Source organism: Cataglyphis hispanica, chromosome 5 (assembly GCF_021464435.1).
Source record: "Cataglyphis hispanica isolate Lineage 1 chromosome 5, ULB_Chis1_1.0, whole genome shotgun sequence".
Lineage (NCBI taxonomy): Eukaryota > Metazoa > Arthropoda > Insecta > Hymenoptera > Formicidae > Cataglyphis > Cataglyphis hispanica.
In genome coordinates this window covers 5,112,377-6,182,233 of record NC_065958.1, presented here as the reverse complement: position 1 = coordinate 6,182,233, position 1,069,857 = coordinate 5,112,377, and the positions used below count along the sequence as shown (strand labels likewise).

At 34.4% G+C, this 1,069,857-nt stretch overlaps 61 protein-coding genes and 3 long non-coding RNA genes across 148 annotated transcripts; 28 read left to right on the top strand and 36 right to left on the bottom strand.

Moving 5' to 3' along the window:
• Positions 1–5,010: 5,010 nt before the first annotated feature.
• LOC126850016 (fringe glycosyltransferase) lies at positions 5,011–82,294 on the bottom strand. Its single transcript, XM_050592600.1, is given in 10 exon segments — positions 5,011–7,807; positions 9,484–9,569; positions 10,735–10,900; positions 24,769–24,854; positions 48,355–48,514; positions 69,758–69,860; positions 73,403–73,451; positions 80,502–80,741; positions 81,258–81,535; positions 81,538–82,294. Coding segments are annotated over 10 exon segments (1,251 nt in total). The 5' UTR covers positions 81,563–82,294; the 3' UTR covers positions 5,011–7,749.
• A 2,419-nt stretch (positions 82,295–84,713) lies between these two features.
• Positions 84,714–97,526, bottom strand: LOC126849947 (lethal(3)malignant brain tumor-like protein 3). 9 transcript variants are annotated; one of them, XM_050592412.1, is made up of 16 exons: positions 97,069–97,526; positions 91,154–91,358; positions 89,989–90,280; positions 89,552–89,788; positions 88,772–89,391; positions 88,386–88,545; positions 88,140–88,311; positions 87,871–88,048; positions 87,557–87,755; positions 87,004–87,459; positions 86,723–86,912; positions 86,519–86,640; positions 86,030–86,408; positions 85,874–85,948; positions 85,482–85,788; positions 84,714–85,341 (listed from the first exon to the last, which is right to left on the bottom strand). In XM_050592412.1, the coding sequence occupies exons 2-16, from the start codon at positions 91,355–91,357 to the stop codon at positions 85,216–85,218; spliced, it is 3,717 nt and encodes a 1,238-aa protein (XP_050448369.1). In that variant the 5' UTR covers position 91,358; positions 97,069–97,526; the 3' UTR covers positions 84,714–85,215. The 9 variants fall into 9 exon arrangements, with proteins under 9 accessions (XP_050448369.1, XP_050448365.1, XP_050448367.1 ...); XM_050592408.1 differs by lacking the exon at positions 97,069–97,526 and adding an exon at positions 96,878–97,056; XM_050592410.1 differs by lacking the exon at positions 97,069–97,526 and adding an exon at positions 94,398–94,537.
• A 147-nt stretch (positions 97,527–97,673) lies between these two features.
• On the top strand, positions 97,674–98,815 carry LOC126850065 (prefoldin subunit 4). The gene is made up of 4 exons (XM_050592688.1): positions 97,674–97,820; positions 97,923–98,027; positions 98,183–98,299; positions 98,508–98,815. Exons 1-4 carry the CDS (start codon positions 97,782–97,784, stop codon positions 98,661–98,663), a joined length of 417 nt encoding a protein of 138 aa, XP_050448645.1. The 5' UTR covers positions 97,674–97,781; the 3' UTR covers positions 98,664–98,815.
• A 1,235-nt stretch (positions 98,816–100,050) lies between these two features.
• On the top strand, positions 100,051–103,719 carry LOC126849987 (SET and MYND domain-containing protein 4-like). Of its 6 annotated transcripts, none has more exons than XM_050592517.1 (6): positions 100,051–100,075; positions 100,534–100,752; positions 100,834–101,491; positions 101,607–101,893; positions 101,985–102,268; positions 102,470–103,286. In XM_050592517.1, the coding sequence occupies exons 2-6, from the start codon at positions 100,566–100,568 to the stop codon at positions 102,962–102,964; spliced, it is 1,911 nt and encodes a 636-aa protein (XP_050448474.1). In that variant the 5' UTR covers positions 100,051–100,075; positions 100,534–100,565; the 3' UTR covers positions 102,965–103,286. The 6 variants fall into 6 exon arrangements, with proteins under 6 accessions (XP_050448474.1, XP_050448475.1, XP_050448472.1 ...); XM_050592518.1 differs by lacking the exon at positions 100,051–100,075 and adding an exon at positions 100,240–100,346 and having other exon boundaries at positions 100,561–100,752; XM_050592515.1 differs by lacking the exon at positions 100,051–100,075 and adding an exon at positions 100,326–100,346.
• A 145-nt stretch (positions 103,720–103,864) lies between these two features.
• Positions 103,865–104,997, bottom strand: LOC126850066 (biogenesis of lysosome-related organelles complex 1 subunit 1). Of its 2 annotated transcripts, none has more exons than XM_050592689.1 (5): positions 104,878–104,997; positions 104,570–104,661; positions 104,422–104,494; positions 104,131–104,348; positions 103,865–104,041 (listed from the first exon to the last, which is right to left on the bottom strand). In XM_050592689.1, the coding sequence occupies exons 2-5, from the start codon at positions 104,628–104,630 to the stop codon at positions 104,007–104,009; spliced, it is 387 nt and encodes a 128-aa protein (XP_050448646.1). In that variant the 5' UTR covers positions 104,631–104,661; positions 104,878–104,997; the 3' UTR covers positions 103,865–104,006. The 2 variants fall into 2 exon arrangements, with proteins under 2 accessions (XP_050448646.1, XP_050448647.1); XM_050592690.1 differs by having other exon boundaries at positions 104,570–104,651.
• Positions 104,998–105,419: 422 nt separating this feature from the next.
• Positions 105,420–108,968, top strand: LOC126849977 (protein AF-9). The gene is made up of 3 exons (XM_050592481.1): positions 105,420–106,104; positions 106,266–106,531; positions 106,795–108,968. Exons 1-3 carry the CDS (start codon positions 105,966–105,968, stop codon positions 108,613–108,615), a joined length of 2,226 nt encoding a protein of 741 aa, XP_050448438.1. The 5' UTR covers positions 105,420–105,965; the 3' UTR covers positions 108,616–108,968.
• Positions 108,969–112,393: 3,425 nt separating this feature from the next.
• LOC126850044 (tropomyosin-1) lies at positions 112,394–116,480 on the bottom strand. Its single transcript, XM_050592649.1, has 7 exons — positions 116,342–116,480; positions 113,915–114,202; positions 113,633–113,766; positions 113,374–113,562; positions 113,210–113,285; positions 112,925–113,057; positions 112,394–112,827 (listed from the first exon to the last, which is right to left on the bottom strand). Exons 2-7 carry the CDS (start codon positions 114,152–114,154, stop codon positions 112,745–112,747), a joined length of 855 nt encoding a protein of 284 aa, XP_050448606.1. The 5' UTR covers positions 114,155–114,202; positions 116,342–116,480; the 3' UTR covers positions 112,394–112,744.
• A 3,856-nt stretch (positions 116,481–120,336) lies between these two features.
• On the bottom strand, positions 120,337–144,300 carry LOC126849958 (potassium voltage-gated channel subfamily H member 8). Of its 3 annotated transcripts, none has more exons than XM_050592437.1 (16): positions 144,099–144,300; positions 141,840–141,950; positions 132,761–132,994; positions 131,429–131,560; positions 130,543–130,670; positions 129,783–130,011; positions 127,644–127,807; positions 126,833–127,046; positions 125,979–126,158; positions 125,584–125,783; positions 125,161–125,410; positions 124,674–124,936; positions 124,134–124,285; positions 123,149–123,320; positions 122,072–122,462; positions 120,337–121,142 (listed from the first exon to the last, which is right to left on the bottom strand). In XM_050592437.1, the coding sequence occupies exons 2-16, from the start codon at positions 141,913–141,915 to the stop codon at positions 120,949–120,951; spliced, it is 2,979 nt and encodes a 992-aa protein (XP_050448394.1). In that variant the 5' UTR covers positions 141,916–141,950; positions 144,099–144,300; the 3' UTR covers positions 120,337–120,948. The 3 variants fall into 3 exon arrangements, with proteins under 3 accessions (XP_050448394.1, XP_050448396.1, XP_050448397.1); XM_050592439.1 differs by having other exon boundaries at positions 124,134–124,282; XM_050592440.1 differs by having other exon boundaries at positions 131,447–131,560.
• A 5,248-nt stretch (positions 144,301–149,548) lies between these two features.
• LOC126849965 (protein kintoun) lies at positions 149,549–153,607 on the bottom strand. The gene is made up of 4 exons (XM_050592459.1): positions 152,938–153,607; positions 151,669–152,856; positions 151,161–151,594; positions 149,549–151,072 (listed from the first exon to the last, which is right to left on the bottom strand). Exons 1-4 carry the CDS (start codon positions 153,460–153,462, stop codon positions 150,676–150,678), a joined length of 2,544 nt encoding a protein of 847 aa, XP_050448416.1. The 5' UTR covers positions 153,463–153,607; the 3' UTR covers positions 149,549–150,675.
• A 522-nt stretch (positions 153,608–154,129) lies between these two features.
• On the top strand, positions 154,130–157,260 carry LOC126850041 (uronyl 2-sulfotransferase-like). Its single transcript, XM_050592646.1, has 6 exons — positions 154,130–154,383; positions 154,904–155,104; positions 155,333–155,493; positions 155,675–155,743; positions 155,933–156,093; positions 156,208–157,260. The coding sequence occupies exons 1-6, from the start codon at positions 154,204–154,206 to the stop codon at positions 156,345–156,347; spliced, it is 912 nt and encodes a 303-aa protein (XP_050448603.1). The 5' UTR covers positions 154,130–154,203; the 3' UTR covers positions 156,348–157,260.
• Positions 157,261–157,959: 699 nt separating this feature from the next.
• On the bottom strand, positions 157,960–171,791 carry LOC126850021 (obg-like ATPase 1). 4 transcript variants are annotated; one of them, XM_050592607.1, is made up of 12 exons: positions 171,452–171,652; positions 171,085–171,152; positions 169,776–169,957; positions 164,906–164,966; positions 163,628–163,755; positions 162,362–162,537; positions 161,087–161,164; positions 160,911–161,008; positions 160,685–160,825; positions 159,261–159,357; positions 158,825–158,947; positions 157,960–158,747 (listed from the first exon to the last, which is right to left on the bottom strand). In XM_050592607.1, the coding sequence occupies exons 3-12, from the start codon at positions 169,954–169,956 to the stop codon at positions 158,637–158,639; spliced, it is 1,194 nt and encodes a 397-aa protein (XP_050448564.1). In that variant the 5' UTR covers position 169,957; positions 171,085–171,152; positions 171,452–171,652; the 3' UTR covers positions 157,960–158,636. The 4 variants fall into 4 exon arrangements, with proteins under 4 accessions (XP_050448564.1, XP_050448565.1, XP_050448566.1 ...); XM_050592608.1 differs by lacking the exons at positions 171,085–171,152; positions 171,452–171,652 and adding an exon at positions 171,664–171,791; XM_050592609.1 differs by lacking the exon at positions 171,085–171,152 and having other exon boundaries at positions 171,448–171,652.
• On the bottom strand, positions 164,973–169,766 carry LOC126849946 (adenylate kinase 9-like). The gene has a single exon (XM_050592402.1). It carries the CDS (start codon positions 169,124–169,126, stop codon positions 165,092–165,094), a length of 4,035 nt encoding a protein of 1,344 aa, XP_050448359.1. The 5' UTR covers positions 169,127–169,766; the 3' UTR covers positions 164,973–165,091.
• A 1,874-nt stretch (positions 171,792–173,665) lies between the features above and the next one.
• On the top strand, positions 173,666–174,546 carry LOC126850086 (uncharacterized). Its single transcript, XR_007687488.1, has 3 exons — positions 173,666–173,732; positions 174,102–174,172; positions 174,504–174,546. It is a non-coding gene; the product is annotated as an uncharacterized LOC126850086 (long non-coding RNA).
• Positions 174,547–210,601: 36,055 nt separating this feature from the next.
• On the top strand, positions 210,602–348,103 carry LOC126850020 (lysozyme D-like). 2 transcript variants are annotated; one of them, XM_050592606.1, is made up of 8 exons: positions 210,602–210,893; positions 267,177–267,280; positions 345,464–345,589; positions 345,655–345,768; positions 345,970–346,228; positions 347,362–347,553; positions 347,633–347,781; positions 347,853–348,103. In XM_050592606.1, the coding sequence occupies exons 2-8, from the start codon at positions 267,255–267,257 to the stop codon at positions 347,983–347,985; spliced, it is 999 nt and encodes a 332-aa protein (XP_050448563.1). In that variant the 5' UTR covers positions 210,602–210,893; positions 267,177–267,254; the 3' UTR covers positions 347,986–348,103. The 2 variants fall into 2 exon arrangements, with proteins under 2 accessions (XP_050448563.1, XP_050448562.1); XM_050592605.1 differs by lacking the exons at positions 210,602–210,893; positions 267,177–267,280 and adding an exon at positions 344,979–345,326 and having other exon boundaries at positions 345,463–345,589.
• Positions 227,955–265,232, bottom strand: LOC126849984 (transcription factor Sp9). 2 transcript variants are annotated; one of them, XM_050592503.1, is made up of 3 exons: positions 264,665–265,232; positions 229,825–230,857; positions 227,955–229,756 (listed from the first exon to the last, which is right to left on the bottom strand). In XM_050592503.1, the coding sequence occupies exons 1-3, from the start codon at positions 264,776–264,778 to the stop codon at positions 228,891–228,893; spliced, it is 2,013 nt and encodes a 670-aa protein (XP_050448460.1). In that variant the 5' UTR covers positions 264,779–265,232; the 3' UTR covers positions 227,955–228,890. The 2 variants fall into 2 exon arrangements, with proteins under 2 accessions (XP_050448460.1, XP_050448461.1); XM_050592504.1 differs by lacking the exon at positions 264,665–265,232 and adding an exon at positions 255,607–255,999.
• Positions 322,928–342,229, bottom strand: LOC126849978 (uncharacterized). Of its 2 annotated transcripts, none has more exons than XM_050592483.1 (8): positions 341,470–342,229; positions 336,899–337,061; positions 334,009–334,166; positions 329,140–329,296; positions 328,777–329,073; positions 327,961–328,274; positions 327,542–327,888; positions 322,928–327,453 (listed from the first exon to the last, which is right to left on the bottom strand). In XM_050592483.1, the coding sequence occupies exons 2-8, from the start codon at positions 337,050–337,052 to the stop codon at positions 326,685–326,687; spliced, it is 2,196 nt and encodes a 731-aa protein (XP_050448440.1). In that variant the 5' UTR covers positions 337,053–337,061; positions 341,470–342,229; the 3' UTR covers positions 322,928–326,684. The 2 variants fall into 2 exon arrangements, with proteins under 2 accessions (XP_050448440.1, XP_050448441.1); XM_050592484.1 differs by having other exon boundaries at positions 327,542–327,864.
• Positions 348,104–348,239: 136 nt separating the features above from the next.
• LOC126850003 (acetyl-coenzyme A transporter 1) lies at positions 348,240–352,253 on the top strand. Its single transcript, XM_050592567.1, has 8 exons — positions 348,240–348,923; positions 349,407–349,696; positions 349,785–349,939; positions 350,043–350,236; positions 350,313–350,497; positions 350,596–350,713; positions 350,792–351,007; positions 351,113–352,253. The coding sequence occupies exons 1-8, from the start codon at positions 348,723–348,725 to the stop codon at positions 351,290–351,292; spliced, it is 1,539 nt and encodes a 512-aa protein (XP_050448524.1). The 5' UTR covers positions 348,240–348,722; the 3' UTR covers positions 351,293–352,253.
• Positions 352,254–352,776: 523 nt separating this feature from the next.
• Positions 352,777–358,414, bottom strand: LOC126849986 (cationic amino acid transporter 4). 5 transcript variants are annotated; one of them, XM_050592511.1, is made up of 9 exons: positions 358,367–358,414; positions 357,226–357,375; positions 356,559–356,807; positions 356,009–356,347; positions 355,586–355,832; positions 354,838–355,234; positions 354,412–354,634; positions 354,151–354,324; positions 352,777–354,032 (listed from the first exon to the last, which is right to left on the bottom strand). In XM_050592511.1, the coding sequence occupies exons 2-9, from the start codon at positions 357,365–357,367 to the stop codon at positions 353,848–353,850; spliced, it is 1,956 nt and encodes a 651-aa protein (XP_050448468.1). In that variant the 5' UTR covers positions 357,368–357,375; positions 358,367–358,414; the 3' UTR covers positions 352,777–353,847. The 5 variants fall into 5 exon arrangements, with proteins under 5 accessions (XP_050448468.1, XP_050448466.1, XP_050448470.1 ...); XM_050592509.1 differs by lacking the exon at positions 358,367–358,414 and adding an exon at positions 357,780–357,919; XM_050592513.1 differs by lacking the exon at positions 358,367–358,414 and adding an exon at positions 357,780–357,919 and having other exon boundaries at positions 354,151–354,312.
• A 267-nt stretch (positions 358,415–358,681) lies between these two features.
• On the top strand, positions 358,682–361,309 carry LOC126850045 (armadillo repeat-containing protein 1-like). Its single transcript, XM_050592650.1, has 4 exons — positions 358,682–359,193; positions 359,277–359,612; positions 359,727–359,936; positions 360,321–361,309. The coding sequence occupies exons 1-4, from the start codon at positions 359,086–359,088 to the stop codon at positions 360,489–360,491; spliced, it is 825 nt and encodes a 274-aa protein (XP_050448607.1). The 5' UTR covers positions 358,682–359,085; the 3' UTR covers positions 360,492–361,309.
• A 297-nt stretch (positions 361,310–361,606) lies between these two features.
• Positions 361,607–382,136, bottom strand: LOC126849962 (mitogen-activated protein kinase kinase kinase 12). Of its 5 annotated transcripts, none has more exons than XM_050592450.1 (14): positions 382,001–382,136; positions 380,812–381,556; positions 376,622–376,746; positions 375,176–375,345; positions 369,055–369,326; positions 368,443–368,629; positions 368,184–368,375; positions 367,161–367,587; positions 366,549–366,775; positions 366,009–366,429; positions 365,188–365,582; positions 364,768–364,944; positions 364,187–364,385; positions 361,607–363,837 (listed from the first exon to the last, which is right to left on the bottom strand). In XM_050592450.1, exons 4-14 carry the CDS (start codon positions 375,313–375,315, stop codon positions 363,718–363,720), a joined length of 2,757 nt encoding a protein of 918 aa, XP_050448407.1. In that variant the 5' UTR covers positions 375,316–375,345; positions 376,622–376,746; positions 380,812–381,556; positions 382,001–382,136; the 3' UTR covers positions 361,607–363,717. The 5 variants fall into 5 exon arrangements, with proteins under 5 accessions (XP_050448407.1, XP_050448406.1, XP_050448405.1 ...); XM_050592449.1 differs by lacking the exon at positions 376,622–376,746 and having other exon boundaries at positions 380,812–381,022; positions 381,111–381,556; XM_050592448.1 differs by lacking the exon at positions 376,622–376,746 and having other exon boundaries at positions 380,812–381,022; positions 381,168–381,556.
• Positions 382,137–382,280: 144 nt separating this feature from the next.
• On the top strand, positions 382,281–387,706 carry LOC126850035 (putative inositol monophosphatase 3). Of its 2 annotated transcripts, none has more exons than XM_050592638.1 (7): positions 382,281–382,404; positions 385,058–385,379; positions 385,590–385,838; positions 386,445–386,605; positions 386,703–386,820; positions 387,104–387,203; positions 387,296–387,706. In XM_050592638.1, exons 2-7 carry the CDS (start codon positions 385,163–385,165, stop codon positions 387,453–387,455), a joined length of 1,005 nt encoding a protein of 334 aa, XP_050448595.1. In that variant the 5' UTR covers positions 382,281–382,404; positions 385,058–385,162; the 3' UTR covers positions 387,456–387,706. The 2 variants fall into 2 exon arrangements, with proteins under 2 accessions (XP_050448595.1, XP_050448594.1); XM_050592637.1 differs by lacking the exon at positions 382,281–382,404 and adding an exon at positions 384,720–384,967.
• Positions 382,897–384,412, bottom strand: LOC126850013 (tubulin delta chain-like). Its single transcript, XM_050592595.1, has one exon. It carries the CDS (start codon positions 384,410–384,412, stop codon positions 383,069–383,071), a length of 1,344 nt encoding a protein of 447 aa, XP_050448552.1. The 3' UTR covers positions 382,897–383,068.
• Positions 387,707–387,770: 64 nt separating the features above from the next.
• Positions 387,771–389,463, bottom strand: LOC126850032 (cell growth-regulating nucleolar protein). 2 transcript variants are annotated; one of them, XM_050592632.1, is made up of 4 exons: positions 389,325–389,463; positions 389,111–389,236; positions 388,595–388,977; positions 387,771–388,425 (listed from the first exon to the last, which is right to left on the bottom strand). In XM_050592632.1, exons 2-4 carry the CDS (start codon positions 389,233–389,235, stop codon positions 387,905–387,907), a joined length of 1,029 nt encoding a protein of 342 aa, XP_050448589.1. In that variant the 5' UTR covers position 389,236; positions 389,325–389,463; the 3' UTR covers positions 387,771–387,904. The 2 variants fall into 2 exon arrangements, with proteins under 2 accessions (XP_050448589.1, XP_050448588.1); XM_050592631.1 differs by having other exon boundaries at positions 389,111–389,359.
• Positions 389,464–389,620: 157 nt separating this feature from the next.
• Positions 389,621–392,823, top strand: LOC126849988 (mitochondrial DNA helicase). The gene is made up of 7 exons (XM_050592521.1): positions 389,621–390,489; positions 390,588–390,829; positions 390,910–391,594; positions 391,703–391,947; positions 392,040–392,140; positions 392,210–392,426; positions 392,505–392,823. The coding sequence occupies exons 1-7, from the start codon at positions 390,225–390,227 to the stop codon at positions 392,646–392,648; spliced, it is 1,899 nt and encodes a 632-aa protein (XP_050448478.1). The 5' UTR covers positions 389,621–390,224; the 3' UTR covers positions 392,649–392,823.
• Positions 390,278–394,002, bottom strand: LOC126850084 (uncharacterized). Its single transcript, XR_007687486.1, has 3 exons — positions 393,533–394,002; positions 391,214–391,233; positions 390,278–390,374 (listed from the first exon to the last, which is right to left on the bottom strand). It is a non-coding gene; the product is annotated as an uncharacterized LOC126850084 (long non-coding RNA).
• LOC126849996 (glycosyltransferase 25 family member) lies at positions 392,941–413,889 on the top strand. Its single transcript, XM_050592537.1, has 10 exons — positions 392,941–393,257; positions 394,310–394,538; positions 395,025–395,364; positions 395,607–395,726; positions 396,030–396,216; positions 411,993–412,067; positions 412,330–412,387; positions 412,449–412,576; positions 412,815–413,015; positions 413,255–413,889. The coding sequence occupies exons 1-10, from the start codon at positions 393,067–393,069 to the stop codon at positions 413,430–413,432; spliced, it is 1,707 nt and encodes a 568-aa protein (XP_050448494.1). The 5' UTR covers positions 392,941–393,066; the 3' UTR covers positions 413,433–413,889.
• Positions 396,511–407,140, bottom strand: LOC126850018 (trace amine-associated receptor 4-like). Its single transcript, XM_050592602.1, has 8 exons — positions 406,923–407,140; positions 399,895–400,563; positions 399,189–399,275; positions 398,718–398,859; positions 398,531–398,644; positions 398,009–398,247; positions 397,601–397,788; positions 396,511–397,314 (listed from the first exon to the last, which is right to left on the bottom strand). The coding sequence occupies exons 2-8, from the start codon at positions 400,136–400,138 to the stop codon at positions 397,087–397,089; spliced, it is 1,242 nt and encodes a 413-aa protein (XP_050448559.1). The 5' UTR covers positions 400,139–400,563; positions 406,923–407,140; the 3' UTR covers positions 396,511–397,086.
• Positions 413,890–414,101: 212 nt separating the features above from the next.
• Positions 414,102–418,176, top strand: LOC126849475 (L-xylulose reductase). The gene is made up of 4 exons (XM_050591339.1): positions 414,102–414,355; positions 415,239–415,668; positions 416,193–416,341; positions 417,098–418,176. The coding sequence occupies exons 1-4, from the start codon at positions 414,304–414,306 to the stop codon at positions 417,196–417,198; spliced, it is 732 nt and encodes a 243-aa protein (XP_050447296.1). The 5' UTR covers positions 414,102–414,303; the 3' UTR covers positions 417,199–418,176.
• Positions 418,177–423,059: 4,883 nt separating this feature from the next.
• Positions 423,060–440,832, bottom strand: LOC126849460 (casein kinase I-like). Of its 5 annotated transcripts, none has more exons than XM_050591297.1 (9): positions 439,805–440,819; positions 439,342–439,452; positions 438,639–438,787; positions 437,581–437,777; positions 437,303–437,505; positions 436,944–437,205; positions 436,328–436,485; positions 430,171–430,264; positions 423,060–426,136 (listed from the first exon to the last, which is right to left on the bottom strand). In XM_050591297.1, exons 1-9 carry the CDS (start codon positions 439,878–439,880, stop codon positions 426,067–426,069), a joined length of 1,320 nt encoding a protein of 439 aa, XP_050447254.1. In that variant the 5' UTR covers positions 439,881–440,819; the 3' UTR covers positions 423,060–426,066. The 5 variants fall into 5 exon arrangements, with proteins under 5 accessions (XP_050447254.1, XP_050447256.1, XP_050447257.1 ...); XM_050591299.1 differs by having other exon boundaries at positions 430,167–430,264; positions 439,805–440,818; XM_050591300.1 differs by lacking the exon at positions 423,060–426,136 and adding an exon at positions 426,586–426,902 and having other exon boundaries at positions 439,805–440,818.
• Positions 440,833–441,254: 422 nt separating this feature from the next.
• On the bottom strand, positions 441,255–462,781 carry LOC126849458 (lethal(2) giant larvae protein homolog 1). Of its 7 annotated transcripts, none has more exons than XM_050591288.1 (16): positions 462,043–462,780; positions 453,721–453,818; positions 451,036–451,126; positions 449,302–449,543; positions 448,638–448,776; positions 447,780–447,994; positions 447,409–447,700; positions 446,557–447,310; positions 446,293–446,449; positions 446,083–446,231; positions 445,492–446,008; positions 445,131–445,420; positions 444,668–444,803; positions 444,221–444,420; positions 443,781–443,863; positions 441,255–443,411 (listed from the first exon to the last, which is right to left on the bottom strand). In XM_050591288.1, the coding sequence occupies exons 1-16, from the start codon at positions 462,124–462,126 to the stop codon at positions 443,304–443,306; spliced, it is 3,555 nt and encodes a 1,184-aa protein (XP_050447245.1). In that variant the 5' UTR covers positions 462,127–462,780; the 3' UTR covers positions 441,255–443,303. The 7 variants fall into 7 exon arrangements, with proteins under 7 accessions (XP_050447245.1, XP_050447244.1, XP_050447251.1 ...); XM_050591287.1 differs by having other exon boundaries at positions 444,221–444,438; positions 462,043–462,779; XM_050591294.1 differs by having other exon boundaries at positions 447,780–447,967; positions 462,043–462,779.
• A 145-nt stretch (positions 462,782–462,926) lies between these two features.
• LOC126849481 (protein C10) lies at positions 462,927–495,830 on the top strand. Of its 3 annotated transcripts, XM_050591356.1 has the most exons (5): positions 462,927–463,077; positions 494,817–494,864; positions 494,962–495,138; positions 495,210–495,350; positions 495,722–495,830. In XM_050591356.1, coding segments are annotated over exons 1-4 (360 nt in total). In that variant the 5' UTR covers positions 462,927–463,076; the 3' UTR covers positions 495,344–495,350; positions 495,722–495,830. The 3 variants fall into 3 exon arrangements, with proteins under 3 accessions (XP_050447313.1, XP_050447312.1, XP_050447314.1); XM_050591355.1 differs by having other exon boundaries at positions 495,210–495,787; XM_050591357.1 differs by lacking the exon at positions 462,927–463,077 and having other exon boundaries at positions 494,717–494,864; positions 495,210–495,787.
• Positions 463,965–466,369, bottom strand: LOC126849470 (glutaminyl-peptide cyclotransferase-like). The gene is made up of 6 exons (XM_050591328.1): positions 466,138–466,369; positions 465,819–465,962; positions 465,214–465,477; positions 464,970–465,131; positions 464,650–464,875; positions 463,965–464,547 (listed from the first exon to the last, which is right to left on the bottom strand). Exons 1-6 carry the CDS (start codon positions 466,234–466,236, stop codon positions 464,393–464,395), a joined length of 1,050 nt encoding a protein of 349 aa, XP_050447285.1. The 5' UTR covers positions 466,237–466,369; the 3' UTR covers positions 463,965–464,392.
• On the bottom strand, positions 467,861–491,383 carry LOC126849473 (uncharacterized). Of its 2 annotated transcripts, none has more exons than XM_050591336.1 (7): positions 490,507–491,383; positions 480,122–480,245; positions 473,664–473,774; positions 472,848–472,985; positions 472,662–472,759; positions 471,577–471,742; positions 467,861–469,142 (listed from the first exon to the last, which is right to left on the bottom strand). In XM_050591336.1, the coding sequence occupies exons 1-7, from the start codon at positions 490,630–490,632 to the stop codon at positions 469,039–469,041; spliced, it is 867 nt and encodes a 288-aa protein (XP_050447293.1). In that variant the 5' UTR covers positions 490,633–491,383; the 3' UTR covers positions 467,861–469,038. The 2 variants fall into 2 exon arrangements, with proteins under 2 accessions (XP_050447293.1, XP_050447292.1); XM_050591335.1 differs by lacking the exon at positions 471,577–471,742 and adding an exon at positions 471,881–472,046 and having other exon boundaries at positions 490,507–491,334.
• LOC126849471 (nudC domain-containing protein 3) lies at positions 492,472–493,921 on the bottom strand. 2 transcript variants are annotated; one of them, XM_050591330.1, is made up of 4 exons: positions 493,781–493,921; positions 493,049–493,623; positions 492,763–492,951; positions 492,472–492,689 (listed from the first exon to the last, which is right to left on the bottom strand). In XM_050591330.1, exons 1-4 carry the CDS (start codon positions 493,806–493,808, stop codon positions 492,597–492,599), a joined length of 885 nt encoding a protein of 294 aa, XP_050447287.1. In that variant the 5' UTR covers positions 493,809–493,921; the 3' UTR covers positions 492,472–492,596. The 2 variants fall into 2 exon arrangements, with proteins under 2 accessions (XP_050447287.1, XP_050447286.1); XM_050591329.1 differs by having other exon boundaries at positions 493,049–493,628; positions 493,781–493,915.
• Positions 495,831–495,920: 90 nt separating the features above from the next.
• Positions 495,921–507,880, bottom strand: LOC126849465 (epsin-2). Of its 7 annotated transcripts, XM_050591315.1 has the most exons (15): positions 507,531–507,880; positions 505,661–505,711; positions 503,901–504,010; positions 502,361–502,453; positions 501,930–502,188; positions 501,557–501,756; positions 501,424–501,475; positions 501,052–501,214; positions 500,817–500,940; positions 500,500–500,587; positions 500,042–500,172; positions 499,655–499,955; positions 499,395–499,571; positions 499,111–499,131; positions 495,921–498,392 (listed from the first exon to the last, which is right to left on the bottom strand). In XM_050591315.1, exons 3-14 carry the CDS (start codon positions 503,913–503,915, stop codon positions 499,115–499,117), a joined length of 1,620 nt encoding a protein of 539 aa, XP_050447272.1. In that variant the 5' UTR covers positions 503,916–504,010; positions 505,661–505,711; positions 507,531–507,880; the 3' UTR covers positions 495,921–498,392; positions 499,111–499,114. The 7 variants fall into 7 exon arrangements, with proteins under 7 accessions (XP_050447272.1, XP_050447265.1, XP_050447266.1 ...); XM_050591308.1 differs by lacking the exon at positions 499,111–499,131 and having other exon boundaries at positions 507,531–507,878; XM_050591309.1 differs by lacking the exon at positions 499,111–499,131 and having other exon boundaries at positions 503,901–504,005; positions 507,531–507,878.
• Positions 507,881–508,616: 736 nt separating this feature from the next.
• Positions 508,617–512,740, bottom strand: LOC126849469 (cell cycle control protein 50A). Of its 3 annotated transcripts, XR_007687408.1 has the most exons (6): positions 512,565–512,740; positions 511,431–512,261; positions 511,114–511,279; positions 510,669–510,725; positions 509,937–510,008; positions 508,617–509,703 (listed from the first exon to the last, which is right to left on the bottom strand). XR_007687408.1 is itself a non-coding variant. In XM_050591327.1 (5 exons), the coding sequence occupies exons 1-4, from the start codon at positions 512,614–512,616 to the stop codon at positions 510,713–510,715; spliced, it is 1,062 nt and encodes a 353-aa protein (XP_050447284.1). In that variant the 5' UTR covers positions 512,617–512,740; the 3' UTR covers positions 508,620–509,703; positions 510,669–510,712. The 3 variants fall into 3 exon arrangements, 2 of the variants coding, with proteins under 2 accessions (XP_050447284.1, XP_050447283.1); XM_050591327.1 differs by lacking the exon at positions 509,937–510,008 and having other exon boundaries at positions 508,620–509,703; XM_050591326.1 differs by lacking the exons at positions 509,937–510,008; positions 510,669–510,725 and having other exon boundaries at positions 508,620–509,703.
• Positions 512,741–512,847: 107 nt separating this feature from the next.
• LOC126849462 (transcriptional protein SWT1) lies at positions 512,848–519,628 on the top strand. Of its 3 annotated transcripts, XM_050591305.1 has the most exons (15): positions 512,848–512,992; positions 513,595–513,829; positions 513,935–514,514; positions 514,614–514,772; positions 514,878–514,921; positions 514,991–515,119; positions 515,360–515,602; positions 515,697–515,918; positions 516,006–516,236; positions 516,314–516,509; positions 516,596–516,714; positions 516,811–516,968; positions 517,088–517,222; positions 517,341–517,565; positions 519,490–519,628. In XM_050591305.1, the coding sequence occupies exons 2-14, from the start codon at positions 513,698–513,700 to the stop codon at positions 517,561–517,563; spliced, it is 2,571 nt and encodes an 856-aa protein (XP_050447262.1). In that variant the 5' UTR covers positions 512,848–512,992; positions 513,595–513,697; the 3' UTR covers positions 517,564–517,565; positions 519,490–519,628. The 3 variants fall into 3 exon arrangements, with proteins under 3 accessions (XP_050447262.1, XP_050447260.1, XP_050447261.1); XM_050591303.1 differs by having other exon boundaries at positions 514,878–515,119; XM_050591304.1 differs by lacking the exon at positions 519,490–519,628 and adding an exon at positions 517,940–518,040 and having other exon boundaries at positions 514,878–515,119.
• Positions 517,646–679,718, bottom strand: LOC126849474 (uncharacterized). Of its 2 annotated transcripts, XM_050591338.1 has the most exons (6): positions 679,536–679,718; positions 609,525–609,629; positions 519,446–519,589; positions 519,028–519,141; positions 518,791–518,941; positions 517,646–518,619 (listed from the first exon to the last, which is right to left on the bottom strand). In XM_050591338.1, exons 2-6 carry the CDS (start codon positions 609,525–609,527, stop codon positions 518,201–518,203), a joined length of 831 nt encoding a protein of 276 aa, XP_050447295.1. In that variant the 5' UTR covers positions 609,528–609,629; positions 679,536–679,718; the 3' UTR covers positions 517,646–518,200. The 2 variants fall into 2 exon arrangements, with proteins under 2 accessions (XP_050447295.1, XP_050447294.1); XM_050591337.1 differs by lacking the exons at positions 609,525–609,629; positions 679,536–679,718 and adding an exon at positions 525,091–525,249.
• LOC126849478 (uncharacterized) lies at positions 527,385–539,292 on the top strand. Of its 6 annotated transcripts, none has more exons than XM_050591348.1 (5): positions 527,385–527,544; positions 534,049–534,244; positions 537,768–538,025; positions 538,368–538,544; positions 538,745–539,292. In XM_050591348.1, the coding sequence occupies exons 3-5, from the start codon at positions 537,814–537,816 to the stop codon at positions 538,908–538,910; spliced, it is 555 nt and encodes a 184-aa protein (XP_050447305.1). In that variant the 5' UTR covers positions 527,385–527,544; positions 534,049–534,244; positions 537,768–537,813; the 3' UTR covers positions 538,911–539,292. The 6 variants fall into 6 exon arrangements, with proteins under 6 accessions (XP_050447305.1, XP_050447309.1, XP_050447308.1 ...); XM_050591350.1 differs by lacking the exon at positions 527,385–527,544 and adding an exon at positions 533,332–533,722 and having other exon boundaries at positions 534,163–534,244; XM_050591347.1 differs by lacking the exon at positions 527,385–527,544 and adding an exon at positions 533,333–533,722.
• LOC126849461 (uncharacterized) lies at positions 544,178–565,519 on the top strand. Its single transcript, XM_050591301.1, has 10 exons — positions 544,178–544,516; positions 545,355–545,736; positions 554,125–554,186; positions 559,830–560,029; positions 561,073–561,356; positions 562,019–562,465; positions 562,784–562,987; positions 563,255–563,505; positions 563,585–563,706; positions 564,230–565,519. The coding sequence occupies exons 2-10, from the start codon at positions 545,647–545,649 to the stop codon at positions 565,321–565,323; spliced, it is 2,754 nt and encodes a 917-aa protein (XP_050447258.1). The 5' UTR covers positions 544,178–544,516; positions 545,355–545,646; the 3' UTR covers positions 565,324–565,519.
• Positions 593,288–674,343, top strand: LOC126849483 (uncharacterized). Its single transcript, XR_007687410.1, has 3 exons — positions 593,288–593,871; positions 629,472–629,532; positions 674,189–674,343. It is a non-coding gene; the product is annotated as an uncharacterized LOC126849483 (long non-coding RNA).
• Positions 609,576–751,095, bottom strand: LOC126849482 (ubiquitin-related modifier 1). Of its 3 annotated transcripts, XR_007687409.1 has the most exons (7): positions 750,787–751,095; positions 750,606–750,670; positions 750,454–750,535; positions 749,173–749,221; positions 746,603–746,674; positions 690,411–690,462; positions 609,576–609,629 (listed from the first exon to the last, which is right to left on the bottom strand). XR_007687409.1 is itself a non-coding variant. In XM_050591360.1 (6 exons), the coding sequence occupies exons 1-5, from the start codon at positions 750,831–750,833 to the stop codon at positions 746,606–746,608; spliced, it is 312 nt and encodes a 103-aa protein (XP_050447317.1). In that variant the 5' UTR covers positions 750,834–751,095; the 3' UTR covers positions 745,947–746,489; positions 746,603–746,605. The 3 variants fall into 3 exon arrangements, 2 of the variants coding, with proteins under 2 accessions (XP_050447317.1, XP_050447316.1); XM_050591360.1 differs by lacking the exons at positions 609,576–609,629; positions 690,411–690,462 and adding an exon at positions 745,947–746,489; XM_050591359.1 differs by lacking the exons at positions 609,576–609,629; positions 690,411–690,462 and having other exon boundaries at positions 746,488–746,674; positions 750,787–751,092.
• Positions 750,469–756,859, top strand: LOC126849457 (MATH and LRR domain-containing protein PFE0570w-like). Its single transcript, XM_050591286.1, has 6 exons — positions 750,469–750,617; positions 751,700–752,078; positions 752,360–754,608; positions 754,734–755,519; positions 755,600–755,814; positions 756,029–756,859. The coding sequence occupies exons 2-6, from the start codon at positions 751,709–751,711 to the stop codon at positions 756,156–756,158; spliced, it is 3,750 nt and encodes a 1,249-aa protein (XP_050447243.1). The 5' UTR covers positions 750,469–750,617; positions 751,700–751,708; the 3' UTR covers positions 756,159–756,859.
• On the bottom strand, positions 756,310–763,383 carry LOC126849459 (early endosome antigen 1). The gene is made up of 19 exons (XM_050591295.1): positions 763,248–763,383; positions 762,509–762,883; positions 762,172–762,311; positions 761,744–762,096; positions 761,478–761,614; positions 761,290–761,394; positions 760,974–761,146; positions 760,728–760,904; positions 759,712–760,034; positions 759,386–759,570; positions 758,883–759,077; positions 758,611–758,640; positions 758,325–758,541; positions 758,092–758,240; positions 757,890–757,991; positions 757,599–757,808; positions 757,349–757,531; positions 757,141–757,290; positions 756,310–757,061 (listed from the first exon to the last, which is right to left on the bottom strand). The coding sequence occupies exons 1-19, from the start codon at positions 763,251–763,253 to the stop codon at positions 756,873–756,875; spliced, it is 3,399 nt and encodes a 1,132-aa protein (XP_050447252.1). The 5' UTR covers positions 763,254–763,383; the 3' UTR covers positions 756,310–756,872.
• A 465-nt stretch (positions 763,384–763,848) lies between these two features.
• LOC126849466 (E3 ubiquitin-protein ligase RFWD3-like) lies at positions 763,849–766,368 on the top strand. The gene is made up of 3 exons (XM_050591316.1): positions 763,849–764,140; positions 764,346–764,489; positions 764,652–766,368. Exons 1-3 carry the CDS (start codon positions 764,131–764,133, stop codon positions 766,127–766,129), a joined length of 1,632 nt encoding a protein of 543 aa, XP_050447273.1. The 5' UTR covers positions 763,849–764,130; the 3' UTR covers positions 766,130–766,368.
• A 1,695-nt stretch (positions 766,369–768,063) lies between these two features.
• Positions 768,064–771,922, bottom strand: LOC126849477 (ubiquitin-conjugating enzyme E2-22 kDa). Of its 2 annotated transcripts, none has more exons than XM_050591344.1 (5): positions 771,542–771,922; positions 769,887–770,039; positions 769,444–769,526; positions 769,069–769,232; positions 768,064–768,991 (listed from the first exon to the last, which is right to left on the bottom strand). In XM_050591344.1, the coding sequence occupies exons 1-5, from the start codon at positions 771,602–771,604 to the stop codon at positions 768,852–768,854; spliced, it is 603 nt and encodes a 200-aa protein (XP_050447301.1). In that variant the 5' UTR covers positions 771,605–771,922; the 3' UTR covers positions 768,064–768,851. The 2 variants fall into 2 exon arrangements, with proteins under 2 accessions (XP_050447301.1, XP_050447302.1); XM_050591345.1 differs by lacking the exon at positions 771,542–771,922 and adding an exon at positions 771,387–771,532.
• LOC126849468 (ribose-phosphate pyrophosphokinase 1) lies at positions 770,781–780,053 on the top strand. Of its 5 annotated transcripts, none has more exons than XM_050591320.1 (7): positions 770,781–771,016; positions 772,880–773,087; positions 773,733–773,916; positions 777,165–777,188; positions 778,521–778,744; positions 778,848–779,181; positions 779,300–780,053. In XM_050591320.1, exons 1-7 carry the CDS (start codon positions 770,947–770,949, stop codon positions 779,390–779,392), a joined length of 1,137 nt encoding a protein of 378 aa, XP_050447277.1. In that variant the 5' UTR covers positions 770,781–770,946; the 3' UTR covers positions 779,393–780,053. The 5 variants fall into 5 exon arrangements, with proteins under 5 accessions (XP_050447277.1, XP_050447276.1, XP_050447281.1 ...); XM_050591319.1 differs by lacking the exon at positions 777,165–777,188 and adding an exon at positions 775,733–775,795 and having other exon boundaries at positions 770,801–771,016; XM_050591323.1 differs by lacking the exons at positions 770,781–771,016; positions 777,165–777,188 and adding exons at positions 772,388–772,645; positions 775,733–775,795.
• A 388-nt stretch (positions 780,054–780,441) lies between these two features.
• Positions 780,442–782,652, bottom strand: LOC126849472 (metallophosphoesterase domain-containing protein 1). Of its 3 annotated transcripts, XM_050591333.1 has the most exons (6): positions 782,592–782,652; positions 782,299–782,505; positions 781,960–782,104; positions 781,526–781,802; positions 780,907–781,133; positions 780,442–780,817 (listed from the first exon to the last, which is right to left on the bottom strand). In XM_050591333.1, the coding sequence occupies exons 2-6, from the start codon at positions 782,419–782,421 to the stop codon at positions 780,690–780,692; spliced, it is 900 nt and encodes a 299-aa protein (XP_050447290.1). In that variant the 5' UTR covers positions 782,422–782,505; positions 782,592–782,652; the 3' UTR covers positions 780,442–780,689. The 3 variants fall into 3 exon arrangements, with proteins under 3 accessions (XP_050447290.1, XP_050447291.1, XP_050447289.1); XM_050591334.1 differs by having other exon boundaries at positions 782,373–782,624; XM_050591332.1 differs by having other exon boundaries at positions 782,299–782,623.
• A 389-nt stretch (positions 782,653–783,041) lies between these two features.
• LOC126849480 (ejaculatory bulb-specific protein 3-like) lies at positions 783,042–784,329 on the bottom strand. Its single transcript, XM_050591354.1, has 2 exons — positions 784,076–784,329; positions 783,042–783,498 (listed from the first exon to the last, which is right to left on the bottom strand). The coding sequence occupies exons 1-2, from the start codon at positions 784,269–784,271 to the stop codon at positions 783,335–783,337; spliced, it is 360 nt and encodes a 119-aa protein (XP_050447311.1). The 5' UTR covers positions 784,272–784,329; the 3' UTR covers positions 783,042–783,334.
• A 3,954-nt stretch (positions 784,330–788,283) lies between these two features.
• Positions 788,284–792,331, top strand: LOC126849467 (probable medium-chain specific acyl-CoA dehydrogenase, mitochondrial). 2 transcript variants are annotated; one of them, XM_050591317.1, is made up of 11 exons: positions 788,284–788,322; positions 789,070–789,177; positions 789,496–789,568; positions 789,949–790,116; positions 790,223–790,323; positions 790,453–790,533; positions 790,667–790,797; positions 790,879–790,987; positions 791,082–791,222; positions 791,316–791,591; positions 791,699–792,331. In XM_050591317.1, the coding sequence occupies exons 1-11, from the start codon at positions 788,293–788,295 to the stop codon at positions 791,849–791,851; spliced, it is 1,371 nt and encodes a 456-aa protein (XP_050447274.1). In that variant the 5' UTR covers positions 788,284–788,292; the 3' UTR covers positions 791,852–792,331. The 2 variants fall into 2 exon arrangements, with proteins under 2 accessions (XP_050447274.1, XP_050447275.1); XM_050591318.1 differs by lacking the exon at positions 788,284–788,322 and adding an exon at positions 788,747–788,852.
• A 748-nt stretch (positions 792,332–793,079) lies between these two features.
• LOC126849476 (uncharacterized) lies at positions 793,080–878,745 on the top strand. Of its 3 annotated transcripts, none has more exons than XM_050591342.1 (2): positions 793,080–795,160; positions 878,622–878,745. In XM_050591342.1, exons 1-2 carry the CDS (start codon positions 794,848–794,850, stop codon positions 878,723–878,725), a joined length of 417 nt encoding a protein of 138 aa, XP_050447299.1. In that variant the 5' UTR covers positions 793,080–794,847; the 3' UTR covers positions 878,726–878,745. The 3 variants fall into 3 exon arrangements, with proteins under 3 accessions (XP_050447299.1, XP_050447298.1, XP_050447300.1); XM_050591341.1 differs by lacking the exon at positions 878,622–878,745 and adding an exon at positions 848,857–849,292; XM_050591343.1 differs by lacking the exon at positions 878,622–878,745 and adding an exon at positions 797,566–797,703.
• On the top strand, positions 850,567–874,309 carry LOC126849463 (nuclear hormone receptor FTZ-F1). The gene is made up of 5 exons (XM_050591306.1): positions 850,567–853,582; positions 870,496–871,229; positions 872,220–872,478; positions 872,846–872,946; positions 873,038–874,309. Exons 1-5 carry the CDS (start codon positions 852,442–852,444, stop codon positions 873,182–873,184), a joined length of 2,382 nt encoding a protein of 793 aa, XP_050447263.1. The 5' UTR covers positions 850,567–852,441; the 3' UTR covers positions 873,185–874,309.
• LOC126849479 (glycine cleavage system H protein, mitochondrial) lies at positions 877,037–878,836 on the bottom strand. The gene is made up of 3 exons (XM_050591353.1): positions 878,689–878,836; positions 878,173–878,316; positions 877,037–877,862 (listed from the first exon to the last, which is right to left on the bottom strand). Exons 1-3 carry the CDS (start codon positions 878,834–878,836, stop codon positions 877,633–877,635), a joined length of 522 nt encoding a protein of 173 aa, XP_050447310.1. The 3' UTR covers positions 877,037–877,632.
• Positions 878,837–879,236: 400 nt separating this feature from the next.
• Positions 879,237–883,633, bottom strand: LOC126849464 (protein arginine N-methyltransferase 5). Its single transcript, XM_050591307.1, has 12 exons — positions 883,414–883,633; positions 883,211–883,329; positions 882,998–883,116; positions 882,602–882,828; positions 882,286–882,465; positions 881,999–882,208; positions 881,700–881,908; positions 881,515–881,637; positions 881,155–881,330; positions 880,847–881,050; positions 880,589–880,770; positions 879,237–880,521 (listed from the first exon to the last, which is right to left on the bottom strand). The coding sequence occupies exons 2-12, from the start codon at positions 883,297–883,299 to the stop codon at positions 880,369–880,371; spliced, it is 1,872 nt and encodes a 623-aa protein (XP_050447264.1). The 5' UTR covers positions 883,300–883,329; positions 883,414–883,633; the 3' UTR covers positions 879,237–880,368.
• A 492-nt stretch (positions 883,634–884,125) lies between these two features.
• Positions 884,126–888,661, top strand: LOC126849496 (proteasomal ubiquitin receptor ADRM1). 2 transcript variants are annotated; one of them, XM_050591394.1, is made up of 5 exons: positions 884,126–884,453; positions 884,651–884,767; positions 884,866–885,202; positions 885,284–885,411; positions 888,042–888,661. In XM_050591394.1, the coding sequence occupies exons 1-5, from the start codon at positions 884,253–884,255 to the stop codon at positions 888,270–888,272; spliced, it is 1,014 nt and encodes a 337-aa protein (XP_050447351.1). In that variant the 5' UTR covers positions 884,126–884,252; the 3' UTR covers positions 888,273–888,661. The 2 variants fall into 2 exon arrangements, with proteins under 2 accessions (XP_050447351.1, XP_050447350.1); XM_050591393.1 differs by having other exon boundaries at positions 887,874–888,661.
• A 1,391-nt stretch (positions 888,662–890,052) lies between these two features.
• LOC126849486 (protein argonaute-2) lies at positions 890,053–910,906 on the top strand. Of its 5 annotated transcripts, none has more exons than XM_050591370.1 (14): positions 890,053–890,690; positions 893,285–893,582; positions 897,539–897,655; positions 902,043–902,189; positions 902,300–902,580; positions 902,656–902,962; positions 903,039–903,261; positions 903,336–903,483; positions 903,566–903,829; positions 904,684–905,002; positions 905,143–905,494; positions 905,858–906,191; positions 906,273–906,472; positions 906,585–910,906. In XM_050591370.1, exons 3-14 carry the CDS (start codon positions 897,544–897,546, stop codon positions 906,691–906,693), a joined length of 2,796 nt encoding a protein of 931 aa, XP_050447327.1. In that variant the 5' UTR covers positions 890,053–890,690; positions 893,285–893,582; positions 897,539–897,543; the 3' UTR covers positions 906,694–910,906. The 5 variants fall into 5 exon arrangements, with proteins under 5 accessions (XP_050447327.1, XP_050447328.1, XP_050447329.1 ...); XM_050591371.1 differs by lacking the exon at positions 890,053–890,690 and adding an exon at positions 890,712–890,945; XM_050591374.1 differs by lacking the exons at positions 890,053–890,690; positions 893,285–893,582; positions 897,539–897,655 and adding exons at positions 899,781–900,071; positions 901,177–901,212; positions 901,864–901,944.
• On the bottom strand, positions 895,742–896,104 carry LOC126849508 (uncharacterized). The gene has a single exon (XM_050591411.1). The coding sequence runs from the start codon at positions 896,099–896,101 to the stop codon at positions 895,910–895,912; it is 192 nt and encodes a 63-aa protein (XP_050447368.1). The 5' UTR covers positions 896,102–896,104; the 3' UTR covers positions 895,742–895,909.
• LOC126849505 (uncharacterized) lies at positions 896,121–899,110 on the bottom strand. Of its 2 annotated transcripts, XM_050591405.1 has the most exons (4): positions 898,876–899,109; positions 897,171–897,283; positions 896,562–896,809; positions 896,121–896,266 (listed from the first exon to the last, which is right to left on the bottom strand). In XM_050591405.1, the coding sequence occupies exons 1-3, from the start codon at positions 899,019–899,021 to the stop codon at positions 896,598–896,600; spliced, it is 471 nt and encodes a 156-aa protein (XP_050447362.1). In that variant the 5' UTR covers positions 899,022–899,109; the 3' UTR covers positions 896,121–896,266; positions 896,562–896,597. The 2 variants fall into 2 exon arrangements, with proteins under 2 accessions (XP_050447362.1, XP_050447364.1); XM_050591407.1 differs by lacking the exon at positions 896,121–896,266 and having other exon boundaries at positions 896,278–896,809; positions 898,876–899,110.
• Positions 910,907–918,059: 7,153 nt separating the features above from the next.
• On the top strand, positions 918,060–920,955 carry LOC126849488 (ribosomal oxygenase 1). The gene is made up of 6 exons (XM_050591381.1): positions 918,060–918,448; positions 918,602–919,227; positions 919,309–919,586; positions 919,658–920,390; positions 920,489–920,675; positions 920,807–920,955. Exons 1-6 carry the CDS (start codon positions 918,422–918,424, stop codon positions 920,876–920,878), a joined length of 1,923 nt encoding a protein of 640 aa, XP_050447338.1. The 5' UTR covers positions 918,060–918,421; the 3' UTR covers positions 920,879–920,955.
• Positions 920,956–921,190: 235 nt separating this feature from the next.
• Positions 921,191–925,288, bottom strand: LOC126849504 (multiple coagulation factor deficiency protein 2 homolog). The gene is made up of 5 exons (XM_050591404.1): positions 925,106–925,288; positions 922,051–922,213; positions 921,689–921,775; positions 921,477–921,604; positions 921,191–921,324 (listed from the first exon to the last, which is right to left on the bottom strand). The coding sequence occupies exons 2-5, from the start codon at positions 922,203–922,205 to the stop codon at positions 921,191–921,193; spliced, it is 504 nt and encodes a 167-aa protein (XP_050447361.1). The 5' UTR covers positions 922,206–922,213; positions 925,106–925,288.
• A 19,771-nt stretch (positions 925,289–945,059) lies between these two features.
• Positions 945,060–967,860, top strand: LOC126849499 (homeobox protein unc-42). The gene is made up of 6 exons (XM_050591397.1): positions 945,060–945,376; positions 951,178–951,305; positions 951,559–951,666; positions 960,721–960,903; positions 962,636–962,735; positions 964,268–967,860. Exons 1-6 carry the CDS (start codon positions 945,157–945,159, stop codon positions 964,372–964,374), a joined length of 846 nt encoding a protein of 281 aa, XP_050447354.1. The 5' UTR covers positions 945,060–945,156; the 3' UTR covers positions 964,375–967,860.
• Positions 967,861–972,826: 4,966 nt separating this feature from the next.
• Positions 972,827–974,910, bottom strand: LOC126849501 (breast cancer metastasis-suppressor 1-like protein). The gene is made up of 3 exons (XM_050591401.1): positions 974,748–974,910; positions 974,061–974,283; positions 972,827–973,730 (listed from the first exon to the last, which is right to left on the bottom strand). Exons 2-3 carry the CDS (start codon positions 974,276–974,278, stop codon positions 973,256–973,258), a joined length of 693 nt encoding a protein of 230 aa, XP_050447358.1. The 5' UTR covers positions 974,279–974,283; positions 974,748–974,910; the 3' UTR covers positions 972,827–973,255.
• A 9,000-nt stretch (positions 974,911–983,910) lies between these two features.
• On the bottom strand, positions 983,911–1,010,297 carry LOC126849503 (neuroglobin-like). Its single transcript, XM_050591403.1, has 4 exons — positions 1,009,628–1,010,297; positions 1,004,698–1,006,525; positions 987,786–988,017; positions 983,911–984,669 (listed from the first exon to the last, which is right to left on the bottom strand). The coding sequence occupies exons 2-4, from the start codon at positions 1,004,889–1,004,891 to the stop codon at positions 984,514–984,516; spliced, it is 582 nt and encodes a 193-aa protein (XP_050447360.1). The 5' UTR covers positions 1,004,892–1,006,525; positions 1,009,628–1,010,297; the 3' UTR covers positions 983,911–984,513.
• A 3,296-nt stretch (positions 1,010,298–1,013,593) lies between these two features.
• Positions 1,013,594–1,069,532, top strand: LOC126849485 (uncharacterized). Of its 5 annotated transcripts, XM_050591365.1 has the most exons (17): positions 1,013,594–1,013,660; positions 1,021,763–1,021,807; positions 1,022,087–1,022,114; positions 1,046,874–1,047,169; positions 1,053,457–1,053,591; positions 1,058,555–1,058,622; positions 1,058,857–1,059,143; positions 1,060,712–1,061,019; positions 1,062,275–1,062,885; positions 1,063,060–1,063,607; positions 1,064,123–1,064,303; positions 1,064,890–1,065,020; positions 1,065,349–1,065,497; positions 1,065,968–1,066,147; positions 1,066,352–1,066,456; positions 1,066,536–1,066,736; positions 1,067,057–1,069,532. In XM_050591365.1, exons 2-17 carry the CDS (start codon positions 1,021,766–1,021,768, stop codon positions 1,067,216–1,067,218), a joined length of 3,432 nt encoding a protein of 1,143 aa, XP_050447322.1. In that variant the 5' UTR covers positions 1,013,594–1,013,660; positions 1,021,763–1,021,765; the 3' UTR covers positions 1,067,219–1,069,532. The 5 variants fall into 5 exon arrangements, with proteins under 5 accessions (XP_050447322.1, XP_050447323.1, XP_050447326.1 ...); XM_050591366.1 differs by lacking the exons at positions 1,013,594–1,013,660; positions 1,021,763–1,021,807; positions 1,022,087–1,022,114 and adding exons at positions 1,032,063–1,032,302; positions 1,032,594–1,032,671 and having other exon boundaries at positions 1,067,057–1,069,531; XM_050591369.1 differs by lacking the exons at positions 1,013,594–1,013,660; positions 1,021,763–1,021,807; positions 1,022,087–1,022,114 and adding an exon at positions 1,043,691–1,045,573 and having other exon boundaries at positions 1,066,526–1,066,736; positions 1,067,057–1,067,205.
• Positions 1,069,533–1,069,857: the final 325 nt, after the last annotated feature.

Sequence of the window (1,069,857 nt, the reverse complement as noted above, 5' to 3'; positions counted from 1 at the left end):
AACGAAATTTTTTACGAAATACGGAATTTTAGAGAAAGATAGGAATTTGCTCTGAAAAAAAAAGATGAGAAAATAGAAACAGATGGTCAAACGGAAGCAACGTGCATGTGTTTAAAAATTCCTCGCGGTCGTAATACCACGGATTTAAATTTTCCGGTTATAATTACAAAATGCCTCGTATATCTTATACAAATAATTATTTTCCGAGAAATCATAAATTACAAGAATTACTATATGCAAAATTGCCAAAGGTTGATATCATATACAGTTAATTAAACTTCTCCGTAAACAATGATAAATATCGTTCTCGATATTTTTGCTCGTGTCAGTCACGCAAATAACTATATCAAGCTACAGAGATCCAAGTTATCAAGAATACTATCAATCTCTTTTCTCGCACGTATGTACGTCAATAATCGCTTCGCTGGTTAATTCTCGTAGAGGCGCATCAATATGCTATTTCAATTTCGGGGATCAACATCGCCGCCTCCTTTACAAATAAAAAGAAAATGTTTTATAAGGTTTTGTTGATGATCGTTCATGTTTACACGCCGTTACAAACACTTTTCACGTTTTAACATAATATGAATCTACAAATAATCGATTTATACGTATTTTTCGCTTCCGTCACGCCATCGAGCCACAAAAATTAGAATGAATTTGATACACAACGCGAGAAAAGCCGGAAATGAAATTTGGCAGCGTTAGAATCAAAGTGACCTATTTCGCTCAGAACACAATACTAATTCAATTCCTTTCGCCTCGTGACAAGTTAAAAAGAATCAAATTAAAAATTTGACAAAATCGCCTAAAACGTTTCGCTTTTTATTATTGCATTTTTAAACGAATTATCGATGTCATATTTGATTTCATTAAAATAAAGTTATATTTTCATTAAGTAATGTTATGTTTTCATTTAGATCAAATTATTTTTTAATATAATAGCCGAGAAAGATAAAGAAATCAGAGTATTCGCGATATAAAAACTATGTCAAAGCGTTAAACATTGATAAACGAAGAAGATAGTGACTTGTTTGTAAAATATTTCAAGAATAAGAAATTGTGTGTGTGTGTGTGTGTGTGTGTGTGTGTGCTATCTCGTATGTATCCCCGCAAGATGTCTACTTGAATAATTTATCATGTTTCCAACATAAATTTTTCGCAAGTAACAAGTCACGAAAAAATGAGACTTTTGCTCGTGAATATATTTTTCTAATAAAGAAATATCATAGAGATTGACCAATCATATTATTATAATCTATAATCTGCACGATAATTTTCATATCTTAAAATGAAAACATAAAAGCTTTTATCTTTATTTTATATTTTTAAAGCTTCGTGAAAATTTTTTTCATGAAATACCATTGAATGAAATTTTCATAAGCGGAAATTGTCTCGCGCACGATATTTTCATTTTATGTAATCGGTTCTATCTTCGCGTTCTCGATTATCTGGCTTCGATGAATGAAATATAAACAATTCGCTAATAATCCGATCCTATCGAGACTAAATCGGATCGGTAATAAATCCAATCGAATGTCGATGGACTCTCATATTTCTGTCATTTCTGTAGCAAAGTATTTTATGGCCAATGTCAAACACCTCAAAATGCAATTTTTTATACATCTTAGAAACGTCGCACGTTATTATGAAGTGTATGAAGGAGTGAAAATATATTTGGAGATTTGCAGATCGTACGTGACAACGTGACGGGGCGTTGGTTTCAGGAATGTTTTGGGGTCGAGGAGGAGCATCGAAAGGATGAGAAGGACCAAAACTAGGTCGCCGCTCTGATAATGCGACCTACATGTGACTCGGACAACCCCGCACATTGCCCTATTTTCTATGTATCGTTTCTATGTTCCTCTGTTACAGTGACGGACAAATAATGATGAGCCAGCAATGAGCGTACAAATTGCTCGAATTTTCTGACATAGTAAACGCGATAAATTGATGTTCGAAATCTTCTATTTGTCAAATAAATCAAACTCAAATTCAAACTATAAGTTCTTACATCGTGTTCGACTCTTTGTGATTTAAAAATATTTCAATATCTCTATGTATTTTCATAAGTGAATTATTCGATTACAATTCGTTTGAATGAACCCTACTCCATAACTATATTGGCGGTTCATGTAAGTGACAGTTCATTCGTGTAAAAGATAAGCACTTATATTAGGATATTATTTTAAAAACTTTCGTATTTTTCTACTATGCCTCATAAGAATAAATGATTTTAAACGTTATTTCTTTCACATATTATTCTTTTCTCTCAATTACGATAATAATATAAATTATAATTATACTCTTTGCTTTAATAAATTTATCTCTATTTTTATTCCAACGTTCTTAAAACGTTTCTTGATTCAGTCGTGGGTACAAGTACTGTTAACGCGACCCTGTTCTTACGTCATTGCCGCCCCAGGATGCAATCCCCTCCCTGTACGCTTTTACGTCATTGCCAGCAACTGAAACATCGCGCTTTTTCGTGAATGAGATCTCGCTGGGAAAAAGAGCGGCCGCTGCACGTCGACCTGAAAGATAAATAGGAAAAGAAAAAAGAACGATCGTAAAAACCGCGGCTGCTAATAAATCCGGCTGTAGCGATCGTTACCTTTACGACTGCCCGTTCATTTTTTTTCCTTTTTCCCTTTTGGTTTAACTCGCGGTATTCATCTCGGTGTAATTTCTGGGTGGCGCTAGCTTGTCCACCGATATCGAGAATACGTCGACGGGATACAGCCGAACGCCGGTTATTAAATTTCGATACTGCCGTGCAATCGACTTTTTATTCCGCAACTCGACATGCAATGACGCTGAAGTTTTTGTATTTCTTGTTGCGGTAAATCGCACAAAATACGATTAATGCCCACTTTAATATATTATAATTTTAATACGTTAAATTTTTTAATTAATATCGTATTTATGAATCTATTATTAAAAAAATATTATTCTTCTATTATAAATGACGCAAAATACAAGCAATAATTTATTGTTAGTAACATTCTAATGTACTGAAGTAATTTTATTTAAATGAAAAACCAATAATAACGATGTATTAAAACAGTATATCTCGATTATTATGATAAATCCAGTAGAATACAATAGCAAAGTTTATCTTTAAAATTTATGCATCGTATTTTAATTAAAATCAAAACCGTTAACTGTTTTAAAAACTTTTGACAACACTCCAGCAACATGATAAATTATATAAGATCTAATGTCAAATATATATCTACCATCGTCGTGTTATAACGTGTTAAATTCTTTATTTTAATTAAAATATAAATCGATTAAAAGTCGCGCTCGTGTCTTGTATAACGCAAACAAAAATTAATTTTTATACGATAAATTTATTAAAAAGGCTATGCCAATTAAATATTGATCAAAAAAAGAAAGAGGAAGAACAAAAGATAAAAAAATCCCTTAAAAATAAATAAGATTTTTCTAATTTGTATAATCTGTCAAGTCACGTCCGAGATCAATATTTCATTTCAAAAAAATTTCTATCACCACGCGTACAATAAAATATCCCAACTGTGAGAGAGATCCGCAGGTGAAAGTCAGCATAAACATCTTTTATTGGAAAACTTTCCTTCACCGTCTGGCGACGAGGATTGGCTACACAAGGAAGCGAGCGAGAAGAGAAAAGAGGATATAAAAAGGCGGATAACGGGATACATATAAGATGCATTCCGCTATATATCGACTTGCATTTCCGAATATGGCATGGCAAGGTACAAAATTGCGGATCTTTATGCAACGCGAGGAGCGAGATATTTCTATTTCTATCCCCAACGGAGGGTGTGCGACAAAGCGATATGAACGTGCGATATATCGTATCACGCTTTTTTTTCAGCACACGTAACTTTTCACCCTCTTGTTTAACCGTCTTAGGAATCGTTTCAACTCTTTCTGTCCATCTCTCCTGACTTGATCTCCTCACCTCTCTATCTCTTTCTCTCGCTTCGTTGTATCTATTCGATATTTAGACCATCTCGATGCATTTGCGATGCGAACGAATGCGGAATATCGAAAGGCCGCAAGAGTAAATAAAAAGCCTATGAAAAGCAAGGAAATTTGAGATTTAAAATATGAGATCGTGAATGCAACACTGAATAAACCATGCCGAGCGCAATGTAGCGTTAAATTAATGGCAGAGTTCTCGCCGCAGCGTTTTTCCTCCATTCGTATTCGCGGCAAAAATGCCGTCAAATATATCTGCGAAAATATTGATATTCAGCGATATACAAAATGTTGCAAAACATTTTATATTTATGTTGCATATCGATTATTTGAAATTCCCGCGTATAATATCGTTTGCACAACATTTTCATTGCATGATTAATGCATTAATTGTCTCAATAATAAATACAATTCACCAATTAGTTACTTACCGCTGATACAATTCTGATACCAATGTTTGCTAATCAACGTCGCATGAGATAATCTTGAATGATCAGCTCTCGTACCATCTGCTAAGAAAATGTGATGAAATTAATAATTAATGCTCAAGCTTTTATTTGCGTTACTGATGAGACAGACAACAATTATCACAAAAAAAAAATAACTCGCACTGGCTGTTGCTAATTGTCACTGTTTGCTCTTGTATCCTAAACAGAGAGACAGCGGTCTAGTTTATCGACCAGCAACCTTGCTTCGGGTTGACTATAACAGATGAAGGTATCTCGAAGAAAGTACCTTATACAACAATATGTCAATCAATAAATGATTGTATGATGATACTTTTGTCGATTATTTTTCATCGAACTATAATTCGCCTATTGCTATATTCTTATAGAGCTACATCTTTAAAATTCGTTATTTAATATTAATAAAATTTATTAAATTAATTTCACGTATTTATTTAAAAGTGAAAATTTATACTTTAAAGTTTTTGTTAACAATATGTAGAATCAAATTCAATGTAGAATACAAAAAATAAAATACTATAATATATAATGCTTTATATAATAATAATAATAATAATAATAATAATAATAATAATAATTTAGTAAATAACACACTGGAAAAATCAAAAGACGAGAATTGTGATAACACAACAGCATCCTACCTTCAAAAAGATAAAAATATATTGTCGGGAAATAACAAGGAAAATAGAAATAGCATATTATATAATGCATAGGAAAACAGCGTTGTGGAGAATAAAGGATGCATGTATCATGGACGAAGATGAATATGAAAATCCTATAATCATTGTGTGCATATACAATCTATTATATGTAAAACATAATCGCACAGCATATAATCAATATCGTACAATTCAATATATCGAAATTCGCCATTATATCGAAATAACAACAGCATCGACAGTATTATATAATAATTTTTGCGTTCATTTCATATATCACGTTACATATGTAATTATGATACATATCTTATCGATAAATATATATTGAGATCTCACCTGTGTATAATGTTAAAGCTTCCCTCGCGCTTCTCAAATAATGCCAAATTGCCAAATTCGTCCTTTGAAAGCAACAAATAATAATATGAATCGTTTACTTTCAAAATAGTGTAAGTCTAATTGTGTATAATAATTTTTTTCCAAAATCGATATATGTACATTTTACTATTGGGTTGGCAACCAAGTTCCCGCCGTTTTTTTTTTTTTTTCAAAAGTTTATTTTTCAATAAAAATTAACAACTAATTAATCAATAATGTATTCTCCCTTGTTGTTTACAACTTCTTCCCAACGTTCAACAAGATTTTCAATACCTCGTTGGTAGAAATCATCCGGTTTTGACTCGAAAAATTCATCCAACCAAGCTCTCAATTCTGCATCAGTATTGAACGAAACTCTACGCATAGCATTTGAAAGAGATCGAAAGAGGTGGAAATCCGAGCTTTTGCGGCCTTAAAATCTTGATTAAAAGCAAAAAGAAGGAGGTGTCGAAAATGCTCATTTTTCTCAACTTGACATTCCATTTTAATGATCTGAAAATTAACATAAATTAACTCAAAAAAAAAACAGATTCCGGTAGAACAAAACGTCTTCTTTCGAATGATTTTTAAAACATTATGCCAAAAACATTTAACGACATGCGGAATGTTAAAATTTAAAAAAACGGCGGGAACTTAGTTGCCAACCTAATATAAAATATCAAAAATAATTCACACAGCTTTGAAAATAAATGTCTCATATATTCGATATTGCACACATATTTCGATATAGCGCATATAAATATTTTTTCTTATAGCTTCGTAGAAAATTGACGATGTAAAATCCTATGAAAAGAAGAGACATTAAAAGATATACGTGTACAAATAAAAATTCGCGCGCACTAAATATCACATTATATACAGCTGTCTGTCTTTCTGCGAGGGACTAGCTTAATTCCATTTCGCGTTGACGAGACTGTCAGCGAATTACAATTACATGTATCGTATTGCACAGATGCAGCTGTTACATACGCCTACACGCGTGCTAGTGCAGGTTACATTATGCAATATGTAGAAAAGCAAAATTACTTGTCTTCATCATCTGCGAATTGCTACTCTGCGGAACTTTTGTTGAGTGCATATCTTTCTCGAAGTTATAATTTTACAAAGTGTCGTCTTTCAATATCTGTCTTGTGCTTTCTTCCTTTTTTTTCATTTTCCAAATTTTCTTCTCACTTCGTGCATATAAATACATACAGTCCCAAAGTGTCCCAATTTTAATATTGTATTTATATTTAATTTAATATTATTTTTATATTTTATTCATGTATTATCTGTTCGTTTTCAATCTACTGCATAAATATAAGCTTCACTTGCACCGCATAAAAATTATCAAAACGAATCGAAGATAATTATCTATATATGTACAACTTTATACAAATATTTTAAAAGACAGAAAAGAGTAATACACATATACAACAAGAGAATTTGCGAGTATAATCAAAATTCTCATCACGTGCTTTTCCGATCTTATTGCAATCACTAATTAATAAATAAGGAGCATAACAACATATGTATGTATACATGTGTATGAAATAATATATTTTATAAAAAAGAAAAATTGTTATACATCTTTCTCTCTCCATATATAAAAAAATAGAAAAAAATAAACACAAGTGAAGTATTACTAATCACAGCATACGCTAAAACAAAGTTTTAAAACTTTTTTATGTTAATATAATTATTATTATAATTATCAATTTATTATAATTATCAATAATCATTATTCTTCCCATGTTCTGATCCATTTTATGAAAATCTCATATAAATTTTGTTTCTCTATCCTCACCCGTATCTTATGATTCTAGACCTGACCGGCCAAGAGACATAATAAAAATCTTTATCATCAATACATCAATAAAAGTTTTAAATAAATTTTTTTTCACGTTTGTATTTTTCGTCTTCTTTTAATTTTTTAATTCTTTTATATTTCATGATGTATTACATATATATTTTTATATGTATTACGTGTATATTTCAGTGCATTTAACCGATCATACTTCACTGTAATATTATTTATTTTTCTATTTCTTGTATTATATGTATGTGTATACATGTACAAGAGTAATTTACTTCGTACATATATAAGAATATGTTATTAATTCAGTAATGCTCCTCACCGTATGTTGATCTTTCATACGTTTCCTCTCCGCAATGAAGAATTAAATTCTCTGCTCCATCCTCTTTACGAGAAGTCACGTTTCCTCCCAACATTTTCCCTACCAATGAGAGATCACTAAGTTCTTCGACTTTTTTTATTTTTATATTCGCCGCGCGATCTTATATCATCTGTGCGGACAATAAGGAACATGTGGAAACAGATGACAGTGAATGGATTTGAATCTGGAACAAAAAAAGTATAGTTATGTGTTAAAGCGCTATTGCTTAACAACATGATTCGAAATCAGAAAATACGTAATAGAATCAAAGTTAACAATTGTGATGCAAAAACATATTTAATACTATATGTTTGCATTGATATTTTTAGAAATCTAGATATTTTTTGCGCTAATAAACGTAGATAATTTTCAATATACTGAAAAAAAAGAAAAAATCAAACGAATGTCGCACGAATAAGTATTTTATATATTCTACGAAAGAATATTAGATTTTAATACAAGATGTTATTCCATCCTCATACTAATAAATTTTTCGCTAGAAATAAATCCGACAGACTACGACGAATGTCACTTGCAAATATGATCAATAAGATCAATGTGACAAACTTATGTAATATAAACTTTTAATAAAGCATCATCCATAAAAAACAGCGAAAGAAAGAAGACAGACTCGATTTAATATCCATGACACGCGTCGTCATCTCGATCTACAAAAGCTGTCGGACATACTTAACAAGTAGCGACTTGGCTTTAATATTTTTCTCGTTAATATTCAAAAACGCGAAACTTTGCTTTTCCCTCATAATACTAAATAAAGAATCTCAGAAGATATTCGCGGCGAACGGCGCAAAGACTTATGTTAACAGAATACAAGTCATTTTTTCTGACTCGACGGAAATAAAAAGCAGAAACACGAGAGGCTCGTAAAAATCGTAATTATTATAAAGTCAATTAAAACTTACAAGATCACACTGCAATGTCGTCTCGTAATTACTCATCTCTCTTCCGTCTTTCACCAGTGCCAATTACACGACGTCACGAGAGATATTTCGCGCATATGCATTAATGAGGACGCTAATTACAAATGTTTACACTTAACGTCACATAAATTATATTTGTCATTTCACAAAATGTTGTTTTACTCGCGCGTAAACGTGGAGTTATTAAAGATGAAGAGAAACGAATTATATTAATTTATTATTCAAATGCTCCTCAAAAGATACATATTAATCATGCAAATAATTTAGAATATATTTTTTTGTGCACTATGGATATCTAGAGGGAAGAGAGAGAGAGAGAGAGAGAGAGAGAGAGAAATGCTTTTCTCTTAATTTTTAATAAAGGTTATTTTATATTATAAATATCTAAAAAGATTTCAACTTTCTTAATCTTGCAAGAACACCTTTTTAATTAATTAATCAATCATGAGACATATTATATCCCGAATAAAAATATAATCTTTTTCAATTGAGCAATGTATAGACGTACAGAAAAAATGTTACGAGATACTCGCAAATATCACGATGTTTTGCAATATTATATAATTTTCTTATAAAAACTGTTCTTTAATTAAGTTTCTTTTAAAGAATTCTCCACGGTGTCTAACCGACATTCTACACCAGCATTCTAGGTGAAGGTGGCAATTAAGAAGTAATTGAGGTTCTGATGTGCAATGTTGCATCAGGGAAGAAGAGATTTAAAGAAACAAGAAATTGAAGATTGCAGATAGAACTTCTCACGTTCTGCCACGAAAATGATTCAATTTATATGCGCATTTTTGCAAAAACTAGCGTTGTTCGAAATGAATCGATTGAATACTAAAGGCAAAAAATATCCTCATAACAATGTCGAAAATAAAAAAATAAAGAAGAAAAAGGAATATATAAAGCAATGCTGTACCTCTTTGGGTCGTCCTTCATGTCAAAACCATCAATCTTCAGGATATTCCATTCATCTCTAGATCCCTTAGAATAACTAAAAGAGACCTGAAACACAAAACGCAAAAAAAAAAAAAAAACATTTTAATTCGCCAAAAATCTTTAATTTCTTCAGCAAAGAATTCTTGTATATCACAAATCGAGTGACATATGATGTCAAAAATGACTTCATTTATTTTGATGTATATGTGCGCACTCGTTTATCGTCGCATATTCTGCGAAATCTGAGACCCTAAAAAAAGCATAATATCGCTCGTGAAAGAAAATACTTTTCATGCTAACATTTTGCATTACGTCACGTATGTTTTCTTCGACCATGCGATCGCTCACACACACACATATATTGTAATCCGATCTTGCACATATTACAACGTATTGACGAACATTTATAAATAATTCACAATTCTTTATTGTAAAATTATGAAAATTTAAGAATCAAATAATAATTTTTAATGTATCAAGATGTGATATAGATTATTTTATTAGAAAAATCAAAGAAATTTTTATTCCCCTCTGATATTACAATAATTTAATTATATTAACGACAAAAATATTTTTATCAATTTTTAGATATTAAACGTGTTAATCAGGCTTTTTATTTTTTTCTGTCAAAAAGAAACTTACGTGTAATACTGGCACAAAGAAGAATAAAAATGCATATGACAATTTAGTTAATATCTGTCGACAGAATGTATTTTCATACACTTACGATTGCGTCTATCACGGCGATATATAGTCTGAGAACTTATAATAAACGGAAACTATACGATTAAATAATGGCTATTACATTACATAAAATAAAATAGACAATGCACTCACTGCGCGTGGTCTGATTCATCGTGCGCTTCAAATTATTCTATTATCCGTCCATTATTTATCATCATGATATTTATCGTGACCCTTATGTACCCAGTATACATCGTGCGCATTAATTTTGGCTACTTATATCTTGCATTACAAAGGCAGAGATTTTTGCGCGTGATATCGTTGAAATAAAGCTCTCTTAATCTAAGGGATTGCAGTTGCAAAAGTTCGCAAGATTCTAAGATTAAGAGTTTATAAACTTTCAAATTCTACTAATGCCTTTATATGTAAATTCTCAAATATTTAGACTTTAGTGTCGTACACGATCAGATTTTTTATGAAAAAAATACATCATTTTTCACTCGAAATATATTTTAAAGAACGACAACATAATACGTTGCTTAGTTACCTGCTCGTGAAAGGTATCCTTATTCAGGAACTTCATCGGCTCCAGGTGCGAGTGAAATTGTTCTACGACTGTGAGTTGCTTTTTCAGGAGATATTCGATAATGTAACCCATCGTTACATCGTCTGGCAACCTGATTCTGTCGCCGACAGTGATGAATTTTCCTCCGCTAAAAACAAACGATAATTATCAAATTTATTATTTGCATATATATACATTTAAATAAAATATATGTATATTACGAGTGGGATTTTTAAATAAATATATTATAATAAAAATAAAATTTGTTATAATTGATGCAATCTTTCAAAAATATTCTACATCTCTCTTTCAAAAATGTCATTAAAATTTTATTTGCTACAAATTTCCAATAGAAAAAATGATCAAATTGTAGCAATTACTACACTTGGAAGTGAAATGCTCGAAAAAGAAAAAGTAATCCGTGCACTTTCTCTATTGGAATCGACAGTTTCTTTCTTTCTTTTCTCTTTTTCTTTGACTCAATCAGCATTTATGTCCACTATATTTAATCCGACGTGGATATAGAATTATCTCTCTCTTATGTAACACTTTTAGCTTCCTTTGCTCTCTTTCGATCCTGTCAGCGTATCGCGTCCATCGCTTGAAATCCTATATACAAGGATTGTCCGATGTTTATTATTTTCTTTTGTTGACTATCCATGAAATAAAGAGAAATGGAGGGAAGGAAAGCAGAGTAGAATTTATGTTATGAAAATGATCTTTTGAAAACATATATGGCACGTATGTAGTTTCAAGTCGTATTAAAAATAAATATGATATGATTAACAATTCTACAAAAATTTTAGAAAATATATAAATATATAATCAAAATTATTATTATTATTATTATATATATATGCAAAATTTGATATATATATGAGTATTTAATACAATAATAATTTGTAGATAATTATGTACAAGCTTCAAATATATATTTACATATACATACACTTTTGTTAATTATCACATATAAGTATCTCAAAAATCTATTAAGAAATTTTTTAAAATCAAATTCTTTAGTATCAAATATCCCTTTTTTATGTTTTCTTTTATTAATGTCTCAACAAGAAATATTTATATAATGATTCTTAAAAGGTGTACGACCGACATCGTCTAATAAATTATTAAATGCTAAAGTTTCAAGCGTCGTAAAACCAATCATAAAATCCTCGCTATCCGCCTTTTCTTTTTTTTTCAACGAGATGAGAAGAACGAATGTAGAAAACGTGATATCATCGAGAGTCGGAATCCGGATTGGAAATCTGATAGTCGCTGTCACAGAAGAAGATGGAAAATCATTAACCGTCGCCGTTACAAACTTAGTCACTTTGACCGACGATTTTCGTTCAGATGTATTGTTAAGATACAGCTATCGTTGACGCAATAATTCGTGCTTTATCGTAACTTCATCGGTATTTATTTTGTAGCAAAGGTTCTTCCATTTAATTACCTGGCAGAACGATAAACTTAATGAGTTCCTTTCAAAATAATCGCCTCATTAATACAAATGAATTAAAAGCTGTAAAATTTTTTGTCGCACATTAATTTTTATAGGTCATTTGTTTGCCGATTTTGTTTATTTTATTCATTGACGGAATAGGCGATTAAAAGAAATAATGTATTTATTTTAGTTGACATTTGTAGGGACTGATATGTATTTTATGTATATATGACTTATATATGCAAAGATTTGATTTATATAGAGTAAATAAAACATATATAAAATATATGTAGAACCGCACACAACATATGTTATTCTAAATTTATTTAAATAAATTACTGCTATAAATGTAATAACCCTTGTGCCTGATATATCTTTAAGTTGATTTAAAAAATGCCGGCAAAAAATACGTTTTTAAAAAATAATCACCTTTTTATCAATCACTACAACTTTCATTACAATATATATTTTCGCAATTGACGTCAAACTGAGAGCATAATTAATAATTATTAACTTAATTAGAAAAGATGTAAAATAAATATACAACGCGCCTAATATTTATCGATTGTATGTGAAACGTTCGGCGTCTACTTATAGGCATCTGTTATACGAAATAATTACCGGTCGCCACGTCGGCCTTGCGTATGAAGTAATTAACTCATTCCCATGGCGCCACGCACCTTATGCGTCCGCGCGCCCGCAGAAGCAGAACGGTCAGTCTCTCTTCGCTAACCCTTTCGCGACGGTCGTTCATCCGCGCGCGGCGAATTATAGGGGACACACAAAAAAAAAAGCAGAGACACGTCACGGAACCACGGGACAGGATCCCCAGCGGGAATAAATTACCGGCCCTGCACACACTGTCCCGAAAGTCACGCGATGCCGACTAAGGTCCTGGAGTCTTTCGCGTGGCACCGGACACGCATGCACGATTAAGGTCGGCCGGAAATGCGGCGGCAGAATGCCGCCAATGCGAAAGTCGCTGCTAGGTACAAAGAAGAGTATCCAAGGGAAGGTTGTCGCAAAAAAAAAATTCATAAAAAAGGGATACTTGACTCGATGGTATTAGGCAAGATGACGATGTGAAATCGCGAAACAAGAGCAATTATGTATTTATCTTGATTTCATTTCATAAAATTTCTATAGAGGCACACAATGGATAAAATATTAATTTATAATATATGTAATTCATACTAAATATAAACATAATATTATCATAAAATAAATGGCAAGAATAAACGGAAATCAAAGTGATCCATTTCATTTAATTTCTCTGGTTAATATAAAAAATTTTCTATTTTAATTTACATACTTATATACTTATTATCTAATATATTTGACCCACTCAGTGAGAGCGCATTTTATTATCTCTCCTTGTTCTTTTACATGATTATTTTTTAATAGATATTATTTTCTATATTTCATTAAAAATTATATTTTTGCTGAAACAATGTACGAGGTCAGTCCGCGGTTGTCTCGCTGTCCGCAGAAGAAAAAAAAACGTTCCATCATCCGTAAATATGCGATAACCGGTAATTCGATCATTCAGCCCCATAAATAACTCGTATAGTGTTGGAGGGAATCGATCATCGCGCATGTGAAACATTAACGTTCATTTCTCACCGTCATACACTTCATTAATCTCGACATTAATCAAAGAGGATGAATGCTAGAGCACGTTTCGGCCGCGAAGTAACGATCGCTTTTCACACAATAACGCGCACGACCGACAGGATCGTTATTATACAGCCTAACGCGTTTACGATTAAACGCGGGGGTTCCCGCGACTTGTAATCCACGAAGGATAGGACGCAGAAATGATGAGAGAGCTCGCGATTTCGATGCGCGTGATGCAAATACTTAATCGCTACGACGACCACGACGACGATAATGACGATAACCGCGCAACAAGAAGACCGAGAGACTTTAATTCGGCTGCATTCCACTTATGTAGATTAAGTCGAATAAAAGAGGCACCTGCTGTTGCACGATCGCTACTGCTTCCAACTGGTTGGCGTAGTTAAAACTACGTTTCACATTTATTTGAGCGCGTGCTGCAAAACGACACGCGATATACTTAGTCGATCCGCGGTAATGAATTTTCATCGATTAGTCCGCTAATCCGCGTTATCGCCTCGATTCGCCGTCATTAATTCAACTATCGCACACCATCGTCGCGGTTAAATAACGACGATAGCGTGCCTATAACCGATCACGTGTACATGCGAATGGGATTCACGCACGATTGATTGCGAAATTATTTTCGGACCGCAGCCGATCGCCATCGCTTCATGAGGCGAACACGTAATTTTCATTAAGGAACGCGGAACCGATTCCCGTATCATCGGCTTGTATCATCGATAACTCTCGTTTAGAATCGCGCGAAACGCTTTTTGCAATCATTTTCGCTGCCGATAAAATATCAAAGACAAAATCGCGCTTGCGCGATTATATTTATTCGATATTAAGTGTCCAAAGCTCACAATAGGTGGTCGTGATCTGTCGCCGGAGACGTCGAATCGACGGAGATTTCGACAAGCGAGGAATCGATGGCTGTGAACGAGAGGCGAGAGATGCGCGATCCACGGCGGACATAAATCGTGCCAATTAGAGGCGACGGCAGGTAGTCACAACTTTGGTGACCAAGCCCATATATACATCGGCACCTTCGTGAGAGAAGGAGGAAGAGATTGTGCCGCAGGCACGTGAAAGAACACGAACGAACAAATGTCTCAAAGGGGCGCCGCTGGCGCGGTCCGAAGATACGCGAAAGGCCCGCGGAATGGGACGCATGTTCGGTATGTTGGACAGTAAAAAAGAAAAAAAAAAAAAAACGAAAGAACTGCGGAAAATCGAGCAACTAAATTAGAACTGAAGATTCTAGTTTGTAATTAGTAAATAAAAATGTGACTACAATGCAATCTTAAAATGATGACGGGAAAATGACGTATGAAAATCGCGATGGATACCGTTGATGCGCTATTGAAGTTGGATCTTGCTTGAAAATTAGATCCAGCCGATTAGTCTCACAGAAGCTCCCGTCTGCGCTACGACAATGCGAATCGTGCTTATTTGTTAGACGACCATCGGGAACGTAATCCGACATCTCTCTCGTAGCATCGCACGGCCGCTGAATGCGTGGAACCAGAAATACGTTTCTTAGGCTAGGTCGTGCACGACCTGCATACATTTGCGATGCAACGAGAGATGCCTTTCAACCGGCCGAACGGGTGGAAGAGAAGAGGAAGAAGAAGGAAAAGAGGGGAAGCGGGGGAAGCGCAGGTGCGCGCTCGACAGGATAAAATAAGATAACGACGAAATGAAGTACTCGCGAAGCAGGACCCACTACGTCGATATAAAATATCCTCTGACAGAGAGGACGCCACATTTCCGCACAGTTTGTGACGATTGTGAACGTCCTCTAATTAACGAAAGCATTTGCTATTAATGAAAGAAAGATTTTTCGAAGAATGAGAACAGAAAAAATAGTCGCATTTATCTCTTAAAAGTCGATCACTTGAAAAATTAAACAAGCTGCATCAGCGCTTCGATGTAATAAATTAAATTTATCTCCTGTAACTGACACGATAACGTTCTATTCTTTCATTTCAGAAATTAAATAAAATACTTAATGCCAAGATATTGAATTACGACACACGCCAATAGAGTTTCATCAATCATGGAATTAAATATTAATAATATCGGTATATATTGCGTAAATTTGAAATAAGAAATTTAATTTATCTAAATAATAATTTGTCACATTACATGAGAAAGATTAACTTTTTAGTGTCGCTATCAGAACTTGTGAGTAAAAATTCTTCGTTTTTTCCAATTCTTAATTCGAAGTGAATCAAGCGCGGCAAGAGTAGTATAAAGAATTAAGTCCTCGGTCATTAAAAGTTCGCTTCGCAAATCCCGCGAATATCAGCTCGAGGTCGAATCCTCCGTCGTGAGAGCGACCGGTTTTGTCGAAATTACTCTCTGCACGATATTCTCACGCTTCGCGGCGAGATAACTCGCCGAAATTCTCGGTGGCGACCGTCCAATTAACGACGATCTACGCAAAGTGCTCGGAAGTGGCGTGTTTAATTAACGTTTTCCAGTACCCCATGGATCGCGGGCCACCTTAGACACATAGCCGAGAAAGAAAGCGAGGGAGGGGGAAAGCCCGATGAGAGAAAGAGGCTGCCAGAAAAAGAGAGAGACGGTGGGAGAGAGAATGGGACGGAAAGGGCTAGAGGAGTCGCACTCATTAGCGAATACCATCGGCGGATTCTCGAATCTGCGACTGTGCCGCTTCTCTCCATGGTCTCCACTTTTTAATTGGGCAGATTAGTCCCGAATTCCTGTGTGTGTGTATATATATATATATATATATATACGACTCGCCCGCTCCCATCCCGTCGTTCGTCACCCGTGCGTCCTTTCGGCGCATCGCCGACACGGGATATCGGTCTCGTTAAAATACCTGGCGGTAACAAAATCGAAATTTCAGGTTTATAAGGAAAAAGAATCGGGGACGCGCGAAACGAGGGAATCCTCGCCAGCAGCTTGTGGAGACAGCGTCCTTGGAGCATCTCGTCGGTTTGTTCGATGGCGAACGACATATACAAACACACGACGCGAACAAGTTCGAGGAAGGATCTTCCTGATTATCCTGGTTATACCGTGATTTGAAAAATTCTTTTTGGCTTGGTGTAGATACATAACGTCATTAATGCCTTGACATATAAATTCACAAGTATCGAAGTCCTCATATGGCTGCCATATTAAAATTCACTGACTATATCTGCAGATAATGATATAATTGTTATCGATATATTGTTACATTCATTGTTTAAAATTAATAAAAGCAAAAAATATAGAAAAAATTAATAATTGGATAAATTTTCGAGTAGAAAAGATGCTCAAGGAAAAAGAAATCAACAAAAAGTGTTTGTTAATCTAATATTTCTTCGATAATGAAAGATGGGACCGTTGGGGGATGCTTCAATAAATTTAATGTATCTAGATATTCTAGATATATGTAAGTGCGCGCTACGCTCACGCTCTGCAATTTGCGAGATGCGATTTACAAACGGATATGAATTAAAGGTATTCCCCATGGTGCGAGGTGCGCACGTACTTGCTTGTCGCGAGTAACGGATTTATGTTCCATGTCTTTCTGCTACGTCGCATTATTATTCGTTCCAGCTCGCGAAATAGCGTCGGTTGAAAGCGCGTTTTATCGATCGTCGAATACGCATACTCGCGTAGAGCGAGTAGTATATAAGCGCGTGCGTCGATCGAATAAAGTAAATTTATAAAACCTATTAGCGCATGCTTTATAGTGTACCCTATCAAGCACACACAACACATGGTTGGTATCGATTTTCATCGAACACGCTTTGATGCGTGTTAATACTGAATCGAATTGAAAAAAGCTTGTTTATCGCTTTTCCAAATTGATATATACTTATTATCTAATATAAAAAAATTTTACAATCGAAAAATTTTATTATAAGTAACATTTATTAAAATCATATATTTCTAGTTAATTTTAAATAAACATTAAAAAATATTAACTATTGATCCGATTAATAATCCATTTTCTTCGAATTGCTAATTCACTTTTCTCCTAAAAATCAAATTAAAAAACGAAATTAAGATCTAAGATAAATCACGCGCATTGTATATTTTTATCAGTTTCCAATCTAAGGAAAGGAAGCGTAAGAGTAGTCACCGACTGATCGTAGAAACACATCGTGAATCGTCTGGCAATTGAATCGATATCGATCGAGTTGAACAGTACACGAAGACATCGAGCAATAAAACACATAAGCTTAACGTGTAATTGAGATGTCTACGCATTCGTATACACATAAAACAAATCTAATTCCAATATTTCATTGTAATTCAATTATAATTTTTATCAATCTTAAAAGTCGAAAATTAAAAAAATAATATAAAAAAAAATAAAACCCAGTTAAAGATTCTTTTACCAAAAAATAATTAACTCTATATCGAACTGAAGCATCTTTATGTCAACACGTGTGTGGCTTACAAGATTAATTTGCAAGATCAAGGAATGTATTCTAATACGCATCGAAGAAGACAGGGAAAACTGAAAAATCGATGCGATCGCTATAGTTTTCGATTTATAGATCACTGTGTGATCCCGACTACGCACATACAAGTATATATACATACATACATATATATATATATATATATATATATATATATATATATATATATACAGGAATGCCCAAATTGGTTTCACGAGCCGCGGGCTGATAGATGTGTACGCGGCGATCGCGCCGATGGTAGAAAGGAATCCAATTAGGCGAGCAATAAGGGAATCGAAGAGATCCTTGGACACGAGCTTCGTCGAATCCCTCCGATTCCCCTCTGATTCCAGCATCCTGCTTTCGGTCTGACTCTTTTTTTCGTTTCTCGCCGACCGCGGTATTATTTCGACACGTTTATTATCGGAACTTTCGGAGCGGGGCAAAACCCATGGGACGATTTTAAATCGTTAGTCTCGATAAGATTAAATGTCTCTAATTTATAGCGGAAATACAAATCCCACTTTATGAGACACGTAATAACGAAACGATAGAGAATATATGATTGCTTCAGAAAAATGATAAATAATTAATAAATTAAATTTCTAATTATAGAATCATAAACTAGATTTGTAAATAATAGTTCCGGAAGTAAATTATTTTATAAAAACCACACATTCTTTGTATCTTAGTCCCTCATTTTTTATTGCACTTTTGATGACACGTTTATTATCGACAGCAGAAAAAGAATACACGTGTATTTTGTGTAACTTGATTACGGTAAGAAGCCAAAAAACTTTATAAGAGGGTAGCTTAAATATGTCTGCTGTGTACGCATCACGAGTGAAATCTCTTTTCCCTAAAGGAAGATTTATGGGAAGATCCTCTTTGCCTGCTCTTATACTTTTCTTAGGATAAAATACAAGGTTTTCCCCTCAAGTATCACATCTTATCCAAGATAACATCATTCTTTCTTTTGAAAACATGTAATATTTCATCTCTAGTGAGATCATTAAATATGTCATAAGCAAATCTAATTAAAAGATTTTTATACAACCTTATTTATCTTCGCAAATTTTAATAAATAATAGTACATAATGAATGTGCATATATAAAAAAAATGCAGAATTTCTATAAATCCTCAATTAATTATCTATTATTTTTCTCTTTCTTTATTTCCAGTTATTTAACCTAATTTAATCATATGACTTTTTATGAAATGTACAATTTTACAATTTTATATACATTATTTTTTATCAACACAAAATGTGTTCTTTTTATATTTACTTCTAAAATAATATAAAACAAATTTTAATAATCTTATACGAATACAAAATCGGTTTAATTTCCTTTCTCATTAAAATTCATAAATCAAAATCGGATTTACAGCATTTGCAAGTCAAACAGCAAATTACAACTTCTGTAATTCCTGATTCTGATTTTGCGTATCATCGTTGGAAGAAATCTCCCAAAGATCTTATAGCAACATGATTAAGCCGGATTCAAACTCATCGCAAGAGGAAGCTGTCGGCGAACGAGACTAAGCGGTCAGTTGCAGGTGCACACCCTTCAGATTTTATAAGAGCAATAAAAATGCTCGACCAACAGGTATACATGTATACATATATAAACACTGAACGAGAAAAAAAAAGTAGCGAAGCGGCAAAGTCGACTAGTCAAAGAAAATATGGATGTTGCGTCAAGGACTCGAAAACTATCGCGCGGATCGATAACTGCACTATCAAAAAAAATCGTATTAATATTAATAACTTTAAACAACAAGAATTTCAACCAACGTAATCAAAGTAAATTTTACTTTTTATACGATATCGACAGAAAACTCCAGCTTATACAAACTGTTGGACATTTTTGTTGTCAGAAATAACAAACCTAAACATCATTTACATACATCGATAAAAAACGTCGAAGTCTCACTGAGAGTTTAGATTTCAACACCCGTTTAAGAATGTTGGTATTTCGGTCTTCTTCTTTTTCCCATGACCGTTATAGTCGATATGCATGAGGATCGTAAAGCTTAAGAACGGTAGGAAGAAGATAGTTTTCATTGATTTTCTACTCTTATCATTTTCAATGAAAAAAATAACATGCACAAACGAGGTGTTAAATAAATAACAGAACGAAGAAAGTATGAAAGAATCTACGTAGACAGAACATCAGTCAATTAATTCTAATTATAAATAAATTATTTATGTTAAACTTTATATCAAATTTTTCTTATCAAATATTTTGTGGAAAGCATTTTTGGTTCCGATCTTCAATTTTAAATATTTCACTTAATATATCAAGTTATTTGAAAATGAAATTATATTCTTAAAAGATAAAATCATTTAAATTAATATTAATTAAGATGTTAGCTCTTGCTATTTGTACCCTCGAATCTTAAATCCTTGTAATTAAACTTCTTTAAATTTCAAAGCTAAAAGAATTATCCTCCAAGGTACACTCATACACACAAGGATAATTAAAATGTGATTATTAAAATGTCTTTAACTATCTTTTAGAGTACATAACCGCATTGAGGTTTTTCTCGGACACTCCCTATAAAATATACCGAGCACGCAGCTGATTCGAATGGTCGTAACGACATCGCGCAGCGTTCATCGTCTCCTTGCGCTCTAATCCCTCTTATTTATTGCCCTCTTCCTCCTTCAGCCTCCTCTTTCCGCGTGCGTTAACAAGGAAATGATGTAAATATAGAAGATATGTACATATAAGCGGGCGTACGCAACGCGCTGCACGCATGCCTTCCTGCTTCGTACTTTCCTGCATCTGCACGTGGGTGGCAATCAGTCCGTCTCACCAATCCCATTGTAACGCAAACGGCGGCTTCTTGCGTTCGCCATTAATTAAGATCCATCCCCGCGACAGCCGCTAAATAGCCCGACCATTATACCCCTTTATTGCTCGATTAATGGCTAACACGATAGCGGAACCGCTTCGAATTCCACATTGCCACATTTTTATTTTTCGCAAAAATTGATTATATGGCCAGTGTAACTTCAGAGAATTCAAAATTCGATATTGTAAGCACGCGCGTATGATCTTCATGAAAATCATATATATATATACACACACACATACACACAAAAAAAATAAACAATCTCAATATAAAATATATTTAGAAGAATGACTTCATATATCGTATTAGTTTCAATCTCTGCCACATTTTGCATCGCTATCAATAAAAAAACTTTGCGAAAAGGAAGTTCTACGACTCTTACTCTTCACGATCGTGAAAGTACTTCGCGACTTGTCGTCAGCCACTGATCGAAATTAAAAGTCAAGTTAGAAGTTAAATTAAAGGTTAAACGTTAGTTAACGTTTAATGCAGGCTCATTAAATTTTTTTTTACTGCACATTTATTTCTGCTACGATAAAGTGGTTTAAAGAGCCATTCAAAGTAACTTGAATGAAAGTATGATAAAAAAGATATGTGCTCTAATGTAGAATTTAACTAGACTTGATTAACTGAATTATTTAGAAATTATAAATTTTATTTAAAAATTTTTATAAATCCATAAAAATTACTATAAAAATAGATCTCGCATTAAAACTTTTTGTTAAAATAAAGAAAAAAAAATACGTTTGATTCTCAAAATTACAGTTATTTGTATCTCTCTTTCAGAAACTACAATTCCTACAATTACTCAGACTTAGTCGTTTACTGTATCTTGTTATGATATTGATGCAATAATAAAGGAAAGATAGATAACAGGATGTGAATGTATGACAATCTAGAAGCAATGGGCGTAATATCGTGTAAAACTTCAGGTGGATCTTAAAATGAACGTGAGAACTTGTTGAAGTCGAAGGTTGAGCCTGCTCGGCTGACTACGATAATTGGTCGTACAAGAAATAACATATATCTGAAGCACGTAGATAATCTTCGAAAAATTAACGATCCACGAAATAAATAGAGAGAAAGTAAAGAAATCGGATCATTATTATATCAATGGAATATTGCCTAATATCAAAAAATGATAAACAAAGTTTTTTGTCTTCGTAAGAGCATAAATTAATTTACTCTATTGTATTCATTTCGAACACAGATCTGTCGAAAGAACGTACGAGAGAAATCTGAGATAAAAATAAAAAAGGTAAAAGCAGAAAAGTGCAATTGTATTACATACTCTTAGCTAGATAACAGAGAAGCTAAAAGCAGACACGGTTTCTTTTCTTTCCGACCTGTCTGCAACAAAATAAGATCGTAAATAGAGGCTGTAAGAAAAATACGTGAAAAGGAGCTAAAAGCGTTTTTCTTTTCAGTTATCCGGATAAGGAATGTTTCTCCCTACGATATGAAATGTGACGGCACGATATCCGTTACTTTCTTAAGCGCGACAAAGCGCAACGCGAATCTTGTGCGGAATAAATTAAAGCGCGCGCGAACGTAATCGCCGTTCTCAGGAAGAAAGACAAGTGGAATTACCGTACTTAAGATCGCCTCAGAATCATCCTGACGGCGGGTCTAGAGTAACGTAAAAGTAACATAAAACGTAAAACGCGACTCAAGAGCTGACAGTAACCTGAAACGGCCGTTGAATTCACCCAAGTTTATTTCTCGCGACACGCGAGACAAAATGCGAGCGGAATAAATGTCCGAGAAAATACATGAAAATTCCACGGAATAATTCACACGACTGATTACGAAATTTTCTCCCTTTCTCGCGACAAGAGCGAACACATTTTAGAGCGACTCTTTATTTGCATGCTGACAAGAGAGATATTACTGTTAATTTTCTCAACAACGAAGCGAGATAGTATAAATTATTCAGGCAATCATAAATTTACGAAATGTCATCGGCGGGCGTTTATAGTCGCTATAAATCGCGAGATAGACGAGAGCAGATAAAATATAATACCGTCAGATTACATGCGATAAAATAAAATGATGTCGACGAGAGAACCATTCACAGTCAGTCATCTCATCCACCGACTAAAGAAAGTTCGATGTACTTGTCCCGTTTTCTCCTTTCGTCCCCGCCCTCCGTATCGTCATACGGAACCAACGAATGTGTATGTGTGTTGTCTATATGAATGACAGGATAATGCCGGGACCGTGTATATCGCAGAATTGACGAAGGAAGAGCGTGACGGAAGAGTTAGAAATGGGAAAAAAAGCAAGAAGGAAGTACGACTGAATCGCAGCAAGCCCTCCCAGGTGTCGGTTTTTTTGCCAAATCCTCGCGCTCGTTTCGCCACCGAATCTGTCCGTATAAGGACAGGATAAGGAGAAAGAGGAGAATTGCGAGTTTCGGGATCAGCTTGTATATAAACCGATCGAATCATTAAATAAATAGAGAGGTCTTAAAAAGGGAAAGAAAAACTATAAGATTTAAGTTTCGAATTTACGATGATAAACCTAGAACGGCCTAGAATTCCTGGCGCTGCGAATGGAACTGGATCTGTATCGCATGTGGCCGCCGCGCGCCATTTTTACATCGTTAATAACAATAAACGGTCGACGAGCTTATACGTGACGGTGACGTTATCGAGAACCGAGGATAAACAATTGGCCACTGCGCGCCCATGAACGGTGATTTACGAGCGGCATGAGTGCGCGCGTGAACGCTTTCAACCTTCCATCGGCGATCATCTCGATGATGATCACGCACGGTATATAAACGTCATACGTGCTAACTACAATGCCTATCGAGGAGCGTTTATCAAGAGCGTAGTCGATAATGGCAGATGTAATTGTCCATCGTTACGGACCTCGTAATGATCGACAATTTTTTTATTATCTTCACTTCACTTCAGTTTCCACGCTTCAGCAATTGGCACGCGATTTTCGCAACGATAAATTGCGCAATTTTTTTATAAAGAAGAGAAACATTTATATATAATTATCATAATACATATTGTAATGTGAATCAGTCTTTGTAATAGATAGCACCAATCGATGGAGTAAGCGTGACTCGGCAAGGCCACAGGCGTTATTTAATCCTTCGCAGGTAGAAACGGATAGAGACAAGGTAGTGCACGGAAAAAGAGACGAATAAATATTCGGAGGAATGCGATCGATAATATATTTTCACCTTAGATTAAATTCTGATAGCGTCACCATGTGATATGCAGTGTAACACGTGTCATGCATGTCATGCCTGGTCAAACGCATTCTATGGAGATTTCTATTATACGATAAAAAGACACCTGCCGCATACAAAAGAAATGCGAAAAAGAAAGTCTATCTATGTTAATTTTGTGATGAAACTGTGTGATCAGTCATCTCTCACTATCGTTTTTTTCTAATGTCACGCTACAGTATAATACGATATTTTTGTTTTGATTATAAAGTAATCAAATAATTAAAATCATATATAATTATAACAAATATTTTTCATATTAAAAGATTTTATGTTATTAAAATAATAATTAATTAAAATAAAATTTTATAACATAATTAATGTCAATATTATTTTTTCTTGCGATAGTCAATAAAACTTAATTTTTCTATTAATAAATTATAAATATCAGAAAGAAAATAAAAAAAAAAAAACTCACCCAGCAACCGGAGTCATCTTTAGTGCCAATGCTCGGCTGATGCAGAATCCGGCGCCACCCGTGGCGAACCAGAACTTCACCTTTTGCTGAAACACGCAGAAGAAAAAATGACTTTGTGAGAGGCTTGGTAGAGAAGTCGGTTAGAAATCGCGGGAGCCGCTGTCGTAATTATACGATACATCGATCCGAGATCGGATCGAATGATCGATCGTCGCCGGTCGCGCGTTCGACGATCGCTATTAACCGATTAAGGATGAATGACTCTCCCTTGATGAGAATTAGAGATTGGGATAGATTATATCTTGACGTATCGTCGAATGTCACGCTACCTTGAGAGTACAAAATAAGAACGAAGTTATAATATTTCAGCAAACCTATGTCTATATGATTTCATTTCGACCGAGCAATCACACGATCGTCATGAATTAATTAATCATTCAAAAAAATAAATAACAATATTAACATATCTGTCGACCGCTGGACATGATGATGAAAATGATAATAAAAGAACGATGGAGCGTTGAGAAATTAGTCCTTTTCTCGGTGACCTGGAAACTTTGCTCCAGGAAACATTCTCTTACGCTAGATATACAAAGTACACACACACACACACACACACACACACGGATTGCGCGCACGCAAGTGCGAAAATATAACGAGTTGAGGTACGAGCGATTTCTGGCCGATTGCCGTAGCTGCGAGCTATTATAGCCGGACTTCTAGACAGGCCGAACGTGATCCACGCGGACCGATACTATCTCAATACCGGTATAAGACCGTAGAGAATCGGGCAGTGCGCGCCTTCTCGAAGGCGTGGTGCACGAATAAACTGACCACTACAAGACAACGGCTAAGATAAGTTTGCACACGTGCGTAAATAACGTACGCGTTCGCTGATAAAACTATCGCGAGTTCTCGAATGTTCTCTGAACGACGTTCGCGAAACGTCGAGAGTTTACATTAACCCGTTTATATCTCACCCCGCATAAAGCGAACAATTTAATGAGGAGCGAATTAATCGACGTATAGATCTCGAATTAGTCGCGGCAATTAACTGACTTCATTAAACACGCGAAAAAGAGGAAATCGGCGCCAGGTGATAATACTTAATAACTTAGCATTCTATTGCGTTGTGCAATCACACTTCTTGAGCAATCCAGATTTTCGATTTCAATATTTTAATGAAGAAATCGACGTGTCAACTTGCCTAAACGATCTATCATCGGCTTATTTATTCTGGAGGACATTCCCAGTTTAATCAAATATGTAAATCATCTCTCAAATCTTTTAAGTTTATCCTATTCTTTTTTATAGTTTCAAAATGCTTGAACGCGAAATGTTCTACATCCGCGATGTTAATCTATGCTTATCGATGTTATCTATCTCTTTGACATTGGACATTCTGCTGGCGGCTCCTTTTCTCTGGCTGGGCGTGGTAGAAGGCGGATGGCAGTCACGGATACATGCCACGAGTATATCTCGTGATATATCCATAAGGTCAGCTGACAAGGCGATCGGTGCAAAGTTACCGTTACACGTATATATGAGAAGACTTACCTACGCCCAATAGTAGAGAAAGAGAGAACACGTGCGGGCGCGCGGTTTAATCGCTCTCCCGCATTCCGTTTGAGCCTACAATTTTATCCCGCTGCAATAAGATAGCAGTAAAAGCCTATCGGGTCCAATGACGCAGAAATTGCACCGATAATATCGCACTTTGCCGCAATTTGCGAATCGCGGCTTATTTGTTCGACACCATATTGCTCCTTTCCAATCGACAACACGTATCTGGATATGTCCTGGAATCGTCGATCTTATCTCAATGACAGATTATTAAACTAATTTTCCCTGCATCAAAATATTTCCAGCCATTGACAATTTTTAAGTTATGATATCTGAGAAAATTACAGAAAAATAAAAATATGCAATTTTTAAATCAGCTTTAATCAATAATACTTTTCACATTAATTTCGATTAAAAACCCACCACCTCTCGGACCAACTGTTTTTCGATTATCGAATATTTACATTCCCAATGATATAACTTTTATCCGAGGCACAGAAATTCTCTTCGGTAATAAAACAGTATTTTATTAAAATTATGTAAAATTTAATTAGTTAAATAAATTTAATTAAATTAAGTTTAATTAAAATGATTGAAATTTTTTGTCTCGCTCTCTCTCTCTCTCTCCCGCGAGCATCACCTCGTCTTATGAAGGTATCGAACAGATACCAAAAAGAAGAGAAACAGATGGGACCGACCGTCGGCGTTAGATGTACACGGCGCGATAGAGGTAGCTCGAGATGGTATCGAAGCGCTTTTACAAGAGAGAAGCTATTCTTTATTTCTCTCTTTCGGGTCCATTTGAATAACACAACGTCGTGTTGCGAGTGCGCGGAGTCACGAGAGGAGAACACGCCACCGGCGCGACACCCGGGACGCGAGAATTCTGAGATCGCCCGTGAACCCGTTCTTATCGTTACGAGGGAGCGTGCGCAGAGTACGATTCTTCGCGAACCTAAAATATTCGACTCAATTCTGGATCTACGTCCCCCGCTGTATATCACACACTGTTTTTACAAAAGCTCGCCCTGTCACACACACGTTATTTTTCTTCCACAAGTTTCTCTGTTCGATTAAATGAGAAATTAACTATTATTTTAAATTATTTAAAATTCCTTTAATAAGTAGCTATATATTTTTTTTAAACGATGACACAGTCTCATGATTTTTATAAAAAAAAAACTTTTAAAGCGATTAAAAAATTTCAGATGTACAAAATATACCTGAGCGTAGAGGCAGTTTTAAATATTATCTATAGTATCTTAATCTTTCGAAATTCATAGAACTATGAGAAGCATGATGTCAATGATGTAACAAAGATGATTCCGATGTAATAACGCAGATAAAGATCGGGTATTCATGACGCATGAGATTCGATTGGCAGAATACAGTGATATTTTTTCCCGATAATCAGCACTTGCTAGATCAGATGAAAGATCTCGCTTAAGCGCAATTCGACGATCCAGCAATCAGTCAGTAATTTTAATTATCACGCGCCTATTTACGACTGAGAATCGCTTCATCTCGGACGCGGCAATCTCGGGGGCATCACCAGTAACGAAGGGACTTACTGATCGACGGCCAAGATTGTGCCGGCGGTCCTCTGACTAATTACATTCCTAACCCGGGACGGGGGCACGTCGCTGAGGGAATAGCGTACGCGAGTAAAGGCCGCACGATTCTATATCCAATTATGTACGGACGATTGGCAGCGGGGGCCCGTAGATATGTTTCGCGATTTGATTGGCCTTCCTCGACCTGTTATCGTCGAACGGATATGCAGTTATTCGGGATTATGCTGTTTCTCTCTCTCTCTCTCTCTTTCGATTTAATTACTTTAATATTCTCTTTGCTTAATTACTCTCCGTTGCATCTTCCGATATGACCAAGTTTTCAACGTCAAATATATTTTTCTTCCGCCATCTCTCTTTTTTCACTAAAATAGATTAAACATTATAACTATTGTATTTAAATAATAAACATAATAAGTAATATTAAAGAAGGAGAGAAAACAATAAATTTTATTTAATATACAGCGAACACTTATCAAAGCCCAACCGTCAAAAAGAATTCAACCATCGCCTTCCAAAAAAAAAAAAAGTTGCAATCGCCGATTATTCTCTGTGGAACGAACGGCCCATTCTCGAGATCGTAAAACCAAGGCTGAATGACACGGCGAGTAATATGTGATGGAGGGTATGTGGTTGGTCGGTATATTAGGACTAATGAACAGATTAAAGGCCCCGATATGACCCCACGAACGGCAGATGTGCGAAGCTATGTATAATACTAAGAAATTCGCCGCATCCCTATCGCGTATATAATGAAAAAAAGATATCAGAAACGAATCTCAATCTCGCAGCAAAAAATAGATATCCATAGGCAATGCAATTCTTCTCTCTCGATTTTTTTTTTTTTTATAATCTTTCTCGGATTATGAAACTATTAATAATTTTCTTTCACGATTATAATCGCGCTCGTTATTAATTGCTTAAGTTTTTCAAGCAATGCGCGAGATATAGATCTAATTAAATTATCATGAAGCAACGCTCGATCTTTCGGAGTTTATTTTTCTCGCGCGTTATCTCGCTTTGAGCGCACCGGCTGCGTTTTACCTCTGCCGCAAGACCAATGGCTTACAATTTGTATGCACAGTCATCCGCACTTCCACGTGGATTTATCAACCTGATATCTACCATCCGAGCAGAAAGCCTCTTGCTCTTGTTTCGAGTTTGCTCGAGCATATCCCGCGGCATATAAAACGCAATAGAGATGCCGCGCGATGTTTCCATAAATTCCCTCGTGCAGCGTTTTTCAATATCGCACAATACCGTATTTAACCGGAACAAATAAATCTATCTAGAGACAATACCGGCTCTTCGTAGTTTGAAGAACGCTTCGTATACGCATGGCTACCAGAGATATAACTCTCTTCCGCACAATAAAGCAAATCTGTAAAAGCCTCGTAAAGATAAAAAGATACGCCAAATGTATAAGAAAATTCTAAACAAAAAAATAAACCTTTAAACCTATAAACCTTCGAAAATATAAGACTCTAAAGACAAAAATATCTTCAAAAATATAAAATAAATTCGTGATATTTTCGTTTATCTTGATTATAGGAATGCTAATCATTTAAACTATCTGTTATTTTGTGGAGACTCAAATTATTATAAATTTTAGCTTTATTTTTATTATTATTTTTATAGTTTAAACAAATCTCTATTAAAACAAAAAAATACTTTAAGACAATAAATTGTGACGTGAAATTCACATTTAAATCATCTCATTTTATTTGCAAAAAAAAGAGACTTTCCATTTTATAAAATTTACAATTTTTTCATGTGTTCTCTAGAGAGAATTACCTTTTAAAAGCAAAAAAAAAAAGAAACTTTTATATATCCTTTGGATAAACAATATATGATGTACATTGTATATGTGTGTCGCGCAGAGGAATTACAAGTTATTAATATAATTATATTCCTTTAAGTTCTCTTTTCCGTTTTCAAAATTTGCGAACAAATAATTAACGAAATTGTACGACAGCGTTGAGCATCGCGCTCTCGAATTTCCTCGGCAAGCGGACGACAGACTAAAGTCCCTTGAGAGATGTAAAAGGGACGAGTATGCTCCTGAAGCGGCTATGAGTGGAATCCACTTTGCGATCCTTGGCCAACCCCTCGAGATCCAAAGAGCACGTGCACATGCAAATATCGGTAGGCTCCCAAACAAGGCTGCCGAGCAGTTTATCTAAATAAATACTGGCAAAGTAAGCACGACGCGAGCTTCTAGAAATATCTCGGCCAGATTTTATTTCAACTTACGATATAGTTTAATTTTACACGACACAATTGTCGAATGTCTTTCTTCCTTACAAATTCTCTCCAAAAATATATATTTTTGCACAGCATGCTAGATATAAATATCATATATAATATCTCATATGATTATTTTTTTAATAATTGCCCATATAAGATTAATAGATCAAGTATAAAAATAAAATTAAATATAGAGAGAATTTTGGTCAACATATATAAACGCGCAATTACTGGCATCTGGTGTTAAATTTTTACACACGTATATTTAAGTGCAACATGCAAAAGTAACGATCATCAAAATAAATAAAACGAAAAAAAAAAAAAAAGAAACTGATAAAATAATACTCTATATCGTATGCAGTTGCGATGCACCGGATGCGCTGCAAAGCAAAGATGCTGCCGCGAGATATATATAAAGCAACAGGTATAATAATATGGGAGTAATGGAGGTAGCGTACACGCGGCATAGGGAAACATCAGTCAACCCCCTTTCGCCCTTCCTATCTGCCGCCATGTCTTTCGCCGTGTCGGAACGGATATACATCTTTTCCGCGGTCTGCCCACGGGGGCCGTCATGGGTCACGAGCGCATCTCCCATCCGTTGGTACGCGTCTTTCGACCATTCTTCTTCTCGTGTCCTCTTTTCATTCCGCCGATTTTTTTTCATCCGACGTCTAATCGCGCCGGCATAGGCAGTTGCGAAGGTGAAAGAGTTAGGTCGTCCGAGGCGCAGAATGACGGTGCATGATTTATTACGGCCAAGCTCGTTAAACAATTTAACGACGAGGAACATCATCAAAGATGTATTACTCGCATCGTATGACCAATTGTAAGGATATATTATAATTTCGCATATAAAAAAAAACCACAATATAAAGAAAAAAAAAAAAATGTGTAGTGGAATTAAAACGCAACCTCTGACATCCAACTACTCTACGATACTCCCGAATTTCCCCGTAATTTTCATATTATATTCCAACCAGCGTTAATTAGTCCGAAATTATGCGGTGCTTGCATTGTGCGCCTCTTCAAAACTTCCTTCTTCCGCTCGCGCATTAATTAAGCTGAAAATCTCGCGCAACAACTTTCTTTTTCAATGGCTTTGCGGTGAGGCCGACGTGAAAAGTTCGCATTTTTCACAACATCGACGGATACCGTACGGTCGTCACGGGTCACGTTAACTCGCCCATTGTATCCCCGCGCAACCAATCCTACAGAACAATGCCTACCTTCCGTAATTACGAGAGCTTCGTTAAAATCACCGCGAGCTCCCTCTCGCCATAAAAGAATGCCGCGACCCTCGTTACTACCGGACTAGTATACATGAGAAGTAAAACGTAATCGCATGCGGTCGTTTAATCTAAGGCTTCCGCATGCTTCGTTGAAACGCATCGTCGATATAATACATATATGTATAATCGCGATTTTTCCCGAGAAAAAGAAAAAGCCACAAAGGCGCGTCCGGGACCGCAACATGCTAATGCCGATCGTTTTCAGCTCTCTTTACTCGTTCCATTTAAAGCTTCTTCTTCTTTTTCTTTTTCTGCTTGGATGCACCGCCAGTTTAAAAGGCGCTCCATTACAGTTCTCAGGCGATAAAACGCCTCAATAAATGGTATAGGATGCAAAGGAAATGCACTGCGAAACACACATTCGTGCGTCTCATTTACGATTTCAAGAGTCTCTCGTTCTCGATGAATCGCGATTTTCGCTAAAAAACAGGTGAGAAATGCGAAAAGCCAACTCGAATGAAAAATAAGAGAAGAATGATTCGATCGTTATGTATTTACTTCAAGGCAGAAAAAAATACATGCTACTCGACTTGTTTCTTTGAATAATTTTACTAGAATCGCTTGGACGCACTCTCATGAATAATATTGATTTTCCGGCGGAGTAAACACCGAGATGTTACCGGCACTGGATTGTTTCACGGCGTCGTGCACCTTGAAAACGATTCCCACGTTCGTTCCGCGCGCCATGATTTCAAGAAGTTTAGGGAACCAGCGCACCCAGGCAAATCTTTTACGGATAATTAAGATGTAAACTTAAGATAAACGATTCTAATTAGAGGTCTGACTAGTGGCTACAAAACGTCGCGCTTACAAAGATATCTTTAATTATTTATCATACAAAGTTTATTTCTCGTTTGTGCGCAAAAATGGTATACCGTTTCGTAGACGATAATTACGATGTGGAGATTGACAAGATTTCACGCGAGATTATTTAACTGGAGTCGCACTGAAAATTATCATCAAATAATATTACACAAGAGGAGAAAAGAATTCGCAAATTACATGCGAATAATTATGGTATCGGGTCAAAAGACTCCAATAATAAGCGCGATATATTCCTTAGCGATATTATACGAAAATCGCATTTTCGGTTCGTAAAAAGAAACGTGCTATCTCCGAAAAATCTCCCGCCCGAAATACCTTCCATAAACATAACGTCCTTGCCCGTCGTTATTTTTGCGAGTAATCACGTAGCCGTGAATGTCATGAGATTTAATGACCTGGCCTGAACAGGAAATAACGTCAACATTCTGCGGCGCATATTGTAATTACGCGGAATCTCATGGCCGCTCTTCATTTAATTATCTTAATGCAATTAGCTGCAAGAACGATTCGGCGTGACATATGAGGGGCGGACGCATTCTGTATGAGAGAATTTTACGTTACTATCTTTTTCTCGTTGACATTTTTTTACTCGTGGTGTTTGAACGATGCGATTGCAATGTTCGGCATGAGTTGCAACGATGAAGAAAAAATCGATATAATGCAAATAGATAGCTAAGCAAATCAAGAAAGATCAAGAGAAAAATAGGAAATATAAGAGAAGAGACCATCTAATAGCCTAAAGCGAAATAAGAACAATTTTTATTATTAAAACAAAAAAATATAAATAGAAGAAAATAAAAATATCTCATTACTTAGAAAGCTAATTATGAACACAAATTTCTCATATTTATAATATCGAGTGTCGATCCAACGAGGAAACATCAGCTAATAATAATCTTGTAACACATTTCCGATTTTAATTATGCTTCTAGCACACAGTATATTTTACGTGAGATGATTCAGTATGCCAAGACCTCGAGGGTTTGGTTTATTGAAGCAAACTTGCGCGTATTCATCGAGGCGACCATAAGTATATACCGTACACACGCATGTACACATCTAGAGATTTATAATAAGAAAAAAGTGAGACCCATTCATCTAATGGGCATTTGGTATCGCAGATCTCATGTAATATCTATCTGATATATATATATATATATATATATATATATATATATATATATTCGTGTGATATATAAATGCAACTTTATCTGGCCTCGGCCAGACGACCGTATCTCTGCCCTAACACCTCCGCTTAATAGGATACGGTAAAGGTGCAACAGCCCGCTAGATAAGCGGCTTTCATTGCCTTTTATTAGGTCGAGTTTCTCATTCCTATCCGCATTGCCTCCGTGGAATAGACTTTTAAAATCCTCACCACTTCTCGTATTCGCCATAAATATTTCGCGAGCAGAGATTTAAATCGCTACAATTTTAATAAGTTTGCAGGTTTTAATGCTACACATATACGAAATGCGTAGCCATAAAAACTGTGAAATTTGTAGCGTCAAAAATAAAGTTCATCGAAATTGCTGTGATTTAATTTTTGCTTATAAGGCATCTAGAATTATCAACATTATCTTTTAAAACATTATCTTTTTGAGCGGATAATGAGCATTCTTTTTCAGAAAGGAGAATGCGCCTTTCATATAATCACTTTTTTTATATTCCTAATCACAATGTCGACAAGCTACATAGAACAATCTTATTTTAGCGGTGCAAATTATAGAGATCAGCGATCCGGCAACGCGGCGCAAAAGTGATTGTATATCGACGAACCAACGGCGGCGAGTGATCGAATTGCTGAAAAAAATTGCTAACCGCGGAACCGAGAAGTGGCGTGTTCGAAAATCTACCGCACTTTCTTTATGATACACGATGATTACGACCGATCGATCGTTCCCTTACTCGCTCGTCGAGCCGGCCTCCTCTCGTATTCTTTCTCTTGCTCAGGCAATTCTTTTTCTCTTCCTTTCTCTCTCTCTCTCTCGTCTCAAACCACAACGACTATAAGAACGTACTAAGTCAAGAAGAGAGGATGTGAGGAGCCACAGAAACGCGAGCCTCATTAAATAATAATTCATAAGACTGGCAGTAGAAGGAAAAAGGGTAGAAGAAATGCACGACATGTGGCGAGTAAGAGCGCATTTTTTTGCAAAATAACCAAAGGTTACGGAATTACTTTTTATCTTATTTTCTTTTTGAGATTGCAGAACGAACACATGTCCTAATCGCGTATTGTTTCGATTATTCTCTCGTTGTAAAGAAATATCGCGAGAATCTATTGGATAATTTACTTGAGACTGAAAAATGAAGGCGTTTTGGCATGTATAATCATTATATATGTCTATTTGTTTTAGCTGCCAATATATATATATATATATATATATATATATATATATATATATATATATCATTTATAATCTTTAAACTGAAGCATTGAAAATAAATCGCTATGAAGAGTTTTTTTTACAAACAAAATAAAAATAGCTCTGCTATTACGATGCACTGCCCAAGTGTATAATAATTTTATAATTTTTTACTAATCATAAAATAGTAATATCATACGAGATAGTTTCAAAAATTAATTGATGATAATTTAAAAAAAATTTCTATCTTCGAAAATTACGAAATTTTATTTTAATACATAAAACTTTTTTTTTCGTAACTTGAGAATGTGGTCAAAAGGAAACGCTCGAAAAAATAAAGAAACAATAGTAGATTTTTTCTTTACAATAGCTCCAGCTTACCATTTATTTTTGGTCAAGCAGTTTTCGCTAACAAAGAAGAATGTAACAATACCTTTCGTACTTTTTTGACCTGACGCCAGCTGATTTTTACCTGAATTCAGTATTTAAGGGACAGCCCTCTATTGCTGACATCGTTCAGAATGTGACAAGCAAATAGTCAAAAATTGCAAAAAATGTCTTTCCGGAATTTTTTCTACAACTTTACAATCTTGGACAAAAGTGCATAATAGCAGCAGAATTTGACAAAAAAATATAGCTTAAGGATTTAATCGCGTGTCAAATAATTCAAAAACAGACTTTTTAAAACTCTTTATATATCCCATTGCGAGAAAATTCAATTATTAAAAGTTTCCTCAGGTTTGTTGCAAAAAATGTATTTCGATCTTTGCTGAATGCATGTGTGCGTATGTATACTATATATGTGTGCATATATATTTGCATTTGCAATTAAAAAAAAAAATAAATAAAAAAAGATAGAACAACTAAAACAAACAAGCTTGTTAAATGTAAAGGTGCAAAATAATCGAAAAAAGAACAGAGATGAACGAAGAGGTTCGCTGTAGATTGTACGACACATGGCGCACATCCGTGTGCTTTCGTTTCAGATATATTGCGCAGATTTATTGCGATTTTCTCGCAAAATGCAAGTAAAGGTAGCATAATTTGCAATATATAATTTTCATCTCGCGTAATAACTAATTTCTCATAAATCTTCAATTAATTTTTAGACTGACTAAGATCTTAAAAAACTTAATAAATTATTCCAAATCATGTGTTAAATTAGTTTTCACAGATTAAAAAATAGAATAATATTAATTTATATCGAACTATAACAAAATTTACTGTATATATTACATAAAATATATTATTTTATTAATACAGTATAGTTAAAAATTTTTATCATCTCTCTTCTAATTCATAAATATTAAATTAATCCTTTCACTAATCTAGTCTTGCGTTATAGAATTTAAAAAAGTTTAAAATGAAGCAATTCCCGTAACATGCCAGTGCAAAAGAACGCGTAGCATGTAGGACTCGACAAGATGTTTGCTGATGCATTTCCCCATCGACCTTGATCTTACATTAGAAGGCCGCGTTCACCACGAAGCAACGTCAGTTATTTGCCTGTGAGAGTGGCGGCATGTTCTCTACGAACGATTTCCTTGTGGTTTCTCCCTATCACCGTCGCAAAAAAGGGGGAATAAACATTATGCGTACACGGCAGATCACATCCTGAACTTCATATGGTTAAAACCCTCTACATTCGCTCACGAGTAAAATCAACAGCCAAGAAATCAAGTCTTTCCGAGGCTACTGAGAAAATTGAGTTATTCAAAAAAAAAAAAAAGAAATTATTTTAAAAGAAACTATCTAGCATAATAATTCAAAATCGAAAAAAAATAATGAAAAGTAAAATCGAATAAATCTTAAATAATGTGTAAATGTGAATAAAAGAAAAGAAAATATATTAAAATAATAATTAGTAATATAATCGAATATAAACGAAACTCAAATCACAGCATTCCCGATTGGAATGTTAGCAGATAGGGGCTCCCACATTATTCCCGAGAGGACACACCGTGCTCTTAATTAAAACGAATAGTAGCCGATAATTATCGGTTCTGCGTTTGAGCGTTGGATCCGACGAATAGGTTTAATAAAATGTCTCGTATTTCATAAGAGATTTCGCCCGCCTCCTTCCTGTCCTATGCTATCTTTCTCCTTGGTCCTGTCTCTCTCTTCGCCGCTGTCCATTCTTATTCCTCTCTCTCTCTCTTTCCACCCTCAAATGATTAATACGGCCACTGGCGCGCCGCGAGTTTACTGCCTTCCTGCTGCGGCCACCTACCGCTCTCTCCTTCCATCTCGTTTCGTTCTACCTATATAGCACCTATATCTTTTCGTCATCTTCTGCCTTCCATCGTGTTCTTCGTTTACGAACGACCGACCTCTCTGCGGCCGAGACTACCCTCGCAATGCAATATAGTAAAACGCGGCTTCGTGTTCGCAGACACGCCCAGAAATATTTTCACGGGATGCCGATCGCCGCTTCCGATCGCGAATCGCGACCATCAAATTGCAAATCAGTATAAAATCTTGTGAAACTTCTCAACTGTAGATTGCGACTACTAATAGTTTCACGCCAATGATGCGTAAAATTGTGACGCGCGTACATTTTAATGAAATTCTAAGCGAAATAGACTCTAACGTCAGCGTGTAAAAACAATTTAATAACGTCTTTTTTATTCGCTTATAGTAGCCTCGAATTTTTTGTCGTTAATCATAATGGACTTGTCACGGCACGTGAACAGAACAGAAGAAGCTTAATTAGAAAAAAAGGGCTACACAGTACGCCCTCAATGAGACGCCAGTCGATTTTACGCTTTTCATGATGGCGAACGCATGAATGAAACACGACACGTCCGACAGGGTTCGAAACTTTTTTTATTTCCCGACTGTCAACCATCGTGAAAAACACAAATAACCGTTACCAAAGCGTATTTGATGAATTAGCGGAAAAACCGACTAGTGAGAAGAATGATACCGCATCTTACTGACAGGTTTGGGAAAGAAAGAAATCACGGGATCAGATCAACCTATTTCTAGATATTCGTGGAATCGCATTCGAACAAATTGCACAATCGACTATAATGGAACTATTATTGGTATCCTTCGGAAAGAACTGATTGGATTTTCCCGGAGCACTGTCGCTCCTAAATTAGGACAGATTCGAATGTTCGCCAAAAGCACGCGCCCCGCTTTTTGATATAAATAACCGGAAGACAATTTCTCGTACGATACTCTATATTTCTCTTCTAAATTTAATCTAAAATATTCTCACTGTTAATACGCAATTAATATATTAATTTTTTTAATGAATAGCGACGTATTTGTTTCTCTCATTTTTTGACTTGCTTTCGTACACAAAATATATTATTCATTTAAAAAAATCTACGCGTAATCAATATTCTGAGAAAATTAAATGTTTTGATATCAAAGTTTAAACAATTATGATTAATAGATCAATTTTTTTTTTACTTTTCTCATTAAAGTACTCACGCGAAAATATCGTATTAATTTCAAACTTTTGATTCGAACTTAATTATGCACGCCTGCATTAATTTTCATAAATCATACAAGAAACGTATTTAGAAGTCACGCTATTATTTACATATGGCTTTATACATATTCAATATTGTATTGAATTTATCAAAGCAAAAATATCTGAAATATTCAAAAGCAAGTTTTAATTAGAACTGAAATATATATTATCATGCCATCACATAAAATCTCTATTTTATTACCAATATTTCGTAAAAACCCAATTACTGTTTTGAGTTCATTATTTTTAACTTTTTTTTATTATATACATAATTTGCTTTTGGTTAAAGATAGAAAAAAAAAGAGGAAGAAAACGAGTAGAAAAAAATACTGATAATATTTATAGCGCGTTTTCTCTCTTCTTTTAATATATAAACTATACAGTGCGTAATTTATTGTTTCATTTGAGATATCGATATGTTAGTTATGTTCTTCGCAATCTAAGCATAATAATGCAGAAGTAATATAAACGATAATTACATGAATCTATTAGCAACTGTAATGTTGATTTTTAAATCGGACATCGAGTAATAGGATCCTCTTCGGTCAAACTTGCATTAAATCGTTTAATATATGATGACGTACACAATTCTCAGTCTCGTGCCTAAACCGCTCAAACGAAACGAAACGAGAGGAGTAGCTGGACGTCGACGAAAGAAAAACACCGTTGATAGGCTATTAAGCTAGTCAACACCCTACAGAGTTACAGCATCCTGCGTTCTACTATCTACCTGTTAATTACAGCCAGAACCGAGGCAATATCTGACGTCACGATCGCATCCAATATCGAAGCAGTTAAGAGCTACATATATCACCATCCGTTTTTTCTCGCGAGATACTCTTTGACAGATATATAATACCACAATAATTAAGAGTTATAAAACGCGGGCTAACAAAAGTATCCTCGTACAAAAAATTTCTCTTTGAATGAAATTTATATATAAATTTTTTCATCGCAAAAATATAAGATGTCTTTCAATAAAAATGAGGAATTTTGCAAAACTTAAGTTATATTAATCAGAATATACGAAAAATTAAATAATCTTTGATCAATTATTATTACATATTTTTTATGCATTTTTTTTAATTATTAAGTTTTATAAATATAATAAAAATTTATATCGTTCTTTATTTGTTATAATTAAAAAAAAAAATGGAAATATTATATATATACACACACTGATATAATTATCAACTCTACGACAATGTTGCTAGAAAATAGACGACAGGTGCATTATACCCGCCTCGGCGATTTCGCGCGAGAGAAGCACCCTGCTAACGGTAACGATAATAAGCAGCAACAATAACGCGTAATTATAGTTATTACCGCTGTTATTACTATTATCGTGCATCATCGACCGCATCGGTTCATCGATTGTAGGCGGACTAGCGAGCGAGATAACCGACGACGTGAAAAGATGCATCTTATGCGCGGGGTTCGTGCATGAGCGCCCCATGTAACTCGATTTGTTTTACAACGGCGCAAAACGGCGACGCGGGGAAAATTTTATCGTCAGCAGAATCACGTTATTAAGGTGAAGCGTATTGATTTTTACGAAGTGCGTGCACTTAATAAGATGATTGATCAAGGAGTATAAATATTGTAACTACTGGAAATATAATATGCATATGTAAAGTCTTTACCATATAATTATTTTATTAGGCTTTTTTCGCTGATTATGATATAAAAAAAAAATTAAGAGAAATAAATTCCTGCGTATTCATATTGCATATTTAAGCACAAATATCTTGACAGAGTATAATATTCTTTTGTATACCTTAACTGAATACACCTATATGTATGTAAGTCGCTCCACAAGAAAAAAATCTAAAAATATTTTAAGATAGACCACAAAAAAGGCCCGAATAAAGGCTATTAGCGACTGACAATCGCCGGCATTATTAAATTCTGTCCTACTTACGGTCGATTAATCGGGTATAATACAATTCGATAAAATGCTGTTTCATCTCGGTGAACAATATCAATTAATTGGCAAACTTTCGCGGTAAGTTTGTCGATAAAAAGCGGAGCGACGAGAAAGAGAATTATAAGGTGATCGGTACCAGGAATCAAGGCTGAAAAAGATCCGTGTCGAAACACTTAAGAACTCCGCTTCCCCGATGATAATTAATCGAGAGCCGGAGGGCAAGCGTTGCAGGTGAACGATGAATTTATTAAAAGCTTAATTGTAAGCGTAATTTAAATTACGAGCAGAAATTATGATATATATGTTATCATGTCGACATCAGTATTTGTTCGACATTAATTGGCATATTGCATTCTTTATATAACAAATATGAAAAATGCAATAAACTTGTTTTTTAGAATGACTCGTTTCTTTGAATTTTGTCATAGCAATTAATGTAGAAAACATGATAATTAAATGATATTTCCAGAGCTATAGATAATAAAACAAAAAAAATATATATATATATGTTTCAGCACGTAAATAATAAAAGGAGATTAGTTGAAACTGAAATATTTGTACATCACATAATTTTTCACTAGAAAGAAACGATCGCAAATTAAATTTGAAAAAAAATTCAAGCAGTCCTTCAAGCTATTTTGAAGTAACAAGAGTTTGAAATTCCTGAGGATTAGTAGCTCTAAGAATTATGCCCGAAGCAAATTCCACAACTATGCAAAATAAGTGAAATTATTTGCACGAGTATGGCGTAGAATGTCAAAGATTTACATTTCTTGTTAAATGCTGTCGTTCTCCGAAAGCACTCCATAGCACGATATGTTTTACACGTGCAAACTTTAATCCTCTATCAATGCACTCTACGCATTATATTATTTTAACGCAATCCCTAGTCAAGCTCATTCCGATCTTTTGGAGAGTCTAGATTGAATCTATTAAAGTCGATGACTAAAGACAGCCAAATCGTAATTTCTCTAACCGCCTGTAAAACTTACGACGCAAGATTTACGAAGCATCATACGAGGAAACAATAAACATATAAACGAGAGGAGTCGTGGAGTTAGCGGAGAAGATATTAAGGACGCAATTTCTTCGCTCTCCGGAGATCTAGCAGGCACGGCTCCTCTCCACTACACTAGTAGTCGTAATAATAAAGCGTACGTATACCGATATACAAGCCCGGTAATAAGTTCCTGGTTTACGGTTCATCGGCAGGTTATCCCTTGGGTGGATCGGCCTACCGTCCGACTAAAATGACCGTCTCGTGTACGGCTGGGTTTTCATCCTCCATGCAGGCGAGATGGCCAAGCGAGACGCGGACTCTCTCCGGTTGCCTTGCTCGCCTCTTGCCTTTCTATTCCTGCCAGTGCCGCCCCGCTTTTTCACCACCGCACCATACCGCATTGCATCGATACGTCCGCACGCTCACCCTTTCACCCAGAGGCGTGGTGCGCGAGATATCGCGCTCCTACGGGCGCAATTACGACGCCGTCGGGGAAAATGTAAAGTAACCATCACCGACTTACGTCGATCCTCGCCTCCGGGCGAGGATTAATCGCTCTTTCGGGTCGATCGTTGTAACGGATCGTGTCCCGCGCGTTTCTCTCTTAGCGCGGGAATAATTGTTAAGACACAAAAGTTGGCAAAGAAAAAAGATGCGATAAAATAGTGACAATAAATCCGACACATTTTTGTCTGACTTTTCTGAAAGAAATTTTAGACAATCTTAATCATATAAGAGAGTCATTTTTCTAAAAGTTCAGAGAAATGTGTCTAAAAATTCAAATGTCTGAAAAAAAAGCTGCGGACATTTTATCTAAAGTTTCAGTCAGCTATTTTACAATGCTCAATATTAAATAGAGTGCATTAAGATAAACGCTGATCAAAAATAAAATAATAATAAGAGAAAAGAGAACGAAAGAAAAAAAAAAAAAAACAAACAAAAAAGCGTGCGTTATGAGAGTCATGAGCGCGAATGAGAGTTTCTATAAAATCACGAAGGATTCGCGGTGTCGACATGGGTCGCTGCCTCGCGGGCAATTGCACTCGCGCCAAGTTGCGAGGCAACGTGCGATTAACAAATTATCCCCCCCGCAGCACTGACCTACAAGCGCAACGGGCAGACCCGTTCGCCGTTGTGCTTCACTTTGCCTATCAATTTGCAGAATACGCGTTACGCTCATTCATCCACCGCGAACAGGGCGCGCCTTTCACTAAACCGTGGCGCTCTTCGCAGCCGTTGCACCGCATTGCGTTGAGAGAATTGTGGCCACCGAAAGAATCCAAATTAACGATCCGCACGTACTCGCCCCGGGCCGCCCCGGGTTAATTATCCCCTCGACCTAGCGTGCACCTAGTTTGCCGTACTCTCACGCTTTTACGGATCGATTGTGTATCGCGAGCCTCGATCATTTGTCAATCCGCGGACAGATTAATTGTAGGCTGGGCAGTTTTCCGCGACAAAAATGGCGCACGCATCAGAAATGAAGCTGACGGTGAGTATGAATCGACGTGCGAAAACAAAGATCAGATAGGCGGTATCAATTTAAATGCACGATTTCTTGTTAATAAATTTCAAGATATTTGTAACGCACATTCAATCAATACAAATTGCCCTTGCATATTGCATGAAATAGCAAACTCGTAGATATTTATATCGCTCGGTGATCCACTTAAAAATCGCTTTGCTTGAAAATTCTTGGAAAAAAAAATGCAAAAACGTTAACGATACAACACACCGCATTAGCGGAGGATCTTGACTTCCTGTGGTTGATGGCACGTCTCTCTAAATGCATACTACGCACGCTATGGGGTGTCCGGAAACTTTGCTTCGGCGCAAAAAAAAAATTTCACCAAACGCGAAACGCTGTCTTTATGAAAAAATGTTACCGTGTTATTCTTGCCCTCGCTAATCGCGCGGCCGTATCTTTCAAATACTATACCCTGTTCGCAAGAAGGAGCGCCGCGCAATCCGCTCCAGTTGCCGGGGGACAGTAACGAGCTGATTCTTGCCGAACACACGGTGGATGCGCACACGTGTGCGACGAGCGAGCCCGAGGATTTCTCGGGCAAATATAATATACGAGTACGCGGAGCCCGCGGGGAGTAACGTCCACGGCGGAGACCATAATCTCGGTTGGAAGATGGTACCACACCCATGGGGGGTCGGGAGAGATAGCTCGAGCCACGTCGGACGAAGGACGATGCTGGGGCACGAGAAGGCGGCCAGTACACCGGCAACGGATATAAGTATGTACTATGTCCGTGGCCAACGTACCTCGCCCGGCATAACCACCTTTCACCCGCGTGTATGTATTACACACCGTATAGATACATACGAGCGGAGGTCCTACCACGGATCGCGATTCCCGCCCGAGATAAGGGGACGAAGCAGAAATGTATCTGCATTCACGGAGGAAATTCACGCAGCGACGTGACAAAATTTGAAACGAAAAATCCGACACTACAGAAATTGAATATGCTCATCGCGCGGAAAATATAACGAGAGACAACAATTTGTCTTGAAATCTTGACGATAATGATTTTCTTGACGGGAAATAAAAATGTCAAATAAGATTTCTATCTTATAATAAAATCAATCTGTATTTTATTTCGTGTGGTACATTTATTTTAATATATATGTATAATTTATTTATTTATTTATTTATTTATTTCCGATATAAAATATCTCAGAGAGAAAGAGAGAGAGAGAAAGGTTTATAAAGTATTTGCTACAATGGCATTTAAAATTATTTTTCTGAAAAAAAAAAACAAAACTGATATTTAAATGTACTTGCAGATATTAACAGGCTGGTTCACAGTACAAGTAAGAACCATCTTTTAGTCGGGCACTTTAGTGAAACTCGGTGACTTCTTGTATGCAAATTATCGTTTTTACGAAATGAATAAAACATAAAGAAGCAAGGGACCACTTTTTTGTCTAATTAATGGGCGGGGCCACTCCGGTATGAAAAGAGAGCACACGATTGAAAGCATTTTTATTTTAATTAAAACGATTTAATTCTGACGATGTTAAGGTCATTTGCACGAGATTTTTGTATGAAACCGAAAAGATTTAAATTGGTTAGCATAAGTGTTAGTGTTGTAAGTACGATCGATACTTGTGCTTACAGGAACCGCGGTCGATCGACTTTCAAGAGGTTTGGTGCACGCGATACTGGTCCGACCAGGTCGTAAGAAGATTGAATGAAGAGGACCGCGAAGAAGGAGAACCACGTACAAGACAGAAAAACGTTCAAGACTGAGTCGAGACTCTTTTATACGCGCCGAGCAATGTCCATTCATCGTGCAAGACATACTGTGTCAAATAATTGCTTAATAAAACTGAAATAAAACTATCATATCGCATTGAATTTTGAATTTGTCACCTTGTATGTAAAACCTAATAATACATACAAGGTGGTCCACGTTCCGGCAATAGTAGCTCCGTAGGTTTTGAGATAACCCAGCACTTTTAAAAGCATGTTTATAAAAAATTGTTTTGTTTGAAATTAAATTTCCTATAAAATCACAAAGTTTGGCTGAAACATTCAGGCTCACCCTGTACATACATGTATACCTATATGCATATCGAGATTCTACATAATCGTTAAAATAACCGATTTCACATTTTTTTCCAAAATATAGATGAAATTTTTATTTATTAATTAAAAATAATGAAAAATAAATCATTTAGCATTCTCTTGGCTTAAAAAATGTTATAATAAAGTTTAGTTTATATTTTATTATGTTTTTATTTAGTGAAATGAGCTATGTGTATTTGTATTATGTCCGAGAAGTTTTTTAAATATTAAAAAAATCATGTTAATACTTTCTGTCATCAATTTCATACACTGTGTCTAAATATGTTAAAACAATGATCCACACACTTACTAATCTTCTAAATTATTTCAATATATTCTTTCACAACGCTTGACGGCATATATAAAGAAAAACTTGCGCATTCAACATCAGCTCTATCGGCATACTTAATGGATTAAGTGCTGCCAGAAAAGCGTGTCGAAAGATATCAGCCAATTTAAATTCCGTATGAACACTGCATCATCTTAAGTGGGTTACCCCACGCGAGGATCGATATGCCAACATGCGCAGTACGATCGATCGCGTTTCGTATATCTTTTCACAGACCAGTAATGAGTTCGCTGTATGACTGGTCCCGCAATAGTTGTCGGACCGCATCTCACGACGGCGGCCCAATATGAAATAATGGCGTGAAAAATGATTTCGACGCTCGGATAAACGTGTAAGAGGCTTTCCTCGAACGCTTGTGTAAGATTTTTACGTCGACGTTTTTTTCTCTAGTATACTATTGAACACAAGCTCTCGCGACGTTTCCATCGTTAATTATACTTTAGTTGAAAGAAAAATTGAGAAATTTTTGGCTTTTGTTCTAATTACGCTGTACAAAACTTCGTAAATCCGATTTTTTAACAAGAATAAAGATTGCCTTTTGCTCGATCGATGTGATTGATTCTTTTTTTTTAAGTCCAAACATCAATAATTCATAAGAATTGCTCATGAATTGAAACCGATCTTATTTTAATAGTGTTTTTAATTTAAAATTTGATTATTAAAATATAATGTTTAATGTTAAGTGTAAAAAAAATGCAAAAGATGGCTGTTTTTCCAGAAATTGTCTCGAGAGAAGAAACAAATTCGTTTGAAAAATATATCCTTAAAATTATGTCATAGAGAGACAGAATACTTTTTGTATGAAACGTCGAACAAAAAAAAATCTAGATTTCCACACATGATGTTTCTAAATAAATTGCATATTCAATAAATAAGTAATCTAAATCTCGTTCATTACTTTTTCCCGTTCAATATTTGAGCGCAGTAGTCTTATTCGGTAAAAGATCGATTATTGGCGATCGTAGATCGCGCAAAGTTCACGAATAGCAAAAAGGGGGAAAAATCAGTGGATCCGTATTATGATTAGACTTTAACGAGCGGCGAAGAGAAATCAGGAAAAGAGATATCAAGAAAGCGCGCTTGATGAATGGCTTCGATCGGGCCTTATAAGAAGCGGTTAATCTCAGAAGGAGGAACGGATCCTACGGGCTTTGCAAGATTTATCGTTTCATCTCGAGAGCAACCACGAACCTTGCTCGTCTTTATCTATTTTCCCTTCTCCGTATCTTTTTTTCGTGATGAAAGAAGAGCAGCTTTTCCAATTTCTACTATTTCTCTCGCTTTATTCTGTTCTCAATCGCGGAATGCAAATTCCGCGAGCGTAAAAAGCGATCAGTTTAAAAATTGATTCGACGCGCGTATATCGCAAGCGAGTGGCGCAAAAAAAAAGAAATGTATTTTAAATTCCCGAACAAGTGGATTAAAACGGTTATCAATTTCTAAAGCGAATGGCATTCTGGAATTTTTTCCCGGGACATATCGGTCAGTCCTTTCTCAACCGTGAGCGACGTTACAGAAAGACGACTCTCCTTTTTCATTTCTCATCTCGGCAGAAGAAAAAGGATTAATGGCCTCATAGCATGACACCGCCGTGTGATAAGATCGCGGACTTCCTTTAACCGCCGGCTGCCGAGCGTCAGCGATCATATCGGCGACATCCGAATCGCATCGTGTATCTCTCTTTAAAGCAGTACGTGAGACAGGCTTTTATCGATTCGTGATTGTGCACGGGCGAGTTTCTCCGCTTGCTATGCCTCGAAAAAACGCATCACTACACATTTCGTTCCCTTTAATCAATGTATCGATCACGTTGTTTGCATATTAATAATTTATTAATTTCAAATTTATATTCAATTCAATTCCCCCTCCTCCTCCAATTCTCCGAAAATGATATTTTAAGAAAAGATTGTGCGACAACTTGAAAGAGAGAAAAAGATAATAATATCTCTCATATAAATGAAAAATGCAGTGCAAATTTTTTTACGGTAGTTGCACTACCGTAAAAAAAAAAGTAATAAAAAAATAAAATATATTATTTCAGATATTTAAAATTTAAAATATCTCCCCTTATTATATTTCGCGTGCAATAGTGAAGAAATATCATAAAAACATTCCATATGCAATACGTCAAATCTCCGAGAGCAATTTCGCGAATACACGTGCGAGTAAAAAGTATCGTAGATTGAATATCCGGGAATACCCGGTAAATCCCGCGCTCGCGAGCGGTCGCAACGACTGTGTCTCCCATGAAAGAAAATCGAAATTTCATGGGCACGAGCTCGCGAGACGAGATTTATCCATAAAAACCCATCGCACACTCGCATTCGGGATAAAGGGGATACATGTATGCGAGGTGCGAGATAATAGCTTGAAACTCGCGGCGCGAGGAAGACACCGCCGCCGGGGGGTAGCATTAAAAAGAATAGACGTTATCGTGCACATTGCACCTTCCCCGTCGACTTGCTTACAAAAGCAGAGCGATCCCTTATTTATACCTGCGCTCGCCAAGACATGTGCATAGCTCCGACTTCGCCGGAAGCTGTCGTCTCGCGGATGCATAAATTCGATAAGACCACCCGTTAGTAACGACAGGCGCGGTAATATTTCTCGCGTAAAGACGGCGAGAAAGAAAATATTTCTTTGAATATTCTTATTTTCCTTTTTTTTTTTTAACTATACATTCCATCTTTTTCCCGACCTTCTTTCTATCGGCGCATTTAATTTCATCGCTTTTTTACCAGAAGCTTCAAAGATGCTCAGACAAATTTCACGTCTGCGCATGCTGGGCTAGCAAAACGCTCGTTATTGTCGTGGTTTTAAATTGCTACTCTTGATGTTACGACGTTTAATAAATCCTCGAGAGGGACATCTTCCTCGAGGTTGACCGAGCGCGAAAGAACGCGCGTAATTAAGTTGATTTTCGGAGAAGCGTGTAATTACGGCCCAAGTAAGTTTACATCGAAGCAGATGGTCGGAATAAAAATGTTGTACAGTTCGCTGGATAGATGCCTAATGAAAAATCTTAGAATCTCGATATCATATTGCACGTAATTAATATTAAAAAAGAAATTAATGATTCATATACAAAATAAATCAATCATGCTAAAAAAAATCTTGGCAAAAAACAATTTATAATAAGTGTAAATTAAATTATTCAAGATAAGAAAATCCGTCGATTTATTATCAACAGAAAGATATTAAAGATCTGAATATTAGATAATTTTATAAGTAAAAGTTTTCATTACTTCCTACTCTCGGACAAACACTTTTTATACAACAGCGAGCAGTGTGTAATTCATACGGACGTATTTAAAAAGTTAGAAAAAACGTAGTAGAAAAGTGCGTGAAAAAAGAGAAAGTATGATTGATCTGCACTCACCGGTCGCTTCTGTGGCTCCGGACCCTGCCTGATGATCTCCAAGGGCGCAGGTATCGAGGGCTTGCCAAGGTACCAATCCTCCCGCGGGTTATAATTGTCCAGGAGCTTCAACAGGCGTGGCACGTTCACGTAATTATCGTCATCGAAATGGCAAAACCATCTGAAACATATAATAAAAATATAATATAATACATGTATGTATTCTATTAATTAATCATGTATTACTCACGCGTGTATTATTTTCTGCATAAATTTTTTTATGATTTTAATGAAAGTCATATAATTTTACTTTGTTAAAGATTTAATTATTTTTATGTTTCTGGCACGGAACATTAACTTAATACATAACACCTAATTTATACCTGATTTATGCAATTTTTTCCTTTTCTCCGAAAATTTCTTTAAAATCATGTTATAATAAATCTGCAGCTGCAGGATTTTCAGAATATATCGAGATACATATAATTATATGTATATCAAATTAGTAACAAGTATATCTCTTTGTATCATAACTTAAACATTGATTTTAAATGATTCAATCTTTAATATATAATAAAAATAAAATAACTTAACTTAATTTTTATATTATCAAGAATTATTACTATGACGATGAAAATTGATCTATTCTTTCTTACTTGCGAAAAAAAAAATTAATACTTCCACGAATGCATCGACCTTCATTTATTTACGCGTAAACACCTGCGGAACTGCTGTACGCTGGAATTTCTCGATAACGAGGATGCCGCTTAGAGCGCAGGATTCAAATAAGAGCATAGAGACCACGATAACCTAACCCGCTTCGCTTATATTCTCGCGGAATTAACCGCATTGGCGTGTTTCCGCGGTTTGCTGCGTGAAAGGCATACAAAGAATCAAATCACGCAGGTATACAGATTCCAACCTGTTTTGATTAGAAAAAATTAATACAATAATTAAAAAAAAAGAGGCAATAATCACGAGACAGATTTCTTAAAATATTACGAGTCAGCTGATCGACATTGCAGTGACCGGATTAATTCTCGGATTATCCTCGTCCGGTTTAACATGTACTCCAATAAAACGTGTTGAGATAGTGTAATAAATGGAACAGTAATCTCAAAACATACTTTTTAAAATAATTGGAGCGCAAAAATTTCTCGACCTCCTCCTAGCCGATGCAGCGGCCGGCAATTGACCAACGTCCTCGTGACGCATTCGTACACACAATCGCGTCCCCTTTCCCCATCGGTTCTAAGAGACAGGAGTTCCGTGTCGCGTCGGCAGTAAACGTGCAGTTTAGATCGCGAGCGCATAAGATAGGCGAAATAAAACGACTCTGTCTCTTTCTTCTTAACGAACAGTTTCGCTCTCTGGCGTTGCCATTAATGCGCTACCGGGTGCCCACGGGTGGTCGCTACGTACCTGCCGCGCGCGGCCCAGCATCGTTAATACACCTGAATTCCAGCTTAATGGCGTAGCCGGCTTACAACGGGAGAGGGATCCGCTCGGCCCCGAGGACGTTGCTGTTCGTATAAGCGCGAGATCGTATCTCCCGCGTGAGCCAGAACGGTGTTTGCACCGTTTGCGATCGGTGCGTTCTACCCATGCACAAATGAATCGCGTCTAAGTGCAACAATATAGAGCAACAAAAGCGTTTCCTGTTCAGATGAATGCTCGGAATAATGTTATATCTATCACCTAGCGAGATCAAAATTTGGTCATCGAATCCTAATCTATAGATTAAATCTAATTAAAGAAATAGATCAATGCAAATAAATATCAAAAATAATAATATTCAAAAAATAATAAAAAAAATTATGTTCAAATAATATTCAATTTAAAAATAATGTTGCTTATCTCTAAATATATATAGAAAAAAGAATTACATTTATTTGAAAATAAATTGCGTCAGCGGCTAATGATAATTAAGAAAATTGATACTCGAAAAATCTTCATCAATGACGCCTAGTAAAATTGGAATGGCATCTTTAATGAAATATCATAAGAGAACTGGCAACCAAATATCAAAAACCGTAATCAAAAAAACAATTAAATATGTTCTCTTTCTCAATCACGAGACGCGTCTCCAACGATACGGTTATTGAACGAATCGAGTGTAATAAATCGTCCTTCGTATCAATCAATTCGAAACAGATTCGTGTTCGGATATATGATTTCTATTAAGAGTAACGCCACAACACACTCGTGTCATTAATAATACATCCGAATGTCGATAGATATTAATGACTACTCTCAATGGATTTGAAGGACTTAAACGATTGTTCGAAAATACTTTGTCCCATAATAAATCACGATCTCCTTGCCGTAGTACAAGCGATTAGACTTAAGCAATTTATTTATGGAAATTACATCTGCACATTTGTACAATAATCGTTTGCGGGAGCGCACGTGTTCGAAATGAAGTGTAGTACCGTCAGACAGATAATAAAATTGACATTGTCGGATTTAATGCGACGTGGGTGTGGCGCGCCGTTAATTACCAAGTAAACGGCCGATTCACTCATGAGAAGGTCACAGAGACCGGATGCGCGAAACCGATCGAATTACTTTCGTTCCACGAATGGATATTGTTTCAGAGCGATGTTCTCGGTTTTATCCCAACCGCGGAATTCGATCGTGCGTGGATAAACGTCGTAAGAAAAAGTTGCAGGTTTCTTGTCGGTAAGAAGCCTCCGCAAGTATGGTAACGACGCCTCATTGCTTCGAAGAGCTACGTGTATCTTTTTGAAAAAAATATATCCTGAATTTACAGCGATAGGTATAAAGATATAATTTTACGATGTCACATGTTATTCCTCCTTATCTTAATCGTCTTATATTTCCCTAATATTTCCATATCTCGCTTAATTGTTATTCAAACAACAGCTTATCAATTAAGTAAATGATTGACAGGGAGATATCTCGTTATCGTGTCTCTGCCGGATAACGTGTGCGCGGGATATTTGCAAATATTATATCGACTACATATATACCGAGCGCGAAATATTCCTTACATTTGACCACCTGCACTTGGGAGAGCATAAGTCAGAGCGGCGGCGTGTGTCGTGTGCACGAGGGCGTGAAGAACGGCTCGCTGCTGCTAGGTCGGCAACCCCGTGGCATGTGACCGAATGGTTCTGTTAACGACGATCGCCTGTTCCTCGGCGGTACGTACGTGTTACGTACTTGGGTGCACATCCGCCGTGGGAAACCCGCGGGACCCCCATACGTGGCTGCGCACACGGCCACGCGTGCAGCAGCAGCAGGCTTTTAAAAAGCCGACGTCGTTCGCCGGAAGCTCCGTTCTCGCTCACACGTGCAGCGACACACGTGCCTCCCGAATCAAGTTTGTCTCATGTATATACGGTGTTCCACAACAACCGTGCGCTTAAAATTCGTTAATATCTTTCACAAATTATTTACTATCTTAATAAAAAAAATCCTATTTAAACGAACAACGAACAAGTATCTGTTACTTTAACGTAAAAACTTTATTTTATATTTTTGTTTAGGATAAAAAAGATATCTTAACAAGAAATTAATAAATGAGAAAAGGTAAAACGGATTTGATTACACTTTCAATTTGTAATTCTTTGATTGTTAATGATATTATGCCTCTTTATTAAAATCATCGTTACAAAATGAAATGCATAACCATCCAAGTATTTAATATAAGTATGAAACGACGTGAGGGGTTGCAACCATGTTACTATCGATCGAATATGACCACTTGTCAACGAAATAGATGGATTAGGGGGATGATAAAAATGGCGACTGCAAAGGGCAGCGGTAGTTTATTGTGGGAACTGATTGCGACTCGTTTCCCATCAAAGAGACGGCTTTCAAATAATTTGCAGTCGATCTAATGGACGTATGCGGGATAGCAATTTGTATCGAATGTAATCGTAACTCGCAAATAGTTGTAATATTAGCAAATGACACTTGTATTTAAAAACTATTCCCTACACTAGACAAAAAAAAATCTATAAAATCGATAAATTCTTCAGTATAAATCGTAATTAAATTAGAATTTTTATTAAAATGATTTTACATCCAATTAAAAACGGTCGCATATGTATAGTAGAAACTATTTTCGCACAGGAAATTTATCTCTGAATGTAACAAGCGGATTATCATAATACTTGCATATTGACAACCTCGTGTTACCCCGTAATGTTTTATTAAGTCTTAATACGATTTTTTGCCGCTTTACTTGCATTTTTCCTTACATTTTGTTTATTTGGTTTCTGTTGTCCTTATATGTATAATTTTCTCGTAAATTACTCATTTAATTTTTATTTTATTATATAATAAATTTTATTATATAATAAAATATATATAAATATATATATATATATATATATATATATATATATATATATCATATTTATTTATTAATATCTCATAATGAATCTCGTAACGAAAGTCTTACCGAAAGATAGACTCAACCCTATCTTGATTCTTATTTTTAATTGCTTCCCCTTAACTGATAAAAGATATCGATAAATAATTTTATATGTAATGCGCGCGCATTAGTATCAGAAAAAATTTGCGTCTTATCAAATAATCTGCTGAACAAGATGATGCACCAGGGCGGTGATTATAATTAAATTGGCCGGCAAAAAGACGTGTAGGAGCGTGACTCGTTACTTTGGGATTACGTTCCTCTCAAACATAGCAGACAGGACTACGGAGAAAGAAACGCCTCGTCGGCAAAAAGCACGTTATTTTTAATTAATTCCTACCAATGGAGGTCGGCCCGGGCAAAAATGGCGCACGCCGAAACCCGGTCCGCCGTATAAAGGCATCATTCGCGCCGATCACGGCTGGAAGCCGCAATCTCTCTCGATCTTACGAGGAAGGAGCGGAGGATGGAAAAGGTCAGGGCTGGCGTGTGCCGTCGTTATGACGGGCGTGGTGTTCACGATCCAAATGTATATTAAATCACGTTCGTGTCGGGAGCACGGCGGCCGCGTGTTAAAACTGATCATTTCTATTTATGCTTCGATATTCGGATATTCAGTTTTGATATAACGGGATGCGATGAACTAATCGAAGTAGAACATCGTTCATACATTTAAATTAGTGCTCTTATTGTGCAGATGTTGTTTTACTTTAAGTACTCAAAGTCAATGCATTTAATTGATCAATTTAATTGATCCGAATTAAGCGACTTTTCCATGCAAATACTATTTAATTATACTTTTTGCTATTTTTGATACACGTAATGATTGTAACCACAATGTATGTAAATATAATCAAGAGATATTGAAAAAAAAATTATTTTACATTCGATTATTTTAAATCGAAACAAATATTCGGATATCAATAATACAAATGGATACCAATCATACTAAAACAAAAGAGTTTTGTTGAAAATTGTCGAATCTTTTTTAGATGCACAAGAAAGGCTAGAAGATGACACTAGAAAGGAGGAAGAATCTGGTTAAGAAAAGAAGCAAGAGGAGAGTGAGGATCGGCAATTTTCTCGACATGTAATTTCACCTGTTGCACACATCCGGTGCGAATGTGATCGACCAGTTCGATTTGTAAAGGTAACGAGCCGTCTCGACTGTGCCGCACTCCTACGATTGTCACAAGCTATTCCAGACTACAAAGAACGAGAGAAAGGGTGTAGAAAAAACTAAAGCTACGAAAGTAGAGAACGAAGACGAGTCCGCAGACTCGAAAGTTGATCTTTTAAAGGATAGCAATGTATGACCAATATATAAACAATATTAAAGCATATTTTTTTCCAAAATTACCAAAATTTATTTTTTTTTTTTATATTAAAATCACTTATTTATACTAATAAAATCTTGTGATTTTTAATGTCTCATAAAATAGCATGTTTTTCGCGCGAAATCCACAGTTTTCACGATATCTGAAAAATGATTGTACGACGAAATAATATAATTTGATTCGGCGAATAATATTTTTATTTCTGTAAAAATCCTCCACAACCGGTTATTTGCTAACGCGTCCGCTTTACTTAAGTACTTCGTGGCATTGATATAATGGCAAGTACAGGACCGATTCGTATCACGTCTAATTGTCGGTTAATAATAACGTTCGCCGCGACGGCGGTTAGTCACTTCGATGATTCATTTGTGCATTCCACAAAGAAATATCTAGGTGCGGCGCAATTACACAGTTACAGCACACATTAATTAAACAAATGATACTGGAGAGCGGGCGCGTGTCACGCAGGCACGCTATTTTTTGCGGAGAATTTTCCGAGAGTGCTTATCCCGATAATTGAACTATTAAAAACGATCGATCAAAATATGTTTCAGTTCACGTTGAAAATTGTTAGTAATTTTGCGTTTAAATGCTTGTCAATAATTTCCTAGTCAACCAGATGTTTTTTCAGATGTTTAATCGAGCGTATGATTTATCAATTTTGTATGCATAAAAAATTCAAATAAATTCATCATAAATATCTTCGATATTACACAGTAATGCATGAACAATTTTTTTTTAAAAAACATTAGATTTTATTGCAAATTTAATAAATATATTTTTCCAGAAAAACCAGACAATCTTAAAAATTAAATTTTACGATGAATTAAATTTTAAACAAAAATATATGGTAAGCGAACATTTTAGATGCAATTTTTTATCTTTTAAAATTTATGATATAAAACAATAGTATTATTAATTAGTTTATAGTTTATAGTTATAGCAAATATATGAAAATTCAATTTTAAATTAATATTATTTTTTATAAATCAATATTATGATTTAAGAATTAAATATCACATTAATTTTTTCTGATACGATGACACATTGTTGTGAAGATTAAATTGCGCTTTATCAATATACTATAAAAAATAAAGAGTACCCTGATTCTCGGAACAAAATACGAAACCTATTAATTCCCGCATCAACATTCTCGCATAATCCTTAAGTAGGCGTTTAACGATAAAGCGGCTGACATTAAGTCCAAATGTAATATTGTAATGCGGCACTACACTATCATTAAGACGCAGGTAAGATCGCTAAAACCATCGCTATCAGATAAAAAATACAAATCGAGAATCAAGTATCAATATTTTACGATAATTACGCGAGTGATAAAATAAACCATTCGATTAAAGAGCGAGTAAACATCGTCGAGAGCGCATATCGCAAAGAACCTTTTTGTGATAGTCTCTTTTACCTTGTGATAAGCGAAATTAATACACAACTTGTGCTCTATATACTACTTGTGTATGGTTACTTAAAATTATTTTCAAATTAAAGTAAATCTTTTCTTCAATATCGTATTAAATATGCAATTATGTTATATTGTGTATATTGCAATTGTATAAAAAAAAATTACAGAGTTGAAAAATCACGACGCTATGCTGGAAGCCGGAAAGGACAGCACAAATCGTGAAAAAGCAAACGTTATCTATATACGTAATATAATAATCGCCGAGAAACCTAATAAAATATCGCTCCATATTTTCGATTCTGTGTTTCGCGATGTACATGACCGATATTTTATCGTGTCTATCGCGTAAATTATAAATAATACGATATATAGGGACTGCACCTGCTCTCGTAGAAAACGAACACCTAACCGCGTAACCGCGAACCATGGAATCACAATAGAAAATAATGAAGCGATCTTACTGGGATACCGCTGGGAATAGCAATAGCGGTTGTTTCTTTTCGGATGAGAAAAATTCTAGAAACAGCAATAAAAGAGGACAATAGAAATCACATGTAATGAGCTTACATAAAAAGTAACCTTTAACTAGTGCAGACAAATAATTTTTAATGAATTTAAAATCACTTTTTTTCTTAGTATAAATCTAAAATGTTAGCACATTCAATATTATTCAGCATTATTAAGTGTAAAATATCGTGTTGACTCGGCGCGATAGAATAGAGTCGTTAACGAAACTATCACGTGACAGAGAGGATCTGCTCGAGTTTCCTGTATATCCTAACACATGCGAATGAGATTTTATCACGTCGCTATACAAATAGCATCAGAAATATAGATTGCACCTGTGGATGATACGCATAACACAATGATGTGAATCCATTAAAAGCAGATTCTATTGTGTGCTTTAAAAACTTATAGAGAATTGAAAATATGAATGTACAACATTCGATAAAAAATAAAATATTAAACAAAATATACAAAAAGCAGAAACAAAGGATTAAAAAATAATAAAACACTAAAAAAAAACTTAAACAGCTTATTTAAAAAATATAAAAACATAAAAATATAAAAACTCCTTTCTTCTTATTTTCTAAAAATATAATAATCCTAATTTATCCAAATTATCGTAAAAATAGTTATCTTGCATACCATCATTATATAAAAATTACGCACGTATGCATTAATATAACGCAAAGTACTTGACTTTTGATTGCTATGAGAAGGCACGATCAACGCATTCTTCAATGAAAATTTGCAGTCGTTTGATATATCGCCTTGAAGACAAGGAGGCTGCAGGGGAACGAGGTCGCAGGTCAATCTTCGGAACCCTGGGGCGTCGTAACATCTTGCAAGCGGCAGCCGATTAGTCACCTGATACGAATCCGCTCAGGTGAAACCAGAAGTGTCACGTTTTATCGAGAGGAATACAATTTCGCGAGCGCGCTTTTGTGTCACGATGAATTAATTTTGACCCATTAGTTATAACATTTCTAACATATTTAGAGAGATATTGCTAGAGTCGTAATATTATGACAACCGTAAGATTTTCTTTAATTAACAAAATTATAAAAACAAAATTAATTTTTTTTATAATCTTTTCAACATGAAACGCGATGTCATAATATAGATCACCGTGATTGATTGACGATCAATTTGGGAGCCAGAAAAGATCTCGATAACGCGTGTTTCGCAATTTTCCACAAGTGGCGGAGCGTGTCCTACAGATTATTACACGGCCGTGCTGCCAATAAGCCGACTTTAACAGCGATTACCTTTTAGCCTCCCATTCTCATCAATTTCTGACGACGAGTCCCGGCGACGATAATATAGATCGGTCGCCTGAGGGCGCGAAGCATCGAAAATCGAGAACGCTATAACGGCTCGGATAAAAGTCAAGATTCCCGGAGGAAGTGTGCATAGCTCGGGCGCAGTGTTTGTCAAATAAAACGATCACGATAAAGAGCGAGAGAAGTCGAGTTTCGAAGAGGGAGACGGCCGGTGGTCCCTCCTCGCCCCCGCCCCGGCTGAAACGCCGCGAAAGTATCGTCCGATAAAGGCGTGCCGCGCCGTTCGCGACGACGGATCGATGATGGACAAAATTCCCGCCGCACGTCCGACACGTGCAGCTCCGGGGCCGCCAGGGGAAAATTATTGATTATTAAACTCAGGCCTGGCGGCGCGGTAACTATCGCGAGACGATACGCGCGCCGTTAGTTCGCAACGGACTCTCGATCGATTTTCGCTTCGTCGCGATATCTTCGAAAAATTCATCTCGTTCGAATATTTAAAGGAAGAATGTCATATCTAATGATCAATCATATGATAGATCAAGGAATAATTGTGGAATATATATTTCATAATATATGTATATTGATATAATTTTATTTTTATAGAGAAAAATCTTTTCGTAACTTAATTTTTTAAATATATAATTAATTAATTTTTAAATTATTATTCTCTGTGAAAATAAATTAACTTAACATATTATGGTAAAATTACTTAATAAAGTTTTATGTATAATTTACGTTTTAAATGAGATCAAAAAATATAAATATTTACGAGTAATTATGTGATGATTAAACTTTGTAATAAAGAAATGCTGCAAAATATTATAATTTAACTAGATATATTTGCTGACTGTCATATGTAACTCATTTTGCTGACCTATGCTGACCTATATTCAGATAATTATGCAAAATATATTTTGTAAAATTAAGCGTTATTATGCGAGTACAATAATTAACTCATGATAGCGAGCACTAAATACATCATAATAAATCTCGTCAGTGGACAATTACAAAATTATCGTTTGCTGACCATAAAATCGTTCATACATAAATGCAATTATATTAAATAGGATGCATGAAGAATAAAATTTAGTTGCTTCAATATTCCAATTTTAATGAGCCGCATTTGATTAGTATTTTATCATCCACACACTATTATTAATGTTATATTTCATTAAACTATGTTTTAGAATTTCAATATGATTTCATCGAAATACTTGATAGAATTTTAATTGCCTCGCTAATAAAAATGATAAGTAGAAATTAGATATTACGACCTAAAGAAATAAAAATTATCATATCACATCAAAAAGGTAATTTATAGTTTATTTATAATTATAATTAATAATTATAATATTTAATTAATAATTATAATTAAAATATTTATAATTAATAAAGTTTTTTACGATAGATATAAGGAAATAATAATAATAATAAATACTGTATAATTTCAGATAATTATTACAATTATTTCAGAATTAATTTATCTTAATAGGAAGATTTGTCAATTTGTCAATCCTCAATCACATAAACATTATACGCCTCTTATAACGTTAAACGTTGCGACCACCATATGCGCACACGCATTGATGTACGATAAATTAAACTAGACAGCTGTAATGGCGTCAGTGCATCGCGTCCGTACCACCGTGTTGTCTTGTGCGGCGGAACTGACGAGAATTATGCGCATCTTGAATACCGTGAATATCAGAACAGCCTTTTACCCCTCACGAACGACCAACTATTCGCTGTGTTCCGCCGCGGGCTTTGCCTCCGTTTACACACGTTATTACGTATACATCGAGAAAGCGCATAAACGTTTGTGCACTTCTAAATTTTGAAACACGAAAAGAGCTTAACTGCCGGCTAATAATAAGCAGAGTTGTGTTTGACGAAATAACTAAAGGGTATAATATAAACGGTAAAATATTGCAAGCATTAAGATTTTCAAATATTGTAAGAAATATTGAAAAAAAATGATTTAAAGAGAAATCTCATATGTGTGTAACATGTAATATAAAATTAAAATAAAATATAATATATAAAATAATATATAAAATATAACAAAAATATTTATATATAATAATAAGTAAAAAGTATAATAATACTAACAAAAAAAAAAAAATTACCGTGGAACATATGCAAGGATATATTGTTTCAAGTACGCGATATTCGAATAGAAAAGGAAAATAAGAAGCAGAAGTTGCGAAACATTGAACTATGGGACATTCGAGTACATTCGATATACAAGCCGAACTTAGACATCGTCCACAAGATTTTCTTTTCACAATCTCGAGAATGTTTTATTACGCAGCTACAATTTCGCGAGCTGTCTTATGTTACTCCTATTTCCAATAAAATTCCAATAAATCCAAACTCCTTCAATAACTTGCTATGTTAAGTTATACGATCTTATAAATTGCAGACATATTGCAGTTTCAAAAATGTATTTTCTTCATATATTCTATAAACACAACAAATCTAATAAAAATATCATGGCCATAAACATTATCAAAATGTGAAATCTATCTTGAACTATCGATATAATTACAAAATCATAAGTGATCAGCATACGTTTTGAATTAGTTTATTCATAAAAGCATAATAATAATAATTTTACTAACTATTTAAAAACTTCATTAAAAATTTAGATATAAATTGTGCATGGTAAAATGCAGAAACTATAATGTTAGATAAATAACGATTTATAATCAGATATGCAATTAAAGCTGCTCTAACATTTTATATTAATTTGAAATAAAAGAAATAACACGAGAGCGTATCGTGAGTGTGACTTTTAATTGAAAAAAAAATTAACCAATATTCAAATTCTGATGTCAAAGGGAATTTCTATTTCATGAATATTTTAAAGCCAGTTCTCAAACCAACTGCAATGTAAAATTTGAAATATATTATCTACTGTCAAATCTACTGAATACCAATCAAACATAAAGATATGTATCAGTGTTAATACATGTACCTTCTCTGAAACCGAAGGCGTGGCGTCGGTTTCAGAAGATAAACGGATTGTAAGTGGAAAGCGTGAGGTTAATCAGGAGCAAATCCGATCGCGCGTGGCCAAAGTAATAATGCAAGAACTCGAGATCGTGTCAAATTAAACAATCGTAAAAAATGCAGTAATAAATGATCATGAGCGATGTGGCTTGTGTAAGCCACCTAAAACGGCAGCGCGTGATTCTAACTACGTATCTCTTCTACGATTGAGAAACAAAAAGCCACGAACAAAAAGTAAAATAAATTGCAATTTTTTTGAGTTATAATATTTATAGTTTACGAAAAATGCACGAAGGCATATACTACCCACATTCAATGCAATTGATTATTTAATATGCAATAACTGACATAATATAAAAGTTATCCAAAGATATTAAATATTAAAACTTCAAATCTACAAGGAATGTCTTTCAATTAAATCTTTAATATCGGAAATATCGTTCCAGTTTTCGCAAAGGGATATCGCCGTATTTATGAAAGCGGTTATTATCGAACATTCCGTACAAAGATCTGTCAAGAAGACGATAAGCAGAGGAAATGCATTGCAATCGCGAAGATAGAAGCGCGGTAGAGTTCAAGGAAAACGACGCAATTATCGGTTAGGTGCTCTTCAGGCGGGCGTACGAATTCAGAGATCGTACATCACATAGACTCTTTTGTTCCACTTTCGAGTATATCAAGTTATATTGTGTACCAGCAAGCATCGCGCCGGATGTACCAATGAGCGGCGCGGCGAGAGTCAATGAGCCATTTCCGGGGCCTCTCTCGCTGCAGAATATTACATTGATAACAGAAATTGCCTTCCAAGCGTTCGCGATGGATGGCAAAGACGTTTCTCTGGAGACACTGGCCAAAAAGCAAAATCGCGAACACATCCGTACCTCGATATCGAGGATTGCGGCGGATAAATTTCGATGAATTTAAATCTTTAATATAAAAACACGTGGAAGTCTCTAATCTTTTTTTATTCGTGTTGTTAACAAAAATTCGAAAAAGTAATCTACGTAATTATATTATATATATATATATATATATATATATATATATATATATATATATAATTTATAATATATAATGTATAACATATAATAATATATAATAAAAATATAATAATTATATATATATAATAAAAAAATAAAAAAAAACATTTTTTCGCAGCTATGTCATCGAAAATTGAAAAGCTATCAAAAATTATATCGATTTCAATTTAACCGTTCGAAACTTGAAAGCTAAACTCATTGTGGACTGTAATATGTATACATCATGATAAATATAGAAATTAAATCAATAAATTAAAAAAGCATATACTAGGATATAAGAAGTGAACTGACTCATTTGCATACGAACGTTGCTTATCGCGTCTTGATTCATTAATTGATTCTATTAGTATTTATTTCACGGAATTGAAACGGTTATATCTTGCAATGCACTCAATAACAACTTTTTTTTCTGCTTTAAACTTGAGTATTTTCGAGAGAAGAAACAGATTGATCCACTCGCGAATGATTTTTCTATGTAGACTGCCTTCTCGACCTATCTCCGCTCGCGCGATTCTCAATAGAATCATTCATGCAGAGAACCATAGTTGTATATTGTGAGATATAATGAGATAGACAAGAAACCTGAATCAAATGGTTTCACTCGAACTCATCGGAGATTCCAAGAATTTGTAAACGACACTGCAATCTGCATACATATGTACAACTTAAGCTATGTTCTAAAAAGCAATTAGATGCTCATTAAAAAATTAATTTATTTTGCTAATTTATTTTGTTAAAAATTTTAATTATACATAATATTTAAATAAATTCTTAAATAGATAAGCATATACTATAATAGCAAAATATTTTAAAATAAATTAAACGCGATCTATTTGTGTTTTAATTATGTATTTATGTAAAGTAAACAAATCTATTAATAATGAATAATTAAAATAATATTAAATGTATATCACGAATTTGATTTCATTATAAGACAGTCACTCTATGATAATACGAGCAATGGTATAATATATGAGAGCTATTCTAACACAACTTGCAAGATAACTAGATGACCTCGTGGACATTAAATATCCACGGATCGTAAAGCATAAAGCATGTATTGAATTGCGATCGGCGTGTACATTTTATTTATGAAGGAGAAATCTCGCAGGCAAAAAATTGCGATACGCTTGACTTGTAGCTTATCGAAAATGACTATATTTCTTTGTGTTATATGCAATGGAAACATAATTTGAAATATTGATTCAACACAATTTTTATAATTTTCACGATTATTGTGTAAAAAATTATTATAAAACGCGATTATAATCGTCAGATTAATTTTAAACAAGGCGCGACAAAATATATCTGCGTATATCTGTGTGTCTTTAATATGTGTTGCACATAATAATCTTGATAATCATCGGGATATCGAATCATGCGAGAGCAAATATATGCGCGGTACGAAAAAACGAATCAAATGAGCCCGAGGGGATTCGCGTGATCCACGCGGACTCTCCAAAGGGCGGATACAAGAAGACGAGAACGAAGCAGGGAGAAGATCGAGAGGAACGGAGAGGTAGAGCGCATTGAAACGCGTCATTCGATCGCGAGGCCGGTATCAGGTGCAAACCAGTTTCGGTGCATATAAAAGGGAACCGCACTGGGTACCCGCGTTGTGCATCGGTGATCTGCTCTCAAATGGTGATATACGTATTCACTATATGAATGTATATTTATACGCGTGTGCGTGTATATATATATATATATATATATATATATATATATATATATATATGCAGGCATATCCGCGCGCGATCTGTTATGATCGTGCAACGATGTAAATTCGTTGGATTTTGAGAAGTGTACACAGTAACACCGGCATGTTACTCTCGTAATTTCAGACTTTCGTCGTGAAATCTGAATATAAAATAACTCACATCGCGAGCGTAATTTTATAGCCTGCGGTATCGCGTGGTCGTAAATAATTTCGAAATTTTACGGCATCTCGCAAGATTTCATAAACACAAATTATACCGGAAGATTATACCGTCAAGTATTCAAAGATACCAACGATTCATATATTTCTTAGTTTATTCAAATCATTAGCATGTCGATGAACTTATAAAAGGTCGCTCGTAAATTGCTACATATGCGTAATGTACAATGAGAAAAATAAAATTATTGAGCCCATATAAATTTATTATTAAAATTTATTATTTAAAAATAAATATTAACAAAATTAAAATATTAACAATTTATATTTACAGTGTAATAGTTATGAGTGATTATAATGACTCTGATTAATTTTATTGCCATTACGCAACGGCGAATCTAAGCAATTGCCACGAATGCGGTTCAATGATCGAGCGTTAAATAAATCAATTGTACTCCGACGAATGATCGATCCAGTTAAATGATCGATGGCAATATGCTGACATTTCAAACGCACATTCACGCGGTGCGCGATAAGCTTAAATGTGGCTCCATAAAAAAGATTGATTACGACAAGTGCTCATCAATAAAAATAGCTTAAAACAATAATTAAATCCCCGATTCATTCGAAACTATATATTCTACTATACAATATTTGAAATTTAATTTTAAAATGAGATGTGCTAACTTCATAGAAATATTCTTTCCTTTATTTAAAAAAAGAGAAAAAATATCCTATATTACGATACATCAAATATCAGAAATATAACTTTATATTATGCGCGCATCGCATCCTAAGATTGTGCAGTTAAAAAAATAATATTCCACACACGCTATTTTAGTTTCTCGAAGAGGAGGATGGAATTCACGTCACGTTTACAAGCGTCTACAGGATACACCTGCCACTATAAGACACGACCGTTTAAAGTGGGATTACGGTGGTCATCTTTAAATCGACGATTTCTCGATTCAGCAACCCACGCCTGAACTAAGACAACGCGTCGATAAGGATTAAAAGGAACAAGATTCAGTTTGTTGAAAGAACCAGCAAATGTTTTGTGTATATGCAATATATAATTTAGATTAAATATTTTAAATAAATCACAAACAAGATAAATATCTATTTTCTTTCTCTGAATCATATCATAATTATTCAAAATTATATAAATAATATATATATATAAATATATTAATCTTTTTTATTTAAAATTTTGTCTTAATAAAACATCTGTATTTGTATATTTTGTATATTTTTTTTTTTACTTGAGACATTAGAAAGTTACTTCAAATACGGAAATACAGCATTTCCACTCGTCACGATATCATAGAACTGCTTAAGAATTCATAAACTGTTTGAGAAAGATGTTACTCAAGAAAAATTCAAGAAAGCGAAATTCATAGATCACAACTTTCCCCCCAATATCTAATCATTATGAATATAAACAGACTGTTCTATCTTGTATAAGTAACTGTTTTTTATTCAACTGATTATTCCCACATAATTAATTTTAATAGATTTTTTAATTTCTAATGATAAACAAATGGTTTTATATATTAAATTACTGAATAGCTAGAGGAGTGCAATCATCATTCATTCGTTTGACAGAAAATTTCTAGAAATCAGTATGAACGCGCCAGGTATACCAATTTGTTATGTCAACGTGTTGAAAAATCTGAACGCACGAACACGATGCAGGGTGCAGTGCCCACGGAGGTAACCACGGAGGTGAACCAAAAGAAAAAGAAAAGAAACGAGGAAAAGCGCAAGGCGGTCCCCTTCCGACATCTCTAAACGCTTATTATGCGGCATTACTGGCAGCCCTATATACGTGTAATACGCGGTCACGCGACGTTAACCATTGCGAACTCCGTGTCCAGGAGCGGTGCAAGTTTTTTGCCTCCCGATGCAGCGCGCTCGTGGCTCTCGTAATTGTATCCAAGGATATCCGCCGTAATTACCAAGAAATCATCCCGAGCGGCGGTATCCGATATGAGAGAGCAAAGTAGTGCGAAAAAAACGGAAGAGTTTCTCCTTTAATATGCACTGCGAGTTAAAGTCAGAAATCGACACACAAATACACTTATGCGAGTATCAATATATATATGTATATATGTCGCGGCTCGAAGTGGAACATGTTTAACATGTGGAACATAATTTATAAAATCCACTTTAATTATAAAATTGCATGTATAATATAAAGTAGACCTTACAAATTATGTACTTCATCTACTCTGAATACTCGCGTGAACGTAAATGGATCATTACTCCCTAGTTGCTCGCCATGTTGTAACATAACACAATTATAAATATTAAAAATTAAAAAGTTAAAATATTCAAAATTAAAAAGTTAGACTATTAAAAATTAAAAAGATTTAATTTTTTTCTTTGAGAGAGAATATCAAACTGTTAACGTAATAAAATTCACTTATTTCAGAACTCTTTGTAAAACGCCAGTTTAAAAGTTTGCAAAATACCGATAGTATGTCAGCTGTAAGATTTCTCGGAAAAAAGGTATTATTTGAACATGATACATAGTATCATTGTGCAAACTACACGATCTTGTTGAAAATGCGATAAGATGACCTGAAATGCCGCGCATTCCTCATCCGTAAATTCTCTTTCAAAATAATAGAAATAGTAAAAATTACATTTATTTATGACTGTCATATTCTAAGACCATTTTACAAATTAATTTTATGATTAAAATTTCAACGAGAAAATATAAACTCTAAAATAAAATGTCGCGATAAGTGAAGTATTATAAGATTTATATTTGTGTATTTTATAAATTAATTTTGTATAAAAATTATTTTAAAAAAAGTAAAATTTCAATTAAACTGTTGCTAAAAGAAAGCATTCGTTCTTAAAAATTCTGTCAAAAAATATCTCGATATGGCTCTTCCATAAATTTGCACCGCGATCATTTTATCGACGCTAAGGATCTAAATGGCTGTGTGTAAAATACCTGTATAATTAGAAGCAAGGTGTGAAATCGTCGGCGATTTAAACGAATGAGAAGTCGTAATACGTTCAGCAATAAAACACTGAAATCCACGCCACGAAAAAAAAACACGTGTTATCTTAGCTGAGTTAATCTCATGATTACGAAAACATCTCGATATCATCTCGGCGGTTCATAATCATTTATTAATGTGCTTGTTCCTTAAAAAAAAAAAAGTTAAATATATTGTTTATTTCTTTAAATTTCAAACAAATATTATTTATCAAGCTTTCTTAAAATATTTTGTTTTAGAAAAAAATTTTGAAGATATATTTTTTATTTTTAATCAAAATTTTCCAATTTACATAATTATATTATTTTTCCGAAATTTTCCTTCACTTTTGTGTATGAAATAATGATCACATTTCTCATTCTTCTTATGCGGCGTATGCAAAAGGGGAGAAAAGTAAACCTAGGCTAAAAGGACAACAGAGATAGGGTTCCCATAGAAGCGAAGGAAGGTAGTTAACGACGGAAAGAGCAATAAGAAGCATAGCAAGCCCGCATGTGACATTCGAGACACTTTTTCTCTTTCCCCGGCTATCTCCTGTCATCCTCTCGATGCCCTCTCGAAAGACTTCGGCTGGTAAGAAGGAGGAAGAGAAAGAGATTGAATCGTCTCCTCCTGACCAGCTGGTACCACTTCTCTCCGTCTTTAATCTCTCCCCGCCTGTCTCGTCTTTACGAAGGAACGAGAGCTCGACGAGAGACAACCCACCCTCCTTTCCTTTTCTTCCTCTTCTCCTTCGTCGTTTTCGTACCACAGATCGCAGCGCATTGTAAACTTTTTGAAAGAATACAAAAGGATGTTCTTTCTGCGAACTACTATGGAATGGTCTAAGAGAATCACGAAGAATGCCTATTCAGTAATAAAAAAAAAATTATATTAACTGCTTTAAAAGAGCATTCTTATACTTTGATTTTCGATAATTAATGTATGAAAAAGTTATATGATGATATCTTATATTTATATAATGATGTTACATAAGATACTCCCTACATTTTCAGAAATTGCTTAATTGCTCGTCATATATAACAAATAATTATTATTTAAATATTAAATAAATAATTAAAGAGTAATTTGCCGTGAGATATAAACGACGTATTATACTGGGAATTCAGTAGGCTAACTTCCCATAACAATCCGTCGTCGGTACTTATGTTAGACTGCTTGTTTAGGCAGCCGCTGAAATAAGTAAACCAGGAGGAAGGCTTGCCATAATGTAAAATGTTATGCTAAAGAGGTCAAATGACGAAGTCTTTTACAATCGTGACAAAACTTAAAAACATCAAAACAAGAAATAGCGGAAGATTATATGTATTATATCTCTGGATTTTTCTCGCTTTAAAGCTTTCAGCAACGCATACGGATAAATCGTAAAGAAAAGAAAGATGTTTCCCCGAAAATGAAAGGAACCGCCGACCCGGGACTACGTTAATTGGTTTGCGACGAGTCATCCGGCGACGGAGACGAGCCATTAGACATGTTTTTCTAAGCGCTACCATTCTGCATAGAGATAATATTTTGACGATGCCTCGCGCGGAGCCGCGCGCACGTTAGCAGGCGTTTAGGTCATCTTATGCAAACACGAATTTCCGACGGTCAAGTCGCAGCAATAACACTTCGTTCGCAAACAACGCGGAAGTCTCGGGCGAGTTACTAAAGTTTGCCGTATCTACGCGTAGTCGCATTTACCGTCGCATTTAAAAAAAAAACGTGCTCTTTTTTTGTGCGGCGGCTGCCGCTCTTTCCATTCGAAAAACGTACCTATGCAAATCCATTAACGTCTCCTCTTCATTCCCCGAGATTGTTCGATGCATATTCGGCTCAAGGGGAAAGAAAATAAAAACGCTAGATTCTCTCAAATCTATAATGGAACGCAGATAGGATCGAATATCCAATGAACGTGTACGTAAAATCTCTTATAAAGAAATCCTTCGAAAAATAATTTAAATATTAAAAAAATTTTTTTAATTAAATTTAAAAAAATAATATCGTTGATATCAAAAATATGTAAGAAATCATACGGAATAAAAAATCAAATAAAGAAAAATTGTACAAAATATTGTTTTAAATAATTTCATGATTTTTTTAAATGGCATGTGAAAGTGATATTATTTCAAAGTATAATTAAATCTTTGGATATTAATGGAAACAAAAGAATATATAATTGAAATTACTGTACCGTATACTTTATCGAGATCTATCGAATTACATCAAAATCATATAAAAAAAAAAATTATTTTTTGTTCAATAGTAAATTGATATTGATGCAAAGAGTATATACGTGTGTGATCTCATTCTCAGATAAATATTATATATATATATCAATAAGAAAATCTCATAAAAGAGAACGAAATATTTCCTACTCGCCAATATTTATCTTATCTATTCGTGTGTAATCTCCAGCTCTGAAATTGTCAACATTTCGTAGTTTCGCGTTATTGTTTACCAAATTATTATTTACCATGTAGATATGGGTTGCGTATATAGAATAGATATATTCCATTGGACGGATATATCGGATATTATCGATCGGATATATCGATCAAATAGCGGAGTGGTAATAGTGATCCGGACGTCTATTCGAAGAAGAGATAATACGGCGTATGACACCGGTTATAATCGAGGTCGGATAAAACCCGCCTTCAACCGTGGTTTATTTATTTGTCCGGATGGCGATATGCCTGGTGTATTTACGACTTATCGGATCACCCGCGTTCGGGATCGGATGATTGTTCTGAGAACAGATCGCGCGACAGTGCTATTCTTTCTCTCTTGCGCGCGATATCACTGCGTGAATTATCTTATTGCTAGAATGGGATACAAGCAAATTAAAATGCAAAAACGTAGATGTAAACGTGATTGCAAATATTCTTACTTTATATCGCGGAGTTTTCATTTTTTGAGAAAAAAAAAGCGCACTATAATTCGTAAATATTTTCGCACTGTAGATAATAATTTGATCGATATATCCGATCGATAATATCCGATATATCCGTCCATGGAATATATCCGATTCTATATACGCAACCCATATCTACATGGTAAATAATAATATGGTAAACAATAACGCGAATTAAATGAGATCTTTTTGGGTCTTCAAACGAGAGAAAGTATACGTGTAAATCTTAATAAGCGAGATGAGAACGATATAAAAAATATGTAAAAAATCAACCTGTTGCGCCCTTCGGCGAAGCCGATGAAAGCATTGATGCTAATTAAACGAATAACTTCTATCTGACAAGAAAGAAACATTCCATATCGCTACGAAAATGCTGCATATGTTTGAAGAAATCATATATAATTAGATTAGTTTAATATTTAATTTTTAGTTTTATATTTAGTTTTAATATTTAAAGGAACAAAAAAAAATGTTATAATCAGCTGATATCGACCGTTAAATTATACATTATATGTAGTATGCGCAATTTGTATTTGTAATTTCTAATTTGTTTGTAATCCTACATTGGGATTAGAATCTTTTTAACGTTGATAGTAATATCGTATTTACTAAATTTTTAAAGATTGTAAACGATACTCACTTTCGGCCGCTGTCGAGAAATCTGTCAAATTCCACGGACATCTTGCAGCAGAGAGCCCGCCGATTGTGCGAGGACGAGCATTTAGTGTTAATCATGTGACCATCTGAAAGCAAAGGGAGCGAGATGAATGTAGGGTGGGCGTGCAATTAATTAAGAGGTTAATAATTATCCTCGTGAGCTGCTACGGCGGTCTAATTAATTCGAGCTGATGGTTCTCGCTTCTTCAGAAGCGCTACCATCTTTTCGAGCATATATCGAGACGCTATACACATGTACATATACGGGATATATGTTTTACTAACTAATTAATATTATAAGCCAGAGATAATCGTTTTAATTTAAATCAAACTAAGCAAAAGGAAAGAAAAGACGAAATAAAAATTCGACAAAGAAATTTCGTTACCAAATAATAGTATTTGCGATGTGTCCGTACAGTTCCACGTCTCAATCGTGATTGACTTAGCCGTAATAACAACACATTCAATAACAACATTATAACTGACTTATCAATAACAATGACAAACAGCGAGTTTATTGTTGTCATTGTTATGAATAAGTCAATATTCACTATATTTACGCCTCTACGATTCTGACATCAATAAAGCGAGTTTATATAAATATAAAAAACTTAATTTTATGCGTACAATATTAGATTTATAATTTAAAATTTACAGAGACAGAATATATATATATATATATATACACATATACATATATGTAATTGTACGAATACATTGTAAATATTATCCTTCGATAACAAAATATTTTTAATGAATTTTTATTTCGTTTTTTTTTCTTTGTCCAACTTATAAACAAATATATTTTTATTCTTATTTATTAAAATTAATAAAGTTAAAAAAATTGCACGTATATAATACGCAAAAATTGCTGTATATTTCTCAATGTAAATAATTCGTGAAAGAGAAGAGCACCATCGAAAATTAGAATTTCTATCAAATAATAATCCTTTCCTCCCTCCTCCTCTAAAAATCCTTATGCAAGATCTCCATTGTGCGAAGTTGTCAACATCTCACAACTGGGTGATTCGTAAAGAGTGGATCGAGTTCGAATCAGGTAGAAATGGTAATGAGAAATGGCCGATGCGAAGGTGCAAACCGGTGCAGAGCGCGTGTTGAGGTCAAATGTCGGACGGTGCCCAAGGGTTCGCGTGCTCATCCCTCCTCCTGTGTTCTTCCGCACCCGATATTATCCTTCTCGGAACTCGTGTCCACCCACGCTCCTGCCTCCGCTCGTGACTAATGCGTGGTCCGAGTTATGAGCGAGGCTTGAAATAATGTCGAGTTTATTAAGGGGCGCCTGTGCGCGCCGTAATAATCCGCGCAAATTTCGTCATCTTTTAACGCGAGGGGATGTGCTCGATTATCACACTCTCGTATTCGTCATTTAAATGAGCTTTCAATATCATCTTATCTAATGTACGAGAAGGATCTCGCGATCGTAATACTTTCCTCTTGCAATATCTTTTTTTTTTGCCTTCGGATAAAAATGATATCATAATTATGCTCAAATGACCGAAACAGCGCAAACGAAATTTTGCTTCTCACTTCATCCGCTGCGTGATATTATTCGCGTTCCCCGGTATAACTTTCCGCCCTTCGTCGGCCGTTTCTCATCATTCGCTCTCTCCGCCTGCTCGTCATTTGCATCCGCGCCCGAGGGCGCAATTGAGATGCATTCTACATATAGTAGGCTGGCAATGATACTGCCGTTAGAATTCGCCGCTGTTATTATCTTAGATATTTAACAATAGGTTCACTCTTAACTGACGTTTGCGAATACAAAAAAACACGATTGTAAATTTTTATCTGTCAAAAAAAAAAAATTGCTTTAATAAGCATGTTCTATTAATTAAAACAAATCTGCTATTTTTTTAATAAAAAAATATTAATATTCAAACAAATTAGCATAGTTATTAATATAATGTTTATAAAACATCATGTATTTTTATTCCAAAAATCTACTATTGGGTTCTCAATTCCACATATAGGGACATTGCTATCGACACGATCGATTGATCGATCGATTACTCCGAGGGTTCGTGCAACGTACTTACGTGAGGAACTTGCAAACCGGTCCATCTAGCATGCTCATAGAATCCACGTGAGTCTATTCGCGCACGTGCCCTCTGTCTCTTTCGACATATCGATTTCTCTTTATTGGAACACTCGGTGCTTCGATCGATACATAATTATCCAATACCGACATGTTAGAAAATTCACGCGCAATGCTAAAGGAATAATAAGAGTTTATCTAACATTATATTTTTATAAACAAGAACAAGATCGGCTGAGATAAATCGTGAAATATTTTTATGTTTCTTGTTTCTCAATATAATAAAATTCTTTTAGATGCAAAATAAATCTAGAATGCCACAAAAATAAGAATACAATCGATCTGTTGCATAATAATATAATTATTAACTACTTTAATAAAATTTATAATAGAAAAAATTTACAAAATACGCGACAAGTTTAGCAAATTGATTGTGATTTTGAGAAAATTATCATCAATTTATTAAATTTATAAAATTTATTTAACTTAATTATTTGCTAAAAATTTACGATAGATCACGCCTTGTAATATAAAATAATAAAATAACAAAACAGTTAGAAATAATATCATTTCTTCGTTTGGCGCTCTCGATTCGAAAAGTGCTCCAAGCAATTATCCAAGTAAACTGTACCTTAACTCCAAACAGACCGTAATGTAGATATGACTAAACTTTCGAAATGATTGACGAGCGCGACTCGGCTTCTACGAGCGAACAAGATGAGCTTCTGCACACGCGTTCATTTCGCCAGCAATTATCGCATAAACGAGGGCGATCATTAAGGCCCGCCGTCTCATAATTATCCGTGCCTCGTATTACACGAGAGAGAAATATACATATATATTTCGTACGGATTTCTTTTTTAATAGAACCATTTTTAACGGAAACTGTTTAGATGCTCGCGCATCGACACATATTCTTATGATTTTGAAATTGTTGATCGGTGAAAATGACGAGACAATATCGTTACCATCACTTTTAATATATAAAATGTATATTTTTTTTTTCATAAAATATTGTAATCGTAATAAACAGAATGTAAGGAAACAGAGATTATTATTCTATGTTGCAATCGTGTTCAACAGAAATGACAGTTTCATAATTAATCTTGTAAATTATTTATTTTTGAATTAATTAATTCTGACTCAACTTTTAGTAATTAGCTTATTAATATTATTATTATTATACTATAAATCCAGCAGAACCAAATATTAATTTTTAATATAATGGATTAATAATAAGAATTGATTTATTTATTACTATATATAATATTCTCAAAATTATATTTTTTAATTTAATTAAAATTTTTTTTTCCACACACATCCATCATATAATCTATTTTTATATGATTCATTAATAAAATATTAAACACCGTATAACCTAATTATCTCCATTTTTTAACTTTTTGTTAAATTTTTAAATAATATTAAAAAAACTGATTTTATCACATTCCTCTAAATAAAATTATAAAGTAAAATAAACGATAAATATAAACAACTAAACAATTTTATAGTCTATTTTTTTGATCATGCATGATTCAACCAGTTTGGAAAAAACTATTGGCAGCTACTTACGAGTTTGGTTTTGGAAGTACAGGTCGTCTCTATCCGTGAAGAACCAGGTCTGCAAATAGAGGCAAAAAAAAAATCGTTATATTTTGATTATACGCAGTCCTTTTGCGATTCCACACCCAATGCAGCGCAATAATCACGCTACAGCACGTACGCGCTTGATTGTTTACCGCAGACTATCGAGGCAAACAACACGCACCACGTATCGATCATAAATTTCAATCCCTTTCTTATCCCTTCGAAACGGATCGCTCCATCTGCGTCAGTAATACGTGATAAATTTCTCTCTTTCTCTTATAACCTTGAAGCTCTTTACAATATACTCCTTTCTTTTGTATTCGTGAGACGGAATCATAAAGAGGACACGAGATAAAAATAAATATTTCTTAAAAAAAAAAATATCATATTTAATGTTTCGATCTTACTTAAACGCGTGCGACAGACACAAAAATAATACGATATTTTTTTATTTAAAAATTAATCATCAAGAGATCTATTATAATTATCAAACAAAATAATGAGCAAAAGATTTTATCCCATATATTATGGATACTGTATCTACAAAAACATTAAACATTGAAACATTGAATTGTATGTAAGGAAAAAATGCAACATGAGAATATTTTGAGGAAAATTCGATGTCAAAGGATAATACTTATTTCTCATGTGCGTAAAGCTTCGTGTTTCGATCAAGACTGATTTGTTCATAACAATAACAATATTCCAAATTATAAGTTATATCATCTCTTGCCATGGAAATATTATTTAAATCTATAATCATAACTCAGTATTTTCTATTAGTATAGTTATTAGAGAAAAAAATATACAAAAAATGCTTAGATATTATAAAATAAAATTCCTCAAAATAAAAGCATGATAAATTTATTATTAAAATATATATTGATTGATTTTAATCTTTCATTAAATTTAATTTAATCAAAATTTATTTATTAAAATATTTAGAGAAAGAAATCTCATAGCAGGCTTAAAACTATGATAAAATAGCATACGTTCAATCTAACAATAAGACCGTTCAAATTTCTCATGTGTTCTGTCGCATTGGAAAATTTATTTCGAAGCGCCGCGAGATGAGACTTTCCATTTGTATCTGTCGCATCGCCCACCCTTCCGTAACAGTTGCATCTGGACTCGAGCATATCGTAGCGTCGTTACGTTACGATCGGCGTACACTGCACGTGTTAAAGTAGTCGCTTATTTTTAGTTCCCAAGAGTAGTTCCCTTCAGGAAGTGAACGAGCAAGAACGACTGAATATAAGACGATGCTGCAGACATCAAAGGCATTGTCCCAATGATTTTCACGCGACGATATATCGCATCAGTCCCACGAACCGCCGGGAAAGAAAATTTCACGAGAAAACGTGCGATTGTCATCGCAATTCATCGCAATTTTAACATAATTTTAATTGCCGTTCTCCACTCGAGTTGTATATTAACAAAATTTCGTAAGAACTTCGACGCGATTGCAATATTATAAATTAATTATCTCGATGTTTTACGTTGATTGACATTTGTCATTATTTAATACATGCGCGCGCATAGATGCTCATTTGATTTTAATTAAAAAAATGGAATTAAAACGTTTAATTTAACTAAATTTAAATAAATCAAACATGATTTAGTCAATAACAAAGTTTTTATATGTAAATTTATACTCAATTGCCTGATGCTGTAATATCAGCAATATGTAAATTTCAAGACTAGATGAATCACGTTTCGAAAAATTTTCCCGCATTTTTCGGAAGTAATTATAGCGGATAGTCGAGGGTGCAATGAATGTAAAAATAGCGCGAGTAAGAAGACACTGCAATTGTGACGCATTTATCTGAGGCATGCGGATAGAGAAAAAAAGACAAACCGAAAAACTCGTCAGCGTTCCCAGAAAGAAGAACATGAATATCCGGTAACGAATAAACGTCGTGTACAAAAATAAGAGACGAGTGTATCGCGATGACGTCAGTGGCACCGGCGTCGCATAACAACGACATAATTGCATTAATCTCGCACGTACGTCGTACTTAAAAAGAACCATCATCAAGCTGATCTTCGGGCTTTTCGCGGGAATTCATTAAGTCGTCCCGAGTGTCGGTCATTTCATTTCTAAGTTCGTATCAAGTATCACGATACTTGGCATTTATGGATGTGTAAGAAGCGTAAAACCATGTTAAGCCTCGCTCATTATATCTAATTAGGCGAGACAAATTCGAGACAAATTCGTCTTACAGTGTGCAAGAATCTTGATGATTGTTCTACGTGAAACACAAACATCGTCTACTGTCAATCTCCGAAATAAAATATGCCATTTTTTTAAATATATAATAAAAATTACATATATATATTATAAAAAAAACTTTCTCTAAAAAATATGTTTATCAAAAAATAAATTTCATGATTAGGTAAATATTATCTCGAGCAACACACTGATAATGTTTGATAAAATGCTAAACTTCTAACTCAATGTAAACCGAAAAATTTTAGAAGACTTTATATCTAATAAAAATGTAATTAATTAGAATTTTAAAAGATTTAATAAATAAATGTAATAAATACAAGCTACAGAACTATTATAAATTTTAAAATGCCTTATTAAGAAATGCCTTTCTCGGCAAATAAATAAAGTAAATGAATAAAAAATCATATACACAAATATAATATTTAAGAAATTGCTATAAAAATATATATATATATTTCTTTGTGCTTGATTCCTTTCAGCCTCTGTGGCCAGCTACAATACTTCTCGACATATAATATACGATAATCTTCAATTAGAAAAAAGTAGATAAATATCGGTAATACGACGATTATATCGCATCGGGCCAATTGTAAATCTCAGCAGCGGCTCACCAAATACATATAAGAACAAAATGAATTAAACAAAGAAAATAATTCGCAGCGAGCTCTCATTGGCGCTCCGCAACACGCGCTACAAAATTGCGTCGGACCTTTTAAGACTTGTTTAAATCGAAATAATCGACCAATTATCCAAAGCCAATTCCGACTGATGGAGAAGGGTCTTCGTCGATTGGGGGATTGCAATATCGGCCGAGTCATTCTAAATAACGACACCAGACTTTGACCCGCGATCGACTGTCGAGATTTCAAGGGGTTCCTTTTTTTATGAATCACGAAAATTTGTACCTACAAATATGTGTCCACGCAACCTCCGTTTTATAACACGATAATCGAAAAGCATGACTATCAAATTTAGAGAAAGGCATAATAAAGGATTTCGTCGAATTGTGAATCTTAATAATGGCACAAAACAGAGTTTGAAATTTCGGAAAAAAGAAACATCGTTATTAAACGCAAAATTACTTCAGTAAGATTTTAAAGATTTCTTCGTAAATCGTACTTCTAAAATGCAATTAAAATCATTCCAACAAATTATTAAAATATAATTAATAATAAAGATTACAATAAATAGTTGAATATAATCGTCATCATATAATTTAAATTTAGAGTTTTGACACAATCAGTACAAAAAATTCGCGAGTATTATTATAGCTACGTAATCTCTGCTAATATTATAATCGAAATATTGTAACGAGACATAAACCCCAATTGCTTTCGCGTTTTCTGGGCGGATCTTGAGAGGGAGGATAATTTAAGCGAGTGACTATTAACGACTTGACCCCATTATATGCCGCATAAAATACCAGGCACGTAAGAACGAGAAAAGAAATAGGTGGCGAGATGTATAAATGTGGCTATTAAAGGCCATTTACAGCGCAGTAAGGTACGGCGATAGTCGAGAGAAGAAAGACGAATGTAGGGATTGTGCCAACAGCAAATCAATGTTCCTCCTCAATGGAGCGCATTATTAAAACGCGCTCCTTGAAGAATTATACGACGTATTAATAATCAAAACATTACGACCTTTCTCGCTCACCTCTGTCCAATTTAGCAAAGAAACTTAACACCTCAACAGCGAACTGCGGTATTGAAAACACACAGAGATTAATTTTAAGATTTTAAAAAGGAAAAAAAAAGAATAAAAGTAATATCATTAAAAATAATAAAATAAATTGTATTATAATTGAAGTAAAGCGCAAACTATCATAAGAAAACACTAATTAGAATATCAAATTTTTCTATATAATTTAGAATTTTTTTTTTTTTTTAAGCTTCTAAGATAATTTTTTATATATCAGTAAAGCTATTAATTGTAAGACATTATCTTAGCTAGTATTTCACAAAATAGTTTTTCAACAAGAATTTTTACAAAATTCATTAAAAAATTATCAAATAACAAAATAAAAAAAATAATATTATATTTCACGATTTTGATTTTAATTTGATGTACTGAAATTCTCTCTTTTCTGCAGTGATTTTATTCAAAATTTACGATACTGCTATCTATCTCATTAAGATTGTTTCGTGAAAACAAAAAATAAAACTGTGAGCATCTAAAGAAACCGATCTGCATTTTCAAGACATATTGGCTCGCATATAATTTGAAACCTGAGGCAGGTGGTTAGGTTTCTAGCCGAGTCTATTATCTTCACTGCGATGAATCATCTACCGTAAAATGAATCGTGAATTTTTAATTTTGCAAGGAAAGGAAATGAGCCCTTTAACTTATAGAAATTATTGATCTATTATGTTTTTGGCAAATATTTCTCTCGAATATATATTTGAAACGCATTCAAACTTTAATTATAAATGTATTACACTAAATCATTTCTTTTCTAAGGGTGCATCTAATTAATTATGCAAATGGATAGCTATAAATATATCAAAGCAATGGTTTTAATCCATTTTTTATAATATAAAAGTTTTTTTACATCAAATTATAACCGTTTCTTAGACTTGCAATATTTCATATTGACAATCAATATGCATCGAATCTCTGTAACAAAGTATAAATGAGAATCGGTAATCTCGATCATTCTTGCGAATAAAAGAACGATCTTTCCGGTCGATTCACATAATCACGGCGCATCGTTTAATTATCGAGAAAGAAACAACGAAAAGGTGAGTTGGTTGAGAATGTTCGTGGGTGGACTAAGTCGGTTAACGCGGAGGTCGTCAGGGTCGGAGGTAAATCGTGAGATCTTCCCACGAAACAGAAACCGTGCACAGCCGGACACAGACTTTTATTATTCTCATCCCTTTTCTCGCTCGTATCGCGGAAAATGCGTACCGCAAACCATGAACTACACGGGCGTACATAAAGAAAAAGCGTGAGATTGTCGGAAGCGAAGAATAATTTGGATACAATGTGAACAAGTGTGAATAAAAATTACGAATTTCTTAATAAAATAAATAATCCTATATTTATTTTAACTTCCATATATTTCTCCATAATCTGTCGTGAAAATGCACACATAAAAAATTGATCTTTTATTCATATTAAAATGTAATTATATTTACTTCAAGAGAGAAGGAGAGACAGATATTGAAAAAGGACTTGAAACAGACTTTTTTACTATATGTATATAAATTGAATTTAAACATTTACAATAAAATTATAAATGTAAGAACTGAATAAAAAATAGATCAAGAGAAAACGATACTATATGTGGAGATAGAACACAATATATAAAAGCTCAAAATTATTGTTCGAAAGATCAAGTTTCGATAAAAAATATATCCGAATAAAAAATTCAGTGTACGATACAATGTTTCTCGTGCTTTCTCGCTCTTTGCTTTCATTCCCTGAAGAATACAATATGAAAGAGAGAATCAGCTGAGACATAACAGGAAATGCGTGAACTCGTGCAAATTCAAGTAGCAATTACTTGGAGGAACGGTATATTAACCCGGAGAAACATCGAAGGACGCGGAAGCTGCTGATGCACGAGAGTTATTTCTTTATATAGCCGTTTCTTTATTTAGTATACCTTGTGAGAACTTCTCAAGAAGATATCTTCATCAATATTAATTATCATTTGTTCAAGAAATTCAATGCCCTATCAATTCTCATAAAAAAAAAACTAAATAATATTTCGCAAAATTGTTTGCAAAAAATATATATCTAAATATAACATGTACGTACACATAAATAAAGAAAACAATATTAGCGATGGCAAATATCAAAGAAAAGAAAGATTTCAATTTATTATTATTAAACTTGGCGTTTCTTTTTGTATTTAAAAACGCAGTCAATCTGATTCTGCGGTAATATTATATTCGCGGAACATAAGATATCCTTTGTTTATGAAGAAGAGCGAGGAAGGAATTGGCGATATTTTGCGAAGAGGCAAATGAGAAATTGTAGAGGAAGGAAAAGTGGAACAAATTTCATTCCCACGGCGCAAGAGATCGTGAATTCACGTTGATATCTTTTGCGACAAGGCCTACTGTAAATACGCGCGAATACGCCTCAATTCGCGCGAATACGCTTGGATACCCTTGGATAAGACTCGACAAATCCTATACAAAGTATTGCCTATTCCATTTCTCCAGAAAGCGCGTAGATGAATCTCTCGGCGATGAAAACGTCGCGATAAGACTATATATGCATTTATCACGCTTTAACACGATTAACCCTTTCGCCAGTCGCTCGACACTTCTCTTTACAAATGATAATCTTCGAAAAATCGTTGAAGATATCACTTATTCTCATCATTAAATGTATTATATTCGCCTAAAAGACAATACTGTATTGAATATTACAAGAATAATTAAACGTTTAATAATAGCAAGCATATCGAAAGTAGAAAAATAATTGGTATGTGTATGTTTAATTACACGTAATCAATTAATAAATAAATCCAGATCCATGATGATAATATGAGATAATTCGTAAAGCAAATAAAATTCAATAGAATTCCAATGCTTAATAAATATAATTATTATATAACATTAATAAAGTTAATTAATATATCGTCAATATTAATATGATTAATAATTAATTATATTAATTATATTAATATAATAATTAATAAAAAAATACTTGTTATATATTAGAATTATATATATTAGAATATTAAACAATGTTCTCGTGTCTCGAAGATATTTTCTATTGTATTTGTAACAAGACTATCATAAGCAAGGCGACGCCGTGCGAGCGCAAGAAACGGAGCGACGCTAATTAATCTGGTATATCGAACATTACACGGATCTAATGAATAAGACTCACCTGATTCTTGGCGAATTGGAACCACGTGTTGATGATGGCCGGCAAACGTGAATGATGATAATGTTTGGTAGTCTTCACGCTGATAAATACATCGTCGAGGTGCGTGGCGGACGGTGCCATGGTCGCCGTCGCCACCGGCGGCGTCACCGCCGACTCCTCGCTGATTAACTTCCTCGATGCTGGCACTTCCACTATCACGCTTCGGCTATTCACTTCCGCCACGTTCATCTCGTCGATCCACTGTAATACAATTTATCAAAATAATGTATACAATCAAAACGTAGAATGAAATTTCGTAAGCATCGATAATTCGTTTTCATAATTTTTATTAATATCAAATAATAGCTAATATCAATTGTTATCGAAATATATATTATATATACTAGCAATCACGAATCGCTTTGTCGAAATATAAAGTGTTAGACAAGATGCTCTCGTAGATATTCACGTTATGAACTTCTTACGTGTATTATGTATATTGCAGATTATTAATTCTAAATGTATTAAATATAAATTACTTTCTCCTATTTATATGGTATATACACAGAAAAGAATATAACTTGTGTATATAACTCGCGCTGCCGCGCGAATAAATGCGCATTTGGAAAGTGATACCTATGTTTATCAACGTTCAGCTTGATTCGAACATATCTTCGTTCGAGATCAACAAGCAACGAAACGTTTGCGCAAAGTATACATAAGATAAAATCACGCGCGCGACAAGTTAACGACGCCGATAACGATTGCTCTAATTACCTGACGCGGTGCGACAGCTTGGTAGAGAAGAATCGTGGCGTAAGCAGTGGCGATGACGAGGGCTAACGTTTGCAGGCCACGTCTCGTCGGCAGACCTCGTGGCATCATGCCGGTAGCACCGTGCCCGGCGCCGACGACGACGAGCGGCGTACGAGCCTGACAAGGGCTGTTAACGGTCTTGCGGGACCACCCTTGTCCCACCAGCACCGCGAGATCTAAGCATCTATCCTCGAGATTCATGGACGACCGCGCCGCTACGTCACTATCATCGTTTCGTATCTCGCGAACGAAAACACACGGACCATAACACGTCGCGTACTTCTCGCGTATCCTTCCGATCGTCAACAAATCACTCCGCGAATATTTCCCGCCAACGTGACGTCACGTCACGTCGTATATACCGAAGTACACCGAAAAACACCCTCGCTTTTCTTCTTTCTCTCGCACGCTCTCCCTCGCGTCACTCAAATTCTCGAAACTCCCCGATCGTCCGTCAATCATATTCGCGCGAGATCGCGAATCCGTTGTTGCGACACGTCATTTCGCGTCGAAATTCGTATCAATTTGCGCGTCGCGTTTATCTTACATTACTTCGCGCAAACAATGTTCAAGAATTTCGAATCTCGCAGCTTTGTCGATCGGCGCTGACGTCTCGTGACACACTTCATTTCGTAACTATCGAGCGTTTTATGCAAATCGATCGACTGTATGTATCGGCCCTAAAAAGTTTCAATTGAACGAAACTTTTTACATCGCGTTGAAAGAGAAAATACGCATCGATAACGCGACTCACGCACTCGTATTATTTGTCACGTCCACATTCGCTCGTGTCACTTTTCTCCGAGCTATCGAATCGGAATGTGTCGCGCGCGAACGAATCACCCGCTTGGCATTTCATCGAAATCGGAATTGTCTGTGCGATTGTCGAGCTGTCAACCATTCGAGAGTAACAGGTCGCCACGGCGTGACGCGAAACACAATTCGAGCCTTACACACCGCGAACATCTGCTGTTACCCGGCGCGCGACGATCCGTCGACTGATCACATGAGCCGTTGCCGTGACTACGCTGTAAACATCGCCATAGCAGGGCACGTCGCCGGTTAGTGGGAGGGGGAGAGAAGTGATGCCAACAGCCGCGCGTGAGAGGGGATAGATCGCGAGAAATGTATACGTTTTTTTTTTCAAATAGTACGCGATTGAAGAACGGCGTAGAAATTTTCAAATAAAAATATATGTGTATCTCGTTTATACGAACATTTGAAAATATATACATATATAATATATATTCTACACACGTATTATTTTTCATTGTGATATACCATATATCGCTGAATTCGCCTGATGAATTTATATTTAATTCGAAATATTACGCATTTCGCGCGTATATATTAAAAATTAACAATTTAGATCATTAATTTTTTTCTTAATTTATAACGCTGCTGTTTTTCTCTTTTGCATTACGATTAACTGAATTGATGATAACACCATCGATTTAAAAACAATTTTCGCGAATGAATTCCCGAAGAGCAAAGCTTTTCAACAAAAATATATATCACAAATATATTAAATTCCGATTGAAAGAATCTCAAATTACAGCGATTTATAAATCGTTATTTCTTCTGCAAATTAAATCTCTTGTAAAAAATACACTGGAAGAAAAATGCCAGACTACATTCAGTAAAATACAGATTTTTTTATGCTTTACTGTTTAAACAAATACATAATATTATTTATATATGTACATATATATATATATATATATATATATATATATATATATATATATATATATTCAATTCTCCTAAATTTCCAAACAATAACTTCTTTTTTAAATTTATCTTTTAAATCATAAGCATTTTTAAATCAAAAGCGTTATAATAATGTCTATTTGATATTAACAAATTTTATGAAAATAAATAAAATTGTATTTTTAATTATTGAATGCAATCTTTCTCCCAGTTTTTGTATGTGTGTGTGCTTGCACATGTGAATGTAAAATGTATTATTGCAGAAAATGCTAATTATTGTTTAATAAAAACAATATAATAAACATTAAAATATAAAGTTTTTTCTACTATATAATGCACATATAAGTATGTTAGAGCACTATAGAAATAATTATATATATAGTTTAATATTACAGTTTTATATAAATAAAAATGCATATCATTAACATATATAATAGTAACTGTAGAAAGTCCGTTTGTTAAAAAATCATAGTATTTTTATAAAAGATATAGTAATAAATTAAATATTTTTTCACAATTCTCTAAATGGCCTAAATTTAACTTCACAAACCTTTATCATAATTTCTCGATTGCTCCAATTTAATAAAAATTGTGTATATTCATGATTATTGATATATGAAAAATATATATTAATTTTATATCAAATATACACACATATATCAATGTATACATCGCATTCAATCAAATAATACTACTGGGAGCGGCAGTAGATAGTATACCTTCAGTCGAACTCAGAAAAAATTGATTACAAATATACTCACGAAGATATATATCGAATATTAATATTCACACACACACACACACACGCATACATATCTTAATAATCACAATTCATTAAAATTATAACTGTGATTATAAAATTCTATCAAAATTTCATTCAATAAAATGTTTTGTAATTATACCAAATGGATTCGGTGTATGCCTGTATAGGGATAAGATAAGCTGTTCGTCGGTAACATCATAATGAATAACGGATATACATATAATATATTTGACTCTAATGAAAAGAAATACATAAGTTTAATATATTTATTAATAAATATATTATAAGGAATAAAATTTCACAAATTTAACATATACTGATTAGAATAATCATGCAATATTATTTTGATTGATAGTAGCAAAAGTAGGATAAAAATATTTGTGGAAATTTCAGATATGTAAAGATAAAAAGATAAGAGTTTCAGACACGTATATATAAAAATGTAAAAATTTTTATTCTTACGACTCCTATAATTAAATTAAATATTAAATATATTATCAAAATATGTTATATTAGCAACTTCAAATTAATATTTTTAATAAAATAAGAATGCAAAACATATTTCAACGTAATTAATTACATGACTCGATATACTCGTACATGCAGTGATAATTATATATTATTTACAATTGTATTTTTATTATACATTAATGACAAATAAGATGAAATAGAATTTCGATTAATTCCGGACATATAAAATCGAATTGTTGATATTGTAATTGTAATAGTGTGTTATGCGAGATTCAATTTTAAACTGCAATAATCGCGAGCGATACGAAATTCGATACGCACTACCCGGTGTCGGTTAAAATAATGTCCGATAAAAGAAAAATCTAATTATTCAAAAAAAAAAAAAAAAAAATTTAAATATCGGTTACTTTCATGTTATTACTTTTTATGTAAAGTAAATTTAATTTCTAAGTTTAGAAATATATGTTGCATGATTAGATGGAAAGATTGCATAAGTATTTTATTACAATACTTAATGATTAAAACAATATTTACATTTGTACACGATCCACAATACACTTATTTGATACGAAAAATTATGTCATATGATTGTAAGTACTTATGAGCAATGCATGATTCTGAATTATCGCATATATCGTAATTAATACAATCGATATACAAAATCGTCGAATTAAAACATACGTTATAAAAGCATTTCCCAATTTCGCAATAATAATCTTTCCTTCTCAAATTTCGATTTAAACAATTTGAAATATTTCAGGACTATTTAATCTGATACGCTCGCATTTTTCTCTCGTTCGTTTTCAGCCTGTTCATTGGCATAGCATTAAAAAAGAGACACAGTTCTGAAATTTATTAGAAAAAAATATCTGTCACGTAACCTTATTAATGTTTTAAATAGGCGATGTTTCATCACAATAGCTGCCATATTCCATGATTCGCCAGTCAATAACACATGCTTTGCTCATGCACAATTCATGATGCTTTTTGACGTAATAAAACTATACTATTATACAACTTAATTGCAGGCCCAAGTCGTAGACACAGTACTGATACTAAGTCTTCTTGCGTCAACATTAAAAATGCTTCACCATCAATATTCTGTAATACAATATTATTATTAAGTAATATACAAGTGTATACAGAGTGATAATAAAGTACAATGTGAATGTAACATAATATAACTTTAATAGTTAACGAGCTATTTCAATTATTATTACTGCATTTGTTTTAAAACTTACATGCTGTCTAAAGACATTCCCAGCTTCTGCACAATTAGGCATACTCTGTATAAATTTAATCACTTCTTCATTAGACCATCGTCGTGGATTTGTGGTCTGCCTCGCTACTACTCTGTTTAAAGCATTGCTATGTTTCGCCCATACATGTGGTGCATTTGGTAATGGGTTATATCCAGGATTATATACAGATTGATACAATTCTTTACGCAATTGCTTATCTGGCATATTTGCAGCATATGGAGCAGGATTCCAATGCAAATCATTATATGTCATATTGGAAAACAAAGAATCTTCCGAAATTGGGCGTCTAAAATTTAATGTTATTAATTATAATTTTATATAAAAATAAATAGAGATGTAAAAAAATTTCAATCAATATTTTTCCAACAAACCTTTTCTTTCGTTTTCTTGAAACTTCATCATCATCCGTTTGTCCATCACTATGCATATGTTTTGATTTGCTCGATCTATAAAACAACAATAGCAATAAGAAATATTTATTCCATATTGATATTCATTCTAATTTCATTTTGTAATATTTTACATACTTTTCTGAATTTTCTGATCTATTTTCAAATTTGTCATTCTTATCGGACAAATCTCCATCTTCCTGTTTAATCTCCTTCTCAATTATCAATAATCTGTCATCTGTGAATAAAAGTTTATCAGATTTTTCGCACTTCTCCATTTTTATTTTGTCAATCTTCTCTAATTTCGGTTTTTCCTGTATTTCCTCCTCAAAATCATAGGCTTCGTGTCTTGACGAACTAAGTCTATCAGGCATCTGTACTGATTTATTTAGATTTTGAAGAGAATACGGGCAACCGGATGCTGAATTATGAGTTGCAAATTTAGGTCCCTTTACATGTCCTATACCTCGACAGCCATATGTACCGCATTCCGGTCGATCGTTCAAATTATCAGGCGCTAGGCAATAAACAAAATAAATGAATAATATTGCATAAATTAGAGTAATGAGTATTGCATTTAGAGTATTGCATAAATTTTGTATTATACAAAATAAAAAGAATATTTACTTAATGGTGGTTCCAATGGGTGACCAGTTTTTGAACACCAGCCCACGGGATGAATATCAGGTGAATCATCATCAACCCAATAGGCATGAGTTTCAGGCCAACCATCAAATCTTATTTTCAACCTATATATCAAAAGTATGTAATTATTATCTTGTAAAATAAAAAATAAATAAAATATTATAAATATATGTGATCAATACAAACTGGTGGTCTTTCACATCCTCAACTGTTGCTACTCTAATTAACTGAGGGACTCGTTTATCCACCGCTTCCAATTTCATGCCACGTTTAAATGCACAAGGTGGTCGTTGCTTGAACGCTCTAGATGGTGCAGCCGTTGTACCAGTTTCTCTCAGATATACATCCCAAGTGAAAGATTTGGAATCTTTATAATCTAATTGCATTATAATTATATTATTTACACATTATAATTATGTACAAGAAAATATAAATGGATTGTAAAAGGTATTAATTTAATTTCTTACTATTTGGTGGCATCAAGAGACGTCCATTATGATGAGACCATCCTACAGGATGAATATATGGTGAACTGGCATCAGCCCAGTAGTCATACACTTCATCCCAAGAATCGAAGTGGACCAATATTCGGGAATCCATCAAACCTGCTATGCTGGCAACACATAATAATGAAGAATGTTTCCTATCTATCGCCTCTAATTTCATGCCCACTCGAAAACCCGTAGGAAAAACAGTTTGTAGCACGCTTTTATTTGGAAAAATATTTTTCGCTGCCGCAGTCGCTTTACAAATTTTTAGATACGCATTCCAATGAAAATTGCCAGTTACATAACCTTTTGGTGGATCTAATTTCTTGCCATTCTTTTCAGCCCAACCAGCAGGAAATATATTCATACTATCTGCATTTACCCAGAAATCATAATTTTCCGGATAACCATCGAAATGCAAACGCATTCGATAACCTACATATACACATCATTTATTATTGATTTCACATTATATTATCACATCATATTTTATATTATTATATTATATTATATATCATCCATAACAACTTACCTACAACTTCGACAACAGTCAGAACACAATATCGAGAAGGACGTTCCGGATCTATGCCTTCCAACTTCATTCCAACTCTAAAATGATTTTTACTGTAGGGAAAAGGATCCTTAAATAATTTAATAGGAGCTGCTTTTGCTTTACAATGTTCAAGATATTTCGGCCATGAAAAACCCAATTTTCCTCTTTGCCAAGGATACTGCACATAAAACAAGCAAGATTTAATTATTAGTTAATTATTGTTTTAATCTTTAATGTGATAATTCAAAATTTAATAATATAATTATTATATCCAATCTACATTTAATTCCTACCTTGGATTCTGGCGAATCTCCTTGACTCTCATCATCTATAGCTACGATAGTGTCTTTTTCTTCATCAGTCTCTGACTTTGCCTTATCCTGTGTCTTTTCATCAGACTTTTCATCCATATCCTTTGACCATTGTGCTTCTTGTAATAATCTTTTGCGCTTCTTTTTCACACGTATCTCTCTATATAAATAATAAAAGTTTATATAAATTTATATAAATTGTTCATCTTAATTATTCTATATTAATATTCACATATGAACACAAAACATACTTTAGATCCTTTTCCTTTCGATTTATAGGCTGTTTTTTAGCCTCTATAACTTCTGTGCAGGAAGGACTACATGATATTGGACTTTCAAATTCAGCAGCTAATCCATAACATCCGCAAGCTTCGCAATGATACATTGTGTCTGCAGATACTGATCTGGATTTTCTATCATCAGCTAAATCAAATGTATTCTACTATATAGTCATTTATAAATGCTTATATTCATGAGATGTATTATTTGTAATTTACCTTTTTTCTCCAAATTAGTATTATTAACAATTCCTGAATTGGTCTTTGAGGAATTTTGTGTCAAACATACATTTTCTTTATCACCAATACCATCTTTATTTTGTTTACTATTTTCATCTTCCTCTACTACTTCCATAATGCCAAATTCATTCATTCGAAACTAAATGAATAATAAATAAATAATTTACATGCACATACATCTAAGAATATTTGAATGTGATAAAAATATTATAATATTCATAAAACAGTATAGGAAGTTTTTAATTTTGTACTTTAAATATGTGCTAACCAATGTCTAATTAATATAATGTTAATTAATATTATTAATTCATTAACATTATATTAATAAAATTAAAAAAAAAAAATAAAACCTATGTATCTCTTACTTGTAAATTGCTCCCAGGTAAAGTACCAACACCATCCTTCCAGTCTAAAACTTTAGTTGCATCAAAATTGGTATTGTTCTGATTCAATGTATTTATTTGTTCTTTTGTTTCATCATGATTATTATTCTTTGCTTCACTCTTATTGTCTGACATTGTTTCAACACTACAATTCGTCGGAGTTTTAATAATTTCTATTTTTATATCATCATCCATATTTGTGTTAAGTTTTGATATTTTATCCTCACTAGGAACAACTTTTATCAATGTGATATCATCATCATTTTGAGCTTTCTTATCTTTGTCTTGTTCAGATTCTGGACTACTTAATGCATAATTAGTATCAGCCAGACTGTCTTGAGATTTTGTAATATTTTGCTTTTTCATTCGTTTTTCAGCAGAACCTCGTAATATGTTGCTAATTGTCTTTTTCCGCTTTTCTGGTGGATTGTCTTCCTTTTTTGGAATAGGAGTGATAACAGCTGAATCTGGATTTTCAGTAATTTTTATACTATCTATGGAATTAGAATTGCCCTTGTTTGCATTCAAAAGGCTCATTTTTGCTATTGGATGCAACGGTGGAGGATGTGTCGTTGAATTCGTCGTTTTTGACTCACGTAACACTAAAATGAGATGTGCAATAAGAATAATGTCTTTTATTTTATAAAATATACATAATATATAATATATTAATGTTTTATTGTATGTATGTTTTGTTGTGTTAGTTAAATATACATAATATATAATATATTACCAAGTATGTTATTACTTATATGTCTATACCTGTTATAGTTCCTTTGCTTTCTGTACTGAGTTGACCATTATTTATTTTTAGATTAAACATGCTAGGTTTTGTTGTACCACTCTGCTGGGGAATGTTTACTGGCAATAGTAAATTTGCCATATGTTTAGAAGGTTGACTCTGACCACTTGTGGTACTTGTTGATGTTTGAGCTAGTTGAGATATTACTGGAGTAATTACTAATTTTGGCTTGGATATTTGAGTTGATGTTAGAGCACCTAAAATATAATATTATAATAGTTAGACAAATATTATCAAACATATTAATATGTGTATTATATATTTAATATTATTATATAATATGTATATGTACATATTTAAGTATATATTACACATGTAATATTTGTTTTTCTATATTATATTAATTGGCATTTGCGCAGTTCTATTCTAAAATTTATGGAATGTAGAAATTTATTACCTGCTGGTATAACAACAGATTCTCGCGACTTATTAGGTTTAATGAGAGTTCCCAGATATGCGAATGTATGCTTTCCTACTTGCGCATTGGTTTGACTTCCTTGAGTTGTACTCAGGGGCACTATCTGAGCAGTGGATGTTGACTTTCTAAGTACAATATGTTTTTGAGACTGTGAGGTTGCTACAGTGCTCACAGTATTTATCGGTCGATGTATTACAATATGTTGTTTACTTTGAGATGTAGCTACCTGTCCTGAACCTTGTATAAACACCTTATTTTGTCCAGTCACAATCTAGAAAAAAAATTAATTTTAAATAACAAATGTGAATATACACTCTTGTTTTAAAATTCACTTAAAAAAAATAAAAATATCTTCCTTGAAACTTAATTTCTCAATACATTCACAAATAAAAAACTTTTGTATAATTTCTCATATTAACTGTGGACATTTTAGTACATACAACTGTAACATTTTAAAATAATTAATATCTTTCTTAATATCTATCATTTCTTATCTGCCACTATATTAAATAACATAAATAGGATATAACACCAGATATATAAACTATAAGAAAATTCAATAGTTACAAGTATTTAAATATATTTTATTTAATATTATTTTATTTAAATATATTTTTTAATTTAAAAAATTCATTTTTTATGCATTTTTTGCTTGAATCTCATGGCAAATATATATATCCCTGTTGACCAAGTCTATATTTACTATGAAAAGATGCACCACACATATACATTCACTACCACACATGGAACCTAATAAGACTCCAAGACCTATATATATATATACACACTAAGCATGAGCTACATTTAGTACTGTCACATTTTGATCCAGGAATACGCATTAAAGTAATATAATGCAAATCATTAAAAAATATTTTTTTATAAAGGTTTAATTAAGTTTAAAAAGTTTGATTAATTTTAAAGGTTTAATTCTAGGTTATTATATATAATTTGATTATGTATTATTTTTATTCTCTATATAACACATTCTATTAAAATGCTTACATAAAATATAAATTACAAATATATAATATTGGTGTAATCCATGTAGAAAAGCTCTCTATCTCTATTTGCAATAAAAATTAAAAAAAAAAGCTAACATTAAGCAAGATGTGCACTGTTACACATATATACTTCAAATAATTACCTGATTATTAACTGGATTAATAATGGCAGTAAGTTGAGTACTAGGTGAAACAAGGGTTTGATTTGCATTTGTTGATTGGGTAGAACGTAATTTATTTTGTTGAATATAGAGCAAAGGCATTACGGGTGTTGTTGAGCCATCCCTCTGCTGTGTCTCCGCACTACTATTCTCATCTATATCGTCTACTACTATTTCTTCTTCCATTCTGTTAACAAAGAGGACAATAAAATTGTTTCATAACTAAGCTTTAGATTATGAAGCTGATTTTGTAATTCATTACTATATAATATTAACAAGAGAATATCCTTTTACATATTTTATTCAGAAAGAAAATACTAAAAAATATATAAAACAAATTCTTTTTTTTTTTTATAAATCAGCAAGTTATAATACATAAGCCACTGTTTGAAATTGTTTAAATTTTATTTTATTAATTAATTAAAAAAAAAAAAAAAAAAAGTTTATTCAAAACATGAGAATTGAAAACATATTTAAGATGGTATATACATATATATATCTAAAAGTTTCATAAAATTACACAAATGTAGAAATTAAACTTAAATAAACTTTCTTCCACTATAAAATAAATGAAAACAATGTTTTTCTAATCTTAGTAAATTATATATTAAATAAAATCGAATACATGATGAATTCAAAGAGCTCAGTATAAATGCAATTTTACGAACCTAGAGGACATAGTGTTTATCATCGATATATCGCGTCGTTACCGTTGTTACATAATTCGCAGAAGAATTGTAAAAAAAAAGTCCCCCTTTCGTAAAAACACGATGTAATCGGGCAATCGTACTTTTACTGTACAAATTTGCTCATTAATAAAATTCGCTCGATACACTCGTCGAGAACAGAGCGAAGAAGCGCGATTTAAATGGCGCGCCGAACTATATTAAAGCTGAATAGCACAACAGTTGTACTTGAAACGCTTTTCACGCTTTGAATTACTGTGGACGGTGCTGAGTTTCGCGCCTCCTGCAAGATAAAAGATACACGTTTCTCGCGATACTGAAAAGAAGCAGTCCATCGCGGCTGGCACTTCGCTATTCAAATACTTTTGCAAATCCGTGTTCGTCGCGCATCACAAACTCACTCGTCGATGAAGAGGGCAACGCGCGTAGTCACGATACATTTCATCGGAATAATTGATTTCACGATGAAATTATGAGCGTACACGCGAGTCGCCGTCCACAGCTGAAATTTTTTTGACACAACTAACGACGAATAAATCGCTACGCAACTCACGCACTTTTAACAAAAATCTTCGTACATCTTTTGAGCATTCGAGCCTCCAGAGTACAACAACAGCGACATCCCCATAGGCCGGACATGCAGTGGCGACGACGCGGCAAGTCGTTTCCCATTGGTTGCCGCGAAAGGTACAGTGAACGGGTGTAGTCGCGGCGACCAATCGCGTCGCATCAGCGCCAACAAGATGCTCCCTGTCGCGAAAGCTTTTCCGAATCTTTTCAAATTTACGAAAATGCGAGTCCTTCTCGTATCATCTTGCGATTGACGATCGCGCGGATCGATACGACATCGGCATTCACGAGCTATTAATTACCGAGGGAATAATCTTTTTTTTTTTGTAAGAAAGACTCTCAGGAAAGACTCTCCGCCTCCCGCGCAATGCTTTGTGAAAAAAAAAAAGAACCATGAGACGAAATGGCATTGATACTTTACGAAAATTCCAGCATAACAATGTCACATAGCTGAAATTTGTCTCGGCCAATATCTTTCCGATTCTGTGCGACAGTCACGTCATTCGATAAAGTGAGCAGAACATTGGCTGAGATTACATATTCGTGAACGGAATGCTTGAGATATATATATATTACCGCATTGAACCACAACGATAATATTACACCGCGTTTTCAAATATCAGCTGATTATGCGATTAATTCACACACGATCGATTAAAGATGTGAACTTTTTGAGTTTATATATAGATTAAAACTGATTTGAAATTGACACTCCTCGCGAATAGATTTCGTGATAAATATATTCTAACACGTGTGATCTCTATTAACCTGCCTTTTCTACATTCTCTCAAATTTTCTGAAGAAATTGTGTAGAACAAATGTATCCTCGTATATGTTAGCTCTTGAAATGAGAAAAAAATAAAATACAATAGCACAAATACGATGCTGCCGAATATGCACACTGGCACATATATTGTGACTTTAATAAGCTTTTACAAAATTGTCCATTATTATTCACACTATTTCGCCAGAATTCACCGAAACGAATCAGCTATTATTGAGATCTAAGGCTATAGAGCGTTTGTAGTAACACTCGAAGTGCAAAAAGTGTACCTTAAAGGAGCAAATCTTACGTGTTATAAAATGTATGTATAAGCAACAATGTGGCATCTTTTATATCATTGTTAGATTCGCGATTGGTTGATTTCTCTATACACATTTTAGATGCAATCTATGCAAATCCGTCTGAATGAATCTTTAGTGACAACAAAATAGCATGTACGAGATTATAACATTATCGTTATATACCTAAAGCATCGACGACCAAATTTTCTCATCAAAATTATATAAGGACATTAATTTTTTCCACGCTGCTAGATTTGTTCTTTCGTTAAATTTCTTTTGTTTCTTTCAATCTTTCCTAAAAAAGTATAAAGTGCCAAAGTTTCTTTTCTGTGTATACTTGTTAGCGACGGTATAGTATTAGCATTCATAACATAATTAATTAACGAGAAATATTATCTATAATAACGTCAACAGCGATGTTCTATATAATTTTATACATTCAGGATAATCAGACATAGACAAAGATGTAGAATTATATCAATTTTTGTTGTTTTCGAATCTTCTCGCAACGACATAGATATTATACGATCGATATTTGTTGGACGGTCATCTGCTTGTGTTTTACTATCAAAGCGCGATTTATAACCGCATTCGGCATGTATGGAAAATTAAATATATAAGAGCGAAAAAAAAAATAAATAATGACGTTCCATCGAAAAAGACATAAAAGTAACGGTCGAGCCTAATTTCACATTACTCTCAAGGCCAATATACAACTGTTACGAAAAAATGATTATACTTGAAATAAAATATATCATACGAGGAAATATATATCTGCGCTTACCAGTTTGTATCGACATGCAGTTTCTCGCTTAAAGAGGACAATAGATTGTATACAGTAGGCTATGCAATATAATATTAAATTAAAAATATAATTTTAGATTTTTTTTTTAAGCAGCACTCACCCGCGATGCACACGAATTAATTATGATGCGCTCGAGATGAAAATGTGTGTAAACCGGAACCGGAAACCGTGGTATTAACATCGATACATGGCTTGTTCGTTTTAGTAGCACTTTCTATACTCAGGCTCTTCACTTTCTTTCTCTCTCTTTCACTAACAAATAACCTATTGCGAGAATATATCGAATGCATATTTTATTCCAGCAGCAATACTTTGATGGTAAAGTCGGCATAAATGTAGAGAAAATAATGATAATTCACTGTTATGCGCTTGCGCAGTGACATCGCAAGATGATCCATTTGTATGATTGGACATTCTTTACTTATTTTCTTTCGTCCTTTGGATCCCGAATTTTACACTCGGTCTATTATTATTATAGTCTATGGTCGAGCGAAAACCAAAATGCTATCATGAAATTAGCCGGTAAAAATTTTTAAATTTGATTATTTTTAACTTTTTTGAATGTATTTCGTTTGCAAATCATTCATGATTAATTGCTAGTCTGTTTTTAACGAATTGTGATGAATTATTTATTTGTAAAATTAACAGTTTTATTTTAGTTATGATATCAGCTGACACTTTTTCTTAATAGTAAACAGATCGATTTTATAATAATTGATATCTGTAATTTATAGAAAATTGTTTGCAATTTACAAACATACGATTTTATATCAATTACAGTTATTAGTTATCATAAAATCTGTCATTATTAAAAAGTCAGCTGACATCATGAATATTAACATAAAATTGTTAATTACAAAAAAAAGTAATTTATCACAAACATTAAAAACCAATAATCTCATAATCAAACACAAATAAAATACATTCGAAAAAGTTAAAATTAATCAAATTTAATATCGACTAGTTTCATGTACGTCAAAATGCTTGCCCACGTGAGTTGCTATTCGAAGCATGCATGGAGCATGCGCATCGTGTCTAGGTATTCGTGCACACATCATGACTCAAAAAATTTCGTCTTACCATTTGTCATCTATATAAATATTTAATATATGTTAAAGATTGAAAAATAAATAATGGTTTCTTATACAATATTAAATCAATAAACAAAAGTACAGTTTCAACTTGTTCAATTAACAATTATAATGCACGAATAGATAGAATTTGCAGACGGTTCGAATACGCTCTATATGTACCTAACTTTAACTAGCACGCGAGACGAGATTCCATGTTTCTTGTAATATCGATATATATAAATCGAAAGGAAATACTTTTCTGACTCTAACCGCGATATATATATATATATATATATATATATATATATATATATATATATATATATATCGCTTGGACAATTGAGTCAACTTTGTGCATACGAGTTATGGCAAGCAAATCATCGAGAAAGTTCGAGTTATTTCCGTCGTAAAAATTTGACGATCTTTTTAAATTATGCTGATGACACTTTTCTAAACGATATGCATAATATGTGACAAATGTCAGCTGATTCAATACGAAAAGGATCATTGTCATTGTCTCGCGCGGTTAAAGCTCGCGCTTTAACCTCCAAGCAAATTCGTCACATGCAATTTATACGTAACGTGACGTGTATTTGTGAATAAGTATCGAGATGAGCCAAAAGCAATAAAATACCGCAATAAATGTTCCGAACATATATTTCCCGCATTCGATCTTAAAATTTTGACAAGTTGAATCGAGAATATATATAGATATTATCGTAATACAAATACATATTATGTTATTCGTAATTATGTACATAAATATGAATATTAAATTACACTTTTATCATAAATTATGTTGATTTGCAACGCGTTATAAAATGAGATTATAATATAAACATATGAGTCCGCGGTAAAGAATAACAAAATTATGTGTACGCAAGTAAATTTGCCATTTGACTAATAACATTTTTCTAAAAACAAATAACATCTTTGAAATTTTGCAAATGTTATTAAAAAAAGATGCAATTTATACAAAACACGTCATAAACAATGCAAAAATGCAAACAATGGCTTTTTAGACGTATATAAAAATATTTTACGTACTACATTACGTGTGTAAAGAATATTTAAATTACTAAATGTCTCAAAAATATTTGCGTCAAGGAAAATAATATTTCTAAACCTTTTGAAGATATAGAAGAAAAGAAGATAAAGTTTAACATAAGTTCGAAAGATAATGTTCGTGTTCAATATATGTAATATTGAACTATAATCGCGGCACACAAAAATAAATGCAAAATGATTATCGCGACATCTAAATTAAAAATGTGTGTTCTAGCGCGATCGAGCGAATTGTGCCAAATGAAAAAAAGAATCCCATCGACGCACAACGACACTCATATCTAGAGATACACGCAAAAGTATAAATGCACGACGTTAATATATGTTTCCACATGTATCGCGTTGGATTCACAACCGCGCTTGTAGCTTCCTCGTAATATATGTTGCGCGATGTGATTGTAACAGGTTTTTCATATCATATATATTTTTGTGATGTACTTACTAGAGAGAACGATAGAGTATATCGGTCTAAGGGAAGGAACGACGATTTTAACAACACACGTTTTCGGAGAACAATCACAAAAGACTGCAAACAATCCCAAGTAACAGATAATGTTCCATGAATGTGATTAACTATTTTACGTACCGACGACGCGCTACATACATTGTAAATTGTACGAATACAGAACTCACGTTTTAAAGCTGTCCTTTGGAAGCCATCATATGAGAACTAAAGAACACTGTCGATGTACGGTGTATGAATGAACGCGATCCACTTGACGTTTCCGAATGCTTCCAAACTTCTACGCCTCCATGTAGCGCAGGTCTATCTAAATAAAACGGTCAAAATCGCCCTTTGAAGCACTTGTAACGTCAACTGAACCGCAACATCCAATGACGCTCGGTAAAGAGAAGTTCCTCGCATGCGCACAATAGCATTTTGGTACAACCGCTTGCCTCCCTCTCATTTTGTCAATTACAAATATATATATTTTTTTGTGAAAAATGTATTATAGGCTTCTCAAGAATGATAGAATAAATAAATAAAAAAAAAATTTCTAATAAACAAGAGATGATATTGTTACCAAAATTTGTTGTCGTTGTCTGTGATCGATTTTATTAGCTTAAATTTCGAGGATCAATCAGAGATAATAAACGATAACTCAAGAACAATAGCTGCGTCCTTTTTATTAAGACACATTAGTTCGGTGGATATAATTAAAAATTCACAGTTCTAATGAAATTTTACGAAGCCCGAAGAGAACTGAAGGGGATAATTGAAGAGTGTTGACATTATCGACTGTTTTGATGCAATAATTGATAATAATTGAGAGCGCTAGTGCAGCCGTTACATCGAGCCGATCCTTGATGCAACAATTATACAAATTGTAGAAAAATATTTAAATATGGCCGGAGGAAAAAATAGTCAAGGTGGATTTCAGCCGGTAAAATAATAATATGAAATCAAAAAGAGGAAAATCAAATATATAAAAGTAGTATTGTATTTTTCATATATTTATGAGCTAATCTATCTTGTGGCGTTGTAGGATTCCGATGTTCATATTACTTTCGAAGAGCAACAAAAAATTAATAAATTTGCAAGGCAAAATGCAAAATTGGAAGATTATAAAGAAGAGCTTAAAGTCAAGCAGGTAATTTGATTATAAATATATTAATAGCTCATTGAATTCTTTGATCGCACTGTTGATCATGCCTTATTTGGTCATGCAAAATTTTATAAATTCTATACATAGAAGCATATATGTACATGTGTATAGAATAATAATTAATTATTTACAATTTTTAGAATGAATTGAAGAACTTGGAAGATGCTTCTGATGAATTGGCTCTTATGGACGATGATGTAAAAATACCATATTATATTGGAGAAGTATTTGTTCATCAAGGCCTTGAAAAGACACTGGTAATTATGTATATATATAATAGTGCAAATCATATAATAGCTTTTTATACTTATGTCAGAAAAGTATTAGATATTTTAGTTAAAATTATGATAAAAATTGTACAAAATAATGCTTTTTTTTGTTTGACGATATTGTTGATCTTTTTTTTTATTCTTATGTTGCAATTAGCATTATTAATCAGCATTAATAGTATCTTTTTATTCTTAGAATTGTTTGGAAGATGCTAAAGATAAGAAAAAAACAGAAATTACAAATTTGGAAAGCAAATGTGCAGATTTGAAGACTATCATGAGCGAATTAAAAACGCAATTATATGCAAAGTTTGGAAGTCGTATAAATCTTGAATCAGAAGAATCCGATTAATCTTTTTAGTAATGCATTTTTATTATTATTATTATTATTATTATATTTAATATTATATATAGTATTAAAGAAATTATATTATCATTTGCCACACATTGCAATTTCTATTGAAATTTTTATAGAAAAATAAATAAAGTTTAAGTTGAATTTTTTCTACATTTTTTATATATATCTGTGTATAGCACAATTTCCCCTAAAAAGTCCAATAGAATTTATTGGTGAATATTTTTTACAAATATATATACCAGTATTTGCATACATATACATATTATACATATGTACACACATGTTGCAATTAATATACATAAACTTTATAAAATATATGTATATTATTATTATTATGATAAAAAGAGTTTATAGCAAACATATTTTTATATAAATCTATAGTATATACACGTAACCTATGATAACCTTTTTAATTTAATGTTCAAAATTAATTTTTTCTTATAGTTAATATATTTAATACTAATTTTTAATTTAATATATTTAATATTAACTCTCTTTTTTTCTTTTGCGTTATCTAATATAGATTTTACAAAAATCTAGATCTGATTAATAAAATTAATCAGTATAATCAAAACTAATTAACTAAAATTACCAGTGAAACAGAGGCTTAAGATTAATATTGCATAGGCTAAATATTGCATAGTATGGAGCTCAAGTTTGGATCTTTGCCAAATTGCTCTCATTAACAATACAAAACTGATCGAAAATGAATTTGATACTATTTTGTACGTATTTTATATTAGAGAAACTTCCAAAATTTTTTATAATTAAATATTATATATATTACCTGAAAGATTATTAATCATGTACAATATTGCAGTAATCATAACAACATTATTGTATGATAATGCTATGCTGAACACATAACATTAAAAATATTCTATATTGAATAACAAAATAATTAAAAATAAATTTAAAAAATATATTTTTTATACTTATTTTAATACTCTTTGTTTTTTTATTAATATTATTGCATATTTTATTTCTTTACATATATTAATACTTGCATTATGATTAATATATAAATATGTTATATAAATTTACAGAGGACAAAAATGGCTTTAAAAATTTTCAGAGTTCCAACAAATATTTTTAATTTAATCATTCATATAGTCATATAATGTTTTTTATTAAATTCTTTTAGAATAAAATCAAAAGTAGAATAATAAAATACAACAATACCACATTTATAGTTTTATATTATACATACAAAAACTTTTTATTTACATTTTACTTTTGATCAGTTGTTCATGTACAATAAATACTCAAGTAATTCCTGCACAGCATAGTCTTTTTTTGTCGTCTGGCTTGAGGTAAATTTAGTTTCACCTACCAGCTCTTTAATGCTCTCAGTACATATTCTATCTAATGGCTCATTTGGTTGCTGTCTAAGGATAACTCTGAACGTGTTGTGATCTATAAAATAATTATTATAATTTTCATATATACATAATTATATATATATATATATATATATATATATTTTATAATCTTTATAATATATATATATATATATATATATATATATATATATATATATATAATAGTTTTAACACATTATAAACAAAAATAATTTAAAATTTCAGTGTTAAATAAGTCTAAAGTGACATAAGTAAAAATTTAAATAAATTTTTAAAATATATATTCAAAATTCTTTATATAAAAATATAAATTTATGTATGTATATGTAATATATGTGTATGTAATATACATATACATATATATATATTTTTTTTAATTATTTATATATTTAGTATTTATTTATTAAAATGTATGTAAATGGTAAAACTAATATGTAAAAAAAAGTATTATAAGAAGAAAATATTATATTTAATATTCTAATCTAATTTTCCAAGTATATTAGTGTCTTTTAAGGATTACTTATATACAGAGAAAATGGAGATAGCAAAGGAACTTATATTAATCCTCAAGCAAAATAATAAATCGCATGTTGGATATGGATTACAAAAGGAATGTGAGGCTCTTGTAGGACATATCTTACAAAATATGGTCAGATCACAAATGCCTCCTCTGCATGCTGTAACAAAAAGTGAAGAAGATTCTATTAGATTTAGAGAACAAGGTATTTATATATACTTTCTTGGTATATAATAATGTGTGTAGGTATACTATAATTATTGTTTTTAACTAAAAAATAAATCAGGTAATCAACATTTTGTAATGGGCGATGATCTGGAAGCTATAGAATGTTACACTTTAAGCCTAGCATATGCTAACAATGATGAACTTATGGCTTATGCACATGCAAATCGATCTGCTGCTTTATATAGGAAACAATTATATAAAGAATGTTTAATTGATATTGATGCAGCTTTACATCACGGATATCCAAAGGAGAAACAGAAGAACTTGAAAGAAAGAGGAGATAAAGCAATAATTGAAATAAAAAAGTTGTTACAAATAGATTCACAGGATACTGATAATCAGAAAGATGTGGCATGTAATAAATGTATGGAAAAATCTGATATTACAAAACCAATAGAAAATGCTGAATACATTGAAAACGAAACGATAAAGAAAGATCATTGGATTAATGTTTCAAAAAAACAAAATACGATGACTAATGAAAATTATCTCTATTTTACAACAAGGATTTTTCCGCAGAAACCGAGATATTTGCAGAACGATGATTTTTCCAAATTAATGTATGGTCCAAGTCAAGAAGTTCCTGCCATCAGTGATGGTGTGGTAATATCTTTCTCCGAAAGATATGGTAGACATTATGTAGCAACACGGGAATTTCAACCTGGTGACATAATTAGCATCGAAGATCCTTATGCACATGTTATCTATGAAGAACGGTGTGAAATAAATTTGTATAGCACATCTTTTTTTTTTTGTTCAGAATATTATATACATATTTTAATATACCAAGTAAATGTACCTGTATTTTCATATCTTCATTTCTTGTTACAGATATTATACACATTGCCACTATTGTCTATCCAGAAGCTACAATTTAATACCATGTGCAGAGTGTCCAATAGCTCAATATTGTTCTACAAAATGTAGAAAACTAGCATGGGAGGTATGCCATGAAACAGAATGTCCAATTCTAAAAGTATTAGGCAACTTACTTAATGTGGATAAAGATAAAATAAGAATGATTTCAAAGATTATTCGATTGTTGATTGTAGTAACAGAAAATGGACGTAAAATTAAAGAATTGCAGCAGGATATGAAAATCGCGGAATCTAATTCAGGTACATATAATACATAAAAATTCTGTAATATAAAAATTAGCATATATAATTGAATCACTATGGTGAATTTTTATTTATTTTTTTATTTTAGATAGTAGAACAGCAGGCTTTACAGATACTGCAATACTAGACAGTTTTAGCGCACGATCTGCGCTGAGTCTAGCAACTAATATGACCACAAGACCATTAATCGGAGTTAGTGCATTTGCTTGTATTTCAGCACTTGCTGTAATTCTTTTAGCTACACAAACAAAATTTTTCTGTAAGAAATATGAAATTGATGACTTGAAGGACATTAGTGAATTCTCCGAACTTAAATTCTGTGCCAGTATAATGTTTCGTGCTTGTGTAATAATGTCTTCTAATTGTTTTTCAGTGAGTATATATTTTAATAATCATATTTTAATACATTTATACATTATGTGCATCAAATTATCAAGCATTATCTGATTCACATATTCTTTATATATTTTTTCTCTAAATGAGAAAATGTCTATATTACTTGTTAAATTATAATGTATATATTAATTAAGAATTCGTCAAGATGTTTGTATAAAATTAGGTACTTTTTCTTAGATACAACAAGAACCAGGAATTATATCAGGTTCAGGTTTGTATGTGGCTCACAGTTTATACAATCATTCTTGCGCACCAAATACTTTTCGACATTTCGAAGGTCTCACAATGATCACGCGTGCTTTGACACCAATATGTGTCGGAGATCAAATATTTACAAGCTACGGTGGTGTGTATGCGCACATGCCTCGATTCGAGAGAAAGCAGAAGATACTACAGGATTACTTCTTCGATTGCGATTGTTCTGCATGTAAAAACGATTGGCCGATGTATAATGAGATTTTACGTAGTCACATTGGATCTATTTCCAAAAATAAGCGGCTTGTAGAAAAATTGAAGCCTTTCAGAGAGAGATTGCTCGCAAATATGTACGATATTGAGGCAGTAAAAGCAGTTTTAGATATATTGCATAAGGAAGTTAATACACATCCATGTGAGGAGATACTCCATGCAGAACAATATTTAAAGAGCTATTATTTGGGTAAATTTAAATAAATGTTATAGTTGTTACGCTGTATGCTTGAACGTAGTTATTACACATAGAGCTCTGCTTACTGCTTTAACATTAGTTGCTTACTTCCATTAATTAGAGTCCTATATAATATAGGACTCTACCATTAATTAATATCTGGCTTAATGTAATCACCCACTGCTTTGTCTCCCTATAATTGCCAATAAAATTTTCAGCAGCACTACTGATATAATTTTTTATAAGTGGTTTTTTAATTTCTGCTTTAATTTACACTTACTGCTATATAAAATGCTATAATAATTACAAATAAATTTACATATAATAAGAAAAAATCGTTTTTCTCTATTTCAGATCCATGAACTGTCAAAAATATGACATAATATTAGACGCAATATATAAAAAAAAAGCGTTTTTCTTTAGAACATCATGTATATAAAAAATACTGTGTAATTTAAAAATATATAAAATTCCCTTTTTATATGACCTAGAATTAGTAAGATTATATGCTCAATTTTATTTATGTAACATATAATATTTAAAGTCCAAATCTAAAATCAGATTTTTTCTAATAAAACATTTGTTTACATTATGAATCAAAGACGCTAACACCAGGTATGCAGGTAATCAATAACTTTAATGATATAATTAAACATTTTTAAGTTCCAAGTGTTTTATGTAAAAACTTTTATATCAACTGATTGAGATTTTATATATAATTTTGCAAATTATTACATCTTATGTAAATACATTCGTAAACACTGGATTTAAACTGAGAAAAGCTTGTCTATTTTTTGATTAATTTATATGTAAGAATATACAAATCTAAAAAAATAAAAAGTGCGTAATGTATTCTAAATTAAATTTTTTTTCTAACATTTCAATAAATCTTCAAATTAAAACATGACATTAATTCAAACACTTAACTCTAAGAATAGTTATTTATGTACAACATTGTTTCTTCTTCCTAATGTCTTAAATAACAAGAATTTGAATATTTTAACTTTTTCATATATCATGAAATTATTAAAAAATTGTATGATAAAAAAACATTTCGCCCTAATGTCTTCAAACATTACCAACACTTTGATTCTCTTGTGTGGCTGAAAATAATATACAATAATTTTATTCATATTTTTAGTGTGTTAATTATAAAATAAGGAGTTTCATAAAATTTTATTAAATTTAATACCTTTGTATGAATATTCCAAGGCAGTGGCTATTGTTCTCATATCACCTTCTATACTACGAGCCCAATTTTCTGCATCCCCAATCTCTTTTAAAGAGCTTGAAAAAGATTCTACTAAATTTAACCACAATTGTGTTTGTTTGGCAAAATTTGTTGCACTGTGTTGCAGTTGCTTTGCTTCCGCATCTAATTTCTTTTGATTTAAGTATGCTTGAGCCACTCTGTAATAATATCTTTTTTTCTCATATATATTATTGCATATACAGATAAGTCTTAAATAAAAATTCTATTTACCCAACATTCAAGTGATCAACAAGAGCTTGTGTCAAATTGCTTGCAGCCTGAACAGCTTCTTTTCGTTTTTGTTCTGTTGAATTGTCCATACATTTTAATAAATGTAATAATTGTCTTTATCATAAAATCTGTATGATCTTCATTTTACCTTGTTTTTCTTTTCTCATCGCTTGCTTGCTCTGATGTTCTTTCACAATTGCCGATAACATTTTTACTAATATTTCTGTGCTCTGCTAAAAACTATTTATATATTAAACATTTTATTATATATATATATATATATATATATATATATATATATACACATATATATATATATATATATATATAACATTTTCTTTGATTATAACAGTTTGATATTTTTTAGATTAGAGTAAATAATTATATCGCTTAACATCAAGTTATATGAATTAACTTTTCACCACATAAGATTCCGTAAAAATTAGAATTACATACATAAATATCACAGTCTGACAGTTGCGACAGTATCAGCTGTCATTCAAAGTGTCACTCGGCACTTTCGATGTAATTGTAATTGTCCTCAATGGTCCTCAAGCCCTCAAGCTCAAGTGGTATGCCGCCATTGGTAATGTACCGGCGCTACGATTCAAATTGTACATATGTAATAAAAAAAATCTTTTCTGTGCAATTTAAATTTAGAGAATTGATTGAAGTAGAAAAAATACCCAGTCGTAACTGGATATGATTAGATAGTGTAAATATTGCATTAAATTACATCATATCTGCATATTTAGAATCTAGATATTTATGTTTCAAGATTTTTATTCAAAGATGTAGATTACACATAGGGTGCATTCTTTATTTAATAGTATAGGGAAGGATTAGAGCTCAATGACGAATTTCAGAACACGGCTTTCATCTAACAACATTTTCATCTCTAGAAAATAAACTCTCCCATTGGATACTCCATTGAGTCAATCATGCGTCAATAGGTGGCGGTTTGAATTTCTCTAACGAACGGATTGTAGTCGTGAGAGGGGAGTGCACGGAGCGCACATTTTATGCCACACGGAGTCATACGGAAGAACGAAGATCATTCGACGATGCCGACGAGTCTCGTTGGTGTACATACAGTTTACCTGTTGATAATCGAGCCCCCGAACTAGAGTGAGAAAGTAGAAATTCGCAGCGTGATTTTACGAGCGATGCATTCACGGTGAATCCCGTGCGAGATAAAGCGCTCGTTTTCCGCTGTGACGGTCAACATTTTCATACAGAACAAGCGCGAGCAAATGATATGCGTTCCAATTTCGCGTGTCGTGAAAATTAGAAAACAGGCGCTGTCATTATTCTTGCATGTAGCCCGAATTGGGCTGCGATGTTCCTCGGCTGTACGCGCGGAATCTGAGAACAATCACGCTCGATTCGGAATTTGTCGCAACGCGACAAATTTCATTGAAGACGGAAGCCAATTTCTTTGAAGACGATTGAAGATGTAATGTAACTCTGTGCATATCCTTGTGAAATTCGTTCCTCAGTACTTATTTTGCGAAACGGCAATTAAGATCTTTTTGAGAGAGAGGATGGCAATTCGTATTACATTGGAATGTGGACACACATCAATGTTGCGTATGCGCACCACTCCTGAAGGATATACACATGATTGGGAAGTCTTTGTGCGAGGAGTGGATAATGCAGACATACATCATTACATTGAGAAAGGTATCATTTTTTAGTTTACTATTAGATATACATATATAACATATAGAGTAAGTATAGTGTAAGATATATCTAAGTATTTTTTTTATTATTAATAGATAGTTTAATACTCTCTTTCTTTGCAATAATAATTTCTTTTATATATATTTTATATTTCTTTTCAGTGGTATTTATTTTACACAATACATTTCGGAATCCTAAAAGGGTGTTAAAAGAACCACCATTTGTGGTAAAAGAATCAGGCTATGCAGGTTTCATAATACCTATTGAAATTTACCTGAAAAATAAGGATGAGCCCAAGAAGATTCACATACAGTATGATCTTATTCTGCAGCCAAGTGGTCCACCTATTAATAATGCCATACGTCATACAGAATTAATTCATAATCCTTCTGAAGAGTTTAAAAAAAAACTATTGAAAGGTGGAGCTGTAAGTATAATTTTGATATAAGACTTTGGATATTGTTATATTTGTGTTATTAAATTTTTTAAAGTTAGATTATATATATATATATATATATATATATCTTAAATCTAGTATTATATATGTATATATGTAATGTCTATACAAAAATCTGTTATAAAAAATTATTGTAATAAGTATACATATAATTCATAAGTGTTAGTTGATTAATTAGTGATTCATGAACACGTACACATGATTATTTTTTTCATTATATTTTTTAATTTTAGGTTGTTGTATCCAGTAGAGACAGTTCACTAGAAAAGAGTGATACGAAAATACCTGCAATGGTTGGCAAACCGAAATTAAATGGCAGCGAAAGCAAGAAATATCGCACTACTGAGTCTAAAACTTCAAACTCATTTCAAGAATTATTTGGGCCTCCTATAAAAACAGCGCCTATAAAAATATCACCAGACAGCAAAAAAACAAGTCAATCTGATAAAAATTTAGTTCCTAAACCTTCAGCTATTGTTGAAAAATCTGATAAATTAGATAAAACAATTAAAACAAAGGAAAGTCCTCATAAAGATAAAAAAGATAAGGTAGATGAGAAAAAGGATAAAAAAAGTAGAGACAGTTCTAAAGATCGGCTCAAAAATAAAGAAAAATCTAAGAGACCTCCTAGTCCAGGGAATAAAAGTCATTCAAGCCCTGGAAACAAGAAATCAACATCACCTGTTGTTACAAAAAAACCATTAAGTCCTCTTCCATCATCTACAAAGAGACCTCTATCTCCTAAGCCAAAAGAAAAAGAGGTAAAGAAAATTTTATTGGAAAAAGATAACAAAGATAATAAAGAGAAAGACAAGGCAAAAAATAATTCTAAAACCGATATAGATTCATCTAAATCTGAGAAAAAGAAAGATAAGAAAAAACACAAAGATGATAGGGACAAGGAAAGAAAGGATAAATATAAAGAAGCAGAAAAAGTTAAAGATGTAATGAAAATGACTGAGAAAAAGACTGAAAAAACGGATAAGGCGGAAAAATCAGACAAGGAAAAACCTCAAGAATACAAATCATCAAGAGATGGCAGAAAATCTCCAAAACCTGTGAAAGAAAATAATAGAGTAAAAGATGATAAAGCAATGAAAGAAAAATCAGAGAAAAGTGAGAAATCTGAGAAAATAAAAGATGGCAAAAGTGATAAAGATAGACAAAAACATAAGCATAAGAAGAGAGATAAAAAAGATAAAAGAGATAGCAAAGATAGAGAAAAGAAGGAGAAACGTGAAAGAAGCAAAGATGGGAGCGAGAAACAAAATAATACAACTTCTGCATCGGTAGGGAACTCACTGTCTCTTTTAACTGAAGTTCCAGAAAGAGATAGCAGTGATTCAACACCTTCTGTAGATGACGATTCATTACTTGAGAATAAACCCATGCTTAATATCAAAAAGGATACAGAACACGCCATAATATCTACACCTGCAGAAACAGCAAAGCCAGTATCTCCAGGTATATCAGTAGATATAAAAAAGGAAAAGAGTGATCGTAGCAGAAAGGACAAATCCAAAGGAAGCAGAGGCGAGGAAAGAGAAAATCGAAAAAGAAAGAAGAGCAAAGAAGATGATGAGATTCCAGCTAAACATGAGAAAAGCAGGGGTCATTCGACGTCTCCGCCTTTAGAACCAGTTTCATCGAGTCAATCTCCAGTTGCGATGGATGTTGACTCCATCCATCACTCAGAAAAGGAATCAAAAGGAGTCAGAAAAGAGAAGGATGATCGTGTTGTTAATTCGGTCGATCAAGTGACAAATGATAAAGACATGGAAATCGATGCTGAACAAGTGGCTCCAGATTCTACAAACAGCACCGACGCAGAAATTAGTGAACCACCAGTGTTTTCAGAGGATTATGTATCACAATTAAAGGATTTGCAACAAAAAATAATGACGTTGCAGGATAATGAAGAGTTGCAGAGAGTTGTGCAAGTAATTGCAGAGACTGGTCAATATGAAATCACTAAGAAAACATTTGATTTTGATTTATGTGCATTGGATCGTAGAACTGTACAACGTCTTCAAGAGTTTTTTTCTACATCGTGACCACCTGTAATATGAGGTATGACACATTAATATATATACACATTTAAGATCACACATTAAGTCGTATGATTTTACAACAAAATTTTTAGTGACAAAAATAGTAATGTATAAGATCCCAGAAGAATTTTCAAGTATTTCTCTATTATTATTGCATTAATTTATATGAATTAGTAATGTACCATTTCTAATGCGTTAATATTCTGCAACAAAGGAAATTGTCATTGTAATAAATTTAATGCAATAAAAATTTAATTCTTTTTTATATTCTTCAAGAAAATTGCTATTGAAAAAAAATGCTTGATTCAGAAATTTTGCCATGAAAATTGCTGCTAATCTGCAATATAGTTTGATGAACATAACTCACTGATATATATATATATATATATATATATATATATATATATATATATATATATATAAATACTAATATTATATAATATTAATAATTTAAAAAAGATTTTTTGTTTAACATTAAAGCTATTAAAACAATTAACTTGATCTTTTAAATTTGTTCAAATATAATAATACCCTTTTAATATTAATAATTATTGATATCCAAATTTTTATATAAAATAATATTTTACCCTTTATTTATATGGCAAGCATATATAAAAGATGTGGACGAAAATTTTGCTATTTAGTGGAGTATTTGTAATGTTCTTCTGGGGTACTTTTAAAAGTGTCTTTAAAATGCATTTATTATATTATATTGTGGATAACAATAATGTTCATTTTATATAGCACTTGTATCATTGTTACATTGAATAAGAGAAATTATTTATAAGCATATAAGTGTGTGTGATTGCATCATGTTTGCTTTGTAACATAGACATACGCGTTTTCCTTTTTTCTATAAGTAAATCTTATTATAGATTTACTTATTTATATTGAGACTACATCTTATTTATTCATACTTTTGTAGGGATATATATTATAGACTAACTTTTATGTTAAACACAGATCGACACTGTAAGAATTCATAATAATATTTCCTATATTGTAATATAGAGCGTATTATGTATGTATTATATAATGTATAAGGACATGAAAAAGAGTTACATGATAACTCATGTGATGCTGCGATATCTTATAAGGTATTACATCTTAAGAAATTCTTTTTATCTCAACATAATATTTTCTCTACTCAAAGAGAGTACTATTATATATGTGTAAAAGGGATACATCATATTGAAAAAGCGTATTGCTGCTAAATCAATCTCTTTGTACTATTGGGTAGCTGATTTCAGTAATCTGTTTGATTATAAATACTGTACTCAAATTAATACATATTGCAAATATATGCAATATATGCATATGTTATCATTTATATACACTACATCAATCTATATATTTTCTCATTATTAGTTTTTTCTTCGACTTGAAGTGAATTTTGTATTCTAGATAAAATTGGCATAAGACTGGCTTTCTTCTATGACCTTAACTTCTTTCCAATGCGCAATCTATCTGATTTTTGCAGCATTGGAAATGCGTGCAGTACAACGATGTAATCCTGTATAATATTAGTCACTTGTATAGACCAGTCATGATGTTATGTGCAATTGATAGATCAAATAGTCTAATGTTTTGATAATGTTAAAAAATATAATTAAATAACAAAGAGTGTACATTATACATAAATTAAGGCGATATATGTGTGTGTAATTTTTGCGATGTGTTATTCATAAGAATGGTTAAAGCATGTGAAAGAAATATCGCGGTTCATATTTCAAGAAGCATGTTATTATCGATCGAAAAATCAAATGTGTACATACACATGCCTATCGGTTGATGAATACTCAATGTTATTTCGTTCTTGGCATACATTGTCATTAGCACAAATAAATGACTGAATGATCCTTTCAAGTGATGCGGCATCTTCGAATCATTTTTTTCATATATATTTTTTTCTTTTAACATGTTTATATGAATGTTTGTATAAAAATCTATTGGAATATTTCTATTACTATTATATATATATATACATTTTTTTTACTCGATGATAAATATCAATATGCATAAAAGGCTTTTGATAAGCTTTTGATAAAGAGTTTATCAGCAACATTCTATATTTTTGTGAGAACTTTTATGCAAAAAAAAAGAACGCATTTTCATTAATATTCTAAATATTCTAAAAGTATTTTACAAATTATTTGAAAAATATGTTACCATCACTTGAGAGATTACGAGATGTCCAGATGAAAATGATTATATATATATATATATATATATATATATATATATGCATATGCGAGTCATAAATTGCAATAGATGTGGCTTTGCCATATTGCCTGCTAATATATAAATTAGCTTAGAAAGCATATATATTTACTACTATAACAGATTATATTGCAAAACATCATAGTTTAATCAATGACTGTTGTATTTGATCTGAATTTGCTCTTCTTTTTTTAAATCACTTTTAATCCTTACATAATTTGATCTGAATTTGCTCTTCCTTTTTTTTTACACAACTTTTAATCCTTACATAATTAGCGTTAAAAAGGTATGTAAACAGTTTTTTAAATATCTGATGAATGATGAATGTTTTAATAGCATATATTCTTTACAGCAATGCATCAAAGCGCTTTCTTGGTGTAATCAAATGATAAGATATTTTTTACGTCATAAAAGATAGATGAAATAATAAGACTAGATACAGTTTTTAGATGCCTTTTGCAGATGCAACAGACGAATTTTTTGTCATTTTGCGAACAAAATTTTTTTTATAAATGTTAGTATATCAAATTGAGTTCAACTGGTCGAAGAAGTTTATGAAAGTTACAGTATAACATCCATAAGGACATTATATATTTAGTCGGAAATAACATATATACATAATGAAATTCGTAAATATATATGCGCGCATATATTATGCGCACATTATCGTGGTGATATGATATTCAATTCAGTTGTCACGATTACACAATCTCTTCCTCTTTCGTGATCATAAATTCGTATTTTGATCATTTTGTATTCGTGCGAAATTGTTAGCGCATTAAAAAATGGAATCCACATTTTTTTTTCTTATCTAGATAATACCTATATTATTATATGCAGATTTCACGTTCTGCATGTATCGTAAAATGAACTGAATATCATTTAATCGTACCATATTAATTATTGAATGAATATATGTATCATTGATTTTACAATTATGTTCGAATAGTGATATACGATGTACATTAATAATAATAATAATAATAATAATAATAATAATAATAATAATAATAATAATAATACTGTGTCCGAGTTTACTCGATCTAATCGTTATGGCATAATATTTAATTGCATATGCATAATCATTTGAATCATTGTTATGCGTTTTTGTAAGAATTTCTAGATCAATGTTGTATAAAGCTCATAGATGCACAAAAATTACACGTTCTCATGATTTTCATTTTCATGTACATAATAAACAAAGTAGACGATAATATGCAGAATAAAAAAAATATGGTCGATGACTTTGAAAAATATAGTACAAGACGCGCGAAACTACTGGATTTACATGCCATTAAAACACGATATATGTTCTATATGTACATTTATTAAATAATTAAAAAATAATAAACGTCATGAGAGAAAACAATTGTATCTGGAAATGCTTTTTTAATATCTTTATTTATATATTTTTTTTATATCTTTTTCATATATTTTTTTATATCTTTATTATGTGAAATATTGTAAGCTTTATAAACCTTAGCATGATTTCGTGCTATTTTGATTATATTTAATTTGCATGTCACTGTATGAAATGATAGGAAAATAATGCATGAAAATATTGATTGCTTGGCGCAGAAATGCGCTCTTGTATCGGCTTATCGATTTTTTGTTATTGTTTATTGAATTTCTCTTAATCTTTCGTACAGAATAATGTAACAGAATAAAATTGATTACGTTCTCCTCACATTGATAGAGCCTCATCATAATAATAACATTAATTACAAGGATAGCGAACGTGAATAGTAAATGATATTCACATATCCTTTAGTTTTTAGTTATTTCTCTCTTTTTCGTCGAACGACAACGTCGAGCTGTAACATTGTTCGCGCAAACATAGAATGTCGATTTCTCAACAAGAAGATTGAAACAATTATTAGGCACGCGAAGCATAGCGAGATAGTAAAGTAATCTAATATCCTGCCAATTCGGCGAACGTCGAATCCATTTCATCGGCCAGCGACTTGTATCTGTCCTTGTTGATGCCCAATTCATCTGAGAGAGAAACATAAAATGATTTTATTTTCACCCCCGTTTTTGCGCACTGCCCGTGAGAAAGAAAAACAAAAGATATATATTTAGCAATACGAACCTTCGAGCCTGTCGACCTCCTTCTGGAGTTTCTTGACGGTTTTCTCGGCAAACTCTGCGCGAGCTTCGGCCTCTTTCAGTTTGACCGTCAAGGTCTTCAATTGGCGCTTGAATTCTTCGACTCGTTGATTGGCCTGAAAATATTTACAGTAATTAGCATAAATCAGTATTTTAAAGAAATTTCAAATTTAGCACATTTTCATTGTAAAGAGAATTGAGAACACTTGTTCTCCAGCGAGGTAGCTATAAATACATTGCTGTTTACGTTTTCACGATCGCACTATACCTTTTCTTCGGATACTTCCAAAGATTTCAAACTGTTACCGACGACTTTCAATTCCTCTTCCAGTTCCATGACCTTGCTGCGAGAGCAGAAGATAGAAATTGCATGAGTTTTATCTTCATTTGAAACATATTAACATTTACATGATGATTTTAATAGTAACTTACGCTTCACCGGATTTCACGCGATCCTCCGCGACTTCGAGCTCATCTTCAACGAGGGCCAGCTTGCGCGATACTTCGTCAGATTTTCCGTCAGCGTCTTCCGCGAGCAGGCGAGCCTCCTTGAGTTGATTTGTCAATTGGTCCATTCTCTCCTCATCCTGTTGCGCACGGTTTTCCAATACTTTGCACATACTGCAATTGTATCGCATATCTCGTAATGTGCATCAAGATATGCATGCAACTTGATTAAACATATAATTACCGGCTGGATTCGTCGGCGGCCTGCGACGCTTCAGCTAGTTTAGCAGTTGCGGTGTTTAATCGTTCCTCCGAACGCTCGAGATCCTCTTCAATGAGCTGGACTTTGCGATTAAGAGCGGCTACTTCGGACTCAGCCTAAAAGAATTAAATGCACGAAGATTAGAATTTTCATCGAATATGGATTTAATATTGTCGATCTCTTTAGCACGATTTTGATTGTTCATAGTGTGAAGTATTAAAGCAACAGTACAAAAAAAAAAAAAATTGAAAAGTATAAGCTTACGTTAGTAAGAGCTTTCTCTTTATCCTCGAGATCCTTGTTGGCTTGCTCGAGAGCTTGCTTGTTGGCCTCCAGATCAGCTTCGACCTGAGCTAATTTTTTCGTGAGTTCCGCAACCTCCTCGAGAACTTTGTCCGCCCGCAAATTCGCTTCCTTCGCCTGCGCTTCGCAGGTGTCGGCCTTATCCATGGCATTGTCTTTCTCAAGCTTCATCGCTTGCATCTTCTTCTTGATGACATCCATGGTGGCGGCTTTGCTTTGAGGACTGTCCCAACGAAATTACCGAGTTTCCTGAAAATGAAACATTTCCTGTCAAATTTCGCATCGATATCATATCGTGAACGATGACTCATGCTTTCGCGAGTGCCTTCGTGTTTGAATCTCGAGTTCGAGTCGGAGGCTACATTTCTGGACGTACGCGCGTTTGCAGGCCATCGTGTGTCTTGCATGATCGAATTCTGCAAAACCATAATAATTCCGGCGGCTGATCGCACCGCGTAAGCACGAAGAGGAGCACGCATCAGGGCGTCTACGGAAATAGCATCTACAGCCCGATTCTATAAATATGTGCGGAACGACGACGGCGGAGCTCTGACGCCGTGACGGCGCAAGAAGAGGCCAAAACGTAACGAGTGTAACCCAGAAGAACGGGCTTTACTTGGCCGCCACCGCCGACCGACATTCGATCTAACCGATGAGTATTAATAGCATTTCACAAGATTTCGGTGAAGCCCTCCGTGATCGTGGCCTCCTCATGCGGATTTTGCGGGTCGCGAATCAAACTAATTTCGCGGGGGCATGCACTTTATATTGCCAGAAAAAAATGCGTACATTCTTGCGACATTGTAAAAAAACTAATCGCATGAAAATATGAGAATCACCACACTGCGAAAAATAATATTGCACGATTTATGAAATAGATATTATTATTTGTAAAAATTTGTTTTTAATATTACTTGTAATTTTATATGTGATGTAAAATAATCGGAATTATATAAGCAGGGAAGATTGTGGAAATAATATTTAATCTGCATGAAAAAGTTTAAAGCAGAAATACCATTAAAAAGATAGCTGCGCATAACAATATAATATTTATATTGATTTTCAATGTATAAGGCTATCTCTTGTTATATATCTATGTATTGCGAAAAATAAACAAAATGTAAAAAGCAAGAACGAAAAAAAAAAAGATCGCGAAACCACGAATTATTTTTAACGATTTATACCAATAATTATTGTAAAATTGATCAGAATATTATTATAATGTTATTTAAAATTATTTAAAATGTAATATTTTTAACCATGAGATATTAATAGTCTGTAGAGTCGATGGTTACATTTATCACATTTGATGTCAGTGACATATCAAATTAATTTTATTTTAACATGGAAAAAATTGAAAAAAAGAAACGTATTTGCACGCATGTTTTTTCTGTTTTTGATGTATGCGATTATCATGTTTAAAAAAAATACGATATATGTTGTATTCAACAAAATGTATAATGTAACGAATTAATGCATGCATTGGTAACAGTTACAGATGCTACTTACGACATTGCTTTATGTTAGCCTTAAGCCCGAAAGGAAATTATCTTGAAGCGTTAGCAGAGCTGTTACTATTTAGCAGCAATTATAAAAGCTCTTGCAAAACTCCGAGTCTCCGAGACACTGTGGACCTTCGTGAATCGACTACGTAAGTTTCCTGTAAGAAATTAAGCGTTGTCCATCGCCTGATGTGAATTTGAATATAAATCAAATCAGATAAATCAGATCATAGGTGTGAATTTGTTATTTATTGAAATATTACACAAATATCAAGTATATTGAAAATAGTATGCGTGGATGGATCGTCGATCGCAGAAACAGATTAATTTCGAACTATAAAAATAATCATCTACAATTTTGAGAGGGAGCACTGTCTTTGTACAAATTACATTTTTGCATATTTTAATGGCCCTCGTATTTTAAATACAAATGCTCTTTTGCAATCGCGATCTATATTTCACCGATCTCCGGATCGATGATCGACGTAGCTTGATCTATCCGCGCGCGCAGAGGGTTGCATCCTGAAAATACTACTTACGGGCACCGCAAAGTACATCAATGAGCCGCTTAAAGCACAAATTCCAGTATTAAAACTCCTTAAGTTCAAGCGCTGATTAATTTGGCACTCTCGGACATATTCCGTCGATTTATCCCATCGACGAACGGCTTCTTCGTCGACACTTCTTCCGTCGTTCTCCATTCTTCCGTCGTTAACCGATGAGAGTTTATTCCGCATAGCGCTGCCACACGTTTTTCAGCGTAAAGCGTATAAAAGGCAGAGAGAGAGAGAGAGGTAGACAAAGAGAAAGAGAGAGAGAGAGAAGAAAAAAAGCAAAGCGTTTTCACCGCAGAACAAAAGTGCGTTATCGGGAATGATGCACTTACCTAACTCGAACGATCGGAGCAGCGCGAGACGAGTATCTGAGCGTAGAGAACGGAAAAGCCGCCGCACGAAAAGCACGCGGCGGAAGGACGCGCACGACGCGGGTGGGGATCCCAAAAATGGCCCGCCGCGAGCCCCCCGTAACACGTTTATTTTCTGCTCTGTGCGGAGACGATCTGTCGCACCTTCGTCCGTCGCTGGAACGCGCAGCATCGGTGGATCAGTGTCTCGCGATGGAGTAAATGACAAACTGTCAAGGCAGAGTAGGTGCTTTCGAAAGTATTTATCTACGGTCCCGAACGAAACGAATTTGAACGGTTGTTTTGTTACCTCTCATCTGTTAAATCAATTTACACATCCTTACATATCTTTTTCGTAATGCAACTATGATGCGGTAGACAAAAATTTTTATTTTTTATTTTTATCTTTTATAATGTAATAATAGCATAATTTTTCTTATAGGAAAAACAATATATACGTGCTTTTTATGAGTCAATTAATACAAGATATTAACAGAATAATCATTTTAAGAAAGAAGAATTTCAAAGAATGTATTTAGACAATGTTAATTATATAATTATTTTTTATTTCTTATTTTTCGTAACTTATATTTATTGAACAAAGAATGCCACTTATATAGACACTTACAAGTTATATAGACACGTACACAAGTGTTTAAAAATATTTACAAAGGTTCATAGAGAAATATCTGTTCTCTTTCTCTTCCTTCCTCCCTCTCTCTCTCTCTCTCTCTCTCTCTCTCTCTCTCTTTCTATCTCGCATTTCCTGTCTTATTTCCGTTTCACGTCCTTCGTTCTTGGCGAATCATTTTTAGAGATCGCTTTGCTTCGCCACGCGTTCACCTGTTCTGTCAGATATTTATCATCGTGAAAAAAATAAATTTTTATTTTAAGGCCGTCATTTCAAGTATCCTAACTAGTTCAGTGTTGACAAATGTACAATGAGAAACACGATTGCGTAGAGCTCGATTTTGGACAATTTCTTAATTCTTGATTTCTCTCGCATATGAATTCGTGGCTTGTTTTATTTATTTTTATTTTTTTATACGCGCAGCATATATATATATATATATATATATATATATATATATATATATACACACACACGTATCGAATATTTCTGGATTAAACTCTTACAGCACAGCTTGCCAAATATACGGCAAGCCAATGTTTTATAAAAATTTATATTTCTTTTTAAGATTTGTCTCTTTTTTCATCATTCTGCGGTACAATTATCTCAATTTCAATATATTATTTCAATAAAATCTTTTATATTATTGCCGATAAAAACGTTAAATTCTATATGTTTATATATTTTTAAAGAGGTAGAATAGCGAAAATATATACTACAATCTAACTATCTATCTTTACATCGTTAACATACTTGTTTTATAAGTGCAATTTTTTTACGATAGAAAGATAACTACGCGATAAAGGTTTAACGTAAACAGCATTGTATAATATTTGTTTCGCTTAAACTCAGAGTTAGTCGAAAATATTCTTAAGGATATTATAAAGAGTTTTTTTATCTTCGAGCGGATAATTAGGAAGAAAATTGTTTTAGTATATTTGTGCTTATTGACCTTATTACGATTATTCGGGAGAGTTATGCTATTTGTTTCGCAGTGATCTGTGTAGGAGTAGGAGAAAGAGAGTGTAAAAAGTGATAGAATTCGTGAAAAATGTATATGTCGGATAATGTTATAATACACTTAGCTCTTTTGAATTATAATGCGAAGAGCATAGAGAAACACAGTATAACAAAATATATGAAATATTTATAAAACAGCACATTCCAACGATATTTGTGAAAATGTCTCTTATATCTCGTAGTGACAATATTCGATAAAAATTTTAAAATAATTCTTTATGTTCCTTTTTGACATTGCAGAATTATTGGTGTCTCGTCTTGCTAATAAATCACAAAAATTTGATAAATATACTTTTAATATTAGATCATCAATGCGATTAATGAGATAAAATAGAATACATAGACATCGCATTGAAGTGTAAAGAATCGAATTTTAATATTTTATCTCTCTTATTGCGGCGTGACAAATCTTTCACAAATAACGACAGAAGTGCTCGAACGCGAACGTGCATGGCCAAAGCCGTGCCTTATCACATATTTTCAACATTTTCTCTATATATACATGTCCGATTTTGAAATCTAAAATGTATTTATATATATAGTTTTATAGATATAGAGTCTCGTGACACACACGCATACACAGCTTGTATAATGAACATACATTATCGATCAAGATAGACTTCGAGACTATTTTATGCCGTGTAACCGCGCTACGTCTCTTATTACCAAACTACTTAATGAATATACTATACGAATATTTTCTAGACTGGACGTCGATGGTTTACATTGAAATTTGTTGTGCACATTATTGCTATCCTAATTCTCTGAATAAACGGCATGTGACTCGTGATATTTTATGGAACTGCCTCGCGTGATGGAGCCGCGCAAAGCATCTGGCCTCATTTATCGGAGACAAGCAGCTTAACTTTGCGATAGAGCAAAGACCGATTATTTTTTTAATCTGCGCGCTCATATGAGCATGAATGAAAAATTTATATGCACAACTCTATCTCTATAAAATTAGACGCTGTTATTCAACGTTCAGTAGAAAATGCTAGAATATTGTTACACTGATTGTGTAGATGTATATGGAATACTTGTAAATGTCAAATTTTTCAAAACATACGTTATTCATGTGCACGTTCATAGCTACATCTATCGAATCGTATCATAGAGTTATATATATTAAAAATGATGTAAGCGAGAATTTATTTTACTCAAGGTAAGATTTATAGAATATATTATATATTTTATCGGAAACGAAAAAGCCGCAGAAATATATAAAGTCATGTATTATCCTGTTTGGCAGTGACAGAAATGCCTAGGACAATATATGAAATATCATTTAACCCTTGAATGCATGACACTTCAATAAAATTTTAAAGGGAAATAGTGATTTAATGCTAGAATTGTTTATAATCTGTTCTGGTTACATACTCTGATTGAGAAATACCAATACAAAATATTATACATGCACAAAGTTGCATGACCGTGTTATATTTAATTTTTCTAACTTCCATAAGGTTCGAAAATGTTTCGAAAAAATATTTTTTTTTATTTGCACAATGTTGATTGATGATAGTTTTGAGAACAAATCAATATGTGCAGCTAATTTTTCTCATGATTAATAGTCGTTGCTTCATCACCAAATTATAATCGATAATGCTTAAATCCATTAGATTTTACGTCATCATACAATTACAAATTTAAATTAAGATTTTTAAAATATTTTGCAATATTCAATGCACATGATTATTTTGCGAGCAGGCTTTATTCCTGGTATATTCATTTTCTTTTCTAAGGAAAGAAGGATTTGATAGATTTCGATATCAACGTTATCTGCAATACAATAGCGGAGGCACGAGCAGAATTGGTTCAGTTGTAGAGATTGTAATAAAATCTAGTTATAATGTCAAAGTGCAATTGTGATTTTAAATATATACACGCAAGATTTAATCAAGATTCTCCTATGATACTCCGAATATTAGTATGAGTTTGCACACAATATACAACATAATCTCACATATGATATGCGCGAGGAATACGAGACAGAAGTAACTTTATATACTTTCATGAAAGAGATAAAGAAGGGTTATCAAGTTTTCTTTAATAAGATATGTGTTTTATGATAAAAATATATTTAAAAAAATTTTAATATTTAAATATATTTTTATTCAAATATTTTATCTATTTTATTTGTCGACTGTAATAAAAAAATAATTAGATATTGATATAGATGTGTCTATATCGTAATAGTTAGAAAAAAATGTTTTTAAAATCTAATCTATTTTTGCTTGAAATCGGAATATTACAAGTTTTAAATTTGCTGATATGTATATATATATATATATATATATATATATATATATATATATATTATGTTTTTATATATCGTGTCAGTCTTAATTTATCTCAGTTTTTATATGAAAGAAACTGGATGCATTCAAGGGTTAAATATTATATAGCGAAATCACGGAGATGAATGTTAATGAACAAAGGAAATATAAACGTCAATTGACGAGTGTCATGTAAACGCGCGATTGTGTATGTTATGACGTACAAGCCTGAATTTGCATATGTAATACGTTATCGTCCGAGGTTTGAAATACGAGATTTTCCAATCGATGTCGTATCATCGGTTATCCTCTTTCGTTGCGGAATGTAAATTAATGTTTCGCGCGGGTGAAATTTTACTTTATCAGAAATTATTTTGTTTCCAAATCTATTAGAACGTTTATTGTGATAAATGTTTAACAATCTGTCACAATATCGTAATTGACTCTTCAATTAAACTGCCTCGAGTTTTTAGCATGAATTAATATTGGCAATCGATTAATGTATATATTTGTTATATTTTTAAATCGAAATTTTTTAAACATTTTATCACAATGCTCAAGATATCACCATTTTACTGATAAAAATTAATTGCAATAGACTTTTTTTTATTCGCGTTAATGGATAAATGAATTTTTGTGCGAGCTCGGAATAATTAATCAGCTCAGCTGTCGAACGGATTGAACTTCAATGAGCGTGACTCCGGAAGACGTCGCAACGCCTGATATAACGACGCGTTATCGGCGTCGCCGGCGCTAAAGCGGTGCCATAGCTTGTTGTCCGGATCCCAGGCTGAGTTGGGCGGTCTGTATAATCGAGGAATGTTGCGAGTAATTCCAAAAACGTAGTTGTCATTTCCTGAAATCGATTCAAATCTCGTCAGCGTCCGACGTCGACGAAAATTCTCGGTGCCAAGTCGCGGGGATGTAGCAGGATACAGAACAGAATGTAGGCGTAATTATTGCATCAACAAAATTTGAGAAGTAAGAAATTTGTATTACATAAACAATTTATATATACAATATATAGGGTGTTAAAAAAAGAGTCACTCAGATCCAAGTCACTTTTTTTTCTTGTTTTGATCGATACTATCTGCTGTCAAAATATGTGACTCTTTTTTTAACACCCTGTATATACATATATATATATATATATATATATATATATATATATACATATATACGGCGGTTGTTTTTCATGTAGACATTTTCTTTGCTACAGGAAAAACATGTAAGTATCCGCTAGAGAAACGTATGCTTGTACTGATATGAGTGACTCGTATGCGAGGGGATATCCCGTGTAGGAAGCTAAGGTGAAAGGTCCCCTTTACGAGGGTTCCCTTCGGAACTTCAAATCCACCATCCGCGCAACCCCTTACGAAGATGCTTTTTATGAAAATACACGTCACCGCCCCGACACACGAAATACGCATCTCTGTTTTCAAAAAATTGTACCTTTCCGCAATACGGGGAAAACACAGGGGAGTATTTTCTCCTCCAAAGAAAATTCTTTTCGCGGAATGGTTGAAACATATATTAACGGAATCGTACATTATCCGGCTCTCTACGATAAGACAATTCTCTTTCTATCCCTGTTATAAATATTTCGTCTAACAAGTACTTTTTTTCTTTCACGTATACCATGCATATATCGTTTAAAAAAATGATTGTCTCTTTTTTTAAACTGAAGAGAAATTTTTTATATGTATCAAGCCATTCGTTCTGTCTACAAACGCCCACAGCATTAATATGTGAATCACCCCCATATAACATTCATGATGTAATTACCTGTCGGAGATCGAGAGGATTTTTGGGAAGATTGTTGAGGCGAGCTCGCCAAGGGTGATAAGGGCTCGTAGGGTGGCGGCGGAGGTGAGGACGGCGACGGCGTAGGTGATAGTGGAGGTAGCCTTTGGACGACGTTCGGATCGAGACCGAGGGCTTTCAGGGCCCTGCGGGGGTTCGCGCGCACCCATGCCTCGAACAGGTCGACCGGCCAATCCGTCTGCGTCGACACGTCGATCAATCTCGCCGGCGGATTCCAACAAATGGCGTCCGGGGGATGGGACGAGCTCCTCGCGAGAACCCCACTGCCGTGGTTCGCCGCCGGCGTCGGCAGATTCGGATTACTCTGGGGTGAGCAAGCAAGCATCTGCAATGCTTGAATGGCGTTGCGCACCTGTCGACCCACAATGCACATCATTTAATCTTGCGACTGAAAATGAGTTACTCTCTCTCTCTCTCTCTCTCTCTCTCTCTTTCTTTTTCTCTTTTTTCTCTTTCTCTCTTGGATAACACAGTTCCATATAAAAAATTACTTTTTCCCAAAAAGAGAGCAATTTTAATCTTTGAAATATAAATTTCTTTTAAAGATTGTAAGTATTAATAATATATTTAGTTTTGGATAGAGAAATGATAAAAGTTTTTTAGCACGTCTCTTATAATATAATAAATTACGTTAAAATAACTTTTTTAAATACAATTTTAACTTTAAATTTTCCAAAAGTAGTGAGAAAACAATGTTCAAAATTATGTTGAATATTAAAGAAGAAATCATGTTAAATATTAAAGAAGGAAAGATTATTCTTTTTCTTGGAGTTATTTTGTTGAATCGTATTATTCGAAAAAGTTGAATCAATTCAAGTGAAATTGAATTAGAAATTCAATTCTATCAAATAAATTTTTCTCAATTACTTTTAATTAATTTACTTTATTTATTTATTTATTCAAAGTCAGAAAGGAATCTCGGAAGAGATCGAAATTTGATGTTGAGTAAATATAAAACAATTTCGCATTCGCCGTAATGTATTTGCGTCGGATTAAAGTAACGTATATAACATTATAAGGTATCTGTGTATAAAATACCTCGCAACTGAGCGTCGCAACGTCTTGGTGCAACGTGGAAAACTGATTATCTAATCTCTCGACCGATCCTCGAATGTGCTCCTCCATAGATTCCTGTGCAATCACCTGCACTGTTCTTCCTCCTCGTACCATGGCACCCCTCCCCGCTCGTCTCCCATCCCTATAATCCTCCCTGATATATCAAACATAATTAACTTTATTCATTGTGTGAATATCCAATTCAAAATATTGAGAGCACGTACGAGATGACATTGAAATCACGACGCGAGAATTCCAAAAGTAAGGAATTTCAAAAATGGATTACATTCCGCTACAATTTATTCGATACCACCGATATCTGAAAAGCCGGATTGAGAAGACGCGACTTTGAAATATTTCACAGTTCTCTGAGCGGAAAATCATGTTATCCTATAACGGAGAATCTTCTTCTTCGAAAAGGATGTAAATAAATTGCGAACACGTCGGGCAATTCGAGATGTTTTTTTCTTTATACCTCGTTTTTATCTTCTATTTAAATGCTATTTAGAATATTTCAGATTAGAATATAAAAGAAGTAGGTATTTTTTGGAAAATATATTAGATGGATATTCTACAATATGTAAAAAGAAGGATTTAATATATTTACATTTCTTTTATATTTTAGAATTCTTTTATATTTTAGAAATACTATTCATTTTTCGAAAAAATAGACTAAAATGCAAAAATGATGCTTAGCCAGAAAAAAGGGAAAATAAACAAAAAAAAATTCAAAAATTTTTTTGAATTTTTTTTCTAGATTTTTCAGATTTTTCTAGATTAACTTTTTTTCTGCACTTTCACGTCTATCTATTATTTTAAGCTTTTTATGCCATTAAAGTTTTTTTTACCTCCTGCTGTCGTTACTCAACGTATTATCCTTTTTTAGCCTTTTCATATTTTATAAGAGAACGTTCTCTTTTTATATACGATCTTGACAATACTTTTTTTAATTTAGATATAGGTTTACCTGAACTTGGCATGTCGCGGGCTCGAAGATGTGTGAAGTGGTGATTTATTCGGTGGCGATAAAGGGGAAGTTTCACCCTCCTCGACTGCATTCTCGTCATCCTCGCTGATGGAGGGCAGTGTCAATGACGGACCGTTCATATCAGATTCCTGCTAAAATTCCGGCGACAACATGACTGGTAAATTCAATGGTCAGATAGAATTTAGTTCGATAATCTTTGTACAAACAACAACACACACAGACACACACACATACAGTACATACTCTTTTAAATATATCAATATCAAAACACATTTGTCCATTTATTTAACATAGGCACAATTTTTTCCTTCTTTTTAAAATTGAAAGAAGAAAATAAAGAATATTTTCTCAAATGTTTAAATATATCACAAAGAAACCATTCTTCTCCAAATATATTAATTTCCTCCGCTTTTAGTAACTGATAGCAATATTAAAATTATTATAGTAATAATAACTGATAATATTTGATGCCTTTAGCAATTCTCTATTTTTTTTATGGAAGTACATGGAGTTAATTACCTCTGCCTCATATCCTTCGCGCAAATTATATGTAAGATCATGTTGTATATCATGCGCAAACTCCGATTGATATTCGGGATACATTCGGAGGACATCGACTAAACCTTGCATATGTATAGACTTTAAATCACAATATGTTAGCGCTTTGACATCGCAGCTGGATTTTACTACGACGTCAACTGAACCAGTTCCGGTCGTGCCTCCGCCGTTATTTCCGTATTGAAGATGAACATTTATATCGCAACCCACCAAATCGCCTTTTCCTTAAAATGAAAAAAAGAATATATCATCGATAAAGTCTGTTCGCAAAATAATTATATACATCAAATTGCCAACTGATTTAAAAAATCTTAATTTAAATTTGAAATTATATTGTAACGTTTGTCGAGTTCAGAATTATCAATGATTTAACGATAAAGCGATGATTATTAACTATGAGAAGAATTAATCACGTTAAATTCAGATATATTAATTTGCTAAAATTTACCTAAAATTGCGACCACCATGTCATTTTGCACAACCTCCATGGATCCGTTACACAAATAATAGATGTACGAAAGCGCATCGCCTTTGTGGATGAGAAATTCGCCGGGGGCGCAAAAGTTGTTTCTAATATGGAGCGAGAGTAGCTTTAAACATCCTTGAGCGGCTGTTTCGAATATCGGTAAACTTAAAATCTCACGATGAAGATGCATCGAAACATCTCCTCGCAACTCCTCGGGAAATTGTTTAAGGGTCTGCACAAGAGTTATTTCGTTTTGCGATAATAAGCAATTATCGTAACAAGTTTTAAATTACTTTTTATGATAGTATAAGATAATAATGTAACTTTTAAAACTTATTCCAATACAACAATTACAATATTTTAATTGAAAAAATATGTTTGAGAAAAAAGAACAACGATTTTTACCTCGTGTATATCAATACCATGATTTAACGACCATATGGTCTGAAAGTAATCCTGCATTCGCTGTTTGAGCTCTTCCGGGATCTGATGTAAGACCAGAAAGTCTTTAAGATCTCGTAACTTTGTTTGATATAAGGATCTTCTAGAGTACATTCTTTGAATGATTGCAGTAACGTTACCGAATACCACGGCATGCATAAGAGCTGCAATACAAATCGTACGTAATATTAAAAGTAATCTAAATATAACGTGCCATCGAGAATAGAGATTTTTTTAATTAATTAATTTTTAATTAATTAGCATATGACAAAATTTGCAATCAATGTATAAATAGTGTGTGTCAACTTCATAATATTAACAATTAGATAAATTCATTATATTAATAAAATAAGACTTACCACCAATCAGCATTGTGCAAATAGAAAAGAATTTTTCCGAGAATGTATTTGCCGAAACATTTCCGAAACCTACGGAAGTTAAACTGCTACAAGTAAAATATAATGCCGTTATATAGCTCTCTGTATGCGTAACGTTTTGTACAGATATTTTCAACTTCTCAGCCAGAGTATGTATCCAGCCTAGAACAGATTACAATTATAATAATGACAATTTCAACGTTTTAGTTTAATCTCTAATATATGATTTTTGAGAACTTATCTTTGTATCATTTATAAAATACTAACTAATATATTTTTATATGTGATTCGATAAAAACATTATCTGACTGTATAAATATCAATTCGTATAATCTTCTATTATATATTTATTTTTATAATACAAAATTAAAGTTTGTCATTTTTTTAAGAATGTATTTTCTTATATCTCTTTTTATTATGAGACTTTATTCTTTCGTAGGAACATTGTCTCAACAACTATCGAAAAACAATCCCTCTACAAATTTTATGCATGAGCTTTCGCATCGATAGAATCATTTCTATGGTTACAAATCCATATATCTATAGACATGTCTCTTAAGAATAGTAGACACTGTGGTGCAATTTCTGCAGATTACAAAGGCTACTTTCAGATAGTTTCGATGTAAGGCACGTGTTTGCCCTCGAAGGCAATCTAATTACTTTCATGTATAACGTGTTGCACATTTCTCGTAAAAATTCTGACCGTCCGTATAAATTCGCGTATATACATATATACACACACACACACACACACACAAACACACAAATTATACATATATATAATTTTGCGATTATTTAAAAAAAATATATTAAAATTGTTTTTTTAGAAAACTCACCTAGATCCCAATCTTTATCATTTCGCAATCTCTCCTTCTCGGCGATGACATACCAGATACAAGCTAACCAATGCGCGACCAGAATGAAAAAAAGCATAAGCATCGTTAATATTACCGCGCTATATTGCGAATATCTATCCATCTTTTGTAGTAGACGCGCTAGTCTCAGTAATCTTGTGAGCTTCACTAAATGAATATTACTGTGTGCTGTGTCCTGTAACAAAAATCGATAAAGAAAAAAAAAATGTGCAACAGATAGTCGACACTTCATATTAGATTTAATTTTATTAACATCTAATAATTAATTTTGATGCAAACCCACACGCAAAATATCAATTAAAGATCTGCTAATTAATCCTGATATATATATATATATATATATATATATATATATATATATATATATATATATATATATATATAAGGTATCGATTTTCTATTACACATGGGCAAAATTAATTAGCTCAGCCTCTCTTCGTTGGGTCCATGCCTAGCGGAAATTCGAAATTGGTAATTACCACAAAACTGATATCAGGATGCGTATAATATATACTACCCCCCTCCCCCCTTTCCATCTATCCCTCACCCCCTTGTCCCTTCTCTTGCTCTATGTTAGATTCCTCCATGCTCCTATTATTAAAACGCAGATTAAATTAATGATTGGAAAGCGTCATAAAGTTTTAAAACTAATCTCTCGAAGAAAATTGCAAATTATTTTACAGAAAAACTTACTCTGTTAAAGTCAACTTTCTACAAGAAGTTAATAGGCTAGCCCATAAATCTCTCTGTAAGCGGATGAGAATATACCAACCTCGCTGCTGTAAACGTCTGAAGCGTAGAGAAAATCAAACGGCAATGCTGCTACGAGATCAACAAAGAACCAGCCTTTCACGTAATTCACCGCGATGCTTTTGCTATTGCTGACGACTTCGCCCTTTCTACTCACGTACGTTGTTCTGAAGTTCAAAACGATATCTGTGGAAGAATACATTTGGAGTATACATTTGCGATGAATATAATCTTTCGAAATGATTAAAATCTTTCAGAAGCGTGAGACAATGTCCGACTACTATGATTCGAATACAATATAAATTCATGTGAAATGTCAAAATGTTATATTAAAATGTACACATAAAAGACAAACAAGACAGATTTGTAAAATAAGACTTTAGTTTAAACATTTAATAATTAAATCTTTTACATTTTAATAATTTTAAATACAACAAGTCTGAAACTTTGCCGAACAAATTTCAATTATGATGTTTCGATGAGACTCTTCGTTAGAGTATTGCTAAACATCTGTTTATAAAACATTGTTAATAAAACACTTTTTCATCGAACAGTAGATATTGATTCCGACAAGGCGTGACAATAATCATAATTGCGATGTTGTGCCTATATACCATCTAACTAAATCTCAACTGAAGAGGAGAAACTGGCTTTCTCTTGCTTGTTGTCCTGCCGAGTTTCTGCTCGCAAACGTATCAAGCAGCTAAACGAAACTTCGGCTTTGTGCGATGAATACCTTTTAATCCCGTTTGCAAATTGGATTTTAGCCGCGAAATTCGCGTTCCACGTCCACTTATCCAAAGTAACTTCGTTTAAAAGTTGCAGACCATTAATATTTTACGTATTATACTCCGATACGCGAAATATCGTTATTTATTGTTCCTATATTAGGTATAATATGAAGCTTGTTATGGTAAATCTGCCATTAAAAATATTTTGTAGCGCAGATTGAAAATAAATACAAAAAGTTTATGTCAATTTATAATGCGGGTAATTTTTTAATGCAAATTTGCTATCTCGTTTAATTTTACGACAGCGCAATTTTGTTTGACAGTTAAAAATCGATATCGGATTGGCTAGAGAATATATTGAAAATGCTTGTGTTGTTGTTAATTTATTGAAGTCCACAACATGTATAATATGTATATATAGTATCCGCGATTAATATTCCGGAAAAGCTTACATCAACGTTCCAAAATTAACCTGCAGACTAGTGTAATATTAAAAAGATATAATCAAAGGATCGGCAATATAATCCCATTTTATCAAATGATTTTTCAAAGGCAAAGGCGCTTCTTTCCTTTTTATCTTCATTAAATTTTCTTTTAATTGACATATTTCGTTAACTTTCTTTTAAATATGGCGAGATGTAAGAGCAACCTTGTTCACACTTAATTGATTTGAATTTACGCTTAAACGCGTGAGTTGCTTTCTCGATATAGATCTCTTTAGCAGACATCGTCATCTAATTGAAAGGATTTTACCGGAAGTATATTCGAAGGTTTGTCGGTCAGGCAAAGGAAATGACGTCATAATTGTATCTCACAAATATCGCGATGTAAATCAATTGTTACAGAAATATGTATTTCTATGTTCCTGTCGGAGAGAGGCTGCCGTGACAATTGAATCGGAAGCCACTACATTATTATAACGCAAGATAGAGCAAAAAGAGGGTGGCTGATCGCTTCTCTTGGCTTAACGAGTTTCACGTGTTGCCAATTGAATGAAAGAAACACTTTTTCTTCGTTTCCTTTCCGGAAACATTTCGAAATAACGAGAGCAATCGATATGTATTGTGAGATAGTCATATTAGAGATTTTGATTTGTTTATTTATTTGGCATATACATTTTTTTTCTCTTATTCATTTATAATTTTATATAATGTATATTCGCGTAATTCAATATTAAATCGAGAATGATGTTGGAAAATTAATGATGTTGAATAATTATTAACTAGTTATTAATTTCTTAATAACTGACTTACAATTTCGTTCATCAGAGTTTCGGAATAAAAGCTTCAAGATCTTTTTTAAATAGCGAATTCGTTTACCTGATAAAACGATTTTGAAAGGATTTAAGCGAGAATCTCGGTAGAATGAAGGGATAAAGAGAGGTCTAAAGGACTCGAGAGGATCGAAAATCAGAGGTCAGGGATACTCACCGATAATGAAGAGTGCTTCGACGACAACGTCACTGACCATAGTAGGCCTATCGGTGTTGATGAAGCTCGCATTATAGGGAACGATTATTGCCACATAAAAGGTCGCGATGAGGATCAGCCAGTCCCAGCAGGATTTGAAACCACCGTAATGACTAAGAATAAATTGCGACTTTTTGATCGCCGACGTTTTGTATTCCGGTAAAGGCGGTTCGGTTGAATGTAGAAGCGTCTAGAATAACGTAATGCAATGTAAAAGAAAGAGTTTCTAACATTTTCAATTATATCAAATCTTTCGCTGCTTTATAAATCGAAAACACTAATATATTCCAAAACTATTTTTACATTATGTATCTTTCTCATTTCATTCTTTAAAAAAAACTTATTTGATTATTTTTTTCATTTCACTCTTTTAAAAAATTTTTGTGTCATTTAATTTTGAATGTAAACTAACATTTATAATAAAGTAATATTATGGCGAATGCTAATTATTTGAAAAATACAAGTTTTTCATATTTATTTTTGTCGAAAAGCTTTTATATATACAATATGTAATAACAATCTGTCTCTCAATTCGCGAGTGAACGTAATAATTATTAACTTGCAAAATATAACGAACAGTTTGTTTATTATTAGCAATAAAATTCTCATTACATTATGAATTGAAATATGTATATCGTTTATTGAAATTTGAACTTTTTTTTTTTTATAAAAGCAAGAAAACTAGCAGTAGTAATTTTGAAAAAAATATATATAAACGTACATTGTTTAGTTTAATTTTGTGCTTATTGTCCTGCTTATAATGACCTGACAGTTGATAAAGGACCGCGCGACTTCTTCTCCTACCGTAATTGGAAGGCGGTGCCTCAGGGTCGATATTGCCATTCGAGTCTGTGGAATTGTAAATTGTGCTATTATTGAAGTAGAGAATATTCATATTATCACGTCAAAGCGACTTCTAAACGACAAAAATTTTGCAAAAAAATTATAATTAAAAGAAATGCATGTAAATATATTTTAAGAAAGCGTTTCTTGATGAAAACAATCTCTTTTTCATGATCTTTGTTATCTTAAAACGTTTGTAACTATGTGACATTGCGCAAGAGAAATCCAATATATAAATTTATAAAAAGCGACATATAACATATATAATAAAAATAAATAAAATTTTTGTAGTATAATAATATTTTTATATTGGTGAATTACTCTGTGTTCTGTGGATATCGAGAAGCTTGTTGCCGATTAATACAATCTAATTAATTTTATGATTGATATATAAAAATCCAATTCGAATGTTAATGACGGTATAATATAATCCAATGGAGTAAAGACTTTCTTAACGAGCGCGAGATTAAGAATAAATATGAATTTTTCAATGTATCAATTCAATCATTGATTGATGTTCGGTTACAAACTTCGATCTTGCAATAGCAATTCGTGCAGCGTGTTGCGTGAATCGCGGTGCTCGAAGTGTGAATCGTTAAAACGGCGTTGTGAGAGAAAAAACGTAAAGGGCCAAATTCCTACCCGTCCTGCGATGCAAATTCGAGTCGTATATTTTGGCACGACGCATCGTGAGAACGCATCATTCCTCATTAAAATCGATCCACTTGCGATTTATTTAGCAGCGAAGCATGGTTAGAACTCACCACTATCGTGCAACTCACAGAGCTGAAGATTCTTCGTGAGCGTGATGTCTTTGTGCGAGGCCAGGAACAGTACGACGTCGCCCTTTTCATTTTTTATCGGAACAATGTCGAGTAGGCAATTGAATGGACTTCCTGCAAGCAGAGAGCGACCGTTTACCGAAAGCAAACGAAATCGAGATGATATGGTTGGTCATCAATTTTAGAGTAGACGTCCGTAGGGATGCGAAACGAGGAATTACTCGTTACTGAGAGCCTTTCCGATAATAAATTCTGATATTTGTATCCTATACTGTGTAACGTAACAGATGTAACACACGTCGCAATAAAAGGCACACAGCACGAAAAAGTCATGAATTATGTCAATTCCGTTTGTTAAAGCCAGATACTTTTCTTTTAAAGAATCGCGAAACACATTACAAAAAACAGAAAAAAGAAATATTTAGTATATCCAATATGTATCCGTTTTTTTTTTGTTTTTTTTTTTTTTATAAAAATTTTCTTTTACATAAACACAGTAATTATAGGATGGAAAGATAACGTTTAACTAAAGATGTAATGGAATTATTACGAGTATTGTGCACATTGATGTGTCTATAATAGAAATGTCATCGTATATAGAAAAGGATTCCCATTGCCGTCACATTCCTTTTGATTCTTTATTTACGAGAAATTCTTTTCGCGTTGGAAACTGGGTTTTCGTCGACAAACATTTGTAGTTTTTGTTTACGCTTGTGGATGTAACACGTGCAATTTGTTAGAAATGGTAGCTCAGGATAATAAACTGTACTTTTTTTTTTGGGGGAAAAAATTTATCGCAAATGTACGCGTATTTTTCGTAATATCGAAGATTTGCGTGAATCGATAATTAATTTATACTCGCGCAATCGCACGATCAATAAAATAATTTAGTTAGTAGTCATCATCGGAAAAATAAATAAGGTTAAAGTAATGACACAAAGTACATTGCGGAAGGTGCATTCCAGTTAACTTTAACGTAGACTGATTTTCCTCGTTACGCGAGAAAAAAGTGAAAAGTGCCAGTGGCGCTCAGACACGAGATTACTTCATTTTTGCATGATGAGTTTTCTTTAAAAACATCGGATTCTTATCGTCCAAATTGATATGTTTTTTCATCGCGCTTAAAATATCCTTTGGATATAGAGTATGATTATTAAAGATTTTGCATTCTTTGCCGCAACATGCTAATTATTACATTCTTTATTCATATTACATAAAACTGTATATTAGAATGTTCTTCTCGTTAATAATATGTTTTTCATTTGTCAATAATATCTTTTCTCCCATTCCAAAAGATCGAAATCTTAAACTCACCGTTCTTCTTGTAGAAGACAACTTCCATTTTCAATTCTGTCTTGCTCTCGAGGCTCTTGTCGATCATGGCCTTTTCTTCCTCCTTCGTTTCCGGCCCGTAGAGAAACTTGCAAGCGCAACCCTTCTGCATGATTTGCGCTCGTGCAAATCCTGTCAGCTCACAGAATCCATCGGAGCAATAGACGATCGGATAGATCGTCGGAACCTGCGCATTTCCCAATACAAAGTTGCTGTCTGTGAACAAAAAAGAATGCCATTAATCGTAATTATATATAGTTAAAAGTGCGCTTTAAAGGCTTGTAAAAGTTATTCGCCAACATTGTATAAATTGTTATAATTGCGTTAACAAAAATATATGTTTCGTTCATGACATAAAAAAAAATAAATTGAAATGGTTTAACATTTATGTCATCATTTAATTTATATCGAATAAAATCTCTTTAATATAATATAAAATTTTTTTCAATATTACAATATAATATATTGAATATATATATTGAAAAAAATGTGTTGTATAACGTGTCAAAGTGTTTTTTTATTCCCGATTTTGCATATTTTTTTTTTGTATCATATATCCTCACTTAATCCTGTTGCAGAATATATTTACTTATACGCTGTATAAATGCACGCGTACATGCACACTTTATACGCATGCGAAAGCGTACCTAAAAATCTGACATTTTCATCAAACGCTCCCCAAAGGAAAGGACGTAGTTTTCCCCTGGAGATATATTTTTAGCCGTTAACCCTTTACGATTCAACTTCCCCCCCTCATTCGTGCTAATTTCCATTTTCCTCGTCGCATGAGGGATAGTCATAATCACATCAAACGATGCAGCACCGTTTTCGGACTTATTCTTACAATCGGATAAAAACCTCGTGCCCGACAAACATGTGTAATACAAAGTGCGCATCCTATTAGTGAGAATATTTTATGCGTGTTCGAGAAGTGTATCTCTTGTTCAATGCATGCAATCCAAAGAAGAAAAACATATACATAACGGACACGTCATTTGAGAGAAATTACGTCTCGTCTTCCTGTACAAGTTAATTCTGGACTCTCTTTGGTCCTGACATCCGTAGGCGTAGCAATTTCTACATGCGACATAAACTCGTTTTACTAATAAAGTTTACGCTTGGAAAGATGCGCGTGTTTACAAAACTATATCGCGTTTTCGGTCATTGCGTATTAATTTACATTAATTAAATTGTGTCTCTCATAAGTTATGCGAATATGTTTATTTTCAGTGTAAACTAGCATCGATACATAAGATATAGATATATAATGTTCAAAGTAAGCTCAGTGTGCGTGGCAAAAAATCCAGTGTATAATAAATATTTATTGTGATAAATAAAACATCGTAAAACACATATTCGTGTATCTTGATATTTAAGATGATACAACTTTTTTTTTATCGTAGATAAGAGGATTTGGCACGACACAAGATGATGATGGAAACAGGAAAGAATTTCAAGGCCAAATGCAATATTAAAAAATAGCATCGCTTTTACCCTTAGAGATTACGGTGACGTCAAAGTCATTGACAAAGCTACCGTTCAACGAGCTGGATAATCAGCTATGCAACGTTTGCATCATGTGTTTTTTTCTGATGTGTCATCAGCATTTTAGTTTTATATATATATATATATATTTTTTATCATTTTATAAAACTTTCAGATTACATAACAATTTGAATTGTCTCTTTCTTAAATATAAAATTAGAAATGTAAAAATAAATGATAAATTTATTGCAAACTTCTATACGATTATTAATGCGACGGACAAACGAGTCGCTCGGGGAAAAGTCTGCGTGTAGTTTTCCTGAAGCCCGATTGCTTCAGAAGTAACACCAAATAATTACAGAGATCCCAAGGGACTTTTGAACTCTGAGTAAATTGCATAAGTTATAGTTAGAACGGCTGATAAAAAAAAAAAAATTAATTACTCCGTATCAAAGCATTGATCAAACCATTTCTCACGAGAGAAAGCTTTTCATTCGCGTATTACCAATTGATCTCGATTAACGATTTCTCTGTATCCAATTTTTAGAGGAATTGTGAGAGGTTCAATCGTATAGAATTCAAATACAATTTTTCCGCGTAATAAAATTTTTTAACGTTTCTAAAGAAATGTATTAAACATGTAAAGTAATAGAAAACGTGAGCAGTTTTTTGCATTTTTCTGAACAAATATTTGATTATTTAAACATCAGTTATTGAAGTTTAAGTAATCTAAAGTTTGAAGAGTTGTTGATTTCACGTTTATAATAAATAATGTGAAATATTTTGCAAACAGAAATTCCAATTTATTTTAAATTGCATGCGTATGATTATCCCTTTCATTATTCCATCAATTCAGTATATGTGCAATATTTCCAATTTTGCAAATTGGGTCGATAAAAAAATATGTATCAGCTGTGCACTTTAATCGTCAATTTTGTGACACTGTTGTAATAATAACTTATTAGAATTTATAAACGCATATTATAATGAAAGAATCTTTTGTGAAAAATTTTAAAGATAAAGACAAACACAATTCATTATAAATTATAAAATAAAGCGTCAAATTAAATTATTTAACAAGATAAAGACAGAGAACATATTATTATTAATATATTTATACATATAAAAGAGGAAAAGAGGCAATCGAATTATTATATATTATATTATGTATTATATATAGTTTTGATAAAGAACAAATTTATACGCAAATTGAATTACAACAATGATTTTAAGATAATTAGTGTTGAATTGACATGAAAATAGAGAATAACACGCAATGCGTTCGTAGCGATTATTTGCTACAGTCAGTCACGTTTTCCATATTGTCTTTAGCTCATTAGAATATCCACAGATTTAAATATACGTGATATTCAGTCAAAAATAATAAATAATGATTGCTTTACATGGTATAAATTGCATTTCAGTATTTAATCACAATAATATCATGATTATCACGGATCACAGAAGTAATACAAAAATATAGATAGCAGACGACCTTGTATAAGCCTCGTCACGTTTTACGGATTTAGTTATAAGTAAGTTCAACTAACAATAAAAATAAAATTTAAAAGGATAATTTTATAACCAGTGACAAATACCTTTCCCCTTGAATTTGCATAAAAGATGTTCCTATCAAAAAGAAACTTAAAGCAAAATTTAAACTTGGAAATTTGTGCTGTCGTAAAGAGATTGGGGGAGAGATTGGCGACGTTCAAATGGGTACGTACTTATTTATATTTAAGACTTAAAGTGTTGACAATGTGTATATGTATGAATGTGACCGCTTGATGACAATGTGTTCATTAATTTTGTTGTACACAAAATACGAAGTTCGTTCGAAACCTCTGCTATAAAGCAATCTAACTTGGACCAATATTCATTTTCGAGATTAACAGAATATTCTTGCGCGAGATATTCTTGCGAGGTTATCAGCAGAGACCGCGGGTCGATATTATATGCACATACAGTCCCTTCTCGATATTACGCGAACGGTTATTGACCTATCCAAGAAGCACTATCCCCCCATTGTTTTCCAAGTTCGCCTTCTATTTCCGAGATGTAACAGTGGATGCACAATTCGCGTTACATATGTACTATAGATGATAAGTGACATAGATGCACATCTGCAGTTCGACAAGTGCAAACTAATTTGAAAACGAAACAATGTCACCCTCATTGTTTCCAAAGTACAGTTGACAATTTATTATCAAATTTTTACAATTAGTTGAAAAGAGAAAGAGAGAAAGAGAATATAATTTATATATATATACTGCAAATTAAATTAAAAACCGACGACGATGCGTTTTTCATTTAGACATTTCATGATTATATTTCGTATAATTTATATATAAGTAAAGAGATATCACATCAAACATTATAATTTTAATTAAGCATTTAGATAATTATTTGCACCAGTTTGTTGAGTTTAAGATCTTTTTTATACACATTCTTCATGTTAATTATATTACGTGTTTTACGTGTCAATTTTTTAAATGTTAAACAAAATATTATATAAAGGTAAATATATTTTTCCTGCAAGAAGATAAAATCTTGATCTTATAAGAAAGATGTTGTCGCATACAAATTTTCCGCTTATCAAGGTAATTTCAAGGGCGGAAGAAAGATTTATTATTCACGTGAGTTTATTATGAGTGCTTGGCAATCTCTGCTAGGGGAACAATGAATCGTCGGTTTTAATCTTACTTTCGCAAAATTTCAAATATGAGAGAGAGAAAAGACACGTCAAATATTATCTTCGTATCACGGTTTAAATCAATTTTCATTTTCCATTGCATCGTCGCAAATCTTTTAAATAGAAAAATCCGAGATTTTATTAGCAAATAAAATTTAAGTTGTGTTTGAATACAATCTTAACGTAAATCTTAATTATACAACGAACACAGATTCTATTTAAAGGAACAAAGTAAAAAAGATAATCGCAAGAGATATCCTGACCGAATAATATTAATATAATATTAATCTTTCTCACTATTTATTATATATTAAATATTATAAAAGATTTCTAATATTTTCTATTGTTAACAATCTTTGACAGAAAAATAGAGAATTAATCTTTTATTAACCGAAAACCGAAACGACTTTTATCCTTCAAATAGATGATCGCTTTCATCCAATCTGTACTATTTCATTCGATACTCTCGGTTTTTTCTTCACAAGGAATAATAGCTCATCCTTTGCATCACAAAATCTTCTTTGCGAGGATATCAAGAGATTAACCTTGGGAAGCACGAGATCTAAAGCCTATGGGATCCCGTGTGACCAACTTTGTCCCTTAGTATCGCCTAACGTTATTTTGTGGGATTCTTTTTCTGGGAAATAGAAGTCTCCGATTCGTTTGCCATATCGCCGGTGTCCCCATTTTAATCCAATTTTTTTTCTGACGACGACTGAATGCAAATGTTCTATATTTGTAACTTCAATATCTACAATTACGCTCAGTAATAATAATAATAATAATAATAATAATAATAATAATAATAATAAAACAATTAATAATAAAAATAATCTTGTAAAATTTGTTAAAATCATTTATCATAAAAATAAATGAAATTTCTGGAATTAGATTATAATTTATTAACTCGATTGATTGATTTCTTTCGCTGTTACATCTCAAATTATTTTCGTGATTATTTCAATGAACTATTTATTATTGCAATCAATAGAAAAACCGTAGATCGATGTGTGCATCGTCTTCTATCATTATCTTTCTGTGCCCGTTTTTATTTATGATAAGATACAAGTTATCCATATTTAGTAATCATCTCATTATCTTCGTCGCTTGGATCGATACCTAGATTAATTTATGCGCTTCCTATCTATTAAAGAGTGTATTGTCGCCAACACAAAAAAGTTATACATTTTATCAGCGAACCGCTGATATAATGTAATAAATGTGTGTACAATAAATTAAGCTTAACGTAAAGTTTCTGTTGAAGAATTAATTATAACTTTGTAAGAGCATTTGACGAACTTTGTGCACACACATAAATATATAGCAGTTCTTAATTTTGATTGATATGCAATATTTCTTATCTAATTTTAATAAGTGTGAACATGTGTGTCATATTGTTAAAATATATTTTCATTCACATATAACAAATAATCAGGCGATTACGCGTGAATATTATGACATTTTATCAGCATAATTTCGAAAAATATTATCGGGACACGTGACTTATATTGTCACAAATCTCCACATACACAGACAGAACAATTATTAATCCGTTCAGATAATTTCCCACTAATTACCTTCAATCTTAAAGTTTCTTTATTCTTAAAATTATTACTCAAAGTTCAAAAAAAAAAAAAAAACAATGATACTTTCAATGCAAAATGATTAAACGCCGATTCAAACTATTGTTAAATATTGATCGAACATTGTTACAACCCGTCTTATATCACGAGAAATGTAAATGATCATAGCAATTAACGTGTTAAAGCAACACTTTGAATATATGGAGACACGATAAACAAAGCGTTGAAAATTATCATCGCGATGTTGTGCATATACATGTTACAGAATATGAACAAAACTTTTTGATATCACAAAGTGATACATTCGAAATTCGCGTTGCAAGTACGTCAATGTCGTACAATGCTGAAACGTTCAAACATTGTGACGGCTACGATAGCGGGTTCAGAATGGATACATGACCCGAGCACTACCGAATACATTTAGAAGCTGGAAACCAACCGAGATATTGGCTCGCGCTTTGCGACCGTTTGTGAACCTATCTCCTTTATGATGTTCGAATTCCCGTGCGTCTTTAAAACGATTTTCAAGTCGAGAGCATTATGTGATGCGCCCTAGTTATTGGAAATTTATATTTCACATTACATTTGTGTATATGGTAAATGAGTACCATATATATATATAAACGCGTGTAAATATTATATTTATAATTTTTTATATGAAGTTTGTTCGTCTCTCACTTAGTCATTTTCGAAATTAAAAAAATTATTAGCGTATTTACAAAAAATTATACACGATAAGAATTGTTTCGCGATAAATACTTTAATTTTGAATACAAAATATTTTGAAAAAAAAAAACTGGTTTAACAGTAGATGCCTGAAGTGTTCGAATAAAAAAACCTTCGTTTTACGATTCATATTGTAAATTTCATCTATATATATACATCAGTTGAATGTCAAAAATCAATCAAATAAAAATTTTGCCGTTATTTGAACCATATCGAGAGCTATAGAGAAATAAATAGTAACTGTCACGAGAGAGAGATTGAGAGAGAGAGAGAGAGAGATTGTGCCAGCCGAAGTTTATCAAACGTTTATCAAATTTTCAGAAAACACGGGTAGCTTTTTTCTTTGCGATAATGCACAATTAATTTAATTTATACAGTGGTTTAAAATTCGCGATACTCAACGTTCTATTTACTTCAAAAATTGTAACAATTAAAGTCACAGTTGATATATGCAACAGATGCATAATATGTGTGTATAGTGTGGTAGTATTAACATAATACATTTATATTTTATATTTAGTTTTTTTATGCAGAAAGTTTTACCTAATATGTATATTATAATACATGATATATATTTCAAATATATATTTTATAAAATGTGTCTCTTTATTCTAATGCCATTCATTGCACATAAAAAAATTTTGGCTTCGTAAGTTAGACGATAATAATGACATTTTTTAATGGAAAAATACGAAAACATATCTCATACACTTTTGTTTTTCGTGCTAGTACTTTATAAGGATTAGAAGACAAATTTGCAACTTTTGAAATAGAATCGATTCGATCGCGTCACTTCGTGGCGCCGATGTAGAATTAATATTATATGCTTTACCGGCGGACGCATGGTAAAACGCAAGGTCGATGGTCGCAAAGTTTTATCACGTGTTCGCCGAGCGAGGGGTTGTCCGTGGAGCGTGCATATAATGCGTCGATATAACAATCGAAAGAGAAAACGCAACGAGAAACATTTTCAGTTTCGCAAAGAGTAAATATACAAAAAAAAAAAAAAATAAAATAAAATAAAATAAAATAAAATTGGTTGAAATACATATATTAATTTACGATTATATATGTTTGGGAAAATTCAGCAAAAATAAAAAAATTCGAAATAAAGAGACAAAAATATATAAAAAAAAAAGAGAGAAATAAATTGATAAGGATTAATTACAGGAGATGCAATTATCCTATGATAAATTGAATAAATTAAATGTGCAATCTTACGTAAACATGTTAGCAGGATTTCTCGGTATCGTGAACAGAGAAAAAAATACGATACTGATACTTATTAAAGATGCAATTCTAACTGTAATTCGCTTAAGATGACGATGTTGGCGATCCACCGCCTTCTTCCCATAATTGGATTCCTCTCGTAGCTGGTAGGACCAAAGTTTATATATTGGTGCTGGTACAACTTGACCGAAAGTTTAGGTGTTAACTAACTTGTGGTTGCACAGGATGGGATAGAAATCGAGAGAAGATTCGCAAGAGATAATCGAAGTGTTTGAGGTGAGATGTGTATATACGATCAATCACGTGCAGGAACGTCACGTTGTATCGGCACGACAACCTGCGGATAATCTTTAGAAAATTAATTTTCTCAATTTTCTCAAATCAGAAAATATTATCGCATCTACCGTTATCGATAAAAATTTCAAAATTTGAAAAAAAAACTATTACATTTTGCGGTCCATCTATATTGTTCTTTTTAAATATAAAATCTTGTATGATTTTCTAATAAATAAAAAATTTTGGCGTTTTGAGAGAATTTTCGTTTACACAGCTAACGCATGCATGTAACGCGTTATCATCATGATGCTACACCGCCTTTAACCCATCGACACCGACATCCTATGCGTTTCGCATCATTAATGTCTCTGCAGTTTAATGCCGATGCACGCATCGAGGCGTTAAGGGAAACTATGCAATACAAGGACATTGATTTAAGCAAATTCAGGCGAAACTTTGATGAATGAAGTGGATGAACATCAATGAATCACTTTGTTTTAACATGTATTGTTTATGAATATTATTACACGACAAAATGTATTAATAATTTTGTAAATCTTATATCTCATACCTCATAATGTTATATCTCGTTTTTGCACATCGATAGAAGTGGAAATCGGAACGTGGGATGTTGAATATCATTGTTTGTATCCCTAGCAACATGCGAAGAGAACATAGGGGAACGCACCCCTCGTATATGGGGATCAAAGCTAAAACGAAATAAGGGACGACGCTAGCGTTTTCGCAAAGCTTTTGCTTACTATTCTTCGATTTTTAAAGAAAGTTTTACAAAAAAACTTTCTTGCATATAGACAAATTGTAATTTGTCACGCTGTAGCGCGAATTATTTACACAGTGAAGTATATAGACTGTATCCTTAATTTAATAAATTAAAAAATTAATAAAGGAAGAAAAAGTGAAAGCTAATAAATAGCCATCTAAATTTTTTTCGCGATATTTGTTTTGTTTAATATTGACTGACATACGGATGTATATGTATATATATATATATATATATATATATATATATATATATATATACACAGCAGAATAATAGAAAAGAACTTACGGGTTCCATCGAAACGAGTCGCGATGGTATCCAAGAAAGTATTCTGTGGAGCGAGAAGGCCCTTCCTGACCGGCATTGAGGCCGCTCCACCGCGCTGTTAAGCGCACGAACCTGCGAATACATAAAGTAAATTGTAATGAAATTATTCATCAAAATGATATTGGGATGTATTAAGATGTAAGAAGCACTTTAGACATAGCTCGTGATATACGCGTCCTCAGCAAAATTTCCACGTCCATATTAAATAGACTTATGAATTATGAATTTCATCGTCGCGTACACAATCACATTGTATTTTCTGGAAATATATACGATTCATTGAAGGATTCCGTAAGTTAATACCAATCGAAGCTCTCCATTTAACCAGACAAAGTGTCATTATAATGCGATTCCAATTCGATACGATGAAATATTTTCTGGAACTAATCCAATCGTTTCTATTTTCCGAGTAGCTGAGAAATCATTGACCGTTCGCGAATAATCGGGTTATACTATTGCGTCTTGCAGTCTATCTCGGAAATATGTATGCAAATTAGGCGCGCTCGTTATATTATATGTCCCGCGATATTCGTATATTTAATGAACGAATTAGAAATAAAATAAAAATCCAATGGAATGGAAAACTATCCTATATGTCTGCTTATATTCATTGCACATTACTTTTACTCCCAAATTTACAATATCAATTAACATAAATATTTATAATGATATATATATATATATATATATATATATATATATATATATATATATATACAATAAAATATAACTCGCTAGATAGATAAGTCTATAATATTATTGCTACAAATACATGATAGTGACAGTTTTAAAGTGTTTCTATAAGTCAACGTAAGCGCGTCACAAATCGTAACACTCTGAGAACGCATACTAAATATTTATAAACATCAACGAAATTCTCATATTATTTGTCGATAAGAGAAATTTTTTTGTAATCTCAGTGCTTTATGTTTACGCGTCCAGTATAAATTATTCCAACCTCGTGCATTGCATATATACGATGCTCTTTAATGCCCTCGGAACGGATGGAGTCTCGTGTAGGTTTTACCATTTTTCGCTTTCAACGCGAAAATGTGTGATACAGATTTCCCTTCTTTAGCATTAAAAATAAAGAATTATTTACATTTTTTATCAAAATTTTTTAATTAAATTATTCTTTTAGGAGAAGATGGACTCAACTACGTACATTTAAAAAATTTCTCTTTTTTTCTTGAATATTAAAAATAACAAAATATGTTAATATTGAAATACAAATGTATCTTTGCACGCAACGAAGAAATTGTATATAATTTACGTTTATTTGTAAACATTTGTACAAATTAAAATTTAATATGTAATCAAATAGCAAAAGCTAGTGTACTATTAAAAAAAATTTTAGCAATTATGTTTAATATTTAAGATGGAAAAATCGCACATTGTTTAATGGTTTATCCAACTCTGTATTGAAGTAATTATATTACAATAATTATTTACATATGCCGAATCAATTAAAACGGATTAATACGTAATTATGAGAAATCATATCTGATATTCAAACCTACATAATATTTTGCATAGAATAGATTGTATTAAATAGATAATATTAATTATTGGTTAATTATTCATTCTTGTTAATTATTCAATCTAAACAAACTATTCATAAAACTAATAATTTTCTGCGTAAAAAAAATATTAAAGATTTCGCCTAATTATCGTAAATTTAATGAAAGTAATAATGTTAATGTTTCCGAATGTTCTAGAGAATTAATAATTGAAAGAAAAATTTATAATTTATTTAAATAACTTATATAATAAAATAATACTGTTCTATTTTACGCTGTATATGCTGTTATACAATGTGTGACAATTATTACTCGTTTTTTCATTTCGAAAGTTTTTTTTTTATTAACAGATTGTTTATTGACTCGAGAAAGATTACAACTCTTTTCTCGAAAATTATGATGAGTATGATATTCTTAATTGATATTGTTAATAAAAACTTAAACTATATTTAATAAATTATATTGCGTATCAGTTAATCATATTAATATTGGTTGAAACAATGTTATGATTATTACTCATTAAACAATAAATTATCTTTTTACACTTTCATATTTATAGATCCTTCCTGAACGTGTTCCAATCTCGATGGCATATATCTGTGTGCATGTGTACGTGTATGCGTATAATCCTACTATTTTATAGCAACGTATATAATTACAGGAAGACTACGACAAGGCTTCTTTCCTCGATAATACTGACCTTGTCGAGAAAGCGAGATTTCCGCTCACTATTCGAGCATCTTCGAGCCACCACCACCGTTTATATCACACCCGATCTCTCCTCGTTCGCTTGGAAAATTAAGGGACGATCGCACACGTCCGTCAGTTCGATGCACTCTATGCAATATCCGATCGACACCGCGATGACCACTACAACTCGGAATGCACACCGGCCGCGCGAATCGTATGCTAGCGATCGCGTAACTGACCGAGTCGAGAGGGAGAGATTCCGTCTCTATCCTGATGGCCCGGGCTCCTGGCTGACTTGCGCCCCTCGCACCTCGAAGCGCAACATGTGGTAAACCGTAGGTAGGTAACCGACACATGCGTGCTACGTATAAGTGAAAGCACGAGCGTGTATGCATTTCCAATAAGTGTGCGCCCCTCTCGCGAAACGTTCCACTCCGGGTATCATAGGGGTTGCGAGCGCGCGCGCACATCATCCCTTTTTATACGCGCGCGCGTGTATCTCAAAGATCTGATACAGTCGTTACTCGAGCTGGAAATTCGAGATTTTAAGTTTTTTAGGTACGTGGAACCAAAGTTTCTTTTCATCTACGGATCGATAATCCGCATGGATGGAGTAATTCGTGCGATTTTATATTTTATCGTGTGTTATATATATATATATATATATATATATATATATATATATATATATATATATATAAATTAAAAAGACTCGAAATTTTCTCGAGAAAGTTTGATTGTTAAATCTTTCGAATAAAGATCAACATACCCCGTTAAAACGAAAGCTTATCGTGCGACATTGACAGATCACCGGAAAGGAGAAAAAAAGGAATATTTTCTTTCCTTAATACAACTTAAGACAATATTCGTTATTTCATTCATTCTATAAAAGAACGTTTGCTGCATTAAATATATTTTCTACTTTGTTGAGCATTTTAACATTTTGACACGCGTTACGATGCTTTGACGTATGGCTCAACTTATTTTTACGGAGAATATATTGTTCCACCTTGTTCCATAAGCGAAAAAATCAAATTGTTTATACGTTTTTTTAGGGTATCATAAGCAGAAGAAAAATAATTGGATCTTCTTTTGTGCATAACACAATGTGGAATAATCTGGAATGTAAAAATTATATTCAGCAGGGGTAGATCGACTTTTTCGTGAATAGGAAGGCGTCCGCATTCGCCGCACCGCACCGCAACAAGGTCTATATTGAATAAAGCGTTGCTGCAGGTCAGTTTGATGGTATTGTATAACGTGCTCATACCGAAGAGGGTCGATGACTGTATTCGCGTGCTAGTCCATCATGAACAGGCCGCACAATCTGCAAACGTTCTCGATATAGATCTTGGTCGCAAAAAAAGTTCACAGGGTGGTCTCGATTTTACCCTGCAACTCGGTTATTTTAAAATTCCCAATATATATATATATATATATACAATATACTCCTCTCTTAAATAAGAACGAAATTGTATACTGCATCAGAAGGTTGATTAAAGTGAAATACTATCTTATTACACACAATCAAGTTATAGCAAAATTTCATCTCAAATAAAGGGTTAAAAATTTTAGATAAATGCATTAAAATATTCAAAACTCTACGGATATAGTAAATATTTTCGTTAATGAGAGAAAAAAAAAACTCAAATATATGTATACATCCTCAGAGATACTCAGATAAAGAAAGTATCGCGCGCGATATCTGTTATCTATGACAAAATCGAGACATTTGAGTTAATTAAGAACGACAATCGGTAGTGTCGTTACCTTAAGAAATGGATGTTTATCTGTTAGGTCGTTGATTCTCGTATATCGTTTTAAGGATGATGCATCGTCGAGCGCCGTCACATCAGATGATGCGTCAAATTGAATTTTTACGAAGCAACCGGCTACGCTTGACTACACAACCCCGTTGGTCTAAGAATACCTTCGGCTACATCATGATTACAAAGCTGCGACCTAATTTTAAAAGTTGCGTTTCCGTCGCACCGCCAAAGCGAAATATATCAGCGTACGGTTAAAGCGTCTTTCGCAAAGTACTTTGCAGAGGGATTACGTTAGAAGCGATAAAGTAAACACCTGTAGTAATTTCATTCCGTCTTTTATCTCGCTTGTCATTTCCGTACTTCTCATGATTGTACAATTTTTAGTTCCTTCGTGAAGAGGACATTGCGTGAAAATCAAAAGATTTTACAATAATGCGATAAATTATTGATTCAATATTTTAAATTAAGTTTGCGTTCTCATGATGTAATTTTTTTTCAATTACACATTTTACATCGTCATATTTGCAAAAACTAAAAAATTCATTTACCACGAAATTGCACGTGATACGTTTCCAATTAATTCTTTTTGTGATGTGACTTTAATTTTTAAAAAATTCCTAACAGATGTTTGTCAAACGAATATCCGGCACAAGAAACTACTAAAATATATATATATATATATATATATATATATATATATATATATATATAAAACTATATAAAAATATATATAAAACTCTCAAAAAGTATGGGAAAATCGTCAGTGAATTATCTGAACAGTGTACTCGCAGCGTGTGGTTACGAAGCATCAAGGGTTCATATAATCGATATTCTCTATTACTTCAAGAGGACGTCTCTGTAGACAGATACGAAGATGAAAACGAGAAAGCCGGAGATAAAAAACGGGACAGGAAGCACAGCATGCTCGCTTTAACATTGAATAGATAAAAAGTCATTGGCACGAACAACTGCGATGTTAACAAGTTTCACCTTTTACGACTCGCTCGTAGTTTTAATTGTCCCCTCTGTCTTCTTTTTTACGATCGCTCATTCTCACCTCTCTCGCAATATATCTGATAAATCTCTTATATACTTTTACGCGCCATAGTTTCCGCAGCTTAATTGCTAACCATATTTATAGGTCAATGATTTTGTTTCGATTATACATATCGTCGGTATTAATAATTATGTGTTTATATAGAAGAGAAGACAAAATTTATCGATAATAATTTATAATTTTCTTAAATAATATTAAGATATAAACTGTGATATTTTCTTGAAAAAAAAATTCTTCTTTTTAAACATAAGATTTTTTCCGTGCAGTTAGATATCATAAATTTCAAACCACCAAAGCAATAATACGAACAAATACGCCGGAACCTTATACATTATTCACGAGCGAAAACAGAGAGGTAAAGGAAGAAGCAATATAAAAGGTTGCGTGAGATCTCGGGAAATAGAGCTGTGGCCACACAAAATCATCGACAATCGCATCATTTGTCTACAGAGTGATAGTAAATAAATCAAAGCGCGCGTTTCCGCGAATAATAAAGGAGATACCTCTGTCCATACACAATTACGCATTATCGCATACGATCGTAGGACGATGAATAGCGCTTACATTCCGAGAGAATATATATTTAGATTCCATTAAAATTAGCGATTTCAATGCGAAATAGATTTAGTTTAACGAATTAAACTAGATATATGTGCAGCGTTTCGCGCCGCCCGGATAACGGATAACAAAATTATCACTAGTTGCCTGCTGGATTAACTGGCAAATAGATCATCGTATGTAGATATTACAAATGGTAATATAAGATTACAAACATTACAAATTAAAAAAAAAATATATAAAAAAAACGTGACATATTTAAATGCCAAATATATCTGTGTAACACTAATTGTAAGAAGAATTAAATACTTTTTTATGCTTTCGGTTTCACTCTTATCGCTATCGCTTCGTTATCGGAGTCTTCTCTGTGAAGTAGCGTGCTACAGATAACGCATATAACAATCGTTCACCGTCGGTCTTTATCTTCGTTAGCACCATCGATATTGCCATCGTGTGTGCCCGATCTCGAAACCGTGTTACGCGGAGAGTGACCGCGGCGTCCTTAATATCGCCGCCCCGTTCCACCTGATGTATAGATGTATGTTCGCCAGCAAATGGTGCCAGGTGCAACGACTGGCCGACGGACAGGGCGACATTAAACGCCGGTCGGCTGCCGCATTGCCGATGTCGTGCCGGCCGTAACCGCGGCACCAAGCCGGGGTACACTTGCTTCTACCCTCTCCTAGTCCTTCTCTCTCGTGCACCCTCGCACCCTCGGCACCGGCAGGCCACCGACTTTCTGAACCTTAAGGGGTAGACGACTTATCGACCTGATGCTAGTCAGGCCTACCACCCTTAATCCTCGTGTACATTGCACAATCACGTGTTGTCCCGATCAGTATTCGGGAATTGCACCCTTCTCGCTGTGTCTATTCTTTAATTATCCTCTTCGAACTATCGAGTAAATACCCTTACTGTTGTTCAAGTCGATTCATGATGACGAGAAGAACTCTTTCGGATAAATAATTTTTGAAGCATTGTGTTTTAGATTTATCGCAAAATCCACCGGCATGAGGGAGACGTTGCTAGTAGAGATAGTCGGTTTTTGGCGATCAGAACTAAAATCTCATCGATTCAATCATTCAGAATATGCTGAAAAAAATTATGCAGAGTGTTATTATTAATTTATAATTCACAGATATAATTTGTAAATAAAAAACAAATTATAAAAAATTCATACATGGGGATTCATACATATCTGTCACGATTAAATGTATTATCGTCTCCATGAATATAACAATGGCTGTTCGTTAAGCCTTAAAATTGCCTTTTTTGTGCCGTTTCCCCGCTATCACCATGTGGCAGTGGGCTATCTAATTAAAGTAAATCCGCAATCATGACAACGATAAATTTGATGGGATTGCGATCGTGCGAAATTAGAATATTTGCGTGGGTGGCCGCAAGTTTCTCTCTTTTTTTTTTCTTTTTCTCTTGATGGGACCGTCAATAGGAATAATACGGGAGAAGTACACGGCGATGCGGCAAAAGAGATACATAGGTACATTGCGGAGTTTAACGACCTTACAACCCCCCGCAAGTAGCGGGATCGATGGTCTCGAACTCTCATCCATGGCTCGGCCCGGTTGTTTCCGCCGCGTGGGCCGCGTCCTACTTTTCGATCACATACGTTTTGCCTCCATCGCATCGTTGTTGGCCTACGATCCTGCTTTTCATGTCGTGTCACAGCTTTGCACAACCCGACAGTCGCCTCCCGATATTTCGCAAATACATCGTCGCCGTGACATACAATCGACGTATTCCCCATTTATTCTAAATCGGCTTAATTTGAAAAACCAATTCCTTTCTGATATCAGAGATTTATATAACATTTTCATGTAGCGATAAATTAAAAAAAAATGTGATAATTATTTAATTATATAAATTATATAATATTATGTATATGTATGTGCATAAAATATTGGTAAAATCATTTCGGAATCAATTATAAATAAATATATATATGTCTCAAAGATGAAAAAAATATTTATATTAAGATTTTCAAATCATATTTGAATGCTTTTTTAAATAATGTACTTAATAGATGATCGATTTAATAAAGCAAAGAGATAGTACCTCTCCTGTAAAAACATTTTATTTATTTCATCTTTGTGTTATACTATTACAGGAATATATTGATGTAAATATTTTGTTGATTTATATATACGGATTGCTCATCAGAGCAAAAATCCGAAGCGCAGTATATAATATAGGAATGAAACGTGCTAACAAGAGCGCAGATATGTAAATATTTCATCGTATTTTTCTCAATTACCCGATTGAAATAACTTATGTACATTTATATAATTACAAAATATCAATATATAATATATAAAATCGATAAACATCTTAATTTTGCGACGTATTTCATTGAATTACAAATATTTTTTAAATAGATGACTTTCGACATTTTCACAATATAATGACTTAGATAATTAGATATCAGGCACCAAAAAGTCTATGCCACATAATTAGCAATCATCGGAACAGAATCATATTCATTTTTATCACCATAAATATGTGTCACAATCCTTTGATAAGCGTTTGTTGTAACACGTCTGCATATTCGTACATATAACGTGAAACACTTGCTATTATACGGACTGAATATACTTTTGTATAAATGCACATGATATAATCTCAATTAAAATTTTATATAGATTTCTATCATATAAGTATCTGCAATTTATCATTTTATCCCTTCTTGATTTAATCAAGTATTATCTACATAAAAATCACATATATTGTGCGGCAGTAATATTCAACAGGCATAAAAAGAGAATATATATTTTTTTCTCGGCCGATTCATTACATCGATTCAGTAATAATTCAATCAGCTGTAACTTTTAAAAGATTCCAATTTAAAATATCGTGATCTCACGTATCGTCATTATCAATGTACTCTAATACAGTCATTTCCCAAGGTTTGTTATACATTTTATTTATTAAGCAAAAATTTAATAAACTGATTTAAGTTAGTTTTAACTATATTTACTACTAATATAAATCAATTGTTTAAAGATGTATCAACAATTTTGATTCGACTTAATTTCTTAGTTGTTTAGCCCTCTATGCTAATAACATATTAGAAAATAAAATCCCATCTAAGTAGTTGTTTTGATACTAAACCCTGATACTACTAGCTTTAAATATATGTAATCACAATATTATGCATAATTACCTCGTATTATATCCAAATTCTAAATCTACATATCGAGGTCAAATATTAGATCATTCTTAAATTCTAATTGAAGTGCATCCTTTGTAACATTATTCGAGGCGTCGGTTTGAACATCTTCGATGAGTTTTTCCTCGAAGCTAGATTTGCTATGCTGATGCAAAGAATGCTTATCTTCCGCTTTTGATTTTACAATTTCGATACTAGCGGTTCTTTGTTGTATCGAATGTTTTTCTCGAGTAAGTATAGGTTTCACAATCTCCGAACTTTCCTCATTCGGAGAACGTTTGTAATGTGTCTTGTATTTATCTCGCTCTTCGGTTTCAGAATTCTCGCTTTCGCTCAGTCGGCGATCATGCGCGCGTTTTTTATTCCGCAATTTACGTTGATTCTTCTTTCGCTGCCCAAGGATACTCGAATTGGATCTAAGAAAAATTATAATTGAATTACACAAATAAATTTATTAATATAAATTCTAGTTAAAAAAATAATTGTTGATTTTTTGTGTTATACCTATATAATTGTCGTGAAACTACATCATTAAATCGTACAGTCTTTTTTAAACTGGAGCAATCCGATTCGGAATTAACATCGTGTATGAAATCATAATGATAATCTGTACACGATGCAGGAAGGCTATTTTCGTCGGCACTCGACTCGGACATAGAACGCGAAACATTACGGGTACGATGTGATTTTAATATTCCTTTCGAATATCTCATACTGCCATTGCTACTTGCTAATTCATCTCCGCTGCTTTCCGAAATTGATCTGGCTTTTTCGATGGTGTGCATTTTCTCTGGTTGTCGCTTTACAACTTCTGCATTTTCCTGCTCCTCATCATCATCAGAATCTTGCTGATTTGGACGAATATCTATAACAATGCTATCACCTTGTGGATGTACAGATAATTGTCTTTCCACTTGTGGTTCATCTTTTGTACAAGCCTGTATAAAAATATTTAATTTTATTTATAACTATCCTAATTTTTCCAAATATATATTGTTAATAAGTTTTATACCATTAATTCCTTAAACTTGTTTGTAAATGATATTGCAGTAGGGAGGTCCTTTGCTTCCATAAATTCCATGTCCACGCCAACAAAATACTGTGTTACATTCTCAATATCCTGCACTGTTATGGTAAACACAACATTATTGTCCCATGGTTCAATTATAAGAGTTTCTGGCTCAATACAGTCATCTCCTATCTTAAGACATAATGAATAATATTGTGGAAAAAATCCAGCACCTATAGATGTCAACAAAATATGTATTCCTGCATTATTATCTAAAATTTTGTGACATATTTCATTGGGATTCACATTTTTTACATTTACAGTAATGGCTAACTGATCATTGTAAATATTACAAGTGTATGGAGGAAGATTGTATTTAATATTAGGATTCATAAATGCATCAATGGTTTCTATCATATTACAAGTCCGCAAGGCAGTATCTTCACACTTTTCTATTACATCACTTGTTTCAAATTTTAAATGTTTACACACATTTTCATACTCTTTAACTAACTCTATTTTGGGTAAACTCTTTTCATCATTTTTCGATACTGTTGGTAGAGGACTACTCTGATCACTATCAACTCCGCTATCTGGCCTATCTGTGCCATCCATTGATATTACGGGCCGAATAACTGGTAAAGTGACAATTAATTTTTTATATTTTGCATCAAATTTAGCATTTCCATTATCTCCATCTACAGGATATGGTAATGGAAGTTCTAGCAGATACTTTGCAGGCTTCTCACTTTTCAAGGTAAGGGATTGTTCATGTATATCAAGTGTTGCATCATTAGCGCTTTTCAATAAAGGCAGATCTATAGTAACCACAAATTTTTTTGGAATTGCTGCATACATCTTTGCATCTTTACTTAAAATAAAATCTTCCATTTCCACATCAAACTGATGTTTTACAGAAAATTTAGGAGTAGTATATTTTTCATCCATTGATTCCTGTTTGTTCTTGTAATAAGTAGAAACTGGTGGGACACGTTGAGATTTTTCCTCTTTCTTTTTTAACTGTTTCTCGCGACTTTCATCATAGTCTGACATTAACTTTTGATAGATTTCTGGATCTATATCCAACGATTCCTTTGGCGGCTCTTTTGATGGTTTTCTTATCACTGTGGGATGAGTTATTCCTTTAAAGTTGATTTTGGGAAATTTCAGATTCTTCCTGTCTAATTTTACCTAGCAAAATACACAGAAAACATATGTAACAAAATATATTATTAAAATAAAAATGTAGCATTATCTTAAATGAATATAAACCTTAAAGGTATTTTCCACACCGTCCATCGCCGTATTGTTGACGATCTCGCGGAATCGGGCGTTCTTGGACGCCAAGTAGATGGTGTCTGGGTGAAAGACCACGTCGAATACCATGCATCGTGCGTTCTTCTTATCAAAGTCATCGCGTGGTGGTATCAACGTATACGGAATGGACCACTGTAGACCACGGTGGCCTTGTTCATACGAGGGTTGACTGGTGGGTTGCCCGACGACTGCGTTTTTACTGATGTTAAGGAAACACTTTCTATCACCGTTGACACTGGTCTTTATGACGTAACCGGGCTCCGGATGAACAAACGTCACATCAACGCCCCGTTCCTTCTCGAGCTGCGTGATCTCCTTTTCATAGATCCTCTTGTTATCCGGATCAGTCACTTCCTCCGCGTATTCGATCAGCAATTTGCGGAATTCCTCCTTTTTCAGGCACTCGGTTATATTCTTCAATTCTTCACGCGACACTTCCAAATCCTCCCATTCTTTTTTACGCGACTCGTATACATCCATCTTACTCGTTGCTCTCGTATGTTTACAAATATAGGCTCATCGTAGGTAGGTAGTAGAGTAGAGATAGCCAAGAGCGTATAAACACGTGGACAATCGCGCCACCGCACCGGCCGGCCTCGGCATCGGCTGCGCCGTTTGATTCGCGACGCGGCGTCCGTGATCACTTTTGAACGCGCGATATCCTAATGTCAAATGATTCTTATTAGTTTTCAATCAAACGGAGTATTTCTGCTTCCGTTTCGTCGTCGATCAAACAAAGATCACTACGTCGCATGAAAGCATAAAAAAAATCATTGGATGAGTAATTTTATGATGCGATTGTCAAGACGTTATCAATTACATCTTTAAGATATAGAAATAAATGTCAAGCTCCATTTAGATAATTGTTATTTCCTGAATTTTTGTTGAGACATTCGATTATTCGATCAAAATTGCAGCACGTAAGGTACTTCAGCTTGTATAATTAATGTAAAATTATTCAATGTTAGAATAAGAAAGAAATTTCTAGAAGGTTGTATACGCGAGCAAGATGTTTTATGCAGTATACATTGGAAAGTGAAATGTTGCGTTTCACCCAATCAACTGATCAGGTGGGGGTCGTAGGCTACAGCGAAGATGTGGGGATCACACAGTTTGCGGAGTCTGACCTACTAACATTCTCCTCAGTTACTCGACAACATAATCTCAACCTCGATAATTCATGTAAATAAGACGGCGTATTATATAAAATAAAAATAAAAAATGCGTCGAAATCGCGGGTTTTTGTTATTGCTTTCAATGTGTCTGACAATGATTTTTATTGCTTTGAACGCAAGGTCGTCTACGGATCTGCTTGAGCTCGCGAGTGTTGCCGAAAAACGTAGCTCATTCAAAAAACACGATGGGTCACGTGCCGACGATCGATGGATCGCTCGACGCCAGGTGAAATTACATAATGTCGATTAAAATCAATTTGTTGATTGCGAATCGTATTCAATTTTACATTTGTCGGAAAATTTTGCAAAAATTTATCAAGAGAATATTTACTCAATCTTAAAGAACCACACTTACTTTTAAATGCACGCCAAATTAAGATGTGCATTGCAGAATGTATCATATGATTTAATTTTGCATCTAATTATTATTGAGCGCTCCAAAGTAGCGGAATGCAACTTTCGGGGGTGTTAGGGATGACTTGTGTTTGCGTAATAACATGTAATACACGGAGAGCGACATTCTCCGCGAGTCTAAGTACGATGCAACAAAAGTCCATTCATCGAGTGTCTCCTATTTTCAATCACTGTAAAATCGAATATTCCACTAGTTACATACAATTAATTATAAATAATTTCTCTCTCATCTAAAAACAATTCAAAAGATAAGACGTTAAAAAATTCAAAATCATTTGTTTATGTTGCAAAATAATGATTTACGTGACAATTATTCCAAATATTTTAAATAGACGCATCGGTATGTCACACCTTCTCTCGCCGAATTGAGTGAGGTACCATACAAGTATAAGCATATTCTTATGATGACACGCATACCTGGTACAGGCGCCGAATTGATAGTATTTATTCTACAACGTTTACAAGGATATAACGCTTTTAAACATATACGTCTACCACCGAGCGATTATAAATTTTTATCAGTTGTACAACAGGTTTGCTCTCTTTCTCTCTTTCTCTCTCTTTCTGCCTCTGAAAAAAATTTCCAAGTTTTATTATAATTTATTTCAATGTTGTATTTCAATTATTAATAAATCTTTTGCAACTAATTAACACATATTTTTCTTTATAATTAGTTTCACAAAATTTACAAGTGCAAATGCAAATCAGTTTATTTCTAATATTATATTATTATAAATATTATAAGATGTCCTTAATTTTAGGAGTTATTAGTAGAAGATGTTATGAATATCATCAGACAAGAAGCTATTCCCTTAACTTTTGATGGAGATGTAAAGTTTTTAAATTTCTCGGCATTTGGGCGTCAAGGACCTACATTTATATCTTTAGTGAGAGACCCTTTAGATCCACGAATTTGGCAATGGTATAATTTAAATTTTTCATTTTTAAAAGTTGTATATTTTTGAGAAGAAAAAGATATATATATATATATATATATATATATATATATATATATATATATATATATATATATATTAAAGACACCAGAATATTATATCGAAATAACGTGCAATATATTACTTAAAATTATGATTTTAATATAGGAAAGGAAAAGAAGGCATGCATTATCACGGAGCTATATCTCATTTTTGTGGACAGGAACCACGCTGCATGTACGTCTGTTCTTGTTGATTTTTAAAACGCATAAATTTTATGTAATATTATTTTTTTTTTTGTGTGTACACATTTCTCTGTTAATTTATCTAAACGTTGACTAACAAGAAAGACAAGCATTTTTGCGAAAAAAATAAAAGAGATATTATTGATTTTTATGTTATACATATTATGTTGTTTCTCTTCAGGGAACGAAATAACACGTGGGCGTTGGAACGCGCCAAGGTAAATGTTATTCGATGGTATCCCGTTGTTGGGATATTGGATTATATGGAAGAATCGCTAAACGCGCTTGCAGTCGAGTTTCCTTATTTTTTTAATGGTGCTATTAATATCTATAATCAATTTCGTAAGTATTTGTGCAAATATTTTTGTTGTATCTATTGTAATATTTTATATCGCTAGAATCGTCTTTTTTCTCGTCATTATTATATTACATTATTATCTCATTTCTTATATATAGGATCAAAAGAGAATCTGCCTTCGGTAAGTTTAAAATTACGAATTAAAGATGCATCTTTAAGAAATGTTCTTGCACAAGAAGTGGAATTTTATCAATGGTTAAAATCTCGACTTCTCAACAAAACTTTCAACAATGATTGAGTACTGCGCAGTACGGTTCAATAAAATTTATTGTAACCGTAATATAAAATTGTCAGGACCAAACATTGTCTTTCTTACAAAGTTTCCTACTCGTATTCTATTATATAAAAAAAAATTCATAGTTAAAGAAAGATAAAAAAGATTAAAAAATTCTTACTCCATTTGTAAATAGAATAACTTAAAACCTAGGTTATATATTTTATAGTTTTAAATTATTTTAATTTTTAATAAATTTATATATTATCCGTTAAAAAAATATGTTCTTCATTATAAAAAAAATGCTCAAAATCAGATTGCTTTTTTGTGACAATAAATGAGACAGTAAATTTTGTTTACCTTATTCCTAGGAATACTGTCCCATAGATCTTTCCAGCTGCTTGTTAAGAGCGAAAATAGGATGAGAATAGGATATAATCGGATGGAATGAAACAGACTTCTAATATATACTTTACATTTTTGTTAATAACACGTTATTTGAAATATCAGGCCGCCATATTAGAAATTTGTATTAGACTTTTTTTTTCACATCCTATAAAGAGAAATATACTTGATTACAATGAGTACCAAATAGAAATACTAAAATTAAAATGAGCGTAAAATTGAAATTTTAAAGAGACGAAAATATGAGAAAGAGAAGAAAAGAGGCTGTTCTTTTTCTTTACCTTGGCTTTGCCACATTGTCGACATTCTTTCTTTGGCGCGTAATCTATACTTGTGTGTTCAAAACGCCTCTATATTCCCAAAACATAGATATCAAACTACATAGCCATTTCTAAAAAATTTCTCAGTAGGTAACACTAAGAAAAATTTCGTATCCACGATTTCTGGTTCTGTTCCGTGCTACGTTTTCCAAGTATCGCTAATATAGACCAGTGACGCAACAATTACAGTTACATTAAATAGATTTCTAATATAAAAATGCATGTCACTGAAAAAAGATCGCAAAATATTTTGCAAAAAATATATTTAACTCTATTTATCAATAGAGTGCAGACATCGTGTCTTTTTTTTGCATTAAAAATTATATATTTGATAAAAATACAATAAGATCGATTAGACGCTATCTTCATTAAAATTACTTGGTTTGTACACAAAATCGCTACAAAATGTGCATAACATAGCATGAAATGCTTAAAATTTGTAATGATTATGTATAAAATTAGTAGACATTAAATTTCTGAATTTTAATCATATTAAATCTATTCTTTCTTGCATTTTCCTGTTTATTATTCTTATTAATGTTTACACAAGATATGAAAAGAATTGTAAATTTTCCATTTGTTCGTATATATTTTTTAAAAAATAATTTCTATATAGAGATATTAGCACACAATACTCATAATTAATAATTCATCACAATGTATTTTTCTTTATCGCATGAAAAGAGATATAACAGAAATATATAAAAAAAAAAAATATATATATATATATTTTTCGTATAAATGTATAAATATATAACTAAAATATTAATTCTTTAATTATATATTTAATCTGTCAAGATGAAAATGTGTTATTGAAAATATTTTATATATATACTCAAAAAAAATCTTATAAACTATAGATATCGAGAAGGTATGCAAGGATAATGTAAAATATGAATAAATATCGAATAAAATTCATCTGATGTAATTGCTTTCACAAAATTATGTTCAAAATTTGTCTCATATAAAAGGAAAATGAAAATCTAACTCATAGATTTATCAAGTAGTAAACTTATGAGACTGTTATAATCTTTTTATGTCAATCTATATAAGTTTAATAATTGTTGAATAAATACAGAAGAGAGTACAAAAAAATGTTTTACATACATATCCTTCCCATTCTTTTTCTTTTCTCTCTCATTCACGCATTTTTATATCAAAGATAAAAAGTGCAGAATGCAACTCAGTAAATCTGCTACTTATGAAAATGAAAATACAATTTCCCTTTTCTTCTTTATCATTTGTTAACAAAAGTCATAACATCTGTGGATATTGAGTGCATTGTTTTATATGCATAATTTTAAACAAGAAAAATATTGAACTATTATAATATGTAAAATTATATATCCACTCCATACTCCAATAAAATTTAAATATATTATGAGCACGTGCGCGATTAATTCTGTATATGACTCCTAAAGAATAATTATAATTATCATCATCGTGTTGACATGTATACATGAATGAGAAACTCAGACAGAATCAGAAACAAGTTGAATTAATTAACGCGGGGATGATGCAAGCAATAGGATAACAGAATCATGTTGATGTACAGATGAACAAGCAACAACATGAGAAACGCGTGCCATCACTTCTTTTTCGCGTCTTTTAATCCAGCACCTGCATTGAACTTGAAAAAAATAATATCGCCGTCTTCGACTACATAAGCACGCCCTTGTTGTCTGTACTTTCCGGCAGCCTGACAACAAAATAGAAAGTATGTAATAGATGCAATGTTACATAATCTTGTCCGATATGAACAATTGTTTCAAATACCTTCACTGCGGCTTCCGACCCTTCATTTTTGAAATCTTCGAATTTCATCACTTCCGCCATAATAAATCCTTTTTCGAAATCTGTATGTATTTTTCCAGCAGCTTGAGGTGCTTTTGTACCTTTCTGTAAAGCGTGAGCAATACAATTATATTATAATGTTAAACTATGTTAATGTTAGACTTTACATAAACAATATTTCAATAACTAAAGTCAGCTACAATAAAGAGACTAATATAATTTCTTCTCTTATTAATGTTAATATATGTAAGTAATATATACAATAATACATATAATAATATATATAAATACAGATATTTTATATAAATTTATTAATGTTAATATAAAATTTTATCATGTAAAATAATCAAATATGGGCAATCTTTATTACACTCTATTTATTACTTTCTTTATTATCTTTATTATCATCTGTGCTTACTTGAATGGTCCATGCCTTAACTTCATCGTGTCCGGCCGTGAAGAAATATTGTAAATTTAGCGCCTTGTATCCTTGTACAATAATTTTGTCAAGTGCACTAAACAAAAGAAAAAAGATGTAAATAATATATGTTTACTTACTAAAAAATAGGCGACTTATTTATTATCAAATACACGATGTAAAGTTTTCTATTTTTTGAATCATAAAAAAATAAAGTGCGCCCGCGTTCAAAATAAGAAGCGACCATGCCCCGCATTGTGGAATAAGATTGTCTCGGTCCAAATATCGTCTAATGACAGGTTAGCGCAAGTGGAACGCGCGATGGACCTGATGAAAGTCCGAGAGTTCAGAGAACACATAAAGGTAAACGACTTAATACCGCAATTTTATCATTCTAACTCTAACGGAGACTTATTCTATCCAGCGGCGCCTATCTGCGGTTTCAAAATAAAATCACGGAATCTTTTATCCCTCTGTATTTGTATCGCCTGATTATTAAGCAAATTTAGGTATCATAGATTCTTTCTTACTCCGTTCACACTATGAATTTGGGCAAATAAAATATAATATAAATCCTAGGAAATATCTCAAATCTTATATATTTTTCTCTTCATTTCTTTTAATATTTATGTTTTTTTTTGTTTATTAAAATATTCTTTAGTGTATATAAATGTGTGTATAAAATCATTAATTTTACATTGTTTAACATCATACTTAATTCAATTTAAATTCATAATTATAGCTATTACATTGTTTAACGTCATATTTAAATCAATTTAAATTCATAATTATAATTATACGGCGCTATTAAACTTCACATTGACAAATAAAAAAAGACAATATGCAAGTTATATGAGTCTACCACATGCAATGCAAGGAAGCCCTAAGGTATGTATGACCCACTGATCAAATTGCCGAACCTCAAACCGATTACTTCTCGCTCCACCCGCCTCTTCGATTATGCCAGTATGCCCGCGAGGGCGAGAGAAATTTTTATGCAATTTTGCAAGAATTTGAATAGCCGTTCGTAAAAATATAATGCGCCACGTCGAAGCACAGCTACGGTTTTTATTAGCTAACCCATGTGAAAAGAGTGGGACGGAGTCTAGACGTTGGCTGGACCCAACCACATTATTATTACCGTTAGAGGAAACCTCGGTGCATAGCTAAATGTGTGGGAACCTGAGCTTGGTCGAGGGAGACGCTTTCGCCGGATTTTACGTCTAATCTTTTTTTCCTACAATCTTGTGGTGTTTCCTCGCCGATTGGTAAACCCGTGCGACGTATGCGAATCTCACTGGGTTTAAGACAGCGAGAAGCAACACATGATTAAACTTTCTCATTTGCAAAAGCGACATAATCCTCAAATATTTACAGAATAAACATAATAATTGTTATAATAGACTATGGAAGTTGATACTAACCTGGTGACTTGGTGTTTTTTTAAGTATGCTTCGCGTTCCGAATCGTTCATGTCGAGAATTTTATTTTCAAAAGCAGCGCTGAAAGGGAGTAACACCGCGCCTGGATCATTCTTGTCAACCCATAGTTTTATATCCATTAACCTGTTAAATAAAACAAAAAACGTAACTTATAAAATAACCCTGAGTGACAATACTTGTTTATAATCGTTGTTTATAAAATGCATACCATTTGTTCTTTTTGCGAAGATAATCTTTTTCTGACATATTCGCCAAATACAGAATTGGTTTTGAAGTAAGAAACAAATATTTATTGAGCACCTCGACCTGAAATTTCATGAAACATAATGTAAAGTTAAAGAAAGAATTTTTAATAATAATAGAAACATAAAATTGTTTACTCACATCATTGGAACTCCAATCAGCAAATCTGATATGTTTCTTTTCGTCCACTAGAACACCCTTCACCTTCAAAAGCGTTTCCTGCAAAATTTAGAAAAATTAAAAATTTTAATCGAATATTCAGAACGTGGTATTGCGTAAGTGCTTTATTTCTCGCAACAATTTTATCATTCATCGATTTCGCCAGGCATTTAGATGCACGAATGCGGGCCATTGAGTAGGATAATTTCGCGATCGAATCGTAATTAGACGATTGTACTGGCTAGCCAAGCAGTGGTCCCATCAGTTCTATCAAGAGAAAGAAAGAAAAAGAGAAAAGACGAAAAGGTAGCTTCGAATTCTCGAAAACTTTTGCCAAATTGCAAAGTCGAGAACGAGAGGGAGATGGGTAATTGCCGTGGGTCAATCCGCGGAAGGAGGGTAATCCAACGATCGACTCGTTCCAGGAATTCTTTGCTTCGCCCGCGTCCTCTTAATTTTCTCGGTAATTTTGTAGTTGGTCTGACGAGGAGGGTTGCAACTGTACTTAAACGTTTATGCGTCACATATAAATACTAAATATAAAAGAACGTGAAGAAATATTTTAGGTTCTCGTGATAAAGAACAGCTTTATGAGATTGATTGAAAATAATAATTGAAGAAAAAATGTATATATCTTTAGAATTTAAAATATCAAAAATATAAAATGTAAACATTCTCCACGATGCTTTGTAAAATATTATGCAACACTTGACAGAAATAGACAATGAACCATTATATCACGAAAACGATAAACGGGCCGCATTCAACGTAAATCGCGTGATGTGAGTTCTGCGCGATATTATGTTTGTTTGCGAAAAGTAATGTTTGCATTTAATTAACTTTTGTTTCCGCATCGATGAAAATGGGATGATTGAGCATATATAAACGCTGTTAAGAACAGCAATTTTCGAAACATCTGCATTTTCCTACGGAATTATCGTGATAGCTCAAGCGCGTAACTCAGCTAATATATATCACTATATATCTATATAATAATAGTTAGAGAGAAAAAGAGAATTTTATCGTAATCGGTTATAGTATACAAAATATATAGTATGTTTTCTAAATGTGCGGTAACACACTTTAAAATAATTTTTAAAGACAAAAAAACAATTCCAGTGAAAATTTTCACACTAACAGCTATATACTCTCCTCTAATCATCAAAGCAATATTTTTATAAAACTGATTACTTCGTTAAAAAAATTATTCTATTTTATGTGTGTGTGCGTATGTGTAAAATGTAATTAGTTACTCACATATTCAGGTTTCAGCTTCTTATCATTACCACGAATTACAAGCTTCTCAAGTTTTTCGAGATGCGCATTCAAGAATTCGACGTCTTTCAGTCGCAACTCTTCGCTAATGATATCGAGATCTCTCACGGGATTGACATCACCCTCTATATGAGTGACATCGTCATCTTCAAAGGCACCTAAAAAAATCGCGAATAAATAGGTTTCGCATACAGAAAAGTATTTCAAAAACAGAATTGCTACTGGAAATGCTTGTAACATTCGCCTCAATGCAAAATGTTCGCATGTCGACTATTTAAGCGAGCCGCTATCATCGCCACGCGAAAATTACCGGGTCGGTTTAATTGAAAACATTATCACCTGTTGGCAGTCTGCCAAGACATATTAACCAGCAAAAGTACTTCGAAAATGCTATTCTGAGTACGAATGTGTAATATATATCTAACAACTGCGCGGTTATCTCTGACAAATCAGCAGTTGTTTAATGAATTACTATGCATTACATTAAAGCGATGTAAAATATGTATATTTAAGGACTACTATGAATATCGTGTACCGTAGATTCATGTTATCATACATGTATGTGATTTTACTTCTAATCCTAATAAATAGTAAAATATTATGTCACAAAAAATATCAGTTAATTTCTTTAGTTCCTAATTGATTTTTTGCTACAAATAATTCTAAAATTTTAACAAAGCTAATATACATATATTAAAGTTCACATTAAACATTCACTGGTAACAAAATAAAAATTATGATTAATAAGAAATAGATTTTATTTTATTTTATTTATTAATTTTTATTTGATAATTATTCCGTTTGTTTATATAATATTACGTAGATATACTTGTCAAGAGAAATAAGAATAGGACGATGTGGATTTGCATTATCACACATATGAGGAACGATAATGTAATGTACTTCCAAGAAAATAGTTGACAATGATCATAACATGTGCTTGTATCGCCGGATACATATACATGCCATAAAAACAGGATACATATACATGTCATAAAAATAAGCTCACATCCGTGATTATATGTTCAACGAAGTAAATAAACATCGCTTAGAACTAATCTATCGATCTCATCGACAAAATTTCTTTGCTTCGTTATAATCTTTTATCGTGATTCCGTATTCGAAATGATTCCGTGCAAAAACGCGATTCATTTATTTACGCGCGAACATACCGTCAACGCAAACATTAAAACGATATTAACGAGAGACAAATAGCATCGACGAACAACAATGCGATAGCGCACTTACGACAAAGATGAAATATGCCGTCGCATGCTCCAATGTGTGAGAGAAAGTTATTTCCTAAGCCTTGCCCCTCGGCAGCGCCCTTCACTAATCCAGCAATGTCCATCACATGCAAGAAGGCCGGAACTTTACTAGAAAAAAAATCCAAGTATATATCTTTGGCAGAAATAAACTGTCGGCTAATATATTTCAACGGTAATATAAATTATCAGTCTAAATATTTATTAGCGTAAATGTGTAATTAGTCGCGTTGTGTATGGGACGATATTATTTCGCTCTTTGCATCCGCATATTGATTCCCTTCGAAACGGAGATCATGGATGATCGCAATTACAAAGGTCGAAGGCATGTGCCACGTGATGCACGCGTGTAGAATGACAACAGGGAGGAAAGGGGACGGAGAGAGTTGACGACGATAGTGACAACGAGGTGTATTTAAATGCTAATGTCAGCGGGCTCATTAAACAATTAGCCTTTGAAGGGAGGCGTTGGTGAAAGTGGATGAGCCATGGAAGGAGGGCGGCGGAGGGAGATGGTGTATTAGCCGGCTTTCATCACGGATCGTCGAATCATCCGACACGTGCCGGTAGTCGAGGTCGGGGCTCCGACACGATTTGAACGACGAGAACGCGGGACGATAATAGAGCGGACGATAGAGGCTGCGGATGAATCGGTCGCTCTTTGATCCGACGCTGTTTCGCATTTTCAATGCTTCGATTCACATCGAATCTGATCGCAAGACAAGCATGATTTACATTTAACTATTTACGTGACAAAGAAAAGTTTTATTAACTGCATTTATTCAAAGCAATAAGAATCACATTCTCGTGAAATGAGAGATACATCAAACATCATAAATCAAATATTGTGCGAAAGCTTTCCTTCATCAATATCAATAATATATTATTCTCGAATATATTATTCGCGTTGTTTTTCCCTATGGTTTTATTTTAAAATATCTACTTGTTAGTTGATGTTCGCGTTTAAGAATGCTGCATCACGTAGTAACGCGAACAAAAAATGTGTAGCGCCGACGAATACGAAAACTTTGCGTTTCGTAGACAAATTTAGTTCGATCTGCATTGCAGATCGCCTCCTGGCTCCCTATTTCCGTCTTGCGAGAATAAAAGCGAAGAAGTATGAAAATGTCCCACGGTTATTCCGACTCGTTTCCCTTCACAACGGTGCATCTATAGGCGGTGTACTATATACTTTTATTCCACTATACACATTTACTCTCTACATCAACGTATTTGAGGAACATTCACTGCTGTTTCTTACCTAGCCGGCTTAAAATATTCGCAGAGATAATCGAACCTCGTATCAGGTACCGGAACACGACGTGCTGAAATAAAAAGCAAATAGATAGCTCAAACTTTCAACAATGTTAAAGCGATTAATGATGATTATTTTGAAACATACGGAGATAATTTAAAAGTAAATGGGCATCGATGACATATAACGTAATTAACTAGGATATTTTGGTAAAGACACGTAGGGATTAATCTTTTTTTTCATGACATTAGTGACAATCTCTATAATTCTGTGTAGTCCTTCTATTCGTTCATTCACAGCTTCGTAAATATCCACCTCATGCAAGTGCTCGGATGTATTGTGCGTCTTCATATAAACGCCAATGTAAATCGCTGCGCTGACAGCTGCCGATAAACCGAATATTTTCGGTCGACGAACGGCGATTACATTTACAGCTTCGATTAATATTCTTGCCACTGTTTGCTTCAAAAAATCGACATTTGATAGATCTTGCATTTTGATCGGCGGAGGAAACACAATATCCATTTCAGAATATTTGTTGTGCTGCGCGAGGAACTTTTCACGACAGTTTTCACTACAGAAGAGATATACTTTACCCTTGAAGATAACACCAAGATCATCTCTGCCTTTCATTAATTTGCGATCCGGTAGACTATCGACATAAGTTACCAAGCATAAACCGCTAACTTGAAGACGTTGCACCCAGCAAGCATGCTCCGTATCGACTATCTGTTTAAGTATACGTGGTCGATCATCGGGAAGAGATATTGCTTTAACAGGTGAAACATATTGCAGTGGATCTTCAATAAAAGTATTCATATGTTGCGGACAAATCCAATAAAAGTACTCCCTAAACTGTATCATTCCTTGACTATCCACTGATTGACCAGAAGTTTTCAAGTTTTTTTCAAAAAACCAGCAAACGGGACAGTATGATGTATATTGACTCTGCCGCGATCGAAACTCATAAGGTGACACGCACATGTGTTTCAAACTATGAGCTTTTTCCAAATCTGCTTCATTAAAGTAAAGCATAATGTCGGCGAATCGGGACCGCACTGCACAATCCGCGCGAGTCCATACATGCCATTTATTTTTAGTAACATCTAGCTCGATTACGTTCTGCGAAAATTTTTTTAGCCAGTCTCGGAAAATCGCTTGATTCTCTTGCCATTCCTTATACCACTCCTCCAGAAAATTGACAGGATATCCTGGATGTATCGGATCATTATAGAAGCATTCGATGCAGAATTCTAGATCCGCCTTGAGATCAAGTACGATCATCGGCTGCATCCCCAAGAGAACAAATAGTTCAGCTTCCTTACGATTTGAAGGACAATCATCCAAAATATAACCTTGAGTTGCTGCGCGTGGTCCTATGGAAAATATTTCTATAGCACGCATTACGGATTCAACCGAAGCAGGCTGACCGGCTCGAAGCTCATCGTGCTCAGCCTTGCGCCCCGATTCGGTCCAAAGATAGTATTTCACCATATGCCGCAACGCTTTCACGTGATTGATTATCTTCATGCCATACGTTTCCGCGAAACGATTCGCCAGCGTTGTTTTTCCAGAATGAGGCGGTCCAATGATAGAGATTCGAAGCGGAATAAGCGATGGACGGCAATCAATTGTCAGATATCTCGAGAAATCATTCAGAAATGCGATAAGTGCTGCTTTACCGGCAAGAAAGTAGATATAAGGATGATATACAACCGGGAAAATTTGGCCACGATCTTTCATCGGTAGAAACATCTGAATAGGAATCTTGTTGGCGTACACCTGCACGGGACACCACCGTCCAAAAGTGCTGAAAAAAAAGTAACCACAATTGAGAAGTTGTTCAGCTGTTTCAAGATCAATACTATATGCGAGATATTCATTTTCTCTTTTATCATTTTCAGTGGCCAAACTTGTTTCAATTTCCGCAGCTGTTGCTTCTTCCTGTTGAATTTCATTCTCTTGATCTTTTTCTTGGGCGCTTACAGAAGTATCGAAACGATTTTTGATATGATTTATAACGTATTCTATCACATTTTCAATATCTGCAAGATTACATCTTATCACATTTCCTCCAAATTCAAGGATTTGTTCCTCGAATTTTATCCATTCCGATGCGAATCGCGTTAAGTGTTCAAGATATTCCCATTCTTCGTGCGACATTCTATATTCTTCTTGATCCTCCTCCGTATCTCCGGCTTCGTAACGTTCTACTTTATGCTCTAAATTATCAAGATAAAAGAAATTGCGAAATTTATTCAGTAGGTAGGCGTACGGCTCGTTTTCGAACAAAACGATGATATCTTCGAATATAATGTTAGCATCGACAATTTTTCGCCAAACTTGATGGTCCACGCACATTCCATCCACAACATATCCACCATCTCTTCGTAATTCATCTTCTAATTCCATCTCGGGTATTTCCTTAATATTTTGTATAATAATATCAGCCTTTTCATCAACAGATATATCGATAGAATCTAACGAAATTTGTACATTCAAATCGTTCTCAGACAATTTTTGATTCAAAGATTCCTCGCGCTGTTTAATTAATTTTTTCATAATCTCGTCAACATTTATCACTATTCCGCCAAAAGTTTCCGCCAATCGGACGCTAAGTTCCGACTTACCAGCATACTTGGGTCCAAACACCGCTATTTTGCAAGTTGATCGTGGATTCGGTGGCAATAAAAATGTTCGTGGATTTTCGATGAACAAATTCATAGCTTCTTGAGAAGAAAGAAAAAAAATTTTACTGAGAAATCGGATTGCGTGCTTCGAGTGTCCCTTAATAGTTCGTCCTTGGGCTAGCGCGACGGGACAATAATACTTCCACGCAGAAAGTTTCCAAAGATATTTGGGTGACACAACTTCTCTTTGCTTCAGAATCTCGAAAATTTCTTCTGCAGATTTTTCCGCAGGTTCATCGTTCAAGTTTATTTCCTCAGAATTTTCCAAAAAATTTACATCATCTTGTACGATCATTTTTTTTGGAAGGATCGATGGTTGCAATGCCAAAACGCACAAACGCGTTTCGAGAATCTGAAGTATTCGTCGCGTCGAGCTACGACCATCCACGCGAATCACATACTGAGGATCGTGCGCGAGTATCCATTTGTCGATAACTGGTAACGCATATTGTTCGTAAATATCACAATGCAACTTATCAAAAAATACGGACGACATTTGTTGAATATTCATAATTGATTGTTCGTTTGCAACTTGAGAAAAATCGTACGAAGTATCCGATTCGTTGCCATTATATAAATGCATGTATTCATTTTCATCAAAAATATTATACTCTTGGGAAGTACGGTCTATACGCCAGCGTGCACATCTATTTGCAAGATCTTGCTTCGGACATATGAGATAAATAATTATCAGAGGTTTTCTCGGCCATACAGTGAACATTACATCAATCTGTCGAGCGATTTCTTGCTCATATTTATATTCCGTCTTACATCTTACATCATTAGATGTAATTAGATCTTCCTGTGCCTCGCTGTTTTCACTTACCGTATTTTCGCAAAATTCTGGACAAGTATTCATATTTACACTAGTACTCGAATATGATGAATCATCAAAGTTCATGTCAGGAATAAGTGGTGAAAATTCAACAACGTAACCTCTGTGTTTGACATCTCTTTTTCCGATCCTACATCGCATCAAATCCATAATAATTTTATTATATTCTACACTTTTGCCAGATCGTAGAATATTTTCTATATATTGACCTTTCTCGGTTCCAGCGTCGATCTCTTGTCGAATTACCAATTTGGGTGAAATCAAAACACAATTCCAAGAATCGGCTATTGCTGATGCCAATTTGCCATGAAGTAACCCTGGTTTTCCGAAAATAACGAAACTTGGTGGTTCAGTTCTAAGATAGTGATTTACAGCTTCTTTTTCTAAATTAGAATGATTAGTAAAACCTTTTTCCTGATTAGTAAAACGTTCTTTAAATGACGCGGAATGCGATACAAATTTTTGTTCTTCAAAAATCTTAGAAGCGGTATCAATCCTCTTTTTCGGATGCGTATCTTCGGCGAAAGCGTAATATAAATTGGCTTTTGGATATTTGGTTGTGCCTAGTACATGTGTAGGAATGTCTTGATCAGAACGATCTTCAGTTAATTTTAGAAAGCATTTTTTTGTAATACATGATTCATCAACAGATAATTTCTCGACATGTTCTTGTCCTGATTTATTTAAAAATTTATCGCACATTTTCCTTTAAATAATTTTGTAACTTGCAACAATTTCTTTTAATTCGATATTTTGTCACTTGCGTATACATCTAAGCGAGGTTAAAACAAAGTCGAAACTGTTTATATTACAATTTCAACGAGAGAATATTCACGGTCTGCGCATAGGCAGGCAAAGTGGGAGAGCGTGGCACGTTACTCAGTACTGTATACATATATAAACACACTCAAGGGACTATTATCTTAAAAAATTGAACGAGTGAAATAATTTCGACATTTTAATGTGATATAAAATTGAAATCGCTATTAGCTATCCGTTGCTAGCACAAGCTGCAAGAGTAGTACGGCGATGGAAAGAGACTATCTAGGCGTTCCGTTGGTGGAGACTTGTCCGAAATGGACGAATTTTCGTCCGATCCGTGGACGTTCTCTCGCTGGATATATATTGTATTTAAATTATTGTTTTCTTCCTTATACGTGCAATAAATAAGAAAATTTATATGCTCTATTCATAAAATCAAAAATTTAGTTGATTAGCATAAACAAAATAAAAATAATTATTGATAGAAAGAAAAACAAAAAAGTCATATTAATATAATAATAAACAAAAAAAGAGCATATAGAATATTAAGAATATCATAGATACTTTTTTAAAACATCAAGATACTTATTTTCATTAGGATCGATGGTGCAGAAAGGAAAATTCTCAGCCGCTGCCTGGCTCTTGGTGAGAACGTTGAAAAAGGTTGATTTCCCTACATTTGGTATACCGACTATGCCCATTTTCAAGTTAGTGCCAACGCGACCGATAAGCGGCTTCCGCTCAGGTTCCTCGACCTTCTTCGGAGCCATGCTGAAAAACACGAGATATTTTTAAATGCATATGAATTGATATTTAAATTTTATCTCCTCCGCAAAGCGGAGAGAGTTGTGGAACGAGTGCACGAAGCACGAAACATAATCAGCTAACGGACATAAAGACGGTAACTCCGCCTGTCGCGTCAGTAGACGTGCGGTTTCGGCCTCAGGGCACACGTCGACGATACCTTGCATCCCCGAAATATACTTAAGCGCGGCTGCGAGATATTTCGGCGTGTGTGAGTGCGCGCAGCGCCCGGAGCGCAAGCGAGATACCACCAGAATCCCCCGCATCCTCGAGCGCTCGCGGTGACTAATTATATTAATGCGGACGGCACATCGCGAGCGATTGCTGTATTTACCGCGAGATTGAGAGCCCCCTGTCCCGCCGGCATACCGCCGCGCCGGCATCAAAGACGACGAGGGAGGAGGCTGCGCGGGAGGAGGAATATGGCCGGGCCACGAGGGGGGACCACAGGATTACTGGGCACCAAAGCCGCGAATCACCGGCATCACGCCGAGAATCCGCAACCGCGCCCGAGGCCGCCAATCCGCCACCGTCTTCGCGGATCCTGTGGTTCCTGTGTTCTTTCTCTCTCTTTTTTTTCCGCCTCTCATCGTCGTCCTCTCCTCTCTTTCCACCCTCGTAGCGCTCTTCTGCCTCCACCCTTTTCTCTTTTTTTTTTTCTCTTCGTCGTGCTCGCGCGTTTCAATGTGAAACCACGGCGCCTCTCGTCGGTTTTTATCGCGGTCCCGGAGAAATTTGCAAATTACAATAATGGAGGAGCATCTTTCGTTTCAACTCTCTCTCTCTTTCTCTCGAAGAAGCGTCCCGCCCGCGATGCTACTCGAGAGCCAAAGAAGAAGAGCCGCCTTGGCGCCGTGGCGTGACCGTTCCTCCCCTTTTACAGCGTCGTCTCGCTTTTGCGGATCGCTTGACGCGCGGTTAATGGGCGATTTCGAAGACGCGTCGCACCATGTTACTTTAATCGAGATTGAATCCTCGAGGCTGTTGTCGAATCGTGAAAAGCGGAGGAAAAGTTCTCGACGAACCTATATTGATAATGAAAAACGTGAAAAGTTAAATAAAAAATGTTTTACAACAAACTAAAAACTACTCACCTCGAATGGGTGCATTAAAAATTTAAATATTGAGGCCGATCCTAAGTCCAATGTCTATATGAAAATGCCTGTGAAAATCCACCAAGTAACGATTGCATTAACATTTCCATTTTATAAATAAAAAATTAACAATAAGAGTTAGAGATGGAAAATTCAAATTAAATCAATTAAAATAAAGCAAAAAAAAATTACGGGAACGAGCTATCAGTACCGGCGACGATACTGCCGCGTGACGATCGGCGACTGAAGCAGTTATCCGCACTGTACCGAAAAACTTAACCTAACCTTGCCTCGCTACCGGAATGATCGCTCGCCGAGGAGATACTTTGATATTGTCGCGAATGAATTTTTCCTACGACTTACGTACGCTATGTCCTTAGCCGTCGAGTAGATGTCTTTTGTGCTGCGACGAGCTTATCGACACACAAGTTCGTAGGCTCGTTACACTTGAATGTTAGTAACGTCGCGTATACATGTACGCGTTCTCTTTCGAGTCAAGCGAATATCGAAATAAGTTAAGTGCGCTCCGCGCCCCTCGTTCCACAGATGAATCCCCGTGCATTATTCTTTGACAAATACCTCGTACGTTATTGCACACGTTGGTCTTGCACCCACAATACAAATATCGCTGCACGCCGTATTGAACTACGCGACAGAGGAGAGCACGGCAAATATACGACGTCACGAGTTCGACCGGCGAGTCCCGCTGGTTTTACAGAAATTCCACTTATCGGCGAAACCCCCCGCCAATAATACAGTTCGATGGAAGTATCAAGATCATTGACTTTTTTCTGATTGTGAGAATATTTATGACAAATTCTCAGCATTATCGTTAAATACAAAAAATATTTAATATCTAAATAGTATAAGTAAGTCGCGCCCACGTGATGAAGTCACAATTAATCTTGAAACGTCGAAACGAATTGAAACATCGCAATTCCAATGATTACAAAAAGATTAATAATGACCGATCGCGTGAAGATGCGCTCTGCTTGACGTCACGATTGTTTCGAGGCGTCTGATGGACCAATCGTAGTAAAGATTTTAGATTTCCCTTTTATCTTGATTGGCCAATCAAACGCTTTGCTATATTTGTAACGTCAAGTGGAGCGAGATCCGAGCTAAGACAGAGATGGAAGATTGAAATTTTAATTTTTAAAATTTTAATCAATGCATCAGGCTTTATATATGCATAAGAAGTATAGGTTGTATAGATTGAAATGATAGAATAGAGCTACTTAACAGAAAACTAAGATTTTACAGAAAATTATTGCTGTTTCTATTTCTAATAGAAAGAGAAAGACACGTAATCCGTTCAGTATCACTCTTGCGTCGCGAGCATTCTATACGCTTCCAATGCATCTGTGGTTATACGTCACACGTAAGGATGTGCATGAAGTTCACTGCCTAAGTTATTTAGTATTGGAAATTTCAAATGAACGGTCGGCACCGGGTCGACCTCGCGTCCCGTGTCTTTTCGCGAGTTTAGTTGTTATATCGATCGGTGGATTAATTAATATGTAAGAAATATATCGTGTGCATTGATATAATTAAAAGTACGCAGTGTGCATTGAAAGGACAACGATAAAGACGTGAGATCGAAATGTAGCATTCAGTAATAAAGATATCACCGTCATTGTCTCAAACGGCTCGTCTTTTTCACAGAATTTCGATCCTATCTAGGATCGATTTAATGCAACAAAAATCAGATACTATATTGGTATAACGTATTGGTGAGTAAATCTAATAGTTATTGATATAATATATCTTAATTTCAATAAGAAGGTGGATTTAGAAAGATCGATAATGTATGTGTGCATGTATGTGTGACGTCACACGTAAAAAAATGTGCAATGAAGTTCACTGCTTAAGTTATTTAGTTTCTACTGGAAATTTCAAATAAACGGTCGGCACCGGATCGACTTCGCGTCTTTTCGCGAGTTTAGTTGTTATATCGATCGGTGGATTAATTAATATGTAAGAAATATATCGTGTGCATTGATATAATTAAAAGTACGCAGTGTACATTGAGAGGATAACGATAAGGGCGTGAGATCGAAGCGTAGCAATCAGTAATAAAGATATCACCGTCATTGTCTCAAACGGCTCGTCTTTTTCACAGAATTTCGATCCTATCTAGGATCGATTTAATGCAACAAAAATCAGATACTATATTGGTATAACGTATTGGTGAGTAAATCTAATAGTTATTGATATAATATATCTTAATTTCAATAAGAAGGTGGATTTAGAAAGATCGATAATGTATGTGTGCATGTATGTGTGACGTCACACGTAAAAAAATGTGCAATGAAGTTCACTGCTTAAGTTATTTAGTTTCTACTGGAAATTTCAAATAAACGGTCGGCACCGGATCGACTTCGCGTCTTTTTGCGAGTTGAGTTATATATCGATGGATTAATTAGTGCAAGAAATGTATTATATCATGTTCATCGATATGTAATATGAAAAATACGCTATGTAAATTGAGAGGAGTGGCGATAAGGGCGTGTCATCGAAACAAGTAGCAATCTAATAAAGATATCACCATCATTGTCTCAAATGGCTCGTGTCTTTCACAGAATTTTTCCTGTCCAGGATTAAGCTGACGCAATAATAATCAGAAACTACACCGACAGGACATATCGGTGAGTAAATTTATTCGTTATTGATGTAATATTATCGTAGTTTCGACAAGAAGATAGTTCTTTAGAAAAATAGAAGATCGATAAAATATGTGTATATGTATATATTATTACATTGCAGTGAAAGTTGCCGCTTAAATTATTTAGTTACAAACGAAAATTTGTACTGGCCGCGATTTTATTACGTTCTCTTCATCCTCGCGAGTTTTGAGTTGTTATATCAATCGACGAATTAATTAGTGTATAATAAGCTTTTGTACATATATATCGATATAGTTAAACATACTCGATGTAAATTGAAAAGAATACGCGTTCGAATCGTAGAGTAATGTTATCATTGCCATTATTTAAATAAATTCGCATTTTCCACAGGATTTCTTCCGCATCTTCCGCAGGATCGACTTGACACAGATCGAAAATTATAGCATCGAGGAGACGTGCTTGTGAGTAAATTTATTCATTATAATATTTATATGATATAATGTAAATATCGTCGTGGGTTCGGCAACATGCAATTAAAAATTTGAATCGACTAGTTTATTATGTTAATCGTGTCTCATTTCTGTTTTAAAATTTCAATTATTACATTTTGTTATATTTTGTTGGATTAAATAGCACATGACAACTTTTGTGTTATAATAATAATGCAAACATGCCATTTTTAAGTCTAATCTAATATAAATATGCCATAAAATGTGTTGTAATACACAACAATATTTGTAATATTCAAAGTAACCTACTGTACGAATTAAAATTATTTGTTGTGTTTTTCAGATTTTTTCCTCGGATTGACCTGATTAAAGACAAAATGTATGGGGTGAGTGAATCAATTTATGATCCTTCCGATTATATATTGAATGAATCTCTCCATTTATAATCTTTTTGATTATATTATAGTGTGATATTATTATGTATGTTTGCACAAACATTTGCCTATTCTTGTTATCATTTTTAGACTCTAAATATTATGTGAAAAATAAGATTTATTTTGCTATATTATATATTACAATGTTTGATATAAACGATCTTGAAAAATGATTGTAAATATTTTATTGCTAATTCGTATTAATAATTTTAAATATGCGCGAATAGAATAATTGAAAATGTATGATGGAATAAAAGTCAAAAGTTTAGCGGTCTTCCATACTCGGTACATTTTTTTTACGCGAGACAGGTCGTAAACGTAACGGATGTTCAATGTCGATGTCCATCGGCGCGGACGGATAACGATCGGCGATGTAAAAGGGTTTCGCGTTGGTACCACGTCGACATGACGCCAGCCCATGTTTATGAAGTGTCGCTATCACGACACGGCTACAAGTTATGCCGTGTATAGGCGGCCACTTCCTGCCAGGACAGACTACACGATACGTGCCGCGATATATATGAATGTATTCTAGCTAGCGGACGAATATCATTCGCGTCACTTCACCATGTCGATATAGCTGAAGATTTACGACGGCGAAATCTCGTGACAATGTCTCGTGTTCGCGACGGAACTTTAGCCGTCCGTGACGCTGCGAAATATCCACATGTAGCACGTTTGATACGACCGAATAATTACATGCCATTAGCTTGGTATGAGAAGTAAAAAATATTTTTTGCTTTGGCGTGAATATTTTCGCGTGAGTATTCTTTTGTTAAAATAAAAAAAAGTGGCGGCGCATCTTATTTATCTCGAACGTGCGTAAACATAATAATATATAATAAGTCGTTTATTGCATAAGCTTAATAAAAAGGAAAAATCCTCCTATTTGCTGAAAGTTGCGAAATAATCTCGATGGTAATCCTAATACATACCGGTTTGACGTCCGGCGAGAGGAAACCGCTCCGAATTTCGTGCTCAATCATTAGAGTCGATAGCTCGTACGTGGATAACATTAGGGCCATAATTCGAAGGATAATATTAAGATTGGCATGGAAGACCGCATGTGTAGCCGCGACGGCTGGATCACCGGCGCCGTGGGATCGGACAAGAAAAGGGCAGGGCGCGACTATTCGTAACGACAGTTTAAATGCGAGTGATTTCTTATAAACACTGATAATGAATTCAGTTGAGTACACTAGTGAGCACTAGAGTAAATTAAAAATTGTCGCACATAAATTTATAATGTAAGCATAAGTAATTAAAACATTAAGATAATTATAATAGTATAAGTTATTATTATTATTTGAATTAAACAACAATAAAATTGTTTTATTTTTTTAATTACTTATGCCATTGTATGTACGATAATTTTTATGTGCATCAGTGAGTACTAGTGCATCCAACCGAATTCTTGCTATGAATAAATGAGTATTTCTCTGTAGACAAAGGATTTTGCCAATGGAGTTTTGCATATTGTCTTCGCGTATTCGAAGCGTTTCTAAATTTCTACTAAGCTATTGCGTATCATGTACACATGTGTGTATTAGACATCGCGCCTGCAAAGATAAACAATCGTTTTTTTTTTTGAGAGAGATCTCCGCATGACAGCGAGCCTCGGTTGAATAAATCTTGGTGTAACGATCGGCGCACCTGTGTTTTTCGATGGAATTAGTAACGCAATCCTTCAATTCACCCGATATCTAATTTGTCAAAATTCCTATAATTCATTGGCCGTTAATATTCCTATGATCAAGATTATCGGCCCACAAAGGGTGGGTGGGTAGGTGCAGAGATAGGTTGCACGCCGACAAGATGCTTCGATGCACCCGGTGACGTCAGAGGGTTTGCGGTCTCCAAATTACAATATCGTTAAAATGCGACGAGCGGAGAGAAGCGGAATGAACGCTCTCTTCCCACTCGCCCGCCCGCACTCGCGGAAATAATAGGCTCATGATTATATGCATTATGTTGTGGGTTAAGATTAATACGTAATAAAATAATTGAAATAATCGTACATTATGTGAACGAGTCAATATTGATAGCCTGTCCGGCGAATGCGATACGCGCGAGGCACACAAATTGATGTGCAATCGAAGACAAGTGCATTCAATCATGATTTGTATATTCTTCGACGAGCACTTGTTGGAAACGCTGATGAAATTTAAGAATTGGATATAAACACGCGAGCTAAATAAAATACTTTATATATATATATATATATATATATATATATATATATATATATATATAAAAGTTAGTTTCCGACACAATATTTTTTCGTGAAAGATAGTCGCATGTGTTATGTATAAATTGTAAGAATCTTATTTGAAATTCTTTTTTATACTGCTTAATTGTTTTAAGATGTCTAATTATTTTAAGAATATATATGTTTGTATGTAATAATCTATTAGATTTTACTCCTCCGGCGAGTATCTCAATTACAGCAAAAAGTAAGCTTGTTTGTTGGAATGTAACAACACATTATGAAACAAGGGATATCAAATGCTTGTGCAAACATACCGTACATTTTTATATGTACTTGCGAGTAAATTGTGACAGACCATAATGTCTCATGAGAAATATATTTTGAAATGCATTTGCGAATATATTGAATGCTTTTATCGCTAGAAGATGAATAACGTCATTTACTCTGAAAATATAAAAATAATATTAATTAAACTTCAAAATCTACTAACAGAGTAATGACAGATTACTTTTCGACGAATTTTATATAATTATATAAATTTCGATAAAGATCAGATTATTTGACACAAACCTGCAATAGTAATGACAATAATATTAACGAGAGCGGACATCGACGCGATTCAATGCATCTTGATTCATTTTCACGAGAAAGTTGTTTGATCAAGCAGAGTTTTCGATACGCAATACACAACTGGCTGTATTATATATCTTTGTTCTAGAACCGACTATATATGCTTAATAAATAATGACGTAGGGATGTAAGGAAGCCTTGATAATTCTTCGAGCATGTAGCCACGCAATTAAGGTGTAACGTTTCGAAGTTCTGGTCGTAAACAACACGGGCAAAGTAGCGGAACCTTCGAGGCTCGGTTCCGCCCGTCAATTGTTACCAATTGTTGCCAATCAGAGTAATACGTGTCATTATACCGAGAGAAGGCGCAGCGTCTCTTACCCGCGTATTCCTCAGCTTGATTACACCGCGGGTAATATTAATTTGGCGTTAATTGGATAGTATCTGACGGACGCGCGCGCAGGTCAAAATCAGTGTTTTACAGAACGATATGCCTCCTGCAAAAAAGAATCTTCTCTTCCGCCATATCTAAACGATCAGATAACAATCTTTCTGTATAAATCATAATTTTTTCTAAAAATTTATATTTTTTTTAACATTATGTTCTAATAATATTTATTAAACCTGATATTGGTTCGCGTAAATACCGTCATATTTTAATGGATAAATCGAAAGAAAAATTCATCTTTATAACTTGTGTGTATCAATTGATAAAAATTAAATTTGACATATTATTTTAATGATTAATGTTATATGTGATGTATAATTAGTTTTTCTCAATTTTTAATCGACGTTTCATTGTTTTATTTATTAAAATGCGTCGTCACTCCGTTAAAACTGTTCCAATTATTTAGTTTTTTTTTTTTTTTATGACCGCGTTTGTGTATTATCGCAATTCACGATTAAATGCAAGAGTCGATAGCTGCAACTCGTAATAATTATTTTGTGTGCGCAGAAATGATGCAAGAATTTAAACACCACGTAGAAGCAATGTTTAAAACTTTCACGTTCGCGTCACATCACCCCGCGAAGTTATAACCGTTCCACCGTAGTGAATGCATTGACGACTGTTGATTAAGCGGCGTATAGCGTAGCGCAGTTTGCAATTCAGGAATCCGATGGGGCTTAGATCATGGGCGTAATTCTCCGCCTTTCGCCGCGCCGCCAGTGTCGGCGGCTACTTTGTCCGTGTACCAGTTAGTTGGCATTTACATCACAACGTAGGAGTAGATTTATTACGCAGCGGTGCTAGTTAATGCCTAGAGATTGTCGCAGGATAATCGATAATTGCCGCATCGCGTCATAATTAAGATTAATTGCAACGATGTACCGATTTTATCGTCTCTCGTTTGTCATGAGTTACAACTGGACATCTATTACATTATCATTCAATATGATTTAATACAATGAATGATAAAGTCGATATGATATCTCCTTCCGACAATCTCCTCGAGGCTTGTTTGATATTTTCCGAGAACGATAATACGTATTATAGTAACCTTTTGCGTCTATCAGATACAATATCCAGGCTAATAAATTCTCTGAGAATGATTTGAAAATTCTGTCTTTACGATATAAAATTATTTTTTGACATAATTGTAGAAGGTATGGAGCCGGATTTTTATGTAAATCGCGTGTGATCCTTTGTATAAAGATCTCGTGTACTTCAAATGTAGCGGGGAGAGTGAAAGAACCGCGCTCTTCAGTATCCAATTACCTGCGGTTCTGGTAACTCGATTCGATTAGCATACGCGTTGAACGGACATCGGACGAGGCGACCGGGAGACATTACGGTGCGTCGCAACTCTTTCGCTATATAAGAATACGCGAGGGGGAAAGAGAAGGGAAAGGGGGGAAAAGAGAGAGAGAGAGAGAGAGGAGCAAGAAGAGACGGGAAAGCTATAAGAAAAATAAGAGAAAGAAAACCAATGCGTTCGTGCATCGCGTGGCTGAAAGTGAACCAACCGGTAGCCACGCCTCCTTAGACAGCCGCCAGCCAACAATTAAGATTTGATCGGCAAAAATGGTCGAGGCAAAATGGCGCTGGCCACTGAATACATAATGCCCACGAATGAAACCATCTCGACTGGCCGCGTCGGCCGAGAAACCGGGTTCATCTCGCGATCTTCATTCGAGCGAACAACCGGTAGCTTCGATTAGGAGGGAGCGAATGATCGAATGTCCGCTTTTAATCTCATACGGAATCAATGTAACAAACTAAGGCATTGTTATTCAAGATAATTACGCAGAGAGAAGTCCCGTTGCGCGCGAGATCGGATTCGTATCTTATTTACGTGCACACAACACGTGGGACATTGTCTTTGTAAAATTGATTTTAATCGATTTAATAATATTAATTCGACGGAACCTGATATTTCGTGCATATGAGATCCACTCTATGATATAAATATAAACTATAATTATTCTCAGCTGCAATAATAATTTTAGACTACAAATTCGTCTGACTGCATGGATCTTTTTTTAAACTTTAATTCTCACATACGAATGTACTAGTACGCAGTATATTAATGCTTTCGAATCGATGTCGATTGCTTGATTTAGATAACATTTGTGTCCCATTATTACATGCTCGGCAATGGACGCCTGCAGATGGGCAACCGAGCGTGCCTCACTGCAGCGAATCATTTCTATCAAATTCCGACCATCTCATCGTAAAAATAATTGATATCCACGAAGCAATCATACGCGCGACATCATTGAGGGCTTTCCAACGACTCGATGCGCGATATGAAATCGGTTTGTAAAATAAAAGCGCGGTGAAAAAGAGAAAAAAAATGCGAGGTGTCGTTATGCGGATACATAAATCATATCGATAGCGAACTACGCCGTCAATCTCGATGCATGATCGGTTGTGCCTTTAACACGTATCAAACGGATCATCGCATCCTCCTCCCTCTTTTACATTCCGTCTTTGTCCTCGTTTTTTCTCGCCGCGAATTTCTTCCAGCGGTATTTCTCTTTTTTTTCTTTTTCCACCTCTCCTACCGACTCGAAGGAAGAGCCTCTGAGGCTCTGAAGGAAGGGACTCTGCGGATTAAAATTGCAGGAGCGATTTCACGAACTCACGATATCGGCGAAAACACCACCGAGGCTCTAATCATGGCGGATACACGGCGCGCAGTAGCCACTACCACGTTTTACCCCTTAACTCAAGACTCTCATTACACTAATGTCCCACCAATCATCGGCCCTCAGTCGGCGATACTTCCCCTGCCTCCTCGAGAAACCCTCCCCGCTCTCGATCGCTTCAATCAGAATCATGCAAACCGACGAGAAAATCAAATTCCTCGACTCCGCCGGGGCGCGTGACTATATCGCGAAGATCGCGGTATCGATTTCTATGAAACGATCGGCGTATTCTGTAAGTTAGTCAAAAATTGACACGTGATTCGGATTTTTTTTGGGGGAGGAGAATTAATCTTTCATTTTATTTAATCGCTTTTTTGACATGAATCCGATTATAAAAGATTTATTATTCGCAGTTTTCTTTTTATGTGAAGATTGAACGAGATGTACCTTCGCCTACACGCTTGATATAACGCGGTCTTCCCTACACGAGGCACGGAAGACCGCAATGGCCTATCGAGATCCTTAACAGGGTACTTCGCGAAATAGCCGAAGAAACGCTCTTTAGCATATCGGGAGGGCCAACCGTTAAAGCGGTCGTTAAGTTTATGGGGGAGCGCGAGATGCGAGAGGTTGGCAATTAGATGCCCTCCTGTGAACACTGTGATCTTCGCCACGCGAAAGAAAACGACTGCGCTCGCGCGTGCAAGACTCCTATATAGTTCTCTTGTATATGTGAAACGAGGTGCGCTGTATATATACACACACACACACACACACACACACACACGCGGATGTGATCGGGAAAGGAAATTGAAATTGACGCGAATAGCTTCAGTCCGTGATTCATGCTCGCCGGATTCGAACGGATTTTATTGCCCATCGCCATCGTCTTCCAGCGGCCGAAGACGCGATTAAAATCGACATGCTCGGCGCAAAAAAAAAAAAAATAAAGAAAAGAAAGGAAGAAGCACGCAAGAGTTGAAGTCGATCGCGCGATACAATTCGTTACATGGAGAACGTTGTTATGCGCGCGGCATCGCGCGCCGGGATTGTAATTTTACATGGCTGCGCCCGATAATTTACATAAATTGGCTTGTAACGTTACGAAAGCGCCGTCGGCGCCATTAAAGGAATGTTTGCTCGCGAACCACGTACGTGTCACCGCGCGATACAGGGCCGGTTCGACGTCGATTAAATTTAATCGTAGTTTCATCGACATACACTTTGGAGCTCTCTTTAGAGCTGTGACTGCGATATAGATTGACAAGGATTTAGTTCGCTGTAGTTAAAGACACTCCGATAGAATTAGTCCATGATCTTAAGAGAGCATTAAAAAATCATTATTGTGAAAATATTGCGAAAGTGAAAATTGATAACGCTCCGCGATAATCGATCGTATTATTTTCCGCTATTCTGCGCAAGCGACGGCAGGGGTTATCGAAGGTCGACAATTCCATCGACAATTACGAGAAAAAGTTTCAAGGTAACTTCGATTGGGTTAAAACGACGTGGATGGAAACGTTGGACATTCCAAATTATACATAGCAACGTAATCGATCCATATGGTTCGCATTAACGGATATAACCCATCATTTTATCGTATTGTAGCACGTTTGATATAAATCGCGGAGGACGGGGGGGGCGGGGGAAGGAAACTATGTGCTTCTTTCTCCTATCTCGTACTTATTCGCGCGATGAAAATGGCGCCGAAAGGGAGACAAAACCAAAGGCAAAACCGCGGCAAAGGCTATGCTTCGCAGGCCCGAGAGAGCAGCCAACCACTTATCATTAGCCGCATCTTCCGCCGGGCAGTCAGGGTAATTGTTTCCTCCGGTTTATAGTTTTATTCCGACTCACCGGCGCGATGATATCTCTGCTCGTTTTATATTCCTCGAGGCTATATCGGTCGCATCATGGCCGCGCATTCGCCTTTCTTCTTTCTTCAGCGCAAGCTCGACTTAACTTGCGTCTCTTCGTCTCTTTCAGCATCCCCGTCTACTTTTCATCCGTAGTTTTTCTTTTGCGTAGCCCGCTCCGTTTACGACGATATTGTAGAAGCGATTGAATTACGAGAGATCTCTTGCATAATTCAACTTGGCGAAACTTTCGCACGCGAGGCGAAATTAAATCCTCCGAAGTACAATGAGAGATTTCGCTTGTGACAAGTTTCTTGACGACTGAACGATATCTAAATGAACGAATTGACAGCGTGGAATTCGAATCTTGCGCGGTACTCTTTTAGAATCGTCCTTTGAATAGAAGGACAAAGAAAACTAGGAATTCATCCACCGGAGTGGCGCATCCATCCTCGATCCGAGGAAGCCGGGGGTGGTTGGCACCACCCGATTGCGGCATTAAACCTCGTCTAGCCGCGCGATATGGAAATATCCGGGCCGCTTGTAATAACATGGCATCGTCTCATAAACGGCGACGAGGACCTCCTTGCAAAGTATTTTCGTGGAAGCCGCGCCGCGCTCTCCTTCTGCCTTGAAAATTAAGAGTCTCACGTACGAAGGGCGGCGCTCTCGAAATGGGGCCTATCGTTTAAGCCGGATCTCCATGCGAGATTACTGCCCCCGGGGGTGGCCACGGCGGCGGCAGCAGCGGCGGCAACGACGACCACGGCGCGGTGATGGAGGCGGCGGTGTCGGCGATGGTGTGCCGGGTGTGCCCGGGCTTGCTAGTAGCGTCGGCGGTGTGGTAGTTGTTCGCTGAAAAGGCGGACTCTGGGGAATCCCCACCCATGCATAATTTAAGTGGCTTTTATATATGCATGGCCCGCGGTCGCGATAAGCCTCGTGTAGATGTTCGCCGAATGGCGATGAATAGCGCGAAGAGATGCGGATGTTTCGAAGCGAGGTATTGACGTCAAAGATGCGTGCGATAGATTAGATAGACTATAGATTAGATGGACTATCATTCTTAAATTCGATCTAACAATTGATATTATTTATCAACATTAGGGAATTTTTTCGTTTCTCTACATTATACAATTCTCTAAACTTTAAGAGTTTTTCTAAAGATCGATGGAGATATTTATAGCTTTTTTACGACATTACGCATGCGTCGCTCTCACACTTTGTTCGCGCAAAATCGATTCGAGATTGATACATTCCTATTGTGTTCGAACATAAGGGAACAAATCTCATACAGAATACAGTTACAAGGGTATTAGAAAGAATTCGACAACGCGTGCCAGTCGACGAATTTCTGGGAGGGTGTGTCGTGTGGGCGTGAAAGGTGTCGCAGCTGTCTCTCTGCACTATACACGCGCCCCATGTATTGCTCGTTGAATACGCACGCTCCAAAGTGTATACACGCGTCATGTATTTAGATTTTTAGATAATAAAATATACAATACGATAGATCCGGCATCAGGCGTGTATGTAATGTAACTTTGCGCTCGTCTTCGTCCAAGCCTGCATCTTCGTCTTACACAAGTTTTCCGATATACGAGAAAATGACGAAAGCCGAGCAACTACTCTCCCGTTAGATGTAGGATCGCCCATTACCGAAAGGAGGAGCTGTTCGGGATGCGAGCGAAAGAATCTCGAGTGACAGGAAGACGGGCAGAGAAGGGAGAGAAAAGCGCGCTTTGCTTTTCTGCCGATTTCCGGATCCTTCTTCGGTATTTTATTTCAGCTTAAAAAGTATGTCTCTTTTTTTCGCCGAGAATATCTTCATCTTTGATATATCATTATAATTTCAACTTGCAAATACGCCGTTATTATAAACTTGCAATTTATTTTAATACATATGTTACAAAATTCTTGAGAAAATTTTTATCATTGCGTCGATCTTTTTTCGGAAAGGATGATTAGAAAAAAATCGTGATATCGATGATATTTTCCATGACGATCACCGTTACTAACAGCCTTTTCATCTTCGGTCGTTACGCCTTTTTTTGATCGGCGAGCGAATGCCCATGCGCGTATACACTGTGCCCGAAAGCAACCGGATCTGAAGCGGGAATAATTTGCCTCCTACCAGCACAAATTCTAATACGCAGGCGGGCACATGGTAATGACTACAATCATCCGGGACCGTACAATGCTATCTGATCGGATCACAAAATGGGCACGTCGTTGTTTTCAAAACAGGTATGATTGTAGAGTTTGCGACGTTCGGCAGATGCTGCGCCCGAAAATGCCCCGTATAATAATAGAAATTCGTGTAAATTCCGATGATTTCGAAACAACTGAGATTGCGATGCGATTTCCTTGTCAATAAAGATTGCTTGAAATATTTCCTTCTCGCCTCCGACACGCTTATTTTTTTTTTTAGACGCGTATTTCGTCGATTAAAAATGTCTTCGCCCAATATTAGCGTAAAAATATCCATGTTCAAGCTTATTCATTTTTAGGATATAATCTAGTCAGGTACTGTTATGTCGTTCCTTTGCTATTGAACGGATCGATTGACGACGGAATCGCGAATCTCGTGTTACGGTCCGGCTTCGATAAAAGACCGAGGAAATGCGCTACAATAACGAAAGGACGGAGGCGTCGAACGCGGAAGTGTGGAGCATTCGAGAAAAGGGACGACGGTCGTGCGGATCAATAGAAATCGTTACCCTGAAAAGATCACTCGTGGTCGCGAACGACGATCTAGAAGCGGCAAAGTAGCGGCTTTGAAGCGTACCGCCGTATATGTATTGCGAATGCGTTCCTTCCTCGTTTCGTCTTAGCCGCCTTTAGCAGCCATAATGGTGACTTGGGAATATCAGATCCTGTTCGTCATTGTTGCCCCCGATGCATCATGCGCCGTGCACGATGCGGTGAAACTTCGGCTCTACTCGTATCCGTCGATCGATCATTCCATTATGCAATACTTTAGAAAAACTGTTCGAAAAAAGTTTTTAATACATTCATATATCCTAAATATTACAAACATAATTTAATCTTTCTCGTTCGTAATTAATTAATATTAAATATTTTATATGTATATTTGTTTTGAAAAAAATAATACGATATTATTATACATATTTAAAAAAAATATTTTTTTGAGAATATATAAAATATCATCTCGGATAAAATATCACGTATAGTATTATCGCATTTGCATCTGAAATAATGAGTCTCATCACACAGTTTTTTTTACTGTTAACCGACGTGTATTAACGTTTGTGAGGGTTTTTCGTTTGAATCATTCAAATTGCGAATCTGCAATTCATAGCTTCCTTGAGCTCAATCATAATTATATAATTAATCTGCGGGAATATGAAGAAAAAGAGAGGGAGAGGAAGGAAGAATATATAATGTATGCATCGGCAGCAGCTCTGCTCGTTCGTTGTTACTCATGTAACCGCGAATTGCATACCTATATTCATATTACGACATACTCAAAACGTTCTTGTGTCTATGTATTTATTAATTCCTCTTTTTTTAATACTTAATTTTACATCTGTGTAAGATAAAGATATTTTTAAATTGATGAGACTAACAGGAAGCTATTCTTCTTTAAAATTTGTAATTGTTTATAATTAAATTTAACTATTATATGTATAGCATATTTTTAATTTATATATCACAAGATTTATTTTTTACGATCAACTACATACATTCGCCATTAATTTACCGTAATTCGAGCATTATTTGCTAAACACCAAAATTTTACAACAAGAAGCTTGAATTAAAATTGTTGATACATAGAATAAACATAAATAATAAATTCCTCGCACACATATATTTGTCTCGACTCGCGTATATATTTGCTCAAAATGTATACAATCATCTGTTGTTACGCAAGACACTTCTTCGCATACAGAGTGAAAAGGAATTCGGGCGCTTTCTTACCGCGTCATGTGAGATGTGCGTAAGTCCCGCGGCTGGCGAAAGATTTATCATGAGGTATCATTAAAATCAGCGGTAAGCCTCCCTATACTGCCGAGGTAATTATAGGCAGCATGTGTCGAAATTGCGAACAAATGGGGCATTGTAAATTTTTGACGCTGTGCGTCGCGCGGCGAAAGGGGAGGGTGGGGGTAAAGAGGTTCAATTATCGCTTCGTTTGCGCGCACCAATATTCTCGTACAAAAACGCGGATAATCATCTTCGTTAGCGGGATTAAGGATTATCTTTATCGACCGCTGCGTATCCCAAGGCAACTTCGCCTTCGCCGTCGGTTTCATCATCGTCACTTTTTCTCATCGTTATCTTTATTAAGGAAAATTATACATTTTTGTAAACCACTCGTTGCAAACTTTCGATCAACATATATCGTTTCTTAAACGCGCTGACACATCTTTCTATATATGCGAAAATCTCTCATTTCACAGATTATATTACGTATTTATATTTTTATACATGCATTAATTTCTATTATCTTATCTTTACATAGTTTGTGTAATATGCTTATAATATATTCTTTACACTTATTAACTTGCTAATATTAATATTGTTGTAATGCGAAAATGCAAATCAAGATTCTTAATATGCACACGAATTATTATTATCAACGAAAAAATTTTTTATTTTTTTCTCAGTTCCTCGATAATTTTTTTATTTCTTTAATATTGACGTTTCACAGGAGAGTACTGAGTAATGCATGTTTTTTATCGAGAATATTTGATCGGTTCTGTTTGACCGGTAACGAAAGGTTCTCGATATTCAACTCGTAATGAGACCGCGATCGTAAATTACGACGTCGAGTGCAAAAGAGATTCGAAGGGAGAGCGACCGAAGAAGAAGGAGAGAGATGGAGGGAAGGGGGAGGAGGTGTCGAGTATCGATGAAAGGGAAGCTGGGACCGTTGCTGCGGAACAGCAATCGCGTAGTACACACAACCCCTTCCCTCCGTCTGAGAGAGGACGAGAGGAGTATTATGTACGCTGAAAACGCAGTTTGTCTTATCATCCGCCATCTAGCAATGGTCGAGGAGCATTGCTTTACGACTAATGGACTTGCACCGGTAAATCACCCGGATACAATGCGCGCCCGGTCTGCTGACGATTTACGAGGGTCCGGTTGCGCGCGCGCGGCCGAGTTCCGCGCGATATAAAAGATTCGGGGTGAGACGGCCCAAGTTAAAAGTGGAGAGTCCGCGGCGAGCTTGGAAGATGGAAGGAGGTAGGGAAAACTCCCGAAGACGATATCGATCTGTAGGATCTCACCCTCCATCTCTCTTTTTACCCTCGACCGTAAATACGGGCATCGTAAATCACGCGAAACTTAAACGGCATTTGGCACAGTATTTTCTTAGCACCTCATCAAAGGGGACGCCTTCGCCGACAATGAGTATCTCGTCCATTGATAAATTTATGAGGCGGCCATTATCACACAGCCATTGTGCGACCGTGTAATTTTCTTATTTAACGGCGGTCCGGTCTCCCCACAACGTGTAACATATTCCTAACAAGTTGAAAAGAATGTCTAACGAAAGTTTTCCGTACATACACGTGTATCTTTTAGATATCGCGTTAGAACTTTGTGTGTGTGTAAAATATAATGTAAAGCCATGTTAAATGAAAGGTTCGGAGGGCTCTTGATATCTGCATTATTCGACACGTAGTACGCACGAGTGGCATTAAGGCGATGCAATATCACGACAATGTTCAGGTTTCAATTACTACACGTTAAGCATCCATTGACTTACAATCTAGATTGGCCGCGACTATCCCGGATGCAGGGAAGAGAGATCGGATCCTCTTTCGATCCAGGCGCGATCTCATCTTAAAAAGCACTTTCGATATTCCGGAGCGTAAAGCACTTAGGATACACCCCTCAGGTGTGGCGTAATAGTAATAATAATGTTACCGAGCCTTTGTCCAAGCGAAAACGATAAATGTTTAGCAAGGTATGGTTACGACCACGTAAACAAGGATGTGAGTAAATCTGTGAAAGGTTTTTACATTAAAAATTACACGCGAAATTGAATTTGCGTGCACGTAGATCACATAATATTCACGATATTCACTTTAATAAATAATTTATCTACGCGTAATTTCAATGCGTAAAAAAACTTGCCAAAATTTGCTCTTTCAGAAATAATCATAAAATAGCCGGAATAAATTTTCGGATTATAATTCGCGTTATGTTACTTTAAGAAAAGGAAACATTAAGAAAAACGGCGTACCCTTAGAAAATGCAGACTTTAGTTTTCCTACATCCTTGAGTTTTCCATCCACTTGACTTCGAAAATCAGAAATGGGATACTCATGGATCAAAATGTGCAAGAATCATCTTTTCATCTTTACTGAATGATACTTTCGAAAGAACTTTCACGCGCGGCTGTCAAAGAGGTGGCTAATTAAATTATTTCTTGCATCGATTTAATCGTCAAAGAATCCGTCGGTTGCTTCTTCGACCAGTCACCACTCGATTCGAAGAGCTATTGTGTTCATCGATAGTTCAATTCATCTTGTCAATTACAGAAGGCTCGAGAAGCCGAAAGGAATCGATTGCCTTTCTTTGAGCCGAACAGTTAACTGATATGATATTTTTTATTATAACAGATTAATAAAAAAAATATTTTATATAATAAGATTGTCGTATTTTTTTTGCGTGGTTATTATTCAAATTTTTTTTTAGCAATACGGCTATTGTTGTTTTAAAATATTTCTAAAAAAGAGACTTTCTCTAATCATTTAACATACTTTTAATCGAATAAGATTTAAGTACATGAATGAAATTCACATAAGCGAGAGAGTGTCATAAGAATAAATTCTTAATATCTGAAATTACGTCAAGGTAGTAGTACTTGTTGGTTAGTATCGAGTCATTTTTAGGTCTTGGTGGCTTCTGCCCATTAGGCGGATAACATCTTTGACCGGTTGATCGTACCTTACTCTCCCGACCCCAATTTGTATCTTTCCACCATCGTCGGTACTGCCTTTACGAAGCCGGCTTTCTTGGAATGCGAAAAGTGACGCTTAGCACTCCGATAAGATCGCAATAATGTCGCACCTCTCGAGAAAAGTTGTTGAAAAGAGCGGAATGATGATGAAAGGGTGGGAGGGGGAGAGATGTAGAATTTATTTATAAAAAAAAAGAAATATTTCTCTTTTAAATGATTAAAAAAACAAATTTTTTTTTTTTTTTTTTTTTTTCAAAATTCTCTTTCGTTTTCTGTCGCAAATTATCTGACCTGAATCTCATACTTGACGAATGTGATTAATATTTTTGGATGAAATACATTTGTCATCCTGCCGAGAAATCTTTCGTTTGCCGATATTTGAAACTGATCTCGCAGCATGATGCGGGTTCACCGAGAAGAATCGGGTAATGAGCTAGAGCAGACCTGGCGCCAGCGGCTGCGTCACGGCCGCTTATTATTTAGTTGAAACTGTTTTTTGTCATTTCCTTCTGGTTTGATAGAACTACAATGCTTGCCGAAAATACAGTGCGCATCACATCGTATAAAATAATCGCCGGATTATTGTAATAAATCTCGACGTTTTTCTTGACTTTTATAATCAATCTTTTTTTTATAATCAATTTTTCTTTTCTATTTATATTATATAAGTCAGATGTCATATACGCTCAATTCTGTAGCAAGATCGACACAGAGTACGCTTGATGTTCCATATCTGGCTAAAACACGTACACGGATAGGGCTTGCGATGGTGCGAAAGATTTAAAAAAAAAGAAATTCCAGACGCGCGTGTAATATTGCCGGACAGTGGCGTTCGATTTACGCTCGATCAAATTCAATTAAAACGCATAACGACCCTATTCGAAGGTCATCACTGGACGGATATTGACGGGTCCAAGGGTTCGACGTGTCCCGTCGTACTTTGAATTACTATTGGATTATACAGCCAAATTTAAGGTTTTGGCTTCGGGCTGCGCGGCGCGGAGATCAAGACGAGGGTCTGACTGCCGCTTTATTGTGTCGGCTTCTCTCCTTTCGCCTCATCCGATAAAGGATAGCATTAGTAATGGGTTTTAATTACTTTATAATGAGGCCGTGATTTGGCTCCCTCGACTGGCGCCAAGGTTGGATGTACTTTACTAGGAAAAAAAGGACGCGCTGCCGCAGCACTCGCGGTTTACTGGCAGGTTGATGACTTTATACTCTAATTTATAACGAACAAAGAATGCGCATATTCTGATCTTTTCAGCGTACGATAATGAAAATTCCATCATCCACGTAAAAAAAAATCCAAAAACTAAGAATTAATTTTGAAAATTGATCAATTCGCGAGAAAACAGAAAAGTAGCTAATGCAAACAATTTCTTTAATTAACATACAGAATTGTCAAATATATACATGAAATTATGTTTCAAAAAAATAAATATAAATACATATATATATATATATATATATATATATATATATATAAATCGCGAAGACAGATGTTAGTTGGACGATTAATCTCGTGTAGGATTTATAGACCGATATGCATTGGCAATGTTGACACGTGTTCATCGGAACCCCGCAGCCTATTAACGATTCTGAGCAGCTCATTTAGATACCTGCGTCTTCGGGCGTCGAGAGCGGGTGAGAGGGATGGGAGAGAGGAGAATGAGAGGAGCGACTAATGCGTCTGTGGCTACCTGAAAAAGCGTCCGCGCGGCCGAGCATCAAAGGATTCGTTGGCGCCGGCTGCATCTTTCCGAGACATCGCGTTGATGTCTCATAAGCGGCGATGTTACCAAGGGACTTTACATACGACATCGCTCCAAGGTTTTACACGGCGCACGTGTAAAATGACGTGTTCGACGAGAGATAGGAACAGTCGAAGAAATGACGCGTGGCTTTCGACAGTATCTACATTTCCACACGTTTGACAAATTTTTCTATCTCGTCTTCAAGTCCTTCTAGTCGCAAATACTTTTTTCAAAAATTCCATTAGACTTTTATTCTGTCATATGTTAAGTAGATTGTTATCTCGATCGATGAGTGCTGGAATTATTCCTTCGAATGTTAATCGTGTTATTACCGCTTACTATCGTTAAACGTTCTTGGAATGCGTCGACGCGAGCGATCATCATTCTCTCCTCTCCCAATAATAGCAGTTACCGCAGGAACGTCGCGAAAACTGCTCGGCGAATATCCCGGACGTGCCTGACCCTGAAGCGAGCCGCGCGCAATTCTACTTACCGTCTGTTTAATTCGATCAATTTGCGTTGCAGGTCGCGATAAATCCCGCTGGTAAATCGAATGCAAATTGCAAATAAATTGCAGCCCTACTCTCGTCATTTGCACGGCATGCAAACTTCTATGAAACAATTTCCCTTCTGGCTCTTTCTCTTTCTCGTCTCTCGGCTACCTTTACCCCGTTCGCAGACTTTCCCTCCCTTCGTCTCTCCTTCTCGTCGTACTTCTCTCGTCAGTTTACCTCCCTTCCAGTTGCCAGTCTCCCGTATCAATCAGCTAATTGCTCTGCCCTTCGGGTCAATTATATCATTATTTAATTAATTACGAGTGTGCAATTCTCCCGCGGCTCCGACTCGCCCTCGACTTCTTGTCCGCGTACGCACTAATTATAACCTTTCGGATCGTTTGAATTGCCGTTATTCCACGCGCGCACGACGTATGCAAATCCCATAAATGCGAGCATGACACGATCCCGCGCAATATTTGCATCTCTTTACGCTATTATCGGACGGATGGATGGATGCAACGACGTCGCGTGTACGCGAGTCACTTTCCGAGTTTCATCCTCGGCATTGCAAGCCGCATTGCCCATACTGCGGATTACATGATAGTATAGCTATCTTCGAGACGTATTTACGTCCTGTTTGCGTGGAACAAAGTACGAAGGCGGCTTTTTTTCCATGACATCGCTAACGACACGTAATTCCACGAATTGAAACGGCGATATTTCGCGAGATTCTATCATTCTTTTCTGCAAAGGGAAGATGCATTATGAAAAACCAAAGTTATTACGTTAAAATATTCATGGCTTAGAGATAATCATTGCAATAGGCTAGGTGATTTGATTATCCGTGACACACACTGTAACTTGTTCATTCGTTTCTTTTTCTCTCTCACAGATTATCTGAAAAATAGAAAAAAAATAATTTTGCCTTGTGCAACTTTCGAACGAAAGGAATTCAAGTATTCTTAAGATTTTGCTTTTTATTATTTCAATAAATTTCGCGTTAATCGACATTTAAGTTGGTTCGCGAATAAAGATGCACGTGTGCGTTTTGCATCGACAACGGACACTATACAATTACCTGTCATTTTCAAGTAAACACGGTGCGTGTACGCGCGATACGAGTGAACGGTTTAGCAAACGTACACTCGACCGCACCTGAGCGTCGCCATCATTTCGACTTAATATCGATCGTAGATGTACAGTATCTGCAGGTAGCGATGCTACAAATGCATTATGCACGCTCTTAGGGAGAGACGGATAACCTGGGACGACTCGTTTACCGGTGCAATGCGTGTCAGTTGTATGGGGTATACTGAAATTGATCGTATAAGGGGGCTTTTTCTCGAGAAAGTAAAACGGAATAATTTAGTTACATGAAATAGCTTCTTGTCATCTAACCATACGGAATTTAATGATTAATCGCTTTCGCGTTTCGTCGTTTGCATCGCGATATTGTCGTATAAAAGGAATTGCCACGATTGTTTGCGAAATAGATTATTGGTTTTGGTATTTCCGAATAAAGAATTCTCTCATCTTTCAGAAAATCGGTTTTTGAAATATTGATTTCATATAAATTTATATTTCTCTCGAAAACATTGTTTCATTAAAAATTTATTTTACACATTTTCGCCTTACATGTCCTCCAATTCTATATGACAATTAATCTTAAATTATTTTCCGTCAGAAAGAACTTACTATTTTAAAAATATATTTCTTCTTTATATATGAAATATTATCGAAGCACTTTTAATACAAGAAATAATTTGCTCAAATACAAATGTAAAGAATCTTCCTATATTTATTCTTTAATGTTTAAATATATATTTCTTGCTTACTTTATATAGATTATTAATAAAATAATAAAATAATTAATAACGAATATATTACATAATCGGCTTATTATATTAAGAATCTTTCCATTCTATGTTTTTGTTTTTGTTTTCGTTTCTGTCACGAGTGTTGAAAAGAAACTCGGATTTAGAGAAAAGATGTACAGCTTGACGCATGCTGTGCCATTATTTAAGGACAAATATTTTCAAGTCGTACCAAGCAAACACCCCTATATGTAAGCGTGTCATTAACGCCATGAAATTACGCGACAGGTCATATCAGTTTTCCCATCAATCAGTCCCTTCAAATTGTAGATTATTGCACCTGTCAACGACAAGTCAATGAAAAGCCGCTAATACGCATTCGTTCAACACGAAATTATGTATTACGTCGACGACTTGTAATCAGTCGCTTATTCGTGCACGTTAAGAGACGCTTCTGCACTTTTTCTCTCTGTAAAAACTTCTATAAAGTATTTGACGCTCTTTTCACGCAATAATAATATTATTTTCTTGAAAAAGCATTTTTTTCTGGAATATTGCACGTATTTTTATAGCTATTATGATTTTTAATTCACGAATTTTTCGCACGACCGGTTAGTACAAACGATTGCCATCATCAAATGCAGATGCTAGACGCGTCGGATGCGGAATAAAATCGATCTCTGTGGAAATCGTGTGTTCAGGTTAAAAAAAGAATAGACGAAAACAGATGAAAGAAGAGGAAACGTATTCCTCCGGGACGTCCGCGGGCTTTATGCTACGGTCGTAAACCGACCGATGCTTTCGCCGTTTTGAAGGGGCGGTGACTGCCGCCACCTTCGACTATAAAAGGCGACCGATCCTTTATTCTCTCCCGCGACTAATGAGCCGTGTGTGTTTATGCGATCTGCGATTCGGCTACCGGATTCCCGTGATAGTTAATTGGAATTTATATAATGTCACGTGAGATGTGCAAGCGGGCTGGTTAAGTTCGTAGCTGCATTTGTTTTTATACTGCGTCAGAGGTCAGAGTACAACAGTATTTACAACAGTAATTTGATTTCGATGAGAATTTTATTTTATTCATTTATTTTATTTTATTCATTAAAATATGAAATCATATGATAAAATAAAGGAAGAATATCTTTATGTCGGATAAGACGTGTCTTACCATTTTATCGCCATAGCATGCAAATTAAGCAAATACTTGTACTGATTATAATAATTGATTATGAATTTTGTTTATTAGCTACTTTTATAGAAATTTAATCAATCAAAAGTAATAATTATTTTTAATATCGCCGCTTATCAATATTTTTGCTCGCCTATTTCAATTTTTGGGGTAATAATTTTAATATATTTATTTTATCTTTTCTTATTTGAATTATATATATATATATATATATATATATATATATATATATATATACAAAGAAACATTTTTTTTTTCTTTTAGAAAAAATATCCGGTACCGGACAATCCTTTTTTTTATATCGTTTAAATACTTATAAATGAAGTTATTCGTCGGCATTTGAAATCATCGCGCGTTACCACATTTAAAAAGAATAAATTAGATTCTAATATCTAGTTTAGGATATTGTGTAAGGAGCAAGGATTCAAAGTAATAGAATAATCGAAGTCGAAACGAGGCGCATGAATGGCATATTCGTATAGAGCCGCTGGCAGGGAACTCATCTGGAATTAAAGCCCCAGTACCACCCAGCGACGCCCTGGACCACCTAGGGGTCGACGGGGGCGTTGGCTCGGCACGTCCTTGATACGCCCCTGCGTGTGCTGCCGTTGAAACCTCTTCGGGGACCAGTAGCCGCCGCACACGCACTATTTCGCCGTTGCTCTCGAGAGCACATACGCGCGTTGTTATGTACCAGCTTGGAATTATCGCGGCAGGGGCGTGGACCGGTCTCTCCCTTCTCGCCCGTCACCCGAAATCCGACGACGCGACTCGCCGCTCCCCGACTCCGCGGACAAAAAACTAAGGGTGACGAACGTGAAGCGCGAGTGCAAAAAACTAATGCACGTAGATTCGCAGCGGCTAATGCGATTTCCTCTTGATTCCTAATGACTGTTTATTAGCCTTTGATAGATACTTTCAACGAGAAAGCGTCGTTTCATGAGTTTTAAGCGCGAATTGTGTTCGCGCTTAAGCGACTGCGTAACGAACCTCGGAATTTAATTGCTTGTAAACGTAGCGATACTTTGCGAAGCTTAAAATTTGCGGCAAAGAGAGTAAATGGCGTAAAAAGAGATGGAGGGGATCCAACATATATTTGGATATTTAAAATTATCTTTCGGTCTCCTAAAAGTATTAGTTTACTCTCTCTCTCTCTCTCTCTCTCTCTCTCTCTCTCTCTCTTTCTCTCTCTTGATCTGGAAATGGAGAAATATATCTTTTTTTTCTTATTTGAAGGAAATTTCCCGCGCCAGGGAATCTAATTCATTTTCAGTGGTTCTGTGGGATTCTTTCGAAAATTCATCTGGCCGATAGAAGCGGCAGGAAAAAAGTTGTGTAGTAACGACTGTGTGGGCGGAGTTATGTCCAGCAGGGATATCTAAAACGAGCACAAAGGATTTTCCTTTGTTCGACCGACACATTCGGGACCCAAATCTAGAGATTCATTTGGGAAGCGGAGCGTCGACCCGGCGAGATTACTGTTTGCTCAACTCATTAGGGAAGTTGATATGTTATTAAATTTGTAACACAGGTTTCGGGACTCTTTTTCTCTTTCTCTTGTCTCGGTTTAGCGCTTTTTCACAAGACAGCACCGTTCACATTAGCAGCGCTCTTAACGATTTTTCACGGAATCCTGAATCCGCGTGTCACAATGCGTGATCCAAATAGATTTTTAATTAAAGAATTATCGAATAATGTCGTGTTTTTATTTATATCATTATTTTTTAATGTCGAAAATTGATTCCATCGAAAAATTGTTACACGATGTGATTTTTTCGTTTGTACATTCCATATTTTACATTCATCTCGAATTTTAGAAAATCATTAAACGCGTCAAGCTTGTACAAAAATATTCGCGTCCATCATTTTGCGTTCAAACGTCCGGCGCGGTACGGAATCGTGCACAAAGCGCAAGTTGAAACGGTCACCCAACGTGTACGTTACGTTGCGTCCTCGTAATCGGATCCGCGCAGCACCGCGGATCTTCAAAAGGTAAAGCAAAGCGTCCGGGCGTCGAATTCAGCTGTTTCCGGTGGGCGTCGACGTGAAAACGGGTTCGCGATTCCTTTCGGCACCCGAAACCGTGCAATGAGAGACTTCCCGCCATACCTGCGATAAAGAGCTGTAGCGCATGTACAAAGGGACGGCGAGGGGGAACACGTGGAGGGTGTGCAGGAGAGAACGTACGTGAAAGACGCTCGGATAAAATCGCCCCGATGGGTGCGGAAGCGACTGTGACGTCGCTTCGCGGCGGCAAAGGGTGCTGGCGCGTGTGCCCTCCGCTTTTAGATCTTGCGCCTTCAGGGGCGTATCCGGCAAACTCCCGTCGTGGAGCACCGCGGGGGTCCCGGGGTGCCCCTTCGACGAATTATCGTCCCGGGAGGTATGTTCCCTTTCCGCCCTTCCAACGTCGGACCCCGCGATGATTACGGGTGTCTCGGCTTTCATCGTCGATACGCGGGATGTCGCGGACGCATTGTCTCCTTGTTTAGGTTCAAATAATATCGTTTGCGGAAGAGTTTTTAATCACGAATTTCCAATATTCCGACGGAATGTTAAAATAAATTTGTAAATATTATTTTTGTATATGCGCACGGTGTCTAATGAATCAGATAAAATCTGTAGTATTTGTTCGCATAATTGCATAAGTTTCGTTATTTTCGCTTTGTAAACAATTATATATAAATTAAAAACACAATCTTTATAACTATTTATATTTTTCTCAACGTATATCATTCTTTTTAGCAAAAATAAAATCAACGTAGATTTTTTAAACCGAAAGATATTTCTTAGCTGCAATATTTGAGAAATACTATATCAAAGCTGATATAAACTTGGTTTGCTTAGATAGTTTATTTATTAGAAGTCATAATTTTTTCTCGCTTATATGCTTGATTGATTGATTGATTTATATCAAATTCTTAAAATTTGAAATATTTTTTCTGTAAATTTGATTAATTACGTAATAACAGTATTTTTTATTTTTTAAATAATATCTGTGATAGGAGCAGCTCTGCTAAATATCTGCAAGTATAAATTTTTATTTTAAATTTTAATTAGAGATTAGACTTCAAAGATAAAATGGTATGTCGATTTTGTTATCATTTCTCTTTCTCATATTCGATTGATAAATAAAATAAAATATTTTTAATTTGCAACCGAGTCGCGATTAATCTCAAGGACTCATGTATGTACACATCCAGTCCTCGATAAGGAAGACGTTTCACGCTCGGTGTTAATTGTGGCGTCAAGAATTTTATAGCCGTGGCGAATATCCACGTGCCGAAACTGCAATTGCCCGCAGTTTGAGGGCCGCGATTAATCTTAAGATTAAAGTGAGAGACTACGGCTGTAATTGCTGTTGAGGGAGCGAGAGCGAGGGTAGTAGGAAGGACAAATAAGAATGGTAATTATTGTAATCTCCACGCGGTGGGAGGACAGCTGGGAGGTCCTGCTGCTCTCCTCGCTTTAGCCGTATCTAATATCAGAGGCTACCGCGAAATTATCTTCTCAGGAGGTCCATTTCTTTAATTTGTATTATTATTTAAGACATCTGTAATCGAGATTACGTTTTCAACGTCACGCCTTGTATCTGTTAAACAGACATTAGCGAAGAGATTTCCTGTTTTACCGCTGCTTTAAGAAAACGCGATTAATAAGATAATATATTAAAATCATCATAATTAATATCATCTATTATATTAATATATTTTGCAAATATTTCCGAGATTGTCACACACGTTTGCATGTAAGCGTTTCAATCTTTCGATAATGATCGAGACTGCTGGAAATACGTCTTGTAGACAGATCGACTGGATAATGTCATTTTTCTACATCGCGATCAAACATTATTGCGCGAGTTGATAAATAGCGAGAGATATAATCGGCGTAACGTCGGAATTCGCGATCCAATCGTTTGTCGCGTTGGCCGTTAACGCGTTGGACGTATCGCGGTATATCAAAGTGTTGCGCGCGTCTCAGGTGAGAGCTATCAGGTTGTTCAGATATCGTCCTGCCCCGCGTATACCATTGGTCGAAGGCAGACCAATGTCGAAGGCAGACGCCTGTTCACCTGCGGCTAGCACATTTCATGGTGGGGTTGGAGAACTTACCTGTCGCTGTGACGTCACCGAAGTCACGCTAACTCCGCCGTCGCGGATAAACGCTTCCCCGCATTAGTCGCCCTCGCGACATTTTCGCTCATTTATCGCGTACTCCCTCAGATCGTCGTCGGAATGAAGTTATAATCTTCTCTAGGCTATAAATGACATACGAAATATGCGAAGCCTCTGTATACAGCGGATATTTTTGAATGTGACTTTATCAAATATACTCGTATATTCGAATAGAATATACGAATAGAAATACAATAGTAGATAATAAATCAATTGTAGATAATAAAAGATATAATTGTATAATAGTAATAGAATATTAATCTAGAACAGCGGAAAAACATGTGATTACGAAGCGCTAGGTAAAAATAATTTTAATTAAAATAAATATATTTTGGTCTCACTTTATCACTTTTATTTCGTATCCTAAATTGTATCAAAAAATATAATAATAGAAATAAATGACAAATATCACTATTTTTTTTTTTTAGAAGAAGGCAAATAATAATATTAAAGCCGCGTTGTGCGCAAATATTGGTTATACATATGTATAAAGTATTTACAAATAATTCCAGTAATATTTACGTTGCTTTCGTACAGCTGATTGCTCTCGGTCTGTCTCAGTTAAACTAAATATAATATTATCGACCTTGTTGTACAAAGTACCGGCATAATCCCCACTACAGTGCGCGTCCAAGGTTGTAAACAAATAATGTTTACGTTCGTTCGTGTGTCTGTGAGACTGTGAGATTTACTTCGCGAATAAGTTCACATTATTCAACAAGTTTTTCAATGATGCGTATAAAGTGTATTAGAAACGTCTTCGAAATTAAGTACTATAATATGTAAGTAGTATAATATCATAATTTGTGGCGCAAAATCCTTTCATTTTATCAATTAAAATTATAAAAAAATTATAGCTGATTTGTACAATACGATTCGTATGATCAATAAATGATGAATGCTATATTTTGGCAAATGTATTCTTAGTCACTTATACGATCGAATTATCTGTTTGAAAAAAAAAAAAATATAAGATTGAAAAATTGAAAAGATTGTGTGCGACGATTTTTATTATCCGGGCATTTTCGGCTGGTAGAGACGTTCGCCCTCGCGAATCGTAATCGAGAGTCGAGGCGGAAAAAAATGCGCGGAACCTCGGCGAGTTTCATGGCCCCCGGACGCGTATGAAAATTCATGAGCGCCTGAGCGTCAAAGGCAGTTGATATCCGTATTCTGAAAATGGCGTCGTTAACATTAAACGGGCACCATTATGCGTTGACTACCAACACCAGCGTGTGTTTCGCGTGCGCGTGTATCCGCATACGTCCTCGGGAGAAATCGTGAGCTACGTGGAGTTGTATCGAGGTACGCGCGTTTTCCAGCAACGACGATGACGACATTGCTCGTTGGCATGCGACGATAGACGATCGTCGTCTCGCCCGCTATCATTTCGAGCCGTTCCATTTGTGAAAGGGTGTGACTCGGGGTATAACTCGCGAAGGAGAGACCGGCGACCGCCGATTACTCCGAGATCGCCGGACGATACGACGCCATTAGGGCACTTATCCTTTCTCACGGTGCGTGTATCAGCGGCGCATGATAATTATTTAGCGCTGCTGGATAGAGCCGCCGCCTCCGTCGGCTCGTAATATCGAACGATTGAAACCCCTTCGGGATCTCGTATTTAGTTATAATTTTGCTTCCCACACGTATGTGTTAATCTGTAACAACCGTGGTTGCGATCGCGCCGCGATTTCCTTTACGAGCGTTAAGTATACTTTACGCGAATCGGTATACGTTACATCATCGTGACGTAATCACAATACAGTTCGACAATTCGATATGGAAATCTTCTCGCATCCCTCTCAACCGAATCCCGATTTCCGCTCGGTTTCCTTCGGGAAAGCGAACGCGCAAAGTGTTCGACATCAGAGAGCTCTGCGCCGAGCTAATATTGACACACGTAGGACAGAGATAACGGCAATATTGGATGTCCCCTGGTTGCCGAGGAAGCGGAATGATCGGCGCCCCTCACTCCGGATTTGCCTTCGTAGTCGCAGCTCCATTGTGGCGTGTTCGATGAAGCAAATGCACATCGCGCTCTTCGGCGAGATCGGACGAACGCAACTTTCGATCTACATATATATGTATATCTGTATATATATATATATATTATATACAATTGACGTCTGCGTGCGTGTGCGTTGCCGGTACACGCTTCAAGACACCCTGCGGCGCAAGGTATTTACATATCAAAGTGACGATGGTCTCTCGCGCAGCGTGATGTGAAGCCGCGCTATCCGCTGACAGGCCGCGCGATGATATGAGAGAGGCGCGAATTTTCCTCGCATTCCATCTATGTCTATTCGTCGATTCTCGAATCGATAATAAAATGATTTTTTTTTTTTTTGCATTCTTAATCATCCATATCTGAAAGAAACGTTCCCACTTTGAGAATTCAACATGATTATAAAATTCTATTGCGAAAAAAAAATTAACTGATTTTATTGTAGACATTTGACTCGTGAAATTGAAAGAAATCAAGTGTTTTAAAAATTGAAAAAAATATTGTTTTGCAAATATATATACCATATTATTTTTATTCTTTCAAAAACAAGCTATAAAATCTGTCTGCAAATTTGCTGTTATTTTCTTTTTTCTTGTATACAATTTTAGAAAGTTTCTAAAACATTTGATCAATTTTGTAACTTAATATTTTCCGCTGATTGCTAGATAATTATTTTATTGCTTTGAAAAAAATATTGGTCGATTTTCGCGCAAGCTGCACTGTAGATCATTGAAGAATCAGCAATAAGTGATGTGATTGAAAGACTTTCGTTCGATCATCTATCGCGAACTGTTCCCCGGCTGGATACCAAAGTGACATCCATCACAGTCTCACGAATTTGTCAACGGGGGTTAGCTATAGGGCATCTCGACTCAAAGGATCCCCCATGGCGCGCTTACCTTAGGATTCCCACATCGGAGGGTGCATTGTCACAATACGCTCCCCGCGTGCCTTAATTCATAGCTAAACTCGGTGCTAAAAGCACCGAAAGCGGCTAAATCTACAAAATAAACCAACAATGCTTGAAATCGATCGCGTTGTTATTCAACGAGATCAGTGGAAATTTGATGATATTGAAGTGCTTTTACAGAAGAATCTCAAGTTTTTAGTTTTTTAAAGCAAATTGATTTATTTTGAAAAATTTTAAAAGAGAGATAAAATGCGAGATAAAAATATGTATTTCACCACCGTCACGATGAAAAGGCAAACCGGATCTTGTAAACGAGTTAAACGCGCAGATAAATAGGCTTATCGCGAGAATAGATAGAACGCAAATCACGTCGTCAATCGCAGAAACAAGCATTGTTTCCCTTACGAGTACTTGGGAGCATTGCCACGCCTGCACGTTTACTATAGAGAGATCCGCGCTATATGATTAGAACTCGCAAACTCTTCGTGATAAAGATAGAATGCTACGTGGGTATCGAGTGACGCCGCAGCGTCTCTTTAAAACTTGTCCTTTCGTAACTTTATCCATCGGTTATGAACGCAAGTGTGGGTAATAAGCCGGAAATGATTGCGTGCTATGGCATCGGGGAATAAATTATTTTGCGCGCATTTGCGAGGGAGCGATTCAATTCTTTCAAAGCGCGCGATTTTCTTGTTCTTCCAGACCTTTGTTATATAGTTATGAAATTGAAAATGTTTTCAAAATATCATAAAAGTTTTATGAAGAATCATAATCATGAGATAGAAGAGGAAGAGAGCCCAAGCAAATATACAATCAGAAAAATCAAATAATATATGTATATTTAAAATATATTAATGTATATTTAATATATTTCTAAATATTTTTGGGGAAAAATTGATGGATCACAATTTCACAAGTCGTTATGTATTATAATCTATTAGGGAAAAATATTTATATGCAAATGGCTACATGTGACAAAAAAGTGAAGTCCGTCGTCTTGCGTTAATTAATCTAACAATAAATACAGATTGATTTTTTATTACGTAATACTCGAATGGATTTTTGCGACATTTTTATCGTATGAATACGCGATAACACGTTGAATTAGCGGCGACGTTAGGGTAATCCCTTTGCTTTACATCGCGTGGCGCGCCGCAACCTCTCAACGAAGTGGCTTCGCATCATGATGACCCGCCGCTTCGGGATCAAGGTAGGCCTACTCCGCCAATGGATTCCCGTCGATCGAATACAGAAAATCAGCGGAACGACTTAATAAGGCACGATTGCGGGACGATTGCTTCACCCTGCCGCTCTGTGACGATTTGCATATACGATTATAGAGTGCGGAAGGCGGCTGAACGCGGAGAGGAGAGGAAAAAAATATCAAATTCCTCTCTCGGTGGAGATGAGTCGAGGCGAGATGCCAAAAATGTTCGCCATATCCGTCTGCATAGGCATTGCGCCTGCATTTACGTGTTCATACTATTACTCCTGCGATAAACTCGGCTACTTCCTTCTCTCTCTCTCTCTCGCTCCTTCTCTCGGTGAGCGCGCCTTTAAAGTGTATGCTCGTTATGATACTTGCAACTCCTGATAATTTCCATGATCGCGAAAGCGAGTGAGCTCTCGATCCCGCATCGTAAAATTATCGAATAAAATTTTTGCAAAATTTTGTTATATATATATTATATTTTTTTATTTATTTTTGCAAATGGCAAATTTCTTGCTTCTTATCAGCTGCATAGAAATTCCGTGGTATTCCATCTCTGACAGTATATCGAAATTGCAGTAGTCTGTGGAGTATTGAGTCATTTTCGCGATTAATTTCGCTAGCTTTCAATGTTGCGATAGCGCGACACGAGCAACGAGACGCGATGTCTAGAATGACAAACGTTCCCGTCGTTCCGGCGGATACATACGTATCACATGAATTAGAGATAGAGTATGGCCGTTTATTAGATTCGCTAGAGCGCGGGATAATAATAACTTGGCAATAATTTTGTACCGAGAGACTACAATGGCGACTGTATAGAAAACCGGCCGCGCAGTTGGTTGCGCATCTGCGACGTCACGCGAATATAGTCGCCGTCGTTCTGTACCTTTCGTGGCTTCTTCTTTATTACATTTTTGCAATAATGGCGCTCTTTACGGAATCATTATGAGAACACAATAGAATTTCATAAGTTTTTCTTTATTTATCATTTTTTTTTTGTTTCTCGAAATGATTTATAAGATTTTAACGAAATTAGAATTAGCTTGAAAATTTTGACCTACTTTTTTGTCTACTAGATATTAGTAATGACATTTATTAGGACGCGATTACGTGCGGCAAAATTACACGATACGCGGATGTAGGAAAAAAAAACGCGCGGTAGGAAGACCTCTAATCATCTATGCTAAGTCGATTCGATCTCTCGCGACCGATCGCTGTAATTGATCCTGATATTGTCGCGCGAGTGGAACGACCGCGCGATGTCACCGATACGTCGCCGATCGGAGGGCGGCGGACATCAAAGGAGACGAGGCCGATCCGAGTACGGGACCATCATAAGCTTTCGCGAACGGTCCGTCTCGCCTCATCTCGCACCGCCGCTTCCCCCGCCCCGCATCGGAACGTGATGCGAGCGTGGCGATTTATTTGCCATTGCCGCTCCTCATCTCGCGCGCGACGTGCCGCCCGACACGATGTTTCTCATCGAAAACGTATATATGAGCTGTATCGTCTGCGAAACGTCACGAACAGTGTTGGTCCCTTGCATACAGAGTGTCTATTCCATGAAAAAGTATGGAAACCTGGAATTTTCAAGGATTTTTTTTGTAGCTGGAAATAATTAGGCAGGGAACTCCCATATTTTATTGAAAATTAAAAAAAAAATTTATCTGATAATTTTGCTCTTATATTGAAAGCAATCGGCAATTCGTCGATAAATAAAATAGTGAATTATATGTTTAAAGTATATATTTAAAATATATGTGTTTTTATATTTGAGATTTAATTTCTTAACAAAATATTGAAGATTCAATCTTTTTTCCAGTACATTTGCAAATCTTGAAAGGTCTTTGAAATTTAAGTCTCTATTCTCTGTTTTTTCTTCGTATGAATGAAAAGAAAATGTATATAATAAAAAAACTTATTTTATAAAATTGTACACCAAACATCTTCAAAATATTCTCTCTTTATCTTAAAATTTTGAATAAGAATATCTGGAAGGTCAGGATCTTTTTAAGGAAATCTTTTTACAAGATTTAAATAGAGAAAGACACACATCCTGTGTATATAATTTATTTTAAATATATTTTTGCTACATGGATCAGGAATGCAACATCGCTAGATTGTATTTAATGCTGCTAATAATGGATCTTAGGAATGTCTCTGAATAAATGGTTAGAGTAAACGCGGATCAAAAAGTTGCAACCGGAGGCTTACCTCAAGGAGGTAAAGAAAATTGCGCGAGAACGGATGGAGAAGAAAGAGAGATGCGTTTCGCTCGTCTCAGCGGTCATTGTTGAATCGCGGCGGGAATTTTTGTTGCCGAGTGTCGTCGCGATCGGGCGGCCTCATCGCACGAATTACAGGCTTGGCTCGCGTTCGTGGGTGCCTTCGAGAGTCGCGTGGATAGGCGGAGAAGCTTTGCTGTGGAGCACACCGCGGCTTTCTTGCCCGACAACGGTCGGCGTACTCTTTATATAAGAAAGAGAACGAGATAAATATTTTTCTTCGACGAGAAATTGGTCTCCGAGATATATTTGAATATTTATAAGATTTGTCGAAAAAGCAAGTTTTTAAAAATAGAATTTTATAGAATAAAATAATTTTTTCCATGATGAAGTATGTTACTTGACAAATGTGAGATTAAAAATCACGTCTCATCTTCCATTATATTGTATTCCCATCACATCTCTATCGATCAGTGCTGCCACCTCATCGGCTGGCTAGGCAACTCGGGAAATCACAAGCCGGTGTCGGACGTTCCAGAAAAGAAATTGCCTGCGCGTCGCTGTGGGTGCAATCGCTTGGAGAATGTTAATCGTGGGGACAACGACCCAGCCGGTGTGGTCCATCGGGCCAAAATTACGTTTTCGGTTCTGGAGATACTACGGCGCAATGTACATTAAGGTCATCCGGTTCGCGAGAGCCCGTCCGACGATTCCTTACATCCACTTCTCATCCCCTCATACAATTTTACCTGCTCTGATCGTGCCGCAAATGTCCGCTTCTTGAAAAGAATTCAACTTTAAAATGAGAGAAAAGAAGTGGATGTAATTAATAAATTTCAATAATCACCAAGTAGAAATAGTAGTAATAGAAACAACAATTATAAAGATTAAAATATTGACAACACTCGATACGAATATTATGCGCATCATGTTCACATGTTTGAATTACGTTGTCATAATATCACGTTGACAGGACACGGCGAAGAGTATGTTAGTCACTTTTTGACAACAATACGAGTAAGCGAGCGCCAAAGTCTCTACGGATCGCTTTGCGAGATTCATTATGGACTGACTAAAAACATTCTTCGCCAATGATCGAGCGTAACGACTGCCGAGGATAGGAAGATCGTATTCTCTGCGTGAGAGAAAGAAAGAGAGAGAGAGAGAGAGAGAAAGAAACCCTTGGAAACTCGTTTTCATCATTAGGGATCAAATGAACGGCGGATACTGCCCAGGGCCGTACTCAGAACGCTACGGAACACTTGGTGCGAGGATCGAGGAGACGGTTTCCGAAAATTGTCGACGATAAACTGGACACTCGACATCTCGGTCCGGTTCCTATCGAGTGCTCGGAGCTATTTCCTGTTTGCTCGGCCACGGTATTACCCCTCCCTCCTCCTCCTCCTCCCTCTTTCTCCTCGTGATCATAAAGCTAATACATCCGCAAGAGGGGTTTACGATTAGGGTGTCGCGCGACCTTCGATTCGTCGTCCCCCTTTGGTCCACCTTCCGCGCATCTCTCGTCTCCATTCATCTCGTCGGTATGGGAGGATATATCGTTGAAACTCTCTGACAAATCGGTCGCGTGTCGAAAACATACGATACTTTAATACCGCGCACTTAAACCGGAAGGAAGCTATATAACTATTGAGTACGCGGACGAGTCATTTATTCGCTACGTACGATTCGACTTTGGATAGGAAATAGGGGAGAGAAACATTGAGAATTTATTACGAAAAGATATATGTTGTCGGGACAACGAGTTATAATGCGTTTAGCGCGATTTTGCTTCACATTTCGCCAAGTTTATTATATTTTGGAAGAATTGTAAAAGAATGCCGTGTGAATCGTGGAAATTTCAAATACCGTTGACGATGAGAACCCAATTCGGATATCGTTCTCTTCTTTCGGGTAGGCTATAAAGATAAATAGTCAGCCGGCAAATTTACACAATTTGTGGTGAACGACGGTCGGCGTGGATCTTGGAGCGAAAAGAGGAACAGGATGGTAAGATAGAAGGTGTGTGCGGGAGAGGGAGTAGCAATCTACGGAAATTGGCAAGAGCGACGAACCAATTTCCGAAAGAGGCCCGCAAACACCGGGCCAGGGGTCAGTCGGGGTGAGGGTTAATCGTCGATAAAGCGATCCTCGTTAACGCGCTCGAGCGATATACAGCCGGGCTGCGAAAGCGAACGTCGCGCTTGGCACGTCCGTGAACGTTGTACGCTACCGTGTCTCGATATAAAGTATGTTTTAACCCTCGGTTAACCGGCACGAAGACGTTCTTGTACTCCATGCTTTCAACGGCGGTATAGCATTTCATCTAAATGCGCTTAGATGTATTTTCCGTTTCAAGAAAAACACGAAATTTTATTTTCTTGCGTTGCAAAAAACTTTTTCAAATATTTTATAATCATTAATTTCGATTTTTCGAATTTATTCCTATTTATTTTATTTAAAAAAAAAAACAAATATTTTTTTAATTGGAAATGATTTAAAAAAAAATAAATATTTTTTAAATTGATTTGAAATGAAACGGAAGCAACAATTCATTTATCAATTACTCGTAATTAACGCAGTTTTTTAAAAATAAAAAAGATAACGTAATATGTATGATTATTATTGGTCGTCTAAGGATACGAAGACAGAGGGCAAAGAGCAGAGATCACGTAGAAAATAGGGCACACATGGTGGTAAGCAGCCCTTTGGGTTAGTTACACGCGGATTTTAGGCAGGGCCCGAGGGGATCTTTGGACTCGAGTATCGGAACGAATGATATTTATTGACCGAGCAAATCTGCAGACTATCCAAATCCCAAGGGTGGTCCTTACGTCTATACCCTTCGATAAATAATGCCCACGGGGTGGTCATAAAATGAAAATAGTAGCGGTACTTATCCAAAAGAACGACCGTGGCGGAATCATGCGTCCTACGATTTCCTTGGTCTGTGATATTTTTATATTCCACTTGTATGCCTCTCTTGACAAGACGCTGTTGAATATCTTCCGAGGGTATGATTAGCATCTATGATTGAAATATATAGTTCTTTTATCTCTTACCGAAATTTGATTTTCAACGTCTATATAAAATTTAAAAGAATTTTTCACAACCTAAATAAATTAACGAAAATTAATCAAACATTTGGATATTTCTTTATAAGATTTAATATCAAGCTATTTTTTTTTTAATAATGTATACAAATTATTACTACACAAATCATAATTTTTTAATCAATAGTTTCCCCCATTTTTCCAAAGAAAAAAATGTATGTAACCACTCGAGCCCTTCGTAGGAATCGGAACCCCGCTTCGTCTTGAATGAAGCTGAGGTCGAACCATTAGTGTTATGCCTGGATAGATGAATGAATGATCCTTTTTTTGATCCTAACAAGTCATATAGGTTACGCGGTTTATTTAGAAAGAGACGCGCGAGATATTATAGCGGATATAGCGTTTTATCGATATTCGATACTAATTGCCTGTCTCTCAATTCGAACTGAAAGCCTTTTTATTGCCCGTCTTTTTTAAATCCAAGTCCTTTTGAAAAAAATCATTGGATCTACGCACGAGACTTACACGATCTTGTACGTGAACTTTTATATTACATGATATAAAAGAAATGTACTCCATATTATTTAAAAGTTTAAAATTTACGAACATATATTCTGTATATTCGATGATAAATAAATTATGTCTATCAATAGATACTTTTAACTGGGCATTTTCAAGACATAAAATTTCCATACATGTCGCGATGCAATGTGTAATTACGTGACGACCAGTAAGATTCTTTGAAAGAAATTGTACCGGAAGCAACGGTATCCCGTATTTACTGAAGGCGCTTAACACAGGGGAATGTCCTTACATTTGAAGAGAGATATCACTGCCGTGTATCCTCTTTTTTTTTTTTTATAAATATCGCAATAGCAGACTTGCATCAAACGAGTACGAAATAACGAGCGCTTTTTGATGAGGCGATAGATAAGATTCGCCGGTATAAATGTACTATATCTCGGACGAAACCGCGCACAACGTGATGCATGCTTCAGCGCTATTTGTTACGTGCACGTAGGGTTGGCTGGCGTGAAGAAAAAAATCATATATTTTTCGATGATTTATCGTTCGCGGAACGAAAAAACGCGACGTGATTCGCGTAAAAAAGGAAAAATGAAGATGCTGATGGTAGAGAGTAAGTGCAGAGAAAGAAAGAAAAATATTCATCGTATTGTCCGAAATAAGAGGAAATAACGCGAGTAAAAAGAATACGTAATATGTCTGCATAAAGTAAAATTTTGTAAGATAAGATTGAATAAAAAAGATATATTGTAGTTGTGTATGTGTTGGATGGAAGAAGTATTAAGAATAATTAAGATGAATCGGTAATTTAAAGTGACACATTATAACTGTCGTTAGTCGCGAAATTACACGTCTACATGTGTTTGCTCTGCTTCTGGCATTAATTATACTCTTTCGCGATACGAATCCGCAATTATTTCCCATGAGGTTGGCAGAAAAATATATTACACAAAAAAGATAATTTATATGTTTAAACGCAAAAAAAAAACGGTACGATTATATATAAAACTTTATAACATTTTTAATTAATTATATATATATATATATATATGGAGTAAACTCTAAACGAATATTTTCATTATCAGCAAATTTTATTATCATGAGATAAAGTGACTCGTGAAATTGATAGAAAGAAAGAGAAAAATAAATCGAGTATCTACAGAATTTCGAATAGTTATTCCGAAATCATATTATTTTACAAATATATTATCTATATTTATATTCTTATTTTTGCGTGTACAGGGTGAGCTTAAACGTCCGGCACATTTTGAGATTTTATAGGTAATTTAATTCTGAACAAAAAAGTTTTCTGTAAACATGAGTCGAAAAATGCTTCTTTAAAAAGTAAGCGTCCAAAAATCTCTGAACTCACGGTTATTTTATACATTTTTACAAATATCAGGGAAAGTATCTCAAAGTCTGGCCAGAATGTTTGGGCTCACTTGTATACAAAATACATTACACATAGTATGTAGTCTTACGATAATATAACAAGCTTTAAAAATTTCTTTTTATACATGTGCTTAGCTCTTTTTTCCCTCCTTATATTAAAAATATTTATGAAAAGTTTCTAAAACTTTGAGGATTATTTATTTGTGTACGATTGTAATTTTGTAACGTAACATCGGAATGCGAAAACACCCGATCGAAATGAAAACAAAAACATTGGCGCGAGCGAAGTCTTTCCCCCTCCACGGGTCGCGGTAAGTCATAACTTACGCTTCTTTCGAGCGCGACAGACGCGTTAATAAGCGCTCGCTGTTCGCACTTCCAGAAACAATTATTCGGTCTGCTCGTGAATTCCGTGCTGGACCCGCGACGTAAATATATATCGGACGAAGCGCGGATATGCCATAAATACTCGTGCTAGGCAGTATATCTCTTTCGCGTTACTCCACGCCCAGAGCACATGCTGTCGCAGGCACCTCTCGCGGTCCCCTTCGTCCCGTCGGACGGGGGGAGGCGTTAAAGTATTTCTTTGGGCTTCTTCTCGGGCCTGGACGACGACGACGACGACGACGACGACGACGACGATGACGACAACGACGAGGCCGTAAACCCCGTTCTCGGATCGCCAAAAATTCATCGTATCCATCGCATCCATCGCAAAGCAGCGATGTAGCGTCGCGGTGCCGAGCCGTTTGACATTCGACCTCTGAGCTGTGCATCCTCGAACGAACGACGCCCATTGTCGTCGACCGGAAAGCGCATCTCCAAGAGCGAAGAAAATCAGTACAAGGCGCTTGAATGACTCTTCGATTGATGTTTGACAAGGTATTTAATCGCGATATCACGCATGGAGATGGAATACGCGTATTATTGTTTCTCCTAAAAATATCCTACAGTTATTTCAGCTTTATAGGAATAAGACAAATAAGAATTTTGAATTTTTAAAGTTAAAGTAATAAATATTTATTCTATGCTTGATTTCGCTATCATTTCACGAATTTTATCATCGTGAATATACTTTTCGGTTATCAACTTTTTCATCTAAAAATTTTAACATTTAAATAATTGTACACACATTTATACGCGCATATAGACATATTTATCTGCATTACTTTTTTCTAATATCTTCAATCAACTATGTACAATGTACAATCGATGGCGACATCGTATATTTTATTACGCGTTCACACCATAATAGAGCGATCCGTTCTTCTATAAATGGGATTCCTTAAAGAACCATAAAACGCAGATGGACCAGAAAGAAGGACGGACTTCCTCCTGACGGTCGCGAGACTATAAAACAAGCTAACCGTCGACAGAATTCTGTGCATCGTTTCTGCGCGAGGCGTTACCGAGAGTCAACTTTATCGTCTCGTATACTCGTAACTCTTCGCGAGCGGTTCTTCACGCGAGTGACATTTTCTCAAGTCGTAAGTCCGAACTGAGCGTCTGTACCTCTGGAAGCGCGCATTTCCACCGCGAGATCGGTTATTTTCAGAGGCGCTTTTCGCGTCTTCTTTTCCGAGGAAAACGCATACTCGAGTGCTTCCCACAAATGCGTTACAATTTCATTTGTAAGATTTTAGTCGACATTATTCTCCATTCTTATTCGTTTCGATCGTAAATCACTGACCACTCTTTACCGCAAAAATGGACGAGGGGAAAGCCCACTTGTACAGCAGTCTTTAGAAGAGTTAGCTTATTGTGTACGATATATTTTCTCGATGCGGTCAGATGTGTCGCGTTTCAATAAGTAGGTCGGTAGCAATAAGTTGCCGAAGCAAACTTTACTACACGCCATCGTTTCTCAGCGTCGAGGATTTCTTTTTCGTCGATTCAAGAATTTTCTGTTTCGTGCTGAAACGCGGAACAGGCGCTTCGCCCTCGATACGAGGTGAAAGCAGTTTCATTTTGTGTTTGGTTATACGGGCGATTTCTCGACTCGTCTCGGCGTGCGTAGGCCTCTTCCCATTCGACGTAACAACCAACGGTGACCATCACAAAATGACATATAGGTTTTTCTAGGTCGAACCGAATGGGCCACCGGCTACCATTTGTCATCGAGCCCATATTGTGGTCTTGCCTCCGCGCCGCGGTTAAGAATCTTTACTCTCCTTTGAGGGTCGGCGGCGATGCTCCGGGCCGAGTCGAATATTGTTGCCCGGTTTCGCACCGATATAGCTTGATTTATGCATTACGACTCGCTCCGGGACAACCGGTGCCCCCGAGATCCGACAATGCCGCGAAAGAAACCACGGAAACGTCGTTCTCTATTTTGGGGTGCGCGCTACCGTGCCCTTCTGCTCCCCCGAGAGGGGCAATAAAGAGGATGGCTCTAGATGTTTAGGCGGTAGAGAGGGGGCGCTCTCTCGTAGCGACCCGATCGAGCATCTGCCAATATTTGTCATCTATTATCGCTCTCGCCTTGTAAACAGAGAGAGGTGCATATGATCCGCTTGTTAAGCCGCGCTTCCGTACACGCGTTACATGGCGCGTTTTTTCGTGAAATATTGCTTCTCCCTGTCGAGATCGTCGTCCGCGCGTTACTTATTTTATTCCGGCTTGACGTTACAATACGATCGTACAAGTCACTGTGCTAACATCGGACAAGTTGTTCGCGAGCGCTATCGCGATCCCCGCCTCTTATTATTCTATCTCCTCGCGCGAGATAGAGCGATAGAGCGAGCCGGAAGGAGAAATTTGCGAGCGAACGAGAATGTCTGCGGTCGCACGCATATCCTCTCCGAGAGAGCCGCTATTATTCTCTCCATGGGCATATGTAGGACACACGTATTCAGAAAAGGTACACTTTCAGAAGAACATTGACAGGCGCGTTTCTCCATCTGCTACCGTCGCCGCGGTCGCACTTTGCCGGGGCCGGGAACTACAGTTACTCATTGTACTCGAGAACGAGGCGTGCATCGAACAAAAACCTTGCCGCGAGATGCAAAACGCCAGAAGGTAGGGAAGGGGGGGGGAGGGGGGGAACGCGGGCCGCTCTGCGTCGAGAGTATCACGTAACGCGACATCGAGTCCGGTGAGCGCATGTTGCACGCGATATCGAGCATTGTTGCAGCGCGGGAATTACTTTATGTGTCTTTATACGTCTTACCATCTGACGCATGTCTGCTGTTTCTGATCGAAAGAACTTACGAAACGTCGCATCGAAAAAGTGATGTCTTTTTATTCTTATTGATTGCATTGTAGATCAAAATAAAAAAAAAAAAAAAATTGGGGAAGAAGTAAGAATAAGCTGCATATTATATTGCCGAAAATGTGTATTTTTTTCTTTTTTTTTTTTTTCGATTGTCTCAAGTCACTTATAAATTTACGTTATCTTTATCGATATTGTATATGTCATACGCTCTTTTTCACGTGAAAAATGGATATTTTACGCTTAATTGTGGCAACGTTAGCATGCTCGTGGTATTTGAAATTACGTTATGGGAGCACGTGAGATATGCCGGGTACCACCCTGACCCACCTGGGGGCGGAATCGCCACCGCCCCGGCCGCCCCCGGGCGTATTCGGGCAGCTCTTACACGCGTAACCGTTGTACGCGCGTGCTTTAACGTGAAATGTTTGTGAACCCGGCCCACGGATTACCGAAATCAATTAATCGCATCTTTTAAGTTACGACCCATATATCGTTGCACGATTGAGATTTAAAATTTAATTTCGAGGCATTTCTTAAGATATAAGATTCGAATAGGAGCTACAAAAAAGAAAATGACAAATTTTGATAGATAAATTCAAGATAAACAATAACTTTGGCAGAGGAATCTATCTTTATGACAACTGCGCGGGAAGATCTAATTCTGACATTATTCAATGAGGGTGTAGAATAAAAAAATTATGAGTCAAGTAATAGTTTTGAATGATTCATTATATGCATGTAATTTTCTTGTTTTTTATTACTGTATACATCAAACTTTTAATCTCTTTTGTAATTTTTAATACAATGGTCAGTTATTTTTTTAATTATTACAACGAGTTACATACAACGATATATAATAAATTATACATCGTTAATGTATATATATTGAATCTATATGTAAATTAAATTTAATAAAATGTAAATTAAAATAAAATTATTTTAAAATTTATTAAAAGCGTGGTATATACGAATATTATATATTCTTAAGATTTTTTACAGAGTAAAAAAATATAATATCGAAATATAATAGCGATAAATCAGATGGAAAAATTAGTATTTATTTAAACGCATTTATTTAAAATGTGCAGAAAGAAAAATAAATTAAAGATTAGCTTTTGGTATCATAATAAATAATTTCAATGTCATAAAAATACTCAGAGAGAAATATGCTATTTTTCTAATATTTATCTAAAATGTGTTTATTAATATTTCATATTTCTTACCTTTGTCAAAATATCTTTTTGAATGCGAATATGAATGTTAGCCCAGTTATGGAGAACTAGTTCCCTTACCCTACACGTATCGTGGGACAATGCTCATAGACGCGTAATGAACGGGCTTCGCATTGTGTCGTCTGGTACCCGTTCTCGTCGTCCCGTATGTCACGCGCGAAACGTCGCGTCGCGCGCGGCCAAATCCAGGGCGAGACCGTATCGACGTGAGCGCGCGTGTGCATGGGGTGCCTCTGTATGAATGTACATACAGCGAGGGTGCATCCGCGAGAACCTCGTGCATCGTGGCCGAGAGGCGTGGTAGGTTCACTCCCAGGTGCGTCTCGTCCTGGGACAATACCATGTAGGAAACGACACCATCGGCCACGCCTCGATCTACGTGCCCTAATATACGTGCGCCCCACGGCAGATGCGCCCCGCAATTTATATATATATATAAAGAAAAAAAAAATTGAAGACAATAATAAAGGTGAGGCTTAAGGGAAGTAGGAATGACGACGCGCATGTGGGGCATGCCGAGTCTTCGTAATGCGATGTTTATTTCGTTATCGAAATTCTTTTCATATCTTTTACATTACGATCATCTTGAGGTGATACTCTTGGAGCGAGTTTAAATATCAAATATCGATTTGATAATGACGTCTAAAATGATTCCATGTTATTGAGAGATGAAAGCGATCAAACGCATTCGCAGTGGCAATATTCATCGGAGTAATCGCGATGTTCGTCTATTATATAGAAATTGTCAGCTTCGGAAACCACGTAAGCGACAGATGCGACGTGCGGTCGCGAATGCATGCGTCAGTCTTCGTTGCATAAAAATGAGCAAGAAAGTGGCCGTAGCTATAGAATTCAACCCGCGAACCCCTAAAAAGTTGTCTCGAATTTTGTGACGTTTCTCCGTCTGCTCCATAAGAGCGTTTTTGCGGGGAGAGGAACGACAAAGGCGTCGTCTCGATTCTCGCGAAACACGTGCGCCAAACCGCAGATGAGGCTTCGCGATGGATCGCGATCATGCTACGGGATGTATTTAGGACCGCGTACTTACTGACCCAGTTCTGACGTTGAATTCGCCTGATGCAAGAGAGGATTCGTGACACGTAACCGCGATCCGCTACGTGAGAACACGCTCTGAATCTTGGAAAGTACACGGAAAGGATCTTCGATCCTCCTATATTTCTTACAAGAGCATAATATATGATAACTAAAATGAAACACTTGCGTGCATAGCATTCTAGAATAAAGACAATAGCCAAAGATATTCTTTTTTTAACAGAAAAGAACATATTTGCATTTTGAGGAAAACTGTAATTATTTCTCGCATAAATCCTTACATATAACGTGTCCTTTTCAAAGTTGACGAAGCGAGACAAAAATGTCTCTCTCTTGCTGGAGTACATGCTGGCGAAGGAGCGGATGAGGGGGATCTCGTAGCGACAACGCTTCCGGCCGTTTCGAGAAAACCGAAGCGCGTTTTCCCGCGGTGTCCGCGTTCGTCACCGCGTCTCTCGCGCCCTTCGCCCATCGCCCGGAAAGCGCGATCAACATGTGTATATGCGTGTACATGCTTGGTATAACCGGGCGGGCGAATCGTTCACGACATCCGAAGCATTGTAACGCAACATGTCATTCCGGTAATGCCGCGAGCGTAACAATGCCGCGCACATAGACGTTTAATTATCATAGAGTAATGCGTCTAATGACATACATTAGTACGCGAGTCGCCATATGGGGAGCCTTTTGTGTGTCCGCCACTATACATGATATATAATAATAGTCGCTCACGGAAAGAGTTGTGCACGCGCATGCGTACACCGCTGGTAAACCGGCACGGTCCTCCTCCTCCTCCTCCCTTCGCGGTTCCTTGCATCCTCCTCCTTTTCATCCCCCCGGCCCCTCTCTAGCTGTCTCATTCTATTATTCGCGTTATCCTCCGCGTCTCCTCCTGCGCTACCGTGAATCATTCCGCGTGCGACTGCGTGCGACTGATTACCGTAATCAGGCCATTTCTGGTTCCGGTATATCGACCCCTAATTATAATCATCGATTTTTCCTCCGTCGTACGTCACTTCCTTGTTTTCATGCCCGCTTCGTTGCGGCCCCGCGGCGATACGAACGAACGGATCCTGGCGAGACCGCGGGAAAGCCTGTCATTCGGCAGCTTACACCCGTGACCTGTGTGTCGGTTTGCTATACACCGGAAATGTGAGGTATACGTTGCGAAATCCCCGCGAGCGAAAATAACCGCGCCCTCGCGATAACTCTCGATCGCGAGAGACTATTTGCGACGTTTGATAAAAATGTCGAAGGATAAATAGTTATTCGAAATATATTCACTGCAACGCAAAGAGTGATTGATAACGCTAGTCGCAAATATTTATTCGTTACAAATATTTATCTTTATCCACAACACGTAAATGATTGCGATTCTCAACATGTTACGAAACGCTGTCTTCCACAAATTCTAAAAATGCAAGAGCGTCGATTGTAGCAAATTGCTGTCATTAACCGAGCGCGATCGCTCGAATGTTTGGTGTTTTTTTGATATTTTTTTTTTTTTTTTAAGTAATCGGTTCAGGTTCTTTACGTGGAATTGACGATATAAAGCAGCAAACGGTGCGAGAGCGAACGTTATAACGTCAGAAGGTTCGATATTAACGGCGCGAGCTTAACGGCCAATTGCCCACGTCCGTGCCGCGAAATGGAAATCGACCGATAATCCAGTTAGAGAAACGAGCGGTATCATTACGAGAGCGGCGTCCACGAGGAATATATATCCGCCGAACAGGATCGCCCGAGTAATAATCGCACGGCGCGGGCCGCGCGTAAGTAATACCGCAATTATCTAGAGCTCGACCGTGCGAGTTATATGCTCCGCTTCTCAAGCTGCGCGAAATTAAGCGAGTATACAGCTTGTTAATCCTTTCATATTGCCGAGTCATTAAGAGAAGAGATCTGAATTTTTCATGAGAAAGGCCGAGACGAGTTACAAAGGAATACACGAATTTTCACAATAAACGTAAGGGAACTCTGTAATAATTTGTTTAAAAAAGAAAAAAAAATTAAATTAAATTATATACACAGAGAACGTCGCGTTATTGTCGCGTTGCGACTGGTAGGTTGCAGTTGTCAGCCACCGAGACCCGAGAGAGTCAACCGATCTCTCGAGCCCCTTTTAATCCTCGTAAAATCGATCCGACGCGACGTGTCCACTGAATCGCGAAATGCGCGCTCGGACGTGCGCATTTCGCGGCAAAACGAAAACAAAGCGGCAGGTGGTGGCGCACAAAGAGGAGCGCTTTTAATTGCTAAACAATGAATGCGAACCGTGCCACACCTTGAGCTCTTTACCTAGGCCGACGGATCGGTGTTAATGCCGACCGGTAGCGGCAATTAGTGCCGCGCCCGTTGGCAAAAAACGTTAATAGTCGACGTTAATGAGATAACGTGGAATTAAACGACGCATCTTCCAAGCTTAACTTTGTATATTTTCTGCGGTTTTCGATTTTATCGCTTCTTCGTTCGATTCTCCTCTCTCTTCGCGTCCAACTAAATTGTCTTGAGATGCACGAATACTGATGAGAAAGGCAATTGTATGTTTAATCCAGGATTGCTATTTCGATATCTTAATAATAATCTTTATTCAAAAGTTATTTTTGAAAAAAAAAAATTGTTATATTCTAAATACTTTTTTTAAATATATAAATTATTTCTTCGCACAGAAAATGTGCCAAAAATTATATTATTACACAATAAAAAAACCTGGAGGAAATGTAATGTTAATAATCATAATATAAAACATTCAATTTATTATTATAATTATTTTTTTTTTCTTTCGGAAAATTTTTATTATTTGATATAAATAATTCTTTAAAATAATTTTTTTTGTTTAGTCTTTGTATAAGATGAATATGAAAAATTGCATTAAATATTATGCCAATAATTATATTATTACAAAAAAAGAAATAGGAATGCAATAATAATGTCGAAATAAAAAATATCAAATATCGTGGTTGCTTTTTTTTTTAAATATTTTATTTTTATTACTTAATGTATTGCTAAGTTACATTATCTCTTTAAGAAAATAGAAGAGAAATAATGATTCGTTTCTCATACGAGCCGCGAAGAGTTTATATTTTTGAACTAAAAAGATTTGCGGAGATTCTTTTTTTATATCCAGAAACTTTGAATTTAAAATTGAAGGGAGAGCAATCCTAGTTCAGGTTTGCATTGAACGTTATTCTTAAGAATCGATCGTTCATATAACAAGGTTTTTACGAGACAAGGACGAGGAGTATGGACGCCTTTTAATATGTTTATGCAATTGCGTAAAGAAAAATTGCTCTCTCCCCTTTCGATATTATCGTGTATGTGCAAACGTGTTACCAGAGTCGGTAACGATCTGAATTCGCGCAAAAATATGAATAAGGCATTGCCGTGACAGAGGCGGAACACAACGGCATTGCACGTTACGTCGGCCACATGCGAAACATCTGGCATTTTTCACGCGAATGAGAGAAAGACTGCGGTGGCCGAAAGACGAATTTCTGAAACGGTTCACGCCCTCCTGTCACGCTCCTCCGGAGAGGTCCGCGTGCGCGCGAAAACTCCCGGGGGAATTTATATTGTCACGGGCGCTTCATTGTACCGACACGCGCAATTATATCGCGATTGTTCCACGATCTAGCCGTTAATTAACGATCAATGTGATCACTCGCGCGTGGACCTGGCAAGACGAAATTTAATTCCGGTCCGCTCAAAGAGAGGCGGTAACACTTCTCGTGCGGATTTGCACGCGTATTTTTTTGTTTTTACCCCGTCGTGTTATTACCTCTCTACCTAGTACACACTACCTTTGAGACAAACGATATTCTTTCAGTACGAGCGACGGGCGGTCGGCGCGTGCATAAAAATCGTTCTGTCTGTAGAATCGAAGGTACAGTTTATTACGACGAGAAAGTCTTTAAATATGTTTTTTTTTTTATTGCGATATTATCCTGAGTTTACGAGAGAAGATAGCAATAGATTACACTTTTTTTATTAAAATAAATAATCAACACACTGATAAAAAAAGGAATGACATTGAATCTTCTGAACAATATGCGTGTTAAAGAATCTCTTATGCGTATGCGTCGCGAAGGATTAGAGAGAACGTCTCTCCCGGAGACGGTCCCTTATCATATCCGCGTATGCTTATTCCGTACCGTAACGTCGATACGTTGTTATGCGCGTCCCATCTATCAGAATCGATCGCCGTTCTTTCCCGGTGGGCGTTTGTTCGACGAAGGAGGTCCCCGAGATTGACGCACGTCGGTCGACCTGGCGACGTATAACGCTTCAGATTTATTCAATGACGACGATCGTTAAGGGTCCCGAGAGGTGGGTGGGACGGGGTCAAGGGGGTCGCGGCCCCTTCCGATATCCGACGCCAGACACGTGCTGCTTCATTCCGGCGCGGCTCGACGCCAAGAATCCAAGAGCGCGACCCGCGGCATGATTAGCGTCCGCTTGTCATTAACTCCTCTCAAACACGCGTTTAAAGTAGTTCGTTATGATGTATAAATTGCATCGATGACACGCATTCGGTGATTAAATGCGTCCAACATTTTTGATAATAATAATTGACATTATATACACCACATTTATAAATGCAAAGTATATTATTTTAAGTAAGCGATGGTCATAAGAGACGCGAGATGTATCGAACGAGCGAGGAAGTCTCCGTCAACTTGGAAAGAACTAAGTTTAGCCCGCTACGGCCAAATTGCGTCTCCGGTGTATGAGTAGCTAACATGTTAGAGAGTCGTATGTCATATTTCCGTAACCGTAGCTGTCGCTTAACCGACATTCGTTTTATCGTCCGCTGTCGCCTCCGGAAATTGTCAAACATCGTGCGAGAAGGGTCACAGTTTTTTGGCTCTTTATCACGAGAAAGCACATGTCCCGAGAAAAGGAGAAATAAATACGGTATTCTCCTACCTGTATTTTTAATATGTGAAAACATTTTCGTACCTGTAATAATCAATAATTAGCGAGAAAAATTTTGTCAATATAAATTATCTTTAAATTAAATTAATTTAATATTAAAATAATTTATCTTATTACTATATCCTAATCGTGTCGTCGTTTGCGATTGAAAAATGTTGATTTGATCGTTGTTCGGAGTTGCGATAAAAAGAGAACTTGAGAAAAGAGAGGAAAGGGCTCGATTAAGGATCTTACGTAAGCGATCGTAGCAACAAGAGGTTTATTCTTGGTTCTTCTCTCTCGAAATACTGCGTCCTCTTTCTCCGTCGTTTCGATTTCTCTCTCTTTCTCTTCCCCTTCCTTTTCTGTTCCTTTTGTGTTATCCTGCTCCTCCATATGCGGGCGCGCGTGCATACAGGACCATCGTGAATCGTACGATGACTGGCGAAAATCAATTCAATTCCATCGTATATCTAATTCAATAATCTGAACGTGACGAGTGGGCGAGAGAAACAGGCCGGAGAATGTAAATGCGATAAATGAGTTTGAGGTGGTATTATAAGAAGGAACAAAGAATACCGCGACTTCCGGCTGCGCCGCATGACCGACCCGTCTGTCATAAATCGTTTCGTGGACGGAACCAACTGGCTCGGCTTCGTCCGCCTTACGAATCTGACAAATGATCGTTTCACGAGAAGCCAATTAACACCTCGTACAACAGTCGGGTTCGGCACACGGGGAATATCTCGGCGTATGACGTGTGTTAGTGAGACGACTTTGATCTGGGTTGCGACATATATATGTATAAAGCATAAATTTAGATCTTCGACTCTGGCATTTAAGAATTATTTATTTCTTATTGTCTCTCGTGCTCGGGTATCGCTTCACGGTGAAAAGGGATGTATAAAAGTAGGAGACAGACTTGTTTCGTCGTTTGGTTAAAGAATCGATAACGACGTCAACGAACTAGAAACAGAAAACTAGGAACTTTGTCCACTTGGAAGTATATCGTTTATACCATTGTAGTCGCTTCATACATTTTTTAAGCGTTCAGACTCGTCGCAACGATGAGGTAACAAGGCAAGGGTAATACAAGCGTAATATACGAGGGTTAAAGTTTCCGAGAACGAGACGTTTAATCATATGGACAATTAGCACGAGCGAACACGATCTCATTTAACGATGTTTCGATCCACGCCTTGCTGTATCGAATATGAAATTATTTTACTACTCATCGAGTATAAAATTAAATAGATTTTATATTGTATACGCGTAATTAATTGTCAACATAACGTAGAAATAATTTGTCGGAGAAAAAGATTGCGAGAGAATTAATACAATATAACATTTCTTCTCGATCGACACATCAGCAGTCGGAGACCCTAAAAAAAGCTATCTGTTCGCGAACGTGCCGTCGAAGATAGCCACGCGTTCCCTCTAGATGTTGCCATCTATTTGGCACATCCGTTGTCATGGTGGATTTCTTGCTGTCGAGGGGCGACCACTCGCTCGTGGCAAGATAAAAATACGGTCGGAAGGGTATTAGTCACTGCGCGATGGCCCGTGGGGTTTCAACCGAGAGAAAGAAGGAGATACGCGTCCGTCTTTCACGCGTATTCCGTCACTCTGCACTAACAAACTGCACCAACACGCGTACGTGCGTTAACTGGATCGCCAGGAAGCGGAGCCGTTAAATCACGCAGAACAGACCCCGGAATGCAATGGTGGTGTGTATACACATATATATACATATACGTATACGTGTATATGCGGGATATGTGTGCGCCGAATCAACACTGTGTGTATTTCGCCGCCTCATCGGGCGCGGACGTATCAATTAACTCGTGGAACTCGACGGCCATCTCGACTAATTTCCATCCATTCCATCCGACATACCTATCCGATGTGCCATGAAATTATCGGCCGATAGTTACGAACCGCTAGCTACCGTGCTGGCTCTTTCGTGAACTCCCGGGGTCGCGGCTTCCCTTTTGAATTATCATCGAGAGAAAGCTTTTTTCTTTTTTTTTTTTTTTTCTCGTTAAGACGTGCAGGTATATATATATGAGAGAATGTTGATAAATTAAATTGCGATTTCCTTTGATGTAAACGATGGAGTCATTATAATTGCAAAACTCGATTGCTTAGCGCGCGCCAAGTTATTTTTCATCCATCATCATTTTTCAATGTATACAGAGAATTTTTCAAAGTTGAACGGATCAAACTTGGCCAATATGTTCTATGGGTAGAAATAAGAAAAAAATCTAATATAAACGTGGGTCCAGAAACATTTTATAAAAATGTTATAACGAAGATATTTAACATGAATAGCAGATTTATTGTTAATATTGCAATACAAGAGTCTATTGCAGAAATCATAAACAAGAATTATATTTGCGTAATCTTCGTTCGATAACACTCGTATTTTAATATGAAATTATATTATATACTGATACAATGAGCTGATTTTGAGATTAATACACAATTTTTTATTTATCAAAACTGATCATTAATAATTTCAAATAATAAACAGTTGGAGTAGATTAGATAAATATCGCCAATCGACTTTTACATCGTAATATATTAATAGCGAATCCGCTGTTTTACATCTTCATTAAAGCATTTTAATAGAGCGTTCCCGGATTGATGTTTATGTAGCATTTTTTTTTTTCTTATTTCTACTCATAAAATATATTGGCAAAGTTTGATCGTTTAACTTTGAAACATGTTTTAATCTCGGGTAATTAAAAACAGTCGCATAATTATGATGCGGAAACGTCTCCGATACATCGGTCGGATGTGTCAACCGCGAGCGAATAACGAATATCGTAATTGACAGCGCTCGATAATTAGCCGCTCGCCTCAATTAGGCGTAAGCTTGCGTCGTAACGAGGTGATTGCGGGAGCGACACGATTCGTTCGTTAGCCGGCTCGGAGGAATAATAAACCGCCGTGTTCCCGAAGCAGTCCCTCGACGAGTGTCGCGTGAACCAACCAGATACTTTAATGACCTCTAACGACGAGCAATTAACTCGAATCGGACGGTAATGTTATATCAGTCTTGCGTTACGGGATTACCTCGGCCTGTGTCCTATTCTGCGATGCGTAGCTGACCAACGCTCGTTATGACAGCGTCAGAACGTTCGGTGTTGTTTGCCCATTAGACGGCTGTTCGACAATATCGAACACGAGATCGCATCGATCGCACGTGTCGAATGACGTTATTTGTTCAATTTTCCGAGATTATTTCAATCGCGAGAGAAGGAAAGAGAGAGAGAGAGAGAGAGAGAGAGAGAGACGCGAGACTATTATAAGTAGCTTTATTCTGCAGAAAAACATACAATACAAATGTAAAAATTTGCAAAGTATTTAATATATATATATATATATATATATATATATATATATATATAACGTAGATTAATGATATTACATACGTTAGGAAACATAATATTTCATATTTATGAATGTTATTTTAATTTTTGTTTTTATAAAAAAAAAGTGTTAACACTTTTGTCTAAATCGTAATTGTATATTATACATAAAAGCTTGATAGTAATGAAAAGTTAATTATCGAACTGAACATAATTAAAATACCAAACGCACAAACATCTGTCTCATGTTTTAAAAATTTGAGTCCCAATGATCAAGTAGCAATCCATCTCTCCCTGAATTACACTGGATATATACACACACATGTAGAATTTCTTTTAGGCTGTTGCGTGATAATAAATTACACTTTTTTTGTCACGGTGCATATATCCAGTAATAGGATATCGACGGTCTCTAAAATTCAAAGGACTCTCTAGCTAGGTTGAAGTTGATTTTACAGACGCCGGCTTTCCGATCGCGCCGACGGCTTTTTTCGAGAGCGCGGCACTTTGGTAACAGGACTCGCGCGTGCTTCTCTCATACGAGCACGTGTGCGACGCGCGTGTCTGCGTACGCCGGAAAACGGCGGCCTTTGAAACGCGTACTAGCCTTTGCGCATGTATCTCCATGGCTTTTCCAAGCAAACTACATGTAACTGTTAACCATATGTCTGTAAACCATGGGTCTAACCATAGTCTCGTTAGTCTCCTCTCTCTTCGGCTTTACAACCGGGTTCGGATTAGCGTACTAATCTGTTGGCACATTCGGCAAATCGGTTACGCTCGCCGTGTCCCGTTCGTGATTTACAAATCTCACGAATAATATTGCAACGAATCTAGAGATGAGACGTTATCCGATACAATAATTAAAATTATTTCAAGATGCCCTTGTAAAATTTCTTTTAGCACTCTCAATTTTTGATGACAAATAATACTGTAGTAACTAAACTGTCTCTCTTTTTTATTAGACTTCGTTTATGGAAGAAGGATGGATGCGTTTCGGTTTCTCTTGCTAGCAAATCTAGTTTGCGGTGGGCTTGAAAAAGAGGCGGTTTCGCTTTTGTAAATACGAAACCGTGCTATCCCTAAACCAAAGTCAAGTCGTTAGGATCATGAGATTTGTTAACAGACCACGAAGGGGCGAGAAACGACGAACCTTTCGGTCTCCTTTGTTCACATTTTTTCACTAAACCTTGCCGACATCATAGATGTGAGTGTGGCATTTCAGAGTACCATTCAGTTTTCTTTCTTCTCTACTTAATATTTTATTGTTCGATAATTTATTTTATTCCATGAAACTGATTGTGTTTGTGTTTTTTTTATTTGATTTATTATTTTAAAATAAAAAAGAGAATCATTACTTATATCTATGAGTTTTCTGGTATAATCAGTTTGAACTTCACAAGATTGGAGCTTGAATCTGTATAATTTATATTAATCATTTATTACATAGATTGATAATTAATATCACTGCATAATTGCATATTAATACGTAAAATATAGGAATATTTAGAATAGCAAGTTACACAAGTCAATAAGCAAATTTTAAAATTAACGAACAGTTATTATCATTAATTAAATAATCGTTTTCTCATACATTAATAAAAATAAATATCGATAAAATATCGGAATAAATATAAGATTTATCGTATTGCTCTAATAACACGTTTTATTTTTCCGCTTGTATAATCTACATCTTTGTTACTCGTGATCCATTTATAAATCATGATGAATGCGATCCAAGCGGGACGGGATCGGTGTTTGCGAGCAAAGTGTCGTCCCGCCGGCTTCATAAAAGCGCTCCTGCCGCTCCATTCGTTTCAATTGTATCGCGATGGGGCGCACCGCCGTGAAATTAATCGCACAGCGGTGTCTTTGTCTAGTGACGGTGCGCGACCTTTATTATCGCAACCGCCGTTCGAAAGAACAGACGGATCTAATGACCCCGAGTCTTGAGAACGATCTCGCGGACGTGACACTCGCACGCGTCTAATTATTCACTTGCAAGCCAGCAGAACAAACGTATGTATCTCTCTTGAAAAGAGTCCGTCCCTTTAATTTATTGGTGCGCGTGCATAAGTATATTACACATAAATTTGAGCGCAAATTGCGGGGAAACTCAATAATGATAATATATTGACATTGATATTTCCTCAGAATTAATCGAATATTATTGTATGTTTCAAATTTGTTTCAAATCGTAATTTCTATAAATGTAGTGAGTTGATGAGAGACTATCAATATATCTATAATGTATAATCACAAGAATTAATAGTTATCTTCGAAAAGAATTTTTTCAATGATATAATATATTAAAAATAAAATATGATTGACATATTATTTTTTTATTTTATTAAATATTATTTTCTCTTCTCGAGAGTATTAATTTTTCTACTTTAGTATTTTTGACAAGTTATATTATTTTTGAAAAATCTCAGGCATGTAACATGTGATATACTTGCAAAAGAAGAAAAAAAAATCCGCGAAAGATAATTATTACATCTAGGATAAAGAGATTAATTATATTTGAGTTTATTTCGAAAATTTATAGTGACAATGCATGTAGCTATATTATAATTAAATTGTACCTTGAGCTATAATGTCTTTAAGTGTAGTACAAAGAGATCGACATGTATTATCGTTGTCAACTTGTCACGAAACGAAAGGAATGAGACGGGGAATAAAGTAGTTACGTAAGTGCGGAAGAATGAAACGTCGAAACGGAGTAGAATACTCACCAATCGCTATCACCCCGAGCGAGGAGGAACGCTTCCTGCATTAGAAACGTACGGCCATGGCGCGTAAAGGCGCGATCATCTGTGGATAGAGGGGGGGTGAGAGCAGTGTGGCTGGTACCGAGGGGGTTGCAAATTGAATAACAAACGTTCACCCTCCTTGGTTAAATCACCGAAAAAGCCATCCCCCGGGCCTGCACGCTTGCCGCTATACGTTAACCGCACTCCCTCCCCCTCCGCGAATTGCTGCGGCGTAACCCCCGACGCGATTCCCTCCGACTGTTTTGCATAACGATCTTATTTCGTAATCTCTGCCATATTGATCCAGTTTCCACGGCGTTGTGCTCGAAAATTGTCTATTGCGACGTCACCACCCATGACAGAACGGTCGAATGTCGCGACGCTGTTTCTCGTATTTAGTGAAGTATAAATTTTTTAAGCAGGCTTATAAAATCTTTATATATTATAACTTTTTCTTTATACATATTTTACTTAGATTCATTGAAAAATTATTTTTTCTAAAACCGATTGGTTAATTTGTTAATGGCGTATCTGTCTTTAAAAATGTGCAGTTTTCTCGTTACTCCTGTCCCATTGTTTGAAGAATATTGTGCATGTTATAATCAATTATGAAACGACCGGCGGAGTTCTTCGGGAGAATCGACTTTATAGCAGTTCGTAATGATCGCGTGACGTGGCTACTCCACTTGTTTAGACCCGAGAAGAGCGAGCCAAGTCATTCTCGCTAATAAGATCGAGAGCTGAAGTACATATCGGACGCATTTCCGTTGCGATCGCGAAGCTACGCCCATCGTCGCGTAATCGGCGAATCTCCAAAAGGAGGAGCAAAGATCGGAATAAAAATCCTGGAGCGGGAAAATGAAATTGCGCGACCTACATAGAGTGAGGGAGACCTGATGTTATGACGGGACATTTCACGGTTGGTAGGATCCGGGATTCAACGGCCCGTGCGATAATATCGTTCCACGAGCTCGTGTCCCGCTCGTGCTCCGTCCATCTCGAAGGCTTTTAATACGTCGACAGCACTTGCTAGCGTCGAGCTAAATGATTCTTCATGGCGAATTTTTAGATCTACGGATTATCGTTAAAAATTAAAAATTATTATTGAAAAACCTGTGGCACAAACACACGCATTATACTTGCAATTAAAAATAATTAGAAATAATTTATTTTTAATTGTTGTGCGAAAGAGATTACAGTTAGCAGATGAGAAAGAATAGCATTAATTGGCCCATTATAAGGCGAGTCACTCCTTAATAATAAGCAATAACAAGAACAAAAATCAAATTTTGAAAAATCGAGGAATTGTTGTTCGACGGGTTTATAATCGAAAGTCGGACAGCAAGGACAAGTTTCATGGATGGAGTGAGAGTTCGAGCGAATAGAATAATTATTCATAAAAGCATTATTTATTTCCTCTTTCTCACTTTAAAATGAATTTATAATTTTTATAATAAAATACAGTAATAAGAAAAGAGTTAATAATAATAATTATAATATTTAATATAATAATTAATAATTAATATATATAATAATAATAATAATTCATTGTGATAATAAGTGCGCGTTACTACATCCGAAGGGTGGGCTGATATGAGTTGTCGTTCCAAGTTCCAAACGTAACAAATTGCCTGGAAAGAATTGTAAATTCACTAAGGAAAAACACTTTCACTCTCTCTCTCTCTCTCTCTCTCTTCTCTCATTAGACAATACTCAAGGCCCTGCGTGGTATGAAATCGTTTGGAACCTGTCCGTGTCCATACTCCACGGTCGTTTCTCCTTAATTCGTTCCGTCTCTTGCCTTCCGAAAATTAACGGAAGAGAAGAGTCGGCGGGGCGCGAAATGTTTTGTCGGTGTATGGTACAACGCGACAGTGCATTATGTATATGTATATGTATATATATACATATATATATGTATATGTATATGTATATATATATATATTTATATATTTATATATATTTATACGGGTTACTTTTTTTACACACAACATTACATCGCTTAATTAATGTATCATTTCTCTCTCTTTCGTTCTCTCTCTCTCTCTCTCTCTCTCTCTCTCTCCCTCTCTTTCATTCGATATATATATATATATGTATATGTATATATATATTATGTACAAATAAAGAAAAAAAATCCTGAAAATTCGCGTGCGTGCGTTATGGGGAGCATTTTCCATAATCGGAACCAGGACAGGGGGAAGCCAGATTCGTGTGTATCTTCGTGTATGCTCTTGTGTCTACGTGTGTATATTACTCGTGCCTACGTGTATGAACGCGGCGGACGGACGTGCGGTGGATTGTGAGCGGTTGTCGGACGCGAGTGCGCTCGTAACGGCTTAGAGACTATGTACAGGCGCAGGGGACGAGGGTGAGGGAGTCTGCGCGGTCCCCGGCGTGCCAGGATTTTGTTGCACAGTGTAGGAGTTGTTTTGTCGCGGGTGCTGTTGTTGGTGCGATTGGTGGTGATGGTGATGATGATGGTGATGGTGGTTTTGGTGCTGCTGATGGTGATGATGAGCGATAGTCGGGGAATTAATGGTCGCGTGATTCTGCATGAGGTTCAGATTGAGGGGGTAGGATAGGGGGGAGCCCAGGGCCGTTGCGGCAGAGGTACTGCAGGCACCGGCTCCGGGCCCCACCGGGCTCAGTGCATGCTCATCCCCGCGTGCGGATGGTGGGCCGCTGGTACGGAGGTTGCGTGATGATGAGGATGGTGCATTAGAGGCGGGAGATGCGGGTGGTGGGGATGGTGTGGGGTCAGAGGCGGTGGGGTCATCTGTATTGGGGTCATGGGTGTTGTCGGCTGATGGCCGAGAGTGGAGGTGTTGTTCTGGGGGGAGGTGGTGTTGCTGGTGGTGTCCTGGCCCGCCGCTACCGCCGCCGCCGCCACTGCCGCTGCCGCTGCTGCCGCCGCCGCCAACTGCTGCTGCTGCTGCTGCTGGGCCTGTGCCGCTGGCTGCGGCGGCGGCTGCGGCTGCGGCACCGAGCTGGAAGTGGGACTCTGCTGACTCCCGTTGTCCTCGCTGTCGGAGCAGGACTCGGCCGACGAGCTCCCCGCTCCCCCCTTGCCCTTGCTGCCGCTGCTGCTGCTGCTGCTGCTGTGGGTCTTGACGTGTTTCGCGAGATGGTCGCTGCGCATGAACCGCTTGTTGCAGACCGGGCAGGCGAATCTCTTTTCGCCGGTGTGGGTTCGAAGGTGCCGCTGCAACTCATCCGAACGTGTGAACCGCTTGCCACAGAAAAGCCAGTTGCAAACAAACGGTCGCTCACCAGTGTGCCACCGTAAGTGGGCCTTCAGATGCGACGTTTTCCCGTAGACCTTTCCGCAACCCGGTATGTGGCAGCTATGGATGTTCTTCTTCCTGAGGTGTACGCCGGCGGGACCGAGTCTCTCGGCTTCTTGACAATTCGGGCAATCGCACGTGGCGCGACCGGTGTAACGTCTCTGCGAGCGCGGCGAGGGCGCTTGGCTGACGCCGGCGCCCCCGACGCCGCCGACACTGCCGCCGCCGCCGCCGGCCTGCGGACTTCCGGCGCCGGCGCCGGCCGTCGCGGCCGCGTGATGATGGAGCCCAAATCCGGGCGGTCCGCCCGGTAGCATCGACTTGTACGTGTCTTGTAGGAGATTGTGACCGGCGGTCGTGGCCGTGGTCAGCAAGTGATTGCCGGCCAGCGCGAGACTTGTCGAGTAGTCGGCCGAGTAATTGGCCATTTGCGCCGCGTGGACGCCGACGGTGCCGCTCACGTCCAGCCAGCCGCCGGCGGTCGCGGCGCCGTGCACGTCCCACCAACCATCGCTCGCTTTGATGCCGCCGTGAGTCGCGCCCGGCATCGCGTTGAACGGCCACGACTCGTACGGATGCCTGCCGTATACCGAGCCCAAGGTCGCACCCTCGACCTTACCCAAGAGACTGCTCTGATGATGGTGTGGATCGCCAGCCGGTTGAGCGCTCGCTGTCCCGGGAAAGTATAACTCGCTACCATATTGCGGCGCGGTCGAGGCGCATGATGTTACTGGCGCTCTGGCGTAACCGCCCGTGCTGCCGGCGCTGCTCGTTGCTGTCGGTCTCTGGCTCACTCCCGTCGTTGTGCACCCTCCGCTACCGCCACCTCCTCCCCCACCTCCCCCGCCAGCGCCGCTGCTATGTTGCGGCGAGCTACCGCTGCTCTGCGGGCTCTTCTTCCAAGGATGGAAACCCTTGCCTACCGCTGCGTCCGCTAGTGGCGGCGGGCTTTTGCTGCTCAGCTTGTTGCATTGAGCCGCCAGCATGGCGAGAGGCGTGCCTCGTAATCCCGGATGATCCTGTAACATTGTAATTAAATCTATGCTCAGTCATCATAATTGTGTAGAGAAAGAGTTTATTTGTTTTAGCGTATATATTGTTATGTAACACGATAAGAATAATTCGAGTAAAGTCTTGTTGGGAATTTAATTTATAATGTATATGCAAGTAAAAATATGATGATGAATTTTTGATGAAAAATGCCCGACCAATATCGGGGCTCTCGCTTGCATAATCTTTATCGTCAATTTACAATGTGCTAACAACGCGCAGGCATCACCGGTCTTTTTCGAAATTTTTGACATCGGAAACACTCGTTATAGAACGATCTCAGCAGGATCGGTGCGATTACGCAAATCGATAATAATAACTCTGGGGCGAATTACGTATCGCGCGTTTCGATTCACCGGACGACCGGCGGGATACTTTTTCGTGCCAGCGTAATATCGAAATCTGTCGGTCGGTGGACGCCCATAATCGCCGCCGCTTCTAAATCGATCTAAAAAGAAGTCCAGGCCCGGGCCCATGGAGAGAGAGAAAGAAGAAAGTCTTCCCCTAAGGGCGTATAATGACACTAAATTGCCGCTCCTATCCTAGAAGAGATCCAAGATTAGTCGCTAAAAGTAATGAAACCCGGATAGACCGCTCTACCTAGGCCGGTTTCATGCAAATTGTTCTCGAAACAAACACAAGGTCGACATATGTTTTCCATAGTACAATATTAAGAGTCCCGAAACAATATGAGATATGATATAAAAATACGAAAAAGATATTTTCCAAAGAAGCACAATTATATCTCGATATAATCGAATAAATTCGATAACAATAAAATTTTCATACATTATTAGATTTAGTATGATTTTCAACGAGTCCTCTTAGAAATTTGCGAAACTCGTGCTCCCTTTTACGCACGCGACACGAGAGATTAAAGGGAGCGCAATTTGCGCGCGAGCTAAAAATTAGAGCGGACGACAGGCAGAAGAGCAGACCGAGGGATTTTAGATAACGAACTTCATCAAAAGGGAGCAGTTCCATGCAAATCGCGGGGGGATGAAAGGACAAGGAGAGAGTGTCGGCGGCTACCGAAGAGCCGGAGGCTGAAGGAGTGAGGTCCTGGGGAACTTGGGCATTTGGACTCGGAGAGGTAAAAGCGAGAGGGTCCGCGGAAGCGGCAGGAAATTAAGGTCTGGAGGGCCGCGCGGCCATTAGCAGTCGGCGCCATCGAGGCGACACGCCCCCACGTGGATTCAACCTTGCGCCAACAACACCGGCGAAAGACAACGAAACGCGCGCACCCCTCAAGGATGATGGCGAGATGAGAGAGAAAGAGAGAGAGAGAGAGAGAGAGAGAGAAGACAGAGGCAGTAAGCGTGGGGGAGAAAAAGGAAAAACGCAGGAGTCGCGACCGCTTCGTGCTCGATCTATCCTACGAAGAGAGTTTTACTCGGTTGCCCTGATCATTCATCAACGCGTACAACAAATATCCCGCTCATATTTCTTCGGAGTAACATGATCGATATTGCTATAATCTCGTTATTTAGAGACGCTCTCGTGTACGAAGCGCCAAGATCTGCGACTCGATGCTATTAACACAAGTAATAATGAGCTAAATAATTAAGCGTTAAAACGCGTGGATGTTGCAACTATTTCTATTTTTGGAGCACTACGAAATTACTGTAATTTATACTCGAACGTGAGAAAGTATGGTTTAGAGCAAAAGTCATTATTCCGAGGAAATCTGTGAACTGCGCGCGATTGCTTCCCGTTACGACATCCTCGACGAATGAGAGCCGCTCGTTGACGCTCGGAGATCGTGGAGGGTGACGACGAGAGAGAATCGCGGAGGGTTGAAAGGAACGAAATCGTCTCTCCCGCTTTTACGTCGAAAGGGTGGCGCGGTAGGAGAGAGGGGAGGAAGAGGTAGAGGAGGGTAGCTAACGCGCGGCAACGGAGATCGCAACGGGGTTGAGTGTCTCTCCGCCAGTGTACGAGCCACGCCCTCTTCAAGCTCGATGAGTGCAGGTTGTAGGCAGGCCACGTATCGATCTGCCGGGACAATATGACAGTGGCCTGCGGAGACAACGACGTCCCTCGATCAGCTCCCTCCGGTCTCCATCGCGGAACCGTACGCGCCCTCCCTACCACCCGTCCTCCATTGCGCGTACTTCTTTTATCTCATTCCCGTCTCAAAATTATTAGAATTTTTTTCGTTTAACACTTGTTGTCTAGCAACAAGCGGAGTTTCTTTTCGGACGAAATATCAATAATTTTTCAGCGCGAAACATTTTATTTTAATCGAAAAACGAAAACGCGATTCCGACGTTTTTAGGTAAAAAATATATGCACTATGCGACGTTGACGAAGCATAAAGAGTATACCGAATTTACTCGACGAGAGAGACCCGGGATCCCTCGCGTCCCTCCTGTCGGCGCGCTTGAAAGGGAACCGACGTGAAATGGGCACCGGTAGGATCCTTTGTTTTAGTCGCGTGACGTCACGCCCCTCGTAGCCAGCTAGGACTAATAATGCCCCGAGCTACGCCGCGCATAAATTAAAACGAAGAATCCTCTCGCTCGTCTCGCCTCGTCCTGTCGTCGTGCGCGCCGACTCGGGATCCTTTTTTCCAAGAAACTCGTCCGCATCGAGGCGTCGTCGCGAGATTGCTTGACCGGCCGATGCGATGAGGCGAGGAAGCGGCTCGATCGATGAGCGTGATGGTTAACGAGATCGAGCATTCGTCGGTGGAAAATAAAACGGAAACGTCGGCGATCGTTCGAGCACGAGCCACGTGACAGCTGAATGTGAGGGAGGTAAAAGAGCCGACAGCGAGGGTGCGAAGCAACAAACCGTGGGGTGTCTACCGGTCGAGCTTCGTGGCGAACCGCATCCGACGGCGTGTCAAACTTTTCGTCCCCCTTTCTGTTGCTCGAGAGAACCCTCGTTCGTACATCAGGCGAACGAGTCGACGATCGACACTTTATGCGTGTATGTTAACGAAGACATCGAGAGTCTTCGATGAGTTCGATTAATTCCTCCTTTCAGCGTGCGAGAAAAAAGACAGGATTTCTTCCGTTTAATTAAATAAAGTTTTTTTTATGGGTTAAAATTTTTTTTTCCATTAAAAGAAACGCAAGTTTACAGAGAACAATTTAAAGATTATTTCAAGTCGTCGTCGAATTACGCGAGACAAAGAGAGACAATTAAAAGGACGAGCCGCTCGAATAGAAGAGTTGCTCCGTGTCCCATAATGGGACGTCGCGCAAAATTAGTCGGCGCCCTTTTCTGCTTTCTGTGTAAAAAGTGTCGGACGTTCCCGAGAGCCATTGACCGCGATCTCCAAACACCTGCCGCGAGCTGGCATGGTCGAGTTTCTGATTGGATCCACCTGCATTAAGCAATCTCCAACCAGAGTGATATCGACTATTTTATCATGTCGGCTTCTTCGCTTATTGTAATTTCTATTTTTTTACGTTTAGTTATGAATGATTGGAATCATTTCTCTTTTCATATATATTCGCTTTCGTTTTTATCCTTTTGACATTTTACAATAATTTTAATATGATGCTACTTTAATTTTCGTGTGGAGAAAGACATTAATTTAATATAACATCACAGAAGAATATCGACTTAATAATTTATAGAGAAAATGTTCATCGAGATATTACAGGGAAGTTTGAATTAATCCATTTCATACACTAATCATATTTTATTCACGTGCTGCGAAAGAAAGAAAAGCGCCAAGTAAAATTATTCATAAAAAAACACCATCTTGGATAAGTAATGTAATTATTATTATCATGCAAATTATAACATGTTACAGATACGCGGCATACCGTCGAATTATAATTTTAAATAGCATTATTACTTCTGCCTGAAACAATCTCGATGGCATTCTTTTCATGATCTCGATAAGCTTACGCGAACACGTGAAACATTCCGCGGGAAAGAAATACTCCTAGATATCGAACGGTCGAATTGTTGCGCGAACGTGATTTCCATACCGCGCTAATTACCCTGTCCAGGTACAAGTCGAGTAAAATGTAGCGGGTAGCACGAATGCCGTTGCACGTCAACCCGTTCTTAGCGCGAGTATATATATATTATCTACACACCATGTATATATAGAGATACGTCAACGAAGGGTTTCGCGATTATACGCCTTCCCCCTGTGGCGAGAGGAGAGCGATGCCAGCGATAATACGAATGCGGGTTACTTCGAATGCTAATTATTTGTTTATCAGCCTCCGCATGCAAGTGCGCCGGCACGCAGCCGGTGCGCCGATAAGAAGCGATGGTGCCCCTTGAAACTGTTGCGCGCTAGGGTTATATATGCCCGACTTTGGTCTCGCAGATAATTGCGGCGATTATAAAAACGTTCGCTTTGCCTCGCTCGTCTTTCTCCTTATCGGATTAATCGTCCACTTCGATATAGTCGTTTCCTACACGGTAGCGCCTTTTCTCTTTCCCTCTCGCGTTATTGTTTTCTACTTTTTTTATTATCTTGAAGTATAAATTGATATGCATTATGTTAAATATACGTGTGTGTGTGTGTGTATTTTGTGCAATTAACGACGACATGTATAAAAGTGTAAGAGCCTAAGACTTTTCTAATTTACAGAAATACCGTAAAAATATATTGACAGCGTAAGGTTGAAAGAAAGAATAAAAATTTCTTTTCGCACGAGTTACAAGTTATCTGAGCAACCTCGTTGCATTTGCAAAATTAATTTTATGATAGCGTTATCCGCGTATCGTTCATGTGGGTCACGCAGTATATTGTGCAAATTCTGCATATTGTATATGAAGTTTAGCAAAAGCAAATTTATGTGAGAGACGCGGATATTACGTCCCAGGAGAGATGAAGTTTCACAATAATGTATTTTTTATGTATAAATACAAGCCTGTTTTTTTTTTCTTTTTTCTTTTTCTTTTGCCTGATTGCGAAAATCTTTCCGTATACTGGCGACTGGCACCTCGTTTTCCTTCCGCTCCGTTTCTCCGGCTCCGCGAGCAGAGCGGGACCCCTCGATCGACCGAGGTAACGATGGAACGAAATTGTACATTCGCACGCAACGCGACTGCCATTATATGCGGGAGAGAAGCTAGCCGCGAGGTCGTCGTCGGTCCTCCTTTCGACAAAATGGCGCTGCCTTTCTTGCCCGCGTCGGTATCTCTCTTTTAATCTCGCGCGCGACACTGACCGGCGTCTCTCGGACAAATGGATTTTTAACTCGGCCCATCTAAGCGAGCCCCGGGTATAGTCCACCCAGTAAGTCAGCTTTACCGGTCGTACTGATTGTAGACGGCCGATGCGGCGTATCGCGCGTAGCATCAAGCGCGTAGCACGACCGCGATCATTAACGAAGGAGACGATGCTTGGCACGCTCGAATCCCGCAAGTTCGTGCGGTATAAGCGAATTTACGCTAATTTTCCGCGACGCGCGTAAAAGAGACTCCGAGTCTACTCGTAGTTCAACTGTTTTCGGTAAATCCTCGATATCTATCTAATAATGCAAGAAGAATTTATCAATCTTAGAAATCAATAATATCACTGATTATAATGTGCATTATATAAGATGCCTCATGTCATCGTGTTTTCGCTCACAAATTATTATTAATAAATTAAATCACGTGCATTAATTTTTTTTTTAGATATTAAGAAATATGAGGAGAGAGAGAGAGAGAGAGAGAGAGAGAGAAACAAAAAAAAAGAAAAAACAAAAGGTTTTCTGCAAAGGACGGGTTAATAATCTTATTCATGAGTGACCGCAGGCCGGCGCCGAAGAGCGCGTTGCGCTGTGTGACGGAACCTCCGTTAGTTCCCACCGAAGCTGAGCTACCTGTTATCCTCTTCTACCTGCTAAATTATGTTTTTTAATTAAATCCATCGTAAAGGAGCGGCTCGCCTGTATATCGCCTTTCTTCCTCTCAGCCCTCACAGTCCTCTTCCCTTCTTTTCTCGCGCGCCGCGTTACGAAAGAGCCGATCGTACGTCCGAGAGTGCCTACGTCGAGTAACCCTGTGGCTCGGGGCCAAAACAGGGAGCTATCCAAATTTATTCGGCTATCCTATTGCCCGAGAGGCATCTCCTACTTCATCTCCTTTTTGCTCCTCCTCCCGACGGCGGCATAATTTTTTTTTGCCGCGGACCTTCGACAAATTTCTCAAATTGCCCTTGGACCTAATGATTTCCGGGTAAAGCATAGGATGTAAATCGAATGCATACAGAGTTCGATCTCTACTCGGTAGAGATATTTCGGTCATATATAAGAGAGAAAAGTATATATAAATGAAAATGTGAGGGCTTTGAGTTTTGAATCGATGAGAGTTGTTCCCGGTGTGGGAGGGAAGCGGAGAGTAGAAGGGACCGACTACCAATTCATTAGCTCTCGTAAATCTATCGCCCCCGCCGGCGTTGAATATTAAGCTGGCATTACTCGGGCTGGTTATAACTCGCAGCCAGTTAACGCCGGATATCATCCTCCCTGACCTTCCGTACTTCGGAAGATTATTCCCGATTATTCCCGATGTACTTCTCTCGAGGATCAGGAGGCGGATGTTGGAGAAAACTCGGCGGCGAGTAACGGCTCGGTAACGAGGAGCGATCGGTTTCCGGCAAAGATCGGCGACTCGTTTTTCAAGCGTTACGTCTTCATTAGGATAATGAGGGCGGCGTAAATCCCGAAGGGCACGTCGAAATTGCGCTCGCGAACGCGAGCGCACTTCCAGAGTGCGCCCTCGTCGGAAGGGACGACGACGGAAGCGGCCGCATTTGCATAGAGTAATTTAGTGGTACATAAAATTCCGCAGCCAATTAGCGCCGGAGTGTCCGATCTATCGCCCGGCTAGTCGTTTACCGCGCTCGCTCGCCGCGGAACGCTTCTAATTTGGCAAGTCTGTGGGGCCCTTCTCTTAAAGAGCGAGGACATTCCCGCTCCATTAAAAACCGGCAGATCTTCGCGCAGGTTTTATCTACACGTATGAGTTTTACTGTCAGCAGGACATTATTTGCACTGCTTTTATATTCCGCTGTATAAAGCTCATATTAATATCCATATTTGCGGGAAAAAAAAAAATTATTTTTCGAATGCTATGCTGATTTTGCTAATAATCTGAAATTGCGTCCAATTAAGATACTAGTAGGAAGAGAAAGAAAAAAATATCTAAATATGAATAAAATTTATTAGCAATATATTTTTATTCTTTATCAGCAGAATTGTTTTGTTTTTATCTGATACTATTGTTATAGTATATTGAAATGTGTAACTTTTCACATTTAAATTCTAAAATTTATATATATTTGCAAAGCAAAGTAGGCAAGTAATTTAATGGATATCAAAAATAATAATTTTGAATTAATTAGATAGTATTTTAATGTTTCGCAAATTGAGATACTAAATATATAGAGATTCTTTAATCTTTATTTTAGTAATGACAGAAATATTTAAAAATAATTTCGCTCGATATATATTCATAAAATTTCCGCCCTTTATTATATTAATTATTAATTTTCTGAGATTCTCAGAAATATTTTATTAATGTTGTTAAAATCTCGAAATCTTCTACATCGAAATATCTCTAAGCTACTTTACACTAATCATCGCTCATTGACCTCTATTTAATAACGAAATCGAAGGTTACTTATTTTTGCAATTTTCAACATAGTTCGCCGGATCTTTGTACGGAAAGCGCAAAACATTGTCGGAAGCCGTATATTAGCATATAGACGGAGTTGCCTTGTGGCGATGTAGGCGGCGGCGGGGTAGATAGGTAGCTAAGAGAGGCTCTTATTTATTAACGATGTATTCTTCACCGCTATGCCGTATTTACTCACTTTGTTCTCGTTAACCCTTTCCACCTTTCCTGCGCCGTGAGGTCCACCACTCGTCACTACTCGGCTAAATAAAACCAATTTGACCGGGATGGGGGCAAAGCGTTATGCGGTAGCGGTCAAAGGATGACTAAGCCAGACAGGTTGATTAACTCTCTGATGCACTATTCAATTCCAATCTAATATGTACGGAAAATCTTATGGAATAATGCGCAATAAAATAATGACAAACTTTTTAACAGAATTATTCGAGTAAGTATTTAGAAAGGCGTGAAAAAATTTTATTCAATTGTTTATAAGAAATAGAAATTTACATATGCATGTATGATGATAATTTTTTTTTATGATAATGGAAGATTTAAATATTATAAAAACAGACAGAATATTATCTCGCACGCCGTTTCCATCTTCGTACGCAATTTATGTTTTACAAATTTTAATTCAGTTATTTATAAGTGTTAAATTGCGTCAGCTGCGTCTGATCAATCGCGTCGTAAAGAACATATTTTAATTTCGGCAATACTGGCTTTCCTCCCCCAAAATTCCTGTCCGGTTCAGAATGGACTCTCTCGAAGCGTTGAATAAATTTGTCCAGCTACGCGCTTCTATTTTCGTGGATGTTCGCAGACTGTTTATAAATCGTGAGGAGAACTCGTAGCGATAATTTTTGAACAGTGTGCGTCGAAGCTCTCGGTCACCTTATTATGACGCGTGAAAGGTACGCAGTCATAAGCACGCCTTTATCAACCGTTCAGGTAGACTAGGCCATCATCTCTGGGTGATCGTTTGCCTTCCTAGACGAGTCTACCCAAAAAGCACCCCGTGTTATCGTATATTCCGTGTTTTATAGCCGCAGCTACATGGTGGTCCCGGTGGTCGGCGGCTTTCTTTCAATTACGAAAGTTCCACGTAGAATCGACGTGTAAATAGCAACGGCGCGGGGTTGCTCGGAAGAATCATAGGTCGATAAATTAGGCCTGTATTAGCATTTAAACGATGGAGCGGTCCATCGGCGATCCCGATGACTCTCGATTACTGCGAGAGCCGCGAAATGGGAGAGGAATGAGAGAGAAACGGCTGCCGATCTCCCGCCATCGAATGATGGTCCTTCGTCATCGAAAAAAAGGAGAGGAACAAATATTCGCCATCATTTAAAAAATTGCTTTTTCATTATTAAATATTCGCGATAAATATATATGTATATATATATATATATATATATTTATCGCGAATATTTTATTTGGAAGTGATTTTCTCACGCGCTCAGAAAATTTCTGCGTCAGAATTTCCAATTATTGTGTGCTTGCTATTAAGAAATATTGCGGTGTACCGCATGTTTCATTAAAGGATAAAGCGCGAAAGATTTGACAGTAATTTAGGAACCTTTTCCTGGGATAGAAATGAAAACGTCGTTATAATAACTTTCTAATACAATCACAAATGTTCGATGAAGGCGAGGAGAGTACATCTTAATGTTTGACAGCCATCTGTCAGAGCGCGCCAAAGTAATTACGCGCACACCCATTTTCCCATCGCGCTATTTCACGCTTCGTGAACTGAATTTCGAAATTAGCTGCCTCTTCGGCGCGACGTACACGCACGGCTGTAAATAATTCATGCAAGTGCGCACGTTCGAAGCTGTCGAGATTGTTTCTTTTTTGTTACTCAAGAGTGAATGCAGTCTTGGAGTCGGATCGGAAGATCCGGTGCGATTCTCTCTTGTCGCGGACGTTTATCGCACGGCATGCATGCGATTACTTTCTATCAGAGAAAGTGTTGACTCCTTTTTGTTCCCCGATGAATCGACCACACACGCTACACCGCACTGCAACTCACCTGCTTTCCAGCGATTTATTCAGCCGGCGTGTATTTCCGAGACGATGAAGGCCGTTTAGGAGAACGATGCCGTAATTTAATCGCGAAGACGTTTTACGAGACGCGAAAAGAGACGGTCGAACGTATGGGCAGCTCGACGAAGTTCGTGGACGAGCGGACGCGCGAGCTGATAAATTTACGCCAGGCGGCTCGTCTGTGAGATCGCTGTAAATACTTTACGACGGAAAGTTGCATCGCGGCCGGATACGTACGCGTATGCGTTTCGCGCAAATTACGAGCGCGAAATCCTTTTCTCCCTCTCTCTTTCTCCCGTCGTGGAGCCCCGCGCGCGGCTTTGCACCTGCAAATATTTACGTTCACTTAAAAAGTCATAAGAATTCTGCAGCGCTTCGGCAAATCTACACGGCGCGCTCTTCGAGGCGATAACGGACGCCACGGTCGCCGGCCTTGAAGGTTGATTCGCTCCGGAATTGAGCCGCGATTGTAACAGGAAAGACACACACACACACACGCGGCAGCAAGTTTTACTTCATTCTACATGTTTGCGCGTTGTTTTCGGTAGAATGACATAAAGATGTCCTCGATAACATCAGAAAGCGCTTCTTAGCGTGCAACATTCTTTCTTGCGCTACTCTTTATCGTCCAATCAGATTTTATTATGCATAAAACTCATTCATTTTCTCGTCTTCCCTCGTGCGGTCCAAAAGATTAAGAGAGAATCAGAAAAGCATGATCATCACACGAGATGTTATCGATACCATCGATTGGCGAATGTCAGTGTTAGGTGCACCTGCGTCGTCGGCAATATCCGACGCGAGTGAGATGTGACGTCTAATCGTGACCACCGACGTGGCTGTTTAGACTCGCGATAGATGCGTATCGTTGGCAAATCGACACGTGCGACTGGTCGTCCGCGTAGCGATCTTCCTCGCGTTTTAATCGTCGGCTTATCGGGATCGTTTTGACAGGATAAACAAAAGCACGCCAACCTGATCGAGCCGACGAGGTAATTTAGCGGCGGACGACTCTCTCTCTCTCTCTCTCTCTCTCTCTCGAGTTGGATCATCGCGCGTTCTACGCGCCGGTGCCGTGTAATATTGCGGCCGACTTCGCCGAACGTGGGGCGATGTGTTACCGACGGCGTTACGGCAACAAACCGGCACTAAATCACCTTTGGCAGACCACGTGAACCCGTTCATCTCGGCGGCGGCCGGACGCAGCTGCCGCTAAAAGTAAAGCGGTTAAAGATCCAATCTCTCTTGGGAAGAGCCACGATCCCCTCCTCCTTCGGCGCTATAATATTCCGAGCAAAAAGTTGTGCGCGCGTGGTTTGCGAGATCGGTCTTGCAAATAGCTCGAGAACTTGTAAAGCTGCGCGACGATTCCGCAAACAGGCGTCTCGTTTTTTTCTTTTGCATTCGCAACTTCGGCGATCTAGATCATGATCAATTCCTGGATAATTAAAATCCGCGATATTTTCCTTATAAATAAATAATTCATGTAGATTGATCAATCATGTAAAATGATAATAGGGCATTTAAATGAGAAAAATTCTCTTGAAAAACTATCGTCTTGTTTTATTCGTGATTTTTCGCAGAGCTGTCAAGTTTAAGTAGGTGACTATAGTCGTACTTAACACGCCGCGAGCATAACTTGCGAGACTATAAATCTACTTGGTGGCGAAACAGGTGACTCTATTCTCGAGGAATGTACTTGGCATGTGCGGTGGTGAACGTCAACGTGTTAATTTTAGTTTATATAAAACGCATAAAATGTTTTTTAGCCTTTTTTTTTTATACGATTATTGATTTGTGAGATATACAAATAACTCCGTCTTGTTGCGTTACATGGTTATTAGCGATAACACATGGCGTTCGTCACGACGTGAAGCACACCACGTCGACTATGCTGAATGTAATAGGATCTACTAGCGACTTGTATAACGTCGAGTCGATAATGTCAAGAGGTTAACGCAAAGATCATCGGAATAGATCGAGACACGATTCCGCGTTCCTTAGTTGCGTATGTAGTTGAGTTTGCCGAGCGAAAGAAAGCACAAACGCGCGCGATCAATAAGAGACATCGATCCGTTAAAAGTCGAGTACACATTCGAGCTGCGAGCGCTGCATTCAAAACGAAAACAAAAGAAATTATTTTCATATATTTTCTAAAAATTTTAATAATATCGAAATATATATTGCGTGATTTTTGTAAATCGTTATTTGAGGTAAAATGCACGAGAGGTTCGCAAGGCAAAATTAAGTGGTCCTCCCTCTTTAGCATCCGCAAACGAGACGTTTTACGATGAGTACATGAACGTAATAGCCATAATCGTCGCATGTATATATAATCCTGTGCTCGAGAAGAACCGGCTCTTTCTATCTCGTTAACGCTACAAGGACATCCGTTTTCAAGCAGACGCAATATCAATTAGTGTTATTGCCTTAAAAAGAATTCGGAAGCATCGAGATATTTTTTGAATCGTCGAATAGTCTGTCGCGATCTTTAGAAATTTTTGATACATTTGTATGTATATAATAATAATAAGAAAAAAAAAACAATATGTTATTTTCATAAATATAAAAAATAATAAAGATAGTTGGAGAGAGGTAAAAGGCAGGATTACATGTTTTATACGTTTAGAGAAAGCTCGTGTATGTATAATTGAAGGTGAAAAATACCTTTAATGGCGTTGATACTGGACGCCGACGAAGCAATAAAATTTACCGACACGCACGTCACTGTGTTATTAAATGAGCACCATTAAAAATATTTCTCACGTTGTCTATTAGAAGAGATCGCAATTTTAGATATTTTCTCCTTTTCTACATGACTGTTACTCGTGTTACGTATAGCGTTATATATAATTAATGTTTTACATTTAATGGAGCAGCATGCCGATGACGTTTCCCTTTAAGAGATGATTCAGCTCGCATGAGTAAATCACATTGCAGCTATTCATAGTTGCAGGTCGACATGCGATGCGTGGGCACTGTGTTATTCGAATCGAGCAACAACATAATGACGCGGATAATACCGAGCATACAAGTATCTATACAAAGTATCGAATTTAAAATACTGAAACGGAATGATATCGCTGCTTCGATAGCAATATCGTTAGTATCTATAGCCACGCAGCCGATATTGCGAAAGTGACCATTATACGTTGCACGGGTATAACAAGCATCGGCGAACCGACCGGTTGGTCGTCCGGATCTCGAACAAAATGGTTCGCGTGTCTTCCGCGCCAACCTGGCGAAATTTATTGCTTCATCGTGCTTTCGCACGATAGACTCGCGATACGCGCGCTCCTTCATCTTATCTCGCAACGGATCGCGCGTTTTGAAATTATGCAAATTATTTTTCTCGACACACCATGTATATATATATATATATACACTTCTCGACGACTCCATAAGCGAGAGAAGTTTCGACTCTAATTTATATATATTTTAAATGCGACTGAGTCGTTGAGCGCGTTAGGATCTGCCATTATTTCGCCGTCAGTCGATATTTTTAAACGATATCAAGATCTACTATATCAGCGAGAATTCAATTCACACAATGACATCATTATAAGACTCAGCCGCGAATACGAGATCGAGAAACGCGGATCATGCTTAATTCGATTCGCGAACCCGGGGACCAGGAAAACGCGTGGAATCGGTTTATCAGATCGTCGCTATTGAATCGCTCCATTAGAAGCGCATCTAATCGTGAGTAGTCGACCCCTGAACGGGGGAAACCGCCCTCGTTTTCGAGGACCGACTTTGACGGGGGTGCCCCTGCGACAGACTGTGACATATTAGGCTACCCGCGCCCTCGCAACGTCAAAGGGGCATCATCCCCGGCTATAAGGACCTCGTAAAGAGGGTTGACCCCCCCCCCCGCGCGTCCGGATTTATTGTTTCACGATTTAGCGGACGGGCCGAACGTGGGAGCGAAATCTGTTCGCGGTTGATTTTCTCTGCGCTCTCTCTCTCTTGCTCGCATCGACACACAAGCCGCATAAATATATTATCGTCGCGGTCGCGGAAAGATTACGAGCGATCGCCGGAGATGGTTGTCCAGAAGCGGTAATGTTTGCGAGCACGCGAGTGGATGCTTACCGTCGCGCCTGCCAGCGATTTTATCGCCGCGACGGAAGTTCGAGTAATCGTTGACGGCTGTCGGTGCGTGAGTTACGCTGTTACGAACCAACGTCATGTACGGAGGTTGCGTTTCAAACGTACCGACACAAACAACTAAAGATTCATCTGAAATATTAAAATCTCGAGTTATCTCTGAATTATCAAAGATAAAATGAAACACGTGTATATTAAATTAACAATATTTTATACGTCATGATATCGAGTAAAAATCTCTCCTTAATGTCATTCTCGAACGGCGATGTTAAATATTAAAAGATGAAAAATGCCGCTGCTCGCGATGATTATCCTGATAGATGATAAAGAGCTTCGTAAATAAGCATAAATAAACGCGGAGAGCCGCGCATATATGAATCCCTTCTCTTTACATAAAAATTCATAAATGAGCGAACGCGCGGGCGAGAGAACATTCCCTCGATTCTCGAGGACGCGCTATAAATCGTGACGACGTCCTTTCGCGGCAGCGGGAGACTTGATTTTCCTAATTCACTAGCGGATGTCGCACTGGAATAGAACACGACGAGAGAGTCGCCGTCCGATCCGTAAATCTAATGGTACCACCTGGAGGTCGTTACGCAATGCGTGGAGAGGATAATTTGTCACCTCGGGGTACGTCGAGCGCGATAGGGATACCGAAATGCAAATTGTTGTCTGCATATATCGAGCGAGTGAAACTTGTGGAAAATTGAAATCGCGCGATCACGTAAGATTTCCGATAACAATCTCTTAAAGTCTCGTCGATTAGGCGTGTCACCCCGCGAGATCGATCGATTCCGCGAAAATAGAGAGGCGAGGTATGTGTGTTTGTAACGCTGTAAGATCTGTTTTTCTATATCGCCTTTTTATAATGGCGTACTTTCCTTTCTAAACGCGTGCAATGAATATATACAATAAGCTCAGGACGAGTGAAATTCATATCAGCTCTGATAAAAGCAGCGCACTTAATATTGAGAAATAGAGGGGCACGTTGCTTTACATTTATCTGTCATATGTATGTTGATAGTTTTTACTTCTGTTAGCGCGAATATCAAAATTCATATTATATTTTAATGCTACATATACATTTTAATATAACATTTTTGAACGATGTAAGAATGAGAACAAGACAGCTATATTGAGTGTTAAATGCGCGGTGAAAACACGAGTCATAATCTTTAAACTCCCGTCGGATGTTCCATTTGACTTGTCGTTCGTAAAGCGTCACGAGTTATCGATACAACATCCACTCATTAATCATGCACGCTTCGTTACTCGAAACAAGCTTCTCTTATTTCCGTAATTTATTATGCGGCGCATTACGTAGAAAAGACCGAACGTCAGTGAAAGAAAAAAAAGCCATCAAAGATTTATTTTTGGCTTGATGAGTATATTCGTCTCTCTATCCCCTTTCAGAGTGGATACGCAATGTGTGTGTGCCTTTCTCTCTTTCTCTAAAGGATTCGTTGACGGGTCGGGGAATAATTCACAGCGCCGGTGGTGATGTGAAATAAATAATTCCTCGTGCCATCGGTTAGATATTATTACACATAACGATTACGGCTATTATTGTATATTGTTGTTTCTAAAAACGCGATATATCTCGAGTTAGCGACTTGTCGCGTAAGGCGAGGGGATACGAATCGATTACGAGCGATTATTAGACGAGAGAAAAACAGTGCCGTGTACTGGATTTAATATCGAATCCGCCGTAATAATACGTCGGCCAATTACACCCTGGCCATTACTCGAAAGTCGCGTTGGTTCCTCCTTTGCACGCGAGCCGCACGCAACGTTTTAACGTGTTCCGCGTGTCGTGTACGCGTCTGTACCCGAGGGCATTGCAAGAGGTGCGACGAGAGAGAGAGTATGCATCTGCTAAAAGTGCAAAATCGCGATCGGCGTTCTTCTCTTCACGTGCGAAATATGCCGGAAGTAATCGTCAGAATTCCGGAAGGGGTCGTCGGCCGGCGCTCCACGCGCGAAAAGAGCCCTAAATTGCCCGAAAGACAAGGACGCTGAATATACGGCTTCGGCGAAGAGAACTGCGGGACGCGTCGAATATTCGTCACGCGAGCGTTTTTTTCATATTCTTCCTTCCTCGTCAGGGCTTTGGTCAGGCCTTTCTGCGCGGAGTAGAAATCGAGGACGTCGGTCGGACCAGACTAACTTCGAATGAGAATCCGGATTGCGAGCCGGATTTTTACCATGTCAGACCGTGCGCGTGTACAGTGACGGCTAAAAGTTTGTCGCTGTCACGAGCGATGATATAACATCATAGTCTTTATCGCGTACAAAAAATGTAACAATTTATTTTACGATAGATTTTTTTTACAAAGATTCGGATTACATGTCTTTTACATACAATATATAACATATGTTAATAATTTTGCGATTGAAGGCAATTTCCATAAGGATGACAGATACAAAATATCAATTGTAGCATAAAAAAATATTTCTCTAAAAATCATAATTAAAATAATAAATTTAAAAGCATGCATATTAAAATTTCTTATTTAAGATTTTCAAACTTGCTTTAAAATTATTTTCAAATTTCCTCAAAATTCAAAATTATTTTTTTTTTTTTTTTTTCAATTGCGAAGAAAATTAAAGTGAAGAAACATTATATACGATATTTAGTTGTAAAATTAACATTGCAAATTTTTCTACATCGATCGTTTTTTATCCAAAAATTGAGGGATGAGTAGGCGCAAGACGCGCTGCAATCGAATGACCAATAAATCACCGCGGGCGACGCTGGACGCGTTCGTCCCGTCAGTGTTTTGGTTTGGACGCTGCGGGGGGAAAGGGCGCCCCGCGGGGACGCTCTTTATCCTTCGAACCGAGCGGCGAGAGGGCGGCATTGCCGGATAAAGGATACAGGCGTCCGCGTCCCGCCGAGCATCGTTGGTGCTCCGTCATTCATCGAGCTCTTTTCAACGAGCGTCCATGATCCGCTGCGTGGTAACGATTACTCGCATGTATCAGTGCCTAATGTCATCAAGCGCCACGCGAAGAACCATGCTCGCCGCACGATATGTACAGGTGTGTTTACAATAGTTTATATATACGATCGTCGAAAGACGACGGCTATCACACGTATAGTAATTGATAGTTTCATTTCGGAATCAAAGATCTCTGTTCTGTATATTCACACACACACACACACACACACACACATGTTCTGAATATTATATATATATATATTATATATTGAGATAGTAAAGGATAAAGAATATGTAAATAAAAAGAAAAGTACATGATTAGATGTTAAAAAGAGGGAAAATGAAAAATCTCAACTATAAACACCAAACGTAAACATACATGTTTTGCTTAGTCTCGGCTATGGTACACGGTGAATATCGAAAAAATTAGTGAAACAATTTAATTATCTTTTTCTATCTTTGTTTTCTTTATATTTATCGCATATGCGAATGTTTCTAAAAATTCGCTCTTAATCAATCGTACAAATATTTGTTTGACATTCAATAGTTGAAATTGTGAATTGAGAGAAACAGGATAATCTTAAAGTAAATGTTAGAAAAATTTTTATTTGGTATACTCAAGAATTTTCTTAAAGCAAAAAATATCGAAATCGTCAACAGTCGTTCTGAAGACAACATACTGGGTGTATTAGAATAATCGTATGTCAATAAGAATATTATTCATTCTCCGCACTGTGTACTATGTGTTGTACGATTCTACGTACAACCTGTCGTTAGAAATAATAGACGGTCGTCTGATATTGGTATCGATATGGCTGAAAAGAAAGAGCGCGTTCCGTCGATGGCTAAAATTCGCAAGTTGCGTCGCGCGTGTTGTATCGCCGCGAGCACTAAGGTCTTGGCAAAGAGATACACTCCATTGTTTCAGCGATAAAAAAAAGTTAGAGGACTTAAATAGAATCGCAGCGAGAGGGAAAGAGATAGAGAGAGAGAGAGAGAGAGAGAGAGTCGTTAATAATCGTCCTCCACTTTACTCGAGTGGTGCACGTTAAAGCCTGGAGGTGTCGACCGCAGATCGAGTATTGTTCGTCCTTTCCCATCATGGGTCCCGCGGTGAATGACGCTGCTCGGCGATGATACGTCACGATAATGGCCGGTAATTCGACGTACCATCGACGGGGCTCGTGCGCGCCTCTAGGAGGAATATTGTTTCGCAGCGCGCGCGATGGGAGTAGAGAGAAGTCTCTCTTGGCTTTTCAATTATCGGACCTTGGAGCGATACGATGATGGCCGGCGGAAGGCACGTATATAAACCCGGTGCAAGCCGCTGCACGCGGCCGGTAAACCCACACGCACGGGCGTATCTACGCCAAATTGCAGGTTCGATCGAGCCGCGCTCGTATGTACAATGTGCAACGAACGGTACGTAGGGTACACAAATGTGTGGGGGGAGGGGGATCTCGCGAGTGATCCCGGGATTCGGGAAAATTTCGTTGAAACAATCTCTCCACAATGATTATCGTTTATCTCAGAATTGCTTTATACATTGAATAACATCTTTTTTCCTCGCGAAGCAGCAAATAATTTTCATCGAAATTTATTTTTTCTCTTTTTATTACCAGTATAAAAATATCCATGTTACAAGGCTGTTATATATATTAATTCGATAAAAGTTTCAGGCAAAAAGAGAAAGGTTGTTTTCACAAGTGTCCTTTATCAGAGTCTGCTACTTTTGTCTGTGATTTTGTATATACGTATAATGAAATATTGTACGAGTAGATTTTTCTTGTATTGCATGGCTTATCGATAATAATAGCGCGACTCTCTAGTAGTTTCTTATAAAAAAACGCACTGTCACATCTTTAAGATCATCTCGATTTAACTCTGACACAGTTAAACGAATCGTAATATTCAATCCGTATAATAAAGATTTTTAGTATTTTGATATTTTCCAAAATGTTCACACGAGAATGTTCACTTTTTCTAAAATAAAACTTTTCAAAAGAAAAGAAAAAAAAAAAAAAATTCCATGATACAAAAAACGCAGACGTGCATGAGGTTTCGATCAATAAACGTAACCATCGATCGAAGATTAACTTCCGCGGCGTTTTTTAAATCGATTCACTTTGCAGATACGGCGCTGTTAATCGAAGCCGGGAAAGCAAAGATGAAGGGTAATGGCGAGTATCGTGTTCCGCGACCGGTTTCGCGAAAGGCTCACACGAGGTTCTAATACGTTGAAACGCATAAATCATCCGTACATAGACAGACTTTGAAAAAGCGATAAATATATCGCTCCGTGTAATATCTCCTAGCCTGCAATTTCACACACAATTTATGTCTCTCTGAAATATATAAGCGTGGTGCCCCAATCTGAGACGAGAGACCTCATCTATCGCATATTCCTCTCGGTGTTGTGTTTAGGATCGATTATACACTTTCGGATGACATATCCCTGACCCGCGGCTTATTTTCCGATATAAACCTTCGGCCTCAGAATAAACATTGCGAATTCAGGGTATCTAAATTTTATAAAAGAGTTCCCTGATCTTTCAGATATTTTTGTTCAAAATTTCAAGTAATGATAATACTTTAAAGATTTTTTTATAACTTTCTAAAATAATTTTTTCTATTCTATGCGTTTTGTAACTCATTTTTTGCTACGAAAAACTCAGAACCACTTAAACTTCGATTGCTAGATGTGCAAATGTACAGAAAAAAATAATTTTCGAAGATAAATCTTTTTAAATATTTTTTATTGAATATATAAATAAAGATAGATATATGTATATTTATAATATATACTTGAACACATAATTTTGATTTATAATATAAGAATAAAATTATTAGAAAAAATTTTTTATAAAATTTCCTGAATCCCAATAAATACAATCAATCATCCCAATAAAAACTTATGTGTGTATATATGCATATACACAGAGTATATATACACACAGAGTTTTTATCACGCAAACCCATTGCGTATATAGGTCCATACGCAAATTATAGCCGGCTGTTTTTTCCAATGGCCTTTTTTCCGAAAGAAAAGGGACAATCGCGCGACCACGTCCACGTCGACGCTTAAACGATACCGAAATCAATCGATCATACGTAATAACGGTTTCCTAAAGACGACTTTTCACAGACCGCCACCCGGCGGCCATGTTGTCTCTCCGCACATCTGCCAGTGTCGGACCCCGTGCAGCACAGCGAGCTGAACGTGCTGTACGAGCGAGCTTTCGAAAGGGTGTTTACACGTCGCGAGTTACGATGTGCTCGACGAAAATAATTCATTAGGGTACGGTTCCGTCACGTTGGGCGTGACAGAGGGGAGACGCTCGGAGAGAAGCTCGATGAGAGTGACTACCGGCGGTATCCATCGCACGAGCGATTTTCCGCAGATAAAACTTTACTCAATATCGGTCTAAAAGAGCCGTTAAAATTTCTAGATAGAAATGTACGCTTAGGAAAATGCCGCTCCTAAAAATTATATTAAAAAAAAAAAAAAAATGGTTAGGGATGTACCTGTGACAGATATTATGTCACAAGCGAGCGAAGGAAGGATTCTTTATCGAATCTTTAACAACGGTTTCATTGAATTTTTTCTCTTTCTCTTCTGTACTAACCGAAAGATACCTATTATACGGAATGTAAAGCAAAATTGGGACGCTCGTGATCACCCTTAAGATACATATAGAAGAGCTTCGTGAGGACTGAAGGAGAAGCGGCGGTGCATCGCGTGTTTCGCAAGAGCAGACGTTGCGGTCGTTTAAGGAAATAGTGCTTCTCTCTCCCTCTCTTTCTCGCTCTTAAATAGTACAAATTAGGACGACATCCTCGTGTGGCATCCGGTGCTTCAGGTAAATCCTCTTTGGTCATGTAAAAAGCCCCGCAATCTCCTCCGTCTGCTCCCGGCGTGACGAGGATGCATTTTTCTGCGACAAACGCTGGGCACTCAGCCGCGGCCGTTCGCAGTCCATTGTCGCTCTCGAAAATGTCAACGGGACGTCGCTTAAAGGGACACCCTTACCAGGCGAATCGGATTATCGGATTACCGGTGTGGAAGCCGAGAGAACATCGAGGGTACTCGAGATCGCGACGCGGACGATGTCGTGCAAAATATTGACAGGTGTCAACTATGTTCGCTATTGGCGGACACGGGCAGAATCGCATAAAGAGCTCGAGGATATACGCGACAATTCCCTTCCGCGCGCGTTCTCGTGTCAATTGTGTCCTTAGCGACATGATACATAGTATAATGGATCGAAAGTCCATGGTCAATTCAAAATATATAATTTAAATAAGGATCTTTTTTTTTAATCGCTTCCCGTACATCAGACCGTACATCATTTCTAAATATTTTACGCAAGATCGCTGAGAGTGGCGGAAGTGGTCCGCTAAAAACGGAGATATTATGTCAATGAAGAAAGCGACGGGGCGCGGCGGAGTGATCCGTGAATTAATAACAACAACGGTCCCCAGGCATATCCCGGACTTTGTCGATCGAAGCATTAATTGTTAATGATACACCGAGATCGATCGCTAGAAAAACGACCATCGCTGTATCGAGCTGCGACGAGTGGCTCATAGCGTGACAGGTTTGTCGGTTTCCCGCGGATTCACGTCTTTTCAGCGTAGCGTGCCGACGTATAACTTTACGAAGAAAACTCTCCCCAAGTTTGTAGGTAGTTTTATGTATAGCTTCAATGCGCGTGACGGTTCAACGTGTGCCGTTTTGCGTGTGCCACGTTTATTAATGCATGACATTGGAGCAGTAAGAAGATAACATATCTTTATACTCCCTTATAAATAAATATTTTATATATTTTCTTCCCTTTCTTTTCGCGATGGATATCAGTTAAATAAATTTATCACCGCCGATTGGGAAAATTTCATATAAATTTTATCATCGATCTTAAAAGTAATATTCGAAATGTAAACATTGCACTCGAAAAGTTTATTCGATCGAATCATTACGAAACTAGGGAGGATATTGTTGACATCCTCATTCAATCGACACCGGGAAAAGAAGGGAGAATGTATACATGCGTGTAAACGACGAGTAAATTCGCCTCTATTCCTCTCGTCGCGCCAAGTCGAGCGTATTAATCGCAATCGTGTCCCATTCACCGACGCGTCGTCAAGGAGTTTCACGATCCTTTAAGGGCAACCCCCCTCCCCCATTGACGATATATAAGAGACAGGGTGAGTCTCGGGCGAGAGAAAGAAACAAAAAGACGAGACCCTTACGTGGACGCGAGTATCTTCTTATTGGCGGGATCGGGTGACGAAAGGAAGTAGGCATCGCGTTTCCATCCCACGCATCCTGTCAAGTGGATTCCACCGGCGCACAAAGGAGATCGGACAAATAATTGGCTCCTCGGATACACAGGTAGGAGCAGTCCTTTTGAGCCCTGAGAACCTTGCGCAAGGAGGCATTGTAAGAGGGACACTCGATACATTCGGATCGAGTGGCTCGACACCGGGTCGAAAGAACGCGCAGCCGAAAGTTTTGGAAAACGGAACATTTATTTCGATGAGAGCCAGTCACGTCACTCGTTTATTCTTTATTTATGACAGATATTGGAAAAACCCCAAAAGTGTTTTCGCGAGTTCGAATATTTACCTAGCAGTAAAAAAGTATGTCGGCAACGCTCGATGTATATTATTTATTTTTAGAAAGGGAGAATAATCTCCTGGAATAGATTTATTCGAGTCTTCCGCAATTCAGCTTCGGTTTTCTCTGGCAACGCGAACGCTGTAGAATCACTCTCTGGATTCAGGATCGACGATGTCGTCCATGAATAATCTCACGCGATATAAAAACGACTCGCAACACGACGGTCAAGCTGCGAGAATCGCGGGAAACAGGTTCGCGCGAGCGAGGAAAGAAACCCGAGAAACAAACAGCGAGTCAACATGGAGGAACGGAGTAACGAGAAGCCGTAAAAAAGGCCGAATCGGAAGCCGAGATCGGATCCGAAGGACGATCTCGAACGCCCGCGAAATGTCCACGGACGGATACGCGATTTTTCGCCGCCATTAATATTCGAGAGACGCGACGTACACAGGAAACTTTCTGCCTGACTTAATTAATACTCGCGCTCACGCGCGCGCGCGCGCCTTTCTTTTTGACGGCAGGGATTTAATTACTTTTTTACGTCGACTCGTAAATCATTTCGCGGGGCCCGCAAGGCGACCGCCGTCGTCCTTCCTGCCGAGTCATAAAATAAAGAGCTTCTCCAGCGAACATGTGTTACCCGGTTACGGTCGCAAATGCCGAAGCATGTATCGAGAGCTTATCACTGTCAGATTATCTCTAATATTTTTCTGATCCGTAATGCTATCTGCAATGTTGCTCGATACGATCGTAAAAGGCCGATTTTGCCGAATTGGAGTAGTTGATGTGTAAGAAACTCTCGTCGTCTACTTTGCTATAAATCTGCTATATGAGATTTCTTTGCCTTTATATTTATAGGATTTAAAATTCACTGACCGATGATCATTAAGACTTGTTATTTTTTTTGTCTCTCAGCATATTTTTCAAATGGGTAAAAGACATTTTAACCTTTATCAATTATAAAATATTTACGCGTATAAAACTTTTTCAATCGCGATATGACGTTGCAGAGAAGTAAATCTTCTCCTTACTCGATACTTGTTGACACTTTTAATATTAATTATCTTTACCTTATAAAGTGTACATTAAAGATTATTTTGCGCTTATACATATAAATAAGTTTTTAAAACTTGCAATTTATACGAGAAAATACTTTTGATATTTTCAAAACGTTTCTACGTCTCTTATCTTAATCAAATGTAACTTTAATATTTAATTATTAAATAAAGTTAATAGTATAAATTTATAATGATAATTATATGAATAAAATATATATATTTCTGATTAAAGTAATACAGTCAATTAAGATAGTCTGTATTATAGTGTTAAAAGTAATTGCATAGATAAATTTGATTCCATCGCCAAGTAATTATCTGATAAATAATTACCTATAATTGAAAATTAGTGCGTATTATTTTATGAAATAATGATTATTATTATGTGTCATTATAATTAGTTCTTCTATTCTATTATTAAATTCATATAGAGACGAATAATTCTTGCGTTACGGATAAATGTATCGCTATAATACTTTAGATCATAAATAATTATCACATCGTATCATAAATAATTAATTATTGTGTACTACAGATACTAATCAATCTCCCCATCTAACTTTCTAATCATAGTGCATGTTGCAACAACAAAAAATATACCAAAACATATAATTATATATTAAATAAATTATTTTCCTTATTTGCGCTGACACGTACGGATGATCGAATTGTTGATAATAATGACAAAGTAATTTATTTGCTAATATTCACAGCTGTGTACAACGTTCATTCAAATTACATGCAACGTTTACTGATAACTAATTTTCTGTTTATCCCCAACCCAATTTAACCAACCGTTCTCTTTCATGACACATGAAACGTTTAAAGACGAGATCGATTAGCGATGTCAAAGATCAGAGATGACATTTATTCTGGCGTTTAAAATGTCGGCGTTCAGAATGTGATCGTCAGGATACACCTTTGTAAAAATCTCGGCGATGTTATCGAAGGTGTCAAGAATCCGACGGTAGCCGCCGGTTCTCCGCGTCGTCGATACTGTGCTCCTACCTGCCTAGGATTAAGATCTCTATCCAGGATTAACGGGGGCGTCTAGATGAAACTCGAGAGACCGGCCTCGCTTCGAAAGGATAATTGTCGTTCTAACTCGGCCGAGAAATTAATCCACCGCGACGGGGGTTCCTTTCACCAAAGTGTCAAAGCCCTTCTTTTCGCGCGAGCGATGATAGATATAAATTCGCAGCAGTGCGTATCACACGTCGTGAAATTTACACGTCGATAGTAGTGGCTATTTCTGCATTCGACATACGCGATGTTGTAAAAACGACAAAAACGGATGCACAGACGACGTTGAAAACGAAAATTTAAAAAAAAAAAAAAAAAATTAAGCGAAGACTCACCACGTGACCGTGCACCGGCGACTTCGCGATAGACTGTAGCTGAGGATAGAGTTGACCAGCTGCTGCCGGTGTCATGTCGGTCAGCATCTCGACGCCGACTTCGAGGATTGTCGCAGCCGGTGTCCCGCGGGAATTCACACACCGCGGGCTTAAAATCACAAGGAATTAAAGTCCTCTGCGCTAATTCTCTCTCCTGTCCGAGCTTCCTGTTCCGTTCGCGCACTTAACACTCGAGATGATCGCGGAAGACCCGGTCGTGTCCGATACTCGTGTCGATCACGCGCGGAGTGTCCTCCGTCGCTCGGGACAAAAAAGTTCTCCCGTCGAAAAGGTGGCCGGGGTTTACCGTGTGTGTGATTCCCGTTCTTCGCCCCGTGACAGACTGCCGACCGGTCGAACGACTTGGTCTCGACCAGACGGGGATATGCGTGGTAGGGAACAGCGCCGCGTCCCAGGACTTGGCAGCCCCCGGGCAAAAAAGGGGCCGGGTCTGCTGGGGCAGGCTCCCCGTAGGAATTCGTTGCCGCCCATCACCGCCTACGTGCCGTACCCCAGTTTCCTCGACTTTATTTATACCTCTCCCCCTCTCTCTCTTTCAGCGATCTCCTCGCGAGATTCCCTCTCCGATGCCGCGTTCTCGGTTCCATCGGACCACTTCCTCGACCAGCTCTCTGTCGCGTTGGCGATCCCCTCCGCGGATCTCCCTACTTCGATAATTCAGCTGTGAAATGCGCGCGCAACTCGTAGTCTTCGTAGTCGTCATCGTCGTCGTCGTCGTTGTTGTTGGAAGGGGCGATGACTTTGGTAGTGTCCTCTCTGGCGTATAGAAGGGGTTCTCCGCGCTCTGCCTCCTCTCTTCCACCTCCTGGCTTACCCTTGCGCGGCTCACGCTTCTTTCCCCTTTCGCCGCTTTACGTGACCCGGAGTCGTATCGGAGCTCGCAGTTTGACATAACGGTATACGTACCACGCGCCGTCGTTATTTAAATACCAATACGACTCGTGAGATGCAGGATCGAACGTATAGCGTGAAAATTCTTGGTCTGTTCGCATGAGACAAACATGCGATCGAGATCGAGTGTGCGTGTTTCGGATATAAAGGGGATGAACGAAGACATTCTTGGCAATTATTAAAGAGAAAGGCATTTTAAATCCGCTACGCAATAGCGTTTGACGACTTTCATACGTCCCGTAATCGCTTTTTAAATGTTCCAAGCTATTTGTTCGGAATTATTTTTAATGCGTCGCGCGTTCAGGAAATTACATGCAAATTGTTTTATATCACTACCTTTCCCGCGATCGTGCTCTTAATGGGTTTATTTCTTTCTGTCGTCGATATAAATAAAGTGAGATACACGAGGATTGAATTTTATAGCGAAAACTGGAAAAAAAACATTCTTTTTTCTTAACTGTCATCTACGATAATATACTTTGCGATTATAATTCCATATAATTTTGCATCTTATATACAGTTCTTATACACCGTCTTGTTTGAATTACATATGATTCTATATATTTTCACAAGTCCCCGTTGCAAATACGTATGTATTCGCGAAAACAAATATATGTTATTCGAGACTAGTTATTGCAATGATATTAAATTGAAATATATTTTAATATATATATATATATATATATATATATATATATATAGCATTTATCTATATATTTTTTTAAATTACAAATTAAATTTCTAAAAATAGCTGATTAATTACGTAAGTAATTAAATTTATTTATTAATCACTCAGATGATGATCTAAATTTATTAGATAGGTTAGAGAGAGAAAAATGCGATGTAAATTTTCAAGATTCCCTTTTTTCAGATTTAAATCTGTAAGAAATCTGTAACGAATAAATTTTGATTTTTTTTTTTTATTTTTTTTATTTGATGCACGCTATTAACTTACGCTTTTCAAGAATCTCGAGATATATGATATACAGTTATTCTACTTATTAGCAATATGATATAAACTTCTTAAATTTATCACAATTATTTAATTTTAATATATGTTCACAGTTGTTACACATACCGCTTCAGTTTTACATTTCTATAAATCTATCGTACGGACATAATCATGTACGAGAATATATAATTGTGAACTTAATCGTCATTAGGCTAATGTATCTTTTCTCCATCACGTAACAAATGATACAAGCATTATTTTGATCTCATTCCATCACACTTAATGTATTTATATTCCACATACTTGTTTCATGTGAACTCATGCGTTAACCCTCTATGGGCCGAATTTTTGTTTTAAATCCTGTCCTGATGTTAATTAAATTTAAATAAATTTTGTTTTAAATTTAAAAAAAATTTGTTTTAAATGTTTAAATTGTTTTAAATATTCACTATGTGACTTTCAAGTCACGCGGCCTATAATGTTCGCATAATTATTTGGTAAAATATCGATAAATTGAAATGTGACCTGAAAGTTACACGGGCCCATAGAGGGTTAAGTTTGTTACAACATAATCTTACAATAACATTTGCCATTCGCGCTATTTCTTGCTATGATTATGCATAGATAAATTGATATTATCTGATCACTGCATTGCGATGAACAGTCGATGACATTATCATTAATAATAATAAATGAATAATTTTTAATTGGCATTTGAAGACTTTGTTTCGAAAAATATATTACTATTTATATCTCTCTTTGTATTAGCGAGCATAAATTGAACAAATAAGTACATTTACTAATGCAGCAAGATCATATCTAAGATATGTGTAGACGAATTAAATGTTTGGATACATTTTTCATGTTATATACAAATCAACATTATCATGGTCTAATAATGACGTCTATCATACCGATCTACGTAAACTATAATTTCATCGAACACGTAATATTATACGCAAAAAAAAGATAGATAATAACGACTCCAAGTTGTTCGAGCTTCTTTTGCGAAACGAGCGGCATGGCTTATAACGCAGGGAGATGTTGTGAGTGCAGCTGTGTACGAGCACCTATTAAAATAACGTAAGGAGTTACCTAAGGAGGACCGCGATAACGCGAAAGAACCTAATGCGTTTTTAATTTCGCGCGGTTTGAATTTTAAATGTTAAATATATATAATCGACTTTGTTTTATAAAGCGGAATATGGTGGAAAAAACATTTTCTCAGTGGCATATTTGTGAAAATAAGGTCTTTTTCATTTTTGAATAAACAAACGATAAAATATATTATGATAAATAATATTTGATGATAATATTTGATTATATTATGATAATAATATTTTTGAATAAACAAACGATAAAATATATTATGATAAAGATTAAAAAACTTTATATACATTTAGTAAAGCTTTTTTAGAGAAAAGGAGTAATATATATTTTTATTATAGATTTTATTTTCAAAACTCTATAAAAGTGATCCATCTTGCAATAGAATTTACGTGATCTCAGATTATTAGTGTATAACGATAATAAGGGGATGTATTTGCTACGTTTCGACGAACGTTTTATAGAAAAGATTTGCGGTAATTTTTCGTGTATGAGATATAATCAAAGTATAACATATGTTTAATTATTACCAAGTATGTGTATTAGTATTATTGCCATTTTCGTTCTGTAATTAACTGTGTTGATTATATTTTTTATAATAAAGGTACATTTTATCATCAATAATCCAAGAGAATTAAAGCGACAATTGTCATTAGGCTACCATACTTTCTCTTCGTGTCACGTAGCAAATAATACTAGCCGCTTTATAGCGGTGTGTCGTGATAGTGATTAAACCGTGCCCATAAAACCGCATCGTAAGAAGTTGGCAACCGGTTGCTAAGAATTTTATAATTGGTATAATTTGTAGCCGGACTTCTCTTAAAAATTTAACGCGGAAGATCAAACGTACGAACGATAATTTAATTTTGCCACTAAAAAAAAAATCATCTCTGCTGTGAGTTTGCTTTATATGTATAAATCGTGAAGTTTAAATTTCCTTGAATAATACTTGAAAAATACACGGGACCTAAAAGAGAACTTTACGCTGCGTGCAAGCGCATCCGTTTTACCTTCCTTCCTACGCCAATGTGGCCGGTGGAGACGCGAGCGACGGGTCGAGGTCGCATTAGGACCTAATTTTCCATAATGGAAGAACTTCGTGGCGTGGTACGGCGCCACTACGGCGAGGAGACCGGCTAATTGTGGTCCATTCATAACCATTCTCGGCCAGCCGAGCGCGCAACGAGCGAACGATCGCTCTAGTCCAATCGAGATTCTCGCGCCGACAATTTAGACGCGATATCTCTCAGATTGAGCTTGGTGACATATCGCGGAGTTTGCTGGAAGAGAATCGAAGTACAGGGAAAGGGATCACTCAATAGCGGACTCTTTCTTTTTGGAATATGAATGAAAAAAAAAAAACATAATAAAATATGAAAGGAATATGACTATATTGTATTTTAATTTAACTTTTATTTTAAGAATTTAAAAAAAAAATATTAAATGCCAAACATTTTTTTGTCTTAAGAACGCTTACGATGTCATTTATTAAATATAATAGACACGTGTTTTAAATTACTTTTTATTTGAATGAGTCATAATTTTTTGCAGTCGAATTAAAATTATTATAAGGATTTTAAATTTTCACAAATAAAAATATTCTTTCTAAATTACTATTATAAAATTTTATCTAATGTCTACTGCAAACATCTGCTTTTTAATGACAGTAAGGAGAAATGTACTTTAATACTGGATAACTGTTTTCTATTTTCATTAAACATCTCACAAAGTTCAGAGATCACAAAGTAAAAAAATTTGATCCGGCCAATAAATTATTTTTACGCGTTAATTATAATGGGTATATATATATATACAAGCTCAAATAAGATAGATACAAATGATGCAATAACATTAATGCGCGCAAACTTGTTTCATATTCTTGATAATTTTCATTGATACATCGTCTATTATAAAATAACCACCATCTGGTTAGCGTGATTTCGTATCATCGTATCGCCCGGATAGTATTTACATTAGATGGTACCCCCGAGATAGACGCGTCCAAGTAATCGATAGACTGATGAGAGACGGCAGAGAGGTGAGAAAGGAATAGGTTCGCGGAACGAGAAGGGACCGTTATCGGGGCCGCCACCACCACCGGCCACGAATCCTGGTGGCGATTATGCGTACATCGCGTGCCACCGGCGCACAAAAGGTGCGACCCGCCCACGTCCTTGCGTATCGCGGAGAGTAGGACGGCGAGCGAGCGCGAGAAAGGAGGAGGAGGAGGAGGAGGGAGAGGAAGGGACAGGGGGTAGTGAGGGAAAGAGGGTGCGAAAAGGGATGTTTTACAATGAACCGAACCAAAGACGGGCGTTAACGCTCGCGGCAAGGACAAATGGCGTGTTGGGCCGAGAGCAGTAGTGTGCGCTACTAGTAGCTATCGAATTTCCCCGTTTTCAGATTCTCGCACAAGAGCCGTTTCTTTGAATTTATTGCGGCCGGAAACCTCACGTGAATCCCCCCGCGTAGCACGTTCTCGAAGATGAATCACTCGTCCCGAATATTAACGACGGACAGAATCTCGGCTTAATCCGACACTAATGTATGGACATTTTGCGTTGTCGGAAAATTGATTAGCGTCGATCGACTACCGATGATGTGACGCGTCTTCGATGATCGGGCGCGATAGATCGACGCCAGCCTACGCGGGATCCTTCGATGATGGATCGTTGATTGGCAGAGACGGGCCATGGGGTTGAAAGGGAAATGGGGCCTAGGGGCCTCATGGGGGCGGATAATGACAGGGCGGCCTCGCGTAGCGAAGATGGTCCGCGCTGGGACCAGCGCTCTCGGCTCTTCGGCTCTCTCACACGGCCATGTGGCCATCGGGAGATGCTGATGGACTAATAATTACCAAGAAACCAGCTCCGTCGTGCGTGGCGGCTGGCAGCGTCGAAAATGAAGATTCACCTTACCAAGTTGAAGCTCAGATCTTGTCTACTATGTGCTAACGGGGTGTGTTAAGCCTTTGCCGAAATCGGGCCGAAGGACGATCATTCATTAATGTATTGACATTTCTATAAATTGACAGGATGTGTACTCTCTGTAAAAATATGGAAAATCTGAAATTTTCAGGTATTTCTTTTGTATCTAGAAAAATTAGAGAATTTTATTGGAATTCAGGAAATTAAAAAAAAAATTCTTTCTTTAATAATTTTGTTTTTATATACAATATAATAAGTAGTTGGCAATAAGCCAAGTTGTGAATTATGTTAAAATATATTATGAATAGATATCTATCTCTGTTTATGTGTTCAAAACATATTTTAATACAAAATTTTAAATATACAGTATTCTTTATTGCAATGTTTAGTAATTAAAAAATGAAAATGCAAATGAAAAATGTTTAGCTTACAAAGCTATTTAATTTTTTTCAGTATATTTGTCAATCTTGAAATTAAACGAATTTAAATAGTTTTGTATTTTCTTTTATATAAATGAAAAACATTAAACAATGCATACAATAAAAAAACTTTAGAAAATATTCTAGAAAATCTTCAAAAAATTCTTCGAAAATATACTCTTTACCTGGAATTTTGGACAGAAATATATGGGAAATTGGGGAATTTCAATATTTTTACAAGATTTGAGTAGACATCCTGATTGAATACAAGCAAGCTTATCGGTTAGAAATTTCAAATTATTTTGCATCGTGTACAGAACAAATACTGCGAAAATTAATCTCGAAAAATGATCTCGCGTCGAACTCTTGGCAATAGCGAGTACAAGTTTCGCGTAGAAGATGCTAGAGAGGCTTTTAAGGCCGCGTAGCATGTTTCGCCGCGAAACAACAAGACAGGGGGAAACTCGTCCGCGGTCTGATTTACGGACTCGCTGCCGCGGTCGATGCCGGGGCGTAAGTCGAGGTTCTGTCTACATCGTGCTTCGAGATAGAGACGCCCGACCGCCAGTCAGGCCGGTCAGATTTATGGGGTGTTTTACGGGGAGGAGAGGACGACCGACGATCCCCTTTTCCCCCTCGCGCCTTCTTCGTAATTCACGCCGTCGTTCTTTTCCGCCGACCGCGATCTCTCGGTGAAGCGACGCAAATAAGGCGCACCCTATTTCGGAAGGGAGAACCGAGATCGAAATAAATATCTTCCCTCGATGCTATTGCCTTCTATTCGTAGCGTCATTCAGAGTACATTAGATTAGATGTAGATAAGACAGAGGAGCGGGGAAAGATAATAGTATTGAAGGAATTACTGTGGCTGATATTGATATGTGTAAATTTCGCTGATAGAAAATATGTAGAACACTCATTATGATTAAAAAATATATTAATAATAATATTATTATAATGTAATATAAAAAAAATTAATATTACTGTAATTATGATTAATAAAAATAATCTCTCAATTTTAAGAACGTATATATATATAATATCCCAGACATTTTTTATTCTTTGCATAAATAGCAGGCAAGCATTTCTTCTCCTGCGTAATTGAAGCAAATTAGGTGTGACATTTAAGCAGGAATAATTCACGGGTGAATGTAGCGCGAAGGAAACCATGATTCTTTAATAGCTCGCAGACAGGGAAGAAGTAATATAGATGAGTTATCGGCGAAGAGGGTTCCATGATAGAATTTCTGTGCGTTATACACAATATAATATAGACGTAGAACGGCAGCCGACGGCAAGACGTTGATCATGCGCTATAATTAATGATAATAGTGATAATAATCGATTATAAGAAAAGAGATCCGTAATAACGATTACCTATACATGAAACGTAACATCGTCAATGCAATGTTCAAAAAACATGTCTGATGTGAAAATAATATCGTAGACTTAACAAATTATTGTATAAATATCGGTTGATTGAAGAAAAAAAAAATTTTATATACCGCAAAAATAATCTTTAATTACAACTTAGCATATAATCGATAGATGATAAAAAATTCATTTTTAATACAAAAATAATGTCTTGTTTGTTCCGACGATCTTCTTGACGATCAGCGACACGTTTCATCGAATGCTATATGTCAGAAAATGATCGCGAGCAGGATGATCGCCGCGAGCGAGATGTCGCGATTTAATACGCGTCAAATGCGGAACGTCCTCTTGCCTCAAAGCGCACGTGTCGGGAATACACGAGGAAAGTGTATTGCTAGAGGGGGAAGAAGTAGGTGGTGGCGGTGCGCGAAAGTTTGGTGTGCGAAAGGGGGAAACAATTAACCTGGCCAAGGACCTGTGCCAACAAATTCGCGCGCATGTTCGGTGCTGGAAGTTGAGATCGCGAAATGACGTGCAAACTGAGGGACGCCCTCGTCCGCCCCCCGGCAATACGGTAATCACTATAATTACGTATCGAGCCCTTATATTAATATCCCCCAGCTACGTCTCTCTTTCCATCTTCTTCGATCTTCCTCCTCGATTCCACGGCGACTCCTCGTTCGTCGCTTTAACCGCGCGAAAGCGCAACTTTTTTTCGCGCGAGTCGATCGGCCGCGATTTATTATTAGCACGCTGCGCGTTTCCTCTTTAACGAGCGGCTTAAGTAAACCCAATTCCGTCCTCTTTCTCTCACGCGATCGATTTGTAATTAATATTCATTTGTCATTTTTGGAGAATTTATCGTGACTAGAGCGTGACAACACATGATTTCGAAGAAAGTTATTGGAGGACGATAATTGACGCACAGCTGATACTTTTCACAGAGTTGCTACTATCCATATTTTCATCTTCAACAAATTCAATCGAGCGATCCATCCGATTGGCAATCGGGTGAATTGAATTTTCCGCGAGCCCTAACAAATTGATCGAAAATGGCTGGTTGTGACGTCTGGTGATCCCGCGTTACTTCCTCCGTCCTCCCCTGTACTAGACATCGGGAGATGAACAATTAACGAAGGGACGTTTCGGGGCCGCCCACGATCGTCGCGGAAGAAAACTGCGAAGGGTGTCTGAGTTTGAATCACGCTTAGAAACTTGCAGAGAATTCCAAATCGTCAAAATTACTCGTCATTTCGTTTTCGTTCCAACTATAGCTTTATTGTCTCTTTAAAAATGTATGTCTCTTTAAATATATCTCGACATCTTACCTCGAGATACTCCGTTTCCTGTGCAGGATGTAGACCTTGTTGCGGCACCGTCGGCGTGATCGTCATCACGTTCTGCGGATGACCGTTATGCGAGTACTGATACGCGCAATTCATCTCCGATAATTTTGCTCGAATCAACACCTCTTGCCTCTTGGAAATTCACCGCGATCCCGAGGAATTATCCTCGCTTTCGTTTTACGCGAATGATATTCGATTCCCTCCTTCAACGATCGATATTCGATCGCGGATGACGGTTATGCTGTCCAGATTTACGCGATGATACGTAGGAAAGTGCATCGATCGCGACACCGTGAATTCTGCTCGGAATATTCCTGCTTCGGAGGTCTCCGAAGGAAGATATGCCGGTAATTTCACGGTAATTTCTGTGGGTGTCCTACTCTCGACCGCGAATGAGGCAGAGGAGGAGGTCAGTCGATAACGAGGGGTCGGTCGAGGACGCGATCAACGCGGATTTCTCGCTCGTCCGGTGTGTCGTTCGCGTTCGCGAATTCCGCCAGCCACGCGGAAGAAGGTAACAATTATCGGAGGGAACCGAGATGCACCTCGCGGCGTGCAACAATTATAACTGAGCTTTTTCGTCCCCCACACGTAGGTGAGGAGCGGCCCGGCCGTGGAGGCCGAGCCAGATCAACGGCGGTTCCCTTTCTCTCTTCTTCCTTGGGTTCTCTTGTTCTCTTTCTCCTCCCGTCGCTCGCTCTCTCTCTCTCTCTCTGTCCCTGTACGCGGCGCGACGTACGCGTCTGTATGCGTGGGCCGTGCGTGCGTGCGCGTGCCCCAAGGAGAGTGCGTCGAGTGGCCGTTCCTAAGGAGAGAGAATCCCGCGAGTACGTTTCCATCCTGAAAGGTGTTGCTGGTGGGGCAGAAACAGCGCCCGCCCTCGCAACGATCCTCCACGGGTACGACCTCGCGATCGTCTAATCCACATTGCAACCCTAACGAATGCCGCTCGCCCTTCCCTCATCCCGTTGGCTTATCCTCCTCGACCCACTCTCATCCCCCTTTACCCTCCCGTCCGGTTATCTCGTCCTCCCTCCATCGCCGCACGAATCGCGCTTTCGACCAATTAAAACGCTCTACGATCACGTGGTTCAGCGCAGCGTTCGCCGCTACGTCTTCCTCTTCTTCGGCCTCTTCTCTCGTTCTTCCGCGTCCTCCTTTCTTGCTTCTTTTCTTCCTGCTCCCTCTCACCGTTGTCTCCTCCACCTCCTGCATCTCCTTTCTCCTCGCACGATCTCATTGTCTATCGTTTTCTCTCTGTTCCTCCTCTTCTTTATTCTCTTCCTCTCTTCGTTTCTCCGCCGTTTGGTTGAGAGATACTCACGTACGGCATCACGCAAAAGATTTTCGGGGCCTCGTGCTTGGACAAAAGAGAGAGAGAGGGATGGGAAAATTACAATGACTAGGTGCGAGATATTAGGATGTGTTACGCTGAAAATAGGTTTCTCGATTTTACATTAGTTAATAGTAATCTTTTGCTATGGAAAATTATACCGTGTCCCAATGTAGTCTTCACATGTCAATGAAATTTTTTTTACAGATATCTATTGATATTAATATTTTTATTTAAATGTTAATTAATATATTCTAATTATAAACAAATATCGGCAATTTTCTCTTGTAATTCTTTTTATTTTATTATTGCAATTGTATTTTTGAATATTAATTTTAGGATTGTATTTGTTGAGTTTCCGTTAAATTTTAATTTTTATTAGCATAATCAGTAATTTTGTTTTAAGACTTTAACTGCTTAAATTAATGATTAGAATCGCGATAATGATCTCAATTATAATAGCTGCTCATGAACATAAATGTTTCAATAAATACGTAGATCCTTTGCTCTTATATAAAAATCGACGACAATGCTTGTTCAATTAATCTAGTAATGGAAACAAATACATAGGTAAACAATACAGGTAAACAGTAGATTGCAAAAATACACTGACAAGTCGGCTATAAAATATCATCGGTTTTGAAATTTCATCAATAACTTAAGTCAATCGCACACACAGTGATGCTGTACGCAGATCTTCAGGCGTTAAATTGATATCATAAATAACAGGATAGTGTATCATCGAGACATAAATTTGAACGATATAATTATCGTTAATGCGAAATTGCAGTCGCGGACGGTTGCCCGATGCATTATTGCAGAGCTAATAATAACGATTGACCGGTCGCTCAAGTAAACGTACATTTACGTTCGCGTAAGGCGCACTGTTATTTCTTATCTCTGGCAACTTTGTTACCCAAGATAAATTGAAATCGTTTATGACGTTTATCATTGAAAATACTAATGCGCCCTGTGAAAATTTTTTCCGAAAGATACAAGCGAGTCTCACTGATGTATTCGATTCACTCTACGCGAAAAAAGTTTTTCGATCTTGGAAACGCGCGCGGTTATATTTCTATCGACGAACTTTGTAAATTATTTATTTACACATGTACATATATAACAATGTCTTAATAGAGGATATTTATCCTTATGTTACAGCACGAAAGGGAAGCGATTGCGAGAGGATCGATGAGCGAAACCCCTCGGAAGCAGCAGCCGTGATCGTCGCTTCAATGGATGCTTCTTTCAGACGCATACTTAAGGTATTTCACCCTTCTTTTTCTGTCTCTGGTGTTTGTAATTTGATACAGTGGGAACCGCGTGTGATCTCTATTGAATCGCTAGAAAAAGGATTCAAAGGATTATTTCGGCAATGCCGAGGGTGCACCGTCAAAAATGCGCCGCCGACATTCGCGCACCCCTTCTCCACCCTCGCACGCGTGTTCTATTATTTTTTTCCAAAAAAAGACGACGTTGTACATTTAATATTTTTTATTTGGACGATATTAATGATGATATTCAATCGTGATGAACACGAAAAGTATACAACGAGAAATAATACGGGTAATCGAAGAATAACTTTTTTTTTTTATCCAAGAAGAAGATAATTATTCCTCGTAATTTTTTTATGTTGAATATGATTTGAGCATCGAAAGGCTCTTCTTTTAATAAAATCTTATTAATCTCTAAGATCAATAAAATTTTTATAATTAAATATTGGATCTGCTGCGGGTAAATTGTAAATTAAGAATCATGGTGATACTAACATTTCGTGTCAAAATAAATTCAAAATGACAAGTTTTTGCCATGCAAGAGACTCAACATTTCATCACGAATATCTTGTTATTCTTAATCTTTACAATAAAATTTTTTTTTGACGATTCAACGATTTTCTAATAATATACTTTATTTTAAACAAAATAAAATAATTTTTTTTTACACGTATAGCTCATCATAATTATATATTATAGTTAAAATAACTCTCTTTTTAATTCTTTTTATTCAATTTTTTTTTTTTAAATTGTGACAATGTTTTTGAAATGTTTTATTATCATATGCATCATGATACATAAGAAATGACAGTTTTCTTCTTAGATGTCTCTTTTATTAAACTGTGTAATTAATAAGTTTTTAGAATCGAAAAGTAGAGAATAAACATTTTTTTCACCATGCCGCGTTTAAAATTGTATCGATCAACGAGCGACAGTTGGATCCCGGACGGGAAGGAAAGCGGAAAGTGTGTTAAGGTTGATCGATGTACACGTGGCACGGGGCCAGGTGGCGCCAACGAGCTTTCCCGAAAAGAGAATAAATGTCGATCGCATTAAGGGATGATAAACGATACCGAGAAGGTGGACTGCGGATAAAACAAGCGAGGAAAAGCGAGCGATGTTGAGCAAAGAAGCCGGATGAGAAGGGAGGGGAAAATCGGGGAAGGTCGATGCGAGATGTGAGGGGATGAACGATGAAAAATTATGTCAGCCAAGACTCGTGCGTTCTCCTGGATATGAAACTGCCAGACGGATGGACGGACAGACGGACGAAAAGAACGAATGGCCGTTTCTTCTCGAACGGGCCCGACGGTCTGTTATTACGTCTTTCTCTCTCTCTCTCTTTCTCTCTCTCTCTCTCTCTCTCTCTCTCTCTCTCTCTTTTTCTGTCGTCCCTGTTCTCCGTATCTTAGGAGAGAAGAGCGGATCGCGCGCGGCGTTATACCGACGAGAGAAAGAATAATAGCCTCCCCCTCCCCTCACCCTCCCCTCCCTATGTCTGTGGATCGTGGTCTACAATTAAAACTCTCTCGCGCGTATTCTCAAGGGCGGGAAGAGTTCTCTCTCGTCGCTGTACCGACTAATCGACTCGCGCGCTCGCTCGCAAGACATTTCGCAGAAAACGACGAGACGAAAGGGTTCGAGTGGATCCCGCGGCAGACACATCGCCATCCCTATCCGATACTTCCGGCGCCTTGATGATGGAAACGAGATTGCGTTCGCGTGATTCGCTTTTTCGTTCGAGGATGAAAAAAAAAACTCATAATGTGCGTATATACTTTTATATCGCGTATGTAAAATGTATATACACGGAAGCTCCTTGACAAACGTCATGATGATCCGTGCGCGTCTCTTAACGCGTTTCCTCTTAATCGACTCTTCAGATCGATGCTTACGTGAATCAGTACGAAAACTGGAGATATGGTTAGTTAGTTCCTGACGGCCTAATAATAGAAATCTGCGTGAACGTCGGTAGCGTCGGTATAAAGTTGAGGCTGGGATAGAAGAGAGGGGGAAGGGGAAGAAAGGAGAATAAGAGGGTACTGCTGAGGGCACCAACGGTGGCAGTTGCTCGGATGGTTTCGGTCCGCATTACGAGTTACGCGGGCGGGATAATCATGATGATTCCGACTTCGGGTGGGTCATCATCTCGTCACCGCGTCACCCGCGGCCAAAAAACATTGGACACGCACACCGGGAGGACGACGTACTCGCAAAATAACCGCGTCTCGACCGCCACCAACACCGGCGAGTTGATCGACAGCACCACCATCACCACCAACGGGCCAAAAGGGGATTACGAGAGAGAGAGAGAGCATAGGATACTTTATGGACTTATCAATCACTTGATAGCCTGCGCGCGGCGCATCGCGTTTCTTACCAGAAACGGCGCACCCTGTTATTAGCGACGATTAAAAGATTCCGCGCGGCGGACGGAATCGAGTGCCGTTTCCTCGATTCGTTTCATCGACAGGGATTTATGATCTCCATCTCGCCGGGTAGGTCGTCGAACGTAGGTAACTTTGTTTTTAAGGAGAGATTTACGTTGTCGTCGAAATGCGAAAAGCGATAACGCTATTTTTTTTAGAATTAATAGCAATGCGATAGACGCAGCTGCGGATTGTAAGCGAGCAGCTGATCCCGAAAACATTGCCATTCGGAAATAATAACTGTTCATTTGATACCGGCGCAACGGAATCGATGTTACGATTGATCCGTAATTATCTTGCCCCAGGACTGAACGAATTAAACCCGATCGCGTCAAGCTAGTCAGGCGTTTTGGGGTCGGGGGTGCGGCGAGGCATATACGCACACGAGATATCTCGATATCTCGAATGGAAATCTCGGTGCCGATCGAAATTGAGCGAACCGAGCCCGCGAGCGGCGCGGGCGAGGCGCCTATCGGCAAATCCTCGCGTCGCGAACGAACCGTCTCGCTGCTTTTGTGGGTGGACTTTGCGGCCGGACTCGCCGTCTATCTATATATATATATACGTGTTCCGACCCGGCCGTACGAATGTTATGTACTCGCATTTTGGCTCGGGCGTGCAAGGGGCCCGAGCCGCGGCCGGGGCCCACGAACCCGGTAATTAAATAGCTGTACCCTGCAATTAGGGCCACTAAATCGTGGCGGTGCCTGAGCCCGGGCCAGCGAAGGGCCCGCCAGACACAAAAAACAACGTCGAAACGTTGCTTATGCCAAGCGAGAGGCGCACACATATATACGTAACCGTACATACTATTGCGTGCGAGGCCCTTCGAGATTCTTAGTGTGCGTGTCGCGGGGGTGGTTTCCTAGCATGTGGGAACCTAATCGGGTGGAAGGAAATAGCGAGGCTGTATCTAAAACACGCTCGACTGTCGTTTTGGCGCCTCTCGTAATCCTCTCGTATATAAAAGCAGACAACGCGTTTGCCGTTTCGATATCGTCGGAAAAATATACAAGTCTTAATAATCATATCAATCGTTGAATCGTATCGTATAGAGACGAAGAGATATATTGAAATTATAACGTTATACGTTCAATTAAAAAACGTGCGAAACAATTGGAAAGATATTCAACACGGTCAATTTATAAAGAGATTTTGAAAATAATCTTGATATCGAGAAATCTCATATCGGAAGAATCAGCAAGTAATACAACAGTCGCGCCAAGTGTGCCAATTGCCTATCGCGAAATTAATTATCTTGCCTGCGCGCTGTCACGTGTCGGGCGACGTTCTTTTAATCGGCGGAACGAGTTTGATGATCTTATCGTGCGTTCGAGAGAAGAATGTTGAATTATATCATTGGCGAGAAAGCAGATACGTGAGTTGGCGGCGTCTCCCGACAGATAGTTATGCGTGATTAGCTTTTTTACGAATTTCTTTACTTACGAGATTTACAATAAGCAGTTTCCATTCGATAGTATGATAGAATAATAATACATTTTATTTTCTGCATACGTTACGTGCAGTCACGTGTGTGTCGATTATACAGTAATCAATGGTATACGATTATAAAATTATTCGTATAATCAAAGGTGTTTTTGCACGATACAAGAAAAAAGCTACTAAATATGAATTGCATTTATAACGCTTATAAGAGATAGAGTTGCATAAATCTGCAATATTTTATTGGCAAAATAATGAAGCTGAGCGAAAATGAATTTCCAGCGTTTTAATTAATTCAATAACGTTACAGCTTTAAAAAAGATATTACGTGTAATGTATCTTACACACACATTTTCCGTGACGTCGCAAACATCACGTGTTAAATGTCGACGCTTTCCCGTTCGTGCCGACTGCACGAAATGTTCACTATCGTCGATGCACTTTGCGGTGGGGGCGGAGGCAGAAGGGAAGATAATGGTAACAAACAGTCTTCCTTCCTGTTACAGAACGACAGCGCTGCTTTCCCGCTTGTCTTCCGGCACGAGAGTAAAGTAGTAATAGAGTGCACGCGTACCATCGTGCATCGCGATATCCGCGTATGCAAAATCGCGTATGCGCACGCACCTCTTGGCTCGAGAGCACCTCTAGATGGATGACCGAGCATCACGCTCTCTCTTTTTCTCCCTCGCTTTCTCTCTTTTACCGTCTTTCGTATTAAAATATCAGAGCCACCCCCGGCTAACCCTCCGCCGCGCCGCCGCCACGATTCCCGGCCCTCTCACCCCCTCACGTCGTCCCCTCGACCGCGCGTTGGCATTAAATCAGCCACCCACCAGCCCTCGGGTTATCTAAAGAGCCTATCTGTGGACCGGCTAAGATATCGTCGCTGCTTTGTGCGAGAACTCGTTGCGTTTGTTGCGCGCCTACACGATCCTTCTCTCTCGTCGTTGGAGTACATACCTTGGAGCAGGTCCGAGAAAAGAGGGAGAAAAATTGAGAGAGAAATATGCAGGGTCGAGAGAGAAAGAGATCCGGCTATTCCGGGTATTAGTCACAACCGATGTTTTCTCTAATTTTTCTTGATTCAAGAAAAGAGAGAGAGAGAGAGAGAGAGAGAGAAGTAATCTATCTCATAATTCAGGCAAATTGCACGACGTTTGTGAATATCTTAAAACTAAAACAACACAAATACATTCTCGGCGACTTGAAAGAGTAGAGAAATCAACATCGTATATTGTAAAGAGTAATCGTGATTTCGTATCGATCGCGTTACTATAAAGATATGCGCTCTACCCATAGTAATTATTTTTCATGGAATGTAAGAAAACGTGTCGGAGAGCTTGGAGCGAAAGAGATGTCGGTCGTGTGTGCAAGTTCCCTCAGTATCGGCGGACAATTTAATTTTCTAATTATCGCAACGCCGCCTCGATCGAAAGACAGAAAGAGAAAGAAAGAGAGAGAGAGAGAGAGAGAGACAAGATAAGGTACGCCGTCGTTATCTCATCGTGGCATCTGCGTATGTAGCCGGTACTCTATGCGCATATAAAAGCTAATGGACCTCCACGCGAGGCTCGCTTCTCTGGGCTCAATCTCAACTAATATTCTCGTACACGCGCATAAGAGAGAGAAAGAGAGAGAGAGAGAGAGAGAGAGAGAGAGAATACGCCCACGAGGTAAACGCGGATCGTCGCGAACGATGAGGAGAACGAGGAGGATAAGATCGAAGGAGGACGAGGGTGAGAGGCGGGGGATGTTCGCGTACTGCAGTGCGGTGAATTAATTGATTACCGCGTGCGCGTACCCACGTACAATCGTTCTTGCGGCGGAGGATACGACCGCGATAGGGAGAAACTTGCGGAGAGACGCGAAAAAAAAAAGCACTCCGTCGTGTCTCGACGCTGAATAAAACGGTCGTTTTTCATGAATATTCGTCGTCTCTGCATCAAACGTGTCAATCAAATATCATTCTTCGTACAAATTTTTTTTCTTTTCTTTTTTTAAGTCGTGTTTCAGGTGGTAATTATTTTAACTCTTTACACTTTTCTCATATTATAAAATAAATAATTCAAAATTTATAGGAGGAAGATGCGTAGCGCCAGTCTGTTAAACGCAGCAAAAATAAATTTGGAAATTACGGTATTGGGACGTAATATTATCGCCGATAATCGATATATATACCCCGAGCACGATTTGTTACGCAACAGTTTACAGTTTCGCATGCCAACGTAAACGCCGATACATATCAGGTCGAACGCCCGAGCGTGACACTCGGGAAATTACCTACAAATTTGCGGGGGGAGGTTCTCGAGAATAAAGGGGAGCGCGACGTACTCGACCGCAATCACGGCACCTAAGTAGCGTAAGGAGAGAACGAAACGAGACGCGGCTTATACAAGGGAGGTACCTTCTTACGGTAGTTGGCGGTACGTGTTGGCGCGCGTTGCGGCCGAAACGCGTACAACACACGAGATTCCACGTCAAGGTACGCGAGGGAACGCGCGTTCTTCTCCCGAAGAGGAGGGGCCTACCGGCCAGCGGTTAGACCGCGGTTACCGCGTGGTTATCAAGTTAACCTTTTACCTCGGAGCCGCGCGGCTCGATGAGGTTTGCGGCCGACGGACGCGGGATAGCGGCGAGGGGGAGAGAGGGGGGTTGGCGGCAGCCTCGGACCACGGGGGCAAGAAAGGGGACGACGAAGGTGTGAAACCGCTCCAAAGCAAAGAGGCAAGAAATTGCGCGCGATTATCCATCCTGTTGACCGGTAAACATGCGACCAAACCCGCAATGGCTCTCGCGAGAGCCCCGATAACGATTCGATGAAACTTTCCTCGCGTGTTTGCGCCTCTTCCCTGCCTTCCTCGGAACTCTCTTTTTTTTTCTTTCGTTTTTTTTTTTCTCCGAACTCGAGGCATCTTCTCTCAAGTTTGAAATTTAAAACGGCAACAGGTAAAACATCACCGTGTGACTCGTAAAAAAAAAAAGAAGTAGCCCATACCGAATGCCGGAAGAGGAGACAAGGGCAGAACGCGTGCGCACGTATACTTTATTCATTATCCGGCTTGTAATTCATAACGCACCATTAGTCGTATTATTATGGTATTTACTCGCGTCCCAATAGCGGGTGTCCGGGCGAAGCTCGTTATTACGTCGTAGCGCGCGCGAGCTCGTAATTGCCGAGTTACATGTGGAAAGGGAAATCTCGGAGCTGCGTGTGAATATGGACAAACGTCGTAAACGTGAAGAAGTCGTTGCTCGTTTCGAAAACGTATTGTATGAAATTATCTTCTTCTCTTATCTGATACTTTACTTGATTTAAAAAATAATTTTTCTTTTCAAAAACAATTAAAACGCTATAACCTGAAAAATAATTGAAAATAAAAACAACTTTGTTTTCTAAATCTATTCTCGTAGCTTTCCGAATTTTTTTTATATTCCCGCGGCAAGTTATCGTTTACGTAAATGCGATCTCGGTGGGTTTCTTCTCGTTTGCGTGTTTGTGTCATTACGTAACGCGAACGCGGATGACACACGCACATATTTCACTCAGTTTTCCGCGAAACGGCTACCTGTCGAAGATTGCCAACCGCAGGCGATCCATCCGTGACTGTCGTAAAAGTCAATCCCATTTCAATCACAATCGACGAATCAGTATATTTTTCTCATCTCACGGGAAATGATAATGCTCGATGAACCTCGGCGGACTCCATAATCACGCTCGTTATACATGCCCTCTTCTTTATTATCCTTTTCACCACGTGTGCGATCGATCGGCGATGAATTATCGCGCGTCCTCGCGAGAGCCTTTATTTGTCATCTCGATAATCGCGGCGAATTGTCTGCTAAGCATGTAACGTGATCCAGGATCACGCTACACCTGCTGTCTCGATCAAACTCGATGGGCGAGCTTTATGGCTTGTCTAATACGATGAGGCTTTAAAATGAAAGTTATATCAATCATCGATTGCTAATAATGTAGAAGTAATAATGTAGAAGCGTATATATACGAGAGGTATACAGAATTCTCGCAAGCATCCCGGCGGAAAAAGGGATGTGTAATATCGATTACTCTCAATGTCGATTATTCACAGCGACGGTTTATCGCGATGTATACGCTACATCGCTCCCGTAAGCGACCATCGTATACATATATATTTCCGAGAAGAGCAGAGTTTTCTCCTACGTTTCCCTCCTTTGCACGACGGGTTTCCTACGCGGGTGACGGACCGCCGACTTCCTCGACTGCGATCCCATCGAAGTGTCCCATCCCGAGTCGAAACGGCCGTCTGTTAATCTCAATAACGCCGGGACGTCCGGCGGAAGCGCGGGCTCGTAAAACGCGGGTATGTCGAACGCCGTCGTTCCCTCGTCGCTCCGTTTCGCCCTTTTTTTTCGCCGGATCCATCTCTGACGAGAACGGTCCACGCGCGACTTATATCGTCTCGGGATGCCTGCGACGATCGTTATACGGAGAAAAAGCAGGCATCGACAGCAACGCGCCGAGTCGATTCAACCGGCGCGTGTTGGCGTGCAAGAGCCTCTCCAATATCGCATACATAATTCATACAATTAGCGGGCGTGTCCGCTGGAGCTTACGTCGCTCTTACACTGCTCGACATCAGATTAGGAAGTACTCTCAGCGGGACGTCCCGCGACGTCGGGATGCTGCGCTGAATCCCCCAGCTCGTTCGTGTCGTTCGCGATGGAAAAAGAGAAATATGTCGAATTTTGAGATGAGCAATGTATAATATTATCTTCTTCTTGGACTAATAATACAACGGAAGAATCGCAATTGTTTAATTAGGAAAGATGAAAATATACTTATGATTAAAGAAAGAAAAAACATCGTAACACGATTGATGAAGGGAAGGATGGGTAAAATAGTATTTGAAATGTTTACGTAAATTATTTTTCCTGCTGATTTATAAATACATACGTGCAAAAAACTCGCATATACTATTTAAATGATTAAGAAATTTAACTAAAATTTTATTCGAACAATTTAGCTAGTTTTACGAATTAAAAATTATTTTAAATATACATGCATTTTTTTTTGTTGCTAAAGATTTTAAATAATCAAATTAAATAATTATCTTTTACCGTATCGATAGTAAAATATTTAATTATTTTTTTTAATTAAAATAACATCAGAAATATAAAATACATATCTGTGATCGTAATATTGGTATTTATAAACTTTATAATAAATATTGTCTGAATAAAGAATTTTTATTTTCATTAACAATTTTAATTATCGTTTTAAATAAATAAATATATTTGAATAATATTTAACTTAAACGTGCAAAAAACTCGCATATACTATTTAAATGATTATTTCAAAATAATTATTCACATAATTTACATTTGAAATATGCTTCTTGTTGGATGAGGAAAACAAATTTTTGCCTCTTCAATATTACGATAATATTTGCTGGCAAATGCATAAAAAATTACCATTATCATCAAGATATACTCTGGAATCTAAATGAGATATTCTGCGTCTTTAGAGAATCAAAATAATTGTGGCGCGAAAATGCGGCGTAAGAACATAGGAAGAAAGAGAGCAAGAAATTAGACTGCGGGTATCAGCATCGTGATCAAGTGGTCGGAATTTTATGCTCGGCGAGTTCTACCCTAATTATGATGCAATAAAGTAGACGCGCAGCTGTCGTTATCAGAAAGCAGCATCTCACCGACGCTCATTATGAAGTTGTGGTAAATTGGCTGCCTCGCATACGTTGTAAATATTGATGCACAATTATATTGTTATGTTTACAATACATTTGCGCATTGTCGATTCAAACATCGTGCGATGTCTAATGTAAGCCGATCTGAAACGTAATAGTATCGCAATCTTGCTTTTCGATGATAAAGTAGTGTCGATATAATAAAACAATAAGGATATCTATTAGCGATTATCCGTAAGCGAATCTTTTATGTAATTATCCGCTTATAAAAATAACATTTTTTTTATTTGTAAATATATAAAATATATTTTTTACGTATATGTATAAATAATTAAAAGATCGAGCGATGAGAAATTCCGAATAATATAAATGGCAGAACGATTGATCCATTATTGAATCGCGTAAAATTGATAATACTCTGCATTAAAACGCGCGCTTTTCACGAAAAAAACACGTTGTAAATTCTCATTCCAAGTTTTGATTGCGCGAGCCTAAAAATAAAATGGCACGTCGCCACTTTTCTTCTCCGTATGTATGAAGGTACTGCATGCTGGTTGCATGCGTCAGATCGGCGCATCGGCGTTTCGCAGCGAACGGTGCGACGACTCCTCGCCAACCGGCGTCTGCTCTGTAATTGCGATTCGCGCACTGTAATAATTATTACCTTCGGCCTGTCATCAGCGGCGACGTCTACGCGCGAGTACGCTCGTCGTCATCGTCGTCGTCCTCGCTGTCGCCGTCGTCGTTGTCGTCGTCGTCGTCCGTGTTGCCCAGCTTTCGAAAGAAGGCCAGCAAAAAATAACTCCCTTCGATTCGTTCGACGTTCGTTCAGAGAGAAACTCTACGTGCAAGAGACAAGGAGAGAAAACTCATCAGGGGCATATTGTATCGTGGTTTTATAATCTTGTTAAAGAACGACGCCGAAGGGGGGAACTCCTGGATATCCGGATGCGGATTATCATTAGAGATACAATTGTAACATCAAAGGAATCGAGGTCGGAATCGAAAACGTATACAGAATTTGAATCAAAATTTTATAATATTTTGTGAATATTATTGTAATATACATATACACGAGTATATATATTATTTTAATTAATATATTGATTATTTATTAAATTATTTATTAAATTATCTCTTAGTGGAAAAATATGGAAAATCTGGAATATTCTCAGGATTTCTTTTCATATCTGGGGAAATTAAGGAATTTAATTTTATAAAATTTGTAAGGACACTGTTAATTAAATTTTATTGGCCAGCTTTTAAAATAGTTCTTTTTATCTGTGTCGGAATATTGCGAAAAAGAGAATAATGTAGAATAATAAATCGATAAAAATCGACGAGGTCGATCGGACATCGGAATATATCGGAAGGAGAATAGGAGAGAGAGAGCAACGTTCCGACGAAGAGCAGACCGGAGAATGAATGGACTCGGTAACGTTATATGTGGACCGGTAATTATGACTCCTCTAATCACCGACAATTACTGCAGTTACTAGGCTCGCGGCGTTATCTCCACCGGTCCATCTCGCGCTGCGGTAGAAGAGCAGCATAGGAGGAGAAAAGAGAAAAGGACACGTGACAAAAACCGTTCGAGGAGTTAACGGAAAGAATGCGAGAAACGGATTGCATCACGGCCGGAATCAATCACAAAGAGAGAAGCTCTGGTCGATATAATATTTTTTAAAGTCGCAGTTACGCGTCTCTCCCCGACTCGATTAAAAATTAATACAACAACCATCACGCATGTAAAACCGTGCATAATCGCGGTCGCGCGCGACAAGCGGAAGGAGTCGAGGATCGTTCGCGGGGGAAGATTCTCCGTCGCGATAGATCTTAATACATTTTCGCCAGTCATCGCCTTCCTCGGCCGCCTCCCCCGCGCATCATCATCGTCATCATCATCATCCCGTTACGTCGTCGGACGAGGTCGGATATCAGATCGCCACGCTTCGACGTCGGCTATGTAATTCGCCGGAGCGAATACGCGCCGTCTGGTTTCGAGCAAGAGGAACGCGCGGGACGTCGCGCGGTGGATGAGAGAGGAGGGGGAGGGGGGGGGAGGATATTCAAATGGCCTCACTCTTGTATGGAAATGCGCGAGATGTAAAGATGATGACGGTGGGATACGAGACGGCGGGGAATATTGCCAGTCGTTAGCGCGACAAGCCAGCCACGGTAACGCTTCTCTCGAGGCCGTCCTCCTTGAACTCGTGGCTTTTAAGGTTCACGCGAGCTAACGCGATGATTGATAATACGGAGAGAGAGAGAACGATATATGGGAAATCGAGTATTCAAATACAAGCACACGGAGAGAAGAGGGACTTTACTATCCATTAATGCCATCTACATGATTTAGTTCCGACTTTCATCGACAGTTGTACGCGAATGGAGATGGAGTGGTTTACCATCGTAGTCGCGAGGATGAAATGTTGACTTTTAATAGACTATTTTAACGATAAGGCGCGGAGCTCTTCCTCTTCGCGTATTGGCGGGTTTCGCCGTCGCGCTACACACTACGATTCGGTCCCGAAAGAGAACGCGGATTCACAGTAATGATGAAAAGCATCGCTGCACCCCGTTGCCTTCGCAACGTGTAATTTCGTGGGCCGTGCAAACGTCGAAACTTTTGCGGACCTACGAGGGAGATATATGACCGAGTACCCTCGTCACTTAAAAAATCGAGCGCGTCCGAACGCTCGAGTCAGTTCAAGAGAGAGAGAGAGAGAGAGAAAGAGAGAGATTTGGCCCCTTCGGGCCAAAACGAGGTAGTCTTGCACTCGTCGTAATAGGCAACTCGGACGCCAAGGTGTTATTAAACGCGGCAGAAAAGCCGCGCAACAATTAAAAAATTACTCTCGCGTTCTCTACACGTGGGAACGCACGAATGAGCTTTCGAGATCTCTCCTTTGCCGAGTTCCCGAAAAGGGAAATGGCATTTGTCTATTCGAGGTGTACGTAAAAGAAAAAAGATGCAAAAATTGCTGGTATTGCTTTGCACAATGTGCATCGAGTCGTAATATCGTATAAGAAGAAAGCATTTCGCATCGTTAGCGACTAATGCAATAGCGAGCGCGCGAGACGGTCTGCCCTTTTTCGCGATCAGGCCGCAGATCTTTGTACGTGTCAATAGGGCCGGTCAATTTCTGCGATAATTAGACGCGATACGCGAGAATGCACGGCCGTCATATCCTCGCGAGGGTCGACCTAATTAGGTATCGATCCTTTAGATAGATACCTTGGGCTATAAAGTAGCATACCTTCTATAATTGTACAAGATACCCCTTGGATAAAAGCCCGGTGTGTAGGTCTAGCGTCTCAATTATCGATCGTAGCGATACGTCTATCATCGACGACTCTGCGGTTTATTACAGATATCGTCCAACGAATCCATTCTTCATCGAAACGAATTTTCGTAATCGCATTACCGATGATGAGCGATCCATTGTTATCGTAGATGAAGGTAAATATTTTTGTACACCTACGTGTATGTGTGAGTGCGCAGATATTAATGTAAGCTTAAATCGATGTATTGCTTTGACGCAACAAGATTGCCAGATGTTTATACGTGCTGGAAATTCTCTCGCAAACTTAAAAAAAGAAGAATGTGTGAAGAAAAAAATAGACGAAAAAGAAAATTATCCTCCCACGCGGTATATATATATATATATATATATATATATATATATATATATATATATGAGGGAACCGCAAAATTTCATAGATAAAATCGCTTTCGCTCGCGCCCAGGTAGAACCGCCCCAACATCTAAGCCTGTTTAGACGATGGCGATTTTTCGATATCTCTCGGCGCTATTCTTCAAACATGAGAGATTTTCATCGGGCGATCCGAGAATTCTTGCGGGAACTAGAACTGACGCGGAGCCAAACATGATCCACGGCACATTGTTGTGTGTAAGAGGCTTAATAAGCGGCGGACCAGACGATAATCGGAGATTCACACGCAGAGTTTCCGCATCGGCGCCGCCGCCGCGGCCGCGCGCGGATGCTTTTCGCGGCCGAAAGGGAAATGGCAGATCAGATAGGCTCGCAGCCGTTTAGCATGCAACGATGCATTCATATCGATCGACGGCATGCATATGCAACACCTCGCCACGCCGCGCGTTTACCGGTATGCATTTCGCGCGCGTGCAACGAGGAAGGCGAGTGGATGAGACGCCGACGCGTATATATTTTGCGCGTGTAGGCATGCGTTACGAAGCAACCCGTTAATTACCGTCACCCGCTTACCAAAAATTAAGGGGCCGCGATAGCGTCGATCATTCCGTTCGGGCTTTCGCTGAGTGCGGCGAAAACCAGAGATTCGAATCTAAGAATAGAATTAGTTTACTTTTCGTTGCTCCGATAGAATTTACATCCAGTCAAATAAATATAATCTTGAAAAATAAAATGTTATATTGTGCGAAATGAAATAAAATATTTCTAAAAAAAAAAAAAAAAAATGTAAATTTTGCTTCAAAAAGCTTCTGCTCGGAATAAAACTGTGATTGAAAAGTTTCAACGCCAAAGTCTCGATCGAAATATTGATATTAATATTAATAATGTAAATAGTGTATCGTCTCTCTGAATAAAAATTTAAATATATTCGAGTAAAAGTTTCAGCAGAACAAAATATTTCATAAAAGTATTTTTTTTTTTTATTCTTTGGAATCAAATATCGAAATTTTATAAATTATATTTTTTATTTTTTTTTAATCTATATATTTTACACGAGGACCTTACAAGTTTCTTAATTATATTTTTTCAATTTTTGCAGCAGAATCGGTATTAAATCAGAAATGATCTTCATTTGAAAAGTAAATTTTTTTTAATTTTACATTCACATGCGTTTTTTTTTTTCATTAATAGCATTTAATATTATTGTGAAAAATTGTAAATATCACTAAACATAAAAATATCATCGATGCTTTCGCGACATCTTTTTGCAACGAAAATGAAACCGGAAACATGATTTTTCAATAACAAAGATTCTGTATACTTTCTTTCAATACACCGATTGCCGTTGGACGAAACGTATCATTTCTTCCAACATGAATATTTATATTCGTGCGCTCGCGAATGTTTCGCGAAAAAATTGAAAATTGCGATATCTCTTTATGGGATGAAGAAAATTACTAGGTTAATCATTAGAGAGAGAGATACGAGATTAAAAACCGCGGATATAACATGCGTAAAAATGAGAGATTTCCGGGCAACTAACGAATTAGTAACCTTAGAAAACCGCGCTAGTTCTTTCAAATTTTTTACAGTATAACGCTTATAAGTAGCAATAACGACAGTTGTAATGCTCTTACTTGAAAGTTGCCATGCGCGTAACCAGATAGCCATCCTGCGATCAACGCTCCACGATCCACGTTTGCCTCGGCAAAGGAAGCATCGTGTACACTTACCGGCTGTAACAAAATAACAAAAGGACAAGCTTCGAGCAATCGGTTGTGAAAGACATCAACTTACACGCTAACGATTTCGAATCACGATAATCCGATAAGTTCTTTCTACAGTGGAATTATTTGAGATACCTACATTCAGATATTAAAAAAAAAATTATTCGTCGATTTTTAGAATGACATTACAATATAAGAAACTTAATTAGATCTTTCTATATAGACTTGAAATAAAATGCATTAATTACTTTATGTACTCGTATATAAACTTATTATATTACTCAATAATAAAAATATAAAAATTTTACATTTTTCGCGAAAGTTTGCTTTCATCGTATAAATCGTAGCACAGTAAAAAGATCTCGTTTTTAACATCTCGTCGTTCCGGTCGATCGAGATCTCGTGATCTATCGGAACGATGCGTCATTAAATTTTTTAATCGCATTGTATAAACCCCATAACTTTCTATACGTCTTCACCACGAGATGTGGCGCGTGTATTATTATCGCGATAACTTTATTACGTCTTAGGAAACTGGATTTTTGTAAGGGAGGGACTTTGGAGAGAATGCCGGGGAAAGCTCGAGCGCGAGTAGAACAAAGCGACGTTGAGCGGTCCAGTGGATCTGACATAACGATGGCTCTCAACTCTAACATCTACTTACAACTTATCGTTAAAGATCGGAACCAGACAAATCCACTTCTATCGACAAATATTTATCATTTAGGTATATCTCGAACGATTTTCTAATGTGTGTGGAATCGCTATCGTCTTCTACCTGTGTTCTATTAATAATCATCACGATTTTCAAACTTGTGTCTTTCCTCATTTTCGGCGCATTAAACACGGTGATGCATTCCCTGAAATATTATAATCTGGTTCCTCCGTTGTGCCATAATTTTATTTTGAAAAGTTGGCAACGCCGGTGCTGCCATCGGACAAAGGGGGTGGCTTGCGCACGTTGTCGTCGTGCAAGGGTGGTATATGTGTAGGCGAGTATGTACGCGTAAAGTGTACACAGAGAGAGAGAGAGAGAGAGAGAGGGACGCGGCGCGATGCGCCCGGTAAGAGGAAGACGTGATCGATGCCCGTGGGATGCAAGGGCGTTCCTGGTGCGGGAGGCGCCCGAGACAAATGGACGTCGCGCGTCTACCAACCACGCCTTCCCACGGGAGAAGAAACTCCGTTTTGCGTGTATGTACTCTCTCTCTCTATCTCTTCCTGTTTCTCGCTTCGCCTCTCTCGGATTCTCTCCGACGAGCGTCTTCAACGAGGTTTCGCGGCCGGCCGGTCGGGCACTCTAACTCGCCTTGCGGTGATGACCGACGACGGGGAAGGAGGAGAGAGAGATTTCCCTTTGAGAGCGTCTCCCGACTCTCTATCCTGCTTTACGCGTCCTGGCATATCTCGCCATCGAGAATCAAGTTGGGGATCAGATAAGTCGCCGATTGTGTTCCGGTAATTAATGTCAATCATGTGGTGAATGAAAGGATCGCTCTCTTGAGCTTGATAATAACAGTTTGCTTGAGGAACGTGCACGCTGCATTGCTTTGTATAATGTTTAGTATAAGCGCGAGCGAGATTAATATATCGAGTGATAAAGCGGATATTTTGCAAATTGTGATTATACATATAATGCTATTTGAAATATTCAGTAGATTTTACAAATAAATAAAAATATTTCTCAATTTAAGTAATCAATTAAAAACATTATTTTTCTTATTATATGTGAACAGTAAAATATTCCTATATTTCCTATATATTTTTATTCTGTCATCTTGAAATAATCAATTTTTCAAGAAAATTTTATTTACGTAAATGGAAAATATAAATATTACATATTTTCAATAGTATGCTTTTGAACATGCCCGCTACTGGTAGAGAGAGATTGATTCGGTTGCTGTTTATAGAAGCAAAGAAATCACGTTGACACGAAAGCCCGCAATGACTCGGGACTCGGCTTTCGCGGATTTTTCGTTTTTACGAAGGAAACTCGCGCGCTCTCGTTTCTATAAATAAATACAGCGAGAAAGAATCGTTGCTCGCGCGAAGAAGGAAACGCACGAGCGGAGATGCGAAAGGCGCACGGTATTTAAATTCAAGCGAGGCAGAACGGCGTACAAACAAGGCGTGCGGCGATAAATATTCAACGGGCCTCGGCAAGTTACGTCAACCCACCTATACGGGTCTACGCTCGCGCGCTCTACTTCTCGTCTTGCCGGACGTTGCGACCGTCACGAAAAGACGCATTTAAGCAATTCGTATGCACGCGAGAGGGGAATCTTGAATTCACTACGCATCACGTATCACTACGTAGAGAAGTTTCGGAAATGACGCGACCAATTGATGTTTAAGGCCCAGTCTACTTTAGCGGTATGAAAAATTAATTAAAAAATTTTTTTTTTCTTTTTGAAGAATATTAGAAAAATTGATTGATCTTTTTGACGTTTGAACTGTACGTCAGTATTTTTAAATCTTGGATATTTAGCTTTTTTTTTTGTTCAATACGAGCCTTTGCGCGTAGCGTGTTCAAAAATGACAGTGTGACATGCTACTCCTCGTGTAATTATCTCAAATAAAAAAACTCCATCTGGTTTTGTTCCGTAGGATATTTTTGAGATACTGAACCGAATTACAATGAAAAAAATTAATATTTTAATATTTATTCGAGAAATGAAAAAAAGTAGCAAAATCTAAATAATAAATTTAAAAAATGACACTACTATTTAAACATCAACAGAAATGTAAAATGTCATTAATTCCTAATATTCTTTAAAAAGAATTTCTAAAAATCATCAATTGTTCCTACTGCTGGAATAGACTGGGCCCTTAAGAGCCGCATGCGGTGTTGATGCTCGGTCGGGGGCGAAGTCACGATCGGATTGTTCGTGGTGATAGAAAACGACACGCGGGAGGCGTCAGGAATTACGTCAGGATTATCGGCGATGGGACCACCCAAGGCGCCCTCGGATTCGAGAATGGACGCTATGGACCACGCGGGGCTAACGATAGCGAAAACCTGATCCTAACAGCGGGATCCGCGAGATAACGTGGTGAATGCAGGTGTTTAGCGGCCGTCCAGTCATCGTATTGTCATTACTTATATGACTGACATCGCGAAGGTGCGCGGCCGATGTCGTTGAGCGCCGCGGGGGGGTGGTCGGACACTCTTTTAAATTTCGAGAACACGCGCTCTCTCGTCCAGCGTGCATTTTTGTCACGTCATTGGCAGTCGAAACCGAGGTGTCTCTCGATACAGTGTTGAGATTGTGTTATACCACGCGCGGATAAACTTGAGTTAAAGTTTGAATAAATGCTATATGGGGAGCAATATTATATAATACATATAATTCGGTTTTATAAACAGTTTAGGCTTATTATAAAAAGATTGAATTTACAAAGAGCCTGCAATATACATAAATTAATATATTACATGTATATTATGTTATATTTTTTATTGTATAATAGGTAAAAAAATATATAGTATCAAAAAATTTTAATTTATGCATATTAATTTATATATTATTATAAATAAAAAAGATTTTAGAATCTATTAAAATTAAACTATTCTATATACTTTTTAAAATTATATATTTTTTAAATATTGATTTGACGTAATAGGAAATGTCCTGTCAGTACATAAAACTTATGTGTAGTTTTATGCACAGCAACAAAATTTTGAGACAATGCACGATTAGCTAATGAATGTTAGCACAAATTATAATGTTTTTTCGACATCTGACGGTACAATAAAATTTGTATAGACATTAGACATGTCGCGCGACACCTGACTTGTGCGTCAGTATGCCACCGTTGATCGATGCACAATGCACATACATACACAGTTGTCAGACAACATGGATCGCGCCCAGCCCAGCTGGAGGTGGGCCCGCGGGTACAACGTGGGGCCTTTACGACCCGTCAAGACGTTTGTCCGACAACGATCTCGATCCTCGCGCGCCGTCGCGTGGAGGATTTTTTCGGCAACCAGTTTTATCCGACATACAATATCGCGTTTATCTGTTATTGCCATCATCGTAATCGTTTTATCGTTGTACACGAAACAGTCTCTCTCTCTCTCTCTCTCTCTCTCTCTCTCTCTCTTTCTCTCTTTGAACAAGATGAAAAATTTGTGGATAAATCATACTCAATGTTCTCTTCCTTGTTGCAGATGAGTGACATCGCGGCTATTCTGCGAGAAAATTCATCTTCGGTGAGTCGATATAAAATTAAAATTTTTTTCATGCTATAAGTAGGATGCCTTTGGTCGATATTTTTTTCAAATTCGAAAATTCTTATTTGTAGTTTCTGATTATTCATCCAGTATTGACAGTTGCGATTAATTAGAAACTTATTGAACTGTCAATGATTTAAAATGGCAAAGATAAATCAAGTAAGAAAACGGTAAATCTTGGGTCTCTTCTTAAGGCTTTTGCAATATTTTGTTCCGTACAACCGGTGATGATTTTTTCTTTCTAACGTCTCGTGAAAAGGAATTTTCTCTGGAATTTTTTGCGCTAGAGACATGCTAATAATTTTAATATTAACGCATTATAGTCGACATGTGACTATCGTATTATTATATATGGTGAAAGTATTAGCGCGTAAACGAACGATTAAAAATCAATTCTCTAATCGAGTTTCATTATCGACGAAACATGTCCCGACGACTCCGATTCGCGCGCGCCTGCGTGTACACGTGCGTAAATAAACGCGCGCTCGATGCGTCGCGACTCTCCGATGCCGGCCTACCACGCCCATCACGACCACGTTCGTCCGTCCATGACGCTTAGCAAAGACGACACAGAGAGGCAAACGCAGCTTCCCACAATTTCGCCTCCAGAAATACGCGCAAGGTTGTCGTAAAAAAGTACAAGATTGCGCCGTGTGAGACGCGCGGTAAAAGAAAGATGGTAGAAAAGATGAAAGGGCGCGTATGTCGTAAAATAAGATTACGTAAAATAAAATGTACGTGTCTTGTAAGGTGGCGGAATGAGTTCATTCTTTATGATCCCGCGTCACGACAGTCCAACGACGTACATACGTCATTATAACTCATATCTAACAGAGATCAGACGCGACCGCCAGAAACCATGTTTATTACAATCAGATATTTTCAACGAAGAATCAGCGTAAGAGATCTCAATTAATCCTCCATTGGCATATATCTGCATTATTTGTATCCGCGATCCTTTTCTTATCTTATCTAATATCTCTAGACGTGGCAATCTATTTCTGCTCTTATCTCCTAAGACAAATTTAAGATTTGCAGGAGTGATGTTGCAAAGTTCATTGTAAATCTTACTCAAATCTTATTTTTTTTTTTTTTTTGTAAGAAAGTTATATATAAAATAATAATATGTATATAAACTAATAATATACGTTAATATATAAGTTCTATAGACATAAATAGAAAGGAGAATACGACGGCGGTATGCAAAATACGTTTTGCTATCTTCGAGTCGATTTTTCACGTGTCGACACGCGCACGGGAAATCCGAGAATAACCGAGCAAAAGCGAGCAAGGGAGATAATATCGGGGGCGCACATTACGATCGAACACCGGGAGCCTCTTCGGGGCGGCATCCGCGTGCGCGCGGATGTGTATAACGCTGTATCGGAACAGGGAACGCGGAATCGGAGATCCCGGCGTCGGATGGCGATGGGGAATAATTGCGCGTTTGCGCTCGTTGCGGGAGGAGGATTCCGCGGGCCGCCTCCACGACTCCCGGTAGTAATTATCGAATCCCTCCCCTCTCTCTCTCTCTCTCTCTCTCTCTCTCTCTTTCTCTGCATCTCGCCCCCTACCGGGTTATACTCCGGGTGTCTTGCGAGCGCAACGGAGGGCGCGCACCTCTTCTTCTTTCCTCCTCTCCCCCCTCCCCGGTCACGCTCCTGTGTGTTATTATTCGGTGCGCTCGCTTAGATCGGCCTCTTACGTCTATCGGGCCTCGCCAGCATCCAGCGGCGCATCGCCGTATCGGAAGCAGCTCCGACGCGAAGATTACTAGAATTAAGATCGTACCCTCCGCGATTCTAGCCGACGAATCGCCGTAGCCTCTCGCGCTTGCGGAGCGACATCCGTCGTGATATCGACCGTCCCCCTCCTCCCCTTCCCTCCTCCCGCGACATCATGAACATTGAATTATAGTATATCCCGCTGCATATTATATCGCGCACCCGACCGTTCATATAATTCAAATCCACGACATTACAATTGCAATGGTACGTCTAGCGTAAAAAAAAAAGAGAATTATTTCGATTTATTAACGATTGTAAAGGCGAGATTTATCAGTCGCTACGAGCGACGCCGCGGTATATAGATAGATCAAATTCAGCTTTGCAATGCGTTAGCGTCTAATGTGGTGGAATCATTCTCGATACTCTGGCGGCGACTAAATCGCAGAGAGATAGTCGTCGATTATCGTCAGGGCTCCTACATCGAAATCGCCGATGGATCAGGGAGGAAGTCGCGTGACGTTTTAATTGCTTAATTGCCGAGTGTTACTCTCGATGGTAGTCGCCCATCGAGATCCCGGCGAAGCGACAAAGGAACTGTCCTCTTCGCCGCGAGGCTACAAGATCGAGATTGTTTGAAGGAACGACTCAATTGAGATGAGCGCGCTCGTCGATAGTATCGAACCTTTCCGGCCCGGTGCATCAAAGTTTCCGTCACTCGAAGACGGAGCTATTTTTGTCTGCAATTCTCTTTGATTAAATCGTGCCGAATTAAGGATTAAATCGATTAATCAACGTCACAAATCATCTTTTTATATTTATTAATTTGCCTTTACTTTGCCTTTGTGAAAGCAACGAGCGTCGCGACGCGGACGATATCGCTTCCGAATCGCATTAGAAGCGAGAGATCAAAACCCCGAGGCGCATTAAGGGAGCGTGTAACTCCCCCGACAACTCTCGCGCATATACAGCCTATCCCCTAATCGTGGTTGGAGTCAATATCGTCGCCACGATCGACCTCGTTGGCCCGACGTTCGCTACCGCAAATGGAGTGCCTGTAAATAACGACGCCACCCCGATGTTGTGATTATATTACTTACCCGAGACAGAGAGAAGGATGGTGGAGGAGAGAATGAGATATACAGGATAGGGAATGGGAGAAGAGATAAAGAGAGAGAGAAAGAGACAAAGAGGCATAGAAAGGGTCGTCTCTCTCTCTCTCTCTCTCTCTCTCTCGAGGGAGTCTGTGGTAGATTAAATCTTCGCCGGTTAGCGTTTGATTAAACTCGGGATCGGACTGGATGTTAATGTTCGTAGCAAGGCCGATTGCGTACCAACGAGATTGTCGGCCCGAATCACAACATCGTAACGCATGGGATTTATTTTTCCCTCGGATGAGATTCGTGCCCGCGTTTAATCTGCTTCTCTAAATTCGGGACAGACGAGATTGAAAGACGACATTTTTCTCATATACGTTTGCCGCGTCGACGTTTTTTCTTGAGGTAACATAATTTTTGATAAATAATTAACTACTGTTACGTGATTACGTATTTAGGAGATAATAATTAATTACATTTTTTTTTTTTAGATAGTTTCTAATTCGCGAAAAATGCACGCAAGAACAAAAAATTCATGCGGATTTTTGCCCGTCCCTTATACTTAATTAATCATCAATTTATTATAATAATTATGTGTGTACGAATATATGAGACAGGACTTTCGAGTATAATACAGATCATGCGACTTTGGCAATGATTTTATTTCCTTTTGCGCGATACGAGAGATCGCGAGGCGTGCACAGACTCATTCGTAACACCTTCGACAGATTTGTTTAATTACTTAATTGCCATGCCGCGGGCAATCGATGCATCGTGCGCGTACCGACGTCGCAGATGTCGAAACGCTTCAGGCGCAACACAGATATGAAATAACCCTCTTATCTGACGGCCCTTCGGAATCACATTAACCTTACAAGCCGGTTCTGAACTCACATCGCCCTTTTCAGATTTTGCAATATCCGAAATCCTACCTATCGGTATATCTGTAGATGAAGGAAGGTAAAGAGATGCGATTGAATTCTCTCGCTTTAATCGATCGTTGCAATTTGCCCCAAGGACAATGACAAGAAGAAGAAGATATAAATAGAACGTCTTTATTCTTTAAAACATCAATCTTTTTCTAATTTATGTTATTTTATTTATATTTTATATTTTATATCACTCGGCAAAAAGACTCTAGTGGCGTTATTCATTGCGAGTTACTCAGTCATTATAATACAATATAATGATAGCAATCGATGTATATATCCAGCAAACGACTTTTCATAAAACGTTCCGCGAAGAAACTCAAAGTATCGAACAAAAACTCTCCCGTCCGCAAGAAAAACTAAGCAAATTTTTTATATATATTATATTCTCGATGAAGCACGTATACGAGAAAAGAGAGAAAAAGATAGCGGAGGAGCGGTTGAGCGGCGGAGCAGTCGCGGAGGGAGCGGAGGAGACCCGGGTCTCGAAGCGAAGGGCCTCACAATTAGCGCATACATCACCGCTTGAAAGGCCGCGAGAGGGTAAGAGAGGGCCCGGTACTGGTAACCTGTTATTATATACGCGGCCCGAAATACGCATGTATCATTCACATACACACGTGGACGCGCGCGAGCGAGCGAGCGAGCGAGCGATCCGGCGATTGCTGCCTGTCGTTGGATTAATTCACACACGCGGCTGGGCTCGATCGCGAGAGACGATCGCGAAAAGCGCGCGTGTATTTTGATACACGATGAAAATCGATTTATACGCACGAGGAAAACCTGGAAACGCGAAATTCGCTTATCGGTGACGTCTTTCGCGAGCCTTTCCGGCAACTTCAAATAATTCATCCGCGCGGACGAGAGGAGATTTTTATAGATCTCGCGGAAGAATCGCGCGGATCACAGGACCTAATGTCCCGGGCCGATTACCCGATGACTTACGGCCGAATAACCGGCCGGGGCCGGCTAATGGCGAGATGTTTCTCTAAGGATCCGCGTAATTGATAGCTTCGCATAAACGAGCGGACGCATGTGCGATAAGTGCGAGAGATACCGCGAAATAGTTATTAACGCGCCTTTCCGTCACCCCTCTTTCTCCTCTCCCCCTACAACCCCATCCTGCACCGCGACGAAATAAATAATCGGTGATGCAATCGCCGCGTTGCTGCGATAGTTTGTTGCGGGCCCTTCGATCGTTAACCCCGCCGATGTAACGAATTAGCGCGAATTGCTCGTCGCATTGGCTGTCGCCGAGTGATAATTACGATAGATAGCGGCGATAGCGGTTCCACGAGCAGATTATCCCGATGTTTCGTGTTTTACAACGGGAACAATTGCAAGATATCGAAATATTTTTCTTAATGTACGAAATGTCTCATTCTTCATGGATTAATCCGCATTGCGTACTCTATTAGATGAGCAGGAATAAAAGTTTACGCGGCTCGTCGTGCTGGTAAATAATCGATTCGCGGTTCCCTGTATTAATAACAGCAACAGCATCGAAGTACCCGGGCTCGTGTCAAGGACCACCCGCGGCGAGTCGTCCCGACACACTGCAGGGGACAGACGACACGACACAATCAGGAGCTCCCCTTTCGCTCCCCTCAACGCGAGCTAGCTAATAAATTATTAAAGGGACAGCTTCTGGAACTGACTGCCTCGGCATGAACGAGCAAACGAGCTCTTCGCGAGCTTACCGTGCGAGATTTGTTTCTTCGATCTACTTTGCGGCTAAAGATACACAAAGAGCTTGTAAAGAATCAACCACGTACGATTTAAAAGAGAAACAAGATGAGACAGAGCAAAAGGGAGAAAGAGAGAGAGAGAGAGAGCAACGATTTCACAAATAAAAATTGTAAGCTAAAATATTCTTTTTTATTTCTATTATAGTAATGCGGTATGAAAATTATTTTATGATTTTCTAGTCTTGATTTGCATTTTTTTCTTTATACTAGCCGAACAAATTAAAATGCAAAACGCAGCGCGTCAATTTAACGGACAATTGGGAAAAGTGCGAGGAATCGATGGCGAGCGCGTTCTCGATAAGTCGATGGCGATTCGATCTCGATTAGACGTAAGGTTTCGAATCCACAAACACGGTATCTCACAATGCGCGGGGCGCAGACTGCCCCTCTCACGAACTATAAACTCTCTCCGTCACTATTTTGATTCCCAGCATTCGGCATGATCGTTCGGCGGCCCCCCCTCATACAATATTGATGACCCGCCGCGGATCAAATGCCCTATGATAGCCCCCATCCACCCCGTCACCCTAACCGGTATCCTGATTGCGAAGCGGGTCAGAGCCACTGATTTTCAATGGATGGGATCCGAATTTAAACTATGATTATACCCCCGCGTCGCCTAAGTACCGGGCACCGACGTCGGATTAATGAAGCTTTGCCGAATTAGTGCCGCGAAAATTACTGTCGAGAGAGAGACGGAGAGAGAACTCTCCATGTGATCACATTCGAATGGGATACAATGTTGCGAGAGGTATCGTCATTCTCCGCGAATTATGATCCGTTGGTATTACGTCTCTATCTTGAAAAGGGATTGGGAACTGCGGAAAAATAAAATATTTGCTTTATTTTTTCTTATTTCTATCACAAGATATCATATAAAGAAAAGGTATCAAATCTGATACCATTTCATTTTTGGATTGTAGCCTTTGACTAATAGTTTAAAAAAAAAATTATATATACTTAAAGTTGAAAAATTGATGTTGACATACGTGTAAAACAATATACTTACAAGAACTATTGTATAAAAACATTTTAGAAAATCCGAGATACAAAAATAGAGAAACGAAAATGAAACAGATTTAAAAATATATAAATATGTAGTATTTAAAAAGACACTTTGCCATTACCTTTATTATGTAATTCAATGAAGAAAGTTTGAAAAAACTTTGTCTCTCTCAAACTTTAAAAACTATTGATACAAAAGTCGGTTTATCATATAAAAGAGTGATGAATACATATACTCTGAATTCTTTTTAACAAACTAAGATTATGAAGTCTACATTAACTCTAATAAAGTGCAGTACTTATTTCCTGAGAAATAAAATAATAATGTATGTTAATAATAAAATATGTTGCTTAACGATATTTATATCGATTTTGATATCTTATCTCTCTCTCCAATATAATTGTTTAATGGAAATACCACAATAATATCCAATATATAACACTATCAATATTTATTCAGATTATTTAACGTATTTTAATGAAGTAGGATAATGTCATTGTGTAAAACATGAATGGAAATTATTCGAAAAAAACCATGACTTATGGCGGCGAGTCGCCGCCAGGGTGAAGATGCCTCGGATATAACGCGTTAAAGCCGAGAAAATCTTCCGACGATATATCCGGAGATGACGATCTCCTCGCCAACCGCGGTGTGGGGTGTACGAGGAGGCAAGGTGGAAGAGATGAATGACGGCCCTCGAGAGCACGTTCCACTTGCGCGTTATAGCGGTACGATAGCTTCGTCCGTGTAACTGGTCGGCCACCAGAGTGGAAGGCTGGTCAAATGGAGATGGGGGATGGAGTAGCCGGCGAGAAAGATTGAGGAAGGAGACTCGTGGGGTAGAGAAGAGGAAAAATTCGAGAAGAAGAGAAGACCGAGGAGACAAAAGGCGGGGAGAAAGTTAACGAGGGAAACACAGGGAAACGAAGTAGTGGAGAGTGAAAAGAGAAAAATGAGATGAAAATTATGAAAAATGAAGTGTCAAGTGAATTTCGATAAATTTCAAATATCCAATCTTTTTGAACTTAAAAGCATCTTTAAGCCTCCCCATTCACAATGGCGACCGCGCGTATCCTCGATTCGTCCTTCTCGTCCCCTTCGTCTCTCTTTCCCATCGCTCCTTCACCCCGTCCGTTCGTCGACACGATGGCGCGGCCAGTATAGTATCCGTTCCTCCTTAATGGCAAATAAACCAGTTGGAGCGCTGTGGAGAACCGCTCGTGATTGCCGGATTAATTGGCTGTAGCGTGGCTGCAGCGGTAACAGAGAGGATGTACACGGCGCGGATTATTATCCGGCCGTTCGACGGAGAGAGCTATCCTAAACGTTCTTTCTCCGTGCCCCCTAACGGCCATCCCCCGGCCTCATCCCGACGACCTCTCCCCCCCCCTCCCCTCCCCTCCCCTCCTCTTTTCGTTCCGCGGCATCGATCCTCCGTAAATACTCCCGAGCCGGGAAAGAAGACGCGGGAGCGCCAAAGATGGCTCGATCGATTATCCGCGAGCATGTCGCTTCGTCGCCGCGCGACTCGTCTCTCGGCAGATAAATTTTCGTTGTCTACGCCATATACAAGAGTTGACAAGGAGCGTTGACGTTACGACAGTAAAAATCCGGATGAGTTGAAATTAAATTCTTGCGCGAAGATTAACTTGGCGAGTGGCGTTATATACGGGTTAAAGGTAAGAGAGCGAGACAGGTAACGCAAGTTCGAGCGATGATCGCATTCTTTATTATGATAGCTAGCGATGATCGCAATCAAAAGGAGATATTACTTGCATCACATGGTTTATATTAAAATAATACGAATACTATTGTAAAAATATGCTTGAATAAAAATTGATCGCACGATTACTCGCGAAATCGATCGAATGTTAGAAAATCTTCGTTATAAAAATTTTTGATATATTGAAAAGAAAAAAAAAAAGACAGTAAAATAAGTTTATATTATCAGAAAAGAATATACTCACAAATAATATGTTTCTAAAATAATACAAGTCTCTAAATAATTTTTTCAAAAGATAAATTCACAAGATAAATTTCTCATCGAAATCTCATTTTCTTCATTTCTAAGAATAAAGATCGCTTGTCGCGTTGCGAGAAATTGCAAACAAATAAAGTTACCGAGAGGTTTACATTCGCTTATATTACCGCGGATGGATACATCGGGCCTCAATCTCTTCGAGAACGCAAAGTGCTGACGCGGTAACCATCTTGGTTTCCCTGAGTGGCACTGTCGGCGAATGCCGTTGGGTGTCACGGGGTGGATTCGTCCACGGATAGCGGCTGCGGCAGACGCGATTTCGTGCGGTTAGGGGTCGAGAAGGAAGGGCCGGGCCGGAGGCAGATGGCGAAAGAGATGGAGAAAGAAGAGCAGAAGAGGTCTCTGAGCGACGTGACCGCGGGAATCGATGCGAGACATTCCGCTAAAATGTGCGCGCCGTTGCTGACGCAGTGTTTCCGTAATCCACGAGACTCCCGGATTCGTCTCGTCGAGTACGCGAGATAAAGTTTCAAGAGATTACGAAATGAACGGTATAATCTAATATAAAAACAAATTTTTCAGCTCTAGAGTTAAATACTTTCGATGCAGTTGATACGCTTGTTCTCGATATCCAGAATACATTTTCTGTCATTTTATGAAATTTTAGGCGCGACTCTTTTTCATTCATGCCGATAGTGGAAAGAGAAAGAGGAAGAGAGAGAAGGAAAGAGAGTGGTTTTGGGGAAGATTGAGTCAATGAAATTCATGAGGGCGGGACAGACGCGTGCGCGGAAATCGAGAACACCGTATATCACTTTAGGATTCGAGTGGACTTTTATTTTCTGCCAGCGGCGCGGTGTCTTCCCCCTTTTACCCGGCGGGTTCACTTTATCATGACGTAAAGTAGAATTTTTATCATTCCGTTTGCGCTTTTTTTTCCTCCCGCTATCTCGTAACACTTTTGCAGGAAGCTTTTCACGGTATCGTAAATTTTTTTACGAATTTGTATTGAAATTTGCATTGAAAAAAAAAAAAAAAATTACTATCGCTATCAAGATAATCAACCAGTCATTCTCCCATTAATATTGATATATCGATCAATCGTAACGAGTACGAGCAAAGCACGCTCGCGCGAACCTCGTCGCCTTATCTCGTCGCATTTTCTACGACGCAATTAAAATTGTATCGAGGAAACGATGCCGAAATACTCGTCTATCGATAATCAGATGTAATTATCCACGTTTTGTAATCGCGGTTGATTAGTAGCCGCATGAAATTATAACAACGATTATGCTAATCGCTCTGTCTCTAGGCGATCGCGTATGATTGGCCTTATTATACACGAAGACCAGAAACGCGTTATCGTTTGTAACACGCACCATCTAGTAACTAGCCCGTGGAGTATGTTCTCCGGACCGGAATATATCTCATGTTGCCGTTTTCGATTATAATTTCCGCGGCTTCAATATATTCGCGCTTTATCCGTCTCTCTCTTTCTCTCTTCGAGAGAAGACCGAATCGCGCAAACTCCACTCGAACCGCGGATCCGTAAACGCGGATCCTCGATCCTTCCTCGACAGCCTCCGTCGCTTTGTCGCACGCTATTATAGGTCGTGTGCATTCGTAACGGCGATCACGCAACGGAGTGCGTGTGCGTCACTCAAAAGCCGGTGAAGCTCTTTCACGCACGACCTACCTTCTCATCTGGATAAGATCGTACCAGTACCGATTTATGCGTCCACGCAGGGTCGACATTATTATAGGCTGTCGCAGAACGAGTGACTCGTGATTCCGTGATAGCCTACATCACGTACGCCTCTGAATTAATCCTTCATTTCTCGATATATTAAGAAATTCAATCGCATTGAAAAGAGGAGTGACGTCATGCATTCTTCTATTCCCATTCCTCTAGCAGTTCTTGTTCGCTCGCGATCGATGTTGCGTAAGTCGGTAGCAGAAAAATGCTTATACACACGGAAGGTAATCTGAATTCTGAGAAACGATACCGAACGACAGGCGTACGAAAAAAAAAAAAAAAAAAGAGAAAATCGATGATGCGTTCTCGACACACAAACGTAAGTAACCGAGGGTGGGAATTGGTCGTGCTTCAAGGACGCTACACGAGAGAGATTCGTAGATTGCGTGCTTGTCATAAGTTTTCGCTCGTCGATATATACACGAAACCTCCCGAGATGTATAATGACGACGTTTTTCAGTCGGCCTCTTTCAAAGGCATTCACGATCAGACAGCGGCCGGTAGCTCTGTTACGCGGAAGCCGCATCCAAAGAGGGAGGGGTATCCCGGTAGTATCCTTTCTTTCCGGAATCGTCAAGAGTCAAGACTCACAATTACGCGCGCGCGTTTAACTACTTGGTTAATCTCCAAGATAATCCATGGGCAAGAAAGATATTTTCTCCAGACAAATTGATTTATTATAGATAAATGTCGTTTGTTATATCATTATTATAGTAAGCGCATATAAATCATTATTTTTATCGAAATTTACAATTGTTTGAATAATTATTTTTCATATTTTGCGCTCGCGTATCAATTTTTCTTATTAAACAACCATTTATTAAAAATATTGAAATAAGACTATTTATTAAAAGTCATTTATTAAAAATATTAAAATAAGACTATTTATTAAAAGTCATTTATTAAAAATATTAAAATAAGACCGCTCAAAGGAAAAAGACAGAGATCAAACTCGTGCTACATATATATGTATGTATATATTATCTTGTTCCTCGATCTACTGCTATAAAACTACTGTATAATATGCTGCACTGCTAAAGCATTGTTGAAAGTCCGCAGTATCACTCGTGTTATAAGGCAATTTCTACGACTTGAAACGTAAAACGGGAGTACACGCTTTTCGCGCATTACCCAGTGAGAATTCTTGTTTAGAAATGACGCGAGGTTTTCAACTTAGCGACGCCCGTTGTCTCGGTGCCGCTTATCATTTCGTATATTACTTTGCCCTTTGTCCTCCCGTAATCGGTCGACGTAAAGTTGCAAAGAGCAAAAGAGAGAGAGAGAGATAATCAGCAATTACCACTCGAAGGGAAACGCGCGTGTTCCTTTGCGTTCGGAAGAAACCGGTCGCGAAATTCGACACAATCGCGGAAATTACCGCTTTTTTTTTTATCCCGTGATAATGCGTATCTTAATTCATTGCGATTGTACGGATGTTGTCAGTAACTCATTCAAGTTAATTGTATTTTTTTGCGTTTTGCGAATAATTTGGATTTAATTTGCTGCGCGTTATTGAACCTATATGTATATCGACTGTGTTGTTTTTCCAATCACGACCTTTGCACGAGATTGAAGTCATTAACGAAACCAGTCACCTTTATTTATCTTATTGACAACGCGCGCTATCAAGGAAACATTGCAAACTGGAACACGCGATTATCCGAGATTTCTGCGAATAAAAAACTCTCGCATGCCAAGCATCTGCGGTCTGTAGGCAGAAAAATGACGAGGAACGTTAACTGTCGATCGAAGTGTTTACGAGATCGTTAATAATGTTGGACTATTGCGCCAATTAGCCGCAGCAAATCCGGTCGACCGGTACGCAAAAAAATCATCGTAACTATGATTGTTATGTAAATGAAGCTCGTAGTTCAAGTTGGCAATCATCTGCGTCGCATTGATATACATACTTCGTTCCAGGTGGATGAAAATATCGCTCGATCTTTATATTGAATCAGGTCGAATGAATATAATCTTTCTAATTTCCCTAATTAGCGACAAGTGCGTATTAATTATTTATTTCCTCGTCGACTACATTAGTCATTCTACGAGATGTGTGTTGCGATAAAGTAAACTGGTAAATATATGTTTCTTTCTTACTTTGAATATTTTAAATTTATGTATGCGATTTCTCTCTTGCGATATGTCTTTGCGCGAACAATTTGACTGTAAACAAACTGATGGAAATTTCAAGCAAACTAGGTAGATACACTGTCTGAATTTTCAGACGGAATGCTGTTTGAATTTTCAGACACACTTCATTTTTCACATAAACATACTCTTCTAGAATATTTAGAAAAATGATTCTGATGATTAAGATAGATTGTCTGAAATTCCTTTCGGACACTCAGATCTGAAAATTTAGACAAAAATGTGTCTGAACTTTTAGAAAATTTGTTTACAATGGGGCTTTAGCGAGATAACCGCGGACTACTCGCCTTCGTTTTTTCGCTCTTCTTCGCCAAGATTCAGATCGCCAAGAATCGCCTAGACGCCCGCCGCGTCATCTTAATGTTCGCTAAAGTCACGAGAGAGTCGTCGCTCTACCTGAGAAATTTTCGCCGTTCGAGATCGCGTGTCCGTCCGATCGCGCGCGACCTTGGAGCGATTAAGTCGACGGAAAGGTCTAAATTTGCTCGTTCTATCCTCACCTCGCGATCGGCGACCGTTCGCTCGAAATTCCACGAACTTTCCGCTCTCACACGCAGGTCACACGAAACGCGAACGATCCACGAAATCGAGACGAAGTTTGATCTAGGTAAGGCACGATAACGGAGATCGGTGCACGGAAAACGCCGGCGCACGTCCCCCGAGAATTCTCGCGTCCGAGACGAGTTCCCACGTAAGTCAAAGTCCGAGGGCCCCGTGCCCGAGTCGAGGGATCATCGGCATGAAAACGGGGGATAATTGTGGCTCCGTAAATACCGCTACTTAATACCCGGCCATAGCTCCTTCATCTACGTATAGCATGTACGTATGTATATAAATGTATACAAATGTATACATATATGTATATGTGTATACCTTGTTACACACTGCGCGTATCGGTCTCCCTTCTCGCGTTCGTGCTACCGTCAATCTCCTTTGGAAAACGCTTCTCTTCTCGCGCGGCGTGTAGAAAACAAGGTAATTGTACGCGGCGCGATGTTGCATACTTTGCCGATATGCACTTCCGCCCCGCGGATCTCTATCCCGTGCAATTTCACGCGATCCCGGCCGACGATTTCGTTTCCGAGCCCGTTTGTCGACATCGACCGCGATGCACTCTCGCAAACGTCAAAGTTACCGATGACCACTTGCTATTGAATAAAACGATTTCATAATTTCAGGGAAAAATACTTAAACCGACATATTTAGCTCTTAGTTGAATGTCTTAAATAAGAATGCATATTTACAGAGAAAGAGAGGAGAGAAATATTAAAATTACTTGAAATTATCAAATTATTTTGACAATATTGTTTGAAAGTTCAGAGCTAATAGCTTTTTTTAAAAACGAAGGAAAATTGAGGTCTGAAAAATTTTTTTATAAATATTATTCTTACTATAGATCACAAAAATGTAAAGTAATAACTAAGATATAAGACAGATTTAAAAACCATTAAAAATATTTTGCTTGACTTCTGACAATGATGAATAGATATTATTAAAGGTTATATCAATTCTGATAAAATGTATCATTTAATTTGTTAAAAAATTGAGATAGCTATATGTGTTTCTTTTTTAGGAAACCTATATCTGTTTTAGTATCTTTCCTTCATTAACCAAATTAATTCAAATACTGTATATTTATAAATAAATATACAAATAATTGTAAATTGCAATGCAGAGACGCGTTCCAAGAGGCAATCTGCCTTAATACGAGTATGTGGAAAATGACGATCGAGTGGCGATCGAATAATTATCGACGCTGTTATCGCTGTCGCCACTCGCGTCGGCCTTATTTGCATCGAATCGTGATTAAGAGCGAACTGGAAAAGTTGGAGAGTGCTCTTTTACGAGCGGTCAATGCACCGCGTCCTGCCTCTACGGTCATCTTGATGTCATTCTGTCCGATGCGACGAGTAATTAAAACGTAGTCAACGCTATCTCTTAGATCCCTCGACGGTGATTAAGCTCCGCCATCTGATGCGCGCATTCGTTCTGTTCCGACGTGTCATAACGCCCGGCACGTTGCCAGGTGGATGAACCACCCACGAAATTAACGCGAACATTCGATAACCCAATATATTTTTTTCTGAAAGATATGATATCACGATATTACAATCGCCAAAAGCGAAGTCGTAATCTAATCCACAAGATGCATAATTATTTAATGTCGAGTATTTTTTTCTTTCGCCGGGTGTCAAAGTCGCGTATTATTAGCTTGACTGTGTCTTGTTAACGGGAATGCATTCCGGGAAGGCCGACTCTACCGCGGCTGAACATCGGTCTCTGAATTTCTGGAATCCGGAGTTTGTCGCTTCGAGCTAATTCGTTAACGCGATGAATTTACTGAATAAAGTGGCGACGTGTCACGCTTCTCCACTTTCTCTTTTTCTTTCTCTAGACTGACCATCTCGCTTAAACGGAAGATTTATAAAGCGAAAAGATGCTTTCGGATGTGAATTTTAAGAAAAAAAAAAAAAGAAAAAACAACTCGAGCGAATGCGAGCGGGAAGTTGCGCAGAAATTAACGAGAGATCGCAACAACAATTCGCCCGCGAGGAAACTTTTGCCGGGAAACTCGGGTAAATGCCGGATCTCTCTCGTAACGCGCTTACATTAAGTCGACGCATTTAGAAAATGGCGAATGGTGGATAGTGTGTGCCTTGGGCCTGGCGATTACTCAGGAATGAAGGGATACCGGTATTGCCGCACCAGGAACACGATCCGGCTGTACCAAGAACCGCTGGCGCCTTCCTCCGTATCTACATCCATCCTATTCCCTCCCCCCCCCTCTATTTCTTTTCACCGCTCCCTGTATTCGCGTAAAATTACGTAAATTTCTGAATATGCCCTTCACGCGGGTTGAAAATATATTTGATAAGATCGCAATTGATATCCATAATAACGTCGCTACGTCGAGATAGAGAGACGATATAATATAGCATATTAAGACAAATAGTGTGGACACAAGTATTTGATCTTATTCGCGCGTTATTACGTACGTGAATACTTTATATGCGCATTACGCGCTGCGTCGTAATACGAGTTTTATTATCTCTGAACGCGCGGCGGCCACTTTTCTCGTTGCGCGTCGGCTACGAGGCTCTTAACCGCATGAGTCTCTTACCGTGTGCTAAAAAGCCTATATAAGCTACGGGTTTAAGAAATCGTCTCACATCTTTTCGCGCGTGCGAAATTGCGAACGTTGATAAACGCGCGCAACGAGTTTCGCAATTGACGCCTCCGACGTTCTATTCAGCAGAGACTCAATAACGAGATAATTTTGCTTGCGATTCTATACCGGTATATATCGTGTACATCTCTCTACACTCTTACATAAAATCGCAATGATAAAAATTTTTAATTATACCTTTATTAAATGTGCCGGTATATGATCGAAATGTTTATGATACTAGTATATACGTAACTTTTCCGAAATATACCGGTATATTATACGGTATAGTATTTTTATGATTTTATAAGTTAATCAGATTTATATTTATATTTATTAAGAGAATATTAAATCGGTTTATAGATTGGGACCTTGGATTGTGAAAGGGAAATAAAAGCTTCGGTTTCATGTATTAAAATATTCAATAATAATATAATAATATTAATATCTTTTTAAAAATATCAATATATTAGTATTTAAAACAACTGTGTTTTTTATTTCGATTATTATATAAAATTGAAAAATATAGATATGTAAACGATGATGAGCTTTACATTGATTTTAATCTCCATACTTATTAAAATATTCAACATTATAAAACAGGTGTGTCGCTGGCAGTCAAATAATTCTCAGTCCGTAAAGCAGCATGTCGGGCGAATTGTTGCGGATGAAACGCAACATAGAAGGCGTAGGCGTTCGTCCCTTTTATCATAGCGCGAGATAAAGATAAAGAGATAAAGAAGCGGCTCTTCAAAGTCCTTTGAATTTATTCATTTTACGTCGCGCGACTTAGAGAGCCCACATTAATTAACGCCGACGGCGCGTGCAAAATTAACGACGTCGTACGAAATCGAGCGGCGATTCTGCGCGCGAGGCGCTGGAAAGTAATTATACGTCATTACCGGCCCCGGTAACGGGTACACACCGCCTGCCGCCGGAGTCTGCGATTCAGTTTGCGATGTGATTATGTTTATTGTCCCTTCCGGCCGACTTCTCGGAAATCTCGGAAACGACACGTAAGATAGCCACGCGAGATCTGCGATCGCGGCCATTTCTCCGCCTGCCTGTGTCATGCGTTTCATCCTTCCATTCCTATGAAGCTGATAAGAGCGCTAATTACTCTCAAATGTTATTTGGAACGGATAATTTCCAAATTATTCCGGTACCTCCCTCAACAGACAAATATGTCATATGTTGTGAAATTTTGCCGAAAATATATATATATATATATTTGGAGGAGGAGGAGAAATATAATTTTTTTCATCCCAAAAATTATTATGATGAATAATTTATTCGAAAATATATTGTAGTTCTTTTCGCGCCTTTGATTGAAATGCGAATTTTTACTCACAAGTTTTATGGAATATCGTTAAAGGTATTGCCGAATTGGAAGCTGGTAATGCGATTCGCTTATCAACAAAATAGCCTTTTGCTAAAATGAGTTACTCGTTCCTCTCGGCGAGATCGTGCTCTCACGACTTCGCGCGATACGCGGGCACTTAACTAACGGACTCTTCCACGAAGTGGAACGATGCTCGTCCGCAGTTTTTCGAGCCAACGCAACGGAAAGCCATGCGCGATGAACTTTAAATATAGAAATGAGGAATATATTGGCGAAAATAAACGATGACAAACATATTATCGCGAGAAAAAAATACGATAAATATGAAGAAAGAAAAAGTAAACCTAAAATTTTCAGAGGAGAGATTTTTAATTCTTATACATGTAATTATGATGATATTACAAATGTATTTAGATCTACATTCAAAAATACTGGGAGCAAAAATACTTTTCATGTCTTTTTTACGAATATTTATTTTAAAAAATCGGTATATATTCGTTATAAAAAATAATTATATTTGACGATCGTTCATCTTTCTAAAAAAAAACACAAAATGAGTCGATGCAATGTATCTTTTCTCTCTCGTGCTTCGGATAAAATCTTTTTGCTAAATTGCGTGAACTTGACAGCCATTTGCGTACCGCAAACTCGTTCGGTAATTAACAGCGATCGCCTTGCCGCATTGCTCGCATATTCTTCTCTTCAGACAATTTATTCTAAAATGGGCGATGCTGTTTACCTATCATTATCTTCAATTTAAATAATCGGCAAGAAAGATATGTAGCTTTGATTGGTGCTTTACATTGGAATATAATTCCATCAGTGCACTGTAGATAAGTGTGAATGGCATTGCATTATCGTATACAGCGATTACATTTATTACCGATCTCCTCCTATATACACTATTTCGCCAAGGAGAGAAAACTTCCTCGCAAGTCTTCTTCTTCCTGCTCCTCGAATTTCCGTCGAGACGGATCTCGGAAGGTCTCGCGCTCAGAGTCTGCGGAAACTGCGCTTGGCTGGCACACACGAAGTCGAAAGAGGCTTCGCAGGTAATTGCCAGGCCGGCGGGTCGATAATGAGCACTGGCTTCGGAGAACCGATTACGCCCGACCCGAGCCAAAAGCAAAGTCGGACCCCAAGAACCGGAGGAGAGGAGCAGGAGGATGAAGTAGAAGAAGAAGAAGAAGAAGACGGAGCAGAAGAAGGGCAGGAGAGGATCAACTCGGGGGAGGGGAACGGGAGGGAGAAAGTGATGAAGGAGAGATTTTAAGTCGCTTATAATCCTCGGGACCCGTAGCTTCGCGAGAGCGGTTCACTCCGGTCTCTCTCCTCTCGCGATCCGATAATTCAACTCGGGCCCCGGAGTTCGATATTCCGACTAATCTCGCATGATGTGTGCGCAAAAGTTCTCCGCGTGCGCCCTTTTCGGGAGATAATTGCGTCCGTATTTTTTTGTTTTTGTTTTTTTTTTTTTTTTTCACTCTGCAAACTGTCGGTATCCCGACAAATGCCCGGCGCAACTCTCGCTCGGCCATACTCGTATGCCATTAATCGCGCGCTCTCCACTCCTTCCATCGTGTCCGTACGAGGGAAATCTGTTGTACATTAGCTTCATTACTTTGCAATATTTCTCTCCTTTTCGCGTAATTCCTTTCGCGATCGCAAATTATCATGGAAATTTGTGCAACGTTCTCTTTTCGTTCATTTTTTTTTTTTTTCCGAATCGTTTTATTTATGTAATAAAAATATATAATTATTATACGCACCTGTTTTCTTTTATCAATAAAAACGTAGCAAGTTATAAGATATCAGCCCTAATTGACAACGATAACGGATTAGATAGTATTAACGGTATCGCAAATTTATCGAGAATCTAGCGAGATCCAGCGAAAATGAATAAGAATAAGAAAGCTTGTCGAGCGAGAAACGAGTCGACACGTTGATATGCATCGATACCTTAGAGAGAAAAAAAAGAAAGAAACGTAGCTAATTGCTAAATCGCTGGCAACAAGTTGTCGATGTCAGGCGATCGAGCGGCCAGGGCGGGAAGGAAGAGAGTATCATAATGGAAAGTGGAAGAAATGCGCCGATGGACGATCGTGGGGACGATCGGGGGTGAAGGGAACGAACAAGAGGAAGAAAATGAGGCAGAAAAATGGATGATAGAAGAGAATAAGAAGTCCTTCCTGTTTCATCGCGCGATGAAACCTGCCTAGATCTCTCGCTACCGGGATGAGATGGAGAGGTAGAGGTGATCTAATTTCCCGGGCAGTCGTGCAGAAAATGATCCAGGCCGCGATTACGAAACGGCTTCCAGTCTTCGCCGGGGGCGACGAAGGCGCCGTTTTTGCCGCTCTCTTTTCGTTTCCATGTACGTGTGCTACGATCGCGATCTTGTCAGTTGCAGACGCGGGGAACGACATCCTGCGAAGAGTTTATTTCGCAATTAAGAGAACGAATTTTTGGAGATCGCGTCATTACGATCCCCACGATAAGAATATTACAAAACCGAATATACACATTTTTCAATGGTATATTAAAATATCTTTTCATTGAATTTAAAAAGAATTTTAATGTCAAAGTGTTGATCTGATTAGTTCGCTGTTTTCTTAGCATCTCGCGAGATAAGCACGAGATGTACAAACCGCCGCGGATCGCTCGTGGACCGGCAGCGCGGTGGCGACGATGCGGTGCCCCTTCGTGGTGCCCCCCAGGATCGCTGATCCCACAATTAACATAATGATGCAGAAAACGTAGATATTAGCGCGAGGTTAGTTAATAGTGCATTTATCCGGGGAATGTAAATAGTTGGTGGGGTCGCGGTAGCTTTTCCGTGTTTCATGGCGTCCATCCTTCGTCTTCTTCGGCATCTCTTGTGTATCTTCTCGTCCTTCCTCGCCTTCCCCCTTCTCCCATCCGTTGCCGCGCGTGCGTCGTAAAAAATCTCGTAAATCAAAAGTGACAGAATCGAATTCTCGTTTGCATAATCCGATCGTTTTATTCCACGCGCGTGCTTGGATCGATTCACCGAGAGCTTACCCATGCCCCCCTAAACAAATTATTAATCAACGTTATCATCAGATATTTCCAAAAATTTAACAGCGCGCGGCTTGCACATTCAACCATCTCAGATTGATACGATCTTTCGATTAAAAAGACTCGGCGAGGACGTGTTATGGGAAATATGATGGCGCGGAGCAAAAATAAAGTGTAGCAAGACTTCTTCGAAGAAGGAAGGTTATATCTGTGGTCGGTGATGGCATTTTAATTATAGTCGCAATTACTGCCATCCTGTACTACGAATCGCGGGGCTCGAGATATAGATACGTAGTGTAGAAGTTGGAAAAACAAATTTTAATACCCGCGCCATTATCCATGCTGATTGCAGAGTAAATGAATTTTTTGTCGATACACATAATGCCAATGGAACGAGAAACGTGACTGCGTTTTCAATGATATTCTCTATGTTTCTTTTTATCGCTACTGCTCTCGAATTTTCTTCTCCTTTTATTTTCTTCTACTTCTCTTCTTCCTTCTCTTCTGCTTACAACCTAATCGCCTGCTCTTCTCCGCGTTCTTCAATTCCAGTTCGTCCTTAATGTTGTTAAATCGCGTCTTGAGAGTGCAGCCGACGATGGTATCGCCGTAATCTGCAACAGCTGCAACGGGACCCTCACGATCCGAGACTATCTTATCCTGATTTCTAGGTTCTTCCTCCCCCTACGCTCCCTTCCTTCGCGATCTCCTTCTCTCTTTTTTTTCCGCGCGCGCTCGCAAATGATAGAACGCGGACGGTGGCAATTTGCAGGTGCAAAGTTCACGATGGAGGAAACCGCTAATGAGGGGAATGGTGCGTGTAAGGTCGAGGAAGAGGGAGGGGGAGGGGGGGGGGACCTCGACGCGCAACTCGGGGCACGCGTGGATTTTCAGAAGGACAGGTTAATTATCCGACTGTGGCCAGGGTTTTCACTCTCAGTCTCTTTCTATGCAATTTGTCATTAATATCGCTAATCACGCGTCATCGATGCTGTTATAGAATTTTGTTAGTGTTATAGAATTTTTTTTTTTTTTCGCACTCTGTAGATTGAATTGACCAATGTTTTATTTCGCTCGCTCCCTCGATATTATAACTGACTCCGATGTCCGACGCCTTTTGCTGGCTATAAATTAATTAAATTGGACGAACAAGTGTAAGTGCGATGTTCTTTTATCTTTCGATCATCGGCCGAACCGTCGCTTCATTTCGTCTAAAGTCTTACGATATTGACTCGTTTCGTAATTCTTATGACATGTCCTACGATATGTCCTTCGCGGGAGAAATACTCTTTTCTCGCATTCTTCTATCCTTACGTATGATCTCGTGCAAAAGCGTTGTATAATTGTGTCAGTATAATTGCTCTATATAGAGCAGCAATAATAACATACGTAACTTTGCGGTATTGCTTATGTAATTTCTCGTCGACACTGTATCGTGCCGCTAATTACCACCAGTGAACAGGTGGTAATCGCTTCCAAGTACATACGTATGTATACATCGTTATTACAATTATTGCTGTGCGGTTTACCGGAATTCACCGCATAATAATGTAATTCATCTCTATACACGCTTATTTTAAATAATTTCAGTTAACTTTAAAATATCTCAATATTAATTATGATACATTCCGCAAAACTGAGCGAGTGAAATTGGATGTTTTAGGAAGAAATATCTCTGTTGTTTAAATAGTTATATTATTTTATTGTTACATTTATATTTATTATTTTCATTGTTATATTTATTATTTTCTATCTTTTTCTTTTGTGCAATTAAAAATGTTAACGCAACGAAATTTCCCGCGCATTTTACAACTGTTAGAAACTCTTAGAAACGGCTCGTATGTCGGCTCATAGTTGTTCGTATAAATCGCTCTTCTGCCGACGTATGGCAGGCGGGCGTGAACGGGGCGTAGCAATATAGCAACGTTTATTACATTAGCCGGCAACACACTAGCGAAGCTTGTCGAGCTCTCCGGAGAATCGGACGGATTGAAATTTTTGCGCGGCGCGATATATATGATACACGCATCGCGCGGATCTTGTCAATTCCGTTGCATCTCGATAAGATACGCACTCGATCGTGATCGTAAAGAACGAGTGCGAAGAACAAAGACGTCCGGATGATGGAGGTACCAGATACTGCGAGTATCGCTGACGCGCTATCTCAAACAAGCCTCCTTCTACAAGAGTCGTAAATGATAAAGCATCTGGACGATACGGTCTAAAATAAGACACTTCTCTTTCTCCTTTATCGTAGATAATGGCGGTCGATTCGATTTGACGGAGAAACGAGCGAGACAGGTAAACGAGGTAGTCGATATCCTCGCGACGAATGTTCCATTCCCACTGGCTTCGCCGTGTGCGGCTCACTTTCATGGCTAAAGATCGATCGAGTGGCACGGACGGTCGGAATAGCTAATGCATAAGAGTGATTTTCGCACAACGAGAGAGCTCCTCGCCTTTAACTAGAGGTGTATTTCCGCAATGAGGAAAAAAAAAAGACCGGAGATGCGGTAAAGAGAGCGACGCGAGCGCGAACGGCATTATTTTTTCTCACGACACACGTCGTGCATCTTTTACGTATGAACGTAGAAGGGCTACCAATTATATGCACGCTCTCGTGTGGTGGGAGTGCATCGACCTATCATACCTTCGAAAATCATTTAACGCAATTAAATACATGCGAGCTAAATTGGACGGAAACGAGGATGGATGGTGGCTATCAAGTTGCGATTCGGTTGGATATTCCATCTCGTGAATGACGAATTCTCTCACTTGAGAGGAAATAAGGTTGGAAAACAATCTTAGGAAGTCGTAACGGGATCGAGAGATCATTGGTGAGATTCTCACAAAGTAAGGAAACAATGAAAGGCGGCGGCGAAGATTTTATTTCAAGCCTCGTAAAGCTCACATTGGGATAAATGAATTTTTGTGAAATTTTCGTTTAGTTAGGCGAGAAATGTATATAAAAGAGATCGAAGAATTCGGATTATAATCTCCGCGCCGCTAAATTCGAAGTTCCGTTTTAAGACGCTCGTTAGATTCTCGTAATATCATGATGGTCGTGTCGAAACGAGATTAAAAGCGGGATCGCGGAATTCTCGGGAAATTAAAACGGCTCTTAAAGATGATTCTCGTAAAATTACGACGAAACGCGATATCTCGTGGGCTTCTCATTAACTTTAAAATGCCATATAAATAAATGGCTAAGTTCTCGTAAAATTTAAATGTTATTTTAAAACGATCGTCAAAAACATATAGATAATTCAAAATTTATAGCCGCGCAAATTAAAATGATATCATCATTTGCGAAAATATGATTGTAAATGCGACGAAAAGAGCATATGTAGAATACATTAAAAATAGAATATATATATATATATATATATATATATATATATATATATATATTACGTATAATAATTATTTTTTATACGTCTTTAAATGAGATTAGGGCAAGAGGTGTTAGACGTTTGGCTTGATGGAAAGAAAACGTCACAAAATTTGTGTTAACGCGACGAAACTCGGGAGAGAACGGGGATTCCCGTGTATGATCAGAGAACGAGACTCACATTTATACTGCTGAGGGGTGTCGGACTGACACCCCTGCGGCCACCACTGCCGCCGCCACCGCCGCCGCCGCCGCCGCCGCCGCCGCCGCTGACCTCCGCGTCCAGTTTGCCGATTCGTCTAAACGCTGCGATGCGGACGAATCCCGGGGACACGCGGAGCCGGTCCCACGTCGGATCGGTGCAACCGCTCGAGCGATCCTGAAAACGCGCGAATTCACGTCAAGGACGTGTAAGGGACGCGAGAGCGGCCCGATCTCTTTGGTTGCCGGATGGACGTCGTGCGTGCCTCTCGATCACGACTCCATCTCTCGAGTGATCTCGACGATCGGACGTTTGGACGTTACTTCCGAGACGGATCTCCTCTCGCGCGCGATTTATCGTCCAACGAGAGAGAGAGAGAGAGAGAGAGAGAGAGAGAGAGAGAGCGCACGTTAAGAATAAAAAAATCTTGCGATTGTAAGAGAAACGCAATTACGCTACACGTCAACGTTACATGCGGAATAGCTTCTTCTCGAGCAATCGGCTGTATTCGTCAGGACAAGCGCACTGGGTGAATGACACTCGTGAAATACTCGCACAAGTAGTATCCGCGACGCTTGCCGGCGCACAGAGCGTCGACGTGCGGCAACCCTTTTCATCGGGCTTCATGTCCACTGAGATGCGCTCCAATGTGACAAGCGCGCGAACGTCAATTTTCACGGACACTATATTATGACACTATAGTATCCTTATTTTTTTAATATGTAATCACGAAAGGACTCTCTTTTCCATGGATGAGATACTACCTGGGGATTCCCTAATCAAGAGGAGCATTCGCGAATGATGCGCGAGCGATTAAGGCGGCGACGGCGGCGACGAGGACGACGAGAACGACGACGATGATGGCGACAACCGCGACGAAGGCGAGTCGGCGTGTTGCTCGTTCGCCTTAAGGGCCGTTCGTCGCAGACGCATGCTCGCGGCACGTCGCAGTCTCTCGCACTGACCGCACGTAACACGTAAGAGAGAGGTGCGTGTACTGTACTTGTGTGCCTACCCCCTCCTTCTGTCCTTCTCGCTCTCCGCGCGCACCACGTCTTTCCTCCCGCGTCTCGCCCTCCGTGCACTATCTCTCCCCCTATCTCTCTCTCTCTCTCTCTCTCTTCCTCTCGCTCCCTATTCCTCTCTCGCTCTCCTTGTCACTTTTGCGTCAATTACCGTCGGCGCGAAAGACGACCGAGGGGAAAAGAAGAGATTCGCCACTCGCGCGACGGGCCCTCTTTGAATCTGCTTGCGCGCTGGCTCCTCGCGCGGGTATCCTCGATAACTCCGCAGGGAACGTTGAACGCGAGTCCGGAATTGCCGTGGCGCCACCCCTCCTCCCTTTCCGGCCCCTCCATTCTCTTCTTCTCTCCACCTCGTCGTCGTTCTCCTTCGAGCCACTACTACGGGGGCTGCCTCCTCTCCGCAACGCGGCGCGGCGCCGCTCCGCGCTGCACGTCCCACCCCGGTTTTCCCTATAATTTGCCCGGCAGTCGGGTAGCTTGTTTTCCTTTATTGCTTTACTCCATTTTCGTATCTCCTCTCTACCCCGCGACTCTACCGCCGCTGCTACCCTTTTGCCCGTTCTCCTCGTTCATCCTCGGCGATGTCTCTCTTATTCTCTCTGTCTCTGCCTCCGCTACCGCCGCTGTCACCGTCACTGCCTCTTTGCCTCTACCTCTGTTCGCCTGTGTGCACCTCTTCCTCTTGGTGCCAGCCATGAATCCACGATCAGGTCGAGGGGCCAAGGGGGGGGCTGCACGGCGCGCCGCCCCCTTAATAGCGCTACGTCGACCTCTTCCATTCATCGTGCTTCCATCTATCGACAGCAGGTCGAAGAAGACACATCGTGTGCAATGCTGTCACACGACCGCATTGTCACCCTGAGCAAACAAGACTCATACGTGACGTAGAGGACTTGCAACCCCTACGATTTTCTTCGAGAAATGTAAGAAGAATTTAATATAATTACACTCTGTCGATGAAAATTTTATCAAAAATTATAAGTCTCTGAAATAATTATTCTAAAGAAGTGAAATGCAAAGAAGAATTTACGATAATATCTCCTTGTGTATCTTCGCTTCACCCTAGGGTATGATAAGTCGCTAGAGATTTTAACAGCAGCACCTCGACACGCGAAACGCTTTTCTATCTGCGATCGCAGTCGAAACACCTGCCAGACGGTATGTAGAAGGAAAGATGTTTCTAGGGCGCTTACCTTTTCGGTTGATCCCTTTGCTTGGGCGGGACGAAGGACCGGCGGCGTGTCGAATGACAGGAAAATGTCAAGAGAGAATCCGATATAGGACGGGAGAACGATTCGTTATTATATGAATTTTTTACGGTACGACCCCTCTTTCTCGCTCCGTAATATCAAGCGCCTTACCTATGAGATCATTGAAAATAGCCTCTTTTGAAGTTTGGGGCGTGCAAAATGAAAGGATATCAGATTGATCGAACTAAACTACGCGTGTAGTAAGAGAAAATTTTCTCTTATGATGTAAATAATTTTCTTATTACATAATTCTTAAATAATATATCCAACAATTACATACGCTTTTTTGTTCTCCTGATATTTTGACAATTTGCGGACTGTCAAACATATGTTTTTCATGTAGTTGAAATAATTGTATATTTCTTCGTATTTTTATTATATTATATTTCGTTCTTGAATATTACTGAAACAGAATAAAAAATATATTTCATTAAAGATATATTAAAGTGGTAATAATTGTGCGTGACAAAAACAATAAATCGATTGGATTATTGTTTGATCTATTAATCTATATTATTAATCTATAACATAAAAAAGTTTAATAAAATTATCAACTTACGTAAGGAATGAATTGATCAAACACAAATTTAAAATGTTATAAACATTATAAAGGGGGATTAACTTCACAGTTTAATAAATCTAATATTTTTATTTATAAAATATACATAATTTTTTTATATATTTATTTTTTATTTTTACCGGTACTTTATCTTTACTTAATCTATTTTATTGTCTAACAAAATTAATATATTGACTAGAAAAATTATCTGAACCTAAAAAATACACACACACACATTATTAATTAATTTTTTTTCATTTTAGAAAAATAATAGTACAAGAAAAAATCGTTTATATATATATATATATATATATATATATATATATATATATATATATATATATATAGGGTTTTTTATTTTAAAGCAAATTCTTACTACACTACATTAATCTTTACCTCTTTAATCGTAATATATTTACAAATGTAAATTGGAGATCATGTAATCTGCTATTCGATGATCAATTAATAGCAGAATACGTGTTAGCGAAAATTTTTGATCACACGTCTCGAAAATTAGCAAAAGGATGATGTATCCGTGGCAAGATTTACAAACACATTATGGTTTATATCCTTTCCAATTTTATCTCGGTATTCCTTCTCCTCCCTCTCGTGTGTCTTAATGTGCTTCTTGAGATGATCACTTCTCGTAAACTTTTTCTCACATGTATGACAGGTGTGCGTCTTTTCGCCGGTATGTATACGTACATGACGCCGCAGCTCGTCTTTTCGCGTGAAGCTCTTGCCGCAATTTTCCCAATCGCAAGGGTACGGTCGTTCGCCGGTATGTATCTTTAAATGCGTCTTTAGATGCGACGGATTATTATATGTCTTAAAGCATACGTGACATATGCTTGTGTTGGAATTGTTGGAGTCAGAGAAACATTCGGAAACAATATTCACTTTCGATGGCTCGTTAGGAAAGTAATACATTTTATTTTCGAATTCATTGGGCTCCTTTATAACTGGTAATGGATCCAGAGGTACTCTAAATTGTTGATTGAAGCCGCTTTCTGACGCAATCTCATTAAAGTTTGCCGTTTTCTCTGATATACTCGATGACAAATCCGAATATAAATTTCTTGAAAACGAGTGTGGCTTAGACACAATCTGATTCAGAGGCGACATTCCACTAAATTGATTTTTTTGATATATGTATTGCTTGCAATCATTGCAGTCATCAATGTTGATAATTGTGTTCAACATATCAAAGCACCCGTGCCTTGAATTATCGAAGCCGTCTTGTATCGTGAACTCGTAAGAATTCGTCGATTTTTCTGATATTGACAGATTTGGATAATAGGAAAATGAAGATTTTGGTTCAGATGTCTGGTTGCCTTGCATTGTCCATGATGTACTTGGCTGTACTCTATTCATATAGTTGCAATTGGAAGGATTGAAATCACTGCTCATTTGGAGGTAAGGATTTAAATTGTTGAGATCTGAATTGCATGTTTGTTCCGTAGAATACATTTCCATATTGCTATTCATCGACATGAAATGCGGCTGTTCCATTTGAATCGTTGACGTTAGACTAAGAGGCGTTGATGATCCCGGGATGTTCGACTGCGTGGCTCTTGGATACATTTCATTAAATACCTGTGAATAAAAGATACAAATAATAAAGAGCAGACAATTATAATCGTAAAAGAGGGATCAGAATAATGATAAATTAATATTATAAAAGATATTTTTTTTTTATATTAATAAATACGTAATTAAAAATATCTATACACATGTCTAAATATTAAACATAATTTTAAATTAGAAATTATGCTTAAAGTAGATCATGTAGATGTAATATATATAAACAGAATGCGAAAAATATCAAGTATTTGATATTGAGCTATTTACCTTTATTGAATGTTGAAATTGTGAGATTTATGAGATTCAAAAAAGCGGAATTTTTATTCACTATCTAAGAATAGTTTATTGTATACTGTATGTACGTTGAACGATTTCTCTTTGAAGCGCTGTTACAATAACTTTACGGTCATTAGAAATGTATTGATAAATTGTATATCACTTCTGAGACAATTCTAAAACAATAACAAGAAAACATCGATATCAGCTGATAACGTAAATATTTATGAGATTTTTAAAAAAATTTATACAAACGCATTTTTACCAGAAATCAGAGATGAGCATTATTTGAAAACATTTTCATCTAGTTCATTATTTTAATAAAATTGTATTTATTATTTATATTATATGACACTCATATTAATTAATTTGCATTATTCACACATTATACAATATTTTATATTATTTATATTATTTGTTATTTTAATATCTCTCTTCTTGTATTATCTATTATACTCTTTATATGTATATAATCATTTAATCGAATTCTTATTTTTAAAATTTTTATTAAAATAAAAATGCATTCATTCAAATAAATTATACTTTGCTTCTATTATTTATTATTTATTATTCGAATAAAATTTTGCCTATCTCTGTTCCAAATTAACAGAAAATTTAATTTTGTGAATTTTAATTTTTGTGAAACAAAGATCGATTATAAATTGTAATTTAGGACACTATATTATACATGGTTATCGATAGTTGTAGACTTTATAAATGTCGTTGCGTATATTTTTTGATATATAAAATATTATTAAATATTACTAAATAAACTTATAGCTCTCCGTAACCGTGTAGAGAATAACGAGCTTAAAAAATATCCGATTTTTTTTTAGATACATTATATATATATATATATATATATATGTGTGTGTGTGTGTTTGTGGAAATATTACGATTTTAAAATACGCTTATTCACGTTTTACTTTTTTTTCATTTAAGTCTAAATTACACTTTTGTTTTACGTTTCTAATTATAGATTAAAAAAAAAGAATGTATTTGAAATTTTAAAACCCATTCATAAAACATTGTTTCAGAAATTTTTAATTTTTTTAATTCAATTATTATCGAGACGGGAAGGGAAAAGCACATCTCAGCCACAATTTCACTTTTTCTTTTCACCATATGAACAAATTATGCACAGATCTCGTACACACGTGGAGAGAGTCACACATGTGTACACCAAAGAAAACTGTGAATATGCGGCGAATTGTCGAATGTAATAGAGTTTTTTTGCTTTCACTCGATGAATTTTTCTAACTACGTTGTAATTTATACTATCAAGCACACACAATAATTTTTTATTATTATGAAATTTATTATTATTAATTTTAATCCAAAAATAATTTATTTGTTAATTATTTTAATTATTAATTAAAATATTGATGACAATACAAAATTGATTATAAATAACTCTACAAGAAAGTTTGAACATACTTTAACGAAAATAATTTAAGAAATCTTCAGCAGCACTGGTCTTGTTCCACGACTGTTCAAAGGGGAAGCTCTCAACGACACTGGTCCGTCTGTGTCTCTGATTTAAGAGTTCACTTCTTTCTCTCTCTCTTTCTCTCTTTAACACAATGGTAGAAATGATAGCTAACTCTTAAGCCGATTCGATTTGTCGAGCATGCGCGTCTGTATCGTAGAATCTCCTTGATCTAGGATCGATAGTTAAGGTCAGCTTACTTCGCAAACGGGACACATACACGCGATTAATCAATTACTGTTGTAATAAGTTCAAAGTTACTCCTAAAATTTTAGTAAGCTTACTTGGAGGGTCTTCTTCTGGCTCGTTGTGACGAGGGATTTCGTTGATAATTTTTTTAACACTCTCCCACTTTGTCAAATGCCGGAGAGAGATCGTTTATCTTTTATTACACATGTTTAGGTACGAAGATGACTGATAAACGAAAGATTTTACGCAAAACTGTCCGAATTCTCGAATAATCACTGTGATTCCTAGATGTGTTGTACTTTCTGTATACCGCCGAGTAAGAAAACTTCCTTCGCGAAGCGAATAGAGTTTAAATATGCTCTCTTCGGGAGGTGGGGGTTGAAATAGCAGCTAGCAAATTTTCTACGTACGTGGACGCCCACTTTCTCGGTTATAAATCAAATTTCGAAAAAGCACAAAACATACACATCGGAAGAGATTAACGCAATTTATCATCTTTTGTCTATCCTTACAATAGCTACATCTTTGTGCCAAAATACCAAAGCAAGTTTAATCCTTCTTCTTTAACATCCTTTTCCCATTTTCTAAAAAAAAGAAAACGAAAAAGTTGCTGCTTTTTTTATTTTTCCTTTTTGAAAATTTTGTGTACTGAATATGCAAAATTTGCGTATTGAGTTTAAATAGCGATCGGGCCGCGGGCAAAATCTTGATGACCGCCCAAGATTCGAAGACCGTTCCGGTAGGTAATAATTATCGGTAAAGACAGCAACGGGGATGAACAGGAGGAAGAAGAGAAACGACTGGGTAAGGGTGGTAAGGGGGGGGGGAGTTAGAGGGGAATAAGCTTAATCGCTCGGATTTAATTAACGGATGAGGCTTTTGGGTTTAATTAGCGGTCCTGCGCGCCCAATGTCGCTCCGTTTAAAGATGCGAATGCCATCGCGCGAGACTTGTACGTCAACGTAATTATACGATGGCCAATGGTCGTTCTGTAGCGTCGCTTTTTCTCTCTACTCTCTCGGATCGCGTATATGTGCGTTGCGTGAGCGTTTTATGCGTGCGTGCATACGCGGCGAACCACGGCGAGGCGTTACGTTTTTCATGGCCGAGCGATTTAAATCTTCAGTTTGAGAAGTTAATCTCTCTGCCCTCATCGGGGATACTTGTCAGGGACAATTATCTCAACAAAATGGAACTGTTTGTTTATTCATTATACACGTTTGTCAACAACAAAAAATATGAGCAATTCGATCTATATTTTTAAACGGAAAGGAACTTTTGTTTAGATGCGATCTAACAGGAAATGTTGTGTCGTGTGTCGTTGATTTTAATTTTCAACAGTGGTTTCTCGAGTACAATCTTCAGATTATTTTTTTAATATTAATTTACACATTTGTAATAATTGCAACAATTAAAAACGTGCATTTTATATGTCAGGGACATTACAATATTTTTCGCTGTAACTGGTTACAAAGAGAGATAATTGAGAAAGATTACGTATTACGTTTAAACGCTATTTAACTTTGGTCTGCGTATGACATCAAAACGATATTCCTCGTACAACGGAAATAGATAATTGTTTTCCGGTGCTTGAGTAACATCACTGAAATTATCAATGAAATATCCATTAATCATTTTTTGTACAATTGAGGAAAAGAAAAATAAGACTTTCCGAAAAAATAAATAAGAAATGTCACTTACAAAGATAAGTTAATCTTTTTTTTAACCTTTGTAGTTCTTTAAAAGACGAAGCTGAACAAATAAGAGTTTCAAGAAAATTCTGAGAATACAGAACTCGCATACTAAAATGAGATAACGGCCGACTGAATTGACTTCGTATAATTATATTCAAGAAGGAAGTAAAGTATTAAATCAAGGATAGAATAGCGTACATAATTTTCTATGCAAAAATAAGTTTTTAGATAAGATTGCTAAATTTTGTAATTTATGTCCGTTTTATATTGAAAAAAATATAGCAGATTAAGGTATGGTAATAAATCACGTGCGAACAAGTAAATTATTAGAAATAAACCGTATAGTAAATTATTAGAAATACACCACATATTATACAACATTTACCAGATCTAACTCGAGTCAAATAATTTAAATCTTGCTATAATCATTGGAACTTTAGAACTCTAAAGTTGAATACCACAGTCGCTCTCCATGACGTCCTTGACGTTTTAAAAAACTCAGAAAGTGACTGTCGGTGACCGTTTGTCGCCATCGGCATAGCCATTTACGAGAATGAATTGCATTCAGTCGCTACTCGGTAGCTCGCTGTCATCACTTTTTCAATAATCATTTTACAAATTTTCGTAAATTAGAACAGAATACGCATTCCTCGCAGGGGGTTCTCAGCAAGACATTTGGACAATGCTATTGTCGTATTTTTATAAGGTTGTCTTTTTTAGCAATGTCACCGTTTACCGTGTATTGAACATCGTTTACAGATATGTAAATGCATGTCGCATTTTCATTTTGAAATTTGAGAACAGGGAATTTTTTTTAAATTATATTTTTTATTTAATATATATTAGGATAGCTTGAAATATTATATGCGATAGCAAAATTCGAAAATAAAAAGTTAATTAAATGATCATAATTTACAAAAAAAAAAAAAACATTTTCTACATATTTATATTTGCACACATTGATGGACTGAGAAGAGAAAAGAGAAAAAGAAGTTTGCATTGTGAAGAAGTAACAAATCGTATGCAAAGAATTAAAAAGAATTCAAGGAATTAAATTTTATTGTGATGAACTACGTGATGGAAATAAAGAAAATTTGAGGAAATTTTAAATCTATTTTCTTAATTGCAATAGAAAAATAAGAACTGCATTAAAACATTTTTTATTAAAAAAAGAAACAGTCACAGTCTTTGTTCAATGAATTGTACTGTGTTTCTAAAAGTATGATTGACGTGTAAAAAGGAAACAATGAATAAAGATATTGTGAAGAAATTCTCCGTAGAATTAAAAATGTATTTAAGGAAATACAAAATATTCTTAAGAATGAGATTTTTCTTGTATTCTTTCAGAATTCTTTACATTAGTGTAAATTGTCAGATCGGAATTAAGGTGGTTCCGCAATAATTTAACAGGCTGATAAACATCTTTACAATAATTGTATGAATTTAGAAAAATTATTTTCCAAAAACTGAGATGGAATCATATATTTGTTAAATATAACTTCTAATACGATGAAATATTCGCTAGGTTTGTCGATGGGACATAAGTAATTATTTTGCGACAGATGTAGGATTCTTTATCACTGCGATTCTCTCTTTTCAACGAAAAATTGCCGCATTAATGTAAATTCTTCTCGATTTAAAAATACAGATGGAATTTCTTTTATATGCAACAAGTCGTAAAGCATGCAACCACATGTTCTGATGGCATTAATAAAAACGATCTTCGAGCGAACCGATTTCTAGCAAACCATAAACGCTTTTAAATTATGTAGCGAACTCTTGGAAAGCACACTTTTTCTAGAATATACGGTTTCTCGAAAACGAAACCGTATCGTAATCGTATCAATACGTTGAGACCGACGACCTGATTCATAAAAGAGTGCCGAAAGACGGTTACGGTCGAAAAGAAATATGTTGTCCCCCCTTTACCTCTCCTCTCGTCCATCCCGTAGAGAGCCATTCTAATTTCTGACCGACTGCTTCGCCGACAAAATGTGAAACGTTTGGCGGTATAATTAAATGATCAGTCGCTAATCAGAATTTATCAAATTGAAAATGAAATAGGGAAGGGTCCAATATCGGACATAAAAGGTTTTTTGAAAATTGAGTGAAAAGCGAAAGGTTAAATAAAAAATAACATAATTAGATTATATTTTAATTTATATATTTTAATTATTATTAATTATCTTGTTTGAACAAAAAACATAAAAGAATAAAATTTCTAGAAAATATTTTTGAGATTAGAAACACAATTTTAAATTATTTTTAAATGTGAAAATATTTATTAAATGTATAAATTCTTATAAAACAAATAAATAAATTAAACTATTTTCTGTGTCACTGACTATTGTCAGCTGCATTATTAGCATGTATTTTTTCACGTTTTCTTTTCTACATCTTTCCAAATTTCTGGGTGATGACAAAGATTTTCTTTAATGACAGTCATCATACTGACAGCCTGATAATCGCCGGCTTGTCTTCAAAGAATCTCAAAAGGTCTTCGTCTTTGCACAAACAATTTTATATATATATATATATATATATATATATATATATATATATATTTGTTTAGATAGAAGAACTATTTACATAATTAAAACTATCAAACGTTTAAGCGCATAAAAAGTGTCAAAATGATCTGTTGAAATGATTTGAAATAATACAAGAAATAATACTCGAAATAATGTAATCTGAAAAGTTTAAGCATTAATCCAAATAAAAATATCTAGTATAATTGTAAAAGCTATCTTAAATATTAACTTCAATTATTGCATTTTAGATAAATATTTTTTATGTAGTTGCATTTGTTATCTTCAAGATAAAAGAAAATAAATTTTTAAATATTTTATTTATATATACAAAATACTTTTAAATGATTATGTGCTCTTAATAGTTTGAAATATGTTTATTATATTGAAAGTATGTTAAAAAATCCGTTAAACAATTATATCGTCAAATCAACTTTTTTTTTATTTTTGTCATCTCTCTCTATTAGAAGCGTATAATAAAATTTTGTGATAACATATTTGCGAGAGCAAGACGAGCAAGATAGTTTCGACTCGCATCTCCACATTAAGGAACACAAAACGAACTCATTAATCATCTCCCGAACTAGAAGCGGAACAATCTTGGCCAAGTTGCTACGGAGGCTATAAACTGTGACAGAATACACAGTCCATTTGTTACGCGTCGTTTACAGACAAAGGACTAGCCGATCGCGGCCTTTAATAATCCATCATGGAATACCGAATTCGTTCTTTGTTTTCGATTCTGTTATAACAAACATTGTCGGTGAAAATCCACATGGATAGTTCGACACCTAATTTAGCGGGACGAGCGTTCCGACAAAGGATTCGACGCGACTTTCGGAATTTCCATCATCATTCGCGCGCGATAGAAACGAGCGTGCCTCGTACCTGCGGCCCGAGAGAAGCAGGTGTCAGACTTTTAGAAGGGGTGGGGTGGGAGGACTATAAATTTGTGCATTCCGCGCAGTTCGAATCGTATCGAAGGTATCCCGGGGCGCGCGGCGATTTCATACGTTAGGAGAAACGACACTTCGTGACAATACGACCTGTTGCGTCGACATCGGCAAGAAAGAAGAGGAAAGAAAAGAGACCGAACAGTAAATTCGAATGCACTGGTGCGTTCTGACCGTGAGAATAGCCGCAGGGTCAAAGCGTGCCGACGTTATTGTGACGGATCTTCATTACGCAACCTGACTTTTGTGTACTCTCATCCGGGTGAGAAGGAACATTTGCGCCTTGTCGTCCTTATGCCGACGGTTTCGTTATCGGTTAAATCCTTAAGCCAATTTCTCGTGACGAAGATGTTAGATCATGCTGAGCATCCTTTTTTAAGCAAAGTAGTAAATATAATTGCTTATAAAATTGAAGTTTAATACATAAATCGTGTGAAAAATAACGTTTCTTTTTTGTTACACATTTATACTTGTGTTTTTATATATATATTTTTTTTTTATAAGAAAACGTAAAAAGATTTGTTAAGATAAAAATTAAAAAACCGCGCTTGCACAAACATATAAATGTAATTGTATAAGATTTGAAAATCTTTTTTAGATTTATTCCTACTCTACTTTTCTATCGCGAAATAAATAGAAGAAAAAAATTCACAGTACTTTTCAGACTGAAATTTTCTCGTAGTATATCCGAGGATTTCAGGTAAAAATCGGACAGCTGATGGTAGCTCTGTTTACCTTTTTTTAAGATGAAGATATACCGAGCGAAATAACAAAACAAAGCGAATTTTCGGATATATGTTTGAATATGTTCGGATATGTTTGCTCGTTTGTTTTCGCATTGTACCGAATATTCGTTTCGAAATATCTGTTCTCTTATTCGTACTGCCTCTTTAAACGAGTGTCCGATCGTTGATGAAGAGTGCGTGAGGGTACCTATACACCCACTTTTAGATTCGCTCTTCCTTCCTTTACATCGTTAGAACTACTGCTGCTATCTCACGATAGTACGCAGTAACTTGATCAAAAGTCGGTAACATTTTTTTTGATCCTTTAATATACCATTATTTTTCAATCATTCGGAGACTCACAATTAATTTTGTTTAATTTTTTTTTTATAAATTAGGATGTGTAATATAATTATACGTCTTATATGAAATTAAAAAATCATTCGGAAAGAGCTCACAATTCTATTTGATTCTTTTATAGATTTTTTTATAGATAGGACATGTAATATAACTATATATATTTCGTAAAAAATAAATATACTTTTTAGTTCATCAAAATGCGGAATGGAAATGTAGAATAGTGGAAAATACATGCACGATCGCATATTAAAATGACATGACTCTTCGTATTACCGAATTATATATAGTGTATTTTCTAATCATAGTAATACTGTTCCATTAATAACTGTTACATTAATTACAATGCGGTTGAACTAAACATTAACTAGATTAATTATTACAAGAAACAAAAGACTGGAAACTGCCACGTATCTTCGCATCGACGTTCAAATTCAAAAGGATGCATGAACACAGTATCATTACTATAATTATGCTCGCATATACATTACGTAAACACATTTATTCAATCTTATAGGAGAATAAACTTGCATAATGTTGTAGCTAACTAGCTACAAGGAATTGTCTTATATTACATATATGCGCCAAGCATCGAAAATATCAACAGATATTGAATTTAAAAAATTTTTTTTTTTTTTGCATAGAAAAAATTATTTGCATTTATCTAGTTTTTTCTAATATTTGTACTTACATCTGCCTCGTGAAATTGCAATAATTTTGATCTGATATACTTTTTAAAAGTACACTCTCTGTACGACTCGTCTGTCTGTATTTCCGATGCTTTGTACAACCATGATACATTCGCGTATATATATTGTCTTGATATTAAACATATAAATAATTAAGAATAAGAGTCATCTCTCTCTCTCTCTCTCTCTCTCTCTCTCTCTCTATTCGAAAGTTTGGTCTTTGAAAAAATATTGCGCTCTGTGATATGGAACTATATAGGAAGGGTTTGCCTTTCAATCGATAGTTTGTATGGCGGCACATAAATGATGCCAACGGACGTTTAAGCTTGTAGAAAGAGTACGCTAACTTCATCTATTTCCACTTCTTGAATGATTTTTACACGGTGTAGTAAAGTTTTACTGTTCGTCTCTTTGCAAAATCAGCGCATCGTATGTGTAATCGTCGTTAAGTGAAACCGGATGGTCATAGGAAGGAATGTGCAAGACGAAATCGTTGTTTTACGCGTCCGAATGGAAGTGAATGTGGAATAAATTCGCAGCTTCTTTTACTTTGCGACAATGCGTGAATAACTGGCTGAATCGTAGAAAATAAGACGTCGACGGAGGTAAAATGTCTATACGAAAGTAAATGCGAATAAAAGTGAAGAAGTAGTACGAAACATTTAGCTTAAGTTTTTGTACACTGAGATGTAATTGACTAGCTCTACGGAATGGAAAACATTGATTCTTCGGGTATTTCGAGGCCCGAGACTAGATATCGGGAGAATCTTTCCTAAATAAACGATACGTCAAACTTGTCTTTGAGCAATCCATTCCTCGCACCAAACTTTCGTTATTCAGTAGTGACTGCATATTTTCATGTTTTCGATATAACTGTCGCTTTGCGATGAGCAGTTGAGAGATGTGTTTGTAATAAATCTTTATCTAAGCGCATTCACTTTTATAAATAATTCTAATATTGCACTTGCCCAACAATAATTAAATCGTCGTATTGTTTTATAAAATAAAGAAATAATTAAAATAAATATTGTACAAAATGTGAGAGAGAAAAATTATTAAATCACATCGAAGATCAATGATAAAAGCATCTCTCAGTATCTAGCCCATTGAGAAGCCACGTCGACCTTAGCTACTTATGGATGGATTATATGTGTGCTGGGCCTTTACGGACATAAAAACTCTACACGAACAAGAGAGTCCTCATCATCATACTTCGCCATCTCTCGTATATATCTGCTCTACTTATATTATACATTATGCTTACTGAGACTAACTACTACGATCATAGATATACAATCACGGTAAAGACTTTCGATTTCATCGATTCGCGATTTGGTGCGAAACCGTTGACGTTAACACACTGACTCTCTTTTGGAACACAATCGTTCTCTGTTATATCAATGATTCTTAAATTAAATTTCTCCATCTAATAAAAGTGTTATCTTTGAAAAAAATCATTTGTGCTTCGCCATATCAATACATTTGTAATATAAAATAAATAAGAATATTTAGTTTCTATAATCTCAAAAGTTAAAATTTTATTTTTTATATCTATGATATTACCAGATCTTGTACCGAAAAATTTTGTCAAATATTTTGGAGCCATCACTTTGTGTAAAGCTTTTTTCACGATTCCCGACAAAATTCGGGACAGAATTCTATTTATAATTTTATATACATAAAGGGGATATAATATACGACACATAATATTATAAATAGAACTTTATCTTGATTTTTGTCGCAAATTACAAATGCTCTAAAACGGACTTGAAAAAATTATTGCCATTTTTGAAAGAATTAATTTTTTCATATTTGATGGAGATCATCTATTAATTTTCGGACGATATATATAATATTTAATATTTAATTTCGAGATTAAAAACTCTGCCTTTTCGGCTATTATCTGTATCAACAGTAAATTCGGTTTCCTAAATAGTTACAGTTTACAGTTCACTGATTTGGCTTTCAAATTTGAAAAAGAGTTGAAACTTCTTTATAAAAATCTATTTACTGCAGAGAATAGAAGAATCGGTCAGATAATAATCTCTAAAGCGCAACAATCACGAGTCGATCATAAATTTTGATCGATATGTTCGATTCTATTTTTATAAGCTTATGAATTTGACACTAACTTTTTAATTCATATTTTAACGCACATTGAGTTTTTGCATTCGATGGCAGTTCAGCGCAGATCAGGTCAGTCGATTTTGACTTATGTATTTTGAATAACTCGAAGTCTTAACGATCGGAAAGTTTCACATCTTGTCATACGAATAAATTACGTATTGTAAAATTTAAGACAGATACTGTCTTATGACTAATTATTATGAATAATAAATATAAGATTGCGACACGACAGTGTATCAATATATTGCATTTTCATCAGTGACGATTGAAGGATGATAGATACAATCGGTCGTCAACTTGATCTGCGCTTGTATTTGAACATTTATCCTTTTATAAAACTCACACTGAGAACACACGAATCGGCCAGTTCAATATGAACTCACGATTCGTAAGTATTATATTTCACGATTTTATTTGAAATATATACGCTTCATGAACAGTAAGAATATATTGATTTGACACACACATTTATATTTCCGAATTAATAAACGTAAGAAAATGTTTATTCTTTGTATCAAAAAGATAAAAATCTGCGTTTTCTACAATTATGAATCAGTAATAAACGTTAAATGATAGTATTAAAAATTGAGAGATGCATAATGTATAAGAGGAATATTGCAATGAAATAATTTCCTGTAAATTTAATTTCTAGATTATAGAGATACATTTATAATCATCTATCTAGTATTAGTCTATCTATCGACGCGTTATTAAATAAAAAATGAATTTTTATATTTTTCAATCAAACGATTACACGTATGTATTCTTTTATTTAATTTTTTACTTTCTGCATAAAGTTTATTTCTAAATTGCGTTTTAACCCATATACGTCATTTCCCCCAAAAAACCTATTTTTTGGCATGTCAAACGTGGTACTTCGATTCCTTGTATTTTCAAGGATTATTTTTAACGAATGAAAAGATCAACAATCTCAACCAATTATATACAAAAAACATATTTGCTTCGTAACGAAGAACGCATGTATAAAATTAACTGTAATATTAATAATCAAATTAATGAGAATAAACATCTCGAAAAATCGATCTCATCAAGCGACGATTTTACATTGTCAAAAAAAAATCTTCATGTAAAACGCTACGTCAACGAAAATTGAACTGCCCGAACGCTTGCCTTAATCATCCTAGATCTCTACTCTCGCATCCGGCTTCTTCTTATCATTAACGGTGCGCGAATGACTCAACTAAAGCGGACTATCAATCATCCTTAGAAGATATGCGGCGCCAACTGTAGCTTCCAGAGAGAGACCGGTCTGGCGAACACCGTGACTTGACCCTTTTCTTTGCCGCCGACTAAAAAAACATACAAGGGCGCCGGCCCATAGGAGGGCGTCTTCGCGTCAGTCGCGTCCACCGCCGCCACCTTCGCCCTTTGCCTCTCAGCCCTCGACGCGCTCACCGCTCTTCTCGATGGCGAACTTAATGGCAGGCTCTTCGGTGGCGCCCGCGGCACCCTTCTGATCTCCTGAAGTTCCAAGAGTTCCGCGAAGGTTTGCGAAGCCGATCTGCCAGGTTCGTCTTCCAACACGCTGTCGGGCGGACTATTGAGCAACTTGGCGTATTTTCCATCTTGTTGTTGCTGCTGTTGTTGCTGCTGATGATGATGGTGATGATGGTGATGGTGATGGTGATAATGATTCCTCGTGTCGTCCAGGCCAAGATAATTTGGATTACAGAAACCAAACTGGCCCTCCCGTATCGTCGACGAGGCGACGATCGGCCTATGCGACTTCGATCTCTTTCCGGATAGCCAGTCGTCGTCCGCGAGCGGATCGCCCGGGCTTCTCGCCTCGATACTCGCGTAATCAGACGTCGATTCCTCCCCTTCTTCGAGATCGGCGAATCTGACGGATGCCGAGGTCGGAATCTTCGTCGTCGTCGGAGTCTTCGGCGTTTGTAGAGCGGCTTCATAAAGGTGCGAACTGTAGCTGTCGCCGCGTGTAGGCTGGCAAGCTTGATGCACCGCTGCGAAATCTCTGTAAGATACACAACATGTAACGTATATATAATCCTGATATTTAACAAATTAATTAATCGCATACGATTATATAAAAATATAATTACCGCCTCTCTTCTTGAACCTCGATGAGTCTCGAGGTAGGCGGTTCTTTGCGTTCCTCATTATCGCTGTTCTCATCCGGATCTACAAAAACTAATCTTGCGGCCTCTACAGGTGTGAGAACTGGGGTTGGTAATGTCAAAGCACGAAAATTTGGCACCGAAATAGGATCTCTGGTCATACCAGAAGCAGAAATATTACTAGTATTGCTGACGTCAACTGTCCTCGCTGTTCCCTCCGACACTTTTTGCCTTCGGCGAGCCAGCGTGTTGGCACTGCGTGACTTAACCATTCCCGTGGAAGGTTCCACGACTTCGATATCCACTTGCTGAAAAGGATAATATGTGTTTGCCTGCGCGCAGGCCTAATTGACACAAAATACTGATCATTTATCGGGAATATAAAATAGTTTATATGGACATACCTCTTGGGGGCTCTCTTCATTATCGTCGTGTCCGCTGAGAACCGTGTAACTACATTTCGTCGGATGACTAAGCCGCGATAGATTTATTTGCGACAATTTTGAGATCTCCTTGAGAAAGCTGGGTCGGGCGGAGGGTATTTCGTTCGGCGACATCCTATTGCTCGAAAGCCTAGGCCTTTGATTCCTCAGCCTCGGTTTTGAATTGTCCACGTTTGTTCCGCGAATCAATAATTCGGACACCGCGAGGGCGACGCTTTCAGCCCTTGGCTGCGGTTTCGGTCCCGACACTGACAATTTCTCCCAGGTTTCTGTGCCTGTGTCGAAATATTTCATTTGTAAAAATTGTAAAATATTATATAAAGAAAAGATATTAAGATTTTTTAAATCAGCTTATGTTTTTTTCTCAGCAAATAAATGCTGCAGTTTGTTTGACGAATTATACAATATCTTGACAGTAGTAATAAAGAAAAGAATAGAGAATTTTTTTTGATATTTTACTAAATATATTTATACATTTTTAAATCTGTTTTACTAATTTTTTTTATATTGCTGTAGTTATTCCTTTTTATAAGGCTATTTGCCTTTTTTAAAAAACATACAATGGAATAATATTAAGAATTTATATTTAAAAATATTAAGAAAATTATAATACAATCTATAATAAGTGACAGTGTTTCTAATAAACATCTATGGATATATTTTTATTCTAAACTTTCAACTAGTAAAGCCATAAAAATAGATTGATATATCAATTTTATATTCTCGTCCTCCATCTATAATAAAACTTATATAATTTATGTAGCGCGATATATGTACCAAAATGGAATCTCCAAAGCTCATTCGTCGCCAAACCGCCACTCTCACCGCCAAAGATCAGCATGCAACTTGGCAGTCTGCATGCCGCGTGACCATGAAGAGGGCCAGGACCTGGTTTGTTCTTCAGCATGGACCACGAAGCGCTGTTGACATCCCATCGCCAGCAATCGTTCCTTTCTTGAAGATCCGTCATTCCGCCGTAAATATACATCGCGTCACCGTGTAAAACCGCCGAGTGCTTGTGTCTCGCTGCCGGTCCGCTCTCGCTCGACGAGAGCAAGTGCCAAGATTCAGTCTCTGTAACGTTGAACAAGTTAGCGCCGCTGAATTAGCGTTCTTATTGATTTAACGAGATGCAATTACCGAAATGGAAGGCCCACAATTCGGAAGAGCTGCCACGCAAGTCTTGATAACCGCCGTATATGAGCATTTGACCGCGATGTACCAAGGCAGTGTGACCTCTTCGTCCCCTAGGAACTGCACAACCCCGTTGAGCTCTCACTTTTCTCCATGCATTCGTCTGAAAATTATAATCATAGATAGTTCAGATAGTTTTTCATTATAAATATATAGGGATTAATCTCTTTTTTTTTTATTTCGAGAAATCTATATTTTTTTTAAATATAATATTATAGACTTTTTTATATAATTATATATAATTTGATTCTACAATTTACACGTTTCTGCATTTTCACCATTGATGAATGTTATATGAAATAAGGGCGGCCGGCAACAAAAGGAATAAAGCCCACTAATTTGCAGCCCTCCAATTCTGCCGTCTGAATAGCTTCGGCTTTAACTCGTGGGGCTGCAATAATCGTCGCTGCCACTGAATAGAGATGTGAAATTATGCTCTCACCAGTTTGCATTGTGAATTCCGGAAAATATCTCGTTTATCATATACACAATGTACGCGTTATGACAGGATTTTACCTAATTACTCATTAATATAAACGTGTCATTAATTTAAAGATTTCCTAATCATACATTTTTATAATCCATAGTTAATATATAATAGGCTAATAAAAACGAAACAAGGCGTTTTATCGTAATTTTTGCAAATTCAAATGAATATTTAATCGAGTTAAACCGTGTTCATATTTTGCTATATATGCATTTATTTATGCGGATCGGAATGATACAAAAGGCATCATGGCGTACATGTACAGCCATATTGAGTATTTGAACCGAAATGCTTGGTAACGCATTCATAACTCGAGCTTTCATCTACACTATCACGAATAGCAATTGGATGAAGGAATGCATGCAATATGCAAAGCTACCTATTCTGAAACTATAACATGGATACATGGAAACGATGATATACGTGAAAGAGGAATATAATAAGAGATATATACGATTAATCAAATCTCTTTATAAAAGTATATGCGTGTGACAGAAATATTTTATTAAGTTTTAAACGAAGTTTCGTGTTACTTTCTGGATATGACATATGAAAAGATTTTTTAGAAAATATGTACATCAAATTTTAATTTTCATAAAAATGTATGGAATATCGTTATACTAGACAGAGATGGTAGATGATATGAGCGGATTTATTTTTACCGTGCTATTACCTTGAAACGATTTCCATCAAAAGCGTGTCGCAAGAGAGACTACTCTTGGCATGTACTTTATATAATCACATATCGATGAAATCAATACGTTGCGCCCTCCTCCCCGCCCGGGAAAAGATTTATCGCTCAATCTGGCAGAAAATTTGCACGTGCGTTTAACCGGCGTTTTAGAAGATAAATCGCATTATTTTCTTTTCGAAATGTTACGGTTCATGGGATTGTAATGCAAAAATAATTTTAGGCATACTAGCTATATTTGTATTTTTTTTAACACGCACATATATTAAAAGCACGTACGAAACCAGCGTTTCGCGATAGATAATATTCCACGAGGGATCTAAAAGATTCCTGATTGCTGCCACACATCAAAGGGATGACAGCGGCGTTCGTTTCGCTCCGAGGGATTTATAAATATACTCATCCTCCGCGGGATAGACGTATTCATGAATATATTTTTCATATACGTGAAAGATGATATCTTATGACATAAATCTTTGACAAAAAAAGTTGCTAAAAAAATCTTAAAGAAGCTAGAAAATTTAATCTCATTATTTATTATCTCGGGAAAGAGCATAACTTTCATTACTCCGCAGATCTCAAAGATGATCTTTCTTTGCAAAGCACAAATACATAAAAATAGAGAATGGAAGATATACTGCAACACGCGCGTTTTCTTCCACGTTCCGTCTGCCGCTTAAACGAAGGAGCGTTTTAACGAAGTACAGAGGGAAAGTGAAAGAGAGATAAAGCAGATAGGGAGAGAACGAACATGCCGAGCAACCCCTGCAGCTTAACCAATCAGATTTGCCTGGCGCATTCGTACAACGTGGATTTCAATAATACACGGCGAACAGACAGAACCAGCAGAGGAAAAATACATACTCGAATTTCTCCTTCGCAGTCCAACGATTAAAAACAAACTGACCAAAAGAATAGTCATGATAATCCAATCACCCCAAAAAAAATCTTTATACAAGACACACGAAAAAAAGGTAATTATGAATTCAAGACAGTCTTACTTTATTTAGATAAAATTTCTTCTTCATCTACGCAGTTTGTCAAATTTTATGTAAAAGTGTGCGTCATAGCAAGAAAATATAGCTATTTACTCGATCTAAAAATATTATTTTTTTGCATAAAATCGCTAGGTAAAAGAAATTGTCAGAATAAAACCCAAATGAACCCTATTCAATGAAAAAGATAATTAGCGATTGTTGACAAAAAAAAAATGATTGCGACTAACCTCATATAAAGACATACAATGAAATTTAGTGAAAAATTTTGTTGCAAATTTATTTATACAATCGAGATTAGATTTTACTTGATTTTATTTTATTTTACTTGATTTTTATGAGAAATTATATATAAAAAACAACATTTTAAAAAAGTTTGGAATTCTTTAATATAAATTTAAACACTCGCATTTTTACTTTTTTATTTGAAATAAAAAAATTATGGATAGAACGTTGAATCGATGACGCGTGATGTTTCGCATCCTCCACGCGGGTTTATTAATTTTTAATGCCTCGCACGTGAGTGGCGCTACCCTCGGGAGAATGAAACCCCGCCTGGTTTCAAGGGTACGAATCAGAGAGAAAGCCTGTTAACACCAGCTGTTGCCAAAAACCACCCTCGACTTAAATTGCTCTTGAAGGTCCCGCAAAAGGTGGATCGTCTCTGAATATTGTATGAAATTAGAGGCTGTGTCAGCAAATGTTAACACTGCGAGAAAAAAAGCAAATAGAGTATTACCATAAAATTTTATAACGTTATCTGTGAGATTCTTCTTTATATTTTGAAATGTATGTTTTTTTTTCTTAACATTAATTCTATTACATTAATAATATATATAAAATGCTTATTTCTTTTTTTTACAATAATTTACTTTTCATTTTTCTCGGATTTTTTTATTTTTTTTTATAAAAAAAAAGTTAAATTGGACTTTTCGAAATTTTAAACTTTTTTCTTATTAAGATCGTATTCAGAAACAAAATTATAGATTCACAATTATATAAATATTAAATTTTGAATTTATATATTAATGATAATTTAAAATATATATAAGTTTGTAGAATATCTATTAACTGAAAAAAATTGCTTGAGATATATCATATATCATCAGTCATGTCGAGATTAATTTGAGATTTAATACCGCAACTATATATTCTGCGGATGGACTGCAATCCAATACCTCCGGAACTACTGGAAGTAATGCCTCGAACCATGTGTTTCACCGGAGAGACACCTCGTTCATCATCAATGTCAATGCATTGCTGTCATTTTCTCAAGGCAAGAATGGATCGTTTCATTCTCTTAACAAATGGACGCAATAGCTTAAAACGCAAGATCCAATTCCCCGACAAGAAAATGCAGTATTTGATTTAACGTAATCCTGATAGTCTCTGACGTCTTACAAATTTAATATTACGACGAAATTATATTGATTGAAATCATTCATTTAATTTGAGGTATTTTATAAAATATTGCCTGGAATGCTTTTTGCGAAGATAACGCATTCCGTCTGGAATTCGCATTGAATTCGTTATCGAGATTTAGTTAAGACCGACCCAGGCGATTTGATTAGATGAGGCGACGGGCAGCCTCCGGGTAGCCGCCATAGCCATTTCAGTGATCGGAAGGAGGGCTTGCACCCTCTCGATTTAGCAAACGAGACGAAGGGCAATATTGGACGACTACGCCAAAGTTGATTGACAATATCGCGCACCGATGCCTTTCCCTTAAATTCGCGGGAATATATATACCAGTTTGAGAGATCACGATATAACCACTTTAATCAAACAACACTCTGAATAAGTCGCAAAACAATATATCATCATCTGATTCTTTTTAAAATTACGTACCCGTGACGTATGGCGTACAAATGACGTTATTGTTTACCCAAATTTGCGTATAACATTATTATATATATTTTATTTCTTTCAAGAATAAAATTCTTTGTTGAAATTAATATAATATTATGAATCTCTCTTATAAAAATAACGAATTATTAAACTTATTTTCGTAAGCTGAGTTTGATCGATATCCGGACTGAATCATTTCTAAGTTAATTTTGTAGGATTGATTTTCCGCACGCAAGATGACGTCTCCCTTGCAACCGGAAGAGGCCAACCACCCCCGTGTCACTGCTCGTTTCGCGTCGTGCTTATTATCCTGCCCGAAGAGTGCTTGACACCGCGCGGATAACAATAGGATAACTATACGACAAGCTAGTAGATGAATTTCTACACGTACTCGATCCATGCGAGAATCGCTCTGTTGGCCGGATAAGCTTCCTTTCGGCAGCTTGTCACTCGCTGTCGAAACCACTTCTGTCTGTGTCACTTCATAGAGACAAGGGGAAGTGACACACTATCGTGTAAAACTCATGGCCGTTGACGCTATCGATTAAGAGACGTTTCTCGAGGGTGCGATTCTTCTCGTTCTCGCTTTCTCCTCGACGACAACGCTCCCCTCGTCGTGAAGAGGATCATTAAGAGTTTCGTCAAAGCGATACGACACTGATTGTGGCGATCATTATCTAAAGCCCCGATTTTTATCCCCCATTATTTTAAGCGCGATATTATTCGCGCAAGTCAATTTTTTTATATGCATCGCATTTGTACATACAAACTTTCGCATTTGCAAATGTTATTACCTTAACATTATAAACCCAGAGCGGTGTTTCCGTTCCGGCAGAGAAGCCCAATTCACCTCCGAAAACATAGAGGCAATCCTTGTAAGCGACCGCGCTGTGTTCCTGAAGAGCCGGCGGTCTCTCACCCCCTGGATGCAGTTCCTCCCACTTGCTCTCCGCTGAAAGAGAAATGTGCGCATCATGTAGTCCGACATCTTTATCTTGTTCCATGTGCAGCTATTACGAAGAGTGCGCTTTTCCTCTCTCTCTCTCTCTCTCTCTCTCTCTCTCTCTCTCTCTCTCTCTCCTCTTTCTCTCTGCAAATGGACGAGAGTGCAGCATAGCGACACGCGAGTTTTTGCTTTCTACTGCATTTTCGTTGAATTTTAATAGCCGGCTTTTGTCGCAGCGACATAAGCCGTGTCCCAGTTTCCGGTTGCAAAAAAAAACGCAAGAATGTTTTTCAGCGTAGTAAGAGCCGCGACACTTGCATTGTGTCATAGTCTACGTAACACCAATTTTTGTACTTTGTGAAGAAACAATGTACTTTGCTATAATTGAACTTTGCTCGCGTATATTTTTTTATTGTGAAGTTTCGCAATTGATAATTTAGCTACATTTTGCGAGTCAAAGATAAATAAGGCGAAATTAAAGAGAGAAAATCAGGGATTCGAGAATTATTCGATTATAACGCTTTACGAATATTAAAAAAAAAAAATCTGCTCATCTCTTCTCCTCGACCTAATTAATAAAATAGATGTCTGAGCGCTCTTCAGAATTATCGTGAAAAGCATTCCCTCAAGAAATATAAAAGCGAAAAAGCTCGGCCAAGGAGCGCATAAATTTGCGTTTCTTTATATTGAATGAGAGTAAATATATTTCCTTTCCGTATGTACTGAATATCGGAGTGAAACTAAAAAATATTGCTGCACTCATCGTCAATTATTTATTATCTTTCTGTGTTCGTATATTCAGTTTATTTTATACCTCCTCTTGAATCTTATTCGAGATGATAAAGAGAGAAAGAGAGAAAACGAGAGAGGGAGCTTTTTATTAGAGATTATTCGAACCTTTTTAGATACTAGATTATTTTTTAGAAAAAAATATTTTTATGTTCTTTTACTTTTGCAACTACATATCTTAGGATCTTTCATATTGCGCCTTTCTTTCATCTCTTAACCTTCATTCTTTTTCTTTCATCTTGCGTCTTTGTTATTCATGCGGAACTACTTCTTGAAGAGAGGAATAATAATGTCCCTAAATATAATAATAAATAAAAGAATATTATTCGTAAGCAACATTCGTGCTAACGTCCATTATCTAACAAGTGGATATCCGCCTTGCCTTTCCACCGAAACGTGCTCAAGAACAAAGACTTATATAAGAACGGTAACGTGCCGACCAAAGTACCTTCAGTGCTGCTAGAACGATGCCCGACATTGATTACATGATACACGTGTTGTATCTAGCTTCGGCGGTGAAACAATACCTTCTTTTGTCTAAAAGCACGCGCTGCGAAATTGCAACATGTTTGATGCAAGAGAATTCCGGCATTTTCGGACAAGTGGATATACGTGCCTTTTGTACAAACAATTTAGTTATTAGAGCTTTGTCTCGATAAGTAATTTCGGAATGTCGAGCGAGAATATTGAAGATATTTTTCGTAGGAATATTGCATAAAGAAAACTTCAAATTTTGTTGTCTTATACAAGCAGAAAAAAAAATATACGATCATCAAATTAACTTTTATATTTCTGCTTCCTTGTTTTCTAACAATTCTTTTTCTTCTATCAATTAAATTTTCTCTCTTGATGTATCACGCCTCTGTCGCCATCCCCCAGGAATTGCCTTCTCCAGTTATTCCTCGACTACTTCAATAATAAAAGAGGGTGCAACAAAAACTGAGTTCCACTCACGAGTACTCTCATGATTCTTCAAGTTATCACAATATTTTTGCAAGATCGAGTAGGGCGACTAAACTAGAGGCCTTTAAAGGGTAACAAAAACCGGGAAGATATTGTTTAACCCTGAAAAATGAAGCGCCCACCCTTTCCAAGCTGTTTGAATATTCACCCGAACAAGCGCGGCCGAACAATATCTTTTGATTAAGAATCCCGTTGATGGCACGCACGCGAGCGCGAATCCCTGCTACATTGATTGCACTTTATAAATCACTCTCTTTCTCTTGCTTCGAGAAACAATTAACATTTATAATCTTCCACAGCATTACGCTATAAATAAAGCAATCATTCGTTCTCATTTAAATACACGTTTTTTTTATACATTATAATATATGATACGCAACTAAAGAAGTCAGGATTAGACATTAATCGTTTGGAAATAAGACATCGACTTTTCCCATGTGCTAAGAAAATGGCTAAAAGCGACGGAAGGAAGTAAAAGCTTTTCCCCTGTCACGGAGATAAGCCACTGATTATGGCTGGCGGGCGCAATTAATTCGCGTATGTCTGATCTCCGTGGAAACATCACGTAATTGTGGAGTATCGTCTGTCCGGATTTACTTGATGTACGTGGGCTTTAATAATGGTGTATTATTGATCAGACTGAACCCCGTTCAAATTCCATCGTACACCCTCCATGGGGTGCGTCGACGGATGCAATGGGGTGCGCTGGTCAGAGAAATGATGTTCGAGTTCGTATCGCGAGTTTCAAACCACTCGAAATATCGCCGTATTCTTTTCCCTTTCTTTATATATATATATATATATATATATATATATTTATATATTTATATATTTATATTTATGTATTTATATAATCTTTTTTTATATTATCAGATTTTCTACATCTTCAAAGTAACATAGTTAAAGATCCAGTATTTAATGTAATCATATAAAATAGTATAAAAGTCAATATCCATATAAGTGCGAGAAGCTTTAAAGACTCTCACCAAGGCTATATCGCCAGAGATCTTTGAGCGGTAGATTTCCATTTCTACCTCCGAGAAGATACACGTGACCCGCAAGTAAGGTAGCGCTATGTTTGCTCCTCGAAGGCGGTGCTGGTCCATTTTCAGTGCCGGCCGCGGTAACCGAGCTCCACATTTTCTATTTCTGAAACAAGACACGCATAAATGTCGCTTTGTCGGATCGATTATGTTGTTTCAAAGGAAGAATCACTGTCAGAAAGGCATTTATTATCATAAATATTCTTTAATAATGTCAGGAGCGCTGTATGTTCTTTTAAGTCAATTATAAAAAATATAGTCGAAGAATTTAATATAATGGCTACATTTATACAGAGAGAGAGAGAGAGAGCATTTATTTCTCTTGTTAGTCTTTCGTGATATTTTATTATCCTACATTTCCGAGTGTTTTCTTTTTTCTTCAAAATTATTACCGAGAAAAGAAAATTGTTCTGGGAGAAAAGGGGAGCAATGGATAAAATATTAAATACTTTATCAAATGTTAAATACCTTATCCAATTTCTCTTTTTATCAAGTCTTCATACAGTCTGATTTAAGTAAGGAACAAATCGACTACAATTTGTCTATCTTTGCAATGAGTCTGCTTTATTTTAATGTATTCGATTAAGATTTAAGTGATAGTTAAAGAGAGAGATTTACGATGCATGCAATTTCGACTTTCGTGGAGGGTGCATAATACAAGGCTAAATATTTACCGAGTCGAGAGAAATAATTAATCGGATCTGTCTGGAAGTTCCGTCTATAATTGCGCCGATCGCATTTTATTGATAGGCGATACACGCTATTTTCTCGCATAATTTTCAGGAAATAAAATTGATTGGATTTCGAGGAATAATGGCGTCAAGTACAACGATTTGTAGATTGTTTCCTTAAAGTGAGGGGATTGCCACTGGCCATTCCCTCGACGCTGTTGCATTAGTAACGTAGCTCTCGCACATCTGTTCCAAGATAATCTATTTCCGCGTCCCTAGTTTCTTCATTCGATTTATCAACCGTCTTAGAAGCTTTAAGGAACTCTAGCGTGTTCTCCAAGATTTTTAACGCATTTGAGAAAACACTTATCACGATTTATAAAATATCTATATTTTATGTATATTTCATTTTTTTTTAATTTATAAAAGTGTAAATATATTTTTCTTATATATATTTTTTCCTTAAAATGTCTCTTGATATCCGACAAACGGGCCGTTGCGCAGTCTATTAAATCCAATTAGTCGAAGAAAGTGAGCTTGGCCTTCGACATTGGCCTTATGATATATATATTTCCGCCTATATCCGACGTTCGCGCTTGAGATTCAATTATAGCAGCTGTGAAATTGAGTTTCACGGGAGTAAACGAATGCACCCTCACGCTTGCCGAACACACATACGCAAATACACGTGAGGTAATACGATTTGAAGTAGCCGTTGCGATACTTTCCCAATCGGAAAGTTCGTTTCATACAACACGGACGATTCAGCTTGCCAGATCGAAGATAAAAAAAGGAAAATAGGGAGAGCATAAATTGCGAGGCCTTGTTTTTGCGGTGAGATTTTTCGTATTTTCGCAGTTTTATTTCCTAATTGTATAAAAAAATATTAATAAATTATTCTTTTTATTAGAAAAAACATAGAGCATTGCATTTAATTGTCTAAAAATTAAATTACGAGAGAATTTATAAACGTGATATTACTCTATTCTCAAAAACAGTTCTTCTATCGAGACGTTTGATAATCGAAGATTCGAAACGGTTCAGATTATTTCAACTCTTATTGGTACGTACAGATCAACTTTTATCTCATATTTCTCGCAGATCAGTGAACTGAAGCATTTTCTCTTTGTAGTCTTTTATCGTAGGGTCTCTCGAAATATGGAACATATACGACGTGCGATCGCTAGTAGTAAAGATTTTATAACTGCTATTACACATACACACATCACACATGTCCATATACACACAATAACAACACACACACACACACACACACACACACACACACACACACACACACACACACACATACACATATCCGAATATCCATATCGGTGGATTCCATCGATTTGGGGCGAGAGAGAATGCCATGCGACAATGTCCCATCCGCAGATTTCAGGACGAGCCAGACATCGGTGTTTTTGCACCCCCTCGCTATGGAAGGCTCGGCCCAAAAGCTAGGATTAAACGTGCGTCACGGCAATTTTTCAGCGATTTCACGGGATCGACTTCGGGATTTATACGATACGCAAAACGAAACTCGGAAGATATTCTCCCCTCGGGAAAATTCCAGCCGGAATGTCCGAATGTCAGAATCTCGGTTTCGAACGCCTGTCTTCGATCTTGATTAACGTGAAAATCTCGAAAATCATAGAAAAATATCTTTTGACAATCGAAACTAATTAAAAATCCGTTAACTGAAAAAAACAAAGCATTCTTTGATATTTAAATAAAGTACTATATATCCAAGAGATTAAATAAAACGTACGATCAAATGAAAAAAATAATTATTTTTATAATTTACGACGGTTTTTATAATTACTTGGGAAGTGTCTCTTAATGCAAGTATTTGATCTGTATTAAATAAGATATATATGTAACACGTTGAGTAATTAAAAATGATCATATCTAAAGGCTACATATTAAACGCTTGATATCCGTTTAAGAGAGAGACTTATTTTAATAAAAGATATTTTTTATAAAGTCAAGTTTATATTCACGTGCAGTAAACGCATCTTGAAAGCAAAGCGATCTAATAATCCATAATTGCCTCACCGAAGGAACGAGTCCCTCGTCAGGAGAAATGCCACGCTGCTGTAGTATTATACAATTGATAAATATCCTATCATCCTTGAGAGAACAACGTCGCAGAGAACCGCAAAGAGAACAGCTTAGATTCGAGAATCAAGGCGAGCAACGGGCATAGAAGACGCATAGATGACTCGCTCCCTTTTCAACGGCGTTACCCTCGTAAGAGTTGAGTTAAAGAGCTGGCAAAGGGAAGGGATCGAAATTTGATCGTGTCTTCGCTCGACATCGAATCATCGTCAAGGAGATGAAGTCGATCGATACGTCGGTTTTTCTTTTCAAGGGAGATGAAAAGAGACCAATTGATTCTATATTTAACATTAAAAAAAAAAAAAATAATAAGATATAAATTCAGTCGTGCAAAAATGAAATTGAAGTAAAGCTTATATTATACATATATCGTTTTACAGTGCATTATTGGTCAAAAAATGCAGATGATGCAGAGAGATTATTAGAATATTAATGCACAGAGAATGTATATTTTATTTAAAGCTCGTCGATCGTACAAACTAGTATCTCTCAAAGTTTTACTACTCCATTATCGATACTGTCACAACTCTGAGTTTACTTTGGCCATTTACATAAACGCTCTCTCCTTTAAACAGTTCGACAGGGCGAACGCCCCTGTGTTACGAGCAACCCACGAAGGACCGCGGGTAAAAGAAGCACGATTCTTGTGCAAACACTGCGGTAGTTCTCATTACCGATCCCTTTGTGCCGGAAAGAACAGCCTCTAATCTGCTGCATATCTTAAGGGACGCTCATCGTTAGTGCTTTATTTAAATTTCAAGTAGCGAACGCGTGGCCTATATGTAAATAGCAAAGTTAATTTCACCTTATAATTATTGATACCTTATAATTATTGATATGAAAAAAAATCTTTAAATAAACATGCGCGTATATTTCGTTATTCTATATCTATTCTATGTCTGAGATGTCTGAAAATTTGAGATAAAATTTCTTCTCTTTATACAAGTATAGAAATTTCTTATTTAGTTTCCTGCCATTATGCATTGCTGTAAGAAGAGTTTAAATTGCATATAATATGTGTAGGAATATATAGCTGCTGGTACATGAAAAACATTGATTTCCTACGAGGTTAAGGACACCGTTTACATTGCAAGTATGTATCTACTTTAGCCACGTGACGCGTTGCGATGAAAATTTATATTGCCTACACGAGGTCTTTCTCTTCTCTTATTGAAATTCTTTATCATTCAATCTATATAGTAGACTTTTCTATGTCACTCGGTAAAAAAGATAATTCTTGCCCGAAGAAAGTAATTATTTATTCTCAGACATTGTTACTGAAGTTATAATAACTATAATAAACTATAATAAACTATATTATATATATATAATATTAATTGTCTCAAATAAAATTAATTATAGTATATATCTCCTTCGGCCAATAAATTTTTTCGAAGGTTTTCTTCTTTTAATACAGATAGATTACAGAATAAGATAGAATAAAACATCTAAATGTAGATAAATTTTTCTGAATTTTGACAAGAACACGATTGATCTTTATATCGCGAAGCTACTTATTAGATTAATTTTTTAAATCCTCCTTTTATTTAAAACTTAATGTAAAAATAGATTTGAACTTTACTCTACATCAATGAGATTACTTTGTTCACGTATGTGTTGTGTGTATATATAAAGTTTCTTTTTTTAGACTAATACCCGAATCCATCTTATTCTACGAATCACTTTTGCATCAGCAGTTCTGCTGCCGCTCGTTAACAGGCTTACCTCTTGGCTCGGTAAATCTTCTATCTCGTTAGCTGTGGCAAACGCAACTCGTGACCCACATGCAATCGACGATTAAAAGCTGTCAAGCATAACTGCACTACACAAAAGTCGCGCAATATACCCCGCCTCTCTTCAAATATACATCTTTTTCACGGCCTACCTCGACTGGTTGCATTCAGCCGCACTGAAGGAACAATACGGCACACAATGAACAAACACACGAATCCACAGAGATGTCTGAGGATCTTCCTCAGACTTTCTCAGAAGTTAAAATCGAGATATTCGAGACGAATATTCGGAACAAAAGTCGCTTTTAAGGTCTTGAAATAATTCAACGCTCACAGAGATCGGTGCGTATAACGCAGAATCCCAATTCCGAGATCACTCGACGTGCATCATCCTCCGCAGTGATCACCCCTCGAGATGATGCATTCAAATCAACTTGCCGCGGCAAGCACTGCTTTGATTCACCAAAGAGTTCAACGAACTTGTCGCGCGTCGTATCGAACGTCAGTTTTTACACTATTATATCCGCTGTGCTCAAGCTTCGTATGATTATCGTTCGTTCAGTAACATCTCGTGGACATCTTCGTATCGGCAACACGCCACGCTCTCCAGCTGCATCGCACCTGCATCGTTTCCTCCCGATTTCCGCTGACCGATCTATCCATTTGCCGAGATTCTTACGAGGAAAGGGCCCACGCTATCCGGAGAACAGCAGGCTGTCCGCCGCTTGTTTTCTCCCAAACTGCGTCCCAGGGTCGAGCACCTACCTAGCCGAGTCCGTCATTGGGGACTCGGCGCAGGCGCTTCGCAATCAGCAACCCTCATCCCCTCCGTCGCGGCGATTCCTCGCGCCATAGAGCGAGGGTGGCCGAGGGGAAAGGAGGGTTGAATACATCGTCGGACGAACGTCGCACCGAATGAACCCTTCGAATGACGACGATAGAAAGACCAAGATGACCGTCGTCGGGGGAACGATCTTCCCGACGGACGTACGATTTGGTTTATCATGCTTTAGACGCTCGAGACGCCAATCATTCGCCAAGTAACATAAATACAGACGTCACATTGACCGCCGTGTATTAATATTCTCTGCAATTTTCTCAGCGCGTCTTTATAAAATGCTTTTCGGAAAAATTTATTTATTTATTTATCTTTTCATTCTTGTAAGAAATAATTAAATATAAAATCTATCAATTCTTATTTTTTTTTATTAGTATACTAAAATCGAGAAAAAATATCATTATAATTATATGTATATTATATATACGATGTTTTGTTTATTTTTCAGAGTCGTTAAAACGCCGCATAAAAATAAGTAGCAAAATTAATTTAAAAGACTATACAGATATTAATCAATTTTATAGAATAAACAAATGTATATATATATATATATATATATGACATATTTTTTTTGGACAGAATGTGAAAGCATTTTTTCATCGATCTTCGTCGATCTTCGTCGCTCCTCTCGCGCACGGAATGGTTGGCGCGAGACTGATTCGGATATTCAGACTCTTTTACAATCTCGTTGGTACAGCAGCATTGCATGGACCGACGCATGCGTGGGCGTCAGTTCCCATGGAAACCCGGGTATGCAAGGCACCGCGTGTGAATGCGTATTGATTACTCTGCTCTCGCTCCATCCCGCGGTCTTTCGCATCTTCTACATAGGCCACCCCGGTATCTCCCTCCCTTCCTCCCTCTTTCTGTATTCCTGTCCTCTTTCCGCACTCGAGAGTTACCTTCCTTCTAAACGTTGCAGCTTCTTCTCTCTCTATTTTTTAAATTAGCTCCCTAATGTCCCGTTCCCAGCATCCTCGGGACGGAATCGGATTCTCTCTTTCATTGCGATCCGTCGATTTTTACGGGGTCGGTTTTGCTTAAATTAATGACCGCGTCTCTCGTATCGATTCTTGCGGTTGATCGAATACACATACTCAGCATAATCAAACTGTAATACATACGCTTTCCTTTCATGCTTATATATGTAAAAGATTAATGAAACATATCTCTAGTGGTCCCAATTTTTTAAGCATTTTTTAGATAACGAGACTGGTGTAATTAGCTAAAAAATTATTCAGGTTAATAACAATTGACTTAACATTATAATAAATAAAATAATTGGGATAAAGAAAAAGCAATAGCTTTGACTATCAATGTTTTACAAGGCCAATTAGTGCGTCGAAATTCTGACACAAGCCCTTTCTTGTTGTCAGAACTTTTGTAGTTTAATGTAATAATGACTCGTGGATGCGGTGCATATTCGCGTAATTTCGGTTATTCGTCACACTGACGGACATCCAGACGGAACAAATTGTCCTGTTCACATTTCGTAACGGCGAAATCCATTAAGGGAAACAAAGCACACGGTAGGAAATTAGCAATTGCCAATTCGCCGAAACTTTCCAAGCCTGGGGCATCATTTCTCCGTTAACTCATTTTCGAGCTTGTAATCGATCGATCAAATATCTCGTTGAGCTGTTTTAAATCTTTCTCTCTGTAAATCGGGGAGATTGTAAAAAAAATAAAATCTTGCATTTGCTTGAATTTTCATCGATAGATTTTCGTGGTGCGGAAAGGCCGAAGACCGTAACAAAAGGGAAAGCGGAAAAAAAAAATGAAAGGAATAGTATTCGAGGCTTATGTGATTTTTCGCGAAAATAGCGCTTTAATTAGACGTTGATTATAGAAGAGAAAGTTGGTTGAATTGGATGAATTCTGCAAAGGGAGAAGATGAAACACAGAGTATAATGAGGCGAAGTTGGTAGGATCTATTGGCATGATCTCGTCTCATGACTTTTGTCAAATTTCGTAAGATAACGAAAACAATAACAATGAGAAATCTTAATTAATGTGCTAGCGTGACGATGGTTGACTCACTCGCGACACTTTTATTTTCGCTAGCGTTCTATGCTCCTTGACGTTTGGTCACACTTTGTGGCTTCAGGGACGCGCAACTAGTCATATTATTTCATATGAAAATTATATAGTTTGCAGTATTTCTCGTAGAATATTTATAATACAAAAATAAGAGTAAAAGAAATATCAAATTAGGAAAGAATGAATCTCTTATCGCATCTTCTACATATTCACAATTTTTATATTTTTTATTTTCAAGTCATTAAAAAATTTCTAAGATTTACATTTTTTTGTTTGAACGGAAATTAAATATTGAATAAATAAAAACATAAAAAGACATATTTGCGGGCATAAATAAAACTTGAAAAAATATTAGATTCTTGTAATAAAGCTTTAAAGTAAAGTGCTTTTGCTTTCTTTGCAATTACAATAATAAGTTTGTCATAATTAGAAAAAAATATGGAAAAACGAGCATCAAAATCAATAATTTTATTGCTACTTTTCTGCATTTTATCGCAAAAAAATTTCACGTTCGTCCCTGAAGGGTGAATTTATGATAGGATCCCATGCATGACCGCTATATAAATAGGTGAAACTTGGAAAATTAGAGAGTTACTTTTGTGTCATCTCGTTGAAGCTAACGCTCGCCGAACTTTTTATGAGTTTTGAAGAATTATCTACGTACCCGATACTTTATATTCGGAAGCTTGAGAAGAAAACGCATTAAATATTCGTATTTTTATTTATCGCGACGATGACGCACGTTCTAATTCTTTGGATCGCCCTCGGTGTTTATTGTGCACTGGCGGAGAAAAGTGAATTCCCGATGACAACTGAAGTTTCAAAGAAATACTCTGCAGATTCCGAGGACAAACTTTTCGAAAATATCATTCGTACGAAAAACTCATCGCAGCTTATAGATAATAACAACGAGGAGAAAACAGACAAGAAATCGAGAACCATCATACATCGCGACTCGAATGTCGACAGAGATAAGTCAACATCTTCGAAAAATTGATCGTAGCTTTTTCTGCCCTTTAAATCTTAAAGTTTTGAAACGTAACAGATAAGTTAATAGCAATTTTTTATCAACAATTCTAATTATATATGGAACATTTTTATTTGCAAGTTCCAGCTGTTGCGGCCGTAGATACAGTATCAACGAATCTGCTCGACCGGATTACGATTACAACAAGATCCCTTTGGAGATCGGACGTTATCCCTCTCAATACAACGAGAGAAATCCTGTTGACAGGTAGTGATATATTGATTATTTCCCCTATGTACGTAAAAATTTTAGGACGCGAAGTTTCTTTCTAGATACGGATGGCAGACACAAAGTCGACCCTCAGGTTCCATCGGAAGCGGCGGTAGACCCGGAGGAGGAGGAGGAGGCGGAAGCGGAATCTACGCAGGAAGTCAGTCAGGAGACAGGTAAATTTTCTCAACTCCCTCTTACCGTAAACTTTTCTCGAATCTCCGTCGTGTTTCCGCGAATTTTACAAAGCACTTTTGGCATTATACAAGAAAGATTAATTTCTCTTGACGGCGTGTCAAAAGATTTAAGGAACTCGCGAAGAAAAATAAAATTTTGATAAATTAAAGATATTCTAATTCACGCTTGATGAAAAAAAGGTATCCATTGCGTCCAGTGTACGGAAGTGAAAGTGCTAACAGACCTAGCGCTTTGGGATACGGCTCGGGGAACTCCGGAGGATATAGTTATGGTGTTAGTAGTCATGGGGGCTATGGCAGGCCGTCTGGATACGGAGGTTCGAACGGCGGTTATGGTGTTTCGGGAACATTGGCCGATGGTGACGAATTCGGTCCTGGTGACTCGGCTTATCCGGATGGAAGTGTGCCGCAGCATCCCGGAAATCTTCACGCGCAAAAGGTGCAAATATTTCGAGGAAGATGAATATTTTTCACAATTTTATTACCTATATATATATAAATAAAGGAAGAGAAAAAGAGAGAGAGAACAATTTTGAGAAGTTTCCCAGTAATGGATATCTAAAATTTTCTGGAATCATTTTTAAAAAAAAGCAAGTTAAATTGATATTCGAATATCAAAGTCCTCTCGAAAATTTTCAAGTTTATTGCTTCTTTTCTTTGATACCTCTGACTCTTTTTCTGTAACCAATTGTCATCAGATAATTTGATTCATTAACTTTATTACTATCATATTTATGGATGGTTAATAGAAAGAATTAATTTGTTGATTAATCTTTTTTAATTTCGCGGACTATTCGTGGCTCATTGAAAACTGGCGCATTAATATGCACTCATCGTATCAAATGCTCATTAAATATGAATCATTACAGTATTCGTCACGAATCGTTCGAGTGTACTTAGCATTCCCTTCAGAATAAATCTTCCAGGTATTAAGTCCTTCTACATCAAGGTGTACCCCCGTTTTATTATATTATTTTTTAATATAATACATTACAATTTAAAATTTATTGTATAAATGAGAGATTCGCGTATTTTAACATAAATGAAGATAAATATAAAGTTAAATTAAAGATAACAAGTAAAATTAAAGATAAATATTCTCGGATATTATATTATTCGAGAATGTAAAGTTGCCGACTGTGTTTACATGATAAATATTTTGTTGGAATGACTCGCGATAAATAATATTTTATATATTACAAGAGAAAATAAATACTCAACACATTGCAAAGTGAATTAATTCATTATCGCCGCGACATATTTAACGCGATATAAAATAAATTCAAATTAACTAAATATTAAAAATTTAAAAATTAAAAATATTTACAGAAGGAACAATTAAACTTACTAATTACTTTTAATTAACTGAAGGTAAATTTATTAGAATTTGTCTAATTTTATTAATAAATAAAACTTTATTTAATATCTATTTTAAGCATCTTATCATTTAACAGTTAATGAACATACCTTGTCTTATAATGGAAATGTCCAGTGTTAAACTAATAATTCTTTCCTCTATATTTTACATCGATCAAGGGATTTGTGTACAAATGATTATGTTTATCTGTTAAGGCCGTAGCGTTAAAGGCTCTAGCTGGTGTTGCATTGATCGGAGCAGCAGCGGCGTTAGCTTCAAATCCGGTTCTCCTACCAATTGGCATCGTAAGTGGAAGGAGGAAAAGATCGGAAACTTTCTTAGAGGACACACAAACCGACTATCAAATGGATTACATTTTGAACATGTTGAAGAAAAATTTGGCCAAGGTATTCAAATATAACCACGTAATTTTTCTACACAGAAACTTGAAATAAAACGTTGTTTTTTTTTTTCTTTGACGAATAGATACAAAAAGACAGCTCGACCAACAGATTGATCGTTTCACCGAGATGTGTCGCCAGGTTGACTTGCGAAATCCAAAAGGATTATCTGTCCAATCTCGACGAGGACGTCGAAATCTTGAATGCTAATCGGAAGTATCATCTTACCAATCTGTATGCATTTTTCTTATGCTTATTCAAAGTTACTTCATAATGTCCTATTAATCTAATTCAAATTTTTGCAGAATACGAAATAACGTGCTTAATGTCGCTTCTGTGAGCTCAAACGTGAAGGATTTAATCAAACTAGCAATCGGCGTCGCGACGGAAAACAGAAATTGCAATATGTTTGCTTGTAATTATATAAGGCAACCTTGAATAATTTTTTTTTTAATATTTCAACCATATAATTATATCACACTTATCCAATATTATTTGATAAAAAAAATGCATGTGCGTATAAAGAAATAAAATCTCCTTGTACGATGGTAGCGTAGATTGAGAGTTTTGATTCAAAAGTCCCTCCAGAAATATCATCTCGTCGATCGTACGCGAGATGACGCTCCGATGCTCCATAATTTTCATACATCCTCCATCTGTGTATACAAGTAACCGCGCGCACGTGACGTTGCGGGTAAAAAAAAATAAGAATAAAACTGACGTGTCCTAATAATCAACAACGTGGCAACGCGACAGTGCATCCGTTTATGTCCTTGCGTCATTTTTACTCGAGCAATTTCTTTCTCGCGCGTCGCGATGTTAACGTGTTAGAGAAAGGGAAGAAAAAAGGAACCGAGTCAAGAATTTGTCGACAATTTCAGCGTTTTTTGTTCGGCGCGGAGCAGGAGCGAAGGTTATGTTCGTGTAAGTGATGACACTTCGACCGGCATAAATCATTCGTTTTAATTCTCCACTGTCATCGTCATCATTGAGAATTTAGAATCGAGTAGAGTGCGTGCATTCGTTCGCGATATGCGGTGACGAGCGGCGGACTTCTAACCTAACAAGCCCGGGAGACGATCTTGAACGATCGGTGGTAACCTTGAACGTCAACGCGAGTAAACGTGGCGCGAGTAAATATTGTTGACTGATCTGAGATTAAGTGAGGGACGAAGATGAAGAGAAAATTGGACAAGGAGAATATCACTGAAGACGGTATCGTCGACGGGAATATTCAGGAACCTTCCGATCTGCGAGGTGACGAGAAAAACATCGCGATATTGTTCTTCTTGTACTTGCTGCAGGGCATCCCGTTGGGATTATGCGGTTCGATTCCCATGTTGTTGCAGAACAGAGGGGTTTCTTATCGGCAACAGGTAGGATGAAAACTCTATTGTGATCGAATATACACATGATTATTTAATTGGCAATATGATTGAGTCTGATTGATATATGAGCTCTTCTAGAAGCCAAACTGATCAATTTCGCATCTTGTAAATTTTTTTGTTTATATGATTAATTTTCTGATACTAAAAATAAGAAACAGCTGGCAAAAATAGGAAACAGCAAGCTCACACAGTTTAGCTTTTCAGACTCAAGTTTGCATAAATGCAAATTCTCGAATAATGATATGTCAGCAACTATGTTTTATAAAACAGTCTAATACATATAGAATATTTATCTTTCAATATATATATATATAGAGTGTTTCTAAAATATGTTTTTAAAATTTGACCAAATTTTAATGATTATATATTTCTTTTTTCACGCGCGATTCTCATACAAGAACATTAAATTAGCAGTCGCACAGTAAATTTAAATAAAAAGTAATGTATTTACTGTATTTTTTATTGACATAGGCAGAATTTAGTTTTGTACAATGGCCGTTCTCGTTGAAGCTCTTTTGGGCACCCATAGTAGATTCCATTTTTTCCCAAAAGTTCGGACGAAGGAAAACATGGTTAATCCCTACCCAGTACCTAATGGGTATGTTTATGCTCCTTCTGTCGAATTACGTTGAACACTGGCTGGGTAAAGAGCACGAGAAGCCCAATATCGAAATGCTGACCGCATTATTCTTCTTATTGAACGTACTTGCCGCGACTCAGGACATTGTAGTTGACGGATGGGCGCTTACGATGCTTAAAAGGTACTCCTGCAAGAAATATAATCCAGTTTCGTATACGCGTAGTATTTCTTCCGCGTGATCTGCTTAATTAGTTGATTCGTTCATTAAGGTGCAACGTCGGATATGCGTCCACCTGTAACAGCGTCGGCCAAACGGCAGGCTACTTCATCGGCTACGTGTTGTTTATTTCGCTGGAATCTGCTGAATTTTGCAATAGCTATTTAAGATCAGTCCCTTCCGACGTGGGCATGCTAACTCTACCTGGTAAGAAGGTTCTCGCTATCAGCGGAATTATTTTTATATTTTTAGACTTTTATATTTTTATATTTATATATAGGGTCTCTCTAATATATTCTTATATCTATAGGGTTTTTGTACTTTTGGGGCTGGGCGTTTCTCGTTATGACAACGTTTATCGCGTTATTCAAACACGAAAATAAGGGCAGAGTATCCAAAGGCGAAGAGCTAAATGTGAATATTAAGCACGCGTACAAATTATTGTGGGATATAGTTAGATTACCAGCCATAAAGACCACGATTATATTCCTCTTGACTGCAAAGGTTCGATGTTGAAAATTATAATTCAATTGCGCTCGGTTTGACATAGAGAGTTGATTTCATTCACTACGTTTTGTAGATTGGATTTTCGGCATGCGATGCAGTGACTGGTTTGAAGCTTATAGAAGCCGGAATTCCCAAGGAAGAGTTCGCTTTTATGGCCGTGCCGATGATACCACTGCAAATAATTTTACCATTAGTAATTTCGAAATATACTGCTGGGCCAAGACCTATGGACGTTTATATGAAAGCTATGCCTTACAGGTAATTAGTGTGTAATTCATATTTAACGGTATATGATGATGATGGATTATTTTTTTTATCGAGTAATTTATAAAGCGATTTGTATATATATGGCACAGGTTGGCTTTCGGCTTAATAGCAGCTTTTTTGGTGTGGATTACACCGTTCGTTGTAACCAACGGATACGTTCCAGCTTATTATTTCGTCGTATTGATAGCTCTCTACTTCATACATCAGGTAAATATTAATAGACGGAATATGTTTTCTCTCTAAACGCGAAGTGTATTCGAATTTAATTGTTTTTTTTTTTTTTAGATTTCTGCAAGCAGTATGTTCGTGGCATCCATGGCTTTTTTCGCAAAGGTCAGCGATCCGGCTGTTGGTGGCACTTACATGACATTGCTCAATACTTTATGCAATCTCGGTGGAAATTGGCCTGCCACGGCAGCGCTTTGGTTCGTCGATCCCTTAACATTTAGGCAATGCAGTACCGACTATACAAATGATTGTAGCACAATTACAGAGAGAGAGGTGGGTCGCGCAGCATTTTGCATTTTTTTTCTTATCATTCGTAATTTACAATTATAACGTAAGATTATCATAATCGATGATAATATATATCTGTTACATTTTCAGCTTTGTGCGAATACCGATAATGGTGTTTGCGTCATGCAGCTCGATGGTTATTACATAGAGAGCCTTCTCTGCTTAATCATAGGCTTTTCCTGGCTTAGGTGGGGTCGTAGAAAAATTAATATACTACAAGCGAAACCGATGTCCGCTTGGAAAATCGTAGTTAATCGTAATAACAGATAACATATCAGCACAATGTTATAGACTCATTTAACATTGGTACCTGTAAAATTATTAGAAAATTTTTTATACGATGAGTTGACGCAATATTCGGTGTATCTACCGAATTGAATTTGGTTAGTAAATAAATTAAAAACACTGAGAGTTTTACGCTCACAAAAAGCTAACGTAAGATGCATGAAGTCCAGTCTACAAGTTAAAAATCGCATTGATCCATAACAACTTTGTGAACACACTGTATATTTATCTATATATAGGACATGTGCATGCATCATTTCCTGCACGTTTATCAAGTGTTCCAGTTTTGTAAATGTGCATGAGGTGAATCGATAACGATTCGCCTCAAAAAACAATATGTAACCTATTATAGAATATATATATATATGTACAGAATATATAGACTTTACAGGAAAAGAAAACAAAATACTATAATCATAAATGAATATTCCATGCCTAATAAAATGATCTCTATTTGGTTGTTATCCTTATTTCCTTGATTTAAATTATGCAATATTTAATGATATAATGATTTAATGAGATATATTACAATATTATACATATATATATACATATATATGTATATGTAACATTTGTGTAAAATTATTTATGTATACTAGGAAAAATATATATTATAACATGTATATATATTAAATATATAATATTAAATAGTATAATTTTATTATATAATATGTATATAATATTTTATTATATAATAACGTATATTTCCTTTCTCCTTATATATTTGTTATACATATATATTTATTTGTCAACTAACTGCCGAGTAAAATATATTACATTACGAGAGAAACATAATGTTCAACATAATATTTTTTACATAGCGTTATGTATCATTTAGCTGTAAATAAAATTGAAAGTATTTTATGTATGCGCATAGAAATTAATGAATATTTAATGCAGGATGTGTTAACAAAAGTCTTTCGTATAAAAAGAGAATTGAAACTAATATGTGTTTTATTTTATTCTAGTTCTTTTATATACCTTCCTGAAATGTAGTCATTTAGATGGAAAATAAACGCGGTTGCAGTCATGAAAATGATTTATCAAGTATGAAAATGAGTTAGATATAGAGTCGCAAACTTCATTGAGCTTTAGACATAATTGTAAGTAGACGCAAATTATTTGCGTGGGTATCGTCAATGGATATCGCGCAAAAACAATGTTGCACACTATTATAATAAAGATCAATTGCATGAATTATGTCACTGCGACAAATTTAACTTTTGATCGCACATTTAAGTTATTATATTTGTGAGGATTTATATTCTCACATATTTTCATTAATAAAATAGCTGCAAAATTAAAAAGATGCTTATTAAAAAAATACTTTTGTAGATAAATAAATGAATTTTTAACCTATTTATTTCGTTTGAAATCACTCCATGTACCTTAAAAAAAACATTATAATTAAAAATAATTAAAATTGCAAGATATATATATATATATATATATATATATATATATATATATATATATCCTGTGTTCGTGTGTTGCTTTGAAATTTGCATGTTGCATTGCTCTATCTAAATTATATTTATTATTCATTATTACATTAGAAGAAGATAATATATATTGTTTATTGAATCTTAATATAATTAATGACAGAATAATGTGATCATTCTCATGACAACAAAAAAAAAGAAAAGAAAGATAAAGAAAGAGAATATTTCATTGCATATAATCATATTATTATCATACTAATCAATACTTACGCTAAAATTGCGCGGAATAAAAGAAATGACGATGAAAAATTTCTCCTGAATGAGAACTAAAAACATTTGTTCGGAATATAAAACATATATATATAAGAGTTTTTGTCTAATAAGTTAAGTTTTTCTTCGTCAAGTATTATACACCACGCAGTGTGTTCGTAAAATAAGATTAATATTAAAAAAATAAGATATAAAAAATAAAATCGATTAATTGCTCCTATATGACAACAATCATATCTAGAAAAAGAAAACGCGCAATGATATGACGATAATATTTTGTTGATCCTATTAAAAAACATGATCATCAACAATTCTTAAAATTATACAAATCACTCTCGTAATTAATCGGACTAGATGAGGCTAAGTATACGAAAAATATAGTTATTTGTACTTGACAAAACTTTCGAGAAGAGTTGTACGAGTTATATGCCTTTTGCAAGATTGATATTTACAAAATATATATTTAATGTTTAAACTTTCAATTTCAAACTTTTCAAATTTTTCATGTGCAAAGTAAAGCCGCCGAAATACAAAGAAAGGTGCCAAATAAACATTATAGTAGAAAATAGATTCCATATACAAGAGATAAACTATTTATAAATTGTGACATTTAAATGTGCGTTAATTTAAAGTTAATTATAAATTATTAAAAATTGAACAATATCTTGTTTTGTATTTCGTTGCATTAATCTGCATTGTGCTTCGTTGTCGGCAGCTGAAACTTTGCTTCGGTATTAAAATTCGTACAATTTTCGCGATTTCAATAGCGAAATGGCGAGAAAACTGCATAAGGAAAACATAGTGTTGATTAAAATATATAACTTATCTTTAATGAACAAGTTCCTTATCGTCCAAAATAGGTGCTTTGTCGCTTTTCGGGCTAACTCGCAGTGTCGATCCCCACTTTGTGCCTTTTTCGGCTTCTGAGGTAGCCATCAAGATGGAATACGAATTCGGGATAGTGGTTGCTTCTTTACTGTAATGGATGCCGTACAGGAAGTAAATCATCATTCCTGAAAAAGAATCGAAAAGAGAAGTCGAATTAAAAATTGGGATTAATTAAAATTTAATATATTTAATTTCAACATTTTAAATTTATATACCATCACTTCCTCATAATAATTAACTTACCAACCGTCATCCATACGAAAAACCGTAGCCACGTCATTGAAGACAAGTGCATTATCAGACCCATATTGAAGAGGATACTTAGCGCTGGTATAAAAGGTACCAGCGGTACCCGAAACTTTCCAGTGGGCGGATTTTGTCTATGAGCATTAATCACGAAAAGACCTAAGAATAAATCTAGGATAAATAAATATAATCGAAGTAAATGGAAACAAATGACAATTGTATCGTACTAAAGTTGAAAGAAGTTTCAAATAAACTTACTCGCAATGGGTAGTGGAAGATAGATCCCCGCGGAAAGGTAATCGCTTTTTGTGAACGGAACTGTCGTTTCAAATGCTATTACTAGAAAAGTACCGAGGAAAGCACAAGTTATTGTATAAATAAGTAGACAGGCGGTCATGATGTGTCTAGTATCATAATCCTCTAACCACTCTTCCATCCAGGCGTATCGTGGTTTGAATCTGCCAGCTCCTTCGCATAGTAACTATATAAATAATTTATTGCGTAAAAATAAATTTTAAAATTGCTCGGTTATTTTATATTAAGATTTATACTTTATAGCAATAAAATATAAACCTTATAAAGTAAAATATAAAATTGATTTTATTATAGATATTATAGAATTATAAATATTATATCATGTTTGATGATGTGATTAAAGCATTATATATTTTTTTAAAAACATACTTCGGATTTGACGGATGCCATGCTGCTGTAATTGCTGGAATCTGCTTCTTCGGTGGGTGGCGAGGATAGACTACTCGGCGTGCCGACGCTGCATTGATCGGACGATTGTTGCTCAGGCAAATATCTCAGCAGGATGACGCTAACTGCAACGATGGTATATGCAAGCAGAGTTCCGATCGACATAAACTCCACCAGATGTTGGAGGTCAAACAGTAGAGCGATTAAGGCACTGAGTATTCCACTTATGACGAGATTCCATATCGGCACTTGTGTTCGCTCGCTGATGCGGCCCAGAAAACCGAATAATAGACCATCGTTTGCCATAGAATACATTGTCCTCGGGAGAGAGAAGAGGGATCCGAAAAGGGTTGTTGTCATTCCGCAAAGAGCACCCATGCTAAATTATGCAAAGCCCAAAAATTAGTGTGTACCTAAATTTTATTTAGAAAATAATTAAATTATTGTTTATTATACAATACTATCCTTTTTTTCTATAAAGATCTGAAGCGAAATTGTAACTTTTGAGAAGGAAGAAGAAGCTCACTCGTTGGAGCATATATATAATATTTTTAACTCTGAATATATTGCTACTATTAAAAAAAAAACGGAGCTAATATTAAATGTAAAAATGATAAAAAAGAAAAACGATATAACCATAATTTCTTTTTTAAGTATAAGATTTTCTCGAGAGAAAATTGAAGCACTTAAAAAAATCAATAAAAAAAGAAATAAGATCTTAAAATTTTACCTTATCACATATTTAGCCCACGGGATACCTCTGGACGAAAAAGCTTCCGGAAGCGCCGCGATAGGATTAATCGCCCAATATGGTACGACCAGTGTTAGGGCGCCGCTGACCATCATGTATCCAATAGTAACTATTGCCATAGAGAGTAACGTCGCCAGCGGAATACTTCGTCCAGGATCACGAGCCTCCTCTCCGGAAGTCGCGATCGAATCGAAGCCGACGTAAGCGTAGAAGCATGTTGCTGCGCCTGAAAAAAAGAAAGAAACATCAGACCTCAATATAATTTTTCTACTGCATTCTTACGGATAACAGATATAAGATGATCATTTTATGCTCTGCTTAGCGTGATTGCAAAAATCTACTTGTATTTTATGAGTGACACAGTTTTCATTTATTCGAGCTAAACGAATGAAGGATACTCGCCTGTAATGACGCCGCCGAAACCATATGGTAAAAGACCCCCGTTTTGACTGCTCCAGTTCGTGATATCTGCGTAATAAATCCCCAGAACGACGACCAGTCCCATCACCATGAGATTGATGATGGTCAGTAACGAATTTATCGTCGTTGAGACCTTCACCCCTAATCCCAATAGCATAGCATAAACCAGACATAATCCGCTGGCCAGAAAGTCCGGGACAGTACCTAGTGGCTCTCCCATACTGTATCCATCCATCACCACGTCGCGAGTGTAATTGCTAATCACACCACCGATCAACGAATCCACGTATCCGCTCCAAGCTCTCGCTACAGATGCTGCACCTAATCAATAAATAGAGTTTTCTGTTAAGAGTCTTAAAATTAAAAGTAGTAAAATAAATAGAATAAAATTCTAATTTAATTTTGATAATAAATGTTTTGTTATTCTAAATTTGATTTTTACTAATTACTGGTTTAATTTAATTTTTCTTTTCATTAAATTTTTATTAATAAATATTTCAGAAATCTCTCTATAAAAGAATAATTTTTTTACCAATCATATGTTCTAAGATGAGATTCCATCCCACGATGAAAGCCCAAAATTCGCCGACAGAGATGTACGTATAGACATATGCGCTGCCTGCCTTTGGTACACGAGCAGCGAGTTCAGCGTAACAGAGTGCTGCCAAAACGGAAGCCAGACCTGCCACAAGGAAGCTGAAGATCACACCAGGTCCAGCCGTGTCACGCGCAACCGTTCCCGTCAGCACGTAAATTCCGGCACCGACCATATGACCCACGCCTGGAAGCATATGCATAATTGAATAGAGTAATAAATATTGGTGTATTTTGAACAGATTACATTAATTTTATTCAAGTCGCAAACATATCCTCGTGAGATAATTTTTTTTTCTTTCTCACATATACAAGTTTCATTGTTTTTATATGCATTAATATTTGATGCAATTGTCTAACGCTCTGATATCTTAATTTGATACTCAAGGCGATTAGTCCGGATTTTACATTTGTAATCATCGCGATAATGTGCGAATGTAATAGCAAATCGCGTATCGCTTATATATGTCGCATATAAGTGCAATATTATGTTGAAATAAGAGATACATCTTATAAGATCTCCTTTTTTATAAAGATTTTCTTTTCTTTTCAGCTACTTATTAAAATTGCAGTTATATATAGACGACTTGAAAATATATATTCACCAAGCAACGTGATGTCAAAGGTAGAAAGACATCTCTTCATTGGAGTCTCAAGCATGTCACCCTCCAGCTTCTTCCGGCGGTTCATTTTGTTGTATAAGCCGGACATAACGTGACCCAGGATCATCCTTCGAACCGATGGCATAATGGATCCTACGAAATTTCAATTTCCAATTATCGACGTGTCACAGTAAGACAATAAATATCATTCCCTTTATTGGAGAAATAATTTATCGAAATTTGATTCGTAAATTAATTGTTAATTGAATATATTTAAATTACAGATGCGTGAAATTTCAATTAAATGATTATGAAATGAGAAAGTTTATATAAAAAAAAACTATATAAATCTTTATATTAAACAAAAATCAATAAAAATCAATATAAAACAACAATCATATGGTGCCTTATGGCATTTTGATACGAAATGTCACGACGATGACAAATAGCGGCAATCTCGTCGAATGTCACCCATCGTTCCGTCCCGTGGACGATCGATAAAAAATAATCCTGGAATATCTCAAGGACATGCCGAGATGTGTTGCAAACGTACTTACAGTGTAGTCGTTTAATTATACGGAAACGACGAAATATACGTCGACTGTGTGCTACGACGCTTACACAATATCACGAATGGACATCGAAGGAATCATGCTATACTATATATAAAAGGAGCAAGTGTAACGCGGATGCGCGATGGACGACCAATGGGGAATTGGCTTTTAAGTGTTAGAAAAGCAATATTGCTCTCTAGTTAATTATGGTTTCACGGATGTGGTAAACCAGAATTAAATATTATAATAGTCGATCTCTGAAGCTTTCTATTTTGTTCTGTTTTTTTATACGGGCAATTTAAAAATTTGGTTATCAAATAAATTTCTTATTTTCCATATTTTTTAAAAAGTTTTAGTCTTAATTAAATTTTAATTATGTATATGGTTAAAATGTTTTATAATTTTTTTTGGCCAAATTAGAACTGAATTTTGATTAGACTACTATGCAATGCATGGTATGAAGAAAAGTCAATTAAGCATCTAATATAAAAAATGTAGCATGTCTTTATATATATATATATATATATATATATATATATATATATATATATATATATATACAGATTTCTAATGTTTGCAAAAAGACAGACCAGCGATTTGATGCGATCAGCTGACAACAATCAGCTGAGAACGAGCGCGTCTATCGCACGTCGATTCATCGATTATCGTTGAAGAAAAATCGTCAGCGATTTCGAAGAAACGATTTTGCGCTTCTTTCGCGCAAAGTGATAAGAAAAATAATATAATCCCGCATTTGCGTTATCGTGCGTGCGCGCGCATTTCGATATTGACGCGGTTGACATTACATCCCATAGCCTTTCTGTTTACCATTATAAACGTGCTTTTCAAGTCTATATAGGCGCCAGCTTCTCCCCCCCTCCTCCCATCCCTCCCTTTCCGATGTCGATAAAAACGAAAGATACCGCCAACTCGCCTGAGAACAATATGTCTTTCGATCGATTTTGATCAAATGCCAAATGCGTGAGACTCGAAGCTCTCTTTTATCGCGGTTTGTTCTCACATCGGACAGAGTCAGATCTCGATGATTCTGTATAAAAAATAAGGTTAGAACGGACTCTAGATTACATCTGTATACAACAACGCTGCGACGTAATAACTTATGTTGGAGAAAGCGGCGAATTGTCTCGTCATTTTTCTCCTCGAACATGAATACAGTTCTCGACGAGGATTCGTCCTAGAATCCTATTGGCTCTTCTCGTGAATTGTATAGGAGTTATATCGAATAAATTGCAGTAATAGTCATACAAAAGTTTCAAACATTTAATGTCAACGTAACATTTGGGGGACGATGGACGGAGAGGATTCCATAGAGGTGGACCCGCAGGAGCTACAGGAGACTCTCCAGACGTATAGGAAACTTGCGGACGATTTTGCGAACCATGACACAATTTTGAAGGTGAGTCCTCTAGTTCTTTCAAATTTCTGCACAAAACATATGGCTTAATTTCTCTCATTGTTATAATCATTTATATATTGCAGGACAAAACGGTCTTATCGTACATAGCATATGTCTTAGAGGTACCTGATGTAGATGTGATTACTTTAGCCTTAGATATTCTGGAGATATTTGTCAAGAATGTAGACAATTATATACACATAACATCTACTTTTGGTGTACGCGAAGCCTTAGAAGCACTTATAAACAAATACAGTCTGAGCGAACCAAAGTTAGCCAATCGAGCACAACATATTAAAGATGACATAGAACGCATGAAACCTCCTATATATAACTTACGTAGTCGTTGTAGGCGAGTTATAGAACCTAAAAAATTGAAGACTCATGTAATAGTTTTACATGTACAAGGTCTATTACCTGTAAGTATTGATTTGTCAAGTTACAGCTTGTTAATATAAAATGTGAAAAAAGTTATAAATATTAAATATAATTCTATATATTAAGTTACAATAGTGATAAACAATTAATTACAGGAAACTCGATCTGAGTTGGAAGGAATATTAATAAGAATTGAAGGTCTCATTTCGCTTGTTGTTGATGTGGAGCATCAGCGTGTAACTATGCGTACTTTGAATTTTGTCACTGCGAAACAAATTGCAGAAGCAATTGACAAAAATACAGATAATATGGAAGCGAGATTGGTGACAAGAAATAAATTTAATCAAGAGTTTCTTGTAAAGCTGGTAAGAATTATTGTAATTCTTGTGATTTGCAATTTACTTTTTTTTTATGATAAACAGACTCTTCTCTATTCACTTTAGTATAATTTATATTCATTAAACTATTAAGTACCTCTGATCTGATTCAGAAGAAACAAATTGAGAAAAGTACGCTATTTTATGAAAAATAGAGATAAACAGAATAATATAGATATATAAATTTAAAAAAAAAGCCTTAAATCATACACAGAATAATCAAATTGTGTTTTAAAAAAACAAATTAAATATTTCATGTCAAATAACTTAATGGATAGATTCGAGATCATAAATTTAAAAAATAATCAATTAATTACATATACATATGTGTACATGCGTTTCAAATTAAATATGAATATGATAAACTTACAGATACAAACGGGCGATAATAGCGATGGCGAAGAAATGCCTGACTATTTACCTGAAGAGGAAGAAGAAGATGATAAAGAAGGAGTTGTGTCGTTATTTACCGGTTTAAAACAAAGCGCTTCATCTCTATATAAATCTACTACTGAATTTCTAAGTAATTCATTTTATTGGTAAAATTTGTAATTGTAATGAAAATTGTTGTATAATTTGTGATTGTTGTATTATAATTTTATTTATTTGAAATCTCGTTTATCTGTCCTCTTAAAAGAGGACTAGAAATAATTTGTGCATATTAATAATATATATTACCCGAATAAATATAGATATCTCCATAATAGACATTAAGGAAAAAGACTATATAATTTTTAGTAATAATCGTAACTAATTGATTATAATCATTTAAGAATCTCATTCTCTTAGCACATTTATGCTTGATAATAATCATAGAGAATCTATAAGAAATTAATCGGTTTTTACAATGTATAATAAATAATGCCTTTCTCTCCCCTTGCACTCTCAGAGAAAATTAATATGTACAAACAGATTTCTAAGTCTTTACATCTATATTCGTAAAAAAAGGAAGCATATTCTACATATATTTGTATGTATACAGAGTTAACTATTTTTATCTTTTATATTTTAGTGATGCATATTCCATCTTGCTTTAATACCAGTAAAAATCAATTATGTATACATACATAAATCATATTATGTTGCACGATCAGAGCAATGTTTCTCAGCATATTCTAATATTAATATAAGTGTATAAGTAAATTCCAATATACACTATATATCCAATATGTTCTAAAAATTTTATTATTTAAGTAAACAAATCTCATGAGTGAGTTCATTGTAAAAGCTTGTATAAAATATCAAATTATAAAATATCAAATATCAAATTAGATGTGAATATATGTGACGTGATATTCAAATCGCAATACAGTTCTTGCAATCAGATAAAAATAAAATGAGAATTCTAATATTCAATTTTACACTAAATGTTATCAATGTCAACTGACTCTTTTTCTTTACAAATTGCTTCTATTTTTGAAAATTGCGCTGTTTACAAAATTAATAAATAATTTTTAATAAATAATTACTTGTCGAAATTTACGCATTTTTATCAAATATATATAATATATAATATAATTTTATCAAATATATATATATATATATATATATATATATATATATATATATATTTATATATATTTATTTATCTGATAAAAATGCATATCATATTTGTATCGGATTAGTACAAAGAGAATGAAGCATATAGAGATGAAACGTCCTGTAAATCAACTTTATTTTATGTATAACACAAATTTTGTGTACTGCTTCTATTATTATATAATAATAGAACTCGCCAGTTTTAGCTGCCACTGCACGAAAAGGAACAATTTATGCAACTACTCGCATAATGTATGAGATGTGGATACAATATGTATGATTACTATAAAGTACATCTCTCTAATAATACGCCTTAGAAATTATTTCGTTTAAATGAGCACATCCAAATTGTTATTCTATCTTACTTTTAATTTGCTAAAATTTTAATTTCGGTATTGTATTGTCTATATATTTACAGATGTATATAATTGTCATTAAGGCAATTTGAGTTTCAAAGCAGGTACAATAGATGGATGCAAAACATCATTCTTTTCGATAATTGAATAAACGCAACAGTTTGGAGGTACGTGCATGTGTGAGAAAGATACAACTTACAATAATTATTAATACCGGTAATTTATTCGCGGAATGAGTATGAAGTTTCCGCGTGCAATCCAGCGCTATTGTGTGTCAAGCTTCGTTTTGAAACTCTCGTCTGCACCACATGTTTGACTATCTCGCGTGCAATACAACTCGCATTGTAAACTATACATAAATGCTTAAAGTCTGAAATCAATAAGTACATAGTCACTATAAACTTACTTATTCTTTGACTTTGTTGGCTGTAAAGTAAAAAAAAATTAAGTTCCTTACGTATGAGCGTAAATTTTAAGAGAGATACATATATGACACAAAGTATCTCTTCTGTTATAAGTGGAGAGTAGCTTTCAGGAAGCAAATTCTATATTTTTTTCTCTCATATATTCATTTTTGTCTAACGTCTTATGTATCCATAATATATTGCAAATATAAAAGATCGGTACAGGTACAACAATATCTTTCACAATACATGCTTCAAAGACTAAATTGTCTAATTAATTTATATATATATATATATATATATATATATATATATATATATATGTGTGTGTACAATATTATTAATACTCTAACTTTCACTAGACACTTTAACGCGATCGATGCATGCAAATTGCCGTAGGCACTTATGTCATAATAAAATTCGTTCAATTCGTTATCGTTATGTTGTACATGTTATTTCATTCCGTGAGGTTTATTTGATCTTTTTCAATTTTTTTAGTTTGCGTTTAAACTGTGCATATATACATAATATCTTTAATCAGATGCTTTCATAATTATGAAAACATCTTATTATTCACAGCTGTCTTTCAGTTTCATCTGACATAGTGAGATTATTTATACATAAGCAAGGAAATATATATGAATTTAAGGACTTTTTGACTGCCTGCATTTTGGCTGGATAGAAAATTTGTTTTGTATGCACAGTTTAAAATTAAATTTGTGACTTAAAAATGATATATACATATATATATATATATATGCGTTTTATTCAAAAGTAATTATTAAATTAGTAGATGATAAATATTAGATATCATGAAAGAAATAAATATACGATTCTTGAAGTATGTATGTTGGACAATTATATATACCTTAACATTCACTAATGTGAATGATCGTCGCGAGGCGTATATAATGTACGATGTATATAGCGATTTCGAATGACATTTATTACATTTGTGAATAACATCCTTCGAAGCAGTATTTAGATTTGTTGGACGAAAATTACATTATAAATCTAGAATCATGATCTCATGTGGTACATATATGTATATATAAAAAAACCTTATGTATACTCAAATAAATTTGAGCAATATTAATCTAATTTTTTACTAATTCATGTATGTGATTGATTGTACATATTGGTGAAGAATATTTTGAAAACTATGCGGCTTCAATATTCTATTGAGATGTAAAGTCTCGAATTCCCAATCGTTTTTACTATTTTTTCTAAACAATTTTTAGTATATGGATGTACATGATGCATGTATGCCTATGTATGTTTACTTATATGTATATGTCATTATTTGTGTGTGTATGTATACATATATGAATAGATAAATATCTACAATATTTAACATAAGTTACAGAATGAAGAATGCTATAATTATCGAATTTCATTTAGGCAATAAATCTAATCTATTAATATAGCGCGTTCATAAAAATCAAATATAAAAATTATACTACAGTACTCTTATACTCGGCTCTCCATTTTCATAGTTCCATTTGCTGGTTGAGACGCAATTGTAACTTCACTAATTTCGTCCGTTTCCGATTGACTCGATGTGTCAGAAGCGTCGTCTATTTCCTTTCTCTAAATTTAAATAAGACAAGAGTGTTTTTTATTTCATACATGTATCTCGTAAAAGAGAAATATATCACATATATTTACATTATCAAATATATCAATCAATATATTTATATAATATATTTATAAAATTGGATTATCAATCAAAAAAATCAAACGTGACTTAAACAAGTTCAATTTTAAAACAATTAAAATTAAAAAATATGTTTAATATATGTATGTATAATATATGTACACATGGCATTTATTTGCAAATATATAATAATGTATAATTAATAAGTTTATATCTTGCAGTTATTTCTTACATTAGAATTCATTCATCACATGTAAAAATAAAAAAATTGAATTTACTTACTTTTTGGGAATGTTGTATATTACGAAGAACCCTTTGAACATCCGGATTACTCTCTAAAGTGGAGGTCTGACTGGACGGAGGATGTGAATATTCAGAAGTATTTTCTTCATCAGAAGCTAATGCCCGCTGCATTCTCCCAGGTATTGTTGGCTTAGATCTTCGTAATCTACAGCCAGGACCAATTGGCTTCCTTGCGATACTATTTAATAAAATATTTACAATATAACAATTATTTTTTTTATAAGAGTAAACATTTTTCAATATCCGCATTAATAATGTTTTAAAAGATGTAAGCAATTTTATTAAAAAAGTTCTTTATAATATATATGTATATACACCACATACAATATTTCTATTAAAGAATTCTGCACAAGAGTTAAAAACTTATAAACATTAATATCTCGTAAAATTTTGTTTCAAGTTTATTTTTTCCGAGTATAAGAAATTTTTTTAAATTCTTGAAAAGAGTAAATTAAACTACTGTTACACTAAATCTTTCAAGATTTTAGACAGATTTAAGACAAACAATTAGACAATGTAAAATAATTATATTTATCATTTAATTATATTGAAATTTATACCTTCTTCGTCTCAAAGAATAATTATAAGTATAACTTGGATCTTCCCCTTCTTCATCTGACCAGCTTTCTTCGCAAGCATCATCTTCGCGATCATCTGTATTGTCTGAAGAAATTCGTAGTTTAATGTCGGATTGCTCTGCATAATGTCCAGGTAGTTTGCCTGAATCTTCTTTATTTCTATTATAAGAATTGGTTTAATGAATTATATTTAAATCGAGATTTTGATTCTTAAGTGATGTAATCTTATGCTATCTTAATTTTAAAATTTACTATGATAAGAAAATAGAATATAATAAAATTATAATAAAAAAGTTTATTAATAAAATGAGAAAAAGAATAATGATATTTTTTGTTAACAAATATATATTATAAAAATTATTAAAAATAAATTATATCTTAGATGATATTATTATATAATACCTGTGAGAGATTACAACATCCTCGCCGTTTCCATTATCAATAATGAGACGATTCGCAATAATAATCTCGCTGACTTTTCTACCGAGTGTCTCAAGATTGTCATCATCACTACAATCTTTCAAACGTTCGTTTCCATTTGCGTTATTTTCATTCAACGGTTCAGGACTGGAGCATGAACTAATTAGCATCGGATAATGCGTTTCTGGCAAAATCGGATTCCCGTTTACACATTCCATTGCCTGTTTATTCAACGATTGTTTTCTGACAGCTTCCAAAGAAGACCTTTCTGGTGAGAAAGACGCTATATTCGGCAATGGAGAGTGATCCGTTTCACTGATGTCCATGATATCCGTTTGTGTGTGACTGTCAATGAATCTTACAGATGCTTCTATACTCTGCAATTAGAAAGCATGTCATGTTATCATATATATAATATGTATTGTTGCTAATTACATAATTAATCAATGTTTACAATATTTTTTGCAAGAAAATATAAAAAAAAATTTTGATCTCTTTTTTGGAGAAAATGGGGGAGAGGATAGATTTAAATTTATTTTTATAAGAGATAATATATATCAATTAATTCATTGTACACAATTGAGATGTAAAGTCTTGTCAAATATTCAAACAATCAAATAACTATCTAAAAACAATAAATATTTTTAAAAATGGAACGTTTTTTATCAAAAATTCTATTTTAAACTCATTTAAAGAATTAACTATAAATCCTATGTGTATTTCTTGGAAGTCAAAATTATTCTTAAAATATATTTTATCGCAACTTATTATTTGTCATAAATTACTATTACTGTTGTCCTCACTTTTCTTTCACGATGAGGACTCGACCTAGGACTGGAACTTAGGCCACAACCTGAGCCAACTCTACGATGCCTGTATTTACGCTGTTTGAAACTATTGTTTGATGCCAAAACAGTTTCTGGTTGATTGGATTCATTCAATTGCGTGTACATGATGGCTTTGACAGGGCTCTGCGGCGAATCTGTGGGCGATGGCGGAGTAGTGGGCGTTGAAGAAGTGGAAAACTGCACTGTGCCATTCCGTTTGCGATATAACCTCTCTTGGGCTTTCAATAGAGGACGAACAAGACGTTTCTTGTATTGCTTATACCCTGTCGATTGTTGCTCTCTCCTGAGACAAACCAGATATTTATTTCGATCTGTGGGTTTTCGACTGTGCTCCAAATACAGAACACGATTTTGCAAAGCGGTATAACGTTGTTTGCTGTTATTAAAGAAATGTATAATATCACATAATACATGTTCACTTTGTACATATATTTATAGCATATAGCTTTTGCTTAAATTATATTATAACAGAAAACAAAAATAAATTTTTCTCACTTTATTACATCTCGCTCGCGTAGCTCCAATTGCAATAAAATAGCGTTTAGTTCTAGATATAGATTGTTGGTGCGTTCAAGTTTGCGTTCATAATGTTCTCTGACATCTTGAGCTTGCCGTAATTCATTCTTCCTCCGTAAAATTAGATCGTTTTCGAAACGTGGACTGGTATTTGTAAATAATGGCATATGTTCCATGTGTTCCTGTATTTCCTTTTTCCAAGATTGCTGTATAATAAGAAAAATTATGTTATTATCTTTCCATGTATCTTGATCAATGATTGTAAAGAGAATACTAGTGAACCATTAAAGACTTAGAGTCTAAGAAAAGACTTATTAAAAAATCTAGTTTATAGTATGAGAAGACTTATAAAATCTAATTGTTAGATGTCATAAACAATAATTTAAAAAACTATAAATTTGTTAACTAAATATTCTATACAAAATTTTTCTTTCTCTTTTTTTCTTAAAAGATATGTCTGGTTTGTTTGTTTAACAGATACCTTAAATGGCAGAGGATTCATTTATTATCCTACTCAAGCACTCAAATTTAAATTTCTTAAAATAATGCACTAATGTCACATAAGAAAATTATAGAGAACAACGGTACTACCTGTGCTTTAAAGTAATCTTCGGGTTCCAAGGACAATACATCGACGGCTGCGATAGCGAGATGCATCTCAATAAGTTTGAAGGATGGCCTATTACGCGGTTTAGTCGCCCAGCACTGTTTTACTAATAGTCCAAAACCTTCCGGGCAACTTGTAGGAATTGGCAAATGAAGAGAATTGCTACCCACTCCCCACATAACGGCGGAAGAATCTACGTCCTTGTAAGGTATCTCGCCACTCAGCAATTCCCACAGCACGACGCCGTACGACCATATGTCTACTTTTTCCGAGCAGGGATCATTCCTGATTACTTCCGGTGCCATCCACGCCACAGTACCAACAAAAGTCATTTTCGTGCTAACTTCATTCCATTGTCTACTTGTGCCAAAGTCAGTGATCTTCACTACTTCGTCTTGTCCTATTAGAACGCTATGAACATCATAATTCTCTCATTATTTCGTAACAATTAGCGAATTTTAGATGCATTCACACTTAATATTTTATATTATCAATTTTTTTTAAATTAAATTCATACAAGTGTCTCCTATACATATACATATTTATCCTGAAGTATTTCTCATTCACAAATTGTTTAGCTAAAGTCGATTTTTTCGTAATGAAAATGTCAAAAAATATCAATATTTTTTAACAATTCTTCGTTCTCAACATCAAATGTCTTTAACTAATCTAAAAACTACACATCTCTGTCTATTTGAAATTGATTAAAGAATGAATAAGAATTAATAAGAATTAATTTATAAAAAATTTGCATGTCTAAAGCTTGTTAAAGTAGTTAATGTTTATTTTATTATCTATAACACAAAAAATATCGATAAAATAAAATAGAATAAAATAAAATAATTTTTTAAATAAGTATCAGTAAAATAAAATTCTTCTTTTATGAATTAATATTTTTTATAATTAATTTACTTTTATAATTACTTTTATAATATTTTGTAATTAATTTACTTTTATAATTAATTTAAAGAAATTTTCCCGTTTTATTCATTTCATTATTTACTTACTTTGGGCTTTTGAGATCTCTATGTATGATTTTATGAGCATGAAGATATCCCATCCCTGCAGCAATTTGTTTTGACCATGACACCAATCTAACAGGAGGAACCGGTTCTCCTGCTCTCAAAAAGTCATACAATGGCCCAAATGGACAAAATTCCATTATTATGCAATAGGAAGGAGGTTTCGTACAGACTCCTCTGTAAGCATTAAACAATAAGTGTTTTATAATATAATTTATGCCGTAATAGAACAAATAGGCCTTACTTGAATTGTACAATATTCGGATGATTGAGCTTTTTTAAATGACGTATGTCAGTCTCTTTCGGTTCCTTCACCTTTTTTACAGCTACAATTTCCCTATTTAATTTCCCTTTGAATACTGCACCTTGCGCTCCGGATGCTACCCACTTCATTTCACTAATATCTCCAAAAGGTATCTCCCAATCATCCGCTGAAACACAATCCTTATTAATCACTGTACCAAAAATGCAATGTATAACAATTTCAAAGTTAGGATTATTTCTCGGATATTCAAAGCAAAAATGAATTAGATCTCCACAGCTCTATTATATCACAGCTAGGTTCTATTTTAAATACAAAAAATATCTAAAACTCATTATGCAGATTACAGATTTAATTTATTTTTGCTTCAAATATCTTTTAAAATAATTGTAAAAAATATTATAATAATTGTAACAATATATTTTCGACATATTTAATTACCAATTCTTATTACATGTAAAATATAAATTCTTATATTAAATATATATAAGTATGTTTTTATATAAAAGACTACAAATAATTAAAAAATTAATTTAAAAAAGAGAAAAAATTAATAAATAAATAAAACTCCATAAGAAAACTTACATAACTTACTTGCAAGATTTTTAATTTTTTCGTTGATAGCTGTTTTCGACAACATAGTCCAAACAGGACGCATGCATCCCAGTATGCCTTCGACCCAATTCGATCGTTGAGAGTCGATGCTTTCCGTTCCGGGAGCGCATTTTGTCGCTGTATCGCTAGAACTACTCCCCGAGTTCGGATTACTGTTGGGTAATTGAACCTCTCGCAGTTCAGTGATTAATCGTTCGGGACTTGCTGCGATTTCACTCAGTTGAGCCAGCTCTTCCTGGATGCATAACATGCTAAAAATTTATAAATATTAAATTTTTTAAATAAATTATAATTGTTGATAATTCACATGTATATGTATATATATAGTCATAAATTATATAGCGATATTACACGTTTATGTATATCAATATATGCGTGTGCCTATACACAGATAAGATGTTTATAAATTTCATACTTTTATGAATACTTCTTTGATGAGCGTATACAAAGGATTGTACCATGACAAGTGCCTCAATTCGAATGGTGATTATATTGTAAAGTAATGTATATATGTAAATAAATTTTGTGTATAATAAAATGTTTTTCCTGTTTTTTTTTTAAATTTATTTTGCAAACCTATTGAAAGTTAATTTCCGAATAGTCCTCATATATGTCCTCCGAATAGTCCTCATTTAATGAGGATAATTCTATTTAGTTTTTATTTTATTTTTTACTTTTTTTTTAATATTTTAATTTTTTTACTGGAATAGGTTTAAAAGCATGCAATGATATAATAGAGAGAATCTTATATTCTTACTATTAATACATTTTTCATATTACGCAGACGAAAAATTAATCAATTTAAAAGCAAGAGAACCTTATCTCCATATAAGTTTGTTGAATTTGCACTAAAAAAACGAATTGATCGCATGTAATTTTATCTTTGTGCAGTCCGATGAACGATAAGAAATGACGTACATATCATAGTCACGTCAGCGATATCAATCGACGAATTGTCTTGTGTATTTAATGCTATTCAGTACATGATTATATGAATTGCGCAAATTTTATTTATGTTTAATTAAAATCATTGAATTCTGAATTATTTTCAACATAAATATAAAAGATATAAATATCAATATCAATGTAATAGGATTATATAAAATGCACGATATCAAAATAATACTTGCATTAGAAATATTGATATTGATTTCAGCATCTTTCGCACATCAATTATCACCTGATCAACTATAGCCTGATTTATGATAACAAATGGAATAAACTTCCGATCTACTTTTAAGAATAATAATCGGGATAAAGTTTAATAACACTCTTCATTACTTTTTATAATTTTCAAAACGTAATACTATTAAAAAAACATTAAAAAAAATATGTCATTATTCATTTCGTTATTTATTTTATCTGTAAATAACCTGGTATTACGTTTTTTTCTTTTCGAAAATTGCTTTATTCTATTCAAAGAATGCCTGAAGATAGTACATAGTTGCATCGTTCACAAGTATTTTTCAATGTTACGTGGTGCGAAGAGGTTTGTGTCAATGACTTTTCACGGCCAACACAATAGATGGTGAATACATTTCCTCTCTGTGAATACGACCGCAACTGACAAGCAAGAGTAATCTTTCATTACCCCGATGGGATAATGTTTATCTATAAAACATCTCTCTCAAAGCATACAACTCTCATAATTCTGATTGATTGCTGTTTCCTTCATTGAAATATCAAAGCACTAATAAAAGATATCGGGTTTAAAAATAAAAACATTTTATGAAAAAGATCTCTATAGATTTTTGAGCTTTCTCAAATCTAGGTCAAATACAACCAGGATTTTGTGTCCACAGTAGTTTTATCATATTGTTTATTTAAATTCGATTAGATTTTCTGTTTCTGAATTATAATTCACCATCTATTGCTAAAAATTCATGATGGATAATACATAAAAAAAAAATAAACCTTTGGCGCCAGATTTATCAAGAAATTTGTTATCGAGCTTAAAATCGACGCTTGTTAGACACCCTCTATATTCGGACAACGATATCATATTCGTATCGCAAAGGAATGTCACGCCCACTGTAATTTCGATAAATCCGATGCAACTTTTTATACTCATTGTGAAGATTCATATTACTGACTCTGATAACATTATATCACGTTATCAAACGTTTCATTCGTTATGCGTTCGTAGCAAACCTTTGAACGGAATGTAACAATGTGTGACGTGCACGCGAATATCGATTGCGCTCTTTATGTGCGACTGTGTTGCACGATACAGGTATATATTCCTAAATTTAACTCTTAACTGATAGTAACAGTCACGCTCTACTGTGTTTTTTAACGTCTTACGAACAGACCTAGTCAATTTGGAGAAAATAAAAAATTTACTGAAATATACATGTAAGTATATCTTTTAAAAAAAAATCTATGTAAACAAACTCTTATCCGCATATTACATTTATATTGTAATGTATAAATATAATAAGGAAGAAAATTTATCTTTATTTTTAAACAAATGTTTTGTCTTCTATTGATAATATTTGCTTCACCTTTGCAAATATCTCTGTGCATTGAAGATATATCTATTTACGTAAACTGCACATATATAACGCCGATATCTTTATTTGCTTCAGATCATATAATATTATCTGCAATTATATATATCAACCTATACGCTTATTAAATTTTGAATACTTATATGCTCATTAAAGTTTAAAATATTAAGGCTCACGTTTTCTTCACTACAGCTATTGTCCAATTACATGATTCTTTTATCATCTTGCAATATTAAATTCATGTATAATTCAATCTGTATCCTACATCCCTGAAAACAGATCTTATGACAATTGATCAAAATTTACAGCTATTTATCAATCTATGGATTAAAAAAGAATATTCGATATATGTTATCTATTTATACTATCAAGGATGCAATGGCAAAAATAAAAAAATTGAAAAAATAATTTATTCAATTTATTTTATAAGAAAAACTTCATGTAATTTGTTATTTCTAACATAATTCGCTATCATTATATATGAGAAATTAACATAACAGCCTTAATGAAATATCTAATAAAAATATTTATCAATTCTGCATTTTCCTGTAAATAAATGAAATCAACATCAATAAATAGCAAAATTACCGATTGTAATTAATTAAAAATCTATACAATACCAAGAAAACAAACATGCATTTTAACTCCTTCTTTAGACTTTTCTAGAATTGTACATTTTAATAAAAAGTTAAAATTTCATCCAAAGAATTATTACCGATTATTACTGTTAAATAGAAGTCAACCAAAATTTAAAAAAGGGGGGAAATATGACATTCTTTATTTAATCGTTTTTTTGATAACTTTGTATAAAAAGTTTATTTAAATTTCAAATTTCTAAATTTCAGCCAAGATGATGTATTCTTTATACGATATACGTGACGCAAGATCTAAAAAAGAAAAGTAGGAATTCCGCGCGCGTATGAAAGGAGAATTATATAAATAAGTCCAAGTGTTGTGTTTAAATTAGCTATCAGCTGTTGATCTTATTGATAAGCGATACAAAGCACGCGATGCTCCACAGAAAAAGAATTGCCTATAAACGCGCGACAATTTTATCCGAATTTATATAAGTCATAGCTACAGGCAACATATTCGGTAGCAGAAATAGAAAAAGTGACCGTAAAAAAATATCAAAGAAGTGCCGATGTATTCTCATGCCGATGTTATCACACCACGTGTTCAATTGATGATAGTCGACAATCACTATGTTATATTATGTCGTGTCGTCGGAATGCTAGCTTATTTTTCAGACGTTGACATTATTACTACTGAAATTCCCGTGATTAAAACTTCTGATTTTAATCTTAAACTCTCTGGGAAAGAATACGCACACATTAATAGAAGTAAAAAAAAATTAATTAAAAAAAATCGAGAAAAAATTTGTCAACCAAAAGATTATTTATTAAAATGTTATATATCATATTAATTTCTTTAAAAAGAATAAATCGCTGCTACCTTGCATTATTCAATTTTTTAATCCAAAAAAGAGAGAGAGAGAGACAGAGTATGTAAACATACATAAGGATATATCAGTCCATATTAAAAGATATATTCATTTAAAAGAGTGAAAGTAGTCTTGAAACCATGAGCAGCAATGCCCTTGGCAAAGGATCATATCGGTTTAAGATAAAACGATTGTCTTCACATACACAAACAGTTCTCTTTTATCCTTTCTTCTGTTATCCTCTTTTCTTATTGTTTCCATCCACGTGCGTGCAAGAAGCCAAAGAGCGTTAGTGTACATATTGCATAGCGAGTCAAATAAACGCATAATATGTGCGTGCATGTACATGCACGTTTTACCATGGCCTTCGTATCAGCTGTCTGCTGGCGTCATTCAATGAGAGGGGGCCGTGCTCGTCGCCGTAAACATTACGCCCGATACGGCATATTGGGCGCGCGATTTCATCTCATTGTACATATAAATTTCTATACGTATACAGTATTATATTTATGTATGTAGTTATGTATTTAACTTACTAATTTTTTCATTTTTAATTGAAGAGATTTGTGATCAACTTTCCAGTCATATTTTTTAATGATATTATGTTCATCATTGTTATTATTCCTTTAAATTTTATATTTTATATATACATATTTTATATTACTCCGAATTAATCAATTTATTCTAATATTATTAATTGGACGCGTAACGTAATATTGTCGACATGAAAATCAAGCCCTTTCCCCGTTCCTCGATATTTCTATTAATTTTTAATTACATTTTAATAACATAATAAGAATACGATATTTTAAACTTAATGACGTAAACATTTTTCATAAAAAAACAAGAGATAGAAAAAGAGAGAGAGAAAGAAATAAAAACGTTTTTCCTTATTTGCTCAAGACATACATATTTAAAAGATTTAAATATATTTAATATTTATTGAAAATGTAATAATGAGAAAAAAATATTGATTAAAAATATTTTAAAAAATTATAAGATATTTTTTATAGATATCTGTTCTTTTTGAGACATAAATTACTAAACACATAAAGTATAACTGACAACAAAAGAGCTTCAATCTAAAATTACGCGTCTTTCGATTTCGGGAATCGAGATAAATCAAAGACATTGGATCTTTTATATCGCGATGCCACTTTCTCAAGGGACAGTTAGGCTAAAATTTCGGCATCGTGGATAATCGAGACGACCAATAACGAATCAGAAACATTGGGAGCGCGAGAACGGAGAGTGAGAACGGAGCCGCGCCGTTGTTGACGGTGTATTCGTTATCGAAAGCGCAACGTTATTCTAAATAAGTGTGTCCCAAGGAATCCGCTCTCACCTCTTCGCCGTAGCGCTGGTTATATTGCCGGATATCACCGCGACGGCGGCGACATCGCCGGTGGTGTCGTCGTCGTTTTGCGCCGCTGGCTTCTTGAGGAAAAACCGCGCGAGTACCATCACGTCAGATATAGCATATGGATGTATAACGAGAGCTAACACTAACACAGTATTCCGCAATGAGACGATGAATGTCGTCGTTGCCGTCGTATTATAGTTGCACCACCGATCACTGAACGCTTCGAAGACGAGGATTCGAAGCGACACACCGCGCACACAGCTTAATTCTCATTTACTGATGTGCGGAGACCAGTAGAGACTACGAAGAGCGCCGAGAGAAACTATCTTCATTCCTCTTCCTCTCTCTCTATCTCTCTCTCACCTTTCTTATCTCTCGTTCGACCTATCTGCTCTGATATACCGCTATATGCCGTAACGCGTTGACAGCGCTCGTTAGTGCGCGACATAATACGTAACGCGCGAGCACAGACAACGCGGACGAGCGCGCTATTTCGAATCTATAAATGTATAATACAAAGGAAGACGTATTATATACTTGCGACTAATATTCGATTGGTATCTGCATTGATAATAATTTATAAATAATTCAATAAATGTTAATCTTTACAAAGATATATAAAAATCGCCTTTACTTTTTCAATACGTTATATTTCTATACATATTTTGACAGCTGATATTTATCTTGTCAGATAAAACATTTTTTTTAGCGTACTATATTACAGAGAAAAATGAGAAGATCGGGATTTTTCATTTGAGAATTAACAATAAACACTAAAGTTACCTGTTAGTGAATATATGAGTCTCCGGATGAGGAGATGACAAGACCACTCCGTTCATGTCCGCGGACATCCCTGTTTCTTCAGTTTCTAGATTATACATTTTGGATTGGGCCAGGATCTCGATTTCGGCAAGGGTGCGCATTCTCGTCTACATGACAGATTATAGCCAGATCTGAAATAAAGATACATTTCGTTATTTTAAATTATTAATGGATTAATTAACTGTATTACTCACACGTGAAAATATCGAAAATATTTGTCGATAAGAAAAAAAAATGTTGGTTCCTCAACGCTTTCTATTTTATCTTTAGAAAATATTACAAAAATATATATAATAACAGTAATAGTAATAAAATTTGGAATGCAAAATACTGTGTGTGCTATATTAATTTCATTTCTTTTTCTCAATATGTACAATTATTTAGTAAATTTTAAAATAATTGATTCATGACAAAAGTTTAATGTACAAAAAGACAATCCTGTATACTTCATGTATTATTCAATACATGAATAATTCTTGACAAATATTACACTAATTTAATTTACACTCTGTTCACACATTATATTTTATAGAATAATGAAATTTTTGCGTATATTATTTTGTACGAAGCATTAAAACGAGTTAAAAAATTTAGTTTTGTTTTGATTATGCTGATTATTTCATCCGACATTACGCATTCCGATATGCTAAAAATTTGTTCTCATGCAGCATCCGCGCGTGATTGCCTGTTACCACGCTGGAATGGACTTAAACGAAAAGAGAGGAGTAAGAAATCACCTTTGGCATAATAATATTTAACGTGGAGGAGACAACCGGGTTCAATGGAATGCCGATCTAGTAAGAGGCGTGGTATTTTTGCTTGTTCGCATACCGAACCTTAGCACTCGTTTTACTTTATTTGACATACAGATTCTTTGGACTTTGAACTCATTCGACCTCATACCCTATAATTTATGCATTTTTCCTCGACAATTAAGATAGTCGTTTTCGAAACAATGAAGAGTTATACCAACTAGAGCGCAAACAAAAGATAAATGCAAGTACACAATTATGTGCCATATATTAAATAAACAATAACTTTAGCAAATAGTTTTCCCCAATAAAACTCAGACAAAAGATTCGAGCGATATGTGTTATCAAACAGCATGTGTACGTGTTTAAACAGTTGTGTTTTAATATTTCAAAGTAAATACGTTCGAGTGTCAAGTTCGGATAAACCAATAATCAAACTGTTTAATCGATTTCCATTATCCGAAGATTCAATTGTTCGAATGTTATAGAGTTTAGATGGGAAATTTCGAGCGAAAATAATATTCGATCTTTTTTTTTAAATTATAAATTATAAATTTAGCTGAACAGATTTGTATATTTTCTGCATATTTACAAGGTATAAAGTTTCCGGTAATAATGAGGGGTAAATTATATTCGCTTCATATACATCCCTTACATGAAGGGCGAAAGAAACCAGGAACTCTTCCAGAATGAGTCACACTAGTAGGTGTGCCTCCGTTTAATATTGCGCACCTGGATCGAAGTCTTGCCAAGTTCCAGGTTACTTGAACCCGGCAAACTCTGAAACATTGTCGTCAATATTAGCACGTATTCAACACAATAATATCCATTTCCGACCTCATCTCTAAAAAATGTGAAAAATTTTCTTTCTAATTTATTCAATTGTTATATTATTTATCTAATATTTAATATTTATTTTAAATAGATGCGTGTGTTTTGGTTCTATAACAATTACACAGTATCAAATTTTATTTCAATAATTTATATTAACATAACTTGAGTCTATATATAAAATATGCAATATATATAATTTTTTATATGAAATATTTAACAAAAATTTTATGAAACTTTCAGAATGAAAGAGGAAAGCTGCGGAAGTTTGTTCTGAGAAAGTAAACCTAATTCGGTAATATTTCGAAGAGTTGCCAATTCTAGAGAGATACAAATTTTAATGAAAGATATACCCTCCGCGTTCTATTTAATTCTATGCACCCTGTATACGTAAATTGCGACTTCAGATCAGATATAACTTACATACGGCCATCTGACAGAAATAGCAGCGAATACTGGCATCGCATATGTCAGTTTGTTAGTCATATGATTTATATACAATATTGTATACTTTCTAAAAAAAAACGAACAAAAATCGAGTATATCAATTTCTTTCTTCTACCGAGAGAGAGAGAAAAACATTTTACGATAATTTTTATCGGTCACGTGATAATGATAATAATATGATGAGAACAAAATGACATACTACATATAGATATATATTTCTACACATAAAAGATAACTTGAAAATGATATATATATATATATAAACTTTTTCTCTTTTTTTTTCCTGATGCAATTCGCGGGAACTATTGAAATTTCTAGCTTTATCTTAAATATATATGTATATTGAATCCCGAACTATAATTCTCTTAAAATCTGACAAAGAATGAACAGAAACTTTCCTGAAATGCTGAGTAAACCCATCATCTCAGTTTGTTTTAAAAATTGATTTGATTTAATGGACAAAATTATTTGTTTAAATTCTCAAGAATTATAAAATTATTGCATAAAGAATTTCTTAATAGTTTATAAGTTTTCAAAAAAACGTTAGCTTCGTCAATACGAGAATGATTGAGAACCACTGACTATATTGTATACATATACCTGCTCAAAAGATTAGAGTTTGATGGAGAATAGAGAAAAACTTTTTATAAAAATGTGTTTTCCAAAAGTTTGTCTACATTTCACAGTGAATAAGAAAATCTTTTTCGTTATTTAATTTCAAGTATATCAAAAAATAAATATGTGCAATTTAACATTTAATTACAAATATAAATAAAAATTTTAATTTAAAAATATCGAAATAGAAAATTTTAAACATGCGATGATAGCTTTTTTGATGTTTGATAATTTCTTTTGTTAAAGAATCTTCTCTCTAAAATAGCGAAAAAATGTATTGAAAAAGATAATGCTACGTTTGCAATATCCTATATATAATACATATAAATAAATAAAAAATCTTTTTTTATCATGTCTTAAATAGATTTTCTCAAATCCGCTCTTATTTCTTTATCTCACAATCTATGATCTTGTATAAATATTACTTTCTATAAATGACACAATGTGAAAACGAATTGAAAAGCACTGATAGAGAAATATACCTATTTCCAAAATAAAGTACGTGTAGGTTGAGTTACGCATACAAAGATAAGGATACTCTTTTAGAACTACTGCACGGGTGCGATCCCTTAGGGCGAGAATGGAAAAAAATAAAAATGCATTTTCTATATCGTTAAATAGATGCGAATGTTAAATTCGAATGATGTCCATTGAAGATTTTTTTTATATGTCGTTATTCAATGTGAATTATTCATCAGTTTGTAACTACGATATTCCATCGACCAAACAAATTTATTAGCTTTAACATGGTTTCTTGTTACGTTAATTACAGTTCGACTATTGACAATTTTCTTTTGTACATAAAGAGAGAAAGAATCTGATCTTGATTAAATTTTATATATTTATTTTTGTATTAATTACACTGGACATTGTTACGCAATATAAAATCCTAATTCCAAAAATAATTTTTTTTTTTAATCTACGTTTTTAGTTCGCAAAAAAGAATATTACAAAGAAAACAGCTCTAATATTTTATATAAAGAATAATTATTATGAATTGAATTTTCCAACTACTTTCAAAAATATTAGATTTTTTGCAGCTCTGATTAAACAAAAATAAATTTAAAGCAATTTGAAAGTTAATTAAAGAAATTAAAAATTAATTAGAAGTTACTTAAAACATATTAAAGAAACAAAGCAAACATATATCGAGTAAATGATCCTAATTATGATTTCAATATAATTTTCAATGAATTTTTTAGAAATTCGTGAATGCGATCAAATGCTTTGTATCTATGTGAATAAAAATAGAAATAAATTGAAAATATATATATACATCTAAATATATTCGAAGATTGTATCTGCAGTGTCTGTCTCGTGTGTAGTATCGATCGCACGAAAGCTGACATGTATGAATGAAATCGCCCCTCGGAGTCACATAAGCAAATACATGAATCGCAAGGCTCAATCTTTAAAGAATAGTTTGCGTACGCTTTGGCTGCGCATCCTGGCATCGAAATCACCACCCGATAATGGCCAGTGATCGCAATGCTGTCTAGCAAAGATGAAGCCCTTTGGTTAATCGCCTCTAATAGACTGATTTATTTTTAAGAAATAGTCCTACAAACGATTATTAATTATGAATTACGGATAGCTACTAAGATTATTTCTCGATATTTTACAAAATTTTTATCTAATCATAAATATATGTAATGTAAGAAATAACTAAGACTAGATAAAAGAAACCCTGTATGTTTGTAATATTAATAGTATTCAAAATCATTAAGTTCAAAATCACAATTCGTACTTCATTAAATATTATTCTTCTATTGTCAAATAAAATAAAAATTAAAATAAACCAAAAATTAAGGATTATATGTAAAAAGTTCAATGTAATGGTTAAAAGTGCTATTCGTGTATCATTGCTAATTTAACACAAGTTTTGCGAAATTTCGTATGCTTAAATTTTATGATATATCCATTCTTCTTTATAAAATATTTATATAACGAAAAAAAATCATAGATTCCTATCAGAATAGGACATTCCAAGTCCTTCAATATGATCAACAAAATCTCTTTCTATCATATAATTCGCATTTATTATATTATCGATGTAATTATATGAATTTGATAAAAGATTAAAATAATAACAGATTAAATGATTAAAATAATAATAGATTAAAAGATTAAAAAAAAAGATTAAAATAATAATAGATTAGAAGAATAAAAGAAAAGATTAAAATAATATTTTAGTTAGTTAGATAGACTATTTATTTTCGTATTATCAGCAAATCGATTGCACGCATCGGTGCACGCCAAATATCATCAGCGTACAAATTATTATCAAACGTATGTCAAACTGCTTGCTTATGCGAAATGTTTAATAAATATCATCGTATCCTTGACAGCGATGGTTTCAAAATTGTCAAGGCATTTTCATGGTCACTTTTGACCTTTGACTCTTTTTAATCAATGTAAAATGTCACTTTCTTTAATAAACAAATATGTAAAATTTCATGTAGTAAGTGATTAGCTTTCCAAATTATGTGAATATATGTGAAGCAATAAATATATATATCGAAGCTATAAATGAGTTTTTCCTTTGTTTCCTTTCTGATTTTCCGCTTCAAAGTCTAAACATACTTATATCCTACATCCCGGCGTCTATCCTCTACGTCATCTTAAACGCGGCGAGTGCAAAAAATTACAGCCAGAAAACGAGAGGTCCTTCGCGAGTCGAGGCGAAACGATCGGCGGCGTCGAGGGAAGCTTTCACTTTTCTCGAGCTCGACTTGCATAAGCAAACGAGCGTACGCCGATTGTCCGTGTACAACGAAACGACCACTTGGATCGTGAACATTTCCCCTCGCGTGAAACGAGGGATGAGCGTGTGTTTCTCATTTCCTCCTCCGCGAGAGAGGAAACGAGAAGGACGGATGAGAAGAGACGCGCGGGCGCGCGCGCGTCTCTTATCGATCAGAAACGGCGTGCTGCCACCCTCTCGAAACTCACCTGCAGCCAAGCGCTGCTCTCCGTTGCGACAACGGGATTGAGTGTTCGCGTGATCGTCGCCGTCGCCATTCACACTCTCCGTGAGTCGTTTGTTTATTAAGCGTCGTCACGACGCTACGTCTGTCCTCGTAGCAGCTCGCAGCGATCGCAATCCGAGGAGACGATCTTCGTGTTCGTAGCCGCGCCGGACGTCGTCGCCACACACACGAATCTAGAAAGCACGTAATACATATTACGCTCGCCTCGAGCCGAGCACAACAAACGCTCGCCCGCTTGCACACTCGCGTGCGTTATCACACCTAAGTCTTCGCGCTCAGATTTATTTCGCTCGCACAAACCCCGCCAGCGATACGCACCCCGACGCACGACGCGTTCGACGAACACTGGACAAAATGGCGCATGTCATCGGTCCCGCGACTCCGACGCCAGAGAGCGCCCGTTGGCTTATACGTGGGGGAGGAGGTCGGCTGCGTGATGCGGAGGGGAATCGGCCGACGTCACGCTGCAACGAGATGAAGCGCGGAGAACGAACAGGTTTCTACGTCGACCAAAACCACGCCTCTTCGATATTCAAGTCGCGTCGGTGATGACCGCGAGAGAACCTCTATCGCTGCGACCTAGTCCGGAAGCGAGATGTTTCTTCAAGTATCTTGCTTCGAAAAAGATTTCAGAGTGCTGTTTTCCTATTTCTCTTAATATCATTTTGATATTTTTTTTCATCCTTGTATCATAAATTTTATAGAACCTAAAAAAAGCAAAATTAAAATTTGATTATAATTGTAAAGACCATATTAGAAATATATAAAAGAAAATGTGTATAAAAAAATATAAAAAAAGAGAATCGAGAAGCGGTTTAAAAAATTTTTTAAAGCATATTTTTCTAAGATAAAAAATATGACAATGTAAACAGAAAATAAAATACTTTACAGAATAAGGATTAAAATGTAAATATATTGTAATTCTAAAGCGACATATATTTTAAAATTATTCAAATTAATGTTTATAAATATTTATGCTTGATTAAAATGATTAGAAAATTATAAATGTTTTATTGTCATATTCATTATAGAGAGATATCTGTAATCACAATAAATTAATTTGTGTTTTAATTTTGATGATACAATGCAGAAAAAGAAAAAAAGGATATAAAATATTGAGAATCTTGTTGATTTATAAATATAATACATACCAGGAAGAAAAATAGCACATAAGTATTTCGGGATATGAGATTGAATCCTGGAATAGACTCATTTGCTGCCGAGATTCCGTCGCTCGATCATTCCTTAGATTGTTTTCGAGTTGGCGTGGGAGGAAAAGAAGGGTGAAAGGGGCAGACGGGGGTTCCTGGAAACGTTTCCTTCTTCCAAGAAACGGAATGATCGGGTTTTCTATTTTTGCGTCTATCTATGGCGCGTATACATTGCGCAGATGTATTTGATACGATATATACGTATGGATTTCTATCCCAGCAAGGATGCAGTTGCGCAGAGAAGAGAAGGTTCTAAAGACGGCGCATGAAATAGACGAGGCTCAGACGTATGGTAGTATTACATCGACACAAATGACACTTCATCTCATCTCGCTTTTCCCTCGGTAAGCATATTCGCTCGTTCGTTCTATCGTCGCCTTTCTCCCTCTTCTACCTGCCTCCTTTTTCTCCGTCCTTCCTCCTTCAATACGAGTCTCTTTCACATGTCCGTGTCGCAGCTCGTAGCCGCAGCTCGGTCGATTCCCAAATGACATCACAACCACTCGCCCATCTCGTAGTAACCGTGACCGTGATACTCAAGGTCTCGCGTAAACGCCTACGCATAATGTACTTGGCAAAAGTAGAAATGTCAAGAGAGAATGAATTAAGAAATAAATCTATATATCTGACAAGTATTAATAAGTGTAAAAACTCATATTAGGAAAAATCTCTAAAGGTTTAGAATCGTCAACTTTTTCGCATATTTTTCAAAATAAATTGAGAATAAACATAAATAATAAAAATATATAAAATACACATATTATAAAGCACATATATATATATATATATATATATATATATATATATGCTTATGTTATATATAAAATTGCAGAAGATTCTACTGCACCATATCCACAAATAATCATAGATTATCAAAATTTAAAACTTTAACTTGTATCATTTTGTCAACTAAAAAACAGCAAAAATTTGTTTTCTTGTTTGTAAAGATACAAATATGTCAAATTAATCAATCAAAAATATCAGTTTTGCATAAGTTATATAAAAAACTTAATTTTCACCGTAACTTTTCAAATTTTTATATTCCTGTACTACGCTCTCAATTTTTGCAAAAGCTTCCAAGAAATCGTCTTCCTCCAAGCCAAACTGTTTATATTGATGTAAGAAAGCTGCAAACTTGTAAGAATTCCATGCTTTGTCAAGATATGCGTCCAATGGCCGATGTATTTCTGAATTATTAGTGATCAAGGCTAAGAACTTGTCTCGATTCAGGAATTTACGTTCTTGATGTAAGTGAGTGAACGAATCTAGTGTAATCCATTCTGGATATAAATCTCTTTTCTGCAGATCTTCCAACATTACAGTGTCATTTTCTACAGATTTGCCACGTGTTACAAGAATATTAGATATACAAGGACTGTACTTATGAGACACATCTGTTTTGCTTAATATAGGATGTGGTGTTTTTAATTGAACATTTGTCAATTCCGTTTGCGATTTTGATATTCGAAGAGTCTGTTTCAAGTGACGTATATACACATCCCACTTGTGGGTGAGTTCATACTGCAGAGATGTTGCAGGAACGTGAGGAGTACTCTTGATTGTTCCAAATCTAAAATTGGGATGCGCAGCTATTTTGGATAATAAAAAATTCATATCATATCTTGCATTGTTGGTAGGTTGAAAAGCAGCAAGCAAATTCTCAGAAATGATATTGTTTATGTCGTATAACATGGTATTAGGATTCTGCAACAAACTGGTACTCATAGCATGCATTTGCTGATTCTCAAATAATACAGAAAAGTCTGCTTTGTCGGAGAACTCAGCTAGAGTCAATATAGTATTGTAATTCTGAGTGCAGACTTCTCCAAAGGTGAATGGCAACACAATCGCAGCTACGATAGATTTAGTCTCATACTCCTCACGTAGAACATCAATCATACGACTTCCAACACCAGAGCCTGTGCCACCGGCCGAGCTAAGAAGCAGGAGAAATCCCTGAAAACGATCTAATTTCTCAATCTCTTGTCGCGTGATATTCAACACAATATTTGACAAGCGCTGGCTGTTTATCTTGTAGCCGTAAGCCCAATTGTTGGCGCAACCACCGCCAGATTGACAAACGACGTTGCTTATTCGATAGATCCACGATGCATTCGCATCCTTACATATCTTGTTCACTACCTTCTCTTCGGTATCGACAAGGATGGCCCTCGCGAAATGCCGGCCGCGTTCCGTCATTCCGTCGAACCATTTCTCCATTGTATTTTCCATATATTCGTAATTAGCTCTATAAGATACACCGGTATTCAAAGTCTTAACATCAGTGAATACCTTCGAGAATAAATCGTGTCCGAGTTGATTTCCGCATTGTCCGAATTGTATCGTCAACATCTCGTTGAATCTCCTCTACTAAAAAATTTCAATGATTCGGTATCATTAGCGTCTCTTTTATCTTTTGTTACGTGTATTTTGGATATCACATAGTAACTTCAGACACGCGCGATATATATTTAGAATAATTAAGATACGTTACGGTTTTTGGAAAAAAAATTTAAGTGACGTTTGAACCGTGAGCGAACGATCTCGAAATTCACATCCAGCCATTGCTTCCCGCCAGGAAAACTGAGTGTGCTGTAATCAAGTGCAGGGAGTGTAACCGAGTGCAATTAAAAATGAAGTCAGACGAACACTTTGCATATCTCGGATGCATCTACATTTCTCGCATTTAAAGCGATACGATCGTCTTTTTTTAACAAATAAAAAATTATGAAAAGGATTTATATATTTTGTTCATTGATCAACAATATTGGACAATCGTAAAACTAACCATAAGATAAAATATTTATCTTTTATCTTGTAAAAAATGAAAGACGATGATGACTGATATTCAATACAAATTTCTCCGCAAATTGCCTTTGCATAAAAACTATTTATATAGTGTCAAAAGTATGTTATATCCAAATTAATAATAGAAATATTGATGAAGTGAAGAAAAAACCCGCACTAAATTGGACTATCATTATTATTTGTCAATAGGATTGCTGTAATCGCACTAAAAAAGTGTGCAAGGCAGCAGAAATTGCATCTCGAAATACGGATTTGCTGTTAATTGCAAGTCATTAATTTGCAATATACAATAGGATGGGTGTGCGTATGCAAAGAATACTTTTGTGCGTGGCCGTGGTGATTTTTGGTATCGTCTATTTGTGCACAAATCGGCGCGCGAACAAGAAAGATGTATCTTTGAAGCAGCTTCTCGCCGCCGCGATAAGAGCGGCCGAAATCGGAGGATCTGAAGTAGTGGCTGTGCACGATCAGATTAAATTCAAAATCGAAAGCAAAGGTCAAACGAGGGAAGGTAATGTTATTAATATAAAACTTGGTATTTATAGTATGATAAGATGTTCCACATACTATTATCATATTTTTTTACAAATCATTTGCATTATTTAATACTTCTATCTATAATTTTAATTATTCTAATTATTCTATCTATAATTTTGTTCATTTTTTTCAATCAATACATTTTAGAATTTAAAATATAATTCTTTCTCTGTTACCTTTAAAGGAGTCAATGATCCAGTAACAGCAGCAGATTATAGATCTCACTGTGCCATGTATCGTGCTTTAACAGAATCATTCCCAGGAATTACTGTGATATCTGAGGAAACATCACAGGATTGTGACAAAATTGTAGTAGAAAACATTAAAAATTCTATTAAAAGTATTGATGGTTATAACATTAGCGATGAGATTGTGAACATTAATGACATTACAATTTGGATAGATCCTCTTGATGCTACCAAAGAGTTTACAGGTAACAGTATAGCTTTACTTCAATGATATTGTAATACTTTTAATGAAATTACTTTATAGATAATTTATGACAGAATTTTTTATTTTTTCTATTTTTAAGATTGTATGATGAATATATTTTTATGTTCAAAAACATAACTGTAAGTAATATAAAACTACATATATATATATAAATTTTATAAAAAAAGATATTAAAGATTTAGATGGATATGAGAAAAATATATAAGAGAAAAACCTATAACTGCAATTTGATAACAATATATTTTGTCTACAGATAGACAATTATCTCATACAGTTCTGTAATACAGTATAAAATCCATACTATAAACAATCTCAAAAATATCAATTTTGGACAAAGCCTATAATCCTTGCCTTAAATGAATGATTTAATAATTTAATATTATGATAATTCAAGTTATTAAATTATTATGTTTTTATGAGACATTGCAAATTCTTTAAATGACCTTGCTGTGATTATTAACATTTTTATTGAACAAGCAATTCAATCTTTTTTATGAAATTTGTATCTAAAAAGATATTCAATAGTTCTGTCTTTTTATATATGTTGCTTTATAAAAGTTAAAATTGAAGTATTTTATATTTTTAGAGAATTTACTTCAATATGTATCTACTATGGTATGCGTAGCTGTTAAAGGACAACCAATTATTGGGGTTATATATAAGCCATTTGAAACAAAGCAGAATTATAGTTTATTCTGGACATGGACTAATCATGGCGTATCAAAAAATTTGAAAAATTTGTCTAAGGTAATTGTGTGAATTTAAAAATATAATTCAATCAAAGTGTATATAATTGTAATGAAGTAAACTTTGAAACATTACCTGATAAATCTTTGTTCAACAGACAAAGGTTAATAAAACACCTATCTTGATTGTATCTCTTTCACATGCTGGACAAGTTAAGAATGCATCTAAAGTTGCCTTTGGCAACAATGTTGAAATTATTTCTGCTGCTGGTGCAGGTAAAAAGATTTTTTTATACATATAATAATCGTATTTTTTTTGTGATTTACTTTCTATAAAATATGTAAGGAGAATAGAGCTAAATGATATGATTTATAAGACAAATGATTATTTTGATACATAATATGGATTTTCAACTGTTAAGGGTTTTGATATATTATGTATTTATAAATTATTTTTTGTTAATCTCATGTAGCTTTATTTTATTCTTTTCATTCGCCTTCAATTTTTGTTATTTTGTTATTATTATTATTTATGCTAAGAATAAATATTTTATTTTAGGATATAAGTTCTTGGAAGTAGCTGTTGATAATGCAACAGCCTATGTTCATACAACTGCTATCAAGAAATGGGATATATGTGCAGGCACAGCAATTCTGAAGTATTATTATTTAAATATTTGCTATATATTATTCTAATAATTATTCAATATTTGTCTATTTTATTTATTTGTTTTATTGTTTTTCAATATAGTGCTTTAAGAGGAACAGTGACACAGTTGTACGATCAACAACCGATCTATTTTGGAGCTAATGATGCTAAAGTACTTACAAAAGGTCTCTTAGCGACTATGAATGATCATGCATGGTATTCTAAAAAATTCTTACATGACTTTCCATCTGATTTTCATTAATTAAAAATAAAATACACATGAAGCAAAAATTAAGAGAGACTGTGTATATTAAATTGTTTCTGATGGTGATAAAGTTTGTGTTCTAAGTGATAAATATTAATATGCTTTTGTAAGCAATAAGATTACATATCTTCCAACAATTGTTTCAAGTATAACTATTAACTTAATGTTAAGTATTTACTGTAAGAAATATATTTCTCATAGCTGTATAAAAATAGACTTTTATACAATAAATCAAGTTATAATAGCCATTCACAGTTTTGTAAATTACAAACACACATATCTTTATAAAATATATTAGTGAAAAAAAAAATGTTATTTGCGAATTGATTTATTGCATTGATAGTTTTTTTTTTTATATACAACCGGAAAAGGTTTTTCTTTTTCATATTATTTATATGACTATTTACTCACTGTGCATCTTTTTATGATATTTTTTCAAAAAGTAATTACTCGATTAAAGAGGGTAATTTTACTGTATCTTCTAGAACGCATATTACAGATGCTTTTTTCATCTTCTTCAATGTCTTGTTAAACTTTACAATAGCTTTTTCTCGTTCTATGTCAGTCTGATCATGTATGTCAGAAACATGACATATATATTTTTTAATGACTTTGCTTTGTAGTTTTTTTAAAGATATTTCATTTTTAGCTTGTACAACATCTAAAATAGTCTTCTTCCAATCAAATGGAATATTATTACTTTCATTTTCGTTCGTTTCTAAAGTGGACGTTTTAGAAATCTTTGCAGCAGGTTGGACGTCCTCTGGCATTTCAACATTAGTTGATTTCAAACGTCGTTTCTTAGATTTTTTTTCACTGACATTATCACCATTAGTCTCGCATGTTTTGTCATTTCCATTTTGATGCTTTGAAGAATTATTTTCTTTACATATATTTTCATTATTTTGATTCTCAACAATATTCCCATTGTCAAATGAATGATTGGAATCTATGTTTATTGTCTTATCTGTTAAAAAATAAATATTTCACTTAAATTTATTGTAATAGTATATATGTATATATTAAATATATTTTTTATTATATATATTATTTATTGATACATAATCTGTATTCTAATATACATTAAAAATAGCTTCAATATTGTTCAATAAACTTAAACTGCTATAATTACTTACCATTATTTTGTTCTAGAGTTTGGATAGTGTCTTGTTTTTGAGTAGCAGCAGATTCTTGACTTTGTTGTTTGTATGCAGTTTCCATTTTATCCCAAATGCTTTCCACAATTGTCATATTTACACGATTACCCATTGCATTGCGTATGAAGTTAAGGAATTTAGTCTTCTTCCTTGGTATATTTTCATATTTCGATAAAGTGTTAAGAAAGTTTCTTTCTGCACTGGATAAATCTATCGTTCCGTTCAGCAAACTGTTGACAACGCAAAGCCATTCCTGTTGTTTACGTTCGCCTTTATTTGCATTAGGCTTTGCAACATAATCTTTTCCGCCGTATCGTTCGGCTTCGGTTAAACACTTGGTATGTACAAGATATTCCTCGTTCCTTGAAATAATTAAAAATATTAAAAACATCTAATTACATGCATATGTAATATTATATGACGTACATAATATTAAATCAATTATATATATATTTAAAGATTTTTTTAATTTAATATTTTTATATAAATTTTTACCGAAAATCTTTTAAGCAATCCGCACAGGTTAAAAACGGTGGATTCCGGCACCTAAATTGATAATGTTTAGCCACTTTAGGCTTTTGCAATGTATCGCCGCAATGGTTACAAGTAAAGACAACCATACTGATCGTTTATACAAGCAAATTTATTAATAATAATTAAAATAATTGTTAATATATTCACGAATATATTATCGAATAATAACGCTAACCTAATCTATCTGAACACGAGACAATACAAAACACAGCAATCTAGCGTTCGTAAATCTACTTGTCGAAATACAGCAGAGATTAATTGACCAATCAGGACAAGAGGAGCAAAAATTTGTCCCGATTGATCAATCAGACATTACTTTACTCCGAAAAGTAGAGGACATAGAAAGCTGGAAACAAATTTTTTGATCGTGACGAGAAAATAAAAAATTTATTTTAATATCTACGCACAAAATCAACAATCTAGGGATTTAAAATATCATCTTATAAAATAAGCGGGCATTTCCAACTGTACTTTTTTTAAATTCTTCTCATGTCTCGTTTTTCTTTAGATTTTGAATACACTTCAAGAGCAGAAAGTGTAACAATAAAGAGAACTGAAAGAAACAGATCCCTCTTCTCTCTCCACCGTTTCTCAATGTATGCACCACGTGCTTTGCACACGCTATGCCGCGGTGCCGCCACGCCGGTTCTGTTATGTATTTACAATCATCGGTATAATCCTCAATGGATGCTGCATAGTGTACTAATTATGGACATTCAATTAATTATCGGTGAAAATCTTAGCTTTGAAAATTTTGTAAAGTTATCGCGGCTTTTATAAATATTATTCTTATTATACACGACGAGAACGTAAATGATATAACTGAATGATGTAAATAATAGTGAACTTTTATAAGATATTTAAATTATCTACATTGATTTGGATGGTATCCGAAGAATTGTATTATATACTAGTGTTTATAGAATTGTGTGAATTATCGTTAAAAGAATTCTTTAAGGGATAAATTAACGAAATGCGACTATACATTACTGAAAAGAACAATTTTGATGTGGCTAGATGATAATCAAAGTAATCCTGATGTCAATGAAGCTTCAATTATTAGACAAGAAAAATAATGTTTTCAAAATTATTGGTGCGACCTTTAAGTGCAGGAAGATATGATAAATTTTGGACATTTTATCATCGTTTGTATCACACTGAGAGCATTAGTAGCACAATAAACGAACCAGTACCTGGAGTGTCGATATCTCAAATAAAACAGAGTCTGAAACAAAAGCAGATTAGCACTGTCGAAGGACACGCATGTATAATTGTAGAATGTCCTATATGTGACTTTGAAAAATTAAAAAAGGCCAAGATTTATATTAATAAGACAACAGGTAAGGAATTATAATATAAAATATATGTTATATAATTTGTGGTGTAAACAGATACAATCAAAATAACTTTTTCTCTTAAAAAACTCATTTTATTCAAGGATACTTTATGTGTGATAAATGTAGTTCTAAAGGTGAATGGAATATATTAGAGAAGTTTTTGTTGTTAACAAAAAGATCAAGCAAAACAAATAATATACAGGAATTGGAAACTTTAAGAAATACTATAAGAATTCAGGAAGATTATGTTTCAAAATGGAATAATATAATGAAATCTAATCAGCAAGTGGCAGATTTATCACCAGATTTATACAAGAAAGTTCTGCATACATTCTCTCTCCCAGTAAGATAGTTGAATTAAAAGGTATTTTTCAATATGTATAACTTTATATATTTATATAATATACATATTCAAAATTACAGACAATTTCACAACAAGACATTTCACAATTAAATGGAGTATATGCAGCTGCATCTACATTATTATATTTTCCATTAATTGCCTTTGGTAATAATATTGTTGGTTACAAAACTCTTTTTAGCAAAAATGAATCAGAACAAACTATACCTATTAACAATGTTGGTGGATTTATCAGTTACAAGCAAAAAGGCACTAGAGCTGATGGAACTGCAGTGATTGTGCCAACAATACATGATTTATTGGCATTAGCATCACAAAAGGCAGCGAATGTTATTATCTGTTTACCATATAATTTGCAGAGCTTACCACAGCAGTTGCTGCCAAGTCTGGAAAGTTTTAAGAAATTAATTTTATGGTTTGGGAATGATGAACCTAGCTGGTATACAGCCAGACAATTTGCTAAAAAATTAAACGAAAAGAGATGCTATTTTGTGAGACCAATTGACACGCAACCTAGACCAAAGCTAGCCATTGACAAAGGCTATGATCTTAAAAGTATTTTGACGAATGCGCAGCCGATATGGCACAAGAGTATTACTACTTTTGATGATCTCAGGCAAGATGTATTATGTGATTTGCAAAATATAGATAGAGTTCAGGGTGTAAAGTGGAAAAGATATCCTGCTCTAAATCGAATTCTGAAGGGACATAGAAGAGGAGAGTTTACAATTTTAACTGGACCTACTGGTAATAGTTGTACATTAATTAAAACTTAACTTTATATTAAAACAACAAAATAGCTAAACTTTATTTGCATAACAAGATATATTTTTTTACATGTTAGGATATTTTCAGGTTGTGGGAAAACTACATTTATGAGCGAGTATTCATTAGATTTAGCAATGCAAGGAGTTAATACATTATGGGGAAGTTTTGAAATCAGAAATGCTCGGCTAGCTAAAACTATGTTACAACAAATGGCAGAGGTTTCTTTAGAAGACAATTTAGACAAGTTTAACACATATGCAGATGCTTTCAACAAGTTACCGATTTATTTTATGACTTTTCATGGTCAACAGAACATCAGAATTGTTATGGATGTATGACCATATATCAAATTATTTATAAGTGAAAAAATCAATATTATGTATATCGGTTAAACTTATTGTTTTTTTTTGTTTTTTTTTTTTAGGCAGTTGAACATGCAACATATGTGCATGATATAGCTCATGTAATAATTGACAATATGCAGTTTATGATGGGCACATCGGATGAATCAAAACACATGGATAGGTGAGATAAATGTTTTAAAAATTTTTTCGTTATAAAAATTGATTTTATTTATATAGTGTTATGTTGTAGATTTTGGAAACAGGATAAAATCATAGCAGAATTTAGAAATTTTGCTACAAAGTATAATTGCCATGTTACTCTGGTTATACATCCAAGAAAAGAACGAGAGGAAGAATTGACGACTTTATCTATTTTTGGAAGTGCTAAAGCAAGCCAAGAAGCTGATAATGTATTAATTATACAAGATAAAAGACTTACTAATTTACGAGGAAAGAAATATTTGCAGGTATATGTCTACAAATATCTGATATGAATACATCTTCAATAAATAATACTATACTATTATTTTATTGTATCACATTAGGTTGCAAAGAATCGATATAGTGGAGATTTAGGCATAATGGTTCTGGAATTTGACAAAACCAGACTCAGTTATGTACAAAAGAAGAAAGCAAAATCAGAGGAAGCAAAAGAAGAAAAAGAAACTCTTTCTAAAGTTGAAAAATGATAATAGTAATAATAGCTTGTTACCAAAACTATGAACACATTACAAAATACATTCGCCAAACAATTTACATTTTAAGTAAAATGTATTTTGTAAAAATTTCTACAATATTTTCTATATAAAATCTAAAAAAATGATTGTATTTTATACATTACGTAGAGAAAGAATAAAGAGATGTATATATTTATACATAAAACATATTCATAAAATAAAATGATTAAATTATGTGATTTATTACACAGAGTTTCCTGCTTTACCGATTGAGTACGCCCACGTGCTATGATAATAGCAATAGAAAAGGAGATTATATATCGTTCATCGGATCGTCTCTTAACATAATTTGTTTCTGCATTTTAATCTTAATAGATCGCGTTGAGAAACACACGCGATACATTAACTATACGTGCGCTAATTTTATACGATGATACTTCGAAAATACTACTATCTTATTTATTTCGTTATTAATCTCGCGTGGTTTGCTATGTGCGATGTACCTTCGAAGGAACCAACAGTGCTGATTGCTATTTTAGTCAGGAATAAAGCGCACACATTGCCGTATTTTCTGAGTCTGTTGGAGCGACAAGATTATCCCAAGAAACGAATATGTCTCTGGTGAGTAACGAGACATAACCTTACTTTACTCCTACGCCGGCAATGATATTATCAGTGTCAGAGAAACTTACATATATATTTAAATTTATCGACGTAATAAATATTGATACACAAACAATCAAAGAACTAATCGGCGCAGGTTAATTAAGATTTCAATTTCAACATAAATTCGATAAAAATATTTACGCATCTCTCATTATAAATTGCTTTATAATTGTTATATTAGGTACTTTTAATAATAAACAGATGAAAAAAGGAGCTTTAGTTCAAAATACCTTTAAATTAAATTCCTGCTCGTCGAAATCGTCTGGATAATCGTACTGATATAGAATTTTATGTCAGCACATTTTTTACACTTCATCTCTCATTTTATTTACAAACAAAATTATTTATAAACTTGAAGTTGCCCGCCAGTCGCGCAATCAATACGGCGTGTTCGGAATTATATCGTACATTATCGCATTTTATACCTGCGTACAAAGTGTCCGCGTTTGGCAGAGAAAGCGCTCAGTTCTTGTCAACACTTAACATTAATTTGTTGGTACTAAAAATAAGAGTCAATCACGTTTAATTGCTAATACTGAGTGATTTCCTTTGCTGAACGTCAGTAAAAGTAGCGTAGGTGAACGATTTATCTACGAACTACGAACCATCATAATACAGGTGCGCATGCGAATACACCTGACGTCATATGACGTCACGCGACGACTGCGCAAGAACCCAACTGTTCCGCTCGAATTCTATTTCACGCATTTTTCATTGTAAAATGTAATAAATTTGTAAGTATTGCTCCTAATTCTTTTAAATTTCGTTTCCTTATCAATTTTGTCATTGAATAAATATTTATACGATATAAACAGAAACGAGAATATAAAAAAAATTAAACTATTGAAAAAAATAAAGTTTCCATATATACACGTATTTGAATTTGTACTCCATCTTATGTTATATTGTTGCGAAAATATTTTGATATAATACAATTTATTTATATCAAGTATAACATATACAGAAGACAATTACGATGAGACGATTTTTCACACTCATTGTTTTAGGATACGCAGCGATAATAATGTCGACAGGTCTATAGAGATATTGAATAAATGGATTAGTTTGGAAGGCGAAAAGTATCATTCCTTGAATGTTCAGTTAAATGCAACATCAACAAGATTCGAAGATGAGAGAACATTTGCAGATTGGTCGCCTCGCAGATTTGCGCACGTGATAGATTTGCGTGAAAAAGCGCTCGATTATGCGAGACAAATATGGGCGGATTTCATTTGGGTGCGTGAATTTTTTAATTTTAATAATCTCTCTAATTTATTTTGAGAGAATAAATTATTATTTTTCGCATGATGCGCGAATAATATATTTTCTCAACGATAAAGATGATATTAATAGTTTAATACAAAGTTAACTATAAGCTTTTCTTATAAACTATAATAGATATAAACTATAGATAACTATAGATAATATTTCAACTGCTCGAGATATTTATCGCATAAAATATTAGTTATATTAACTCGCTGTTATTTATGTGATGTGTGTATATGCGCTATTTTTTATATATTACACTTACATATCTTATGAACTTTTTTTTGTCACATTAATTTTTTACTTCAATTATCATAAAAATTTATAAATTTACGAGGATTAAGTTCTTCACAAACGTGCAATTATATTTTTACAAATACATCATTTTTTTTGTCTTTATCTAACATATTTGCAATTGATTAAAAATTTATCGAAGAAAAATAAAATTTTTGGCAGATGTTAGATGCTGATGTTTTTTTGACAAATTCGAATACCATACGCGACTTGGTACATAAGGGATATACTGTCGTGGCACCTGTATTGAGATCGGATGGCACGTATAGTAATTTTTGGGCTGGAATGAGGGAATATTATTATATGCGAACGGATCTTTACGAACCGATCTTAATTCGCGAAAAAATAGGATGTCATAATGTGCCTATGGTTCATAGCGCGGTACTTATAGATCTAAGAAGATACGATTCCGATCATCTAACTTACAAGTCTGAAAAATTGATCGCCTATGACGGACCTGAGGACGATATTATAATTTTCGCCATAGGAGCAAATAAATCGGGTAAATACTTGGAATTGTTTCATTTATATCACACTTATATTAAACACTTTATTATATATTTAAAATTATTACTATAATTAATAATAAAATTATATACTTATCAATTATAGATTATTTGAAATTATTGACTGTTTTGTTTATTTTAGTTCAATGAAAAATTTGATTTTTTTTACCTTAAATTTTGTAAAAAAAAAAAGATTTGTGCTTATGATAACATATAACATATCATATTTATGTCATAGATGTGCCATTATTCGTGTGTAATGATGAAATCTACGGTTTTATCATGGTGCCTCTAGAAAATGAAGAAACTATCACGGAAGATATGCAACGATTGACCAATATAAAAGTAGAAATATTGGGTAAGTTTGCCTCTACATAAATATACGTAATTTGTTTCATTGAACTTTTTGACAAATCTTTCATTGAACTTAACGTATTTTAAAATTAGTTAATATGTGTATATATTAACATTAATTATTAAATAAATCTAAATTGATTTAAGTTTTTCGCAATAAATTTTTATATTAAATTTTTTTTTTTATGTACATAATGTATGGATAATGATTACGGAAAATTATATACCTATTATATAATATTGTCATGTTCTATACGTTAATTGATTAATTTATATTTCATTAGAGATTTGCGTATCTTTTGTGCAGCATTCAACGATTTGCCGTTGTCGGACGATTTGAAAGAATTCGTGACATATCCGGAGAAAGACACCTTGGGTTTGGATCACATTTACATGATCAATCTTTTAAGACGACCGGAAAGACGTAGCAGAATGCATAGACTTTTCGACGAACTTGGCATTAGGGCAGAAATTATCGATGCCGTGGATGGTCGGTAAGTCACATGATAATAAATAAATATCTGTCATGAACGTAGAAATCGAAAATATCAGTTTCGACAGACGTGTTTTAATCCTATTGTTTATTTAATCCTATTGTTCTGATCTATTTTGAGCAATTTTTACCATAATTCTATATGTCCCATTTTTAGTATATATTTATAAAATATATAGAAATAGGATATATATATATATATATATATATATATATATATATATACATACTTATATACCTAGAATGAGATATTTTGGATGGATAATTTTGTATTTTTCCTTTTTTATTTATTCGTTTAGAAATCCTATTTCTATCAATAAATTTCAAACTCAAATATAAAATGTAGATTATACTAATGTATTATGCAATTAAAAAAATATCGTTAAATAAATTATATGTCATCGTGTCACAAAATAAAACTTTGATTGATATTTTATTATAATATAACTTTGATTGGTATTTTATTAAAATTGCAATGGAACATATATATAGAGTCTATTTGACTCCGAGTGTAGTACAACAAACGAATATGATTGCAAAACCAAAAGTATTGAGATATTGTCTCTAGGTATACTTATCAAATATGACTTATCAAATATGACTAACAAAATAATTTCTTAAAATAAATTATTTACATTTTTTACAAGAATTTACACAAATAAGAAAAACTATAACGACTTGTAATAGTCGTTATAGCTACATCAAAATAACGGAAGGGAGACAAAAATAAAGAAAGAGAAAAAGAAATAAAATAATAAGATTTTTATAACTGCTATTTCGCTCGTTGTACTTCGTATTTACATGATTGGTAAAATATGCCGAAAAATATTTTAGCCATGTATCTCTGTTTCTCTCTTGCATATCGCGCAGTTTACACGAGCGTGTTACCATATTCATGTGCATTGTAACCCGCACACACATATGTGTTTCCGTTTCGTGTTTTTCGGATGCTTATATTATGAAATAATCGACAAGTGGCGGTTCTTGATTGCGATTTGCTCTCGTCACTGTTGTACATTCTACTAATTCCTCGGTTGGTAGTAAAATTGGTGAGCGTCGTCCATTCACAGAAAGCGTTGTGCATTCGTTTCGTGGCGATCTGGAAAGATACTCTTTCCTAAATTTTAAATTTATATTTGCCTAAAAAATTTGACAGGCAAACTTTTTGCAAACTCTTTAATTTGCAATAAAATTTTGATTAGTTGGATTCATTATTTCTGCATTTAACAATTGTAAAATTAAAATATCGAGTTTAAAAAAAATTAATTTATACGATTTTTTAAAATCATTTCATCATATAATATTCATACATTAATGAAATATACATTTTTTTGAAGTTATTATGTAATACATCAAATATTATATACTGTATAAAGTAGATTTACCTTAATTTCATGCATTCTGGCTGCATAAATAATGGGATTGACCAAAGTTTTCAAGATAATAAGACCGTTAATTACGGCGTAGATGAAGAATTTGGTATGCATCGATACCCCATTTAATTGCAATATACAATCATCACAGAACAACATATATACTATTACTCCAGGCATCCAGCCGATTACGAAGCTTCCTTAAAAAGTACGTACGGTGTCGTTAAAGTTCGGATTCTTTTTTTTTGTTTTTTTTTTTTTTTTGTTTAATGAATATATAATTTGAAGAAATTAAATTCCACGTATAATATTTTGTTTTTGTATTGCATTTATGTTATGAAAATTTTGATACAATATGCTTGCATTCCTATTATGTATTCCTATTATTAAATACATTATATGTAACTCACTCGTTCTTACCAAGTATGTATAAAGTTGTATGGACAGCCTTAACGTTCTGTGCCATTTGTCTAGAATTACTACGCATTGCTTCCGCTGTTTTTCCACGAATGGAAGAACCTGCTCTGCAGAAACGTAGTCTCATGGCTTGATGTTTTTGTACTATGCAGAATATATGTACGTAAATGCAGACCATCAGACCAAAGGGTCCGAAAAAAAGACTACTGAACAACATTCGAAATTGCTTGTGAGACAGGAATCTGAAAGTATAGTGAAATATTTTATTATATTCATATATTCCTATACACATCTTATCACGAGTTGTGATAACTTACTTGCACAATATACTTGTATAATAATGACTCGTAATTTTACAACTACACTATATAGTTTCATAAATGTAAATCAAATAATTTTTTTCTATCGCTGCTGCTTTATAATCTATTAAACTTTTAAAAAAATCTGAACTTGGAAGTGAATTCTATGAATGGGAACTACATGACAAGGATTTTTATACAGTAATTTTAACAGTATTACACTTACACGCTTTTTTTACATTCTTCAGATTGAAAACCATCGTCTTCAACTAAATTAAAATACACCGCGAAAAAAGAAATTGGTAGCACCCATAGCAAAACCAATAAAATTGTGGTATTCCTTGAAAGAAAGAGAAAAATTTGATTATGTTGCTCAAATAGATTTTTGATAGACTAACAATAAATGATCTTACCTGTACGTCAAAATCGAAAGATAGTGGAGTGGTTTGAGAATACCAAGATAATGATTGGCAGCTAAAGCCATTAGGTGAAATACAGTAATTATCACGCCTCCCAATCTCACAACTTCGAGTACCAATAAAAAACAATCTACACCTAAAAGCGATTCTTTGTTTTTATTTGTAAAATATTTATTCATATACACATACGCACGTACTGAATCTTAAATTTATACAGCCTGTTCTACAATGTATTGATTTGAAAATAAGCAGAGAGAATTTCTATCAATATATTAAAAAAGTTATTATAATTACAATTTAAAATAATTTTATATATATATATATATATATATATATATATATATATAAATTTTTTTAAGTTTGTGAAATTACATGCGAAATGTATCTATCTATTTCTAATTAATTAACATTATGTATGACATTATATATGACATACATAACAATGTTTTCACATAAAAATTCTACCTTTCAATTTGATTCCAAGACCATTGGGTATGAAACTATTCATGATTAACCCTATGCCCAAAGCAGAGCTGGAAAAAGCATCTGCTCCTAGAAGTGCAATATGATTTTTAGATATAGTTTTTTTAAGTGCTTTTTTATTATAGAATTTTATTCACAATATTATTTTATTAAGATTTCGCATATGAAATATTATTTCCAATACATTCTTCAAAAGAAATCTTTATATCTAGTTTCAGCAAATATTAAAAAATATGGAACATTATTAAATAAAAAAAAATTTTAAAGATATTCAAAACATATATAAAAATAATTATTAATAATATACATGGTTATGTGCAAAGAGTGTCAAATCATTTATTAAAAATTTATGATTTACCAAAATTCAGTTAGAAATACATGATGAAGCATCATCCTTACTTAATTAATTTCAAGTATTTTCTTTGGTTTCAAGTATTTTTTTATTTTGTTGCTTATAATTTCAATTTTAATATAAAGTAATTTTAAAAGGTTAATTCATATTCAATTTTAATTACCAACATAGTTCATATTAAAGCTTAGGAAAATAGAAGAGAGAGAAAAGATATCATCAATTTATTTAGTGTTCATAGTTTTTAATATATGGTATTAATTAATTTGTCACTATTATTTGGCACTTTTTATTATTTCAAGTTAAACATATTAATGTGAAGAAAAAATATTGTGTTACCTGCTAAACTTAAACTGATGTACAACGTCGGACTGAGCGGACGTCTTATCCAAAATACGCTTATAAGAACTTTGATATTTACGGCTATTGAAATGACACAGAAGAGAATCAGCGGCGGTGTTCCATATAGATATAATACACCATCGACATTGTCAATTTGATTCGATATATTCGCGCTCTGCGCTGCCGATTCATTAATTATTATCATGTTTGTAGAGTCTATCGACATACTCATAGATTTCATCAAAACTTCTCAGACAACAATCAATTATAGCGATGCCAGGGATCGAAAAGTTCAAGGCGCTATATATGTGTTTCACAAAAAAATCCTTGAGCACTGCATAATAATATCGTCATTATCATAATATTTGTTTTTATATTTAGTTCGATTAATGTTATATATTCATCTTCCCAACATTACATATCATTTATTTTGAATAATCTTATAAAATTGAGCATCCAAAAATTCAAGAGCAGCTGATTACACTTCGTGCGTATTCAAGACTCTATTTGAAAAAAATTGTGATTTATGTTCTTCCCTGTTTTTTCCTTTGATCACCTTAAGAAACCTTTCATCCATCAGTAACTCGAACTTCTAACCGTTCTGATTGTTGGAAGACGCAATAATACCTTTTTTGTTTCTTCAGGTTTATTTCATGGCGCTCCCCTCTGCGAAGAAAATAAAAAGTTTCGAAAAATCAATTATATTATTACATATTCAGTGATCCGTATACAAAGAATTTCGTGCGTTGATTCTTATTATTAGTCTTAGCCTTTGAAACCGACGAAAATTTTTCGTTTTCAGTTGTCATTAATATTCAGACCCGATAACTACCTTAGGAAGGGATCATAATTTACGAGAAAATCGTTATCCAAGCGCGAGAGGTAAATCTGAGGAATAATCTGTAAAGAGCTGAGTACGTTATTCTCTTGAGAGCTGACGAAAGCTCGAAAGTTTGAGTAATCCACTTTATTAAATCTTCGTGCGATACGTTGTAATTTTTGCGAACTCAAATTTATGTCGATAATTGATAAAGTTCTAATTTTTTTCAAAGTTATTTATATTTTAGAAAACATCTTTTAAGAGTCCAAGTTATTTTTCTTAGAAATAATAAAAAAAAATTATTAGAAGAATCTGAAAGCAACAATTGGGAAAAGGGAAATAAGGAGGGATGGCGATATCTCGAGAGGAAGAATAAATTTTACAGCAAAAATAATAATGTTATTAGCTTGAGATATAGAGAACGTAATGACATCATCAAGAGGAAAATTCGAGCCGTTAAAAAATTATTAATTTACGCGCGGTGTGAAAAAGAGTCGATTTTCTGCGACTTGAATTTTCCCACGGTGAGACAAATATTAATGAAACAACCAACAACCGCGAATATTTCAGGTTGAATTAAATTGGGGGACAAAGATCGTTTTGCTTTTCCCAGATAATCTGCGGTATATACTCGGCGCTGTGTTTATATATTACGTACTAGATCAAGATTAGCTGTGTGGTTTTCCTTTATTTTAAACTTTGTGCGTACATGAAAATAAATTTTAAGTTTCTCACGTTCCTTTTATTATGAGGATTAACATAGCTTTTTGATTAATGTGAATTTGTTTTCTAAAAAAACAAAGTAGAAAGCAACAATTTTTAAGTTTTCAAAAAATATGAATTTCACGTGAACAATAAATTTCACGTGAACAAAATATAACAGAAACTATATTTTTTTATATAATGATATTTTAACTTCTATAAGTGTATGTTTAACTTTCTATTTAAATAGAAATATTGTTATAAGAAGAGATTTAAAAATAGAATATGAAAGAACAGCGTTGAAGTAAATTTTTTTTGGAAAATTTGATTTCTCATAAAATGATCTAAGAAATCGTAAGAGAAAAAGATTGATAAATCTAGAAAATTTTATTTTTTTTTGCCCTCTTGAAATTTAATTTGCATAAATGTATATGTTTTTATGTGTATACTTTATGTACATTTTGTTAGTATTTCTAGTTATAGACGTTTTCAATACGGAGTATGTAATAAATAACTTGATTTTTTGTAAGAGGAGTTGCCAGAAAGATTGCAAACGGATTTCGGTTTTGATTTCAATTTAGAATAGAGGCAAATAAACAAGAAAGATTGATTGCTAGCGATTCTTTACGTATCTCGGTACGAAGTGATTCTGACGATTTTCAGTAACATTTGATATATGGATCGTTATATGGAAATTTGGAATAATTTCTTTCTTAATAAAAAGATAGAAACATATAATAGCTTTTGCGTAAGTGATTAGAAAGAAAAAAAGAAATTTTTGCAAATTGCGCTTCAGGAATATAAATAGATAATAAAATGTTATATTTTAATAAAAATTGTAAATAGACTTTGCTTCTCTCTCTTTGTCTCTCAACAACATCTTGAATCAATGCATTTATTACAATATTTAATATAATTTTGAAAACGGCGAAGAAATATAATTTTAATAGGTAAAATTATTTTAATTTGTAATAAGCCAAATATTTTGCAGTAAATTTTATTCTATATATAGAACATTCTATAGAAATATATTTATTATTGCAGGATGTAAGGCAGAAGTGATATGCACGTAAAGTTAAAAAAACTAATGCACATTTGATAAATATTTTCCTTGCTCTAATTGCTTTTTAAATTTAAAAATACAAACACTTTATTACCGCGTAGTATAAAACTTTGCTTAGTTTACGTTTCGGGACGCAATAAAGTATGAAAAAATATGAACAATAATAGGTTTAATTAGCCGTTAACAATCGAGGGCTCGTGTAAAAAAATATATTGGAACGCAACTATATTAGAAAACATGTAGATATCGAGGGTTTAACTGGAGGAAGATGAACGCGAGAAAAATATTATGTATGACGATAATTGAAGAAGAATTTAATATATTTGCTAAATTTTTAAAAACACAACGGAGAAATACAATCTAACTTTTATCTCTTATCACAAAATGTTAAATGTAAGAGGAAATATTATTTTGACAAATGTAGTTAACTATTTCTAATATCTCGAATATTATTTATTAATAGAACTATATTTTCTTTCGTATATGTTTTATAATTTTAACGAAATTGAACAATTAAATTCAATTAATGCGTATTTATATTTTGAAATTGAGTGTGAGAGAAAAATACTTTCGAAACATGTACCAGAAATTAAATATGTGTGTGATCGATCTCTTTTGCATTTTACTGACAAATTTTACTATAAAATAATATAAACATTTTATTTTCGGTATCAATAAATAATTAAATCTAAAATTCGATATTTGAAACATTGAATACTTTAATATTTCGGAATCAGATATTTACTCAAAAATAATAAATTTCTTTATTCGGATATCTACAGCTTTAATATGAAGATGTCTCGAAGAACCCATCGAATCCCTTATAAATCGTATTAAATTTGTTAAAAGCCGATGTCGTCTACCGAGGCTAGCTGTAAACTCGCAAAACCCTACCCTTCTTCTTTGTCCCATTTCAGTATTGTAACAGTAGCGCACGTCTCGCGGGTGATAAATATCCTCCCAGGGGTAAATGATACGCAGTTTAAGTGAAGGAGGAATCGATAGACTTCGTTATTTTGATGTATAAAATACGCACATCGTTGTAGCACACGGTTCAGATAAACAGGACAGATAAGCTGGGACAGTGACGCGATGCTTTGGACTATTATAACAAAAACCGCATTTGATTTTGCATAGTCACTTCTCGGGTAATTATTTGCCAATTATTCAAAGATATTGATCCATAGCATTAATTGCTTATTAATGTGCGAAAGGATTAAATTCAATGTATGTAATTCATATATTAATATATAAATCATTTTTAATCAGTCAAATGCTATTTTTATTAAGTTGATACAAAACATAACATTATTCTACATCTTCGAAGATTTTGACAAATGAGAGAAATAAAAGTTCGTACTTTTTGCCCTTTCATTAGCGATATTTTAAAATAAATCTTTTACTTTTAAAGTTAAACTTTGTATTAATATAAAAACTGCAATATTGAATAAAAAATAATATTTAAAAATTTTTAATTTAAAAAAAAATTTTTAGTTTTGTTAAATATTTTTAAAATTATTTTTTTTATATTTTGATGATATATATTACTAAAAAACCGAAGTTCTGCAATTTTCTTGATATTTTCGTTGCCATATCCCTAGACAGCAACATATTTCTTTTTTCTGAATCTATAGCAATTTTGGTAAAATTATGAATATCAAATTCACATAATTATTACAAAACGAGGTGCATGCAATTCGATTTATATATATGTACATATATATATATATATATATATATATATATATATATATATATACATAAGATGCAATATGTAAATACCGTCAATTTTCTACTATTACGTTATTGTTTCGCTGGAATAGAATTTTTTAATCAAAATTTTATTGTGAAAATTTATATTTTATCTTAGAAAGATTTTATTTTATATTTCTGAGACAAAAAGAGATAATATTTTATTCCTGATATGACTGGATATGAATCCGGACAGACAAAAATAGATGAACTTATTCCTGGTTTAAATCCCTAGCGATGTTCTAAGAATATCTTGGATGTTATAAAAAATAAGTATATCAATAGATGACAGTGGTCACATATATTAGCATGTCTTGAAACATTTTCTTCATAATCCTGTGAGATAACTTGTGTAAGATAACTCAAGGATCTTGTGATTTTATACAAGGCATCTTGAAAAGATCACACAAATCTCTTTTCATTTTATGTAGGTTGTTAATCTCAACACACGGCGTATAACATAATATAAAAAGTTGCAAATTATATCTCTCTTTAATACTATTTTCTAATTATAAGATAAATCGGTATAAAAAAAAATTTAGATTAATTCTTTTAATTAATTCTTTTTTTTAGAAGAAACTTATTTTTTGTTTGTGTATCCTTTTTTTGGTCACTCAATTAGTCTCTATCGCCATTGACCTCAATATTTTGCCAGAGCTTGTTTTATACTTGTTTCGACGATAAGAAAGATTGATGCGTGTTTTGCTTGAAAATTCTAACAGCCGACGGCGCAAAGTTCCCTTTTCGCAACTTCCACCCAAGCGTAGGTGCGACATCATCGACACGTGTTGCATCTTGTATGATCAATGATTTGATAAAGGTCTTTTCACATCTTTCATCATCTGATAAAATTAGAACTGAAGCTCGTCAAGATAAATAGGAATGCTTTCTCGAATAGAAAGAGCATGGAAAATATAAAAGAAAAAAAAGACAAGTATGTATATATGATATTATGGTAATCTACTGATGTGAAAGGGATGGATTTTCTCGCATTGTTTTCATCATTGCTCGCACGTGCACATGATGAATGACCAGAATATTCCTCTCACGTGTTTCCATACACGCAATAAAACATTTTGACCAAATCATTGGATCAATAAAATGAGGCAACTGTGCCGAAAGTTAAAACGAACCATTCGTTCTCATGCCGGAAGCTAAAATATTTATTATTATATACAGAGTTCCGTTTCTGTATATATCTTTCATATTGTCTTTTAATAATGGATTTTGATCAAGTCCATTATTTTTCTACATAGTTAATAGTTCGAAATAGTCCGAAACAAGTTAATAGTTCTTGAATAATTAGCAATTGAAAAGTACATTCTTCTTTCGATAAATTATTAGGCATGGGTAATAAAGCTATCTCAGCTAGCAAGCGCATGTGATTTTGACATCTAATGACGTCATTTGGACGTCAAATAACGTTATTTTGAAATGCACATCAAATGACATGCATTGGCTACTTGGGATGTTGCCATACTAATATCAAGTAAATTTTAATACAATTTAAAGACGTTAAGGATTAAAAAAATTTGCATTATATATTAATTCTTATTTTTCGCAATAAAATACTCCAAGTTAGTCAAAATATTTGTCGTTAATATTTAATGTTAATGAAGAGATGGAGTATTTTATATTAGTATAAAATTTAAGTAGAAAATATTATGAAAAAATAGAAACAAAATAAAATAAAAAACATAAAAAGAAATTATAAATTTCTACATGTAATAAAATATGTCCTTGCTTCGCGTTTTTTTTTTTTAGAACAGATGGTTTTACCATTTGTTAAGAACGTTTATTTTCACTTCTCAAATGGTCCATTAAATCCATCTGGGACAAGCATAAGGCTTCGGTGAAAATTAGAGTGATGTCTGTTTCAGAAATGGGGTGGGAACTACAGCGAAAATCCGCCGACACGAATATAAAAATGCGTCTAATTTGATTTAATTCTTTGAGAGAGGTTTTTTTTCGGAAAAAGTTGCTTTATATTTATATATTGTATATAATCCATTGACGGCTGAATTTTATTCCCAGGCGACTGGAATTTATATGAATTAGAGAATTGTAATATATTTTTTTCGAAAAATTAATTGTTTGCACTTTTAAATAATTTGGATATTATATTGAATTTAATACCAAATATTAAAATATACAATCAGTAATTACAGAAAAATAATGTGATTATTATGCTAAGATTAATATATGATTAAGATTAATATATGATTAAATCAATAACAATTCATCAGAAATCAGATTTTTGAATAAAAGACATGTATATAAGCTTTTTTTTTATATACAACAAAAAATAAGTAGAGCAACACTCACACAAAAAAATCTGAAAATTGTCGGAGATGGTACTTATTCTTTTTATTCTTTTAATTTTAAATTAATTAAAGTTAATTATTTTATTTAATTAAATAATTTTTTTAATACTTAGATTCATACATTGCTAAAATTTTCACTTTTATATTTATTTAAAGAAATATATTTAATATTATAAAGAATATTATTTATAATGGTGTAAATAGTCAATTATTAAAACAAAAAACATAAGTACATGCAATTATAGCTTAATTAAAACAGATTGTGACTAATGTATAACAACAAAGTGATTATAATATAATAGGAATTTAATGAAAAATTAATTGTTTGTGATTATACATTTATAAATATGTAACATATACTTACGTGAGAAGTTTCCTTCCTATTATCAAAGTATTTCTAATCTGTTTTCACGCTACTATCGCTATTTTCATGTAACTGTTATCGCACGATTTTATCTTATTATTAATGTTTATTGAAATGCAACATTAAAGGAACGGAAGTCAGTGATAGACTGAAGGATTTTCGCATACTCTGTTCGGCCGAGTCCTTTCGAAATTTACCACGCGCAGGCTCATGGCGTGTCAGGCGCAGAACGCGAATGTTGCGCGCTTGGAAAAACACTTTGACGCATGAAACAAAAAAAAAAGGACCGATCCCTTAATATCGATAAGCGTCGATGAAGCGAAAGATTAAAATGCATCCTACGCGCATTCATTATCGTCAGTGTCTCGAGGATAACTGAACTTTGCAACCGAGAAATATTGATCGTTCTAGATTTATGATTATGCTCGACACCGTCATTGTGTTATTATATTTTAATGATATTCCTTTTAATATAAAATTCTTCTCTTGAGAACAATGTCGAGAAAATTTATAGAATTTACAAATAATTAACAATTAGAAATGATATGGTAAATTATGCTTTTTAGGATTAAAAAGTTTTATTCTTCAATTAATTTTAAATGGAAAATTTTAGGATTAAAAGGTTTTATTCTTCAATTAATTTTAAATGGAAAATTTTAATTTCTGGTAATTAGATCGTAAAAGAAAATCCTTAATTGCAATTACAATATTTTTTATTGGTACAATCGACTTTTTTATACGATTTGAGATAAATTCTGAAGATTTGATTTTACGACACAAACGTTTGCTCGAAAAGTAGTTTTATATGTATATAATGTTCATTAAGAAATCAGGATGAAACAGCAGACAATAAATAAAATAGAATTGTTTTCTTTCCTGTAAAAATACATATATTTCCGTTTTTTTCAATATTATGCTAACATAGTATTGAAACTTCCAAGTGCTGGTTAATTCGTTCTATAGAAAGGAATATATCGCGTGACTCTACACTAATAATCGGATTTAAGTCCGAACCGAAGAACATGATAGTTTCTCCGCGCTTCCTGTCTTTACTCTTGGTTAACTTCCTGATACCTCAGAGGAATATTGATAGAATATTCAAGAAGATTTGACAGAATTTGCACGTGCGAAAGCTGATTAAATCTAGCTGCATTAATCAATGTCCTGATTTCTCGAATGCTATTTGCACGATTTAAGTACATTTCAAATATGAATTTAATTAGTAATAATTTTATTTCTAATCTGCCACTCCTATTTCGGACCACGCGTTTCCTTATATGATCTTTTCATATAGTTTACGTTCAATATAATTATTTATGCAATATTTTCTTATATAATTAAACGAAAAACATGATACTCTCCCATAATTTACATATTATAAATATTTATTATAAAATGTATTATTACAGTGTATTTCATTATTTTAAGTCTCGGCGGGTTGCCTTTATGATTCAGGGGTAAAAAACTATATCCTTTTTTCCCTTCAATTATGTATTGATGTCATATTTTGAAGAAAGCACATTGGCTTATATCACGATCAATATTCAGGAGTATGTTTTTTTTATAAGATAATATAAAACTTTATCTGTTTTCGAAGCGCATAAAGTTCTTTTCTTGCTCCTTTTTCCATGGTCATCGTTTTACATTCTATTATTTTCTTTTGGACTCGTAATCATTTTTCAAGCTAAGATACCACGAAATTGTTACAAAGTCTTACCGTGACAAATCAAATCAAAATTCTGCTGGGGAAAAAAGGGAAATAGTCAAAATGTCACTTGCCGTTCGAAAATGATCTAAGATTAATACTGGAGATGCGAAATTCGTGGTTTCGCAAAGTAAGCATGACGAGAGAACACCGCGTAAAACTTAATCGAAACGCTAGTGCCTCTGGGGATGGAATTTTCTTCTTGGAAGGGAGATTGGATACCTAACGTAGGCGTGTATAATCCAGACTGAGAAGAGAGTGTAATTTACGCCTTTGCAACTCGTAGCCATCTGTTTCCTATTTTATAGTATCTATTTTTAAATTATCTGCTTCTTTCTAGTATTTTGCTAATTTTTTCACTAATCTAATAACACGGATATGAGCACGATAATATACATATTGTTTACTATTCATATAGTCATAATATATCTAGAGTTTATATTTATTTAAGGAGTGGGGTAAAGGTCATGTAAAAAAGGATACACTCTGTTTCGTGCTCCTTGCCTACTCTCTCGCTCGCACGTAACATAGCGCTTTCTTTCGCTATGCTTTTCTTTATCGTACATCTTTATCCTCATTTTTCAACACTTCTAAATATATTATGGCCATTCATTTGCTTCTTTCATTACGCCAGATATCTATTTCAGCGAATTGAGAATAATCGGTGTAATAGCCCAATAATAAAAAATCACGCAAACATTTAATCTATTCCGCTCGAGTTAATAATGTTTTCAAAACATAAGCATACTTTTTCAATTTATTTAATAAGTTTAATTTATTTACTTAAATTTTATTTAATTAATTCTGCAAATTAATTATTAATTAATTACATCTCTTGCAATATTGATTTGAGAGTAAAAATGTTGAGAGTTTCTTTTACATCTTTTAGAGAGCTACTCAATTATTTATAACATGAATGATGAATACGAATATAAATTACTTATCGTCGCTCCGTCCATCACTTGATGCTTATCCGGAGTTTTCTTCCTCTCTTATTCCTTTGCTGAATCCACATGGCATTTACATTCACTCGTGAAAACACAGTTAAATACGAATACGCGATGATCGTAGAACACTTTGCTGATTCTCAATCGCGGATCATCACAATCACATGTACTTTGATAAAGATTTATGTCGCGACACAGTTTCGTGTCTTTATAAAAAATTTATTTTATATATATATATATATATATATATATATATATATATATACGCAATATATTAATTTATAAAAGTATTTAAAATTATACATTAATTACAATATTTATTAATAGATAGATGTGTCACAAAGTTTTCCGTGATATTAATTACTCCTGCAATTCGATTATTTTTGTATTAGAACACCATATAGGCACACGCTACGCGCACATTGAAAAAAAGTAACGTTATTACGAATTTTTCTATTCTTTAAATTTCTATAAGTTTATTGTGTGATTTAAAATACATAAACATTTTGAAGAAAAAAATTATTCTTTTAAGTATCATATCACTTTATCATGGTATATGTGATAATCGATCATCTTCCGAGACACATTTACTTAATAAGGTGTTTTTTACAGATACTTTTGAGACTTGCCATGACGTTTCGATGGTTGATGTATAATGTATTTGTCAATGCGCTGCGTCTTTAACGATATCCGTTGAGAATTGAACAATCTCGTAATCTATTACTACACGATAATAATGTACGATACGATGGACCGTTGATTTTCTTCAGCCTTCTTTCGTTCCAATCATCTCAAATTTAATAAATAAATATTTTATTATAATACATTTTTTGAAATAATTTGCGACATGTTTAAAACTGACGTACTAAGCGGAAGAATATGAAATTGATGAATGGAATCGACCTGACTCGTATTCACCCCGACTCTGATCTCAGAGTCTTATATATGTCTTTAAAATGTAATGAAATGAAGATTGTAGTGACTATCTACATGTAAAACACAATATAGCGATTTTAGTTCATGAGATAAGAGATGGGGTAGAAGTAAACGAAGACGATTCTACCATTAATCGATAAAATTTTGACTGATCTAAACGAAATCGGAGCAAAATCGAAATGTCACACGAAGTCGCTGCTAGATATTCGTGAAACTGAAAGCTGACGCACTAGTGCGCTTAAATATGCCTCACTATATATAAATTATTTACAACTTGTGGCAATGTTTTTACAACACGTGTCGCGTTTGGGTATACTTAGCTTCCCCTTCAGGATAAACCTTCCAGGTACTAAGCCCTCCCACCAACGTCAAGGTGTACCCATTGGGAGGGTTTTTTTATATAACTTTAATGTAATTTGTAATTTATTTTATAATTAAGAGATTATACCTTTATCACACATTTTAATAGAAGTAAATAAATTTATAAATTAAAAGTACAGATAAATATTTGTGCGGGAATATTAATATTTGAAAATATAATTAGATTCGCCGATTGTGTTCACATGAAAGATTATGCCGTTATTATTGTTTTTTACATAAATGAATAAATATATGTATAAATTAAAATTAAAAGTAAATATTAATATTCGAAAATTAAGAAAATATCACGCACTAAACATTATCTAAAGTAAATTAATTAATATTATTAAGTAAATTGATTAATAAAATTATATATATATATATATATATATATATATATATATATAATTTTATATTATATTATATTATACTATAATTATATATTATAGATTATCGAAAAATGTAGAAAAATATTTAACTTCATATAAATAATAAATCCCATATTTCATATAAATAATAAATGATCCCATATTTCGATAACGATAAATATCGTCGCGATTACATGTTGTTTATGAAAATTAATTAATTGTTAATAACAATAATCTTAGCGAATTATTTTCCGATACTTGTCACGTTCGTGCCGTTTAGGAAAGAAATTCGACAATATATAGAGCGTTTCGCCAGAACCTTTTCGCTCAAGTCATGCCGCTCGAATGACAATAAGATGATTGCATGTCTTACCAATGTCTTAACAATAATAAAGAAAAACGATAGCCAAATACCATATAATAATTTTAATTTCGATGATTGGGTCAACATCGCATATATATAAAATCTAACATAAGTTTATTTAAAACATATAATTTATCGTAGATTGATCAAGAAATTAAAATTATGAAAATTAATTTAATGTTATTATTTTATGCTAAATTTTTATATTCCAAAATGATTATCAATATTTCACTGATCAATTATAAAATAATAATGTTACATTGTTTTTAATTGATTACTTTTTTCGGCTATGCTTATTTTCAGAAAATTGTCTAAAATTTATATCTGATAAATATTTACTTTTTATTAACTTATTTCATGTCATCTCGTTATTCTCTCTTATCGTTCTAGGATTTTGAATGAGAGTTCTCTACAGAAATGGGGCGTGATGCCGATGCCGGGATATTCGGATCCTTATTACAAAAGGTGAGAATCTGAAAATACACGGTGAAAAGAATTTTATTTAACCAAATTTAAAATTAAAAAAGGAGAAAGAGAAAGTTTAGACAATCAGAATTTCACAATCTATAGATTCGCTTTAAATATGAAATTGCATATATCCATAGATTCTAAAGAGTTGTGAATTCTTTATGTAATCATAAATTCTAAATGAAATTTAACAACAAAAAGTTTGCGCATCAATAAGCACGCTTTGATTTTTATTTGTCAATTATTAATTTTCTTTTAGACCGATGACGATGGGGGAGATTGGTTGTTTTCTCAGTCACTACAGTATATGGCAGAAGGTAATGAAATATTTTTCAAAATATACTCTCGTTGTGATTATTAATAAAATAAATAAATTAGGTGCTAGAGCACGGCTATAAAAGCGTCATGGTGCTGGAGGACGACGTACGGTTCGAGCCATTCTTTCGACAGAAAGTCAATTATGTTTTGGCGGAATTATCCTATCTCGGAATCGAGTGGGACTTGGTGTAAGTTTCCTGGCAAAATTCATTTAAATTAAATTTATTATTAAATTTATTATTAAATTTATTATTAAATTTATTTTTTAATAACTTTATCACGACCTAATAAAAAAAAGAAAAAGAAAATTAATAAAGAGAAAGAAAATTAATTCAATTAATTAAATAAAAATTAGTGCTATCTAAAAGATATTAATGCAAGATTTAAAAAACATGTTATATTTTCGCAATCTTATATTTATTTTAGATACATAGGCAGGAAGAGATTGGAGACATCCGAGAGTCCAGTAGAAGGTTCTAAAGTTTTATTGCATGCGGCATATAGTTATTGGACACTCGGTTATATTTTATCGGAGAGTGGAGCGAAGAAACTGATCGACGCAATGCCTCTCGGGAAATTAGTTCCTGTCGACGAATATCTCCCCATTCTTTCGGATACGCATCCTAAGTATGTATGAAATGATTAACGCGCAAAAAGTTTCAAGGGTATAAATAGACGGTCAATATCCATGGTTCAAGCAAAAATCAGAACAAATAAATTTCAAAAAATGCAATAAATCGTGCACAATACAACATAGAACATTTTGATGAAAGTCGCAATCGATTTAATATTAGGTGTGTGATTACATCCGATTCACTTCGGCAAATGTTATAACATTCATACATGGCATTTTGTTATTTCTACAGTGAACAGTGGGCAGCTCAATTTCCTATCCGGGATTTGATTATTTTATCAACAAACCCACTTCTGATTTATCCGATGCGTTATACCGGTGAGGACGGTCACATCAGCGACACGGAAGATTCAAAACTCGTGCAAAATACTGTCGCGTCTATTAAATCAGAAAATCGAAATGAACTATGATTAATTTGGAGATCAAAGAGATAAAAAAAGAATTTCGAATTATCTAGTCGAAGAAATCAACTTGCGAATCTAAATCTAATGGCAAATTAATAAAATTTTCAACTGAAGTTGATTTTCTCGCAATTATATTGCTAATCTACTGCTAATACATTCTTATATATGTATTACTAATTTAAAGTTGATAAACATAGTCATTATAAGTAATATACAAGCATTTTTATAGAAAACAGAGTTGCCATAATTTTATAGATTTCATTGAAGAAATATATAATCCGCTCGAATTTAGGTTTTATATGTAGTTGTAGATATAAATATATATCTTTTTTCCGATTTTTATTAAAAGATAAATAGTTAAGAGCACTATGACAACCACACTGTTAAAGAGCATTGTATGATACAGAAAATGTTTTTATATTTTTATATGTTGTAATAATATTATACGATCAATATATATCGATCTCAGTAGCATATTTTGTTTATCAATTTCCTTGTCTGCTTTTTGCATCACAATTATACAGAGTGTTTTATTTATCGCTTATTTCGCATCAGTTGGTTGTATAGTCGCACAGTAATGTTTCAAATATGCCGCTTCTCATCGACATATATAAGGACTTTACCTCGAAAAGAAATGGTAGAATTTGAAGATAACCGAAACTAATATCGTGTATATATGCGTAGATAGCTTTATCAAATGTCTAACAAACACTCCATTTCGCGCACACTAGGACTTGCATATTACCAGACAGAGCACTGAGGAGAACAAGCGTGTCAAAGATCGCGTGTGAGATCAACGAAAATAAGCGTATATGCGATACTACATTAGTGATATCATTCTGTTATTATTAATACAGTAATCGAACGACCATCAGCCATGAACATCAGCTTCGAAGGAAAGCGTATTCTCGTGACCGGCGCTGGTCAAGGTATATATCTTTTAATCGTTTTAAATTTCCCGATAAATATTTTCTCTCAAATTTAAAGATCACTTCTTAAGCGTGATACGATGTTTTTTTACTAGCTACTAATTATTAGTATGTCAGTGCGCTAGCAGTTAATAAAGTTGAAATATTTTCACGTGATAATATGTTAACTCGAGAAAGAAAAAAAACATGCTTGTTTACTAGCATTTTTAATTACACGATGCTTCTTTTATTAGTTACTAGTAAATTAGCATGCTACTGACTAATGAAAAAGAATTGTGAACTACGCTTTAAATATATTACATATACATAGGTGAAAAAATTGATTATATACAATTGATTATAAGATAGAAAATCTCATAAACAGTTGTCATATTTTTCAGCGGAACAAAAATGTTATAAATGAGCCACAATCAATACAAGTAAACATTTCGTTTATTTCAAAAGTTGAACAATTTTTTGCGTATATTAATTGAATTTTATGAATATAAATGTTTTGTGATAATAAGTATAACGTTTAAAAAACTAAGTATAACGTTAAAAAAAATGTTTTTGTTAACATTTGTCTTAATTTTCAATTTATTATCATATCCGATCATTTGACGCAAAAAGATAAATAACCAAAATTTTTTCAACATATACATATTCATATATGTAATAATACAAAAATTGATTGTCTTCTTATTGATATTGACAGACAGATTTATAAATTTATCTTTTAGTTTAATTCAAGTTATAAAATCAGTTTGAAAATTGATTATCCCGTTTTTTTTCAGAATGCACAGTTTTAATAGAAAAATATTTTAAAAAATTATTAAATTATCGATGAATATAATAAAATATAATAGAAAGATATTTCATGATCAATTTTTGTTATTAAATGTAGGTATCGGTAAAGAATTGGCCCTACGTCTCTCCAAGTACAAGGGAGAGGTGTTTGCTCTCTCGAAAACGCAAAAGAACTTGGACAATTTGGTGACAGCCGATCCGAAAATACATCCGGTCTGCGTCGATCTTCGCGATTGGGATGCAACTCGGAAGGCCATTCAGAATATTTTGCCGATCGATCTATTGGTCAACAATGCCGGTGTCGCGTGCCTTTCACCATTTTTGAACGCTACATCGGAGGAATTCGACTTGATTTTTGATATCAATGTGAAGGCTGTATTGAACGTGTCCCAGGTTGTAGCCAAGAGCATGATCGAACGCAAAAGCGGCGGCAGCATTGTAAATATATCGTCGCAGGCCGGTCAGGCGGCATTGAAGGATCACACCGTTTATTGCGCGTCCAAAGGAGCTCTTGACATGTTGTCAAAGTAAAATAATATCGCTGTGTTATACATAAAATAAAAACTCAAAGTCTAATACATTCACTTCAGAATTATTAATACAGAAAGTTATTGAGACGAAACATAAGATAAAAAATATTCACAGTTCACGTACGAACTAATCTACAAATAAAGAGATGCAAAAATACAGAAATGCCAAATGTACATTGATGAAGTAATAAAAAATTTAGAAGCGCGATTTTCAATGATCAATTTAGTGTCAATTTTTGTTCAGTGAAAGTTTGTCCTTATTTAAAATTCTATTAAAGTAAAATTCACTTGAACAGAATCTTAATTAAGATTAAACCAAAAATAAGATTTTATTATTTATCTTTATCTTCAAAGCAATCCACATAATTTATGTACATATTTATTTTCAGCTTCTTATAATCTATAAACTATTAATAATTCGATATTTTTACCGCAAAAGATTGATATTAATTTGTGCAATCAAAAAATATTTTTTTTTATAATACCTTGTTTTTAACCTTCATATTTGCCTATACTTTTAGGACAATGGCTCTTGAGCTAGGGCCGCATAATATAAGAGTTAATTGCGTCAGTCCTACAGTTGTGATGACGGAAATGGGAAAATTGGGTTGGAGCGATCCGCAGAAAGCACAAGCCATGATTAGCAAAATTCCATTGGGTCGATTTGCTGGTACGTAACAAGTATTCTAAAATGATGAATGCTAATCAAAAATAATTGATTAATTATATAATTATTAAATTATTTTAACTTAATTAGAAGTTTTCTAATTAAGTTAAAATATAAGAGATAATTTCACGAAGTACAATTGGTATATAAATAATTTATTAATTTACAATTTAAAAATTATAAATTAAGTATAAAAATTATAAATTTAGATTTTGCAATTTATAATTCATAATTTTTAATTTAGAATTCGTACAAACCTATTGATTCACCAATGAAAATAAAATGTTAATGTACACATTTTGCGAATAAAAATAGATTGTCTCTTCGTGACCCTCACGATAACATTTACTTCTGTATATTACGTCAAACATAAATATCATACCATTGACTAGATAAATATTTTTCGTGTAAACATAACATGTTGATATATATCATGACTGATCGTTGATAATAAGGAAAATAGGTAATCAGTAACTATGACAGCTAGCGTTTGACACGTGTCATTTCAGACAAAGATAAGGGATAATTTGAATTGATTTTCGTAGAAATTTTGATAACGGTAATAATTTACAAATGTTATTATAAAATTGCGATATCTATAAAGTATAAATATGAATTTAATTCTTGAAATAAAAGCTAAACGAAACTTATTTATTTTTCATACGTATAACATAATTTTTACTTGTCATTTAAATTCATAGATAGCTTTATATATATCAATAATTATTGATTTTACATTATGCTAAATTATTGTTGCAGAAATTGACGAAGTAGTGGATCCTATTATATACTTATTGAGCGACCGAAGTTCCATGATTAACGGCATCTGTTTGCTCGTTGACGGCGGTTTCTTAGTGTAGTTTAACATAAAAAGAAATTCAAGATCTTGTCTTTTAAAAAGGAATATTCAATCGTATTTTGGATACATGAATCTCTATTACAAAAATTCTATATTTATGGATTTAGATTCAGATTAATGTAGTGACATCCTTTTTATAACAACGTTATATAAAATAAATAAAAGGTAAGGATTATCTAATATAGTTATGCCTTTAATTTACATGAAATTTGACAGGATTATTGAAGGGGCTTGGATAGAACAGTTGATACAGAATCTAAACGTGTTTTTTTTTTCATTCATTTCAATTTAATTTAAAAAATGCTTCATTTCCTCTTTTCTTCATCTTCAACTAGGTTCGAAACAGACATCGACAGAGAAAGCTGCGAACAAACGAGACGAATCCGTATTTAGCCACGGATGTCTCGCGAGTATATTTTCGAAAATATTCTGCCGAAATATAGCGCATATGTACGTATAGTTCGCGAGCTCTCCTCTGCCGTAGTTGCATTCGATCTAAATAACGCGAACGCTTTTCTTTCGGCTCCTAATTTACTCCTATGGTGAACATAACGCAGCGGAGAAACTAAGATAGCCTGCTGAAGGAAACAATACAAATCGAATATGTCACATTTTCCTTTCGATATCGTGTTATTTCCACAGTGACATGTCTCAAATCTGCAGGGTGTCCGAAAAAGTTATATGTATCTTTCATCTCATACTTAGCATCAGATTTCAAATTCGATGAAAAATTCAATAGAATAGTCAGTAATATAATTAATTATTTAAATTTTGACGGCATCTTTATTATATATTTTAATTGAATAGAGAAATAGAAGGCGGTAAGTGACTTTTGTAATTTACGAGTATGTTCTGTATAAACTATTTTTTCAACGAAATTATTCCAGCTTGAATAAGCAAATTTATTAATGTACTACAATCTTCAATGTCAACCTAATCAATTACAAGGAATGAATAAATGTAATAATTTCTATTGCAACTAAGATTTGATTCAATTTATAATTATTTTATGCTTTTACGTCAGATTTATAACGGAATTTGTATTATACTCTTCACACGCCTTTCAGAACACTAAGATTTTATCAAAAATTGTAACAGATTCATTGATAATCATTTACGTGAAACTTATAAAAATCATTTATAATTTTTACTTGAAATCAAAAGATATTACGACTTCTCCAAATAAAACTGAAGCATAGAAATGTCGAATTTTTTTTTTTGCGGATACGATTCTTTTCGGGACATCTTGCTTTGTATATGGCGGAGATATCATGCGCTGCATACGAAACGATCTTAATCAGAACATGTCATTCTCATATTTTATCGAATTGAGACATGCTTAAACAGCATTGACACTCGATACATTTTTCAAAGCAGAATTGCGTATGCATCGAGAGACAGATAGCGAATCCGCTATCACCAGAACGCGTTTACTCGTCGTTTACTGACTTCACCAAACAAAACTTAAGCGAGTAACAATATCGCTTTTCATTATCTTATCAGCCATTCTTTACTTGTTTTAATCAATTTCAGCCAGATTAGCGCGAAAATATTAAATTTCCTAACAACGCGCAATCTCTCTTTTCCTAACAACGTTAACGTTAACGTTGCTGAATCGATAGCTTTTTAATTTATATCATTTTCACAAATTATTGCAGGTCAATAAACAGAGAGTTTCCCTTGTTATCTCGCACTCTTGCTATCATCATAAACGTGCTAACAAAATAATTATCATTATCAAGTGAGCTCCACACAAATATATCTTTTTTGCCAAAATTAAATACTTTATCTCTCTCTTCCTTTTTTTTCTCTTGTTTTTAAACCAAAATAAAATATATGGTAATATAAGTATTACACGAAGTGGTTCTTGATTTTTTAACAAGAGCAGGTTACAACAAAAGGAAAATCTACTCTGTGGTGCAACGAAAATGCATAGAGATTAACCCATTTACATACAGCATTATGTATCCCCGATATATTTCGTGTACGTTTTAGTTTTACGATAGTATGCATTGCGCAAGAAATATTTTTATATTAGCTAGAACAATAATTAACTTAACTGTGCTTTATGTCAAATTACGATAAATAATTGAGATTATTGAAAAAAATCTTATATCTTTTTTAACAGCTTTTTTTTTTAATTTTTTGATAAAAAAAAACATAAATTTTTAAAAAGTGAAAACATTAAAGAGAACCGCTTTTTGTCCTCTTTCGTGAATTGCTTCGCGAAAAGAAAAATTGCGAATGTACATGGGTTAATGTTCTATTCTCATCGTTCGACGACCAATTATATCTCCAGCGTTCTTTCGCCAAAACGAAGTACAAATGCAAAGCAATTGAAGGAACAAGGCTACAGCAATATCAAACAGATCACACTCGCCCGCTGTCTCTTTCTCTCTCTCTTTCTCCCTTACATTGACCAAAACACACTTCAACTATAGGTATGGTTGCTTTTTTTCATATAGTACACAAAGACAGTTTTACAGTATTTATTATTTTGTATCGTTCTCGGTTTTGCTGCCCTTTTCGCCACACTTTATCGGACACTTTATTTTATTTAATCTCTCTCTCTCTCTCTCTTGCATTCTTTCCCTCTCATTCTCTTTCTCACTTCTTCTCAAACACACTTGCACATATTATTATAATGTCCTTCTTGCTTCAATAGATTATAATAATAATTGTATATACATATACAAACCGTTTTTTTTCCGCCTCGACACACACAGTTCAATTAGTACACTTAAAATACATCGATCGCGAATTTATCATCGACATTTGCCGTAGTCTTCGTGATATCATATCGCCGAGGGAGACTATCGGAGCTTATCGGTCTCGCAAAACAGATTCGAGACTTTGAAACGCTCTCTCACATATATTTTGCACATATTCACGAAAGCTCCCCTAGGCCGGCTGAACAAGCACGTACAATCCATAACTATAATCCATAATCGCGCAAAGGAAAGACGCGTATTCTTTCATCTCGATAATTACAATTTTCACTTGCGCGGCAGTCTGCATCATTATGTCATCCAAAACGCAAGTCCAACCGTAGAACGCAGAAACAGATTATCGAATGTTCAGATATTATTAGATTGTGTAGAAATAGATCTCATATTTCCGCATCTCTAATTTCAGATAAATTATTTCTTAAACAATTATACATTTTTATTTATAAAAAGTCTATTTTAGCTAAAGAAATATAAATCATAATTATATATCATATAATAATAAAATTTATAAATTATATATTTATATATTTTTTAAAAATAATTTAATTATTTTTTATATTTAATAATTAATTATATTATTTAATAATAATAATTAATAATTTAATAATAATTAATAATTATTTTTAAAATTTTTTATATAATTATAATTTAAGTTATAAATACATCAGTTCTTATCTCTCTCTCGTCATTCTTCGGTTGGAGTTTGTGGTCATGCAAACTGCGCAAATAAAAAATAAAGAATAACACAAGGAAGAATGATCGTTCCTCCTCGTATTGGCATCGATCATCTCGAGAAGATTTATTGAACACTCAATGAATCCGCGATGATTTAAGAGGACGAAGCAACGAATCCGAGGATCGCTGCTGTGTGTATCTTCAGTCAATTGGGATGGCAAAACGCAAGAACTTTTGCTCGCGCTGGCAGTGTTTTTTTTTTCTTTCTTGATTAAACGATAATTTGCTGACACTTTCCTTGATCCAACATATATATATATATATATATATATATATATATATATATATATATATATATATATATACGTATTCTCGACAGCATTATTTAGCATAAATAGGAAATTGAAAAATAATTCTCGCGGGCAATAATTATTATAATTATGTTTAATTTCGTATAAATTGATTAACAATATTCAGGTATTATTTCGAGAAGTTGAATCATAATAAAACTCACTGTTTTAACATTTCTAAAATATTTTCTAAAAAGCTATTGTAATAAGAAGTTGTATAATATAAATCAGCTATAAATAATTATATAAAATAACAATCTAACTAATAAAGAAAAGTAAGATTGTACAAGATAATTGTGGAAAAAAAAAACGACGCGAGAAAAAGATTGATATAGCTCTAAGTTTTTTGAAATAATAAACGGGAGTATGCAGAGATTTTCCCTTCAGTACAGAAGAGAAAAGTTTGATAACTAGCATAATGCTGTTGGCTCAAGGAAACTTCTCTCTCAGGCGGTAAATGAGATTTGTTCGAACGAGAAGTGAAGAAAGTGACTCGAAGTGGAAAATATCAGGCTTCGGATCCGATTAATGGCAAGGTAACTATTACATTAAGCTATCACTGACGGTGATAAAAAATTTCTTACAAAAATTCCCAATATTTACCAATATATTTTGACTAATAAACAATGAGAGATATTTTAAAAAACAGCTGGCGTTCTCTAAAAAAGGCTAAGCACATAACATGTTTCGATATAAAATAGGAATGCATTTTTATGTTAGACATTAGAAAATTATAAAAATAATCGATAAAAATACTTTTAATGTCACAATTAAAGATAATGAAAAGAATAATTATCCTTTAGATCACTTTCGAGTGGTTATATAATTAAAATAGATCAGAGTCAATCTTGTGGTCGAAATGTTTTGCGTCTATCTAATAAAACTTTGCCTCTAAAAATTTTTATATCTCTAAAATAATATTTTCGACCTTTGTTTTATCTCTATCATTTTTTAGTTTAATGTAACAGTGTAAACAAAAAACAAAATGTATTTATAAGATGCGAAAAAATGCAATACAAAAAATTTTTGAATTGATAATTAAAATCTTCCTTTTAATAATTGATTTATGCCGCCCGATACTTTCCATTCGCGCGAGAGAAAATGAAGAAATGCAACGTACAATGTGCGATGATCGGAATAGGTGGATATCGCGTCGGGATATGTTGCTTTGTCCTTGTCCTCCATCATCGACATAGTTTCGTCTCGAGTAGATCGTTGTGATACAGAGAATTTGACTACACAATATACAACGTAATAACAGTTAATTAGCAATAGCAGCAGCGGTAGTGTAATAGTAATAGTCGTAGTATTAATAGTAATAGTAATAATATGATAGTAGTAATAGTAATAGTAGTAATAGTATCCTATATGAAAAAAAAAGAAAAAAATACATAGAAAAACACGGTGTTGGTATAATATATTTATATGCGCAACTTTTTATCACGTTTTCTCATTTTTTTCCTTCACTTTTTTATATGCAACGCATCGTACAATATATCGTACAAGATGTTAGAAAGAGAACTGAAACGGGGGAAGGGAGGGCAGAGAAAACAGGAAGGAAGGACGAAGATGATGAGGCGGAAATGGATCGTTTTCGCTAACCGTCAACGCGCAAATACTTGACCCTTCTTTTTTCTGAAATATCTCCGAAGAACGATTTCGGAACATTTCCTCGTCTTTCGCAAGTGCACTGAAATGCGTGGAAAGCATCCGATGTGACATTCCGATAAAAGACTCAGATACAGCACAAAAATGCATTTGGGATTTACAATATCTTACAAGTGCTTTAAAGGTCAAGCATTTCGCATAATTTCGATCCTAATAAACGCCATACTTTAAAAGACATTTAAATGATATTCGAAAAGTTTAGAATGTCTTCTAGAATATCTTTATAGCGTTGGTGTTTTAATTCGGAACCGCGAGCTTGATCTTCTAAATCGCAATCGTTGGGATCGGTTGTATCAACAATCTCGGTTAATTAATGCGCAGAATTGTAATAAAGTACGCCTTATAAGATAAGGCTGTAAAGTGACAAATGAAAATACCGTAAAGTTCGAAAAGAAAGTTCTTGATATCTTGATGTTAACATGTGTGAAAGAAGTAATGCGTTTGATAGCATCTCAATAGTATGCAAAATATAATTCGGTCTGATACTAGTTCAATTTTTTTTCCACGTGGGTTACATAAAACCATGGCATGTTATATCAGTTATTGTAAATTTTTAAGCGATCTATCCAGTCTTTCTTCCCAACTAGGCAATGACATGAGAGATCGAAAATTAAACTCGGGAGGCTCTCACGCGGGAGCGCACAAAAAAAAATTGAAAAATACTATTCTAGATCTTGATTCTGCGATATGTAAAGAAAATAATCAACTATGTTAATTGTCGTCGGTGCAACCTGTCCTTGGACAATTGAATGTGAGATTAAAGATTCATCGATCCGTAAAGTACTCCATATTTAACGCTGTACGCGACTGTTTAATAATCAACGCAAAGTGAATATAAATAAAATGCAGAATGATTCCGCATTTCAAGCGTTAAATATGGGAAAGACGAATGCGACGGACATTCTCTTGGTATCCGTTTCTTATGATGCGAGCACGCACTCACTTTATTCGCACTTTCCTTCCCCATCATTCTTCTCCTTCTCACGTTCTCACGCACACTTTCATGTAATTAACACACACATACTTGCTACAAACACGGGACATACACACGTTAGCAAAACGATGGTAATGTTCATCGACGATTGCTTTTTCTGTGTATATATATATATATATATATATATATATATATATATATATATATATATATGTATATCACCTACAATTCGATATACAGCATATTTTTGCTATTTTCAACTTAATTAAAAAAAAAAAAGAAAAACAGAAGGTCGACGAACATGACCGAGTCCGCTATTAAATGGTTTTGCTGTTACACATTCTCGGTTAGTATTGTTACCGTATAAAAGGGAAGGGCACGAGGTTTGTCACGGGACGAGAAGAGGTCACATCCGTTTTATTATTTATTATAGACAGAGAGAATTTGTCCTGCGGTTATTGCGCTTTCCGTACGTAAGATCTCATTACCTCGGAGCGCTCAATTACGACGCTAACGGTACGCGAACCACGGCGTCATACATAATTCATCACACACGCGACACACCATCATCTGTACAGTACGCCCGATCGATGCTGATGAAATAGAAATGCTTTACGGAAACTCGCAATCGTATGTTTTCTTAGTTTTCTTCTTACCATCTAAGCACAACCAAACGAATTGTCTCTAAAACTAGACGTCCTCCCCGCCAACACCTAGCGCGCCCGTTGTACTACGTTCTGTATGATCGTTTAACTATCGAGCTTTTTAGCGAAAAGACCTCAGCATCCTGCTGGCGTGCCGTAAATCGACGTGATATTGCTCTCCTCAGCGAGATTGTCCAGTAAATGAGCGTTTCGGGAGATTCTCTGGCATTTCGGAAAATAATTTTAAAATTTTATCCCTTTACGCGATGTTGTGACTTTTAAATTTTCTTGAATATGCAAATGTTCCCGAAATTTATGTTTTATCTTTATTTCAGCTCGGTTGGAACAATGACACGCCGAATTTAAGACAAGAACCGTATTAACGCGATTTTCAGCAATGTATGTCGAATAACGCGTTCTAGCAAAATTGATAATTCAGCCGTATTTATTGGCTTTTCCCCGCGATTGCACTTGATTCTCTGGACACTAACATGGAACTAACATCTCATTTATATCGCCTGAAAAAACGTATTTTGTGCAAAAATTCGTAACAGCTTTACACACTCAACAGCTGCTTGAGTTACCAATGTATTCGGTCTATGTACATGCGACTTATACGAAGAAATATTCTACATTTATACATACGTATTCAGCTCGCCATTGGAATAAGATACGGTAATAATTGCGCGGAATTATGTTAATTCTCGTAAATGTCTTGTGAAAATCGAACAATAATTTCGCGAAGTCTATATTATTAACGAATAGTCACATAAGCCATCAATCGACTTATACAACATTAAAATAAAAAAAAAGTTACTTTTTGATAAGTTATACAGAAATTTACAAATGGAGAATATTCACTATTATATAATCGAGAATATTTATAATATATAAAAGAAATATCATGATATTTAATATATCAGGGTAGCCTTCTGTTACGTTCAATTTTATAACAATTTGATATCTATCTTGAGAAGAAAGTTGACAATGAACTTTATAATTACTCATTTGAAATTTATACGCATAAAATGAAACAGTATTGAATTCAGAAAAGACAAAACTGGCCACAGTTCGGTTCTCGCCACATATATGATGAAAATTAAATAATCTCCAAATTTATACTATGTATGATAAACAACTGCGAGAATCCACCATCGAAACCGCGTACTGTACATTTGTGATTCACCTCAAAAAAAAAAAGAAAATAAAAAAACGATCACAATCATGTTTTATCGTTCTATGTCCGCAAGAGATGCAAGGGATTCGACTTCGATTTTTAAGTCTCACTACCCTCGTGAATGTATGGTCGTTAAGAGCGTTCTCTTTCTCTCTTTTCTCTCCAAACATGATTCTCGCTTTGATCATGAGAAAGAGATTCAGAGCATTCTGTAGTATAATCCGTCCGAGAACCTAGCGCACTAGAACTGCGTCGTTGCATCTTGAAGAAGCGCGGTGGGCGTTGTTAATCACACTGTGATGTAGTTGTTACAATTCACCATACAACGCGCATTCTACATTACTTTACTTTGCGCTAAGAAGTCTGCCGGTTTTTTCTTCCCTTTTTTTTTTTCGTCATCGTTCACTCGGTACGAAGAGTCGCGCGCAGACATTTTTGTTAAATTTTTCTGTTATGCTATATTCATCGCGGACATCGTAACGAAGCACCACGAATAGAATTGTTACTGATACGTGAAAATCGTATCACATCACCGTTCACCGGATGCGAATACGCACGAGTTCATTTCCGGTTTGCGACAGGCAGGAGTGCGCCGTGTTGGCGGCGGCGTTGATCACTAATCGTCGCTCTTGACGAACGGCGCTGCTGATTATGATGATAATGATGATGATTCCGCTATTGCTGCTGCTGATTCACTTGTTGTGTTGCACGCTTGCCCGCCTGACCATCAGGGTGGGTGGAGCGATTGCCGTCGCATTGGCGCTTCCAAAACAAAAGACACACAAAACAGCGACATTAGCGTGCCACCGTCTTCACATAAACACGAGCTAAAGGTTCCCTTTTTTTTTTTTTTCTTTTTTTCCGGCGTTCCTTCTCTCATTTGTCATATCAAATCTTCCCAGTTTCGATCTTTAACACGACTTCTTTTATCGGAAAAATTCTCGTGAGATCAGATAATCGCTAGCATTTACAGCGACATAATAGTTAAATTTAATAAAATTAATAATAATCTTTCTCACAATAAAATGCAATGTAGTTCTGGAAAAGATATAACTAACGTCAATAGATATTTTCTAAAAAAAAAAAAATTTACTAAAATATTAAATTATAATTTATATGTACATATACAATATATATTGTATATGTACATATAAATTATAATTTAATATTTATAATATTAAATATTCTAATATATGTGTTCTTTTTCTATCAACATATATATAATGACGTACTTTATCTTATTTAAATATTTGACAAGTTAAATACAGATCAATTATATCGTTTCCGCTGCATTAAAATAACATTGCAAAGTTCTTCATGAGAACTGCAAAATTCGCGTATGATAATGACAAATTATCAACAAGCTCATGAGGGGAGATGGACTCAGAGAGAAGGCTCGCACGATGAAATTTTTCCCCGTGATCAGAGCTTTTCACAATCGGCGTCCTCTACCGTGGCACAGAAGAGAATTTCGCTTCCTCTTTGTCTATTTTTGTCATTTAGAATTAGTGCGATAGCTTTCGGTTACCTGAAAAAAGTCAACGAAAGAACATAAAGCGGAATTTCGATACCGAATAATTTTGCATGTCTATACTTTCACAGTATTAAAAAGATTCTATCTATAGATTATATTGTGAAATTTGAAGTGCGAAAACGTGCATGTTTACATGCACAGTTATTCCAAGAGATGCCCAGCACGCACTATTTAACGTTAATTAAAAAAACGTATAATGTTTATTAGAAATATTTTTCTCTTTACAAATATTTATAACATGTAATAACTTATATATTAATACATACAAATCTAAGATACATATAAATCTAAGATACAAATTTGATTGGAGAATAAATTCATATAATTTGTCTTACTCAAAACTAATAAAATTTCAAGAATAAACGCGATAAATATTTATGTTCTGATATTTCTAAATGCGAATTGTATTAATGAGAATACAATGTCAACCGGCTCTACAAATCTATATTTCAAGATATTCAATAATGAATTAATCAGTTACCAAGCAGAGTTGTGTAATAACCAGTTGAATCGTTTAGTTATTCTCTGACTCGTTACGCTCTTATTGCTAGCATTACAAGTCTTGAAAGGCAAATGTGAAAGTCTTCTCCTCGCCGAGAAACATATGATATATAACAACAGATATATACAGGGTAGATTTAAACGTTCCGGTCAGACTTTGAGATTTTACAGAAAATTTAATTCTGAACAAAAAGTTTCCTACAAGCAGGGATCAAAAAAATGTCCCTTTAAAAAGTTAGCGCCCAAAAACCTCTGAAATCACGTCGGTATTTTATATATTTTTAGGAATATCAGAGAAAATATACATTTTTTAAAAAATGTAACAAGTTGTAGAGAATTAAATTATCTTTCAATTGAGATCAAAATTATTGTAGTTTGTTCTATAGGTATTGAGATAACAAGCTTTTTAAAAAACACGTCAAAAGTCGAAAAAACTTTTTTGTACATTTGAAACTGGTTATCTCAAAACCTAATGGAACGAACTACAATCTTTGTGATCTCATTTGAAAGATAATTTAATTCTCTACAACTTTTATTTCGACATTTTTTGTTAAATATATGCATATTTTCCCTGATATTTGTAAAAATGCATAAAATAACCATGATTTCAGAGATTTTTTGGCGCTAACTTTAAGAAAGCATTTTTCGATCCCTGTGTTTATCTGAAACTTTTTGGTCAAAATTAAATTTCCTAAAAAATCTGAAAATCTGGGAACATTTGGGCCCATCCTGTATAACGCGTCCTAATCAAATATTTCACTTGCAGAACATGCTAAAGTTTTTTTTTTTTAAAGAAGTCATTTAATTTGCACGTTCATTTTGTTATCAATCTTCTAATATGAATATATGTCTACTAATAAGAATAAATGTCATAAATTAAATCACTTAAATTCGAATTTTGAAAAATTATTTTAAAAAATTCTACTGTATTCTTATGCTTTCCTCAAATGTACTCTATATGAAACGTAAAATAATATCAAGTTTCTCGTATTTTACTTTTTATCGATGCGTGATTTTTATGCTTGGGCATCTCAATAACATGAAATATAATCGAAATTTAATCTAACAACCAAGAAAATTATTTGTAAATGATTTATTAATCACATGCGATAATCTCAAAATTATATAGCCGATCGGTCTATATCACAAGCTACAGGCATTATAAATTTACCAAAATATAGAAATTGTATCTTGCACTTGTACTTTAATTAGTTTTTTTTTTGTTAATCACATATTCTAATATAATTTATTAAAAATAATAAATATTACATTGTGAGAGAGTGCATTTGTGACAGCAAGCAATAGTAATTTTTTATCTACATTTGGAGAGAATGTTTTTCGCACTTAAATATAAATATTATATTTTAAGATGTACCTTTTACTTCTTCATTTCATACAGTTATCGGTAATACATAATATAATGCTTTCTTTGATAAACTTGAAACTAATTTTTGTTTAGAAAATAGTCTCCTCTTAAAAAAATTTCACTCTTTATTTTTAAATATCTTTATAAATGATCTTTAAATTGCAAATCTCTTAAAATTTTCTTGTAAAAAATTATATAAATAATAAAATTTATCTTTCTATTTGCACTTTTGTAAAATAAATTTATGAAAGAATTATTGATTTTTAGAGAAAACATTATCTATTTTTCAATTGTAACGAAATTTATCAAAACATTCGCGTTTTGATTATAGATTTTAAAATGGTTGAAGATATGTCACCAAAGATGACGATGAAATGAGTCATTCTGAATATGGGATATATGCATGCCGAGAATTCTTTCCAAATGACAAAATGTGTTCCTTTCCCTTTATCTATTCGATTGTATATCCATTTATCTCGAATTAACACAATTAATTGAAGTACCATGCCACGGTATTGCGACACCACCTTCCTACTAAATTAAGCTTCTATATAAGTAACGCGCACCGAAACACACAAAACACGTCTAGCGTTTGCACAAGCGTAACACAAATTACAATCTTGGATTATTACGCCTCGATGAATCATAAGATTTGATGAGAGCTGTGAAAATTGATAAAAATCGGGCTTATATTATTAATGTACTGCAAATTTTCATACTTAGTATCACAGCCACTGTATGAGATCGATATAAATGTAAATAGAATCAGAAACAGGCTTATATATAAAATGAAATTGACCCCCAAAATGTGCAACAATCATGCAACCTGAAACGAGAGTGTAACAAGCTCTGAACTATTCTCGCAAAGAATTCTATAAGATTTCTATAAGAATTCTATAAGATGATCTGAAAATAAGTCGTCAAAATATGCATTGACAAACTTGATATCAATCTTTCTTTCTTTTTCATAATTCTTTAATTATCAATATCAACTAGATTAAAAATCGATTAAAGTTTTTTTGAAAAATTACAGAAATAATCAGATTTTATTTCTACTCTTGAAACTTAATTCGAAAACTATCGATATCTTTGAGATATCAATAATTATATTGTTGAAAAAAATTTGAGCTCAAATTAGTCAAAGAAAATTGCAAAATTCGACGATCTATTTTAGCATTATATGTATATACAATATATCAAAATATAGAAAAAGGTTAATTTCTTTTATGCCAAAACCTTTCTTTCTTATTATGACACTAAAACAATAGAAATAATTAACGTCAACATCATTATTTGTACAAGCTAACGACATTTTTCATACGCGGATCTCAGTAGAGCAAGTTATACCCAGTCGTTTAGCAGATTTAGTTCGTTCTATATTGTATAGCAACTCACTTGGACTTGGGCATTTCTCCTGCAGCTGCTAGAAGTGTATCCCTACGATGCAACCGCATACTGACCCTTCGTTCCTGTCCACCCGCACCCGATGCTGAAAGAGATTATCAGAAAAAAAAACAATAATGCATAAAAATCCGCAAAAGAAATCCAGCCAACATTCCTATGTGTTCGTGTCGTCAACTCGCTGCCACCTTGCCTATTTTGTAAGAAATTCGATCTCTTTTTGTGTCAATTTATATATATATATATAAAACTCTCTACAGCCGCTTTCTCTTGATACAGCAGATTTAAAGATTATACACAAATTCAAAAGCAATCACAGGGGATAGCAATATCCATTAAAATAAAATTTCTTTTTTCAAAAAAATTCCAAACCTCGACTTTTGCATAAATTCGTCGGTAATATTTTAGTCAGTACATTCAATCGTGCAAGTAGCTCGCCGAGAAGAAAAACAAGTGGTAAGAAAAATAATCGTATAGATAGAAAAAAACACTCGTTACATTGCAAAGCACACATTTTCATAGTACGTATGTGTGTGTTATACCCACCATGAGTGTCAGCCTGCAATCTGAGGCTACTTTTGACAATAATGACGCAGAAACGCGCAATCTAATCCGGTAAAGCATCGATATATTATATGAAATTATTATATAATTGTCGTATCTAATTTTTATTAATATATATATATATATATATATATATATATATATATATATATATATGTATACACATAGTTAAATTTTATAAACGAAAAATTCTATATGAATAGTTCACATAATCTATATATAATAAACTAGTAAAGAGGACAAAAATTTTATAATATATTTAATAAATTCATTATAACACTCTTGATTTTTAATTTGTAAGTTCACTGATATTTAAAGCATATGCTTTTTTTAGTAAAAAATAAAGATACATTGTTTTGAACTTTATCAAACTCTATCATTACTTCTTAATTATTGTTGTAATCTTCTGAAACAGCAATAATAATAAATTATGAAGTAATACAACATCTCAAGGATCGTGTTATATGTAGGATATATTCGTCAGGTTGATGTGTCAAAGTAATTACTTTCATATTCATATAATATATTCATATAAATATTCAAGAATGTCATTCAATAGAAATAACATCAACCAGGCGACGCGGGACGGGTAGATTTTCACTCTTGGCAATTGAAATGGAAAAATTAATTAGAATAAAAAAAAAAAAAAAAAATAATCGAAAGAATGTGCGCAAATGTTAATGTGATTCGAAAAATAAATTAAAATAAGAAAAGAATGATATATGCTTCTGTGAAGACAGATGATGCGACAAAATTGAAAAATTAGCTAAAACATAGACTTTTTCGCCATTCTCTTTCTTTTTCATCGAAATATCGAAAAATCTTCGAAATCTAGAGATTTCAAGGATGAATAGCTTTAAAGCTATTCATCGTACGCTTGGGTTTTTCCATTCAAGCCAAGTGAGAAATAATTTTGACAAGGATAATCAACAATGTCGTGTGGTGAGATAAATAAAAAGAGACCAGTCCTTGAATGGAAAAACATTTATTTGCTACTTTTTCTTCATTATCATTATCATCATCATCATTATCATCACCATTACTATCAATAAAAAAACAGGTCGATTACAGATAAATATACGATATGAAGACTTCGTAGATGAATGAAGAAAAACGGGGAAAATGAGCGATAAAGGACGATGCCTGTGGTCTAGTGATCCAGTGCATAGGAAGAAGTTTGCAATGTCGTAGCGAAATATTAATAAGGATAAATCTCTTCACTCGATTCTTTTATCTAATGAGAGAGCCAAAATATCCTTTAAGATTACAAAGATCATGAATAAGTAGTAAACTAGATTTTATATTCCCTATCTAAGCTTTGGTAACGCTTTCCGCGCGTCTCTGGACGCTCTTCCATATAATGACATTAATTAGAAAAATGAAAAGTCAAACTATTGTGAGTTGTGAAAAGCTATCAATATATCATCCATCAGACTATACTTCTTCCATTTCACCAGAATGTATCGTTACATGTATGCGAAGACTAATACGTATATGATTAATTAATTATCATTAGACACGTTGGTGTTGAAGCTTCACAATCGTTGCGGGATATAATTAATTAAATGATGAAAATGTCAATGACTAAAATAAAGGAACACAATATCATTTTTTTTCTTTTAAATGCTAATTTAAAATTAACAACGCGTTCTATATACGATTGAAACAAATAGTGTGATATATTTATATTAATAATATTAAAAGCAGCAATCGTCTCATGTTGATCCTGCTGCGAGAAATACCCAACGCTTCATACTTCGAATTTTATGATTAATAAGATTAACAAATCGCAAAGATTCGATTTTGGATACAATCCTGAGTTCTCATCAAATAGTAAACAAATATTAACAGTCTTTAAATCATTTCTCATTGTTCATATAGAGAGTCATGTATCTGCGTATGAAATTGCTGAAAAATGATTGCATATACCATTGAAACTTCTTTTAACGTAATGCACGTATAAGACAAATATTAAACAAATTAATTGATTAAACATTTGGTTTTTTGCATTATTGTTGCATATTGCATATTGTTATATGTCTATTAAATGTACTATCAATGTATTTGAGTATATTAATGTAAAATCAATATATCAACAATGTAAGAAAAGATCAATTGACAAAATTCTTTAACCTCCTTCCCTTACTTTTCATTAAATGTATAAATATATAAAAGGAAGAACACATAAACTGAATTTGAAAGGAACTAGAATTAATTTTTATCGCTTGATTACAGCATCGTAGATTTTATAATAAATAAAAAAATGAATTTCGCAATTATATACGGATTTTGATTTATATAAAAAGCAATTGTATTGATATTTTCTCTATAATATATGACATTGATATCTCTAAACTTTAATGTTATAAAATGATATTGTGATTGTATATGTTATATAATCCTAAGTTTTAAATAAAAAAGAGAAACATGGAAAATTTAGAAAAAAAAGAATAAAATAGAATACTGCAATAAAAATTATATTATCTACGTTTCTGCAAACAAGCACTTCGAAAAATATTTAATGACGAGTGTTATCAGTCTATTAATTTTTGGTCAGTCTGAACAATCAAAAGATTATATCTCTCTTAAGGCAGAAATAAATAAATTATAAAAAACGGCTAAAGCCATATATTCCTATGGTAATGTCATTCTTATTTTATAAATTGTGCACGATGCTTTCTTCATTTCGTTATTATTTCAAAAAACCGAATTAATTTAATTAAATAATAAAAAATTATCGAAAATATAAATAAAGAAAAATAAGATGCAAAGAGATTACTCGATAATAAAATCTGTTTGTAACATAAATGATGAATTTTTATATGCAGCAACAAATGTAAAATCGCTGTAAAAATTAAATCAACTTATAATAAATATAAAAAAAATTTCGGTGTACACAACCTTAGAAATTATAAACAATATTTGTTTGAGCAATTTTAATCAAAATAGTTTTTTTACGATCCTCTAAAAAACCAAAGCTCTGATTTTTCATTTTCTTCACGATTATATCATTGTAAATGAGCTTATAATTGTTAAACAAACAAACAAACAAAAAAAAAAAATTATGTACATACACATGATTGCATAACATGTTAATCATTAATATAATTTGGTATGTGGATGCTTATCAACCGCTATCGTAAGAGAATAAAATAGAGTAAAATCTAATAAGGACGAAACAAAACCAATCTCGTAATTATTATGCGGCAAGAATATACGACATTAAAATTTCGCGACGCGTTTTTCAAACATTAATAAGCGCCATCGATCCAGTATGTATAGGTGAAAGAAGCCGCAGTACAAAATTATAAAATCTAATATATGATTACATGTACATTATATATGTTGCGTGATAGAACAAAAATCGCGTATTGGCTCGAGATCGCATATTTCACGATCACCATAATGCAATCTATAATTACTTTCACTCTTACCTGTAATCTAAGGCAATCGACGTAAATATTTATAGATAGCCAAGATTTCAATGTGACTGTCATGACTATGTGTCATGGATAATTCGACGTGTATAGAGAAAATATATAAATAGCAATTATAAATATTATATAATATCATATGAAAATATATATACGCATAAAATGCGCAAATCACGAAAAATATTCAGTATAAAAATCATGTTCATTCTACATATTCCTTTGTAAAAAATATTTGATTTCTGGAACATACCCAACTATCGAAATCTTGGTCTTGTAATTTTTTCATACGAGAATATATAACGGAGATCGCTCGGTACGTGATGTAAGAGGATGCGTTTGTTTTTCAGATTTCCCAAAAGTGCCTTACAACTGCTTTCAAATGCAAATCCATACAAAAATGTCGAGTAGGATATTTATAAGAATGTCCAAGTTACCCTGCGATTTACCATGAGTCAGAGAATCACATGAATTAATACCATGGCTTAAAATGTCTTGATCGTTTTTCGTTTGTAGCCATTCTATGTAGCGTTTCCGTTTCTCCGTCGCGTCAACGGCGTTCTCCATAGATCGCAAACCATCTGCATTATCAATGTTTTGTATAGTATGTAAGTAAATTCTACCAAGTTCGCTGATAGAGTATCCGATGTCTAAGCTGTCTTTGTTGCCACTCACAGTATCTTGCGTGGTGACACTTGCAATAGGACCCTCGATCAAGGGAAGTCTCGATTGCATTACTGTTACAGTCAATTCGATATTGGCCGAAATGTCGGATTGCATCAACGGTTGACTCGCATTCAAATTATTCTGTTTTATATTATCTTCCGCGGGATTTATATTCATAGAATTATTTGAACCTCGTTTCATGCGAAACGTATTTTCCTCGAGCCGCGCATCTTTGAGGCGACTAGCGGAATTCTGTTCAACAGCGGTATCTATTTCGTCGAAAGAACCGAGATTAGATTGGACGGGAGCACGATTGGCCAATGCGCTTGGCGTACACTCAAAAAAATCATTTTTCTGATGCCTCTGTAAAAAATATTCACATTTCTCCTGATCGGTCTGAGGATATTGATTGTTAATGGTGCGTTCCTCTTGCTTCAAGATGTCCTGACGCTTCTCGCGCTCCCTGGGTAAAAAATGCAAGCTTCTACCAACTCGTTGGAAGAAGTTAGGCCATTTGCGTGTCTTGTTCACTGTCGTTGAATCAGACTTCTTCATCGATTTCTGCGACGAATCAAGACTCCTCTGTTTACTATGAAAAAATGTTTTTGATTGCTCTTCCGGTAAAAGATCTAGACTTTTACAATCTACAGCTGGTATATTGATACTTTTTTCAAGCGACTCCAAACTCTTATGCGTTTTTTCTTTGTTGCGAAAAGAGAAGTTTCTGCGTTTGCTAGTGAAAGCCTCCTGCAAAAATTCATTACTACTTTTCTTAAAGATTTCACCCTCCTTCTCAAGGAATTCTACGTTTTCTGAGTCACGTTGCATCTCGTGAGTCACAGTAAGATGTCGTAAGTTGTTCATTGCGGGACACCTGTGTTTTTTGTCACTATCATAATCAGCGTAACTTCTCTCTTTATCTAGGCCGCCGAAGCAATTGATCGAGCCGCCAGAGATTGCCGCGATGTCGTCCGCATCATCCGCCGTCAGTCGAACATAATCCGTACCCTTTATTTCTAGATCCTCAAACATCACGACTTTGCGATCTACGTCTTTCTCAGTTTTATGCCCATGAAAAAAATAACTCTGTTTATCGAGTTGACGGGACGCTGTGTTTGGGCTTCTTTCACGCGTTCTACTCATTGTCGGCTGATAATAGTCGCGTGACGTAGTCGCGGAATTTATCTCCGCGATACGATTAGAGCCTAATTCGCGACTACGTCCCAGATTAAGACCGGTCAGGTTTAGAGAGGCCGCCGCATCTGGCGGTGGCGGCGGTGCCGCTCTATTACCCGGCGTAGCAGTTGACTTGAATGTACTGAATTGACATGGATTAATGACGCGTGTAGCAGTGGCGGCAGCGGCAGTCTCATTGCCGCCAGGCGCAGGCTGCTGCGAGTGTCCGACTGTCACATTATGTTGCGTTTTTCGTTCGGCAATAGCGAAATTCTGTTGGCTTGCGCAGAATTGTTGGTAGAATTGTATTTTACCTTGAAGATCATTCTTGTCCTGATTGTCCTGGTCACCACGAGTCTCCATCTCGCGTTTCTGCCGGATTGCTCGTAAACTTGTGGTCGGATCCAAGCGTCCAAGCGTCGGCCCCACCGTCGCTACGGACGCGTTCGGTAAACATTGCCGCGTGTAGGGCCTGAAAGCAGATACGAATGAAAGATAAATGTAGATTTCTCACCGATAAATGCAAAAAAAAAATATATAATATATATAATAGACGATATAATAGACGATTTTAGCGCAATATATTAATCCATCTTTAGTCATTTTTGAAAACGTTATTGTTAAACTAAATTTACCAGACTTGAATAAGATGAGATACATTTCATTAATTTCTCGAGTATAAAAAAATAAAGTACTAATAAAAAAAAATATTAAAATTGTATTATTTATTATTCACATTGCTCAAAGTGGCAGGTTCCAGATTCGTTGTCTCAGACGCCAAAAATAGAACACGCTTGTGAGCAATGAAATGACCATGCTATTTATAAACATGAAAAGGCATGGTGTGAAAATGCAATCACACTAATGTGCAGCTAGTTTAATGCTTAAGAATTTTTTAGAAAAGCCGATATTTTTTAAGAAAACACCGACCTTGATCGATGTTCCTGATCGTTGTTGGTCCCAGAAGGCAGCGCCGCATTAGACGGCTGCGAGTGCATAGGTGCTTGCTGCGCGGAAGGTAAAGTTGGTTGTCTCGCGTTACCAAATTTCAGCATATTCCAGTCAAAGACGTAATCGTAGGTGAAGCCCTGACCATGAAACAGCGTTCGGAAAAGTTGTCGAAGATGCGAATAATCCGGCCTCTCCTCAAAGCGCAAATCCCGACAATACCTTAGATACGAAGCGAACTCTACTGCAATATTTAATCAAATATTTATTATATTATATAAAATTGAAATATAATAGATAAAAAGTTTATTTATGTGATACATACTGTAAAAAAAACTTACCAGGATATCCCTTACAGAGTTCTTCTATGGGAGTGGACATTTTTTTTTCGGAAATGCGCTCGTACTTTTGTCTCTTGGTCGCTGCTTTCAACCCTTGCCAAGGTAGACTACCTCTATTAAAGTACATGAGGACATAGCCCAGAGATTCGAGATCGTCCCGTCGTGACTGTTCGATTCCCAAGTGTGTGTTTATACTCGCGTATCTGTTATTATGGCGAATGAATTAGTCAGAGGAAAACTATTATACATCAAGATATTATTAGCAATATAACTCTAACCTGGCCGTCCCTGTCAGATTTTTGTTTTCTCGATAAGGTATATGCTTGTGTGTGCGGCCATCGCGATATTTTTTAGCTAATCCAAAATCTATAATGTAGACGAGATTACCCTTCTTTCCCAGACCCATCAGAAAGTTGTCTGGCTTAATATCACGATGAATAAAGTTGCGGCTGTGAATGTAATCTGTTCTACTTATCTGCAGAATAGAGAAGTTAAAGCACTGTTATTATAACTGTACACTCTGTGTTTCAATGTGCATGCTTCATGCTTCAAAGATCATATATCTAAAGATAAATAAACTGTTTATACAGTTTAACTGTTTATACAATTTAACTCATAATTGTGTATTTTACATAATACTTGCTAATTTGATAACACATTATTTCATTTTTTTGAAATACAAATATTACTTCTAAATCAAAGCTTTCAAATAAATGCAAATTAAATATTTAAAATTAATATTTAATTTTTTCTAGTGATTTTTATACTTAATATCGAGAAATATATTTTTATACATAATTTAATAATCATGTAATATAATATGTCTTGAAAAAAGGAAAGATATTTATTTAGAATATATGAGTGATTCTTAGCAGTAAAACATATAATGACATATATCTTCCTGTTAAATGAAGTAATAAATACTCAAATATAATCACAATATGAACTTTGAACATATAGCAAGGCATTCAAGTAGAAACACCCTACGCAAACACATTCACGCAATTCCATATAAGAATAATAAGATGGAAGTTATCTGTTTAGCCTTTTATCTCAGAGTGTAGGCATGAATGTGCAACATAAATAGATTCCTTTCTTGCAATGTATAATAAAGTAGCAAAATTAAAATTCTAACGAAATTTCTTATAAAAATCAAGATACATCCAAAATTAATAAAAAAAGGTAAAAAAAAAGAAATAAAAGTATCATCTACTGATATTATTACAACATTAATATGTTTAATTTTGATAAATATATAAAATATTTATTAATTTTTAAGCTATCAATTATATTCATATTCAATAGATATTTTTATAATAAACAAAAATTTATTTACCAATTGATCGGCAAGAAGTAAGACTGTTTTCAGAGTAAAACGTCTTGAACAAAAATTAAACAAGTCCTCCAGTGATGGCCCAAGTAATTCCATTACCATTACATTATAATCACCCTCCGAACCACACCATTTTATAGTTGGTATTCCAACTAGAATATTAAAAATATGAAATTATGTCATTATAGTTCTTAATACGATCAGGAAAAGAAAAGAAATAACTTTAAAGATTTTAATTATAATACAAAGTAATTATATTATATGTATATACACAAAAAGAATATGTGTTTTAATAAGCATTATGAAACTATACTGCTGGTGAAAGTGATGAAATAATCACAGTAGAAGTATTATTTAGTGACTAAAATAATGAAAATTGTATAGCATTTTTTTTTTTTTTTCCCCAAAGTTTATAATATATATTTATAGATTTTTCATTGTAATAAATCTTAATTTCTTTGTGTATAATTTTTATTTTTAATTAAAGTTTCAATAGTTATTCTACACTGTTGTTAAATTTAACCTTTCAATATGTTCAAACTGTAAAGAAATACAAAAATAAACAGACGTCAGAAATATACAATATGCCATACTGATATAAAAGAAAAGATATTGGATCAGCTGTCTAATAAACAAGAACATATAATAACTTCTATATTATAGAATAAACATTCATATGTAACATATATGAAAATATTGATCTTACCACCTCCTTGCATCATCTTGTAAAACTTGGATTCTATGTGTAGTTGCGGATGTCGTGTCTTTATGCATTCTAATTTGATAGCAACTTCCTCACCTGTAGAAATATTGGTACCTGCAAATATAAAGAAAAGCTAAAGTAAGATTGTCCATTTACACATAGACACACATACACATACAAATCTACAGAATAAAGAAGGAACAGAAGACAAAGAAAGAAGACAAGTGGAAGAACAGGAAATAAGAAGAAAAGAAAAGGAAGGAAAGTGAGGAATAAATGTAAGAGTTAGCGCGCGGAGAATTTCACGCTCTCGTGCGTGAAATACACGAAATCCGCTGTAAACGGGGGGAGGGTATGAAGGAAGGGAGAGGATACAGGATAGAGAGAGAGAAAGAGAGAAAGAGGGAGAGGATGGTATCGAGTAGCAAGCGCTTTGGCGAGAAACTTGCGCGGGCGGGGGGGTTACCTAGGTAAATGTCGCCGAAGGAACCGCTCCCGATTTTCCGTCCGAGCCGGTACTTGTTACCAACACGCAGCTCCATCGTATGCACAAGCCTGGGCGGCGCACCTTGGTGAAAAGTGTCACGATCGCGGCTACGGGGAGAGGCGACTTAATACACAAGCGCACACACACACCGACAACCTAGAGCGGAGGCAGCGCGAAGTAAGCAGCAGCTGACCCGACGCGAGCGTGGAGTGCGAGATACAATGCTCGCTCGCCGCTACGACGACGTGCTGGGCTCGCTCGTAACAGCACGCCCGTTACAGGCTCGACCGCGATGATACCTCCATGCTCGTCGTACGGGAACTCGGATTGATCGATCTCGAACCTACGGGCATTTCTTCGTGGCTTCGTCGCGAAGTGAACGGAATAGCGCACCTCGTTGCGATGGCGGTCGCGCTGATGACGGCGGCGCTGCGCTCGCGTAGCTTGCACGTCGCTTTCGCCGTTGTTCACGTTGTTGTCGACGGCGCTGCGACTGCGTCGCGAGGTAGGTAGGTAGGAGAATGGCGGGGGAGGATGACGAGGTGTATCGAGAGGCTTGCCCCTTACGGGGAGAGGCGCTCGTGATGTCGTGATAAAATTCGGTGAACGTAACGCGCACGCGAGGACCTTGTCGTGGACGGCAGGAAAATCGGATCTCTTCTGCGATAAATGTCGATCCGATTGCACGAGCACGACGACCAATAAAAGCGCGCGCGTCACGATAGGGCATTTGCTGGCAGTCTGCTAAACCGATGACGGTGAAGCGCGATCGAGGATACGCCTAACCAATCGCGACGGCGTCTTTGCGATCCTACGTACAGGTTTTTCCTACTTTTTTTCCCACCGAAAGCGGAAAAGTGGGAAGATTGTTGTGTGGTGGCGGGCGTCCTCGTTTCACGTTGCTTCAGAAGGCGTTCACTTCACTAGCGCGCCCTGTAGCAACATTCGAGGAAACAGATGTTTCTTAGATGCTTTCGTCTCATTCCCCTCGCCAACTTCATACTTGTTTATATATACATACATATATATATATATATATATATATATATATATATATATATATATATACATATATAGTCATATATATTATATATTGAATTTATATAAAATATTTAAAAATTTGAAAAATGCACGAAATAATAACCGTAGTTAGTTTCGAATAGAAAAATTTACTTATAGAAAGAAGATATCTATATAAAAATTAGAGTTCAGCGTTTTTTCAAAAATATTAAGTTTTACATATATATACACATGATTATGATTACTTCTATATATATATATATATATATTGTATAACATCATCTATCTTAAAATTAATACTAATATTCTCCTTATAACGATAAGTTCTGTTGCAAATCATAAATTGTAAAAGTACGAAGATGTGTATCAAGACAAAAGGCAATCTAGGAGAATAAACAATATAACACAATTTGAAATAGAAAATACAGCAATAATCATTTATATATTTTTCTTGTAATAGGCATTCAATATATAAGACATGTTACAATCAGTATTTAACAGTACTGGATAGGAAAAAGTTTCAGGGGGGCAGTGTTTTATCAATTTCATATTTTGTGTACACTATACATTACTTTATCAAAGTAAAAAACAATTTACAATATTATAAGTGTACATATCAGCAAACTCGGCGTTGATTCAATAAAATGAAGAATCATTATTAGTTATGCTTCTAAGTTATAATTGATTGAAATCCACTTCAATATATTTTTCTTTTTTTGTTCCTTTTGAAGCATAGATGTGCAAGATATGACAATACATTATGCACGCTTTAGAGTATAAAATAAAATAAAATCAATGAACAATCATGAATAAGAATAATTATGAAATTAAAAAGGAGAGAGAAAACCTATACAAAAATTAAAACTTATCTTTATCGCATTGAGTAATAATCAGTATTAGCGTCAATACATGTTTAAAATTGAAATTTTTATCGGTTAAAATTTTAATTGGTTGTTTTAAAACAAGAACTAAGTTATGCAAATATGCGATTGATAAGGAAGGTCATGATGTACCTCCATCAGTCTGTTGCACTTCGAATTCGCTAGTATTCGTTTTTTATACAATTTTGTAAAATTATCGACATATGGTTAAAAACAATTTCCAGATATAATGTGAACTATACTATTTCCATGACAATTCTATTGAGATCAAAATTATAAGATATTCAATATAATCGGTGCTTTCCTACATTGCAAAGGCAAGCTATAAATATATCGATGTAAAAACACGATATGTATAGTCTTTATAAGAATTCATGAAGTAACACAAGGCAGAAACGCATTTTGTAGCAATTATCCATCGCTAAAGACTAATCCATGCGATTATTCTGTCTAGAAAGAAAAGGCTGTGAATAAATGCAACAATGAAGTAACTATATCGGTATCATAATATGTATGTTAAGCGTACCCGAGTATTCGACAATCTCCTCGAAACTTCGATTGCATACTCTTCGATATAAGAGAGAGGAAACTTAACGATTAAGCAACATCGATAAAAAATATATTTTTAACGCGTTCTCATCGACAGACATTCCTCCTTACAATTCGTGCTTAATCTCCTTAATTGTTCGTCATATATATAAGTCTACTTAAATAGCTATATTTTTTCCTTGTTTGAAGCATCTTTTTATATCGCACCACAAGTTACATACTTCTGCTTGTGAAAAATTTACAAGACACCCAAAACATTTCAAATACTGTGAATAGCTTAAGTCGTGTGATTTTATATAATAATTAAAAATATATAAAATAACATATAAAGAATAAATTTAAGGCTGCCATAATAATTCACGATTTGTGATGTTGTCCTTCCTATCTCTCGATAAATTATAATCTTTTTTTCCAAAAATCTATGATCATACTGATCGTATCGGTATGATTGTAGGTCACACATGCATCAATTTATTATTAAATTAATAAACATTAAAATCGCCGTATAAAACCATAGAATAATTCTTATGATAAAAGTCTTCTAAGTTTATTGTAAAATTTGATATTTTGATATATATGGTACCTTTAACCAAAAAAACTTTCGAGTTTTCGATTAATAATTAAAATCTTAAAATTTCTTATCTAAAGGAAAACATAGCAAGAATTAGTTATCTCATGAGATAAATAAAAAATTTCTAGGCCTATTTTCGTTAAAAATCATTGATTCTTCGCCAATTCCAAAAGTTACTCATTTAGAATACTTTCAAGTAGAATGCAATGATAGATGTCAATGAGAAATGCATAAAGTTTACATTAAAACTTAACCAATCGCTCGCGCAACGTGCGTGATTAAACGTTAAAAATGCTTCGTAGAAATCTAGACTTTTAAAAAATCTACGATACATTAATCCTATTTATATCGCCGCTGTATACATTGGTTAGATAAGAATAATCAATTACTAATGGCTCTGTAAAAGGAGCGCGAAATCGATGCATGGTCAGTGTAGAGAAATGGATATGGAACAGGCCTACGAACCAACTTCTTCTGGCCTAGCTAACGGTGCCTTGGACCTTTCTGTAGTAGTGGTCACTGTAGTCGTAGTGACTTCCAAATTGGCCAGATCCGCAGCACTAATCTGTAATATATATTTAAATATTTATTTGTCTTTTTATAAAAAAAGAAAGAAAGATATATATTTTGTATAATAAAAAAGAAAAAAAAGAATTAATAGAGTAATTATGAACTTTACATTTACTTTAGTGTTAGTTGTTAGTCAATTATTAATAAATATTGTATGAGGAGCGCAGAGAGAGAGAGAGAGAGAGAGAGAGAGCAGCGGGGAATGAATGAACAAAATTAAACAAATTGAAAGCTGGTGCACTTAGTAGCGGGAGATCAAATTGTTAATGGCACAAAACACTAGGTGCTAAAGCATCAACAAGAGATTAATATCGAGGCAACGACCGACACCAATTAATTGTAATATTTAGTGCCGTTTGCTGACCTCGACGTTCGGAGGTAGAGTGATGGTAGCGTGTGTTGTTGTTGTCTCGATACCGCTGCATATCTCTCGTTCTACCGTAGTGCCTGCGCAATAAAACAAATGCCACAAACAAAACAATTATAAAAATAATTAATATAACGTAATAATGTAAAAGTGAAAAGAACGAAACAAAAATTATGAAAGCATTGGAAGACGAAGACAATACGATTAATTATATTAATTATACAATGTAATATGTGAATTTTCGTCATCGAATTAGTGAATCTGGAAAATCAATAAAATTTGTGTGATGATTTAGAAAATATTCAATTAATCGTGCAAAATACTCCTAACAAGCTATTACACAAATGTACTAAAAATCTTTTTTTATGGCTTATCAATATAATCTAATAATTACATGATTAAGATATCATGTCTATATCGACTGCGCTTACACTTACTGTTTATGTGCTGTGTTTCATTGGCTTGACTCGTTTCGACTTCGCCATTCGCAGTCGTGCTATTTGTAGTTTGAGTAACCACAGTGGTAGTTTTCACCACTAATGATTGATTCTGCGTAGATACCTCGGAAGTTCGTGAAGTGACCTCCATCTTAAGCCCTGCCAAACGATTGTGGAGCTCTTCGGAAGACGTTGCGTTTCTGAAAAGTGAACTGTTACTGCCAAAAGTGGCAAGAACGTCGAATACGCATTAATTAATACAGCGATGAAAAAAACTATCGAGCCATGCAATATGTTTACATGTGCAAATTAATATGTGTATATTGTACGTATAAAATAATATAACTAAAATTGCAGTTCATTAAACTCAAAATTAAAAAGAAAATGTTTTATTGCACATATAAGCAAATTATAAATAAACTGTCGGAAAATATCAACTGAACTTACAGTAAATGATCTTTAACACTGTCGATTGTAATGTCTCCGATAGAACTTAAATCCTGACGATCGTCTTCCCCATTTACGTCTATACTACTTATAGCCGGTCGCAGCGATGATTCCTTCGGAGATTCTTCTTCCCCAGCTAAAAGACATGCGTTCACATCGACACTAAATGGCACTATTACAAATGACAACATTCCCTAATATCTTGTTAATTAACACAAATAACAAATTCAATCAATGATTCAATTATGATTAGGTTTCAAACATGGACAAATGCACAAATATATGCGGCTGGTTATACAAAGTGTGCCAAGCAGGGTTACACATCTTAGCAATCGCGTTTACACAAAAGCCGGTGAGATGTATTCTATTACGGTGTGTATAAAAAATATTGTACATTTGTTTCTTTTGACTATTTATAAAGGATATATAGGGTAGATTCATCATATAGATTCAGTATACTCACTAGCACCTACTATGCCATTTTCCGTAATAACTCGATTCGCTATTGTCGGTGGTTGACTCTCCTGCGTCTCTCCTTCGGTTTCAGGCACTCCTTCAACGATACCTTGTTCCTGTGCGACTTCGTTAATGTTTTCCGTTCTTTCTGTTGACGACCTAGCGCGCGGTGGTAAATTGAGCACACATTGCGCTTTCGTTACTTTCCCGGCTGACAGAGAAATTCGTTGGAGCTCCGAACTCGAATGAAGATAGAACGCTTCTCCAGCTTTCGTAAATATTAAAGAAGAAATACCGCTAAAAGATAAAAACATGTTATTTGCAAATCATATTTGTCAATTAAAACATATTAAATATAAATCACTCACTTGATGTCCTCCCTCTTAATCGCAGCGGCGTTTAATTGTCTCTTCAATTCCGGTATACTCAGCACCAGACAATCGCCAAGATTCGTCAAACAGAGCAAGCAAGTTTCTTCATGAATTCCCTCTGGCTCAACAGAACACGAGAATTTGGCAAAACCTGTCTTTCGCACTCTAGATCCTTCGTGAGCGGTTAACTTGTATTTGCAATACGGCTTCAGGGACGGAAGATTGAAGATCTTGAACTGTTCCTCGCTAGCGATTACAACTCTGTGTGGGGAAGTCATATCGGGCGCAGGCACTATGTTCTTCTCGGCCTCGAAGGATTCCGGTAACGGCACGCTGGATCCATCAAGGATCGTGATCGCGATTACTGGTGCACGATGCTTCAATTGTATCTCTTTACCGAGTGTACAGTTGACGTCCTCTTCCGTTCTTCTCGCACCAGCTGGTATAGCCAACGTAAAGACGTAAACTGTGCCGTTATTGGTGCCCGCCCAAAGAGTAGGTGTTGTATTTTGTACTGTGCGAACAAATGTACTGAGTTAATTTTGTATTATTGTTGTTGACTTTATATTTAAAAAAAAAGATACTAACAGCTAATGATATAACTTCTGGCAAAGTACAGACATCGAACCATAGAGCCTAGAGCGTCGTCAACAGGTCTCGCTTCCACTTGTCTCTCTATTGGTTTTAATTCCACCGCCGGTGATAAATCTCCGCTCGGTGAGGAAGCAACACTGATACTAAATTTTAATAATTACATATTGTTTTCTTTGTGCATTCTGAATTAATAATTAATCTTACCTTTCTTTCTTCTTTTCTGGTATAGTATTTCCTGTGGGACTATTAGCGTTCGCTCTGCGTTGTGAACGTCCTTTTCTCAATCTTCTGAAAGATTCTCTAAGAGATTTTTTAAATGACTTTCGTCGAGAAATAGGAGTGTCACCTGCACCAGAGAGATCTGTAAAAATATTAGAATAGCAATATAATCCGCAGTATTGATATACCAAAAAAAAGAACAAGAAAAGGCAAAAGTACAACGTCATATTATCTTAATATTTTACGTACCATTTGGATTAAGCGTGCATTTAACACTAACGGCCTTTGATCTAGTATAATCAAAGACCGCGAGTCCATGCGCTGTACCGGTGGCGAGCAGACCCCATTCGCTGTGCAATGCCAATGCCGTAATGGCGGCTGGTGGATACAACTGAAGCAGACTCTGTGGTTGAAATCCGATCGCGAACGATATACTCGTTGTTCTCGGCGGCAAATGATCATGACCTTTCCACACGAATCCGTCACGATCGTTGACGATGTTCATTGTAACGGCTTTTATCTCCTTGTTAACTGGTTTCGAGGAGATGGTGGCGGCGATAACGTGGCCGGCCGTACCGGCAACCACTAATGTCGAGGATAAAGGACAAAGAAGAACTTTCTTCACGGCGAGTCGTGGATCGTCAGAATATGGATCGAAGATTCCCACTTTCTTGAACGGCGGCCACTCGCCTTCGTCATCCTCTGGCGGCTGCTCGAGAACGTCCAAATGCTCGCCGGTGAACAAAATCGACGAGTTGTATTTGTACAGTGGAGTCAGACAAACGTCGGACGCATTCCAAAATCTCACAGTACCGTCCTCGTGCCCAGTAAGCAATAGTTCTCTGTTCTTAGGCTTATTAACATTTATCGGACAGAGGAAATTTCCGCCATTAATAGGCCATTCCTTATCCGAATAAAGATGCTCCGTTTGTGCTCTACCTGCAGCTACGATTGCATCCCAAAGTTCCTCGGGTACATTGGGCACGTGTTGAGAACAAGTGACCTATGATATACAAGAGTTGTTTGCACCTTCATATTTATTATAACGTATTTTTTTTTCTTTTCTCTTAGTTTCTTTTTTTTTTTATAAAGGGTACTCACCGCACTCGCATGAAGAGATACTAAATAAGGCAGAGGCATCATTTTCCATTCGGGATTGGTCAAATCGATAGCTACCACTTCTTCTTCGGCTAACACTATTAGCACTTCCGGACTAACAGGGCTTTCATTAATTCCTCCTTCTTCTTCTTCGGGGAAAACGGTGAAAAAGTCTATGATTTTAGACGTGAAGTCAAAAATTAAATGTTTATCCTTGGTCATGACAGTGATCGTGTGTCGGTCTCCGTAACTGGCACGTTGCATACCACCGGAGAATAGGAAGAGGTCGCCGTGTCTATGAAAAAATGCAAAAATCAATTGAGTTCATGTGAAGAGATAAAAGAGATGTATTATTTAATCGCTAAATGACTTACTCAGCGGTTGGATATACGAGGATCTTAGTGACGGCCTTGCACGGGAACGGGCCGTAAAATGACGTGAGCTCCGGAACGGCGTCGCTACCCGGACTCCAAAACGCGTACGAACCGTCATTGTGTGACGAGACAAAGCGATTCTCGGAGATCCAGTGAACCGATTCCAGCTGTTGCGTGGAGACGAATGTCTGCGCACGCGAAAACAAACCCATCAGCTGCGCGTACACGTTCCACCAAAGACCACCAAAGACACAAACGATAATCAGAACGAGCGATACTATATCACAATCCGTTCTTAACTCTGCTGTTCCCCATTCGATTCCAAATTAATTAATTTTCGTTTTTTAAAATACAATAAAAAAACTTTTTCTGTTTAGTGAAAGTTTTAGATGAAAGAATTATTAGATTAAAACTTAATATTCTTACTTTTCACTTTTCTAATTAGAAGAATAAAAGCCACGTGCGACTCTAAAATCTATCTTGTATAAAACATATACAAGAAAAAAGTGTACGTTAAAAATATAAAATTAAAAAAAAAACGCATAAGATTTAATTGTATTTTAACAATCTTTACATTTTTCTTATCAATCTTTAAAATTTTATGAATTCGTTAATTTGTCACTTTTTTGGATATGTGTTTATAAAATATTAAAATAAAGATAAATTTTTATATCCAAGTAATATCACATTAAAACAGAAATAATTATATTAATAAAGATCAAGTGTCATCGGAAACGAACGGGCTAGCAGGATTAAACATTGACCTACAATGTGTTTATTTGGGGAAAGCGTGTAAGCGTGTGAATGTTGCATTCGCCAAAGTGTAATCGTGTATATTTAAAGACATATAACGCCTACCTGTTGTGCTCCTGGAGTGGCTTTGTTCCATAGCACCATCAAACCTCGATTGTAACCGATTAGGATATTGTCTGGATGTCCTGGTTGCTCGGCAATAGCTTCAACTGCTCCTGGATTTTTCTTGTAGTCTTCCGGGACGCTAGGCGATAAAGATAGCTTAATAATTTTTATAAAGAGCAACTATTTTTTTATTTTAGATAATTTATAATTCAAAGAATATATACTGAATTTTACTAATAAAAAATATTAGTATTATTAAAAGTATTACTAAAAATTCCAAACTCTGAAAGAAACTAAAAAATATATAAATAAATAAAAAAAATATATCAAAATTATTTTATAATAATTTACTTTAGTTATACACATTAAAGTAATTTATTATATATAAAATAATGTTAATATATTTTTTCTCTTTTTAATATTTTTTTAGTTTCTTTCAAAGTTTTGAGGTCATTTTTAATGAAGATTATCAAAGTGAAGCAATTGTGATTCACTTTGATCATCTTTATTTTATTAAATAGAATTGTGACAATGAAATTTTTTACGATTACAAAGTTTTCTGCACGATCTTGTTGGCATGTTTAACCCAAAATAAAAAAAAATAATAAAAATTCAGATCAAATGTGAAAATGATAAATGCAAAACTTTTAATTTAATAACTTACTTTTGCATCACGACATCTTGATAGATAATATTATCCGGCATGACAAAAGTCTCAAAGTTTAGCAAATAGATGTTGCCCCCCTCTGTTCCCAACAAAAGATGCTTCCCGTTAGATTCGAGGCATATCGCGGAGATCTTCTTCAATTTACCCTCCAATGACAATGACTTCGTTTCCACTATAGAACATTCATTGATTTCCCATAAATGTAGCGAATTGTCATCGCACAAGGACACGAGGCGACCCTGCAATATATGGTATACCACAAATCGATCAAAAAATAATATTAAAAAAAAGCTTTTATTTTTTTTTTAATATTATTGTGATGCACGCGAGCATCAATTGAAGCAATATCAAGATCAATCCAGTATTTTCACTTCTATGTACATGCATCAAGATTAAGATTATTATTACTCTACATATGAAGATAATTACACATGTAAAAGTATAATTTAAGAAATCTGCAATTAGGATAATAAGTATAAAATGTAATGCAAGCTAATGGTACATCTTTATCATAGGGCAGACTCTTATCTTATCGTTTTCAAGATTTGCTTGAAACTGCTTATCGTGATAACGGACGATGTTGCTTGTGCAATCATATAGACGCAATTCTATTAACAAGCCATACTTGGTTTAAATATATAATATAAAAAAATGATACATATATATATATATATATATATATATATATATATATATATACATACGTTTCCAATGAAAAAATCAATTTTAGACAAATTTTAAGAACTTGTAAAGCCAAGAATTTTCTAATAACGGTTTTCAATATTTATGGTAGTATAATCAATTTTTATAACAGATTTTATAAAACATATATTTTTTATTAAAAAAATATATTAAAATAATTTTATTACTGATTATAATTAGTAATATATAGTCTATAAAAAGATATATAAACATATATTTACGTAACAACACTTATAAATTACAATTCAATACAATTAATTTTATAAGTTCTCTCTAAATCTATCTTGCTATAAATATTAAATCATTTAAGATTGTTATCGATATGTCACATAAAAAGAATTACATTTAACTACATAAATCAACTTCAGATGTTTAGTAACAATCTATCCACTATTTGTGATATCTGCTTCATTTAAAAGTTTACACAGGTAAACATTTGTATATTGATAAAAGAATAATTGAATATTCAGAGATGTGTATATATGTATAAATAAATTTTCTTTTATATGTGACCCTACATATTTTACGCCATAGCATTAATTGCGATGCATCGTCGATGTCGTTGCACCCGTGTATTTCTTATCCGTACATGCGTGCCCAAGCACATTGTACGATGTCCGGATTATGCAATCAACCACGATTACTATACAAGCGAAACACGGTGTCGCATTATACTGTTAATGTAATTTTACAAAATTCATCGAAAATTTTGGATCAAATCATTAAAATTGTTTATTCTTCTAGATAAATGAAAGAATATTTATTGCAATATAAAAATTTCAAAAATTAGTTAACTTAAAATCTTTTTTAAGTTTCCCCTGAAATTATGATTATCTTATACATTTTTACAAATATCAGAGAAAGTATGCGTTTTATAACAAGTATTGAAACAAAAGTTGTAGAGAATTAAATTATCCTTCAGATAAAATGATTGTAGTTTGTTCCACATTTTGAGATAACCAACTTTTTAAAAAGAATTTAGAATAAAATGCAATCATATATGTATAATAAATATATCAATTAGCTTACCTCTTTCGGCAGTGGGATAATCTTCGTGACGGCATTCTCACCGCTTTCAACGGAATGTTGTCCATAAAATTCTACGCCTGGTCTTCCAAAACTAATGGTCGAGTGAAGGAATTTAAAAAAGATTATATAATATAGTATAAACATAATATAGTATAATATAGTATAAACATGTAAAACGCTGACGCAGTGAAGCGACACACGTATGAGATGAAACTTGCGGATTCCGAATTTAGGAATGATCAATTTAATGTGCTGACACAGTAAGTAAAGATTATATTCGAAGAAATGTATATGTAGCTGCTGAATATATGCAACTGCATACTTTGCGAATTTTGCAGAGTATTTCGCGATGAATGAGACAAAATTATGATGTTATCGGGCTGATAATGATAATGCATATTTGCGTAATTGCAAACAATATATTTTGAATGACTCTGAAAGAAAATTTACTTGAATTTTAATTCTCTATTTTTAAAATTATAATTTTCTTGAAGAGTTTCATTCAACAATTGTGTATTCGTTAAAAAAAAAAAGTTAAGAAAAAATCAATTTTGTCTATAGTTTTTAAACAAGAAAAATGATTAGACTATTTTTTTATATCAAATTCTTCAATATATAAGTATGTCTTCATTAGAATTACTATTTTTTTGCACAATTTATATTTTTGTATAATTTTTTCACACATTTATATTCAAATTAAGAATTATACAATTTAAATCAACAGAATTATACAATTTAAACAATTCAATAAAATTTTAACATCAAATTATTTTTTTTTTTTTTAAATTTCAATTGTTGAATTTATTATTCTAACATTGCGCAATATTTTATCTAGCATCAAGCCATCACCTACTTTTTGCTTTTGATCAATATTTTCTGCGGTCGCGATGGTATAACTTATAATCAAGATTTGCCCGCATTTATTCTAACCAAAGCGCTTTATTCGAATTAAAAGAATTTTATGCCAGTTCCTTTTTGACTACATTTTAGTCCATATATAACGATATATTTATAGATCTGCTGAGATCCAATAGAAGGTTGTCGTTTTTAAAAACAGAAAATAGATAAAGTAATATCGTTTAAGTTGCTTCAAGCTACGGAAAAAAAGTTTAAGAGGCGATTAGGTTCAAATGTAATACGTACGTTTGTATGTCGGATTAAAACATGATATCGCGTATCGCAGTTATGTGTACTCGAAAGTTTTCTCGACGCGAGGTGTGCCGTACAGAGAGATAATTGTGTATACATACATACATACATACATACATACATACATACATACATACATACATACATACATACATATATATATATATATATATATATATATATATATATATATATTGCGAAATAATAATGATTATCTGGCGATTACGTAATCCTTGGAAGCATCTGTCGACTCTGCGTGCACAATATTAAACAGACATTAAATTGTCGAGACTCGCTGACGTGTTGATTACATTTCGACACATCTAACATTCCGTTTAATAGCATCCACAAATGCAGGAAAAAGTGCGCAAACTTTTCAACTCTCTCTCTGAGTGAATCGATAAAATAATTTTTAAACCGCATATTCCTCAAATAGTTGTATACCTTTTACTAAATTACATTTTATTCTTTTGATAATGCTACATCAATATGTATATAAATCTTCAAATTACTTTTCTAAAAGTTGAAAAGATGTAAATTTTTGCATCGGCGATAAATTTGAAATACGATGAGGCTTGATACAATTTCCGGCTAATATTGTAAATGGACTTTTTGTTGGATCGATAATTCCTACATGTGTGTGTGCACGTGTATGGATTAGGTAAACGGCGACAATACAAGGTCGGGAAACGAGAGCACCGAAGTATTACAAAACAGAATTCGCGCTGACCTTTTTCTTAATTTTGTCAACGATCGAAGCTTCGATCTTTCAACAATTGCACAATTGCTGACCTTTTTAATTTAAAACAATTACGAAATAGCCTAAAATAAACATGTAATAAAACTGGTCAGAGTGTCAGCAGTGTTTTGCAGCCCAACATTTCAATCAAATGTTGCACTACGTATATATTTTCGCAAATAATCGATATTTCGACTGATCTGATGAATCCTGCATTATGCAAATATAGTTCATTCTTAATTAAATAGTTCAACGCGACATTAATTTAATTCATTATTTTGAAAGAATTTGACAAAATTAAAATTCAGAAATGTATATTTAGATTAATCTTTTCTTGTAAAAAAATCTTGTAAAAAAATTAAGTTAGAAAGATTGACATCGAATTCTTTAATTAAGAACAATTACATTTCAAATAATGCCATGTTCTAACCGAAGTGCGAGTTTGTAAAATAAATCACAACTGATTTATAGAGTGTTTGTTAAGCAATCGCTCTCGGCATTACGAAACGAATTTTCCTACTCCGGCAATAAAAATGTCATAAAAAAATATCAAAAGCTGATTTTTATAACATCACAATAATTTTTTATATCTATACGATATATGCACATATTATTTAATAACTGAAACTTCTCGTATTTCTTCTTTTTAAGAAATAAAGAATTAATAGATCTTAATACAGACATCATTCGAGTTTTAGCATGGTTGCCCCCCTCCCTCCAGACCAGATTATAAATATGAAACGAAAAAAAAGTGAGGGTAGACACGAAGGCGAGGAGCAAGAAAAGCAAAAGGATACACTTTGATGGCGCCGGATGCCGTGCCGATGATCATCACCCGCAGACTCGGATCCCAGGCGAGAGCGGTTGGCTTGTTCGGGAAGCCATGCTGTACCGTCTGCAACAAACAAAAGCATACCAACGATAGTCGATTTCGATCAATTTCTTAACATCGTGAAATTCTGATTTGTTTTAATTTGTTTGCGTTGATGATTATTATATTTTCCACACCAATTAAAATCAGAATTTGGCCATTCGACAATTTTTAACGTGATACTTTCATTTTTATATATATTTAGACTCAACTAAAAAAACTTAATTAAAATCATAACTTAAATCATAAATCACTTTCAATAAATATTGTGAAAACATTGGAAAATATGTATCAATTGCGATGTTTAAACGTGACACAATTATATTTATTTTTTTTATATTTTATATAAAAAAAAGGAAAAAAACAATATATATAAAATACTTTATCAAAGTGCGTGGCCATTCCAAAGAAAATGTATTCTAAAAATTCCAAGTCTGACAGATGACACAACATAAAAAATAAAAAATTAAACGTAATTTATAGAAATTTTCATTCTGATGATTGTTGATATCAAGCATTATATCACACAAGATCTCAATGGGAAGGACGAAATCGTGCTTGTGACTATATGACTTGAAATCTATGGAGTCTATTGTTTTTGGAACGGTAAAAGGCTACACTTTAAAACTTTATCTACGTAATATACTTCGCAATTATCCTTGGTTTTATCACAAAATTAATTAAGAAATCGCCTGTAGAAAAATTAGGAAACATTGCCAATAGCAATTAGGCTGCATTCTTTAAGAAATAAATAGCCGCTTTAGCCGCGTAAATCTTGATTAAAATTTTATGATATTTGGTTTAGTTTTCCAATGAATGTTCATTATCATATTATCGCTTGTTCTTTAGAATTCTCGATTTCTTTCAAAATTCCACGTACATGAATAATATGTTAAAGTACCTCTACCTATTTTTTTATGTCGTCAGAATGTAATTACAAACGGCATTAAGGATTATGAAACGATTAGTGTAACGGTACTAGAATTGATTTGAGCGAAAGTTCATGGCGGAATTAGTTAGCACGACTCTCTGACGATGAGTCAGATTTTGACAGTGCCCGTTAATCGAGTGTGGCTTACCGTGTGCGTACGTCAGCATATAATGTGGTAAACGTGCCTTCAAAAAGAAGCCAGCAGTTAATAAAGCTCTTCTCAAACGGTGCCGGCGAATTATTGTTGTTACGCGATGCCGATAAATTCACATGGCTTTACTTATTTCCGTCCCTTCCCACGGCCAATTATGTATATGCCCGATTCTTGTATAGGTATATGTATAAACGTTTTGAAACCGTAAATTCTTAATACTTTTTCGCCGAAGCCTAAATCTATAGAGATATACAAAGTATATCAAAAGGTCTCGCTATTTTAAAACTTAATAGTCTAACATTCTTCTTGGGCAATATTTTGTGAAACTTTTTTTTTTTCTTTTAAATTCTTAAAAACTTGAAACGCAATTATTTTATTTAGAAGAAATTAATTAATATCGATATATAGAAATAAATATACTCCATTGACGAGAGAAATCTATTGCACTTTAAAAAATATACAAAAAAGAAATTTATTTATAAATATAAAATTATTGTATATTAAAATTAAGAAGAGTAAATTTTGATTGATATTTGCAATCTCTATTTTCTCTCTATCGAAATTTTTAACATATAATTTTAATTCTTTGCAAATGTTCAAAATCAGAGAAAAACAGTCTTGCAAATAAAGTGTAATGCAAATTTATTAAAATGTACAAATTGTCCAAGAAAAAAGAATGAGAGAAATTATTCAAATTTTTGATATAACAGGATTTTATTCAGGTGAAATCAGCTGTAAAAAAAAACCATCACCGTTATCAGCAAAAATTTATTCAATAAACGACGTCACAATCTTATATTATAATCTGCTCCGTAAATATATGAAAAATGCACATATAAACGATAAATTTTCTGTCTGACTCAAGACAGATCCTTGGCAAACATTCAGTTTTCAAAGACAATTTCGTTGAAGATTCTGTTTTCAGTACTTATATCGATCTAAAACCTTCACTACGTTGCGATTTGGGAAAACCGGTGGTTTCAGAGACCTTGACTCAAGAATCATTTCCATGAGAATAGGTGTCACTACCTGCAAGTTGTTCTATAGACACGATTCTTACGAGAGATACGTCTTAACGAGAGTTAAGGCGAGACTACTGCTAGTTAGTCGTCTGTACAACAAAGAGGCACGTGTTTTTTCCTGTCTCTTTCAAGCTAAATTCACAATAAAATTCCTAAATAAAAAAAAATATATTAAAAAACTTTTCACATTTTAAGAAGTATATATATATATATATATATATATATATTAAACTATATAATTTATTTCTCGTATTATATTTGAGAGTAATATTTAAAGAATTGTATATAATTGAAGAATTGCAACATTTTATAACTATTCTTTTTTAAGAAGTGCTGAAAGTCAACTCAAATTTTTGTAACTGTAAATTTGTAATGTATTTTTAAGTATTTCTTCAGCATTCTTTAAAATAAGAGTTAAAAAATCTCTCTCGTATTTCAAAGAGGAGATGCGGGAACGACTTTGCACCGGTCGCGAGATATTGACAAGTTGTTTACGAATTTCAGTGTGTAGAATGAGAATACGATTCTCGATCACTACGTTCGCAACACGCAAATACTATTGGCTTCTCGTCCTCGAGATAGAAGATCTCTTCTCTTTTTACCTGCACTTCTATGCCAGTTTCTCTTTTCTTTTTCTCTCCTCAAATAGCATGAGCGTAAACCAATGAATGGACACTATTTGCATCGCAATTTCCGAGCTATTCGAGTCATCTGCATACCAAGAACAAATCGTTCGAACAAATATCAAGGTGATTGAACTGTATTTGTTTTGGGGAACGACTGAACCGTCAAATTCCCATCATTGGAACGGTACAAGAATGCTTATGTCAAACTTCAACAATCGATAAAAAATATCCTAATTCTCGCCCTTATATATTTCGTGCTAAATAGAGAAAAAAGCGAGTTATATTTAAAAAATACATTTTATTTTAGAACAGATGAATAAAATATTTTTACACTTCAGCAAACTTATATGACAAATAAACTATCGATTCATCGCGATAGAGTTATAAATGCGCACCCGAGTAAACACAAAAAAAGGAAGGTCCCAAGGGTCTTATCATATTTTGTTTGCACGTAAATGCGCCGATATAATCCTCGCTTATCTGCTTTCTGTGCGATATATTGAAGATTCTTGTTCGGCATCGAGTTATCGGGAAATTCAACGTAAGGTATATTGAACACTCCAAGAATTGAGTCACTAACTTGTTTTAACATGACTGATTGATATATGACTGATAATAATAATACTTTGAACTGTTTCCTTTTTGTTATTGCAGTGATAAAATTAAACAACAATGCACAATGTTACAATTATAATTTAAAGATAAATAATTACTGAAACTGAGAAAATAAAAAATGTTTTTTTTTTTTTTTATTGATAGAAATAAAAAATGTTGTCTAAAATATCTGATTATCTTAGTTAATATTTATAAAAAAAAAAAAAAAAAAACAAATAAAATTGTAATCGATATTACAAACGTATCAAAATTGTTGCATTAAAATTTAAAGATGCAATGAATAAAAAATAAGAAAATGAATAGATACAATTTTCAAAAAAGTAATATTTTCTCATGACGCACAATATTCATATTTTTCACGCTAATGGAGCAAAAAAACTAAAAATAATAATGGCGAATGCCAAGCTGTGTTATGTTTATCGTCATCACTGCAACCTGAATTTTCACTACATTTTCTCTTCACGTACTTCGTGGAAGTTCTTCGAGAATCCACAGCACGGGGAATTAAATCGCTATAGGGTTTCATGATAATACTGCAGCACCACGTCAAGCAGAGGCGCATTGAAGTAATATATACTTTGAGAATACTATAAAAGATATCGATACATTCTTTTTCCACTTATTTCACAATATATTAAAAGTATATTATATGTACTTTATAAATAGCATCGATAATTTAATTTAATTTTGAAATAAAACAATTTTATTTTCAAAAAAATTTATTTATTATATAAATAATTTTATTTTTTATTACATTCTCATTACAAAAAAAAAATTTTAGTTAATTTATCTCTTATCAGTATCAACCAATTATATATATGTAAACAAGAAATTGAAAAATAATTATATTATTTTTAGTTTTTATGATCAATAAATAATATAACCATCTAACGTATTTATAGTACTGTTAAAAATGTTAATACTATTTTGTACATTAATCAACTTTTAAATTTATATATGCATTAATTTATATAATAAATTTATATATTATATGATTATATTAAATGATTAATACTTCTAACTCTAATGATAGTTTTATAGTTTTGACGCATTTTTCTCTTTCCGTTGGAGGTGCAATATTGACTTGTTGATTTCGTGTAATTCGCTCGAAAAGCCATTCTCAGTCGCTTGTACGACTGATAAGAGGATTCGACGTTTCCTGCAGATTGCACAGGCACATCAACAGAAATTTATCTATCACGGATTTTTTCGTACCTAATAAAATGCGTCTAATAAAATGACGTTCATCAAGTATTCGATCGTGTGTCTATAGAGTATAGCAAAAATATGCCAGGTTAGACAGAGACCAACAATTACACAATACATGAACCGTTATGTATTTATCAGCCAAATGCTATCTTTTAATAGTATCTTTTCCATCGTCACTTAACGTCGACTAATGGCCATTCCTTTGTCGTTTCTAAATATCTTATCCGCATACATAGAATACAAAGAAAAATTGAAACTAACTAAATGAAAACTAAATCCTTCCGAGCCGAGTCGAATTTTATTAATCGTATTGTTGAAATTTTATTTTTCATTAAAATAATTTTAATAATTTAATGTTAACAATTTCTCGGAAATAGATTTCAATTTAAAGATTTGTGCAATATAAGACAATTATTATTTTTAAGATATTTGATTTAAAATTTCAGCCTATTTTTAATAAAATTCTCGTATTCCAAAAAGTATTCAGAAATTATTCCTAATTAAAAAAAAAAAAAAAAAATTTACATTTAACAGATTCTTGGAATTGTTTCTATGATAAAGTTATGTAATTGTGTCAAATTTTATTTTTAGAAATAAAATATGCTTTTAATTAATATTATATAATGTGTAAGCGTAATTCTAACTGTCTTACATTATTTTGCTAACAAAGAAAGATCTTTTAACAATTTCTAATATGAAGACGACCTTGTCAGTGGAAATTTAATGACTCAAGACGCGATCACATCTCTTAATTTAATAGAATTCTAATTATAAAGAAAAAAGTGAGAGGATGCAAAACATTCACCTCAATATACATAAAAATATACAGTACTAAAGTAATACTTATTATAAAAGTTCACTACAAAACTAATCAAATTTTGAATATGCTTCGTTTCTACAATTGAAACTTTTTATGCATACAACTATATAAATCGTGTCTATTACTTTCTTTATTTTTTTGTAGTTTTCTTAACTTTTTTAATTTTTAAACCCAGAAAAAAGTTTATGACGAAATTATTAAGTTAATTTGTCGAAATATTTTCAATTAATTTTCAATAATTTTGATAGTTTTCTTCGATATGCTTTTCAAATCACATTCTTTTCTCGCCATATGAAATTCATGACGTAAGTAAATACATTCTGATATATCAGATAATATCGTGAGTTCTTAAACTTAATTACAGAACATTTACGATCGATGCACAAATATCTACGGTATATCGAACAGAATCGAGTTCGCGAATAAATAATGCGAATTAACGAACTGGTGCAACGTCTGTTAAGCGCAAATACTTTTACACGTGATTGGCCGTTTATCGAGTAACGTTTCAGCAAATGTATACATATTACATATAATATTTTTGCCGATCGACGTTTCGCAAAAATTCGCTCATCGTTCAAACGTTCGTTTATCTCGACGAGATAATCAACGGCATAAAAAAATGACACAAGCTATATTTTCAGTTTTTCTCTACTTTCGACTTTCGACAAGTCCGCACAGGTAACGGGATGCATATGTATTAAAATATGTATAAAATATGAAACGAGATATGTATAATAAATTTATTATGCATTGCAAAGTAGAATTTTTCTCTATAGATACACGCGCGCACAAATATATAATGTAGCACATTAATTATTTATTAGATAAATATTTTGCTACGCGAGACAAGAGATATTTTATGTACAGAAATATATCTTACTCGACAAAATAAATTAAAATATTATATGTCTTATATTATGCGGTAAAAATAAGTGTAGCATTTGATTAATACCAGATTTCAATTAGATCCGCAATCTGTTGCTACGACAACGATTCTTGTTAAGCGATAATAACACGAAATAAATCCATTATACGGTATAATAATGTAGAATATTTCAGAATTGGCAGAGAATCAACTTATATGTATATAGCGTTGCTCGATTCTAAAATCAATTTTTGTTAATAAAAATTAAAAATACAATTTTTCACAAATAAAAGACACAAACAAATAATATATTATTTATTTCTCATTCTTTAGTAGTTGAAGTATATTATTTCCAAAAAAAATTTATTAATAATATTATTATTAGAATACCGCGCGAATATGTTGCGATAAATTATAACAAATATAGATTTTGATAAATCATGATTGATCAAATTGATCTTCTATATTCTTATTAAAAAAAAACTTTAAATTTCTTAAGACTATGATTGCTTTTTTTCTGGCACATTCTGTATATGTAACGCATTTCATATGTAATATATATATATATATATATATATATATATATATATATATATATATATATATATGATTCTCGGATCAGTTATAATAAACTTGTAATCATCAATGACGAATCGTTATGATACCCTGTTATAATAACGGATTCATAAATTTTGCTGTTAGAAGAAATTCACAAGAATATTCCAATAAAAAATAAAATCTTATTAGAGAGTTATAAATCAATCACAGAAATGATAAATATGAGTGTACGAGTGCACCTTTCCCGCGAGTTAGCATGCTGTCAAAATTGTTGTGTATGAACAAATAAAATTTCGCGGTAACGCATATCGTATATAAAACGAATAACGTGTAGAGAAAAAGAGAGAGAGAGAGAGAGAGAGAGAGAGAATACAAGCAAACACTAAAAAGATATCATTGATATAGATGGTAACCCGATATTCCGGGCGAAACGAATCGCTGTCAACCCTATCTGCGCGAGGACTCTCATCGCTGCCAGCTACTCGTTGCCGGAAATACGAAATTTTTCGCGCCTCATGGACTTTATAATTAATAATTGTTGAAATAAAAAAAAAAGTAATCCTATTCTTTTTTGTAAATTTTTATATTTTTGCGCATTGAGAAAAAACCGAAACAAATGCCTATGTTTTAATACTTACTATCTTTTTTTATAACTTTTATTTAATTCTTGTTTGCATCAAATATTGTAAAATTTAATAATATTCCAATGAAATTATATGTCTAGATTGAAAATCAAAATTGGATAAATTAGTTATAATTTAGGAATCATATGAACTGTGTGCCATTTTAAAAAGAAAATATTTTCATTTAAAAAATCTCTTAAAAATCATTTATTTTTTATTAATAAATTTTAATTTTTTTATTAATGAAGAAACAAAATCTTCACAATGTGATAAAAAATATACTTTAAGTTATAAAAAAGTATAAATATCATATACATATGCATATATATATATATATATATGTGTGTGTGTGTGTGTGTGTGTGTAATATAACCTATAAAATTTTGCAATTTTAAATTCATTATTATTAAAAATATGAGAGAGCAAGAAAGATTTTAATACTTTATTTCAACGAGTAAAAGAATTTAAGAAATAAATCGAGAAAATTGATTTACATTTTATATAATATGTATATTTATATATATATATATATTATAAATTATACGATAGTATTTTAAATACATGTTTTCATCGTATCCTTTTTGAGTTGCCGGCACAGAATAACGTCCTTATTATAAAAATTGAAAATCTTATAGGCGATCTTAAGAATGATTCATTCAAAATCTGTCTTGAATGATAAACCCGAATCATTTTGATCAAAGTGTGCGTGTGACCTGGCAACATCGCCATCGGTATTCGTCCCGCGCCCATTTTCGCATCGGGTGTGGGCGAAAATCTTTTCACGAGTGCGAATGTCTCTCTCTCTCTCTCTCTCTTTCTTACCTTTCTGAAAGCGAAGAGATCCTTCTGTAGCTTCTGCCGCTCGGCCGTGGGCTGCTGGCCCTTCCCCCTGATGAACTTGAGCATCTTGGACTCGCCGTTAACCTCCGACTCGGCGCGTTGTGTGTTTCCACTTTCTCCGTAAACGAATGGGAATATATCGTTCGTCGCACGTCACACGTATAAAAATCGAAGCGACACGCACGTTTCAACTGTCGAGCGCGCGTAATTAATGCATTCTTGAATGAACGTCGCTATGTGGATGCCGGTGGCGCGCGCCCGGTTACGCTGCCGCGTTATTTATCCGATAGACGGTGATGCTGCGTGTGTGCGTCTGTACTCGCCGATGACGCGCGGGCGCGCGCACACTCCGATACACGCCCGCACACGTCAGTGGCCCTATCTCTTTCGTTATCCTCCCGTTTCGCCGCGTTTCTGCTCTCTCTCTCTCTCTCTCTCTATCTATCTCTTTCGGCGTCTCGCGCTCTTCCTTTCTCCTTCACTCACTTACGACACGGCGAGGACTTGACGCGCTCGAGAGAACGCGATGTGTCACCGCACACTCGCGAAAGACGCTTCTGCCGGAATACACCACGTTGGTCGAGTAACAATATCCGGAATATATGATGGTGGCGCGACGGGCGAGACGTGGGATGCCGTAACGGAACGTAAAAGCATCGAAACACGGTCAGAGAAGCGCGATCACTCCACGTCGCTGGCTATAACGCGTCTCTCGTCATCGTGTCGCGTCGGCTGTTGGCTCTTCCCTAATAGTTACTCCGTGCTCGTTCGGTCGCGCTCGGCGTTGCTCGGCAACGTTCGGTCGCGCTCGGCGGCATTCGCCGGATCCGCCCGAACGAACGATGACCTCTAGCCGCCATATTACCAGCGTGATCGAACGCGAATTCCGATTCCTCTCGTCTCGTCTGTATTTTGTGTGACACATTCACCTATCTACGCTTACGCATTCCAGAAGTTTTGATACAACGATTAATCTCACGTTCGAGTGACGAGGTACAAGCAACAAATGGCATTCAAGTAGGTTTTTTCACGATCAAAAATACAATGCAAATATTCGTACATATCAATCATGCGAGTATTTGCATTGTTGTTAGAGTGCGTCAATAATTATTCATATATATGCGATAAATTGTGCGTTATTATCATATTTACGGTTATGATATGTACTTTTGTGATTTATTGAATATTTTCGTTACAATTGTGCGATTATACATTTTTGTTTGATATGAATTCGTACTACGCGCCTTATTGGAACTTTCAAATATCAACGACCTGTTACCAACTTTCCCGCCAGAATTCTATTCTTCGGTAGTAACAGCGACATAAAAAGTTCTCGAAATAATTTTTATCACATTAATATGACATATCTGTTTAAATAATATGAGAAATAAAGATTAGTATCATTAACTATATAATTTATTGCATTAAAACAAATCACACGAATCACGCACAGCATTTAAGGTCGAAATATGAAATCTATTTTAAATTTTGATCAGGCAAATATGTAACTTGTGCCAAATTAATTGAAGTACCAATTAGTTTCAACTATCTATATGTGTATCATGTATGTATACGATGTGGATGTATGAGCATGTTATATTCATTTCAAGCGCATACATAATAGGATGTCACATAGTCGATATTTCCTTAATTTCCTATACGACACATTTATGACTTATTTATGAAACTATCTTGTAATATTTTCTTTTTAAAGAATTGCATGCAATTATAAATTTTATTATATTTATGCATCAAATATTATACATAGAGAGACATGAATGAAATAAATTCTTTACAAATTGTGAGCAATTTAAATAATTTGAAAATACAAAATATATATTTTGAAGTATATTTTTGAAACTGTTTACATACAAAATTACATAGAATTTCAGATCTGTTAATTATTTACACAATTTTAAAATTTCTTATTTATAATAATACTGTACAATCGCATTCACATAATAAATTAATGTTTATGTACAATATATTACGTATGATACAATTATACAAGTATATAATCAGAAAATGACAAATTTTATATAAAAAAAAAAAAATGCATAGCAAAACAGAGATTCCAAACAATAAACATTCATAGAAAACATAGATAACTATAAAAACATTAATTTTTTAAATATATTTACATTATCTGGAATGAAAATTATTTCCTTTTTTGGTAGATGTCATGTTTTGTAAACTTAACACTATGTATTTCTTTTAATATTGTTGGTATAACAATATAAATTGTTGTACCAACAATAGAAAAATATCTAAAATACACAGTGTTAAATTTTCCTCCAAATTGTTTCTCCAAGAAATATATTTTTTAACTCCGTTAGGAAATCGACAAATGTAAGTAAGAAGCCACAAATAATCTCAGTATCTTATTAATATTTTCAGTAGTTTTCATATCGATATTGTGTCGATTATCATTCGGTTTGTGCCAAAAAGATGGAAACGGAATCGGTATTATATGCAGAATGGGCACATCTAGAGAAAAAAAAACAAAAAAACAGTTTAGGTAGAATGCATATAAAATGATTTTTATACAAGAGATCATACGTAAGAAATAATTAACTTTTAAATACTCACTTCTTTTTAGAAAAGGGATATGATCGTCTTCGATATTTGCTTGAAAAGAATATGGTTGAAAATAACTCTGTTTCGGTTGGCCATACGTATAAGATTCCAATTTTCTCATTTCAGCTAATTTCTTTTCAGTATTGACTAAAAAAGAATACCATTTTTCAGTATTTTCAAAGTAATTGTAAAAATTTGGATCTGGTGCACCCAATAAATCAAGGAGAACTAATATATCCTGAAACAAAAATGTCATATAATTAATAACTGTATAGTAATATTATATACAACATTTTTAATAACATCAGTATCATATAAATTAAGGTATATACTATCTTATCCAATTCAGAGATATAGTTTTCTTTGTCATAAGCAGTCTTGTTATTATGCCATTTCTCAGCTAAATGTTTGGAACCATAAATAGAATCATTTGGACCCCATTCCTTGAATGCTTCTTCCCCATCAAAGAAAATGAACATCAAACTGATATCGTCCTGAAAAATATAAACATGATATAAATATGGCTTTTCCCTTAAAGATTTTCCATCTCTATCTTATCATTTTCTTATCATTTACCTGTTTAGTTAAATATTTGGTCATAACAGTGGCTAAATTAATCATTTGAGCACATGGTACAGCACTGTCTGTGGCTCCAACAAAATCTCTCTCTCTTGTATACTTTGAATCAAAATGACAAGCTAGTACTAGATATCTTTTTGCGTTAGGATTTAATTTCGCTATTATGTTTTCAAACTCTAATTTGCCAAATATTGGTGTATTGGCTTCAAATAAATCTGTTTCTACTGTCCAACCTAAATCTCTCATCGACCGCTTGATATACTGAAAAAAAAAAATGCTGTGACATCAGAACATTACATTTGCATATACGTCAAAGTTTGATTTTTCAATATTACAATAAGAAAATATTTAGCAACTTTTTTAGTGTGTGATTTTTATAAATATTAATTTAGAAAATTGTACAGATAAATTATTAATATAATAATATCAACATTAATCTTTTCAGTTTATTTTCAATTTATTTATTTTTCATATATTTACAATTTGAAATTTTTATATATAAATTTTCATATATTTACAATTTGAAATTTTATTATTCTATTAAATTCTTGAAAGGAGATTAATAGAGTTTAAAATTTGGAAATTTCTTGCTTTTTCCTTACCTGTCGCACATTCTTGTGCTCGGGAGTCCCCACAATTCTTACTATACATATATTGTCCAAGATCTCGTTCATATGAGTAACATTGCTAAGATCAGACAACGTGGCAACTTGTTTGTTTGTCAACCGGTTGGGCGTATGATAATACTGAAAATCATTTACAATAATGATACTCGTCAAGAGTGACATAAGACTGACAATAAAGCATGATAATGGCTAGAGAAAATAAGAAAAGGAGCGGTAAAAATAATGAGGAAGCTTTCTGCGAAACAGATGTGTGCAACGAGGGGCATTTATATATACATATATATGCGTTACATACTTTCTCTTTCGTGAAAGGTATCTCCTTCCGACTACTCTGCTCGGCCGCGCATAATGACGCGGTGACAGTTAGCAAAAGATATAACGCGATCTCGAACATATCCTCACTCTGTGATAGTCACGCGTCGACTGATTGTGAGTTGTGAGCACAGCCGCCGTATCAGATGATGTAACAAGAGATCTGTTCTTCGTAGTTGAACTTTTTGTATTTTTCATCCTTCTTTTCTTTGTCTCCGAAGCTTTATTATGTATCTATCTCATTTCTGAGTGCAGAAAGTGCAGCTATGAAGAATAAACCTAATATGTGTGTGTGTCTTCGCGAATGCGCAGTGGATGATCTATCAGGGATTGGTCTCAGATGTTGAGAAGCATGGTTGCTAACATTGCGTTCGAAGTATGATTAGTTTTATATAAAAATTTTGCTGATCTTTTTTAATATTGAAACAAATATAAAGAAGTATCCACTCATACATTCTATCAAAATATAATGATAATCTCATGAATAATGAATGCAATAGAAAAATGTAGTAAAATGCTAAATGCTGAAATTTGCAAAATTGATTTTTATTTTCATATTTTTCTTTATATTTAGTTTTTAATTACATTTATATCATGTATACGCTTAATTTTATTTTTATTTTATACCAGCATTTGAGATCAATTTTTAATTAGATTGTTATATCACATACGCAAATCAATAATTTTTCTTTCCCTCTTTTTTTACAACTTTATGATATCTGAGAGAGATGTTTATATTTCATAATTATATTAATAATTGATAATGCTTGAAAAATGTAATAGGAGAATTAAAAGCTTGTTGGAGATTGGAAATAAGAGAGGATTTAAATATCAATTATATATATATTATATATATATATATATATATATATATATATATATATATTTCCTTTTTTATTTATTTTTTTATATATTTAATATCTAAGATTTTATAAATTTCCGTTGTTTTCGTTCAATTTTTTGCTTCCTTAATCTTTTTATACTTACACATTCATTCTTTAATCTTACTTAGCTTCATTACGCGATTATAATATAATTAACAGTGCATTTTTAATTTCAATACAATCTTAATTTTTGCAATAATGATCTGCACAATATACATAATTTATTCTTTTAAGAAATATTGCTTTGCTTTTGCTTATAAAAAGAACTGACAAGAGAAATTACGACAAAAAATAAATTAGAAAAAAAAGTTTAAGTCGAGATAAAATGAACTATCTGTATATAGAAGACGTAAGACAGAGAGAGAAAATGATGTCGATATAGTTTATTTACTGAAAAATATGTATAAAATAATGGAAGAAAGAGAGAGAGAGAGAGTATATTTTTTCTTACTTCTTAAACATCTTACATACAATAGTGATATCGATGTCATGATTCTTACAAATCGACATTATCAAAAGAGCTATATACTAAATTACTAAACAAATTTCGAATTTGTTAACAAATTATTAATGATCCTAGCAGCACCATATATTATATAAATGAAATGTTTACATTATGTTATGATATGTGTTTGAGAAAGTAGCTTCAACCTTTTCGAATCGAATTTCTAATTAAATATGCATTTCAACAGCGCTCTAGAACGATAGATTCACATTAAAATACAGTCAAGATGATTTAGAGAAAACTGGAAATATTACAGTTTTCTTTCAAATCATACTTTATATATCCTAACTATTGTCTTTTTTTTAATATCTTCAATATTAATATCTTTAACATTAATATTTAATATCTTCCCAAAATCTATCGTTCCGTTAGACTAGAAAGATTTAAATTAAATTCGCGATACGAATGAATATTCTCGCAAAATCGCAATTTAATCTCTTTCTTCTTGCGTTGGTCGAGTCGATATATTTATTTAATATGCGGTACTACCAAGAAGTGAAAGCGTTCATACGAACGTTTCCATTTTGCTCGCGCAATTCGACGACGGCCGTGTCCTCTCTTCGAGAGAGATTTGAGCTTCGGTCGCGTTAAATAAATAAAGATAAACGCGAGTCAAGTTTCGCAGATCTGAATTTGATCGACGTGATCAATCAATTCAATTATAAGACTCGCGACTGTTTTTATCAAGTTTCCTCGAGGCGATTAACGCCCATTAAATTCGTGACGAGCGCTCGAATGAGTTTTCTGTCAGACCTTCTCTTCTTGTGGAACCGTTCCCGTGATGGATGAATCATCGATCTAACGTTCGTTAATGAGAATTCGAGAAAGCTTGGTGAAATCAATCCGGTCAGATGAAAACGAACGCATATCTCTCGCGAGCGCAAATTCATTTCCTTGCGATTAGCACACGCGGAAAAGATGCGTGAAGGATAATCGATACGCTTACTTATCGAACTGGAAAAAAGTACAAAATAATCTCTCACTCCTAAATATAAGTACGCGTGGATCTTGAGCAACCGTTTCGCGCAAGTCATATTTCCCAGACAACACGAACGTCTAAAAGACGCGAGTAAAAAAATCCAAAGAGCATTCCCGAATTTTTTCAGATTTTCTTTAGAAACTTTCTCTCAAACGTCTTTTGATCTTTCGTCTTGTTTGGGTTCTTGCTTCCGGTCAGATTGAACCAAACGATCGGACTATCGCGGGAAGAAAAGAGCTTATTTTGGGGAATATCGTGGCAACATCCTCATTTCGGAGCAACATTCGGAGAGCCAAGAATTTTTAATTAGGGACAAGTTACACCTGAGATCGAAAGCCCTTCGAATCGATATATCCTTTGCACTCTGCGGCGCGATCACGGATCGATCTCAGATTTTATATTGAATATTTTTCGTCCTTGACCTAAGTGACATGATAGTGAATTTTTTCGATGCTGGCGATGAGCGCGCCTGGATTACTTTCTTTCCTTTGATGCCGACCGACCGGCGGAATTCCTTCAGTAGTTGTAGGGCCCATATTGGGAACCGTGATAATATGGTCCTGGATACGCCGCCGGTGCCGGATATCCGGCGTACGCGTATTGCTGCTTCTGCGGATACACTAAAAAAACGAGAAAAGACATTAGATTTGATCTGACACTTTTTAATAAACGAAGAATATTGGACTTAAATTAGATTATCAAATAAACGAGGCTAATTGAATCGAAAATAATTTGAGAAAGCTATTTTAATTTCGATGCTTAACTCTTAAAGGATGGACATTTTATTATTTTTTTAAATGTATTTTTTTATGATATATATTATATATATCTTAATTTATTTAAATTTTTACTTTATTTATACTTTTGAAAAATTAATATAATTTATTGAAGAATACATTTTTATTGTTTAGATAAATTTAAATATTTACCAATTTTGAAGAAAGACGTTATACATTTGATATTGCGAAACAAGACACGTTTACCATTCGTTCTGCGTAAATTGAATTCCGACATCGATCGTTCAGTGTACGGGACTGAATACGCAAATACAGAAATTCTTTTGTGGCAAGAGGTCGATGGATGCATGGAAAATTAGGCAAGTATGTCGCTTTCGAGTGATTACTTCGATTTTAGATAATATTACCGGTTTTCCATTTGTTTTTCTTGAAAATGTCAACGATCGCACATAAACGTTCATAATTATGGGTCCAACATTTCCTAAACTCGAAGATTTAACATGAAAAACTTAATTAACGGAAAATAGAGAGAAAAATATCTTTATATTTTAAAGATTTTTTTACATATTATTTAATAGAAAAAAAAAAACATAGCGAAATGAAAATATAAATCACAAAGTTCAATATGCGAATACCTTTAAGCTAAATGCTCAAAGTTTCAAAATGGATTCGAAAAACGATGATAGATGCATCCTACAATTCGATTGATCATCCGAAGAAGAAAGTTTCCTTCAGGATTAGAGCGTGACAAAAATACTTTAATCACAATAGCACAAACAGAGCGTGAGGCGGACAAGTAAAAGTTTCGCGAGAATGAATATTGACCGTTGCCACACATTATCATTAATGCGCTTCGATAATTGATTTGCCTATTCTATCGATTAGAATCTTAATTGCATTATTATATTATTATCGATATAATTATACGGTTGCGTGATACAATAATATTTATGAAAAAAATTTATTAATAAAAGTAGCGAGATATATCTTTTGATCTGACTAAAGTATGGAAAATATTAAATTAAATAATGTTAAAATTTAATTTTATTGTTTCTCATTATACTTGCTATATGATCCTAATTGAGTCTATCTAGTCAATTATATTTAAAGCTTTCCGTAAATATAAATTTCGACTAAAATGTGAAACTTTGATGATATTAAAATGCATGTATCGAGAAAATTTAATTAATCTTAAAAAATTATTTAATTAATCGATTAGCTAACTTTCCGCGTGGCTTCACTCTTCAATTTAGCTTAGAAAATTATGCAAAGACCGACTCTAACCTCGGCATGCAATTTTTAATTAATATTTATCGAACTAGTTTTACGTGGCCTCGTTTTTCATATTTACATTCGCAGCTAATCTTTTCAAAACATTACCGATTCTAACACCGACAGGGTTAATTTTACATCATTCGAACAGAAGGGACTAATCTTCTTATATACAAGGCGTTATTGGGATCAATAAAACCTTCGGTTTGTTACAGTTAAATAAGCGATCAGATTGTTTTCATCTTGCACTATGTGTATTGTCATTCAATTAGTTCATGATTATTGTCTATGTATCTTTTGGAATCTTGAATATATTTTACAAGATTATTTGTTCGCAATTGGACTAAGTTAAAATTCTTAAAAATAATAGTTATTACGGATATATATTGTTTCTATAAATAAATATATCCATATAAATAATTGACTTAATGCGGAAATTGCGTTCATAATAATTATTATGCGTTAATACGGAAGCGCTCGATGTAAACTATTCATAATATGTTATTAAATATTTATAAAAATAGCTGAGTTTTAAAACGAGTTTAACATCGTCGCTTCCGCATTGACGCTCCTCCTTCGAGTAAATCCAGTTAGTATAATGACGAGATGATCGTTATCCTTATATCAAGGAACATGTTCCTTGCGATCAAGCCTGATGATTGTAAAAATTAAAGTTAGTAAAACAATGCACGCGGAATCCGACTACTTCTCGAGATTTTATTCGACGGAAAGTGATTATTGTAATTTTAAACAACGACCATAAATATATGACAAATGTTATGGTATTCATAGATAATAGATTATAATTTATTCGTTATATATTATAGTCTAAGTAATCAATAATATCGATGACATATTTAACAAAACTGTAGATATAATATTGAAGGAAATATTGGAATATCGATATTTATTGATATATTTCGGATTTTCCAAAAAAAAAAAAAATGAAAATCAGAAATTTTGAAATACGTAATCCCTAGATGATTAGGATAGTCGGATGCCACGTGCACTTAATGGGCGAAAGCAATAGGTGTTAAATATGTACCAGGCATGAGGTACTGCATGTTCATCGCCTCCTCGCGCATTCTCTCGCCCCTCAAGCAAATCGCCGCGGCGCTAAACAAGATCGCGCTGACCAACGACCAACCGACGCCGACCCAAGCGACCACGTACGACCAGTCGTACGAGATTAGCGAGTTGTCTTTCAGGACCTAGAGACAGTTTTTTCCCCCGTGCCGTGTCGTGCCGTGCCGTGCCGTGACGTGTCGTGTCGCGCCGGGCGTATATAACAAAGAAAAAAAAGAGATACGGGACGAGTTAGTTCGGCCGTTTCATGATTATCGTGTCACCTGGCATAATGTACTGAACGTTCTGGGCCTGTTCGCGAGCACGCTCCCTTCTCAGGCAGGATGCCGCGATCAGGAATAGCGTCATCGTGCCCAGACACGTAGCCACCCCTAGCCAGGCAAGATAAAACGACCAGTCGTACCATTGCGCCGTGTTGTCTTTTAAAACCTGCGAGTAAAATTCTCTGTAAAACACTGTGTATATAATTGCTCCTGCCACCGGCAGAATACGGTTCTTCGGATTCGATGGGGGTATTCGGATGCGACAGATCAGTCCGGTGAGCCTGAAAGAATCTTTTCGCGGTGCGAGACAAGCGAAACGCTTTTCTATATCAGTTATTTTATTTAATCAAATAGATCATTTAAGAATCTTTAAATCTACATAAGAAAATGTGTGACGTTATGCAAAAAATTAAGTATATTTTATTTTGAAAATTATATTGGAGCAATAAAATTTAATTTGCATTAAAATCTTTGCATCTTTTTCGCTTATCTCGTTTACTAATGACATATATATTTTTTTTCTGTTGACTTTTAAGCGATCATGTAAATGCAAATAATTTAAATAATTTAGGAAAACGAAATAGAACTCCGGGGCGACATAAATAATCTAAACAAATCGATATTAATATACCGTATTATTTCTAATCTTTTATTTATGATCGACATAATAGTCAACGATAAATCTTAACATTTTGACGATCTTTGCGAACATTGTTTTCATATTGATAATTTTACATAACGATAAAAAATATACTATTAAAGTAAAATTGAGAACACTTACGTTGCTCCATTTCTGATAATATTCCTCCCCGACGATTTTCTCTTTTTCATAATATTCGACGCCATGCCACAAGCCCATACCACCAGCACTCAGCAGGCCTACATCATTTAAAAATATGTATATTTCAATTATATTCTTTTTTATACAGTATAAAATTCGAAATTTTATTTTGAAAAATATACTGACAGGCGAATAACATCAGAATCGCTGTGGCCGTAATGTTCCCTGGTGATCTTCTCCAACACCCGACTACTCCCGTCCAGAATGCCGAAAATATCGCGAGAAAGCCGATCATAAATAGAGCTATCACAGATCTTCCCATATCTATGACAATAAAAAGATATTTGCATTATGTATTTTTTGCACATGCACTTACAATAGATATTTTTATGACAATCTGGCAATTATATTCTATATTTTACGATATTATACATGTGTTTACTGCCACGTTGGCTATCAGTAATCGAACTTTCCATTTGCGCTACATATAGCAACGTGACCGAATTTTAAAGTATTTATAATGTCATTTATATTTGTAAGACGTATTGTGAGACTTAACTTTTGTGATATTATATATTTGGCATTATAAAAATATGAAAAATATTTATATGATCATTTCATTAAATATATTAAGAGAAAATCTTTGACACTCGCGTATATTTATTTTATTGCGTATATATATTTATTTTTTATATTAAAATAATAAAAAATAAATTATTTTTTATATTAGAATAAACCTTTTAAAATATTGATATATGTTTGAGCAATTTATATATCTTTGTTGTTCTATAAGGAGAGTTTATAATATCGATAGAATTATTTAATTATTTCTTAAGGTATAGGTATATTGAGATCGGAGAAGAAAAAATTAATAATGCGAAAGAAAAAAGCGGTAATCAATATTAATTAATTAATAATTAATTGATTTAATTTTTAAAGCTGTGCTGATTTTTCATTGATAAAAGACAAAAAATAAAATTTATTTAATTTTGCTATACTTACGTAGTCGTGTTATTGCGTCCTCAGAAAAATCTCTCGTCTGATTTTCTTCATCGGGAATAAAATAGTCGATATTCATGCAATGCGTCTCCACAGGGCTCAAATAAGTCTCGACTGCAAACAGTGCACAAAATAAATATGATGTACAAAAAATATAAGAAATAAGTATAATCTAAAAGAAATATAAGAAAAAATTAGAAAAATTGAAGAAAAATGTGAGAGAAATTGTAAATTCTTTGGATAAAATAAGAAAAATTGCAAGAAAATTTTAGGATTGTTATACATATACGAATATTTTATGACAAGCAGGATAAGTTTTTTTTTATTAAGTTGTTAAAATAAAAAATTTTTTTATCACACACATGCACATATAACTTCTCAATCTTAAAATTTTCCATCATGATAAAATAATAGAAAATAGTGAAATTATTTGATAAAATAACATCAATCTGATATTAATGGAAAATTAAACTTTTATTACATCCTTTAATTTTTGAAACAAATTTAATATGAGACATCTTCATAATTATATACTGCTGTGAGATTCTGTACGATATCTCTTTGCTACAACAATTTCTTCCATATCATTAAATGAATTTCAAAGATAAATTAAATATCACACACATAAAACATATCCTTCGTTTAGCCTCCTTATATACGGAGGATGTCCGAAGGATCCTTGAAGAAATGCATTCACTAGATACCTTCGGGATTGTATATATGTCGTTGTATGAGGAATTATTGTTGGGATTTATCTCAATACTACAAGATCCCACAGCCCAGTCGTGTCTCGAAAAACATGCGACCCAGAATGCAGTTGGCGCAGTGTGCGGTATGCTTTTACCTGTACCCGTACATGGGCTCGCATGTGCGAGCGCATACTCGGTCTTTCGTCGGTCTTGCAACGGTACTCTTTTAGCGAATCCTAATCCGCGAAATGCCACTTTCGAAAGACGTATCGCGCGGAGGAAAGAGTTGTCGTAAAGTAGCCATGCTTTCACGATCTCTTCTTGGTGAATGGATATCTGATTGGCGAGCCGGGACAAGCAATATCTGCTATCTCGAGACGTTTTTGCGATATTTAATTTCTCGTAAAAGCTTATTATCGCTAATGACACTCAGATGAAACATGATCTCTTGAAGTGAAATTAAATTTTTGAAATTTGACGTAAAGATTCGAAATGAAAGCAGGATGACGTCTAAATTAAATTAAATTTCCGATTAAATATTTCTCTTTTTTACACAATCTATATTTCAGCAATAAATTTATTTATTTAATCTTTCCTTGACAATTATAGTCCAGTTTTTATTTTATTCTTTGATTGCAATTGAATGAAAATCATTCACTGACAAAAAATCATCGGAATTAATAAATAGACAGGAAGATATTTTCCGACTTTACATATCCGATCGAAATATTTTTGCAATGAAACAAACGTATCGTTTGAAATATTTTGCGATTTAAATGACGGACGACGGCTACGCGGCCGTTTTCTCGACCCTCTTCGAATCTAGTTTCGCCTAAACGAGGCGTCATGCCAAGATCATTGACTCGCGCCTAACTGTACACGCGTTATATGCTCTTCGCCATTCCGGAAGAGGAGCCTTTAACGTCGGTGGTGAGCAACCGCGCGGTAAGCCCTCCTCGTACCTTTTTCGATGTGCCACGCGAGTGATATCAAAAAGCAGAAGCATAAAAGTCACTGGACCGGTCGTTGACTGGTTTCTTCAAATTTTTCGCGCGTTCACTCGCGACCGTATGCATGACCTCGATTTTCGCTAGCCCATGACATGGTGTACAAAAGTGTGATAAAATTATCCGCAAAAATCCCACGTGATAAAATATTATTTCAAGGATATCTGACGGTTGTATCTCCAAGAATTGTCGGATTGATTTCGAAGTTGATCTGTACAGAGAATATTCCAGAATCACCGAACATTGTTTTAGTAACAGATTCTTCACAGATTCTTCACTTTTGTTATTAAAAAGGGCAATCGATAATTTTGAAACATTCTATGTAGTCGGGAGATAAATATGGAATATATATTGTTGATATTATATTTATATTGTCATTTCATTGAATATCAACAGGGAATTATAATAAGATAGTATTAAATAATATTATAGAGAAATTAATGAAAAGAAGAAAAAATTTCTTTGATATATTAAAATTTTTATTTCTAAGATACGTTTACGTTAGTTCCATTACGATAGTATTCTTCTTTGCTTTATTTTGCATATTACACATCGATCAGCGGTGAGCTTAAATTTTTGCTCAGCGCGAAGATAAGCTCGATCACGTGCGCCTAATAAATCGAAGCCACCGGAAGCGGATCGCCGGAAGAAAACGGCACGCCGAAACCGATAAGGCGTTGTCGGTCGACAAACGGTATTGCGGTGATACGAGCGACGCATCGATTATTTCGATTGTTTTCCGGCCGAATGACACGAGAAACAATGTGGTCGAGAGCCTTCTCTCCGCTCCACCCGGACAATTTCTTCGCTTCGGTATCGACCGACCGATAGAATCGATTCTCACCGATCCGGCCTCGATACGCTCGACTTTTCTCGCTGTTTCCTCTGGTCCCACGATCCCCCCGAACAGATACACATACTAGCCTGAGTGTATTTTCGTTAACGCGATCCCGGTGAGAAAGCATTGTCTCCATACTTTCAGCATCCACCGTTCGATCCTTCATGTTATCTGAATTAGATCGTCTACTCTACGATCGTTAAGACTAGGGTATCGTCTATTACGATTAATTAATCTTGTACATACTAATTTAGCTCTTTCACGAAAATAAATACCGATATATGGAGTAATGAGAGCAGTTACTTTGATTTGTCAAACTAATGAGAATGAAACGAATAATTTATTTAGCTATCGGAATGCTATTACTGCTACGAGCAAGAAAGCAATTGATGCTGCGATCTTGACATTTTTTCGCTTCGGGTGATTTTGGGACAGCTATTTCATCTGTCAGCCGCAATTTTTAGCGGATAGATTTCAAATACACATCTTGGTATATACGTCAAATATTTATCTAGCTACATTCCCATCCATGGTATATGACATCAATGCGCGTTTCTCTTCGTTTTATTTATCAATAACATATTATTTACTCAATAGAGCAATTTGTTCAATAGAGTCAATTTTAACCGATTTTATCTCGTGAAACGAATCTGCCTTGTAACAAGCGACATCGACACACTTTCCTCGCGTTTTATCTTGGAATTTTACAAACGCTATCCGTTTGATTTGCCGCTTCCTCTTTACGACTGGTTCACTATTGTGCGAATAACAATGGATTTTATATGAGACGCCTAATGTATGCACGACCCGCATCTACTACAGTCGGTGCTTTACCATGGACACGTTTTCACTTTATAGCGCGGCGCAGCGTTTTCCCTTCCCGCTCGAAGAATGCGCAATCTGAAACTTCCGGGAGAACTGGAATCACCTGTACCGGATTTACACGAAAAGAATTCACACACACAACATATATAAAAAAAATATATATATATATATATATTTTTTTTTTCTATTAACCTTCAATTACTGTCGCGAATCAAAGTGCTGTGTAGTGCTTTTAGAAAGTTAAGGAATCTTAATTTCGCGACTAGTATCGTAAAGAGTAGCATGTAATACAATTGCAATTTAAAAAATTAATTTGAGAATGAGTCTAAAACGAAAGTTGTTGTTTAGTTAATTTACGAGAAACCAAGAAATGAATTTATATTGCTTTGTGTTTTATACATTTCTTATTAAAGCGTGATTTAAAATTAGCTCTTATATACACGTTGCATCATTCTAGATTTCCTACCTGCCGTTCTTCGCGTATACACGCGCCGCACGCATACATACATTTACACACATACATAGAGATGTTAGACTTAGTATTTATGATATTTTTTGCTTACCCGGATCAATTGTACAATTCGATCGTACGCAACGCGCATCTCCGCAACGCTGGCGCTCGCATAATAATTTCGAATTATTATGTTGCTGTATGAGCATTACGTAATCATCGAGGCATGCAAAAGTCGATTTCGCGATTTGCGTGACGTAAAAAAATGACATCATATCGCGCATGTCGACATTGTTCCGGATTATAGAATTCTCACGTACGTATGCATTGGAGGAAACAATAGAATCTATATGACACATTACTTATATCATAATCGTGTGATTTTAAAGATGACTTTATCCATAGCTCAATTATCTCTTTCTTTATTTAAGGAGGTAGAATTTGGAGAAAAAACGAAAGAATATATAAACTCTAATTAAAAACGGATATTGGAGGAATTGATTCTTAAAGACCAATTTAGGCAGACAATTTTAATACCTTAATTAGCTTTGACCTAGATTCGTATCGGAATCCACTTAATCGGCATATACTTCCTGATGAAGATTGGAGCCATTATGTGAAATTAAGCTTATAATCGGATTAATAGCATTTATTATGGATTTAATTATATTTATTCCATAATCCTGTATCATCACATTGGATTACATGTAACTACATTTGATTACGTATCATTTTGTAGTTGCATGTGATTCTTAATTAGATTTATCGTTTATATAAAGATATAAATGTCACTCATTTTCTGTATATTATTGATGTAAAACATCGATACGTTACTGATTATTAATAGAGGACATGTGTCATTATGGTAGAAAGTCTCTAGTATATAGGAAAGGCGTTCCAAACCATAAAGCGTTACGATACGAAATCACGCATGATGCGAAGTAGGATCTTATCATATCCTTGTGCGTAATTGAAGTATGCGTGTACGTAATCTTTTTCATTAAATGCCAGATTTAATTATAACTTAAATTGATATAGTACATCGCACCTTCTTTTAAAAAAATGACACTTCTTGAAAAGAACTATTTTTCTATCTGTACATTATATATATTATAATATATATTTTAAAGCTTCGGAATATTAAAAAAAAAAATATTTAAAATATTTAAAAAGAATTTCTATCTTTCAACAAAGACCCTTTACATTTCAAAGAAAAGATTTTTTGAAACAATTATCATAAAGATGAATTTATATTCATATTTGATTATTTGAGGAAAAAAAAACCCATTCTCTTTTCTCGCAATCAATTCGGATACGGCTTGTGTTTATGATACGCAGGCGATCGGCCGATCGATCGATCGGCACGTCGACTATTTCGCAACGACCGCGATCGCAACGGTCCACTTACGAGGTGTACTCTAAAAAAAAAAAAATTACCCAGCAATTCTCGAGCCAGAGAAGTCTTGTCGTCCATTAAGTAATTTAAAATGAAGATTCTCGCGGTTGAAATCGATAGAAAAACTTCGCATAAATTGGTTTTGCTCGAAGATATTTCATATTCATTATTTTTTTTTTTCATATTGTTATTTAAGTATTTCGTTCGAAATGTTGTCTGGAAAATAATGCGGTTGGCAAGCTTTTTTGTATTATAACCAACTAACGGATGTAGCCGATACTCGGAAAACCAATGTATATGTTATTGAAAAATGGTATCGATTTTTTTGATAAAATTTCCTATTCGACAAATTTATCATTTTTAAATAATATTTTGCTTTTTATTTAAAAAATTTTTTTTTTACTTTTTTTTTTACAAAATAGAGATAATTTTCATAAATGTCTCTTTGTATATATTTTTTACTCAAATTTTGGAAACATTTGCTTCGACAGATAAAAAAGAAAGCATTCGCTGTATTTCATTCATACGTAGTATGCTAATATTGGTCACACAAACACATAATGCTGAATTATTCACGGTAACGGATCTTAGGATGAGAAAGCGCCGCGATGCACCGGAGCTATTGAGAGAAAATGCACCTTTCTCCAAAGATTGTGCGCGCGTTTGTGCGGTCGATTATAAACTGTTAACCTATTACGTGGGATCGGATAACCTACGACATTACGAGATCGTAATGTAGAAAGTTTCCTAAAGGCCGCGTAAGGAAGTGTCACTGAACATCGAACCCCAAAGAATTTGTCGATTTTGCAGTGCAAATATTATGCCAAATATTACTCAAAGACGAAAAATTGAGTCGCAATAATTATTTACAATGTTCATTATTTAACATATTTATGCACATATATTTATTCTATCATATATTATAAAAATAATAATGTCGATAATTACATGTGATAAGTAGAAAGACCTACCTACAACTGTCAAATCTTTTTTTTCTTTTTTTTTTTTTAAATTATTCTGTAAATGCTAGATAGCAGAAAAAAATGGTGTTGATTTTAATAAGAAATAATTAAAACAAGCTTGATAAGGATAAATATAGCTGCAAAGTTAAATAATATCGGAAGTATTTAGCACGCGGATTATGGATTTCATCTTGAAATCTTTTCGAAATAACAAGTCTAATCGTATTTTTTTATTAATTAATCTATACAATTGTTTAATTACTAAATGATCTATTTCGAAATTTTTATCTTACCTGTCGGTGGTCTTTCTTTGGGATAACATATCCTAAATAGACCCTGAGTCCTCGTGTAATAATAATATTTCTTGTTCATTTGCTCCACCAAGTGGCTCTGCTCGGCATGCTTGCTCGCGTATTGCTGTAACAGGAAGAAGAATATTCGTTGAATAGACAGATACCAAGGATAACAAAAGAGATTTAAAGTTGTGAAATGTCAATGTTATTAGCGATGATAAAGTGAAAGGGCAAGAACAAAATCGCGACGAATAATTCGTCTTAATGGAGAGAGCTACTATTGTGTATGTACGTATTTTCGAATGCAGATGAAGTATGCGCTCTTCCTTTCGCGAAAATGTTATTATCGTTAGAAAGTAAGAATATCGTGTTCTCTCGCGATATAACATCTGTCAGAATCTCTCTCGTATTTTTAGTGAAAGGGACGCCACATGCTCATTTAACTACATTTTACTACATTCAATTCAGAGACGGCTAAAAACCCATTACAAGCAACTCTGCTTTCTTAAGTCCTATGTATCGAATTCTAAATTCAATTTATTGACGCGAAACTTTATTTTGAAGCTTAGCCCCAAAAAATTGTACAATAGCGAAAAATTGACAATTAATGATAAATGAATCCCTTGATGTTTAAATCCTTGATCCTTTTTCCTGTCAATTCAAGATTAGAGAAGTCGATCAGTAATTATCAAAAAATTGATATAATTATACAAATTATTATATAGAGCGTATATATAACACTCGCATAAATTTACAATCGCGATAAAGAATTACCGACTTCTGTGTACGATGGATGAAATTACAAGTAGAGAAAACGATTTCGTCCTCGCTTTACTTTACGTTGTGAAGCATCGATATTTCGCGAGGAGCTCGCCCATGAAGCCTATATAAAAACCATAGAGAGCGTTTATTCATGCGTGTCGATACAAGTTCCGTGTACTTATGTTCGTGGATGTATTTCGCATACCGTCCTCGAAATTTGATGCAATTTCATATCGTATAGGACATGTATCGATCTCGTCCGGCAGCGATCAACGATATAATCTCGGATTGTCCTCGGAATCAACGCCACGGCGATTGTTACGATCTATTTTCTAGAAAGTTCTTCTTCGATTTCCCGATTCAACGTCTGGTAGAAAGTATAATAATACACCACGCTACGCGGGAAATCTTAACGCATGAATCGCTACCGTGCCGACGACGGAAAGGAACGACGTTTTCCACGCGTGCTCGTTCTTTTTGCATACACACACGTCGCGTTTCCCACGAAACATTTCGCTCGATCCACTGTTCGCCGATCGCTGATAAAATGTATACAATGCGAAAGAAAGAGTTCTCTTTCGAAACTCGATTCGTTTTCGCAGACGATATTAATATCTTCGCATTTCTCTCTTATATTCATCTCTTTGCAATTTCTCCTTGAGCGATTTATTTGTTTATTTGTTTTTTACAGAGTTAATTTACGATCAGGTTCTTACTTTCTAATTTTTTTTTTATTTACTTAAAAATTATTGGAAATTGAAAAATATCATGCAAAATAAAATCGATACATATAATTGAATTTTATCGTTTTCAAAATTTGAACGATAGATGTAAATGCTTTGTGCGAGAAATATATTCTTGTTGCGTTTGTCAATAACAACGTGATGATCAATGGTGTTTGAGAAATTCCATCGCCTACGTTCTTTCTCGATTACCAACTAATAATCGTACGAGCATGACGCTGATGCAAACTCTAACAGGTTAACCTTGACGAACACCCATGCGTTCCGAATAGTTCTTTTGAAAGAATGCGCAAGGTGAATGATGCATATATTCAGCAGAATACTTTCATTGATACAGTTAAAATAGTATTTTATGATATATTTTTATTTATAATAAAATAAATAAATAAAATAAATTTTATTTATAATAAAAAAATCTTATATCAATATTGTTGACTTAATTGGCAAAAGTTATTATATGCAAAACACGAGAAGAGAGAACAAAAGAAACTTTAGTTAACATACTTTATTACTATTTATAATTATAGTTGCATTTATAATCGTCTAGTGGCTACAATTATCATTATGAATGTGAATACAAATATATTGTTCAAAATGCATGCATTGAGATTAAAGAATTTGTTGTAAAAAAATCAAAAGAAATATTCAATGAAATAAATATAGAGATACAGCGAGAAATCTTGCAATATTGATATTTTAAAGAAACGAGAATATTAATAATTTTGAAGAACTATGTGATATCGTTCGAGGAGAGAGAGTTCTTCGCGCGGAAATTTCTACGAGCAACAGGTGTTTGTTTGAAGATGCAATACGTGAATCCTCTCGTGACAGTACGTATCGAGAGTTATTATCATTTGTCGCTCGCGAGAAAAGGGGAAAAAAAAGGAGGATACCGACAAATCTCTCAGTTTTGTCTAGGCCATTCTGCTTTCACGTTGTTATTTCACCATTGCTTGCCTCAAGCGCGGAAACATCGTCAAGCCCGGCTGATTTCTTTGACATAGAAAGGAAAACTCGCCGTGAAGCTCAATGGAGATAATTATATTATCTCCATTACATTATTGATAACAGAATGAGAAATCGTACGTCTCTCATATCTCTTTTGGAAATTATTTTTGTACTTCCTAAATTACAATTTTGTTGAAAATATCGCAAAATTTCTCATTCTATCACGTGTATCTTTTTTTTTTTCAATTCCATTACAACTGGTTCCTTAATCTCATTATAAGCATTATATGAATTTCTAATTTACTGCATCACGGTTATGCAATATTATATATATTTGTATTACGATTTTGCATTCGCAAAACAAAGTGATAATTGTAGCAATTAAAAGATTGTGCAAAATATTTATAAATGCTTGCGGAAATAAGGGAAATAACTTTCACCTATATCTTGTCATTCTTGATACTGGAAGAATTATTATTATATTATATATTTTAGAAGTATATATTATTTTATCAATCTTGGTGTAATTTATCGGCGTTATCGTTTCGATTATGAATTTATTCATATTAAAATGTTTCAAGGAGATTTTTTTGTCTCGTTTGCTCGCAACAAGATATTTAGCTAACGAACCGTTTTGTATTATATATGGCAACTTTCATTTAAATTTTTCATCGATCTCTTCTAGCTCGTTGACCTCTCACAACCCACGATCGTTTTTCTAACACTGCGCGCGATTTACGATTGCATCATTTCGTCATCTGAATAATCTATCATCGTGCAATAATCATTTAAGGGAACTGATCGTGAATAATGCGGGTTTATGGAGGCACCGTTTTCATTTGAATAACAATTGATGTAATTTAGCCCATTTTGAGATATATACTTAAGGACTTTCCGCATTAATTTGTCACGTCAAAGGGTGAAACACGACTCGATTGTTCAATTGGCAAATACAATTCTGCGCAGTTTTGCATATTTGTCAATGTCTTAACATTTATGCTAATCGAGTGCTTAAGTCTGCAATTTATAAATTTTTATTTCTAAATGTATAAAACACATATAAATATTTTTTTCGTATTTATTTCTCATGCAATAATGCTATGTATATGGTTTAATTAATTTTAAAGTTATTTTATGAATTTATTTTTTACTAATCACATACGCAATGTAACAAATGTAAAGTTTGATAGAATTTAGAGCTAATTAATATAATTTAATATTGTATTTAGGTAGATATTTGAAGGTAAATTATTTATTCTAAAATTGAAATATTTCATTAATAAGTATTTTATTATCTCTCTTTCTCTGTTTTTTTTTTTTTTATACTAGTATTCTTTTATTGGAGGTTGTATACTAATCAATTTTGATTGACACTTAACAGTTGCATAACTATTGTCTCTGCCAAATGCGATCAATGTGACAGCTGTCATATTGGTTGATACATTTTATACTTCCTAATACATTTATCTTGTTACATAAATCTTATACGCTATGTCCTTTACATCACGATAAAAGTCAATGTTTTCTCAAATATCAAAAAAGAAAATGTATATGTACATATATATATATATATATATATATAATAATAAAACTTAGTATCATAAATAAATTAGGATATCAAATATATAGATGTTGCATTTTCGCTCGATGATAAAAAAGTATGCTGACTATAAGATTCACCGATGATTTTTATCAATAGACATTGGGCAGAACGGGTAGAGAATATTCATGCAATACTCGAGTTTCTCCGGAACGTTTCGTATACGAAGCCGCATTACGCCATTCAAAATCTTTAAAACGCATCGCGCGGATTGCGAATCGCAACCTTGAAAAGTTTTTCGACACAAGACGATCGCTTTAATTCATTAATACAATTTACAGGCTCATCCCGATTTATGTGAACGATCAAGAAATAAACAATTTGTATTCACTGAATAAATTACGACTGACGTAACACTTGACAAAATTTCGTTAATGATAATAATTTCCATGATTTTCTAACTTGATAACGCTTGTGTTTGTGTTACTTTATATTTAAATACTTAAATTATTGAAATATGTTTGCTCGCTTTTTTTGATCGAGTGATTAAATATCCTAAAATTCGATTTATAAAATCTATTTATATTTTAGAACATTAAAATGAATTTAACTGCGCGCATTCCTTTCTTCGCGCACCCAGCTCGCCACGTCACTGGCTCTCGAATGAAAGTACAGTTGACTATACTTGATAAATATAATACCACGTTGCGTGTAACGCGCTACTGTGCACACACGATAACTGCTAAACAGACTCCTTTATGCCGACGAATAGACAAGGATACGCGAACGATGTAATCAATCCAATTGAGCCGTCTTGCCGCCAGGATTTTACATGCATCGCGATTTAATTAAGCACGCGCGCTCATTATAAATAATTTAGTATTAAAATGGCAAGGCGAAAATTATAGTGATCATATTAGAATTGTAAGTTAAAAGGAGCTGAAGAAAATATAAGGTTTTTTCAGATGCGCGAGATAAAATAAAAAATATATTTAATCTCCCAAATTTTCTTTCTTCTCAATTGGACGTAATAATGTCCTAAAGAATCATTTTCTCTCTAAAACCAGTTTTATTATCTGTAACCTTTTCAAGAAAAATATTTCTATTAAAATTTCTGTATACCGGTCGTATTAATTAGTTATCTCTCCCTTTCATACGGCAGCTTATTCTTCCTCTTCCTACTTTCGAATATTAAAAGTTTTTTCTTAGTAACATGTCTTTTGTGAAAAGAGGTAATCTCTATAGTGTATCTTATTACATCTAATGGGACAAATGGGACATTGAAACCGTTAAAACTTGTTAAGAACAAGTCCCTATCTTTTGCTTCAAGATTGTTCTTTAGAGAACTGCTGTATTTAAGTCTCCTTAACCTAATAATCGTCGGTTTGTCTTCAATCTCATCTTTATTGATGGGATTCATTAATATCAGGAATTTACACGCGCTCTTCCCGTTAATCGGCGATGCATACTCGCCGAGGTCTCGCAACGTCTATACAATTATCACCTTGCGTCCTACTCGCAATTGCATATTTTAAATACAGATAATTGAAAATAATCATTCAAATACCGTTTATCGTTCAAATAAAATTGTATTTGAAATTATTTACTTATTATATTTTTTTAGTGTTCGTTGAGATAATATAAAGGCATATTTAAAGCGTAATAATTAAGATAATTTTTTAGAAAAATTATCGGAGAAATTTTTATTTGAATCAATATTCAAACTTGTATTGATCATTTCAAATATTATTTTAAATATTATATAACAAAAAAAAATTAGAAAAGAATTTATATATATATATATAAATTCTTTTCTAATTTTTTGTTATATAATATTTAAAATAATATTTGAAATGATCAATACAAGTTTGAATATTGATTCAAATAAAATTTCTCCGATAATTTTCTAAAAATTATCTTAATTATTATGTATTTATATTATCTTAACGAACACTAAAAAAAGCATTTATATATATATATAATTAAATATATAAATAATCTAATATATATAATTATTATATTTCACATTAATCATTTATAGATCAAGAAATGGAAAAGAGAAACGTAGTTTTCTCTTAAATATCTTTATTTTCCAGTTTAAACACTATGTTTATTCAAATATTATTCTTTACTCATCTCTGCTCACAGACATTCGAGTGCACGCATTTGCTCACACCTTATGCGTACGACATAACTGTACACGCGGTTCTCCCCCGACAACCTGTCTCTATCCTAAGCGAGGAGGCGAGGTAACTGGCTGATTGTTGAGGATTCGCAATGCGTGCGCGTCCGTCAAGGATAAAAGGCGCGAAAATAACAGAGCGTAGTACACACGTTAGGCGGCGATGCACTTCGCGCTTCTTCGCGAATCGCGGCGCGAGATCCTTTCGGATGTAGCGTGGCTGATCCGTCGAAGTGGATTAGTGGGTCTTCTCCGCATGCCGACTCTAAGCGAAATGGTCGAGTCACGCAAAAGCAAAAAAAAAAAAAAAGATCAATATATAAATTACAAATTAAAACTGAGCTGAAATCATTAAAAGAAAGCAAAAGATTTTTAACAGAGAGATTATTATTGAAAGCTACTTTTCTTTTTTAGAGCGCGAGTTTATAGAGTTAATAGGATTATGATAAAATGCTAAGGAAAAAAACAGTTTGCTAAAATATTAAAATTTTTTAAAAATATTGCGCGGAATTCTTTTTATAAAAATAAATCTCTGGACAAACCTATCACGCGTGCTGTCCATTTATGTAGGTTTGAGTCGTGCAAAAGTGTATGCATTAGACGAATGTTAAATGCAAGACTTGAACCATGTGCTGAGAATGGGCGCGGCTCGGAATGTCGATCGCGTTCTGAACGAGAATCATTCGGGACGAGAGATGGCGAGAGATCGAGACATAAGCGTAAGGAGAGGAGAAGAGATGAGAGGATCTCAACAGTCGAGAGAAAGAGAAAAGCGCAAAGAGGAACGGGATATTTGTGAAATGAGATTCCGCTAACAACGAGATAATCCGATTTAATCAGCGGCAGATTCAACTGCTTGGAATAACGACTTCGCAGTAACTTCAAACACACGAGATATAAATGATGATGTTTTTCTTTGTAGTAAATAAAATATCGCAAAATATTCTGCTTCCATCGCGGATCGATCGCTAATGGTGAAATCATTGACGGAGTTTCTGTTGTAACGATTATGTTGAGAATAATAATATCTACATATGCTTAAATCACATGTAGATTGTCTACATGCTTATGATATCCGTACATTTCATATTGTTTGTAAATATGTTATTTGCATTATTGCGTGAAGAGAGAGAGAGAGAGAGAGAGAGAGAGAGAGAGAGAGAGAGAGAGAGAATTAGAGATAGTTACATCAATATGTTTTATGTGCGGCGAACTGCACCTGCGTTTTAAATTGTCAAGTCGTAACGTAACTCGCACGCGATACCAATCGATTAATTTAAAATACTTCCTGTGACATCATAAATTCTAGATTAAATATTATTAATTGTTGTGGAAAAATAAAATTAAAAAAAATCCCCGAATCAGCTGTTTCAAACGTATCACATCCGGAACACATGAGCATTGAAGTATCTTAAATCTTAAACTCTCATTTCGAAAGAATTTATCGCGAAAAAAAAACCTGCTTACAATTAGCATACAAAAGAAGCGTAGTCATTCTTTAAATAAATACGGAGTTGGCTGCATACATTACTTATGTGGTGTAACAATAAACTTTACCATCGCACTATTTTTTCAATAGTCGCAATCATCTAAAACTCGACTGTCCATAATTTATCGCATTAAATATTTGAAATACTCATTTAACTTGATATTTATTTAAAAAAAAAAACTATCCGTTTTCTTATCTCCATAATTCTCTTCTTAACATAAACTTAAGCATTCAAGGATCTGTAATGATATTAATTAACATTTTTCATTAAGAAAAATTAAATAAGAATTTGAATTGAATATTTCTCTAGTATTCGCTGGTATGTCTTTTCTCTTCTCTACACAAATACCAAAGACATCCTTTCGAATGGATTCCATGAAAAGTTTACGAAAACAACATCCGTTCGACTTTCAGTAATTCTAGAGAGTAAATTTTCTTTGACACGCACATTCATTCACAACAAGACAACGGAAGTCAGAAAGAATTTCATTTCCTATCTTCCCCTTCTCAAGGAAAAATGCATTTTGTTTCAAACTAAATAGATTACGTAATCTCTCCGTCGATTAATATTTTTTTTCACAGTATTACTATAATTATATAATAGTAAATTAATTTTTACTCCACTTTTGCGCACGCAATCGTCAACTAGTCAATCGTAATATCCTGTGTATTTTAATTCTTAGGAAAATCCTATAGACTAATTTTTATATTTCTTTCTTTATATATTACAAATTACTAGCGTCTCTAAAAAGTAAATGCAAATTATTTTTTTGTGATATACACATTATTTATTTATATTACAATTGCCCTAAAATTTCCGATTTTTAGAGATGAAATTATTTTGTAAAAAGAAATAAAAATATGAGATTCTACACTATAGCTTATAAATTGCATTTAAGTATGGATTTAATCTTTATATTAGATACACTTAAATAATCGCTTATTTTGATGTGCATCTGTATTTTAAATAGCTTTGCAGTTTAAATGAATTGTGATTACTTTAAACTTTGATAATAGTAATAATAATAATATGCATACTATAATGAGAACAATAATTCTATAATAGTAAATATCCGTTGTGTGATCATAAATAAAATTATTATGATTAAAGATATTACCATGTAATATAATTACGCGTTACTAAACGAGCACAAAAATATTATATTATTAATAAAAATAAGAAGGAGAATTAGAAAAAAATAAACTTTGCGTATAAATTGAAAAACTACAGCTACATCATCACAGTCAAGTCTCGTCATAGCATTCTGTGTTCTTCGTATCTTTAAGAACGATGTTTTGCACAGGAAGTAGAAAAAAATTAAATTTACCAGCATGCTAGTTGATGACAGCTTCAGTCCTCGGGAATAATGAGATCCGGATGTGATCTAACTTCGGACAGGAAGATGTCCATTTTCATAAATAATCGAAGCCTTCATCGAACGGACTATCCGTGTGCGTAGTGGGAGTTTAATCAAAATTTGAATAAGCGCTGCGCTGAGAGTACAAAAATAGAGGCACGTTTCGGCGACTGAATCGAATTAGCTTTAACAACGACGCTGATGACGTTCCACGACGGGCACGTGGAACATCATCAGAAGATTTCGTCATCGCTTTTGCAATCCATTTAAATTTTTTCAATGCATTTCAAACTACGTACGTACGTTAATGCAACACGAAATCCTGTTATACACGAGCATATGGGAGATAACAATTTCCATTGTAATTTCTTCCCAGAAAAGATCCTGCAAGATACACACAGAACGTCCCAAAAAGTCACGCATAATCTGTCTTGGAATTTTTCACGAAGCAAGAATTTTATATTGGATATAATTTTTTTTTTTTTTTAATTTTATTTTTATAAAATCTCGAAAATGTCACGCACATTCCTAACACAAAGATCTGCTCTGCTTAGAAAGCTGCATATTTTAATAGTTTTCCAAACTTGTCTTTTTTTCTCCCTGACTATACATCTGTTTCGAATCTAAATAATGCAGAAAAGCTAGAACGGATTTCATTTTGGATAGTTCTGACTGCAATGCAATGATTAATATGTCTTAAATTTGGAGAAATGCATGGTCGTAATAAAAGAACTTTAGCAAAAGATAAAAACAAAATAATTTTGCTTTTTTTAGAAAAATATGGAGAGCAAAAGCATATTGTATATAGAATATGCTTTATTCTATATAGAATATGTTTTAGAAACTTGTGTCATGCATATTTTTTTTTTCTTATATTTTAAGTTCAACAAAGACACACAAACTATTATAAAATAACTATATTTTTACCAAAGTATTTGTTATGACAAGTAATGAATATCTTTTTTATTTAGATATTTTCAAAATACAAAATATTTCTTAATCTCTTTTTATAATATTATTTCTACGAACTTTAGCTTTAAAATTAATCCATAGTTTTATTTGATCTTATATTTTTTTTAATGACAATATGAGAAAAAATAACAATACAACTTTCGGTTTAACTAATGTTTATGCGAGAACATAAATAATCTCGTATGTAAATAAACACTTGAACTTGAAGCCCGTATTTTTATCAATGTTTAAAAAAACATTTTCCGTAAATAAATAGCAAAATAATAAATCTACATCACACACACACACACACACACATTCGTACTATACGAATGATTGTCGTACCCTTCAATTTTCGTATCACACCCTTGGCACGCTGTACTTCTCTCAAATATCAAACATCGCTACAAACCTGGATCTGGGCGCGCTTGACCTCGGTATAGAGCCAGTTGTCCGTGGAAAAGGCGATCGCCAGAAGGGCAGTGGCGATGATACCGGTTATGGTGGCGAGGGACAGCGTCACCGCGGAGCACGGCATCTTGGTATTTTATCTCTGATGTCTCTCCTTCTTCCTTGCGTCTTCCGTTACCTTCACCTCACACTCACCGCGCAACTTACGTGGTTACTACCGTTTACGTGGGCATTCGCGCACGGGGAAAGAAGAGTTGCCACGAAGCGTTACCGCACGGCTTTTGGATCAGGAGGAGAGCTGGACCGCGAGCGCGTTGGAGATTTTGGAGAACGCGACAAGCGCCGATCCCGCAAGAAATTCACCGCGACTCGAAGGAAGAAATTATGAGGGAGTCGATCGACCTGTTTGACTCCGGAATCTCGGTATATGCGACGAGTCCTTCAGGATACGTGCTCCGCCGCGATGCACATCACATCACCATTCCTCTCGCAACGGCAACGACACTAACGGCTCGATTCGCCTCGAAGGAAAGCCAGCCGAGAGCCGGCCGAGAGAGCAAGGAGAGAGAACCGGACCCCAGGTGGGGACGGACCCGTAGCCTCGGGCAGGTATATTACCTGCGTTTTACTCGCAGCGGTGCTCAACGCGCGCGCCCTGCACCTGACGCCAAGTTTGAAGAAGCGGTGGCGATCTCTTAATTCGGAAAAAAGATCCGCTATCTTTTCGCAGAAATTCCTGATACTTGACCCGAGACTCCGCGATACCGACGATCATTTCATAATTTGTTGCAAAAGTGTTATTATCCAGCGACTGAAACGAGATTTAAGACTAAGATATATTAAATTTTTTCGATGCCACGATGCTTATAAATGATCACATTTACTTATAATGATATAAAATAAATCTATGGTCGCAGCGTATCGAGAATTGAATTCTTCAAAGTTATTTCTTCTCCACAGACTTGTAGATATTTTTTTATAACGTGTAATGTGGACCACATGTTTTGATAACGCTAATGTAGAAACAATATGTGAATTTCAATATCAATACGTATTTATATATATATCCACGCGACATTTATTGTCGCCCGTATATCTATGAAAACCCGTTTGGATACGGTCGAAGTAAAAGCTTAGGAAAGTTGTTCTACGAAATGAGAACAGTTTCTTCGAGACTGTGTACCTGCCGTCTATTCGAATCGCTCCTGCCTCGTCCTTATAGTGAGCGCGATCCCACCACCCCGTGAGATAAAGTTAGCGTAAAAGTCGAGGAAAAGCATAGAATTCCTTGCATTCTGTGAACTCTTGGATCGCTTATGATTTCGCAGGGTGTCGCTGCTGAATTCTTTCAAGAAGCGTTGCTCTTTGCTTTCGCAGACGCTATGTATTTCCTAAAAGAAATCCGACGACTTATCCCGATTTATGGAAAATAACTTCATCATGAAATGTAATAATATTAAGAAAATTAGTATATATATAAATATATATTATATTTATCAAATATAAGTATAAAAGATGAGTTTCAAATTATAATAATTTTGCAATTTTCGTAGTTTTGAAAATATTTAAAATATTATATTGTGCGAAAATTCCGATAATTGAATTCTTAGAAGACAAAATCGCAAAGTTTAATCAGATCTCTAAAATCATAATCAGTAGACAAAGTTTTATTTTATATTGTAGTATATAGTTTAATCAATAGATAATTAGAAATCTATAATTTGATTTTTGGTGATCCTATTCTATAATTGATTTTTGATTATTTCAATATTGTTTTAAATTTAAGTAAAAAAAATCTTTTTTCAAAAATGTATATAAATTGAATTAATTTTACTTAAAAATATTTTACGCGTGCGTTTTTTCCATAATTTTTATATTAAATATTAATTTAATATTAAAATTATATCTTTTTCTTTCTTTCTTAAATAAAATATCGAAGTAAAAAAATTTCTATAAGACAATAAAATTACTACATATATGTATGTGTGTATTTATAAAATTATTTATAAATATAAGTATTACATTTAATTTTTTCAATATCTCTGATATTTAAAAATCATAAATAAGAAGAAACATAATTACATAGATACATTAATTATATTTCAAAATTGTAGGATCATAAGGTGTACCCTGAAAAGGTGATCCTTTTGCATTCCATGCCTGCTTCAAAGTAGCCTCCATCTTCTATAAATGCAATTATAAATTGTTAAAATATTCATTATTTTTTTTTATATATTAGTTAGACATAGATAATTACAATTTGCTCAGACGTTGGCTTGCCTAAAAGCTTTTGTTGTTGATTCCACATTAATTTCTGCACTTTCATCTGTTCCTCTGGTATCATATCATCTAAATGTTTTGAACAGTCAATCTTGCTCAAATCAATTTTTGGTTCGTCGACTATTAAGGCTTCCCACCATCTTTCAGTAGCTTTCTCAAGATGAATCTATAATCACAGATAAATAAATGAATATTACAAGTTGAATACAAATTCGATGTTTTAGAAAGTTAAATATAAGATAGTTTATACATATTGAATATACATTTATGTGCTTTCCAGCTTCAATACTCCATATAGATTCATCTTTCCGTATCTTAAAACTAAGCTTGCCATTAAAAATATTATCCCATTTGGAATCTGTTGAAGAATTCAAAGGCTTGACATCGATTTTGACTTCGTCTGAACTTATATTGACCCTAATTGTATCTTTGGATATCTTAACATGTTCTGGTATCTTTACAAGTACATCCAAGTCATTCAGTGTCTGTGTCCAAATATAATTGTCTCTTACAGCTCCATTATAACTATCTGACACATTATCTGTCTTGAATGATTGTGCAGGAGGTGGATTAATGTTGGTAGATTCACTGCACGAGTCAATTTCAATTTCTTGCACAGCTGGTGGAACAAGTGTACAATTTTCGTTGTCTGTTAAAGTTAACTGATTTGAATATGATCTGCTATTGCTGTTCTTGATCGAGTCATACTTTACAGGTATTGTCTTCTGTAAAGTTGATGCAATATTTTTCCATTTGTACATGCTATTTGCTACAAGTTTCTCTGCTACTCCAGGTGGAAAGCCTAATTTTTGTTCCAAGTTTGATTCGACATAAAAGTCTGTGCTATTGTAAAATATTATTATACAAGAAAAAATTATAATATATTTTTGTAAAATGTTATTGTATGAAAAGAGATTACTGAGAATAATTTAGGGCATTTAAAAATACAGGGTAAAATAGAATAAAAATATTGATGTTTTTAATAGCATACTTACCATCTGTATAAAAATCCAAAAAAGGCATCCAAGAAATTATTAATGTTTTTTTCTTCACGAAGTATGTGTAAAAATGCTTGATCGTGGTCCATACCCATAATTGAATTGAGAAGAAAATTTACTAAATTATTTAAGTCCTACAAATACTTAACGCATTCTGCTAATACATAAGAAGCAGCTTGTCAAATTTTTATAGAAAGATTGTAAAAAATTGAACTGTTTTGAACAAATTTGGGCTTTTATATTTAAGCTTACAGCTTAAAATTTTTATTAATAATGGTTAAATAACCTATATATAGAATAATCTACAGGAAATGGATTGCTTGCTGAAAATAAAGTAGTTGATATATAATACAATATGTATAATTTATGTCAGAGCTTAAATATGTGCTCGGAAAAAATGTTGATCACGTTTAGTTCTAAAAATTTAAGTAATCTAAAGAATATTAGGTGATACAGACATAATATAATATGATACGCGTGCGTACTGCGAGATAACGCTTTATTTCTGTCAGTATCAGCTGATGGCTGATGTTCTCGGAAATTGGCAGTAAATATCAGGATGCAGCCGACCGCGTTCAGCAAAGAAAACCGCTCAATAGCAATCGAACGTGATTGGCTCTTACTTTTAGAACCAACAAATCAACGTCGAGCGTTGACAGGACGATAACTATATGTTTTCTCTGCAGAACGCGGCCATAGTAAACGTCAAATGCGAGTGGTTGTCATTTAAACAAATGGAAAAAAGTTGAAATACTATAATTAATATTGTCTGGAAAGGATATTTATTAGCTATTACCAAATAAAAATATATTAGATTACGAGTGGTAATCTGGAAAGAGACGGTATTTACATGTTGGCACTTGTGAAAATAGCTCTGTGTCTACATAATATTTTGGGCAATTTATTAATTACAAAAATTAATTAAACAGCGATCTGTATAATATATTAATTCACTGCATATAATTAGTAAATTAATATAGCGATCATATAAGAAGTCGCTAAAACATAACCTTCTGTCTGTTATATTAAATAGTGTACACTATGGCAAGTGTTCCTGGCTTTACATTAGAAACTGCGAAAGGTAGATAGAGTTTAAACAGTCCATTTAAAAATTACATATTACTGAAAAATTATATCAAATTAATATATAAGCAAACTTTTCTTGTTTTCTTTTACAGCTATATTGACAGATATCCTGACAGCACTGAATACACCAGAGAATTTGCAAAAGTTTGCAGAAGCAAAGGAAAATTCCGGCAATGAAATGTTGAAAATGATGCAATTTGTGTTTCCATTAGTGACACAGATTCAAATGGATGTTATAAAAAATTATGGTTTTCCAGAGGGAAGAGAAGGTGTGTATATATACGTGAGAATATATTGATAACATAGAATAAAAATTAACTGCTGTATGTACACAAAACAGGAACTGTACAATTTGCACAGCTCATTAGAGCTTTAGAGAGAGAAGACGCCGAAGTAGCACAATTACATAGTCAAGTTCGTTCGTATTTTCTTCCACCAGTTACAATAAATTCTTCGACTGAAGCATCTCTCTAGAAAAACAGTTGAGTCATATCTATATATAAATTATTATGATAGGAAATCTTTGTATACATATATTATTTTTATTTCAAAACTGCTTCAACAGCATAAATAAGGATAATTTATACAAGTTGAGAAAATTATCACATGTTTTCTCTGAAAACAAATAATGGTTTTTATATTATGTTTCATTTCGTTTGTTATATATACTTTTTAATATTTTGACAAGTTAATTATATATATATATATATATATATATAAAATTCTCTGATCATCACTTAATGTTAAGCTTATGTGTAATATTCTAGTAAGGGTATTTGTGTAAAGATAAATAACATTTTTTTATGAAAGGAGTAATAAGAATATTGTAATTCTATCCCCATTTCATTACAGAATACTTTTGAATACTCTTGCTTAAATATAGAGATTCCAACTAATATAAATATAAATTTAGTAAGTATAAATTTGTATATACACATTTTCTCCCATGAAAAGAAAGTTCCAAGAAATTTTAAATATTTAATTTAGAGAAAAGAAAAACTTAAAATTTTTATATTTATTTGTATAGTATTAATAAGTATATCATATAATCTACTAAAATATATAATATTTTTTTATTTATATAAATGTTCTTTGAATTTTTCTGCTATTACATCTTAACTCTAAAAACTAACCAAATACTCCACTGTTCGCACAGAGTTGAAGTTGTGTATACATCATGATCATTTATATGTTTATTATACAAATAAGTAAAGAAGATTTCTAATTATATAAATAAAATCGAAAAATATAGAATGCTGTGATACATTTTCTATTAGGTACAATGCCTAATAGAACCATTTATGTTTTGAATATATATATATATATATATATATATATATATATATATATATATATATAATCAAATGGCTTAAAACAATGATTGTATAATTATAATAAATTTTCACTCATTATATATACATTTTACCTTCATATTCTCGCGAACATCTGGATAAATACATATTAAATATACAGTTTCACTCATATAAGCAAGTATATTAAAATTGCATAAAGCCAACAAAAATTATAGATTTAACGATAAATAATACATTGGAATTATTTCCTTGACATTTACTTAGAACAGTTTGAATCGTGCAACTTGATTTACTTGAATAGAGATAAGCCAATACAGTCCCCTTTGCCAATGTATAGAGTAAAATTTTCTTTGTATAAAATTGTAAAATGCATTATTATTTTTTTGAAGAAAAAGATGCTGAGATCATATAAGAAAAAATTCAATGATTTTATTTGAAAAAAATTTTGCTTATGACCTTTATTTATCCATAAACGGATATATATATATATATATATATATATATATATATATATATATATATATATATATTGGGAAACAAATATCTTATAATCAAAAAAATATCAGCGATAACTATAAATAACAAATTTAAGAAAAGAAAAAGCTCAGCAAATTTTTCTGCAAAGGCATAAAACCTGAGAATAACAATATTGAAAACACAGAGTTTTAAATATCATTAAAAATTTTCTATGCTGGTTAGAGCACTACAAATATTTGACAAAGGGGAGCAATATGCTGTGTAATATTATGTACATTTCCTATATAAATCAAGATACGCCTATAACTTGTCTTATACATAAAGAAAGATTCGTATTTTCGAGTCATTCGTGTTTAAAAAAAACATGATAGCAAATAGGCAAGAACATCTTGTAAACTTGTTATAAATTTATCTTACAAATAATTTCATTTTTAAATAACTTTAGATATTAATGCAAACGGTTAAATTGCAAATAACTTTAAATTAGAAATAACGCATTGTTATTTTAATTCATTTAGATATCAATGATTCTCGAATAGACACACTTATTAGTTTTTTGAATTTGATTTTTTAGCTATGCCAAATCTGCACAAAACATGCTTTATAATCGATTAAAATCTAGAGTCAAGAGATAATAAAAACAATACAGTTTATTCCCTTATTACTCGTGTCGTTAGCGTGAATGCTATCTTCACAGTTGCATTTTCGTTTAAAAGTGCCTTGCTGTGTCATAGGTCGCAGTAAGTCATTCATAGAAATGATTGACTATACAATATGATTGGCTATGTAAGGAATTGGCATACACTTTGCAACATACTAGCTGCCTTTTGAATTATGAATTCTTTTTTTAGAAAGCAAGCCACAACATTGAATTTTTTATAGATCATAATCGACACATCTTAAGCATATAACGGCGAACGGAATTATGTTCGATACATAATAGTGCTTTTGCAAATCACGATTACAGTCTCACGATCTCGTTTTGTTGTTTTTCTTTTTACTATAGAAAACGTGTGTACAAATATAAAACGCATAAACTGATCTCAACGCCAGCGTTATGTTATATTCTTTCCTCAGCAGCAAAAGCGGTATTGCTGAGCAATCTTCCTTCGAATCAATTCATACATAGAAAATATACATTATATAGAGAAAGGAGTGTATATATAAAATCCAGTCATACCTTGGAATCGCTTAAGCGTTTTGAGTTAAAACATGATTTATGTGTTGTATCTTTTTTAATCACCCAATTCTCTTAATTATGCGTATGCCACCCTCTACTAGTTAGTGTTGTTTAGGTGATTACTCCACGACAAACTTTAAAAAGCGAGTACATGCAAAAAGAAAAAACTTGTACAACCAATATAAGTGTGTTGCAATATAATCCATCAAAAAGTAATGCTTTAAGTTATCAATAAAATGTTCATTGATAAAGATGTCTTCTCCGTCTCACATCGATCTTATTCTCTCCATGCATAATTGCTATAATTAAAATCATGTTTTACCGTTGTAACCGAAATCTATACCATACAGAGTTACATGCAGAATTGCAAATCACGTCTCGTAAATCGCAATCGCAACTATGAAGCTTTCGATTGATCAATCAGGCTACGAGAGGAACGGATTAGCCATAGAAGTTGTATTCGCTGTCCATGGATCCTGCCGAATCTGATTGATTGTAGGACGGGGTGGTGGAGTCACAGTTGCAAACGGATTTGCTGCATATGACATAGTTGCTGCAAATACATTCATGTTCAATTATTAATTAACAATAATTTATGATACTTATTGTTTCAAGCATTTAAACATCTTTTAATATATCAATATTCAAGATTTTTTTAAACCATATCTCGAATGAAAATAAAAAAATGTCATTTTCTAACGTAAAGATATAAAAGAGTATAAAAAACAAATATTTTGTATTTGTACATAAAATGTAAAATTTTCTGTTTCTTGTTTTTTCCAGTCATTGATAATTGGTTATTCGTAATTCTAGATATGACCTAGGTCTTTTAAACTCTAAGTTTACACAATATTATTATATTGTAGTTTAATATTTATTATCTCATTCTGTGTGTATAATAATGTGTGTAATAAATATATCTTATGAAATAGAAATATATAATTGCAGAAATTAAGAATATATATCGAAAAAGAATTAAATTTATCTGCAAAAAAAAAATATTTTATTAGGATATTATAAGTTATTACATATTCACATACAAAGAAAGATCACAGTATTCTCTTATTATTAATTCAAAAAAGAAATGAGAAATAGATTGTACAACATATAAAATATATCATTTTATATATGTACATATATACATATATATATATATATATATATATATATATATATATATATATAATAATAATAAGCATGGTAATTACGTTGCATATAATAATAAAATCATGCAATCATGCCACATTCTTAATCATATTGTTGATACTCACAAACTTATTTCCAATGAAACGCTATTTGTAGACATAGGGTATGTTACAGAATAAAATATACTTTTCATAAGAGAGAGATATTATATTACTATTGTATTATATTATCTAATGAATATTATTTATTTAGAGATTTCATAATAGAATATATAATTTTAAAAAACAAATATTTTTTGAGACAAATATGAATTCTGATTTTGAATACTGGACTTTTCTTTCTCGATATTTATATGTTTTATTTAAATATTTATATGTTTTATTTAAATGAGATGCGAATAAAAATGTACCTGCAGGCGTGGGAGCCGTAGGCTTAATTGTCGAAGCGCTGACAAGGTTATCCAAATTGACGAGCGCTGAGTTCTCTCCTAAAAAGGATTGTGGTGTCTTCTTTACAGCACCGGTACTAGCAGTAAGATTCTCAGCCATGCTTTCCAGATCAAAAGGATCTCCCGATGTTGTACCACCTATTTAAAAATTACATAATTGCAATAGAAAATTAATGCATCATTGGAAAAGCATGATTTGCATGATTCAATGATTCAAGTACCATTATTAACTGTCTGTGGACTGGCTCCGAGTTTTCCTCTGTTGGTGATCACATCAAATTCATCTAAATCGCTAAGCGGACTCGTCACAGCAGCATTACCATTGTTTTGAGTGGAAAAATTGTTAAAACCTGGTCCTGTACCGTTAAAGCCGTTGGTAGTGGTACTAAAGGTGGTAACCGAAGACACCGGCGGCAAATTGAATCCTATATTCTGAGGCGATTGTGCGGCAAATCCAATATTCTGTGTCAAGGTTGAATTGTTAAAAGATGGCGATGAGGATGTTATGCCATCTTGAGCCGCCTAAAAAAAATTTTACAAATCGATGAGTTTTTACGAATCTGTTCGCAAAACTTGTAGAATTCGTCAAAGAAAAAAATTTATATCACCTGTACTTTGCTTGTCTCCGATTCAGTAGTAGCAGCAACGAATACTGGTGACCAAGGATCGTTTATACGAGGAGGAGACACGACTGTAGCAGGAGACGGAGCAGGTGCACGCCATGGATCAATAGTGGCTGCTGTAATTAAAAATGATAATATGGTTATACTCGATTATTTACAAAGTTATTAATCAGATATCAGTATAGAAATCAAAGAGTAAATATAAATATTTATTCTCTTTATTATTCTTTTTATTATTATTTTAATAAAGATACAAATACAACTTTACTAAATCGTGAAATACAGTGAAAAAAAGTAATTTAATTTATATCTAACCTGAAGATTCTGAGATCATTATCCAAAATCATTAAAGATGTAAGAACATGCAAAAAAATATAAATACGGGAATTAAGTAATAGTTTAATCATGTCAAGAATATACTTCACCGGGATAATGAAACTTACTTGGTCGTTGTGGAGGAACGGGCGTCCACGGGTCTATCGCAGCTGACGTGGTACTCGTTGTTGGAGCACTCCAGGGATCGTTTTGCGGCTGTATAAAACAAGAATATTATTCAATTATTCTACAAAGATATCATTCCATCATCTATACATTACTTTAAATGTGCTAATGTCCTCTAACATTCATCAAGGGCATACCTTACGTTCATAAATCTTAGATAAATCCAAAGACTGTGATGCATCATGCAAAAACGATCTCGTATTATCATGCAAAATGCGATTGTTTAATTTTAAGATTGACTGGAATAATTAATAGATACCTGAGGTCTAGATGGTGTTACCGGGATACCCCAAGGATCAGTTTGTACTGAAGAGCCACTCGCTTCTCCTAGATTTACATCGAGTAAATCAAGCATATGACTTTGTTTTTCAGTTTGCGGAGTTCTGAAATTCAGATATATATAGCATGTTGATATGTAAATGAAAATCGACCATTCGCTAGGTATATCGAATTACTAGATTGCACTGGAAATTCTGACTTATGTGATTACTCACTTAAAATCTTGTTGACTCTGACTGAGTGCTAATTGCAATCTAACATCGTCACTGCGTCTTCTTTGTTCCTCTTGCTCTGCTTCTTCTCTAGACATAGCCAAGGCCAGCTGTAGTTGTAACTCTTCTTCGCCTACTGTTTGCGGTCTTGCGGCTTCCAGTTCCGCTGAAGGATAAATTTATTGTATTAATTCTTATATAAAGCAAATAATATTTCTGTTTATCTCACGTATAAAAAAAAGATATGTGGACATACATCAAGATCTGTAAGATATGATAAAAAAAAACTAGGTCAGATACGTAAGAATTCTCGTCATAATTTTAATTTTGAAGATATAATAAAAATATTAATATTCATATTAAAAAGAAATTTACTTGCACGTCTAGTCGATAAGTCGGATAAGTGACAAGGCTCCCAATCTTGAAACTGGAAAACAAAATAATAATACATAAATTATAGATTAGAACTTTATATAGTTATAACACTCTCATGGTGAATATTGCTTACATCACTGCTGACAGGTGACATAGTGTCCAAACCATCACTTCCAAAACCACTAACTGATTGTGCAAACCTCTCTTTTGCTTTCAATGCTCTAGCTCGCTCATTTCTCAATCTCTCGTCATCTTTTAATAAGGCCACTAATTGTTTTGCTTTTTCCCTCACGTTAATTCCTTGATCTTTGTGCCCATCCATATATTGAAAATCTATGAAACAGCAATTGGACTGTGTTAGAAAAATGTAATTGAAGCAATATTATTATTTAACTGTTTTGTTTGTGTTTTAAGCTATCAATTTAAATTTTTAATGCTTCAATAATTTACCAAATACGTGAAAATATATAATTTCATATATTATAAAATAATCCAGCGTTTGTTACCTTTTAAGGTTTGGATGGCAAAAATATTCTCTTTACACTGTTGCGCTACCTTTTCACTTCCCGTCTTAATAAGATATTCTAAGAGAACTAGAGCTTTATATACGTGTCGCCAGTTTTTCCCATGATCATTTAATCTTTTCCATAGCATTTGCATAATTTCCGTAAATGCTACTACATTGTATGTTAAGTCAGCAATTTCTGCCATAAGTGTACTACTTGGACCCCAAGGATCATTGCTGGTAGCTTTTCGTACAGCTTTCTATAGAAGAGAATAGTTATTATCGATCAAATTTTTTGTGATACCCAAAATTTTCATATATTCAGATTCAATTAATTTTTTTTTTTAATTTCATAATTTTTTTTTAAAGTTTCGTTTTTACATATTAATAATGAAGAATATCAAGTAATATAAACAGAACTTCATTAATTACCTGAGCATTGCTGTAATTATGGGCAAGATTCATAATATCTCGCCTAATACCTGCTAGATTCACCTGCATAACGTCTTGACCTTGTCTTCTCATCTAAAATATTATCGCTACATGTTACTCAATCGTAGTATTATGTATTTTACTTCTAGAAACTCTCCCATATTTATTATCATGTTCAAATGCGAAAAATATATCATCATATATTAAACATTTAATGTATAAATAAATTTTTATTGAATTTATGTAATATAGAGATCGTCTCATAGTTTCTCTAAACCTTCTCTTAACTAATTCCTAATGTAAATATAATTTTTATATAACAATAGCAGATACAAATTAATTATAATTTACGATGCAAGTAACATCTAATAATAAATATGGGTATTTTGCTTATACAAAAGCCATGCAACTAAGTATATGCGTTATTTCGTACACTATAAGACCACTAATATATAAAACCAAATTTTTCAGTGAGATATACTTGGACATATAATTAATTAACAGCAGGAAGTGTTTGGAGTTTAAAACCAAGCATGCAAATTAAATTACTTGTTAAAACAAAAAAGACTGAAAAAAAATATATAATTTGTATAAAGATTATTATCACATATATCATTAATCTTTCTACAAATTATTAAATATGAATCATGATGCAATTGCCCATAACTTGATAATTATCATGTTATAATTTCTCTAATAAGTGTTATTTTATTAATACAAAATAATATATATCGAATTAAAAATACAATTACAAAAAGAGGGATACTTGAATAAAATAATTCCATACCTAAATAAAGAAAGAAAAAAAAGAATAAAAATACAATATACACACAAAGCATTTCCTCATTATAATCAAAAATATGATTATAAGGCATATTTTTCCTTTAGAAACCACCCTTTTCAACATATAATTCATAAATTTTCCAATATATATTTAAAAATGTATGCTTACATACTTAGTATAAAAATATAAAAAACGTTGTCGAGAATATTTTGAGATCAAAGAAAATTTCTATTTTATTTCTTTGGATCTATGTTATTTCGTAGGAAAGTTTTCTGAGATGTGCCTATATATAATTTATAATTGTCGTCATTTAGCTTTTGTCTTTCATATAATTGTCATTTATAGGGCTTTATGGGGTACAGTGGCAAGATGTAAAATCAAAATCGAGCCCAAATAGTTATATATAATAATATTTAATGCAATACTGACTTGCATAATGTATATTTGTCATTATCAGTTTCACTACCCATCATCATTATGATATTATTCAGCTGATAAATGCTGTAAACCGATAGGTGCATCATATATATATATATATATATAACAAAAAGATTGATAAATTAAAATAATTTGAATATAAGTCACATAACACATAACAATAATTTTTCTCATAAAAAATAATAAATTATTTTCACAGAGATTGACAGATATTATTTACTGAAACACAGAGATCTTCTCTAATAATATGCTTTAACATCAAGTTTTACATTGTTAAATAAGTGCATTTAATTCATCAATTGTGAACACTAAATTTACCTTCTGCATTGCCATTCTTGACTAATGAAATATCGCTGGTGTTGTTGATGAAGACTTGCCCAGAAATATAGAAAACTTCCAAATACTCCGAATCACAACAAAAGCCTGGACTATCAGATGACACGATAAATAAGTAACGAAAATTGGATGTTCATTTACCATGATGTACATTTTAATGCATGACACATCATTTTGCATATGGATGATAATGACACATTTATTTTGTTAAATACTAATATTATGCAAATGAATATTACATGAAATTTTATAATATCGAGAGTCAATAAATTTTTAATAAACAAATTCTAAAATTATGAATGTGCGCAAAAAAAATAATAACGTATATATATATACAGGGTATCCCTAAAAATCGGGACCAAATTTATATAATATCCTAATGAGATTGAGTAAATAAAAAAGTTTATATAAAGCAATGCCCCCGAAAATGCTTTATTAAAAAGTTATAAGTTTTCAAAAATAAAAGTGTAAAATTGTTATAACTTTATTAGAATCTTAAACTATATTAGATAGAATCGTTGTTATTAATAGTATGGAATATTATAATGGACAACTCGCAATTATTGTTTACATGTCTTGACATATATGGTCTCTAGACTTCTATTATACATCTTTGCTTCTGTTAGACTTTAATATGTTTATTGTCATAATTCTGTTTAAATCGTTATGATTTCATGTTTGAGATTATAATGAACAACTACACTTTTTCTGAATTATGTGATATGCATAATATGTCAGTGATTCCGTCTAACAAGTTATACAAACAATTTAACTCACTTATATATTTTTGAACGCTTATAATTCTTCAATAAAGCACTTTCAGACATAAGTTTACATAAACTTTCTTTTACCTATACTCGACTCTTCCCATTAACACATTGTATAAATTTGATCTTTATGGACATCCTGTTTTTAATATATTTGCAAATCAGTAGCATGAGAATGGCAGTTAATAACAATTATAGCAGCTGTCAAAGAAAAAAAAAGAAAAAAAAAATTTGTATTCTGTTTCTAAAATAGGCACAACTCATATATTTTCTAAAAATTTTTTCTTATACGTCATATTATTAATTATTACATCATATTATATATAATACCTTGTTTTAATAATATAGTTTAAATATTTTTTTTACTAAGAAAAAATGAATATATATAATTATACTTTCATACATACATATACATACACATACATAGCTAAATATTGATTTATAACATATACATTGGCTCCAATGGCCTTTGCAAAATGTCACCATCTATAAAATGTATTATTTTACAAAATTAAGAATATACCGCAAAGAAGTAGTTTTAATAATTAAGTTTTAATAATTAATCATGGTGATATTAGAAAGTAAAAACCTTTTGTGCCTTTAATTTTTTCAAAAACGAGTGCCGTTATCTTTTTTTATTATATCTATTATTTTTTGTAATATACATTTAAAATTAAATTAATGTATCAAATGTGCTAAGTAATAAAGATCGACTATATACGTATGTAAAAAAATTATGACATTGTATTTAACTTGAAAACCTGAAGTGTTATTAGATTTTATGCTTGTTATGTGGCTGTTATGTTATTTAAAAATAACGTTCTTGATAAGCAAAGCATGGGAAGAGAGAGAAAGAGAGAGAATTCAACCTTTTAAAAGTTTTTTCATTTACACAAGGAAAAATAAAACCTATTATGCTGTCCTATTTGCAGATGATAATACATGCAAAAAGTTTTGCGAAAAAAAATTACTTACGTTGATGGAGGTAAAGATATACACCTTCCTTTAACAAATTGTACTGCTTTTCTGCAAAAAAAAAAAAAAAGAAATCTTTATTATTTATAACATGCTTGTATTATTGTGTTTCTTTATCTTATCGTAGCTGTTTGGCATAGGTAGTATTTTATTCTTCATCGGAGCAATGCGCTATCTCAGTATATATAAATTATTAATATAAAAAATTGATAAGGGACTTTTTCATGATGTCTAATGATCAAATTAGCAACAGCTACAGATTTTACTATAATCTTTAGGATATTTGAGAATGAGTTTATGAATGATTTGAGAACGATGCTATTATCTATGTTTCTTTAAAATGACGATAAAAAATTATTAATAATACTTATCATTTATTATGATTGTACATAAACGATATCGATGTTTTGCTTTAAATTTATAATGATAGAATACATATGCTTATCTTCAAAACGTAACAATAATGTCATGAGCTGAGCATGACTAGGCAAATATCACTACTAAGAACTGTTTACGGAAAGTGAAAAGCAAAAAAATTGCCAATAAAAAAAAAAGCAGAAGTTACATTAAACTATATAGTAAACTGTGAAATCTTTTATAAGGTTTCCTTCTATCATGTTAATAGCATTATACATTGTCCATGAAAGTATTGATCATTGTCCTCTGTACCCTTTTGTATCATCTGGCCAATTTTTATTTAACATATATATTAGCTCGCGTATTAATGTTGTAATATTTTTATTACATTAATTGTTTATTACTGCTTCAAAATTGTTACAAATAAAAGGATTATATTTCCAAGTATAAATTTAAAAAAATGAAACAGAAGCACTTGTTTATTATTAAAATTCACAATGAGATAGAAAACTTTAATTTAATTCGTACACAGTTTAAAAACATAAGTAAAGGATGTTCAGGATCATATGAAATTGTGACACATAGAGTAGAGACAACGACGGAATGAATAGCAGGAAACATATACATACACACACACACACACACACACACACACACACACACACACACACACATATATATATATATATATATATATATATATATATATATATATACGAGAGCAGGAAATTATTACTATTGTACAATTACTATTAAATATATTTAGAGAGATTCTCGCGAGGGTCGCGTCGCAAATTCTTGTCACCTTAGATTCACGGCTGAGCGAAAACGAAATCGCGGGTTGAACGTTCTCCGCGTCAACTGTCGGATTTTGGCTCGCATACGCTATCGAGGCGAAGTGAATGTCAGCGGGGGAGAGAGTAACACGCTGGCGAGAAACGCACGAATGTATATTGCCCGTTGTTTAAAGAGCAACCTCGGCGTCTCGCGTCGCGGCGCGCGCTCATTCACTCGGCCAGCCGTGACTTACCCAAGAGAGAGGTAGGAGCGAGTCGAGCGTGGCGCACGTACGTACGTACGTACGTACATACACACCTATCATCGATCCTCGGAGGGATTCTCGCCGCGAGTTAGAGAGCCCAAGTAGATATACATGACATACATACTACGTCAATTTCGCCAAGTATATCGCACGTTATCCTCCTCTTTCTCTGCTCCGATTTCGGAGCCGAGGCTCGCGCATATGACGGGCGCGGTCGTAAACGCGGGCGTATAACATCGACGAGGTACGCTCGTGGAGCTGTTATCCTTGCTCATCTTACTCGTCTCTCCGCGGGAAAATAAATAACGGTCGCGGCGAAACGTCACGCGTGAGATTCCTCGTGTGTTGGCGATCCCGTTGCATTCACTCTGTCTTGTCTCGCCTTTGAGTCGCGACTCGATCGAGCGACGACGATGACGATGAGGAAAGTGATGAGGAGGACGACGAAGATGACGATATTTTTGTACTCACCTTACGCGTACGTGTTGATATCACTCGGAAATTTTGAGATGCGGAACTTTCGGACCGATCGGGGAGAGACGAAATAATATAAGACACTTATGACAAGTCCATTCACAGGCACTGACGAATTACTATGGTTGCAAGATGGCGCAAGATGGCGCTCGAAAATATTTCCGCTACGTTCGTCGCGCAGAGCATCGCGCGATCGCGCTGAATCGCGCACGAGTGTTGCGTCGCGTTTATAAGCGATATTCCGTTTTCCTAATCATTGTAAATGCGATTACGAGAAGAGATATAGATAGCATAAAAGAATTTCATCTTTTAACTGTAATAATCTCTTTTTGTCACAGGCACACACGATCTTTTCGCGAGACAATTAGCGTCTTAAATAAAACTTTTTTCTTAGCAATATTTTTAAAAAATGCGCATATATAAGAGATTTCATAATTTTTATCATTAATTAAAACTTGCTAATTATAATTAATCGTTATAAACATTTTTACAGAGAAAATACATAAATTTTAATAAGCATTTTTCTATCTAAAAATGAAGGAGTTCCACATTTTAATTATTCTTTTTTATTTATTGTTACATTCATAGTCGACTAGATTGATTTTACAAATATTCTATTTATATTGCAATTTAATTTTAACGATTTATTTTTAAGCTATTACAAAGGATAATCCTTATAAATCTTCTAAATCTCTTTAATTAGATACTGCGCATACAACACATAATGTACATATATAATATATGTGTGGTCATAGCACAGTTTTTAATTAAGGCACACTAAATCAAAATAAATCCTGAGAGCATTATATTTTATCTCTGCAGAGAAGTTTAACTTATTAAGAGATGCAAATATAATAAGATAGAGAAAGTATTCAAATACTTATATTCAATTTAAAAGTGCATCAATATTTGAATACTTTTAGAAACCATGCATATGCATGATATTAAAATATTATAATTAATTTATTATCATCTAATTAATAATAAATTTAAATAATAGCTATATTATTATTAATAATAGTAATAAGTTTTTATGGAATGAAAAAAAACATATAATTATATACTACTGAAAATATGTATATAACACTTTTTACAGTAGCGCAAATAATTTCTGGAAATGCGCGCAATATATTCTATATATATATATATATATATATATATATATATATATATATATATTTTTTTTTTTTTTTTTTTCAAAACATTTAGAGACTATAAAAATAATAAATATTAATTTTCGAGTAACAGCATCAATGATCTTGTTCATGCAATGCAACAGTTTGAAGCTTTTGTATATTTATAAATTTTTTAAGGATATTTATTTTTCTGATCAGATTGTATTAAAATTATTTTTGCATCTGTGTGCATGAAAATTAAGCAAATAAAATGCTGTTGAAAAATAAAAACCTATTTTATAGGGTTGTATTACATGAAAAAAACCATTTACACAAATATATTTAATATAATTTCAATTTCTATATCTTTATATTTTCAAGATTTAAAATTTGAAGTAAATATTTTATAATTATATTAAGACACAAATAGAATAAACGTGCATCAACAAATGTATCAAGCAAAAAGTGCTTTTTTTTTAAATGTAAAAGAATATTTTATAAAAGTTTACTATTTCGCAAATAGAATAATATTTTAATATTAGTATTTTGTTTTAGTATTATACAGTCATTTGTATAATACTTCTGTTTACTTTGTAATGCTTCATAAGGATTAACTCAATTAAATATTAACAATACTTAACAATAGACAATTGATTGTCAATTAAGTTTCAAAAATCTTTAACTAAATCTGTATTTTAAATTTGTGATTTGTATATATAGTTCCAAGAATATATAATGTAATTACATAAATATTCAATTATATTCTACATTATATAACAATACTGAAACTTGGTTAACAAATGTTAAAGGATAACTATCTTTTAAATAAATAAGACAGTTTTGATTTGTTGATTGCTTTACCGTATTCATCCATATTTTCGTTTATGACAATTAAACGAAAATAAATATTGTTAAATAGAAAAGAATCGCTCGTCTTAAAATAATGTATGATAGCCAATAATTTCCATATTGATAAAGTTATGCTCGTTTCAGATTAGAGGAATCATTCCTAATGATATTCCGTAGCTGGAGTCACATTGATCATGTCGGCGGGACTAAAAAACAGAAATATATGTATATGATAAATGCAAACAAAAACTTTTGCACTATTGTGTGTATTCTTGATGATAAAATAAAACCAATAATTATTAAAGCACAGAAGAAATTAAAATATTTATAAATGTAGCAATACACATATGTAAATTAGGAAAATATATATATGTAATACAAATCTAAGTAAAGTTTTTTTTTCAGAACATGCTACATGCTTTTTACTATATTTATTCACCTTTCTTGATGGAAATTATTTATATCACAATTTTTCGATACACAGATAGGCATTGTGTTTTTATTCCTTAATCTATATTTTTAATATATAAATTATATCTTTAATATATACATGTAAGAAGCAAAAACAAAACAAATATATAAAATCGCACATTTCAATAAACAATTAATTTTATTTTGCGCCTATTAACTTCACATATATCTTCTAAAAAAAATAGCTTGTATAAGTATATCTTTACTTTCAGACAATTATACATATAATGTTTATATGAAATCTTTTATCCCTTTTATCCCTTATCACATAATTATATAATTAGTTTTTAATTTAATTATAAAATAATAAAATCAGGCTTGTTATATATTATTCTATTAAGGAAAAAATTATATATAGGAGCATTTTAAATATGAATATCTCATTCTTCTGAAGAAAAATATGCAGAATATATGGAAATATATGTAGAAATACACATACATCCTGGCAAAGCACACAATATATAAACACATATAAATATGACTAGCCGAGCTAATTATTAATGTGATTCTTATTTGTGTTATGATTATTATTAAATTAATTATTATTATTAAAATATATATATATCTTAATACATACTTTCAGTATTGAAATAATAAATTATGACAAAACCTCGCTCGATTAGTCATATTTCATCATATACAAGGCAATACATATCAATTACAAAGGATATAGACATAACACAATATCACAAACACTTACAAGAACATATACGGTGCCCTAAGTATACTTTCTTGTAGTCGTCTTTACATTAGTTTGCTGTATAACATATATCAGATTATATTATCAACTCATGTAAAAAAAAAGATCGAATATATCTCTTTAAAATATTGAAATATCTCTTTCAATTTAATCTAAAAGATAGCCTATCAAAATGATAAAAAATAAATATTAAATCACAAGATAATGTATCGCGTAAGATTGATACACGTTTACACATTTTCACAGTTACACAAAGTACATTTGTGTTTAAACATTAAAGATATTAACACATATTTTGCTTTTATATACTTTATGTTCGAATAAACAATTTTTCCTTTACCTTTGTATCAAAGAGATGTTATATTAAAAAGAATATTTTTATGTACTTATTGTTTATACATAAGGACAAGAAAGGTATTATATGGTATATAAATATGATTGTTACCTCTTGGAACATTTAATATGTATAATGAGCAATGCTACGCCCAATAATAAGCATAAACTTCCCACAACAATATAAGCAATGCCAAGGAAAGGATTTTTTCCTCCCAAAAGTGAAGTTGTGCTTAAAATCATCTTTTTCTTGCCATGGAAAGCAGATACTGAAAATGCTGGAAAGATTTGTTCGAATATATTTAATTTCTATAAGCTAATATCATGAAAAAAAAGAGAAGAATATCACATAAAAAAGGCATGTATCAAGTTTCAATTCTTTAACTTGTAATTATTGATCATATTTAAATTGGCTTAAATTATACTTACAGTATTTGACAGTAAGAGTGTAATTTCCTGCAAGTAGACCACCGATGAATCCATTTTTAGTATGATCAACTCTACGGTAGAGTTTTCTAAAAGTAGGTAATGCAGCAGTTCTCATCCATACAATTAAATCCTCATTTTGAAACCCATTATTATCTTTATCTTGTTCATCCAATTCATAAATATTTTTAGTCCAGTTCTTAGGCTTTCTAAAGTTTTTAAATGCTTCTGTTAAATTCCCTTCAGGATTTCTAAATTTGATATTTTTATCAGATGGCCAAGCTATACCAGTTTTTAATAATGGTACAGATTTATTGTGCTTTGCAGAAAATAGCATAAGTTCATCGCTAAAAAGTGAATTTGCGATAGCTCCACATGGGGCAATAGGAATTTTAGTATCGTTTACTTCTTCATAGGCAAATGGTTCACAATCACTCGAAACAATATCGTTCAATTTTCCTAACAATTGATTGTCATCTCGAGATTTTACATATCTACGATGATTCTGGTAGAAGTTTGTCAAACCATAATACATATAAACTTTGCCAACAAAATCTACAGGTAGTGTAAAATTTATTTCGCACCAACAGTTTTGTTTGGGGTATGCTGCAATTACATCTGCACATTTTATAGGCTGTCCATTGCTTTCAGTGAAATTGGTGGCATTACAATTAGTATAATCTATAGTCTGTTCCTTGACTTCGTCAGAAAAATAAAGTAATCCTATACCGACTGGAATAAATGCGACTCCTATTACAAAAAACGTCGGTAGAACTGTGCCAGCTGTAAGTATTGGTTGCCAAGCTGGTAATCGTTGCTGTTTGAATGCGCTATCTGTAAGCAATCAAGTTGATTCATATATACACATACCTATGTTGTATATGTGTGTACGTAATGTATGAACGATTATATATAAAATAATTAAAACAAAATAATTTGCAATATATATGTTTAAACAATTCTCTGAATATATAAAATTATACCGAAATTATCAATATCATTAAAATCAATTGTTAAATAAAATACTAGCGTACATATATAATATGGTTAAAAAATGTACGAAACTCGTGCAAAAACTCTAATCGATAATTGTGAAATCAAGATTTTCTAATCTTTGATAATCGTGGAAATGTTTACCCGATGGTTTCTTCGATTTAGGCACCGCATCGACTTCGCTGATGGATGTCATGATTTATCGATGGCAAGACAATTAATATTTGACAAGCCTCGATAACCTAATATTACGTCTAATTGTTATCACCTGCCATTTGTAAAGTGAACGAAATGACACATATGGACGTATACATACATATGATACGATACGTCAGTTACTATGAACCTTTGACTATATAAATTTATATAGTCCAAGCTACGAATTATGAAATCTGGGCTGCGTTCCGATATTTATTGTCAATACTGAAAATTGATATTATAGTTTACGTAACGTAAATTATAGATTTTCAGATATTATAGTGAATATCGGAACGCAGCCCTGCGAAACCCATCTATTAAAGACCGATATCATAGGTCGGATGAATAACAGCTGTGTGTATGGATTATGCGTTGTAAGTATAAATCCGCCTTTAGATTATTATGATATTTATATGACGCTTTTTATGTATAATATTACATGATTATCATCTACTTTAGCTAGATTTAATCTAGATTGTAAAATTTATATCGTTATTTGTGTTTTATCATATAATTATTGCATTCTAAATAATGTATTAACAATATTGACAATTCTGAGCAATGAAATTATTTTGATCTTCTGCTATGGTTATCGTGTTGGAGTGATATACTTTTTATGCTAAGAATTGAATGTGTTTTATAAATTTTCGACATATTTTTACATATTAATCGATTTGATTTAGTGATTGAAATTTTTAGTGACGTCATATATATATGAAAACACAGGCTGCGTTTCAATATTCATTATCAGTACTGAAAATTTATAGTGTACGTGACGTAAACTATAGATTTTCAGTAGCGACTTAATATCAGAACGCAGCCACAATCTGCCAATGAAAGGTCGTGTTTACAAAATTGAAGGTCTACTAGAATATATATGTCATTAGAGTATATGACCTACATTTTGTATTTACATGTCTGGTTATTATATCGTTGAATTTTTAATTAACAAGATATTTACTTTGTCGATCACTAGAAAACAACAAGACTTGACGAATAATACCAGAAAAGTCAGAATAATACGCTGTAATCTTGTGGGTGCTTTATCTTCGCAAATTTATTAATGATATATATTAAAAATGATGAAACAAAAATTACCAACAAATTGGATTGCCGTCAGTTCTAAAAGCCATCCGGACAGAGTATATTATTTTAATGTGAAAACAAATCAATCTTCATGGACTGAGCCAGCATTGGATGAAACTAATGAGGTATTTTAGTTTCTGTTATTATCTGCAACTTATCTCTGATGTAAAATATATTAAATTTCTGATTTATATATTGTTATTTCAACATTTGTTATATATATATTTCAGAATAATAATAATAATCATAAAAATCATCGTAAAAAGAAAAAATCTCAGACAGCAATAACATCCGAACACAATGTTGTGGATGACGAGACATTTAGCAAACAACAATCAAGTGGTAAAATTGTAGAGACACCACAAATGAAAGCAATTCGAGAAAAAATGCTACAAAAGCTAATTGCCAAAGATAAATCTTCTTTTTCATCATCAAAAACTTCAACAAAATTGACAGAAAAGAAAACAGTTACTTCTTCAACAAAAATATTAAATTTGGCAAAGAATAACGAAATGGTAGATAAAAATGATAACGAAATAACAACATTCACACCACAAATGTCTGTTCTTTATGAAAAAATTCAACAGCGGAATTTAAATAAATCTAATTCAGATAAAAAATGTAAAATAAACGCTAAGAGAAAACAGGACGACTTGAATATCACAAGCCCGATATCAATGAAAATACAAGAGAATCAAGAAAAGAGTACCAGGCACCAAGAAACTGTAAATCAAAATAAGAATAATATTGATCAAGGTTCAAGTAGCAAAGCACAGAATGCACAAAAATCATACAGCCAAAATATTTCAAGTAATTAATGCAATTATATATAATAATATACTTAATATTTTTGAATATTACATTTTATTATTATAAAATCTATTATTATAAAATCAATTTTATGTTTAGGGAAAAAAGAACCAAAACAAAAAAAAAATATTGCAAAAGAAAGGATGCGCACATTAAGAAAAAGTTTGAGTTTTGATAAAGAAAAACTAAAAGGAATTGGACGTGCCATAATCAATGACAAGGAGGCTCCACAAAAGCTCAGCAAAAGCTTATCATATAGTAAGCAAAGAATTTTACGGTTTTATTTATATATTTAAAATTTAAAAATATGTTTTGTTCTATGATTTTTTTTAACAATATTTTTAAATTTCTTTATTTTTTCAGACAATCGCAGTTTAGGACCGACACGTGTTTATAAAAATGTTGAAGTACGACTTACAAGATTACATAACAAAATTTTAAAGGATGCAATGTATAAAAACAGTGATAAATTGCAGATTCAACAAAATAACGAACCAATTGTGGATAATATGACAAAAGAAAAATTAATAGAACAGGCTAAACAAGAAGTTCTGTATGAAGAAATGGATTGGGAACCAATAAATGATGAAGATATTGCACTGGAGGTATTATCAATATAATTGAAATATTAATTAATTTGTGTATCACAGACAGAATTTATATGAACATAGATATATCTGATTATTATAATTGTGTACCTATCTCAAATATTTTTATATTTTTCACTACCCATCTGTTTAAATTTACATAAATTAGTAATTATTGTTTTAAATATGTATTTTATATAATATTGAATAGAAGTATTGAATAGAATATAATATTATACATCTAATTTTTTTATATAGGTCGAAGTTGTTAGAACACAATTAAGCAACCAAAATCATGTGGATAAGATAAATTATATATCGGGGAATACTGTAGAATTAATACAGCATAACAGAACGGAACCACAGGAGAAGAGTCCACTGTATATTGTTGTGGATACAAATGTATTTCTATCAAATCTAAAAATTATTGAAGAAGCACGAGATGCAACATTTAAAAATTATCCACGTCCTTTCATCGTAATTCCATGGACTGTGATACATGTAAGTATAAAATATTGACATAATATGTTTTCCTCTCTTTTTCTTTAACACATTTATAAAAGTTTTAATGTTACATTTTCAAATTTTATAATAGGAACTAGATTATATAAAGAATAATAAGTCTACGCATGAGATATGTGTAAAAGCTAGGAAAGCTATATCCTTCATTCATGAACAATTTTCTTCTAAACATCCACGTATCATAGGTCAAACACGAGAACAGGCAGCAAAAAATAAAGAAGACTTTTCTCTTACTTGCCCAGATGATGAGATCCTGCAATGTTGCTTACAAATTTGTCAATTACAGAAATCTGTAGTAAGATGTCATTCTATTATGTTGTATGATATACAAGTATAATCTATTAAGGAATATATCATATTCATTCTTACTTTTCACAAATAGGTTTTATTATCATATGACAAAAATCTCTGTAATAAAGCTATGATATATAATATATTGGCATTGGGACGAAACGATCCACTTGAGAAAATAGATTATTATGATATGAATGACAGAGTAGTTAATCATTTAAATAATGGTCCCATTGAAGATTCTGTCTTTAACAATGAATTACATTTCACGGATGATGTTTTTGAAAATACAAAAACGATCATGAAAAATTTTCTATCAACAGTATGTATTTTTATTGGATTTTGAGTCCACAAACTTTCACGAACTGATTATAAAAAATATTTATTTTGTTTTTACAGATTATCACCAAACAAATGTCAGAAATTTATGGAGAGGTAGAATGGAAGATATATGTCATTATAAAACCACCTTGGACTGTAGTAACTGCATTAAAGTGTGCTATAAAGCACTGGATTGCAGCAATAAATGAATCATTTCAACGATATGCTGAACACATTTTAAAAGAATTACTTCAAGTTTTTGAACATTTCCCAGGTATACAACTTATAATCTATAATATAATGAAAAAATATATTATATATTATTCCATATGGCAAGTTTAATCTTGATGTTATTTCTAGTTGGTGGTAGGAAACTAGAAGATATGGAATACATTTTAGAAAAGTGTAGCGATCTAATACAAGCAGTCAATGTAGATAAACATTATGAACTTATGACACAAACATTTGATACAATTATGGTAATGCTTAGTATATTTGTATGCATTTTTATGTGGATACACATACAGATTACATTTATGATAGAATTAACAAATTTTGACAATTAATGTTTTTAGGAACTCAAGAAAAAATATCGTGATTATATCATTAGTATACAACAAAAAAGATTACATGATAAGATAGGCATTGCAGAAGATGTCAAAGAGCAAGAAATAAGAGCAGGAAAAGTATTTCAATGCTTTCAGCATATCTACAATTATGCACGTGACATATGGTAAGACTGTTTTGTAGTATATATTATTACATATGTTTTTACGAAAAGTGTATTTTTAATATCGTATTTAATATGCAAACATGATATTCTATTATTATTTCTTATACTCTTCATGACAGTGGTACAGCATGTAGCAATGCAGGAATGGCACACTCTTTTAATTTCCAGCCTTTATCATTAGTACCTGCAACTATAGAATATTTGCGACCAGAATTCACAAGAAAGGTAGCTGATTTGACACAGAATCTCAACAAGTAAGTTATTTTTTAACAATTGATCTCTATTGGAAACTGATGACATATATTTTTTTGACATTAGATACTTTATATATTATTCATATATTTATATACATTATTTTTTTTTCGTAATTAGGTTACTGTTGCAAGCCGAAAAATCCAATATAAAATATCCAACATTAATTAATTTGCAACAAAATTTAAACACATTTTTACCTGATATAGAGAATAAAACATTTGATGTCTCACCTTTGGATGTATATTACTGTGTAAAATTAAAAGAAGAGTCATTGAAAACTGGATTAAAGCAGCTACAAGAGTTAACTACACATTTTTGTGCATTAGCTGTTCATACATAAAAGTATGTATATTTTATGATATAAATCTCTCTTTAATTTATTTTGTAAAGGAGTGAGAGCATACAAATACGAATTTACGAAATATGTATATATACATTTATTTTAATAAATAATACATTTATATTTTTATTAAATGACAATTTAACATAAAAAATAGATAAAAGTACAATATTTTTAGAAAGGTAACTATATGGTACCATTGAAAGATATTGTAATTGCATTTTTGAAGAGCATTGTGGGATAATCTTTGGTCAAAATCATATGAACTACACACATAAAAAGTGTCGCCTCAGAAAAAAAAAATTGCGAATATTTCCGTAAAAATTCCAATATAATTCCGAATTCGAATACACATTTCACCATATTATTTTTTCAGAAAGAAAATTATTGTAGGCGAATCTCCTGAAGAATTATCATTTTATCCAAAGAATATCTTTCATTGGTTCGATATTTTCGTGACATAGTGTACAAAATAATATATACAAAAAAATTATTTGTTTATTATCGTTTCTAAGTTGTATATAGAAAGAATGTCATGTTTTTCCATTCAATAAAAAAAAAAAACGAATTAAAAAATATAGATAGTAAAATTATCATAATACGATGAACAATAATTTTTTAAATAAGTACAATAAATCTAATTTCTATAGAGATTTGCAAAACCTCCAGCAGGTGGTTGAAGCCAATTTTCTTTCGAATAAGAAACATGTTTCGTCTCGATTACGTGAAATGTATAAGCGTGTCTCGATGTTTCGCTCTTGTTGGGATAAGAAAAGTGTACTACTTGACCATGAATAAGAATACAAGTTCCTTTGCGTACCGGTACAGGCCTGAAATTACTTAATGGATAACAGGGCGCTGCTCTATCGTATATTAGCAATTCTTGAGAATTTGAATCTTTATTTCTTATGTAACGTCTGTGCACTCCGCTCTGATGCGACCCCGGGGCGATCCATAGACATCCGTTTTCTTGCGTAGCGTCCTCTAATGCGATCCAGAAACCCACGAGTTTCATTGGTTCGGTGTATAAATACGATGCATCCTGATGCATCGTAACTGCAAGAAAATAAGTATCATATAAAGCATTAAATGCCACGCTTATTTCATATATTAGTATTTTTGCTAAATTACATATACATAGATATCTATACATATTAAATTATATAAATTATCTCGTTTTTTTTTGTACGGTTAAACATAGAAAATGCAAGTAATTGATTTAGATACCTTCCGAGCCTGTTCCGGGATTCTTATAAATGTACATCGACTGACATATTGCCGGTTCTTGATACTCCAATTGAAAAGCTACTTCTTTAACTCTTTCATCGAAAGAATATTTTTTAAAGATAGGGTGTAACCAATGAAGTGCATGACCCACCTGAAAAATATAATGTGATTACAAGATAATTGCTTTAAAATTGCAAAAATTGATTCAATTAGATATTTTCTTTCAAGATAGTTTACTTTGTTTAACGACACTCTTGGATGAACCTTCAATTTTCCGTCTTCGTCCAGAGCTTCGCTCTCGAAGAAAACACTTATTTTATTAGCGCTATCCAAAAAGTATTTATCTTTATTCTAAAACAATCACAATATTTTTGTTAATATTATATAGAATTTTGAGTTTCACTTATAAAAAGTCTTACGGAGTCGACGGAAAGTGGACACATATTGCGTTTTATATGATTTATATTTCTTATATATATACATTAAAGTGTGTATGTGTAAATGTATCTATTTCTTTTCTTAACAAAAATCTTTCTTTCTCTCTGCAATTACAAAGAATAACATTATTTGTACATTTTCCGCCAATTTTAGTTCTTTGTTGTGCAACTAATTTTATATTTTATTAATTTCATAATTATCTAATTTCATTAAATACCTGTTGTAACTCTATTGTATTAAATATCTTTCTTTCCGATTCAGGTGGCAGCTTGTTCGTAAATTCTTCTCCGCAGGATTTTAATTCTTCGATTTCCTCTGGGTGAAAAAAATCCTCCAAGATGACATAACCATTTTTCTGAAACTGTTAATTATATACTCGAGTAAACGTACAATATAAACAAAAAGTACAATATAAACGAATTACTTTGGAATTTTCAGATTATGCATCATTTAGTAAACAGCTTCGCGCTGCAACTGCAGATAACTCTTATCTTTAGCCTGCATAATTTTTATATTAGTGATTCACAGCAATTAATTCTCGTGTTATTTATGTCATTTTGTTTCAAATTTAAGATATTTAATTAGATAATCAATTTAATTAATAGTTTGCAAAATAAAATAAGAGATTACATTTTTTCAATTTCTTACAATAAGTGCAGAAAAAAATAAGAAAAGATAATTAAGAAAATTTTCTTTTTTGTTTATATTATATTAAAAAAAACAAATAGACCAATAGATTTATATAAAAAACAAGGGTTTATAAGAGATATGTATGGACGTATACAAAGCAGAAAATATTTGAGAAAACATTTCTCTACCGATTCATTCTTGAAGTAATTGGTCGACAATTAGTTGTATTAAGAGATTCGATATATTTCCGTTATGTGATCGTTATGTAGTATAATTTGAATGAATCTAGAAATGAGATGAATTATTTATTGGATCTATCACCGGAATAAGATAAAGAGTAACCGAAGATATCATTTTCTAAGTTCAAAGTTCAAAAAAATTTCATTTCCGGTGCATCAGCTGATCGTCTGACTGATCGTCGACGATATTTTGAATGATATGCTATACAATTCTATATAAATAGATCGCGGCCGAGATTAGGACACCTAAAAATAATCACAGGTCATTGCCTGCTTCAAAGGACAAACTGACTTGTCGAGTATGTTTCTGGATTTTTCCTGTTTATTCTGCGTCTCATACTGACTGCGCTATCAGATTACGTACATATATCATTTGTGTGAAGAAAGCGATAGATTGTTTTATTACTCTTTAAGATAATCCGTTGCAGTCGCGTTAACATATTAGATGCGCTCTCCAGATTAGCCCGCAACGAGGAAAATTAAACCTAATTAGGGAAAGCTTTCTTGACCACGCCGTTGCCATTCGGGTTACTTGCGGAAAATATGTGTGTGTATCAGCCGACTAAATATTGTATATTATAGATAAAACCTTTCTGTATTTCTCTTAATTATTTATATCTTAATTGCTTTATTTTTTCATTTAACGTCCGATTAGACCAGATTTCGAATATTTATTTTTCTTAATAATAAGCAATTATTATTTATATTTTTTAATTTTCTCATTTAGTGTTGATTTTATGCACAGCTTTCGAAAATTTATTTTTGTTATAATTAGCTGTCGTGGGGAGAATTGCGTGATATATATATTACGTTTTTATTAAAATATCTTTAATCCAAATAGATTTGTGTATAAAAATAAAATAAATATATTTTGCACAAGGGAGAAAATTATATATTGATGAATTGGATATGAAATAGTTGTGATTCTTTTGTGTATGTGTATGTGTGTGTGTGTGTGTGTGTGTGTGAGAGAGAGAGAGAGAGAGAGCTTTTTCTTAAACGAAAGTAAAAAAATGTCAGTTACATGCCACTGGAACAATTTTATATGGAATCTATCAGATTTTCTCGTATGAATATCTTTTCTCGTGACATAAAGTTACGAATCACTTTATAAACAGACGATTTTTTTATGATCAGCAAAACTGTCAAAAGTATCTACAAAAATTTACCTTCGCCTCCAAAAAGAAACATTTCTAGTGTATTATTTGATATACTACATAATTGGGAAAAATGCGTGAAAATATTGAAATGTGAGTTTAATTAAGAGTTTAATTAGATTTGTAAACATCCTGAAAACTAATGCTTCACGATCATGGAATCGTCATTTGATCGAATCTATGGTATATTTCTCGCTCAATAATTGGCGAATCTTTTGGACTTCGACAGTAAAGATGCCACGCGTAGAACATTTGTCGATTGCTCAGCGCTGCTCCAGATATCTACAAAAAGTTATTTGCGCAATTTATGTTGGTGATACGAAACACATTATTGCATCCTTCACAGCATTGCACGTTTCTGCGATAAAAGAGGGATATTGTACAATGTGGCAATGTTAAAAGACAATGATATCTGTAATCTTTCTCTGCTTTGTGTTGCCCTCATCTGAGCTCTGGCCTTTCCTGATCTTCGAATTGTCATAATCTACTAATTTAAACAAAGATTACATTTTTAATTAAAGTTATATATAAATCACCCTTTTTGTGATATAAGACTTTTTTAAGATATTCTCTTTTTCTGAGAAACAATGTTGCAATGAAAACACAAGAGGAAATAATTTGGTGAAGAACATCATTCTGATTTATGATTTTATAATGTTACCATTTTTAATATTTTAAATATTTGTAATTCATCCGTACAGCTAATATAAGATAAGAAATTTCTAATATTCCACGTCAAATTATTAATCAAAACATTAAATTACAATAGAAAAAGATTAAGATGTGATTCTGAGAAACCTGTAAAATTTAATGACACCATTTAATAAAGCTACAATTAATATTTTATATTGTATCGCGTAGTATAAATTAGATTTTGCAATAAATCGACAAATTAAATAAATTTTCAAAATATCAAAAAATCAAATAAATCCAATAAATAATATTAAAAAAATCAAATTAATTTTCAAGATTTTTCTTCATTTTATCATGTATAATTTTATCATCTAGTCTTTTAAATAAAAATATTTATTTATGAAACTGTCAATTAAACATTTTTAACAAAATGTTTTGAATATAATTACGGATGCGATAGATTAATAGATGATTATTTAGCTTTTAATGATGTATAGACAATGCGTCAATTCTTCTATAACGTATACCTGTGACAAACGTAATCTTTTTTTTCTACGGATAAAATACAAGCTGAGGAATGTTAAACCCGTTTCTTTCCTCGCGTATGTGCAGGCATGTCGCAAGCGAATCCGGTAGCCAAATTCGCGGTAACATACCGTGTGCATCAACGCAAAGTTATATGGGCGCGAAGTGCATCCCGAAAATAGCATAGCCGTCGACAGGTGGGTGGTTGGCTACGTCATCTCGTTCCCGCGTCGCTTTTTCTGGAATTTCGTCCGTATATATGAATGACTCAAGTCGCATGCGAAAACGCATGAATCGCACGGATGGGAATAGAAACGCGAGCAAACTCGTGGGCTCTCATTCTTCGTTGTTCATCCTCGTTTCAAGCCGCGATCGCGAATAATCATCGACAAGGTCGCCTTTGCTATTTCGCACGTATATTAATCTATATGTATATGTTGAGTCTGGGAAATTAAAAGAAACATCTGAATTTTAAGATTTTTCTGTCCCACCTTCCTATTGTTTCCCTCTAATATTTCTGTTGCACTGATTTGAAAGACGACGACAGCTAATCACTTTGATAGTAATATCATTAGTATTTTTTTTTATTAATCTTGAAATATGTATAAGAAAATTCTCTAGCTTGCAATTATTGATTCTTTGAAATAATTATACAAAATTAATCTATTAGAAAGCCATTTATCGTATTGATATGTTTTCGCGCGATAAAAATTCTTCGTCATTCATTATATAATATACAAAGAGAAATTTTTTTTCATCGATCTTGAAAAACACAACACGATAATATGTTTTATGAATTTGTCATTTTTGCCGAAATTTAAAAATACTTTCTGAAATTTCAAAGGTCGACAGAAAAATATTTTTCGTTATAATGGCCAAACAATATAATCTGATGACTTGATCGATGACGCATGTTTTTCTTCCAAAGTTTCGTTCCTCAAGTTCTATTTAGTTTTGTGAATTTCATTTTTAAAATACAATCTAACTTTTCTAAATACAAATGCAAAGTTAAGCCTGGTGTTTTTCCGTACAATATTATGCAAACAATAATTTGTGTGTAAGAATTGATATAAATTATTAATAATTTACGTAATTACTCAATATTTTATTTCTTTTTACTCGTAAATTATTTTTTCAAGTCTATCATGCATAATATTTTATACATATATATGGCATCAAAAATTATTTTTTTTTTTCTTTAAAATTATTGCAATTTATCATATCATAATTTCTAACAATAATAAATATATATTTTCTACGAAAAATAATAATGTTATGTCTGTGTTTATATTTTTATCATAATATTGTATTTTATTTTTTGAACGCGCACACATACAGATAATATTATTAAAAAGAAGAAAAATCATAAATATATTGCAGCGTAAAAATAAAAATAATTTTAACTATAAATTAATAAAATTCAAAAGGCAAATTAAAAAATTGATTTTAAAATATTATGATTCTAAATTATATTCTAAAGCATCTATTAATTAATAAAATATAATATTTTTCAACTAATAGACACTGTTAAAATATTATTAGGGAATTATTATGGGAAAGAGTTGTAGTTAATATTGTTAATTTAAATTATATATGCAATTATGTCAATCTTTCAACACACGTGATGCAACAAAACACAACTGTACGTATGCAAAAAAAACTTAAAGTATCCATTAGAAATTTTACATCACTGACATGAGTCGATGCTACAATGTTTCGATGGAACGACAGATTGTTCTAGTAAGAGAATACTGACCTCTGAACCGAGAGGTTCAGCCGATTATGTCAGTTGTGGCTTGAACTCCAATGACGTTGTTAGTTAAACGATTGTATACTCGTATGTCTACCCTCACTTCTCGGTTCGTTGATGCAATGTATATAAAGACTTGTTGTATAGCCAAGTATAGCACTTCAATTGTGCGATTCTCCTCGAATATTACAGAGTTGAAAAATTGAAGCTTACTTTTGATTTGTCGTAAACTAAGAAATGCACGCGAATATCTCTTTACTGATGAATATTAATTTTTCCAAAATTTATTAATATTGAGTTTTTAAGCGAATTTTTAATCAATTGAATAAATTGGATAAAAAGTAAATAAATATATCAAAATCTTTATATCAAAGAAATGTATATGTATGTATTATGAATATAAATAGATATTTTTTATATATTTTAAAAATATGTAAGTAACACATATATTTAGATAATAGAAAAAAAATATATATATATAAATATATAGATTCTGTATTTATAATATAAATAAGTAAAATATATTTAATTTTAATATACAATAATAAAAATGTTCATAAATTGTTATTGTAGCAAATAACACAGAAAGTTATATATTTTGGATATATGTATTTTTTATTATTATCATAATTCTAAAAAGATAAAAAAATATATATTAACATATCTTCAAGAACGCTTGAATTATACAAAATCATACATAAATATTTCGTCATAAATATTATAACAATAAATGATATGTGTTTAATCACAAATTATATTACTCTATATCGCCTAAAGGCGATTTCATTATTATCTATCGAACAAATTTTTTGAAAAATAATATTCTAAAAATTCAATTAATTATATCACCGTCCACATGTCGACTCAAATCTTTTCCATTATACAAGACGCGATATATAAAGAGACGGAGTCTCAGGAGGAGGCTCACCTGCGCTCGGATGTCCATCATGTTACGCATATCGAAGCGCCGGTCTCACAATTCGATCGCTCCCGAACCTGTTTGTTGAACACAAGGCGGAGTGAGCTCGAACACGTCCGCGACCGAGTGCTCGCACCAAATGACTAGGTGAGCCTCGCGGATATACGAAGTCGATCCGATGACTCGGCTGTGCGAGGCGAGACGAGAATCGCTGGCGACTCCGTCTTTCGCCGGGCTCTCGAGAAAGAAACAATCACGAACTTGATTTCCCAAATATTCGCAAATTTATTCGATTTAATTATGAATTTACCTGATGAGTCAAATTTATCTCATATGTTCAATCAATCATTAAATACCTTTTTATAAACTTCTACAACAACAACATTTGTACTATGAAGTAAAATTAATTATTATTATCATGTATCTTTTTTTGCTGATACTGATGACTTAAATAACACAAATTAAAATTTTAAAGTACTTTCACAAATTTTATGCAGAAATTGTAGAACACATTTTATTCAATCTTTATACATAATAATTGTAGAAATTATTATATAATATAATATAAATTCAAATTATTAATTATAATTAATAATTAATTATTAAAACAAAATAACACAATACAATTAATTAATTATTTAATAATACACTGATAAATTATTAAAATAATAACTCATAGATTTAAATTGTCAAGGTCTCTCTACCATTCTTATTTAATCTTAATAATTGTACACAAATAATTTATATTATAAATCTTTGTCTAAGTAATGAATATTTCCATCACATATACCTTCAAATCTATACAAAATTGTATCTAACAATAAGTAAACCATTGCTATAATAATTTAAGTAATATACGTAAAAAAGAGAGATTCATATAGTTCTTTATTTATTTTGCATATAAAAGCGCGATTGTTTTAGTATGATGTCCTCTTCACTCGGCACTCGGTACGATCAGTCGAACACTCGGCCATTCGTAACGAATGTTCAGGAAGTAAAGTTTTAAGAGTCGATTTTTATAGGTCGTCTCAAATTTAGTGCACCATTAAAAATACACAGATTTCTGTAGAAAGGAGCGGAATAGATTAATGTCATGAAATAAATCAATCTATTATTTTCTTTATCTCTTGCTTTATTTTTGCTAGAATTTAATTTTTAATTTAATTAATTAATTGTTTCGTTTAGTTTAACCGTTTGTATATCTCGGAAAGAATAATTTATTTATATAAGAGATTAATTTATTTTTCTAGTGTGTTATTTTTTTCCTTTTTGTAGATTGATTATAAATCATGTAAATTAAATAAAAGAGAGAGAAATAAATTTTAATATATTGTCTTTTTTGCAATATCATTATAAAAGAGTCAAAAGTACTTCAAAATTAATTTGTATAATTACGATAGAATTAAAAAACTATCCAATTAGAATGATAAGAGCACTGTCATTTAATTTGGAGCAATTTTCTTTATCTTCTTTATCGTGTTCCACATGTTTATGATTTATTTCACGCTCTATATATTTATAATTTATGTCGCGTTAATAGCCGGTATTTCACCGAAGTGGATAACTTAAGTATAATGTACTTAAGTATAATGTACGTTTTCGTTTGGGCGACCCTGTAGAAGCCGGCGCCGAACTAACGGCGAATAATTCCGCGCGCTTCGCTTGCGTGGGCTCGTATAATTTACACGAGCAGACGACGCGAATTTATTAAAGTCAAATTTCTCTAAATACCGAAGAAAATTTTCTTTCCATTAGAAAGCGCTCCGAAATTTATTTTTCCTACAATATTTATTTATTGGTCTTATCTAAAGACTACTTTTTATTTTCATTCACGCTATTTGATTTTATTTCAAAGAAAATCCATAAGTACAGAAACTTTGTATAGATATTATTAATATTAATTTTATCTATTATTATAAATTGATTAGACTTTTTTTGTTTAAGAAAGAGAGTGAATAAAATGGCAGAACTGTCACCTTTCGTTGAAGTAAAAAATTTTTAAAAAATTGACGATTGTCTCCTGATGTTTTAACAATCGATATTATCGTCAGCAATAAAATAATGCCTGTAAATCAATTTATACGCATTTCCTCGCTATTTTCTCTCTCATAAAAAAAAAAAATTAATATAATTCATTTGACATTAACGAATGCCATCGACAGGAATAAAGTTCAATATATATTCAGGAATACAATGCAGATGCCATTTGACTGTAAGCCAAGCGAGCTGTTGATTTAGTTTCTTTTTATATCGTACAGTTTAGCTACGACATTAATGCGCTATTACTGTCGGGTGTTGGGCATTGTTAGGGGCAGTTTAACCAGGAGAGAAAGAGGCATCTACGGCAAATGAGGCCGTTGTCGCCCACTGGTCCTACGGTAACTCGATTTGTTCGTTGGATGAAAATCGGGATAACTTTGCGTATACGCGTGTTTGCAGTATAACATCTTGGTTCGTTGCCAGGTATGTACTCTTTGCGCCTTAACTCGACTCGAATTAATTGTAGCTGCTGTACGCGGCTTCCCATCGTAAACATTTGCCGCCGAGCAAAGTAGAGTAAGGTATTAATTACTCGCATCTTTATGTATAACACGATTCGGATTATAATACATAAAAAGAGGAGAGCGAACACATTTTTAAACGCACGAGATGATGATTGAAATGAATAGTCTTCAGACTATTTAAATATTATTTAACTTGTAAATAGAAATTTAATTATTCTATTTCATCGGATATTTTTTTAAATAGATTTTCAAATATTCTTATTATATAATCAATCTTAAAAAAATGACGTAACATAATCTCTTCGTATAAGCATATAAATAAATAAATATATATATATATATATGTGTGTGTGTGTGTGGAATTAGATGATCAAATTTAGCAATATATACATAGGTCATAGATTACACAATATCTGAATCATTTGATATGTTATCTCCTAAATAACTAATAAATAGCGATAGTTATTTTTAATCATTTATCCGCTTAAAATGAAAAATACAAGATATAAATTCTATTTCGATATTTAGATGTTCTATTTCTGAGAGATTTCTGTTATTTACGCGAGGATATCCAATATGATTAAATAAAATTAAATTATTACATTAGATGTTGAGCATTAAATTTTAATTAGATAGTATCTTAATTTTTTTAATAACGCATTTGATGATGAAGTAATTCTACTTTCGCACTTTTGCATGCCCCTATAGAGAGATCACTATGCATGCGTTTATGCATTAAATTGCCGTACGTACGTGATGATTAGTTATGGATGCAAAGTTTTTCTTTAATGCAACAATTATCTCAACACGTAAAAAAACTCTGCTTTTTAGAAAAAATAGTTTTATTCTTATTTTTCTACTTGCTTCAAAAATTTAAGATTATTTACAGTTAATTATAAATATAGTTATTTAATATAATTATAAATATAGTTATATCATATATATATTTTTTGTGTGTATATATATATATATATATATATATATAAAGAATAAAGATAAATTTTCTATCTTTGAATTTTTTTTATCGTTGTTAAAGAATTACACAAAATAATACAAAAAAGATATTGTAACATAAAATAACTTTTATATACACAAAACTTTTATTCAATTTATAAGGACATGTAACATGTGATCGATTATTTCTCATGTTATTTAGAAAAATAGATACATAATATTTTGGATCAATAACATGTGAATATTATACTATAAAATCTGCATAAGATTTAGTAAAATTAGAAAAGAGGCAAGAAAAAAAAAATAAAATAATGCTGCAAACAAAAATGGAAGATATTATCTACAATTAAAGTCATTAAATGGCTTTACTAAAGAGTGGCCTTGAAATTAAAAGAAAGAAACTAAAAGAATTAAAATACGAAAATCTTATGATTTAAGAATGTGATTATGGATCTTGATAATAAGTCAATAAGTCCACAAGGCTCTCTGGATTAACCAATCTATTTGTTTTGTGTGTCTCGATTCTCCCTGTCTCTCTCTTTGTTACTACTCCTATATCACCAGAGTCACTAATTTTCTTTCATATCACATTTCTTCATTAGAGGTAATCTTATCTCATAAACGATCCATTTGCGCAACTCATACGGCATATTTTATCTGTATATTTTATTTGAAGCAATTTGTTTAAACATTATTTTGATATGCCCTTCAATCACATGAATGATAAAGAGATCATAGTTACTTAATTTATAGAATCTATAGATTTATAGAATTTATAATTACTTAATTTATAGATCTTGTCATCAGTGTTTGGTGATAGGGATATTTAGCAAGCAGAACGATCTTTCTTGTCGAAAAAACTGTAATGATAATTTTTTGATAAAGAGATGTGTGAAGAATAATAGATTTCTTATTAGTTAGAAATTAGATAGAAAAAAAAACTAAAATTTCATATCGAAGTACACATATTATTTATATGTAAAATTAAAAAAAAAAATTTTTTTATAGTAGGATTAGTCGTTCATGTCAGATAAAAAAATTTAGTAACTCAAAATTTCAGTTAGAATATTAACGAAACTCATGACTTTAAATGTCATTAAAGAATTCATACCATTTAATAATAAATTAATCGCAATACCATTTTATAATAAATAAAAAAACTTCAGAAGTTTTAATTTACATCTAATATAATCTTAGAATTATAATAATCTTAGAATTATAATAATCTCTTTGTTAAATTGTTTATATAAATTTTTGAAAAAGTAGATAAATCTCTGCACTGAATTCTTCTATTCGTTTCGTGTAATTCTTCCCAAAACACCAGCCAAGAAAAATATTATTCAATTTGTGTTTACAACTTCGGTATCATATGATAACAAATCTAGGGAAAATATTATTTTACTTTGGCATGATATAATTCAAAGATATTTGAAGCACTGATAGAACAATGATAATAATGAAAAGTCATTGTAGTTAATAATAATAAAAAGAAAAAAAATTATTTAAAAAATTCAGTATATTTATCTAATTTATATTATATAAAAAATTAATAGAATTATATTTAATGTTTATAAGAATTATTAAATTAAATTCTGTCAAATTATAGGTGCTATTAATTAATGTTTTTACGGAATGTCACTTTGCGTTGAGATAGTAAAAATTATTGAATGACACTAGTCATAAAAACAAAATTGATTATAAAAAGAAATTATAGAAAAAGTGTTAGCAAATTATATATTATCTTAAGAATTTTGCTAATTTTTCTCCTTCTTTATTGATACTTATTATTTTGATATATTTTGATAAGGAACTTGACATGAATTTGACAAGAAAAGGATTTAAACAAATTATTTGTTTAAATAGCTTTGCTATAATTAAATTTATCCAAATTTTGTATAATAATTTTATTTTAGTTCAATTCTTCATAATTTACAATTTAATATCTTTATTTATTCTCTGTATATATATATTTAATAATTAATGTTCATATAAGTTGAAAACTAAAAGCTCGTATCGTATTCTGGGAATACTTGTTCCTTATTGTTGGAAAAAAATAATTAAAGATAATTCTTAACTCGTATCGCCAAAGTGCGTAACCGGAATCGCGGCGATTCTTAGTTATCGTCAACTGGATCGCAAGGATGCGAGAAGAGAGGACAGCTTATGATGCCGATCGCGTGTCATGCGGATAATTAATTTTTCATTATCGGGATTATCGGGCCAAGTTGTGCGCTACGCGTGCACGCATCGCTTCCCGTAGATGCGTTCAAATCGCGTCGTGGTGTGCGTTTTCCGCGGTGATACACGTGCACCGCGGCGCCGAGCCTCTCACGTGCGTCGCGCGCCGACCCTCTTATATCCGTGGCCCCGCACACGTGCTGAGTGCACGTGCACCGGTGCGCGATCACGTGCAAAGTAAAAGCTGGCGCTCAATTATCCGTTACTTACTCTGCTTAAACTGCCGATGGTGATCGCGAAGCGGGATTGCGCGCTCCCGGTTTGCCTTCAGTGGCATCCTCGAGATTCGCGCGCGCGCAACGAGGAGACTCAGGAGAGAGGCCTTGGGTCTAATCAGTTATTACAAACTCCGGACAAACGATAATTATACGACGTGCAATTGATTGCCGGTGCGCGTGGCTAGCATCTCGCAGCGGGAAATCGACTCGATATCGACGCAATTATATATCGGTCTCCTATGTGATTTCAATAGATATGCGGACGACGTGCGCATGCTCTGACTTTATATTCTTATGCGACAAATCTTTCCGTGATCATTTATTAAAAAAAGAAAAAAATTACACTTATGTGCTGTGTGTTGCTCCATTAATATTCGTGCTTATGCTCCTCATTACTCATAATTGAAAAAGATTGTACTATTGTAATATAGCTATTTTATTTTTTTTGTAATATTTAAAAAGTAGTTAATATATTTTTTATAATCCGCAAAAAATTCTATTCATACAACATATACATAATTATTGAATTAATAAGTAAATAAAATAATAGCAAAATTATAATTTTTTTGATATATTCTGACTTTAAGCGACATTACTAAGCGAACAATATTTTGTTTCACTTTATTATAAATTTTTAAAAAATCATTATTATTTATAAGCGGGATATTTACATGATGATACATATTATTGAAAAATATAAAATCGATACATGTGAAATTTTTAATAATTTTTTTAAAAATAATTGAAAATAGAAGAGAATAACAAATGTCTAGATGCTAACAGATGTATTTTGTCAAAGTTTTTTCTTGTAATGAAAATCTTTTTTTTACAAAATCAAGGTAATGCGGTTTTTATCTCTCGTCAGCTACAAAATACGGTATAGTTCACCTACACGTTGAATCTTGATCGCAATATTTGTTTATCGATGCTAAAGAATAGATTAATCATTAACGTTGCATATAACGCGAAAATACTGCCTGACCTCTAGATTAAATCAATGGTAATCGACTTCTGACTGACCTCCGGGTTATTGATGCGATACGAAAGCACACGTGTATAATTTTAAGCGTTACTATTTTTATTTATAAAATTTGACATATGACAATCGGAAACATTTTACGTAGCGACAACTTGACCTTGTTATTTCAAGCGTAATTATCAAAAATTATGCTTATTATCTTAAAATAGAGATAAATCCTAAACTCGATTATTTTGAAAAGAGTTTGTTGTCGCATATACAATGACGTATCATAGTTAAAATACATGTAATCTGGTTAGCTGAAATAAATATGCATTTACATTATATTACTGCATACTTTATTAATTATTATGTTAAATATCAATTCTTCCTCTATCGTGATATAACGAGACTTTAAAAAATCAACTTTTAAAAATCAAATGTGATTATTTATTTAGAAAAAAATAAACTCGTGCGCGCGCGCTGTTCCATTAACATTCGTGCTTATGTTCGTCATTACTTATAATAATAAAAAAAAAAAAAAAATAGTATAATACAGCTAATTTTTTTAAGGGGGCATATCTGTTCAAATTTTCGAAAAATGAATATATTTTCTAGATTTCTTACAGCGCACCGTTTTGAAAAGCTTTTTTTGCAATATTAATACAATAATATTAAGTACTTAAACAAAAATTATTAGCTTAAAAAAAAATTTTTTTTTTAAATTATGCTAATATTTGCAGATTTATATTTTCATGCACAGTGTACAAGAAAATGTTTGTTAATCATATCTGAAATAAAAAAATATACTTTTTTTTTATTAAATATATTAAATATATTAATAGCTATCTGCTATCCAAGCATTTTCCAAAATTTTTCCAAAATTTTAAAAAATAAGAAAATGGCAGCATATTGAAAAAGTTTCATTAAAAAAAAAAATCCATCTTTTTTTGTTTATAACAAAAAAATAAGAAATTAGATATAAAAAAGGCATTAGTAAAGGCAAAATTTTATTAAGAACTCAAATGCAAAATTTGAAGTTAATCTATTGAACGCAACCCGAGTTTTCATGCACGCCGTGCATGAAAATATAAATTTGCAAATATTCGTATAAACTTAAACCAAAAATTTTTTTAACCATGAAATTTTTATTTAAGTACTTAATAATATTATATTAATATCGTAAAAAAATAAAAAGTTTTTATTAAGTCGTTGCACTGTAAAAGTCCAGAAAATATATTTCTCTAATATTTTTATTTTAGTTCAAAGGGATATGCCCCCTTAAATTATTCAAAAAATAATAACTATATAATATTTTTTATAATTGAATATCGAGAATACTCACTCAAATCGCTCTATATTTAAAATTTTCTCCTTCCTATTTGTTTCATACACGTTATAAATACAAAGAAATTTACTGCATCTGTTGTTATTCGTCTCTCTTTTGGTTCACGATAATGTAAAAATAAAATAATGCCATTAATCGACCAGCCGCAGAAGTATACGCGATCATAATCTGTTTAACTTTCCCCCCTCTAACGCGTTGTCTATATAAAAATCGCGCAATTATATTTAATCGGCACATGACCGACGCACAGAAGTATTTCAGCGTTCGCAAGAACATTTCGAGTAACTTCACCAGACTTGAGGCGCGAATCACGATTCCTGTGTCTTCTTGACACCCCCGGCGACGACATCGATTCCTTCGACGAGATACTTCGTGGCCGTCGTGACGTAGTCGTGGCAAGAGAAGCGGCGAGAACTTTGTGGTAGGGACCTGAAACTATTAGTTGTTTTGATCTCTTTCGACAGACACATATCGCGAGTTTCTCCTGCCATAGTAACACAGCCGACATCAATCCGGACGCTCTATATGTGCTCCTCATCGTCTCTTTCGGCTCTCGTCTCCATCCGCTGCTCGCATTTTACATTCGTGTCCCTTAAGATCTATCGGCCGCGACACCCTTCTGCCTTTCCCCGATACACGCATATCCGTTTACGCGCGGCGTCGTTACCTACGATTATTACAATATTCTATCGGTCCTCGGAAATCGATTGTATTTGAAAAAAAAAAATCTTGTTCGTTCCTTCTCAGAGCTATCCAAAGTCGCTTTTTCGTGACGCGATCCACGAGACAACAGCTGATATCTCGTTCGAGGCATATAATTATACTTCGCGAGAAACGTCATTACTTTGCGAAAATTTGCAGAAGTAAAACCGCTCTTCACGCTAAAAGTTAATCGCAAAATTAGATGAGGAGTGTCTCTTCCTCGAAGAAAATAATTCACAAGGTAAGTCCTTGGTTCTTTTCAGATCTGTCATTACTTGTCAAAGCGCTATGCAAAAGAACCATTTTTCATGATATTTTCAGAAAAATCTATTGTTTTTTTTTCTAATAATGCACGTTTTTGAATCATAAGACCGATACTAATAAATAAATCAAATAACTAAATTGCTGCGCCAGCAAACGGATGCTAACGGATGGACTCAATAGATTTTTTACCATCTATGTTTGACAAAAATTAAAATATTCTCGTCAAAAAGGGCAAAGTTTATCCACCCCTAGATACGAAAGATCGAGGTTCAAGATAGTATCTGAAATGCTTATCTGCAAGTTTCGTGTTCGACTTTTGAGGGCACTGATTAATTAATGAAACATAATATTCGGACGCAGTTTAGACGATCGCGGGTATATTTTAATAATGCGTGGGCGCACTTATAATAGTATATCACACAGTGATAACCCGTCTTATTCCTTTTAAAAGAGTGTGAACCCCGTTTGGTTATCGTTAATAGCGCAGTTTATATAATCTATGCTAGTATCACTAATTCTCCTCAATTCTTTTATCGCTAGTTATTTATATATTTTTACGATACTTGGCCGTGTAAGTTTCATCTTATATATTTATACTTCAATTAAGGAATCATTTTTTGGATATCAAAACTAATTATAAAAAGCTAAAATATTATGCTCGCGTAACATTGTTCATTAAAGATTAAACTTTTTTAAAGATAGAAGAGAAAATTTTAAAAATATCAAATAACTAATTAAATGTTAAATGAGTTAATCTTTGATTGTGTATAATATTCATATGAAAATCTATCTTCTTAGTTGCGTTTTATCTACGTATCATATATAGTAATAAACTTTATCAAACAAAAATACGAAATAAATAATATGTAATTTTTTGACATTCTTTTATATACATATTTTTGTGATAAATATATATATATATAATTGATTTTTGCTAAGTAAAAATTTCTGCAGAGGTTATCACTTACATTGCTCGACAAGAAATTAAACATGGAGTTCAGACATAATATCATGACATAATCCACAGGTTTGATAAATAAATAAATTTATTACTTGCCAACATCCTGTCATTTTACAATCTTCATTATATATATATATATATATATATATATATATATATATATATATACATTATGATTGCAACATCGTTAATTAAAACAGTCCCAGTGTTTCATTACTGTTGGCGTAATACGGTGACAAGTACATATATATAAGTCGACGTAGCGTGATCCGTCAAGAAAGCGCGAAAGCTCTATACGGCACACTATACGGCACGTCTCCACGGCGAAATTTCTAAGCGAACACGTAGCTAAATGCCCGTTCTCATGCCCGTATCTGTGTAACGTGTAGAGTGACGAATTGCCGTCAGATGTTAGCGATTAAATGCTGACAATTCGTCGGCGTGGCGTACACGCAGAGGCGGCGTTTCGCCTAAATCACGAGGATGATGAGATCATTATTCAAATTAAGGGAGAGAAGAATCGGGGAGCGAGACATTGAGTTCGCCGTCGCTCTACTTCATTCGTTTGGATTTTATCGAGGAGTTTGCTTTACACTGGATTGACGCAGGGGTGTTGCCTTTGCGGATGTACATTTGCGATGCCTCGCGGAATAGCGTAATGACGAACGTGTTGCGCAGTAATTCTTTTTTAGCGTTCTAATGCCGGCAAGTCATAAAGCGATGAAGCTTTCCTTTCCCCTTCGTCGACGGTTCGCATGTAAACATGAGGTTGTTGCTCGGATAATATCCTTGAAGGATATCGTGAAATAGAAACAAACATTGCTCTGTATGACGGCCGTCGCCTATTTTATATCGTCGTTGCGGGATCACCCTCTTAAAAAATATTTCCATAATTAAGGAACAATCGGGCAAGACGCGTAATTAATAACGTCAAACGCGCTTTCTATGTCAATATACCGTCGTGAAATTGTGCAATCGCTACATTGTTGACTATAAATATTTCCGAAGAACTAAGAAGATGAGGAAGGTATATAGAATTTATGAGATCGGCGTGATGACAGATTTTCGTAGATAAAAATTTTGACAGGAATATTACGGACAAAAGATCCGTGATAGCATTCGGGCTACGCAAATGTAGGAAACCAGGATCGTAAAAACCGCGCCAACTAGTTAATAGAATGATTATGCTATCTGCAAGTATTTAACGTGATGGAACAATGCTGTTATTGACTTCATTTCACGATCACTACCCCTTTGTCTCTCTAGCGGTTTCCCAATTCTTTTTCCGATGTCTCTTCAAATGCGAGTTATTATATCTATTGATGATACGTGCATAGCGTTGACAAACAAAACAAAAATGTTTGAAAATTTTTCAGAAATCTATAAAGTGATTTTATAAATGAAACAATTTATGTTTAATAATTATATAATAAACTATTTATGGTGAAATAATTTTTTAAAAATAAGTTTTACATTTATAACGTTATTAATATATTATGCAAGAAATATTTTATAAAACTTTGGGAAATTTAAGATTATTAGCATATATTTCTATAATACAATACACATAGTAAGTGACATGTATTTTTCTTGCATTTTTTATTTATTCTTAATGTTTTAGATTCTAATGCAAATTCTAGAAGAATACAAAAAAATAATTGTAAAATATGAATTTTTTATTAAATCCGTCTTTGATGACATGAGCAAATTGCATTATTTGCACTTAAGAATAAATTTTTAATAACATTATAAAAAGCATCAAAATGTACATCTTCTTGAAGCGCTTGAAAAAATTCCTAGCACTTACCCGACTTGCAATTTACATCGAACACAATCGCATTGTTTTCTAGCGTACAGTTTGCAATAATAATTCTCGATTGCACAATATAAAAATGATAGGATGTAATAAAAGAGACCGTATTATAAAGCAAACAGGATGTAAACAAAAATAGCAGAGAAAGGATGTCTCTCTTTTTCCGTGTAAAACTTTCGCGTTTCTTGATCGCTAGACAACGAATTACTTTGTTTTCCATATATTTCCTTGAAATCGACTCTCGCTGCGCAGTACTTTGAGATAACAGACATTTATCATTGTTAACAGTTCTATTTCTATTTTAACACTTCGCAGTTATTCGAAATCAACGAGCGTCGTCCAGTTTATTTTAATCGGGACGCGATGCGTCGACGTGCAATTTAATTGTCGGAATTAATAATTCATTGCAAAATGCAATAGATATTTATTATACTCGATGAATTATGTGACGCAAAATCTCGCGCTGGGCGAATATTTGAGATGGTTTTTACATGCTCTTCAACATCTCTTTTATAATGAACAGCGATTACAAATTATATAGATAACAGCAGCTACGCATTAACTGGAAATATGTGCACATTGCAGATTATTTATTAGGGTCAACTAGAGAGTGATAGGATTTTAGCCATTGATATCAAATCCGTTGCTACATGCAATTTATATATTGCGAAATTCCATAAAACACTTGTAATAAATCATGGTAAAATATTTTATACGATTTTTCAGTATTGCAACGTGTGTATTTACGCAGCTGAGGACTTTTGACCTAACCATGAGAAGCATTTCGTCGGAATCGTTTTTATTTCTCTTTACTTTGAAGTTATTTGTCTTAATGGGAAACGCATACCCAGTCATCGATAACGAAGAGATTGTTAAAAATAATAGTATAAAAAGCGCAAATGTTCCGATAGAAGATGCAGTATCGGTTACACCTTATACATGTGTATATATACCGTCGCATCTGGATTCATGTAAATTTAATGGGTAAGAGAAATATTAGAGAAATCTTCAAAAAAATATCACAATGTTTTTTTTTTTAGAGAAATATCATTATTACATCTTCTAAAATTATATTTTAGAAACTAAATATATGATAAAATTTTCTATATCATAAATTACAAATATAGCTTTATTTTTATAGCTAATAAGCAAAAATTTCAGAATTATTAATATTTAACATTAATAATTTCAAATAATGCTCCCATTCCGTTTGTCTTAAGAAAAATTTTATTTTAGATTTGTGACAGAATTTATAATTAAGAAAAATTCTCTTTTACCCGTCATTTTTTTTTTTTTTTTATATCCAATGTAAAATTTTGATTTCAGTTATGAAAAAACCAAAGGAAATCTTCGGAATCTGGCACAAACATTATCAGAGAAAAAAAGGCGCGAATTATCGAAAAATAATACAAAATTCTACGCACATTCACCGATGCATCTTTCAGGAATAGACAAGCGCGTAAATACTATAATATATGAAATACAAAGATGCGTACCGTCAAGGTAAGACTAAGAATGTACCAAATAAACAATAGCAGTCTTTGTAAATAACCATATTTTTCACGCATCTTTTTGCGATAACACGAGAAAGAAGTAGTAATAATACAATAAGTCGCATCATAGCATTAAGACATATTATCATAAGAGAATATAAAAAATAAATTATATTACATTAAGTAGATTTTTGCTTATCTATTTCTCAGATTGCCGTTTATTTTGCCTCGGTGCACAGATGAAGATCTTGCCAACAAGGAGAGCGAGATTCATCAGCTCTATCCCTTCGTGATAAACGGTTTTTCAAAGCCAATTTATGAATTTCCAATGTATAATTTTTCTACACAAAATCGAAAAATATCAAAATCTGCATGATTTATGACGTATATTTGAGTGAATCGATCGACTTGCAGCCATTAGTCATTAAGCATATCTAATCCTCATAATATTAAACAAAAAGAACACACTTGTTGTCTTTCATAAAATTCTCATCTTTAAACAGAGGTGTCTAATGTGAATGAATCAGAAAGAAACGCACATAAGCACGCGTTCTCATACATAAGAATGAAAAAATGTATATGTTTTATAGAGATAAACGATTGTAAAAATTAATTGAAAAAATGATTGGAGATGTTCAATCTAATATAAGACTGGGTAATGAGTTGAAAGTAACAATGAAAACTGCTTTCGCAATAAGTAACAATCAATTATTTTTAGCAATAGATTGTAAGAAATAATATAAAGATAATATTAATAATGTGATTGTAATTTTTTAATTGTCATGTACATGTTTAATTTCAATATTAATTATGTTAATAAAATTAAAAAAAATATCAATATTATATGAAATTTTCTAACAGTACCGAGAAATTATAATTATTCCTACAGGGTAAAATAAAATTTGGTCCGTCAATATATAAAAGAAAAAGTTAGGAAAATATAAACAATATGAAAATATATTTCAACACATTATTGTTTTTTTATACGTTAAATTATAATAAAATATAAAAACATAAATATATATATATATATATATATATATATATATATATATATATATATACTATATCATATAATGCATGTTTGAACGTAAAACCATCGTTGTGTTCTAAGAATAATATTTTTTTTTTCCAATCTCATTAAAAAACGTTATCGAAAATGATGGCTACAAAAGCATGAGTGTGCACTACATATTTCAAAGTAATATCAGAACATGACGAAGCATCAAAAAGCCTCTGTGTGACGAGAAAGATTGGGAAAGGAAAATCGACCAAAGTATGATCTGTGGTGAGCGTCACGAGGATCCGGTGGGAACATACATCGAATAGTCCTGAAAAATATAAGGCCATCACGTTCACAAGTCGATGAAGGCGAGAATGACCAATGATGCGCAATGAGCGAAACGTGGGGCACCTTATGGGGCACCTTCGATTTTTACGAGCACGAGTGTCGTCATTATAAATGACGTACGCGTGCTAAGAAAACCGCTGTTACAGATAGCATCGATCGCAGTAAAAATTTTGAACAAAATATCACTAGATGTAAGATTATTATCATTATTCCTTTTCAGAATTAATTTTGCTTTGTAACTTACAATAAGATAGATTAATTGGATTAATAATCATATATATATATATATATATATATATATATATATATATATATATATAGTAACTATAACTATTAAGAGGCTGATATTGTAAGAATACGAATAAAATTTTGTAATAATAAAGAAGATTGAATTTTAAATATATATTCTCTCACACACTTAAATGCCTTTATTGTGAAAAGCGATACATTGTATCGCTTATCAGTTAAATTAAAGAAGAAGATACTTCGCAATCAGTATTTTGTTTTAAAATGCTTACATATAATATATATACATATTAAGATAATTTTGCGCACTGTTTTATCGTTTACATATAATTCTAATAAAATTCAGATTTCTTTAAATATACGCCAGACGTTTTTATTGGTAATAAATAGCTGTACGAAAGAGCTTGATAGCTGGTTGAATCATTCGAACTTATGAACTTCTGACTTCAGAAGAATTTCTGTATGTTCAGCGCTGTATATTGCTACGTTTATGATTAAATTATTTCCTTGAAGTCTAACTTTTCATCTTTGAAAAAAATACATTAATGTAAACAGACCTAGCAAAATTGCAAAAGCGATTTCAATTAAAAATGAACCTTGACCTTTTGCTATCTAATGTACATTTATCATCCGTTTGGTTGTAACTAACTTCGCGAAGTAATGGAAATATAAAGTAATAAAATATAATATGCTAAATAATAAAAAAATTACTATAATATGATAATTACTTACAAAAATATTATTAATATAATTATGAAATTATTAATATATAATTATTAAATTATTGATATAATTTTTACATATATTATAAAAAATATTTTAATTATGCGTGGTAATAAGGAGCGCAAACTATGTGAGTTCATCGAGTGGAATAACAAAGATATTGTCCGACATATTCGCATTTGTATAATCGATTACAATTTTTGGTTTTTCTTCCTTCTTCCTTTTGATTATATCTGATAATTTTGATTTATTGGAAATGCGATCTTCTGTCTCACGATTCTTCGCTGATATTTTTTCAGACACTTTTGTTTGAACTAATGTTACGCTATTCTCAGATTTAATAAGATCATTTTTCAACGCGGGCGCTGTCGTATTGATTTCTCGATCGACGTTAAATTTGATCAATTGTTCTTGTTCAATTTTCGTCGTTTCTTTTAGCTTCGTATGAAAATCGAGTAGATATCGAAAGCAAGCTTTTACTTTAGCAATCATTTCCACATTTTTCTCCATCGAATCGTACAGAAAATTGATGATATTATATTTATTTGCTTGATCGCAAGGGTTTTCCGGCTCTAAATTTGTAAAAGGCTTTAGATATCCTTTTTCCGATTGTGTGAAATTTTCGTTCTCCGTCCTCTCAGATTGGGTCTTGTCTTGTTCCTTCAAAGCTTTATCAGACAGATTAAAACTCTCTGATAACAAGAGATCTATAAAGGTCCTTCGAAGAACATCTTTCACGCTAAGATTATTTAATAATGTGCTGAAAAATTGCCATTTTTCCGAAATTATTTTCAAACTACTGATTTTGCACAATGTATCGGTAATTACGGAAACTGGTTTAATCTCGAACTCGCGAACCTTATCAAGAAGCTCATCCTTTACTCGAGGTAACCCATGTTTAGCGACGGACGGATACGATTTCCGCAGGAAGATAAAATCTTGCCGGGAATCCGTAGATTTGTCTGACGTCGCGATCGTCGGTTCTCGTGTCTCGTGCGATTCGCTAAGAATTAACTCGTCTTCTTCTGTCGCAGGCTTAACGATCTTTGATGTAAGACTCGCATGATAGCCCGCGCACAGGGGCAGCCCGATGTCGGGCAAACATCCTCGCGCCACCAGATTGGCGGTAATCGGCGACTCCAGGACCCTCGTAACGTGTATCAGTCTAGTCTTTGTATGTTCAGGAATCGACCCGGTCAAGTGTCTGTCCTGCCCGGCGGATCGTCGTTGCCGTACATTGTCCAACTCGGGTGTTTTCGAGCGCAATTTCGACGTTCTGCCAGGGTCCACCAATTCGTCGTCGATTACCAAGTCCGAGGATTCTAGCGGCAACGTGCCGACAACGTCGGAGGACGATGTCTCGACATCGCTAACAATCCCCTCCTGCTCGTTCCCTTTCGAGGTTTCGCCTATTTCAACGTTAATTGGTTTCGTTTGACCGGACTCATCCTCGTCAACAAGCTCCTTCGCACTCGAATGTTCGTATTCTGTTTGAAGTTTTCTTAGTGAGGAACACAACGATACGTCCTTTTCGGCCATTATGCAGACCGGTTGATGCCATCTCACCCGTGTTTCTTCCTGGGCAGCTTTGTTTTTCGTCTGGAAACGAGTGAAATCTACGCCGAATACACTCAGGGCCATTGCCAGAAGTAATATCACCAGTAAACAGTTCGTCATGATCAATTTGTCGCGGTTGTACGAGCTTGATCGAAATACTGCCTCTCCAATCTCACGATCACGAAACGCACAATGCACGAACCTTAAAGATAGACTGACCCCTTTTTAGGCCGCACGAACGCTTTTATAGCTTGGGGAAGATTACGAAAAAGTAAATAAGGTCCTCAATTTTCGAGAATAGGATAGCAGTTCACTTTCTTAGTGATAAGGATTTCCAAGAAAATGAACGATTAATAATTAAATGGATTTTACATATCTAATAACTAGAATTACTATGCATTAATGGTTGCCGGTGACACGTTAATCACCTGGAGGAAGAGAGAGCTGCTTTTATACTTGAACATGATTGTCTTTGATTGTCTTTCAAATTGGCTGTAAAATGTATGACAAATATTTGAAATATTTAAGACTTTTCACTTTTACATTGTAATGATACGTGGCTGAGAAATTTAGATATGAAATATATAAAGATATAGAATATATCACTTTTAAACATCTTATATTATATATATATATATATATATATATATATATATATATATAGAAAATGTCTAAAATGTTTGTATTAATAAACTTCTTATTTATAAGTATTTTTTTTAATAAAACTATTTTAAGAATGATACATATTACGATGCAACTTAATAATGTACATAAGTTTAAATAAATATGTGTCGTTGATAAAAAATATACAATTTTTGTATATATTTTTTTTACAAAAAGTTTGTGTTTAAATTCTTTTTGCTATTAAATAATACATTTTCTATAAAAATTTAGTAATGCAAATTGAATATGAATATATGTGTATAATTAGAAGCACCTGTACGAATGCAACCATATATGCACCACTCGTGCAAGCAAGTATACAAGCAGTCACATGTAATATGTGTTTTCCGCGCTATAAAATGCTCATAAGCATAAAAAACATATTTAATAATTTTTGTATGTTGTTCTTTTCATTAATAAATTCAATAAAGTTATTTTTTCTATAAAGTTACTTTCATAAATTTTATGCAAAACTCGATAACTTTCCTCGCTTTTATGATTCTTACTGATTAAAACAATCTATCGAATAACATGCAATAGATTCTCAAATTCTCGAGTTATTCGTACGATTGATTAACACGTGCATGTATATAAAATCACATGCAGCAAAAAAGCGGGTAATTCCAAATACATGAACTTAAGTGTAAAGTTTCTCGCGAATGCATCTCGTGAATGCAATGCTCCTGAGAGACAAAACGCGAACGGAACAGAAAGGAAAACAATGTCCCGGAGCGAGACAAAAAACAAGATGGTAGAGAAAGAAATGTCAATTGTCGAGAGTATCACGAGACGGAGGAAGGAAAAGAAAGCCGTGGAATTCCGAGTACACCTGAGCGCGGGAAATAGTACCCGCGAGAAATTGGAGGTCAGAAATTCTCCTGGTAGGTAGATAACTACTCGCGCAGAGAGCGAGAGATAAAAGAGACGGAGCTGTAAAAGAGAGAAAAAAAAAAAGAGAGAGTGAGACAGAAAGAGGAGGAGGAAGAGACCGCGTTCTCACCACGAAACGAAGAACGCCAAGGATGAAGGTAAGGTGTGGAGGAGGTGGAAGAAGAGCCGCCGATCTCCTCTCGCGCCGAGAGAGGCCCATCTCGAGAGCGGAGGCTGCGGTTTGAAAGCCGAGGCTGTGGCGCCTCGTTGCTCGCTGTTCGGTGCTGCTTCGCGGCACGACGTGTGCTCCAGAGTGTGTGCTCCACGGTGTGTGCTAACACAGTGCCGCGAGTCCGACCGACCGGTACCAGCCAGTTGTTCTCCAACCGCGTGTCCGCAGCCGCAATCGCGGCCGCCGCGCGTTCGCCGTTTCGCGGCGAGTGCTCCGTCATTATTAACATCGGACGTGTTCGTGTTAGGTGATCCGTCATAGTCATCGACTGGCGAGATTGGTTCCTCCGAGAGAGACGCGTGCTTGAATAATCACGGAAACTTGCTTTCGAAAAGAGGAGGTACGTTGACGCGCATAGAACTTGTACAAGGGACACGAATGCTTTTAAAAGGCGTCGTGAGAAGAATGCTTCTAAAAAAGTATCAATTTTTCAGACATCATGTATAGTCGTCCTTTAGACTATTTGATCTTGTTTGGGAAGTGACGCGCTTATACGACATATGAGTGTTTTCGTGTCTGTCAATATTCTCGCGTTTTTTGTACCTTTGGCAACGATCGCACGCGGTCGTGATTGTTGAAACAGATGCGGCCACTTCACGCGCCATTTGGCTGCAGTTTAGAAAGCGCAATGAACCGTTTGCTTCTCTCTTTCTTTTTTTTTTCGTGATTTTCGTGCGCATTCTTAACGCGCGACATATTCGAAGGCGAGTGCGTAAGCGAGTTTTAAGCGCACATGACGCATCGTAGGAAGGCGGTCTCTGTGACCGTGTGCAATACTTCAATGCTGATACGATATATGTTAGTCGACGTACGTCCATTCATGGAAAGTGCAGTCGCGAGTGTCCCATTCATATTTTTGATTTTAAAAATCAAGAGCTCGATTCAATAACAATACATACAGTACATTTCTTACCATATAAGAAAATATCTTTACATTTAATTTCATCAACTTTAATTCTAAAAAAAATTAAAAAAAGATTATATCTAAATGTTATACTTTCTTAAAAGTATGAAAATAAAGTGTTCTCATTGTTGTCTTTAAATTGAAATTCCCAAACAAGAACTAATAGTGAGAAGTTTAAATGCGCGCACATATAATAGGTATTAAATGGCACTATGCCTATGTTACGAAACGAACGAAGATCAGAATGTCAAGGGAATATTTCCTCGTCTTTCAGAGCACAGCAAGAAGAGAGTCATTCATCGGCAAGACGAGTTGTGTACGTCTGAGTATCTTCTTTTTTGCCTCTCAGTGCCGGGCGCCGTATAGGTCCCGATCTCCCTTTTACATTCGAGAATCCGAGCGAGGAGCGATCGTAGAGGATACCCTGGTTGCGGCAGGTCACGAAGAACGGGTTTGAATATGGCCTACATTATTCGGACTTATCGGTAAAGGAGGAACCACTGGTCGCCATACGAGCGACCTGACTAGAAAAGGATCGGCGAAGAGACTAGAAGAAAAAAAGAAAAATGGGACATGCATGGTGCAAAGAGAAGACCTCCAAGGCCCAAGATTCCAAGTCCCCGTTGGATCGGGTTTTCTTACGTTGCGCTCATCGGGTATGTACGAAACGCATTTTACTTCTTGCTCAAGCGTTTGCCAGCGATTGACCGCATGTTTATGACCCACAATGTGATTGCTAACAGTTTCATAGAGTTGTAAACGTTATCTACGTAAATATCACCGATAAAACTTGATGGATATTTCTTTCAGTTTAAATCATTCGCTTCAACTTTTATTATTTTATTAATTGCAGATTTTGTATGTAAAATATATATATATATATATATATATATATATATATATGCGCTTCTTATGTAATATTTATATAATATGCATATATATTTTATACGCATAAATAATCCTTGAAAACTTGAGATTTATTTTTTAAACCAAACGAAACTAAAGCATACATATTATTGAAATAAAGCTCGAAAATCTTTTAGCTTTTAGTATGATATTTTGTAGGATCTAATTCAACGACTCTCTTGTATAACTAGGTGATGATGTCGGATTTATGGCGCGTTACAAGAAACATCTGTTTGCCATATAATTTTGCACGATCATTACGCTCGTCAGTCGTTTCTCTGTACAAGCGATGAGAGACCGCGTATGAAAACATAAAAAGAAACGTACGGGCGGAGAACGTTGGTTTTCACATGCATTTGAAACGAATACGCAGATGTGTCGTTATTATATAATGTATGCACGCGCTCACACGTATGCACGGATTGCATGAATCTACGAATGCGTATCAGCTGTGCGTGTCAGGTTAATTTGAAATCCCAGATATGCGGATGCGACTACTATAATGACGCTGATTCCCTGCTTTTACCTGACGGGGCATGGATACGCTAAATTACACAAAAGAAACTTAATACACGTAAACTTCCTTAACGAAATGTTGATCCAAGAGAGGAAAGATGTTTATCTTTCATACAACCTTCGAAAGATGATTCGAAAGTTTGCTGATTAGCGTAGAACAAAATATAATTATTATAATAAAACTTAATATATTCTATTTTGAATAATAATTTATATATATATATATTATTAAAAGAATTCATATAAATTTCGCGCGTTTTAATATTTAATTTCTATCGCATATCTAATGTATATTTACTTCAGTATTTCTTTCGACAATGTTTTCCTTCTCGTTCAAGGGCAAACAGCAATATATTCTATGCGTTAAAAAGCAATTCGTTTAGCATAGTACAGATGGCCATCGATTGATCGTATTCGACAGAGAAAGAGAGATGCAAATAAGTCGCGAATAGCGTACAGACAATTAGATACGGTGCGATAAGTTTGGCGTTAAACGAGAAAACGTGACGCGTATCAAGGATTTCTTGTGCAAGAAATGGCACAGGAAGAAAAACCGAGAGTATCGCGAGGCCGTCCCTAGATTCCGCTTCCTGTAGAGTTTTCACTTTATTCTAATATCGGAAAAATGATTCGCTAGAAAATTACCACGGCCTTCGCGGCAAAGTGGGAACGGGAAAAATGCTTGTAATGTAAATGCAAGTATTATATTAGTGCGAATGCTCTCGTCCTCTTTCCGCGCAAATATTTCTGCGGCATGGATTTTTTACTTTTAGCATAAAAAGCAATTGTCGATAAATAAAATTGAAATTATTTTTATTTTTATATTTAAAAGTTTTTATATTTAAAAATTATGAAATATTTTAAATTATTAAAGATATTAAATTTTAATAATATAATAACATTTAATAAATATTATTTTTTATAGTTGTCATGTGTATATATATATATATATATATATATATATATATATATATATATATATATATGCATTATTGTCAGTGCATTTAATAATTGCGCTTACACACTTTCACTAATATATATATATATATTCTTTCTAACGTCTTATCTTCGCCCACACGGTATCGTCACGCACGCCACCGTCGATTAACAAACAATTGCATTGTTTGCACCACCGGACTCAAATCACGGATCATCGAAGTATTTTTAGACTCGATTAAATTGTTCTCTTATAGTGACGTGGGTTTATCCTGTATTCCTCGTCGCGGGTTACACATTCCACGATATTCCGAACTCGCGTCGTGTGTACCTTCGCCATACCTAAAATCCGTACTGATATATCTGTATTTGCACAATCGCGTTGTTCCTGCAGCGCATACACGAATCTTCACCGGGACCTATAAATCGGGATTGAATACGATATAATGCAAAAAGGAATTTTTTAAATCTCTTTCTGCAATTTTCTAAGCGTAAAAGCTTCGACAGCATCAATTCATCCGAAAAATACATATAATACCGTAATAAGGCGTTGTTTCGTCGGCTGCTTTTCAATCTTTGTTATCTTTATCGAGGGCGAGTTAAGATTACTGTGGAAATACGATTGTTGACTGTTTCAGAATGGAGGGATCGGTCCAATCGTAATTCCCGTCCTTGTCACCTTATCACACTCGACATTTCTACTTTACTGTCATAACGGCTAAAAAAATAAATATATTTTGCAGATTCATATACATGTATAAGTACTTCCGGAGAACAGTGAATAATCTTGAATGCTAAAATAAGAGAAAAAAAATCTTACGCTATATTCTAAAGTTTATCCTTAGTATTGAACGAAAAAAGTTATTCTAAAATTTATATATAAATGTAATATAAAGTAAAGCTAAAGTATAAAGACAATTTTTCATATCTAATAATTTTTTGAAGAGCTTAGTCTTTTCGATAATTCTTTAAGATATGAGAAAACTGTTCTACATTTTTATAAACGACTTCTTTTAGTATCCATAAAATTTATAGTGATTTATATTTTTGGACAATCTAAATTTTTTAAATTTATTGCTTTGCATAAATAAAAATAATTTCACAATTTTAATTTCTCATGGTTTTTTGCAATTAGACGCGTCAAATTTGACAAATACATTGTAACGAAGAAATCTCTGCATCCTGAATTGAATTGTTAATGAGATATTATTAATATCAATGTTATGCATGAGCTCGTCGAAATGGAAAATATAATGTCCTTAGTGCGACGCATGCTCGTACACACCTATACCTATGTATGCTACATGTGCAAGAGCTCGTATAAGAGAACGGTATCAACACAATTACGTTCACGTGATACGTTCGCTGTTGTGATATTGAAGCATCGCAGTATCTACAGTATATACCGATCTAGCAGGGGAATAAAGATTACGTAAAGCATAACACACGTATAATAGAACCGCCGTCTTTATGACGATGCCACTGGTGACACAGTTTCTTTTTTTTTACGTTAGTAAAATAAGTGATATTTGCATATCAATAAGTTAACGTCGATAAAAATAACCATTAGATCAGAGTAAGTAGAGCCCCTTCCGGAAAAGAACGTTATACTTTTCAACGATATATACAAGTAATTAAAGCGCTCGACAGCACAAAAAACCTTGTACATAAATCCTAACGAGATTTTTATAACTTTCTGCGAGATGTTGTGTAATTAAAAGTTGGCAATGAAATCTCTATAAATCTCTTTTTATATAAATTTCAATAAAAAAGTATGTGTGTACAAATACTTGTATACATTTTTTAATTAACTCGTAATTAATTTTTGAAAAAATATAAGTAAAAAAATTAGTCAAATTTAAAACAGTAAATTTATGTGATTAGTCAATGCCAATAAGATTTTTACTTTTAATTAGATGTTTAAACATTTTCGACTTTATAATGATCGATAATGATGATTGTTTTACATTACGTGCGCAGTAAAGCAGGCAATTATATAATATATTATACAAGTCAGTTTCAAAAATCAAGTTTTTGACTACATCTTAAAAAAAAAAAAAAAATACAAATTAAATTCTGGGTTTATGATTTTACATTGTTTTAAAAGTTTTCATTGTATGATTAATTTGTTAATTACGTAAGTCAATTTTTTAAATTTCTTAATTGTCTGCATCTGATTAAGTTATCTCTCTGCGAGAGAAACAATCGCTTCACCGATGCAGTCGCAGCTTCACGGAGGTAGAGACGTTGGCCGATCGACCTACACTAGCGTATATTATTAATAGATAGTGAAAGTTACATTAGATATTTGTGCAGAAACTCAGAAAATTGCTCACTGTCACGGAGATATGTAAAACTTTGATAATAACAGTTGTCGCAATTTGCGCGGATTTCATGCTAGGTCTCACAACTTCTTATCGCATTAATATTCGCAGCTGCTATATGTAAAATGCTTTTGCAAACTGTAAATCTCGACTGTGGCATACGAAACTTGTTTTATTTCACTGGGGAAATTTGCACCTTTTCGCATATTCGTGCGAAATTCAGTTCTTCTCATCGAAATTACGCAAAAGGCATTATATTCTGCATATATAGCAAATATTGATGAGAGATTTAGTAGTTCACGAAGGATGTTTATTTAGCAATGACGCGGTAAAATCTAGAACACACAGCAGAATGTCTATTCAAATCTTGTACAAAAATTTCCTTGATTTTCCAAGTATCTTTGTTCAAAATTCCAGGTAAAGAATATATTTAAAAAATTTTTTGGTGCAATTTTCTGAAATAAGTTTTTTATTATATGCATTTTTTAATATTTTTCATTCGTACAAAGAAAAAATACAGATCCTCTTAAATTTCAAATGCTAGATTTGTAAATGTACTGAAAAAAACTGAATAATTTTCATAAATACTTTTCACATGTATATAAAATTTTCATCACCAAGAATTATAATAAAAAATATGTACTACATATTTAATATTTTGTTATGATATGGAATGTATATAAACAAAGATAGATACATATTTATAATATTGTATATTTTAAAGTATGTTTGCAGTATGTATAATTTATTTGATTTGCCAACTGTTTAGAATATAAAAGCAAAATTATCAAAGAAAGGATTTTTTAAAGAAATTTCTTGAGTCGCAAACAAATTCCATGAAAATTCTCTGATTTTTCTAAATAAAAAGAAATTCCTAAAAATTCCAGGTTTTTCCTTTTTTTTTCCGAAAATAAACACCCTGAACGGAGAATAGCGATTCTGATTTCTCGATAAAGATAACTTTCGGATTCTCCAACCGTGTTTCCTTGCAAACAAACGATATCTGCGCTGTATCATCGGTGTATTAACAATGCATACTTTTGCAAGCAGTGGTCGTACGATAGTCCTGGGAGACTCGCCGAATGTGTCTCGCAAGCAACACCACCGAAACAATGCTACTGGACAGTGGCAGCGAGCTTCGGGACGTAATTTAATCGGTAAAATAACTTTTGTACACCACAAGAGAGAGAGAGAGAGAGAGAGAGAGAGAGAAAGACTTGCACCGACAACGTGTCGCTTGCGAGAAGTTTCCCAACGAATTTGCAATGTAAACCGCGTCCGTAGGAACGTTTCGCGAGCGCGACACATGTACGATTTCCAAAGGGCTGTTCATACCGCACAGCACTCGCATATACATATATACACATACACACACACACACACACACACACATATATGTATATATATATGTATGTATGTATGTATGTATGTATGTATGTATGTATGTATGTATGTATGTATGTATGTATGTATGTATGTATGTATGTATGTATGTATGTATGTATGTATGTATGTATGTATGTATGTATGTATGCATGCATGTATGTATATAACGGAAGGTAACATCACACCGTCTCACCGTGCACGTGAGATCGATGCGAGGGGACGCTCCTCTCATACCGCTAATCTCGTTAACGCCCTATTATTTGCCGCGTCAGCTACAACGTATCTGTATTACGCTGAAGTTGTATCGCATATCGGCCCTCGCCTATTACAGACCGAGTTTTAACTTGTTCCAATTTGCTGAGAGTTTCAAGGGCTAATAACTTATATAGAGTATATACAACAAAATTTAAATTATTTGTGTTGGATATTCGAAAACTAAGGAAATTAAAGTTCCTGTGGTATACTCATCGCAAAGAGATATTTTAAATATAAATGATGGACTTTCACTTTTTTTGTAAAATAAAAAAAGGAAATGATATCTGCTCGTATTCTCGAATGTGGGCAAAATTGGCGTAAAATTGCATTTGTGGTCGTCCGGCACGTTCTAATTGCCGAAATCATTGTGGTGTGACGCGAGCGACCTTCATATAACGTTATGTACCAATTTCGATCGATGTTTTGTTCGTTTCTTTTTTTTTTTCCCTTGATATAGTCAAATCGAACAAATGAAGCGCTCGAAATAGTATCGTTATTCTATCATGCATCGGAATAATTTATCCTACTTCTTTTATAGCCCCATGATTATTAAAAAAAAAAATCAAATATTAATTTAGTACAAAAAGTGGAATAAATTATTCCGATGTTTTATTTCTAGATAGAATGTTTCAAAATTATATATAGAGTATTTCTCTCTTTGATGTTGCAAGCATATCTGTAAAAAAAATTTTTTATCGATGTCTTAAATTCATATTTTAATTTAAAATTTTTAATTCTAAAACATCTATATACAAATCTAAAATTTTATTAAAAAAAATCCTATATACATATAATCTTTTATTTAGAAAAACCTCACATATAAGATATACGAGATTTTTCTAAATAAAATTTTGAAAACAAATTTTGCGTATACATTTAGATACACGGCATACTATTGATTCGTATAGGAATAATTGTTCATTGTGCTGAGAATGCCGGACACGTCATGAACGAATCACCTGGGATATCTCGCAGTCGAAGGCCGATCGTAAAGACGACGAAGCGGTATCGAGTTCGCCGGTGCTTACTCGCACCTTTTGCACGCCATCGTGTTTTCGTGTTTCCCGCGAGGATACAAAGACTATTATGCAACGCAATTCGCACAGGATGCTCGTCGATTGTGCAATTCTTCAACAAGAGTGTCAGGGACCAAGCAGCAGTATTTCCGTTAAGTTTATTGATCGTTTCTTCTCCGATTATTTCAAAAATTGGACGATAATGTAATCAAGATAACGAATTGATTTGAAAATATTATTAGTGATATTTTTTTTTACAAATTACTTGAACCTTTGCATATACTTTAGAATCCAAATTTATCCTACTTTGGATATTAACGGACATGCTTCTAATTTTATTAACAACTCTTAATCCTAGCGAGAGATTAATAAGAGTAGAGTTATCTATAGCAAACTGGCACTAATTGTATACAGAGAGAACGCTAATTGAATACTAATTACGTTCAATTTAGATCGCAATTTTCAAGTTATAATCCGAACATCGTTGAAATACTTGCGCTTATGTGAAATTTCTGAAAGAAGTAAGGGTCACTTCATTCCAAATTCCATTTTTCGTAGTATTTTAACAAAAATGTCATTTTTTTAGTTAATTTTTTTCTGCGCGAAAAACAATTAATAAAATTTTTTAACTTACACTTTTCTAAGCATGACAATCTAATATTTGTAAGAAAAAAATGCATTTGACTTAAAGAATTTTGACAAGAATTTTATTTAATAAATAATAAATTGAAAGGAATTAATTGAAATAATTGAAAGGAATAAATTAAAATAATTGAAAGGAATAAATTAAAATAATTACGTTGAAAAATCAACGTAATTATTTTATCCATTGAACACATTTACGGATGATTAATAATCTGCGAGTGAAAAAAAAAAAAAAAAAAAGAAAAATGAATTTGCGATAGCAAATCAATGGGGTGCAAACTCTTGCATCTATGGTTTTCGGCCGAATAAACGAGCCGATGAGCCAAGTAATGCGAATTAGCTTAATCGGTTCTCTATGCGATCGATCCCTCATCCATCCACCTTGCGTCTACGCCTGCCTAGAGACTTGTCCTCGCATTCTCCCGACGTAAGGGCCCATCGAAGTAATTATGTTGTTAATAACTTATTAATCCTCGACGGAATGCTTTAAGGCATGCCTATCGAGGCACCGAGTAAACCTTGCGTAAGCTTGATCTTGTATAACTATTTCATGTTACCAGGTTGTTATCAAACTATAATTTATTATTACTATAAATTATAATTTGTTTTATAATAAAATAAGTAATCATATAAAACAATATTAAATAATTGATTAAAAATAATATTTCTATTCTATTTTGGATAGAATGTTTATCGTCAAGATATTACTTGTTCAAATAGTTGAGATAGTGAGAGAAAGTGCGTTTTTAATTTTTTATAGAAATATAACGCATCGTTAAATTTCTTTTCAGATATCACAATTCATTCATCAGACGTTATAACTTTCTTAAATCATTTTCGCTTTCTCTCTTTTTATATATAAACTATATTTTTAAAGAGTACACTTTTTTAATATGATATTTCTATTTTTTTTTTTTTTTCATGTGAGTGTTTTATGTGTTACTTATGCGAATATATATCCATTCGTATATCAATAAAAATAGCTTTCTTTATTCTTCATCTAAACTTTCATGGAGATGTAGAACGGCGAATATAACATTCATGTTTACTTCTGTTGCAGATTTATCCAAGTTTAAAGGAGGAAGGCTCGGTTTTAGGAGGTGCTACGCAAAGAGTTACGAGGTACGCGTTTCTTTTTTCCTCTTCAAGTCTTATTCGCGCTTGCATTTCGCGATTACGAGTCGTACGCAAGCACCATCGGCTACAAATAACAGGATCTTACCGGCGCTTTTAAGTCACGTCTCGCTGTAATTTCGCTCACGGTTATTGCCAAGAGCGCGCATCATCGTTGCTGCTGTTAATTGCACGAGAACGTGGGCCGGAGATAATCATTTAGAAGGTTGGTTAGGGGAATATAATTCATGCGACCTTATTAATTCCAGAGGTATAACTGACATGAGCTGATAGAAAGTGACGGTAGCTGCCCCTTCGTGACCCGTGTGAAAAATTGTGTTGTACCGTTAATGTGATTAATGTCATCGTACATGTGTTGTCATAAATGCCACTTACACGCAGAGCATATATTACAAAAGAATTTGTGAAAGGAGATCTGCTAATTTTAACTGAACAATAAACTTAATGGCTTATTAGTTTAATGGACAAGTAATCACGTTACACATGTCCACTTTCCGTCTATCTTGAAATGTACAATAAAAGCTATGCTATTATTCAGTGATGGGCACATTTGCATAAATTCAGAGTGATTTTATTGTATGTGTGTATAATAAAAATAGAACTATATATTTAAATGTATAGTTACGGATTAAAAAATATTACGCATTCAAAAATTTTTATTTTCCATAAAATGAAAATATAAATTGTGAAAATAATAAAAATATAAAATATTTGTTTAATATGCAATAATTAAAATTATTAATTAAAATAATAGTTTAAGCAAAATGTTGAAAATTTTTATTGGAATAATATTTGAAGAGATGCACTTTATATATATAATTTCAAATATTATTTTAATTTAATAAAATATGAAAAGACACGTATCTATTAATTTCAACTAAACAAGGAATTTAATAGGTAATCAATTTAATGAACAAGTAATCACATTAGAGAGAAATAAATAGAATAAAGAGAAATTCGTAAAATATTTTATAAATATTTTACGGCCCATATAAAACAAATAATTATCTTAACTGATTAGAATCTCATACAATAAATTATTTTATATTAATCATTTATAATCCAATAAGAGAAATAGCATCTGCAACTATTTTTTTTATTTATTTGAAATATTTAATACTATTTTTTATATTTATCGCTTTCTTCTTTTTATTGATAGATCTAAATATCATCGCGCATTTTATAAAACAAACATTTCTTCTATGATAATAAATGACAAAATATTAGAATTTGTCAAGTAGATAATAGATAGATATCATGTAATTAAAATAAATAGTACATCGATACGTATTATAGATAGTATCATGATTATGATCTTCTGTCGATTGCGCAATAAAGCATGATATATCACACATAAAGAGGAAAAAACGCAATTTCCTGGTGCGATGGCAACATCTTTCTAGTGAAATCTAAACGATCGAACGCGTAAGCGTCATCATCGAAGGTGAACCTAACTTGACAATGAATCGAGAAGTAGCGAGGTGGCGGGCTCGACCTTAAATGGTCACATTCTCGTGTCAGCGAATGGCGAACGGTTCGCACGCGATAACGCAATTTCATTTCTGCTTTGCCACTTTTGGAAATTAAATTATTGATACGGCACTTACAAGTTTTATAATCAATTTATCAATCTTAGGAGATAATTAAGTGCCACTTAATAAGTTTTCTTGTAAGATAATTTTTTTTCTATATTAATTTGCATTAAAAAAAAATAAATATTAGTATCATAGATAACTTGATAAATAATTTCGATTAATTTCTTTTTGTATATATATATATATATGTTAGATATCACAAAAAAGATTTCATTCCATACAATTTTTTTTTTTTTATTGAGAAACGATAACTGTTCTTTTTATAATTTTTATTTCTTTTTATTTAGTACTTTTGAAACTTATGTTTCAAAAATAATTAAAATAGAAAAAAGCCTGTGTGACATCTATTATTATGAATTTAATATAATTATTACGAATATTTGTATTATTTTGTATTTTAGGGAGAATTATTGATAATGCGATATTCGGTTAAATTAAATTTGAAATTATTGTGATGTGCCGAGATTGTGAGAGAACTATAAATTTCGATAGCGAATATTTTTGGAATTCGAGCATTATGTGACGTTATATGTAAAATGCGCGACGCATTGCGGGCAGGATGCTGGTCCCCTAGTTCTCTCGTTATCGTGGAAAAGGATCTACGCCGCGTGACAGGTTTATCCCATATTCAGACAGCTTTTAGGCCGCGTGACAGTGAATCCACAAAACGATGATCGAGCGTGGGTCGGTGGCTTTAGTTCGCTCTCATCCTACGCTTCGTTCTACCATTTCTTTTTAAGGTCAGTAGAACGTCTGAATCGGAGTTCTCAGGTGCGAAAGTATAAAAAAATTATCGTGTATATCTAAGAAAATTTAATAAGAAAGTAGAAAGAGTGAATCCCACATTATTTTGTGTGATGTATGTAATTAGAAAAATTAATTTTATAAGCTGCAGAATAAAGTAAGAAAATTGAAATTTTATTTGCGATAAAAATATCGTGAAAATAAAAGAAATCATTAAAACTCCAACAATAAAATCTGTTTAAATAAATACACCAAAAATTTTTCAATTAAAAATATGTGCTTATCTTATGTATTTAATTACTTTATGTGGAAGATAGATATATTTAATTTATGCGAAAAGCAAATTTAGACTTATATTCGCTGTTTCTAAAAAAAAAATGAGTTTTTGGATTTACGATGTTCTACTTCTCAGACATATCTTCTCGGTAATCTTCGTAGAGAGTGTACGATAACACTCTTCGAATCCCCTGATAATAAATAGCATGCATTAATCTCAGTAATCTTTCTAGGAATCTGGATGAAAACGTGCGAGGTAAGCGGTTTATAACACGTTATATACATATCTGGCGAGAACTATAGAATACTATTGCTTAATTATACCTGTTCAAAGAACTCTACTTTCTCTTACATCCTCCTCCTTCTTTTTTTTACAACTGCATGCGGTAAATGCGCAGCCACTTCAATTAGATTTTTTGTCTCGTTGAGAGAACGATTAAACCGATCGATAACTTTACTGCGGTAGTAACGATCAGGTGATTGGCTCGCTCCCTCGCACACAGCGAATTAATATCTTTAATTTATTGTCATCAAACATATCGTACAGTTGCACAAGCATTCCTCTATCGTATCATATTACGATGACTTACGATATCGTATCATAGTACGTGAGTATTTGCACTTGTGAAGATATGTAGCTTGTAAATATCTTGTAGATTCTTTACAGATTTAAACGCGTGCTTGTCCCAAGTTCTATTTTCGAAGTATTTTAAGCCGTGATACAGCTAACATATTTTAAGCTATATCACTTCTATTTTGTGATATAATTAAAAAAAAAATTTAATAACAAAAAAGTTGATCTCAATTAATATTTTACAGTGTGTGATAGTATAGATATATCAATATTTTTTTTCTCTATTGAGATAAATATTTTTATTCACAAGATAAATCATTGTTTAATTGCATAAAAAATTTAGAGATATAATAAGATTTAGTTGGAAAAGATTTTTCAAGCTTATGGCGTAATGTAAAATAATGTTATGTTAATTGTCGATGCGTGTGTGTATGTTTCTACCTGCGTCAGCGAAGGCTCATTCTGATAAAATTTAACAATTAACACATCCCGTATAATGAATGAAACGAGCACATGTTGTAAAATTAACAATGTGTAGTAATTTTGTAACTGACAAGATATTCTTCACAGGGCACTGTTAAACTGCCTGACGCTGAACCAGTGTTTATCATCAAATTGTAATTAACGACGCAGCTAGTACTGTTTATTTTCGCATTAGAGTCGAACAGAGGTGAAATTAAGGGACGAAGAGCTGCGTGTTTATCATATAATAGCTTTTCACCGTTGATCACTTCGATAATTATTGGCAAGAAATTGCGAAACGTTGTATCAACGTGTTGTCAATAAATCGCATCAATAAATGAATCTTTTGACGTTATACAAATTAAATGTGAAAAATGGCTAATTGAAACGCGTATTAATAATCACGTACATAGCATTGAAATTATGTAGATTTTATATAAATCTATTCTGACAGAGCTCGCACAAAACAAAGATATGTTAATAATATGCCCGTGGCACGAATTATTTTGACAACGTGAATTTTAATTCACTTGAGCCCACAAGAACAATGAAAATGAGGATTTCGCGTAAATTATTCGCGCACACCGTGGCATAAATTACGGTGCCGTACGATGTTTATATGTACGTGCGTTAACATAGCAAATAAACATGTCATAAGCTATTACAGCGTCGTTGGTATAGATCGAATCACATATTGATATCCTTAAAATATAGAATATCGATTTATTGTTTACTCACAGCATTTTATTAATATTACGATGGTAATAAAAAACTTGAATTTTTCTTTCTTTAAGTTTAACATTGTTTTAATTAATTTTTTTCAAATTTTTAGTAATTGTATGTTAGAAAAAAATATAATTAATTTATTATTATTTCTAGTTTAATAATAATTGAAAAAAGATGTAGTGTGTGCGTGTGTGTGATATTCATCCTTAAATTATCTTAGTAGAACTAGATATTTTGTGATGTTACTTCATATTAAATGTTAGTTCAATATAAATCACCGATAAAAGATGCTCCGGCGAGACCAATGGAATTTCCTTCTTTGAGGATATTTCCAAATCGTTCACGTGCACGCGGGGATACTCTGTACAAAGTTGAAAGGCACTCTCGTGCACGAGGCGGAGACTGCATGAGAGAAATTCCAGTAATGTTTCGTGTCTCGAAAGAGTTATAGCTCAGGGGACGCGAAGAAACACGGAATGCATTTGCGATAAACCGTATATAAGGTACGCTACATCGCAACGATTCCAGATTATTTCGGTGCATCGAGCCATAGTTTTTGATGGACATGTGAATGATTCCGAAACTGGCACAGAATTAACAGCCGAATGCTTCCAGATTTTTGCATTCATCACATTCTTCATGCAGATTCATCTCGTGACGTTTTTCTCTCTCTTCAAAATTCTCTGCTTAAATTAATCATCTAAACAACAGAATATGACTTTTTGCTTGAATTTCGTTTTAATATAATATACACACACACACACACACACACATACCTATACAAGCACAAGAAAAATTGTGCTTGAAAAATTGCTAGAAATTAAAATTTTCCCGCAAAGTTATCTACTCATGTCATATCTATGTCATCTATAATTACCTATTCACTTGCATCTTTCAAATGTAATTTTTCTAAAATTTCTCCATAATTAAATCAATCGCAGCTTGGAAACAATTCATTTTGATATTTTTATTCCCAGAAGTAAAATTGCAGTTGCGCTCGTTTTTTAAACATAAACTATCTCTGATTCTTTTTAATTACTCATGTATTAATCGCTAAAAGAAAGTGAAAGTGGCCAGAGAAATCACCACATGCGTATCGTAATGGATTTCCACCTAATCGCACGGTGATCGATTACACGTATCGAATTCGATATCGTGACGGTGTTGTATATTTATATTCGTATGATAGCGCATCACTGATAGTGCATATCAGAGGGGGAAAGTAGCGATTCTCACTTAATTTTTTCTGCTTAGCTCCGAAATAGGATACGCTGGCTCGCCACCGAGGGATGTGCTCGCAAGGGGACGCATAGACTCCGTGGATAGGCCCTTTCATCCCAGCGACTGGGTGGACGTTAATCTAGAAGTGCCTAGCCCGCCGAGAGCGAGCTCGCCTCTTACGAATTCAACAGCCGACACTAGTCTGTATCCCGCTACCACACCTACGTCCAGCTGTAAGCTCATAATTTATCGTCAGATTGTAACAGCCGTTGTGGATCTTTAGGATACAAACCGAAGACGCGTGACGCGAAATGTAATTGCAGTGGAATGTAAAGTCTATTAAGAATGAAAAGTATTCGATTAAATTTTCTATAATTTTCTATAATATATTTAATAAATGATTTTACTCGAAGATAATGGTTAAAAGATATCAAAACCGACACACACCATTTTGTTTTCGAATTCTAGCTGTTAGCTGAAAGTTTATAATAAAATACATCTAATGTATTAATTAAAAACTGTTAAGGATTATGTTAAAATTTTGATAATATTGTTTCAACTTTTTTTTGGATAAATTAATTTTTTTTTAAAAGCAAACAAAAATTGTAAAATTTTAGGAATTGCTTTTCAAATCTGATATGACTATAGAAACAATTATGAGAAAAATAAAACAGATTTAGAAACATGTAAATTAATGTAATTCTATCAAAAAAAAAATGTATGTTTTTTTTTAATACCACTAATAATTAAATAATTTAATTCGTCCAAGAAAAAGTTCCAATACATTTCGTTTACAAAAATAATGAAATACACACGCGCGATGAAATTGAATGTAGAAAATAATTTCGCGATGTCGCGCATAAATCCGCTAGTCGTCCATGCCGAATATATTCGCGGCTACCTTTCTATCGTCTTGCATGGGGAACGCAATTTCAACTAGCGCAGCTTATGAAGCCGTAACCCGGGGCGTATTGCCACGAGCAAGCAAGCCTGGTTCTCGCAAATTTAACCGTCTGCCCTCTTTTCCCTCCATCTCTTGTCCAAGCATATTATAAGCCCGTATAATTTATCGCTGCACTCTACATAGATCTTTAACGAGTCGCGTTAATGCTGCGACGATGGCGCAAGTAACGGCGCACCGATTTTGTTAGACATTATTAAAGTCGTTAAAGTCGTTCAATCTGCATGCTAACAAGCGTCGCTGTATTGGTGACCGCGTATGTGTGTACGCCGCCCGTTTATTCCCGGATAAATATGTTTGCCGTCGCTACTATAGGTTCCAATCTGAAGGACGTCATTCCTGTGCCACCACCGAGACGAAAAAAGATAAACAGGGGCAGACCCTTACCGGCGAAACCGGACGAGATTCCTCAGAGTGTAACCAACAATTTGAGACGCGATGGTACGAGCGAGGAACCGTTATATTTGTCGGTCAGTTTGCCAAAAACGAACGGCGATGACCGCGAAGATGGTGACATCGAGACACGGAGAACGGGAAAGATCTGTCCGGAAGATCCAACACACGAAGGACGAAGGATGAAGGAGATCTACGAGCATAAGGTGAGTAATCGCTCATCGCAATTAAACATTTTCAAGCCTTTGAAAAATGCATACGGCTTATAAAAACATACTGTCTTATCTTTGCTTTTAATTACTTTAATAAATAATATCTCTACAACTTTTTTTTGCAAAGCCAAGTTGCATGACGTTAATTATATGAAACGATTTTTATTTCTTTAATGAAACTTGCCCGTTCATTTTCATCGAATAAACGCCATTGCGTATAATATATTATTAAAAACCATCACGTTTAAATTATCAAGTAATTTGATGAGGAAGAAATGTAGCATATTTATAAAAAGAGATGACGTTAATATAATATAATTTTGTAGATATTCATCACATTAAAAATAAAAAAAACAAACTATATAAATACAGCTTCAAAGATTAAAAAATATATAAATAAACATTATATTTACATCATCTAAAGTATATTTTATCTACTTATTTTTAAGTAGAAAATTAAAAGAAATACATTATACATACGGTCACAGAAGTAAACTTAATTTGTACTGAAAATTATTAATAGATTAATTCATGATTTGCATCCAATCTATACATAAAAATATATATTAGTATGTACTGTTAAAAATATATATCAATTTCCAATTTTTCATTTTATTCAAAATTTCGATAATGAAAATAATGACTTCTCTCGATAGGTTAACGGCACCGGAAAGATAATATCCAGCGAGGTTGTTTCCGGCAGGAGGACGACCGCCGACAAGAAAACTTCGAGGAGTTCGGAGTCGGGCTACCATCACCGGAAAGTTCTCGAGAACGAGGAATACGAGCGATTCGCCGGGAGTCAGACGATCAAGGACTCTTCGACCACCCCTAATCGCCAGGACAGACGGAAGTCGAAGGAGCTCGAGCAGCGGATCAGGAATTTCTCGAGGGACGACGACAGACCGGAAGCAAATACAAGGACGAAGAACTACAGCACCGTTAGCTTGCCGAATTACGATGAGTTGGACGTGTCTAGGCATCCTGCGAAAAGTACGGCGAAGGACGAGAGAGGCACGGGGGAGAAAATGAAGTCGAGGAGACCCGTCAGAAGCAGCACCGGCTCGCTTCCGGTCGAATCTTTCCTGTCGCCTTTCTCCGAGGTAATTCAGTATAATAATAATTCTCCGTCATTTTATTTCATTGATGAAAACGCAGGAGTTCTAAAATGTCGAGATATTCGAGTGAAGAAACGTATAGACGATTCTCTTAGAGTTTCTTTGAAAATCAGTTGTCATAGAAAGAGTGCAAGAAAATAAATTTCTACAAAATATGGAACTTAAAATGTCAGAAAAATATCATGCTAAAAATTTCTAAATATTTTTTAATTTGTTCTCCTCACACTTTTTAATTATATGCGCATGCTACGTCAGCGTTTAAAAATAATTAAAGCCATGATTACATATTAATTTCGATTGTAGAAAACCAGCGTACGCCTCGAGGATTATATCCCGCGACGTGGGAGCATCGAGCACCTGTCGGCATATCAGGTACTGGGGAAGCTGGGCTCCAGCGAAAACGAGGTCACTGACGGTGGATTCATGAAGTACGATCCGAGTAAATTGGAGGATTGGGACCTCAGCGACATCAGTAATTGCGACCCGAATCGGCGTCTCTCCGCCGAGGTAGGTTTATAAAGTGAGCTGCGTCGAAATCGATATTAAGCTGACGCGCCTGTTAGCACTGTTTTTAACACCAAATCGTATGAGAAAACGTATTTTCATTCTGTGATTTGAACTATATGATATCTGACGAATTTATTTTTGTCATAAAACATCTTCGTTTTGATTAGATAATATTTTGTAAAAGTTAACTCACGCTCTCTTTCTTCAATAATTAATTCAAATATTACTATCCAAAGTTTGCATTAATATCTTGAATTCAAATTCCAGTATTCGCCACAAATATATAACGACAAAACAGCGGAGGAAAGATTTTCGAAGGGTATAGATGTCGTGGACTATTCGCAAAATTCCGAGACCAAGGAGGCCGAATTGACTGACAATGAGTTCGAAATCTCGTGCGTCCGGCAAGATATGACTCCGTCGTTACAGAAGCCGGAATCTTTCGGCAAGGCACCATCACCGTTTGATTCCGATAGAGAATCAAAATTTTCCGATGATTGGCTCACCGATCGAGATAGGTATTGAGATTAACATACAATTGTGTGCGAGATTGGTTGAACATAATTTAATGTGATATATTTATTTCAAATTATTAAGATATTTCGAGCCTCCTAAAATGTCGGAAATCTGTCGCGTATCACCGACTTGCGAGTTAGCGATGTCGCCAGTTCGCAGGGAGCCATTCTTTTTGAACGAAGAACGTCATCGCTCGGCTTTAGGTAAATATCAACAATTATAATATAGCGAAAATTGAGCTGCAACATATATATTAAAAAATCTAATCTATTATAAAAGTCTATTCTCCGTATTATAGTTTCCAGAGATAATTTATAATTTATAATTTATAATTTAACATTTTTTCTAAATCTTTGTCATAAAATAGCTAAATTAAATTTCATTTTTTTTTAGTTTATAAATATATAATTTTGATCATTTTAACTTTACAAAATCCTATCGCAATCTCCTCCGTTTAAAAGTTCCATAAAAATAAAGAACGGCTGAATCTTGATCTGTGAAAAATGTGACGATGAGTGAAATTCTTCCCCCTATTTACAAGAAATCGTCGGTTATATAAACCGAATATATGTCCGACCGCAATCGCGCGCGCACCTTCCCTTACCCACGTACTTATCCGCTCTTGGATTCTATCTCGGTCGGTCTGGGATAATCGTCCGGAGTGGTAGAAGGTACCCAACTATTCGCGTACGTGACTAGTTAAACCGCGGACGTTCCATTTGGCAGATACGATCGGAGGGTCCTGCAGAAACGGCACCGTCATCCGGGAATCCGATCGATCCGGCCAATCGAGACTGATCTTTGGCCGTAGTCTGTCGAACGAGAGCGAGCCCTACGACGATCCGTACGAGTCGAAAGAGCTGCGTGCACATTCCGACGTAACGAACAAGCTAATCAGAACGATATCGGAGGAATCGCTGCCGCGGGAGATGCTGGAGGGGGTCGACGAAGAAATCATCGACTTCTTCGATGAGAAGCAAACCAAGGATACGACGAACGAATTGAAGAGGGAGCAGCGGATGAAAACGCCGCCGCCGAGTCCGGAACCGAAGATCAAGGCTCAGATCCTCGACAACGATCATTCGAACTTGTTAAAAGTTCTAAATGACGAGGCGGCAAACGAAAGCAATCTCAGCTCGATGACGCCGAGCCTCACCGAGCTGGAGGCGGCGCTTTCGGACATGTTAGAGAAGGAAGATCAACCTGATGAAATTGCGAAGCGAGAAAATACAAATGGAGATTCTAAACAAGTAGATTCTACGGAGAAGCTTCTCGAGCCAAAAATAATACCCGTAGACAGACACAATGCAGTCAACAGAGATATGCCAGATCAACATAGTCCAGTTAACGATGACGTTCTAGTCGATAAAACATCTGAGCATAAAACATCGGATCAGTCGTCCGTATCCTTGGAACAAATCCTCGGAGACTCAATGTCGACACCGAAGAAAAGAAAAGAGTCCTTCTGCCCCTGGGAAGAGAAAGTTATGATGGACGTCGATCTGAAAAATAATGAAGAATCTGAAGCGAAAAATCTTGATATCAAGTCGTCTGTTGTTATCCCACAGCTAAGGGGATCCACCTCTGAATTTTTTGAAGATATTCAGATTAATAGCAAAGATAGCGCAAAGTTTATTGGAGAAGCGCCCGAGAAGCCTAGCAGAATGTTTCAAAATTTAGAAGATGTAGCCGAGGATTCACAAATTCCTACGCCGCCACGAAGGAAGAATAAAAGTTTAGGTTCTACGAAGGATTCAGTTAGAATTATAGAAAATTACTCCGAAAATCCCGATCCCGATCCCAACGACAGACTTATTTAATAATTTATATTGCGTGATCTCGTAATCTTTCTGCTGTTATGTGATCATATGCGATAATATAATTTTCAAACTTTTTTGTGCCACGTAAATCGTTAATACATTTAATATATTAGTTCGTGCTATAATTAATAACCATTAACATGTAATTAATAAACAAAACAACAAAAAAAAAATAAAAAGACAATTATAACGCATATGTTGTTGTTCATATTTAAATATTTTTTATAAAATAAAAAATGTTGCATTATTGCACTATCACACATACTTGTATATTACAAAATGTTAGATAAATAAAATTATAGATGAAAACCATTTAATTTTTTTTTTTAGTAATTGAAAATAGATTTTTAAGCAATTACTATAAATTCACGAATTAACCTTAGTAGGTGCAAATAAAGTTCTAATTCTTTATTTAATTTCTAAGAAATTTTACTTACACAATTTTTTTTGCATATTATTTAATATTTCCAAAATATTATTTATAAAAGATTTTAACGGAGGTAATAAAAAAAAATTATTTTTCCAAAAAAGCTATTCTAGAATGAAATTTAGAATTAATTTAAAAATATAAGTGAAATTTGTGTAATTATAATTTTGCAATATCTTATGTATGTAAAATTCACATTCTCCTTTAATGCAATAAATCTGTATATAATGTGATGATGATAAACCAGGTCCTAAAAACAAGTAGAATACTCTGTCTATGCGGTAGAAAAATCAAGTATGCGAAAGATGCAAGGTTTTCCTCATTCATGATAAGCAATGCTTTTATTTTTTTTCTCCGATACTATGTAGAAGAACTGGGATTTGAAAAATATTTTTCATGTAAAGCAAAAGAAATCAAGTTGTTCCGTTAGATCACATGGAGAAACAAATATTTTCCTATACGAACATAACAGGGGAAATAAATGACCAGATCTCTGTGAATACTTGCAAAATATACAGGTGCTATGTTGATGTTGCATTTTTTCCTTGATTATTTTCCTATATATACGATAGTTAAATACGTTCGGATAATCCAAAAAGTCACAAAAATTCTTTTTACCTATTTACTCTTCCGTGTTTCTCAAAAAATTAATATATTGTTGAAAACAACATCGATTATATTTGCAGAATATTGTGAATATTTACTCAAAGTTTTTTTTTGCCTTCACATTTTTATTGATATTTTTTTATTTATATTAATATATTCTTCATCCCTCTTTTATTTTACAAATTAATATCATATTAATATTTTTCTGCTTCTTGTAGTAAATTAATTTTAATATTTTACCATTTTATCTATCCGCTTTCAAAAACATTAAATTGTTTTTTACAATTAAATAAGTAATTAAATATATTTTATTAACAAAATTGTTAATAAATTCTACATAAATATTTGCCGGAATATCAGAATATTGATACATGTTCGATATAAGTTGTCTGCTAGTTTTTAATCCTCGCGGTCGGCATGCAGGACATAATCCGCGAGAAAAAGTTGCTAAAAAAGAAATAAGAAAATGCGGATCTCGCGGGAAAAGTGGGGAACGAAGTTTCTCATTATGGAAAAGCTTTGTACGAAGATTCCACTCACATCTTAATCTCCTATATATTTCAGAAAAGTACTAAGTTCTTATAACATAGCAAGTATTAACTTTGCGACAAGTTGTCTAATAATCATCATGTAGACGCTACATGAAGGCTTAAGCAGTAAGGCGTAAGCATATTCTTCGCATTTTCTTAAGATATTAAATTATCATATTTTCAGAAACACAGAGATATTCGTTTCTCCTGATATATCCGGAAAAAATATTTAAGATAATTATTTTAAATAATGTACAGTTTTTTTTTATTCTCACACTCTATCTAAAAACGTGTAATAATAATTTTAAAATGTGATTTTAGTATAATAAATAAAAAATAAAATATACCATGCATTGTATCAGATTAAAAGTTTAATTTTACATTTGCAATTTGTTGCATTTCTATTATTATTTGCGTTATTAAATTCTTGAGTTAATGGTTTTAGTTTCCTTCAATATCGAAGAATTCTATCTTTCGGAGAAGATTGATTTTTCATCTGCGTCATTATTTTATCGGTCGGCTGTCAAACCATGTTTAAGGCGAAACCGTTTTCCTTTTCGCTACGAACAAGTATCCGCTTACTCATTACCTTTTTAATTATCTTCGGCTGACGAAGGTCTTTCATAGTACGTTTAACGAGATGGCCTTAATCGTTTTAAAAATCCGTAATGTTACAGATGCAAAGAACGAATAAACCTCCAAATAATAGAGGGACATGCATGTGCATATATGCATCATAAATATTTTAAAAGTGAAAAATACTTTGTAAATAATAAAATATTCAAATAAAAGTAAAAATTCAATAAAAATTTCGTATAAATTCAGTAATGTTATTAAAAAAAGGAACGAGCGCTTCTTAAAAAGAACACGATATACATATATATTTTCAATCTTAAATTAGTAAACATTGAAAACATTTTAATAAAAAGAATAATAGGTACATACATATACATGCCTAATCTTTAAAGATAATTTTCTATAGTTATATAATTTAACATATATCAAAAAATCTATTTAAAAGATCGACATTTGTACATGTATATTTTTTCATAAAAAATATGATTTTCTATAAATATCCATAAATGAATGATAGCGTACATTAAAAATTATACTGTAATATAAGATAAGAGAGAAATAAATGAAATTAAAGACATTTAATCACGGATCTTTGACATGATGGCGAGATAGAAGTCGAGATGTCTTAATCTAGATTATTAGGAATTCCGTGTCACGAGTTCTATGAGCGGTTTGAAAAGTTTAAAGCTTTCAAGAGACGGACAAATCTGGGAAAACTGTGGTTCGATCGCTCTTCGTGTCTGCGGTTGTTCCCCGATGCGGTTTGAAATTAGCACGAACGGATTATAAGATCCGTCTGTTCGTGACACTTCTATTAGTGGCGTGGAAAGAAGACGAAGAAAAATTCATTCCTTACTCTTTCTCACTCGCGTTCGCGCTCTCTTTCATTTCTCTTCTTCTTTCATCATAAAATCGGTACGCGTGCGACCTGTTTCCTGACACGATGCATCTCGCAAGAACTCATTTTTCGTTACGCTTCCCTCGGCTCGCATTTCCCGGGATAATGTTACAATTCAATTTTGCGGTATATTTTTGCATTAAAAATGAATGCAAGATGTATGAAAAATGGAAAAATCACAGAGATAAAAAAACGAAAAGTATTTAAATATCGAAAAGCATCGAATTTAAATAAATTCAAGCGTTATTCTTTGTTCAATGATATCTGATTAAAAAAATAGTTCAATTGAAGTGGTGAAGCGAGACTTGTTCTCAGAGAAGATACGATTTGGGAACCATGGTAAAATATTTTTTGCAGCGGCTTACGGTAAATGCACAACTAACACGATACGCGCCAAAGTCAATTGCCACGATAAGGACGAGACAATGTGACACTTTGTCGAGAGGACTTAAGCTTAATCTTCAACGAGGTAAGTCCGTCTTAGAAGGTACTTAGAGTAAGGTGCGGTTCAAAGTGCAGATTCTCCGCGCGGATATCTCTTCCGTGGTATCTGATATGGCTTTCCTACACGTTTATCAGTGTCCCAAAATTGCGCGCCACCGGCCGAAAAATCTGCATGAAAATGCGACAAAACAGTTCCTTCTAAACTCGTGAATTAGCTTTTAAGACAAATCAAAAAATGAAGACTCTAGAGAGATAAATATCGTGTAAGAAAGATACATGCGTGCAATAGAGTTTTGAATTAAAATTCAAATATATTGGAGTTGTTCGGAAAATAATTTCGTTCTTTTTTTCCCTTTTTTTTTTATTTCTAATAAAAAAAAGTTTTATTCTGTTAATATTGACCATTTTGTAAAAAACGAAATTATTTTCCAAACAACCCGTATATACATACACTCACGTTTACATACATACACAGAGATGTTTAAGAAACTATTAACTTTACTTAAGAAGAAAATAACACTATTTCTTAAGAAGACATTTCACTTTACTTAACAGAATTCGACGTCATAATAATTGAACGATTAAGGATAATTGATCGTATCAAAAATCACTTGTTAAAATCAATAACTTTTGAACTGAAGCCAGTTTCTGTATAACGAAGCACGGATTTAAGGTATTAAAACTTGGCGATCGAAGATCTTCGGAATATCGCTCGCGCAGGCGAGCGTTCTTGCTTCCTTCCGGTTATCACGGAGCGCTCGATGGGACTTTGAATCCTCGCCGAAGTAAACCTCGCGCATAAAAGGAATTAAGTGGCACGAGTTAGGTTTAAGCAGTCGGATTTATGGACTCCGACAACTATTTAGATAGGCGGAATAGAGAGAGAGTCTCGGCGATTATCGGTTTTTGTCCCGATGGTAGGCATCGGTGACTCCCGCTTGGCGCGTACACATTCGGTACGCCGAACAAGCCGCGGTGATAGACGGAGATATCTTTGCGGAAAATATTCGGCACGCTGAGGACGACGGAAACCGAGCTTCGATTCGAGTTTCGGCCGACGCGATATTTTGGCTTAATTAGTTTTTCGTCCGCGGATAATCCGCGGCCGCGGCTATTTGTCACCCAGAACCTCCCGAAGTTTACGCTCGCGGAGAATTAAAGCATGGTAGACGGGAAGTGAAAGAGAGGGATAGAGACAGAAAAAGAGATATAGAGATAGATAGATAGATAGATAGATAGAGAGAGAGAGAGAGAGAGAGAGAGAGAGAGAGAATGTGGTGTTCGGGCCAACGAGATTAGGACGATATTTAAACGAGGAGGAACATTCCCGGCATCCCCGAAGGCTTCTCTGTCGTAAGTCCTGGAGGGAAGTTTGCGAAGGATTCGTTTTATCGTTCGCCGTATAATTCGAGGATGTCGCCGGCCAAGAAACTACCAAAGTGGCTTAAATCTTTAGGCTGCGTGTTGGATCATCGATAAGAAATATTTTCAAATTACTGTTTACCCGATCACTTAGAAGAGCGATACTTTTTTTTTATCTATTCTATTCTATATCTGACATAAATATTTTCAAACAAATGTATTTTAAAGATAAAATAGTTATTCGATTAAATAAGACTTGTATATCAGAAATGCAGTGAAGTTTTGAATTTAATTATATAATTATAATTATCATGATTGTATTCACACAACCCACAAATTGCTTTTAATAATTACTCGATTATCGAAATTTGCAATAAATTAATCATGCTAGATCATAACAGCTCGTTATATGTGTTCCATCAATTTATCAGCAAATAGTTCGAATTTTGGAGTAACGAAACTATTTTAATAAGCATTTGATGTGATATAATATACATCATCTTGTATAAAGATCCGATATAAGTTCGTAGTCGCCTATATACCAGCAAGCATAGAAAAAGAAAATGCGAGTGTATCTTCTAGCAGCTTCCAAGTATTAAACTGCTCGTAAAAGAGCTTTTATATGCGATCAGACTCACGCAATAAAACTTTAGATCTCGGAATCGATCGAATCTTGCGTCGCTCTCAAAGAAATTCTCGTATAAAGTATTCTTTAAATAATTTCGTAAAATAATGGATTATTTTTTCCCCCCAAAAATTTCATTTATAAGAATGTATAAAAAGCACGATAAAAAATAAAATGTAATTCAAAATTTTACTCAAAATTTATAAAAGATTTTTTTATGCACACAATTTACACAAATATTTAAAAACAATTATATTATTTTTTATTTTAACTTTAATTTTTATAATATATTAATTAGAATATAAATATATAATATTATTTCATTAATAAAGATCTGTCAAAAATAAGATTGATATATTGCAGCAAAGATTTTAAAATACGTAGTATTTAATAAGCGCAAATTTTAAGAAGAATCTAAAAATCAAAATAAATCGTCGGTATTAATCGTCAATCATAATATATCGAGTAATATTTTTAGAGCAAATCGGTTGACGAATCGTATAAATAAGCAATTTACATAAATGCGAAATCGCAATAAATTTAAGATGATAACAAGAAAAACGGGCAAAAAGAGCAGCATGTATGCCTTACTTAACGGAGCGCTGTAGAAAAGTCTGAAAAGCTCAACGATGACAGAGGGCTTTTGGAAAAATCTAACCCAGCTCGCGGAGAATCGGTAGAACGCGAGCAGAAAGAGGGAGAGAGAGCGAGAGAAAGAGAGAGAGAGAGAGAGTCGGGAAAGGAAGACTGGAAGAGAGGAGGCAGCACAGCGGAACGGGCTGCCATGAACCCAAGGCAGTTATGACTTTTTTTTCTCAAGTCGACCCTCTCTCGAGGCGCGCAAGCAGCGGCCGCTCTCCCAGGGGTTTCCTCCTATGCGAATACCGCATTAAGGGACGCACTCAAACTTTTATGGTAGCTCATAGTGACTGACTTCTCGATATATGCTTCGCGATATCGTCTCTCTTGCGTTTTAGCGGCTTCTCTCTCTGTCTCCTTTTCTCTCCCCCTAGCCCCCGATTACGAGCGTTGCTTTAATTGGACAATATCTATCCCGCGAGAATGTGTGGCTTGCTCGCGGTACTCGAAGAAATAACGAGCGCTCGGCGTTAATTAGAACATTACCTTAATTTTGTGGACGACGGATGGGCAACGTGTTTTCGCAACGCGAGAGACGCGGTTGCACAGAGAAATACACTTGCACAAATAATAATTTATATTTCTATATATAATGCTAGGATACCTAATTACGTATGTCTGCAATTAAATCTCTTTCTTTTACAGTCGTACCTGTAAAAGGAAGAGATTATATCAGAACCTTTAATAAAAAATGTACTTGCTTTATGTAAACATGTTTTACCAAAAATCGAAATTATTGTTCTTTGATATTAATAATATTGAGCTAATACTTAATAAATAATTGCAGTAATATATATAAATAAAATGTTATTTTTTTAACTTTTAATTTTAAATAAATCTTGTTAATAGAATTTTTACTTGATGAGCACAGCAGTACCAAGACAAATAATGTGAAAGAATTACACATATGAGGATATATAAATGATGTCCAATTAAATCTCGGTAAAGAAAAGCCATTTCAGCTTTCAACAAAGAATATTGTCCTGTTCAGCAAATATGTATACATACATATCACAACATACATACATTTCTGTACAATATTTCATTAACATTACGACTTTACTGATGCGATCAGTTTTTGTTCGATTAAATTTCGATGCGTGATCCCTTTAAAAACAAAATTAAATGTCACGTATTTTGTGTTGTGATACAACATTTGATCATCGGTAGAGTTTTGCGGTTTTCATGAACATATTCAGCGATTCCATGTATTTTCAGTCATGTATCGCATTTCATCAAATCCCGTTTAAATTAACAAACTTCCAATTGCAATTCTCTATATTGCATTATTCTGACACATATTCTCTCTGTCTCTTTCTCTCTTTGCTTCTCACCTGCTCTACTGTAATTTTCAAAATTTTCTAATGATTATGATAAACGAATAAAACAATATATATATACACATATATTTACATGTCACTCAGCGAATATTTAGGTTATTAATTTAAATGTAGATATTTATTAATCTAGAGGCACGTATTTATCTCCTACGTGCCAAATGGGAGATGGGGTGGAAGTGTCAAATTAATCACTTCGTAATACGCACTTAATACCGGCGCGATCGATCGGAACGAATGAAAAGTGGGACAAGAACCCATTCCCCATGTGCTATCGGGAGCGTCTGTCAATCGGCAAACACTATAGCTACTATTAAATCGACCTATGACACAGGAGAGCTGGCAGAGAAGCCGTCACGATTTCGCACTTCACGTTAGCTCACTCTCTCTCACCCTTCATTTATCGAACCATTGTGGTGAATTTAATTAGAGAATCCCTTTTACTTGGCGAGCGTGTGTATGCATATAAATAACATCCCCTCGCTGCGTTATGTAAACGATTATTTCGTAATATAATGTTATTAAAATGATTCAAAAATTAATTAATCTCCCGAATATGTTCCGGACATTTTATGCTTGATAGGTGAGTTTCTAGTTTTCGTCGCCGTACAAATCTATTATATATTCATGATGAAATAATATTGGTCGATATTATGTATTAGCCGTTAATATCACGGCCGCTCTGCCAATCGATAAATAGTTGCTGCCGAAATGATGTACTCGTAAGCCGCGGCGAGACTAATTCCGCTATCTGTTTACACATGTATACCCCATTCGACCGTAAAATATATCGCGATGAAATATATCGCGCGATCAATTTAAATACGGCATATATTTCTATTCAAGCGGACCATAAATTTATTTTCTCAGCGCTACGCACAAATTCGGGGGAACGCCGTTTAAATATGTTTTATGAACACGGGGCTTGGCCGCGGATTTTATCTCCGCGAGAAAGTATATGCTGGCTTCCGCGGTGCTGTAATTGTAGAAAATTTTCTGCTGTTACCGAAACAAAACGATAAAATGGCATCGTGCGCGAATAAAGTTCGCGCGCGTGGTCATCTGGCGGTGACATTATAAAACGTACGTTCGCGTTGCTTTGTAAACACGCAGTTAAACGACACACTTTATTCTCTTCGTATGCATTGTACGTTCTTTCGGGTCTTCCTTTTTACTGGACCATTTGATAGTCTACAACATGAGATTGTAATCGAAAGAAAGTCAGGTCTGTAACGGAGCAGTCCGGACGACGCGTTGAATGTCTGTTTCTCTATTCTTGTATGACGTGATAATCACAAAAATTCATTATTATATATAAAACATCCAAATAATGCGTGTTGATTTTTCTAATAAGTGAACATTTATTATATTTATTTTACATCGCATTTCATCGACAGAACGTATGAAAGAAATCGTTAAAATGACGGAATGTTGGTTCTTGGAAATGTAAAACGTTAAGCGGGTTCATCTCCTTTTCTGCGAAATCTCTAGAATCCCGTGGCACGTCCTCAACCCCTTATCCTCTCTCTTTAACCGTCCATCTTTTTGTTCCATTATTCGCTATTCATAATGCATTATTCAACGCTCGCTGCTTGTTTCACGGTGCTGCCGTTTCTGCGGTCGATCTTGCGAGCTGTTTAAATTATTGCGCTGCTAAGTCCCAATTAGAGATGAATAATCAATTCTTTCATCCGTTTTTCATTTCTTTGTATTCCTTCCGTATTTTTAATAAATTATTGTCGTTCGCAAAATAAGTCCCTCCATCTTCGGATATTCTATTTGATATCTCAAATCATTACAAATATCTATTTTTCTGTCTTTTATGCAAAATCTCGAGGATTGATTCCATCAAATAAAAATGTCGTTTGCAAAAATGATTTTTTTGTGATTTATTGAGTTTACATCCATCCTACTAATAATCGTAACTTATTACGAAATAAAGTCAAATAAAGAAGACAGCAAAGAATTTGTTCAAAGTCGACCAATGACATTTTTTTTTGTCGAAGAAAAGGCGAACAGAAAAGGCATCTGATTCTGTTGCTGCTCCACCGTTAACCGTCGAGCGAGATGAAGAAAAGAGACAAAGGATAGATATATAAGCGGGCAAAGAAGTAGATAGAAAGGCGACATAATGGGTGAGAGCAAAAAGGCAGAGGGACACGAAGAAGAAAGAGGAACGACACCAAGGAGTGTTAGTAGTTATCCGCTAGAAGTGCATTAGCTTTTGTTTGTTGCCAGAAAGGGCGAACCGCGAGGACTAGAACTGGATCTCATGTGTCGTAAATGAGATCGCTCCTTGCTCTCTTTTGCCATCTACCCTTATCCATTTTATCCTTCACTCCCCGCATCGCCACGATGTTGATTCTCGAAAGCGGCCAGAGACTTATCTATATAGTCCCCGTCGCTTAGCTCTCGTTCTTTTTAACTTCGCTGTAACGATATTGCGTATCATTGATATCATCCGTTAGGTATCTCAACAAGTTTTCCATCTGTTTTAAAATATCGTCATTAATATTTTTCACTTAATATATATACAATATATATATATACATCAAATAAATTCTAACGTAACAAAATTTTAATTTTAGATTTAATTTTAAAGATATATTTATCAAAATCTCGCGAAACAAAAGCAGCAATTAAATGCAATAATTTTTTAATTATACCATTAACATCCTTTAAATTTGCTTTCAATTACGCATTATTTAATTTCAACTATAAAGTAAATTATCCGTACATTCGCAATATTGTGCGGCTGAATAATTGGCTTTTCTTGTCATCCGTACACGTGGTTGTGAGAGAGCAACACGTTCACCAGTCGCGTTCGCCGAGGCAAACAGGAAGAGCGTACGCAAGAGGAGGCAGAGGCGGTTAGAGATCCTGAGGACTTCGGAATTTCCGCGTCCTCCGTCACATATTTGGTCCTAAGTTATGCCCTCATAAACTCGCGTACGGACATACCTATGCGTCTCCAACCGTTCTCGCCCGCCTCATCAAGTAGTATCTGTTGCCGTCCACGCGAAGCCGAGGAACACGCTATGTGGATTAGAGAAGAGTAGATATTGTACACTTATTGCAAAACTTTGCAATGGCGCGACCATAAAAGGTATATGCTATTTATACGTTGAGGAAAGCATTTCTGCTTAGAATTGACGGATAGATTCTGTCATACATCGTAAAGATGACGTCGAGATAAACAGATATAGAAACTTCACTCAATGTAAGTAAAAAATTTTTGTTTTATAAGATAAATATTAATATTCCAAATTAATTAAATTTTTCAATAACGATAAAAGTTGATTTAATTTTTTATCTTTAATTATAAATGTCAAATCAACACTCCTTTTCATGTCCTTTTTTTCCTATAATATTTAATATTTAATAGTAACAAAAGACTTGCTAAATAGATATGATATTGGAAACTTTTTTTTTTACTTATAACAAATGCATTAAATTAATATTAATATTTATATTTGTGATATTTTTTGCGTATTAGATGTAATTAGGTGTGTTTTGACAGATTCCAATAAAATAGAAAATGACTTTATTTTGTGTATAGATATCACTGTATTTTATACAAAGCACAATGGGCTTGTGTGACATTAATATTAATGTAAAGTTAGTAAATGTAGAGGAAGTGCATTTTCTGCATACATTAAAAATATAATTGCACAAATGCGAATACCATATTAACGGTATAAATATGACTCGCTTAAAGAATAGGGTGCTTTATCCATATAATGCACGTAAGTGCATTCGTTTACGCGAATGCGAGAGATTTGTGAGACATAAAGATCTATTTCCGGTAAAAATTTTCATCGTGGGAATGTAAACGTTACTTTACCATATGGCTGTAAATCCTATACATTTCTTGTCACTTTACCACACGAGAAAGAAGGGTGGATATCTTCTTTATGGTGGAAGTATATGTACTTTTCTGCGCGAACGCGATGTGCTCCGCAACGTTTAAAGAATATTACGTCAACGCATAAAAAGATATCATATAACTGCAATATATATATATATATATATATAATTTGCGTATCCAGATTTCAATTTTAATTTAAATTTCTCTATTTTTGCAAGTTTCTCGAAATGTTTTGTGAAATCGTTTTGACGAGAAAATCTTTTCAAAAATAAATTTTCTTTAAATTGAAAAAAAGACATCTAAATATTATAATATTAGAGACAATACATGAACTGATCGAAAAATGTATGAATAAAAAGAAGTGTCCGAATTTCGAGAAACCTTTAATAGAATAAAATGCTAGAAATAACTCACAACACGTATACAAATAAAAACAATTCTGCTAGTTCTGGAATAGTTTAGAATTTCACGATTTCAACGCGGCGCCTCTCGATCTTGCCGTTAAAATACACGTGGCGTTTCGGCAAATTGCTACTCTATCCAGAAGTTAATACGCAATTATTAGAACCGCGCGTTTTCTCGACGCTCTCAAAGGTGTCTCCGACTGCGCGCAATAAGCGTCCTTTTCCTTTTTCCTTTTCCTTTGTCGCCTTTTTGTCTCGAGCCCCCTCTCGAGATAACATCGGCTGCAGAATACTTTCCCCCCGGGGAAAGCAGTTTTACGCCAGGAATGCGGAATATTTCCCCGCTGTTCGCGCTGCCGGAGCGAAGCGCGCCGAGTCAGTCAGGTGGAGGAAGGTAGGAAATTATTGGCACGGTCTGGAGTTGACTGGATGTTAATTACTCTATCACTCCACCCACGATCCGCGGGTCTGGTCCGCCAACCGTCCCCCTCGCCATCCCCCTCTCCTCCCTTCTTGATTGGTGGCAGCAACCCCTACTTTCTCTCTCTCTCTCTCTCTCTTTCTCCCCCTCTCCCCCGCGCTCTCTCTGTCACTCTCTCTCTCTCTCTTTCTCGGCTTCGTGTGCCGCGCGCGCTCATAATTATGACAGCCCTGCCTCATAATAAGGTAATTTAAACGCATGACTTAGGAGGCAGAGCGCGGATATTGGTCTGGCATGTTTCTACCGGCAGTTCCATCTGTTTCTCGCAGAATCGACTGTATATACAAGTTCGCACTCTTTATGTAATTATTAAGGCGGCTCTCGCGAAATGTATATGCTTGCAAATTTCTTCTCTGTAATATTATTTCCGCGTGTTAGTAATATGTATGACACAGCGTCAAGCTATAAAGAGATGCAAAATTCGATGATCGATGATTAAAGAAAAGAAAAAAATATTATTAATATAATATAATTAATATAATTTCAAAAAATTATGAAAATCATATAGAAAATTTTGGATTTAGTAACTAGGAAATAGCATTCACCTTTTTCAACAAGAGAAATGCATCTGTTTTCGAACATTCTGTACAAAAACTCTTCAATAAAATAACCAACAGAATTGAAATAAGAACAATTAGTTTTATAAGTGAAAATTATTTTGATATATTATTTCATGAAAAAAAAAAAAATGCCAATGAACGAGAAACAAAGACGGAGACTCTCTCTTTTCGCGTTACTCTTATCTCCCAGAAATTGATTCTTCCCGCAATCGATCGCGGTGTCCCAGTCGTTCTTTAAATCGTGTCTGCAAGGTGTTCGGGTTTCGAGACAAAAGAAAAATGTTTAGTTTGCTTAACGATCACTCGATGCAAGTATAGTACTAGCGATGGTAATCGATTAATTGCGCGGTTATATATTACTGAAATATCAACGTTGAGTTAATATTTGATAAAAAAGATCCACTTTGTACGCCCTAATTTTTTCAAAGTATTTGCGAAGAAACTAAATATCGAAAATCTAACTAAATATCGGGTCAGTTACAACTAAGATGTCATATAGTAACGAATATATATCTGCAGTACAATCGATAAAACATTACTTGATTCTTTGAAACAGGGGACAAGAAAAAATATATAATACTAATAACTCTATCAAAAAAACATCTTTACATAATCTTTATATTATTATCGTTGTTGCAATTATTACTACTATCTGTTGATATTAAGAATAATAGACATATATAATAATTATATAGATTATTAATTAATTATATAATTTATAGCAATGATAAAAATTGTTTAGCTTATTTTTGCCTAAAAAAACTCTTATTTTTTTATAAATATTCACATTAAAATTTAATATATATATATATATATATATGTACATATATGCATATTTATGTAACATTGCAAATACGAGGCACAATAAGCTTGAGAGAGAAAATTTCTTATCGCGCATGCCATGTTTTTTCAAATATCTTCTAAATAACGGACAAAGTCGACAATTTCGCGTTATCCGAGTTTCGCCGCGAAACGAGGAGTGAAAAAGAGAAAAGGAAAAGAGAAGCGCAATGTACATGGGGGGATATGCGGAAACGCGATTTTTTTCTCTGCGCGCAAAACGCACTCCGGTCCCGCGGAGAGTCACTTCGCGAAAATTGCGAAACGAAACGGTTAACTGTGTCCTTCTATCTTTCTCTCCCATAATAATTCTTTACTTCTTTTTCCCTGATTCAGGCTCTCGTTTTCTCTCTCCTTCGTCACTTCCGTCTATCGTTGCACGAGCAGTTTGCCGCTCTTTACGATCAATTACGAAGCTATAGATTCTCAGATACCTAGGCTAAGTGTATAGAGACGATATTTCGAAACGGGAGGGGAACGTTGAGATTGCCGGCTATGAGGTTCTTTCGTTTTATTTTATCTTTCACTGCATTTTCTCTCTCTCGTCTCTCTTCCACATGCTCTCGCTCTGTACATATATATATATATATATATATATATATATATATATATATATATACCTCTTTCCCTCTTTTTTTTCCCCTATACTCATGGGTATACCCTTTACGAGAAGACATGTGCACACGATGAGAAAAGTAGGGTCCGGCCGTATATCAGACGAAAACGCGACGGTCGATCGGTTATCAGTGGAAAAATATTGCGGATCGGCGGTCGCAGGATCGTATTTCTGCGCGACTGTCACGGAATAGACATTCGCGCTATAATTCGTGAACGCGAATGATCGCTTTTTCTCCTTTTTTATTCTGTCCTTTATTCTCCGTCCTCGATGTAATTTTCGCGCTTGCTAAGTGATCGGTGCTGGAGATTCGCGCGTGAATGAACCTCGATTGGGGACTGCGACGCTCGGACAAGCGTGAACGTGTAATTTCAATTTACACCGCGTTTTCTCTCTCTCTCTCTCTCTCTCTCTCGATTCTTCTCAGAGAGATAAATTGAAAAGAAGCCGTCTCAATACAGTCTGAAACGTACAAGAGTAGAAGTTGAGAAGAACATTCACTAGAGAAACGCGACAATACGCCGAGCGCTACAATAGCGCGATCGTTACCGATCGCTTTCTCGTCCTATCGACTTCAATTATTGCAGTCTAGTACAAATATTCCGTCTACGATACGATACTCGCGGCGAACATTCTTATACAGGAAATCGAAGAGCCGTTGCGTTGCGATGTTACTTGGCTCGACTAAGCTTCGTTAACGAGCCTCGGTCATTACTGTATACGCTGTCCTCTCCATCTCGCACGAAAATTTCGAAAGCAGTTACACGCAACTCCGATGAGTAATTAACGTAGTCAATGCAGCAAACGAATTATCATGCAAAATTGGCATAAAGGAGTGAATAATCGGTCCAGAGATGAGTTAATTGCCAGCACACTTCAATTAACTCCGACCGTGACTTCCATTAAAGGTATCTAACCGCTCTATTAGAGACGCACGCTGCACTCGATGCGCACATATCGACCTACCGAGGTACCAGAGTGCTTTTGGAAATTACTCCCTGGTTCGTACAGAGAATCCAATATATACGCCGCACACGGTGTTGCAAAGAAGACCAGTTCATAATTTCACGTGTTTTATTTTTTTTTTTTTGGCACGTAAATAATATAAGATAATTTAATTTATTTTTCCATTTAACGTCAATAAAAACGGCGAAAGCACGTTACTCTTATCGGTTACCTCGCAATCTCGACGGTATATCCCCAGTATTCATGGCATTTCTTAGATACACGATACGAGTACGGCGAGAGTACATATCCCAAGAAGATAAAGTCGGTCATTTTTTCCGCCCGCTGGCGCTTTTCCTAAAACGAGCGATCGGAACTCGGCGGCAGAGGAGAAAGGAAAACGGACCGCTGTTGGTCAAACTAATAAAAGACGGCTTACCGCTCCGCGAGATCGACCATCTCGCACAGCTTGCGAGAATCTGCGACTTTTGCTCCTGAGGTCAAGACAAAAAAAAAAAAGAAAAGAAAAATTGTCGCTCAAACGAAAAAAGTCATGTGACGCTGCCGAGGATGGACGGAAAGTCGCGTTGAGAATAGTTACAAAAAGTTACAAAGAAATCATCGTCTAAAATGGACGATAAGTGACAGACACAACAGGTAGAAAATTTTGTGACACGGTTAAAAATTATTTCCAGTACACACTCGCGTGTTTCGAATGAACCATTATCTCTCATTATATTCACATTTATAAAGCTAAATGGCTAAGATAAATAATTTTACGGAATTTTACGGATTTCGATTTAATCAAATTTTTCCATCGTAATTGGACGCCCGCGAGCGCAGTGCGCTCTTATCGCAATGATTAAAGATGACGGAAACGCTCGTGCATGCTCTAATACTTGTTCATGGTCGAAATGCGAGATAAAATGTCGCGTAAAAATATCGTGATCGCAGTCATATAAAAGTGTCGCAAGAAACCCGAAGGGAGACGAAGGGAATGCGCGGGAAGGGTCGCGTGCGAATCGTTTATCGGATGCAATTGTCGTTATTTATGTTTGTAAAGGTAATTAACTTATCTGAATGTTCACTACGGGTATATCGCGCAAATTATGGCTTGGATATTTTTTGCTCTCTGTAAAATGCTCAATTCACGGATATTCGTAGCTTTATATTGCCCCGTGCGATATGTTCTTATAACAAATGTTGTGTCTAAAATATTCGCTAAAAAAATGTTGAATATATATTTTTTTATAAGACTTATAATTTATAAAGATTTTATATAATAAATTTTTTAAACGCGTTCTTCGAACATTACAACATGAAAATGAAATTAATAAAATTATTGAAGAAATCACTTCCAATTAATTAAAATGCATTATAAAAAAAAGTACAATGTCTATAAAATAATTTAAAAAAAATTTAATGTGATGTAATTAAAACAGTAATTAAAAATCTTGTATAAAATAAATTAATATTACATGTTTAGAAAATCATACAAGGAAGATGCGAATTATATAACAGTGCAGGATATTCTGCTGCGTTTTATTCCCTATGATGTGGTACCCTTTGTCTCACGACAGATGATGACTGAACTTTCCATTAAAGGGCGGAAAAGTGTCCGGGAAAATAGCCGGTTGTTACGGCCGACACCGAGGTTAACAGGCTGGCATAACTTAGCGGGCTTTAACAACACATAGCCGACGGACACGCCGTTGAATCTAATAAAAGTTGGTCAGCGTGAAACCGCGGCTTTAACGAGCGTCAAGGATCTTTCTACGCGAAAGCAGCTGGTTCCAGCTTATTAAAAGCGAAACGGCCATAATAAACAAGCTGAAAAAAGGTCCATTGTGCGACGCATCGGTTGAAACTAGCTTGGACCGACCCTTCCCATCTGTTTATCCGGAAACGAGCGCGAAAAGCACTCGATAGCGCCAACAATTACATCTTGTCGACCCACTTCTCTCTCTCTCTCTCTCTCTCTCTCTCTCTCTCTCTCTCCCCTTGCGCAATATCTCCTTTGGCAGCACTTTGGCAACAATTCGAATTAACGAATAAATCTCGATAACACTGTAGCGTTCACTATTTTAAGTGCAAAGAATTCTGTTCTCAAATTTACTAATTTTATATATAATATAATAATAATAATACTCAAATCATGTCAAAAAATTCTCTAAAAAAATTCTCTAATCTTCAAAGTATTATTGTTCAAAATTCCAAGGGTAAAAAGAAAAAATATTTTAAATATTTATATATACATATATATATTATTGATATATTTTGATATATTAAAGATTTTTTAAAACTCGTTTGTTACTGAATATAACAGAATTGGTTCGCTTCAGTGTATTCAACATTATTATTCCGTTAACTCGGCGATAGAAAATAATAAATATCTTTTTATATAGTATTTCGCGCTGGCTTCGGGCCAGCTTATTGATAAATCAGGACAGATCGACGCAGAGAAGTGCAGTTAGCAATTTTATTCATGCATAAAATTCTACTATTCTGCGGTCTTTTTTCGGAGAACCTCCGCAAGAACACGAGAATATAATTTCTCGCGAGCAAATTTGCCCCGCGCCCGGCAATAGACGCCATCCGCAAAGTCCGTCTGTCCCCGCATACTGGTTAGATATTATTTTTTCGCCGGCGGCAAGCCAAGAGATAATAGTGGCCACTGAAGCGAACGAAAGAATAACTCTGCCCGATAAAAAGCTTTTATTACCGGCAATTAGGATAAGCTTGTGCAGCTACACTTATTCGCGTCCCCTTCGCGACGCAACTGCATCATCCTTCTCTCTTGCTTCCTCTTTGCTTTCTCATCACTTTTTTTTTTTTTTTTAATCCAGAAGAGCTTAAAAATCATTTCATTCAGTAACAATAAATGGTCAGTTAATCACTGTTAATTAGTTCACAACATAAATTGTCAAGAATAAATGTAAAATATATGACAAATTAATTTGTTTAAAAAATGTTAATTTTGAAAAAAAAAAAATTGTCGCCTTTATTTGAGATAAATGTGTATTAAGTTCACGATATTACATTCGACTTAATACGAAGATTCGATGACAATTTTATCTAATGATACAAAACACTGTTAAAAAATATATTCGACCTCTCTCTCTCTCTCTCTCTCTCTCTCTCTTCGCGTTTCCTCCCCTATTTTCGCCTGAATAGAAGGTCTAACTTCAGCCGATTGCAATTTCTGCTAATCTGCAAAGTGTGATAATCATGCCACGAAATTGCGAGAACGTTGTTCGCGTGTAGCGAACTATGAAGAGAGGCAGCGACCAAAAGGCTCGAAGATGCCGTTCCATGTGTCTCGTTTACGAGATCGTCTCACCATGTTGCACAGAGGATGTGTTACGGTGGATGTTGCACCGTCGACCTGCAGTAATATTTCTGGCTCTGTTCCCGCGGGATGCGCGAACCGCGACGAACTTTCCCGGCGATACTTACGGCCCCCTGTTTGTCGTATACGAATACGGGATCGCGGACGAGAAGGGTGGTTGGAAATTTTATCGGGGTCTCCGTCTAAGTAGACCTTACCAGGCTAATTATGAGACGTTGTACACGTTTAATAGCGGGTCTGTGGTGGATTACATCGAGGCTATGCCGTGTTAATAATCTACACTCTACAGATTTCTGGCATTTAATCTGGCTTGTTTCGTGAAATAATAATAACTTTGATTTTACCCTGATTTGATCAAAGCGTTCATTTTTGTTGGATTTTATTCTGGTATTATAGATCACTCTTTGTCGTTGTTTTTTTTTTTTTCTTTTTGTATTCGTGGAAATATTGTCAGCTGCCTCTGTCAGATATAAATCCCACCTGTTAATCTGATAACAATGCTATCACAAAATTGCTTTTAAAAAAATTTTTTTAAAAATTTTTGAAACAATTGAAAAGTGTGAAATAATTAATAATGCAATTTCATTATTTTTACCCAAGCTCTTCTCAATAACAATTTCGTAGAAAATGATGAGTGAAGATCTGCTCTCATTTAGTATGCAACGTACTAAAATTTCGCTTCCGCGCAAATTAAGCAGAATTTTCAAGTGACGTGGGCGAGCGTAGTTTCGAACGAATCTCTACAAATGACACTTTCCTTTTTGTCGTACATTCTTCCGACCTTACTGCGCGTCTCTCCGTCCCTCGTCGACTACTTTAACGCGACTCCGAGGGTTGACTCGCAAGGGGGTGGGGAGGATAGGCAGTTATCGTTTGGCAGGGTCGTCGACCACGTCGCGCGCTCACCACTTTGACACGATGGCTACGTGCGGGCCTAATGGCTAGGCGAGGGTTGGAACACGAGGGGATGAAGCACGACCGCGAAGCTCCTTTCCGAGATCTGCATATCGCGGGAGACGAGAGATCCCGCCGCGTTTTGGAAAACGCAGACAACGGTAATTCCCGTTGTCCTCCTTTGCATATCACGACTTGTACTGGCGCGGAAAATGTCCTCTCCCCGAAAAAGACGCGCTTGTAAACCGCGAGTAGTAGCGGGCTCTTAAGTGCGTCTAATAGCGCGGGAAATTGTCGGACGAGCGCCGAGGCGCGAGACGCTTGCTCGCCGCAGTTGAGAGGATTTCCGGCACAGCCCGGTAAAACTTTTGAAAAATAAACGCACGAGTGCAAAGTTGTCGGATATGGAGCATCTAATTGTTAAAGAGTATAAAAGAAAGCGAGGGTGTCACTGGAGAATGCTTGTGATAAAAAAACGTATTTATACATTATATTAAATGTCGAGAATGGATTCTCCACTTTAATAAATTTGAAATAAAGATCTTTATAAAAGAGTGTCAAAAGAAATCATTATTTATTGCAACTATTTCATTTTCAATATTAAACGACTAATAAGTAAAAGCTCTTGAAGATAATATTCAGTTATGTAAAACAATGGATCTATTTGAATTTAAATGAGGACGAAGGATTGACTTTGCGTTTGCATTCTTGCAGCAAAGAAAATCGCGAGAAGATATCAATTTTTCAATAACTTGTAACACAAATTATTCACATCTCGATACTCGTGGATTATTCGAGAAAAAAATCAAATCTCTTTTCAAATCTGATTTCAATTGATTGTTTTCGCTGAAGAAATTAATAATTTTCGGATAACTGACTGATAATTTCATAGTGAATGATATCAGCTGGAATAATATCGATGAAGTAGCCAGATCCACTTTCGGCAAAGCGGTTTTCGTCGCATTCGGGATGGACTTAATGCGAATATGAGTGGGTAAACGACGCGGAGGTATTCGTCGTTATAGCGAACCCTACACGGGGCCCCCTCCAAGCAAACCGCAAGCTCTCGTAACTTCATTTGCCCCCCATCCCCACCCCCTTTTCCCCCGTAATACCGTGGCCGCCGTAGTATAACTCCTGCAGCTCGTGATAGCCGAATATATTCGCGTTTCCCCGCGCGCGCGCACGTATCTTAAGCTGGTTTAGAGAGGTAGGTTAAGCTATTCATGCATTGTTCTTGCTGATGGTTTATTGATATTACGCGTAGTCCCGCATTCTACGGCAAGGATATTAAGGCGCGGAGGATTCCACGCGCGCACGTGTTAATCTGACAATCTCGTGAAATTGGTCTCATTAACACTCATTCCGTGAATTATCTTGTACGACTAAAAACAAGAGCAACGATTGTAAGCAATTTGGCCAGATTAGATAATCTAAGCGTATTTGTTCTTAAACTTCATATATTAATCTTAAGAACTCGGCGACGTAAAAAAAGGGCTATTCATCTTGTAAGACTTGAATCTGGATAAACCGAGAAGGAGATATGAGATTACTTTATCCAGCTTCCGGAACATCTGTTCGGAATTAGGACACGTCCGTGTCCGGAGCTGAAGAGTGATTTATTTCTCGGTCCAAGATTCTGAAAAGCGTCGTTCTGCCAGCGTTACGTTACCGCGACAACGCGTTTAAAGGAACCATATTTTGCAGAAACCGTGTCCGGAAGATCGACCCGAAAGTCAGCCTTCTTTTTGAGCTCTGCGGAGAAGGAAGAGATCGGATATCGTCGGGTTGAGGATCTCTGGATCGAGGAATTGATATATATCTTTCTCAATCTCGCTAGTGTCTCTTGCTCTTAGAAACTAAGATTTCGCTTGCGAAAAAGCACGGCTGGCTTGGCGTTAAACTTGCTTTTATAAATTAAACGATATATCTCGTTCGAGATACATTTTCTGCGGAAGGAGAGTTCATTCCAATACTTTGATAGCTGTCGCTGACAACTAGCTCTAGAAATAGTTTTAGAAAAAAAGATTAAATATATATAAAATATATATTAATTAAACAAAAATTAATAAATAATATTTTTATGAAAAAGATTGAATTGAAAATCATTTAGGAAATCAACAGATTAAATCACTCTTGATGATCTTTCACGAATAGAATTTAAAGAAATAATTATATAAGAACATATTTTAAATGTCTTTCTCAAAACTTAGACAGCACAAATATTTTTTTTCTTTTTTTTTGTGAAATAATCGATCAATAACTGCAAGAAGCATTAATTCAATTTTTTGAAAAATGAAAGAGGCCTGATATATATATATATATATATATATATATATATATATATCAGGATAATATATATATATATATATATATATATATATATATATAATATATATATATATATATATATATATATATATATATATATATTAATCAAAAAATAAAGTTCCTATATACATAACAGAAGGGTGTATTATATGAAGCGAAATAAATTTATTTCCCCTTGAAGAAGAGACACGCTGCGAAGATGAGGCCGGCATTAAAGTCAAGGATAAAGTAATACGATAGCCAGGACTATGTAACCGCACAATCAAACTGTTTGCAGAACGAAGCGCTACTCTCGTGCCACGAAACCAAAGGTACACTTTCCATGTGCCGGAGAATTTATACTCAAACTTAAGCTCCTTCCTATACTATCCGTTCCCTAGCTACGCTATTCGTTTACAGTTTCCAGTCAGACACTAAATCTATCTGCACAGCTAGAGAGATTCCACTGAGCGCACGTATAAGTCACTATATTATTCGATGCAAACACTATCATACCGAGATACCTTTTTAGAAACAATGCGACCTCTTCCAAGTTCGAAATCAAATTATACTTTTCTAACAATAAATGTTGTAAATTAAAATAAATTTCTTTTCTTTTATTTATTAAATTATTAATAATTAAATCAATAAAGTCCGGAAATTTGAAAAGAGGCAAAAAAAATAATTACAGCGTTGTATTTTGACGCTGTCAAATAAACAAATGGAAAATTAATCAAAATAATCGACGAAATAACAGAGATGATCGAGTTTATTGTCAAGAATGTGCATTTACATATTTTCACCGTGCATCGAAAATTGTTCTTGGTTTGTGAAGAAAAATAAAAAACATTGCGCGTGCCGGTCGATAATTACCAAATATGTAATACTGAAGCACCGAAAACGAGATGTCACACGGTTTAACATGTTAACATGGTTTTCGAAATGGATTTTTGATGGGAACGTATTAAAGTCTCGGGCGGTCGATCGTGTGAATACTCTTGATCGGGATTTCGTCCGTTTTCATGCCGCACGCTACATTCCTATATCCTGTGGAAAATCCTTTGAAACAATCGACGCGTGAAAAATCCGCGAGCACTTTTCCCAATGGTTCGTGAAAACGAAGTGACCGAGTAGTCGTTCAAATGGATAAAAAAAAAACAGAATGGATCGGAAAAAGAACCGGAAATTCTTTATAATGAGACTTTATTCTCCGACTTCGAATGAAGACTATTTAATACCGTATATTATCGTTTCATTGCTGTCTTCGCGCGAAGAGAGAGAAACAGCCGTCGCGAAATTCGGTTTTAAGTGATTAAAATGTGCGATTAAAAATAATCCGATAATACACGGATAATGACGGATCGCGCAAACACAGCGCGATGGTCGGTCGACGATTATAATGGCGATCGTTAAAGCGTAACTCGGTCGTTTTGTCGTCGTGTCGCCGATATATTCCTAAACATATTTGCTACGTAAACGGGCCAGTGATATCGGTTACATAATGATCGTTAGGAAGGACGGCGATAGCACGGGAGAACGAGGAGATACTTCCATTAATTCGACATTGGCCTCGTTAATTGTGCCATAATAAACGATAGTGAAATGAAATGTAGACGAATTAATTTATTCTGATCGCTTTAGTGCACGAAGGATCGTTGTCGTTAATATATCGAACGGATAATAGGCTCGTTTCGCTAGATATTCATGCAAACAACGCATATACGTGTGCTCCATATACATTGCCGAAAAGTCATTGATTTAAATAAGCATAACGCGGATTTTATTTTTTACATCTATATTAAAAGTCTAAGCAATTTATCAATCGAAAAAAAAATTTTCTTTTTTTCAATGTAGAAAAAAAAATTTATCCATTTGTGTATTCGCGTGATCTTTAAAATTCATATACAAGTTAATGGAAAAGCATATCCTTTTTTTCCCCGAATTGAAAATAACGTGGTGTTTGACATTTATCCGTTAGACAAGTAGATACTTACGGGAATGATCCGTTTAAAAGCCTGGCTCGCAAAAACATATCTGGACTTGTGCCGGCATACTTACGCAATGTACACGTCACAGCACTTCGCGCACGCTCTAAAATGTACAGCAGCACAATTAATCACCCCATCTCGAGTCACGCTCGAGAAAGTCGCATCGCGAACGCGATGGAAAATTAAAATTTTGTAATCCGCTGGCATGCTGCAGTTGACGACTACGTATTAAATGGTTACGCAACCAGGACCTGCCGCGTTATACGAGCTTTATATATGTTACAATTTATATAACTCTTTCTCCGGTTTCCCCATTGTGGACGCGAGCCCTTTAAATTTTAAACGGCTTAACTCTGCGACGAAAAAAGAGGCTCTCTTACGTAGTTTAACATAAGAGATTGAATAAATTCAGCGCGATTATACGCTGTCATTTCTTTTTTTTATAACTCCAATTACCATATTGACATTTGCATGCCGATATCGCATATCAGAAAGAAATAAAATGTGCGCGCGCATGTTCGCTGTGTCACAACATTTTATACGCCATGAGAGAAACGATACATTACGTTTCGATCAGAGGAGATTAATGTCCGCCACCGCAATTGAATGCAAATTTTACTATTTGCGCCAAAGTATCGTCGAATTCGTAATTTACATACGCACACGCTAAATCTGCGCGATATCATAGATAAAAAAAAATGGCGAGAAGCGCAGCGACATTAGTTTTCATTTTCATCGTGAAAAGCGGGATTTGAGGCAAAAAAGTATTCTCTATGTGCTCTTCAATTAAACAGCAGCATGTAACGACGCATCGGATATATCCAGAAAAAAAAAACTTTTATCCATATTAAAAATGCAGGGGAATATTTTGAGAGGGAAAGAGATAGTTGAAAAGAGAGAAAGAGAAAGAGAGAGAGAGAGAAAAAGGAAAAGAAAATAGAGAAGTTCGCGCGAATGCATTGTTTGTCCTACATCTCGATGCCGTCCGAAAGTGAAAATTCGAAAGCACCTTACCCCTCGATTAATTACGGCCAAAAACGGTTTAAAAACACAATCATTAATTCTGTTTGAAATTGCAATGGACCGGGACGTACAGGAAATAATTCATCTTCCTTCTTCGCCATCCCTCCCATTCGCCGGTGTATGATGTTTTACGAGGTACGCTCATCGTGTATATATATATGTATACTGTGACACATTTATCGTCGCACAACCATCCTTAACCCTTATCCGAACAAGCTATTTTCTAAACTTAAATCGCGCGCAATGTTGACTTTTATTTTTTAACTGTCATGTTACAAGAAAACATTACACAGTTATATTTTGTGTACAAATTATAAAAATTAGATACAATATTTTATGAAGGTGAAAATTGATTTCGAAAAGCAATAAGCAATTTAAATTCTATTTATATGAGAGATATTCATATATATCGTCTGCATGCGTTACGATTGGGTATCTTAATTGAAATATCTATTTGCAGTAATCATAGCTAATTCAAATATGTATTTTAAAAAATTATAGAGATATATTAATTACTACAGATATAAAATAATATTCATATGGCAAATGTGTTATTTCCTATTTTACAAAAAGATTGCCGCTAAAAAAGTAAAGTCGTGCATCATATTCCAATAAAAGTTTTTAAAATCTACTTGAAAGAAAAGAATTTCACGTCTAAAGTCATTGAAACTTTCCTAAAACTTTCCTCGCGCTACTGCGTTCTATCTCTCTTTTACGCTCTTATTTTTCGCTATTATTAAATTTCGAATCAGCTGCCTCTTCATCGTAACAATAATGTATCGGGACGTTAGTACTTTCTTAATGTATTTGTGTTGTTTTCTTATTTATTATAAACTGTGTTCATACAGATATAATTAATTCTCTATTCACATACACTTAGTTTTATAATTATCTTGAAGCATGTTAAAATGAAAAGTATCTCTATCTTTTTTTTCATCTTCAAGTTTTTAACGATATGTCACCGTGCACGACGCGAAACGTGCACGAGTTGCGAAACGCTGAGAGAGCTGCGAGAAGGTTGAACATAAAACACTCTACGCAAAGTTCAGCGAGGATCCCTGCCGCGCCCCTCAATTAATTAGCGAGCGGGGAATCGAAAATGCAGAAAGCCAGATCGTTTGCTCGGCTTCATCCGTCAAACGTTTCGAAAAGTTTTATTATCAAGACCGTAGTTAATGCAGTTTAAACCTCGCCCGCTCCGCCGAGGTGCCGCCAAAGTTTCACCATCAAGCTAACTATTACAAGCTAGAAAACGAGATCCTCCAAGGAGAGAGCGAGCGGGGGTGAAAAGAGAGGGAAGAAAGAGTAAAGCACCGCTGTCGTTGATTCCTTTATTTAGGACAAGGACTTTTATCACACCTCGCGACGACTCGAATCGCGAACAATTATATTAAGCTCTCGTTCACGGTTGCGCGATTTTGCGCGAAAAAGAAAAGGGCGCTCTCTCTCTCTCTTTCTCTTCGTAAATTTACTAAAACGAGCTCGCCTTGCTTACGTTCAGCGACGCCCCGGAAGGAAAATTACTTTCGGATTCGTGCTTAAGTGAGGAAGCCGGATATACCGAATTCTGATTCATGACGCTGTGATATTTGTGTGTCGCCGAGATGCGCCCTTAAATCAATATCGTGTTACTAGGTGAATATTATATGTATATATAAATGAATGTGTAATACGTCAGTCAAATTACTTGTGGATCTGTTATACGCGAGTCGATCGAGCGGACTGCATAGCTTCGAAATTATCGCACCACCGCTCACGGATTTATCGAAATTTGTTGCACCGGCTGCGCTTTATTAATTTCGTTTTCGACGCTGAAGCGTGCCGGCTTGCGAGGGCGGAATTACGCTTCCTCGCTCATTTTTTTGAGCTTTGTGAATCGTTGGCTATTTCTATTAAAATTGTGATGGAAATGAAAATCAAAGAAGCGGAAAGCTGAAATCAGATATACGATAGAGTTAGAGTACAACCTAAATAAATTTTTCTAACAAACTATCGGTCGTTATTTTAATAATCTTTCGTGATAATCTAGTGATAGTAATAATCATTCATATAATAACGTAACGAGCATCTCATTTTTAAAGCAAAATTGTTCCATCTGAGGAACACGACACCTAGAAGAAGAAAGTAGAGAAATATATATATATATATTAAAAAGATAAATGTATATTAAAAAATAAAAAAAGAGATGTTTAACAATATTAATTCTGATTAAAAGCATTGTAATTAATTTCTTCTACTCATCTCTACAATTATAAATTTATTGTATAATGCATATGTGTGAAAATGTCAATTCAAGGGAAATAGATACTGCAATTTACTTGAGAAGAAACTAGTTTAAGCTATGAATCTAGATAGCATAAATAATTATGAGGCAGATGACTTTAAAGGTTATAAAGATAAAACTTGCCGTTGCATCTCTGCCGTCAGGAATAACGTGTCAAGTCGACTTAACTTAATCATTAAGTAAATAAGCTTAGCGTTTAGCTTACGTGAACTCGCGCCAACTTTGCTCAATAAATTAAAGTTCAGAGTACCAGATACACGAGGCGTGAAGTTTCCACGCGATCACCTCCGTCAAAGACGATAAGCATTTATGATTGGACGAGGAGCGTTTCGTAAATAATGAAGAAAATACAATGGCCTGTAGTTTAACGCAACCGAAATGGCACAACCCCCGTGTCTGCCGCGGCGACGCAGCATCATCAAAGTTACATTCGCTCCCTCCCGTAACATTCCAAAGTATTCGCGATAAACCCATAAACCCTCCTTGGTCCACTCGATTTTTATTTCCATCGTCCTTGCCGTCGACGACGGCGGCGCGCACGCATCCTCGAGCGGCGATTTATCGCACGCATGTTTACCTCCCAAGCGCATCCGCACCCTCATCCACGCACACACGCACACACCCACCACCCAGCCACCCATCCGCCCCCATCGCCCATCCGTGCACGCTTCCACAATTTTCGAGTGGAGGCACGTATATATAGGCACGCACACATACATACATACATAGACATATATATATATATATACATACGAAGGCAATGCCGAGAGATACGACGAGGGTGGATTTCGTGCGGGCATGCGTACAGCTCGCGAAATGACGGTGGTAGGATGAAAATCGCGGAGGTTCGAGGGTACGAACAAGGGTGACACCCTGCAGTCTGACGCGGGACTTCGATCCTCGTGCTTCGCCGGGGAATGAAGTAACCAGTCATGATTCTTGCGACTAGCGACTCGAAGAGAGGAAGCCGTGAATTCGCGAAAGTCACGCGCGAGTTCGCGCCGAGATGGAGACTCGGGGAGGAGAGTCCGTGACAAACGCGAAAAATCTCAGTCGCTCTCTCTATTCGCGTTTCCGTTCAAATTGTTATGTACCAAAGTCGACAAGAAGATACGTTCTCTCGACGACAACTTTGCCAAAGGAAAAATACGAAGGACGATTTTCATCCGCAGTAAGTTAAGAAGATCACGTGTAATGCGACTTTTCTCTTATGCGGCAAGAGACGTCTACGAATTGAAATCGTTTCGTTTAAAGACAAAATAGAAAAAAAAAAAAAAAACAACGCTCAAAAAGCCATGTTCTCTTCCGTTCGATTACGAGGTGTACGAAATTCGATTACGGGGAAACGCATCGGAGCGGAAAGGTTCCCGTCGATCGCACGTCGAGGCTGTCGAAATATAAATTGGAGTACGTTGATCTCGGAGAGTAGTCATCGTGCGGCGAGTGTTTCGTTAATTAACACGAGATCGGAGAAATAGGGGAAGCGCAGGAGCCTCGATACACAGGAAGGAGGAGCCGTAGGGAGAGGCAGAGTCAGTCACGGTAAGTCGATTACTTCGTGGTCGATGATCAAACGTCGCTTTCATTAGCCACGGTCTCGGTTGCTGCGGTTAAACATTCCCGACACTCTCGTCAACCAACCTTGAATCAAAGATTCCATTGCACGGCTGAGTTAAGCGCTTGTTTTGACACGGTTTTTTTACGTTGCAGTTTCTCTTAAAACGCGATATTAAGTATAAACTCATTGCGGTAAAAACATGTCTCGATATTTCTCAATGTAATAATTAATAACGTTAGCTCTGAGGAAATAAGAAAAAAATTTCCAAATTGAATGACATTTTAATTAGAACGACGAATGTAAAATTATTTTCTTTCATTCCTCTTTTTATACGACTGCGATATTGGAAAATGAATCGATACGAAATCGGACGCGTCGTCGCAATTGTAAATTAACTTTTCGAGAGCAGACCAATCCCTAATGCATTTTTAAACGCGCGATATTGCGCCAGGAATGTACCTCTGCAGAAATTGCGCGTAATCGGAATTCCGTTAAATTCCGATTCGAAATTTCGCATTGGAAAGTATCAAAGACGCATTCTGTCCCATTCCTACGCTATCGATTCGACGTGTAACTTCACACGCAGTTACCGAGGATCGCGAGACTCAAATCGCTCCATCATTCGTCGCTCGTCGAATACCTCGGCAAATAACGGCGGCGACAGTCAAACACACGGAGAGAGGAATCTGGTCGACTCTACGACGCCCGCCGTCGGCGTCGAGACGGCTCCCTATCGACTTCCTGCTCCAGAGAAAGAAGCCGCGTCCTTTCTCTCTATCACCGCGACTTCCTCCATCCTACCCAGCGGCACTTTATTCGGGATCAAAGCTTTCCATCCGACGATTGCGAGTGCTCGGACGGGTGTAACTTTACGTCTCACCGAGCTTTCACAGCGCACCGAGATCTAAACGTAATTCCAGCAAAGTCTTATACGACACACAGCGCACTATATTACGTATCCGTATTATGTAAGGACTTGTAATGCGCCGTAACTTGCAACTAGCGTAACCAAGATTCCAAGAGGATTTGTGGAAACTTCGGATTAATTAATGACATCACACGGAGCATTAATTTGCGTTTTTTCGACTTTTTGGTTTGCATGTCCAATTTTTTTTCTTTTACTCGTGTAGAGAGAAATTTTTGCGTAAAATTTATAGGGAAAAAAACGATTATTTGACAAAATTGAAAACGATAACGAAATAGGAGACGCAAATCTGGAATATCCCCTATAATATTAAACAAATCGTAATTTTTGCGTGTATTTTTGCACAGAGCAATATAAATTCAAACAAGAATTTATTGTTCGCACAGAGAATATAAAAAATATAATTTTTTTTGTACAATGTGTATGAATTCTATTTTCTCACAAAAGTCTGTTTTTCAAAATATTTTCAGTACGTATAAATAATATAATTCATAAAAATATTCTATATTCTTTTCATGGGAGAAACAGAAACAAACATTTTTAATAAAATTATATCCCGTGAGAATTAATGACATTTGTTATGTCAAATTAAAAACAAATATTTCTACATAACATGTTCGTTATACACAATTACAGTAACAAACAGGGTCCAGTCTTTTTATCAAACATCCAAGATAGCTTACACAATTATTTGTAACTCAATCCAACGTCCGACTAATATTTTGCGACAGACCAACCGGGCGAATTCATAGTTGGGTGAAATTTGAGAGCGTTACAAGGTTGTACAAGCCACTCGGCCGAAAGCCTTAATTCGATTCTCGCAGCTCGAAGAATTCGTTCTCCGCGAGATACGGACCACCCTCATCCGCCCTCTCATCGATCGTTTCGCGGGGAGAACGTCTTCGTTGGCTCTTTGTCGTCATCCCGTCCATCTCCGTGCGGCGAAACGCTCGCGGAAGCACTTTCTCGCGCCATCGAATCTCGAGGACCACGATTTACGACGTAATTTCGATCGCTCCCTACCGCGTAATAATTCGCACCTTGACGTAATATCGCAGACAAACAGTCTCATCTTAAAATTTGTCGAATCGTTGTCAGCCGTCCATCCGCATAAGCCCATTTTACAGTCGCACTTTTATGCACAAGATACCTCTTTCTTTATCCGACTGATCTTAAATTCGGTCAATAATTCGCTCGAAAATTTCTTCAGAAAAATATCTATTCCATTAAATTCGACAAAAATAGAACGTCCTATATATTTTCATGTTCCCCATTTAATCTACAGACTTTAAGCTTAATCCCCTCGCATCTCTCATCTGATTTAAATTTCTCTAATCATTCTTTTTCCTACTCTAATTTTTTTGCAATTTTTCCTTAGTTATGAGAAGACGCGCAAACCAACGATTAATTGCAACGCGTTAACGTTTTATGGTTGATTCTGTGGAAAGCGTTCCTCGCTAAGGGCTCGCTATCGCACCCTTTCGATCTGCCTGACAAAGTAGCTGGGGATGCGACTTCACGCCTCAACGGGCTCTTCCACCCTCGACGAAAATCGTCAGGCACAATTTCACTTGATGAAAGTCACCGCTAAATGCGCGATAGGAGGTAATTTTTAACGCGAGCAAGCCATTACAACGAGCGATTTTGTTCCGTATAATATTACAAGGATGCTCCGTATAACCTCGATATTTTTAAATGAACAAGACCATTGAAAATATTGACTATTCAAATATTTCCAGATATTTCTTTAACAAATATTACACAAAAAAAAAATGATCATTTAAAAATATTTTTAGAGTATACATTTTGCGCGCGCCCAAATTTGAATTTTTAATATTGTATTGGAAATTCTGAGATTGAGTTTTTTTTTTGTCAGCACAGTCTATACTTTACAAAAATTTATATTATTAATAAATTTAGATAATGTAAAATATATAGATTATTAGTAATGGTCTATTTATAAAAATGTGTCACTTTATAACTTCAATATTTCTGGGCCCGCTTAATTTTATATATTTTATAAAACACAAATAACATGATTTTTTTCCCTTTTAGCGTTAATACAAATAAATGGAACATTATTGTTTGTTAAAAAGCCATATTTTTTTTTTATAAAATATTTTTAATGTTATTTATCCCTTTTATCATATAAAATTTTTAATAATATAGAGCTGACTTAATTTCCACATGAATCATATAAAATAAATCTCTATTAACAAAATAAAATATTGATGTCAAATAATTTCACAATAAATATGGCACTTTGGCGATTATCACATTCGATATACGGTACTATGAAAAGCTCCTAATGTCGTAAAACTGAAGTTAGAACATTAAATACAATTGTCTGCGAGCAGTTGCTACCCACTTTGCTTCAGTCGCGCAAATTTGGTTAGTTCACCACAAAATGGTTAAATTCCTCGTTTAAAAGTCTCTCGTGCACATTTCCTTGCTGCCTGGCTTGTTGGGCAAAGGGTTGTTATCGTGCCCTCTTGATCTACCCTGCAAAACTAGCTGCGGATGTAACTTCGCGCTTCATCGAACTTCCTCTAAAGGGCACGGATCCCCGACGTAATTTCAGCCGGAAGCAACCACATCTTAATATGTATTATATAGTGACTTTTAACGCTGGTGAAACGTACAGACGGGATGAAGAATTTCGCTCAACATATAAAGCGGTATTAGTGCAAGAAATTACAATCCGTATATGATTCGGAAGTTAAAAATTGAGAATATTATAATAATATAATATTATATTGTAAAAATGTAATTTTTCCACTTACTTCGATTAAAATCGGTTTTTGTGCATAATAAAAAATACTATTTCCCCGTTAAAACATTTCCTTGCATAAAATGTCCACAAAGATAAGGTAAAACACCGAGAGAGAGAGAGAGAGAGAGAGAGAGAGGGAGAGAGAGTTCTTAAAGTTATGCGTATCTCTAATTAGAATGTTATCATACGTTGGAAGTCAAATACGAATGAGTAATTTAACGTGGTTGAAGTAAATACAAATTGTTTGAAACATTGAATTCAACCTGCACACCATAAACATTCCCGAATGTCTGTGTTTCTTGTTATAATATTTCGCCGGTTAATTATGCGATATTAACCTACGTAGTAACTTTGCTTTTATCGTTATTCCTTTTCAAAAGTCCGCGTAAGTTCCATTCAACTTGCTTGATGTAAAGATATGGATTTTCCGAGGATTTTGTATTTCAATAAAAGAACAAGTTTGATATATAGCACGGAAGAAACAGCACTCGATGAGACAAGAATTGAAGTTTTTCACATTATATTAGTGTGTAAATTTTTAAATAATTAAAATTTTTTTATCCTTTTTAAAAAGAAGCACGGTATCATTAAGTTCGGCTCGTAAAATATTTATGATATAACATTAACGAAAATGTTTATGTATAATATATGGCGTTTCCATCTACTTTAAAGATGTATAACGCAAGTACGGATCAAGAGCTTAAAATTATTCCTTGAAAATTGGACGCAATGCGCGAGTGAGTTCACAAAGCCATTTTATTCTCGAATAAGAACTCCGCCAAGTACAAACTTCATCCGCACAATACTTCTTGAGAAGCGTCTCACGGAAATTTGTTCTTCAAAATCCATAGTCAACAGACTGTACCTATGATCTTCCGACAGTATTTAATGTAAATTGTTGGCCCAATTTTTACGTTGCTTCAAGATTTCGTGCACGTGACAGGGCAAAGATTACGATAAAAGCAAAGTTTCGTGACTTCTTCCTTGTTTGTGTATAATTTATATATTCGTATATTGCTAGTTTTTTTTGATCCGAAAAGTTACCGCACGAAGGTCTGATCCGAGAAAGTTTATAATAAGACGATAGCGTATAGATTGTAGTTAATTACGAGAGAAAATGAAGGATTCCGCAAATTTCTTTTTCTCATATCGCACATCGAGCTCGTAACCCAATACGCGCTCGAGTTAAAAGTTGTTAATTTCAAATGTAATCGGTCTTACTTTGTTGCAAGTCTCTTGAGTATGTGTTATATTTTACATCGAAATGCGGATGCTCGCAAGAATTTCACATTTCGAATGTACGTATCGATTTCGTGAGAAACTCGGCGAGATGTTCTGCGAAAGAAAAAATATTTTGACAGTATCGTTCATTCAATATAATCATAATTCATAAGTTACTCAACATTCGTAATGTAAATTGGAATACTTTCTCTGTGCTACGTCGCACAGAGATATATTCCTTATCATAATTTCAAGAAAAATCGCGCGCGCGTCTCTTTAAAAAGAGAGATGAAAGACTTTGTATCCTTTTTATAACATTTCGCACACACGAGCGTGTGTAGCGTGTGAAGGGTTAAAAAGATGCAGTTCTCTCCCGCGTTATCATATATTTCTACGGATATTATTTGTTACGCAAGCTGTGCAACGCGGTCTCATAAAATACGCGTGACACGCTAAATAACGACTGCACCTTTCGAGGTCATTGTGTAAGTGCTTATATACGACCGGCTGACGCGAATACTTTTTGTCCGCGGATGTTTTATACACAGTGCTCATTGCAGAATCCCGTCAGGCGACCCCGACTCATCCGAGTCGTTAAATTGCGTCCGCGTTTAGAAAAAAGGCTTCGTACAACTATTCTACGGAATATCCTTATTTCCGTGTTGCTCTTCCGCAAGCGAAAAATATACATCTTCAGTATATATTTATCTTTTCGCAGCAAAAAAATTAAGATTTTTTTAAATCTCTGCTCAAAGTGTAGTTTACTGTACAATTTGTGCGATAACTCTTTCTTAAATATATTAGTTAAAGAAAAATATATTGTAAACTTTTATTTCTCTTTTAACATCCCCTTATTGTTTATAACAAATATTCGAGTGCATTTAAATTCTTTCAAAGTAATATTATATAAAGTACTTGGTTCCAAAGTAACGTCAAAAGTCTCGGAATTCTCTTGCGATAAAAAAAAAGTTAATGTTTGATTCATGTATAAACAAAGAGCACATCCCATCTTACTTATCGTTCACCCTCGGCATTTTTAATTCTACTACTAACTTTGACTTTAGCAATCTCTATGAAATGTAGAAAAAAGATCGATTTATCAAAGTCAGCAATTGAGTTAATCACGGCGAATTCATTGTACCTAACTTTCGGAATGGGCGAGCGAGCTGTGCTGTCGAATCGCATTCGACCCGTGAAATCTGATTTTCGCAAATTCGCTCCGTAGTAGTTGCCAGACGGAGATATCCCGACATGGAAGAACCCACGAAATTCGATTTTCGCGATTTGTGTACAGGTCATCCGCGCTAAAAGCGTGAGCTGCCGAGTTAGCGAATAAGCGCCGCACGAAAGGAAAGGAAATTGAGGAAGATATCTTTCTCTCTCCATGTATAAATCCTACGTCACCTTATACGATATATATATACGAAAAACAAATATATGTTAATTTATTGAGAAACGCACTGTAGTCTCTATAAATCCTTCCAACTTAGAGTATAAATTAAATCTAACTGTTTATTTGTTTTTTGTCTTTCTGATCTCACCTAATAGCAAATAAGAATTTTAATAATTATTATATTTGATATATAAAAATGCGATATTGGAAAATAAAAAAATATTAAAAATAAACATACCATTAAGAAAGAAAGCATCGTAAATAAGAAATTTCTTAATTTCTTTAGTGCATAAAAATTCAAAATTTTATTTGTACACAACGAATCTCCATTATCGTACCGAATTAATTCAAAATGAATATTATAACGTATCTTACGCGATAGAACCTGCGCTCATTTTAAACTGTAATTTTCAGTGTAACAAGCATTGGGTGGCACCCAATGCAATACGTGACATATGTGTTAAGCATGGTTAATGCCTAAAATTAAACACGAATTTCCTCTAGGAGTTTAATTACGCGAGCTATTGAACACTCGTATGGTGACCCGTTTGTGTTTGTGCGCGTCACTAAATCGTCGGTCATACGAAGCATATTAATTACATAGTGATCGACCGCACGATTCTGATCCAGCAATTACGTAGCTTCATCTCGTCACTCGAACCGCGATGGCTCGCATCGCTGACTCTCGGGAATCGTTAACCACTCCGAAACCACAACTATATGCAAAATTCATCGCCGTTTCTCTTAGAGCGTTTCCTCTCCCGCCGTTCATTTTCACTTTTCCGCAGAAATTCCTGTCGAGGTTCTCGAGAGGGTGCTCGACTCTACCGTTGAAAAATAGGCCAATTAAGACAGAATGATGTGAACGGGAATAGAAAGGATCGTGCCGCTATTAAGGTATAATATCCTTCAGAATTTACCACGTTAATGAAGCACGGTTTTATGTTCGATTACGCTTATCGCAGTCAAGTTGGATCGAGAGAGCTTAAACAAAAATAATGATGATTAGTAAAAGTCGTGATATAAATTATATACAGAACGCGATGCGGCGGTTCTTCGGCGTTCATAGTTTCAGCAGAATCCCTTTAAAGTTCTCCCCCTTAGAGTTCCCTTTAAAAAACGCACACACACATCCATATACACATATGCACACAGAGAGATATCGGGAAATATCATACCGCAACAATTACGAAGCGGAGGCGTAAATAAAAAGCAAATATGGCGATGCGGATGGCGAAATCCAATCGACGAGTGGTCCCTTGCCGATTCCAATAATTCGGTTTACTATCGCACGTATCCTCGTATGTATGTGTACTTCCTTCTATGTGCTCGATATGACTGGCAATCAATGTTATATCTTAATGTACAATCATAATATAGATTTTACATGTTTTATAAAATATATATATATTAAAATATAATTTTATCTCTCTTCATATTAGTATATGGTGTGTGTGTGTAAAATATAATTTTTTTTTTTTTAAGTCAATTGCCACTCTCACACATATTTTGTAGAAGTATCCTTTAGTGAAAAATGCATATAAAATAAAAAATTGTGTATAATAGAAAGAGTTTATTAAAGAATCCTCATGCCATCGAAATAACATTCTACTTATTCTTTACGAGCTCATTAACATAATTAATTCCTTGTAATCGTAATCATTTATAGTACCGTAATTCGATACTCGATATCGATCAGGTATACCAGAGATATTTTTGATCTTCATATGTTGTAAAATTATCAAAATTACATTAATGCATCACGTATAATGAGAGATAACACCTACGTCATTACACATTAATTAGCGTTTTAATGCAATCAGAAACCTTTATACGTAATTACAAATGCGTTGTAAAATATTAGCTTCTCTCGAGAGGAGTTAAATAACGAGATCCTCCATACATAATAGAGAATACATATGTATAAAGTTAAGGCCAATTCAGTCTGTTTGTCGAGACGGTTCTGTCAATCGATTCCCGATTCGTCCCGACATGTGCGAGTATCGCGCATATGCATCAGGCCGCGCGTCAAATGGTTGTATCTCGTTTTCTTTTTTTCGGGAGGACTGTCGAAAAAGTAAGGAACAGTTTAGAAGCGGCGCAATCGATCACGACAGGCCTCGGCACTTTGGAGAATTAAATTCCGTCACACAGAAACGGAGACGTACATAAGCGTCTCGTACGAATAGCAAACTTTTCCTTCCCGTCCTGCGAGATGGAAAGAAACTCGTCCTTGGTATCGACATTTTTCGACGATAAATCACCGTGGATATAAAGAACACTTAATGCGCCCCAGTATTTCAAACGCAATTTTATTTTCATTAATATAGACGCCCCTCTTTTATAATTTCTTAACAGTCAATAAGAATTGTACGCTGAAATAAATTTATGCACTCGAATTTGGGAGATAAAGTTCTTTAAAATTTGATTAGGGATTTTTCTGTTCATATAACACACGTTCCAAATTGAAATAAATTTAATTGTTAAGATATTAAAATAATGTCTATTTAAAATTAATCACAATATAAAATTTTGGAAACTTTTTATACGCTTTGAAAATTTTTTTAAACTGATATTTTACAGCAATAAAGAGAAAAAATAAATATTATTTTTTGAAAAATAATAATAGTTTTACTTTAATAAATTTGCATTAGAAAAGAATAATTATTTCGATTTAAAAAATCTGAGAAAAAATTACGTAATTTCATGCGCGTGACTAGAGAAGGTATATGTAATACATACATCTCAGAAAATTCGCTACTGCAGACGAACGATAAAATTAAGCTGGTTCGCGTAATTTTTATGCGTGATTTATTGCATTTTCTATTATCGGCGATCCATCGCTGACAGTGAGATTTGGCAAATGGAAGTGCCCACTTTAGGGCGCTAATTACCGGTACAATTACTCCGGGTACCGTTAATCAGATTACATCGCAAAAGGCGGGACGAAAATATAATTTTTCTTCACAATTGTGCCGCGCAAATGATAATAAATGCGTATTAGTTATGACACGATTTTGCGTCAAATTAATTTTGTTAAAAAATAAAAATGTTTCTATAAATATATAATACACAATTTTCGAATACATATTTATAAAAAAATGAACATTGCTATACAATATGAAATCGAGAGAGCTATTGAAAGCTATTTTAACTTAACTAAAATCTGATTTGATATAAATCGTTTTAAAAAGATATAATTTAATTATTTTGAGAAATAATTTAAAAAGAATTTATTTCGAGTTTTATTAAAACCATTGTCAAGGAATTAATTTCTGTTTTCTTTTATCCCATATTGTATAATCATGCTCGATTATATAAAATAATTTTGCAATATGCAAATCAAGAAAATTTTATCCCCCATTCAAACGAGCACATGAAATTTTCACATTCCAAGCCATTTAAATTTCTGACTAATGAAATATTTTTTTATTTTGCATGTTTCTTTAAATCTTCGTTTTGTGATACGATGTCTCGTAAACGTATACTTATCTACGATTATGGTTATGAGTTCTTTTTTCTTTCTCTAGAATATCGCGCGCCGCAATAGTCACGTATGCGAATAGCATTTTCCATATTATGTGTGCGCAATACGGTCAGCCACTTTCGTGTATTCACAACGCAAAAATGCTCTTGCCTTCCGTATGTATCTAATTTCGCGAGCCACAATTCCGATCTGGTTCGCTGTAACGTTGTAATTACGTAACCGTGGTAAAGAATTTTCTCGACGCTTTCCCCCTTTCCTTACACCATCGTAGAAAACAGTACGTGTAAGATTTAACAATTATCGTTATTATATTACTATTATTAATCGTAATAAAACACACACGCGCGCTGGTCCGCGAAATTGGGTCGCGAACGTGTGTGAGACGTCAATGTCAAACGGATTTTTCTCGGACATTACTTTTGAGTAGCACGAGGGCCTCCCTCGCAGTCTCGCAGCGATAAAATGTCGCTCCTCTCATAAAGGCTATTTCTCGGATTCTTGCAAAATTTTCCCTCCACTTCTTCGACGTCATAAGGTTCCTCGCGATTATGCATACAGCTTTTTCTTCGACGGATTATTCGTCGGACTATGTATGCGCGGTCACGTATTCGCAACAAGATCAGCCGAAACGAGCTTGGCAAGAGCTTTACAAGAGAAGCGCATGATGCTTGAACGGAATGAGGTTTTCACGTAACGTGCCAGACTTTCGCAAAAACAATCGAAACTAACAATAAGAGAATAGTCGAAGAAAAAATTTATACATTTACCTTACTTAAACACACATTTTTTTTTTTTCTTTTGTAAATTTGCAAGCTGCTGGATTGCGAGATAAATAACGGCTTTTCAAGATTTGGCCGATCGAATGGTAGTCGAAACGCAACATGTATAAAATGTTAACTAGATTATGATAACCGCGTTTATCCGGGATCATCATTCTCACTATGGCAGTCACGTACGTATGCAGAATCACGTATAGCAATTTTGCATGGCAACCCGACGGAACAGGATCAACGGAATGAGCTTCCAAAGCGCTTTATGGGGGAAAGTCGAGCGAGTGCTCGAGAGCGAAAGAAGAATCTGGACGGAAAAAGGGTGGAGGGAGGGAGGGAGGGAGGGAGGGGGAAGCAGGAGGAAAAGGAGGAAGTGTGGAGGATGCGACAGAGGCGCGGAAATCTAGTTTAAAACTGGCGACGAGAGCCGATGGCGATGCTGCAAAGGGAGATAGAGTTTTTACATCGAAACTAGTATGGCGTCGCGAATACCGTGGGATGGCGAGAGGGAGAAGTGGTATTTATCCGCGGTGGGTATGCGAACGAAGCTGTAAATAACGATGGTTTCTTTCTCTTTCCCTCTCAGCTGCGCCCCTTTTTTTTCCACGCCTGGCGCGTACGCGCATCGCGAGAGATTGTGTTTCATCGCGTGGGTGGGATCATTGGAAAAAGAGCAAAAAGAGACAAGGACTTTTATCCCCGGCAATTATGACGCCCTTTGCGAGATCCCTTTACGCGCGATGCGAACACACCGCGCGCTCGTCTGTGGTCACTGTGCTTTTGACAAACACGCGTTTTTGTCTAGAGAAAAGTCGGAGGAAGAACAATCGATATTCACTCGAGAGACACAGTAATTTGTACTTAAATGTCATCAGATTGTAAATACTATCCTATGTATTATAACTCTTTTTAATGATAAAAATATTTATATATTGATATAATCAATTCTTTTTCAATAACAAAATCTTAAAATATTATATACTTAAATAAAAATTTTATAAAATTTTATAACAAAATTTTTAAAAGAATAAAATTAAAAAACAAGTATATTTCTATTATTATGTAATTTTTTACTTGAAATATGATCCAATAATCCTTTAAGCAAAATAAATTTTCAGTAAAATAATTATTACAAGTAATTAAATACATTGCAGAGGGAAAGTGCAATGAAATATTTCCTCTATCAATTGCAGTGAAAATTTGATATACAAGTTGGCAGTTTCACATTTTGCCAATATGTTTTATTTCCTACTTCTCTAATTACTAGCTTATTGTATTAAAATAAATATCAGTGGAGCATATATATATTGCATTTCTCTAGTTAAAACTTGCACATTTGCGTCGTTCATAATCTAATTTGGCTAATTTCCTTTGCACGCATCACAGCCTTTATTCCGCAAATATTGCTTGATCCCAAATCAAATTATCTGGTTTAATGATTACAGGTTACAGTTACTATTATTAGCCTCATTAGTATCTTAATGATGAAAATAAAAGAAACAGCTTGATTTCTGAATAGTCCTAAAAAGTTAAGATCAGTGTAGTAAAATAAGCTCATTTTAAATGTAATTTGTAAATGAAAATATATGATCATTAAAAAAAAATATAAATTCGTAAATTATATTTAAATAAAAAAATATTCAAATATTTTATCAATGTGAAATAATTAATTTAAATATAATTTTAAAAATTTATCTAGAAATTTATCTCTAACGAATATATATTTCAAATACAAGTACAAATTTTAATAAACATATAATTTTATAAATTCTAATATTTATAATTTAATTATTTATTTTTTATTAAAAATATTTTTAAAATATTTTTATTTTTAAAGTAAAATATGTTTACTTTTTATCGTCCATCGTTGATTAAGGTGATTCCAATTAAGAGTTATAAATGAATTAGAAATGCAAACCACACATCACGCACAAAGCGGGGATTACTGGCGCCAGTGTTACACGGAGTGTTAGCTTTCGTCGCCAACGGCGACGTTATAAAGGAGAAACGGTGAGTGACGTGGTCGTTGGCACATACACGACGAGGCTGACGTTATCACGTCAGTGATTCGGAACGTGTCTTTCGCATGATCTATTTAACGCGCCGGTGAACACGCGCTCTCGTCGGGGAATCTTCTCGGCGACGACGATGACGGTCGCCACGCGTTGCCGTCAACTCAATGCCGTGCGGCGCCGCAGAAAATGCCATTTTCAAGAGAGACGATGAATATTCTTATATGAGAGCGCGCACCCTTCCAGTCGAAACTGAGCTTTCTCGACTGAAGAACAAATATCCTACCCGTACAAATGTCGAGGAGAACGCGTGACGACGAGGGTGCGAGCGATAAGTGCGACCGACGAAGGAGAGAGAGAGAGAGAGAGAGAGAGAGAGAGAGAGAGAAAGAGAGATAGAGGGAGAGCGGGCAGGAAGAGAGCGAACCTCCGTAAGTGGAGGCCTCATATTGTGCGGCACGAGGTGCCGACGGATATACACCGACACGTGTACCGTAAATGTAATTACAGCTTAAAGGGAAGTTCCATACTAAGCGATCCTTCGCAGTCGAAGTGAGTTCCGCATTAATTAGAAGCCAACTTAATTAATACGCGGTGGTACGCCGAGCGAACCGTCCTGGGAATCTCACCTACACGACGAGGAAGAATGAAATGTTTCTTGCCGTCTACACTTTTCGGCGACTAAGCCGGAAGAGGATCTCCACGTACATTAGCAATTCCGCAATATCGTTGCCCTTTATTGGCGGCCGCGACACGCCGCAGATTTTCATAAAGAATTTGCATTTAGGTATAGTCGCGTGCGATAAGGATCGGAACGCTCAAAGTGTAGCATCCTTTTCTCATTACTGACAGTAAGTGGGGAATTATCCTCCTTACAAACTCTCGAGGGATAAGCACATCGCAATTACGTAGACAGATTAATAAATTGCGAACACCCAGCAATTATTTAACAAAAACGCGTTTAATAAATATATATCCCTTTCTGTGTTGAATAATGTAATAACAGATTTATAATTTACGATAATTGGCTACGGGATTGATTTTACAGACAAACGCCGTACGAACGATCCGGATTATATAAGCAAAAACGACGTATGAACAACGTGTGTACGTGCGTGTCTGTGTAAGACTCGAACGCTAGTGACAAAATTTTTGCCGTTCATTTTTATATACATCACACATTCCGTTGTTCCGTCGGTGCCGGTCCCGTACAGACATGGAACATTACGACGCGGAAAGGTCGGGAAATATTATGCTAGGAACACGAGAGAGTATATGAATTATTTAAGCGCGCGATGAAGAGGCGGAAGCGCAGAAACTATACCGAAGGCATTGCATCGTTTTGTAATTTCTGTCAGCGGTCAAAATTTTACGGTTACGATCTCACCGCATTCGCGCTACGCGAGCTCGTAAATATGGGTTGCGCACATGTGATTCTTTCGGATTAAATTATAATTTTAATCGCGCATAGGATTAACCGCACATTCTCGTGCTCCACGATACGTCATATAGTTGAAACGTACAACACTCGTCGCAAAAAAATATACCGCCTTTTTTGGCTTTCGAGCACTTTGCATACTTATAACGAGTTCCACAGCATCTTTTATATGATTTTTTAATATATTAGAAAAAAATCAAAAAATTAATATAAACATAAAATAAGATGATTTAAATTTGTTTTTTAACGTACACGCGCGATTAAATTCGATATTCAAATTATCGGATCACCCTCTTCTTTATTGAAAGTAAAATTATGAGCGATATTTGCTATAGCCATAAACATTTCAAGAAGATTTTGAGCGGTATAAATCTGGAGATTTTACCGACCTTATCTGAGATCCGAAAGAAGAGTTGTCGCGAGGGCAGAGAGTCTCGATCTAGTGATATATTCCATCAATTAATGGCGCTCGATAGTCGGAAATTTGTCGACCATGCCCGGAAAATGGATTCAGATTCGATGGCTTTTCTATCGGGACGCGTTATAGCCCAAGATAAAACTAAACCATTTTTATCGTACTCTCATGCATGATATTACAGACTTTCGATTTAGGAAAAATTGTTAAAAATTTACACCGTTCTCTCTTGATATGTTTATCGTCGTGTAATTACACGCTTCCATAAAATAATAAGAAATTTTCGTCAAGAAATTATTAATTGCTTTTTGAAAATAATTCAAAATTGATTAAAAGATTTTTTATTAGAGTATTTGTTTTAGTCCATTTTTTAAAATAATTAGAAAATAATATAAAAATATTTATTAAAAAAGAAGGATATTAAATAATTCTCAGAGCAAATAACGTAATAATTAAATGTTCAAGAATACACACATACACATATAATCACATGTATGTGTTATATAATTGGAATATATTTATATACATTATATATAACATACACCATATATATACACTCACACATTTCTCCTCACATATAATATTTATATAAGCTCTCACGCGATTCAATTATCAGTCACGCATGTGTTATTAATTTAATACGATATTAAATGAGCGCATAAATATTGATGGCAGTTAAATTTATCTATAGCAATAAAGCACATAATATAAGCACATAAACACTCGTTATAAATGCATAGATTTGTTTGTTTTCATGTCACGCATCATAACTCATTTGTATTTTGTTTTAAGCGATTTAGTTTTACAATCATACACATATTAATTAAATAGATAGTTGAAATAAATAGCCCCCTTCTTTCGCTTATAGATTAATTAATAAATATTTATCTAGAAATCAATACTTTCGAAAGAATTGCAGAAATATTACATAGAATGCTATAAAATGATTAGAATTTAAACATACTACGAATAATCTCTGTGCAAAGTTTTCTTTTTTTTGTAAACAAGAAATCTCTCCCGTGTTCGTGTACGATCGTAGATATAATACTGTTTCTTTGTCATTTTTGTGGAATCGTAAGTACTTTTTATTTTACATTTACTTTTACGTTTTCAAGATATAAGTAAGGTATGTATGGCGCGGGAAGGGGGAAGGGGGGGGGGAAGTTTAGTTAGTTTATTACATACAATGGATCATTTACTTACCATACAAATGCGCTATATTATCCATTCCTCGTCATGTAGCTCTTTCCTTTTTTCTTCTGCAAATGTAGTGGCGGCGTGACCTCTCATCGGATTATACTTCCATCTCTGTAACAATATAAATTGATTTATTCAAACATTCTTTCACTCGTTATTCACATGAGAATCGTTAATATGAATTTCTATGACATGGATTATTATGAAATATATATAAAGTATGCATATTTCCTTAAAAATATCATAAAATATTATTCTCTTGAATTAATAAACTACTGAAAAAAATGTTCGTAAAAAATATTATAATTATATTTTGTTTCAATTATTAGATATTCTATATGAAAATATAATGCAACTGTTCATACATTTTTCGAGCATAAGGAATAAGGATTTATTAGCATTTAATCGGTCAAGTCGTGAAAAAATATGAGTTATTCTCGGAACGCGGTGTTCCCAATTGCAATTTCATTTCTCGCAAAATCCGCCAGTTTCCGCGCTCAGCCTTCCCAAATGGCGTCCCAAAAATGTAATTACTTTAGTATGCATGGCTGTGGAGTGTAATCGGTCGATTTGGATAAAAATTGAAAAAGGATTTGGATAAGATTTCCGAAAAAAAAAAATTCAATACCGAGGTGCGCCGATTCGTCATTTCGCACGAATCGAGTTATAATAAAATTGTGCGCAAGCTTTCGCGTAAAGAGACCGCGTCAGCTGTTGTTCAGCTTCAAATAAAATTGGTGACATGTTTGATCGTATTGTTGAAAGTTACAGATATCGAATTTCAACGAAACGTGTAAAGCAATTACCGAAATACGCAGGCAGATGAAAATAGCTTACATTTCGTACGATCACTTCGCAAATTTTGTGACATTCACTCATAACAACATTTTACTTCGTTAACCGTGAATGTAATACACGTATTAGCTTTTTAAATAAATTTTTGTTTTAATACAAAAACAAAGATTTGTTTTTTAAATGCTTGTTATAATGTATGTATGTATATAACAACGATATCGTGTTACGTAATACACGTGTAAAGAAATTAAACTACTATTTCTTTTTTTTTTTTTTTCTTGTAAATTTATAATTAATAATAGCGTTTTTATGTGTTTTTAAAATTGAATTTTTTTACACATATATTTTTGTGTTTAGATTAAATATATAAATAAATACATTAAATGTGTACATTTTATTTTTATCCACATATTACACATACATGCCATTAGTGGAAGGGAGGTAAAGAATATATTTCCAATTAGTATTATAATCTTGTTAGTTTAATTTATAATTTTCTCTTATTTTATATAATCTCTCTCTTGTTAGTATATTTCCGATAAATTTGATATCAATTGATAAATTTGATATCCGTAATATGATCCGCTCTCTATTATGTCATTTATAAAACATCCTACATTCATCGCGTACAATATCACGCGTTTATACTTAAAGTCGCTTCTTCCCTCTCTATCTTAGACTAATGGGAAAACTAGCGTCGCCCACGACTTTTTACCGTTAGATTAAAATATGCAAATAACCCAGGAGCGACGCGCTAAGCTCGTAACCCAGTAGTCCCTTCCCTCCTCCTGTCCCTTCGAGCGAATGTGCGGCGCCAACCCTCGCAACCCACTCACGAATCCGCAAGCCGGCCCGCAACTTCCCGCGCCTCCCCCCCAACCCCTATCCCGGCGTGGGGAGACCCCACGCGTGATGTACGTATTCACCGTCGCGACACACCCGGGGATGATGCTCGCGGAGATTACGAGGGCGCAATGCGGAGCGCGGAATTACATTTTAATTTCATCGGTAGCAGCGCTCCTATTACGAGCCCCTTCATCGCGCTCTCGTACAGCGTGCGGCACAAACTATCGGCAATTGAAATGATCTCCATCTCCGCAAAACCGAACAAGTTAGCAATTTTGCACATTCATTCACACTTCATCGCCAAATTGTGTATACTTGAGATTCGAGGAGTAATAACTCTGGACAAGCAATTGTTTCACTTCTCTTCGTAATCACGATAAAAGATTTTTTTTCAATTTCATTATATACAACATTAGTGAAAATTATTATATATTCAAAGTAAATAATGTTATACTGTAAATACAAATTAATACAATGTAATTTTAAAGTTTATAATTGCAAAATATTTTTTATTATTATTATTCATATATTTAAAACAACAAAATTTATATGTATTTTATAATATAAATATGTGCATCAATCTATATTATCTTAAATAAATCATATTCGTGATTAACAATATTTGGTTCATTGGCGTTTAAAATTGAAACGAGGATGAATCGCTCTGTAGAAACACGTAGCGTGTAAGCGTAAAGCATATAGACATTGCGTTCACACCGTGGCATAAACTGTCGCTAAATCGAGCTACGAACTCGAGTACGGAATGTCTACGTGGATGTAGGTACAATAGCCGAAAACATTCTCTGTATATGGAGATAGATTCGTGTGTGTGTGTGAGTGTATGTGTGTGTGAAAATATCCATCCACATGTATCTTTTGTCCGTGTATACTCGTATCATTTCTATTCGCTTGTGAATACGATCTGTCCGTGTTCTCTTTAGCAACAAATTATCTCTCTCTCTCTCTCTCCCGCCTGTTTTAATGAACAGCGTTGTAATTTTTACAACGTGCACCTGTTGTAATCTAGCGCCGGGGATTTTTGCCGTGCTACGTGATTCACTCGAGTACTCTGGCTGGCGGCGAAGAGCGCCACGCGGCCTTTATTAAGTTTTTGTCGTTGTAAATTCTTTCAATAAACGTCGGGCGACGAGGGAGAGGAAGCGCGAGAATCATAACGTTTGCTTTATGCGCGACAAGATCTCGCGTTGTTGTAACGCTAACGCGGCTCATTCCTTTTTTTTTACATTCCTGCAATCCACTACGCTGCGCGTCATAATGCACGCCGTAAAAGTTTTACAGTGTCAACCCCCGTCACGATTCCCGAGGGGCGAATCTTTGCGGAGTCGCGCGATTCGCTCGAGCGGATTGGTGGATTTTTGTCGAGAGAGGAGCATCGAAATATCTCGTCTCCGACGAGATCTCGCTCGTCGACGGAAATTTGTTCGACACCGTAAAAAAAAAAAGTACGCGCTATATCGTTGTCGGAGTGATTTTTGGCGAATGGGTGACGGGCCGACACGTAGTTTCGCGAGATGCACGCGCGCAGTAAAATGTGTAAGTATTTAAAAGGGACGGATTTACACGCGCGCGTTCTGTTTATCGTCTCTACGTTTCCCTTCCTACTCAAACATAGCGAGAAACTTTTATCCGCGCGTTGAATTCCAGCCGCTCTACACGCGAAAGAGCTAAGAGTTGCGCGTCTAATCTTGACACGTCGAAACTTCCTCACGGCGTTCGTCGCAATAACGAATCTGAAATTTTCGTCACGTACCGAGCGCGTTCATTTAAAGGGCGGTAAAGTTGGTTTGTAGAGTCGCGGGATCTGCACAGCCGCGGTAAATGTAATCGCGGCTCTCGCAGCTTGGTCAAATTATCATCCGCGCAAAGAGCGGTAGCGTCATTGCCGCAATCCGAACATTTCGCTGCGTGAAAGACCCGCATTTTCGAACCACTGCCAACTCGATCACATATATATTCGACATAGCGCGATAACGAAACAGACGATCCGTGAAACGAAAATCAAATATATCCGTATCCGCAATCTGATTACGTAACTTAGAATAAGCGCTAAAAAACGCGAACAAAGCACTGTTAATCGCCGCGCATGATGTTATCGGTGGCGCAATAGCCAGATATGGAGAGAGAGGACTGTATCCCGAAAAGGTCCCCCTCTTCTTCACACTCCAAGTTTCATTGGTATTTCGCTGCATCAGAGGGTTCATGCGACCGGTCTTCGCACAGGCCGTATATTCTCCGTCCCTCTCGCACTTTCGGCCGTCACGCGTGTCCCTTTTTCCCTCTCTCATTTCCCGGTTGGCTGCTACTGTCGGATATTTTCCAGCCCTTCTCTCATTAAATCATTTGTTGTCCGACACCGCGCCGTCACGCTCGCCATTGCGCTGCAGCGCAAAATATATCCGGGCGAATATTTCGAGAATAAACGTCGGCTCGTCTTTTCTTCCCGCGCGAAAGCTCACACCCGCGTCAAATTCATATTAAGATATTATAAATATAATTCATTACAATTTTTTTTGCCGTCCGATTATTCCCCAGAGAATATTTCTACCTGAATTATGTACTTTCTTACAAATGAAATCAGTGTGAATCGAAAAGCAGCGAATCATTTCATGTTATGTAAACATAGCACTGTAAATTAATAAAATTCTACTGAAAAAAATTAGTTGGTGATTTCAATCAATGATATATTTAAAAGATGTTTTTTATATTATAATATTATACAAGAGATAAACTTTTGTAACAACGTGTATACGTATTAATTAATTATTAATTATACAAAAGAATTATTAAATAAAAAATTTGAGAGATCAGAAAACAAGCAAGTGCAAAGATGGGAAGAAGGATATGAATTTCATATCAAATTTATTATATTAAAATCTTTTTTAAAGCTTGAAAAAATAAATATTATATATTTGTAACATAAATGTAAATTACATTTACATGCAATATAAAATTAATTTTTATATTGACGATATCTGTCCACGTGCATAACTGTCATTACTAGCGTAATAAGAATGATTATTTCCAAGTATTTCTAATATTATTTCTATTTATTATGCAATTGCGCGTTTACATGCATTCATTTTTTTTTTTTTTTTACGAAACCACAACTCTCGCTTGTCTGCAAGCAGCTTCAATCGACGATGCCGGTACGCATCGTCCGCTCGGATTATGATGACCCATCTACTACGGTCAGCTCGTTCAGTTTCGATTTATGGGTAACCGATAACCGGATTCGCGTTCGCTGCCCTTTCCTTTCCACCACCATGTCAGTCCTCCGCTGTGTGCTTTTTACGAGGCTACCTGTGCGATAGGATCATGGAGCTACGTCAACAAATTTTTCCCCGGCATTGTTCCCTTCGCCGGGAAAGTTGACGACTATAGAAAATAGATCTTACGATATTCCCGATGATATTTCCGTATTCTTTACGAAAAGCGAACAATTACCTTTGTTGCGTATAATTTTTCAATTAGAATTTAATCTTACATAAACAAATGAGAGCATTAAATAAATAAAAGTTAACTGTATTATCAAAATTTTATGGTGTGCATTTCTCGAAAGATGTTCTTCCATCCGGAAGAGACCTTTTTCCACTTGGCTCGGTGTCTCGTAAAATGATAAACTTTCGGAAAAATTAACGGAACATTTAAGTAAATAAATAATCATCATCATGTCGTTACTTTATCAAACAGAAATATATCAAGCAAAATATCAGCCCTTACGGTCGATACGCTCGTCCGTTGAGAAAGATAGACTCCGACCTTTGCGCGCTGTTGTTCAAGTCCGATATAAAGGGGACATCGAAATGTCGATGTCCGGCGTCGGTGTGAATACGATGGGAACGTGATGGGCGGAATATAGACAGGCAAGCGAAAAGTATCAGCGTTATTGCTCCAACACTTTAAAGCTGCGGATTATCCTCGCGGCTTAAATTCCCTTCCCGCCGCGCGCGGGTCTCCGTTCTCGCCGACATCAGCGAGACAGTATAGTCGCAGAAATCGTTTCCTCTCACGGCTACCATGGAGATTCGAGTGCTTCCCTTTTTATCTTTCTTTTTTTTTTCTACCGTAAAATGACGCGAGCGAGCTACCGCGAGATTACAACAGACAACGAACGGCGTTTTGCGTTAATGTTATTAAAAAACGTGCGGAAATTTCAAAGGCATATCGTGTGACGCTATTTATTATGGCTGTTGCAATTCTTGAAATCAGATTCAATGATGACCAGATCGATAGGTCATCAATTAAATCAGCCAGAAAATAAATATTTTTCATTTTAGGAACAAAAAAAAATTAAAATTGTATAAATATATAATATAAAAAATTATACAAAAAAACTAATAATAATATGTTTCCATAAATTCTAATTAATATATATATATATATATATATATATATATATATATATATAATATTAATCACATATATAAGTTTATAATAAAATATATAAATTTATAGAAAAAAATTATACCTACAGATATATATATATTTTTTTTTTAAATTAAAAGGATTATAATTTATTTTATATCTAACAACATACACAACATACACTATAGTTAATTATTTAATGATTCGAAAAAGAGGCAAGTTTAAAACTCCCTAAACGCATGTCAAATCGTTAAGCACGAAGCTCGCACGCGTCCCCCTTGAGGGGATGCAGCTTTTTTAATCAACGCCGAGCAATGGTCATTACGATGCCCCTTTAAAGCCCCATAACGCGCCGCGGCGCGAAAACGAAACAGCGAAAGCGAAAATATGGCCGCCGCCACGTCGGCCGCCCTCATGGTCCTCAAAAAGAGTCCCTTCGTTATGGACGACCGTATTTCACGTCGTTAACGGGCGCCGCCGCGTTTTGTCGGCGATAAACTCGCGACAGCCACGACAGATACGAGGATGAATGCCGCGCTCTACGCGGATTGATGAGGGACATCAAGCGCCAGTCAACGATTACCATACCCTGAGTGACGACGTCCGCTCGTCGAAAATGGGGAAAAAAATCTCAACCGCCTCCGGGCAGTTTCAACTACAGAAAAATGGGATCGAAGGAAGAAATCTCTGAAATATGGTTTACACAAACACCTACGCGCTTGTTTCAATGCTTTGAATGCTCTCCTACGACAGAAAACAATTAAATCGATCGAAAAAAGATTGTTGCATTGAAACAATTATTTTGTTACTATTTTGACTATAACTTTTTAAGTGTGAAATAATACAAACTAATACAAACCATCAATAAAATAATTTTGGAATTGAAATATTAAAAAATTATAAAATCTCGATTTTAAAATCATAAATAAATGTTAGAATTGATTAAACGTTCAATTTTTAGACGCGTTTCCTAAATTTTAATTTTAAAAAATTTCTTGCAAAATAAAAAAGAAAGTATACATAAATTATAGAGCTTGTTTGAACATAATTCATTCTACAAGAGACACGTTTAATGCAGTCTGACTTGGAGAAGGCATCGCGCGCTGCAACATGCTTGTGCAATTCAATCGATGAAAGCTATCACGCGACGATGGTTATTGTATTCTGGATAATTTGAATAATGAACATTTTCCCAACCGGTAACTCGCATCTATCTTGTCCGTTCGTTTCCCAGGAGCGTCGCCGCACTAAAAGCGTCCAGGAACTTTCTAAGACATTGTAATGTAAAGAATATCAAAAAAACTACGAATAAAATAGATAATCGATATCTTTTCTAATTAGATTTTATCGTGCACTGAAAATAAAAACTGCTGCAAGTTTTCTCCACTAAATAAGAAGTCATACTCGACTATTTATGCAAGCATTCCCTGGAGAACTTACTTTTACTACAGACGCAGCGCTTTTATTCTATTTCTTTCACGTTTATGCGAGAAATACAAAAAAAAAAAACTCTTCAATAAAAAAAATCTTTTATCTTTTCAAGTTTCAGCTCTGTTTTAAATATTTATGTACCGCTTGTGAACTTATACAATATCGGATTGTAGCTCATAAATCATCATAATTCGTAAAGCAAACCATTACGTGTAATATAAAATATAGCTGACTATTCTGACCTTTAATATTTGAACAATCGTCAAACAAATTATATTAGCTGATAAAGTTCGCGCGAAAGTGCAACTTGGAGGGAAGTTCCAGTAATTTGGATAGCATTGAGAAGTTAGGAAGGATCGGCAGAGACGTGGTAGGAATTGGTAGATCAGAAGTGCTCTTCCTAATTAGTAGCAAGCCCTCTAATTTTCAAGGTTCACGAAATCCATTTGAAATCATTGAGAACGTATATCTTTCTTCCCGTTTATCAATCGTTCGTTGTTTATGCGGATCTCCATTATTGAAATCATGAATTGCATTAATCATAAGCGTCCGTATTCTCTGGATTTTACTACCGTCAAGAGTGTTTTCCCGAGTTCTCTTGAACCGCCGGTAAATAACGGCAGTAAATGGCAAACGCAATCATCGAGTTTGAGCGTAGCCACTGCAACCGGAGGTAGCTTGAGAAGCGCACGCTAAGGAGATTGGAGAACTTCTCGTCGAGTCCTGCCGATATCTAAGACGTTCTAATGCGATTTATGTAAAAGTAATAAATTCCTAAAAGTTATATATTCACGTTGACTTTCTAACATTGAAAATACACAGATATTTCCTGACGAATATTTGCTTGAAAATGAACAATAATAATCGATCTTATTAAAGTATTTTATTAAACTTTAATTAATGAATATTTAGATAGCAGATCGTATCACTTCATCTTTAAATTCGTGGAAAAGGAAATATTTTAACAAATTGTTATATCTTTATTGTGTGTTAGCAAATACTTTTTTCTTGAAAGAAGAAAAAAAAAAAAACATTTAATCATCATCATAAAAATTCAATAGATATTCAAAAATTTTTTAAATTCAGATTAAAAAAAATATGTTATAATTGTAATACAAAAATATCTGTTTAATTTAATTTTTTACCGCAAATATATGATGATCCGAGAATTCTTGTTAACATTTGAGCGTGCGCGCATCTCGGATAGCGCATCCTAACGTAACGAAGCTTTCGGAAGAGATTTTGTCCCAGAAGGGGCGGTCGGGTATTATCTCGCATAGTCCCGAAGGTAACCTTCGAGACTTTCCTGCATTAAATCGTTTCAGCGGCGCAAACAATTCCGGGTGGTCATTAAGGATCCGCTATTGCTAGCCGCTTGGAGAAGTACTTTCGCTCACTGGCCCCGCTCAGTTCTCGACTTGTGGCTGATAGTTTAATTAAAAATCGTGAACTTTTACGATATTGCGGCAAACAAATTTAAGAAACGGTGGAAATTAACCACTCACTCTCGAAAAGACAAATATAGAAAATAACTTTTAATATCTCGGATTATGAATACAAATAGATAACATAATATTTAAAGATATAGTCGTTATTATTATACAATTCATTTCTTAAAATATATATTTTTTACGCTCTCAAATCTTTACAGCATTAAACTTTACTCCAATCGAATATTAGATAAATAACGACATCTTAGACTCTGTAGATCGTTAATCCTTTCGCTTTATGATCGCGTAAAATCCGTAATTAAACTTTCTAATTACTTTTCATTGTCAAAACGCCACCGCCATCACTTGCCTCGCTCTTATTGTTAGCTGCAACGTCACCGCAATTTCAAATAAGAGAGTCAACTTAGTCTCAAAGTATAATTTTGCGGATTTATATAACTTGCTAGGATTCAATTGCAAACGCGTTACATACGCTTTAGCAGGGAGCTTAGACGAGGTTAAATGGGACGCTTAACGCACGGCGTCAGGGGCGTAATGGCGTGTGTAGTAATAGTAGAAACGGATTTGGCCGCACGACCATGATGATATATATTCGTTTCATTAGCCGAGCTTAGTGTCTCGGAGAGTACTGCTCTGCCACTCGCAATCCTTCCGTTGAAGATCTGTTTGTATTTACGGATACCCGATTCTTCGTGTGTGTGTGTGTGTGTGTGTGTGTGTGTGTGTGTGTGTGTGTGTGTGTGTGTGTGTGCGCGCGCGTATCTGTGTATGTGTATATATGCATGCGCGAGTTTTTCGAAAAATTTCTCCATTCTTTCTATTTGTAACGACTATTTCAGAAAAAAAGAGATCAGATTTTGATAATTATCGTACTAATTCACATTTTATAGATAATTGTAATCTCTAGAGATTTTAACATTAAAAATACTCTCTTACTTTCTGCGTATAGAAAATAGCACAGTAGGAAAGTGAAAGAAAGAGAATTACTGGAAGACAGCAAGCCAAATAAAAATAGATCAAAGAATTGGAATATATACATAAAATTCGATGCCCTTGTCACGATTAGAGAACGCGATCAATAAGTTTAATTACAGCAATTATATTAGAGGATTTCGTGCAAACTATGGAAACGTCGCGTACACGTAAATGCAAATATGCAAATGTGCAAGGCTCTTGCGCAGCCTTACATCGCAAAAGGATTGCATGCTGATCCTTAAATAATTACCGGACAAAAGGGTGAAAGATTTAGCTTGCTAGTTTCAAAATAAGATAACGGCAATTGAATACGAGATAGATAGCTGTAGATTCCACTATAGAAAATTAAACAATGATCGTTTAACATTCCTGTATTGGATTATTTATATGGCGATTAAATTATTCGAACCGGGTTAAAATGTTTATCTCATTTATTCGTCTATCGACTTTATCTATGATCCTATATTTTGAATTAACCGATAAATCTAGCAGCTAGTTTCAGCAAGATTCTACATACATAATTGCCAAGACGTATGTCAAAAATTAAAATGTTGCAAGAAATTATAAAAGTCATAGATATTTATTTATGAATCTTTGTTTTAAATCTTAATAAAAAAAAAATTTAATCAAAAACTTGATAATTAATACTTTGCGTTAAAAATTCTAGGAATATACGATTTAGCGTACTTCGGCACGTAAAGTCCGAGTACGACTTTGACACATTATCCGGATTTGAACGAACCGTTTATTTACAGCCAACATTAATCTAGCAAACAATCGCGGTGTGATTCGTAAAGAAGTCTCGGCATCATTCACCGATCCTCGTTCGAGGATCGAAATAAGCTGTTCCACCCTTTGTCGTGTTATCCGGAAACTACGGACTCGCGCGGATTATCCGAAGAAGGTTCTCTCGTCCCTCAGGTTGGATGGGGTCGACCGCAGGTTTACGTCAGATTGAGATGGAGTGAGCCGGACACAAACGCAGGGAGAAGTGGACGAGGTGGACGGGGGTCAGAAGGGAGAGAGCAGAAGAAAAGCCGCGGAAACGACGACGCGGAAGTGGAAAAGCTTCATGAGAGGGAGAGATAGGGCAAGAACAGGCAAGCGGAAGACAAATAAAGGGAAGTGACGGGGGACTTGAAACGGGGTGCGGGACGAGGGGAGGAGGTGAAGGAGAAAGAGAAGACTCGCGAAAGAGAAGGACGAGATGCCGAAGCCAGGCGGCTCTACACGAGCATTAGGGAAATTGAAACGGTTTTCTTTATTTTTCCCCGAGACCTAGCTAGAGAAAAGGGCTCGTGACGGCGATCAACACACATCTCTTGTCTTTACATTCTTTTACCTTTCTGGCAAGCATCTTGCACGTAGCGATTTCTCGCAGACACGCGCACTAATATGAGAAGCCGATGCCATATTTCTCTTTCCAACCGCACAAAATCGATTCGCAGAGTCGAATGCAAAACAAAATCGCGAGCGCTCCACCGAGAGTGACATAAGTGAATTAATAACTTGATAGGTAATTAATATTCCGTAGAATTTTCGCGGGGATGATGATAAATACCAGCGTAATATTGACGATTCTGGGCGGTTATAGTTATTAATTAAACGGCGCATAATTCACATTAACATTAACATTGTATCATTATTGCTGAAGTACTCGATTCATATTGGAATTGTAATCTAATTGTGTATGCTGTAGCATATCAAACGTCAATGTTAAATTGCATTCCTCAGACAATTATTCATAACTTTCCGCTATTATCCGAAATTATTGCACGTTTCGATAACTGTATTTTTCAATAGTAGCGTAAAATTCGTCTGCACTTTTTGCATAATTTATACTTTATTACGTTTTAATTACAGCTGCATATTTGATTACAAAAATTGCGCGATGCATTAGCGAAGTAATTAAAAAATTCTCCTTTATTAACATATATCTTTATGAGAGATACGCGAAAGCTCTGTTGTTCTCGCTTGAGTAAAAAATTTCATTACGCGAGAACTCGAAGGATAGATCATAAGATCCGAGACATTCGCCGGGTCTCCTCGGAAACGCGATGTCCGATACAACGAGCCACCAATGGAGGATCCAGTCTCGCGCGAGCCGCAAATGTGTGGCTGCGCGTTTCCACACGCACGTAATCTCCCGCATACACGCGCACGCGAAATACACGGCTCTATCTCGGTATTTACGATACTGCCGGAGCACGCACGTGCGTATGATGTACGAGCCTCGGTAAATCTCGGCAACACAGCCAAGCGCGCACCCCCTGTGTTCCGAGCCAGGCGAAGGGCGTCGGCGGCGGCGACGGCGACGGCGTCACGTTGGACCTACCCTGCTTTTGGTATTCATGCTGACAGGTCGCCTTTATTGACTGTGGATAAACCACGAGCGACTGCCGCCGCCGCCGCCGGATAGCCGTGCGTGTCTCCCTCTCTCTCTCTCTCTCTCTCTCTCTCTCTCAGCGAACACGCATATACGAAACACGCATGAAAGCGCGAGTATTATGGTGACGGACGAAGAGAAGAGAAGAGAAGAGCATCATCGGCGGATAGCGCGAACGCATTCGTATGCTGGCGGCACGTTTCGCAAATACATGAAGAGGGGATTTGGTTTTCCGCCGCGAGAATCAAACCATGCTGTTGTATACGCGCGTATTCCGTGCTCGACCGCGTTGCTTTCCAAGTGCGACTCCCCTCTCGTAATTCGATCTTTAGTATGACCAATGGGTCGCAAATTAGTAATAAGTCGCGGCGTTTCTTGAATATGATGAGAAAAAAAAAAAAAAAAGATATTTCTTTTTCAGGAACGATGCTTCTCCACTATAATGTATTCGTAATATTAGCCGATACCTCTCGCAATTGATTTAACTCACAAATTAATGTAACGATTTTACCTCAATTCTAATTTCATAATTTGTTAAATTAATTAAAAAATTTATTTCTCATGCATCGGAGATATAACGATATATTTATATTTCTATTCATTTCGTGATATATATAGCGAAATTATAAACACGAATTGTGTATATTGCGATTTTATACATATATGTGTTATTAAACTTTTATCAGAAATTATAGGTTTTGAATACATTTAGAAAACGCGAACGTTGCAAAATGTAAAGAACATCTTTTATAATAAAAACGAAATTATTTATACAAATATATAAAACATGCTTATTTTAAATTATATGCTTTTGCTTTTAGCTTCTATTAACAATATTTGCTTTCGTTCGTGTGATTCAGTATTAATCTACGCACACTTGTGTAAAAAAAATAATTCTTTTGAATTTTTAATTAAAAAAAAAATGTATTTTTCTTCTATAATTAACAAATATATCACGAAATTAATTAAAAGTATACGATATCGTTATACATATATTTAGTAAGACTGTTCTCTTTTTCAGTTCGCGTCAACAAACGTAAATTATTCGCGCGCTGTCAAAAGTAACATGCACGCACGCACACATACACATAGCTCTTGCAGCTCATAGATTTCATGTAAAGCGTAAGTTCTCGCTTTAAGCTCATTTTCAGCGGTCTTGTGTGTAACCTACACCGCTTTAGAAGCACTCAATATGTTGCGGGCTTGATATTACGAGGCTAAGCCGAATCTATCTACGGCCTCTTTGCCTGGCCGTTGACCTATTCGGCTATTTTCCGCCGTTTTCCGCATATTCCGTGTTTCCACGTTATTTCAGACTACCTATTTCCGCTATATCGATAAATTACAGATCATTGTGCGATAAAAATTTAAATATACAAATGCCAACGTTCGCTTCGTATCAGATAACGATGCGATCGTTATTATTACTAAGTTTAGCTACAAAAATATTGAGAATTCAACGGGATGGATAAATCGGATAAATAAGTAGAGACTTTTTTCATAAAGAAGCGTTTTCCTTTCTTAAGCGTGCATTTTTTATTTAGGGTAATTTGAAAATATCTTCATACAATTTCTCGACGAGATTGCATCGTAGTTGCACGAAATTGTGTTCGTATGACGCGGCAAGAGCGAACAATTTTCTCAATGTTCATGTAAATATTAACGTTAAACATTTAAGCGGCATCGTGTCATTGATATAATAACGCGCGCATAAATTACAACACGGGATTTAATACAGAAAACGGATTAAGCAATTACGGGCAAGGGAATTCACCGCGTATAGCAATTTTTGCGAGGAAATCGCGCGTCGAGCGGCTTGATATAAATATTTATGTGTTTGTACCTCTTCTTCCGCACTGTGCGACCCCGGCTTTCTGCATAAATATTCATGCGCATAATATAGATCCTGATGTGCAGTTTGGCTAACGGTATATATTCTAAATTCTGGTAGAGAGACCGAAGGATGTTTCTAACTGACAGTGTTCCTATATATATCCGCAAAGTTAATTATCCGCTGTAAGATACGCAAATAACTTACGCTTTTTTCCGAAAAGAAAAAACATCGAGTATTCACAAGCACACATGAAAAAAAGATCATATTCATGTATGCTTTAAAAATATACGTGCAACTATCTGTGGATTTGTCTCAGAAGTTTCTTTCGCTAATAGATTGCGTGAGCGAGACCAATATTTTCATGTTTTTGTATTTTTATCAACAATAATCGCATTTTTTTTCACGTAAATTAATCGCGTAATGTGTAATGTAATATCTCAAATGTGCGTATATACACAATGTACACTTTACTAGATACTCTATTGATCGCTCCCATAATTGAATGAAATGTCGCGATTTTCGGCCGAAATAATATTTTAATGAGCCGTTTGCTCCGCAACCCTTCTCGCTTTGCATTTCCAGTCGATGCATAATTGCAGCGAACTGCACGAACTATTGATGGATACTCAATACCGGTAACAAGATTAAAGCTAATTGTCAGTGCGGTAGTGCTTTTATGTATATAAAACGGATACATTTTCACCGTGAACACGCAGTGAACATGAATCGCATGCCCCGCCTACCCTATGCATTATTTATAGTGATCCGGAAAATAGTCACGTTGAAGCCGGAAATCGGGAAATAGTTGCACTAAAGTGCTTTTCGCGAGTAAATTCACATCAGAAATAACATACATACATGTAACACCTATATAAAGCATGAATGTAATTATTGGCGTATTTTTATACAGAAATTACACACTTGATAATTAAATTACTATAAGTACGTATGTAATTAATTAAATTTCAAAGTTTTGTATGCAGAAATAGCCTAAAATTTAATAAATGGATTATTGCGTAAATACTCGATTTTCAGAAATATCGTTATTAATTTATGTAAATTTATCGCTGACGCAGATAAAATAAAAGGATAAGATAAATTAGTAATGTATAAATTAAAAAGGCAAATTGGATTATTTTGCAATTAAACAAATTGTCTAGGAATAACACAATATTCATAAATATGAATTAATGTCCAAAAACGAAGTATATCAATTATTTTTCCAATTATATTTCTATAAATGGAAATAATAAATGTTACGTCAAATAAGCGTATAGAGGATTGGCGCAAACATTATCGAATTTTTCTAAAGACTGTCATTAAATCACGCGTGTTCAGAATGAAGCGAATTTAATCGGCGTGAATTGAAATCATCTAATTTTATATTATAATTACAAACCGAGCTGACGCGCGCGCGCTAATGCCCGGTTGGACCGTGACGGACGACCGTTTTAAATAATTAGGCCCTAATTACATCGCATCGTACTCTCTAATTGAGCTCGCCCGCACGTTTCGCGCGCTCGCGGGAATAATGGGGGAAGAGAGAGAAAGAGAGAGAAAAAAAGATACGTCGTTCTGGAATGCCACGTGATACCCGATTGTTGGAAACGGTCGTCGGTTAGCGCGTTATAAGTGGCTGCAATGAAATGTAAAATATGCTTGTTAACACGATAGCTCCCCCTCCGGGGACTTAAAAACGACGCGAGAGTCGCGATGAGAGAAAAAGCGAAACGAGAAGTAATTTGTGGAAAGGGAAGAGACGGAGAAGAAGGTAAAGGAAGAGCGGCCCGCGAAAAGGGCAGCGACCGCGCCGGTGAAAGGGTAGAAGATGGAAGGTACGCGGGGAGATTCTCTGCCACTTTTATTAGAAGCCCGTGTACTCTTTTTCCTCGCCCTCTTATACCTACATACCTACGTATCTTCGTGTACAAAGCGTGTACTCTCTCCCTTTCTCTTTCGGAACATTTACTGGGAGATTCAAGAGCCCTTGTACACGTACGAATGCCGTTTGTTGCGTGTCTACAAATGTTTAGTAAGATGTGTGGGTTTTCACGTTTCTACCAAAACGGTGGTCGCACCTTCTTGTAATTAGATGCGGAAAGTTTCACGACTGCAATACATTTTAAAGCCTAATTAATTTTCCGAAACACCGCGTCGTTATTATTGCAGAAGTGTACAAGCGTCATGTTTTATTTGTAAATTGATATTTCTTCGTCACTATCGCGTAATTATATATTGAAATTATATTATTTTTGGTGGAAAATTATTCGAACCATGTCACGAAAGTGGCACAAAAGGTTAATTTAATCTTCACAGTTATTACACATTTCAATCCTCTATTAACTTATGAATATTTGCGATTACGGCAAGTTTGGTCATGTATAAATCACGTCGTTATATGAATATTAAATCAATTCTATATAAATCACCGTTAACTTGTAAACATTAAATCACATTCTATAATTAAATTCTATTCAAATTGAGAGAGAGAGAGAGAGAGAGATTAGCTTAAATCGATACATAATATCTCGCAAAGATCGGCATAACTTTTCACGACAAAAATACTAACAAATTAAAAGAATGACCGCCCGATTCGATATAAAAACCATATCGCACGTTTTATTGTCAAAAATTTAAAAACGCAACAAAAATGAATCCGCTACGATCAAAAGTCATTCTCAACTACTTTTTTGTTTATATGACTATATATACCTGTCTCGTGTATCGTATATCGCGCATATCGCCACTATATGTATACACACGAATATGCGAATGCTCGTCGACGCGAAAAAGTACGCTCGTAATGTTCGTCGGGGCGGTGCTAACTGCGGCGCACAATGTGAAATATGACCGGTCGTATCTCTCGCGTAGGCTCGTTTTACATGCAATTACGATTTGTATCGGCAAATGTAATTTTCCTCAGGAGGGCGAATGAGAAAGATCGGCTCGGGCGCGCGACGATTTTCTCTTCGGTAAAACGGGTGTTACTTCGATAGTCTGCGCACGACGTACCCGTAGGAGTTATACAAGAACGAAATGAAGGTCCTCGGCAAATTCAATTCCTGAAACCGTTCTCTCTCTCTTTGCTTTCGTTCTTTTGTCCTTTCGCCCCTATACGTTCGCCGATCTACGTACGACAGATCCCTTGACATCTTCCACACGTCTGGCTATCTTGTCGCGCGCGTACGTAATTCCGCCGATATGTGTGAATCGTGTCGCTTGCATTCTATTTTGCCGTAATTGGCGACTGGCTTTGCTCCGAGAACACTGATACGCCAAATCGAAAGAACGACGCGTATCGATGGCGTTTCCGCTCGGCGGAGCTTGTATCCTGTTAGGGATTGTGCGGCTATCGAGGTATCGATTCAACCGCACAGACGCGTTAAAAGCGGTTTGCGCGAAAAGTCTGCACGTACATCGGCTGTTGAAGCTTCTATGCTTCGAAACATCTCCCTACCTCTTTTTTATACAAATAGAACTTACAGAATTCTCTTTGTAAAACGTATCATCGAATTTTAAAACTCTTTGGCGAAAAACCGATACTCCATCAATTATATCGAAAATGGAATACTAGCTTGATGAAAATTAATAAAACAAGAAATAACATTGCTTGTCCAGCGTTCGAAATTTTATTGCCTTCTCGATACAAGAATATATCCAATAGAAATAGGATCGACTCTAGCTTGGAACGCCCGCGAGAATGCAAGTAGAACGATCGATTGTTTACGCGACCAGTTTGAAAGGGGATCAGGTAGATGCCTAACCAGACTTCCGTTCCGCATTATCTTTAACGAGTTACCGGAAAGTTTCTATAAGAGAGCCCTTGGGAAAGCTCAAGTGTGGAGAGAGAGAGAGAGAGAGAGAGAGAGAGAGAAAGTGGAAGATAGAAGGCGACTCGGAAGCGGAGGTGCGTGTCTAGGACGCGAAGAAAGAGCGATGGAGAAGCGAGGAGCTTCCTGCAAAGAATATAAACAATGCGTTTTAATTAGAGTCCCTCGCCCCGATGAATGCACAATTGTTGCCCCGTGGGGGCTTTACACTTCGCCCCGACGCCCAGCCTCCACGTTTCCATCTCTGCTTCCGGTAGGTAACGCTGCGTGCCGTGTATATCAGATGCCCCTGACGTGGATAAAACTAATTTCTCCCTTCGCCTCGAAAGGGGCGCGCGCGCTTCATTTTTACTGCATACTAATAGCGCGCGTATTACGGTAGTATCCAATTTCTATTCAACGAACGTTATTCGAGTAAAATAACATAAATCAAAATATAGCACTACCTAGAAATAATTGTCTCTATAATATATATAATAACAATTCTGTAATTATGTATACAAGTAAAATAATAATTATTTATGCTAGTCGCCGAAGCTTATTCATCTCTCTCCTCGGCTATATTATGTTTCAGTAGAAAATAATAAAATAATATACCAAAGTATAAAAAAAAATAATTATATATATATACAGGGCAAGACTTTGAGATTTTGTGGGAAAATTTATTTTGAACAAAGAGTTTCATGAAGTTTCAAAAGTTTTTGGGCGCCGACTTTTTAAGAAAGAATTTTTCAACCCATGTTTATAAAGCACTTTTTATTCAGAATTATATTTCCTATAAAATCTCAAAGTCTAGTCGAAACATTTCGACCATATATGTACATTTTTTTCATGTATGTCACTTCTTCCCTAAATAAAATTGCAAAATTTCTGGATAGAAGAATTTTTACGAAAAAAATTTCGTAAATATAAAAATTAAAAATTTATTGTATAAGAATATTTAATATCAATTATGCAATAAATCTTTGACAGGAAAAAATATATTTTTCATATTGTAAAAAGCAACTTGGAATAGAATTATTAAAAATTATGTGAATAAATTATACATATTTCAAAACAAACATCTTTTACGTTTAATGTACTGTTATGTAATATACAATTTTTTATGTTTATAAAGATTCATAATTTCAAATCGATTCAATTCTGTTTTTTTTTTTTTTTGTTTTTTTTTTTGTGCATTTTGCTGAAACCTACCAGCGTTATTCGCATGAAAAGGTACGGGAGCGCAACAAAATTCCGCAACAATCGACGATAAACGTGCCTTTTACTTGAACACGTGACAATAATTCCGCCTGGGAGAATCGCGGGATTGTGATTGTCCCCCCGTGCCGCCTTCAAGTCGGCACATGTATGCGTGCGTGAGCCCATAGGACCTGTGACACACGTGACCGGCTTACATAACGCAGCGTCTATTGTAATGCGCAATGACAACATCGTGTGTTAGCCCGGACTCGATGGCGACGGTATTGTTACGCGGCTATCTCTCGTCCTCTCACAAGTCTAACTAAAATTTCGGGGCAAAACAATTTATTCGAGAGGTGCGATTTGTATCTTGGCATCGTTTATTATCGCAACGATATGATGCAATTTAATCTTTACATTTTTTTTCTATTATCCTATTTATCTATTAATCCTAAGAAAGAAGAATGCGTTTGATGATCTAGAATTAAAATCTTGAATCTTTTCCCAATTTGACAAAATTATAATACAAAAGTGTCACATTTTTCTCTTTAGCATGGAAAAGATTTAAAAAAATAATATTTTTTTCCAAATACGGTGGAAATATGTATATTCTTTGTAATCATAACTCAGATTGTTTAAATAATTTTGCTGGACATTTATTAATCTTTTTGAGATCAAAATTTATTTTTGCAAAAAAAAAAAAAGATATTGTTAGTAATAAATATCGTTTTAATATTATTTTACTATAATGTCGATAAAGGTTTAATAATATAGAATTTAAAGAAATTAATAAACACCATTCCACATAATGACCAAAAATATATAATATTGTTACAGGAATACATTATTCAAGCGAAGAGAAGCAAACACGATGGGCATGGAAATCAACATAGAGCAGGTACAGAATAAAATCTTCTTCCATTATCGACTTCGAGTTTTCAGAACGGATTATTTTAAACATATTTAATGGCGCGAATAAATTGCACGAGCGAATCGCCCGGTCAATCGCGTAATTATTTTTAATCTTTCGCGCGTATCCCGCGCATTTCCTCCGGTACAATATCGTGTTATATACCAACATAATGCCCGGGGTTATTATTCTCGCAGGGATCGACGACAATGAGGCATGAAAACTTAACTGGACCATAAAGAGCATGTGCGCGCTATTTTACGAGTCTCTCTATCTGCGAATCGTCGCGAACTGGTTTTCATGAAGCAACGAACGAGAACGTTCCGTGAACTATTGACGACAAACGAACGCTATTTCTCTTTCGCTTCTACCACACATTTAGTGCTAAACCTCAGGATGCGAGAAAACCTCATCTTCTTCGCAACAAAACTTTTCGCCAAATCATGCCAAGTGTCGACCGATGATATTAAAAACTATTTTGGCATCAAAATAGCTACACGCGATCGTCGCGACGGATCATCACTCATGTTATAATATTGTGATAACGGCGATATCGTTGCCAGTATAATTTTACGACGTTCTGTAACGCGATCATTAAAAGTACATATTTCCGATAATGTCTTCTGCAATATTTCTCGGTAACTCAATTATCTAAGAATAGCGCGTTTCTAAAATAACTATCACTATTATGAGAATGATTCGTCCAAGAAATATTTCCAAATCAGAAGTTAAAAAAGTTTTGGCTAAATTTTAATTAAACTTTGACGAATTAACTCTTGGATTGGTAGTTGATATATATTTTTTTTTAAATTTCTCATGTCGATGAAATTTTGTTCTTCTTGTCGACAAGATGAAGAACATCGTAAAACGAATATTTATGTCGGCTGCTGTAATATCTTTTTGTCAATTTCACATCTCACAACGAATCAAGCATTTTAATCAATTTCCTTGCGCAACGATGAAATGCTTTATACCTTTTGTCTTTGACAGTCTCTTCGTTGTACCCGGCACATTTCTTAGCCTCTTACGCGAGAACGGAGGAATTGAATTGTTGCCGCGTTATTGTACATATTGCGCGGCGTTATAGCCTTTGGAATTGGGTCAAACAGTTAACGATCGGTATCCAGACTACGAGTCAAGCCCACCTACGCGAATGCACAGGCGTCGTTCTATCAACACGAAAGATAATCGCTTTTGGCGAACGATTTCCCCATCCGCGCCATCGATTACCAATACTTTCCACGTTCCACCGCAGAAAATAATTAACTCCATAAACCACGAGACGTCGAATATTACGAGATTTAATTCAAAAGACGTTCGGCCACACTCTGTCTCGTTATAAAAGCCTGTTCACAAAGGCGGTAAGATTAATTTAACCATGATATTGGAAAATTGCATCATTTCTTATCATGCAAATAATTACAAGTAATTGTAGACTCGGAAATTCTTCAGCATTGTAAAATTTTCAGCGCGCGTAAAATTTCATCTCGCAGTGATATTCATTCCTTCGACGATCAATGACTGATATACATCTCTATATATTGACGAGAAAATTTCGTTATTTTCAATTTCTGTTTTTAATACGTTTCAGATCTGCGTAAAATGTTGCAAAAAAATATTTTTCCATTGATAAATTTACATTCGTCAACGTAAGTTAAACAATTAAACAATATTTTGCTAAAATACGTGTTGAGTTGTAATTTCGATTCAGACAAAAGGAAATGGCGGAGGTAAAGGCAAATCCGACGGTTATCACGATTAACGGAAGAGGAAGAGGATCGTGTTATACTCGGGTAGACGTCGACGGTGTCGCGCGACGGCTGCAGAAATTAATATAGATCTCATTTCCTCGGTACGGATATACCGAGCATTGTCTACGTGTTTCCCTGTTCTTCTTAAAGCCCTTGTAATTCAACTGTGCGCATTTACTCGCCGTGATTTCGCAAGATCAAGAACGGAAGAAGCGACAATCACACATACAATTTAATTAAATCACGCTAATTTAAAATTAATTTAGGTCAGATTTGCTAAGTTTACAGTTTTAGAATTATGATATATCAATTAAAAACAGCCAGATACTGCATTTTTTAATATTGTACGGAATCGCTTCGTGTAGCGAGCCGAAATATACTGAACTTATAACGGGCAGAAAAAAAAAAAAAAAAACCGGGGCAATGGAAGAAAAAACGGGATACGCGATTAAATCAGAATCGCAAACGTAGCGACTTTTGATCAACTACTCATCGATTGCGCGAAATCGTATGCCGTGGCATACGGGGCGCGCGATAGGAGGAGAATGCTGATAAGGGTGATGGCGATGCAAATAAACGCGATAAATAAGCGTACGATTAATTAACAACAGAGGTAGAACGGCGGCCCCGCCGTCCGTGACGCGGTAAATCAGCGGCGACGAGAATATAATAATTGAGAATCGACGCGTGCACACTCGCACCTAATTGATATATCGTCAAGTTTTTGTCGATCGTTGTGATTTATCGTGGATGGTTTCGCGTGGAAGGTGCCGCGAATATACCGTATATATCATTTACGATAGTAGAATAAATTCGTCTTCATTATTTTTCCCCCCCGTGTACGATAGGATAGTATTTTTTTTCCGCGAGCTGTAGCAACATCTCGTTTTACAAATCACTTTCTGCATAAAATTGTTTCGCGTATAATCTATTACATTTCACATTGGCTCTTTCCGAGACAAGCGCTTAATTAGTATGTAGCAATTGATTCAATATATATTGCATCTCTCATCTGTCAACAGTAGTATTAATTAATGTCAATTAAATGGGCCATCTGTTTTAAATGAGATCTCGTTTCAACACCAACCGCTATTGTGTTAATAACCACCTCGTTATTATATCTTCTTTCAGAAATATCTGTGTAAAGCGCCTGTAAAATATATTCGAACAGTTTAATTATTGCATTACACATGCAGTACATCTAAAGTGTGATAAGGGATTTCTTTGTGTACGTCTTTTACTGGCGATCGCAGAGAGACGAGCGGTGCATTTGCGAGCAAAATACTGTAAATGTCTCGAGTAAGTGCACAATACACGGCGTACACAAATATAGATTTCACCACGGTAGAGAAGGATAGCAGAAGTGGATATGGCATGAAGTGCCTGCGTTTTCCGCAACCCCCAGGTGCATGAACGGTCCTGCGGCAATGCTGGCAGATGAGGCGGAGGAGTCGGAGGAACTGTGAGAGGCAACGGGAAAGGAGAAGGGATGGGGGGGGGGAGGGGAGAATGGTAATATAACGCGAGGAATAGAACTCGGTAGAGACTCGGTTAATTAACGAAACCCACATGGGACAGGCCCGTGCTCTGTCCAGGCTGCCACATCCTCCTCCTCCTCCTCCTCCTCTGCTCTCTTCGTGTCTCCTGTGCCCAATCCTCTCGCCATCTCTTCCATCGATGTCATCCCTTCTCCTCGTTATCCTCTCTCGTCCCCTTCTCACTCGCTGCTTCGAAAATGCGACAGTAGGACTGTACGTAAATAACTGCACACCCTTATCCGCCTTTTGCCGAACATATAAGAGCCCCGACGACGGAGGGTAAACGACGAGGTAGATAAAGTCTCGGCGATACGGCGGAGAAAGGACCAGCCGCAACGAGGGAGGGAAAGATCTTGTCCGGTCGCGCGCTTAATTAAAGAAATTCTTGTTTACTCCCAGCCGTTGTCGAAACCGCGCACGATCCATTTTGCCCTTCGCTCCGCGTTATCCAGATATGCGGATAATTTGTGCTTGACAGAAGTTAGGGGCATCGAACCCGGGAAACTTCTGATCAGTGCCTAGACACGCGATGTAACGTGCGCGATATGAGCGGGGATGATCAGGATGTAGGTGAAATCGGGAAGTGAAAATGGATATGTATATGTATATGTTAAATAGCTTCGACACTCTCTCCCGCTTTCGGAATTTCATTTTATATAACCAAAATCATATCAAATTCCAAATATTTCAACTAAATTTATCAAAACGGCTATATTATTGTCCATTATCAACAAATTACATTCGAGTCTTAAAGAGTTTTCAATAAAGTTCGTCACGTGTATAACGCAATTTTTAATTGTTTCAAAACTCGAAAATAAGCTATAATTATTTTATAAATGCATAGGTACAAAACGCAAATTTTATAAATCGCTTTTACAGTAAATTTTATATTCGAAAAATTTTCAAATCGAGAAATTATTAATTTATTGCAGAATATATTACTTGTAACGACATTAAAAAATTTTCAAGCAAAATCATATTTTCGAGCAAAGAAAATTATGATTGTCTAAAAAAAACTAGTAAAATCTGTAATTTACAGTGTACTAAAATATTAAATCAAATATCAGATAAATACATATATCAAAATTTTCCAACTTTTTATATTGTATTTTTAATAAGAGTTAACATTTCAAATGTTTACATGCATGAAACAAGCGAGTGTTGAAAAAAGAGGATTAAAAGCGATAGCGTTTCTCATTTCTTTCTCTCCAACATGAATACAATCACTGACTACTTCGCATTTACTTTTCGCGCCCTTGCACGAACCGGATTTAATTCCCCACAGGTCGAATTAAACGAAACGTCAGTGAACCGTCGTCTACGTGACGTTCCACGTGGTCGAGGACGGCGCAGAATTGTTGCCCCGTCCTAGCGATCGCGGGAGAGAGAGAGAAAACGAAAGGGAAGAAGCAGTGGATGGGAGTAAAATAAACAGCGAAACATTTGTGCGGGACAGTCGAACGGATAGATGGGCAAACCGACGTCCGTGTGGAACAGGATAGCGTCGCTGCTGTCTGAAAGACGAACGTCCTTCAATTATCCGTACACAGTAACAGCGCATACCCGCTGTTGTAACGAGCCCTTCCCGTAAAACATGTCTGCACTAAACGTTTCTCGCGATGCGCTAGTTAAATTGCGAGCGCAATATAGATTTGCTCTGCGTAGAGAACAGTCGCTGTGTACTTTTAAATAAACATTGTTTATATATATATCTTCTCTACCTCGTTTCAATATTAATATAATATTTTCTTATTTTTTCCTGTCAAAGTATATTTTTAAATATTTTCGTGTATACCATAAATATTTATGCAAAGTTCCAAGTGAAAATAATACAAATCATACACACGCGTAATAAATATATTATTTACTTTACCCATTTTATCCAATCTATATATATTTTTTTTTTAGATTCGTAACAAATGTGTCTACTATAAACGTCTATATTAATGTTGAAATATTGTTGTTTCAAAAAACTCGCCTCGGTTTACGCAAATTTTTCTAACGAGTATTTAAGCATATTTTTTCATTGTGCTTATATTATTCTTACGTGCGATAAACTAGCGTCACTTTACAAAGGTCAAGGAAGATGTGAATTATGAGAGAGGTCACGCAGCAAACTATGTTATACCTATAAATTGTCATTTTCGAATTTTATAAATCACAACCTCATGCTCATAAATAAAGCGCAATGCTCTTGGCAAGTTGCTGCTTTTTCTACGAAAGACTCGCGGAGGTGATGCGGCGCGATGTGAATGCTGCATACTTGCTTATTCAACATATTTCACCTAAACTTCTTCCACTCGTTCTTGCATCATGCTCTTTTTTATCTAAATTCTCGCATGTCCTGTCATGCTTTTGTTATGTAAATTTTTCATCACAAGCATCGATTGTATTTTTTTAAGATAAAAAATTGAAATTTCTTTTAAATTTTAAAATAAATCTTGATATTTCACCCAAAAAATTTCAAAATTGTATATTTTCAAAAACTTTAAAAACAGAGAGAGAGAATAAGTGAATATTTTTTCAATAAATATGGCATGCTTCTTTTTTTCTCTCATAATATAGAAAAATACTATATTCTTTATTCCCATAGATGGTTCCCCAATATGCTACTTTATCTTCCCTTATGCGAAAAAGATCCAGGCAATATGTAAATATGTATATATCACTGTATAATACAAGGTAGCTATGAGATATGTATAACATATATATATATATATAGCATTGAATTCAAAAGGTACAGTATCGTGTACATCACGCGTATCATACGCAAACAGAAGGAGCACAGGAGAAGCTCAAGAAGTAACGCGAACGTGTGGCGAATAGAAAGACAATGGAGAATGACAGAAGTGCGATGTGCAAGACCGAGCGAGAACCTGAAGGGATTCCGCGAGGCACGTTTCACCTTTGGAGTTTGCAGGTATACGGCGGCCTCTTGAAAGCTCTGTCGAGTTCGTTCTGAAAGTCTCCCTCCGGTCGGAAGGAGGGGGACAGGAAGAGCGAAAGCTTCACTTCGGAGAGCTTAAACCGAAAACATAATCAAATCTTGCTGAGAGCCGCCGCGGTGCAAAGTTACTAATTGCTTAATTTCCCTCGCTCCACTCCAGTCTTCTTGTCTTCCAGCATCCTCCTTTGCGAGACGCTCTCCGCCTCTTTCTGTTTCTCGCCCTCTCGAAACTTGCCTTATTTTATCGAACCCGTACCTTACCGCTTTCCCGTCCTCCATTCTGTCTTTGATACTATTGCGGCCTTACATTCTTCTCTATGCGCGTATTATTTTTCTTCCTCTATTCTTTAGCCTTTCTTCGCTCGCATAATAATTTAGGCTTTTTAAAATAATAATCTACTAAATTTTTAGCTGCATATTTACTTGAAAAATTATCGAGCCTTCTTGAAGTGTTTAATAAAATATACGAAGTTTTGTATGGCAAATAAGTGCACTTATGCACGGATTGAAACAGTTCTTTTATGGGAAATACTACCGAGAAAAGAGTAAAAGTCGCAGGAAGAAAGCTGAAGGCAAGAGTCAGCGCGTAATACTTTCCTACATATAGAGGAAAGAAATTGTACGCGAGAAAGAAACTTCTCGCCTGTCGTCAAGTGTTATTCCCTACCTTCTCTCTTGACTTCCTTTCCCCTATCGCACTTATTCTCTATTTTCATTCCGACAAGTTCGCCTCCCCTTGTATTGTGTATTATACGAGACTATTCCTAGAAAGCAAGATTACGCTATCTTATTCGTAAAGATGCGATATTCGAACAAAAATATACGTGTAATACTAGATTATAATAAATAAATAAATAAATATATAATAGGCGCTATTTTAATTTTCAGACCTTATTATTGTTTGCGAAATGATCGATTAAAATTATATGCACGTTGATATATTTCTTAGAAACTTAATCTTTAAAAATCTTAATAAATAAAATAAAAATTTCTTAAAAAAGTAATCTTCTATAAATAGTGCAAATACTATCATGATGAAGTTATCGCTCGCATCATCACAGTAAACCGATAAAGGACTTGACGGAAATAGTTGCAGCATGCCAAGTCGTTGTCAAGTTTACCATACGTGAAGTAAATCCGAAATGCAATCGATCTATTCAAAGGCAATGAGTCGTACAAACGCGATTCCACATGCGAAACGAGCTTTAAAACCATCTGGTATGTCTCGCGAAAAGAAGAGTTTTTATCTCTTTCTCTCATTCTATTCACGAAATGAGGAAAAATTCAAAGGCGATCTCGGATATTCGCCTAATTTAGACTCGAATATTATATATTATAAGTGTATTAACTGAATATATTTCAGCTTTCACAAAATAATGCAAAATAAAATGTGCTAATAAAACTATATATTTGTTAGATTTTATATTTATTAATATCATGATTATTTCACGTATTTAGAAATGTAATACAGAGTCAAGTATTTTGATAGAAATATACCTAAAATGCAATGAATAAAATAATAATAAATATTAAGCAGACATGACGTATACAAATATTTGCAATGCAGTTACAAAATGTCTAAAGACTTACAAATTACTACGCGGCTTTCAGAAGCCTTTATTAATAGCATGGCGTGACTACCTTTCCACTCGCACGAGCAAGCAGCCGTAAAGTTCTACGGTTGGGTGTGGGAAAGTTAACGCAAATTTTCCACCTTAACGTTTGTCTTAAAGAGCACCTCGCGTTTCTTTCGTCGCAAAGGTACTACCGCACCATCGAATAAATTTCAAAACGCCGCGAGAGAAAGCATAGACGCGAATTCTCCCCGCAATGGTAATACTATCTCGAAATATACGAGGAAAAGCAGAACGTGAATTTTACCGCCTTACGAGCTTTTCCTTAAAGCCGTCTTAAATTTCTTTTCGTAAGGGAAAGAGCGCGGCAAAGAAAATGAGGAGAGAAGAAACAGGCGTGACGAACAAAGAAAGTGAAATACAAAAAGCTGGAGAAGAGAGGAAGAGAGAGAGAGAGAGAGAGAGAGAGAGAGAGGGGGAGGGGGAGAGAGGGAGAAAAAGCAAAGTAATAGCTACGGACCCTGCATGTACCATCTCTCCCACCCTCGATATACACGTTTCGAGCTACCAGAGTAATCGATCTGTCGGACGATACTCGTGCCAATGAATCGCTCGAGCGCGATTTCACGCGAAACGAGCTCCGAGACCACCCATCACTTCTCGACGGGAAAGGGAACCTTCGACCGTGCAGGTCACCTCCGGTGAAGGATGGTCCGTTCGATCGCGATAAAATGATCCCTCCACCCAGCTTTTGGCCGATTTAACAAATCGTCTCGGTTCGGCGCGAGACCCGGCCACGCCGAGAAAACGAGAAGGACGAGAGCCGGGGTTGGTTGTCGAGACGTTCCAGAGTTTCATCTCGGCATGTATCGACCAATTTCGAACAGTCATTTACATCTTTTTCTCTCTCTCGATTGTGTTCGCTGTTCGTAAGAAAGCGATAATTAATTCTGTTTCCGTAAGAGTCTTGCTTTTGCTCGATTGAAAGTAGTATCCCGATATCGCGCTTTCCTATTTTTTCAGCGTGAGCGAAATATATATTACGTTAAAAATATTTGCATTTTTTTTTTTGGAACAAACTACTCAATAAACAACGCCCGATCGGTTTCTTCCAGATTATTTCTTTCGCAAAAAGTGAACGGTAAGTCTTTGAAAAACAGCAGTCGTATCATGCGGGCGAAAATGTAATAAAGGAAAAGACATTCGAAGAAAAAATAAATCTTCGATCTTTCCCTTTCACGACTCTTGATCCCCTCTTTTGGAAAGAAAAAAAAAAAAAGAAAGAAAGAAAAAGAAAAAAAAAGCGTAAGGAATACGCGATGGTCATGTTCGAAATATACGTAGAAATTCTTTTCACCTCACAAGAAAAAAATTAGATCAACATCACTAAAATTTGAAAACTACATTACATTATTTTTATATACATATTTTATTCATTACATAAGTAGGATAAAGTCCAGTCAAAGCAATTCAAAAGGAGCCTCTTAAAAATTCAGACTTTGATAAAGGGAAATACTAGAAAGTATGTACTTTTAAACATGATGAGCATTGAACCTTCTTCCTCATATTTTCCTTTTATCTTCCTCCCTCCTTATACGAGATTATTTCGATATCCCTATGTGAAAAATGTATCAAAGATGTAATATATGTAAAAATGTAATAGATGAAATGTCAAAGATTCAAATGTTTTTTTCGCACAGCTCTTTGCAAAGTTTTGTAGTAAATATATTTTAAAATATATACAAATAATTCAAATTGTTTAGATTTTCAATATTTCACAAAAAAAAAAACACGACAAAATTTTTATATTATAAACATAACTTATAGCTTCTATTATAATCAAGATTGTGATAGTCTTATGTTACAGATATCCAATTTGCATGCACAATACGAATATCGCATAACAATACTGTTAGTAATGTAATCTATACTAACTTGACTACAAATTGGACGCATAAGCTGTATCACGTATATATCAAAATCATTTGAAAAGATTAGTTGATATCATAAAATGAAAATGTGCAGTTATAGTATCTCAATTTTCAAAATTTATTATATACATATATTATATTTTAATTATGCGAATAATTCAATTATAATCTACATAAAAAATGTTTGATGGAATCATTGAAATCGTAAAAATCACATATAACGTAAAAATAAATGCGCAAAGTTATCTCCGTTCTTTTATTCCAAAGGAGCTAGAATAACCGGCAAGATAGTCCACTTTTACTGCTCTCCGTTCTCTCCACGATCTTCTATTAAAAATTCGTGAGAATCCATTTAGCCGTAGAAATTAGAAAGTAGCCTTATCTCCCTTGCTTAGCTCTATATATTCGTAACAAGATGATAAAATTTTAAAGCCGCGAGAGAGATCTTCCTAGAAGTAATTCTGCAGAATTAAATTCTTTATTCTCTATTATATTATTTTTTTATTTGCAAGCTATTCTTATCAAATATAGTAAATAAATTCAATCTCATAAATAATTTACTTATCAGACATTATTAATATATTAAATAAATTAATTATATGCAGGCAACTTTAATAAATAATAATCAGCTGTTTTATATATTTATAAATATACTTTTAGCAATATAAACGATAAAATATATAACTTTGTATAAAACGATCTGCAATCGACCGTGTAATTGCTTTTACATCTCTTCTAAGTTTACATTACACGCCACATTATGATCGTTAAAACGATACGACCGGGTTGAATCACAGTCTTTTGAAAATTTTCATGTTTGGTGGACCGCGTCGCACGACTATAATCATAATGCGTCTTATCAGACTCGCTTAAGGCACGATAACTGCGGGCAATATCGTTAGCGAACGATACTTTTGGACCCGCGAAAGAGTCGTCGGAAAAGGCGGAAGCGAAAAGAGAAGAAAACAGCAAGTTTTCAAGCGCCTGTTAGCCTTTGCTACACTTGTCATTTGGCTCTTCGATGTAATCGGCGCCATTGAAAAGAGCGACTTATATCTCGTTATGTTCCATCGGCAGGGCAGGGAACACCCTTTGTTCGTGACTCGGGGGAAAAGTGGCCTCCTAAGGTACATTTCGTACCCCCTAATCTGCGTACTACGAGACACGCTTCCTTATCTCGTGGTCCTTTTCTGCGTTTTCCTCCCCTTCCCCCCGGCGTCTTCCCCTCGCGGTCTTTGTCCGTCTTATTTCGCGTTCCTTTCTGTTTCACGGCCGTTTCCCGAAAGAATCGTCGAGAGACTCGAGGAATCCGCCTCTCGTTCCACAGAGAGAAACAAACAAAACTCGAGAAAATCGCCTTTGCTATAGCAATGCGCCTCCTCCTATCTTCTCCTCCTCCTTCTTTTCCGTCCTCGCTCTCTTTGCCTCTCTCTTTGCTCCTCGCTTCTATGCGGCGAATTCGTTTTCCGCGGGGATGAAAGGAAAGCTCCGTGGCCATAGAGAGACGACCGGCACCAAAACGAGAAAATTTCTTTACAAATATATGTCTTTTGGGCTTACTCTTTCTATCTATAACGTTATATAAGCGTAGCAAAAAGATATCTCTCGCGAGATATATACACGGATGTTTATAATACATAATTCAAATAAATTTCATAGAATATACACATTTTTAAAATTTTATTTTGTAAAATATGTACAATTACAGTGCTCTTTTTATATTTTGCAAATAATGTTTTTACCCTTTCCTCTTAGTAAATTATTTCTAGCTATTTTATTTATTTACCTTGTTGCAATTATAATCGCAATTATCGCGAAACACACTATATTCCGATATGCAAACGGTAAGGGGAAACGTGCAATCGTGAACGAAGACAGGAAAGAAAAGAAGCCGTTGTTTACACGACTTGCGAACCACGACGTTTTCGCCCTGAGAAGGAAACTCGATCATTCCACGCCTCGATTCCGTTCTCCTTTGACCATTCGCTTTTACGTACGTACGACTTTCGTACGTAGCGGCCTCGCTGCAAACGAGTTTTCGAGTTTCTCCCTTGTGAGTAAAAGGGGATCGGGAAATTCCACAGGTTGTCCCTACCACGGCAAATGTCTGTGTTTGTTCCTTTCGTTTGGTCGGGACGCGCGCGCTTATCGGCGGTATCGCTGCCTCGAGGCAATGTCCGTTTGAGAAGATCAAGAAAGCGGTCGTACGCTCGCGAAAATCCCATTTTCTCGACTGGCTCTTTGAATCCGAGCGGAGTGAACCATGAAGCTCTTTTCAGCCCTCTGTATTTAGGACCATTGTAACCGTTGACCCGGCAGCTTAATTTCGTCGTCAGCTAAATCGCAATACCCACACACGCCTTCTTTCTTTTTACGATTTTGCGATTTACGATAAAGCGCCACTCGGAAAAAGCCGTTAGTGGTCCGCCCGTGTGTTTCACTCGCTGTTTCGTAACGAGATACACTCGTGTAGTAGACGCATAAATTGATTCTCACGATCTACGCATTTACATATATACAGCTAGCATACCACTTTCACAATTTCGACGGCAACGTCTTTCGATATAAAATGTATCGCGCAAGTGTTTTTTTATCGAAACCTCAAGCCAAGCAAAATAGCATTCAACTCGATTCAACCTCAACTAAACTGGCGCGACAGGGAGCGAAAGGTGGGATGAGTTATCTCGCCGAGAAAACCCGTAGGTGCTTCTTTCCTCCACCTCCTCCCCGTCTCAAGAATTAAACGCACGCAGGTCTTATACAACGACAATTCTTGCGGCAACCACCAGTATACGGTCTTCTCGTATATATATATATATATGTAATACATACATATATTCGCCGCTTCTAGAAGCGCGTTAAGTGCACGTAAGCAAATGCTTCCTCCCTCCTCTTTCTCGAGAGCATCGTAAGGTTTACGTTTCGGCTCCTCCGTTTGCATTCCGTCGCGCGACTGAATATTCCACGAAAGAACCTCCCGGTCCGCCCGTCCCCCGCGTCCCGAATGTCGCTGGAAACCGCTGGGAAGAGAGACGTTTGAGAGACGACGCCGCGACAGAGAAGTTGGGGGGGGGGAGGCGCGTGCATAATTCAGTGGTAATGCCATGAGTTCATTCCGACCCCGCTCCCCGGCAATGGAGGAGTTGCGTATGGTCGGTCGAGCTCCGTCAGTGCGAAACTTCCCGCTATTATTATTATTTGCCAGCGTCTCTCCTCTCGAGCACATAGTCACATTTATGGCGATCGTCTCCGCCGTGAACGAACCATTTCGTCGCGGCGACAACGACCAGGGGGAGGCGGGGGGGGGTCGAAATATTCGAGGTAAGCGTCCTCTCTTCAGATTATAGATAGCACGCGTTGATGTTTCGAAGGACGCAAACCTTGATTGGCCCGCTTGAGAAGCAATTTCAGAACTGAATTACGAGCTCGTTAAGTGCGGTATTATTATATATAATTTCTTTTTTCCAACAACACAGAGAGAATTTAGAAAATATAAAGAGTACACAACATTATATAAAATATTAAAAATTTTACGAATATAGCAAGGTATACGATGAATGGAAGACGTATATGAGAAGCTCGACAAAAGAATCGGGCGACTCGTTTTCCGGATAGGAAAGCGGATCCCATTTTGGGGGAAAGGGAGGGAGAATATTCGACGGAAAACAGGAAGCTACTGCTACAGCAAACCGATAACCAAACGAGCTCGTCCGTAGCCGGGCTATTGAGATGCGCCCGATGTAAATCGTTAATTTAAGAGAACTAGTTTAACTTAAATATTGACTCGACTGAGTTAACGCGGGACTGGCTTAGAGGCGGGTACGACGGTCGCGTATGTACTTTGCCTTGCACGAGCGAGACTACTGCGCCGTGCAAAGAGGGAGCTCGCCGTCGTCGACGTCGTACGCGAGTTAGGACGAACGAGAGGAAAGCTGAAACAGGCGAGACAGCCGACGACATACATAAGTTGAAGAGGAAGCCGCGGACGAGAAAAGAGAGAACGTCGCGAGCGAGCTGTCGGAAATGCCGTAAAGGGGAAAGAGGCCGGTCGTTCCGACGAGGTGAGACTGCACGGCAAACATTTATAGTTGCCAAAGCCTCGAGAGACTTCCATATTGTTGTTACTACTTAACCGCTACTTGTTACTATTACTCACGGCATCGTTAGCACCGTCGAGGACTGTTTTCCCCAATTAAAGCATGCCAACGCGCCACTGCTCGTTGAATACGGGAATTGTGTTAATATAAAGAAGATAACACACAATTCGTCAACGTATATATGTGTGCAATTTACCATCATTATTGCGACTCGACTTTGTCAACTGAGTTTAAGCTATGCAGTAGTTGAAGATAGCAACGTGAATCAAGCAAATGTACGGTTATAATTTTTACGATCCTCTTCATTATAACAATTTCTAATGACAGATGTATTAATAAAGATAAATTAAAACGAAAACGTCGCGTACGTTACTTGTCAGGTTATTATATCACGTTTATATAAATCAATCTTTCATACTCTAAATGACTTTAAAATAATCGCCTTATAACAAAACAAAACAAGACATAAAAGCGATGTAAACAAAGGGGAGGGAGGAGGTTAAAGTTAAAGTCTATAATAACAACAAAACAATTCTTCAATTTTTGCAGCATCGTGAGATTAATTTACGCCATATGAATCGCTATACCATTTGCTCGCCCATCTTCAACCGACCTACGAGTAGTCCCGCGAGAGCGGGTATACACACACACACACACACACACACACGCACGCGCGCGCGCGCGCGCGCGCGCGCGAGTAACGCTTATAATTGCATGCCGCAATAACGCACACGGTACGAGGTCTGCGGTGCGGCTTATTCTAATAATCGTGCCCGTCTGAAATTAAAGTCCGGGTTGTAATTAACGTCGCGTCGCGCGCGGTCACGGGATATAGTATACGAATAATCGCCATAAAATTACGGAGAGTTTACGCGAGAACGACGCGACGTGGAGAGGAAAGGATATCGTCCGAGAGAGAGAGAGAGAGAGAGGACGTACGGAGACGAAAGAAAAAGTGGCAAGACCCTTCCCCCTCCCCCCTCCATTCTGACTGACCAAGGGTGAAAGGACGATGACGACTGAATTTAATAAGTCGTGACGCCGGCTCGCCATTCTTTGGCGTGCCTTCTCTGCCACTGAATTCCGCCGTTATTTTCCAGCCGTTTTCCCATGACTTTAGCTTGGCATGGAAAATACCACGTGGATATCCGTGTGGAGGGATCCGTTGTTCCCAGCTCTCTGGGACAAATGCGGTTGACGCGACCCAGTTCGACGTACGAGGAAGGAATTACCTACACGGCGCGAAATAATTCGCGGAACGACGTGGAAGCGAGACAATGGCGACATTGATGTAATAACGTACGCGACCGCTAAAATTGCAGCTGGCGCAAAAATTCCAGTACAACTATTTCCTCATTTGTGGAAAAAAAAGGGGGAAGATATCCAGTTACACAATTAACATAGCGAGATTAAGAGTGAAATTAAATAGATTACTATATGACAGCTTGCATATTAAAATATTTCAAATTCTTTAAATCTTTATAGATCGAACATATGCATGCAAATGGAGGAAAATTTTGAGCTTTATTGATAGTTAAAAAATGAATAAAATTGCCGCGGTAATAACGGTACTTCTCGATAATATTGCGTTCCTGCGATAATACGACATCTCTGTGAGCTGAAGATAACGAGAAACCACGCAGGTGGAAGAGGAATGATCAAAACTCAATCGGCGCGTAAGTCAGTAGCGTGGAAAGTTGAGATATAAAGAGCGAAATAAGAGAAAAAAAGAAGTAATAATGCAGCATTCCTCCAAGACCGTTTCATTCATCTCCAATCCGCTGACAACATTCGCGAATATACAAAAATATGTATAAAAACAATTTTTAAAAATGCAGAAACATCTCCCCCGTATTAGAAATTCATCGCCGTGTTTCCCATTTAAATAAACGCTAACGACGAGATTAATCTCCACGTTTCTCGTGACCCAATTTCGCCGCGATCCATCAAAAACTTGCGAAACTTTCCGAAAGGAAATAAAGTACGGTAGCGGTAGTATGAAAAATTATTGCGCGGAAGAGAGACTTTACGAGAGGAAATATATGTCGACGCGTTTAAATATATGGCGTTTCGTCAAAATTTTTCTTTGACGAAAATCTGCTTAATTCGTGACACGGTACGGTTTTCGGACAAAATTCAATATTCGCTTTAATTCACTTTAAACATTATGTCGACATGCGTAGATTGCAAATGTACATATAAATAGTCAAAAAATTTTAATCCCAAACGTCGGGCTTTTATATATGTATATTTTATAACAAGCTAAAAATATTTTTGCAGCATTTCTAAAAATCAAATACGTTTTCATGCGTAGCTATATGAATAATTTTTCCTATGATGTAACATAATTATTTGTGCTTGCTTACAATTAGCTAAACACAAAATTATTTTTTGAACTGTGAAAAAAGATCATGTAGTATACATTTTGTTGCAAGCACATTTATATACTTTAACTAAAACTTGAACGTATGAGCGTGTATGTGAAAGAACAAGAAATTTATTACAAAGCTTAAATTTTTCATACATTGTTACTTTTTTATTAAAATACTTTTATATTGAATTATGAAAATTTTTATACGGATATATATTTCTATGCGTTAAATAAATAATTAATATTATTTTAATATTATTTTAGCTATGGGGAAAAAAAAAATGTCAAATTCAAAGAATTAGGTCTCGACGATTTATAGCATATTTGTTAGAGAAAATTGTGAAAAATACAAATGCCTATACAAGTCAAATATATTCAGTTGATCGTAAATCTGCCACGAGCAAATAGATTGACGTAATTTGCATTGCACGAAAAACTCGTGTGCTCTCGCACAGTACGCCACCTGACATATTTTATTTAAATATCCGCTGTATTGATGACACACACATACACACATGTATACTCAGAGAAATTGACGTGAATATTGTTGTCGATAATATGCAAGCAAGCTGATAAAATAATTACAATTGCATTATTATTATTTATTTTGCAATTAATATTTCATATTAGTTTCAATTAAAAAATTTACATTGTTATTAATATGTAAATAATCGCAAAAATAGTATCAAAATTCCGTGAGTTTTTATATGTGACCGATATTTAACGCGTTAAAGTACAATACTTTTTTTTTTTTTTTCAATTCTATTCGAATATTTGTGGATTTGCACAACTTTTTGATGTACTCGTCGATATAAAAACTGCGCTCTAACATAACGCAATAGCGAGACAGAGACCGGTTTTCCTCACTCGTTCCCAAAAGTTTATCGTTTGTACAACGTGCGCGTATATGTCACTTTTGCAGTAGAAGCACGGAAGCATTGGATGGCGAAACTATCTCCCTAGCGAAATTCTTTTTATACGACGATCGTAATCTCATAGCTTTTCTCCTCGTCTCTTTTTTTCTTTTCTTTTTTTTATTATGATTTTATTATGCAAGGGAAAAACGCAACGATAAAAATATGGAAATGAATGATACCAAATGATATCGTTAAAATCGAATGCTGTAATTTTTCTACGGAACATGTATGGAATTATTATCGTTATTTATCACAAATATCGAATAAGAATAGATTATAACAGAGTATAATCTTCTCATTTAATTTTATTATATGCTGTTCTGTTCCAATTTCCAAAAACTCTTACAAAATTTTTAAAGTTTAGAATAATTTCAAATAAATATAAATATATTTGAACATATAAATATAATTATATTTGAATTTATAAATATTATTATTCATTAAGAAGCAACATTTCAATTTTTATAAATTTCTTTTTTTTTAATTTAGTAAAAATTAAAAATTAAAAGCCAACAGATAAATTAAAAATATACATAGTGGCGGGATTAAAAATTTTATATTTTCAATTTTTTCCAAACGCATGTATTTCAAGATCTTTTTTATCTATGATGCAAATTTTTAATGTAAATCATTTTTATAAAAAGGAAAAAATAGAATATAAAAAAGAAGAAAAAATAGAGACGAGAGAAATGTAATAATATAAAGAAATAAAATGGATATAATACATACCAATATTTATCGCACGATAATTTCTCTGGATTAATCCGACTCGATCAGATTACGATTCCTGGATGTCCTTCTCGTCGATGCATTTTGATACACTGGCATTGCTGGATCACACACGCGAAACACGTGGAATAATGATGCGATACATTTTGACAATTCGATAAAACGCGATCGACACATTAGACACATGGAAAAATGGATTGATAGATCAAAACGATCACTCGCGAAAATTTATTCGGCACTCCCGACACTCGCGATTGCATAAATAAACGCGAAACACACACGCGATAAACATTTTCCTTATCTCAATTAACTGTCAAATTGTTATTTATTCGAACATCGAGTTCTGCGTTTTATTAATTTTTCTCATCGATTATATTCCCATTCTCTTTTTAATTTTCAATCTTTCTTAAATCTTTCTTAAAATAAAATAAACGAGTTTGTTGGACGAACATTTTTACGCGCACTAAAATAATTCCCAAGTCGTCGCGGACGTGGCGCTGCCGATCAACTGGCGCTTCTCGTTTCGAGAATCGACATCGCTCCAGAAAATTCCGAGAATCGGCGCGTAATAAATATGGCGGACGGACACTTCGCGCCAACCGTTATACGAATATCGTAGACACGCACATTAAGCGGGATCTCCTTGGATGCTCTTTTCAATGATCTTCGATGCTTACCGTCACTTCTGAACGACGCTCGCGATACTCCGTCGCATGAACGAATGCTACGAAAAACGCGAAAGATGCGTACGTAGAAAACATTCTTTAGGGGAAGAGCGCGGGGGGAAGGGAGTTTACGAAAGTGCGTTTACGACTTATCGAGATACGTATGTACCTCAATTACGCGAGTCAGTTATTTACTGATTGTGATGTCAATCGTCGATTCTTATATTCTTCATTTACTTTTACGCGAAATTCGATCGAGACGGATAAAAAGATACGAGAACGCGGAGCGAACGGAACGCGACCACACGCTAGCGTCACGCGATACCAACTGTGTACGAAAGAGACAAGTTCGGTCATGTGAGACGCGTCTACCTTCACGCGTCTCGCGACAAAAAAAAACAACTAATAAAGATACGAGAAACGTATTTATTTATTTATCTCGATCGCGTATATATATATATATATATATATATATATATATATATATATAACATATCAATATCTCAATAGTTATCACTTGTTACTATAATTTACTATAACTATTACTATACTATATACTATACTATAACTATTTTAATTTTATTTTGATTAATATTCAAATATATATTTTGTATATAACTAAGGATCTTTTTTGCATTGTGCGAACAAAGGAGCATATTAGACACGATCTCATATTTTTTATTTATCTTAATCGAATTCTGGGTATAAGAAATCGAATATACTAATACTTATATATATATATATATATATATATATATATATATATATAATGTTATATGTACAAATAACTGATTTATTGTACAATTGCATAATAATATATCTATTGTATAAATCAGAATTAAACTAGTATTTAGTATACAACGTAAATATAATAATAAATTATTTTCATTTTTTGAGTGAAAATATAAGTGCATTTACATTTGAATTTATAAATCATTATTAAAATATTTGAATTTACATATCACGCGCGAATCTGTTTTTATAATAAATTTTTTTAAATTTATAATCTTTGAATTACTGTTATTTTTTAATGTAATGCAGTCGCAAACAAATAACACTATTTATCATGAAATTATATAATAATGATACTCTTATAAAAATAATCAATCATGATATCCTTAATACATTGGATTTCAACAGTTACGTTATCACCTTTGATTTTTACGTACAGTATGCAGAGAATAAATTTTTGTAAAAACCAGAGTAGAGATTAAACAAAAGAGATATTTAAATGATCGCAGCACTCTCTCTGACTGCGACGATGCGCGAAAAGCCCTTATTCACCGATGAAAACGTAATGAAACCGTATATCGAGCTCGTTGCACGTGAAACAGCATTAAGCAATAACCGGCAGGCCGTGCATCTATCGCGTGCAACGTCAAACGTCATCCCTCGCGTAAAGCGGAACCGTCACCCTCCTCGTCGGGCCACCCTCGTCGAGCCACGCTCGTCAGGAGGCTCGATTCCACCACGATCGTTGATTTGCGCTAAAAATGCGCTGCCGGCGGCGTTCACGATTGACCGGATAACGCGGTCCCCAATTACAATCTCGCTCGTGGCGATGACGCGGAACATAATCGGCTTGACGTTGGTAACGCGATGTAAAATGCTTGTTGCCCCAGCGGTGGCTAATGACAAGCTCATCTTCGCAGCCGCGGACCAAAGTTATTTCGCGCGATCGTATCGCCTAATAACGCCCGCATATCAATTCGATCTTTACGGAAGACGCGCTTCCATTTTCGTCTCCCATAATAAGATCAAGTTACAAGTTTGTTAACGCTTTATAGGGAAATTATTTAATTGTGAACATGACGTTTTATGATTGCAATGTCTAGAGATTAATAACTTGTCAGTTACATGAGCGAGTGAAAATTAAAGAGTCTCTTTAAAGTTTCACGGATATAAATATATAAAAAAATTAAATTTTCCTTATCACTTGAAATATATATATATATATAATTGGACATTTAATAATATTCATGTTACTATATTTATATAGTATATAATCTGAATTTTTGCATTAATAAATAATTGAGATAACATTTTTTCAGCTTTTTTAATGACTTAATGTGAAAAATCCAATAGCATTTTTAATGCTTCTCTACATAAGTGCTTTGCAGGATGTCGCTTCGATAGCGTAACAATACGATCAAATTTATTGTTGCGTGAAACGATATTAAGCAATAATCAATCAACTGTGTAGAAGCATCGTACGAACATCAATCGCCTCGATTCTACCTCGTATCTTTCTTATAGAGTAAAGAAGATTGTCAATCAAACATAAATTATTCACAATAAAAAGAATTTAGCGTTTAACTATCGCTGAAAAAACAAAAATGGAAAAAATCTAAACCAAAATGTTAAAATTTTGTAAAATAAACATTTAATATTATACATAGAAATATTATATATTATATATTATATATAGAAAATTAATATTATATATTATATATAGAAAAATTTGATCTTAGAGTATCATGGCTAGAGAAATATATAGGTGAAAAAAAGGACAATGAAGAAATGATCGGATAAGGCAACTTCAACGGGTTAAACTTCTCCTACAAACACAAATATGTGAAAGAGAGACGCATTTGATCGAAGAGGAATACGATCCTGATGCGTACTCTTGAACGTAGCTGTAGGGTCGGAGAGGTTTCATCAGTCACCTGTCACTACCCTTACGAGTCACCATCTTCAACCCTTTTCACCTCGAGCTCCCATCAACCTCCATGCCCGCACCCCATCCCATGAACATAAAACAGCTTAGTGAAACGCTGTACAAGTTCGAAAAGCATCGGTATATGTTCTCTTGGCAACTCAATTTACAGTTATCGTAAAGAGGAGGAAATATCAACCGAATGTCAGTAACGGAAATAGCGAATACTCGGAAAGTATTCACAGAACACTCGGCAAGTTTATTCAGAAAATACACGGTACAATCTTATCATTTCGGCAGAATTGTCATTTTTATTAGCTGTACGATTGACGATAGATCTTTTTTTTTTCGATGCTTTGTTACATATTTACGGAATATTGTAATAAATTATCAAAATAGCAATTTGGTTGATCGAGAAGCATAGAAATATTGGCGGTATTGTTATTGGCGATGACATTTATTTTCATTTCGAACGAATGTAACGCGTGGCGCAGAGGAGAAAATAAACGATAAGCGATGCAACATCGCGCTATAAATGGAAAAAAATGAGATGTAACGAGTATTTATATGATACGAAAAAAACATTCCGAATTTTTCGATTTCGCAACCGTTTTCGGCATTACTATGGCTCCGTCTTCTGTCCCGAAATAGCGAATGTATCGATACGCGACTTATTGTTGAAAATAAATATTGTCGAAAATCATAGGATAAATATCATATCGTCCAAGTTTGTAATAAAGGAAGCATTTCTCGATAAAGGAATAGCTATATGAGTAAACGAAGGATGAATGAGGAAGAGAATAAAACCAGGATAAAAGTCTGTATAGTAAGAAAGACAGTTTCAGGTTAAAAGTAATCAAGATAAGCTATTGCCTTCGCTATGCGCGCGCGTTTGCATTGGATTTTACATTATATAACATTGACATTTTTTTTCTTTCGTCTCTTATTTCGTCGATGATCGATCGGCTTCGGAATTTTCTGATTGCACTTTCTGCGGGGAAGTTCGTATCACGCCGACTAATGAAAAATATCCCTCAAAGCGGCTTGCGTGGATATTAATGCGCTTCCATTTTAAATATTACTTTCAATCTTTTCGCTACAAATCTGACTAAAATCTTTCCGCCAATGTTACACCGCGCGTTTTAATATATAATATGAATAAATGAAAATTGATTCAAAAGGAACGATGAGGATTGAAAAAAAAAATCAAAGAGAAAATAATATCGATACTTTTTGATACTCTTAGATTTAATCCAAATGTATTCTATCACCTTTAATCTATGATTTTACAATGATTGTAGGTAACATTTTTTTTTATTGATTTAATAGAAAAACGAGATTTCGATCTCTCCACGATGTGATGCACGATCTGTCTGATAAAAATCTTACATTCGCGGAATTGAATGGTTGAAACGGGATTTGGCTATCTGCCGACGAGATCGGTAGCGAAGGGTCTCGGCGCGGAAAAGGCGAACGTGAATATTTAAAACGACAAACGATTCGTTTTACTCCCCTCGCGCGATGCTTAAATGCCGTCGTCGTCGTCGTCGTCGTCGTCTTCATCGCCGAAAATCTCTGACGTCCCATTGAAAATATCCACGTGCGCACATTCGAACACGCCATAGTGCGTGCACGGCAATTCGTTAGGGAGAATTGGCGCATCGAGCTTTCCTTTTTATTTTTTAATTCGCTGTCTCACCGAGACGCCTCTCGTCCTCGCAACCCCGCGATGGTTGGTGGTCGCGCTCTTTTCATTTCGTTGCCGCGATTTATGGAGCGTCACGCTCGCCGGCGGGCTGGCTGACCCCGCAAAGAGCGTGATTTACAGCGAATCATAATCGACGAGAAATCGATGTGATTTATCGCGAAATAACGAAACGGAGTAACTCATACGCCCGCACTTGTCGACCATCGCGGCACACGGTCCGTTTCCACTTCCTTTGTGCCGCAATTTATGCCGAAATGTATTGTACGAGAGAGTAGTGCTTTTCGCTCGACACGATAACTCGACGTTCGTGCAAATATCGAAAAAGCAAGTATGTTCCGACTTTGCTGCGAGTTAAGTATTTGGCTCTGTATCGCGTTGTTTGCGCTACGTCAGCATGATATTCCTAAACGAAGTTGCTTGATGTATGGCGTTATGCACTGATGAATATGAGGTTTAAAGTACACAGTAATGTACAAAATTATCGTCAGTTTTACCCATGTAAATTTATTATAAATTTAAAATCGCGGAAACTAATGAATAAACTCTGGCGTTTTCACTCAGTTGCAAAAAAAAAAAAAAAAAAAATTAATTTCAAATTATAAACAACAGTTTTAAACAACTAAATTTACGGCTAACTTTGTCCATAACATTTGCTGCATAAACTGCATGTTTCTGAATTTATTTAATATACAAATGGAGAGAGAAAAAACAGAGAGTACATTATTATTTATAATTTTATGTATTATATTTACATCAATATTAAATTATTGATTATATTTTCTTTTATTAGCAAGAATATTCAATATATTCTTCACAATTCAAAATTTTAAGTTAAGCCAGACACGTGAACCGAAAACTCAGCCATTAATTGCATAATAGGTAGAGATACAGGTGATATATTGAAAATTGGATTGATTTAGTGTCAAATTCAGGTTTGCGGCCACAGTCAATCTAGGATAGCGCAGATTATGTAAATGTAGAGAATATTGATAGTACAGGACTGCAATCTTGACAGCTCAGTATATATACATACATTTATATGTATACAAACATTTATCATTTAAATCTCGCAAATTACATTTACATTTCTGTCTTAGTGCCTTATCTATTTATTACCTGCAAGATACTACTATAAATCGTTTTTTTTTTTTTTTAATCCTCATTTTCTCAATACACAATTGATAATTCTGATGACAAATTTAAAATATAATATTATTTTACATATGAAATATTGTAGGACATTAATAATAATTGGACATACATATGAATAAAAACAGACTTGTAAAAATAATTTTCTCTTATGTGATAAAATTATATAAAATTATAATTAAAATATTCTCCAAATTATATTAGTGATACCTAAAAGCATAAATGCGTAATTGTCATATCATTACAAAGCATTTAGCAATAATTAAAGACAGCTTTTAGCGCGATTTTGCAAAGCGAGATTGATGTAAAGCGGAGTTTTACAAGCTCAATTGCGCATACAAATTTAATTGCTTTATTCCGTTTTCAAGCGTGTAATACGGCAAGAATTCGAAAAAATTGAGACGCGCAATCCAGACGCACGCGCGCGACCTTATTTTATTAAAAGATATTAAAACGTAGAGCGCACGTCGCGCCGCCGAGTGTCTTTAATGAGCGTTACTCGACTATTAAAGCTGAATTAACGGCGCACCTGCCCGTCCTGATAATCGCAAGTCCATTTATGATAATCGACGGCTCGCTAAAATTTCATTCGCTCTTCCATTTAACCGCGCAGTTAAACGAGATAATTAACTTGTAATCGCCTCGGGAACAGGGCACGATTCACATCTCTCTATCGCGCTCCTTAATTGGACAAAATCTCTCTATACGTTTTTTTTTTTTTTTAATAAATTCCAGTGATTGGCGTATCGATCGTCTATGCAAATACTGGGTGGCCATTGAATTTCTAATATTCGCTCTCCAGAAGTAATACTTGCTTCGCAATACTTGGCCCCGACGACAGATCGTACAATTTGAATAAGCGATTTCCTCCAACGCCTACTCGAACGCGATTCTTTACCCTTCCATGTATCTCCCTCTCTCTTTCTACCTCTTCGTACTCTTTGTCCGCGCCGAGCACTTTCGCCGTTTCCACTTTTACCAAATACCGTTCACACTTTTACACTTCCACTTTTCCCTTTCGCCCATTCCATTCCCCCCCCCCCCCTTCCCTTCCATCCACCCCACACTCTCGGCGCAGCCTCGTGAAACACGTACGCGCACTCGTTTCGGACGTTAACGGAAGTCGATTCGGGACTAACGAGCAGACGATCCAATTATAGAATTTTCATCCGGACACATTTGCCAGGCGCGTCGAAGCCTGCTTTTGTATAGTTAAAGCGGACACTTTCGCACCGCGCTCAATCGGGTATTAATCGGAGTGTTTAGCCGATCGATCGCCGATAGCCAGCGAGGTGGTACGCGAAAAATTACTCGACGATTGGCAGATTACGGCGATCATTGACTGGCGCGATATACCAGAATTCCAGCATTTGTATCAAAAAACGATTTATCCCGTTTCATTTTTAATCCCGCAGAATACGCCGTTTCTCAGCGGCGAGCGCGTTCAGTTTTCGTTTGCGTGTGGATCGCATCAATATTTGCGAAAAACATTTTCCAGCGGGATATAAATCGAACGAAACACACAATGTGAAAGAGTTAATAACTCGACGCGCGTGGCATCAAGGCACACACAAAGGCTCGCCTTTGTGATTCATACACATGTGGCAATGTTATCGTCTGTCGTTAATAAACAATACGAATAATTTAAAAAAAAAAAAAAAACACTGTATCGAAAGAGTAAAATAAAAAGAGAAAGGAAGAGAGTATTACAACGCGACGAATGTCGTTTCGCTTTGCGTGCTCTACGAAACAAGCTCCAGATTAAACTTCCAACGACAAGCGTCGTTGGTTACCCTCCTATCAAATTTTCGACGAAAAGCGGTAAGGGATATACGCTGGTTAGCATGGATCCAGGCAATGCACAGGCAACACGTGCGACGTCGTCTAATCTAGCAGATATTTTCCGCAGGCACGAGAACCTGCATGAGGGACAACGAATGGAATCAGGAAGGCGCTGACCCCTTTGCGTCCATATTCAATTTGCATTTAAATATCTGCCAGCTGAGATTTTACAATGAGGTAACTCTCGCCCGTTCTCGCGAATAGGTAATCTTCAGATAATCGATATAGGTTGCATGCAATATACATGTACATATACGAAGAGATATATGTATAGTCATCTTCTTGAATGCTTTTTTTATTCATTTGTCTCGTGTATGTTAATTCTAAGCCATATTAAATATAAAATTGCATTTTATGCAAGTTATAAATCGATATTATTACATGAAACGCAATAATGTATCAATGAAATATCAATTTTGCAAAAATTGCATTATGTATTGGATATAATGCAACCTGTAGATGATACCCTAGATAATAAATAATCCTATTTTCAGTATAATTTCTATTTAAAAATTGTATCTTTACTTTTTTATACAAAGTCGTATTTTTTATAATAATATAAAGTATTTTTTATATATTTTTTTATATCTCTCTCATCTTATAATTCTAAAATATTATAAGAATACGTCGCTTTGTATGTAGATATTTTTTATACATTAATTTAAAAATTTTGAGATCTTTAATGAAATTCTTTCTTGGTCTCGTGACAATGCTCGGACGAAGAGATCAGTCTAAAATGGAATTTCCCTTAAACGTTGAGGGATTTCCTTTTCGAAAATAGCACGGCCGATTAAACGCGCGTTTAGGGTGAATCCACTTACGAAATACTTCTCGTGAAACGCCTTCGAGTCGTAACACCTGCAGGATTAACCTTTCGAATGCGGCTCGCTTAATACAGGAAAGTGAGCAGCTTATTTCGTAAATGAAAATTCTTCGCGCAGGGAGCTCGAGGAAAAGCTCAAAGGCGATTTTATTTCGTAATTCCTTGATTTTCACGAATTTCAGTCTGTAATGTAATCGTACATTTTCAACCATGCGAAACCGCGGCAAGGATAAACGTGGTTGTATTCAAATTACTTAATCAAATTGGAATGCGAGACAAGATTTCGTTATCAAAAAATTTTATGCTCGAAATTTGCATACTTGATTTTTTGCAGCCAAAATCTCATTTTCCAAAGGATAGAGCAATCAGTCAAATAATTTCTCTCACGCGCGCATTTATCTCGGCTTTATATGCGTGTATGTGTTGCAATGTCGTCAATCGTTAGCTGAAGATAAAGTCACAACAAATAACCCGTTGCTGATTAATAGCAATGGCAGTAGTCGATATCTCGCACTAATTTCGGCTCAGAAAAACCTAATTTTTTTATTGGATGACGCGATGCGGTTTATCGGCGCGTCCGAGCCTCGCCGGGATGATGAACGCGACCAAATTTACAAATTTGACTAGTACGAACAGAGCGCGTGATCCAATCAAAAAATCAAATTGGCTATCGCTATCATTTATCTCTTGAACAAACGAAACACCTTTGCAATTGGTAGTTCCTCGCTGATCATGGAAAAATATTGTGCAGTATATATTCGCCATTGGATCCGTGCACGACAATAATAACAAAACTTCGGAGAGAGTGTGAATATTAGTCAAAACGATATACATCAGTAACGAAAATAAAATAAAGCATCTCGTAATTGAAAATTTAACAGAAACATTTAACGATAATGTGTGTATCGTGTATTTCAAAAATTGATATTTTAACGTACGTCTTTCAAATAAATTGAAAAAAACATTCAAACAAAAAAATAAATTAAAAATGATATTTACGTATCAATAACTTTCAACTTGTGTACTTCAAATAACGAATAAATGATCGCTATTGAACGAAAAGTAATTGGCTTGGTAGAGAGAAAATAGCACCTCTGTGTACCATGAATAGTCGAGATAATAGTTCCCATCAGGACATAAAATCGCAAAAGAGTATGTAACGCCAGTTAATAACGGCACTCCAAAATCGTAATGTAAATGTAATTTTACAGTTCAGCAATTTATATTCACGATTTATTAATCCGAATAATAAGAAAATAATATCAACGATCTTAATATTTTGTTTCCGAGACAACAGAAGAAAAAAAAGAAAAAAATTAAGTAAATAAATTAAGTAATAAATTAAGTAATAAAATTAATTAAATTAATGAAAGAAAACCACGATGTGTGAGAGTCCCGAGCTCCCTCGTAATTTTCGTCGAGAAAGAGAATATAAATGAAAATCAGTAAAGCAGGATTTTGATGCCCCTCCTCGATGAAGCGTCATTGCGATAATGTTCAACGCATGACAGACAGATATGCTCTATCCAACATGAGGTAAAATAGTGAAAGGGGTAAAGTGACGTCGACGGGGCGCAGAGGGGGTGGAGGTTGAGGAGTAGTTGTAACAGGATTCCGGTATCGGAGGGTAATTTCACGGTTCGACGCGCAGCCGACTAACCGTCCGACCACTGGACACACATTTCTACCAATCGCACGTGTGTATAGTTGGCATATCCCCTCGTGTGTGGTTATGTCCCGGCGCACACGGTGCTCCAAAGTGCGTATACACGGATGGAGGCTACACGTTTAGAGTTCGGTAGGCCTCCCCCTGGTCGCGTTTAATATCGGCGGTCGTCGCTCGCGGCGCTATGTTTACGTAGTTGGCAAAGCCGCGAAACCATAAAGTTTCCGAACGGCTATGCGAATACGCGGGGTGGGAAGGTGGAGAAGAGAGCGGAGGTGAGATTACAAAATGCTTCCTTGCCCCCGCCGAGTGTGGCGGGGATTAAAGTTTCAATCATCGATGCTGCCCGTATTATTAACGGTCGAAGCGACGAACAAGGAGTTAATGGAGTTTGCGATCTTATCGATTGGCATGTAAATAATGAATGAGCGAGCGTTTAATGCCTGTATTACATTATCCGATTACTGACGGTGGATATTGTGGTGATTTATTATTATGTTAACCGCCAAAATCTCTCTATTATTAGTTCGCTAAATTCTGGTGAAACTGATATAATCGAGATAACACAGAGAACTTTGTTACGTAGTCATACCTCGCATTTTAACATTAAATTAATCTTGTTATATTTAGCGTGAGATATAACATTACACGATCTTCATATGATATTCAACGCTAAAAGATTTATAAAAAAAAAAATGCACAAACTATAATTTTTAAATATTATGAGAGAAGTAAAATTTTCATTATATAATTGTGTTTATAAAATTTATCTTGCTCTTGATATATTAATCATTTAATCTTTTACTATTATTTACATATATAATAAATAATATTAAATTTCATTATAAACAACATGGCGCATATGTGTGCGTATGTGAATATGTCTAAGTATGTAAGTATTAATATATAAGAGATTTAGATGCTCTAAAATGATTAATTTTACCTAAACTGTCTGAGCGAATAAAATTAGAACTTTTAGATTAAAGATAAACGGGTAACAATACAATGTTGATATATAAACTTATATAGGATAACATCAGTGTTAAAAAACATAAGCACATTTACTATAACGAGACCTTTCTCCCGTTAATTATTAATGAACAGTCTGCACATGCAAGTTATGACTATATAATTAATTATCGATGTAGCGAAACGTAGCATCGCATATATTACGCGCCACAGTCATATATTTGCACGTACATTCTACGCGCAATTTTAGAGCCACGAAGCCAGATAGCTTCGCGATAAATCGACGAGGCTATAAATCGAAAACATCGAATCCCGAGAGAAAAAGAAGAGATTCAATGATATTAAAATATCTGTCGTGATTGCACAATGCTCGGCTATTTTGATCGATTCCCTTTCACTTTTATCTCTACAGATTATTTTACGATTATCAAACGCGCGATAATTCTCTTCAAATTACTGCTTAAAATATCTAGAATTATTTTTAATATAAAATATACAGTAAAAAATATACTATATGTAATTGTAAAGAAGCTAATACTAAAAGCTAATACTAATAAACTAGCTTTTAAAATTGGCTGAAAAACTATATTGCATTATGTGTGTATCCTGATACGTGATTAACCTGTCTATATATAGTCGTTCGATCGGAAATACATTTTTCTAGAATTGAAAATCCTTGGACTCGCACCGTATCCTTCTTGCTGACGATACGCCAAGCAAAGCCCCGAAGCCATAAAGCTGCGGTGTAAATCGAGTGCGGGCTCTCGTCGAGTCAGAGAATCGCGCGTATATAAAGTCTCGCGGGAGAAAGAGATTCGATAAAACTAAAATACTCGGACCCGCTGGGTTCGCTAGACGAGATTTCTACATCCGATACATCTGATGCACCTCCTCTTCCTCCGATCATCGAGATGGAACGCTATTTTTGCTCGATGCTAATCCAATGATATACACAGCGATTCACTCGCAATGCAACCGCAGCAGAGCACCAAGTTTTTACACGTTTTTTTCCAAGAGTTTTCTTTTCGTTTTCGTTTATTTTACGTTTCTCTAATAATTTTCCTTTAAATTGAAATGTGGAAAATATGCGAAACATAAAATACGCGACTAACGCCAATGAATAAGACGGATAAGCAAACGGCTTCGAGCATATGCGATACGTTTTAGCGCGCCATGAGTCCAATCAATTGGTTTTGGGATCCGGGTAATGGGCCAATTGGAGGCCCGGCTCATCGCTCGATGAACGATGTTCCGAAACTTGATTATAAAGCACGATCCGCGCGTACGTCCGTACCATCCATCATCCACTCGAAACGAGACTCGTCACGATATCGTAGAATGCGGAGCGAGAAAGGGGGCTCGCTCTCGATAGGAAAGAGAAAGAGATGTCGCGAGGGATTTCAACTCTACACTGCCATTACGTTATATTGTATCTATGCTATGCAGGATGTGCGAGCTTTATAGGAATACCTCGCATTATATGACTTATGGGTTATGATGAGCGCGATGCTGTACGACGAGGTCACGGAAAGAGACAAAGATAGAGAGATAGAGAGAGAGAGAGAGAGAGAGAGAGCGAATTAATCCGCTAGTATTTGTGTACGCATCTATTCATGTGGAAACGGAAAACGATCGCACTGTCGGTCGTCTACATAGCGTCGGTATCGTGCTGCGCTAGAATTAATCGTGAAACGATACGTCCGCCATCGGACGAAATGTCATCAGGACCCCGTGGTGGCCTCCTGGTGAACGCGCGTTCACGTTATCGTCTCGACATTTGCTATCCTATTCGACGATCATTCCGCGACTCTTTATTGCTTCACGATATGAAACTACCGATTACGCTGTACTTTCTATCCATCTCAGAACACAGCATTTATCATTATTTTATGATACTATCATTTATGTATCACAATAATTAGCAATATTTAAAAACAAATATATATTTTAATTAATACATACCGATAAAAATATGCATATAGAAATTCTGATTATTAAAATATTAAAATAAATAATTATAAATAAGACTCATATTAACTCATGTGAAAGAATAATTTTTTTGTTTAATTTTTATACACATTATATATTCTTCGTATAATTTTCAAATAATGTTTATAATTTTGATACAATAATACAGATTGTTTATAATTAAAGTTAATAAAAATGCTTCAGAATAAATAAATGCACATTTAGGATAAAAGATATTCAAAACTGACATTATACATTTCTTTTGTAAGTCAAATTGCACAGTAATTTTATTGCGCGCACAGACTAGACGGCAGGAAATGACTGGAACGACATAGCGCCAGTTAATTACGCTAATTAGATGCGGGCCACTTCGTGCAACATACAGTTATAGTTATCGACACGCTATTGTTTAACGCGTAATTTCAGCCTCGGTGCGCCGTGATTCATCGCGCGAACACAAATTATTTCGCGCCAAAGCTTTCGATTTGCCTGTCATGCACCGCGGCGCGTTTTGTTCGCAGCTCGTTATGGCAAATATCGCGATTCGCGCTGCTTTTATCACCCTATAGTCTCCCTCGTCAATACAAGATCAATATCTAATCAAATGTTGCGCAGTAGTTAGATCGCAAATTCAGTTCGACTGGGATAAAATTTTGCGTTTGATGGGAAACACTATAAAATAATACTTTATAATTATTACAAATCTAAATAAATTCTATTTCCGGACTATAATAAGCATAAATTAATTATTCACAATTTTCCTTTGTAGAAACACTTAATCTTCATTCTATTTAGCAAAGACAGATTCAACGAAAAGTGATATCTTTGTCAAATTTTTCAAATTCCTAAGAGTTTTAAGATGAAAAATTTCTATGTGATCTTGCGCGTATACCTTTGATTATAGATTTAAATTATCTAGAAAAATTAAAAAACTTTGATTCAACAACATAACATTATCCAAATTGCAAATTGAATGAAAACATGAAGAAAATAGACGTTAACACGAGATGTGACATAAAGATCAACCTGCTGAAGAGTGCAATTCGACGCGGCTTGAAATTTATACCATTGACGATCCAGTTACGCAACCGCATACATACACCCTCCCCCATCAATGGGAGAACGAAAGAGTCTCTTCAACGTGTCCTTAGAGAAATCGATATCCCTGCAACTTTAACGTACGAAGCCTAAGCTTCTCGCTGCCGCGAAAATGGAAGCTCACCTTTCGTTCCTCGTAAATCCCAGCGAAATCTTACGAGCCAAGAAGAAACGGAAGAAACATCGCGTGTACATACACAAGCCTCGTCGAGCGCACCGATGCACAAAAGGAGATAGAGAGAGAAAAAAGATGAGAGGGAAACGATACCGCAGCTGTGATGAACAAATGCATTCTCGTTCCGGCGAACAAAGAAGGAACGAAATTCTCCGCAGTTTCGCGTAAAAGTAAACGAAGCGGGAAAACGGACCTGATCGTTTCACTAGCATTCAACCGATCTCGCGAAAACGCCCTGTTCATTCCGTTCATCCGCGTAAATGCGTACGAGGAGACGCGTACGAGCGTGCGAAATCAAGGGCGTTGGACGCTTTACGATGCGATATCCGTAAACCATCCAAGAACAACGTTATTTTTGACATCTTTTACGAGAACGAGACGCACGGGATAACGTCGATTCGCGTGCAACCATCTGTTTCTTATTTGCGACCAAACGATCGGGCCCATATCCATGTACGGATCTATGAGGAAACGACGCGCTAACGCTATCGCACCATGTCGTTCTGGATACACGTGAGAAGCAGGTAAAGATGAAGATAATACTTGTAAAAGATACGACTATCATAACGCCCTATGTTTATACGTTCTACGATGTCTCAACTGAGGTACAAATGTAAAATTGCTGAGATGAAATTGATCGTGGAAAACGTTACGACCATCGACCATTGTATCTTGCGATATAAATTACGGTCGACATGAATTACTTTCCGCAAAATTTCAAATTGTTGATTCAAAATAAAACATTGAGATGCTATGTAAAAGGAGAGATATATACAGAGAGAAAATGTTTTATGCAAAAATAAAAAAATAGTAATAATGATAGTTACATTGAAATTGTAAAATGATTCAAATTGGACTGAAAATTTGAGATTTCAGGAAATATACAGTAATTGAGTGTAGAGCAAGAAAGTTTGCAGAAATTAAGTGAGAATGATCACTTGGAAAGATTTTAATTAAGAGTCCAATCCATTTTCCAATATCCTTCATTACTATATATATATATATATATATATATATATATATATATATATATATATATATATATATACGTATATTATAGAGAAAGTATAATAATATTAAATGGATAAAGAAAAATTAAATTAAGATGCTTTTCTGTTTAAACTTAGTTTCGGAAACCTTTACCTAGAATTTCATCTTACTGATACTCTTCATGATTTACACGGTTGCTACACATCATCCTATATACACAATCGTGACACGTCTGCAGCTGTATTAATCAATGAAATCCGAATGCAAGATCTCTGCGCGTCGAGTTAATATCGGTGATACTCTACTTGGCGTGGCAGGGATGACAAACGCGTGCGAAACGGTCAAGTAGCAAACGTCAGGACCATTTCCTCCTTTCGATCGATCCATCTCTCGCGGCGAATCCGCCTCTGTAGGAGGAAACGGACGATATCGCGACAGAGAACTCGGTACGGACAGTGCGTGTTCGTAACGCATCGGGCGAATTCTCGAGACAGTTTGACAGATGACGCCTTTGCGTCCCTGTTGCGTGCGCGCGCACCGAAAGATTTACGCTCACGCCAAGATATCCTGCACGTGTTAATACGTAGATACGCGTATCCGTGCTCGCGTATCGGCAACAACGGCCCAAGAAATCGCGCTACGATCGAATAAATATTTGCGGATAAGCACGCCGAGATAAACGCGCGCTCGCCTCCTCGTTTTTCGCGTCGGCGTGTTTTCGAGAATAATAAATCTCATTCCGGATCCCGAAGAAATCACTATAAAAGGGGAGCGCGCGACCGATTTTCCATTGAATATTCATCGAACAAAAACTGTGCCAAATAGAGCAAAATGGGAAACTATATATATATAATATATGTAGAACTCTCTAAATAAGTATATATAGGTGGTAGAGATTTACTCTTATGCCCTCATTTGCATTTTATCTCTTCTTACAATTAGCGAAAACTTTATTTGTGTGTAGAGAGATGTCTTCTCGTTAGAAATTAAGCGTTCCCAATAAAAATGCGAATGCAAGTACAAGATCTTATTCGATTAATTCGCAATAAATTGCGTTTAATGTTTAATTAAAACCGGCCTTGATTTTCAGATGTGGTAACGCCTAAATAATGAAGACTAATGAAACAATGGGCGTGTGACAGAAAATGCTATGTACTAACTGCAAATTAATGAAGAGTCTACTCAGACTGTCTCACTAATGATAACAGATCATATTTTATCATTTTCATTATCTTCATTTTTTACTCTTTCCTTTTTTTTTACGAGTTTTTAATCCGATATCGCAATTTTATTCGATCATCTATTCACGAAAAACATACCGATTATCAATTTAAAGATAAGGAAGAATGATTATAACGACCATAAATATTTTTGCATAATTAAGCTAAAGAAAACTTACACAGCAACTTTTATTAAAATGTCCAATATTAATAGCGACAGAGCTGTTTTTTTTTTTTTCTCAAAGATATTTCCCTCGCGTTTATATTACGAAACATATTACTTCTCTCAAAACCACAATAGTTTCCTTTCCCGTATGAAATCTCCGCCTTGCGGTAATAAGAAGAAAACCGATAAGCCAGACTCCGAAATCATTATCGTTTCGAATAACATCGCGGGTCTTTGTACATTCTTTGAACGGGAAGAGAACGGGAATGGGTTTGAGGAACGTAAAGAATAGAGAGATAGGGAAAGTAAGGAGTCGAGATTTCGACGATGACCCGCCGTGGCACGTAAAGGAAAACGAAGCCGGATGAAATAGTCGGTGACTTTTTACTCCCGCGGGACGCGAACAGGGTAAAAGGCAAAGCTACCAAAAGCCGGGCTTTATTGCCTATGATGCCGGGATCTCGTGCGCGGGATGCGAGATTGTTTAGATCCCTCGCCCATAGACCCGGGGATCGTACCGAGACCTAGGGAGCCTATCTAGGATCGTATATACCGCCCGCCCGCAACGGATTATGGTCGTGAAACGGTTCACGTCGTCCGTTTTCGTGGCTCGTAAGCGACGCTTATTGTAAACTTGCACGGGATCGTACAAAGTCCTCTCTCGGTAACGTTTTGTCGTACTTAGGGGGATCGTACTTTTTCAGATCATCTGTCCTGGAGATTGTGTACGACAAAACTGTTATCTTCGTCGCGCGCGCGCACGTGCCGACGATGATACTGGGCATCATTTTTATTAAAGTATGCATGTAGATACGTGAATATCTTTATTAAAGAAAAAAATATAGTTTGTCGTAACTTTTATGAAAATAGTCCCACCAATAAAAAAAACTCTCTGTCTATTTTTCCCTGGGATTTTTTCACATTTTTCATATTGTAAAACAACAGCGCAAGTTTAACAAGCAAATACAGTGGGAAATTTTAATATTCCGTTTTTGCACGCGTGAAGATAAAGTGAAAGTTCATTCAAATTTTTTAGAAGTGGCTTCGGTTTTACTGTAAACCTCATTTAACGCTATTTCAGAGATTTTTCGCGAAATTTTTATGTCTGCACAGTTTATTTGTAAACTGTAAAACGATCCTAATGCATATATATATCTTTTTTTTACGTTTTGTCTACATTTTGTTTTAAAAAAATTGATAGGTGTACTTCATTATTTTGTATATATTCCTCACACATATACGACAAAATTTGTAAACATTTTTCTGTCGCGAAATCGCTTTAGCCGTTGCGTCTGGCGCCGCGTACAAATTGAATAAATAATAACAGTCTGACACACATACATTTTCCATTCTCATAGAGTCACTAGATATTCTACAGGGTTTTTCAATTTTCCGCAGAACGCCTTCCCTGCACAGTTATATGTTATCTCTTCGTTTTTCTCAGGCTCGATGAAGCCATTACATGGCTAAATCGTCGGCAGAATCGAAGATATCAAGACGCATGGAAGTGGGTATCGACCACATTTCCAAGATCACTGCAGTACATTCACATCGACACGACCGTTCTCCGGCCAGTTTCTTCCTTCCTTCCTTCCTTTCCGTTTGCCCTTTTTCCGTCCTATCTCAACCAAGAAGGGGATTTCGTTCCTGTCGATGTGGCAAAAGACGAAACCGAGAAAGGGAACGAGGACACGTTGATCGGTATCGATCGACTCTGCGGAGAGATGCTTAGGAAGCGCAATTGAGATTAGAATCGAATTTGGCCGGATCGTGAAGCGCGTTATCCGAAAGGTGGAGAATTCGCAGAGAGTTCTTTGAAACAGGCGCGTTCTTTATAAACATTCCAAGTCGCGGCTCGATATTCAAATCGGCACAATTCGCGAAATATTCTTATCGTCGCAGACGGGGCGTGTGCTCGCGCGAGAATTTTCAAATCGGCTACTTATCAAAAGTACCCTTATATAGGGGCATATACCCTAGAGGGTGAGGTCCACCCTATTTCATATCCGTCGAGAGTACTTTCGAGAAAGTACTCGGCGGAAATATCCGCGCGACGATCGCGACCAGAGGATGCAAAAACAGGATAGGGTGCATCGATATTCGCCGAGAACTTTGCGCTGTAAAGAACGTTCGTTGTAAAGATCGCGAGTCGCTCTCTCACGACGGCTAAAGTTTGCAGCAAGAATCGTTCTAAGCTAAATTCCCCGGTAGCCGAGAAGTATGCGCGAAAAGAGAGCGCGGCGGAGTGGCGAAGGGGAAGGCGAGCGTAGAAAATGCCAAAGGGAGAGACAGGAAGAAGCGGGCGAGACGCGGGATAGGATTCTGCGGCGCGGCATTAAAAGTTGGCGAGTGCAAAGTTTCTTGCGGGATGATCCCGGTAACGGGCGTGCAGTAGCACTCTTAATCCCGTTACCTGCAGCCAATTTTTTTCCGTTCCTTCTCTTCTTTCTTTTTTTTCTCCGTTTCCTGTGATCCTCTCCAAGAGCGCGTCTTGTCCTCCTCTCCTCACGCGTTCTCTATGTCGTCTTACGCCGCGCTCTTTATGCCGTTCCTTCAGCCTTTCTTATCCGGGCTCTTGCATAATACGTCGCTGTTATCCTTTCCCCTTTTCGTCCTTTAAAATGCACCGTACACCTTTTGTTCTTTCGCTTCGATACGCAAGGAACGCGGAATATTTTTATTGGCCCCGGTATGACGCATATAATGCATACTAATGAAGCCACACACATATATATGAGAGAAAAAATATGTTTCGTATAACTGCTTATACGTAACCGTCGAGTCTTGTTTTCGGAGAGTGCTATTTTTAATGGATCGACAATCCAGTGGCATTTCAAGTCGAAATATACAAGTAATATAAATTATGCTTATTTATAATAATATGTAATAATATGTGAATATATATTTTTCTAATATTATACAAAATGTTGTACACTCTTATCTGTTAACTAATAAAATTGTCAAACATATTTTCTACTACATACTATATAACACATAACTATAAAATTTCAAAAATATATAAAAATAATTTTCTCTAAATGTTATAAGCAAATGCATTCTAGTTACCGAAATACAGCATAAAAGAGATTTTTTTCACAATAAAATGAGGATTCACCCGCCATAAATATAGCAAAATGTAATCAAGCTTCGTGGTTTCCGTCATCCTTGGTATAAACTACGAGGCACGTTCCACACCAGGAAATATAAGCCACCCATCCAAAGCAAATAACAACGAATCACATCCAGTGATATTGAAATAAACATTTAGTGTCACGTGCATATATATACATATTCGTGGCGTCCGTTTTTATTTTCTTTGAATAAAACAAAGCGATTAACGAATACTATTTATGTATGTCAAATAATCGATGCAAGCATAAATTATTGAAAATTATAACATCGTTGCAATGTAGACAAGTTGCAAAATTGCATTGTGTCAAGTATTACGAAGTAATTAGAATATTTTGTCACCTGATATAAAGATACAATTTTCCTAACACTGAGTTGACGTAGAAATTACTTTAGACAAAACTAAGAGAAAATCTGTTTTAATTAAACGTTCTTGAGTCAATTAGCGGCAATTAGTGTCGGGCAAGCAACTTATTACGAGCCTGATTTAATTTCCGAGATGTGAAAGAAAGATATCGTGTCCCCGAAGTTGCTCCAAAGATAACAACACTTTAATTGGCAAAATATTTCGAAATCTGAGATTAAATTTACTTATTTTGAAGAGACTAAATTATTCTGCGAAAGGAATTTCTAGAAATCATAGAAAATATTAGTATATTCGCATATTGTAATCTTTGTGAGAGTCGAGTATGGCCAATTGGCATTTTCTGCTCGTAGCGACCTAGTTTCCATCGTTTTAACCTTACGATTGCTTCGGAGCTAGCGGTTTTAAATTCGGAAGTGATGTCTGACGCTGCTTCTCCATTGGCGGCAGTTCGCTTACCTGATTCCTTTTCCACCATCGCGGAATAAAAGTATCGAGCTACGTAAAAGGTGCAGGAAGCGGGTAGGTACTTGAAATCGAACAAAGGCTTTCACCGTAAAAAGGTACCGTGCGTTTATATCTGCTTGGGAAACCCTTCTTCTGGCTATCATTCCGATTACGCGTCGTTCAGAAGCGACTTCTTTACGATCGACAACGGTGATGCTTGGAATTCGCGCCGGTGAATTCTCAGTCACAAAAATGGCAAAGTAACGCTTGGTAAGCACATTTGCACGAAATTTTTCATGAAAATATTCTTCGAATTTCAGTTTTATAACTTCCACGATTTGTATTATATGAAATTCAGGCAAAAACAAATATCGTTCATTTTTAAAAGTATTAGAAATTAAAAAGCCAATAGTTTTCAAATTACAAGCAATTAAAAATAATAAATTTTAAATTTTAGAGATACACATGTAAACCGATAATGAAAATCTACTTCTTCATTTAGTTTCGAATGGATTTTGGATAATTAAAATCTTTAAAAAAAAAAAATAAACAATATTGACAATGAAAAAAATTATCAAAAAATGTAATTAAATAAATAATAAAGAAAATTTCTTTTCTTTATTATTTTTCCCAAAAATCTCTATACGGAGATAATAAACGAAAAATAAAAAAAACTCAAAGAAACGGGGAACAAAGTAACGTCCGACGCAAGATACATACAATTTTAGAAAATCGTTTAGTTAAGATTTGAGTATCACGATGAGCAAATCTCACGCAAATCTCCGTAAGACAGATGCACGACATATACACGAATCTACGAACTTAGAAATAAAATACGATCCCTCGTACGATTTATGATTTTCTCTCGAGAAATCCCTCGTACACGCCGAAATATGATTCTACTAGAATGCCTGCCGTTGCATTAATATATATTGTTTCCCTCTATCTTCTACTCGCGCGCGACGAATCTTCTGAAATACTTTAGCCTTTTCTACGACTGCAGAAAAATCGTGTCAAGTATATAAATAAGTTCAATACAGACATCGTACTTCATTGGTTTCTAAATGAACAAATTATATTAAGGATAGTCGCTCCCTTTGATGCATAACAATTATTGTCTCCGCAACGCGTCGTCGAGCAAATTACTCGGCAGGAAGACCGGGAAGGAAGTCGGCGCGTCTGAAGCGGAGGAAGACAGGAGATAAAGGAAATGAGAGAAAGACGAGGCTGATCAGCGCGTTGTAATTTAAAAAGTTCCCTCGTCTCCCTGTGAAATTGATAAATCGCGCGAGGTGACTCTTGCCCTCTCTCGCTCTCCCCCCCCCCTCTCCCTTCTCCCCCATCCCCTCACCGTCCTCTCTCCACGGCAAGTCGCCCGCTTCCCATGACGGGTGCTCGGGTGAGCGCAATCACGGATAATCTGCTTCTAGGAGTAATAAGTTGAAAAGTCCATTTTTCTACGGTTCCCGTCTTTCGTACTGCGACTACCCCGACGTCGCATTTACTCCGCGCGATTGCAGCATCTGCGATTCTTTTAATTCTTTGACGGGACGAAGCTTAAATGATTCTCCGAAAGTTTCCCTTCCGCCTGCTTTGCATGATTGCAACGTTATATGATTTTAATCAAAATGTATCGACATATAATGTATCTGAAAAAGAGAAAGATATATACGTAATATTTAAATGTCTATCTTAAAGATTTCTTCCTGAAAGAGTATGGCTTGTAAAATGTGCGAAGAATTTAAATGCGCAAGATAAATTACCTTGAATCACACATGTTTAAAATAACACAGACTTTTTACTTCAGTGGTTATCGTTTAAAAATTTGGAGTCAAAAAACTTGTTTTTTATTACCAACGAAATATAAATATCTCGAAACCGATAATCTCATAGATTTCCCAAAAATAAATTTACGTACGAAATTCGGAAATCGACCCGAGTTTTATCCATACGCTCTAATGTGGAATATGGGATTCTCTATGGATAAAGGAACCACGAAGACGTTTCCTCGTGGGTATTAGCATCATCCCTTTGCCGAAGATTGATGGAGACAGCCTGACAGAACCACCCTCCCGGCCTTCTCTGCTTGCTCGTTCCTCCTTTCTCCCCTACCGTCCTATCGCGCCGACCTTCTTGCATAAAAAAATCCTTCCTCCCGCGATCGCCCCTCTTCGTGGTCAATCTTTTCTATAAATTGCTGTAATCCGTGTCGATATTTATCACGAACTGATTGGAATAAGTGAAGAATATCGTCTAAATGATAGACGTAAGTTAAGGTATATATAAAACTAACAAAATATTTGTTATCGCAATATAAACATATCGTTAAACCGTGATGCGCATCGTGAAGAAAAAAATAACAGACACACATCGCACCAAACGAAAAAAAAAAAATATGATCAAATATTAAACTTCATAAAACTATTACGGTGGCGTTATGACTTTTTCATGGGCGACGCAATGCCATCCTGTCTTGTTCCAAAATCGAATCGAATCGAAATTTCATTCTTTGGAAGAAGCGCATATATCGTGAGTGAAAACGTTCAATGCCATATACGATTCTGCCAGCTCGCATTTTATGCGCATATCGTAGTTCGCATCGTACTCGTGTGTTTTACATTATGGTGATATCTTACCATAATAATACCTGCTGAACTGAAGCAGCACGCTGAAATCTGGCCGTATCGCAATGATACGTACGGTGCAACGTATCGTGAATCAGAATATACGTCTGACTTATTGAACGCAAACTTATTACGAGAATAACTTTAGTGCGTGATATGGATTCATGCACAATCCTCTTCTATCCGCGAATATCTATAAATATATCAGGCACATTCGCCGAATTTATGGCGGGGCCGTTCGCGGAATTTCAAAAGTCAGATTTCCAGCGGCGCGATACATTTCCGTCTTCTCGGCGCATGAAAAGTGGATTTGTCGTCTCGGAGGGGGCTCACTAAATTTTCCAGAACTTATCATCTCGCGAAATATACAGACGCGTAAAGAACCTCACACGCCTCCATACGCCAAGATGTACGTATCGAGTATAAAAGGGGTATATGGCAACCGCCTCTCGCGGAGAATATCGATTGGTGTATTATGCGGACCTAGTTACTTTCGGAGAATACGGTATTGAGACGAGCACGGTAAATCATGATAAAGAGTCAATGCTTTCATTCTTTTTCATTAGAGCATATGCCAATCGCATTCTACTTTCTTCATTCATTATGTTAATAACAATCTAACTATATTAATAAAAATGTAAAGATAAAAATTTCAAGATGCATATTTCACGTATTTAAGTATTTGAAGAGATCAAATAATTCAAAATTTTTTATTAAAAAAATTAAAAGCTCCAGATACGATCAATATTAATGAGTACAAAATATTTTATTTCTAATAATGAGATTTGAAAAAAATCGATATTTTCTTATTTTATAATAAAAAAAATCAAAATTGAAAATATATAGAATTAAAAACTCTATATATATTTTCACGATATTATATATAAATAATCATAAATTTTTGAGTTTCCATAATATTAGTTAAAAAATCTTATAATTATATATAAAAATATGTTATTGCTTATTCAATTTCCGATAAATATTTGCGTTTTACAGCGGTTTAATGAAACCTATTCGAGAAATATGAGTATCCGGTAGCTTAATAGTTTCATAGCAATAGTACATGGCTAAGCGTGGTATGTATTCGATGAGTACAAATTCAGATACATATCGGTGACGTAAAGTGCCTCGAGCAAATAGAGAGCAAATGGGTTAATGGGCTATCTGAAAACGACCGGCTATAGAGAATTCCATGCCTTTGCCAGTAGTTATTGTGGCTCACTATACGTTCCTTCCTCCATTCTCATGTACCCTCATTCTTAGCAAGAGCTCGGCTTCTCTACTCTTATTCAGATCTTTACCCTTCTCTTCTCTCTCTCTCTCTCTCTCTCTCTTTCTTGCACCTTCTCTTTTACTCGTTCAATTATCTTCTCTCGTTCTGTCTTCCTGTCGCGTGTGCACATACAACTATATCCGTTAGTCGATCCGAATGGGAACCTCCGGACCGTTCTCTGTTTACCCGGAAGTTTCGACTGTTCGTTCGAGAACGTAGCCTCGTTTAACCTCGATTCCGCCTATCGAGCTAGAGCATCCGGCCGATTAAAGTCGTCGAACAAGCCGAGGAGAGAAGGTCAAAGTTTCGGCAGTTTGCGTATATCTTCCGTAAGGAATACTAACAATAAAGCGAAGCCTTTCTCTCATGGCACAGCGGATATTCGTGAGTCTATCGGAAGCATTACGAGCCTCCGTTTTGTCAGAAGTTCTACGCTTTGCAATAGAAAATTGCAAATAATTACAATACGCGAATAAACATGGTATATGTATATATATAGATAAGACGATCTTTTATTAAGAATTGTAAATTGTTTACTTTCGAAAATGATACTTACACGTAATTAATCATTCTATCACAATAGCGTCTCTCCCACAGAGAGGCAATAGAGACGAAGAAACGCAGTTACAAAGGCAGCAATCTAGTCAATCGAGTCAATTGAGTGAACGAGCTTAACCGCGCTGGAAACAGAACACTTGCTGGCGGAAAGGAGACGTAGGCAGGCGAAGGATGGGGGAAGAAACAGCAGGATGCGAGGCAGGGCAGACAGGCTAGGAATTTATCATTTCGTAGTTGAAGTGCCGTAGTGGCGACAAGGCTGAAATTGCAGTATTTGGGAGTCGAGTGGAGGCTCGAAAGGAGAGGAATGGAATGGAGATTGGAGGAAAGGAAAAGCGACAGGAATAGAGGACAAGAAGGAGGCAGATTTATGTAGGGAGTATCTAGATGTGGAAAAAGACGAGGCAGACGGAGAAGGAAAGAACAGAGTTAGAGAAAGAGAGAGAGAGAGAGAGAAATAGAAGCAGAATTGTTAGAGAATGCCATTGGAATGCCATTGGAGAGAGGAGCATTCGACGGAAACAAGCTGCGATCGTAAGCGACGATTCTCTGGTAGCCACTCACGTCACCCCCTCCCGCGTATCTTCGTCAACCACCCCCATTCGATGTTCCTCTCTTTCGCTCTTTCCGTGCTGCTGACAGTAGTCGCGTCCCGTTTCTAGTCAGCCTGGCCGCGCGACCGTCTGACTAAACCTCTGCCTACACCACTACCGCAGTGCGACAATTTGATAGCTCGATCGGAGACTGCGAGGTATATATCTTCGCCGCCCTGTCCTCCATCTCCACCTCCTTCGTTTTCCCGCTACCCTCGATCTATCTCAACCTTTGCACATTGGCCAACAAAATCGTTGCATTTGCCGTTCTACCGCCGCGATGCCATTATGCATCTGTCATTGCAGTTCCGCTACGTATCGGCGAGAAAATTTTCGCTTTTCGACTTGATCGCGATTTGGTGATGTCACGAGACAGGAGAAGAGAAATATGACAGTATAAACGATGAATTGTAGCGGCTGTTGAGGTTTATTTATGATTCACCCGTCAACAGATCGTTGCTGTAGAAAAATGTGCTATTAATGCCACGATATCTCTTGATGTATAGTTTTACAATCATCTATGATATTCCTCAAGTCACATCCAAACTTTTTGAATGACATGAGAGATACTTTCTAACTAGGTTGTAACTAAAATTCACATAGACAAAATTATAAAAAATACAAATGTCAAAGTTATCTCCAAACTTTCGATTATTAAAATCACTATTGCAAGTGTACAATTATTTTTCTTATTTTTACGATTCAGAATACAGGGCTACCGAGCCAAAATGCAGAAGACCAGCTCGGGGCTACGTTATTTCGGGAAAGGATGTCCGAGAGGTTAATACTCGACCGAATAGGATTAGGGAACGATAGAATTCCCTATCGACGATCGAATATATCTGCACCCGTCATCCCAAGGATCCCAAGTTCGAGATACGTGCGCGATATATATGCCGCCTCACGTCGTTGACGGAAGGGAGGGGAGAGAGGGAGAGGAATGGGGGGGGCCCAGATGGAAGGGGGTGCCAATAACCCGGCCGTTTCACAAAGGGTCGCGATGGCAGGATGAATCGTCGAAGAGGCACGACGCCGGTGCGCCTTTACCGAAGCAAGGCACCTCAAGGCAATACTCCTTCCAGACCACGCCCCGGATGTCTTTGCCTACTTCGTGTCAATAGAGGCCTTATTAGGATCAACGGTAATTCATCAACGACGATAAAGTTTGTTGATGAGGATTTCAACTATAGGCAGTTGCTCGAAACCGTCGCGAATATCGAAGTTGAGAGTAAAAGATGATAGCGTCTCGCGCAAAAAGTATTGACATTATAAATATCTATTAAAATGATTTAAATCAATCAAAGGGAGTTATATAATTTTCTTAAGAAAGTTATATAATTTCAAAATATATTTTAATTACAAAATTTTGATTATATTCTTGCGTAGATAATATATTTAAGAGAATTATATAATTGTTCATAATTTATTCTAATTGCAAAATTCTGATTATATTTTTATGTAGATAATATATTTAATTCTTTCCATCTTCTTTTAATATACTTTTATTTCTAAAAAAAAAAAATTTCTAAATTTGTATACATATATATAAAATTTTTTTATCATGTCGTTATTTTTCATAATTTTTATATGTGCGATTAATTACGTCATCATATTTCATTAAACATTGTGATTATTAGAAAGCGAATTGATACTATTATATATTCATTATTTTCTTAATATGCAATCAATTATTCAGATTGTCATATGTATCATTCGAGAATTCTTGTCAATTTAAAATAAAGACTTAAATTTTTCAGAAGAAAGAAATACTGCAGCAGAGAACACAAAGCTTCGAAAACTCGTCGAGTACGCAAACACCATGTTCTATGTTTCCGCAACTTTCGACAAACTCTGATCTGTTACACGCGCTTTTCCTGTATAAGACATACCTGTCACTTTTCCTGCAATACTTCTGAATTTTCGCACATATCAACAATTTTAAAATTTCGGTGCCAAATAAAAGATTCGATCAATCCGATTCGATAACGCTCTGTCAAAATATTTTACAAACTAACGATGTGTAACAGCATCATTAAGCTTCTAACTAACTTCCCGACATTATTAGAGACATATGTTTATCGCGATGCGCAAGTTGAAAAACGTGATGAAGAAGATCGGGAGGGGAACACAAACACAATGTCGCTTATCTTCGAGACATTCTGAGACGGTCTCATTAATTTTACGAAGACCCTGCAAGAATCTCGCAGAAGCCTCCGTTGTTTCCTCCGGCTATCATAACACTCTGTCACCCCTTCACACTAGATTCCCCCGTTATTAACGTCACTGTGCAGTCCGCCAGAGTGAAGTACACAAAATGCGGGCAACCTGAAGCCCAGTGACAGGATCCATTAGAAGCGGTTTACTTAGGTCCTTCAAGATTAGCCCCACTCCCACTCGCGACCTCCCGTATCTCTCTTTGTCTTTTGTGATACTTAACACTACGATATAATATAGCAGCAGATATGAAGTCAACAATATTTGTAACACAAATAAATTATAAAGTCAAAAAAATTTGAAATGTTTTTTTTTTTTTTTTTTTTCTTTTGAAAGATGCATTTAATGCAGTTAATTAAATTTTTCTTTATATTAAATTAATTAAAGGCTTGTTTATTGCGTAATGTGTCTCGCATAAAATTCCACTTTTTTCCGCAAATATATTAGTCACGCGTTGTGTTTACTTACAAAATTCATATCCTTTCGATTACGTGTCGTGACTGTGTCGGAATTTCAAACTCGGCGACACATGGCAGGTAATTTAGTATTGCATAATAATAGAACAGCAAAAGGAGAGGTCGGAGGGAAGCCGCCTTTCTCCTTGTACTTCCGCAGTTGCATTGCGGCGTAGAATTCTCATTTACAATGAGATGCTTTAATTAAAAGATTATACTCTGCGTCTCGAGATAACTTTACCCTTGGTAATTCTGATCCGCGTAGTACTAACTTCGTTTTTTTCTTTTTCATTAAATTTCTTTTGCAATATGTATCATTTTCTTATTTTCTTTGTAATTTTTTTTTTTTTAATTACCTAATTACAATTCATCGTTATTGTAATAAACAACACGCGTATCTCTTTTTCAACCATCTATAATTTTAATATCTACAATGACTCGACCGTCTTCGCACCGTTTGAACGATAATTATGATACTATCCTCGTGACAGGCTTCGGAACGCCGTGTCTCCTCCCCGTGCCCCGTCCCCTCTAGGAAAAGCGTTTTACGCAACGCGAACGCGTTAGAAAACCTTTCGGTCTGCCATGAAGATTGATGAGCGAACCTATAGCCGACAGACCTGACGATTCCCTCGCCCAACTTTTTTTTCCCCACTTTTCCCCTCCTTAATAGGTTACGTCACTTGGGGAATGAAAACACCCTGGATAGTAGCATCCGCACGGCACAGTTGGTCGCAACGACAAAAGAAATAAACGTACCTCGCTGTGAACGGAGGGCGCGGTACCCTTCGGTGCTTATAGAGTTTTTTCGTCGTTATCCATTGCCATTACCGGGAGGATAAGATCGTGAGTCGAGTTAGCTACGTAAATTGGCTTAAGGGATTTGTCTCTCGGCGCGCTTAATAGTGCGTGTCATACTCGTTACGTCGTCGGTCAGGAATCGCCTCTGGCTTTCGATGTTGCATATACGCGTCATTGCTAGTCTGCACCGATAAGATACCTCTAATGAGAACCGATCGTGATTCGATGGCAAAGTGACTGTTTAGCGCATCGGATGAAAAAGATCTTCTAATTAAACGAGTAATATAAGTAAAATATTCATAAAAAGAAAATAAATTTTACATTCTTAAAATGTATGTAAAGTTTACGTCAAATACAACTTTGTATTTAAAGTGTATTTAAATAGCTCTATTATTGAAGAGAAAATTATAATCGTGTTTTTTATCTGTGCAAGATTTCACGAATTTAAAATAAACATTGTGTAAAAACTAAATGTAAAGACTAACAATTATTTAAATTCAGAAACTCAGTAATTTAAGATTCATAAACTTTTATGAATAATGTAAGAATTTCAATATACTCTAAAAATAAAAAAAAAAAAATACAACAAAATGAAATACTTGAAATAAGACTAGAATTTAAAAATTCGAAAATAGCGAAACTTAAAGGATCAACAAGTTCCAAATTTCAACAAACGAAATGCTAAAAACTCTATAATCTTTAATCCAAAAAAAATTCGAGTAATCTGAAAACTATATCGATTATATTTAATTTGTGGAATATTCTGTAAATTCAAGTTTATATTTTTATTTTTATCACAATTTTCGCAGAAATTTATATACTAAATTAACGCAAATATATTTTTCAATATTCTGTAAGAATGATAATCATAGCATTTCGTATGGTCAATAAACGAAATAAACAGCGTGATGTGCCATCAAATAAAATCATCAATCCAAATCGTTATGCCCACAAGAAGCAGATTTGCAAATGCGCCATTTCGATCGATCGGCGCGATGCGGGCAAAAGATTGAGATATTTATAAAGGCAATCCCTGTGGGCGCAACGTGAGGGGAAGGATATAAGCCCCGTGATGAGGATTAAGGTTGCGTTTAAGGGCTGTTTACGGTTTCGCAGACGCCACGATATCAGCCTATATGTATAAGCCGCGATGTTGCGGAATTTCGGATCGTGGTTTATGGATAACTGGAAATATATTTAAGGATGGGGAACCTCTAATGCGGATGGTAAGAGTAAACTCCCTCATTGCCGCGCAAGTAGATTGGATAAAGGCTAGCGACCGAAGCGTCTACGATAATGTAATAATAAAATGCTAATACATTACATCTTGCAAAACAAAGCGCTATTTAAAAAAAAAAACTAGCTTTATGACAAATTTTAAAAAATTTGAAGTAGTATAATAGTAATTAATCCTAATATTTTTTTTTTTAAATCATGGTTTTTTCTTGCTCTCTTTCTCTGCTTTTGTGAAAAGTGAACATCGTTAATTGTAAGCGCGTGCTATTGTTAATTTTATAATATATAAGCAATTTTATATGATTCAAATATGGCAATATAAATTGATCTCCTGTGTCTAATTCAGCATTAATATAGTTTTTATTCTTCTAATAAAACAGTCTTATATAATACATATATTTTTTAGCGATTGAACTCGAATATGCGAATGAGCCATGTTAAAAACCAATATTTGTCGTATCTACTATTATTTGAATGGTTTGGCACATTATTTTTCCACAATTATGTGATAACATTGTGATAATTCCCTCAGAAAGTGTTTATATCCTCCTTCTGAGCAATGTTTTAATAATTATTATAATAATTATGTAATATAGAATTTATTTAAATTTAATAAAAATAAAATCAGTTTTTCTTAGCAGGAAAAATTTGTAATTAAAATAAATTTTAAAAACATCTTTTAATTTATTTAAAAAAAGAGAATTAAGAATATATCATATTTTTTACATTCATCGAGTAAAAAATATTATTACGTTCTACTATACCGCATAAAGTAAATCAAATTAATATATGTAATTTATTATTTTTATTATTTGCTTAATGCCAAATCAACTTTTGTCTGTCCAAAATTTAACAAATAAAATCAATATCTGAAGCGCATCTGAGTCTACGCTGTTGTAACTTATCAACTGTCGTGTTAAACAACAAATTACTAGTCAAACCTACAACTAACTATAATCTCTCATGAGATCGATATGGTATCCTACGTAACTTAACTTTCTCATAATTCGTGTTGACAACAATCTATTTATCCTGTGATGGACGATTCTTGGAGTCATAATAATTTATAAAGTGCAGTATTGATCACGCAATTTGCAAACAAGACTATAATCTTGAAGCAAATTAAGCAATAAAGATTAATTAAGCTCATGCATTTTACAAGGCATAAGATGTTGTCAATTAGAAATTCAATGTTTATGTTAATTTAAATTAAATTAAATGTTAAAAGTTACTTTTCAAAAAATGTAAAACGCCAAGTATATTGAAAAACATCTTATGCAAAAGCGTTGCTTTATTATTTATTGTGTTTGTGCAAATATTGAATTAAAGAAATTATAAGTAACTCACTCAATGCTTGCTCCGCCGTCGCCTGATGCCAGCCTCTTCCTCCTTTCATGTCTATCCTTTAGTATCCTGCTCTATGGCACTCACACTCACACAAACACGATTAATTACAATTCATTACACGCGCACTAATCAACAGAATACAACAATCACGCGGGGCTTTACACAGCACTTCCGACGTTAATGCACACAACGTGCATTTTTATCGTGACTAAAGAAAAATTAATTTATAAAAATTTAATGCGAAAACTATCATTCAATTGACAATTTTAGTATTTTAGTGTTATATATGTGTAGCGAATAATATATATATAAGTTAAAATATAAGTTAAAAGATATATTATAAATTAATACGGCACGACATACAGAGCGTCGCACGCCGTTATATTCCCGTTCGAGTTTCACCGTACAAATGATAACCAGGCGACCGCGCGTGGAATGTAAACATCGGGCGGAATGTAAATACAACGCATTAGACTCGGTCGCTTTGTTGTCATTCGTACGGTGAGATACGCGTGGGGAGGTCGCGACGCAAGACTCCGTGTGTGTTGCCGTATTAATTTAGTTTAAATAATTTTTATAACTTATATTTACTTATTTATACAATTTGTCTACAATAAAAATAGCATTGCTACGACTAATGACGCATTAATTGTGTAGACGTGTGATTATCGAGTTCGAGCAGATAATTTCCGTATTATTTTCCAATTATAAGATAATAAAATGCGCCTCGTATGTGATTAAAATCGAGAGAGCTGCATAATAATTGCCATATTCTGTTGATTAGCGCGTGTGTGATCGTAATTAATCGTGGTTTCGAAGAGTAAATGCTAGAAAAATAGTAAAACAATAATGAATAAACAAGAAGAGGAAGAAATCCAATAGCGTCAGACGACGGCAGAGCAACCATGAGGTGAATTATTTACAACTTATTTTATTTATTATTTGTTAATTAAAATGTTTGTTAAAAAAATTAATAACCTGTTGATTTTTGCGAATTTGTTTTATATTATTGTGTAATACTTATATGCACAAACACACACACAGAATATGTAAAATATTAAACAATTTTTTAAATTAAACAATTTTTTTTTAAATATTAATTATTTTTGATTGCTTGAAATATAATTTGGATATATTTGTATTTTGCAGATTACAATACTACAATCACTGTTGCAAATTGTATCAGAGGTAAGTATTAAATTAATTTTTTACATTATAATTCTAAGGATAATAAATTTGCGAAAGTGTTTTATCTGTGACATAAAGAATATCAAAAAAATCAAAGAGTTATAGTTTTCTCTTTTTTTTTTTTGACACGATTACAAGTATATAAAAATTTTAATTTTTGCTATAATCGCAATAAATATTATTCTATAGTATATATACATACGCACACACACACACACACACACACACACACACACACACACATATAAATATATACATGTATATATATGATTAATTAACCAAAGGTTGAAAATATGCAAGTTAAAAATAATTAGAGTATTATAGAAAAATATATTATATTTCGTAAAAAAAATTCATTACCTCGATACAGATGATTTAAGACAGATAATAACAAAATTATTCAACTTTAAAATATGTATAACTCATCGATTTATGCATACAAAAATGCATACAAAGCTAATAAAGTTTATTATTATCGATATTATTGCCAACCTATTCATTTATCAATATATTTCTATGGCATATAGCGACAAATCTTATAATCTAATTAATTCTAGAGAACTGTTTAGTATTTATTCTGCTCGCCCTTCTCGTCTAAAATCCCTCAAACATGTCATACGATAATCTGCAATGTGGACACCTGTACACATAGCTCAGAGCTACACGTATGTCGCGTATGTAAACGATCTGTTAAAGCGCAGCCACATATGCGGATGCACTCGGGATATTTGCGTTGATACGCTGTTTCATGCATGGGCTTTAATATTGACAACAGAGAGAGAGAGCAGGACACCAAAAGTGAATGGATCGTCAAATTCTTGAGATTGAGTTAGGTTACAGATGGATTCAGTAAGCAAGCATCCTAGCATGTGACACTCTGCGATTGTAAACATGGCCACGTAATGATTTAAGCCATGATTTTGTCCGTATCTTGAAGAAATTTCTATACACCTTTTCCCTAATTTTTCCTTGTTCTCCTTTATTTTTAATATATAAATATCAGCCTCGTTAATCTACGCAGCTATTGCATAATGCTCCCAAAATTCGCACGCAATAATTGATACATTTCTGTATCGGTTAAATATTTCGTATTATTGCGGATTTTGTGGTATTGTTATGTGAAGTATATAGCAATATAGATAGCTCATGTGAGTAAATTCCGTATTATTAAATAATTTACTACGAGATAAATTTCATAATTATATATAAATAACTCATCGCAAATTTGCCCTAATTAAATTGCTATTTGTTAAAGTCACATTTTGAATTGTAATAGAAATAATAGAATCAGAGATAGGCAAAATAATAGATTAAAAAGTAATTAAAAATATATATTTATGTCAGCTATTTTTCTTACGTAATAGAATCTAAATTAATAATTTATGTTGGATATAATAATTAATATTTTTAATAGGCTGCATTTGAAATGTAATCATTATTGTTTGTAAAGAAATTTCAAAATAAAAATGGATGAGAAAAGAATAGAAAATTAAAAAAATGGAAAATTAAATTTATATACAATAGAGAAAGGTAAAAGATTATCTAGAAGAAGAAAAAGATTTGAAAAGTATAAGCGCAGTAGCATGAGAACACGAAACTTTGTAACATCCATAGAACTTTGCTTATATATCTCAGAGTTGAACAATAGTGTCAAGAATACCAGGCGTCATTGGCCGAATATTCAAAAAACCAGGTCGTTTTATTAGGGTAGGAATATTCGGCAGCTGTTCGCAACTTTTTATTTTCATGCTATCGATTTACGTAGCGCAATCCGCGAGAATGCGTGTCATACTTCGTAAAATATTCCACTGACTTCGCCATCGCGTGTCCCAGTCACGTGAACCGTCCAAGGCCGGGTAGTTGGACGAGGGTAGATCAGTGGACGAGCAACAGCCAGCACACTCGACTTTGCGAAGTAAAAGCGCGTGCACCGAAGTGCGGGGGGGGCCACGTGCCCAACGTATTTCGATCTGACTGGCAAAAGAGGGTAGAGGACAGAGGGTGAGGGCGGAGGCGTCGCGACGACGGCCAACACAACCACACCCTCCGAACTCGCTAGATCGATAGTCACTACCCTGTTAGAGCAGACAGAGAGAAAGAGAGAGAGAGAGAGAGAGAGAGGAAGAGAAGGAGAGCTGATCGCTCGAAAGAAAAAGAGACAGAGAAAGAGAGGGTGAGACAAATTGCCAAGAGATCTCACTATGCCGCCTCTGTCCCGTTTCTTTCCGCTCCCTTTTCCTCTCCCTCTCTTTCTCGTCCGCGCGTTTTTCCTCTTTCTTTTTCCTGAACTCTCTTTTTCTTCTACTCTGATCGGTTACCTGCTACTTGCTACAACCAATGTCTCGACGCGCCAAGCTTTTCCGCTGTCTTTCGACGCATTCCGACGCACGTCTTAGAGAACGGAATTTATGATATTCACGCGCGCGATCATTAATGGATTTGCGCGATCAGCGATGCATTTACTGCCGGACCGATAATCTTGACACTGTTTTATGCACGGCGAACAATTTCCACCTTTGCGAGAACAGTCATTTGCTCGGCGGCAATTTGCGTAATTGGAACTTATATAATTACATTGCAATAATGCGATTGCTTCTTCCCCTCTGCAAGCAGATTAAGTTATAAAATGTTACACCGAATTTCCTGGCCTTAAATATACTTTCCAATTACGCAATGCGATTACGCCCTGCCGTAATAAGAACTTGCTCGTCTCACGCAAACAATCGTTTCAGGGCTTTATCTTTTTTTCTTTCTCGTACTGTGCGAGAACTTCCCTGACAACACAATCTTCGAACGACTATCCGCTTATTTTTTGCCCTGCATTTTATCGTATCTCTCTTCTCTTTTTCTATTAATGATTTCATTATACAAATAGCATAATGAAATAAGCATGTTTCCGAATTAATGATATCGGATTATTTCATTATTATTATTTCTGTTTGTAATTTAACACTGACATACTAACCTACATCGGTTTTAATATTGCAAAAGTCATAATTTAATCACTCGGTAATTATTTCCATTATTAGACAATATAAATTTTGTTCATAAATAACTTTTTTTTTTTTTTTAATACTTAGGTGCTTTAGATGCAAGATCTATCGCGATCATTTTAATTTTATCAATTTTATCTTTTTAATGATGGATATAATAGTGACTCTCTCTCAGTCTCTTTCTCTCTTATTTAGCAAATTTATATTTCACCTGGTAAACTATAGCGGACAATTTAGATCATAAAATTTTTTTCTTAATATCCTAATGTTTATGGTAATAAATATTAAACGTCATATTTTGTTCTTTTAAGCTTTGATTTAATAAAAAGAATTTTTTAAGAATTTTTTATTTTATATGTACTCTATTTATAGTAGCAATTTTATAAATTAAAAGAAATAAAAATTAAGATTAAGCTATTGAAATATATAAATAGTTTCGCCATACTCTATGATCTTTTGGATAAATTGATTTATCTTTGCATTTACATATGTCTATCTAATTATGCATCATCACGTAATGTTTCTAAAATATAATTTTACTATCTAATTGTTGAAAATATGAGAATTCAAGCTTGAAAATTGTATTCGGTTAATCACGCTTCTGAAAATATCAGAGTAAAAGAGCGGAAGAACGCGGTGCAGAGACTATTATTTTGTGTATGTGATCCCTCGGCCTCAAAATTTAAAATGATAGCATCTTATTAAAATATCACGGTTACACCAAGCTTGAAAAGATGCAACGGTGTAATGTAATATATCAACTACTACACGCGTACATGCACATATACATCTATATTTGTTTCAACGCGAAGTTGAAAGTTCAATAAAAAGAGCTTTTATAGTGAAACATGATTATAACCGAATGAAATAACATTCTTTATATTGCTGAATTTTGGTATATAGTTTTTTAATCTCGTAACACACATTCAAAAAAAAAAAAAAAAATAAATAAAAGTTTATACAAAATGTTATATATTCGAATGAATTAAAAAATATACTATGGAAAAGAATATTAAATATTCTTTTTAAAATTAGCACGTTCTAATTGTATATATATTTTAGTAGCTACATTTGACATTTATCTGTTAGAAAAGATAATTTCAAATTGTATAAGCTAACGAATTGTACCGATATGTTAGGCGAACAACTTACGAATATACTTCAGAAAGCTCATTTACGCAAATGTTATATAAGCTCCCAGTGTGAATAGAAAATAGAAATTATGTGGCGCAGCACAAGCGGTAACCACTCGACACATATGCAAGGTACAGCGTATATATTATATGTATGTGTGTTTGTGTGATTTCGCGGGATAAAATCCCGTGAGGGAAACCTTCCGTAATAGAATATCATGCGAATAGCGTGTGTTTAAACAGGACGATCTCTTTAAAACTGAATAATATATCAACAACAACTGTAGACTGTTTGTGGCTCTTATCTCACTTGTCTCCAAGGGTTTTCCTATCAGTGGAATTGCATAATTTTCGTGAAAGCCGCGCGCTATCTTCTAATAAACTATCGCCAATAGAAAATTTTAACGGAGAATTAAAAAGCGACTGTTCGAACATGCGCTTCCGAGTTTTGATTCACAATCAGTCTGCGATACAATAATGAGTTATATTAAGAAAATAATTTAATAATATTTGGTAATTTAATTTTAATTCTTTGACTTGCTACTGATAATAATATAACAGAGAATGTAAATGTCACTTTTTTTCCTTCAATATATCAAATATAAATTTTAATCGCTTTATGTATCTAGTTAAGAGAGAAACTTACAAGTTCAAATTAATTAAGTTAGTATTAGGGAAAAAGTTAATTGATCATTTTCAACTTACAATAATTATCTCCCATCAATATCATAAATTTAAACTAATCACCGTATTAACTTGGCCAATATTTTTCACAATGCATTTACTCTCAACGATACGCGGCATAATTGAAGATACGTTCCTTCTGGACGCGACGTTCGCGTACGCTCGACGCTCTATCGCTCCCATGAGCGACGTAACTTCGCGGATATGTCCCTGGAGATAAATCCGTGTAGATGCCATGTTCTAACCCGCGTACCACGCTGCCGCATGGAGAATGTGTTCATTCCCGCCCTTCCATTGTTTCCCACAAAGTCACTGCTGTTTTCCGACCTCTCTGCGCACATCGTGAAAGTTGTCATCGAATATCGATCGCACACTCGTGATATTTTCTATTGTTACAAAATAGTATACGCTTATCTAATCTTACAATATAATGCCACGTTTTAATCAGCTTTTTTTTTTCCTGAAAAACGTCTCATAGTCATGATATTTCGTGTGTTTTCAGAGCAAGTTAGTATAAAATTTCATAAAATATTCTAAATTATAAAATATGCAAAAAAAAAAGGAATTGAAAATATAAATCTGATCATTCATAAGTTCTAATCAAATTTTCTGAAGAGAATTGATTTATTGTACCCGCAATGATTAATTTAATTAAAGATTATATATCTTCTGCAAACTTTTCATCATTTTTTCGACACGCGGATGCCAATGTTTTTTTTTTTTTGTTTTTGTTTAATTTAATTCGTCAACGATGGTTTTGTTTTTAATGCTCGCAGCGGTAAATTAAAAAGTCGTAAACGTGCTTTGACAGCACGAACTAACAAAAGAGGATTAACCACGACGGCGACAGCGGCAGCGGCAATGTCGACAACTTTTTTTCGATATAAATATGTATGTATAGGTGCAATACGCTCCGGCCATGGACTACCGTAATCCGGCGCCGCTAATGAAGAAAGATCGATGACAGAAACGAGGAGAAAAAAAAAAGACATTACTGGCACAAAGGGTGATTCGTTTCATTTTCATGAGGGATCAGCATTTCGTAATTCGCTGGCAATTTGCAGGCGTTTTGTCGCCGCGACGACGACGACGACGACGACGGCGGAAGCGATCTGCGCTGCCCTCGTCGCCGTCGGGATATCGTGATCTCCCGACGGGGTAAAACAGCGTGAGAAGGGTGAAACGGGGACCTGGGTTGGGAATTAGGGGGCGCGCCGGCCGACCAGCTGGAGGTAGGAAAAATCGAAGAAACGAAGGGTCAAATGCCACGTGATGGATAGTCCGCCGTAGGAGGTCCAAGCGTATGAAATTGATCAGCCAGCCAGAATCATTCGATTCTACTTCCTATCCACCCTCTCTCCTACACCTAATGTTGTCCAATCCTCCCGTCACCCTCCTACCTCCCCCTTCTTCCCTCGCTCGTTCGCTCTTGTCGAGGCTCTCGCTCCTCCACCCCTTGTTTCTTTCGTTCCATTCATTTTCCTTCCGCGTCGTACGACGTCGATAACTCTGATTCTCCCGGATCGCCCACCTCCTACCTCGGCGGTATTTTATTTTCACGATCCCGACCAATGGCCGCGGTCCACGGCCGATTGCCGATGGCAATACTCTCGAGAAAATTCATGTAGCATGTAAGAAAAATTACGATTCCGCTTCGCTTTTCCGTCGAACGGCCGGCCGCTTAACGAAAGAGAGAGAGAGAAAGACGAGAGGGAAATATCGCGGCCACTACGTGGTTTCTTTCGACCTGAAAAAAAACTCTCCTTCTTTATGCAACGGTTCTGAATTCATGGTTTTACGCTCGCGGAAATAGATCTTACATTTTAATTCGAGAAAACCGGGGTCAATTTAAATTATGAATAAAATTCAAACGGAATTTTCCAAGTAATTTCCCAGCATAGTTCAGAAGCCGATCTCAAATGTACAGGCCACGAATTTATAAGTGTGTATAAACTTTGAAGATTATTACGCTGTCTGCCGATAATAATCTGACGGTCGACCGAGAAATCAATTTCATGTTTCGAAGCGCGCGCGTTTGCGAGCTTCTGTTCAAAGTTGTGGCAAATGCTCGAGCGATCGCGGAAATGGGGACACCCTGTACACAACGAGGCGATAACAGTTGGCGGGAGTTATAGCGGGAGCAAAGTTAGTAAGCTCAGAGCAGAAGACATGGGGGTTGATATATATATATATATATATATATATATATAAGAGAGAAAGAGAGACGGGGACAGTTAAATAAAGACAGAGAGACAAGAGTACAGTGACAAGCGAAACAAGAAAGGAGAGGTCTGCGAAAGTATAGACGCAACGAGACGAAGGAAAGCCGTAGTAAGATCGCAGTATCTGATGGCAATAAATACTTATCAATGCCAGATAAAATTGCAACAAAGTTATCTTTCTTTGCGACTAACGCTAGTAAAGCAATATCGATTTGGAAAGATATATACTCTTCAATTATCATATACAACTTATACGAGCTTGAACAGACGTGTAATTTACATACAATTTATGCGTAAAATGTATTCAATAAATAAAATAATTTAAGAGAGATCTACTTTTCATAGTTATGAAACCATTTAATGCACAGAGTGGTAAGTACTCTAAAAGACAGATTATTAAAAATTATTTAAATAGTTATGTTTTAATAAAACATTAGTCGAAAATTTATTTTCCATGTGAATAAATAGGTATAAATATATTTGAAAAAAATTTTAATTTCCCTTTACTGAGAAACATGAATAAAAATAAATTTAGTAAACATAAAAAAATGAAATACAAATTCGTAAACAAATTATTTTAGTAGCTACTCTTTTTCTCTTACAAGAAAAAAAAATATCTCTAATTTATAAAATTAATTTATGAAATTTATTTCGAAGATTTTAATTAACAATTTATGCTTATTTTTTACAACTATTTATAATCAGGATAAAAAGCTCTTCCTTAAATGTTCTTACTTTCTATTTCAAATACTGTTTTTTCCATTTTTGCCAATAAGTAATACGTTGCATAAGGTTAATGCAAAGGTAACTGGCGTTAAGAACGACGAAACATAGTGTATGCGCAACTTCCTGCACGAGGTTCTTCCCGAAGATATACTCCTTAGGAAAAAAAAAAGGGCACAGGAAGCTTCGAAAGTTTGACCAAGAAAGTTTGCAAAAGCACGTTGCCGCCGCCAAACGACCTTCATCCTGCACACAAGCTTCGAATTTCATTTTGGAACGTTGAATCTTATTAAGAAGTAAAGTCGTTTCGAAAGTTCGCGAATATTGTGGACGGGGTTTTCCTTATAAATCCGTGGCTCAGTGCGATATTTCTCGTTGGTCCCGAAATTTCTCGTTGGCTCGAAAACTCCAATTTCGGATGAAAGTGATTACAAGAATATTGTCACCGGGCAAGCTTTTACAAGGAAGTATCTACGTTTCTTTTCCTCCCTCTCGTATTTAATGCTTTATGATTCCGTGATAAGTGCCTCTGCCTGTTCTTGTGCCAGCGCAATGATTATTAATAATCAAATCGGTAATAAAATTTTATTGTCGTGCATTTTGCTTATGTGTATCCTTGACAAGACTTTCTGCATTATTTTCTGTACTTTCATTACCGGTACTATCCACTAAGAATTATATCGTAAAGATCTCGCGTAAGAATCGTTCGACAAGAAAACTTTGCAATAACGCACGAGAGATTTTATTGACAATCGACAACTCTCCTTTTAAATAGCTGCTAGTAAAAGTTCATTTCACGAGGCGATCAGTATCGCGACGATCTTAATGACTTTCTCGAGCACATCAGGCAAAAAAAAACGACTACGCAGCGAGCTCTTAATGCGGACGAGTCAAAGATACTTAATGATCGATCTGAGAGCGCGTGAGATGTCACGCGCGGAGTGAGAGATGAAACATGATACCGAAAGCAGGTCATGAACTAAACGAAATAGGGGGTAGAAGCAGAGATACAAAAGAAAAATCTGGAGAATTCTAAGAATGATATAAATCTGGGACAAACGTGCGAAAATGGAGCGCTTGTGAGCATGTAGAAGATATATGTACACGGTTAACATTGTCATTGTATATCTTCTTCCTTCCTAAGATTTAAATTATATTATTTTTGCTACGCGCATCGAAAAAACTGAAATTTTGTTGGTTCTTATATAGAAATGTATTCCCTTATTATATATATAATATTCACATATTTTTCAGTCAAGTCCAATATATTTTTTATATTAAATATACAAATTCAATTTTGTGTGTCTCCCTCAAAATTTTGTTCGTATTTTATTTTTCACATTTATAAATTTTGAAAATATTTTATAGATTTGATTTGTATAAAAATTGTATTATATTGAGCTTTTATTTTGTTTTTCAAAGAGACAATAAACGAATAGTTTCCGACTTACAAATTTAAAAGAAAAGCAAAACTATAGATTAAATAGTTTCAAAATAAAATAATCACAATATGGCAGTTTAAGTATCAAAATAAATGTTAGACTGAATATTGAGATCAAAAATAGAAGAAAAAATTCGATTTGAAAAAATACTGCATGTAAAAATTTAAATTGTGTCTTACTAAATAAATTTGCATTTACCGTAGTAATAAAAGTTATAGCAAAATTATATTTGACAGATGTTGAATCTAAAATTAAGTGTTGCGTTGGACTTTCAAATATAAGCGGAATGAACAATATACGAGATACATATAAAATGCCTTTTTAAAAAAAGTAAAAATACAGACCAAGTACATAAAAAAGTATTTATATTGGTATATAACAAATAGAAGTAACAAAAAGACAAAAATTTAAGATGCTTCATATTAATATCTACTACTTATATATATATATATTTGGGTTTTTTACTACAAAATAAAAATTTATCACTCACCGATCGATGCACATATAATAGCGGAATTGACTACATAGATTAGAGAAACAATCTGTAACATATAAATATAAGATCTAAATTATAGCAGAATTCAAAATAAATATGCGCGACATTTTGCATTCCAGAATTAATTAAGGCACGAAAATGCGGATATCGATCGGAAATGTTAAAAAAAACCGTTGAGGTACTTGGCTTCCTCTTCAGGATAAATCTCCCAGATATTGAGCCCTCCCACCAAAGTCAAGATGTATCCAGAAAGGTTTCATCGAGCGAAAACCTGATGCAAAATAAATATACTTGAAAAAACGAGCATCAGTCGCCGCCAATATGCTTCGCCGCGATAAAAGACTTTCTTAATTAAAATAAATTACAAAATATATTATATTATTATATAATTAGAAGTTAATTGATCGGAAAAGCTGACAATTATGGAGAATATCGCATTTCAAAAAAGAATACATATAGCGAATCGTGCCACCCGAGTTTGTCGCGCGATTATTATAACACGCGTGCGTTGTTTTTTTTTTTTTTAAAAAAAACATTAAGAAATCTAAAATGCCAAATCTCTATATAATAAAAAATTTCTTATTTCGAATTTTTATTATAGGTATCTCAATGCTATCTTCCAACGATATAAATGTGGTGCCGCATTTCTTGGTCGATCACACACTCGTTATTCCCTGACACGTATCGATTAAATTCTCTATTTATGACATGTTTTTTTTCACGAACTTGTATAGACGCGAGTAAGTTTATCTTGTATCCGAAAGGATATCAAATTGACCCAATAATCAGGATACAAAATCTGGTAAAAAGAGCATGGAAAAGAACTCTAAACTATAGCTGCTAAAATTCAACCGGAATAAGTGCAAAGAATCGATTATGTTCCATTATTATGATTCACAGCTCGACCGATTAGTAATTTTTGCCTTGGTATGAAAAAGTTAATAGTAGAAAAAAAAGAGACTTCTCTCTTTTGTATTTTTAACCAACTCCTAATGAGAGCCCGGCATACTTATTATTGGCTCTCCAGACCGTTCCTGAGTTTCTCAAACGAAACCGGAGAGCTTCATTCTCTTTTCGTCTTTATCTCCCTTTCTTTTTCTATCTTCTCCATTCTCCGTATCATACCCCCATCAAGCTCTATCTTCCACTTTCCTTCTCCCGATGATGGAGATTGAACGTAATTTATTTGCTATTCTCCCGTCCCTCCGTTCTGCGCGGCAGGAATTTAATTTTCTGGGCGCTATCCACGCTATCCCGAATCTTTGTACGGAACTCTTGCGTTTGTCGTACTACTTACAAGAGCCGCCATGTGTAAAACCGGAAACGCGATAATTAGACAAAGGTAGTATACAATAAATAAAGCAATAAGTAAAAAAAAAAGTGTGATCGAACAAAGTGAGCACAACAAAATATAATTAAATAAGTACTACGAGGAAGAAAGAGAGAGAGAAAGTATGCTGGATAGAAAGGAATATAGATGAAATGATAAGCACTTCACTATACGAAATAATAAATATATATTTGGTTTCTCTAAATATATAATTGTTATTAAATGTAAAATTTTTTCTCAACGTAAAAAAAAAGAAATAAAAAAAAACTATTGATAATGCTCTATCATAAAAATGAGAGATTACTGATGAAAAAATTAAATTTCGATTCACAAGAAAACAATAAATGGATAGAACAAGATAAAAACGTAAAATAAACAAATAGAATCGCGTTTTAATGATGAAAGAATATAGCAAAAATATTTTCTCAAAATATATAGAATCGTAAATGGAGAAATAGGTGGAGTTGCGTGTGGCGTTTATGTGGATTGCCTACAGCAAAACGTACGATTTGATAGGAGCCAATACATTGGAGCTTATCATCTTATCGCCAATGGCTATACCGAGCTAGCTAACACTCCGCCGCGCACAGAGGGAGTTAGTCATAAAATACAGAATGAACCCCCTGTCAGGTCGACCGGCATCACTTCACCCCCGCTTGAACTCATCCCTGGACATTTCGTTCCAACGGACTCATCCCTCACGGTCTGTCTACGGTTATGCCGCATCGCAATCGATTTTCACGAACACGCCCGTACACGCGTGCCTACGAATGCTTATATGCACGTATAATTTTATATCCAATCGATAAGTAAAAAGTTTCATTCCTACCAACCCTATGTATCTAATAAGAGATTTTGTTCTTTATTAAGCTAACATTGAGTTCGCCTTTATGTTGAATTGATAAAAGATCAATGATATACATAAGTAATAGGATTCTCTGACAGAGGTAACATATTTAAATATTGATGGTCGTTTTAGGCGAATTGCCTATCGTGGAGATGTTGATGCAACAAACATTTTGAGCAAATTATTTGAGATGATTCATGCGCGCGTTTGCCTTACAGTAACATAGCAATACCTTGAAATTGGAACAACCAATATTGCCCAGTGACTTTGATCTAGAGGAAATGGCATATCGTATGTCGTTGGCCGCTCTAATTCCAAGACATTGATGTATCCAAGTTCAGTAAATTACATTATATAAATGAAATATGTTTACACGTTATAATTTGTATAATTTCATATGCATATTTTTATGTATTATTTATATCGACGTTGTGTTTTATCAATTATTGCAGATATCTCTTTCTGCTCTGTATTGTAAAATTAGCACCTCAGTAAATATATGCAGATTATAATAAAAAACGAAAACTCCATATAAAATTATACGAAACATTCGTATTTTTATCATAAAATTTTATATTTGCCCGCAGCTTGCCGATTTACACAGCGATCGTCAATTAATGGACGAGCTTTAAAAAAACACGATGCTTTTCGTTTGATACGCATTTTAATAAATAATGAAGTTTTCTCGAATTATAACAATAAAAACAGGATCTTCTTATACTCACTCGCGAATTTTGTATATTCTCATGCTGCCAATCGCGAACACAGAAAATCCATATATGATTAGATATTTAACACGCGTTTCGATGGATGATCAAATGGACTATTCGCAATCAGGAACGAATGTAAATATTTAATGCAATTATGTAAATGCGAATAAAATTCGCTAAATTTATTACTCGGTGGCTGGCAAATTGTGAAACATTGATTATCTGTCGAGATTTTCTCGTGCAACTTTCCTCTCTTTCTCTCTCCCTCTCTCTCTCTCTCTCTCTCTTTCTCTACTTCTTCATTTACACTATTCGTTTGTAATCTCGAAGAGCGATTTCCGCGAAATGTTTGCTTGAGGCGCGAAAAAAACGTGTTTAATCGAAAAATGAATGATTGTATTGTCCTGCATTAAATCTAGTCGTTCTCAATATCTGCCTCAAGAATATCTTGCTTCGCAAGACTCAATTTCTTCGATTGATATAACAAAATAATCTTATTAAAATATTACAAAAATCAACAAATTAAATTTTTATTGTGCAAATTGTGAAGATTGGTGTAATTCAACAGATTTATATAATTGTAAAAATAATATTAATTGATTAATTAAAAATATATAATAGTTGTTGAAAATTGTTATATGTATATTAATAAAAAATATGAATGATAATGAATATTTATTTACTTCTACGCACAAGTAGATCATGTGTACGACATCACAAGATTCGCGCAGTAATTCTAGTCAACTCTGTCCTGAAAATATGATTTCGAAAATTCTCGTCCCGACTGATATCGCGTGCCATGCAGTTATTCGCGCAGTTGAAGATTGTCGACGAATAAGTTGAATTTCAAAACATCTATCAAATCTATTTGAGCTATTTGAAATATTCAAATATTTTCTGCAGAATGAACATCGATATCGAAAAGAGAGAGTTTTTATTTCCTGCCTTATTCTACCTGTAAGCACATACTCAGTGATTTGCTATATTAATATATAATAAGCTAGTAAAAGCATGTAAAAAGTATAAAGTTAGTTATACAGAGCGTTTAAGCAGATGTACTTGCTCTGACTTATTGATATTAAAAGCTGAGCCAAGAAGAGTAGCAAATGCCGTTACTAAAAATTACGAAGCAAAGACTCTTATTAAAAGTAATGATATAATACAAGAGATTGTTTGTTTTTTAATTTTAATCCAACTTTTTTTAACAGTTTGTGTAATTTAATATTAAAAATTAAAACATAATAAATATTTTATCCCTTTTTAATGCTAATATAAGAAACTTGCAAAAGAATGAGTATTCCGGATAAGAGGATTTATTGTTAACGAAATACCGGGTATTTCCGCCTTACTCGCTGCAAGAGCATCGCGCAACCGACGCGGAAAGAGTACAACGAATACTGTCAAAGTTGATTTCCTCAATTATCGTGCATTGTCTCCGACCAAATTATCATAATTATTTCCCGGGTAGTGCAAAGTCACCCGGGAGGATATTAACCCGCGCGTGCCAGGAATCCACGTTGCATTATTTGGAGAACTTTATATCCGCTCGAGCGTGCAATACGAGACTAGAAGTTCGCATCTCCCTCGCGTACTTCTGATTTTCCTGACTCCCAACTAAGGAAGAACATCGACGATTCGTGCGACTTCATTGTCCGTGAAATTCGACGCCAAAATCCAAGACGCGAGAGCGATTCCGCGTCCCTTTGCGGTTCTTTGTGCAAGAAAAAAAAAAAAAGAAAAATAACGCGACCGATCCGTGAGAGCAGGGAGGCGAAGGTCTCATTGTCATCGATTGACAGGACAGTTGAGCGTCTCTTGTGTTTACACGTCTCCGGGGGCAATCGAGGTATCAGTGGCTTGAGAGCTAACTCCCCGTAGTCATCTCGCTTCGGTGCGTTCACCCTCGGCTGTTTTTTGTGCATATTGAGAGTATAACACGTTTTCCTCCCGTTTTTACTCTCCCTTCGGTATCTCTCCGGTAGATTCGCCGCATTCAGTTTCACGACAGATTTCTCGAAGATATTGTTTTAAAGCAGGAATCTGTCCCCGGCGAGTTGTAAATTGAGAGGAGATCCTGTGCCGCTATCCTGTGCTCCACCCCTCCCCCCCCTCTCCCCCGCACGAGATGACTTCGTTCGCGCGGCCGTTCACCCTCGCGACGTGTTAAGAAAAAGTGAAATGGAGCTCGGAGTTTATGGAAAGTACCCTCCGGATTTTACTCCGCTGGCGTCGAGAATTTATTTATCGGGTCGCGTTTGTCTACACTCGGGGCGCGATTGAGCGTCTAATAAGAAAAGAAAAACTACTTGACTGCACTTAAAAAAGATTACATGGATGACGCGAAGGCGCATGACGCGTTTTATCCGCCACAGGTTCGACCTGGCGAGAATCAAGTCACGCGAGAGCGTTCAGAACGGCACAAAATAATCGACGGTCCCTTCCCAGGTGTATCGTTGTTCCTTCGCCCACCTCTCCTCCCCTCGTAGTTCTCATTGTGCCTGCATGTTGTTGTTGTTGTTGCGGCTTTTCTGGAAATGGCCGCATTAGCTCGCGTCTTGAACAGATAGTCCGTATAAACGCGGACGAGTAGTCGCGCGCGCGGCTACTCACTCGTGGGACTCCCGGCCAGAGAGAGAGAGAGAATCCGTATTCGCGACCGTGTCGCGCAGCGACATGTACGTCAAACGTCTGCCGTATTCCGTGGAAAACCTGAGGGAAATCTCCCTCGTTGTAGAATACGATGGCGGTCCCATTTATCCTTGGACGACTTCCCCAGCTCTCGCAACCGTCGACTGTTCTCCCGCGGAACCTCCGCGCGCTGTTATCGCGCATACTCGGATCGTGATTTCGGAAAATCCTTACGATCCCGCACGATATTTTAATAAGATCGACCTTTCACAATTCTTGCTTAGTTTCGTTTCCAATATTAAAGAAATTGAACTTTTTCGCCACACAAAGACAATCTCATTGATGAAACTTTGTTGCAGATTCGCGCTTTCTTTTGAAATTTAATGTAGCATACTATATATATATTCATATTATATTATTTATTCATAATATGCGCATATTAATGCCAATATTATCTGCATTTGAATGTATAGTGAAAGATTTATTTAATAACAAATGTTCCGGCATTCTCTAGGAACTATGCGAAGCGAAAGTAGTTATTCATCGCACAGGATTTACCTTGCGGAAGGATAACACGAGCGGATTATAGAAATTTATGCGCACGTCGATCCTAGCGTTAGATTGCACGAACAACGGTGCGATTTTGAGAAATATCCGTTGTAAGGAAGATCACGTATCTTCTTCTATAGGCAGGAAAAGTCATAGATAAGAAGAAAAACCGATATTCAAGCCTGCTTCGGAACGCAGTCCTTTTATTTCGACGTAATAGAGAATCAAGCACCTCCTCGATTATCCATTATTCTCAGAAAAGTCCGACCTTTGTCTTCACGGAATAAAGTGACTTTGAAAAACTTCCGTCTCTCGTTCGCGTCTCTTCGCAATGTCTCTTAAAGGAAAGTAAAAAAATAGAAAAACTCTTCTGCTTCCACCCACAATTGCAGCTATATCTTCTCAATTATCTAGCGGTACGATTATCATACAAAACGTATTTTTCACGCAAATTCCCGCAAATCGTCTATGCTATTAATTTTCAATTTGTTAAATAAAGTCAGTCATGCGTCAAAAAATTATTGTTCCCTTAATTTTTTTTATAAAACACGGTATATCAAAATTTATTCATTTTGTATTTTCCTACAACAATTTGATCAAAAGTTTAATGAAAATGAAACTTTAATACAACAATCAATTCAAACTGCGATGCATTTTCGATAGCTATCGATTATACAATAAATACAAATAATTTAATATTTTGCATAAGACTGTAGTAATGCGTCATAATAATCACATTTTCTTTGACGCGTTCTTTGTCTTTGATAGAAACGTAAGAATGAAACGAAGAAGAGAGATATTTGAGAGCGAACCCTTGAATATCTGTATCGAATATAACAGGAAGCACGCGTCTCTCTTATCTTCCCGTACAAAGACTTCTTTTCAACGCAGGGAGTGCAGTAACCGAGAAAACCTGAAAGAAAATGGAAAATAATGCGAAAACCGTGCCGCGGTTGCTACCAGAGCGAAGAGAAGAGACAAGAGGAGAAAAAAATAGAATGAAAGTGCAGGACAGGATGAAGGAAAGAAAAGGATGAAAAGGCGTGGAGTCACGACTTTAGCCTGAGACTTTTCAGGCAGGCGAGCCATTAAAAACGCTCGCAAAACAACGCTTCGTTATAAACCTCGTGAAGCACTTCTCATCTTCTTTATCCCGGCCTCGTTACTCTTTTTCTTTCGTCCCTCTTCTGAGTTGCAAGTGCAATAATAATAAATGAAAAGAAGCAGCTTTTACGATGCCACTAATAACTTTTTATTTATCTCAGTGAAAAACCGCGCGACAGTATTTAGCATTTTCAAGAGAACCGCGCTTTATAAACTATCTTCAGGGATGTTTGTAGAAATACTACACGTTGTATTGTAAATATTGCTTCACCCATATTTATATTAATATAAAAAAATTTATGTTCATTCTGACGAAGTACGACAAACATCGTAAAACATTTTCATCATTATTTGTCTTATAAATGCATAATATTTGTATGCGTAAGGTAATTTAAGAATATTTCGACATGTTAACATAAAAATTAATCTAAATAAATCTGATATTTTAATATTTCATATATTAAAAAATAGATATTTAAAAATAAATTAATTTAATATTCGTAAAAGTAAATTGCTCTCTTTATGAGATTAAGAGAGATTAAATTTAAAATCCTCGTGAAAGGAATGTGTCTAAGCATTATCTTAGTAATAAAATTACAATATACCGCAAAACAATATTTGTAGTCATAACGCAGCGAGTATTGTACAAGTCAAATCGCCAGTGTGCCGCGATGAATAAAAAAGCCGAAATGAGCTATAAAAAAGTTTCAAAGACGAAAAATATCGGCAAAGAGAGTCCGATCACGTAGACTCATCGCAGTCATAAAACAAACTCCTTCCATCTCACTGTTTTTTACATCCGAGAATACGTATAGACATAGACTATCTAAACGCTAAAGCATAACAGCGCGTGTGAAGATATATAAAAACGGGCGCGATGGAAAAAAATAGGTGAGAGATGATAGTACTTTTTTTTGAAAAAAAAAAAAAAAAAGCGCTCCTTGTCGTTTTATATTAAAAGTATGACATTATTTTCCTAAAAGTAGAAGGCGCGCGCGCGCCTGCTTATGTACCATTTACAGAATCATTAATGAAGAGTCACAAAGCATGCATTATGAATGAGAAATGCAAGGAGAACGTAGAGCAAAGGGAACGCGAGCACTTGGCATAGACAACGGAAAAAGTGGTATTCTCTTCACTTTATGTACGATGTTCGCGATATTATCGCATAACGAAATGTGCTCCGACACGGCCGTTCATATCTGTTCGTAATACGCCTGGATGCAGGCACCGACCGAGTTAATTTTGCGCGGACGCTTTTGTTCACCATTCCTGCATAATTCCGCGCTGTAGGCTGTGCATTATGCGGTAGCTTTGACACAGCGATAATAAAGGACAAATAAAATAAAGATATTTTATGCGAAATTGTAACAAAAATATTTTTTACAACTCTCTTTATAATAAAATTTGAATGATTGTTCTTCTCAAATGTAACATAAAAGCGTAAAAATTTTTTCTATGGAATACAAATAAATGTCACGTATAAAATTTATTTGTGATAGTACAATAATACAAAGTAATTTTTTAAGTTTTGTAAAGAAAAATAATTTCATATTATTATTTTTTATAAAAGTTATATCCTAAAAATTTAAACTCTATTCATTTAACATTATACATATTTTAACAATTTTATCAATATCTCTTTCTCATGATAAATAAAATATTTTATTTATTATTTTATTTTATATATCAGATTCTTCCGTCTCAAATTATCATAAATATGGGATGTATTTTTTGAATATTGCTCTCTCTTAATTAATAATTATTATAATATTAGTAATGAAATAAAACGTTTAACAGATACATTCAAAGAAAATACCTTTTTATCACATTCTTTTCGAGACAGTAATATTATAGAGATTCGATCAATGTTCTTCTGCGAGATACAGACTGTGAAAAATGACTATCATTAATCGGAGAAAAAGGCGGCCGTCCCTGAGCTTAACGTATCTGCGAAAGTAGGCGATAGGACAAGAGTGAAATATGAATATCATGGTCAGGAGGGTAGAAAAATTTCTTACATATACGAAAACATTAGGAGATCCACGAGATTATTATGTCTCACAATCTTTTTTCTTTGCTGCAATTTCAACGGTTCATTAAATTCAGACATACATGTGGCGATAAATATTTCTATATTCGCAGATAATAAAGATATTACGCATACCGATTGATGCGCAATTATCAGCCTTAAAATACTCTTTTGTCGAATACGCCGAGCTGGCGTGCCGTATTAGATTATACACGAGCGATATGCAAATATAATAAATAAAATTTCCACAGCGTTGAGAACAGAATACAAAGTCGCGTGACATAATGGAGCGGCGAGGGAGGAGGGGATTGGGACAAGGACGAAATATGGGTCTCGCGGCCATAGGGGTAGGAAGACGGTGGCAGAAGTTGCCACCGAGCAAAGTGTCGCCGCGTGCTAAGACGTCGACCGTATAAATCCGACTGTCTCTCCGTCGAGGCGAGCGGTAATAACTACGCTGTAAGGTACCCAGAGGCGACATTAAAGGAGCGCACCGTAAGCCACGGAGACACTTTGGTATTTAAATGCCGACGGAGTCCACGCTACGCGGACCGGGATAAATGAAATCGCTGGAGAAAGAGAGAAATGCGGGGGTGAAGAAGCGAGGGGATAAGGATGCAGGAAGGGCGTACAAAGGGTTAAGGATAGGAGGTGGACGCGCGCGCGCGTGTACGGCCGATGAAGAAGGGTCGAGTTCGAGGAGGAGGAAAAGGACCACTCGGCAGCGGTAATTTAAGCGACACAACGGAACTCGCGCAGAGACAATTGCCGGGTGGGTATAAAGGAGTAGCACCCGCGACAATACCACCTTCGCACCACTGCCTTGCACTTCTCCCCCATGCATCCTCGTTACCTATCTCTCTCCTTTATGTTCCCTCTCGGATACGCCAGAGCACCGACGTCGCTTAAATCTAAGACGAATGATCGTGAAGCTATGTCTACACGCTACACGTGGCGTTCCCTTTATTCGCGCCGTATTTGCAAACCAATTTCACGTGCAACGTCGCGTAGCACGGAAGTTATGTCGCAGATATGCATCACGGTTCTCGTGCCGCTGGCAACCCAAAGTCTGCCCAAAGACATATATATATATATACCGTCTTGTGCGAGTCACGAGTTTATGGCAATATGTGACGCGAGTATGCTGGCTGATGAGCTCATAAAGACGTTCGAGTTTCGTGACCAAGATATGGAGAACGCAATGCATCATAATCATCGCGTGTATAAAGTTTCCTAAATCTTCATACGCTTAAGACAATTTTGACTCTTTTTTTCATATCAAAGGTCTTATAAATATTATTTTCTCAAATATTTCTCTTTATTTTCTTCGCGTTAGAATTTTTACAATAATCAAAATAAAAATTAAAATTTTATTAAAAGATTTTTAATATATTTAAGATTACTTAAACATTTTTTTCAAATATTTTCTTTACTATATAACATTCAAAATAATATTTGAAATAATTAATGGAAAAAAGTTAAAAAACTTTTCAAATATATTATTTCAGATAAAATTGTCTGATATTTATTTCAAGCTATTATTTTAATTTAATAATTTTAATTATTGTTTGCATTTTAAATAAATTCAAACAAAAATAAATATTTAAATTTTTCATATTTCTATATTTATTTCTACCTATATAATCTTTGTAATAAATAATTGTAATAAATAATTTTTTAAATATTGTATTAAAATGTAATATTATATATAAAAATAATTATTTTCAAAAACTTGCATTTGTCTACTATTGTTTAAAACTTGCCTAAATTAAAAAAAAAAAAAACTTTCAAAGCTTTCAATCATTTCTCGCAAGAATTTTTGAAACGTCTAATTTTTATAAAGCATTGGCTCGAAATTGGTGAAAGAATCTGTATTTGAAAGTATCTCGTTGATCTGGAAATGAATAGCGGATAAAATGTGACGTGTCAATTTAACAGCTAGCCCTGAAACGCGTAGCGAAGGGCGCGATGAATCACGACTTGGCAATTCGCGATCGCAGCATACCCGCAATATTCGCAGATTGAAAGCAAACAGGTAATATTTGCGGGAGCTTCGAAAAGTGCGCGTGTTTACGAATTTTTACGCGGTGAGGTACGTAAACAACGATGTTTTTACGGGGAAAGGGAAGAGGGGAGGGAGTCGTATTACACCTCGAGCCGTCCTGCCGGCTGATGACATTTTCGTATCGCTTTTCTGGTATTTTCCGTTCGGTCTCTGCTTTATTCCCGCACGATAAATCCGATCACCGAAGAACAGCTCGTCATCGATCATCGTACATACATAATCATCACGTACGATCATTCTGTTATTCCGGAGATCGATAAGAGACGCGTAGAAATACAGCGGATCGCTCTGACGTATGTACATACGACGATGTTACGGCTATAAAATTTCACGGGATAGATGCGTGCCGCCATATCCCATTCGGCAACTGCCAAAATGGTCAGTTAACGTCCGATTAAAGAGCCGCCGCGCCGTTATTTCAATGGTAATACTTTAAAGGTGGCTTTCATTGCGGATATTTTTCACGCTGCGCTGTCTACCACGCTATAATGAATATTGGTCTAAACGACTGATAAAGCGCCTTTAATGGTGCTTCGTTAAACAACGGCGCGCCATAAATTGCGAGCTTTAGTTTCATTATGTTTCAGAAATTTATAACAAAAATTTAATTATTTTAGACTCAGCTAATTGTTAACTGATACACGTAAAGTAATAAGGTCGAGACTCGTTAAATTCCAATCATAAGTCTAATTCATAAATAATAAAAAGTTTAAGTATAAAAAATTTAATTATCTATATTATCAAAATGTAATATTCTTATTCTTTTTTTTTTAGATTACAAAGGCTTTTTTTAGATTGATTTCTAATATGATTAGATTTATACAAAGAATGAAATGTATTATTTTACTTAAATTTATAACTTGAATATAAAATGAATATTAAACATTTCTTTACGCAATTTGGTGCAATAAACGATTCGCTCCTCACCCAGATATTCCTCATGTGTCATTACTCATGCTATTCTGCCATTCGGTACGAAAGTTCTTTGTCGAGATGGAAAAAAAGAAGGACGGAATATTCGATGAAGACAGTGTGAATGCATAAATGGCGAGGTAGAGAGAAATGCGAGAGCACGTGCGGATGCACGTGATGTGGGACTTTCTTATGACACGAGATATGTATATGCATATACGTACGATGAAAACGCGTGCTTAATTATCAGTACGATGTTGCTTTAGCTTTTTATAGTCGGTACCATTATGCGCAACTGAGCAACGTGGCAAGTTGAAAGAGTCTTTTGATTTTACAAGAACATGTACGGACGCCAAATATAGATGGGAATTATGCATGTAATACGTTGCAAATTCAAAACGAAAACTTTAATCAAAGATGCCATCCGACTCCTCCACGACGGAGAGCCGGATTAACGAAAAGCTGCTAAGAACTATCGATATTCGTTAAATCCTCCTCGCGCATACGTTCTATAAATTAAGCAGATTTGTGGCCGAATTCAGCGGAATTTAACGGTGGTCACACGCTGAGATTATATCAGACGCGAAGAGAAGTTTGGGATTTGAGAGGGAAGTTCGGCAGACCGTGAGCGTCTCGCTTAAAACCGGATTTTGCCTCACATCCCATGCAAAGCACAATCTCGTCCCGAGATTAATACCAGCTTCTGCGACAATTACTGCCGGCGGGAAAGCAACATCTATTCCGTATCAACCCTTTCTATTTCAGGCTATACGTTTTCTTTTTTGGCTGTCTGGTTGACACTCGTAAAAGTGTCTTTAATTCCACGAGCTTAATCGGCAAACATGCAAACGGTATTTTGCGTGACACACGAAACTCAAGTTCGCCTATGCGACCGGTCAAGATTAATTAAACTTAAAAGACACGAGCTAAATACTTATACACTTGCTGCGGAAGTGCGTGTTGACACGAGTGTTAGATGTTTGAGATTATAAGTGAAAGTATTGGGTGGGTAATGTCAGATAATTTATACAAGAGAGCATGCGATCGCGATTTGAAGAATCATGACTTCTTAATATGTTTCGCATATTACAAATTTAATTATGCAAATTTCTTTTTTTTAGATTAAAATTTGAAATTGTTAATCCCTTTGTCATAAAATCTAAGCAGTGCCAAGCAAATTTTTCAAGACTGTAGACTATTAAAAATAATTATTTAAACAAAATATTATTTAAAAATTATTTCCTGCAAAAAATATATATATATAAATAAATAGTTTATTGAAGAAATAGATAAATAAATACGTGCGTATATAATAAGTATAAATAATTTTCTATATCAAATATTATTTTGTACATTTTTCTGATTTGAAATTTCTTTGTAATTTTATAAAAATAGAAGTAAAAAGTATTTTCGAATTAGCTTTTAATCTTTTCTAGCTTGAGGATAAGCATTATAATATAAGAGAGAAACAATCTTTTCATTTTGTCACAACAGTTGGCCGCGTTGTACGTTTCTCGAGAATGGCGGAAAGGCCGATAATGGTCGTTGGATGGACTCGATGGCCCTGTCTTCCCGTTCATTAAACTCGCGAAAAACGCGAGGATAAGGTAGGACACGGTGCGATTTCCGAGTGACCGAAAGCGACGACGATTTACTCGGCTGAACTCGCCGCGCGTTTTTTTCCGCTCTATCCGAGGGCACGCGAATAAGAGGAAACCGCGAATCGACGGACCAAGGATAACCCGCATGCGTCTCCGCGTATTTTCAAGCATTGTCGGCAAACAATGAAACGGTTACGGGACACGTTAACGGCGGCCATTGTCTCGCGCTCGTGACAGGGGCAAAATGTTCGTGCACAATGGCTTCCTCATACGTCTGACTACGCGCATCCCGCTGTTCCTGGTAACCAGGAGCACACACACACACACACGCAGTCCTATATCTCTCTCTTTCGTGCTCTCTTCCACGCCCGTTTTCGTTTCTCCTTCTCCCCTAGCCTTTTCCCCGTTTTTGCCCGATCCTCGTTTTCATCGGACAAAACACACCACTGGCGAGCACACGAGTTTGAGATAACGATGATTATCACGCGCTTTGCAATCGTGCATTCTTTCTTGACGTGCAGATGCGCGCGCTATTGTCGGAAAATTCAGATGCAGCATTTTTAAATAAATTGCTTCGTGTATATTTAAGCAACCGCACATTATAAGGAAAAGATATGATGAGATTCTCTCTTTTATACAATTTATATACGAATCACTAGTTTCTACAAAACATCCTTCTTTTTTAATAATTTCTTTTATTTGTATTAACTTTTCGTTTTATATTGTGAAAATCAATCAACTGATTTATGTTACCGCATGTTCTGTATTTTCGTATTCACGTTTCAATCTTGATTAATCAATTTTATAAAAATATATAAAATATAATCCTACATATACACACATATATACTTTTATATATATTTTGTATTATATAATAATTTGTATTATTTTTAAAAAATTTTATCTATTGTTACTATTCTCTCCGTTAATATTATTAACGTAATTCATATCTTTATAGATAAAACATGCTATGCGATATGTTTCTCGAGGTATATTAATCATGTCTGCCCAATATTTGGGAAAACTACTTTGATTTAGTACAAAAGAGAATCACGCAAGCGAAAAATTCGCACCGCACCAACGAAAACGTATATGAGCATTTGGAATCCCACTCTCGCGTGTGCTAATGCGAATTTCTGGCATTACGGACATGAAACATGGCTGCGCCATGCCTGATTCAGGCAGATTCGCATGCACAACTCGCCGTGCTACCGGCAGGGACACGCGGATTTAACGAGGACCGTATCGGGTGCATCAGATGCAGAGCCGAATGGCATTAAACACATTGAGCCTATCGATCGAATTGCCGCCCGCGAGAGCAAAGAGCAATGTGAGAAATTACAGGTGGCCTCTCGTAGTATTAATAATGTATCCTGAAATCCCAGCGAGAAAAACATGACAAATCGACGTATGTGCGATATAACGGCGGCACGTTTCTCTCTCTTTCTCTTTTTCTCTCTCGACGCCGATATTTCGGACAATCCACTGCGTTAAACGATAATAAAATGCGCAATGTAAAAATCACGGTACAATCATGTCTGAACGCTCGGAATTTTAATAATATTTTGGAAATGAGATTCGCGCGCGAGCATGGGATACGTTTATTGAATTCTCCCATTTAGTATCATTTTAGGAAGCGACGCGGAAGTCATTGAAATCTCATAATCAAATCTCGGGATGAACATTTTATGGACATTTTTAGTGTGATTATATGCTCAATGAAATATTATCGATCTTTCAATTAAAAAAAGAAAGAAAAGCGACTGTATGAATAAAACATATGCTAAAAAGATACATAAAACTTTGGCTACATTTATCAATTGCATAATTGTTAATTAGCATTTATTTCCCATGTCTACAGTTAAATATCGTAATGTTCAGCACGCAATATGTATTTATAATAAAACCAAGCATATAGCTTTCTATAATTATACATAAATTTAAAAAAAAAAACTTACATAAAAATTAAATATGATAATTGTGTCGAAAGTTATCCCACAAGTATAAAAAGTCCCTGTTTGATGATACAATTGCCTGTATTCGTAAGGCACAAGTTCCCTCAATGCTTTCCTATGCACGGTGCGCGAGACTTCGTTAAAGGCGACACCGTGTAAAAATTAAGAAATCGTTCTTGAGAACTCGAGAATGCGAAAATACGACAAGCTCCGGCAAGTAAATAATACCATTTCTCGGCAACAGTCACGTAATTGCTTATTGTCGCCAGGTCGAGTGGCACGAGCGTTTTCTCTCTTAGAGGTCATAAGATTTTCCGGAAAATACGGAAATGAAGTCGCTTAGACGCAACTCTGCTCCGTCGTACTCTCGAATCGTCACAAACATCTCGACTCTCGTTCCCTCAACTTCCCTTTTCGCTCTGTGACCGATCGCGCTCTCCCATGTCTCGCAAATTGCTTCGTTACTAACGAACAAATCCCACGTTAATTAATACCGACTGCTTTTCACGTTGACAAAGTTGCCGCCGATACGACAAACGGATTCGTAAAGCCGCGAAATGAGGATACAATTGCGATAACAAAAAGCTCTCGGTCTTTGAAATATTTATATTATTTATTATATATTATTTTTATATATTTATTATATATTATTTTTAATATTTTATAAAGAAAAATTTTTCATTCTTTATTTAGACGAAATTTTATTCAGACAAGGTGTGACCAAGAAACTTTCTTGTTCACATAAGCTCGAATTTTGTAACACTCTCAACCTGTTGCAAATGTATAGATAAGTCTATCTTCCAAAAGAATGTATCGGATATTCCATCCTAAACCATGTCTGAATTCCATTGTTCCAACTACTATCGTGTTACAATCAAGGCTGCATTTATCTATACGTACTTGATCGCTAACACAAATACATACATTGATCTACACACATCATATATATAAATATATATATATATATATATATATATATATATATATATATATATATATATATGCACATGGTATATGATGACCGAGCGTTATTGGAAAGCAGTTGGTAGGATAGGAAACGAAATATATTGATGCCACGACGGGTATAGGCATGGCTGGCCTCGATCTGTCACACAAATCATCCGCTTTGGGTCGCCGCCATGACGTATACCTCCACCAGGACACATCCTGGCATCTCGCATCGCTACTTTTACCCTTTACACACGTAAATATACTAGTTCCTGAATATCATGTAACATGCAGCTGTATATAAAAAATGATCAATGATACATCTCAGTATGATTACTGGCTACTCGCGTAGTTCAATCTTGTCAAATAGATTTATAATCTGTCACATATTTTTGTGACATTTTGCAATAATTAGTATGAATATCTTCAAAGCAGATTAGTGAAAATGATGATTTAAGTAGTTTTGTTTATAAGAATTGAATATATTACTTAAAAATTTATTTTCCTATAAAAGATGGATATAAATATATGAAAAATAATTATGTAAAATATAATAAAATCAAAATTATTGATTAAAACAATATTTTTATAAAAATAATTCAAAAATTTTACTTGCAATAATTAATTTGGAAAAATATTTTAAGTTTTGAAACTTGCATTTTTTAATTATATCAATTTTTTATATCATATCTCAAATATTCTTTCAAATGTTATATACAAGAAAAATAATGAGGTAAGTGACAAATATGTGATTGAACTGTTATTTATTTAATGATAAATTATATTAATCACTATTAAAAAATTTTATTAGAAAGAAAGCGAGAAAGAATAAATAAATGATTTTCATTTAAAAGAAAAGAAATGATCACATTCAGAAACATCAATAATTTTTTATTGTGAAAAAACCATGCTACATTTGGATGGTCGAGTATTATTGCATCCTTATTTCACATCGTTATATTCTGGCAACTTTCGCCAAAACTGTAATCAACATCAACAGCAATACAAAATGATGCAAAGCCAAACGGCAATTATTTTTCTTGGTCGTTACAGCCCGTTCTGATGAATAGTTGGTCGTTTCCGTGATATTTTATGTTCCAAGCTAGTAAGGTGCTAGTAATGTTTTCTAGAACCATTGCACAACACTTTTATCGCCAACGAATATTAGAGTCTATTCCAGTCTCACACTCCTTCTCACTCCCGTAAAAGCAATACACAATTCAAGTTTAACAGCTTGGCTCCGCATAAGATAAGCGCGTGCCAAACTGGCTTCGTGTCTAGATTCTTCAAATTTTCGGGATCAAAGACACTGTTTCTAGTAAATTAATCAATCATAAATTTTTAATTCTATTATAAAAATTCCGTGTTTCAATTTTTATACACGCGTAAAAAAATTGCACCAAAAATGTTTGATTAAAAAATATTGACGCCATGTATCCTGCACTTGCATAAAAAAAAAAAAAACAAATTTATCCCGTGCAGCGACTACGACGGGTGAAGTTTTTTTTTACAGGTGCTCTTTTTTTTATTAACGCTCTTATAATGTAATGGTTAGGTAAAGTAATAGTTACATACGAATGTAACGGAAATGCGAGTGAATCGAAATCTGTCATAGACAAGGATACAATTAGGAACTTACATCAAATGTCGCAAGAACTAATCGTCTAAAAAACGAGGGATGCCTGTTTCCATGAGATGACTCGCGAAAGAAATAAAATTGCCCCGCAGACGAATGTCGCGTAACAAAAAAAGAACCGTTGCGACTGAATTGTCAAATTTGACATGTTGAAAAAGACGACGGAAAGGACCAGACGCGAAAGGGAAGAAACGCAGGGAGGATGGAAGACCGGAGAGACCAGGTCACCCGACACAAAGAACGATGATGAATCGCGGCTTGATGATTGCAAGAAACTGCGACACACACACACACATACAAGTCCGAAAGTCTCCTGTGAAACTACCGATGCATTTTACCTATATCGATCTAACTTAACGTATCGACGATCTCGACAAAAGGATAATAAAAAAATACAACGTATCTAGCACATAATTATTATATGTTTTTAGCGTAATTGTAATAGCAAAATATTATACTACATTTTATTATTTATGTCAATATAAAAAATTTAGAAAGATATATTTAAAAAAAGGATTTTATATAAAGGAAAAAATTGCATACTGCTTATATACTCGAAAATTATATGCTCTAAGAATATTATGAATTTATGTTTCATCATCTTTACCGCTCAAATCTATAAGCCTAGCTCTCTTTTGATCTTTAACGATTTATAGGAATCGTCTACTTTGTGTTCCGTCGATGATCCCCGGTGTCCGATATTGTCGAGCATCTCGAGCGGAAGTGACATCGTTTGCGACCCTACGCGAAATTCCGCTTGAACTCGCGCCGACATTCTCGATAACGAAGGAGACATCTTTCGAGGATACAGAGGATAGAGGATAGAGAAAATGCGTATCTACGGAAAATGGAGAGTAGGGGTGATAAGAATAAGAAAGAAACGATGCGAGAGAAACGGGAGATCAGTAGAGGAAAATGAGAGGAGAATAGAATAAGGCGGAAAGAGAAAAAGATGCGGGATCATTCCTGGTTGATTTTTCAAGGCAAAAAGAAAGCGTCAATCTCCTTTTGAGTATGTCGTGTAAACGGAAGTGAGAATGCTGCGGTGAAGCTCTGGCAAGCCGCGGTATGCCGGTTGACGTTGGAAGAGAAAGACGGAATAAAAGGGCGCAAAAGAAATGAGCGACAGCGCAGGAAAGGGAGAGAGGGAGATCGAGGTCGCTGAAGGTGCTGGAAAAGTGAAGGAGACGAGGGAATTGAAGCATGGCCATGGAGGCACTGCTGGAAAGGGAAATACTTTATAATTGAAAAGCTTCGCTTAAAATGGGAACGTTTCTCTCTTTACGTCCCGCCGTCATAGAAAAGTGAGAGCTCGCCGACGCACGTCGGCCAGATAGAGAGAGGGGGATAAACGAATTTATTACGAACAGGTCCCTCTGTTTGTAGACGCGTATGTGCGCGTTTAACTTCTCATAAGTACGGAAACGATTATTCTGACGGAACGGTTTTTCGTGTAATTAAAATTTTCGCGTTTAATCTCCGTTATTGAACAAACGCGGGCACGAAGTCAGTAACGATTATCGTTCACGCTTGTGTAATGATAACATCAACACCAGCAAAACGTAAGTTTGTAGATTATAAATCTGTGAATGCGTAAATCGATCTCACGGCTTCTTCAAAATATTCGCACTTTAATAGTTTTGTTGCGTATGTTATAAAAGTGCCAATTTTCGCATCTCTCGACTGTCTATTTTTATGAATCCCTTCAAGTACAGAGTTTCAAAAACCGCATACATTAGTATCAAAACTTTTTTTCTTCAAGTAATTTACATTCCCACTGCTTTTCTTAGCGAAAATTCAGGCTAAAGCTTAATTATCCAGTTATCCAACATCAAAAACTTGAGACTTTTAAATTAAGTTTCTCAAGAATAAAAGGATAAACCTCATTTTTCCGTTCATTGGGGATGGATATTTTCCTACAAAGATTTAATTTAGACCGTAATTACCAAGTTATCTCAAGTATAAAATGAGCCATAAACTTCCCAGATTAAATTCATACTAACGACATATTTCTTTAAGAATCTTTAAACATACATTCCTCCTTTGACACATGTATTATACGATATAAGAAGAAAAAAGAACGCAATATATAATTTATTACTATTACAAAAATATCACAATTTAATCTTTAGATTCATATATTAAATATATGTACTTTCTTTTATGTAGTGTTATAAACACATTTGTTGTTTATAATGCAAGATTAAAACATTTCTTTAGCAGAAGTACATATTTCGCAAAAGCAGCATACGGTGCCGCAATTATTCCCCCGCAAAATCCAAATTTATTTCCTGTAATTTGCGTTCGTAAAAACCGCTAACGATCGCTTTCAGCCGGAATCAAATTACCCTAATCAAGTTCGGAGAGAGAGAGCAATTCAAGCCACACAATCATAGGCCACGTGTCCACTGACAAATTCAACTATTTTTACGTCCTCCCAACCAAGATCCCGTACCGAGAAGCTCTTCGTCATAAGTATTTTTCCACGAATTTAGTATCGCCGGAGACGTACCATCGTCATCATCGACATCGTCGTCGCCTTCCTCGTGAAGGAAAAGGATGAAGTGAAATTGAATGAACCGGTGATCTCAGAGCTTATACCATCATCTTTGACCGGAATAAAGTGCTACAGTAGTTGTGTGAGTGATTATATTACGTAAAATAAGATAAGGTGTTTTCGTGATATCAGTAACTTTCTGATAATTTTTCAAATGAAGAACACGGAATTAGTTTGCATAGTAAAAGATTAGATTTCTGCCATTTATAAATACTTTTATATTTTTTCTTAATAATACTTATAAATAATTTAGTAGTAATTTAGTGATATCCTTACTCTTTGCTTCTTACATATTTTATTTTATTTTAGTGCAAAGAAAAAAAAAATCTTAAATATCTATAATATATAATATATCTTAAAGTTATCAAGAAATTACTCTTTTTATCTTACCCTGTATACATATATATTATTCAATTGAAAGAAGTGACGGCAAATATAAAGGGATAGATAAAGGGTGGCTAGGTTTTGTCTGTTCATTTGGCGAGTAACAAAGTTAGAGCCGAAGCGGCTAACCCAATCATTCGACCACCACTTCTGTCCCTCTCTTTCTCTTTCTCTCTCTCTCTCTCTCTCTCTCTCTCTTCTTCAACATCTCACCCTTTTCTCGCGACTATTCCATCTATCCATTTATCAATCTGTTTTGTTACATACGCTATCCTGTTTAATGTTTCTCCTATTTCCTTAAACTTGACTAACAATCTATTTTTATTCTTGTAATTTTTATTCTACTCAGCTTTCCTATTGTTTTCGTTATGCAGAAAAAGAGACGGCATAATAAACTATGCAAAGCACATATTATTTGCTTCGTTTTACCCGCAATATAAAGTTTATGAAAATTATAAAAAAATGATAAGAAACAGAAAACGTAAAAAATAGGATAAGATATAATTTGTAACAAATTTATCGATTAAATAAATTGGTTCTGTTCTGGCAATATGCAGTTCGATAACATGTAATAATTTAGAATGCAATACGCCGCAGAAAAAATAAAACAAATTTTTGCAAAAATGTAAAACATTGGAGTAAGTATATAAATTTTAGATTTATTAATATTAATTCAATGAAAAACACGAATCGAAAAACAAATTTACGTAACATTTTGCAAGTTTTCTCTGGCAGTTTTTTTTATAGGCATACATGATATCAATGTGTCATCGTCAAGGCATATTGTTTTTTGTAAAACAACGTGTTCAGTCATGTCGAGACGCATTGTCGATCAGGAGGAATGGCAAGGTAAAGGATCGATAATATAAGAAGCGATAAGTCCTTTGACTCAGCTCTTCCTTCTCCCCTAATTTACTCTGAATAGCAGTTGATTGATCAAGATTGAATAAGGCAAGATAATATTATTACGGAAATATCGATATTAGCTCGTGGGTACAAGCTAACTTTTCAATGTGTCAACTTTATACTAGAGCTTACAGCTCATGGACACTCAAAACCAGTTGAAATAAATTTTTTTGCATAAAAATTTTTTATTTTTTTCAAAGTGTAAATTTGCGTGATAATAATGAAAATAGCATTGCAAGAGAAGAATTTAATTAAATGTTATAAGCAGTGAAATGGAATTTTTGAAGATTAAAGTAAGTATATAATAACTATATATCTATTAGTATTCAATTTTAATAATTAATAACAGATCTTTTAAAAACTTTTAAATAACTAATTCTTTTTTCAAATATAAAAATTTTTCAGAATTCACGCTTGGCTGACGATAATAAAAATTATACGTCATATTTTTCTGGATGTTCAATGGTGTTGCGTAAACGGCGAAACGATTGAATGTCTCAGGCTATGATTGTCCAAACGCAATTCTTGTCTGCATGATAAAAAATCAAGAATTGTGTGGGGACATCAGCGCTCGAGGTGCAAATCAACTAGGCAAATAAAAAAAATATAAGTAAAGTAATCTATATATGTGCGTATAATATAAATTATTATATATTATACATAATTAATATATATAAGAAAATAAATATATATTATATCTATTTTGTGCTATTTATTCTTAATAATATTGTTATGTGTATACGATATAAGAATTATAAGATATATAAATAATAATGTAATCTTAGATAATCTAATGTAATATATAATAAAACTACGATAAAAATGTAATATATAATAAAATTATACCCTTACATATATTACGCGAAACATATTCTTAAATAAAAAATAAATATGTATTTCTTAAAATTGACAAAAGTACGTTTGTAGAAATGTCTTTTTATTAAATCTATTCATATTTTTTCCTCTTTTTTGGATCAAATCTTGAATAAAAAAAAATCTGAAAGCGTGTTTTTTATACATATATATGTAACTGCAGCTCATGAACATAATATAGATCATAATATAGCATTTTTACGAGAAAAATTTCTCTTTCTCTCTGGATTTTAATGTTAATCTGTTGTAAGTGCTGATAAGATTATGTATATATATCTATAAGTATGATATATATGAGTGGACGAAAGAACGGAAATCAAATGTTACCGTTAACGTGATACATTTGCTGCAGCTGGACGAAAAAAAAAAAAATTGAAAAATGGAAAGAAATGATCTTACCACGAGAGAGACTTTCGCGAACGTAAACTACAAGTGTATAGGTTTGTACGTATGAGCGCACTTATACACCCTAGTTACGAGGGATGGACAAATGGCGTCGTCAGCACCTCCGTTTTCAGCAGGAACAGAATCAGAACCCATTCTTCGAGCGCGGGACCATTCTCTTTCCCTTTCATGCACAGGGGTGTAATGTCCCGACGAAAACAAATGGACGAAAAAATCCACCACAGACAATATCGATTTTCGGTTATCACAATAGAAGGAGCACACCAACAATACGACCATGATCTCAAAAGAAGAAAAAAAAAAAAGAAAAAGTGAAGACTTGCTATGTTATCCGAGTGTATTCGCTACAAAAGTTTTAATAAAATTCTTATTAAAATTTATAAAAGTATAAGTTGAAAATATTGCTAGTTAATTGCTGCATAGCAAAAATTTAAGTTTTTATCTAATAATCTTTTTATGTAAGTAAATTATATATTATATATATAATAGCATTTCTATTTAAAATTTAAATCAATATATATTTTTAAAAAATTGATAATTATTTATAAAAGCTATAATAATTGGTATCTAAGTTTACATAAAAAGTTTACATAAAAAGTTGGATAAATTTAATAAATATTATCATTTAAACCCATGAAATATTGCTATTATTTTAGGATAATTAAAGGTCTCGAAACATAGAACCAGAGCAGGTTAAATCAACAATTCGTGTATAAAGTCGTTTACGAGATACGACTTCATAAAGTAGATTTTACAAAAATTCAGTCAATCTATTTTAAATCTTTCAATACGTAACATAAGCAAAACGCAATATGTTGGCAGTATAATATTACATATTTCCATCGCTTTCAAGGCGCATGACATAATTGTCGCAACATGAGACAAACTCGTCCGTCCGCGAATGTTCGCGTACGTGTTCTAGAAACTCATGCATTCACGAAACAACTTGAGCGAACGCGACATATCCAAATGTGCGCCGAGTGATTTGTAGGCGCTAAGGGAAGATAAAGGAAGATAAGGAAAGTGAGCGATGCGCATCGTCTTCGTGAAAGTAAAAAGATGCAAGACAGGCAAAAGTGCGTCTGTGCATTAACCGCAAAGTATAGAAGACGTTCCCATTATAAGAGTACGCATGTACACGTGACGTGTGTGTGTATATGTGTATGTGTAAACGCGTACAAATAAGTATATACGTGACGGTGGTACAGTTGACACAGATACACGGAATGCATTATGCATCGCGGATTTTACCCCGTATAATGCACTTGTTACCTATGCATATAACGGTCGCGGCGGGATGAAGTGTCGAGGGGTGGAAAAAGAATGGGAGAATGCCATAACGGACAGATTACTTTTTCGAGGAAAATAACCCGCCTCGCAAGTCGCCCTCCTCGTATTTATTCGCGCCTAAGTAAAAGCAGAATTCATCTCGGGTGCAGTAAATTACGTCGCAAAAAGAGGAATCTTCATGTTGTTAAGCACTCCAATAAAAGAGAAATGCACGTCGCGCGTTGTTAAGCCGCTCTACTCTGGGTATACTTCTTATTCCGTAAGCTAGTAATCTGATCCGGTTTCATAAAGGAGAGCTTTGAAAAACTTCGTAAGAGTTAAAAGTAAAAAAAAAAAAATTATAATAGAAAGAAAAGGTTTGTAGATTTAAATTTCCCTTGTTGATATATATATATATAATAAAAATGTAAATCAAATTATATATAAAAATGTAATTAAAGATTAAGAAAAATAATTAAGAAGAAAATATAAATATATTTTCAAAATCTAAATCGAAAATTTATAAATTTCTTATATTTTCAAAATAAAAAGAAAAAAGAGGAAAGAATCTTAACATTTCTTTTAATTATATTTTAATAGGATTTTTTAGAATGCGATATCTTAACGAGAAAAAAAAATTATACATATATTTTTATATTTTTTTATTATAGATAGTAAAGTAAACATTTTTTAACATATAAAAATATTAATATGTAAATATTTTAATAATTCTAAGTTAAATGAATAACAAAAACGCAATGAAAAGGACATTGCGTTATGCATGGATCTGGCAATCTATTAGGCGGTTAAATCATCATTTATATTGATACACACGTATGGCATGGGATAGCTCAAGATAAACGGCATCGGACATATCTAACAAAACGTCATTAATTGGCGAATACGTGGTCTGACGATTATGTAATGTGACATGTGTTGTGGACGGCTCTAGATGAACAGGTATAACAACGGCGAATCAATAGAGCTGAGCAATTCCAGCAATTAATCGCAAGGCTATAACAATGTATTATCCGCTTAACAACAGTTAAAAAATGCGATATGTATCTAAATTATGATAAATTTTGCAAAAAAGACTCCAATATCCACACCGCGCGCCTTATCTTCTAATTCTTCGAAAACATCCACTATAGTATCATTAGCACTCATTAGAACCCCTGTACCGTCTTGTAACATCATTATCATTCGTTAGAACCAACGTAGAATTGGCAGTAGAAGAAGCCGATAATGTCGGGTAAGCCGCAACAATGAAATCACGGTACAAATGGGAAATGACTCGGCCTATAAATTCCTTACTAATGAATCCCCCGAGACACCGTAACATGTCACGGCAAAGTACGATGTACGGGTTCGGGAAGAAGTGTAAACGAACATCTCTCTCGCGAAGATCGAGAGGGGAGGCGTAATTGTGTTTCGAAGAGTGGACGGCTTTTCCGGCTCAACGCGTACGTTATGGAGAATGAGGGTGAAGGAGGGCGGGCGCGCGCATTGGAAGGGGGTGGCTCCTCTCCGTGGAATTTTAATCAGCGTCAATTACTCGCGGGAGTGGCACGTTCTCCTTACGTCCGCACTTTCCTCCTCGAGACACAGCGGCAGAATTCAATTTTCCCGCCCTTCAGCCCGCTCAGCCTTTCTCCTTTCTCTCTGCCTCAGTCGACCTGGCTGCGAAAAGGCCTTGTCGTCGTCGTTGCTGTTGCAACAAGAGAAGGTAATAGGCAGGTATTACTCCGAGATGCGAGAAGGTTAATCCTAGTCCTCGTTTCCCGCTTTTCCCCAAATGAAATAGTATAAAGTCGGGATTGAGCGTCGCTTCCGGGTTTTCAAGAATTCTACTCGAATGGTATTTTCCATGATACGATTTAGAAATTACGCGGCGACTATCCGAAATTTTCAACCGATGTAATTAGTCGTTCAATTGCCGCGTCGCCGACGAGATTATGATAATCGAATTACGATGGCTCGTATAATTAATGCTACGTAAATCAATCGAGCGACGCGCTAAACTTTGAACGCATCTCTCTAATCCAAACCATTCATCAACTATCGCCCCTTTTGAATTCGCTCCCATAATGTCAGCCTATATCATTATCCATAATCTGACCTTTCCTCGCGAGAAATTGTAACATCAATCAGGATTAAGCTATCCATTTTCGGTTTGTAGTGATACTGATGAATAATGTGACTGTTATAAATATGTATACCGCGTTCTAATAACAAAGTAAAATTAGATTGTCAATGAATTAAGTTTTGAAGGATTTTTCTTTAGGGAAAATTTCGCGCAAAATCGCCAAGACACTTCGTGAACATCAATCTTCCACATCGAAACGATAAACAACATAAAAGTAATAACCATTAGAATAAAGATTTTTGCCATAGCCAAGAGCAAAATAAAAAATTATTAAGAATTGTTTACGATTGTTTACAGTAAAAAATGCTGGTTTTAGCCTTGAAAAATTGTAGTTAAATAATGATATTAAGCGTTTTAAATAACAAAAACTTTGTATGGGCAAATTGAAGAGTTATTCGATTCGATTATTTCGATATTTAAGATAAACTACTGAAAGCTAACATCAAAATTGGATCAAAACTATCTTCAATAGTTGCTCCAGCGTTAATCTTGAAGATTATATGAAACTTATGTGCGGACTGACGAATTCAGTTTACGGCGCCATCAAATCTAAGAAAAGAGAAGTAATACCGCAATGATGCTTTCGCTGAGAATCACAGAAAGAAGAAAGTACAGCCAAACAGAACCGGAGACAAGCGCAAAGTGGAGCTCCGTGATAAAAGGTTGAGTACGGAATAAAAGGATCTCGGGGCATGAAGGTCGATTCAAGGCACTTAGAGGCGCCCGTTTCTCGTCGGACACGGCGATGATGTATGGCTCTCAACGATAGAAAATGTTATGGCGGAAGGACTACGAGCTCGTTTCCCCTCGTTGTAAGCCCCGAGGCCCTCCGTCGAGATGACGGTAAGAACGATAGAAGGAAGGAAGGAAGGAAGGTAGAAACGCGCAAGGATGAGAAAGCAAAGATATCTAGAAATGGCCGTCATCTTTTATAACTTTTCGAGATACGGTTTCTTTCGCGGCAACATGCAGAAAAAAGGGATATACGAAAAAAATACGCGAAATCCTGCACACCTGCGCACATCAAGATCTGCAACACACGCGAATATGTATAACGTAATGCAAAGTATGCGTGTGTATATATATATATATATATATATATATATATATATATATATATATACGCTCTGTAATCCGTAGATATCGGTTCGTCGTCGCTGCTTCCATGTTATTGCAAGGAGTTTATCGGATAACTCCACCTTTTTCTCTTTCTCTCTCTCGCTCTCATTCTCGTTCCCCTCGCGCCGGTGACGATACACACGAAACGAAGAGGATGGGACAAACTAACCGATGATTGGTACCTTATGAAAATTTGTTTGCCCTCGGGGCAAAAGATCCGTGATGAATCGGGGATGAATTGGCTGCGCGATATATCGAAAGATATTACGTCCGTAGACGTTAAAGTTGTATTCGTAAAACTGGCGACATCAAATATGCATTTAGCATGCAATAAGCAGAGTAAATTGGAAAAAGAAAAAAACATGCGTACATAAAGGGACATCGACAAAATAAATTAGTTCGTTTTCCGAGCATTGGAGAAAAATTACACGTATCTATAAACGAATATCAATAAAATATATCTGTACACTTTATATATGCGTGAGAACGCATGTATATGTATACATAAATTCGCAAAGAATACGTTATATCGCGTTATCGGATTTTTTCTTCCATTCCCACTATTTCATCGAGGTGTATCTGTGCTGTTTTCCTGCCCTTTCCTCCGCAGCAAATTCTTTTTTATCCTTGTTCTTCTCCCTGTTTTTGCAGAAATCCGGAGAAAGGCGATTAAATCTCAGCCGACGGCGGTAGAATTCCCCACAAATTCTTCGGCTTACGCTAAAGAGAGATTTTCAGACTCGTCTTGTATTTTCAATTTTGCATTATCTTTCCGTTATGATTATCAGAATACGGTTTACGCGATGAGGGTTGCAGCTCTTTGCAAATGGACAGAGAAAGGAAACAACGAACGCGCGCACGAGCTACTTGAAGCGACCGAATAGACTCGATTCTTCATCGCTATCTCTCTTCGCGAGCTTATTCCGCTATCTCCTGAGATGTATGATCTTGACACAGGAGATATAAAAGGCACTGTGGACACCGTTTTCCCAGCTTCCTCTCTTTTACGTGTTACGACCGATGCACACATACACCTAGCTTTTCGTGCAAAAGCGGAATCGTAGATAAACTCGCGCACGTGCAAGAAGCAGCAGAAAGCAGTGCTTTCTCGGGCTTTTCTTCGTACTTCTCCAGAGAGATACGGTACGGCAGCGGGACCAGGCATTGCATCGACATCCCCGTCGATACGATCCCGCGCTGAAGAACAGAGACACACATGCCGGAAATGGCTCGAACGGATTCGACGTGTGCGGAGAACGAAATAAGCAAATAATACGCGGGGACGTATACAGGAAGAACCGGAACGAGAAATATAGAAGCGAAGGGTCGCAACATACACGCACACACACACACACACACACACACCGATTGTCCGAAAACGCCGGCTGCTATGCGACCGATCGTGAATGGGACGAGTCGAACCGAATACTGGAACCGTGCCAAATAAACTCGGACAGGGATGAGTGCACATAATGTCGCGGGCATACATACGTATGCGCTCGTATATCACATTCGTTTCGCGATGAATTCTTAAAATTAAATCCAGAGATCCTTTCTCTTTGAGCTTTCCCGGGCTACGGTGTCCATTTTTTTAAATATCATTTTATCGCGCTGTAAATATTGCGTTTATTGTTGTTTCAAATGGTAATTTCTCGACTGCAACGATGTAAATTCAATTTTCAAACTGCAATTTATATATGTAAATTTTTTAAAAAGAATCTTAAGCTAATTAGTTAGAAATGTATTCTATAAATATTTTTTATAGATATAAAAGCTCGATGAATCGAGGAGAGACAAGAACTCACATTGGATGAAACTCTAAGACCTATGACATACATTTAGAAATCTCTTCTGTGAAATATGACATAAGTAGGATTTGTTGCGCAACTTCCGTGAGAAACTTATCGCTACAGTGCATGATGTGTATACAGCGTAATACTTGAGCAACTTTATAAAACTACGTGCGCGTCGCGCTCTTAAAATGTTTCCGGGACAAATCCTTTGGCATTCCAGCAGCTTCTGCTCGTGCACTTCTTAACAAAATCGCGTATTCAAACTCAAATATCTGCACTTCGCGAGAAACTGCATCAATGCTCGCGGATATTACACGCGCTCGATGAATGCCGGATGAAAATGGAGGGCCATAGCATCGGTTAGGACGGGACAAAACGGAATAGGATAAGCGAGCGTGGAGAATACGATTGGACGGCGATATCTAGCATGATTCCAGAATGCTCCTCTATTTCTGCCCCGATCTCTACCATCCGCTTCAATGATAGTATATACGCGACCTGCATTACCTAACGGCAACCAACGCAGAAACGCGTCCCGCAGATAGAAATAAGATTGGCTGACTCCGGCGATCCTTCCTGTACGTGATTGTATCACGATCGGCAACAGTCAATATTGTCGGAAATTGTCAAAATATATCTTCATACGCTCAACAATTATTCTGTAGTTATAATATATTAAACTTGTTCCAACAAAACTGATTAGTCTTTAACAAAAGACTGCTCTAATTGACTTACAAACTCTAAATCACACACTCTTTTATTTTTTCACTATTTGAATATGTGTGAAAATTCTTCACCTCTTCAGATTTAAATTATATGACACTTATTAAAGAATATTAAAATTAAAAATGTAAAAATAATTCCATCAATTATTTTGCCATATAAAAACAATTCACCAAATATCTTTTTAAAATAAACAGAAAAATATTTTTATTCATTTTTTCTATCTCTCTGAAAAGCTAATCTGAAAAATCGATTCCAGCTGACGCAAAATCTTTAAACGTATTACAGCTGCGAGATTATCGTATCCCAGGATTAAAGCATTACACAGAGAATACGCTAGCAGTGAATTTTCTTATTGTGCGATGCAAACGGCGTTATATTTGAAAGAAAAATCGAGCAGGTAGCGTACTGTCGATCCAATATATAAAAGCAAGAATATTAACGGCGCTTGCCGTCGCAATGGATTGAATCGAGCGTGCATCGAAATGTAATAGGAATGGGTTTTTCCATTGCAAGAAAAAAGACACTGCGAGAAGAAAAAATTTCAAACGTTGCGTTCAAGTGCACCTAAGGGCATTAATACACTTCGCTGATGCAACACATCGAACAGTAACAACAGTAACATCCTTTCCCCGCACACATGGAGATGAAAACTGAGAAAAGAAACATTATCGGAAAAGATATAAGCATTTACGTAAGCTTGGCTTGTGAAAGCAAACACGTCGCAAATAACAAAGCTCAAGAAACAACGATTTTTATAACGATTTTCAAACAATATTAAAGAGAACCTCTTCTTCCCCGGGATTTTCTCCTTACATTTATTTAATTACGATTACGTGAAAAATTCAGAGCTAGTTTCGTTGATAGACAAATTTGTTTAATTATGAAATTAATGTAAAAATATAAGATATTAAGAGAATGGTAGCACACTCCTCACAAACAAATATTCGAAATTTAAAACTTAATAGAAATGTTACTTTTCTTTCTTAAACAACATTGATTGTGCAATGAATAAAGAGGAAACGTGCTTACAAGCTACGCGCGTGTTGAGCGCCGGCGCAGGTCGCGCGCCAGATTGCGATAATAACGTGATTTCTTCAAGAGGAACATGGAGAGGAAAAATCGAAGAGGCTACAGCGCCCCTCGAGTCCCTCAAGTTTTCTGCCGAGGTAGCCAGGTGTCGAGACACGGACTGTAAGCGATATAGATTGTCAAAGTTCGGAGAAACTGTTAGCCGCAGAAATGGTGGTGGAGTTCCGGAGGGTAAGTTTCACCCTCTCCGTCCATTCCTTCCCGGCTTCCATCCCCTCTCGAGGCAAGTCGCGACAGCGGCCACCAGTTATCGGCGCGACATTCGTTGCATCCAAACTTCATTTCCACTGAATCTGAAGTCGTCTCTACGAAGACACTCCTCCGCTCGATCCAGCAATTCCACAGACAATTTAACGATGCCTAAAGTCGCGCGGATAAAGTCCGCAGTGTCGCGGATCCGTTTGTCAGATTCTATTCGAACGAATTTCTCCTTTTACGGACATTTTATCGAACCATTTATTTTAAATGCGAGTTTAATTTTAAATTTAGCTTTTCAATCGGATAATACTAGTACATTATTTAACCCAATATAAAAGTGTAATTTGAAAACCTTTAAATAAATGCCGTATTAAAATAATGCATCGATATCTAACATGATTAGAATTAAATTCAAAAATATTTTACTATCAAAAGGTATTGGAATATTGATATAATTTTTTAATGTTTAAGATATTCAATAATTATATAGACATAACTGCATAAAATTGTTTAATTGTACAATAATCCGCTTAAAAATTCACATGGATAAAAATAAAATTGTATATATTATCTTTCACATTATATTGTTAATTATGTTATTTACGACAATGAAAAGTATCAATGCTATCACCAAGGTATACATGATGTACCATTTTACGATACCGGTCTTGAATTGAAGCTCCGACTAGTAGAATTTACGACGTAACGACGAAACAGCGAGAAAATGAAAATATATAAAAACAGTCACGAGTCGTTCAGTACGTGTCGGGTCTCTATCGTGTCGTCGGGTTTGCCTCTCGCGCAACCTGATTTTCACCGTCGGGGCGCGATGGGGAGGACTTTTTTCCACCTTAGCTGTAAGAAAAGCAGATAAAACCGGCGACGTACGAGCGAGCGTAAAACGACATACGTGTAAAGTCGCGCGACACGTATGTTTACGCGGGCGCAATAAATTCCATGCGTGACACGGCGCAAAGTAAACGTTATTTAACGATTGCGCGACGACCAAACGATTTATCAAAATTCATCTTCTCTCCGAGAAGCTAACTCGACCCTACGGAGAAGGATAAGGGTCACGACCGTCCATAAGAGCGGAAACGGATATGGGAGGATATCGCATAGTTTACACAGCGATAAAAATCCCCATAAAAGTACCGTAAATTTCAGAAACCCCCCCTTAGTATTGCCAGAACGTTATAGCTTCATAGGCTATGGAAAGAATGAACGCGCCATATCCGAGCATGTAATATGTAAGACGAATGCAATCGTCTTTGAAAAAGAGAGAGAGAGAGAGAGAGAGAGAGAGAGAGAGAGAAGATATTGATATTTTTTGCGGGTTATATTTAAAAATTAAATATCCGAAGAAAAATCTTGAGCTCTCTGCATTTTAACAACGTAAATTTTTAGCTACATACATTCATTTCTTTCGCTATACAAATACAAGAATTGAGAATTGAAAGCTGCTTGTTAAATTATGTAATCAAACATTAAGAGCTGTAATCGTTTGAACAGTGGTAAGATCAATTTTTTCAATTAAAAAAAAATACTCAAATAATAAAAATGCTTTTAAAATTCTCGCTACAAGAAATTCGAGCATTGCAACAATAAACTTATATAATATGCAAAAAGATCGTCTTCGATTATACAAAATGTAAGACAAAATCGAGAAAAAAGAGTAAAAAAGAGGAAAAAGCAACAAGGAACATTTGATAAAGATCGGGTGCCGAGTGCAATAATTGAAAGAATTCTTATTATCATAGAAATGGCACTTTCTCAATCCTTGAGATAAAATGGCTGTAAAGTTCTCCTAAATCTTCCACGACTCGTACGTTGCACGAAGAATTGTGCGAAACCACAGGAGGGCCAGCCTCTTCTTACCGTGCATGTTCGAGAGAAAAACGTGAGACTACGGTAAAATAAATATCGACAAAGCAGAAGAAAGCGCACGTGTCGCCGGTGACAGGCGAAGGTCCTCTCGCGCCAATACCGAAGAAAAACATTTCCTGTCCTCCCTCGTTCGTGACGTATAATGGAAAGAAGCCAAGCGTAGAATGTATCACATTATTTTTGGAACGTCTGTCCTCTTTTTAGAAGCTGTACAAGATGTCGCAAGGTAGATGCGCAAACAGTGAGATTATTCTTCCAATAACTTGCGCGTATAACTTTTCTTTTGGAGAAATTTAATTTTCGTCGCTGAGAAATCGCTAACTCCGAAATCTCTTCGTAAAAAGACAAATTTATGAAGTTCTTCACTCGAAAAGTTTTTACTGCTTTTAGTTTTTACATCGAGTTATCGATATAAACCGCGCACTAGAGAATGCGCTATTTATTTGTAACAATTTTTCTATCGCCAGATGCTGCTTAGTTCGCTCATCAAGTATTGGAATATAGCTCGACGAATTTCGTCGCGTCATCTTGTGCAAATGCGCTCCACTTACGAGCGAGGCAAAAAAAGAAGATAAAACATCTCGAGGAGGAAAAGAGAAAACGTATCAAAAAGTGATATGGGATGGCGACAGCTCGATGACGATGGAAAAATACGCGCGTGTTCGCTTTAACTTTCGCGAAGCAAGCTGTCGGGGGAATCTCGCTTTCATCTTTTATTATGTACTTCTCTAGTGTTTCTTATTTCGCACGTCACGCTGTCTCGCCTTTGCATTTCCGGAACGTAACGCAATGACGATGGGCAAGGACGGAAACGCGAAGGAAAGTGGTTGCAGAGAGGAAAGCGCGAGGCAAGGTTTCGGCCCATTTCCGGCGAATGGACATCCGAGATTTAATAAAGAAACTTGGAACGCGCAGAGCCTTTCTCTACCTCGTACATTTTTCCTGTCGCAAGCTCCGTCGCTAGCTCGGATGGCCAAGAGTTGGTTGCCCTCCGGGAAGGATAAGCACCAAGTTAGTTCAACGAAAAAAAGCTTATATATATATATATATATATATATATATATATATATATCTATATGTATATAAGCTATACATACACACACACACACATACACATTATATGTATACATTCCCTGACGAGATAGAACAAAAAAAAGAAAACTCTCGTATGGCAAAGTGCCGAAATGCGGTACATCTTGAGAGATCTGACTCCCTATCGAGTTCCAGTGTTTTCACGCGGCATACCTACACAAAGCACTTTGACGCGTTATGTCATCGGAAATGGAGTGATTCCACGGTGGAGAAGGCCGTTTTCTCGAAAAACGAAAAAGGAACCTTGCGAAAATGATACGGTCGATATCACGCGTCCGTGAAATTGGAGCACAACATAATTAGATTGGGGAAAAATTCTTCATTGAACTTCATAGAACTACCTAACTGCCATAAAGTTATTCAACAAACATTGAACATCGTAATCTAATTTTAAGAAAAAATACAGGTTTTTTGGACATTTGTGAATCGCGTGCCACCTCTAAAATAAATAAAACAAAAATCTTCTTTATTTCATATATACTACATGATATTGCAAGCCACACAAATAAGATAAAATATATATTAGGAAAAGCCTGTTGCGCGTATATATTTTGATCAAAATGTTAATGTGAACCTTTATTCGACTGCAATTCAATTTTTAATATTTCAGTAAAATCAAAATCATACTTTTTCATACATGATATCAATTGAGTTTACACATGCACGCGATATTTACATTGTAGATGTATTATAATAAGTTAGGACTCGCGCAAATTCATATGCAATTCGTTTACTCGTTTTATTTGGATTAAAAATTACAAAAAACTTTTCGAAATATAAAATCGCTGTATATATCAAATCGATCTGGCATATCTCCCGCGAGACAGCCTTTTGAATTCTTCGTGTTACTTTCTGACAACGCCATTGCAAATAGTTTCTGTACGCTATTTCATTTCTTTGCTCCCGACTTTGACATTTTGCGTCAAGGAATTTTCGAAGCCGCTATCTATAGAATACAGCTTTCGAGCGTGTGAAATCCAGACAACTATAGACGCAAATGTCGGCGCAGCGCTCTAAAAGATGAAAGCAACAACTTTGAAAGCAAACTTTAGAAGCTAGAGAAAGATATGCAGAAAATGAAAATGGCGAAGCGACGAGGCGAATGAGAAACAAAAAGACATATAGAAGAGAGTAATAAAGACAGACATGAAAGAGTGGATAGAGTCTTAGTCTTAGTCTTAGATGGAGAATTAATATTGCAAGAATAAATGACACATTTCGAAGGAAAAGGCAAATAAAAATTATAACTATAAGAACAAGATTGTATTTAATAATAAGGAGAAAGTAGAAGAGAAATTCAAAGAAATCGAGGAGAAGTATTGATAAGAAAACGAGCGAAGGAAAAAGAAAAAAAGCAATCACGAAAAAGCTTAGAGAGAAAGCTTGATAATCGACCGGCTTGCTGGCAGACAAATTGCGAGAATTTCAATGCAGCGTTTTGTGACGTATCAACAAATAAAAGAAATAAAAGAGTAGTAAATTTCTCCTGCGCTTTGTTTTCTTGCATCGCTATACACAACACGTACACGCGCGTTTGCCTACACACTTAATTTCGACTGCGCGGAAAAGCACCAACACACTCGTCAAACAGAATGTAATCTGCGTCTCTGGGAAAGTGTATAAAAAAAATGCTAAGAAAAAAAACTGGCAAGTCTGAAGCAAGACGCGTGTGGAAATAAGGGGGATGTGGGACACATGATGCGAATAGGAAATAATGCACATAAAGTCAGCGCGTGAAGGGAGGCGCTTGATTACGATACACGCATGTATGTACGTACAGAAAATAATATACGGGAACAATGTGCATGCTACATACACACACAAGTATATGCGCTTTCGCGCTCGGTAGCGGCCTGTCACCCGGTATTAACCGGCAAAACGGAAGAAAGGAGGCGGAAAATGGAATTTGTGGTAGACAGCTTAATAAAGAGAAACAATCCTTGTCGCTAACCAGCTGGACACGCTTATGTATACGTCGTACACGAGCCAAGAATACATTGCCAAATTGCACGCCACGAGATTAGTAGCGCAAGAATTTGATTGCTATATATATGCGAGTTTTATAAAGCGTCCGAATGTCATCTCGTATGTCGATTTGAAACTTTATGATCATGAACTCAAATAATAGAAATCAAATGTAAGGCAAATTATAATAGAAAAATTTTAAACTACAGAAACAAAAATGGAAAATCGCTCGATCATCAACGGTAAGAAGTGAAATATGATGCAAATCGCCAAGTGTTGTCGACTGCGAGATCGAGCGATGATCGCAATCGAGCCCGACGTGTGCCGCTCATAAATCGATGCCCGATATAGAAACAAATGTAATACCAATACTTTCGGATATTGCCACGCCGAGGGTGATTGATGGTCCGAGATATTCAATATCTGCAAAAGTTCGAACCCCGCTGTGCCTGCTGTCCGTCGCCGGCACTCACTTCCGTTCTCGAATACCCTGACGCGACTTACTTTGCCACCCCACTTCTATCTCCTTCTCCGACAAGAACCTTCGGACTCTACCGTTTCTCTTATCCCATCCGGAATGCACGACTCGAAATCCCGGACCGACAGAAACTTATCCTAGAAAATTCAGTGTCATCTCTGATCGTACCCTTGCTTCTCGAGAGACTGGGAAAAAGTAAACTGCGATGAACAAATGTCAAAACCCGAAGACGAATGACCTTGTTTCCAGTCAATTGCATTTCTTTCTCTTAATGTTTATCATTTTCATGAGAGTGACATATATATATTCATAAAATATATCTTATACATGCTGCCACATATTGCATAATTCAATTCTTATTTTTTATGAATTTATTTTGTAACTAATTATAAAAATGTTAATATATCATCGTATTTTTATGTTACGTTATTATATTATTACCCACAACAAAGAGATTTGCAAGTCAGATAGAAACACATATATTTTTTTATCTGATTGCAAAATGTCTATGTGGATAATAATATATGTGTATAACATGTATATAAATTTATGAAGTATGTATACCTCGTTTAAAAGGGACAAATCGCAAAAAAACATGTATAAGAAGAGAGAAAAGAACTCGAGACGGAAAAGTAAATTTGAGAAGAATCGCTGACCGATACGACTGCGTACAGATTTGGCAAATGGAATTGTTTTTTCAGCCAACTGTCGCGTCCCCTGCGGAGCCATTAAGCCGACTTTTGCGCCACCCATTCTCGTGACGTCGGGGAATGAAGGAGAAAACGATGGGCGACGAGGAGATGAGCGAATGCTCGAGAAAACGCGGTCGGGACGAACCGCAATGACGAAAGGGCCGAAAGGGGACACCGAATCCCCTTATGATGATTGCCGTAGGCTTTCCAGGCGGCCCTTTTCCTAGATTCTCATCTTCCTTTCCCTTACACGAATCTTATCGCCCTTTCACGGTGCGCGTTTCGCCCAACAATAACGTCGACCCACTGGCTGACCACGAAAAACCGCAGATAAACCGGAAACTAAATGGTACATATCTCTTTTTATAATTAAACGATACCTTGTATATTAGAATTTTATCAATATCTGAAAATCAAAGCTCGAATATATACCATGAGTGATCAATATACATTTATACTAAACGAGAACAGCTAATCCCGAGTATAGATTTGAACGAGTTACTGTCACGTTTAACTTCTCATAATTAATAATATTACTAATATTTATGCGTATATTAATTACGTGCATTTCAATATAGAAAAGTTTTTTTTTTTAAGATAACTCTAAAGTTCCACCACTTCCAAATGCACAAGATAAGCAACGCTCTTGAATTCCAAAACAATAAACTCTTTCGAATCTTAAAATTTTATTCAAGAACAAAATTTTACCCTCGCTCTTATTTTCTGCACTTTGTACTTTGTAGCGCGATTTATAGCATCGGAGGATATAAAGGGCAAACTCTATTTGTCGCGTCGGTTCCGGAAAAAGGAATCGAAAGTACGGCAAGAAACAATATTTCTCTATTCAGAGACAAGGAGATCGAATGCGCGCGCATAGATACACACACGTACATTGCACCCATACACATAGACAAACTCGCATCTCGTATCTTGTAGAGAAAACAGAATTTGCTCTCCTAGTCACTGTCTCAACGGACGATCAAGGCATAATGCGAATTTCCTTTGCCATGGCACGATCGAATCTGCTTATATCGCGGCCGGAATAATGTAACGTCGGCAAAGCGTAACCGGAAGATGAAATATCGCGACGTTTGAGTACTCATCGGTTTACGCGACCCCCCCTCGTTCAAAACTTGGCGTTTCCCAAGGTCGAAATTGCCGCCGGGTACGTTTGTTCATTCGTCGACGATTCGCGGGGCAGAGGAGAGAAGGGCGAGACCGATCGAAGAACAACTGATAAGACAAGTAAGCGGGAAAAGTGGCTGCCTGGCCGAGGTAGCGCGGAACTGCAACAATATTGATTCTTCTAATGAAACAAATTAATTAATTTTCCAATTTCGCGTTCCGATCGGCGTTCTCGAGCACTGCTGAAGCACTCGCGCCGTCCCGGGACATTTCTGGCGGTCTTCCTCACCCACCCACCCACCCTTGAAACGAAGCGCAAGTTCAGTCGCTGCCGCGCCAGATGAAGTCGTTAACTCGAGTATGTACTCACCCGAACGGAAACGGAAGAGCACCCGAAGAAAATTGGAGAAGCTGCCAGGTGAAAATGAAAATTGAACCGATACAGACCGATTCGAGATGGCCTCGTTTTACGCGGCGAGCGAAAAAGCGGAAGGAGAGGAGGGTGCCTGCTGCTTTTTTTCATCGGGAAATGCCGTCGTTAAAAAGGAAGTTCATTTCGCCATGACTAAACTGGATTCTAGAAATACGCAGTACCTTTCGCCTTCGATTATTTCAGCCGCGAGAAACCCCCGCCGGGTTCGTGCTTGATTTTCGATTTAATAATATCGAGAGCGCAATGTATTCTCGTTACGAAAGTGAATTTGTCGACGATTTATGGACGATGTGTAACGTAATCAAGTCTCGCGCGAACGAGTTATATAACCGTCGCGATATCGGTTAATTTTCATTGTTATTCGGTAAATTGCTGGCAGAAATTCGCATCCGACGACTTGCTCCGTAAGGTAACAGGTTGTTTTAATGCAACCGCAACGTCGAAACGAGAGGGAACGCCGTAACGGATCGCGGGTGTATCTAACGGGATGCCACATGGTAGAAGGGTCGGTTATCCTTACTAAAACCAGAACTGTGTTTAACACCAGCGACCGCGCACTGACCAGCCATTAAGGACAGCTCATGTGATTTATTTTCCAACGTACCATGTAAACGATATGCGCGTATTATATACCTTCCGGCAGGTTCTCTTTGCATCTCCCAATTGATCACGCCATGCGATCGTACGATAAAGTATCACGGTAAAATATCAGGAAATATATTTTAAACTATATGCGTAAAAATGCAAAATATTTTTAATATCAAGAGATAAAAATTGTTATTAAGTTAAATGTTAAATTATTAACTGCAATATATCGCAAAATATTTTAGATTAATATTATTTTAAAAAATGGAAGACAGTCCTTGATGGAAAAATTTTTTTATCAACTAATCCATTATAATCATAAACTGTATAAATGCATCTTTGATAAAAGAATTAATCAAAATTAAATTTAATGTCAATTTTTTTTTATATACCAAAAATATTTTAAAATAAAACATGTTCTATGTAATCCCTTGCTTTTTATTTTAAATGATAACAAACTGTCTTTTTTTACAGATGTATCAGCAAGTATTTACATTTTGATACGAGAGAATATTAAAATAATATCTTTTCTAAAACGGCTGATTCCAATATATTGAAATTCAGTCAGATTGAGTCAATAATGCGTTTTAATTAATCGCATGCTATTTTATTTGCTTGATATTTATAAGATATCAGAAATGAACACACCGCAATTTTATCTTCGGGCGAAAGAAACGGGGCGGCAAATGAAAGCGATAGACACGGAAAGAAATTAAGATCTGTAAAATCGGCAAAGAAGAAGCAGAACGTTTGAGAATATGCCGCACGTTGAGCCTCGGTGCTATCGAACGCGTACGCATTGAACCTGGTCGTCTACCACCTTCGGCTCTCATCAACGGAAGCAGGGTAGTAACCTAGCAACACCCCCGATACCACTTCAACCTCTTCTGCCGACACCTCCTTAGGTTTCAATTCGCCTTATCTTCAGCAACTTCCTTACGCCTCTACCTTTCCCACCGCCATGCAATCCAAGCGAGTAAGAAGATATTCCAATAAAACACGCGGAAAGTGGAAGCGTTAAGATTCCTATTTGAGTAAAGAAGTTTCAGATCGTACATGGGATTTCGAGATAGAATTCGTAAACTTTACGTTTCTACCTATGCTTAACCCATATCGCAAATCAAATATAAATTTTTCTTATTCGAAACGCACAATATCTTGCGACAAGATTGTACAGCAGTTAGCTATAAATTTGATTAAAAATTAAAACGAGCACGCTATCTAGTAGACTACATAATAGATTCTGCAGGAATAACTATTTTCGTTTTATCTCGTAAAGCACGAAGCGCGAAACGGAACTGTATAGCAGGTGTAATAGAAGAGGTGAGCGAGTGGTTGGAAAAAAAAAAAGTAAAGCTAGAGGCAACAAGATGCCTGGTCTACTGGCTTTATAATGAAGTTTAAATATTGTTCCCCGACAGAGATTACGCCTCTTTTCATGTCTGTTGGCTTCTACCGTTTCTTTCATCACTCTGAGCAACTTAATATCTATATAAAATTAGCATTATTTTATTATTTCTCTCCAAGTTACACCCGTAGCTCGTTTATTATTGCTCGATATTTTCTTCTTATCTATCAGAATATTTAACGCAGTGTTTCACAATTCTCTTATAACTTTTTAATCATTTTCAGTCTTCTGCAGTTAGATGGAAGTGCAAATTTTTAATTCAGATTGCGATATTAAGAGCAGCAGGACTTTACTACAGCAAGGTACTCAAGATAAAATTCATTTGCTGACAACGTTGCTCTTATTATCACTATATAAAAGTTTCCTTATAGCACATCGTCTTTAGACCAGTATATTTGAGTAAGCATTGTAACTTATATAACACTTAAGAAAAAAGTATCTTTCTTAAAAAATATAATATAACTTTATATATATGTATATATACTTATTATTTAGTATTTCTCAATAATTTTATTCAGCAAATTTCTTTGTTCTTTAAACTTTAAAATGAAAAAAACATGACGCACATTATCGCACTCCTATATGAACGAAAGATAATATGAGTAATTTTGCTGCTTTTATAAATTTGCTATTCTCGGCGAGATAATTTGAACATTGTCGATGAAAAATATACAAAAAAAAAGTATATGTGATAACAATCTAATGTCACGAACAATTTGTAATATAAGTCATATCGCGCCTCGCGGTTTATTATAATAAGACCGCAGGGTAGCTTTACAAGGGTCTCTGGCATCCAGCCTGGCAATATAACTACTCGTTTCACGCCGCGCCTTTCTCTTTTCTCTCGTATATATATATATATATATATATATATATATATATATATATATATATATATATAAGAATGGCAAGAAATGAGAGGAACAATTATCTATTACTCATTGCTTTCGTGATAAAGAAATCCTTCATATACTGTTTTTTTTGTTTTTTTTTTTCATTTTACATCTCTTGCAAAAACTAGTCAATAATTTCATGTCCTCAAGCTTTTCAAATAAATAACCGAAAAAACTTGTCATGAATTGAAATCGGAATTATATGACTTTTAACAATATAATATATAAAAATACCAATATCCAATATAATGCAGATGAATAAATGCCGCACAAATATTGCATAAATATAAATATAAACAAACATTTAAATGTCCATCAAATAATTTAAATTACAAATTTTTTCCTGTTTTCTTTCTTTTTTTATGTCAGTCGAGCAAATCCAGTTGGTTAAGCATGTTCACCCGATAATATTGACGTGATAGTACATCCCTATTTACGCTCCGTCGAGTGCGAGGGACAATGCAGGATCAATACGACGATCGAAAGATCGTCATCAAATACGAGTATGCTATGTCTGCAAACACGATAGATTCGCTCGCGTAAAAATTGAGTTTCCCGGAGCTTTTATTCTCTCTAAAAAACACGGTCGACACGAATAAACGCGAACGGTGTAATCTTCGTCAATAACGCGAATTATATTTCAATGCGAATAAAACGCTATAGTTTTCCTCCTATATCGTGACGTACTTGTGTGCGAAATAATTATCGTTATCGCATTTAAATGTCTAAACGTGCCACTTGTATAATCACCGTTACGGTACGCCGTTCGTTCGAAAAGTTTCAGAAAATTTTTGCGGCGTTAGTGACGGCGCGCACTTCGAACACACGATGATAGATAATGCATACTCTCCAATTTCGAACCACGCGATACCGAACGAGTCCGCGACGCAGTGGCACATTAATTAAAGTTTGAATTTAACTTCTAGCGCGGTCGAAACGGCTGCCAAAAGTATCGCGGTAATTCTACGTCGTGATCTAAATGTACGCCTACAATTCGAAAAAGAGAATCGAATCACGTCTCGACGGGTCATTATAGATTTCACGAAATCGATTTATATATATATAGTAATATGTACGTGTGTTCCGTCATTTCCACGTGCACGAGAATACGGCGTACGCATAATAGCTAGTTGAATTATAAGATTGTCATGGACACTTGCCAAGGTAATATCAAACTTTAAGCTCCCCTCCCAGGACCATTTACCTATCTACGCGCATGCACATGTACAATATACGCACACGCGACAATCGCGACGGTAAGCTTCGTTATCACGTACGTCCACGTGTGAGCTGATACGCTACGGCTTAGTTCCTTTACGTCCCCTCGACTGACCGGCATTCTCTTCAACGACATGATCCTGATTATGGATTGCCCCGAGACAAATTAATGACTAACACCACGGGTGAACGTCCATAGTTTGAATGGCAACGCAATTTTATGTCATTTTTAAAATACATCTCTTTTCTAGAAATACATAATATCTCTCTACTTGATAAACTTTAAATGTTACATATTTTTATTTTCTCTAATTTTCTCTAATATTGAGTTAAAAAAAAGTTGTGTGTATGTATATATATATATATTGCATGTATTATATTTTCGGAAAATTCTAATATTTAAAATTTCTAACATAATTTATCTTAAAAAGAGTTTTTCAATATTCTTTATCATGAATCTTAAAAATGCAATATTAACACAAATATAATTATCTATAATAATTAATAATTATCTTCATGCTGAATAGAGTTTGCGAGTAACAGCAATTGCCATTTCCTCATTGATAAGGTCTTAACAAAGGACACTTTAGCAAAAGGGTGACACGGGTACTCGTCGAGCAGTTGCCTCACAACGAGAAGAGAGCGACCTCGTTCGTTGAAACGTGCGCAAATAAAATTGAAGGGAAGAAGAGTCGTTCCCCGCCCGAGGGAACGCGTGATTACGATAATTCGATCAAGGATCTTCATCCTGCCGTCGAAACAACGACGCTAGCCATCGTCGACGATGAAGAAAGAGACTTAAAATGTAGTTTGTTTATTCCGGTCACAATGTGAGTCACTGCCAAACCCTCCGTCCCTTCGACGTTGCACCCGGCGACGTAGTGACGCTAATGCATATTCAATGTTACGCCCATGCTCAGAAATTCTAGCGTGGCACGGTAACTCTATCGGAGCGAGAGAGTCTTCTTCTCGAAGAACGATGTCTCGCACTTATCGATTTATTCAAGAGCATTCGTTAGTATGAAGTGTACGTAAGTTTGCTGCGCATGTATATTGATGAATAGCTCATCACAGTCTTTCGGTCACAGATTTGTAAACATAAGAGATTGGAATTAACTTTCGGTTGTAAATTCAAGTATTTTTTTTTTTTTTTTCGTTTCTGTATTTAATCAATATACAACAAAACGAATATTAAATGGATTGTCAAATAATATATCCGCTGACCAACCGCGAAGCAAACTTTTCCTTAGCAAAAAAAAAAAATATAATTATAAACCTATCTTTTCACGCTTCTTAAATTTCAATATTAAATATCTCGGTAATTTTAAATTAAAAAACTCAGCTAAAGTAAATTTAAAATTAAATAAAGAACAACATTTTTTTTATTCATCGTTTATTCTAAAACTTAATTTGCAAGAGACTCTTTCTACTTTTGGTCGCTTACAAGGTGAAAACTAGTCTTTTCATTAAGAAGAATAAATTAACTTCAATTAGTAAAAAATTCACTACATACAGACTATGTAGTGAATTTTACAAGTAATTCTATTTTAAAATCGTTCTCGAATTTTATATTTATACAATATAAAACTTCATTTATTTACTAAATTTTTTTTAGATACAATGGCAATTTGGCGCATAAGCTGAATGAAATCACTTAATTTAAAAACGCGTGATGAGAAATCTGATGAAATGGTTATTATTATTATAATTTACGTTTTATTTCGTCGATATCGCAGCTTTTAGTAAAGGAATTCTTTGCAATGTCTCGATCGTATTATGATCGCTTTCGGAATGATCGATTTCTCTTAAAGCTGGATAAAATGCCTTTTTAGCGAGTGTTCTCTCACACATATGTGCATGCACATTCAATCACGTTTACATGCAAAGATCTTATTTCTTAGCATTCCTGCGACGTATATAGGTAGCTGCGTAGTATATAGGTGTTATGTAAGGTGCGATTGAATAGGTATGATAAGCGCTTTATACAATTCCATACTCTGATCTTTGCATTATACGATCTATACCACTGAATCCTTTGACACGACCTATAAATGCATTCTGCAGTCGCATTTTCAATTTTTTGCAATTTCAATAAAAATAAATTTAATATAAATCTATTAAACAAAGAAAACTGATAGCTGCAGCAATATCTTGGAGATCGACAATATGACATCCTGTGCAGAAGCAAAGAAAAGAAAGAAGATATTACACATATAGATATACGACATTTAGACCAATAATCATAAAAGAAATCGAAAGAAGATCAATATTGTATTGTGTAGCAAACGTATCTTTGTGAGCAAGCTGATCAAGACATACTTGCACAAGTGTTTATTATATCGATGCAGTATTGCCTTAATTTTGAAGACATTGGCACGCGAACCATTCCTTAGCTCCTCTCGAAAATAGCTCACTTCGCTTTCGAGACAATTTCATTCTTGAGTAACCGTATTGCATCGTATTCTTCGCGAAGTAGAAAAGCATCATAGCTCGTTGAATGTCTATGTATCATAGAAAAATCAATACAAAAGCGATAAAAATCTATGACTACATCAAACGGATGCAGTTAAACTCTAGTCTATGCCAATAGTTGACAATTTCGTCTGTCCTAGCAAATAACGTTAATCATGACGTTAATAATGTGTTATTTTCTAATGTTCTACTATATTTCTCTCTTCTTCTTTTCAATCTTAATTCATTATTCATAAAACTTATCTAATAGAAATAAAGTTATCAATCATTTAATCGAAAATATTAAACATAATAAGAAATTAGTTTATTGTCGAATTTTATAAATAGCGTTCAAGCATTTTGTATAATATATCTTATAATTAATTATGTATATCTCTAACATCTTTTGATAAAATATCATCCGAGATCACTAGATCCAAAAACGGTTCGGAATGATCCTTTGAGTTCTCTACAATCGGAAAAGAAGCGCAAATCTTTAGCAGAAACGTTTCCTCGCCAGGCGGATTATGTGGTGTAGGATAACGTTCCACAGTCACGCGATGACTCTCCACCTTTTAACCCCGGGGTTAAGTACGTCTTAGTTTCTGTAAAAGGTCTCCCCTTCTCTCTCCTCTCTCTCTCTCTCTCTCTCTCTCTCTCTCTCTCTATCTCTCTATGCAGTAATTTTCCAGTCTCGTACATCTTCGTCCGCTTCGTCATCTCTTAAACATTTTAGATTTTATCACGGAGTGCACCCTCTTGTACATCCAAAACACTGTCATAATCAACGAGCTTTCGTCGCGCCACGTAAAAGCATGTCAGTATAAAATAAACTACCTCTTCTCACTTTTACTGCGCTTTTCACGGACTGATGTTCTTAGAATGAATTTTTCTGGCGACGAGTACAACGGATGCATAAAAACTAGGTATGAAAACAAAAGATAGCCCTCTTATAACAGGAAATAAAATTCTCCGAAAAAATAATGTGCAAATATCGTTACAATGCAATTTTATTCTCACTTTTAAATCGATAGACTGTTCCGTGAAAAAAGAGATAAGTGAATCAATGGTTGCAAGAAAGTCATAAATAAATATCTTTCATATAAATCAGGAAAATTAATTATTTGTGTTTTCTGAAAGAATATTGTGTATACAAAAAGGAGAGTGGACAAAATATCAAAATTTGTATTCATAATATAAATTTCTATTCATAATATTTTTTGAGAAAAAGAACGCATAATTGCACGAAATTGTTATCTTATCTTTGAAAACTTGTCTTTTTTATGAGTAAAACTAAAGTAACTAAATAATAAAACGATAAAATAATAGGTACTTTTTGAAATAACAAAATGAATTTATGTAATATTTCTCTCTTTAAACCTTATTAGAGATAAAATTCCCGTAATACACCATGTAAAGTTTAATATCGCCTCACGACAGGCTGAAATAGCATTGAGACCGGAAAGAATTATCACCGCGAAGCACGTTAAAGTTCCAACTTTGTGGGAGAAGCAGCCGCTTCTCTCCTGTGGCGCGGTATCTCTCATCTATAAATTATAATATGTAAATTGGCGGTAACGGAAGGGGGGGAGGGGGAGAGTCGGGGTACTCGATACGCATTTACGATGGTAGATAGGTGGTCTGGCAATTACAGCGGCTTACTGTACATACAAATTGCGTTCTCTCTTTAGTACCATTTACCACCCTCTCTGGCACGACCGCAGCAACGCCGAAATTCACCGTACCGAGAGTCATAGTTATATAAAACCAGACACTACCGAGGAATTACCGAAGTAAGAAGTCGCCCTGAGTCTAGCGCACAATTTTCTTTTTTCCATTCCGTACCAGCCAGGCCCATCGTTTAAAGTCCTCGTTTGTCCTTATTTTCCTCTGGCATAACGGGTCGAGAAATTTTCCGACCAAACAGGGTGCAAGCGTTGAATAAAATATTCATATTTTCATATGCATAGGAAACTTGTTTTCATTATAGTTTATAATCGAATCATATTTGATCATTAAAATTAATTAATTATATTATTATGATAACTTTTTCACATATTTATAGTTACATAAAAAAAAAATATATTTTTATATATGTCAAGTTAAGGATTTTTCAAATTTAAATCCTACTGCTATTACGTATTATGTAATTAGATTTTTAAGGCTTATATATATTATACATTAATTAAGTAATGATTCATAAAGCATAATAAATAAAATAAATAGCAACCAAAAGATCCGATGCTTTTAATGCACGCTCGTTTAATAGGAATTTTTCATCAATTTTCCTTTTATTATACTTTTTAATCGCTCTTATTTTTAATAAAATTTTCCATGAAAAATAAAACGTATTATTAGATAATATAAAGAAATAAAAATTACAAAAAATATACTGTAAGAATACATTATAAAATGGAGAAAACAAGATTATATTATAAATAAAAATATGATTTTTTTTTCGCTTAATTACTTTTCAGAACTACATTATTTAACTCGGAACTACAACAGTGCAGCATGCTTCAATTCTTCGCGATACAAATATATCGTACATTGTTTTCGAGAGAGGCAATAAAAATCGGAATTTATCGTGCGGTAAATACGTTAAATAAAATTACGATTAAAACTATAAGACTAACCGAATTTAATCCCTAGCTAGTTGCAAACGCATTATCTGGCTTTGATATGTGTGTGAAAATTCATCCTTGTGTGGTGTTATTGTTATTACATTTATATGACACGAACATTGCGCCGCTTTTTAACACACGGAATCATTAAACAATATGTATATCGTAAATTGCTTAATTTCTATCTTTAAATCATTTTTTTTTTATTTTTAATATATTTTCGAGGTGTTTAAATATGTAAAATTGTTCAACATTATTCTCACATTGTATGCAGCGTCAGCCGTATGTATTATTCAGTACACTCTGTATATATGATTTTGGTATTGCGCTGATGCAAAACTGGCAAGATTCTCGCAGCACCTCGTGCCGCATGAGAGAATTGTGTGATACTGGAAATATCGAGTGGCGCAGAAAATTGATAGCCTAAATGCACCCTGGATTTCGCATGCACTCGCTTTAGCGAATTGTTCACGATCGCTCACAGAGCATATTAAAACGCGCGTGCGGTAAGGTAAGCATACTAATGGCCCTACATATTTTAGTCAATAACTATCAAAATAGACATTTTATTTAATTAATTGTTTTAAAAAATCTAAAATATATATTCAATAATACATATAGTACATATTTGAATTTAAAGAAACCTTTTTTTAAACATATACACATGTTTCCTTCTCGTTATTTTCTTCTGTTCTTTTTATTTACAGAACATGTTTTTGCATAAAAAAAATTATTTAAAAAGTGAGCATTTTCTTAAATGTTCCACGATATTAATACATATTTACTGCAAGCATTGTCGCATAATATCGACCTGTTACGGGTGGATATAACTAAAACAGACATAGACATCTAGTTGAGATTCGGGTCAGCGGCACAGACTTGTCCCCATGCTTTTCCTGAGTATCGACGAAACGTCGACGAAGGGGCGGTAGAAAGAGGAGAAGGAGAGAAGAAGGGGACGATGGACAAATTATCTGCCATCCTTGCCCGGACGGTCCTTCTCGTCGAGCTGTCCTGCCGTCCTGCGGAGGAAATCCCTCCGCGAAGACCCCGCACCCTAATAGCCGCCCACGGGAACGCGACGGGACTCCCGATGGACCGGACGAAATCTCGTGCATTGTGCAATCCTCCGTCAACTACCCCCACCTCTTCCCCGTCTCCGCTTGCCCTTAACATACACCGCAGGTTGTCGAATCCGCGAGAGGTAGGGGGCACACTTCTTCCAATTTGCCAGAGTTGTGCATTCGAGAGATGGGAAGATATTAGGGAAAGAAAATTCCTTCTCTTTTCTGTCTCCCCCTCTCCCTCCCTTCCCGCCATTCTCTTCTTCCTTCTATTATCCTATCTTTACTTCTACCGTTTACCGTTCAAAGCACACAGGTGCGCGCCTCCGACTCTTTACTTTGCGATATTTCGGCCCCTGCACTATGTGAAATTATATGTGTATGTGCCAAACGAAAAGTAAGACTAGTAGATAGCCAATGTTTTAACAATGAAAGAGTTGATTTTTTTCGACTCGCGTATAATGCATTTAGCATTTATTTATTTCGACTCGCGTATAATGCATTTTATATGCACGGAATGCCATTTTTATTTCCTATTGTGTAATATTCCAATTATCGAAAATAAATAATAATACAAATTAATTTAACTTACAAATATATTGGTACAAATGCATTAGTAACAAATATTTTTACATTTAAAAGTCATACAAAAAGGTAAATTAAAAATAAAATTATCGATTTAACACAAAAACAGAAAAAAAAACAAATTTTCTTTAAATAACAAAATAAAGTTATACTTGAATAAAATTATTTTAATTAATTGAACCGAATGGAATTTAATGGAAATGCAGGTCTAATGATCGAAACGTGTAAAGTATATGTGAACGAAGGAAAAAACGAGAGAGACATTAGCCGCTAGCCTCGACGAAGGCGTTTCCCTTTATAGGACGAATTAAGTCAGTTTTACGAGCTATGTGTCAAGATCTCTTTTTACGATAGACTAGTTCCCGTACAGCTACCGGTCAAATGATTCCACGAAATATTGTACTCGTAACCACGCCTTTTATAAAACATCATCCGAAAAACGATACTATATCGTATATTATATTTCGCATTATTTTTGAAAAATTTCTTTAATCTTATTTATTTGCAATACAGAAAGTATGAAAACTAAATTAAACAAAAAATTAAAATAATAATTTGTATAGTTTTTTATTAATTAATATAATCATAAAACTTAACTCCGTAAAATTACTTTTACTTCATCCGAAAAATTAAAAGACATATCAAAGCATAAAATGATTAATGTCAATAACAGTTATCGACAATGTGTAGTAAAAACGTTAAATTTTACGTTATCATATAATGAAAAATTATTGAATAATAATCCCCGAAGTAATAAAAACATATAAATAAATTTCACACAAATAATAATTTTACAAAATTAAAAATATTGTGCACAAATTCTTTTAATTAGAATCTTTCTGTTAAAAAAATATCTTTTATAAAATTGTTTAAACTGTCATAATTTTAATCCTATTTCTAAATCTGCATTCATGCATATGTAAAAAATGGTACGCGTCTTTTATATGTATTAAGCTGCTTTACAACATGTGCAAAGCTCATTAAGGTCGAAGAAAACATTAGTAAATGTTTCTTTGTAACAAAAGATTTTTTTCACGTTTTTCTCGAGTCGAGAATAAAAAAGAGGTATCCCGGCGAAAAGGATCTCTTAAAAAGAGTCACAGTTGAAGTCCACAGTCGGTCGGGACGAGTTTGCGATGATCAGCAGCAGAAATCGCAGAGCGAGGAACAATGCGGGCGTCTCATTCCTAGAAAATGTACCGCGATAGCGTCTACTTGTTACAGCTCATAAAACTATTTGCTTTATGCTGATGGCTCATGTCCGGAGACATTTTTACGAAAAAAAGAAGGAAAAGCAACGAAAATAGACGAATACTGGCGAGTGGTAGGTATAAGTGGACAAATATCGAACAAAAAAACACAAATGTAAAGGGACAGTCGGAAATAGATTTCGATCCTATCAAAATGATTTTGGGCTCATAGCCAAGCGCGATCCGGCAGGTATTATCCGTGCGAAATTATTCATCCTTACGAATGAATCCCATCCGATCTTTCACGGTAACTTTGCGTGTTTGTTTTCTTGTCGTCTCAGATCGAAAGAAAGGCATTACTACATATCATTGAACAGCGGGTTCGCAATTTTTAAGTGGCTGCTTCTGTCATCGCAGAAACATCGATACTATCAGCGCAAAGAATGATGCAAGGTCTATTTAGAGAAGCTTTTATGTTAAACTGAAGTTAAACTCCTCATCATATTATCATAATAATTGCGTTATCGCTCATCTTTCTTTTTTTTAGAGACTATTAATAAAAATCATAATTTCTTTCATAGTTTTCTTTTTTAGAAAATTTAAATATATGAAATAAATAATTCTCCTGGAAATACAAAAGAACGTGTCGTGTATAAAATGAATTATATAATAATTTTTTCTAATATGTAATACCTAATATGTATATAATATTTTTTTATAATTATATAATAAAAAATAGAAGAAAATCTGTTTTTCTTCAAATATATGTTCATTATATTTTGTAGTTTTTACTAGATAGAAAATATATTCTTTTTCCGTGCATTTAACAACAACTTAATTGCGGTGTACATGTAGAAGTCAAAAGCCGTACCGGTGCGCCAGATAGAAAGCAACTAAGAGGATTAGTAGCCAAATGGCTGGGTGGCGGAAAACTAAAACAAATATTACCCGCGAAAGGGAGTCGCAAGTTAAATGTAATTAAGCCACTAAATACTACGTAATTACTAACTGATGAAGAAAAAAAGATACCCTCAGTGCTCTGGATTTTATTTCAGATATTCAATATTTGATATCCAATAATGATATTTCAAAGTGATCTCATCGAAATTTCAATGTAAAATTTGCTAAAAATTGCGAAATTCAGCCGTCTAAATTGCAAGAAATAGCGAAATGGATACAAAATATAAGATCGGGCCGTTAAAAGTTGAAGACGCGTTAGCGCCAAACTGTTTCGACGTAATGGCCAAAGTTGCCGTCGTCCCTCCCCCGTTCGTCGTGCCCTTTTATTATTTTATATTTCGCGGCATCGCGCGGTGCACACCACGCCAGTTGGAGATAACAGAAATTATACTTGCGTTTAAAAGTGGAACAACTGTTAGAGACGTCGCGAAACTTTAATACTGCGGTGATACCGGGCCGATTTCATCTTCGCGCGAGAATCCCCAAACCTTCGCCTCCGAATCTAATTCCCCGGTAAGTCTGCACGTGTCCAACTTTCGTCGAGACCGAGAACGTTAAACATTTAAATATCGGTATAGACTAAAAGGATATATAATTCTTTCGAATGGTTTTAGGAAATAGAGTTAACAAAGCTTATCAGAAGAGAAATGACAGTTTCGCTAAGTGTAAGAAATCTCATCTCCCATTATTTTTATCATCGCCCCTTTCACTGTGTTCAAAACATAAAAATAATTATTGCTTAGCTTTGAAAATCATACAAAATAATTCACGATTATCATATGAGAATAGTTTCTTTATTTATGTATGAGAAAATAATCCGTGCAAAATAATATCTTAAATAAAAAAGTTATATATATATATATATATATAATTTTTGGTTTCTTAATTTAAAGTTTAGATTAGAAATATTCTTAGTTTTTTCAAAATTAAATAAAAAATAAAAATTATATATATCTCTTAATTCAGAGATCATTATTTTCCATTATTTTCATTATTACGTACAATGTGCGCACACACACACACACACAAATGTTCTTTCAAAAGATTTTCGTTGACATTTAAATAAGGAAATTCTCCATTTCATATGCTACTCACGAACCACGCCGATAGTATAGTATCATATGTATAGATTATGGACTGCGAAGTACATACGTGCGTGCGAGAGCGCTCTCAGACGGTTGCGAATATCAACGAGACGACCGACGGCATCACGAAGTGCATAAATACGCACACGGAAACGGAAAGCTCGTGATATCGCACAACAGCGAGCATTAGCGAAACGTTTCTTCGCATGCGTCATCGGGGGTACACCTTGCGATTGCAGATTAGCGGGCAGGACGTTTCCGCCGGGACGCACGTTTCCCGCGACCTGGCCGACTTGTTACAGGCACGTACACGAGCATTTCCTCGTGCAAACATGCAATCCGCCCGCTACACGCACGTATATGGCCGTATATAATATAGTGGATCCGCAGCGCGCGTCCGTAATGTAATCATGGGTGACACAATTAATCACTGGACCATCCAACCCCGCCAGGCCATTAGCGATTGCGACACACTCAGGTTCTCGTTGATAGGAGGATGCGTTTCGCATACTTGCGCATACACACACACAAACGGCACGAATAAACGCCCACACACGCGAAAAGATCGGAAAACACGCGGGGAAAGAGAGTAGTAGATCACCTATAATATCGGTCGTTTATGATCGTCGGTCGTTAGAATCTTTTTTCCGATTTTATGCGGAGCTCATGCGCGTGATTAATTGGCGCCATTGTGTATCGCTAGATTATTATACTAGATGCAAGTGGTGGTGGATCCTATCGATCCGCCGCCAGCGACCGATTAGTTCCCCGGGTATTGTGAAATCTATTTTATAGAGTTATGTTATCCTAACTATGATTTCGATGTATTAACGAGGCGCAGCTATGATTTCACGATTTGCATAAATGCAACTCTATACACTTTAATAAGGAAATCACTTATCTGTACTATTTAAAAAATTCAATTGTTGTATCTTTTAAAAAGATTCGCTATAATTATAAATCAGATTTAGACCAAGAGAAGAAATACGGACAATCACCGAATGTTAGCGAATATCAATAGAAGAGAGAACGTCATTTAATTTATAATTCCAAAATTTATTTTATACGTTTCATTAATTTTATAAATAGAAAATAATTTTAAAAAATAAAATATACGTTAATAATTAATGTCTTTTCAAGCTCGTTCGCTGATATTCGTTTGTGATCGTTCGTGTGCTCGTTCACTCGGCTTTAAGCAATCAAACATATTTGCCCTTTACAGCTATATATTATAATATATACATAGAATATATAAATATTTTTTATGGAACACGTGTTCGTCGGTTATAAATTTAATATTACTGTATTGGTATAGATTTTTCTTCTTTTAAAATAATTTCAAAAATCATTAGACTTCAAGAACACCAAGTTTTTTTTAGTTATATGCAATGTTAAACAGAATAATTTCTACTTATATAAATATTATAAAAATATTTTTTTAACTTATTAATACTTTAAATTTTTAATTAAATTCAGTATAATAAATATATAAATGTATTATATATAAAAAATATATAAAAATAGAAATAAAAAAATAAGATAGATTAAAATGAGACAGATGTGTGTATTATATTAAAATGTTAGCCAAAAGCTTCAGGATATTATGTCTTATATTTCTGACATTCCTAGAAATATCAAATATATTTATCGTTATAATGCATATAATTAAACGATTTAATAGATCTTGGACAAAATTTTCCTATCGATTTTCTATCATTGAAGTTTTTTCGCTTCAACGAAAAACGCACATTACCGCGCGTTATTATGTAATTGTTGCCGCAATATGCATAAAACTATTCAAATCTATAATATATGTAAGAGGTATGCATTGCTATCAAATTGCATTCATAGCTAGGAAATTAGGAAAAGGATAATTGGTTTCAAAGAATAATACGATAATTTTATTGCAGATCTTTTAAAATTGGTTAAAATGCCCCAGTAAAAAGATAATTATTGTTAATAAAAATAATTTCGTAGAATTTAAATATTTTATGTACTAAAGTATATATATACAAAAAAATTTTTATTCTTCTACAAAACTTCCCAATTTATCGAAAACAAGTTTTTTTTTTTCAAATTTGAACGAATTTGTCTTTAATTAAATATCCAATAAATTACATTATATGCGATGTCATAAACAGAATATTCGAATGAATACCTCGCTTTATATATTACATTATACTTTTTTTATAAAATGGAAACATGAAACCAACAAAGGAAATATGCAATCCACACGTGACCAAAAATAAAATCAAATTGTATATGTAACTATTAATTGATGTAATGTAAAAATTTCAGTTTATTATGTACACAACATGTCTGTTCATTTATTATGCATTCAGATCATGATAATATATAAATTAATATCATTAAAAATATCTAAGCCAAATTTCAAAAAATGAGCCAATTGAAAAATCAATATTGATATAATATCAAATCATTGCAAGACAAAACAATTGCATTTTTTTATGAACTAATATCTTAATTATTATTTGAAACTGATCACAGAAGGATATTCTAAAAAAAAAAGTTTGTTTGTTTTTTCAGTACGACAATCTGAAATACATATAAAATTCTTTATACATATAGTATGTAAGAAAAAAAGATCCACGATATTCGGGTGAATCGCATTTATCCTCGTCGATTCTCAATATATTGGAAATTTGTACCTTCTATCCTCCATGCAGTGTCGAGATAAAGAGCACCCTGTCCCGTGGACACAGTTTATAATCGCCTTCACCCTGAAAGAATTATATTTTTTATATTTTTAATCACAATCGAGAGCGGCGTGAAATATAATCAAAATTTGTTGCAAAACGAATATTCATCTAGAGCGCGACTATGTTACAGGAAAAAAGAGAGAAGATAAGAGTGATAAAAGAAGCGACGGAAAAGCAGATGACATGTATACTATACGAGCGCTTGAGAAGAAGATGGCCAGAGCGAAAAGACGCGGAAACGCAAAAGCCGAAGCGCTTCGCGGAGAAGCAGCGGTATTATCATAATAATGGCCGGGGCCATCATCTTATCCCTCGTTTCGACGCTCCCCAACGTCGCAGCATCTTCTCGCTCGAGCGCGAGGGAATCGCGTCTCTCTCCTCCTAATATCCGCGACGTGTACATTTACAAATTTAAAATGATAATTCTCGCCGTGGGTGTGGCAAACCGAGGTCATTTGCGCCCTTTCAGCGTCCGGAGTCGTTCCGTTATCCCGCACCCCGCATAAGCGACAGCGCCGGCGACGGTCGACAGGCCGATTATGCCGTTTGTAAAAACCGGTCACGGGGTATCCCGTTTGTCAGACGCCAGGAACAGACCGTGCGTCACCTACCTACTGTCGGGAAGGTTGGCGCGGGGAAAGAAATATTGCGCGACGAGGGGTGTCGTCCGCCTCCGCACCTGCACTTCTTCGCGCCTTTGAGATTAATATTTTAAACCCGCCGCTTGGCAATCTCTCGGCACTCGCAAACCGCAATCGAATTCTTGGTTTTATTAACCGTAAAGCCCAACTTTAAAAGCTCTACAATATTTATGTACTTATTATGCACGTCTTTTATGAATTTTTGTTCTCTTTAGTAATTTTCAGTCTTAATAGCTAGCTAACTTTCAACAATCTAAATTATATTTTAAAATCAAATCATATTTTCTGATTTTAGTGTTTGCTCTTTATTATGAGATGTATCTTAAAGAAGAAACACTTGAAAATAAATATAAAATTCTTTTTATTAAAAAAAATAGATTTTTTTTTTTTTAATATATAGGACTATATAAAAAAATTTAACTACTATAACTATAATTTTTGGATATATTTAAATACTTAAAAAAAATGTTATATATGTGTAAGAATGGTGTTAAAATCTTTAAAATGCTCTCCTATAAAATCATGTTTTTGGATCTCTATGCATTTTTTTTCAGAAATCATTTTGATTTAATACTTATTATCTTTTAATTATGCTCAAACATAAATAAACTATGATTTAATCGTTCGGTCTAAAAAAATTATAATTTTATCAATCACAATTTTATCAGTTACAAATAATCAAAATCAATCAACGCACAAGAATTGACTTTGTACATAAGAATATAAATTCAAAAAGAGCTCTTACTCAGCAAAAAACATTACAAATGTACATTATAAATAAAAAAAAACCCTGTATTGAGAAAAGTAAACAAAGATATTAGTTTTATCATATAATTTCGCAACTATAATGTCTCTTTTAAACGCGTGACGTAAAAGAAAAATGATGCACAGAAAATTATATAAACAAATTAAATATTAAAACCATTCGATCATTTACACAAGCAAGCTTATATGAAATTTTAAGCAAAAACACACAAATAAATGTCGCTCTTTAAATATGTCAACATTTAAACATATGTATTTTTTCTCTAATGTATTTTTCATAATTCCAGAAGAATCTGAGAATATAAATAATGTCTCTTTAAAAGATTTGTTCGCCGCACATGGTGCATTAACTTTTCGTACCAGTATGACGACTTAAGAATCGCATAGCTGAATAGTCTATTCAAATCCTTCTCGAATTTAAATCCGTCTGTCATTCTCGCTAGGTATTTAAATCTGTATTTTAAAAATTTTCTTCAAAAGAATGAAGTTATAACTCTAATATACTTTTAAAACTCATACACAAAAACTCGCTTTGAATCAAAAGTTTCAATAATAATATTAAATAATAATAAGATTGTAAACAAATGAAGAATGCTTAATTTTACAATAATTTTACAATAAATGCAAATATTAAAATTGAAGAATTTTTTTCTACAACAATTATTGTATATACATGTATAAAAAATCTAACAAGTAAATAATTTTTAGTTTATTCTATCTCTCTTATACTAACGTTATTTTATGATTATTTATAATTTAAATATAAAAATTGATGAGTCTCTCTATGTTAAATACTGCAATAACTTTCAAATATCTCGTTTGTAAAAAATATAAAAAAATTAATTTCTTAATTAATATAGAGATAGTTTATAACAAATTAAATTATAAATAAATATTAAATAATAATAATAATAATTAAAAAATAATGTTCTTCGATTTTTAGATTAAAAAACATAGGGTTTAAAAAAAATAATTATACATATATTACACGAGACGTTTTCGCTAAAATAATTTCAAGATTTACGATAATTATATAAGTTTTCTTATCGTCTCTTACAAACATTTTTAGAATGTTTCCGCAAATATTCAAACAGAAATGCAATAAACACTCACCAACAATTCCCAGTCGGCATCGTTTACCAGAATCAGAATGCCCGGCCTCCTACAACAAACAAGATAAACTTCTTAAATCGAGTTACGCAATTTTCCTACAGAGCTAGCGTAGGAAAATTGTATATTAAAAACTTACAAATTTCGCATTAACGCTCTCTCTCCCAATTACGGAAAGTTAACGTAATGGACGAAAGTTAACGAAACGGACAAAAGTTAACGGAACGAACGAAAGTTAATGAAACAAGAAGAGAACAAAGTACAGCGATCCCTTACCGCGCGAAACACAACGACGAATGCGAAATTTCAATATGGCTGATCGATACGTCACGCATACGTCACCAATATGATCTCACTTCGCGCCATTAATACGCGCCATCAATACAGTGTTTCATAATATTCATTATACTATTATCTTTCGAATACTCTAATGACCCTAATGCTTTTATTAGCTTTGTCGATGTCCGCCCCATATATTTCCCATGAACTTTCTTTTCTTCTTTCTTATTTGTATTATTCTTGAATGTTACAATACCATCGTGCAGAGATTGAGATAAAATATACAGAAACATTTCGACGAATGTAATAGCGTTAAATATTTCAGTCAAAAGAATAAAAAATTTCTTACATTTAATAATAATTACATTTAATAATAATTACTTTCTATAATTACCATATTTATGTCTGACATTTAATGCTAAATACGACTGATCTTCTCACAACTTGAGACAACATTATTGCGCTTTTTGTACGAGAAACAAATACCATCATCAGCTCAAATACAAACCCTTCCTTTTTCCATCGTTGACTGAGTTGAAAAATCTTTTCATCCGGTACAGTAGCGTTCGATTGATCGATCAACAAAGAAATCCTGCTCTGTCCGATTGATCAATCATCAGGCGCTATTCTACCGAATAAACTTGCTAATTAAATATATGTTGAAATTAAATATATGTTCCAAAATTCACTGCCAATATTGGAAATCTATAGTTCGCATAACGTATATTATAGATTTCCACTACTCTCTCCAGCACTGAATTTTTGAACACGGTATAGTGTCGACATCTCTGTCTTATCGAGAATAAACAACTAGGTCGCCATTTTGGTTTACGATATCGTTGATTTCGTGGATCGAGTCGCGAACTCGCGAAGTAACTTTTACATGCGTAGTACGTACGTGGCTACGGATAGTCGCGTCGCGATATCACGAGCTCGTCAACAGGGATGTCAGAAGCTCGAACATACGCAACGAACATGAGGGTATAATCGGGAAGATACACTTACACCGTGTCACCTTGCATGAAGAGCTCCGGCCGCTCCGTCAGGAGGTTATCTCGTAACCAGAACAGCAGTCCTTTCAACGTCCCTGTGGATTCTCGTATCGTATTAACGAAGGACAGATCGGATTGCGCATTTGTTTGACGCGACGTACTTACATTCATCGCCAGGTAAGTCCAGCTCGTGTCTCTTTTTCTTATCGAACAGCAATTCCGCCCCACCCCTGCAAACATGGAACGGCGACGATTTATCATTCCGTTTTTCGACGGTGATAAAATTCATATATATTTATATAGACGTCTCATCTTTTCGGCCTTCATTTTATTCTCTTCATCTTACCCAAATTCGACAGTGAGAGATAATCCAGCGATGCTCGAAGACATCATCGAAAGATATTCTCGAGGTTAGAGTCAGATTTCCGCGCGCGCGTTCGCAGCGTGTTCCAACAATGATCGGCGCTTTCGATACGGTGAAACGTCACGCCGATGTTTCCACTATTTATTGCGCGTTTACGTCAATGTATACAAAAAAAAAGAATAAACACACGCTACGAATTCTCAACCATACATGTATATATGTATGTTAAGGCAGGATCGATTGTTGCAATAAAACAAAATCAGAAAGGGTTTTCGTGCGATTTTCTACAATATTTATCGGCATGCGCATGCGCGACAGTGACGTTAATCTCGATATGTATTCGCGTGAAATATTTTCACGTACAAAAAATAAAATTATCTTCTTCGAAAGTTAGACTGTAAACTTCTTCGATGCTGATTTAATCTTCTCTCATTATCGGCCTGAAAATGACAGTTTTCAAATAAATTCGTAAATAAAATAAAACGCGATTACTTGATTTTTGCGTCGTACGGTCCTGCGATGTGCAGGTCATTAATCTTTCAAGGATTATGGCACAGTATTGGAAAATTTGATCTAGTATACAAATCTGTTTCCAACAACTCGCTTTATTGAATGTAAGAGCATTCGAACGTTATTTGCAGATACACAATGTAGAGTAATCGTTGATGCAACTTGTCTCTCGCGTTGGAATATTATGAGAAAGATATATCGTCCAGAGTGCTCCGTGTAATGGCGGCTAACGAAAAAGTGTCTTTCCCATTGTACGCGCCGTGTAAACTCGCCGGTCCGGCATATGAATCGATCGAGAAATAAATCGGGAACAAATATCATCGTGATTATGCTGAGTTCCCTGTGATTGTTCGCTAAGAAATCTGTGATATTCCTTCATTCCTAGCTTTCCACGATGTCGGAGAACAACGAACACCCGCCCGACGACAACGAGGCGGAGACGAAGACGATAGAGGATTTACCTAACGATTCATCCAAGAGCGAGATGAAATTAATGAATCGTACAGAGATGACCATGCTGGAGGACGAGGAGATGCCGACGTATATCAGTGTCTCCAGCACTTCCAGACGCGACGATTCGGATGTAGTTAACGCGAAACAGCAGGAGAATATATCCCAAGAGATGGAGGAAGATTGTAGCCCAAGTCCTTATCCTAGTGACGATCAAGCAGCAAGCAGTGTGTACGTTTTGTCATCTGAAGAAGATACTGATCAACATCCTTATAATGATGAAGATGATGAAGATGAATATGGCGATAGCGATGGTAAGTTAATATGTAGAACGACAGGATTGAATCAGTTTATTTTAGCATATATTACATTATCAATTAAATAGCTAATATATATTTGAAACATCAGTGTAAAATTATATATTTTTTGTACTTTATATTTTTATAAAGTTACAATATACTTGTATATAATATACTCATTAATATAAATATATGTATATATAATATAAATGTGTGTGTATGTATATATATACATACATACATACATACATATATATATATATATATATAATCATTATTGTATTGTCTATATATAGATATGGAAAATTTGGAGCTCGATAATGATATGGATACAGAAGATCCAAATAACATGAGGCATTTGATGGATGAAGAAGATGATGATGAAGATGATGAAAATGAAAAAGATGATGAAAAAGATTTCCGACAAATATATAGCAATGATGATGGTACATTTGATGATAATTTTGAATTGCATTACGATGGGAGATCTGATGATTTTCTCTTAAATAGAAGAATAAAAAATCGTGACAAAGAAAAGAGCCTTTCTCTTCAAGACTTGAATATGTCCAAGAAGAAAATTGAATATATGCAAAGAAAGTATTCACATAGGCAATATGCTCCATGTAAGCAACTGGTAAAAATAGATCCCGAAACATATCCCATCTTGTTTAGAAAGCAACCAACATTAGAAATGTATGATCATGTAACAAGCAAAGTCAAATTCTATATTGAAGATATAAAAGAACAAAACAGACGTTCTCTGGAAAAATATATGAAGCAAAGTCAGGAAGATACAAAGCATAGTAAAAGTAACACTAATCATAAGAACAGTGATATAAAAGAGATAAAGGCTATAGTAACCAACAAGACAATAAAGGATTATGCTAAAAGGACAATTAAAGAATTGGAAATTGCAGAAGCATGTGAGGGAGATAAAATAATTTACAATACTTCTCCATTAATATTAAATGGCCAAGATAATAAAAATTATTTAGAATCAATACAGGAAGAATCTACACAGAATGAGAAAAATCTTTTAAACATGGATAAAATGCAAAAACAAAATGGAACAGTTGAAGATAAACAATTAAAGCTTAGTGTTCCTGATGGAGAAGTTGCACATTATGGGAATGCCATGCAACCATCTCTTGTCTCAAATGATCATCAAGAAGAACCAACAGTACTTTTCAATTTGCGTACATTAAGTTCTGAAGAGTTTAAGCATGACATTTCTAATTCTAGTCAAAAAATTAATCTAAATAAAAATGCACATGTTACTGAGCAAGAACATAATCAACCCGAAACATACAATAATGCAGAACTGATGGATGTGTCTGTAGATAATCATGATACAACTTGTTCCTTAAAAATTGAGAATATTAAGAGCATTAAAACAATGGCAGATGAAGCTAAAAATAATAATGAGCAAGTAAGGTCAAACAAAGTAAATGAATTTAGTAAAACACTTCCTGATTCTTTGGAAATTACCACATTAAAAGATCAATTAGATGATGTAATTCAGAAAAAAGAAAGATTATATAACGCATTTCGAGAACAAGTTATCGAAAATTTATTATTGAAAAGCACGATAGAACAGCTGAGTGTATCTTTAGCAAAATATGTAGCTAAAGAACAGAAAGTTGCATCAGTTCAAACAGATGATATTGACATCACACCTGTAAAACATCAAATATCAATTCAAACAGATATTGATGAACCTGAAAAACATCATAAGGAAACAGAATCTACACATATAAAATCTAACAATAAAATATTAGGTAGTAGTGTTGCCTCAACACTAAGTTCTATAGAGTGGAGTGACAGCGCTTGTAATTTGTCGGTATCTATGAAACCACCTGAAGTAGTAAAAGCATTACATTCTGATGATAGTATAGTGTTGACCAATGGTACAGCAGCGAAAACAACACGTTCACTGTCTCGCACATTTATTACTTCGTCTCGAATTTTACAAACTCTTTCAAATATTACACAAGGGAAAACAAAATTAGAAAGTCCTCTAGTACAAAATTCGAAGAGAAGATTAAGTGAAAATGTAATGTTAGAGCTACAAAATGATGATAGTAGATGTCAAATCGTTAATGGTAGTTGTCGACCATCTAGCTCTAAAAAAAGGAAGATTGCAGATATTCTTGAACCATCTAATTCTCTACCTTGCCAAACTACAGAATCACATCCAAAATTAAACGATATGCATGACTCACAGTTCAAGCATCCATGCAATTCAGTAAATGAGAAAGTGGAATCACAGCAAAATTCATCTAATAGCAACACAAGTCGATTAGAAACTGCTTCTATGACAGAAAACATAACAGAAAACGCTGATGATCAAGAGGATAATGTGAAATGCTTTGTATATCACGAAAATGAAAATAGTAAAGATCATAGTTTCCTAATCATAGCAAAAGAACCTACAAAAGATAAGACTGTTAGTGAAAAAAGACGAGAAGGTGGTCCATACATAGTTGGTAATATAGAAGTAAGAATGTCTGAAATAAATGGAACAATTAACATTTGGGGCAAAGAAGTAAGTAACTTCACAAATTATATAATACAAAATTATATTATATAACTTATAAAATTATTTTAGATGTACATATATATTCTGAGATATTTTTGTATCTTATATTTATTCTAAAATGTATTTTGCAGATCAGCCAAGAATCTATAGCTGAAACTGAAAATGAAATAGAAACATCGACTAAAGGGATAGATGATAAGAAGTATCACTGCTGGCAAAAAACACCACATACCAAATTTAACGGCAGTAATTTAGTATGTTCAACAAGTAAAAAATGCAAAACTCCTCCTGCATTTGACTTCTCTTCAGCTGTATCTAATTTTTCATGTACACATTCACCTTCATTTAATATGGCAAAAGCATCTTGTTCAACAGATAAAACACATGTGGATAATCTACTTAGCCCAAACGCATGTGTTTCTTCTTGTGAAGATTGTGAATTGTCAAAAGATCGTAAAGAATGGTTAAGATATAAACAAACACATAGCCAAGAGAAATTACATTCCTGTTGCATTCATAATGTAGATATGTTAGAGCAAAATTGCTCCTTACATAAAGAAAAACAAAAGTTTGAAGATAATTTTAATCGTAGTAAACAAAAATTAAGCACCAAGGAACATCGGCGAAGTTTTTCAAGAAATTTAGAACCTAATAAGCATTTACATAAAAATATTGTTAATTCTGTGACAGAAGTACCCACATGTAAATGTCACACGGCATGTCATGATACACTACATGATTCAGGAGAAATTTGTCAAGAGAATTATAAATGTTATAATACGTTGAAAGAAACTTGTACATGCGAGCCATTATCAATGAATACTAATAGAGAGTATAACGAATCGTGTAATTATCTTTCTCCTAATGTACATGAAGAAGAACCGTTAATAGCATTAAAATATAATGAAACACCAGAGGTAAATTACAGATAATTCTATTTCAATATTTTATAAGGATTCGCGATTATAACTAACTTATATATTTTCTTCTTTTCTAGACACGACGACGAAGATTATCTGGGAAAAGGGTGCGAGGAATATTAAAGGATCTTTTACGAGGATGCGGAGATTGCTACAATTCTAATTCATCTAATAATAAAAGTTGTATTCATAGGAAGGAATCTTGTTTAACGAATGGTTCTTCACAAAACAAAATTTCGCCATGTGCATCTCCGGAACCATCATGTTCAAACCTAGGACAACCTGTTGGAAGGTATGTTTTTGTATACAAATATTTCCCAACAATTTTAATAATCTATATGCAATTTTCCAAAGTTATATATAGCAATAAATGAATGTAGCATTATTATTTGCGAAATTTATAATCAATTTTTGTTAGCAAAAATTTGGAATTTTGTGCTTTTATAAAAATTAATATAAACACATAAAATATTTAATTTATTATTAGGATCGTTTTAAATTTCCAGATGCTGTCATGCTTATGCACAACGGATTGAATCTCAACTGGAAGAATTTCGAGTAGAAATGGAAAGAGTGCGATCGCGTTCGGATGCTATTCTTAATATGCTCAATATGCTTCATTCAGATACGAACTAAAGGAATTCATATCTCTGAATGTTAGGTATTTCTTTTTCATCTGTACATATATCATCACTTTATTTGAATTTTTAAAGTTTGTTTTGTTTAAATTGGCAATTAGGATATTATCATATGTCGCATTCTACTTCATATACCATGTTTGTATTCATTTTTTTTTTCAGCTTTTTTTCTTTAATTGATTATTACAGTACTCATATGCCACGTTCTTCTACTCTAATGCTTATAAATATAGTCAAAGTTTGTTAAATAAAAATACATATGTAATGAAAAAGGAACGTTCATTCAATATGTGCATTCAATATGTACATCTCTAAAAATAATACGTGTCAATTTTCGTCAAAGTCTCTGATAACTTAACGCTTTGTTATATCCATTTATATAGTATTTTCTATATCCAAAAATTAGTGTGTAAAATGCACATTGAAGTAATTAAATCGATAAATGCTATATAGTGAATATACATAGTTTTTGATTTTACTTTTTATATTTTATATATCGTTCATAATTTACATATATATTTATAAAAATGATGATGGTATAATAATTATCAATTAATTTTGTCAATTGTTTATTAGAATGTCATATTATTTAGAATATATTTGCACCAGATTTGTGTGCTATGAGCAAATAACATATTTTTAATTTAACTTTAATTTCGTTATGTTAAACAAAAATATATAATTATTATTGAAAAGTTATGTGTATACACGTTTAATAGTTGCAATCACAGGAATCGTCTCCTGGCAAAGCACCTGTCGGTGTTTCTCCTTGGCCGAGAAAGATATTACTGTAAGAAGTCTTGAGGTAATTTACATGTCCTTGTAAGGATTTTATGCGACCTTGTGCGTGCTTAAACGCCTCGTTTAAATTATTTATTTGACTCTGCATTTTTTGTCTGATCTACGTTAACGAAAAACAAGTTGTGATAAATATATCATTGCTCCTGTTAAAATTTTTACCTCGTAATGGTAATCATTACCTCATCTCTATCACGTTGAGCAGCACGTGCCGTTGCTCTACATTGTGCTAATTGTCTTTCCATTTCAGCGATTTGACCTTGCATCGATCTTCGCATGGTTTCGCATCGCTCCTTCGTTCTCGCTACTTGCCGAGCGGAATCCTCTCTTATCTTAAATCAAAAGAAAATCCAGTTTTTCTCTTCGTCAAAAGATCAATATATAACATACCTGCTCCAACATCGACGACAATTGTGTGTTCTCATGCATTTTCTCGTCGATGCGTTTTTGTAACTGTGCTTCGTGTTCCTCAAATCGTGCCAATGTGTTTTTCAGTCTCTCATTTTCAAGTCGCAATTCGGTACACTTTCTTTCCACTTCGTCAAATTTACCGGATCCTTGTTCTCTTTCATCCTATATAAGCGATTGATCATTTATTATTAAAAGTATTGAATTTTTTATTAAGCTGATAAATTACAACCTGAAGTGCCTGATACTCAGTACGCAATGCGTCTAATTGATTTTGCAAAGTTTGAATTTTTTCCTTGCATCCTAGCAATTCCCGGGACAGATCCTCGCAATTGCGTTCGGCGACTAAACGCATTTGTTGTGCTTCCTGCATCTTTATTTGCATTTGTTTCAAGATATCGGGTAATGGTGCAAGTTCGGCTAATTTTTCTTGAAATTGATTCTATCACGTTGACATATATTTATATATAGAATGAGAATTCCGATCTAAACAACAAATTTCAAATATTAATGTTTAACATACTTTAACCCGTCCAATTTCCAAAGTAACATTTTCATTCATTCGCGCATTATCCATTTCCATAAGATCTAGTTGTCGACGCTGTTCTTCAACTTGTTGCTGGGCCTATATTGATTAAATTGATTTCAATTAACATTGTTTACACTCGAGAGTAGTTAAATCGAATAAAATTTAGCTGATAAATTGCAAGGATAACAACACTAACTTGTAAATATTTATTGCGATAATCCTCCAGTTGAGCAGCTTGATCTTGAATCAAAGAACGAAGTTCTTCTAATTCATCCTGCGCTTCACGAAAGCGTTGTTTTGCCACCATTAAAGCCTGTTCCTGTTCGACAAGTTGTTCCTTTTGACCTGTTTCGAAAATAATATTTGCATTTTATACATCTAAAATAAAATTTTATAGAGACTTTTCTTCTATAAAAGAAAATGTATTACCCTCAAATTTTCCTTTTTCCGTTTCTAAAAGCTTCAACCGTTCTTGGGCATCTATCAGCTTTATCTCCATTCTTTCTTTCTCTTCTTTTGTATCGCGCATATCCTGTTTAAACTTTTCCGCTTCTGTTCTCATACATGATACCTCGCACAACTTGTTCTTATAATCATCTTGAAGCCGAGCGTATTGTTCGCGAAGATCGCGTAAGTGTTGAATGCCCTATGATCATAGATATTCTATTGTGATTTTATTCAGTGTTCAATAAAATTTTCTCTCCATTAGTCTTACCATGGCCGCATTTGAATCAGTTGCAGTCGTCTACATTCGATAAAAAATGTATTATTTTGCTTGCTATCTAATAAATTATATCCATTCACATGATGTCATGCAGAAAACGAAAGATAACGAAATGTTATAACTCTTAATTATGCAAACTATATAGTGTAGCATATAAATTATAGAAATATATCAATAAAATAAAATGTGTACAGAAACTTGTATTCTTCGAAACACGAGAATCGCTTAATGAATATAAATTTAAAAAAATTGAAGAACTGTACAGGTATCTGAATGGGAGGCACAGCTTTTAATGGAAGTCCCGTTGGGGGTAGAGAACCACAGGCACATGGTGCACAAGGTCCGGTGCATTTGAGCAATTTACGTTGTTGTTCCAGTTGTTGTCGTTCTCGTTGCACATTTGCTAATTCCATTTGCATATTGCGTACCTCAGTCTCCATACTACCTAACTGTTGTTCCTAAAGAAGTCAAAATGAAGTGATTTCTAAATTTACTCGATTAATCTTCTTTTTATACAATAAACAGTATTATATATATTATATATATTTTATATTATATTTCACTACTCTATGCAGCTGATACACAAGAGAATACATTTAAATTATAAAAGAAAGAAATAGAAAATATATCTTAAGAAATACGATAATTATTTTTTATAAAAAATGTTTAAATTGCGTCTTAAAAAAAAAAGAAATTTTCTATTATTTTTCTCAGATCGTCCTCGATTTATTGGAAAAGATCATAGTGATTTATTCTTAAGACTTACCAGTTGTTTAGTGCTACTACCGTAAGTGGCGAGTTTATCTTCCAATTCTGCAGGACATATTCCCCGAGGAAGCGGCGGTCTAACAACAGCCGGACCATGAGAACACATCTCCACGTTTTGTAAGGGATTGTTATCTATGAAACGATCCTCTGTTCTCGAGGCACCTCCTGTAAGCCTCGGTGAATCTATAGATTAAATACTCAGATTATTGGAAGAATTTATCAAGAACCATCGTAAACTTTCTAACATAATTATAGACTATCTCAGCTTCTATCGGATTATTTCTTTCTAACTGATAGATTATATGTATACGATAATACGCTTACTGCATGCGGTTTCTGTAGTCGGTGATAAAGTATCACTGAACTGAAGGCAACATTTGCATTGGCAGTAAATGTCGTCCCGAGGTTGCGTACTGACATGCGGACGGGGTGGTAACGACAGCGGCGTTGACGGAGGAGACGAAGCACCTGGGCAGGTGTAACAGCAGGTAGGTCTAATCACTAACTGATTCAAAGTGGCCAACTGACGGCTCAATTCCAAATTCTCTTTGACAATTATACGCATTTCTGCTTGCAGGGCGCATACCTTCCTCTGTAAACACTCGAGAGCTGTGTCCTTTTCCAGCAAGGCTTCTTCTAACTTATACCTGTTTACGGAAAAACACGGCTTTCCATATATAGTCGTGATCTTCCGTCTGCTTTACTTTAAAATCGAACGGGAATAGAGAGTATTTAATCAAAATGTTATAAAATTTTTCTTTAAGAATGAAATAATCATCAAATTATACATTTAATTCATTGTTATGAGATCAGGGTTACGTATGAGTGACATATAATTGACATGCTTCAATGTCTGAAAACATCGTGAAATCGTCGCCGAGGGAACGGTATAACTTTCAAGCATTTTTTCGACCTTCTATTATTCGCTACATTATTCACTATACATAAATAAAACAACTATTGGGTATTAAAAAAGTTTGTTATGAACCGAGCATTTTCTGAAAAGATTGATCGAGAAAATTGTTCTTATTTTTATTTTATTTTTTAAATATATAATTATCTTAAATTAGATTCAACTCTATATGTAAATTTGTTTTTCAATATATAGATTTTTATCTAATTGAAGTAAAAAATCTTGACTTTCTGCACATATGTACAATACTATCAAATTGCCCGATATAATTTAATATTAAACTATTTCTATTTTATTTATAGTAATGATTTTATCTATAGATATGAATTTTGTATATATGTAGGTATGATCTTTTTTTCACATGCAAAGTATAATCCATTTGTTTTATAGTTTTTTAAATTTATGATGTATAAAAAAATTAGCATACTTTCCACCTTCCAATTGTGCGTTTTCTTTAACCAACTTTTCTTGCATTGTTAAAGATTCTGTCAGTTTTCCAGTTAATTTTTCAAAACACTTTTCTCTTCCTTTTCGCTCGCCATCTGCTATGACGATTTTTGGAAGCACATCTTCTGTGTAGCCGCAAACAATTACTCTTGGCAGCCTGATTTCATGCAACAAAAATACCTGATAGAAACTATCTCACGATTAATTAATAGTGTTTTTAACTTACTTATCTTCGGGATATTCTATTTGCGGTAATTCAAAGCGATCTTCCTCCGGAATCTTTTTTGGTGGTTCTATGTCTATTTTCTCTTCCTCAATTTCTTCAACTTCTTCAATTTCCTCTGTAACTTTTTCTATCTCGCCGCTTAAATCTTCGATTTGTTCTACTTTTTCTCGCGCCTGTAATATGTATATCTGTTATGTTACATCTTTATCTCATTTCACTACATGCATTATTATGGAACCATGTTTTGCGTCAAACTTATCGCAAAAATACAATTATGTGTAAAATAATTTTTATCAAAATTTTATTTTTATAATACTTTTTCAAGTTTTTCTGTCAGCTGTTCGAGTTCAGCTATTTTTGACATGAGAATATCTTGCTTCTCTTGAATTACTAATGTATCTTCCTCTGTTAATTCAGGTTTCTGTAGATTAAAGAGAATGAATTATAAATATTATTAATTAATATAATCTTTCATATTAAATATATAACAATGAAATATTATACATTTGATAACTCGCGAACTTCAAGTTTTAATTTTTGAATTTCATCTGCTAATGTAATACATCTCTCATCCATTTCTTTTAGTTCTGTAATTATATCATCAGTTAAAAGAGGCGAGTTGATTGTTTGTATCTCATTATCTGCAAATTTATCAAATTTTATTATTTTATATTAGATGTTTTAATTTCTATTCCGAACAATTAAAATGTATACTTTTCGTGATATTAGATGGATTAAAATAAGATGTTTGTTTTCTCAATCGCTTTTACCTTCAATCTCCTCATTAATTTCAATCTTCTCATCTTCGTCTTTGTTACCAATCTCATCTTCAATTTTATCTTTGTCTTCATTTTCGACTTCATTTTTATTTTCGTCTTCATTTTTATTTTCATCTTTATTTTCGTTTTCATTTTTATTTTCGTCTTTATTTTTATTTTCGTCTTCATTTTTATTTTCGTCTTCATTTTTATTTTCGTCTTCATTTTTATTTTCGTCTTCATTTTTATTTTCGGTAAGAACTGTTGTAGTAGGTGCTTCGTCTGCGATAGCTACTGGTTCCTCATCCTTTTCAACTTGCTCTTCTGGTATTTCGCTGTCTACTATTTCATTTTCGGCCATATTTCTGTTGGATATATTATTATCTTAGAATATTAATTAATTGAATATAAAAATGCTACGTGAAGAAATAAATTGTTACATTGCAGTATTTTGTTGGTTGTAAATTAAATCGTTTTGTTGTAATTTCCGAACAGATTTTAATATTTTTGTCTGAAATTTTTCACTTGTTTTTAACTGATTTTCTACATTCTCTTCTTTTGTTTTTTCATATTCTTTATCCTGAAAAGATGGTTAATTTTATTATATTATGCGAAGCATACATGTACATCTCATTTCTATTTTATTATTCGTTAATAATATATACACAATCTTTCGTTGATGTAAAATTAATTCTTCCTCAACAGAAGTATAAAATAATCAATCGAATATTTAAAGATTGAAAGCAATTAAGGTTTTATGATATAATAATTTATTACCGATTTGAAAATATGAAGGTCAGGGTTTGTCTGTTGCGAAAAAGATTGCAAAAATAATGTTTCTATAAGAGGTTCTGATTTTATGGTATTAGAAACTTTGAATAATTTTTCTTTATAGATATTAGACGCTAATGGGTACACATCGCGCAAATTCAATGATTTTTTTAAGTCGAAAAGAGATTCCAGCGAACTAAACGCATCTTCTTTCAAGCATGATGTAGTGCCGTAGCATTTATTGTTTTGTTGAAGTTTTGAGTAGTTCCGTTTAGAATTTCGCCCCTTCGAATCATAAATATTTTTCGCCTTAATCGGAAAATGTTCGTGCGTATAGGAATATTTTTGTGAAGACGAACTTTTTGTATGCGGCCGTGGTTTCTGCAATAGAAAATTTAATAATTTTCAGAAACATGTTCATATTTTATAATATTTTTTATATTAATAATAATTTTCATAAAATTAAATTTATGTATTTATATGTATATAAAATAAAATATTTAATCACAAAGCGACACACTATAATATAATATTATTAGTGAAATGTACATAAAATTGATTTTATATCATCATCCTCTTTAAATAAAGTAGCTGGAATATCCTAAATATGTTACAAGATGTATCATTAGAAGTTTGATACATTCCGAGTTAAGACACTATGTATATAGATTTTTAAGAGTAATCATATTTTTATATGGAAAAAAAGAAAACACGTAAATATTTTATTCAAAAACGTTAATTTTACCTTCATATTTTTACCTTCGAATTAAAATCGTTCTTTGGTCAATCTCACGAAATATATTGTATGTATAGTTTGAGCAACCTATAAATTCTTCAGTATTTCCCGTGATGAAGTTACATATTATATTATCAAATTGCATTCGAGAAAAAGACAATTTGAATATATTTGAAAAGTATTTTTACGTGACTTTATAAGAAAGAAAGATTGTAAAATATAATATATTAAATATAAAAAGAAATTAAATATGTCATGTAATGTCATTATATATTTTACTCACTTCAAAATATTTCGGAATTCTTTTCACTGAATATGCACAATGCGTACGTCAACTATTTTTATTTTGCTCCAGATTGATAATTTCTTTCTCTCTCTTTCTCTCTTTCTTTTTCTTGTAGCAATTAGTAAATTTATATCAATAATAAATCGATAAAAAATTCACCAATGCGTGAGGTACATGGATATATGTATACAAAAACAAAGATATTTTCTTTTGAAGTTTTCGTTTTCCATCAAAATGCAGTATACACCTCGTTTTCTGCGTTCTTTTCGGAATAAGATAGTTTTTTATAAAAAATTCGATAAAATTGCTATTGAAAAATCATTCGAGATTCTATTCGTGCCATTATACATAAAATTCACGAAGTCAAATATACATATACTTTCATTCACATGGGACGCTCGCGCGCATTGTCAGTTGAAATAGAATATAGCCAATGCGCTGTGATGTGCCATTAGAATAGAGATTAAAAAGAACATAATATTAAAATAAAAAAAATTAACTATAATTAGTTAATTTGATTTACCATCCTTGTCTACATAAATATTTTACCAACTCTGTTTTTCTGTCGATGTTTGTGCCACTAATCTCGACTATAAGATAAAGGTTATGGAAAACAGTAAGTAAAATAAATAATATATTAATATATATAAATGGAATAAGAATGGATATGTAGATTAATAATTATACGTAATTAATAATTATATAATATAAAAATAAGTGATTTGTTTCTCTCTCTATCTCTTTTTCTTTCCATGTTTAATATTTTTTATTTAGATTCAAACTCCACATATATTATGATAAACATTATTCTATTATTATAGACGAGATTATAGACGAGGATACAATGCAAATAGAAGAGCAACAAACTGCAGAGGAGGAACATGAAAATGAACATGTTTCTCATAATGAAGATAATGTGCAAGATAATAATAAAAATGATGTTCCAACTAACAGTTCACAATCAAGTATGTTTGAATAATAATAATCATATTATGAAAATAATATTTGTTACATATATATATATATACATACATATATATATATATATATATATATATATAGTATGTATATATGTATGTATGTATATATATATTTATATTTTTATTTAAATATAATTAAATCCACAGAAAACACAGTAGGCCAAAATTTGGATGTCTCGGATATTGATTCTGATCAAGCATGCCCAATTTGCATGGAACAATGGACTAGCTCAGGAGAACATCGTTTATGTTGTTTACGCTGTGGACATTTATTTGGACACAGTTGTATTCTGAGATGGCTACAATGTTCTTGTAACAGTACAAATCGTCGTTGTCCACAATGCAACAAGAAAGCTTCAGTGAAACATATTAGAATGTTATATGCAAAAAAACTAACAGCAATAGATACTGCAGAATATGATAAACTGAAGAAGGAATTACTTCATGTATCAGCTGAAAAAAACCGCTTACAAATGGAATTATCACAGTATGATATCCGTTTGAAAGTATTTGACCAGCAAATGGCTTCCATGAAGAAACGCATTTCTGAATTGGAAAGTCAACAATCAGATATGGATGTTTATGTAAATCAAAATACTTTGAGTCCCTCCACTAAAAAGTTTCATCTGGAACGATCTATAGAGATCTGTAAAGAGGGTGGATGTCGTGTCTTAGATTTTAATCCATGGCACAAATTTTTGGCCGTTTCTCAGAAATCAACAAATGTACTGTTCAATGGATATGGCATAAGGAAGATTGATTGTGAATATTTCCATTCACGGCAATTTATTTTCTTACACACTCAGCCCATAAGAGATGTAACTTTTCATTCTACGCAACAAATGCTTCTTCTCAGTGTTGGTTTTGATAAATGTGCAAAACTAATGGATATCCAAAATAATATGACAGTGCACACATATCAAACAGAACATCAACTTTGGAGTTGTTGTTGGTCAGGTGACAATCCTCACATTTTCCTAACCGGTGCACAAAATGGATCCATTACTCAATTTGATATCAGACAAACTTCTGGTGCTGTTAGTATTTTAGATGGTCATGGTGACAGATCACCAGTTGTATCAATGGCAACAGTATCACCAAATCCTGGTAGCGGTATTAGTAGGGGTGGCTTTATAGCTTGTCGTTTTCATACATGCTATGCATATGAAATTAAAGACACTATATATTTACCCAAGCAAGTATTTTTAGAAGGTCCCTTTGTTTCAGTACGTTATGACGAGAGAAATCATCATTATCTTATATCGTCTCGTCCTAATGCTAGGCAACCACATGCAAGACATGTAGTGTGCACTATTGAAAAAAATTTATCTAATGAAGAAATAATTATGTGTAATGCTGTACATACATTCCAAGCTGGTAATTCTCAACATCTTTTATCTCGACCATGTCACTTATATACAGAAAATGATACGTTAGTCGCAGCACATATAGAAACAAGTAGTAATATATCATTATGGAGTACAGCAAGCGGCAAACAATTGCATAATCTTCCTGTATCAGATGCTGTTTTGGATTTATGTTCATTTGAAGCTAGCAATTATTTATTTTTAGCAACACTTTCTGCAAAAAGACTTAGACTATATAATTATGGACAATTAACATAAAGTACAAATATACAAAATAATACATAAACTCCTCTTGCCACTTACTGTGTGTGATACTTTGTGCGAGAGATAATTATGTCTCTTCGTATAATATTAAGACAGACTGAATCGTTAAACATATTTTCTTCTTTTGTACTGTAATATTATATATATATATATATACAAAGACTCTTTAAATGATTAAAAAGACAAATATATATCTAAAATTTATTTGCAACTATAATTTTTTATTATTTCCATAATGCATTCTACTATATTATTATATTTGTAACTCTTTATATTTTGATTTCCATTTTTATAAAATATGTAGAAAAATATTTATATTTTTTTAAATATTCGGATTAATCATAAAATTGTTAGAATTATGTCTTTAAAATTTAAGAATATACATTGTGCTTAATAAAATTTTATAAAATTAATTTATAAAATTTTTCTTATAAATTATGTGTGTAAATTATTTTTTATATTAAAAATATTTGTTTATTAGAGAGTTATATATACTGTAAGATTTTTAAATTAAATATTTGCTGCAAAAATGGTAACATAATTATATAACAATGTAATCAGTTTTTTTCACAAAAAATTTTTGCATGGGCTATCTAACAATGAGACTAAATTCATTATATATTCTATTAATTTATTCCGTTTTTGTACAATATTAAGTCATATTTATGTATGTTCGAGATTAAGTTTAACAAGTTTGTTTTTAATAGGAAAAATATTTTTAATAATTTAAGAACTAAAAGCTGTGTAATGGCAACTTTATATAGAATTATTTTTATATATCATTTTATATCTATAGACTATGTATAAAAAATTTTGAGGGAAATCTATGTTTCAACTCCTTGAAACTTTGAGATATATAATTGTATTAAATGATAATGAAGGAATGTAAAAATTGCACATTGATCTCGCACAAAGATAATATCAATAGAAGAAAAATTGTTATTTTTGATTGTGAAACTAGAGCAAAAAAAATTTCCAATATTTTTCAAAAAGTTATATATACAATAAAAGGAATCTCTTTATATATGAACAGACTAGTCCAATTAGAACAATGAAAAAAAGAACTATTTATTTTTGCATTATATTGAACATTACAGCGATTAAAACATCAAAAAGAATGAACTCAGATTTCATCCATAAACTCATATGTAGAATCATATTCTGAGCTAAATACTAAAAAAAAAAAAAAAAAATAAAGAGCAAAACAGTCTTTATACAATCGACTGATATCTATGATTTCTAAACAGTCTATGTTAAAATTAATCCAACAAATTAGCGAAAATATGGTTAAATTTTTATCCTTTCCTAGTATAACACACATGATTTAACATTTGATTGTACAAAAAACTATGCATTTCTGCATCATATACATTATTATACAAATAATGAGCTAATTAAATTTTCTTCTTCATCTTAATTGCGCTGTTCCTCTTGCCTTATATTTTTCTATAAATTAGTTACCAAATTAAATCTATTTTTTATTAAATATGAAAATCAAAAACATACTACTTTATTTAAATCTTTTAAAATCTTATTAAAAAATCTTTCTCAATCTTTTTCTTTTTTAAGTTTTGTAATATAAAATTTAATAAGCATTGTGATAAATAAATGCCATTTATGCCTGAATCTGGAATGTACACTGCATGATACGAATATAAAAAGAATGATAGGGTATATGTACCCGCAAACACATACATCTGTGATGCAATAGACAATTTTACCATTCTCATAAGCCAACAACAGAAATGTACAAATATAAAATATTGACATCAAAGTGATTAAGTGAATCTTTTTACAAATCATATACTATCTCAATAATATACAATTGGGTTTTTGCACAAATTATTTTTCATCAGATTTTTCTATCTCAAAAGAATTTTTTTGCACATACACATAAAAAAGGATTTAATAATATTGTAAAATTGTGATTAATATGTAAACGTGTATCCTATATTTAAAAAAATGAAAAACAATACAATTATTTCTGGTATAACATGTTCTTTGCATTAAGAATATAAACACAAATGTAAACATGCAGCTTGTCAACAAAATTTGCACATTATTGATATTAAACATAAGTTGTAAAAGTTGCAATCAAAATAATTATACATTTGATATCCAGTATCATGACAATACATGTATTAAAATTTTACTGAAAATTCAGTATAATATCCTTAATGCAAGATCAAAATTTATACAGATACAAGATTTCAAGATAATGTAGAACATTGAAAGCTTACAAAACAAAAATTTGACAATGCACAAAAGAAATATGCATTTATATCAAATTTGTGATGTACTGTGATTTCTTATGTATATATACAAGGAATTAAAAATATATTATTTTAAATTTGATATCTCACATGTTATATTTAACAGATTTTATTTTTTTAAGCAATAATGTGGAATTTCAATAGAATGTAATATAAACCAATATATTATTAAAAAATACTTGAAATTTATTTAACTGATTCATATTATGATTTTTTATTAATTATTCCTCATGTCTATGTTATAAATTAAATAAATGACTATTGGTGGATATTGAATGCTTTCCTGGTGATATTTTTTGTATCAGATATTGTCATTTTAGATGCAAAGTACCAATTGTCTCAAAACATTAATAATATCAATATCCGAACATGATTATTACAAGAACTTCTTAATGACAAAATGAGTGGTGCTTGAATGTAACAGATTAACTATGTAGTTATCACTAACTGAAGAGGCAGTGCTCGGTAGCACGTTCCAAATCCCAATTATATGAGGATAGAGCAACTCTCGCATTATGTTCTTCGATTCCCATATCTGTTAATCTTCTTATCTTGTCATCTAACTCAGGCATTTTTGCTGGACCTAAAATCAATATAAATCATATTTAGGTCCTAATATACATATATAAATGTGAGTATGCACAGAAATATATTACGTACCACCTGCATATACAAATGTCCAATGTGTGGCAGTTTGCCGAAACATTTCGGGATGTTCTTTATATTGTTTAGCGACTACTGCATCCTGAGGATCATCAGGCTCTGCTGCAGATAACAATGCTTGTAGCGACAGTAATACTGTACGCAGAGTCATTGCAGCAGCCCTTAAATGTGTAAAAAAAAAAAAAAAATGAAGTTAATCTACTATATAATTATATCCCATAATCTTAAGATTATATAAAATATACAATAAAAAACGTTATATTAATAAATTTAAATATAATATTTTCACTCAACGTGAGAAGTGACATGAAGTGTAAAACGAAAATGGTTGATACATTTATATTATTTTTTAAATTTGAAGAAAATACATGCCATTGATCTTTTAAAATATCCAAACAAATAGCACCAGTGACAGAAGATATATTAGGATGCCATATTTTTGTTATAAAACGTACCTACAAAATAAGAATTTTATTATTTATGCAATGTAAAATATCTTTTAATCACATTTACATTTTCAAAAAAGAATATAAATAAATAATAATTATTTTATTTATTATAACATCTGAATAGAATAAAATAGAAATTAAAACTTAGAAACAATGATACATAAATAAATTGCTGATTTTTATATGGAATAAAATAATAGCTGTAATTTAATTGATATAATAATTAATAATTAATTCAACAATATAGCTATAGGTCCATGATTTGTATTATAATTTAACTTCTTTTACTGTATATAATATAATTAGAAATAATGAATGCTAACTGCATAAGTATTACTCACAAATTCTTCAAAAATATGAACTTACTTTGGGAGGATTGAATGGATATGTCTCGGGAACTTTAATTTCGAGCACAAAATTACCTCCTTCGTATGGCGTATCTGGTGGACCAGCAATTTCACCCTTTAATTCGGTAAGACTATCGTTGACCAATTCAACTTTAATCGCACATTTGGCTATCTATTAAATATCAAATAAATAAAATATTAGAAAATCAAGTTGTTACAAATATTTATTTTTGCTATATATAACAATTTGAAACATCAAAATTTTTTAATATACTTACAAGTTAACATAAAAATAGCTTAAAATTTATATTACATTTAAAAAATTAATTTATAGACTGTTATTTTTGGTACTAAATGCAAATATAGTTGTACTTGTTTTTCTCAAAGTTTTATATATTTTATAAATTAATAAACATTAATTTATTATAAATTATAAATCTGTTAAGTAAATATAAAAAAAAAGTTTATAAAATTCTGTTTTTATATATATATATATATATATATATATATATATATATATATAAGGCATAAAAATATATTACAAAATACATTAATTATATTATACAAATTGTATTTTCAAAAGTTTATAATTAAACAATCGATTTGGCAGAAAAAAATTTCTAAAAATAGAAATGATATTATGAATCTAAAAACAATTGAAACATAAAAAGACTTCATAGTAGTATAGCAATGGAATGTTTTTGACAGTTTCAATATACATATATGACACTTGTTTTGCAATCATCTGTTTTCCAATGAGAAAAACATAAAAAATGGTTATATGTCATGACAGCATGGATAAAAACATATAAGAGCAAGCAAACATATTGCTAAACTATGCTCTTACATAAAGTTTGTATAATATATGGTTCTACGTCATAATTTTCGCAATAATTTTCACAATAAACATGTGATCATAACCTATGACATTTTGCATGATAAGAGAAATCTAGACTACTCATAGTGATAATTCACAAAACTGTCATGATATGGTATTTGTGATGCCTGATGTAATTCAAATTCCTAAAGAGACATGTGGATACATTTTATCGTAACAAACCTTCATGTGAATACACAGAATGAGTAATCTGAAAAAGTGTAAAACTACTAAAGGGACTACTCAATGCAAGCGAGATCTCAAACATCATGGTGAGTGTACATTTCTACATTTATATTTAATAATTTAAACAGATATAGAATAAAAAGATTATTGCATGTTACACATTAATACATATACGCATTATGATTGTGATAAACACATGATGTTTGTTGATGCTTTGTTGACATAAAACATAATAATTTAATTGCTACGAAAAGTTTTAACAAAATAATAGGAGCACAGCGAGATATTTTGGACGCAATAGCAACCAATGCTCGACTCGCGTTCTCTCTCTCTTTCTCGATTATTCTTGAAAAAGACCGAATATACAGATGACAGTTAACAAGACGAAACATAACAGATGATCGGCGATTTTTTTATCCTAATTCAATGATATTTCAATCGATGAATGTAGATTACATTTTTGTTCAAGATTTTTCGCAGAGATTGCATAACCACGATACGAGTTTTTATTTGCCATCCGTTTATCGAGACCGTAACTCTGGCTCGCTCTTTCTCTTTCTCTCTCCCTCCCTCTTTATCTCCGCGTTCACCACGACTTTTCGCTCACTCACCTCCTCGCTCTTTATAACCTCTTTGAATTCCCGTTTGATTCGCTGCGCCGCGATGTTCGCCATGGCTCCCGAATCGCTAGGGACGGTTAGCACGATATCATTGTCGCTTACGAATGAATGAACGCACTCGTTGATTACGCGTTCTCTCTAGGAGCTCAGTGTCACGGCATACGAGGCGTCTTTTCGCGTCGATGATTAACCCGCCTGCCAATTTTGCCCGTCACCCCCGTGAACAGCCTTCGCCGTTCCTAACCCGTAGTTGTATCGAGAAATTCACGCCGCCGCGTTACATACACATGCTATTTATCATCATTGCGATCAGCGCCGCCGGCGCCACATTGATAGGCAAGGCAAAAGTTGACTGTCACCCGTTCTCGCGCCCGCTCTTTTTGAATTTTGTCTAAAATCACGTCGCACCGCGCGACTGCGCCCTCGCCGAATTCCATGAGATTTCAACGCGATGATTTTAGCAGTGCGATAATATCTTGGCGGTCACATGTGTATGCTCCAATCAGTAGATACCCATCTAGAAATACAGCCGCTGCCTATGGTGTCTAGAAATAACTCTGGGGTCTGGGGAAAGGAATGGGCATTTTCTTGAGAGTATAATCTATGTGTCATCGATTTATTAAAAAGATTAACACAAGATTAAGATTAGACGTTTAGAAAATAGAATTCTTGTATATCTGATAAACTAAACAAGTAAGGAGATACCGACAATTCCAGTTTTAGATGTACCATGTCAAATAATCTCGAATAGAAAGTTAAAAGAGACACTTAAAAAAAAAAATACATAAATAAAAATAAAATACGCGTCGTATTTTGTCGTTTGACATGAGAAGAACATCCGGCGCGGGGAGCGGAAACACGTGCGCGACTTGTCGGCGAAATCGGAGATAGAAACGTGTTTTTATTGCGCACGATGAGACAAGATGAATAAAAAAGGGAGTAAAAGAATGCGATGAGCAGAAAATGATAGAGAAAGAGATAGAGAGCGCGGAAAAGACGCAACTCTCGCGTCGCTTTATCGATCATTGACGACGCTCCCTTTGCGAGAGACGGAGCGAAGCGCGCGCGCCCGGATGTACATATCTACAATCGACGGTGCATATCTACGCAATACGTAAGCTCCTTATCAGGCAGATAACGAATTTTCATCAGCGTCACACTAAAAACAAAATAAGTGGGGACATCGGCTGCGATAAGAGAGAGCGGCCGCTTTTAATGCGCTAACGCTAATATCACGCGCGCGTAGGCGGAGCGTGATGCAAGCGACGTCACATCCGGTACAAGCGCCGAGCTACGATTGGTCGACCGTCCCGGTGGTTTCTGTTTCAGTGATGCCCGTGTCGCAGCCAGTGCGTGCCAAGAGTTTGTTACGCGCAAACTTGGAAAATTCACGTGTGCGTGGCTTGCAGAGCAGAATGCCGAATATCAAGGTCTTCAGCGGGACCTCGCATCCGGATCTCGCCCAGCGTATTGTGGATCGGCTCGGCATCGACATCGGCAAGGTTGTCACGAAGAAATTCAGCAACCTCGAGACATGGTATAATGGCTTACGTTATCCCGCCGTAACCACGTTATGTATACTGCCAATTGCACGAGGCCCTAGTAATGTAATCGCGACATGTCATTACACGCGGATCGTGTATTTTCCGCTCAGCTGAGCTCCTCGCGCGAAAGCCATCGAGTTTCGCGACTTTTTCCACTGGTATTCATACATTTCGCGATTTATTTTCTTCGAAAAATGAACGAACGCTCCGAAAAAATTCCGATTGTTTAACTCGATGCTCCCACGTGCCACAAGTATCGATTCGCGCCATAATATCTCGATACGAACAAAAGACGTAAAAACACGTGCACTCATGATATAATTTTCTAGACTTTAGAATACCTATGCGCTTATTATGGAGACTGAAGCGCGAGATCGAAATACGCCACATCACAAATGTTGATAAAAGAGAAAAGTTTCATAATCGCTTTTCGCATCGAGCGCTCAGTAATACGCATCACTATTCAAATATTAATATAGATTTTTTTTATTTGTCGGAAATAATTTCAATACTCGTAATAACGTTATTTCTATCTTGTATTTTTTAATTATTCGAAAATTTTAATTTGAAACTTTGCTTAATACGCTTTATACCGTTCTCGTATATTGAAAAGAAATACAAGATTTAATTGTATCTAGTGTGGAGATCGGAGAATCTGTCCGTGGCGAAGATGTGTATATCGTGCAAAGTGGAAGCGGCGAGGTGAACGATAATCTAATGGAGCTCCTGATTATGATCAATGCTTGCAAAATTGCCTCCGCATCTCGAGTGACAGCAGTCATTCCTTGTTTTCCTTATGCAAGGCAGGATAAAAAAGACAAGGTAAGAGAAAGGGGTAAAATAATGATGATTTGTTTAGCTAGATTTATGCTTTTAGTAAGTAGTTTAATAAAATAGATATACATCTACAGTGTATAATAAGTAATACTAATTTGTAATTACGATGCTTTATGTAGATGTATCAATTATTTTTAAATAAGGATATATAGGCTACTAAAAATTATCATTAAGCACTGATATTAATACGATAGTACTTAAAGTACATACTTTGTGATCAACTTTTCAGTTGAAGAGGACTTGAGCAAAATTAACTCTGCTGCTTGAAAATGAATTTCTTGATATTATTATGAATAATGTACTTTAAGCAGTATATCATATCAATACATGATAATTCTCATACTGGCCTAAATGTCCTTCTGTGCTTTTTTCTAAGAGAGGAAAAGGAAAAACAATCTTAATTTATTTGTTTCAATTATTTTTATATGTTTTGTACTTTTTCTTTATATATCAGGTATAAATGTAGATATCAAAAATTAATATATTAAGGTATTACAAAGTATTATATATTTTTTTAATAAATGGTATTATTTATTTCTCTTTAATATACATACTTAAATATCTTTTGATTGAGATTACACCAATAATATATGAGTCATTTAAAATCATAGTACATGAAATCATAAAGTAAATATGCATATGATACATGTATCTGTTGTGTTAGTTGAAAATTTGTGTGTGTGGAAAATTTTATTCTCAAAATACTTTTAAAAGCTACATTTTCATTGTAAATATCTTTGTAAAACAGTAATTATATTTTATATCTCATTAAAGATCATATACCATATATATATATATATATATATATCTATGTAAATATATATATTTTTTTTTATTATCTATATACCAATATGTATCTCTTTTTTGCACTCATATTTATAAGATATTAATCTTTTAGTAATTAAAAGTCTTTTTTAATATAACTTTTATAATCTCTTTCAATATATTCTATATCATTATATATATAAGTAAGTGCATATATCTATAAGCTATAATGATTTTTGCAATTGTTACTAATATGTGTTTAATTAATCCATCAATTAACATAATCATAGTCTACACAATAAATATTAATTCCACTAGTTCCTACACTTAGTTACTCATAGTTCATGCATAGTTTAAAATAATTAATGACATTATTTTTAAAAAAGAAACATATAAACTTGTACAACAATTTTTTTAATTTTGAAACTTGAGTGTATCTCATGGATATATAGGTAATTAATATAAACATAATTAATACACTGAGAAAAAAAAGTTGTTATTTTTATTAAATCTGTTCAACTAATTACAATTTTTTAATTGAAATTTTTAAATATATAAGTCAAATACAACATATTAATTCTAAAATGATATATATTTGATTTTAATACTTAAATATTTTAATTAAAAAGATGGCAATTAGTTGAACGGATGTAGTCAAATTAACAATTTTTTTCCTCAGTGTATGCACATAAAATTTCCCCCTTTAATTTTATATAACTTTTTATTTAAGAATATGTTATCATTTTTTAATATATATCATTTTAAATATATATGATATAAATGCAACAACTTGGTTATGTTATAATATTATATATATATATATATATATATATATATATATATATATAAGTATGCAAAGTCTACGTCTTTTATAAAATATATGTTTCCAGTTTCTGTTTTAGTTTCTGTTTTATATTATATTATCTTAAAGTTAATGTTTGGGTGATAAAGAAGGCGAAAATAATAAGGAGGAAACATTGTCTTGAAGAAGAAGCTGTATTTCTTTATTGTTCTTTAATTTCTTTAATCTTCACAGGGCAATGATGGTGGAGACTCTAAAAATCAGATTGTCATGAAGTCGAACGAGTGGAAATTCAGGGTAACTTGCGGCGGCCCCTTATTTATTATAAATATATATTCTTATTCTCTCATAGCTTTTAACAGACCAGTGGAATATCATTTTTGGAACGCAAAACTTGATTTCATTGTCATATATAAAATATGCTTATGTTCTGCCGGCTTTACGTCATTGGCTGCACTGGAGAAAAATACACACTTGTATATTACTGGATTGTCATCATTTGTTAATTGTCATAATTTCTTTTTTATATTCTTAAGGGATATATTTTTGCATTTTTGATAGGAAAAACTAATAAAAACATTAATTTTTTATGAAAGTAGATATATCATGTTATTGGTTGTCACATATATATATATATATATATATATATATATATATATATATATATATATATATATATACAGAGATAATATTAATAAACAAAGCTATGCATGTTAATATAATAATTGAAATTCGTAATAACATTTCAAAATATTGTATATATTATGCACATATAAAAGTATCATATCAAAATTAATATTATTATAAGTAAACAATATCATTTATATAACCATTTAAAAATTGTATAAATCAAGCATCAGTTACAAGTTTCTACAAATTATGTTAACTGAAATTTGTATGATCAGAATTTTATTTTGAAACAAACATTTGATGCTTTTAATATCAACATTTTCATATCATTTTGAAACTCAAAAAAATATCGATGATTGTAATATTATATATTATGCATAAAACTATAGAAGTTTAATTTCTAGCAACTTATTATTACTAACATGATAAGATATTTGTAACAAGACAAATAGTAAATGTTTTAGACTGAGCACTGCAAATGCATACATTTCAAGCATGTTGTTCAATAATAACATAAAAGGTTATCAGACGTTGGATAACCCGGACGCGTATTGCAAAACTCATATTAGATTTCTTCGAGGGGGGTCTTGTATGCACATTTTTGTTACGTCAGTTTATCAATTTCTGATATATCATTTGATTAATGTTATACATTAAATATATTACAAATAAGATTTCTTATATATATATTTTTCTTTTTTATTATTAATTCAATATATTTATTTGAAGTAAAAATTAAATAAAAAAATATTTATTTTCATGATATTTTTATATATGTATTATTTTACAACAAAAATGGGCATCTCTTCAATATTAATTGGGTACTGCATGAGATTAATATATATAAGGGAAAACTTAAAAAATTCTGTGATTTTGGATTAGCTGTTATGTTAGACATTTATTAGTTGCCATTTGTTATATTTTTAAATTATTCTACAAAATGAAAAAAAATAAACATACTATTGGCTATAATGTTTATTAGAAAAGAAAATTTGTGTTTATCTTTTTAAGATTCTGAATAGTTGGGTATTTTCAGGATATTCTGCCCGACCTGTCTACAGTGAGTATAATAGCAACGAGATTGTCGAGTGCGGCGTTTGCAATGATAACTCATTCAAAAAACAATATGTAATATTGATTTTTGAAATTAAGATGAAAATTTTCTTTGTAGGACTAACCAAACTTATATAATATTGTTGCTATACAGCACATTGGTATCCCCATGAATGAGTGAATGAATGAAACATTTGGTCAAAGCATATTGATATCCGAATGAGAGGGCAAAATATTAATATAATAGCAGTACACTTGCAATACATTGTTCGCAATTAGTATAGTGGGGTACGAGTATATATATGTATGTTTCATTGGGTACTAATTATTGAGGTTTAAAAAGGTGTTATTGTCCGAGTGCACTAATCAAATATCATCCATCCTTAGTAATGCTTAAATAGTATAGGAATGTGTCAATGTGTTTTCTTTTTTAATTTTCATAATAACTTATCCTGTCGATATATAATTATGAAAAGATGCCTTGAAATAATTATTAATGTAGTCTTTTGTAAACTTTATGTACAACGCTCATATATTACAAGTGACATGTTAAAAAAATCTTATGATTTGCACAATGCATTTCTTTCCAATAAAAACAATGTACTAATACAAGTATAATTTTAATTTATAACTATTCTTTTTTATATAATTTTGCACACAATGTCAATGATATGCACTCGCGATATATATATATATATATATATATATATATATATACACTGATTTATCTATATTTATTAAAATCTATTTTTATATTTGTAATATGTATTTATTATAAATGTTTGCCCTCTTGTTCATCTCATACCATCCTTTGCTATATGAGGATAAGGGACCGAGATGCATTGTGTTTCGTTTTGCGTTCATAATTTTATATATTTTGCTTTACTTACAATAGTTATTTAGAGTCTAACAGGGGTGCATTTGCAACGTTGTGTCTCTATCAAAATTTATTCTTTATAAATGTATATTTTCTGAAAAAAAGTAACATTTTATTACGTGGCCATTGTATTCATATTTTGTCCCCTCTGAAAAAAAGAAAATCTTTTTCGGCAATTTATTTTCAATATTTAAGTAAAAATCAAATCCTATATTTAAAAAAAAGCCCTTATACACAGTCAAGATAAATTAACGTTAATAAACTCTGTGAAATTTTTTATTTCAAAAGATAGCAACAGACTGGGGCTTATAACATTTTTCAATTTTTTGTAATATGTTTTCGGCATGCTTTTATGAGATTTTAATAGCAATTTCTTTAAATTGCAGGATATTTCCAGTTGCAAATGGACTTGAAGACTCGTCCGAATTCTAGAAATTTATCTTACCGAAATGTGTTTTACAGAGTCGCGCGCCGATCTCCGCGAAGCTAGTGGCGAATATGCTTTCCGTAGCGGGTGCTGATCACATTATCACAATGGACTTGCACGCTAGTCAAATACAAGGATTCTTTGATATACCAGTAGATAATTTATTTGCTGAGCCAGCTGTCCTCAAATGGATTAAGGAGAATATTGTTGAATGGCGAAATAGTATCATTGTCTCTCCTGATGCGGGCGGCGCCAAGAGGTAAGTAATGAAAAAAAAGGGGATGAAGGGGGGAGAGAAGAAATTCTAATCAAAGATATGTTTTTTTCTAACAAAAAATTTTTTTCTTTCTTTTTTATTTTAGAGTCACATCTATCGCGGATCGATTAAATGTTGAGTTTGCGCTCATACATAAAGAAAGGAAAAAGGCGAATGAAGTCGCTAGTATGGTATTAGTTGGAGACGTTAAAGACAGAGTCGCGATCCTCGTAGACGATATGGCCGATACCTGCGGTACTATTTGTCATGCGGCGGAAAAGCTATTAGAAGCTGGTGCCACGAAGGTTTACGCAATACTTACGCATGGTATATTCAGCGGCCCAGCAATTAGCAGGATTAACAACGCTTGTTTCGAGGCTGTGGTAGTGACTAATACTATTCCTCAAGATGGTCATATGAAAGATTGCCCAAAGATTCAGGTAACTGTCACTCAAGAAATCATATACTATAAAATTCTTTCTTATCGCGATAATAATAATGATGATAATATTGTAGAGATTAATTTAATTATAACATAGCATTAATTTTATCTTTCAGTGCATTGATGTATCGATGATGTTTGCTGAAGCCGTAAGGCGGACGCATAATGGTGAATCTGTATCATATCTGTTTTCAAATGTACCGTATTAGGTGGAAATCTTCCTATTTCTAAATTGAGATTTGTATTAGTTCTATTTTTTCATGAATTTCTAACAGTAAAATTGACACTAATCAATGCAAAATCATGATAAATTTTTAGAAGATTAGATTAGATATATAAGCTGATTTTCTTTTCTTTAAAATTCTTAAAACCCAAGCATTCTTCGAACTTTTGTAGACAGTAGAAAAAATATCTAATTCTCTGTCTTGCTCGAATTTTGTTGTGATCAAAGTTGCAGCTTCTGCTGTATATAATTTGTAGCATCTTTATCATTTGTTCTGTTTAAAAAAATAAAAGAGGAGTTGATCACTTATAATAACAAGATTATTAGTAATTTCATATATTAAAATATATAAAAATTTTGTCAATATGATTAAAATATCAATGTGCGCGCACCGCATATAATATCCAGGTAACATAATTTACTAATTCTGACATTTAAATAAAAATTTTAGATCTGTTATATTTTGCATAGAAAAATTTTTGATATATTGATGCTAAAATCACGTAAATAAATTTTCATAATTATGTTAAAATGATCCTATTGTGTTGTGATTATGTTGTGTAGATAAAAAAATGATCGTGTTTTTTTTTAATACGACCATATTTTAATATATCAGCCATATTACAATAAAAAAAGTTTGTAATGTAGATTTCGTTTTTATTTAGAAAATAACCTTGGACCATCATCATTTAGCTTAATATGACTATAATGATATATGATAGCGAACTTTTTTTATTTAATGAAAAAAATGTTATTGTTACTCCATTAGGTATAGCATAAATTGTATGAAGAGTAAAAAATATTTATTAAAGAAGCATATATATGTATACGAGATATTACAAAATTCTTTTTTTATAATAGATTCTTTCATTAATATTTGACTTTTTAATAAAAAATGTCAAAATTATAATCATGTTGAAAATTAAAAAAATAAAAACTAACTTTTATTTATATCAGAAGAAGAAATGAGAAGATAAGACAAAAAGAAAAAGAGGTAATGGAGAACATATTTTTAAGGAAAAAGAGATTATACAATTTTATAGATATCTTATTTTTAATATTATTATTTTAAATTATTACAAATTGTATGAAAAAGAAAAACAAATTAATACTTATATAGTATGCTTTATACATATTCTGTGTTTAAATTAAGGCAAGAAAAATTTCTCCTATGTAACATTGTATCTCTATATAATGTTGTACATAGACAATGTACGGATTTTTCTTAAGTTTGTAAGAAAAATCTAATGTGTTTTTATATTGGTGTCATCTAATCTGATAGATTACGATTTTTGAACACCGGGAGGTAACGTTATATCAAATACTATTGGTGGATTACTTGGCAGATAATTTATATCACATGTAGATGCATTGATGTATATTATTTTGCCATCTGACGATATACCATATCCTGTAAGATAAAATTACATAAATGGAAAATTTATGGTATAAATATTGTCACATATAGATTTAGATTTTGCATTTAAGATTTCATTATACCTTCATGTATATGACCAAATACATGGTATTTGGGCTTCACACGATTTTGTACCGTCGACAATAACTCTACACATCCAGCGCGTACTCCACTACAGCATAGATCTCCATGACCTACAGGAGGAGTATGCGTTACAAGGATATCTGTATCTGATGGAATCAGTTCCCATTTTGACAGGCATGCTTCTCCACGTGGTACATTAAATGCCCACTTACAAAATTCTGGTTGCCTAAAATTGCAATGAAATGTCCTTCGGAAATAAGAAATCTCATATCTGAAATTATTTTCTACAAATATTTTTTTATAAATGTTTAAACTAATCAATTTTTTATTCAGTTCTGATGGTTTATATTTTACTACATATCACAATTTAAACAAGCTGTGTAAATATGTTTTGTATATATTATTTGTATATATTGTTTAATCTTAGAACCTAAATATATGAGAATTATCTTTTCCATAATATTTTAAAAACAATACAAAAATGTTTATAGGCAAGAACTTGACTTTTTCAGTTGTGAGTTATATAAGTTTTTATGTGTTTTAATATGTTAATAAGCTTACATACATATTGTTTGCTACTAAGTTTTTTTAGTAAAGCTAATTGGACAAAGTATTTACCATGGAGTACCATATATCTTGATTCCATGTATTACAATTTCAGAATCTTCCAAATATGTACAATTTGTCAAATAATCTTTAACATTAGTAGTTTTAATAGCTTCAGCAAGAGTATCTTTTGACATACCCAAGGTGGGTATATTGTCAAGTATACTGGTTCCAGTATGTTTCTGATGATCCCCACTGGTGTGCACAGAAAAGGGATGCGTAAATGTGGGATCAAAGCTAAGTTCATGATTGCCAGCTATAACTATTTTATGTTTGTGTGGTAAATTACCTAAAATTATACAATATGTTTTAGTATTTCTATAATTTAAATTAAAAAACTTAAGACGCCATTAATGAATAAAAATAATGATTTTTATAATTACAGGTTTTTCTGATTTATTATCCATTAGTATAATATTGATTAATATTTATATATATTAATTTACCTATCCAATTGTTGAATTCTATGACTTCTTGCAAACTACCACATTTCGTAAAATCTCCGGCGTGAATAAAAATGTCACCGGCGGGTATATCAAATTTTATGAATGGTGTGAGTGAATGCGTGTCGCTCATACATACTACGCGTAACTAAAAATTCAATTTTTTTTTTATTGTTTTAAATTAAATATACGTTGCTTAGATAGACACATTTAACGATTGTAAAAATATATTTAAAAATTCTGCAAATGAAAAATATAAAATAACTAAAAATATTTTTGAGGTTAACATACATATATCTTTTTGTGTAAAAATATCTGGACAATAAAAATTATCAGACGTACTTTATCACTCGGTGCCTCGGTCGTCGGCAATTTAGCATTTATTTTAACAACTTTTTGGTATTGAGATAACTCACGCCAGGCTGCTGTCGGATCAGCTGTCAATGGATGAATAGCTATCTTCATGCTGAACAGCTTAATGTGACAATCACTACGTTGCTATTATAATACACGAGATTCATTCGTGTTTTTTTGCGCGCTCTCGTCTCACTTAAAATGTTATTAAATATGTTTTTTGTCACATGGTAAAACAAAGCAAATATTCACATACATTTGGCATTTTTGGGGATACTCACGGCTTCTCACTTGAGATTAGAAATTGTTAGGAACTTTTGGTTCGAACGCGCCAATATAGATGCATTTAGACGCATATACACAATACAGATACATCTTCTCTCATGATTCTTGCTATTGCAGAATATATTAAAATTTATTAGTGCTGTTTTATATGAATAAAATGTTTAAGAATTTTATTTTATGTTATCGTTTTTCTATTTTCTAATAAAATAATATTTTGCAAGCACACACTTATTATTATTGTGTATAATATACACAATAAGGAATTTTTATAATGTTTATATTGAAATAACATTTATATTAAAATATAATGCAAAGGATTCTCCTTCTATTCTTTATATGTGTATATATATATATATATATATGCACTTACAAAAAATAAATTGCAAATAAGCAGAGTGATAATATTGATATATTGAAATAATAACATTACAATAAATGAAACTAAATTATTTTAAAACTGTTTTTATAAGTTTTATTCTAACAATACACACAATACAATATATATGTTACATTATATCATTATTTATAATGGAATACATTAATTATATAACATGTAGTATAATAATTATATAACATAGTATATTTTTATTAATGGAGTATCTCTTCCCCGAATGAGAAAGATCTCCAGGTATAAGTATTTAATAATTTTATAGATGATATCATACATTATTTTTCTTTTGTTTTCCTTCTGTTATGTAATATTTTTGTTCATTTTGTCAGCGTTTGTCGTCAGCAATTATTATTTGGCGTTTTTCTTTTTTAAATCCTCAAGACTCTTTGCAATAAGTTCCTGCAGTTCAGCAGGATTATTTGTTGTATACCAGTCGATCATGTAATCCAAAAGTTGCTTTTGCTTTTCAGTACATCTCCTACATTCGGTTTGTAAAGCTTCGGGAAGAACCTCTAAAAACAAAATAAAAAAGCTTGACATTTATGAATTTTAATTAACTTTCTTGTAAAAAAAGTCCGACTAAAAATTAATTTTATTTGTCATATTTCTAAGAAACTTTTGGAAAGAGAGCTTTTTCTTTTTAAACATTTATATAGAAATAATTATAAGAAAAATTTATATAGAAACAAGTATATTTGATCATATATAGACAAAAAAATTTTGTTATTTTAACAAAAAATTGTCAAGATTGCATATATTTGAGGCAAAATTTCTTTATTTTAATCAATTACTTGATATTTTAATAAAAAATAATTTGTAGGTAAATTATTGGAATTTTAATTGTTCTGTTAATGAAATAAAAAAATCTTATTATATTGTTCCTTGATTTTTTATGCATTTAACTCAGCAAATATCTTATATTTTTAATGTAACAATTTGAAATATATAACTGCCTTGACTGTTATTATGTTAAAAAATTGATTCTAAAATTAAAGAATCCACAATAAAAAATAATGCGATAAAATGAGATGTTCTTGTATATATATATATATATATATATATATATATACTTGTTTATTAGATATATACCTTTAAAGAATTTTGCATCAGCTGTTCTGCACGGTGCAAGATCCATAAAACATTTGTAATATTGTTGTCGCAATTTGGGATTACTAAAAATTGCCTCGGCATTAATGTCGTCGTACCGACTGGAATATAATTCCTCTGCGAGAATGCATGTTAATGCAACACTAATGATCACGACAATATAGTTGAGTCGAGCCATTATTTCTTACACTTTTACGCACTATCTCTCGTAAAGATACTGAGTACTCAGTAGCGATTGTACATCTTATATTTATACGAACTGGCTAACATAAAAACCTGTTTATTAGTATGAGACGGCCATAGTACGGTAGGTGATTCTGACAGGTTTAATGATGACATGTTTTTAATTAAAGTGAATAAAGTAAAAAAAAGATAGAAGAAAAGATAGAAGAACTGATTGCAAAATTTAAAAAAAAAAGAAATCTTTAGTTGTAGAAATTAATAAATAAATTCAGTGTCGTGCATGTTTTATAATGACACATTGTATCGCATATTTTAAGAAAATATTTTTCTTATTTTTGTTTTCTGGATTTCAGGAATAAATTATTATTTATTTTTTGTATTAATTTGTATCTTATTAAAAAAGAGAAAGTCGGAAATATGTATAAAAATGACAAGATTTTTTTTATATATAATAGTAGATATGAATAAATATGATTTTTTTCTAGATACAGATAGAGAATATTAGTAATAAATTATAAGATGTCTAATAATAATTGCCTTCGTAATGTGTAGATAAAGCAAGAGAGTAGAGTAGAAAAGCAAAAAAGTTTTCTACCGATTTGCGATCTTCGCAATAATTCATGAGAAATTAATTTAAGTAGATCGACTCAATTCGCGCAATCGAGTATGATATAAGCGCACAGTGAAAAGAGACAACCCAAAAAAAGTATGCGATCGTTGGATGCGCGATGAAATTTGGGAGAAGTGCTTTATAAATGACAATGGTTCGCGATACATAACATTGGATTTTCGTACCCCACTTATCAATGGGACTATCCTTTTTCGTCTCTAATTCACTGTTTTTAAAATTATTTCTCATTAATTATTACAAAAATTGCAAAACAGTAAAGGAATTTCCTACTTTAATTTACTCTACCTGCACATTATAAATGGGGCGATTATTATCAAACATCCAATATACGATAATAAGGAATAAAATGCTTTTTGAAAATTTTTTTTCAATCTTTCGATCTCTTAAACAAATAAATAATATTTTTATTTTTTGTGTAACTTTATGTAATTTTATTTAATTTTGGCTTTATTAATGAGTTTTTCTGTAAAGAACAAATATTTACAAAGACAAATTCATCATTCAAAGAACAAATATTTCCTTTTTAGGATCGTACGGATAAGTGAGTTTTTTGAAAAATTTGATCGAGTTAAACACGAATGAATTACATATTTTTGTAATAACTAATCTCTTGAGTATTACTCCTAAGGTACAAACGATGAGTTTAATTGCAAAACATTATTGACTATGTTTACACATCGTTCTTAATTGGGTTTAATAACGTAGTTAATTAGTCAATCACAGTCATTCCATTCTTCAGAGGACTAATTGGCCAGTTCTAGAACTACGGATGTTATTAAATCCGATTTTAAGAATGACGTTTAAACGTAGTCATATTATAATCACGGATGCAAGTTAAATATCATCATATTATTCCCATGAATGATTCATACAAAAAGGAATACAAACGATATTCAATAATTTTTCCGTTCATTATTCATGAGAATTTTTTTCTGGAGATAATCTTGCATTAACAATGTACTTATTAGCATAAAGATGAACTATGATACGACGTATTCTAAAAAAAACGTGCTTGTCGTATAATTCTGAGTAAGATACATAAAGTATATGTCAAAGGTTGCTACAAAGAATATATTTTAAACATTCTTGAACTATGATCATACTAACGATTACATGATCTCTCAATTATTTTTATTTATCAGTTCTATTAATTTATTTTTATTTAATTGTTTTGCGAGGATAATAAGGACCACAAATGTGATATATGTATCAGATATGTGTATCTTTTCCAAATATCTGACGCATATGTTATATTAAAATGCAAACTTGGAAAGATGCCATATAATATATCGTTTTATCAGATAATTTAAAAATTTCCTATCATATATTAGTTTTATCTTTTAACATTCTATTTTAAACAATATATATTAAAATATACATTTTAAAAAGTACGCGTCTTTTTATTAGTTTTCTTTTATGCCATTATATTACTTATTGTTAATAAAAAAAAATTTATAAGATGTTCTCTGAAAACACATTTTTTATATGTAACTTTAAAAATAAAAAATATGTTACCATCTTTTTTATACTTTGAAAACAAATTTGATATAATCATCAGAGTATAATTTTTGGTACAGCAAAATGTTTATTTTGTTGTTCTAGAAAAAGTTACATAAAAAAATCTATATATTTTCAATAATAAAAAAACAATGTTATAATAGCTGAATAAACTAAAAAATAATCGCATGAATTAATTAAATAATAAAACTCGTGTAATTATCTTCAATTTATCATATTATTCAGTCAAAACAATCGGATATGTTATCAATTTTTTATTATTAGGTTGGTGCGAATGAAATGTCGGATTCTTAAGTGAATATATTAAACTGCATATCTTTTTCCAAAAGCTGTTTATTTAATCAAAATATGCTCCATTTACTTCAATACACTTTTCCCAACGAGATTTTAATGCATAGATGCCTGTCTTGAAGAAATTCTGATCTTTAGAATCAATGAACTCTGATATGGCATTTTTCAGACTGTCTTCATTTTCGTACTGTTTAGCCCGTAAAAACAGTTCTAAATGTTTAAATAAATGAAAGTCGGTTGGCGAAAGATCCGGTGAATAAGGTGGGTGCTGCAAAATTTCATATTTTAATTCATTTAATTTCGCAATTGTTTTGTACGATATATGCGGCCGAGCGTTGTCGTGGAGAAATATTGGGCCATGCCGATTAACAAGTGATGGGCGTATAATTTTCAATTTTTCATGCATTTCTTCAATGTACTGGCAATACTTTTCGGCTGTAATTGTCATTCCAGTTCGAAGGAATGAGTAGTGTATTACTCCAGTCACATTCCACCAAACTGTGATTAAAATTTTCCGTTGATGAAGTGATGGCCGTGGAGTATGAGCACAAGCCTCATCCCTATCAAGCCACCGAGCATACCTTTTCCTATTGTCGTAAAGAACCCATTTTTCATCACAAGTAATGATCCGATCGAAAAATGGATCTCGATTAAATCGGGTTAGCAATGATGAGCGTACGTTCAAGCGATCCAGCTTATTTCGCTCGGTTAGTTCGTGCGGTATCCACTTATCCATTTTTTCACCTTGCCAATTTCAGAAAGATGTCGCAATATTGTTGTATGGTCAACTTCCATTCTGGCAGCAAGTTCCCTTGAAGAAACAGTTGGATTCGTTTCCACCAATGCTTTCAGAGCATCATTTTTCACAGACGTTTCGGGTCTTCCACGCGGTTCATTTTGCAGGGAAAAATCACCAGACCGAAATTTTTCAAACCAACGCTGCACTTTTCGATCGTTCACAGTATTCTCCCCAAACGCCTGGTTTATATTGCGTGCAGCTTTTGCAGCATTATTACCAAGTTTATACTCATATAAGAAAATTACACGAATATCGGTTGAATTCATATCGGTGCAAAATTCAAAGCAAATAACAAAAGGAAACACTTTTGAGAAAATCTTCTTTGCTAAAATGTGACTCTGGCAATGGACAGTACGACTATAAACCAGGTTATGTCAAAAACAAAAGCATAACAAAAACAGGGAGACAAACGTTCACATTTAAAGAAAATCCGACATTTCATACGCACCAACCTAATATTTCCAGGCCTACCGGAAATAATAAAACTACCTCACTTGTTAGTTATGAAAATTTATTCATAGCCAGCAGTTTTTAATATAAACATATTTCATCGGTGCTAAAAGTGAGCAATATTTTATAATTTAGCCCATTTATAAAATGTTAATGTGATATTATCGAAAATCGATTATATTAATCTTCCCAATTATTCTCTAATTATTACCGGTCTCATTTGATAACCAAGATATTATCGATTCATGTTCTCATATCAAAGAAATTATATAAAGTATGTATATATACATAGTATCTATACTGCGCATAGAGAAACGGAACAGATTCATGCGCGCTTGGACTGTCTGTAAACAAATGGTAAATGAGCGGGTTGATTGTTTAATATTTTAAAACAATGTGAAAATTACAAAAATGAGGAAATTCATTGGAGCATCTATGATTTTATTTGTTAAAATCTAGTAAATCTGTTCATTACTCTAATTTTCACTTTGTTTCAAGATATACAATCCACTCCGAGATATCGGTTGATGTATATTCCGTTATTATTTGCAACCAAGTTGATATTGATGGATAAGATAATAATGACGAAATCTCTTCAGTATCAGACACGTTGAATATTCACATTTCATCATTAACATAAATTTGTAGCTTTTTTAAGGTCATTTGTATATTCAAATTTTGGAATAACAAATTTCTATAATTTGTAATAACTCTTCTTCACACCTAGTTTTATATATATCTCTTTATATATATATCTCTTTATATATATATATATATATATATATATATATATATATATATATATAAAGAGAGAGAGAAACCTTTCAATATTATAACCATAAACATACTATCAGTTTATTACACTGTGGTTTTTAATCTTATTATACGTAAGTTATTATAATTCAGATATATATAATGAAAGAAATTTAATTATTAAATAATTTGCCACTTTTGCTTGAACATTATTTTGAGCTGAATATTAATAATTTAATTATTTTTATCTTTCCTTGAAACTTTGTACTTTGTACTTTACCTGTACAAATTTTCCCCTACCATCTTGCTATCTAATATCTTGACATATCTATGCAAAGTTTTCTTTTGCAGAGTCATTATAAGTTTCTACCAAAAAAGAAACTGTATATATTCAATCTCAATAATATCTGTTCTTCATTCTACCTAAAATTGAATATCCCCACCATGATGCTCAAAAAGGTAACAAAAGAACAATAACTATTCAATTTATTCACTTTATTGAAATTGCTGTTTTTTATAACTTTGTTGCATAGTGTAAATAGAGAATAGTACAGATTTGTTTCTTGCAGTTTTTTGACTTTATATATTATTAATCTTTTCCTATTTTTTTTTAGTACTTCAGTATATCTATCTCATTTCATATATAGAAAATGCAACATATTATATCTGCAAAGAATAGATCTTTCAAAATAGCTAAGATAATTAATATGCAATTTCTTGAATAAGTTTTTTTATATGTTCAATATCACGCTTATATACTTTGACAACAATTTTCAGATATTTAATCCAAGAGTATGCCAAAAAATGGTACGTCCATTCTCAGCAGCTGCTTTCCAGGGATATAATTTTGGTTAGTATATATATTTATACGGGAGATCAATTTTTTCGAGTAATAAGAATAAAAAAATTTAATTCTTTACTGATTTGGAAAAATTTTTAAGGTTAGGTTAAGTATTATGAAAGTATATATAAATACAACATATACTATTATGAATACATATACTATTATGATACATATACTATTATGAAAGTATATATAAATACAACATATATACATATACAAACATTATTTATAAATATATATTATAGGTATATTTATAATATTTATAAGTACATTTATAATACTTATAATATTGATAAATATACATATTTATGCATTATATTATCTGCACAAATCATTATTATCATTATCATCTGACCAAAAACACAATTTTTTTATTGAATTGTTAGAATTATCTGATACTCAAAGAGAAATGCAGGATCTAGCACGAAAATTTGTCAAAGAAGAGGTTATTCCAGTAGCTGCAGAATATGATAGAACTGGAAAATTTCCATGGGACCTTATCAAAAAAGCATGGAGCATTGGTCTTCTGAATAAACATATTCCACAACATTGTGGTATGTTTGTGTAATATGTTTAAAACATAATAAGCATAATATTTAAAGTAATAAAGAATAATATCTGCCAATGTGAAAATATGATTCAACATTATTTATATCGTAGGTGGTTTGGAAAGTAATATCTTTGATAGCTGCTTGGTTACAGAAGAATTTGCTTATGGTTGTACAGGAATAACAACTGCACTGGATGGGTCAAGTCTTGGAGTCAGTTTTATTTATTATACGTACTTTTTTTGTCACAAAATTTTAATAAGAAATATTTTTTCTTAATAAAATTATTTAATATATTAGGAGAAGATATTGAAACTTTTTAGCTTTTTTTTATTTATTCAGCAAACTCCGGTTATCATAGCTGGAACCAAGGAACAACAAAAGAAATATCTTGGAAGACTCATAGAAGAGCCACTTCTTGCGGTATGTTAAATTTGCAAATATATATATATATATATATATATATATATATATATATATATATATTTTTTTTTTTTTTTCTAAAATATATTTCTTTATTATAATATATAAGTTAAACAATCTTATTTTTTTACAGGGATATTGTGTTACTGAACCTGGTGCAGGATCTGATGTAGCAGGTATTAAGACTAAAGCTGAAAAGAAAGGGAAAGAATGGATAATTAATGGCACAAAAATGTGGATTACAAATGGTGGTGTTGCTAATTGGTATAAATACACTTAAACATCTGACATTAATTTGTAGGAATCTTTTATTATTTTTTTTTAACGTAATTTCTTATTATATAGGTATTTTGTTTTGGCGAGAACAAATCCTGATCCGAAAGCTCCAGCTTCTAAGGCTTTTACAGGTTTTATTGTAGAACGTGATAGTGATGGTTTAACTCCAGGTCGTAAGGTAATCTCTGATAACAATTTTTTGTTATTTTATTTGAATGTGTTAAAATACGAATTTTTATTAATCTATATTATCCACTTTTCGTTTCTTAAAGGAATTGAATATGGGACAAAGAGCAAGTGACACACGAATGATAACATTTGAAGATGTTCGCGTTCCTGAAGAAAATGTGTTATTGGGAGAAGGTCAAGGTTTTAAGATAGCTATGAAGACTTTTGACCGAACTCGATCACCGGTATATTTCTATTCATTAGATATGGAATGAATTCAAAATAAAAGACTTTCACATTCAAAGGTTTGCATATTTATCTACATATTTATATCATAGGTTGCAGCAGCAGCTGTTGGTTTAGCTCAAAGAGCTCTGGATGAAGCAACGAAATATGCAATGGAACGTAAGACATTTGACAAACCAATAGCAGAACATCAAGCTATTGCTTTTATACTGGCTGATATGGCTATTGGTGTTGAAACTTCCAGAATGTCATGGATGAAGGCAGCTTGGGCTGCTGATAAAGAATTACCAAACGCTACAATGCTCGCGAGTATTTCTAAATGTTATGCTGCTGATGTAGCTAATAAATGTGCTACAGATGCTGTACAGGTGAATATAATAATTTATGTAAAAAATTTTTTTATTTTCTTTTAAAGATTGAGTACATATACATATTTTTCTTACATTTTATTGCATGCAACAATTTTCTTTTTCAGATTTATGGTGGTGCAGGTTTCAATACTGAATATCCAGTAGAAAAACTTATGCGTGATGCCAAAATTTTTCAAATATACGAAGGCACTGCGCAGATTCAAAGATTGATTATATCACGTGCTCTTTTCAGTGAAGCCAAACAAAAAAACAATTGAGACTAATTATATAATAATCTTCTAGATATCTAATAATCATATTATCACAAACTAGAATAGAACTAGAATTAGAATATAAGATTTATTCAGATATTTTTATAAATTTTACAATGATAAAGCTTTACGATATATTTTATATATGAATTTGATATGCAAATGTTGAAAAATTTTTATATTCTTCTAGATATATATATATAACACATTGTATTTTTTAAATAACCTATTTAAATTTTTATGAAGAGGACATATATTAAGATATAATTTGATTTAAATCATTTTTATTTGAGAAAATATTGCAAGTGTAAAAACGAAAAAACTATGAAGAGCTTTACGATATATTTTATATATGAATTTGATATGCAAATGTTGAAAAATTTTTATATTCTTCTAGATATATATAACACATTGTATTTTTGTAATATAGCGAGTTGGAAAAAATATATGTATAAACTTTTGATTTATCTATGATGCTTCAAGCAATTTAATGTTTATTTCTTCTATAGCGAATATTTTACTGATCCATATTCCAGTAATTTTTTTTTACTTTTTAATTTCTCTATTAAATATATTTTGATAATTCCTTATTAAGAAACAGAGAAAGATTGTGTTTCGGTAAAATCTACTTAAAAACAAATAAAAGTTTGTTATGCATTTGCATAATTTAATTGATTGTATCTAAAAAAAAAGCGTTCAGAAATGTCAAATTTATGGAAAATTATATTCAGTTTTTATTTTTCAATAATTTCAAAGTTTAAAACTTTATACACATGCAATTGTTAATATTCTGCGTCAAAAATAGAAAAATTAATTGGAAGAAAAACGATTGATTTTACATTGTGCAATCGATCTTTTTAAATTTTAAATCATCGGTCAAAGGATCACAAACGTGCACGTGTCTCGTCGCGTTCCGATCGTTTTAAATTGGGCGCGCGTCCGCGATAGAGGGCGCTGGGCGCGCCGACCGTGAGTGCGTTAGTCAAGTGCATTGTTCGTTGAAAAACGGATTACGCCGCATTATGTCCGTCGAATCGTAGTTTTTTACGCGGTTATATTCGGTGAAGTCGCGCGGTGACGAGTTATGCAACGTGCACCGCGTAAGGTCGGCTCGCGCCGGCCGTTCGGACATTGCGGCAGCTGACCTACTTAGAGCTTAAGCCATCGGTCGTATCCGACGCGGCGGCGGCGGCGGCAAATCGACCGCCACTGTAGGAGGAGGAGAGGTACGTGACAGGCGGGATCGCGGCCGAAAAGTATCGCGTACGGCGATACGGTCGGTCAACACGTGGATTCATAGCAGCTACGAGATCGCGACGTCGCGGGGCAAGGCAAGAGGGGGGGAGGCCTGCCTTTTGGAAATTGCGTCTTTCCGCCCGCGAGAGACGAGCTTGTCCACGGGGCGCAGTGCCGTAGGCGACGAACGACGGCACCTGGAACTAACCGGGGGTGGCATGCATCGTGTTACGCTGGCTCGTTTTCTTGCATCGTTTGCGAAATCAAAGTTTTCTTTCTCTCTCTCTCTCTCTCTTTTTCTCTTTCGTCGAACGATAATGAGAAGATTCGCGCGATGGCGTGCCGTCTCGAGCGACGACGCGCACGAGCGAGCGAGAAAGCGAACGCCGGCGTTTGCGAATCTCGCATCATAATCTATGTTTCCGCGATTAGGTTTTCCCTTTCATTCGGCTCACTGCCGTATGTATGAGAACGCCACGTAGGTAGGTATTGTATAACATCGCCCTCCCCGTGAGATAACGCGTCGATTGTCCGATTGCAAATCGAAACGCGCGCTTCGTTTCACGAACAGTCAACGATTATCACGCTCACGTGACACGCGGTTTCCCTGCGCTTTATCGCGACCGATATCGCGGTCATCTGTCTTCAGACTCGCGTAAATCGCGTGTGTCGGCTCTAATCGCGGGACCGAGCTCATTTCCCGCCACAAACACTGCAGAAGCGGAACGGAAGTTGGCGAAAATTTAATCCGCGATAATTAATCGCGACACTTCTACTCCCACGTGTTTACTCGCGACGTTTCATCCGATAATCATAACCGAGAAGAATACGGAGAAAATCATAAGACCCGGCGTCGTACTTGATATGTAACTTGCAGACGCGTGGCAGCTCTCGCTACGGCCCTGACGGCTCTCGCGCTGTCAGAGTGCGACAGTGCGCCGGACGCTCGCTTGACTAAGGGAGTGCCCGTGCCGATGCAAAGTGTAAGTGAAGTGGCCTACAGACCTACATTTGTCTAACGTTCCATTTTTTCACGGGCCGACGGACAGGAGGTTAATAGATACGCGCGCGAACTCCTCCATTTTTCCCTAAGCGTGGCGTGTGCGTGCGCGGTACAATGCCGTCGTCCCGTGATACACCGACATACGACGGCTGACGACGGATTGTAGATAGATAGAGAGAAAGAGAGACGAAGAAAGCCGCCGGAGCGAGGGAGTGAGCTAGCGAGCGAGCTAACCGAGGCGGCGGTGCAGTTTCGATACGCTGTCGGACACGGCGCGCGCGGGGCGCGTAACAGTGAAAAGAGACGGTAGGAGAGAGAGAGAGAGTGAGAGAGGGACGATACGTCGCGAGCGTGCGCGAGTGCGACAAAGAGAAGAGCCCCCGTGGGCAAAAGCGTGAGAGGGAAAGTGTGAGTGAGACATTGAGCGAGAGAGAAAAGAAAGAGAGAGAGAGAGAGAGAGAGAGAGAGAGAGAAAGAAAGAAGCGTGGAAAAAGACGGGAACGAAGCGCGCGCTACCGCGGGACGGCATCGCGAGGAAAGAGAGAGAGAGAAAGTGCGAAAGAACGATCGAGAGAAAGAGAGAGAGAGAGAGAGTGAGAGAAAGAAGGTGGAAGAAAGATCGAAAGGGAGCACGTAAAAGAGTGTAGGTGTTCTTTCGAGGATAAGTGAGTACGCTCACGGGGACGACGTGGAGGAGAGGAGGAGGGACTCCTTGCCTGTCTGTCTGTCTGTCTGTCTGTCTGCTGGCATATACGGGGACCGAATGGATACGAGGACAGGGGAGAGCGGGGGTGAGCCCGCTGCGACGATCCTCGACAATAATACCGGCATCGCTACGACGACGGGCCCTCTCGCGGAATCATCCACGTCGTCGTCGTCGTCGTCGTCGTCGCCGTCGGCGTCGTCCTCCTCCCCCACCGTGGCGCCGACGGTGATCTTGACGGAGAGTATCGCTACGAATGCCGGTAATCTGTCCTTGACGGGATCATCCCAGAGCCTGCATCAGGTACATCAGCAGCAACAAACACGACAACGAGTCAATCTCATCGCCGACGTAGCCGCCAATGATGTCGCAGGTAACCTCAATGATTCTCTAGGGCCTTTATTATCGTTAATGAGCCGCTTGCCAAACCCCCCTTCTTCTCCCCTTTCTCAGCTTCACTCGCACATCTCTTCCCCTCTCGCTCTCTCATTTTTCTCGTTTATCATTTTTCGTCTTTCTCTCTCTTTCTCTCCCCCCTCTCGCTCCGCGCTTTTTTCATCTCGCACTCTCTGTCTGGCAATTGCTCTCTCTCCTCTTCCCCTTCTCTTCTCTTTTTCCTTCTATCTTGGATCCTCTGTCGTCTGTTGTATCGCGCTACTCCGAATGAATGAATGTTCGGTCCATTTCCAAATCCGCAGATACTTACAAACTCGTTCCTCTCTTTTTGAACAAATACGCGTGAGTCATTTTGAAAAGGAAATTAAACATTGTAGCATGAATATGCCTTTCAGGCGGACGTTTGATATGATCGAAAAAAAAAAAACAGATCTGTAATTAAAGGTAATGCGCTCGTCATGCGATTTGATTCGATTCCAAGTGCATCTGATCACGATTATGCAAACCGAACCTTGCGAACTTGATGCGTCGCTTGTTGGTAGTAGATAAAAAACGCGATCTCTCTCATATAATTCATGGTCTACGTTTTAATTAGAACGTTATATACGCAGCGGTGTCTTAATGGCGCAACAGGCGTTTCGGAGTAAATTTCGAGTCGCGCGCGAAATCCCACGCGAATCTAAGCCTCGTTGTTCCGTCGCTCCTCCTCCTCGTCGTCGTCGTCGTCGTCGTCGTCGTCGTCGTCGTCGTCGTCACCGTCGTTTCGAATTTAGAACAGACAGCCTTCAAACGCTTTTTTTATGAATGCTGCTGCTGCTACTGCTGATTGCACCGACCCTTCGCGGGGCAAAATAGCGGTTCGTCGAAACGAGACTCGATCTTTATTTACGTCGGCACTGCCCCTCTCCTTTTTCTCCTCCATCTGTTCCTCTTTTCTGTCTCTTTCTCGGTTATCTTTACGCCTTTTCCGTTCTTCCTTTCCCTTTCCTTCGTCGCAGCGCGAGAGATTGCGAGACAAGTTTTTCTGACACAATACTATACAGGCACGATTACCTCTTCACAAGAATCTTCTTCTTCGCTCTACTCTCCTGTTTCTTCTCTGTTGCTCATTCTGGCTCTACGCAGCTTTTTCTTTCCTTTTTTTCTATATTTCGTTGAGACGAAACGAGTTCCAATATTCCGCGAAGCTCGTTTGCAAAAATATTCGTCATTGTTCGAATAAAATTCTACTAAATATTTTAACTTGAGTAGACTGGGACAAGTGGCAAAAGAATTAATTCGAATATAGGTCTGCATAGAGGAGCAAATATGAAGAAACGAAATATGATTATTTCTCGACAAAATTATTGAAAGAATATTTTTTAATGAAAATATTGGAAAATTAAAAATGTTTGTTCAATTTATGCTAAAGTTATGAATAAATTTATCAAGCAAATTTTTTTCTTTTTTTTTTAATGTCCCGTACTTCCATTTGTCCCAGCTTATCATCCGTTCATCTATATAATCACCACCTTTAACCACTCTTTACCGCTACCAAAATATTTTATATGCTATTCGCTTTTTTGTCATTAACACTATGCACATGTGATAATACAATCTATATAAATGAAAAAATCCTAATCTGTAAAGCAATATATGGACACTATCGCACAAATAATACGGGATTTAGCGAAGATTAAGCGATAAACTTATTTTGATGCATGCAAATTTAATATTATGGATATGCCGAACGGTTTGCTCCAATTCATGAGCTCCTGTTTCCATTTTTTGAAACTAGTATCAAATGCAGATTTTTTTCGAATATTTCCGATTTGTAAAAACTTATTTATTATACAAGTAAAAATATACAATATTTGTATGTAATTAATCTAATGATATCATTATTAAATTTTAATAAAAAAAATCAGACAAAGATCAAATATAAGAATTCATTTTTATTTATTCAAAATGCATTAAATATATTGTGATGTGTTTCTGTAATTTTTTTTCTTGAGAATTCTTTTTTTAGACAAAAAATGATATGCTGTTATATATTTATTACAATCTGTATTTATAAGAAAAACGTATTATTGTAATATATTAGTAACACAAATATTAACATACATCTACAAAAGAATAGCCAATCATGTGTTACACGATTTGGACTGTGTAGGACCATCCCAAATTAAATGATTGCAATGATTCCTGATTGTTTCGCGTGCAATCAGTGCGAAATTTGTCAAAATGCATTCGTCATAATTCATGGAGCCGATCTCAGTAGTTGCATTATGTGCTATTATTGGCTTTGCAATGCGTAACAAAGATCATTAACGACTAGGTTTCTGTTACGACGTCGCCGAAGTGATTTATAACCGCAACAACAATTGTGTATTTTTCTCATAGCTGACGATGACGTGACAGTTTTGCCGCTATAATTGCCAAACCATACCCGGAATTATCGGCATGTTGTTGTCACGATCGATGCTAAATATTCGACGAAAAATATCGGCTTATGAAGTATGAAGTTTGTGAATATTTTATGTCTTAAATAATCACACAAAATTCTAATATCATAAATATATTCTTTCGCTTAAAGATCTATCGAAAAGATTATTATAACTACATTCACATTTTTTAATTATAAAAATTATATTTGCATACTATTTTTATTCTATGTGCACTCATAAAAGTCAACTATGTGTTGTCATGGCAATTTTTATCTTCTATTTGTATTCTTGCGCGCTTGACACATTATTTTTACTATATATATATATATATATATATATATATCCAAGATATAACAAGTTGTACAAAGTCAACTAAATCGAATCTCATAATTTTTTTTTCTATTTACCTGAATATCTTCGGAATTTTTTTTCTTATCGAATAATTTCGATTACACAAGGCGTTCTTTTTTTTTTTGACGGACTCATTGGAACACAATCAACTGTCATTTGATGAATAGTACGAATATCGTTGTCGCGGGACGAGTAACGCGATAGATAACGTAGGAAGTGACATAAAATTATCAGCAGGAAGTATCTCGCGCTGCTTCGCTCCTGCCAATTTGATAATGGCGCGTGTGAGATTCCGTCATTGGAGATATTCCGCGTTGTCGACCAGTCGCAATTTTGCAATTGCTATGCACACGCCAAGGAGGCCTTAATTTTGATATTGTCATTCTAATGCAAATGTGCAAGCTCGTCATTATTTTCATCCACTGAATAAAAGATTGTTTTCAATAAGTAAGTCCTCGATACATGAAGCCGATACCGATCAAATAGTTACAGCTAATAAGGTGCAAGTCATTAATATGGTGCGATTGATAATTTAAATAGTTATGTGGTATGCCGGATTATTAAGACAGCGCCTATATATTACTTTGAATTTTTTGAATACATTTATTATTTTTATGTAATTATTTTTAACAATTATTTGAGAAAAGAAAGCTGCGTTTGAATAAACGAAATTTTTTCAAATATTAATGTATCGAATTGATTGAATATAATTGAGGCAATAGATTATTAATTGATTTAACATTTAGAATATTTAAGATTGAAGTAATTATAATACATTATTGATGCTCATATATTAACTCTCATATAGACAACATTTAACGAATAATTAGGTAAATCAAATTTGATTTAATGGCTCTAAAAGTGCATTATTAATTCTTCGAGACAATATTATCTAATAGTTTTGCAACATGCTGCGTTCCCTGATTATAATTTCTTCAATGAATATATTTGTTGAATGGAGCGGACCGTAAAATTTTCTTTTCTTTTTTTTTTTTTTTTCATTTGAACAACTTTTTCTTGTTTTCTGTATATATTTAAATTTTGTTACGGCTATATTCCGGGCCATTGGTTCCATTTTACTATCATTAAAATGTAAAGGAATTATGTCCGTCGTATTTTATCGTGATTATTCGTAACGTCTCCATTTGAAAAAAATATTAGTTGCACGCTTCAGTTCCGCATATTTACTCTTATTATGACAAAAGACTTTCATAGTCCGATCTTTTCTATGTTTTTTGACCATAGTGGCGCGTGGCATTAAGAATTGGGCATGATCCTCCATCGATACGAGATTACGGTACGAATAGATTCGGTGAAATGGCAGGTAAAATAGGGGTGCGTCAACATCTACCTGCTGTGCCGGAAATGCACTTGTTGCGCGTTTAACTCAACGACATAGTTTGCACAATAAATAACGATAAATCCCGCTCGGTCGAAATAGAAGTGGGGGAGGAGAAATAAAAGAATGATCCCCTGGGTGGCGGACTAAAAAAGGGGCTTAAGGAGGGTCGCGCTGCTCGAAAAAACTTTACGTGAGGGTAAATTTGAATGGCGTGGAAATCAGGTGTTATAAACATCAAGTGGCGACGATTGCACTTTCGTTATTGCGAAATAACAGGGATGAAAGATTTAGTTACGGCCATGTAACGATGTCAATTGTCTCTCTTAAACTTTTTACTTTATAAACAATTTTATATCTTTCATTATTTATATGTTATGAATTGATAAACTGAGATAAATGCAATTTTATTACATTGCTTTTAAGTAGAATATTTATAGAATTAGAAAACAAAATATTGCTTCATTTTTTTTGCGTAACTTTCTCTCTTCCTCTCTCTGTTTAATTTTTTTGTATATATAATCATGATTATCTAATGCTGAATTTTTGATTCAAATAAATCTCATTCTAAAGTAAAGATTGAGAAAATTAAATTGTCGCAATATTTATGATAAAAATTTTTTAAATTTTTATTGAAAAATATATTATTATATATATTATAATTTTACCGTAAATTTTTAAAATATTTATCGTGAAATATGGAATGGAAATGCTAAAGAAACGGTTGCCTGAAATTTTCATTGTGACCAATGTAAGATTTATATTCTTATTTAAACATACACAAAGAAATATCTAGCATTCTATCTCGACTATACCGTAAAAATAAAGAAATAGTAGAGAAATAATATGGACATATGTTTTACATGTGACGATTTTACACGTTTAGGTATCTAAGGGTAAACTACACTTTTCGATTTGTGAAGAAAACGTTCGTTTCTTCAGGATTCTCTCGCTCCATTGCGTACTATAATACACGAGAAAGAAACGCGTTAAACAATACGATGAAGACAAACACGCGCCTCTTTTCGACACGCATCTTGATGAGGCAATGCTTACCCGTAACGGGTGATAACTTACAGAACACGCGCGCTTTCCCTTTCCTCTACTCGGTGACTTCGGAAGTAGAATTGTACAACAATAGGCACGCGACGATTCTTCCCGTCTGTTTCTGTCGGCCTCTTCCGTGTTTAGCCATTCTGTTCTTCATCAACCGTTTCATCGGCATCATTTCGACGATGTTTTGCCTTTAACGTACCATTTCAGTCGTAACAGCACTATGCAACGCAGGTTGTTTTGTCCATCCCGTTCCGTTCAGGGTACCACGAAGGGAAAAACGCGACGGAATTTCACCCTTTTCGTTCCTTCTATTGTATGACAATTGATATTGTTGTCCTAACTCTCACCCCAGGGGACGGGAAAAGGCGACCCAGCTTGTGTCTATTTACAAAAAATCGTCTATTTGTATCCGTCACAAGTATTAACGGGGAAGTCTATTTATTACAACACCTGTGAAAGATATCATTGTTTCGCGCATTTAAAATCAAATTTACTATTTGACTTTAGATGTCATGATTTCTATGGATTCTTACAAGAGTCAAGATCGTTATTGATACTTATAAATTGATACTATTGATACTTATAAATAAATGTTACAATATATAGTGATGATAGATTTACGATGCTATCAATGACTATGTAGAATGTGCTTTAAAAAAATGAACAATGTTTTGAAAATTTTGGAAAAGAATTTTTTATACTCTCTTAAAACTTTAATTGCCTCACTCCTTTAATTTTACCGTCAAAAATTTAATTATCTCTTATTCCATTGAATCCTTTCTAAATAAAGCGTTATTTTAATTCTATCAAATTCCATGTTAATTGCAATTGCCTAATTAATATTAAAACGTTTTATGTCAAATACATTGAGAAAAAAAAGTTGTTGATTTGACTAAATGTTTTTCAACTGATTATTATTTTTTTAATTGAAATATTTAAGTATTTAAGTCAAATATGTCATGTTAAATTTAATATGTCGTATTTAACTTAAATACTTAAGTATTTCAATTAAAGAAATAATAATTAGTTGAACACATTTAATCAAATCAACAACTTTTTTTTCTCAGTGTATAAAGGGGAAAAAAAAACGCGGCAGAGTTACGATTATTCCGCCTTTCTTATTCAGCGTAGGTGTAATCGGGGCAATGGTAAATCAACCGTTTCTTAATTCGCTTCCACGTATGATTAAGAGAAATGGGTTAACGCCTCCCTCGTGGGACATTTCCGCCGATTTTGGTGCGTCAAGACTCGAGAGATCGATTCTGTCTTTCTCTCTCTCTCTCTCTCTCTCTCTCTTCTCCTCTCATTCGATACATGTGCGTAAACGTCTCTCTTCTACGTGTGTGCTTTTTATTACACCGCGCAATATATATTCACGTACACAACACCACCACCCACGTTAAAGACGATGGGGCCGTTTCGCCTCCGTCGCGGTCGCTATTGAATCGCTTGACCCACTTTGATAAACTCGCATCGGAATAACTCAATAACACCGCGCCAAGAGCCAACAATAGTAATTATTATTATTCAATGTTCCCAGTATGCGACGTGAGCAACCAAAGTGCACGGTGCACACATGCGGCGTATGCGTTCTAATTTATCTAAAATAAATGGCCGCGTGTGTGTGGCCTGGTGCACTTGACGCAACTCTCGGTCTCGCGAGATTAAACACTACACCATCGCGGAATTATTTTTTTGTAGCGACATACAAATGGCCTGCATCGCGTGAATTTTATTTAGGGAGGAATTTTATTGAGAGAGAAAATTTTATATAGGAATTATATTTCTAGGAAGCAGTTTAATGTTGTTCTTAATTAATATATTGTTCTTAATAAATATCTGTAATTGAAAGATTCTATGACACATTCTGCCATTTATTTAAGTCACTTTGATGCAACATTTTCTTCGATTAGTTATAGCGATGTGATAAAGATATTATATCTTTGTTGCGTTTTTGTAATCGTGGAAGTATTTGTGGCTGACATAAATATTGCATATTCATAAAGGAGAAACAATAGACTAATTTGAAAAATTGTTACTTTAAAATATATATTTCAAATATATTTGAGAGAAAGAGAGAGAAAAATCAATTTGATATACTTTTTTCTTATTTCTTATTTGAAATATCTTTTACAATTAGAGGTTTGTTTATACTTTTATATAAGTGCATTTTCTTTTAATAAGTATCATATATGTTTTAGAGAATATGCTATAGAAACACGTGAGATTTTAATTTGAAATATGTAATGGGGAAGGGAATTATAAGATTTTTTTAGTTTGATTTCTCTTGATTTGTAACAAAATTTGTTCTCGATTATACATTACGCGGGTAAAATTTTATCCGCCGTCGCGTGGCGCCCTCACGTTGTTATCAATAACTAAGATCTAGCGTTGATATATCAGATATAAGACCAATAATTATGCAAGTATATATATTTATGTATGTATAAATATTGTAATATATTTACACTTGATTTATTTTTTATCCATAGTTACGTGAAATGCAATTTATATTTTTATAAAATGCCATCAATTTTCACTAACGCTACGTAATCGCTTGAAATACTGACCATTCTACGTTTTGGAAAGTTTTGAATAGTGCGTAACAAATGAAAAAAGGCATCGTTAAAAAGAGGAGACTGTTAAAAAATTTAGCACGGTGGAAACGTTCGATTTGTTGAGTCATGCGTATTTAAAATATAGAACGAAGAGAATGCCATGAAAATGCAATAATTGACAACACAGACATACACAATCGATATCCAATTTGCATATAGCTATTCTAATTTTTATTTCTTACCCGCATATGTATTTTGTATATAATCTTTAAATGATAAAAATGAAAAATAAAAATAAACCTGTACTGCCGTTCGTGTCGCTTTTGAACAAAGAATAATTTACGTTTTATTTTTGTATATTACTAACAATAAGGACACAAATTCGTAATTAAATTTATGAATTACAAAATTTGTTAGCTCTTTCTCGTACTGACTCCTATTTGTTTCATATATATACATTTCTTTTACACGTTTTTCTAAAGAAATTACAACAATCTTCCAATCTAGATAATATTAAAATTATTTTTAAAGAAATCTCGAATTTTTTTATCTACATCTATACAAGTTGAGTAGTTTAGAAAACTGAGTAAATCTCTGTCGCAGTGTGTTGATAACTAAAATTCTTAGACCTATTAAAATTACAATTAACATTTATTATTGTTATATACAATTATATGTATATAATATGTAATTACATATAGTTATATATAATTATTTGTATTATATTATCGTTTCTTTTCTGACTTTGTAATTTGTAGAAAAATTTTGCATTTCTAATTAATCGAAATCTGTAACTTCATATTTCTATGCGATTATCTCACTGAAATACGCTTTTACGTCGTTCACGGTATATACATCGTATTCGCGAGCGTTTCTAAATACAACGCTCGATCGGCCTTGTTGCACGAAGAGCCAAGGTTGCGTCCCAGATTTTCGCGAAAATTAATCACGCGGGCTCCTGTCGGTGCCATCGAGATTTTAAAAAATAGGCGTGCGTGCGATTGATTCGCGCGACGCGCGCGCGCGCGCGCGATTCTCAGCGCTTCCTTTCATCACTGTACGATGGTGCTGCTCGCCTCGCTTTGCGTTATTCTGATCGAATTATATAAAATATTTAAAGTAAAGTCATTTATATTAATAAACGAAATGATACGGGGTTTGTCCGGAAGCGCGATAAAATTTTTCTTTCAAGAAAACAACGAGCGGGAGACATTGTATTTCTCGGTAAGCTTTATTTTTGACGTTTGTGATAGCATTTTAGGTAAAGACAAAGATATATCTATAAGATGTTAAGAGAAAACGTTTAACAAATTCAGAATTACGAATATTTATTTGTCTTCGATGTATGACAGAAATAAAAAAAAAAAAAAAAACAAAGGAAGAGTATTTGAGATTATATCATAGTATCTTGTAAAATTATTTCTCTCTTGCCCACACATTGCGCTCGCGCCCATGTGCACGCAATTTCAATAGAAGTAGCCCGCGAATTTAATTTCAAAGTTTCAGCTGATCACCGCGCTAAGGCGCTGATCGCGTCTCGCTCGCTCCTTCGCGAAGCGATGCCGCCTCTACCTCACCTCACTTCACCGCGCCAGTATCCCATCAACCTGTTCGATACGCCGCTCATACACGCGTAAGTTTCTCGTGCCAGTTATGATGAATTCGATTGAGTAATACCGGCGCACCGCGCCGAGGCACAAGAAATGACGCCATGGGACACGGTCTGTGGTTTTTAATACGCGTCCTACTTTCCGCTATCTCTGCACGGCCTGGCGTGGTGAGGTGCGGGGTGAAATGACGGGTTGACCGAGCAAGCGAGGTAGGTACCTCTCCCCCCCCTCCCCTTCTCCGTCTCCGTTCCCCTCTTTCTTCTCCCCCTCGAGATTTCATCCCTGCGCGTCGCCGCGAGCCGCGGTTACGCTCGTGCGTGAGGAAGCGTGACGCGATTGGCGCGTGTCGGTAGCTCAGCCTCTCTATCCCTCTACCATTTTGATATGACTTTGCTCCTCTTTGTCTATCTCTTCCCCTCACCATTGCTATCCCCTTCCCTATTTCCCTCTCTCTCTCTCTCTCTCTCTCTCTCTATATATATATATATATATATATATATATATACATCTTTCTCTGTTGTATGTACGTCATCGTGTCTTCGCCAGTTGTAGCCGAGGCAAATCGACGAGCAAGAGAGAGAGAGAGAGAGAGAGGAGATTCGCGCCAGGTAGACATAAAGCGAAAAGGAGAGAGAGCACGAGCTGTTTGTTGCGATCTGCGGGATGGGGGAAAATGGAGATAGATAGATAGAAAAGGAGGCGAGAGATAACGACGCGCGCGCGACCCGGCGCGTTTATATATGGCTAGAAGGACTGAAATTGAAAGTGGTCGTCCCACTGGCCCACTGACCTGATTACCCACTGACAATGACATGAATCCTTGCCTCCCACTGCACTCTCCCGCGCGCACTCACCCTCTCTCTCTCTCCCCCCCCTCCCCTCCGTCCTTTCGCGATCGCGTACGTGGACGCGCGGCGTCTTCTCGCATCTATCTCGCCCCGGCGCGGCGGCGGCGGCGGCGGCGCAAGCGTCGTCGACGTGGACGGCGCAGATGACGCTTCTTTTTTATCTCTCGACCAGCGTAATATCCATAAATCGCCGCGTAAATGGAAGTCGCGAAGTGCGCTAAGGTCGCGAGGGATACGTAAGTAATGCATTTCCGAAATGATGTAGGTCGCCGAAAAGAGGGAGGAAGCCATTTTCGGGAAATGAGAGAAACGTGACCCTGAATGATTGAATTTTACCATTGTAATAAGAAGAGAGAATACGAAAGATTTTGAGATCGAGAAATAGCGCGGATTAATCTTCTGGGTGAAATTAATTTTTTTTTTTTTTATCGATTTATTAATGAAAGGCCTTTGAATATTGCTAATTTGAATTGCTACACGTTCTAATTATGGAATATTTATATTTAAATGTCTTACTTTGGGAATTAAAGTCCAATCATTTATTGTGTTAAAATAATAAAAAAAAAATTTTTAGAGAAATGTAATACAAATTTAATTTTATTCTGACATACCAAGAATAATTGCTAAATTGCAATCTATTCTAAATATTATGGAAAAAATTACATACTTATTTTCAGACACAGTGTACAATACAAAATCAAAAATGTGAGAAATAACAACTGACACATTACGCAACTATATCGAGTTAACGGTGATACAATTGCCGCGATTAATGAAAGATGGATTAAACAACTCAAAAATGATGCATTAACGATCCGACCACGGGAATACATAATCGCGCAATTCCCAATAATTAATAATTAATTTTATTCCGTTGAGGATATCGCATCGCGAGCATATCGATTACTAGCAAGATGAAAAGGCGTCTTTGAAAAAGCGCTCCCTCCTGACAAGTACACGATGGCAAAAATCCTGACGAATGACACTTTCTCGGGAGAAGATCGGTACAAACGAATTACATAAACGTTTTTAAGAGAGTGCCCGACCGTTTTCATAATACAACATACTCCGACTTCACTCATGCGTAAACATGCGTTACAAATAACGGCCTCCTTTTTGTTTGCCGGCTTCTCTTCGTCTCGCACGGATCATTAAATGCTTATTGAAACTCTCTCACGAGACGTTTTTACTGTCGCACCTACCGACGAAATCGCGTCTCACATTTTAATTAGCTCAACGATGTGAAGAAATCAGTGGTGTAGCAATTCGTAGTTTTAGAGAAAGGGTCTTATCCTAAAAATGTCGTAAACCTATATAGGTAACAAGGATCGTTATAATCTGGAGTTCGGGAAAGCCAGAAAGAGCAAGTTTGAATTTTATAACGTCTCTTCTTCTTTTAATAGGAGAAAAAGCTTTTTAATTTTATGTTTGTAAAACATATTCTTTGTAATATTCTATTACATTTACGTAAAATTTGGGATATTGTAAGATGGAATATATAAATGAGAAAAAAATAGAATATGACTTGAAAAAAAATATCAGCGAAGAAACACCACTTTTGGAAATTATTTAAAGATCAAGAAAAAAAAAAGAGAGACGTAATACAGACTTTCTCAAATACTTGAGAAACGGTATATTTAATGGTTCATTGTAGATACTGTCTTGAAGTGTGTGATTAAATAATATTGACAAGCGACGTTTTGACCCTTCCTATCTTTTCTCAGAGTGTACATCTTATTTGAACATCCGTATAAGAAAACAGGATGCGGGTCCCTCTTGACCGTTCATTGCTTGTGCAATGACATATTCTATTATGTTCCCAAGATTAATGAAACACACTCTTATAAAGCGTTTCAGAAATATACAAAAAAAATTCCCGTATACTTGCATTTTACAAAATATTTTGTTTGATGAGGGAAACATTATTTGAACGCTATAATTATTGATTGACATATAATGTTAATTATTTTATAATCTTGAACATTTATGCATATAATTTTGACAAACATTGTTGCTTATACGGATTTGGTTGACAATTCTATCTTCAAAGAAATTATTTAAATGTATTATATAATTAGTTTTGAATATAAATATAATCCCAATTTTTTTAGATACGCTTTTCATTTTTATTAGTATTTTGGAGTTAATTATAATTTTTTGCTGACTTTCGCTGCATAAAATGTCGAATGAATTTTTCTTCGAATTTGATGCCGGGCCGGGCCCAAATTCGGTATCGGCGATAATCGGCGACTCGGCGAACCTGGCCCGGGCCTCCTCCACTCTCGCTTTCAGTGCGAAGGGAGTGCTCTTTCAACGGGATTTCGTAACAAGTCGCGACCGGCTGGCAAAGCGCGCATACACGCGCGTTCTCACGTGCTTTCGTTTCTCTTCGTAAAATATATGTTACGAGAGTTATCTCTGTATAATGTCTGTGTGAGACCAAACGGCTCTCGCGCGCCCGCCTACTTTCGCTAGTTGCGTAAGAAACGTACGCGTATTCGGGATTAGAGTATTCGTATAACACGCGGGACATAATATAATAATGATCTTTTCCTTTTTTTTATCATTTTAAATATTCTATTTTTTTTTACAAAATTAACTTAATATTTATCTAAGTATTCCACTCTATGAAAACAAATTTATGTAACGTGATTATTGCTCTGATTTATTATTCTCATGAATTTATTGCTTTCAATTAGCAAGTTATATTAAAAAGATAAGGTATGATATAAAAATCACTTTTTTCGATTATATTTTACATCTATTTTGCGATCAATGAATTTGATGTGAAGCAGTAATTAGCAATAAACTGAGTCAGTAACGCGACTATAAGTGAGCAATTAATTTTAGCACATACATAAATTCATAAAATTATAAATTATTATATCCATCGTCGCCTGATGTTTTTTCATATCTACTCTTGTTTATCCTTTATTGTTTTTTTATGACACATTCACTCGAGAAAACATGATTAATTTCAATTATGTGTGCGATAGTTATTAGAATACGATGATCGCGATGCATTTTATATTAATCATGCACAACGCGCATTTTATTTTATATTGCGAGATATTGGAAGAACGCCGTGAAAAAATTATACACGGTTATACACAAAATTACGATCCTTAGCACTGAAAAATTGCGCAGTCGAATTCACATATGCTATCTTTGCTAATGGTAATATATACATAGGCATTTTACGGAAATTTTATTATCTGTCATAATTATGAATAAATATACAAGATAAAATTAGGAATAGATATTCGGCGAAATACATTATGTAAGAATTTGCTGATTAGCTGATAGTTTTCGATCAAATAAATCATACAAAATGCGTATTTCAATAAATTGTCGATATACAAGCACCAAAATTGTAATACATAATTTATAAAAATTATTATAAAAATATCATACATGATAAAATAATTATACATACTAATTAAAATGCCACTTTAGTATCTCGCCTTTTTTTTAATAGAAAAATATGAAAATGGCAACTTTATTTTAATACTGTGTAATATTACGGGTTAGAAAGTTAAGACGCGATAATCACAAAAATTAATTGCACGGATTGATAATTTTTATTGTAATCGTAGAGGGAGAGAGAGAGAATAATCTTTTAATATACTTGGCAAGATCGTATTTCTTTCTCTGTCTCGTATTTTATATCATGAATAATAATATTACGACGTACAAAACATTTTTTGTCGCTCGAGTCTCGCCGCGCGAGCGACAACAACATTACATACATATAAACAATATATATAAACAACAGCGTGTTATTGTTCATCAGGGCAGAGCAGGAGTTCGACATTCTTGTTATCATTTGCGTCGCGAGAGTCGAGGAGGAAGGTAGAGAAACGAGATGCTCCGTGTTATCTCTCGAAACACGCAATTGCGACAAGTATTAGGAATATCTATATATGATGACGAATGATTCGAACAATTAGATTGCCAGGCCACATTTAATTAATATGTTTCGCTATTATCTCGTATCTCAACTAGCTAATTTATGTAACGTTGCGCAGTATTAAGTTAAATTAAATTAATTAAAGAATACATTCGTTATTGATATCGTATTCCGATATTCGTCAATCATATATTATAAATTTGTCGTTTGTATATTTAATATCACTAATCTGCCGCGAATATTTTATGTAATTTATTGGATCGAAATTAATCGCGTGGATCGACAAAACGATGGCATATATTCTTGAATATTGTCTTCTGCAGATATCAACTATTAATTTTAATTTGTATTTATGATAATATCTTATAATAAGATAGAATAAAAATGTCAGAAAATACATACATATACTATTCGTTAACAGACTTGATACTGCGCAAAAAAACATTGTGTGAATTCGATCGCGATTTTTTAGTGGCGTACGGATCATATAATCTTAGCTTCATATAATCATTTGATTCTCGCATTATTTTATCGCAATATATAATAAAGTGCGCGTATAACATTGAGAATACTATGTAGTGTGTCGCTCCATCGTCGTATTCAAAATTTACTGTGCACTCGATCAAAATTGTGTTTCCGTGAGTGAAAGTGTCACGAAGAAGCAGCAAAGAACAAACGAGAAAGGAAGAATAAGGCCCAAGGAAATATTGGCGGCGACGGAGCAGCCATGGGGGGTGAGTAATGATTAATTTATTTATATGGTATTTATAAAATTAATTGTTCGCTTATCTTCGAATTTTACGAATGTCGCGAAATTTGGTAATGATGAAATTACCGAACTTTCTCGTTCCAAAAGTTCACGCGTCGAAACTGATGCGTTGTTTAATTTTCGACACAATCTACGGATGAAAGTGAAATTGTATTTATACTTTCCCTTTGCATTACACACGCGTGTGGTTTCTTGGCTAATATATCTTTCTTTTTTAATTGATTTATATTTCTATACTCTCGCTAGAAAGAGCTGCGAGATAAAAATAATATCTTACAAAATAAGGGCCAATCTACAAGCAAAAAATTACAATTAATAATAAGTTGTATAATTAAAGATATCGGTGTAGGAAAGATTAAAATATAAATTTTTGGAATAGAACAATTTTGAATTTTATATTTTTTGTTAATTCTTTATATTTTTATTATATTTATATTATATTCTAGTTATAATTATTGTTTTATTTTTTTAAATTAATAATCTACTTGACATTTTAATCATTACTTGTTCTAAGAAATGTATTATTTTCTGAATCGATTTTCTTTTCGTGAAATTTTGGAAAATAAATTAACCGAATGTCACAAAGTTATATTCGGGATAAGTTTGTCGAGGATAATTTTTAATCTATTATTTTTTGGAAAAAATTATTTAATAGATATACAGATTACGAAGTTATTTCTATAGTTTTCGAGATGTCAGACATACTCATTCATTAAATGCACGCTGCATCGCATGGTCTTACAACCGCTTGCCATGCTTAAATCCGAGCAAATGTTCGACTCGAGTAAAGGTCTTCCCGTATGAAAATCGAAGGACGCATGGCTCATGGCCTCTCGCTTTCCGCAGCGCGCGCATACTCGAAATAAATAAAGAGAAAAAAAAAGAAGAATGCGCTATCACCCCATCCATGTCATTTCGATGGAGGTCACCCGGTGAGTTAAGTGGGTCTCGACCACTTGGTTAGTGTGTCACGGCATACTCGTTGCTGAATAAACTTAATCTCAATACTGCCGTTAATAAGGCAGTCGCGTCAAGCTCATGCAAAACTTTTTTATTCTTTTCTTTTCTCTCTTTATCTTTACCGTTTTCTCTCCTGTTTTATTTCTCTTCTCGTTCCACGTGGACTGCATTTTTCGCGAATGTTTTTTCTTAGGGGTGTCGGGCTGTCACAGTTGAGAGAATGACAAGTTATTTTTAAACGAGACATAAAAAAAATCGAAGGTTTCTAGTGAAAACGATCCCACGAATTTTTGTAGCGATCTGTTTATTTTAGATCAAATGTAATACCATGTTAATCCCTTTGATTTGAATTTTGGTTTATTAAGAATGCATTTTACAAAAATAGAATAATGAATTCATACATTAAACATTAATATATCTGACAGAATTAAAATCCAAGAGTTTTGAAATTTTAATACACATTGCACCATTTTGCTAGAGACTGAAGAATTTAATAAATATATAATATTTGCATCCCTTTATTAAGCGTTAAGTTTTAATGTTACGGTTTCTTTGATGTTGATTTTTTCAAAAAACACCTGATTACGAAGGCAGTGAAAGTTAAGGGCTTGCGAACACCTTAGAAATGTAAACTTGAATATATATGAATAAAACTTTCTGCTTTTTTATTAAATTTAAGTGGCTTTTACTTTAATTAAAATCAGAAATTTAATTGCTAAAATATACAATATGAAATTGAAAATATACTAAAAAGCTAAAGATGAAAATATACTAAAAATAATTATGAAATTTTTGATACCAAGTTCATTAAATTCTTTGAAAGAGCTATAAATTTTTGCATTAATTTGTTGGAGTAAGTAAATTAAAAATTTAAAAACGGAAATAAATTGTTAACATTATGAAAATATGTGTTAACAGAGGGAAATATAAAATTAAGTCTATTGTTTTTTTTATTTTTTCATTTATATATTATTTTTGCATTACTGAATCATATAATAAGCATTCTATTTCTTTACATGATTAAAAAACAATCTTCTCGATGATGAAAAATACTCTTCCTATAACGTACATATGTTATATCAAGTATGAGGTTTAATCTTTCATTTTATACTCGTAACACGCAAAGCTCCTTAGTGTCTGTACATCCGAGCTCTTACAATTAGCCAGGAAATAAGCTCCTCAATTGTAATAATGCGATCCAGACACGCGACGGACAATATATCTTTTATCTTTCTTCAGAAGTGCATTGCGATGTTTATCAAATACGATTATTATCGAGCACTATTATATAAAATTGATTTATGAAGAAATTTGAGAAAGAGAGAAAGAGATTATTTATTATAAAATTAAATTAAAACTGCGTAAAAACCTCACTTTCTTACATATGTAATATAATTGAAAATGTAATTGGGTCATCATAATTCTGCGCGATTAATTACGTTGTACGAACGTTTTAAGGATTGAAACGGTAAAGAGGGGAGGGGAGGGAGGGAAGAGAAGGGTGATATATCCAAGATATTCGAAAAAAATATAATATTTGCATCGATTGTATCACAGAGTAACGGCGACTAGCAGTCGTTCAAGCAATCGCGAACATTTCGCAAAATCTATTTATTCGGATTTCATAAAATTCAAGCACCCTGCGTCTCTCTTATCGCTGTATCCCATCCATTTCCATCGCCCGTCCACCCCGATGACCCCGTTTCGCTCACCGACAGTCGATTTCGTGAGCTCACAATTTCTGTAACACGCGCACACGGCTATCGATTATGGAACACGATTGATTGTTCATAAAAAAACGCGCGCACAGACCGACTTATAGCTATAATTTGAGACGCGAATGGTATTTTGGGGCAATTATTTTATTATAAATAAATTATACGTTGTTATATTTAGTCCCTGACGAAACCGTGATATTTGATTTCGGTGCAATAACAATGTTGTATTGCCTTGGATATATTTAGCAGAACATACTTATATCTCCTCGGGGTCGATTTTATTTCTAGCATATAATTCGTAAAAACAAACATACGTGAATAAATAATCATAAATCATCAATCATGTTAAATTGAGATATAAATTTTACTGTTAAGTAACGAAGAAAATCTGAATTAATTGGATAGTAAATATAAATAAAAATATAATAATTTCATGAAAGATTAAATGGCTGTTAAATTGTTGAATATATATTATTAAAATGTTGAAATAAATATTTCCATGAGTTACATATATAATTTAATATCACATTATTTAAAAAAAAAATAATATAAAATATATATCTAACGAATATTTTATAAAAAATATTTATTTATTTTATTTATTTTCAAAATTAATAGTATTTTATGTGTTATTTCTCTCTTTCTGTGCATGCATTAAATAAATGGTTATATACAAGAAATAAAATATTTCTTTTGGTCCTACGTCCTTATAGGAAGATTTCGTTGCATCTAAAGGATTAATAATAGACATGACGTTTGTGTCGAGGCGCGTTAATGATCGTATGTTGGTTTCGGTGGAGAACCACGACCCAGGGCAAGAGAGAAAAATTATCCGTAGCTATGTCCATGCCGGTTCGCAGCAGGTCGCTTCAGTTTTGTGTAGCTCAAAATTAGAGAGGAAAGAGAGTGAGAGAGGGATAGGTGTCGACTAAGAGAAGATTTCGCGATAGTTCTAATATTTTTCATGGCGTTTTGAAGGTAGACGTGATTTTTGAGGACTTTTGCTTCAATTTATTTTGGAGATATGTTTCGAAAATCATTAGACAAATTATACTATATTATGTGCGAAGGAGAAAAGATTCAAGTTACTCAACACATGACATTGTTAAAAGAATACAGTGATATTTTAGTAAAAAGACACAATGTTACCGGATCATCGTTACGTAACGTAGCTTTCACATACATAGCTGACATTTTTTTAAATATGAAATTAATATATATTTTTATATAAAAATATAACAGATTATACGATATATTTTGATACTTTTTTAATGAAAGATTAAATAAATAAAAAAATTTCTACCGCGAGACAAAAAGTAATAGATATCTCGCATTCAAGAATCAATAAACATGTTTTTTTTTTTTATGAAATCTTTTTTGTTTTTATTTTGCTTTTCAAATAGTTTCCGACAATGCACATTAAAAATTTTATCCTTTCCCTGCTGCGTTCATTTACGAGGACTATATTACGAGGATCTTGTGTATCTGGTACATGGTTGGTTGTACTCGTCCCTTATCGAATTGTTGTGGCCGAAAGTAGAACGTCGCCAGGAGACTCTGCATTCAGTCAGTTTGATAATGAAATATTCACCGGCTTTTTTCTTGCTGCCATTTCAGAGGGAAGCGTTGTAATTGATCGACAGTTATTTCAGACGGCGACTTTAGCATGTCGCATAGAAATGTAAAATCGCGGAAGAACACCATTATCGAATAAAATACAAAAGGTGGCGTAGCATTATTAGACGCTTCAACTTTACGCTTCATAAAATATTGTCTGACTTTTTTCAAACTGCACAGAAACCCACTGCATATAATGCCTAACGGCTTAACCGCCGTTTACACATTTACACATCATTGCAAAATTATTACCCATCCTCGAACATGCTTAGCTCATTTTCAATAAGAACGTTCCTGAATGTTATATTTGATGAGTGTGACTTTTTAAGAGTTTAATATTTTTCTTTAATGTTTTGCAATATAATATTCTCGAGCGCAAAAAAAATTTATGAAGACCAATGCTAATATTTTGTAGGTTTTAGCTTCAAAAATTATATGAAATTTGGTTTAGTATCTAAAAAATATGTCTTTGTAAATGGATGAAAATTAAATTGCTCTATATATGTACACAATAACGAAAAAAAATTCAGGCATTTATAATTATGCAATTCATTTTGTCTACATTGACCAAGAGCACATTCTAAGAGGAGTGCAATTTTACGTTCTCAAGGAAAGAAAAAACAGGATTAGTCAATTTGGAAAGTCACACGAGAGAAATTACTTGAAAAGTATATGTTTCAGGTTTCAAATTACGTCTTACAGTGCACTCATTGAAGTGAATAAAATAATTATACATAAATATAGCGGCTTTAAATTTTATTTAAAAAAAATATCATGAGAGTCAAATTTATCGAATTGCCGTGAAAATCCTCGATTTCAGAAATGTGCGAATCGCACGCATGATAAATGACACATATCGATTCCTTAGAAATCGAGCAAAGTAGTGAACGCGAGAGAGAGAGAGAGAGGACGGATCACCGTTGGATAAGAATGTATGTCTAGTTTAGTGGGCAAGTAGGTCGCGAGGGAAACCGACGACGACGAGAGTTACGCAACGTAGTTCCAGTGTTATACAACTATTGACTCACCAGATTAACAAGCAGGCTGGGTGAAAACGAAAGCTGAGTGCTCGCCAAGCCGCCTTCGTTCTCTTCGCTTTGCCTCGCCTCGCTTTTGCCCGCGAGGAGAGTTGTAGCGTAGGCACGCGCGAAAGTATGCCTTTACGTGAGAAAGATTTTACGAGCGAGGAACGATCGAGCATTTGTACAAATGGCGGGAGGATAATTAGACACATCGTTTAGCAATCAACTCGCTTGCCGGGGATTCGCTCAGGGAAACTTGTTATTGTACATAATATATTCCAGTGTGAATATATCGCCTTTAATTTTCTAAATAAAGCATATTAATAAGCGTTTTCTTTGAATATCATCATTTGATAACATCTTTATTTTATACGTCCACAATATGTGCACTTCTACATTTGAATAAAGTTTTTGTATCGAGTAAAATTTTGACTGTGTCCAAAGAATTGTAATATTAAATTTATAATTACAATTTAATTTATTATTACAAATTAAATGATATAAATATTTTACGTTTGTTAAAAGTAAATAATATTTAAAAAAATTAACAGAAAATATTTAAGTGATTATTATATCATTTTTTAATTTTGTTATTAAAAACAAGTCAAATTTGAATCTGTAGTTACTAAAAATTATTGAGAAGGCTGTACACACACACACACACACATAATCTTGTATTAATAGAAAATATATACATTTTAAAAACAAAATTTTATATAATAGTAGTACTAAATCAACAAAATAATACAAAACTAAAACTGCGAACTAAATAATTATACTTAATAATGAATGAAAATATATTATTATAAATTTGAATTAGAAACAAATAGAAACTAAAGAGAGGACATTAAACAAGAATTTAAGTATTTTAATTAAATTTTAAGCTGTTCAAAAAGAATAAAGTAAAATTTGGTAAAAAATTATATATCGCGTAAATGCCAGCCTTGCGGCATCGCCGCTTTCTCAGTAGGTGACGACCCCGATTTTAGCGCTTTTAATCGGTCGGCCTTTAGATTCTCGGTTATCTCGATGTCTCGCGAAAATAGTTGAGCAGTCCGTAGACGCAGATCGATCCGCATATTTTTTGACGACCACCGTAAAAAGGAATCAGGCCACTCGCGGCGCGGATTTCTTTCGCGCGAAACACGCGAGCGGGGCGAGCTATGCAAATTGCAGCATAGAAATCATCAGCCGACGACGCTACTCGATTCCCATCGGCCGACACATTTGTCTCGACCTCCGCCCATTTTTCCAAAAATAACTTTATGCTATATCGAACATCTTAAGATATCTCGTTTTTATTGTTTCGTTGGTTGCGGGGCTGGTTTCACGAAGTCGTGAAATACAGAGTTCCGCGTAAAAGAGAATCGATCTCCGACTTTCTCGAGTGCTTTCCCGTATTTATCGTGCGGCGAGCGAGCCGAGTCTTACCTCGATCGAGTGCGAAGCAAAGGCGACGTTGCGTAAGACAGCTGGGAGGGAAGGGAGCTTTTACTTAACCAATTTCAACTCAAACGGTCGAAAACGATAACGGCTAAATATTGGAAGCAAGACTCACTTGACAAATATTTTTTTTTCTTTAATTTAATTTTTTTTTTTTTTTTCCTGTTTTGTATAATGTGTGTCGTGGAATTCGAGTTTACTTGAAAAAGATTGTCGTTTATTTCGTGACATATTGTACAAAATAATCAAGTATCAAAAATATAACGTGGAGCAATTCTGTTTTAACGTCATGATAGCGTATAAATTTTGTCTTGAAATTATGACGCGCATTTAATACGAGATTAGTTGTTTGCCTTGAAGCCCTTGATTACATTGGGAATATATGAAATGTGTTATGTCAATGTAACATAAGAGCTGAGAAGTGAAATTCGGCGCTGAATAAAAGATAAATATATTGACTTGCAAAGCGACTAAAAAATTAGTATATGATTTTGTTTAAAACAAGAGAGAGAGAGAGAGAGAGAGAGAGAGAAAAGGATTATAAAAATATCAATCGTAAATATAATATATTCTTGATGCAAGTTATTGATGATATCTTTTTATTATATTCGATTAAAATTAATAGAAAAAAATTGAATTATATATTATCACTTTTAAATATCGATGATTGTAACATCATTTTCGAGCAAGCTTTCTTTCCCTGACATACATATTCAATAGTACAGTTAAGACTTCTCGTAATGCTTCAAGGATACGTAATTAGCACAATTAGTAGTATCGAATAATTTTATATAAAAGCGTTTTTCCAGTGTATTATGCCGTCATTCAGATGACATGCAATTCAAAAGAAGTAATACGATGAATTTATAATTAATAATTGCAATTTATTTTATTTATTAAGAAGCGCAAATAAAAAATTGTCATATGCATAAGATCGCAGCTTGGTATTACGAAAATAATAATCGACAAGTTTTTGCAAATTAAAATCCATTATTTATTTATTAAACATTAATTTATTATTATTCAAAATGCACGTCACGGGTTGTAAAAGAATTCTTAGTCTTATTTTCTTTCTTGCCTCTTCAATCGCGTAATCGCGACACGTTACAACACAAAAAGTAATTTCAAAGTTAAGTTATTCGATACGCCACATAAGATTGCCGGTGCGTTGTGCGCGCTGTCGTTATTTCTGGCTCGCCACGAATGGAATCACTTTCGATTCTTTGAACGCTTATCCGGCCGCTCATCCAAACCAGTTTCGATGTCTTTCTTCATTGGTATTAGCGACGGCGATTGCGGAGTATCCGCACCTCGCAGGAGGAACCGCGTTTTTCTATATCTGTCACTCGGGATCCGCTGGCTATCTTATCGGACAGTCGGATCGATGCGGATAAACGCAGGTTGCGCGATACGAGCCTCTCGCCGTTTTCCTGACATTACCGACCTGCCTCAAAATGTGCACGAGGCGCGATTCTCTCGCTGTTATCCGCAAATAGGAACGATTCCGAGACGGATAACGACCGTGCCGCAATTCTCTCGACAGTCCGTTCCAAAAATATTAGGCGCTACATAAATCGGTTTCTCTCTCTCTCTTTCTCTCTTTTTTCTTCTCTCTTCCCTAGCAAAAATCGATTTGAGGTCTTACCTTAATTCAGTTAAAACGCATCTGCTGAACTTTTCCTAAAATTCCAATGATTAGTTGGAAGACAAAAAAATGTGAAGCTAAATTTTGAATCGCAATTTAATGATAATCTAATAAACTTAAAAGTATTTTTTTTTTTTTTTTTTATAGAGAATACCTTCAATATTTTTCTTTCTGTTTTTCGCTTAAGCACGTAAGAATGTACATATACAAGTGATCACATTTCGTAGTAGCGTTTTGACCTCTTTCGTAACTTCTCCCGATTTTCGTGACTTCTCTGCTTTTAGCTTCTCTCGAAAAATAAAATGTTAATCGCAAGCTACTTTACAGCATGGTTTCGTAATAATCTTCGGATTGAGTATGGAAATGTATTTGACACCGAGAAGAACCGGCGGTTTGTGCGTTCAATCGCGCGCTCCAGCTAATCTTATACGATGCAACATTACGCGTAATAGAAATTGACACTACATTAAGCCATAATGCCGTAAATTGTTAACGAAACGATGCAGTAATCGGGGGATTATTGATCTGTGATATGTACATTTCTTATAATGAACACATTGAGAAGCAGCATTGAGCTATCTTTTTCTATGATGAAAGGTGGCACACATAGGAAAAAAGAGAGACAAAGAAAGAGACGAATGTACATAATATATTAACACGGCGTTTCTCAATTTTCTCGATTTCGAATCTATCAATCTGTAATTATATTCTGCCCACTTTAAAAAATATGCTGCATTTCAAAGGTTATTAGATTTTAAATCGTCGGCGCCGGTTCTCCAGACGTTACCAAACACGTGCTATCCGTTCTTGTCTCCGAAAACAGTGAAATCGGTTTCGGACCCCGTTACGCAACGTTAGGAAACGTTAGGTCGAGGAAGAACCGTTGGCCAATCGGAAATGTTTACGTGCTATGTTAAATTTTAGAGAATTACTCGCAACACTGTGGAACAAAAAAGAAAAGAGAGGAATTGTGATTTTATTGCGTGAAAAAATTTTCTTCGATAGCATTCACACGTCAATAAATAATTTTACTAAGGAAATTCATTTAAATTTATACAGCGGGAGATTGTCTCACGATATTTTAGGCGACAATAAAAACTAAAAAGAGAAAGTAAATTTCTTTTTTTCTCTCTCTCTCTCTCTCTTTTTTTTTTGGTAAAAAAACAAAATTGATGCTTGATAATTTAAGGATGTACGCATCAAGAAAATTGTCGACTATGAATCTTCTTTCTAATGAAAAAGGAAAGAGAAATGTCGCGACTCGTTTCGTCCCCCGTTGATTCCCGAGTCGCGAACGCGATCTCCGTAATTTCATGGCCTAATAGAGAGAGAGATTCGCTTCGTACTCTTGATGGCGTGAGCGTAGGAGCGGGGGAGGAGGGGGCGAAAAGAGATGGCAAATGAAAATAAACTGTTGCAACAGTTTGCGCCCCCGCTTTACAGCCGGTGATAAGTACTACCGCAGGGGGTTGTGGGTGGATGGCGATGATCAATAAGCGGTGACATACTTACCGAGTAAACCTGGCCCAGTTTCACAGCGACCTCATTCCACTATTCCTCCCTCCCTCCCTCCCTTTCCTCCCCACCCCTTCCGTTTCTGCTTCGACCCCGTCGCGTGCTTTTTCCTCACTCTCTTGCTCGCGCGCTTCCTTCCCGCACCCTCTCACACCTGTTTTCCTATACTCGTCGCCTCTAACTCTTTGACGCACGATACAATTCTCACCTCTTATCCGCTTAAAATATATAACATTATATGTATATTGTATACTAAGTATATTGTACTTTTTGAATCAGAAAACCTTAACCATGTCACATTGTTGCATTGTATTATGCAATCTCTGAATCTTTATCATCGTTTTATGTAATTTGATTTCATAGAGAGACAAAATAATGCGGAAATAAAATAAAACTTTTAGGCGAATATATTTCAAATGAAAGTAACATTAAAAAATTACCGATATTTATTCGTAACCATTTTTTGTGTATTCAATACAGTTTCCATTAAGCTAATATTATAGAATAATAATAATACCGGTAATTGAAAGTGTATCATAAATAATTAATTCCGGATCACTTGCATCGAGGGCGATCAGAATTAGCGGACGACGAATCGATTCGCTATTGGATTATTAAAGTTTTATGATTTATATATAATAGATAGTTATATATAGATATATATATATATATATATATATATATATATATATATATATATAATAGATAGTCATTTATATAAACAAAAAATATGACAGATTAAATTTTATAAAAATTAGGTGGGAAACTTAAAACTTATAGAATTATATATATCGGATTTATCGATTAATAATTTAATCTAATAATTATTTGTACTTTAAATTTGGAAATTTTCAACAAATTTGTATAACGGATAAAAGTGTTTTATCAATCATGTATTTTTTATGCTTTTGATACGGCAATCACTTTTGTACTACTTATACACTGAAAAGATAAGGGGATGAAATAAAAAACGCGATGATCTGAAAAACATTCTAACGTTATAATGAAAAAAATTCCTATATATAATTTACCATGATCTGTTCCGATTGCAAATTTTCACAAAAAAAAAAATATCATTAACGCCAATCACTAAAGAAAAACTTTGTTATTAGTATTGGATACCGCGCGCGTAGAATCTTCGATTGTATGCTACGTGGAAAAAGTCTGACCTTTAAATCCATGACACGGTTAAACCTTTCATTGCAACAAGCGAATACGCGCTCTTGATTCCGAGAAAAATATTAATTTATTTATATCGTCATCACGGGAAAAATGTTCGGGATAACATAAGAGATTTGTCCACCGTTGTATCAAATCACAGGCGGACATCGAGGACATAAATTGTGCGATTGCACATATATTTGATGCAATTTGCTATTTATTTGTCACATATTGTTATACTATAAAGTAGAGAACGAATGTAACGAGATATATTTTGTATTTTTACATCATAGGAGTATTATGTTGCGTGTTAGCGAGAAATTGATAAGTGTTGGAAAATGGATCGGTCAGTGCTACTCGATATGTCAAAAAGAATCAAAGTTAAGAATTGTTTTTCGAAAAAAACTTTAAAACTAAGAAACGTTGCACGCAGGAATTTTATTTTTTTTTTACTGGAAGAAGATTATTTTGATTGAAATTTAATTCTTTTTTAAATTCAGAGAGCGTTAAATACGACCGTAATATATGTATCCGGTTTTTCTTTATTCGATGTAAGAATGTAGGGCTTTGGTTTTCGGGTAGGAACACAATAACGCTCAACTTGCCGATCTGTCGTAGCTTTTCAGCTAATGAAGATAGGTCCGACCGTAATTACGCCGATCATTAAACAAGTCGGACGAAGCGTCGTTACTCGGAATAATTATATACGTATTCATTAGTCGCCGACTCACACTCGCACCTTCGGCGGGCTGTTCATCAGATATTGCGAAATACGACCATCGGCCCAGCCCGTTTGTCTCGATGTAGGAAATGACGTAGAGTGAAAATCATAATTATGCGATGTTATCTCGTTTAATTCGACGATACGTTTGCCCGTCACGCACCGGAATCGTTTCGTAATTCGTAAAATTTTGGTCCCTCGTTGTGATTGTTCAATTTCCAGCCGTCCGAATGTAGCGACGATGTATATTCCTGGCTATACAAATAATGCATAGGACGCAGTCGATTTTCGCAGCGGTCAGTGCGATAGTATTTTCTACAATGAAACGATTGCGCTGACCTTCCTAATGGCTGACTTATCTATCGATGGGAAAGATTACTCGCGAATAATTGCTACGCTTTATTCGACTCGTTCTGAATAAATTCACGGTTTGTATATCGCGGTTGCGATCGTATGACATTATCGTATGACACTATGCGTATTGCGTGCGGAATCACCGATATTTCGGCACGCGAATCAAGATTTATGATGAAATATAGCAAAAAAATCAAAGAGATATAAGTTTGATCTAAAATAAAGAAGAAAAAGAATATGTAGATGTAAAATGTGAGAGATAAGTATCAAAAATAAAATTCCGCGAAAATATTCAGTATTTTAATAACTATTTTAATGACAGCTGAGCTCGAGGCCGAATCGAATCTTTGTAAATTAAAATATTAAGTTTCAAAGTTACAATATAGTTGCAAAACTAATTGTAAGAGTTTTTTTTTTTTTAAGAGATCTGTGAAATAGCTTTATAAATAATGCACGTTATTTTGTCACTTTTTTTAAAAATTTTTTTACATTATTTTTTTTTTAAATTTTAATTACAACTTATAGAAAAATAAAATGGTTTTAAAATTGGAGGATTCATAACCAGAATGTTTTTTAGCAAAAAGATATTTACGCCTACTGCGCTTAACGTTCTGCTTCGGTAATCTAGAAATCTATATCATTATATCTACACAATTATATATGCCTCGAAACATAATTTTGCTCAATTTCAAGGATTGGTAGATGATTATGATTTATTTTTTGTGTATTATGCAGCCACACTATACAATAATAAAATTATTTTAGCTTTTAGAGGAGGGGAGGAGGGACCTCCTCATATATCTCTATATATAATAATCTATATTAGATAATGATCAGAATGATTCACAGCGGCCCAAATTTGGCCCCTTTGAAAACAGGGTCATTCCGCAATTATTTCGTCCCTACATCTTATCGCGACTCGCGGCCCTTAGCGAAAGCCGAGAGAGACCGCGAACGACGTGCAACTCGTGGCATACGCACATACGCGTGTACACATATGTATGCAGAACAGCATACAGGGAGAGGCGTAGACCCTCGGCTGGGTCCGCCGCGAGCTCGTGTAACAGCGAGAACGCTCCTCTCTTGCGAGAGCGGAGAACTGTGTCAAGGGCAGATGCGGTAGGGCGAGGGGGTAGGGAGGGGAGCAGCGGTCCATGACGAGACGAGACGAAACGAAATGAAACGAGAGTTTTACCTGCCCCTTGCCCTGCCCTATCCGACAGTCTTGTACATCTCTGATGGCCGAGCTAAGCGAATCCCGAAATCTCGCCATCTTTTCCCGGCCCGCCTTCCTCCCCGCTGCGAAATATCCTCCTTCTTTCTGTCAGCAACGCCGCCGCTCATCATTTCTACGAATCGCGTTAAGATGATCATCGCCGTCGGTTTCGCGCATCTCGGCGAGATCGGAGAAAAGCGCCTCGGCACCGACGAAATCTTTCGCGCACATCATCGAAAGGGATGAGAATTGTTAATCATGCGTGACGTTGCGTTGGTCCTTCGCGTTGTTCTTGTGAATTATAAAAATTAAAGATAATTTCACTACACTTTGATATAATTGAATATAATATAATAATAATAATAATAATAATAATAATAATAATAATAATAATATATGTATGTATATAAAATACAGAATGAATTTTTACACTCACGCGAATTTGCATTAATCTTAATCATTCTTGGGAGGCGTTACAAAAAATTGTGAAAGCGGTTTACAGTTCACCGCGCATGCGCGCGCGCGCTGTCACCTTTGTCTGTGTGTACATTAAAATCAGATCGAACCTCCGTTCAACCTGCGACCCCTCCGGGTTGGAATTTGGATCAAGGAGGGCTCTGCTCAGCGAGCGTGACGCCTTTATGGAGCTCACACATGGAACAATCGACACCCGCGTTCAGGCTCCGGCAAAACGTTACGGATCGATCGATGGAATTATTATCGATTTAAGCCTGGTTTCTCGCTGTCAATTGTCATTTAATTGATTCTTTCTAGTTTCACAGAAAGTATTTATAATAGTAACTTATAATGATAATAAAAGAAAACGCGCGGCGCTTATTAATATGTGTCATGAAAATAGTTAAAGTATATTTTTCTTTAATACAAAGATAGTAGAGATAAGAAAGAGTAGGAGTAATGACAGCTATACTAACTAGATCATTAAATCGCCAACGAGTTATAATAAGCACTCTATAGATATGAGTCATTTTTGCATTTTTATGATATTGGTCAGCTAATAATGCGCTTGCTATAAGTTGTAGCAATAACGATATATTAAAAGTATATAAATATGGACTGATAGATTTCACTATTGTGACCGTTTTGTATTACTAAAAAACTCTGGTTCGTATTTATATTTAGCGATAAATGTATTCGATCTGATTGTGATCTGCATTTTATCGCCAAAAATTGATAATTATTTTATATACGTTCAACATTTTAAACCCTGAATTGATTAACAGAGATAGCTGAATCAATCGGAGATTAATTCATTTATCAATATTATTTTCTAAACGGAATAAGAAAGATAAAGTGCTTTATGTGCGAGAGTATACGTGTGTACAATATCCGGAACATATCGTTCTAATTTATTAGATGGCGATTTACTGTTATGTTAAAAAAAAAATCTGGCACTGATTAGTTCTTTTGTGATTTTAAGGGCGATATAATTGAGAGAAAGCGTGAGATCTTCACGGGGAGTTATATAGGCAGAGATTGAACTATGAATCTTGTAGCTTTCTACGAGTTTTTTCGTTTTTCATTTACGTTCGTACATTGTCTATTTTTTTATATCTTATTTTTTTAATAGATAGAATGCGAAACAGTATATAAAAAAAATGCAACAAAAAAATGAATCATAATTGATATATTTTTATTGCGTATTTTTTGAAAAATAGTTTATTTATATGAGATTTGGTTTAAATATAATACTATACATTTTTAATAACGTTCAGATAAAAATATATAATTACCAAAAAAAACATAATTTGTGATAAATGTGTTATATTTAGATGTTTAATTGCATACAAGTTTCTTATAACGTTAGTGTTGTAATATGATGGGTGCTGGAGAGCGACGGTGTCCAAGCTGCATGACAAAGTAAATCGAAATCGAATGACACAATATGTATGTATATGCATATATACCTATATACCGGGTGGAATTGGGACAACGGCGATATATATGACTGAGGTTTTGTTGCGGTACGCCTTTTTTCGCTCGGCAAGCACAATACAAAGATGCCGGGGGCAGATGGGGGAACGACAGAGAAAGAGAAACAGAGACAAAGGTGGCTGGGTGCATCGAAGCGAAACACGTGCATGTCTCTCGACACCGCAGTACGCGCGTAAATACACCGCCCGGTATATATTATTGTACGCATAATATACATACCTTTGCGACTGATTAGGAAGTCTCGAGAGACGAGAAATTTCTCCCGAAGGATTTCTTCCCGGAAGATGAACCTTCCACACTCTGTTTATGTCGCATCCGTTCCTTGGCAATGAATACGCGACTCTTCGGAAAGTCTCATGTCCGAGTTACATTAATGGCAAATCGATATTACAATACAATAACGATTTCGATTGTCGCGGCGATGTATTTAAATAGTACGGTCACAATGTTAATGTAACGATAGCAATGTGGAGTGGGAAATAAAACCCGGAATCTTTGTGTGTCGTAAAGAATTTTTCACAAGGTAGCAAAGCGTAGCGTGATTCATTCGTACGTGCTATTGCGCGTTTTGAGACATATGCAACGTTACTTTAACAACATACTATACTAATTTTTACAAACTGTTGACGAAACAAGAAACATGTTTTGTAATGAGATTGAACGATTTCACAAGAAATTTATAAAAATCCAAGTCATTAAATGTATGAAATATTTAGATTTCGTTATATTACGGAGTAATAACTATCTCCATAAAACAAAGTTCTTTGTTTTCCTTTTTTTTTAGAATTTTTAGGATCATACAATTAAGAGATTTATTTTTTTTTTATTTAATTTTAAGCAAAATCTAATTTTACAAAATTTTTATTTTAGATATATTTGTAAAAAATATTTAATATAAAAAATCTATCATTAATATGAAAGAAATATAGTGCTCTGTAGGGTTTCTCTTTCTTTGTTTCTCTCTCTCTCTTTCTTTGTCTCTATCGAAAAAAGTTTTTGTCATTAAATTCATTACTTCATCGCATCATGCCAGACATATTTTTGTATTCATTGTATAGTGGCAACAATAATGCAGCATATTTTTAACCGATATTCAAGTCGTGCAGCGAATCGTGTAACGAGTTTTAAAATTACTACGATTTTCGGCTAAGTAGCGGTCTTATTTCGTTCTTTGTGTCGCGCGAGACGAACATATGGAGAAGCCAGAATTAGGACAGCGCGTGCAATTATTGCAAAGGGTTTCGCGCTGGCTTTTTGCTTTTCTTGACAAGCCACGGGAACGTGGTGGTACGCATCGGAGTGGAACGCACTGCGTCTCGATGTACTCGGTACTTATGTTCGGTCTTGTATGCGCGTGCATACGCGAGAAAAAGAAAGAACTGAAATCACACGCGCTCGTGCGTCTCAATGCCGTGTACTAAATCTCAATTGGAGTTGCATCTGTTTCTTTGATTGTCTATTATGTCATTGTACCGATAACAGTTATTTTGCCTCTCTGCGACTAAAATTATTATACTGTTAGTTTAAATAATCAAGATAAAAATATTGCTTTGGTATCGTAAAGAGTAATTTAGAAGAAAAAATTTCTATTTGAAATATTGCATTTTGCATTTATTTTTAATTAATTAAGAACTTAATAGAATCTCTTTTTAACAGTGAGAAAAATATAAAATAAAATAAAAAATATTAAAAATTAAGACTGTTGGAAAATTTACGCCTTTAAATTGTTATTAAATGTTAAAAATAAATTTTAATAGCTTATGATTTTTTACATTTTGTAGCATCCACGTAAATATCCTATATAAAAATGTTCTTAATGCTACAACTCTTTAATTTATTCAGAAGTAATATGCGACCAGGTTGTATCGACAGCGAATATGTAAACAAATGCAAATATTCTGGAATAAACGGTAGAATTTTTTCTATGCCAGTTTTATGAATATCCGCCCATGTCGAAAATATACGTTTTGTATATATGTTCGTACGATAAAGTATTTTCGTCTTGGCGCGGCTGTCTGCTCCGAAAATAATTTTTTCATGCGGAAAAGAAAGAGTCACACGAAAAGGGGACGCATTTCTTTCTCTCTCTCTCTCTCTCTCTCTCTCTTTTTTCCCGCGCCATGTCTCTTTCACGGGTATTCGAGGCGAGACGCAATGTTTAAAGGCTCTACCTGTTATATTCCGTGGCATGTCAGCCTATTTATATTGGCCTAGATTCCGCTTTTACATCGCGAGCCACAGGTACGCGCCCCGTGAAACAGTGCTCGCGCGCGATTCTCTCACGATAAACGCGCGATTAATTTTTACGAAACTCGCACCCTCGCTTAAGTACGTTTCACACGTGCACGCGTGCGTCGTACTCCTATCTCCCTCCTTCTTGAAAAGTAACACGTCGTTTAGATGGTTCACATAGCGTGCGGAAACAAGGCGCTGCTCGTTTTTTTTTTACTGAAACGCGAAAGATCACGATTTCGCACCTTTTCGAGAGCACTTATCTAAAGATACTTAGATAATCAGTAAAAAATACAAACGTACAGGTAGTAAAGGTCGAGTCTTGGCACTAATTCTGTATAGTGGAACGAGCTAATATCGCGAATAACAATTCTATGATGAGATTGAATGATTATAACTTTGAACATCGGTTTCTAATAATTTACATCGCTAATACTCTGTCAATTATTTTAAATCTACAAATTAAAAAAAAAAAGTTTCAATAAGATAAATTTATATTTATATTTAGATTATTCTATATTTTTGTTTTAATCAGTTATATTAAACAATTTTTGGTCTTAAATATTTTTCAAGTGCGAGATAACTTAATGATATAGCAATCAACTATACATAATATTTTTAAATTTATATCAGATTTGGTACATAGTTGCAGTTGAACATTTTTATTGAAACTTCAAACGATTGTATTGTTGTTTGTTATTATTATTTATATAATATTTCACTAGGAATCAAAGATAATAATAAATAATATATATTTGTAATATTTAGTATGCAAATAAGATAAAATAAAATTTGAATAGTATACATTGCAGTAAATTAATAATTCTTTAATATTTTAATTTTTAAACATTATTTAAATAGTATAAATATATTTTATGTCCCCAAAAAATTTCCATCTTTTTATAGCTTCAATAAAAATGTCAAACTATATCACATTCGACATAAATCACGACTATTGAATCATGAATGATTACATGATACTGTGAATATTAATGTGATTAAAACTTTCGAAATAAATACTTGTAATAAATCTCGAGACAATTTTTATAAAAGAAATTTGTCTAAATTTTCATACGTTTTTGCTGCCGACTGTACTACAAGATTTAGAGAACCGCCTCGTGGGTAGGGTTCGTTGCCCTCTGTTGCTTTTTACCAGCACAGGACAAAGGGTTTAGAGTATATATGTACCTGTGCGAGAGACGACATGGAGCTCGACTTGCTATACTTACATGTCTGATTTCTACGAGTCATCGAGCCGGTTACTGTTGTGTATCGCGCAACTTATTTATATGTTTTACGAAACGTCGATCATCGAGAGCCGATTCGTAAAGCGCGATCTCTCTCGCTTCGGCGACTTTTTAGTTTGCAGTGAGTAAGATAATTTCTTAGTATCGTTATACTCACGCGTTATGTTGCGTTGCGTTGCGTGCGAGATCCGTGCATGCCGCTCGGAAAATGTGATATTTTCTCACGTCGACATCCTTCAAGCATGGCCTACTTGGCGTCGTGTAAAAAGGGCTCGGCTCTAAATCGGGAGCAAGTTTACATTGTGCCCATCAATCATATCTAGCTTTATGGGTTATTTACTAATACTGACAAAGGAGACGGAGAGAGACAGAGAGAGAGAGAGAGAGAGAGAGACGCTTGCAGCGTCCTGGTTCGAGGATGCTTGTCCGAAAACTGTAAGACGTGCTCAATTGGTTGGATCCAAGACATCCACTTCATTTAATACCACTGTCATGTCAATCAAAGTCGTAAACAGCATAGTTGGCACTCTAGTAAAGTCATTGGCATCTCGCCGATGAACATATTCTTGTAAATCTCTTGCATCTCTTAGCGAAGACACGAAAATGTTAAATTGACAATAAAAATATCTATTTCTTGAACCTAATTTGATAAGCATACATTTATTAGATTGTAATTTAAGTCTTCATTAAAATGATATGTGTCTAGTCTTATATTGTTTCACAGGAGATCTTTATATATATATAATGAACATGGAATATTTATAGACTGTGTTAAGATCTCTCAGAAGTGTAGGCAAAATATTTGAAATAGAAAATAAAATATTAATTATTGCAATATAATTCCAATTCCCTTATAAACGAAAAATGCCACTCAGATAATCAAATATCACGAAACGTCGAAATGGAGCTCTACATAAGAGGAAATTATTTTCATAATTATTTTCGCCGCGAAGATGACATCAATACAATCACATGACAGCTAGGATTATCGATGAAACAATGTTTAGGAAATTCGTACCGCGAATTTAATCGAAATTTGCCACACGAACAAGAGCCGGACATATACCAAACTAAATTTATCATTTAGCTCGATAAATATCGGCGATACAAGACCATGCGCGCGCGAAGCGATTTTTTTCGAGTTGATCTCGACGCACGAGGTGCAACGTGCAACGTGCAGCCAGGCGTGCGGCGCGGGGGCTTTCGTGCGTGGAATAGGCTCAAGGCTGCGCCGCGCCGGTGTAACGCCGAGTAAGCAACTACTCTCTTACGGCATACTCTCTGCTTACTGCTCACTGCCAATATACGCGCTCGGAGGAGCTACCTGTTGCCCCGATCGGTGATCGATCAATCGGATCCGATCGAGGACTCCAGAGCTCTCTGTAAAGATGCGCTCGCGCAGAACGGCGCTGCTCGTGACGCTTTTCGACGATAATTCTCGCGCGTATCCGGTAAAACGTCATCTTATATATAGATACTCTTGTGAAAATTATTTTTATACGTGTGGCACGAATATCAAATGCAGATACATTTTCTTCTCGTTAGAATTAATCCGTGAAGCTGCTAATTAATTATCTATAAGTCACAGTAGACATTTTGATTATATAAAAATTAATTAAATTGTTATTATTTAATAATAAATAAAAATAAATTAATTAAATTAATTAAATGATATTAAATATATTAATAAAATATAAAATTATTTGTAATTGAATTCTTATTAATGGAAAATTTGCTTTTATTATCCTCCAAAAATTCTTAAAGAATATTTATGACAATTGTAAAATAATTTTTATCCTGAGTTAAAAACAAAAATACCTGGAATACGATGTTTTTTTAGTGATATTGCAATGATAATAAGAAAAGAATATTTTATACGGCTACGATCGCGACGAAAAAATATACATACATTTATTTTCGCTAGCTCGTTTGTAGCTAACACAAAACAAAACAAAATACGTGGAGTGAGTCACCAATAGAATATCTTCCTTGCACAATATGCGTGCTCGTATAGACGCCACTTTATAGTACGTATTTATAGCACGTGCGCCAATAAAATGCGGAAGACGATTTATGAATTTTTTTTTCCTATGTAATGTATATTTTAATTTTTTTTAGATATTTAGAATTGTAGCGCCAAAATGTGTTGCAATGTTGCTATTAAGAAAAAAAAAAATACGTACTTTTTAGTATATGCCACATAGGCATTGAATCATCCAAATGATTCACACGAAATTACTTTATTGAAAAAAAATGTTGATTTGACTAAATTCCTCCAACTAAATACCATTCTGTTAATTCAAATATTTAAGTCAAATACAACATATTAAATCTAACATGATTTTTTTTTCAGTGTGCAATTCCATAATTTTTAAGCCTATATTCTATATATATATATATATATATATATATATATATATATATATATATATATATTGACGTTAAATATATTGAGAATCATGAAACATACAATGTGTGTTTGTACATGTTATTCCGGAACTATATGCATATCTTTAGAAAAGCAAGATTGTATTTGACCTTAAGAGATAAACCTTAAGCCAAATTTCTTATTATAGGCATTTCAATGATCGTAGTAAGAGAAATAATTAAAAATAAACGCAAGTTTCAGAATGTGATAATTTTCTATATTTATAATGTCGTAAATTTTACCCGAACAAATTTGTGGCGCTTCGACGCGGGAGTGCGTAGTATACTTCTTACCGATTCGACGTGCATTAATTGGACGGTAAGACCGAGCACACGTTTCCCGTGCAAGCGGAATTCCAGTCTAGTAACCATACGCGATATTGCCGGTTTAACCCTTTAAAATATTTTCCACGCCGCGAATAATACAGTCGAGGTTTGTACCGACCATAAAATATTTCTCGCACGATCATCGCACTTTTGTAACAAATAATCTCATTGTAGGATTCGAAAATTGCGCTACTTTCTCTTTCGTTGAGATTGTTTTTACAATTTGTCTGTCCGCGACTCCATCGAATAATAGTTTAACCTTAATAAGTCGCTATGAGAAAAAAAATAATTCAAAGAGAGAAATGATAAAAATTAATAAATGTTTTTATCAAATATTTTATATTATGATAAATATTGCCATAGATTATTAGTTTATATGTTTATATGTTTTTCAATCTGATTGATTTAATGGGTTTATCAATCACTGATCGCTTAATCCTTAAGAAGCTACTTCTTGTGATAATTATTTAAATAAAGAACTGCAAAATAGCTATTGAAAAAGAACAAAAAAAATGATTAAATTTGAAATTAAAAAAAAAAATTAAATTAGATTAAATTAATCTGTTTAATTAATTATAAATTTAATTAATAAATTAATTAATTTATTAAAATTATTATAATTTATTTAAGACAGAAGAAAAAAGGAAAAAAAGAGGCAATTAAAGAAGTTTTATTTTAATTCGAAAATAAATATAAGCGATTGTAAAAATGAAAAGTAATATTTTAATTTATACTTAATTTTTAAGTAATTTTTTTACTCTAACATAAGAGATAATGTGCATAATAATCGTTCCTGATTTTATAGAAAGAGAGGACCGTAAAAAATTTTGTCGTAAAAAGGGGAAAAGGGAGGGGAATTATTGCTACATAAGGTTTGGAAAGCACTGTATTAAGGCAATCGTGTAAATCGAGGCATTGTGAAATAAAACGATCTCTCGCGATTGGATCATCGGGATTTATAGACCGCGTCAATTTGAATCATCGTACGCTCGATTATTTAAATCTACTACTATTTGTGACTTTTTTTTCTTTTGAATACGCGATCGATATATCTTCGTTATACTTCTTCACATTTACATGACATAGACAAAGAGTATGTTCTCACGAATATATGATGGAATAAAATTGCATTAACGATTTAGAAAGATTTTAGGATCATCCGAGCTATTAAATGGCATTTCGTTTGAAAGCGTTTTACGTAAGTTACTTTGGAATATATTATGAATCTCAATAACGCGCGGATGCAAATTGTAGTGCTCGTGCGAGCATTATTTATATATTTTGTAATCAATTTTATAATTTTCAACATTTTTTTAATATGTCGAAATGCAAGATTTAGATAAATCGATAATTGACTGAAACTCTGACATTAATCAATGTCTAAATTTTTATTTCCATTAGTCTGAGAAGCTTCATTTGTGTCTTTAGGTTTCATGAAACTTCGTGAAACTTTTTTTTTACCATATAAATTATTTCGGTTCTATTTTTATCTTAGTATCCAGATATATATGTAGATAAATCATGTGTCAAACATTGGCAAAACATTTTGATGTAAATTTACTACAGTCAGCGAATTATTTCATAAAGAAGATAATCTTAACTCTAGCTTATTAAGAGTTTTATTTGATATATTTACAATAATGTTTTTATAAAAGAAGCAACAGATATCGCGCGCAAAGTGGCAACAACATGGCTGATGTATTTTGCAGTATTATTTTATGAGATAACTGATAGTATACGCGCACTTGATTGATTTCTTCTCTCTTTCTTGTCTCTCTTTGTTCATTTCATTATAAAAAATTAATCATTTGCTATCGCGATAGACGCATCGCGATTTTTACAAATATCTTCATACTGTTTTAGCAAATATTTCAATGTCAATGTATCAACGCATACATACGAGTACGATATTCATCCCGATATTCAAAATACTAATATGTGTATGAATTGAAATGTCGAGTTGGTCGCATTGAAATTAAACTCTATCAAATTTCGTTGGCAAATAAAGGCTCGGCTTAAAGGAGCTTAAAGGAGTGTTGTAACGTCGCATCATAAAGGGTGAGTTGGAAAAAGAGAAAGAAAGAATGCAAAAGAGAAACAGTCAGAAATAAAATAAAATAGGGGATAAGTAAAATAGTGAAAAATCACACTTTTTTAAAATATTGTTTATATAAGGATTAACATCAAATTCAAATATTAAATAAAATATAATTAAATTTTTTAAATATTTTATGTTTCATTTTTTTTTTTCGAAGAATGCCACTTTTGAACGGATGTCTGATAATATTATCGGGAAAATATTGCGGCTATAACGTTGCAATACAATAGCAATACTACCTCTTATAAGTACGATACTAATAATAAGTAAAGAAGAAAGTAAGAGCAAGCAAGAAAAAAAGAGAGGCGAAGGACGTAACTTAACTTATGGGGAACGTACGCATTTAGCGATCAAGTGAACAAGCCTCCTGTATATAGTGATAAGTGGGGGAGGAGTAAGGGTGAAACTGCATACGGATATATCGACGATATTACGCGACAACGACAACGGCGGCATTGCGCCCAGATGAAAAGAGCGAGAAAGAACAGGGGGGGGGAGAGGAGGAGGAGCAGGAGACGGGAGAAGCGCGACTTCTCGCTGATCGAAAAGAGGGGGAGGAGTGGAACGGGTGGTGCAGGGTAGCTACGGAAGGGCGCGGTGGGAGAGGGAGGGACGCAGCGGAGTGCGGTCAAGTGTACTGGGTAACTGGGTCAATGAGAAAACTCAGAGAGCGATGTTGTGCTGCGGGGACGCATGCGCGCCGCTACTGCCAGGGCTCCCGTCTGTTCGCATCCTCTCTTCTCCCCCTAACAAAGCCTTTCCCGAAAGTCCCCCTCCCCGCCACCCCATCCCCCTTCAATATCCCTTGTGTGGAATAATTTAAATCCCTGTATTGAAATCATTCATTTCATTTTGCGCAAAGTACGCGCAGAGGGACTTTATAAAATGGAAACGCCAAAATATCTCCGTTGTGTGTATGAAAAAAGATCCCTCGAGGAAAAATTTTTCACGTAGAAAGTTGGCAGTTGAACAAACACACGCATTTGTTATAGCAAACAGCGCTGACTTTTTTCTCGAGCATTTTTTTTTTTTATTCGAGCCTTAAACAACGAAAGTGCCAGGTATTATTTAAGTAATTTTAAACATTATATATTTGTATAATATTTATGATATAAAGAGATTTACTTTTTTAAAAGGGTTTATTTTTTTATTTAATTACATATAATTTCATGCATTCAATAAGAATGATTTTTGAATGATGAATAATCAAATGATTACTTATTAAGGAGGAATATGCTTATCTTATCATATTTTTCTCTGATATCTGCCTCTCTTCCCCCTCTTTCATACATACATCAATTATATACATACAATATAAGTATTGTTTATTATGTTAGCGCTGATTTAATCGCGGAATTTGCAATTTTATTCGATAACTATCGTTCAATTGTTCTCATCCCTTTTCTTTTCAAATGAATATCCCGCCCCTGGATTGGAATACAGCATGAGTATATCATTCTTAAGTTCTTTAGTTTATCTGTGCTGTGCGGCATAATGACATTAGACGCTGATGAAACGCGACAGTTGCGAATTTTGGGACGAAATCCTTGCACGGATGACTTCATAATGGGACGCGCGAATGTTGCACGAATTCTGGGTGACCTCAATTACTGGCATGAGACAGTGCACGTCGATTGTCGATATCATTGACCGCGTTACAGAAATGGAAATTGACAAAATTCGCGCAAATTGTCCAATTACAGAAGCGTAACGTGATTTCGTCATATTTGATAAAGAGGATAAAAATATATCCTTGTATTTGTTTTTATCCTCTTATAGTCGCGTATATCAGCAATTTGATGAACAAAAAAATTTATTATAAAATTATCTCCCTTTCTCTTTAATATTTAAGCGTAATTCGGAACTACATAGTAGATGTTTTATAGTAATGTGAAGGTATCGATATATATTACAACAGTGAATTATCTATTGTTACAACAAGTGCGTGAATAATGTGCATACTTGCTGCTACAATCTTGTCAATTCGCTTTTACAGACGTTATCATTAAAACTGTCACGCATATTGCGATAAAGCCGACTCGCGCTTGTAGACAACATTAATAGTCATTGAATTCGTTTTGTTCCGGTATTTGCATCGCTTGTACCATCGTTCAAAAAAAATAAATAAAAATATTTCGGTGTCATCAAATATCTGCGCTGTGTTGCTCATCTCTTCTGTTTTTCTATAGAAAACACAACAGCTCTCTTTCATCGCGCGATTCCAAGATGTCGCTTGAAATAAAACGCAGCATCACGATGCCTGCGCACGCGTCAATCTCGCCTATATAACTTCACGAACATACATACATGTATGTACATGGGGGCACACGAGCGTCGGTACAAGGTGGTCCAAGTGTATCGGGTAAATAGGTCAAGCGAATTAATTCATGCTGGCTGGCAAGTCGCGCTATCGTATCTTTTGCTACGCACAACAATAAAACAATATAGAAATACGTAACACAAAGAGCAACGTAAGAGAAAGAGAGAGAAAGAGACGCAAGTCTCGCGAAAAACGCATCCCAAACACGAAAACCGCATTAACGAACACATCATATTATCTTGTCTTAAAAAAAAAAATCGCAGCGGAGAGACACGGAGAGACACTTTACCCGGCTTTTACAATTTTGCGACGAGTAAATTGCATTTCGCCACATTCGCTGTCCGACAATTTCATTTAGATTAGAAAAATCTTGTCCTCTTGACAGCAAACTGTCCCTTTGATATCCGAATCAATGTTTGAATTTAATCGTCATTCGCGTAAAAAAATTATCGGAAACACATGTACATTTTATCGATCTCTTTCACACGAAAAAAAAAAATCTGCTAGAAATTTAGGAGTTCCACTTATTTTTATGTTATTAAAAATAGAGACAACGAAAATGCATTGTTTCGAATAAAACTTTCAAACTTTTTCTTTCTTTATGCGAATAAAAGTTAATGCGTTTTTCATTTCGCATTACATCTTTGTGTGAGGATTTATCTAGTATTACGTGTGCGTTATCATAACTTCGCTCTTTTATTATCGATACCTCTCGAAACGTCTTCCGGCAAGAATGCAACGGAAACTTATGCGTGTGATTGTCTTATCACGCAAAACAAACATTGTGTTTACAATGTTGAACGGTCGTGTTGCAAGCGCGAAACGTATTAACCTCCGAATTGCGAATGACAAAATTGATGTCGTAATAATCTTTTAACATAGCCGAAATGATGACTCGGATTTTCGTTACGCGCATTATAATTAACATGGTAATTTATGTAGTCTATATATGTATCATGAATAAAAAATAAGAATTTTACGAGAACAAAGTAGCGCATTCAAAGTATATTGTTTTAGCAGAGGACAAAGGTGCGCACGCAGAATATTCATAAAATTTAAAGAAACAGTATTATACACCATTTAAATGTCAGATGTGATATGTCACATTATTATTGACATAATTGAACTTATAATAATTGAATTATTATTGACATTATTGTTGAATTATTGAATTATTATTGACATTATTGACATTATTATTGACATAACTTGAAAAATCTTTATAACGTTAAATAACGACACCCCCAGAGTATTTATATGACCGCAATATGTGTGAAATAATAAATTTATAATTTTTTCAATTTTAATATTGTTTTCTAAAGTACATAAACTTTTAAGAAAAATTGTATTTTTGTAATATAGTTGTGTAAAGTACAATAATTTGTCAAAGATTTAAAATTCTATTATTGCACATAAATAATCGTAGATTTAAAAGAGTTTTTACCTTAATTTTGTGCGTAACACAGGCGGAGTCAAAACTTAGCAAACGAAAACTCAATTGTATTGCAAGAGTAATTCTGTCACAGGTTGTATATGATGTTACCTCAATCTATACCTGAATGTTGAGGTAAAACTACTCGAGTCTTATGTGCTCGCATGAAACCGGCTTTAACGTTTTTCTACAGAATGTTCTCAAATTTCCGCATTAGGCGACATTCCCTTTTAGAAAACCAATATGTGTTCCTTTTTGAGAAACTATGATTGAATAGATTGATTATTTTTAAGAATTTCTATTCCATAGAGATAAAATCTATGAAAAATTAACTTAAGTTTTGTGATTGATTTGCACCTTAAAAAAAAAAAAAATTTTTTTTGTTAAGTAAGAATTTATAACTCAAACATTATTGTTAGAGAAAAAGGACTATTAAATGAGAGAATACTTGTCTCCTATTGCGATAAAAAATATCTTTGAAAATAGTTTATTATACGCTTCCCTTTATTTTAACTTTATCGACAACTTTCACAAGAGCACCCTGTAGCGAGATTTTGTCGCCGAGACACGCAGGGGCGTGCCACCTTAGGGTACGTGGAATGTGTATAGATCTCGACGAGCACGTGGTACGCGGTCAGAATTACACTCGGCGAGTATACACACATACGCACACATATACATCTATAGAAAGAGAGAGAGAGAGAGAGAGAGAGAGAGAGAGAGAGAGAGAGAGACGCGTAACGTTGGCGTCGACGGCACGCATGCGGATCTACTGGTAACATTGGTGCCAACCAGAAATCAGGTCATTCGTATCAAACTGACCTACATATCGTTATCATTTGTATTATCGCCTTTGATAAAGTGTGTATTAACCGCACGATTATGCTGGTGAAAGATCCATAAAAGACGGCTCTATTCCTCTCTTTTTCTCTTCCTAGAGTCTCGAATTTGCGTGTTTGCGGTATATAACATTGTCGCCATTTTTCCGTTATTGTGATCGTTCTTTGAAAATTCAATCCCAGGACAGAATCGATTTCCTACTCTTATCTCTTCCATTTTTATTTCTCTCTCTCTCTCTCTCTCTCTCCTCGATTTTCATTGCTTGTTTCGCCTTTTTAACGAATTGTTCGAAAGTGTCCATTGATTTAATTTTTTTTACTTATCCTTCGCGCCCCTTTCGTTCCGACGACCGATATAGTGTAATAATTCAGGGTAAAAACGTCTTGTCTCTCTTATGCTCTTTTTCTCTTCCAACATCGCGCTAAAAATAACGGGCAACAAATGACGCGCCTGACCTCGTCTTGGACACTGTCCTTCCTCGACGCTCCGAACTCTTCAACTTGATCTAGTTGCATGTCCGCTTTTGCAAATATTCGGGCAAGATTGCGCGGATGCCAAAAAGACATGATTCTCGATATTTAATATGTGATATGGGGAATATATTATGCGAAGGCATAAGGGGAAGAAACTAAATGAGAGATAATTGTGAACTGTCACGCGGTATAAATAATGCTGACAATATATTAAATTTTAATTAATACAGTCAATAAACAATTTTTCAACTTTTCTGATGAGGAAAAATTATATACATTGATTTAATATATTGAATATATTCAATTCTTATATGGTAAAAAAGAACATTTTTATCATGACAGACATGTATCTATGACATGTCACATTTATGTGACAACTTGATAGCTTACCGCGTCAATATCCGTAATATCTTTATGTTACTATTATTACTGTCAGCATGTTACAATATGTCCTGTCACTATGTAGCATCACAGATTAATTAACTACAGAAAAACGCGATAACTTTGAGAAATAATTTGGATACACATTGTATATAAACTTCTCTCAATATTTAAAAATAGTTTGATATTTGACAGCATATTCACTAAATGATCGTGCTTAAAAAACGGGAACATTGGACAAACTTAAACTCTTCTCATTTAAAAACTATTATAGTCCAGATATTTCGGCATTAGAATTTTTATCTAAAAAAAAATCTGCTATTAGCAGATAGTGTGATAGTTTTGAAACATTTTGAATGTAGTTTAAAAGTTAAAGATTGTTTTCTAATCAATCACTTCTATGATTCGGCGATGCTAACGGCTTATCAATATACATCCACGTTGCGGATATATAATCATTACCTTATCTTTATCTTGTCAATAAATTATAATTTTTTACACGAACACATTCGTATATACGTACATTTAATCGTGCGAAATGCGTTGCAATTTTCCATCAATTCAAATTCGAATAAAAAATTGCATTTTTGCGCAAAATTGTATTTGCAAGTAAGATGAAAAATTTCCTGAAACTGATCAACTAAGAAATCAAATTATATTGAATATCATGATTCTAGTTAGATATACCCTTGACCCAGAAATGATCGCGGGGGAAGCAATTTATACCTCAGCAATCCAAAATAGAGCAGACATTTTCGTCGTTCCGTCTGACCTCGTCGAAATTGTCAATAAATTTCGCTATCTAGTTAATTCTCCTTTTACGTTATATATATATATGCTTTTAACTTACAAAGATGTATAAGTAAAATCTAAGTAAAATATAAGTAAAAAAGAATAATCAAAAATTAGAAGAGATAGTGGAATAAAACGACTAAGTTATAAGTAAGACAGACAGACAATAAGATTAACCCCATATCAAATGACTCTGAATGAATCCTGAATATATTTTACGACGGTTTAATCTGGCATTTAGATTATTTAGATCGTCAATATACTTACGTATATATGTATAACAAAAGTTAACTATTTTATGTATCTAATTTTGTATCTTTTTGGAAAATAAAATAAGCAAAATAAAGTTTAAAGATGAAATAATTGTTTTTAAATATCTTATTTTGACACATAGAGCTTATTATTTTGATGAAGAGAGAACGAATTTCATTTGTATTATTACAGCTCTCTATATATATATATATATATATATATATATATATATATATATATATATATATGTATATATAATATATATTAAATATATATAAAATATATATTATACTACATCTTATATTATACTTAAGCGGGGATAAAAGAAATTGATTGCACACGAATGACGTAGATGTCCTTCGAGAATTAATAGAGATTTAAAAAAATGGGGTGCGAAACCTACCCCGTATGCGTGCTCGTATGTCGCGAGAAATGATTCGTAGATTGATAAAGAAAAGAGAGAGGAACATGATTTTTGTGGCATTGCACATAGCGCGGCTCGCTCTCGAGCGAAAGTGCAAGCGAGAATGTCTGTAATAGACGGCGAGAAAAGGAGAGGGTGAAAGAAAAAGGAAGAGAGTTGCGGCTTACCTCACACTCTCTCGGTTTACTTCGAGCCAAGTTGAGTCGCGAGAGCGAACGTCTGGCGTCTTCGTCGCGTAACCGCTCGACGTAACAGCTGTAACTAGTACCATTGCCAACGAAAGTCACCGCCACGGAAAGTAAAAGCGGACGAGCTACTTTTCGCACGCGCGACTGTTTCAAGGAAGAAAAAGAAAGAAAGAGAGAGGAGGATAGAATCACGACGATAGCGTGCAAATACCGGCTGGCGAACGAGAGCGAAAGACTTTCTTTGCCCATTCATCGTTTAAACCGGCTTGAGAGATCGCTATATCCGTCACGCTGCACAAAGAGTGAGAGAGATAGACAGTCGATTCGGAGAATCTCTTGCTACGACTCGTTATTTGATCCTGTCGTTGCTGTCGCTTTCAATGAATTTACAAGGCAACGCGATTTCCTTATGCTCAAGTCACCGGCACTCTAATTATTATGCAATAGTTTATTAATACATGCAGTGCCGTATTTAAATCTATGTGACTTTGAGTTTTTAACGAAACAAAGTTCTTTTTTTCTCTCTTTTTGAAAAATAATAATAAATTCAAAATTTTTTAATGGAAAGAAATATTTTTATTTATATATAAGAAAAAATATATTATAAAATTTATATATACGAAAAAAAAATATATATATTTTGATAGCGTTTTTTAAATTTCTATTCTTTTCACTGGAGATTATTATTTTTCATCGCGTCACGAGTCCGATTAAACGAGGCTTTAAAACTGCTAACACGTTAATTTTACTTGAAAGTAGTTTATATCGATTAGAAATGACGGTTGCCTAAATCATGACTCGGCCTATAGCGCAATGCCAGACACTGACAGAGATTATTAAGCACGTGCGCCCGCGAATACGTAATGCCGGTGTAATTAGTGACAAACGATACGCCGGCAACGTCATCTCGAGAAATCGTCAGATATTTACATCAAATACGGCGGGGATGAACTCATTTGACACGTGTTGTCCCGCGATTTTGCATATCACACACAATTAGTGCTGTTTTATTCCGAATCATGCATGTTAAAATTGATTACATAGATTAATGTAAAGCTTAAAAGATTAGCAGAATTAGGGAAATAAGTTTAATATTATCATCAAAGAATTACGATGAGCTTCTCAAATATGTTTAAAAAATTATTTAATTATTAAAATACATATGCACACAAATAATTAAATAAAATATACTTATATTGTATTTTTTATAACAATTTAATGTTAAATCATGTATATTTTTTTTTATTCACGATTATCACAATTTTCTGGTGTTGTTACTTTTGCTGGAATAAAATATATATTAAATATATATAATTAAAATACGATACATTTATGTATAATATAATAATTTTTCAACTGTCACATGAACTTCTTTTTATCTTCTTTCAAAAAGATATCAATATTAAAAAATTAAATTGATACTTTTTTTATCTTACAATTATCGTAAATTAAATCAACATTTTTTTTCACCGACGAGTTCTTTCATCTCAAGACATTCGTTCGTATTTGATATGCTGCATCTCATAAGGGTATTATTCACACTGCAATTACAGTCTTTGCGCGAATACGTAAGTTCTCTATGTGGGTACATATGTACTCCATCCAGCTCACCTTGCTTCGTTCAGCTTGATCGGAATTATTTCTCAGGGAAATTACCGGTCATTACGATCACCGATCATTATTATCGGCCTTATCTTTTGTAGCGTCGAGTCTCTTGTGTATCCGATATTCTCTTTTCAACCTTGAGAATCATCCCGTCCGAGCTCCTATAGAAGGACATTCGCATTTACACGGTCATATTTGCTACAAGAACAGAAATGAGTTTCACTCCAATCGAAATATCTTTCTCTTTTTCATAACGACTTTCGTAATCGTATCAAATAATTTTTCGGTCAAGGTCAAAACTGTCCTCGGCTTTCTTTAATCGCGATTACCGAGAAAAAAGACCAGGTTTATAAGGCATAAATTCTCGTTGTAATTGTCGGATTCAGTCACGTGTAAATAAGTTACGTCAAAATTATGTGAACGAAATGCACATTTTGCTTGAACGAACTTTGCATGTAAAGTAGTGCATGCATTTTATAGGGCAGTAAAAACTAGAAATGGAACACTCAAATTGCTTTTTTGAATTTAAGAAGGATGTCTAAGCTTTACTAATGTCTTTAAAACAAATTTTTATTTTTTGATATTTAACATTTTTTATAAAAATATTCATAAAATCAAGCTTTTGAAAATAATTAATACTGTTTGGAAAAGTAAATATATGTGCATATCATTAAATATTTCGCATAAAATAAATTTGCCATTTTTCAGATTGTGTTTTTTCAGATTAAAATAATAGTTATTATTAGATAAATTAATTCGAAATGAAAAAATATATGTAGATCGACTTGATATCAAATGAAAAATAAATTCGTGTTGTCACCCGACAACGCAGACTTTTTTTCCTCTCTTTTAGACTGCTTGTTTGCTCCATGGGGGACATTTGTATCCATTTTATTCGATATGACCAGAGAACGCCTTTCCAATATTATCGTATTTCCAGCAGTTCCCATAGCTACTTCGTCCCCAAATTCGAGGGGTAAATCACAGGAAGAATATAGCCTGGTGTCGTAAAAATATCTTAAGCTACTTTCACGAGCTTAAACAATAGCAAGAACAATTATCGCGCATCCTTAGCACATAGATTTCAACATTTCTGTTGTCGATACAATACAATGATTCCCATTGAGAATCTTTATCCTTTTTTAATTTATAGCTAAGTCATATAATAAAATGTTCCTAAATGACATGATGACAAACACCAAAAAAATATTACAAAGAAAGATAAGAATGCCGAAACATCGTTCCAAATATATGCATCCAAACTTTCTAAGATTGACTTACCGTAATTAAAAAAATAAAGCACGTTTTATGAACATTAGAATGATTTTATTTTAAATTGTAATTTTAAATACACATATTAACATACACACATTATATATAATATTTATTTATTATATATAAATATTTATTATATATAATATTATTGAGATTTCAATATTATATACACTTATTATTTAGTATTATCTAAATAAGGAAATATAGTAATCAAAAAAAATCTTCCTTTACTTATATTCAATTTTTTTTTTAATTAAAAACATAAAAGTCAATTATTATATTAGCTTTAATTAAGAGAAAAAAGATTTATTAATTCTTTTTTAGTCTCGATAAACATATAAGGTGGAATCACATATTTAAAGATTGTCATTATTACTATAAAAAAAATGGTTTAGACAAGAAACAATTTGGATACTAATAGTTCAATATAACTTGGTATATTCTTTTGATGTTTTATGTTTCAAAATATTTGGAGAAGAAAAATACAGCGCAAAAAATTCAGAATAGGATTGGTACAATCATGTCTACGCATGAAAAGGTTTAATGAAAAACATTGGGGAAATTAGGATATTTCGAAAACTCCAACTTTTTTTTTCGATTCTCGTAACTTTTACTCATTTTTGTCGTGTCAACCTTTCTTTATCTTTATGGTATTCATGACTTATAGTCTATTTCAGATTCTCTGCCATATGTACCTACGCATATGATAAAAATAGAAGACGGGACGGAGAGAGATGTTTAACACATGTGACTGGGAATGTGTGTTCTTTATATCTTTAAATGTATATTGTATTTTTATAAAGAAAAGTATATATAAATTTAAATTTTTAAATTAAAAAAAAAAAAATTAAACAATAATTTAAAAAAATATTTCTTAAATATGTTTAAAAACAAAAGTTTCAAGTAAGAGCAAAGTTTGAGCAGTGTTGCTATGTTGAGAATTTTAAGTCAGATTATTGGAGAAAGATTCTACGCATTCTTTTCCAAATTATTTGAAAAATAATAAAACATGATTAATACATTTATGCGGGCAATTCCTGCGTCTCGCTCGCACATTTATATTCGATCGAATCGAATTAGGCTAATAGACAATAATGCCTTTACATTTCGATAATTTGTAATCGAAAACCATCATCAATTGATATTTTTACCTGGACGAAATCAATTGCGAATTAAAATAGAAAACAGTACGCGGATGAAAGGAGATAGAGTTTTTAAACAATCTCTCTATATACGCTCATATTTTTCTTTCTCTTTTATTCTTCCTCTAACTAACTGTAATGTAATAACGTATTGGCGCAAATGAGCTCACGCGCAGTTTGCGATATTCTTTGCAACAGCACGATCTGTCGATGCATCGCGGTACGCGCGTACACGCACAAACATATAGAGACGCGCATGCACGCTTAGATACATCACGAGCATACTAGCACGTGATCTCGCGGTATCCCATGTGGGTAAATGTGTCAAGGACGTGCGAACTGGCCTGCAAAACGGCGATTCGCGTTTCATGGATGAAATTCTCGCCGTCTCCTTCTCTCTCTCTCTCTCTCTCTCTCTCTCTCTTCTCTTTTTATCGCTCGATCACTTTTACTCTCTTGATCGCGTCGTCTTTTTCGAAGGCAAGATGAAGAGAGCGGTGATTTTTACGAAATCTTTCTTGATGTAAGAATACAGATACGGTGGATCGAATTTGGGAAATAGGTCACGCGCGTCATGGTCCATGCTTTTTTCGGAAGTGCTCGTGGAAACTCTCTAGTGAATCGATTTTATTCGAATATTCGTAGAGTAGTTTTTAACAGAACACGGAATTTACTTAAATAGTTTGTGGATTAGTGAAAAATTCATTTTTATTTGAAACATTTTAACAAATGTGGGTTAAACAAATGTAGGTCTGGGCCATTTGATTGTACGAATAGCATGCGAAACATCACACTCACTAAATAATCGGTAGCAGTAAAAAAAAATAGTTCTGCTCGATGTTATTTATTATCTTGCAAATCTTCGTAATATTGACTCAGGCAGAGTCTTTAAACGTGCTATTTATTTTACTAATTTGGATTTTCGATATACAAAGATCCCCTCCTTCCTCCTCCCCTCTATCAATGCGACAGAAATATGCATTACGATAATACGACGTGTAACAGCACACACAATCGGTTAGATTTTACTTTTAGTTTCGAAAATGAGATTGCGTAGTGGGGGTAGGCCTTGGCACACTTCACACACCGAGACACGCTGTTGGTGGCGAGCGCGAGCGAGAAAGAGAGAAAAAGAGAAAGACGCACACCAGTACGCGTTCATATAATCGTCGTGACGAATATTACAAGCTATGATCCAAACCTGTAAGAATAATCGCATCACGATATTCAAGAGAAATAAGTGCTCTTATCGGAATCGTCCTTCCCATACCTGCGTTTTACACGATGCGTATACTATCAATGCATCTCACAATCGGTCCGGCTATATTATTCTCTCCGACTGAGTCATCTCAACCTAATTCGGAATATAGATTGCTTTACAAAACTCGTTTCCGGAAAGATGCCCTCAATTTAAACTTTGACGCAAATTGACTTATTGATTTATTAATATTTTATCCTCGAAAAAAAAAAAAGACCAGCAGCGTATTTTTCCAATATGCCGATGAGTGCTAGATATTACGCGATGTTTTCCATGACCTAAATTATATCAATTCAGAACAAGTCCAAAGTCCTTTGAGTTTCTGAATCTGGTTTACTTCTTTTTTTTTTTCTTTATCTTTTACTATGCATCTTGCAATCAGTTTAACCGCGATTTACATTGTCTTATTGCGGTAAATTATTTCAATGCCCTACTTTAAAGTGTATAACCCGGCATTTCCCATTTTTAAAAAAAGTTATTCGAATCGATCAAATGATATTGGATTTATTCGATTATCATTATTGTATTTACATTTTTTCTCGATGAAAGATAAATAGCATATACCTTTCTATTCGATAGATATCGTACTCTTTTTCCAGAGATCCAAATTATCTATTCACACGCGATAAAGATATATCTTTCTTATTTTCTCAAAGGAAATAGAGAGAGAGAGAGAGAGATAGAGAGAAAACTTACGTTTCATTTTCACACTACCGATAACTAGGTCAAGATCGTACAGCAAATTGGAGCATATTATGGCAAGAATTTCAGACTTTCATTATAGTTTTCAAGGTTTGCATTATAGTTTTCAAGAGATCATCCTCGTGAGCAGCTGCTATAGTATCAGCGCGACAATAATCGCTCCCGATAATGCACGTTGCGAATTCGCTCGCGTATCCATTCGCCCACGGAACATTTAAAGGATCACCGCGGTGCTAATTGACCCAGAAATACCGATAATGGTCGCATAATTTCAGCCTATACGGATAAAAGGACTGCTCCACAGCCTTGTCGCGATTTGTCGTCGTGTCATCGTCGTCGTCGCCGTCGTCGTCGCGACTGTATATTCTCACACTGACGATACTTAATTCCATGTGTGCTGGTCGTCTATAATTATTTTCCTTTCTACGCGCTATTAGTCGTTTACGATAACGAGCCGATGAGTAGACTCGCTAACGCATTCGTTGCATCGACGAAGAAGCCTCCACGTGCGAGCTGACTCTGTTGGCGGCGCGTTAAACGATATTATCATTAATTGGAGCGTGCAATTGGACCGCGTTACGCAACACGGTAATGCCAAGTGTATGACACTCTATGTGCAAATCGACGAAACTTATCTGAATAACGGAAAGAATATGGGGTACGCGTGTATTCTTTCTGTTTTCTCTCTTTTATTTTATCAACTCGAAATTACATACTCGATGCCGTAAAACGGATGCAGGCATTGCAATCGTGCAAGCGAAAACGCGACACTCGAAAGTGAAACGATTTCGACCGATTCTCGTCGCAATTAATTACACCACCGTGTACATATACGCGAAATAAAGCGCGTCATAACATGTCGATCATCGCGACACAAGAATTGTCATCTCGGTCAGAGATTTTACTCAAACTCTTTTACTCAAAAGTACACGGCGCCGCATATTCGTTCGATTTTACACACTCTGAAAGTTTCTGGGTCGCGACGGAGGCTTTCACTTTCTTTCGTTGCTTCCGTTCTTTCGAGTGCCGTTCGTTCCGTGCCGCCGCCGGCCCTTTTCGCTTTCGTTTGACCCTTTTTCGTATGTTTCATCAGAGCCCGCGACAATTCTTATTCCACCTGCGTCGCTCGCGCACTGTATAAGCAAACCGACAGGACCTCTTTTCCGTAGACACGCTATCCGGTAGAAATAATGCGTGAACGTGCGTGCGTGTACGTATTCGTTCGGATGCGGCGCGCTCACGCAGGCAGGCAGGCAGGTACTCACTTCCGATCCGCACCGGTCCGAACAAAGGACAGACCGCTGTTTAGAAGCACGGCGTACAATGTGAAGCGGAAGTTCAATCGATCGTATGTACTTTTTTTTCAGTCACGGATTTGAGTCACGGCCCTCGTTTGCGTCCCGCTTCATTCAAATCGCACACAATTATTACGGATTTTACGCAGTAACGTGTCTCTACATCGTGAATTATATCATAAATACATTAGTGTTAATTTATATTAATTAAATTAATTATTTCACCATTGTGCCATTGTGTGTCACGAGAGAGAATTCATATAATTGTTTCGACATAAAACTCGAAGACTTTAACATTCATCATACGGAAAACACGGCATTGCAATTGGTTTCGAGATAAAAATTGCCATGACAAATCATGATCAGTCCGTACGAGGAATATAGAACGATATTTAGCAAGATACAGTATTTCGAAACTTCCTACATTGACGAATCCGTATTACGCTCGTCATATTCCCGACGAAGGGAGAGAAGAACGGATGCGTATTTCGCAAGAGGCGAGCTCTCGTGTTTCTGGAATTAACCATTACGTTTCAATCACGTTGTTCATCCTTTATCCTCGCTTTTCAATTTTCCCGAATCCGCTTTGCAAATCTTTATCAAGCTTTCTCTTATCACGCTTTCGCGTTGCATTTGTGTTATGCTTGGAATTATTGGAACGAAGGCCCGATTCTCTCAAGTATTTTAAGCGCCGATAATTATCATGATAAAAATAATTTTATTAGATTGCGATCAAGAGATATTGATTTTCTCCATGTAATTATTTTTTAGCGCATTACTATGCTTTCTCGGATGCTGCCAAAAATGACGGTTTTCGTAAATTTCTTTTTGACGGATATCACGCGGCCACGAACTTTCCGAGGTCACCCCCTGCGAATTCTCTAGGTCGAATTTATAGCGTAAACGCGCGCTTCTTAATCTCGCAACTTGGTGCACCCGACGCGATGACAATGTCGATGACAACACGCTTGCGATACTCGGCGCTCATCAATGTATGCGTGTATATACATATATGTGTGTGTAGATACGCGCGGTATTACGGCAGGAACGTGTTCGCGCTCGATCACTTGTACTAGAAAGAGCGCGAGAGTCAGCGAGTGAATAAATGAGTCGGAGGAGCGGATGGACGGTAGAGGAAAGATAGGGGCAGGGGGGAAGTGAAAAAGCATGCGAGGAAGAGAGAAAGTGAGAGTGAGCGAGCGAGGGTGTGAGAGAGAGCAGCGAAAGAGAAAGAGGTCTTACGAAGTGTATGCATGAAAGGTAACGTAAAGATGAGGAGCGAAAGAAGGACGAATCGCGTCGATGGAAGAGGCAGAGAAGGCGATAGCGCGTGAGCGAGAACGAGATAGCGAGAGAGGAGCGAGAAGAGAGAGAGAGAGAGAGATAGATAGACGCAGAGGGGAGTGAGACGGACGCGAGTGACAGAGACGGAGGAAGGTATATATGACGAGAGGGAGTGAGTCGCGCGGCTGCGTCATGTTCTCAACGAACTGGGTCAGTAGGTCTCCCCACCGCGCGCTTACCGCGTCGCACATCTACCGCTGCGCGTATACACACAGGCGCGGACGCTGGTGCGCTGCTGGGGAGTGCCAACGGCGTTGCTGTTGACCCAGCCGCGCGCGTCTGTATGTGGCCCGGTGCCGCGACACTTAACCGCGCCACTACCTGTGACGATATTGCCTCTATCTGGATATCGGTATTCTGTCTCTGTCTTTCTCTCTTTCTCTACACTCTTGAAAGCAAGAATCGTTTCTCCGACGCGCGACTCGTTCTCTCGCGAATCTGAATCTCTCGCCTCTCCGATTCGAGATTCATGCGCGCGTCAAGTGCCGACAAAAATCTCGGTCCTACCCGACACATTCGCGGAATGCGTCTTACGTCATTCGCCAGGACCGGTCGCTTTCTCGGTTGCCGACTGCGAGAATTCCTCCTCCCCCCTCCTCCTCCTCTTTACTCACGCGGCCTGACGCGGCTTTGTTGTACTACTCGTTTTCAAAAACTCGCCCGTGTTGCGTACATCGTCGAAAATTCGACTTGGAAATCCTAAACGTTGAGAAGCATCGATGACGGGGGAACCAATAACGAGACGACGACGACAACGACGACGCTCTCGCATGCTCGCGGACAATATTTCTCCGGCCGACATAGACCTGGTTCCGTAAGTAGGTCATCCCCCCCCCGCCATCGGTCGCGCAACCTCCTTCTCACCGCTCTCCCTCCTCCCCTTTCGCCCCCTCTCTCACCGGTATCTTCGACCGCGGCAATACCAGCGGCAATCCGTCCGCCTGCTCTCTGCCGCGACCGCGTGCTACTCGACCCTCCCCCCCCTCTCACTCGTGCAGACCTCTCAGGCGGCACCCTCCACTCCGCGTCGGATACCTGGCCGCGCGCGGTGGCATGCGCTGCTGAATCACTTTCACTTATGCCGTGCGCTGTGTTGGTTATACTCGGTGCGCGCGATCTCTCTCTCTCTCTCGCTCGCTCGCTCGCTCGCTCGCTCTTTCCCCTCAGTCTTTGTCTCTCTCTTTCTCGCCTCTCGTTGCCCGTCGGTAAAGGGACACGCGCGCCTTCTCTCTATACCCACCGAAACGCCGAAGGAGCCTGACAGTAGTGCGCGCCTCGGCACCGTTCTCTCCGTTCACAGTTTCGCCCAATTTTCCAGTCTACCGTTGTCGACACGATCGCCGTCGTGGCATCGTCGCGCGTCATAAAGTTGTAAAAACGTGTTGGCGCGTACGAAACAAACGTCGCTTCGTTTTTTGTTTCCCTTTTGAAAACGCGCCCGCTGGCAGCAACGTGCCATCGCGTCTCGCGTGATCTCGGGACGGGAGTGCGCGACGTGTGAACAGAGGAGCCAACAGCAGCATCATCGTCGTCGCGCTCGCAACGACGATTCGATATACACCCTGGAGCGCGATCGTAGATCGTCATCGCGTCCTCGTCGACGACGTTGTTACCGCCGCACGCTTGTGTTGATACGTCACGTATGCTGTGTCCCGTAAAGGCGGCCTCCCCGGCGGTCTCTACCTATCTATCTACCTACCTACCTATCTACCTACCTACCTACCTACCTACCTACCTACCTATCTACCTATCTACCTATCTACCTACCTACCTCTACCTACCTACCTACCTACCTACTCCGTGTACCGACAATAGGGTGACTGAGGAGGGGAGAGCGGGCCCTTCGGGAAGGCAACGAGTCGAGAAGACGACTAGTTGTACGCAGATACGCCAACTGTCAAGTCGTGTAGTCTCGGGCTCCGATTTTTCGTCATCATCGTGCGCGCATCCATCTCTCTCATTTATTCGTCAACTCGCTCTCGTTTGTGTTGTGCCGGTACAATAATTAATTGAATCTGTATGTGTGTATTCCCGCGCGCGATACGTCAGTTGTATACAATCGCGATCGAACATAACGCGTCACATTGTTGACAATCGTCGAGAAATTGTACAGATTGTCGTTTTGCTGTCATCGTTTTCGCGTGTGCTCGTTTATCGAGGTGTACGCCGGTGTAATCACGATTCTCTCCTTCGTGGTGCGTAAACGGGACGTATTACTGTAAAACACGATCTCATCTACATTGTGCACGGCGATAACATTGGATTACAGTGCGAATCGAGAGGAGACGGCACCTTGGTGTGTTGTTCATTGCTTCGTTCCGACAGTGTGTCGAATGTTCTTCGCGCGCGAGCATCGACAATTATATTACGATCATGTCTCGGACGTAGTCCCGTCAAGTTTTAGCGACCAGATTCCTATTAGACGCGTACGTTTGGTGGTGTACGATGTTTTTCCTCGATAAATCTGTGTAATTCGTGAAAGAAAGAAATAGAGAGAGAGAGAGAGAGAGGGTGACTCTAGTGATCGATAAATATTTTTCGTGCCACGGGCAACCGAGTCCGAGAGTGTGTGTTTTTTCTTCGCGTGCACGCGGGGTAGCTGCTCCCATTTTATCGCGATTGTGCCGATTTGTTGTCATCGACATCGTCGTCATCATCGTCATTGATGGCGACGTTAAAGGGTGCATCAGGTCGCGCTTTGAGAACGTTAAACGATTGACGCGCTGTTACCAGTTTTCTCGCTCGTGCGATCGAGACATATCGCGAACGTGACGAACCAACAGGGAATAGGAATAGGAATACGTCAAAGTAATTTATTAATACTCCGGAAATTGGCACTCGCAATCGTACATTGCAGTGTCCAGCTAGAAATTCGGCAAAGATTCGGCAAAGAAAATTTGAAATAAAGAACGAACGGCGGCATCCGAGAAGAAGGTTCGATAGCTGATTTATATATGTGCCGATACACGTGCACGTCCATCCGGCGTGCGCTGCTTCTCGCGCAAGGGTGATATGTTATTGGAGATGGAGCAGCATCCGGGCCTGATATCCCTAAACATGTCGCCGTTCCACCTGAGTCCGCAGGGCAGTCCGCAGGCTGCCGGACAGCAGCCTCCGCAGCAACAACCGCAGCCGCACTATGGCTCGTCGCCTTACGGTAATTGCGCGCAGAGTTCGCCGTCGCCCATGTGCCATCAGCAGCCGCAGACTCAGTCGCAACAGCAACAAATGTCCGCGCATGGTCAGGCGGCGCAATCGCAGGGCGGCGGCATGTCAAACTTCGAATCCAATTTCTACGAGGTTGCCGATGATAACCGATGCCCCATGTGCGGTCATAAAAATATGTCCAATTATCAGTACGGCCTGTTTACGTGCGATAACTGTAAAGGTTTCTTCAAGCGCAACAGTTCGCCGTGTAGCAGCAAAAAGGTCTACGCGTGTCTTTTCTCTCCTACGGGGGGTGGTAGTAGTGGCGGCGGCGGCGGCGGCGGTGGCGGCGGAGGCGGCAGCGGTAACGGCAGCTGCGGCGCGTCCTCGCCGTTCGAGATTTGCGCCAACAAGAAGGTGTACACGTGTCTGTTCCCGCCAACAGGAGCCGGAAGCGGCAACGGCGCCTGCGGCGGTACGTCCACCGGTCTGGAAGGTAACGGAGGTGGAGGTGGAGGTTACACTGGCAGCAGCGGCAACGGCAGCGGTGCGGCCACTGCCGCCGGTGGTCCAGGCGCGGCTAACGTCGCGATCAGCGGAGCAGGCGGTGGCGGAGGCAGCGGAAGCGGTAGCGGACCCGGCGTCGCCGCCGCGGGAAGCGGCAACGTCGCCGCCGGTGCGGTTCCTACCGGCGGTACCCTATGCCATCCTGGACTAGGCCAGGTCGGCGTCGTAACGGGCTCGATACCGTGCCCGTCCGAGTTTCCCGATACCAAGGACATCATCATCGAAGAGTTGTGCCCGGTATGCGGCGATAAGGTGTCGGGCTATCATTACGGTTTACTCACGTGCGAGTCCTGCAAGGGTTTCTTCAAACGCACCGTCCAAAACAAGAAGGTATACACCTGCGTCGCTGAGAGATCCTGCCACATTGACAAGACGCAGCGGAAACGATGTCCCTTCTGCCGTTTTCAAAAGTGCCTCGAGGTCGGCATGAAGCTCGAGGGTGAGTTGCTCTTTTACAGTGAGACTATTAAACTAAATATACATTATCGGACAACGAACGAGCAGCGAAGAAAAGAAAGAAACGCGAGAAAACAAAGTTATTTGAAACTTTCTTTGTACCGCCTTATGAGCGAATACAACTTGAACGTGAATCGAATGTTAACAGACGCTTTGTTTGTATTCGCTATGGCGTAAGCATCTTTTGATTTAACGGCGAATATTTGCATTCGTTGGTCGTTTGTTCGCTCAATAGATAGTATTCACTTTTAAGTCTACGTCGGAAATGCATGATAAAAAAAAAAGACGATAAAGTGCTAAAAAAATAATAAATTGGAGAAAAATTCTATACAATCTTTCAAGAGCTCATTATAAGATTACGCTATAAAGATCAAGGAAAAAGAATAACAAAAAAGGAATAAATAATATTACAAAGATAATTTATATCGTATATAAAAACTGCCTATAGCATTTAGTATTTTGCATTTTTAATAGCTAAGTGATAAGCAAGGTTTGACATCATCACAACGTAATATGCGAGATAATCTCCGAAGAACAGAAAAATATTATCATTAACGTTAAAATTTAATTAAGATTAAGAAAAGATATATAACTTTGCCAAAATATCCGAATTAATTTGTAGTATAATTGGATAAGCAATCGGTAATTATTAATATTAATATCATAAAAACATCATGCGTAATATATTTTGTCGTATAATATTAGACATTTAAATGTAAATATTTGTTAAAATTGAATTAATTCATAAAATCGGAGCGAATATAAATTTAAAATTAATTATAAAGAACGCGAAAAGATTTTTTTACCTACTGATATATAATGTGTGAATAAAAAAAGATATATGTATACATACACGGCTTAAGAATCCTAATCATTGCATGTAAAATAGTTACGTCGCAAAAAAAAGTATTTTATTTTTATAGTTTTCATTTTTTTATATAGCCCGTGATGTGAAACTATATGTACTATAACATTTTAGAACTGTGATATTTTAATTTTGATAAATAAACTTATGCGATAATGGTTATCGTCTGAGTGGCGATGATAACATAACACTTAATGCATTTTGTATATAATTGATAATAAACTCATAATAATGCATGTTGATCTTTGCAAAATGAAAAATTTCGTTATAGCTAATATTATTTTTAAATTCATACACGTACATTAAATGTATATCTATTATCTATGCCGTATGAAGGATACGTACAGTTTTGCGCGGAACATTAAAATACAAATCTTTTTATTATTAATAAAAAACGCTCTCCGCGAATATCCGATTCCGCGACGCGTACATAATCGCTCGTAATTTATCGACCGCATCGCGTCATTTTAATAATTTCGCCTTTTACTTTCACCGCGCGAGCTGTGTTTTCCCACCAACACAGCGATCCGGTGTGTGTGTCATCGGCGTTATTGTATATATAATATTGTATATATAAAGAGTTTCATGTTATCTCTTATATAGAATATCTCCGCACGTGCTCGCGCCACTAAACATACGTCAAAAGTCGTTTACGCGCGCACAACAGACGGCGTCTTCATCGTTCTCATCGTTGTCGTTGATCGCGCTTAAAAGTCTCGTCTCGACCGAACGTTTCCGCGCCACGCTCGTACGAATTTAACCTTATTATACGCACACATATACGTGATTAACCGAGTCTCACCGACGGCGTGTGCTCTCTTTCGTCATTTTAAAATTAAAACTCGGGAACGCGCGCGCTCGATGGCGAACGATGGCACGTATCGCTTATAGTCGCGAATCGATCGAGACCGCGCCTCCTTCTCGCGATATTTGAGTCAAAGCGAAGAAGCGGTCGTTACTACATGCCGGACAAACGAAATTACGTCACGGCTGGCACTAGTAACACGATTACGCCTCATTATTCACGTGCTCTTACATTCGACCTCATTTAACGCCTACGTTAATATTTTTTTTGGCAAACACTATTTTTATATATTATGTATGTATAAATGCAGAGAAATATTCTACACACAAAATCTGATCTCTCTCTCTCTCTCTCTCTCTCATAATTAAAGTAATTAAATCTGCTAAAGTACTCTTGCTATAGAATAATTTTCTTATTCTTAATTATCTTAATTCGAGACAAGTTGGAGAAACGTTAAACACAGAATCGGTCATATGTGTGTATAATAAAGTGTGACGTATAATATAGTTAAATTAGATACATATAGATCGATGCTCCAATTGCGATGCGCATCGCGCCACGATAGCGTCGTATTCTTGAAAACATGAAATTTAGGCTCGTCAGGTTAAGCGAAACGGCAGTTTAGTTTGTAGCATCTAATGCAATTCAAGTAACTGGGTCTAGGCCCTCAAGGCCCAACGATTAAGCGAATCTCGAAACAGTTTCTGTCGCAATTGCCGCTTTTGCACACCGTTTTCCACGACGTTCCTATGACGGCAAACGGGGGGCGAGAGGGGGGAAGGGAGATTGCTTAATGCGGAAAGTTTCCAGAGTGCTTGCGAGAGTTTACGAAAGGAAAGAGTTTCCTTACATGCGCCAGCCGTCTTCGAATGTAAAGAAAAGATTTGTGACGGCGAAAACTGCGCGTGAAATGCCGTTTTTCGATAACGTGATCATCGGTCTATCGACTACGACCGCGTCGATCTGCGAAAAGTAATTAAGCCGAAATGCGAACGAGTGCGAATTCTGAAAAAGAGACTATCGATAAGAGATCATGAATTTGATAATCGTAATATGATCGATAATATTATTAACAATAAGATAACGTTCGTTATCGCGATTAGACGCTGCGACAGAGTAGCAATGTACAATGCGAGAAAATAAAAATCGCCTTTAACTTTTTCTCTTATCGTGAACGAAAAATCGTTTCTATATTCGAAAGTTCAATTTTTTCTCTCGCGTTGTTTATCGTAGCATTGACAAATATTCCTACTTTCATCGAAACGTCACGTTTACTTCGAAATCGATTGTTGCTTGACGTTTGATTAATTACGGCATTTTTTTAAATCGGCATGAGCTGCCTGCTTTCTCGAATAATTCACGGTGAAATTGAAAAGTGGAGTTGTCGAAGATTGTGAAAGAAACATCGACGAGGCGGGAAAAGAGGCAGCAAAACACACTTGTGGTAATCGCGCGATAACACCTGTCACGGATCTGCAGCAAACTCGCTGTTTTTAACGACGCATGAATAAGGGAATAAGGCTCGTTCGGTATAAAACGAGCGGTTTTGCGTTACGGCTTTATAAATTTGATTTGAAATTCATTTCGTGTCAGCAATGAACTCGTTGGACGAGACATTCGCGTTTATGACAAGATTTCCGGGACGTGTTGAAGGACATATCCATACGATCGAGTAATAATTTGTAGTATAGCCCCATGACAATTTATTTACTTTACACAAAATTATTATATCACAAATATTTCTTATTTTCAAATATGATCTCTCTTTAAATTTTAAATAATAATACAAAGGCTATTTGATTTTTTTATATCAAAAATATTAATGTGTTAAATGTGTTAAATATAAGTTAATTTCTCCGCGTTAACGAGAAATTAATTATTTTTTAAATTTATAATCGATTATGATAATCGAAGAAATAGTAGGAAATTATTTATTCGTATTTTTATCTGGCATTAATTTCTAATCATGCTAAATAAATTAGGTTTGTTAACTTATTTATTTAAATAAAATTATTCAATTTTGAATTTTATCTGTTTAATAATATAAATATTGAATATTTTTCTATTGATTGGGAATATTATACTTAGTTATGTGAATTGGGAATAATCTGTTGACTGAAAAATATTATATATTATATATTGATTGAGAAAAATATAATCACAATTTTTGCCTTATTCTGCATTTTAATGTATATCGAAAGTTGTCAAATGTGACACGAGAGAGAACGAAATTCCTTGCTCCCGATATTATTTAACGTGTCTTGAAACGGTGCGCTTTTGCGCAATTTACAAACACGTATACGCAATAAAGTGCCCAACGCTCAGGTTTCAGTTTCGCAGGTGCGAACAATTTGCTCGACAGTTAAGTACATGAACTTATCTATTCTTGTATTGATGACAAAGCTATTTTACTCTTTTCGCCGGATAGTTTACTATCATAATATATTTGCGCCTAGACTTATTGATTTGAGCCTCGAGAGAGAACTTAACAGCCATTTAAATATTTTTCGACATGAGATGAAAATCTCAGTCAAATGCGCGAAAAATATTTGTGAAATGAACGCGAATACACGTTGCGATAACATCACGCGTTATTTCCTTATATCGTGAGGCGTTTCTCCGCGATGGTTTTTCCCGCTCAGGAATATATTATTTATTAATTATAAGTGCATAACGAACATTTTACATGGTTTCGCTGAAACTGATATTGAAATGAAAAAATATTCATATATGTAAATATACGCATACAATTTGTATCGTGGTAAAAGACTAGCTTTACCGTGATGTCACGTAAGCAGGCTCTTATCAAAATTATGTTCAAATAGCGGCGATAAACAAAAACTAATTTTGCATTCGACTGAGTGAGTGCAACGCGAGTGAAATGTGTCCGCACATATTTTGGCATACGTAGGAGAGAAAATTATATTCAAAGAACGTTGAATTTTAGAAATTAAAAAAAAAATGGAGGATTATTGTAGAATTATCGAGTTTTGCAAACATACAAACACACAAAATATTTTTTAAACTAGTACAACGTTATAAAGCAAGATAACGAAGTAATATATAAGATAGAAATAACGGTATAATTAGGATCAAATTCACCCCGCATCTTTTCCTTGCCCGATCGTTCGTTTCAAAACACGCAACATTTTCTCTCTCTCTCTCTCTCTCTCTCTCGTTAAGGTTTGACCTATCATTTTTATCAACAGTATACGTTACATATTGTATCATTACTATTTTCATTATTACTGGAATGGTTTTGGTGTAATGATTGATATTTAAAAACGATAATAATTATCTATATATATATATATATATATATATATATATATATATATATATATATATATCGGCGTGGCCGATGCCGGAAGGAGGATCACGCGTGTGCGTCAAGAAATTATGCCGTTTTTATCGAGGGATTTTAAAGGCAGGATAGTATTTCATGACCGTCGTTCGCGGCCACGGGAACGCCTTCCGTCCTACGAACGTGCGCAACACGTTGGAGCGAGGCTCGTTAATCCTTTTGCAGCGTAATAAGACACACACACGCGCACACACACACACACAAATAAACATACATAGAGCGGTCCTGAGATCGATAGAAAGGTAAAAACTATAATTTCCGTTCGCGATGAAATGAAGCACAAGAAGTTATCTTCCGACTCGGGAGCCAAGAGAAGCATACTCGTTGGCTCATCAACGCGAGATGAGAACCCCTCGCCACGAAACTAGACGTTCTTTGTTTACGATTGGCTGTCGCGTACAAAAGGGTCCCCGTAGTCGGTACCGAGTGCACGTGCATGTCGAGACGCGGTCGGGAACATGTCGCGATTCCGCTCGGTGGCAACAATTTTATTCCCCGGCTCGCTCCTACAAACGTGTCTATATATAGAGGAGGAGGCAAAACTTCCTTAGGTTCTCTTTCGCATTCATGGGAACTTTTTAACCTCTCCAGCCGACTCACGAGATGATGAGACTTGAATGTTGCGTGAATTAAAAGAGACTTTTCGGACGATTTGTGATTTTCCGTGTCGAAAATGTTACGGCCATAAGCAATACTCGCAAAGAATATTAATTCCCCTAAATTTTAATGAAATTTACAATTAACGGCTTTCTGTAACGAACAAAGTTTAATTTCGGCATGTTTGCTTCCGTTTTTCCGCTGATATTTAAGTTTCGAAGTTGAAATCACAATGTCTTCTTATATTTGCCATGTTATATCGTGGAAGCTACTGACGATAAAAAAACATTTCTACAAGATTTTTGTTTTTTTATGATTTTAAACGCATCATAAAACGAGCTAAAATACATATAAAAATATTATCTTTAGTGCTCAGTATAATATTTTACTTTTAAAAAAGTTTCGTTTGTTGAAATTAAAATATCAGTGAAAATAATGAGTTACAAAATTATTTTTCTTGATTTTATGGTCTACTAGATTGTATCAAAACAGGAAAAGAATTTTTGTAGATACCTTTTTCTTAGTCTCTATTTTAATTTAAAACATCGTATGCGAGATAAATGATTCGATTGATATACGAGATAAAAATGTATGCAATATTCAATATAAAATATCAGTATAAATTATCAGTATAAATGTGCAGTAGTAATGTGTGTTGTTAGAAATAAATATACGGTAATAAATAAAAGTTAATTTGTACTATTAACGTGCAAATTTTGTTTCTATATCGATCTTATTTCTCGATATACATATTACCTTCATTCCTCGAGATATAAATAAAATACATGCATATCTATCGAGTCTCCATGCGGACAAAGGGTAAATTTATCTTATGGATTTAAACGCTAATTTTATTAGCTTTTAAATCCATGATCGCTTGGCCTCTCGTGATCTGTATATTGCGCAACTAGAATCTAGAAATTTGAGGTAGAATGCGCTTTCTTACGTGTCCATGTTAATACTTACGGGTGAAAGCTTTTCGATCGTAGATCCGGCAATTTCTTTTAGATAGTCAAAATACATTATTTTCACCTAATTCTTACATCAGTTTCGACAACGAAACTGATGTAAGAATTAGAATCTGCAAACGCGTTTTTATTCCCGTGAAGAAAATGGAGAATTTTGAAGACACATTATGTTAGAGAAATCTCACACCAAGTCACACGTTTTACAGAAAAATTTGTCAGAATAATATCCAAAGCCCCAGTACTTTATCTATGAAGCAAAAATCGACATTTTACGGTTTCGAATTTTTGTTGGAAAGATTTATCACCTCTATACATACTATTGAAATAAATCATTACAACAGAGCTTTTTTTTCTCAAAAGTGCTATTCCATTCTATTATTTCCGAAAAGTAAAAATGTGTTTTATTTAAAGTATTTATGACATAACAATAAGAACTAAAAATAATTTGAAAAAAATTTCAAATGAAATTCCTATTCGATCGATTTTCTCTTATAAGGATAGCCAAATGTGTGAGGCTGTATCCCTATTAAAATCTTATTTATAGAATTTTTCGTCTACCGATAAAATTTGACTTAGAGTGCCCGGACTAAATTACGTACGCTCTATTAATTTTGTTTTTCGCGGAGGTACGGTAATTCACGAACGTAGGGCGCTTTGAAAGAGCGGCGAGCCTTAATAAATGTTAATAAGTACGGAAAGTTTGAAAGGGGCGTTTGCCACATCGTCGATTCGTTCGTGTATCTGGAACGAAATGCAAAAACTTGTCGCCGACGATAATTTCACATATCAAACAGAATATAGGTGTATCAATTTTTTATTTATAAAAGGTGCGAATTTATAATCGTATTTCGCGATCGGTGACGATCGGTGACTCGCGGCGCATCGAAACCAGTTTGGTGAACACAAAAACGATTCTTTTTCATCATCGAACTCGCGGATATCTTCTACATTTCTGTGTTTCAAGGTCGTGCAACGCGCATTCACGTTCAAGGTCACTTTAACAACGATGGCGATTGTTCGCGAGTATTTCGCGATCGGTTACTTCTTTCATTTGTCAAACGTGGTCTTGAGTTTCTAACGTAGTTGAACTTTCCCGACAAAGGTATGCACATAGCCATGTTTTTTTATCAGTTTATTGAATATCTTTAATCCTTGTGTCGCAACAAATCTTACTACCTTGATATGTATGTTTTTCTTCTCTTCGCAATATTTTTAAAAGAGAAAAAATATTCTTTATGTAAAATTTTCTAAATCTGAGAGAAAAACATTTTGAAATAAATTTGTTTGTACTCTGAGCCTATTGCCTCTTATTATCGAACATTTGTCGAAATAATTTTTCGAAATTTTTCTTCCTTCATAAATGTTTCAAAATTAATTTCTTTTTAACATCTTGTTTTGTGATTATCTTTTTGGAATTAATTATTATAAAATATAATAGATAAAAATTTTTGGAGAAATTTAATTTAATTTATTATAAATTTATTATTTCTTATAAGTTGTTAATTCTATTTAATTTAAATGTGTGAACATTTATTTGTATCATTATATTATTGCAATTTATAGTATCAGTAATAGTCATTTGTATTTTTCCTTTAAGCAAAAAAGAAATGCTTTTGTATATGCGTGTAGCAAATATACTAATACACTAATTTGTATACAAATAATTACGAATAATTATGAGAAGATGATTATGATACAATGGTGTATATATATATATATATATATATATATATATATATATATATATATGAGTGTTAATATTATATATAACGAAATAACGAGAATTATACGTATGTTTGCATTATAGGGACGAAATAGAAAGAACGATGAGAAACAGTTTTAATTCGTGTATATACTATAAATATACAAATTTTATAAAAAAAGCAGGTCGTGAAATTTCGTGAAACCTGCAATCCGGCGTCCGTGAAGATTTCAAAAAAGGGGACATGTTTTCGGAAACTGGGACACACTGTGGTCATCCTGGGAAACTAATGCGGTACGGGGTATAACGGAAATCGTGTACGGCATGCGCCTTTATTTAGAAACTCACGAATTTCATAATTATTGTATTATGTCGCAATCATCGGTACCTGTGTGTGCCTGCTGTGTGTACCTGGTGCCCGTCGTCCGTCCATCCATTCGTCCGTCCATCCGTTCGTCCATCCATCCATTCGTCTTGCCCGCCGCTTGTGTGTTCGACTCCTACCTTTGTGCCGCTGTTGGTGGGAGGGAAAGGTTAAATTGAGGGGGACGGGAGATTGTGTAATACCCTCGTTGAGCGAAGTCTCATCGTCTTCTTTTCTCCGAAGCTTTTACTTCTTTCTCGGCTTGCGCGTGCGCGCGCGCGAATGCCGCGAATTCGCATCGAATGCACGGAGGGACGTGGTCCCCCTAGTATATTACGTAAGCATTATTTCGTTGTGTTTAATAGCCCATCGTGTATTAGCGTATCATTAATTGAAACGCCTGCTGTCGGGACGGGCAGGTGCGCGTACGTTATCGGAGAGCGTCGTACTGCGATAGCGAGTAGTAAACGAGTAGAGTACAGCGAATATAGATATTTAGACTTCGATCTTATAACAATCATTTATAACTCTTGTTTATAACAGTTTTATCGACTCTTTTATTTTCTTAATTTAAACTTTGACAAATTTTATTAACGCGAAATTCGAAACATAATATAATCAGAATTATTATACGCTTGTTGTATCTCTTAATTTTTTTATTTAATATATTTTTCAATTTTAGTTACATAAAACTTCCGTGCGGGATTGTTAATTGAAATTTTTATCGGCAGAATTTTAGAAATTCTGAAAAATATTAGTATATATAAACGCACATGTTCGCTGCCCTGTCCTCTTTGTTCGCCGTGCAGTATGTGTGTATTTCCGACGCTGGAGCGTGTCTTTTTTTCGCGCTCTTTCGCAATACGCGCTTCGCTAACATCGTGTCGCCGCGGCCGAGTATGTCGTGTCACTCGGAGGGATCCGAGAGCCGCGCGATTGGCCCGACCGTGGGCGAGCGTAGTCACATGGTCGCTCGTTAATTTCTGACGGGGAGAATCTGACGTCACGTTGGGCCTCGTGGACCAGATTCGCCGCCGAGTGGGTTTCCCTTTCTTCTCGATGCAACTCTCATGTAATCTCTCTCTCTCTCTCTCTTTCTCTCTCATTGAAGATTCGGCGCCCCGAGATCGCTCTTATTAACATGAACTGTAAACCGGATATAGATTGCATTCTTCGAAAGGCTCGTGCCGCGTGTACTGATGGCGTGCGCGAACGTGTTTGACGCAAACGAATACCTGAATGAACGACGTAAATAGTCCGCGATACACACTCTGTCGCCGATGTTATCTGTTACGTGTATGTAAATAGAGCGAGAGAGATGAAGCCAGTAGAGCGAATACCGGTAACAGGATAGTTTTACTGTGCATTATTGCGCTCCAGTTTAAAAACCTATGCTTTCTTCGATGCATATGAGTTCAGGATTATTTCGCGATCTTTAATATGAATATAAATATCTGTATAGACATTTAATAGACACAAGAATATCGAAGAATTATTTTTTTAATAAAGAATTTAGAAAATTAATATAATTTTATTTGTTACTTGATGTTATTATTTTTAGACTTTATTTTTATTATTTTATTCAACAAATGCCATTCCACTTGCATCGATGAAATGATTTTTATCATTCATTGTTCTTTGTTTATTGTTTATAGCCATTTTTTCATTATATCATGTGTTTTGTTTCGTGAAAGAAAAATTAGAATTTATTTTTGTGAATGATCAGTGTGTAAATTATTAAAAATTTCTGCAGGCTTTTTGAATATGTAAATTTTGTAACACACGTACGAGGGAAAATATATATATATATAAATACGACTAAAATAATTCCGCGAAGATGGGACTTTTCCGGTAAGCGTGCGTTGTAAAGTTGTGTAATAAATGAGACTGCGAGAATCGCGTGCGCCGTTTCTCTAATGATCGAGGATCAATAGAAATGCGTCTCCTTTGATTGGCCTCGCGCATTAACTTCGCGTGACTAACAATTTCAGCTTTTTGTTATATTTGTAACAATCTTAATATTGTATATGATATTAATCTTAAATCATTCGTTATCGTTTTAAATTATTTGTATCATTAATCAACTTATAGACGTCTTTACACATTATTCGCAAAATATATATCTTATATATGTTGATAATTTTAATATAATTCCGTGGAAAATTTTTATATTATATGACCTTTTATAAAATATGCGCTTGGAAAATGTAAAGTTTAATTATAATAACCACACAGATACTACAAATGATAAATACTTATAAAACATATTTTGTATATATGTGTTTTGATAATTTTGTAAAGCGAGATCTTGTACAATAATACGCATTTACGGTAATTAAGTATGGCAATGAGTCAAAATTTCATAATGAAAGTTTTATCTGGGAACATCATTATTTTTCGCGATTATTTTATTTAAATTGCGTCAAATATCTTGACATTTACCAAGTAAATAAAATTTTTATATAAACCCTTAAAATATTTTTACGATTGTCAATTTTCTCTATCGTTAATCTTGCGTAAAAGTGATCAAGATTTTAATATACACATTCTACGCAATTTTGATAAGTTATTTGAAAAGGAAAGAAAAAATTCTACGTCTACCCTGTTAGAACAGATCGAGGCGAATTTTGCAGCGGATAGTTTCATCTTTTCGCTCGGCAGCTGTGTGCTGAAATTTATTCGATTTGACGTGTAAAAGAAAAAAAAAGTAAGCCATGTAAAATTTCACAAAACTTGCTGCGATTCGGACTTATTCGTTCTGTGAACTTCGATTGAAGAGAAACGTCGTACAGTGGTCACAACAATTCATGTTCGTTCCAACGACCGGCAATCTCGTACATAAATTCCATCAGTGTCACGATTTGGCGTGCATATCCGACGATCAAATCGCACCGCGTAGCAATATGTTAGGGATTTGCCGCCCACGCGAATCGTTACAATTCACTTGGTGGCCACCGAGCGGCGAATGCCGGGAATCGTCGTCGTTGAATCGCCACCATTGCGTCGTGCTTTTAATCCTTTAAACAATGGCATAGCTTGAGAGAGGGGGGAAGAGGGGAGGACAGATCGGGGTCATGGCGCACAGACGAAGCAGTAAAAAAGAAGTTAATTGAAATAATTGCAATGAATTTATATTTTGATCGCGCGTATGGAAAATTTTCTGTGATATTTTTGTGAAGTAAATGTAAGATTGAAATTTTACCTATCGTTTTGCGACCCTGTTGAGGTTTCTTGGTCTCTCTTTTGCGTTTTGCACCCGCATAACGCCAGTTAGTTTGTTTATCTCTCTGTTGCAACAAAGTATATTCAATCCGATGAATTATATTTTTAATACTTTCCATTAGGCGTATAATCAAATTAATAGTAAGAGGGAGCGACAGAGTATCGAAAACCTAGTATAGATTATTGTCCTTCAAGCATGTATACGTTTCATTGGAAATAATATTAAATTCTAAAAATTTCTGTAATAATAAAAATTAAAAGTATTGAATATTAATATCTTAGATTGTTATATGAGATAAAAGAATTATTCTCGTTGCTTTGATTTATTACTTACAGATCCATTCACAGATTTTAGTGCGATCACAGATTTGACAAATCGTTTTATACAGACAGCGAATGTATCGCAATGGAATTCTTTTGTACATAATTTTCAAACTCTGCTTTGAAAGTTTGGTACGAACTTTCGAAATCGATTTTTAAGTCTTTCATAACATATGACTTCCATCTTCGATGCAGATGAGGTCCAAAGAGAAATATGAGAGATTTTCTGCTTTTAGCATACATATTTATGGTGGCTGTCATGACCACCATGCTTGAAAGCGAGAACATTGTGAGAAGGTTGAAAGGGAAACAAGAACGTTGCACGCACGTGCGCCAGCGTGATCCGCGTGTTAAGCCACGCGTGCGAGGCACACTGTCTTGCCAATACGATCCGCGAATTGGGTTATTTCGAAAGTGTATAAACATTCGAAAGTAAACAGCGTAAAGAAGCATTGCGATACCGGTGAATATAACAATCGCGTCATCGGGACAATGCTAAATGATGATTAGCGAGCGAAATTTTGTTAGTCCTACTTCACATTATTATGATTCGTTGACGATATTTAAACCTGTTTCTCATTAAATGATAAATAATTTAATATCAACTTAAACTTGCTCGCATGATCGTAATCTTGTGAAATTAACGACACAGCAATAATTAAGAATAATAAAAAAAAAAGAATTTATTAATACGAAAAAAACGAGCAATCCCACATCTTTTAAATGAATATAGATAAAGGCTAATAATATTTACAACTTTAATATTCTTTTTTCTGATAGCAACACAGGTATATCCTTTTTTTCTCCGTCTCTCAACTTCTCGATAAAATAAATCATTGATTAGATGAAGACAGCCAAGTCGCATTATAATTATACTAATAAGTAATAAAAATATGCAACGTTATGCAGGCTAATTATATTAACTACATTTATAGTAGCAATTTTTAATACGGATAAAAACAATATTTTCAAGATTATGAATTTATAAATGAACTTTTCGAATCGTGTAGCATGATAATTTACAAATCTTTTTCCTCATTCGAAAGAACTAGTTCGAGAGTCGAGAACGTAGATCCGTGTCGCGTTGGATCCACCACCATCGCGTCACGAAGATCCCGGCGGGTTCGCGTCACGAAACCGCCATCATCCGTGGGGTGGAAAGAAACAGAGCTCGCGCGCGGACGAGATAGAGAGAGATAGAAAGAAAGAACCGCGAAGTAGCGGCGACGCGCGACGTATTATACATATATACATACGTCAAAGGAGCGCGCCTTCGCCCGGCCAGCCGAAACGAATCGCGGGGCCGCGCAGGATGATGATATGGCTACGGTTGCGCGTTTGACTCTACGCAGTGTATCGATAGTATCGTGGAGAGGAAACGGCGGGAGAGCGAGCGAGAAAGAGGGAAAGAGAGAGAGAACGAGAGAGAGAGGAGAGAGGGGGGTACTCAGGGTGGCGGAGGCGGCAATGTGGAGCGGGTAGAGGAGCAGGGTTTACGCGCGGCGGTACGCGAGGTCGGGGGCAAGAAGGGGGAGGACAGGGCTATGCTCGGCGCAGGCAGAAGTGGACGGGCAAGAGCGATTCAACCTCCTTTCACTTTCAACGAGCGCGCTCGCTCGCCGTTTCATGCGCGACCGGCAAACACTCCGCGTACGAAAATAGGCAACGCTGCTGTTTTCGCCCCGGAGTGTCCCGGAGCTGTCCTCTCCCCCTTCCCTCCCCCTGCGGGAGAGATCAGTTCAGAGGCGACCAGAGCGGCCCGCGACCTCCACGACCTTCTCGCAATGTGGTGGTTTACGAGGTTGGCGTCGCGACGCCGCTTCGTACCTGACCCTGAGGTGCTGAAACGGTAAGTGAGATAGGTGAATGAACACGTGATTGTCGGCTTTTCGGGTGATTCGCTATTTTATTAGATCTGTAATGTTTGTGGAATCTCTATGAGGGTTTTTCGTAATAAAGCGGGCTTTAGTATCGAGAGATCGCTTTACACAAACAAGCATGTAACGTATCTCAGATTTGTCACACTTTTTTTTGTAGACTTTCGCAATTTAATGATTAATTGCAATTGTTTGATTATAAGGAGAGAGAGAGAGAGAGAGAGAGAGAGAGAGAGAGAGAGAGGCGAACAATAATTGGTTATATATATTATTAAAAACTTGCAGGGAGACGTGAACGAGTCGTGAATTATCTGTGTTAATATGTTAATATAAATCTGGGTCAATATAAATAATTTTCGGAAAGATCGGAGAACGCAATATATTCGATGATTTTTCAGAAGAAAAAACAGGAAATTTGATATTATTGAGCGCAGAGGTCTAATAATTTCCCTTCGCGAAACAAGCATAAAATATCTTTGTAACAAGATCGGAGATTGTATAATATGTTATACGCTTTTACTTAATATAATGATTTTTTGCGGTGTTCGACTTTCTAATAGTTTACCATCGAATAACTTTGTACGCCGTAAAAAATTACATCTTCAACAGACGAAGATAACAATATAAAATAGTCGATGCGATCTAAAGAAATCACATTAATTGTCGTGAACATAAAAGGAGATAAGAATTGCTTTCCAAACAAGGCTGATTATTTTAGGATTTCCTTCACTAGTAATTATTAAGGTTAATAACCAGAGATAATATTTGTAATCACACACACCTAAAACTAAACTCTGCTATAGCATTTTCATACACAATATTTTATATCTTGAACTGGCAGTAATAAAACGCACAGTTTTAATTACTTTTTAGATATTAAACACTTTCAGAACATCAATGCAAAAAAATTTAATATAATAATATTTATATATTATTAAATATTATTTTTTAATTTTAATTTAATTTTACGAGAAATACATGCAAGCCAAGGAAAATTCTACATCGTAGCAAAGAGAGTTCACATCTGTGTAAAAATAATTTATAAAAGTTATTTATATACATAAGCATAATTTTCTTTACGGGGCCCGGTATCAATATTTACGTGTAGAAAATGAACGATTTGCAAACGAATCCTTACGAAAATCTCTTGGGAACCAATTGCCCCCAATAGTTTTAAACGCTCCCGGCTGTGTTCCTTTCGTGTTTAACTGGTAAGCAGGAAACACCGCCTGCGCGGCTAGTAAAAAGCGTAAAATGTGCCTACGAGATTGCACTAGCGAGCGTTAATCGACGATTATTATAGATTACGCGAGTGATCATTGTGACGTTTATCCTTTGCGTCGTTGATATATTACGAGTCCAGTGAGTATGCATTAAATCGCGTGTATACATATTATGGCTTTGCTAGATTTCTCCGAAGTCGTACGTACTCGAAAATTTTTTCTTCATTGAAAACAAATATCGTTTGCGATTCGAAATATATCGTACCGATAATATTATTAGATCTTGCCAATTCCACGATTTCTTTCTTTCGCGAAGTTGCGGCAACGATTCGTTTGATAAAAAAATAAAATTTTTTTTTAATTATTTAAACATTATATTTCCAAATGCGTGTTTATATTATCCTTACACCTTACACTATTGATATTAAATCATTATTATCTCTTTTAAAAAGTTTCCTGAGCTATAATTGCACAAAATTGACTCTTTATTAAAATATTTGAATTTAAAATAGAAACATATTATTTTTAATATCTCGTTTCGTTGAAGAAATTATAATTGAAAGTTGAGAAATTCTTTGAATAATGTGAACTTTAGCATTTAATTTCAGATAAGTTTCTAATTAACTTACATTAAAATTCTATTAAGATATAAAATCTTGAAATAATGTCACTTATTAAAAATTTACATTTTGATTAATTGATATATTCATTATGAAAAAATCAATATTTAAATACGATTAAAAATTAATAAATGCAAAATAGTTTGTGTGTGTGTATTTTAAACTTTAGATTAATATTTCTCGACATTCAAATATAAAATTTTTCGAAATAATTCGACGAACATCGATGAGCTTCGTGTACGGCAGATGGTAGTTATCAGTGATCAATTTGAAGATGTCGATATGTAGAGTCGCTGCTTTAGATGCGTCCGTGATAGCATGCTACTATGAGTGTGGAAACACACGGACTGTCGAATATAATGTCATGATTTTGCGCGTATATAACAGAAATAGCAGGCGGTACCCGCACTCTCACGCTTTGTCCCACTTATCTAGCGATTAACCGTGACTTCCGCTTTCGTCGACGTCCGACTCAGAAGACCGCCAAGGTTGTTTCATTCACGCCCGCGAGATTTCCCTCGATCGGCGAACACGCATTTTTCAGCAACGATCGTCTCTACAACTATACTGCAGATCGACTGCGGGTCTCGTTGCCTTCGCGTCTGAAATTTAGGATGATCTTTAAAGTGTTGAAAAATCGAATTCTTCGGTCATTTTTAATTGCAACTCTTAGTATCGATGATTTTCTAAAGAATCGATTTTTCTCCTTGTGTACGTTTTATTTCCTATATATTTTGAAAAATCAAATGCGACCCGATTTTTAGACCGTATCAAATAACATAATATAAAATAGCGGAGAAATCATTCGCGCTCGTTCGCGGCGTATCCATCAAGGATAGAAGTCGAGACGCTGCATTGCATTTTACCTCTTGATTATTATTAAAGATTTAAGATTTAAGCGTCAATAAAGAAATAAAACGAAGACATCACGATGAACGCAAAGTCAGCGATTCTTCCTGTTGTTCCAGCTGTGCGAGCGGACAGGATGCGAGGAGGTAGGAATAAATTTGGACCCATGTACAAGAGAGATAGAGCGCGCAAATTGCAACTTATACGTCAACGACAAATGGCCATTCAATCGATACGCGGCAGTCTTGGCGACCCATCCAGCTATCCGCCCGCGGTGACGCCGTTGCTGCACATCAAGCAGGAGATCCAAATACCTCAGGTCTCGAGTCTGACCTCGTCACCGGACTCGAGCCCGTCCCCCGCGACCGTGGCCGCCGGCCTGGTCACGACGCAGGCCGGCGGTGCCGGTCAGCACCAGCTGATCGCGCCGTCCAGCCAACCCAACATCGGCACCAGCAGCGGCGGCGGTGGCGGTGATGGCGGCAGCAATCACCTGCACAATCTCAACCCTGGTCTAGATAGCAAACCCTGGACCGCCAACTCCACCTCATCCGGGACGAAGGTCTTCAACTTTGGCGAACAGTCCGCGCAGCCCCACGGTGGCGGGGTGGCGGGCTACGCGCCTAATCCCGCCGCCGCCGCCGCTCTGAAAACGGTTAGTCCGATGATAAGGGACTTCCTGTCATCGATCGATGACCGCGAGTGGCAGACGTCTCTCTTTGGACTCTTACAAAACCAAACGTACAATCAGTGTGAAGTGGACTTGTTCGAATTAATGTGCAAAGTGCTCGATCAGAATCTGTTCTCGCAAGTGGATTGGGCTAGAAATTCGACGTTCTTCAAGGATCTCAAGGTAAGCATCGAGTTTAAGAGAAGTCGCAGCTTTTCTAAAACGTGTATTATTTGGTATTTTTTATTCATTTTTTTTTTTTTACGAATTTGATTATCATTTCTTTTTTCGTAATATTTTAATTTAATATTTATAAAGACAAGGATGTGGGAAAATTTCGACATAATATGACATGGTTTTACACGGTCATATGCGTATTAAAAATCATATTTGCACAATGGTCGTGTCGAGAATCTTCTTCTTTGAGAGAAGTTTTGTTCTTACCGATAAATAACTCGTTGCCTGGCCTGTTCATGCCATGAGCGGGGATGTGAGGTAACCAACGGCATTGCACAATCACTACTGAATGATTTCAAGCATCGCCTCATATCTAGGTCATAACAAGATACGTTTCTGGGTTATGGCGATTGCTCCAAAGCAGAAGGACCACGTTAATTATAAATACTTTTAACTACAAAGTTTTGCAATTATTTTTCATTTTTGCTTCAACATGGCGAATTTGTTAATAATGTTATAAAGTGGAAGGAGACGGTTTTGTTTAAACTTACATCGACAATATGGTACGTTGCTACCGGATCTTCATATTACAGTTTTGTTAAAATCATATTAAGCGTGTAAATAAATTTCTCAAAACATGTAAAAACGTAAACTATCATATATTTGTGTTGTATGTTTTTTATTGCAAAAAGAAATGTTGTCGAGTAAATAAAATGAATATTAATAGCATAATTTGTATATATAAGTTGCAATTATTTATATTTTATTTAAATTTTACTATTTTATTAACATATGTTATTTATTATTTTAATATGCACATTTTATATGCACGTTCTTAAGTTTAATTATTTTTGAAAACAAAATATTGTTATTATTATGTTGCCGTATAAAATTTTTATGCAAAATATGAGGTTCTAAACGAAATATAAATTTTTTCGCTGTATTCATTATTATTTATAAAAATCTGACATTTACACAATGAATAAATGTTCTTAGGTTGACGATCAAATGAAGTTATTACAACACTCTTGGTCGGATATGTTGGTGCTAGACCATCTTCATCAAAGGTTACACAACAATCTACCCGACGAGATGACACTTCATAATGGCCAAAAGTTTGATCTCCTTTGCCTCGGCCTACTCGGAGTTCCTGCCTTGGCCGATCTCTTCAAAGATCTATCCAAAAAACTTCAGGAACTAAAATTCGACACCTCCGATTACATATGCATGAAATTTCTAATGCTGCTGAATCATGGTAAGTAAAATTAAATTCATACGTCGTTCGTCTCGTAAGTGACGAGTTTTGAGAAATAATGGATAATAATTAAAGTGATAAGATTCATACATTTTGTTTTAAAGTAATCAGACTATTATATATTGCATATCTCTTTTAAACATGATTCTTATTGTTTCGTATTGTGTCACATCATACAGATTTTCTGTAACAATTATTTGAAACATGTTATATGATGTAATCTCATCATTTGATTTTTATATTTTGTCCAACTTTTAAATAAATACATCTCACATATAATATTAATGATTTGTAAATTCAATTTCATTTATAAGACATGTGCGTATCGCGTATTCTCTGCATAAATGTATATATTTATTTAATTCAGATGTCCGTGGACTAGTAAACAAAAAGCATGTGCAAGAGGGTCACGAGCAGGTTCAACAAACGCTTATGGAGTATACGCTAGCTTGTTACCCATCTTTACCGGTGCGTTTTATTGCGAAACACTCCCTCATATATTCATCTAAAGTAGGTTAGCAGACACTAGATATTTAATTCTTATTTTCGATTTGCGCAGGATAAGTTTAACAAGCTACTAGCAGTATTACCGGACATCCACGAAGTGGCAACTAGGGGAGAAGAGCATCTTTATCAGAAGCATTGCAATGGAAGCGCGCCGACGCAAACGCTTCTCATGGAGATGCTTCACGCCAAGAGAAAATGAAACGATCGGGTTCTCTTGGTAATTTTTGCCATCGAATATAATTCATTGAGATATATATATATATATATATACATACATATATATATATATATATATATATATATATATATATATATATATATATATATCGAAAGTCCTGTTAGTGCCCCTAATCGTGAGACAGAGTGGACCTCAAAGTACCTATTAAGAGCTAAAATGCTAAGGTATCGGACCAAGTTAAGGGGCCCTGGTTCAAGATATACCTATGCATACAAATCAAGTATAGACGTATACATACTTTACTTATATATATACACATAGTATATGTATTATAAAGTGTATTTAAATATATAAACACAATGACATATATTTTCTATATTTGATGTTGAAGTTTTAGAGATGTATCCGTAAAGAATACCCCTGTTGGCGGGTACAAGAGCAGGGAAACAGTAAGCAAGATGCCTTGAAAACAGTACAAAGGGTGGTTAAACAAAAAAAATATTGGTCAAAGGGCAGGCAACTTTTGTCTAAATAAGTAAAGCTATTTTTCTAATACTTAGAAGCGAATTTATTTTTAAGCATACCACACACACCACTGAAGCCTTGCTCTCACTCAAACGAAATATATATCGTACTACTGCTAAAGAGAATCGAAATCTCTCTCTTTCTCTCTCCAGATCAATCGTGCTTTTGCAAGGGATTCAATGGGCATACTTGAATGACAATGAACTTGTATGTGATATACAAATGTGTTTATCGCACGGCCACCTGGGCATCCTTAGAATTTCCTATAAAAAAAAAATCTGCATTTTGTCACACTTGCACACAGCAGGGCTATATTGTAAATACTAGTTAACACATTCCAATTATGTTGTAAAGTACGGATCATGTTAAATATGTAATTATAATATTTTGTGTATAGTTGAATAATGAAATGAAATAAATATATTTCTGTTGCTTACTCTTGAGGAAAAATCATTAGCTACTTAATGTCTTCACTAATTTTAGAATCTTATTCATGTATCTTCTTTATTACTTTTCAAATAGGTGGCGGAAAGAAATAACTACAAATTGCGATATTTTACTACTGTATGTTGTACATAATAAAGATTCTGTTTTAAGAAATAAAAGAATCATTGGAGCAAGGTTTATGTGGTCCTATATTGTCTAGCGATTAATTCTAAATATATAAGATAACAATAATCGCGCGCGCGCGCGCGTATCGCAGTTGTTAAATAGAAAAATATTTAGTAAATGTTAAGATAGAGCGATCGAAAGTAGAAATTTTTCACTAATAGATTATTATTATTATTAAATATTAATTATTATTAATTATTACTATTATTATTGTTTAGCCGATAGTCAGAAATTCTTCAGTGCTGTGAAGGTTGTCTTTTCGACGCCTGTGGTATATCAAAGCCATTGGAAATTATAATATTGTGTCAGACATAAAGCTTAAATGTGACAAAAGAGACAGAAATCTCTCCTCGCACTGGTAGATTGGTAATGTTGCCCGTTGCGACTCCTCTTGTATTTATTCACGTATCAAACACACGTACCTGCTGAAAAAAAATGCTATTTTACTACTTTCACTTTTTCCACCGATTTTTCGTAATATATGTAACTAGAGTTGTAAATGACTTGTTGACAAGCGCAAAACTCGACTTCGTCACATTAGATTAAGAATCGAGTGTTAAATCAAATCAAGAGAAGAGCGGTAACGAGTATTATTACCACGGAAATAAATATTTTATTGAGGGAATCGTACATGTACTTATCGCGCGAGTAAAGATTTGTGTCCGTCGTCAAGTTTGACTTTATACGCCGATATAGAAAATGCTAATGTTCCCAAATTTTCAAATCGCCTGGTTCTTCACATTGCATATAATCGGAAACACAGTCTAGGCTTATCATTACTCTCATCTTCAGTGCTTCTTTACAAAAGAAAAAAAAAAGATTTTATTTAACTCACGACACGAATGACTACCTCTTCATATCTGTATTAAGTTTTTATACTTTTACATTTTTAGTAACCACATACCTCAGAATAGACGCCCAGATAGCAATTTGAGTGAAATGAGTGAATGTAACATGCATAAACAGATATTTTTAATCCATACAATGTGTATAATTACACATTAAGAAACTACGATATGTAACAATTTATTAAAAATATCGTATCCATTGTATATGTCCACATTTTAGATCTTAGTTATTATAATTGTATTTTCTGCAAATTAGTTATAATTGTGTCACCATGTGTTAGTTACTACTGTCACAATTGAAAAAAATCGCTTTAAATCATACATTGCTGTTTGGGTGAGACAAGTTCACGCTACCGTTTATTTATTGTACATCGTCTTTTTTCATTTCTAAGACTTCCTGCTGAACGTGTCGGTCTGATAAGTTTGGGACAAATCGTATTAATCGCAATCATCTCCTCTCTTTCTTGTTAACGAAAAAATAAACTAAATTTTGAAGATATAGCTCTATGTATATATATTGGTATATAGGATTAAGGCATATAAAGCGTGACATATTGATCTTTTTAAGAGTTAATTTTAGAAAAAATTTTATTTCTTTTTACAAATAAAAATTACACACAGGATTTTGAAAGGTAATATTTAATGGTAATATCTTCAGCTTAGAAATATATAATTTTTTTATTAATATTAAAATTTTTCGAAAAAATTTTTTTATTAATAAAAGATTTTTTTTCTAAAGAATTGCTGATATGAAGGAAAATTAAATGATTTTTTAAAAATATTAATGCAAGTTTTGCATTCCAATTATGATATTAGTTATTTTTTCATTGTAATTCTATAAGCATGTATGCCTATGAAGATACGTAAACGAAGTAACGAGATTATATCAGAAGCATTTATTAGCAAGTTTTTATTAATACAAGCAATATGAACATTTACATGATGCTAAAAGTTGTGCAAGTATTAAAAAAATTATATTGAAAAAATGATCACATTACCGTTATTCTTTGAAAAATGGCATCAAGTATTATATAGCCACTATATATTCCTTTGCAACATCTTGCAAATTTGACTTCAGCTATATTGTTTTAAAATGGTTGTATTTTCTTAACATTAATATGCCACGCTCTATAAACGCCTCATTTCCTATATGCAAATCCATCTCGATTAATGATTCGATCTGTCACAACATGTTTATTAACAATTGTAATTAGCAAATACAATAATTACAGCGTTATGTATATTTTTTTATGTTAAATATGTACAGTTACCAATTATGATTGGCAAATAATCTAATTTAATATCAATGTGATTCTTTGATCCAATAAAACATTGGAATAAAGTTTAAAAGAAAAAAGAACTATTATGCGTTGTTATAACACTGCCATTAGCAGTTGGCAATTGTAAATTATGTAGAAAAATTATAATTGATTGTAAATATATCTTTATTATTAACAGATAACTGTTCCTTTCTAGAGCTAACAGTGCTATTTTTTATATGCTATACTGGTTAAACCTCCACAATGACATTATTTTCCTTAGTAGATTACCAAATTGCTAAAGACATTCGGAAGGAGAATTGAAAATGGTATATCAATCGATATGCTATTCTGAGATTCGGAAATATTTTATGATTATTCAATCACTTATTAGGATATACAATTATTACAAAATTGTAATGTCCTTGTGCACTCGAAAAGAAAGAAAAAAGAAATACTATCATAATTCGTAACTTGAATGCTATTATTCATGTACTAAATGACTTGTATATCACAGTATTTGTTTGCTTTGTATAATTATAATACAAAGAACATTGCACAGTGACTAATAAAGATATTGCAACTATTGCAATCAATATCAATTTTTAACTTGCTAAAAAAAGAACATCTTTATATATTAAATCTTTATGTGGAGCTATATTCTATACATGTCATGCATTAACATACAACATATTTGCATTTTATAATAACAATAACAGTAATGTAATAATCAATAACATATTGCTATAATGGATAATCATACATGTTGTACTAAGAAAACATCAAATGCTATTGCTTAATGCACTAAATTTTTCATAAAAAGAATTAACATTTATTTTCATTACTTATATAACTATTGAATGAAATGATTTATATCAGCTGCTTTCAATGATTAAGATGCAAAGCTATAACTTATAACAATTTTTCAAAAAATACAATGAAAAATATATATTTATATATATGTATATATATGTATATGTGTATATATATATATATATATATATATATATATATATATATATATGTATGTATGTATGTATATATATATATATTTATTTATTTATTTATTTATTTATTTATTTATTCATATTGTTATATATGTGTACATATTTATATACATTTATTTGAAAACGAGATAGTTTCTAATATATAAAAAACTCAATTTAAATTCAATATTAAACAGAATCGTTAATTATGTTAACATAAATTATTCTAGCTTGTAGATTTAATGTGCAGCTGATTTTAAAAATGTATTATAAGCCTCTTCGTTCATCAAACTTTTGACTTCATCTAAATTGTTTAACTCTACTTTAAATAGCCAACCTTCTTCATAACAAGATGTATTAATTAAGCTGGGTTTATTTTCGACCGTCTCGTTTTTCTCTATAACTTTCCCACTGACTGGACTTATCAATTCTGAAGCTGCTTTCACCGATTCTAGAGCTCCGCATTCCTCTGAAATATCATAGTTTTGAATTTCCTTCACATGTGTGAGAAAAGATTTTACAAATTTAAATTAAAAAATTATATTGTATATATGTTATATGCAAGGTTTCATCAATCAGAGTTTGTATATTTAGTTTACAGGAATAAAAATGTAAGTATAAAATGTAATATAAATCTCTCTTTTCATATATAGAGATTTTATATCCAGAGATAGAATAGTACAAATTTTTGGTGGAGAACATATAAGTTAATCTTTTTAATTTTTGGGACTCTCATTTTAGCCAAAATCTGATTGTTAAGTAAAAAAATCTGTTCTTACCTTCTTTTTTGACTGTCGATCCCACGTCAGGAAGTTGCGCGAACACCACATCTCCGAGTGCATCCTGCGCGTAATCCGATATACCGATTATGCCCACTTTGCCGTCCACTGTTATCCATTCATGTTTTTCGGTGTACCATCGTTCTAAAAATCATATATTTATTGCAACTATAGTTTTAATTACGTAATTTATTTATATTAAAATAATTAAGTAATGTCAATTAATTATTAGTAACGTAAATTATTGGATGAAATAACAAGATGAAGCCGAGAAACTAGCAAAATTGCTAGTATGTTTATTATATTATATATTATTTATAATGTCATTACAAGACTGGAAAGAGAAATCTTGAAAAAGCTCTTGTATAGATATAGGAGAAAAATTGCTACAGATTTTTTGATACCACATAATTTATTATTAATTAATACTAATGTATTATTCTTTTCAGATATCATCCGCGCTCTTCAAAGAGACCAAAGTCGGGCACATCAATTCGCTAATACTTGCACACTTACCGGCTCTCAAGCAGCGAGTTGTGGTTATGGAACGTAATGCGACGAGAGACGTTCTCGATTGCGTCGTTCTGCCGAATAAATCGTTCCTGCCTTGCGAGATGAACGTTTTCATCGCGCACCGGCCAATTTGTATCATCAATCGTGCCATTTTTAATTCCTTGTATCACGATCGTGCGTGATCCGTGCGCGATCTAACCCTCTTGTTTCAACCTTTTCCGCGAGCAAAACGATTGCTGGTCGAATCAAGTCGGATAATGAGAAAGAGACTCGAACCTGGATGATCCGCTGCTCGGTTGCTTCTGTCGTCATTGGCCCCTCTCTTATCTTGTCTCGGACATATGTGTGTAATCCAAATACTTAAAAATACAAAAACCGATGAACATATAGATATAGATATATATCTATAACGTATAAAAAATTTACTCATAATATTTATAATACACCACTTTTTTTCCCCTTATAGAGATCTCTTCAATAATAATAATTTGTATTGTTACATCTAAATAATCACAAGAGTATAGTTCCAACATCAGCAAGTGATCTCCAACCTTTGAGCTATTGAACTAGTTTTATATTTTGATTATCACAGTCAGCATTCTCAGCAATTAAATTTTCATTTGAATGTTATTCGTCAGATTATTAAGAATATCTTCAGATTTTGTTGGTATAAATTATGAATCACAATTCTTTTAACAAAATATATAAAAAGAATCTCTTATGTTTCCATATACATAGTCCAAAAGAATTGTAATAATTTTTTTCCTTTTCATAAATTAAAAGAATTTATATAAAAAATAAAGAATTTGCTGATGTGTCAAGAAAGTAGAAATTTATTATAAACATTAAATGTACATTTAAAATCATTGTTATACAAGTATAAGATTTATTATAATACTACTTATAATATACTCATATGGAATTTACATAATGTTTCTTGAATTGTACATCACGTGAATTTATGAGATAGCTAATGAGATAGTCACGTGTTGCGAATATCTCAGTCATACAAGTTATCAAACTTCTAGCATATCATTGACCTCTGAGATCGGTGTCATATAAACTTATCAATATATAAAAAAAATGTCTGCAGTAAAGTAGCATTCATGTATCTTTTTCCTGCATTGGCTACTTAAGTATTTTTTATGCTTATATATATATATATATATATATATATATATATATATATATATATATATATATTCATTCCTATAATTTTATCATTTTACAGCATCAATGATTATCACTCAATGGTGAATCTACCAGGTGATGAAAAAATTTTATATTCGAGTACATAACGTTTTCATAGTAATAAACCTTTTGGAAATAATACTTTTCTGCATTAACCACACATAAATAAAAACATTCATTTCATTAATTTTACATTAAGTTCTATTATCAAATTGAGAATTCGTGTCATGATATTAAGAACTAGGCAATCTTACAAATAAAAAATTAATGCAAAAATATTACATTGATATATGTAATGTTGTCTAGATTTGCTAAAAATATTTAATTATATAATTATTATATAATTAATATAATAAATATAAAATGTTATAATTCTCTATGAAGATTTAGTTATACAATCGACATTTAATAAACTATGTCAGCTATGTATGTTGAGAAGAAATTCTTAAACAAATAAAGAAAAAGAATTATTACATTAGAAGAATTATTACATTATAGTCCAATAGTGGAAGAACGACCAGTTGAATTATGAATCGAGACTGGAACAGGTTTGCTAAGACACCACTCATACCACACCTTCTTAGAATCACATCTGCGCCAAAAGTGAACTACTATTTCATCTCCTGCCTTCAATTGTATTGGTTCCTGCATCAATAAATATTTATATCTTCATATTATCTAAAATTTATATTTTACATGATTTTATGTATACCTTAATTGGAAAGAAAATTGGGAACCAGCTAAACATATCTGGGCTATATGTGCTAGGTTCTATGCTCAATGTGATATTTTCATATAGAATTGCTGTGAAATATCCTGAAAATCCATGTAATACGCAATTCTGTTCCACTTGAAAAGTTTTTGTTTCGTATCTCGAATTATCAGTAATAACATCTAATTACAAATGAAAAAATTAAATAATTAAAATACAGACAAATTTATGTGATGGATTCTGTATATTTATATTAACCTGTGTTTGGATGTTTGAATGTAAAAAGTGGCTTTGGATTTGCTATGTCATATTTATTTTGAAGATGTACCACATATGGAGTTTCAAAATGAGCTGATGGATGTTTATCTTTATCTCTAAGTTGTCTTACTTCATTGTACAGTTTAGAAGAATGCATAGGGGCAATATATGAAGTGTATGATTGTGGTATGTTGATTCCATCATCTAATAAATTTATAAACCAAAAAAAAATTAAAAATTTTTATATTATAATAGTTATAATACGCGCAATTTATAAATAATTTATTAATACAGTATATAATACAAACCTCGTAAGAATTTCATGACATTATCTAAGCATTCTGGGGACAATTCATTATCGCCAAAGGACCCAAGTAATTCAGAAACAATAATATCAGCTTTTTCAGGGGGATTCCAATCCCTCATGTCGCATGATACTACTGTAACTTTATCTTTCCATATATCTCTCTGAAGAGCCTGTAATCTATAAATGTAGACAATATATAAAACATATATATATATATATATATATATATATATATATATATATATATATATATATATATATATATATAATACATACACACATACACATAATATTCAGATATTACATATATGCACACACATATAATATCTGTGGCAAAATCTTTATTTTAAAAAATTCTCACGTTAGCACAGCATTGGGATTCTTCTCTACTGCATATACTTTCACTTCCTGATAGGCCATTTCTGCGGCATTTAGAGATGCAGTTACAAGTGGTCCTCTTCCAGCACCAACTACCATAATGACTCTAAAAGTTTTCAATCGTTATATCTCTTTACAGATATCACATTGTTACATGATCTAACTTACATTTTTCTTTCTTTTCCCTTAATCTTGGAAATGATTGATTTGATAGCTTCGTATGTAGCACTCTGATATTCTCGATATTTCACAGGATCCTTTTCAAATATTTCATAAGTTTGTGATTCGAGATTATCCATTAGAGGTTGTAACGGGCATTGCAAATAATCTTCGTATCCTCGAGCAAATTTTTCTATTGTTCCATCACTCTGACATCCCTAAAGGAACGAAGACATTATTTCCTATATTTTATAAAATAAAGTATTAATTTTTTGATATAACTGTTTGCAATTTTCTTACAGTTTTACCTTCCATAGATAATCAAGATAATTATGATAATAGCTAATACTTTGGTAACGCGTTGCGCCCGTCAAAACAAATTGCACTTCTAATGCGGCGAATCTTTTTACTATCGCTTGATGTGCTTTACTTAGTACTGGATATCCTTTTTTATTAGTTAGAAATATCGTTGTCGGTAAAATCAAGCATTTCACTGGTTCTCCAAGCCATTTATCTATCTGGTATTTAAGGTTAGAGTATTTTGTTGATGCATGTGTATTGATATTGTATAATTTTAATTTTTTTTAAATCTTACCTCTTCCATTTCAGGCACATCATGACTAACAATTAACGCAACTCCTAATTTTTTATTATAATCACATATTGTTCTAAATGTATTCCACCATTCCCATGGATTCTCGTCTGCTGGACAATCTTCTGCCCTATAAGAATAGGCTTGTCTAATTGGATTTTCCATAGGAACTTGTATCCATATCTATAATAATTAATAGAATATTTTAATAATTTTAAATTATACTATTCTTATTTTATGACTTGAGATAAATAAAAGGATGAGAGTGAATAAAACAATTTTTGAAAGTAATTAAAATAAAAATTAATTATATCGTTACCTGAAAATTAGTATTGTTATTTGATACTTTATCAGAAATAATTCTTGCAAGATTCACATTTTTATTTATCCCATGTTTTAACTTTAAAATTGCTCCTGATAAACCAAAATGGCTAACTAAACTTAATTCTTGATTCAAGGCTTCTTCACTATTTTTTCTAATAATTGGATTGGTCGAATCCACATTGATAAATGGTGAAAATTTGCCAATTATTAAATTATTCCAATCTGCAAAATAAAATTATGGATCATATGTATAGTTTTGGTTTATTTATATTTAAAAAATGGATAATTATATATATATATATATATATATATATATATATATATATATATATATCATATATATAAATATGATTAATATAGAGATATAAAATTATATCTATAATTTATATACCTGAACTACGTAAAATTAAATCAGGCCTAGTAAATGGTCCTGGACGATCCTTGGCAGGACCAGAAATAAATTCTCTTTTAAATAAAGGATAAACCAAAGGAATGCATACAAATTCATATCTGAAAACATGAAGCAAAATATAAATATCACATGATAAAATAAAACATGCGGAAAACTCGTTAAATAAAATATATAAAATTAATGATGGCTTACTTTGAATCGTTTGCGTAAACTAGACATTCATTTAGATTTGCAGCGCTGCAGAAATCCAATCCACAGGAAACTGGTCTTTGATTTGTCATTGCAATATATAATTAAATATATTTCTTTTTCTGAAATACAGTTAATTTATGTGATAAATCTGATTTCAATGGTATTTCTTCTTTTTTCTTGTACGTTATATCAAGTAACCTTACAGGAGGTAGAAGCCGGCAATATATAAATTTTAAATGATTTCAATTAAGTACACAATCATAATATATCATCTATAATTCGACAAAAACACTAATAACAATATTCTGTATTCTCGTTTTATATCGACAAGGCAATGCTTAAAAGAACACGTTTAATAAATAAAATTAATACGTGCACACGTGCACAACGTATACGTTATGTAGTTTGTTTTATATAAATATGCGTCCATCAGCGTTTATTGCGACCATAGAAACTATCGCGAATATAAAGGAATCTCTCCAGAAAAAAAAAAAAACATAATGTAGAGACACGATGTCCTGCAATTGGTTATTGAATAGAGAATTTAAAGTTTCGAAAATTTTTCTATTTTATCAACCAATTGTAGTGATGTGTGTTTCTTGCTAGGAATCTCTCATAGTATTTTATTCATAATTATTCTGATTGGTCCGAGTACAAATTATGTCCAACTTTCATGCTCTCCTGTTACGTTTGAAATATATTTCGAATGTTGTATTTGCATTCGAATAAATATATTTCAAAATATAAAATAGGATAGAGAAAACACTGCAATGAACAAATACACGTAGAAAAGAAAGAAAGAAAATAAAATAGGTGTAAAATATACGGCGCTAGTGGTCATAAAAGTCTTTTCTTCTCTCTCGCTCTTCCTTTCTTTAATTTATCTTCTTTCTCTTTTTTTTCTTATGCCGTGGAGTCTGCTTCTCACGCCGCCATCTTAAAGTGCAATGTCATCGGCGCGTTTCATAAGTAAGGTGTTGAATTAGTCGTTCGTTCTTGTTCGCGTGAAAAAGCAATTTTTTTATATTATATATCAGCAAAAATGTCCAGCGGAGCACTTTTCGGTAATAATGCGTCGCGTGGCGCCTCGAAAAATCTAGTCGAGTTCAAGGCTGGCAAGATGACCGTGAAAGGAAAGATGGTTTATCCGGACACGCGAAAGGGTCAGCTTTACGTCTATCAATCCGATGATTCGTTAATGCATTTCTGCTGGAAGGATCGCACCACCGGAGTGGTTGAAGATGTACTATGATAATCCTTATTTTTTAAAGAATCTCTAAAAATTTGATCAATTTGTCGTATGCCTTTTCATTTTCACATTTCCAAAATTGTTGTATTCTTATGTACAAAATAAATATATACATATATCTATGATATATATATATATATATATATATATATATATATATATATATATATATATATATGAATGTTTTTCAGGATTTAATTATCTTCCCTGATGATTGTGAATTTAAACATGTTCCTCAGTGTAAGACTGGTAGAGTATATCTTTTACGGTTCAAGTCATCGAGTAAGAAGTTCTTCTTTTGGCTACAGGTAAAAATATAATTTTATATTAGTTTTATATTATACTCTATTATAAAAATTAAAAATTAAAAATTTACAGTTAAAAATGTTCATATTTTTTTTCACAGGATCTTAAAACTGATAAAGATGAGGAACACTGCAGAAAGATTAATGATGTACTTAATAATCCACCGACACCTGGATCCCAGAGAAGTGGTGGTGCTAATGCAGAAGGAGATCTTCAGAATTTGTTGAATAACATGTCGCAACAGCAACTTATACAATTGTTTGGTGGTGTTGGCCAGATCGGTGGTCTAGGTAGCTTATTAGGTACAATGAATAGACCGCATAGTGTTCAAAGTACAAGAGCTTCTACCACAACTTCATCTACTCCGACCACTACTAATGTAGCTAGACCACCCCATTCACTAACTCCTGGACCTAATACAGATTCTAAATCTTCGAGTGAGTCAAATTATTTTAATAGCAATTATTTATAACAGCATATTTTGGTCAGAACTTATCTAGATACTAATAAATTGTCAGCAAGAACACCAGCTCCGTCCACTCCGACCACAACAGCAGCAGGTTCAAACAATAGAATACAACTTAGTGACTTGCAGAATTTTCTATCAGAAATTCCTACACCATCTCGGACTGAACCAGCTGTGCAGGTAATGTCATATAATTTCTTCTTATCTTCTATCTAATGACTGAGTCTGAATATATGTATATTCTATTCATTTTTAACTCTAATTAAAGAATAATTACATTTACTAGCAAATGGTTGGAGATATCACCAGACATCCAAAGTATAGTGCAATAATTTGTTTTAATAATATTATAACAATTTGATAAAAATTTTAAAGTAAATGAAATTTTTAGCATGAAATAATTAAATGATAGCAGTTCTAATATAAGACATAGTATTTTTAAAGAAGATGTCTTTATCATAAAATTTTAATGCCTATATTATAAATATAGGTTTACACAGAACAAATTCATTAGCCTTCCTGGAATTAATTCTTATTTAACAAAAGATAACAAGTTTTCAATAAATTAAGCTTTGAAAATTAAATAGAAGACAAAGTCTTATCTTTTAGTTAATTTTAAATGTCTTATTTTGGTAAAAAAAGGAAGAGAGAAAAAACCTTTGTAATCTAGTTACAAAAAAATATAGTATTAAAAATTAGGAAAGTGGGAGATAATGATTTTATTTAAAAAAAAGGTTATTTTCGAATTTATTATAAAAAAAGCAGTCATAAAGATACTGGATGATTCTGGGACTTTCTGTCTTTTAAAAATATCAAATAAAAGTTAAATATGTACATTATATAATTGTATTATAAGACGTTTATATAATATATACATATATTAGTAAATTTTTATAAAAATTTTGTTTTATATATACATAATTTTTTTGCTAGAATTTTACTAAAACATTTTATTTATTTATATTTTATAAATAAATAAAATTATATAAGTATTTTATAGTTATTTAATAACATTAATAATATATTATTAGAATTTATTGTTTATAACATCAATTTCTAAAATTTAATTCATATCAATAGACAATATATGTATTTTTTTTTAAACATGATAAGATTAAATCCATTTTTAACCTTATCATTGTGTTTAAAAAAAAAGATTACAAATGCAAGATCACATACACTTTTAATACATTTCTGGAAATGTTTTGTCAGATTCTTTTATGTTAAGGAAGATAAGTATTTGAAATATTATTAATATAATATAATATTATAAATCTGTGACTGATTTAATGTTATTGAATTTGTGCGATCTATAATTTTCTTCTCAAATTAAATTTATTTTTATTTTTATTTAGTGATAAAACAATATTGAAAACAATATTGAAAATTATAGGTTTGTCTTAACTTAAAATCATTTTTATATGTAGGAATGTAAAACGAGCTAAGTGGAAGAAGAATATTTGTACAAATTGTCTGTATATAAAAATGTGATATTGACAGAGAGTATTGCGTAAAAATAAATAATGTGATATCATACATGTATGCAATCAAAAACTAAGAGAAAATCTATTTAGAAACGTTCTTAACGTTCTGAGAGCAAAGAAAATACTGAGAATTCAAAAAGTAAGATTATATTACCAATTGCATATTTTTTATAGCTGCTATCATTATCAGTGATATAAAATGCCATTCTTGATAACAGAAGTTAGCTTAGGAAAAATATTCAGTGTTCATTCAATTACTGCCTTTTAAATATCTAAAGTCTAAAACTGAATAAAGAGGAATTTTATGTGTTGATTATTCATAAGATGAAAATTAGAAGAATCATGTAGTACATTATTATAGTACAAAAGTTATTAACAAATTAAAAATATTATGTTGTGTATTTAAATTAACAAAATTATGACTAAAAAAAATTATGGAATAACGAATTTTGTGCTTAACTAATGTCATTTATATTAAATTGAAATTTTAATGTGTGTCACAGCTAAAAGTTGTTAGTTTATATGTTTGTGAAGAATAATATCATTAAATAAGTCATATAATCAATATATTGTAGCTAATATGTTCTATAATGTTGCGTTTGCTTTTCTCTGTTCATGAAATTTGGTAAAGTTTTAATAATTTGAGAGAATTGCACACACAACATATAATACATATACATATATATTATCATTAACAGTTTCAATTATATCACTTAATGCAATTGTATACAATGTGATATATTGATATATGATATATGATATTCCTTTAAAAAATTGTTAAGCATTTTATACATCTTTTATATCACATTATAAAATTATGTTTATTTATGCGTGCTTTATATGCTTTTGAGCTGTATTTAGCAGAAAATACTTTTTTCATAAGAAGCTTAAAAATAAAGCATGTGTATGTGCAATAATCATTCCAAGAATTAATGATATTAATTTAGTTACTTAATAATTATTGAAGAGAAGTATATTGTGATCAAATAACATATATATAGAGAATCGAAAGGCAGAAGCATGGTTTTCTCACTGTTCAATTCTATTATTCGTCTGAACTGGTTGTCGGAGACTCTGGCTCTGCTGAGCAGTTGGGGAAGTTTCTCCGGGTATATCTGTTGTTTTCGTCCAGCTACAGCGCAGCTTATTGTCCGGCAGAGGGGCGTAGCGACAGAGCTGACCAACGCTATTCCGGCGGCAATCTCTACGACGGAGAGCCTGGAGAGTGCCATGAACGTGCACTTACCACCAGGGGACAACCTGTCTACCACGCTCTCGTCTCCCCAGTTCTCCCAGGCGCTATCAATGTTCTGGTCTGCTTTGCAGTCGGGCCAGGCGGGCCCTGTCATCCGTCAATTCGGCTTGGGATCGGATGCCGTCAATGCCGCAGCCAGTGGAAACATCGAAGAATTCGTCAGCGCTCTGGAGTCCGAAGTGAAGAGCGGTCAAGGACAACAGCAAACGCAACAGGGACAGGACGACAAGAGTAAGAAGCAATCATCATCAGCCGCTAGTCCCGATAAGGACGATGACGACGAAGGCATGGCGTTAGATTAAGAATAGGATTTCTACACATCTTTGAGAGGTTTTTTTTTCTATATAGAATTCATGCACATTGCATATATATATTATGTTATATAATCTAATACAATACATTTTTTTAATGGATATCATATTCCTCTCCGACATAATTTAGGTAATATGTTTTTTGAAAATGTATATGCAAATGTTTTTCTAAGTGTTCGATAATCCTGTATTTATACATCAATGAAAGATTAGTAAACATGTCGATACAGAGAAACGTTTAACAGAAACGAAAAAAAATTTAATCATGTATATTTATTAAAATTACACACATGTATGTATATTGAACAATTTTGTATGCATACAATACATGTTTACTGGATTTATTATTGCTTAAATAAAATGCAGAATTTAACAAATAATACGATTTATTTATCAGTTATATTTATTATATATATATATATATATATATATATATATATATATATATTTATTTATTTATTTAACATATTTAAATATATACATTTAGAATGAAATTTGGTTTTATCATGTTAAATTTAAAGAAAACAGTCTTAGAGAAAATAATGTATATTTTATTCATAAATTGTTATTTTATGCACTAAATTGTTACGACAGAAATAATTACCATGAAATATAAAATCGCTAAAAAAAAAGCGGGAAAGCTGTAGTCCAATCGAGCACTTTTGTTTACGACGCACAAGTGCTTTATTGGCCCTTCGCGATAATCGATATATAATATCAAGTGCCTGTTTTATGAATTTGGCTGAATTGAATAAAAAAACGAGATATGTTCGTAAATTATCGTAATATCGAATTATAATAATTGTAATGAACAGTTGATGTAATATTTTTAATTAATCTTTTTTTTGCAAGAAAGAAGAGGTTAGGTCAAGAAACGGAGGATAGGTTGAGGGAGACGCCGTGTTGTCAGATGTTGCATGGTTGATTCACGGCAGTATTCTATTGGTTATTTGATTATGACACCATTCAGGCACAGTAAACTGAAGAAGCCAAAGTTCTGGGTACTTTTAATAGCATCGCCTTATGATAAAATCACAGATATTTAATCACATTTATTATCAACACTTAGCATGCAATAATAGAATAAATTTTAAAGAGTGAAATATTTTTCTTAGCTTTTATGGTTATAAATATCAATTTAAGGAATAAAAGTATGCATGTATCCATATATGTGTATAAAAAATGAGAAAAATTGCTTTAGTCGATTTTACGCGTAAAATTTTAATATTAACTACGTTAATATTAATAAGCGAAGTGATATGTAAAGTATTAATTAATAGATACGATCAATATAGTCTACAAATTAAATATCGTCGATTATATAAAAATCTTCAGAATGAAACAAACATATAGTTTTTAACAAAGAATGATATATCTTTTTATTTAGCAAAAGTAATGTTTGAAATATCGAACAGTGAGAATCAAGATCTCTCTCCATTGATATAATCGAGCGTATAAATTGTAGGTCAAAATATAAATATTAGCGAGTGTCTCATATATATCTCTCATATATATTTCTCTCTTTGAACATTAATAGCAGCAAAGATAATTCATGAATCTCTGAGTTCTCTGAGAGATATATGCACGCGTAATACAATCCGTAAAAGGACACCGGTTAGAAAAGCGCGGGCTCGTTGCCGCGCGGATTCCACTTCGATCGAAGCAGCCGGGCGTTTTGTTTGTAAACAAGACCCCGTTTGCGGGCGCCCGCTTGTTTACAGCCCTGAGAGGCGCGCGCGCGGCTGCGCGAATCGAACAAGTAGTAGGGGGGGACTCCCTCGCGAAACGCTGATCGCCGAATGCGCCTCGGCGAGATACAGAGCTGAAAAAGCCGCGGCTGAAATAACGTGTCGGGCCGGACGAGGGTCAGTTTTTCGTTTACGAGTGTGTATTCGATCTGTCCGTTGCGGCGAGCCGCGACGCACCTTGGCCAGTGTCATCGTGTAACAAGCTGCGGGTATCGCGATAATGCCATTGTTGTGATAGCGGTACCGCGGTGGCGGTGTTGAGCTGGCGGGGGAAGATAAAGGGGGAAGGCAAGCGAGTAGGCAAGCAGGCATAGGCTAGGGAAGAGAGGGTGAGGGAGTGAAGAGGTGACGCGAGGTAGCGAGACTGTGTGCGAGAGCGCGATACTCGCGCGCGCAGCTCATACGTGTGTCACAATGGCAACCTTGACACTTGGTGATCGTTTTTGGCGGCTCCGCGCCGCGGAGATCGCGCGTCCGGCGGCATCGCGTCGCGAGTGAAAGCGGAGGGCACGCCTTGAGCAGCAGCAGCGACAAACACAAAAAGAAGAAGAAGGAGGAGGTGGAGGTGGTGGACGGTATATGGTGCCGAAAGACGCGGGAGCGCCGCGTACGTAGACGTCGACATCGGGACACGGCGCGGAGTCACGCATCCGCTACATCCGTAAGTGTTTTTGCGATGTGGATTCGCGCGCACCGAATGTTTCTCTTCATTGTTTTGATTCGGGCCGATCCAGTCCGCGAGCCAGGTGGCCGCGAAGAAGTTGTGTCCGCGTCATCGTTCTGCGTCGCGTCATGCGCGCAGGCATTTCGGGGCATTTTGACACGTTGATCGCGAAAAGAGTTCGTCCGAGTTGCGGCCGAGGAATTAAATTGAAGGTTAGACAAGTGTCATTGGTCGCTGCGAGCAGACCATAAGGTATGAATCACCTTTGGTCTTCGTTCTCATACTCGTTCGTCGTCGTCGTCATCGTCTTTTTCGTTGTCGTGGCGACGTGCATAATGTTTGCCGCGTGCAAACTATAACGCGATAAATAATGATAACACTTGAAGCCAATTATGAAGGGGATAATCTCGATTTATTAAACAAATCAAGTATATGTATATAATCCAACGACTTTGTATATATCATTTGTTGACATTAGAAGGCGAGAATTTGATTTGATGATTTATTTCGTAACAAATACTATATATAATATCTTTATCTACGACCATTATAGTTAATTAATTTTGATCTTATCAGAGTATTTTTAATGCATTTACGTAACATCATTAAACGATTAATGAGGGAAGCGCAATTTTTGGAAAATAATTTTATAAAAAATGATAAAACGTGTTTACATTCGGTCATTTGTCTGTTGAAACAAAAAATCCAGATTCGCGTAGAACGTTGATGGTTTTAATTAATTTGAAAAGATTAATAAGGGAGCACAAAATCGCCTTTCGCGATTTATCGTCCGGCAAAACGTGCTCCGAGGAACGTCATTCGCGCGAGTCCGGCGCGACCGGTTAGACGACCCAATTTCTTTTCTCGTCGCTTGCAGTACGTACAGACAATACGGAGATGTACGGAGGATGCATAGTGTATTTGCTACGCGTTCTTTCTGCATGTGCGACGCGTTGAACGTACGCGGAAGTAGCGTTTCTCTTTCCGCGTTCGGCTTACGCATCGCGCGAAGAAGAGAATTGATCTAATGATGTAATTTTTTTTTGGAACAACAATTCATCGCACTCGTCGCATATGTCTCATATGTTTAGCGCGTTTTTCGATGTAATTTTTTATAAATTTTAATAATGTAAGATGTAGAAGTGGAATTATATATTTTTTAAAGGAAGCATACATCGCATCAGTTTCTCGCGCAGCCGTAATTTTAAAGTTCGAATAATAAATAATATTGTATGCCTTTCGAATATTTAAGTTCCTAAGTGCAATGATTTTCTTTTAAATCATTGATTTGTTATCAAATTGTGATTGATGAGGACGCGTGAATAAAAATCCAATGATACGAACAATGACCGTAAAAGCGTTGTGTCGTGATATTTCGTCTCGTTAATTCTCCGTTTCAACATAAAAAATACAAATGAAGAATTTTATCTAGTCCGAGGATTCGATCGATTCAAATAAATAAGTTACATTAAGATAATACACGAGAAACGTATAACTAAACATTTCACAACATTTCACAATTCAGAGCATTTCGAAAGCTAGACGATGATAACATTGTTCACGTTTCTATTTTTAAATCACGTTATACTTTATCGTGATGCTTTAGTTTGTCTTATAAGTATGCACAATGTGCGTTAGATATATATCGATTGCTCTGCTCCAAGTAGCGATCTGTTTGGAATAGTTTTATTTAACGCGCACACACACACATTGTCACATTTTTCTTTTCCGTAAAACTTCGATGTCTGCAACTCAATTTGTTTTTACATTTTAAAATATATATTACAATAACTATTTTACAGTATTTTTAAATCGGATTTAAATGAGACGTTTATATAATAAATTCTCTGAAAGATGAAAAAATCGTCTATCGAGCGATTCGATAAGTAAATGGGCAGAGTCCGGATTTATTTAATTGTATCGATTATTGATGTACTTGCTTTTCTCGGCTTTTGTCATCATTCACAACGATATCACTTGCGCCCGCGTGCAAATGTTCGTATAAATACACGACGGCAAAGTTGAAATAGAATCGAGAAATATTGTATCATCTGTTGACAATTGACAACTGCCTTGCACATCGAGTATATTTTTTATTTCGTATGTTTTATCTCTTATGTATTAAAATAAAAGAATGAAATAAAAGATTACTTTTACAAAGAGACATAGAATTATATTTTATATAAAAAAAAATTGTCATTATATTATTTTTTATGATAATGTTACGACAGATGTTAAACATAAAGTAAATAAAAGAAAGATCGCGAAAAAATAATTTGAACACTCGTATACATTTATTATATGCTGCTTTGACATTACATGTAAATGAATAAACATGTAGGTCTTAACATTATCTCAAAAGACGACGCCTGAATAATTTATTTTCAATTAGAAAATAAAACACATTTTTGTTTAAAGATATAGATAAAGAATTTTTCTAGAATTTAAATGTAGAAAATTTATCATTACTGCCTGCCTGTCTTTTTTTGATCTTGCAAATTTCACGAGTGCATCGAGTTTGAAAGAGAATGAAAAGAATACGAGCGTAAAGAGATAAATTTTGACATTCATACATGGATGTTGTGTTGCAGAGAATCGGCGTGGTCACGTGTACGCGTCGTGTGGAGACTTTGTTAATGGTTGTCAGTGGCAGCGAGGGATGCGATTTCCCGAGTTCGCGAGTGATAATCGCTGCAGCTCGACGGTGTTGTGACCGTGTAGTCCCTCGTATGTACGCACGTGGACAATAACACAATAACGCAGTGCGTAGCCGCGCGTGAACCGGCCGCTGGAAATGGTGGTGTAAAGTGAAGAAACATAGACGCTCGAAACGATCCGTGATCCTTGCATCTTATAATTCTGTCATCCCGAAGAAACACGCAGAACAAGGTGAGTCAAACACGCTATGTAGAGAAGCTATCGCGTGATTCGAAATCGATAGAATTTCGCCAAATTTGATTTATCGTGAACTGCGAACACGCGAGAATAGTGATATTGAACCATGGTCTTGATCGCATACATGCAGGTGCAAAATCGAATTTATCGAAATTATCACGATTTCAATTTTCTGATATTTCATTGGTCATTAACTCTTTCAAGATATTTTTTTTTTTTTTTTTTGAAGATTTTTTTCTTGAACTTTTTGTGGAAATATAAAGGAGAAATCAACACATATACAAAAGATCTATTCATTCGTTTTGTCTAAATGGTTTACAGATTTATTATATTTTGAAAGAGAATTTTATGTGATATAAAATATAATTTTTGTTTTCTTTTTTATACTGAAAGATAGTCTAGATTTAGCTGGAAGATTGTCTTGAAAGAATTAAATTTTATTTGCAACATAAATTGCTTTGTTTTCGCAGCTTTAGTAATATTTCTCTCTATTAATTTTATAATTTCTATTTATTTATATGCTTTATGTATGTATGTATATATATATATATATATATATATATATATATATATATATATATATTGCTTTATATCTATCATTTCTGTGAGTTGCTTGAAATAATTATTTCAAACTTATATTGTTCTCAATCTTTTAAATTAGTGTTTCACAACACTCTGCTATCAAATATAATTTACTTTAATTTAATATTTTTACTGCACATTTAGCTGATCGTTTATTGCGTTAAATAGTTGTTCAGAATACGAACCAAAAATTGTCCAAAATTGACTATAAATTAAACTTAAAGAGCGACAAAGATTCAAGGCTTTAAAAAAATATAAATTCTGACATGTATGAGTCTGTGATGTGTATGTATTATAGTGTTAGCAAAATGGATGGTTGTTTGTTTCAGTTCTCATGTATTGAATGTATTATTATCGCGAGAAACACGTCATCTTGCTAATCTCGGGCAACGTTAATCACAAAATTAATTTGTTCGAATGAAACCGAAAGTTTTTTTTAATAATCTTTCATACGACGGAGATACTTAGTTCTTAGCAATCCGATTTAAGGCAAATATGAGAGAGCGAGAGAGATGTTGTAACTTAAAGAGACAGCAAGGACGATAGCAATGCATGGACAAAGAATGAAAGAAGCGAAACACACATGCAGACAAATAAAATGAAAAAAAAAACGAGTGAGAGAAGAGAGGAAAAAGAGAAAAAAAGTGAGCAGAAGAAAGGAGGTGGAGAACTTCTCGGCGAACTTGAGAAACGAGAATCGCACCGGTCTGTCGAACTTTTCGGAGGATATTTTGTGTTGTTTTTTTATGTATTCCGCTATTAATTGCGCGGAAGTGATTTATAAAGTAGATCAAAAATTGTTTTTCTTTAAATATTACATTATGTTAGTAGGATCAGAAGTATTCGTTTATAAATACGAAATTTTATTTGTAAATTGAAATTTTATGAAATTGCTATAAAATTGCACTGATACAGCTGATGAATAATATAATTTTGTTTCTAGGTTATACTAAATTATTATTATATGTATAATAAAAAAATTATAAAAGATTATGTAATTATTGACTAATTGAGGAATTTCTCTCGCAGAAATCATTGTAAATTTCTTTATTCACAACTTTGTTTTTACATTATTTCTATAAAGAAAATAGTCAATGGAATAGCAATGCAGTTAATGAAAATTGCAGTGTGATGGTGAATGGTTTCTGAATATAATTGTTACACTTTTAAATTCTTTAATTTATATTTGGACTTGTTTAAAGAAGAGGATATATCGGCCGCTTAGATTATTTTGTATTTACAACGCATAATATATATATATATATATATATATATATATATATATATATATATATATATCCTTTGTGGAGCTCTTATTTTAGTATATATTGCAATTACCCTACTGGCAGTTTCCTAAATTTTTGTACATTTGTCCGAAAATATTAATTATGTCGATAAGTCTTAGTTTTTTTTATCATGTCGTTTATATACTAAAGTTATGCAAGAAAAAAAATTGTGTATAAAATGTTTCACACAAAGTTGTATATCTCTTTAATACTATTTTATTATCAGAGCACAAATGATTTGCGATACATCATCTTTACAAAGTATATATCTTTTTGCGATGCTAGCGCAAAATTTTATTTCATTGTAATAAGAATAAAACTTGATTGGAAAATTTGGTTGTAACATGCATGAAAACTTGATGTGATGATACTAATTTTATAGAAAATCTAGAGAAAGTATAATACAAAAAAGTATACAAGACATCTTGTGAATTGAATTCGCTATGCATGATGTTATTCAATGGGTTTTATAGTTATAAATCTCGAAAGAATAAATGCGACTAGAAAAGTACCCGCTACAAAACAAATGACAAAAATATACCAAGTTTCTTCGTCAAATACATCGGTGAAGGCTGGAACTTGACTGTAGAGCATATCGATAAGTCTTAAATTGTAATCTTTATTATTTCCCATTTCGCTTGCCATTTTTGTTATCCTCCTTTCCGTAAATTTAAGATCAATAAAACAATATTGCACGAATATTTTTTTTGTATGAGCGACTTTCTATCGTAATTAAATATTTTGATGAGTATCAAAATTATAAAGTTAATACAGATCGAATGTTTTTCAACTTCTAAGAAATAAAAAATCCTGCAAGAATATAAATGATAATCATTGTAATGTTTATTTGGACATTATTTTCTACAAGTTTTTAAACAGATTTAAAGATTAATTTAAATAAAATAATTAAGCTGTAGATAATTGACAACTTTCTCGATTTATCAGATATAGTTTTTCACTTAAATTACTTTATAAGATATATCAGAAAATAGGTCAAAGCAATCTCAATAATAAATGTCGAAAAGGTATAATTTAAAAATATTTTTTATATTTAAATGAACTTCAAAACTTGGACACAAAAAATCAGAGATATTTAATTTATTACCAGTTAATAAGCGATCTAAATAAATCGCCAATTAATTTAGCCCAATAATTTTACTGGCCTCTTCTTTTTTCCTTCTTTTTGTTTATGATGTGGTTTCTTTTTCTTTTTCTTCGTTTCTTCAAGCTCTTTTTTAGCTTCAAGCACAGCTGGATCAGGCGGAACTAATTTAGTAATATGTTTGTTGTAAAGCTCCAAAATGTTCAGAGACGTTAAAAAAGCTGTTTTTAATATCACCTTTTCACCTGACTCTGAAAAGTAAAGAAGTCGAGTGATCTATGTTCGCGATCACGATGGTCACAAGAGAAAAAGAATAAGAAAAGTCTATTTTAGGCGAATAAATAAGTAACTACAATTTTAACTTTACTCTTATTCACTTAGCAAATAGATTTCTTATTAATACACATAATATATTAAGAATTTGTTAGATGAAAACTGCAGAAATTAAAATATCCTATATATATTTTTCATATCTTGCAAAATATCTTAACACTTTTTTACATTATATGACATATGATGAATGTTTGTACGAATGAATTTTTTTTGCGATGTTAATATATTTTAAAGCATGAATGATGAATTTGAATACATGAACATTTTTGTTATACTCACGAAGATTGAATGTAATTGTTGGTTCGGAACGATCGCATACGATTTCCGTTTTCATCAAACAATACGGATTTGTTGCACAGACTCTCGGCGCGCTAATATAAAATTGAAAATCTCTGCAAGTAAAAAACGTTATGCACGTTATTCTTTTGCGTTATCTATAATGAAGTGTCGTATCGATTACAGCGCATGTCTGTACATTCTATTTAAAGCTTTATAAATTAAATTTTTTTTATTGCCTAAATCCATGTTTCGTTCTTTTCTTTTTTCTTTCTCTATTCTTAGCTTTGGCAGTTTTGTCACTTGATAATCAAATACGCGAATTACGAATTTCCATTATATTTTTCAATGTTTATTATTTCCTTTGACAGGCAAAATGGCACAAATGGAGCAGCAATTACCGCTTCCCATGCCAGATTTAAGCACCCTTCGTATAACTACAGCCGTCTCTATGCTTGGCAAAGCATATGGATGTGGTCAATGTAATGGTAAGTTCCATTCCAGAATAGAAAAAAAAAAACAAGGAATGCAAGAAAATTTTATAACGAATCGCAAGGAACGTTTATCTGTGCGCATTTCTCTTTGATATTTTCTAATTAGTGATACAAAATTAGCATATAGATGATCATTCTTTTCAATTCGAAACATTTTTATAATTAATTGCTATATTAACTTTTCTTCTCATCGACATAGTTAGTTATTGACTGAAAACAGAAACGAATGATAGGATCAGATAAGAGAGGATTCTAAAAAATAAAAGTAAAAGCAGGAGCAAGCTATTCGAAATGACGCTTACGCGAGTTCGATTGACAGTTGAAGTTGTTATCTGATTTAAAACGAGAGATGATTCACATCGCGAATGTATCGAGCGCACCCATGATTGTGTACAAACGTCAAGTAGAATCGGGAAGGACAGTTAGGGAAAGAGAAAAGTTGTCTCCTTTACCTCGCACATGCTGCGTTTTGTACTTCAAATGTGGATGATTATCCTGGAAACACATACACAGCGCACGACGGAGTAGCTCGAGAAATTTCTGTGGTTAAAACGCTTGCCCGAATAATAACGGCCGCACGATCGGGACACTTCTATAAATAACAACCGGGGGCTGTGGCTGCGGATCGTCTGCTAGCTTAGTGCGAAGGGGTGCAAGTTGCGCGTGCGTACACTATCGACGTCATCGGTCGCTAACCTGATCTGACCTGACCTGACTTGACAGCTGCGGTGGTTGTCACCCAGCCCCCTGCTCTTACCCTCTTGTGAAATATGATTCTGTTCAAAACTGTATACGTTCGATATATTTATATATTGCCTTTTTCATAACAACAACGTGATTAGGATGATTGAAATATCAATATTTCGAAAAAAAACATATTAATTCAGATTTCGAGAAAGAGAGAGAGATAAGTTTTTTTCCTCAATATAAATCGCACATTTTGCGCATTTAAAATCTCATGTATTTAATCGAGTTTCGGCACACTGTGTAATAAAAAGATTAATGACTTTTGTATGAATGTTTTCATATCGCAATTTTCGAGAAAACTTTATTTTTAAATTTCCGAGAATCTAGAAAGAGCCAATATGATTTTGACAAGAACATCATCGGATATATTTAATAATAAAAAAAAATCGAGCGAGTTTTACGTCAATCGCATTTCATAATTTCCGCGCAATCGCTGCGATGCGCGGGCAACTTTAGGAGAGACTAACCTCGTCTGCTTGACTTGTTTGTGGAACGGGTCGAAACGAAAGTCGATCCTTTTGACTGGCGTTAGATTGACTCTCTTTATCTCCTTTATGATTGAGCTCATCAGACCGACGGAGCGCGTTCGGCACCCGCTGAAGTGGATCGACATTTTCAACGATGAAACGTGAACGCGTAATCACGACGAAATTGGTCGCGATACCGCACTGCCGGAACTTGCCGTGTCAGTGTTGCCATCCGACAAATTTTATCGCAGGTTGGCAAGTATGCGCGTCAAATCTTGCGCAATAGTCTTGATTTATAATGATCATCGAGCATGATGTCAATAATTTTTTTATTTATGAATATTGTTGGAGAAAAAGGGAAGAAAAGCGATGGATTATATAAAATTTACAAAATTTATTATTTGGAGCCATCGCGATCGGGATAATACTTAGTTTCTTTTATGTATTATATATATTGATTATGCATATACATGTATGTGAGTATTACGTTGTAATGTAAAATTATTTCTTTTTGCCCAAGGTTAAATAGGATTACATCCTATTTAATGATATAGATATATTAGATTATGAAATTATACGAATGTGGCAATATTTTAAGAATGAAATAAAGTTTTAGGGAAAAAGGAGAGGAAAAATAGAGGAAACGGAATAATGATGTGTCAATTAAATCAACGCACCATACACACACACACAGACACACTCATATACGTATCGATAGCACATGGCTATTTTTGTCCAATGTTTTCCGTGTCAACCGAAAAATTATCACAGAAAAGTCAATGTATTGTGACGTTTTAAATTAACACCGAGTGAAAAATTTCACGCTTATCGAACGATACTATATTCAGGATACTTGATACAATCGAAATAATTGTTCGAAAAAAATGTTCAAATCCCGCGTGAATAACGAACGAGCGGAACGCTCTCTGGTTGCGATTCGCGGTGCGAAAAATTCTTGAACCATCGCACTTCTCGAAGAGTCGGTTAGTCCAGGTTACGCGGCCAATGGGCGCCGCGCTAGCGGACGCCATTGCAGATGAACAGTCTCGTTCGGTGGTGGTGTCGTTCGCAGTGTGTGTTGTGGGGAAGCGTGTGGTGTGGCCAGCGGGGTCTTGTGTTGAATTTTTTACTTATTTATTAGTGGTTATCTGGTCTTTTACACTCGACGGCAGCAAATATGTACCCCGCAGGACAACGTGAGTGTCTCTGCGTCGTCGAACCCGTCCGGGGTTATCGCGAAAACCCCTGTAAACACTCCAACGTCCCCGCTGATATCCACGAGCTAGCGTGCTCGCGAGCGAGCTAGCTCGCGGATACATTCGCTCGCTCGGCCGTCATGGTGTCCCTCGGAATCTCGTCTATTTGATCCTTCGATTGTCTATCGGTCGTGTTCGGAAAAAAAAAAATACGGGAGGGGAGGAACTCGCGACGCCCGTGCGTGATCCTCCGCGGATGATTCGCTCAATGACCTCGGATGAACCTCGTTCAACAGGCACGCGTGTCGTCATTCACCCGCGATTCGATTCATGGATCTTTATGCGTTAGCTAATCTTAATCTAACTACTTGCTGTCCCATTCTAAATATCATCTTATCTGATAGACAAAAAAAATCGAATCTTTAGGCCTAAGTAGGATAGGCTTACTCTCTCTCTAATGGCCTTAAGTCTATTGATAAATCGATGATTTTCCATGATATTTCTTTTTAGATCTACATCTAAATTTATGGTATAGATAGAAAATTAATCCTATATTTAGGCAAATGGACTATATGATAATGTGTGTGTCATATCCTGGATAAGTCACATAGAATGATTGCTTTGTGTTAGAAAGCATGCTTATCGGAGGCATTTTTTAAAAGCATTTAAATGTTGAATTATTTGAAAAGTACATATAGTTTAAATACTATATATATGTCTGTAATATTAATATATATCATAAGATGCTTCGATATCATTTGTCAAACTTTAATAGCAATGCATAATTTGTTACACAAGTTTGGCAAACTGAAATGTTTCAAGTTAAAAATAAATATTTAAAGCACTATTGCAATCTGTTCTGGAAAGTACAAACTGTCTTTGTTATACTGTTATAATTTTGTTGTATAAAATTTATTTAAATCGCAAAGCATTTTTAGTGTACTATTCATTAAATATCTGTGTAATTTATGTAATTTTGAAAAATTATTATATAGTGAAAAAGATTTTGTACATTGATGACAAAATATTTTTTTAAAAAGATTTTGACACACATTTTTAAAAATAAAATTGATTAATGAAGTATTAATAATTTTTTTTCTTATAGATTTGTAATAGAAATATTTTTTTGCACAGGTATAATGTAAGTTTAAAATTATAAATCGATCAATTTTTTCTAAATTATAGACAGTCAAAGTTATGCAGAAAAATTCCAATATCTGAATAAACTATCAAGTATATAAATATTGGATGTTATAGCAGAATAAAACAAATATGCATACAAAATAATTATAACAATAGTACAAGTGTTGATTTAATGCATACTTAGTGTTGAGAGTAATATAACTTAGTAAGACTAATATTATCATTTATATTGTGTTATTTGTTATAATATCTTGTGTTTTTTATTTTCTGTTTTTTTTTGTTTTTTTGTTTTTTTTTCGTTTTTTTCTTTTTTTTTTTAAACTATGATATGACAGTATCATAATAGTATAATGTTTATATGTTTGGACAATTTATCTGGATGTTGAATTCAACATATTATTTGTTTAAGATATGAAGATGTTGAGAAAGAATATTTTGTTAATTATCTTGTTAAATGTGCGTAGAGATATTTTTTTGCATTTTGTTACAATCACATTATATGTAAAAAAAAAGAACTGTAAAATATTGTAATCTGACTTAACTTTGACTTAAAAAAGTTTTTCTCATTGAGCATTTAATATTAAAATCGTCGTTAATAATAATTACTTGATGTCTGCAATACTTTGTGGACTATTATCGTTGCGCATAGATATTTGTTGCTGTACGATCTGATTATAATAAACTGAGCATCCCCGAGCACACAAAGAGAAATAAAAGATGCAAAGTTCAAGTATGTAATATTATTCCACATAAATACAGACAAAGTATACATAACTGATATACTAAATTTTTGAGAAATATTTTATATTATTTCATATATTTTTACAGCCCCCCCACCTGGACCTTCAACAAGCGGTGGTGGTTCTGTTGGGACTGCAGCGGGAGTAGCGGCAAGTAGTGTCGCAGCTCCCAGCAACATGGGGCTTGTTCCCGCGCAACAGGCACACACTCCTCCTCAACCTACGGAACTGCCAAGTAAATATATATTTTAAAACTTTGTTAAATAAAACTATTTTTTGCTAAGTAAAAAAAATGATGGAAAATTAATTTTATTGATATATAATTAATATTATTTTTTTGCCTAGTGTTTACGTGCCCTCGAAGACCAAACATAGGACGAGAAGGCAGACCGATTGGTTTGCGAGCTAACCACTTCCAAATTAGTATGCCACGTGGCTATGTTCATCATTATGACATTAGCATACAGCCTGATAAATGTCCTCGGAAAGTTAATAGGGAAATTGTAGAAACTATGGTTCATGCATATACTAAAATATTTCAATCTCGTAAGCCTGTGTTTGACGGCAGAAATAACTTGTATACAAGGGACCCTTTGCCTATTGGGCATGATAAAGTAGAATTAGAGGTGAGCTATTATTATTGAAAACTTTAAATTATATGTTGCATGACATTTATAATTATTATATAACTATCTTTGCAGGTTACACTGCCTGGTGAGGGTAAAGATAGGGTTTTCCGTGTTGTTATAAAATGGTTGGCGCAGGTATCGCTATTTGCTTTAGAAGAGGCTCTAGAAGGACGAACTAGACAAATTCCATACGATGCCGTTCTTGCTTTAGACGTCGTAATGAGGCATTTACCATCTATGACATACACTCCAGTAGGTAGATCATTCTTTAGTACACCAGAAGGATACTATCATCCATTAGGCGGAGGCAGGGAAGTGTGGTTTGGATTCCATCAATCAGTGAGACCATCACAATGGAAAATGATGTTGAATATTGATGGTAAACTCGCGAAAGAAAAATTTTTTATTTATGCTATGCTTTTATGATTTTGTTACTCATCTATCTATATTTTTAGTCTCTGCCACTGCTTTTTACAAAGCGCAGCCAGTTATAGAATTTATGTGTGAAGTATTGGATATTCGAGATATTAATGAACAAAGGAAACCACTGACAGATTCTCAAAGAGTGAAATTTACCAAAGAAATCAAGGGTCTCAAGATTGAAATAACTCACTGTGGAGCTATGAAGCGAAAATATAGAGTGTGCAATGTTACACGTAAACCAGCTCAAATGCAATCGTAAGCATATATTGAAATAATAATATTGTTGTCAAAATAAAATAATAGAAATATACAACATTGTTAACTTATAGATTTCCATTGCAACTGGAAAATGGACAGACAGTCGAATGTACAGTTGCCAAATATTTCTTAGATAAGTACAAAATGAAGTTGCGCCATCCACACCTTCCTTGTTTGCAAGTTGGCCAAGAACATAAACATACGTATTTGCCGCTCGAGGTTTGTGCACAAACATTTAATTTATAAGCATAGTTCATTATAGGGAATATAAAACAATAAACGATTATTTATGACATTTTAGGTTTGCAATATTGTTGCTGGACAACGTTGCATTAAGAAGTTAACTGATATGCAGACTTCGACCATGATCAAAGCAACAGCGCGTTCTGCACCAGATCGTGAACGGGAGATTAACAATTTAGTTAGAAGGGCTGACTTTAACAATGATTCTTATGTACAAGAATTTGGATTGACTATATCAAATAGTATGATGGAAGTCAGGGGTCGTGTATTACCTCCGCCCAAACTACAGTACGGAGGGCGCGTAAGTTCCCTCAGTGGACAGGTGAGAAACTTCTAACTGAATCAATCAGGTCTAGTCGAATCACACATTTGCAAGAGCTAATAATTTTGATTACTTTTAGCAAGCATATAAGTTTTTTTATATAGCATTGGATATGTGTGTGTTCAATAAACAATTTATTAAACTTTCTATATTTTATACTCTGCAAAGTAAAGCTGTGTTAGAGAACTATGATGAATATAAGGCACTATCATGTTACTTGTCATTTCTGATTTGGGCATAGATTCAATATTTGTTTTACATCTTGTGTAACATAATAGCGTTTACGTATATATATTTCATAATTTATATTTGTGAAAATAGTATACTATTGCCAACATATATATTTGATAATAAGATTGTTTGATATATATCTCTGTACACGTGGCCAAAAGTTGTCAAATGAATGCATGGGTTCTAGACCTGGTTGATTTGATATCTGGGCTGTTAGTGTAACGAGTGTTCAAACTATTATTGTGATAAATTATAAATAATGATAAAGAAATATACAGCTTTTCTCCTACAGTGGTAAAGAATTATAGATATCATATTACGGTTTACAAATGTAACTAATGTTACATTTGCAGTCCGATATCACTCGCGAAAGTTTGATGGCATCAATATTTGTTCCATGCAGTATAACAATAATATTTCTGATTATACATATACAAATTATCTTTTTTCTATTAGATTTAAAATCATAAAAGTTTTTATTTGTTTTTTTAAAAATCGATTGTATTGCAAATAAAGTGTATGAAAAATGTATGGAAACACTGATGCATCTACTAGGATAATTATATATTATTTAAAAAAATTTGCTTAAATGCTCACAATAACATATATTTCTCTCCCCAAAGACGAAGCAGCAGGCAATGCCTAATCAAGGTGTGTGGGATATGCGTGGTAAGCAGTTCTTCACTGGAGTGGAGATTAGAGTGTGGGCAATTGCTTGTTTTGCGCCACAAAGAACAGTACGCGAAGATGCGCTACGTTTATTCACGACGCAACTCCAGAAAATTAGTAATGATGCTGGCATGCCCATCATTGGGCAACCATGTTTTTGTAAATATGCTACTGGACCGGATCAAGTCGAACCCATGTTTAGATACTTGAAATCGACTTTTTCGCAATTGCAGCTAGTTTGTGTTGTATTACCTGGCAAAACTCCTGTATATGGTAACTATACATGCTATATAAACTAAAATTTCTCGGATTAAATTACTCACATTTGTTTTACAAATGATTCCAGAATAATTCTATGTAATTTTTGTAAATGTATTAAACCGAAATAATTTGTATTTCTATTTCTTTTTTAGCCGAAGTGAAAAGAGTAGGAGATACATTATTAGGCATGGCGACTCAATGTGTACAAGCGAAAAATGTCAATAAGACATCTCCACAGACATTATCCAATCTCTGTCTTAAAATAAATGTCAAATTAGGAGGCATCAATAGCATTCTAGTACCTAGTATAAGACCGAAAGTGTTTAACGAACCAGTTATATTTCTTGGAGCTGATGTAACTCACCCGCCGGCGGGAGATAACAAGAAACCCAGCATAGCTGCTGTAGTGGGCAGCATGGATGCCCATCCATCTCGATATGCAGCAACTGTTAGGGTTCAACAACATAGACAAGAGATAATTCAAGAACTCAGTTCGATGGTTAGGTGAGCGATTTGAATTAATTTATAGAATTTTACAATAAAACATTTAGTAAATATGCATTTTAAATATGTATAGTATATTAAATATTCTCTAATGTAAAATTTCAATAAATGTGATATCGAGATTATTTTTGATGACAACATTTTGCCATGAATTTTATAATAATTATTACATAAAATCATTAAAAGCTGTAATTTAACATGTTTAATAAACATCGCGAAATTATTAAAAGTAGATAATTATCAGTCATATTACTGAAAATAATCACATTTATCTTAATTTTGCTATTAGTGTTCGCTTTTTATTTTTTTTTTTTTTTTGCGCTGTTAAATATATCATTTAATGGTACTTTTTTATTTTTTAAGGGAATTACTTCTAATGTTTTACAAGAGTACGGGCGGATATAAGCCGCATAGAATAATTCTGTATCGCGATGGCGTTTCTGAAGGACAATTTCTCACCGTTTTGCAACACGAATTAACTGCCATTCGTGAAGCATGTCTCAAGCTGGAGATCGATTATAGACCCGGTATAACGTTTATCGTGGTACAAAAGAGACATCATACGCGTCTATTCTGCGCAGACAAGAAGGAACAAAGCGGGAAAAGTGGAAATATTCCGGCGGGTACAACTGTTGACGTATGTATAACTCATCCAACGGAATTCGACTTTTACCTCTGCAGTCATCAGGGTATCCAGGTAAACTTAATAATCTTTTACAAAAAACATGCTTGATTGCCTTAAATATGAATTCCTATAAATATTTGTCTATCATATTAGGGTACATCGAGACCATCGCATTATCATGTACTTTGGGATGATAATCATTTTGAAAGTGACGAATTACAATGTCTTACATACCAATTATGTCACACTTATGTCAGATGTACGAGATCCGTCAGTATACCAGCACCGGCGTATTACGCTCATCTCGTAGCTTTCCGAGCTAGATACCATTTGGTCGAGAAAGAGCACGATAGGTCTGTGTGCGTTAATATTCTTTTTATTATATCGCCATAAATGCAAAATGAAATTGTGTGCTGCTTCGGAAAATTTAATTGTAATTTAATTGTAATTTTTTTAAATTTACAGTGGGGAAGGTTCTCATCAGTCGGGTTGTAGCGAAGATAGGACACCAGGTGCGATGGCACGAGCAATCACGGTTCACGCTGACACGAAACGAGTTATGTATTTCGCATAATTTCGTTTTTTGGATCGAAATATCATACGAATTTAATCCTGCTTATCTCTGCGAGAAAATGACTGTATATAGTTGCATCTCTGTGACGAGTGAAACCGACGAGGAAGCTTCATCGGGCAGCCGGGAATAGTCACAGCGCAACTATAGCGCATCGCGTCACAAACTTTTGGACTATTTAACAGCTACAACAGTTAAATAGTCAATTTTCTGTATTTTTTTCTTTTTCTCTTTTCTGTCTTCTGATCGAATTTATATGATAGCTTTTTTTATATGTGTGACATATATATTGTATGTTATATTCACATCTGTACAGAAGGAGAGAGTAAGTTCTCGATTGATTTTATGAACTTGTATAGAGTAATAGAGTAAGTTTTTATGAGGGTGCTTTTAATTAATGCGCTCGGTTTCTAAATCAGAGATATCTTGCTCTGGTAAACAAAGCCATTTGCAAAGATAGATTGAAAGTAAACTAAACAAGTTTTTTTTTATCTTTATGGAAATTAAGCTAGATTAGATGATTATAGAGGTGATTGGGTATGACCTCTTAAACCAATAACAGATTGATTTAAACCAAATATGGATTACTGCACTATCTTGCACTCGAGATAATAGTACTTTTTGGTTTAAACGATTTCATAATGAAATTAGTGCGGCATATTACGCTTATTTTTTCAGGGAACGAATTTTCCCTAGCATTTGTGTGCAAAATAAAGGGGGAAAGAACAAAAGAACCAAAATCATGATTGTATAAATCGCTATTTGCGAGACTGTTATCCTGTTGTATGTGTGTATAGTTTTTATTTTGCGAGGAGTATATAACTCCATTCTGTAAATTCTGTAAATTCTAGATCTCTAATCATGCTGCTGAGATTGGCATAATAAAAGCTAAACAATCGGTTGATGATGATGATAATAATATCTTTAGGATTGTGAGTTACATTACGTCATATCTGAATCATAATGCCGCTATCTTTTATACGAGATGCACTTTTAAAGTATAGAAACATTCACAAAACCATTTTAAAAATAATTCTGGAATATTCTCAAGAAAACCGATGAAACAACACCAATTTGTGTGTATACTTCGTCTAAGTAGTTTAGTGGATAAGAAAGGACATAATCTTCATACATAAAGACAATTATGTAATAAAACTAGAAATATTGAACTTGCGCTATTTATGTGACTTCCATCATAATTTTTAAGCTTTGAGTGTCTACTTAAAAAAAAAATACTGTCAAAAGTCACTCTCCAAATGTCATATTCACTAATACGACTATGATATCTTACTGAAAAGTAATGCAGAGAATTATTTTCTTAATCTCTTTATATTTCTGAAAATTGTTCTCTCAAATGGACACTTTAAGCTTTAGGATTCAAATTTAGCATAATTTAATCGAATATGGTCATTTTAATACTACTAATTGTTAGAATGTATATTTTGTTTTATTTAATTTCTCATTAAATCGTATTATCGTCTGCACATTGCACACAGCTCATAATGCTCTATGCTTACAACTATCAATGACATTACTGAACTAGGAAATACAACTAGGATATAATTCTAAGGATGTATACAACTTTATCTGTGTTAAATGCGTATCGGGAATGAAAGTAAACGGATATCCATGTCTGATGTCCGAGATAAGCCGGGGTATTATCTACTCAGATAAAAGAATAATGGCTATGAATAAGCCGAATTTATATGGCATTAAATGTGGGCCGATAATAAGCCCTTTTCATAGAACGTGCAAGAAACTTCGGGATAAAAATAATAAATCGCGATATTGCATTGATGTAATGTAAAATTATGCAAACGTGAAGATGCACTAGTAATTGATAGGTTTAGCTATTGCTTTAAAAAGAGTGGATTGTGAAAACCAAGATTAGTTGTAAGAGTATTATACAAGTAAGGTCTTTTATCAATTTTAAGAGAATAATTATCCGTTTGCTTGATAATGCCAAACTTTAAGGATTTCATATTTTTACTCTAATGGTCGCGATTCTTGTGCAAATCTATTTCAATAATCTTTCGGAACAATAATTATTAATAATTAAAATAAGAGCAAAGCCTTGCAAGTAACATGGATAATCCAAGTTATGGGGTAGGATCATATATTAATAGACTGAAAAAATTCTATTAATATATGGACAGAAATCGTAATATGTGTATAATTATGTATCAATAATTTGTCGCGTTAAATTATTGTGTATTACTGTTAAAATCATTAATATATGTATATCTCAAGATATTTTTTTTTTTTTTTCCTCGTATAATTATATAAATGCTTGCATAGGGAAATTGAATTGCCATTGCAATCAACTATGATTCTGACAGTTTTTAAATCAGTATTAATAATAAACAAATGCTTTTACTGAGAAAGAGAGAATATTCTTGGAAAATTATTTTATTGAGCCATCGATTTATACATGCAAAAGAGCGAAAATGCTATCTTCGATTGTATTAATGATTCTAATATTAGATTTATAAAGGATATAATGTTAATATTATATCGGAAAGTATGGAAAGAGAGAACCTTGATCTATTAGTAATATTTATTCTAGTTGTTAAAGTAAAGCATGTGAAACTTAAAGTAAAAAATTTTGTATTCTCGGCCCGTACTAGACGCAACCACAGTTATAACGAATATCTAGAATTTGTGGTTTTTAGGTGAAGCGTTACTTCTCTTTTAGGGCACATCTGCTGATAGCTATATAACGGCTTTTATTATCATCAAAACCTGTTTCGAAACGACGTAGACGTAGACGTATAGTTCGGATAATATAGGACAATTGATGAGATGGATAAAATATTGGAGAAATATTAAATAAGAAGAAAAATAAAACAAAAAAAGGAGAAGATTATTTATTTGCATTGTTGAAGATACAGGTACCAAATGTGAATGAGCGACAACAAAATATAGGGACCGTTACTTTATCAATCGTAATTGACTGGTAAAGTGATGTATGAAGGGATGAATGTTATTAGATTAAGGCAAATTGTAGACGATGCAAATTAGATTTTAAGGCAAATAAGAAGCTGCTATAATAATATAATCGATGTCCCAGTGAATACCAAAATGAGATCGGATATATTGATAAACCACAAAATTAATTAATTCAATAACTTGTTTTGCACATACAGTCAAAGTGTACTAATAATATAAACCGTTACATTCAGCTGGTGTAAATTTCTCTGTAAGATTTAAAAAGCATATCTTCTCGTTTAAATAATTCAGTGATATGGTTTATAACTTAGCTTCGTGTTCGCAAGGAAAATGAAAGAAAATCTGTGAGTCGCATATCATAAAATATTCTTATGAATGCGGGCATGTCAAATATTATGCAACCGATTACATGATATTGTATATCACTATGTTTTTATCTTCTCGTGTTTTTTTGAAAGTAAGAATTTGGCTTGATATTTTTCTGCGCCTGAACGAATACAGGACTAGAAAAAAACGAGAATACGAAAAAATGAGATTAGTCCTCCTTGTTTATAAATACATATTTCAATAATTTATTCATAAATGATCCTTTTTCGGCAATGAAAATGATATATTTCTATAAACCTTAATTTGAGATAAAGATATATATTGCCCTATATGCAAAATATTTCAAGTATTTCACATTTTCTCTTAGCCATAAATTGCTCGAAGACTATATAAGATTGAAATTTCTTAACGAGAATGTTTGATTAAAAGTTATTAATCGTTGCAGCTTTGTATATAACTCAGTATTTTTTTATTACTGTAAAATTTTTTGCCAAATTTTGAGTCCATTTCAAAAATGTGTTTTTATTTGTTTATATTTTTTTGTAGCTTGATTTGCTGAAAGTTGTTAATTTTCACTGTCAGAAAAACGGTTATTAAGCCTTTGCGAAAGTCTTTGCCGGGGATAAATTAACTCCAGATTTATTAGGAAAATTACAACTGATGATTAATACATGTACATTCAAATTCTTCTTAAAATGTATAAAACTAGAGTATATATAAAAAAATTGAGTGAAAAATTGAGAAATTGTAATAAGGAAGTAAAATCTAGAAAAAAGTTAGGTAAATTTCATAGCATGCAACTATGAGATGTAAAGTTTAATGTAAGGTAAATAATTTATATTTGTATATCTACATAAATATATATATATATACACGCGCACATACATACACATACACACACACACTCATACAAGATTATAATAACATTACTATATCTCTATATGTTATTACTTCTTTCATTAAAATAGTAAGTTCTATCTTATGAAAAGTCAAGAGTATATCTACTTTTGCAAGATTCGCCATGAACAGTCTCCTAAGCTTATGGTACATAAAAAAACACAAATACATTGATAAATTACACGAATACGCGCATAAGTAATAGTTAAATCACGATTGCGTAATATTAATTTTGCAATATCTTAAAAACTTCTGTTCTAGAAAATGTAATATTTTGTGAAGCTATTTCGTTTTACGTATGCATGATATTTTGTGGATTTTTTAGATTTGTATAAGAAATATATGTAGACATACATATTAATATAAAACTATATGTACAAACGTACACACACGTTTGTATATATGTATATATATATATATATATATATATATATATATATATATATATATATTTTTTTTTTTTTTTATGAGACTACACATTAAATATATAAGAATATTTTCGTTTTTCAAATCTTTGTTAGCGTATGGGAGACATATATGCGTATCAAAAGTAGAAATACTGAGATCTTCAATCTTTCTCGCTAAATTTTGACTTTTCGGAGACGTTAGCGATTTTATTATACACTGTAAATTCGCTTATTACTTAAGGCGTGTGTGAAATGTATAAGTTTCAAAGTATCAGCTTTAAGAGTGCCAGCGTCCAATGGATGAAACGATCAATAATAGCGTTAACGTGACGACAGGGGACGATATTAGCGTTAGATATAGTTCTGTCTTTAATTTCCAAGTATATGTGCTGTTACTATTAGTACTAGCATGCTAGGTATGAGTATGCTATGAGGGTTATTCGGAAAAAAGCCTGCCTCTGAAATATGAACATGGCGAAAAATAATAATGCAGGAACGACTGGGATTAATAATTTAACATTGTAAAAGTAACGCTTTATGTAGATTAGATCGTTTTGTTGACGATGAGGAAGGGAGATGATTTTAATGCCGAATTTTGAGTATCTAAACCTGGCGGCTACGCATTTTTCTTCTGTCTCTGTTCTATTACATGTACTACGATTATGTTTAATATTAGTTAAAAAAAAGAAAAGAAACCATTCGACGATTATATCTAACTCTATCAATTTTCAGTCAATTTTCTATAGTGAAATAGCTAATAGCGCTATATTTTTAAGAGATTTGTATGATAAAAACAGAGATAAATGATTGATCTCTCACTTTGCTTTATCAGGAAGAAAACAATGCGGGCATTAACGCTGTTTTTTTTATTAAAATTACATTCAATGAATGCTTGATGTTTCTATTATAATCATATCAATATTAAATGTTAATCCACGACTTAGCATTGTCAATTCGAAATTCTTCTTTAGATGATGTAATAACGAAAATTGAATTTGTTAAGATGCGATTTTTTATTATAATCAAATAAAATATACATAATGAAGTTATATCGAAACTGTCGGGTGTATATCATTCGTCATTAAAAAAATTTGACATTTTTTAATTTGAAATGCATTATTAAATTTGACATATTATTGTTGCATTATATTTGTGACATTCCAGTGTACATATATAATTCTCTATAAATTATTTTTTTAAGTTATATATTTCATGGATATGTATTATATATTATAATATTAAAATCAAAATATCTGAAAATTTTCTTTTTATTATATAAAAATAGAGAACAATCTTCTCATTGTAACCGAGCTATGAAGTTGTTTAGTTTCTCGAATGAATCAAATATCTTCTGACAATGTTAACAAGAGAAAGCATTCCTTTTACAGGATTTAAACTTTTACAGTCGTGTATTGTCAGAAGTTGCAGTAAATTTATATATATCAACTATATATGTATCAAGTTCGAAGTAAATAAATGTAACATTTGCGAGAATAAAATGAATCAAAAAATTTTCAGAATAAGGAATATAAAAAAAGAGAAATTGCATAAATATTAACAATGGGCATTGGTAAATACGTAAAGGATTGAAACAATATGTCGTGGATTAACATTCTATTCTAAGTCTGATATTCGAATTGAATCGCTAATATTTTGTAGTTCTTCCTCACGAGCCAAAAACAAGAAATACCCTTTATTTATAGCAAGAGTGATTGTTCACAGGATCATTTCTGTAAACATTAGGCAAAGATAATTGAAGTTTGCAAAACTAAAAAAAAAAGAAAATTTCTTGGAGATTTTAATGCAACAACGACCTGATGTATTCTTGTAAGAATTTGAGGAAGATGAAATATAATTTTATAAATTTAAAATATTTCAGAAAATTGTATCTAAAAAAAAAATCATAAACATATATAGAGAAATATTATGTAAAATATAATTTTTTCAACTTTAAGATTTTTTTCAAAGAAAATTATACGTCGATTTCTATAAGAAAATTGGAGATGACTGCTATTATGCACTGAACACTTTAATTTCAGTTAAGTTTTACTAATGTTTATAGCTATGATCTGTAATTTCACTAACACATAATGTCGATGCATTAAGAAACTTCAAGATCCCACCGTTCGAAAAAAAAACTTATTATATAACTTTCTGTATCTACAAGTGCCTGGCGCTTCGTCCGCGCGTATTTGAGATTTGCAAACAATAAGGTTGAACGTGTGAGTAACGACTTTCGAAATTCTAAAGAAGAGAGCACTAAAGCGAGAGCTTGTTAAATAAAGAGAAAACGGAGAGGCGATTGTAGATAAGTTTTGAAAAGCGCGGTCGATAATAATTAATTGATTAAGAGATCATAAGTCTAAGTGGTACTTGTTAAGGAGTGAGAGGATGCTGCGAAAAGGCGAAAGTCGGCAAATTGTTCAACTTGGCCGTGCGCTGAAAGTATAAACTTAAATTATATCTGTTGGAGTCTTAATCACGCCTGGTCAAAATGAGTAAAAATATTAGCTGTAAGATATACACACATACATACATACATACATACAAAATCATACATACATACATACGTACATATACATACGCACATGTATACATATACACATATATATAGTGTACGAAATATGTTATATATATTTATGAATGTGTCGGACGAGTAAGTTTTAAATAATTAATAGCCCAATAATGTGTATGTATGTCGTACACGATCACGGTATCCTTGATTTTGAGCACACGCCTGCACAATGCATGTTTATCATCGTATGTTAAATATCGATAGTCTGTAACAAGATGAAGTATTTATTGCGAAATCGAGCAAGACGAAAAAATCGGAACAGGCAGCGCGTTGCGAATAATTATGAACGCTCTATATATCATGTTAAATAAATTGACATTTGTTATTGAGCAATGCGAACGAAAAAAAAAAAAAATAGACAATAGTCAGAAGTAGCTATTATTCGTTTGTGAATGACATTAATCGTCTCGGACAATAATTTTGTTCTGAAACATGTCGGCGACCTGTTGCGACTTCTTTCGTACGACATCTTCAAGCAGATCTCGCTCCTAATTCTAGAAATTCAATAATCGATTTTCATACACATATAAATAAAAAAATTTTGTATATAAAAATATATATAATAAATATATATAAATAAAGTTTTATATAAATCGAACATATTTTTAACAAAAAAACTAATAATTTTATCTTGAGATCATCGAGTTGTACAAATTAGGAGCACGGAATTAAGTAACTCGCTCTCATTCGTTTACATTGCTCGATATCTGACTTCGCAAAAAAGTCAGCCGGCAGGATAAAAAATAACATGGCAACCACAAAAATTTGTATAAAAATGGCCACATTTTTTTTTTTTTATAAATTGTATTGTAAATCTCTGATGTGTTATGTGTGCCTCTCTGCATCTTCGATCATCGTTTAAGTAATTGTCACGCGGGTGCAGTGAAACATTTATTTTCACAAGCAGTTAAAAATTGAGATTGGTATAATTTTTTTTCAAAATCGCATTTTTTCGAATATACACGATTTTTTAACTATTTGCGTAATACCTCGATAAAATTGGCCAATCAAGCAGCATTTTTATTCGAGCCTTATGTCCCAATGATATACATTTGAATTTAATTTTATATTTCTCCGTATGTTGCTATCGTATTTTTATGTGGGATTAATATATATATATATATATATATATATATATATATATATATATGTATTATGATATATATATATATATATATATATATATATATATATATATATCATAAATATATTTGTTTGAATATATCTCTCTTTGAAATGTTCAGAATTTTTATGCCGTCAGAAATAATTGTTGAATTTGGGCTTATCTTATTAGTTAATTAAATTCTCTCGTGCTAAATTATAGCTTCTAAATTTTTGTAAGATATACCGACGATTATATTCTACTATTATGTTTATGACCATTATGTTTATTCGCTAATTACGTTTGCATTACAAATTGGTCGACGATTATTTCATCTGAAAACGCGAAATAAGAAAAAGTCGATAACATCCGTGATCTCGAAATGCACTTGTAAGAAGAAAAATTTGTCACGAATGCTAGTGAAGTTACAATAATGCGTAAGCATAGTTTTTACAATTAGTCTGTCACAACGTAGTTCGAATTCTCTCCGTAATTTTATAAATAAAAAAACACATAGACGTCGCGCGTACTATATCATTCTATGAGATTAAATAGTTAACGAGGGGAAAAAGATCATGTGAATAAAAATAGTTAGTTTGTGTAAAAATCAGACGTATCGTGTTTCATGTACATAATGCTAATTGAAATAGCAAAATATCAAGAATTTGAAGAACAGAATTTTGAGATATCGTGCAGATTTTTAAAGAAAGTTACATATGAAGTCAGTATATTTTGTGTAATATTATGCCAATTTGTTTCTTTGTAAAGTGGCTCTTAAACTATCAATGTTTTTTGTCGATACACGCATCCTTTGATATGTATAACGAATCACGCACTTATATATGTACATGTGTTGTTAAATCTATGTCTCTTGTATGACTCCATTGAGACTCACATCTGTTTTTTTTTTCTTCTCTAAAAGCTGAATAAATTTATATATTTATAATCTAAGAAATACAATCTTGTAATATCCTTTTTGTCATATTTGATGTATAAAATGCTGTTGCTTTATCTTAGCGCGTATTAATTACGACAATTTGCAGAAACAGATGTGAATGTAATAGACTCGGAATACTCTTGACCAATACATAAGGATTATATATTCTTAATTTATGTATAGTTTTTTCAAATCTCACACAAGTCTTAAGAAGAAAAAATCTGCTTTTTAACAATTAAACAAGATATCAAAAAGACATTTTATTAAAGTTATTCAAAAGACATTCTAATGTATAAGATGTGCTTTATCTTTTAAATTGTAGATTCTACTTGATGCCCAAAGGAATCGGCGACAGGCGGTCGTGGTTTCCGACATATTTAATAATTCTCAACTATACGTATTTGAACTGTTAATATATTACCAATAATAGAATATCGACAGTAAATATTGACAGTTTACAGAGCACTAATAAGAATAATAATATCTTATTATCCGCAAAAAAAAATGCAATAAATGAATGTGGTTCGATGAGACATCCGGAAGCGCGAAATTTCTCGGACAGAACATTTCGAATATTCACGCTGCGTCGATTTTATTAAAAACGTAACATAACGTATACATAATATAACGTGACGTATATATTTGTTAATGAAAAAAATAAAGAAATAAAATCACAGAATTACGCGAGAGAATTCATACAATACGCGTATGTACATGTTTCCGATACCTTGGGCACCAGACTCGGTCAGAATGCTTTATGTAATTTCGGTTAACTATAAATTTTTTTTTTCTCTATCTTTCTCTTTCCGTGTACGTTATAGTAATCGGTAATCTAGAAAAGGCCAGCAACTCTGGTTAATCGAAGTTAATTAATTCGGACAGTTAACTCTTTCGACTAATCATTTTGCGTTTACCATGAAAATAATACAGCGCGTTAACGCGGATAAAAAAAAACATGATTATAAGACAACGTATGCCTAATATATTAAAAAAATAATGCGACGATAAATTATAAATTAAACGTAGAAAATGTTTTGTAAATTATTTCAAAAAAAGAGAAAAAGTGTAAGATATATGTTATAAAGTAATAATTCTTATCACTGATTTATGCGCAATTGGAATACGTCGTATAGGCAATTGAATACAAAAGACAAATTTTGATGTAATCAAAAAACATCATTGAGTTGGGAAATTCGATTCACTGATACACTCTGAAAAGAGAATGTAAAATATCGTAATCTTGTACGGCAATGTGTGCAACAAGATTGCTCAAAGATATTTTGTATTATAAAAAAAAAAAAAAAACATGATATTAACGTATAATGTCGCGACGGTATAATTGTAACGGTTACGATTTTCAAGAGCTACACACTATCGTTTTGTATATAAATTATTTACGTGTGCACACACACACACACACATACACACATACACTTACACTTACCTACATTAAATAATATCCACAATTGACATTGTTTTTTGAACATTATGTGTATCTAATATAATGCAAACTACTTCATGTCGATAATCAATTAATTACAATCGAATTTTCATATTATGCATTCTACTTTTATTCTCTCTTACGTTATTCTATTATTATTTAACATTTGCTACACTTGATCATACATGAATAGAATGAAAATTGTTTCAATTGTTTTCAATTGTAAGAGAGGAAATTGACTAAGAGTAGAGAGTGTAGAATATGGAAATTAACATAATTAATATAATTCAACATACGGGTTATTCTTACTTTTAGTCTTTCGATTAATGTATAGATTTTTTAGATCATGAAACTTAGATCACATAAGATTTATTATGGATGGTATAGATTTAATGAAATCTAAATATATATATATATATAAAAATATATATATATATATATATATATATATATATATAAATATACTTCAAAATCTATAACTGATTTTATGTTAGCTTCTCCTATCTTCTTTATCTATTGCGTGAAAAATATGTCTGGAAAATGTGAAAAGATCATAAAACATAAAAATATACAGATTAAATATTTTCTCTCTTTCGTTCTTCTTTATAAAGAAATCAAATAAAATAAAACTTGTGAATTTATTTTGCGATTATTAAATTTTTATTTTTTGGAAAACAAGGAATTTGAATTTCATAATATTTTTTTTATATACTTTGTTTTATTGGCTTGTTTAATTCCTATGCGTTTAATTTAGCGTATACTTTTAATAACATTTTGAATATTATCCATATTTCATGTCTCGTTTCAGCGCATTACCGCCGCGCATGCGCAAAAGACTCAGTCCGCATATTAACAATGGAAGCTTTCCAGAAAGAAATGTAATACGGAATTGGCTATCGAATAGAGAATTTCTGAAGTCCCGATAATCTTTCTGATTGATAACCAATCGTGTGACATGCGTATTCTTGTTGGAAAGCGCTTATAATATTTTGAAGAACCACGTGTTGTCGTATTGTGTCTCGAGAACAAGAAAAAATTTAAGAAACTAATTATAAAAGAACTGCATCTTGATACGGATCATCTGTGGAAATCTAAAATGGAAACAAAAGAATTAAGTAAAGAGGTGTGTGTAAAGTTAATATACAAAAAAGGTTAAGGCATTTCGTGTGTGTAAATTTTTAGTAAGATTCGAAAATTTTACAAGTTGACAATGTGTATTTGATATTTATATATGAAATCAAATCTAATTACGCTCTTATGTGGTCTGTTTATATAGATGTATGAAAATGTCCCAGTATCAGCTTTTTCTATGTATGCAAAGAAACGTAAAAACCCAGGACAAGAAATGAATTGTAAAAAAAGAAAAAATAAGCATCTGTTATCAGAAGTAGCTAATCAAAAAAACATTAAACAAATTGTAGTAAAACAGAAAACACAAAAGCAACAGAATAAAGATAAATATTCTTTGAATATCTCTTTAAAAAGTAAAGGTGGTATTGTCACTAAAAAAGGTAGATTGAGAATTTGTAAACAAAGTTCCTTACCTACTGCAAAGATAATAAAATTTAAAAATAAATTGAAAAGATTGAATAATCGATTAGAACAATTAAATAATGTAGATAATGTTCAAAGTGTACATAAAAAATCAAAATTAAAAGTAACAAAAGAGCAAAAGGAGGAAACGGGAAAAAAAATTTATGACAAAACAAAAACTATTGCAACAATTGAAACAACATTAAGAGAGAATGCTAAAAAAAAAAATAATGACAAGCATTTAAACTATATGGAATTTCTCCAAAATATGTTAAATGAACATGTAATTCATTTTGATGATCCAACTTTAACCAGCCAAAAGTTATTTGAGTGGCTAGTATATCCTTTGGAAATTAAGAACTTTTTTACGTAAGTTTAAATTAACAAGTATAATTATATGTCTATTTGTGTATTTATGTATTAAAATATTAATTGTTTTATTTTAATTAGACAACATTGGGAAAAAACTCCAATACATATAAAAAGAAATAAACCCGATTATTACAAGTGGATCATATCGACTCCTGTATTAGATAAAATGTTGAGAGATAATCATATTTTATTCACCAAAAATATTGACATTACTTCTTATGTCGATGGACTGAGAGAGACTCACAATCCTCCTGGTCGTGCTCTTCCAAGTGTTGTTTGGGATTATTATCGGAATGGTTGTTCTATAAGAATGTTAAATCCTCAGACATTTATATCTCAGTTACATGCACTCAATGGTAAAAATATAATTATATTTCTTTAAAAATTTTGTATTGATATTTTTTAATTTATAAAATGTGTTTTACAGCTACTCTCCAAGAATTTTTTGGCTGTTTTGTTGGCGCCAATTTATATCTTACACCACCCAATAGTCAAGGTTTTGCACCTCATTATGATGACATTGAAGCATTTATATTGCAAATTGAGGGTAAAAAGAGGTGGAGGTTATATATGCCTCCTAATGAGAATGAATATTTGCCAAGATATTCTTCTAAGAATTTTGATCAATCGGAAATCAGGGAGCCTATACTGGACACAATTATCAATGCTGGGGATTTGCTGTATTTGCCACGGGGAACTGTTCACCAAGGAACGACCATTGACGATACTCATAGTTTGCATGTCACGTTAAGTATGTATCAGAGAAATAGTTGGTGCGACTTGCTCGAGAAACTTCTTCCACAAACTTTAAAACGAGCAGCTGAAACCAACAGCCGTTTTCGCGAGGGATTGCCTTTAGAATATTTAAGATACACTGGCGTTGCACATAATACGAATGCAACAGAATATAAAAAAGCTTTCAAAGAACAAATTAAGGATCTAATAATTAATTTGATAAATTACATCGATGTGGACAACGCGGCCGATTTAATGGCCAAAGATCACATCCATTGTTTTCTACCTCCCTTCCTCACTAAAGATGAACGAAAATGTTCAGTAGCGGAAGATGGCGAGATTATGATTACCAACGGAATCGTTAAGAATCACGCAGATATAACACTTGAGACAAGGATACGATTGTTGAGAACGCATTGTATAAGGTAACAAAAATTATAATTTATTTTAAAAAGTAAGATATCTAAGACGGAAAAATATCTATATAACTGTTTTTATATCTATATAACTATATTATTATTAGATTAATAGAGGAAGATGGAAGTTATAGGATATATTATTCCACCGAAAATTCCAAAGAATATCAGGAATACGAGCTGCAATATTTAGAAATTGATGCAGAGTTTGTTCCTGGCATTCAGAAAATAATAATAGCCTATCCTAACTTTGTATGTATAAAGGAATTGCCGATCGAGAACGACGACGTTAAGGTATTAAGCATATTTATTTACATATATATTTGTATTACATTTATTTATATTATACTTTTACTTGCATTATATTTGTATAATAAAACATTTATTTAAAAATTTAATTTATGAATCACATTTTTACTTTATAGATTCAAATAGTGAGAGATCTTTGGGAAAGGAATTTAGTCATAACAGATACTCCTTTATGTAGTATGGATTGATTTATTACAAAGAAAGCATAAAAGGAGTTATACAAAAGAAAATTTATAATTCTTTAATTTATATTTTCTGATTTTTTACGCACAATAAATTGTAAAATATATTACAATATATAAAATTAAAATAAAAAATTATACATACTATGATTGTTAAACATATGATACTAGCAGAATATCAATCGCATATAATTATATATAATTCGTATTATATCTTACGATGTGTAAAATATATTTCTTTCATATCATCTTATTTATTTTTAATATATATATAATCCAAGATTATATGTATATTCATATATTCCAAGATAATAATTTTCACGTTCCGATTCTTAGTTTGTTTCGTTTCTCTAGCGTGTCATGATCTCTCTTTCTTCCCATTACAAATTCAACGTATTCTATATAGCCGTCCTTGTTTAAATCATCCTCTGCCAATACTTTATCTATTAGCTCTAAAGTAAATACATGAAATAATTAGATTATATTAAGAATCGTTTTTATCGCATACTTGTAAAAATAGGAGCCGCGTACGACGTACGTATACATACGCATAACATATTTATATAATTTCTAGCGCTGCTATATCGATTTTATTCAAACATACCTACGATCCACGACAATTCTTCTTCCGATAACGTCGCGTTTTCTTCATCATCCTTATGTAAAGTATGTTGAAGAGCGTGAAGAATTTCTAATCCGTCTAATTTCGTATTATTGTCGACATCGTGAATTCTATAATTCGAGAGTCTATTAGCAACAGTAAATTCAATAATTTACTGGGCATAAGTAACGTAAATTCTGATATCTCAAACATACTGAAAGTAGTGGAACTCTATTTCCTGTTCTGTCATTTTTGAAAAATCGAGTTGATCGGCCATGGGACCGATGTCCTCCTTCAGATGCCTAAAATTGTGGAACAGAGTCATGGATTCTATTCTTGTAATACTAAATTGAAAACTTAATGATTTTTTGATTTGCTTAATGATCGACAGGATGACTGATCGAATTAAGAGAGAGACCAAATTGATTTTAGACATTCCGTTCGGTAAAGGGAAGCAAAAATTCCGATTTCAGAATTATCAATACTAATAAATTTTTGTATACAAGAATGTCTGTATTAATATAAAATAAATAAGATGAGAATAAATAATTTTGATTAGTTTAGCTTTTCAACTCACGTTGCATCGTGAAGGAGCTCGGAATCTTGTGTTAATTTGATTTCATTTTGCGGTGTATAATGATGATGGGATATGCTACTTTTAGGATGATGCGGTCCACGAAAGTGACCAGTTGCTAGGCCGAGACACAAATTAATTAAAAGTATTACCTCCATTTTGTTATCTGGAATAAATTATTGTATGTAAAGATGATATTTCTATTTTATCAGTATATTGTGTGCAAGGTGTCTACTATCTGGAAAAACATGGAAAACTTGAAATTCTCAAGAATTTTCTTGTTTTTTAAAAAACAGAAAATTCTCATAGAATTTTATTGGGATTCAGGGCGTTTCTTAAAAAAAAAATCTTTTATTTGATAATTTTGCTCTTACATTATAAATAATTAACAAGCCAAGTAAATTATATGTTTAAAATATATTATAAATATACATTTATGTGTTTGTTTATATGTATATTTCAACGTTTTAATAAAATATTGAATATCCATACTCTTTATTATAATTTTTAAAAAAATGATGTAAATGAAAAATGCTTGTTTTATGAAAATTATTCAATTTTTTTCAGTACATTTACAAATATAGCACTCAAAAAGATGCTATATTTTTAAGAAGCTTTCTATTTTTTTTTTTAATAAAAAATTAAAAAGTTACATCAAAAAATCTTTAAAATATTTTCTTTACCTGGAATTTTAAACAAAATACTTGGAAGATCAGGGAATTTTCAGGAAATTTTTTTACAAAATTTGAGTAGACACCCTGTTTTATTATGCTAGATAAATTGGATGTAATTCTTGAAACACTAATAACACGTATTTATGAGAGCCTTACATGTGAGAGCTTAATTCGTAAATTTAAATCAAATTAAAATATTATAATTTACGAATCGCATTTATTTATTTTGCGGCGATTTGTACACGATCGAATGTAGCTTAGAAAGAATGATGGGGGGCGCTCCATGACATTTCGAGCAGTGCCCATCGACAATGGGACCTGCTGGGACATGTTCATCGGGTGTGTCGCCGTGTAGAGTGTCTGCTTCTTCTAAGGGTCGAACACCCCGTCGGTCAGCGACAGATGGGCGGTAGAGGGGGTCCCGGTAATTATTATGCGATTACCCACAAGCCCATTGATTTAGATTGGACCCCGGGGGGGCGTGCTGCGCGATCGCGGGCCCGTTCCGATTTGTTACAAGACCCGATGCTCGAAAACTCGATATATAGTAAATGTACTCGATATATAGTATAATCGGCGAAATCTTTGCGTTTTCCAAATAAGAGATTTATTCTTAAAATATTGCGACATTTTTATCTATTAATGTTTATTCAGGAAAGGCAAACATTGCGAATCAAAGAAAATTTATAATTTTATATCCATTTTAGTTTTACACCCATTTTTTTTTTTTTTCATATATATTTACATATATTTTACATACATTATTACACTACACTTGTTAATTTGATTAAATGCGACTGTGATTACCATTTTTTAACTGAAATATTTAAATATTTAAGTCAAATATGTTAGATTCAATATGTCATATTTAATTTAGATACTTAAATATTTAAATTAAAGAAATAATAGAAAGCATTTAGTCAAGTTGAAAACTTTTTTTTCTCAATATTCTAAAAACATATTTAAAAAAAATATTAGGTTTTGTTTATATGTATAAGTGATTTACTATATTTCTTTATCTGAAGGCGATCAAAAATTAATTTTGGACATGACGTTTGCCACTATCCGCAATGTATTTATAAGAACGCGGAAAGCAAATACTGACGTAGGTGTTAAAAGACACACGAGGCCGACACGAATACGGGGTACTTAGGAATCAATTTTATATAGGCTTACAGTGGTCTCGAAGCGAGAATGCATATGTTGAGAGGGGGAAATCCCCGAAGGGTTTTCGATGCGCGAAAGGACCCCCCCAGGGGTCCCGTCGCGCCCCAATTCGAACACCCTCCACGCCCGTCTGTGTCTCTGTCTCTCTCCGGTGTCGAAATCTATAAATAATTTATATCATTTGGTCCATTCAACGGGAGAGCCCATATGTACCTGTGTCGCCTTACAGGGGACTTGCACCCACTCGACATTCTCCTTCGCATTATCGGGGCCAGTAAGAATCTCCCGCTATCCGTTGTATATCGGGTGCACGGATAAGCTCACGGATTTGACACTAATGGATCGACCATAGAGCGACGTGTCGTCGACGGAGATTGGCCACGTAGGTGCTAACGAGATCCCGCGCGATGACGTGAACGTGATACACATATTTTGCATTTTTTTTTCCCGTAAGAGTTTATTTTATTTATCTATCCATGATTCTTTTTCAAAAGAATGCGAAAAAAAATCAATGAAAAGGAAACGCATTTATAAATAATTTTATTCACCTTATACAATAATATATATATTTTAATATCCATATTTTTTGTCCCTTGGTATCTTGCTAATATACTTGATTATACAAATTTCCAAGGATATTTTTAAAACATATAGAAACATATAGAAACAATTATATTAGGAAAAAAAAATTAATGCGATTGTTAGTTGAGCCGGATTGAGAAAATTTGTTATATATATAACAAATTTTTAAATAATATTTTATTAAAACAATACGCATGCATACACTCTGCTTGAATCATAATTTTCAGCGATCATGCATTTCAAATATGCTCACTATTATTATAATATACCGACATTGTTATTTGGTATGTTTGTATTGTACACTTATCCGCGATAAGTTATCTATTATTGGTGAAACTAGACATGTGTCTCTGTCCAATATTATATGCAAAATTGGATCGATTGTTTCTACAAGATCGCGAAAGCCAGCACTTTCGTGCTCCTCGACAGCAATTTTGAGCGATCCCCGCGGGACGCTCGCCGGCCGTGACTATCGGCGGATATCTCTTATCTCGAAAGCGAGAGGGGTGATCATCCCCTGATAGATGGAGCGCCAGGTTAGACTGTCATAACCCTAGACAGGGATTGCAGACTCTGCTGCTTTGTTGCTTCGAATTGTCGAAACGCAAATGATAAATTCACTTTTTTTTTTTTACCTGTCTTGAACGTGCCGTGGTGATCGATTGGTGTGATCGATGGATTTGACTGTTCGATCCACCCTTCGCTATGGATCCCCGTTCGTGGTTTTCTCTACCCTGTCGCTCTCGACTTGGTTAGCGAGAACGCGCGACAACGCTTATCGACGTTTTTCCATTGGAGTTTGCGTGTTGAACGAGTTGCTCCGAACGAATGACCGCTCTCTTTGAGCGGGCTCTCGTTTCGTTTTCCTCCAAATCCATGCGAAAAGTCGGCTAATTCGATTATCCCGCTTCTTTTGCCAAATAAGTGCGTGTGGATTCGATTCTTGTTCAATTTCTGTAGAATATTTATTATCTGGGAAAACCTTACGAACTTATTTTCCGGAATTTTTTTGGCCTGAAGAAATCAGATAATTCTCTGAAAATTTTATCGAGGTTTAAGAAATTTTTATTGAAATTTTCTCTTTTCTTTAAGATTTTATTTTGCGCAAACAATCGCTAAAAATTTAGATAAAAATAGTGAAAAAAAGTTCTCTAAAAAGTTCTTAAAAATTATATATATAATCGATAATCAATTACAATTTACAGTAGTACGAGCAGAAATATTGCCGACATGATTTTACGGCGGTGATATTTGTTTGTACTATTTGATAGATCTCTTTTATTCTGTATCAATCATATGTGGTCAAAAAACGAAAGTTCTACGTGCAGAAAATCAGTCTTTTACATCTTTATTCTCGTATGATACAGATTTAACAAATATATTTTTGGAATTTAAAATACACCGCAATATTCATATTGTGCAATAGCAAATAATTACAATGTTTATTAATACTGTCATTATTTGTTGCTGCATAAATATTTTATGTAGAGTATCATACTACATGGTCAGATTGTGTCTCAATTTCGTTCAATTTTTATTATTAGTCTGCGGCTTATATTCTGTTAACAGATTTTGTTAAATCTCTATTAGAATCTGACATCACATTTAATGTCATCGTATTGATTTTTATTTGTTGACAAAACACAAATATTTGGCAAAATTTGTTTCTGATTATCTATCTGGATGAATATCCATTTTACTACAAATCTCTACTCATTATTTATATTGTATATGCTTGCTATGGAAGATATTGGACATTGATTCAAATCTATCCCTCAAAATCGTTGTCGTCATAAATCGCGGAACGATGCGAGTTTAAGACCATTCTATTGTGAAAATTCGATCGCGGTTACAAATTTGAATTGACCGAAACAGAGTTTTTGAGACAGTGAGACAGAGAGAGAGAGAGAGAGAGAGAGAGAGAGAGAGAGAGAGAAGAAAAGGGAAACAGAGGGAAAAAAAGAGGAAGAGGAGAAGAATGGATGCAGATGTGGCGAGAAAGAGAGCGAAAGTAAGAGAGAAAGAGAGAGAGAGAGAGAGAATGAGAAGATGGGAGAAGAACGGAGAGTTGTGCGTGTTTGAGGATCGAAGCGGGATGGAGGATAAACTGCGAGGGGTTGAGGGAGATGCGGGGGCGGCGTAGGGAGGAAGGAGGCAAAGGACGAGGAAGAGAGAGAGAGAGAGAGAGAGAGAGAGAGAGAGAGAGAGAGGGCGAGTGAGATAGTGCACGGATGGGTCTCTCGTTGCCATGGCGACCACCGTAGCCTAAAGCTATGCTTTTATTGATTCCAAGCCGCAAACAATGTGCAGGAGTGGATGTTTCGCTCTGTTCTCTCTCTATCCGTCTGGATAGTGAGATATTAACGCACCCCGAAATACCGATACCCATGGGCACGTGCCCCAGAAAAGCAGGGCCGGTTCGTTCTCTCCCTTCCCCCTAGAGTTTCCTCCGTACCTTCTCTTTATCTCCCTCTCCCCCTCTCTCTCTCTCTCTCTCTCTCTCCAATCCCCCTTACCCCTTCATCTCCTTCCCTACCCCGTCCCCCCGCCGGAGAGCCCTGCGATTAATTAAAGCAGTCTCTCGATATGCACAGTTCGCCGTTGCATTAAAATACGCGGACTTCAAAGTGCGTCCGTCGACTATGACGTGTCAAAGGTTACGTCGGACTGCATCTTCCAGCCCCTTCCCGGTCCCAAATTTTTCAAAATGCATATTTTATCAGGTAACACCAACAATTACGTATGCTTGTGTGGAATACGATCTCTTTATTCGACCGTGATTACTTTTCATATTATGAACAAGTACATAAAATTTTACAAAAATTAAATTTTTTTTTTTGATTAAGCTATCTTTTCTATAAATGTTATTTTATAAGCAATACAAGTATTTTGGCTACATAAATTATACGAAAAACTTGGTTTGTTTCAATGATGTATAATTCAATTTTGAATTAGATAAAACGTTGCGCAAGATGCTACAACTGTAATAAAAAATTAAGATATTAATGCATGAATATTTATTTCAGATTAAATTGAACCGGCACATAAATCAGCGAGCAAGTCGATTGATATTAACGTTAACATCTGCGGTGCAGGAGAAAAGGATCGATCGGAAAATATTTCTTTCTTCCTCTCGCGGAGGCTATCTTTTGAAAATCGAATCAATAACAATGAGCAAAACTAGCCATGCGAAAGTCAGATCGCGATTGAGTTTTCTACTCGATTACTACGAAGAAAGGACCACCCATCGCGATTTCTCCATGAACAGTTTACCGCCCACGGATGCGTTTCAATTGCACGATAGTCCGAGAAGACTCCTCGATTCTCGAAATATGTTAGATCAAATTAAATATATTTTAAATAATCATATAGCTTTTTTACCCTTTTTTTAATAAATTCAACTATATTTCTAAATTTTTATAGGAATTTATCTCCATGTGATATTTTATTATATACTATTATTACATTATTATAATTTGCGACAAAAGAATTGCAAATTGTAATAATAGCTGAATCAATAAAAATATATGATAATTTTCTTAATTTTCATGGTGTATTTGAAATGTTTTAAGAAATCGGATGAAGATAAGATTATTTTCAAGTTGAATATATTTTTATATATAATATTTAAAAAGATAAATTTGTTTTGTGTGTGTGCGTATTGATTTATCAAACTTTATCCAATGAATTATTAAAAATTATTTATAAAAAATACCTGCATTGAAGCAAAAATGTTATATTTCATAATATTTAAATTTGTGCTTCACATTGTGTAGAAAGCAGAACATTCTGTCGAAGATTTCTCATTGTAATTTTAACTTCTCGTTATCTTCATCCTTTCTCGGAACGACAATCTGTCTTCGCGAAAATTCCAGTTATCATTGCTTGAAGTAAAGGTTGTTTAAGTTTAACTAACTACTTGCAATTTCAAACTATTTAATTATGAGAGATTAAAGTACTCGTTGATGAGATGGTCTTTTAGTAATTATATACTGAATAACGTACGCTTAATTTATATATTATTTGCAATTTAAAATTCTATACATCTTGATCATTTAAAAAATGATATATCTATTACAGAATCATAATAAAATTCTACGTGATTGAAATTACAAATGACGATAAAAATACAGAAAAAGTAATTAAAAGAAAACAAAAATAAATATATAAAATGATTATCGTTTTATATCACTCTTTCAGTTGATTTTTGTTTTACAAATGCATTCTTCTTTATATCCATGTTGATTTTCTTATCTCTTGAAGAAAAGAAAATCGATCCATTTCCCTTTTGTCGCTATTTGATTTTTTTTTTTTTTTCATTGGAGAAAAATATCGCGCTGGTTAGCAGCCGCGTTGTTTGGATACACGCGCACGAGCACCTATCTATGTGCCCTTTTATTTACTCTTTTTTTATTTTTTATTTTCACAGCAATCGCTCGATTGCAGGCGTGTCGCATTCTGACGCATGAAAATGGCCCAAAGGGATGCGCCAGCCATGATCGATGCTCCATCCGATCGGAGTCTACCGAAACTGCCCGTCAAATAATATATTCATAGCTTCCGGATGGTTGAACGCGACTCTCGGAAACCAGCCCCGCGACCCCGCAATCGTGTCTACTCCCCTCTCCCCCTTTTCTGCCAACCTGCTCGTTCATCCCCCCGTTTACCTCCCCTCCGCCTCCCCCAATGCGCAGTCCATCCGCACGCAAATCGACTGTCGAATAATTATCGAAAATACAAGCGCGGCCGCCTCGCGGCGCTTTTTTTTTCCTCTCCCGTTCTGTCCTCTGCCTCGCGGACATACGATTAACTCTTTGAGCTTTGCCGATATGCCGCTCGAAATATCGTCGTGTTATCTGAAGCTTTTCACGCGCCATTGCCCCATTCCGTTCAATCTCGCGTGTTCATGTAAGGTCGCATGCACATTGATCAGTGATTAGTGTATTAATACTTTGTGTACACCTTCTATATTCTAATATATGCATATTCAATACCAAATTGCTTCACTATCAAGCTGATATTAAAATTTTTTTTTTTTTCATGGATACATATTGTGATTATAATTTTAATGAAAAATTCCCAATATTTGATTAAAAGATAATATAAGGTTTTTATTTTATTCGAGTTTTTCGAGTTTGTCATCTATTTACTTTACGTTTTTATCACATGTATAAAATTATGCAAATTTTATTTAAATTTTATAAATATACAATAATTAGTGAGTTTATAAAAGTATGATCCCATTTATATTAGCATTTAAAATTTATTGTTTATCATTAACTAATGCATAGCAAGGTTGTACAATTCGACCGATATCACAATTCATCCTTATCTCTTCTTAGATCTAAGACTTTATGCAGATTGTATTCTCACAGTGCACATTGGATTTGTTAATGTATTCTATTGATGCACTAATTATAGAATATTGAAATTAGTTGCACAGATATATAGCAGCTTGTCAAAGAAGAGCAAAGTCACGCAATTTGTAATGTCGACGTTGCAATTATACTGAATCTTTTCGCTAATATTTTTGAACTATCTCTCAATATATTTCAAGAGAAATAAAAGCGTTTTTAGAGAGAAACAGGAGCGCAAATACGGTGAGATGTCATGGCGATTTTTCATACGTGTATTTTCTTGTGATAATCACGCCTTCGTCGTCGAGAGAGGTAGAGAAATGAAGAGAGAGAGAGAAAGAGAGAGAGAGAGAGAATGTTCTCTTATAGTCTGCAGCAATTTCTTTCACCGACAGCATGATTGCAGACGACCGAGGCGATTTTCCGCATTTCCTCCTCGATTTTCGTGCTCTGCGATTTTCGCGCTCTACACCCTGCCCTTTTCCGCTCCGAATCGTACATCGGACGAAAAAAAGGACGAGGGTTTCCTTCCCAATTTTCGCCACACTGCCTTCGTTAGTTTGATCGATCATGCGCGAGTCGCGATCAGAAAAGAAAAAGAAGAAAGAAGAATACAAAAATGACAGCCGGATAAAGATTCATGCAAGAAGAGAATGAATTGCAGAAAAGTTAGAAATTTCTCACTAAGAAAGACAAACACAATGTGAGAAATAAGTTCAACTAGGATTAAGATTGAAGTTTCAATTAAACTGATCCCGAATACAATATATTTTCAATTAACGATTAAAATTGTTTTAATTTTTGTGGAGAACGAGAGGAAACGAATAGAGGTGACAACAAAAGAACATAATATAATCATTATAAGTCTACTTTTTTAAATGCTTATGTGACTCAGATATATAATGTTTCAAAAATATTTTTATCATTCAAATGCTTCGTGGAAAGAAATTATATATTTATAATTTTTATGTTTATGTTTAATAAAATTTACTTCAACATTTTCAGTCGTTGATATTTGGTTCAATTCTACAAAATCGTTCGAAAATGTCTATGATTATTTCGAACGGTGCACCATCACTCTCGCTCGCTTCTTTTATAATACGTTCAACGCGATTCGCATTCAACTACACTCAGCTAATTAAGCAATACCTACCTGTACGTTTTGCATCACAATTGATCGCAAACATTCGCATTATCTACGTGACGGGCCCGCATAATTCTATCCCGGATTATTCCCGGCCTCTGCTAAATGATAGAAATATCATTACGCCTTTCCCGCGGCCTCCATACCTCTCGTTGCTCGCTCTCTTTTCTCTTCTTTTTTTTTTCGTTAAACACATGTAAGGGGGAGAGACACGTTGGAATGGGGTAAAGCTGTAAAGCAACTCCCTTGCACTCTTTTAACCCGTTCTCCTTCTTTCCCATTCTTTTGCATCGGCTGTTTCTGTTCAACTTAATGGCGGTGGCGGCCGCAGCGACGATGGTATAGGACACCTAAGTGTGCAAAATTATTTTAAAAATATTTTCTTTACCGCGTTAGAGCCTGAAAGCTGACCCGATGCGTGTGCCGGACCGGGGCAAAAAGAATTGGAAATGCCGCACGGCGGTTTTTCGACTTGCCGCGGTTTTCAGACCCTCTTTTCCTGTTCGCGCGCGACGGCGACTATGATTACTTCGTGTGCGTGTGATGTGCGTGCGTGTATTCAAATACCCTGTCTCTTAAGTTCGTGATCTTCGCGGTTGGCTAACGAACCCCGAGGGCTGGATATGTCTGCCTCCCGAAGACTATCGTAATCGTTAAAGCTGCGTAAATTTATTAAAAGTAGTACATAAAAAATATCTTTTATTTAAATTATTAAGCGTTTGATGTATGTTATTTTTATTTAATATTTTGACAAGATATGAAATTATAATTTATATTTGATCATTTTTTTTTTTTTTTTAAAAGAATTGACTTGTTTTGATTGATTTTTATTATTTTATACATATTTTAATAAGATATTTTTCTTCTCACAAAAATGTGTTTTATTAGTTTTCAAAGGGAGATAAATATAAAATACATAGATTTTACATACATACATATATATATATATATATATATGTATTATATACATACATATGTGTGTAAATACATTTTTATAAATGAGAGCTATGTATTTATCTCTCTTTAAAAAACAAATTTTCATGAGAAGAAAAACCTCATGAAAAAATTGGAAGAGTCAAAATCAGATTAAAATTACAATGTGAGATGTGTGTGATTGTTGGGACATTTTTTAAAGAAACTGAATATACGATTCGTCGTTCGGAATTCGATACCAATTGTACAGGAGAGCACATATCTTTTGTTTTCGCGAATTTTATTATATGATTTAACTTTGACGACGGTTATTTGGGAGTTATCGAAAAATTTTACGTACATTATTTGCTATAATAAGTGACTTTTCCATTAAGCGAGAAGTAGATTTCGATGAGCGCGCACTTGCACACAGCTTTACATTTTATCTATACATTCTTTACACACCTTTTCCATCCCATGTACTTTTAAACCATCCTCTCTCACCAGGCGCCCACTTCGATGCTTTTTACACGGTGCTTTTCTCTTATTTTGAACCTCTCCCTTGGCCTGGCCAAGAGTTTCCAGTCAGCGTTACGTAGAAAACGTTGAACTTGTTCGAGAGCTTTTTCTCCCACGGAAAAGAAGTAGCGTCGAGCGAGAATGGAAGGAATGGACGGAAAATGTCAAACAAATTTATTGCGTTTTCGTGATACAAAACTCTGTGATATTGTTGCTTTTATACTTTTTTTTTTTTATGAAAAATATTAATAAGCAATAATAATTATTGAGTGAGCAAAAGAGTAAATCTTAGAAAGTACATTTGCGTTTCTCATTGTGTACACTCATGATGTAACTGGCAATTATTTGCTCGCAAATTCTTTTAATCTTTTATATATTTTTTTATGCTACGCTATATCTATATTTATATACATAAAAAATATATTTAAAAAAATATATATAATTTTTTAATAGACATGCACAAAATATTTTCAATACAACTGTAGTTACAATATAACAAAAAGGATTTTTATCAATACTGTACAATTATAAGAACCGTATTGAAGACATTATTCGACATGATTGTCTTTAACTATTTTATACTTAATTTTAATTTTAAAACACTACTTTGCACTTAATACGTAAAACAAAAATCAAAAGTTGTCCAAAATATCAGTACGATAAAAAGATTTTATTTCGTTATAAATTTTTATTAAAAATATTGTTTTAACATATTTTTCCGTTCAAGAGATAGAAATTCTTATTTTCTCTCACGCATATATACATCTATCCGTAAGTCTCAGCCTGATCAAAATATCTTCGTCGAATACTTAATTACTTCGATCTCACTATCTTGTAGATGGCTTGCTCTAACAGCCATGTACATTATATACAAGGAAGACTTATGATGGGGTTCCAATTTGCCGCGGGGCGCCGTCAGGCTGCGTTTAACAACTTTTTAATGGAGGCTTGGCGACCATCGTCAGCCTCGGCCGCCAACGTTGAAACGTTAATTCTAACGGGTGTCATTCTGAAAATAAGTTACTCCGTTTCATCTCGTGAATGGAGAAAACGCGTTTTTCTCGTCGTTTTTCTGTTAAAAAAAAGACATATGTGGAGACCATTAAATTAAAATGTTATATTTTTTGAATAAACCTATGCTCTCTCTCTCTCTCTCTCTCTCTCTCTCTCTGTCATTCCATTGTTAATTGCGATGTATAAATGAAATATAAGAGCGAAAATTTTAATATATTAAAATGTAAAATCGGATAGAGTATTCAACATTTTATAGAATAATTTAGACAGTGTGAATAAAATACAAAATATTGTTTATATATTTTTGGTCCAAAAAATGGAGTTTTTGGAATTTGAATATATTGCATTTATATTTATTCTACTTTCTCAACACTCTCTTAATTTATAATTAATATAATTCTTTTTTTTATAGTCCATTTTTATAGTAATGACGTCATTATAATAAGATACGACATTGTTCTCTATCTATCTATTACTTTATAAACATTAGAATTGCATTGTAAATCTTATGTAATTGCATGATCTTAATATGCATACAATTGTTTGTAAATACAATCGGTAAGCGCTATTTCTTAATTGTGTAATAATAACAAAGTTTCATATCTAAATTGTAAATTAATTAATATTGTACCTTATCAACTGATTTATGAAATAATTCTATAAATTACTGATTTATTTTTTTATTATTTATATTAATATTCAAAAATAGTATAAAAACATGTTTATATAATATATATATATATATATATATATAATATATAATATTTATATATTATTTTTAAATATGTATATATATATATATATAGTGTAAAAATATTAATTTAATATAAATTTTAACTCATTTTTCTTCATTATTCAATAAGCTCAGTGTAATAGACTTCATAAAGAGATAATATATAATAATAATATTTTAATAAAATATTATTTTCTCTTTCTCTCTTTCTATTACACTACATACAACGTATAGGAATTAAAAAATACTGCCATTATAATTTTTCAATTTTTCTACATTACTTCCGATGCTCATGTATTCCGGCAGAAACTGGTACAGTGCGGATTAACAAAACGTATTAATAGCCCCGCTTTTAATTATTCATCGTATTTTCTAGTAACGCGGTGAAAGGGCCATCATAAGGAAAAAAGAAAAATCGTTCAATGTATAATACCTTGGTGAAATTCGCGATAATAATAGTAATTAAGCAGTGCACGGTTTTTCGGCGTTACTAGTTCGTATATAGTTGGTGTCCATGATTGCACGCGTCGAATGGCGCGATCGATTTTTCGCGCGCGTGCACGCACGCATCTCTAAACGCACGCGCTAAACTTTCTCGCACGTATATACACGCACGCATAGCCCCGTCGTATATACGCGCGCTCTCGCACACGTGCACGTTTGCCCGAGCCATCGCTCTGGGGCCCTCGCAGAATCTCGCTCAACCCCGACTCTCTCGCCCACCCACCCCTCGACAATTCTCCATCCCTGATAAGCGTCCGCGCGCGTCCCCCCTCTCCCTCTCTCCCCCTGTTGCCCCCTCGCTCACTCGTCGTCTCGTCCTCCCCCTGCCCTCTCTCTAAAGCCGTCCTCTCGGCACGAACATCCCCCTCGCCTCGTCGGTCTCGTCACTCCTCTCCTCGTCCTCTCGCTCACCCCTGCTTTTCGACCCCCTCGTCCCCCTCACCCACGCCGCCTCCGCCGCCGTTCTCCATCTAACCTAGCGCAGCATCCGCGTTCTGGAGCTGCTCTCGCAGCTCTCGTAATCGCATTTGACGTCGCTACGTTTTTGTTTCAGAGCAGTACGTGACGCTTCCGCCCGTGAGGGCTCTTGGCAAAACACGCAAGGGAGGAAAAAAGAAGAAGACGCTGATGGAGAGGGAGAGAAATAATGTGTATATCTCCGTGTATATACGTCTATGTGTGAGATAAAGAAAGGGGGAGGAAGAGAAAGGAGCAGAGAAGCAGATAAGGAGGAAGGAAACGACGAGAGAGGAACGGACGCGCGAACATCCGGGAGGGTGAAGGGGGAGGGGGAGGGTAGGAGGTAGTAGATAGGTCGGGGGTGCACGTCGAGGATCGAGAGATCGAATGGGAGGCTGACCCTCTTGATCATTTCTCGGATCGGACGGCGTCGACGTCGACGACGATGACGACGACGAGGACGAGGACGAGGACGAGGACGACGAAGCAGCCGAGGAAGGAACTCTGTCTTGTTTTTAAGGACGGTAATTTTTGCCGATATTTCTTGGCATCGTTTATTCTCTTTGCTAGCATAGTGCTGTTCCGCACTCTCTTCCTCGACCGATTTTATATCCTATAAGGCGGAGTATTTGATGATGGAAAAATCGTGAATTCCAGGTCCGATATCTTTACAAAGAAACAGCAAGGAACAGAAACATTTGGAGAGGCGAATAAAAATTATGAACATACCGAAAGTGATATTTGCATATGAGTATCATGATATTTACAAAGGTTGCCTGCGCGATATTTATGTGAAAAATTATTTTTGTAAAAAAAGTGTGCACATACATACTCCTATATATGTATATATATATTTTTGTGTGTATATACGTACATATGCAAAATTATCAGAATGTTTTATTAATTATCACTACGTTTTTTCAGCCTGTACATCCTGGAGGCAATTAAAGATGAATAACGATTGTTTTAATATTGAGACATCAATAGATAAGATATTAAATTGCGAAAAAAGAGCTTTTTATTAAGGGCAGATAAAAAATAAAACGCTGTTTTACAATTTTACCCTTTGCATATTGTTTAAAATCGTCATACTTGCAATTAAAAAAATTGAAAACTTGTAACAAATTATGTCTCTTACTATATTTTTTTATTTTTCTTTAGCAATTAATCGTAATACTTATAGATAAGAGGATCTTAGGATTAGAGATATATAGTCCAAAAATTGACAATTCTTTTCGAAATTCTAAATTTTGACATCCTTTTCAAATCAAGTAATATTCTAGGCATATCCAACACATTATGATATAAAAGAAATTAATGTGTTATAAAATATATTTACATAAAATATAAATAATTACTAAACTTCATCTATTTTATGCAGGAATACAGTAAAAGGAACGTTTGTCTCAAACGAAGTTTTGAAGCGACACAATTGAGCAAAATTATATATCTCTAAAAAGAATTACACTCGGCAATTAACTGATCACACCTACAGTCGCTTTATACATGTGATAGACTGGGGTAACAGTGTCGTTTAAATCGGACAGTAACGTTCAAATTGGACAAAAGTCTCCCTTACGCACAAGTCGGCCGACACGTGCTTGCCAATTTGTTGGTCGCACGTGTCATCGGCTAAACCACGTCAAAATATTGCTCTCGATCTGAATAGGCCAATTACTAGGCTCTGTAACCAGAAATAACGCCCATCTATGCGGCGGAGATTTTCTTGAAATGGGCATCGTTTTAATGTCACTTCGTATGCACTTCTCTATGAGTGTGTCATAAAGTTGTATGTACGCTATTTTGGTGTAAAACATTCGTTTAAAAATATTTTTTGTTAAATTTTCGCTCATTACAACAACCGTAGATCGCAATAAGCTTTGTAAAATAACGCGAATCCGTATGAAGTGTGCAATGACAACGAATTCGAAGTCGCGGCCTTTGTCGGGCGTCGCATGAAGGGGGGAAATTTCGCGCGCGGAAGCTTGGCAATTCCGCCTCTTTCAATTCCTTCAAAACAGAACGCCCACGGCGCGTGTCGACACTCTTTCGAAGGTCGTAATTTTCTCTTGACAATGCCTAAAATTCAGGCAAAGTTCGGGCCAATTCAAGACCGAACGAGGTCCCTTTGAGGTTTCTTTCATTGTCGATGTAATAATTCGCTTTAACACTCTCGTCCCGTTCGTTCCCATGATTCGGAGCTTACTTATTTTCTGCTGTATATATTCTGTTTTGTTTGCTTAATAATTTGAAATACATTTTTGTACTTTATAAAATAATGAAAAATATTCACAAAGAATAAAAAAATTCAATTTTAATTACATTGCATATATTAAGTATATGTTCTATTAATTCTCTAATTATTGTGTTTATTTTATTTATTGTATATATTTCTAATTAAAATATTTTTTTATCTCTTACGTATTTTTTTAGATTAACTATAAAATTATTTTTATACGCTACCTTTTTAAAATTATTCTTTTGCTATCTTAATTTTTGCAAATTTATATTACGAGGCCATGCATTCTAGAGATAAAAGTTTAACAATATCCGATTTTTCACTTGTGATCCTTTCTTTATGATAAGAGGTATCGCGAAAGATTCGTAATAAAATTAAAAAAGGAGATAGTATAGCTATTATCCTCTGTTATTATACTTTCGTTATGAATCTTTTGCGATATTTTTTATTATAACAGTTTTATGAAATTATAAGAATTTTATTTAAAACATTTTTATTTTTATTAAATTTTGGCAATGAGTATACAAAATCTGTCCGACTGTCTGAACGATAATCTTTTTTTCTTTTACAAAAATTTAATTTTTTTTTTTGCAATTTTTAACTTAATATATCAGGTACTTTTAACATTATATTAAAGCTTTATAAAATCAAAATTAAGTGAAGGTTTTATTATTTTATTCGCAATAATTCTTACTTGAAACTGAGAAAATGTAACAAATTAATTTTTAATATTATATAACTTTCTAATTGTTGTTATAATTTAAATATTTACAATATTTGCTCATGTATCGCAAATACGTACACAGCAAATGTAAATTGTAATGCGATGCAACGATTATTTGCGTAAAGTAAAGGATAGAGGGAAGATGGAAGGAGGTAAAGTACTCGATAATTTCATCTCTTCATAATGCAGGCGTGCATCTCGTTGCACGCGAATGACCGCTCTGGCGCCGACGAATTCCACGTGGATTTCTATGTAACGTCAAACCACTGTTTGTATACGACCGCCGTCTGATCGATCTAATTCGCAAAGGGTAGATCATTGAGATTAGATTAGATTTTATGGTGCTCCAGTCTCGTCGCACGGACCATATGCAGGTTATATACACTTTGTAAGGGTAGTTGGCGGCACCCCGATGACTTGCAAGTGAAATTAAAAATGAAGGACGTCCACGTTCGTATGCGAGCAGTTTATACTAAATTTTTAAATTATGTAGTGAGCCTCAAAGCCGATAGACATGATTCACTCGAGTTAGAAAGAAGAGAAAGGTAAGTTTCTAATGAAATCAAAAACAGCATTGATAGAGCTTTGTAATTTATATCCAAAAGTTTATAAATTATTTTTTTATATTATATGAAAGATATAAGTATATGAGGTATTGTACTTTTTGGTACGATTATCGATATATTGCTTATCGCATATGTAAAGTTATTCTCATTATTTTTATTCGATAATCAGAGAAAATATTGTTTTCCTTTATTTTATTGAGGTAGAATCTTTTGATTCTGTTTAAGCTGAACAGCGATAAATACATGTTAAATAACATAAAGAATAATGCAAATAAATTAAATGCATTATTTATACTTTATGATATATTCTTAGCAGAAATCTTGTCAATCATCGTTTGAAATCCTATACCGGACGACGACAATCGTGTTTTGCCCAGATGCGCAAACCGCCCACTAATTTTATGTCTCACATGTACACATGTACATCTAAAACTATAAAGATATATAGCTGTATGTAATATTTTGCCATACAATATTATAAATATATATAATATTATGAATAAATATTAATATTATGAATATAATATATATATATATTTTTGAAAAAATATATTATTATTGGAGCAGAAACATGAAAAAGATTTTATATAATTGCAAATGTAGAATACAATAATATATGTACAAAAAATGTAAAGTATATGTAAAAATTATTATAGTATTTGTAATATTTTTTGCATATATTGTATCTTTAGCAGCGTGCGTGTGGTAAGTCGCGGGCTGGAATATGCATTACTTCATTTCTGACATTTTAATTTTCATTAGTATTTGGATGGGATGTTATGCAAATTAGTGTAACACTATGTAAATGACGATAATAATATAGTGCTATGAAAAAATGATATAAAAGATATGCATACAATTTTAAAAATTAAATTATAACTATAAATAAAAAACAGATTTTAATATTCCTGCATGGGTCATTTGATATGAAATAAATTAAAAATCGGAATATAAAAGTACAGATTTGTTCACGTACAGAAAAGTTTTATTATATATACTTTTTGTTTTTTATTATTATATATTATATAAATTCTACACGAATGGCAAATGTACTTTGATTTTTGGAACACTTAGTGTAGTGAATTATTTTACTTAGGATGTGTAATGTTTCATTATTGGAAATTCATATATATTTATAACTTATAAGCATGTCAAGCTAAACACAAATCATAATTATGATTAATTTTGAAAGACTCACAATTATTGCAATAAGTTTACTTCAATGCTATATCGATGTTGATAGATAGATAGATGTTGTTTTAAAATATATTAAAAAGAGCGATTGATTTTTTTTAATACTTTGATTACAAGCAACAATATAATCTAAATTTTTCATTATCTATTTTTTTAATAATTTGTATTCATTTTTCTGTATTCCTTGAAGAAATTTTCTATTAATATTTTTCTCTCTTTGAGAGAAGAATTCAAAAATTTCATCATCAGTTTTTAGGCTTACAAAATCTAATGTGAAAAATTCAGGATTAATCTATTGATACATTGTGCTGAAAATGACTGAGAATTGTTGCGAAAAATATCGGAGATATATAATGCCTCTGTTTTATTTTGAAAGTACATTATTTAGTACGGGAACTTTGATATCGTTTCTTACAGTTGGATAGTTTATTCGCGGCTAGTGTGACAGATTTCGACCACGCCCTACCGATATGGTATCCCCTTTCCGAGCTACCCTTGGATTCACTGACGACGTATCGAAAATTTGTTGGCTTTGATCTGCACGCGGCGACTTTTCCGGTACCGCATGTTGTCATCGTTTTTTGTCGACGACAGCCTTTAATGAAGATATTCAAATCACGATGATATATCATTAGAAAAATATTTAAATATTTAAAAAATATAATAAAAATTAATTATACGCGACTTCAGTTTTTATATATTTGTTACTATTTTTAATATTATTATCAAATATTAATTTTTTTTATGCAAGATTACTGCATTTATTTTATATCATTCTTTTTTTTTAAATTGAACATTTTTGAAAAAATTACTTTGTATAAGTTAAGCACTGTATTATTGTTTTATATTTTTTCTCTCAACTAAAAATTATATATAAGACATAATTTTTATAAGTTTAGATTTTGATACAAAAGAGTAATTCTTTATATTTATTCGTGACAATCGAATTTACTGTCATTATAGCAATGTGTTTCATATTTAAATATATCCTTTTTGCTTTATTTTGCAGTTTATTATAATTGGACGTAATTTCATAATAAAATATATAAGAGCAATTTTAAACATTACTTTTTTAGCTACAAACATTTTTAAAAATCTTTTCCATTTTTTTTTACTTTTTTCCAAATCGTTTATCTTGTTGTTTATCCTGTTTTGATCAGGACACGCAGTTGTTGGTGGCCCAGTTTCGGGGCAGCCAGCAAATTGACTTTTGCCAGTTCAATGAAAACGGCGGCGGCTGAGTCTTTGAAAGCGCGCCGCGTAACTTTTGAGATGTCGATGCTTCGAATGAGCTCTCGAAACTTTACATTTCTTCGTCGCGTTCTCTTTTCGCCGCTCCGCTCGATCTCGCGGAAGCTCATCGATCTCCCTCGGCGCGGTCGAGAGGCGATCTTCTCTTTCTCTCCCTGCCGAGCGTCTCGACGGAGACGCCTCAAAGAGGGCGCAAGGACGAAGAACTCTCGCGGAAAATCGAAGAGCGAGGGGCTCTCTGTGTCTGATACGAGCGCGCATATTCCACTGCGTCGCGAGAAAAGAAAATGCGCGCTCCAAGAAGAAAGGAAGAAAAGAAGAATAAAAAAGAAAAATAAAGCGCGCGCGGAAAAGAGAGGAGAGCGAGTAAGCACAAAATATACAAAGGAGCGTGCGCGCGCGAGACGGTGGGGAACTTAAAAATGATATCCACTGTGAGACAAAGTAAGAGTAGCTTGGCGCAAAGAAAGCCAGAAATGAAAAATGGAAATGCCGGCAGCTATGGCAATGCAAATCGCGAGGAGACGCCGAATGAGAGCGTAGCGAAGCAGCTCGAGCAGAATAGATGATCCATGCTATTCAGTATAATTGATGCGTAAAAGTTTTATGGATGTTCTTTTACTAAGAGTGTGTTTTCTATTAATTAAGAGTCAAGTGCAATTAAAGCAACTTTTTTTGGGGAGGGTTAACAAGCTTTTTAATAACAGCTTTATATTGATATCTCTCATATCATAAGTTTTATAAATTATATATAATTATATACATCGCGTTACGTTAATGAATATCATTAAAATATTAAATCAAGCTTAGTAACATAAAATATTTCAAGATGTTTTGTTTTATTAAATTTGCTTTTTTTAAACTTAGAAAATTTAGAGACACGTAGAAACGATCGATTCTAAATTTTTTTCTCAATAACTAGAGATTTGGTATATTGAAAGGATTCGGGAAAATTTCAAAAATGAAATTAGAGAACTCTACGGGGTCTTACAAAGCCAATCAGCTAAAACGCGAATGGGCGATCTCGACGAAATCTTGAAAAAAGGAAGAAATCAAGAAACGCAATCTACCGCGTTCCGACCAAAAAAAAAAAAGGGGAACGTGCGAGGGACGACGGGAAAAAGAAGACGAGAAAGGGAACGAGAGAAAAGGAACAGAGAAAGGGAACAGAGAAAAAGAGAGAGAGAGAGAGAGAGAGAGAGCCCGAGTCTCCAAATTACAAATCCTCCGAAAAAGCCAGGCGCGAGATACACAAAGACATTTAGCGCCGGGCTGAATGCATCTCACGGCGCAAACGATGCACCACCGCGACGCGGCACGCAGGTGGGTCACACAAGCGTGGGTGTACATTACAATCAAATCCCGAAAAAGGGGGAAAAGAATTAAAAAAGCTATCTGCCGCGAGATAATAAAAACGAAGACGAGAGCCGTGCGCGGTAGGAAAGAGACACGGCAGAGAGAAAGCAACAGAGGGAGCAAAATAGCGTTTGATAGAACGGGAGAAAGGAGAGAGAGAGAGAGAGAGATAGAGAAAAAGAGAGAGAGAAAGAGAGACGCGAGAGAGATAGAGAGAGAGAGAGAGAGATGAGAGGCTTGAAGAGCGGGAAGGATGACGATGACGAGGACTGGGGTGGCAAAAAGGGGAATCTCTCGTACGCCATATCTCTCTTGGCGCGTATTGGTGACTGGGATGAAGCGTGTGCGTTGTTGGAAAAGCGCTACACGCTGGTGGGTCCCGGAAAGAAAATCGCTCGCAGGCTATTTTCCGGAGGAATTTTTATTGGTACGCGCGCCATGTTGGCAGTGGCGACGGGGGTGCCGCGGGCATCTCGATGGCCTGCACGATTGGTCGTCGCTGGGGCGACGCATCCACCACCGGACCAATCCGCGCATCTGCCACCCTCTCGTGTCGTCGGGGGTAGCAGCGGCGGCGGCGTCGCGGGAACAGAGGCGGAGGGCGACCGGTTACGAGCAACAACCCCCTACCATGGGCGACGGCGACAGCAGAGAGGCAACCCCTCGTACGCGTTCTCTGCTCACTCACCCCCGCGCGGAGTCACCGGGATAACTGCATTTCGCGGACAGAATCCCACAAGAACTCACGGCGAGCGGTCGCCCCCTCTGACTCGATCTCCACTCCTGTCGTCATCGGGTTTTCCCACCGCGTTGTCCTTCGCAGGAAGGAAGGAAAGAAGGAAGGAAGCAAGGAAGGACGGAAGGGCGCGTCGTGCACGTCCTCGTCGCCGTCGTCGTCGTCGTCCTCGCCGTCGTCGTCGTCGTCGTCGTCGTCGTCGTCGTCTCGCGGTGCGCGCCATTTCTTCATACCGATTTGCACGCCGCGCCATTTCTCGTCAATTACTTCGATATTCGAATTTTCAAGGCCAGCTGATCCAGTCGAACGCCCGCCGACACCCTCCCCCTCGCGGGGGTCGCGCACCCTTCTAATTGGATCGACAAGATAATCGGATTTAAATTGCGACCGAGTTGCGTTGATTATCCGCCGTCATGTATCCTCTCGGCGATTCATAGATTCTTAAATCGATATCGTGCACCGTTTTCATCGTTCGTGTATCTGTTATTCGAAGAGCAATATCAAAAGGACTTTTGAGACTCGAACTGCTAACGAAGAGAGAATCGAAGAAAGAGAGACCTGTCACCGAGAATTTTTCACGTGTCTTGGATTTTTTAATTGAACAAAGAGATCACATAAAAAAAAAGCATGAAGAGGAGAACCACAATTCTAAGTGAAATTTGAAGAAACACTTATCTTCGTTTGTCAAAAGTGCAACGAAATTGCAGTTATAGAAAAGGAGCACAGTCTACATATCCAAACTACATATAATTAATCTCTGTTAATAAATAATATTTCACGCAGATGTCCATTCTATGAAATACAGAATGAAGCGTGTGTTGGATCTGGATTAAATTGTTATTAGATAAGAATAACTGTTGCAAAAATCTACTGCTGCCTGCAAATTTTTACGAAGATTAAGACATCGTATACATCATATATGAAAGTCAGACATAAAAACTACATATAAAAATATAAACTTAATTATAATATTAACTATTAAATCTTTCAGACATATATATATACATATATATATATATATATATTACTGAGAGAATTAAAGACTATATAAAAATTGGATTAGCAGTGAAAATAACACGAGAGAAATTTACACACCAGAATAATTTAACGCTGAATCGATAAGCAATATTTACATAATTATCCGAATTTTGATTTTTTCAAACACACTCATACACACAAATGAATCTTGTTTCAATATTTATGATGCGATAACGTTCAAAATAGCTATCACTCATAACAAGAACCTTCAATAATAGTGATTAAAGGTGTGCATACCTGCACAAGTGTTTTCCGAAGAGAATGTTTAAAAAAAAATATCTTTAGAATTGCTCGACTGACCTCCTTGGACAGATCATAAAAAATACATAAACGTCAAATACAAGATCAAACGTCAAACGTCATACAAGATATATTATTCTTTTTAAACAATCGTTGCCTACTCCGAAAAATGTAAAGTATCTTAAACAGAAGAAACATATTTTCTCGTGATCCAGCCTTTCGTTAAAGTCACTGACAAATCGCTGGAGGATAAGGAGCCATTCTTCGCCGGAGTCCTCGATCTTTCAAGAATCTTTCGGTGTGTCGATTCAAGAAGGATAATACGCGGTGCGTATTCGCAAAGCGGACGCGGAGCGCCCTCATCGCGGACTTGCGTCGGAAGATGTCCTCGTAGATAGTCGAGATTTCGCTCAGGTGCTACCAATACGAGCTACCTCGACCAGGTTACCCCGGCATCACCCTGGCTAACGATTTGTCCGGAGGTACCGGGGGTCCCGGTGCGGGCGGCGTCGGTTCCGTCGGTGGTACCTCCGTCGGCGGCGGAGGCGGCGGTGGCGGCGGCGGCGGCGGTGGCGGTTCGTCCCTGCCGACGACTGCCCTCAGCCTCGATCACCAGCAATTCAACATATTCCCGGCGATCTTCAGCCGGCAGCTCAACTTCTCCGCGGCGGCCGCCGCCAATTGCGGCCAGAACAAGCTGATGGACGAGCTCAGGCCGAATCTGGGACTGCTCGGCGTCGGCCTGGTCGAGAACGACAGCTTCCACCTCAATCACAATCAGGAGAAGAGAAAGTGCAGCAGCGCCAGCTCGAATGAGCAGGACTTCGGTCTGTACGGGGTACATCAGGGCCTGGAGGCGAGCCCGCCGACGCCCGCCGCGACTCCCGGTAGAAGCAGCGTCGGGGCCACCACGACTGTCGGTGAGTGCCATTTTCTCCAGCAATCATTTAATGCTTCCATTCTCGTTATTATTTTACATTAACAGAGAAATAAATTCCTGGCCTTATTTAAGCGCACAATTATTACTTCAACTGCAAAAGATTGAAATGTGTCTCTCCTTTTTTTATTAATGGGAGAATTAAACTCGAAATATCAGTAATAATTTTTGTTTTACATAAGCACATTTATTGAAATACATGCTGTATTCCAAATAAGATTTTATATATAACGTATCTTTTTTATTTTAAGTTTAAATAAAAACACATATTTTGTAATTAATTTAGATAGTAGAAATTATTGAGTTTATAACACTTGAAAGAAGTGAATTATTTTGGTATCCTATCTCTATTATTTTGCTACTTTTTTCGACGATGTACGATTTCTATAAAAAATATGATAACATGTTATATATATTGAGTGTTCTGTAATTTCATTTTCACTTTTGTAACTTTTAAAGTATCGCGTTTTTGTATCGTCGAGAAAAATGGGCATCGTGCTATCTCGAGATAGACGTATTTTCCGCTTGTTGAGCCCCGAGCACGCGTTCACGCTGGCGATCAGCCCGGAGTGTTGACAATGGATCGGGTGGGCCAGACATATGGTGGTACCTGTTCCATGGACTATTATTATGTGCTAGTAGGGCTTAAGAGAGCTTAGCACCGAGGGTGCGTTAATGGGGTGGGCTTGAAACGTCGGACGAAGCTTGAACGAGTGACGAATCTCTCGCGCCCAATTTCCACGAGTCGAAAGACTCGGGATCGGGATCAAATGAAAGGGCTCATCTCCTTCATTCTCTCTCATTCTTGTTATTGTATCGCGACTCGTATTTCATAACGCGTGTTTCATGTAACTCGAAACGTCAACTTGCACTCATTAAACAAAGCGTTTGCGTCGTTCCAAAATAAATGCAAAAATGATAGTTACTACTCACATATACATATGTATATATAAATTATATCGGACTTGAATTAATTGGAAACCCTTTAATATTACACGATTTTTGTGAATTTATAATAAGACGCAAAGTAAAGTTTGTCTTAATTTAGTTTATTAAATTTTTTATACCGTTGAAGAAACTAGCGTTTTTAACAAGATTTGTTGATTCCGTAAATTGTTTACTGAAATATATCGTATTAATTGGAATTTAAAATGAATTTTCATTTCTAAAGACATGACAATTGATTGATGAGTACGAAATTCAACAGGTCTCGCGACACGGTGGTTGTTAGAATTTTTTCGGCCTTATTAGATCCGTAAATGTGTATGTATGTGTGAGTTTCGCGTGATGGCAGCGATTTGCAAATCACGATATCCAGCATTCCGTCGTACCCTTCAAGGTCAGGGTTTCCGGAAACGAAATGAGACTACCGCGGGATTCTCATGCAAATGATAATCCGACAGCGTCGGGCCGTTTCGCGACGAGGGAAAAAGAGATAACGGAATAAAACGAGGACAGGACGGCGGTGGAGGGAAAAATTAATGTCGTTAACCCCCTTGCGCGTTCTCCCGGGTATTAAAAGTACTCGAGCGACGGTCTTCTGCGCGCGCGGTTCCCGTCTCCTTCTTAAAAGGCGCGTCCCGCTCTTGTCGAGTGACCCGTAACGTCGTCAACCTCCACCTGCATTCGTAGAGGAAAATAAATTTGTTTGTTTTACACGCGTTATTCTCTGATAGCGTTGCGATATATAATTTTTAACAACTGTATGAAATATTAAGATCAAGTATTTTAATTAAATCTAATAATTTTTATGGAAAAATATCGGTGAAAGTCGTTACGTACAGCTATTTTTCAATCTTCAGATTTAAATATTTTGTTAATTAAAATTTGAAATTAAAATTGTATTAAAGTAATTATGAAAATAAATGTTTTTTTTTTTTACATTTATCTAGACTTTCAGAGCTTAAGACTTATCACGAAGAAAAATTTGTACATGTTTATAATTTGAATTAATTTTTGATATCTTTCTCTCTTTCGCTATTTTTTTAAAAGTTAATTGCATACATAGAATATTCAAAGAGCGTGATCTCGAATATTTCAAAGAAGATTACTATTTGCATTATTTTTTGCTATTTATTATTAAATATTCTAAGAATTTAAATTACCTGCCTGTTCTTTGACAATGAATGTTGAGTAATTTAGTAGTTTACTCGATGACACATCGTTTTGTCAATAAATCGCAAATTAATATATATTCACGTTAGCTTTTTTATATATATCTGCACATGACACATGAAAAATTGAGACATTGACAAATAGACTTGTAGATGTGAATATTCGATATTGCCATATTGATAAGAATTTCAATCATTTCTCGCGAGAAGAAATGAATTAGCATTGCGTCGAATGAATCGTGGAAACGCGCGCATCACTTTCCGATGGACCGATAATGCGTTCTAATGTGACAGCAGATGCCGACGGTTGGCAGCTGTAGATCGGGAGAAGGCCATCGCATTACCAGTAATCCTGTAAATCGTGTCATTTGTCACCTCGTTAAAATCACCGCTAATTACCCTTCTGTCCCCCCCCCCATCTCCCCCCGTCTCCTCCTGACCGTTTCCGAAATCTGCGGGGGCAGATGTTCGCCGCCGCCGCCGCCACAATGCTCCCTCGCACTAGCGCTCCTTTTTTCGAGCTTTTCTCGAGTGTCCTCGTCGAGCTTGTCGGCGAACAGCTTGTAACTTCATCTAACAAAGGGTTAACTCGGCTGCGAACGGCTGCATGGATCGGACGGTTTTGCCGACATTTTATTGTCGTTGCTTCGCTTTGCTCCTCTCCGATTGTATGAATTTATCTCGCGAGATATTTCATTGTAATTTACGAGATACGCGTGATGTGAATTATTAAGATATCCAATGATTCTTTTTTTACGGGCCTTTTGACCAATTTGATGTTAAAGAAAAAATTAATTCTGAACTATTTTTAAAATCGAAAAACGATTTGCCAAATATTTTATGTTTTCTACAACTAAAAGTCTCGCTTTTTATATTTTTTATTATTTGTCAATTTTATTAAAATGTATAAAAAAAGATCTCTGATTTATAGAACACGATACATTATTATTTTAATCCCATTTGAAAGAAAATTCTAAGAGAGAGAAAGGAGAGAGGAACTTATTTTCCAAAATTATTTTTTTGTTTACAAAAACTTGTTTCATATCTAATGTTCAATAATATTGTGGCTAAAAAGTTATTATGTATAAAATTATATATAAAATAATATAATTTTTAATTAAATACAAAGCACACAAATATAAAAAAAAAATCTTTGTAATTGTCTATATATCTCTATTTTTTGCCGATAAATCAAATATTATTAAAATAGGTTTCTCTCTCTCTCTCTCTCTCTCTCTCTATCTTTCTACAAAATTTATATTTTTATTATTCGCAGAAAACTATTTAAAAGAAGTTTTTAACGATGTGTGTATATTTTACGTCATGTTAGTTGCGTATAACTACAAACAGCAATTATATTACGGTAACGATAATTTCATCTGGTTGTAATAATATTTCATCCTTTTGATAAATGTTTATATTTGGTTTTGTAGTGTATTCGTTTTAACAGATATAGTTTACAAGGATCTAATTTTTCAGCAGATTTTTACATCAAAGATGTAAAACCGACAACTGTAATTTTTTTTTGCCTATTTTCTGCAATCGGAAAAACTCTGTAATTGCATAAAAACAAATTCAAATCCCGAACAAATTGGAAGAGCAGTGCACAAATATATTTCACCAATCTAAATTTATATATACAATCTAGTAATAAACTCTTTTTGCTTCCTTGTAATTAAATTATAAAATCAATATTTATAAGTTTGTGTGTGTTTCTCGAATAATAGTTGTGAAGAATGTTTATAACAATATTTTACGTACTATACAAAAGAATCATACATTGCGTAAATGGGTCGATATCCCATTGTTATATACACTGCGAATTAATGGGAAAAATTCATTTCGACATCATAAAGATCGCGGAAAACACTTTTTTGCCGATACCTTTTATGAGACATTAATTTCATTTCGTATCATTTATGAAAATCTCGTTTCAATCTATACTCATGTACAAAAAATTAGGACGAGCTTTTTGTTGCGTTAAAATGGAATATACTTTTAATGGAACAAAGTATTCCTTCCAGTCCACGTTATCACAACTTTCAGAATTTAATTGCACGTGATTACGTATGGTTGAATGTTCCGTGAAATTCTTTTTAATCTCTTATTTTCTTATTTCATCTCTCTCATTTTTTTTGCTCCATACAAATATAAAAAAAAAAAAATTAATAAGTTTTACGTGTTTGATTTTTTATCTATATTCCAAAATATATAAAGAATTTGATATGTTCTCAAAATACGAGGTCTTAATGAACATAATACTCGACGAAAATTTCTCGAATTTCAAATACTTCGAGAAAAGAAATTTGGATAAAAAAGATTAATATAAATATCAGAGGAAAATAAAATATATGGTTAAAGAGCATGGCGAAATAAGCGAAAGGAACGGCCTCGTCGGGGCCCTTCGCCTTCTTCGCTGAACTTGACCGAGTTTCCTCGTTCACCGGGTAACCGGGCAAGGTATGTAAAGTGGACAGCATTCATCCTTGAACATTGAATCAGCATGTAACATGATTAGGTCATTAACGCCCTAACCAAGTTAGCATAGTGCGAGGGACTTCGCTCGCCACGCTTACCCCGGGACCGTGCGACCCCGGGTAGGTGCCTACGTTCGTTCATAAAGCCCCGGCGCCGCGACGCCGCGTCGCATCGACAACCAAGACGACGACGACGACGACGACGCCGACGATGATGACGACGGTGGCGGTCGTGGACCTTGTCGCGTCCGAGGTCGAAAGTTCGGCGGATCGCGCGCCTTCCGTGGAATATCGAATTTTCCGACGATGAAAGCGATACGGAAAATCGAGTTTCGGTTCGCTCCTGTCCGACTCTTTCGTCGTCTAACGAATGAACAATATATGTACGAGAATTCGCGGAGAGTGTTAACCGCGCGCGAAGCTTTCACAGACGGGTGTCGTTAACGGAGTTTGTTTATCGCGTTGCCCTAGGAAAATGTCACGTGTAACTCAGTTTGGTCGTGGAAAAGAGTTTCGTGTGCGCTTTCACGGGAGGCACTTTTCATCAAAGTATGTGATCATTGAAATATTCCGTGGAATTATATAAAGTTTGTTCCCGAATTTGCAAATCTTCAAGAATTTTTCGTCTTGCATATCTAATTTTTAATTTTAATTTATCGCTAAGCAGGTGTGTAATCGTAAAAAAGAGAGAAAAAGAGAGTTGTTCTTTTGAGAAAAACGATCGTTTTCTTCATTACGTAAAATAAATCGTTTAGCGAGAGAAGAGGAGATTATTATCTTTTAAATATGAATAAAATTTAATATATATATATATATAACAATTTAATGCGTCGTTATATTATTATCTGTTCGACATACAATTTTGCTACTCAATATATTATTTGATGGCCACAACGTACACATTAATATGCCATTAAAATAATTTCAAGCGCAATCGGCGAATAATTTAATTTATGAAATTATGAAGTAATTATACACCTGCACGCAATACAATTGACTAATGCAATGTGAATAAAATTGAAATTTATCTATCGTATTGACTGTATAGGCAAACATTATCCCAATTTAATGCGAGGCAAATACGAAAATATATATATGTTTTTCTTTTTTTTTTTTCATGTGTAATCTACATTGAATAAATTTTATTAAATGGTTCTGTAAAAATATTAAAGTCACATTTCTTCTTTTTTCAGGAGCAGAAGGCGCTTTTAAAAAATTAAAGCCTGACCCCTGCGCCTCTAGTCCTCATATTGGTCACACACCTACAACAGCTAGTTGTCCAACACCCGCCCGACGGCGACACAGGACTACCTTTACACAGGTTGGCACGTAAAAAAAAGTATCTACAAAATGTTTATTTTTTAATATTCTTACGAATAATTCGACATGTCCTTTGGTTATTAGTATCTTTTCTTTTTTTTTTCTTCAATATTTTCCTTCATCAGCGAGATTTCTTACCAACCCTGTGATCGATAATAACATTTCGATTAGCCCTAATCTTTCGTATCGCGCCGAAATTTCCTGCCGGGTAGTTCAAATCGGCCTTTACCGACGGCTTTTCAATTGTTTCGCAGGAGCAGCTAGCAGAATTGGAATCGGCGTTTGCAAAATCTCATTATCCGGACATATACTGCAGGGAGGAATTGGCGAGGACCACCAAATTGAACGAGGCCAGAATTCAGGTGAGTGTGCTGCTTTTCGCAGAGAGCAAAGCAAATGATTTTTCGGATTCGACGTCCAACGTCCCGAGTGGAAAGCAAGTGTTTAACAATTATTGATACCTGCGCATATTTTTTTTACAAACAAATTTCAATTGAAATAGTGCATTAGTTCCTGGTAAATTTTTTTTTCTAAACAGATTCTTTTTTTAATTAATCGTACAAGGACAACTCTTATCTCGGGATACTGTCATTAAGTCGCGCGAGAGTTGATTAGTTTTCTCGGACATTTATAACGAAATATCTGCTTGCTTTTTTATACTCTTGCAATTCAACATGTCTCCTTTGGTTACTAGCACCTTTTTTCAGTACTTTTTTCATCGCCAGACGATTGTTTGAGAATAGATTTTTAACAGTCTATTATGTTTCATATTGACGATGCCGAAAAATTTGTAGGCATACTTATCTCCTAGTCTATCTTTTTGACTGTGACTCACTGTGTAATTGAATCAAAGATGCATGTGGGGTGACAAAATGAAATTACGCGCGCAAATGTCGGTCCAAGACACCCTATATTCTTTGAGGGTCGTGGAATTGATCAGAGGGGATGGAAACCGGTTTCAACATACTTCTTTCAATAAATCAAAAAAATTTACGTCAAACTCTATAGAATAGTATTTTTGCTCGAGTCTTGTGAAACAGATATGATTTTTCACATTAATAATTTCAAAGCACCTGAGAACGTACATTAAAGATTGTTATTCTTCATTCTATACGTAATAATATAAATTCCTATAAAGAAAAAAAAAATTATAATTCAATGGAAAAGTTATAGTAATGAATTTTTTAATTTCTTCGAACATGAAAACGTGAATTCTACGACAGTCGTGCGGTTTGTGATGACATTAAGGGTAGAGGATTTTGTAATAAGAGAGAAAGAGGTAAGCGAGAACGGCATAAGGAGGGAAGGTGGAAGAGGAGATATGTCGGGGTTTATGTTGGTGTAGCAGTCCCAAATTCCGAGCGAGCGAGCGGTACATATTAAAACAGTCGCCGGTGCGTTGCGCTCTTTTGATATATAATGCAACGGGGTGTTGTTTGAGTTAAAAGCCCGGGAACCGCCGCGACTTAACCCTGTTAAACTGCGATGCCAAGTAAAACGCGGTTTGCGCTCGTCGCTCGCCGGTTATAACCGATGCACAAAGTGTCCGCCGCGAGGAGGTGCACAACCCGCGCGGCGGATGGTTCTGTGTTCGTTCCGACCTCAAACACGAGAGAAACAGAGAGAGAGAGAGAGAGAGAGAGAGAGAGAGAGAGAGAGAGAGAGGCTCGCAGTTTTAAATGTCATTTCCAGTCGCTGGTTTTCCGGCGCGCGGCTGCCCCAGAATCGGCCAATTACCTGTAATCTGCAAAGCGCGCACTGTAATTAACGCTCGCGGATTTGCGCATCTCGGCTACTCTCAAGCCAACGGTAACTATTCATCGTATAAGGAAACTTTCATGATTTCGACCAAAATATATACTTTTTGGTTTCATTGATTTCTTACACCGCATTAAATTAGCTTTTACTCTTTACTTTATTTCGCATTTCTCTCTGAATTTTTTTCTCTGTTTATACTTCAATAAATGAATAAAATTCTGTAACTTTTTAAGATATTTTATCAAATATTAAATCACTTTATATAATATATTTATTATACGTAAATAATAGACGCAGTGTCTGTTAATGATTATGTTAATAATATCGATGCATTATAAAGAGATGATAATTCTATAATCATATTTTTGAATGCAACTCTAAAGCAGAATAGATTTTAATTAATTTTGCAAAATTGAATAAAAAATTCCAAAAATGGTAGATAATAATATCCAATTATAAATAAATTTCATAAACTATCTATTTCATATAAAATGATATCAATAAATCGTAAATATCAGCCGAAAATTGAGCCGAGACATCTTCCTACCGTTTTCTACGCGAAGGGTGAAGGAAAATTTCGTCGTCCCCTGGAGGAATCGTGAGGTCGGTTTGGGTTTAGGAAGGTATCCGTCGCAAAACAGGGGTTCTCGGTGGAAGAAAAAGGTAGGATGGCGGCCACGTAAGAAAGGGGGGGCCCTTGTCTCTCCCGACGTTCTTCCCCATCCCCCATCCCTCCCCCCTCCCCCCGACGCCCCAGCACCATCTCGTCCTCGTCTCGTAGTGGAAGGAATAGCGAGCTCGGCAAGCCTGAGACGTTTCAGATCTATCTAGGGTGGAGAAAATTCAATTTAAAATGGCGGCTCAGATATAATGGCAGCCTCCGGTACAGCGTCACCCAACCCCCTGCGCGCCCAACTCATCTCAACTTTGCCACCCTCGTTCGCCATCTATTTCTCTCTCGTCCTCGCCGCCTCCACGGCCCGTGTCGCTATCTTTGAGGAAACAGAATGCCGTGACTAGCGCGGGAGCTTTTAAAGGAACGACTCCTACGACATTGCTCGATTGATGGTCTCTCACTAAAAAAAAAAAGATATTTTCGTTCTCGAGATGCGTCGGCGTCCGTAATTTTTTCTACCTAATACGCAATAAACGATGCAAAGTTTGACGATATATAAATCTTTGCGGCACTTAGAACTTACTAATGTCGTTTGTTTTTGTCGATTGTATTTAAAAAAATCTCTTTTTATATTTTTCAATATCACGTCTAACAGACTTTTTAGACAATTATTATATACTTTATATAATTGAGAACTATTTAAGCAGGAATACTTTGCAGGAATACTCTTGAGGAGATTGTATAATATAAGTTTCTACCTAGATTCATCCCTGATGATGAGACGCAAACGCTACGCGATTTGCAATTTCTCTAAACGCGCAAACGCACGCGCGCAAATTAGTGCACCTTGAATGAGCGTTTTCCAGGCGAAACACGGTACACCTTGTGTAGGATCGTTTCCGTCCATTTATGTCATTTCGAGTGAGGTTTGCAGGAAACTTGGTAGGAAGATGTAATGTACTGCTACGTATATATGTACACACCAGCATGCAAATAAATTTAATAGGAAGGTAAAGCAAAACACTTGGTCGAGCTTGGGGTGAATGTTTTCCATGATTGCTTGATGATTACAAATGAAAATATAATAGTTTTGGTTGCATTAAATTATTTCTGTTTCTAATTATAGAAGAAATTTCTCTATAGAGATAGATAAATTAATAACAAAACTTTATATTTTTTATTAGCTTTAAACTAGATTTTATTTTGGTAAAAATTTTCTTATTAGAAAATTGAAGTCATAAAAATATTTAACTATACATATATATATATATATATATATTTAAAAAGTGAAAAAGATGTTCTGACACTTCATTAAAGTCGCTGATACAATATATGCGCAAGCATTTACGATCGCGAAAGTATTTATGACGATAATGAATAATAATAGTAAAAAATCGAGTAACACCCCGTGGTAAGAGAATAATTCTCGAATCATTGCACAAGAAATCCCATTATGCCGAGGAAAAAGAAAGAAGAAACCCCGAGCTCCGCGATATTGAGTTAGCCGAGTTTTCATTCGACCTTTTTACTTCGATTCGACTTCCGATCGAAGCCTACCTACCTGTCGACCGTTTTACGAGAAAATCGGCTTCCCATCTGACAGGAAACAAGAAAATTTAAGAGAGTAGCAAAAAAATTGCTGGCAAAAAAAAGCGAAAAATGCCCTGCCCGTTGACTTTACATTTTTCGCGTTTATACGAATAATAATTTATAAATAATTATAATTATGACATTCGAGAGTATTTAAATCTCATTAAACTTATCAATGTATACATATATAGATAACTCTCATTCTAATTTTAATGTCGGATAAATCAGAATTGAACTTCTCTGCTTAAAAATATTGTAAGTTCAAATAGAAAACTATAACTTTTTAAGTATAAGAAATAATTGTCATTAAAGTTTACCTATAATCATATTTGAATATATATTTATATAAAATTAATTATAATTCTTAAAATTTCTACGTTTATATTATAAAATTTATTTATCGTCTTGATGATTTAGTATTTTACTTTTCTGTAACAGGAGGGATGAATTGGTATAGAACCAGAAGAAAATTTTACTTATAATGTTTCTCTTTAAAAAGACTAGATAGTTGGACTTATGAGTGAGTTCTCTAAGTATTGCACAAGTACATTTAATTGTACGTTCTTGTCATATCTATAATTTCCGAAATAGATGCCCAGGCAGTATCATTATATTAACAGATCTTACGCGCTTTTGCCTTCTTTTTCTTTCACGAGAAAGCCATTACCCGTGTATCACATTTTCTCGAGCTAGTATGTGGGTTAGCTATCAGAGTGCAGTATTCTCTCAGGCATACAGGGGAGGAGGATAGTTTTCTCCGTCGCGGTCCTCAAAGTAGCAGACATTTTGAGCCGTGTTCCCCGTGGAATAGCCATCTCTCTTCTACCTCTCATACTCTTTCTCCCTATCTTTCTCTATGAGTGAAACGTGGGAGAGAAAGGAGGAGATGGATAGATAGATAGATAGATAGAGAGAAAGAGAAGGGGAGAGAGCAGTTATTGAATTACGAACTCTTAGCTTTCCAGTTCTTGCAGAGTGCGCGCCTTGAGGGACGCGAGCCCGCGCAAGTATGTTCTCGAAAAGCTCTTCTAGGGAAGAGGCAAATAAAAGGAATCACCCTTTTACCGGATCTCTCTCTTCGGGCAAGCTATTCTACCCGTCCGTAAATGCGTACCGTATGTACAGGATGTACATTGGCTGGTACGGAGCGCTGTCCAAAGTTTCGAATCAATGTCGATTTAACAAAGATATCGATATTGGATATCTCAAACCCGGAGTTAAACTAATTAAATCCGAAGTAACTCGGCGTTAAACTATAATTTACACGTTTGAAATAAATTTTATTTTAACGATGAGTAATGTGTAGTTATTTCCTTTTATCTCTCGCAAAAAGTGCTTCATTTCCGAATATTTTTCTTTAAATCATCTTTTTACTAAACTATTTGTGTTTTGTTATTTTTGTTGACGAAAATCAACTGCGAATTTCAAACTATCTCTAGTTTTCGCCAATTCTCGGACACTCTGTATATATATATATATATACATACGTACAGATGTATCTATTCGCAACAGGATTCTCGATAGTGAAGATACGTCCCGTTTTAGAATTTTACGGAAACATGCGGTATCGAGTTAAACGAAGCATCGACAATGTCATTTGCATATATATCGCGGAAATACAAGTATGTATACGAAAAAAAAAAAAAAAAATACTAGGGGAGCGGCAAATATGGGAGTTCTTATTGGGAATTTTTGAAAAACCTCGCGAAAATGTGACGTTCAAAAGATAATCGAGCTCTGTTTGTATATCTGACGGATACAAATCCAACTTTGAAAATCTCGTTAAAATAGGTTTTGTATTAATTTCTATTCATGCCTGGGGTAATTTAACGAGTTTTAGAATTTGATTTACTTTCGAAATGCACGATTTAATTATGTAAAATATACCGAATACATTTATTAGTTTTTTAAAAAAATATTTATAATATTATTCGACTTATACACCATTATATATTTTTCGAACGTATTATTATGTTGCGCTCTTAAAATAAGATCGCACGTTTCGATTGATATTTTAATGTGCTATATATTTTCTACATAATTAGAATTAGCAACTTCGACTAGTATACGTGCTATCTGGTAATACCACATTATTCGAAAGCTGAGGGTGTTTTATGCAATTGCAAATCGCCCCACGACGAGAATCCCAATGCGAATTGAGATTGATTATGCGACTTGCCTCTCGCACGTTCCGCGATTTCCATACATGTGAGTTAGAACGATGCATGCTCGTCATGAAAATGTTAATCAAGGCCTTTGTTAAGAGTCCTCAAATGTGACTTTACCTTCGGAATCGTATATCGTTCCCGTCGCCGCAAATATTTCTTTCACTTTATTTGCAAATTTATGTAATATCATGAAAAAAGAAGTATCAAACTCGGCAATTTCTATAATTTCCGCTGTAATCTACGATTGCTGAATTTTCCCAACGATCCCTTTCGACGTACATCTAGATTTAAGATTCATTCATTTTAGAATTAATATTCCGATTATTATTGTGCCGATAATCGCACCGATTCTCTATAATATTTCATATCCGAATTGAGTACTCTCTGTCTCTCTCGACTAAGTAATTCCGGATTCTAGCCAATTTCGCGGCAAGAACTTAATCTAAATAAGATTCCATTACTCTACTCGGCGTATCTAGATGTTTCTACTGCAGAACTTCATTCATCGTAATTTCCTATACAAGATCGTTTATGATTAAAATATATATAAATTTATTAATATTTTTAAAATTTATATTTAAATTCTCAGAGCATTTCTCTAGCTTTATAATTCTGGATATATCTTTCTTCTTTTCTATTTTCTTCTCTATTTACGCAATATAAGAGTAATTGTCATTTTGCAGCTTTTTGATTCTGTATTGTAAAGTGCGCTTATAAACATATAGTTTTATATACAGGTCATTAAATAATTTAATTTACAAAATATTCTTTTAAACAATCTATTATTGCAATATTTAACATAAATTGAAATTGATTCGCTGAACTCTGACCTTTGATTCATGATCTTCGATTCTAATTAATTTGGCAATCTAACTCAAATCTAAGATAATCTAAAAACCAATTGTGTAAAACTGCAAAATTATTTGTCTCAATTTATTTGCCATTCAATATCATCGAGTTCTATATGCATATATATTTATATTTAATTAAATAAATTTAATAAAATATAAATTAATTTTTTTTTCGATATATTTTTAAAATATATATTTTTTACGTATAATTGTATAAAAATAATGTATTTTCCTGCAAATATTTCTGTTACGTTATTTTTGGCATATATAAAATTTGCAAGTCAATACTTGCACAAAGTTTGAGCATACCGTCAAGAGACATCATAATGTGTTAAAATAGAAAGATCATTAGCGAAAATAATCCCACTGCTGATGAACTATTAATTTCTTGCGTAGGGGTTGATCTCTTTGGCGTGGGTTAACACGAGATAGATCTTGACGTAGGTGACGACCTTTATCACGTCAGACTACCGTTTGACGTTATATTCCTGGCTTAATTAAGAAATCAGCATTAAAATTACCTTATAATTAACTGAGAGAAATAATCAATTAAAATAGCTATAAAATTCTTTTTTGTATTTTAAGCTAAGATAAACTTTTTTATTGATCGATATAAAGCATTTAGAAAAATGTTTGAATTAATTAAACACTTTTTAATAACAAAAGGGTTTTTGATTTTAAATATTTTAAAGAAAGATTTAAAATAAAAATGATTGTAAATAATGTATTTTTTCGAAGTATTCTTGTTTTCTAAATTTATCTCTTCCGCTTTTGATTTGCACAAACTGTATATTGTGTGCGTGGATAAATTTCTTTTTTAAGATAAAGTCTGCGTATTCGTAATACATAAATTAAAATTACAAAAATAAGTAAATTAATTGATTTTGAAAAATATTGAACGAGCATAAGCCTGTTCCAACTCTTGCAATAAAAACTCATCCATTTTCTGCGAACACGTAGTGATTTTTTCGCTGCGTACTCGGGGTTGATACGAGAATATCGCTGCGGATATTTCACAAGACATTCTTCGGAAACGCCATGCTTCCACACAAAGAGTGATAGAGCTGGGAAATGAGTAAGGCAGAAAGATGCAGGGAGTATGAGAGAATAACAGAGAAAGAGAGAAAGAAGAACAGAGAGAGTGAGAGTTTGAGAGAGAACAGACCCGGTTCGAGCCACCCCGTGTCACCCACTTCTACGATGAGAGAGGGTGCACAGTAGAAATGTCGATAAAACGTGTTGGCCAATGAGCGAGCCCGGTGTGACGTCACCGCCGCGGCATCGGCCAATCGGGTGGCGCCGGTGACGTCACCGGTAAGGGTGGAAACAACCCCGATCCGGGACGAGAAGCCGCAGGCTTTTCTCTTTCTGGCGGGGGCCAGAAAGAGGGGTCTGTCGGTTGTGTGGTAGGGTAGGGCGCGAGGGTGGAGATTGTTGGGGGTTACGGGGGTGGATGAGAAGCTAAAAGAGGGAGGAGTGCGGAAACGTGCGCCAGTGTGGATGCCGGGGTGAGTCGCCGGTGGCGGCTCAGGCAAGCCCCAATATGGGTTTACTAATCCCGCGAAACAATGGAAATTGCCCGATGCAAAATGGCGATAGGTAAACCACCCTGGGTTGCCGAGGATAAACTTAGGATCTGTTCAAGAGATAAGAGAAAAAAAAGAGACAATTTTTGGATCCAAGAGATGGCATTTTTTTGATCGCGAGATCATTGTTAACTCGCTTGTATTGAAGTTAATTTTTTAAGTATCGCGTGCGAATGTATATCATTATATTAATTTTTTACTCGCTATTTTCTTACAAAATGAATAAATGTATATATAAAGCTTGCGGATTTTAATATCTTTCAATCTTTTAATCTTTAAATCTCGCAAAAATGTATTAAATTAATATTTTTAGAAAGAAAGAAAAATGACTTTTGAGGCTTTAGAATGAAATAAATTCATTCTTTGTACAACTTGAAGCATAGAATCGAATCAAATGTTTTCTCTCTGACTTAGAATAGATATATATATATATATATATATATATATGTATTGGTATTAAAATGCTTCCAGAGAAATTAATATATAGGTTCGAGTTTCTTTCAAACAGATAAATGCAACATAAAAAAACTATATTGTGAAAAAAAGAAAAAAATAAATCTCCGCAACTCCAATATATTTCATTAATTCTTTGTATAATATTAAATTATATGTAATACAAAACTTGTCGAAGTTCCTCTTTTTCTCTCATAAAAAATATATTATATATATTAATTTATATATATCAATTAAAGAAATAATTATAATAATACACGTAACGAGAATCTAGTCGAAATACTAATAATACACGCACACAGAGAAATTAAGATAGTTGATTGTACTAATGGTTTAAATATCGTTAATCCATACGATTACACCTATTCGCTTATGCAATTTTGTTTCTGCGTAGGTTTGGTTCCAGAACAGAAGAGCGAAATACCGGAAGCAGGAGAAGCAATTGCAGAAGGCTTTGACACCAATTCCCGCCTGCCAAGGTGCCATGATGAGGAATATCTATCCTGGTGCTAGCAGAGGTTATCAACCCTACCCCCATCCTCACAACAGCATAAATGGCATAAATCGTTATCCCCAGGTGAGGCTCCCTTACGACGCGCAGGACGCTTCCGAAATTTCATTATTATCGATACCCGCCGCTTTGCACGCTCACCAATACACTCAGCGCGAAGATACACTCTCAATAATGGCAAGTAAATAATATAAACAAATTATTAATAAACAAAATGATATAAACAAGAAGACTTACAAACAAAAAAGATATGTTCTCTTAATATATATTATATATTTACTCCCTCTTATCTTGTGTAGCTATTTCGAATTTTTATGAATTTAATGTACGAGAAAATAAAAAGATTGAAATTGATTAAATATGTAACAGTCGTGCTCAACTTGAGGTTTGAAAAAATCGTTTTGATCGAATGTTTTTACCGAAATCTAACGTGCAATTAGTCATATTATAGAAAGGCAGTGTAAAATTGTTGCGATATAAATAGATATTTTTATTTTAAAATAGGAGATTGCGATCTCTATGTGTTATTTGAAAAAAAAATATATATCGATAAATTTTACCTAAGAATTTTGATACAACGGTAGATTTGGTCGTTGTTGAAGGTCCACATATTGCGAATGAATTCGATGCGTTTCTCGTTAATGATTTTAACCGAGGTATTAAATTGGAGTGCACCTGAGCGTGTATGTCCGGCGCATCGCTATCGGTCGATATAGCTAAATTGCATTTCGGCTGATTAGTTGGGTCGGCCGAATTACCGAATGCCTACCGTTTTAATTGGGCCGATAATTCGCGAGCGTGTCTATCGGTTTCTTAAAAAAAGAAAAAAAGATATTTTATTTACGCGATTTTTTTTCTTTATCTTGCTGTCATCTATCTTGTTTGTTGAATATTTCATTGAATTTCTAAGAAAATAAATTATGAAGTGCTTTCTACATTAGTGGTTATATATTTTTCAGGGTTTTAAAAATATTTAATAATAATGCACCCTCTTTCCCTCTTCAGTCACACGTATACACATACACAAAACATTAAATTATGATGTTAATAAAGAAATGATAATTATTTTATAATTAATAGTTTTATATTTAATAGTTACTCTAAAATAAAATTGATAAAAGCATCGAGATGGAAAATAGTATCAGAGAAAGTACACTTTTTTATCGTTTTATACCATGCAAATTTCTTTACAGTTCAGAGGATCTAGTTTTTTTTCTTTCTGTCTTCATCAGATTGTATTTAATAATCGTGATATTACGTAGGATCACGTAACACGTTGGAAAATTGATTATGGTCAGGAAATAGACACCGCGACGCATTATTAATTTCCATCAGTTCCGAACGTATATTATGCGTTTAATTTTTATAATGAAACCATATATCCCTCTTGTCACATTCGATTCCGTTTGCTTTTCCCAGCGAGTGGAAATGTAAGAGTGGCTTATAGCCGATAATTATGTTTCACACACGTTAATTACCGCATTACTTTCTTCCCGTTGTTTCAGTCTCTCTAACCGCGCACATATCTCCATAATTTCATTGATATCGCAGAATTCATTTTCGCTCATTTGTATTGTCCGCGAAAATTAATTACACGGAATATTAAAATCGCGTATCTATTTTTCAAACAGAATAAAATAATAAATTTTTAACGCGACATTAATATTATTTAATTAAAAGGAATCCCAAGGAACGCGCTAAAGTTGTGACAAAATCTTAACGGCTGGTCGTTAGTTTCTCTCTCCAAAATCATGGATCAAATTATTAACGTCATTGATCGTGACAAACCGTGTTTCAGATGGGCACGACGTCTTATCCGAGCATGACCCAGCCGTTCTCCATGTCGCATTCAGCGTCGAATATGTCGGCCGTCACCGGTATGCGACAAGATGCAATGGGTGAGTCATAAATAATGCAACGCCAGTGCTTTAAATGCGAGCGTGTGCGTAAAATGAGTGACATGAATGGTTTGCGCGTTACGCTCTTATTTGGGTCAAGGATCATGCAAATGTCTTTAATTCCAGAATTTGAAGGTGACTGACTTTTTTTTTTGCGGGGAATCGATCGTATTATTGTTGCATTTGAATCTAAATTTTTTTTAATAACGCCGATACTTACTCTAAGTTTCCTAAACTAGAATACAAAAATATCTTAAATGAAAGAATTCCATTTAAAATAACATTGCATTTACGAATAATTTTGTGGTCTAAATAATCTTGTAAGGAAGAGCATAAAAAAAAAAAAAAATAAAATTAGAATTGAATAAAATTGTGACATTTTGCCAAACCAATATACATATTATAAATTAACTGTTATGCCTTGTAACGATTTTATAATAATTATTAAGTTTTTTATTGAAAGCATGGTTATACGATGTTACATTTATCATTATCTCGCAATGAGCTTCATCGACCGTACACATATATTTTTTTATCTGACAATTGTCTTTCGATTATCGCACACATGTCAATTTTTTTTTTCGCAAAGCCTCATGAACGCGGAATGAACATAAACTAATTTCTTCGGCTTCGCTTTCTCGTCCAGCTTATCGGCGACTTTCCGCACCGTTTTCGCGGATGCTGACCCGACGTTATCGAATGATTCCGCAAAAATCCGGAGCGGAAATGGCGCGAATCCGACGCCCGGGCACGAGAGAAGCTCTGCTCGCCAACCTCCAAGACGCTCTCTCCATTTCCGTCCCCCAGCGCCGTCTTACACCATTTCCGGCGCGAGATGGAATATCGCTTTTAAATCGAATCAAGACTATTCGCGAATTGCCTGCCTGCCTGCCAAGGTTGCTCCACGCGAGCGATTGCTCTACGCTCCGCTCCGCTTGCAATCTCGCCGCTTCTCCTTAACGATTTAACGTCTCTCTCCTTAACGTCTTAATATGATAGCAAATTGACCGATTAGCAGACTCGATAAAGCTCCGCGGAAAGTCGTTAAATCGAATCACTCTTCGAGATTCTTTCGAGAGACAAAAGAAATCCGCTACTCTCCTCACCGAGTGACATTTAGCATGGGTTTATTAGCAAGATAATATCACCGGTGTTGTATTAATTAAAATTATTGTTAACAATGTTTGCTTTCAATTGACTGCAACTACTTTATAACCAAAACAAAAGTTTAATATTGCATATCTTTTCTTCATTGTTTAACATAATATAATATATATTTTATCAATTTTAAATTTATTTATAAAATTATATAAAATGTAAAATGGCAAATAAAATATTTAATATTCTTCCAATGTTACTTTTATGTACTAAAAATTCGTTTTTATTACGGCACTGATATATAATAGAAATATATAATTTAAATATGAAGACCAAACAGAGAAATTACTAAGCCAGGTCTATCCAATTTAGGCTTTTCGCGATCGGGTTTTAAATTGCACGTGGTTCGCTTAAAAACGTATTTTTCATTTCAGGGATGTCAGCGGAGGACGAATGGTACAACAAGAGCATCTCCGCTCTGAGAATGAATACAGCCCACCACCCGAATTTGGCCGCACCCATGTTACAATATCAAACATAATTGTAAACGGAGGCGGGAGGGCGATTCAAGAATCTCGTCAAAAATCCGATGTCATATTTATGATTGAACCGATCGTGATAACGAGGGAAGAGAAACACGAATGGATAGTGACGAGATCGACAAAGCCCGATCGACGTTTCGTCATTTCGCAAACGAAAAAGGCAAGAGATAAAAGCAGAAATACAGATGATCCATTTGCGTTACCGCTAATCGGCCCTCATGGCCGCATCGACATCCTGATTTCGCGACACACCCTCGCGTTTCGCTTTGCAGCAAACGAGCTCGATTCGCATATATTGCGAATACACACGCGTCAAAGCACTCATCGATTACGTTTCCAATTTCGTCATATATATTGTTCGGGCAAGCTAAATATTATTATTAAGCGCGATGTTAAATTTGATTACTACGATAAAATGGCTGCATTTATTTCGAGCATCCGAAATGTGAGTTTCAGAGCGCCAAAGTTGATTGCGTTGTACGAAAGGAATATTGTTGCAGAATTTCAATTAGTCTACTTATTTATATTCTCGCCTATGACTGCTCGTGTGATTACCGCGACATAGATTGTATTACGATCGACGCACAGATTGTTTCTAATATCGCGTATTTTTTTTTAGTCTCACGCAAATTTAGTACAAATCTTTTCTCGTAATGATAAATCTTGAATTAAGATTCTATTAAAAGAAAGCAAAATTTGTCAAGACAATTTTAAGAATGAATTTGTGTAGAAAAAAAATGTTCTTTTTTCATGTTCGACAAAATTGTAGCAAAATTTAATTCGAGATATTTATTATATTTATTATTTTGTTCAAGAATTAACAATTTTTTTTTTATTTTATTAAACTTAATTTTGTAATTACTTATTAATTTGTTTCATTTTTTAAAAGAAAAAATAAAAAATTCTGCCGCGAGAATTAAATTGAAAATTCAGCTAAGTAGTCACATCTATATTTCGATTTTCGTAGCGCAGAAAAATTTTCTTTATTTTTTCTATATGCTAAAAAAGAAGAAAGTCTTTTTTACAATATTGAAGAGAAAATGCGCGATGTTTGAGACAGCCCATAATTTGGATTCGTAGATAGCGATAATTCTGCGACTTGCGTGTATAAAACATAGAACCGTTTTGTCGCGAATTCTGTATATTTTCTACGTATAGCGATTGTCTATTTTCTAATTACTTTCATTAAAAGAAACGTGTCTCTCGACGCGCAAATGCACACTTGCACGCGACAATTCGTTAATCTCTTAACAACGATACGTGCCACGCTTTCGTTAATTGACGAAAAAAAGGGGGGATGGGAGGCAAAGGACGAGACTGTACATAAGGGTGAAGATATAGATACATAGAAAGCGTGTAATCGGCAGATACTCTAGCATATGCGATTTTTCAATGTCCTTTTAAAAGTGTAAGCATACCCTTAGTGAATGATATTAGGCATTGATTTGTGTGCTTATGTTGACCACGATTTTGGATAACAAGAGGCGGGGGAGAAAGGCAGAAAGAGAGAGAGAGAGAGAGAGAGAGAGAGAGAGCGAGATGGGAGCGCGGTTGGACGACGGTATCTGACAGTGCTTTTTGCGTTTGAAATTTGAGGGGCGCCAGGGGGGTTTTTCGTCGCGACCATCGTATTATCGAAACTCATCCCTTCGCATAGATTAGATGTCGTTGCATACAAATCTACACAAGAACGTGATTCGCCAACCTTCCATAAGTGACACAAAACCATGTGATTTTACGTATAAAAAAAAAAAAAAACATGAAACGTAAAACACTAACTGTAAGTATATATTCGATCTAGAAAATATCTCGCATGTGTGAGTCAGAGACAAAAAAAGTTATAAGTGAGAATGATAAGTGACATAAGAATAACTGATAATGTTACTGAATTGCTCATATTTTTTAATTCGTGTCGTTCTTAAAATGGGGATGTGATGTATATCAGCGTATCGCAATAGGATGTTCAGCATTAGTTTACAATATTATTCGACGGAATTTATACTGAGCGATTTATTCGTCGAGATACTATTGCATGGTACGCTTATATATTTATGTAAATTTGTGTGCAACAACTTTTAAACTTATTTTACACTGAGAAAGTATCCGGTACCGTAAAACCAGATTCGTCGAATCGTAATGACAAGTTTATTGGGCGAAAAAATTTACTCTTTTCATTCATCATAGCATTGATTACAAATGTCAATCGTTATATTAAGAGTACATTGTCGATATCGTGATGATTCTTTTAACTATGAATGAATAAAGTATAAATGCAAAAGATGGGGTTGTACCTTATCTTACTCACACATTCAAGATTAAAATATGTAATTATCGCTAACGGATCATATTGTGTAACAATGTTGTGCTCGTAATATTCAAATACGATTGCTTCGACAGGCGAATAAAATCAGGCAAATAATTGCTTGATGTCGCGGGAAAACTCATAGCCGTTGAGGTGACAAGAAATGAAATATTATTCGTAAGCAACGTAACAGATGTAACGCGTAAAAATTGGATTGTCAGTGAGACGGTTGTCGAACGAGCATTATTCACTCTGTTGCCGCAGAGTCGGTTTATTATTACGATTGTTCATCGTCCGGATGCTTTCCCGCGTAAAAACAGAGAATCGGAGCTTTCGTCGTTTTAACCGTTTATATTTCGAACTCTTCTATACCGATGAAATAAAATTTTATCGGTAAAAATTTTCGATTTAAAATCCATTGAAATTTTAGTTTAATTATATACAATATGTAATGGATATAAGAAAGTCTATGTATAACGATTATGTGCGCTTTATATAACTTAAAAACAAAACTAAATATTAAACATATTTTAATAATTATTTTATTCAATTTTACGAAATATTATACTCAAGTTTGTGAGATACTATAAAGGGTTTTGACGTGTGAAAAATTCCATAAAATAAGAATAAATTTTTTAATTTCAATTTATCGCGGAAATTATATAAAACTTTCTGCAGAAGTTATTATGGAAATACAAGCGAAATACAAACGATTAACACGCGATTCGCGTGCGACTTCTCCCTGGCGCCTTTCAGTAATATTTGGAATCTGTCCAGTCAACAATCGTCTATATTGGTGTCATTTTTCGATAACTGTTTAATCAATATATTGACTCGAGGATGAAGCTGCAGACGACTGCGCATTGTTTTCGTGTAGTTTCGCGCTGCGATCTTATTATTATCGTTCGCGGCATTCCACGAGAAATGTTCCTAAAAAATTTGTAACATATCTTACACGTACACGCTACACACTACACACTCATATATGCATAAACATGTACACATATAAAAGTGAATACAAAGATTTACGGCACGCGTGTGAACATGTGTAAGCTCGTGCATTCGAAATCACACACGAAATCACATTGTGTTGAGAGGACAAGTTAAAAATTAAGTGGAAATGCATACCGGACGAGCGTAACATAGTTTTAAGCAAGGGTCACGTATTGTACGTATGTGTTGTACATAGCCTAAATAAAAATTACATTTAAAATTATTCCCTTTTTCCTCCTGTCTTCATAATATAATTCTCTCTTATACAAAGTATCAAAGATAAATTAGCAAAATCTACGTCGAAATATAAATTTAAAAATTAACATTAGAAAGACATTACATACATACATACATACATGCATACATATGTATGTGCATATATACATTATAGGTACATACATACATATATAAATAAAATATAAATATTTTATTATAGATTTTTACCAATATTTTAAGTATTTTAAAATAAAATCGCTGAAATATTTCATATATGCATTATGTTACACCTATATTAATTAATGAGTTGCTATTTAGGAAATAAAAAGAGAACAAGCAATATATCTATTTTGAAAAATATATAAATGATAAATAGTTTATAAATTACCATTGCTTTGTCCGTCGCCCGATGTTTTTTCCCGATTACTTTTTCTTATTTTGTTCTTCTTCTCGATGATTCTTACATTTACTTGCAAAGTATCAAGTACCAAGATATTTCTCACAATTATTCCCGAAAAGGATATATCATAATATTAACATATGTATATATTATATCATTTTGTAAATTTTTTATAATTGATTCTAATTTTTTTACAATTTAATTTCTAACTTAAATTATAGAAAAATCAATAATTTTAAATTTTAATTTTTCTCCAATTTTTTTTATAATTAATTTTTACTCTTTCGTTTCCTTAAAAATAATTTTTTTTTTTTATTTTAATTCAATTTTTAAAATTTGCCTAAATATAAATTTAAATTTTATATTATTCATATTTAATTTTTTTGTTTATTTTCCTAATATTTTAATAAGCTTAGTATTTTTTAAATTCCTAGTAAATATTTAATTCCTTAAGAATAGTAAGTTAAAGATAGTCCTAACAATCTTAACAACCTTACTTTTGCTGACTAAACCTGTGGGAATCATGGGTTACCGAAATTTTGGGAAACGCGTCCTAATCGAGTGTCCTAATCACGTATCCTACTCACGTGCCCTATTCGCGTGCCCTAATAGAATACACCGTATGTTGTTTCCGTTGGGCCAATTGAACTTACCTTTCGTTAATCCTGGCCATATTCATTCTGGCTACACCTAGCCAAAGATTCGATCTTTATCAGGTGTCAATGAAGGAAAAAAATTCCTTTTTTTGCCGGCTAATAACTATCGCCGATACATGAGCATAATTTTATGCTCGTTAATGGCATGACAATTTGTCATGCATTGTTTTAATATAACTTTACTTTAAATTATCTAATGCCAAGTTATCAAACAAATTTAATAATTGATTGGAATAATAATACATAATTCTATAATAATATATAATATTATTTATAATAATATGTAATTTATATTAAAATAAAACTAATAAAACATTTGTCTTATATAATTTAATAATTCGATAATTTGGCTTTACATCAATTAAAAGAAAGTTTTCATTGATATGATAATATAGATGGATGGACTATGAAAAATTAGGATAAAATGGCGCAACATAAAAATAAAGAAGTACTATTTCATATAATTAATAAAATTATTAGCGCCTTTTTTATTAAACAACAAATGAAATAAAATTTATCAATTGAAAAATATATTTTATATTCTCTCCAAATTCTAGTTTTAATTTGTATTTTAAATTATATCTTTAATATGTTTTAATGTACATTAAAAAAGTTTAAATTCAAAGTTATTCGATTTAATCTGTTCTAGCCCATACATTTTGAGCTAACGGATTTATTTATTTACAATCTACAATCTACATTTGCACTACAATATCTACAGATCCGTTACCTCAAAATAAAATAAAATTCATTACTCACCGACACTGATGCGCAACAGCGGAGTTGTTGGTCTTGAGGCTACGTTGTCTGTAACATACAAATGTAAAATTCAAATTATAACAGCGTCCAAAATATAATTAATATTTTAAAAATTTATTATTTTATGTGCCGAATTTGATATTCGATGCGTATGATAATAAGCAGATACATAAATATAAAACAATTTTATAAATTCTAAAAATCTTTTTTTCATCTAAAAATTTTTATAAGATTTATGTAAAAGTCTTTTTTTTCTAATTTTTTTTTTGTTTAATTAATTTAAATAATAAGATCGGATTAATGCACATACAATTTTTAATAATCAATGTACAAATAATAAATACTCACCCTTGGGTTGCTCCGCTGATGCAGGATGCCTTTCCTAGGCCTCCTCTTCCTCTCAGGAAGTCAGGATTGCTATCGTTGATCTGTAACATATAAATAGAAGATACAAATTAAAGTAGCGCTCAAAATAATTAATATTTTAGAAAATTTATCAGGAATGCATTGAGTTTTATATTCGATGTATATTCATAATAATAAGCTGATAATAATAAAATAATTTTATAAATTTTCAAAAACAATAACTATTAATAATTCTAATAATTTCATATAAAAGCTAATCTAAAAGTAAAAAAGTAAAAACTTTTTTCTCTAATTCTTTCTTGTTCAAATCATATAATTACAAAATTAAATTACGCGTTTAATTGTTTAATTTAAATTGCACGTACGCAATTAATAAATAATTAATATACAAATAATAAATTACTTACCACAGCGTTGTTCCATCATTGCCTGATGCCTCTCCTAGGCCTCTTCCTCCTCTCAAATTGATTCATACGCGCGATACTTTAAGCGGCACTCCCGCACTTTTAAAAGTTATCGCGTAAATTAATCGTTAATTATAATAATCATAGCAAATTATATTTTAATATCTGTCGCGATTGCGTTTAAAAAAGGAATTCGACAGACTGTCTCGCACCACTACTTTACTACTCGAGCGTCGCTGTATGAATGATAAAAAGCTGTAAATCGTAATACTTTATCGTACAATAGCGCGCTAATGTTTACATCGCCGAATATTTACAAGGTCGTACACCATGTTATTGACATTTTGCAACCGAAAATATTTTGTGTACTATGACGTATATACAAGCGGAATAATAACTTATATAAATGATTTAAATTATAGATCAATTATTTAATAAACGATTAATATATCACGAAGCTTATCGTTATGTTAATTACTTTGACCTGCGATTTGACTATCTTATTATGCGTTCTTAATTCAAATCATATTTAAATCGAAAAGTCAAACAAAAAAGCACCGGACAAAATATAATTAAATTTTAAGTATTGTTAAAGAAATAATTATTGCTTATAAAGAAGATCGTGATAAACTAATAATTTATAATTTTGATTCCTGTCACTTCTTGATTATATGTGTGTATATATCACGCACGAAAAACGCGCCTCAAGATTTATCATTGTGATATAATGATGTATTATTTAAGGTATTATGTAAAAGATAATTAATATTTATCATATAAAATTATTTTCCGATATTTGTCACGATCGCATTTAGAAAAGAAATTTGACGGTTTCGCGCTCTATTACTTTAGTGCTCGAGTGTCACCGTGCGAATGATAACACAAAAGGAATTGAGCGTCTCGCCCCACTATAGTTCTATTCGAGTGTATGAATAATAACAAAGCTATAAAAAAATAAACAATAGCGCGCCAATGTTTACGTCGCCAAGACCGAATGCCATGTTATTGTTAATTCGCTGTCGAAATATTTTACGTACTATAAAATATATATGTGAAACATTAAGTTATGTTATATAAGTATTTTAAATTATAAATCAATTATTTATTAAATTATTAACTTTTACTATTAAACTATTATGTATCACTCCGTGATTAATCTTATGAATAATTGAATTGAATTATTGTCATTAAACGAGTCATTATTATATTAATTATTCGATATTGCAATTTGATTGTTTTACAGCATGTTTTTAATCCAAATTATGTCGAAAAATTTAATGATGTAGTATCGTGGACAATATATATTTAACTCTATGTGTTGTTAAAGAAATAATTATTAAAGCCCGTAAAGATTGTAACAAAACAATAATTTTGATTTCTTATTACTTTAATTCTTATTTGATTAAATAAATAAATTTTAGAAAATATGCGAGTTCTATCGTTGCGATATATATGTAGTTATATATTATTTATAAATGTAAATTAATTATTAATTATATTATAATAGGAAATAATTTTCCGATACTGATCGCGATCGCGTTTAGAGAAGGAATTTGACGGAGCGTCTTGGGAGCTACTTTTCTGCTCGAGTGTCGTAACGCGAATGATAACAGAGTCGAGGTCGAAGTACGTGAATCATAAATAATAGGGCGCCAATGTTTACATCACCAAAGCCGAATACATATGTTAATAATATCACGTTATTGTGATAATTCACTGCCGAAATATTTTACGTTTATGATATATACATACACACATATATATACATTATATCCACAAAAAAATATTAAATTTTATATACAAGTATATATTTTAAATTAATTTTAAATATTTTAAAGATAAATTTTTTTGTACTTCCGGTTTTTTATTTAGAGTTCTGGGTAGTGCTCCACGAAATAGAAAAGAAATTTTTAACGTTTTTATGTTTAAATCAATATTGCAAGAAATATCACGGTTTTTTAATGATTTTGATCTATAATCTATTATCATTTATAAATCAAACTAAATGGAGCATTTTATAATATTTAATATATAACATGGTCTATGGTCTGATTAGAGTATAATGTATCTTTATGTATGAACTCTAACAAAAATACTATTTACATTAAAAAACTGTACTTAAAAACAATACAAAATTTAAATATTATTTTAATAATTAATATATTATTGTAATATTTAAATGTTATTGTGTACATGATATTTCTTTTTGCATTTGAAATAAAGAACGTTTATAAATCGTTCATATACTCTTACTGTTTTTTGAGAAGAATAAACTGTCTTTCTAAATTTAAATGATATTAAGCACGTATCGAATATAAAAATTAATTATTTTTGATAATATATGAATACAATTGCTCATTGATATATAATTTGTTTTATTAAGTAAAATTAATATACAGTAAATATTTGTTTTTTCACGAGCTACGCTTTGCTCTCATTGACGGCACAATCATGTGTAAATAATTTTCCTACATTAATGAGAATCTTTCTGTATTACTACAGAAGTACATACATCAATAAATTTGATGTTTATTTTGGCATTTTTTTTTTCTTATTTTAAGAGACCACTTCTCATTTATCTAGAGTCGAGAGGTTCTTAAAACAAATAACTACCTTTATTTTATTCAAGGCACACTGTACAAACATTACACGCGCAATGAACGCCAACATGGAAAATGTATTTCTCTGATTTCAAACCAATTTTGGACGAAATCTCTATTCTTATGAAAGATGGACGCATAATATTCATGTCGAAAATATTATCTTTGGATGTTCAAGTAAAAATTACATTATTTCCGTTTTCCAACTGCTTAAACTTTTTTTTATTAACGCCCAATCCTCTAATATATCCGCATCGTTGAGCATATAAACAATGTATGGACCTGCAACGGAAACTGCTCGCCTTCTCTCCGTATGATTTCTGCGTCTCCTACCAGTCGTATTAAGCCATAAATCCGCATGTATGTCCACATTGTTTCTATCTTCCTCTAAACGGCGAATCTTGTCTTGGAGATCGTTATGAATACAATCCCAAATTAGTCCTTTCTCACTTTCAAAATTTTGCAAGGCAGCCTGCTCTTCTGCTAGAAATTTATTTTGTATATTTTGCAACCTGTACTGTTTCAATATTCCAGCAACTTCTGTTTTTGTTTTCATGTTTTCCTTTAGTCGTTCTAGTGGTATTAGATATTCTTCAGATTTTCCAACACGTACTTCTCCAAGTTTTGTGTCCACTTGTGTAATTCTTTCTCGATACAGTCTGAAATAGATATAAAATAAGTATTTATAATTATATACATTCAGAACGTTTAAAATTTTAATGTGTTGCTTATGTTATATCAACAATGTATGCTTATGTTATATCAACAATTAATAATTGCAATTTCATAATTACAAACTATAATATTATATTAATTTCTTTGTGCTCTTAATAAAATTAATCTCCTGAATATTATAATATTCATATTAATAGAATACAAAAAATTTCCTTATTTTGCAAAGTGTTTTCGTGAATATATTCCATATAAATTTAAATAAAAGTTGTACAAATTATATTATTATATTATTTCTAAATATGGAATATACTTACTGTTCTTTGAGAAGAGTAAACTGTCTTTCTAGATCTAATAAGTTTTCCATGCATTCATTACGTCTCCTCTCACATTCATCCTCATCCATCTCTGAAGAATCATCACTGTCAGTGTGTTCTGCACTACTGTCACATGATACAGAACTCTGATTACTTTCGTTACTGTCATGGGACATCTCCTCCCCTTCTGCCTCCGATTCATCCTTAACGCTTGGCATTTATACTGTAAAAAAATTTGTTGTTTATGTATGTTGTATATTTCTTATATACAATAAATGTAAAGATAAGTATTAAAGACTAAAAGCTTTATTTCTTAAGATTTTAACAAGTGTATTTGAATTAAATAGGATATAATTTACCTTATATTATTGGATTACATATTAGTTATTAAATTTTTCGTGCAAAGCAAGAAAGTATCTACCGTACATATTTTGGTATAATGCAACATGTCTATGTACAAAATTTATATCAATATCATCAATGTAATGTAATTGGAAATATTAATATAATTATTAAACTGAATGATATACTATTTTATATGTGTAAATAAGCATAGTAAAATTACACATGTATATAATTAGATGAAAAGTTATGCATTATTCTGAAAACAACAGAGTGTTTTCAGAATGATTGACTGTTCCAGAAATCTTATATGTGAAAATTTCATCATATCGTTGGCATACTTACTACGTAATATATACAATTTGGTTTTAAAAATTCCGTAGAATAATTCTTAAAAAAAAAAAAATACTTTTTCGTGTATTCGACGATACTCGACAAACAGAGAGATGCGATCGAGTAAAGACTCTTGTACCAACTGAAACAAACTGAAAAGAGCAGAGAAAAGGCTCCCGAAGTTTTCGGTTTACCAAGCTATCGTTTAATCGCCATCTGCATTCATTGTAGGGATTGCATGGAATCACGTAGCCAACATACTTTTCGATATTGCCGGTAAAATCGCCGTTATGTTCTATAACTTTATAAATTGTGACTTATTGGAAACATATGTTCTGTATCTATGGAGATTTAATTGTATATTTTATTTTATATATTTTGTTCTATGTTAGCTTTTAATAAAATGGATGCAGATACGAATACTAAACGAGAGTTGGTAAGCGTCTCATGAAAAAAACATATGCTCTATCTGTCAAAAAAGCTTCCCTCTCTGTTACCATCTGTTTTACCTGCATTTCATTATATTTTCTGCAATTACAATGAACTAGACATATAATCAAGCATTAGAGACAAAACTTAAAATTAAAATGAAAAATGATAAATCTTTAATTTATTTTCGCATACATCAATTTTGTAGATATAGTATGGAACGGAATCAAAACAAAACGTGTTACCTACCGGGTGAATTCATATGCGCTGTTCCGTGTATAAAGTTTATTCAAAAACACGGGAATGTGATCTCTCTCGTTATAATAATTTACATTAATTTATTCTTGATCGATCAAATTGAATGCGGTTTTGGTGTATCATATATAGAGGTAAGCTTTAATTGCTTTACTACAGTATTTATTAATAAGAATTTGGAATTCTTGAAGGATAAGGTTTTATATTATATGTTTAGAAAAGAATAATGTAACCTTCATTTTTTCAAGTAGCGTAATTCTTCATAAAAAATCTTTTCACATAAAAAATAATTGTTAAATATAATATGAGTAATATTATTTAAAAGAAATTATTTTTGAGTCCAGAAAATAAGGAAAGAGAAAGCTTAATACGTATATATATATACATAAATACATATATATATAGATATATATATTATATATTTTGATATATAATACTCCATCGGATACACAATAATACATCTGGATCTGTATGGAACAAACAGATAGACAATGTAACATTCGCATATAACTCTGCAAGGTATACTCTAGCAATTATATATCTCGTATATATTTATATAATAATATATATTTCTTGTATGCTTCCTGCGCGTTCCATGAAGACTTTCGGTTAAATAGGTCTTTCGGTTTCTGCAAGGAAAAAAGGTACAGCTCGTTTTGTGCAATTTGTTTCGTACGAAATTTTTTTATCTTTTTTTTTTTTTATTTTTCTATTCTTTATTTTTCTTTTACTTTATTTTTCTTCGCCTTCAAGTTCCGTCGCACACGGGACGAATGTACAGATATAACGCCCTTTTTGCGCTTTATGGTAGTCTTTAAAATCTTCGGAATAAAGTATAAAATAATAAACAAGTGTTTATACGACCAAACTGGCAATTTATTGTTTGATTATTATATCACATTGTGATATAATAATCAAACAATAAATTGCCAGTTTGGTCGTATAAACACTTGTTTATTAATTTATTTACTGGCGACATTTTTAAAATTAAACATAATAAAGTATAAAATGCTCAAAGTATTTCTCGAGGACGCTGACGAGCCGACAAAATGTCTCCGTCCAGTCATACGCGATCGATTCTCTAGCAATAAGATTCTTTTGACAGAAGAATATGAGAAAAAAAATATTGCTTCTAAAAAATTTCCGTCATGTCAGTTTTTCATTTGTCTATGGAAAGGTTTTTTTGCTGACAGTATGTCGTGAAAAAGTAAAAAAGATATAAACATTTATCTTAGCGTAATATCCGCAGATAATTTTGATCTTGTGATAAGTGTTACGCTAACATATTCTAAGCAATACTAATTCTAAAGCAATACTGTGTAAAGTAAATATATAAAATTGGGAGATATTCTCTTTTAAATATATTAATTTCATATTAAAAAACTGACACACACGGATTTAATTTGTTCTGATTCCTTATTTATTCTTCTATTATTCTTCAAATATTTTCCTGTCTTATAGTTGAAAATCATACTTTTAATTGTATGAATTTTATACTTAAACGATTATTGTTCGGTTTGCTTGGCAAAGTCCTCGAGTTATACATTTTGGCGTCAGGGAAAGAATGAAAAAGCCGCTCGATGTGATCTATAATTCTCTCGTGTGGCGACGGCTTTATAGAGACTCTTAATATTCATTTCATGCAACATTTATCGCGGCACGATCGCGGTTCGCCAGGAAAAAGTCACAAGCTTCGAATGTGACTTTGTGATAGCCACTGATATCACGTTGGTAAAAGATGGAATGCAAATCACAACGGTAGGATAAATGCACTACTGAATGATTACTTGAGGATATTAGATCAATCCTTTTGCTGGATAAAAATAATATTTTTGCCACATAATTATTTTTCAAATATCGAGAAATTAAAACTTAAATATATGAAATTCTCTTATTTTATGTGCAAGTTGTTTAGAACATATAAAAAAAAAAGTAAAATTAATATTGTCAATAGATTTGATGTATCACTAAAATCAAGCAAGATATGTGATAGCCTTAAGATAATTTGAGACAATATTAATATAATTTCAATTTTTTATAATTTTATATTAACTGTAGCTTTCTCTCTCTCTATCTTTCGATGAAATATTATTGTTATCTCATTCATTTGTTAGCCATTATGTAATAATAAATGTACATAATTATAATATATAATCATTAATATATTTTTGTATCCTTGTTTCTAGTAAAAACATATCTGCATTATTTTATAGAATCGCAAAATTAAATATATATTTAGCAAAGATTTATTGCGCTGTATATGATTAAGTTATTCAATAGTGTATGTATCCAGCAATAAATAGAAAGAAAATATGGGTAAAATATAAAAAAAATTACATACATTAAGAAAGAGACTTTACAATTATTAATACAATTACGCCGATAAATTATATAATTAAACGATAATTTGCTTATGCGATAGTTTATCAATCTGTTATCATGTCTAGAGGCACAGTTTGTAAACAAACATAAAATCAATTGAATAAATTATATATAATATAACGCACCAGTAAATATTATCGATGTAATTGCATTAATAATCGCAAACATAAAAAATAAATAATAACTTGCATTCATTAATTATCATGTTGATTTGAAATTGGCTTGGAGGAACATAACCGCCTTCAAGTTCTACTAATTCTTTTCTTTGGGATAGAATAATTACATCGGGAAGGTTTATGAACTTCGAAGACGATAGAATGTTGCGAACCGCGGAAGCGCTATTACCTTACCTAATTTGTTCGATCGATTTTAGTCTCGGTGAATAAAGGTGCATTCACATCGGGCGCGCTCGCGGATTTTACGACTGTATACGCGATCGATGCGACGCACATCCTTTTGCGCGAATCTGTTTATTCTCTGTTTTTCGCTATTGAACACACGCACTCTTTCTCTCTGAGGGAACGCATTCGCTATTCTCGGCGAGCGGAAAACGACTGCAGAACGTAACAAGAAGTATCTCGCATTCTCAAAAGTTTATCATATCAGGTTCATTAACAATAGCGTGTTCTCAATATGCTAAACACGCTCATGTCATGTCAAGTTGCGTGAAACAAAGTATATAATAAGACTAATATATAAGATGGAATTTTATCGTCATTCAAGTGACTGTTTTGCAATAAATATAATATTTTAGCATTTGTCGCATTCAAAGTACGTTATTGAGAAATTCATTTTTATTGGAGAATTTTCGCAATAATGTGTTTCGAATACACTAATTCAAGATAAATGAATAATATGCATCTAAAATTAATAATATATAGCACTTATTGTATTTAAAGTGTAGCATAGAAGAAACTCCTTATTTGACACTTCTTGCAATAGCGTGTTTCGCGCACACGTTAAATATTAATATCGCATTATGTCACGTGTAAAGCGAGTAATAATTTATGGTAATTGTCATCGAAAATTCCAGCGCATTTTCAGCACATTCGAAGTACGCTGTCGTAAAAACCTTCTGGTATGTCATGTTATCTTAGTTGGAAAATCGATTTCGCAGCATGCTCGTTATTTACGTCGTTTATTGTCCCGCAGGAAGTTTCTCTGTGCACGACGGTTAGTTTGATTATTCGTGGTTCGTGGAATTAGTTAATAAAGTTAATGATCGATAGAGCTACCGGCCATGCATCGCTTTGAAAGGGAGCGAACTATTAAACGCATCGTCGAGGAAAAAAAAGAAACGAAAATGACTTTTATCTCGTTGTTATTTTTTTACGGCGCAATTTATCTTTGTCTTGCGTCGAGGTACTAATGATCATTGCCGATTAAAGGAGAGAGAACGCAGATGGAAACTTAGAATAAGTAGGGCGCTATTCATAGTTCTCTATCTTTTGCGCGAAATCATATCTGACATTCTCGACGTGATTCAAATAACGAATGTCTACTAGGTAACTCATCTTTAAATACCAAATCTTAAACCATATATAAAATGCCCGAATAATGATGTACTATTTTTTGATAGTAAATGTAGACACATTGCGATGGCAATTATTGATATAAAAATAGCATTCTTTAGCGTATAAAAATTATACGTGTATGTAGCAGATAGTAATTTTTTTTTTATTTTACTCAATTATATTTTTTCCAATAAATTTTTTTTTTAATTATTTGTTTAATTAAAATAATAATAATAATAACCTTTTAATGATAGACTTTATATTAGATGTTGTAATTATTTTACGTTAATTATTGAAAAATTAAAAATTATTAAAAAAGAGTTTTCTGCAAATGATTTTAATAAATAAAATACAATATGTATATATAAATATATACATATATAATTTTTTCGTATTGCATGTCATATTTTTGGGCTTCCCATAAGCTATGCATTCTGCAGTCGTCCGCGTACGTGTGTTACGGCCTTTTTGAAAGATATGTAACGATCCGTCGGCCTCCACAGAGAGCAACATAAGCGAATCGACCTCAGAAAGAAATAGAGATAGATAAAGACAGCGAGGAAGATACAGAGAGATACAGAGGGGCTTTCTGCCTTCCCGAGACCTCCTAGGAAATTGACATTTGCGCGTGCGAAGGGCCGATTGCCCTAGAGACATTTTTTCCTGCATCACACTTGACAACCACACTTTTTCTTGCCTTATGATACGAGTAAAAATTTATACAAGTTCTCTTTTGACAGTCGAAGGGCTCCGCCGTTCTCTCGGACTTGGCGAGTGCCGCGAATCAGCAGCAAGTCGAATCAGACTCGAACGTTCGATCGCGCTTGAGAAGAAAGCCTCGCATCGTATGCTCGAATATTGTATGAAGTAACTTCGCAACTTCTCACTCTGTACTTTCAATTTTGTCTCTTTATAAATAAAAGTTGGAAAAGGAAAAGCATAGTATGTACAAAGTAAAAAATTGTGAGTTCTTTCATGGCACAAATCGCAAGCGGATATCTTTCTTAAGCGAATCATTTTCATAAGAAATAGAAAAGTAAAGAAATTTAAAATGATAAGAAATGTATAATAATAGTATATAAAAAACAATAGATGTACAAAAAATAATGGTACGTATAAAAAACAATAGATGTAATAAAGCATTATAAATATTGAATTATTTAACGCTTTAGTCATAAAGGAATTCAAGATTGAAAGTTGGCGGAATCACCGAGAATTTTGAAATTACTATTCTTTTCGGGTAAATGTTTAGAATTTAATGAAGAATTTAATTCAATTGTTTGCCACGACAATTCCGATCTGATCGATCTGAGATATATTAATAATTTCTGTTTGTCTTTTTATCTACATGTCACTTATAATCGCTCCAATCGATCTTGCGACGAACAATTGAAGAATTTGTGTCACGCATATATTTTTTAAATTTAATTAATATGTTGTTTTAGGACAAAATAAAAATCGAATGATTTTGGTTTTGTTTACAAATACATCTATCGATGCAATCTTAAAAGTATATCTTATAGCAAATATATGTAAAATCTTTGAAAAATATATAAACTTTTTCGATTATTATCAATTATTGGAATGATTTTCTTTGAAAATATTTTGACAGAAAAAATTTTTATATAATTAATATATATATATATATATATATATATATATATATATATATATATATATATGTATATATTGATAAACTTGAATCACACTGTGTATTTGTCCAAATAATAATGATAAGTAAACATTTCTAAAATTTATATAGTTTAATTAAACTAAATCAAGAATATAAAAAAATATATGTACAACTTTAAAAAGAAATTAAAATTGGCAAATAATTTTTAATATCTTTTTAAACTATAATGCATAATTTGAATTCTGCAAATTTCGATTAACTTTGTGCAAAAGCCTAATTAAAACTTATGTACTTGATTGTATACAGCATATAAGTATAATATTTGACATAATGATTTAATGGGTTCATTATCAAGAATGCATATGATTTCCTAAATACAGATGCATTTTATGCGCAAATCAATGAGATATGTTAATATGACACCGCTGATCATCGGTAACTGCCACAGCTTTCCACGTATTAAATCAATGAATTATAACATGGAATCAATCTTGACGCAAACTTCTCTGTAAAATCGAATGCATTTTCTAACGCATCCTAATTTCCATTGACGTTTCAAGCTTTCGCGACTAGCATATGACAAATTCTACATAATTAAATAAATAAATTCTCGTTTTATGCGTAAGAATTATAATGAAAGGGCAAGGTAAAGCTTTTGCATTCATACTATTTTTGCGATTAAATCGCGACCCCATTTCGAAACAAAGCGCATTTGCATTCTCGTGCATTCGGTCTCGCATCGCGGAGGGTATCATGCGCGACTTATGTAATCCAAGGTTTTCGCGCGCGAATAAAGGCAGCAGTCGGCCGCTGCGTGTGTATCAATTATCGAGCACATATTGAAAGGCAGAAACGTGTATAAAATCGGTCCCGATGAGCTCGAACCTGTATTCGCGACATTAATGCGGCTTTAAAACACCGGCGTATTTTATGCTAACAGACTCGATGATTATACTCGGAAAATATTATCGATATTATCAAAATCGCAAAGCGCATATGGCAAGGTTCGAGCAATACTCATTATAAGTAATATATGAAATTTGTACAATATATGTGTATATATATATATATATATATATATATATATATATATATATATATATATTGACTATATAACTGATGGCAGAGTATCGATGTGTGGCTTAAAAAAGTGAAAAAAATTTTCCCGTATAATTACAATAATACATCGATCACCGTAGAGAGAAGATATAGAGCCGTTTCTGTAATATCTCAGTTAAAGATTCAATTTTAAATAATTTTTTTGTTTCTTTTTATATGTAGAAATAAACATTTTAATTTTCATTATTCTCTTTAATGCTTTATAATATTAAATAATGGTTGATAATATAGTTATATATGTCTTTTATATATATAAATGAAAACAATTACAAAGGTTTTTTGTTAAACGTGAATCAATTTGCAGCGTGTGTAACAATGTAAACTTTTTGCCGATTCATTGAATTTTGCCCGATTTATGAGACTTCAAAAGCCGGGAAGTATTTTACATTTCGCATGAGTAAAAGCAGTTTAATATAATTAGCAGAATGAAAAATCATTATCCGTAAAAGGCCTTTGGCGTGAAAAATGTGTGCAATAGAGGTTGAATACATCTTTTCCCTCACATTTAATCTCGTAAATCCGTAATTAATTATGTGAAGAAAATTGCGCGACACTTGATAAACTGTATAAAAGAGTCATTGTTATCTATACGTTAGATGGTTTTATAACACTCATAAGAGGATTTAATAGAGTTCTTATACGCCATAATAAACCCTTAAAACGCACGGCGAAGAGAACGACTGGTCGGATCTTACTTTGTTTGTAATGGCATTGTAATAAGAACCTTCATTTCGAAGTCTCCTTTTCATGAGGAGTATCATATCATTGACCAAAGTTACGTTTAAGTAATCCTCTTAAATAAATCGGTCTTTCTTATGGAGGAGAAAAGCTTTCCCTCCTTCTTCCCTCTAATTTTGTGGTCTGATCAATAACGACGTGCCATCACTTTGTGCTTTATTCTGTTAAACGTATAGTCTTTGAAAGACGTCTATTATCGGTGAGTAGAAATAAATTATGGGTAATGTTAAGAAGAAATAGAACAAATTAAAATATTTAACATTTATACAGCACACATTAAACAAAAATGAATAACGTATTCACATTCTGAATATTGAATATATTTTCTTTGGATATATTTGTTTAAAAAGAAAATGAAATAAATTTTACTTTCAACATTTTCTTCTATATTATCAATAATATATTTTCATTGTATTCATATTTCTTTTGAGATAATATATATGAAATGTAATACATATAATATAAACTTTTCTGAAAAAACTATAAATAATAAAAATGCAAATTAAAATATCTTTTTTTTATGATACAGATTCGATAAATTTAGAAAAGCACGTATTTCATTCTTAAAATATTTTCGTTTTTATCTCCTGGAATTCCTCCATTCGCAGATGATGTTTTATATAAAGAAAAAAAAATGCAAGTAAATAAAAAAATTTTAAAAACAAACCTTTAATGAGGATTATTTACTTTTGTACGAATTTTTTTTATGGATCCTCTCTTTGGCATCCTTTTATAAAACTCCTGATTAAAATCAGGTTACAATCCCTGATTATATTCTGGATAAATTTCAAATTATAGCGCTCAAAGCGTTAATTTTGCTGTCGTCGATGCACTTTGATTTTAGTTTAACTTACTATTTACTTTCTTTTGAAACTAACATTAGAAAAGGAAACAAAGAACCAATTAAATTTGAATTAAACTTAATCGACGTTTGCAGAACTATTCATGAGTTGCTTAGAAGATTTCAAATAACTTATTTATAATTGAGTCCAATTTTTGATTTGGATGCAGAAAAATATATCTCACATTAATAAAATTGCGTGTTTTTCTTCTTACAAATACATACCTAAACAACATATAAATTTTTGAATAATGTCGCAAAGACATCTAAAAAAGTTCAAAATCAATAGACATTTTTTTAAATGGCTTTACTATATATTTTTTGAATCGTCGTATGCATTATTTAGATAGAATAGTTTTTATAATATTAAAAAAAAAAATATACAATTAATTAAAAATCAAATCGAGCTTCAGAATTGTTAAAAACCCTTCGACCGTCGAAAGAATCGCGCGATTCTTTTGACTCGCGTTGCGGCGCGTTTTTGAAAGAAATCCCGAGAGACTGACTCGGGACCGTTTCTCAATATCCGGATACGTTTAGTAGCGAGACCCGCTCGAGGGGAAAAAAGATCTCAGGCCGGCGAGAACATTTACGACGTGAACGCCACGTGCTCTCACATAAATTCGCGTTTCTCGGGAATCCGCGCGAAGCGGATTGAAGAAACGAAGGAGCGACGAATTGATGGCGTGGCGTAAACCAACGCAAGAACGACGATTGTCCCATTGCCGTTTATCGAGGAATCGGCATAGCGATTGTGGCTCTTTTCCGTTCCAGGCATCGGGGGGACCGAGCGAACCGGGGGGGCGGTCAACATTTCGAAGGATCGAGGGCGATCGCGTGCGTGCCGGATCCTCGGGACTAGGACGACTAGGACTTGGCCTTTTCGCTCTGTGCCTTGTCAAAGCCGTCGATCAACGTTTCGATGATGAACTTGATCGTCAGTTTGTAGATGTTCTCCACGTTCTCCGAATATCGATCCTCCAGTGTACGCTCCACCGCATCCAGAAACGGTTTCTCGATTTTCTGAAAGTAAAGCGTTTGGTTATTATATGAAATTAAGATCAAGCATTCAAAAAATTTAAAAAGAAAAGAGTAATATTACTATTTTGCTACATTTAGATTAAAAGCATATTTCCACAAACTGTTAATCATGATAATAGCATAAATAGGAAGTATATTTTGTACTTGAGAAAGCATTTTTCGAATATAATCTCGTTCAAGGATAATTCAATTTTGTTATTTGTGATTTTTCTTAGCCAACAAATTTTTGGCAATCAGAGTGTTCTAAATTTTTTTTTAGAATTTCTATTGTTATATAGTTGTGCTGCGATCTTAGTATCCATTCACAATGACCTCACAGGATTGTCCAACAGAAATTATCAATTCCTATATACAATACAAAATCCATGAGTTGTGTAACTGGAAAAGAGGACAGGCATAATTTGATTTCATGTCAAAGCAAAGATTTGAAATCGTAGACAAACATTCCATGCTGCGAAAGTAAATGCGACACTCCGTGTTATGATCCTTTAACCCATTTTACGGATAATTAGATTTTATCCTCATTTAAAAATTAAAAAATTGAAAAAACTTGATTGCCAATATTTGATCGAAGAATTAATTGATGAAATTGAGTTATTCTCGATCAAGATTAATTCGAGAGATAAATCTGAAATGCCTCTCGTATGAAACATGTTCTCTATTATCATTAATAATTTAATTATAGAATTATCTTCCGTTCTAAATATCGTAATACTACTAATTTAATTTAATATTAATTTTATTTTAATAAAAATTTTTATAATTTTTACTTTTCCAACCACGCACATTTTAAAATATCCTTATTCTCGCTTTTTCCTATACAATTTCAAATTTTATTTCTTTTCTTTAAGAAAATAAAAAAAGGATTTTGGCATGTATTTTTCTTTTTAAAATGTACCAAGAAAATTTTCTCTCCATTACTGGAAAAATAACAAAAGCTTACTTTGCATACATATGAGAGAAATATTTTTGCGCTGAAATCGTTTTTCTTTTTTCTTTAACGATACTTTCTCTTCGATATGCATCACACAGATTATGATTTTTTATACATCACTGTTTCTTATATATTGTACATTATAATTTATATTTATGATGTACGTAATTTATATTTATGAAATACTTGTATATATGTAGCGTATTATTTCTTTACAACAGCATAAAACTCAAATTTTTGTTTTTCTATTTTCCTAGTTCAGCAAATAAATCAGATTACAGATAATTTTAATGACATATTAAAAAAATTGATTGGGTTAATAAAATGAATGCAGGTTTGAAACGCAAATTATTTGAACTGAAAAAGAATATACTTTCGTTTAAATAAATATCAAATTAATGAAGAAAATTATCTGTTTAATGTAATAATTTGCTAGTTGATTTAATATCTATGATTATTAATGTAATGTATATTAACAAGATTTATGTTGTATTAACATGTAATTTGTGCAATAAATTTAATAATAATTACATAGGTAATTACCAGTTCTATTAAGAAATAATATTAAACAATTTATTAAGCATATAATACTCAAATATAAGGCAAAATTCCCTCGATTTTTATTGCTTTAAAATCGCAACAAAAAACTACATTTTTACGTTATTTTTGTGTTGTTTAATTTTCGTTTATTTGCTTCGCAATATACCGATTTATATTTGTGTTACGGCCGAGGGGCCAGAAGCGTTATTGTATCGATTTTCGTGTTCTGAATTCAAAGTATTTTTGATTAACATGATCGTAAATAAAGTTGTGGAATATTTATAAGTCTTATAAGTTACGATTGCTCTCTTCTCATGCATCCTGTATTAGTTTGCACAAAACAAATCGAAGTTACGATATGTATTGTTACACACCTATCTTTTACATAATAATATTCACGTGTTTTATAAAGATATTTTTGATGACACAAATTGTCGACATTTTTAAGAAAACATTATTACATCTTAAAGTAAGAAATATTTGCGCAGCAAATTTGACCTTTTAATTGAGAACTGCATAAATAATAAATTGGTAGAGTCTTTATATTTTTCGTAATAATTTTTGTATATTTATTTTACTATCTTTGTTTTTTTTTTCAAGTTGCTAGAAAGATGTAAGGACTGTTAAAAAAGAATCTTTTCTCATTAGACACCATAGAGTGTCGTAATGTGGCAGACAAATGGCGGACACCAGCTGTGCAACGGATTACGAAGAGCCACGAAGGAGCAAAATACCCGACGTGTAGTAGCAATGTTGAAGTCTCAACGTTTGTTATCCAATCTTTTCCACAGCAAGTGTTTTTTCTCAGTCAAGAAGATGATATAAATTTTGCAAACAAATATAATATGGATATAATAAAATGAAAAGACGAGACAGTAAAGTCATATGACAATAAAAACTTAATACTTAATTAGTTGCATGAGCTTATATTTTATATTGACTTTATTCAGTTCAAATTATAAAAATGTACTAATTAGGATAACAGATTTTATATATAAATATATATAAATACATATTTTTCAACAATATAATGTAATGCAACGAAAATTATTGTATCATATTTATTCCGAGCGTCGTTGTACTTTTATTGCGTACACGATCTTCTGATCTTGAGACAAACCCTGAAATAATTTACAGTATTTCCCAAAAGTTGTCACTTTATTCTCTTTGATTTACATGTTACAAGAGATAAGCGCGACATCCCGAGGGAAAATGTTCGCCATGAAACGCGGGACGTGTCTCCGGCGAGCGAGAAATTTCGCTTTGCATTTCCTCGGTATTGTAGAGTAAACTACCAATGTTCTGACATCTAAGAAGAATATACTCGCGCTCTACCTAACTTTTTTATGTAACAGTATTTTTTCAAAATGACGCAAATTTTTCTAAGTACAAAGTTTTGATGAAGATAAATAATAATATATTATTATTGAGCACTTAATTATTGAAATAATTATAGTATTCTCTATTTTCTTCTCCAGTTATTACAATTTTATTTTACAATCTTATTTTCTCCTCCAGTTAATGGTCGATAAATGGAACACTATCGTATATTTATATTATGTCATATGTCGCGTATGAATATTACAGGATATAAGGGGCATTTGTGTCTTTTTTTAGGACTTACCCAGAAGTATTGCCGGTTGAAGCCGGGGATCTTTGTGTGGGAAGCCCCAACCTCGTGAAGGTACGTCAAGAACGCGTCCATATCGTCCAGGCTCTTGATCCCTTCATCGAGGGTCGACATGACTGTTTTAGCGTGCTCAGCCAGTTCCATACTCGATGATTGCTGTTCCTTCGTCTTCATATCCCGGAATTTTGTGAACATATTTAACAATTCCGCGTTCTCCTCAAACAACCTGGAAGCAGAGGGTAAGTACATCAGACTTAGTTAAAAGAGTATACGCGTTAATTATATACGTGCCAGTATTTATTATTAGAACGATTTCCATCACAAATATTGAGTTAATGATAGTTTGTTTGATACAAAATTGTAATTTCATATAAAAGATTAGTATACTGCATATAAAAGTAAATGTTTTAATTATTATATCTGTTGCTTAATTGTTACACAAAAATGTGTATGATATGCTAGAATAGAAATTTTAATTTGCACTTAATAGTTTAATCTATTTTAATTTATGGCTTGAAATAAGCAATCATCTTTTAAAGATGGAAGTTAATTTTTCTAGTTAATTTTTCTCAGCAAGAGAAATGAAAAAAGCGCAACAATTTTCATTCGGTGGTTAAAAGTGCCTTGAGCGTTCTTGATAAGGTCCCGTCTACTCTGAAGAAGTCATAAATTTCAAACTTAATTTTCCAGTGGCTCAAGATAGATTTTTTCCGCCTTGATACTTTTTCAATGCATTTAACGAAACTCGTGGCGTTTTAATTCCGCGTCTAAAAATTTGCTCTCCAATCCCTTCAAAATACCTAGCATTCCACCAGACTTCATGATATCTTTTATTTCTCTCTAATTGAAAAATCCTCAGGAGAAGACCTCAGGGACAAAATCAATATTGAATTATTGAATTCCAAACTTCATGTCATCTAACGTATATTTATAGCATATTTATAGAAAAATAAATTAATCGTTTAAAAAAGATGCGTAATTTATAATATTTATACTTATAAACAGCTTAACACATTTTTATATATTTTGACAAATGTTTTGAATCGCTCTAACACAATATGTATAGTGTTAAAGAAATCAAAATATTTTGAGTAGTTATACATATATGAGAGTAACGTATGTCATAGAAATTTATTAAAAAATTTTATTACAACGTTGGCATTTCCTTTTTTTCTTTTTCATATATGGCTCTCTTGACTTTGCGCAAAATTTGGGCAATTTTTTTATGAGCCTTCTACCCGTCGAGGTAACGAGTTCCCATGATTGTTGTTATAGTAGCTCGATAAAAATGTTTTTGTTTCATGGATGGCAGATTGCTCTCAGCCATTCATGAAATACCTCTTTACAACGAGGCATTCCAATCTCATTCTTGTCTGGCTAGTGAAAAATGTATGTGCTTGAAAAGAAAAATAAATCGATTTATATTATCTTCGATAGTCTCGACAATCAATAATTATGCAATATATCACAAGAATACATATTATACTTTCTTCCATTTTATATTTTGCGAATAGCATATTATTATAACATGTATTTATACTTGACATATTTATTTATTATTTTTATTTTTTGGATCATGCTGCAAATCATCTTAATAAGTAATAAAACACATAAACACACCCAAATATATCTTATAGCATGGATAAAAAGATAAAATAGCAATTTATTTTTACGTCAGAAAAAATATGCAAAGATAATCGGTACATTTCAAAAATTTGATGTTATCTACAACAACTCGAAAAGAAATATCAAATTGTATATATTTTTCTATCGGTGATAAATTTAAATGAGTAGCATTGCTTTGGAATGATGTATCGTTTTATTTTTATATTAATTTAATTTAGCTCTTGAATATAGAGATTTCAATCACATCTAAAAAAAAAATAAAAAATTGACAAATATTTAATCAATAAAGGTTTTTGTGCAAGAAAGTATGTAAATATAAACACACACATATACATATATTTTTAAATAAGAAAATTTTATATATTTTTATCTATACTAAAGATGGATTAAAGTGGTCCAAAACGTACATTTTTAATACACACTCATTATTAAAATTTAACAATAAAAAATTTCCGGATCAATATCTGTCCTATTTACCAGTTTTCCCATTTAATTGTTAAAGTACTGAGCTTATTGCTGTTATTATTGAACATACCTTTTTATACATATATTTTTTATACATATATTTTTATACATATATTTTTATTATAGCTTTATTATAACGTTTTATATAATTCTTATTAAAATTTTTCATCATATATAATGTTTCACTTTACTATTATTGCTTACTCTGTCTACAGAAATCCCAAATGGTTATAAGACTGATGTTTCATCATTCTGTCATTTTTTGACGTATTTACATACATTATATATATCATGTATATGATAATAATAACAAGTAGTACATCTCCAGCAAACATCAATCAGCATTGAATTGGATTTTTTTTTTTGTGGTGATAGCCTGTGTTTTTGAAGTAAAAATGCCGTAAATTATGATATATTTTTGAGCTTTAGTGAGGGCACAAGCTGTTTGCATGTAAAAACACGCGATTTCTAGACGGAAGGCGAGATTTAAAAGGGGCATAAAAACAAATTTGCATATACCACGATGCAGATGGGATCGACGTGATTGAAGGGGACTGAACGGGGGCGCCTGTTGACCCGGGATACGATAAAATATTTTTAAATGCGGTCGACGGTGTAATATAAAGAGTAGCGGTATCCGTTAGATAAGTTTGGTTCTTATCGTATTTGAGAACAAATTGAAAAGTTTTATATCGGAAATTCATATCCCTTGTCCCTTTTCTCCGTAGAAGGTGCTTAAACCAATGAAATAATAATATTCCCAGATTCAATGCGCATGCAGTTTTTTTCCCACGTTATTGTCCTCATAATCCAATGAAAGAATATCTCTAAAGATCGATACAGTGATGAGTAATTATTAATGTTCAATCAAATATTGGTTGTTGTCTAGTTTTGAATATATAACACGATACATTATATATAACACGATTCTTTTCTCTTTTAGCATGTATATAGGGAGTAAATAAGGATGACAAATATTATATATTTTGTATGATGGAGAAGCAAAGAGATGTATAAGATAGAAACAATTTGAAACATCGCTGTGTGCGATTTTAATGCAATATCGATCTTTTCGTGAGAATCGAGTAATCTTGGTAAATTAATTTGATTTGAGCGAAAAATCTTATCAAAGAACGAACCCAACGTTCGCGTTACCGGATATTAACACATTTGAGCAACGCGCGGTGAAATTAATGCCTTGTATTTCAATTAAATTAAAGTCCTTGGGAAAATCCAGCTGTGTGAGCAATAACACTATTTTTAATTACCTCGAGGAAATCCGGGTCTTAAGACCGTTGCGATGAATAATAAGCCGACATAAATTCCTTGAAAAAAACAGATTATAAAACACGAAACTCGGCAATATTAATATGCGCAACTATGTAGATTTCAGCCACGAATCACAATTGATTGTACTATTTTATTTTTAAATTTTATTGCATATAAATTATAATGCATATGATTATAGCAAATATTAGGTCTTTCTAATGATAGATTTCAATATTGTTGTCAAGCATAAAATATTGCATAGATGGTACCAATTTGTGCAAATTATTTTGTTAATAAATATCTGTCATTCAATACTTCTGGTATTCAAAAAAATAAAATCCATTGCACCAGCTACAAATTTATTATAGGTAAATATTGACTGTGTAAAATATCAGCAATGTGATATCATAAGTATCAAATGCAATATTACGCTGATAATAATTAGTGGTTTGGAATTATGTCGTATTATATTATTAAAAGATAAATAAATATTTAATGACATTAAAATAATATGCATAAACATTTATGTAACTTTCTAACCATACATTTATTAAAATTTTCTGATATATGTATTTGCAGTGACATTAGTAGGTTGATCCATGAATGATTAGCGAATCTAATTATCTACTTTAATTTATATTATTAATATTGAGCACGTACATCATGTTTCTATTTGTAGATGAAATAATAATAATATCTATATAACTTCTTATAAGGTATAACTTATAAAATATTTATTCTTAATAATTATTGTATTGTCAGTGTAATTATTTATCTAATTACTTGTTTTTTGATATGCCATAAAAATGAACAGTACATTTGAATAAGACATTTGAAGTAATTGCCCAAATACTGATATAACAAAAAAAAAAGATTTATTTTTTATGCAGCTTCATAAAAGACTTTGGTAAAAAATAAATTGACACTTCTATTTTAGTAACACTTCTTCTTTATCGTAATATTTTATATAGTTTTTTGGTTTATGTATAGCACTTTGATAAAAGCAATATTTGTCTCTTTTAATACCTAATAACACAAGTTTGTTACAAGTCTCTATAAAATGGTTTTCGGCTTAAAATTTCACTCTTTTTCTCACAAAAAATGCAATTGTATTTTTTGCAAATTTTTTCTGTAATATATACTGCTGAGTTTTTAATTATTTAAAATAAGAGAAAATAAAAAAGATGTGTAACACTTTAAATGTATAATTGACAGCAATACTTTAAAACGCGAAATTGTTTTACAAAGCGTGTCATGAAAAAAATCATCTTTTTCGTCAATAATTTCATTCATCTCGTAAAACTATTAACATGCGCAACCTGCCACTTGGCCGTTGCCAGCTCGGCGGATATGATCCATTCTCTTTAAGAGTGGTACGTGTTCCAGTTTCTCTGACGACCACCCCAAAAAAATCGGTGGAACGTGGCTAACCTTCTTTTTTTCTCAAGGATCCTCCGCTTCATAACGACGGGGTGAATCGACTCGTATTCACTTTGCATGCATAATTTAAATTTTATTATTTATATATTAACATATTTAATAGATCGATAATAATATTCAGATTGTGTTGCATTAATCTGGTTGAATGATGCGATTTGTCAAAAGAAAGGAGATTTAATCCTATTCTGAAAAAAATTTTTTAAATAAATTTATTAGATTATTCGCGTTTTAGCACGATGCTTATAGTACATCTACTTAGAAAAATATTATTAAAAACACATAAGTAAAAAATGTATATATATATATATATATATATATATATATATATATTAAAAATTATTTTATATCAATAGAAATTTTTTGTATCATCATATACAATCAAGAGTATAAGTGATTTTATCGAGCTCTTATTAAAATAATACAGCTAATTTAAGAATGTCAAATATTTTATATAAGCAAAACTTAAATAAAGAAATGGAGATATTTATATATATATATATATATATATATATATATATATATATATATATATGTGTGTGTGTGTGTGCAATAAGAATTATGTCAAATATAACTTGACTATACATTTCTGCGTTAAATTAGTTTGCGTTATGCATTTAGGAAGTAAGCTTTAACTCGATAATGTGGTGATAACGTATGCATAAATATTTAAGAGTAGTCTGCTTGCCCATTGTGTGTTATTATTATTTTGTTGCGTGACACTTAACTATAGTAAGCAACGACATTTTTCTACGATACGACTTTTTTTATGCATGTTTTATATGTACACGCTAAAAACACAAAGCTGCTCTTACCCGAGAAAGCCGTTTATTTTTACATCAAAGTTACTACTCGAATACATTTAGCGCACGTAGTTGCTTTATTAATTCTTCCATGGCTAAGTGAGATATTTTTAATGTCCTGTTGGAATGTTCTAAATTACAATTGCTTTTCTATCTCAGAAAATATTGATTTCCTTAATATTGCTAGAGAAAAGCAGCATGCGTATATAAATAAAAAATTATTATGATTAAACATTATTGTAGAAGTTTTTTTTTTTTCGTTGCACGCAAGAGTCAATCATACATCACTTCATTTAAATATTTGTATTCAGCGCAGAAAACGATGAGGGATTGTATAATCGAGGAAGACAGAAAGATATCGATGAATAAATTTGATGTATAAATTTGCCGCTTAAAAAAAATGCGATCGACGCGTCGCGTTGATCACGCTTGTAGTCATTTATTGATTTCCGAGGCTGCCGCTGGACCAAAGGCTGCTTCGATTCTGCTCTCCCTCTCTCTCTCTCTCTCTCTCTCTCTCTCTCTCTCTTTCCCGCTTTCTCTCTCCTTTGTAACTGTTGAGGATGATATGTATAGCTGGTGCAAGCTTAATTGAGTTACCTTAAAGCTGGATGTCTGAAGGAAATCGATGAGCGCGTATGCATATATGTATGCAGAAATATACAGTATAAGCGAAATATACACGTTTGTCGTAGGAAAAAATAATTAATTAATATAATTAATTATTTTTCATAAATATAATAAAGATAATTTGCATTTATTCCATATAATAAAAAATGAAAATTAGCACAATGTTAATGATAGAATATCTCATCTCATGAGTATTGATATCTGAAAAATTACGCGAAACTAAACATTATTACAAACCAATTACGTTGTTATGTTCAAAGGGCGTAGAAGGTTTATGGTGATGCAAATGTATATTGCAGAACTCTTGTATCATAACTATTACTGTCTTATTTTCCGAGATATTTACCTTTAATATAAATATATATATATATATATATATATATATATATATATATATATATAGCTTAGATCTAAATTACGCGTGAGGTTACACTTACGCGCTTGTGGAATGCATATAGGAACGTAGTAGATTTGTCAACATTGAGATACAATTCGGAATTCCAAGATTAATCTTATCCAAGGATAATCATGTATTGTGTCGCGTATCTCCCTTTCTTGTTACACGCGCACACTCAATCTAAGAGATATTTAGAGAATTCAAGAGAAGATTACTCAATTTATGTATATATTACTCAATAAATTATGCAATACGAAGAGAGAGAGAGAGAGAGAGAGAGAGAGAGCAGCGCTACTGATATTAATTTTGATAGCTTAAATTTTGTATTCTAATCATTTTTCATTTTCTTATTTTAATTAATAAAATTTCAGATTCATTTAATCTAATAAAGAAAAAGTGTAAATAAAATTTAACAGTATCTTTTATAATTTTTTTCTGCAGAATATAAAAAAGTTGATATAGGTGGTATTAAGATTAATCTACCTAAATGACTTTATTTTGTCTTAATGTTTTTGCAATGTTATTTTGAGTAATAATAATTAAAACTATACGAGATATTGAGTGTTTTATTAATTATATCGACGCATCACGCTTGAGTAGCTCACAAAATTGAGTGAAAATCGAAGTTTTATGCGCGTATATGCGAGAAATATTAAATTGTCACAAATATGAAGTTGTTTAATGCAATTGCGTGTCAATAGTGCAACATTATCAGGCATGGTTACTCTTATTGGTTTCGGCAATATTGGATCGAACAGTTATAAACAAGTTGAAATATCTTGATTAAAAGCGATTGTTTACAACGCAATTTTGACAAAATTAAACTTAAATTGTAATCTGCCATATCGGAATTAAAAGTTTAAGTTGCAAAAGCGGAAAGAATTTTATTTATCCATGAATATAACATTAATCGACCGCAATTCAAATTATATCTTCAGCTTTTAATTTCACATTATTTATTGGGCAAGTGTTGCTTGTATTTAAGACAAAATTAATTTAGATTTCTTACTATAGATAAGAACAAAGGGATAATTTTTCTTTTATCATTACATATGTATTATCTAAGCCAGATAGAATAATTATAGCAATCTTTTGTTATTTATTTTCTGTGCAAAAGCTTTTGTGGAGAATATTTGAAATATATTGGTATAAATTGTCATATTTTTTACACTTATAATCGCATAGAGAGTTATTAAATACGATCTTTTTCTTGAATCTTTTTCTTTTCTAGCCATGAAAGAAAATTTTTCATATCAAATTGGTCTATTTTCCAGAATAAAAGTAAATTCTATTTTCACATTGAATCATTTTGATGTAAACGTTGACTCAGCTCTACTATGTTAGTGCTTCGTATATTGTAAAAACGTCAATATCAGGAAACGTATTGCTCGTTGACCAAGGAAAAATAGAAAGAGCTCACATATGTTTTTAGAACAGAGCTTCGACGAGCTCACCTAGTCTGTTAATTAGTACGCTTGTTTTTAAAATGTATACACGAGATGATTGTATGCAAAGTGAAATTTTGCTGTAACGAAAAATTTTATTCAATAGAATTTCAATAAATATAATGCGACAGATTTTAATGCTTTTGTTTTGAAGTCCAAAGTCGAAAATAATGCCATGTGTGGAAAATTCTATTTGTATTAAGTTAAATTTCTAGCTATGTGTAACAGAATGACATTTCTGTGATATTAAATTAAATGTTCAGATTAGTTTGCAATATTGTAAAAAATTGTAAAAAAAACTGTTAAAGTTTTTAAATTATTGACATTTTACAGAATTGCGATATTACTTTAAATAGTATTAAAGAGAGAAAAAGAGAGAAAAAGAATATAAAACACTTGATTAACTCTTGTGTGTGTTCCTTTTTTAATTTAAGCATAAACTATGTATTTTTATAGGTGTTTTCTTGCTAGACTGTTCTTATCTATTTTTATTGATATACTTTATCAGATTTACATATATATTGATCTGAAGACGCATCATATATATTACATAATCGAATAATTCATAGAATGAAAGTATATACACAGTTTTCTCTTAATAACTTATTAAATATATCAACAAAAAATATATATTTAAACTATTTTATATAATATATATATATATATATATATATATATATATATATAATTTTTATATATGAAAGATATATAAATATATTTATTATATACATATATATGTATATACATATATTGTGATTATTATAAATATTTTATCAAGATAAAACAAAATCGAATGACAAGGACACATTTAAATGAAGGATTAAAAAGCTTGAATTAAAGAAATATTTAAAAGAAGTCTTATAATAAAATTATTAATTATCTGATATATAATATTAGAGGAGAATGGACAAAAATTGCAATCAAATTTTTATTAAAAAATGATTAAAAGTAGAAAGTAGGAAAAGAAGTGAGATTGACAATTAAAATAAGCAATTCAAAGACAATGACATTTATCTGATTTAATCAGTATTACTGTAGTATGATTTAATTAGAATCAAATTGAAGAGAGATGAATTCAAATACTCTTATAGAATAATGACTTTTTTTCTGAACAAACTCATTTATTTTACGTCTCAAAAGCAGAAAGCACTGTCATCATTTTCACGTTAAAATATCGTCTTTGCGAACCCGTTTTGTGTGTTCGTTTTCTCATCGCGTGAGTTCAACTAGGTCCAATATCACGAATCGCTCCATTTGCGCACGAGTAAATAGATAGAACGCAGAGAAAACTATATCATCTTAAAGCATGAAAGATATTTTTGACGCAAGTGGAAAAAAGAGAAATATATCGTCTGCGGTATACATCGTGTGTTGATTGAGTTGAGAAATTATAAAATTTACCGCGCTATGATATTTTGTGTTATCGTCATTTCTTCCGCAAAAATAAAAATTAACACAAAGAAATATAATTTATATTTAAAGTATATGCTTTATTAGAGTTTTATATTCTTTATAAAGCTTTATGTAATTTTAGAACTTTTTTAGAAATGTGTAAGGCGTATTGAAACAAAAGCTTTAAAAATAAGTAAAAACATTTTTTTAATTATTTCCGGAACTTTAGTTATTTTTCCATCTTTTCGGGGTATCTAACGGCTTCATACAGCATCGAGCGTTTTTCGCATTATTCCTATTTTAAGTAATCGGAATTCTGATCCTGTTCCATTGTTTTCACTCATCGCTTGTCATACGCACTCAGTTTCCCTTTGTATGATAGCCTTTCTCTTCTCATTGGTCAATAATAATAAAAATGTCCTGATGCTCCCAGCATATACCATTGGCGTAGAATCTATCGGACAAAACTGCGAAAAATATTCTTCCGTGTGAATGAATAGATTTACTTTGTGAATAGAGACTTGTTCTTGCGGTGAAAACGCAAAGATAAAAATGAGTCATTTGATTGACAAAAAAGAGATAAACCGCATGCATTGAGGAGAGAAACATATTGATTATGTCGATGATCATTTTAGGATTCTCGTAATTTTTTTCAATTTGGAATAAAAAATTATTATATTATTTTATCAATAGATATGTGTCAATATACAGACTTTCTTGCCGCATTTATGTATTGCTATATGTATACACATATTTTGTTATAATAAGAGTTTCACAAGATACTCACTTTTTATAATATTAGGGATTATAAAGACGTCAAATACGAGATAATAAAAAATAAGGAAAGATAATAATATCTATTTCGCAAACACAATGCAAAAATAGAAAGATGTTATTTAAATGAGAGTTTTTGGCTCCTTCCTCTAATTCTTGAGATAAATTTAGTGATTTAACTCTTCGTGATTCGCCCCTTTTGTATATATGCTGTGTATCAGACTTACGTGAATACCCAAGGGAGCACCGATACTAGGATAGTCCTTGTTTCTCGAAGGATTGCGAAAAAGCGAGATAAAAAAAGATGAAATGAAGAACGAGTTCTTCTATCAGATAATGTGGGAAGGAAAGAAAATATGAACGACCGGTTGTTTATTTGTAATTTACTGAAACATGAATCTAATTTGAAATTTGTTAAATCGCTTATCATTTTCTGAACAAATTGTTTACCGTTTCAATTGGAATTTATCAAAATTAATATAATTAAATCTAATCTTTTAGAATTTTAATTCTGAAACTCTGAAATATTTTGATAATAGCGAAAATGTGAAAGAGATTTGATATAAACAAAGATTTCTATCGCATTGTTTAATAAAATATGAAGAAATATATATATATATATATATGATCTTTGGATGCGAATCGAAATTTAAAAATGTAATTCTGTACTTTTTCGATTTTTTATGCAATGAATTTTTAAAGTAACGTTTACTCTCTCTTTATTGCCTGCAAAAACTAAAAAGAAAATATGATTAAATGTTTTTAAACATTCCGCATTTAAAATACTGGGTAAAGTGCTTCAGATAAATTTTTATCTACTAGTCATAATAATAAAACCAGAAATAAGTGATATTTAATGTTTGGTGAGTAAGCACTCTTTTTCTATGTAATAGGAGATGCTCTTTCTTCTATATAATATACTTGAGAGTCATTGAAATTGATAAGCTTGTTTCTAATATTGAGTTTTCAAAATACATGTCAAAAATATGAATATTTATTTAGAAAAAATTAAATATTTAAAAACAAAATTGTATAACTTTTTTCAATATCTAAATCGTCAAACTCAATATCTATGAAAATTCTTAATTTAAAGAAGAGCTACTTATTTATTACTCTTTTAAACGCACCTGCTATAATCACGTACCTGAAACTCTTATAAACATTTCTCCCTTGAGTGCCCCGCAATAAATATTAATAAAGTACGCAGTATGCGAAGAGAAGGCGAACATGCAGAACGTAACGTACATGTGTGTACACATGTGTGTTTATGGTTAAAAATACGCACGTGAAGTTACATGTAATAATTCAGTATATATAATCATCATACCTAATATTTAGAAAATTTTTCAATTGCAAGAAGGAAACTCTTTGCAATTGATTTACGCGCAATTTTCTATCGTAGAAAAATGGGACGAGAAACGCATTGATGCGCATCCGTGTATTTATAAAAGACAGATATAGCGAATTGTTTTGCAGCATTTCTAAATATTTAATCAAGTTCGTAAATTTATCTGTGTATGTTTTCTCATTGATTCTACGAGGAAACTGTTCTAGCCAATAAATCAGCAGATTTTCTTGTACGATAGAATCGTGCGAATGATCTCATAAATGCGAGTCAAGTCGAATTTCCTCATCAAATTTGAGGCTATTTAAATCAATTATGATGAGTCAAATTGTTTTAAAATTGTTATATTGTTAACTATTTTAATTGTAATAGAACATTATTTTTTTCAAAAGTATTATTTTCTCAATAATACTTTTATGTATTCTGGCATTTTATGATCAATGTGGTTGTTTCACTTTTTACTTCAATTTATTTATCAGTATATTTCTAAGAAAAAAATATTGGAAATATATCAGCTATGCTTTTCAAAATGTGTATCTTCGAAATAAAATATAAGTCAAATTAAATAATTCAATTTTGCATTTAATCTTTTAATTATTATTCTGGATAATATAGAGCGCTAAATTTACAATTTTAATTACTTTAATTAGCGCTTTTTTAATGCGTTACAGTTCTAAATTATTCCATTCTATTCCTTTACGTCGGCAAAGGTCGGACGAATATATGTAATAGAGGGAAAAAGTCGCGGTAGAGTCAGGCGTCAGTTCGCCTGATAAAAATAAAAAAAAAAGGATGTGAAGGGAGCGGACAGTCCGGGTTATGCTCGCTCGATTGTTCAACTTAATCGCCGTCAATCCAATATCGTAGATGAAATAGGCACGATGGGGTTCTCGCATGGCCGTCGACGATGCGGACTTTTGATTTGAAGAACTTTAATCTAACGAGAATTCACACACACGCACGGTGTTCTCCAACGAGACGTAATCTCGTTTACGACATATTAGGATTGGATCAATGTCCGATTGTGCCTATGTTGAAGGATAAACGACAAGCTGCTCTTCCACCTGTTTGACCGTATGCTTCAATTAAAAGCGAGGGACCTTCTGGAATCTCAATTATAACCCGCCGATAGAATAACGCTTATCGGGAATTTCTGAGAATTCGCTTTGTCGATGCTATTGCAATTTCGGTGTATTGTGACGAGAAATATAATCGTATTTTTCTTCAAATCGAAAATGTCTTTTTTGTAATCTCTTTTTACAAGAAGTTTTAGAATTTGTGATTTAGTGAGATGATAAAATAGATTTAAACAGATTGTGTATTCTATAGTAAATAATTACAAAATTGGATATCTTTTATTTTTGTAAAATGTTTCTAAATTGAAACTCTTTGTAAAATGTTTCTAAATTGAAACTCTCTGAGCTAAATTGGGACTCAAAAATTATTAGAATTTAAATTAGTCAAGATTAATACAAGGTTAAATTTAATTAGCAGTTGTATAAAACTATCGCGATGTGACAATTTAGTTTATTGTTATTATTACATTGTTTGTAAGATGAGTCGCTAATCGCCTTGAAGATTTCCAAACTTAGCATTCTGGAAAAATGTGTACTTAATAAAAAATAACGTAATTTATTTATTGAAACAGAGAAAGAGAAAGAAATTTAAGAAAAGAAACTTAAGAAAAAATATATTATATGTAATTTTATAAAATATTTAATTTTTCGATGAGATTTTTCTTCATTCTAATTACACATTTAAAATAATCATCACTGAAATATAAAAACATTCCACAATTGGATTAGTCAAAAATTTTATAGATTTTGAAAACTCTGTTCAAAGAAATGTCAGCCCAGATTTTATCAAATATCGGCGTTTCATATGAACGGCGAGATTCATAAACTGCAAATTAAAAAGTTAACAATATTGTGACAATATAACAAGCGCTTTTGTTGAATGGCAAACTGGAATAGGATTCAGCCAAATGGTAGATATTGCTGCAGTTTGCTACATTCGTGACCAAAAGACTGCGAAAGGATGTTCCTAACAGACGTTTTTCGCAGCGGTATATAAAGTAATACTTTTCTAGCTAGAAAGCACACATCTCTGAAGTATTTCAGGGCATCCTCCCCGTCAAGACGACGACTCGTCCGTAATTGGAGGCTCTTGTCAAATTTTTTGGAAAAATTAGCAAGCACGAGTGCCAATTTTTTTATGTTTAGTGCTTGGTGAATTAATTGTAAATTCTTGTAGATTCGAATGAAGCGTTCTTCGCAAAGATTTTTGCAATATGACTTAAATTTATTTTCTTCCTGGAGAAAAGCATCGAAATGGAAGACACGTCTCATACGAAATACTTTGGAACAAGATATTATTTACATTGTACTGGGTCAGTTATTTATGGAAGCTTTTTAATGGTGTCATGTGCAACATTTATGAAAATCGATTTAATTTTCTTGTTCGCGAAACATAATGGCAAACTATTTTTTTTTTCTGTGAAATATAATATAAGGTCTAATCCTCTCTTATTAGCATGTAATGAAAGGAATATATTATTTTTATTTATCATCATAAAAGAAATGGTGTATAATGATAATAATGTAACTTTTTACTTTGTTGCATCTAAGTGAAGAATCTTAATATATCACTTGCTTCGTAATTTAAAAAAACTTTAAAGAGATTTACTGCTTTGTAAAATAAAATTGCAACCTTTATCAAAAATACGCTCAAATTTCTATATATTTTGCGTTTTAAGCTAAAAAACAAATTTAATTAATCAAATAATTAATGTTTGCTTTGTGACAAACAATAATTTATAAAATTTACTTTTATATTATAATACATATATATATAGATACATATTTTTTTTTTTTATAGCAAATCATAAATATCTGATGTAAAAAATTGCACACACAAATACTCTAGTTCCTTTTACTAATATTATCGCTTTAATTTTAAGAACAGAAAAATTCGTGTATGTTTGTTAAGGATTAAACGATCTCAATTACGGTGGTTTCGAAATAGATGTATGCTTCCACGTTCATCTGCACGTCACAGCTTTGTATGATCAAATTGCAGGGTCTCTAGAAACAAGATTATCCCTCAGTTCGATGCACGAGCGATGACACGACCGACGCGACGGTCGGTTTACGATCCACCGATAGGCATTCTGTGTGCAAAAGAACGTCAGTGAAAACGGGCGGAAGGGAGCGTAAGGATTGACGAGTACATCCACCCTCTTTCAGGGTTGCGTCTGACGTTGATGGCAGCCTTGAAGAGCCTAAACGCTCAACTAATCACGTAATGGCGCGTGACACGATGCTATATCCCAACTTTGGAAAATGTATATGGCCACCATCTTCTTACGGAAGACGGAATTTTCAACACGGTCTTCCTTTTAATATTAATACTTTGGCACCCTCGAAAGACGGAATTGATTTCCGGTGTGTGATTCCGCACTTGCGAAATTTTAAGTATATTATGAGAAATTTTTTAATGGAGATATCGCTTACTGTCACGTCGAAATTTCAGTTATAATAATTCTACGGTACTCGTGATAATTTTTACCGCGTGAATATCAGTATAAGTATCGGAATTTGTATACGACAACCTGTTATTTGTAGTCCCAAAGAATTTTTTTTTTATATCTTCTTACCCTCATAAAGATGGTTAAACGAGAATATATTTAGTATATTAAATTTTGCGCAATTATTAAAAGATTTAATACTAGAAAATAGGCAGTTATTTAAAAAAATTTGATATCTAAGTAAAAGTTTGCTAAAATATCGCTAAAGAAAATATCTATGAATCGTATGTCTCGTATATGTCTGAAAATATCTAACTTATTGTAAAAAATATTTTAAATTGTCTGGAAACAGATGTTAAAAATTACAGTTTTCGTAAAAGTTATAATGATAGAAATAATAAAAAAATTAGGTTCATATTTGTGTGCGTATGTACCTATGTAACTTTATCACTGAAAAATGCAAATTTACTTGACCTGGAAAATTCAGAAAATATGTTTTTCTAATGCTGTGTGTGTATATATATATATATATATATATATATATTGCATGTAACAGTTTTTTAGTTATGCTCTATATATATTGCACATAGCAAAACTTTACTTGTATTTCTTGTTTACGAAATTATCCGGATGATGAGTTACGTGTTTATAGCGAAGACATGCACATATTTTAGCGGATAAATTAAAATCGTAAAAGATAATTGTAATTTTCTTTTTAAATGTTTATAAATGTTAAGTATTCTGTTTTTTTGTAGCATTTAAGCATAAAATATAATTTATTATTAATTTTACATAAATAAAAAAAATAATAGACAAGTCGAAAATATTATGCATTGTAATCAGTTGGTAAATGTCAGTTCATTTATTTTTAATGATATCGGAGTATTATTTATCAAAATATTATTAACTCAATTAAAAAAATTATTAGAGTCAGAAAAGCTCAAATATATACCTTTAATCCAATTTCTAGAGGTGGAGAGATAAAGTGTTACAGTATTATAAAGTGACGACCACATCATTTGATCGATAATGTGTGAAACAAGTGAAAAGTATAAAAATATTCCAATAATTATAGATGTCATCCTTAACGCTAAGAAATTATATCGAAATAAAGTCATGTAATTTTTAATGTTTTGCTAACGCAAAGTTCAATTATTAATTTATAGTTAACAATTGTGAGTTAATAATTTATTGCATGACCTATTTCAATATGTGAACTGCAAATCAAAGAGACATATATTTTTGCAATTCTTTAAAATAAAAAATAAAAAGTACGTTGTTATATTATATATTTTCAGTAATAATATCTCACCACGTTCAATGAAATATTGGTATATCATTTATCGAGATACCTTAATTGGCTTATAGGATTGCCAGGATGAGAGGATTTAAATCCTCTTAATATTATTTCTATTATATCTGTCTATATATTTTGAAAAGATCGCTTATTGCATTTAATTGAATTATTGACCAATGACAATAATTGATAAATGATTTAATTAGAAACTACAAGAAAAAAAAATATATAAGAGAGAAAATAAAATACTTTTTTGTGCGAAATTAATGTAACGGAGAGTGTTATTAGAGTTTAAAATCGTATATAAAATACGATCTTTCCACGATATATGTATATCGTGTTCTCGTTAATGTGAATATGTTAATGTAATATACATATATCGTGTTCTCGTTTTTAGCGCGTGAAAATACGATCATTCAAGAGTCATATGTTCGTTTGAACGTTCGTTTTGCAGCAAGCGAGTCGTAAAAGACTCGCGACGTTAACGATGGCTTACATACCTTATGAACATATATACGCCCGTAGGCTCCAGTGCTCTGGAGACCGCTTTCCAACTGGCGATAACCGTAAATTTTTGCCTGGCTGTGAGCGGAAGTCGCGGATCTGTGGCGGCCGGCGGCGGTGGCGAAGAGCCATCGTTTCCGCCCTGATTGCGCGATTTCGTAGCGGCCAGTTTGCTCAGTTCGCAACCCATGTTGTGGCTACAAGTCCCAAACGCGACTCCCTGTGTCGCGAAAGACACTAACTGATCTGGCGAACCCGTAACGTGGGGGACGATCACCACTTTGCGATCACGCGGCGGCACTTCGATTCCACTTCCGCTTCCTGCCACTTTCGTCCAAGTTTACAACGCATCGGCGGGCCCAAAAAATCGCACTGCACTATGTTGAGCTCGATGACATACAAAATACCATCGATGATGACAAATCACGAATCGGCAGTAAAAAGACGCTTTAGATAAAGAATGCGTTATATAATTAATTTCTTAAGTCATTCGCGCGTAATCTTTGCTCTCTACTCCTGAACACAATACGCGTGGTCGAATTTGAAGAAATCGCGTGTCTTTGTTAGAGTCTACCTTTTTTATTGTTACTAAATCGTCGACTGTTATGACGTAACCGTTAAAAGCGAATGATCGAAGGAACTTGCCGCTTCACTTCGAACACTTTGTGGCCGATGAGGAAGATTCACATCCATGTATTATTTTAATGTGCGACATGTGATCTTGGCGAAAAGTAGCGTGTTTTTTAAAGCGAGCCAGCCGCTTCTAACAATAAGCTGATCATCTGTGAACGATCATTCGCCATCGCTGACAGCGTGAAGATAAACAAAGTACACTTCGTAGAAGCTTTTCCTCTTCGTACGGATTTTATTTTGTACCCGATATATTCTTGATGCGTATACATTTATCCTTTCTTGTAATTAAGTACACGATGGTTTCACAAGATGCACATTAATTCACCCCCATATTCTATTCATCTCTCATTCGGACGTCCCCCATCTTCACGGTTACCCGTCACTTGAAACTCGCGTGTTCTTGTTGCTGCTTTTCCTCTTCACACCAAGTTTTCCGAGTTCATCTATTTAGCTTCTTCTCCCCCATTTCCCTTTCAACATCAATTCTCACCACTCCAAATCTTTCTTTTTTATTTTCATCAAGATCTCTGCAATTTATCGTACGTTTTTTGATCCTAAATCTTCTACTATCGATTTCTCCACTTTTATCACTAGAGCTTTATATCAGTTTATGGTCGTCTTATTTTCTCCGAGGATATCTGTAATTGCTTTCCTCCAGCAATTTCATCCAATTTTCTCTATCCACGTCTTTTCTTTTCCTTTTTTTTGCACGTTTTGTTTCCAATATACAAACTCATTTTCTCGTTTCACTAGAATCTATCTGTTTCCTCGCTATTAAATCTTTTTTTATTATTTGTTTCGTATTTATCAGGCTTTTATCTCATACATTTTATTCCTTATTTTGCCCTTTTTTCCTTTCTTCGCTTCTGCTTTTTTCTTTCATCCGTTCTTCTCTTAATAAGACTTGTATATTTTCATTAAGTGTGCAAATTATATTCTTTCATTGTTTTGTAACAACAGATCCACTTTTCTTTCTCAGAATCTCATTAGACTCATTAACTCTTTACAAAGCTTTGATATAACGCTCTTCATGTACTTGTTATTTGTTGTCATCACTGATTGTTCCTTGAATTATTCAAGATTTTCATCAATAAGTGTACAATTCACTTCATTTGCTTCACTGGTCCAGTCGGTGAGTATGCAAACAGCTTCCTTAAGCATCTTCATGTTTCTCCATTTCCAGAACATTAACTGGAAGCATACGCCGCGATGATATCTTTCACATTTACGGAGCGGAAGGGTCGATCGATCTCATTTGCGACCAACATACTAACTCGACAGCGAATGGCAGATCGGGGGGAAGTTGAAGACATGCCAGACGATCTAGAATGTCGGAAAGATCGACACTCGATATATAAAATGACAAATGAAGCTGTCGGGTTGCCATTATCGATACAAATGAATCTGTTAAATATGAGAAATGGTCTTCTAATCAGAGAATTGAAAAGCATGAGAAATATATTTGCCGTTCAAGCTTTGCTGATTTACGCTTCAATAATGCATTGATATCATCGATCTATTTAGTTAATATTTTAAATATAAAATATTTATTATTGAATTATCCCGCAAAATTCGATGCAATTATAATAAATCTCTAGAAAATGAGACTAAATAAGAAACAACAAATATAATAAATCTTACATTATAATTTTACTTTACTTGTTTATTTAATATATCACATATATCATATTTTTTTAAAATGATTAATTAAATGATAACATTTTTAATAAAAAAAAAGTTGCATACTTAATACGTTTGCACAAAATTCTGTTTATAATTTTAATTATAAAATGATAATCTGTTGCTGCCTCGCTTCATCTTTTTTATGCGAGAAATTAACGCTTTCTCATTACTCGACATCAGTCCAGTTTAGTCACGAAGACCTCCAAAGTTTTGCTGTTAGTTCGACAACATTGAATGACGTGATGCTTCAATTACCGTAATGGCGGTATCAGATTTGATCAGTTCAGAGGGATGAACAAGAAATCTTAGCAGACAAATCTTAGCCAAGTTGGACGTCAAGCGCCGTCGAGCAGAAGAAACGAAAGAATCGAAAGCGGCGAGGCGGAATTCCGGCGACATTGATGGAGGAGTTTTGAGGGATGTAGAGGGTGGTAACCAAACTCATCTGTGTCATTGCTCTCCGTTCGATTTTTGTCGGATTCGAAAAGCACGTCAAAGACACTCAAAATAACTGGACGATAGTACAAGGGGACGATAGTACAAGGCGAGAACTCGACGATAAGTAGATGAAAGCGTTATAAGGCAGCCCCTATATTCTGTTCTATCGGGACTGTATATCGTTAACTTTACGTCCGAGTTGTCCGTCTACATAGAAAACGCCGGACATATCTCAACGTTGATAAGCATCGCCGCTAAAGTTTAGCGGAAGTACGTAAGAAGCGTGCCGAGTGTAACTCAGATAACTTAAATGGCTTTTGAAGTTTCCGATACAAAAAGTGTAAATGCATCTCGTTAAAATGAAAACCCATCGCAGAAGCGAAGGGATGTTGTCAGTATCAGTAACATCGACCCTTAATGCGCGACCTTTACAGCCGTATGTCATTTCAGATATCGAATACGATATGATGCATTCGTGTAGGAAAGTTTCGGTTATTTATGCGGCTGCTCAAGTAAATATTCACGAATATAATTTTGTTGCTCAATGAAGAAAATGTCTCTAGTTCTTACTGTCTTCTCACCTTGCATTCAACGCTAAATTTATTTGTATTTCACCCGGAATTTTATTTGCTTTTTTACATCGTTTTTATCTTTTTATCTTACATCAATATAGATAAAAAAGAATCAACAAATGCATTTTGTGTTCACTCGATTCTCATAAATATTTATGCAATGGTCATACATAAATGTTTCTTTAAATTAATTATTATATATTACTATATTTTATCTTTTAAATAAATATCCGCGTTTATATTTTACGAAAAAATATCTTTTAAGCTAATATCAAATTAATTTAATTTTGATAGATTAAGCTATTGCGATATTATGGTAGCTCAATGATTGCGTTTATTTTGTCATCAATCTAAGATAAGGATCAGACAGCAATAAATGCGATAAAAATATGAATCTTTGCGTTTGTCGTTGTGTTTAAAAAATATGGAAATAATCGAATGAAACCGAATAATATGCAATTTATCTATTAATGAATGTTATATCATCGTTACTTTGGGAAAAGCGATAAAAGATGATAAAGAGACTGACATGTTGGCGCGATAAGAGCATTATCACTGGCCTTTTAGAATCGATCCATCATCTCGAGCGAGACTTGCGGAAATTATACTTTGCGGACAAATCGTTACAAATCCAAATTGAGTCATTTCGCTTAATAATGTTTCGGCGTATGCTAATTTCATGACGCATTCTTAACAAATTTTGTTCATACATTTTGAAAAGTTTATGAAAAGGTCTTTGAATATATTTTATAAATTTATAAAATTTATCTCTAAAATTATTTTATCCGCCTAAAAATATTTAAATCATATATGTCAAATTATACATGTATATACTTTATATCTTGAAGGGATTATATGAGAGTTTGAAGCACAGCATCGTTTTTAAACATCTCATGCCCTACTTTCCTGATCTCTTTATCTGTGGATTCTCTGATAATAGGAATCGGTTTTCTATTGATTAATAGAAAATCGGTATTATTTTACTAAATCATCTTTTTCTTTGCGATTTTTTAATATTCTAGTTAAATGAAAGAGTTACTGTTTTCTCTTATTATCTCAATGTAAAGAGATCCTTGTAAATCATTTTATGAAAACTTTTTATGATTTTCAAATTAAAAGTTATCGATATATTTCGACATATTTTTGAAGAAAATGTATTCTAAATTAATCAGAGAATCCACAGATAAAAAAAAAATGCAAACGAAAGAAATGAGAATTACGATACACTTTATGTCTACTATTTTTTTCGCGCTAGGATTCTTTTCACTAAGATAATATAATAGTAATTTTACATATGCTTTTAAATCAGTTTAATATATAATTTAAGCAGGTATCGCAATCAACTCCCCCCTCCACCATCTTTCTATCCTATATCATGATTGGTATCAATATTGAACATATACATTTATCCAAAGTTAATTAGTCGCAATAAATTCGGGAAACATTAATCATCGTGCCAATTTTGCAAATGATGCATCGTTTGCACTAGCGCTAACGTGAAAAATAGCGGTCGATCCCGGCAGCCTTGAACGCATTTATGGAGACTCGAGAGAAGAGCAAACAAACGGTTTCACTACTGAAAGATAAACTAACAGCTTACGGAGCGAAATTCGCTTCGCCCGCGTGCTGCAAATTTCCGTCACGCATGTCTCGATGCGACGCACTAGCACGTTGTCGCGATATATATCACTGAACTCGCGTCTCTATCAATTTCCCGTCGTCATTGGAAAATTATCTATATATGACGATCGAGTTCCGTTCCGTCGAGGATCAGCGAGAGGATCGTCGAAGCAATTTGCGAAAGCGCCGGGCTAAAAGAGAAAGAGAGAAACAGAGATTCGCTCTTACTCTCGAAATTCCTTAATTTAATCGCCAACTTATGACGATTTATACATGAATCACCGAGTATCGAAAATCGAGCGGTGGATCGAGTAAGTCGTTCGTTTCCTCGTCGCTTTCGCTCCACTCGCGTGTCACCACGGATCGATTCGCGCGTCTCATCCACGTTTTCTCGCGACGTTCACGAGCCGCCGCTTTCGAGATTCTCGATACTCTCGCGTCGTGGAGGCGGAAAAGTCTTTCTTCCTTAGCGTCCTCGATTCCCACGTTCGATCGCCCGCCTCGCCACGATTCCGCCGCGTCACGCGCGCGTGCGAGCCAAGTGCGTTTTCTCGACGCGTTCCTCCTCGACGCGTCGTGATCGTGCGGCGCGCGTTTTCTATCTTTAGAATATCTCCCGGGGCTCCCCGGCCGATATACTTGTCGCGGTACTTCGGCGTCGGCCGTGTTGCCTACTGCCCAGGCGAGCCGAAACTGAGGCATCCATAACAAGTACTCGGCGAGGATGTGGCGCATGCGCTCTCGCATCCCGCGCGGACCGCGACGGGATGTATTCTCATACGATCTTGCGTCCTCCTTTCTCTCGCGGTTCCCGCTCGCTTCCCTCGTGCGAACAATTAATCCGCCACTTTTCATTTTTTCTTTCTCACGCTTTACCTTGGAGGTGAGTAGAGACCTTTTAAAGATCTCGAGTTAATGTACGGCTCAAAACAATTACGAGGTTCACTTTTTCAAATATTTATTTCGCTCACAGTAGATGTTTTAAGAATGTTTTTAGTATAATGTGATAATCGTCAGTAAACCTAACATTTTAACATTTTTCATTATCAGTATTGAGATCAATCGATAAAACTTTTCCAAGAAATAATTTCTTAATTGTTTGAACAAATATAATTTTGAAACATCGCCCAATGAAAGCATAAGCATGATAGTTACAGGAAACATGTATTTCAGCGATATACAAACTCTAATTTTGAATCAAATTATTCTACGGAGACCTTTAAAGCTTAGTGACCTAAAGTTTAAATTTTATTAGTTTGCATGTAAATTTCCATCCTTGTGACTGTAGGTCATTCAAATATTATTGCAGAAATTGCGAGTTGAAAATATCTGTAGTATTTGATTTAAATTCATGACCTTATTTGCAGAACCAAGAAAGAGAGAGAGAGAGAATAAGCATAGAAATCATTGTGTATGTTTGCATTTTTCAGCTTTCAATTTGTTAAATATAAATCTTGGTATATATATATATATATATATATATATATATATATATATATATATAAATGTAACAGGAAGTTTTTCACATATATGATATGTAACTTTAATGTATAATTTTGAAAAATTTTGAATATTTATTGCAACATAATTTAACAAATATAACACGATGTATTTTGACTATAATATTTAGAGTGGTGAGAGAATTAATCTTTTTGAAACAAATGTACGCAGTGGGTGAGTGTTGCGGGAGCACGAGCATGAATAAATGTTGCCGCTTTTAAGCACTCTAACTAAGTACTTTTAGTTCAACAATTTTATTGTTGATTCTCCCTAAGTTGACTGTACTTTACTCGCATCTAATATTCACGAAATTCCATGCTCAACCTAGATACTTTACACGTATATTTATTTATCTTTTTCTTTCGGTTTCTCTTTATTTTTCATCTACACGCAAATATTAATTAGTTGCGCGACGCACAGGCTTATGATACATTCCCATACAAGTGCCATGGGAGAAAAGGACTTGCATATATTAAGCGCAAGCATCGACGTAACTATTACATTTTGATCGGGTTAGTTTAGGAATATTCGCAAACTTTATAATCTTGCATTATATATGACGAGATTGTGTCATGGAAGTTGTCGCAAGTTCCTAATAGACTTGTCATAATCGCAGACCGCTATCCTAGATCAACAGCGAGATCAGTTGACGTAAACTAATATTCAGGATAACATGATTCTGCAGCTGACAAGTCTATCTTTTACATTGTCTTGTTTAGAAATTAGAGTGATTTTATTTTAATTAATCTTATATCCGTATTTGTCTTGCAATGTATTAATAATCGAAATGTTTCTCTTTTTAAGAGAAAAAAATATTTTCTTTTTGTCTCAAGAATAAAAATTATGATATTTTTTACTCTGATTTGAAAATTATCAGTTTTCGGATCGGCGCAAGATTTCCCTTCGGGAATTCTCTTTTCTCATCAAAAAGAAGCTTACAAAATCTCAGCAAAATTGCAGCTTGGTTGCCCTAGTAACATAGTCAAGCTTGACCTTTCGAAAAGCGTTTGGGAATCACGACAGCGCACGAAGAGCAAATTTTCCTCTGACACGTTCTTTCTAATAACTCATCATTGGTAAGTAGAAACTTTCGTTCCACCTGCAAATTATTTACGAGAAAAAAAAAAGAGTTACACTACCTGCAAATGAACTTCAAATTATAAACCGCGCACAAAGTTGCTCGAAATTTCAAGCCTGTCACCGGAATCGTTCATGACGTAATCTCATCAATCTGATTCATCAATTCATCAGTTTGAATGAAACTTTGCTGAAGTATAGAAAGTGATTTTAGATATGAATAACATTTCGTTTCGTTCGTGATTTGTTAAGAAGGAAATACATATAAGTTAGACAGTTATGACTTTTTCATTAAGAGGTGCTCTAATTTATTTAAAAAAAATTATTAGTATTATGTTTGTTATTATTTGATAAAGAAAGAAAATTGTTTTATTTATGTTATGTTTAAATTATCACTATTCTTAATTCTTTATTAAACATACAATAATAATTCTAGTCTCAAGAAAGAATATTTTTATTTTCTTTCTCCGATATAATTTTTCAATGAATTATAAAGAAACTTATAATGAAATTTGCTACTAAATTGTCAACAATAAGAGATAACGCAATTTAAAATATAAATTTGAATAAATTGATAGTAGAGAAAGAATTCCATAATTTTATATTAATTTAATTGTATTTAATTGTATTATTTTTGATATCTTTCAAACCATATCTAGATATATTCACATTCCAGTCTCTATTAAATTTAATTAATCAAATTTGCATTTATACGTACGTCTATGTGTAAACATTTTAAGTAAAGTAAGATGAATTATTAAATATATGTCGCATGGATCTACATGTCGTTTCTTTTAACGTTCAGCTTTTGTAACATTACTGGGGATTATTGTTGAGCCCTTGAATTTAATCTCAAGCTTGAAGGGTCAAACAAAGAAGGGAAGGAACTTATGCGTGAGGCAGACTTCCAATCAGGGACTCGCGTTAACCCATCCAAAAGCCACAAGGTTCCGTTGCCCCCACACACGCTTCCTCTTAAAGTCAGTTTGTCACGAAGTGCGCGTTTGAATCGACGTGCCTCGATAGGCTTTTCGGTAAATCGGCTTCATATAACAAAATATTTATAATGTCAATGAATTTCTAACGTCTAAAAAAAAAGTTTCTACACCAACTACAATTTATGAATGCATTACACATATATATTGATCGGCGTTGTTATTTTTCATAATATTTTTCGCGCACATAATTTCGCGCAAAATTTATTTTACATATTCGTTTGTTAATTTTGTTGGAATAATTTCTACGGTGATAATACAAATTTATCCCGTCGTGATCTAAAGTTTGTTATATACAAACAATTTTGTGTATAAAAATATACGAGCTATATTTCCGTGAAAAACGCGGGCAAATTATATTTTGTGTTAGAATAATCGAATGTGAGAGTCCCTGAATGTTGTGTATAGTAACACGCGTTGTGGAAATTTCCTCGAGTACTGGTAAGTTTATTGTTCATAATAAATTTTCTCTCTCAAAAAATAATTCTATTTTATTATTAGGAATAATAGAACGAGATAGCATTAATTCATTATAGAATATATTTTTGATAATCTATGTGCATGTGCGCGTTTTACATTAATACGAATTCTGTCTCTTTATTCGTGTACATAATTTATTCTTGTGATTTATCGTTATGACATGTGAACAAGTTTTTAATATTTTCACATGTTAATTGAATATCCAGTATAATTTTGTGTTGATACTTGTCATGAGATATATTTTTCCATGCGTATCTGCAATATCAAAAATAAAAATTATAAAATAAAATAGTTTGAATTCAATCGTATTTATAGAGAGTATTTTTATATTAATTTTAATGCAAACAGTTACGTGGCAAAGAATTATTTTTATAATTAGATATTATTTTAAGGTATAAAAAAATCATAGATATATATTATGATATTCATGATCACATATATATATATATATATATATATATATATATATATATATATATATATAATAAATATAAAATGTTAAATTTATTAGATAATTATTAATACAATTTTATATTAACTATTTTAATTTTATAATATATTTATTTTATAATTTTCTTATTTTCACATTTTCATTATTTTCATTATTTTCATTATTAGTAGTTTATTCCTCACTGATAATATAATTGTATTCGTTTGATATTCACATGCCGTAAATATCGATCGAACACTGCAACAGTCGGTTTTGATGCAAATTTGAATGCGCTCCGTTCCCTTGGTGAAACCTGCAAGAAAACGACTATCTAGATAAATCATCTCTCGGAATATTTTCAGCTCTCTCTTTTTCCACTGCGAGCTTGCACCATTCTGCATTTCTCTATTCAGTAAAAGACCAAAAAATAGTTTATTTTTGTAATTGACCGCATCAATTTTTTATTTAAAAAATTTAAAACAAATGGGTCATAACATCTTTGCGTTTCCATCGCAATTATATTAGGAATATTATGCGTAAACTAAATCTTTAAATAAAGCTTTAAAAATGGAAATTGTTATGTAGAAATTATAACCTTGACATATTAAAACAAAATCATAATGTTAAGATAAATTAATTTAGAAAGATTGAATTAAATATTTCTGTATTTCTGTTGCAATAGAGTATAAGCAATATATGATAATCCTTATAAGGCATTGAAATAAGAGATCTTAAATTTTGAATAAAGATCAAATTAAGTATTTCCAACCCATTTCTCCGTGTAATAAATTATATATATATATATAATATATATATATATATATATATATATATAATATAGTACTTATTTATGTTATATCGTAGAATATTATATAATGCTTAAAACAGATAGCATCGCGCTTAAGAATTATTTCTTTTGAAATGTTTCTCAAATTCAAAAGAACATTTATCGAGAGATGTATTACAGTATCTTTTACGGTATTACATAACATTAAAGTAGTCTATTAACCCATTTTATAATGATTACTGCAAAGAGATGCTTAAGAACCAGGAAGATAGTTCTGTTTTTCGAGGATACGATTCTCTAAGAACATTAAGGAAACACGCATTATAAAAATTCACGATCTCTCGATCTTATTTGAAAATGGCTTTTCTTTTTTATCAAGAAAACGGCATATAAAGGAAAAATCCATTAAGAACATTTATTGCCAGAACATCAATACAATAGATATGGAAATTTAAAATGTAGAGATTGTAAATATCTCCTTCTTGTAGATTAACGTATTTAAAGATGCACGTTTTATTTTTATTTTTATTTTACTATGTACACGCACATATAATCAATTCCGTTTGGAATATTATTTGCCAGATTTTTCTAATATTTCATTTTTATCTACACTTATTTATCTCAGTGTTTTTTTAAGGAAAAATTATTTTATTATTCGATATGTTACACTTAAAATTATTCATGCACTTAATATCCTGTCTGAAGCATTTGATTCCGCTGAAAATTTTTACGCATTCTAATTGCTGAACCATCGAAATGATTATACTATAATTAGTTGCTGCACGCAACATCGTTTCTAATTTCTACTTATTGCACATGCGAGCAACTAGGATGGCGTTACGCATCGTTCGACGGCAAATCCACCGTTAATCAACATATTTCCAACTATCGGATTTGTACATAAGAGGCATATTCACGTCGATAATGGTAAAATCCAGTACGCGTATATGCCAATATTTTACTTGGACTGTAGATCGGAGAATCAAAAGCGAAATTTCAAACTAGTCGCTAGACTAACCATTGTGTTACGAATATTTGATGTGCAGGACGAACATGCATGATATCATTTTGATATTCAGTCGCTATATTCGATCCTGTAATCGCAATTTAATCCGCAATATCTGTCACGAACATCCCCGTTAATAATCATGTTACATATTTGAGGTCTTCCAATTTTTTTTTATCGATCTATTTTTTGATAACACCTCTATTAAGTGACATCGATTGATCGCACGTACCTACACTTTTTTTATATGTGAATATTGGACAAAATCTCTTTTATTAATTAATGTTTTAAAAATAATGTCAGATACAATGCGTTCATTAATGCAGTTTTAATTCTATGGGTATAATTCTAGAATATACAACAATACGCGAAAGTAATTAAATAATGTCGTTATCTCTTACATCCATTTAAAGTTGATAAAATTAAACGTTAAGGTTATAATTTCAAATAGTACCTACCTGTATAGCTGTAACATATTTATTGTGTCATTTAATAATGAAATGAATTTATCTCCGCTTACTCGCTCGTTTTAATTAATGTGAAATAGTTGTTTATTTTAGAAAAAATAAATATTTCAATTACGCAATTTTAAATTTTTACAAATGAAAAAATTAAAAATCACTGATTTTTACAAAACATCATTATTGTTATTTTTTTTCTTTGTAATTAAAATTAAAGGCAATAAAAAGGTGTCAAACATGAAAATAAAAATTTATTTATAATTTAATTTTGCAATTTACTTATAATTTTACTTGTAATTTTCTTAGTTATCGGAATATATGTGTTTATGTGTATGCACATTGATATTCAAGAAAATTTCAACAAGTAAAGTTATTATAATTTGACTTCATAAAGCATTCTATTATAAATTTGTAAGTAAGTTTAATTATTTGTAGTTTGCTTAATTTGCGTAATTGCTATAATTTATTCTGCTAGTATCTATCACGAGTGTGGCTCGCGGTGGAACGAACATGTTTTGAACAATATTTTTTTTTTATCGGACAATCGGCGCCAACGGCCAATGTGCAATTTTTATTACGCAAACTCGATTAACAATTCAAACACGTACGTATGGGCGAGGGTACCACGAAGAACAAATATTCAATCCGATGATATTTGTCCTTGCTGTTTACCTCGAAGTAGAAAAGTCACGATGCGCGGGAAGAAGCGATTTACAATTGTAACGGGTCGGTTACTTCCGACGAGTATCACGCTCCGCGGTGCGTGCTTCGCATTGACCATATAGCGAGATCTTTTAAGCTGGCGGGAAAAAAAAGAAACAGTGTTACTCCGTAATGTATTGCGCATGCTGCTGCAGTACCGTTTAAAACGCATGGCTGATGCACAATGCGCATATATTCACGGACGTAATGCATACATACACCTAAGAATATAATCGAGATCGTTAATTAAAATTGACGTAAAATTATAATCAAGCTCGATGCCACATTAGCAGATTTCTTGATTCTTCATTCGACATTTGTAAATTCTCGCAATATTTGTGTAATATTTCTATAAATATAATATAATTGCTACGTTATATAAGATTGATTTGTATATGATTATAATATTATATTGCGAATTAAAAAATAATAATTTTACGTATACTTTTAGTAATGGAAAAACCCTTATTAATATGAAAGTTTTATTGCGATGTTACAAACAGTCGTTGTAAAAATAATTATAACGATTGTTAGAAAGATAAGGTACTGTAGTTATTTTTTTTTTTATACACGGTTTCATCTTGAAAATAAATACAAAATTAATCTATTAGATATTTCATATAAAAATTAAAATATATGACACTGTATCATTCTATAAAAAGTTATTAACATAATAAAATGTGTAGAAAAAAATTAATTTTATTTTTCATAATAAATTTTAAATACGTATATATTTAATTCTAATAACGTTATAAGTTTTTTATATTTGACAATATATGTATATTATATTAGCTTTACTATCCGTCAAATTTCTTAGGCAAAAAAAGAATGAAAACTTCAATTGCAATTTAAGAAAAGACATCTTTGATAAATCAAATAATCGCGAGCTGGTATGACATAAGAAAGAAAAGATTTTTTTATACAAAGGTCTTTGCTCGACGTGAAAGCAATTTTTAGTAAAGTCAAGTCTGTGCTTCCTTATCATAGATCGTATCGTACATCCTCGATTGACGGCGGTGTGGAATGCCTGGGGGATTCTTCCAAGAATCTTCATTCTCAATAAAATTATAATTCTAAGCACAAGCGCGGCCTCCAGAGGTCGAAACTCGAATGGCGACATTACAATGCTTTCATATTAATAAGAAGTAAAGAGAAACGTTGAATTATCTATTTTTTTTTTTTAAATGCAGTATATTTGCTCAATAATTTAATTTCTGTTAAAAATTTGATTTTTACAGCCGAAAATCACAATAACGATAATTAAAAGATATTAAATAATCGACGAGTATATTTTCCAACAAATCTCTATAATTGATTTTGCTACAAAAAATAAACTTTATATGCCACAGAGTATGCTGTATTTGATATATGTATGAACGAAAAGTGGTAGACTGATTGAATCATACAAATAAAAAAAAATTTTGTTTAAATCTGATAATAAATTGCAAATAATAAAATATAAACAGGTAATATAATAATAAAAAAAAATTACAGAGCATAAATATAATATTTTTTGATCAATCATCTACTTATGTTGGTTATACATCTGATGTAATGCTAATTATGTTTATTAATTAAATTATTAATTTAATAAAAAAAATTAATTAAATTTAAAAAAATATTATTAAATAATATATAAGCGTAAGTACTGAACTTGTGCTTAATGCTCTTACATCAGAGAAATGTTTGAAAGATATTGCGAGAATCGGTGACAGCTCAGCGAATAAATTAATTGAATACACATGCGACCGACAGGTGTCACAGAGTTTCATTATCATAGAAAATATCCACGCCTGAGAGCTTTATCGTACGACTTGTGTAGTCTATTAAACTTTTGATATCAAAGCAAGAATAAACTCGCACGATGCAGAGATAGTCGCTATTCGAGTTTGAAATTAACCAGTTCCACTATATTCGCCCACAAATAAATCTGTATATTAATTACATTCAGAAAATCTAAGAGAGGAATGCGCTTAAGTATGAATTATTCTCTCAAAATATCGTACTTTATACTTTGTATGTCCAATAAATATTGTATATTCTTTCACAAATATGATTGAGAAGACATGCGAGTTTGCATCTCATTTATTTTCCTTGCTAATACGTCCTGCCATTCGTTATGATTTGCATAATTCGATAATCTTTATTGATACTATCAATGTTATTAGCTTAAGTAATGACATAAATCTATTAATATTATTTTTATTTAATTTTTGTTTATATGTTTTACTATCTATATATATTTATAAATTTTATTTAATGCATTATAATTTTTATATATTATTGCCTTAATCAAGAAATGAAATTATGATTTAATATCCAACAAAACAATATTAATTACAAAATTTTTAAAAGTTTCATTTGTTAACTTTAAAATATTTTAATTTGAGATTTTCTTTACATATAAATAAACCATTTTCTAAAATTTTACAACAAGATTTGTGGATTAATGTTAAAAATAATTAAGTTGCAATGAAGATAATTGGTTTTATATTGTCGTTTAATTACTATTACTGCTTAATTACAATTATTAAATATTGCATACAATCATGATAATTCAAAATATTTGATAATTCAGCCGTCAAGGATGAAGATATTCCACGTACGATGAATTTTTCAATTTAAATTCTCGATCGAACAGTCTAAGTTCGACGAGGTCGTTCAGGTAGGCCAATCGAAATTATCGAGGCGAGTTTTGCGAAAGAGCGGATATGTTGCACCAGATTTTTTTTTTACCACGAAAAAAAAAGCATCCTAACTGAGGCTGATGAAGGATATCCTGTCAGATACAGCGCACGATTCCACCAATTCGGTTGATTATCGGGCGTGTAGCGATATACATATGCATACGCCGGATATACACGCACATACATACATACGCTATATACAAGCTCATATTCATTATTGGAAACAGTAGTATTCTAGTTTTTTGTTGGAGTTCTATAAACAAGTGCATTCGTTCTCGATTTTTTATGAGCCAGTATTCGAGCTTTTTATTCGTTACATCACGTATTTTATGTATGACACAATGGCTTTTGCTTGGCTTACGAACGTCGAACAAACGTACTCGATCCTCATTCAAAATCAGAGTCACCAAGCTATAAATATTACGGTTTAACTCTTTCGTTTATATATGTGTGAATATATAATGTTGATTGTGACTTAAAATATATGATCACATTTTTCATAAATATAAAAGTTTTATGGTTATGTCAAAACTGATTTTTTTTTCATGTTAATACTTTTTTAATATCGATAATTGTCAAATTAAAAATGGTTATAGATGTAGCAAACTTTTTATAAAAAATTTTGTTAATAAGTAACAAAGTTTAATTTCTTCTAAATTTTCTTGTAGATTTTACTTAAGCAAAATCTGAAGTCTTATTTAACATGTTTTTTGAAAAAATTATTAAAAAAGATAATACTGAGAACAAAATATCTTTAAATAATTAAATGTAAAAATTTCACATTACATAAAACGTAAGTATTTCACAGAGGACAATAATCTATATATTATCTATATATGTATATTACTATTATAATAATCACTATCAATGTATCACAATCTATTGAGACAAATATGTCATTTCGCCGGCAATATTAAAATATTCCCGAACTGATAAGAGTGATTAAATAGTTAATTATAAACGAATAATAACGAATCCATTTACCTATTATATTCAGTTATTTACTGATCTCTGAAACGTTCGAAATGCTTTCAGAGCGCGTTATTGCAGATGTGCTGGCAAAAGGATTTAATTACGTGTAAACGCTTTTGGGCGTCTCCTCGAACGAGGAGCAGCGGACGCTCTCGCTTGTTGGCGCGCCCGCGTTTACGATGTCACGGCCATCAGAGATTATGCGATTAACCCCAAGATTATACCGCGCGCCGGGATTCTCTCTGGAGTCGCAGCCCGTACGCAACCCCCCCCATTGGTCCCGCGAAACTTGGGGTCCCTAAGTACAGTGGAACACGAAGTAGAAATTAGATTTTTTCTCGAACTCAGTTCTCGTAGCGCGAGCATATTTAGCAATAAAGCCGTAGATTTCAGGAGCAGAGGCTAGACATATAATTAGAGCAGAGTATCTTCGTGAGAAAATGCTGCGCGGCATAATGGCTGCGGGTCACGGAACCGAAGGGCACTCTTTTTCTCTTCGGAGTCTTGCCCGGAGGCCCTTGTTTACACGTGAGTCCGTTGGGTTGCAAATTCGATTCATAAAACATGCCGTATATACCGCATGGCGGCCACAGTCACGGTGTTACTGTTTTGCCCATCGCCGTAGAAACCAGAATCGTTTGTTGTCGCTATTGTTGTTTGTGCTATTGTTGTTTTGAGTTTTACGACGCTTACACTTTTTCCGCTACTATCGATCGCATATATATTATAAACATGCTCGCGCAGAAAAACTTTCGACGATATTTAGCTATAAGATATTAATTAATATAGAACATTTTTTTGTTTACTATTTAAAATTTACGGTATAAAGATGCGTGTATTTTTGATTTATATAAGAAATATTTAAAAAATTAAGAAAACTACAATAATACTTTATATTTCAATTTAGGCAAATATTGTAAGAGAGAATATTGTTAAAAAAATGCTTAGAGTTTATATTAATTTGGGTAAATATTAGAACTTTTAAAATTTGAATTGTCATTGTTTGTTCTATTTACAGAAGATGCAGACAAAGAACGTGAATCTGCCAACATGTGATTATGAGGTGAGTGCATTTGATTATTATTTATAAAGCAAGCAAATTATCTTAAGAATAAATTTAACTTTATTTGGTGGACACTTTTCGAGATAAAACATATTTTGCGCATGTATAGGTACACTTTTGTTTATATGACTCTTTTTTTAATTTTACCAAGTTTTTCAATTATTGCCTCTTTAAGTTCGTGCCGAATGCTATTATTCAATCATTGTAGAATGTAATTCATTAAATGAAATTTTCATTTAGGCTTTAATTTACGTGCATCCTATTCTATGTATGTTGCAGAAACGTCGGCTTGACTGCCTCACTGGAAGTAAGTACGTTTTTACTCGGTTAACTATCTTCCTCCTAAGCGAAAAGAAAGGTAAATTTTTATGTAAATTTTGCTTATTGGAAGTTACATCATTTACAAATGAAATATAACTTTAATTATTCGCTCTATAGTTACGAATAATATAAAGAAAAATTGCAAATCCAGTTTTTTATTTTACATTTTTGGTTTTGTGCTATACTTTTTCATAGATCTGTAAAAAAATATTTTGCGAATATATAAAAAATTTTTATTTTCTATAACAATACTTATTCTTAAAAGTTTTACAAAGAGATGATTATTTTTATCTTATTAATCAATAAGTAAGATAAAAAATAATTAATCAATTATTAACCAATAGGACACATCTGGTAAGGTAGAAAATTTATAGAAAAAGTTTCATTAGGTTTGCAAATATTATAAGATTCAATAAATGCCTCTGCAATTTTGACATGCAAATGTGTATTATAATTATATATATATCTACATTATTGAGAAAATTTACAAATAAATTGTAACAATATCCAATCTATTGAATGATATCATTAGCATTCGAGAGTAATTATTGTAATTTGCACTTGTAATTCACGCCATTTTGCTAGAGAGCGCATATGCGCAACATAATTTTCTATCAGAGCTTTTATTAAAGTATTAGAGCGTGGCTAAACCTCGTGATAAACCTCGATATGGTAATCGATAAGGCAGAGATCTCGGAAACGCGGGGCTCACCGCGCGTGAAGATCATCGAACTCAGTAGAGGCCCCTTTATCTCCGATGCGTACAAGAATGAACCGAGATACCTCCTTACTCTCGTCATAAACCGTGGCGATAATTTTTAGCTGGGACTAATTCTTATTAATTGCATTTTTATTAATTATGCATTCCTATTAATTATGGAAAAGGCGCGAGCTGACTTCCCTGTACAATGACCGATTTAATTCGAAGAGAGTGTGCATAATCAAAACGAGTTTCTTTTCTAAAATAAAAAATATATTGCTCTATGCTTGTCGTTTTAATGGATAAAATTAATTTATTTTTCATTGTTATTGCGATGTAATACGGATAGATTAGTATCGGATTAATTGCAGCGTTGGAATCTGTATGGACGTCACGTCATTAGTGCTACTATCGAATGTGTGATATTCATATCCGATGTAACGTCTGCATTATTCTCGCGATAGTGATTAATTATGGCGGGCGACTTACGCGTAGATAAATTAACAATCAACATCATGCAATCGCGCCGTGAAGTATCAGACCGTTCCGTGTTCCCGATTCGTTACTCGTTCCGCGGTCGAGCCCACAACTCTATCTTTTCATACATACTTTAATATCGTCGGGTAACTTACAGCTTGCTCGTAACTTGAGAGAATAACAATCGACAATAGGCGCTAGGTTAACAATTTATATGCTGATTTTCTCAGTAATTACATCTGCATACAAAGCAATAAAAGCTATCATATCTACACTTCCATTAAATTTATTACAAACTCCAAGATTTTGCAATTTAATTTAAATTTCTAATAGTTATATTTAATAAAAATTAACAATCGAGTTTACCGCCTTACCATAAGTTCCCACAAATAATTTAAGATAATTCAGATTTAGGCAGCTTCAATTAATAGGTCAACTTGATTAAGTTTTTTGTATGTATCAAGCATTTTTTTATCGACTTTGCTTGAGTTCAAGAAAATTTTGAATCTTATTAGAATTATCTTAGATGTAACAAAATATATGAATCAAACAAAATAAATTAAAAAATATTTTTGTACTTTTACAAAAGTACAGTCTAACTTAAATCGAAAAACACGTGATATGTGAAAACTGAAATAAAATATTGAATTTGAATAATATTTTTATTTTTTTAATTTATAAATCCGGTTTTTCTTTATCACCGATAAAGTAGGGAACTTTGACGGGGCCCGGGCCCCGCGAAGATCGTTGGATCTAGCACAGAGGCGCCTCCGCCCTTCTCCAGAACGTAGAAGAAAACGCTTGGATTCCGCTTGCTTCTCTAGAAACCTTACCCGTGGCTTGCCAGGTGCGGTGGGGCTGGTCAAGACAAGGAGAGGAGAAGGCCCCGCTTCTCTCCCGACACCCACCTGGCGTCCCACCTGAAGCACCTTCAGGCCTCAAGTGCCGCGTCGGTCCGCGAGCGCGCAGCGTGTCCTCTCCTCGAGATTTCTCACGAGCGTTGTCTCGAGAAAACTTCGCGGCAACATTTCGCCTCTTTATCCGTATTAAAAGAACAAGTCTTTCGTTATGTTTTTTAGTTTTCGCGGCTTCTCGTTAAATACTCGTTAACTACTCGTCGTAAAAACGATTCTTCAAAAAAATTCTATGCGACGGAATGGTGGCAATATTCGCGCGGAAAACAAAAAATGTGTGGAAATAGAGTGGAAGGATATTAGAGAATTCAATGAAAGGATCGAGAGGATCTCTTTGACCGGCGAAACATTGCGCGAGCGCGCGCAAATTCGCGTAAGTGACGCGAACGGTGCTAATAAAGGTGCTGCGCTCATTAAGACAAGGTATTTGCTCGTGTGTCGAAGAGAGATACTCTTTGCCAGTCGGAAAGTCGGATTTTTACGTGCGAAGCGTGCTCGCTCGTCTCTTGAGAGAATACGAAGGGGAAGGAGAAGGCGCCTCTTCGCCGGCTACTGGAAAATCCTGCTTGCCTATCTATACTTGCGTTCAAGGACGACCGAGAGGTAAGACGTAAAATTGCAGTCGCTCCGGAATTACCATTGTGAGTCAATGGCTTCTTCTACGACCTCCCTCGCGAAAAATTACATTTTATCTTGTCATGCGAATTTAAAATCCAAGAAATATTACAATATTAGAATCCTTGACTTCGTATAATATTCTCTAATTAATTAATTTTAATAAATAATTCTTGGCGGAATTAAAATTGAGTTTTTATTGAAAAATATTTTGAAGATTAGTTTTGTATTACTTTTTAAATATTTAAAGTTAATTTGAATAAATAAATCCTCTTAATTAAAAGAAAATCTGTGGAAATATAAACTATAACATTTAGTTAGCTAATTAAAACTGTGAAACCTAGTTTGTGTAAAAGGATTTTAAGCTTCAACTCTTTTTCTGGCTTTGAAAATGACTGCATCGACATTTTAGTTTAAAAAAAAGTTAACTCTGTGATAGTCAAACACTTTCTTATTAAAATTAAGGTTGGCTTTGCCATGTCATGTATATTTTAACGCAATTTGGTCCTATTACAAGACTAAACTTTCTGCAAATGATGGAAAAATGAGTAAAAATTAATGAGAATATTACGCTAAGATGAATTTTTATCATTAGCTTTGCATGAAAAATTAGCTATGATAACACATAATTCTAAAAAATATATAAATCTGCAAATAATAATATACAAATTTTTTTTTTAGTAAAAAATTTATTTCATTTTAATTCTTTTGCTCTAATTATTTTTTATTTCTCATAATTTATTTTAAATCAATGAAAGAATATTTTTAAAAGTATAAAAGTATAGAATATATATATTAAAACAAATAAATAATTATTAATAAAGACTGACACACTTATATGAGAGAAATAAATGAATTGATAAATAATAAATAAATCCATTATTATTAACTAAATTAATGAATATCATTTAAAGATGAATGAAATTTTACATTCATATTATGATATTTCTATTAATAAATTAAAATGAACTAAATCTACATTAACAGCAAAATGAAAAAAAAAAAAAAAAATACTGTAAAAGAGAAAATATTTTAAAAATATAATTACATAATTATTTCGGATAAAACTAATTTATTCTTGTATAATACATTTGCTCTTGTATGTACCATATATATCACAAAGAAAAACAGGTTTGTCGATTAGTTAAATTTTCCAAACTATTAACGCGTGAGGAACGCAATACCGGATTGGCTTTCAAAACTTTCGCTATTATCCTCTTGCGTGGCGAGAAAAAAAAATTCGACAATATGCATAAATATGTATCGCGCCCGTCACGGCTGCTGGTAGCGTATTTTCGACTCTCCCGCGGCGATTATCCATAATCTACTGGCACGAATTCCGAATAGCGATCAAATGCCGGCCGCGATTCGATCGACCACTTATAAATCCCGTTCCAAAGACATATTCGGATTTATGGGTGTATTAATATTTGCCCGTAGGAGAGAACCCGTTTCTCTCCGTCACCTGTTCCGATGACGTTATTTCGATCGGGTTCCTGCCATCTATGAAACGCGACAAGAAAATATGATTGTCGCTATAAAAACGTTTTCTGATCGTCGCAAATGTGCGAATAAAATCACAGGTTCTTGAAAAACTGCAGAGTTTCAAGAGGATTTGGAGTAATATTAAGTAGAAGATTAAATATATTAGTATACGTGTGACAATATACGATAAGGAAAACATGCTAAATTTATCTCTACAATTTTTAAATTTTTGTTAAAAAATCCTATAAATCCTAATAAACAATTATGGATACTTAATGATGTTATCAATATATTACGTTGTATGCATTACTGTTCTTTTTTCGTATCCTATATTGAAAGTATCAATATATTATCAACCTTAACGGAATCCGATGGACGTGCGCAGTCGGGACGTGTTGATTAATTATGATAAATCGATTCCATGATCTATGAATTAGTCGCGCTCCGGTACATTTTCGATTTGACGTGAAGCAATTTCGCGCATCGAATTCGCAGCGAAAAATTCTTTGATGCAGAAAAGTAGTCTCGCGGACACCCGGCTTTGCGTTGACCCGGCATGAAAAATTGCGTTCACGTGCACGTACAGACTCACGCAGGTCGTGCACATAATTGTCTGCGTCAATAACCGAGTTTTCTCGCGCTCAGTCACCTGTTCCCAGATTCCTCTTTCCCCGTTCCTCCAAAATCTCGGTACTTTACTCGTTACACTTTAATGTTACATTTCCCTATCGTTCACTTTTCTGACCTCCTTTCACATTGAAAATTATCTTTATTAAATCGATCCTTTTCTCTTCATGGTACACACTTGAGAATTCTCTTATTTTCTTTCTAAATCCAATATTTTTTTTTATTGTTGTAACAATAATTTTTAATTTTAAGAACAAACTTTGTGAAAAGAAACACAAATTTCGATTTTTGCGAGATTATTCTTGAAAATAGCAATTTGTTTCGATTGAAAATAGGATACATTATTGCTACAATGGTGAATACATTATTAATATTATTAATATTACTAATATTACGCGTCATTAGTTCGAGATGTTAAATTATAATGGCATGTCGAACGCATTCTATATCAGTCGCGTATGAAATTATAACAAGGCGCGAAATAATTTACGAAGCTGTCATAAATTTGTTGGTGTGTGACAAAATTATCACTAACTGAATTAACGAGGAAAAGTTGAGATCCAGAAAAATGAATTTGCGTAATTCTAGTGAAAAGGTGAAATTTATTTCTCGACAGCCGCGATAGGCTATACAATTCGTGAGATAAAGTATCACGATGAGAGATGATAAATTCGTGATTTTTAATAACTAAAAAATAAATATTAAAAAGTAAAAAGTAATGAGATGCAATGAAAATTAGAAAATTACAATAATTTGAGAATTACTTTTTCAATGTTTATTAATATTCTAGCTTTATTTAATTTCTGAAATTTAATTTACTTTAAGAATCGAAAGAAATAATTGTCAAACTATAAATATGTGATAAGTTCACATATATAATTTAATTATTTATAAATACATGTGATATAAAAACATAAAATTTGGAAATTGTATGATAAAGGATTAAAAAAAATCAATCTGATATTGAATGCAATCGCCATAATAGTAAAAGTAAATCTAATGGCATTAAAACATTAAGCCGTTTTTTTATTGCCGTGCTTTTAAAGACGGTTTAATTAAGATGCGCGCCAACTTCCACGTCGCAAAAAACACACATGCAAACGTGACAATTATACAATATAATTCGGCAGTGTAAAGAAAACTTACAGTAACTTGGACGCAGGACAAATTCACGACTCGAAATCATTTGTGAATTAAAGCCTGTGTAACCCACGAATCAAATTTGAATTATGAATTAAAGCTTATTGTAATTAATAATTAAAAATTGATTTATGATTTACTCGTGAATTAGATTAAGAATTGATTTAATTATTTGCAATCCTGGTTTGATGGCATGAATTACGTTCCAGCATCTTTATTCCTGAAACGCACTCGATTGAATCGCATTGTAGGATAAACTACAGTACAGTTAGCTTCTAGATAGTTCGATTTATCATCGAATCAACATTGTCCTCGTAAGCAAGGATCTGTGTCAGAAAAATTGCTGTCAATCGATGCGAATAAACGGTATCTCGTTTTAGATCGCTACGAAACTGGACCGATTCACGTTTCTATTTGCTTTTTATTTGAATTTTTTTTTTTCGCGATTTGACTTTATGATTTGCATATTATATATATTCGTGGTTTATATTGTGGTTTTTCTTTATCGGTTATGTAAAAGGAACAAAAAGAGATCACAAATTTCTTTCTCTCTTTTTAGATTATTGTTTAATATAAATTATTGGCGCACTTTTAATAAAAGTTTTGATTGTGCAATTTTGCAATTGAATTTTATAAATAAAATAAAAATTAAATAATAAATTTTATAATATTTGGGAAAATTAACACTTTTTTGTGCAAATTATACATGTTGAAATACTTCATATATTAATTTAATATATAAATTAAAAAGTTATTTTAAAAATTCTAAAAATACTTCCAACACAAGAGACAATAAAAAAATGTACAGTTATTTCTAAATTTGTTTGATTAGTCACTTAGACAGAGAAAAGGTAATTTGTAATCTGTCTGTAATTAAATTCAGAAAATCTAACCGCATTTAAGTTTACCAAATTTAGAGTTTCTAGCTTTGTTCCAGAAATACTTGTATATTTTTTGCATAATGCGGAAGTGTCATCTGCATTCTTCACGCCAGATTATTATAACTTCTTCTACGATAGTTTTTTTAACTGATATAAATCGTATAAAAATTAGACGGTCTTTTAATTTAGTATTTTTTTAGTAGTATATTTGTCGTCAAAGTTCAAGATGAATTATAATAAAGTTGTAACTAGACGTAGGAATGTTTTTTTGAATTACGGCATCGCGAAGAGAGAAAACAGCGAGGACGCTTCTTATCACACTAAATACCATTCGGCTATTCTTGGTCTACATCGTTATTTGCAGTAGCTTTTTTGCTGTAATTAATTAGATGGTCGTGTAAAAAGAAGTAGACTTAGAATGCGACGGTGCATTTGCTATTACGTGCATTTCGTTGCGGCGAACCGAGTATGTAGTGTTCAGCAACTTTATATAAGCGACATACTTGCTAATTTAATATCATCAGACCATGCTTTAACCCTTAACCTTATATGAATTCAGGCCAGTTAAAAAAAAAGATACATTCTTGTTTTATCATCTTATGTTTTCCTTATTTTCGTTTTATTTTTATTCTTTCTCTTTGTTACTTAAAGCTTATTGTAAATAAAAATTTTTTTTCAAATAAAGTTACACATGATACTTTTTTTTTTTTTTAATAAAATATTGCATCGTTAAAATAAATATTTTAGTTTTTTCATTTTTTTTTAAATTGAATAAATAAGGGGCCAAAAAAGATATATTTCACGAATGTGGTTTTCGAAATAAATTCTCGCCCGCGGTGAAATCAATCTCAAATCTCTTCGAAAATGTATTCATGTCATCGCTCACATCTCCTGATATCCTTCAACGTAAACATAAATATTTTGCTATCAACGTGGATCCCATATTTCCTTCTTGCCCATCCTTTTTTATCCCCAGATCCGTTCACATTTCTAAAGCTCGAGTTTTTACGATCGCTATATCCGCACGTCTTATATATGTAGTTCGTGATCTGCCAACGCCTATCATCTCGCATTTTATATCATTTCCTTTCTGCGATATGATGAACGCATCGTATTATTTGTAAGGTAACTTCTTCGCGAGGACACTCAGGACCCGTTGACTCATCCCGCGCCTCTTCAACGGTATGAACATCTGTTGGTTTGTCTCCCATATATCGCGTTGTTCCGGCTAACTGTACAGTGTATTGCGCGAGATGAGCTATACGAGGATCTAATGATTTCGAAATTGCTTTTGGGCATAATTTGTATATGTATAGAGAAAATTGAAGGGTTTCTTACAGTTGCGTCATCTTAACAAATGACTGAGAAACGGTCAAGTTTCGAATTCCCGTTGTAATCACAAGTTATTTTTGCTTAGAGTCTAAGTTTAAAAACCATTTATTTTATAAAATAGTTTCAAAATTAAAGAGAAAAAAAAGGGAGTATCCAGAATAATTAATATTGAAAAAAAATAAAATAAAATAAAAATTACGTAATTAAATTTTTTATTAGTTCTTTAAAAAGGTGCCTAAGAAAAGATCATTTAATCTTACAACAACAAAAATTTTATCTAATTACATGATATTAAAAATCTAATTTTTATATAAAAATAATCTAAATAAATATTAATCTTAAATTTTTCAAACAAGATTGAAATATTTTTAAATATATTTATCTAAAAATATTAACTGATATAAATATTCTATTTTAAATTTTTAAAAAATTTTGAAATCTGAAATATTACATTATATAATAATTTAAAAGACACTGTTAAATAAAGATATAAACAAGAATAATATATATATATATATATATATATATATATATATATATATAAATTTAATAAATAAAAATAATAATTTAAATAAATTATAAATTACTTACGGTTGTGATCTACTGTCTTCCTAAAGTCCTTTCCTTTTTCTCTTTACTACTCCATGGCACTTTCACTCTCGAAAACGCGATTAATTACGTGCGCACGAGACCTTAAAGATTATATGACACTTTGCTCAACACACTCGATAATCATATTACATGCGACGCGCATTTATAATTAGATGACAGAATAAATGCAAAAACTACAATTTATATAATATGCAAAATTTGAAAAATATTAAAACACGCACAATTAATAACAACAATTGTGTTTTTTTTCTAATTAAACACAGCGTAACGCTTATTAATTAATATAAATACCGCTCGACTCGAATTCGAATTATACTGTACTAGTGATATTTTGTTAATGACCGAAAAACACGGAAATGATAACAATTTTACTTTGATAAGCCATATTACGCGAGTCGAGTTAATTACTAGTACAAATGTAATGGACTGATAGGTAATATATGTGTATATGCATATAATATAAATTCAATATTTGACAGCATGCATTCGGTAGATTAAGCATAAATTGCGTGAAAAATGCACGTATTAAAAAGTTGATATATTATATTTTTTCGCTGCGTCATCGCGATATTACGTATCGTTCTAAAACGCGAACGTGTACTATTTATTGCTACAACTGATAAATTGCGCGAACTGATGCTTGTTAAATGTAATAATCTTTTCCGAATAATTACGACGACGTACGGAACGATTCGCGCTGCGTGCTGTTGACTCGGGTCTCATCGCGCGTATGACAACATCACGACATGTAAACAACAGCGCGTTACGTCAATAATACGTAAAAGTCAAATAACATAGTTAAATCGTTGTCGACACGAAATATGAAATAAACATATGCGGGAATATTACATTTCTTGAATTTCACTTACTAATGGTTTTTTGTTACTTTATATAAGGAAGACTACTTTTACGAGAGGACTAGGTCAAAGGCTGCTATATAGAGGGATAAATTTTATTGATGATTAAATCTTCTTATAACATACGAATGTTGATGGAATATCAATATTCATATGTTGATATTCGTCTCTATTTTCGTCTCTATGCGCGTCGATCCGTATCCCTTCTCCTACTCGATTCCTTTTATGTAGTAGTGCCTACCCCACTAGGCCGCACTGACATACCGCCAGATATGTAAACAAGGAGACACGTCGATATTTCTTACATTTAGTTTTAGTATCACACGACATCACTACGATTCGTATTATTGTGTGCTCTTAATCCAAGAGAGAAGAGAATTAGCAAATTACATCATAAGTTGGCAAAACAAGAAGTAAGCATTGTGTGTCGTTGATTAGAAGATATGTACGAGCTATTTATAGACGCGAGCAATTTTGCATTGCATATTAGAAATAAGTGAAAACTGAAATGTTTCCATTGGATGAGAAAGTAAGGTAAGACTGACTACGGTGATCATAACATGTTTAGTTTATTTAATAATTGCAAATATATTTAGGGAATATATAATCAGATATTAATTAAATTATAATATTTGCAAAGCGAAAAAGATTTTGTATGGTAAGATAAAGATGAAAAATAATTGTTTAACATATATTTAATAAAAATACTTTTACAATTGAGAATCAAACTATCTATCAATTAAATTAAAAGTTATTTTTTTAATATTGTTTCTGAAATTTTTAGCCAGATATAAATATTATAAAAACAAATTCTATAAATTACAGAGAATAAGTGTAAGTCAGAGACGATGACAATTAAAACTCTGAGGACTACAAGAGAGGAAAAGCAAATGCGTGTTGAAGGTAGGATCGAAAGAAAGTCATTAACACTTGTCCTCATACATATATATAACGCGCGAATCGATAGAAACCGGTAAAATGTAGTAACATGTAAACAAGATCCAGACGAATGACAGTGTGGGCTAGAGTAAATCCGATGCTATCGGACGCCGATGTTATGTGGATCCACGGAGAACGTTAATTAACGTATTTAACATCCGGTCTCGCGTTTCATTCGTTTTATAAATTGCCAGCGCGACCTCGAAGATTTACGATCAAACTGAGATAAAGAACGCGAGCGCGTTTTATAAATCCCTGAGTAACTTTGGTCTTCGTAAATTTGGTATTCTATCATCTAGCGTGCGTGTACGCTAGATTTTCCTGCTGGCTGCATAAATTATGCTCGCGCAACAGCGTAACAATATAACAGTGTAAATTATTTCGCGTACAGTATAAATTATTGGAGATTATTCACGCAATATTACGCGACGAAGGAATTCAGAATTAGCAAACGCTCCGATGAAGAAAAATCCGTCGAGAAAAAACAGTTAGTCAAATTTAATACCTTGAATTAATGTATTGTATTCGATGATTGACAAAGATTTTTGTGCCCTGCTGTTTTTAGCGGATTTTTCGTGGAAATACTCGCTATAATAAATTAGATGATCTATTAATGAAATTGTTAATTTGTATAATTTTTAGATTATGATCGATTTAGACAGATTCGTTTAATTAAAATTCAAACTATCAGCTTTTTAATTATCTTAGTCGATTAACATAATAATTACACTGATGATGTAGATGATGCAGAGTTTTCACTCTGTTGACTCTCTTGAATCTCCTTTGTGTTTATTTTGACAAAAAAAAAGTTATGCTTGACACAAGTTAATAATTATTTGCAAATAATTTTAAATCTAATATAAAATACTCTACAAGTCTTTAAGAAATTTTAAATGCATTAATGAATAAATAAAATAAACTTATAAATGAACATACTATAATATTAGCTAGATAAGGTGCTGTAAAGTAAAAGTTGCTATACTTTAAATCTACTTTAATATATAACATAGAAATTGTTTCACAAATGATAAACTAATGCATCCAATAATGAAATTCATAAATTTATAAATTATCTAAATAGAATATATTATGTTGTCTCATTAAATGTCAATCGCTGGATATTAAATGCATTAATTATTTATTAATAGTAGTATATATATCATGTTTATTGATATTATGCTTGATATTTGATTGATTTTTTTCTTCAATATATTTGTGTGGGATATATGTTCGTAGTATACATGATTGTCTTATCTTTGGAAATAAATCATTATGTTGTGTAGAGGGATGAGATATAAAGTTTTAACGATAAAACGAAAACTTTGTGCATTTCCTCAGCATAGCCATTAATCTGCTCACGATTTTTATATTTGCTAATGTCAAAGCATTCCAACCGCCTCTCTTATCGGCGTATTAAGAACTTTATTAGAGTGCAACGGCCGTGATTATTTAACGAGAGATTTCGCGACGAATGAGCGAGAATAATCAACCGGAGTGGATTAAGGCTCGTTAATTCAAACATACTTCTTTAACTGCTGGTCGATATTACTTTATAATCGAAGTTAATTTCCCTGCTTAAGCTGCTGCTATTAGTTATGGCGCAACTTCTAAAGATAAAGTATTTAAGTAGAAACGTGATCGGGAAAAGATTACATACCACGAATATTTTTATAGTCTGCCGGATGAGGTTCTTCTTTTTTACATTGTCCCTTAATACGTCGTGTATCTCAAGGTAACCCCGTTTCACGCATGCTTATTAAAGCCAATTACTATTTATATTTAACACGCTCGTGTAAAAACTGCTACTAATTAATGTTCTTTTTTTTTATGTAATGTATACGTTTCAACGTTATTATATGTATATTTCCATAGCACATATTTGCAAAAAAGTAAAAGATTATTTTTTTTCCTCTTTTTATACAAAAGAGTTAGTATAAATATAATATACGTAATTAATAAAATTAAATAATCATTTATAATAAAATAACGATCTTTGTAAATTTTTCAGAACGTGAGGATATATCACATTACAATTGATTGATATTAAGATTAATATTTAATTAAAGATTGAGATATGTAATTTTTTTAATATACGGATAATAATATTTTCCATTCCCATGCTTTTAAATATTTTCTGTTCCATTTTTCTTTATTAAGAATATATACATAATAAAAAAATTGTTTTCTTTAATATCAATTTTGTAAAACGCGATATCAATTGGCGCGGTTAAAAATAATTAATAAAATCGGCGTGAATTATGTGATTTTTGACAAATTCTGAAACGTCATTCACTTTCTTTCGAATTTTACGGTGTTGAGAGAATCAGCAAGATTAATTTTCACGGTGGCTCGATGCGCGAAGGATGAGGCAACTCACGGATAAAATGGAGAATGAAAACTCTCCGGTAAAACTAGTTGTTCGACAAAAACTAGATGCTATTCAAAGGCCGTTTGTAGCATGCAGCGGGACCGATGAGAGGAACGGGCGAGTTGTTCGCTCGCTCGTATGTTCGTTCAGATGTAGAAGAGAAGCAAAATAAGAGAGAAAGAGAAGGAGAGAGACGTATGTATGCATCGAGATGACTCTCGGAAGGATAACCGCAACGAGAAAAGAACGAGGCTGGACAGCCAGGACTAAATGATTTCGTTAAGGAAGACCGCACATGTTGTCGGATTTTCCTAAAAAGTTTTTTTTTTTTTTTTTATTAAACGAGGAAATTCAAGACAAGAAGGATAAAATTCATAATCATTTGCGTCATGTGCGTGGATGACTAAAAGCAATCTATTAAATTGATTATTAATCAATTAAATTGATTACTACGTTCGAAAAATTAGGCATATTAAATTCTTTTAAAAAATGACGTTTTATTATATGAAAATTTATCTCTCTCTTTCTGTCTATATTACGTTAGTTACATTATACATTTATACATGTGTAAAAAGTTTCAAGAATTATACACCTATACTTACAAAATTTAATTATACACTTATACTTACAAAGTTTTAATAAAAGAAAGAAGCAAGAAATTAAAGTTAATACTGATTCTACTAAAACCGTCCATTAGTGACCCGCTTCTATCTTTATTGATCAGAAAGTGGAAATTGCGCCAAAAGTTTTTGACCTATTTCTTACTTTAAATATAATGTTATTTGAAGCAGTAGTTTTAAAAATTGAGTAATTACAGAAGATATACGGATAATATACATAGATCTTTTTTGTGTACATGTATAAAATAATATGTAGTATATGTATATGTTATATAAAAGAAATAATATATACATTTACGTTATGAATATATGGATAATTCAAGATCTATGCAAATGTATGATCTCAAAATCTTTCAATTTCTTTTTATCTCTAATTTCTTTTTCTTTCCACTGGTAATTGAAGAAGATAATTAATAAGTCGTTCTCTGAGGACGATGTCGGAATGCAAAAGACTATTTAAATTATGGTATTATATATATATATATATATATATATATATATATATATATATATTAATAAGCTCGCAACAAAAAATATATGTTGCTGGATAAAGTGGCATTAAACGTATTAACCCGTCGTTAGCGAGACCGTAAAATGATACATCAAAGATGCACGCGGATGCTGCATGAGAGAATATGTATTAATTGCCGTTGTCGTCGAGCGATATTTGAATATGCACGAGTTATTTAACCGATTCAATAACGTAAACGTATAACGTAAAACGAATCTACAACCGGCTTTCGAAAAGCTGTATGCTTTCAACTTCCCATGCTTGATCGTGCTGTCTTTTTCAATTTTTGCGTCCATCGTTGGACCTGTTGTCTTATCATCATATTCTCATCAGCTTTCCTATCGTGACGCGTGATCTTCCTGTGTCGATGCGTACACGCATCTCAATTATTCTACGGAATATTTTAGTCACTCTTCTTTTTTTTTTTACAAAAGATAAAATTTTTATTTTTATGTATCTAATAAAAATATTTACTAATTTCTAAAAATAAATTTTTTAAATAAGAGAAAATCTATATTTAAATATTAGTTTTAAATATTAAAGTTTTTTTCTAATTTAATATCGCAAAATTATACGTTCAACTTCAAGCGTTAAAGACACCGCTATCGACAATCTTTCGCGATATTACGCGAGGTCGAGCTGTAATTTAATTATCTTCCAGGGGATGCTTTCTCCCGCATTGATAAAACGGTTATAATCGATACTTTTGCAAATCGTTAGAGGCAAATCGTTACGGTCAGTTCACTCCCCTTCGATGTGCCTGTTGATAGTATCGACATAGTTTCGTTCCTGCGGCAAAGAAATACTGGAGCTTCGATTAACGACTGCATGAGTGTAGCGTAGCGTATAGCGATCCGTTTCCTTGATTCAACCCTGGCCTTCCTCTTCTTCGACGCACATAAACTAATCATAAATCTCATATTTTCTTTTTGAGCCGTTGTGTATATTCATTTGACGCATATTGCGCGATTGCGTGGCTGCGATAAAGAAGGCGTGCGACGTTACTAGGAAGGCAATAAATATTATAAGAGAAAGAGAGAGAGAGAGAGAGGAATCAGTTTATTATTCTGAAGCAAGTTCTAGATACATATAATAAGACACACATAGTGCAACGTCACAACAGTAACATGGTAAGATTCTTGGTAAAATATAGATGATACTTAAAGTCATTAAAGAAGGAAATGATGAAGATATGAATCATGAATTGCTTATAATGACGAATATATGAACATATGATATAGTAAAATCTATCATTACTATATGTGCTAATTATAAAGTTTGAACGACGCAGCATCATAGTAATCATAACGCATAATATCTGGATTATACAAAGTGTATAATTTAAAATTATTAAAAAAAGTAATAGATACACATACGTATATACATGGAGTAATTTTACAAGGATATATATATACTTATGTATTGAAATAAAACAAGACTTAAACAAATATTCAGCTAAATCTTTTATCAGGAATGTTTCAAGCATTTTGAATATTAAAAAAATTATCTTTTTTTTGTACATAATGCTTCGTACATTATTTGGATAAAGTTAGCATTGAAGCAAAGACACCCGCAAAAGACTATAAAAAATCGTATATGGGTAGGAGAGAGTATATGTAAGCGTCTGTTGCGTATATATATTATCACCAGACATAAAACTTTGAATGAATATTGTCGTCCTTACGCAGGGGTTAAAGACTGCAAATGATGGACAATGAACCTTGAACTACCCTGTATCTCTTTTTTCTATCTTAGAACGAGCAGAGCGGCGATTAGCGAGCGAGTGAAGGAAAGGTAAAAGAGGGAAGGGAGGGGGGCGAGAGACTCGATCTTTTCCTACTTTGCCGTCCCCGTTCACGTTCTCGTCTTTCTTTTCTACACATGCAGGACTCGTTCCTCGAGCGTCTCTCAGCTCACCTGTGACGCTCGTGCGAGCGTGGGGAAGCACGCATGGTTGAGCCATCTAAGTGCATCCATATAGTGGAGTCTAGTTTTCCTCGGACGACCCACCTACCCTACCACGTAAATTCTTCACCGTGACGCACACATCGGTAACCACCGTTTCTTCTTCTTCTTCTTCGTCGTCGACTTCTTCTTCTTCCTCAACGTATTTTCTCACGGGCACCGTTGTGTGTCCACTGTCGTTCTCGGTGAATGGAACCCGCCCTAAAAGTGGCAAACACTCGCCATTCACCACTATTGCGTACCGTACCACTATCTCGGTTCCCATCGTAGCGACGTGTGTATGACCGTTGCATTTTCCGCGTTTCTCATACTCGCACGTTACCGTTAGAAAAGCAGATAAATGTAATTAATGGATTTAATCGGATACTACATTGCGGTTCCGCCGTCATTTGTAATTTTTCTTGAAAAAGAGTAAGAATGATATATTTTACCTCTTTGACGGCAAGTACAAGTAAAAGTTCGATGGTCACTCGGTAGACATTTTCCAACGATTTATATACGTCTCTTTTAATGAGACTTTTTTACACATATACATATACACTTGTCTTTCGAAGACAAGAAACAATTACAATTTTCGCGTTATACGCCACGAACAGAATGAAAGCCCGCCACATCACACAGCGAGACACAATTCTCCCGCCTACGTGAAATTCGCCGGGCATTGTAGACGCCCACGGGATAATAACGATGAGAGTAAAAGTCCAACAGCGGTAAAGGAATCCTTATCGATTTTGCAATGCGATGATGACGAGATACTTGAAATGTGACATCGAATGCGTCGCGTACGGCGTGGAACGAACTTGCCATTTCCCACGTACGCCTCGCATATCGAGGCTATAACGAGCGAGTGATAAAGGGTTAAGAGACTGCATAAAGTCCAGCAGAAAGACAACGAGAGAAGGCGAACGAGCGGTCGTCATCGAACGTCGTGGTGGATTAGATCCTCGTATAAGGATCTGTATATATTTAACATGATTGGTCAGTTGATTGACGAAATTAATAATTATAATATTAGCTTATATATTTTTATACCTAATGTAATTCTATGACTAGATGATATTTATAATATTTTGTTAAATATATTATAATATTTTACTATTATTATATATAGTTTAGTTAAGAATCTTAATTGAGGAATTGGTAGTAAAATGCAAATATCGATTAAATACCATTAACGTGATTAACACGCGCCTCTAATTAAGAAAAGCGAGATATAGCTTTTTACATAAAACTCGCGAGAATTATTCTAACGATATCTCGATGAGAAACGATACGATACATGTAAAACTAACGGCAATATCAACGGAAGAGACGCTTATAAAATCAAATTGAGATCTAGATATCATTAATAGCGTCTTTAATCATATGTTAGCAAATCGAGAACCGTGAGAAGTGCAAAATTTATTGTTTTAGACGATGCATTTAATCCGAGAGCGTATTTTTATATGCATCGATTTATCTTTAATTTGTGGATTTTATAATCTTGAATTATTGCTCCCTTAATGCAGTTCTCATATAAATCGCTATCTTTTTCATCTTTGATTTTTACATGCTTTACATTTTTGTAAATTCTCTCTATCTAAATATCTATACTTTTAATTACTTATATAAAAAAATTGATTAATTGCTTGCTATCCTTATTAATAAAAAAATAGATCTCAAATTGATTGAAAAATTTGTAGGTCATAAGGACATTTTGATTAACATAGTAGTCTGATGGCACTATTTGTATTCCAAGGAAAATTACAATATGAATACGTTGCAGTAACTATTGGCCATAACTTCTTCCGTAATGAAGTACAAACAACGAAACTTGTGGATAAAATGGAGAAATAACAGCTATGGAGGTCATATTTTAAGGAATACATAATAAAACAGCGTTATTATTCATGGGAAATTGAACATTCCCGTCCCTTATAACGATATAACATTTTCATAATTTATATTCAAGAAATAATGTATCCCGAAAAGTCTCGTATAAGCACATATTTATACGAAAATTTTAACAGTGAATATTAGCGGTGATAAATAAAAAAAAAATAAATAAATTACAAGAGAAAATTACTTTTAAACTTGTTAAACAATTTACGAATGAAAGGAATATGACTTATATTTTGATATATTCTGTATAAAGAATGCTAATATAATGTCGCAACCATTATAAGCATTAAAAAATTCCTGATCTTTAACGAACAAATTTTATAATTATAATTTATAAAACAATAGAACATGTGCGCATTTTAATAAAATCCTCAAACAATTGAGTTTATTTTTTAAATAAGATAAGAATTTTTGAATAATGTTGACAGCATCGAAACAAATAATTATGTATAATGCTATTTTAAATCGGTTTTCTTGCTTTCCACGGCAATTATGAGCAATTTTATTAAAAAATTAATATTTCTAAAATTTTCATTATTGAAACGTATCCTTCTTTAAAAAACCTATTTTTAAATTAAAAACTTTTCTGTTACAAAATATTGGAAGTAGTCGAGAAGTGTGGTGACCATTATGATGAGAAACCATATATGTATAAACGTAACATTACATTATATCGTAATCATTACTAGAGTTACTCTACATAAACTCTCTTTAAGAATAATATTCCTTACACACATGTATAATTTCCAAATGTGTTTCTCACGCGTCTTCGCGCGAATATAATCAGGCTCGATAAGCAGAAATCGATAGTGGATGCGAGCCGGTCATCAAGCCGATCTCGAAAGGAGTAAGTGCGGCAGGTATATGCGATTCGTTAAAAATCTCGGATCGACAAGCACGGATGTGGATGTCGGCTTGGCCGCCATTCGCCTCATTGAATCGCGTTCGTCGAGAAACGGGTTTGCCGAGAAAAAGGAAGGAGGCGAGAAAATAGGAAACGATTGAAACGCGCGTACGCGCGTGATATCGAATCTCTGATACAATCGACGAGATTCTGCGCGAGAAATTGTTAATCGAATCCCACACTGCAGCAGCAGTTGACCGCGGACGCATTTTGTCATCGATTTTATGTTTCGGCACTGTGTCCCGTATTTGGAAATGCTCGCCGCTGGTAGGTTGATGTTGAGTTCACATTGAAAAAAAGAACAACATATCTAATTATAGGATCGGATGCGGTGAATATTGGGAAAAATTTATGTCGAAGGAAATTTCAAAGAAATTTTACTTTAATATCTCATCGGCGGATGTAAAATTGATATTTTGCCAATAACGATCGCAATTTCTTATCTTTGATTGATCTCGGAAGCGCTAAGAAGGAAGATAGTATCTTGACGATGATCCATCACGACATTGACGGTTTAAAAGTGACGGATAGATTAACGAGTGAATCTACGCCGTGAATTTATAGCCGCAATAACTTTTTCCTCCTTCGTTCTGCAAGCAACTGAAAGACGTAACTGTTACACTTTCTTAAATTCCAATTAAACTATGGAAGTTAAATTATTTTACTTATCATACATCTTATATCGACAATCAACATGTTATGCTGATAATTACATGCACAGGAATGAACAACCTCAATTAATCTCACAAGTATTTTTTTCACGGATATTAATTGATGGATAGTGCTTATCTAGGAATGACAGAGGTCGGCTAACAGTGGCAAAAGGTACTAATTAAAATTCACTACCTAACTGAAAGCCGTATCTCGTGACCGTGAGATCTATTTAATCCCGACCTGTATTAGAAATGTATCAAGCGTGCGATGGGAATTTTTTTAGTCTGTCTCACACGGCAAAAACAACGCACTCGGATGTTCAAGAGCCATGTATCCTGATCAAGATAGAAATTAAAAGCGAGTAGATCAAGCTCTTCATGTGTCTCTCCATGTTCGCTCGAATCAGCTTTCCTCCGGTCATCGTGAAAAGACGTTCGATTTTCTCTTATCTTTGCCGTGCCCTACATCCCCCGATAATGACTCTACGCAATCGATAACCATTAATCTGCGTTTCGATCTTTTTTTTTTTTTTTTGCTTCTCAATGCGTGCCGCAAGCGTGTTATTACCAGCGGTGAAAATCTCGCCGAACCATAAAGCGAGTTGTTGGCGTGTACGTGGACTTTTCCTCCTTTCCTCTCATCGAATTACAGACCATAATTTGTCCCGTGATGCTGGATACAAAGTTGCTCGTCGGCCAAATTATTGCTCGTGATTGCGCTGCGAATTTCCTTGAATCAGAGCCGTGAAAAAAGAAGGCAGAATATATCGATTACGCAAATGATTTCTGTAACGCGCAAAATTGATTTTATGATAAAATTTATTTTGAATAAATTTTTAAATAATTTCTAAACGTTAAATTAATCTTTAAATATTTTAAACGATTTATGCATACGCGGAATGTGAAAATAATTAGAGTAAAATAGATTATTCTACATCTATAAATAGATCTAGTGATAAAAGAAAAATTAAAAAATATAAATTTTTAACTCCATTGTGCATATTACACTAAAATTATTTAATTATTTCGATTTTTGGAAATTGTAAATTAAGTTATTCACAAAATAAGCAATTAATTTTTGTCAAAAGATGAATTGATAGTTATAATCTATTTTGGAAATCAGAAATAAGCTGCTCAATTAAATTAAAGAATAATTGAACCAATTTCTTGTTTTCGCTTTATAACTTCGTTAATTTATTGAGTTCATAAAAAGGATTATAAGAGAATTTCTCTCACAAACTTTTATTAATCCCTAAACTATAGCAAGGCACACATCCGATTAAGGAACTTTAAATCCCATCTGTAACTATAGTTACAAAAGATTCTGTGATGTATTATCCATTTTGTATTAAAGTGCACTCCAATTATATCATCAATACTATACGTATCGATCTAAACACGTATCGATTCTATAAAATATAATTCATATATTTTTTCCTTTATTTGTTCACATGTATAAAAATTTATTTATTCACTTAAAAAATACGATCTGCGGCACAAAGATTTGAAGACACGTTAAATACGAGACAGAAACGAAAATTTGTCGTGGAGTGTGAGTTCATACGTTCCCTCCGGATCTAACGATCGGTGTGATCGAGAGAAATCGCAGACGAAGAGCAGCTTGATATTCGTCGGATGCGCGTCGCCGAGCCCGGCCGCGTATGAGTGCGGAATAAATTATCCCCATGAGTCGGGATGTCTGTTTCTTCTGCTTCTCTCTCTTTCCTCTTAACTCTCTCTCTCTTTCTTTCTTTCTTTCCTGCAGTCCAACTATCTCACTCGATTGCTCTGGCAATTGCTCTTCGTAGTCGTTTGTTCATCCCTCTCCGCTCGTCGTCTTGCTCACTCCCACCGTCAAGGCGTCTATAATGACTGCTCGTGGTGGGACGATACCGGAAGTGAAGTCAGAACGGCGGAACCAGACGTTCACTCAATGGAAAGTTTGAGCTCTACCGGCAAGCGTGGCAGCTCTCTAAAAGAGGTGGCTATACACGCTCGCACGCGTCACTCGTTCCAGCGCGAAGGAAGGAAAATCCGCTTCCTTTGACCGGCGCGTTCGGCATTCGCGTGGACGCGCGAACAGCTTATGCGAGGAAAATCTCTGCACATCGTTAACGCGTTTTCGAGAGAAAAAATTCGAGATTGAAAGTGTGACGTTTCGAAGAAAGTTGATTGAGCATTGAACGAAAGCTCCGGGTGTTAATATTTGATCGTGAAAGAAAGATTAGGAAGAGGACAAGGGATCGGAGAAAAGTAATCCGAGGATTCAAGCGGGATAACGCGTCAAGTGATTAAGGACTGAATTAGAAGAGACAGATGGACACTGATTTAATTTGACGTGTCGTATTGACAGATAGACTTGTATCGACATCGAATAAGAAATTAGACGCCCGCGAAAAGAGTAAGTGAACGTTAATCGAGAAGCCTGATCGAGAGAATTCAAATCGGTTTAATGGAATGATAGATCAATCGAGTAGAAAAGAGATGCATATACAGCTAGCGATAAATTAATGAATAATAAAAAAAAAACGAGGAACATTTATTCGGGGTTGCATTAACGTCGCAAATAAAGTATGTTTTATTGTGAAACACCGGAAGTCTCGGGGAGCAGCAAATAACATCGTCGAGTAATCAAGGCAGCGGTTGAATAAATTGGATCGTACTGGATATTACAAGAATTGTCGAGAGAGAAAGAGAGAGAAAAAGAAAAAGAACGCTCAAGGAAGTTTGCCATTAAGCTGTGACAAAGAAAAAGTTTTCTCTCCGCGAAGAAGGAAGAGGACGATAAATTTGCGAGACATGTTATATATTAACTTCTATTTTGGAAACAATGCGTGAAAATGTAAAAGCGCCAACGTATTTGTGATAAATTATTTATAATTTTATCTGGAAAATCGAAGAAAATGATCGGCGCATTGTTTCGAAATGCTTCTGCCAAAAGTAAATACGTTGGAAATTTAGATTTGCATGCAAGAATTTTCTCACGAAATAAAAGCAGAGGAAAGTTATTTCATAATATATAGTCGAGTGACTTCAAGTGTGCGTTTTCTTTTCGTGCGCAACTGCATCAAAAATAGGCGAGTTTTCACCGCGCCGAACAATAAGCATTTTTTTCGCGTGAAAGTGACAAGATGATGACAGTCTTTGGGAAAAAAAGACTTGTGTGATTTTCGTGAGTGAGACAAAGGTTTGTCTGCGAAACGGAAGTCCATCGCAAAGAATGCTAATTAACCCAATTCCTCTCGAGGTGCTGCATTACAAAACAGCATACATTTTAATTCATTGTATTATCGGTCTGTGTTTCCTCAATTAAAATGATATATAGACTCAGTCATAGAAAATATACATGAAACCAAAAACTTAAATTAATGTACATACTTTAATGAGAAAAAAATCTCTTTTTCCATGTGTAAGAAGTTGGCGAAGCTATTTTGATGTATGATATGGTACAAATTGATGAGCTTTGTAATTTTATGAAGTATTCATCGTGTTCAACGCAGCAGCTGCAGTCAGTCATCATCGAATCTCTTCCTCGTGTAAAACGAGAAATTTGCTGAAGAAGCGACGAAGGGACATTTAATTCGAATCACATCTTGGGTGGTCCTTACTCAAGGACTTAGTTGTCACTTGTACATATTTCTCGTGATTGATATATTACATTTTCCGACGATTTCGGACACATTTAAAATCTTAAATCATAGAAGGACGATTATAGTAATCGACAATTTGCGCGGGAAACCTATCGAAGAATGCATATTATCCAAAGAAACACGCATCGAATTGAAGGGACAGGAGTTTGTTACCATCGTTAGCTTCGTTCGAGGGATCATTCAGGGTGAAAACAAGGGACTCGAAGTGAATTCGTGAAAGTATTCGTCAGAGATGGTCAGCCAACACGCGATGGCCACCACTGTCCGCAAAGTTAAGCAGGAGAATCGTCTCAGGCGGCAGAATCAGAATCAAGGTATATAAATATATAAGCGATGGTTAATGGACAACAAGCGTTTGTTAAACACGCTTATGCATAATATAACTTTCATCCAATGGTAAACATTTTTTTATTTGAAATGCAGACTATTTAAATAATTATTTGAATAATAATTTGTTTAAATAAAAATATTTAAGCATTTATATTTTTCATAAAAACGTAATCAAAAGTTACAAATAAAATCAAAAAGCCATTTATATAGAAAATATTTAGTGAGTGCGATAAAATTATTTATTGAAATAATAAATTTTGAAGTAATATGCAGAGAGAAATATCTATAAAAATTTAAAATATTTATTTCTGATTTCTAAAATAAATTTCAAATATTTAAAAATAAAATTTTAATTAATATGAATATAGATATAATTATTATTTTATTAAATATAATTATTTATAATTTTATGAAAAGAAAATAGCTTGCAAAAATATTTTTATTTTTTATTTTAGATATTATTTCGTTCACTTTTATTTTTTTAGATCTCCTTATCCCGGCGATATAAAGCCTTGTCACGATCTAGTTACGTAAAAACGCGTGTATTATACGGTTATATCTCCTGGAAAATTAACGTAATTAGGGTGTTGCAGCAACATATAATATGACGTTAGATTTTTAATGTAATATAATTTTAATAACATAATGTAAATATTAATATAACGTAATATAAATATATACGCATAACCGACTATATTATAATAAGCGTTCTTTAGTGCATAAATCGAATAAAGCGAAAATAAAAATTGAAGAAGCATATTTATAAGCAAAGACTCTAATTAATATGCAATAATCGTACCGTACGCTGTGTAGTTTATTATTTATGTGATTTAGGCAATTTGGTATTTAATCAACTAAATGGCCAGTTTACATAAATATTATCGCGCAAAATTTTTATCACCCTTAATAGAGGAGCTTGTGTTTCCTATCTAAGGATATAAAATATTCTTGACGTAGTTTTCAATGTACCTATGTATAATACATAGCAATTTCCTATAATATGCCCTGCCTTTGAATAAATTGTTTAACACATTCACGTCAGGCATACGGATATTCTACGCTGCGTCGCTGTGGTGTTGAATATATTAGAATTTATTTCACCACTTTGTCAATTTTATTTCGTGTCTGAAATGTACGAAAGCAATGCATTACACACACTTTAAAAAGAATAAACTAATAAAATTATTACTCTGAATGAAAAATTTTATTTAAAGGTTAAATATAAATTTTTTTTTAACAATGAATTAATAAATATTCTCAAGTCGTATATTTTTCTTGTTGCAGATGAAGAGGGACCTTACAAGCCAGTGCCACCGCCGAAGCCGGTGTCGAACAATCAAAAGAACAATCAGGACGGTCAGCAGGACGAGCAACGGGAACAGACGGTAGTCGAGCGTTTGTCATTGCGAACGACTTCCGGGCCGGAAAGGACTAGCGTCGCCGAGAACGGGCAGGTTCGAAGCGCGTCCGGGCAGCCCTTTGCTCCGGAATACAGAATGCCACCTTTGTACGGGGAGGAGCAGAGTTCGGGTCAGGCTCAACAGGCGGCCAGTTTGCAGACTCACAGCAGCAAGTTCCCGGTAAGTATGATAATAAACAGCGAAGTAATGACATAAATTTTATCAATTATTTTCTCTCGTTAGGATTGCTTTCCTTCAGATTTTCTTAATTATTTATAATATTAATTATATTTTTTTCATTCTTTTGATAACGATTAAAATAGAATGCAATTAATTGAATTAATGAAAATAATAGATATTGCAGTTATATTTATGTATGCATTTTAATTATATTTAATTATATTTTTTATATACATACATAATACATATGACACTTTAATATACTCAATATGAAGGTATAAATAAATAACCGCTCAATAAATAACAATCACGCATTGTTAAAATTAATCGACATAAATAAAATGTAATTAAAAATACATAAAACGTCTAATGAAGTTTGTTATAGGTATTATAAATGTCATTTATTGGCATTCATCTTTCTTTACTTCGATAAATTTACGATATACTATAATAGAGAGCGCTGTTTATGTAATATATAATAATTTTTTTTTTTTTAACGAGATAATCCTGCAATTTAAGAATTAATGATAAAATTGAAAAAATAAAACATAAGAGAAATAAAGTTCTTCGATGTTAGAAGAATCGATTAAAGCGATGATAATTTGAGCAGCTAAATTTTGTGAATTATAAATACAGCTTACATTGAAATTATTGCATCAAATTTTTTTCTAATCAGGTTAATCATGAAGATCTTATATATCTATTTATTGCAGACTTTTTATGGAGAATCAGCTTTTTTACAAAATGAAATTTTTGTAAATGGACATTTTTTTTTTAATTTAGGCTTCTTCAAAAAGGTTGAATTTACAAAAAGCAATATATGTATATGTACCATCAAGATTCATATTAAAATCATACCAATTAAAATTCCTAGTTTGTCCGTGGAAAGTTCTTCGCTCAGTTTTCTGAGTAGGAACTTACTCGAGCTACAGCACACCTTTACTGAACGAACAGGTCAGTAATTATCCGACTACGAGGGCTCACAACACCTTGTTCGCTTCATGTCGTTGCGTATGTACCAGGAACAATAAGACCAAAAAAAATAATGACGCGCCGTGGCGCATAATGCAGCCAGCGATGGCTTTAAATCTCTTCTCGTTCTGAGTAAATTTCCATTTTCGATAAATGCTAATGTTTTTCTCAAGTTACTTAGCGTATCTTCATTTTAATCTCTTTTTTTTATTCGCCGCAATATTTATATCTTGTTGAATGTTTTTTCAGAAAAGATTGGCAAAATTATGTCATTGCAGAAATACTTGCTTGAGTTAAAAATATAAATAGTTTTCCAAAATGACGTATAAAATAAATTATATAGATATTTATAATATAATATAGATTTGGAATATAAAAATATTTTATATTATAATATACAATACTTTTCTACCATAATAATAATAATAACGTTCAAAATAATTAATAAAAATTAATATATGTTTTGTCTTTTGAGACGATGTTTTGAAGCATTCGCTCTTGTTTTGCTTTGAGTCATATGGTGGTCCATACACGCTCATAAATGAACTAATTAACAAGCCACTGAATGCATTAAGTCCACGTGTTCGCGGTGACCATACAAGAATGTCGAACAAAAAAGATTTAAAAATGCAAAAGCATATTCTTTGGCTAATTTATAATTCATTTCCCTTCTTTCAGTAATATAAAATAAAAATATTAATTATAGCCATTCAAAATAATAAGATAATAATAATAGATCATCATAAGATATCCAAGTCAATTTTGATTCAAATATTATATTTTCTTTAAATGGGAATTTTATTTTCTTAAAATTAAATTTTTTTTTTAAATTGTACACTACACATCACACAGAATATTTCATATATTAAGTATTAAAAGATTGTAACAGATAATTTTCCTAAAACTTTTTTTAAAGAAAAGAATTTTTCTTAAAAAAATCTCTTAATAAAAATATTAGGACAACAAAAATTGCAGATTCTAGGACACCTAATATATGCCTGCAGCAACAATAATTAAATTTTTTTTTCCCCGAATATTATTTATAGCCGCATGCATTTTTGATTGAACACTCATTAATTATAAATTTTGGCAGAGAAGAGAGAGAGGGAGAAACAGAAAGTTTCCGATTTTATGCAATTATCAAGACTCGGTTTTAATGAATCGATGACGCGACGAGAATGTACAGCCCTCTAAAAAAGGAGATTCTACATTTATGTTTCGTTGCGTTTATTTTGTTTTAATTAAGCGCAATAAGAAAAAGAACGAGTGAAGAATTCAAAGTATGACGCTTTATTCGGTATAAATGGCTGCAATTTCTAGAATTATATTAACAGTTTCCTGGACATAGTCGAGTCAATTATATCATTGCTACGAGAAAATCACGGAAAATGCTAATGTATTGATACGAAAGTTTCGCTAACATAAATGATTAAAAGTTGTAATGGATTTTCTGTAACAAGAAATTCATATTCAGGCGAATATTCATGTTTTTTTATCGATTTATATTCAAATCCTTTATAAATAATTGACATTAATTGCTGGCGCATAAAATTCAGCAATAATAAATTATTGCAACTTAATTAAATTATTTTAATTATAATATTTTATATTTTTTATTCAATTTATTGTATTAGTTAAATATAAATTACTATAATAATTAATTTATTGTATTAATTAAAAAATAAATTATAATTGTCAATGGAGAGAAATAATACGGCAATAATGAGTCGCCGAAACGAGGATAGAGCTAATTGTTCCAATTCTTCTAGATTGTGTTCCGAGATTAGTATTATTACTAATCTTGAAACATTGTAGCAATAAACACTGCATTCATTTTGACCCTTAGAATTATCACTGTGCTATTCTCTTTATTAACGCTTTAATTTATTTTTAATTTCTGATTTTCTCCATTGTTTATATATCGAGACAACTGCACATTGCAATGCTTTATCTTTTGATTTTCGTCGCCTGATATTAGGCAATTGTACTTAATTAGCGGAACGTCATGACGTAATCGGACAGATAAGCGAATGACGCTCGTTGATCTTCCGTATTCGACGTTAGGAATTAGTCCTCGGAGAAATCTTCGGTAACAGTTCGTTGTACGCTAGTTACGTTCTTGGGAAGATTCCCAGAGGCTCTTCACCAAGACAAAGGGGGCATCATACGCGCGTACCGTTGGCCGGAAGTCGGGAAGGGGGACTTTGCTCGCGATAGTCGTTTAGATACACACCGTATTTCTCCGCACAGATCGCCAGGTGAGAATAAATCGCGACAATCAGCGTCTTACCCTTCGGTCCTCGTCACGTCAATGCCTTTTATCGTCAATTTTCCACGCGGCCGTTGGTTCGCGTGACGTCATATATACGCACGCAACTATATGATATGATGCGCTCGCTTTCGATCGAGGAGTAAAATTATTAAAACGACTCGGCCCATCACGCTGATTGCTCAGAAACGAATATCCGAATCAACGTTAATTAACCCTTTTCTCTTGAACGTTGTCATGCGCGATCGATCGTCCTATAACGTTTTAATTATCGCGTGGCACGAAAGGATGGGCTCTCCGCGGATTAATTCTCCTTTGATAGGGAAAGAGTGATTACATCCCCTCATTTTACATTTGGATCATTGCTTTTTGCTTTTTAACGAGAGAATTCCATTGAAACGCAAAGAATGCTATCTAATGAATTGATAGAATAAAATAATTATTGTGTCCGCACTTCTGTATCTGAGATAGATGAGCTTAGATAAAATTTTGATAATAATCTATTATTGAAATTTATATTGAAGTTCTGAAGAGATAAAATTACTTTAATTAAAAAAGAACTTTTGTTGTTACATATAATATTAGAAAAAATTTCTTTGTATTTTAATTATAACTTAAAAATTATTTTAAAATATTTTAATTTAATAAATATCAATTCTATATTAATTAAAAAAGAAGAATATCTCATTTAAGATTAATGCATATGTCACAATATATTATTTTCCTGCATTTAAGATTATCACTACTAAAGGGATCACCCTCGCACTTAAGAATTAAGAGACGATTCTTTATCAATGTCTCTTAAGTGCGAGACATAACAGCTGTAATTAAGAGAGAATCCAATATCAGTGATGCACGGACAGTCTGTTCGGGGTGCTTATATCGCATCCTATTATTCCCGGAAGGGGAATCGATCGGTATTTTTATTCGCGAGCTTACGCTCCGACGCACCGCGTAACACGTGTTCTCGTGACGCCGTTCCTTTATTAGCACACTTTATTTCTTCCGCAAAACATCCCCATTCTCTCTCTCTCTCTCTCTCTCTCTCTTTCTCTCTATCTCGCTAAACTTTTTATAATGCAGCTTTATGACGCAATATACCATTATATATGTGTGCGCGTCGATGTATGACATCACATTTTGTCCACGCGCAACTACTCCACGAAAAAGTACCGATGTAATTATCAGGTTTTTTTTCGAAAAAAAGAAGTACACAATAATTTGATTACTTCGAAGAAAGAAAGCAATTAGAGAAAGCAATATACGGTTATCATGTAAAAGAATATTATGTTGCACATATATTCCTAAGTTTTCCAATAAAAATTCTCTTTCTTTCTCTCTTTAATCTATATTTTCATTAAACATTTAACATCAAATATTTTTGCTTTCTTGTCCTTTAATAATAAATAAAATATGATATCATATTTAGCATTAAATATTATATATTATTAATTTTTTATTGTATTATACGTACAGATAAGTGCACTTGCGGCGTGTTGCTTTCGCCGCCAAATAAGTGGCAGCTAAAATCGACTCATGTTGCTTTTGCTATCAAACATGCGACAGTCAAGATCCAGTTAAAAATAAAATTGAAATATTTAAAGATTTCGTAACTTGATGTACAAGGAAAATATATTTATACTAGAGATAAATATATGTGTGTGTGTGTATGTGTGCGCCACAAAATCAAATAATTATATATTTGTATATTGGCAATGCCGTTTGAGAAATGTTTGACAAATGAATATTAATATTTGGGAAACGTGGAGTTTAGTGATTACGTTTTCTGATTTTTTACAAATCAGATACTAAAAACTTTAAAAATCACAAGAGCGATTAAGCAGCGTCGAAATACTGTGTATGGATTTATTTCTGGTACACAAGGTTGGTAAAAAAAAAATTTTTCGCGCATCAAAAGTACCGATGCAGCTGGATGAGGGAATCGAGTCTCAAGGAAGATTATCCTCGTATACGAACTCCGTATACGCGTGTATAGTTATATCCGTGATTATGCTGCACGGAGTTTGTGCTCGCCTGCTTACCTATGTACGTGCATTTATTTTCCGCAGCGGTAGCTCGTTTCATCACGCTTGCTTTCTTCTTCCGATGCTTAGGAGTTACTGCGATACTGCAGCCAGTTTAGTTCAGTGACACCTACTCCATGCGGCGCGTTATTACGCGCACGCAACGAACGCATGTCGCTCGGCCATTGCCGAGCTCGAGCCCGGTTCTATGCACGCACTTTGCGTATCATCGTGCCGTGCGTGCGAACTCGCATCGACACGGATGCTTCGCCTGGCTTGGACGCGTAGCCGGGAAAAACCTCACGGAAAATCTCTCGGCGATGGCCGTCTGCGGGCTACTATACATACACATCGTCCGTTTGTTTTTGCTCTGTTTACCTAAGTGCATACAACGCCTTTCAGCGAGCACGCTCTGCTGCGCGCGCAAGCTAAGAAGGGAAATTTATTAGTAGAATAATTTGCTTTATAATGCGTCGATTATTCCCATAAAGATGATTTTCAGAAATTGTGCAGAATAAAAAAAATTAAAAATTATAGATAAGAATTACGCATAAATAATAATATATAGATGATAAAGATAAAAAGTATAGCGCGCGTTAATAAAAACTATGAATTAATAATAATATAATAATTTATTTTAACATTAGATTATATTTTCTCTCCTAAGTAAAAAGATAATTTTATTTAAAAAATAATTTCAAGTATTAGAAGAATTAGAAATTAAACAACATATGAAATTTATAGTATGAAAAGCTCACACAATAATTAATATATATATATATATATATATATATATATATATATATATATATATATACTAATATATAAAAATATATAATAAATTACAATATTTCATGTCATGTTCTTTAAAACTAGATATTTCATTTTATTTGATAATCATAGCCGAAATAAATATTTATGAGAAAATGTTCTCGAAGTGATTCTTAAATAATTTAATCGAGGAAAAAAGGATTGTATTCTTTTTTAGGCAAACAATAACTATTGCCTCTTTCTAATCGTAGATAGAACGCGAGTTGGTCCTGTCATCGGGAGACAAGAATTCCAAGATTCCTATTCTTCACGAGTACAAACAGAGGACTGCCGGAAGAGCCATCGCGCCGGATGCGCCGATTAAGCAACAGGCCTGGGTTCAAGAGGTGAGGTTTCTGTCTGATCTTGCCAAATAATTCATTAGAAGTTAGATTACCTCGTGTCTTTTTCATTGAATAATGACTGTTAGCGTAAAGAAAATTGCGATCTCTCAATCTCTCATTCGTTATTTATTGTAAAAGCAATATGTATATTTTTTTGATAACAAAGTAATGAAGATTTAAAAAATTCAAAGGTTTAATAGATGTCATGCCATCAAAGAGTTGGCACATTTCATGAATGTTGAATCTCGTATCATTTATTTGTTACACTTCCGTCGGTAGTCGGAATGACGGATTTTCTGTCCCACTCTCTTTGACAATGCTTCCATTGTCATCGGACGATTGTTACGAAATCCCGCGATTAATCAAGCGTCACGTGTATATTGCGTTATTTACACATGCCACCCACGTATACCACTATCAATAGGCTCTTTGGTAATATATTCTTTTTTCCGAGTATTGATACCTCAAAAGATGGGTGTGGAAATTGATGCTCGATCGAGAGGTGATACATATGCTCTTTTATTCATTTTTTTTTTTTATGATTGATATAGCGATTCTCATAACCATTTTTCTTTCTTCTATTCATTTTTTTACATCATAATTTCTTAATCTTTTTAGCTTTTAATGTTTTAATATTTTTATAATTTTATATATTACTTTCTGTTTGTTAGTATTAGCGACATAAATTTTGCATAATATGAGATGATAAAATCGTTTAATTAAGAAGAAAGCCATATTTTCAATATTTTAAAGTTAAAAATTATTATTAATTAGAAACGAATTTTCTATTGATTATATTGCTGAGTATTACATTTTGCAAATTAAAATCGTTTTAATGATATATTATGAAAAACAGGGGAGGTTGTATGCGTGCAATCACTATATACAATATTGACGCATTTGCATACGTCACTAAAGCAAGACCTTAACACACTGTTACGTCCGTAGTATACTGTGAGTACACTACAACTCAACCTATATCGTGTTTACGAAATTGCGTAGGGCGAACTGTGCAGTTACCTGTTCTTGGATAGCCCATTGGCCATTCCATTGATCCTAGGATCAATGCAACCGTTTACGGAATGCTCCGGGCGATTAGTTGTGAAACAGTGATATAGCTTATGTATATTGCGTGTTTGTGTGCAACAAATATACTTTCGTTCGATATTGCTTGCGTTCATCACATAATTGACTAGTCGACTTTGTTAAAACCTCCCTGAGATTCTCTTCCAGTGTAAAAAAAATCTTTTATTTTTTACTGCTGTATCAAAGTTTTACATCCCTCTATGTGTATATATATATATGTAACAGCAAATTTTGCGTTGTAGCGATTTCACTTTTTTACATCCTTCTTTCGCGATAAATATTTTAGAGATTCTTTTATATTCAAATAATTTACATATATTTCGACTTGTTAATATAAAATAATGATTCTGCATTAAAATTGATTAATATTTTAACGTTTTATAAATTGAAATCTTTGAAAAAATTAAAGTTTTTAATTTTTACTTTATGTATGCAAAAGAGTGGAGGTCACGTAAATACTTAAAAATAGAAATTGATGTTTATAAAAATAAACTTTTTATTATATAAAAAGAGATTTAAATAAAAAAGAGATTATTAAAACATTTTGTATAATATTAAAATAATATTTGTAATATTTTTATGTTAAATATAATTCTTAAAAAATGAGATGCAAAAGTACTAACATAATAATAGAAAAAAACTGTTACTTAATTCTTACACGGTCCAGTGCGAAAGAAAAATTCAATTTTTCTACATATATGTAAAAATATTGTTATACAATTTCCGTAAAAAGACTGAAATTTTCCATATAATTTTGCATGCGCAATTTTTCCCATTTTCACGTTGTTATAATAAAGAAATTCTACAATAGTTATCTTAGCGTTTCTGAAATTCTACCTTTCACAAGTTGCTAAATTATATATTAATAAAAATATCAAGCTCTTCCACATGTCGAGATATATCTCTGTACTTGATCTAAATGTCTGTTATCCTAGTAAGTAATTTTTTTTTTATTCTTCGAGTATCATTATGGCGAATATTGCTGTTATGCTTGTTGAAAGCGAGGAAAGATTTTCCGAGGATTGCTGTGAATTATGATAGAAATATCACGCGAATGCATAGAGGAAATTCTTTCGCTATTTCGTATGCGGCCTACAAGCTTCGATACGCTTCGGCGTGCAGAATAGCCAACTTTCGTTGCCTTTCGAATTACTTAAAGCTACTTTACATAATACATATCATCGTACGAGACGTCATTTAATCAGCATCGTACGTGATTATAACGCTAACGTATAGAGTAAGAGACGGTTTTATGTAGCTCGTAAACCCATTTCCAACGCTCTTAGAGTCTCTAGATGCGTTGTTAACTTCGAGCACTCTGTAAGCAAATTTTTTTCATACTTTCGTGAAAGCCAATGCTGTAGCTTTCAACCTTGTTTTCTCTTTTTAACATCACATATGGCCGTCTACCTCAGAACTTCAGTTTTTTTGTTATGCAAGTTTCTCCGACGTGTAAAAATACGACGAATTGAAAAGTTCGCTGGAAAAAGGGCGTGCGAGAAATACAAAGCATTATACAATTTTATTTTTTATTTTCCATCTTTTATACCAACTTTCGAAAAATAACTCTTCGAGTTTTATTTCCATGAATGTGTCTTATATAATATTTTAAACGATGCAACAGGAGTTTTTTAAGTTTTTAAGGTACTACCTAAGGAAGAATACTATCTTTTTGCAATAGTATATATAGAAGACGAAATGGAAAGATAGTAGACAAATATTTCTTAGTTTTTTCTAAAAATATAGAAGCATTTTCGTATAATATTTACAAACGCTTGCTTGCATTCCAGTCTCATTTTTATCTTTTTTATTTCTCAAAGTTTGCATATATAGAGCACTCTCTCTCTCTCTCGTATAAGAGGCGCTCGAATGCACGTCATCGAGAGACGATGATTTTTCCAAGCGTAGCACCCCGGGTATGAAACTCAATTTTTATTTCTCGTACAACTCGTCCCTCGATATCAGCTTGACCATAAGTCAGAGAGGCTTTCCCGTATGCGAGATGCGTGTCCGCGGGGCCCTATACGCGAGCCGTTGTTATTCCAGGCGCATCTCTTCCCGAGAACTGTAGGATTCAGTGCGTTAACTTTGAAATTCCCCGTGTGGCCGAAGCTCCGGTTGTTAGCCATCCGGATGACAATTCCCTTCTTCGCAGGAAATCGCGCGTTCGAGCCTGGTAGGTTGATAACATATTATGTTTTACGAGCCGAATTATACGGCCAAATAGAATTATTTCCCGCGTAATGGCGTGTCATAAAGTCTCTATAACGCCTAGAATGTCTCATATTAATTTAATAATGTTATTTTAGAAAGCATCTATATGTAATAGGAAATTTATAGTTTACGTTAATTGATTAAGATGACTAATTTCTTAGTTTCACCATAAATCTTTCTGCTTTTTCTTGTAGTTAAGTTCATGACACAAACTGAAAATATTTAAACTCTAAATATATAATATTTTAATTTTATATCTCTTTCACTTTCTCGATATTGTATTAAGATTCTCTTTTGTTGTGAATGAAAATATATGAAAATATGATTATTTTTTTTTATAATTTTTATTCTTTACTTACTAAATATACTTACTATTAGATTTTTTCTCTTTTTTATCAAATAGATCAAATAAAAGATTTTGTAAGTAAAATGACAGTGATAATTGAATAAAAATACAGATAATATGTTACTAATAATAGTTTATTCTTCTTTCACTCATCTTCGCTTCAGTCAAAGGCAAATTTTCGCAGAGCCCTCAGCCCTTAATTCTCCTCTCGCCGCAGAAGCATGCGGTTTACCGAAACATTATTCGTTCGACGTTCCCTTTGAGAGGAAAGATGGATTTCGCAAAATCGCCCCAACGACGATTCCGTTTGAACTACAAATCTCTTTTATGTGCACAACGTAGTGGTTAAATTCTTGTTTGTCCGTGAAATTACGTATCCACGGAGGTTTGACTTCGTATAATTTGCCGACAGTTAAGCCAGAACTATGAACATTTAAATCGCAAGGGCTTATTTCACTCAAGTCTCTCCGGTTTTATTAAACGATTCTCGGCACGGGAAGGGCGTACGTTTTGGAAACAAACTTTAGATGAGTTCCGCTCGTCGAAAGTTAGACGACTTTGGCATACTCCTTGTGCCATAAGTGCACGTCATTTCGAAGCCATGAATTGTTTCTCCAACCATCTTTAAAGTATCGTGCGCGGAATTATTAGAAAACATTGTCTTTTAAACGTTAGTTGAAAATATTTTTATAAAGCAAAAGTTTAATTATGATTTATTTATGTGTAACATTTGCTTTCGACGGGATGAAGTACTTTTAATATTTACGGCATTTCTTTTGGATTATAAAGCGGTTTATATTACGGCGTAATAATCTGTCTATCGTAAAAATTTTACGTACAGCTACTTTCTGACGCGTAAATAACCTTCCTTTAACACTAATGCATGTAAAACAAAGTTCAAAATTATATGAACGTACGCGTGTCGGCAAATTAATGTGCGCTCACAGGTGGCGAATAATTTAATTAATATATCAGCTCGTTAACAACGGACGGACAACTTATTTAACTTTAATTGGATTTTGTCTCCTTGCTGTTTAAATCATTTTTAATCAGAAGAGAATTTTTTTTCGATGAATTTAATAAACGTTATTTCACGAAACGTTGCTCTGTTGCATTCTTGTCGTTACCGATATGCATAATTATGTGTTTCTCGTTTAGATGACTTAATTAAACGCGTCTAATGAAACCGCCATTGCAAAGTTAACGGATTTATATAAACCTTACCTTAGCTTCATGATTTACACCATACAAGATATTTTATTAACGACATATGCTGATCATTAACGATGTGCTCACTTGGCGAATGCGTTCATTTTGCAGGGAACTCAGATGCAGGAAGTGAGACAGGACGGTCAAGCGAGGAACTATCAGTCACAGGACACCTACTCGTAATTATCCCGTTTATTTTTCGCATGAATTATTTAAATCCTTTTCTGAAAAAATTTATATCGCCCATACTGGCGTTCTATCGATCTCGGATCTATTACCGATACAATCAACATTTAATAAAATAAAATAAATTATTTTCCAAGCGCAATCTAAGCGATTGATCAGTATTATCTGTGCTGTGTATCGCCTCAATGCCCTCGAGAAATTAAACTTCCGCTTGTTATCCTTATCAGATCGACATCCGGCGCGGTACCGAGGACGAAGATCGACGAGGAGAAGACAAAGTCACTATCCAGGACTTACCACACCATTAAGGACATGATCTCGAGCCGTTTTGGACCGAGTCGTAAGGATGTTGAGCCGGAACCGGAAGCCAGTCTGAACAACGTTACGGAGGAGTTGCGAAAGTCGAGCAGAAGCATCGACGATGACGAAGCCAGGAAGAAGGAAGGAATTTACGGGAAGCCTCGCGCTCAGGAACCGTCGGTTAACGTGCAGCAATATTCGAAAAATGCTTACGGTAAGTCGAACGCGGTCGGGTAAGATGCCGCATTAAGTAATTAGAGGCATTAAGACGCGCATTTAGTTAGCACAAGGTGCTCGTTAATTGAAACTCATTAATGTTGATGAATTAATCTGAGGAAAGAGCCTTGTTGAACGGAACGTTAAATGACGGAAGCGCGAGTTTTCTAAATGCAAAGTAGTGAGCAAGTGCATACAGCGTGTGCACATAATAACGGTTTCTTTTGCAGTTTCTTGAAGCGCACAAATTTTTTTAATTATACCAAAAGCGATTAACTTACTACAGATTATACAAAAGCTTAGATAATAAATTCTTACACCACTTGGATGTATATACATTTATCTGTATTATTATTATTTATAATTGCGAATTTAAGTTGCGAATTTCAATTAGAATTTTTAAATTATTTTTAAACAATCGTATTCAACGTAACATTACCTGCCACAGCTGATGATTGATATGTGAACTATATTGTATTGAAATTACACAGCTCTGATTTTTATTTAATAAGTAAACTTATTTCGCATCGCTCATAACTCACAGCTTGTCATTCACAGCTTACTAAAATATATACGCGACTCAAGACTTCCTTCGTTTTCGTGCGGCTATTATTCATTCATTGTGCAAACTTCTAAAGTCACAGCGTATAAGAACGAAAGTCTCGTAATCGCAATATCGTTGCTATTATTTTGCGATCTACTATAGCTTTAATACAGAAGTAATATCTTTCTAATCGTTTACTAGATTTGAGATCAGTGGTCTATATAGGTGAATGTTGAACTCTTACGTTTCGAATGTAAAATTAATAATTCACCAATCTGTAGCTGTCGAATAAAATGCAGTAATAATTCAAAAGACGTTAGAGAGAGTAAACATATATTGATAAGAGTAAAGTTACATTTGTAGAGTCGATGAATATTTAATTGATAATATAAATATGATTTGGGGAACATTGTTGAAATTAACCGTACAATTTTATCTAATTTATTTAATTATTTCCGGTTTTGAATGTTTTTATGAAAAGTTTTTCCTTTAATATCGCGAATTTCATTAAAATTACATACTTGTGCTTTTTATCGTTAAGCTTTTCTATGGGATGTCGCAATTTCTATGATCATAATAATAATTTGTTCATGAAATGTTCGTTTCAACGCATAGTTGACTGGAAACGGGGGAGAAACTATCCTTTTAATTAACTTTAGTAGCGCATTGCATATTCATATATTTTAGCATTCCCAATGGCGTTTAGAGCGAGTACACTTTATGATGCAATATTAACTTTAATTTTACAGGTAGTAGAAATATCTGTTTAAAGATGCATATCTGTATTTATACATAGCGTATAATATGCGTTCTCAATATATAAAGTTAACAAAAAATAGCTCATTTATTTCAGTTTAATGTATAAATTGCGACAAATTTTTGAGTAGCGTGTATTATATTAAAAAAAAAAAGATATATTTTAAGACGAGTTATATGCACAACTGGTGTTAGAATTAATTTTTTTTTTCTCGTAATAATATAATAAATAGAAATAATATTGGAATTCTCTCTCTCGTTATTAGGCCAGTATGGTCACTCGTACGTCTATCAAAGCAACCAGCAAAATGTACCTTTGCCAGGCCAACTACAGCCGACCACGAGCATTCAGCCGAATTTACCGGGACAGAGCGCTCAGCTTCACGTGACCCATCACACTCCACCAGGAGGAGTTCAAACGGTTCATCAAACTCAAGTTTCTGCTTTTGGCCAAACCGCGACAGGTGCGCAGCAGGTGCAGAATGTTACCAGAGAATACGTGGTTCAGACACCGGGCGGTATGACCGGCCAACAAATGCATCAGGGAGTCCACCAGAGTTCCGCGCAAGGACAGGTACAATTCGTAAGATTAAGATAAGAAATATTCACGTTTAACTTTGATAAAAGTCACAAACGAATAATAAAGTGAAAATTTGTGATATTAAAAGATTCTCGAGACAAAATTGAATATTTTACGCTATTTCTTGGAAAAAGGACCTGTGTGTGGCATAAAAGAATTTTTTGAAATTAATAATGAAAAAGAAACTCCTTCATCTTTCGAAAATGAAAATTACAGGTTTCCTTTAATGAATAAAGGTCACATATCAAAATGTCAGAATAATAATTTACATAAAATATTATTTATTAAAATTTTATAAAATTTTATAAAATTAATTAAATACAATATTATTTTTAAATGTCTTTTAAATATTTGTTTTAATAAAGAATATCTTCTTCAAAACACTTTTCTTTTAAAAATATATGTGATATTAGTCAAAATCTTTTTATGTTGAGCGCCGTTATATAAAGAATTATTTTTTCTTCTCTATTCTCTCAAAATTTAACTTGTAATAAAACAATCTTTTTAATGAAAAATTTATCTTTTTAATAAAAAATTAATTTTTTAATAAAAAAATCTTTTTAATAAAAATAATATCTATTGAAATTGCCTTATGATAAAAAGATTTATTTAAAGGAAATATATATCGTAATGTTTCAATACATAAAATATTGCCGCATTCTTATACGGATATTTCTTGCGTGCAGGATACAAAGAAACTCAACAGCGGACAGAAAAATAAATGTCTCACAACTTGTCACATATTTTCTTTTCATAGTGACATTTCCTTCATATATATTCAAATGACGTAACAACGTAGACAATCATCAACCATTTTTTATACACGAACGATTGCATGTGGAATGTTAGATTGTACGATATTCAAGATTTAACATATAACGTAATATATAGCGTGACAAATCTCGCGTTCCGTCCGCCGTGTAATGATTGATACTTGCTTAATCGCGTGTCAAGATTTTAATTTGTTAAATAATGGTTGTTGTAATTATAATGAACTCTACGTAATACTGTGCTAAATTTATGAGGAGCAATGCGATCTATCATGCTTTCTTAATATTTTCCGCTACTCGCACACTGGAAAAGCTTTGTAAATTCATTGCACTTCTTTTACGGAAGCGTTTTCGAAGGATAAATTACATTCTAGCTAAGATGAAGAGCTCTAATATGTTACCAAATCTATAAGAGGCAAACAGCCTCTATTCGCTACTTAACGGTAACTCATTGTTAACGATTCGGTTGGTTGCTTCAGGGGCAAGGCACGCAAAAACCGCATGGTCTGTCCGTTCAGCAGCATCAAGTAAGTAACGCGATGCCGCCGACGAGCCAAAGTTTCCAAAGTCCCCAGCAGTTGCTTCATCAAAATCAAAATCATCACCAGAGTCCGCGGTTTGCGCAGCAGCACGCCCAAAACTTGCATCAACGTCAGCTGATCCAGCAGATGCATCAGCAACAAATGGCCGGACAGCCAAATTCGCAAACAGCGGGCACGCGAAATGTTCAGCAGTCGTACTTCGCTAATAGCGTCTCCTATCAACAATACCAACAGGCCAGACAGGCCATGTCGAGATCGCAAATCGATCTTCCGAGCACGTCCAGACAGGCTCAAGAACTTCGTGTGTCGGGCCAGGAAATGTATTATCATTACGCTCAGGGTAGACCTCGATACGGTGTTCCTCAGGTCTACATGAAGACCGAGAATACGCAAGAGACAGAATTTCAGAGGCGGAATTCCGCCAAGGGTATCGAGAAAGCGGCTTCGCAACCGCAGCTCTGTTATGAGGACGAGCGAAACGCTGAAGCCGCGAAGAATCCCGCGGAGAATATGAAGAACCTCGCGGTGGATCCATTAGACAAGGAGAGGTAAGGCTTGAAGATTAAAGAATTTATTAAGTATTAAAGAATTTATTATTTGAACGTCATGTGATTGCAACTGACATCTCTTCTTCAATGCATAAAAAAGCAAAAACAAAATAAATTTTGTAAATTTTGCTTTCTAAAATGTGGATGAAATAATGTCTATAAAATACGTTTTAGATACGAGATTACAGTAGAGGATCGAAATCAGGGTGAAACGCCTGGAAGAAACGGATCGCAAAGGAACGAGGAGTACCGTCCGGAGACTAGCTTTGGCATACGGCGAGATGAGACGCGAGCCTCGAAGAAGGAACAAGAGCAAGGATCGTCGGGTCAAGAGGCAGGTGAAAACACAGCAGAGGGCAACTCTGTACAAAAAAGAATCGAGGAGTTGCAGAAAAGAGCGGAGCAAGAGGGTCATTTTAATTCTAAACCCGCCAGCGACGCGGATGGCTTGAGGGTCGGCCTTGCTACGAAAATGATCGGCGAAGCGTCGAAGAGGCTCGAGGGCGGGCAATATCCTGGAAAAGAGACCGTAGTGAAATCGGCAAATAGCAGGAAAGACGACCTGGAGCAAGGTATTGGCCGCTTGAAGATCCAGAATCAAGGTTCCGGCTCGGATTACGACAAGGCCGGTCAGAGTTCCTCGAATGTCGATTCCGGAAGAGGCTCCGCAATTTATTCAAGCGGAAGACGCCCGCCGCCCGATGATCACACTCTGGCACAAGGTACGGATCGACTTTTTGATTATACTTTTCTTCTGATTTACTGATATTTATATATTTAATTTAACAATTTGCCTTGATAACGAATATAATATTAAGCTATCAAGAAGAAAAAAATTTTGTAGGATTGTATGTGTGTTTCACGTTTAAAAGAAATTCATTAATGTTTGCTTATTACATTATTTCAGAGTCTAAAATATTTTAATTATTAAAAGTAATTATGTTTTGCACAAAAAAACTTTTATTATTTATTTTTTTTTATTACAGAAATGTATATACAATATGAATAATGAATTATATATTATATTTTTTAAAAGAAATATTTTATTATAAATTTCTTTGTCTATTTATATAACATATTACACAAAAATAATTATGATAATTTATTATTTATATTTTCTAGTTTTCAATATTTTTAATTATTCAATTATTTGCCTTTTGTAAAAGTTTTGAAGTATCGATCGCTAGTCAGTCTATCGAGAGTTCGTGGTTTCTATCTCCTCGTTCCTCTTTCATAGTACAAGACTCCGAATGGGTCGACATAGTGGAGTCTGAGTTGAGGAGTATTTTGGAGCCCAGGGACGTTCCAGCGATGGCGCACTCTACCTTGTCCGAAAGTGTATCTTCAGTGACACCACCTCTACCGCCGTTGTCACCCCATGACAGCCCACGTACGCCGAGAAATCGATACTCAACGAGGTAACCTGACTTCAAACAAGGTCCCTCTTCTTCGCACAACCGGTGTTACTTCCGGTCACCGCCTCCAGCCACTTCCGATTTTGTTACCTACCTGGCGTATCGAAATTCCAATATCGGTGTCTGGCCGAAAAATCGCCTCTACGATGTTAAAAATAAACGCTTCCCCGTTGCAGCTTTTAAATTCTTAGTCACAAGACTTGTGTGAGATATTCATTTAGCAAAACATGAAATTTTTTAAATTATTTAATCATTCTTATAAAAAATTATCTTGCATTGGATATAATTTTTAATACCTCTCTATTAACGCTTTAATATATGCACTATAATGTGCGAGTGTGCTAAATACAAGTTACAATGTATTTTGATATGTGTTTGTTAAAGCATAGATAATAAACAACTCGCTACTTTTTATTAATATTTTCAATAAATTAATTTTATAAAATAATTTTTCATTGTTTAACGTGAAATAATTTAGTTCTCATCGCTTTTATTGTTTGATCTAAAAATTTAATACTTTAATACTGCTTCATGCGCGAAGGCTCAATGCTTCTTAGTATTAATAATAGCGTCTTTGTGGAAATTTTAGTTTACCGTATGGATTGAAACCAAATTACAGCGATTATAGCAAGGCTATGGAGAAGAGAGGTTTCTCGAGTAGCGTGAAACATCGTGGCGGCTCGACATCCAAGAAGGAAGCTGCAAAAAAGTTTTCTCATCGTAAGTAAATAATCACTTTAAAGAGAGGAATATTTTCTTAAAATTTACTCTTTTCCTATAAACGTAACATTTTTTAATTTCATAATACTGAACTAATATTTTTGTGGTATAATTAATAATTAATATTTATAGAATTTTTTATTTTTATATAATAATGATAATTATATAAAAATTAAAATTAATTACACGTAATTACCGTTGTATTAATTTTATATATTTGATTAATTAACAAAATTTATTCTAATAGTTAATAAATGTTTTCACCTAGTCTTGAGTACTAGTTTTTTAAATAATTGTCGTATATCTATATAAGTACTCTCTCTTTCAGTTTTTGGAGTAGAAGCCGCTGATTTAACATCCACCACGACGGGACTTGATTTGGATTCCATGTTAGATAGGAGCGATTCTGATCTCAGTACTACCGACGCAAGAACAATCAGGAAACAATTGGAAGGATTAGAAAATATGTACAGCGAAGTGTGTTCAATACTATTTTAATAAATCATTCTCGCTACTTTTAATTTTCCTATTTTACCAAGAAATTTGTTTTATACATTAAAAAATTAACATAAAATTGCATTCTCTTTTTAAAATAAAAATATATTTTATATTAAATACTTTAAATATAAAATGAGATGAGAATCTCTTTTTTCTCTCTCTTTCTTCTTTACTATATTATTAAGAATATAAATATATAATTGTACCATATTTAATTGTTATATTTTTCTAAAATCAATATAATAACAGGCAGAAGCAAGACGCAAACTAACTGACATCCATTGCATATGCAAATTTAAACGTAAAAATATTAGACATGTCACTTTTCCTATGGTCGTGGTAAAATGGGACTACGTGCTAAAATTAACGGGGACATGGTACGCTGAAAGTGCTTATGGCACCAGCATAATTGAATTTATCTCAATTTGCATGCGAAAAAACTGTCGCAGGTACTTAAATTACTCGGCGGAAGCGTGAAAAAGAGACGGAAGGCAAGAGGACTTACTAGTTATGGTTCCGTTTCATCATTGCCAACATCGTCCGTGTCATCCAGACCTGTCACGAGGCATCATGATAAACGTAGATCCCACGTGATAGATGACAGGATGAAGAAAGCCAAAGACATCAAGGTGAGTGAAATTAATGGATATTTTTTTGCTCTTCTTTTTTTACTTATACATAAAAAGATTTTTCTTTTCAAGCTTTCGACAGATATAAAATTTAGAAAGTATTATATTATTAAATATTTTATGATTTAGAAATAATTATCCTGCTTTACTTAAAATAATTCTGTCATTGTAAAATGTCTGTAAAATAATTTTTCCATTGCGCAGAGCATCAACAAGCGTTTCCAGCGATTGGAGTCGCATGTGGTGACATTGGCAAGATCTGTGGCACACTTAAGTTCAGAAATGAGGACTCAGCATTTGATGATACAGGTGAGAGAACCGTTAAAAAAAATTACAGTGCGAAACGAGCTGGAATTTCCAAGACTCTACTACTACCAGGTTTTCGCAGGAAATGGAGAGCATAAAATGCGAGATTGCGACTCTCAGAACGCAAACGAGCATGGCGATGGTCAGGTCACATTCGCAACCTCTGATCAAGGATTCGGAACTGCCGGCACTTTCCAATCCTTCGAGGGTGAAGAAACTGACCAAGTTCTTCGGCACGGAGCCTCCTCTTATCAGATTATTTCTGAGGGAACTTGGGTATGAGGTGAGAAAGTCATTATTCATATCGAGTATATTTTCGAAAAAAAAAAGTAAATGATTTGATAAATTATATCAAATTTTTTTTTTATATTTAAATATAAATATATATTTAAATTTTTTAAATAATATTTTTAAAAACTTTTTTTAGATAAATGTATCATTAATATATTCATTTTTCTTAAAACTATCGAAGTATTCATGTTTTTAAATAATGAGCTATTTAAAAATATATAATACATATATAAAAAGATCTTATATTATTTCTTGATTGAAGGAATAATGTAATTAAATAATAATTACAATATCTTTTGTATGTACTTGAAGAAATACGCGACTGCTTTCGAGAAAGAAAAAGTCGGAATGGTAGAGCTGCCTTATCTGAGCGAGGAGAGGCTACAAAAGATGGGAGTTCCTCTGGGTCCGAGACTGAGGATCCTTCAGGAAGCGAGGATTTCAGTATGCAAAGATCCGATTTACGTAGTATGAATCTTACGGCGGGCGCAAACGGCGCGAAGAGAAAGGAAAATTGAAGAAAAAAGATCTGAATCTGGAGAAAGGAGAATGAGAAGAATGCAAATCTAGCGCGGAATTCCTTTCCGCTATTGATTGACGAACGTGTCAAAGCGCTTCTTATATACAAAAGGTATCCTCAAACTCGAAAACGCTGTAAGGATCGTTTGAACGACAACCCTCTTTCTCGTTTGTACAATCTACGCTCGCTAAAATGCGCAATTATTTCACAATGTGTTTGACAGATAGATTCGTTCTGTTGTAAGTTCACCTAGACTTGTAGATTAATTCCAGAACGAAGAGATTAATCCACGTAGACAGCTTATAAAATAGCAGTTTGATCGATAAAAAAAATGCGCGCTCTCTCTCTCTCTCCCCCCCTCCTCTCTCTCTCTCTCTCACTTTCTCGCTCTCTCTCTCTCTGACGTACATTAAATTTTTTAAAAATTAATATAATGGAAATATAAATTGTTTACATTTATATAAAAAGTATTGATGTAAATAAATATTGCAACTACGAAGAATTACAATTCTAAAAAATCTTTTTTAAACAATACATTATTTATTAATTATAAATAGCATATATATCTATTATCAATAACATTTACACAATTTTTTCGAACAAATATTAAAAAAAAAAATGTAATAATAATAATTGAATATTGATTGCCTTAATTTCTAAGAATCCGTATTTGCTTGACGCATAGATATCATCGTAATCGTTCTTGAAATATTTCGCATTTCATTATCGTAAACTGATAACGCGTTTCTTTGAATATTGCAAAACGATGTGCTTACGAAGTGGAAGTAAAAGCATGAATTCATAAATAAGATTAAAGTTTAAAATTAAAAAGAAAAATTAATATTACGCGTCACAAATTTTTTTCAGTTCACATCGAAAGAAATTATGAGTGGAACGTAAAGATAATAACAGCAAAAATAGAAAACTCGAAGAGCATAACTTTAGATAAGGGACTGCGATTCGGTGGTTTGAAAGCCACTAAAAATGTAAATGTCTTTATTATCGGTACGTCCTTCTTGCTAGTTTTAAGAGAGATCTATTGTTAGACTGTATTTATCCTGCGCGAAGAAACGAGTAGAGAGATAGAACGTAAAGATGACTTGGCTCGCGAGAACCTTGACTGTTCCGCCTTCCCAGGTTCGTTAGAGGTGATAAGATTACTACGTAGATTTAGATTACGCGTACGCCACTGGACGCCGATGATGCGGCTCTACCATGGGCGATAATTCGTGGCGCTGATAAAGCTTGGCGATTAGAGAAAAGTCATGGACACTGGGAACAATAAATCACAAAGGTATGTTTGCCAAAGAGACGTAGGTGTCGAGGTGGGATATAGAAGCCGAGATTTTTTCGTTACAAAAAAAAAATATAGATTTTGTAATATTTATATTTTGTACCGATACTATATATGACGCCAATCAAAAACATCAACACAACGATATTTTTGTCCGACTATCGCTAGCAAAAATTGAGTTTTAATTTTCTTAGAAATAACGCTATGCGCTGTTTTCGGTCAAATTTCTGGGACACCGTGTACAAAAACATAAGAAATAAGATAAGTCACCGTAACATCGAGATTCTGTCATGGGATTCCCGAGTTTGCTGTTACGTTGTTGAAAACATTCGTATCTCTCGATTAGTGTTACCTGAATAATGCTTCATGCGCAATTTGCATGATTTCTAATGCTTGTTTTTTTTTTTTTTTTTGGAATACACATTATTTATATAGATCAGGCATGTCTAATGGCATGAAATAGCAATGCTTTTTTGATATATTCCTATGCTCGCTTTGTATTATCCTAAATTTCGGTCGCATGGTAGCATGCGCCGTGTAATGTCGATACCAAAGAATCGATACCTGTTCCCTTGTCGCGACGACAATGACAACGATAATCGCTGCTCGTGATTGCGAGTCACATGGAGTCACGAGAAGACACACGCCACCACATTTTGATACTCGAGCAATAGCGCTTCGTATTCTCATTCGAGGATACATAAATTATAGATTTATTAATCAGCAATGTATTGGTAATGCATTGTTCATAAATTTAATTATATGCATTATATTTTCAGCGATTAATTTTGATAAATATTTTAGGAATAATACGCAAGTTTTTTTAAGTTTCTAGTTGATGCTATGTATTTTGAGTTCCACTTTGTTCTTTATCAATATATTAACAATTGTACAGTTAATTAGTTTTATAAATGTTTCTATTATTTTATTATTATTATTATTATTATTATTATTATTGTATTAATTATTGTATTATTATTAATATTATTATTTTTATTTTTAGTATTTGTATTATTATGTTGTTAAATCTTGTATTTAATAAACAATTGAAGAGATAAAACTTCAGCATTTATAAAATATGCTGATTGCAGATAAAAGGACTTATGAATCGTGTTGATATATTATATATTTTCACTGAAAATGTGGATGCATGATATTAAGCCGCTTCAACAACATAATAACTGGAGATTTCCCAGAATGAATGGAAAGTTTGAACATTATTTCTTCATTTCAATATTTAGAATCGATGTTTGTTAACGATAATATCTCTCGAGTATTAATAGTTTTCTACTTGCAACG

What these genes read in the sequence shown, in the direction of transcription:
- LOC126849977 (XM_050592481.1), top strand. Translation starts at nt 105,966, where the DNA reads ATGGCAATTCGTATTACATTGGAATGTGGACACACATCAATGTTGCGT. An exon ending in ACATCATTACATTGAGAAAG is followed by an intron (nt 106,105 to 106,265) that starts GTATCATTTTTT and finishes ATTTCTTTTCAG; the next exon opens with TGGTATTTATTTTACACAAT. An exon ending in AACTATTGAAAGGTGGAGCT is followed by an intron (nt 106,532 to 106,794) that starts GTAAGTATAATT and finishes TTTTAATTTTAG; the next exon opens with GTTGTTGTATCCAGTAGAGA.
- LOC126849986 (XM_050592511.1), bottom strand. Translation starts at nt 357,367, where the DNA reads ATGCCATCGGTTCGAAGGATGATCCTGGGTCACGTTATGTCCGGCTTA. An exon ending in CATCTTAGAACATATGATTG is followed by an intron (nt 356,348 to 356,558) that starts GTAAAAAAATTA and finishes TTTATTGATTAG; the next exon opens with GTGCAGCATCTGTAGCGAGA. An exon ending in TGGCATCCGTCAAATCCGAA is followed by an intron (nt 354,635 to 354,837) that starts GTATGTTTTTAA and finishes TTATTTATATAG; the next exon opens with TTACTATGCGAAGGAGCTGG.
- LOC126850013 (XM_050592595.1), bottom strand. Translation starts at nt 384,412, where the DNA reads ATGTTGACGATACAATTCGGACAATGCGGAAATCAACTCGGACACGAT.
- LOC126849480 (XM_050591354.1), bottom strand. Translation starts at nt 784,271, where the DNA reads ATGGCTCGACTCAACTATATTGTCGTGATCATTAGTGTTGCATTAACA. An exon ending in TGATGCAAAATTCTTTAAAG is followed by an intron (nt 783,499 to 784,075) that starts GTATATATCTAA and finishes TTTTGTTTTTAG; the next exon opens with AGGTTCTTCCCGAAGCTTTA.
- LOC126849481 (XM_050591356.1), top strand. An exon ending in TACATTAGAAACTGCGAAAG is followed by an intron (nt 494,865 to 494,961) that starts GTAGATAGAGTT and finishes TTTCTTTTACAG; the next exon opens with CTATATTGACAGATATCCTG. An exon ending in TTTTCCAGAGGGAAGAGAAG is followed by an intron (nt 495,139 to 495,209) that starts GTGTGTATATAT and finishes TACACAAAACAG; the next exon opens with GAACTGTACAATTTGCACAG.
- LOC126850035 (XM_050592638.1), top strand. Translation starts at nt 385,163, where the DNA reads ATGGGTGTGCGTATGCAAAGAATACTTTTGTGCGTGGCCGTGGTGATT. An exon ending in CAAAGGTCAAACGAGGGAAG is followed by an intron (nt 385,380 to 385,589) that starts GTAATGTTATTA and finishes TTACCTTTAAAG; the next exon opens with GAGTCAATGATCCAGTAACA. An exon ending in GCAGGCACAGCAATTCTGAA is followed by an intron (nt 387,204 to 387,295) that starts GTATTATTATTT and finishes TTTTCAATATAG; the next exon opens with TGCTTTAAGAGGAACAGTGA.
- LOC126849486 (XM_050591370.1), top strand. Translation starts at nt 897,544, where the DNA reads ATGGCACAAATGGAGCAGCAATTACCGCTTCCCATGCCAGATTTAAGC. An exon ending in TGGATGTGGTCAATGTAATG is followed by an intron (nt 897,656 to 902,042) that starts GTAAGTTCCATT and finishes ATATTTTTACAG; the next exon opens with CCCCCCCACCTGGACCTTCA. An exon ending in ATGATAAAGTAGAATTAGAG is followed by an intron (nt 902,581 to 902,655) that starts GTGAGCTATTAT and finishes CTATCTTTGCAG; the next exon opens with GTTACACTGCCTGGTGAGGG.
- LOC126849471 (XM_050591329.1), bottom strand. Translation starts at nt 493,878, where the DNA reads ATGGGTATGGACCACGATCAAGCATTTTTACACATACTTCGTGAAGAA. An exon ending in AAGCTGGAAAGCACATAAAT is followed by an intron (nt 492,952 to 493,048) that starts GTATATTCAATA and finishes CTGTGATTATAG; the next exon opens with ATTCATCTTGAGAAAGCTAC. An exon ending in AGCCAACGTCTGAGCAAATT is followed by an intron (nt 492,690 to 492,762) that starts GTAATTATCTAT and finishes TTGCATTTATAG; the next exon opens with AAGATGGAGGCTACTTTGAA.
- LOC126849475 (XM_050591339.1), top strand. Translation starts at nt 414,304, where the DNA reads ATGAACATCAGCTTCGAAGGAAAGCGTATTCTCGTGACCGGCGCTGGT. An exon ending in CGTGACCGGCGCTGGTCAAG is followed by an intron (nt 414,356 to 415,238) that starts GTATATATCTTT and finishes TATTAAATGTAG; the next exon opens with GTATCGGTAAAGAATTGGCC. An exon ending in TCCATTGGGTCGATTTGCTG is followed by an intron (nt 416,342 to 417,097) that starts GTACGTAACAAG and finishes TTATTGTTGCAG; the next exon opens with AAATTGACGAAGTAGTGGAT.
- LOC126849962 (XM_050592450.1), bottom strand. Translation starts at nt 375,315, where the DNA reads ATGCGCACCCTTGCCGAAATCGAGATCCTGGCCCAATCCAAAATGTAT. An exon ending in AAGATTACTTTAAAGCACAG is followed by an intron (nt 366,776 to 367,160) that starts GTAGTACCGTTG and finishes CTTATTATACAG; the next exon opens with CAATCTTGGAAAAAGGAAAT. An exon ending in CGCGAGCGAGATGTAATAAA is followed by an intron (nt 366,430 to 366,548) that starts GTGAGAAAAATT and finishes CTTTAATAACAG; the next exon opens with CAAACAACGTTATACCGCTT.
- LOC126849958 (XM_050592437.1), bottom strand. Translation starts at nt 141,915, where the DNA reads ATGCCGGTCAGGAAGGGCCTTCTCGCTCCACAGAATACTTTCTTGGAT. An exon ending in GACTCGTTTCGATGGAACCC is followed by an intron (nt 132,995 to 141,839) that starts GTAAGTTCTTTT and finishes TTTTGTTCACAG; the next exon opens with ACAGCAACTTTGTATTGGGA. An exon ending in TGATAAAGATTGGGATCTAG is followed by an intron (nt 126,159 to 126,832) that starts GTGAGTTTTCTA and finishes AATCTGTTCTAG; the next exon opens with GCTGGATACATACTCTGGCT.
- LOC126849946 (XM_050592402.1), bottom strand. Translation starts at nt 169,126, where the DNA reads ATGTGCGATAAATTTTTAAATAAATCAGGACAAGAACATGTCGAGAAA.
- LOC126849464 (XM_050591307.1), bottom strand. Translation starts at nt 883,299, where the DNA reads ATGACAAATCAAAGACCAGTTTCCTGTGGATTGGATTTCTGCAGCGCT. An exon ending in AATCCCAATGCTGTGCTAAC is followed by an intron (nt 881,331 to 881,514) that starts GTGAGAATTTTT and finishes CTACATTTATAG; the next exon opens with ATTACAGGCTCTTCAGAGAG. An exon ending in TGTCATGAAATTCTTACGAG is followed by an intron (nt 881,051 to 881,154) that starts GTTTGTATTATA and finishes TAAATTTATTAG; the next exon opens with ATGATGGAATCAACATACCA.
- LOC126849477 (XM_050591344.1), bottom strand. Translation starts at nt 771,604, where the DNA reads ATGGCGAACATCGCGGCGCAGCGAATCAAACGGGAATTCAAAGAGGTT. An exon ending in AGGTTATAAAGAGCGAGGAG is followed by an intron (nt 770,040 to 771,541) that starts GTGAGTGAGCGA and finishes GATATTTAATAG; the next exon opens with ATAGCCAAATGTGCGATTAA. An exon ending in ATCCATTCAATCCTCCCAAA is followed by an intron (nt 769,527 to 769,886) that starts GTAAGTTCATAT and finishes CTTATTTTGTAG; the next exon opens with GTACGTTTTATAACAAAAAT.
- LOC126849987 (XM_050592517.1), top strand. Translation starts at nt 100,566, where the DNA reads ATGGAGATAGCAAAGGAACTTATATTAATCCTCAAGCAAAATAATAAA. An exon ending in TATTAGATTTAGAGAACAAG is followed by an intron (nt 100,753 to 100,833) that starts GTATTTATATAT and finishes AAAATAAATCAG; the next exon opens with GTAATCAACATTTTGTAATG. An exon ending in AATCGCGGAATCTAATTCAG is followed by an intron (nt 101,894 to 101,984) that starts GTACATATAATA and finishes TTTTTATTTTAG; the next exon opens with ATAGTAGAACAGCAGGCTTT.
- LOC126849482 (XM_050591360.1), bottom strand. Translation starts at nt 750,833, where the DNA reads ATGATGTCTTCGAGCATCGCTGGATTATCTCTCACTGTCGAATTTGG. An exon ending in TCTCTCACTGTCGAATTTGG is followed by an intron (nt 750,671 to 750,786) that starts GTAAGATGAAGA and finishes CCATGTTTGCAG; the next exon opens with GGGTGGGGCGGAATTGCTGT. An exon ending in ATGCCGACTGGGAATTGTTG is followed by an intron (nt 746,675 to 749,172) that starts GTGAGTGTTTAT and finishes TAATTCTTTCAG; the next exon opens with GGTGAAGGCGATTATAAACT.
- LOC126849508 (XM_050591411.1), bottom strand. Translation starts at nt 896,101, where the DNA reads ATGGCAAGCGAAATGGGAAATAATAAAGATTACAATTTAAGACTTATC.
- LOC126849460 (XM_050591296.1), bottom strand. Translation starts at nt 439,880, where the DNA reads ATGGAGCTGCGTGTTGGTAACAAGTACCGGCTCGGACGGAAAATCGGG. An exon ending in CTTCGGCGACATTTACCTAG is followed by an intron (nt 439,453 to 439,804) that starts GTAACCCCCCCG and finishes TTATATTTGCAG; the next exon opens with GTACCAATATTTCTACAGGT. An exon ending in TACTTCTTGCCGATCAATTG is followed by an intron (nt 437,778 to 438,638) that starts GTAAATAAATTT and finishes TCTATTCTGCAG; the next exon opens with ATAAGTAGAACAGATTACAT.
- LOC126850066 (XM_050592689.1), bottom strand. Translation starts at nt 104,630, where the DNA reads ATGTTATCGGCAATTGTGAAAGAACATCAGAGCAAGCAAGCGATGAGA. An exon ending in GATGAGAAAAGAAAAACAAG is followed by an intron (nt 104,495 to 104,569) that starts GTAAAATGAAGA and finishes ACAATTCAACAG; the next exon opens with AACAAAAACGAAAAGAAGCT. An exon ending in CTTGGAATATTCATACAAAG is followed by an intron (nt 104,042 to 104,130) that starts GTATTAAATTTA and finishes TATTATTTTCAG; the next exon opens with CCACACAAGAGAATCAAAGT.
- LOC126850020 (XM_050592605.1), top strand. Translation starts at nt 345,089, where the DNA reads ATGACGCACGTTCTAATTCTTTGGATCGCCCTCGGTGTTTATTGTGCA. An exon ending in GGAAGTCAGTCAGGAGACAG is followed by an intron (nt 345,769 to 345,969) that starts GTAAATTTTCTC and finishes GATGAAAAAAAG; the next exon opens with GTATCCATTGCGTCCAGTGT. An exon ending in AAGTATCATCTTACCAATCT is followed by an intron (nt 347,782 to 347,852) that starts GTATGCATTTTT and finishes AAATTTTTGCAG; the next exon opens with AATACGAAATAACGTGCTTA.
- LOC126850065 (XM_050592688.1), top strand. Translation starts at nt 97,782, where the DNA reads ATGGCCGGAGGAAAAAATAGTCAAGGTGGATTTCAGCCG. An exon ending in GTCAAGGTGGATTTCAGCCG is followed by an intron (nt 97,821 to 97,922) that starts GTAAAATAATAA and finishes GTGGCGTTGTAG; the next exon opens with GATTCCGATGTTCATATTAC. An exon ending in AAGAGCTTAAAGTCAAGCAG is followed by an intron (nt 98,028 to 98,182) that starts GTAATTTGATTA and finishes TACAATTTTTAG; the next exon opens with AATGAATTGAAGAACTTGGA.
- LOC126849459 (XM_050591295.1), bottom strand. An exon ending in GCACAATTGGAAGGTGGAAA is followed by an intron (nt 760,035 to 760,727) that starts GTATGCTAATTT and finishes TTCCGTAAACAG; the next exon opens with GTATAAGTTAGAAGAAGCCT. An exon ending in TGGAAATTGGACGGGTTAAA is followed by an intron (nt 757,809 to 757,889) that starts GTATGTTAAACA and finishes TCAACGTGATAG; the next exon opens with AATCAATTTCAAGAAAAATT.
- LOC126849458 (XM_050591287.1), bottom strand. Translation starts at nt 462,126, where the DNA reads ATGCTCAAGTTCATCAGGGGGAAGGGCCAGCAGCCCACGGCCGAGCGG. An exon ending in TTATCCCACTGCCGAAAGAG is followed by an intron (nt 449,544 to 451,035) that starts GTAAGCTAATTG and finishes CATATATTGCAG; the next exon opens with GGTCGCCTCGTGTCCTTGTG. An exon ending in CCACTCCAGGAGCACAACAG is followed by an intron (nt 447,995 to 448,637) that starts GTAGGCGTTATA and finishes GTGTACGCGCAG; the next exon opens with CTGATGGGTTTGTTTTCGCG.
- LOC126849501 (XM_050591401.1), bottom strand. Translation starts at nt 974,278, where the DNA reads ATGCCAAGCGTTAAGGATGAATCGGAGGCAGAAGGGGAGGAGATGTCC. An exon ending in TTTACTCTTCTCAAAGAACA is followed by an intron (nt 973,731 to 974,060) that starts GTAAGTATATTC and finishes TATCTATTTCAG; the next exon opens with ACTGTATCGAGAAAGAATTA.
- LOC126849465 (XM_050591308.1), bottom strand. An exon ending in CGTTCCTCCACAACGACCAA is followed by an intron (nt 500,173 to 500,499) that starts GTAAGTTTCATT and finishes TTTTAATTACAG; the next exon opens with CAGCCACTATTGATCCATGG. An exon ending in TCCACAGACAGTTAATAATG is followed by an intron (nt 499,572 to 499,654) that starts GTACTTGAATCA and finishes ATTTTTAAATAG; the next exon opens with GTGGTACAACATCGGGAGAT.
- LOC126849505 (XM_050591407.1), bottom strand. Translation starts at nt 899,021, where the DNA reads ATGTCGATCCACTTCAGCGGGTGCCGAACGCGCTCCGTCGGTCTGATG. An exon ending in AAACAAGTCAAGCAGACGAG is followed by an intron (nt 897,284 to 898,875) that starts GTTAGTCTCTCC and finishes TTTTACTTGCAG; the next exon opens with AGATTTTCAATTTTATATTA. An exon ending in AACAATTACATTCAATCTTC is followed by an intron (nt 896,810 to 897,170) that starts GTGAGTATAACA and finishes TTTACTTTTCAG; the next exon opens with AGTCAGGTGAAAAGGTGATA.
- LOC126849499 (XM_050591397.1), top strand. Translation starts at nt 945,157, where the DNA reads ATGGACGAGCTCAGGCCGAATCTGGGACTGCTCGGCGTCGGCCTGGTC. An exon ending in ACAGGACTACCTTTACACAG is followed by an intron (nt 951,306 to 951,558) that starts GTTGGCACGTAA and finishes ATTGTTTCGCAG; the next exon opens with GAGCAGCTAGCAGAATTGGA. An exon ending in GCATAAATCGTTATCCCCAG is followed by an intron (nt 960,904 to 962,635) that starts GTGAGGCTCCCT and finishes ACCGTGTTTCAG; the next exon opens with ATGGGCACGACGTCTTATCC.
- LOC126850041 (XM_050592646.1), top strand. Translation starts at nt 154,204, where the DNA reads ATGCGTCGAAATCGCGGGTTTTTGTTATTGCTTTCAATGTGTCTGACA. An exon ending in GGACAGGAACCACGCTGCAT is followed by an intron (nt 155,744 to 155,932) that starts GTACGTCTGTTC and finishes GTTTCTCTTCAG; the next exon opens with GGAACGAAATAACACGTGGG. An exon ending in TAATATCTATAATCAATTTC is followed by an intron (nt 156,094 to 156,207) that starts GTAAGTATTTGT and finishes TCTTATATATAG; the next exon opens with GATCAAAAGAGAATCTGCCT.
- LOC126849470 (XM_050591328.1), bottom strand. Translation starts at nt 466,236, where the DNA reads ATGTTCGAGATCGCGTTATATCTTTTGCTAACTGTCACCGCGTCATTA. An exon ending in TACCTTTCACGAAAGAGAAA is followed by an intron (nt 465,963 to 466,137) that starts GTATGTAACGCA and finishes AATGATTTTCAG; the next exon opens with TATTATCATACGCCCAACCG. An exon ending in TCTCTGAATTGGATAAGATA is followed by an intron (nt 464,876 to 464,969) that starts GTATATACCTTA and finishes TTTTTGTTTCAG; the next exon opens with GATATATTAGTTCTCCTTGA.
- LOC126850003 (XM_050592567.1), top strand. Translation starts at nt 348,723, where the DNA reads ATGAAGAGAAAATTGGACAAGGAGAATATCACTGAAGACGGTATCGTC. An exon ending in GGGTTTCTTATCGGCAACAG is followed by an intron (nt 348,924 to 349,406) that starts GTAGGATGAAAA and finishes TTATTGACATAG; the next exon opens with GCAGAATTTAGTTTTGTACA. An exon ending in GGGCATGCTAACTCTACCTG is followed by an intron (nt 349,940 to 350,042) that starts GTAAGAAGGTTC and finishes TTATATCTATAG; the next exon opens with GGTTTTTGTACTTTTGGGGC.
- LOC126850021 (XM_050592608.1), bottom strand. Translation starts at nt 169,956, where the DNA reads ATGGCTCCGAAGAAGGTCGAGGAACCTGAGCGGAAGCCGCTTATCGGT. An exon ending in GAATATTTTAAGCCGGCTAG is followed by an intron (nt 163,756 to 164,905) that starts GTAAGAAACAGC and finishes TTTTTTTTCTAG; the next exon opens with TAAAGTTCCGGCCTTCTTGC. An exon ending in GGTCGGAAGCCGCAGTGAAG is followed by an intron (nt 158,748 to 158,824) that starts GTATTTGAAACA and finishes TTTTGTTGTCAG; the next exon opens with GCTGCCGGAAAGTACAGACA.
- LOC126849461 (XM_050591301.1), top strand. Translation starts at nt 545,647, where the DNA reads ATGGGACATGCATGGTGCAAAGAGAAGACCTCCAAGGCCCAAGATTCC. An exon ending in TGGCTCACCGATCGAGATAG is followed by an intron (nt 563,506 to 563,584) that starts GTATTGAGATTA and finishes CAAATTATTAAG; the next exon opens with ATATTTCGAGCCTCCTAAAA. An exon ending in ACGTCATCGCTCGGCTTTAG is followed by an intron (nt 563,707 to 564,229) that starts GTAAATATCAAC and finishes TCCATTTGGCAG; the next exon opens with ATACGATCGGAGGGTCCTGC.
- LOC126849466 (XM_050591316.1), top strand. An exon ending in AACTAACAGTTCACAATCAA is followed by an intron (nt 764,490 to 764,651) that starts GTATGTTTGAAT and finishes TTAAATCCACAG; the next exon opens with AAAACACAGTAGGCCAAAAT.
- LOC126849472 (XM_050591333.1), bottom strand. Translation starts at nt 782,421, where the DNA reads ATGAAGATAGCTATTCATCCATTGACAGCTGATCCGACAGCAGCCTGG. An exon ending in AGAATTCAACAATTGGATAG is followed by an intron (nt 781,803 to 781,959) that starts GTAAATTAATAT and finishes GTATAATTTTAG; the next exon opens with GTAATTTACCACACAAACAT. An exon ending in ATTTGGTCATATACATGAAG is followed by an intron (nt 780,818 to 780,906) that starts GTATAATGAAAT and finishes TTTATCTTACAG; the next exon opens with GATATGGTATATCGTCAGAT.
- LOC126849978 (XM_050592483.1), bottom strand. Translation starts at nt 337,052, where the DNA reads ATGTGGAGCTCGGTTACCGCGGCCGGCACTGAAAATGGACCAGCACCG. An exon ending in ATGAAGAGAGCCCCCAAGAG is followed by an intron (nt 327,889 to 327,960) that starts GTATGTCCATAT and finishes GCCTGCGCGCAG; the next exon opens with GCAAACACATATTATCCTTT. An exon ending in GAGGTTCAAGAAGAGAGGCG is followed by an intron (nt 327,454 to 327,541) that starts GTAATTATATTT and finishes TGTATCTTACAG; the next exon opens with AGATTTCGCAGCGGTGCATC.
- LOC126849467 (XM_050591317.1), top strand. Translation starts at nt 788,293, where the DNA reads ATGCGCGCTTGGACTGTCTGTAAACAAATG. An exon ending in GGACTGTCTGTAAACAAATG is followed by an intron (nt 788,323 to 789,069) that starts GTAAATGAGCGG and finishes TTTCTTTTGCAG; the next exon opens with AGTCATTATAAGTTTCTACC. An exon ending in GTGCTACAGATGCTGTACAG is followed by an intron (nt 791,592 to 791,698) that starts GTGAATATAATA and finishes TTTCTTTTTCAG; the next exon opens with ATTTATGGTGGTGCAGGTTT.
- LOC126849457 (XM_050591286.1), top strand. Translation starts at nt 751,709, where the DNA reads ATGTCGGAGAACAACGAACACCCGCCCGACGACAACGAGGCGGAGACG. An exon ending in TTAACATTTGGGGCAAAGAA is followed by an intron (nt 754,609 to 754,733) that starts GTAAGTAACTTC and finishes TGTATTTTGCAG; the next exon opens with ATCAGCCAAGAATCTATAGC. An exon ending in AATATAATGAAACACCAGAG is followed by an intron (nt 755,520 to 755,599) that starts GTAAATTACAGA and finishes CTTCTTTTCTAG; the next exon opens with ACACGACGACGAAGATTATC.
- LOC126849479 (XM_050591353.1), bottom strand. Translation starts at nt 878,836, where the DNA reads ATGGCACGATTGATGATACAAATTGGCCGGTGCGCGATGAAAACGTTC. An exon ending in AACTCGCTGCTTGAGAGCCG is followed by an intron (nt 878,317 to 878,688) that starts GTAAGTGTGCAA and finishes TATGATTTTTAG; the next exon opens with AACGATGGTACACCGAAAAA. An exon ending in ATCGACAGTCAAAAAAGAAG is followed by an intron (nt 877,863 to 878,172) that starts GTAAGAACAGAT and finishes ATGATATTTCAG; the next exon opens with AGGAATGCGGAGCTCTAGAA.
- LOC126849947 (XM_050592403.1), bottom strand. Translation starts at nt 92,587, where the DNA reads ATGCGACGCGATTGGTCGCCGCGACTACACCCGTTCACTGTACCTTTC. An exon ending in AAGCAAAGGAACTATAACAG is followed by an intron (nt 89,392 to 89,551) that starts GTATAGACATAT and finishes ATCTCATTTTAG; the next exon opens with TGTTACGTGAGTCAAAAACG. An exon ending in TCAAGAAAACGAAAGAAAAG is followed by an intron (nt 85,789 to 85,873) that starts GTTTGTTGGAAA and finishes ATTAAATTTTAG; the next exon opens with ACGCCCAATTTCGGAAGATT.
- LOC126849988 (XM_050592521.1), top strand. Translation starts at nt 390,225, where the DNA reads ATGTTTTCAAAATTATTGGTGCGACCTTTAAGTGCAGGAAGATATGAT. An exon ending in ACATCAGAATTGTTATGGAT is followed by an intron (nt 391,948 to 392,039) that starts GTATGACCATAT and finishes TTTTTTTTTTAG; the next exon opens with GCAGTTGAACATGCAACATA. An exon ending in GAATCAAAACACATGGATAG is followed by an intron (nt 392,141 to 392,209) that starts GTGAGATAAATG and finishes GTTATGTTGTAG; the next exon opens with ATTTTGGAAACAGGATAAAA.
- LOC126849463 (XM_050591306.1), top strand. Translation starts at nt 852,442, where the DNA reads ATGTTATTGGAGATGGAGCAGCATCCGGGCCTGATATCCCTAAACATG. An exon ending in CGTTCTTCAAGGATCTCAAG is followed by an intron (nt 871,230 to 872,219) that starts GTAAGCATCGAG and finishes AAATGTTCTTAG; the next exon opens with GTTGACGATCAAATGAAGTT. An exon ending in CTTGTTACCCATCTTTACCG is followed by an intron (nt 872,947 to 873,037) that starts GTGCGTTTTATT and finishes CGATTTGCGCAG; the next exon opens with GATAAGTTTAACAAGCTACT.
- LOC126849473 (XM_050591336.1), bottom strand. Translation starts at nt 490,632, where the DNA reads ATGCCGTGCTCCGCGGTGACGCTGTCCCTCGCCACCATAACCGGTATC. An exon ending in TCAAGCGCGCCCAGATCCAG is followed by an intron (nt 480,246 to 490,506) that starts GTTTGTAGCGAT and finishes TTCCTGTTACAG; the next exon opens with CAATACGCGAGCAAGCATGC. An exon ending in GGACGCAATAACACGACTAC is followed by an intron (nt 472,986 to 473,663) that starts GTAAGTATAGCA and finishes TTATTGTCATAG; the next exon opens with ATATGGGAAGATCTGTGATA.
- LOC126850045 (XM_050592650.1), top strand. Translation starts at nt 359,086, where the DNA reads ATGGACGGAGAGGATTCCATAGAGGTGGACCCGCAGGAGCTACAGGAG. An exon ending in ATGTACAAGGTCTATTACCT is followed by an intron (nt 359,613 to 359,726) that starts GTAAGTATTGAT and finishes AATTAATTACAG; the next exon opens with GAAACTCGATCTGAGTTGGA. An exon ending in AAGAGTTTCTTGTAAAGCTG is followed by an intron (nt 359,937 to 360,320) that starts GTAAGAATTATT and finishes ATAAACTTACAG; the next exon opens with ATACAAACGGGCGATAATAG.
- LOC126849965 (XM_050592459.1), bottom strand. Translation starts at nt 153,462, where the DNA reads ATGGATGTATACGAGTCGCGTAAAAAAGAATGGGAGGATTTGGAAGTG. An exon ending in GTGTGGAAAATACCTTTAAG is followed by an intron (nt 152,857 to 152,937) that starts GTTTATATTCAT and finishes GTATTTTGCTAG; the next exon opens with GTAAAATTAGACAGGAAGAA. An exon ending in ACAAGTTTAAGGAATTAATG is followed by an intron (nt 151,595 to 151,668) that starts GTATAAAACTTA and finishes ATTTTTATACAG; the next exon opens with GCTTGTACAAAAGATGAACC.
- LOC126849984 (XM_050592503.1), bottom strand. Translation starts at nt 264,778, where the DNA reads ATGAATTGCGCGTATCAGTACTCGCATAACGGTCATCCGCAGAACGTG. An exon ending in AGGAAACGGAGTATCTCGAG is followed by an intron (nt 230,858 to 264,664) that starts GTAAGATGTCGA and finishes ACAATGTTACAG; the next exon opens with GATCATCCGGGATTACGAGG. An exon ending in CCACTTACGGTGGCACACTG is followed by an intron (nt 229,757 to 229,824) that starts GTGAGCGACCGT and finishes GATGAGTTGCAG; the next exon opens with CGGCACCTTCGAACCCACAC.
- LOC126850018 (XM_050592602.1), bottom strand. Translation starts at nt 400,138, where the DNA reads ATGAAATCTATGAGTATGTCGATAGACTCTACAAACATGATAATAATT. An exon ending in GAAGAATGTAAAAAAAGCGT is followed by an intron (nt 398,248 to 398,530) that starts GTAAGTGTAATA and finishes CTATACTTTCAG; the next exon opens with ATTCCTGTCTCACAAGCAAT. An exon ending in CCAGAATGCATGAAATTAAG is followed by an intron (nt 397,315 to 397,600) that starts GTAAATCTACTT and finishes GTATCTTTCCAG; the next exon opens with ATCGCCACGAAACGAATGCA.
- LOC126850044 (XM_050592649.1), bottom strand. Translation starts at nt 114,154, where the DNA reads ATGGATGTCATCAAGAAGAAGATGCAAGCGATGAAGCTTGAGAAAGAC. An exon ending in GCCGCCGACGAATCCAGCCG is followed by an intron (nt 113,563 to 113,632) that starts GTAATTATATGT and finishes ATACAATTGCAG; the next exon opens with TATGTGCAAAGTATTGGAAA. An exon ending in TGGAAGTATCCGAAGAAAAG is followed by an intron (nt 113,058 to 113,209) that starts GTATAGTGCGAT and finishes AAATATTTTCAG; the next exon opens with GCCAATCAACGAGTCGAAGA.
- LOC126850032 (XM_050592632.1), bottom strand. Translation starts at nt 389,235, where the DNA reads ATGGTTGTCTTTACTTGTAACCATTGCGGCGATACATTGCAAAAGCCT. An exon ending in GATTGCTTAAAAGATTTTCG is followed by an intron (nt 388,978 to 389,110) that starts GTAAAAATTTAT and finishes AATTATTTCAAG; the next exon opens with GAACGAGGAATATCTTGTAC. An exon ending in AACTCTAGAACAAAATAATG is followed by an intron (nt 388,426 to 388,594) that starts GTAAGTAATTAT and finishes ATTTTTTAACAG; the next exon opens with ATAAGACAATAAACATAGAT.
- LOC126849476 (XM_050591341.1), top strand. Translation starts at nt 794,848, where the DNA reads ATGGATACGAGGACAGGGGAGAGCGGGGGTGAGCCCGCTGCGACGATC. An exon ending in AGCCGCCAATGATGTCGCAG is followed by an intron (nt 795,161 to 848,856) that starts GTAACCTCAATG and finishes ATTATTTTTTAG; the next exon opens with CGCATTACTATGCTTTCTCG.
- LOC126849469 (XM_050591326.1), bottom strand. Translation starts at nt 512,616, where the DNA reads ATGACATCCATCAGCGAAGTCGATGCGGTGCCTAAATCGAAGAAACCA. An exon ending in CACTCTTACTGTCAAATACT is followed by an intron (nt 511,280 to 511,430) that starts GTAAGTATAATT and finishes AAATCTTTCCAG; the next exon opens with CATTTTCAGTATCTGCTTTC. An exon ending in CATATTAAATGTTCCAAGAG is followed by an intron (nt 509,704 to 511,113) that starts GTAACAATCATA and finishes TCTGTTTTTTAG; the next exon opens with TCCCGCCGACATGATCAATG.
- LOC126849478 (XM_050591352.1), top strand. Translation starts at nt 537,814, where the DNA reads ATGAGAAGCATTTCGTCGGAATCGTTTTTATTTCTCTTTACTTTGAAG. An exon ending in GATTCATGTAAATTTAATGG is followed by an intron (nt 538,026 to 538,367) that starts GTAAGAGAAATA and finishes TTTTGATTTCAG; the next exon opens with TTATGAAAAAACCAAAGGAA. An exon ending in CAAAGATGCGTACCGTCAAG is followed by an intron (nt 538,545 to 538,744) that starts GTAAGACTAAGA and finishes TCTATTTCTCAG; the next exon opens with ATTGCCGTTTATTTTGCCTC.
- LOC126849462 (XM_050591303.1), top strand. Translation starts at nt 513,698, where the DNA reads ATGATGAAACAAAAATTACCAACAAATTGGATTGCCGTCAGTTCTAAA. An exon ending in CATTGGATGAAACTAATGAG is followed by an intron (nt 513,830 to 513,934) that starts GTATTTTAGTTT and finishes TATATATTTCAG; the next exon opens with AATAATAATAATAATCATAA. An exon ending in TTGACACAGAATCTCAACAA is followed by an intron (nt 517,223 to 517,340) that starts GTAAGTTATTTT and finishes TTTCGTAATTAG; the next exon opens with GTTACTGTTGCAAGCCGAAA.
- LOC126849474 (XM_050591337.1), bottom strand. Translation starts at nt 525,120, where the DNA reads ATGCGTAACATGATGGACATCCGAGCGCAG. An exon ending in TGATGGACATCCGAGCGCAG is followed by an intron (nt 519,590 to 525,090) that starts GTGAGCCTCCTC and finishes TATAATTAACAG; the next exon opens with TTTCAGAAAAATGGTTATGT. An exon ending in CAAGAGTGTCGTTAAACAAA is followed by an intron (nt 518,942 to 519,027) that starts GTAAACTATCTT and finishes TATATTTTTCAG; the next exon opens with GTGGGTCATGCACTTCATTG.
- LOC126849485 (XM_050591364.1), top strand. Translation starts at nt 1,045,492, where the DNA reads ATGGTCAGCCAACACGCGATGGCCACCACTGTCCGCAAAGTTAAGCAG. An exon ending in CAGTCACAGGACACCTACTC is followed by an intron (nt 1,058,623 to 1,058,856) that starts GTAATTATCCCG and finishes TATCCTTATCAG; the next exon opens with ATCGACATCCGGCGCGGTAC. An exon ending in ATATTCGAAAAATGCTTACG is followed by an intron (nt 1,059,144 to 1,060,711) that starts GTAAGTCGAACG and finishes TCTCGTTATTAG; the next exon opens with GCCAGTATGGTCACTCGTAC.
- LOC126849496 (XM_050591393.1), top strand. Translation starts at nt 884,253, where the DNA reads ATGTCCAGCGGAGCACTTTTCGGTAATAATGCGTCGCGTGGCGCCTCG. An exon ending in TACAGATTCTAAATCTTCGA is followed by an intron (nt 885,203 to 885,283) that starts GTGAGTCAAATT and finishes ATAAATTGTCAG; the next exon opens with CAAGAACACCAGCTCCGTCC. An exon ending in GGACTGAACCAGCTGTGCAG is followed by an intron (nt 885,412 to 887,873) that starts GTAATGTCATAT and finishes ATTGTCCGGCAG; the next exon opens with AGGGGCGTAGCGACAGAGCT.
- LOC126849504 (XM_050591404.1), bottom strand. Translation starts at nt 922,205, where the DNA reads ATGGAGGTAATACTTTTAATTAATTTGTGTCTCGGCCTAGCAACTGGT. An exon ending in GAGCTCCTTCACGATGCAAC is followed by an intron (nt 921,776 to 922,050) that starts GTGAGTTGAAAA and finishes CCACAATTTTAG; the next exon opens with GCATCTGAAGGAGGACATCG. An exon ending in AGAATTGTCGTGGATCGTAG is followed by an intron (nt 921,325 to 921,476) that starts GTATGTTTGAAT and finishes TATTTACTTTAG; the next exon opens with AGCTAATAGATAAAGTATTG.
- LOC126849996 (XM_050592537.1), top strand. Translation starts at nt 393,067, where the DNA reads ATGATACTTCGAAAATACTACTATCTTATTTATTTCGTTATTAATCTC. An exon ending in TCGGATCCTTATTACAAAAG is followed by an intron (nt 412,068 to 412,329) that starts GTGAGAATCTGA and finishes ATTTTCTTTTAG; the next exon opens with ACCGATGACGATGGGGGAGA. An exon ending in ACTACAGTATATGGCAGAAG is followed by an intron (nt 412,388 to 412,448) that starts GTAATGAAATAT and finishes TAAATAAATTAG; the next exon opens with GTGCTAGAGCACGGCTATAA.
- LOC126849503 (XM_050591403.1), bottom strand. Translation starts at nt 1,004,891, where the DNA reads ATGGGTTGCGAACTGAGCAAACTGGCCGCTACGAAATCGCGCAATCAG. An exon ending in GGCGTATATATGTTCATAAG is followed by an intron (nt 988,018 to 1,004,697) that starts GTATGTAAGCCA and finishes CTCTGCTTCCAG; the next exon opens with GTTGTTTGAGGAGAACGCGG. An exon ending in TCAACCGGCAATACTTCTGG is followed by an intron (nt 984,670 to 987,785) that starts GTAAGTCCTAAA and finishes CTTTACTTTCAG; the next exon opens with AAAATCGAGAAACCGTTTCT.
- LOC126849488 (XM_050591381.1), top strand. Translation starts at nt 918,422, where the DNA reads ATGGAAACAAAAGAATTAAGTAAAGAG. An exon ending in TCAGTTACATGCACTCAATG is followed by an intron (nt 919,587 to 919,657) that starts GTAAAAATATAA and finishes TGTGTTTTACAG; the next exon opens with CTACTCTCCAAGAATTTTTT. An exon ending in TCGAGAACGACGACGTTAAG is followed by an intron (nt 920,676 to 920,806) that starts GTATTAAGCATA and finishes TTTACTTTATAG; the next exon opens with ATTCAAATAGTGAGAGATCT.
- LOC126849468 (XM_050591319.1), top strand. Translation starts at nt 770,947, where the DNA reads ATGAGTAATCTGAAAAAGTGTAAAACTACTAAAGGGACTACTCAATGC. An exon ending in GCGAGATCTCAAACATCATG is followed by an intron (nt 771,017 to 772,879) that starts GTGAGTGTACAT and finishes TTTCTGTTTCAG; the next exon opens with TGATGCCCGTGTCGCAGCCA. An exon ending in TTCAGCAACCTCGAGACATG is followed by an intron (nt 773,088 to 773,732) that starts GTATAATGGCTT and finishes AATTGTATCTAG; the next exon opens with TGTGGAGATCGGAGAATCTG.